Raw genomic sequence first — 1149032 nt, 5'->3', positions numbered from 1 at the left:
GAAGTATAGGTATTTACAATGTTATGATAATTTCTGCTGTACAACAAAGTGATTCAGTTACAAATATACACACATCCATTCTTTTTCAGATTATTTTCCCACACAGATTATCACAGAACATCAGGCAGAGTTCTCTGTGCTATACAGAAGGTCCCCACTGGCCAGTCATTCCATATGCCACACTGCATATGCCAATCCCAAACCCCCACTCCACCCCTCCAGCCACCTGTCCCCTTTGGGAATCACAGGTTTGTCTTCAAAGTCTGATTCTGTTTCTGTTCTGCAAATAAGTTCATTTATATCCTTTCATTTATTTATTTTTATTTATTTCTTTGTCTTTTTGGGGCTGCACTTGCAGCATATGGAAGTTCCCAGGCTAGGGGTCCAATCAGAGCTGCAGCTTCTCGCCTATGCCACAGCCACAGCAATGCCAGATCTGAGCCACATCTGCAATGTATACCATAGCTCACAGTAATGTCAGATCCTTAACCCACTGGGCAAGGCCAGGGATTGAACACACATCCTCATGGATACTAGTCAAGTTCCTTATCATTGAGCCACAACAGGAACTCCTGTATCCTTTTTTTTTTTAAGATTCCACATATAAGTAATACATATGATGTTTGTCTTTCACTATCTGACTAATTTCACTTAGTTGGATAATCTCTAGGTCCATACATATTGCTGCATATGGTATTATTTCATCCTTTTTCATGGGTGAGTAATATTCCATTGTGTATATGTACCACATCTTTATCCATTTCTCTGTCTATGGACATTTAGGTTGCTTCCATATCTTGGCTATTGTAAATAGTGTGGCAATGAACATTGGGGTGTGTGTATCTTTTCGAATTATGGCTTTCTCTGGATATATGCCCAGGAGTAGGATTGCTGGATCATATGGTAGTTCTAATTTTAGTTTTTTTGAGGAAACTCCATACTGTTTTCCATAGTGGTTGTAGCAATTTACAATCCCAACAGATGGAAAGATACACCATGCTCTTGGATTGGAAGAATAAATACTGTCAAAATGACTTTACTACCCAAGGCAATCTATAGATTCAGTGCAATTCCTATCAAATAGCCAATGGCATTTTTCAAAGAACTAGAATAAAAATTTTTAAATTTGTGTGGAAACAAAAAAGATCCTGAATAGTGAATGCAAAAAGTACCTTAAATGATAAGAATGACTGTCTAGTCCTTAGACCCTCTGGTTTCTAGAACATGATTTCAGAAACCTTAACAGGTTCGGCAAGAAGAGGAAATTCTGCAAAGGCAAAGCTTCCCTCAGTCTCAAATGATACCATGAAGTGGTACATGAAGTGTACAAAAGGCCACAAATTGTTCTGCATATTAGAAAAAGTTGGTACCAGGATGTGGTGCTAACCTGTTGAGCCCTTACTATGTACCAAAACATAGTGCCTGCACCAGATTTCATTTGATACTAGCCACATATTAAAGAATAATATGTTTGCTCTTAATTTTGAATGAGAAGAGTGAGGTTCTGAGGGATTAAATGGCTTGCCAGACCTTACAATGAATTGAATATAAAACTGTCTGACTCCAATACCATCCTCTTTTTACAACATCATTGTGCCCTGGGCAGTCACTTATGTACTCTTTAGCCTAATGTATTCGTACCATTATGAAATAGGAAGGGGTCCTGGGACAGAGAGGAAGACTAAACACCAGCAACCAAGCCAGAGCTCTTTCTTGTACAGAGAAGGAGCAAGGGAGTCGGTTAAAAGCAGATGGGGCAGCCCCCACATTACCCTCCCTACTTCTCCCATTCGGAGGCTGAATTCACCTCACACCTGCCTCCTGTTCATTCTTTCTTGCTCCTTTTTAGGTCTTAATGCCCTGCCCCCTCAGCAACCCCTAGGCTCTTCTCCCTTGTCTCTGGGACACCTCACTCTCATTTCCCCTTCCTTTCCTTTGATTCCTAACCACTGGCACCATGACCCCGCCCTCTGTCACCATCCTTTGCACCCCCACCCGCACTTCCTTTACTCCTGCTCTCTCTGTTTCTTTATCTTCTGCTCAGCTTTCAAGGCCCCATTAAGACCCCACCATTGACTCTGCTCTTACAATGGCTCAGCGGTTTTGAGATGAAGTAAAACATCACTAATTTGTTCTAATTGGGGGGAAAGGTCAGTGTGCCTTAAATGAAAAGTATGAGTGATAGGATATTTTGGGGGAGAAAATTCAATCTCATTACTTTCAAGTACATAAAGTAATTCCAATGACTAAGACAAGAGGATAAAAGGCAAAGCTATATGTCTCAGAGATCTGTAAGTGGTTTGACAAATAAGCATGGCTCATTTATAATTAGGACATTCAGTTTGGGGCCATAAATGCTGCTGCTGAGGTCTATGCACTGAAGTAGGCTAATATTTCCCTTGTTTACACAATTTGCTTGTGAAAAGAGCTCTTTCATCATAGATACAGGTACAATCTCATTAGAAGGGTCCAGCATTTCAGACCCATTTTCTTATGTCATATGACCTGCAGGAAGAGTGCTTTGTTCTGCCAATTCTGCAAAAGGAGTGATGGTGAACAACAAAAATACTCATTTTTCTGCTTCTCTTCTATGCAAGAGTTACTGTTAGTAAGAACGAAAAGCCCTGTTCTGTTCTTATTATTTAGGCGTGAGGATGAGGAGGTATAGGAGAGTAGACACAAGCAGGGGAAAACCTCAAATGGTCTTAGTTTGGAATCTACTAATTTAGAATTGATAAAAATTAAGGAACCAGTCTACTTTATCTTTATGCTCCAAGAAGCCAATTTACTAAGCTAATTACACTAGTAAACAAGATTTTCCTGCAAAGATTTATAAAATTCCTTTAAACACCAATTTTCCATGCAGTGTTCAATACTTAACAGCATCCCTTTTGTCTATGTGTAATTGTTAAGTTATTTAGCTAAACTTCTTACCAATTTCTGGAAGCAGCCCCCTTGAGGGAGTCCTACTAGGATGCCCTACCTTGGTCTGTTCTACTTTATTGTGTATAGAAGCAAACAATCATACTTATTTTCTTTTTGAATAGCTTATAATTAAGACTTCCTTTAAATTCAAGTTAGCCCCCCCATCCTACCCTCCTCATAGCTCAGCAATATATTCTCCCTTTACAATTGGATAAAAATGGGAGGAAATGGGGGCTGAGTTCTACCAAGGTATCTCTGAACCATTAGGAGGCCAAGGTCCTTGAATTCCCAAGTATCCTGACCCTCTATCCCTGAGAGTGTGGAGATAAGTGGACAACTGGTAAAAAGGCACATTCCACATAGTTTACCTTGCAGTCTTAGAGGGCTTCTATGGCATTCAGACTGGAGATATTCCATGACTTGCTATGGAAACATAATATGAGCTTTTCTTCTACTACTAGGGGAGACAACTGATAAAAAGCTACTACTTTTTATCAAAACCATAAATTGGAGTTCCCATCACGGCACAGCAGAAACAAATTCGTCTAGGAACCATGAACTTGCGGGTTCAATCCCTGGCCTCCTTCGGTGGGTTGGGGATCCGGCATTGCCGTGAGCTGTGGTATAGGTCGCAGATGCAGCTCCGATCCCGAGTGCTGTGGCTGAGGTGTAGGCTGACGGCTGCAGCTCCGATTAGACCCCTAGTCTGGGAACATCCATATGCTGCAGGTGCAGCCCTAGAAAAAGGCAAAAAAAAAAAAAGACACAAAAAACCCCCCATAAATTAGGGACCACTCCCTACAATTGTGAGATTCTTCAGCTTTTTTAAATTAATTAATTAATCAATTAATTTTTTTTTAGGGCCACACCTGCAACATATGGAAGTTCCCAGGCTAGGGGATGAACTGGAACTGCAGCTGCCAGCCTATGCCTACACCACAGCTCACAGCTATGCTGGATCTTTAGCCCACTTAGTGGGGCCAGGGATCTAATCCAAGTCCTCACAGATGCCAGTTGGGTTTGTTACCACTTAGCCACAACAGGTACTCCCAGATTTATCAGCTTTAACGCAAAGGATTCATGAAGGGGGGCAGGGGGGGGGGTGCTTGAAATTGTTCATTAGGCCAAAATTAGTGAGATAAGGGAGAACTTTTTGTTTACAAGCCATTAGATGTACATTTGAAAGGATTAACTGACTTGGCCAAGTTCTCTCAACAAGTAAGAGTGTTAATTCCTAATTCCTAATTTTCTTTCATCTTCCTCACCTCCATTTTCTACCCCCTTGCACCACCTCTAGTAAAAGAAACACACATACATGTATGCACTGCACACACACACCATCCCAGGTGACCAGTAAAAGTGTCTCTTGCCTCTCACAAGCTGCCGACATCTCATTGTGAATGTCTTTATTACATTCTGTCTTCCAGGAATACTTGCATTTCCAAAGGGAAAAGTGGGAAGAAGGCAATGATGAAGCTAATAAAATGAATCACTAATGATGGCATGACGGCACTGTGGCAAATTTTGCTGTGTGTGGGCTTCTTCAAATCACACTCTATAGGCATCCTCACATTTACCCAATATTTCAGGCTAACTCTGCTGGCTTATTTTAAAAGAGTGGCCTCAGACAAAAGTTCAATAGGAATTTGAATTTAGACCATTTTGGTTTTGAGATTTGAACAAGCAGAATGAGGGTGAAAGGTGCTCCCACTCTTATTTAGGGGTTTCCATTTTACCGAACTTCTTTCTGAATAGGTGCAATGTTCCAGAATACTTTGCTTTGTTTCCTCTATGGCTAGGAGATGGGCCTGTGGGCATGTGTGTGTGAGTGAGTAATGTGTGGTGTGAGACAGATACACCCGTGGAAAGAGACACACACAAAGACATGATACTAACACAAAGAGACACACTCACACATAGAGGTACAAAGAAAGAAATACAGAGGGTGACACACAAATATACAGAGAGATACACATACTTACACAGAGAAACAAGAGAGAAAGAGACCCAGTGCGCAAGAATGACAGAGAAGGATGGCAAGACAAAAATAGTGACACACATATACAGAGTGAAACTGAGAGAGGATAAGATTGCGACTAAGAAATCAAGAGAGGTACACAAAAAATAGAGTGAGAAACAGATTTACAAAGATACACAAAAAGAGAGAGAGAGACTAAAGAAAAATACTTGAGGGGGAGTGAAAGACAGACAGAGTGTTGGAGAAAAACTGAGACAGGAAGGAGGAAAATCAGGGTGATAATGGGAAGAGAGAAATCACTCCCATTTTTTCTTCCACACTAGAAACCCTCAATGTTTTTTTCATTTGTGTTCCATATTACTTGGAAATTAAATTTTATTATCTCTTATTCACAGACAAACTGTTCACAGAGCAGTATCTGTTGCTCAGAGACAAATATTTTAATCTGACTATAGAAAATATGTTTTTCTCCCCACTTTATTTGGCAAATGCAATTGTTTGGGAATCACAGTTATGGGAGTATGGGAGCCAAAGCTGAAGTCAGGGCTGACAGGAGAGCAACATGATAAATGAACCAGTAGTTTTCCAGATCTCCAATGCCAGACATTCACATCCCTCCACAGCCCTGCAGTGTGCTATGTGCTTTCTGGGTGTATACCCCATGTAAGGCAGATACAGGGGCTGGATGTAGCACATTTTCTTTCTTTTCTTTTCTTTCTTTCTTGATTTAATTTGTTTGTTTGTTTTAGGCCCACACCCGCAGCATATGGAAGTTCCCAGACTAGGGGTTGATTAGGAGCTACAGCTGCAAGTCTACACCACAGCCAGAGCATCATGGGATCCGAGCTGTGACCTACACCACAGCTCACGGCAATGATGGATCCTTAACCCCCTGAGCAGGACCAGGGATCGAACCCACAGCCTCATGGATACTAGTAGGGTTCATTATCTCTGAGCCACAACAGGCCCTCCTGGATGTAGCTCGTTTTCAGTGTCAGGGTGCCTGGCACTCATTGCAGCCTTGGGATCTTCTCTGTGCTCTTGGTGCGAGCAGAACTCACTTCAGCAAGGAATTCTCCATCTTAACTATTCTTCCAGGGACCTTCCCACTGTCATTTAACACTGGATGCTGTAAAAGTTCTCAAGTAACAGTGAAAAAAAGGAAAGACTCACGTGGTCTCACAAGTCCATACACTGTAAATGGTTCTGACCACCAATCAGATCTAATAGCTTGGAGCCATCTCTCTCTCTCTCTCTCTCTCTCACACACACATACACACACACACACACACACACACAGATCAATGTTATGTCTACCAGGAAATGTGTACAAGAATGTTCATAGCTGCTTTACTCATAATGGTGGTTTCAAACTGGAAACAACTCAAGTGTACAAAGTAGAATAAATAAATAATGGATAATTAATTATGTATTCCTACAGAAGAATACTACAAATAAACTATGGGTAATTAATTATGCATTCCTACAGAAGAATACTACACATGACGTAATGAATTACTGATACATGCAACATAGCTGAATCCCACAGACAGAAATTATAAGTGAAAGAAGTCAGACATAAAAGAGTATATATTATATGATTCCATTTATATTAAGTTCAAGAATAGGCAAATCTAATGGATGGTAATAGAAGTCAGAGTGATTGTTACCTCTACAAGAAGGGTATCAACTAGGAAGGGGCTTGTGGAAGATTTCTTTGGTGCTGGAAAATTTTTATATTTTAAATGGTTGAGAAAAAAAGAGTATTTCATGGCATGTGAAAATTATATGAAATTCACATTTCAGGGTCCCTAAATAAATATGTATTGGCACACAGCCATGCCCATTTGTTTACATATTGTCTAAGGCTGCTTTTGTGCTACAAAGGCAAAGTTGAGTAGTTGTGACAGAGACCATATGGCTTGTGAAGTTTAAAATATTTGCTCTTTGACTTTTACAAAAAAGTTTGCTGACTCCTGATCTAGGTCATGGGTACATGGTTGTAGACATATGGAAAAACTCGAGCTGTGCATTCAAGATTAGTGCACTTTATTGCAAACAATTTTTTTCAAGACCAAAAGAAATGGAGATTAATAAGGACACTTGCTCAAATGCTGGGTGTACATTAGGTTCAGTAAAGAAAATGCTGAATTCAGTCCCTTCTTTACTTTCATTCTTATAGATAAGAATCCTTTATACACCTTCTTTAGGGAAGGTATTACATGGAGCAATACTAGAAGCAATTTTGACGTAAATTAACCAGTCAGTAAAGCTCTTTCAAATCATGAAATTCAAACAGACATCTTACGGTTAGAAAAAATATATTTAATGTGTCATTTCCTATTCTCTTTTTAAAAAGAACCAAACAGCAAAATGGAAAAATGTTTTGGCAATAAGATAACTTCTGACTCTCATTGGTGGTCCATCTCTGAGTCATGTATTAAATCATCGCTAAAGGTCATCATGACTTGTCTGAACAGGCATTTGCGTTATTAACCAAAGAACTGCTAAAAAATCCCCATGCTACTCTTTCACAGGAAAATATCTGTTGCTATGAAGAGGCCAGTGTAAGTCAAATGACAGTTATAAATGCACTATAAACATTTCTTGTTGGAAGCTTATAATGATGCAATTTCTTTACATTGTCAAATTTACTCCTAACTTTAGTTTCATATTTTGGCTGTTTCCAATATTTATAAATTGTAATGTATGTTAAGGAGCACATCTCAGTGTAAAAAAGAAAAAGAGAGCTGGAAAATATATCTACAAGATGGCTTTGGGGTGGGAAATGCATTTGTTTCTAAAAGCCAGGATACAAGTTTAAAATCACCGTCTGGCAGTCCAACAAGCCAGTAACAGCCCTTTCATTAAATCTTGGCTAAATTGTATAGTTGTGCTGTTGTTGTAGTTGCTGCTATTGTTATAGCTATAGTTGTAAACCAAACAATATGAGAATGATCCAAATAGAGTGGCAAGACAAAGCAGGGCAATTTTGTTAATCAGCTTGTGTTCTTTTCCCCCCATTATAAACATTTTATATTCATCTTCTAATTTGCATCCAGCCTCAGATATTCCAACCAAGCATATTTCACCCGATCTGAAATACCCGAAGCTTGTAAATTAGGGTTGCAGGTCTTCTTCAGTCTATCTCCAAGTCCTTTTTTATGAACCCTGATGATTGCTCCTACCTCTTGAAGTGTTGGGAGGTTTTAACGCTAGCTTAAAGTCTAACTGGCTTCAGAAATTCATTGTTATGTGGGAAATATCCCACCATGCAGTTGTTGGAAGATTAAATGAAATACGTAAAGTTCCAGTTATACAGTGGCACTCAATGATCGATACAGATGTCAGCTTTGTAAGAAATCTTTGGTCTTTTCACCTAATTCGGTGGTAGTTGGATCTGGCAGAGTGGAGCAGTAGCAGTGCTGCTTAATAGAACTTTCTGCAGTGATGGAAATGTCCCATATCTGCACTATCCAACTCAGTAGACATTAGCCACATGTGGCTACTGAGCAGTTGAACTGTGCCTATCATGACTGAGGAAATGAACATTTAACTTAAATTCAAATATAAATAGCCACATGTGACTAATGGCTACCATACTGGACAGCAAAGCCTCAGAGGACTAAATTTTACTTACTGAAGTAGCTTTGAATTAGGTATTGTTATCCACTTTTGAAGTGCTATGGACTCCTTGGGAAGTCTGATGAAACCTACCGGACAATTTCTTTAAAATATTTTTTCCTTTCTTTTTAAAAAAAGCTTATTGAAATATAATTCACATACCATACAACTCACCCTTTTATGTAAGTCAGTAGTTTTTAGTACATTCACAGATATGTGCAAGCATTACTACAGTTGATTTTAGAAATTTTTACCACCTCAAGAAGAAACCCTGTATTCCTTAGTTATTGTTTCCCTGTACTCTCACCCCTGTCCCTAACCCTAAGCAATGACTAATCTACTTTCTGTCTTCATGAATTTCCCTATTATGGATTTTCACATTGTTATGGGTTGAATTGTGACTCTGAAAGGAAGTCCTAGACCCAGTATCTCAGAATGTGACCTTACTTGGGAATAGGATCACTGCAGATATAATTAGTTAAGAAGAGGTCATATTGGAGTAGGGTGGGTCTCCAATCCAATATAATGGTACCCTTATAAGAGGAAAATTTGGACACATATAGGAACAGAAGGAAGATGAGGTGTATATACAGAGATAAAACAGTCATGTGACATTGGAGGAAGAGACTGAAGTGATATAAGCCATGGAATGCAAAGAATTGCTTGCAAACACCAGAATCTAGAAGAGGCAAAGAGGACTTCAACTCTACAGGTTTCAGAGGAAGTACAACCCTACTGAAATCATGATTTCAGACTTCCATTCTGTGGATTTTCTTTCACTTCTTGAGGGTATCCTTTCACATAAAATTTTTAAGTTTTGGTGAAGTCCAATTTACTTTTTTAAATTTTTTGGTTCATGTTTTTGGTGTTGTATCTAAAAATCCTATACCATATCCAAGGTCAGGAAGATGTGCTTCTGTTTTCTTCTAAGTTTTTATAGTTTTTGCTCTTACATTTAGGTCTTTGATCCTTTGCGGTTAATGTGTGTATATGGTGTGAGATTAGCATCTAACTTCATTTTTTACATTTTGCTAACTAATTTTTCCAGAAATCTGTTGAAAAAACATTTGTTCCCCCATTGAATGGTTTTGCCACCCTTGCTGAAAATCAGCTGATGACATATGTAAGGGTTATTTATTTATTTATTTATTTTGTCTTTTTTGCCATTTCCCAAGGCATATGGAGGTTCCCAGGCTAGGGGTCGAATTGGAGCTATAGCCACCAGCCTGGGCCAGAGCCACAGCAACGTGGGATCCGAGCCGGTCTGCAACCTACACCACAGCTCACGGCAATGCCGGATCCTTAACCCTCTGAGTGAGGCCAGGGATTGAACCTGCAACCTCGTGGTTCCTAGTTGGCTTCGTTAACCACTGAGCCACGACGGGAACTCCTGTAAGGGTTATTTTTGGATATTCAGTTTTTTCCCATTGACTTATATTTCTCTTCTTGTGCCAGTACCACACTATCTTGATTACTGATGCTTTGAAGTAAGATTTTAAATTGCAAAGTGTAAGTCCTCCTACTTTATCCTTATTTTACATGAATTTTGGTTATTATGGATCCCTTGCCAGATTTTAGAATCAGTTTATCAATTCCTACAAAGAATTAAACTGGAATTCTGATAGAAATTGCTTCGAATCTGTATATCACTTTGGAGAGTATTGCTGAACTTAAAATGTTAAATCTTCCAATCCAAAAACATGGGATATTTCCCCATTTACTTAGCTCTCTAATTTCTTTCAACACCACTCAGTAGTGTTTAAGTTTTGCATTTCTTTTGTTTAATTTATTCCTAAGTAATTTTTCTATTTGATGCTACTGTGAATGGAATTGTTTCTTATCTTTATTTTTGGATTGTTCATTGCAACTATATAGAAATATAATTAATTTTTTGTATATTAATCTGGTACTCTACAGCCTTGCTTGACTCATTTATTAGTTTTTTTTGGTGGATTTCTTAGTGTTTTCTATATACAAGACTATGTCATCTGTGAAGAGACACAGTTTTACATCTTCCTTTCCAATCTTAATGGCCTATATTTCTTTTTTTTCCCCTAAATTGTCCTGGCAAAACTTTCCAGTGTAATGTTGAACAGAAGTGGCAAGAGTGGATATTCTTGTTTCATTTAAGATCTTAGGGGGAAAGCATGCAATCTTTCATTATTAGGTATGATGTTAGCTGTGGGGGTTTCATAGATCATAGATCTCCTTTATCAAGTCGAGGGTTTCTTTCTATTCCTAGTTTATGAGTGTTTTTTTTTTTTATCATGAAAGGGTGTTGCATTTGCCAAACGCTTACTCTATGTCTACTGAGATGATGGTGTAATTTTTAAACTCTATACGATATATTACATTGATTATTAAGTTGATATATTACATTAATTGATTATTAAATGTTAAAACAGTGCTCTTTGTTCATGTGGATTTGTATTACCATCTAAGGTCACTTTCTTTCAGCCTGAAGAACTTCCTTTAGTATTCTTGTAAAGTAGCTCTGCTAGCAACAAATTCTCTCAGTTTTTGTTTATCTGGGAAAGTCTTTTTTTCATTTTTTAAAAATTAAATTTTTATCTGTGAAAGCCTTTATTTCACCTTCATTATTGAATGATATGGAAACTTTTTGACTATAAGAATCCTAATTGCTAATCTATTTCAAAGGTAATAGTCCACATCTATTAACCCAAAGCTCCCATCCAACCATCCATCCCACTCTCTCCCCCTCCTCCTTGGCAACCACAAGTCTGTTCTCCAAGTCCATGATTTTCTTTTCTGTGGAAAGGTTCATTTGTGCCGTATATTAGATTCCAGATATAAGTGATATCATATGGTATTAGAATGGAAAAAATAAAAATCATTATATATAAAAAAGAATCTTAATTGACAGGGTTTTTTTTTTCTTTAAGCATTTTGAATATGTTATCCCACTGTCTTCTGGCCTCCACTGTTTTTCCTAAGAAATCAGATTGATTTTATTGGGGTTCTCTTGAAAGTGAGGTGTCATTTTTCTCCTGCTTTCAAAATTTTCTACTTGTCTTTGACTTTCATCATTTTTACTATCATGTGTCTGCTTGTAGGACTCTTCTAATCTATTGAGCTTCTCGGATATATAAGAGGGTTATTGCTTGTTCAATAAATTTAAAAAGTTTTCAGCCATTGTATCTTCATTTTTTTCTTCTTTCTCTGTCTCCTCTCTGGTATTTCCATTACATATATGTCAGTGTGCTTCATGGTGTCCCACATTTCTCTGTGACTTTATTTTCTTTGCAAAATCACTACTGATTTATATTCAAGTTCACAAGTTCCTTCTTCTGCCAGTTAAATATACTCTTAAACTCCTCTAATGAGTGTGTTTTTATGTTAGTTATTCTACATTTCAACTTCAGACTTTCCATTTTTTCTTCTTTAAAATTTCAATTTCTTTGTAGATATTCTGTAGTCAGCATATCTTCCTTTATTTCTTTAAGCAAGCTTTCCTTCAGTTCTATAAACATATTTACAATGGCTACTTTGAAATCTTTTCCTGTTAAATTGACATCTGGCCACAATCTTGGGGAATTTCTGTTGCTTGCTTTTTTCCAGTACAAGGGCCATATTTTCCTATTTCTTTGCATGCCTCATAATCTCTTGTTGGAAATTGGGCATTTTAGATAAAATATTGGAACTATGGATACTGATCCCTATCCTCTGGGACCAGTATTTGCTTGTTTGTTTAGTTACTGACTGGATATTTTAATGAAGTCTATTCCCCTCATTACACAGTGTTAAGTATTTGATATTGTTCTTCAAGGAAACACAGCTTTGAATAGGCCCATAGTCACCCTGGGATCGTAATGTTACAGTATGGCTCTCTTCTACTATTTCTCTGACCTCACTCAGCTGTTAAGCTCCACTAATTGCCTGCTGATTGCTCTATTAGCTACAATAATGCCCTGCAGCATGAATTCCTCTACAAACTAATGTAATCAGACTAACTTCTGAGGTCAGTACTTGGTATTTGTTCTGACTTCATGAGGGTTCCTCCTAACTCACTTATTACCCTGATTTCTCCCAGAAACCAGTTGACCTATAGTGTAGCCTGTATTGACATTAGATTCTCAATTGTCTTCCCAATTCCCAATTCCTTTCATCACAATCTCTGCTCTTTTATTTGCAATGCTCTGTTGCAAATAAAGTCTGTTCCTAAAACAGGAGCTATCTGCTTAATGGCCTACTTCACCCCTTCTTTTCCCCATCCTAGGAAAATCCCTGGGCCTGGGTTCTAGACCCATTGGTAGGGATAATGATAAGTTTCTCTTTAGGCAAGACCCCCTTCTATGAGCCTAATGCTCAGTGAAGGGGGTGGCAGTATCTGAGGTCCCCTTGGCTGGTCTCTCCTGATACGGAAACACCAGTTTATGAACTGGGGCAAGGGCTATTGGCCCGAAGTACTTTCATTGTGCCATAGCCAAGGAAGAGCCACTATTTCACAAGTGGAGGCTAGACAGAAAAGGTAGTCCCCACTTCTTGACTGTACTGCTGAGGGCTTAGCTTCAACAACAGTTGCTGGGAGCAGGATGAGAAACACCAACACCTTGCTCCTCCTGGGAAGAAAAATGTCCAGCTTGGAGCTGGGGAGAGAGGGAGCCCTGTGTTCCTGGCTGTAGCAATCTGAAATGGAGGCTTCTCACTGAACTGAGAGGGCAGAGGGTGAAAATAGTCTTGGTTCAAATATCAGACTTTCCTAATAAATTGCCACAGATTTTCTAGAATAGATTATTCTTCATTTCCTGTTTGCCTTTCCAGAGGCTTAAAATGGATATCTATATCTATACATGTATATCTATATAAGTATGTAATATATATGTATATAATTTTATATTAATATATAATCTCCATTTTTATTGAGGAGCAGGTCAATGGAGCTCCTCTCACTATCATGCTGAAAGTTGATATCCTCTAAAAATCTCTTCAAGTAGATAAAACTAAATAAATAGGATTCCCAAGGAAACTAATTATATTGAAATACAGTTTTCGAAGTACATAGAAGTATATTAATATACATACTTTTAAATTAATGCATTAAGATATAGTTAGAAGTCTAATAAATGCCATAAATTCAAAACAGTAATGAATATAAACTGTTTTTCAAAATATCTGGTAAATTTTTAGAATAATATGTACATATCTGTGATTATTACTATAGGAAAACTACAAGGGGATGGTTATAACTACTGAAGTGTATTGGCTACATTCATAATTAAATAAAATGTTACATTTCAATTTAAAGATTAGTGAAAATAAAGATATAAAATTTTCCCTTACAAATTCAGGATCCCTGAATTGTATTTATGACTCTTGGGGGTAGAGGTGGTCATAGACCCCAGGTTCAGAACCAGTGCTCTAAATGGTCCCTGGGATGAGGAGAAAGAATAAGGAATCCCAAGGAATCTCATCCTGTTCTATGGTCAATAAAGCACTATTAAGGCAAAACTAACATTTAGGTTATTGCAAAAATATAAATGCTTCTTTTTTTTCCCCCAGTTTCCTTAACTGCCTTTCCTTCTCCATCTAGACAGCTGAAACCATGATCTGTATTTTTATCATTTCTTTCTCTATTATGTTTTTTCTCCTTCATATCTAACCCATCTTCTCTCTCTGAAATGGCTCAAAATGTTTCTTTAAAAATTTTCCTCCATTCTTGTTACCATGGCCACCTTACTCAATCTCTCTTCAGACCTCTGACTCCCAAATTGCTTGCTATCAAGAATGGAACCTTATTATTTTTATCTGACAAGCTCACTGTCACATCACTTTGCTTCCATCTCTCATTTCTTCTTCTCCTTCGAGGGTTGGCTCAGTATGTGACATATGCAGTCTAGAGCTGTAAGCCAAAGGCACTTACCATCCTCTGATTTTTTCAGTGGAAAGTCCTAACACTAGGATCCAAAGGGAAGCTGGTTCTGTCATAGACTCAAGGAGATGCCATTCTGGACAAATTCACATTGCCATTTTCACTTGCTATTTTTGGGATATCACTGTTATTTGGGAGACTATTATCCTGATACTCCGCTAAACCTTTGTTCATCTATCCAACCAGCTTCTTCCCTCACCCTTTCCAAATCATGCCTTAAAATGTCTTTGATTTTGAAACTATTTCATCTGCTTCATTTCACCTCTGGAAAAAAAACAGTGATAAATTCATAAATCCAGATGTTAACACTTGTTCCCAGAACATTTTTCTAGTCCATTCCTGTGTAAAAGGCAATTTCAACTTGTGGAAGCCTACTCTGGTTTCGTCTCATAAAACTGCAAACTTAATAGAAATCTGAATATATATATATATATATATATATATATATATATATACATACACTGCTCGCTAAAGCAATTTAACCAATCTCTTAACCACACCTATTTCATCCAGTATTTTCATCCAATACTACTGGAGGGCTGTCTTTAAATAGAAAAGATTATATGATTATATGCATAAGTGAGTGATGGGAGAAAAGAACAATGAGCAATTCTGTTGCTCTCAACTGATAAGGTCATTCCATATTTCTTTTAATAGAAACTTCTACAGGCAAAATGTGGCTATTGGGAAACATTCAGTGTAACAGAGCCATATCTGTGCCTGGGTAGATGGTCCATTGTAATACTGCTTTGTTTATCAACTGGCTATACAAATTCTCTGCAATGATGACTGTACAAAAAGGCATTTTCCCCCTACCCATATATGTAATAGACTCTTTCTATACTAAAAAATACCTGATCCTGTGCTGTTTGCACTATGTTCAGGAGAAGAAAATTAATCTGAATATAGATAGGCTATTTAATCCTCATTTGTCCAGGCATCAAGTAGAAATTTCTGCTCAAGAACTCTTCTCATGGCTTTATTTATTTTTTATTTTTTATTTTTTGCTTTTTATGGCCATAACTGTGGCATATGGAAGTTCCCAGGCCGGGGGTCAAATTGGAGTTGTAGCTGCTGACCTATACCACAACCACAGCAATGCAGGATCCGAGCCGCATCTGCCATCTACATCACAGCGCATGGTAACGCCGGATCCTTAACCCACTGAGCAAGGCCAGGGATTGAACCCACAACCTCATGTTTCCTAGTGGGATTCGTTTCTGCTGCGGCACAATCGGAACTCCAGGAAAAGGAGTCTTAGTAAAAGCTTCGATAAAGAAAAATTCTTCTCTGAGAAAAGAACTGGAAATCCTCCAAACTTAGTATAACAAGGTAAAATCAGTGGGTGGAAAGAGGTAGGGGGTGGAGTGGCAGGTTGCCAGATTCTTTTTGGATACATCGAGTTTTAAAGTCTGGAAAAGTCTTGTGGAGATGTTAGAAATTCAAGTATATTTGTATTTCACAATTTTACATTTTATACCAAACATCAGACTTACACTCTCAGATATTCACAGTGTTGATTAGAGTAGAAAGCTTCACTTAGACAACAGCCCTGGGGTAATAGAAGCAATATGTAAAAAAAAAAAAATGAATCAACGAAGTTACTGTTATTTTGTTGTTTTGGTTCAGCCTTTCACCCTTGAAACACATAAGTTTTGAAAGAATTTGGCTCTAGATAGCATATTTGTGGTTCTTACACTGTTTTACATAACAAAATGTTGGCTTACATCTACATTATTATGACATCACAAGAAGCAACCCATTTTGCACTATTTTCTAGAAGCTACAATTATTATCTCTGTTATTTTCTTCATCTAAACATTTCCTCTGAGCTCTAGAGTTCAGCTACCTTTCCAGGAAGTTGAAATCTGAAGGCTGGCCTCTCACCGATAAAAGAAAAGGATGTTTAATCATCTTTGAGAATTAAGAACATCATATTTCTAATGACACTAATAGAGTCAATAAAATTGGATGATCTAATTGTCTTTCACCCAAACAAAATGTCCCTAGCACCCTCTTTACACATCTACCATTACCTAGGTGATTTAGGCAAAATGCTTCTGCTTTTACATGAATTACTTTGGACTGTCATGTGGTTGTTTCCAGCCTGAATTGTCCAGATTGATATAGTGTATGTTCATGAAAGAAAAGCAGGCTGCCTTCAAATAGATGTGGGAGTGGGATTTTATGCATTAGGTGCATGTCATTCATCATTGCTGCCTTTGATGTTTGCAAAGCATATCTTTTGTGGAGAACACAGAAAACATGGCGCATAGAAGCACTTAGGGATCTTTACACCCAAATCTAAATTATAATAATGGGATAAAGATTACTCTATAGGCTTTGATGCAGAAGTGCACAGCCAAGACCAAATATTTTAGTGATCCTAGCTTCACTCCTATGTTGGTTACTTTCTGGAACCATATTAGATATCTTTGCAATAGAAATTATGCAAAATGTTAACCAGGAATGGAAATTGAAAGCACAGCTGGTTCAATATGTAGATTAAAAATAAGATGATCAGATGGCCCATACCAGTTCCACCTATATCATCTTGGTGTGAGGAACCTTTAACTAAGTAACCTTTAAGTCAAGTAACTATGAAAAGTCCCATATTGGGGTCCAGTCAAGGGCCAAGTTACACTGATCTAGTTAAAGACAAGCCTTAAAGGGCTTTGGAAGATTTTGCAAATAATAGTACTTAAGTTAAACCAAGAAGAGTACTTTTGGGAACAAAAACACTTCCCAATTGACATTTAAGCCATGCTTATCCTCTTATCTTTCCCTTCAGTCCACAGAAAGAGGTATCCCTTTTTGTTAAGCTCAGGCCCTCCATTTAGAATAAATCTCTTTAACATTTCTAACTTCTCCTTCTCCTTTGGCTCTTTTCCATATAGCTATAGTCTTATATAGGTCTTTCCTATCTAAACAAAAACCATTGCTTGAGCCTTCCTCCCCATCCTCACACTCCACCCACATGCCACCCTACCTCAGCTCCCACCTGATGCCCCTCTTTTTCATTGCTAAATTTCATTAGAAGTTGTGGGGATCTGTGCCTTCAAGGTTGCACTGCCCACATAATATTTAATACCCTGCAATCAGGCTTCTGTCCACACCAATTTAAATGGATCTTTCAGGAAGTTTTCTAATCACCAATTTACTAATCTGGATTCTGGGGACAGAAGTTCAGATTGTAGCAAACTAAGCATCATATAGGCAGTGAGGAACTGGAGACAGTAATGGGTTATTTTCTTGAAAGGGTTGGGCAACACGGAAATGAGAAAGAGGATATGAAGTCTAGTGGGGGGATACCAAGTTGGATGGAAGCCTGTTTGTTTCAATAGAAAAGAAATTAAGTCTATGGAGAAAACACAAGAGAGGATAACTGATAGAGCAAGAACTAGGAGGGGTTGAAAAGGAGGGAACCATCTCAAAAACACTTGAGAAATTACTGTTTTATAAACTCTGAGAGAACAAATTAATGGTAGCTGTACTAGCTGGGTCATCACCGAAACAAAGGTACCCTAGATTCTGCTGCATGAATTGTGGGAGAACTTGAATACCAATTGAATTTTCCCAGAGAAAAAAGGCTTTAAAATCCTGCCTAGATGTGGTTAAAAGAGCTGTATTACTCTCTTCGGCTCTGCTTTTTTTAGGCTTTTGTTATCTGGTCTGGAGATCAAACTACCACTTATGACACTGTGGTAGGGAAATTCTCTTTCTCTCTCTGGATTCTCTAAAAGACACAGTATCCAGATTGAGAAGTGCTTATTGATACCTTGGAAGCTGTCCACCTATTCCAAAGACAGTAACATTGAGGGAAAAAAAAACTTGGGAACTTGTATAGATAAATTGCATTCAAAATTATTTTCCAAACCATCCAAGAAAAACAGTCTTATTGATTTGCAGGCACACCACAATTCAACCCCAAAGTGGCATTACTTCACTTGTTTGGCTTTCTTATTTACCACCCTTGGCTCCAAATGACTCTTAACTGTTTCCTGAAATCAATTTTCACCTTTTCAGTAAAAATGTTTTTGGCCCCTGAGGAAATTCCAAAGAATGGATCACAGGTTCTAAAGGCAATATCAAAGAGGGTTTCCAAAGATCATTTTGAACAGGGGTAGCCACTTCAGGCTAAGTCTGTAAATGCCAAAGGTACAACTCTGAAACTCTGAGAAATAATTTCGTTAAGTTATGATATGGCTACCTGAAATTTTAAAGTACAGACTATATTTTAGTGTGTTTACTAGTTGTTTCTTCAGAAATTGATTCCTTTTCTGTTCAGCTTGATTGTAAGTGCTAAGAGCCAGGGACTGTAGTTCTTTTGTGGTCCTATCTGTAGTCCTATTTGGTGCCTTGCAAAGAGGTGATGTTTAAAGAATGTTTTACATTGATAATCAATATGATGCATGTTCTCTTGAGGCTGGTATTTATGACTTAGGCATGTAAATAGTAGTAAATCTCATCCGAGCTGTTCTAAAAGGAATGCAGTACGTGCAATAGTAAAAACTTTCAAAAACTAGAAGGAACATATAGAATGGATGATGGCATAGTGCCAAAATTAGCCTTTACCACAAACCAAGTGGAAAAAAATAGAGAAGACCCTACAAGATGGAAAGATTAATCTCATTTTTGAGCATAAGAACAGAACTGCCTATTGAAACTTACAACTCAATCTGACAGTTTGGGTGTAATTCTTATTCTACAAACTACTCTGCCTTTCTCTCCCAATTCTCTAGACTCCCGTAATCCTATCCTGTTGACTGGCTCCACATCTCACATTTAATTCATCTGCTCTTACTTCATTTCTTTGCTGGAAATGCCTCCAGATTTCAAAAATCAACTTAGTATCTTACTGTCAATTTCTGTAGTTTGTTTCTAAATTGTCCTGAAATCATATCCCAAAGAGGGATATTTCCCCCAAGTTATAAAAATACACCAAAGTGCAGGTTAACAGAGCTAGCACCTGAATGGAAAAACATTTGACAGATTGATATTTTAATACCAATGTCATATTCTTTAAAAACTGCAAATGACATCTGAGTTGTTATTGAAGAAATAAAATGAAAAATGATGCTGTTGGCAAGAACAAGAGAACGAATATTCATGAAGAAGGACAAGCATATATTTCCCTAAAATGTAGTACTCTCCTTCCCAGGGGAGGCCATCTGGCCTCTTTGATTGCTAGTTAAAACCAATTAGAACAAAATGGGGATACTACCTTATTGGGTTTCACCACAAGCCTTCTGGTTTCATCCTTAATCTTACAGTTTCTTCTTAAATGTTTGCTGTTAATGGTACAAATTGAAAACAACAGCAGCAACAACTCATGTTTACGCTGAGTACAGTCCACCAGGGCTCAAGCAAACACTCCTCATTAATATCTATAATCATTGCCTTATCCCAGACAGGCAAAGATAATAACAAGTCAGGCCTGCTCACACATACAAACTGTTGTCTTAGCCCTTAGAACAGCCAGGCAGCTAGCTAACCGCTTACTCTTTGCTCTTGTTGCCAGCACCTGAGGGCCCGGGAATCTCTCAAGTAGAGAGGCAGTAGTGTCAGAAACACTGGTGACTCTGATTTCACACATTTCCTCAAAGTGAGTTATATGACAACACTGGAGTGAAAGAAGCTTGCATTGCTTTACCTATCTACACATTACAATCACTGGTACATAACGCCACGTCCCCTCAATACTACTGATTTTCTCGGTGTTTTCCTCCAAACGTCCTTCCCTTAACTGCTTACTAGTGAAATCTGTTCTCTCCTTAATCCAAATTTTCTTCTTACTAAAATATTTCTTCCCCTGGTGATTGCTCTACCAGTCAGCTCTCACTTTCTCTTATGTCTGGGCCATAGCCACTTCTTCAGATGGTCCTCATTACTCCATAAATTAATTTATTCTTCTGGAGAAGGTAAAAAGAGATAGCACATAATGACCCAAGTTTTAATTCGATATATCCACCACCAAATTTACATGCAATTATGATAACTCAGCTACATATGCAAATAGTATAGAGTAGGGCACTGTGTCCAAAGAATGGCATGCATACCATTTTTTATATGTGAGGTGATTTTAGGTGGTACATAAACTAAGATTTTTATGATAACAGTTACATATTTATTTTATCTTATGGGTATACACAGACACAGACACACACACATACATGTATATGACTAGCATTAGAAAACTGTTTACTCAGATTTATTGCTTAGGATAAGATTAAGGGTGATAAAAAGGAGGGAGTAAATTTTTAAATTAAGTAAATAGTATAGATGTTAACACAGATATGGCAAAATCATGAGAGTGGTATCCAAAAGATCAAAAATTGGGGAAATATTTGTGTTATGGGTAAGAACTCTCCCACATGTTAGTGCCCTGCTCTGCCACTTATGAGCTTGTGACTTTGGGAAAGCCTTCTCATTGAATCTCAGTTTTCTCATCCATGAAATACCCTTACCTCAAAGGGGTGAAAAACAAGAAAGACATAATCTTCCTTCCTGAAACAGATAGGTATATCCAAATTAGGTTTTAGCCCTAAAACTGGTTTTTCAAGCTAGTATGAAAGGAAGGGAAACTATAGTTATTCAATAAAACACAGCAACACCTAATAGCAGTGGCATGGGGGGGGGGGGCATGTTTTGAAGGACAATGATAGAGTCTTTGCTCAAACAACTGCCCAGGACATCAGAAGCTACTTTTTGGTAAATGTTGGAAAAATACATTGGGTTTAATAACAGACTCTCATCTAGAATAAGAGACTGTTCTTCCAACAACCTCTGCATACCTCTGCACTTACCAAATTGGTTTAGAAGTTCTATGTTTCCGTGTCTGTTTCTCCTATTAGCTTGGGAGCAGCTTTAGGACAGCAACTACATCTTTTCATCTTTGTATACCCACACCTAGTACAATGTTTGGCCCAATGTAAATGGCCCAATAAAGGGCTGTTGAATTAAAAATAACAAGGCTGATTTTGAATTTAAAACCCTGGCAACTTAATGATGTAATAATATACTATGTGTCGACCCCCATATTAGTGGGAAGAGAGAGTCACGTCTTGATTCACTTCCTGACGCTTCAATGGCTTCAGAGCACCAGAGGAATGCCTATGTTTGTGAATGAGCCTGGATATAATGAATAGGGAAAATGTCCTAGGTGAATATAAAGGCTGATATGGTGAATATAGTGCAAAGGAAAATCACAGGATTTCACAAACAAAATAAGCGCTTTGAGAAATACCAGATGTCCTTGGGGAGAGAAAAGAAAACTCCACTGCCAAAAGATGACAGACTCCACATCCCATTTTTACAATTTACTTTATTGATGCGAATACATTTCTATCATTTCCTGAATAAAATCTAGTAATTGTGGCATGATGACTGAAAGTATTGTGTGTCCCCCCCATAACCTGCTCTACTTTCCCTTATAATTTAAGCTATGAGTAAAAAGGAGGAGATAATTATCATTGCTAACTGACTATGGGGGAAAATAATCAAGACTGCTGAAACATGGAACCATCTTATTTTAATCTTTACTATCAAGAACAGAAGATCTTAAAAGTAGTCCTCATCAGTATTCTATAATAGATAGGCTATAGAAAATAGCATACTATCCACTCATAATATCAACTAATAGATACATGTATCTAAAATTGAGTTACTATATTCTAATACTTGGAGTTAGGAAACAAATCAATGACTCCATTATTTTTCTAGCCTTTTGACACAACCTCAAGAGCTTTCCTACCTGCTCATAAGTGAGCAATCTTGAAAGGTGAAAAGAGCATCTATGACTTCAAGAACCCTCTCAATGTCAGATTTCTTAGATTCTTAGCATACTAATTTTTCAGAGCTTAAACAACAACAAACTAGTGATTGTGGCTTACTTGGTGGGTATAACTTGATTAAAATTGTATTGAGATATGGCCACTAACCTATTTCACATGGGAAATTAATAGCAAAAGATCTAAGATATAGTAAATAGGGAAAACAAATATTTTAGATATTGTTTATGGAATCGTGGCCAAATAGATGCCCTAGAGATAAAAGGCTAGGCATTCAGCCATCTATTTAATATTTTCTTCTTTCATAAACATAGGAGCATCAATGTATTTATTTAGAAGAAATGTAATACATAAAAAAGATGTGGGATGCATAACTAGGAAAGAGTTATAATAAGGACTTTCTGGTTATCCCAGGTATAAAATTTCACAAAACCTCTTTGATTTGGTTCTAATTTTATGCTATGGTAGGCATCAGACTACCTAATCAAACAAACTTGAGACATCCCAATGACAATCCTCTTTTTAAGTTGATGTGGTTGAAAGAACATATTTTTGACTTAAGTTATTGCCTCTGACATTTTGAAAAGTAATAAAAGGAACAGCGTGGAAGTCAATAGGTCTGGATTCTAATCCTTCGCTGTGTCTTTAACTTGTTTTACCCTGTCTTTTGACCTTTTGGATACTTGTTTTTCCCATTAGTATACTAAAAACAACATCTGCTTCACAGGATGGGATTGAAAATTAATGAGATGATGTCTGAGAAGTACTCGAATATCAGGTGTTCTGTAAACTCTAGGTACTGTCATTCAATATTAAAATTCATTACCCTTCTCAGAACCACCTAACTACCCTGCTGCATCTGTGGTCTGATCTAAGCACAAAGGTGTAAACAAGAAAATGTCAAACTGGACGCCATGTTCTTCTCAGTTTAATAAATTATGGTCAGATTTCATTAGTAACTAGCCATATTTTTCTTCCTCAAGTTTTTTATTTATCATGTTAAACAAGAAGAGCTTATTACGAGTGCATGGCCACCATAGATTGGTATTTTGCAAATTGGTTGTTCTTGGACGTGAATTCTTAGCAATACTAAGGATGAACGATTTCCACAAGCTATTTTGGGAAAGTTCACCTTTGACCAAATTTTTTTTCTCACTGCAGAGCATATGTATCTCCAAAATCCAAAAAGAATCTCTTGTAGTAACTAAAGTACCCTGAGGGATTAAATATTACAGGGTTGAAGTTGCAATGTATAAAGGCCATAGAGATGGTCTGGTAATCTTGAACTGTACTTGATAGTACCCTGGAGGGACGTAATTTTTGGTTTTAATAAACCGAAAACTTATGCCCTGAAATAATGACAATAATGATAAAAGACTTTAAGTGGGTGCTTTATATATATGATCTCATTTGATACATGTTGGAAATATTTCTATGAGATAGATGTTATATATCTGAAAACCAAGGCTCAGGAAGGTTCGCTACCATGCCTAAGCTCATAGATTTAGTGAGTAACAAATCGAATATTTAATCCAAATCATCTAACTACAAACTTGATGTATTTTCCATTCCATTACTCTGTGATAACTAAATATATAATATTCACAGGTCCAAACAAATCTCTTACAGTGAGTCTGTAGCTTTCCTAATGAACCAGAATTCTATTCAAATGGCTTTTCACTCAGGATTTCTACAGAGTTACCAAGCAAGTTACTTAGTCTGCTTTGTCCTTATGAGTCTGTCTTTGATTACTTTCGTCAGAGTTAGGATACTAGGACATTAAGGAATACAGCTTTCAAGACTGTTTCTTGTTGCTATGAATAAACAGCTTTCCATCAACTCAATCCCATTGCTTTCTTTGTGCTTCTCCCTCTTCTCTCTGTATTTCTTTTCCTCCCTCTGTTTTCACAAATCCTTTTGATTGTTTTTCCTCTAGGGTCCTGTCCCTAGCAAAGTTTCCACTTGAAGTGTAGCTATTTCCTATAAGAAATTCCAGGATATGGACAGTCATACCACCAAGTACCATATGCTATAGTTCCAGCAAAAAGACAGTGTTTTCCTTTCTAACAATGTCCCTCCTGCTTAGGGAGCCCAACTACTCTACATATTGTTTTTTTTCAACTTTAGCTCCTTAAACACTTATATTTCCTTTGTCAATAGACTCTTGTTTTTCTCTTTTATGGGAGGGAAGAGTGTGAAGCAAGAACCCCTGGTGGAAAAAAAAAGCAGAAAGTTAGCCACATAACTAAACTAGGGGGAAGTCGAAGGCGAAAGACTTTAAGAAAACATTCTTAGTATGGATGGTTAAGTAGCAACAGGGGATAAATGTAGGACACAGGTGATCAGCATGTGTCTTGAGCAAAGGCAACATTATCCAACAGACAGCAGAATTCCTTTAGAATATTGCTGTTTGCTATATAGGCTTAGAGGGCTAGTGGATAGGTTTTCCTCCAGGCAATTGTTTCTACTGTGTCAGGCTGCATTACACCAAGCTAAGCCAGACTAAAATCCTGTCTAGTCTTTAACAAGACTGTATTTTAATTCCACTGCCACACCAACCAATCCCTACACGTCTGCAATCATAACTTAGTCTGGGGAACGAAAGCACTGCCTGGCACAGTGCCTCCTGGCATACATAACCCACATCCTCCCTTATCTAAGACATCATCTTTAAACTGACAAGGGAGCTCCCTGGTGGATAAAAGCTGATGTGTTATTCTAGTAAGAGTATAAATTCCAGGTGACTCCATTTTGGCCATCTTAGAAACTAGAGAAGGATTATTGCTTTCTTCATTTTAGGATGTGTCCTCCAGAAATCTGGCTAAAAATCATCACTAGATTGCTCTGGCACAGATGAGCCCAGTGGTTTGTCTGTTGACAAATCTCCCTAGGAAGATCTTTACTATTGATCATTATGTTAATGCCACAAATGCCCCAAATCTGCCTCGGGACTCATATGACCCAGTGATAGTGATGGAGTAGGATAGTTACACAGGTAGTTGTAGAAATCCCAATAGGAGACCATAGACAGAGGGAAACCTAGGGAACTTTGGGAGACCCTGTAAGTTAATAATCACTCAAGAAAGCCATCAGAATGAAGTAGGCTTGCTTAGCTACAAAACGATGAAATATGCCTCAGGTCATTAAGTGAAAGATAAAACGAAGCCTGTATTCAAGTTCAGCAAGACAATGACCCTTAGGACCAAGGGCAAGAGTTTAAGGACCACCCTTGTGCTGATTTGAATAAGGACCTTGACAGTCCTAGTTTGACCTTATAGGGTCAAACACTTTCTTACCAGATACAAAGGAGCTAATGATGTAAGTCTGATGTCTACTCGGAGAAAGAGGAAGAGGCAGTCTTTTCCCATGTCCCACCTTCCCTTGGATTATAAAAATGTAGCCCACCTAATCCTCCGGGGCAAAGTCTCCTTGCTTGCCCACTTGCATCTCTCACAAGTGTCTTATCTTAATAAATCTATTTCTTGCCTATCACTTTGTCTCTCACTGGATTCCTTCTGCACTGAGGCACAAAGACCCTGAACCTCAGTAAGTCCAGACACTGGGTGAATAATTCTAATTTAAAAATCATGGGTTCGGAGTTCCTGTCGTGGCTCAGTGGTTAACGGATCCGACTAGGAACCATGAGGTTGTGGGTTCGATCCCTGGCCTTGCTCAGTGGGTTAAGGATCTGGCGTTGCCGTGAGCTGTGATGTAGGTCACAGATGTAGCTCAGATCCCATGTTGCTGTGGCTCTGGTGTAGGCTGGTGGCTACAGCTCCGATTAGACCCCTAGCCTGGGAACCTCCATATGCCATGGGTGTGGCCCTAGAATAGACCAAAAAAAAAAAAAAATCGTGGGCTCAAGTCCCAATCTGGGTTTAGACTGGGTTTGAGTCCTGGCACGTAGGTTCAAGTCCCAATATGGTTTCTAGCTAGGTTCAAGTCATAAGTGCTGTCAGTTTCACCAGAGTCTGTTGCCTAAATTAGAGAGTGGAAACCCACCTTGGGTCAGCTTCTAACCTACTAGCAGAGACAGAGTCTCAGGGTACAAATGAGTGCTGTGTAGGCACAGTCATGCATCCTTTCACCATCTAACAATTTTTCATTAAATGCATACCATCTGTTAGGATGCTGTTTTAGCTATAAAGAGAGTGGCATATGGAATTTAAACTTTGAGGTCCTCATCTCAGTCTGAGTGGACACAATCAGGGCAAGGCTGGAGAGGTCATACAATTAGTAAATCAACAAGCTTGCCTCACTACACTGAGTATGAAATGATAAAAGAACCAATGAAAGACCTAGCAAGTATTGGCCAGTCTCCTTGAATAATCCACTTCAGTACATTCTTAGTTGTCTGCATGATTCCTTGATCATGATTATTTGCCTGAGGGTGTTGAGGTGTGACAGTTTGGAGAATGCTTTGGACCACAAATTTCATATATGCAGCTGGGGAAGGTATTCTGGAAAAAGATGGTGGACTGAGAGCATGTATTTACTTTTCCTTTCCATGGTCTCACTCAAATGATAGAAAACATATTTTCAAAATAACTAAATCATAACAGGGCTAAAAACTAAGGCATTCAGCAATAGCCCAGAAAGTTGGAGGAAATTCTTAAAGATAGAAAGAAAATGAGATCTGATTAATTGAGGAAATAGAGGAGGGAAAACTGTGACCTAAAACTAGGGTAGAAGAGGATTTCCAAAGGAGCTCCAAGAAGCGCCATGATCACATCCAGGAAATACAAGAGCATGAGTGGTCCATGGGGTAATACTCTGTAATTAAGGAACTGCATTCAGAACTGCTAGGCCAATAGAATTCCTCTTCCTACCCACAGCCTTCCCTCCTATACAGGGCAAACAGTGGCTGGTAGTTTAGACTTGCCCCCAGGATTAAACTTTGAAAACAGCATTTGCATTATAAAGAGAGTAAACTACTTGCCTGGAACGGAGAGGATCCCAGAGAGTTTGAGGTAACTTTAGTTCCCCACAACAGACACCCATGAACCAATGGCTCTCAACTCTGCTTACATATTAGAATCACATAGGAAGCAGTCAGGTAGAAAACAACTGCTCTAAAGCAGTCTTCCCAAACACTAATGCACATATGAATCACCTGGGAACCTTGTTAAAATGCAGATTTTGATCCTGCAAATCTGAAGTAGGGCCTGAGATTATGCATATCTATAAAGCCCCCAGGGCTCCCAAATTTCAAGGCCACTGGCAGAAGGACCACACTTTGAATAGCAAGGATCTAAAAGAATCACAAAAGATGTATAGTTTCAAAACAGAATGGAAATATTAACCAACTTGATCATATGAAAGTAAGGTGTACATTGGGATATAGAAAGAGATAGGAAGGTGAAGATAAAGAAAAAGATGCTAATCTCATTATCTTTCTTATTTCACATTTTAGGATCAATAAATAGTGTCTAAAACTAAAATAAGAAATACAGATTTCATTTATTATTGACATCTATTTAAAAAACCCTAAAAATAGTATAATGAATATGAGGGAGTAGAATGGAAATACGAAGCCATGAAAATGAAATAGAATTTTCATCTTTCAATATAATAAAAATATTAACATGTATAACATTTACATTGACACTGAATATGTCCTAAACACTAGGCATATTACATGATTAAACTCATGTAATCGTCACAAAAACACTGTGAGGTAAGTACTACTATTATCTCTATTTTTACTGAGAAAATGGAGGACCAGAGAGATTAAGGAATTTGCTCAAGGTCACAAAGCCAGAAGGTAGCAGAAATCAACTGAAACCAATAGATGCTGTCACAAAGCCAGAAGGTAGCAGAAATCAACTGAAACCAATAGATGCTGTTTAAGACATCAAGAAATAAAAGCATAAATATATTATCTAATACTCCATTTGAAACTACCTGAAGAATACAAACCTAAATGGGGTCTATACCTGTGAGACTCAAGGGCAACTGGAGGATAGAGATGGGAATATTAACTTTATTTTTTATTTTAGAAACTTCTGAATTGCTTGGAACTGTTTTGCCATGTACAAAGTTATTTAATTTTTAAAAACTCATTTATGCTTTTTATTTTTCTCTTTATGACCGCAGCTGCAGATATGGAAATTCCCAGGCTAGAGGTTGAATCGGAGCTGCAGCTACTAGCCTATGCCACAGCCACAGCAACACCAGATCTGAACCACATCTGTGACTTATGCCCACAGCTTGCAGCAATTCTGGATCCTTAACCCATTGAATGAGGCCAGGGATCAAACCAGCATCCTCAAGGATACTAGTTGGGTTCTTAACTCACTGAGCCACAATGGGAACTCTGCATTTATGCTTTTTAAAGAAATAGAAATAATAGGAAAGAAATACACCCAAATATTAATGGTAATTGTTTTCTAAGGGTGGATGAGGGTAGGGAATTATAGTCATTTTTTCTCCTTTTTTCAACCTCTCTGTTTTTTAAATTTTCTGGAGTAACTTTTATCTTCTAAATAGTTAAAAAACATTTAAAATCTCAAGGTGTAGGCCACATTGTCATAAATAGTTCCTATTACTCCATACATTGAAAAAAATTGGCACAACAGAGATTGGAGGGTATACTGGAATCCCTTTGAGATTCTGAAAGGGAGCCTAGCTCAATGAAAGGGAGCCTAGCTCAATGAAGAAACTGTTATCTTAGAACTGCTCTCCATATATAATATGGATTCTTGTCTAAGTCTTCTGATCCTTCTGCTTCGCCACTCCCTCCCACACCCCCACCTCCTTGCCCAGTGGAAAAGTGGGTACTTTTAATGGGTTATTTCAAGTAGCTTGTCACAGGCTATACTCTTACAGTCTTTTAAATATCAGAACCAATTCCAGGACATCAGAAATAGCTTCTATCTGAGGCTTTTATGCAAACAGACCCCGGATATGCTACATTTAGCATGGCCAAGATAACAAGAAAGCTGCCTTCTTAAAAAAAAAAACACTGAAATTCCCCCATACAAGGCATTCTTTATGGACAGATAACTCATCTTGACAACTTCGAAGGTCTTAAATTCTCTGGGTAATTCCCTATGGATACCTCCTCCTGATCTAGTTTAAGACCCAGGCTAATCTGAGATCTCTTGCACTTAATTATATAATTTGATTAGCCTAAAGAACTGAATCCAGGAACTCTTTCAGCATCAACATTTCCAGTGGAGGTGACTCAATATAACCTAGAATTTGTAGGGGCAGATAGCTGAGGGTATCAGCACTCAATGGGTATATATCCTAGAAACTCAGCTAGGGGTTTCAATGTCATCTATCTAGGGACTTGATATAGAGTGTACCTCGTCTTAATTTAAAAAGTAATACCCAAAGAGTTAAGAATAATACAAATAGTAAAGAAATCATCATGGAGCTATTTGTGGTTCTTCTTGAGTTCTATTATAATAGAGTTGTTTTGACAATCTGTGCAGAATTCTCATATATAGGTTATATTGATCCTGAGTAGCAAGCAAGTAGCAATGACTTTAGGGGGCTAAGCCCAAGTAGGAAGAGGTAGCTCATGTTTATCCCACCATTGTAGCACATACATAGAAGCCAATAACTTCTTAATTTGATCTGGAAAGACTCTATATGCTGATAAACCAAGCCACATATTTTTTTTTCCTCAGTAAATAATGAAGTAACTCAGAAATTATTGACTTGTGGAAGAAAAACACAATAAATATTGTGTTACCCCCAGGGAGGTTTACAGATCTTGATATTTCAAGGGAGAGGACTCTCTTGCATTTCCTCTTGCTACAGGTGGGTGGAAAGGGTAAGGCTAATGCTAGTTGCCTAAGAAACTGACCCTGAAACAACAGAAGTTTGACTTTCCTGTTTCTTTTGTTTGATTTAATTAATCAAGCCTTGAAATAATGCCCCCAGATATTATTGGAATACGTTACCACACCTGGAGTCACCAGATGCAGAGTCTTTAAGAAAAAATGATCAAACTTTCATTGAAAAAGACACATGCACCCGTATGTTCACTGCAGCACTATTCATAATAGCCAAGACATGGAAACAACCTAAATGTCCATCAGCAGATAAATGAATTAAGAAGATGTGGTATATATACACAATGGAATGCTAGTCAGCCATAAAAAAGAACAAAATCATGCCATTTGCAGCAACATAGATGGAACTAGAGACTCATACTAAGTGAAGTAAGTCAGAAAGAAAAAGACAAACACATATGATATCACTTATATCTGGAATCTAATATATGGCACAAATGAAACTTTCCACAGAAAAGAAACTCATGGACTTGGAGAACAGACTTGTGCTTGCCAAGGGGGAGGGGGAAGGGGAGGGGGAGGGAGTGGGATGGACTGGGAGTTGGGTTAATAGATGCAAAATATGGCATTTGGAGTGGATAATCCATGAGATCCTGCTTTATAGCACAGGGAACTATGTATCTAGTCACTTGTGATGGAACATGATAGTGGATAACGTGAGAAAAAGAATATAAATATATTATCTTTGTGTATATATATATATATATATATATATATATATATACAAAAAAAAAAGTCAAGTAACCAAAAATTTTAAGTTAAATCAAAAAGAAAATTTCAAAGTAAAAAAAGAAAAAAAAAACATTGAAAGATTCCAAAGAAGGCAGCAATTTAATCCAGGTACTTAATTCAGAAGACTCCTTAATGAGAACGCTTTTATGGGTATCTGCAGTTGTATCACCTCTTGATGCTGGATTCACCTGGGCAAGATCATTTTACTGAGACTTTCCTGCTACCGATATCAGGGAGTTTTTTGACTCCTAGAGCTAGCTACAGTGGTAGGGGTGGGGTAAGTGTCTTGTTCACAGAGCAGTCAGTCTCTGCAGTCTCTCAGGCCATGCATTTGTAACTGTTTCAAAGACCTGACAAAATTATCAATTTCTTGATTTTTCTAACACTTAGAGTAAAAGGCACAATGAATTGGTGCAACTACAATGAGTAACACTGGATACTTCTTGAATACTCCAGATCCTCAGAGAATATCTTAGGACATTTGTTTCACACCTCGCTTTAGTTAAAATGTTCAAATTTTATAAATGTCTCTCACATGTGTATGGACCAATTTCTTATCAAGAAGGCTTTGCACCACTCAGGTGCTTCCCTGACAAAATATATAAAACAACAGTTGTTAAGCATTTGCTAGTGGATATGCAGGTCTGCTATACTCAAGATAGGAAGAGCATTCAAATCACAGTCCATATAGTCCCTAGCTTTCTGCCTGTGGGCAATTTCCAAACTGTTTTGCAGGGGAGTGGAACTCAAGCATAAAGTAGCAGTCTCATGGAGTAAAGGGAAGAGAGATCAGAGTTATGAGTTGCTAAGTTTACTGAAATTTGTGGGACTGTTACTGCAGGAAAGGGGGTTACAGAACTCCTTGTGGAAGTACCCATTAGTTTTTTGGCCAAATCCTCAGCTCAACAGAGACTTCAGAACTCACATAGAGCTGAGGATATATCAGAATTCTGAACCATCCAAAGTAAAGAGTCCTTGATGAACATACCAAACATTCACTTGAAACTTGAGAAAGACCATATTTTAGGAGTAGGAACTACAAACTAGGAGTAGGGGCTGTACCTTAGGACTAGGGGCAAAATAGAAACTGCCTTCCCTCCTTCTTCAACAAAGCCTAAACCAGGTCTTGACAGGATCAAGATGAGAGTCCAGTAATGTAACTATCTTCCAGTACAAAACTTAATAATCTTTGGAAGAAGACAACATAATCCAGAGTCTCTACAACATATGATTCACAATATTCAGTAGATAATAAAAAACTTAGACATTTAAAGAGCCAAGAAAATGTGAAATATCATACTAAAAGCAAAATATATTAGAAGAAGATCCAGAAATCATCCAGCTACTGGAATTAACAGGGGAAAAAAAGAGTTGGAAATAGCTGTTGTAAGTATGTTTTAAAAAGTAAAGAAATAGGGAATACTGTAAATAGATGTGAAAATTCAGCATAGCAAAAGAAACCCTAAAAAGAATAAGATGGAAATTCTAGAACCAAAAAATGCAATATCAAAAATAGAGAATTCATTGGAATGAAAGAAGATTGAGCATAACAGAAAGGGATTGGTAGACTCAGGTTAATAGGAATTATGCAAATCAAAGAGACAGCAAAAAAAAGGAATGAACAAAGAAACCAAAACAGAAGATCCGAGACATGTAAGGCAACATCGAATGGCTTAGCATATATGTAATTGGAATTCCAGGGGAAAGGATAGAGAGAATAAAGCATAAAAAATATTTGAAGAGTTAACAAGCAAAGATTTTTTTAAAAAAATTGATCAAAGATACTAGCCCATACATCCAAGAAGCTCAACAAACCTCAAGCAAGATAAATACACAGAAAACATTTAGGAAAATCATAGTCAAATTCTGAAGACCAAGGTAAATAGAAAATCTTGAAAGCAGCCAGGGAAAGTAGCATTTTATACAAGAAAGTAATAATAAGAAAAATATCTACTTTCTTGTCAGAAATAATGAAATCAGAATTATAAAGTATCCTTTAAAAGTGAAGGTGGGAGTACCTTAGTGGCTCAATGGGTTAATGATCTGGTGTTGTCACTGCTGTGGCATGGGTTTGATCCCTGGCCTGGGAATCTCTGCATGCTGTGGGCATGACCAAAAAAAAAAAAAAAAAAGAGTGAAAGTGAAATAAAGATATTTTTGACAGATGAGGCAGAAAGATTTCATCTCCCACAGACCTGTACTACAAGAAATACTGAAAAAAAATTAAGTGGGCTGAAAGGAAATACAATCAGATAAATACAATCAAGAAACATAGTTCTCCAGGAAGAAATGAAAACCATTAGAAAGAGTAAATTCGGTAACAAATATAGCATCTTATTATTATATTTATTATTTATTCATTATCATATTTAATCTCTTTAAAGATTGTTGGATATTTAATATAAACATAACACCAAAGGAATGTATGAGATATAGCATATGTGAAAATCAAATATATGACAAGAACACAAAGAGTAGGAGAGTAGTCATTGGAAATATACTGTTATGAAATTATTAAATAGTTTATGGAGTAATATAGTATCTTTTGAATTTACAATATGATAGGTTATAGATTATTATAATCTCTAGAATAATCTTAAAAACAAAAGATAAAAATAAAGAGGAATAACTCAAATATCAATGAGAAGATATGCTAAAATAACTAAATAGGTAAATAACTAAAAATATTAAATTTTTGTTTGCTTTTTCACCCATTTTAAAATTTATTTTTGTGTTTAATACAAATCAATTCCATAACATGAGACATTCATTCACATACACAATAGTGTGACATCTGTTGGGTACGGTTATTCTGATGTAGGTTTCTCAAGATGGAAAAAGTCTTTGACTATCGAGACTACTCTGGCCATATCAGATAGTGGAACATCTAAGCATCAGGGTGTGATCATGTGAACAAAAGACTTTAGGGAGTGCCTAATTTTAAAAGATTTCTGTGCATCAAGGCAGTTGCAAAAGATTTACTTTCCAAAATGAAGCCCACTTTACATTTAGGGCTAGTTCTAACCATCTAAAAACTTTGACTGATAACAGAAAGTGTTCCAAATATGTGGCTGTTCTGATTCACAGGCCTTTTATTTTTTTTCTCAAAGTAGTTACAGAAAGAGCATAAACGTTTTTCTGAATTTAACGTTAAGTAAGCTTCCAGTCTTCAGGTTCCAAATGCTTGATTTATATTTTGGCTTGTCCACATATTTTCCTTTCTAATTTCAAGATCTGTCAATTTTACCTTCAAAACAGATCATTTTTTAAATTGTAAAAAGTATTCAACTTAAAAAATGTATTCAACTTATGCAGAAATAAAAAGCATTTTGAAATTGGTTGAGATCAATGTACTTCTGTGCTTCGTTATCAGTTTAGCTAAATGAATTTAGTGCTGTTGTTGTATAGGAATAGTTGATAAGTATATAAGCAAAATTTAGTTATTTTCCTTGAATTTATAGTAGATTCCAACCCATAATTGTCCTGGTATATGTCAATTACTATATAAAAAGTAAACTATAATGTCAAACCCAAAGCCTCAGTAGAAAGAGTTCAGTTCCCAAGAGAATGGTGATAATGATGTAAAATTTTGTCTAGAGTATATCAGCATTAAATTAGTACTGCTGAAACAATGTATTGAGGATTTACAGTAACACCTGGAAGTTCTGCTAATGTACATATAAGCATAATCATAGAAGTTTTTGTATTATCTGTTTTATGACCTTATAGATTCAATGAACCAAATGAAAACTTAATCTCTATTTCACATCCCATCCTTTATCAACATCAGGAATGAAAGAGGAGATAGTCCTGTAGATTACACAGGTCTCATAATGATAACAAAGGGATAATATGAACAACTTTATGCCAATAAATTTAACAACACAGAAGAAATGAAGAAATTTGTTGAAAAAAGCCAATTGCCAAAATCAATATAAGTAGAAAATCTATATTTGTTAATGAAACTGAATTCATAACTAAACAACTTTCCACAAATGGAGCTTCAGGACCAAACGACTTCACTGGTGAAGTGTATCAAACGTTTAAGGAAGAAGTAACACCAATTCTATGCAAAATTATTCAAAAATATTTCCTACTAATTTATGAAAGCAGTATAACATGATACTTTAAAACATGACATACAAGAAAGAGAAATTATAGACAAATATCACTCCTGAACATAGATACAAAAGTCCTTAACAAAATGTTAGAAAGTAAGCTATATATAAAAAGGATAATACACCCTGATCATTGAGCTTTATCACAGGCATGGAAGTTTGGTTTCATTCAAAAATTGATTGCTTTCTGATTAAAGAAGAACATCCTACAATCATTTCAGTAGATGTAGAAAAAGCATTTGACAAAATATAAGAAATTTAGGGATAAATTCAGTAAAATATTTGGAAGATCAATACACTAAAAAGTATAAGGCATTGTTGAGAGAAATTAAAAGATAAATAAATGGAGAATAAGATGTTCTTTGATAGGAAGAGTAAATATTAAGATATCAATTGTCCACAAACTGACCTATAGTTGCACTGTCCTATATGGTAGCCATTATCCCCATGTGATTGTTTATATTTATTTTTTTATTGAGGTATAGTTGATTTACAATATTACATCAGTTTCAGGTATACAACATAATGGTTCAAAAATTTTATAAATTTTCCTCCATTTATAATTATTAAAAAACATTGGCTATATTCCCTGTGCTGTACATTACATCTTTGTAGCTTATTTATTTTATACATAGTAGTTTGTACCTCTTAAGACCCTACCCCTGTGTGCCTACCTTCTTCCCATTGGTAATCATTAGTTTGTTCTCTGTATCTGCACATCTATTTCTTTTTTGTTATACTCACTAGTGTTGGTTTTATTTTTTAGACGTATGGTTGTTTATATTTAAACAAACTATAATTAAATAAAAATCTTAAATCTTTTAAAAATTTATATTATCTGCATTTTAATTGCTCAACAGCCACATGTATCTAGTGGCTATCATATTAGCAAAGATGCAAAATATTTTCATCATTACAGAAAATTATATTGGACAGTACTGATTCAGTGCAATCTTGAAAAACCTCTTTTTTAAAATGGATTTGTTGATTTAAAAATTTATTTGAAAAGGCAAAGGACCTAGAATACCCAAAACAATCTTGAAAAAGAAGCAAGTTGAAGGACTCATACCACCTGACTTCAAGATTTTGTAAAAAGGAATAGTAACCAGAACAATATGGTACTGGGGACAGGATTTTAAAAGGATAAGTGGAAAAGCAGAGAATCCAGAGATAGACCCACACATATAATTTTCAAAAAGGGTGCAAAGCAATTCACTGGGATAAAGGAGAATCTCTTCAAAAAAGGATGCTTCCTTATGGAAGAAAATTCTATATTACTACCTCATACCACACAGAAAAAAAAGTATCCAAGATAGACCTAATCACAGCAATTATAACTTGATCCCCTTGCTGTACAGTGGGAAAAAAAATTCCTTATATAAAGTGAAAAAAAAACTATAACCCTACTAAAAGAATACATAGGATATCTTTTTCAAACTTATGGTAAGAAGAGGTTTCTTAGAACACAGAAATCATAAACCATAAAAGAAAAAAACTAATATACTTTACTTCACCAAAATTAAAAATTTCTGCTCATCAAAAGACAACATTAAGGAAATGAAAAGGCAAGTTAAAGATTGGGTGAAAACATATGCAACATAGAACAGACAACTAACTTGTATCCAGAATAGAAGGAAAGAATTCCTACAATTCAATAGTGAATGAAAACCTACCCAGTAAAACTGGGCAAAACACTTTAAAAGATACTTCACAAAATAAGATAGGAGTTCCCTGGTGGCCTAGCAGGTTAAGGATCTGGTGTTGTCAATGCGGTGGTGAGGGTTCAATTTCCCCATCCCATTAGCATAGCAAAAACCAAAATAAAACAAAACAAGATATATATGAAGAGATGATAAGAACATGAAAGGATGCTCAATATCAATGCTTATTCATAAAATGAAAATTAAAACCATAATGAGATATAGCAATACCCACTAAAATTGCTAGACACAAAACAAAAAATTACAACACCAAATATTGGAGAAGATAGGGAGTAACCAGAACTCTTATACATTGCTAGTGGGAGAGCAAAATGGTACACCTTTGGAAAACTATTCAGCAGTTTCTTATAAAGTTAAATGTAAATCTACCATATAACAAAGCAATTCCACCCCTAGGCAAGAATCCAAGAGAAATGAAAATATATGTTCACAAAAAGGACATACTAAATGATCCCATTAATGTGAAATTCTGCGGCAGAAAATCTGCAACAGAAAAAAACTAACCTATAGATGATAGAAGTCAGATCAGTGGTGGTGGTAGGGCTGACGAGGAAAGCTTGAGGGAATTTTCTGTGTTTATGGAAATATCTTGTATCTTAATGGGGATGTGGGTAACAGGAGCATATGCATTTTACAAAATTGATACAGCATACTTCAGATCTGAGCATTTTATTGAATGTAAATTATAACTTGTATTAGTTTTCTATTGCTGCACAGCAAATTATCACAAACTTGCTGACTTGAAATAATATCCATAGTTTCTGTAGGTCAGAAATCCAGCATAGCATGACTGGGTTTTCTACTAAGGGTACTGCAAGGCTCAAATCATGGTGTCAGCTGGGTTGAGTTCTCAGCTTGAAGTTCCGGGGGGACAATATACTTCCAAACTTATTCTTATGGTTAGCTGAATTCAGTCTGTTGAAGTTACAGGATTGGGACCCTCCCCACCACTACCCCCTATCCAGCACACACAGGCAGACTTTTTTACCATCTGCCAGGGACTGTTCTCAGCATCTAGAAGTTACTTTCAGTTCCTTCCCAAGGCCTCTTACAACTCAGCCACAGGGAATTTCCCTCACATTGAATTCCTCTCACACTTCAAATATCTCTGACTTCCTTTTCTACCACCAGTCAGAGGAAAATCTCTGCTTTAAAAGGGCTGATGTTATTAGGTCAGACCCACCCAGATATCTTAAAACCAACCAATTTGAGACTTTAATTACATCTGCAAAATCCTTTCATAGCAGTACTTAGATTAGTGTTTGATTGAATAATCAGGGGCCGGGAATCCTGGAAGAGGGGCATTTTAAAATGCTGCAGACTACATAACCAAATAAAAAATGAAGGAGGAATAAAAACATTCTTAGACAAAGAACAGCTGAGAGATTTGTTACCAACAGATTTTACAAGAAATACAAAAGGAAATTTTTCAGGGTGAAAGGAAAAATGGGGAAGGCTGAATCTATAGGAAGGAATGAATAGCGTCAGAAATGGTAACTATATCAGTTAATATAAAAGGTTATTTTTAATGTCTCCACATTATTGACTGTTTAAAGCAATATAATAACATATGGTGGGCTTTATAATATATACAGAAGCATATGTGAGAATAATAGTACTAAGGGCTAGATGGGTCAAAAGCGGAATTATAGTACTGAAAGGTTTTTTTTTTACATTGTTTGCAAAGTGATAGAATACTAATTCAAGATGGACTGTGATAAATTAGGGATTTATATTGTAATCTCTAAGGCAACCACTAAAGAAATTATTCAAAGGTGTATAACTAAAAAGCAAACAGAGGATATACATTAAATTACTAACACATTCTTAATTAATTCAAAAGGCAAGAAAGAAGGGATAAAGTAATAAGTACAAATGTTGCAATTACAAAGCAAGTGGCAATATGGTAGACTTATAGCCAATCATATCAATAACTATATTGAATATAAATAGATAAAATTGTTCAATTAAAATAGATAATTTTTCAGATTGGGTTTTTTAAAGACCCAGATACATGTTATTTATTTATTTTTTGAAGTATAGTTGATTTATAATGTTGTGTTAGTTTCTGTTGTACAGCAGATATATGCTGTTTTTAAAAGACACACTTTAAATATAAGGACATTAACATATCAAAATATAAAGATAAAAAAGATACACAATGCAAATACCACTGCAAGAAAATTGTGTGGCTATATTAATGTCAGATAAAGTAGACTTCAAGTAAAGGCGTATTACTAGAGATAGAGTTATGTCATAATGACCAAAGATTTAATTCATCAGAAAGATGTGAAAATAAAAACTTTTGTGCACCCAAATAACACAGGTTCAAAATGAACCAAGAAAAAAATTACATAACTGAAAGAAAACTTCAACAAATACACAATCATAGCTGAAAATCTTAAAACTCTTTTCACAGTAATTGATAGAACAAGAAAAGACAATATTATCAAGATTATGGAAGATTTGAATAACTTGATCAAATTGATATTGACAGAATACTATATTCAGCAACTGCAAAATACATATTTTCACAAGTGAAATGGGATAGTCACTAAAATAGATCATATGCTAGGTCTTACAACAATTATCAATAGATTTCAAAAGACTAAAACACTAAAATAAATCAAAGTCCATTTTAATGAATATTAATTAATAAAATAAATCAGAGGTAAATCCAGAAAGTCTGACAATAGACAATAGGAGTTCCAAAAAGAAAGAAGAGAGAAATGGAGGGGAGAAAATTATTTAAGAAACCTTACACACGCACACACACACACGCTCATTAAGTCTTGTAACTGCAAAATTTCTGAGTCCCAGGAATAGATGTTCCTAAAAATTTCAAATTAAAAAATCATACAAAATAAATGAGAATCAGTACTTCAGTTTTCTCTGAAGTTCTCAATTCTTGAATATAAAGTTCAACATTTTGAAAATTCAGAAGGAACATCATTTTCAACCAAAATTGCTATATCCAGACAATCTATTAACCAAATGAAATTTACCCATCACACAGCTTCTCTTAGTTGAGGATAAGCTTTAGCAAAAGAAATGTAAATTTGTACAGACACTATGGAAAACAATATGGAGGTACCTCAGAAAGCTAAATATAGAACTACCATATGATCCAGCAATTCCATTCCTGTGCATATATCCAGACGAAATATTCGTTTGAAAGATATGTGCACCCCTATGTTCACTGCAGCACTTTTCACAATAGCAAAGACATGAAAACAACTTAAATGTCCATGAAAAGATGAATGGATTAAGAAGATGTGGTACACATATACAATGGAACACTACTCAGCCATAAAAAGGACAAAATAATGCCATTTGCAGCAACAAGAATGCAAGTAGAGATTATCAAACTAAGTGAAGTTAGTCAGAAAGAGAAAGACAAATACCATATAATGTCACATATATGTGGATGTAAAATATGGCACAAATAATCCTATCTACAAAACAGAAACAGACCATGGACATGGAGAGAAGACTTGTGATTGCCATGGGGGGAGGAGGGAAGGAGTGGGATGGATGGAGTTTGAGGAGTTTGAGATTGATAGATGCAAACTATTACATTTAGAATGGATAAGCAATGGGGTCCTACTATACAGCCCAGGGAACAATGTCCAATCTCTTTGGTTAGAACATGATGGAAGATAGTATGAAAAAAAAGACTGTATATATATATATATATATATGACTGCGTCACTGTGCTGTATAACAGAAATTGAAGGAAAATTGTAAATCAACTATACTGAATGAAAAAATTCTATAAAGCTTTAGCAAAAGCAATGGATAAATAAAGAAACAATAGGCCTGGGAATTCAGGAAATTGGCTGACAGACATTTGGTCTTGTCCAAGACGTCTATAAGACATTTGGTCCATAAGACATTTGGTTGACACCTAAAGGTCCTTGAAATCGGGTAATATGTAAAACATCCATGAGCATATTTGATCCATACCAAATGGTTTTGAACAGGACCTAATATCAAGGACTTTCTGGCATGGACCAAATGCCTCATGGACATCTTGGACAGAACAAAATTTCAGGGATATTTTGGTGTGGACCAAATATCTTATGGATGTTTTGGACAGGAGCAAATGTCCTGCAAGGCCCACCCCATTGCCTAATTTGGCTCTAAAGTGAAAATTATTTGAGTATCCCCAATGATGTAAGCACTATTTACCTATTTAACTAAAAAGAATACTATAACTATAGTAGGAGGATTGGGGACTTGAAGTGGAATTAGAGTATGAGAATGAAACCCTCATGTGTCATATCTGGAAATAAATAAGTAGTATCCAAAAATGAAGTACTAAAAGTAATACTAAAAATAATATTATTTAAAGCTATGCAGTAAACAGCTAAAAAGTCAAGTGATTGAACCTGAGGAAAGGGGAGTAGGGATAAATTCAGCAGAGAATGGTTGTTTATCATTGTAATACTATAGTATTTGATTTGACTGCTTGCTGGTATTCAATTTTTAGAATCAATAAGCCAATCTGACTAATTATAGCACACATAGATATGATTACATAACGGAATATAAATGTTATCAACCTTAACAATGTAAAAATAAAGCGAAAGCAGTTAAAAGGTAGAAGATGATGAGGAACAGTGAAAAAAAGAGTAGAGGGGTTAATCTTCATTTTACAAAGTGAGGAATCAATAAACATGGAACCAGAAGTGGAAGTTTAATTACAGTTAACATTTCAGAGGTAACCTGTGGAAGAACTGAGAATACAGATATAAATTATATAGAGAGAAGGAGAGTTGAGCAAGGACGTATATAAACTCACTACATGCTCAGCTTGCAGAGCAGGATGTCAGTAAACAATGTCTAAAATCAATTAAGAAATAATAAACGTTATTACTTAAGAGATATGGAGATAATACCAGAAAATTTTTAATGTTTGAAAAAGTTAAAAGTGATTGTCACTGGGTAGCCACATTGAAGGTGGACAGGTGAGAACTGTCCTTTTTTCCATATAATCCCTTCTGTGCTATTTGATTTTTCATATGGTTTGATTTAACCATATTACTTTGCTGAAGTTTTCTAAAGTTTTAGAAAGGAGTACCTTTGAAGTATTTGACGATAAGCTCTATGTAAGAGAGAGCATACTCTTTACTCTGTGACATGTTATCTATGAGTTCTTCAAAACCATCTTAAAGGAGATAGCACAGCTCTGCAACTCATGTAACAGGGCTCTTACTAGACTATTAATTCTGTTTGTTTCATTCAATCACCAATGAATGATGCTAAAGAGCAGTGAGCTCTCTGTGACTCCACAAATTCATGCTATGGCTTCATCTCATGTCATAGATATAGGAATCTTGGATAAGTAGAAGTAGCAATGATAGTGGCATCTGCTGTGCCACCATCCATGTTTAGAAGGACACCATGCTTTTCTTAGGCCTTGGGAAAAATGAATGTATCTTAGCATACGAGTCTTAGGGAGCATGCTGATCAACTTTGGACTCTCTAAAATAACTCCTATAATATATTTTATGTAAAGGATTTTTTTCTTGTAATATAGACAATCTGTTAAAGTATTTAATGGTCTTATTAAAGAATGGGTTTATACAATGTACCAATGCCCAGTTTTTTTTTAAACAAAAAGGCAGAGAGCCTTTTTCTCATAGCCATAAAGAATGTTAGTATTGAGTACCACTAAGCCAGACAATGGGCAAACTGTTAAAAATGTTTATAGCTACCAAACTATTCTGAAAATGAAACTAACCTTAATCATTTTATTATAAAACCAAAGTTAGTTAAAGGAATGAAGGCAGTGACAAAGCATATAACCACTTCATGGGTAAGGGTTTTACTTCTAGACTATATAAAACCTGAAGTTTTTAAATAAACAATAGGTTTATAAACAACATTTTTACTTTATTACCTATATTTAAAAATTTAACTCATAGTTTATCGCCTGTTACTACAGGATTGTATCAGAATAAATGTTGCTGGCTATTTCCTCTGTATATATTTCTCTTTTTCTTCTTTCTTTTTCATCTTCCTTTGTTTTCAACTGTCTTACTAAATGTTTTCTTTTTCTCTTTCTTTTTCTGTTTCTCCTTTTCTCCTATCCAAGCCTTAGGCCTACCACTGGCACCCAGTGGCACTCCAAGGCAATGCTGATTATGCTCAACTATTTTCAGTGATGTCTGACCATTACCATTATTTCTTTGCTAAGAAAAGACCTTCTGCTATTTTAGTTGTATCATCAAAATACTTCCTTAATTTTAAGATTTAATTTCTCCTCTTCTATAACACATGGCCCTGTTTTTTAAGATGTCCCTGCTCTGTTGTCTTTTCTATTAGCATGTTTTCCAGTAAATCATTACCACCTGCCTCCATTCAAAAAAAAATTTAAGATGGTTAAAAACAGTTATCTTTACCTTTCCCCTTGAGCTGGAGTCACAACTGTCTCTGGCTGTCCTTCGAAATACTTATCTTCTTACAAACTTATTTTTTAGGCATGAGATGTGAGAAACAATGCAGTGGCTTAAGGAAATTAACTTGAAAGTCTAGCCATGTCTTGGCAAACAAACTCCAAATGAGATGCTTATTAGAAAAGCCCAGTCCTTCAAAAAGGAGTTGGCAATGAGGCGAAGAAATGGGTTTGTGGGCTGAAGGAGTCTGCTAATGGAAATCAACACTAGTTTCCAGTTTCTGTTTGTAGAGCCAGGTCAGAGGGATAGCTGGAGAACTCCCATTCTAGCATCTACTTAGTACCCTTCTGAAAGGATACTGCACATTTTTGAGCCACTTCTCCAAAAAGATAACTTGTGGACAGCCCAAATATACCAGTTTTCTGTATGTAAAGTTCCCCAAGCCTACTTTCATTTCATACCTGGCAGAAAAATTGCCCATATGGATGTCATTCTAAGTAAATACTGCAATTTACTTTATTTTCCAAAACTCAGTCACTGAAGATAATTTAAAAATAAGATTGGTCCTCCTACTACTGTATTAGTACTTCTATTATACTGAATGTTTTCCTCAGAGAAGTGTTTTCTCAGCTGACAAATATAGAGAGGTAATACAATACCCTCTTGTGACAGACACCTCTCTCAGAAAAGAACATTGTGCAGTGCAGTCAATTCTTAATTAACCGGGGTTATGGGGAGCAGGCAAAGTATGGATTAAGTGTAATTCCACAGGTAAGTCCTACAGTTCATTGTTATCCATTAATTTCAACCTCTTTCCTAATCACGAGTTTTATCAGAGCTCTTGACAATTAAGCAAATGCAGAGATTTATTTCACTTCCTTTCTTATCCCTGTCTAATGAGCAGGAAAATGGAGAGTGGGAAACAAGGGGAAGAGGTATTATCTACTAATATAATAATCAGTCACTGGATCTAAAAGAGTAGTCTATGTTGGCTCATTATACAGCCTTAGTTTCTTCCTGATGTTTCTGGGGTTTTATCATTAAGACTGGACCACAAATCAGGAATCAAAAGAACAAAGCAGAGGTCAATTTTAAAAAAAAATCCAGAATCATATCAGATGTGTGAAGTACAGCCTCTAGACACATAGTTCTGGAGTCCAAAACTACTAATGTAAGCAGTTTCAGTCCTAGGACTGCTTTTGTCTTCCTGAGCAATTTTCTGCTCCCTGGCTTTAATTTCCAATCTGATGTCAGGGATTCCTCCAGATTCCTCTAGGGTTAGTTTGAGGAAAAACTGATAATGACTAAAGAGCGTTTTTGATTAAAAAAGAAATGCATCCTTGATGTGGGCACGGTCCTTCTGCTGTCTTCTGTGGGAGTTGTGAGTGATCACAGGACTGTGTGTTGGTCTCCCCTTCTTGGCACAAATAGTCAAAGCAATTGTATATGTGAACTTTGTGCCAATAAATAAAATAGCTCAAAATGGGAGTATTTTTCCCATTTCTGCCAAAAAAATCCTTACTTAGACTGGAATTTCCCTTTCTCTTGACCTTATTCACTTCCTATCTGTAAAATGAGGAAGTTGGACTAGATTATCTCTAAGGTAACATCTAGTTCTATGAGTCTGTGATGCTGCTTGTAAAAAATTGTAGCTTTACCCTTTTTCTTTCTTACTTCAAGCCTCACTCTCAGCAGAAATTCAAAAAGTTGAAAGTCAGTTCAAGCCATACTGAACTGACACACACACATATACATTTTATATATACACACACACATATATATACATTATATACACACACACACACACATACACACATACATATCTTTTTCTCTTCCCTTTGGATACTTTTATTATACATTACAAATCAAAATAAGTATTGGAATTAATACAGATGCAAAACATAATTTCTATGCTCCAGTCTAATATCTCTGCTTGGTAGTCTAACAGATTTTACCAAGATAAGTCCATATGTTAAATGAAACTGGGAAGAGTAAAATATTACTTTACAGTAATGACCTAGCATTGTCTTGACAATGAATAAACAATTTTCCTCAGAAAAAAAAAATACTGATGTTATTCTTCTTCAAGGGGAGGTTACATATTTAGGGAAAAATGGATCACTATCATTTAGTATTCCAGAATAATATAGGCATATAGACCACAGACACCAATCAGCAATGATTTTCCTAAATCAGTTTAGTAGCAACAAAAAGACATATAAATAGGTAGGTGCAAAAAAATGTGTCTGTATTTGGCACAGAGGGGATTATGAAGGAGTAGGTGATAAGTTTGAACTAGAGGCAGAGGAGGGTGGTCGGAACAGAGAGTGTGAGTGGAGACACATGGAGAAGTTGGGAAAGTAAGGCTCAAGAGCCAGTTCATTAAAGACCTTATAATTCCCAGTAAAAACTTTTGGCTTGATCTTATAGGTTAGTGTCTCCCCAAGTACACTTTTACATATAAGGGATGATTTTCAGTGGTATATAAATTATGTTGTTATATTTAATAGTATTTATTTTAATGTGCATTAGAAGAAAATTAGACCTTCAATCTCTTGACTTCACACACATAATTGTTCAGGGCAAAGCTAAAATTTTAAATGAATAAATTTAAAGCAAAATGTTACTTAAATAATAGTACAGACGGTACACAGATAAAGCAAAAAAATTATGAGGGTCATGTACAAATGACTGATATTTGGAAAACAGTTCTACATGGGGGATATTAGAGGGTTGTAGATAGTGGGGTAAAATTATAAGATTTATTGTTTAGAAAGATCAATCTGCCTATAGCATGGAGGAGCAGATTAGGAGCAAAGGGAGCTAGTTAGGAGAGTATTCTAGTAAAGTCTGAATTAAGGCAGTTAGACAGGGGAGTGTAGTAAGCAGTGAGACTGGGGAGTACCAATAGATATGAAGGATGTTAAATAGACATCATTTATAATGCTTGCTGAATAGGTGCATTATTTCATGGCCCAAGTACGAAAATAAAAACTGCTCTAAGTATTTAACACAAAGGAAATTAAATACAATAATTGGTAACATTGATGACAGAAGCAGTGAGGTGACCCATGGGGATGTTGCAACTACACAGAGATTAGCAACAGCAAGAAGCCCCTCATTGTCCCAAGGCTGAAAGAACAAGAGGAAGAGTCGTTACCAGAGACAAAGAGTAGCAGTCACACCATGGAAGCTGGAATCACTGTAAGTCTGTCTAGTGTTAGCTGAAGACATGGAGGAGACACCACTGCTGCCCCAAACCACTGGATTCTCCTTTACTCCCATCCTCTCATCCTCCAATTTCCTATTGGTGTTTCCTATTGGTTGAATGCAATCAAAGCTTCCTAACATGGAAATATGGGAAACACAGCCTGCAGCAATCAACCCCTCTGCAAAAAAAAAAAAAAAAGCAGAGCAAAGAAGAGTGAGGACTAGATCCAAGAACAAAGAAGCCTATGACTAGCACATTATTGATGGAAAGTAGGGAAGAAAGAGACATATAAGAGAAAACCCAGTTTTGTGACTTGAATAACTGGTTGGTTAGTGTTGTCATTCTCTAAGATAGATCACATCTTGGGCCACAAATCAAGCCTTGGTAAATTTTTAAAAATTGAAACTATTTCAAGCATTTTCTCCAATCATAATGCTATGAGACTAGAAATAAACTACAAGAAAAAAACCAGCATAAAACACAAGCTCTTGCAAGCTAAACAAAAATGCTACTAAACAACCAATGGATCACTGAAGAAATCAAAGAAGAAATTAAAAGATACATAGCGACAAATGACAATGAAGATACAATCCAAAACATATGGGACACAGCAAAAGCAGTTCTGAGAGGGAAGTTTATAGCAATACAATCTTATCTCAGAAAAGAAGAAAAAATGCAAATAAACAACCTAAACTTACACCTTATACATCTAGAGAAGGAAGAATAGACAAAGCTTCAAATTAGTAGAAGGAAAGAAATCATAAAGATTAGAGCAGAAACTAATAACACAGAGACAAAGAAAACAATTGAGAAAATCAAAGAAACAAAAAGTTCGTTCTTTGGAAAGATCAACAAAATTGATAAACTGTTAACCAGACTCATCAAGAAAAAAAGGGAGAGGGTCCAAATCAATAAAATTAGAAATGAAAAAGGAGAAGTTACAACTGACACTGCAGAAATACAAAGGATCATGGGAGACTACTATGAGCAACTGTATGCCAATAAAATGGACAACCTAGAAGAAGCGGACAGATTCTTACAAGGCACAACCTACCCAAACTGAACCAGGAAGAAATAGAAAATATGAATAGATCAACCACAGGCACTGAATTGAAAATGTGATTTAAAAACTTTCAAAAAACAAAAGTACAGGACCTAATGGCTTCACAGCTGAGTTCTACCAAACATTTAGAGAAGAGTTAACACCTCTTCTGAAACTTTTCCAGAAAATTGCATAGGAAGGAACACTCCCAAGCTCATTCTATGAAGCCACCATTACCCTGATAACAAAACTAGACAAAGATACCACCAAAAGAGAAAATTACAGGCCAATATCACTGCTGAACATAGATGCAAAAATTCTCAACAAAATATTAGCAAACCACATAAAAATATACATTAAAAAGATCATACACCATGATCAAGTAGGATTTATCCCATGGATGCAAGGATTTTTCAATATCTGAAAATCTATCATTGTGATATACCACATCAATAAACTGAAAAATAAAAACCATATGATCATCTCAATAGAGGCAGAAAAAGCTTTTGACAAAATTCAACACCCATTCCTGATAAAAACTCACCAGAGAGTGGGCATATAGGGGAACTACCTCAATATAACAAAAACCATTTATGACAAACCCACAGCTAACATCATTCTCAATGGTGAAAACCTGAAAGCATTTCCACTAAGATCAGGAACAAAACAAGGACATCCTCCTTCACCAATGTTATTCAACATAGTCTTGGAAGTCCTAGCCATGGCAATCAGAGAAGAAAAAGAAATAAAAGGAATCCAAATTGGAAAAGAAGTAAAACTATCACTGTTTGCAGATGACATGATACTGCACATAGAAAATCCTAAAGACACTACCAGAAAACTATTAGACCCCATCAATGAATTTGGTAAAGTCACATGATATAAAATTAATACACAGAATTTGATTGCATTTCTACATACTAACAATGAAAGATCAGAAAGAGAAATTAGGGAAATAATCCCATTTACCATTGCATCAAAAAGAATAAAATACCTAGGAATAAACCTACCTAAAGAGACAAAAGACCTGTACTCTGAAAACTATAAGACACTGATGAAATAAATCAAAGCAAACACAAATAGATGGAAAAATATACCATGCTCTTGGATTGGAAGAATCAATATAGTCAAAATGACAATACTACCTAAGGCAATATACAGATTCAACGCAATTCCTATCAAATTACCAATGATATTCTTTACAGAACTAGAACAAAATATTTTAAAGTTTATATGGAAACATGAAAGACCTTGAATAGCTAAAGCAATATTGAAAAGAAAAAACAGAACTGGAAGAAGCAGGCTCCCTGGCTTCAGACTCTACTACAAAGCTACTGTCATCAAGACAGTATGGTACTGGCACAAAAACAGAAATATAGATCAATGGAACAGGATAGAAAGCCCAGAAATAAACCCAAACACCTATGGTCAATTAATCTATGACAAAATAGGATATAATATAGAGTGGAAGAAAGATAGTCTCTTCAATAAATGGTGCTTGGAAAACTGGACAACTTCATGTAAGAGAATGAAATTAGAACACTGCCTAATACCATAAAAATATTTTTTAATATTGTGTATATTTTAAATTTAATTTTAAATAGTTTATTTAACTCAGAATGGATTAAAGACCTAAATGTAAGAACAGATACTATACAACTCCTAGAGGAAAACATAGGCAGAATGCTCTTTAACATAAATCACAGCAATATCTTATTTGATCCACCTCCTAGAATACTGACAATAAAGACACAAATAAACCATGGGACCTACTCAAACTCAAAAGCCTCTGCACAGAAAAGGAAACCATTAACAAAATGAAAAGACAACCCACAGAATGCCAGAAAATTTTTGCAAATGACTCAACCAACAAAGGTTTAATCTCAAAAACATACAAATAACTCATACAACTCAAAGATAAAAAAATGAACACCCCAATTGAAAAATGGGCAGAAGACCTAAATAGACATTTCGCCAAAGAAGGCATACAGATGGCCAGCAGGCACATGAAAAAATGTTCAACATCACTAATTATTAGAGAAATGCAAATGAAAACTACCATGAGGTACCACCTCACACCAGTTAGAGTGGCCATCATTAACAAGTCCACAAATAACAAATGCTACAGAGGGTGTGGAGAAAAGGGAACCTTCCTACACTATTGGTGGGAATGTAAATTGGTACAACCACTATGTAAAACAGTATGGAAATACCTCAGAAAACTAAATATAGAACTACCATATGATCTAGCCATCCCACTCCTGAGCATATATCCAGACAAAAATTTCACTGAAAAAGATACTTGCACCTGTATGCTCGTTGCAGCACTATTCACAATAGCCAAGACATGGAAACAACCTAAATGCCCATCGACAGACGAATGGTTCAGGAAGACGTGGTACATATATACAGAGGAATACTACTCAGCCATAAAAAGGACAAAATAATGCCACTTGCAGCAACATGGATGGAACCAGAGACTCTCATACTGAGTGAGGTAAGCCAGAAAGAAAAAGACAGACACCATATGGTATCACTTATATGCAGAGTGTAAAATATGGCACAAATGATCTATCTACAAAATAGAAAAGATCATGGACATGTAGGACACTCATGTTTGTCAGGTGAAGGGGGAGGGAGTGGGAAGGATTGGGAGTTTGGGGTTAGTAGAGGAAAATTCTTGCATTTGGAGTGGAAGGGCAACAAGAGCCTTCTGTAAAGCACAGGGAACTATATATCTAATCACTTGTGATGGAACATTATGGAGGATAATGTGAGTAAAAGAATGGGTATATATATATATATATATATATATATGAGAATGGGTCACTTTGCTGTACAGCAGAAATTGACAGAACACTGTAAATCAATAATAGTAAAAAATTTAAAAATAAAAATGAAATATTAGAGTATAAACAGATTTAAGGGTAAGATGAGTTCATTTCTTAACCTTTGAATTACCTTCGAGGTCTCTGTGGAACATTCAAGTGGATGGAGAAGACCAATAAGGAGTTGAAACACAGTAGGGAGAGCTGGCTGGTGATAGAGATATAATAATTTTCTAAGTTGTAGTTAAAAGCATGATAATAAATTGCTCAGGTATATAGTATAGATTAAAAAGATAAAAGGTCAATAATGATGCCTTAGGGAAAACTACAACTAAAAGAACAGCCAGAGGAGGAGAAGCCAGCAAAGGAGCCGGAGAAGAAACACTCAAAGAGGTGAGATTAAAAGCAGTGCCTAAGGAGTCAAAGTAGGATGGTTTCAAGAAGGGACACTTGATGCAAAATTCAACCAGAGTGATTAAGTAATAAGAGAATCAAAAGAATCCATTGGTTCTGGCTATTGGCAGATCATTAGTGTTCTTTGCAAGGGTAGTCTCAATGGAGATGTAGGGGTAGATAGCAGTTTATAATGGTCTGATTAGAGGATGGAAAACTAGGAAGGAACTGGAGACAGTGGTGTGGATCACTTTTCAAGAAGTTTGTGAAAGAAGAAAAAAGAGAGAGGGTAGTAGTTTGAGAGGAATGCGGAGTCCAGTGAGGGTTACTGAATTTTTAGCATGAGAGCAACTTGTTTATATGTCAAAATGGAAAGGGAAAGATGTATTAAAGATACAAAGGAGAGAGAGAATAACTAATAAAGTCCTTAAAGAAATATTAAGAGATAGGCACCAGAGCCAGATGGAGATATTAAACTTGGACAGAAGAAGGAAAACTGAGATCAGAGGGAAGAAAATGAGAGTGGGTATAGATAAAGATAACCTTTTAGTGTGGGAAACTGAAAGAGTCCATCTGTAATAGTCTCAATTTTCTCTATGAAATAAGAGTTAAAATAAGCTTCTAAAGAGAGTGGAAAGATGGTGAGTAGGAAATTTTGGAATTTTCACTCTGGGGCTCAGACTAGGGCAGGGATCAGGCCAATAATGCTAAAACTGGAGAACACAAATTTGCTGCAACACCAGTTAGCACAACTGTGTGGTTTCCTCAGCAGCCTCAGTATTATTGGCTGTAGAAGTTGAGAAATGGGTAGTTGGAATGAGCTAAGACTGGAGGTTACCAAAGTATAGGTAAGAAAAACAAGAAGTGGAAGACAAGGAAATTGTTCATCAAGACAGACGTTTCCGTGAAGTACTGTGGGTCCAGGCTCTAGGTGGAAGGGATTGATGTGATCAAATAGCTTAGACTTCTCAGTACTGGACAAATTCTTTCTCTGAAATTTATAAATATGATACTGGTAAAATATTGGCTTCTTGGTTTACTCTACTTTAGTTTCACAGCCTAGGAAGAGGTAGGAAAGAAAGGACTATATGTGCGTTATGTCCTAGCTACATAAAATACTTTATTTTACTTAACCTTCACCACTATCCTATGGAATAAATATATCCATTATACAGAGGACACAACTGAAACTCAGAGAGGTTGAATGAACTTGCTGAAGTTAATTACAGATAGTAATGAGCACAGAAAAAGTTCAAATTCAGTTCTGTCTGATTGAAAATTCAGTTTTTTCTCTACTATTCCCTGCTGTCTCTCCACCAAAAAAGAAGAAAAGAAAATTTATAAAAAGAAAATGTATAAGTGAATCTACCCCCATGATCAAATGAGCATGCAGTACTCTTGGAAAGCAATACTTCCCCAAATGGAGTCTCCAAATGAGACTACTGGAGTCTCCAAAAGTTATCCTCAGCAGGTCCATAGACTGATCTCTTGTATGTGTTAACATCTGCTGTATGGCAAGGCAGCAACTTTGGTTTCTGGCATGAGTAGATAATGTGCTTAAGACATTTAAACCAGACATCATCACTGGGGTCTCATTTATAGCAGTGCCAGGCTTCCCATTAGTTTTAGGTATGGGTTTTGGTTTTTTTTGCCTGTGGCAAGGGAGAGTTGGAGGTGCAGGTGATCCACAGAGCTTTTGTCACTGAAAGAGGTCCACAGACTGAAAAAGATGGAGCACCACTACATCAGTGTCCTGGAAGCTGTGGCCTGCCCTCGGGACTGAGTTAAAGCAGTAACTGCGTATCTGAGTGAGGTAATGCTCAACACTCAGAATTTTGACTAGAGTTAGTAAGGCCCTAGAGTCAGGAGCAGATTGTATCAGCATAATAATCAAAGCTGGAGAACCAGAATCCAACAACCTTTCCCTCAAAATCTTTCCAATTCCCAGTTTGAGTTGAGATGAACAGAGGACAGCTGACACCTCTAGACTTCAATGACTGATACTAAAAGCAGGAAAGAATAGCAGTTTCTCTTCAGAATTAGAGATACTCCCATCCTACAGATAAACCATAATAATTATAATATGATGAATTTAGGCAGCAGACAATCAAGAATGAGTCAGTGATTTTCTTCTTCTACTGAGTATTAAAATAAAAGGAATCAAATATTTATTAAGCACCTAACACCCACCAGACACTTACTTTATCCTCATCATAAAAACCTCCTAGGCGAGCATTATTACCCCTATGTTACAATTGAAAAATTAAACACAAAGAGCCAAATGAAGTTTCTCAAAGTCATGCAACCAATAAAAAACAGATCTTGGGCTTGAACCTACATCTACATGTTCCAAAATTCCTCATGCCACAAGGCATTAAGAAACAAGAAGAAGGTAGACATTTCTGATAGTGAAAGGAGACTAGAGCTTGTCCATCCTGGAAGCTATTTATGAACAGGGATGTTATCCATTCATGTGGAACCCTTTGTAAGATTTCCTAAAAATTTTGGGGGGTGTGCTATGAAGCCCTTTAACATATAGGAAGCCTATTAAAGCCTTTTAAAATGCATAAAATAAAAGATATAGAATTACAAAGAAACCTATTAAAATTTTATCTAAAACTTTAAAATATTATATGACAATATGATGCATTTTATTGAGGTTTTAAGTATAAGATCTAGCAGTGAGTCTACCCATAATTTCAAAGTACATTCATGATCAAAGGAAAAGATAAATTTCACTTAGAAGTTAGTAAAAATAAAGATGTAATTTTTCTTAATAAATGTTAAAAAAACCCTTAAATTCTAATCATGTACCCCCTTATATACTCCTCAACGGTTCTACATAATGATGTGTTGGAGTTGACATGAAGTGGCTTACAAGAGATGACTGTTGAATTTTTAGGCAATTTGCAAGTTGGTGGCTAAATGAGCCTTTCTTAATAAGTAAATTATATAAACCTTCTATTCAATAAACTGTATTAAAAACTAAGTCATTAAACACTAAAAACTCATCACTTCCTAATCATTTCATTGCATTCTATTATTGTCTATGCTCTGTTACTTATTTGTATCTATTGTATCTGAATGGTAAAAATACTATATAATGGCATGCTACCATGCCATCTCTTCCAACTCCACATTCCATGACATCAGGTTGGTAACTTGAAATCAGCCATGAAAACCAGCAAATTTTACAAACCAGAGCTTTTTATCCAGCAGGGACAACTACGAAATATTCATAGTACACCACTCTGTCCATGGGCTCCAGGTTAAGACCATCTGGTAGGATAAGAAACATACCTGACAATCTCTAGATAACTCTTTCAAATCAAGAATTCTAAGGTAGGCAGAACAAAAATTTTTAAAAATACAAGACCAAAAGCATAATCCATGAAAGAAAAGAGAAAGTACTGCCATTCATCAAAATTAAGAACTTCTGCTCTTCAAGGATACTGTCAGGAAAATGAAAAAAACTAGCCACAGATCTGGACATAACATTTACAAATGTTGTATCTGGTAAAGGACTTATATCTAAAGTACATAAATAACTCTCAAAACTCAATAATGATAAAAAAAAACCAAATAAATAAAATGAATGAAAGATTTAAACAGATACTTCAAAGCGTATATATATATGGACAGCTAGTAACTTCATGAAAAATACTCAGTATCAGTAGTCATTAGAGAGAGAGAAATCAAAACCACTGTATACGTACTAGGCTGGCTACAATTAAAAACGTTGAACACAAGAGCCAAAGCAGTATTGAAAAAGAAAAACAAAAATGGAAGAATCAAGTTTACTGGCTTTAGACAATGCTACAAAGCTACAGTCATCAAAACAATATGGCATGGGCACCAAAACAGAAATATAGACTGATGGAACAGGATAGAAAGCCCAGATATATACCCAAGTACCTATGGTCAACTAATCTATGGCAAAAGAGGACAGAACATATACTGGAAGAAAGACAGCCTCTTCAATTAATGGTGCTGAGAAAACTCATAAGCTACATGTAAAAGAATGAAAGCAGAACACTATCTAACACCATATACAAAAATAAACTCAAAATCGATTAAAGACCTAAATATAAGGCCAGACACTATAAAACTCCTAGAGGAAAACACAGGCAGAATGCTCTTTGAGATAAAGCACAGCAACATCTTATTTGATCCACCTCCTAGAACAAAGACAATAAAGACACAAATAAGCCAATGGGACCTAATCAAACTCAAAAGCTTTTGCACAGCAAAGGAAAGCATTAAAAAATGAAAAGACAACCCACAGAATAGGAGAAAATCTTTACCAACAATGCAAAAGATAAGGGCCTAATGTTCAAAATATACAAACTCATGCAACTCACAACAAAAAAACAAACAACCCAAATGAAAAATGGGCAGAAAACCTAAACAGACATTTCACCAAAGATGACATACAAATGGCCAACAGGCATATGAAGAAAATAATATAACTAATTATTAGAGAAATATAAATCAAAACTACAATGAGATACCACCTCACACCAGTCAGAATGACCATCCTTAACAAGTCAACAAATAACAAATGCTGGAGAGGGTGTAGAGAAATAGGTACCCTCCTGTACTGTTGGTGGAAATGTAAACTGGTAAACCACTATGGAAAACAGTATGGAGGTATCTCAGGAAACTAAATATAGAGCTACCACATGATCTAGCAATCCCACTGCTGGGCACATATCTAGACAAAACCTTCACTGAAAAAGATAGATGCACCCCTATGTTCATCACAGCACTATTCACAATAGCCAAAACATGGAAACATCCTAAATATCCATTGACAGATAAATGGATTAATAAGATGTGGTACATACATACAATGGAATATTACTTGGCCATAAAAATGGCAAACTAATGCTAGTTGCAGAAACATGGATGGATCTAGAGACTCATACTAAGCGAAGTAAGTCAGAGAAAGACAAATACCACATGACATCACTTATTTGTGGACTCTAAAATATGGAACAGATGGTCCTATCTAAAAATAACAAACAAATAAGCAATCAAAAAAAAGAAACAGATCATGGCCAAGAAGAGCAGACATGGGGTTCCCAAGGGGAAAGGGGAGGGAATGGGATGGGTGGGCATTTTGGGGGTTTTTTGGATGCAAATTATTACATTTGGAATGGATGGGCAATGGGATCCTATAACACAGGGAAATGGGTGTGATTGGTTCACTTTGTTGTACAACAGAACTTGATGCAACACTAAATCAACTATACTTTAATAATAATAATAATAATAATGGTAATAATAATTGCACAACCTAAAAAAATAAAAATTAAAAATTAAAACATTGACCATATCAAGTGCTGGTAAACATGTGGAGTAATTGGAATTCTCACACATTGACTGTGGGAATGCAAAATGGTACGACCACTTTGGCAAACAGTTTGGCAGCTTCTTATAAACTTCTACTTAGCATACGATTCAGCCAGTCTAGTCCATATCTTCACAAGAGAAATAAAATCAGCTATCTACACAAATATTTGTACATGGATATTCATAGCAGCATTATTTGCAATAGCCCCAAAATGAAAACAACCCAAATGTCCATCAACAAATGAACGAATAAACAAACTGTGGTATTAACACACAATTCAATACTACTCAGTGATAAAAATTAATAAGCTACTGATACACATAATGACTTGGATGAATGCTTTTAAAAATTATGCCAAGTGCAAGAGTCCAGGAATAAAAGGGTACATACTGTATGATTTCACTTATAGAATATTCTAGAAGGTGAAAACTAATCTGTTATGGCGTAAAGCAGATCAGTGGTTGCCTGGGGATGGTGAACTGTGGAGAAGGGCATGAGGGAAGGATTACAGAGGGGGCATTAGGAAACTTTTGGGAGTGACAGACATCTTCATTACCTCGATCGTGGTGATCATTTCATAGGTGTACACATATGTCAAAAGTTACAAATTTTACACTTTAAACAAGTGTAGTATATTGTATGTCAAGTATACTCCAAAATAAAATTTATTTTTTACAAGTAAGACTGATTCTTTTGGCAAAAGATTTAAACAGACACTTCAGCCAAGAAGATATATGGTTGTCAAATAAGTCGATTAAGGAGGGTTCTTTTTCTTAATTGACGCTTTTCAGACCCCCTTCATTACATGAAGCCATTGGGAGCCAATTATTTGAGGAGATAACTGTTTCAGATTTGTTAAATGGTGATTCTCATAAATGTCTAAAATATTCCCTCCAAGGTAAACTGCATACTTTGCTCCATGTTCTCCATTTATTACATGGATATATGTGGAAAGAGCAAGCAGAGAGTTTTCCTATATAGGTGGAGAAGTTGAGGCAGAAATACTAAGCAACACGTCTCAGGTCATTCAATAGGTCAACGGCAGAAATGGGCCTAGAATCCAGGTCTCCATCTTCTCATTCAAATGATTAAGGGAAAGGTCTCTGTTGGAAGAAAGAGTCTTCTGTGTGGTTCCACAGGGTGATCAGAATTCACAGCAGGTTACTGAAAGGTAAGCCTGCCTGTTGGAGGAATCTGTGTTCTGTTCAATTTTAACACACTCTTAGGAGAGATTTCAGTATAATCAAACAAAGTTGGTGCTCTGAAATGTTTAAAGCACGTTTTAAGTTGGGTAGCATTTTTGCTTTTTAATCAAAGGTCTCTTATCAATATGCTATTGCTCGATACTGCTAATCTGCCCATTTAGTACACAGAAGACTCACATTCATCCACAGATCCAGGAACAATATCTGAGCCAACATTTCATTACCTTGTATATTTTTCCCAAACCAATGATTGGTTGTGTCCCCCACCCCCCTTGCAGCAACTCCTTTCCCTTTAGATGTTGCTGGGGAGATTTTGGCACAGCCTAGAAAAGGGAGGAGGGAAATGGCTAAGAAAAGGGAGCATTAAAGGGCAAGTTACCAGGGGCCACTGCTCTCAAAACAGACAAAAAGGAAGAAACACAAGAGTGGGAAAACCCAAGCCTCTGCAACCTCTCTCTCAGAGTCAGGGCCTCCTTATGTGGGAATCCTGCCAGAAATTTTAAGGTAGCACCGAGAAGGAAGGCACCAGGGATCAAGGATGTTCTTCCACTCCTGTTTAAGGACCATTTGCAGAGTATAGGCAGCCTATTATACCCAAACCCCTATTCTTCAATGGGAGACACACACAGTTACACAGCCATGCGTACACAATAGTCAACAGAGACCTTAGCGGCTACCAGACACGTGTATGCTTTCCAGCAGAAACAAAGGGACAAAGGGACACATCCAGAAAAACACACATTTTTCAAGCCCTCAAAAAATTAGCTGGCCAGAAAGGAGAATTATGGGAGAAAGAGTACGCAAAGCCATAGATGGTCAGACAGGCAGGGGTGGAGGTGAGAGACTGGATTAGCAGTGAAGGGTGAAAGACAGAGGGTAAATGAGTTAGTCTGGTTCCATAGAAACTCCACCTAAGGGTGGATTAGAACAGAAAGAGACACAAATCTCCCCAAATACTAATGTTTCAAAGCTAGAATTTTCTCTCAAGCCTTTACATTCCCCACACTAAAATAAATTCTAATCACCTTTCTTACATTCTCTAGTAGATTCACATCCCAGAACAATTGGGCAAGTGCAAAATGATCACATGAGTATATATTAAAATATATATTGAAATAATTCAAACCTTTAGGAAATGTATTTTTAAGAAAATAAGAACGCATATCAGGTGATGGAAAGGCAAAAAAGTAAATGCAAAATCAATTACAGCTATCTGAGAAGCAAAAAAAAAAAATCCCTTGTAAAATTGAGAGCATCTTCTGACCATTGAAAAGCGGAAATTAGACAGACAAGGGAAATTTTTTTTTTTAAAAAAAAGACCTTTTTTTCTTTTGAAATTGTTTTCAGTGTTGGCACACAGTCGAAGGCACACATACAGACTGCTAAATCAATGCCCAATATAATCTCACGATTGTGAGTCACTAGAGGCAGGGCTAGGCTGAAGTAGTGGAAAATCTGAAATACACAATATTTTTAAAGACATGCATTTTTATTACTTTCAAGTGAAAACAGTTACACTAACTATGTTAAGATAGTTTTGCCTGGTAAAGACCTGCTTTCCCCAGGGAGTTCAGAGGGGATTGTTTAGTACAATTGCAATCACCTTGAACCCAGCTATGAGAGTCTTTCAATGAAGTAGATTCTACCTCGGCACTCCATCTTTCAGAGAAATAATGAAAGCTAATGTTTACTTTGTACTTCCTATGTACCAGGCAGGCACTATTCTAAGCAATTTACATGCGTTGTCACATTCATTCCTCACTATTACTGTATAAAGTAGATTTGATGACTAGCCTCATTTTATTGGTGAGGAAACAGAGACTTAGGAAGATTAAGCACCTTGCTCAAAATCAGAGTTACTTAAGAGTTAGAGCCCAGATCTGAACCCAAACAGACTGACTCCAGAGCCTGTGCTATTAACTAGAGTACTGTGCACCCTCGGATAAACAACCTTTTGCCTCAGGTAAAAACATCTGATATCAAGGATTTATTTTCAAAATGAAAGAAACTTTCAGAGTATGTTTTGGCATCAGCACACACTGAACCCTCTCTTCTACATCCTCCGGTCTCTGCAGCTACATATGTGGTTCCAAACAAAGATCACTGACTTCCAGAGTCATGAGCCTCAGGGACTGCAGGATCCTCTGGCATCGAAGAAAGAGCCAGTTATCTTCAGTAGACTGCATTGCTAAAGCAGGAAAGTAAACTAGCACCTTTCAGAGGAATTTGTAACACGGGTTGAAATATAAAGGTTTTCTGCTTAACTTTTGGTTAACCAGGAAAGTAAATCAATTACAAACTCCCATCCCTGAGCAGTAAAAGTCAACAAGGCTTTGTTGCAGTGAGTCTGACAATTGTTTACATGTATATGAACACCATTTAAAAATTGTACCTCCAGTTGTATCTGCTTATCAAGTGTTTTGTCTTTAGCTGGTGCATAGAAGAGCTTTAGCCCAGCCTTGTCTTATCACAACACTCAAAGATCTTTAGTTAGCAGAGTCAGGATTACAAAGATTTTCATATTTACCTCTGATAAACATACTAGTGACAATCAAATATGATCATTCAACATTTTCATTGTGTGGTGAGAAATAACACCATGTGAACCAGGAAAGACTGTGGCGACAGACAAAAAAAGCAGAGGAAGAAAATTGAAGGAAAACTAAAAAAATCATCTTTTGATAGGTTGAAAAGTTAAAAAGCTGCTGGGCAAGTTGCCATGGATACCATGTCCTGAATATAATACTGGGCTTTTCCTCCCAGTTAAACACTAAAGGCCTGACTCTCCAGCTGCACACCTCCTTTCTATGCATGCAGTAGCGAATACTTGAAATGGAAATTCTTTATGTTGATGAATGAGAATGCAATGGGAAATTTCCTGTGCGAGAATCCTAACCTGCTGAAAGATATTCGAATGAAATTAATTCCAAAAGGATTTTTATCCCATTTCTCTATTACCCAAGACTTCTAAATCAAACGCACGGCACAATAACCTTTACAAATCTATAGTAAAGAATCAGAAATCAGTAATTGGTCATAACCACAATAGAGATACACAGTCCTTTTTTTATCATTAACACTTGCCACCCAATGGTACATATTCTTCCTGCCTATTTATTGGAGCTTTCTGGAGTCTGCGTAGAACAAAGGATATGGCAAATTGAGAATCCCCTCCATAGATGACAGAGACAATATATCAGAAACATAAACCAAAATAAGTTACCATGTCAAGAGTGCACTGCTCCTTTCATATTCTTTGGATTTAACAAAATGACTAGGACATTTCTGTTGAATTGTAGGGGGACAACCGAGCACATAAGATGGTTCATACAAAAAGGCAAAGAAGGAGCAGAGCAGCCCTGAGTATAGTATGTAGACTATAGGGTAAAAACAGTCTAACAGGCTCAAATCTCACTTCTGTTCCTTTACTAGATGGACAGTCTTGAGTAAATGGCTTAATCTCGCTAAGACTTGGCCTACTAATTTATAATATGTGTGAAACTGACAGCACTTATGACTCTAAGCCAGTCAAAACCCTTATTAGGACTTGAACCCACATGCCAGGACTCGAACCCAGCCTAAACCCATACTGGGACTTGAAGCCATGGTTTTCAAATTAGAATCACTCGCCTGGTGTCTGGGCTTACTGAAGTTCAGGTTCTTTGTGCCTCAACACAGAAGGAATTCAGTGAGAGACAAAGTGATAGGCAACAAATAGATTTATTAAGATAGGACACTTGTGAGAGATGCAAGCGGGCAGGCAAGGAGGCTCTGTCCCGAGGATCAGGTGGGCTCCAGATTTATACTACAAGGAGAGTTGGGGTCGGAAAAGACTGCCTCTTCCTCTTTCTTGGAGTAGTAGCTCCTCCTGGGTATCTGGTAAAAGAGTATTTGACCATATGAGGTCAAACTAGGATTGTCAAGGTGCTTATTCATATCAGTGGAAGAGAGGTCCTTAAATTCCTGCCCTTGTGCTAAACCTGAATGCAGGCCTCAGCCCATCCCCCACCCAATGACCTGAGGCATATCTCTCACTTCCACTAAACAAGCAAGCCTTCCTTGGTCTGATAACCTTCCCAAGCAATCACCAACCCACAATAATCTTCCAAAGCTCCATCCATGGTCCCCCACTGGGAGCCCCACAACCACCCATGCAACTATTCTACTCCATCCCTATGGGATGGACAATAATAGTACCTAAACTATAGAGTGGCTATGAGGACAAAACGAGTCATTTTGGAAAAGACTTAGAACTGTGTTAATTCTTCATTAAGTGGTCACTTTTTTTTTTCTTTTTTAGCTGCCCCAGAGCATATGAAGTTCCTAGGCCAGGGATCAGATCCAAGCCACAGTTGCAACCTGCGTCACAGCTGTGGCAATGCCAGATCCTTGAACTCACTGTGCGGGGATGGGATCTAACCTGTGTCCTGGTGCTATAGAGACGCCATTGTGCCACAGTGGGTACTCTGGAGGTCACTTTTTAATTATTCCTCCACACCTCAAATCCTTGATTTTACTCCAGCTATGGCAAAGATACAAGCTTACAAGAGCACTGACTTCTGCTTTTCAGGTTCTGGGAGAGCACTAGCAAAATCTTCAATGCCTACCTTCTTCTGCATGCACCTTCCAAGTTCTCTCCTCTCATCCCTCAATTTATCCATTATGCCCAAATCTCCAGGTGTTCTACCTTCCCACCATCTGATCCCTGCTTCTCCTGGCAACACCTTCTTTTGTAGCTCATGTTCTTCACTGTTCCCCCATTCTCCCTGAGAAACAGAACCTGCCCTTGATGTAGCCCTGTGTATCCTCTGAGTTACAAGGACTCAGTGATCTTCCACGGCCTTTGAAAACTGACCTTGTTCTCAAACTGTTGACTCACTCTTTCCCATATTTTAATTTTACAAGCTCCCTGACTAATCCCAAATGATCCTCTTTATCTCGTGGTGGGGGCATTCCTAATTGTCTTTGTTTATCCATTCTATTGTGCCTCTTTACAAGGCATGTTGCATCTTTCAGAATCTTTATATGCTGTTAGCAAGTCTTTTACATACTTGAGAATGTAGATGCAAAAGTTCTACATGGAACTAATCACACTTTAACAAGTATAATCAAGAAAAATAAAAGCAAAGATGCAAATAATATAAGCCACAGACTAAAAGAGAAAAACTACAAATACAGGTGAAATTTTAAATAGTATAAGACATAGAATGAGATAATACTATATATTACTTTATATTAGTTATTTTTAAAGCATAGAGGAAATGTTAATATATATATGATAATCCTAGTTGGTCCAGAATGAATAGAAAATGAGAACAGACCAATACTTACAGAAGAAATTTAAACAGTAGCCAAACATATATTCCTTAAAAAATACGTGAGGCCCAGGTGGTATTATGGGCAAACATTCAAGAAAGAGATAATGTCTATCTTCCACAAACTTTTCCAGAGCATTGAAAAAGATGGACCCTAAACTAACAATTTATTTTTCTCATTTTATATACGTGGAAAAAAAGATAGCACAGGAAAGAGAACTTATAGGATAATATCACTTACGAATTCAGAGGGGAAAATCCCAAACAAAATATTGATAAAATTAAAAAGAACAGCATCTTAAGAAGATATAAGTAAATAATGTGATGGATATGTTAACTAACTTTACTGTTAACTAACTTTACTTTACTTTCATTTCACAATATATACATATATAAACTCATTACTGTGACACCTTAAACTTATAGTGTTATTTGTCCAATACAGCTTCACAAAGCTGGGGGGAAAAAGACAGTGTGTCATGATAAAGGGCAGATAAATTCTAGAAAATTTAACAATGAAATGTAGACATTGACAAATTGAAAAAAAAAAAGCCATAAAATGTCAATAGATTTTGGGGGTAAAAAGCACTTAGTGAAATTCAACATACATGCATAATTTTAAAAAATCACAGAAAATTAATTAGACCTTTCTTAACTTCACAAAGGATATCCACCAGAAACTTACATCAAACAACATATTTAGCTGTGAATTATTAAAACTCTCCTCATTAAAATAAAAAAGCAAACAAGGATACTGGCCATTAGTGCTATTATTCAACATATTACTAGAGTCTTAGCTAGTGAATAAAAGTGAAAAGAAATGAAAGGTATAAAGTTCAGCAACTTTATAAAAGAGATTATGAAACACTAAGAAAAAAGGAAAATGTCGTTATTTGTGGAAACATAATCTAAATAAAAACCCCAAATTAATAAACAGCTAAACAGAGAGTACAGAAAGGATGTAGCTATAATATTGACATATAGAACTCGATCTTTAATGCATGCCAGCAATAACCTATTTTAAAGTAATGGAGATACAGACCAGTGGAATAGAATAAAAGTTCAGAAATAGACAAAGTCATATGGAAATTTTATATATGATAAAGGTGGCATTTCAAATCTTAGGGATAAAGATGAGCTTTTTTTAAATGGTGTTGGAACGACTAGATAAACAGCTGGAAAAGAAAAAAAAAAATAGATCCATACCTCACTCCATTGAGAAGAATAAACTCCAGTGGAGGAGAGAGATTCAATGTAAAAAGTGAAATTATACAAGTTGAGTGTGGGAAAGCCTTTCTAAGACTCAAAATCCAGATATAATTTAAAAATATTGATGAATTCAATTATAAAACTTTTTAAGATGCATGACAAAATGACACAAGAAAAATTAAACACAAACTGCACACTGGGAGAAAGTATTTTCAACATATATCATAGTATCTCTACTGCATAAAGAATTCATAAATTACGAAAAAAATCACCAAAACTCAATTAAAAAAAAAAACAGGAAAAATACATGAGCAGGGAGAAAATCTTTGCAAATGATGCAATAGACAAGGGCCTAATATCCAAAATACACAAACAACTCATACAACTCAACAACCACCACAAATAAAAAAACAATCCAATTGAAAAATGGGCAGAAGACCGAAATAGACACTTCTCCAAAGAAGATATACTGATGGCCAGCAGGCACATGAAAAAATCCTCAATATCACTAATAATTTGAGAAATGCAAATCAAAATGGCAATGAGGTACCACCTCACACCATTATTAAACAAGTCAACAAATAAAGTGCTGGAGAGGGTGAGGAGAAAAGTGTACCCTCCTTCACTGTTGGCGAGAATGTAAATTGGTACAACCACTATGGAAAACAGTATGGAGGTACCTCAGAAAACTAAATATAGAACTACCATATGACCCAGCAATCCCACTCCTGGGCATAAATCCAGACAAAACTATAATTCAGAAAGATACATGCACCCCTATGTTCATCACAGGACTATTCACAATAGTCAACACATGGAAACAACCTAAATGTCCATTGACAGATGAATGGATTAAGATGTGGTACAAATATACAATGGAATAGTACTCAGCCATAAAAAAGACAAACTAACATCATTTGCAACAACATGGATAGAACTAGAGATTCTCATGCTAAGTGAAGTAAGCCAGAAAGGAAAAGACAAATACCATATTATATCGCTTATTTGTGGAGTCTAAAATATGGCACAGCTAGTTCCTGTGGTGGCTCAGTGGGTTACAAACCTGACTAGTATCCACGAGGATGCATGTTCAACCCCTGGCCTCACTCAGTGGGTTAAGGATCTGGCATTGCAATGAGCTGTGGTGTGGGTCACAGACACGGCTCAGATCTGGCATTGCTGTGGCTGTGGAGTAGGCTGGCAGCTGCAGCTCCCATTGGACCCCTAGCCTGGGAACCTCCAGATGTCACTGGTACAGCCCTAAAAAGCAAGAAAATAAAAATAAAAAAATAAAAAACATGAACAGATAATTGTTTTTGTTTTGGTTTTGGTCTTTTAGGGCCATACTCATGGCATCTGGAATTTCCCAAGCTAGAAGTTGAATCAGAGCTATAGCTGCCAGCCTACACTGCAGCCACAGCAATGCCAGATCCAAGTCTCATCTGCAACCTTCGCCACAGCTCACAGCAATGGCAGGTCCTTAACCCAATGAGAGAGGCCAGGGGTTGAACTTGTGTCCTCATGGATACTAGTCAGATTCATTTCTGCTGAGCCACGACAGGAACTCCACAAACAGATAATTTTTGTGATATGAATGACTCTGAAGATAAGAAAAAATGTTCAATTTGACTCAATAAAAGAAATGAAAATTAAAACCAATCCCAGATATCATTTCTACATCTGACTGGCAAAAGTTCAAAGCCTTAAAAAACACTGTTGAAAATGATTGTACATACAAGTCATTTTCATACATTGCTGGATTGAATACAAAAAGGTGCAACTTTAGGGCAGGGTGAGGGATTTGGCATATTTAACAAAACTACATTTGTTTTTTACCTAGCAATTCGACCTCTAGAAACTACTCTGAATATATTCCTCCAAAAACGAAAAAAAAATAGTTTTTTTTATAGTGACAATATTTATAAATGTTAAATGTTGGAAACAACTAAATGCTCATATAAAGGAAATTGATTCAGTAAAATACGGTACATTGCCACAATAGAGTTATTTTATCTCAAATACATAATACTGAGTTAAATTAGGAAGACATAAAACAATATGCTTCATAACATCTATGTAAATTTAAAAACACATATAATAACACAATATTACATATTAGTTATACATAGAATATGTTCATATAGAAAATGGACTATAAAGATATATACCAGTATATACTAGTAGTAGTTTCCCCTTGGCATATAAATGAGTACAATAGAAATGAGGTTGGTCCTTAAAGGATATTTTGTTTGTTTGTGTCTTCATTTTTGTGTCATTTTGTCTTTTTTTTCAGGTTTTATTTTTTTTATTTTAATTTTTTCATTATAGCTGGTTTACAGTGTTCTGTCAATTTTCTACTGTACAGCATGGTGACCCAATTGCACATACATGTATAGATTCATCAGAAGTGATTAGATAGAGTTCCCAGTGCTATACAGCAGGATCTCACTGTTAATCCATTCCAAAAGCAACAGTTTGCATATTAACCCCAGACTCCCAGTCCATCCCACTCCCTCCCCCTCCCCCTTGGCAACCACAAGTCTATTCTCCTAGTCCATGATTTTCTTTTCTGTGGAAAGGTTCATTTGTGCTGTATATTAGATTCCAGATATGTGATATCATATGGTATTTGTCTTTCTCTTTCTGACTTACTTTATTCAGTATGAGAGTCTCTACTTCCATCCATGTTGCTGCCAACGGCATTATTTTGTTATTTTTTATGGCTGAGTAGTATTCCATCGTGTATACATAACACATCTTCCTAATCCAATCATCTGTCGATGGACATTTGGGTTGTTTCCATGTCTTGGCTATTGTGAATAGTGCTGCAATGAACATGCAGGCACATGTGTCTTTTTCAAGGAAAGTTTTGTCCAGATAAATGCCCAAGAGTGGAATTGCTGGGTCATATGGTAGTTCTATGTACAGATTTCTAAGGTACCTCCATACTGTTCTCCATAGTGGTTGTACCAGCTTACATTCCCACCAACAGTGCAGGAGGGTTCCCTTTTCTCCACACCCCCTCCAGCATTTGTTATTTGTGGACTTATTAATGATGGCCATTCTGACTGGTGTGAGGTGGTACCTCACAGTAGTTTGATTTGCATTTCTCTAACTATCAGGAATGTTGAGCATTTTTTCATGTGCTTGTTGGCCACCTGTATATCTTCTTTGGAGAAATGTCTATTGACGTCTTTTCCCCATTTTTTACTTGGGTTGTTGGCTTTTTTGCTGTTGATTTGTATAAATTGCTTGTATATTTTAGAGATTAAGCCCTTGACAGTTGCATCATTTGACACTGTTTTCTCCCATTCTGTAAGGTGTTTTTTCATTTTGTTTTTGGTTTCCTTTGCCGTGCAAAAGCTTATCAGTTTGATTAGGTCCCACTGGTTTATTTTTGCTTTAATTTCTGTTTCTTTGGGAGACTGACCTGAGAAAACATTTGTAAGGCTGATGCCAGAGAATGTCTTACCTATGCTCTCTTCCAGGAGTTTGATGGTATCTTGTCTTGTGTTTAAGTATTTAAACTATTTTGAGTTTATTTTTGTGCATGGTGTGAGGGTGTGTTCTAGTTTCATTGATTTGCATGCAGCTGTCTAGATTTCCCCGCAATACTTTCTGAAAAGACTGTCTTTTTCCCATTTTATGTTCTTGCCTCCCTTGTCAAAGATTAATTGAGTTTTTGTCTTTTTAGGGCCACACCTATGGCATATGGAGGTTCCTAGGCTAGGGGTCGAATTGGAGCTACAGCTGCTGGCCTATGCCACAGTCACAGCAGTGTAGGATCTGGGCTGCGTCTGCAACCTGCACCATAGCTCACAGCAATGCCAGATCCTTAACCCACTGAGCGAGGCCAAGGATCAAACCGTGTTCTCATGGATGCTGGTCAGATTCACCAACCACTGAGCCACAACAGGATCTCCCCTTAACGGATATTTTAATGTCTACGTAATTTTCTATATATATATTTTTTAAACTAGAGATAAATAACACAAAAGGATAATAGCTTTTAATTCATAGTAGTGGGAATACAGCTAATTGTTCATTTCTCTGTATTTTTTATTAATTTTTTCATAAGGTATAAAGGGCATTGCAAATTTAAAAAGAAAAAAATCATTCTCTGGGGAAGAATTACTTTCTCTTATCCTGCAAGACAAAACCTGAGGTAAGTGAAGTAGTCTTACTCTGAAACCTAAAGGACATTTTGGAGTTATATAATTAGGACTTCTTCAAGGAGTCTATAGAGAAGCGGCCTGACATAATGAGCTAGAGTGGGAATAAAGAGACCAAGTTTCTAGAGACCAGGATAATGGATTCAACATTTCTCTGAGTTTCAATTTCCTTTCTTTAAAATAAAAAACAAACAAGATATTTAAGGTCTTTTCTAGTTATAAAAATCTACAGTTTTGCCTCCACAACAGCACTGATCCATAAAAAGCAGACTATCACTAGATGTGAATCATATACCAGTTATCTTCAGTAGAATGAAGCTCTGGGGAGAAAAAAATAGGAAAGATTAACATAAGTCATCCAAGAAAGATGTGTCAGTCAAGGTTCTTGATTTCCAGAATGAGAAACTGGCTGTGACGATCTTAAACAAAAAGGGAATTTGTTGGAAGATCATCAGGGATTCAGACAATTAGTGGCTAGCTGGAAGATCAAGTTTGGAAAATTGTCTGGAACCAAGGATGCAGGACCCAAAGCCAAGCCACAAAACAGAAGCTGCATGGAGTATTGCAGCAGAGCTTTCTTTTGCTCATTCAAGAATCAAAGTCTTAAGAGAGAGCTTCTGTTTTGTTGAACCTAAGTCATATTGTCTCTTTGGTGGGAAGAAGAAGAATCATTTTTTCATGCAACAAGTTTTTACTAAGTGTGAACTATATTCTCAGAGCCAGAGCAGGAATAACACAGATACGTTTATTGCTCTGGGATTTAGAGTCATTTATAAATAGATAATTTCTTTGGTTTTCTTGCTTTTATCGCTTTTTTTTTTTTTCCCAATGAGAATATATTTAGGTATTACTTTTGAAAAAAAAAAACCCACAAATTTAATTAAGGAAAAAGACTCCTGGTAAAACAATGAAGTCAAGCTGTTGTACAGGGATGAACATTTTGGGGAATTCTATGTGGCAGGACTTCAAAGACAGCCTCAAAATATAAACTTCATTGAAAGACAGCTGACTTTGGGATGCTTAAGAAAACTGTGAACTCTATGCTGAAGAAAATTAAGAAGTTGAAAGATGTTCCTGGAACATACACTCAAAGTGTTTCAATGCCAGATTTTGAAGAGTAATAGGAATTAACCAGGCTTGAGAGAGTGGGGAGAATGGATTATATGTTAAGAAAAGAGAAGCACAGGAGGAAAGGCATGGAGACATGAGTAAGTAAATCGATGCGGTAGCCCACATGAGAGGAATTGGTAAAACAAAGAAACAAACAAACAAAAAGAAAAACTCCAAGGCCAAACAAAGAGTGTATCAGTTTGAGTTCTTAGCTGCAAACAACAAAACCCACTCCAGCTATTTAAAACAGTAAAGACATTTATTAACAGATATTAGGTGGCTCAGAGTATTAGTGGAAGGGTTGGAGAAACAGGCTTAATGTTAATCTTCCAGGAATAACACCCAAAGCCACACCACAGAACTGGCCTGATGAGGAGGAAATTGCAGTCTCTATTACTGCCAAACACTAAATGCCAGGAACTCAACTTGACTACAACCGGTACTGCCACCAGTACCAATACCACGTCTGTGCTGCTGCTGCTCCTGAAAGTTGGATTCCTGTACCCCTCACTGTGCCAGCAATATGAGAGATCCTCAGAGAACCAGTTTCCTCATGTTACTCACTTGCAAATCAATGTCTCACATGAGTGTGCCTGTTTGACTGATCCTAGATTCAATGTCTACTTAAATTCTGTAGCTGCAAGGGAGGCTAGAAACCTGAATTTTGACATCTATAGCTAAACCATGAGCCTGATTACACTGACAGTTTTCTAAATATAGAAAACCTCTTCAGAAGTTGATGGGTAGACAGCCAGAAATATCAATGATGCCCACTGCAAATAGGTTGGAGTCAGACTGTGAAAAGCCTTGAATGTTTTATTTTTGTTTTTATTTTTTGGCTGCACCTGTTTTATGCAGAAGTTCTTGGGCCAGCGATCAAACCCAAGCCACAGAAATGACAACACTGAATCCTTCACCACTAGGCCACAGGGGAACTCCTTGATTGTCTTTATGAAGCAGTTAGACTTTATCTACGTAGGGGATACAGGAAAGTAGGCAAAAGTTTTAAATAGGGGAATGACTGCTGTTTCATCTGCTCTTAAAGCATTTGTAAAGTTTGGTACAACTAGAGACAATAAGAAGAATAAGCAATTTGCAATGGTACAGATAAAAGATTACACAATTCTGGACCCAGGCAGTGGGGGCGGGGGTGTACATAGGAAGGGACATGATACAAGACATTTCAGGGATAGAATGTGAAGGAGTGAAGGAATAAGGGATTCATGAGGTCTGGTTCTCATCTCAGATAACTCAAGATTAGCTAGCCTGCATTTTGCTTGGTTTTTGTTTTGTTTTGCTCTACTAGAATACAAGCATTTTTTTTCTACCAATAAGATTTTTCCTCATGGGTCAATCTTTTATTTGCCAAATATCTACACTTTGTACTTAATGGGATTTTTTTCAGCTGAGAATTTCAGAAAGCTTTCCAATCCTCATTAGCCCTCTTGGTACTGAGCTTATATTCTGGGGGAAAGTTATTATTGTAATCCATCCATATGTTCATTCTTTCAATGTTTCAGTACATTCTATGGACCAGGTATGAATTTCAAACCTCTAAAGGCAGATTGTAATAATGATCATGCTTGAAAAATATAAAAGCATAATTATCCTATAAATATAAAATAATATACATGACAAAATCAGTGGGCAAAATTTTATAGCAAAAGGTGTAAGATATATTCAAATTAAATATTTGGGATTTCAGAGGAAGAAGAAATTGTTTTCATTTGGGGCTTTGGGGGTTTAAAGAAAGGCTTCATAAAATGAGATTTGAATCTGAAGGATAGGTAAGATTTATATGTGTAAACATGTGGGTTAAAAGGAAGGGAACAACATGGGCAACACGGCATATTTTTAAGAAAGAACAAGAGATCAGTTTTGGCTTGGGTTCAAGGTATAAAGGAATGAAGCTGAAGAGGTACACTGGGATTATATTGTAAAGAACTGTGACTGCTAGGCTAAGGGGTCTGGATTGCATCCAGTAGGCAATGGGGAGCCACTGAAAGATTTCAGGCCTGGAGTGACACAATTGGAGTTGCACTTTAGAATGATCAATATGACAACCATGAGGAGAGTGGCCTCAGGATCCAGAGGCAGGGAGATCAGATAGCAAACTATTACAGGGAGATAATAATGATTGGTGGAGAGGAGAAAATAGATCTCAGTACTACTGTGGAGTGAAGCTGATTAGACGTGGGTTGCAAGGGAAAAGAGATCAAGGGTGACAGAGTTGTTTAGCCTGGATGGATAAGAAGGGTGGTTGCTCTCACCCATTAGACAGATTAGATAACTCCAAAGAGAAAAAATACATATATTTAGTGATTGTTACATAGACAGAGACAAAAAGTAGAAATAGTTACTTAGAGAATTTGAATGGAAAAAACATGCCATTGATGGAAAAGGAAAGTTTTCATACCTAAATTGAAGAATTTACATCATCTAAATCACCTGACACTCTTATTTTATGATAATGATGCAGACAGAGCTGTGTGAACTCACGACAAATACGTTATTTGCTGATTGGAGAATCCAAGATTCCTCATTCTTCACCAATTAGTAATGAGTTAAACGTTATTACAGTAAAATATTTAGGCTTTCTGAAGGCAGGAACTTTGCCTATGTTATTCACTGTCATAATATACACCTAGAACTGTGCCTACCACATAGCAGGCAATTAATTAATATATGTTGAATGAATAAGTATTTATGAGCAAATGGAAAATCACACTCTGATCTCATTTCTTATGCCATCTTATAGTCATATTGTTCTAATGGTAAGATCTATTACTCCAATAAACTGCACAGGAATGAAATTATAAGGTTATAGATTAATAGGAAGGAGAAACATTTATTTCTGTTCTGCTGTTTTTGAGCAGTGAAATGTTCAGCAGCCTATTTATGTTGGGTAAAAATGAATACCCATTCCCCACAAAAAAGAATAGCAGAAACAGTATCATACCTGAACAGGGTGAGCTTTGTAATTTGTAGGGGCCATGGCAAAATGAAAATGTAGTGCTCCTTATTCAAAAAAGTTTTATGAAAGGTACTAAAATACTCTCCTTCTCTTTCTCTCTCTCTCTCTCCCCCCTTTTAATAGTGCTTTCTACTGGCTATTGAATACCACTCTAAATAGTAAAAAAATTTAAATCATTAGCGTGTATTTTAATATTCATCTTTTTTTTGGTCTTTTTTTTTTTTTTGTCTTTTTTAGGGCCGCACCCACAGCATATGGAGGTTCCCAGGCTAGGGGTCTAATTGGAGTTGTAGCTGCCAGCCACAGCCACAGCCACAGCAACGCCAGATCCAAGCCGCATCTGTGACCTACACCACAGTTCATGGCAACCCCAGATCCTTAACCCAGTGCACAAGGCCTGGGATCAAACCTACAACCTCTTGGTTCCTAGTCGGATTTGTTTCCACTGCGCCACGACAGGAATGCCTACCATTCATCTTTATATTGTGAAATGACTCTTTCCAAGGCAAATACAAGAGCTTTGAACCCATATGTGGAGTCACTGAAATGACACTAGAATTCTCTGCTCTGAGGCACCATGAATGGTATATGCAAATAGAGTGGCAAGGAATGGTGATGGACTCATATGTTGCGTGTATCTTCTCTACTAACCCATAAGACTCATTGTCCCATTCAACTAGACTTACAAAACATAAATTCAAAGATAAAATTATTAAGACTATCAGGGCAGTGACAGCAGAGGATTAAATCAAGTATGGGGCCCTTCTGAGTGTGAAGCCCTGTGTGACTCCACAGGTCACATGTCCATGTAGCTGATCCTGGACCTTATTCTCTTCATCTCAAGTCCTACATTGTTACCCCGAACAGAAAAAGCTTGTGTTTACGAAGGATGCGGATGGTAACATCAGAGTGAGTGGGTAGCAAACTATCCTGATCTGGCCATCTATGATAAAAACCATGAAAGAACCTCAAAGTCACTTTGGTAAGAAAAAGGAGAAAAAGAGAAGGAATTAAAATTATTTTCTTGCCAGATGCTGTTGGGGCATCTGTGAATGTCCTTATCCACATATATACAAGCACCATCATCACATGTTTGTGCCCTCCCATACAGGTCTTCCAAACTCATGTAACCATAGTTAGTCAGAATCCCCAGCAACTCCCACATGCACGCTCCTAGGAAAAACACACATAGGATGTGCAAAGAACCACAACAATATGTCTACCATCACAGTTAGAAAAGGAAGGAATAAAAAATACAAAAGACTGGAATCTAATATAAGGCACAAATGAACCTTTCCACAGAAAAGAAAATCATGGACTAGGAGAATAGACTTGTGGTTGCCTAGGGGGAGGGGGAGGGGGAGGGAGTGGGATGGATTGAAGAGCTTGGGGTTAGCAGATGCAAACTATTGCCTTTGGAATGGCTTAGCAATGAGATCCTGCTGTGTAGCACTGGGAACTGTGTCTAGTCACTTATGATGGAGCATGATAATGTGCAAAAACAGAATGCCTACATGTATGTGTAACTGGGTCACCATGCTATACAGTAGAAAAGAAATTGTATTGGGTAAATAACTATTAAAAAATAATTAATAAAAAAAGAGGAGTTCCCATCATGGCTCAGTGGTTAATGAATCCATCTAAGAACCATGAGGTTGCGGGTTCGATCCCTGGCCTTGCTCAGTGGGTTAAGGATCCGGGGTTGCCATGAGCTGTGGTGTAGGTTGCAGATGAGGCTCAGGTCCTGTGTTGCTGTGGCTCTGGTGTAGGCCGGCGGCTACAGCCCCTATTAGACCCCTAGCCTGGGAACCTCCATATGCCATGGGAGCGGCCCTAGAAATGGCAAAAAAGACAAAAAAAAAAAATACAAAAGAAAGGAAGGAAGGAGTAGAGAATGAGGAGGGAGAGACAGGGCTGAAGACAGGGTAAATGAACAAAAAGGTAAAAGAAGGATGAGTGCTGAAGAGTTGATAAAAGAGAAGGTAAGGATAAATAAGAGAGTGAGCTGGGTGAGTTAGACCATGGTGAAAGGAACAACTTGCTGGCATTGTCTATTGACAGAAAACAAAATTAAGAAATTCAAAACTGTGACTTGATTATGCATAAGAACCAGTTTTCTGTAGAGAATGAAGTCAACAAGATGGCAGAGTTGGAAGCCCTGGACAATCCTTTCCCCTATAAACACACTGATTCAGCAATAATTCATGGACAAATTATCCTTGTGAGAAATAAGAAACAAATTGAAAGGTTCCTGAACCTTGGGCCAACACAAAACCACACTCACCAAAGCTAGCACAAAGATTCAGGATACCTTCTCACAAGAATCCCTGCCCCTGTTGCAGCCCATAAAATCAATAAGAGACCCTCTAGCTCCCTGATTTATCCAGGAGAGGAAAAGGGTTGGTTCACATGTCCAGTTCCCCAAATTTTCTAAGGGGAATTCCCATAGGACTGTCTTTTGACTTGCCAATCTTGGAGCTCTGATGGGTCAAGTAAAGTACAGCCTCCCATGGAAAAATGGAGGTAGTAGCCTGGGCTGGTAGATGCTATGGCTTCTGCCTTCTACCCCCTCAGCACAGAACAAGCAGACCAATACTATAGCTGCTTGCTTTTTCCTGGGAATTGAGAGTTGGTAAAGGCCCCCAAATCTCTCACTGGGCTGCATGGTGAATGTCTTCTCCTATATGGGCTAGGTTCATGAAGACATGGATCTGACTCCAGAATATATAACATGTTAGGTCACAAAACAAGTCAAAGAATTTAAGATTGAAATCATATCAAGTATTTTTTATGATCATAATGGGATAAAACTAAAAATCAATAGCAGATGAAAAGCTAGAAGAATATTTGGAAATTAAAAACACACTCTTGAACAACCATTTAGCCAAAGAAGGAATAAAAGAGGAAATTTTAAAATACCTTGAGACAAAAATAAATAAATAAATACAACATACCAAAATTTATGGGATACAGCAAAAGCAGAATTGGGGGGGAAGTTCATAGTGATAAATGCCTACATTAAAAGAAGAAAGATCTTAATAAACAACCTAACTTTATACCTGAAGGAACTAGAAAAAGAACAAACTAAGCCCAAAGTTAGCAGAAGAAAGGAAATAAAAAGATTAGAGAAGAAATAAATAAAATACAAAATGGAAAAAAAAAGAAAATTAACAAAACTAAGAATTTTTTTTTGACAGGTTAAACCAAATTGAAAAACTCTTAGCTGGACTAAGAAAAAAAGAAAGAAAATTCAAATAAATAAAATAAGAAATAAAAAAAAGCATCATTTCCTTACAGAGAGAACAAACTAGTGGTTACCAGTGACAAGAGAGATTGGAGCAGGGTCAGACAGGGGTAGGGGATTAAGAGGTACAAACTACTATGTATAAAATAGATAATCAATAAAAAATACTGAATCACTATGTTGCCCTTCTGAAACTAATACGGTATTGTAAATCAACTATATTTTGATTTTAAAAAGAATTTAGACTAAAAGTAATGGGGGGCTGGATAAAGCTGGTAGCAGTTTGTTTAAAATTTTGTTTTAGACTAAAATGATCTAGATCCTTCTACTTGTCACTCTTCTGCTACTGCTATATTGCCAAATATATGGTAAGCCCTTCAGTAAGTATCTATGGGAAGACTAGCTTCAAAGTTTCTCTATTAAAATTTTATGTGTAAAAATATCTTTTTACATAATATTATTCCAAGTCATCACTTTTATTCCACAGGTTTCTTTAAAGGGGAAAAAATAAAACGTGATTTTTACTCTGCTAAAAACAGAGTCATTATAATTGATGCCACAGAAATTAAAAGGATCATGAAATACTATGAACAATTATATGCCAACAAGCTGAATAACCTAGAAGAAATTGATAAATTCCTAGGAACATACTTTGTACCAGACTGAATCATAAAGAAATAGAAAGTTTGAACTAACCTTTAACCAGTTTGGGAATTGACTAGGTAATCAAAAACCTCTCAAAAAAGAAAAGCCCAGCCCCAGATGTCTTCATGAGTGAATTCTATAAAACATTTAAACAAAAATTAATGCCAATCTTCCTCAAAGTCTTCCAAAATATTGAAGAGGGGGAACACTTCTAAACTCATTTTGTGTGGCCAGCATTACCCTCACACTGAGGCCAAAGACATCACCAGAGAAGTACAAGCCAACACCCCAGATGAACATACATGCAAGAATCCCCAACAAAGTACTTATAAATTGAATTCAACAACATATTAAAAGGACTATACACCATGACCCAGTGGGATTTATCCCTGGTATGTAAGGATGGTTCACCATATGAAAATCAGTTAATGTGATACATTATAGTAACATTATATTAACAGTTAATGTGATACATTATAGTTTTATCTTTTAAAAGATAAAAATCATGTGATACATCAATAGAAGCAGAAAAAAGAGTTTTACAAAATTCAACACCCTTTTATGATAAAAATTCTCAATAAATTAGGAATAGAAGGAAATTACCCCAACACAATAAAGGTCATATATGACAAACCATAGTTAACATCATACTCAGTGGTAAAAAACTGAATGTGTTGCTTGCCTCCACCGTAAAGACCATAAAAGTTTAGTACACACAGCAGGAATGTACTGGGTGGTTGTTGGGAAAACGTTTGCTCTCCTCACAAAAAGGAAATGTCAGGACATAGACTCCTGCAAGGCAGAGTAAGTATTAGCCCATTTTCAGATGATAAGCTAGAAACAAAGAGATTAAATTATTTGCCTGCTAGCACATGGGCAAAGAACATCAGAACCAACCAGGGTCACAGAGTCCTCATAAAAATGTGATTCTTTTAAAAAGCTTTACTGAAGTACAACACATGCAGAAAAATGAAGAAAATCTAAGTTTTCAGCCCAGTGAATTTTCACAAAGTAAATGCTCCTATATAACCAGCGTCCAGATTGGAAAAAAAAAAAAGAAAATAACAAAACTAACATTCCAGAAGCCTCCCACCCCATCTAAACTCCTTCTAGTCATTCCCTCGATTAGGATGGCTACTATTCTGACTCATAACAAGATGTATTAGTTTTGCCTGTGTTTGTACTTCACGTAATGAAATCATACTGAATGCACCTTGCTGTGTACTCTCAGCATACTATAATACATTTATCCATAATGTTGATAAACATTTGAACCCAATATTTACCTTTTCTTTTTTTTTGCTTTTTTAGGGCCACACCCATGGCATATGGAGGTTCCCAGGCTAGGGGTCCAATCAGAGCTACAGCTGCTGGCCTACGCCACAGCCAAGCAATGCTGGATCCAAATCGTGTCTGCAACCTACACCACAGCTCATGGCAACGCCAGATCCTTAACCCACTGAGCAAGGCCAGGGATCCAACACACAACCTCATGGTTCCTAGCTGGATTTGTTTCCCCTGCGCCACGACGGGAACTCCCCAATATTTACCTTCTATGAAAAGTGCTGCTCTTAGGATTCTTGTACACTCTTATGTTGATCACATAAGAGTGTTTATGCTGGTTTATTACCTAGGAGTGAACTTGCTGGGTTATAGTGTGTACATATGCTCAGCTTGAGAAGGTACTATGAGAGTTTTCCAGAACTGTTGCTTCCATTTATGCTCCCACCGGAATGTATGTGTACCAATGCTCCTGACATTTGTTGTTTTTCTTGTTTTAGCCATTCCAGGTTTTGTCGTAACATGACAGTGTGGTTTGCATTTCTCTGAGGACTAATGAGACTGAACATCTTTGGTGTGTTTACTGACTATTTAGAAATCCTCTTTGGAGAAGTGCCTATTCAAATCTGTTACCCATTTTCCTATGAGTATACTGTGTTTTCAACTTGATTTCGGGGTGTTCTCTGTGTATTCTGGATGTGTCCTCTCGAATAGATGAATTGCAAATAACGCTTTTATTCCGTGGCTTGCCTTTACAATGACAGTTAATTGTTGAACATCAGTAGGGCCTTTTACAAAGAGCACTCCAAATATCTAACTTATCCTCAACCAGCCCCTTTAGTAGGCAATGGAAGAAAATTCTACCCACTTTACAGATAGGAACAGCAATGGGCAAAGTTAAGACATTAAACCTGAGACTGGAACTTCACACTACCCTGATTCTGTTAGTGTTCCATGACCAGATTCTATTTTGGTTTCCTCTCTTTTCAGCACCTCCCCGACCCTCTCCAAAAACTACACATCTACATACAATTTGACATTTAGTTTCTTCTTGGAGGAAGATCAATCTTGACGTCCACTGTGACCAAAATTGGCTTCTGGTTCTCCACTCCATTCTACGTTTCCAGAGTGATTACACGGTCATTAATCCAATCACCAATTAAACAAATTTATAACATTAAACTGGAATACTAGCAGAAAGGCCCCGCCCACGTTAAAAGTACAGTAACAGTCTTATTTCACAACAAAAGATTCACACTGGAATTTTATTTTATTTTTTATTTATTTATTTATTTATTTTTGGTCTTTTCTACGGCCGCACCCATGGCATATGGAGGTTCCCAGGCTAGGGGTTGAATCGGAGCTGTAGCCGCCAGCCTACACCACAGCCACAGCAACGCGGGATCCGAGCCCTTGTCTGCGACCTACACTACAGCTCACAGCAATGCTGGATCCTTAACCCACTGAGCGAGGCCAGGGATCAAACCCACAACCTCATGGTTCCTAGTCAGATTCATTAACCACTGCGCCATGATGGCAACTCCCCACTGGAATTTTAAGGTTAGCTGAGGAAAGAGACAAATATACATACTCAGAAGACCTACTTCTGGGGGAAAAAAAAGTGATTTTCAGATGCTCACTCAATATTCATCAAATGTTAGAAAAGAAGAAAGATTTGCTTTGTCTCTCAAGAGGCCCTGGAAGCCTAGAGAGGTTCAGCAGGACACATTTACCCACTTTATAATAAAGGATAATTCTTTAAACCTTGCCAGAACTTTTGTTCAGGGTGAGAAAAATGTATGTTATCCCGAGGAGGTGAAACCAATATCCTGACATCTATGCCCTTCACCTAGTTAGTGCAAGGCTAGTAAAAGTCACCATTGGTGTTGAAGGCAATAGTTACAATAGAGTGATTTCACAGATCTAAGGAAGGACCATTCCACCTCACCCAGGTACTTCCTCATCAACTGGCTGAAAATACAATCAAAACTTTATAGGATTAAGGTTTTGATCTCTACTAAAATTAAATTTGGATATGTATGGTTGTGATATTTGTAGAGCAATATGAATATTCGTAACCCACTGAACTGTACACCTAAAAAGATTAAAACGACAAATTTTATGTATATCTTACCACACTAAAACACAAGCAAACAAACCAACCAATTAAATTTGGGTGTACGGGGCCATGGTGTAAGGAACATTCTTTAAAATTCTTTCAGATGCTTTTCTGAGAATAGATTTGTATGAGGGAAAATGTGAGAGAAAATAACATATTTATTGGAGGCCTTTAAGATACTGGAGCTTAAATTAAAGTAAGAAATTTCAGTAGACCCTTTGGTACAAATGTAATTTGTTCCAGGTCTACGCCCCTTCTGGTGAAGCTATAGTCCAACTTCGATTCTACATTCTTTTCCCACTTTTAATTCCTTTCCTCAGTAAGTGTCATTACCTTCAAGTACATATTATAATTCATTGTAGGCTAACACAAAAAAAACTGTATCCTAATAGAAGTCCTTAGGGAAATTTGCTTTAATGAAAATAGACAAGAATGATTGTTAATTAGGATATCAATTATTTTATATAAAACACTTTAAAATTGTTCTAGGGTCCTTGAATACGATTACTATTATTTTGCAAAAATGAAGAGAAGAATTTCTAACCAAGGTAATCTTGAGACTGGTCCATCTGGATTGTCTCAATTTCTAAATCAGTATAATTAGAATTTATGAGGTTTTAAATGTCTAGATTATATGAGTACCTCATGTCTGATTAGTTCATAATGCATTCTGTACAACAGCTAGTGCAGTGGGCACTTAATAAAAATAATTTATATTGAGGTGGACATGCTTATTAATAGATTTAGCAATTGTTGATTTATAATATAATGTAGTCATGTATTAAATAATGAATTAAATACTTATGTCAGTCACTGTTCTAGGAACTGAGATTATAAAATACATCATTTTTTTGTACAGAAGCTGACAGTCTACTGTGGGGGTCATATAAGTAAATCATTGGAATATAAAATGAGAAATGCTGTAGTTTTAGCAAAACATCATAAGACCGCAAAAGAAAAAATCCACTACTTTGGAGTCCAGGATCAGAAAAAGACTTCCGAGAAAGCACATTTGAGGTAGTTCTTGAAGGAAAAGTAGAAATTGGTTGACCTTTGATGGGAGTAGAGAATAATTGTGCCTGCATAGAGATTAACATTATTAAAGGCAGTGATGGGTCAAAAAATATTATATGGGGGAATTTGGGATGATAAACTGAATGACAGGAAGGTCTAGGAAACTTAAAGTGACAAGGTCACTTTTTCATAGAACACACATCACTTTTCCATAGCTTGGGTATTTATTTGGGATGGCTTTGGAGGGGTGATGAGGTTATGAGAGCATAAAGCTCTCTGAAGCTCCATTTACATTAAAACATCTATTGAGGAACTAACAAAGGACTGGTTTGGTTTGGCAGAAGCACTTAGGTGAAGCGAGGTAGGGTGGGTAAAAGGTAACCTTCCCTTCCTTAGTAGAAATGACAGATGAGAATTCCAATGTAGCAAACCAACACTGAAGGACAAGCAATGCATTCATAAATAAAGAACAGCCTCCCTTTTTAAGACTACTCACTTGTTTGATTTTATTAATTAATTAATTTATTTATTTATTGCTCTTTACAGCTACACCTGCAGGATATGGAAGTTCCCAGGCTAAGAGTGGAATCGGAACTACAGCTGCCAGCCTATGCTACAGCAACACCAATCTGAGCCACAGCTGCAACCTATACCACAGTTTGTGGGATGCCAGAGTCTCAACCCACAGAGTGAGGCCAGGGATTGCACCCATACCCTCATGGGTACTAGTCAGATTCTTAACCCACTAAGCCACAGCAGGAACTCCATTTGTTTGATTTCAGAAATAGAATCTGACTTCATTAAAGTCAAAATGGCATGTTTAGAATTTGCATCAATATTTGAAGTCCACACGTCTCATTTTATATGGGACAAGAGCTTCCATCAATAATTTTATATATTCATCATTGAAATCAAAGGATAGCAACTAACTTTAGCTAATAAATATTGTAAGAATAACCTCATCTCCGAACCATAAACTTACTAATTGCTCCTCCCTAAGGAGCACATGAACTGCTTTCCATGCCTATATTCTGGCTGTTTTCAAAGCAAATACACACTAGTCTAGGTTGACCTACCAAAGTCACATAAATACAAATCCTACAACTAGACTATTTTCTTCACTTCTCTATATACTACATGGAACATAAACAAAAGATAAGATTAGCATTTGGTACCTTTGCTATGAGATACCATTTTCTTCCATTAAATTACCAACATTAAAGCAGAACATGTTAACCACTTCAGTTTTGTTCTTCTCTTCAGTGGACCAGATGTGTAGTGGGAGATAATTTTTTTTAAACAAATACCCCAAAAAGAACAGAGATGTTACAGAGTTGGCATAGGGTATGATCTATATACCTACCAAGACTCACTATGGGGCAGATCTTTGGCATTTCCACCCATTTGGGAAGAATAGGCCAATGGTAGATGGGCAAGTATCAAACAATCAATTCAGGATTAAAAACCTAAGAAGAGGTTTGGTCAACAGGCAAGAGGACAAACATAAACAGAGAGACATTAACATGGCAGGTAAGGTAGAGAGAGGTCACAAATAGGAAGGACAGTTGAATAGGTAAGGGCATAGTAGGTAGCTAGAGGTTGTTATAAAAGCTCCTCGATATAAAAGTTAGACAAGAAATGGGGGTTATAAGAACTCCAAAACTATAAAACATAGAGGAGTGAGTGATGGTAGTCACGCTGCAGAGGGAGCCTAGCAAGGCATGAAGAAAATCAATGATCTCAGTGAAGTGAATGGAGCCACAGCAATTGAATGTCCTAGTGAAATCAGAGAGCTCATAAGAAGATTGTGGTCTGAAATAGAGCTGGGCTGAACAAAGTTCTACTATTGTTGGTGAGTGGTAAATGTAGCGTGAAGGTGAACATTAACAAAGCTTAGAAGAGCACTGACTCCTCTATCTCTGGCATCTGACAGGTCACTAAAAATAAATATTGATTGATGGATAGATGGTTTAACATAAATGTTGAGAAAATGGCAAAGGAAGAAGTAGAGGAGAAAAAGTCATCTAAGTGCTAGTTACGAAAGAGGAGGTGATAAAGGGGTGGCAAGGAGAGAAGTGGGTCTAGGCTACCACAGTTCTGATTAGTACACAAACGAACTTTGTGATATATGCAGTTTAAGGAAAAGTCTCTGGGCCTCAATTTTTTTTCCACTGAAGAAGGTGGGATGGCAGGGTTGGATTAATATTGATCACTAGGGTACCCATTCAGCTTTGATACTTCACAGTACATATTCTAAGGTGAGGCTCTGAGTATGCCACTGGCAGAGTTCCTCAACCCCACTGAGTTGAAGGAGACTCCATTGAGTTGAAAAAGACCTCCTTGGTGAGTCCATAATCAAATCTGTTTGCAGGAGAGGACCAGGGTTCCATGCTATAAGATGAACTGGAGAGGTAATAGGAAATGGGGTCTAAGATTTGGCAGGGGTTTAAGGTTGTTCTACATAATGGATGAGAATAAAGAGAAATGATAAAGAGCAAGAGATGGTTTTAGGGATGTTAGGAAAGTATGCTATGGGATTACTAGGTTTAAAGGGAGCACCACAGTAATTAAGGTTCAAAATAAGAACAATACCATGCAGAAGATGGATGGAGGAGGGATTTTATTGAATAATACAGTAAGGATGGAAAAAGAGTCAGGCAGACAGAAAGAAAGAGAAGGAATTGATTCAAGGCCACAGGAAGGATATTGGTTTGCATTTCAACAAATGATCTTACATTCTCAGCCTTCTCTTCTGCTCCTCCTCTTCAATCTACAAGCACAAACACCTGACTTCGTTTCTCTGAGCAATATGGCATAGTGTGAACACAGGAGCTTTAGAGTCAAATGAACTTGGTTTGATCACAGCTTTGTACCAAGTGGGTGACCTTGAAAAAGTTACTTCAATGCTCTGTACCTCATTTTTCTCAGTTGCAAAATGGTTATAGTACCTACATTATGGGATGGTTGTGAGGTCTAAATAAGTTAATACTCTTTAAGTATCTATAAGGTTTCTGTCCTCTCCCCCAACCTACAGCCAATCAACTGCTACCTCACCCTTGTGCCTAATGTAAGGACCTAAAGCATAAAAGGCTGGAGGGTCTCAAAATCCTGCTAAATGTCACACGGTCAGCCTCTTGCAGTGGAAGGCACATTATATTTGGAGTAAGACAGAACTAGGTTCACATCCAATTTCTGTCCTTTAGAAGCTGTTTTCACCTTGGTTAATTACTTTTCTGAGCCTTAGTTTCCACACCTTCCTTGTAAGGGACAAACGAAATAAACATAACAAGTGGCAAGTACATAACAGGCATCAATAAGCTTTAATCATCTTTCTATTTTTCTCATCACCAAATTTCTGGAGTGAGTTCTTAATACTTAGGTATTAAAAACCTTTGGATTTTCCTACCCTCGACTTGTTAAAGTCACTGAAAACCTCAGTGCCACATCAAAGGATGGTTTTTTCTTTATCACATCTACTTCTCTGCTGCTGTTGATACCATGAATCACTATAATCCTAAACATACTCCCCAGTCTGGGCCTCAGGAATATTAGTCTTCATCTGGTTTGCATCTCATATCTTTGGCTGCTTCTATAGTATCTGTTTCCATACTTCCACATCAAAGCATTTCCCACTGGCCTTAAGACTCCCATTTGGGATTTTTTATTTCTATACAAATGAGGCCCTGTCTGTTCTCAGAGGAACTGTTAGAGATCCCCAAATCAAAGAGACGTATCGTTCTTTTCACTGTGGGAAGAAGAGGAAAGTGCTTCTAAAAGATGTCAACAAGAGAGATGGAGGTACCTCTTCCTTGACTGAATTAATAAATCAGCCAAGCTAAAAGTTCTGTCAAGAGAGATTAGCAGTTATGTGCTGACTGCCCATAGCATTGGCTTCTGCAAAAACTATGAAACCACCAAGTTGCACAATTTCTGAACGTGGTGGGTTTACTGTACCAGGGTCAATACCATCTGTCTCCTGGAATCAATTATCGTCTCTGTGGATGACACACAATTCTACTTGTCTGCGCTGAGCTTAATCCATGGTTCAGTCCTGTATAACTAAGGCAACCATATTTTCTGCACCAAAAAACAGGTGACATATGCATGATCTAACAAAAGATTGTTTTTTTCCTGATCTGTGAATTATTCATATGAAGACTTGCAAAGATTCAAAAATGCAATCACATTTAGTTATACTTTTAATGAATTTACTGAAGAGATTTCTGGCAGATGTCTATTGATGTCACGATCAGTGTGACATACATTTATCCTTTGCGGCTTCCTTCAGGTTAAACTTTCCTATCCCAAGTGGGAAATGTAATCATTTTTCTTACGTCCCGAGTGAGGTAATTTAGGGTAATGTTCAACTCATCTAACCCCTGCACATATTTAATTAGTTTTTAAATTATCACTTCTTTGAGAAAAAAAAAAGTTTTTTTCTCTCTACTTTATTCTTCCTAATTCTGCCGCCACCATCATCATTACAGGCAGATGGTTCATCAACTTATGCGTGTTACCAGGAACAACTGGAGAAACTTATTAAAATGACCAATTCCTGGGCCCCACCTCCACAGACCTTGATTTCATAGCACTGGAATAGGCCCAGAGATTTGCAGCTTTAGCATGCTTCCAATTGTTTCTGGTGCAGAGAGTCAAAGTATGACACTTTGTGTAACACTGGTGTGAACAATCTACTTTGTTATTAATGTTTATATTCAACCGTTTTAGCAAAGACTTATATTTTTTACCCTAAAAGGATATTGATGGTAAACTTAATGTCTGTGATTCAACTTGAAGATAAAACACGTGCCTTGTAGATTTAATTGTGTTGCCGTATGAATCAAGGCACCTACTGGGCTTATTATAATAGCACGGTATTCGAATGGGCAAAGTATCCAATAAAGAAATAGCCCTTTGAGAGGCAGGGTTAAGAGTTGAGGACTAAACTCTCTTGTGTATGGTGCTAAGGAATCAGCATTTTACTCAGTGGACTGATGGGAAGCAATTGATAAGTTGTAAAGAGGAACAACATTAGCTAGCTTAGATTTTAGAAAGTAATTCACAGGTGATAATTTGCAGAGTATACTAAATACATAGCTGGGGAGGCTCATTAGAAATCTGTTGCAATAATTATTTTCAACTGAAGAAAAAGGAAGAAATTGAGTACAACCACAACCAGGTTTCTGATATTGGTGATGGAGCCGGTTGTTTTGTTTTTTTTTAAATTGCTGTTTGAGGGCTGAAACTGCTTACCAAGAATCACAGAGTATTAATGATCATAGCACAGTAAAACTGACAAAGTGGACACATGAATGCTTGGATACAGCTTGCTTTCGTTTTTAATTTCAACCTTATTTGAGACTTTTTTTTTTTTTTTGTCTTCCTTCCTTTTCCTAGGGCCACTCCTGCGGCATATGGAGGTTCCCAGGCCAGGGGTGTAATCGGAGCTGTAGCCGCCGGCCTACTCCAGAGCCACAGCAACGCGGGATCCCAGCCAGGTCTGCAACCTACACCACAGCTCACGGCAACGCCGGATCCCCAACCCACTAAGCGAGGCCAGGGATCAAACCCGCAACCTCATGGTTCCTAGTCGGATTCGTTAACCACTGCGCCACGACGGGAACTCCCGAGACCTTTTTCTATTATTAATAAACTGATTATGTTCAACTAACAGTAAATGTGAGTACCTGGGAATGCCCCGCTTAGTAAGCAAACTTATAGAGAAGCCACAACCTGACCTCACATTGCATGCAGTCTAACTGCATATTCACTTCCTCATCTGGAATGGTGGGGGGCATCCAAGGCCAGAGAAAAACAGGATCTAACACCAGAGTAGACTTAGATGTTAGCCAACATCAGTTACACAGAATATAAAGTAGTCTAGTGTCCCAGCTCAAGAAGATACACTGTCTACACACCACTTACACACCACTTACACTATCACAGGACCACACTTTTAAAAACATTGGTCCAGTTTCTCCTCTATTGACTCCTCTAGTATAGGACCTATACTCTTGGAATCCTCTTCCTGCTCAGCTTCAGTAGCTTCTCCAACATCTTTCAGAGATATGCATGTTCTTTCCCACCATTAACCACTTTTTTTTCCCCATTGCTTATATTTTATCTTGTTTCCTCTGTAATCACTACTTACTCAGACATCATTTGTTTAGTCCTGTATAAGCCTTGAAAAGTAAGCCTTTTCCATCATTATACTTGCAAATATTCCAGGATAAAGTAAAAACCTTTTTGATGTTTCTTGGCTGGAGTAGGCTATGTTTTCTAACTCACAGACAAGCTGAGGCCCTTTGTCACCTTCTTATCTTATATAAGATTAACAATTTGTCCAGTGATGTTATCATTCCACTCCCTTGTTTGTTGGTTTAGGTATGTTCTTTATTATTTTATATTTCTTTCTAGAAGTGTTAGTATACTATACATAATATTCTCTGCATCACTTATTTCAGCTAATAATCTATCTTGGACATCTTTCCATATCAGTAATACAGATCTTCCTCTTTCTTTTAAACTACTGCCAGGTATTCCATTTTATGAATGGACAATTACTAATTTAACCAATCCCCTAATGAGGGATGCAGACTTTATTCAATCTCTCAGTTTTATAAACAGTGCTGAAATAAACATTCTAGTACCCATATTATGTGCACATGTGCCCCTAGAATCCTGAATCACAGGAGATGTGCATTTGTTATGGATATATATGGCCAATTTATTATCCACCAAGTTTACATTCCATCAATATTTTAAAACTAACAGTAAAAAGTTCATTCCTGGTGGACAACAAGAATCTTCCCTACTTTATATCATTTTAACGTTTAAAATTTTTTAATTCAAGATGAATATATTCTTCCTTTAAAACATTTTGGAGTAGGCTAAATCCCCTTTTACCTCCATGGCCCAATCTGGTCTAATTGGTCCTGCCCTCAAAGAAACCACCATTTTGAGTGTGCATGTTATGGTATGTACTCCTCTTGACTCTTTTATGTGCACTGACAGTACATCAATGGAGCTCTTATAGAAGATACACAATATTACTCTGTGACTTGATGTTTTGTACATAAATGGCATCATATTAGGTATGTCATTTTGAATCTTTTTAAATGTAACCATACGTTTTTCAGTTCTCTCTATATTAATAGATGATTCCTATTTTACAAAGGTATTGTTTTGTGCCCAAGTGACATGTCCATTGAAGGTTAGAGGGTTCTGCTCCCTGGACTCAGGGACCAGACTCCTGGAACAGTGACCATTTTGAACACTGACAGTCGACAAGGCAGAAGAAAAAGCCTTTTCCAAGTTTCCTACTTGCCACAGAAATAACAACTCACTCACCAGACCTAGACAGTCCTAATCAACCATAAGAGAACCACTGAGTGCAGTCCTGCCCAGAAGGAGTGGAGAAGTGAATAACAGTTAATATCACTAATTATTCTAATAATCAGGAAAACTGACTGAATCACGGGGATACACATTTGCCACTTTCATATACACTCCCAGATTAAATTCCAAAGTAAGCGATACCAATTTGCATTGCGGCAGGAACAGATTGCCTGCTTGCTGAGGATGTCTATGGGCACAGCCATCTATTTCAGCCCTAGTTTGCACCATCAAGTCATGTCAGACTGTAAACATAGGTATCTCCCCATATTCTTCTTAACATTTGCTATTATCATGGTATTTGTTTGTTTGTTTTCCAGTATAAAGACTGGAAGAAAATGATGCTGATATAATTTGTAATTTTTTTTCTGATTTCTAGCGGAGTTAAGCATCTTTTCATTTGTATTGGTCATTTGTTTTTCCTCTTCTGTAACTGACATGTTCAGGTGTTTGGCCATTTTTCTATTAAGTCATTTTGAAATAGTCTTACAAATTGGCAGAAGTTCTTTATCTATTATGAATGCGAATCTTTATTTATAAGGTACACCACATTTTTCCCCAGATTGTCACTAGATTAAGTCTATTTTTTATTTTTCTTCATAGGCACAGAAAACAGTTGCTTTGAATCTCTTACATAGAGTCCTCTGAAATATTTGAAAATAGTTAAGTCATCCCCTAAATTTCTCTTCTTTGGGCTAAATAACCCCAGTTCTCTTAACCTTTCCTTATAGGATTGATATCTTAATTTCTTTAGTTACATTTCCAATTTGTCTACATTTCATTTCTATAGTAGCCTACTATTTTATTTACATTATATTTTATTTTATATGCCATTATAAGATGTTTATTTCTGGGAAAGGGTGAGGTATAAATAAATGAGTAAGGGAGCAGAGAAAGAAAGAATGAGAGAGTTCTGACAAATTTATAATATAATGGCCTATCTCTCACAGCTATGGAATCTTAATTTTACCCTAGTATTTTGTTGGTACTTTCCCCACAACTTTATGCTATAGATTCAGGTAAATTCTGACCCTCTCCATCCTCAATCTTTTCCTTTTACACAGGCACCTAACCATCAGTCCATCCTAAAAATACCAACTTGTATTTTTCCCTTTTAAGGTTTATTCTGTTGCCATAGGGACATTTCCCCCAAACCAAAGTCATTTTTAAAAATGATTTTTATTTTTTCCATTACAGCTGGTTTACAGCGTTCTGTCAATTTTCCACTGTACAGCAAAGTGACCCAGTCACACATTCAAAGTCATTTTGAATTGAATTTTCTTCGAGAATATTTAGCAACCCCTCTGTAATTTAGCATTATCTGCAAACTGGATGAGTTTTCCTCAAACATATATCTCAGGCATAATAAAACTCTATACTTAAAGACAATTATCATCTTGTTAGTTTGATTAGAAATTCATCGTTTTCTGATTGCTGAGGATGTCTACTGGCACAGCTATTTAATCTAGTCCTACTTTGCACCATCAAGTCGTGTTCCCATGGAGCAGAATCATCAGAAATACAGTGCCCCTTATAAGATAATGCATCCAGGCTTGCTGAGAACAACTGAAAACCCCCAGAAAGTTCTCAGTTAAATTTCTGTGGCTTTGTCACAGAGGCCCTGGGTCAAATCTCTTAGAAGTTTACTGTGCCTTCTTTTCAAAAATTCTTGTTATAGCCATCATTATTATTCCTTGTCTATGTCCATCACCCACACTTTGTGTCATAGCTGGTTGCTTCTGTTCCCATTATACTATTAGATCAGTGTGTAGTGTAGTAGAATGCATTCTTGTTCAATGTGTTCCAATAAGAAAAGAAAAATTGTTAGGATGGCTACTATTTAAAAAAAAATCAGGAGTTCCTGTCGTGGCTCAGTGGTTAATGAATCCGATTAGGAACCATGAGGTTGCGGGTTCGATCCCTGGCCTTGCTCAGTGGGTTAAGGATCTGGTGCTGTGAGCTGTGATGTAGGTCGGACGTGGCTCGGATCCCACGTTGCTGTGGCTCTGGCGTAGGCCGGCGGCTACAGCTCTGATGAGACCCCTAGCCTGGGAACCTCCATATGCCGAGGGTGCGGCCCTAGAAAAGACCCCCCCCCAAAAAAAAGCTTGCTAGGAGCTGAATTCTTACAATTAAGCCTTCTGCAAACAATGGCACAGACTGTTTCTTGATGTAGGTAGCTCCTGAACCCCAGAGGTATTCAAGCACAGGTTGGAAAGTTCCCATTTCTCCCCTAAATTATACCATCTGTCATCATTAAAATCACTTAATTAAATTTTACAATGGAAATGTCAATTGTTTTGCTGAATATACATGAATGTAGTAAAACATTAAACTAGTTAGTACAGAGAAAATGAAAGCCCTCATTATTTCAACCCCTAGAGATCCCCAGTGTTAACAATTTCATGTATTCTTCCAGGCATTTAATTTGTCTATATCAACATCTTGGTTTTTTCATAAATGAGATCATATTATATATGATATTTTACTGTTCTGTCCCCTTAAAAGGTTGGATATCTTTCCATGTCAATAAATTTCTTTACTGTAACTTTATATAAATTCTGTTAGTTTACAGACTATATACCAAACTCAAAATCATGGAGAATCAAAAAAAAAAATGAGTTACAATGAGGTTATCCTATACATACTGTTTTTTCAACATTATGAAAATTTTCAAACATATAGAAAAGTTGAAGGAAATATGCAGTGAATTCCTATGTGCTTACCACCTTGATTATGCAATTGTTAACATCTTATTTGCTTTATCACGTATCTGTCAGTCCATCAATCCATCTTAATTTTTGGTGCATTTAAAACTAAATCGCAGATATCAGTACAATTTACCCTAAATAAATTTTTATGAATATCTTTAATTATAGTCCAATATTTGCTTGTGACTCTTTTTAAAGACTATTTTCCATCTTTATTGAAGTATAATCAACCAGTGACATTGTATGATAAACTTACAAGGTGACGATTCAATATATACATATGTACTATGAAAAGATTCCTCCCATTTATTTAGTTAACACAGCTATCATTTCACATATTTACCTTTTTGGTTTTTTTTTCTCTCTCTCTCTTTTTTTTTTTTTTTTGGTGAGAACATTTAAGTTCTACTCTCAGCAATTCCAAGTATATTAAGTGTCATCAGCTATAGTCAACATGTTATATAATAGATCCTCAGACCTTATTCATCTTATAACTGAAAGTTATATGCTTTTTACCAATCTCTCCATGTTTTCTCCTGCAGCCCCTGAAAATCACTTTTCTCCTCTGTTTCTAGGAATTCAACTTTTTTTTTAATTTCACATGTAAGTGATATCATGCAGTATATGTTTTTGTCTGGATGATTTCAGTTAGCTTAATGCCCTTTCATCCATGTTGTCACAAATGATAGAATTTTCTTTTTTATTATTAATTTTATTGAAGTATAGTTGATTTACAATGTTGAAATAATTCCTATGTAAACTTTCTACTTTAGCTGGCCTCCCCTAAGACCACCTCCATCAGAGGAAGTGAGAGTGCCATTTCCTTACTGACAGGTGGAAATATAAGTCCAGTTTCCTACTTGGTCTCTGTAATAAAGAGGGGACTCTTTATTACTGGCAAAAGAAGGTGAAGAGGGTGGGAGTTCTGACTCCCCCACTAGGCCTACAATGATACCTTAGGAACTCATTACCATGCTATCCTTCAAATCCTGAGATTTCTAGTCGATCTGCCTTTTCCTCTCTTGTTTTCTTGTGTTTGACATATAAATACCAAACATAAAACAAAATTATATGTATATATTCATTTCATATATAAAGTTGTACTTAGTAGAAGAAATAAAAATATGTCTACTACCTCTCCTTAGAAAAATAAGTCTCTGCAGGGGTCTTAGAACAAGTCTATGTAGACTATTTCTTTCTTTCTTTTTTTTTTCTCTTTTTGCCATTTCTTGGGCTGCTCCTGCGGCATATGGAGGTTCTCAGGTTAGGGGTCGAATTGGAGCTGTAGCTGCCAGCCTACGCCAGAGCCACAGCCATAGCAGCGCAGGATCCGAGCCATGTCTGTGACCTACACCATAGCTCATGGCAACACTGGATCCTTAACCCACTGAGCAAGGCCAGGGATCGAACCGGTGACCTCATGGTGCCTAGTCGGATTCGTCAACCACTGAGCCATGAGGGGAACTCCCAATGTAGACTATTTCTAAACAACTTTTAATTTTGCACTTACCATATATTCATAATGGAAAGGCAAATATTATTCATGTATTAGAAATTAGGAAACTGAGGCCCAGAAATGTTAGATACTTCCCCATGAGAAGTAGTGATATCTAGGTGAATACATGGGGAGAACTTCATTGTTCTGACCAATAACCTAGGATATTTCCATTAGACCATGTTTATAACCCAAGTAAATGTCCAATCTTTTATGTGCAAAGAAACAATTTTGTTGTAATAATAAAATACATGCATGCTAGTGCTTTCTGTGAAAACACTGAGAGGTCTTTTTTGAGAGTTCTTGAAATTTTGGAGGAAATACAGCCATAGGGAACCTCTACCTATGGGTTATGGTCAGATGGGACATAGCTTGGTTGTACCATCAGCTATGATCTATGTTGCAGACATCAGGTAAACGACTTAAGGTAAATTGTCCTGGTAGAAGTTCCTAGTCATATTCCAAATGTGGTTCTTGGTGGAAGCACAAATGTTCAACTTCAGGTCAATTTATAACTGAATAGGGTCTCTACTTTTTTAATGAACGCTTGCTGCTTTTTAGAGCCAGCAAACTCAGAGATTTCAGTCTGTGCTGGGTGACTCTAGAGAGCAAAATAAAGGACAGTAGGAGTTAGAAGAGGACAGATTTTATACTGATGTAAGAATATCACAGCTATCTGTTATGGTATGGGCTGCCTCATCGGATAATGAGTCCTTAATCACTGCATAGCTTCAACAAGGGATATTGTAGAATTGACTCTTGCACTCAGTAGGCACTTGGCAGAGATGAGCTCAGAAAGCCCAACTTACTCTAAGGTTTTATCGTGACTTCTTGGGCAAAAGTCAACTCATCAATATCCTCTTAGTGTTCTCAGGCTGCCATAACAAAATATCATTGGTGGGGTGACTGAAATGTATTCTCTCACAGCTCTGGAGCCTGAAAGTCTGCGATCAGGGTACTAACATTCAGATTCTGGTTGAAGCTTCTCTTCCTGGCTTACAGATGGCCATCTTCTCACTGTGTCCTCACATGGCCTTTCCTCAGTGCATGTGCCTGGAGAGAGAGAGAGTGATTGCTCTCTCTTCCTCTTCTTATACGGGCACAAATCCTATTGGATTAAGACTGGACTCTTATGACTTTCTAAAAACTCTATCTCCAAATACAGTCACATTAGGTGGCTTAGGGCTTTGACATGAATTTGGGGGGACAATTCAGTCCATATCACTCTCTCCTGATCTTACTCAAGATTTTTCATTTTTTTGATTTTTTTTTTTTTGCTTCCATCCCTATCACCTAGAACCTAGACTCATCAAATTTATTGCTCTTGCCTGAGCACACTAAGCTCTTTCATACCTCCAAACTTCTGCCTGTGTACAAGTCCCTTGGCCTGAAATGGCCTTCTTTTCTTTTGTGCCAGGTAACACCTTCAAGATCCAACTCAAATGTCACAATCATTATGAAGACCTTATTGATTTCTCAAGAAAAATACAGCAGCTTATTCCTTCAGATTCCACAGTATTTTCTTCATGCCTTTATGATAGGCCTTCTCACATAGTCTTGTAGTTATTTATTAACATCTGTTCCCCTACTAAACTGTGAACTACTTCATGGCAGAATCTCTTGTCTCTTTGTACTCCTAGCACCTACTGAATAGCACACAGTGAGTGTTCAGCAAATGTTTATTGGAAACATAAGTGCTTTTGAGCTGCTGCACAATCTGATAGTACTTTGGCTAATCTTTTTATATAGAAGTGAAGTTTAGTTTTACTTGATAACAATCATATAAAAATAAGATACATAACAGAATGAGGCATTTAATCTTATATTCATTTTATATACATATTTTTTTTTCTTTACAAGAAATTTCGTGACATATGGAGGTGGCATATGTGGTGGTCTTCCTGAAAGACTAGTAAATTTTGTGTCTCAAAATTTAAATAGCCCTGAGGAGTACTATGTGCATGCATACACAAGCACTCATACTTATAGTTCACTTTTTCTGATTTAGCATTGTTTTGATTTTAGCATGTAGTCTTATAAATTAACAGAATTAATACACATTCCATCTAGAGAAAAGTAGTTAATTCAATATTCCAGTACACATATTAAATATGTGCCATTTTCTCTAGATAGGCTTTATGTAGGCATATGTGACAAAGATCTGTACCTGTATTTCAGATATTGTCACCTTATAATTCAGTTACTAAGGATGTTTTTCATTAAATTTTAAATTTCTAATATCAGTCCTATAATGGAGATTGAGAGATATGGAACATTAAGGGAGCAGAAATTAAAGGGAAATTGGCATGGCTTCAATAACACATAGAAAAAAGATATCCAAACAAAAGTTGAAAGAAGTAGTTATCACTAGATCTCTATCTGCACGAATTTGTCCATGTGGATGAAGTGAAAATTAGAATAATATTTTTGCCAATATAGGCTAAAATGTGAAAATTATCTTTCCAGCCTTCTCCAGATAAGTGTTTTTCAGTATGACCTGCACTAGAAGCATCAGCTCCTGAAAACTTGTTAGAAACTCAAATTTTTAGGTCCTACCAAAGACCTGATGAATCAGAAACACTGTGGGTAGGGCCTAGCAATCTGGGTTTTAACAAATCCTGTAGGTAATTCTGTTATGAATTCAAGTTTGAGAACCATTGCTCTAGATTTCTAGCATTTATAAATTCCCTGGATAATTAAATATGACCCTTTCCCTTTTTTTCCTTTATGGAGATGATGAAATTGTTTTCAGGTTTTACTACTACTACTAGTAGTAGTAGTATAAAAATTGTCCCAGTTCCCTTTGTCCCTGGGCTTTGTGATACTAGGATTCCTATCCCAGAAGCCTCAGATTGATTTTCCATTCTTTGATCCCTAATTGCCCTCCCTTGTTTTAGAATATAAGCTTTATCTTGCCAGCTCTGGAAAACACACATTTTAAATAATAGAAATCATACACACTGCTTTCTGGGTATGCAGAATGTGTGTGGAAGTGAACTCTGACTAAAAGTCCCCTTATCCTATTTGTGGAATTCTGTCCTAAGGATATAATAAAACAAATGTAAAGATAAATATCTGCACAGTTTTTCATCATAGCCTTGTGTGCCAGAGTGAAAAAACTGGACAACTCAAGTATTCATCGATAGGGAGATGATTCCATAAATTATGTTAAATCCATATTATTGAATGTTATGTATCTGTCCAAAGAATCTAGTAGCTCACTATATACTAGAATGGAAAGAACCTAAGATATAGTATAATGTGATAAAAGGAAAACCAAGGTGCAGGGCATTATTGTTTATCTGACCTTACTACTTGAGAAGAAAAGATATTTGAACTTTCAGCATGGATATATTTTACATTTACAATGAAAAAGAGTAACAAAAATCTGTATTAGCAACAAATGACAATCACAATATGGTTTTAACTGCAAAAAGAGTGCACCATAAAACAATATGCAGTAAGAATTTTTGGAAGCAATGTGTATATCTCAATGGGGCTTGGGTTGCATGGGTATATACATCTGTAAGCTCATTAAATGGTACTCCTAAAATTTGTGTATTTCACTGTATGTGAATCTTATCTAATTAAAGAGTCATACAAAGTAATGAAACTGGACCCTGAACTCACACCATATATATAAATCAATTCAAAAAGACTTGAATACAATACCCAAAACTATAAAACTCCTAAAAGAAAACACAGGGAGTAACCTCCTTCACATGGGTCTTAAGAATGAGTTTTTGGATTTAATACCAAAAAAAGGCAAAAAAGCAAAAATTAAAAAGTGGGACTACCTCAAAATAAAAGCTTCTGCTTAGCAAAAGAAACAACTAACAAAATGAGAAGGCAAGCTACAGATTGGGAGAAAATATTTGTAAACTATGTATCTGATAAGGGTTTAAAATCCAAAATATACAAGGAACTCATACAACTCAATGTAAAAAAAACAAAATAACTTAATTTAAAAATAGGCAAAAAGACATGGAAAAAAACCTAAATACCCATCAATGGATGAAAGGATAAAGAAGTTGTGGTATATATACACAATGGAATAATATTCAGCCATATAAATGAGGAAATCCTACCATTTGCAGTAACCACAGATGGACCTTGAAGGCTTTATGCTAAGTGAAGTAAGTTAGAGAAAGACAAATGCTGTATAACTTCCTTTACTTGTGGAATTTAAAACCAAAAATCAAATAAGCAAAACCCCTCACCAAACTCAGAAAAATTGATCAGATTTGTGGCATGAGAGGCATAGAGGAGGGGGAGGGGAAACAGGAGGAAGGTCCTTAAAAGGTATAAACTTCCAGTTATAAGATAAATTATGTACTAGGGATATAATGTACAACATGATGATTATAGCTAACGCTGCTCTATGTTATATAGGAAAGTTAAGAGAGTAGATCCTAAGAGTTCTCACCACAAGGAGATAGTTTTTTTTATTTTCTTTCTATTGTACCTATATGAGATGATAGATATTAACTAAACATATTGTTGTAACAATTTCACAATATATGGAAATCAAATCATTATGTTGTACACCTTAAACTTTAACAGTGACATATGCCAATTATTTCTTTTTAAAAAATGGAAAAAATTGTTAAATTGGCAAAAGGACCTTAAGAGACATTTTTCCAAAGATATATGAATGGTCAACAGGCACAAGAAAATATGTTCAACATCACTAATCGCTATGGAAATGCAAATCAAAATCACAATGAGATATCCCCTCACACCTGGTAGGACAGCTATTATCAAAAGACTATAAATAACAAATGTTGGAAGGATGCAGAGATAAGGGAACCCTTGTGCACTGCCAGTGGGAATGTAAACTGGTAAGCCACTATGGAAAACAGTATGGATGCTCCTCAAAAAATGAAAAATATAATTACCATATGATCCAGCAGTTTCACTTCTGGGTATATTTCCAAAAGAAATAAAATTAAATTGAAGAGACATCTGTTCTCTTATGTTAATAGCAGCATTATTCACAATAGCCAAAGTGTGTGTGTGTAGATATAGACACAGATATAAGTCAGCCTTAAAAAAGAATGAAACCCAAAGGGGAAAGATGGGAGGGGGGATGAGAGATGGATTGGGGGTTTGGGAATGGCAAATGCACACTTTTGTATTTGGAACTGATGATCAACGGGGACTGCTATATAGCACAGGGAAATCTATTCAGCGTTCCATGATAACCAGTCAATCAATAAATGTCAACATTGAAATAACAGATATCAGAATAATCTGACAAGGATTTTAAAGTAGCCTTCATAAATATGTTTTAAAAAACAATTATGAACACATTTAAAGAAAATGACAATATAGATAGCCTCAGAAAAGAAAAAGAAGCTCTCAGCAAACTAATAGAAGATATAATAAAGAACCAAATGGAATTCAGCAAAGTTGTAGGGTACAAGATCAATACATAAACATTATCCATACAGCTATATACTAGCAATGAACAACCTTAAAAGGAAATTAAGAAAAAAAAATCCCATTTATAATAGCAGCAAAAAAGAATAAAATACATAGGAATAAATGTAGCCAATACATCCAAAATTTGTTCAACTGAAAATTATAAAACATTGCCAGAATAAATTAAAGACCTAAATAAATGGGAAAAGATCCTGAGTTTATGAATTGGAAGATCTATTAGTAATAAGATGATAATAGTCCTCAAAGCAACCCATAAATCAAATGCAATACCTAGCAATATAATAATAGCCTTTGTCACAGAAATAGAAAAGTTTATACAAAATTCATATGGAATTGCAACATACCCAATTAGCCAAACAACCTTGAGAAAGAACAAAAAGTTGGAGGACTCATACTTCCCAATTTCAAAAGTTATTACAAAGATATCCTAATCAAAATAGTGTGGCACTGGCATAAGGATAGATATATGGATCGATAGAATAGAATAAATAGAGAGTTCAAAAACAAACCATCAAATTTATGGTCAATTGATTTTCAACAAGTGTGCCAAGATCATTCACTAGAAAAAGAATATTTTCTTCAATTAATGATGCTGGGACATCTGGATGGCCACATGCAAAAAAATGAAGTTTCACACACTTTACACTTTGTACAAAAATTAACTCAGCATGGACCAAGGACGTAAACATAAGAGCTAAAACTTAGAACTCTTAGAAGAAGGCATAGGGATAAGTCTTCATGATCTTGGATTTGGCAAATGTTTCTTAAACATAACACCAAGAGCACAAGCAGCAAATAAAGAAAACAAAGAAAAATAGTTAAATTAGACTTTATCAAAATTAAAACTACTTGTGTATCAATGGACATAAACTGAAAAAAACAATTCAAAGGATGGGAGAAAAATACTTACAAATCATATATCTGATAAGGATCTAATATATATAATATATAAAGAACATTTACAATTCAACATCAACAACCAAAAAAACCAATTAAAAATGGGCAAAGGACTTTAGTAGATATGTCTCCAGAGAAGACATAGAAATGGCCAATAAGCACATAAGATGATGCTCAGCATCATTAGTCATCAGGGAAATACAAATCAAAACCACAATGAGATACCACTTCACTTTCACTATGATGGCAATAATAACAACAACAACAACAACAACAATAATAATTTTAAGATGGGATTACAAGTGTTTGTGGCAATCTGGAGATTTTGGAATTAGCATACATTTCTAGTGAGAATGTAAAAAGGTGAAACTACTGTGGAAAACTGTTTGGCAATTCCTACAAAAATTAAACACAGAATTACTATATGACCCAACAAATCCACTCATGGGTATATACCCAAGAGAACTGAAAACTGATGTTCAAAAAATTCTTATACCCAAGTATTCACAGGATCATTATTCACAACAGCCAAAAGGTAAAAACAACACTAATGTCCATAAAGTGATTAATGGATAAACAAAACATGCATATCCATACAATAGCTATTCAGCTATTAAAAGAAATGAAGTACTTATACATGCTACGACATGGATAAACCTCAAAAACATGCTAGGTGAAAGAAGCCATACACAAAAGGCTACATATTTTACTATTTCATTTATATGATATATCCAGAATAGGCAAATCAATAGAGATCAAAATAAGATTAGTGGTTTATTGGGATTGGTGGAGAGAGGAATGGGAAGTGACTACTTAATGGGTATTAGGTTTCTCCTTGGGATAGTGAAAATGTTCTGGGACTAGATAATGGTGAAGGTTGCACAACACTGCGGATGTACTAAATATCCCTAATGGTAAATTTTCTGTTATACGTATTTTATCACAAAGAAGAAGAACCAAGAGTTCCCACTGTGGCACACTGGGTTAGGAATCTGACTGTAGCAGCTTGGGTCACTGTGGAGGTATGAGTTCAATCCCCAGCCTGGTGCCGTAGGTTAAAGGATCTGTCATTGCCACGGCTGCAGGGGAGGTTACAGGTGTGGCTTGGATTCAATCCCTAGCCTGGCCATAAATATAAAAAGAAGAAGAACCAAATGGACATTTTAGAACTAAGAAATTATAATAAATAAAACAAAATAAAAACCACAATGAATAGGTTCATGAACAGAATGGAAGGGACAAATGAAAAAAAAAATAGCAAAACAAGTTAAAACAATAAAAAAATGACATTTGAAGAGAGAGAAAATAGATTTTGAAATCAAACAGACCTTGTCGTACAGTAGAAAACTAACAGAACACTGTAAAAGAGCCATAATGGAAAAAAATAAAAATCATTAAAAATAATTAAACAGAGACAGGGATTTGTGAGAAAATCAAGAAAAAGAAAACAGTATCAAAAACAAATAATTGTTGAAAACTTGCCACATTTTTCATAAGATATAAAGTTATGAAGATTTTCAAGCCCCAAACAAAATAATACTACAGAATACACACTAAAATGTAGACTTAATGACAAAATTAAATTGGAAAACAGCTAGAGAAAAATGGCATCTTGACTATACAGGGAAAATAATTCAAGTTATGGTAGATATCAATAATTACATTAAATGTAAATAGTCTGGTGATACCAATGAAAAGATAGAAATTGGTAAATTAGATTTTAAAACAGGACCAAATTATATGCAATTTTAAAAATCCATGTCAAATATAAAGATATAGGGATGTAGAAAGTAAAAAAAGAAAATGAGGAGTTCCTGTCATAGTGCAGCAGAAACAAATCCAACTAGGAACCATGAAGTTGTGGGTTCAATCCTTGGCCTTGCTCAGTGGGTTAAGGGTCTGACATTGCCATGAGCTGTGGTGTAGTTTGCAGATGCAACTCGGATCTGGCGTAGGCCGGCAGCTGTAGTTCCAATTTGACCCCTAGCCTGGGAACCTCCATATGCCGTGGGTGCAGCCCTAAAAAGACAAAAAAAAAAAACGTAAAAAGAATGAGAAAAGCTATATCATACAGTATTTAATAAAAGTAAAGCAGGAGTGCATACATCAGATAGACTTCAGAGCAAAGAAAATTACCAGAGGCAAAGAGGGACATCGTATGATATTTAAAGGGTCAATCCACCAAGAAGACATGGCAATCCTTAATGGCTGTGCACCAAACAACACAGCTTTAAAATTTGCAAAGTAAATACTGATAGAAATGAAAAAAGAAATAATAAAATTCATATCTATAGTTGGAAACAAACACATTTCTCTCAACAATAGCTGGAACAATGAGACAAAAAATTAGCTAGTTTATAAAGAACTAACTCAACAACGTCATCAACTGAAAGGATCTTAGAGATATTTACAGAACAACAGTAGAATATATTCTCTCTTCAATTGCCTGCAGAACATATATCAAATATATACCATATCCTGGGCAATTAAACAAATGTGAAAGAATTGGAATCAAGCAAAGAATTTTCTTTGACACAATAGAATTATACTACAAATCAATGGCAGAAAGGTAAACAAGAAAATCTCTAAATGCCTGGAAATTAAATAACACATTTCTAAATAATTCATGGGTCAAAGAATAAGTCTCAAGTAAAAGAGAAAAATAAAATAATATACCAATTTATATACCAAATTTTGCGAGCTACAGTTTAAGCAATGATGAGGAGGATATTTATAGCACTAAATGCTTACATTAAGAAAGAGGTAAATTCTTAAGTCAATAATCTAAACTTCCACCTCAAGAGCCTAGAAAAAGAAGAGTAAAATAAACTCAAAGCAGGCAGAAGCAAGGATATTAGAAATATAACAAATGCATATAATAAATAATAAATATGAGTAGAAATCAATACAATTGATAAAAATTCAATGAAATTCAAATATCTGATTCTCATAAAAGATGAATAAAGTTGAAAAACCTCTTGCAAGGAAGATAAAGTAAAAAAGAAAAGAAGACATCAAAGGGATAATAAGAGAATAGTAGAAACAATTCCACACATATCAACTTGATTATTTAGATAAATTAGACCAATTCATCAAAAAATACAAATCACCACAACTCATCCAAAATTCAATAGATAACCTGAATAGCTTTATATCTATTAAGGAAATTCAATTCTTGTAAAACTCTACCCTTGGAAACTTCCAAACCTAAATGGCCCCACTGACGAGTTCTACCAAATTTTTAAAGATTTTTTGCATATTCTACACAATCTTCCAGAAAATAGAATGGGGAGAAGAAGCAAATTAATTTTATGAAACTGATTTTACTTCAATATAAAAATGACACAGAGGTACAAAATAAATAAAATTACAAACCAAAATTCCTAATGACTACAGCCACAAAAAATTAACAACATATTAGCAATAAAATTCAGAATTATCCACCATGACCAAAGAGAGTTTATTCCAGAGATAAAAGTCTGGTTTAATATTTAAAAATCAATCTAACATAGCCAGGCTAAAAAAAAATCACATGATCATATCAATCAATGCCAAAAATCTTTGACCAATTCACCATGTATTCATGATTAAAATAACTCTCAGAAAAACAGAAATAGAAGAGAGGTTTCTCTACTTCATAAAGTAAAAACTGGAGCTAAAATCCTATTTAATGGTGAAAGACTACATGCTTTCCCCCTAAGTTAAGAAACAAAGCAAACCTGCTCTCATCACTCTTATTAAACATAGTACTGAAATTTCTAGCCAGTGCAATAAGGCCAGAAAAGGAAATGAAAGGACTACAGATTGGAAAAGAAGAATAAAACTATCCTTATTTTAAGATCACATGGTGATATTTATAGAAAATAATCAAGGAACCTATGAAAACACCCTTGTAGATGAGTTCAGTGTTAAGTTTTATAATCACAGTTTCAGTTTCAGTACTTGTGACTGGTCTGTATTTTCTATTTCTTTTTGGTTCAGTCTTGGAAGATTGCACCTTTCTAAGAATTTGTCCATTTCTTCTAGGTTTTCTATTTTATTGGCATATAGTTACTCGTAGTAGTCTCTTATGATCCCTCAAATTTCTGTGGTGTCTGTTGTAACATCTCCTTTTTCATTTCTAATTTTACTTCCCCTTTTTTTCTTGATGAATCTGGTTAAAGATTTATCAATTTTGTGGATCTTTTCAAAGAACCAACTTTTATTTTCATTGCTCTTCTCTACTATTTTCATCTCTATTTCATTTATTTCTGTTCCTTATGATTTCTTTCCCTCTTAGAAACTTCTCTCTTATTAGACTCCTATCCTGGGAACCTCCATATGCCATAGGTGCAGCCCTAAAAGGACAAAAGACCAAAAAAAAGAAAAAAAGAAAAAAGAAACTTCTCTCTTAGAAATACTTTTGCTTCATTTCATAGGTTTTGGGTCATTGTGTTTTTGTTTTCATTTGTCTGTAGGTACTTTTTATTTCCTCTTTAATTTTCTTCAGTGATCCATTGACTATTTAGTAACATATTGTTTAGCCTCCATATTGTTTGTGGGATTTTTGGTTCTTTTTTTCCTTGTAGTTAATTTCTAGTCTCATAAAATTGCAGGGAGAAAAGATGCTTGATATGATTTCAATTTTCTTAAAATTACTGAGGCTTGATTTGTAGCCCAGTATGTGACCTATCCTAGAGAAGGTTCCATGTGCACCTGCGAAGAATGTGTATTCTGCTGCTTTCAGGTGGAATGTTCTACAAATATCAAGTAAGAGTTCCCATCATGGCTCAGCAGAAATGAACCTATCATCCATGAGGATGCAGGTTCAGTCCCTGGCCTCGCTCAGTGGGTTAAGGATCTGGCATTGCCATGAGCTGTGCTGTGGGTCATAGACACAGCTCGGATCTGACATTGCTGTGGCTGTGGCATAGGCCACCAACTACAGCTCTGATTTGACCCCTAGACTGGGACCTCCATGTGCCGTGGGTGCAGCCCTAAAAAGCAAAATAAATGAAATATCAAGTCCATGTGGTCTAATGAATCATATAAAGCCTATATTTCCTTATTGATTTTTCTGTCTGATGATCTGTCGATTGATGTAAATGGGGGTGTTAAAGTCCTCCACTATTATTCTATTACTGTCAAATTAACCTTTTATGGCTCTTAGCATTTGCCTTATATATTAAGGTGCTACTATGTTGGGTGGATATATATTTACAATTGTTATATCTTCTTGGATTGATCCTTTGATCGTTCTTTGTCCTCCTTTGTCTGTTGTAACTGTCTTTATTTTAAAGTCTATTTTGTCTGATGTGCATATTGCTATGCCAGCTTTCACTGATATCCATTTGCATGGAATACCTTGTTTCATCCTTTCAGTTTCAGTCTGTATATGTTCCTAGATCTGAAGTGGATCTCTTTTAGATAGTATATATATAATTTTTATATATATAATTTTTATATAAAAATTTTTATATAAAAAATTTTATGTATTTTTATATATTTATATATATATATAATTTTTGTTTTCATTCACCCAGTCTGCTTCTTTTGGTTGGAGAATTTAATCCATTTATAATTAAAATAATTATTAATATATATGTTCTTATTGTCATTTTCATTCACTGTTTTGGATTTCTTTTTGTAGGTCTTTTTTCTTTTTCTCTTTTGATCTTTTTTCTTGTGGTTTGATGACTGTCTTTAGTGTTGTGTTTGGATTGCTTTTTCTTATTTCTGTGTTTATCTACTGCTGATTTTTGATTTGCAGTTACCATGAAGTTTTGATACCCAGTCTCTTTATATATAAGACTGGAAAACTGCAGAGGAAGAAACATTCCCAAACTCATTCTACGAAGCCATCATTGCCCTAATACCAAAACCAGACAAAGACACCACATAAAAAGAGAAAATTACAGGCCAATATCACTGATGAATATAGATGCAAAAACCCTCAACAAAATATTAGCAAACCAAATCCAACAAAACATTAAAAGGATCATACACCATGATTTAGTGGGATTTATCACCGAGATGCAAGAACTTTTAAATATCTGCAAATTGATCAGTGTGATACACCACATTAACAAACTAAAGAATAATAACCATATGATCATCTCAGTAGATTCAGAAAAATCTTTTGACAAAATTCAACACCTATTTATGATAAAAACTCTTCAAAAAGTGAGAATAGAGGGACCCTACCTCAACAAAATAAAGGCCATATATGACAAATGAACAGCTAACATCATTCTCAATGGTGAAAAGCTGAAAGCATTTCCTCTAAGATCAGGAAAAAGACAAGTTTGTCCATTCTCACCACTTTTATTCAACATAGTTTTAGAAGTCCTAGATACAGCAATCAGAGAAGAAAAAGAAAAAAGGAACCTAAACTGGAAAAGAAAAAGTAAAACTGTCACTGTCTGCAGATGACAAGATACTATACATAAAAGTATTCCTGAAGATGCTACCACAAAACTATTAGAGCTTATCAATGAATTCCATAAAGTTGCAGGATACAAAATTAACAGAGAAATCTGCTGCATTTCTATACACTAACAACAAGAGATCAAAAAGAGAGGTTAGGGAAATCATCCCATTTACCATTGCATCAAAAAGAATTAAATACCTAGGAATAAACCCACCTAAGAGACAAAAGACCTGTACTCTGAAAACTACGTGATGTTGATGAAAGAAATCAAAAATGATGCAAACAGATGGAAAGATATACCAAGTTCTTGGATTGGAGGAATCAATATTGTCAAAATGACTGTACTACCCAGGGCAATCTACAAATTCAATGCAATCCCTAACATTCACCAATGGCATTTTTCACACAACTAGAACAAAAATAAATTCTTATGGACACAAAAAAGATCTTGAATAACCAAAGAGATCCTGAGAAAGAAAACAGAGAGCTGGAGGAAACGGGCTCTCTGACTTGGGATTATGCTACAAAGCTACAGTTATTAAAGCAGTATGATACAAGTACAAAAATAGAAATATAGGTTAACAGAACAGGATAGAAATCCCAGAAATAAACCCACACACTTTGGTCAACTAATCTATGACAAAGAAGACAAGAATATACAATGGATAAAACAGTCTCTTCAATAAATGGTGCTGGGCAAACTGGACTGCTACATTTAAAAGAATGAAATAAGAACATTTTCTAACACTATACACAAAAATAAACTCAAAATGGATTAAAGACTTAAATGTAAGACCAGATATAATAAAACTCTTAAGAGGAAAACATAGGCAGAACACTCTTTGACATAAATTGCAGCAACATCTTGTTGGATCCCCCTTTAGAGTAATGCAAATAAAAAGAAAAATAAACAAATGGTACCTAATTAAACTTAAAAGCTTTTGGAGTTCCCCATGTGGCTCAGCAGGTTAAGAATTCAACTAGTATCCATGAGGATGTGGGTTTGATCCCGGGTCTCACTCAGTGGGTTAAAGGATCCAGTGTTGCCAAAATCTGTGGCATAGGGCCACAGATGCAGCTTGGATCCAGCATTGCTGTAGCTGTGGCATAGGCCAGCAGCTTCAGCTCCATTTGTATCTATAGCCTGTGAACTTGCATATGCCACAGATGTGACCCTAAAAAGAAAAAAAAAAAACAAAAAAGCTTTTGTACAGCAAATGAAACCATAAACAAAAGGAAAAGACAACCCACAGAATGAGAGAAAGCATCTGGAAATAAAGCAACCAAGGGATTAATCTCCAAAATATACAAACACCACATGCAGTCCTATATCAAAAAAAAATCAAATAGACAGTAGTTCTAAACAGACATTTCTCAGAATTCCCATCATGGTGCAGTGGTTAACGAATCCAACTAGGAACCACAAGGTTGAGGGTTCAATCCCCGGCCTCACTCAGTGGGTTAAGAATCCGGCATTGCCATGAGCTGTGGTATAGGTCACAGATGAGGCTTGGATCCTGCATTGCTGTGGCTCTAGCATAGGCCGGCAGCTACAGCTCCAATTAGACCCCTAGCCTGGGAACCTCCATATACTGTGGGTGCAGCCCTAGAAAAAGACAAAAATAAATAAATAAATAAATAAATAAATAAATAAATAATAAATAAATAGACATTTCTCCAAAGAAGATATACAGATGGCCAAAAGGCACATGAAAATATGTTTAACATCACTAATTACTAGAGAAATGCAAATCCAAACTACAGTAAGATATCACCTTACACCAGTCAGAATAGCCATAATCAAAAAGTCTACACTACTCAATATTGTATAATAACCTATATGGGAAAAGACTGTGAAAAGGAATGGATATATTTATATATGTATAACTGATTTACTTTGTTGTACACATGAAACTAAGACAACTTTGTAAGCCAACTATACTCCAATAAAATGTATTATAAAATAAATAAAATTCATTTCTTTGCAAAAAAAAAAAATAGTCCACAAAAAATAAATGTTGTAGAGGGTGTGGAGAAAAGGAAACCCTCCTAAACTATTGATGGGACTATAAATTGGTACAATCACCATGGAGAACAGTATGGAGATACTGCAAAAAAATAAAAATAGAAGTACCATATGATCCAGCAATCCCACTTCTGGCCATCTATCCAGAGAAAGCCATAATTTGAAAAGAAACATGCACCCCAATGTTCACTGCCACAATATTTACAATAGCCAAGACATGAAAGTAACTTAAGGGTCCACTGACAGAAGAATGTATAAAGACATGTACATATACACAGTGGAATATTACTCAGCCATTAAAAATAATGAAACAATGCCATTTGCAGCAACATGTATGGGCCTAGAGTCTATCATACTGTGTAAAGTAAGTCAGATAAAGACAAATATCATATGATATCACTTATATGTTGAATCTAAAAAATGACACAAATGAATTTATTTATAAAACATAAACAGACTCACAGATTTGAGAACAAACTTACAATTACCAAAGGGGAAATGGGGTGGGGAAAGATGGATTGAGAGTTTGGGACTGGCATATGCACACTGTTATATATGAAACAGATGGTCACTGAGGACCTGTTGTAGGGCACAGGGAATATTGAGGGAACTCCACTCAATATTCTGTGATTACCTATATGAGAAAAGAATCTGAAAAAGAATGGATACATGTATATGTGTAACTGAATTACTCTGCCGTACAGCAGAAATTAATACAACTTTGTAAATTAACTATACTTCAATAAAATTTTAAAAGATGAAAAAATGTTGGATGATCAGTTTTAATTTAATACATTTTAAGTAAATCCTCAAAAAGAAAAAATCTAATTATAAAATGTACAAAAGACATGAGCAGACACTTCATCAAGGAGAGTATATAGTTAGCAAACAATCACATAAAACAGTAATGTTCGACATCATTAGTCATTATGAAAATTTAAATTAAAACCATGAGATATCAGTACACTCCTATAAGAATGGCTAATATAATAACAATGACAACAACAATAATAACAGTACCAAATCTGGTGAGGAAGCAGAGAAACTGAGTCACTACACATACATTGCTGGTGGGAATGTAAAATGGTACGGCCACTCTGGAAAAACAGTTTGATGTTCTATTACAAAACTAAACAAGCAATTACCATGCAACACAGCAATTGCATTCTTGGACATTTATCTCAGAGAAATAAAAACTTATATTCACACAAAACCAGCACATGAATGTTTCTAGCAGCTTTATTTGTAATTAGTCTCAAACTGGAAACAACCCAGATATCCTTCAATGGGTGAATGTTTAAACATACTGTGGTACTACTTGGCCATAAAATCATATCATGAAATACTACTTGACAATAAAAATGAATTAACTATTGATACATGTGACAACTCTCATGTATCTCCAGAGAATTTTGCTCAATGAAAAAGGCAATCCCAAATGGTTGCACACTATAAGAGTTCATTTATATTATTTACTTTATTTAAATGACAATGTTGTTGAAATGGAGAACAGATTAGTAGTCCCCAGGGCTTAAGTGGGGTCAGGCAGCAAAAATGTGGGTGATTATAAAAGTGTACCGTAGTATATCTTTGTGGTGATGAAACTGTATCAATGTCAATATCCTGGTTATGATATTGTAGTATGGTTATACTGGCGTCTTGGGGTAAATGAAATGCAGTAAACAAAAAGCAATACATATGTGACAACGGAGTAGGTTAGGCAAAGCGTTCTCATGGTAGTTCAGGGGATAATTCCTTGTAATCTGAAGTAGTAAGGGAAGACTACACAGAGGAGATGAAAATGAACAGTCTAATGTATGGGTAAGATTACAAGAGACAAATGATGGGTGAGTGTTTTAAATGGAAAAACAAAGAGAAGGGAAATAAGCACAAAGTATAACATAGGAAAGGACTAGTAAATGGGAATATGCAGATATCATTTCAGGTAACAGGGCCCAGGGTAATTTGGCTTAAGTCGAGTATCCATTGAAATGAAACACAGAGGAAATTGTTTCTGATAATTGTGCACTAGGTTATTCCTACTGATGACTCCCAGTTAGGAAGAATGATTTTAAATTATCTTAAAAGGGAGTTCCCGTCGTGGCGCAGTGGTTAACGAATCCGACTAGGAACCATGAGGTTGCGGGTTCGGTCCCTGCCCTTGCTCAGTGGGTTAACGATCCGGCGTTGCCGTGAGCTGTGGTGTAGGTTGCAGACGCGGCTCAGAGCCTGCATTGCTGTGGCTCTGGCGTAGGCCAGTGGCTACAGCTCCAATTCAACCCCTAGCCTGGGAACCTCCATATGCCGCGGGAGCGGCCCAAGAAATACCAAAAAGACAAAAAAAAATTATCTTAAAAGTATCAAAATATTAACTAGATAGGAACAGCTTTTTCAAAATCTAGAAAAAAAGTAGTATTCCAGAGAGGTAAGCCTAGTACTAAAAGCTGCTTTTGCCCTAAAGTCTTTAGATGGTTCCAGTGAAACTGAGTAGTGATTTTTGTAGGGACACTTGGTGAGGGGAACAGAAGTCAAAGCCCAGTATCTTCTTAAAGTGTAAATTTTGATAAACTCCCTTTGTCAATAATCTCAGACCCCAACAGGCTACATCCTCAGGTTAAAGGCTAACTGGACTTGCCCTTTCATAGACTTGCAAAAGGAGTTCATTAGGAGCCCAGGGACTCTCAAGCTATCAACTTAGATTAACATAGTCTCAAATTGTTAATGGCCCCTGGTGCCTGGCAGAAGAAACAAAAATCTTCTCTGGTGAGGGTACCACTGATGGGGATGGAAGAGTATAGTTACACAGGTAGTTGTAGAAGTCCCAGTTGGGGACCGTATATAGACAGATAAACCTAGGGAACTTTGGGAGATCACTGTAAGTTAATAATTGCTCAAGAAAGCCATCATAACAAGGCAGGCTTGCCTGACTAATGGAGGCATGACAAATGCCTCAGAACATTGGGTGGGGGATGGAGTGAAGCCTCCATTCAGGTTTAGACCAAGGGCAGCAGTTTAAGGACCACCCTTCTGCTGATTTGAATAAGCACCTTGGCAGTCTTAGTTTGACCTTATATGGTCAAATACTCTCTGACCAGATACCACGGAGGAGCTACTACTCCAAGAAAGAGGAAGAGGCAGTCTTTTCCAACCCCCACTCCCCTTGGAGTATAAAATTGTAGCCCACCTAATCCTTGTGGCAGATTCTCCTTGCCTGCCCGCTTGCATCTCCAACAAGCGTCCTATCTTAATAAATCTATTTGTTGCCTATCACTTTGTCTCTCACTGAATTCTTTCTGTGTTGAGGCACAAAGAACCTGAACCCAAGTAAGTCCAGACACCAGGTGAGCGATTCTAATTTGAAAATTGTGGGTTCAAGTCCCAATCTGTGTTTAGGCTGGGTTTGAATTCCAGCACATGGGTTCAAGTCCATATCTGGGTTCTGGCTAGGTTCCAGTCGTTAGTGCTGTCAGTTTCACCATCATCCTCAAACATTAATTATTCTTCCTAATAGTTATTAAGATCTAATTGTGAGCATATGATCAAAGACAACCAGGCACATACAGAAACAATATATCATGTGAATTAACCAGTAGAAACAGGCCCGCGGGACTGCAGATTTTGGATTTATTAGACACAACTAAGAAATATTTATGGCTACTATGCTTAAAGAAATAAAACACAAGCATGAATATGGTCTGAATGGAACATGAAACCATAAAAATTATATAATAGATATGAAAAAGCACCAAATATATGTGTAGAACTGAACAATGTCAAAATTAGAGGCTCTTTGGTGGGTATAACAGGAGATTAGACACAGCTAAAGAGATACTGATGAACTCAAAATAAGTCAGAACAAAGTATTATGAACTGAAGTTTGACACTTGCCATCAGCTTCTATGTGGAGTAAAACATGAGCCACTGCAGCTGTGGACCTACAGCACCCCCTGAGCAGAGCTCAGAGTGGAGACCAGCAGTGAGGCACTCTGTGTTCTGGGAAACCTGGAAGAGCAGGTCTTCAGATAGTCAGATATTTTAGGAGAAGATTTTATGTGCCCAATTCTTGCATCTCCTCATATCTAGAAAAATACTAAAATCCTTCAATGATGACGACGTCTGACTAGTAGTAACCTTCACGAGACCAGCAGAAAACTTCTGTAAAATGTGTGCACGGCTGCATGCAACTCCCCCTTCACCTTTATGACTTATATCTTGATATTTCCCCCTTTCCTCTTTCGGATAGCTCTTAAATACTGTCTCCTGGGCTGCAGTTAAGTGGACAAAACAAAAGATGTCTTAGACCTCTGTGAGAACTGCCACTCCCAAGGGTGGGCCAGTGAGCCCTGAGGGAACTCAGGAAAGAAACAAAGACTGGCCCACAGCTGAGGTGCATATCAAAGGAGTGATTCCCAGATCTTTAGAAACTGGCCTTCCATAAATCTTTTTCTGTAACTCCTGGTTATCTGTAAACCTTTTGTTCTTCCTTGTTGCAAAAACTCCTGTATCCTAACTTAGCTTCCCCCCTTGCCTCCTCCTTGGAGCAGTTTCTTGGGGCTAAAATGTTGTCTCTGGGCTTAAGTCCTAATTTCACCCCAAATAAAACTTAACTTTCAACTTTCAGGTTGTGTATTTTTTTAGTTGACAGTATCCAGAATGCACCACCTAAAGAAAAGTGATAGAATATACTGAAAGAGAGGGTAAGAGATAGAAGACAGAATGAGAAGCTTTGACATTTGTTTAACTGGAACTCAGGAAAGGAGAGAAAAAATGTAGCAGAGGTAATATTTGAGGAAATAATAGCTGCCAAATTTCTTAAACTAATGAGAAAAACTAACCCATGAATGTAAAATGCCCTAGAAATATCAATTAAGATAAATAAAAAGAAACCTTCACTTGGAAACATCATAGTAAAACTGCTGTAGAACAAAGGCACAGAGGGAATATTGAAAGCATCCTGAATTTTAAAATGGCAGATTACCTTCAAAGGAGCAAATTAGACAACAGCTGATGTTGCAACAAAGGAACTAAGAAGACAATGGAATGATAACTTCAATTAGCTTAACGATAACTACTAACCTAGAAATCTGCAATCAGCAAGAATACCACTTGAAAATAAAGACTTTTTCAAACAAAAAAACACCTGAGATATCTATTATAAAAGTAAGTTAGGATTAAAGGCATTCTAAAGGATATATTACAGGTAAAAGGAAGAAGGAGTGAAGAGCAAAGGAAGTAACAAAGATGTGAATAAATCTAAATGAACATTGACTATCTGAAACAATAACAACCCTCTGGAGGGTTTTAACAATGTAGAATTAAAATGCAGCAACAATAGCTTAGAAATCTGGATTGAGAAAACAGAGTTCAATTCTTCTAAGAAATAAATGGAAGATAAGTTTGGACAAGACAATTGGGACCATAATATTAGGAAGATTAAATGCCAAAATAATGAGTTGGGATTTCAATGAAGAGACAATAGATTCAGGCATTTAATGATACAAGGAAAATGGTATATTAAGAAGATAGGCTTGGACTTTTAAGTGGTTTAGAAGGAAATACAGGAGACATAAGGACCAGCACAGTAACAAGTTATGAAATAATAGGGTATAGTCGTGGCAGTGGGAAGAAAGAATAGACAGAACTTGGTAATTGACTTGGTGTAGATGGCTAATAGAGAAAGAAATTAAGGATGATTCAGAGGCTTCACAACTAAATAACTGGGAAAAGAGCCTGTTAAAAAATAATTAGGTCAGAATAAAAGTCACTTCACAGGAAAGGTAGTGAACTTACTTCCAGATTGAGTGTAGGTGAAACAAGCAAGTGGAAATATCCAGCTGAAATTTGAAGATGAAATGAGACTGGGGTATTATTAGGGACTGGAGAAATTCATAAGTCACGCACATTTTGGTGGCATTTGATAGAGCACAGAGGCAGTGTATATTCAAAGAAAAGGAGAGCGCCGAAGACTGAACTGAAGCACACACATCTGTGAAACAAGATTAGGAAGATCAGCTAAGAAGACAGAAAAAGAGAAAGTGGTGGTGAGAGAGGTAAAACAAGAGCAATGCAGTATACAGTGTCATGGAAACCAAGAGGACAAAATTTCAAAAGGGAGAGGATGATCTCCATTAAGAGCTATAGGCAACTAGAGGTCAAGGATAATGGAGTACAAGAGGCTCCCAAAGCATCACGTATTCTCTTCATACTATCTCATCAGCCTAATCCTTATTGAAGTAAAAGAAATCCAAAGAAAATAGAAAATGAATTAAAGATCCTTGGCAGGTTATTTTTACTTACAGTCTACATCCAACCTTCTCCAAGCTTTTTGTGGTGAGGCATTATTATGCTTCTCAACCAAGCCAGCAAGGACAGCTACTGCTGACATCAGAAGATGCAGAAACCTCTGAGAGTTCCCCAGAATCTACCAGGAGAAGCAAAAAAAGGAAAGCACGATACTAGCATTTCAGACAGTGAGTTGAGGGTATGGAAGCACTGTAATCCGGTGTTAGCCACATTGGCTTTTGTGATGAACTATAGGGGCTACCTGAGCAATAGACAATATTTTTAAGTTTCCTATGTGATTGTTTTCTGTTATAATTAAGATCTTGCATTTGTATAACCCACTGAAAAGCATAAATATTGTGTACAATAAAGTATGTCAATTTTCATGCAAACTTCATTAGTCTTCCACAATTTCCTTTATTTTGTTTTTCTCATTGATCCAGGTAAGGCATTGTTTATGATTATGATTAAATGCTACAATGCTAGACTAGGTTCAGGTATTCATTTTCAATATTACTTTTATCCAAATCTCATTCATAAAATGAATAAATTGACTGTTAATATGTTTATCATACCACACTCCAAATTCACGCACTCTAGATGCTTTGAACGTCTCTAATATAATTTGGCTAAAGCACAAATATGACTATGATAAGAATCCATCTCTACCCACTATTTTCTCTGCTAGAAAGAGATGGTCAATTACAAGTCTCATCTACGTCAATCACATGCTACTATTCCAGATATCAAACAACAACTTCTTTTCACCTGTCATCACTCTGATCTCAGAGTACTTCAGCTGCTTGGCAACTGCTGCAGATTCATGTTTATGGCACCATTACCATTTCTGTTTACTTTCATTCCGTATGATGCCTGCAGCTACAGGAGTTGGAAAGGTAGGATGTTTGAAAGTTTTTTTTTTTCCTCTACACTTTGGCTCAAGGATTAGGAAATCTTTCTTTTACCAAAATATTCCATTGAAACCATCATATCTAGAGGAAATTTTAAGGTAGATTTGTAAGCAATGGAAGGACAACTAGACTTGATGGATGATTTTTATCAGTCCCAAAGATCAAGCCATTCAATCTTCAGGTAAAGTGAGCAAAAGGAAGGAGTCGATAGTTGATAGTTGGACAAAGTCAATTTTATAGCTTATCCTGGGTGAGGGCCATGAAGTGGAGCCTTATTTTTGTATTTGATTTAACTATCTCATTCCCAGATTGTCACACTCACTTATTAACTTAATAATCACAACAATAATAGCAGTAGCTAAAATTTATTCAGTACTTACTAAATACCAGGTACTGTACCTAGTGTTCTACATGTACAGTGCTAGGTGCTCTTAAATTTTATGAATGTTAAATAACTATAACAAAATGTATGGTGAAAGACATAAAATGATGAAAGATAACTATTGTTTTTCAACGCAAAAGTTAGAATCTACAAATATAAATTTAAAAAATATATAAAATGCAAAGATTCTAAATGGCAAATGACAAGATAAAAGACAAGATAAACAACTAGTGAGGGAAAATATTCGAAACATGCATGGCAGACAAGGGGTTAATAACTTTAATATAAAAATAGTTCCATTAAATAAATAAGAAAAATAACACCTTAGTAGAGAAATGGACAAGGATATGAACAGACAATTCACAAAAGAAATAAAAATGCCAAAAATACTTTGATATACATCCTCAATATTATTCAAAAAATGTAAATTTAACATGTTATGAGATAGCCAATTCTCACAATCAGATATGCAAAGAAAAATGAATATACTCATGATGACTGAGTACGGAGAAATAGGCACTCACATATTTCTGGCAAGGGTTAACCTTTTATGAATGGCTATTTGAAAATATGCACCGAAAGCCCTAAAAAAAAGAATGTTCTTTGACACAGAAATCAATTAGAATAATTTATTATAAGAAAATAATATGGAGTTTCCCGTTGTGGCGTAGTGGAAATGAATCTAACTAGGAACCATTAGGTTGCAGGTTTGATCCCTGGCGTTGCTCAGTGAGTTAAGGATCTGGTGTTGCTGTGAGCTATGGTGTAGGTTGCAGACATGGCTCAGATCCTGCATTGCTGTGTCTGTGGCATAGGCCGGCAGCTGTAGCTCCAATTGGACCCCTAGCCTGGGAACCTCCATATGCCATGGGTGCAGCCCTAAAAAGCAAATACATTATTAATAATAATAATAATTGTAAGAATATAGGCAGAAGGATGTTCATCCCAGTTTTTATGTAATAATGAAATATAAACTAATGCTAAAATGGGGGAGCCATTGAATACAATATAGCACATACATACAATAGAATTTTATATAGCCATTAAATAGATTGTGTCAATTTATACTTATTGGAATAGTTAGATATTCTTGACAAATGAGGTGAAAAATCAAACTTAAAACAGTAATGTATAATATACCCATAAAATAGATGTCCCTCTATATGCTTGTACATAGAAAATAGACCCAAAAAGTATATACTTAAATGCCAACGGTAATTATTATCCTTTTATCCATTTTAAAAATTAAATCAACTTGATTGAAGTGTAATTTTCTTAAAGTACAGAGATTTTTAAGCAAACAGTTCAAGGATTTTTTAAATTTCTTTTTAAACTAAGTTTATTAAAGTATAATGGATGTACAATAAACTGAACATTTTTAAATTGCACAATTGATAGTTTTATCATACTATCCACACAATCAAGAACAAATCTTTTACCCCCAAAAAGTTTCCTCATGTTTCTTTACAGTCAATCCATTCTACCTCTTCCACCACCCCACTTCCATCTAAGCAACTATTGGCTTGCTTTATGTCACTATGGATTAGATTTTCTAGAATTTTATATAAATGAAATGTGCTCTTTTTGTGGCCTTCTTTCACTAAGAATAATTATTTGAGATTCATCTATGCTCTTGGGTTATCAGTAATTCATTCCTTTTTTCCTGACCAGTATTTCCTTATATAGACAAATTACAATTTGTTTATCCATCCATTTCTCTGTTGATGAACATTAGGAGTTTCCCAGGTTTTACTTACTACAATAAACACTGCTATAACCTTATATATATAAATCTTTGTAGGGACATATCCTTTCCTTTCTCTTGGGTAAACATCTAGGAGAGGAATAGCTAAATCCACATGTTAGGTGAATTGTTTACCTTTTTTAAGAAGCTTGCAAACTGTTTTTCAAGTACCTGTGCCATTTTACACTCCCACTAGCAAGGTCTGAATGTTCCACTTGTTCCCATCTTCACCAACAATTGATATGCTCAGTGTTTTTAATTTTAGCTATTCTAGGGTATATGTGTAGTGCTATCTCATTTTATGGTTTTCATTTCTACCTCCCTAATGTCTAATGACATTGGACATCTTTTCATTGGCTTATTTATCATTCATATATCTTCTATGGTGAACTATTTAAATCCTTTGCTGATTTTGAGTAACTGGCCATTTCTCCAAAGAAGGTATACTAATGGCCAACAGGTACATTAAAAGATGTGCAACATCTCTACTCATCAAGGAAATACAAATCAAAAGTACAATGAGATAGCACCTCACATCAGTAGAATGGCTATCAAAAAGACAAGAAATAACAAGTGAGGGTGTGGAGTAAAGGGAAGATTAGCACACTGTTAGAGGGAATTCAAATTGATGCAGTTACTATGGAAAAAGTATAGAGATTCAAACTCTTATCTCCCTCCTTTCTTTCCCTTTTGGTAACCATAAATTTGTTTTCTTTGTCTGTGAGTCTGTTTCTGTTTTGTAAATAAGTTCATTTTTATCATTTTTTCAGATTCCACATATAAGTGATACCATATGATATTTGTCCTTGACTTACTTAATATGATCATTTCTAGGGTCATCTATATTGCTATAAATGGCATGATTTCATTCTTTTTACGGCAAAATAATATTCCATTGTGTCTATGTACCGCATCTTCTTTATCCATTCCTCTGTTGATGGACATCTAGGTTGCTTCCATCTCTTGGCTTTTGTAAAGAGTGCTGCAGTGAAAATTGGGATGCAAGTATCTTTTTGAACTACGGTTATTTCCAGATTGATGCCTAGGAGTGGGACTGCTGGATCATGTGGTAGTTCTATTTTTAGTTTTTTGAGGAACCTCCATACTGTCCTCCATAGTGATTGTACCAATTTACATTCCCACCAACAGTGTAGGAAGGTTCCCTTTTCTCCACACCCTCTCCAGCATTTATTATTTATAGACTTTTTGATGATGGTCATTCTGACTGGTGTAAAATGATACTGCATCATAGTTATGATTTGCATTTCTCTAATAATTAGCTATGTTGAGCATCTTTTCAGGGTTTTTTGCCATCTAAATGTCTTTAGAGAAATATCTATTTAGATCTTAAGCCTATTTTTTGACTGGGTTATCTGTTTATTTGATATTGAGCTGCATGAGGTGTTTGTATATTTTGGAAGTTAATCCCTTGTTATCACATATTTTCCAAATATTTTCTCCCATTCTGTGGGTTGTCTTTTCATTTTGTTTATATTTTCTTATGCTGTGCAAAATCTTTGAAGTTTATTTAGGTCCCATTTGTTTATTTTTGTTTCTATTTTCATTACTAAAGGAGGTAGATCAGAAAAGATACTGCTGTGATTTATGTCAGTGTTCTTTCTGCCTGTGTTTTTCACTAAGAATTTTATAGTATCAGGTCATATATGCAGGTCCTAATCCATTTTGAATTTATTTTTGTGTATGGGATTAGAGAATGTTGTAATTTCATTCTATTACAAATAGCTGTCCAGTTTTCCCAGTACCATTTATTGAAGAGACTGTCTTTTCTACATTGCATATTCTTTCCTCCTTTGTCATAGGTTAGTTGACCATAAATGCCTGGGTTTATTTCTGGGCTCTGTATCCTGTTCCCTTGATCTATATTTCTGTTTTTGTGCCTTACCTTACTGTTTTAATGACTGTAGCTTTGTAGTATAGTCTGAAGGCTACAATATATTATATACTATATGTTGAATAAAAGTGATGAGAAAGGACATATCCTTATCTTGTCCCTGATCTTAGAGGAAATTCTTTCAGCTAATGGTTGTAGGTTTTTCCCTTTCATCACTTTAAGTATATTGTGCCACTCCCTCCTGGCCTGCAGAATTTCTGCTGAAAAATCAGCTGATAACCTTACAAGGGTTCCATTGTATGTTATTTGTTGCTTTTCCCTAGCTGCTTTCAATGTTTTCTCTTTGTCTTCAATTTTGGTCAGTTTTATTAATATGTGTCAAAGGGACTTCCTCTCTGGGTTTATTCTATATGGGGTTTGTTGTGCTTCCTGGACTTGAGTGATTCCTTTCCCAAGTTAGGGAAGTTTTTGACTATTATCTCTTCAAATATCTTCTCCTGCCACCTTTCTCTCTTCCCCTTCTGGGACCCCCTATAAATGTGAATTTTGGTGTATTAAATGTTAGAATGTCCTCATTTCTTTTTATTCTTTTTTATTTTTATTTTTTAATTTTTTTGTCTTTTTAGGGCCACACCTATGGCATATGGAGGTTCCCAGGTTAGGGGTCTAATTGGAGCTGTTATTGCTGGCCTATGCCAGAGCCACAGCAATGCCAGATCCGAGCTGAGCCTGCAACCTACACCAAGCTCATGGCAACACCAGATCCTTAACCCACTGAGTAAGGCCAGGGATTGAACCTGCAACCTCACGGTTCCCAGTCGGATTCATTTCCACTGCACCATGACAGGAACTCCTTATACTTTTTAAAAATTATGTTCCAGGTCAGTGACTTCCACCAGCCTGTCTTCATTTTGCTTATTCATTCTTCTGGCTCATGGATTCTATTGATACCTTCTATTGTATTTTTCATTGCAGTTATTCTATTGTTCATCTCTGTTCTTTAAATCTTCTAGTTCTTTGTTAAACATTTCTTGTAATTTTTTTATCTTTGTTTCTAGTTTTTTCTGAGATCTTGAATTGTCCTTACTATAATTACCCTATCTTTTTCATGTAGGTTGCTTATCTCCACTTCACTTAGTTGTTCTTCTGGGGTTTTGTCTTGTTATTTCATCTGAAGCTTATTTCTCCACTGTTTCATTTTGCCCAGCTTTCTGTGTTTAGGGTCTCTTTCCTGCAGGCTACAGAGTTATAGCCTCTCTTGCTTCTGGTGTCTGCCCCCTGGTGTCTCAAGTTGATTCAGGGGCTTGTAGCAAATTTCATGATGGAAGGGACTGGTGCATGTCCACTGGTGGGTAGAGTTGAGCCTTGTCCTTCTGTTAGGAGGGGCCATGTCCTTGGGTGTGATTAGAGGTGGCTGCGTGCCTGGGAGACTTTAGACAGCTTGTCTGAAGATGAATGGGGCTATGTTCCCTGTTTGATGTTTGGCCTGGGGCTTCTCAGCACTATATATTTTGGATATTAGCCCCATATAGATATATGATTTGAAAACATTTTCTTCCATTCTGTAGGCTGCCTATTCATTTTGTTAATTATTTCTTTTGCTGTGCAATTTTTATTCAGTCAATGTAGTGCCACTTGTTGTGTTTTTGGTGTCATGTCCAAGACCAATATCAAGAAGTTTTTCTGCTATATTTTTCTAGGAGTCTTATGGTTTCAGTTCTTACAGGTAAGTCTTTAGATTTATCTCACGTTAATTTGGTGAGTGGTATAAAATAAGGGTTTAATACCATTCTTTTACATATCCAATTTTCCCAACACTATTTATTGGCAAGAGAATCCTTTCCATATTGAGAATTCTTGGCTCCCTTGTCTGTAAATGCATAGGTTTATTTCTGGGTTCTCAATTCTGTTCCATTGGCCTGTGTCTTTTATGCCAGTACTATATTGTTTTGGTTACTGTAGATTTGTAATATACTTTGAAATTAGGAAATATCACACCTCTAGCTTTGTTTTTCCTCAATACTTCTTTGGCTATTCAGAGTCCTTTGTGATTCCATGTGAATTTTAGAATTCTTTTCCATTTCTGTGAAAAATGCCATTGGAATTTTGATAGAAATTGCCTGGACTCTGTAGATGGCTTTGGATAGTGTAGACTTTTTAACAATTAAAACTTCTGACGCCATGATCATGGAATATCTATCAAATTATTTGTCTCTGCAATTTCTTTAAGCAATGTCTCGTAGTTTTTGGTTAAATTTAGTCTTAAGTATATTATTATTTTTGATGTTACTATAAATGGAATTTTCCCTTTATTTCTTTTTCAGATAGTTTTTTTTTGTATATAGAAACAAAGATAATTTTTGTACATTGATTTTGCATCCTGCAACATTTTTTTTTTACTATTTTACTATTTATAACAGCTTTCTGGTGAAAACTGGGTGTGGTTTTTTTTTTTTTTTAATATGGGATTTTCTATATACAAGATCATGTCACCAGAAAAGACAATTTTAGTTCCTTCTTTCTGATTTGGATGTCTTTTTAATTTTTAAAAATTTTTAAATTGTATTGAAGTACAGTTGATTTACAATGTTATGTTTAATTTCTGCTGTATTGCAAAGTGGCTCAGTTATACATGTATATACATTCTTTTTCATATTCTTTCCCATTACGATTTATCACAGGATATTGAATACAGTCCCCTGTGCTATACAGTAGGATGCCTTTTATTTCTTTTTCTTGCCTAATTGCTCTGGCTAGGACTTCCAGTGCTATGTTGAACAACAGTGATGAGAATGAGCACCCTTGTCCTGTTTCTGATCTCAGATAAAAAGCTTTCAGGCTTTCACTGTTCAGTAAGATATTAGCTGTGGGTGTGTCATATATGCTCTTTGTCATATTGGTGCAATTTCCTTCTATTCCTGATTTGTTGAGAGGTTTTTTTTTTTAATCATGAAAGCATGTTGAATTTTGTCGATGCTTTTTCTGTACCTTTTGAGATGATCACATGATTTTTATCTCATTTTCTTAATGCAGTGTATCATAGTTATTGATTTGAATCTGTTGAACCATCTTTTATTCCAGGTATAAATCCCTTTTGATCAAAGTGTATGATGCTTTTAATGTGCTGTTGAATTAGATCTGCCAGTATTTTGTCAACACCCTTTGCATCTACATTCATCAGAGATGCTGAACTGATAGTTTCCTTTTCTTGTAGTATCCTTATGTGGCTTTGGTGTCAGAGTAATACCAGCCTTGTAAAATGAGTTTGAAAGTGATCTATCATTTTCAATTTGGGGTGAAGAATTTGAAAAGTATTAGTGTTAATTCTTCTTTAAATGCTTCGGGAAATTCATCCATGAAGCCATCTGGTCTTGGGCATTTCCTCTTTGAGAGGTTTTTGATTACTGAGTCAAACTATTCATTGTTGGCCTATTCTGTTTTTCTATTTCTTCGTGATTCCGTCTTTGTAGGTTGTATGTTTCTATGAATTTATCCATTTATTCTAGGTTTCTCAGTTTGTTGGCAGGTAATTATTCATTGTAGTATCTTATGATATTTTTATTTCTGTAGCATCATTTGTAACACCTCCCCTTTATTTAAAATTATTCATTTAAATCCTCATTCTTTTTTTTTTTTTTTGGTAAGCCTAGCTAAAGTTTTTTCTCAATTTTGTTTACCTTAAAAAAGCCTACCCTTAGTTTTGTTGGTCTTTCCTATTTTTTTTCTATTATCTATTTCATTTGTTTCTGCTCTGATCTTTTTTCTGTATTTTCTTTTGCTAATTTTGGGATTAGTCTGTTCCCCTTTTTATGTCCCTTGGGGTATAAATTTGTATGGCTTATGTGAGCTCTTTCTTTTCAGCATAGGTATTTATCACTATAAACTTCCCTCTTAGCACTGACTTCTCTATATTACATAAGTTTTGGTGTGTTGTGTTTCCATTTTTGTTTGTTTCAAAAATTTTTAATTTCCCTTTTGTTTTCATATTTGTCCCATCAGTTGTTCAGATGTGTACTGTTTACTTTCCACATATGTGTGCCTTTTTTTTCCTGTTTTCTTCCTGTTACTAATTCCTAGCTCCATACCATTGTGGTAGGAAAAGATGTTTGTTTTCAATGTTTTTACATTTTCTCAGACTTATTTTGTGACCTAACCTATGATATACCCTGGTGTATATTCCATGTACACTTGGGAAGAATCTGTATTTTGCTGCTGTTGGATGGAATGTTCTGTATGTATTTGTTAGGTCAACTTGATCTCAAGTGTGTTCAGAGATCCTGTCATGGATCGGCAGGCTAAGGAACCAACATAGTCTCTGTGAGGATACAGGTTCAATGCCTGGCCTTGCTCAGTAGGCATAGGTAGCTTGGATCCAGTGTTGCTGTGGCTGTGGCATAGGCCCGCAGCTGCAGTTTCAATTTGACCCCAAGCCCAGGAACTTCCATATGTCACAGGTGTGGCCATAAAAAAGTATAGTTTAAGTCAATTATTTCCCTATTGATTTTCTCCCTAGATGATCAATCCACTATTGAAAGTGGGGTATTGAATTTCCCTACTATTTTTGCATTGTCGCATTCTCCTTCAGTTCTGTTAGTATTTGCTTAATTTATTTAGGTCCTCCAATGTTGGACCTACTCATCTTTTTGATACCTGAAAAATCTGTAGTGATGCCCTCTGTTTTATTCCTAACATTGGTAATTCGTGTATTTTTTTCCTTTTTTTTTTTCTTACTAGGGGTTTGTCAATTCTATTTATAAAGAACCAATTCTTTGTTTACTTTTCATTTGTCTGATTTTTTTTTTCAATCTCATTTTGATCTATGCTCTTATTTTTAGTATTTTTCCTACTCCTTGCTTTGGGTTTATTTTCTTCCTCTTTTCTAGTTTATTGAGATGGGAGTTTGTATTACTAATTTGAACATTTATCTTTTTACTTATATCACTGAATGGAAACATTCAGTGATATAAATATCCCTCTGAACACTTCATTCGATGCATCCCACAAATTTTGATATGCTGTATTCATTGAGTTCCATATATTTTTCCCTTCTCTAGAGAATTACTTTTTTTTTTTGTCTTTTTGCTATTTCTTTTTTTTTTTTTCCCACTGTACAGCAAGGGGGTCAGGTTATCCTTACATGTATACATTACAATTACAGTTTTTCCCCCACCCTTTCTTCTGTTGCAACATGAGTATCTAGACATAGTTCTCAGTGCTATTCAGCAGGATCTCCTTGTAAATCTATTCTAGGTTGTGTCTGATAAGCCCAAGCTCCCGATCCCTCCCACTCCCTCCCCCTCCCATCAGGCAGCCACAAGTCTCTTCTCCAAGTCCATGTTTTTCTTTTCTGAGGAGACGTTCATTTGTGCTGGATATTAGATTCCAGTTATAAGTGATATCATATGGTATTTGTCTTTGTCTTTCTGGCTCATTTCACTCAGTATGAGACTCTCTAGTTCCATCCATGTTGCTGCAAATGGCATTATGTCGTTCTTTTTTATGGCTGAGTAGTATTCCATTGTGTATATATACCACTTCTTCCGAATCCAATCCTCTGTCAATGGACATTTGGGTTGTTTCCATGTCCTGGCTATTGTGAATAGTGCTGCAATGAACATGCGGGTGCATGTGTCTCTTTTAAGTAGAGCTTTGTCCGGATAGATGCCCAAGAGTGGGATTGCGGGGTCATATGGAAGTTCTATGTATAGATTTCTAAGGTATCTCCAAACTGTTCTCCATAGTGGCTGTACCAGTTTACATTCCCACCAGCAGTGCAGGAGGGTTCCCTTTTCTCCACAGCCCCTCCAGCACTTGTTATTTGTGGATTTATGAATGATGGCCATTCTGACTGGTATGAGGTGGTATCTCATGGTAGTTTTGATTTGCATTTCTCTTATAATCAGCGATGTTGAGCATTTTTTCATGTGTTTGTTGGCCATCTGTATATCTTCTTTGGAGAAATGTATATTCAGGTCTTTTGCCCATTTTTCCATTGATTGATTGGTTTTTTTGCTGTTGAGTTGTATAAGTTGCTTATATATTCTAGAGATTAAGCCCTTGTCAGTTGCATCATTTGAAACTATTTTCTCCCATTCTGTAAGTTGTCTTTTTGTTTTCTTTTGGGTTTCCTTTGCTGTGCAAAAGCTTTTCAGTTTGATGAGGTCCCATGGGTTTATTTTTGCTCTAATTTCTATTGCTTTGGGAGACTGACCTGAGAAAATATTCATGATGTGGATGTCAGAGAGTGTTTTGCCTATGTTTTCTTCTAGGAGTTTGATAGTGTCCTGTCGTATATTTAAGTCTTTCAGCCATTTTGAGTTTATTTTTGTGCATGGTGTGAGGGTGTGTTCTAGTTTCATTGCTTTGCATGCAGCTGTCCAGCTTTCCCAGCAATGCTTGCTGAATAGACTTTCTTTTTCCCATTGTATGTTCTTGCCTCCCTTGTCAAAGATTAATTGACCATAGGTGTCAGGGTTTATTTCCGGATTCTCTATTCTGTTCCATTGGTCGGTCTGTCTGTTTTGATACCAGTACCACACTGTTTTGATGACTGTGGCTTTGTAGTATTTCTTGAAGTCTGGGAGAGTTCTGCCTCCTGCTTGGTTTTTGTTTCTCAGGATTGCTTTGGCGATTCTGGGCCAAGAATTACTTTTTGAACTAGAGACTTAGAGCTATTTTGTTGAATTTCTAAGTATTTTGAGATTTTCTTGTTATCTTTTTATTACTGATTTGTTGTTTGATTATATTATGGCCAGAAAACACACTAAATTATTCCAATTATTTTAAATTTGTTGAGGGCTGTGCCTATGGCCCTGGATATGGTCTACTTTAGTCTATTTTCCAAGGGCTCTTGAAAAGACTATGTATTCTGCTGTTGTTGTGTTCAGTGCTCTATGAATGTCAACTAGATCCTGTTATTGATGGTGTTGTTGAGCTCTTCTATATAACTGTTTTTTTTTTCCATTCTATCAATTCTTCATAAGATGTGTTCTACTCTTCAACTATAATTGTGGATTTGTCTATTTCTCCTTTCAATTCTATTTTGACTTTACATAGTCTGAAGCTCTGTTGTTTGGTGAATACTCTCTAAGGATTATTATGTCTTCTCAGTGGGCTGACCTTTTCATCATTATGTAATACTCTTATCTGTTCCTGGTAATTTTATTTGCTCCAAAGCCTACTTTATCTGATAATAATATACTCACTCCTGCTTTCTTTTGATTATATTTTCCATGCTATATCTTTTTGCATCCTGTTACTCTCAGTAAATCTATATTCTTACATTTGGAGTATGAGAGTTGGGTTATTTTTGTTTCCATTCTGACATCTCTGAATTTTGGTTGGTGTCTTTAGACCTTTTACATTTAATGTGATTACTGACATCAGTCTCAAGTCTCCCATTTCATATTTCATTTTCTATCTGGACTCTATTTTTCATGTGTCTCTTTTTTTCTCTTCCCTGCTTTACTGTGAGCTACTTGAACATTTTATGGAATTACACTTTGATTTATCTGTAGTTTTCTGATGGCATCTCTTTGTTTTGCTGTTTCAGCATTTGCATTGGGCATTACATTACATATAGTTATTTTGTCACAGTTTACTGGTATTAACATTTTACCAGTTCAAGGGAAGCAGGGAAACATAACCCCTCTTACATCTCCTTATAATCTCTTATTTATAATACGACTGTGAAATATTTTTCTGTATATACTAAGAACATTATCAGGATTTTAATTTTTCCTTCAGCCATCAAACATAATTTAGAAAACTCAAGAAGAGAAAGAAAACTTATTGTATTTACCCATATTCTCTCTTTCTTTTTTCCATCCTTCCTTTCTTCTTTCTTTTTCTCTTTCTTTTTATGGCCTCACCTGTGGCATATGGAATTTCCTGGCCAGGGGTCAAATCAGAGCTACAGTTGTGGCCTAAAACTCAGCCCTGGCAACACTGGATCAGAGCTGCTTCTGTGACCTATGCTACAACTTACCTCAATGCCAGATCCTTAACCCACTGAGCAAGGCCAGGGGTTTGAACCTGCATCATCACAGATTATGTCAGGTCCTTAACCTGCTAAGTTACAATGGGAAATCCCCATGTTCTCTCTCTCATTTGTTCTTTTTTCCGTCCCGAGGTTTGATGATTCTTTATTATTTCTTTCCTATTTAGAGAATTTCTATTATTTAATCTTTTACGATACATCTGGCAGAAACAAATTTTTAAAAAATTTCCTCCATCTGATAATGTTTTGACTAATTTTAATAGAGCTACCTCAGTTTTCATATCCTTGCATTTGCATATCTTTTCTCATCCATTTAACTTTGCTATGCCTTTAAAATTTATCTCTTACATGAAGCATATATTTGAGGAGTCCTGCTTTTTTCTGAAATCTGACACTTTCTGCCTTCATTTGGGAGTGTTTTTTCCATTTATATTTAATGTAATTATTATTATGTTTGGGTTTAAATGTCTTGTTATTTGTTTTCTGTCTCATTTCTTTCTCTTTTTTTTTTTTTTTTGTCTTTTTTTGCCATTTCTTGGGCCGCTCCCACAGCATATGGAGGTTCCCAGGCTAGGGTCTAATCGGAGCTGTAGCTGTCAGCCACAGCCACAGCCACAGCAATGCGGGATCCGAGCCACATCTGCAACCTACACCACAGCTCACGGCAATACCAGATCATTAACCCACTGAGCAAGGGCAGCGATCAAACCCACAACCTCATGGTTCCTAGTTGGATTCATTAACCACTGTGCCACTATGGGAATTCCTGTCTCATTTATTTCTTTCCCTTTGTTTCTTTTTGTCGGTCTTCTCCTGCATGTAATGTATATTTTTAATATTTACTTTAATTTCCACCACTAACTTTTAAGCTTTACCTGTTTTGTTAAATTTTTAGTGGTTGCTCTAGATATTAGAATATGCATTTTTAACCTATCAAAATTTTCTTAAAATTAATGTTGTATTATTTCACAGTTCATACTTCACGAATATAAGAAACAACAGTATAATTCCATTTAGCATTTTCATCCTTTATGGGGTTTTTGTCACATATTTTACTTTAATATTGTCAGTAAACCTTATGATGACATTATTTCTATTGTCTTTAAGAAAGTTTAAAGAAATATTAAAAACATGTCTATATTTTTCTACATATTTCACTTATTATCAGTTCTGGCGCTCCTTATTTCTTCCTGTTTATATACATTTCTACTTACTATCATTTTCTTTCTGCCTAAAAAAATTCCTTTAATCCTTCTTATAGTGAAGATCCACTGGATACAAATTCTCTTTGCTTTCATTTATCCAAAAACATCTCTTTTTTTACCCTTAAGTTTGAAGATTATTTTTTGATGGTTGTCAAATTCTGGACTGACAGAGTTTTTTGTTTGTTTTAATTCATACCATTCCACAAACTTTTGGCCTCCATTTTTTCCAATGAAACATCAGATCTTACATTGTTTTCCTTCTGTATGTAATGTGCCACTTTTCTTTCTCTGCTTTTCAAATTTTCTCTTTATTTTTTATTTTTGGTTGGTTGACTATAATTAAACTAGATGTGGACATCTTTATATTTTTTTATTCTTTGAGCCCATGTAGCTTCATGAATCTGTAGGTTGCTGAATATCACCAAATTTGAGGAATTTTCTATCATTCTTTCTTTCTTTTTTCTTTTTTGGCTCCCCATGGCATATGGAGTTTCCAGGCCAGGAATAAGATCTGAGCCACAGTTGTGACCTACACTGCAGCTGTGGCAATGCTAGATCCTTAACCCACTGTGCCATGGTGGGTATTGAAACTGCATCCCAGTGCTGAAGAGATGCTATTGATCCCACTGTGCCCAGTGGGAATTCCTTGATCATTATTTACTAAAATATTTTTTCTACTCCATTCGCTCCCTCTTTTCTCTCAATCTGAGATTCCAACAGGTCTCAGCAATTCTTCTCATTTTCTTCCCAATCATTTTTCTCTCCATTATTTAGAGTGGGTCATTTCTATTTTATCTTCAAGTTCACTGTGCCTTTCTTCCGCCATATTCAAACTGATGTTTACCTAACTTATTTTTCATGTTGTGGTTTTGTACTTTTTGTTCCTAGGATTTACATTCTGCTATGATTCTTTTTGTCCATTAAAAAAGTATTTTCCTTTATGTCTTTGAATATTTAAAAAATTATTGAAGTCCTTGATTGATCATTCTGATATGTGGATCATCACGAAGTTGTTTCCTATTGACAGCATAACTTTTTCTTGTTTTGGCTATACTCTTCTGCTTATTCATATATATAATGTTTTTTTATTTCATGCCAGTTATTGAGAAATATTCATTTTAGGGAATCTGGATTTTACTTCCATTAAAGAATGATGACTTTATTCTGATACTCAGTTTATATACGAGTGGCTCTCCATTACCTTGTCGGGCTTGGTTTTAAGCTTTGATAGGATGTATCTAGAGTAGTCCTACCTCTATGGCATGGACTTTATTCATAAGGCTTGGTTGCTCTGTTGTTGATGTTTTAACAAGGTCTATCCACTCTGGCTGGAACCAAATTCCAGTATCTCCCTGTGTTTCCTGAACTCTAGGATCTTCATTTTGCTCACAACCTCTGATCTCCATTTTGTTCACCCCTAATAGCCACATTTTATTAGGTTTCATGGCACCTTACTGTGCATTTTTGCAGTTCAGGCCGAAGCCAAACACCTAAAGAAAACCTTCTCATAGACTCTGGCCTTTTTGCCATTGTTGGAAAATTGTCCCCAGGTAGAGAGATGGGAGAAATGAGGCTCACCTCATTTGTCTTCCTTCTCTCAGGGTTCATATTCCTATATTGTCGATTGCCCAGTTCCTGAAAATAGTGTCCTTAAATATTTTTTCTAGTTTTATTATTTTTGGCAGGAGGGTAATAAGCCCATTGCCATCTACTCTGCCACAGTTGCAGAAAATATTTGGTTATTATTTATATTTTTCTAAATTTTTAATATTTTTACTATGTATATATATTGCTTGAGCAATCCAATGAAAGAATAAGTCCTTTTAAAAATATTTTAGAACCACAATAAAGTAAAATATAAACCAAAGAGAAAATACCTATTTCTGAATAAAAGGAAATATTAGATCTCTATGTTACACCCTCCATTAGCAAACTGTTACTAGAAATACAAAGATAAAAATGTATACATGATTTAATTACTATTTTGGTTTGCTGCTGACATTTCATCATTTCATTATTGAGTTAACTGAATATTAAAACTGGAGAAAAGTATAAAAACATATGAATGGAAGTTTTTGTGTGCGATTTAATGTAATGTAGATTTCTGAATCTGTAAGACTATTTATGGATGTGTATAAAATGTGAGCATGTGAAAGAAAAGAGATATGACGTGTGTAAAAGAAAAAAGTGGGAGAACAGGGGGAGGCAAGATGTATGTTGAGGAAGGAACACTTTTAAATGAAAAAGCATACACATAAGTCTAGAAGATATTATTCTCATCATTCATACTATGTATTAATTTGCTCACAATATTCTCATCAATTTGGGGCAGCTGGACACTCAATAGGGCCTTAATAAGAACGTGATATTTCATTCATTGTTTCTAAACAAATAAATGCCTACTGGATCATCTGTACTTGTTCCTACAGACCACCCTATTGGGAAGGCAGACCCTCCACTATTATATTCCAGTTCATTAACATCAATTACCAAATTAGCAAAGATAACACCTTCTGTATGTTTTTTGTAAATGAGTATTCTTGACTGTATTAATTACCTAGGAAAGAAGAGTTAATAGCTGATGGGTACAGGGAAGCATTAATTGAGAGTGATTTCAACAGTAAGAATAATAATTAGAAGCTGAGGCCCAGGAGGCCCAGCTAAACAATGGATGGAAAGAAAAGCTTGGGACCAGGTGGGGGAGTAAAAGAGAGTGGGTACAAAACGGACAGTCAGGGACCAATGAATTAATGTGAAAATCAGTAGGCTTCTCTCACATTGCTTCCCCTTTTATGTTTTTGAATTCTCTGTCTCTGGCTCCTCTAGCTCTCCTCCTTCCTCCCACTTCCTCTCTCTGGCTGTCTCCCAAAATTCAATTCTTGGCCCCCCCATCCATTCCTCTTTGTACTCACTCCTTTAGGGAAGCTCATCTATTCTTCTGATTTGGGCTACTCCTCGTATACAAATGAATCTAATATGTCCAGCACCAGCACTGATTAACTCTGGTTTCTTATTTTCTATTCTGTATTCTAGTTCTAGTTGCCCACAAGATATTTTTCTCTTAGGTTTCCTACTGTCCCCTGAAATTTAATATGTCAAAATTTTAATTATTCTCCCTTTTCACTCTCCTGACCCTTTTCAAAACAAGTATTCCTCCTTAACCTCACCATTACCATCAGCAACACAATTAGTTTTCCAGTGTCTCATCCCTGAAACTGTGGAATGTTTTTGATTCCTCTCAAATCTTCACATGATATCCAATATATTGCCAAATCTTTTTAATTCTTTCTCTGCAAAATTCCCTGGGTTTTAGCTTAATTTTTCTTTCTAAAATCACATCAAGCAATATCATGATTATCATAATATCTTTTCAAATGGCTTCCTTGCCCCAGCTTCTCTTTGCTCCAGTGCAACCCTCATAAACACGAAATTCAAATCATGTTACTCCACTTCTCAGAATTCCTTTCGTCTGCTGACTTTATCAAGTTAAATTCACTAGCCTAGAATTCAGTACCTTACCTCAGTTGTCTCTCTATCCATGCCCCCCCCCACCAAACTCTGCTCCCATTTATCCCCCAAGTAGAATCACAGAAAGTACATACTAGAAGGTATATTTAAGTGAAAAATGCACATCAGGTATTTAGAAGAGGTTTCTAGGGACCTAGATCTAGGTGTAAAAGTCATCTAAACATCCATATTAGTTTAAGAGGTAGCAGTATATAACACATTGGGGAGGTTCAGTATGATGAGAGAAGAGGTTCAAGGGCATCTTGCGTTATGTAAATCTTTTCGGAGTTCCCGTCGTGGCGCAGCGGTTAACGAGTCCGACTGGGAACCATGAGGTTGCGGGTTCGGTCCCTGCCCTTGCTCGGTGGGTTGACGATCCGGCGTTGCCGTGAGCTGTGGTGTGGGTTGCAGACGTGGCTCGGATCCCGCGTTGCTGTGGCTCTGGCGTAGGTCGGTGGCTACAGCCCCGATTGGACCCCTAGCCTGGGAACCTCCATGTGCCGCGGGAGCGGCCCAAAGAAATAGCAAAAAAGACAAAAAAAAGAAAATCTTTTCGAGGGTGCAAGAGGAGGAAAATTCAACAAAAGTGATTTTTAAAATCAATCACAGAAGACAGGGGAAAATTACTCAATTAGTGCCTACCATGTACTAGGTACTTTATATTCATGGTCTCTAAACCTCACCAAATCCTGGCAAGGCAAATATTATCGACACCTTTTTAAAGATGCAAAAAACTATAGCTCAAAAAATTACAGTTGCAGGGCCAGGATTTTAATCCAAAACTACATTGTTTTTGATCCAAATTCTGTACTCTTTTGATCAAAGACCATTGCAAAGGAATAAAGGATGAGAAAGACTAAAAATATACTTTTGGATTTGGCGAGAGGCTCTTAGTAAACACTTTGAATTCAGTTTCTATACAGAAAAGAAAGTAGAAGTCAAATTGCATGTGAGTTGAGACAGAAAATAAGACTCTTAAACTTGATAAGGGAGACAGATGAAGCCTGAGCATATAGTAGGGTTAAAGGAAGGTATTTTATGGTAATGGAGGCCTGTGCATACTTGTCCCCAGCTGAAAGGGAGGGCTTGCAAATGCATTCAAAAAAAAGGGGATAAAGAGGAGGAAGATATGGGAATACAAAGTGCAGGTAGAGAGAAGTCTACCTGGACAAGAAGAAAGGAATAAATTTTTCTTAAAGACAGAATACAGCAAGAGAAAGAGGAAAACTTTTAAGATTTTGAAATAGAAACTATGGGAATTCTCACTAAATTTCCATACACTTTTGGTGAGGGGGCTAGTCCTGGAATACTTAAGGAGAGTGAGAAGGAGCTGAGCAAAACATTCCATAGGCCCTGTAATGTTCCAAGCTCCTCACACATGTTTTCTCTTTAACTCTTCACAACCCTACTTCTTAAGCATTTAATGTAGGAGGTAATCACGTTGAGGTGAACAACAGGGAGTAGAGGAAAAGAAGTAGATAGATAAATCTCCTCCCTAATCCTTCACCATTTCCTTTCCGTATCACATTTCCTGCTATTGGCTCACTCTATTCCCGCCACTGTGCATCTTTCCTGTGCCTTAAAAAATGCCAGGTATGTTCCCACCCCTGGGCCTTTGCACTAGTTGTTCTCTGTGCTGCAAAGCTCTTTCCCCAGAAATCCACATTGTAGTTCGCTCCCTTATCTGCAGGGGATACATTCCAAGACCCCTAGTGGATGCTTGAAACTGAGGCTAGTACTGAACCCTATATATACTATGTTTTTTTCCTATACACACATACCTATAATAAAGTTCAATTTGTAAATTAGGCACAGTAAGAGATGAACAATAACAACTAATAATAAAATGGAACAATTATAACAATATACTGAAATAAAAGTTATGTGAATGTCCTCTCTCTTTCTCAAAATCTCTTATTTTACAAGCTGAATGCCTTTTCCATCTTAACTAAGCACTTACAACACACTGTGGCCAAAAGGTTTGCAGTTTGACATGTAACAGCAAAATTGCATGGATTTCTTTTTCCTACTTCACAATTTCACACACAGAGGTTTCATTCTTGCTGTAGATCTAGGCAATCTTGGCACACATTTTTTTTTCTTTATTAAGTTTAGAACATTCACTTTTTCACTTAAAGGAAGCACTTTACTGCTTCTCTTTGGCAATTCCAAATTGCCAGTATCGCTACTCTTATGCTTTGGGGCCATTACTAAGTAAAAGAAGGGTTCCTTGAACACAAGAGCTGTGATATTGGGGCAGTCGACCTGATAACCAGGATGGCTACTAGGTGACTAATGGGCAGGATGTGCTGGACAAAGGGATGATTCACATCCGAGCAGGATGGAGCAGGATGGCTGGAGATTTCAGCATGCTACTCAGAATAGCGTGAAATATGAAATTTGTGAATTGTCTATTTCTGGAATTTTTCATTTAATACTTTTAGATGACCTCACGTAACTGAAACCATGGATAGTGAAACCCTGAATGAGGGGGCACTACTGTATTCACTCTCTCAGCTCTTCCAAGTTTTGGTTCACATGCCACTTTCTCTGTGAGGGCAATTCAGACCACCCTGCTTAAAACTGAAATTTGTGATACCCACTCCCACACGGGACCCATACATTTCCAAGCTGCAATTTTTAATTTTTTTATTTAATATTTTCGGACTGCAGATGACCTCAGGTAACTGAAACCATGGAAAGCAAAACCTCAGATAAGGCACTCTCTTCTCACTGACATCATCACAAGGCTTCTTCTGCAGGTTTCCCCCACCTGCTCTTCCTCAGCACCTAGTAGGGTGCCAGGCACATTTCTGAATGGTGTTTTAAACTAATCATGGCTGAATGTTCCTGGAGAGAAAAAGTGACACGGCCATGGATGGAGAAGAAAAAACAGGGTTAAGATAGGAATTACTGACTGAGACTTGAGGAGTAATTTTGAGAATTACTAGTGTACAGAGCACATATTCTTTCTTTTTCTCACACACACATACAAATTACACAGCTATACTCACAGCATAAACTCTACCCTTCACACAGTTGTTGAAACAAATTGTCCCACACATGCCCACACCCATAAAAAGACTCAGATCTCAGACACACACACCCTGATACCCCCACACTTACTGTCCTCAACACACATCCAAGTACCTACCATGCCTTTATACATACAGGCAAGAGCCAACTCACTTATGTCTGCTACTGTGAGCACAATCCCCCTAAATCCTTCGCCCACAGATCGACAGCCATGGATCTGTGCACAGATACACAAACACACACATCTACATGGCTTAGCTCCAGAATAACCCATCTCCACTCCCCTCTCCTGTTTACCATCTGCAGTGGAAAAGAGCTCTCTTTATAGAGAATAACTATTAAATAGATAGGGACCAGAAAAATCATTTGTTGTGCATCATTGTTGTCAGTAATTTTGGTAACCAGATCAACAAAGCACTGTTATAATGGACCATCTGCAGTGACATGGAAATCAGGGTTATAAAGAACTCTTATAATAGGATTTTACCTCTAGCTATGAAAAGAGGTCCACTAACAGATTTAGCGTATAAATAAGGGAAATATCAGCCTATTTAAGAGTGAGGGCCTTACAGCTGCATAATAATGCTAATTATCCATGATTCTTATCTCTTTGTTAAAGCACTTACATGAGTCTCTCAGACTCTGTTCCAGTTAGCAGTATTACTGGATGTACTTGAAAGTAATACAATTACATTTCTTTCAAAATGTTCTATTACTTAGATTTTTTTCATTAATTCAGACTGACCTTAACTCCTCCCTTTCTCCCACTCCCAGCCTCCACTCCACAGTCAGGACGAACTAGAGCAGTTTCAGTGTATGTAAAAACTTAAGGTTTTTATCCTTTTCTGCCTTGTACTAGAAGAAAGTAAGGGAGAGAGCAGAATGTCAACACTGAGGCCCCGGAGGGGAGGAATCTGGGAGGTCTGAGCAGATGGATCACAAGGAAGAAAAACAGGAGGGGGATTAAGAGGGAAGGGAGGAGAGTGGGAGAGAGGGGTACCGAGAAGGGGAGTGCAGAGAACGTGACACCAGAGGGGAGAGCAGCTGGGAGAAAGAGGCTGAGAGGGAAAAGGGCTAGGGACCTGAAGTGGAGGGAAGCAGAGAATGAGGAAGGGGCAGGGGAGGGGGAAGCAAGAAACCCAGTATGAGAGGTAATGAGCAGGGGCTGCAGGAGGGGAGGCCTGGTAAGGAAGCCATAGAGGGCGTTGAAACCAGTCTCCGTGCTGAACAGTATGCTTCTAGGAATGTTACACACACACACACACACACACACACACACACACACACACACTTTATTCGAATGTGTCTGGCTCACTTAAAGTATGGATAGATCAAAGATGAACTGTGCCTCCCTCACCATTTTGTCCCAGATCAATCAATCAATCATAAATACAGGACACAAACACTGCCCCCGCCTCTCTTGGAGAGGGTCTGAAATCACCCTGCTATGTTGAGCTGACTTAAAACCATCCAGCATAGCTGCCTATGACCATAGACCCTCCGCTTTCCCAACATCACGCCGATTACTTAGGCACTACCTCGCTGATTGATTTGTTTTCTCTTCATTTCTCTCCCACAACCCCCCTACCCCCACCCCTGCAACCTCCCCTCCAAATTCTTTCCATCCACTCAGTCCTCTGAAGCAGCCAGATGACACTCCACCCCCACCCTGGCCTCGCAGGAAAAACACACACACACACACACACAAAAACAACAACAACAAAAAAACCGGCTGCTGTATAGGCAGCCTGTGGGTGTGTCAGGGCCCAGCTGGGGAGCGGCTCGCAAATGTGGCAGATCCTTCAGGTCGCTGTCGAGGAGGCGCTGAACAAGACAGCAGGCTAGAACTACTCTCTCTCCACTCCTGGGCTGAAGTGGGGCAGTGACTGCACTTCACTAATATTCCCGACTTCCTGAAGCTCCCCAAAAGTCATCTGGCTCTTTGAGTTCACAGTCTCCTTTGCTGAAGACCTTGAGGCAGGCTGTCAGGAGCTGGGGTGGATGGCGTTTGATGTGCTTACGTACTCTTTGTCTTATTTGGAAGTGCTCTTCCTGAAATGAAACAGTGAGCCACACGGAGCCTAGAGCTCTCAATACTCATCTACCACTGGGTAAAATCCTGCCTCACTCTTGACACCATGACCTCCTGCCCCAAAAGGTGGGGAGCAGGGAGACATCTTTCTGCCCGCTCTTTGATCAGTAGTATTAAACTTAATGTCTTTTTTGTTTGTATTTTTAGGGCCACACCCTCGGCATATGGAGGTTCCCAGGTTAGGGGTCTGATTGGAGCTGCAACTGCTGGCCTACACCACAGCCAGAGCAATGCTGGATCCGAGCCACATCTGTGACCTACACCACAGCTCACAGCAATGCCAGATCCTTAACCCGCTGAGCGAGGCCAGGGATCAAACCTGTGTCCTCATGGATACTAGTCGGGTTTATTACTGCTGAGCCACAATGGGAACTCCTAAACTTACTGTCTTAGAGCCTGGCCACTGATCCCCGAATCCTCTTCATCATTTACCCAGAAAAGGTGTCTAGTAGTCTAATACACTCACCAACAGCAGCTGGTCGTGAGGGAAGTAGGGATGCGGGTGTGAGATGAGTACCTCCCTCTCTGGATGCCAACCCAGACCCTCACTCTATCCCTCTTTGGAATCCTTGCCTTCCTCCATACAGCCACAGGGAAAAATAAGGAAGTGAACAGAATACTAAATAGGGCAACCCAATGAGCCCAAGACTTGGTTCCTAGGATGGAGCAGGTTTCCACATGCCAAGCATGCTGGACTCTTTGGATGGCATTCTTCCCTGCCTGGCACACCAGAGATGGAGAGGTAAGCCAAGCTACCTGTAATAGAGGTTTCCAGCTGCCTTGTGCCAAGACCTCTATTCTCAGGACTCTTCTTCCCAAGGAGATTCCTCAACCAGCTCTGTAAGTTCTTTGAGTCTAAGTCAAGGTGCTCCCAACAGGGATCTTGCAGAGCTTGGGTGCCCATATTCTAGGTTCCAGACAGTTGGACAAGGGAGCCAAAGAAGTCAGTACTGCATCTTCAGCTGCAGGTTAAGCAAAAAGGGTGGGGAAGAAAGGATTCTTGGAGATGGACGAGGAGATGAAAATTGTGAAACCCTAGATTAGAAGCATCTCTGGTGACATAGACAAATGTGCACATACCTACAGGGTGAGAGAAAAGCCATAAACATGTCTCTTTTTTTTAAAGTTATTTATTTCAGGGAGTGTTCCCCTGGAGACTTCCTCGGTACTCAGAGCTTTCACCAGGTGCAGAATGCTGTGCACTCCATGTCCTGTCAGCACTGGCACCTGAGCAGCAGATGAACAAGGTGGAGTCAGCCAGGAATAAGAGATGCCTCTAGCTCACCCATCCCCTGGGTAAAAAGCAGATTTCGGGAGTACCATAACTGGAAGCAAGACACCCAAACCTGAGAAACTCGAGGTCCTTAAGGTTTGAAAGAACTCCTGTCAAAACCCATTCCTTACTGTCTTAATATCGCAACAGGGCCAGGACTAGGGTGAGGCGAGAAAAATGCCAAAGGTGCAAAGTTTAATAAAGCATCCAACTCTCAGGGTCATGCAATTGCTGACCACACACTTTGAGTGCCTCCTTCAATTCTGCACCTCAGCCAGTTCTCTGACCTTATACTAATCCCGGCCCTGTATCTCACTCTAAAAAGTAAATTCCCGAGTTCCCTTGTGGTGCAGTGGGTTAAGGATCTGGTGTTGTCACTGCAGCGGCTCAGGTCACTGCTGTGGCGCAGGTTTGACCCCTGATCCGGGCACTTCCACATGCAGTGGGCATGGTCAAAAAAAAAAAAAAAAAAGCAAACTTCGTCAGGCCACATCTGGACCAGGAAAACCAGAAGAAAGTGCACTGCCTCATCCACATCTGACTGTACTATGCGGTTCACACCAGCAAAGGAACTTTAACAAAACACTGAGGCCACACAACCAGGAACTAAAGGCACATATTTGTAAGGATACTACGTACCCTCTGCTTTATTACTTCTCACAGTGGGGAACTCTCAAGCTTCTGAAGAAACTCATTCCATATTTGGTCAGTTCTATGAGAAGCAACTTCCATTACCAAGCAGCAACTTGCCCTTCTCCAAGGCCCCTACCTATAGCTCCTGGTTCTAACATACAGAAAAGCTTATCCCATTAGCAGGACATTTCTTTTAATATTTGAAGATAAGTAAAACATTCACGCATCTCTATGTGTACACAGAGGTACCATTTATTACATATCTCCAAGGCCCCAGCACTGTGTACTGAGCCAAACTCTCCACATGCATCATGCACAATCTCATTTAATCTTCACGATAATCTTACAGAAGGTACATGCTTAATATTATGAACCTCATTTTACTAGTGAAGAAATTAAAACTCTATAAGGGCCAAGGACTGTGCCTGTTTATGTCACCATTATAGACCCAGTGCTTACCCCAATACCTAAAACATGGTAGGTGTTAAACATTCATTGATTTGAATGAAGGAGGCCCAGGGCCCCAGTCACACAGCCAGTGAGTGGTGGAGCCAGGATTCAACTTCCAAGTCCAAAGCCCACTGTCCTTTTGTTATGCCCGCATTCCTAGTTCCCTCACCTGACTTTCATAAGACATTCATTTGAGTCCCTGCATCTTGATGGCTCTCCTCAAACACAGGTCTATAACTATTTGAAGAATGACTGGTGTAGCTGATCAGAAAATGCCAAAATACTTAAACCACCACTCATGAATTTTCAGACAGGTGTACACAGTATTGATATAACCATACTTCAAGTCCTCCCACAGTAGGTTTTTCTGTTACTCATTCACTCCAATTTCCAGAAGTTCTATCAGGTCTCAGGGATACTGATGAGCTCACATTTGATGTCCCGAGGTTTTGTTTTGGGGTTTTTATGCCAGAAATATGTGCTTCCCCCCCAATACATTATTCTTTTTTTCTACTGTGCAGCATGGTGACCCAATTGCACATACATGTATACATTCTTTTTTCTCACATTATCATGCTCCATCATAAGTGACTAGACATAGTTCCCAGTGCTACACAGCAGGATCTCATTATTAATCCATTCCGAAGGCAACAGTCTGAATCTATTAACCCTAAGCTCCCAATCCATCCCACTCCCTGCTCCTCCCCCTTGGCAATGGCAAGTCTTTTCTCCAAGACCAAGATTTTTCTTTTCTGTGGAAAGGTTCATTTGTGCCTTATATTAGATTCCAGATATAAGTGATATCATATGGTATTTGTCTTTCTCTGTCTGACTTACTTCACTCAGGATGAGAGTCTCTAGTTCCATCTATGTTGCTGCCAATGGCATTATTTAGTTCTTTTAAATGGTTGAGTAGTATTCCACTGTGTATATATACCACTTTTTCTTCATTCATTCATCTGTCAATGGACATTTAGGTTGTTTCCATGTCTTGGCTATTGTGAATAGTGCTGCAATGAACATGTGGGTGCATGTGTCTCTTTTAAGGAAAGTTTCGTCTGGACATATTCCCAAGAGTGAGATTGCTGGGTCAGTATGGTAGTTCTATGTATAGTTAGTTTTCTTTTTCTTTTTTTTTTTTTTTGTCTTTTTGTCCTTTTAGGGCTGCACCCACAGCATATGGAGGTTCCCAGGCTAGGGGTCCAATTGGAGCTGTAGCTGCCGGTCTATGCCAGAGCCACAGCAACGTGGGATCGGAGCCACATCTGTAAACTACACCACAGCTCACAGAAACACTAGATCCTTAACCCACTGAGTGAGGTCAGGGATTGAACGTGCAACCTCATGGTTCTTAGTTGGATTCATTAACCAGTGAGCCACGATGGGAACTCCTGTATAGTTTTCTAAGGTACCTTCATACTGTTCTCCATAGTGGTTGTACCAATTTATATTCCCACCAACAGTGCAAGAGGGTTCCCTTTTCTCCACACCCCATCCAGCATTTGTTATTTGTGGGCTTATTATGTCCTGAGTTCTGATATAAATTTCACTTTATTATACATACTGTCTCTGGGCATTAGTATGCAAACATCACCAGACACAATACTATGACTAGTCCTCTCCCTAATTACTCTCTCATGTTAATAACCAGGTAAATTCTAAACTTCATTGTTGTTGTTTTTTTCTCTTTGCTATCATACCTTCTATCCTCCACTGGAACTAGATTTAATATCTGGGCATTTTCCTCTGTTCTTTGACAAAATCTGCATAATCAGGCAGCCACCTTCTGGATCCTGTTAACTCTTCCTCCTACATCATAAATGGAGAAGAAGCATTTCATACCCCACCCCGCTTTACTACAAAGTGGGCTTTCAGAGATAAAGTCGGTGGTGGTTAGAAAAGTGACCAAAAATATTAGCCATTTTTATTTTCTATGTGAGAAATACTCTTAGCAAGATCCATAGTGTGTTATTACTTCAACCTACAATTACTTATCTCAATCCAATTAGCTTAATAATTCAGAGCTATATGCTACTGTGATGAAAAAAGAAAATGCTGGTCACATTTCAATATTCTCTATGTTATAAAAACCACATTAACTCAGGATAATTTTAGCACATACATGATGACTTATTTTGACCATCTTAATAAAAGATCCAAGGTCCAAAGTGGAAATAACACATCAATATGCACAGAAAGTGGCTGCCAGTGATAATGGATTCCAAATATCTAAGAAAGTTGTATAATAGCTGAACTCCTCTAAGACTGATCTTTTACTGACAAGCACATGGGTAGGACAAGTTGTCCCTTGGATTTTATAACAACAGTCATCTATCCTAGAGGTTGATAGGAAATTAATATTTTTCATTATTCTAGAGAGCAGCCACACCAAGAAGACAAAACTTAATAACCTTATCTATCAATCATTATTTATAGATGGACAAATTCAGTATTGGGTTTAGAATTATGAAGGAGAAAGTTAAAAGAATTGCAAAAAAAACAACAAAGATTTAATAAAACTGCATGAATTATGAGCCAATCTCCATCCGCATTTTTGGGGTGAGTTCTGGCTGGAAGCTATTACTTTGAACATGGTTGTTTTCAAATCTTAAATTAAAAACATATTTCCTTAATCATCACACACAATTATCATTTGCATTATTTCTCTACAGGTTTGAAAAACTGCATATAATGTAAACATAACTTGGCTAGAAACAAAACTGATATTGATATCTGGCAGAGACTACAGTAGAACACACATATTACGTGCTATGCCCTGCTTTTGAGCCTCTCTACAGTGACTACTAGGCCTCTTCCCTTTTAGATTAGGTCAAACATCCAAATGGAACAAATGAGAAATATGACTAGGAACGTTCTTTTAATTATTACACGAAGCTACAATAAAGACCACCCTTTGATGAGAAAAGTAATTAACAGCATTGCTACTCTGACACCCATGAGGAAAACCAACAGCACAAAAACCAATAATATAGCAAAAAAATATTAATGTTGTTAACTGAAAGCTGATGCTATAGTTTCTAGGTCAATCAAAACAAAACTGAATGTAAAGGGCATTTACATGGAAGCAGCTGTTGCTGTCTTTCCACGCAGTTAGATGTGTAGTTTTCTAGGTGCTGTGATTGTTGAGTCCAATAAATATATTTCCTCTGCTGATGACTGAAATTCCACTCTTTTTTGGTTTTAAGAACTCCCTCTTTGGTTTTTTTACTTCCCATTAGTCTATAAAGGCAACCAATATTTATTGAACACTGACTGTTCCAGACAGTGTACAGGTTGCTGGGGTTACAAAGATAAATAAGAGCTATTCTCCACCCTCAGGTGGTAAAAATACTCCTTAGAGGAGTATCATTAAACCCCTAACACCTAAGTGAGAATTAGTTTTATCGATCTCTTCCTGCAAGAGATACTGAGGGATAAAAAGGGAAAAGGAGGATTTTAAAAGGAGTTTGGAATGCACTTCTACCAGCATTAATGCATGCCTTTCCTCCGAGTCATTAATCCCTTTCAATTTTATCAGGAATAAATTCTAAACACATGAAATAAAACAGTAATTATGTAAAGTCTCTACTTGCTCTAATACTATAAAACACTGTTTCTTTCAATTATAGGATGGAAACAGGTCCTATGAGAACACTTATTAGTATAAATGGGGTTGGGGGGAGTTCCTGTCGTGGCGCAGAGGAAACGAATCAATCTAGGAACCATGAGGTTGTGGGTTCCATCCCTGGCCTCGCTCAGTGGGTTGAGGATCTGGCGTTGCCATGAGCTGTGGTGTAGGTCGCAGATGTGCCTTGGATCTGGTGTTGCTCTGGCTGTGGTGTAGGCCGGCAGCTACAGCTCCGATTGGACCCCTAGCCTGGGAACCTCCATATGCCACGGGTGCAGCCCTAAAAAGACAAAAGACAAAAAAAAAATGGGGTTGGGGTACAGTGAAGAAAGGCCCCTACTTTAGAGGCAGAAAGGCCTAGGTTTCAATCCTAACTCTGCCATTTATTAGTGGTATGATCTGAACCTCTTAACGGCCCTGAACCTCTGTTTCTTCATCTATAAAATGGGGATAATAATAATGTATCCAAAGCATTAAGCACAGCGCCTGGCTCATAGGAGGTATTTCATAAATACTGTGTCCTTTTCCCTATACTAATTGCACAGAACTGCTGTTATCACAGTGTAGTCTGGGGAATTTTGTGGGTCTTCAATACCTTTTCGTGGGTCTGTGAGATCAAAACCATTTTCATAATAATATTAAAATATCTACCTTTTTCACTCTCATCCTCTTACTAGTTTACAAGTACCATACCTGATTGAATGCAGAAGCAGATATGAGAATCCAGGTGCTTTCTATTAATCCAGACATTAAAGAGGTTTTGCAAAAATGTAAAATAATGTCACTCTTCTCATTTTTCACTATTTTTAATGTAGTTATTTTTTTAACCATATGTAATTATGTTAACATATAATGGGTTTATTGTTTATCTTAAATGAATTAAGATATAAATATCTTAACCTTTCTCAGTTTTAATTTCTAAAATGGCAAATACTGATGGATATAATTCACAAAAACAAAGCTCTTTGGGCACATATATTTTAGAACTACTGGGGCTAGATCATTGAAATTCATGGCATGCTCACAAATCTAATTTTAGACCTTGGTTTTCCTATACTTACCTTTATACTTTCCATAATTTTTTAATTATTGTTGATTTACAATGTCCCTTCAATTTCTGTTGTACTACAAAGTGATCCAGTCACATGCACATGTACATTCGTTTTTTTTTTATATTACTTTCCATCATGTTCTAACCTAAGAGATTGGACATAGTTCCCTGCAGATTTAAGGTTATCCCACTCTTATTTTGGCCTCCATCACTTTTTGGTAGAACTGTGAATATGCCAGGAACCAACAAAGAGATGTTGTGCAAGAAGAGAAACAAAGCACCCGGAAATTTCACCAAATGATTAATCATCTCTGATTAACTGTTAGTGCTATGGTTAATTTAATAGCTTACAGTGTGTTTTATTAAAGGGAGATTTATTGAGATACAGTTAAATTCAACCTTTTGTTGTGCTGGTCTATGAATTTTAACAACTGTATCCAGCCATGTAATCACAACCACAACTGAAAAAATTCCCTTTGTAGTTAACCTTTCCTCCTTCTCCAGCCACTGGCAATCACTGGACTGATTTATGTTCTTATAGTTTTTCCTTTTCCACAACGTAATATAAATGGAATCATACAGTATAAATGTAGACTTTTTTTTTTTTTTTGGCTTTTTAGAGCCACACCTGCAGGCATATATATAGAGGTTCCCATGCTAGGAGTCAAATTGGAGCTACAGCTGCCAGCCTACACCACAGCGACAGCAACTCAGGATCCAAGCTGAGTCTTCGACCCTCACCACAGCTCATGGCAACACCGGATCCTTAACCAACTGAGCAAGGCCAGGAATCAAACCTGTATCCTCATGGATCCTAGTTGGGTTCATTAACCACTGAGCCATGAAGGGAACTCCTACATGTAGACTTTTGAGTCTGATTTCTTTCACGTAGCAACACAAATATGAGATATATCCATGTTGTTGCATGTATCAATAGTTTTTTCCTATTATTGTTGAATTGTATTCTATTTATGCATGGATGAATCAGTTTGCTTTTTCTATTCACTAGTTGGCAGTTATTTAGGCTGTTTCCAGTTTTGGTGATTATCAACAGTTGCATACAGCTTTTCTGAAGGACATATGTTTCCCTTCCTCTCTGATAAATACCTATTAAGAAGTATCCAAACTGTTTTCTAAAGTGGATGGCTGTAAAAATGACTTTCCCATCAAGCACGTCATTGATAAAAATTTTAAGATTTCAGTGATAAAGAAGCTTATCTCCTACTGGAGAGCTATGTTTGTAAATAGTAAAGGACAGACATTGGGGAATATAAATGCATTCTGCTTATCTTAAATTTAATACTGAGAAATTAAGTTAAAATTCCCATATATTGTTCTGATTTTCCACTTTTGTTCAATGCAGCTATTTTGCTTACATTTGATTATCCATTAGAAAATATAAGCTTATGCATTTTGAGTAGTGCTGTCATAAAATTCATAAAACATTTGATGTCTCTTTTTTTGTCTGGCATCCACCATAAAATATAAAACAAAACCTGGGGGGAAATATTCTCTCTCACTTCTGAAAGAGGCAGGGTGAACACAGGACAGTTATTTCTTATTTAAAATTACAAGCCTAACAAGGTGGCCTTATCCATAATATTCAGTAAAATGTTAATGAGTCAGGAAGAATCAATGCTTAGATAGTGGAGTTGTCGTTTTCTTTGCTTTTAAAACCACACTGAGACAAAGGAGATTATTTCCAGGATAGGAGATTATTTCCAGGATAAGAGACCTGAGGAAAGTCAAATTTCAGTGTTTTTATCAGTAGCTAAAATCTGTGCCTTCTTACGTACTATTAGAGGATAGTTACTCAAAAATTCATAAGCTGCCTTGATTTGTAGGTACTCTTTTTCTGTATTAAAATATTAGATTGCAAGAAACACTATAGGACATACAGTATTCAATCCTGTGGCTCTTTTGGTAAATGATGGTTACATATGTGGCTTTAGAATCACTTAATCCATGTGAGAAATTGTCTTTTGAATAGCCATGCTAAGGTTCTAATCACTTGGTTTTAAGACAACAATCAGTGTTCAAGTGAGTGCATTTAGGTATATTAAATGAAATCTGAGCTCTGATAGTATGTGCAAAGAGGAAATTCCTGCTTTAAAACAGCTAATTACAAATCTATACTCTTTAGTCGCTTTGGTAGACATAAACCTATCTTTTCAAAATTGAAAAGCTTTGACATTAGTCATTCCTAAGATACCACTCTGAGCAAGATTCAGATGGCTATCCTTATTCATTTCATACAGCATAGCAGTTAAAGTGCTAGAGGAAATGAGGCAGGGAGGTTTTGATGACCACTAGGGTTAAAGCCAAACTGCAGAGTATGCCAAGTTGGTTTTGATCCTACTCACCTTCTTTTCTGATCTCCCCTCTCACCTCCACTTAGCCTCTCTTTGCAGCTATCTAGGGCCATTGTATTATCCCGTGGCCTCTGTAAGTTCAAAGCAACCCAAGACGCCCTGCTCAAATGTGACTTATACTGACAGAGAAAGACAAATACTATATGATATCACTTGTATCTGCAATCTAAAAAATAAAACTAACTGGTGAATATCACAAAAAATAAACAGACTCACTGATATAGAAAACAAACCAGTGATTACCAGTGGGGAGAGGGAAGGGGGAGGGGCAACTAGGCATAGGGGATTAAGAGATACAAACTATTATGCATAAAATAAACAAACTACAAGGGCATATAGTGCAGTGCAGGAAATAGAGCCAACATTTTATAATAACTATAAATGGAATATAACCTTTCAAATTATGAATCACTATGTTGTATGTCTAAAATTTATCTAATATTATACATCAACTAAACTTCAATAAAAAAAGTGATTTATACTAAAAATAGTTTTCTTTCTCACTCTTCCCTCTCCCTGAGATCTTGTTCTCTCAGCTGACTAGTGAAAAGGAAATAATTCTGGTTACTAAATAACATAATTCATATCAATTAGAGTATGAATGATTGATAGACTCAAACCTCCTGTGCTAGCTATTTTCCATTGTCCCCCCAGATCCATTTCTACCCTTTTCATCCTGCCTGGAAAACAAGGCCTTATGGGCTGCATCAACAGGTCATCTTGTCCTCCGGCTTTGCATTAGGTTTAGCCAATGGAAAATATTGGCAGATGACTTAAGAGCATCATGGTGAGATCAGGATATTTATTTCCTCAGTTCCTTCTCTGCTGTATCACCTTGGGTTGTCTAAGTCAACTGAACAAAGGCCATACTTTCTGTTAGGCTGCCCTCTTATAAAGCTTTAATGGATTCTGGCAACTATACAGTCCTCTTGCTCTCTTGAGCTTATAGGCTCTCCACTGTTCCTAATTCTAGAATCTTGTACCATTCTTTATTGGATTCCCCTGACCCTGCCTACACATTTGCTAAGCATGTCATCTCTGGGACACTGACTGGGTCCCCCAGGTAATTTACCCTCCTTTCCTCCTGCCTTTTCCTTCTTCCCACAAACAAAAATTGGGCATCTCAATCCTGGAAGGTTATAAAACCTATAAGATTTGGAAAGAATGGAGTTCCCATCGTGGCACAGCAGAAACAAATCCAACTAGGAACCATGAGGTTTCCTGGCCTCATGGTTCAATCCCTGGCCTTGCTCAGTGGGTTAAGGATCCAGCATTGCCATGAGTTGTGGTGTAGGTCCCAGATGCAACTTGGATCTGCCATTGCTGTGGGTGTGGCATAGGCCAGCAGCTGTAGCTCTGATTGGACCCCTAGCCTGGGAACCTCCATATGGCATGGGTGCAGCCCTAAAAAGGAAAAAAAAAGCCATGGAAAGAAGCCTCTCTTTCTGGACATAGTGATATGTACACTCTTTCTAAAGTTTCAGGGACCACCTCTGAATATCTATAGAGATAATGAAGAAAGAAGCTTGTAATAGTAGTTCACATATTTTGAGTATTTGCTATGCCCCAATCCTCATAATGACCTCATGTTTATTATCCCCAATTTAGTTTTCAGAAATTTAATTATGACATATCTTGGCATGGATTTTCTTGAGTTTTTCCTGGTTTGGGTTTATTCAGCTTCTTGAACCTACAGATTTGTAACATCTGCAAAATTTTGGAGGTTTGGGCCCATTATTTTTTCAAATACTGTTTCAGTTCCATTCTCTCCTCTTCTTCTGGGACTCCAATGATACAAATGTTGGATCTTTTGTTATTGCTGCACCTGTCTCAGACAGAGGCTCTGTTCTGGACTATTTGCCCACTGTTGTTCAGACCACATAACTTGGATCAACCTGTCTTCAAGTTGACTGATTCTATCCCCTGTCATCTTCACTCTGCTAATGAGTTCATCCAGCGAGTTTATTCCCCCTGAGGGAGTGGGGATCTCAGTCCCAGGAGACCAAAGGGGTACAGACCTGGCCACTTTTTTGGTGTGGCCCTTCTTGCTGGTGCCTTCTACCTGTTGTTCTGCCTCTGGGTAGTAGAAGGAAGTCTCTGGCCTGCAAGGACATAAAGGCTTCTGAAGCCAGGCCACTTCATAAGTTTGGGCCCCTCTTGCTGGTGCCTGCAACCCAGTATTTCTCAGTAGAAGAGTCGAATCTCAGACCTAATCTCAAGAAGAAAAGCACTTTACTAGGTTGATTATTGTCAGCAGGACTTCCAGTCAATCAATTTCATGGCCTTCTGGGCTTGCCTGGTCTTATCAGTGGAACTTGTGTAATGAGAGGAAGAATGAGCTTGCCTAGGCTCCCTTCTGTTTCTAGGTTGGGGTCAGGAAAATCTGGACCTGGGTCATCTTCTGTTGGATGTTCTACACACTGCCACTATGTCATGTCCCTATTCCTTAGGTCCCAAAGCAGTTGTGTCTCTATCCTTTAGGTCCCAAAGCAGTTCACCTTTCTGTTACCACTATTCAGAATTATCTTGCATTGCTTCCTGGATTTGAAGTTATATTTAATAGGAGGAGCAGGGAGAGACAAGTCTATGCTATCTCATCCATACCACAGATGATCATTCTTATTTTATAGATGAGGGGATTGTATCGGAAATGTTAAAGTATTTGTCAAAGGTTGTAAGCTAGTGAATGGCTGAGGTGGGACTCAAATTGAGGCAGCAGTTTTCCCTGCCTCCATTTTCTCACCTTCATATTTGGTGAAATTCATCAAATAACCAAGCCATTGAGACTAAAACATCTACCTTTGCCTTCTGTTTTTATTTTTATGGCTGCACCTGGCAGCATATGGAAGTTCCCAGGCTAGGGGTCAAATTGGAGCTTCAGCCACGGGCCTATGCCACTGCCACAGCAACACCAGATCCTTAACCCACTAAGCGAGGCCAGTGATTGAACCTGCATCTTCACAGACACTATTTTGGGTTCTTAACCCACTGAGCCACAATGGGAACTCCTAAAATATCTTGTTTATTTTACATGGAGGAAGTGAGCCCTGTATATAACTGCTTATCTACAGTATGATCTACAGGATGACTTCAGTTCCTCCCAAGGGTATAGTTCATAAAGAGAAGAATTTGAAGGCATGGACCATTTCTTGCACCCTGGAAGAAAAGAATAAAGACTGGATCATTTTATAACTAAGATCCCAGTAGCTGCATAATTAATTCTGAATGAACAAGCATGAGCCATACTTGCCACCTGAGAATTTGGGAGAAGAAAATTTTATTAGTTTTCCTCACTTCTGAATCAGGGGGGCATTTTGCTTGTGGGCTTTTAGGTATTGGAGAAGACCACTTCTTATTCCAGGAATATTTACTGGTATTCATTAAAAGCCATCAAGAAGGATTATCAGTTATTCTACATAATAGTCTGGTTATCTATTCTTATGCCTTTTCACAATTTTTTACATAAGTTGCATACCAAGGAAGTTAATTCACTTGATCTCAGCACTATTCACAAAAGTGCAATTCACTTTATATAAGCATAAATTGCCAGCTCTATAAGTCATGTGATCTAGCTCACAGTCACTTTCATCCATGTGCTTATGGGATGGTTCCCCATTATTAACTGTTTTTAAGGCTGTAAGTTCTTCCATCTCTTGCTCACAGTGCGAGTGTTTACTGGAGAAGGGACCAAGGAGAAAAATAGGTCATTGGACTCGATACAGGTTCCAAACCTCAAAGAATCAGGCAATTTCAAGACCATTTCACAAGTAAACAGGTTCCATGGCTTTCAGATTATGAGTCATTATCCCATAATTTAAACCCATTGATAATATTTCTGTATTGGAAACTACAAAAAAGTTATCTTTATAATGCTTTCACCTTTTTGCTTCCTCTATATGATGAGGCCTTCCCTAATCAAATATAAAATCTATGTTTTATTTATTATTTCTTCTTTTTCTACTCTTTGATATTGCTAAAATGTGGGGCCACAAAAGTTTAATTTGGCTCTGTGATGATAATGTAAAGCATTTTTCCCTGTGTACCCACCTACCTACATTATCTTTATTTTCTCCCTCCCTCTATTGTATCAACAAAAAGACCTTCATCAGGCAACAAAACATCTTTAAACTCCATGCACAATGCACATCAACTCATGCAAATGGATTTCCTCAAAGGTATTTGGTTCTAGAAACTCTAGTCTTGTAGCATTCATTGGTTCTACAAACTGTCATCCAAATTAAGTATAAATAAAATATTCAGCTGCATTTATAATAATGAGAAAGCTAGAAATAACCTAAATTGTCCAACCATAAGGAAAAGTTTAAATAAATTATGCTATATTATATAGTTGAATGATATGCAGTCTTTGAAAAGAAAATGCTACTAAAAGGAACCAGGGAGAAATGGCTTATTTCAGAGATGTGGCAGTGTAGGCACAAGAGGAGCCTGGTATACCCTGTTATGCCAGAAAGTAAAGAAGTTCTGTAGAAAAGCGATAGAAGCATGTCAAAATTACACAGGAGTCAACCTGAAGGAGCTACCATTGGCCGAATCTGGAACAAAATTAGGGTAAAAAAAAAGCAAGTGATGAATTATTAGACATTGAAAAGATAAGAATCCATGAATTCATACTGATAACAGAGAAGTAAGTGCACTGGAGAGGAAGGAGGTCTCTTGCTTACCTAGAATGCTGAGTGCCAACTGGTGAATGTGAGGGGGGTGATGAGTTGGAAAATTACTATTTTGCAATCATTATGATAAAGATTAGTCCAGGTAGTAATCATCAATGGATGCTAACTCGAGGGAAAATTTTTGATGAGAAGGATATATTCATGTTATGAAAGTGTCTCCCTATAGATTGCTTATTATCTTAAGAGAAAATACTAATTATATAATGGAGAAGTTAGATAACACCTTAACTGGATGATCACAAGTAACATCACCAAGGAGGAACAACCGATGGACATTTTGTGACTACAGAATGATACCCCAGAAGGACACAGAATCACTTAAGTACTATTCTGGCCAGAAATGCATAAACTAAATCCAATTATGAGAATATATCAGGAAAAATGAGAAACATTTTATAAAAAAAGAATACTATATTCTTCAAAATTGTCTTTGTAACCAATGACAAAAATAGCATGACAGTTAACTGAAATACTTGACCCTAGACTGAAACCTCTAGTAGGAAAAAAAAATGCCAGAAGAACATTTTGGGGCCAATTAGCCTAAATATAATATGGATAGATTAGAAAAAAATATTGTTTCAGTGTTATATTTCCTGAAGTTGGAACGTATACTCTTATGTAAGATAATACACCCATTCTTAAGAAACACATGCTGATTTATTTTTAGAAGTAAAGAGCTATAGTGCAGCTTATTCTAAAATAGTGTTGAAATAAATATATATTTATAAAAGAGTGGACACAAATGATAAAATAAGTGGAATTAATTGTTAAAAATAAGTGAATCTCTACTTGGTTAAAGAAAAGGAATGAGTTAAAACTCTATGTACTGCCATGGAAAAATGTTCACCATATATCTTAAGGGAAGACGAGCAGGTTGTCGTGTGTAACTAGCATCCGGTTTTCTAAAGAAAAAATTGTGTATGTAAGTTTGTGTATGCATAGAAAAATATATGGAAAGATATACACAAACAATTAACAGAGTTTCTCTTTGAAAGGTGGAAATAGTGGAGACCTTCATCTTTTACTTTATACATTTCTATACTTCTTATATTTTTACAATAAACTTGAATTACTTTAATGAATATTAAAGATACTTTCCACTTAAAAGAATTCACAGGAGTTCCCATCGTGGTGCAGTGGTTAACGAATCCGACTAGGAACCATGAGGTTGCGGGTTCGATCCCTGCCCTTGCTCAGTGGGTTAACGATCCAGTGTTGCCGTGAGCTGTGGTGTAGGTTGCAGACGCGGCTCGGATCCCGCGTTGCTGTGGCTCTGGCGTAGGCCGGTGGCTACAGCTCCGATTCGACCCCTAGCGGGGGAACCTCCATATGCCGCGGGAGCGGCCCAAGAAATAAGCAACAATAACAACAACAACAATAACAAAAAAGACAAAAGACAAAAAAAAAAAAAAAAAAAAGAATTCACAGAGGTCCTGCTACGGTGCAGGTGGTTAAGAGCCAATCACAGTGGGCTTGGGTCGCTGTGGAGGCAAGGGTTCAATCCCTAGCCTGGTGCAGTGGTTTAAAGGATCCAGCATTGCTGCAACTGTGGTGTAGGTCACAGCTGCAGCTCAGATTCAATCCCTGGCCCTGGATTGTCCACACACCACAAGGAAGGGAGGAGGGAAGAATTCACATGTGTGGATATCTTCTGAATTGCAAGAGAAAGATTAAATCGTCCACAATGAAGTGTGACTAGAAATACAAGGTGCTAAAATCAGTTTAAACACACACACAATACAGAAAAGTATAACACAGACATTCAAGTAATCAGTGATAAAAATACAAATATCAAGTTGCAAAATAAACCCAGACCAAATCTAAAGTGAGTCATTTTTCTACTTAGAGCAAAACTAAATATTTAGTGAGTGTGTTAAGGGCCTCTGTGAAGAAAACCACAAAAATTCACTGAGAAACAGAAAAAGACATAAAAGAAGACTTGGATGGAGAGACATATCATGTTTCTCAATGGGAAGACTTAATAATGTAAAGAGGTGTTTCCCTTGAAACACATTTTTCTTGTGGTATTTATGCTATAATGTCCTGTTTGTGTTCCTATCTTACTGCCTGCTCCTTTCAGTTTCCTTTTCTGGGTTCTCTTTCTCCCAGGAACCTGTGAAATATTTGGTCTTTAACCATCTTCTCCTCTCTCCATGTGCATTCTTCCTAAGTCAATTCACCTTAAATGCTACCTATATGTTGATGACTTCAGCACTGATCTCTCCTCTGACTGCCAGAGTCATATATCCAAGTACACTACCACAACTACCTACTCGACATTGTTACACTGATGGATCTTAGGCATATCAAACTTCAAAGGTACAACAAAGAGCCCTTGATTTCTAACCTCAGCTTGGGACACATCGTTTAGATCTTCATAAGGCCTCTTCTTATTTAGGTCTCAGTTCAAATGTCAGCTCCCCAGGCTACCTGATCTAAAATACTCCTCTCCATTTGCTGAAACAGATATTCATATCACATCACCTGTTTTAAAATGTCTTCATGGCATTCATTACTATCTAAACTTTCTCTAGTTCTGTATATACTTGTTTACTACCCATCTCCTCACTACCACCACTGACTTAAATGTGAACTCCTCAAGAGCAATGATCTTGTTTGACTATTCACTGACTTATTTATTCAATTATTCCCAGCATGTATAATAGTGCCAGGCACACAGCAGGTGTTCAGTGAATACTTACAGAATGAATTAATAAAGGAAAATGATGTATAAATTTTAAATCATTTCAATCAAATCCCAGCAGTATCTGGGGAAAGAGGTCCTTGACAAAGAGATTATTCAGTTGTTTGCGGGGGGTGGGGGGGAGAGCATAATGGAATGATAAAGAAATTTTTGAGGAAAAAAAGAGTAAATAAGGGGAATGTGCCATAGTTGTTATTTTTAAATGTTAAAAATTTAATTATAAATAATTAAAAGAGCGTAGTACCACTGCAGAGTTGAAGTGGTAGATTCATGGATAGGAAATCCAGACCAGAGCCAAATACATATAAACATTTAATATATGACAAAGGCAGCATCTTGCATGAACCACTGCCAGTAGTGAATGATAAATTATTCAATACATAATGTGGAGATAACTGGCTAAGTCTCCCTTTCTCCCTTATACCACAACCTCACTGGAGTGTTACCAGTTTCTTGTATATCATGCCAGAGATAATCTCTGCACTTTCAAAGATTTTATATTTATACATTTCTTTCTCCCCCCACAAACAATAGCATTCCAACACACTGCACTGCACCTTGTTTTTTTCACTTAAAAATATCTTGCATATCTTTCTCTATAACTACATGTTGAGCTGTTGCATTCTCTTTATAATTGCATAATATTCCATTATATAAATGTACCATAATGTGACTAGCTCTCGGTGATGGTTCTTTCCATTCTTTTGAAAGTACAAACAAGGCTGCAATAGTTATTTCACTCAAATATGACTATATTTGTAGGAAAGGTGCTTAGGAGTAGAATTCCTAAGTCAAATGGCTTGTTCCTTTTAATTTTTTTGTTTTTTAAATGATTTTTATTTTTTCCATTATAACTGATTTGCAGTGTTCTGTCAATTTCTACTGTACAGCAAACTGACCCAGTACATATATACATATTCTTTTTCTCACGTTATCTTCCATCATGTGACTAGATATAGTTCCCTGTGCTATACAGCAGGATCCCATTGCTTATCCACTCCAAATGCAATAGTTTTCATCTATTACCCCCAAACTCCTAGTCAATCCCACTCCCTCCCCTTCCCCTTTGGCAATCACAAGTCTGTTCTCCAAGTCCATGAGCTTCTTTTCTGTGGAAAGGTTCATTTGTGCTATATATTAGATTTCAGATGTAAGTGATATCATATGGTATTTGTCTTTCTCTTTCTGGTTTACTTCACTTAGTATAAGAGTCTCTAGTTTCATCCATGTTGCTGCAAAAGGCATTATTTTTTCTTTTTTTGGCTGAGTAGTATTCCATTGTTTAATATATTATTTTCAAAATGCCCTCCATAGAGGGAATGCCAATGTATTTTTTCAATTTTATTGTGAAATTACTGACATATAACGTTGTGTAAGTTTAAGGTGTACAACATAATGATTCAATATATGTAATGTATTTTGAAAAAATTACCATAATAAATTTAGTTAACACCCATCACCTCACATTCTTGTGAGAACTTTTAAGATCTACTCTTTTAACAACTTTCAAATATACAGTACAGTATTGTCTGCTATAGTCACTGTGCTGTACATTCATCTCCAGTACTTAAAACTGATAGTTGGTACCTTGTGACAATCTTTACCTATTTCCCCCTCTTCCCACACCCTGCCTCTGGTAACCACCAATCTGTCCTCTGTTTGAATTTACTCAATTTTTTAAAAATTCTACACATAAGTGAGATTATACAGTATTTGTCTTTCTCTGCCTGATTTATTGCATTGAGGATGTACAAATTTAAACTCACACCAGCAAGGCTCAAAAGTGTCTGATTCTCTTGACTGTTCCCCAGAGTACTAGAAGCTTTTTGATATTTGCCAATCTAATAGGTGAAAAATGTTATCTCAAATTTGTTTCATTTGTGTTTCTTTTATAATATGTGAATTTGAGAGGTTTTCTTATGTTTATGAGCCACTATTTTTTTCCTTTTATACAAATTATTCAGTTATACATTTTGCCTACTTTTTCTAGCATATTGTTGATCTGTTCCCTTATTGATTTATAGGAATTATTCATATAGTAAGAAAAGTTGGCTTATCATTTGGGAAAAAATTCCTACCCAAAGCCATAAGCCAAAATGAATTCCATATGTATTTGAAATGTGAAAATAAAAAAGAATAGTATATTGGTTAACATATACATGATTATTGATGGGAGACTTTCTAATATGAACTTAGAGGCAGGGTTCATAAAGGAAAGTAACAATGGATTGTACAATTATCAAAATTTCAAATTTTGTGTAGAGCAAAATTACCAACAAACTGAGTAAGTAAATAACAGCTATATATGTGCATATATCAGAGAGAGAAAGAGAAAGCAAACAGAGAAAGTGGTAAATATAGAGTGCTAATTATACTACTCTTGCAAATTTTTGGTAGGTTTAAATTTTTTTGAAATAAAATATTGAGAGAAAATTAATATTCAAAAAATCAGAGAAGTCCAAATAACCAAAATTTAGAATTAAAAAAACAATTACTACAGCATAATAGGGATTCTTTTATAAATAATTATAAAGTTATATGCAATAAACTGGAAAACTGATAAAATAAAAATGAAAGTAAATAAAAAGTAGCATTTAATAGTAATTAATAAGGAAAACTTGTAGGTGAAAGAACATCAGACAATTCATGAAATAACAAGTACAAATGACTAATAAACTACAAAATAAAACTTTGAAATTTTAACTTTGCCTGTAATCACAAAATGCAAATTGAATGACACACTATTTTCTTGCCAATACCACACTGTTTTGATTATTGTAGCTTTGTAGTACTGTCTGAGGTCTAGAAGGTTTATGTCTCTTGCTTTTTCTTTTCCCTTAGGGGTCCTCTGGAAATTCTGGGTCTTTTACGGTTATGTATAAATTTTAGGATTCTAGTTCTGTGAAAAATGTCAAGGGTAATCTGATCAGGATATCATTAAATCTGTAGATTGCATTGGATAGTATGGCCATTTTAACAATATTAATTATTCTAACCCAAGAGCATGGGATGTCTTCCCATTTGTTGGATCATCTTCAGTTGCCTTTATTAATGTTTTATAGTTCTCAGCATATAAGTCTTTCACCACCTTGGTCAGGTTTATTCCTAAGAATTTTATTTTATTTTACTTTATTTTATTTGATGTGATTATAAAGGGGATTGATTTTTTACATTCCTTTCCTGATATTTCATTGCTACTGTAAAGAAATGCAACTGATTATCTGTATGGTAGTCCTGTATCCTGATATTTTGCTAAATTTGTTTATCAATTCTAGGAGCTTCTGTATTGAGTTTTAGGGTTTCCTATTATACAGTGTCATGTCATCTGCATATAATGACAACATTACCTCTTCCCTCCCAATTTTGATATCTTTTATTTCTTTCTCTTGTCTGATTGCTGTGTCTAGGACTTGCAATACCATGTCGAAAAGAAGTGATGAAAATGGGCATCCTTGTCTTGTTCCAGATTTTAGCAGGAAGGCTTTTACCTTTTCACCATCAAGTATTCCATTGGCTGTGGATTTGCCATAAATACCTTTTATTATGTTGAGATATGTTCCCTCTATACCCACTTGGGTTAGAGTTTTTATCATGAATGGATGGATAATGAATTTATCAAACGCTTTTTCTGCATCTATTGAGATGATCACGTGATTTTTATCTTTTCTTCTGTTGATGTGGTGTATCATATTGATTGTGTATATTGAACCAGTGCTTGTGAACCTGGGATGAATCCAACTTGGTTATGGTGTATGATCTTTTTTATGTATTATTGGATTCAATTTGCTAATATTTTTTGAGAATTTTTACATCTAAAATTTTACATCAAAAATTTTGGCCTGTAATTTTCTTTTGCAATATTATCCTTGTTTTTGGTATCAGGGTGATGGTGGCTTCGCAGAACGTCTTTGGGAGTATTCCCTCCTCTTCAGTCTTTTGGAATAGTCTGAGAGGCTTGGTATAAGTTCTTCTTTGTATGTTTAGTAGAACTGGACTGTGAAGCCATCTGGTTTTGGACTTCTGTTTGCAGGGAAGTTTTGTTTTTTTTAACTACAGATTCAATTTCACTTCTAGTGATTGGTCTGCTTAAATTATCTATTTCCTCTTGATGCAGTTTTGGTGGACTGTCTATGTCTAGAAACCTATCTATTTCCTCTAGATTGTCAAATTTGTTGGTATATAATTGTTCATAGTATTTTCTTATGGTGTTTTGTATTTCTGTGGTATCAGTTGTGAAAGTTATGCATATTATGATCACATTTGTATGGAAAAATTCTGAGAAGATATACACCAAAATGTCAATAGTAATTGACTCTGGATGGTGGAATTTTATTTCCTTTTCTTTACACTTTGTTTATCTATATTTCTTGATTTTTGTAGAATAATAATATACAATATATGAAATAAAATTTATGCTATAGTAATAAACAAATCTTTTTTAAAAATTAATATGAAAAAGTAACAATACCAGGGGAAAAGAGTAAAAAGTCATAAACAGGCAATTTATCAGGTAAACAGTGCAATAGTCAACAATAGGACAAAAAGTACTAAACATTCTAGCAATTAAATTAGTTCAAACAAAAATGATACACCTTTACACTCACCAGATTGGCAAAAACAATCATGGTGGATGTACACAATAGCACTCTGCTACAAAAGGTGGCTATTTCCAATGGTACCAGAATTTTAAAGGGCTTTTGTCAGTAGGGATCAAAAACCTGAAAAACATGCATATCTGTTGTTCCAAGAATTCTACTTCTAAAAAATAATCAGACAATGGTAAAAAGATGTATGTTTAAGAATTTTCAGGGAGTTCCCGTCGTGGTGCAGTGGTTAACCAATCCGACTAGGAACCATGAGGTTGCGGGTTCAGTCCCTGCCCTTGCTCAGTGGGTTAAGGATCCGGCATTGCTGTGAGGTGTGGTGTACATTGCAGACGCGGCTCGGATCTGGCGTTGCTATGGCTCCGGCGTAGGTCAGCAGCTACAGCTCCAATTAGACCCCTAGCCTGGGAACCTCATTATGCGGTGGAAGCAGCCCAAAGAAATAGCAAAAAGACAAAAAAAAAAAAAAAAAAAAAAAAAAAAAAAGAATTTTCAGCAGTGTTGGAGTTTTTTTTTAAGTTTTTAAAATGTCGAAAACTTTATTCAAAATTTTGTAGCTTTTGGAGCTCCTGTTGTGGCTCAGTGGAAATGAATCTGACTAGCATCCATGAGGATGCAGGTTCAATCCCTGGCCTTGCTTATTGGGTTAAGAATCTGGGATTGCTGTGAACTGTGGCATAGGTCACAGACCTGGCTCAGATCCTGCATTGCTATGACTGTGGTGTAGGCCGGTGGCTATCACTCTGATATGACCCCTAGCCTGGGAATCTCCATATGCCATGGGTGCAGCACTAAAAAGGCAAAAAATAAAAAATAAAAAAAGTTTGTAGTTTTCTTCATGACAAAAATTGAAACCTTCTCATTATAATATCTATATAAATCATACTTTAAGATGTATTATTTCTTAAATAAAACAAGTTTGAATTTTAACAAGATATTGGAAATAATCTCAATGATAGACTATGTAAATCCATATTATAATAGAATGCTATGCACCATTAAAATTCTTATTTTTGTGTTACTGACAGAGAGAAAATCATGATATATTTTTAAGTAATAAAAATATCAATTACATATATGCTACAACACAGAAGAACCTTGAAAACACTATGCTAAGTGAAATAAGCCAGAGGCAAAAGGGAAAATATTGTATGATTCCACTTATATGAGATACTTAAAATAGGCAAGTTAATGGAGACAAAAACTAGAATAGAGATTACCCAAAGTTGGGGAAACAGAGGGATAGGGAATTATTATTTAATGGGTAGAGTTTCTTTTGTGGATGATGAAAAAATACTAGAAACAGATAGTGGTGATGGCAGAACAACACTGTAAATGGACCTAGCATCACTAAATTATACACTCAAAAATATTACCAAGCAAAAGACGTTCAAGTTTACAGTCTGAAAAAGCTATTTGCAGTATAATTACAACTATGTGATATTCTGGAAAAAGGCAAAATTACGGAGATGTTAAAATGATCAGTGATCCCCAGAGGTGGGGAGTGGAGAGGTAGGATGAAAAGGTGGAAGACAGAATAATTTTTAGGGTAGTGAAACTATTCTGTATAGTACTATAATGGAGGACACATGTCTTACATATGTCCAAACCCATATAATGTATCCCACCAAGAATAAACTCTAATGTACACTATGGAAAAAATGGTTAATATGGTAAATTTTACATTACATGTATTTTACCACAATTTAAAAAAGCAGATTGCAAATAACCATGTATTTTTGTCTACCATATATGTGTGTTCACTAAAATGTCCAGATGATTAAGCTGGACAGTTTATCACAATGTAAACAGTATTCTATGTCAGATGGTGACTTTATGGGTGATTTTATTTTACTATTCCTATCTACATTTGTCCATACTTTTTTGCTTTTATGAATGTGCAATAGCTGTGTAAAAATATTTTTAAACACAAAAGTTATCAGAAGTATCTAAGGGGTGAAAGTGCAGAGTCAGAAAGCAGAAATCTTTAGAAGAGTGGGAGAAATAACCAAATATAACTCTTAGTAAACTTACATGTCCCAAACAATAAAGATTACTCTGTACTAGCATTTGGAAATAAGTTCTGCATTACATGTTTAAAGAATCTTTATTAACCTATATAAATCTTTCAAAGTTAAGCTTTAAGGTTTTATTTCCTTTACTCTAAAAGGTTCAGGACAGGAAGTTTTTGGTATAGACCTTTACTGTTACTTAAGATCATCTCCATTTCATCTGAAGATTTCTGTTTTGCTTTAAAATAGATATCTCCAAAAATTTAACAGATACATATTTATGACCTTTTTGGTTTTTAAAGTAGATGTTGCATTGACCTGAAAATGACACATATCAATTCACTGCAAATTAAAATTTAGTAGAGATGGGAGGAAATAATGTCGCACATTCATTCATTCAGCCAGTCAATATTTGTTGAATACCTAGTATAGCAGTAAACAAAACAGACTTAAGGTTTGCTTTCATGAAAAAAATGAAACTTAACTGAGATGGCAAGAATAAGCAGGAATAATAATAGGTGAACAACCAGGGGAAACATTACTCCAGGAAGAGTGGCTAGTGTCTGCAAATTTCCAGAAGCAAGAAAAAGCTTGAAATGATTCAAGACCTAGTAGTAAGTGAGGAAGAATATAACTAGAGTGTAGGAAGGGAACAAGGAGGAAAATGAAGGAAAATGAAGATGGAGAAAGTGCAGCCAGGTCACGTAAAGCCTTGTAGGCATAATAAAACTCTTAAGCTCAATCAGAAGCCACTGCAGGGAATGACGTAATCAATTGTACCTTTTAAAAAGGTCACTTTTCAAAACTTCCCTTGCAATAATTATAGTGACTAATTTTTATGAGGGTACTTGAAAGTTATCTTTCCACATCCTGTTGGGTAGATATCATTTTTTTTTTCATTTTACTTAGGAAGAAACCTAAGTTCAAAAAATGTCAAGTGAACTTAATAAGATCATGTAGTTAAGGGGCACAATCAGAACTCTAGTTGAGGTCTTCTGACTCCAAGTCTTATACTCTCTATTGCCCTACTTTGGATACCAATCATATCACTAGTATTCAACCAGCTACATTATCTTTTCATTAGCTTTGGAACTCTAATATTAAAGGCAGGACAAGACAACTCTTTGAGATCCACTTAATTTTTTTTTTTTTTGGTTAGGAAAATAAAAGCCCCATGGATCTGGAGAAAAAGTTGAGTGTTCCACTTAGGGGAAATTACACTAATAGTAGATTATTTGTACAAGATGAACTGCGCTCAATATGGCTAATGCTGTTTTCAAGAAATCTGATTATGGGACATGAAAAATACAATAAAACCAAACAGAAGAAGATTAAGGTAGATGCACCTCAAATAGGGTACAAGAATTAATGCAAGTAAACACTGCAAAATAAAAAGCACTCACCAGTAATTCAGATGTAACCAATTATTAGAGAATGTTTTCCATAGAAATGGTATTAATGGGAACTATAGCTAAACAAAAAGATACATTTTCAAAAACATACACAAAACTATGGAGCATGATTTGGGTACATACAGATAAGTACTATTTATCAGCAAGGCCATATCTACCTATAAGTGCACAATGAATGAACTGAAGCCAAGCCAATCCATTTATTTTGGTTATCTTCCTGACTGATGTGGAGAGCCAAATGATTAACTGAACCAGAGCAATCAGCATCAATCTTGAGGATAACTAGAATGAACAAAGTGGCTGTACCTAACTCTACAAGTCAAAAAGTCAAGTGAACAAGTGCTTGTATAAAACTGACTATACACCCAGAAATGTTCTAGATTCTGTGGGGCTAGAGTTAGAAGACATAATCTACCCTAAATGAACTTATAATTTTGTTTGGGTCGCAAATTCTAAATATATAAACCAACAAAGTAGTATAAACCCAAGTATATGGTACACAATAGGGTACATGCTATATGGCTTCAGAGATCAGCATGAGACAGAATAAGCAAAATTAAATTGGGCATCAAAGAAAACATTTGAATTGCTGAAGAGAAAGAGAGGAAAACTGTAGCACACATTTTCTGAGTGCCTCCCCCTAAAAATCTATTTCTCCCTTCTCCTTGCAATAGTACTGAATTCTTATTTGGGAAACCATTCCCTCAGCAACTCTCAGCCAAGTGCTTTAGGCAGAATTGACTCTAGCTCCAGGTGTGCATGATAATTGCATTAAGTCAGGAGGATATTCTATCCTCCTGGCACTGGTGACTGCCTTAGGGATGGGTGTGTAATCCAAGCCTAAATGAATTACTCCATCTTATTCCTCTGGGCCCAGTAATTAATATAAAAGTAGATACTTAAAGGCTCCTATAAGAGTAAACTTCTGTGCATTTTCTGAGAATGCAGGACACAGATTTCTCTTCTACTGGATACCACATTATGAATATTTGAAGCTTCTAGCCATTTAAAACCAAACCACACATGTGTGGCAGGGCAACCTTGAAAGTGCCAAAGATCTATTATGTGGACACCATTGAAAGCAGAGTAGAAGGGATTCAGAGTAAACCTGGATCCTTATTAACATTACTAAACTGCTAGATCAATCCTTGCCTGAAGCCAGAATTAGCTCTGGATATTTTAGTTATACGAGCTAGTAAGTTCTCTTTATTTGCGTGAAATCAGGTTTGTACAGCCAGTCACCTGACTAGAGCAAAGGATTCACTTTGGCGAATAGTGGGCAATCATACTGGACAATGAAGGGAACCCACACTGTAGAGAAACTTGAGTAATAGAGATAAGATCTGGGATATGATATGATAGGCAATTAAAAATCATGACTCATTTTTTTAAAAAAAAGAAAAAGACAAATACCATATGATATCACTTATATCATATAAGTGATATAAGTGATAAGGTTCATTTGTGAACCTATCTACAGAAAAGAAACAAACTCATGGACATGGAGAACAGGCTTGTGGTTGCCAAGGGAGGGGGAAGAAGTGGGATGGATTGGGAGTTTGGGGTTAGTAGATGCAAACTATTGCATTTGGAGTGGATAAGCAATGGGATCCCGCCATATAGAACAGTGAACCATATCTAGTCACTTGTGATGGAACATGATGGAGGATAATGTGAGAAAAAGAATATATATATATATCACTGGGTCACTTTGCTATATAGCAGGAATTGACAGAACATTATAAATCAACTATAATAAAAAAAATTTTTTAAACATGGGATAAGGTTAGGGGGAAAAAAGCAATTATGTGAACAAAGTGGTGTCCTAGGAATACCGATCAGACCAAAGTGAAGATGATGGATTGCAGTGCAAAGAACAAGAGGACAGAAGGGAAATCCTTAGGCTTAAAGTGAGGGCCTGGCCTATAGTGGTGATAATAGGACTACAGAGGAAAGGACAGAGGAGATGAAATAAAATATCTTGATCAATAACATGAGTTCTGGAGCCTACCTGAGTTAGAACCTGGAATCTGCTATTGCAACTCAAACCCTATGTTACCCTATTTTGGATACCAATCATATCACTTCTATCCAATTAGTCACATCATTTCATTAGCATTTGCAACTTTAATCTTGGAAAGACTACAAATCTTTCAATAAATTACTTAGCATTTCTGCCCCTCAATTTTCTCTGTTGTGAAATGGGAATAAAAGTAGTACCTCCATTTTGAGGTTGTCATTATGATTAAATGTGGAAAATATGCAGAGAGTACAGCACATAGTAATATTCAATACATGTTAACTATCATTCAAACACTTTCCCAAAGTAGAATCTATAGTACCTGGTAACGACTGAAGGAAATAAACAAAAAACAAAAGCAAAGAGGACTAGATTAGGACACATATTCTAGCTCTAGGTATGTCACACTAGCTGTAGTGAACTTGAGCAACTTAGTCACTTGGGGGATTCTGATTATTCATCTGTAAAAATATGTATTTGGATTAGATGATCTCTAGGCTGTATTCAGGTATAATATTTTATGAGACTATGAAATCTAAGTTGTAAAAACACATATATAGTATTATATATGAGATATATGAAATGTAGCATGTTACTATTATATATCATATTATATATAGCATTATTATGTTATGTTCATATATTTTTATGTAGTTACATAGTAAAATTTTACATAACATTTTAAATGCATTAATTAATTTAATCCTTTCAACAACTCTGTGGGGTGGACCATTTTATAGACAAGGAAATTGTGGCCCAGAATGTTTAAATGACTTTTTCGAGGATGTATATAGTTAAAGCTGGGGCCCAAAGACTGACCTTTGGACTTGGAATGAACACCACATTTAATATGGCTTGCTACCTTCAATTTTAAATGCCAGGATTAGCATGGGAGATAAAGCATCCTGAAAAGTGTTGTGTGTTTACATTAAGTTCAAAGAACTCTTAACCCTCATAGAATAGGCTTATTTTCTCAGTAAATATGGAGAAGTAGCAGATACAAACAGCATCAAAGTGCTTCTAAATTATTGTAGAATATTCCCATTTCCATAAAGACAGTTAGTGTGGTACTCAGGAGGGAAAAAAGCCTTAAAGGTGGACTTGAATAGAAAAAAGACCCTTAGATGTAATCCCAGCATGGATTGCTACAGCGTCCTATATGTGGAGTGTATGTCTCCAGGATAGGTTACTACCAAGTGGTGTTAGTAGATTATATCACAGAGTGCATAGATAGCCATACCTTTGATAACAATGAAGGTTATATGACAGCATGAAGCCATGTTACCCACATGGCTAACATATGCCAGGCAAACCTCAAGTGATGGCAGGTGGAAAAGCCAGTAGTCATTGTATAATTAAATACAAAGACTTAAGAAAGTTTAGACTTGGAGGAAAAGTTGATAGCCCAAGACCAGAAACTCAAGGCCAAAATTTCTATGTTGCTATTTTCTTTAAAAAACATCAGTTCCATGCAGAGAAATTAAGAGTGGACACTCCAAATTCTTTCTAAATCAGAAAAACTTTTTAAACAATTCTTTAATACAGGAAGGAAGGCCGGGTTCCTCTTGAACAAAATGTCATCATGAATCTTGTACTAAAAGGAAAGGACATGAAGCAAGCTAGTAGAAAAGTATACTATTCAGACAGATGTAGATGCCACTAGAGTAAAAGAAATAGGTCAGGGCAATGACAGTGGTATAAAGAAAATGAAGACAATTTACAATGCCAATTTCTTTCTTTCTTTCTTTCTTTCTTTCTTTCTTTCTTTCTTTCTTTCTTTCTTTCTTTCTTTCTTTCTTTCTTTCTGTCTCTCTGTCTGTCTATCTGTCTTTTTAGGGCTGCACTCACAGCATATGGATGTTCCCAGGTAATGCCAGATCTTTAACACACTTTACAAGGCCATGGATTGAACCTGCATCCTTGTGTATACTAGTCAGATTTGTTTCTGCTGAGCCACAACAGGAACTCCAATGCCAACTTCTTAAATACACAATTAACATGTATAGGAAGTGTTTAAAATAAGTAAGAATACAATGTATGTACATATATTTTTATATTCTTTCTAGAAGCCTTAAAAAGGAAAATAGCTGAAATGGAATGTAGAACAGCATGGAAAGGTATATAACTAGCCTTTAACCAATTTGATAGAAGGAGGAATACCAACCATTTACAATGCCAAATTACACTTAAATTACAGAAAGGTCCAACTTAAGCTGATTGGGAATTATACTTCTGTGTGAATAAGATCAGCATACATAGGATAAGCATAGAATATTCAGACAAAGAAAGGGCAATACAAACTTTGTGAGTACAAAGATACCATTTCTAAAATGTAAAATGCATTAATAAAATTAGTAGCCTATGTCTACTTTACAGAAGACTTGACAAGAATATTTGGGAATAATTTTGCCCCCCAAAATAGAAATTAGTCAAGGCTATACTTCTGGAGGTTTTTAGTTATTCACAAATAAATTCATCACACATTTCATTGAGATGAAATAGAGAATTTAGGTTTGCAAAACACAAATGATCACTTCTTATAATGAGATTTTTTATGACTCTAAAAAAAGAATATGAATTTGAAAGACCAAAAATATCCATAAGAACTATTGGGTAACAGTAATTAACTTATAAGTCACTAGGTTATTCGGTTTTAGGAAAGAGTAATGATAAAATGTAGGTATTACACCAATTTTTAAAATATACCTTTACAAATCAAAATCTTTTTTATTAAAGTATAGTTGATTTACAATGTTGTGCCAGTTTATCCTGTACAGCAAAATGACACACATATATATATTCTTTGTCTCATATTATCTTCCATCATGTTCTATCCCCAAAAAATGGATATAGTTCCCTGTGCTATACAGTAGGGTCTCATTGCTTATCCATTCTACGTGTGATAGACTCCCGGTCCTAAACTCCCGGTCCATCCCATTCTCTCCTCCTCCCCTCCCCTTCCCCCTTGGCAACCACAATTTTGTGTTCTGTGTCTGAGTCTGTTTCTGTTGTGTAGATAGGTTCATTTATGCCAAATTTCTTTTAAATCACTTAAAAAGACCAACAATCAATGAAAACTATAAGAATTTGTTGAAAGAAATCAAAGAAGACAAAAACAAATGGAAGGACATCCTGTGTTCATGGATCAGAAGAACAAATATTATTAAAATTTCTACACTATCCAAAGCCATCTATAGAGCCAGTATAATTCACCTCAGAATTCTGATGGATTTTTTTCACAGAAATAGAAAGAAATCAATCCTAAAATTTGTATGGAATCACACAAGATTCTGCTTAGTGAAAGCAATCATGAGAAAGACAAAACCAGAGTCATCACACCTTGTGATTTCAAACTATACTACAAACTACAGTAGTTAAAACAGTAAGGTGCTGGCATAAAAATAGACATACAGACCAGTGGAAGAGAATAGAGAGCCCAGAATTACTTGTATATAATGACCTGCATACACAGTCAGTGAATATTTGATAAGGAGCTAAGAATATCCAACAAGGACAGGACAGCCTCTTCAAGAGATAGTGTTGAGAAAATTAGATAACTAGATGCAGAAAAATGAGATTTGACTCCTTTCTTACACTATTCACAAAAATTAACTTGAAATGGATCAAAAACTTAAACATAAGACCTGATACTGTAAAATTCCTAATAGAAAACATAAAGAAGAAACTCCTTGATGTTAGTCTTGGCAATGACTTGTTTTGTTTTGTTTTAGGGCTGCACCCGCAGCATATGGATATAGAGGTTGCCAGGCTACACCACAGCAACGCACCAGATCCGAGCCACGTCTGCGACCTACACCACAGCTCATGGCAACGCCAGATCCTTAACCCACTGTGCGAGGCCAGGGATCGAACCCGCCACCTCATGGTTCCTAGTCTGATTCATTTCCACTGCACCATGACAGGAACTCCCGGCAATGACTTTTTGGATATGACACCAAGAGCACAAACAACAGAAGCAAAAAATTATCAAGTGAGACTACATCAAACTTAAAAGTTTCTACAAAACAAATACAGACACAGACATGGAGAGCAGGCTTGTGGTTGCCAAGGAGAAGTGGGGAGGGAGTGGGATGGACTGGGAGTATGGGGTTAGCACGTGCAAACTATTACATTTAAAATGGATTGCATTTGGAAGTTCCTACTGTATGTATGGCACAGGGAGACATATCTGATATCATGGGATAGACCATGATGGAAAATAATATTTAAAAAAGAATCTATATGTATTTGTATGACTGAGTCATTTTGCTATACAGCAGAAATTGGCACAAAATTGTAAATCAACTATGCTCAATAAAAATTTAAAAGGAAAAAAAAGTTTCTGTACTGCAAATGAACAAAATGAAAAGGCAATGTCTGGAATGGGGAAAAAAAGTATTTGCAAACCATGTATCAGATAAGGGACTAATATACATATTTTATAAAAACTCATACAACTCAATAATAAACAACAAAATCAAGTTTCAAAATGGCAGAGGAACTAAACAGACATTTTCCAAAAAAAGACATACAAATGACCAACAAGGACATAAAAAAGTGCTCAACATCACTAATCATAACACAAATTAAAAATGGTGAGACATATCATAAGGCACAGCTAACAAGGTTCATGTTGGGAAGTGGAACTTAGGAATGTGGAATGGGTGTGTTAGATAAACGCTTTTGTTTTCATTAAAATCTCTGTACACAGTTGATTTCAAATAAAATTAAGATGAATAAAAAAAAACACAATAAGATATCAATCACCTCACACCTGTCAGAACGACTATCACCAAAAATACAAGAGACAAGGGTGTTGAGAACAGGGAATTGTAATGCACTGTTTGTGGGATTATAAACTGGTGCAGCCACCACGGAGGATAGTATGGAGGTGCCTCAAAAAGTTAAAAATAGAATCACCACATGATGCACCAATCCCACTTCTGGGTATATATCCAAAGGAAACAGAAGCAGGTTATCTAAGAGATACATGCACTTCCATGTTTACTGCAGCATTATTCACAATAACCAAGATATGGAAATAACCTTTGTCCATCAATGGATGAATGAATAAAGATGATGTGTTATGTTATATATATATAACATTGTGATATATACATATTGTAGACACATATATATGCATTTTATACATACACAGTGGAATACTATTCAGCCATGAGGACATTATACTAGGTAAGACAAGTCAGACAGAGAAAGACAAACATTCTGATACCTCTTGTATGTGAAATCTAAAAAAAATCCCGAACTTGAAATAACAGAGAGTTGCATGGTGGATACTATGAAGCTAGGGGGTAAGGGAATGAAGAGCATTTAAGGGTACAAAGTAGCAACTAGTAGATAACTAAGTCCTGGAGTTCTCATACACAGAAGAGTGATTATAGACAACAAAACTATATTATAAACATTAACCTGGCTAAGGGACTACATCTTAATTGTTCCCACTAATTGAAAAAAATGACAATCATATGACTTAATGCTACTTTGTCAATCATATGGTAATATAAATGTTTCAAAACAATATGTTGTACATCTTACACGATGTTATAGGTCGATTACATTTCTATTTTAAAAAGACCAAAAATGTGTACAGTGGACCAAAAACAATTTAGAAATCAAAAAACCTCTCTAAGATCACCAAAGCTATATGACAAAGTAAAAGAGGCTTAGAGAGGTGGTAGGGAATAGAGGAGAATATATTTTTCAAAGATGAAGAAAAAAACTCCCTTCATGAAAGGAACAGAAAATCTCTAAATGTGCACCTGATGAAGAAAAATAATAATGCTAACTTCAAGAATCACCCTATAAGACATTCCTAAACAGATATTAAAATATTTTTAAAGATACCAAAATAAGGGAGTTCCTGTCATGGTGCAGCAGAAGCAAATCTGACTAGGAACCATGAGGATGCAAGTTTGATCCCTGGCCTTGCTCAGTGGGTTAAGGATCCAGCATTGCCGTGAGCTGTGGTGTAGGTCACAGACACGGCTCAGATCTGGCATTGCTGTGGCTGTGGTGGAGGCTGGCAGCTACAGTTCCGATTCGACCCCTAGCCTGGGAACCTCCATATGCTGCAGGTACGGCCCTAAAAAGTACACACACACACAAAAGGTACCAAAATAAGGAGTAAGCTAGAGAATCAGTGGGCTCACCTTATGATCAGGCCAAAAGTATAAGCAAGCATGAAAGAGTGGTAACAGAGAGACCCCCTGAGGCTTTTTTTTCTTTACCATGGACTCCATGAAGGAGAATCCTGAATCTAAATGAAATGTGAAGTAATGAAATCAGAAATATTAGATCATAAACAGGCAGGCAGAGTTATAGATATAGATGGTAAATTATACACATATCAATGTACCATTTACTCAAAGTTTTAAAGGAACTCAAAGGTGAAATAGAACAGTAACGTCAAGTGGCAATATGTTGCCAAAACAGAAAGATTTTCAAGATGACCTATATCTACTAGGATTACAAACCCCAGAAAACTTCCTTTGAGGATTTACTTCCATAGTCAGCCACCTGCTAGAATAAACAGCACAAGGTTGGATCCTGAAATAAGCATCATATGGTGGGGAGTGAGAAAAAAAGTGGCATTTATGTTTCAGATGCTATAGAAGTCAAATAAGGCCCCCTTCTCTTTCTTCACCCCTACCCTAATTTAGCGATGCCTCTATCAGAATGTATTCATCTAATAGAACTGATACTCTCAGGTAAACTTCAGGAGACAAAATATTCTGAAAAATTAAAATAAAGTCTACCAGAGTTCCCTTCATGGCTCAGCGATTAACAAGCCCGACTAGAATCCATGAGGATGCGAGTTCAATCCCTGGCCTTGCTCAGTGGGTTAAGGATCTGGCATTGCCATGAACTGTGGTGTAGATCACAGATGCAGTCGGATCCTGCATTGCTCTGGCTCTGGCGAACGTAGGCTCGCAGCTGCAGCTCCAATTCAACACCTAGCCTGGGAACCTCCATATGCCGTGGGTGCAACCCTAAAAGTCAAAAATAAGATAAAATAAAATAAAACTCTACCAAGATGAAAAACTCTGTCAGCTTTTGGGTTTTTGCGCAAAAAAAAAAAAAAAAAAAAAAAAAGTTTTTCTGGCAAGATTTGCCTGAAGAGGAAAGACTCTCCTCATACAGAAGGGTTTTGGAATGAGCAGGAATCACAGCCCCCAAACAAGAGTGATCTCACACCAGTCAGAATGGCCATTATTAATAAGTCCACAAATAACAAGTGCTGGAGGGGCTGTGGAGAAAAGGGAACCCTCCTGCACTGCTGGTGGGAATGTAAACTGGTACAGCCACTATGGAGAACAGTTTGCAGATACCTTAGAAATATATCCATAGAACTTCCGTATGACCCCGCAATCCCACTCTTGGGCATATATCCAGACAAAACTCTACTTAAAAGAGAGACACATGCACCCGCATGTTCATTGCAGCACTATTCACAATAGCCAGGACATGGAAACAACCTAAATGTCCATCAACAGATGATTGGATTGGGAAGATGTGGTATATATACACAATGGAATACTACTCAGCCATAAAAAAGAACGACATAATGCCATTTGCAGCAACATGGATGGAACTAGAGAGTCTCATACTGAGTGAAATGAGCCAGAAAGACAAAGACAAATACCATATGATATCACTTATAACTGGAATCTAATATCCAGCACAAATGAACGTCTCCTCAGAAAAGAAAAACATGGACTTGGAGAAGAGACTTGTGGCTGCCTGATGGGAGGGGGAGGGAGTGGGAGGGATCGGGAGCTTGGGCTTATCAGACACAACTTAGAATAGATTTACAAGGAGATCCTGCTGAATAGCATTGAGAACTTTGTCTAGATACTCATGTTGCAACAGAACAAAGGGTGGGGGAAAAACTGTAATTGTAATGTATACATGTAAGGATAACTTGATCTCCTTGCTGTACAGTGGGAAAATAAAAAAAAATTAAAAAAAAAAAGAGTGATCTTGCCAAAGCAGAGTGTCAACACAGATTCTGAAATCTCTCATGGATTGGAAATCCACATCGTTCTGGAGTTTTATCCCAGTATTATTTCATCAGATAAATAGAGCAGCAAAATATCAGTAAAATTACTTGTTATAATTTTAAGAAGTAAATAACACTATTTCCAAATAAGAGCATGCCATTTCTGTTTATATTCACATTTCTATTTCTTTCTTTTAACTCACAGTTGACCATTAGAGATATTTTCCATAAAAATACTTCTCATAATTCTGCTTCTTGTTTTAGTTATCAAAATACAGCATTTATTAGATAGCGTCCTTCTTATGAATTTTTAAAAAACATTTCTCAGACTTAACCAGCTTTTGACTCTTTTGTGCCAAACCATACTTTTCAAAAATTGAACTTTTACAGCAGGATCACTGTAGGTTCATGCAGTTTTAAGAAATAATACAGAAATAAGGTAAATACATAACTTTATTCAATTTTCCCCAAATATAATACCATATCACAACCAGGATTTTGACATTAATACAATCCTCTAATCTTGTTCAGATTTCATCAGTTTGATTTGTACAGTTCCATCACCATAAACATCACACGTTATTATTTTATAACCACAGCCACTTCCCTTGTGTGTCCTTAACCCCTGACAACCACTAATCTGTTCTCCATCTTTTATAATTTTGTAATTTTAAGCACATTACAGGCATACCTCAGATACATTATAGATTCAGTTCTGCATCGCAGCAATAAAGTGAGGATTGCAGGTAAGCGACTCACACAATTTTTTTGCTTTTCCAATGCATATAAAAGTTATACTTACACTATACTGCAGTCCGTTATGTGTGCAATAGCATTATACCTAAAAACAATGTAAATACATTAATCAAAAATATTTTATTGCTAGAAAATGCTAGGTATCATCTGAACCTTCAGCCAGCTACAGTCTTTTTGTTGGTGGAGGATCATGCCTTGATTTTGATGGCTGCTGAGTAATCAGGGTGGTGTTTGCTGAAGGTTGGCGTGGCTGTGGCTATTTCTTAAAATAAGACAGTGAAAGTCTGCCACATCAATTGACTCTTCCTTTCAGGAACAATTCCTCTGTAGCATACGTTGCTGTTTGACAGCACTTTACCCAGAGTAGAACTCCTTTCAAAATTGAAGTTAATCCTCTCAAACCTTGATACTCCCTTATTTTAAAAATGTATGTAATATTCTAAATCCTTTGTTGTCATTTCAACTACCTGCACTGCATCTTCACCAGGAGTAACGTCTTTGTTCGTGAAAAAACATTGATCTGTGTATTTCTCTGTACTTCGCCTCATTTTGATATCAAAGTAACACTTGCCTTATAAAATAAGTTGAAAACTTCTGTTTTATGTAAATTTTTTGTATACAATTGCTGTTAATTCTTTAAGGGCATAGCTATCTGGGCCTGGGGATTTCTTTTCCAGGAGCTTATGAATAACAAATTCAATTTCTTTAATTTTTATAGGACTATTTATGCTAACTATTTCATCTTGGTTCCGTTTTGGTAATGTGTGCTATTCAAGCAATTGGTACATGGAGTTCCCATCGTGGCTTAGCGGAAACAAATCTGACTGCTATCCATGAGGACGCAGGTTCGATCCCTGGCCTCGCTCAGTGGGTTAAGGATCTGGCATTGCCGTGAGCTGTGGTGTTGGCTGCAGACACAGCTCAGATCCCGTGGTTGCTGCGGCTATGCCTATGGCTGGCAGCCACAGCTCCAATTCGAACCCTAACATAGTAACCTCATATGAATTCAGCCCTAAAAAAACACACAAACAAAAAGGAATTGGCCCATTTATTCTAAGTCATTAAATTTATGTGCATAAAGTTACTCATAATATTCCCTTAGTGTCTTTTTTTTTTAAATAACTCGGTCATAATGAAAAACATTTATTACATGAATACTTCCAATGATCTTAATATTTTTTCTAGTTCTTCATAATTTTCTAGTTCAAATGTCTATATTTGCTTGAAATACATTTTCAAGATTTTCACAGTTTCTTGTGAAAATATGTATATTTTTATGTGTAAAATGTTTATTTTAATAGCTGTATGATCTCTTTCAGGACTGATATTGGTGGTTTATGACTTCTCTTTCTATTTTTGTCATTTTTGCTGGAGATATGTCAATTGTATTGATATTCTTGAAGAACCAGCTTTGGATTCATATATATATTCTTGTTTTATTTATTATTTTCAATTTAATTTATTTCTACTTATATCTTTATTTCTCCCTTCTGCTTGCTTTAACTCTTCTTTTTTCAAAATTTCAAGTCAGTAATCCAAGTTTCAAATCAGTAATCCAAGTTTCAAGACAAAAGGGAAACTGATCTTGAAACCTGGATTACTGATTTGAAACTCTTCTTCTCTATGTTACAGCATTTAGTTCTATGAATTTCCCTCCTGGTATTGTTTCACCTGCATACTGCATATTTTCATGTTTTTTTTCATTAAGTTCTATGCATTTTAAAATTTCTTTTAAAGCTTCTTCTTTGACCCATGGATTATACAGAAGTGTGTTATTTAATTTTTAATGTTTGAATATTTTTTATTAGTTTTCTGTTACTGTTACAGTTTCTAGTTTATGTTATAAAGAACATACTCTGTAGAATTTCAATTCTTTTCAATTTGTTGAGATTTGTTTTATGGTCAAGGATATGGATTGACTGGGTCCCCTGAAACTTCATATGTTGAAGCCCTAATCCCTGATGTCTCCGTATCTGGAAATAAGGCCTCTAAGGAAGTAATTAAGTGAAGTCATAAAGGTGGGGTCTTGATCTGATAGAGTTTGTCCTTATAAGAAGAGATACCGAAGAACTCACGCTCCCTTTTCTGTGCCTACACAGAGGAAAGGCCATGTGAAGACAAGGAGAAGGTGGCTGTCTGTAAGCAGGAAGAGAGGTATCACCATATATTGAATTTGTCAGAACCTTGATCTTGGATTTCTAGCCTCCAGGACTATGAGAAAATAAAATTTCTGTTTTTCTTAAGCCACTCCTCAGTCTGTAATATTTTGTTATGATAGCACAAAGACTAATGCATGGTCTATCTTGATGAATGTTCCATGAGTGCTTGAAAACATGTGCATTCTGCTGTTGTTGGGTGGAGTGTTCTATAAATGCCAATTAGGTCTTATTGGTTGATGGTTTTGTTTTTAGTTATTCTATATCTTTGCTATTTTCCAGTTGCTGACAGTGGGGTGTTGTAATCCCCAACTATAATTTTAGCTTTCTCTATTTCTTTCTTTAGCTTTATCAGGTTTTTAAAATGTATTTTTGGTGAGTTCCCATCGTGGCGCAGCAGAAACGAATCCGACTAGAAACCATGAGGTTGTGGGTTCAATCCCTGGCCTCGCTCAGTGGGCTAAAGGATCTGGTGTTGCCGTGAGCTGTGGTGTAGGTCACAGAGGCCGCTTGGGTCTGGCGTTGCTGTGGCTCTGGTGTAGGCCGGCAGCTAGCTGTAGCTCTGATTCGACCCCTAGCCTGGGAACCTGCAGCCCTAAAAATACAAAAAAAAATGTATTTTTGAAGCTCTATTGTTTGATACATATACATTTAAGATCACTATAACTTATTGGTGATTGACTCTTTTATCATTACATAATATCTCTTTGGCACCAGTCGTTTATTTTTGCTCTAGAGCCACTCTATCAATATTAACATAGACACTCTTATTTTTAAAATTATTGTTACCATGTATATCATTTTCCATCCTTTAACTTTAACCATACCTCTGATGATGGATTTTAAGTGAATTTCCTGTAGACAGACATTTTTAGCTCATAGCTTAAATCCATTCTGTGAGCTCTTTTAATTAGTATAGTTAAACCACTTATATTTAACGTAATTGTTGCTCTATTGGGGCTTGTTGGCCTTGTATCATTAGTTTTCTGTTTCTTTCTGTTGTTTCTCCTCTCTTGCCTTCCTGTAGGTTACTTGAATGTTTTTTCAGGATTCATTTTACATTTCACTTTGTATAGATTTCTAGGGGTTGCTGTAGGTATTACAAAATGTAATACATAATAAAATATACATAGTTTATCATAGCCTGCTAGTATCCATGCTTTACTACTTTGAAAGAAGTACTGAAACATTCCTTTTACTCTCACACATTTAAAATATCACTGTCTCAAGTTTTTCCTCTACATACATATTGAGTATTACAATAGATGTTAGAATTTTTGCTTCAACAATCAGATATGACTTATAAAACTTATGAGGGGAAGGACAGTATATTATATACCCATATTTTATCAATGTATTTATTCTTTTTTTTAGGGCCACACATGCAGCAAATGGAAGTTCCCAGGCTAGGGGTCGAATCAAAGCTGCAGCTGGCAGCCTACACCAGAGCCACAGCAATGCCAAATCCAAGCCACATCTGTGACCTACACTACAGCTCATGGCAACACGGGATCCTTAACCCACTGAGTGAGGCCAGAGATTGAACCCACAACCTCATGGATACTAGTCGGGTTCATTACTGCTGAGCCACAACAGAAACTCCCAAATTACTTATTCTTATTTCCTTTGGGAGTTTCCAAGTCTTCCTCTGCTATAATTTCCTTCTGTTTGAAGAGTTTTCCCAATCATTTGTTTTTATTATAGCTGATTTACAATGTTCTGTCAATTTCTTCTATACAGCAAAGTGACCCAGTTATACATATATGAACATTCTTTTTTCATGTAATCCTCCATCATGTTCTGTCATAAGTGATTGGATATAGTTCCTTGTGCTATATGGCAGAATCTTATTGCTTATCCATTCCAAAAGTAATAGTTTGCATCTACTAACCCCAAACTCCCAGTCCATCTCACTCCCTTCCACTCCCCCTTGGAAACCACAAGTCTGTTCTCCATGTCCGTGAGTTTGTTTCTTTTCTGTAGATAGGTTCATTTGTGCCGTATATTAGATTCCAGATATAAGTGATATCATATGGTATTTGTCTTTCTCTTTCTGACTTACTTTACTTAGTATTAGAGTCTCTAATTCCATCCATGTTGCGGCAAAAGGCATGATTTTGTTCTTTTTTATGGTTAAGTAGTATTCCAGTGTGTATATGTACCACATCTTCTTAATCCATTCATCTGTTGATGGAGAGTCAGGTTGTTTCTATGTCTTGGCTATTGTGAATAGTACTGTGATGAACATAGGGGTGCATGTATCTTTTTCAGTGAAATTTTTGTCTGGATATATGCCAGGAGTGGGATTGCTGGATCATATGGTAGTTCTATACTTAGTTTTCTGAGGTACCTCCATACTATTTCCCTAGTGGTTGTACCAATTTATATTCCCACCAACAGTGGAGGAGGGTACCTTTTTCTCCTCACCCTCTCCAGCATTTGTTATTTGTAGACTTATTAATGATAGCCATTCTGACTGTGTGAGGTGGTACCTCATTGCAGCTTTGATTTGCAATTCCCTAATAATTATTGATGTTGAGCATTTTTTCATGTGCCTGTTACTTTGGGAAGGTCTTCTAATAATAAATTCACTTGACTTCCCTTTGTCTGAGAATGTCTTTATTTATTTCCATGTCATACATGAAGAATAGATATAAGTTTGGGGGTAGTTTTTTTTCACCACTTGAAAATGTTGTTCCTGTTTGAAAATGTGCCTCCTTCTCTTTGTTTCCATTATTTCAGATGAAAAATCCTCTGCCATTCAAATAAGTATTCTCTCTGGTTGCTTTGAATTTTTTTTTCTGTCTTTAGTTTTCATATGTTTACATGTACCTTAGCATAGATTTCTTTGGGTTTATCCTATTGGAGCTTCACTCAACTCTTAAATCTGTAGGCTTACGCCTTTTGACAAATTTGGGAAGTTTTAAGCCACCACTTGTGCAATACTTTTTAAGCCCTTCATTATTTTTCTTTTTTTCTCCTTCTGGGATTCACAAGCACTTTGAGATTTGTAAATGTTAATTTTTTTGTAATTTTCCCATAGTCCCCCGTGGGGTTTTTTCATCTGTTTGTTTGTTTTTTGGTCAGGATGTCTTCTCTCCATTGTTCAGACTGGGTAAATTCTATTTATCTCCTCTCCAGTTCAGATTATATTTTCTACATAGTCACTCTTATTAGTCATCTCATCAAATGAGTTTTTGTTATAATATTTTTAGTTCTATCATTTCTATTTGCTCCTTTCTATAACTTCTCTTCCTTTGCTGAGATTTTTCTTGTTTTAATTTGTTTTGAGACAATTTATAACTACTCATTGAAGAAATCTGCAGCTTTAAAATGTTTGTCAGGTCGTTCCAACTTCTAATTCATCTTAGTGTTCCCATCATTTTTTTTTCATTCCAGTTGTGATTTTTTCCCTGGCCCTTGGCATGATGTGTGATTTTTTTATCATATTTTGTATATTTTAGATGTTAGGAGATTCTTGATCCTACATAAATCTTTGAATTTAGCAAGCAGTCACCTTGTTTAGGTTTATCAGGCAGATTATTTACTTTTGTGACCTGTAGTTCCAGTGACAATTGAGATTTGTGAGTTCTTATGGTGCTATTTTGGTTTTTCTTTCTTCTGCGCCTGCTTGAGCTCCTGCTGGATCCCTGCTATGCTACCCAGTGCTTCTAGGTGTAAAGCGGGTGTGCCAGAGCCACAGGGTGGAGACTATTTCCCCTGACCTGTTCTCTCACTGGATGCCTACTGATGGACTTCCCACTATATTTCTGTTTTTGCCTTCAGGGAAGGAAAGTGCTCAGCTGGGCCTCCTGAAACTAGATGGAGAGGCTGGCCCCACCAAGCCAAAGTGGCTCTCTGCCATTGGAGGAAGGCCAAGATATGCCAGCCTTGAGTCACATTCTGCTGAGTGGAGGTCCAGAAGACACCTGGCACACTGGTGCCTCTAGGGTGAGCAGAGGGGACTAATTGTTACCTTTTATTTTTGTCCTTTTTTTTAGGGCCACACCCACGGCATCTGGAGGTTCCCAGGCTAGGAGTCGAATTGGAGCTGCAGCTGCCAGTTTATGTCACAGCCACAGCAACACAGGATCCAAGCTGCATCTGTGACCTACACCACAGCTCATGGCAACACCAGATCCTTAACCCACTAAGCAAGGCCAGGGATTGAATCCGCATTTTCATGGGCGCTAGTCAGATCCACTTCCAATTGGAGCCATGACAGGAACTCCAATTGTTACCTCTTAGTATTGGGTATGGATGGAATTGTCTGCTGTTACCACTGTGGGCAGATTGAACCCACTTCTTCCAGCAGGTATGGGGAATGCAGTGGGCCATCACCTCCTGAGTCAATCCACGTTTGCCACAAATTCTAGAGAATCAGTTCTGCCACTGCCAAAAGGTATGGGTCTTCCCATTAAGTCCGTGCTGGATTTCCCCTTTTTCAGTCCTTCGGCCAGAGAGAGCAAATTTTGAGTGTTATTTTGTCTACCACTTTGGTGTTTCTGGATTGCAAGACTCTCTAGTCTAGGATACATGGAAGATAAAAGGAAAACCCAGAGAGCTCACTATAGTATCCTTCTCCAAGTTCTGGGCTATCTAGTCAGTCTACATTTTGCTTTCTCCATTTTTGTGCTCCTTTGTTATATAGTATCTAGTTTCATTTAGAGCTGAGAAACAAGGAAAATTGAGTCTTTGCCATCTTGCTTCAGCCAACCAAATTTTTTTATATTGACTTTCTAAGTAATCATTAAAACTATTTGTTATTTTTATATATCTTTTGGCTACAGAAATGGCCAGTGCTTTTATATTTTAGCATATATTACCCCATGCCAGAGGTTAGTAATCTATGGCCTGCCATAGGCTAAGCCAGGAAGCCAACATTACAAAGTCAAGGTTCAGAGGTTATGACAGAGATTGTATGTGCCTTACAAAGTCTAAAAATGTTTATTATACGACCCTTTGCAGAAAAAGCTTGTCAATCCCTAGTCTATAATATCATAAGCTGCTATTTAATTAATTTGGAAATATTTACACTGCCACATAGAATAATATTGTTATCAAAATGTTAAAAATGAATTTCTATAGAAGAAAGATAGCAATTCAAGCAACAGTGTGAATTTTATAGAAAGAAAGGACAATAGTACTGCATGACCAGAACTCAATTGTGATAATGTCAATATTCATTCACTAATTCATACATATATTAATTTAATAAACATGCATTGAGCACTGTAATATGTACTGAGACACTGCTGCACAGCAGACATTTACTAAACACTATTGATGGAATGAGTTATGAATACCAACAAAAGTCTCAGTTCTCAAAAAACCCACACTTTAGGACCATATTATTGAGAGAGGTAAACATACAAAAAGGTAATTGCATTACAAATGGAAATGTGCTTAAGTAGTGTTATGGGAACCCTCTAGGAGGACATGGCAGAAATTACATCTCTCCATAAACATTTTTTTTCCCTTCTTGGACACACAACTAGACCACAGTCTTGCACCCAGTGTAGCTAGGTGTGGCCAAGGGAATATGTTGTCTCACATAAAATTTGAACCTAAGTTACATACCCAATTTTCAGATATAAATCCTAAAACTACCCATGCAAGCTCCTCCCTGCTCTTTCCTCTTTCTAGCTGCCTAGGATATTGACATTCAGGGCAACAGGAAAGTCATGTTCTGAGGATAGGAGTGCTTTCTCAGCTTAGACCATGCATGACTAAAGACAGAAAAGCTATTCATCAACCTGAAAAATCTCTCACAAATGTTAAAAGACACAGAAAATATTTATTCAGTGCTAATATTATAAAATTTGGGGATATCTTTGTTACTGAAGCTGGTGTACCACAGCTAATAAAGAGAGAATAACTCGACTGTACCTGGGAATATAAAGTAAGGTTTCACAGAGGAAGTAATACATGAACTTGGCCTTGAAAAATAAATGAGTTGTTCCGTGTCAATGAAGGGAATGGGTGTTCCAGGCAGAATGAGTCAGATGTCCATACGTATGTAGGCACAATGTGATGTGGGAATGACAAGATGTGTGTAGCTGGAGCATGGGATAATAAGAGAAACATGGAGAGAAAGTGGTAGGGAAGGAAACTGGAGCAATCAGGACATTTAAGTTAGCTCATGGCACATGGAAGTTCCCAGGCCAGGGTTCAAACCCGCACCACAGCAGTGACATCACTGGATCTTTAACCCACTGATCCACCACAGAATTCCCAAGATGATATTCTTATTACACACTGGAGATAATCATATTCATCTGAATAAGACGTTTTTCAAATTCTTAACATTTTTCAAATTCCATAATTTATTGACTATTGTGCTTATGACTTGAAGGAGTTTAAAAGCCTCACCTAGCACTGTAATAGGTACAAAGGTGCTGACAGAAAGGAATGAGTTTATTTCATCCCTCACATCATACAAATTAAGATACTACATAATAATACTGTCTGTTTAAGATCTGGAAATCTTGACATTGATATTTTGGTCTCCCGCAACTTTAAATTATTTTTCCTTGAGATTTTTTTTTTTTCCCACTGTACAGCAAGGGGGTCAGGTTATCCTTACATGTATACATTGCAGTTACAGTTTTTCCCCCACCCTTTCTTCTGTTGCAACATGAGTATCTAGACATAGTTCTCAATGCTATTCAGCAGGTTCTCCTTGTAGATCTATTCTAGGTTGTGTCTGATAAGCCCAAGCTCCCGATCCCTCCCACTCCCTCCCCCTCCCATCAGGCAACCACAAGTCTCTTCTCCAAGTCCATGATTTTCTTTTCTGTGGAGATGTTCATTTGTGCTGGATATTAGATTCCAGTTATATGTGATATCATATGGTATTTGTCTTTGTCTTTCTGGCTCATTTCACTCAGTATGAGATTCTCTAGTTCCATCCATGTTGCTGCAAATGGCATTATGTCATCCTTTTTTATGGCTGAGTAGTTTGTTTTTTGTCTTTTGTCCTTTTAGGGCTGCTCCTGCGGCATATGGAGGTTCCCAGGCTGGGGGTCTAATTGGAGCTGTAGCCACTGGCCTATACCACAACCACAGCAACACCAGATCCGAGCCATGTCTGTGATCTACACCACAGCTCACAGCAATGCCAGAACCTTAACTCACTGAGAGAGGCCAGGGATCGAACACATAACCTCATGGTTCCCAGTCGGATTCGTTTCCACTGTGCAGTGACGGGAACTCCAAGATTTACTTTTTGTGTCTAAAATGGATGAAGGCAGTCAAAAGATACAACCTTTAGTTATAAGATAAATAATTACTAAGGATATAATGTATGACATGATAAACATAATTAGTTCTGCTGTATGTTAACATATGAAAATTGTTGAGAGTAAATCCTAAGAGTTCATGTCAGAAGAAAATGTTTTCTATTTCTTCAATTCTGTATTTACATGAAATTATGGAGAGTCACTAAACTTGTTGTGATAATTACTTCAGGACGTATAAAAGTCAAATCATTATGCTGTATACCTTGAACTTATACAGTGCTGTATGTCAACTATATCTCAATGATACTGGAAGGAAAAATAAAATAGCATTTAAATGAATGTCATAAGTTTCATTTCTGTTAATCATCAGAGCTAGTTAAAGAAATTACTGTGTTATCTGTCTATGGCTAGCAACTCTATTTGTAATATAAACTGGTGGAAATTTTAGATTATAATAGTACATAGATATTTTTCTATAGCGTAAGGATACGATAAAAGCTTTTATTAAGATTTATGGAACTCAAAAATCAAGGAATGTCACAAATTCTGAAATTATGACTATTAACTGAAGATAATTTTTCCACTTCAAATTATGGCCTCATTTGAAAAGCTCATGCCAAATTAATTCCTTGCTGCAGAAATTCAGGGCTTTTCATATTATTATATCACTAAAGAATATTATACCATCAAAATCACTGCAAAATAAAATCCAGTTCATATTTTTAGAACATCACTGCCAAAAACAGATGGTCCTCCTCTAATCACAAAGACAAGGGGATTACTAAAGAAGTAATATGTTCACCATAACATACTACCTTCACAGTTATGAAGAAAAATAATGTTAAAGGTTTATATACCACATCTTTAAGTATAGTAGTAAGAGAAAATGTCTTTAAAGGCTATCTTTTAAAAAAACTGAACAGTGAATATCACCAAGAGATTTCAAAGTAATCTCTTGTAATCTGTTCTGCAAGTAGAAGGAAAGTTGGTAATAATTTTTATCAGATAATTTATCTGTTTTTAATTATTGACATGTGGTCTCTAGTTCTTCAGAATCTACTGTATTATCAATTACGACCATCCCAAAATGAAAATAGTAGAATATATTTTGTTGCACATAAAATATAGGAAAACATAAAACCCTACATTTCCTGTCCTCTCAAAATGATTCCATTTTTAGCAGCTGAACAGATTACATTCCCAGAATGATCCCCCATAGGAAAATAAGAAAAATAATGGGTAAAATCTTTTTTTAAAGTAGTGCCTTTTCAGATCTGACAAAGAGTGTGGAATAGTTTGGCTAGGTATTAAAAAAAAATTACCTCACAGAAAGTTAAGTGGAACACTGAAGCTTTCATCTTCATAGCACTCACCAAATTATGTGGAATTAAGCACTAATTTTTGCAGATTTAAAGGGCTCAGGAAACAGAAGACAAAGCCCAAGGCTTCTTCAAGTTGTGGAATCAACTAAAAGATCCTTATGGAAACCTTGAACCCCCCAAATTTGAGGTCAATATAAGAATAATCTACATATAAGGCCTCCTTTCCAACAGATCAAGAGTAAAATTGCCAAAAGGATTCAATATGGTGGCATAGGAAGATTCAGAACTCACCTCCTCTCACAGACACAACAAACTAACAACTACAGATGGAATAATTCCCTTGGAAAGGAATCTTACTGGATAAACAGAGCCTTTGCAACAAAGTATAAAAAGGACACCACTGAGATGACCAGGAGAAGTAGAGATATGAGTTGCCAAGAAAAAAAAACCCCAAACCCAGCTGCAGTGATCCACAATTGGGAGGGATCACAATAGCAAAAATCTTTTCCCTGAGGAACAAAAGATTCAAGCTCCACATTGGGTACCCCAACCCCTATATCATGCACAGAAGTATCAAACTCCCCAAATACCTGGCTTTGAAAACCATGGGAATATGCCAAAGAAAATTATAGAAAATGGAAAATCCACCAATGGGCTCACATGAATACCTACTCAACCTGAAAACCAGTGAAAAAGCACCATAGGTGAAGGGAACTCAGTTACTAATTTTGAAGCATCTGCCAAAGAGGCAGGAACCAGTTGGAATGTTCCCCAGGGACTGAGTCACTAGAAGGAACCATTTATGCAATCTCAGGCTATCTTGCTAATACTGGTGCTGATGGGGCCCATTTTGGAACTCTCCATCTAACCTGTTACCACCAGTCACATGCCTCACTGAGAGCTCTGCCCACCTCTACACTCTGAGAAGGCCTCAGAGTTAGCTAAGTAATAGCCCTACCCACCAATGTCCTGTTGCAGCTACTACCAGGCCCTACAGCCATCCAAGAGGGACAGCCCCACCCACCAGTGTCCCACAGAAGCTATAGCCCCAAAACAAGAAAGCACAAACAGCCCACATTGGGAACACCTGTTGAGTGTCTGGCTCTAGTGGCTAGGCACAATTGCTTTTCTGAGTCCAACAGGACATCTCCTAAATAAAGCCACTCCTTCAAGACTGGGAGAAATAACTGATACACCTAATAGACAGAATTAGGTAAAATGAGGAGAGAGAGGAATATCTTCCATTGAAAGAAAAAGAAAAAAATCTCAAAAAAAACTAAACAAAATGGAGATAAGCAATTTACCTGACAAAGAGTTCCAAGTAATGGTCATAAAAATCCTCACCAAACTCAGGAGAAGAATGGATGAACACAGTAAGAACTTAAAGAAAGAGATAGAAAATATAACAGAAGTTATTACTGGAATGAAAAATATACTAGAGGGGTTCAACAGCACACTGGATGAGGTAGAAGAATTAATCCATGAGCTAGAAGACAAAACAATGGTACACAAAGCAGCAAAATGAGAAACTAATTTTTTAAAGTGAAGATATTTTAAGGGACCTTTGGAACAACATTAAGTGGAATAATATTCACATTGTAGGGGTCCAAGAAGGAGAAGAGAGAGATAAAGGGCCAGAAAAATTACTTGAAGAAATAGTGGCTGAAAGAACTTACCTAATCTTGAGGAGTAAACTTACATCCAGGTCCAGGAATCCCAGAGAGTTTCACATAAGATGAACTCAAAGAGCCACACATCAAGACATACCATTAACATGATAAGGGTTGAAGATAAAGAATAATTCTAAAAGCAGCAAGGTAAAAAAAAAAAAAAAAAAAACAGGTTATGTACAAGGGAAACTCCATAAGGCTATCAGCAGATTCTTCAGCAGAAACTTTAGAGGCCAGAAGGGAACGGCAAGACATATTCGAAGGACTGAAAGGAAACAAAATTCCAACCAGTTAGTTCTCTACCCAGCAAGGTACTCATACAGGGCTGAAAGACAGATCAAGAGTTTCTAAAATTAAGAAAAGCTGAAGGAGCTCATCAACACTAAACTAGCCCTACAAGAAACATTAAAATAACTTCTTTAAGCTAAGAATGGCACTAATTAATAAAAAAATACAAAAATAAAAATCACACTGAAAAAGGTAAATATATAACAAAGGTAACTGATTAATCACTTATAAAACAAGCATGAAATTTGAAAGACAAAAGCAGTACAAATAACTAAAATCATGAAAAATAGCTAAGGAATGCATACAATAAAAAGATGTAAAATGTGTCATCAAAAGTGTAAATTATCATGGGAAGAAGTAAAAAATAAAGCTTTTGAAATGTGTTTAAATTTAAGTTTCAACCAATTTAAAATAGGCTCCTACTTATATATGATGTCATATTGTGAACCTCATAGTAACCACCAAAAAAGCCTTTTAATAAGTACGTAAAAGAAGATGCAAAACAAACAGAAAAAAATACAAGGGAAAAGAGAGAGAAGAAAGGAACACAGAGGACTGCCAAAACAGCCAGCAAATAATTAACAAAATGGCAATATGTATATACCAATCAATAATTATTTTAAGTGTAAGTGGACTAAATTCACCAATCAAAATACACAGAGTAGCTGAATGGATTTTTTAAAATACCTTTCTATATGCTGCCTACAAGAGACCCATTTTAGAAGGACACGCACAGACTGAAAGTAAATGAGATGAAATGAAAAGGAAGCTGAAGTAACTATACTCTTATCAAATAAAAAAGAATGTAAAACAAAGACTACAATAAAAGACTAAGAATAGCATTATATATTGATAAAGGGGTCAGTCCAACAAGAAAATGTAACATTTATAAATGTATGTATATCCAATAGAGGAGCATAAAGATATATAAAGCAAATATATTAGACTTAGAGGGAGAAATTGAAAGAAAAAATAATCAGAGGACTTTAATACACTAATTATGTCAATAGATAGATCATCTACAGAAAAATCAATAAGGAAATAATGGATTTAAATGACACATACCAGGTTAACTAAATACAAAGATATATACAGAATATTCCATCTAAAATCAGTAGAATCATTTTTTCTTTCTTTCTTTCTTTCTTGCTTTCTTGCTTTCTTGCTTTCTTGCTTTCTTTGCTTTTTAGGGCCACACCCACCCCAGGCTAGGGGTCGAATCAGAGCTACAGCTGCTGGCCTATGCCACAGCCACAGCACTGCAGGATCCAAGTCACGTTTGCAGCCTACACCACAGCTCATGGCAATGTCAGATCCTTAACCCACTGAGCAAGGCCAGGGATCAAACCCACAACCTCATGGTTCCTAGTCAGATTTGTTTCCACTGCACCACAACAGGAACTCCTACAGAATACATTTTTTTTCTCTAGTGCACATGGAACATTCTTCAGGATGGAATGTATATTAGATCACAAAACAAGTCTTAATAAATTCGGTATGATTGAAATCATATCAAGCATCTTCTCCAATGAAAATGGCATGAAACTAGAAATCAACTACATGAAAAAACTGGGGGAAAAACACAAAAAAAGTGGAGATCAAAAACATACTACTGAACAACCAATGGGTCATCAAAGAAATCAAAGGAGAAATTTAAAAATACCTACCTACCTACAAATGAAAACAGAAATACAACACACCAAAATCTATAGGATGCTGAAAAAGCAGTCCTAAGAAGAAAGTTCATAGCAATACAGACTTACCTCAAGAAATAAGAACAAATCCAAGTATAGGAACTAGGAAAAGAACAAAGGAAGCCCAAAATTAGAAGAAAGAAAATTATAAAAATCAGAGGGGAAATCAATGAAATAGAGACTAAAAAAATAGAAAATATCCATGAAACTAAGGTTCTTTGAAAAGATAAACAAAATTTGCAAATATTAACTAGACCAATGCAGACAAAAAGAGAGGACTCAAATAAAATCATAAAGAGAAGTCATATATGATAGCACAGAAATACAAAGGATTATAGGAGACTATTATGAAAAATTATATGCCAATAAATTGAAGACCTAGAAGAAATGGATAAACTCTTGAAATTCTATCTTCCAAAAGATAATCATGAATGAATAAAAATTCTTACTAGACTGATTATTAGTAATGAGATTAAAGCAATAATCGAAAATCTCCCAACAAACAGAAGCCCAGGACCAGATGGCTTCATTGGAAAATTCTACAGATCATTCAAAGAAGATTAACATCTATACTTCTCAAACTCTTCCAAAAATTTTAAGAGAGAAAACTTCCAAACATATTTTACGAAGTCAGCATTATGCTAAACCAGACAAGGATACCACAAAAATAGAAAATTACTGACCACTATCCATAATGAATACTGATATAAAAATTCTTAACAAAATATTAGCAAGCTGAATCCAACAATACATTAAAAGGATCATGTACCACACTCAAGTAGGATTCATTACAGGGATGCGAAGTTGTTTCAATATTCATAAATTAATCAACATGCATATCACATTAACAAACAAAGGATTAAAAATTATATGATCATTTCAATAGTTGCAGAAAAAGTACCGACAAAAGACAACATCCAGGGAATTCTCTTGTGGTGCAGCAGGTTAAGGTTCCAGCATTATCACTGCAATGGCTTGGGTTAATGCTGTGGCACAGGTTGAATCCCTGGCCTGGGGACTTCTACATGCTGTGAGTATAGCCAAAAAAAAAATTTCAACATCCACATATGACATATATTCTCAACAAAGTGGGTAAAAAGGGAACATACCTCAACATAATAAAGGCCACATATGACAAACTCACAGATAAAAGCAGACCCAATGGTGAAAAACTGAAAGCTTTTCTCTAAGATCAGGAACAAGACAAGGATGCCCATTCTTTCCACTTCTCTTTAACATAGTGTTGGAAGTCCTAGCCACAATAATCAGATAAGTAAAAGAAATAAAATGCATCCAAATTGTGAGGGAAGAAGGGAAGAAGTAAAACTGTCACTATTTGCAGATGACATGATACTATATATAGAAATTCCTAAAAACTCTTAGAACCAATAAATGAATTCAGTAAAGTTACAGGATGAAAAATCAATATACAGAAATCTGCGGCATTTCTTATACACTAATAACAAATAATCAGAAAGAGAAATTAATAAAAAATCCCATTTATAATTGCATAAAAACAATAAAAATAACTAGGGATAAATTCAACCAAGGAGATGAAAGACCTGTACACAGAAAACTACAAGACATTGATGAAAGAAAGTGAAGATGACACAAATAAAAGGAAAGATATTCTATGTTTATGGAGTAAAAGAATTAATACTGTAAAAATGTGCATACTGCTCAAAGCATCTACAAGCTTGATACAATCCATATCAAATACCAAAGCTATATTTCATCAAACTGGGACAAATAATTCTAAAAATTTTATGGAACCACAAAACATCCCAAATAGCCATAAAATAAGAAAGAATAAAAAAGCTGAAAGTATCATGTTCCCCGATTTCAAACTACATTACAAAGTTATAGTCAGCAAAACAGTATGGTACTGGCACAAAAACAGACACATAGATCAACAGAACAGAACTGAGGGCCTAGAAATAAACTCCCACATACATAGACAACTAATCGATGACAAAGGAGCAAAAGACATACACTGGAAAAAGGATAATCTCTTCAATAAATGGTGTTGGGAGAACTGGGATGTCACATGCAAAAGAATGAAACTAGACCCTTATCTTACACCATACACAGCAAATAACTCAAAATGGATTAAAGACTTGAATATAAGACCTGACACCATAAAATTCCTATAAGAAAATATAGGTGATAATTTCATTAACATCAGTCTCGGTCATATTTTTGTGTATCTGACTCCAAAGGCAAGGGAAATAAAAGCAAAAATAAACAAATGAAACTACAGAAAACTAAAGAGCTTCATCACATGAAAATTCCACCTATTGAGTGGGAGAAAAACTTTCTTTTTCTTTGTTTTTTCTTTTTTCTTTCTTTTTTTTTTTTTTTAGGGCCACACCCATGGCATATGGAAATTCCCAGGCTAGGGGTTGAATTGGAGCTGTAGCTGCCAGCCTATACCACAGCCACAACCAAGCCAGATCTGAGCTGCATCCATGACCTACACCATAGTGCATAGCAATGCCAGATCTTTAACCCACTGAGCAAGGTTAGGGATCAAAAGGGCATCCTCATGGATACTAGTCAGGTTTGTTACAGCTGAGCAACAACAGGAACTCCCTGGGAGAAAATATTTTTAAATCATATATCTGATAATATCTAAAATATGTAAAGAACTTATACAACTCAACAACAACAAAACAAACATACAATATGATTAAAAATTGGAAGAGGGAGTTCCCGTCGTGGCGCAGTGGTTAACGAATCCGACTAGGAACCATGAGGTTGCAGGTTCGGTCCCTGGCCTTGCTCAGTGGGTTAACGATCCGGCGTTGCTGTGAGCTCTGGTGTAGGTTGCAGACACGGCTCGGATCCCGTGTTGCTGTGGCTCTGGTGTAGGCTGGTGGCTACAGCTCCGATTAGACCCCTAGCCTGGGAATCTCCATATGCTGCGGGAGTGGCCCAAGAAATAGCAAAAAGACAAAAAAAAAAAAAAAATTGGAAGAGGATTTGAACAGACATTTTTCCAAAGAAGACATACAGGTGGCCAATCGACACATTAAAAGACATTCAATATCATTAATTATTTGAGAAATTAATCCAAGACACAATGAAATATACTTGTTAGAATGGCTCTTATAAAAAAGACAAGAATAATAAATGTTGGAGATGGTGTATAGAAAAGGGAGAGGGAGTGGAGAAAAAAAGAACCTTACTACAGTGTTGGTGGGAATGTAAATTGGTACAGACACTGTGGAAAACTATATGGAGGTTTCTCAAAAAACTAAAAATAGGACTACCATATGATCCAGCTATTCCATAACTGAGTATTTAACTGAAGAACACAAAAATATTAATTTGAAAAGATACATGCACTCCTGTGTCCACTGCAGCATTATTTATAATAATCAAAATACAGGAAACAACCTAAGCGTCCACTGATGGATGAATAGATAAAGAAGATGTGGCATGTATACAATGGACTACTACTTAGCCATAAAAATAATGAAGTCCTGCCATTTGTGACAACATGGATGGACCTAAAGATACTATGCCCAGTGAAATAAATCAGAAAGAGAAAGGCAGATATTTTAAGATTTCATTCATGTGGAATCTATAAAAACAAAACGAATAAACAAAATAAAACAAAACAGATACAGAGAACACATTAGTGGTTACAAGGGAAGAGAGCTGAGGTTGGAAAAAACTAGCAATGGATATTAATTATATGGTGATGGAACAAAAGAGATTTTAAGACAATGAAGTTTTTTATGCATGATATTGTAATGTCATTATATATGTATCAAAAACCCATGGAATGTACAACACAAAAGTGAACCTTAATGTAAACTATTGACTTTAATAATGGTGTATCAATATTAGCTCATCACTTGTAAATGTACATAGTACCGTAAGATGTTAAAAATGGAGGAAATATTTGGAATCAAGGGGCGTATGGTAACTACTTTTAGCTATTTTTTTCTGTAAACCTAAATCTACTCAAAAAAGTCTATTAAATATAATTATTAAAAAAGAATGAAAAAGATCACTGAACCTCAGTTTCAGGTACACTGTTAAGTGGATGGAAAAGTAAAGTGTGAAAGAGTGTCTACTCTATGTTATCTTTTGTGTGAGCAACAAGGGGAAATTTTAAAAAGTCCATTTATGCAGAAGGAAACGTAGGAAGAAAAAAGCAGAAATAATGAGATTTATACATATGTCAGGGTAAAGGACAGGGTAGAAAGGATGAGGGATGCAAATGGGATATAAAGGATGGAGGTAATTTCATTTCTCTGAGTATTCTTTTGTCTATAGTTCTGACTTTTGGAATCATGTTAATGTTTCACATACTCAAAAAATAAAACCACTAAAATAAAAAGGGGTTGGAGAAAACATGAAATAGAAACAGAAACTAATGAATCTAATTTATAACCAAACCAAAGGAGGGGCATAACTAACCCAAGCAATGTCCAAACACAGTACTTTGACAATATAGCCTCAGACTAAAAAACAAAAACAAAAACAAAAACAAACAAACCTATAAAAAATATTGAACTTGAGTTATAGGTTTGTTTTTCACAGCGGAATTGGTTAGCAATCATAAAACTGCTTTCTGTGAATTCTGGGATTGAGCAAATGAGGAAATATATTATGGATAATGGGAGCCATATTTCTCACTGTTGGAAAAAGGAACTATGATTGACAGAATCAACTCTGGTATTGAACTAAAATTAGAGATATCAGTGTGAACTCTTGACTTTCAGATATACATATCATAATATATATATGTAAAATTATAACTTTATAGTTAATATAGCAACTTTGCATTTTATGTATATAAATACATACAGAAATATATATATATAGCTTGTTCTACGAAGATACAGTTAGCCTAGAAACAATGACACTCCAGTAGCAACAAGCACACATAATACCTAGGACTCCTTGAAAATATGGCTCATTCCAGAGCTGGAACTGAGAATTTAAAAGATGAGTCTGGAGTATATTGCAGAATCATAAAGTAAGGAAGTGCTCAAAGAATGATGAGCACATGCCAAAGGAATACAGATGTCTATATGAAGGGGCTTTCACTGGCCAAATCTAGGACTAGTTGAGTATCAAAATAAATAATGATGGTTATGAATTATAACCCATAAAATAAAATAAAATAAATGAATCTATACTACTATAAGTAAGCAAACAAATACATAAAGAGCAAAATAGCTCATTCTCACACTACAATGTCAACTAACAAATGCAAAAGTCATGATGGGGTAAGAAAATCAAAATTTGGCAACCAAATCACCATAATAATTGACTTGGGCAAGAATATTCAATAGATAATAACACAAGTGAACATTTAAGAAGTAATGGGATATTTACATAATTTAAAAATATAAGATATTTGTTACGTACAACTTGAAAAACTGGAACTTTAGAGTGAATAAACCTGGTAGGGTAGATTATACCTTAAGTAATCATGATTAATATCAACAGAAGGGGACAAATCAACATCGTTGACTCCTCATATAATGTTCTGAGGACACAATATTATTTCTGTGCCAAAATGTGTGGCCTGAATCTAGTCATGGAAAAACATCAAATAAATAAAATTTGAGAGAAATTTATGAAAATAACTAGCCTAAGACTTCCCCTGTGGTACAGAGTGTTAAGGGTTCAGCATGGTCACTGCAGTGGCTTGGGTTGCTGCTGTGGCATGGGTTTGATCCTTGGCCTAAGAACTTCCACATGCCACTGGAGCAGCCAAAACAAAACAAAAATAACTAGCCTAACCTCTTCAAAAGTAACAAAGTCATTAAAGACTAAGAAAGAATGAGAAACTGTTTTAAACTAAAGAAGACAAGGAACATAACAAATAAATGCAATGTGTGATCCTGGATTGGAACCTGAAACAGAAAATGAAAATCTTTTTCTATAAATGACATTATTAGTGTAACTGTCGAAAGTTGAATGAGGTCTGTAGGTCAGACAATAGTAATGAACTAATTTTAATGTCCTGATTTTGATAACTGCAGTCTGGTTATGTAAGAAAAAAGCTTTTAAGGAGTTCCTGTCGTGGCTCAGTGGTATAATCTAAATTATTCCCATAAATTTTAGCAATCTCTATAAACCAAATTTCAAAAAAAAAATTATATAACTTACTAAAATTGAACCAGAAAGAAATAGAAAACCTGAACAGTTTTATAAGCCTTAGGTAAATGAATCATTATTCAAAATTTGTCTATAAAGAAAAGACAAATCCAGCTCCACAAGGTTTACCAGTGAGCAATATCTCACATTAAAAGAACAAGGAATTCCAATCTCACATAAACTATCCCAAGCCAAGTTCATTCATGAACCAAGACACAGAAACCATTTTTTAAATTGGCAAATTAAATCCAGAAATGTACAGAAATAGCATATCATAGCAAAGATATATTTGAGGAATATAAAATTTGTTTATATCAAATAATGTTATTCTCAACATTAATAGTTTAAAAAGAAAAACCAAGTGATCATTTCAACAGATAAAGAAAAGACTTGATAAAACTTAACATTCATTCATAAGAAAAATTCTTAGAAAACTAAAAGTAGGAGGAGCTTTCTTAACCTGATAAAGGGTATCTGCAACAATTATTTAGAAAAGATTATGCTACTTTATTTAAAAAACTAAAGACATCTCCTTTAAGATCATGAACAAGACAAAAATTGCCCATTATTACCATTTCTATTCACCACTGTACTGAAAGAACTAGCCAGAATACATAGACAAAATTTTTAAATAAAATTAAAGAAAATACATAAAGATTGGAAAGGAAGAGACAAAGCTGACATTACTCACAGATAACACCACATACCAAGAATATGCAAAAGCAATTAGAGATAAATCATTAGAATAAGTAAGAGAATTTACCAAGGTAGCTGGACATCTTGGTAAATATAGTTACAAAAATAAACTGCACTTACATAAACTGGAAATAAACAATTGGAAAATACGTTTTTAATGCTTTTTCTAACATATACAACAAAATTTCAAATAAAAGACGTACAAGCACTTTACAATGAAAACGACAAAACACTGCTGAGAATAGACATAAAGGAGTTGAGAGTTATATCATGTTCATAAATTGGAATTCCAACATTATTAAGTTATCAATTCTCTTCAAATTTATTTGGATTATAAAATTAATGCAAATCAAACTCCCAGTAAGAATTTCTGTGGAAATTGATAAGCTCATTTTAAAATCTAAAATTTTAGCAAAGGATCGGAGTTCCTGTCATGGCCTAGTGATTAACGAATCCAACTAGGAACTGTGAGGTTGCGGGTTCGACCCCTGGCCTTGCTCAGTGGGTTAAGGATCTGGTGTTGCCATGAGCTATGGTGTAGGTTGCAGATGTGGCTCGGATCCCACGTTGCTGTGGCTCTGGCGTAAGCCGGAGGCTACAGCTCTGATTAGACCCCTAGCCTGGGAACCTCCATATACCGCAGGAGCAGCCCAAGAAATGGCAAAAAGACAAAATAATAATAATAATAATAATAATAATATAATGCAAAGGATCTATTATCGCCAAGACAACCTTGAAGAATGAAGTTGGAGGATTCATACTACTGGTTTTCAAGACTTCCAATAAAGAGACACTATTAAGACAGTGAGGTATGGGTAGAAAGATACACAAATGGATCAATGAAAGAGAAGAGAATTCAGAAATAGACTACATTGATGACTATCTCACACCATAGAAAAAATAATTCAAAATGGATCATATTTCTAAATGTAAAATGAAACCAAAAAGCTCTAAATGAACACATAAAGGAATAATTTCATAACATTTGGAGAGGCAAAGATTTCTTAAAAAGGATACAAAATGCACTAATTAAAAATTGCAAACCGGACTCTACTGACATTAAAAAGTCCTGTGCTGTTCATCAAAATACCATCCTTAAAGTCATCAAAAGTAAAACGTTTGTGCATGAAAGGACACCATGAAGAAAGTGAAGAGATAATTCACAGAACTGGAGAAATTAGTGTCATATCATATATCTGACAGAACGTATAAACAATCCTCACAACTCAATCATTAAAAAGAAAAGTCAACAAAATATGGACAAAGAACTTGAATACACATTTCTCCAAAGAAGAAATACAAATGGCCCAGAAGCACATGAAAAGATGCTCAATATGATTAGCCGTCGGAGATATACATATCAAAACCACAGTGAGATGCTATTTCACATTCTCTAGGATGGCTATAATCAAAAATAACAGGCAATAACCAGTGTCAGTGAGGATATAGAGAAAGTGGAATCTATATGTATTGCTTGTGGGAATGGAAAGCTGGTGCAGCCTCTTGAGCAAATGATCTGACAGTGCTTCAAACTGCTAGGCATTGAGTTAAAATATGATCCAGTTATTTCACTCCTAGTTATACTCCCGACATTAAAACATATGTCCATGCAAAATTGTGTACATGGGTGTTCATGACAGCATTATTCATAATAGACAATAAGCCAAATGCCCATAAACAGGTGAGTGGATAAAAAAATATGCCATACAAGGGAATATTATTCAGCCATAACAAGGAAAGACGTATTGATACTTGCTACAATACAGATGAACCTTGAAAACATTATTCTAAATCAAAGAGGTCAGTCACAAAAGACTGCATGTGGTTCGATTTCATTTAAATGAAATTTCTAGGAAAGGAATAATGTGAAAATATATATATACATATGACTGGGTCACTTTGCTGTACAGTAGAAATTAACAGACCACTGTAAATCAACTATGAAGGAAAAAATAAAAATCATTTAAAAAAAAGAAAAGGCAAGTTGACAGAGACAGAAAGCATGTTAGTGGTTGTCAGAGGCTGGGGGTAGTGAGGTACAGTGGAGAGGGACTGCTAATGGCTAAGAGATTTCTTTATGGAGTGATAAAAATGTTCTAAAATGTAGTTTGCTGCTGGTTGCACAACTCTAAAAGCCATTGAATTGACCACTCACTTTAAATGTGTGACCTTGGGAGCTCCCTGGTGATCTAGCGGCTAGGACTTGGTGCTTTCACCACTGAAGCCTGGGTTCAATCTCTACTCTAGGAACTGAGATCCCACATCAAGATGCTGCATGTCACAGCCAAAAAAACAAAAAACAAAAAGTGTGGTCTATGAATAATGTCTCAGTAAGGCTGTTTAAAAGTACATCATTTATGACATGAAAAAAGCAAGCTAGAGAATTCTAAAAGACATTTGCAATGTATGTGTCTGACGAATGACTCATATTAAATATATAAAAAGAAACGTATAAATTAATAAGAAAAAGAAAACAATAAAAATGACAGAGGGAGTTCCCATCGTGCCTCAGCAGAAACGAATGTGACTAGCATCCAGGAGGATGCAGGTTCGATCCCTGGCCTTGCTCAGTGGGTTAAGGATCCGGCGTTGCCATAAGCTGTGGTGTAGGTTGCAGACATGACTTGGATCTGACATTGCTGTGGCTCTGGCGTAGGCAGGCACCTACAGCTGCAATTCAACCCCTAGCATGAGAACCTCCATATGCCGTGGGTGCTGCCCTAAAAAGACAAAAAAAAAAAAAAAAAAAAAAAAAGAAGAAGAAGAAATGGCAGCAGTTTCCTGGTGGTGCAGAGGGTTAAAGATATAGTGTTATTACTGCTATGGCTTTCACTGCAGCTGTGGCACAGGTTTAATCCATGGCCCTGGAACTTCTACATGCCACAGGCGTGACCAAAACAAAAAAGGAAGAAACTTGAAGAGACACTTTACAAAAGAGGATTCAAATGAACAATTAGCATATGAAAAGGCACTCATCATTGGTCCTCAACGAAACTCAAATTAATGCACAATTTGATAAAACATAATGAGATAACCCCAAAAGAATGGTTCCAATAAAAATGTTGACAATACTAATTGTTGGAAAAGATGTGAAAGAACTAGAACTCTCATACACTCCTCCTGGAAATGCAAAACTGTATAGACACTTCGGTAAACTCAATGGGAGTGTTTACCAAAGCTCATCATATCATATGCCTGCTCTATGGCCTAGCAATTTCACTCCTGGGCTATATATCCCAAAGTAATAAAAGCATATATCCACAAAAAGACACATACGAGATTGCTCATAATAGGTTTTTTTATAATAGCAAAAAACTAAAACCAACCCAAATATTCATCACCAAAAAGTTGCCAAAATACCGCGGTATATTTGTACGATTCAATCCTATTAAGTAATAATAAGAAGAAGACATGCCAATGGTATCACAACATAAATGACTCATGAACATGTTACTTTAAGCAAAAGAAGACAGACCCCCAAAGATCACGTACTGTATGACTGCATATAAACTTCAAAAACAGTCAAAACTAACCATTAATGACAGAAATCAGAACAGTAGTTTCCTCTAAGGGAAAGACAGACAGGGAAGGCTTATATGGGAATCCTGTAGGGTGCTGAAAAATCTTTATTTTTATAAGGATGATGGCTATATGGATGTCAATATAAATTTTAAAAATTATTAAGATGTACAACAAAGATTAGTGCATTTTATGAACTTTATGTTATCCTTCAAAATAATAACATCATCAATAGCAAAACATAATTCAAGTGAAAGAAGCCATACAGAAGACATACTTATGATTTCATGCATATGAAATTCAAAAACAGGCAAACTACACAGTGTATTTTTTGTACAGTGGTTTTTTTTTTTGTTTTGTTTTTGTTTTTTGCTTTTTTTAGGGCTGCACCCATGGCAGATAGAGGTTCCCAGGCTAGGGGTCCAATCAGAGCTACAGCTGCTGGTCTACACCACAGTCACAGCAACACAGGATCCGAGCCGTATCTGCAACCTGCACCATAGCTCGCGGCAACGCCGGATCCTTAATTCACTGAGTGAGGCCAGGGATCAAACCCGCAACCTCATGGTTCCTCGTCGGATTCATTTCTGCTGTGCCACGACAGGAACTCCAGTACAATGTATTTTTTAAGGATACATATTTAAGTGTTAATAACTTTAAAGAGAAAAAATCTTTAAAGAAAACAAGGAATGATTAACACAGAACTCAAGTGGGGGAATGTGAGGGACATATGACGACAAAGAGTTATGTATAGGGCTTTTGGCATACAGTAATATGCTAATTTTTAGATTGGGTGGTATATACATGGATGCTGATTTTTACTATTGCCATCAAATATACACTTTTCCATATATTCTTTTGCATGTGTGCTAATTATCAAAATTAAGAAAAATATAAAACAAAACCACTACTCCATAAAGGAAAAAATACATTAAAAATATCACATAGAGTTAGTTCTTTGACAATTTCACTAATATTCTAAGGCTGGATAATTTACTAAGTTACCTATTCTTTGCCATCAAAAGAGAGAGTGTTTTATAATTAATATGAAATGAAACTATACTTGGTCATGCCAGGGAATTAGTGTGAGAAAATGTATCTGAACACTAAGAAAACCTTCCAAAAGGAAATGCTCTAATGTTAATGTTATGAAACATTTATCCAGGTAGAGCAAAATATTTCCATAATTGAATTATAACAGTAATAGAATATGTACAGCACTGGCAAAAGATTATGAACTAATAATGAACTAGCCCAGTATTCTTTCAACATAGTCTTTCTTTACAAAATTGACTCAAGTGCTGTTCCTACTAGCAAAAATTATAAGACATTTATATCCACCAGTTAGACAGTAGATAAACAAGTTATGGTGCATCCATACAGTTAAGTACTCTGCAAACTATTAAAATGAATACGTGGATATTATTACCTGTGCTGCCCAATAAAAACAGCCACTAGCTTTATGCAGCTATCTAATTTAAGCCAATTAAAATGAACTACGATTTAAAATCCAGTTCCTCAGTCGAACTATCCACATATGATTAGTGGCTACCTTGTTGAACAGTGTGGAAGAGAACTCATCCATCATTCCAAACAGTTCTACTGGACAGTGGTGTATAGATATATCTGCAACAGGTTGTTAAACAAGTAGAAGATGACTAAGTTTTGGAGAGTTAACGCACAGCATTGTGATCATAGTTAACAATACTATATTATATATTTCAATGTTGCTAAGAGACTAGATCTTAAATGTTCTCATCACAACAAAAGAAACGATAATTATGTGACACGATGAAGGTGTTAGCTGACACTATGGGGGTTATCGTACCGCAAATCTATAAATGTATCCAATCAACCGGTTGTTCACCTTAAACTTATATAATGTTATATGTCAATTATATCTCAATTTTTAAAAGTAAATTATAAGAAAAGATTCCTTTTAAAATCTTTATTTGGATTTGAGCATATTTGTGGAAGGATATTTCAAAATGTTAACAGTGCTTATTTCTAGGACTAGCTTATGGGATTGTGGGTGATTTTTGCTTGCTTTATCCTACTTTTGTCTACTTTCTGAAAATTTCTACAAACAAGTTTTTGCTCCATTAGCTCTGTAACTGGAAAAAAAATCAATAAATTACTCCATTTTCTGGAAGAAAAATAGACAAAAATTTTGTGTTCTCTGATATAGTTCTTGAAATATTTCCTAAGGATCACAAAGCTATTCATTGCAGCATTCTTCATAAAAAAGGGAATTTCTATAAATTCAACACTAATAACATAGAAGTAAATTTCTGGTTTGCTTCTATGATGAATTATTATGTAGCTGTTAAAGATAAGATGATCTGATACTTTTACTTTTTCCAGCTTTATTAATGTATAATTGACAAGTCAAAATTGTGCTTAAGATGCACAATGCAATGATTTAATATACATATGCATTGTGAAATGATTGCCACAATCAAATTAATTAACACATCTATCACCTCACAGTTACTTTTGTGCGTGTGTGTATATGTGTGGTGAGACTACTTAGGATCTGCTCTTTAAGCAAATTTTAGGTATGCAATACACTATTATTAACTGTAGTGACCATGCTGTACATCAGACCACCCAAATTTACTCATAACTGAAAGTTTATGTACTTTGATCAACTTCTTTCCATTTCACCCACCTCTCTGCCCCTGCCAACTACTGCTCTACCCTCTGATTCTATGAGTTTGACTTTTTTAGATTCCATATAACAGTGAGATCATACAGTATGTCTTTCTGTGCCTGGCGTATTTCATTTAGCACAATGTCCTCCAGGTCCACAGATGTTGCAGCAAACGGCAGGATTTCCATCTTTCTCATGGCTAAATACTATTCCACTGAACTTACATGCCACATGTTCTTTATCCATTTATTCATTGACTGACACTTAAATTGTTTCCGTATCTTCTCTACTGTGAATAATGTTGCAATGAACAAGGCAGTGCAGATATCTCTTTGAGATACTGATTTCATTTCCTTTGTGTATATATCCAGAAGTAGGATTCCTGGATAATATGGCAGGATCATAAAATCCTATCTATTTTAAAATTTTCAAGGAACCTCCATACTGTTCTCTATAATGGTTCTATCAATTTACATTCCCACCAATACTGTGCAAGGGTTCCCTTTTTCCACACTTTCATCACCACCTGTTGTCTCTCATCTTTTTGACAATAATCATCCTGGAGTTCCTTGTGGTATAGCAGGCTAAGGATCTATCATTGTCACTGCAGAAGCGCAAATCGCTGCTATGTCAGGAACTTCCACGTGCTGCAGGCTCAGCCAAAAAAAAAAAAAAATCATCCTAAGCTGTGAGGTGATATATAGCTCATTGTGCTTTTCATTTGCACCTACTTGATGAATAGTGGAGTTGAGTATCTTTTTGTATTCTTGTTGATCATTTTCATATCTTCTTTGGAAAAATGTCTATTTGATCCTCTGCCCATTTTTTTAAAAATTACATTTAATTTACAGTGTTGTGTCAATTTCTGCTGTACAGCATAGTTTGAATCTTTGCTGTTTTGAGTTGCATGAGTTCTTATATATTTTGGATATTAATCCCTTATCAGTAAATGGTTTGCAAATATTCTCTTTTATTCTCTAGGTTGCCTCTTCATTTTGTTGATTGTCTTATTTGCTGTACAGACGCTGTCCTAGTCTGCCCTGGTTGCTATAGCAAAATACCACAGACAGGGTAGTTTATAAACAACAGAAATTTCTTTCTCAAGTCCTAGAGGCTAAAAGGCTGAAATCAGGATACCAACATCATGAGGTTCTCATGAAAGCCCTCTTCCAAGTATGCAGACAACTGACTTGGCATGTCCTCATCACATGGCAGAAGAGGACCAAGTGGGTACCTAGACAGGTGAGAAATCTCCTGGATGTGGGCTTGGTGGGGCTGGAGCCAATTCACTGGCTTCTTCAGTACATGCAGTTAGACTTGAGGTTGGGGGGGGGCTGCCCCCAGGAGCACTGACAAGTGTGTCTCCTGGTGGATCCCTGGATAGACAGAACTGCTCCTGGATCATGGCTGGGAGGGGTTGGAGCTAGCTTACAGTACTGCTTTAAGATCTGCAGTTGGGCTGAGGCCTGTGTGCCTGTTTCTGAAAGCACAGATGGGCGTGTCTCCAGCAGATCCCTAAGTGGGCAGGACTGTTCCCTGACCATGGCTAAGAGGGGCTAGATTCAGTTCACTAGTTTTTTTCAGGGTCCCATAACCAAGACAAAGGTTGATGGGTTTGTTACTTGAGGCATGGGCAAGGTCCCTTAGCAGATGGTACCACTTAGTGGTAGGACCAAGGCTAAACAGGGCTATATCTGAGTCCGAGGGGGACAGGCCTATTGCCCAGACTGTAGCCAGGACCACCTTGGGTGAGTCTGCCACCCAGGCATGGGCCAGACTCATCAAAATGCTCCTCCTCAGTCTTGGTTCCCACTGACGTGTCACAATTTACTACCTGGATTCCAAAGCTCCCTCAAAGAAACTTTTGTCTGTTGGACGGCTGCCAAATTATTGTTGCTGAGGGGTATGAGAGCAGGGAATCTCATATTCTGCCATTTTATTGACATCACTCTCTATAGCTTAAATAGCATGAGAAAATACAAAGTTGATACAAAGTTAAATGAAAAAATATAACTGTAGTTATAGTATGTTCTGAAGAAAATATTTAAAAAGGCTAAACAAGGAGTTCCTGTTGTGGCGCAGCGGAAATGAATCCAACTAGGAACCATGAGGTTGTGGGTTCAATCCCTGGCCTTGCTCAGTGGGTTAAGGATCCGGCGTTGCCATGAGCTGTGGTGTAGGTCGCAGACACGGCTCGGATCTGGCATTGCTGTGGCTGTGGCGTAGGCCAACAGCTACAGCTCCAATTGGACCCCAGCCTGGAACCTCCATATGCCACAGGTATGGCCCTAAAAAGACAAAAAAAAAAAAGCCTAAAGAAGATGAATTTTTAATTACTTTTTTATATTTATGTTTTCTCAATAGGAATGTATCACACCATGGGAACGTATTTAATGTCTAAGTTATGACCATAAACAAAGAACACCTCCTATGGTGTCTTCCAGCAGGTAAGATAAAGTCCTAGTGATACAGTGCTTCCAAGTAAAGATGGAAAACTGCATGCCTATGTTTATTTTTCTTCCTCCTGAAACCTCACTAAAGCAACAGTAAGAATTGCATAAAGGTTTTAACCCCCAGAGACAAAAAATTATGCAAGAGGAGATAATAGCTACAACATTTCAAGTAGACAGACAAATGGTAACTGCCAACTATGAGGAAAACCCTCTCTCCTGACTCAGCTCTCAAAACATTGGAAGCCAGGCCTTGGCCTCCCAGGCAAGGTTTAAAGATTCTTCTCAGAAATCTGACTCTTTACAAGATATGTTGAGGGAGTCCCCATCATGGCTCAGTGGTTAACGAATCCGATTAGGAACCATGAGGTTTCGGGTTCAATCCCTGGCCTCGCTCAGTGGGTTAAGGATCTGGTGTTGCTGTGAGCTGTGGTGTAAGCTGCGGACTCGGCTCAGATCCCACATTGCTGTGGCTCTGGCGTAGGCCAGCGGCTACATCTCCGATTGGACCCCTAGCCTGGGAACCTCCATATGCCATGGGTGCAGCCCTAGAAAAAGGCAAAAAGACCAAAAAAAAAAAAAAAGATGTTGTGATTTCTCCTCAAAATGACCTAGAACTTCCAACCATCTTTTAAAAAATTTTATTGTGAAATATTGTTAATAGTTATTAGATATAATGCATATAAAATGATAGATAAGCAAACAAATGATCACAAACAACACTTGAGTAAGCAGCATTCAGAAGAAGGAAACACTACCAGCCCCAGAATACTCCTCAGAGCCCCTTCCCAATCCCTACCTTTTCCTTCCTCTCCTAGAAGTAACCACTGTGTTGTTTCTATAGGAAGCATTTCCTTGAGTTTCTGTCTAGTATGCATCTCTAAACAATATTATTAGTTTTGCCTGATTGTTTAGACTTTATATAAATAAAATCACATAGTATGCATTATTTGTGGCTTCTTACACTCAACATTATGTGTGTGATACATCTGTGCTGTTGTATATGGCTATAGTTCATTCTTTCTCATTATTGTAGAGCCGTGTTCTTGAACTCAAGAGTGTGTCAAAATCATCCAGAAAGCTTGTTAAAACATAATGCATGGGCTCACACCCCCAGAGTTTCTGATCCAGAATGTCTAGGATGAGGCTCAAAAATTTGCATTTCTACCCACCTTCTGGGTGATGCTGATACATTCGTCCAGGAATCACACTTTGAGAACCACTGCAATACAGTATTCCATTGTATGAATATGCTGTGATTTATTTATCCATTCTACTATTCATGGACATTTAGATTATTTCCAATTTGACTACTTAGATAATGCTGCTGTGAACAGTCTCATACATGTTTCTTCATGCATATATGTACACATATCTACTAGAAATATACCTTTACTAGGTCCTAGGGTAAGGATGTTTTAAAAATTAGTGGATAGAGTCAAACAGTTTTGCAAAATTGTGTGCCAATATACATTCCCCTCAGCATTGCTTGAGAGATCTGTTTAACCCATATCCTTGCCAACACTTGCTATTAACCATTTTATTGGATCAGTTATGTTATCACATGGTGGTTTAGATTTACTCCCTCATAACTAAGGAGGCTGGGCAACATTTCATACACTTACTGGGTGTCCTCTTTTTGGAAGACTATGTTCATGCTCATTATTTTATAGATTCATAGGCATTCTGGATATGTGTCCTTTATCAAATGAATACTTTGCAACGTATATATGTTCCATGGCTTCACTTTTCCCTTCCTGAATGGTTTGCTGAATAGATGTTCTGAATTTTATGTTAACAAATTTTTTCCTTTTAGTACATTATCATGTTTAAGAAATATTTCCCTACCCTAACATCGCAACAGTATGAAACCAGAAATTGATCATAGGAAGAACAATGGTAAAAACACAAGTAACTAGAGACATAATACTAAAAACAGGAGCGATCCCACTAAAAAACATGCTATCGCAAAAACCTAGTGGGTCAGAGTTCCTGTCATGGCTCAGAAGTTAACAAACCCAACTAGCATCCATGAGGACCCGGGTTCAATCCCTGGCCTTGCTCAGTGGGTTAAGGATCTTGCATTGCCATGAACTGTGGTGTAGGTTGCAGACGTGGCTCGGATCCCACATTGCTGTGGTTGTGGCACATGCTGACGGCTATAGCTCTGATTGGACCCCTAGCCTGGGAACCTCCATATGCTGCGGGTGTGCCCCTAAAAAGACAAAAAGACACACATACACACACACACAAACACAAACCCAATGGGTCAAGGAATAAATCAAAGAGGAAATCAGAAAATACCTTCAGACAAATGAAAATAAAAACACAACTTCCCAAAATCTATGAGATGCAGCAAAAGCAGTTCTAAGAAAGAAGTTTATAGCAATGTAGGCCTACCTCAAGAAACAAGAAAATTTTCAAAAAAAAAAAAAAGAACCTAATCTATCATCTAAAGGAATTTGGAGGAAAAAAGGCCCAAAGTCAGCAGAAGAAAAGAAATAATAAAGGTCAGAAAGAAATAAATAGAGACCCCCCAAAAAAAAGAAAGAAAGAAAAAGATCAATGAAAACAAGAGCTTATTTTTTGAAACGATAAAAAAAAAATTTATAACCATTTACCCAGGCTTATTAAGAAAAAAAAAGAGAGGACCCAAATTATATTTAAAAAAAGGAAAATACGAAATGAAAGAGAAGAAATTACAACTGATATCACAGAGCTACAAAAAAATAATAAGACAATGCCACAATCAATTATATGCCAACAAACTGAACATCCCTGAAGAAAATAAATTCATAGAGAGAGTGGGGTGGATTTGGAGTTTGGGATTAGCAGATGCAAACTGTTACATTTAGAATGGATGAACATCAAGATTCTGCTGTATAGCACAGGGAACTCTCTCCAATCTCCTGGGATAGACCATGATGGCAAATATTTTTTATATGACAGCCATTTTGCTGTATAGCAGAAATTTGCACAACACTGTAAATCGACAATAATTTTTTTAAAAAGAAAGAGAAAGAAAATATTAGGGGGGGAAAAACCATGACATTGGTCTTGGATATGATGACAAAAACAAAAATCAATCAGTACGACTCCATCAAGCTAAAAAAAACTTCTGCATAGCAAAAGAAACAATTAACAAAATAAAAAGACAACCTACTGAGCGGGAAAAAATATTTGCAGACCACATATTCGATAAAGAACTGATATCCAAAATGTTTAAGGAATTCATACGACTCACTAACAAAAAGCAATCTGATATTTAAATAAGCAGAAGAACTGGACAGACGTTTTTCCAAAGAAGACATAAATAGACAACAGGTACAGGAAAAACTGGTCAACATCACTAATCATAGGAAAATACAAATTAAAACCATGAGATACCACTTCACACCTGTGGGAAGGGCTATCATCAAAAAACAAGAGATAGGAGTTCTCACTGTGACATAACAGGATTGGTGGTATCTCTGCAGCACCAGGACGCAGGTTTGATCCCTGGCCAAGCACAGCAGGTTAAAGGGTCTGATGTTGCCGCAGCTGCAGCATAGGTTGCAACTGCAGCTCAAATCTGATCCACGGCCCAGGAACTCCATATGCCACGGGACAGCCAAACAAAACAAAACAAAAAACAAGAGATAACCTACTGGCAAGTATTGGAGAAAACAGAACCCTTGGACACTGACAGTGGGAATGTAAATTCGTACAATCAGCATGGAAAGCAGTATGGAGGTTCCTCAAAAATTAAAAACACAACTTCCATAGGATGCCACAATCTCACCTTGGGATATATATCCAACGAAAATGAAAACAGGATATTGAAGAGATAGCTGCACTCACATGTTCGCTGCAACATTATTCACAACTGCCAAGACATGGAAACAATCTAAGTGTCCTTCAACAAATGAATGGATAAAGAAGATACATTACATATACACACACAATGGAGTATTATTCAGCCATTTGAAAGAAGGAAATACTGCCACTTTCGACAACCTAGATGGACCTTGAGGGCATTATGCCAAGTGAGGTAAGTCAGACAGAGAAAGAGGAATACCATATGATATCATTTGTATGCAGAATCTAAAATAGCCAAACCCATAGAAACAGAGAGTAGAATGATGGTTAGTAGGGGCTGGGAGTGGGAGAAACGGAGAAACGTTGGTCAAAGGGTACAAACTTCCAGTTTGGAGATGAGTAAGTTCTGGTGATGGAATACACAGCATTATGAGTATAGTTAACAATATTGCATTACAGACTTTAAAGTTGCCAAGAGAGTAGACCTTAAGTCTTTTTCACCACAAGAAAGACATTGTAACTATGTGATGGAAAGGTAGCACTATGAAAGTAACCATACTGTCATACATAAGTGTTTCAAATCAACATATTGTACCCCTTAAACTTACACAATGTTATATGTCAATTATATCTCAAAAAAGCTGCAAAACAAATAAAAAACAACAAAGAAAACCTATAGGCCTCTAGTATCATTCCTTCTCTTCAGTCCCAGCACAAAGCACAAAGATCTTTTCTAGATATAGTTTTTAATCCTTTCTCTGCTTTTTATTTATTTGCCTCTGTGTTTTGCCTGACTCCATCTCAACAATGGTGAATACCTGGAGGTCATCTAAAAATAAATTTGAGTGGGAAGGCAATTCTCTTACTTTCATTTTTGCTGGATCACACTGTCGAGAAGAGAACACTTGAGTGGAGCTTCTTGAAAAATACTTAGGGCCAAAATTGTATCTCTTGCTAATACTGTCTTATTGATTACCACTGATTTCTTTTGGAATTTGGTTGGTTTCTTTAACCCTGAAGGTTCTATAAGTTATAGGAATCTTAGAAAATTCGATTATAAACCATGAACACAGCATGTCTTCTTCTGGCTATCTCTGGACTGCACTGTCTCCCTTGGAAGCCAACTCAGCAGCTCAAAGCAGCACAAAGCAAAAGACATACCATCAATACTGCATTTTAAAAATCATTTCCTGTAACACTGCAGGCTTAGTCAGCAGCATGCAGTCTGACTTCGAAGCTATCCTAGGTGACTGTTTTACCTTTAACGAAAGTCCACCATCTTTCTGGGCTGAGAAATCTGCCCTTGCCACCTGCTGCCTAGCCATTCCTATTTTTTCAAGACACTAAGAAGCAATGATTTTTTTGTTACATGCAGAGAGAATAATTACAACTATAATCAATACCCTTGTGATATCAGAGAAGATATTGCAACTATGAAATAATAAAAGGATGCTATTTTTAAAAGGAAGATTTGGAGAATGAAAAAAGAACTCTAAGAAAATAAAAAATCTGAAAGCAGAAATGGAAGCTTGATACGAACAAAGAGTAAAAAAATATGGAAAATTAAACAGCAAAGAAAATGCAATGATTTCCTGTGCCTAAACGAACTGAAAGCATATTTAGAAAATAGGTGGAAAATATAAGAGTGAAATAGTGCTAATAGCATAAAAAGTTAAACAACAACAACATAATTGTTAATTCCAAGGAAAATACAAAGTTTTAGATGAAACCGAAAGTATCATAGTATCCGACCTGGCTCACTTAACTGCATTTACATAATCAAAGCACTGTAAACACATTATGCTTATAATAGGAAAACGAAGAAATGGGAAGAGTGTATGTGTGTGGTGTGGGTATGAGTGTGTATGTGAAAAAAAGAGCAAAATTCCCATATGCCATAGTAAGAAGTCGACAGATGTCTAAAACTGAAAAATCAAGACAACAACAGAAACAGTTCAGAAATGATGAGGTAAATATCAAAAGCTAAGATATAAAGACTAAATATGGCTGCATCTGGAGAGGAGAAAATATAGAGGAAGAGTACTGCATCTTTATAACAAGCTTTGTAGAGATATTTATTTTTTTAACCATGTGCCCAAATGTTAACAAGGACAAAAACATAACCCTGCCAGGATTCTATAGCTTAAGTGTACAGTCTTCCCTCTGTATTTGCAGGTGCTTCATTGCAGAACCCCAAAGAAAGCAAATTCTGCAAATGCTCAATTCTTAATATAAAATGATGTAGTATATGCATATAACTGAGGCACATCCTCCCCATATCCTTTAAATCATCTCTGGATTACTTAAAATATCTAATGCAATGTAAGTGCTATGTAAACAGTTGCCGGTGTATGGCCAATTCAAGTTTTGCTCTTTGGCGCTTTCCGGAATTTTTTTTTTTTTTTTTAGTATTTTCCATCTGCAGTTAGTTGAATCCACAGATGTGGAAGCTATGGATATGGAGAAGCATATAAAACAGAAGCACTAGAATTTGGCACTCCATCTTTTTCGTGACTATCAACCACAGACTACTGCAAGAAAGAGCCTGATAGCCTTTTGGAGTTTTTCATTAGTGTCTCCTATGAGTCCCACTTAACTTTAAATGGCAAGATAGAGTCTTCGCAAAGTAAATGAGAAGGATGGATGAAAGCAGGCAGAGTGATCTACGGAAGGAAATAATAAGCGAGAAGAACAGAAGAAGCATTTCAAGGGCATTCTGAACTAAAAAAAAAAAAACAAACAAACAAACAAACAAAAAAACTTCAAACAATGTAGCATTCTATGTTCAGCTGAGAATAATAGCAACCAAAGGCTCATCAGTTTGGTTTGTGTGGCTATCAGAGGTTGACTGTTTTCAAACAAAAGTTCCAGCACAACACCACTATAATATGAAAAAGGATTCCCCTAAAGGTGTGAACCATCTCAATAGGTACACTGGTTTTCTGCAACAGAGCTCCCTAGTTCCAGCCAAACATGCAGATAGCTACAACCATCAGTTAATTCATATCATGAATGGCAGCATTAGTCATAAAATGACTTAATACTGTATTTGAAACTAAGTAGAACAAAACTTCAACTGCTTTCAGGTGCTCCATGCTCATAACCTCCTCCAACCTTACCTCCAGAGTTGTACAGTTTTTCATTTGTTGGGTTTGTTTTTTTTGTTTTTTGTTTTTTGGTTTTTTTTTTTTTTTTTTGTCTTTTTAGCTATTTCTTGGGCCGCTCCCGCGGCATATGGAGGTTCCCAGGCTAGGAGTCGAATCGGAGCTGTGGCCACCGGCCTACGCCAGAGCCACAGCAACGCGGGATCCCAGCCACGTCTGCGACCTACACCACAGCTCACGGCAACGCCGGATCGTTAACCCACTGAGCAAGGGCAGGGACCGAACCCGCAACCTCATGGTTCCTAGTCGGATTCATTAACCACTGGACCACGACGGAAACTCCTTTTTTTTTTTTTTTCTTTTTGTCTTTTTAGGACTGCACCCGTGACATATGAAGGTTCCCAAGGCTAGGGGTTGTATTGGAGCTACAACTGCCGGCCTATGCCAGAGCCACAACAACACGGGACCCGAGCCGTGTCTGCAACCTACACCACAGCTCACAGCAATGCCGGATCCTTAACCCACTGAACGAGGCCAGGGATCGAACCTGCAACCTCATGGTTACTAGTCGGATTTATTTCTGCTGCGCCACAAAGGGAACTCCATTTTTTCAAAAAATTAAATAAAACTATGTGGTTAATCACCTAGTAAGTAAAGCTGTTTAAAAATGTTTGATAAAGATGAAAAGCAGACCTGGGAAAGTAGTGTGGAATGGGCCCCAGAATTAAAGTGGCAGTGTTTTTAAAATATATATTTTAAGATTGGGATGGTAACAGGAATACAGGCACCCCCTTGGAGACACTGTTCAGTTCCACATCACCACAATAAAGCAAATACTGCAATAAAGCTAGTCACACAAACTTTTTGGTTTTCCAGTGGATATAAGAGCTATGTCTTGGGAGTTCCTGTCGTGGTGCAGTGGTTAACGAATCCGACTAGAAACCATGAGGTTGCGGGTCCGATCCCTGGCCTTGCTTAGTGGGTTTAGAATCCGGCATTGCCGTGAGCTGTGGTGTAGGTTGCAGATGCGGCTCGGATCCTGTGTTGCCGTGGCTCTGGTGTAGGCCAGCGGCTACAGCTCCGATTTGCCCCCTAGCCTGGGAACCTCCATATGCCACGGGAGCGGCTCAAGAAAAAGCAAACAGACAAAAAAAAAAAAAAAAAAGTTATGTCTACACTACACTGTACTCCATTAAGTGTGCAATAGCATTAAGTCTTAAAAATGTAAATACCTTGATAAAATACACTTTATTGCTAAAAAGTGCTAATGATCATCTGAACCTTCAAAGTCATAATCTTTTTGCTGGTGGAGGGTCTCTCCTCGATGTTGATGGCTGCTGACTGATCAGGATGGTGGCTGCTGAAGGTCGAGGTGACTGCCGCAATTCCTTAAAATAAGGCAATAATTAATTTTGCCTCATCAATGGACTCTTCCTTACATGAACAATGTCTCCGTAACATGCAATGCTGTTTAATAGCATTTTACCCACAGGAGAACTTCTTTCAAAATTGGAGTCAATCCTCTCAAAACCTACCACTGTTCTATCAACTAAGGTTATGTCATATTATAAATCCTTTATCATTTCAAAAGTCTTCAGAGCATCTTCACCAGGAGTAGGTTCTGTCTCAAGAAACCAATTTCTTTGCTCATTCCTAAGATGCAACACCTCATCCATTTAAGTTTTATCATGACACTGTAGCAATTTAGTCACATCTTAAAGCATCACTTCTAATTCTAGTTCTCTTGCTATTTTCACCGCATCTCTAGTTTTGAACCCCTCAAAGTTTTGAACCCCTCAAAGTCATCCATGAGGGTTAGGATCAACTTTTGCCAAACTCCTGTGAATGTTAATGTTTTGACTCCACAAATCACATATGTTCTTAGTGGTGAACCCTTGCCAGAAGGTTTTCAGTTTACTTGGCTTGGATCCATCAAAGGAATCATTACCTATGGCATCTACAGCTTCATGAAGTGTATTTCTTAAATAATAAGACTTGAAAGTTGAAATGACTCCTTGATCCACAAGCTGCAGAATGAATGTTGTGTTAGCAGGCATGACAACAACATGAACCTCATTGCGCAGCTCCATCCAAGCTCTTGGGCGACCAGGTGTATTGTCAACGAGCAGTAATATTATGAAAGAAATCTATTTTTCTGAGCAGGAGGCCTCAACAGTGGGCTTAAACTATTCAGTAAACCATGATCTAAACAGATGTGCTGTCATCCCGACTTTGTCATTCCATTTATAGAGCACAGGCAGAGTCAGTTTATTGGAATTCTTAAGGGCCCTAGGATTTCCAGAACAGTAAGTAAGCACTGCCTTCAACTTAAAGTCACCAGATGCACAGCCCCTAGCAAGAGAGTCAGACTGTTCTTTAAAGCTTTGAAGCCAGGCATTGACTTCTCCTCTCTAGCTACGAAAGTCCTAGATGGCATTTTCTTACAATAGAAGGGTGTTTTATTTGCATTGAAAATCTGTTGTTTAGTGTGGCCGCCTTCATTAATGATCTTAGCTAAATCTGAGTAACAGCTTTGACATCAGTACTTGCTCTTCACCTTGCACTTTGATATTATGGAGATAGCTTCTTTCCTTAAACCTCGTGAACCCACCTCTGCTAGCTTCAAATTTTTCTTCTATGTACACATGGCCAAAAAGCACACGAAAAAATGCTCAGCATCCCTGATTATTAGAGAAATGCAAATCAAAAATACCACGAGATACCACCTCACACCACTCAGAATGGCCATCATGAATAAGACCACAGATAAGAAATGCTGGAGGGGGTGTGGAGAAAAGGGAACCCTCCTGCAATGTTGGTGGGAATGGAAGCTGGTACAACCACTATGGAGAACAGTATGGAGGTACCTGAGAAAGCTATACATAGATCTACCATATGACCTAGCAATCCCACTCTTGGGCATATATCCAGACAAAACTTTCCTTGAAAAAGACACATGCACCCACATGTTCATTGCAGCACTATTCACAATAGCCAAGACATGGAAACAATCCAAAGGTCCATTGACAAATGATTGGATTAGGAAGATGTGGTATAGATACACAATGGAATACTACTCAGCCATAAAAACAAACAAAATGATGCCATTTGCAGCAACATGTATGCAACTAGAGACTCTCATCCTGAGTGAAGTAAGTCAGAAAGAGAAAGACAAATACCATATGATGTCACTTATATCTGGAATCTAATATAAGACACAAATGAACCTTTCCACAGAAAAGAAAATCATGGACTTGCAGAATAGACTTGTGGTTGCCAAGGGGGAGGGAGTGGGGTGGTTGGGGAGCTTGGGGTTAATAGATACAAACTATTGCCTTTGGAATGAATTAGCAATGAGATCCTGCTGTGTAGCACTGGGAACTATGTCTAGGCACTTACGATGGAGCATGATAATGTGCGAAAATAGAATGTGTACATGTATGTGTAACTGGGTCACCATGCGTACAGTAGAAAAAAATTGTATTGGGGAAATAACTATTAAAAAATAATAATCAAAAAAATAAATAAATCAGACATCAAACCTTAAAAAAAATTTTCTTTTCTTCTACAACTTTCTCACCTCTCTCAACCTTCATAGAATTGAATAAGCTAGGGCCTTGCTCTGGGTTAGGCTTTGGCTTAAGGGGATATTGTGGTTGGTTTGATATTCTATCCAGACCATGAGAACTTTCTCCCTATTAGCATAAGACTGTTTTGTTTTCTTATTATTCGTGTGTTCACAGGAGTAGCATTCACAATTTAGCTAACTGCTTGTTGCAAGAGGTCTACATTTTAGTCTGCCTCGGCTTTCAACATGGCTTCTTCACTAAGCTTAATCATTTCTAGCTTTTGACTTAATGTAAGAAATGTGCAACTCTTTAATTTGAACACTTGGAGGCCATGAAGGGATATTAATTAGCCCAATTTCAATGTTGATATGTCTCGGGGAATAGAAAGGACCAGGGAGATGGAGAGAAATGGGGGAATGACCAGTCAGTTCAGCAGTCCGAATACACACAATATTTATAAAGTTTGTTATCTCATATGGGCACAGCTCGTGGTGCCCCCAAACAATTACAATAGTAACATCAAAGATCACATATCTCAGATCCTCATGACAAATATAATAGTAATTAGGTTAGAAACATTGTGAGAATTACCAAAATGTGACAGAGAAGAAGAAGAAGTGAGCAAATGCCATTGGAAAAATGGTGCCCATAGACTTGCTCAATGCAGGGTTACCACAAGCCTTCAATTGGTAAAAAAAAAAAAATGCAATATCTGTAAGGCACAATAAAGTGAAGCATAATAAAATGAAGTATGTCTATAATAACAGGGAAATATATGAGAATGATACAGCCAAAAATAAAGTTAAAAATAACATCAAACTGTTCAAACTTTCTGCCTTACTGATTAGAGTCATGCAAAATCATATGACATGACACTAAAAGATGGAAAAAGAAATGAAATCCTATAGAGTTTAATGTTCAATAGGTTCTATTTTTTGTCGAAATGTGTAAGCTCATAATAATGCCACTAAACCTGTTCATGCCAAACACCTAGGAGTTATCTTTGATTCATCCCTATCCCTTACATTTTAAATCCAATCCTTCTGCAATTTCTGCAGACTATACCTCCAAAATATATCTCAACTTTGTCCACTTATCTCAACCTCCACCACTGTCACCATTGTGTAAGCCACCTTTATCTGGAGCTTTATCTGGAGCTTCTCCTAACTGGTCTCTCAGCTTCCACTTTTGACCACCATCAATCCAAGTGACAGTGGTGTGTCCATTTTAAAACACAATCTGATCATGCCATTCTCCAGCTAAAACTTCTCCAATGACTGCCCAGTTTATCTGGACTAAATTCCAAGGCTCCTTTCCCTAACCCATAAACCCCTCCCCTGTTTTGGCCCCTGACTCTCTGACCCCACTATGCTCCAGCACTATGTTCTGCATTCTTACTGTTCCTCCAACACTCCAAGTTCATGCCTGTTTGTATGCCTTGTACTTTCTGTTCCAGTGCCTAGAATACTTCCTTTGGCAGTTGCATGGTTCTGCTCTTCTTGGCATTTGCACTTCAGAATAAATGTCCTCTCCTTTGAGAGAGACCTTCTCTGATCATCCAGCATAGTTATATTCTCTATTATTTCACCCAATTCCATTTTTTAAACAGCACCTTTCACCACCTGCTCTCTTCTTATGCATTTATTTATTTAGCTACTCCCTACTAGAATGTAAACTCTATGGGATTAAAGGCATGTTATTCACTGCCATATCTGCAGTTCCTAAAACACTATCTGGCATATCTGATTTGTGATAAATATTTTTAAATAAATGAATGAAAAGATAGGATGAAAACAAATTCGTGTTTAGTAATTTAAAGAGATGGTCAGCTGTTAAGATTTTTTGCTCCAAAGGCACATAGTAAAGCTTCCTCTCTGTGGATGGTCCAAAATAAGGAACCTTCTGAATATACAGCAATCAGAGCGTATATGTCTATCCTCTTCCTCTCTGTCTCAGAAACATTAGAAATCACTTGTCCCTAACTTCTCATTTTTCGAAAAAATAAAAATAAATAGAATTAAATAATCTCACAGCTAGTAAGTTGCAGAAATAAGACTAGAGCACACCTCACCTGAGTTCCTACGCAATGTTATTTCCACACCTTTCTTATTACTAAAAATCAATATGTGGGTCATTATTGAATACTTGCTCTAGTATGAAAGAACAAAGTTTAAAAGGCAAGTCTTACATGAAGAGACCTAATGAATTAAATAAGGAAGTTTTACTTATGACTATGTGGTCTGCTACAGGTGAATACTTGAAACTGTAAAACAAGGACAAATCACACATGTTCAATCCTCATGAAAAACTAACACTTAGCTAAAGCTGAATGATGACATCTAGAAGTTAGAGATGCACTGCAATACAGTTCGTTGCTAAAAGTAATTTGTAACATTGCAAAATATCACAGATGATGATTAAATTTTAACATATTAGACTTTCAATTCACAGAAAGATTGTATACAGTAAATCACTTTCCACTTCAAATAACAGAAGTTGAAAGAAGGCATAAGCCTGTAGTTCTAGTAAGTTGAGTGATATATTTTTTTTTAAACTTAGGGTCAGAACAGCAAAACCTCAACTTAACCCTGGATGTCTGAAAATATTCAGAATTGATTTATAGAATCAAAAATATTTTATAAGTTTCCAGATCACAGCGTGATTTCATATTAATATTTCAATCATTTTCATTGTACAAACACCCCAAACCTCACAATCAAGGGTTATAATGCTTTCAGATCACACGCATTTCAGGACAGGAGACTGTGATCCTTATATTCTCCAGCACAAATTCTTTGGAGTATAAAATGGATGAGACAAAGGAGTCACAAGCTATCAGAATGTGACATGTATGCATTTGCAAATCAAGCGAAAGTATTAGGTGACTAACACTGAGCTAGGACACGCAGAGAGCTTGAAAGACAATAGATTATCCCTGTCCTCAAGGCATTTACAATCCTGCTGATGAGAAAAAAAAAATTACATAAAAAAACCACAACCGTATTGTGTACACATATACACAGAGGGTAAAATCAGAGAAATGAAATAAACTGTAAGAGCAAAGAAATTCTTCCCTGATAAATATCAGCTTGTACTATTTGGTACTGTGAATAGGGTTTCTCAGCTTACATGTCTCACTTTTTGGAGTGCGCTCAGCTTTGATTCTATAACACCTCAAAGATTCCAGAGGGGTGCTGAACCATGTGACAAAAGTCTTCAGGTGGACCCTGAAGCAATCTTTAAAGAAATCTTTTCTAGGCAGGCAAAATGTTTGGTTTGGTTTGGTTTATCGTGTTTTAATTCTGAAAGCACCAATTTTATTTTCCAAAGAACACCTCTTTTCAGATGCAAATGTAACTATTTCTTAAACACTCCATTCAGATGTTAACATTATTCCTTTCTGAATGCTAATTACCAAAAAGAAGGAATAGTTGATACTTGGTTCTTGATTTTGAATGAATGTGAAATATGGACGTTTCCCTCTTTGGACTACATATTTTTTTAATATATATTTTCTTTGATTGCAAAATATATATTATACACAGAAGATTGTATGTACAGTTTAAATAATAACTACATACTGAATGCCTATATAACTAACCAGCTCTCAGGTTAAGAAATAAGAACCCAGGTATTTTTAACACATTGCCACAGAAGGAAAGGAGCAGTTTGCCATAAGACAGAGTCTAAATGTCCTTGTTGTCCCTTAATCAGAAATGAAAAGTTTCCGTCCTTATTCCTCTTTTGACACCTGAGTCCCCAGTTTGGAAAAGATCCTAAAGTAAACAAGTACAAACATCTTACTTGCTACCTCCTGAACTCAAATTAAATTCTTCACATAATAGTTCATGATGCTGCCTGATGATGTATTTAAGGGGAAGAGGGAACATATAATTAATGAAGAATGAAATATTTTAAACCTATGATGCTGATGTTTTTATAATTATGATTTACTGTCATGTATTGTTGCTATTAAGGGGAAAAAAAAAAAAACCTCATGTGAAAAAGTTTGACAAACAGGAATGATTAACAAGCCTAAACAAAATGTGGTCTCTAACATGACATTCAAGCGCCCTGGCCCTAAATACTGAAGAGTGCATGAATAACTGATGTTTCCTTTTTTGCAAAAAAAATAATCCATTGTCTTCTGGGCTTATCACCTTATGCAGAATTTTGCATTTAAGTAAAATCCTTCATTCAACAAGTAGTTACTGAGTTCAATGCAGTACTAAGCACCATGAAGAGGTGAACAAAAGTAGAAAAACATAATCCCTGCCTTCAGGGGGGCTTAAAAACACTGAGGAAGATAAAGCATCCACTAATGAGGCAACTGAAAAAGTACTTACAATCCATAAAGAATTGTCTGAGAGTAAAGCACAGACTAAATACAGAAGCTCACGAAACTAAAAATGGTTGTATTTCAAAAGCAGTTTGCAAGGGGGTTGTTTTGAACGTCGGTCACATTTTACCAACAGAAATGTTATAAGTAAATGCTGCTTATTGCATTTCTAGGTTTGCCAAAAGAAACTCATTTAATTCAAAATATATGGGCATTCTCTCTGCATATCTGCCAGGAAGCCATAGTAGAAAGCAAAAGTGTTGTACCACTCTTCATTAGACAAAAATTGGAAAATAAAAATGATTATGAAATAGGTTTATAAACTACATCTTGACATATTCTGAATGCTGATGCTTGAGAAAGAGCATGTTTAATTAAAGCAGGTAGATGAAGGCTTCTGTGGGGATTCTGAAAGGGACTCTGATCAAGAGCACTTGCAATTCGTGACATATCTCTGTTTTAACTTCAATATATATATATATTTTTTTCATTTTTCATTCGCTCATTCAACAAGTATATACTGAAGATCTCTTCTACATGTCAGGCACTGTTGCAGGCTCTGGGAATCCATGGAGAACACAGGGGAACACAGGGAGCTTACATTCTCATTGGGGGTGTTGGGAGGGAAGAAAGCAATGGTGTCAAGAAGTACTAAGTGCTTCTCCTTGCTTCACTGTCACCATTACTCTAGGTTTCTGACCAATATTAATTTTATGTGCACCACTCTCCATGATCAGAGTTGAAATTTCTCTTTGTTCCCAAATGGAGCTAAAGAAGGGAGGGGAAAATATACAGCACAATTTCCTGAGGTTTCTGACAACCATGAGATGGGAAAGGGATGTGCGTTGGAAAAGATGACCTCAGCTATGAACAATGAGAGGGGAAAAAAAATGGGCACGATTCCTCTAAGGAGGGAGGGTATTAAGTCAGGCAGAAATCACCAAGCCCTGCCATCAGTCACGGAGAGCTTGGACACTGTTAAAAGCAATCTGGGGGAGTTCCCACTGTGTTGCAGTGGGAATGAATCCGACTAGTATCCATAAGGATCAGGTTCGATCCCGGGCCTCACTCAGTGGGTTAAGGATCTGGCGTTGCCCTGAGCTGTGGTGTAGGTCGCAGAGCCGGCTCAGATCCCACATTGCTGTGGCTGTGGTGTAGGCCAGCAGCTGTAGCTCTGATTTGACCCCTAGCCTGGGAACCTCCATATGCTGCAGATGCGGCCCTAAAAAGAAAAAAAAAGCAATCTGGAGGAGGGGGTACCCTGAATTAGCCATTTAAACCTGTCTTGGCCTTTTCTTTTCTCCTTTTTCCCTTCCTTCCTTCCTCCCTCCCTTCCATCCTTCATCTGCTTCCTTCCTTGAAGCAAACATGTATTGCTGATTGTCTGGAACTAGTCTAAGCATTAGGGATACAAAGACGAAGATGACACAGTCCTGGTCCCGGGCCTCAAGCAGTTTATAGCCTAAAATAGTGTTCCCAACTCAGGGATTAGTTATATCCAGGAGTGGTACTTTTAACTATTTTACAACCTATGTAGCCCAAGCCTACCCATGAGAATATATGCCAGTCAAGGTTCCAGAAAATCCACTGCTGCACCAGTAGTTAACCCTGCAGTGGCTGTAGAGCGGACAGGTGGGAGGTCCTCAGGAAGGGGTTGGAGAAACCAGGACAACTAGGTAGCTAACAGCACTTGGGGGAGGGGGTTCACGGTGGTAACTATTTACCAAGTGGTATAAAAGTATTAGTCATGGTAACAATGACTGTCGTTTATCAATGATATGACTGTATCAATGGGTACCAATTAAATCCTTAGCTCTACCTGCCCCCACTGCTTAGGAAAACAAGGCAGTGGTTGGAGTGAGATTATTTGAGCGAGGCACGCTTTCCCAAGTGAGTCCCAAGCAAGAAGATTGGCATTAACCGGTGACTAGAAAGGGGAGGACATTTAGACATGAGAACCAACCTAACAGCGGAACTGAGTAAACCACATACAAGAATGCCATAAAAAGACTCACTGAATTGGAAGTGTGAGCAGTGAGAATGTACGATAATAGGATGAGTGAATTTGGAAGAATGGGGTGTGTGCGGCAAAGGAGGGGTCTGTGGCGTCACCTGGGAAGAGGGAAACTTACATGCTCAGGTTAGGCGTTTCGTTCTGACATAGCAGAAGAAAAGGCAGGACACTCTGTCCTCGAGTGGTATGAGGCAAGTGACATACTAAGGGAAAACATTCTGCTGACTATATATGGAGGCTGAACGCCAGTTTAGGAGGCTCCTTCAGCAACCCTGGCAGAGTTCATTAGGGCATGAACCAAGAAGGTGACCATGACATGTAAAGAAGGGTTCAATTTGACAGATATTCCAAGACCATGTGAGGAGGGGAGAAAGAGGAATCGATAAGCCTAATGCATTGTATTACATCTTAAATATGACAGCTGGTCTTTTAACATCCAAGAAAAATGTTAAGTCTCTTAATACTAATTCCTTTCAAATAGCAAATTTATCCTTATAACGATCTGAACTAGCTCACAAAATAAAGATGCTAACTTTTGAAGATGAAACAGTATGAGCTGCTAATCTTTTGATGCTAAAAACGAGGCTGCAGTATGATACCAACAAGGAACAAGGTTAAGCTAATTTCTTTTACTGTTCATTTATAGTAATGTAGAAAATCCATGTAGTATGAAATCATTGACATTTATATGAAATCTGCTAGATTTAATTGTTCTGATGTTTTGTTTACTTACTAAAAGTCATTTCCAAATGAAAGTTTTATCTTTTGAAGGTGGGAAGAAATGCTTGATTCTCAGCTGAGTTAATTTTCAATTGACTCCTAAGATAACAGGAAAGCTTTAGGAGCCTAATTAAACCATGTATTTGCTCTAATTACTTTAGCCGCAGACTGCTAGGAAACAAAAGCAGCAAACAGACCTGTTCTGTGCGCAGCAGCCAGGCATTTGATGGTTGTTTTCTCCAGCAGAGATTTTGAGTAGCATAGAAGTAAAGAAGCTGAGACGCAAAGCCATCATCTGCAAGCGGTGGCTGCAGCCACAAATCACAGGGCAGCCCTTATTCCTGCATAGTGTAGAAAACATCATTTATCATGCACGATTTTATTTATGTCCTAACACAGAGAAAGCAGTCATCATCACTAGCATCATTTTTTTTAATATCAAGGTAGCCCCACATTTTTATCAACAAAACTGGATGTTAGCTCGCAAAGACCATAGAGTTAATACTTAAAGGACAATTTCTGTATTGGGCAAGAATAATAGTGCTTTTATACTGGTTACTTTTCCCTCTTAGGCTTTGCTCTCTTGAATAATGTCCATATTTAATGTAACGGTTTAATTTTCAAGCTAAGTAAATCCACACTTCTATTATCCATTTTGATTTTAGTACAAGTGAAGTTTAGAAGACTATTGATCACATGGTTGAGGAAAAAAGCCAATGAGTTGTTATTACGACTAACTACTCAATTCCATCAAACAACTGCTTTCTTAAAACAGGATTCCCAGGGAAACTCCTTTTAAATACACACCCCATTAAAGGCATATGTCTTCATTAGATAGAAACTGTTTTAAAGGTACCATGGCTATATTTACCCATTTACCTTCGTTTCTAGGTGTAAAACACCAGCTGAAATGCTTGAATTTTCCCCCTTCAGTTTAACTGGTAAACAAGTAAGAAATATTGCGGGTTTTATTTCTTCATATCTGTGGTTTTAAAAATCTGTGTTTGAGATCCTTGGTACAGTGTCCAAACTCTTTAGAAATTATAACAACTCTAGCTTTCTGGGGTAATTTGTCCTAAACACAAAAAACAAAAAATTAAGAAGACAGGACTCTACAACCAAAGGCAAGTAAAGCATTAAAAGCAACCATCTGGTGAGTTCAGGCCAAATACAAAGTCTCTACTTTTTGCCTGAACTATCTAGAGGTCTGTACCACCCCTCTGCTTTATTTTGCCTATGGAAACCTGACCTAAACCAAACAACTATTCTATATCATTAAGTTGTCCAGGAAGATGAAAGTTTAAATATATGTCAGACAAGCTGCAGCATCTGGTGCAATTCAGTAACGATCGTCTCCTTCAGAGAGCTTCAGTGTTGGAGTAACTTTTAGAACTTAAGAGATTTGGTTAACTTATGTAAAGAAAAACACATTCCTCTAGCCACACATTCTCCCTGTTCACAAATACTGATATTTCTCGCATCCTCTTCCCTCGTAGGAAACATACAAAGTATAATCCCTTCTTGAAACATCTCCCTACACCTCTAATTCCATTCTGTTGCAGCCAAATAATATATTCTGGGTACAAATCATCAGCATGGTTGATCTTTCACTGCCGTTGTTTAAAACTTGTTTTCATGTTGTTTTTTTTTTCAAAAAAAACATACTGAGTAGCTCTAGGGGTTTCCCCTAGAGTAGAGAAAAATGTCTTTCAAAGCACTGTTTAAGGGTGCTACATCATATTTAACAAGTATAGATGCTTTCTTATAGTTTGTTGATAGGAGAACAAACTTAGTTCTCTCTTTTAAAGAGCAGATAAGCTTAGATATATGAGTTTGTTTACAAGAAGGTTAGAAATGATCATGGTAACCTTTGTGTCAATGGCTCCATTCTAAACTTCACTACAAACTGCATTGTGCCAAATTTACACATATTTCACAACAGATGAGAACTTAGTTTGAAGGGGATGTTTTTCATCAACAGACTAGGAAAAAAACTTGCAACGAATATGGCAAAGTTTGAACATCTTTATTATGTAAACCAGTCACACATAATAAGAAAAAATACACTAGGAGTCCAATACATAAGGCAAAGGACATAAAAAGACACTTTCAGAAGATAATCTATTGTCTGCAAACATATATGAAATTTTTTCATCTCACTAGTAAAATAAATGCATATTAAAAAAAAACAGTGGAATACCATTTCACCCATCTTAGAGATTTTTTTAAAATAACAATGTACCATTCCAGCAATTAGTGTGGTCACAGGGTAAACTAATAGAATAATTTTGTAGAACAATGCATGAGATAGATGTTCATATCTTTTAGCCCAGTAATTCCACTCCTCGGTTTTTACCCCAAGACAGTAATTCTAAACATGTTTTTTAAGCTATAGGTCCAAGATGTTCATTGCAGCATTATTTATAATATTGAAAAAAATGAAAACCACCTAAATACCTCAAAGTGGAGGGATGAGTAAATACATTAATACACAGCTGCCTAGGACATTTTGCTGCATTTTAAATTGTGTTTAGGTTGATCCATAACCATATGGACAATTGTTATCATAAAATGTTAAGTGAAAAGAACAAGATACAATATTATATACATTGTAAGCCTACCACTCTATAAAAAAATTCTATAAAGAAACGAGGATTTAAAAATCTGTTATTCTTGGTGTTTTCCAAATTTCATTTAACATAGTTTGTTTTTTCAATACATTTTAAAGTGTAATGTGTTTACTCAAAGCACTTTAAAATGCTCTGCCTTGTTTTCAAAACATGTCTATCTAAAGCAAAACCCAGTGCTTGAAAAGGCTTATGAAATATTATAATACTATCATAAAAATCTTACAATATTTTATTCATTACCAGTTTGGTCATACCTGTAGGGAATCCTCTACATGTGTGATTAGGCAGCTGAAACGTGGGTAGCAGCTCCAGTTAGGGTTCTCTCAGCATCCAGGCTCCTTCTACCTTTAGCTCCTTTCAGAAATCACTGCTGCTCCTAGCACCTGTTGAATATACTGTGCTTATAAACCGGGGGCCTCAGAGGGAAAGATAACGATTGTTCCTGATATTTTGGAGACAGCCAAAACCAATTTCTTTTTTCCCGAAATAGGAGCTTCAAAAAGGAGCCACTCATCCAAATGTGTTTACTCTGTTTCTAACAGAGAACAAATTTTTAAGAGGGTAAGCTTGGGGGTTATTTTTATATGATGTATACATTCCCGGTGTTTACTGTTAGAATTTATAAATAATACCCTTTGCAGCATCTACCTAAGGGCAAAGGTGAACTGGCATTCCATTCTTTTAGAAATACCAGGTCCCCCCTCCCACCCAAATCCCTCTTTGCAATTCTGGTCACTCCTTTGACATTTTAATGTAACATCGACACTCTCCACAGTTAGGAAGCTGAAATCCTAGCAAAATACAAACAGAGAAGGGGGGGCGAGAGGGAAGGGGGAGGGAGAGAGAGAAACAGGAGAGAAACTGAGAAACACTTCAAGAGGTTGCACTTACACTCCAGCAGTTTTTCCAGAAACAGAGGAGGCAGTAGTTCTTATTTTTGTGGTTTCAAGTTGTAGACTGAAATTCAGCACAAAAACCTTCTTTTCTTGACTCGAGGGATGTGAAATATATTCTAGTATATGTGTTCAGTATGCTCCTTTGTTCTAGGTACGAGCTTTTCTTTTTCTAAAGTTTTTCGGTCTCCATCAAGGAAAGGAAACAATATTATTTTGAAATTGTCTTAAAGGCGCCTTTCAAAAACATCTCCCACGGGAAAATACCACGACTGCTCAACAATGAGTAGCTGAGTGAGAATCGAGTCGTTTTTCTTTTTTTTCCCATCATGGCTGTATACTTTGCAGCCCCCCCCCCCAATTTGTGCTTTCAGAGTCATCATTAATCAAATAGCCAGAAACACCATCTTTAGCCAACCTGCTTTTCGTGGGATTAAAAATGCGCCCTGATGAAAGACAATGTTCATTTTGAAGGCATTGCTTGTTATCTGTGTGCCTTAGACTCGCGGGCTTTTGTCAGGGCTGGAGCGGGCTCGCGAGTGCCTGCAGCGCGGTGGGCGGCAGGTCGGAGGGCCCTGGTCGTTCCCACGTTTCCGGGGGGTGCCCACACTTTCTCCCGAGACTTGCAGCTCGCGGTACGCGGCGGGAGCTGGAGGACCAAACTGTGACAGAAAGAGAGAATGTACTTGAGGGACGGGGAAAAAAAAGAGAGGGCGCCCGGCTGGGTCTCCGGGTCACCGTGGCTCGGGGATTTGCACGAGTTTATCACTACCATTAACAGCCACTTGCAGAGGGTTGTTTTCCGCCCAAGGCGCGACAACCAGACAGTGGAGCCCACTCCGCGCCCCAAGCCACGCCCCCTCACCCCTCCGCTACCCCCCCCGCCCCCCAAACTAATTAACTCGGGGCCGCCTTCCTGCCAGACACTCCCATTGGCTCCCATCCCATCCAATGAGAACCTGGTAACAGTTTCACCTGGCTTGGGCTTCCCAAATAAACAAACAAACCGTCCCGGGACCGTGGCAGCTCTCCTCTCTGGCGCCGACCGAGACCGTTGCGCTCCGCCCCCTCCCACCACCTCTCGCCCCCTCCCACCACCACTCGCCCCCTCCCACCACCACTCGCCCCCTCCCACCACCACTCGCCCCCTCCAGCCAATGGAGCCCTGGCGGTGGCGCCCCCGCCCGGCCCCCGTCGCGGGCCGCTCTCTCCTCCGCCCCTCTCGAACTTCTCCCGCCCCCCTTCCCCGTGCCTCCGTGGACTCCAGAGAGCCCCGCCTCCTTCCGTCGGTCCTCCAGAGGCCCACAGGCGGGGGAGAGTCTCCGAGAGGGTCGAGGCGGGGTTGGAGGTGGCCCCGCCTCTCGGGCTCACCGCCCCCTCCTTTGCACACCTCCGCTGGTGGCGGCTCGCGCCCCTCCACTGCGCTGGAAGTCGGAGCCGCAGCGGCCGCCGCGTGAGGCAGCGGTCACGTGTTGTTTTGCCCGCCGCCGCGCGCTTGGAGTGGAGTGGGCGGGGGCGGGGGCCGAGGCGGGAGGGGGCTGGGGCGGGCGGAGGGGGGTAGACAGCCTCTTCCCCCAACCCTCCCTTCTCCGAGCCCCCCCTCCCGCTCGCTCACCTTAAAACCATCGTGCATCACCATGGCGAGTTGCTCCTTCGCTCGCGACCAAGCGACAAGGAGACTGAGAGCTGCAGCGGCGGCAACGGCGGCAGCTCTAGCTGCGGTGGCGACCACCCCACTTCTTTCCTCCGGAACCCCGACCGCACTCATTGGGACCGGGTCGTCTTGTCCGGGAGCCATGTGGCTCTCCACGGCCACTGGCTCCCGGTCAGACTCCGAGTCTGATGAGGAGGACCTCCCCGTCGGGGACGAAGTCTGCAAACGCGGCTACCTGCGGAAGCAGAAGCATGGGCACAGGCGCTACTTCGTGCTCAAACTCGAGACCGCCGACGCCCCAGCTCGGCTGGAATACTACGAAAATGCCAGGAAGTTCCGGCACAGTGTCCGCGCCGCAGCGGCTGCAGCAGCAGCGGCCGCCTCCGGTGCCGCGGTCCCAGCGCTCATCCCACCGCGGCGCGTGATCACCCTGTACCAGTGCTTCTCGGTAAGCCAGCGAGCCGACGCAAAGTACCGACACCTCATCGCTCTTTTCACCCAGGACGAGTACTTCGCGATGGTGGCCGAGAACGAGTCGGAGCAAGAGAGCTGGTACTTGCTGCTCAGCCGCCTCATCCTCGAGAGCAAGCGCCGCCGCTGCGGCACGCCCGGCGCGCAGCCGGATGGAGAGCCTGCCGCGCTGGCGGCTGCAGCGGCAGCGGAGCCACCCTTCTACAAAGATGTGTGGCAGGTAATAGTCAAACCCAGGGGGCTGGGGCACAGAAAAGAGCTGAGCGGCGTGTTCCGGCTCTGTCTTACCGACGAGGAGGTTGTATTTGTGAGGCTAAATACCGAAGTGGCCAGCGTGGTTGTCCAGCTCCTGAGCATCCGTCGCTGCGGGCACTCGGAGCAGTATTTCTTCTTGGAAGTCGGCAGGTCCACCGTCATCGGTCCAGGCGAGCTCTGGATGCAGGTCGATGACTGTGTGGTGGCCCAAAACATGCACGAGCTGTTTTTGGAGAAAATGAGAGCCTTGTGTGCAGATGAATACAGAGCCCGATGCCGCAGCTACAGCATCAGCATCGGCGCCCACCTGTTAACCCTGCTGTCCGCTAGGAGGCACCTGGACATGCTGCCGCTGGAGCCCGGCGGCTGGCTCAGAAGGTCCCGCTTTGAGCAGTTTTGCCACCTCCGGGCCATCGGTGACGGGGAAGACGAGATGCTCCTCGCCAGGCGCTACATAACACCCAGTGAGCCCTTGCCCCCCTCCAGGCGAGGAAGACTGCACCTGCCCAGAGGCCGCAGGTCCAGGAGAGCGGTTTCCGTGCCAGCCAGCTTTTTTCGCCGCTTAGCACCCAGCCCCGTGCGTGTTCCGCAGCCCGCAGAAGCCCCTAGCGAGGGAGCTTGCCTGCCTTCCAAAGCGTCTGGTTCCGGCTCTGGTAACTCTGGGGAAGAAGAAAATCCTCAGGGTAAAGAGGGTCAGGAAGAAAACGGAGGCGACTATATGCCCATGAACAAGTGGGGCTCAGGAAATGGCCGAGGCTCAGGAGGTGGACAGGGATCCAGTGGCCAAGGCCCCAGTAGCCAGAGCTCAGGAGGAAACCAGTGCTCAGGCAGGGGGCATGGCTCTGGAGGTGGCCGGGGCTCAAGCGGTGGCCAAGGCTCAAGTGGCCAGGGCTCAGGGGGCCAGGGTGCAGGAGGAAACCAGTGCTCCGGAGATGGCCAGGGTACCACAGGTGGGCATGGCTCAGGCAGTGGCCAGGGAGCTGGAGGTGGGCACGGCTCAGGCCGTGGCCAGGGACCGGGAGATGGCCATGGCTCAGGCGGTGGCAAGAACTCTGGAGGGGGCAGAGGCTCAGGAAGTGGGAAAGGCTCGGATGGCACTGGTGAACGTGGGAAGTCTCTGAAGAAAAAATCCTACTTTGGCAAATTAACTCAAAGCAAGCAACAGCAAATGCCACCGCCTCCACCCCCACCCCCACCAGCTGCAGCAACTGGTGGGAAAGGGAAGTCTGGAGGAAGGTTCCGACTTTATTTTTGTGCTGACAGAGGGGCCCCAAAAGAACGCAAAGAAACCAAAGAAGTTAAAGTCACAGAGAACCCAGAAGGTGCAGCTCGAGGTCCCCACAGAGCCAGAGCTTTTGATGAAGATGAGGATGATCCATACGTGCCAATGAGGCCAGGGGTGGCTGCCCCTCTCACAAGCTCCAGTGATTATATGCCAATGGCTCCTCAAAATGTCTCTGCTTCAAAAAAGCGCCACTCTCGATCACCTTTTGAAGATTCAAGAGGGTACATGATGATGTTTCCCAGAGTGAGCCCACCACCTGTCCCAAGTCCTCCAAAAGCACCTGAACCTGATAAGGAGGATGACTCAAAGGACAATGACAGTGACAGCGACTACATGTTTATGGCTCCTGGAGCCGGTGCAATTCCAAAAAACCCGAGAAATCCTCAGGGAGGCTCTTCCTCCAAAAGTTGGAGCTCCTACTTCTCTCTGCCGAATCCTTTTCGGAGCTCCCCGTTAGGACAGAGTGACCACAGTGAGTATGTACCAATGTTACCTGGAAAATTCCTGGGGAAGGGCCTAGACAAAGAAGGCTCATCTGACAGGGGCCCCAAAGATGGAACTTCAAAGCCTTCAGTCGCGGGGTCATTCTCAAAGCCAGGAGATGGGGGGTCACCTGCAACCCCCTCAGGTGATGGGCCCCCCAAGAACAAGGCGAAGAGACCCAACCGACTTTCTTTTCTTACAAAAGGAAATAAAATCAAGCCCAAACCACAAAAGCCCACACTTGAGCAGAGAGAAGCTGACAGCGCGAGTGACTACGTCAACGTTGACTGCCCTAAAAGAGAGAGCAACAGGCTAGCTCCCTGTGTTCAAAGACTGCCAAATTTGTGGGGCACAATCGCCGACCCGAGACAGTTCGCCTTTTCGAATTACGTGAATGCTGAGTTCGGAGTGCCGTTTCCAAACCCAGCAAACGACCTCGCCGATCTTTTAAGAGCTATTCCAGGTGCCAACCCCTTCTCTCTGGACGGTGCTAGGTGGCCACTTCCGCCCCTTCCTCCCAGCGCTCCAGGTAGCAATGCTAATGAGGAAGAAGGTGACTACATTGAAGTGATTTTCAACCCAGCAATGACACCAGCCGTGCCTTTTGCTGACAGTGCCATTCGCTACGATGCCGAAACAGGTCGCATCTACGTGGTCGACCCATTTTCTGAGTGCTGTATGGACATTTCTCTCTCCCCCAGCCGCTGCTCTGAACCACCACCTGTGGCGAGGCTGCTGCTGGAAGAAGAGCGAGGGCGAAGACGCCCACCCAGCCGGCAGCAAAGTTTCTTTGCATCCGCCAGAGCCGCGGTCTCGGCTTTCGCAACCGACAGCCTCCAGAGAGACCTCTCTGCCTCCTTGGCCTCGGTCGCAGCCGCCGTGCCGACCTTAGCCGTGGGCCGGGCTATAGCCGCCGCCTCCTCTCTGGTCGCGGCCCCGGGCATCGGCGCAGCCGCCGCGGGCTTCGAGGCCGCCGCCGGAATTGACTCCGCCTCCGTCCGCTGGCTCCAACCTGTTGCGAACGCTGCTGGTGCCGAAGCGGCCAGGGGGGCCCAAGACGCTGCGGGCAGCTCGAACCCTAGAGCCCCAAACCCATCGGCCGACCTCGCCGGAGGTGAGAACGCGGCTGGCGGGGCTGCCGCTGCAGCCGCCGCTCCCCCTCCATCACCTGGCGGAGCCCGGCTGCCGAGCCCCCCAGCGCGAGACGATTCTGATGACGACGACGACGACACCTACGTGAGAATGGACTTTGCCAGACCTGACAACGAGAAATTCGACTCTCCCCAAAGAGGTTGGTGATTTTCGAATTCATTTCCCTAAAGTTAAATGGTTCTTGCTTAAGGTATCGATGCGCTCCTGTGTCTACAGTGTTAGGAAAATGTGAGCTAGTATTTCATTCACTGAGGCTTATTTAGCATGAATGATTCATGCAGCATCTTGTGGTCTTTGCACAAACTTAAGTTTTCATCTCCTGGTAAGTTTCTTTATCTGGAAAGAACCGAGTATCTTTTAAGCACTGGTTCTACTTCTTCGGAGTAGTCCAAACTTGAGGATACATAGCATGAGGATGTTTTCAGATGCCGTTCCCTAACTCTTAATGATTTATGCAAACAGGACGTCGTAAATTGAGTGCCATCAACTCATCAACAAATGAACAAAAGCTGCTTTTCTACAAATGACCGTATTTAATTGCAGGAAATGTAATGAGAGCACCCGAATATTAAGCAGTAATGATCAACTGTTAACCTTCGGGGGAGGATGACATTCTCTGAAAGTGACTTTTTAAAGAGCAGTCATTGTTATTCTGGTGAGCTGTGATTTACCAAGAAGGTTACTTCGCAAGTGTTAGCATGAATGTCTGGAGGGAACAGAAAGTAAATAATCAACAACAGGTGATTGAACCAAGAGGGTATTGGGCTCTGGAATATGTTTTTGTGTTGATTTGTTTTTATATACAGGATAAATTGCCAGAAACCTTGCGTGTTCCTTTTCTATGTCACTAATAGTGACAGGCAAGTCACCTCTGATGTGCCTCATTTTCTTCATGTAACTCCCCCCAAAGAGGGTATGGTGACAACACGATGATGGGTATGAATACTGTTTGAAAGGTATAAAAAGTATTTAAAACATCTAATTGGTGCATCTTTTGGGCAATGCAGTAAAGCAAGATAATAAGGCTGGAGGAAGACCTGACCCCAGGGGCAGCCTACCCTGGACCAGTAGAAGTTTTTGTTTTTTTTGTTTTTTTTTTTTAAGGGTTACTTTTCTAAAGGAAGAAATAAAGAATAGAATCTGTCAGGCTTGGAAATAAGACTTCAAGTAAATCTACTGTGTACATTGTGCAAGGTTGTTACCCGTGTGTCTGGAGACAATCTCAAGAAATGCTTGGGCAAGATGATGTCTCCATAGTCTCAACTGCCTTCCCTCTTTGCCAGAATGTGCTTCTTTTCCAGTGAAGAGAAGGGATGGACCCCAGCAGTTTTCATTCCAGTAGTCAGTTTAGTGAAGATTTTTGCTTTGCTTGTTTTGTGGAATGCTTTTGTGATTGGATCTCTGCCCACTGTGCTTGATCAGGCAGAACAAGTCGGGGACTGATCACAACAGTCACCTAACAAGCTCCCTATTTAGTGCAGGTGTAGCCCCCCCCCCCCTTTTCCCCCTGCTTTAGAAAACTTGCCATACAAAAACTCACGTTTGCAGCACGGACACATTAAAGAGTCATCATTAAAACAACAAAAGGATGCTTTAGCTTGCCAAAGGATTCAATTCAGATCTCTAAACTGTGAGCTTACCCCCCCCCACACACACAATACACACACACAGAACACACGCACATACACACACACACAGAACACACGCACATACACACACACACACACACACACACACGACCAGGACCAGAACCATGCACTTAAAACGTGTAATTCTGTTTCCAAGAATTTAATTCACAACCCAGCAGATCTGTTTTATTCTGTGAAATACACCTGACAATTTGTTTCCAGCTATTGTTTGAGCCTAACTGCTAAAGTCACTGTTTATGATGCTGATGTTAGGTGTTCCATGGCTGCCCATATTCCTGTGGACAACTTCTCATAGAGGTTCGACTATACTCGCCACTACTCTGGGTTTAAGTAAAGATTAAAATTAGTGAGCATTAAAATTAGTGAGCATTCCTACAATGAGCCCTGTCTTCCCAAATATCATCTAGATCCTAAAATAATTATCATCGTTTTAGCATAAGTTACTGATTTATGAATAACTTCAAATGACTGTATAGCTATTTTGGAGGTTGATTGTTCTCTAAACGTATTGTTCTTGGAGGAAATTCCTGACTTTATTGAGTAACTACAGCAAGGAGGCTTCTCTCACAGGGAGGTAGGTTCTTAGGTTGAAACAAGAGAGTGAATGTGGAAGCACTTTGGACCTTTAAAGCACTTGACAGATAGAAGCTATTCTTATTTTGTCATTGGATTAACCAACACTGAAGCTTTAACAATTTCACCAGATGACACGGTTTCTTCCAAAAGTGATTGGTCCCGAGAGTGATTAAGGCACATCATTTGCTGAAATATATGAAAGGGAGGATATACAGAAAGAATTCCCTGCAGGACATTAACTTTCGCTACCATTTTAATGTAAAGTGATCAGCTAGAACGTTGTGTGTGAAAGGTTAAGAGCAAGCTGGCTAATTCTGATCAGGTTTTGACTCTAACGCTAGAAAAAAATTTCACCCCTTTCTGATCTCTCTTCACCTTCCTGTCTAACAACAATAACAACAAGAAGATCATATTAGAAAATAACAAATACGCTTTGACAAAGGAACAAAGGCACAGTCTTCATTAGGAGTCATGTATCTCCCGGGGTAATTTTGTGGCAAATGCTTAGAACAGTGCCTGGCACCATGGTAAGTGTTGTACATTAATAATTACACAATCATTATTGTTACTGTTATTATTATTATTATTATTATTACGTTTAGAAACACGAAGCTAAATTGAAATTCTGTGTTCCCAAGTCCCGCTTTTCAGTTAGTCACTACTTCCATTGAGAATGGTTTACATGCTTGTTCAGAGTTGGCGTTGTGATAGTTGGGATCTGTTTATAACTTCAGTGAAATGAAGGGAAGTAAGGCAGTGAGACAGCTTTTTTCATGTAACAAAGAATTAATATATAATCTCATTTACCTATAGTGCCAATGCATGTAAGTACCTCACCGCCACTTGTTCAAGACAATTAGAAAATAGCACCCAGAAATATAGCCTGGACTTTTTATAAGTGGAATAATTTAAGAAGTGTGACATTTTCAGATTTTAAACACATGGGTTATAATCATTAGCACTGAGGGGGAGAATGCAGTTTCTTACACAGTTTAGTTTGACTCTTGACCCATGAATGCGTTTTTGCCTCTTTGACTACTGTATCTGATGTAGAATCATAGTTTGAAATGACTTGAGGTTAAAAATTCACTGATTTTTTTTCCATCCCAGATGTGGGGAGATAAGAGCAGTCTAAGAGGGATGGGAGACTTGGCCAGCCAAATTAGTAATGTTGTAATAGCCCCTGGTATTAAAAAACCAAAAAAAAAAAAAAACCTGTAGTAATTACCTTTTGAAATTTTAGACACTGTTATTAATATGAAGGCAGTATAAGCTTCTTTTCAGTGTACTACTGCCAAATCCTCTTGCTATAAATTATAGGTGCTGAGAGCAAATGTTTTGTTGTATTGGACTGATTTATTATAAATTACTCGAATAAAATCTCCTTATACCAGAGATTTCACAGTCACCGTTGATGAGTCACTTATTTGGGGCAACATGCATTCTCACACACACACACACACACACACACACACACACACACACACACACACGCGGGCGCGCGCAAATTGGACAGTCATTTGAAGTAGAAGCATTTGACGTATAACAGTTAAAGAGGATTTTATTCAATTGAAATTACATTTATTGGCAGTCATTATCCATTTGCATTCATTCGATTTTAAGAGTGATGCTTCCAGGATAAAATTTTTGGCCACTAGCAAAATGCTTTCTTTAAATAGGGACTAGGACTTTAATTGTGCACAGCAGAATATTACACATGCGTCAAAACTCGCACGGGATCTCTTGTTTTCTCTTCCTCCCCCTAACTGCCAAACACGAACCAAACTACTTCAGAGCTATTGGCAGGGGGCTGTTTTGGGAACAAATTCGGGGCTTCTTAGAGTGACCCCCAAATCTGCATGTTGGATTAGACGAGGATAGCATAGCCAGTATAGGGAGGAATAAGGAATACTGTATGTGATTTTTAAAGGGATTGTTGTTCAATTGTCAACTTGTTGATTAAGGTAATGCTTTACAGTTGCACACTGCCTCTAATTTGCAAAGCACATTTACATTCATTATTTTACTGGGGGGACAGTAGGTTCTGGAACAGGAGCCACCGGTGAGAATTTGCCCCTGGTCGAAGAGGTAAGTGGCAGAGCAGAAAATCAGACCCATACATAAGACTTCAAGCCCAGTGCCCCACCCGGCACACCACACTGCCCTTTCACTGGATGTTCATTCTGTTCTTTTCCTCTTGATGAAAGATTATGACATAGACAAGGATGGGAAAAATGGCTTGAAGTTGATAGGATCCAATTTTGCTGTAAGGGATTCATTCAGAGTGTTATAACAGTGACCCATCCACTGGAGCTTGGGTCATTTTCATTGCATTGAACTGTTTGTCATAGCTTTAGAATAAAATAATTGGACCTGTCCTGGAATTGACGGGTTTACATCTGGTCCGGGATAGGGGCAGGGGTAGTTTGCTCATCTTTACCCCTCCAAACACAAATAGTGTGTGTGTGTGTCTGTTTGGATCCCACGGAAACACTGAAAGGAATGAAAGTGGAATGAGGGGTGCATCCCGGAAACTTCCATGAATGGTCCTTTCCTTAACTGAAATTAGCTGCGTGTGGTTTCCCGAATAATCCACTGATCTCTGCCAGTTGTAGCCAAGTCTTTCAATTCCATCTTTTCCATAACGTCTAAAATCTGATATTCTGAACCGCACCATCATTGTGGGCAAAGCAGGCTAAAACGAGACAGGTGGAAGAAAAAGCGCTGTAGAAAGAGATGCTCTTCATTTGTTTAGAAAGTAAATTTGCTCTTGGCAGTCAGGCAAGTACATTTTAGAAGCCTTGAAAATCAAATCCTCTCCTTGGGACATAAAAATCCTTGGTTAAAATTAAATTCATTTTGTGTAGCACCTTTTTTTTTCATGCTTTAAGACTATGTAAAAATAGCTCAGACATTTTATTGGCAGTATTGGAAAATAGCTGTTGGAAAATGCTTAATTAAAGCCTGCAGTATGTTTTGTCTAAAAGGTGCTGCCAGGCTCTGAGATGGTGAGGATCATTTACTGGAAAACACTTCTTGGTCATGAGTGAGAAATGGGAGATGAAAAAGGCTACCTTTTATAATAATGAAATGAATACATTACAGCACACTCAGTTTCTACCACAACTATTAGACTGCTAATTTTAAAGCTATTGATAAAATTGCCAAGATAATGTGCTCGCCCTATGAAATTAAAATACATTCTCTAGCAATTCTCCACTGCTTATTGGCTGTGCAGCAACAGGTCTTATATTTCCATCTTCTTTTGGAGATCTTAGGCTGCACTTGGGAAATAAGAATTTTTAAGATTTTTTTTTTAAAATGTAGACAGTATCTCCTAGTTTAGATTTGCATTCTTTTAGAAGATACCATACAATTTCCGAATGAGGGCTTAATTCCCTCTAGAATTAATGGAACATATGTACTGAAATATTTATTTAGCGAAATGAGAAAGTTATTGCTCTTTTTCCCAAGCTTCCTGACATCCCATTTCTTATAGGCTTCTTTCTTTCTTTTTTTTTTTTTAAGGGAGAATTGCAACGATTTTTACATTTTTATTAATTAATTAATTTATTTTGCTTTTTAGGGCCGCACCCACAGCTCCCAGCAATGCCAGATCCTTAACCCACTGAGCGAGGCCAGGGATCGAACCCACAACCTCGTGGTTCCTTGTCGGATTCGTTTCCGCTGCGCCACAACGGGAACGCCTCTTGTTGGGTTCTTATTGGTTATGTGAGTCTTACACTCCTGTGCCCTTTGCTGAACTCGTGTCCCTAATTTTAGGAACACAGACCCTTTGCTGGGCTCTCTCCAGCTGTGGCTTAAAGGTGAGGGTCACTTTGGGCTTCCCACCAGGCCCCCAGAGGGAGGATTTATCATACCCTAGACATTGCTCCTTCCTCGTTCACAGGCTGCTTGCGCTTAGCTCACAGCCTTCCTGGCCGGCTTCGTGTTCTGCAGGTCCAGGCTGTGCTGCCTGCCCCACTCTCACTTGTTGGCCCCGAGGCAGCTGGGCCGGTGTTTAAAGCTATTTTCATGGTTGGATTGACCACAATAGGTTTGACGCTAGCCAGACCTTCTGGATTTACTGAATATCCAATTCCATATAAATTGTCGTCACTTTAGCTGGTTTTCACAATTTATATCGTTTGCCTCTCTGTGACTGCTAATTTTCTACTTGTAGACTGGAAACTTAGAATCGCAATGGCGACTCTCTACACTCCCCTTGAAAATGATTCACACGTGGACCCACGGTGCCCTTGAACGTCTGACCAATAAATGCAATTTTTAACTCCTGCTTTTGCATAAGTCGTGCCTCTGGTCTTGAAGGCATATAAACCTCGTCCATGTGCTTAAAGCCCCCACCCCCACCCCCACCCTTGAAGGACTTCTTGTGGCTACGCCTCTGAGCATAGGTTCTCTTGCCACCCTGCTCCCCATTATTCCAGCTGTTTGAATTTAAAGGACACTATTATTGCCCTGGCTGGAAGAGACCTTTTCCCCAAGTCTCATATTGACACTTCCAATACATCTCCCCCCAGAAATGATGTTCTAAGTGACCACTGGGTGCAGTCAGACTCACTGCTGTCTCAGTTCAGAAACTGCAGTGCTCTATTACAGGCTTGCAGAGACGAAGCAACGAACCTACAAACCTATCCACCATTTGCTTATACCATTGTTTCCATGGGATAATTTATTCTGAGTTTCAACTAGACAATGAGCCTTGGACTACATCTCTTTTGTCGATTGGAGCCCACCAGTATTAGAATTCTAGGAACCTGCATTCTTTAAGTCTGCAGTAACTAGGCAGCAGCGTGATGTGGCCCCAAGTGTGTGTTGGGAGGACCTAGAGAAGCTGACCTGGGATGCACATCATGTAGCTGATCCCCACAGAGTTTGTATCCAGATAATCAAGACTGGAATGGACATGCCTAAGTGATCCAGGGCCTGCCTGGGAAGGGCAGGTGGGAAACAGTCGAGTTGACCTTTGAGGAGATGGAGAGTTACAAGTATCACCCATTTCCCTGAACCGATCCTTTTGAGTATTCCATCACAAACCCATCGCCACCGTGAGAAGCATATTGGATCTTCTAATCTATGAAGGAGGCCATAGTCTGGTCTGATTGGTGTTGTCAAGACTAGCAGAAATTCTTGCTCGTTTTCATCCTTGAGGGACAGCACTTAAGTTTTTATCAAATTTTACTGAGTCATCCTCCCACGTATATACAGGGCACAGAAAGATGTGGTGATCTCTTTTTATGAGGGGGGGGAGGTATATATAAGCCAGAGGCAATGCTAAGCTAAATAACGTAACCGTATTATATTCCTCTCACCTTCGGGGTATATGCTTGCATTTCTCTTCATTTACCTTCGTGTGTTTGTTTTCAGTGCTTTGCTTGTCGGCCCCTGCTTGTTCATGATCCCCAGTTGATCACGGGGATGAATAGATAACGTTATTGACTAAATAAACAGAGTGAGAAATTTTCAAAAGAACTTAATTTTTTTTTTTTAGTTCTAGGAAGATTGGCGTTAAAAAGGTAACTGAGGCCATGAGATTGGGGAAAGTGGAAAGAGAATGAGAGACTATATCTCATTGTTATATACTTTTATAGTTTGGGCTTCTGTGGGCAAGGGAACCATGGCTACGTTGGGTTTCAGACTGTAATAGAGGCATGCAGTTCCAGGGATACTAAAGTCATGTGTGCTTTATTAGTACATTAATGATTAATGCTTAGGTTTAACATCGTTTTACGAATTGAAACAGAAACATTTACTGTGTTTCTGAGAAGAAAAGGATACCCGCCAGCTCTGGGGCACAGGAATAGGAAAATGTTTTCACCCATCAGAGTCCATTGAGGTTTTCTCCCTTTTGGAGAAGACAATTGCTTGAAGAGTATTCTACCTCTCATTAAAAGGGGTAGAATTAATCGTGACTTACAAAAAGGTCTTTGATTAAATAGAAAATAAGAATACCTGATAAGGTAATTATTTATAACCTGTCGGTATCAAGGGGCAGTAATACATCAAAATGAGATCCCATTACAAAAAGCGTCGCCCTTTCCCTTTCTGGTGGTGGAATGATATCAACATGAAAAGGAAGCAGAACTAAGATATGGTTATCAGCCATTTGATTTATTTTGCAGACTGTTTCTGATGGAGTTTTAATCCCGAATTGCTTTTCCTTTGCCACCCAGCAAGCTTCTGGGTTATTTCCTATGCTGTTCTTTGGAATGTGCTCCGGGAATGTAAACTCGTTTTAATATTGGTCTAAGTAAAACAGGATTAGAAAGGTAAATCTGTGGCTCAAGTTCCCGTAATGCATTTCAAAACCAAATTAAATTATTTTTGGATTATCTTGTTTTGGAGAGCATTATTTCTTTCGATTAGCATGGCTAATCAAGAGTTGACAAATATATTTTCTAAAGTAAACTTAAAATCACACCATTATTGGCTAGCTTTTAGTATAAGCATTTCCTCGATGCTGCTGTGTAGGTGTTGTAGGAAAGCAATTAAAATATGCATCAAATATTTAGTAGAGCCCCAGTCATTGTAGAAAAAAATAAAGAAGCAAGCTCTAATAGCAGCAAATGTCCCTAATTTCAGGCTTATTGTAGTGCTGATGTGGTAGTTATATGGAGCTTAATTTGTAGGTTTTTAGGGAAAAAAATACATGTGAAATATAGTATATTATAGAGGGTAGGAAGAAATCCCCTTTAGCACACACTCAGTGTACTATATATGAATGTATAATTATATTGAAACAAAGTGGCAAACTAAATTAGGTGAGATCTCTTCTAACCTTACATTTCTGTTACAAACCTTTAGCTGACAACAGCTTCAAAATTCTATGGTGAAAAAAAAAATTCTATGGTGCTAGTCTAGCCTAATTTTGCAGCAGATAACTCATGTACTGTCATGGTTAACCTATGGCTATCCCAAACACCTTTCATCCTGTGTAAACTTGATAGATACACAGAGTCTAACATTTCCTAAGCCTACAGCTGACATGAAAACTTAGTATCTTCGCTAATCTAAGGTGTCATTTTTATTTATTTATGTATTTTTGCTTTTTAGGGCTGTACCCATGGCATACAGAAGTTCCCAGGCCAGGGATCGAATCGGAGCTACAGCTGCCAGCCTATACCACAGCCACAGCAACGCAGGATCCCAGCCATGTCTGCGACCTACACCACAGCTCACAGCAACGCCAAATCCCCAACCCACTGAGTGAGGCCAGGGATCCAGCCTGCATCCTCATGGATACTAGTCAGATTCATTTCCGATGAGCCACAACAGGAACTCCCTAAGGTGTTAATTTTTAAAGAAACCGTTGAATGCAGAGGCCCGGCCCTATGCAATGAATCATTATGAAACAGCCATACGTAGGTGGGTGGCGGATGGAAACCTTTGCTGCTTCATCCGGATGCAGGTTACACTCTTAAAGCCTCTGGTGACAGAGTTACAATATATATTGCTGGTTTAATATAAGATCTTGTACTTGAAGCCTGCTCTGGAGGATGCTTTCCATGGATTCTTTTAGACGGGCTATCATGAAATAGACTATTTGGTACTTTGACGTGACCTGATGCTAAAGTAACACTCACTTCCCATGATCAATTTGGTGACCATGTATCCCCGTCCCTTCTCCAGTCCAGCACCTTCTTCAGTGTACCAGACACCCTTCCTCTGCCTCACTTCCGATCACACACCCTCTTACATAAGCAGAAGGCCGAGAGAGTAATACCAGAACTTCTTTTTATTAGCCAAATGGGGATTTCAGTCAGATCTCCTTTGCAGGTATGATTTTGCTCTTTTAGATGAAATTGAGTGATTGAATCTGGAGACTGTCCCCAAGGCTGTGCTTACATCCTTCGACTGGTGCCACATCATTTGGCGATGGCATATCATCGAGGATGTAGGAGGAGAAAAAAAAAAATTCTCCCTGTCTGCCCAATGCCAGGCTCACTTGCCGGCCTTACTGGGAGGAAGTGGAGCAGCCCCACATTGACACAGCTGCTATCCACCAGGAAAGTCAGAGTGGCAGCCTAGGGGCAAAAAGAGTAACCGCCCTTGTGCCTTTGCAGGGCTTGGGCTGGTGCCTGTCACAGTTACGCACATCCCAGCCAAGGCAGTCTCCTCGAGAGGGCTCTCAAAAACTACTACTTCAATTTTGTTTTGTTTTGTTTTGTTTTAGAACAGAGTGGGGGTAAAAGCGCTTCATACTTTACTTCTGAAAGTAACTGTTACTCTGTCATCTTTTTTTTTTCTAGAGTGATTTCATTGCCACAAAAGCACACTTTAGAAGAAAAGTGATGCTAACGGAATTTCATCTTTGTCTACTCCAGATCTGCCTAAAAGAAAGAGAATTTACAGGCTTCTGAATAGAAAGCAACCTGAATTTCTAAAAGCCTGCAAGTGGATGCTGGCAGTTGAATGATCCTAACACAGGTCATTTGTGCTGCTGCCCTACGGATCCAGTGATTTTGAATTAAGATATTCACACTGTACTTTGTTTTTGTTTTCTGGTTTCCTTCCCTGATCTGTCTTTTTAAAAGGAAAACAAATACTGTAAAAGTGAGCATCTCAAAACTCTTTCCCTCTTTTTTTTTTTTAAATATTATTTACATATGTGTAAATGTGGCCAAGACCTTAAGTTTTCGTGATGTATAATACTTAGATTTAGTTTTGCAGTTGAAAACCCATGAAATAAGAGAAGCTAAAAAAAAAAAAAAACCTATGTTCCTGAGAAGGTAGGTATGATCTGGAATCTTTTTCTGAGTAGTCTATACACAAAACATTTCTTGATCAAGGAATTAAACATCAACTGAACTGATATCTTGATGGGACATTTCTAATACTTTCAAGGCGGGACCAAAGGGCAGATTTTCTCAGTTTTGCTCATCAACAAAACTGCAGCATTCTGTCCACATTCAATGTTACCTGCTATCTCGATTGACCATTTCCAACGTTTTAAAGGCAGAACAGAGGAACACATGATCTGCTTCTTCATCTACAACATGTGATGTTCTGCTTGCACATCAATTGAGCATTTCCAAAGCCATGAATTTTTGTTTCTTTAGAAACCTACACTTTCCCCTAAAAGAAGCCAAGTTCTTCAAAAAGTTACCGTCACAAAGACCCCCCCCCTCTGTCTCTCTGCCCCCCCCTTCACTCTCCATTCTTCCTTTCTTTCTGACTCTTCCCTTGCCCTCCACTCTCCCTCCTATGCCCAGGGCTCCTATAAAGAGATCAGTTTCCCATAGTCAAGAAATTCGTGTAGACATATCAATCAATATTCTGACTAAAACTTAAGCCAAAAGGAACCTCTTATAAGGTCTTGTTTTCCTTTGGAGAATAAGACAATATAAGATGTACTAAATTAAAAAAAAAAATCAGAGCAAGCTACCCCCTCCTGTTTCAGCTTGCCTCTGATGGAAACTGAATTAAGATTTTTAGGAACCTGGACCTTTGAGAACAGGACACTAACAGGTGGTGATCACAGAGGCTAGGTACAAAGGTCTTGAAGCTTGCTTAGAGCTTTGTTACGTGGTGGCGCACAAGTCACGACTTGTGACACCGTCACTGGCAAACCTCATCCTATCACAAATGGCTGTGAGTATCTGTATAAGTGTGTGAGTGCTAACGTGTGTGCACCTGTTCGTGTGTATGCACACCTTTGTGTACCTGTGTACATGTGATTGTAGATGTACCTGTTGTGCGTAACTCTGTTTAAAAAAAAAAATTGCTTCGCATTTAATGTGCAACCTTGAGATAGTGTAATATTTACCTGAAGTCATTTGCCACTCGGTTGTGATGTCTTTGAACGTGTACTTCTATCTTCGAGCAGGCTTATAGTACATGTGTTGCTACAATCGCTTTCCTGAAGAACCGAGCTGACTTCTATCCTTTTTCCTTGCCTACCAATCAAAGGGATGGGGCGGGGGAGCTCTTTCATTTTTTTGTTCCCTCGTGAATGGTGCTGAGGAGAGGATGTGGCTGCAGGACCAATCACTATCCGTTACTGGTCACTGTTAGGGCATCGGTTCCATCAGTTCCTTCCCACTTCTCTTTTTCCAACCTAATCAAGTAACGCAGTGTGGCTTTTGTTCATTATGGTAACCGTGCAGTCTTTCAGGAACCCTTTTTTCAAGCCTTCCGTCACCATTTTACTTTCAAGTAAGTTAAGTCATAATCATTCAGAATTGAGGATAGAAAACATTATTTGGGGGGAAAAACTGCTCTATTGCTTTATTTGCATATTAGGTTCAGAGGCTGCCAACAGACAGGGTACAGCACAGAGTAACACCGGCTGAATAAATGGATGGGAAACCTCATACACAACAGTACAATTAGTAACAGGTACAAATAGTCACAGGTACAGCATAACAAATATGCAATCTTTTGACACTACTTCTTAGTTTACAGATAAAACTAATTTATTCAGTATTGTGCTGGAAGAGTCGTTTTGAATATGTGTAGCAACATATCACTTACCTTCCAGCTACCAGTTTATGCTGCTGTTGAGAAAAACCAATGATGGAACGATTTTTTGTGTGTGTGACCTCTGCATTTAATTTGGTATCAGCCATAGTCACTTGGTCAGTAAAAACTAGACAGTTCCAACAGTTCATTACATTTGCTCTTTCTGCTTCACAGATCTGCTTTGAGTTGCTCTGGCTTTGTCTTCCTTTGTAAATACTCTTATATTCTTTTTTTTTTTTTCTTTGTAAACATCTCATTTGCAGTTTTGGGAGACAACTTTGCAACTCTGTATAGTGTTTATATATATATCTGACTTGCCTTTCCATAGAGCTACTCGCAATAAATGTGTTCATGAACGTTATTTGTGTGAAGAGTCATTTTTTCTCTTAATACTCTTATCTCTATTACGTCATTATAAATACATCTTTCTGCTCTGCAGGAGAATTGACTGCATTTTTTTTCCCCAGACTAAAGCGGTTGGGATAATTGAGGGTTTGGGTTAAAGCTCCCATGCCTAGAAACTTGAGGCTCTTTAATAGAGTTAATGCCTCAGCTCCTGATTCTCCAAAAATGAAGTTTAACCTGAGTTTTCAATATCACTCATGATAATGTGTGAATCCCAGGTAGAAGGGACAGTCAATGAGGTTTAAGGCAATCATTTACAGTTTTCTTTTGTCTCCTTCCCTGGCCACTTACTCTTGCACTTTAAAGGACTCCCTTTTAGTTTACTTATTTTTAACCACTGGGGAGGCAAATGTGAGTACATGGAAAATATACCAGTGAACAGATAGAAAACATTTCTGCATTGATGGAATGAATGTCAAGATACATTAGGAAATGGTCACCCTAATCAGAGACTGAAAGGTTAAAGGAACACTAGGCAAATAATTGCCTCCCTGATTCTTTCCTATGCCAGAGCCCCTTTGCCACACAGAAGGGCAGTGAAATAAGACGTTGGGATCCATGTGTGCTCAAGGATCAGTGGGCGGAAGGGGGAGGGATCTGTGGAGTCACATGTGCCACAGGGTAGGCGGCAGTTCTCACATTAGGTGCCTAATCCACAAGCTACATGGATTGTGTATGTGCAGACAATTGAGTTCATTGTCCAGCCTGACCTTACTTGATGCACCTGAGAATTTGCGTATAAAACGATATCACAGTGGGAAAAATGTAGTCAGCCTGCTTTTATCATTAGAAACTGCCCACAACGGAGAGCATCTTAAAATCTGTGTAATTAACATGTGCACATGTATACATGTCAATGTATATACACGTGTGTATATACATATACATCCACACGCATTTTAATTACACAGATTTCATAGCCATATCTATCCACCTATATGTATAGCTATATATGAGCCCTAACCCTGTCTTCAAGGGAGGCAGTCTATATTTGTCAAGGCATAGCCCAAATATATTTTATTCATCCCAAACAGCCCCTCAAAGACAGGCACATCTGTGCTTATCAGTCTACATCATCATGGTACACTCATTTGGTGATTCACATCTTAATGGGACTTGAATTCCTAGAACAGTAGGCACAGTCAGTGTGACTGCTTTGACAATCAGCAGAGCTTGCCAGCTGGGAAGATCTACATTGACGAGTGCAGGCACAGGACCTCAGCTTCTCCACTCCCCTAATCACATTCGTAACAGACACAGGCTCACCATAGAGAATGTGAATGGATACTGTTTCTTTAAAGCAAAACCTATTTGGAAGCCTTGTCCGGTAAAACAATAGTTAAGCACCTCCAGTGGCTGCTTAGCAAAATATTACTAGGTGCTACCTGACCCCAGAGGGCATCTTGGAAATGCACCGAAATGCTTTTTTTTTTTTTTTTTTTTTTTAATGTTTTGAAAACAAAACCACCCAAAAGGCAGAATCTGAACAATGTGAGTATGAAAATATGTGTGGGTAAACCAGATCTGGGCCCCTCATTTATAAAAATGGGCAAAAGAGGAATTATGCAAAATTAATGCACAGAATGAGGTTCAACTCAATTCTGTCTTAGAAAAACCAATACATTTTTTTCCTCCAAGACATGCATTTTAATGGATGCTGGTTTTCAGGCAGCTACCTTAAGTCCCAGTTTGCTGCTTAAGTGTACTTCGGAGATAAGAAATGCAACTGAGCTGTACAAAATGAGACAACTTCCCTCCTGTCTCTTGTGCATGATAAATGCTAAAGCAATTAGGAACCACTGTTGCATGCTACATTGGAATTTGTCAGTAACATCAGCGCTGTGCTATATAAATGGGGGAAACTTAGTTAGAATGAAGTCCTGAGAATTTAGGAGGAGACTGCGGATTTAACTTGTTAAATATTTGGGTCCACAGAGCCGAAATAGACACAATCTCATCCTTGAATTTTCTTGTTCTTTTTTTCCTTTCCTTTCTTCAAATTGAGATATAATTGACATATAACATTGTATTAGTTTCGGGTATACAATGTAATGATTCAATATTTGTATACACTGCAAAATGATCACAACAACAAGTCTAGTTACCATCTGTCACCATACAAAGTTGCAAAAAGTTGCCATGAGAACTTTTTAAGATTTACTCTCTTAGCAACTTTCAAAATGCACTGCAATATTATTATTGTTATAGTCACCATGCTATATACATTACATCCCTATGATTTATTTTTAATTTTATTGACGTATAATTGATTTACAGTGTGTTAATTTCTGCTATACATCAGTGACTCATTTATACATACATATGTATATATATTCTTTTCCATTATTTTTTATCACAGGATATTGAAGACAGTTCCCTGTGCTATACAGTAGGACCTTGTTATTTATCCATCTATATATAATAGTTTGCATATGTTAATCCCAAACTCCCAATCCATCCCTCCCGCATGCCCTCCCCCTTAGCAACCATAAGTCTGTTCTCTATGTCCGTGAGTCTGTTTGTCTCTGTTTTCTGTGGGTTTTTTTTTTTTTTTTTTTTTTTTTTTTTTTTTTTTGTCTTTTTAGGGCTGCACCCATGGCATATGGAAGTTCCCAGGCTAGGGGTCCAATCGGAGTTACAGCTGCCAGCCTATGCCTGAGCCACAGCAATGCCAGATCCGAGCCCAGTCTGCAACCTACACCCCAGCTCACAGCAATGCCAGATCCTTAACCCACTGAGTGAGGACAGGGATCAAACCCGCAACCTCATGGCTCCTAGTCAGATTCATTTCTGCTGCACCATGATGGGAACTCCTGTTTCTCTTTTGTAGATAAGATCATGTGTCATATTTTAGATTCCACATATTACATAACATTTGTCTTTTTCTGACTTATTTCACTTAGTATGATCATCTCTAGGTCCATCCATGTTGCTACAAATGGCATTATTTCATCTTTTTTATGGCTGAGTAGTATTTCATTACACATACACATCACATTTTTATCCATTCATCTGTCATTGGACATTTAGGTTGCAGGTTGTTTCCATGTCTTGGCTATTATGAATAGTGATGCTGGGGACATAGAAGAGCATATATCTTTTTTTAATTATGGTTTTGTCCAGATATATGCCCAGGGATGGGATCATAGGATCATACTCATGATTTATTTTATAACTGGAAATTTGTAACTCGTGACCTCCTCCACCCATTTCACCTATTCTCCAACCCCCTCCCCCTAACAACCACCTTTTACTCCTCTGTATCTATGGATTTTGTTTTGTTTGTTAATTTGTTAGGTGTTTTAGATTTCACATATAAGTGAAATCACATGATATTTGTCTCTGTGACATCTCACTTAGCATAATACCTTCAAGTTTCATTCACGATGCAAATGGCAAGATTTTATTCTTTTTATGGCTGAGTAGTATTCTATTGTATATATTTACCACAACTACCACAACTCTTTTATCTATTCACCTGTTGATGGACACTTAGTTTGTTTTCACACCTTGGCTATTGTAAATAATGCTGCAATGAACAAGGGGTGCATATATCTCTTCACATTAGTGTGGGGTTTGGTTTTTTTTTTTTTTGGATAAATACTCAGAAGTGGAATTGCTGGATCATATGGTAGTTTTAGCTTTAATTATTTTTTCCATAGTGGCTGCAGCAATTAACATTCCCACCAACAGTGAACTAAGATTCTCCTTTTCCACACCCTTGCCAGCACTTGCTATTTCTTATCTTTTTGATAATAGCCATGCTGACCTGTGTGAAGCAATATCCCATTTGGTTTTTATCTGCATTTTCCTGATGATTAGTGATGCACAGTACCTTTGCATGTACCTGTTGACTATCTGTATGTCTTTTTGGGTGAGAATGTCTATTCATATCCAATGCTCCTTTTTCAACAGATTGTTTGGGATTATTTTGCTATTGAGTTGTATGACTTCTTTATATATTTTGGATACTAACTCCAATCAGATATATGATTTAAAAATACTTTCTCCCATTAAGGAGGTTGCCTTTTTGTTTTGTGAATGATTTGACTTTTTTCTTTTAATAATGAATAAGCATTTATTTAACAAGTTAAAACAGTTTTACCACTCTTGGGATCCTCAGAAATCCAAGGCTCTGGCACCAACTCCTTAGATCAGTGTCCCCTACTCATATCTTTTGTCCATTATCTTTCTTTTTTTTGTTTCATTTTACTTTTTTTATAATGATTTTTTCCCCATTATAGCTGGTTTAGAGTGTTCTGTCAATTTTCTGCTGTACAGCGTGGTGACCCAGTCACACATACATGTATACATTCTTTTGTCTCATATGATCAGGCTCCATCACAAGTGACCAGACATAGTTCCCAGTGCTATACAGCAGGATCCCAATTGCTTATCCATTCCAAATGCAATAGTTTGCACCTATTAACCCCAATGATTTGACTTTTCAATCTCAGAATATGTATTTACAAGGTGTTCTATTTCACTGGCAGTAATCCAAATTATCATTTCAAAAACCAAAGGAGCAAGGAAATACTGAAATGGGAAGCAGATTCTGAAGTGTCTACAGAAAAATATGATGCCACACATGTAACTCCCAAGAAGGTTTTCACCATTTTTTAACTTTCTGCATCATTTTCAAGGAATTGAATGCATGTAGGCCATTTAAAATATATCCATGTTCAGAATGTTATTATTGTTTTATTTTAACATTCTCCAAAGCAGTTTACAAACCACCTTTCTGACCTTGCCTTTTCATTATTTTTTTCTCTTTATATTATGATTATAATATTAAGATTATGCTCATGCTAGGAAGACAGGTGGTATTGGTGGTGGTGCTTGGTACTTAGAATTAAAGCTAAATATACCACATCAATTACACAGCAAATATAACCCATGTAAGATCTAGAAACTGCAAAAACCCTTTCTTGCAAGACTACCATGTCTTTTTGTGGGAGCATGACAATAGGCAATAGGTCAACACTTTAATTGTCCAGGGTTCCAGTCTGGTTCCTTAACACCTTAGAAAACTATAGTTGACTCTTGGTTTGTAGAGTTGATATTTTGGAAATGGGTTTAGAACTACAAGGAATCTTAGACATTGTATAGGTGGGACCAGGTCCCACCACCTATCCAACTACTTCTCTATTCATCCACTTCTCTCCCTCAGAGAAGTTATTTTAATTTTATCTCTCCTAGCTATTAAAGTCCTGATAAGAGGTCTTGTAGGAAAACAGTAGCATGTAATGAGTGGAAATATTTCTTCTTAGGCTAGAGTTCTATGACCTATGATACATTAAAAAAATGATAATTGGCCATATAGGATTTGCAAGAAAGATTTTTGCTTCTCCTTCCTTGTTTTCATACTCCTTATTCCCACCAAGAAATGTGTGCATTACACCAACGGTGCTCACAGTATTTCATGTTGTGGATTCAGAGACTAAGACCATTTTTCTACTTTCCGCACTTATGATGAAGTAAAACCCTGTCTTACTAAAGCTAATGAGAAAAACATCTTTTTGGAAACTTCAATTGCTAAATCACAACTGAGACAAAAGACTAGGCTATCCTAATACAAATGTTCATATTAACACATGACCCTACATTTAAATCCCTATGTGCCATATAAGAAGCAAAATCCTCCTGAAAGATGTTCACCTACTCTTGTAATGAATATATACCCTGTGCTCACATCAAGTAATTGTAAGTAATTATATATAAGACTTCCACTTCTGGCCATGATAGACCAGATTTATCCTCCTACCTGAACATCCTTCCCCCCAAAAGAACCTCAAAATATGAAACAAGGGGTTCAAGACATTAGTTATTAAATAATAAGGAATAGTGATCCCTATGATATGAGAAACAAGTTTGGTAAAGCCCTACAACTGCCCTGTCTTCCTGCCTTGAGAGCAATTTCAGGCCATGGCATAGAGTCAGGAATCTAAGCCAATTCCTTGAATTAGGGAGATGGACCTCTAAGTCCAAGGAGGCCAATGTGGCTGGGAGTGATGAAACAGAGTACCACAGAGGAGGAATTTTCACAGACAGAGAACTCCAGAGATCTGTAGAGGGTCTTCCTTGAGGATTCAGCAAAATACTGATCACCCCATGGATGTGAGGAAATTATGTGAGGCCACAGAAAGAACTACATGAAAGGATTAGAGGTAATAATGCTTGGCCCTCAAACAGGCTCAGAAATGGGCCATGTTTCTACCAGACAGAATGGAAAATGTCAGGATTCAAGGGATACTGAATAGAGTATTCAGAAGGGTTTTGCCTCAGTCTTAGTGAAAATTAGTCCCAAACTAAGCATTGATCCAGACTTATCTAACAAATCTTACAAGCAAGATATGAAAGGAACAACTTTCACATAATTTAACTGTGTTCCAGAACAAAATTAATTTATACAAGATTACAAAACATCCAACACCCAACAGGATAAAATCACAATATCTGGCATCAAATAAAAAATTAGATGCAACTGACAAGGGCTTAATCTCTAGAATATATAAACAACTTATACAACCCAACAGCAAAAAAGCCAATCAATCAATGGAAAAATGGGCAAAAGACCTGAACAGACATTTCTCCAAAGAAGATATACAGATGGCCAACAAACACATGAAAAAATGCTCAACATTGCTGGTTATAAGAGAAATGCAAATCAAAACTACCATGAGATACCACCTCACACCAGTCAGAATGGCCATCATTAATAAATCCACAAATAACAAGTGCTGGAGGGGCTGTGGAGAAAAGGGAACCCTCCTGCACTGTTGGTGGGAATGTCAACTGGTACAGCCACTATGGAGAACAGTTTGGAGATACCTTAGAAATCTATACATAGGACTTCCATATGACCCCACAATCCCACTCTTGGGCATCTATCCAGACAAAACTCTACTTAAAAGAGACACGTGCACCCGCATGTTCATTGCAGCACTATTCACAATAGCCAAGACATGGAAACAACCCAAATGTCCATTGACAGATGATTGGATTCGGAAGAAGTGGTATATATACACAATGGAATACTACTCAGCCATAAAAAAGAATGACATAATGCCATTTGCAGCAACATGGATGGAGCTAGAGAATCTCATACTGAGTGAAATGAGCCAGAAAGACAAAGACAAATACCATATGATATCACTTATAACTGGAATCTAATATCCAGCAAAAATGAACATCTCCTCAGAAAAGAAAATCATGGACTTGGAAAATAGACTTGTGGCTGCCTGATGGGAGGGGGAGGGAGTGGGAAGGATCGGGAGCTTGGGCTTATCAGACACAACTTAGAATAGATTTACAAGGAGATCCTGCTGAATAGCATTGAGAACTTTGTTTAGATACTCATGTTGCAACAGAAGAAAGGCTGGGGGAAAAATGTAATTGTAATGTATACATGTAAGGATAACCTGACCCCCTTGCTGTACAGTGGGAAAATAAAGAAAATAAAGAAAAAAAAAAATAAAATAAAAAATAAAAAATAAAAAAATTACTAAGCATGCAAAGAAACAGAAAAATATGACCCATAATAAAGAAGAAAATCAATGGAAACCTATCCAGAAGTGACGCAGGTGATAGAATTAGACAAAGTCATTAAGACAGTTATTACAACTATTAATACGTTAAGTAGAGAAGGGAAGGTATATAAGTGACAAAAATGGAACTTCTAGAGATGAAAACTACAATTTCGGAGATGAAAAAGTACAGATGGGGTTGCAAATCAAACATTGCAGAAGAAAAGATTGTTCAAATTGAAGTCATAGTGATAAAGTCAATTTAACATGAAATAAAAAAGTAGAAAAAACAGCATTAGTGAACTACAGGAAAACTTCAAGTGTCTTAGTACACATGAGTAGAGTCCATGGTGGAGATGGTGAAGGACAGAAGAAAACATTCTAAGAAACAGTGGACATTATGGTGTCTTGTCTTTTGTTTAAGTCTTTAAGCCATTTTGAATTTATTTTTGTGCATGGTGTGAGAGTATTTCGAGTTTCATTGATTTATACGTAGGTGATGTGGTATACTACAATGGAATACTACTCATCCATAAAAAAGAACACATAATGCCATTGCAGCAACATGGATGGAACAAGAGATTCTCATACTAAGTGAAGTCAGTCAGAAAGAGAAAGACAAATACCACATGATATCAGTTATACGTGGAATCTAAAATATGGCACAAATGAACCTATCCATGGAACAGAAACAAACTAATAGACATAGAGAACAGACTTGTGGTTGCCGAGGGGGAGGGGGAGGGAGTGGGATGGACTGGGAGTTTGGGGTTAGTAGATGCAAACTATTGCATTTGGAGTGGATAAGCAATGATGTCCTGCTGCATAGCAAAGGGAACTGTATCCAATCACTTGTGATGGAATAAGACAGAAGATAATGTGAGATAAAGAATGTATGTATATGTATAATTGGGTCGCTTTGCCATACAGCAGAAATTGACAGAACATTGTAAATTAACCATAATTTTAAAAAGAAACAGTGATCAAAACTTTTCCAAATTTGATGAAAACAGTCAATTCACAGGTCCAAGAGGCTTAATAAATACCAACACAAGAAACATGAAGCAACTATACCAAAATACATCATGGTCAGGAAGAGAGATAAAGGTGACAGTAGCTTCCCCATTAGAAATTATACAAGTGAGGAGTTCCCGTCGTGGCGCAGTGGTTACCGAATCCAACTAGGAACCATGAGGTTGCGGGTTCGATCCCTGCCCTTGCTCAGTGGGTTAACCATCCGGCGTTGCCGTGAGCTGTGGTGTAGGTTGCAGACGCGGCTCGGATCCCGCGCTGCTGTGGCTCTGGCGTAGGCTGGTGGCTACAGCTCCGATTCAACCCCTAACCTGGGAACCTCCATATGCCGTGGGAGTGGCCCAAGAAATGGCAAAAAGATAAAAAAAGAAAAAAGAAAAAGAAAAAAAAGAAATTATACAAGTGAGAAGACATTGGAGCAACATCTTTAAAGTACTGATAGGATTTTTAGAAAAATGTCTACCTAGAATTCTATACCTTGTTAAAGGGCTTTCAAAACTGAAGGTGAAATACAAACTTTTTTTAGAAGGCAAAATAAAGACTTTTTCAGACATTTAATAGATGAAAGATTCACCAGCAGACTGGTCTTCAAGAAAGGAAGTTTCTCATGCATGGAAAATTAAAGAAGATGGAAATATAGACCTACGTGAAAGAATAAAGTAGGCTGAAAATGGAAACTACATGTATAAATTTATGAAATATTTGTATTATGTAATTGCTTTTAAAAGATACTTGAGGACATCAGTAGGAATATAAGGACATCTGAAAATTATCTTCCCCTTAAAAGCAAGGAGAATACTAACAAAATGATCAGAATCAACTTTTTCAGACCTCTGGAAATTAACCAAAGGCTTATAGCTATCTCGGGAGTGTCTGCTCAAGAAAAATGGTTTAATCTTGGTAAGAACAGTGAGCTTCATGGTATTTTAACTTGCCCTATTCCCATCTCCCCATCCTTAGCTATGTGGTAATGTAGAAAACTAAGAGCCTTCCATCATGGTGAAAACCAACAACCTGGCAGGCACTGGAATGGACTTAACAGGGCAGGAACTCCTTTCAAGCTCCATTCCTAAACGACTGCCATTATTGACCTGTTTGGTGGTTCCAAGGATGAATCTACTCACAAGGCTGCCAGTGCATACAAATTTTCCCTAGGGGCATGTGTCAAAAACCAATCAGAATTAGTTGTCTAATACTGCAGCTGCCTGAGGCTGTGGATAACAGTTAGAGAAAACAAGAGACTAACCAGAAATCTAAAAGGAAAATCTAGAGGATGGGATGGGATGTCCACATGAGGCTCTGAAAGCTCGGAAATATTTTTGTGAACCTAGAAGGGAAAGAACAGATGTAGCGATGTGAGCATGCCCAGAGCTGTTCACATGTTCCTGAGACACCTGAAAAGATCCAAAAGCTCTCACCATTCCTAAACTTTCGGCTTCTATGAAAGCAGGAACTGAAGGCTAAATGAGAGTTGTAAACTGCCTGGCTGAGTGTTGAAGATGTGTCCCCAGTGAACACATGGAGCCATTCAACAATGATGGGGTGATTTTCTGGCTCCAGGCATTTACGGAAATCTCTATTGAATATTTATCTGGACACTAATCTAACTGAGCAGAGACTGTGGTGGTCACACATGACAAAAAATACAGATTTTTAGAGAATTAGTACAGAAGTATCATTAAACAAATAAGTAACAACAAAGAGCTACAACAACAAACCCTGGGGGGGGGGGTATCTGATATCCAAAGCCACCATATTGTTATTTTAAATGTTCATTTTCAAGAAAAAAATATGAAACATGCAAAGAAGCAAGAAAATATGGCCCATACACACTATTTAACTACTTCTTCTCCTGTGAAAGGAAGTAGTAAACAGAAACTGTCCCTGAGGAAGCCTTGACTTTGGGCTTACGATACAAAGACTTCAAATGAGTAATTTTAATGTTCAAAGAACTAAAGGAAAACATGTCTAAAGGACTAACAAAAACTATGAGAATTATGCCTCCCTAAATAGTAAATATCCATACACAGAATTTATTTTTATTTTATTTTGTCTTTTTTAGAGCCGCACCTGTGGCATATGGAGGTTCCCAGGGTAGGGGTCTACTCAGAGCTGTAGCCTCTGGCCTACACCACAGCCATAGCAACGCAAGATCTCAGCCATGTCTGCGAACTACACCACAGCTCATGGCAGTGCTGGATCCTTAACCCACTGAGCAAGGCCAGGGATCAAACCCACAACCTCATGGTTCTTAGTCGGATGCGTTAACCACTGAGCCATGACACGAACTCCCAGAATTTATTTTTAAAAAGAATCACATAGAAATTCAAGAGTTTAAAAGTATAAAACTGGAATGAAAAATTGACCAGAAGTGCTCAACAATACATCTTAACTGGCAGAAGAAAGAATCCTGAAGATTGAAGATTGGTCAAATGAGATTTTATCCAGCCTTAAGAATACAAAGAAAAAAGAATGAAGAAAAATAAAAGAGGCTCTGAGAACTATGGGGCACCGTCAAATGAGCCAACATATATAATAATGGGAGTCTCCAAAGGAGAAGGGAGTGACAAAAGGGCAGAAAAAATATTTGTAGAAATAATAGCTATAATTACCAAGATTTGATGAAATACACTAATCTCTATAGCCAGAGAACTCAATGAACTCCAAGTAGAAACAACTCAAAGATAATCTCCATTAGTATCAAACTGTCAAAAGTCAAAAACAGAATCTTCAAAGAAGCAAGACAGAAGCTACTCATCGTGTATAAGAGATCTTCTATGATAGTACCAGGCAGTATTTCATCAGAAACCAAGGAAGCTAGAAGGGCTGGGCTAATATATTTCAAAATACCACCAGAAAAAAAAGAAACTATCAACCAAGTATTCTATTTTGGCAAAATTATGCTTCAAAAATCAATGAAAAATTAAGATATTACCAGATCAACAATCGACAAGTGAATTCATCATTAACTTGCAGGTGTATACCTAAAATAATCAAAAACTGGTATCCAAACAAATACTTGTACACAAATGTTCATAACAGCACAATTCATAATCACCAAAAGGTGGAAATAACCCAAATGTCAATGGATAAATGGATAACCCAAAAGTGACATATGCATAGAATGGATTATCATTAAACATAAACAGATGGAAGTACTCATTCATGCTATCATGTGGATGAACTTTAAAAACATTATGCCAGGAGTTCCCATCATGGCTCAGTGGTTAACAAATCCGACTAGGAACCATGAGGTTGCGGGTTCGATCCCTGGCCTTGCTCAGTGGGTTAAGGATCCAGCGTTGCTGTGAGCTCTGGTGTAGGTTACAGATGTGGCTGGGATCTCACGTTGCTGTGGCTCTGGCGTAGGCTGGTGGCTACAGCTCCAATTGGACCCCTAGCCTGGGAACCTCCATATGCCGCAGGAGCGGCCCAAGAAAATGGCAAAAAGACAAAACAAATGAACAAACACATTATGCTAAATGAAAGTAACCAGATCAGAAAGGTCACATTTTATATGACTGATTTATACAAAACATCTAGAGTAGGTAAATCCATAGAGACAGAAAAGAGAGGAGTGACTTCCAGGGGTTTCTGGGAGTGGAGAGTGACTGCTTAATGGGTACAAAGTTTTCTTTTGGGATAATGAAAATGTTTTATAACTAGATAGAGGTGGTGGCTGTCTACATTATGAATGTGCTAAATGCCCCTTGAAATGGTTGCTTTAAAATAGTTTTATGTTATGTGAATTCTACCTCAATTAAAAATATTAAAGAATGAAGTACTGACATATGTTATAACATGGATGAGCCTTGAAAACATTACACTAAGTGAATGAGCCAGGCACAAAAGGCCAAATATTCTATGATTCCATTTATATGAAATGTCCTGAGTAGGCAAATCTTTAGAGATGGAAAGTAGATTAGTAGTTGCCTGGGCCTGGGGGAGGGAGAACTTGAGGAGAGTAGAAAGTCATTGCTAGTAAGTATGGGGTTTTCTTCTTCTGGGGTTAGATAGTGATGATGGTTATGAAATTTTGGGAATGTACTAAAAACCACTGAATTGAATACTTTCAGAGGGTGAATTTTATGTTATATGAGTTACATCAAATAAAAAGAGAAGGTACTACTTAAACAACAATAATAAGGATACAGTATGGGATTTATACCATATTAAAACTACAGTGTGTGAAAAATGACACCAAGCTCAGGAAGGATTGAAAGTATACTATTATATCATTCTTAAAGCATCCATGAAATGGCATTATAGAACTTGAATACAGATTGTGATAAATAAAAGATGTGTACCATAAACCCTAAAGCAGTCACTGAATTAATCAAAGTGTTATAATCAATATGTCACGAAGAAGATAAAACGGAATCAGAAAAAAATTCAATTAATCCAACACACAGTATTAAAAAGTGAACCAAGTACAAGTAGAAAATAAATAGCAAGATGATAGATTTAACCCTAACCATATCAATAACCATATTAAATGCAGTTCACTAAAAGGAAAAGTTTGTTAGACGTATGAAAAAGTAAGATTAAACAGTATGCTGCCTGTAAGAAATCTACTTCAAATATAAAAACAGAAATGGATTCAAAGTTAAATGGTGAAGAAAATAGACCTTGCTAACACTAACACAGAGCAAGCTGGATGGCTATACCGCCATCAATGCAGATTCCAGAGCCCAGAATATTAACATTTTCTTTACCATATTACCATTATCATAATGATAAAATAATCATTTCATAAAGAGGGCATAAATATCATAAATATTTATGTATCTAATAAGAGATCGTCAAAATAGATGAAGCAAAACCTGATAGACCTGCAAGGAGAAAACCCTTAGCCCCTTGTCCTATGCCCACAGCTGTTTCTGTTTGCTCAGAGGACAAAACAACCAGTTTCTCCACAATAAGATATTACCACATACCGGTCAGAATGGCTCACATCAAAAAGTCTACAAATAACAAACGTTGGCATGGATTTGGAGAAAAGGGAACCCTAGTACACTGTGGTTGGGAAGATAAATGGGTTCAGCCACTATGGAAAACAGTATGGAAGTTCCTCAAAAAACTAAAACTAGAGTTACCATATAATCCAGTATATATATATATTAGAAGAAAATAAAAATACTAATCTCAAAAGATAACATATATCGCAATGTTTGTAATAGCAGCACTACTATTTACAATAGCCAAGATATGGAAGCAACCTAAGTATCCACCAACAGATGAATAAATAAAAAAGATGTAGCACACACACACACAATGAAATGTTACTCAGCCATAAAAATGAATGAAATTTTGCCATTTGTAACAATATAAATAGACTTGGAAGGTATTATGCTAATTGAAATAAATCAGACAGAAAAAGACAAATACTAAAGGTTATCTTGATCCAGCAAGCCCACTCCTAGGCATCTCTCCAGAGAAAACCATGACTTGAAAAATACATGTACTCCAATGTTCATTGCAGCACTCTATACAATAGCCAAGACATGGAAACAACATAAATATCCATCAAGACAGGAGTGGATAAAGAAGATTGGTACATATACACAATGAAATATTACTCAGCTATTAAAAGGAAAGAAATAAGGGCATTTGCAGCCACACGGATGGATCTAGAAATGATCATGCTAAGTGAAGTGAGTCAGACAGTGCAATGCCAACATCATATGCTGTCACTTATATGTAGAATCTAAGAAAACAGGACACAATGAACTCTGCAGCACGGATTCCAACTCACAGTCTTTGAAAAACTTCTGGTTTCCAAAGGACACAGGTTGGGGTTTGGGGGGATGGGGTGGGAATTTGGGATGGAAATGCTATAAGATTGGGTTGAGATGATCATTGTACAACCATAAATGTAATAAAATTCACTGAGAAAAAAAATAAGGTTATCACTTATACGTGGAATCTAAAAAAGAATACAAACGAATGTAACAAAATAGAAACAGAGAACAACCTAGTGGTTAACAGGGGGAAGAGGGAAGGAGGGAGGGGTAAGATAGGAGTGGGGATTAAGAGGCACAAATGACTATGCATAAAATAAATAAACTACCAGGATATATTGTATGGCACAGGGAATATAGCCAATATTTTATGATAACTTTAAATGTAATATACTCTATAAAAATACTGAATCCTTATGTTGCATGCCTGAAATTAATATTACACTGTAAATCAGCAATATTTCATTTTTTAAAAATTGCTAAATACAAGGTGAAAAAAAAGAAAGAAAATACCAGTTTCTCAGAGCAGGAGAAGGATGTATTTGTGAAAATGGCCTTAGGTTGTTATCTCTTTTCACTCCGTGTGCTGTTGCTGGCCTTAAGGTGGGCAACAGTTGCCACATCTGCAAGCACATAGTTAACTCGAGAACATGGTTAAACCTAGTAATCTCAATACCTGTCTTCTTACTATACTGATTACTATAAGCTAAGCAGTCCCCTAATTTAACCTAGATATTTTCCAACTTGTCTTTAACCTTCCCTGCATCTGTAATCTGATGAATAACCACACTGCTTGGCCCAGTTGCTCTGATGTTTGTTCATCTGTTTCCCAGCCTAAATTTCTGCGGAAGGGAGCCAAAATAGCAATGTTACTACATGCGAAATATGACCAGTGCAGGTGATGGTTAGCAAACTTGAGTTGCTTCTGTGTGTTTATGTATGTTAGTGACAATGAAATATAATGGACTTCTGTGTTGGAACTAAAGAAAAGTTCTCCTCCAGAGTACTTTCTACATTGCTGACAATAGATAGGCTCTGCCTGATCTCGGGTTTACAAAGCAGTCAATACACATTGGTCCTTACGTGGACACTAGTAGCTCTGCAGTACTTACAGACCAGAGCATTCAAATTTGAGGATCCTGTCTGGATTCAAGATGCCCAAGGAAGGTCATGTGATGTGGGCACCAGGCCAGACTTACAAGGTTTTTTTTTTTTTTAAGCTATGGAGACTTAGACCAAACAGACCAGAGTATCCTGAGGTACAATGTATTTATGGTAAGTCACCTACCTGTGTCCAAGGAATAATTCTAAAGGGTCTCAGGTGCTGCAATGGTGCTAGGAAAAGTACTCATCATCATCTGGGAATTAAGATTTGCAAAACATGCAGCTCATCACTTCTCATGAGGCAGAGACCCCCGTATAGCCACGAACCTCCATGACACAAGATTCTGAATATTTTGACACAGGCATCTTCATGCCTAGATGGTGATGGTTTGATTTTGATTGAAAAAAAGAACTCAGCAGTTTGTCCTGTGACCTTGGGAAAGTCATTTAACCATTCTAAGGCTCCACTTCTGCATCTGTAAAATGCACGGTTTGAATACATCAGGGTTGTGGAGGCTCAGATGAAATAATGTGTGAAGAATGACATTTTCACGAGGCCTACATGAATGTGTTACTCTTGTTGCTACTGAGGCATCAGTGATAGTGTTCCTTACAGCCCAAGCAAGGGCCAGATTATTATGTCAGAGAAAGACACACAGCTCTGGCATCTGGTTTACCATCCTGGCTTGTGACAGACTGGTAACAGCAAGCACATTACGAGCCCCAAGAAAGTCAACCCGCACACTGTTTCACTTTATTTATTTATTTATTTAGTCTTTTTGCTATTTCTTTGGGCCGCACCCACGGCATATGGAAGTTCCCAGGCTAGGGGTCGAATCGGAGCTATAGCCACTGGCCTACACCAGAGCCACAGCAACTTGGGATCCGAGCTACGTCTGCAACCTACACCACAGCTCACGGCAACGCCGGATCCTTAACCCACTGAGCAAGGGCAGGGACCGAACCCGCAACCTCATGGTTCCTAGTCGGATACGTTAACCACTGCACCACGACGGGAACTCCCTGTTTCACTTTAAATGCAAGCATCTTCACTTCTTGGCAGGCTCCATGTGGCCCTGGTTGACACGAGCAAGTTGTCTCGGACTGCCTTTGGATTGAGAGGCCATTGCATCTTCTGTAGTCTCCAGTCTAGGTATTTACTCTGTACCCTTGATGACTAGAAGGGAAGCAGATCGGAAACCCTTCTGCAGGCTTATCTTTCCCAGAGGCTCTTGAAGTTGAAAACCACTTGTTTTAAGTGGTTTACATTGTCTCTGTCTTGGCCTAGTAACCCTTTGGGGTGTTTTACAGATCACAGTGAGGTGCACCTGACCCGGTGGATTTTTCTGGTGCAAGTTGTACTACCAGGAGTTTTCTCTTGGAGCTCTCAGGGATCGGCTATCAGTGCTTAGCAGCCAGTCTGCCAACGAGACAGCTGAGATTCTGCATTTGCAGTTAGGATGAAGCAAGCTAAATGCCCACCTAGGACTTCCTTTGTGGCTCACAGCATAACGACCCAAACGACCACCTGGGCGGGAGTCAAGATGCATTCTTTAGAGATGCAGTGGGACAATCTTGAACAACTCAATGATTTAGCATCACCATGAATATGTTGTGCCTCATTGCACCCTAAGAACCTTGGAACGTGGCTTCCAATAGTTTGGTAAGCTAGGTCTTAGATGAAATGAAGTTAGCTCATTTCTACTGGCACTTCCCTCAGTTCAAAGTGCATGTCAGTTTAATCAATTCACCCTCATTTTGCCACCTATAGAATCAAGCCTCTCCGACAGACTCTGGAGACAAGAAGCAGTTGTGCCTTCGTCAGGTTATCAACAATCAGACAATACACTTATATTGGGATAGTCTGAGGAGAGCTTAATTAGAAAGGAATAGGTGGTGTGTAGCGGAACCACAAAAGGTAACGCCAGAGTCCAGGGTTAGCAGCCCAGCATCAGATTTGTCATCATAAACATAGACCTGAAGGGATGAGAAGAAAGAGGTTACTAGAATCAGAGAGAGAGAGAGAGAGAGAGAGAGAGAGAGAGAGAGAGAGAGAGAGAGAGAGAGAGAGAGAGAGAGAGAATGGAGAAAGTCCTTCTACTAATTTTGGGCTTTGTCTGTTCTTCCTTCTCTAGATGTTTGAGATGTAAAGTTAGGTTGGTTGGTTGGGGTTTTTCCTATTTCCTAAGATTATACTGCTATAAACATCCCTCTCAGAACTGCTTTTGCTGTGTCCCATAGGTTTTGGATTGCCATATCTTGGTTGTCACTGGTCTCTAAGTTGCTTTTGATCTCCTCTCTGGTTCCTTCAGTGACCCATTGATTGCTTAGTAGCATATTGTTTAGCTTCCAGGAGTTTATATTTTTTCGTTGCTTTTTTTTTCTTTGTAGTTGATTTCCAGTCTCATAGCATTGTGGTTGGAGAAAATTATTGAAATAATTTCAACTTTTTAAAAAATTTACCAAGGCTTAATCTGTGGCCCAAGATGTGATCTATCCTGGAGAATGGGGTTGAGAAGAATGCTGCTTTGGGATGGAATGTTCTCATCTTGAGAGGAACAGAGATATTCAACTGAGGAGTACAGCCAACCTGATGTGATTCCAGAGGCCCCATAAAAATGCATACTCTAATCTCATCTTGTCCTTCGCTCTGCTGTCCTTTTGAGGGTATTCCATTGGTTGAAACCAAGCAGAAGCCAAAGGGTGCAGGAACCATCTGGGGCAGAAAGCAGGGTGAATGAAGAATGTAATGTGAGAGTTCCCTTGTGGCCCAGTGGAAAGGAACCCAACTAGTATCCATGAGGATGCAGACTTGATCCCTGGCTTCGCTCAGTGGGTTAAGGATCTGGCATTGCTAAGAGCTGTGGTGTAGGTCGCAGATGCAGCTCAGATCCCGCATTGCTGTGGCTGTGGTGTAGGCTGCCAGCTGAAGCTTCAATTCGACCCCTAGCCCAAGCACTTCCATATGCCATAGGAGGCCCTAGAAAAAAAAAAAAAGAATGCTGTGTGAATCTGGAGGAGAAAAACAGAAGATACCTGACATACACTGGTGTATGACAGCAGCAATTCATCATCCTGTGGGGTCAGGGGTTGGGCATGCTGTCTACTCATAGAAAAATAGAGAATTAAAATTACATCAATGTGATTTTAGTCTGTCCATGTGTTAGAGAACAGGCTGGTGAGCCAGCTGCCTCCTGACAACTACTGCTAATCTATCCTATTCTGGCCTCGACTTAGAAAGATCTGGTAGTCAAAGATAGAACAGCACACCTCTTCTTGGGAGCATGTATCATATGACTACCTACCTTTCTGGTTGATTTTGGATTGCTATCTATCGTGGTGCCCTACAGATAAGAAGTATCTCATGAATGTTTATTGCTATGGAACTTGGGGGACAGGCCTGTCTCAACTTATTCCTTCAGGAGTGTTTCCACCACAAAAACCTTCCAAGCATCCTGAATATACTCTAGAAACCACTGCTGAAAAATGGAAATGACATCTGATTTTAAAATATTACTCAATTTACTTTGAAACTGCCTCGGGATGAAGGTGTTTTTATACGCCAGCTCGAGATGAGTGCTTGTCTGCTCAAAAAGCCAGTTGAAATCCTGGCCAAACAAAAGTGGCTGCAGAGAGGTGCAGGGACATTTGCTTCTGTGTGGAGGGGCACAGGAATTCCCACTAGGGCCAACTCCTAATCAGGCTCTTATGAGAATCTTTGACAGCAAAGCTGTTCCTTATTTTGGATGCAGACATTGGGTAACTGGGCCACTTAAAATACTTGCTATTGATCTTTATGGGGATGGGAGAATAGGAATCTGGAGGTAAGGCTTTAGACAGTGCCACTGCCACTATTGATAATGAGCTCAGCAAACTGTTACACATGCGGATTTTTTTTTATAGGCGATAGTGCCCTCTTGTGATTAATGTATGAATAAACTTCTGATGGCTTGGCATGGCCCATGAGTTTTCAATTAAACATGCCAATTGAGGCAAAGAACCTCACTGGCACCATAAGAAACAGAAAGCATCTTTCAAATTTGGCCAGGTGAGAAAAGATGCTGTACAATCACAAGTTATCCAGTAAAAACAGTTTTGGAAGCCTGGAAGTGATTAGTGTGATACCAACATGGGGCGTATGTGTTTGTGTGTGTGCATGCCATGTTGGTGTACACACACACACAATCTCACTTGGGTGATACACGTAAGCAGAACAGTTCATTCATTGCCTGCCTCTGTAGGAAAACCATTACCTGTGTTTGATTGCAAAACTCACTAGAGATAACTACTAGAGCAGCTACATCAGAATAACCTTTGAATATTCAGTGGCAAGGGTGAGTCAAAAGCATTAAGGTCCTGGAGTGGATTGGGTTCCTATACTTTAAACAACAACAAAGCAGGGCTGGGGATAGTTGAGTATTTAAGAAACACACAGACCAGCTGCACATGCAACTATTAAAATGTTAGGAGGTTCTTTTTGCGCCAAGGCTTTCAAAAGGCTAAAAGGGAGAGGGAAAGCTACAAACAGCAACATCTCTGGAATCAGTGTTTGCAACTGTAACTCAAGGAGAAACCTTCAGGTGTACAGCATGTAGAAAAAGCTATGGGATGTAATACGGCATTTTCACTTAAAATTACCCATTAGTGTTTTCACGCGTGCAGCTCCTGGAAAAATAAAGCTAGACTTTGCAATTGGCTAACCTTGAAATCAGCAGTATTGTTAGGTAGTTACCGTTGTTTAGAACCTACATTTTACTGCTACGGACTCTAAGCTTTCAATTTTGCAAGGGTCTAAAATTCTAAAAATTGCTTGGTTGTTTCATATCTTAGTTGTCACACACGTTTTATTCTAGAAGCTTTTAGAATCTCCTACTTTTAGCAAATCCCAGACTATTTTCGAGAGGTCCATGTGTTCATTCTTTTTTTTTTTTTTTTTTTTTTTTTTTTTTTGTCTTTTTGCTATTTCTTGGGCCGCTCCCGCGGCATATGGAGGTTCCCAGGCTAGGGGTCGAATCGGAGCTGTAGCCACTGGCCTATGCCAGGGCCACAGCAATGCGGGATCCCAGCCGCGTCTGCAACCTACACCAGAGCTCACAGCAACGCCGGATCCTTAACCCACTGAGCAAGGGCAGGGACCGAACCCGCAACCTCATGGTTCCTAGTCGGATTCGTTAACCACTGCGCCACGACGGGAACTCCCATGTGTTCATTCTTAATCATGAGGCATATTAACCTAATATTAACTTAATCTGCCTGAAGTATTCTTAATGAATTCTTCCCCCAAGAGAAGAATTTTCTTGCTCAGCCATCAACACAATATTGTTAACACATGCATTATCTCAAAGATACTGTCCAATGCATTTTCTTCATTGGGAAAAGGACTTTACGATATGTTGCCTATCAGGGATTAGAGTGAGCAGAGTCTGCAGAAGCCTCTTTTGCTTTACGATTGCTCTGAGCGATGCTGAGACGTGCAGATGTGTCGTCTGTCTGCAACGGAGCAGATCTTCACACACAAGCTGAAGAGATACACAGCAAACCATCCTTACACCATATGATATCTTTAATTGAATTGATACAGGTGAGTTAAAAAACATGACGTGAGAAGATGACAGCTAGGGAAAGAAGGCATTTATTCTATGACTACTTATAAGAACATGTTGAAAATAAAGAAGGGTAAAGGACCATCAGGTGGCTTTGTAACTGAAGAGAGAAGACTAATCAAGTATTGTCTCCCCAGTTCTTGTACAGGCAGAGACTATAGGAGAAAAAGCCTTACATAAAAAGCACAGGGAAAAGAATGGCCAATTTAAAAAATATATTTTTGCTTCTCAAAATTATTTGGGAGAGCTTCGCCCAGTCGGGAATGAGCAAAAACAAGATGTAATAACCATTAAAGCTGGGGGCCTCTGGTGTTCAGAGTTTCTTGGCGAATACAGCAGAAGAGAAACTGCTTCATTAGCTATTATAATTTGGTATGTGACGTGTACATTTACAATTCTGATTAAAGTGACTAAAAATGACCTATTTTTTCAAAGTCGAATAGGAAATTAGGGGCTAAAACTCAAGATAATTTTACTCTTGGTAGGAACTCGATGCAAGAATATAAATCCTCTCACTTTGATAAACATGGATATAAAGTCTTGCTGTCTGTATTCTAGGGTTTCCTAAGTTGTCTGTAAAGAGTGATTCATGTCAGGTCACATCTAAATGACTCGACATTTTAAGCTAAAAGGCTGTTTATACAATATACACAATCTTTACTTACAGAGCAAAATAAGCTTAACACTTTTATATTAAAAAAAAACTGGGATACAGTAGGATTAGTAGCACCATGAAAAATAATTCTTCCCCCACACGGCAGTCTTTTATTTCACTCAGTGTGATTCTTCTCGTAATTGAATGTTTAACGTGCCGTTTTAGTTCCTGGGCAAAATATATCATCTTCATCTTATGATCCTTGGAGAAAGTCATTCTGGACCCAAAAAGTAAATTCGTTTCCTTATTACGTTCGTAGGAAAATAATAAGAGACCTTGCTCTGGCCCATTGCTGAGGTACCTCTTATTCTTCATGATTACTAGGTCAGCATGTTCTCTTGGTCATGTATAGTAGCACCATTGGTGGCAGCAGTGGTAAAGTTGGGGAGAGTGAGACATTGCATCCTGGGAGTTATACATATGTATGTGTGTGTGTATACACACACACACACACACATACACACACACACATATATATATATACGTATATATATATATATATATATCACATTTAAAAACACACGAGGAATTCTTCAAAATGTTATGTCCTCTTCATGCACACTTGACATCGGCTAACACGTGTCCTCAAGTCTCCTGCTTTCAGCGTTTCTGACTGAGGTTTGCTGGGGAATAAGAAATAAGACTATCAGCCGAAACTTTTCTGGTATTTCAATTCTATTAACGGTTCAAATTCATACCCACACACTCTCTCTGTGTTTAAGCAGCTCTCTTGATGACTTAATGGTTAACTTGTGAGCAATGCGATCTAAGGCAATGACTGGTATGGCCGAAGAGCTATTAGTGGTCACAGGTATTTTTGTGACTCTCCTCCCCACCGCTATTATCCTTGTCCATTTGTTTCTCCCTCTTTTCCTCCTACTCATTTGTCTAACGGCCCTAGAATAAGGGGGATCAGGACAACTAATGATGAATAATGACAATACATAACACCTAAGAATTATATAAATATAATACATAAGAAAAATATTCATAACTCAAAAAGAAGCAACATATAAAAATAAATTGAAACTGCAAAAATAATCCAATAGATTGAAGTATCCTGAGGTAAATGTATGACATGTGGACTTATTCGAACACCTGGATGAAAGCCTTGAAAAAATCCTGGGAACGGAGACTACTGGACTAGGGAAGGCAGATGACTGCTTTAACATCTGGGGTGGCTTCCGTCTGGTTAAATAACGGCTCACTTGTTATGGAGCAGGTCACTTAAAACCTTGTTCTGTCTGTTTTGCATGTAAACAATTACTACCAAGCCATCTCAAATCACATACACCTATTAGCAGCCAAGTCTGCTTTTCTGACCTGAGTCTGGTATATGGGGAGAACAAGCAAGAATAAAGGACACAGTCCATTACACTCCTAATATTTGTTGGGTATAAACCATCCATGACTGCCCCTCTCTCTTCTCTAGCATCTCTGAAGGAAGCTAGGACCTCAGCTAAAGCCATAAACACCTTACCTGAACATGTCTGACACATCTACTGTTGCCAGCCAAAAGCTGTAGGAGTTGGCATAGTAGTTGCAGGTGCCCCGCCCATGACACTCAATGAAGGGAGCTGAACGAAACTCTTCCAAGCAGGAACCAGGGGAGGCCAGGGCTTGGCCTGAGCCCTCTGCCCCTGCACTTGTGTGCTAGAAAAGACAAGGGAGCATGTGCCATAATACCACAGTGAATACCCAAAGACATGTGCTGAGATTGGCCGAAAATTCAAATTCAGTTAAGGAACTCGAGCCAGCGGTAAGAAGAAAGTATACACACCAAGGGTACTCGACAACAACAAAAAAACCAAAACAGGTGGATGATGAAAATACACTCCAGCACGTGTGGGAGGGGGAACACAGTGCTTAGAAAGAAGTTTTATGAGGTTGAAGCTTCTTACTGCACAAATGACAGGGATTCCTCGTGTTAGGAAGAAATGCAGGTGTGATGGACAGTCAGCTATGAGGACAAAGACAAGGAAGAGTGTTTCGTACCATCATGAAGGAATAACCGATCCAGAGAGAATCCCATCCCTGAGGACAACGGGGAATCTGGATGGTCTGACTGTGCACCGCAATCACCACAGCTGGAGCTTCACATACTGCACATCTGGTAAGGGAAAGGGAGAAGGGACACAATTTACAGGGTGAGCACATGGGAAACAGCAGTTCCTCTTCTTTGGAGGCCTTCCTCATATCAAAGCCCATTAAGGTGTCTCCAATGTTCAGAAAAAGAGGTGAAAGATGCACTCTGAGAATTTCTTTTACATAAGCCCTGTCTTCCAATGTATAGGATAAAGTTATAAATGAAAATGCTAAGTATTTTTTTTTAAAAAAAGATACTAGAGAATCACCACTATAGCATCTTCTTTTTCCATTCTGCCCTGAATTCCTATTCATACTTTCTGTGGTCAATGTCATCATTGCTGTAAGGGTTTGGCTTAATGTATTACACATATTACTTGCTGTCAAAGTGCCCAGCTGGAGGTTAGACACTGAGTAATGCTGAGACTGCGGGAAGAATAATGTCTGGTAAACTGGCAAAGACAAGAAACAGACACCTTCTTAATCCCCACCCATTATTTTTGGCCCAAAGGATATTTATTAACCATTTGGCCATATCTATGGAAGTACAACATATCCAGAATGCTGGGCAAGCACCCAGGCACTTGGAGATGTGGCTTAAATCTAGAACATGAAGTAAAATAGCCAAATGGTAAATACAGCTGAGTCTACCAAATCTTTACTAAAAAGCATGAGGGGACCTTCTGAAATATGACTAAACCAATTTGGCAAAGTTTATCTACAAAAGATAATGCCTTTAGGGGACCTTATACTCCCAAGAGGAGTCTGGACTAACAAAACGCACACAAAAATGAATTCCCAAAGAAATTGGGAAAATATATTAAAAAGGGTACCACAGATGTGCTATTAAGAGAGGCTAAACTAGGTTTAACCTTTATATCCAAAGTCAAATAAACTAGAGTTTCCAATGATACATCCTTAATGGTTACCAGACTACTACTAGATCGACTGGGTCATGATCAGATTGAAAATGGCAACATATAATAGGTCTAGGAAATCGAGTTAAACTTGGGTTCTACCGACTAGCATCCATGAAGATGCAGGTTCGATCCCTGGCCTCACTCAGTGGGTTAAGGATCTGGCATTGCCATGAGCCGTGGTGTAGGTCACAGACGTGGCTGGGGTTCCGCGTTGCTGTGGCTGTGGTGTTCCCTAGCCTGGGAACGTCCATATGCCATGGGTGCTATCACTTTTTCCTTCCCATGACGAATCAAGGGCCAAATCCTATTTATTCTACGAATGTGATACACATACCCACCCCACTGAGAGTTCCAATCCACTCCCACCAGGACTACAGCAATATCTTCAGTCTAAGTTGTTTCTCTACCTCTGGACTATTCCCTTGGTAAGCCATGTCACACACGGATGTTTCTGTAATCTTCCCCAGAAATGCAGCTCCCAAACTTCAGAGCTTCCCATTATATACCAGATAAATTCCAAACTAACATCTTCCCCTTAAATACCAGATAAATTCCAAACTAACATCTGACACTGATAGTAGAAAGCCTTCTACTACCTGGGTCCAAACTAACTTTCTGTTCTCTTCTCCCTATGCAACCTTTAAAAACTACATTCTAGGCACATCAATCTATTACCTATTTCCAGGTTCTCTACCTGGTATGCCTTTCTAACTATGTCTCAAGTCCTTTCCATCCTTCGAGGGCTAAGCATTTCAAATCACATTTCTTTCATATAGTCATCTTCGACTGCTCATGTTGGAATGAAACATCTCCTTCCTAATGCTTTCATAACATCTTATAAGATCTATTGCAGCACTTAGCTCAAGCCTGATGTATATTAATTTACATATAATTGCCTAATGACTAGACAGTGAGTTCTCTGCATATTATACAAAGCTATCATGGGTCCTGGTCAAAAGCAGATTTGCAATAAATATGAACCAAACTACATATTGAATTATTATGAAGGCACTTCTGTTCGCCCTAACCTGAGAGGAATATGATCAGATGATCAACTTTGGACTCATTTCTAACTAGCTAAACTAACTGGGGATTGGTAAAAGTCAAAGGTATCCCAGTGTCTCACCGACTAATGAATGGCTGGATGCTCTGGCCCTTCAGGGGCTCCATGCTCATTGGCATGGGCTCTGGGGTGGAGAGCCAATAAGAATAGTCATTTCTTGAAGCAAAGTTGCAAACATTATTGATGTTGCAGAACATGAAAGGCATGGTACTGAAGCGACGAAGACAGCTGCCGGCCGTCCCTGGGAAGAATTAGGGAGGAAAAGAAAAAGTATCATGATGAATTAGTTTCTTCTAACACAGGAACAGCCTTTCAATGAGAAACTTTCCCCCATTTCTTAGATAATGAATACACTTTACTTCTTCAGGTATCAGGCGCACACTTGCTCATATTTTAACATTTCTAAAATCTGGTTCTATCTTACAATGTATGTAGACATTTATTGTGGTAGCTCATTACGTATCCCCCCAACACTTTTTAAACTAGTGATGCATTTTGTAAACAATGAGATCTTAAGGAGAATATTGGGTAAGGGACTGTGGACAAGTGAAAGGCACACACTGAGTCCTTATAATATCATATCAGTATTTCCTCTCCAAGCTACCCTCTCTTCTTCCAAGACATCCGCAGCATGTATCTTGATCTTGTGTGAGTCTGCCATCTCTAAGCCTGGGGACATCTGTACTGCTGACCAACATGCCTAGCTACCACAGATGGATTCGGAGGTAAATAATACAAAGGAAATAAATAAATAAGAGAGAAAGGGAGGGTGTGGGGGGGGAGGGGGAAAAAAAACTAGAGCCTTTGAATTTCTGAGCTGGTAGGGGCAACAGAGCTTCTCCTCTACCAGCGATCCAGCTTTTTTTCTTATTTCCTCACAAAAGAATGATGAAAAATGATGTACCCCTTCATACATTTTAAAGTTGGCATCTCGAATTTTTCATCAGAAGTTTAAATTGATACTGTGCCAGTTATGAAGATACTGGTTATTGCCTCATGGCTCCAAATCCACCCTTCTACACTCTATGTGGTAACACTGGAGCCTGGAACGTTGCCAACCACATTTCAACATTGCCAGCTGTCATGTCTAGGGTTCTGTGAAAATTTATTTAAAAACAAACTTACACATCACTCTTGTAAATGTGTCCAGGGTAATTAGTTAAAACATAATAATAAACCTTTTTTGATAACAAGGGATTTTATTTGCACCCTGTTATAATCCAAGTATTTCTTTTTTTACAGGCATACATTTATATCTAAATTTTCATAGTAAACAAACATACTCCTAAGTGAAGTTTTCCCCATATTTCCATATAAAATAATGTTGAGCATACTTTTGAAATTATAGTTGATTTACAATGTTTCTTCAGTTTCTGTGGTACAACAAAGCGACCCCATCACACACAGTTCCCTGTGCTGCACAATAGGGCCCCATTGCCCATCCATTCCAAATAGAAGTTTGCATCCCCAAACCCCAAACTGCCTGTCCATCCCATTCTCTTCCCTCCTCCCCCCAGGAACCACAAGTCTGCTCTCCTTTGCTGTGATCTGTTTCTGTTTTGTAGACAGGTTCATCTGTGCCATATTTTATATTCCACAAATAAGTGATCTCATATGGTATTTGTCCTTTTCTTTCTGGCTTACTTCACTTAGTATGAGAATCTCTAGTTCCACCCATGGTGCTGCAAATGACATTCGTTTATTTTTTTTAATGGATGAGTAGTATTCCATTATATATATGTACCAGAGCTTCTTAATCCATTCATCTGTCGATGGACATTTAGGTTGTTTCCATGTCTTGGCTATTGTGAATAGCGCTGTGATAAATGTAGGGGTGCATACATTTTCAAATGAAAGTTTTGCCCATATATATGCCCAAGAGTGGGGTTTCTGGGTCATATGGTAGATCTATATTTCATTTTCTGAGGTATCTCCATAGTGCTTTCCGTAGCAGTTGTACCAATTTACATTCCCACCAGCAGTGTAGGAGGGTTCCCTTTTCTCCACACCCTCTCCAGCATTTGTTACTTGTGGACTTGTTAATGATGGCCATTCTGACTGGTGTGAGGTGGTACCTCATAGTAGTTTTGATTTGCATTTCTCAAATAATTAGTGATGTTGTGCATTTTCTCATGTGCCTACTGGCCATCCATATGTCTTCTTTGAAGGATTGCCTGTTTAGGTCTTCTGCTCATTTTTCAATTGGGTTGTTTGTTTTTTGCTGTTGAATTGTATAAGTTGTTTGTGTATTTTGGACATTAGGCCCTTGTCTGTTGCATCATTTGCAAAGATTTTCTCCCATTCTGTGGGTTGTCTTTTCATTTTTTTTAATGGTATCCTTTGCTGTGCAAAAACTTTTGAGTTTAATTAGGTCTCAATGGTTGATTTGTGTTTTTATTGCCATTATTCTGGGGGGTGGATCAAACAAGATGTTGCTGTGATTTATGTCAAAGAGCATTCTGCCTATGTTTTCCTCCAGGAGTTTTTATAGTGTCTGTTCTTAGCTTTACCTCTTTAATCCATTTTGAGTTTATTTTTGTGTATGGTATTAGATAGTGTTCTATTTTCATTCTTTTACATGTAGCTTTCCAGTTTTCCCAGAGCCATTTATTGAAGAGGCTATCTTTCTCCCACTGTATGTTCTTGCCTCCTTTGTCATAGATTAGTTGACCACAGGTGCTTTGGTTTATTTTGGGGCTTTCTATCCTATTCCATTGATCTATATTTCTGTTTTTTGTTCCAGTACCATACTGTTTTGATAACTGTAGCTTTGTAGTATTGTCTAAAGTCAGGAAGCTTGATTCCTCCATTTTCATTTCTCTTGTTCAGTATTGCTTTGGCTATCCAGGGTCTCTTGTGTTTCCAGACAAATTTTAAAATCTAATAATCCTTTTTAAAAGTACGTAAACACATCTTTAACAACTGGAAATTATACAATGTTCCTTTTGCATTTGGAAATTATATTTCCACTATATTTCTCTCATACAGTTTTATCCCATCATAATTTTTTATATTTGAAGGTCATTTACCATATTTTTCTGAAAGAAAAATTTTAAATAACTTTTTTTTTGTTTTCTTTTGGTTTTTAGGGCCACACCTGTGGCATATGGAAGTTCCCAAGCTAGGGGTTGAATCAGAGCTACAGCTGCTGGCCTACACCACAGCCAAAGCAATGCAGGATCTGGGCCGCATCTGCAACCTACACCACAGCTCATGGCAATGCCAGATCCCTGAACCACTGAATGGTCTGGGGATTGAACCTGCATCCTCACGGATACTAGTCAGATTTGTTTCTGCTGCACCACAATGGGAACTCCTAAAAGAAGTTTTAAAAACTCTCTGTGACCATAAGGCTTTACATGTTAAATATTCTAATTTGAATCACCATCTTTATAATTATTATGAATTCACATTGATCAAAAAGATACATATTATAAATTTTGATAACACTAAACATTAAAACTAACCTTTTATTGGCAGTGCATTTCTTAATGAGATGAATTAGGAGTGAATTATAGAGCTTGAGTTAATGGAGACTTTAACAAAGCCATTGTCCCTTTGAATTTGTCCTGTAGAGGTTTTCATGTTTTAAGGCAATATGCCAGAGTATGATTCCTTTATAAAGTGGGAGCTGGGTGGTAGTGGAAAGGAATGTAAGAAAAGCAATTATCCAAAGCATAAGTGTATACACAGGTAGTTCAACTTTAGGAGAAAGTATATATGAAAACTGAGGATCTGTAAGCTAATTCCTTTAAAATGATACACTGGGAATTCCTCCTGTATCTAAAGGGGTATGCTTATCTCAGACTGAAGATGACTGATAAAAGACCAATAATCCTTAAAAGTGGCAGACTGTAAAATGTAATAGGTTTGTGAGGCACCTAGGAACCTTCAAAAGTTCCCCAGGCTGAAAAAAAATCGTTGATTTAGTCTGATTTATACTTCTTTCAGAAAACAACAAAACTGGCTCTGAGAGGTGACTAACAAAGTCACGTGAGAACAGATGACAAAACTGACATAAATGAAGAACAGATGGGTTTAGAATTGGTAGGTATTGGATTCAATTCTCATCTCCATCACTTTTGAAGTGTGGCTTTGAATAAATCACTTAACAGCCTGTGTGTGTGTGTGTGTGTGTGTGTGTGTGTGTGTGCGCGCGCGTGTGTGTGTGTAAATGGAAAAAATATAATACTTATCCTGTATCTTTCTTGATCACAGTTGTGAAAGCCAAATTGGATATGAAAGTGTTTGTAAATATAAAGGAACTTAAAAATAAAACTAACATTACTGCCTAATTAGAGATAGAGATGGAAATATCCCTGGTCTCAGAAAGAAAAGGAAGAAGTACATAAAAACAAGGCCCATGATGGTGAAGATATGTGTGTTTGGTTGCACTTATGCTATAGGTTGCCCACAGTGGCACTGAGTTCTGATTATAGCCTCCAAACATTCAAAGAGAGAGTGATCTCATGAACTCTCAATGACTCTCAAATTATAAAGCTAAAAGGCTTTAATAGACTAATGGTTATTAGCATGTTCTTTTCTCCCAGACAGAGCAGTTTTAGTATTAAGTCTGTTTCCTCCACGTTCTTTTCTATATACCATAATCCTTTCACTAATCCAGTATAGACAGTGGATTTATTTGATCAGGTGGTTTGTCCCTTAATATCAAACCCATAACTACCTTTATTCTTTGTTTAGCCATCAAGATACCTACAGTTTGATCCTTGAGCTAGTCCTAGCATACTCCCTGCAATCCAGCATCAGACTGGGGATCTTGGGACCTATCATAACCTTTCTATGTCTGAATCCTAAGCTGTACCCGAGGCAGGGACAGTTCATAGTCTCTACATCTGAATACATACTATGACAGCCCTTCTTTGACCAAATACATACATTTTGAAATGACGTACTAGATAATAGGTCCCATTTTTTCTTTGCATTATATTTGAAAATTTCATGATGCTCAAAGCTGGTACAACCACTACGAAGAACAGCATGGAGGTACCTTAGAAAACTATACATAGAACTACCATATGGGAGTTCCTGTCATGGCTCAGTGGTTAACGAATCTGACTAGGAACCATGGGGTTGTGGGTTCAATCTCTGGCCTCGCTCAGTGCCTTAAGGATCCGGTGTTGCTGTGGTGTAGGTCCCAGACGCGGCTTGGATCCCGCATTGCTGGGCTCTGGCATAGGCCGGCGGCTACAGCTTCAATTAGACCCCTAGCCTGGGAACCTCCATATGCTGTGGGTGTGGCCCTATAAAAGGCAAAAAGACCAAAAAAAACTACCATGTGACCCAGCAATCGCACTCTTGGGCATATATCCGGACAAAACTTTCCTTAAAAAAGACACATGCACCCACATGTTCATTGCAGCACTATTCACAATAGCCAAGACATGGAAACAACCTAAATGTCCAAAGACAGATGAATGGATTAGGAAGATTGGGTATAGATACACAATGGAATACTACTCAGCCATAAAAACAAACAAAATGATGCAATTTGCAACAACATGGATGGAACTAGAGACTCTCATCCTGAATGAAGTCAGAAAGAGAAAGACAAATACCATATGATATCACTTATATCTGGAATCTAATATCCAGCACAAATGAACCTTTCCACAGAAAAGAAAATCATGGACTTGAAGACAGACTTGTGGTTGCCAAGGGGGAGGAGGAGGGAGTGGGATGGATGGGGAGCTTGGGGTGAAGAGATGCAGACTGTTGCCTTTGGAATGGATTAGCAATGAGATCCTGCTGTGTAGCACTGGGAACTATGTCTAGTCCCTTATGATGGAGCCTGATCATGTGAGACAAAAGAATGTATACATGTATGTGTAACTGGGTCACTTTGCTGTACAGCAGAAAAAAATGTATTGGGGAAATTAAAAAAAATCAATAAATTTAGATATTAAAAAAAAACTTCTTATGCTTCCTAGTCACTTGATAGCTTAGGGATTGGAAGTTTATAAGCTTGATTATTGGTATAAGTTAGACCCTGACAGTAAAGAGAATAGACTAAACAAAATGAGAAAAAGTTTATGGGAGAAAGACTAGAGAAAATTATCTAAAAGATAAGAGTATTTTTACAATGAAGATTTGTTGATTGTAAAATTAGAAAATGATGCTACATAAAGAAAGCAAAAGAGGGAAGCAGGAGTAGCAGAGGAAAAATGAAAAGGATACAAAGAAAAGGAGAAGAAGAAGAAAGGTGGTGGGCAAACTCCTATCTCAGCAGGCTCTATAAAGTGGCTTGTGACTATGGCTTCCATATATGTGGATGTGCCTATGTTGATGGGCCAGAACTGTCTGGCAGGTGTGGCCAAGTGCCCTGGGAATAGAGTAAGCAGAGCAGAACTCTGGAGGGCTCTGTTGCTACAGAACTGTTTTCACAAAATGGCCCAGGTAAAGAGACTTCGGGAGGCCTCTTTCTATAGAGACCCCAGAAATTGGGGGCCTTGGCTATCTTCTTAAATGTCTTTATGGAGGCGAAAGGAATAGTGATTCCTAAAATAGGCAGCCCCAGGTCAAACACTGGGGCCTCAAAATTCAAAGTCATTATTCCAGAAAAAGAAATGTTGGGGATTTGGAAGCAGTCTTGAGAGTCATCTAGTCCAGTGTCATCCCATCAACCAAACCGCCCGCCCTAGTACAGAGAAGCTGCATAGAATACATTAATTGAAGTGGATTTCATATGGAAATTCAGTGCTTTGTATAGCTTTAAACTGCTCTGATAACACTTTATAAAGCTAAGGCATTTCTTCTAGGAACTATAAACTAGCAAAATTAAGCAATGATCTTACTTTCTTTGATCTAGAAACAAAAATTCTCCTCAGAACTTATCTTTCAACTTAATAAATACCAGTATCATAAAAGAGGAAACTATCTCCCATGAGTTATGAACACGACCCACTCAAGCAGCTGCTCTACGGTAGAGAGCCCACGGAATCTGTTTCCTCAATAACTAAGCTAACAAAAGTAAACGTGGCCCTTTATAAAACACCTTGCTCTAGGCCAAGAATTGTACCTCACAGTAGCTAAGTAATGCTTTTAGTTTAAAGTACTATTTATTTAAAACTTATAGTGAATTTATTCAGTTGCCCGTCACATAGTCTTTGACTTGGAAGCTCCAAAAGAATAAAAAGATGCACTTTGGCCATGGCTACTCGACAATGCAGCAGGATTTTCAAAATAAAAACAAAAAGTCAGACAGAGAAAGACAAATACCGTATGATATCACTTAGAGCTGGAATGTAACACACGGCACAAAAGAAACTTTCCACAGAAAAGAAGCTCATGGGCTTGGAGAACAGACTTGTGGTTGTCAAGGGGGAGGGGGAGGGAGTGGGAGGGACTGGGAATCTGGGGTTAATAGATGCAAACTCTTGCCTTTGGAATGGATAAGCAATGGGGTCCTGCTGTATAGCACTGGGAACTATATCTAGTCACTTGTTGATGGAGCATGATAATGTGAGAAAAAGAATGTATACATGTATGTGTGACTGGGTCACCTTGCTGTACAGTAAAAAATTGACAGAACACTGTAAACCAACCATAGTGGAAACAATAAAAATCATTTTAAAAAAAGAGGAAAAAAATGCATAGTAAGAAATTATACGTCAATTGTCTCACCCAGGTCTTGACCATGAGCTCTTTTATTTCCTTGTACATACAGGAGAGAAAAGCCTTCATAAACCAGGGTCGTTCCATGCGGGCATAGTGGTGCATCTGTTGTCTGGCTGTGACGTGTGATAAGGAATCCATGAGCAACAGAGGAGGTTCCAGGGGGACCTGGGGGACCTTGCAATCCATCTGGCCCAGGGGGACCATCCAAACCACGGGTACCTATTTCCAAAGAATCATCAGTATACAATTTTAAGAGCTGATTCACTATTGCGGCTACCGAGCACACATATGACCTCGTTTGATTAGTTAACTCAGTATTTACAGAAGGCTTATAAAGCCATTGTCAAATATCATGAATTTGGAAATGAATAAAATATGGTCCTTGCCCCCAAAGAGATTTAAATGCATTTTTTTTTTCCTGGAATTGGTTGATGCCATTAGGCACTAAATAATTATTGAGTGAAGGGAACATTACATGGGAAGAAGTGATGCTGATTTGAAGAGTCGGTATGTTATCTAGTCTCTTGCTGGATTAAAGAACCCCATGACAAAACTGTGGCCTGCTGTTTTGTTCATCAACGAGAAAGGAAGGGTGTGGTTCCCACAGGTCTGCCAGCTTCAGTGCTGAAAAACATTTTCCTTTGAATCTGTCTGAGCAATTATTCTCAGGCATACATTTTTTGTTTAGGGAATAGTCAGGGCACTCTAAAGAAGCTTTTCAAAATGTCTAATTGCAGTCTACCACTTGTTCCCGTTCTCCATTTGGCCACTTGATGTGAGTTTACTTTAAAAAAATGTCTTCACATAGAGGCGTTTGGCCACTGTGTGTGTAGATTTTCATTTGAGGGGGACGTCCCAGCAATGCCCATTTTTCTTCCCTGGAAATATAGTTAATGAAATGGCAGGGTGTTGGTTCTAGGATGGCCACAGGTCTCACCAATACCTTGACACCACTGCTATTGCTATTTTCTTTAAACACAAACCTTGGTGTTTATATTTTTTCTCTCTCTATATATATAATCTAGAGTTCTTAAAACATAATGAAAATTATCAGAATAGTTAGGTACAATGAGTACCTAGAAAATTCTCATTTTGAGGAAAAGCTGGTTTTCTGGTGCTGTAAACACATAAATAAATATACCCTTTCTATGCTTCCCTTTTTTTGTTGTTGTTGTCTTTTTGCCTTTTCTGGAGCTGCTCCCATGGCCTATGGAGGTTCCCAGGCTAGGGGTCTAATCAGAGCTGTAGCTGCCGTTCTACACCAGAGCCACAGTGACGCGGGATCTGAGCTGCATCTGCGACCTACACCACAGCTCTTGGTAATGCCGGATTCTCAACCCCTGAGCAAGGCCAGGGATTGAACCCACAACCTCACGGTCCTAGTCAGATTCGTTAACCACTGCGCCATGATGGGAACTCCATATGCTTCTCTTATACTGGCAAAGCTGTGTCATCCTATTTTTCTCAAGCCAACAGACTCTTGAGCTTGCCATGCTCTCTCAAGAGGAGACTATCACAGCTCCAATTGGAGGCCGTACTTCCAGAGGCCTCCCAGACTTAAAGACTAGTGTCAGCAGCAGTGTTTTACTTGTCTCACCTGGCTGGCCTGGTAAACCTGGGTCTCCTTTGCGCCCTCCTGCACCATCAAAGCCAGGGAGTCCATTGCGTCCAGGATCTCCTGGAGGGCCAATTGGACCTACAGGAAAAAGAAATAGGGTTTTCAAATGTGGGGAGACTAAATCCACATCCAGATAGATCGGGGACACTTAAGGTCCTTGAGTGTCACTGAACTCATGATCTGATTTTGTCTTTAATCCAGATAAATGAAGGAATAGCTCCAGCCCAGGACAAAAGAAGCAGACAAGGATGTAGCTTTAGTTTGAAAGCGTTCATTTGCTTCTGTGGAGATTCCCATAATACAGCAGTTGTGTTTCCCTTGCCTTCAGAACAAGATTGAGTGCAAGGCCCACTTCTGTTATCTATCCCACCACGGGCAAGGCTGTTACTGCCTGGTATGCATTATTTATGAAAAGACTGCTATTCAGACACTTAATAAAACAGAAAGACTGAAGTTAGTTTCTAGCTTTCCGTTATACTCAAAGTTGGCTGCAAGCATAGAGTTAAATGGCCCACTAGGCAGGCTTTCATTAAACATCATGAGGCCTCATAGTGTGGAACTGATAGCCCAGCAAATCAGCCTTCTATCCTTCTGGTGGTTGAGACAGAGAAAGCATCAGATCTTTTTTTGTTTGTTTGTTTTTGTTGTTTTTTTTGGGCCACACCCGTGGCATATGGAGGTTCCCAGGCTAGGGGTTGAATTGGAGCTGTTGCTGCCAGCCTACACCACAGCCACAGCAATGTGGGATCCAAGCTGCGTCTGCAACCTACACCAAAACTCACAGCAATGCCGGATCCTTAACCCACTGAGCAAGGACAGGGATCGAACCCACAACCTCATGGTTCCTCATCGGATTCGTTAACCACTGAGCCTCAACGGGAACTTCGAGAAAGCATCCGATCTTAAACGCGTATTATTTTCACTACAGAGTTTTAAACAACATTAACCGAATTATCCAACTTAGGATAGCCAGAGGAGCTAGAAGAAATTAGACTGGGTCTAAAAGAAATCGGGGCTTGAAAAATTAACATTTTCGAGAGCAAAGGAAATGAGACCTGTGGTTGTCAGGCATTCTCCTAGTTGCTAAGATGCCTATTGTTGGAGATGAACTCTGACAAGTGAAAGGAGAATGAGAAACATGTTCCCAAACACATAAGGCTTATAAGATGATCTACAAAGGTACCTGGTAAACCTCGAGGTCCTGGTAGTCCTGGTAGACCTTTTAATCCAGGCTGCCCTGGGACCCCCGGTGGACCAGCATCTCCTTTGATCACAATACTCTGTCCTGAAGGACCAGGTAATCCAGGGGGACCTAAGAAGCAAAACATAAATTTGAAGATAGGGAAGAGAAAAGTCAGAAAGAATGGATACCAAGGTAACCTCAGATCAGATTAAGAACTGGTGGGAGAGAAACAACTTACATGGATTGGCATTTGTTATTTCTGACAGAATTCTGTTTGGGAAAAGTTTCATTATTTCACCCAAAAGACTGAAAAAAAGAAATGATTTTCTTGGGGCCCTGTCCCTATTTTCCAGCCTTGAAGCATGACTCAGTTACTAGAAAGTCTAATCCATTGCAAATCTGGGAAAACTGGTGTCAGGGGAAGACGATTCTATTTCCTGACGAGTCCATTCTGATTCTAACATCATTTGCAGTTCTTGTTTATTGTGCTTGTCAAGGGACCCACTGAACTAACTAGTAGGGGATTTTAGTAGATGCCCTATTTCACAGTTTACAGGAAACCTCTGTAAGTCTCTCAGCAAAAAGAACTATTTTCATATTAAAAATATATAAACATGTATGTGTAACTGGGTCACCTTGCTGTACAGTAGAAAACTGACAGAATACTCTAAACCAGCTATAATGGAAAAAATAAAAATCATTACAAAATTTTAAAAAATAAATAAAAGTAAAAATATACAATCATACCTATGTGACCTGCTCTTATGATCTATTCAACTGACTATGGGAAAGTTAGTATAAAATCTCCATGAAGCATTCTTGTTGGTCCTGTATCTCTCTTAAACTTCAAAGGTCTGCTCTTGATACATTATTGAAACAGACAGCTTGAGAGATGAGTAAATAGAGGGAGGGTCCTAACTCTCTCCCCTCGGTTGTTGGGGACTGAGACTCTCAAAGTTTTGGTTGAAAAGCAGAATGCAACCTTTAGAATTCTTCAATGAGTTTAACTAATGAGGTATAACTAGCTCCAGAAATAAGTCTTACCTGGGGGCCCAATAAGGCCTGGATCCCCCTCAGGGCCAGGTGAACCAGGTGCTCCACTGGGTCCTTTCATGCCTGCAAAGATGGTATATACAATAAGTGGCATGGCATCAACAGGGCCATGGCCTTTACCCAGCCACATCAGAAGATGGGTGTCTTCTCCCATAGGAGTTTAATGTAAAGGGGGAAACTCCAAAGCACCCCTTCAAATACCTGGAAAACCTGGAACACCAGGGAGGCCAGGATCCCCTTTCATTCCATTGAGTCCTGGCCGGCCAGGATTACCCTAAATAAATAAAAATAATTTTAGAAAAAAATGGGGGTGCTGGTGGAAGGCAGTAAGGACATAGGTGGTATTGCATAGCAATTTGTATCACAGGCCCTAGAGTCAAATTTCCAGGATTCAAATCCCAATTCGCCTCTTACTAGCTTGCGTGACTTGAAGTTGATGGTTTAACCTCTTTGATGCATCACTTCCTCACCTCTAACTTAGAAAAAATAACAGTACCCACTTTATGAAGTTGTTGTGAGAATTAAACGAGACAGTTTATATTAAGTACTTAGAAAACCGGCATAGGGTGTGTCCTTAATAAATGGTAGCTATTATTTTATTATCATTAACAAAGGTACTACTCTTTCGGTATAGCCCTGATGTGGTAAGTATGTGAATTAGAATCCAAGAAATGATAAAGTCTGAAAGACTAAATAAAAAATACAGTAGGCCTATTAATTTATTGGGTTTGAGGGCCAGGAACACTAAGGGAAGAAGAGTTGAAAATAACTCTAGGATGGTCTTAAAGGCAGAAGTGTGGAACAATGAAGCTCTGAGTAGTAGCAATGGAAAAGAGGCAACAAGCCTGGAACATCTTATTACCTCCAAATCTAAGAAAGAGCTTAAGGTGTGTGTGTGTGGGGGGGGGGCATGTCAGAAAGTCATAGGATACATCTCGAAGGGGCTCCCTAATCTAGGATAGGCTGAACATTAAAATAAGTCATGCCAGTTTAAAAACTGTAAATTATTGAAAAGAAGAATGTATGAGTCCACATTTATTCAAAGAGGTCAAGGGCATGAAGAAAAAAGAAGATGATTAAGAAACTTTCAGATTGGGGGAGGATAAAGAGATAGGACAGTTAAATGCAATGCATGATTTGATCTGGATCCTATACCGGAGTGGAAGAATGCTACAAAGGACATTACTAGGTCAACTGACACAACTGGAATATGTGGGTAGAAATAAAAATGCTACGTGAATGTTCAATGTCCTGAAGTTGAGAACTGTTCTATCCTGTGGTCACATAAAAGAATATATTTAATTTTAGGAACTCTTATGCACTAAAGTATTTAGTGATAAAGGGGCATTATCGATGCAACTTATTGTCAAATATTTCAGAAAAAAATACATTATTACACACACACACACAACATATATACATACATACAGAGAGCAAATGGGGCAAAGCTTTAATAATTGGTCCATGTGGGGAAATGGAGTTTTTCACCATTCTTGAAATTTTTCCATAAGTTTAACATTATTTCCAAATGAAAGATTAGAAAAGGTACAAATGTAAGAACTAATTTGCACGAAAGAAAATGAATAAAACTCAACAATACTAGATTTATAAAATGTTGGCATCAGTCTTCAATCAGGCATAGTGGCATGTGAACTGGAAGTACATGGCAAATGAGTGAGGCAGGGAGTGAGTAGAGAATGAATAAAGAGACGATTAAAATTTTAAGTCTAGGAGTTCCCATTGTGGCTCAGCGGAAACGAATCTGACTAGTACCCAAGAGGATGCAGGTTTAATTCCTGGCCTTGCTCAGTGGGTTAAGGATCTGGTGTTGCTGTGGCTGTGGCATAGGCCAGAGGCTACAGCTCCAAACTGGGCAACTCCTTATGCTGCAGGTGTGGCCCTAAAAAAAAAAAAGTCTAATTGTCTAGAAGAATAGCAATGACAAGGAAAAAAGGTTAGTTGCTGAAAAGCTTTAAGGACGATTTCTTTAGATTTCTTTTCTGCTATAAAGCAGCCATCAGAGTGAAAAGACTGAGCCCAGACTCTGTTGACTGCCAAATATAACAACAATCCTCCTGAATGAAGGAAGAAGCTTTGAGGATCTATAAAGAAGCGTGTGACTTTCTGGGTCACTCACACTGAGGTGGAAAACACATGAATACAGACGTGGGGATATGCCACCATTCTCTTTTCATAGGTGAAGACAGAAACGCAAAGCGTCTCTCTCCCTTCCTCATAGACCAAGGCAGAAGTGTACAGTGGAGTTGAAATCTGACCCTAATTCTAGCTAATTTCAAAGTCTAAAATATGCCCAGTCACCATGATTATTTCTCTATGGAAGGACTCATCCGCATGCAATGCTGTTTTGTGTGTATAGACACATAGACACACACACACACACACACACACACAAACCTTTTTATACATTTGCTTTCACTGAAACCAAAGTTTCTTAAATCTAAATCTATACCAAGAAAAGAAACAGACTCATGGACATGGAGAAGGCACTTGTGGTTGCCGAGGGGGAGGGGGAGGGAGTGGGATGGACTGGGAGTTTGGGGTTAATAGATGCATACTATTGCACTTGGAGTGGATAAGCAATGAGGTCCTTCTGCATAGCACAGGGAACTATATCTAGTCACTTGTGATGAAACATGATGGGGGGTAATGTGAGAAAAGGAATGCATATATAGGTATGACTGGGTCACTTTGCTGTAGAGCAAAAATTGACAGAACACTGTAAACCAATTATAATAAAAAAAATTTTTAAATCTATACCAAAGACTCCACGTAAAGTATCTTTTGAAGAATCCTTTAACTATAAGGTAGCAAAGTCTCTTTAGTTGGTAGAAGCTAGAGAACTTGCCTTTTTCTTTCTTTATAATTCATCAGTAAGCCATGCAAAGTGCCTTGATCTGTAAATGCTAATTAAAATAACGCTGTTTGGATTTCCCATGGAGGTGCAGTGGTTAACAAATCCGACTAGGAACCATGAGGTTGCGGGTTCGATCCCTGGCCTTGCTCAGTGGGTTGAGGATCTGGCGTTACTGTGAGCTGTGGTGTGGGTCACAGACATGGCTCGGATCCCGAGTTGCTGTGGCTCTGGCGTAGGTTGGCGGCTACAGCTCTGATTCGACCCCTAGCCTGGGAACCTCCATATGCCACGGGAGTGGCCCTAGAAAAGGCAAAAAGACTAAATAAATAAATAAATAAATAAATAAATAATAACGCTGTTTGGAATTCGTATTGTGAATTCAAATACCCATACCCCTTTCTCATCAAATATCTACTGCCATTTCCTACCTGGAGTCCTGGTGGTCCTTGATCTCCTTTCAAACCAGGCAAACCAGGCTGCCCAGGTTGGCCTGGGTTTCCTCTCTCTCCTTTAAAACCTCCATTTCCAGGGAGACCCCGGGGACCTTCTGGGCCTGGCAGACCTTGATAATGCACAACAAATAACCACATTTCAGTATAACGTAGGAAGAGCATAAAAGTCAGGCTTTTAAATTACCCAAGTAATATCAGTCATCTAAATACTGTCAGTCTGCAGAATATAATCCAGACTACATTAAAATACATAGACCCACGCTGACTCCCTAATGTAAATTTGGGCTGGGATCTTTTTGTTATTAACAATGGTTTGCAGAACTTTTTAGTTTGTATTTTATTATATAGTAAATCCAATGAGCTCATATCTAAAGAAAGGACTTGGTACATTATAATAAAGATTGCTTCTGTAATCCTTAACTAAGTGTTGGATTTAAGTGAACTGAGACACATACCATAGGGCACCATTCTCAAAATGGAAATGCATCAGATTCCCCGGGAGAGGTTGTTAAAAATAGATTCCTGGGTCTACCCCCAGAGTTTTGGATTCTGTTAGGCTGGAGAGGGGCCCAAGAATTTGCATTCTAACAAGTGGGTCTGTAGATCAACAAATATCCTGTAGCTAAAGCTGCTGGTTCATGACCACACTTCATAGGATCATCGGGTATTTAAGCCATCTGTCTCACTGTTTAAAATAAAATGCTTTATTTGTAAGTGGTTACTTTATTCAGCTTTTATTACTACGCAATTAAGATAGCTCTTTAAGCAAACTAATTGCTTATGGGAATATTTTAGTGTCAGAAATTTATTGATCCAATATGGTACTTTTGAATTTATCTTAAAATGTTTTATAGTATTTAAATTTTAAATATTTTGGGAGAAAATTTAAGAATTTGGCATATAACCTGTGAATAAATATAATAATTAAAAATGAGATTTTTGTTAAGCTCTTTCCTTATACTCTGTTTTTTACTTTTCTTTCTAAATAAAGATAGCAGTCCATTAAGCAACCAGGAAGAGCTTATAAATGGCTACATTTTTCCTCACTAGGTGGGAAATAGCTAGTACTTGCTCGAAAAGTGCTAAGCCGTGGTTGAGGTGGAGACTAAGTAGTCCTGCCTTAAGAAAATAATTATGAAGCCCTAAATAACAAATAGTTACTGTTATTGTTGAACAGCAAATAGTGAGCACCTATACCTCCTTTCCTCCAATAATCTTAGTTTTTCGTTGTTTCAACCCAAACTGAAGACATGTAAGGATAATTTTTGAAGGAAATATAGGCATATGAATTCAGAATGCTGAGTTCATGCTCACATGCAGACCAAAGGTTGTATTTTTTGATCTGATCCTTTGCAATATTTTACAACTCAGAATCAATAGCTACATGCTAACAAGACAGCATGGCAGGATACCAAACACTGTACTCTGGAGCTAGAATGCTGGGTTGGAATCTCAGCTCCAATAATCATTAGCTGTTTGACCTCAGTAAGTTTATTCATCTCCTTGGCCTCAGTTTCTTCTTCTTTAAAATGGAAATAGGAATAGTGCCTATTGCATCAGGGTGTTCCAAGAATTAGATAATTATGTATAAATACAGTGACTGGCACATAGTAAGAATTATGTAAGTAATTTTAAACAATTATTATTCCTTCTATTATTATCTTCATTACTAGCAAAACTGAAAGAACCTATCTTTAAAATATGAGCCTGTTTTTAATCTTTCAGCTATTTCTATGTGATTTCATATTATAACACTATTCTAACTGTCGGATGAGAAAGAGGAAGTTCAGTTCACAACTGTGCAACCATCATTTTATCTTTAAATAGCTTTAAACTGTTTAGATCATGCAGTTACCCTAGCCCATCAACCAGATGGACACACTCAGAAATTCCCTCTCTAATCATAAAGAAAGGGTTGGGGCACTTTGCACTTAAACAAATAAAAACAACTGCTGAGTTCAAATTCCTTGATAGAGTTTTCTAAGAAAAACTGTTAGTCTCGTCCATCATGTATAATTTGGACTAAATCAGGTAGCAAAATCAGATTATTAAGAGAAAAGTAAAACTATCTGTAAATCAGCCTAACAATTACTAGGGTAAGATTAAGATGAGAAAAAAAAAGGAATATTTTATATCCCTCTTCCCTAGTCTGAAAAGTAAAATATTGTTATCATTTGGAAAAAAAAGGTTTTCCAATGCATGGTTTTAGGCATTGCTCTTTTTTGCAATTAAAAAAAATTGGGAAATTTACATGTTATTAATTCAGACCTGTTGTTCTAGAGTCTTTCAAATTTAATTACTGATTTGCTAATGACATAAGGGACATTTAAGTTTTATTTCTAACAATACTCAATAGTTACCCTCTTTCACTACTGAAAATAGCCATGAAAACACAGATCTGATCAATCTCAGCCAACAAAAATTCAAGAAAAGAAAATGAATATACAGAAGTTATGAACAGGCCAGATGCCTGCCTAAACATCTTGTACTCTTAAAGATAAAAATAAGTGTATTTCCACTTAAAATTCAACATGTCTCCATATATGGATCATCTGTTATAAGTAATTGAAACCACAAAGACCTAATGTCATTTCATACTTGATTTAAAACAAGTCACATTACCTTCACCAAAATGTTAAATACCAGAGCAGGTTGTATTTGAGGATAACAGCACTCTTCAATGACTTCTGAATTATAGCAAAAAAGTGCATTTCTCTTGTCACATATACAAAGCATTAAAAAAAAAAAAAAAAGAACTGACCAGTGAAGAGTCTAACCTTGAAAACCTGGGAAGATCAGAGTTCACCAAAGCCCAAAGATCGATGTTAGCAGTATCAGACATCACACAGTACAAAATAAGATTATGAGTTAGAAGTGGTTCACATTATAGCATAAGTTAAACAATAACTCTCTTTGCCAGCATTTCTTATACCTACAGCATAATCAGTATGCAAACAGAACCATAAAGAAGTATAGAGAGCCAAATATTTTTAAGGAGAGCTTAATCTAGGATATCAGCAGCTAGGTTTCACTAATCCGAAAAATGTAAAACTCTACTGAAGACATCATGTTAACACTGCTACTGTGGCTTTCCAAAAGTTAGCACCTCAAAACATTAAAGCTGGCAAGGTAGCACCATTTCACTGAGAGCCTTCCATTCCTTTCACAAAAGGATAATTTTGAGTAAAGGCTTATCTTGGCCTCTGCTGTTCTTTAGTAAAAACACAAGATGCAAATTTCTGGATATGTGCAGACTGATCCAAGGAGCTACAGCTACCTTTAAAGGCCTCATTAGACAAATATAAAGATCACAGGTGATCAAATAGAGAAATTAAAACACATGTATACACTGACCATTAGCAACCGAAATTCTGTTTGACTTCTTTGAAAATCATTTAATGAAGCCACACTGTGATTTTTTAAAATCATCCATCAAGAGGCTTTCTGCTATGTATTATTACTTGTAATAAGTTATATAATGAGAAAAAGTCAATAGGTATTTGTTTACCATTGCACTTGAAAACTAAGAGTCGAATTTCCCAAGGATGTGAAGACTATCAGTGAAGGGTGCTTCACAACATTTTGGCATGCAAAATCCCACCCCAAACCACAGATGATATCACATTTACTTTATATTACTCGGGGCACATATTAAATCAGGCCATTAACTATTTAAAGAAGGATCATTAAATAAAAAGATTAAAAAGCCTACAAATAGGACAACTCTTGGTTAATGTTAATTGACTATAAATACAATTTCCTTTTCTTACAAGTCTTGCTATGATTTATAAGCACCGAGGTTAGCAGAGAGAATACACTCTGCTAAGCACTGCATCGTATTAGAGGACGAAGGATCTATTCTTGGCTCTACTATTTACATCCATGGGATTCTGGGCAATTCAATCTCTCTGAGCTTCTTTTCTCGCCCACATAATGGGAATAGTGTTGTCTGCCCTAACCTCCCTCAGAGTTGTTTTAAAGATCCAACTCATTCTTTTAAAATGTTGATCTGATATCTGCCATGTGCAAAATGCTACAGGGAACACAAGATTAATTAGACTCACAAAGTCTGCCCTCAAGGAGCTTACAATGAAAGTATATTATATGATATAAATGGTGGCATGTCACATAAATATAAAACATTACTATGACCACCTAATAACAAAGTTTTTAAAGCATTTGATAATTTGAAATTCAGGAGGCCAAAAATCAGTTTCTGTTGGTTTCTACATCACATACAGCAAACTGACTCAAGACAACACTCTGAGCAGTCCGGCAACACAATTAACTAAATAAATTAGAACTCCTACCTAAGATAATTCAGGGTTGGAGTAAAGGCATTTTATATACGTGTTTGACACAGAAGGACCAAAACAAGAATGCTTAGAAAAATATGTCATTGAAATATTTATTTCAGTTCGAGTAAGGTATAAGGAAAATTTCAGCTCCCATCATAGCAAAACTTCTAAGACTTCAATTTCAAAAGGTAACATTTTAATGAGTTATATGCCAAGTCAATTTTGTACATGAGGATCTTAATCCATTATTTCTCAAATTACCTAACAAAGTTTAACTGAAAAACAAAATGAAACAAAAAACCTAAAGCCTTGTATGTAAATGACAATAAAGATAAGCTGATGGACTGATTAGTAAATTTTAAATCCATTTAAGGTTGTGGTTTTTAACTGCCACAACGAAGTGAATAGCAGAGATTCCAGTTTCCAATAACTATATAATTTAGAGTACATCTGTAAATAAGTAATGTGGTTACTTTCCTTTTTCTCTGAATATATTCTAGTGCCTCAGAAGAAAGCAATCTTCTAGCTGATAGTAAAGTCTGGAAGTGATCAAGGCAGCAGACTTCTATATAAGTCAGACGGGGGAGGACTCAACATTACTTCAAAAATGCCCTAGTCTTCTCTTTATCTTGGCAACAGATAAATAGCAGGCATTTGTCTTAATCTTTTTGATGACATCCATTTAGGAAAAACACAAGAAGCAGTTAGTAGAGGTTGATGAAGCTTTTGAGGTAACAAAAAACAGGAAAGCAAAGGCAAGGCCTAGTCTGCTTATGGATAAGAGTCTCCTTAAATGGCAGAAGCAGCTTTTTTTCCATCACTTATCATGTTTATAATGAGAATAAAAGGCTAGATCATAAGCATCAAGCCATACAACTGCCTTTGTGGAAGGATGATACCGTGTTACCAGCAGAAGAGACACTTAACTGAACACTGGGTAGCCCTAAGTCAGTAACTAATAGTGCGATCTTGAGCAAGCTAATGAACCTCTTTGGGCCTCATTTTTTTCATATGTGACTGAACTTTAGACAGGTTCCTCTGAGCCCTCTTCTCAACTAGGCCTCACCCTAGGGTCCTGTGCTTGGTCTGCTGAGTCCAGTTTTAGCAAGAATTCTACCAATTCAGTTTAGGGTGAGTCCTCCCACCTTGAATATCTGATCAAGTTCCTCATTCCTCATCCATGATGTCCAAGTCTCTGGCTTGCCTTTAGCAAGAACTCCAGTAGGCCAGTTTAGCAAGAATCTACTTACCTTTGATGTTTCCTTTTAGGAATGTTTCATCAGCCATCTCCTTCACTCTGCTAGTTGACTATAAATCCACATTTGTCCTTGTACTCAGAGTTGAGCTCAGTCTTTCTCTCCTATTGCAATAGTCCCTCCCCCAATGCAATAGTCTTAAATAAAATCTGTCTTGCTATCATTAATAAGTGTTAGTGAATAATATCTCTTTGATAAATGTAAAACTTAAGTCCCTTCTAGATCTATACTCTATGGTTATATGAAATAATAGATTTGTGGGGGAATAACAAACCAGGACTCAATTCAGAAAGATACAGATGGGTTCCTAAAAGAATTTTGAAAAATTATGAATTTTAAAATCAAAAGAAGAGAAAATTTCCTGCCATTCCCAATAACCAGAACTCAGGATTATACTTTCTCCTCTTTTAGTTCCGCCAAAGGGCTCTTGATCTTGACTAATAATAAACACATTTAGATATTTGTGGTTCTTTACGCCTAATTAGGTAAACATCATTTAATATGAATCAGCAATTTTCTATTGGGCAGCTCTTGGTACCTGTTTTGGATGTGTACTATTTATATGTATAGGATGAAAATTAAGAGGCTTCTAATCTGTTCTAGTGGCACTGAATTCTTTTTTACTCTGTGCTTATTAGTCTATTTTCATGGCAGTAGAATTTAGAACTTTGTGCCAACCCAAAATGTGAAGATTGGAAGGTTTGAAAAATCATAAGGGGTATGGCAAGTCAAGAATTGCATATTTGCTGGATCTGACATACATATTATTGTTTAAAAAATAATCTTTTTGAAAAATAGTTAAATTTCATTTATATTAACAGATGTAAGGTTAAAAATAAGAAATACACTCTAAAGATAAATGTAAAATATTATACAATACACTTTGTTATGGCCACATCCATGGCATATGGAAGTTTCCAGGCCAAGGACTGAATCTGAGCCACAACTGCACAATACACTTTTGAGTACTATAACTTTTCAACTAGAAATTAATATGTGAATTTTAAAATGTCAGTTTTCCTAATTAAGTAATTTTAAGTTATTCCAATAGACAGAAACACTGGATTCTCCAAGTTTATGACAACTTTCAGAGGTAGTCCAACATGTAAGAACTGAATTGGCATACACACTCTTAAAATATATTCAAACACTTGAAAACATTAGGTACAGGTGTATACACACCTATATACACACATATACATACACTATATGTGTATATAAATAATATACACATACATATAAATCTATTTATATAAAATATAAGAAAAGTTCCATACTTCATGCAGATACTACTTTGGAGTTAAGGAGCTAACCTGGAGGACCTGGATAGGGATCAAAGTTCACCAAGGCCCAATGTCATCATTAACAAAAAGGAAAAATATCAAAATTGTTAGAAATGTCAAGAAACTAAAGCATTACACTAATTTCTTTCAAGTTAAACTTTAATTCAATAAAATAATACTTTGCAAGTTCATATTCATGCATGTGTACATAAACCAAATTATCACCACTTAGCATCAACACTAAAATAAAAACAGCACATGCGACATATTTTGAAAGGCTAAAAATCATTTTTATAATAATCATTACTATGAATGCTGACAACAACAATCAATTCTAAGAGCAACTAGGTTTAAAATTCCAAATTAATTTGTAGTTTATGATCAAACTGATAAGTCACAAACACTCATCAGATGTGTCTTCTTCTCCTGACTGCTTTTGTCATTATTTCTTTTAGACACAGTGATTTTTAAAGCACCTTTGTGACTAATGTCTTTATGTTGACATATTTCAAAGTAATGTTCAACAATGAGCTCCATTACTGGTAAGAATAAATAGCCACAGTGCTGATTAAAATGCAAAAAGAGGATAATAGTTTGGTTTACTTGAATTACTGCATGCATAAGCAAGGTATTTGTGTCAATTCTCTACATTACATGCAAGAGAGTTAACATGGCTGAGGAGACTTTCACTGGTTTTCTTCAATAGTAAGCAAAGCAAAACTTTAATACTCTCTATAAACAGTCAAGTCAGATCAGATAAAATCTGGTTTTGAAAATGATCTGAACAAAGTAAGTAATCCCATTTAATTCATGTTTTAGAGCATATCTTATCAATGTTAACTGCAATCACTTCAGAGTTTATGGAAATTTTCACTTATAAATACACTTAAAAATGAGTCAGAGATTTTCAAAGGATAAAAAGGCAACTGTTTTGGTTCTTTAATCTCATATTTATCTTATTTTTAAAAAAATCAATGAAGGCCAAGTTTTCAATAATTAGAAATATAAAAACTGAATATCAAGTCTTAAGAATCTATTAATAATCTATCACCAGTGACTGGGCTCAGCGACATTAATCTGAGATGAAAATGAGCATTTCCAAACTTAGTAAAATGAAATGACACAGCACAAACACACAATGAAAAGTGAACATTGGATGCAAAACTGAGACTACAAGAGCAGTTAACACAAGACAAATGAGGTACAGACATGAAGCTGGTATGAAGAGATCATTATTCAATTAAATCATGCTGTGATGCTGAAGATAAATTTGATTGCCTAGCTCCTAAAGAAGATAAAAAAATTTTTTACTGTGCTTGGTGACATTTGCTGATCATATGACAGAACCATAGCAACACTTTTGGTATGGACCACAAGCATCTATTGGGTGATCACTAAAATGATTTCTGTGATGACATGCTGAGAAGCTCACATTAAAAATGCAGATGGCATTTTGCTGCCAGGTTATCAGTATTGCTTTATATTTAATAACAAGACTAATAAATTCACTATTTCCTTTTTTCCTCAAAGCTGGTTTGTTTCAGTTCAACTTTACGTAAATGATGTAACACATTACTGAAACGAATTATTAGATGCCATGGAAATGGACGGAGCTAAAAAATAAGCTATTTCTTTTTAAGAAGTTCTTTTTTTTCTTTTTTATTAAAGTATAGTTAATTTACAATGTTGTGCCAATTTCTGCTGTACAGCAAAGTGACCCGGTTTTGTGTGTGTGTGTGTATACACACATATACATATATATATTTTTTCTTTTTTTTAAAGTATAGTTGATTTACAATATTGTGCCAATTTCTGCTGCACAGCAAAATGACATATATATCTGGTCACGTCATATATATATATATGCATATATTGATATGTATGCTATATATATCTATATATGCATTCTTTTCCTCATACTATCTTTATATCCCAAGAGATTGAATATAGTTCCTTGTGCTATACAGTAGGGTCTCATTGCTTAGCCATTCTAAAGAAGTTCTTTTGATTATAGATTCTAAACTCCTAAAGACTGAATTACCTGCCAGCAAAATGAAATAAATGGACTAATATATAGATCATCCCCTACCACTCATGTACATACCTGGTCTCCCAGGAGGACCTTGGGGCCCAGGGTTGCCTTTAGGGCCTTCCAGAGCTGGACCTGGAGAACCAGGAGGGCCTGGGGGACCCTGCAGACCAGGGAAACCATGAAAGCCTGGTTCACCCTTTGGACCTGGAAGGCCAGGGTTTCCTGGAATGCCAGGTAATCCTCCATCACCCTTTTGACCTATGAAAGCAAACTCATGTTAGAGAACGCATTAAATGATACGGAGGATTAGGCTCCCTTGTAAAACTAAAGCTACTCACAGTTATTAGAACAAGCAATGGAATTTACTAAGGTTATTTCTACCTCTTACCAAATCCCCAATCCATCCAGAAAACCCATTCTTCCTATGAAATATATTTATCTGTGATCAGAAGTGTTAAAGTATGTATAGAAACACAGAAACAATGATAACTTGCATCCTGAAAGATATCTTTTGCATTAGGACTGAGAACAGTGATCACATGACTATAGAGCTATGAGGGGAAAAAAAGGAGAAAAATCCAGAAAAGCATAAAATATCTACAAGAATAGGCTAGAGATAGCTGGAAGAAACTCCTACGAAAAATGTTTTGAGACTAATTTTTGAGACAATGGAAGATAAGGATATTCAACGGTTGCTGTATGTCTCCAAAGACGATTCTGTCCAAGATTTAGAATCGCAATCAAGACAAACTATTCTTGGAGTTCCCATAGTGGCTCAGTGGTAACGAACCCAATTAGTATCCCTGAGGATACGGGTTCGATCCCTGGCCTTGCTCAGTGGGTTAACAATCCGGCATTGTCATGGGCTGTGATGCAGGTCGCAGATGCAGCCTGGATCCCACGTTTCTGTGGCTGTGGTATTGGCTGGCAGCTGAAGCTCCAATTCGACCCCTATCCTGGGAAATGCCATATGCCACAAGTGTGGCCCTAAAAAGGAAAAAATAAAAGACGAACTGTTCTTAACCCCTTTTCTAAACTATAGACATGCCTGAGAACTGTATAATATTTGCGCATTAAAGTAATAATTTTCACACTGAGATCACGAAAAGACTACAGGAATTTCTAAGAGATCTCCGTGTGGTTTGAGAAAAGCCTCCAGAGAATAGCCAATGGTCATTTCAGAATATAACATATATATCTGTATGCACATTCAGTCATTTAACTATTTGGTGCTTAGAATGAGAGTAAGAATAAATAAGGGAAAGTAGATGTGTGTGCACACACACCTATCCAAAAGGCAAGACATAAATTAAGATGGAGTTTTCAAGAGACATTTTTATCACTGGTACATATTACCTTGGTTTTGTTTGTGTGGGGGATAAAAAAGTGTATTTTTCTAGCTGAGTTTTTAAAAACTTAGTGAAATCTACCTCTTTCTATAATTTTGCTTTATTATTTCCTCAACATTTGTTTATGGGGTTAATGAAGAGATATCTATGTATAAATTTTCTTAACAATGCATTTTTTATAGTACGACTCCTACTAAGAGGCTAATTAAGAAATACCTCGAGATATAACTCTAGCTTTGTTTGGGTTTTTTCTAATTCATCACAGATGTATATGGGTGTGGGTGTGTGTGTGCATGTGTAAAACACAAAAACATCTAGGGTTGTATGCGGATATGGAAAAATAAGTGTACTGGAGAATAGTATCTTTTTATGGCATGTTTCATTAAAGTTTACCAGAAAGTCCTGGGAGTCCAGGGGGTCCTGGGAGTCCAAAGCCTGGTTGACCTGTCACAGGATAAACGAGAAACTCTCAAAGAGATAATAATAACTGAACAAGGACTAATTATTTTGGAATCATTTGGGTTTCTAGTAAATGCTACAATGTATATTTTATGAAAGATGGAGATTTCTTTCCAACAGAGCCTTACAACTCTCACATGAGAAAACCACATAAACTTGTATTCTATTGGTGACGACTGTTAAATATATCTTTATATACTCATATGAATGGAATATAGATTATCTAGTGAAAGGAGGTTGTCCAGGGTAGTTGAAAACAAGCCGCGTAACTTCTTGACATGAAAAACTGGGCAAGAAAAATGGCGTTTTCCCTAAGAGAGAGGCGATTTGATTGATAAACATGAGGTAATATTCTCAGGACAATGGAAGAGGTCACTAGGAAGGGACAAGTGTGTGCCAGCTTAGAGGATAAGAAAGATCAAATGTCATTAGAGGTAAAAAAAAAAAAAAAGTGGGGGACAAAAGTTAAAGTAGAGAAGGAGGAAATTAGAAAATTAAGAACAAAGAAAAACTTTAGCACCTGGTTCACCCTTCTGCCCAGCTGGTCCAGGAATACCATCTTGACCTGGTTTGCCTTTTTCTCCTGGAGGACCTGGTAGCCCAGGAAGACCTCCACCACCTAAAGAACAGAGACCAGCAGGTTACACCTATCTTCTCAATTTCCCTTTCCTTCCATATTCGCAATTCTTTCCATTTTAGCTTCACACAGTTCTACTTAAAAGACACAGAGTGTCTCTAGAACATGCCTTTAAATCATGAAATCTTGTGGAAAACAAACAACAAATGATGAGCATAAGGAACTGCTTGATCATTCTCTCAGTAACCAAAACCTTTCGCTTTCTCATTTTAATCCACCTTTAGAATTTATAAGCAAGGAAGGTGTCTCTGTGGGGATGGAAGTGGGGTACATTATAGGCCTCAGATGGGTCCAAAAGAAGTGATTTGCTTTAGAATTCAGTAAACAAACAAAAGGGCTATTTTTTTAAAAAAGCTAAAATAATCAGCTTCTATCTACTACTATAGGATACTTGGAATAACTCTCCTTGAAAAGAGTGAGCCCCCAAAAGAAGGTCTCATAATTACAACTTTAAGTAACTTTTATTAAGAATTGTTCACTTTGTACCTAACAAGGATTGCTAAGTGAATGATCACCATATTTCTTTGTCCTGAAGGTGTTCACAGCTCCTAGAAATGATGTGACTTTCCCCAATTGAATGAGGCCTTAGTTTTACAGAACAGCAAATCCTTATTTTTCATTCTTACCTACAGGACCAGGTTCTCCTGGAAGGCCAGGGTTCCCAGGGGGGCCATCAATACCTTTTGGTCCAGGAAGGCCTGGGGTTCCTAGAGCAAAAATCTCAATTTAATAATAAAAGAAAAACTACGTTGTTTTGAGAGCTATCATTCAAGTACAATTTAGAGTGTTAGCATTCAAACAGGAAAAAAAACAGAAAGAAAACCCCCAAGATGCTGCCATTTGCTGGATATTTTAAGAAATAATTTTGTTTTATATTGATTTATTTGGAGGCTGGTATTATTATATATTCATAATAAAAAATACCACCATACTATACTGGTAGAATTAATTGGTAGGATTCCATTGTACGGATACACCAAATTTTTCAAAAGTCCCTTCATTTACTGTTGGGCATTTGGGTTGTTGTCAGGTTCAACTATTATGAGCATCTGTTCTATTTATGGAAACCTGGTCTACTTAGCTATTATGAGTAATGCTGCTATGAATATTTTTGCAGGGGTATTTTTGTGAACATAAGACTTTATTTTGGGTAAATATTTAGGAGTGGAGCCACTGAGTCAGAGAACAGGTATAGGCGATTTATAAACAAATAAATAACAATATTTGGGAATTCCAGTTGCTCCAGATCCTTGTACAACATCAGTGATAGCAGTTGTTTTAATAATGACCATTCTTGTAGAAATGCAGTGCTATTTCATTGTGGTTTTAATTTGTGTTTCTCTGATGGCTAATGATATTGATGGCTTTTACATGTGCTTATTAGAATCCATGTACCTTCTGTGAAACCTCTGTTCTAAATTTTTCCCACTTTAAAAAAGTTGATTCTATGGTTTAATATTTTTGAATTGTACAAGTTCTTTATATATTCCAGATTATCAGTCATTGGTCAGATATGTTTTGCAAGTATTTTCTCCTAGTATGCAGCTCCTCTATTCATTTCCTTAATGGTGTTTTTGATGAGCGGAAGAAGAGAAGAACTGAGTTTCTTTAAAATGAAAAAAAAAGTAGTATGGAGTTCCTGCTGTGGCTCTGTGGGTTAAGAACCCCACACAGTATTGGTGAGGATGCGGGTTCAATCCTTGGCCTCACTCAGCAAGGATTGAAGTGGTGTTGGTGTTGCTGCAAGCTGTGGCATAGGTCCCAGATGTGGCTTGGATCTGGTGTTGCCATGGCTGTGGTGTAGGCCTCAGCTGCAGCTCCAATTCAATCTCTAGCCCAAGAACTTTCATATGCCACAGGTATGGCCATCAAATAAATAAATAAAATAAAAAAAAATAGTGTGGAGCAATTTGATATCTGTATGAAAAAAAAATTAACCTTGACCCCTAATCACACCATAAAACTATTATTATTTGAGACAGAACAAAATGTAAACATAAAAGATTAAACTGTAAAAATTATAGAAAAAAATTAGAATATTTCCATAAACTTGAGTATGCAAGTATTTCTTTCATTTGTTTCTTTGTTTTGGCCACACCTGCAGCATGCAGAAACTCCTGGGCTAGGGATTGAACCTGCACCATAGCAGTGACAACAATGGATGTTAAACCCACTGAGCCACCAGGGAACTCTATACTTTAAAAAAAAATTCTTGAATAGGACACAAAAAGCACTAACCAAGAAAGAAGGGTAAGAAATAGGATTTTATTAAAATTAACAACTTTTGTTCATCACAGGACAGCTTTAGGAGAGTGAGAGGGAAATTTTAGAAGCTATTTGTAATACATGTATCTGACAAAGGACTCATATCCAGAATATATAAAAAAACTACTCTAAAGTAATAAGAAAAAAAGCAAACAACTCATCGAGTAAAAAAAAAAAAAAAAACAAAAAAAAAAAAAAACCTTAGAACAGGCACTTCAAAAAAGATGCTATCCAAATGGCCAATAAGTACATGAAAAAGTGATTAATACTGGCATTTATTAGGAAAATGTAAATTAAAACTTCATTGAGATACCTCTATATACCCACCAGAATTACTAAAATTAAAAAGTGGAGTTCCCGTTGTGGTTCAGCAGAAATGAATCTGACTAGGAACCATGAGGTTGCGGGTTTGATCCCTAGCCTCATTCAGTGGGTTAAGAATCTGGCGTTGCTGTGAGCTGTGGTGTAGGTCGCAGATGCAGCTCAGATCTGGCGTTGCTGTGGCTATGGTGTAGGCCGGTGGCTACAGCTCCGATTAGACCCCTAGCCTGGGAACCTCCATATGCCATGGGTGCGGCCCTAGAAAAGGCAAAAAGACAAAAAAATAAAATAATAAAATAAAATAAAATTAGACCAACAATACCAAATGAGGTGAGAATATGGGCAACTGGACATTTCACAACACAAAGTATAAACCAGGAACTACCCATGAATATTCCATACATTGCAGGTGGGAATGTAATATATAAAACTCCTTTGGAAAACTGGTACTATTTACTAAAGTTAAATGTACCTATCCTATGATTCAGTAATTCTACTGTTTTATTTTTTTTGTAAGAGAAATGAGTACATACGTCCTCCAAAACACAAGTCAAAGAATGTTAACAGCATCTTTATTTTAATAGTCCCAAACTGGAAAACACCCAGAAGTCCATCAAGAAGAGAATGGGTAATTGACTATGGTTTATTTCTTCAATGGGATATTAGAGGGCAATGATTAAAAAAAAAAACTCCTGACAGGAAACAAGATAAATAAATCTTCACACATGATAAGTGAAAGAAGCTAGACACAAAGATATATACTGTATGATATCATCTATGTGAATTTCAAAAACAGGTAAAAAAAAAATTTTTGGAGGGCTTAACCGAGGGATATGGAAATTCCCAGCCTAGGGGTCAAATCCAAGCTACAGCTGCTGGCCTACACCACAGCCATAGCGATGCAGGATCCAAGCCACATCTGCAACCTACACCACAGCTCATGGCAACAACAGATCCTTAACCCACTGAGTGAGGCCAGGGATTGAAGCCGCATCCACATGGATACTAGTTGGGTTTGTTACCACTGAGCCACGATGGGAACTCCAAAAACAGGTAAAATTAATTGATGGTGATAGAAGTTATAGCAGTGGTTACCTGGGGGAGGCGGTTCACTGTGAAGTGGCATAGGTAAACTTCGTGGGGTAAAGGAACTGTTTTATATCTTGATATGCATGGTGGGTATATATACATACACTGATTTATACTTTATAATAATTTATAACTATATATTTATTATTATTTTTTTGTCTTTTTGGGGAATATGGAGGTTCCCAGACTAGGGGTTTAATTGGAGCTGTAGCTGCTGGCCTATACCACAGCCACAGCAACGCCAGATCTGAGCCACATCTGCGACCTATACCACAGCTCATGTCCTTAACCCTCTGAGCAAGGCCAGGGTTCGAACCTGCAACCTCATGGTTCCTAGTCGGGTTCATTTCTGCTGTGCCACCACAGGAACTCCTATAACTATACAACTATAACTATATATAGATATATATATATATACACACACTCATCTATAGTCTTGTATATTTTACTGTATCTATGGTATACTTCAATAAAAAGGTTAAGGTAAAGATAACCAAAGGTCCACTCCATCCATGCCACTGTGCAATCCAAAAAAAAAAAAAAAAAAAAAAAAAACCAAAAAACAAAAAAGCAAACAAAATAAATACAAGCATAAACAGAGCAGGTACTATAATAATCGAGTTCAGGCTACCTACTTGACTATAGTGTTAAGTCCCTTTGCTTGTATGACTCAGTCCTTGTCATTTTAGGGAACTGCATGATTGTTCTACCAACAGCTACCTCTGTGCCAGAGTGCAACATTCTCAGAGACGTAGCAGCAGGCTAGGGCTTGGCAGTGTACATTATCACCTTCAAAAGAGTAAGGCCTCCGAACTGACTTGCAGCTAGCCGTCAGAGCTTGAAAAATGCTCCAGCAAAGTCTCTCTGCCCACGGGATATTGCCCTGTTGAGTTGGTAATGCCTAGTCTCCTTTTATATAGAAGGACATTTGGGCCAAAAAACATTAAAATACTAGTTTGAGATTGTGTTGTTGGTCAGTATCTGATTAAGAAATAGAACCGAAGACGGTCCAATAAGAATTTGCTCTGTGACATGCGTTTGAGTTGATAAGGAGAGAAAGAAACATTTAGGAAAAGTAATGTTACCAGGGAATCCAGGAAGGCCTGGTTGTCCTTTTGCTCCAGGGGCCCCCGGTAATCCAGGCAAACCAGTATCTCCTATAGAACCTTTAATACCAGGGTTCCCCGGGTATCCAGGCAGACCAGGTTCACCCTAAAAGCATGAATAAAAAGATAAAATTGAGGTCTCTACGTAACTCAGATTGTATAACAACATAAAACTATTCATAGAGCTTTTACTGTATGTCAGGCACTCTGCTAAGTGCTTTACATAAATTGCTTCATTTAATCATCACAACAGCCCTTTAGTTAGGCTTCATCATCTCCATTTATAAATGAGAAAACTGAATCTTGAAGAACTCAACTGCCTAAGGTCTCTAGTAAGTAACAGAACTGGGATTAGAACCAAGGTCTATTAGAATTCAGAGGGCATCGTAGTTCCATTATACATAGATGCATTATTCTCCTTAATCCTAACAACTCTATAAGAAAGATACTATTATTAATGCCATTTTACAGTGATGCAGCTCCTAAGTGGTGGAATCTGAACTTGGGTCCAGACAGCTTGATTTCAGAAGCTGTTATTGTCATCTGTAGTATGCTACAATAAAATTCATTGCTTAAAATAAGCATGTTAAACAATAACTACAGGAGGTTCTATTGCAAAAGGTCAATTTCATCTTAACATGAAGAAGAATATCGATTCTTCAGTGGACATCTCAAATCCCATTTCCTCCATGAGGACTTCCAGAACAAAGAGAGCTTACCCTAAAAATTTAGAGTAGGTTCTTGTTTCATCATGTTTATAAGAGTTTCACATATGCTGGAGTTCCTGTTGTGGCTTAGCAGTAATGAACCAGACTAGCATCCATGAGGCTGTGGGTTCAATCCCTGGCCACATTCCATGGGTTAAGGCTCTGGCATTGCCATGAGTGTGAGCTGTAGTTTAGGTCGCAGATGTGGCTTGGATCCCGAGTTGCCATGACTGTGGCATAGGCCAGCAGCTGCAGCTCCGATTAGACCCCTAGGCTGGGGACTTCCATATGCCGCAGGTGCGGCCCTAAAAAGCAAAAAAGAAAAAAACCGAGTTTCACATATGTGTGTCTTGATTCTTCAATTACCTAAGAAAGAAACGTCTTTGGGGTCAGGACAATTCATATATAAAACTTTTTGCTCAATGAACATTTGCACTGCATTCTTCTAATAAAGCTTTAGAAGAATTCATACCCATTTTCACAATTAAAATGTTTTCCCCAATAACAAGGAGAACATATGCCATGGCACTAAATCTACCACTGTGCTCACTGCTCTGCTTATAAGGACTGTGACCTCGCCAACAAAGTGTTCAACATCCTACAGGATACTTCCTTCTTCATTTAGTGCTTATGCTTGTCTCGAGATCAGTGATTTGTGACTCAAGTGTCTCTGCATTATGGGAAAACCTTTCTAAACTAATAGCTTTTTTCCTTATATCCCATTTTTAAAAAACAATAAAAAAAAATCTTGGGCTGGAAATACATGCATTTTTGTCTGTACCCTTATAAACCATACACCTAGCAGATTTTGACACACATAATAGGTATACAATTAAATTTTGGATTGAACCGATTCCATTTTATGTATTTATATAGAAGAGCTTTGAATGAACTATCACAATTCTTCTTGTTATTCATGATCCAATAAATGGCATTTCTACCTCAGTATTAAAAAATAAGAAGAAAATTCCAATCTTCTGCTAATGGAAACCTGAAAGGCAGGAGACAAATTTCTGATTATTTATAATAAAGTATGCTAAATTCTACAAATAACTCCGACTTGTAATTTTAACCAGTACTTGTTCCCTAATACAGTTCTCCTTATTACCCTATGGCCCTACTCCTTCAGGCTCAATACCTGCAAAAAGAAAGTAAATATATCACTAGGACTTCTGAAAAGGACTAAGATTTGCTAGTTCAGCTTTCATCTAAGCTCTTATTATTCATACACTTGAAGAAAAAAATAATGAGCTTCAAAAAATGTAAGCAAGGAGATATGAAAAGGAAGATAGTACTCAGAAAATCAACAAACTGGCCAGGAATCCTGTAAATCAGTCTGAGAAGAGAAAATCCTACTCTATTTACATTCTCAGCAAAAGTTCGACATGACTTGAATACACTTAAACCACAAATATCTACATTTATTCTAATGTCAAGCTTTGATATAATTCTTTTTAAAATTTAGATATAATTGACATATATTTGTTTCAGATGCACAATATAATGATTCGACATTGGTATGTATTATGAAATGATCATCACAGTAAGTCTAATTAATATCACTAAATACAGTTTAAAGCTTTTGCTCTTGTGATGAAAAGTGATGAAACATTTTAAGCATTTTTATTATATAATACAGTATTATTAATTATGGTCACCAGGCGGTATATTACATCCCCATGACTTAATTATTTTATTACTAAAAGTTGGTACTTTTTAACACCCTTCACTCATTTCATCTATCCCAACCTATCCCCACCTCTAGTAACCACCAATATGTTCTAGTACTCATATGAGCTCAGTTGTTTGTTTTAGTGTTTTAATTTTATGTATTTTTATTTTTATTTTTATTTTTTTTTTGCCTTTTTGCCTTTTCTAGGGTCACACCCACGGCATATGGAGGTTCCCAGGCTAGGGGTCTAATCCGAGCTGCAGCCTCCAGCCTATGCCACAGCCACAGCAACGCAGGATCTGAGCTGCATCTGTGACCTACACCACAGCTCCCAGCAATGCCGGATCCTTAACCCACTGAGCAAGGCCAGGGTTCAAACCCACAACCTCATGGTTCCTGGCCTGATTCATTAACCACTGAGCCACAATGGGAACTCCTTGTTCATTTATTTTTAGATTCCACATATGACACCATCATATGGTATTTGCCTTTCTCTGACTTATTTCACTTAGCATAATGCCCTCAAGGTCCATCTATATTAGCACAAATAGCAAGATTTCATTCGTTTTTATAACCACTTCTTTATCCATCCATCAATGAACACTTATGTTGCTTCCATAGCTTGGCTACTGTAAATAATGCTGCAACTATCTTTTTGAGTCAGTGTTTTCATTTTCTTTGGATAAATACCCAGAAGGGGAATTGCTGGATCATATGGCAGTTCTACTTTTAATTTTTTGAGGAATATGGACACTGTTTCCCATAGCGGCTGCACCAATTTAACATTCCTACCAACAGTGTGCAAGGGTTCCTTCTCTCTACATCTTTGCCAGCGCTTGTTATTTTTTTAAAAAAATTTATGGCCACACCTGCTGCTTATGTAAGTTCCTGGGCCAGGAACTGAATCCAAGATGCAGCTGTAAGTTACACAGCAGCTGCACAATGCTGGATCCTTTAAGCCACTGTGCTGGGCCAGGGATCCAACCCTCACCTCTGCAGCAACCTGAGCTGCTGCAGTCAGATTCTTAACCCACTGTGCCAGAGCGGGAACTCCAACACGTTATTTTTTGTACTTTTGATAACAGACATTCAAACAGGTGTGAGATGACATCTCATTGGGTTTTGATTTGAATTTTCCTGATGATTAAGTGGTATGAGAACCTTTTCACGTACCTGTTGGCCATCTGTATATCTTTTTTGTAAAAATATTTATTCAGATTCTCTGCTCATTGTTAATCAGAATTTTTTTTTGCAATTGAGTTATATGAGTTCTTTATATATTTTGTATATTAACTCCAATCAGATAGTATGATTTGCAAATATTTTGTCCTGTTCAGTAGGCTGCCTTTTCATTTTGTTGCTTTCCTTTGCTGTGCAGAATTTTAGCTTGATGTAGTTCCACTGTTTTTTGCTTTTGTTGCCTCCGCTTTGTTGTCCAATTCAAAAACTCATGGCCAAGACCAATGTCAAAGAGATTACCACCTGTGTTTTCCTCAAGAAATTTTATGGTCTCAGGTCTTATGTTTAACTCTTTGACCTACTTTGAGTTGATTTTTGTGTATGGTGAAAGACAGTGGTCTAATTTCATTTTTTTGCATGTGGCTGTCCAATTTTCTTAACACGTATTGAAGAGACTGTTCCTTCCTCACTGTATTTTCTTGGCTTCTCTATCATACTTTAATTGACCAAACATGTTTGGGTTTACTTCTAGGATCTCTATTCTGCTCCACTGATCTATGTTTTTGTGTGAATACTATACTGTTTTGATTACCATAGCTTCATAATATAGTTTGAAATCAGGGAATGTGATGCCTCCAGCTTTATCATTCTTTCTCTTGATAACTATTTGGGGTCTTTTGTGGTTCCACACAAATTTTAGGATTGTTTGTTCTATTTTGTGAAGAATGACATTGGAATTTTATAGAATGCACTGAATCTACAGATTGCTTTGGTAGTAGGGATATTTTAAAGACATTAATTCTTCCAATCAATGAGCATGGACTATCTTTCCTTTTACTTGTACTTGCTTCAATTTCTTTCATTACTGTCTTATAGTTTTCAGTGTTATAGGTCCTTCACCTTTTTGTGTGCATGTGCTTTCTAGGGCCACACATGCAGTATATGGAAGTTCCCAGGCCAGAGGTTGAATCAGAGCTGCAGCTGCTGGCCTATGCCACAGCTACAGCAACACAGGACCTGAGCCACGTCTAGCCTACACCACAGCTCATGGCAACACCAGGACCTTAACCCACTGAGTGAGGCCTGGTATTGAACCCGCATCCTCATGGATACTACTCGGATTTGTTTCTGCTGAGCCACAATGGGAACTCTCCCCATCACCTCTCTGGTTAAACTTATTTCTAGGTATTTTATTCTTTTTGATACAATTGTAAATTGAATTGTTTTCTTACTTTTTCATTCTGCTGGTTCATTATTAGTGTATGGAAACACAAGAGATTTTTTTTAAATATTGATTTGGTATCCTGTAAATTGACTGAATTTATTTTTAATTTTTTTTAAAAAAACATAGATTATGTGATTTGGAAATAGCAGCAGTTTTACTTCTTCCTTTCCTATGTGATTGATTTTATTTCTTTTTCTCACCTAATTGCTCTGGCTAAGACTTCTAATGCTATGTTGAGTAAAAGTGGAGAGGTTGGGCATCCTTGCTTGTTCCTACTCTTAGACAAAAAGCTTTCAGCTTTTCATCTCTTAGTATGATGTTGAATGTGGGCTTGTAAAATGTGGATTTTAGTTATGTTGTAAGGTATGTTCCCTCTGTATCCACTCTGTTGAAAAGTTTTTATATGTGGATGTTGAATTTTGTCCAATGCTTTTCTGCATCTATTGTGATATGATTTTTATCTTTCATTTTGTTAATGTGGCATATTATAGTGTTTGATTTGCAGATGTTGAGCCATACTTGTACCTCTAGAATAAATTCCCATTGATCATGATTTAACCTTTTGATGCATTATTGAGTTTGGCTTGCTAATATTTTATCGAGGATTTTTTTCACCTATGTTTATCAGTGATGATGGCATGTAATTTTCTTTTTCTTGTGGCATCCTTGTCTGGTATTGGTATTGGGTAATGCTGGCCTCATAACATGAATTTTTAAGTGTTCCTTTCTCTTCTGTTTTTTAGAAGAGTTTGAGAAGGGTTGGTTTTAATTCTTTAACTGTTTGGTAGAACTCAGCAGTGAAGCTGTCTAGTTCTAGACTTTTTGTTGTTGGGAGCTTTGATATAACCCTGAAAATGGAATATTGACCCACTAATGAGTCAAATTTAACATTGTGAAGCTACCTAAGAAATACAGTAACACTGTAAGACTATGAAGCTTTTTAACAAGCCTGAAACTAGAACTGCTTTCAAGGAAAGGTGACTGTGTTGTAATAACAGGTATTCATGTAGAAATAGGAGTCAAGTTGATAACTTTTTTGCTGTTAAAAATCAAATTTGTAATCTAAGAGTATCTAGATCACAGTCATTCTCTACTATCTTGTAGTAACAGCATTTTCACTTCGATCCAATGCTCTAACCCAGAATAAAATATCAGGCTGGTTGCAATATACAGAATGGAAGACATCAAGGTTGGTGAAAAAGTTAATACTGTTTATTGTGTTCCACTGTAAAACTGAAGAAGCACTGCCAATTAAAAAAAAAACAGAATGAGTTGAAAATATTAAATTGGATTGTTAGCTTTTTGTTGATGAGTTGTAGGAGTTTACATACTCTGAAAATTAACCCTTTATCAGATATATGATTTGCTAGTATTTCCTCCCATTCCTTTCATTGTCTTGAGTTCACTCACACTATTGATAGTGTCCTTGGATGTACAGGTTTCAATTTTACGTAGTTTAATTTCCCTATGTGTCCTTTTTGCTTTTGTTTTTGGTATCATATCCAAGAAACCATCACCAAATCCAATGTCATGAAGTTTACTCTTCATGTTTTCTTCTAAGAGTTTTATAGGTTTAGGTCTTATGCTTAGATCTTTAACCCATTTTAACCTTTTCACTATTTGTTGAAGAGATCGTACTTTTCCAGTTGAGTGGTCTTGGCAGCCCTGTGGAAGATTATTTTACCATATTTGTGAGGGTTCATGGCTGGGTTCTCTTTTCTATTCTATTGGTTTATTTTTATGGCTTTATGCCAGCACCACATTGTTTTCATTGCTATATCTTTGTAATATAGTTTGTAATCAGGAAGTGTAATGCCTCCAGCTTTGTTCTTTTTCAGATTTTTTTTTTCCTGTTCAGGATCCCTTGAGGGTCTGTGTATTTTTTGGATAAATTTTTCTATTTCTGAAAAAAATGTGATTAAGAAGTCGATGGGAATATGTGTTGAATCCATAGATTGTTTTGGGTAGTATGAACATCTTAACAATACTGTCCTCTAATCCATAAATATGGGATGCTTTTCCGTGTATTTGTCTTCTCTAATTTACTTTCACATGTTTTCTAGTTTTCAGTGCATGAGTCTTTCATTGCCTTGGTTTGGTTTATTCCCAAGTATTTTATATATTTTTTGATGTTATTATAAATGGAGATGTTTTCGTAATTTCCTATTTTAGGATTGTTCTTTGTTAGTGTACAAAAACCAACTGATTATCACATTGTGATTTTTTATCCTCCAACTTTGCTGAATTTATTAGTTTTTAACTAATTAGATTTTCATGTGGAATCTCTATAGAGTTTTCTATATATAAGATTACATCACCTATGAACAGAGATATTTTTGCTTCCTCTAATTTTGATGCACTTTATTTTTTTTTTCTTGTACAATTCCTCTGGCTAGGACTTCCAGTATTATGTTTAATGGAAGTAGCTAGAAGGTCCATCCTTGTTTTTTTCCTGATTTAGAGGAAAACCTTTGTCTTTTACCATTCAGTATGACATTAGCTGTGGGGTTTTCATATATGGCCTTCATTACGTTCAGGTAGTGTCCTTCTACTACTAGTTCATTGAGGTTTTTTTTAATCATAAAATGGTACTGAATTTTGTCAATACTTTAACTGCTTCGATTGTGATGATCATGTGGGTTTTTCCTCTCATTGTGTTAATGTGATGCATTACATTAATGATTTTTGTATGTTGAACCATTCTTGTATTCCAGGAATAAATCTCACTTGATTATGGTGTACTTGTATTTTAATATACTACTGAATTTTGTGTACAAGTATTCTGTTAAGAACTTTTACATCAATATACATAAGAGATATTGGCCTATAGTTTTCTTATGGTCTTGGTCTGGCTTTATAATCAGAGTAATGCTGGCATCACAGTTTGGAAGTGCTCTCTCCTCTTCAATTTTTCGGAAGAGCTTGAGAACAAACAGTGTTAATTCTTTCTTAAATGTGATATAGAATTCACCACTAGAGGCAACTGGTTCTGGGCTTTGCTTGTTGGGGAGGTTTTTCTATTACTTATTCAATCTCCTTAGTAGCTACAGGTTTATTCAGAAAATCTATTCTTTTAGATTCAATCTTGGTAAACTGGGTGTCTTTAGGAATTTGTCCACTTCAAAGTTATCCAATTTGTTGTTGTGCACTTGTTCATAGTACTCTCATAATCCTTTTTATTTCTGTGAAACTGGTGATAATGCTCCCTCTTTCATGTCTACTTTTAGCTATTTTTGAATCTTCTTTTTTTTTTTTTCTCTCTTAGCCAATCTAAAGGTTTTTTAATTTTGCTCATGTTTTTGAAGAACCAATTCTTGGTCTTAACTATTTTTTCTATTGTTTTTCTTTTATACTGTATGTATTTCTGCTTTCATCTTTATTATTTCCTACCAGCTTTAGGTTCTTGAGTTTGTTCTTTTTCTACTTCCTAAATGTGTAAAGCTAAATGGTTGATCTAGAATCATTCTTCTTTAATGCAAGCATTTACACTATAAATTCCTCTCTTAGTATTTATTGCTTTTGATGGAGCCCATAAGTTTTGGTATGTTGTGTTTTCTGCTTGTCTCAGGATATATTATAATTTCCTTTGCGTCTTCATCTTTGTCCTACTTGTTGTTAAGAGTATGTTCTTTATTTCTACATATTTGTAAATTTTCCAGGTTTCCTTTTGCTGCTATTCCTAGTTTACATTCTATTGTAATTAGAAAAGATACTTTGTATGGGTTTAAATATTTTAAAATTTATTGAGACTTACTTTGTGGCCTAACATATGATCTATTCTGAAGAATGTTTCTTGAGTATACATTTAAAAAAATGTATACTCTGCTGTTGTGGGATGGTATGTATAGGTCTGTTAGGCCCAACTGACTTTGTTCATTTAAAAATTGGTCTATTTTCTTTTTCATCGAATTACAAGAGTTTTTAAATATATATTCTGGATACAAATCTCTTATCTGATAGATAATTTGCAAATATTTTCTCCATTTCTGTGAGTTGTCTTTTCACTTTATTGACGCTATCATGTGCAGCACAAAATTATAATGTAGTTCAATTTAATTTTTCTTTGGTTGTTTGGCTTTTGGCATTATATCTAAGAAATCATTAATCTAAATCAAGGTCATGAAGATATATCATATTTTCTTCTAAGATTTTCTGCTTGTGAATTTCAGCAAAAATGCTATCCAGGATTATGACAGGGGATTGTTCTGAGTGTGTAGTATGATTCTATTTTAAGAAGGATTAATGGAGGTTAGAAACCTTATGCCACATCAAAAGAATACTGTCATTAAGTTTAAGTGTTGTATAAATCTTAGATACCATCCAGTCCATCTATCTCATCTTGGAGACAAATATTCTTTACAGAGTGCATTATAATTTACAAAAGTGTTTTTTTTTTAAATCTAATTGAAGCCTCGATATGCACAATACATGGGGTAATTTTTCTATTTCACTAATAAGCAATGAAAATACAGAAGAATTAAGTGACTTATAAAGTTATATAGACAGATTCAGACTCAAACTTCTGCCTATTGATTCCCTGTCCAGAGTTTGCACTGTATTATATTAATTATGATTTTTGACTAACAAGGACACTGTCTCATAAATTGCCTCATTTGTAAAACAAACTACCATCTGACCTTTTAATGCTACCCTTATTTCTTAACAACTCACTAACTACAGAATTTTTCTTATACTTGGCATCCCCTAATCATACTATTATGTTTCCTGAAATTTTTATTCTAATCTTCCTTTATAATATATGCAGACACTCCTTATTTTGCACAGTAGTATGGGACTATAAAAATGAAAATGCATGATGAAACCACATAAAGAAATTTTAAAAATCAATGGGAACAACCCTTGTTATAGCCTGACTTGCCTTCAGTAACTATTGTGTAAGACAGTTGTATTGTGATAGTCTAACATTGCAAAAAATAATAATATATATTTATGGGAAACTCATATACTTCACTGACTTGTTTACAGGTGCTGTAAAAAAGCATGGTTCTCCTTCAAAGAGAAAAATTAGTAAAGAATAGTATTGCCAAAAAAAAAAAATCAATGGGGAAAATATGACCATTCCATGACCTTTAAAAGTTTTTCTTGGAGTTCCTTTGTGGCACAGTGGGTTAAGGATCTGGTGGTGTCACTGCAGTGGCTTGGGTCCCTGCTGTGGCATGATTCAATCCTTGGCTCAGGAACTTCTACATGCTGTGAATATGGCCAAAAAATAAAATAAAGGTTTTTCTCAAAACATTAAAATCCTTCTTCATGGCAACTATACCTGTAGAGAGTAAAGTCATATGCAGCTCATTTCATCTTCACTAGCTTTCTTGGCTGCACATCTAAAGTCTCTCAAATGGTGGCAGTGTCAACATTCCATTGGTTGGCTATTTTATCTCTAATTCCATTTCCATTTGATTTTTCACTTCTAGTGCTATCGCCTTTCTTTTCTTTTTTTTTTTTTCTTTTTCCTTTTTAGGACCACATCTGCAGCATATGGAAGCTCCCAGGCCAGGGGTCGAACTGGAGCTGCAGCTGCAGGCCTATGCCACAGCCACAACAACATTGGATCCAAGCTGCATCTGCGACTTATGACGCAGCTTGCAGCAATGCCAGATCCTTAATCCACCGAGTGAGGCCAGGGCTTGAACTCACATCCTCAAGGACACTATGTTGGGTTCTTAACCTGCTGCGCCACAGTGGGAAATCCAGGTTTAGGATTTTTAATAACTAGTCACTTTTTAAACTGCACTTTCATAATGTTTGGTCAATTTTCTCTTTTGAGTATCCATTTTTGTTAAATTTCAAGTTGGTTTATCAATGAGAGACAGAGGCAACACATTTCCAAGCTTTGCTGTCAATGTAAGATGGGAACAACAGATTCACAGTGAATAATCACTGACAGCATTTGAAAGAAGTGAAATGACTGTTCCCTGATCATGTTGCACAACAGTTATTTACATAGTGGTTTATGGACTGAAGAGGTAACATACCACAGTAACTTAAATTTGAACCACATTGTTGTGGACTGATGTCATTTAACTAAATTGTGGTTACAAACTTGTGCATATCAGAATTGTGCAAAGCCAATTAGAACTAAGCAGTAAAATCTTTTTTTTTTAAATGTGTGACCATTTTGAGATAAAATAATACCACCTTAAAGAAACAACAGGATACTTCAAATACATGATTTCCTGGTTCTACCAGCTCTGCGAGTATTCAAATTTGGAGTAGAATTTGCTTACTGAAATATACTTCTAGGCTGCATAGAAAAACTAAAAGTTAAACTCTTGCTTGAAGAACTGAATATTCTGTGGACATTGGCCAACTGAAACATGTTTTTCTAATGCCATCCAATATAATTTCAGAGATGAGTTATTATGGTAATCTTGGCTCCATTATATGAATGTTAAAATTCACTCAGTCTAGAAAAAAATGAAAACAAATTTATAAAATCTGTAAAATGGAATTTCAAATCAATGAGTAAAGAATGAGAGTTTGTAAAAAATGAGTTTGGGTCCTTTGGATAATTTATTTGGAAAAAAGTATACAGTTTCACCTGAACCTTAATTCATACTAGCCTCCTTTTTATTTCTGAAAATGTCAAGGTCTTTGAATGAGTCACCCCCTCACTGCATGAGGCCACCTGATCAATTGTTATCAGAGAAGATTTTCCTTACTACCCTACTTTATTGTATTTATTTATTTACTTTTTGCTTTTTAGGGCCGCACCCACGGCGTACGGAGGTTCCCAGGCTAGGGGGCAAATCGGAGCTGTAGCCGCCGGCCTACACCAGAGCCACAGCAACACGAGATCCGAGCTGCATCTGCAACCTACACCACAGCTCACGGCAATGCTGGATCCTTAACCCACTGAGCAAGGCCAGGGATCGAACCCGCAACATCATGGATACCAGTCAGATTCGTTATTGGTAAGCCATGATGGGAACTCGTCTACTCTATTTTAAAATGTAACATTTCTCAGCAATTCTTACCCCCAAGCCTTGCTCTAATTTCACCATGCCTTCTAACATAAACTTATTTATTTTGTTCATTGATGAGATATAAGCTCCATGCAGGCAGTGAAATTGTTTCACTCATGCTCTATCTCTAGCACTTAAAATAGTACCTGGCATATGGTACATACTCAAGAGATATTTTTTATTTTTTTTACTTTTATTTTTGTCTTTTTGCCATTTCTTGGGCTGCTTCCGCGGCATATGGAGGTCCCCAGGCTAGGGGTTGAATCGGAGCTGTAGCTGCCAGCCTACGCCAGAGCCACAGCAACAGGGGATCCGAGCCGCGTCTGCAACCTACAACACAGCTCACTGCAACGCCGGATTGTTAACCCACTGAACAAGGGCAGGGATCGAACCCGCAACCTCATGGTTCCTAGTTGGATTTGTTAACCACTGCGCCATGATGGGAACTCCATTTTTTAAATGAATAACATTCGCTTATGTAAAAATGTTAAACTTCTACATGGCAAAATGCACAGTAAATGCCACTGTAATACAAACAACTGACTGGGAAAAACTTTTTGCAACATATATAATAGACAACAGATGCATCTTCACTGTTTATATAGTACTCCTACAAATCAACAGGAAATATATAACCAAGTCCCCTCCTAAAAAAATGAAGCAAAGAATATGAATAGACATTTTGACGAGGAGATATACATATAAGGAATCTCACTGGGAATCAGGAAAATATGCATTTAAACAATGATACACTACATTTTACCTATTAGATTGACAAAATTAGAAAGATCAATAGTACCCAATATTTGTAAAATGAGAAGAAAACAAAAAATTTCTTACATTGATCAAGGGAGTGTCAAGCAGTACTATTTAATTAGGAAAATTCGCCAGTAAATATCTATATTAAAAATGCATATGTACACTGGGTTCCAGCAACTCTACTCAGAATTTATTCTATAGCAATAGTTATCAAATAATTTTAAGATATATATGTATGTAAGATATGGACACGAATCTTCAGTGTTTATAACCACAAATATATAGAAACAACTTCAGTGCTCATAAGAGGTCAAATTACTTATGGTTAGCCGACACCAAAAAATACTCTATAACTATGAAAAAGAATGAGTCATATATTTATCAGCTGATAAAGTTTCCTAAAATTTCTTATGACCAGTAGGTTCAGAGCAGATACATAGTATGATTTCATGTATGTAAATAAAAACATAAAAACACTACCTTTGAAAGATGCAACATCATTCCATGAGGAAAAAATGTTTCCAATTACAATTATAAGATGTTTCCCATTGTAAGATGCACCTCAGTATCAGAGGTTTTGACTGTAAAAAGTTGATTCTCAAAAATGATGCAGTATCTATCATATACACATTCGTATATATGCATAAAAAGCCTTTTCTAGACAAGTACATGAGGAGTGACTAAAAGTGTTTACCTTGGGGAAGAATTGTGGATTTGACATACGTAAATGTGTGGACAGAAGACTTCTGATTTTACGTCATTTCATACAGATTGATTTTTTTGTTGAGGTAACAGTGATTTATAACATACGCGTAAGTTTCATGTGTACAACATGATATTTCTATACACTACCGTGTGCTGGTTGATTTTTTAAAAATCAAATTAGTTTGTTACTCTTCATATAAAAACTTGAGATCAGCATTTAAATGCATTTATGTTTTGACCTAGCAGTTTCACATCTAGGATTCTCTACCATATAAATAATCGTACATGTATCCACAGATATGTGTAAGAATGTTCGTTATGGTATTATTTTACAACAAAAGTGGGATATCATGTAGCCATTAAAAAACAATGTACAATGACAAAGAAAATTAAGATATACTGAAAGAAGAAATATCAAGAGACATTAAATGATAAGGCAACATATAGAATAGTGTGTGTTATGACTCTACATATGTATAATGTGTAGAAAACTCCAAATTCTGTGTGTGTGTATGTGTGTACACAGACGTATGCATATATAGAGAGAATGCACAAGGGAGTCAAAGGATATACAGACCAACTATTAACAGTGGATTCCTATGGGAACAAGCATGGAATAAAGGAGACATTTTATAAAGGAGAATTCCACTTTTACCCTTGATAACTTTGTATTACTATTTTTAGTAAAATATGCATTCACGTATTACTGATAACATTTAAATAGAAAAGAAAAAATAAGATTCATTTCAATGAACTATATACACAGTTAATCTGCAATTCATATGTGAAAATTTCTCTATTCTTACAATAAGGTGATTTACTGGGCAATCAAACCATAGCCTTTTTGTATACTATTAAAAAAGAAATTATCTTTAAAACATTATTCAATAAACTCTTAACTCAGTAGGAACGTTCACTAATTCCATGGAAGCTGAGTAACACAATTCCTTTTTGAACACTCAAGTTTTGTATTGTGACGGAATGATTAAACATTACAAGACAAACAATTCACTGGAAGAAAATACTTGAAATGTATGTAACAGACAAGGGATGCATCTCTACTAGTTACAAAATACTTCTGCAAATCAACTGCAGTTGTTACTTTTTTCACAATATTTTATCAAATATTTGTGAATCCAGTGATTCCAAAACAAGTTCTAAATCTGATTGCTTGAGAAATACCTCCAAAATTTTCACACTGACTAGTGTGGAAGACCAATGCCTGAAATACCAGGGGCATAGAGGGCTATGTTAAAACTATTTTTGGAGAACTACCTCAGATATGCAGTTAAGAATAATACTGCATTTTCATCAATGTGATGAGTTACTGTGCTTATAAACTTCTTCAAATTAGTTAATAATAACATTAGGACAAAGACCAACTCCATGACCAAAAAGGAAAAGAAAGCCCAAACTAGGCCAAAATATGCCTTTGGGTTACTGAAACATACTCAGATATTAATATAGAGAGAAAACAAAGAAATAAGAAAGACCCCCCCCCCCGCTTTTTTTTGGACTGGCTACCAACTCTAAAACACACAAGAGAAAAAAAAAGAAGGAATGAATTTCTTGCCCAGAATTATACCATATCATTCGATAGTTTGTTTAAGGAAGAATTAGGAATGAGCACAGTGTTGAAGAAAAACCACATCTGTTCAGGCATGTGCCTGAATAGGAAGGATTACCTTTGGGCCAGGAAGACCTGGAAGACCAATGCCTGAAATACCAGGATCACCTTTTTCTCCTTTCTGTCCAGGTAATCCTGGGGAGCCGGGTTGTCCAGGAACTCCAGGAGATCCAAGAGACCCTTTTGCACCCTGAGGGCCTGTTAAAAACATGGAACATGTGGTCTTTTACAAAATACTGTTTGTGGGATATACATGATGCATATGACCAAGCAAAAAGATTTTTTTTAAAGAATTCTGCAAATTCTGATTGACAGAATGATGAGCTTTACAATCAAGATTATACAAAAGCCTTTTTATAAGGGAAGTTTAAGTGAAAGGGGGTACAGCTTGGGGGGGGTGATTGGAAGTTTGTAAATTCTTTCTAGTGCTCTGTCTCAATTCCTACTTCAAATATTTGTGTAATGGGAGAGCTCTACCCACTGATTGCCCTAGATGTTGGCTCAGTTTGATTCTATCAATATCAGTCTCTTTTCTGATAACAAAGATAGTGAGCTATCTTCCATTAACGGAACTAAATATTCGGGAGGTTTTATCACTCACCTGGAAAACCCATATCACCTATGTTTCCTTTAAGTCCAGGAGGTCCTGTAAGTCCTGGCTTCCCAGGGAGACCAGGGTTACCCTTGGGACCTAGAAAAGTCAAATTGGTAAAATAACATAAGTCAGCAGTACTAGGGTTGCCTGGTTTCCTGGAAGGGGTTGTAATTCAAATGCAAGCATAGAATTGAATGGATCAAATCGTAATAGCAGATTGTGTTCCAAAGATCTAACTCAGCATAAAATAGGCAAGAGTTACCTATGAAATCTCCTAAGGAAGCTATTATAATATAATCATGGTAATAGAGGTCTCCTAATATAAATCTATTTTTTAAAATACAAAAATTTCACCAGGACACATTGTTTTTTACGCCAACACTATTCCAATCACCCTAAGTCTTATTTGTGTATGTATATAACTACCTTCCTGTATTTATCACAGATAAATGCAACATAAAGAGACTCTTTTTAAAAGAGTCAGAAGTGTCTTTCTCTTGTAGGGCATGATTATGTGAGGCCAGGAAGAGGAAAGTGGCACCCTGTCATGATAACCCTCAGCACATTAGGCCACAGACACCATCATCCCCAATAATCATGGGCTGCTGTGTTTACATATTCTTCCCAGAGCTTAGGTGCTTGAGCTCTGTGGTGTCACTTAGGTATTTTCTAAGGACCACAACTTGCCTTAAATATTATTTTATTTTTTCTTTCACACTGACTTCCAATCTGGAGAAGAGAATGCATAGTATGCCAAAGCTAGAAAAGGAAAGATTTTCTCTCTCTCTCTCTTTTTTTTTTTTTTTTTTTTTTTTTTGTCTTTTGTCTTTTCGGGGCTGCACCCGTGGCATATGGAAGTTCCCAGGCTAGGGGTCTCATCGGAGCTGTAGCCACCAGCCTATGCCAGAGCCACAGCAATGCCAGATCCGAGCCGCACCTGTGACCTACACCACAGCTCACGGCAATGCCGGATCCTTAACCCACCGAGCAAGGCCAGGGATCGAACCCACCACCTCATGGTTCCTAGTCAGATTTTTTTCCGCTGCGCCATAATGAGAAGTCCAATTTTCTCCTTTTAACTACTTCAAGGTAATGTAGTACAGAGTTCAGAGCAGAATAACTGACTGAAAGGGCTCTGACGAGGACGGAGACCAGCTGCTCTATTCCTTGGCAGCCCAACTGCCATCATTAGCCCACATTATCCTCCATCCTGCTCCATCGGCCCTAAAATGCCTTGAGAAGCAGCAACCAAGAGTTTTATTATACATATACAAAGAAAATCCATGTTAACTATAAGAGTGATTAATGCTATAACACATTACCAAGGTAGGTTGTGAAATTTTTATCCCTAGAAACTTGAGAAAAATAGAATTGGCAGCCACGGTGTAATGATTGATTTACCGGAAGGCAAAGAACTGAAAGGGTGATTTTTTTTTTTTTAGCTACTCAATTTTTAAAAATTTTTAATTAAAGTATAGTTGATTTACAATGTTGTGTCAATTTCTGCTGTACAGCAAAGTGACCCGGTCATGCATACATATATATATATATACATACTTTTTGGCATACTGTCTTCCATGAAAAGGGTGAATTCTTTAGGCTCCTATGAGATAACTGTCTTATTTACCTATGTTGTGAGATATATAAATAAAACACAGCATCTTACTTGGATGTACTTCTGATTCTGTGTACACTCTGCTGCCACAAAAAGAAGAAACTGAGCAAAGGAAAATATCCTACAAATCTTTTCTGTTGACACTTGGGCCACTTGGCAATATTTCTGCTAAAGGAGAGCTGCACATCTCAGTAGCTATCCAAGCATATTGCCATGACCAGATCCAAAATACCCTCACATATGATAAATACATAATTATTTTGTTCCAGGGTTCAGGATCTGCCATCTATTTGCTACAGGTGGTTTATCATACTTACCCGATGGTCCTGGTAATCCAGGTTGTCCACGCAATCCAGGTTGCCCTGGGTCTCCAGGCAAACCTTGATAACCTTTAGGCCCTGAAACTCCAGGAATACCTTCCAAGGATGAGTATAAGAAAGACAAGTTAGGTTGATATCATTAGTCCATTAGAGAAATGCTGCGAAGCAAGCTACCCAAACTCTGAAATATAGGAACCAGCGATATTCTGACATACTATGAACCAGTGACACCGGACCCACTAAACTCCCCCCCTTTTCATTTTGCTACCATTACAAAATTCAGAACACACAATACTTAAATCACTTTTATCTTTGGGCCTCAGTTTCTTATACTATAAAATAAAGGAATTTGAAAAAAAATGAAAATATTGAAAATAAAAATAAGTAAATAAAATAAAATAAAGGAATCGAGGCAGATTATTTCTAAGCTATTTCTGAGATTCTACTCTATCCTTAAAAACCCTATATTAGAGGCAAATACAGTTTACTGCCTGGATTTTGCAGAAGGCAAAATGGAAAAAGAAGAGAAGCCCTTATAAGACTAAGTAAAGAAAGATATCTCATTTTAACAATAAAAAATTAAGTGGCCTCTTTTATGACTAAGTGCAGAACTACAGTAATGTCTTAAAAAACTTTTTTGAGGAGAAATCCCACCGAGTCCTGCTCCAAGGGAAACTTATAGCATCTGTGTACACACACACCTGCACAAACACGCACATGCACACATGGACTGACAATAGTAATGGTTACGACACAAAAAGAGTCACAAACTTTACTATGCAACCTGCAAATAAACATAGCTAGTTTTAAAGTTCCATGTCAAACGAAAGGCTATTCTATGTAGATTGAATGGTAGGTACTTTATTATTTATTTGTGCTTATTTGGTTTTTCTAATGCTTTGCTATATGTTATACTTTCATAAAAAGAAAAAAAATTAATTTTAAAAATCAATGTTATACTTTATACCTTATTTGCTTCCAATTAAATAACTATGATAAGACAGTTGTTCCCTAGACCTACTTTCAGTGACTTCCCTCAGGGCTGAGCTTGGCTGTTCATAGTCCAATACTTGTGTATCCTGCCAAGGTAGAATAACAATGAACCATACTTAAAAGCCTTAAGGATGATATGGATATCAAAACGCTGCAGGGCAACAATGTACCATTCATCCTCATCTGGTTTCAAATATTTTTACAATGATCTTTATTTTTTCTATTACAGTTGGTTTACAGTGTTCTGTCAATTTTCTACTGTACAGCAAAGTGACCCAGTCGCACACACACACACACACATATATACATACATTCTTTTTCTCACATTATCCTCCATCACGCTCCATCACAAGTGACTAGATATAGTTCTCAGTGCTATCCAGCAGGATCTCATTGCTTATCCACTCCAAAGGCTATTGTTTGCATCTATTAACCCCAGATTCCCAGGGGAAAAAAGTTGAAAGGACCAGCAAATTTCTCAAACAATGAAATCAGTTTTCCAAGTAATTCTGGCTATATCTCCGTTTTCTCTTGACCACATCCTATACTATGTTCTGGAAGGCCTGAAAGTGACTAAGACTGTTTTAAAACTTCATAGCTTATGATACATAAACTATAAAGAAAATACTCAAACAAAAGTTGATCAGTAAAACAGTACAAATCAGTGAAAATTAATTTTCATTACCAAAATTTGATATACCTAATGACTTTTGTTGGTGAATCCTGGATTACAAGTCACTTGTCATGCTGTTAAAAATTAAAATTAAGAGTTACCAGCATGGCTCAGTGAAACAAATCTGACTAGGAACCATGAGGTTGTGGGTTCAATCGCTGGCCTCGCTCAGTGGCTTGGATCTGGCGTTGGTGTTCTGATTCAACCCCTAGCCTGAGAACCTTCATATACTGTGGGTGCAGCCCTAAAAAGCAAAAGATAAATAAAATAAAATAAAATAAAATAAAATAAAATAAAATAAATAAAATAAAATAAAATAAAATAAAATGCATGTATACCAGGAAACATACCTGGTAGGCCAGGGTCTCCTTTCTCTCCTTTTGAGCCCAGCAGATCTGGATCCATTGGTCCAGGAAGGCCTGGAAGGCCAGGCTCTCCTTTGCTACCTTTTTCTCCTGCAGGTCCAGGAAATCCTGGCTGACCCTGCAAACCATCATCACCTAAACCCAACAGATGTGGGGAAGACAGAGCAGATCAGATTCATTCATCCAGGATTAAAGTATGTAAGTATTATTCATGTGATACATGGTTGGGTAGGCCACTGCCCACCCACTTAAGTACCTTATTCATTGTCTATAAATAACTTGAGCTCACACACGCTTTTACACTCAAATGACAATCCCTCTTTCTTCTGCAATTCTTTGACAATTATAGAAACTGTAAAGAAGTCAAAACAACCCCTATATTTTGTTATTTTGAGCTAAGCACTTACCATGTTTCATAGTATTCAAACTGAGCATGCCACTAAACTGAAAACAGGGCTTATTTAAATGTTATGTCGCTTAGAAAGAAAATACAAGTGTTCATCTGAAGCAGTCAAATCAAAATATTCTGTACTGACATAAAGCAATATTTAATTTTCTTTCTTTTATGCATCTGCCAGCAAACTCTGAATATTACCTTTGAGACCAGGAACACCACTCCTGCCAGGAATTCCCAAAGGTCCTGGAGGGCCTGGAGGTCCCATCATACCCATTTCGCCTTTGGCACCTTTGAAGAATATCAGTAAGTAATTTTTATCTTTCCTTGACCTTGGAAAGATAAAAGATAAATTTTAAGATGTCATTTGGAAAACTATTGAGAATTGGAGGGAAGGCACTAAGTCTTAGCCCTTTTCAACTATTGTAATCTTACTGAGTGTTGCCTGTATCACTGTGGTAGTTAATTCCTAAAGATGGTCCCCAAATGAACCACACTTCCCAGTATACACAGCCGTGTGTAGTCTTTTCCCCTTGAATTTGGGATCACTATGCCTTACCCTTGACTAAGTGACACTGTATGACTTCCAAGACTAGATCATGAGAAGTCTTGCAGCTTCCACACTCACTTTCAGTTTTGGGGATTCTCTGCTTTGTTTCTGTTTTCCTTTTTTTGGGGGGGGGGATCTTTTCTATTGCTGCATCTGTTGCATTTGGAAGTTCCTGGGCTGGGGTCGAATTGGAACTACAGCTGCCAGCATCCACGACCTACACCACGGCTTGTGGCAATGCTGGATCTTTAACCCACTGAGTGAGGCCAGGGATTGAATCAGCATCCTTATGGATACTAGTTGGGTTCTTAACCTGCTGATCCACAATAGGAACTCCCGATTCTCTCTTTTGGAAGTCAGCTGCCCTGAAAGGAGAGCAACTACCCTGACACTACCATAATGTGAAGAGCCAAAGCTGTGTGAAGAGGCACTATGGATAACGAGATACCATGTGAAGAGGCCAAGAAACACTCAGGTGTCAGAAGTGCCATGCTGGAAGCAGATCCTTCACCCTCAACCACTCGAGCTGATGTCATGTGGATCAGAGATGAACAACCCTGTTACACCATCCCTTAAGTCCTAATCCCCAAAATCTTGAGCAAAATTAAAAGGCTTATTTACATCATTCAATTTGAGGGGTATGTGTTACACAGAAATGTATAACTGAAGCTCTCACAGAGAAAAAGTGTAATGCAAATAGCAAATATAGTTCCCTGCAAAAGACATTTGACACTTTTTCTTAAAGGATAGTGTCAATCCAGAAAAGTACAACCAGAGAATAATATAGCAGAATCATATTAATTTTAATCTCCTAAATCCCCAAAGAGGGAAGAATAAATAAATTACCTGGAAAGCCAGAGGCACCTGCTTTTCCTGGGATCCCTGGTGATCCTGGGGGTCCCATAGGACCTGGTGCTCCAGGAATCCCTGGACTGCCTCTCTCACCAGGGGGTCCTGGGACATCAAACCCAGGAGGCCCTGGATCCCCCTTCTCTCCTGGTATTCCATGCAAGCCTAGTTAATACAAACCAATATTAACAGAATACAAACCAATATTAACAATAATAGCAGTTAATACAAAGAAATATTAACTTAATATTGAAGAAGTTTTAAGAGATGTATTTGGCTATTTTTCTAGCAAACAAGTGAAAAAATCCTGTATTATAATAAATCTAACAGTGAGTCAGAGATACTTTTGACATCATGCGCACGAAATGATCTAACAATAAACACTTAGGATTTTCAAGCATATTTCTCTAAAAAAGTGCTTCTGAAATTGTTTCTGGTGAAAGACCAATCTGTTCTTAATTCCTGGTCCATCATGGACTATTTTTTTAATAAAATACAATAAACATTACTAAAAAAACATTAAAATAAAAAACCAAAGACAGACAATATAGAATCCTACCTTTTGGTTATTATATTAAACAAATAAAATTATACTGTCGGATTGCTGTAAAAATTTCTAAATGCTTACTCTTTATTTCTTCCAATTCCAATGAAGACTGGTAACAAACAAATACTGGTTCATTGAACGCACTTGGATTTGCATTGCTCTAAGGTATTATAAATAACTGGGATAGAGTTCCATGAAAGATTATTTACTGAATAAGTCAGTTACACAGGCCCTTTTGACTTTATCTTGGCTTCGTTTTACATGTTGTTTTAATAATACATTACTATTAGTTTTTGTTGTTAACTTCTGTTTCTCAGTAATCCAGCCAGGATTTTACAGAAAAAATATGACACTGCAAAAATATTTAGCCTTAGTAAGTTTCTGTAAGACTGAAATACTCCAGAAAACAAAGTGATTAAAAAAGAATATGCATAATGAAAAGAATTACACTACAAATGTGGTGCAAGTTCCCACCCCAATACCTATCAGTTCATGACATTTTAAGTCAATACTGTTGGTAATCATCTGTTAAATGAGGATGCACTATAACTGGCTGGAAGCTGGGGAATAAAACAGGTGACCATTCTGAGCATCCCTTCATGCCTTCAACAATAAAACATAATTTTATTGTTAAATATTTATGGGCAATTAGTTTTTTAAGAGAGCAAGATGCTGGTATTTTAAGATTTGTTGGATGCTATATACGAGCATGTTCTTAAACTGATAAAATTCACTTTGAAGATTAGAGAATTCCATTTAGTTGGCACAGTAAAGATGGTTCCAATGCTGCCATTTCATAGCAAATTATTATAAAAAGGGAGTGCAATTTTATACTATTACATTTATGAAGTATGATGAGATAATTGTGGAAATCCTTTCACAATGTATAAGTACATCAAATCATCACATTGTACAGTTGAAATATATTACAATTCAAATTGTCAGTTATACCTCAGTAAAGCTCAAAAATAATAAAGGAAAAAAGAAATGTCCTATTTATAGTTCCTCAGAACTATTTTCATGCAATATCTCTTGCATCTTTTATGATCCTATTATATTTGGATGATTTTTTCTACTATTTGCTCTAACATAATAAATTCTCAATATTAAAAAGAAAAAGAGAGGGCCGTTGAGAAAGAACTACAGTACCTGGTAGACCTGAAGTTCAAGAGGCAGGAAGTTACAGTTCAGCAGCAAGATGAGCCACCCAAGCAGAAGTAAGTTGCAAGTTGCAAAAAGATTCATTAGGTTTATTAGTTCATTAAGTAGAACTAACCATGTAAAGATTAGGACACAAAAATCTACAAATACAAGTTATTAGATATTGATTCACTACTAACATATATTAGTAATGGGAAAAGAAACTTATTTTAGGCATTTGCTCATATATACTACAAATGAAGTGCATTTGCCAATAGAGATACAAAAATATTTACATTCACAAAAAGGAATACTCTTTGATGCACATCAGCTTCACACTCTTGTTTTTCTTTATATTGCACTGAATAATAATTTAGGAGTTTAAGCTCTTAAAGGTTTGTTAGTATTTTTAAATTAACTTGATTTTGTACTGTAACAGGTTAGGTACAGAGAACTCAATAATTATTAGTGGATATCTATGATTAAGCAACCTACATGTACTAGGCAAAGATGTCTTTCTTCATTGTTAGTGATAGTAGTAGTAGTAGTAGTAACAGATATTATGCTGTAATTTTCACACGACAGATCTTCTCCATGACTAACTACTATCAGGAACTGGCATCTTGGTAAGAACCAGGATGAAGAAAGTCAAAATAAAATCAAAAGCTCTGTTGAATCTCTTTACATAACAACAGAAATTAAATGGCTATATCTACAGAGGTTAAGTGCATCGGAAATGTGTAATGGTTTAAAGTTTTTGGCAGCCAAATGGAACCAGTGAATGGAGGGAAAAAAAAGGTGGTTTCCAAAACATGCACTATCTGTGAAAACTTCACATACACATATACATTGCCCAAGGTTTTACAGCCAAAAAAGTTAAAAAAACTACAATGTACAAAAACTACAATGTACTCTCCTTCATTTATGAAAATGTCATGACTGATTCCTTGTTTCTTTGACTCACATTAGTGGTGACAAGCTTGAGCTGATTTGGCCATGCACATGCTCCTGAGACTAGCTAGGCAAGTGTTACAAAACACTTGGCTCAGGTTAGGGTATTATGTGTGGATATGGAATTGAGTATATTTAACTGACCTCTAAAAAGATTCACTAAGGCAGTTAGCTTCTAGCTAATGGCTAGACCAAATAGTAAGAACCAACAACTTCCATTTCTCCCTGGGTTACTAGGGCCTGGGATGAAAAGCATTTTGCTTCTTGTCCCTTGGCATTTTAAAAAGTGTTTTATTTCTCTGCTGTCAAATGAGGAATGGATATTCAACAGGTCTTTAACTTATAAACATGCATTAAGCTAAAGAGCCTGCTTTGGCAGAGAGAATGACAAATAGTAAAGCTTAATTAAATAATAGTAGAAAACTGGAGTCAAAAGAAAAGCCTGCAAAGCATACTGTGAACATTTAACACTGGACAAGTGACACCATAGAATTCTTTCAGTTTTCTATTGCAAAATGAAACACAGAAAGCATATTAAAAAAGCTTCTTATTTAAAAAAAATTAGTTGTAAGAATTTCAGACATGCAGTATAAGTCAGGTGTATTAAAATAGTAGTAGTAGTAGTCGCCTTGCTGATGATCCTGCTATGATATTTTTTAAATGGACTAAGATAATATTCTGCTTTGGTGACATAAATAAAATGTACTTTAACATTGAGTATTTGTAATTATTAGCAAATAGAAAATGTGGCCATTCTGTGGTTAAAAAAATTTGAGAACATTTCTATGTTAATAAAAAATTAATTCAAATGCATTTGCATGACAATTGCTGCTAACTTCCCTTGTTTGCTGAATCATGTGAGTTAAGATCTTGAATTCTATGGCAAAGGATACATTTACAGAAGAAAGAGATGAGATTAAATTCAGCACCATTACTTTTTGCCCTGTCCATCCTATCTAGACTTTAAAAATGCACCTATGTATCTATCAGTTGGAAAGAGAGAGAACACTGGATGAATGAAACATTGTAGAGTATTAGCTGAATTTTAAAAAGCATAAAGCACTAATAAATACATTTTATTTTGTTCAGATTGGTATCAACAGGGTTCTCTTTTTATCCTTGCTTAGCTGTGATTTAATAATTCAAGAAGCCTCCAAAACCTTATGCAATTTTGGGAAATAAAATAAATGACAAAACATAACAGAAAAGATAAATTCATTTTAGCCATTTTATGAAACAACAGGCCAAGACTATAATGCCCAAACCTAAAAATTAATTGTTCTTTTCTCAAAATCCCTCTTTTATGCTAGTTGGACAGATGGTTTTCTCATGAATGTTGAAGCAGACTTTTTAACGAATTGGTCCAAAGTACCACTGTAAGTTTTCTTATTTTTAAGTCAGTAGTGACATATTAGGGCGTCATAAAAAATGTACAATGTGCCATACAATAAATGTTTAAAATAGGACATAAACAAAAATAAACTTTACTTTCAAGGTTTTTTATATTGTTAATCAGTGTTTCTAGATTTTAGTGTAATAACTAACAAAATTCTCATTGGCATTTAAAGTCAGAAAATATATTCCATTGTTATGAAGTCATCTGACATATTCATGTGAATTAAGGAATGATTAAATGTCCCGTATTAGTTTTAATTTTATAAATTATTATAGTCCTTTGCAATAATACAATGTTGGCCCAAGTGGCCACTATGCTTATCCAGATTAAGATAAAAATAATTCACATCACCAGATGGTTCAGAATCCACAAACTCAAGTAAGCTCTCACACAAATGTAGAGGAACCACATGATTCTCCACTAGGTTACAAGCTGACAAAACTTTTTTGAGTACTCATATAAAAAATCTTAGAGTGCTCATGAGTTGCAAAGTACCTGCTGCTTTAGGGGCAAAAGAGATGGAAAGTCAACTAAACTCATGTTTTATTTTTTTAAATGAGAATGCCTAAAAAATATTTTTAATAAAACTTTTTAAACCCTAGTTCTCATGGGCTAAGAAATGTTAAGAGGTTCTACAAAGGTCTCTTAATGCTATATAGCTATTCAGGTCTGAAATGATTAGCACTAGAAGTTCTTAGGTCTAGGATTCTTAGGTTGTGACCAGCTTAACAATGACAACCCATGGCAACATACTGTAATTGTTAAGTTACATTACTGTTAATAGATTAATTAAAAAAGAACAGGAGGGGAAATATCAGGGATTAAAGTCGCTCTTATGCTGTGATCTCTATTCCTTTACTTTTACATAATTATATAAGTAGACGTGTTAACTGTCAAATCTGTTTTCTAGAAAACTGTAACACAGGTTACACTTTACTGAGGAGCTAACCAAACACTACAATACACAATGAGTGCTACAAAATGCACATTTAGTCCAATCTTACCAGGTTGGCCTATTGGTCCAGGAATCCCTGGTGGCCCTGGTGGTCCCTGAGCACCTGTTCCTGGCAGCCCAGGAGGTCCTATTGGCCCAGGTTGTCCATTTGGTCCAATGTCACCTTTAATGAATAAATACAGTTTAGATAGTAAAAACAACAGCAACTGTGTCACTAGTCTTTAGGAACCACAATACCCATGTGAAAGGGTACATTATATTAATCAGAGATCCTGAAAAGCTATCATTGATTAAGAAAAATACACCTAAGTACCCAGAGCAGATGACAGGGAATACATTAAAAGTTACAGATTTATAGCTTCACTTATGCTGAGTACTCAACTCTAGTACTTACATCAACCTCACAAATAGTACAAAAGATTAAAAACCATACATTTCTTTTACTTGCAACTCATCTTCCACAAGTACCTATAAGTTTAAAAATATTTTCAAATTAACTTTTCTTAGGGTAGATAAACCTCTAACTTCCTATTTACTAATGTGGGCCCATGGCCTATAAACATGCTCAAGCTTCTCCCATCAGCAATAAAATATCTCTTTGACCTTAGGAATTTTGCTGTCCCTCTCTGTATCTTCTGTTTATCCCTCATACTTTAAATTGTTTTACATATAATAAAATTCACTATTTTTAATATATACTTTGATGGGTTTTAACAAACATATACAATCATATAATCACAACCAAAATCAAGATGTAGAAGACAGGGGGAGCTAGAGTTCCATTAACCCAAAAGGCTCCCTATGCCTGGTTGTAGTCAACCCCTCCCCACACCCTAATACCCTGGCAACCACTGATGTATGTTATGTTTGATAGTTTTTCCTTTTCCTGAATGTTATAAAAATACAACCATACATTATGTAGTTTTTGAGCACATCTTCTTTAGCTTAACATAATGCATTTGGAGTCATCCATCTTGTTCTTTGTATCAGTAGTTTGTAACTTTTTATTGCTGGAGATTATTCCATTATATGAACATGCTATAATTTGTTCATATATTTACCAGTTGAAGGACATTCAGGCTTTTCCCAATTCTTGGTGATTATGAATAAAGCAGTTATGAATATGGATCTTTGGGTTTTTGTGTGAAGGTTCGCATTTTTCTTGGATAAATAACTAGGAGTGTGATTGCTAGGTTATTTGGTAAGTGTATATTTAACTCCATATAAAAATTTCTCACTGTTTTTCAAAGTGGCTGTACCTTTTTGCATTCTAACTAGCAATGTATAAGAGTTCTAGTTACTCTGCATCCTTGGCAGCACTTGGTATTGTCACGTTTCTTTCTTTTTTGAAGCCTATTTTGATAGGATAAGAAGTATCTCACTGTAGTTTTAACTTGAATTTCCTAGATGACTAATTATATGGTCTTCCACAAAACATTTGTTTAAATCTTTTGCTCATGTTTCCAACTGTATCCTTTAAATTTGATTGTTTCCTTATTACTGACTTCTGAAAGTTCATATTATTCTGGTTACAAGTCCTTTGTCAGATAAATGATATAAAACTTTTTAAAAATTTTATGGATTGTTCTTTTGATGTTGTATCTAACAGTTCTTTGCCTACCCTACAATCGCAAGATTTTCTCCTATGATTTTGTCTAAAACAAGGACAGTAAAGTATTGCCTGTGGGCTAAATGTGGCCTGTTGGCCCAATTTTGAATTTTCTGTGAGCTAACTATAGCTTCTACATTTTTAAAGGTTGTAAAAGAGTGAGGGGGGGAAGAGTGGGAGAGGGCAAGCAAAGATTATGTGACAAAACCATGGGTGGGCCTCAAAGACTAAAATATTTACTATCTGGCCCTTTATAGAAAACTTTTGCTGCAACCCAAAGATTGTACCTGCGTCCCAGTGCTCCAAAGACACCACTGATCCCATTGCGCTGCAGCGGGAACTCATTTTACTTATATGAGGAATCTAAAATATGGCACAAATGAACCTATCCACAAAACAAAAACAGACTCACAGACATAAGAGAACATATCTGTGGTTGCTGCCAGGGGGAGGGGGGAAGAATTGGGATGGATGAGAAATTTTTGGTTGGTAGATGCAAACTATTACATTTAGGATGGATAAGCAATGAGATCCTACTATATAGCACAGGAAATACATCCAGTCTTTTGGGATAGACCATAATGGAAGATAATATGAGAAAGAGAATGTGTGTATATATGTGTGTATGTATGTATATATATTATATTGTATGTTATGTATTAATTATATAGATTATATATTAATTACATATAACATATATATGTGTGTGTGTGTGTGTGTGTATGACTGTGTCACTATGCTGTACAGAAGAAACTGGCTCAACACTGTACATCAACTATACCCTAATAAAAAGTAAAAAAGAAGAAAACCTTTGCCTGCCTCTGTTCCCAAAGTTTTACCACTTTGGGTCTTATTTTTTGAACAAGGTATCAAGTATGGACCTACGCTCATTTTTTGCTTTGTTTTGTTTTATACATGGATGTCCAATTAATTTAGCACCATTTGTTTAAAGACTTATTTTTCTATTAAAATTGTCTCTGTAACTTTGTAAAAAACGAACAAACTCAAACTGGGCAAGTATTCCTTTTGTGGACACCTTGATATGTTCCATTAATCTCTGTGCATATAATTTCATATATACCATACTAACTTAATTATTGTGGCTTTATATTAAGGTCTGAAGTGCTATGAATCATCCAGTTCTGTACTTCTTTCTCAGACTGTTTTAGCTATTGTAATTACACTGATTTTCAAATAAGTCTTATATTCTAAAGTAAACCTTATTTGGTTGTAGGGTATAATCATTTTATATGTTTCTATTTCTGTGAAAAGATTGTGTGGAACTGGTGTTACTGCTTCTTTAAATGCTCATTTGAATTGATCGGTGATGGTATTCAGACCTCTGTTTTTCTTATTGGTAGGATTTTAACTACAAATTAAATTTTTTAATAAATATCTGGATTACCTATTTCTTCTTCAGTGATCTCCAACAGTTTGTATCTGTCAAGAAAATTCATCCATTTTATCTAAGTTGTCAAATTTATGGGCATGTAACTATTAGTAGTGCCCCTTATTAGTCTTCAAAAGTTTGTAGGGTCTATAGTAATGACCCTTTTTTATTCTTAATATGGATGACATGCATATCTTCCTTTTTTTTCTTGATTGGCCTGGCTAGAAGTATATCTGCTTTATTGATCTTTTCAAAGAACTTCATTTTGTATTGGGGAAATAACAAAAAAATAAAAATAAATCAACTGAAAAAAATGAAATAAAAAATAAAATAAACATTAACTCCTTATTAAGCATTTGCCTACTGTGCACCAGAAATTCATTTAGTTGAGACCGTTTACTCAATATTGACTTTTAAAGAACCTATTCTTTCCCTACTGGGTAATTATGACACTTCTGTGAAATACTAAATTTCTATTTATACATGAATATGTTTCTGAACACATTATATTACGTTCATCTACTTGTATGTTTGAGCACTGGTTCATAAATTTAGAATTACAACAATTTTGCAGAATGTTTTAGTATATTTTTGCCAAGTGTTAAGTTTCAGAATCAGTTATGTCAAGTCCAAAAAATTCCTACTTGAATTCTCATTGAAAATGCACTATACTTGCAGACAAATCTGGGAAGAACTGATATCCACGAGTCTTCCCATTTACACATATGATTTATCAACCAAGCACTTCTATCCCTTTTCAAGTTGTTAATAATAGAGATTTTTTTTCCACAAATGCATTAGGCACATTTTTATTAATTTCTAGATATAATATAGCTTTTTTACAAACTATATATTACTTATTATTTTAACATTTACAAACCATTCTATTTGTTACAAATATATTTTGCACATTATTTCTGCTACCTGGAACTTCTTTCTCTAAAGATTCAGTTCAAATGTCACATCCTATATGAAGCTTCCCAAGGCACCTGAGATGAGGCCTTGAAAAAAAGTAACATATGAGGCAAACTGAATGCTTCCAAAGTCATCTTTTTTTTTAAATTTTTTGTTTAACAATTCCAGTGTTTAGTCTTAAGTACAATTTCTTCCTCATATAGTTTTTTCCTGATGGATATTAGCCTCATTAATTTATTATTGGTCACTATGTCACCTTGAAAATGTTTTATCAATTTCTCCAAAAGTTTAGTTACTAAGTTCTGATGCCCAGCCACTAGTATAAGTTTACCTGGTGGGTGAATTTTTATTGTGATCTGCTAGCTGTGTTTTGATTGTGGTCTATTGGTCCAAAATATTAGTGATACATATTCATAAATTTTCCTGTTGAGATAACCACTATCATAGTGATGCCACCTAAATTTTCTTACTAAAGAACAATCTCTGAGATCTTCAAGAGCATAGTTGATGCCTTTGTGTTCTTAATGATTCAAGTAGTACCACACACAGAATAAGAACATAATAAATGTTTGAAGAATGAAGGAATTACGTGGCAGAAAATCCCAAATGCTATTTCTTCTGGCACTTTAGGAACTATATTGGGGTTTTAATATTTGAGAATGATTCATATTAGGATATGGGGATCCTAAACTTCCTGTCAAAGGTTAGGCAAATGCTTAATAAGGAGTTAATGTTTAAAACAGACAGCAACCCTTTTCTTCCAAAGCTCTGTCACAAGAATATTTTCATTAAAAAAAGCACAGTTAGTGAGTAATTTATATATGGAGACTGACTGCTGCAAACTTACTGTTTGGAATGTTTCAATTTGCAATTTCTGGGGTCATAAGTCCAAGATGGGGGAAACACCGCCTGTAACCTTGAGTGTTACAGTTTATAGTTGGCCAGAATTGTTTACTCAAAGACAGACAGATATTTTTAAAAGAGCTTATCAGAGAACAATCTGTATTGGGGCAGTTTGGGGCTCCTGATGACAGAATATAGCCTAGTTAAATTTGGCTACACTGCCCTATTGCTTTAATGGGAATCAATCCATCATATTTCAGGAGCATGGGGCTGTTCAGATAATTCTCCGGGGTACGAAATATTGACCAGGAGAGTCTTTTCAAACCATAAGTGAAAAAAAAAAAGCAATTGCCAAGCCAGATAGATTACTTATATTCTTATATATAATTAGGGGAATCAAAATCAAGGAGATAGAAGAAACCAATAAAGAAATGAGCAAAGGACACGAGCAGTTTACAGGAAAAAATATGTATATCCCTTGAATATATGAAAAGATGGTCAACTGCACTCATAGAAATGGAATTACAAATTTAAACTACCCTGAGAGTAAAGACAAAGGACCTAGGACATCCAAAGAAAAATTTAAAATATAACAAAGTTGGAGGATTTAAATTACCTGACATCAAGTATTACTATAAAGCTACTGTAATACAAACAGTTGGTACTGACTTAAGGACAGTAAAACAGTTAAGCAGAATTGACGGCACAGAAATAGACCCACACATATACATTCATTTGATTTTTGACACAGACACCAACATAATCAAATGAAGGGGGAGCTATTTTAAACAAATGATGCTGAGCAAAAATTATTTGAAGTAGGTGATAGTATCAAACATAAAAGCTAAAACTAGGAAACTTATAAAACAGAATATCTTAGCAAATTTGGAACAGGGAAATTTTTCTTAGACAAAACAGAAAATAATCATACAAGAAAAAATGCTAAATGAAATATCAATAAATTTAAAACTTTTGCTCATCAAAATACAATGATTAGAAAATAAAAAGGGAATTCCCATCGTGGCGCAGTGGAAACAAAACCGACTAGGAACCATGAGGTTGTGGGTTCGATCCCTGGCCTTGCTTAGTGGGTTCAGGATCCGACGTTGCTATGAGCTGTGGTGTAGGTGGCAGATGTGGCTCGGATCTGGCATTGCTGTGGCTCTGGCATAGACCGGCGGCTACAGCTCCGATTGGACCCCTAGCCTGGGAACCTCCATATGCCACAAGTGTAGTCCTAAAAGGACAAAAAGATAAAAAGAAAAAGAAAATGAAAAGGCAAGCCACAGAGGGAGAAAATACTCATAAACATATCTTAAAAAGAACAAGTATTTGGCGTATGTAAAGATCACTTTCAACTAACAATAAAAACAAGCCATATTTTAAAGTAGGAAAAATATCTGCATGTGTATGTAAATAACCCGCCAATACATGTAAAGGAACTCAACATCATTAGTCATCAGGGAAATGCAAACTGAAACCAAAGGTTACCAACACATCTACCAAAATTCAAAAATGAAAAGACTCATAAACACCAAATGCTGCAGAGACTGTGGGACAACTAAAACTTTCATATCATTTTTTTTTTTTGGTCTTTTTTTAGGGCCACACCTGCAGCATATGGAGGTTCCCAGGTTAGGGGTCGAATCGGAGCTGTAGCCACTGGCCTATGCCACAGCCACAGCAACGCCAGATCCGAGCTGCGTCTGCGACCTGCACCACAGCTCGCAGCCACGCCGGGTCCTTAACCCACTGAGCGAGGCCAGGGATCCTCATGGATACTAGTCAGATTTGTTTCCCCTGAGCCACGATAAGGAACTCCCCATGTCATATTGATTAGAAAATGATATTAACAATTTTGAGAAAAGCTCTAGTAGTTTATTTTTCATTATTGACTTATAATTAATGTACATTATGTAAGTTTCAGGTGTACAACAGTGAATCACATTTTTTAAAGGTTATACTCCATTTACAGTTAATATGAAATATTGGCTATATTCTCTGTGCTGTAAAATATATCCTTGTAGTTTATTTATTTTATTCATAGTAGTTTGTACCTCTTAATCCCCTACCCCTATCTTGATCCTCCCCTCTTCCCTCTCCCCACTAGTAATCATGAGTTTGTTCTCTCTGAGTATGCTTTTTTTGTTTTATTCACTAATTTGTTGTATTTTTAAGAGTCCGCATTGAAGTGATATCATATGGTATTTTTATTTGACTTATTTCTCTTAGCATAATACCCTGCAAATCCATCCAAACTGATGCAAATGGCAAAACATCATCCTTTTCTATGGCTGAGTAGTATTCCACTGAATGTATATACACCATACCTTCTCTATCCATTCATCTGTCAGTGGACATTTAGGTTGTTTCCATATGTTGGCTAGTGTAAATTATGCTGCTGTGAACACTGAGAGCATATAATCTTTTCAAATTAATGCTTTTATTTTCCTCAGATATATACCCAGGAGTGGGATTGCTGGATCATATGGTAGCGCTATTTTTAGTTTTTTTTGAAGAAACCCAGTGCTGTTTTCCACAGTGGCTGCACCAACTTACATTCATACCAACAAGGGTTGCCTGAAAAAGTTCTAGTGGTTTTGGAGTTCCCATTGTGGCTCAGTGCATCACAAACCTGACTAGTATCCATGAGGATATATAGGTTTGATCCTTGGCCTCGCTCAGTGGGTTAAGGATCCAGCGTCATAAGCTGTGGTGTAGGTCACAGACGCAGCTCAGATCCTGTGTTGCTATGGCTGTGGTGTAGGCTGTGGTGCAGGCTGCGTTGCTGTGGGTTCTGATTTGACTCCTAGCCTGGGAACGTCCACATGCCACAGGTGTGGCCCTTAAAAAAAAGTTCTAGTAGTTTCTTAAACACTAACACACACCTCTCTTAGGACCCAATAATTCTCTTAGATGTTTACTCAAGCAAAAGGAAAGCACATATTCATTTTTTAAAAACTGGTAAAAAATGTTCTTAACAGCTTTACTCATAATAGCCAAAAACTTGACATAATCTAGGTGTCAATCAACAGATAATGAATAAATAAGCTTTGGTTTATTTATACAGTAAAATGCTAAAAAAAGAACTGCTGATAAACATGGCAACATGAATTAATCTCAAAAACAATAATCTGAGTGAAAGAAGCTTTATAAAGAAATGTACATGCTGTATAATGCCATATAGATTTCTAGAACAGGAAGAATTGATTTCTTATGAAAAATATCATTATAGTATAGTTACCACCGTGGATGCTGGGGTAAGAACTGAGAGAAGGGCCAAAGGGATACTTTTAGGATTGCATCTTGATAGGGCTTTGGTTATACAAGAGTATGCATTTGTTAAAATCCAGCAAATGTACCAGTAAGATTTGTGCATTTCATTTAATGTGAATTTGTATCAGAAGGAAAAAAAAAAACCATAGAATAGTAGTTAATGACATGACTGCTGCAGCATTTAGGGAGAAGTGTACTGATGTTGAAATTTACTTTGAAATGAATCAAAAATAAGTCAATGAAAGGAGAGAGGGATTGAGAAATACGTGACAAATTATGTTAGTAAAATGTTGACAGAATATAAATGATTGGTATAGGGTAGTCACTATAAAATTCCTTCTACTTTGCTATATATATATATATGTGTGTGTGTGTGTGTGTGTGTATGTTTTAAAAATAAAATATTGGTAGATAGATAACGTTAATTAGAGAATATAGATGGTGGATATATGGTTTTTCACTGTACAATTGTTGTTAATTTTTCTGTGTGTTTGAAATTTTTCACCATTAAATGTTTAAAAAAACTGAAGATACCCACTTGTTTCCAACAGATTGGCAAAAATCCCAATCTAGCAACTAGCAACTTGTAGAATAAATTATGGTATACCCAAGCAATTCAATACTAGGTAGCTACTTTTTTTTTGTAAAATCTTGATCTCTGTACTGATATGGAGTGATATTAGGTTAAATTAAATAGGTGCAAAAAGTCAAAAGGTAGTATTCTATCTTTTGAGAAAGGTAGAAAATAAAGTATATATTTTTACTGGTTTGTATTTTTATGAAGGAACACTAGAAAGATAAGTAAGTAACAAAAAATGGCTACATATGGGAAGGGGAAGAACATCCTGGATGGAGATGGGGTTAAGGGAAAACTTCTTATAAAATTGCTACTTTTGTACATGCATGATTACATCATCTATACAATGAAATAAAACACACAAAAAATACCAGTGGATCATTTTTTAAAAGCCATGACAGAGTGGCAGTGTAGGCTTTCCAGTTAATTGGACTTAGCACCATAAACTTTCTCAAGAGTTTCTATTTCTACAAAAGTTAAAAGCAAGTTGAGAAATAGCAACAGCCTCCATACCTTTTGGTCCAGGTAGCCCATCCAAGCCAGCGTGTCCTGGAGGACCTGGAGGTCCTGGGAAACCACGATCTCCTTTTGGACCAAGTATTCCTTTGAAACCTGGGAGTCCTGGAGGCCCGGGTGGCCCAGGTAGCCCAAATCCTGGTTCTCCCTTGAGCATACACATAACAAAACACAACAAAACTCCCATGACTCTTTTGGGGTGTTTATTACTTACTGCAGAGAACGTAAAGCAGAAAATATAAAGTAATACCCCCTCCATGGGAGAGGGAGTAGGATAATTAAATGAAAAGTAATTAGTATGCAACATCTGGAAGGATGGGAAACAAGGCTTAGTAAAACAAATTTAATTATTTGGTCTGGTTTCAAGACAAGAAAGAGATAACTGAGAGAGCATGAGATTAAAGAACACAAGTGAAGAAATGTGATTATAGACTGAGTATTAGATGATTATTTCAAATTTGACTGAGTACGATAATGTCATTGTGGGTTTTATATAAAATGTCCATTTACTTAGAAATGAATACTGAGATATTTATAGGTGAAATGATACAATATTGAGATTTGGGTTAAAATATTTCATCAAAGAAAAAAGGAATCGATGAAACAAACATGATAAAATCCTGATTATTTTGGAATCTGAGTGACAGATATATGAAAGTTCACTGTATTATTCCTTTCACTTTTGTGTTCGTTCAAAAAGATTGAAAATAAAATAAAAACAATTAATCCATAGAGAAGTGATCTCTCTTGAGAAATGGGGTCATGGTCAATTTTTCTTTCCATGGGACAAAAGGTAGTAAATGTGAAAATATAGGAATTTTAAATAAATTAAGCATAGAGGAAATACAGGAATAGGATAATTATGTACCACAGCAGTTTGCTTAGGGTCGAGTAAGAAGAGTTTTAGATTAGCTAAAATGTTATAAGAGAATGGAAACTAATTCAAACACAGTATTATTATTATTATTATTACTATTATAAAAGTCAATAGTAGTGATTTGCATTATGTATCTGAGATGGAAATGAGACAGAGGGAAACAGTATAAGTTCTCAACATGATATTCAACATCATTTCAACCAATCATCCCACAGACATGAACAGAGATTAAATGGAATGGTGATACTATAGAAAAGCACACGGGGTGCTAATGATTATATTATCTTATAGCATCCAATAACTGGTCTCTCTAAAACAGGTTCAGAAACTTCTTTTTTTTTTTTTTTTTGGCTTCCAATTTGACCTCTGGGATGATTAAAAACTATTTGGAGTTAAATATTATTAAATACAAATACAATCAGTTGTTTTATTGATATAGTGAAGACGAGATAACGTCTAAGAAAAAATAGAGAAGGCTAAAGAAAGTAGAAGAAATAGAAAAAGAGGAAAGAATAAATCAAAATGTCTCAGACCTTAGGTCCTGGAAAGCCTGGTGGCCCAGGAGGCCCTTCTAGACCAATTCTTCCAGGTACCCCAGGTGCTCCTGGAGGTCCTGGGATTCCAGGAAAACCTGTAAAATTATAGGTCCTTTGTTAATCTCTGAAGAGAAGACACTTTAAGAAAGATACCCAAACTCCCAACTGATAGTTGGACCCTATCCAATCATGCTTAATGACTACAGTAAGAATGTTAAAATCACAATGACAGTCTAGAAGAATACTCAGGGTCCTATAAGTAGCCTTATAAATACCTAATATTCCTTCTCAATCACTTTATGCCTATCAGTTTTAAATAGGGCTAATTATGTGTGGAAGACATGCCATTCTAAAGGAAGAAGAAAGAAGCTATTACCAAGGAGATAGAACTAAACTTAAGGAATGAATCCAGTACAGAGATGCAGAAAAACTTTTCTTCTGCTTACATCTGGATGCAGTATGATAAAAGGTATACCATGCACTTCTGGAAATGAGCTAAAAACAATTATAGATATTACACACACACACGTGCACGCACAATCAAATCTGACTCTTTTGATGTCACTTAGTATGAATGAGTAAGGACATGTTTAAGCACTGTTTTCAGACCAATGCACATTCTTGCCATTTATGAGAAAAATTCTGTTTGGAATAAAAAAGAACTGAAAGCAACAGGCCTAAAAATTTCAGTAAATCAAGAGAATATGATTTAGGATAAAACATTACTTAGATATATCAGTGCAATAAATCTGTTTTATGCTTAACACAATCCATTCATTTAACGAATACCTATTGAGTGCTTACTATGTGCCAGGAAATTTTCTGGGCCCTGAAAATACAATGGTGAACACGCAAGACAATAACTGCTGTGATTTTTAAAGCTTATATATCATTTTTGCGTATCTACAATTTAGGTTATTTTGTTGTCTGGAATGTTGTAGACAAACACAGTAAAACTCTAGTGCATACATACTGTGACTTTCTTTTTTTTTTTTTTCTTTTTAGGGCTGCACCTTCAGCATATGGAGGTTCCCAGTTTAGGGGTCTACTCGGAGCTACAGACGCTGGCCTATGCCACAGCCACAGCAACTTAGGATCTGAGCTGTCTGTGACCTATGCCACAGCTCATGGCGACGTCCAGTGAGCAAGGATCCTTAACGCACTGAGTGAGGCCGGGAAGGAACCCACAACCTCATGGTTCCTAGTTGGATTCGTTTTCGCTGCACCATCATGGGAACTCCATTCTGTGACTTTTCATCTACATGCTTTATTTTACATAGAAAAAAGTTACAGCTAATATATTTTGTTTGTTGTGTGACCTCTATCAAAGAATAATAACACACTAACCAGCTAACCTACCTTACCTGCTACCCGGTCCTACATACCTTTGGGACCAGGTGGTCCCGGAAGCCCAATTCCAGGAATACCTGGTTCTCCTTTGCTACCAGGTATTCCTGGCAAGCCTGGCTGGCCTGGGAGTCCAGGTTCACCTATGGAGAAACAGAAGCTTTTTGGAAAAAGCCAAAGAAAGAAGCCAATAAGTATTGAAGACATGGTCAAATAAATTCCTCACATACCTGGAAGACCTACTTCACCATCTCTGCCTGGGTTACCAGGTAGGCCAGGCTTCCCTGGTTGGGTTATGGTCTGACCGGGATCGCCTTTAGGACCTAAAGAACAAGTGAGAATTAAGAGTGAATGAGAAGTGTTTGCTTGCCTAAAGATCTCCATTCATTAAAACAAAAAAGAAAGTATATATAATCTTTGGAAAATGCAAACTAACAAAAATACATAAGAAAAACAATCCTAGGAGTTCCCATCGTGGCACAGCAGAAACAAATCTGACTAGGAGCCATGAGGTTGCGGGTTCGATCCCTGGCCTCGCTCAGTGGGTTAAGGATTGGGCGTTGCCATGAGCTGTGGCATAGGTCGCACAGGCAGTTCAGATCCTGTGTTGCTGTGGCGTAGGCTGGCAGCTGTAGCTCCGATTAGACCCCTAACCTGGGAACCTCCATATGCTGAAGGTGCAGCCCTAAAAAGAGGGGGAAAAAAAAAAGAAAAACAATCCTATATATTTTTTCAAGGACAATACCAAACAGAAGGGTGAATTTCCAAGAGAAAAGCAGATGACAGTTTTAACCATGTCCATGAAGATGGTATCTATAAACATTTTTTAAAATTTATTTACTTTTGCTTTTTAGGGCCACACCTGTGAAATATGGAGGTTCCCAGGCTAGGGATTCAATCAGAACTGCAGCTACTGGTCTACACCACAGCCACAGCAATGTGGGATCTGACCATGTCTGCGACCTACACCACAGCTCATGGCAACACTGGATCCTTAACCCACTAAGTGAGGCCAGGGGTCAAACACTCATCCTCATGGATACTAGTGGGTTTGTTACTGCTGAGCCACAATGGCAATGCCAATAAAAATATTTTTAAATGTACATCGAAAGAAAAATATTTCATTTTGGTTAACTAATGGTACACTAATGGTACTTTATGGTTTTACTGTGCAAAGTCCAAGTGTGCCTACTTCTCATTAATTGAAATAAGAACTTGAAATAGGCTCAGGACAAAGATGGATTTCTTAAATATGATATAAAAACCACTAGCCATGAGAGAAAAGATTGATAAATTAACTACATTCAAATTGATATCTATTAAAGATACCAGATAGTGAAAATGGAAAGTTGTAGCAGATGAAAATTTTGCAAAATAAATAGCTAACAAAGAATGAATACACAGAAAAAATATATATGTTACTCTAAACAAATAAAAACAAATAATCCAACAGAAAAAAAATGGACAAAACACTTGAATAGACATTTTACAAATGGAAATTCAAATGGTCACTAAACATATGAAAGGTGCTAAATAGCAGTGCAATCAAAGAAATGTAAAATAAAACTTCCGCAAGATATATCACACTCAATAGATCGGCAAAAATGTAGAAGTATGAAAATACAAAATGTTTATGAGGATACAGAGCAACAAAAAATATCTAATACTGCTGGTGGGAGTATAAATTGGTAAAATTACTTAGTTTCGAATTATTACAAGATGTAGCTATTCTATGCCTCAAAAATGCTAATCTTCAGGAGTTCCTTGGTGGCCCAGTAGTTAAGAACTGAGCATTGTCACTGCTGTGGCTCAGGTTCAAGCCCTGGCCTGGGAACTTCCATATGCAGGGCCAAAAAAAGGCTAATCTTAAATATATACTGTAGCCCAGGGACTGGCAAAATTTTTCTGTTAAGGGCCAGACAGTGTACACACACACACACACACACACACACACACACACACACACACACACACACACACACACACGTGTTTCCTTGCTAAGGAGCTCTGAAAAGCCCAAATATAAACGGCCAGGGAAACACAACTCTCATGAAAGGAAGCCAAGAATGGCCAAAAGATAATACATTTCTGCTTTTAAGCACCAAACTAAAAACAAAACAACCACCATAAACTCACCTGGTAGTCCTGGCTGGCCTGGATTTCCTGCCACTCCTTGTATGCCTTTTTCACCTACTGGACCTGGAGGGCCAAAACCGATAGGGCCCATAGGCCCCCTATTTCCTGGGAGACCTGGCAAACCTGGGTTTCCAGGGGGGCCTCTTTCACCCTTAAAAGTAATTCCACCCTGAAAAGCAAAAGGTTTAATACAAAAACATGTAGATATAACAGCTATCTGTAGGTTGGTATTACTAAGTACAACTAGAGAAACGATACAGCCATAAATAGTGTGTTATGAGATAGTATGTGTGATTGCTCCACTTACTTATTCTTTCAACAAATATTTTTTGAGTTCCTACTATGTGCCAGGTGCTGGTGACACAGTGAAGAAAAAAAGAGGCCAAAATCTCTGCCTTCATGAAGCTTAAATTCTCATAAAAGTCAAGAAGTTTACCGTCTAGCCAATATTTTACTAAAAAAACATCAGTTTCTACCTAAATACCCTGGGCTGTTTGTTGTACTTTGTGTACTACTTTGTTGTACACAAAGTAAGGTTCTATTCATTTATCTTCAAACTTTAAGGTCTATGGCAATTTAACATAGCCATCTACACACAATAATCTAAAAGTTAAATATATATAAAAACCAAATTAGACTTTTGTTTTGCTTTGCTTTGTTTTGTCTTTTTGCCTTTTCTAGGGCCACACCCATGGCATATGGAGGTTCCCAGGCTAGGGGTTGAATCGGAGCTGTAGCCACCGGCCTACGCCAGAGCCACAGCAACGTGGGATCTGAGCCGCATCTGCAACCTACACCACAGCTCACGGCAATGCCGGATCCTTAACCCACTGAGAAAGCCCAGGGATTGAACCCACAACCCCATGGTTCCTAGTCGGATTCGTTAACCACTGCACCACGATGGGAACTCCTAAATTAGACTTTTGTCATTAAAGTCTAAATAAAACCAGACGAGGCTATGTGGGATAAGAGAAGGGGAACCTCACACTGACCCATAAGCATCCTAACCTCCTGCCCACCTATTCATAGCCAATATTACTCAATATAGTAATAGCTTAAGAAGAAGGAACTAATAAAACCACTGAGAGAAAGATAGAGTTGTTAAGAAACCCTACAGAGTCAATAACAATGTACCACTACTATATATAATCAGTTCTCTTTTTTTTTTTTTTTTTTTTTTGGTCTTTTTGCCTTTTCTAGAGCCACTTCCACAGCATATGGAGGTTCCCAGGCTAGGGGTCTCATCAGAGCTGTAGCCGCTGGCCTATGCTACAGCCACAGCAACACAGGATCCAATCCGCGCCTGTGACCTGCACCACAGCCCACGGCAACGCTGGATCCTTAACCCACTGAGCAAAGCCAGGGATCAAACCCGCAACCTCATGGTTCCTAGTCGGATTTGTTAACCACTGCGCCATGACGGGAACTCCACGTTCTTTTAAGCATCAATTGGATGTTCAACTCAGCATCAGGCCCATCCTGGGAAACACCACTAAGTAACAATCTGACGACATAAAATCCAGAATATCAAACCAACTCACAGGTTCTCCTTTGGGGCCAGGAAGCCCTGGCAATCCATCCTGCCCAGGGGTGCCAGGCAAACCAGGAAGCCCTGGAGCTCCCGGGGAACCCAAGTCTCCTTTTTCACCCTTCATTCCTGGAAAAGTGAGGATGTCACCAGGTTCACCTTTAGATCCAGGAAAGCCTGGAGCACCTGGAGCTCCTGGGATGCCCTGAGGGAGAAAAAGAAATAAAGAGGGTAAAAAGAAGAAAGAGAAAAAGAAAACCTGTTTCTTTTCTTCTAATATTTTCTCCAGTTTATCCCATTAACCCGTCCAATAACATTTAGTTCATAGAGCTATGAGTCAAGTGAGACATGTGAGTCGTAAGAGTGAAAGAATCAAATAAATCATAATTTAATATGAAAACTAAATTTCTTCTATGTATATACCCACAAATAAAAATCCAAGTGTAAATGGCTTTCTTCTACTTCTTTTATTCTATAATATATTCAAAACTTACTATTAATCCTTTGGGACCGGTTGCACCAGCGTGTCCTTTTTCACCCTTCTGTCCAGGGAAACCAAGGGATCCTAACACACAAACGTACAACACACACATACGCACAGTAACGTGAGCTTTAGGAGCGTGAACTCCTGACAAGCCTCATATAAAAATCAGCAAGGAAGGATGTCAAGTTTTAAATTAAGAATGTTACTCAATCCATTTAACAAGTCACATTTCAAGTTTCCTATTTTAAATTCTCAAGAGGAGGAAATCATCACTTCTTTGAGGTAAATCTAACATTTCATGTTGTATACAACATTGCATATTTAGGTATTTCCAATTCCAAAGCCTCTCAGAACTCACAGCCACCAAGTACTATGCCGAGAAGTGCTCAGGCTCCTATAACCACCCCCACTGCCAAGGGGAAAAGGAGATAAGTAAGGGCAAAGTCTGCATATCTTTCTCTCTTCTTAAACACTTTTTCTAGATCCCTATGAGTCCTTTCTTTGGTTTGTCACTCTCTAAAATTTGGTTAGTGAGAACCCGATTGGTGCTCATTGAGAAAACATCACTAAGCAATGGCTCTCTAAATGGGTTCCAGGACCAGTGACGTCAGCATCACTGGGGTATCAGTTAGAAATGCTAATTCTTGGGCTCTTGACCCTAGGTCTGCTGAATCAGAAATTCTGGGGATGGGAATCCAGCAATCTGTGTTTTAACAAGCCCTCCAAGTGATACTGACATACTCCCAAGTTTGAAAACCACTAGACTGGAGGTACAAGGTTAGACGGCCAACTTCCAAGGGCAGCTGTTAAGACATACTGAAAATCTGTTTCCAAGCACCAAATGAATTGGTTCCTTTGGCAACACACTAGACAGAAATGTAAGAGATCTGGTGTCAGTCCGCAGCCCTGACGGACCCAGACATAAAGTGTGACGTGAAGAGAATATTACATTGAGATCTCCTAAGAGGCAGCTGGGTAGAAGCATTGTGGGCCTGATGAATAACAAACGTGGTTCTGACTGGAAATGGGGAAGGAGGAGTCACATAGTGAAAGAGGAATATCGTAGATGTTTTTTAATTTTTTAAAACTAAAAGAGATAAAGAGGAGTATTGGCAGTTGGTTGCCAAACTCCAGCAGATGGCCTGGTCCTTAATGATAACATGTGATACATCCCAGGGACTAGAATCTCTGCCACTGGAAACCACACTCAGGAGCCATGCGTTACGAACATTTCTCCAGTTTTCTGAAAGAAGCCTGACTCTGTATAAGTCAGGTTCCTCACCATAAGGAGAATAAGGAAGATATTTTTCCTGAACCAATACTGTCAAAATGCTTTAATAAAAAATGTTGGTGACTTCAGGTACTGGAAACAAGAGCATGATCTATTTCATAGCAGAGAGTAACACACCATATTTCCTTATGTATGTATATGGGTGACTAGCTATAAAGTGAGAAATTGGCATCATTCTAACACTTTAAGCTCCCTAATATCTAGCCAAGAAAGATTTTTAAAGGTCGCTCTAGGTAGAAGGTTTTACCTGGGGGCCCTGGAAGACCTGGCAAACCAGGTTGACCTGGAGGCCCCGAAATACCAGTTCCAATACAGTTGAAGCAGGTGTCACCTTTGTCACCTAGAGAAAACCATAATAAAAAACAAACTTTATTCAAAGTGGTGCATATACCTTCTTGGGCTAGGTTCTAAAGAAGTTAGCACTAAGGGACAACATTCCTACCTAAGAGTGTAGTTAGAGAAGCCTTACATCTAGAATCCATTCATTTGATCAATATTTATTGAGTGCCTACTATGTGCAATGTTCTAGGTGTCTGTGAGACATGGGTAGCAAAACAGACAAAATCAATACGTTCATGGTACTCACATTCTAGCACTGGCTATACATAGGGATGGGTGGCAGCCTGCAATTTTAAATAGGGTGGTCAGGAGAGACCTCACTGAGAAGACAACATATCATAAAAAAAAAAAAAACCTTAAAGGACATGGTGTGTGCATAATGACTGTAGCGCAGCCCAGGCAGAATGAATAGCCACATCTGGCATAAAGAAGGAACATCAAGGAAACGAAATAGCTGGAACAGAGTAAGGAAGGGGAACCTGGCCAGACTGTTAACAGGTAGTAATGAGTGACACATCATAAAACAACACGCAAGCCAATGTAAGGACTGTGGCTTTTACTGTGAGTGAAATGAGAATCTGGGAGAAGAAATTAAACAGAAAAGCAACATGATATGAAAAGTTTAAAAAGGAAACCCAGGTTGTTGGGCTAAGAACACAACAGTGTAAACAGGGTAACCATGTAAGTGGCTAGAACAGCAAGAAATGAAGAGAGACGATAGCTCATTCCAGAGCAACAGCAAAGAAAATGATGAGAACTGGTTAGATTCTGGATATATCTGAAAGTAGAGCTAATGGGATTTTCCCATGGATATATATAGAATGGAAAAGAAGAGAGGACTCAAGGATGACTCCAAGATAGATCAAATATAAAAATACAAAAGGCAAAATGATAAAGCTTCTAGAAGAAAACAGAGGAACAGCATGAGGTCCTTGGGATAAGCAACTATTTCTATTTTTTTTTGGGGGGGGGGTCTTTTTGCTATTTCTTTGGGCCGCTCTCGCAGCATATGGAGGTTCCCAGGCTAAGGGTCGAATCGGAGCTGTAGCCACTGGCCTATGCCAGAGCCACAGCAACGCGGGATCCGAGCCGCGTCTGCAACCTACACCACAGCTCACGGCAACGCCGGATGGTTAACCCACTGAGCAAGGGCAGGGATCGAACCCGCAACCTCATGGTTCCTAGTGGGATTCGTTAACCACTGCGCCACGACGGGAACTCCAGCAACTATTTCTAAAGCAGAACATAAACAGCACTAACCATGAAAGAGGACATTAATAATTTGGCTTCCTTTAATTAAGAACGTCTGTTCAAGACAAGACACAAGTAAAAAAGCAAGGCACAGAATGAAAGAATATATTTGTGATACATATATCCAATGACCCAATTAAAAATAGAAAAAGATATGTAATTTAGAAAGAGAATGTACAAACTATAAGAGGGATCGGAGTTCTTGTCGTGGCGCAGCAGAAACTAATTCGACTGGGAACCATGGGGTTTCGGGTTTGATCCGTGGCCTTGCTCAGTAGGTTGGGGATTTGGTGTTGCTGTGAGCCCATGGCAACAGCTCTGATTGGACCCCTGGCCTGGAAGCCTCCATGTGCTGCAGGTGAGGCCCTAAAAAAAAAAAAAAAAAAAGGGTCAGCATCACTAAGTTGTATGGGAAATGGAAACTAAATCCTCTTTGTAAAATGGTTGGGTGATATTTATGGAAATAAACGCTACACCTGCCCTATAACCCAGTGATTCCATTCCCAGGTATGTATACAACAGAAATGAATGGTGGAAGTTTCCTTGTGGTGCAGTGGGTTAAGGATCTGGCGTTGCCACCCCTGTGGCGCAGGTTCGATCCCTGGCCCAGTAATTTCCACATGCCACAGGTATGGCCAAAAAAAAAAAAAAAAAACAAAGAAGAAGAAGAAATGAATGTTTTTGTCCTAAAAAAGATGTATAAGACTGTTCATAGCAGTTTTATTCATAATAGTCCCAGACCAAATGTCCATTAACATTAAAATTGATATTTAGGACTAATTATTCAATGAAATACCAAAGAGCAGTGAAAAAAATATTGCTACAAATGAAAATATGGATCTATCAAACAGATAGAATATTAAGCCAAAGACACCAGACAGAAAAGAGCCCAGACTGTATGATTCCATTTATACAAAGTTCAAGGTTAGGCAAGCTGTCTAACAGAAGCTCAAACAAGTAGTTCTCTTCAGGAGTGCTGACTAGGATGCACAAGAGTCTTCTAGAGTCCTGGAGAAGTTCTATATTTTGATTTAGATAGTAGTTACACAGGAGATGATAGGTATACATATAGAGAGATATACATATAAAGACAGAGTATAGGAGTTCCCGTCATGGCTCAGAGGTTATCGAACCCAACTAGTATCCATGAGGACGCAAGTTCAATCCCTGGCCTCACTCAGTGGGTTAAGGATCTGGCATTCCTGTGAGCTGTGGTGTAGGCTGCAGACACGGCTTGGATCCCATGTGGCCGTGGCGAAGGTCGGCAGCTACAGCTCTGATTGGACCCCTAGCCTGGGAACCTCCATATGCCACGAGTGAGGCCCTAAAAAGACAAAAAAAAAAAAAAAAGAGAGAGAGAGAGAGAGAGAGAGTATATATAGAAAGAGACATATCTCTGTCTATACTATCTATCTATCTATCTATCTATCTATCTATCTATCTATCTATCTATCTATCTATCTACCTACCTACCTACCTACCTACCTATCTATCTATCTATCTATCTATCTAAAATGTGTCAGGGAAGTACGAAGAAAAAGCGCAGTATATAATATATTGAAAACCAAGTAAGGGAAGTGTTTAAAGAATGGAAAAATTGCAGTTCTCTCGTGGTGCAGCAGGTTAAGGATCTGACGTAGTCACTGCAGTGTCTTGGGTCCCTGCTGTGGCATGGGTTCAATCCCTGTCCTGGGAACTTCCACATGCTGTAGGCATGGCCAAACAAACAAAAGAATGGGGAAAAAAGTCAAGTAAAAAAAAAAGGACTGAAACTTAACATTTGGATTAGCAGGGAATAGGCTGCTGGTGACCTGGATAAAAACAGCATCTATGGAGTGACGGGCCAGGGTGCTTTAGAGTATATTTAAGAGAAAATGAAAGGAGAGTATCTAGAGACAGTGAGGAGAAAATTCTTGAGGAGTTTTGCTGCAAATGGAAGCAGAGGAAGAGAGCAGTATCTGGCAGGGAAAGTAGGATTATGCTATTTTTTTAGATAAGTGGGGAAAGCATATTTGTATACTGCTGGGAATGATCCAGTAAAAGGGGAAAACTGCTGATATGAGAGAGACAAGGGTTTCTGGAATGAAATCTTTGGGGAAACAAGAGGGAATGGAATCTATTGTACAAGTAGAAGAACTCCTTTAGATAGGAGCAGTAACAGTAACAGGCAGGAAGGCAGGATATATGGACACAGAGGCAAAGAGATGGGTAAATGTGGTCCTGGCAATTTCAGAGTTCTCTCATTATTGCCCCAGGTTGATGGTCAGTGGAGGAGGAAGCAAAGTTAGAATATAAAAACGAGAATGGAAAAGGAGGTGTTAGAAGCTTCAAGAGAGAAGAGAAGGTGCCGGCTCAGAAGAGATGATAATTTGGAATAACCAGGGCTAGGCTTTTGTTCCAAGTTTGAGTACAATGGCATGAGAGGAGGGCAAAGGAGTCAAGAGTTTTTGCATGAGACTGAGTATAATGATTGATCATGGAATTTAAGCTGGCTTAAGAGAAAAGAAAGGACATCGAAAGGTTGAGGGATCGTCAAAGCTGGTAGGCTTCCATGAGTCTGAAGGAATGTTGGAGTCAGGTTATTAGAGGCAGTGAGCTAGAAAGACAGGGTATAGTTGTCAGAAAATTGTATGGAGGAAATCAAGATTTATGGAAGTGTGCATTATTGGTAATGGATGGTCCTGGGGTATGACCATGGGAGTGAGTGGCTGAAGCAGGGTGGGAGAAACAGGGGATTTGCTGCTGATTTGAAAGAATGAATGAATGGATACAGGAATCAAACCTTTCACTCCTTGTTCTCCTTGGAGTCCTCTATCACCCGGAGATCCTGGAGGGCCAGGAGGGCCTGCTTCACACAGTTCATCACCTGAGATAAGACAGAGCAAGAAGAGCAAGCCAATTGTAAAGTAGCTGGAATACTCAGCCAAAAGAAAGCCTGATAGGTTGGGGGGGGGGAGATCCATCTTCACGTTATTTCTCTGCAGCAATACACCTATATATAAGCAAAAGGAAAATATAATATTGGTGATAATTTGAAGAGCAAATTTAAATTTCAAAGAATCACCCAAAATCAAAAGTGGAAGCAGCAGTAGAATCTCTTTGGTATCAGAAACACAAAGAATGAGGCCAAACTCCAGCTAGATCCACTGATAAATAAAAACAAAATATAAAACCACAATGGAACTTAACAGGAGAAAAGTATAGCTTACCCGGAGGGACGTGAGGGCCAGGAGGGCCAGGAGGTCCTGGGAGGCCAGGAGCCCCAGGCTGTCCATCGAGTCCAGGAGAGCCAGGGATGGAAATTCCAGGTGGACCTTCATCACCTTTCTGGCCCCTTTCCCCAGGAAAGCCAGGGGGTCCAGGAGGACCCATAACTGCAGTCCCTAAGATAAAAACAAATACCCATTTAAGTGATAAAAATGATATTATTTTAGACACATTAGTTTGGGTCTCAATGAGATATCATATAATGATAAGATCATCCTTTAACATATAATGCCAGTTATGTTCCTATTTTTTTCCGTAAGAATCAACTTCTGGAGAGAAAGTTCCAATAATGTAAGCATCAGTTTCAGTGTAAGAAAGTAGCTTATAGAGACTCTCTTGTGGCACAGTGGGATAAGAATCCCATTCTCAGTGCAGCATCTTGAGTCACTACTGTGGCACAGGTTTGATCCTTGGCCTGGGAACTTTGACATGCTGCAGGTGTAGCCAAAAAAATAGAGTAGCTTTATTAGTTTTGCAAATGTCCTAATAACTAACTCTCTACTTACTCTTATCTGATACCATGATATTTTAATGTCAGAAATGCTAGAAAGCCATGGGCAGGAGAAAAAGAGGCATCTCAAAGTTTCTGGACATTCTTCTTTTCCACCACCTGGTCTTGCACCATTAACAATGATAAGGAAAATATTCACTACACTTACAAATTTACTCTTCTAGGAGTTCCCGTCGTGGCTCAGTGGTTAACGCATTAGACTAGGAACCATGAGGTTGTGGGTTCGATCCCTGACATTGCTCAGTGGGTAAAGGATCTGGCGTTGCTGTGAGCTGTGGTGTAGGTCACAGATGTGGCTCAGGTCTGATGTTTTTGTGGCTGTAGTGTAGCTCACAGACGTGGCTCCAATCCCTCATTGCTGTGGCTCTGGCGTAGGCCGGCAGCTGTAGCTCTGATTAGACCCCTAACCTGGGAACCTCCATAGGCCGCGGGTGCAGCCGTAGAAAAGACAAAAAGACAAAACAAAACAAAACAAAAAACAAATTTGCTCTTCTAAGTGAATTTCAGAATCAGCTTGTCAGTTTCTTTTTTAAAAAACATTTGAATTTTGAATGAGATTAATCTGAATTTATCAATTAAATTTTGGTAGAATTGCCTATATGTAATATTGAGTTCTCACATAAGTAATAACTGAGTTGTCACACCAAGTAATAATTAAATACCTTACCATTTACTATTTTTATATTATTTAATAGTATTTTATAAAATTATGCAAAGAGGTCTTACATATCTTTCATTGGGTTTATTCATAGGTAGATTGGATTGCTAATGTGAATATTGCCATCATTACTGTTAACTGGATTTTCTTCTCTTGTATGTTTAATTATTTTATTGTTGATTTAAAGGAAGGTAAATTATTTAAGTTTGCAGTTCGTAGCTGGCTACCTTGCAAAAGTTCTAAATTGTGGTAATCTGTCATTTGATTCTTTTAGGTTCTCTGGGTAGATTATCACGTGGCTTGTGAATAACTGAAATCCGTAGGGTTTTTAAATTCCATCCATACACCTCTTTTTTCTTCCAGCTGCAGTACTGGCTGGGGTCTTCTAAGAACAGACAGAATTGCTTATTGTGAGTATCTTTATCTGATTTTTAACTTGAATGAGAATGCCCCTGATGTTCTGATACAAAGTATGACATTTCCTGCACAATCCTGTACCTCCTATATGAAATGGAGCTTCATCAAGTTAAGGTAATTCCCTTCTAATCTTAGTTTAGGCATTTTTTTCCTTTTAAAAGTGAATTGACTGTTTTCACTGCATCTGTTGACCTATTCTTTTTTAATATGTCAGTGTAGTCAATTACAGTAATGTTGAACTATCCTTGCAATCTTAGGGTGAAATCTACTTGGTTATAGTATCATATTATTTAATATACTTCTGGATTGATGTGATATTTTATTTGCTACTTCTACATTCATAAATGATACTGAACTATAACTATTGCCAATGTATGTACTTAGTGGCTTGGTATCAATACTGTTTAGTTGATTTCCTTTTTAAATAATGTTCTGAAACAAGTTTATAAATTATGAGAATTACCTGCTCAAGAACTTTGTAGAATTCATTCATAAAACTCTACAAAACTACCCACAAGGAGTTCCTGATGTGGCTCAGTAGATTAAGAACCTGACCAGTATCCATGAGGATGTGGGCCCGATCCCTGGCCCTGTTCAGTGGGTTAAGGATTTGGTGTTGCCATGAGTAAGTATAGGTTGACGACGTGGTTGAATCCCGCAGCTGCAGCTCCGATTCAACCCCTAGCCTGGGAACTGTCATATGCTGCAGGTGCAGCCTTAAGAAGACAGAAATAAATAAATAAATAAATGAATAAATAAAAGCAAATAAATACAACCACCCACAAAACCAGTGCTTTTTCATGGAGACCTTCAACATTTCAAATCATGGAGATGATGGTAGCGGATCTCCTTAGGTTTCCTACTTTCTCGGAAAAATTTTATTAATTTATATTTTCTGTTTCACAAGGAATGTGTATTTCATCTAGAATTTTAAATATGTTGATATATTTTTATAGTTTTGTAATTTAAATTTTTAATTGTATTTATGGTAATAATTTTTCTTTACTGATTTTATTTGTGCCTTCTCTTGCCTTTATCATATTTTATTTTTATTTTTACCTTTTGCAAGTTTTTCCTTCTATTTTGTTTGTGCTTATTTTATCATATTTTAGTCTTTTGTCTTTTGAGGGCTGCACCTGCGGCATATGGAGGTTCCCAGGCTAGGGGTCCAATCGCAGCTGTAGCCGCCAGCCTACACCACAGCCCCAGTAACTCGGGATCCGAGCCGTGTCTGTGACCTACACCACAGCTCACAGCAACACCGGATCCTTAACCCACTGAGCGAGGCCAGGGATTGAACCCGCAACCTCATGGTTCCTAGTCGGATTCGTTTCTGCTGTGCCACGATAGGTACTCCTTATTTTATTTTTTATTATTTTCTAAACTTAGTTCATTTATTTTTAGTATCTTTAAATTTGTGATAAATTAAAGGTTATGACTTGGCTATATTTAATGAACTTTGATATGAGGTTGTTCAGAATTTAGTAGCTTATCCTCTTCATTTCTGAATCCTCTTTACCCCTAGAGTTATTTACAAATATGCATTTTAATATAAAAATATTTGGTGCTTTTTATTGTTAATTTCTAACTTAATTTCATTGTGGTCACAGAGTATGGGCTGTATATAATTTTAAAAGATTTTTTCTCAAGGGAACCCTCCTGCACTGTTGGTGGGAATGGAATCTGGTACAGCCACTATGGAGAACAGTTTGGAGATACCTTAGAAATCTATACATAGAACTTCCATATGACCCTGCAATCCCACTCTTGGGCATCTATCTGGACAAAACTCTACTTAAAAGAGACACATGCACCCGCATGTTCATTGCAGCACTATTCACAATAGCCAGGACAGATAGTCCATTGACAGATGATTGGATTCAGAAGATGTGGTATATATACACAATGGAATACTACTCAGCCATAAAAAAGAATGACATAATGCCATTTGCAGCAACATGGATGGAACTAGAGACTCTCATACTGAGTGAAATGAGCCAGAAAGACAAAGACAAATACCATATGATATCACTTATAACTGGAATCTAATATCCAGCACAAATGAACATCTCCTTAGAAAAGAAAATCATGGACTTGGAGAAAAGACTTGTGGCTGCCTGATGGGAGGGGGAGGGAGTGGGAGGGATCGGGAGCTTGGGCTTATCAGACACAACTTAGAATAGATTTACAAGGAGTCCTGCTGAATAGCATTGAGAACTTTGTCTAGATACTCATGTTGCAACAGAACAAAGGGTGGGGAAAAAATGTAATTGTAATGTATACATGTAAGGATAACTTGATCCCCTTGCTGTACAGTGGGAAAATAAAAAAAAAAATTTTTTTCTCGTTTAATAGTGTCAATCTCCATAACTGTTTCATGTGCGTTTGAAAAGAATGTACATGGCATTCCCGTCGTGGCTCAGTGGTTAACGAATCTGACTGGGAACTATAAGGTTGTGGGTTCAATCCCTGGCCTCGCTCAGTGGGTTAAAGATCTGGCATTGCCATGAGCTGTGGTGTAGGTCACAGATGAGGGTTTGGATCCCGCATTGCTGTGGCTCTGGTGTGGGCCAGCAGCTACAGCTCCAATAGACCCCTAGCCTGGGAACCTCCAGGTGCAGCCCTAGAAAAGACAAAAAGACAAAAAAATAAAAATAAAAAAAATAAATAGAAAAGAATGTACACCCTCTGTGGCACAAAAAGGTTTTCTCGCTCCCACGTAAATACAGCTCAATTGTGTTGCTCAAATCACTTATATTCTTATTTGTTTTCATCTACTTGATATGTTGGGGATTTGCCAAATCATCTCTTATAATTTGTCAGTTTTCACTTTCAATATTTAAAGTGATATTTTTAGATGCATAAGTTTCAGGACTTTTATATCATTGTGGTATAACTTGTCTATCCATATGAATATGTCTTTTAATGCACTTTTTGCACTGAATTCTATTTCATACTATATTGGAATTGCTAAACCAGCTTTCCTTTTGTTTGCATTTGTTTAATATCTTTCCGTTACTTTATTTTCAAATTTTCTATGTCCTTTTACTTTAGATATGTCTAATGCACACAGAATATAAATATTTTTCTTCCAATTTTATTTTTGCCTTTGTATTTTAATCAGTCTTTAGTCCTTTTCACACTTATTGGAGCTACTGATTCATTTTTAACTTCTTGTCATTTATTTTTTCTTTTTTTAAATTAAGGTGTAGTTGGAGTTCCCATCGTGGCTCAGTGGTTAACGAACCCAACTAGCATCCTTGAGGACACAGGTTCGCTCCCTGGCCTTGCTCAGTGAGTTAAGGATCTGGCATTGCCGTGAGCGGTGGTATAGGTCGCAGACGTGGCTCAGATCCTGTATTGCCGCAGCTCTGGCGCAGGCCAGCAGTGAACAGCTCCTATTCGACTCCTAGCCTGGGAACCTCCATATGCCACTGGTGTGGCCCTAAAAGACCAAAAAAAAAAAAAAGAGAGAGAGAGAGAGAAGAAAAAATTTAAGGTATAGTTGATTTACAATGTTGTGTCCATTTCTGTTATACAATAAAGTGACCTAGTCATACAAATATATATATATATATTAATATTATTTTCCATCCTGGTCTATCACAGGTCATTGGATCTAGGTCCCTGTGCTGTACAGTAGGACCTCATTGCTTATCCATTCTAAATGTAATAGTTTGTATCGACCAACTCCAAACTCCTCCTCCATCCCACTCCCTCTCACCTCCACCTTGGCAACCACAAGTCTCTGTATCTGTTTTGTCCCAACCCTAATTTGTATCACATAGGTCAAGACTTTTGGTCATCTTTCCTCAATGAGTGTATAAGTTACGTATTTTATTTCTATTACTTTCTAGTGGTTACTATTACAAATTTAACCTATGTATTTACACCTACATTTTTCTAATAACTTACAGAGTTAATATTTATATTCTTCCCCTCTAGCAAGACAAAAAAAACCTTCTCATTCACTTCCTCTATTCTTGATGTACCTCCACATCCTATGTTTGCAATGTGTAAAATTATAGTTCCATTTTGTTAATTAAAATACTTGTTTTTTCAATGATCAATACTTATTTAGACGTAAAACAGTTTATTAATATCTTTCCTAACCATTGCTTCTTGTATCTTACCCACCCCTCAACAACTTCATCCTGAATTCACTTCCTTCTTCTTAGAATAAAATCTCTGGTAACTATCTCAGAGAAGATCTGAAGGCAGTAAACTTTTTAAGTATCCCATCTTCACGCTAGGATGATAGTTTGATGTAATATAAAATCTCAAATTCATAGTTATTTTTCCTATTACTTTGAAAATGTGCTCCATTATCTTCCTCTGACTCTCACTGCTTTGTAGGTGATCTGCCTTTGCTCTCGGATAGTTTTTAAGAATTTCTTTTTATCCTTAAATACGAAAATGCCCCTACAATGCGTCTAGTTATCTATTTTTGTATTAGTATTATTTTCCTTTTGCTTAGCAATTCATAAGTCTTTTCATAGGGAATCATGTCTTTTTTTAATAGACATAAATTCTTATTAATTTCTGTCCTATTCTCTCCTCCTTAAACTTCTTCATGTTGGATTTGGGGACGTCTAGGTTTATCCTTTCTAGGTCTTCAATTTTATTTCATGCTATCCAACCCTTTAACTTTTTTGCTATATCCTTGGAGAATTCCTTATCTCAATTTCCCAGACACAGTATGTGTTTAGTCTACTATCTTGAAATGAGAAATCCAAAGTGCGTATTTAGAGCAAAATGAGATCCACAATTTATTCTCTCTCTCCTTGGGAGGAACACTCACTGGATGTCACTCATCTCATGATGTTCACAATTCAAGAGCCAAACATTTTTGAAGGGAAAGTAACAATAAGTTATTAAACACATACTTGTGACAGATACTGTATGAGATCTTTTTTCAAATTTTACATAAATCCGTACTATTACCTCCTTCAGAGAACATCGAAATAAACATGCTAAACAAGGAAAGTGCTCCATTTGTGGCCAAATGACAAATGCTTTACTATACTGTGTATCTTCAAGAAGGGAAGGGTAGAAAACTCAGTATCAAGCTCCAAGAATTTACTGCACAGCAAAATCATCATGGGGATTTCTAGGTAGATATTTCTACAATTCTATGTGGACAGGGCTGTTTTCTATTTAAAAATGCACGCACTCTTACATAACTAGGCATTGTTAGCACAATGTTCCCTTCCATAGCAGCATGAAAAATACAATGATTAATTTGGGGGCCACAGTAATGTTTGGTGGAATTTATCAAAAACAAAAGGTAGAAATGATGGGTTTTTTTTTTTTTAGGACAAAAGGTCACTATTCAAGTAATTCATACTTTTCTTAAACAAAGGACAGGTGAGCATGGCTCCAGTAAAGAGTTAAGAAGTTTCTGTCAATTAAAAAATACTCATGTCTCCTACTGACATGCTCACCCTGGAACTAGTATGATAATACTACTCATGGATTAGTAAAGACACTCTAAATACAAGGGCATTAAGTACAGTCTCTTTTACCTGGAGGTCCAGGAAGGCCAGGGGGACCCTGTATTCCAGGAAATCCTCGCTCTCCTTTTTCTCCAGGCAAGCCAGGTAACCCAATATTTCCTTTTTCTCCTATAGTTACACCAGGCCTAGGAATTACCTTTATTATGAAAGAGAAAAAAAATGAAAGAATTCAAACAGGAAGAGACTTGTTCTGAAAATAACCTAGCAGCTACATATGACTACAATGCCATCATTTTTCACAAAGAGTTCGGATGCAAAATTATCAAGACTTCTAACGTAGATTATGAGTCACATCCTATATCACTTCCATTCTTCAACAGATTAGAAAATGCGTAATGCCAGTACTAATATCACCAGCCTCCTTGAGCCCCAGGCTTACAGAGCTAGACTTGTTTGATGTCCCTTATCTTATATATTTCACATTCAATTCATTCTAATCTCCTAAAGCTGATAATTCTTAACTAAAAATGAGGCATAACTCTCCAGGCGTCCCCTTGTGGTTCATTGGGTTAAGGATCTCACTGCTGTGGCCTGATTTCAATCCCTGGCCCAGAGAACTTCCACATGCGGTAGGCATGGCCAAAAAAAAAAAAAAAAAAAAAAAGTCTCTCCAATTTGTCCCCTTCTATTCTGTGGCAATAGCCACTATCCTTATGTCACACCTGGACTAACAGAAGTGACTCTCGGCTCGTCCCCTTGAATCCAAATCTTCTACCAGCACACACAGTTCCTCAAAAACCAATTTTTTTAGTTATCCTGTTTAAGGACTGTTCACTACTTCTTACTTTATCTGATGTCACTTTTAACCCTGAACTCGGCCAAGTCCTTTCTCACTCCCAATACCTCTCTCGCCTGTTTCATGTCCTGTTATTTCTAGCAATGACTTTTTAGGACGGTAAGGTCTGATTATAACCACTTCACGCATGTAGCACATTCTTGTCTTTGCCTTTGACTATGCATTCCAAACATGTATAATGCTTTCCCCCCAGTCTTTGTCAACCCACACTGCTTTCTTCTAAAAAAAGCAAGTATCAATATATGAGCTCGCTATGGACAAAAATCATTAAATTCATGTTATTCAAACATCTGAACATACGGTTTTATGGCACTTGCCCCTTTGCAGCTTCAGTGCAGTCTAAAGCCAAATGTCTTAACAGATTTCAATGAAAAGAAACCCACTATGTCAATTGCAACGGTGACATTTTATTTTTAATAACAATGAAAATGTATTTGACTAAAATTTCATGGGGAATGCAAACAGGACAGAAAAATTTGTAAACCCCTCAAGTATTCTTTTACAGAGCAGGTCCCTACATTTGTTATTAAGAGCTCCTAGGAAGCACACACTCAGGGAAGAAAGAGGTGTGAATCAGACAATTACAAATTGAGAAAACCTATTAAGACCAAATCCATCTTTCCCCTGAGCTCTCCAGGGGAAGGGACCAATCCCGAGTTCCCCAACAGTTTCCTTTTTTTTTGAATCTTTGTAAGCAACACTTGCACCACCTGCTGGTTACTTGAGAAATGATTTGGCAATCATGATGTAAAAAACGCGATGCCATAATTTTGGACCTTTATTTTGGAAAAGTAACATACAGGCAGAACAATACAAAGACTCTGAGTTCAACAGCACTGAAGTTTTTAAATGTAAAGGCTTTTAGGCCAGTAGAAGTTGATAATGACTTAGAATTTTGTGTTCTATGAGGAAAAGGTACAGAGTACATAATTAAGGCACAAAAATTCAGATGTATTAATAAATGTAATAAATTAAAATATACAAAAACTTACAAGTCCAGGAGGCCCAGTTGGGCCAGTGTCACCTTTTTGGCCCTGTTCAAGACAATTGTAAAGTAGATTAGTAGAAATCAATTTCCTCAAAAATATAACAGGTAATTAAGCTTCATAAAGACCCCAAAATCCATAATAAAATATCTCAAGGAGACATACAAAATGAGGTAGTGAAACTGTACTCTAGCTAAGCCTAGGAACTGATGACTCAGATGTACAAGCTATATGATGTTCACCAAATCAATTTAACTTCTCTGCCTTATATATAGATCAGACGTCTATGGTATTTCTAGCTGTAACATTCTTAGATTTTAAAATTCCTATCTTCCAGCAAACTATCCTCTATAAAGAAGATGCCAAATTTAAAAACTGGTATCGCCAGAATCAGCTAAAACCATTATTATTATTATTATTTTGTTGCTGTTTTTATACTTAGCCATGTTCCTTTTCAAAAAAGCTGTCAAAGACCTAAATTTAGTGTCATTTCCATTAGTGACAGATATTTAAGAGCTGACAGACTTAACTATCATCAGGAAAAGCTAATAAATCATAATTCCTTTTGTGATTTTGCTCTTAAGATTCTAATGAAAGACAATTCAGAAAAAGCTGTTACCCTTAACCAGTAGTTACAACAGCTGTCTCTCTCACACCTCTCGTCTCATTATAGACTTGGTCATTAAACTCTTTCATCTATCTGTAAGCTCCTTTTAGTTTAAGGAAATAATCTGTCCTATAACTTTACTTACAACTAGCAAAACAAAATTCTATTCTCTGAGTGTTTATTATCTTCCTTTATTCTAGCTATGCCTCTCGAGCCAAGCTAGAACTTGGATCTAGTTTAGAGACAAAACGTATTTAAAACATGTGCCCTCTAGGTACATTCGAGTTTGAGACGCCTTTCCTCCTTGCCTACAAAACCAAGCTTTTTAGTTTGGGTTCTCATAGAAAGCAATTAAAGACCAGAGAGATTGGAAAACTGAATATTTTGTGAGCTGCTACAAACCGGGGAACTGTGTGCTTCATATATTCTTTCAAAGTCACTTTTAAAAGAGGGAACTAAATAAATGACTTCAGTCAGGCTGCATGGCCAAATGAGAAAAAAAACAAAACAAAACAACAAAGAGTCAGCCACAGGCTTCCAGACAGTAATTGCATAGAGAATGGAAATGTTTAGTGGAGACATTCTAAATTCACAGCTATAAGCCTTTTTAGTATGAGGACCTCACTAAAATAGTGCTGAATCCTCTTTCTGGAGAACAAAAGTTTTGCAGATACAAGCTCGAAAGCAAAGGCACCAGCTTTTCCCACTGGTAATGCTAAAGTTAAACAATGCTCTGTGTATTTCCACCACAAGGACTGTGATTTAGGATAATGAATGAAAACTTAGAGGAACTAGTATAAAACAAAAGGGAGTCATGCTAAAAGATAAGATTTAAAAGGTATGTTTTGAATACAAAAGCTAGTCACTCAGAATTTTCCACTTACACCTCAAAATTGGGCAAGAAAGGGACTATGGTAACTAGACTAAAAACAGTCAAGTCAGGAGTTCCCGTTGTGGTGCAGTGGTTAACGAATCCAACTAGGAACCATGAGGTTGAGGGTTCGATCCCTGGCCTTGCTCAGTGGGTTAAGGATCCAGCGTTGCTGTGAGCTGTGGTGTAGGTTGCAGACGCAGCTCAGATCCCATGTTGCTGTGGCTCTGGCGTGGGCCAGCGGCTACAGCTCCGATTCGACCCCTAGCCTGGGAACCCCCATATGCTGAGGGAGCGGCCCAAGAAATGGCAAAAAGACAAACAAAACAAAAAAACAGTCACGTCAAAATATTAAAATGCTTACCTTTTCTCCATCCCTTCCTGGTGCACCGGGGTAACCTCGATCACCAGGCAAACCCTTTAAAACACAGAGCGACATCAGTAAAAATGGTGGAGTAAGGACCCCCCAAAATCCTCTCCTCCACTAAAGCAACAAGGATACTGGGAGAAATGGTCAGAGTCATCCTTTTTAGAATTCTAGACATGAAGGAAAGACTTGCAGCAATTTGGAAAGTGTTCCTTGGTGTGAAAAAAAAAAAGATTGTATCTTGGTAAGAACATAGAGGTTTGTGGCAGCTCTATTCCCATTATCCTTCCTTCCTCAGCTCTGCAGCAGCCTGGAAAACCAAGAGCTCACGACCAAGGTAAAAAGCAGCAGCATTGCAGCTGGAAGGGAAAGAACCAGGGTGACGTTTGTTTGAACAAACTTCATTCCCAGAGAACTGTCATTTTTGACCTAGCTAGTGGTTTCCCAAAAGATCCCACTTTCAAGACGATCTTTATTTGACCTAATTTTAGTTCTCCCAGTGCAGAGGAAAGCCTTTTCCCTAGGAATATCTGTCAAAAACAATCAGAGGTAATCGCTGAACATCATGGTTGCCTAAATCGTTGTTCCATAAGCAGCCAGTGACTGAATCCCTGAATCTAACCCCTCATAGACCATTTTACATGTTTAAGCCATTGGTGAATCTAGAGCTTGTAAGCTGAGGACTTCCTCTTTAGCAAAAGCATCTGGAAACCAATTTATCTGATTTAATTAATTCCAACTTCCAGTCTCGTTAAGAATGCTCCAGAAGAGTCTCCAAATTCATCAAATTTTCTATCTGTCCTTGAAAACTTCTTTTAACATCTATAGTGGATACTCTTGATACTGTGGCTGCTCGAAATAATGTTCTTGGACATTATTGTAATTTTCATTTTCATTTCACTAATGTAATTTTCATTTTCCTCTTTGGGGGGGTGCTAATTAGAATCATGTGTCAAAAATTGTACTAAAAAATGTGTGTTCACACAAAAAAATGGTGTCTGAATGTTTTTAGTGGCTTATGCATGATGGTTCAAACCAGAAACAATAAAATATCCTTCAATGGGTAAATTCATAAACAAACCTTGGTACATCTACACAAGCAAATACTGGTCAGCAATCAAAAGTGGATAAACTACTACTAATATACAGCACAATGTATTATACTATGAGAGAGAATTCTGATTCAAAAAGCTAAATATAATATGACTCTATATGATACTCTAGAATAGGCAATATTATAGGGATGGAGAAGAGATCAGTTGTTTCCAGAGGCTTTGGGTCAGGGTGAAGGGTACAGAATAACTAGAAAACATCACAATCAAATTTCTGAGGGTGATTGGAAAAATGTTTGCTGATGGAGATGGTTATATAACTATATGTGTTTGTCCAAACACACAGAACTGTACAGTCAAAATGGTTTATTTTACTGTACATAAATTATCTCAATAAATACGACTTAAAATCTGTCTTACAAAACAGAGGAATTGCAAATTCATATTCAAAAGACAAATAAAGAATAATTTCCATTCAACTATTTCCAAACCTAAGCCTTTTTGCCATCCTGCTTCTTTATCAACATGTACAAATGTCATTTGTTTTTGTTTTTGTTTTTTTTTTTTTGCAGTAGTGGATGGACTTTAAATACTCACTGGAATTCCTGGTTGGCCACTCTCTCCATCTTTGCCTGGTTTACCCTATAAGAGTCAAAGAAATATACGAATAGAAATTTGTTATTTAGAAGTATAAGGTTAAAAAATATAATAAGCTTTTTTTTCCTGCCTTAGACTCTATGAAGTAGACTTTTTGGATTTCAATGTTATAAGAAATAAATGAATATGTCAGTCATGACATTTTGAGGCAATGAAAGCAGGAATTAAGATGAAAGAACAAAATTATATGCAGGCACCCACGTGCACACACATGTAAACTTAGTTTTGCAAAGAGTACTGGTAGCCATAACACTTACTCTTTTGCCAGGCTCTCCTTGCTCACCCTTCTCACCTTTCACACCACCTGGAGGACCCTGTATACACAAAAGTAAATTTACAATGGTTCATGGAGTACTACGCATCAATATCAATTTACAGTAAATGATAATGAAAAAAAAATTGAGGTTACTTACCGGAGGACCACGTATCCCTGGAGGTCCAGGAGGCCCCCGGTCACCAGGAAGGCCCTATGCAGTAGCAGAGGAAAGGAAAGCAGTATTAATATTGTTAGTACTAGAGCTACATAGGAACACTTTTTTTGTTTTTAATTTTATGGCCACACCCACGGTTTATGGAAGTTCCCGGACTAGGGATTGAATCTGAACCACAGTTGCAACAACGCCAGATCCTTTTAACCCACCACGCCAAGCCAGGGATCAAACCTGCACCTCTGCAGCGACCCAAGCTGCTGGAGTCAGAACATTAACCCACTGCGCAAGAGCGGGAGCTCCAGGAACACTTTCTTTTTGATAGGCAAGAAATAGATTTATTAAGATAGGATGCTTGTGAGGGATACAAGCAGGCAGGCAAAGAAACTCTGGAAAAGTCTTTTCTTTTTCTCTTTTTTTCTTTTCTTTTTTCTTTTTCTTTTTCTTTTTTTTTTTTTTTTTTTTTTTTTTGACCACATCCACAGCACAGTTCCAGGGCCAGAGACTGAACCCAGGCCACAGCTGAGACCGAAATGCCAGGAACACTTTTAACAAGCTGAACTATAGATTCATTTAATATAACCAAAGATAACAGGATGTTGAAATCTACTAGACAAAAGATTCTAGAGCCATCTTTGCTCATTTCAGTTAATTTTTAGTGTTACGTATGAGCCAAGACTTGAGATAAATAACAAGAAAATAATTAATGTAATAATGATATGTATTCTTATATTTTATAAAAATCAGGAGAACTTAAAACTAGGAAACTGGGGGGGCTATATAACACACATACATTTTGGCAGAGAATTAAATAGCTTAATCCATATTGATGGTAGAGTTTCAAAAGAATTTGTCCTTTATGCTTAACTTTTTTATTAGCAGTTAAGTGAAACAACTTTGCACACACTCTGTTGATGGGTGAGCCACTCTTCTATAAAAGGCATATTTGATCCCCTCATCTATTCAAGTAGAAGCAACATATCCTATAATGAATTCTAAACACAACAAGGTTTTATAGGGCAGTAACATCTTTTCCCTTGCATATCAGTGAAATGTAGAGAATACAGTCATCTAAAGCAACGACAATCTACCTTACCATGACTGAATTTTGTACATGAAGACATTATTCATAATAACCCAAAATGGAAACAATCCAAATGTCCATCGACTGACAAATTAATAAACAAAATGTGTAATATACACACAAAGGAATATTATTCAGCTATGAAAAGGAATGGAGTACTGATACATGGCCACGATATGGATGAACTTGAAAATACACAAAAATGTATAAAAGAAACTAGACAGAGAGGACCATAGATCGTATGATTCCACTTATATAAAATGTCCCAAATAGGCAAATCTACAGAGCGAAAAATTAGATTAGTGGTTTCTAGGGCTCAAGAGTTTGAGGAGAAATGGGGAGTGACAACTAATAGGTATTGAGTTTAGCTGGAAGGGGCTCATGAGAATGTTCTAAAATTAGATTATAGTGATGGTTTCACTACCTTGTGAATATACTAAAAAATGTATACTTTAATGGGTGAACTGTATGCTATGTAAAGTATATCTCAATAAAGCTATTTAAAAAATTATCTCAAATCCTTGTTTTTTTAAAAAATACTTTCACATATACCCATATCCCAGCTTGAAATGCGTTTTAGTGGCATATGCCACTTTCACAGCAAGATGTTCGTTGATTTCCTTTCTACATACTCACCTGATCTCCTTTCTGAAACTCTACATCGATTGGTCTTTTCTGTTCGCTAATCTGCCCAGGTGGCCCAGGGGGGCCCTGAAGACCTTGCTCACCCTGTTTGCAAGATAAAATTTAAAAATGACATTTCATAGTTTACACAGACAATAACATAACAATATGAGGAGCTAAGTCGGTTGCAAGAAGCAAAAAAGACAAGTTCAAATGACTATGAAAGGAAAAGAATGGAGAGCTGAATAATCAACTTTTTTTTTTCTTTACTCACCTTTTCACCCTTGGGTCCCTGGAAATTTAAGCCCATGTTCCCCTGAAGAGAGAGATTTCAGTTTAAAACCTCATTGACAATATCAAAAAGAATCTACACCAAATAAAAGACGTACAGAAAAATAAAATTACCTTTGGTCCTGGAAGTCCTGGCGGGCCAGGAGGGCCCTAAGAATAAAAGACACAGAGCAGGAAAACATTGTATTAATTCGTGTATTAAAAAGATGATTTGAATTCATAAAAAGAGAGCACTGAAAAAGACCTTCAAAGTAATTTCGTTTTTTTCTCATTGCTTTCTAGACAGAGATACACATTTAAGTGAATTTAAACGAACTAGGTGATTGTGGAAACTCCTTGGGACAGGCTACAAGTGGGCGGGAGAAGCATAAGGATGGGCAGAGGCAGAGGGGTAACACTCGTGCCAAAAAGTAATAGATAAACTAATCTCAACAAACATCAAATTTGTCATATCAGAATTATAGGTTAAATTTAGGTACTATAAGACAATCAACTGTCTAGTTCTAAAAGGGATATGTTTACTTTTTTAGTCCAGTTTTATTTTATATGATCTTTGTATATTTAAGAAAGTTTCAAGGTTTGAAAAGTTAAATTGGCCTTTGTCTGCCCACGTATCACCACTTCTTGATCTCAACGAATCTATTTATTTACATATTATACTTTGATGGCATTTCTAAAACTTCACTTCACCTGTTGAATCAGGGTTAATTACAGGGACATTCAGAAGTGCACAGTGAATTGGTTATGTGGCCACAAGAATTAAGGAAATTCAAGGTGTAAAAATACGCCTAGGGTAAGCCAGTGGTGTAACAACAGAGTTACGAAAAGGTGCCACAATCCCCACAGATTCAACATAACACTGTAAAATCTCCCACAAATAAGAAAACTATAGATCACGGGCACTGTAAATGCATTATGCTTTCAAGTAATATAAATAATACTAGTATTTGTGAAAGAAATCAAAAGAAAAGGAGGAGAAATGAAATTGCAGAAGCTTACCATCAAACCTGGTGGTCCTGGGGGACCAATTGGCCCTGGGATACCAGTGGGACCAGCTGGGCCCTGTTATAAAGAAAGTAAAGAAAATGATGAGGGAGTTCCCGTTGTGGCGCAGTGGTCAACAAATCCGATTAGGAACCATGAAGTTGCGGGTTCAATCCCTGGCCTTGCTCAGTGGGTTAAGGATCCGGCGTTGCCGTGAGCTGTGGTGTAGGTCGCAGATGCGGCTCGGATCCCGCGTTGCTGTGGCTCTGGCGTAGGCTGGCGGCTACAGCTCTGATGAGACCCTTAGCCTGGGAACCTCCATATGCCGCGGGAGCGGCCCAAGAAATGGCAAAAAGACCGGAAAAAAAAAAAAAAAAGAAGAAGAAGAAAAGAAAATGATGAGGAAAAAACCCTCACTGCATCGTACAAAGAACTAAATGGATGACATTTAAACTTTAGTTGTAAGACTTCTGTTATACAGTTTGATAATTTTGCAGTATGATAAGCAGAATTGGAAAACGCAGAAGAATAAAAGGATTAACTAACTCTAAAGAAAATCATCTAAATAGAATGTATGCAGCTTTTAGAAAACTTCTGGGACAGAAATGTGGGACAAACACATCGTAAGGAAGTTTTAGGATATAAAGCAATAAAGACGGTTATTTAGTGGGGCTTTTATGCTGGAAATGAGAAGACAGAGGCGACTGGTTTCAAGGAGGATTCTCTAATTTTAAAATAAAAATAGCTTCCTTTGTGGGGCAGCAGACTAAAGATCAGGCAGTGTCATTGCAGTGGCTCAGGTCCCTGCTTTGGAGCAAGTTGGATCCCTGGCCCAGGAACTTCCACATGCCCCAAGGGCAGCCAAAAAGAATAAATAAATAAAAAAGATTAAAGACAAAGAGGGAAGTAAGAATAACTGGGACAAAGGTAAGGGAATTGATGTAACGGTGGTGGAACACAATTTGGCATCTTAAGAAGTTAAGAGTTTGACGACCCTGAAATCTAGTAACGTAACATCTGGGTATAAATCCTGGATTATTCTGGGTTATGGGTTGGAAATCCTGTGAAATTGGATTGTTATGATCATTATATAACTACAGATGTGATAAATTCATTTGAGTAATAAAAAAAAAATCTCCAAATAACCCAAATATCCAACAAAAAAGGACCAGAGAAACAAACTGTAGCATATTCAAAAAATGCAATGTTACATGAAAGTGAAACTGAATGAACTACAGCCACATACAGCACAGATGAAGCTTAACATATCGAACAGAAAAAGTTGACGAAAACGACACATAAATTGTGTATTATTTTAAAAACTAAATATGCTTGTTTAAAAATATATGCACAGGTAATACAACTATTTTTAAGAAGCAACTGAAAACTCAGGATGGTAATTATACCTGAGGAGAATGCAGAAGGATGTGACTGCCAAGGAAACGACAGGTGGATTCAAATTATTTGTAATGTTCTAGTTCTTAAATGTTGTGTTGGCTTCATAAGTGTTCATCTGGTAGTTATGCTTCATAACCTACATATCTTTTGCATGTGTTCATTGTATTTTCAAGTATAATATAATAAAAATTTATAAGAGATAGAAGACAAGATTAGGAATATTTAAGAACATATGGATGGGTGATATCAACTATGGAATGAGAAGGTGACTAATGAAAAAAGTCCCTGACAGTGTATCTTAGTGATCAAATACTAGAGATAATGATCTTTATTTTTGGCAAAGGGAACAATCCTCAGGAAATAAGCATCAAGATATTAATTCCCTTATCTATAAATACTCCAAAGTTATTATCGTCTCTATGTATGTGCTGTGTAGGCTGACATGACTTTTTCCTTAATATTATACCTGATGTTCACTATGCATAAATTTTATTCTTTTAGCCTTCAAAATATGTTCATATGTTATGTATAACTGATAGTTACAAATGATGTCTTCTAATCTCTTAAATGGGAAACCCACAATTTTTATTTTTAGTCAGACAATTTACAATTATGAGAATTACTGCTACCAGCCTATTGATCCCAAGAGCACAAGAATAAAAAATATAGAAGCCTACTTCAGCTGCAAAACCCCAAAACAAAAATTTCTTTGGAAACTGGATTGAGAGGTAAGAGAACAAAGCAGCACTTCTTAAAATTCTCCCTGGTCCAGGCTGCTTTTATTTTCAGGTACAAGGTAACTGCAATGTCTGTCAAACTTCAGATGATAATTTCCATGACTCAAATAGAGAGTACTAGAGGCTGAAGATAAAAAAGTGATGTTGAGATCTGATTTAATCGATAGAGCAAAGAAGAAAATCACCAGGTGCTTACTTGTATTCCAGGAGGGCCTGGATATCCTGGATCACCCTTTGGTCCTGGTAGCGATGACATAATTATACTACCGGGTTCTCCCTGAAAGAAGCCATCAATGGAAATTGTAAGTAATAGTTATGATACATAACAACTGCCAAGAACACAAAAAAAAAAACGACCTGAGAACTCAATCTGTCATCTAAGTGAACTGGAAGATTAGATGATCTCAGGGATTAACACAAATAAATTTATCTTCTATTTATTTATTTTTTTTGTCTTTTCTAGGGCTGCTCCCTAGAAAAGACAAAAAAAGCATATGGAGGTTCCCAGGCTAGGGGTCAAATTAGAGCTAGAGCTGTTGGCCTACACCACAGCCACAGCAATGCCAGATTCGAGCTGCATCTGTGACCTACACCACAGCTCATGGCAATGCCAGATCCTTAACCTACTGAGTGAGGCCAGGGATCGAACCCGCAACCTCATCGTTCCTGGTCGGATTCGTTAACCACTGAGCCACGATGGGAACTCCCTTTTTTTTTTTTTAATAAATTTATCTTTTAAAGGAAAATGAGGAAGTGGCCAGAATACACTGAAGTACAGTCGATTAAAAACCTGTCATGTCTTTAGTTACTTATTCATTAAAAACATGTATTAAATGTTAATATTCACGAAGAATTGTATTTGGCTTTGGTTGCTTTGTAGTGAAGAAGACTAAACAAGACTTCTGTTCTCATGGTGCTAACAATATACCGGAGGAATGCAGGCTATAACATGTAAACAAGTAAGATGACAAAAATGTTCTGTTTAGATCTATAAAGGAAAACTACATGGGACATGATAAAGAAATAGGGGAGGACTAAAAAGAAATAATTACGTGATGAAATACAGGAGCTAACCATTGTTACACAGGTGATAATATTACAATATACAAATGTATCAAATATGTTGTACGCATTAAATTTGCACAATGTTTTATGTCAAATATGCTTCAATGGAGAAAAGAAATAGTGGAGGAAATGCATTTGGGTAGTCAAAGAAGGGCAATTTATGAAGGTAACAATCAAGCTGAGACCTAAAGGATAGTAAGGAACCAGCCAGGTCAAGATGGGGCAAAAGCTTTAGGCAGTGTAGGCAGCATATACAGAGGACCCCAAAAGGGTGCTCAATAGCATTTAGAGATGGAATGGAACGAGGATATGCATGAAGGCACAGAAGACATAAATACTAACTCTCAGATTTTGGCACATGTGAAAGTACACATAACATACAGTGATACAAATGTTCGAGATAGGGAAAACAGGGGGAGGAATAGGTGTATTTAGAGGTCTCGGTTAACGCTGAGCATGTTCATTTGACTATCTGGGAAATATCCGAGTGGAGATGCCAGGGAGGCAGGTTAGTACAATCTCAGAAGAAGAGTCTGTTTTAGAGACAGAAATGCAGGTGTACCATAACTAGACCACAACCGACATGATCAACATGAATAATATTGCCAGGGGTCAGGACTGTGTCCTGATCGCTGCTAGGCAGAATAACATGAGCTTGCATAGAAGACTGGAGAATGACCAGAGATTCAGAAGAAAAATCAGGAAAAGGGAGTGTCACAGAAGACAGAGGGAAAGAATATTTCTAGAAGGTGGTCGGTCGACTATATCAAAACGTAATGAGAACTGAAGGTATCAGAAAAGAAATGCAAATCTGATAGTCACATTTGCAAGTCTATCAGCCCATTCAAAGGTACTTAGATCCATGAAAACAAAGGAAACTACTTCAGGAAAGCTTGTAAATGTGCACCTGCACAACTTCTAGAAGCATCCAGGATCCACTTGAAGAGAGAGGTCAGAGACATTATCTGATTGAAGATGTAGGCTTTCCAAATACTTTATTCAAAATGTTTACCTTCCCAACTTGAGATGCTTACCTTCATACCTGGGATCCCAGGAGGTCCCTATTATTAAAGAGAAAAGGGATTATTTTATATACATGAGAGGGGAGCAAGCAAAAGAACAAAAATTGAATAGAATACTGTAGGGGCATTCTGAGTACAAGGTACCTTAGGATACTTAGAGATGACATTTATATTAAATACCACAGAATCTTTGTTTTTGCCCTGTAGAGGGCTACATGTACTACCAGCTTGTTTTTGTTTTTTTTTTTAATCTTCTTTTAGCTTACTACTTCACAAACTGTACTAATTTGTTTCACACGAATTGCATTGAGCTCACTTTCTACACTTCTGCTGTTTCTGCTAAGTCCTGTATTCATTATAATCCCAAATTGTATAACTTACTGGAGGTCCCTGTAAACCGGGAAAACCGGGACTGCCTGGAAATCCACGTTCTCCCTAGAAGGAGTTAAAAATAAAGAGCATGGAGGAAAAAAAAAAAAAAACCAAGCATAACCATACCAACAAACACAGGTTTATTGAAAAGATTTCTGTAAAAGCCATTTTGAAACATGCCAGATTGCCAAAAATTCATTAGTCTTCACTTTCCAATTACTTCAATATCAACTATCCCATATCAATTCAATCTTCTAAGATACTTTTATCGTTACTCATCAATCCCAATCAGAAAGAAAGAAAAAAAAATGTTCTACCTTAGTCATTTTCTTCTGACAAATCCATTTTGAGACAATCATGCCACAGATTCCTGGCCATCATCACATTTAATAGTTAATGATCTGCCCCAATTTCCTGCCCACGTATTACATAGATTCTTATTTTAACTGCTCTATTGCATTTTTCTTTTATCGTAAACTATTTCAAATTATTTTTGTAAAGAGGGAAAGATGGTAAGAAAGAATGCCATTAATATCACCAAGAGGACAATAATAGCAATAGTTCTAGCAATTGCAGGTCATTATGTTCTCCAGGCACCCAATTTTTCTCACTCCCTACTGTAAAGTACTAATATGGACCTTTGGTTTAGAAAACAAAAGCTAAAATTGCTGCAGAAGAACCCCAATGCAACCTCCTTTCAAATACCTATATGCCATAGCAATCCTAGAAACATCCTTGTCAGAGGCTTAAAAGAATAAAATGATTACAGCTGTGTGCCTTTGCATTATTGTCCAAAGCCTCTCTCTCCACCACTTTTTACACATGGGAAAAGTAGGCTCAGAGGGAAAAGAAGTGGCCTGTACATCAAATTTAGAAGACAGCAAACAAAACCACCCATACATTCTGGCTCCATCTCTAGGGTTCATTCTATTAGTTCCACAGTTAGAAATATAAGGAACCATTTAATCTGAGAGTATACCTAATAAACCCATTTAAAAATTGTGTTGCACACATAACTGGGGGGGTGGGGGAGGCTCAAACACAAACTAATGATGAGCTTGGCTAAAGCACTGCTTGAACAAAAAGAAAAAGATCCTTTTAATCACATAGCACAGTATGCTCACTGTAGATATACTTGGTCTTCAGAATTAAAATTGGTTAGCGGTCTGTTTGCTGCTCAAGGCATGCTGGCAAAAAATGAACGAATTACCAGAACAGCCCCAAGAATGCAGCCCACATTAACATGCAACATGCCATGAAAACTAACTCCACATTGGTCCTACTGCTGTAAGGTTGCCCCCAGATGAAATAATACAAGTAAACTTTACAAATCCAAAACCAAAATAACAATAATATTAATAACAACACTACTGGCAAGGATTACACTGACTTGGAGAAATATTGGAGAGAAAAATAATTTTACTGCCTTTAAGTATACCCTACAATAATCACAAAATATGGCCCGCATAATGCAAAACAATTTGTTCAAGTTATTTTACATATATGCCTTTGGAGTTCCCGTCGTGGCGCAGCAGAAACAAATCCGACTAGGAACCATGAGGTTGCGGGTTTGATCCCCGGCCTCGCCATGAACTGTGGTATAGGTCGCAGACATGGCTCGGATCAGGCGTTGCTGTGGCTGTGGTGTAGGCTGGCAGCTACAGCTCTAATTAGACCCCTAGCCTGGGAACCTCCATATGCCGCAGGTGCGGCCCTAAAAGGACAAAATAATAAATAAATAAATACCCTAATGTAAAATCTAACACATGCCATTAGTTAGAGAGATCTAGGGTATTTCATGAATAGCTTCACAGAATATTATGTGCAAAATGGAAAGGTGAAAAGGATCTACAGAAAATAATAACATATTTCACTAACATATAGGAAAAAGGAGAAAACTGAGAGAATAAAAACAGAAACAATAATACATAAGCTTTTTTTAGTTTCTAAATAATTAAACAAATAAACAGACCCACATGCATTAAAAAAATAATAATACATAAGCTTTTAAAAAGAGCAAATTTTCCTCTCTTTTTCTTGCTATCACTTTATACTAAATCCAAACAGTTGGATTTAGTCTTGACTAAAGACAAGAAAACTGAGTCAGGAAACAAAGTTTCTAGTGTGCGAAGCTATATCTTTTTAAATTGTTAAATTCATTAGTTTCATTGGTGGAGAAATTTCAGGTTTCATACCAATATTTTATAGTAAAAATTGATGTGTTGTACTACATATAGATTTTTAGGATTTTTCTTAAGGAAGTTATGAGACAGGGTAAAGAATATTTAAAAATACGAAATATTTGAAAACTTAAATTGTACCTAATTTTTTAAAAAAGGCAAAGCTAATAGGAGACATTCTTGAGTATTACTCTAATAATTGATACAATATTTGAAACACATATATCTTAATTTTTTTAACTCTCATCCTACTTTACACTAAAGTCAAAAAGGACATGGTAAGGAATCTTCAATACAATTCATATCCCAGCTAATCACACAAGCTTAAAGAATTACTGATGTTTCAATATACTGAAAGTGTTACCTCAGAGCATACCCTATGTATGTGTGAAACATGAAACCACTTTATTTCTTCTGCAACATTCTTCATATTTATTTTTAAACATTTTAAGTCTATTATTATCAAGCATATTACCTAAGATTAAGTCAAAGAAATCTCACCTTGGTTCCATTGCATCCAGGGATACCTTGAGGTCCTGGGGCCCCATCATGGCCTGGCATTCCCTTTGAAAAGGGATATAACACATGTATAATATTTCTTAGATTACTTTTTATGGGATTTTAAAAAAGATGCAAAATCCTACTTACAGGAAGACCTGGTGTCCCTGGAAATCCAGGAAGTCCAGGAGGACCCTGTAAGAAGAAATAAATTCCTTGAACCAAGTAACAATCAATGACAATGAAATAATATCTTACCTAAGGAAATGATGAGAATTACATTGAGAACAGCAATGGATAAAGTGTGTCTAAGTGATGATTGCAACTCATTCTTTTTTTAAATTTTTTTATTGTAATCAACTGTTATTTCCCCAATACTTTTTTTTTCCTACTGTACAGCATGGTGACCCAGTTACACTTACATGTACACATTCTATTTTCTCCCATTATCATGCTCCATCATAAGTGACTAGACATAGTTCCCAGTGCTACACAGCAGGATCTCATTGCTAGTCCGTTTCAAAGGCAATTGTCTGCATCTATTGCAACTCATTCTTTAAACATTATAGAACAAACTCTCTTCTAGACTACTATTTGAGGGAGCGTTGTCTTCACTGCACTTGGAGCAGGTAAATTAAGGTATGAAATGTCTTTGTCTTTTTTTTTTTTTTTTTTTTTTTGGTCTTTTTGCCTTTTCTAGGGCCGCTCCTGCGGCACATGGAGGTTCCCAGGCTAGGGGTCTAATCGGAGCTGTTGCCGCCGGCCTATGCCAGAGCCACAGCAATATGGGATCCGAGCCATGTCTGCAACCCACACCACAGCTCACGGCAACGCCAGATCCTTAATCCACTGAGCGAGGCCAGGGATGGAACCCGCAACCTCGTGGTCCCTAGTTGGATTTGTTTCCGCTGTGCCGTGACGGGAACGCCTATCAAGTTTTTGAGGTGCAATAATGGTATAATGGTTACGTGGTTATCAGACATAATGAAGCATTCGTTGGTGGAATGAATGATGTGAAGGATTTACTTTAAAATATTCCAAACAATAGTAATGAGGTATAAATGAAACAAATGTGTCAAAATGTTGATAATTTTTGAAGCCAGTTAATGACTCCATGGACAGGGGAGGGGGTTGTTGTACTATACTGTCTGTACATTCATGTATGCTTTAAATTCGCCATAATAAGTCTTTTAAAATCTGCATGCCTGTGAGCTGAGACCTGCAGATGCAGGAACTATCAGACCACCTATTTCTAAGCACCCTCAGACAAGTGAAAATAGAAGTTGATAGAATGTACAGATGTTTTATAGTCTCAACAGCACTTAGGACCTAGTGAATGGTAGCTATAGCTATTACTGTGAAGACCTTTAAGAGAGTATTCATATTCAATTACATAAAAACATAGAAACATGTCTGCTAAAACAAAGTAAGGGCTCTGAGTTTCTTTTGAACTTTTCTTTTTTTCTATTCTATTCTATTTTTTATACATGTATACATTCTTTTTTCTCACATTATCATGTTCCATCATAAGTGACTAGACATAGTTCCCAGTGCTACACAGCAGGATCCCATTGCTTATCCATTCCAAAGGCAATCGTTTGCATCTATTCACCCCAAATTCCAAGTCCCTCCCACTCCCTCCCCCTCCCTCTTGGCAACCACAGGTCTGTTTTCCGTGTCCATGATTTTCTTTTCTGTGGAAAGGTTCATCTGTGCCATATATTAGAATCCAGATATAAGTGAAATCATAATGGTATTTTAACTTTCCTAGTACACTACCACACCAGTTGTTAGCAGCACATAAGACAGGCTACATGTTGTTATGAAGTATACAGCACAAAGAGCTATATACAGTCTCTTGGGATAGAATATGATGGAAGTTAGTATGAGAAAAAGAACGTGTATCTACATGTGTGACTGGGCCATTATGCTGTACAGCAAAAATGGACCCAACACGGTAAATCAGTTATACTCTAATAAAAATAAAAAGTGTATAGCAAACTCAAACATATATAAAGCATGTACATCTACTAAATTTCTGGAGATCAGAGGATCAGAATGTTTAATTGTCTTTGTAACCCAAATAAATATGCTATGCCACCACCCATATGTTTTATACTCAAATTCAAGGACCCTATCAATCTATGAACCCAGAATTTCAGAGCTAAAAGGGACCTTGGATATTGGTTTGACCCTCTAAATTAACAACTGAAGAAACTGAGGCTTCGAAAATTTAAATATGATTTTCCAAAAGCCAGTATTATTTTTAAACTATAGTTTCCTCCCAAGCCTAATACATACTGAAAAGTATATGTCAACCTAAAAGCTTTTCCAAAAAAAAGTACACTAAACGTGCACTTTAATTTTGAGACACATCCTGATTTCCAGAACACTAATACTTGAAAAAGTCATACATCTTAGAACTGAGGAAATGTTCTATTCTTTCGAAAACAGGTCTTCTCGCACCCACCACATATGAAAGTTTCCAGGCTAAAGGTCAAATCAGAGCTATAGCTGCCGGCTTACACCACAGCCACAGCCACAGCCATGCAGGATCTGAGCTGCATATGTGACCTACACCTCTGATAGAGGCCAGGGATCGAACTGGTGTCCTCATGGATACTCATTGGGTTCGTTTCCCCTGCGCCGCAATGGAAACTCCAAAACAGTTCTTCTTTAACACAGTGGTTGGACATAGAGCCTCCCAAACTTATTCTCTCTACGATGTGCAAATAAGGTTATAGTGTTTGTGCATGGTACACTGGGAGGATATACAACCTGAGGTGACCAGTCTTCTGTGTGCAGAGGACTGAGACAATCAAACTGGTTGGAAAGTTCTGCTTTAAATAAATTATATATTTGAATAAACTGAAAAATTACATATATTTGAATAAACTGAATAACTACTGGGACTCAACACTTTCATATTTCTTTTTCTTTTTTTTTTTATTTTTCCCACTGTACAGCAAGGGGATCAAGTTATCCTTACATGTGTACATTACAATTACATTTTTTCCCCTCCCTTTGTTCTGCTGCAACATGAGTATCTAGACATAGTTCTCAATGCTACTCAGCAGGATCTCCTTGTAAATCTATTCTAAGTTGTGTCTGATAAGCCCAAGCTCCCGATCCCTCCCACTCCCTCCCTCTCCCATCAGGCAGCCACAAGTAACTTTCATATTTCTTAACCACAAGTTACTTTAAAATCTTCTTACACTAGTTTAAACAGGCATCTGGATACATAAAGATAACTATCAAAATACTAAGTGAAAGGCTCATTATAGACATACAAACTCTTAAATATAACATTGTAGTGTATTGTATTATACTTTTAAATACAACATTTTAAACACTTCATTATTCTTTTGGGATTTCAATATGAGTCTTTTCTAGGTGTCCCATAACATTTCATTTGCTTCTCCCTGTTTCGACCAACAAAGCAACTGATACAGCAAACATCACTTACTCTGATCCCTTTTGGTCCTGGTGGCCCTGGAATTCCATCATCACCCTGAAAAATACAACATATTTAGTTATTTTTCATTTAAAAACGGCCCTCAAACAACTAATTTTAGATTGTAAACTTAGACAACTTTTAGGAACCTTTGTGAAAGTTAGAACATTACTCCAGGAGGAAGCAATTACTGAGACTGAAAGCACTCAGGTAAGGTTATATACTAAAAATTAAGAGAGAGCTTTATTTACTGAGAAGAAAACCATTTACATGTAGAAAAAACTATATACCTGTAAAGTTAATTATGAATTACTTAAGAAAGATGAAATAGTGGTATACATATTTCCCAAATCATTTATGCATAAACAAAATAAGAGCTGAAAGTCTGGGCAATGTTTTTGTTTGTTTGTTTGTTTGTTGCTTTTTAGGGCCACATATGGAAGTTCCCAGGCTAGGGGTTGAATCAGAGCAGTAGCTGCCAGCCTACGCCACAGCCACAGCCACGCCAGATCTGAGCTGCGTCTGTGACCTACACCACAGCTCACAGCAATGCCGGATCCTTAACCCACTGAACGAGGCCAGGGATCAAACCTGTGTCCTCAGGGACGCTAGTCAGAGTCGTTTCCGCTGAGCCATGATGGGAACCCCTGGGCAATTTCTATATTGTGTCTATCTGCTTGCTATGCTACTAATAAACAGCATCATCTTTGAACCCAAATATAAGGGGTTCTTGAGTTTGCTGTTTTAAATCTTTGCTATGTTTTACAAGGCGCTGGCAAAGCTTAAGAAAGAACAACAGGCTTTCCTTTCAAGCTTCTACTATAGATTCCATACAAAAGAGGCTGCCCACATGTGTGCTAATTTATTTACCCCTTTCTAATTACAAGTGCATCACTAAGTTTTATTAAGTAGTTTCTTTAAAAACTGGAATAAAGAAGTGTAACTCTGCTCCAATAGGTAGTAATTTCAGTGGAACATACAGCTAGTAGGCCACCATCTGAGGCTCTAAATCATTTTTACTAAACTAGGACATCTTGCTTTACTCAGGTCGCTTCCAAACTACTCAGCTCACAACCCCAGAAGTTCCCCTGGAAGGTACCCATGTTAAAGCCCTCCTTCAATCAGGGAAGCTCTGTGGGTTTTTTTGTTTTGTTTTGTTTGGTCTTTTGTCTATTTCGGGCTGCATCAGTGGCATAAAGAGGTTCCCAGGCCAGGGGTCAAATCAGAGATACAGCTAGCAGCCTACAGCACAGCCACAGCAATGCGGATCCTAGCTGGGTCTGCGACCTACACCAGAGCTCACGGCAATGCCGGATCCTTTACCCACTGAGTGAGGCCAGGGATCGAACCTGCATCCTCATGGATAGCAATCAGGTTCATCAACCACTGAGCCATGACGGGAACTCCCAAGCTCTGTTTTTTAAATCTATTTTATTTGGTGTTTTCATGAAAAGTTTTATTTGGAGAAAAGGTTATCTGAGGCATTAATTTCTTAGGCTGATCTTGCAAAATTACCACAAATTTAGTGGCTTAAAACAATACAATCTTACAGTTCTCGTAGCAGAGTTGTGTTACTTTCTGGAGGCTCTAAGGGGAAAATTCATTTCCTTTCTTTTTTCTAGCTTCTAGAGCTACCAGCATTCCTCTGCTCATGGGCCTCGTCAATCTCCAAAGTCGGTGATGCCTGAATGAGTCCTTCTAACATTGCATCACTCTGACACTGACTCTTCTGCCTTCCTCTTCCACATTTAAAGGACCCTTGTGATTATACTGGGTCTTGCCAGATAATCCAGAATAATATCCCTTGATAATTAGCAACTTTAATTCCACCTGCAATCTTAATTTCACTTGTCAATGTGACCTAACATAGCCACAGGTTCTGGGGATTAGGTTCTGGACATCTTTAAGGGCTGGGAATTATTCTGCCTACCACACCATGCTTTAGAACAAGTTTAATAATCTCCCCTTTTCTCAACACGTGCAGCTCTAAGGAGATTAAAGTAAAACTAATTATATTTTAAAACAACTTGCTCAATGAATATTTGTGTGTCTCCCCACTAACAGCAGAAATAAGACAAGGATTCCTTAATATTGTACTGATTGTGCTAACATGGTTGCATAACAGAGGGAAATTAGAGGCCTAAAATTTGGAAAGAATAAGGCAAAACTACCATTATTTGTAAATATGCACGGAAAACCCCAGATAATTAATGAAAGGGTAATCAATAATTGATAATTCAGTAAGGTAACTGTATGTAAAATAAATATGAAAATACCAATAGCTTTCCTACATACAAACAACTATCAGTTAGAAAATACGGAATATGCAGTTTATAATGGAAAAAAGATAAGATATTTAGCAATGAACTTAAGAAATGCAAAAGGTTCATAAGAAGAAAAATTTAAAGCACTTAAGTTCAAAAAGGAAGACTTGAACAAATAGAAAGGCATTCCATATTCCAGGATAATAGAATTCAACATTAAAAAGTCAATTATCAACAATTTAGTTACAAACTTGATACAATAAAAAAATAGAAATAACACAGGGTTTAATTTTTTTATTTTTTTTATTTTATTTTATTTTTTTTTTATTTTCCCACTGTACAGCAAGGGGGTCAGGTTTAATTTTTTTAAATTGGACAAGGTGACTCTGATGTTTATACAGAAAAATAAACATTGAGAAAATTCTAAAGGAAAAAAAAGACCAATGAAGGGACACTAGTCCTGTCAGATATAAAAATATAGCATAAGACGTCAATGATTAAAATAGTTTTGTTCAGATATATGAATAAGCAGACCACTGGAAGAGTATAAAACATCCAGAAACAAATTCACATATTCATGTGAATTTGGTATATAATGAAAGTAGCATTGCAAATCAGTGGAGAAAATTATTTTGTGACACACTTGTGAAGATATCTGGAAAAAAATAAAAGTGGAACTTAAATCACAAACCATACCAGGATGCATTAGAAATGGATAAAACATTTCCACTAAAAAAAAACTATTAAGATACTGGAAAAAAAATGGAGAATTATTTTACAGTTTTACTGTGGAGAAGGCATTTCCTAATAAAATCCCAAAAGCGACAAAATATCTTTGAAAAGCACACACAGAGACAACACACACACACACACACACACACACACACGCACGCACGCACGCACGCACGCACCCAGCAAAGACAAATAACAAACTGGTGGGAAATGACTGCAACTCACAACACAGATCAAGGGCAATCTCCCAAAAATATAAATAGCTCATTGAAATATGGAGACACCAACAACCTAGAAGAAAAATGGGCAAATGATATAAATAGACAGTAGACAGAAATGAAAAGATGCTCAATCTCATTTTCAATAAGAGAAATGCAAACTAAAAGTACACTGAGGGGCCATTTGTCAGATGGGCAAGAACCCAAGTTGTATTAGGGTTGGTAAAGCTATAGGGAAATCAATCTTCTTGTATATTGTTGAACCAAGGATAAATCATACAACTTCTTGGGTGGCAATTTGGCAATATTCACAAATATATATAAATACATGTATGTTCTCATCCGGCAGTATCACTTCTAGTCATCTTAAAGAGATAATCCCTTATTGGGGAAAGGAAATCTATTTAAATTGCACATCTTAGCAGCACTGTTTATGGCAGCGAAAGCTGAAAACTACCGAAACAAACATCAATAGGGAACTAGCTCAATAAATTGTGATTTATATACACAATGGATACAATGCCATTATAAAAAATGAGGAGGTTCTGTGTAAAGAGGTATGGCAATATCTGCAATGTATATCATGTGAAAAACAAAGAAAAAGCATATTGAATATGATACCATTTTATAATCAAAAGGAGGTAAAAATGTGTGTGTGCGTGCGCCTGAATGTATTGCATGTGTATATTTGTACCTGCATGCATGTTCATAAAAAATTCTTGGGCATATTTACAAGAAAATACCTTAAGTGAGTACCCATTAGGAATATGTAGAACTCAGTGGCTAATTGACACAGGTGGAAAGGGGATTTTTTTTTCATGGTGTACCTTTTAATGTTAATTTATTTGGAATCAAATGAATATATTTTCTATTGAAAATTAATTAAATTTTATTTTTAAGAATAAAGAAATCCTTTGGAAATTGTTATGTATACATTCCTGTACATCCCTGTTTTATATATTTGTTTTATATATTTTTACTTTCATATACAGGAATATACAGATTAAAGAATAATCCTAAAAGATTTTTAACATATACACATATGCCAGAATACGCAGTCACAAAAAAAGTACAAATTCAGCTATTTGGGGAAGCGTGACGTCATTATGGAGATAGAAGCAGAAAGTGCTTCCGATTCAGAATCTCGAAAGTTTGGAAAGCAGTGAAACCTTCTCATGTTAGGGATCTAGAAATGGAATCACAGCAAAATGTTGGATTGCTTTCTAAATTTAAACTGCATACAACCACACCTTTATAAAAAATTATCACACTATTGTACAATGGCCCTAGTTAGTGCTAAATTATATCAAAAATTCTGATGTAGTTAGCTTTTTTAAAAAAATTTGAGGGAGTTCCCATCATGGCTCAGTGGTAACAAACCCAATGAGGATCCATGAGGATGCAGGTTCAATCCCTGGCCTCTCTCAGTGGGTTAAAGATCCGGCGTTGCCATGAGCTGTGGTGTAGGGCACAGACGCAGCTCAGATCTGGTGTTGCTGTGGCTGTGGTGCAGGCTGACAGCTACAATTCTGATTAGACCCCTAGCCTGGGAACTTCCACATACCACAGTGGGGCCCTCAAAAAAAAAAAAGCAAAAAAAAAAATTGATATAAATCTTTATTAAAACTGCCTCCTTTCAGCAAGCACAGTGTGCAATAATCTTGGCCCCTAATCCCACATCTACTCAGATACAGGAAATACAACTTTATTTATCTATGGTTCAACTTAATTTCTATTTCAAAGCACCCATTTCACTAACATGGCTGATATTTAACCTCAGCTGACCAAGACTTCCCACTTCATTTTCACAAGGCTGCACTTGCCTAAGTTATGAAGAGCTCTAGTTCCAAGATATTGAAGGGTGGGATAGTCTAATTTAAGCAGGAATTCATTGAGATGTCCCAAGCCAACAGTCTGCATAGACTGCTGCTGAGTTAGTGTTCAATTCCAGCTGATCCTTCTGCTATTTCACGGAAGCACAAGAAACATTCTGATGTTTTTGTACCTCATTAGACAGAGGAAATTCTGTTGTATGTCCCATCTACTTAAATTCTATGCAGTCATTTGGAGTCTTGCTTCTTCCTCAGTGGAAAGTTCTATTCAGGAAATTTAGCACAGGTGCCTTCTGTTGTTCAATCTAACAGAGCTTCCTTGGTGTACTGCTACCTCCTCAGATATTATGCTCAAGCCCATTCCCACACTCTATGCTCTGGTTAGTGTTAAAGTATTTATGTATTTAAAGTAATTTTCCGGAGTTCCCGTCGTGGCGCAGTGGTTAACGAATCCGACTAGGAACCATGAGGCTGCGGGTTCGATCCCTGCCCTTGCTCAGTGGGTCAAGGTTCCGGCGTTGCCGTGAGCTGTGGTGTAGGTCACAGACGCGGCTCGGATCCTGCGTTGCTGTGGCTCTGGCGTAGGCTGGCAGCTACAGCTCCGATTCGACCTCTAGCCCGGGAACCTCCATATGCCGCAGGAGCGGCCCAAGAAATGGCAAAAAGACAAAAAAAAAAAAAAAAAAAAAAAAAAAAAAAAAAAATAAAGTAATTTTCCCCCTTTACTCAGAGGACTACTGGATAAATATCTATTTGATGTCCATTAATGCTCTAATGACATGATATGCCACTATTTCATGAAATAAAATTGGGGGGAATAAAAAGGTTTTAAAACCACTTTTCCAGGAAAATGAAGAGAACTGGCCCTTTCATATATCAGTTCACTTATCTGCCTAATATGGATAGTAAAGGAAAATGAGCCAAAAGAACCATTTAAAAAAAAAAAAAAAAAAAAAGAGGAGTTCCCGTCGTGGTGCAGTGGTTAACGAATCCGACTAGGAACCATGAGGTTGCGGGTTCGGTCCCTGCCCTTGCTCAGTGGGTTAACGATCCGGCATTGCCGTGAGCTGTGGTGTAGGTTGCAGACGCGGCTCGGATCCTGCGTTGCTGTGGCTCTGGCGTAGGCCGGTGGCTACAGCTCCGATTCAACCCCTAGCCTGGGAATCTCCATATTCCGTGGGAGCGGCCCAAGAAATAGCAACAACAATAACAACAACAAAAGACAAAAAAAAAAAAAAGAAAGAAAGAAAGAAACAACCCAGAAACTTCTCCCCATCTTAAAATTCACTATTATTTCTTCCCATTCCATATCTTAACATGCATATAAGGTGCTATCCTTGCTCATGGTATAGGAAAGACTGCCCACACTAAAGTCAATGGGGAAAAGTATTCCCAACTGATAGGACCACAGTTATCTTTGGATCTAAGAGCCTCGGTACAGAAGAGGGAACGTGTATGAATCTATTCCCTACTTTCTCTCCCACGGCATAGCCTATGTGACTTCCACCTCACCAAATTCAGTGATATTCCTATCCCTGTCCCTGCCCGAGACAGCTGCCGCCACTCTGCATTTGACAAATGGGTAGACAGGTCACCCATCACCCACTCTGAGATAAACGTCTGACTGCTGTGTCACTGAATACAACCAAAGGGCATTTTTCTAAACAGGGAATTTCTTAGTAGCTTAGATGTCTCAACTTTACCACACTGGACCTTTTATGTTGCCTCAGTTGGACTCTGACGCTACAGAAATAAAACACCTCCTCAGGTGTCAACTTGTTCATGTCTGAGATGGGATTAAGTGAAGCATCTGGGAAAAAGACTATGGGATGTGCCATTGGAGTTATTTTGACCTCTAGAGCAGCAGCCTTCTTCCCCATATGTGCCCCTAACTTACACAAATGTTCCAACGCCACTCAAGGATTCTGCCCATCGGGAGTGACTTCTCACTGGTTGAGCCCCAAGGTAATCAATGACTTTGACATGGGCAGCACTGTATGCCCCCTCCTTTGTGGTGTTTCTTTTGTAAAAGCCAAGCCTTCGACTTTCCTATTGATGTTACATGTACATACAGTGCCTTGATAAGAGACTTCCAAGTATTCAAAAGAGCTCCCCCACATTGAGCTCATCACAATAGAGTAAGAAGGGAACTCCCAAACCAGGTAGACTATGGTTACTCAGGAGAATTCTCAGGTAGTATAACTGACTCTCTACTCAGGCATATGTTCCTGGCAACTTTTCCCACTTTCAGGGTCATTCGATTAGGAAAAAAAAGTTGGGTGCAACCTGTCCTTGACATCTCCTGAAGTCATTAATGATACCACTTCAGCTTCAGAAGCGCAACTGAACAGCCTCAATTCCTTGGCTTGAATGGTGTTGGGTAAGAGCCTACTCTTCAACTTCCTGCTGGTCAACCAAGCAAGGGTCTTGCTATTGCCAGAACCTCATGTACAAATATCACTAGAACTAGCGAGGTAAAGCAGTCCGTCATTAGACTTTAGAAAAAAGTCTCCTGGCCCTCTACATTAGATCCCATGTGGTATGGGCCATCTATTCCTGGCGTGGTAATGGTTGGGGCTTATGATTATACTTTTTCCTTCAGGTAGGCCTGATTGGCTTGATTGGAATAATTTTGATCATAACCATGATCCAAGGTGGCCTCAGACTGATTACTCATTTTTTCATATAACTCCTAAAAGTCCAACCCCTTCGGCTCCATGTTGGGGCAACCTGCTTTTCATTTGGGTCCTGAAAAGTCAAGAGATGGAATTGAGGAAGCTGAATCCTGGCTAAAGACCTGTGTGTGATCTTCCAGGCAATCCCATCATCATAGGCAATTACAAAGGCCTTGTGGTAAGCCTTAGAGAGGAAAGCTGTCCATCCCACACCAGAATTAGTGCACAGCCCATGCATGGTAGTCTCTGAAGGGAGCTGCAGTCAAGGACTCGATCCCCTTGGCTGGTGATGCTCTTACGCATATCTGCATTGACAAAGCCTCTTTATCTGGAGTCTTGGTGAAGACTTCTTTATTGCGCGAGAGAGGAAACCTTGAGGACGATTTTTCTCTACTCTGACTTTTGAGTTCTTTACCCCTAACCCTTTGTCATCTCCCTTCTCCCATCCCACCCTCAGGTGCTTAAAACACAGCAGGGTTTTTGCTCCAAGATCTCTCAGCAGTGAAACAGTTCCCCATGTCTGGGCTGATCCATTTGACCCTCAGTGGCACTGTTCCATGCAGACTAATGGAACACTGGGGAAGTCCATGCTTTCTTGGGTTTACGATTTGCTTATACACACTAACTATGACAGTAAGTGACTAAAGGCCTGACTGTTACTTTCATTTTGGCATGCTGTCTTAAATGGTATTCTGACACCTGGCAGTTCAGCCCTCTCCAGCTCAGCTGAGCTCCTGACAGGACTTTTTTTTTTTTTTTTTTTTTTTGCTTTTTAGGGCTGCACCACTGCATGTGGAGGTTCTCAGGCTAGGGTCTGATCGGAGCTACAGCTGCCGGCCTACACCACTGCAACATCAGATCTGGGTTGCGTCTGCAACATACACCACAGCTCACAGCAATGCAGGATCCTTAAACCACTCAGCGAGGCCAGGGATCGAACCCACAACCTCATGGTTCCTAGTCAGATTTGTTAGCCACTGCGCCACAATGGGAACTCCCTAACAGAACTTAATTTTTGTTATAGGATCCCAATAACCACATACGATTAAGAGCATCTTCCCAAAGCATTTGAATACGATGGTAACATTAAGATATTTAAAAAAAAAAAACAATAAAGATTCTTGGCCATTCTATTTTTTTTAAGTATTAGTTACTTCCTATAATTCAGTAACTTTTTAATTGATTTGATACCTGTTCCACATTAAGATGGCTTAATTGCTTTGGTGTTACTGGTTGGCAATTTGGCACATACCTTTTGTCCTCGAGGCCCTGGAGGCCCTTCTGGACCTGGAAATCCAGGCAAACCTGGATGGCCTTCCAAACCTGGAAATCCTCTCTCCCCCTGCAATTGAACAAAAATAAAAGGTAGGGTCATTGGTGAATTTTTTAGCCCAAGCATGGTTGAGATTCAAAAACATCAAATGACTAGCCAAAGAAGACTAATTTAATTTAATGATGCTAAATTCAGAGTATCCACTAGCATGGAGAAACCTGTAAGACATGAGTAGAAAAACAGAAGCCACTCTGAATTTATATCGTATTTGGTAATGTAATCTCTTTATTTCTTGTAGAAGCAAAAAAACCACATCAGAGATAAAGTGTATTTAAACATACTGACATCAAGCATTTAACAGGGAAGACAGCAATAAATGCAGGAAACCAGGTCTGCAGGGGTCACATGAAATAAGTATGGTACAAGGTACGAAGAAGGGTAAAAAGAAAACATCAGAGAAGATTTCAGGATGTTGTAGAGAGCTGCAGAATTATTCAGAATGGAATACATTAGCTGATGAGTGATAAGTTAGCTAGAAAAAGGCTGTATAGCATCAAGACTTTCATAGATTTTTCTGATTGTAAAATTAATACAGAAAAGGAATACATGTTTATTGTAGAAAAAAGAAAAAAGGGAAAAAAATACACCACGAATTCCTCTACTCAGAATTACTATTTGAATTGTGACTCAAGTCCCAGTTCTGACCAGAGCACTTAGCAACACCAGCATAGGAGAGCTGCCTACCTATTGTGAGATCTACCACATCTTATCAGCATCTATCAGGAAAGGCTGCCTGCTGTGCATTTCTGTACCACCAGAGAGGTGGGGGTTACACAGCCCCCGTGTATACTAATATACCCCTAGATGGACACATTAGGGTTAGTAAATTTGCATACAGTCAATTATACTGAGTGTGAATACCAACATCTTTAGGGGATCCGATCAAAGACAGCAAATTCATTGTTATTAAGTAGACGAACCCCAAGAGTTCACAGCTCCATGGCGAGTGCTTCCAAGTCCAGGGCTACAAGCAGTTCCTCTACTTTCCTAAGGCTTGAAGGCTGGGTCTCTGGCCAGAGGCTCCAGACCTTATTCTGGGAGCCTTCTTACTAGATCTTATCAATGGTGACAGCCTCGGTGGCATATGAGAAAAAGAAAGCATCCATACCTACAAGGCAACTGACAAACGGGCCATTAGAGGCACATATTCCTGGAGGTTAAGGTACAGCAGACTTTTATTCATAACTCCTGTGTGTGTGTGTGTGTGTGTGTGAGAGAGAGAGAGACAGAGAGAGAGAGACAGAAAGAGGAGTACTAAAGTAATATGTTTAGTCTAGATAGCTTAGATAATCTTGTATTGAATAATTGATTATGTTGAATCATCCTTTAATAAATATAAGTGCTTTGAAAAGGCTACTTCTGGTCAGTTTTCACTTATTACTTCAAAGCCAGTGAAGCAAATGTTAGCCAATTAATGGTAGGTCTAAACATTCCTGTTAGCTTTGACAATAATTATTATTGACATCCTACTGTACTTTCCATTTTCTATAAATACATCTATAATTCTTTTAATTACTCATAGAATTATGATAATTTCATATCCATCAACCTCAGTCCCATTATTTTTAAGGAACTAGAGCAAGAGAAGAGAAATAAAAGATTCAAAAATTATAGAGCTGGAGTTCCCGTCGTGGTGCAGCAGTCAACAAATCCGACTAGGAACCATGAGGTTGTGGGTTCGATCTCTGGCCTCGCTCAGTGGGTTAAGGATCCGGCATTGCCATGAGCTGTGGTGTAGGTCGCAGACACGGATCGGATCTGGTGTTGCTGTGGCTGCGGTGTAGGCCGGTAGCAACAGCTCCGATTAGACCCCTAGCCTGGGAACCTCCATGTGCCGTGGGTACAGCCCTGAAAAGACAAAAGACAAAAAAAAAAAAAAAATTGTAGAGTTGGACTGCCTCAAATCATGACATAGCCCATTCCTGGCAGAACTAGTAGTAGAAATCTGATCACAAGTGCCAGTCAGAAAGGAAGCTAAAAAAAGAAAAAAACAATCTAGTTCGAGCAGATTTCCATAAGTGGAAAACCCAGCTATATTTTGGGCTCTCTGCTGGTATTTAGAGCCTATCTCTGCCAAAACTTGGGGATAATGCTTGAAGAGAGCTGTATTTTCTCAGAAGCAAAATTGCTACCTGGGCTATAGATAAGGAAGGAACAAACAAGAAATGGAAAGTAGAGAATGCTAAAAAGCTTAAGTGTGTTGGTATTAATAAAAACTGTATAACCTATAAATAATACATCCTGAAATTTCCTCACAGTACAGTCAAACAATCTTGTAGTCCTATCTAGTTGACAGAGCAATACTATACCCAGGGGGGTAGAAGGGCAGCTACTAGGCAGAGGCACAAAGAACAGCAAGAGCAATCCCCAGCCTTTGACAGGTAGAAAGTTTCCTGCAGTAGAAACTATAGAAGGCTTCCATGAAGAGATGGTGCCTGGGGTGGCGGGGGGCGGGGGGGGTGCTCTACCTAATTCCTACCACAGATGGTAGGGAAGGCTGACATTTGTGGAGTGCTTATCCTTTGCTCCTGGTTGTCAGGCAGTCATTTAATCCTTACAACTACCTAGATTTTACTGTAATTTGCAAACACTCACAGAGAAAATAGTGTAGTGCATCTATTTCTGCAGGTCAAACTTTTTAAAAAAGCTCGTTTATGCTGCCTGCCCATATTTGGATAAAAAAAAAATCATTCTTAGTTTTCTTTGTGGAATAATCTTCTCTCCCTGCCTGTCCCTTAAATATTGGTATTACTCTGAATTCCCTTTTCTGACCCTTTCTCTTACTCTGGAGAATCACAAATATCAACATATTTTTTTCCTAAAAGCTAGGCTGACAGGGCCACCTGCCTTAAAGATCTCCACTTGAATATCCCACAGGTACCTAACACTCAACAGCAATGACAATAATAGCAAACATGGATTGAGTGTTTTCTGTGTGCCAGAGTTCATTCTAAACTCTTTCCGTATTTTATCTTATTTAATCATCCCAATGACAGCATGAGGTATTTACTATTATCTCCATTTTATAGATGGAGAATTAAGGCAAAGAAAAATGGTATAATTTTCGCAAAAACAAACAACATAAACCACATTAAATTCATAATCTACCATCTTACCTGTTTCAGGAAATAACACAAGCCAGATACCTCAGCCAGAAATTTATAATAATCTTGACTCCACTCTATTACTTCTTCATCTAATCAATTAGGCTCTCCTCTTTAATGTATATTCTTAGTGTCCAAGAGAGCAAATATTCTGTAAATATTCATTCAGTGAATGAACTTCCTTAATGGATTATATAAAATTTATGGCATGTGTTTCCCTCAAATATACAGAAAAAAATAATATCCAGGGGTAAAAGAAATTATACAAAAGATAACTTTTTTGTGATAAAGCTAGCTTACCTACCACAAGCTACTATTAAAAAGGATAACAGACTGATTTATGTAGAAGTAAAACCTAGTTTGTGAGTAAAAAGTACACATAAAAATACTACAATTTCATAAGAAGGGCATCTTACATTCACAATAAGAAAGTTATGCGATCCTGGGAATGAAAAGAAAAATTTTTTTTGGCTTTTTTCCCCCAGGGCCACACCCACGGCATATGAAGTTCCTAGGCTAGGGGTCCAATCGGAGCTACAGCTGCTGGCTTACACCACAGCCACAGCAATGCAGGATCCCTGACCCACTGAGAGAGGCCAGGTATCAAATCCATATCCTCATGGATAACAGTCGGATCATTTCTGCTGCACCACAATAGGAACTCTGAAAAAAAACTTTTTTTAAGAATAGTTTCTGGGAGTTCCCATCATGGCACAGTGGTTAATGAATCCGACTAGGAACCATGAGGTTGCAGGTTTGATCCCTGGTCTCGCTCAGTGGGTTAAGGATCCGGCATTGCTGTGAGCTGTGGTGTAGTTCGCAGATGTGGCTCGGATCTGGTGTTGCTGTGGCTGTGGTATAGGCCAATGGCTACAGCTCCAATTCGACCCCTAGCCTGGGAACCTGCATATGCCACGGGAGCGGCCCTAGAAAAGGCAAAAAGACAAAAAAAAAAAAAAAAAAAGGAGTTCCCGTTGTGGCGCAGTGGTTAACGAATCCGACTAGGAACCATGAGGTTGCGGGTTCCGTCCCTGCCCCTTGCTCAGTGGGTTAACGATCCGGGGTTGCCGTGAGCTGTGGTGTAGGTTGCAGACGCGGCTCGGATCCCGCGTTGCTGTGGCTCTGGCGTAGGCCGGTGGCTATAGCTCCGATTCAACCCCTAGCCTGGGAACCTCCATATGCTGCGGGAGCGGCCCAAGAAATAGCAACAACAACAAAAAGACAAAAAGACAAAAGACCAAAAAAAAAAAAAAAAAAAAAAAGAAAAGAAAAGAACAGTTTCTGAAGGCAGATACAAAATTAACAGGGAAAATATTGCATTTCTAAGGACAGGAAAAATAAAAATTAGGACAAACTGTTACAATGACAATTAAAATTATTTTGGATTATAATATTATAAAATGTAAAATTATATAAACATATGGGCAAGGACAAATGGAAATAATGATTTAATTAGGTAAGGCAATTATAAGGGTTTTATAATTATATACAATTTAGGCAATTTTGTCTTCCTTTTGCATAATTTCTATTTTGTTTTTATAATTATAGAGCACTAAGAAATATTTGAATGTAATTAGAACAAAAATATGGGTCTTTGGCAACTGTCAAAATGGAGATAATCTAGGTCAGAAGATCTCAAATTTTAGTTTGCATCAGAACCACTGGACAGCTTGCTAAAACAATATTACCTGGCCATACCCCAGAGTGAGAGTCAGCTGGACAACTATGGAGCCTAAGAGCCTGCATTTCTAACAAGTTCCCAGTAAATGCTGACACAACTGGTAGAGAGGAACACTTTGTTTAGGTATTATTTGACTGTGACATGAATTTTAGGTTATCAACTCACTAATTTCTTGTTTACATCAGGAGTCTAGCAAATTCTGTTTTAGTATTATGCATTTGGACGTATTCCTTTGGAAGAATGTGCATGCTTTATTAGATCTGTGTTAAACTTACTTTTAAAAATCAGTTTTATTCAGGTAAAATTAAACAATACACTGCACTTATTTAAAGTACACAATTTGAAAATTTTTGTCACATATGTGACAAAGTAGAGAACATATCACTCAAAAACAACTGCCCTATTTTTTCAACAAATGGTGCTAGAACAACTGGACATTCCATGCAAAAAATAAATATTCTAGACACAGACCTTACGCTTTCACAAAAATTAACTCCAAATAGATCAGAGACCTAAATTTAAAACACAAAACCATGAAATTTCTAGAAAATAACATTGGAGCAAACCTGGATGACTTTGGGTGTGGTGATGACTTTTTAGACATCACAACAAGGACTGAATCTGCAAAAGAAATAATTGATAAGCAGGACTTTATGAAAATAAAAAAACCTCCTGCTTTGCAAAGACAATGTCAAGAGAATGAGAAGACAAGCCACAGATTCGGACAGAATATTTGCAAAAGACATATCTGATAAAGGACTGTTATCCAAGATAGACAAAGAACTCTTAAAACTCAAAAGTAAAAAAATAAGCAACTTGATTTAAGAATAAGCCAAAGATTTTAACAGACACTTCACTAAAAAGGATATGCAGAGGGCAAATAAGCATATGAAAAGATATTTCATATCATATGCCGTGGGGAAAGGCAAATTAAAAAAAAATGAAATATCTCTACACATCCATTAGAACAGCCAAAATCACTGACAATACCAAATGCTGACAAGGATGTGGAGCAACAGGAACTCTCATTCATTGGTGGTGGAATGCAAAATGGTATGGCCACTTTGAAAAATAATTTGGCAAAAAAAAAAAAGGGAGTTCCCATGGTGGCGCAGTGGTTAACGAATCTGACTGGGAACCATGAGGTTGCAGGTTTGATCCCTGCCCTTGCTCAGTGGGTTAAGGATCCGGCATTACCATGAGCTGTGGTGTAGGTCGCAGACGTGGCTCAGATCTGGTGTGGCTGTGGCATAGGCCAGCAGCTACAGCTCCGATTAGACCCCTAGCTTGGGAACCTCCATATGCCGTGGGAGTGGCCCAAGAAAAGGCAAAAAGACAAAAAAAAATAATAATAATTTGGCAGTTTCTTACAAAACTAAACATACTCTTCACACACAATCCAGAAATCATGTTCCCTGGTATTTACCCAAAGGACTTTAACATTTATGTGCACCCCAAAACCTGCATGCAGATATTTACAGCAGCTTTATTCATAACTGCCAAACTTGGGAAGCAAGCAAGATGTCTTTTGGTAGGTTAATGCATCAACTGTGGTGCATCTAGACAATGGTATATTATTCAGCATAGAAAGAAACAAGCTATCGAGTCATGAAAAGACATGAAGGAAGTTTACATGCACATTACTAAGTGAAAGAAGTCAGTCTGTAAAGGCTGCATACCAAATACTTCTATGAAGTTTCTGGGAAAGACAAAATTATGTAAATAGTAAAAAGATCAGTGGTTGCCAGGGGGTAGAGGTGGGAGAGATGAATAGGTGGAGCACAGAGTATTTTTTAGGGCTGTGAAAATACTGTGTATAATAACAATATAATGATGGATACATGTCATTGTATATTTGTCCAAACACACAGAAAGTATAAGACCAAGAGTTAACTCTAAGGTAAACTATAAACTTTGGGTGATAATGACCTATCAATATAGGTTCACCAACTGGTGGGGGATGCTGATAGTCAGGGAGGCTATATGTGTATTTATGTGTGGTGGCAGGTAATATATGGGAAATATGTATCTCTTTTTCAATTTCTCTGTGAACTTAAAATTGCTCTAAAAATAAAATTTTAACTAAAAACAACAAATTAATGTGAACATTATGAATAGTTTCTTTTTAATTTCCTGGTCCTCCTTTATAATACCTCTATCTATACCCCTAGTCAGTAACTGATTTGCTTTCTAGCACCATAAACTAATTTTCACTTTCTGGAATTTTATATTACTGCAATTATACAGAATATACTCTTTTATATAAATTTTCACCCAGCATAAATATTTTGAAATTTAGAGATGTGTCAATAGTTCATTCCTTTGTATTGCCAAGTAGTATTCCATTGCATAATATATATATTTGACCCTTGAGCAATGCAGGGGTCAGGAAAACTGACTCCTGCACAGTTAAAAATTTGAGTATAACTTTCTAGTCAGCAAACCAATTCCACAGTTCTGCATCTGTGGATTCAGCCAACTGCAGACTGCACAGTATTTTAGTATGCATTTACTGACCCACATAGTTTAAATTTTTGTTGCTCAAGGGTCAATTGTATTAGAATATGTTGATTCATCCACCTGTTAAAAAGGCAGTTGAGGAGTTTCCTGATGGCCTAGTGGTTAAAGATTTGCCATGGTCACTGTTGTGGCTCGGACTCAATCCCTGGCCTGGGAACATGTGCATGCAAAAGGTGCGGCCAAAAATTTAAAAAAGGCAGTTAAGTTGTTTCCTATTTCTGGCTATTACAAATAAAGCTACCATGAACTCAGGTCCAAGTATTGTATCGACATATGCTTTCATTTCTCATGGCTAACTGTCTAGGAATGGTCATATGACAGGTTTATGTTTACCTTTTGAAAAAACTGTCAAGCTATTTTCCAAAGTATTTGTTTGCATCATTCTAGATTTACACCAGTTGCTCCACATCGTTGTTTATATTTGGTATGGTTATATTTTAATATTTACACATTCTAATAGGTTTATGGTGGTATCTCATAATGGCTTTATTATATATTTGACTAATAATGTTGAGTAAATTTCCATGTGTTTATTTTCCATCTATGTATCTTCTTTTAGGAAGAGTCTTAAAATCTTTTGAAATTTTGCTTATTTATTTTTATTTAGGGATGTTTATTATTTATCTTTGAGATCTGTTTATATATTCTGGTTTTAAGATTCTTATCAGATATATGATTTGTAAATATTTTCCACTAGATTGTGGCATGACATTTCACTCTCTTAACAGTATCTTCAGGAAAGGATTAAGTTCTTAATTTTGATGAAAAGTAATTTATTAGCCTTTTCTCTTGTGCATCATATTGTTGGTGTTAAGGTCGGATCCTTTAATCCATTGTGCTGGGCCAGGATTGAACATACACTTCATCAGCAGCCTGAGCCACTGCAGTTGGATTCTTAACCTATTGTAGCACAGTGGAAGCTCCCAAATTTTTAATGCTCTTGCAAAGGGAATTTGTATAATTTCAATTTCCTAATTTTCATTGTTAGAATATAGAAATATAACTTGATTTTTGTTTATTGATCTTATCTTAATGGTTTTGTTTATTCTGTGATCTTTCCACACTCACAAGTTTTAAAGCATTTTAGTATTGTTCACCCACAAAAAATAAAAAGAGAGACAATTTTACATCTTCCTTTCAGTTTGGATGCTTTTCCTTTTCTTTTTCTTATTTACTGCACTGGCAATGTTTAATAGAAATGGTGAGAGCAGATACTCTCCTGATCTTTGAAGAAAGGAATGTAGTCTTTCTCCATTGAATGTAATTTTATCTAGAGGGGTTTTGTAGATGCTCCTTAAGGTCAAGGAAATCTGTTCTATTCCTGGTTTGCTGAGAGTTTTTATCAGAAATGGATGATGAATTTTGGTAAATACTTTCTCTGCATCTTTGAGATAATTATATAGTGGATTATTAAAAAAATTTTTAGCTTTTTAATGCAGGGAATTACATTAAAAATTTTTTATTCTTATTATAGTTGATTTACAATGTTGTGCTAATTTGTGCTAAACAGCAAAGTGACTCAGTTATACATATATAGATATTCTTTTTTAATATTATCTTTCATCATGGTCTATCTCAAGAGATTGGTTATAGTCTCCTTGGTTATATAGTAGGACCTGACTGCCTATCCATTCTTAATGTAATTGTTTGCATCTACCAACTCGAAACTTCCAGTCCATCCCACTCCTTCCCTCTTCCCCCTTGGTAACTACAAATCTGTTCTCTATGTATGTGTCTATTATGTCTATCTATGTAGATAGTAGCTATCTATATCTATGTGGTCTATCTATGTGGATAAGTCCATTTGTGCCATATTTTAGATTCCACATAGAAGTGATATCATATGGTGTTTGTCTTTCTCTTTCTGACTTACTTCACTTAGTATGAGAATCTCTAGCTGCATCCATGTTGTTGCAAATGGCATTATTTCATTCTTTTTTGTATTTTGAATAATATTCCACTGCAAAGATGTACCGTATCTTTGTAATCTATTCAGCTGTCCATAAACGTTGATGTTGTTTCCATGTCTTGGCTATGGTGAATAGTGCAGCTGGGAATGTACGTATGCATGCATCTTTTTGAATTATAGGGTTAGGGTTAGAGTCAAATGTCCAAAATATACAAACAACTCATGCAACTCAACAACAACAAAAGAAAACAAACAGTCCAATTGAAAAGTAGCAGAATACCTAAATAGACATTTCTCCATAGAAGATATACATATGGCCAACAGGCACATTAAAAGATATTCAACATTGCAAATTATTAGAGAAATGCAAATCAAAACTACCTGCCAGAATGGCTATCATTAATAAGTCTACAAATAACAAATGCTGGAAAGGGTGTGAAGAAAAGGGAATTCTCCTACAGAGTGTGGAGAATGTCAACTGGTACAACCACTATGGAAAATGGCATGGAGGTACTTCATACCTCTAAATATAGAACTACCATATGTATAGCACAGGGAACTATATCTAGTGACTTGTGATGGAAGATGATGGAAGATAACATGAGAAAAAGAATGCATTTGTGTGTATGTGTGTGTATATAGCAAAAATTGACAGAACAAAATAAATCAACTATAATAGAAAAATAACCCCCCCAAAAAAGAAAATTGAGCAAAATAGACTAGTTCCTGTAGAAATTAAAGAACATGGTTTTTGTTGTTGTTGTTTTGTTTTTTAAAAAAGAACTACCATTATGATCCAGCAATCCCGCCCCTGGGTATCTAGGCAGACAAAATTATAATTCAAAAACTATAACTCAAACCAACTATGCATTCATTGCATAAGCCCTACTTGGCAAGAACACATTATCTACTTTATATGCCATTGGATCTAATTTGCTAAAATTTTGTTCCTCATTTCTGCATCTATGGTAATAAGGTATAGTTTTTTGATTTTGTAATTTGTCTTGGTCTGGTTTGGGTAACAGGGCATATTTGTTTCCTAAAATTAGTTGGACACTAGTTTTTATCCTTCCATTTTCTGAGTTGATGCAAGACTGATATTCCTCTTACATAAAAACATTTCATATATTTCACCAGTAAAAACCTCAGGAGTAAAATGTTTATGTTTGTGTGGAAAGAGTTTAATAATTTCCTTAGTAGATACAGAGCTACTCATATTTTGTTTCATTTAGTTAGCTTCAGGTAATGTGTGCTTCTAAAGTTATTTATCCATCTTTCTTCAGTCTTCTCCACTGTGCTTTTAAAAACTCAAATGGTGAATAGTTTTTTCTTATATTTTACATTTCAATGTATATTTCCTTTTTTTTTTTTAGTTTCCAGTGCTCTGTTGTGATTCTATCTGTTCACTCATTATTAGCAGAGTTTTCCTTAAATCAACAAATATATTTATCCCATCTGCTTTAAATCTTTGTCTAAAAATTCTAACATCAGTATTATTTCAGAGTTAGTTTTCATTGATTGTTTTCTTTTTCTTGATTATGGGTCACTTCTCAGGTCTAGTAAGTTTTAACTGTATACTGGACATTGTAGTTATTATGTATACTTCCTGGATTATTTTATCTCCCTCTTAAAAGTATTAACTTTTGTTTTAGGAAATAGCTAACCCAGCTGAACTAACACTTAAAAGTTTGTTTTCCTTTCAATGGACAGCAGTTAAATTTATGTTCAGTTACTGCAGCCTTTCAGTTGTTCCTTTTTGCTCAATTGTATGAATCTTCCCCTATACATACAAAGCTCAGGGTTCAACCAAGTATTTGGGTGACATTTACAAGGAGACTTTTGGGCTCTCCCTTCTGGGGCTCCCTCCATTCTAGCATATCACCCATCACTTTCCAGATATTCTAGCATCCTTAATTCTGATTTCTCAAGCCACTAAAGGCTGGTTTTCTGTTTGGGTTCCTGCCATCCTTTCCCATGCACACAGAAGGGCACACCCTGGAGAAAAGCCACCTAAGTGTAAACTTGCCCAGTGTATTACCCTTCTTTAAAAGGTAGCATCCTCTCAGCCTTTTTCCTATTTTGGTCACGCTCCTGTGCTATTAAACAGCTGTTATATTTTGTCCAGGGTGTTTGCTTATCTCAAGAAGAGTTAATCTAATAAAAGTCATTCTACTAATATCAGAAATGAATCCCTCTTGGTCTTTTTACCACCACAGAAAGTACTTTTAGTACAACTATTCCCCTCAAACCAATGTTATTCAAATAGGGGTTCTGTAAAACACTCCTCAGTTACTATCAACAGGTATTCTGTTAGAAGGAAAGTGGGTTAAATAGTTACATAGAGCTTAGAGATACAATATTTCAAAACAAACAGATTTCTTTACTCCAGGACTATTAAATACGATTTTTTTCAGCTGAGCCCATGGCATGTGAAAGTTCCTGGATCAGGGATCAAACTCATGCCATACCAGTGACCAGAGCCGATGCAGTATTACGGAACACAAGTCCACTTGCTCTATGCACAGTAAGGCCAAATAAACTTAAACATCGGAATACGGAACAGAGAAAGGTTTATTGCGGGGCCATGCAAGGAGTTGGGTGGCCCATGCCTTTAAAAATCCCAAGCTCCTTGCATGGCCCTTCAATGTACCTTTCTCTGCTCCAAACGCCAATGTTTTGGTATTGTTTGGCCTCACTATGCACTGGGCATAGGACTTGCATTCTGTAACATTAATATGCCAGCGTACCTTCGATGTGCCTAAATAGAATGTGCTCTTGAGCTTTTCATATTAGTAACATTCACTGATTCACTCAAAATATTTATTGAGGAAGTTCCTACTGTGATGCAGTGGGTAAATAAATGATCTGACTTGTCTCTGTGGCATTGCGGATTCGATTCCTGGAGCAGTGGGTTAAGGATCTGGCATTACTGCAACTGTGGCACAGGTCACAGACGCAGCTCAGATTTGATCCCTGGCCCGGGAATGTCCATGTGCCACAGGTGTAGCCATTTAAAAAACAAAGAAAAAACCAAGAAAAAAATGTACTGAGCCCCAAAGAGTGGAGAAAGATCACTTTCCTACAATTCTTTATAGGCCACGATTTACTATTCCTTTTTTAATCTAATTTCAGTGTCAGTCACTGACTCATAGTGGCTAGGTTTATGCTATTTAACCATCACCAATATTTTACTTTGTAATCATCCTATTTATATAAGAGGGATGCTGCTGTGGAAAAAGTGAGATGAAATATAGAAATGCACCAAACATTAACTTACATGGATTAGATAAAAATCCATGAAATCGCCTAGTATGATATCTAGCACAGATTAGTAGCCTGATAAATGTTGGTTTAAGTGTTTTTGCCTTCTTTTGCCTAGTCATTCAGTGATTACAACCAGATTCATCTGAGGATGGCCGACCGCCGCTCTCATGCCAATGGCAATCAGAAGCCTGTTTAGTATAGTCCACAAGCTAATTTTTTATGCTTTTAAAGGGTTATTTTTTTTTTAAGGAGGGAAATATGAGACCCTAGGTGGCCCATAAAGCCTAAAACATTTACTGTATGGCTTTTTATAGAATATGTTTGTTAATCTCTGAGATACAGTCTAACCCTTCCAGCAATCTAAAATAAGCAATATAGTTAAATTCATTTATGTAGATGCTGAGGTTCTAGAAGCCCTGTTTTAAATATATACATATGTGTCACTGATTTTAAGGCTCATCTTATATCTTACCTTTTCTCCTTTTATTCCACCACAGTCACACTTTGATCCTGGAGAACACCCAGAGCAAGCCTATAAGGAAGAGAAAGGGGGGGGGGACGATCATTAAAAATGAACCTGAAAACCAGCCTCTCACTTACAGCTCAACAGAATTCAATAATCCAAATGGATAAAACTGGCCAGAAAAATATCTGAAAGGATATATACTAAATTGTAAACAATGCTAATGTGTGGGGACGCTTTCATCTTTTATTGTATACCTGTCTGTTTGAACTTTTCAAAATGAGAAAATAGAATTTTTACAGTTTGCCGGTGGAAAAAAAATGTCTTTTTACAAATGAAAATGAAATCCCTAAAACTTCCCTGAAGTATGATTAGCAGCTCTTAGGACTTCTTTTTCTCTCCTAACATCACTTGTAAGAAATTACCTCTCAATCTATATTAGCAAAGACCTTGGCAACTAGCCACGGATGCCTACTCCTTGAGGTTCCTGTTTATTTGCATTCATGAGCAATCGCGGAGCATAAAATGCGTAATACTACCTTGTACCACCTTTATTTTCTTTGCCTCCACGCTTTCATCACTAGTAACTCAGTGTCTAACAGCGACAAGCTTTACCACAAATGCTGTTCCCAGAGCCCAGGTGTCCTAAATAATCACTACTAACAAGTTTATTCGCTCATATTAGGAACTGAAGTCCTGAAGCCAGAAAAATTTCCTCCTCTAAAATAAGAACCTAGAGGACAAGAAAACAACAGATGACTTCCACCATCCAGAACTATCCTTGACTCTGGCATGAAGCTGAACTGCTCAGAAAAACAAATGGTAATTAATTTAATATATGGAGATAGCTCAGCATTTATGTACAATAAGGGGTTATACTTCTCATCAAATGAGAGAAATCTTTATGTGATGTAAATACCAAATCATGTTGATCAATGGTCAGCCTTGGGAGCATATGACTTTAAATGCACCATAGCCTCCTTCCCGACAGTTCACACATTCCTTTACTCCAATCACTACTAGAGTACCTTCCCCTAACCTTATCAAAGTATTAATCTCATCCTGCTAGTTAGAACGGCTAACCTAGTCAGCCACAACTAGAAATCACCCTCATGATGAAACGCCTTTTCTTGAATGTAAGAGCAAACAATAATGGCTTGATGTTGGGAGGAATCTCTCATATTGCAAGAGGCTATTCCAGTAAAAAGATGTGCACTTGACATTTCTAACTAGAAGTCTTTCACGTAGCCATTACTGATTATACATAGATGATTAGGCTATACACTCTGGCTTTAGTATTGTTATATACATGTCATGTACAATACAGGTTAAACAGACTTATTCAGACTTACTCATCAAACATGAATTCAGCATTATTAGCAGCCAGAAAACTTGTTAGGCACTAAAAATGAGTAAGGCACAGCTCCTTCCAAAATATATAATGAATTCAACAAAAAACTAATTATTGATCACTTGCTATGTGCCAGCCACTTTGTTATATTAGGTGCATGTAGAGATACAAAGACAGTACATCACTGCTCTCTAATGGGAAGGATAATCTCATAGACAAAATTATATTACAGTATGTCTGGAACAGAGGGTAAGATATATAACAGTATTTTGTGCAAACATGGATTCTAGATTCCAAAGTAAAACTCAAATTTTAGAAAATACTGATTCACAAGAATGGCTATATTCACTGAATTATATTGTGCATATTATCAACACTCAATTACATGCATTAATGGAGGAGTAAAGGATAGTGATGACCCAAAATGGCAATAAATCTGAGAAAAATTAACATTCGACTTTAAAATGTACGTCTGCGTTTTATATGTAAATATGTTTGCATACTTTTGGGGTGTCATAAGATGGTGTAACTTGCCATTTTCATCTTTCATTAAGAGTTCAATCTTTTTATGTAGGTACTGTATCTTATACATGTGTTATATACGACATATATAACATACTATATATTATCACTTACATGTGGAATCTAAGAAAGACAACAAACTAGTGAATATAACAGAAATGAAACAGACACACAAATACAGAACACAAATTAGTGGTTAGCAGTGGAGGGGGGCAAGACAGGGGTAAGAGATTAAGAAGTACAAATTACTGTGCATAAAAAAATAAGCTACAAGGTTCTATTATACAGCACAGGGAATATAGCCAATATTTTACAATAATTATAAATGGAATATAATCTTTTAAAAATGTGAATCATTAGGTTATCCACCTGAAACTTACAAAATTTTGTAAATCAATGATTATGAATTTTAAAAAATAAAAAACAAAAAAAAATTTGAAAGAGATCTATCTTAAAATTTTATTGGGATATAGCTGATTTACAATGTTTTAATGCTTCAGGTTTACAGAAAGGTGAATCAGTTATACATATGCATATATCCATTCTTTTTTAAGAGTTCTACATTTTTAAAATACAAGTTAAGTTCCTGAGAATAATGCAAAACAATAGCTTAATAGGAGTTGTTTAATATGGAAAAGATTCTATATGATTTGCCTTTATTTTTCTCACCTTTCAGTATCCATCAATATCCAACTCCTACTTTAAGTTATAAACAAACAAAACTCTAAATACTCCTGCGTGTCATTTCTGAAGTGATTTTACAGTTTTTCTAAAAATTACTAACTACAACTTCTTGCACTTCTTTATTAACATGTAGTTATATTTTAGAAAGGTCACTACTTAAAACTTTTGGTAATTACATAAAATTTGTTTGAATTAAATTTGAAAATTTAATTTATAATCTATTTATTCCACCTAGGTTATGATAATAAGTGATATACACAGATCAAGAAAAAAAAAAAAAGCAAATGTAATACACAAACCAACCACTAGATGCCACTTTTCATACAGTTATAACCATGATACCTACAAAGAAATAGCCCCAATTTGACATCTCTTTAATGGAACAACTTGTTTTTTACCAACATTTATTAATACTGATTAGGTGCTTAATAAGTACCAAGCAAAATACTGGGGGTATGAGCTGTAGAAAAAATTAGGTGCTGCCTTTAAGAACTTCCAATCTAACAAAAACCAAACAAATTAGCCCCAAAATAAATGAAAATAATACTTAAATACAATAGAATAATAATACAACAGATAATAGTAATAGAAAAAGCTCTAAAATACAAGAAACACATCCTGATTTTACCTCAGGAATTTATTCACCAGATGACTATGTATAAGTGATTCCATTACGCTAGGATTCAGGATTCTCTTTGGTAAAATGATAAAAATAGACAATATGACATCTTTAGGTAGCTTCCAACTTTTACAGTCTGTGATTCAGTAGAATTTACCAAGTGAAAATGAGTTGTACAATCAACAAGAGTTATCAAACTTAAGAGAGTTCCCTTGAGCCTGGGAGTGTTTAAAATGGCTATGGAGAGAAGGTAAATAGGTCCACGTCAACATTTTTTAATGGGCAGAAATATATCTAGAGGTAAAATGGCCATGCAAAGCAATAATATTAAAACACAAATTTTTGTGAACAATGAGTCAGGTAAAACAAAAACTAAGTACCTTAGTCTAAAGGACTTCTTAAGTCCATAATGAAAAGAAGTATAGTAGAGGATAAGCACAAAAAAAATTTTTCAAAAAAATGTGAAAAAACTATTTAATTCTACAAAGTCACCTGAAAACTGAAAAGCAAGAAAACTGATGGAACCATAGTTACGTTTTAAACTTTTTAGTGTGGGAGAAAATAATAAAAAAATAAGAGATATTTTTATTATCACAATAAAACACATCATGAAGATACAATAATTAAAACAGTATGGTATTGCTCAAAGAATGGGAAGCTCTTTGAAACAAAATACAAAGGCCTGAAACAGATCTAAACACACACACACACTTACTATATTATAAACGCTGGCATACGAAACAGATGTGAAAATAATGTACTGCTCAACATATGATGCTAGGACAGACATAGAAAGCACTAAATTTAGATCTCAGGCTGCTAAAATTTTTAAAAATCAGATATGAAATTAAAAGTACAAATAAATGCAAACTTCTATACGCATTAACATTACATACAGAATCTCACAAAAATTCAGATACTAGCATCCTAAAGATTTTGTTTCAGGAAGCTTGAGGTTGGCTACCAGAATCTAAGATTTTACTAAACATCTGTAAGTGACTCTGATTCAGGAAGTCCAAGATACATACTACAAAATAATGGCATAGAGAAATAACACCCCAATTATGGCATTAGGTATCGAGACTGACATGCCTACCTAAAAAAAATTTTTTTTGCTTGAAAAATATGTAAAAATATTTTTAAAACCTCAATGCAAAGCACAATAGGATTAATCAGGCCAAAACCTTAAGGATGAAAAACCCCAGTAAACTGACTTTTGCTCTGAGGGCATTCACTATACTTCAAGAACTTGAGATTCCTCTTTAACAGTATAAGAAAGTATCAGCTATAAAATAACCCCAGGAAATTTTATGGGAAATATATATTGGCTCTCAAAATAGAAGTACAGGGGAAAAAGATCCTTGAGAAACTATAACCACAAGCCAGCCCCCATAAGGATTTGTAATGGAAATTAGCATTTAGCTGGGTAGCCCACTAACCTCAAACTGCAAATTTGTTTAGAGTAGACTCAAACTACTTTGACTTCCTAGAGGTGGGGCAGAAATACGTACGTATTTTACATAGAAGAGCAGACCTTCATATTAAACTTCAAAGAATTGAAAAAAAAAACTTTTTGAAAGGAAAATAAGCTATCCTGTTCAAAAATCATTAAGCATACAATGAAACAAAATACTATAAGCAAAAACAAGACCATCTCACAGCAGAAACTAGCAAAGATTCAAATAGTAGAATTATTAGATACAAAGTATATGACCATTTTTATAATTATTAAAATTTTTAAACTTGAAAATAATGGATCAGGAAATGTTAAAAAAAATAACACAGCTGAATTGGAATATAATATAAATTCTAAAAGTAAAAACTATGAAATTTAAAACTCAACGGATGAGCTGCACAGCAGACTAGATACTACCAAAGAGAGACTTAGTAAATTTAAAACACACAACGTGAAAAGAAATTATAATGTAACAAAGAGAAAAACACGGAAAATGTGAAATAGTTAAGAGACATGGAAGAAAGAGTAAGGAAGTGTGGAAAACAGGTAGTCTGGGTTATAGAAAAAGAGGTGAAAGAAGGAATGGAGCAGAGGCAATAATTAGAGATGATGGCAGAAAATTTTTAGGAAATAATTCAAGGTATCTGTGATTAAAGTAGTCCAACAGATCTAATAGAAGAAAAATAAAACCCTAAATAGATGCAAAATAGTGTAACCTCAAAACATAAAACCAAAAACACAAAAGACCTTAAAAGCATCAATAGGATTTCCTGTCGTGGTGCAGTGGTTAATGAATCCGACTAAGAACCATGACGTTGAGGGTTCGATCCCTGGCCTTACTCAGTGGGTTAAGGATCCAGCGTCACCATGAGCTGTAGTGAAGATTGCAGATGCAGCTTGGATCCCACGTTGCTGTGGCTGTGATGTAGGCTGGCAGTTGTAGCTCCAATTTGACCCTGAGCCTGCGAGCCTCCATATGCCATGGGTGTGGACCTAAAAAGACAAAAAATAAATAAATTTGTCCTAAAAAGACAAAAAATAAATAAATTTGTGGTTGAATATAAATAAATACTAACTACAAAATTACAATTATAAAAATAGGTGCGGGGTTCAAAAACAGTACTAAAAGAAAAATGGCCAAAATACAATGCAAGTCAAGAGAAGATGAGTAAACTTAAAACTATTCTAAGGTTCTTATAACTGTGTAAAAAACAAATATGGGCATTGATTAATTTAGACTTAGATAAAATCAGCATATAACCTAGGAATTCTCATTTCTAGGATAAACCTTAAAACAGAGCCAGGGACAGAAAGTTCTATCTTAGAAGAGGCAATACAAATAAAAGAAATATATCAGCATTCACATTAAGTTCAAATAAGTGTAAAATGACACCATGTGAAGAAATACCCAGAAAAAAAAATGGAATATGGTATATTATAAAAAGCTAAGGAGGAATTCTCTTGTGGCTCATCAGGATAAGGATCTGGCATCGTCACCACAGCAGCTGCAGTTGCTGTGGTGCAGGTTCCACCCCTGGCCCAGGAACTTCCATATGCAGTGGGTATGACTAAAAAAAAAAAAAAAAAAAAAAAAAGAGAGAGAGAGAGAGAACTAGCATGGACTATTAAAAAAGCCAGTGACATGGCATGGGAGAGATAGATGACTTTGTAAAGGACAGCTTGAAGACTTCGGTGGACCATCCCCTAATAAAACAAATTGTGAAATCTAGAAAAAAAAATTAAGTCTCTGGATATTGTCTGGAAAAGCTACAGCAAATGAAAGAACGCTTATTTGATACAATTTATTAAATCTCAGTATGGACAGCAAGAATCTATGGCAATTTACCCATGACCCACTTCCTTCCTCTCCCCCCAACTCCCCACTACCCACTGCTCAACTCAATGAAAGTTCCACACAAGGTGGGAGCAGATATGAACTCTGAACTACTTCTCCCTCCAGTTCCCAGGTAAGCACTACAGTATCTTGCCGGGAGAAACAGGTCACCATTTCTCATTCTCCAACTTGCCAAGTTCCAAGTTGCAAAAGCTCTTTTCCAAGCAAGAATAGTCAGGAATTCTATAATTCTTATCTTCTACACAGCCCCAACTCATAAGACAAAACACCTACCCCAATCACAGCAGGCTGAGAGTACTGGACCTGAAGGCCCTAAAACTAGCTCACTCACAGAGCAAAGGCTGTTGTGAGTGGAAGCAAGCTGAGAAGATCAGATGTTACTGTTCTTATTGCCCTACTCACAAAGCAGGGTGTCGCTCTAAGAGTGTCACTCCTGCCCCCGGCTCTGAAGAGTCACAGATTTTGCCCAGGGAAGAAGGTCAGTTGGAGGGAGAAGGGATATCGGATATCATAAAAACAGAGAGCTCTAAGGTCTCCGTGAGGGACCTGACTTTACATGGGACAGAGTATGGGAAAGTTCATTCCCAAGGACACTCTCCGAAACAACAGAAACTTTGTTCGCAAGCAATTAAGAGGAGGCAGGTTGCTCCACAAGAACAAGCCAAACCATAAATCCACCACAGACCACTAGAGAAAAGTGGAGAAAGAGACAGATAAGAGCAACTTTGAGATTGGAGCAAGTCTCAAAGTTTGGCCTCAAAGATTACCACTGAAAGAGGGTCAAACTTAACTTTGTCAAAATATGGAGCAACTCAAGCCCAATGACTCTGTCAACAACCACAGAGCCATTAGTAAGTCATCAGTGAAGGTTAACAGTCGGATGAGAGACTGACAGAGGTAATCACCTTAACAGAGACAGGAGGGAAAAAATAATCAAAGAGAACCACCATAAAAGCAGTCATACCAATATGACTGTGAACAGGTCCAAGGTTGCAACCTTTTGGTAATGACATCAGAGGCTGCATAGTGTGGGGAAAATAGATTTCACTAAAACAGTCTAGCAAACTCATTAAGCAAATGAACAAGCATACAGGCCTTGGAGAGCAAGAGAATTAGTATTCAGACTGGCTACAATACATTATCTAAAATGTCCACACTTCAACAAAAAATTATGAGGCATGTAAAGAAAGAGGAAAGTTTGTCTCATATACAGGAAAAAAAGCAAGAAATAGAAACTGTCTTTCAGAGGACCCAAATATTGAAGTTAGTTCCCAAAAACATCGAAGCAGTCACTACATAAATAAGCTCAAATCATGAAAGGAAACAATGTTTAAAGAAGTAAAGGAAGATACAATAGATAATATCAATAAAGAAACATAATTTAAAAGAACAAATGAAATTCTGGAATTGAAAAGAAACTAAAATGAAAAATTCACTAGAGGAGTTCAACAGTCTATTTTAACTGGCAGAAGAAATAATCAACGAACTTTTAGATAGATTGATAGCAATTATGCAGCTGAACAACATAAAGAGAGTATCCCAGAAAGATTAACAAATAACCTCAGAGACAATGACAGCCAGAAGGCAGTGGATGCAGGTTTGATCCTTGGTCTAGCTCACTGGGTTAAAGACCTGGCATTGCCATGAGCTGTGGTGTAGGTCACAGATGCAGCTCGGATCCCATGTTGCTGTGGCTGTGGTAAAGACTGGCAGCTACAGCTCTGATTCGACCCCTAGCCCGGAAACTTCCATATGCCACAGGTGCGGTGCCCTAAAAAGCAAAAAAAAAAAAAAAAAAAAAAATGCTCAAAGAGAAGAACTGTCTACCAAGAAACTTAAAATCCAACAAAGATATCATTGAAATACAAAGGTGAAACAAAGGGATTTTCAGATAAACTAAAACAGAAAGGTTTTATAGCTACCAGACTTGCTTTGCAAAAAATACTACAGGAAACTGTTCATGTGGAAAACAAGTGAAGCCAGAAAATAATTTGAAGCCATACAGAAAAAAAAAAAAGAGTTCTGGTAAACATAAATATGCAATTGTAAAAGACAGTGAAAATGCATATTTCTGTATTTTTTTTTTCTCTTAACCGACTTAAAAAGTGACTATAGAAAACATATGGATGGCCCTGTTGGGGCTGTAACATAGAAACGTAAAATAATTTTAACATAACAAAGTAGGTTATGAGAGCAAAGTATTGAACTAAGAAATTTACAACAGATAATAATTTGAATTCACAGTAACAAAAGACCCAGAAATTTTAAAAAAGAAGTTCATTATAACAAACTATAAATATACACTTCCTCTCCTTTTTTTCTCAGTTTCTTTAAAGTCATAAAGTTATGTGACATTCTAACTACAATATATTTTTAAGTTTGGAACATTTATTGGTAAAATAAGTATAGCAACAGAAGGAAAAGGGACTAGAGCCCATAGGTATATTTCTATATTTTACCAGAATTAAGTTGCTATAGCTTAAGTACATTCTAATAGGTTATGATATCCATGGTAAGCCTTAGAGAAAACATTAAAGGAAACAAATTTAAAAAACAGGGAGTTCCAGTTGTTGCACAGTGGTTAACAAATCCGACTAGGAACCATGAGGTTATGGGTTCCATCCCTGGCCTCGCTCAGTGGGTTAAGGATCTGGCATTGCCATGAGCTGTGGTATAGGTCACAGACCCGTTTCCAATCCTGCACTGCTGTGGCTCTGGCAAAGTGGCGGCTACAGCTCCGATTAGACCCCTAGCCTGGGAACCAACATATGCCGCGGGAAGCAGCCCTAGAAAAAGCAAAAAGACAAAAAAAAAAAAAAAAAAAAAAGAAAAGAAAAGACAAGAAAAGATAAAACAGTGAATAAAATCCCTAAAGAAAGTATTTAACTAGAAAATATTCACTTAATAAAAAGGTTATAAACGATTAAAAGAAGAAAACAACAAAATACATGAGCAATACAGAAAACAAAAATTAAAGTGTCAGATAAAATCCAGTATCAATAATAACATTGAATGTGAATGACTTAAGCCAATCGGAATTCAGATTTTTAGAGTATATTAAAAAAGCAAGATCCAATTATGTCTACAGGAGAATGCATTAGATCAATATATATGAAAAGTTTGAATGTAAAAAAATGGAAATAAAATAATTGTACCAACAGCAACAGAAAGGGGCTGAACGTTTGCTCTCCATTGCCACAAATTCTTATATTGAAATCCAAATCCCAATGTTAGGGTATTTAGAGGTTAGCCTTTTGGGGGGGCGGATAATTATATAATGAGGGTATGGCCCTCATGAAGAGGATTAGTGTCCTAATAAGAAGCCAAAGAGCTACCTGGCTCTCTTTCTGTCATATGAGGATAAAAGAAGTCAGCAGTCCACAACCCAGACGTGGGCTCTAACCAGAACCCAACCATGCTGGTAGCTTGATATCAAAATTCCACCTTCCAGGGAGTTCCCATTGTAGCTCAATGAGTTACAAACCCAATTAGTATCCATGAGGAGGCAGGTTCAATTTCTCAATGGGTTGAGGATCTGGTAATGCCGTGAGCTGTGGTGTAGGTCTTGTGTTGCTGTGGCTGTGGCATAGGCTGGCAGCTGCAGCTCCAATTCAACCCTTAGACTGGAACTTCCATATGCTGCAGGTGTGGCCCTAAAAAGAAAAGAAAAAAAAAAGAAATTCCACCTTCCAAAACTGTGAGAAATATATTTGTGTTGTTTATAAGCCACCAAATTTGTGGTATTTTTTAAAGCAATGTAAACTGACTAAGCCACCATAAGGAAATTGTAAAGGATATACTACTAACAGACAAAACATCTGATAATATAAAAATTACCACTAGAGACAAAAAAGGACATTTTATAATGATGAAAGTGTCAATTGACTAGGAAGATACAACAAGCAGAATCATAGATGCACCTAACAATAGAGCTTCAAAATACTTGAAGTGAAAACCGACAAGTGACAAGTAAACAAAGGGAGTTCCTGTCATGGCTCAGCAGAATGAATCCAACTAGTTTCCATGAGGATGCGGGTTCAATCCCTGGCCTCTTTCAGTGGGTTAACGATCCAGTGTTGCCATGAGCTGTGGTGTAGGTCACAGACATGGCTTGGATCCCACTTTGCTGTGGCTGTGTTGAAAGCTGGCAGCTATAGCTCCGATTCAACCCCTACCCATATGCCACAAGTGTGGCCCTAAAAAGCAAAAAAAAAAAAAAAAAAACACAAAAACAAAAACAAAAAACAAAAAAAAACCAAAAAAACAACAATTCAACAATAGTTGGATACTTCAATACCCCATTTTCAATAATGAATAAAATAGCAAGGCAGAAGATCAATGAGGAAATAGAGGACTTGAACAACGGCATAAACCAACTAAACCTAACAGACATCCATTCAACACTCTACCCAACAGGGACACAATTCACATTCTTCTCAAGAATGCATAGAACATTCTCCAGGAGAGATTATATGCTAAGCCATAAAATCAACCTTAATAGATGTAAGAGAATTGCAATTACAGAATGTATATTTTCCTATGACAATGCAATGAAATTAGAAATGAATAACAGGAAGATATTTGGGTTTTTCAGAAGAGAGAAAATAAACTTTTTCCTAATTAAACTTTTGTTCAAGGAGAAATCACAAGAGATATCAGAAGTCACTTTAAATAAATGAAAATAAAAACACAAAATAGCAATACATAGGAGATGCCTTTCAAACTGTGCTTAGAGGAAAATTTATAAAAGAAAGGCATATATTTAAAAAGTCAAGTCAATAAATTAAGTTTCTAAGTTTACACATTAGAAAAGAGAACAAACTAACCTAAAGCAAGAGTAAGCAGGAAATAATATATATGTGAGCTGAAATTAAAAAAATGGAGAAAAGAAAAATAGAGAAAATCAAAGAAACCAAAAGTTGATTCTAAGAGCAATAAAACTGACCAACTACCAAAAAAAAGAGATTCAAGTTATTGAGTTTTGATTTTAAGACTTTTTGATTGAATGATTCAAATTATTAAAATCAGGAATGAGGGAGTCCCTGGTAGCCTAGCAGTTAAGTTTTTGGTATGGTCACTGCTATGCTTGGGTTTGATCCCTGGCCCCAGAACTTCTGCATCCTATGGGTGTGGCCAAAAATAAAATAAAATAAAATCAGGAATGAAAGAGGGAGCATTACTACCACTATAAGAATGAATAGCAGTGAACTTCCTCAGGCTGATTAAGACATTTACAAAAAAAAAAAAAAAACTTAGCCTCATTGTAATTAATGGTGAAAGAATTAATCCTTTGCCCACAACATCAGGAAAAAGACAAGGATGTCTACTCTGTCACTTCTTTCCAACATCTTCCTAGATGTTCAAAACAGGACAATTAGACAAGAAAATGAGCTATCCATATTAAATATTCATGGATTAGAAGACTTAACATTGCTAAGACGGTAATACTCCCAAATTTTTCTGCAGATTCTGACATTCTAATCAAAGTCTTTGTTAAAATTTATTTATTTATTTGTCTTTTTTGCCTTTTTATTGAGCCGCTCCCACGGCATATGGAGGTTCCCAGGCTAGGGGTCGAATCGGAGCTGTAGCCACCAGCCTATGCCACAGCCACAGCAACGCAGGATCCGGGCCGCATCTGCGACCTACACCACAGCTCACAGCAACGCCGGACCCTTAACCCACTGAGCAAGGGCAGGGATCGAACCCGCCACCTCATGGTTCATAGTCAGATTCGTTAACCACTGCGCCATGACGGGAATTTTAAAAATTTTTCTCAAAATTAAAAAGCACTGAGCTTCAAAGAACACTATCAAGAAAATGAAAAAAAAAAAAACCACAGAGAATGGGAAATATATTTGTAAGTCATGTATATAATAAGGGACTTGTATCCAGAATATATAAAGAATTCTTATAACATTAACTTATTAGCAAACGCCTTAAATAAAAAATGGGCAGGAGTTCAAGTCATGGTGCAGTGGTTAATGAATCCGACTAGGAACCACAAGGTTGTGGGTTCAATCCCTGGCCTCGCTCAGTGGGTTAAGGATCTGGCATTGCCGTGAGCTGTGGTGTAGGTTGCAGACTTGGCTTGGATCCCGTGTTGCTGTGACTCTGGTGTAGGCCAGCAGCTACAGCTCCGACTGGACCCCTAGCCTGGGAACCTCCATATGCCGCAGGAGAGGCCTTAGAAATGGCAAAAAGACCAAAAGGGGGGGGGGCAAAAGACCTAAATAGACATTTCGTCAAAAGAGTAATACAAATCTCCAATTAGCACATAAAAAGATACGTAACACCATCAGCAATCAGGTAAATGTACATCAAAACTACAGGGTGATACTACTTCCTACACAGGAGGTTAGCTAGTTTGAAAAATTTCATCTTGGAGTTCCCTTGTGGTGCAGCAGGTTAAAGACCCAGCATTGTCACTGTAGCCGCTCAGGTTGCTGCTATGGCTTGGGTTTGATCCCTGGCCGGGGAACTTCCACATGCCTCATGTATGGCCAAAAAAAAAAAAAAAAAAAAAAAATTCATCTCATGAGCAAAGACAGACAATAACAAGTGTTAGCAAGGATTCCAAAGTAATTGGTTCCAAACAATTTGGAACCCTCACACATTGTTAGTCAGCCTACAGAATGGTGCAACTGCTTTAGAAAACAGTCTGATAGTTTCTCAAACATATGACCCAGCAATTCCATACCTAGGTATATAGCTAAGCAAAACAGAAACATATATCCACACAAACATATACATGAATTGTTCATAGAATCATTATCAGGAATAGCCCAAAAACTATGAAACACCCAAATGTCCATTGACTGATGGACTGGCAAGCAAAATGCAGTATATGCATACAATGGAATATTACTCAACAATGAAGTGGAACATATGCTACAACATAGATAAACCTTGGAAACATTATGCTAAATGAAGGAAGCCAGACACAAAATACCATATGATTCTATTTATATGAAATGCACAGACAGAATAGACAAACCTATAGAAACGGAAATTAGACTGGTGGTCACCTAAGGCTGGGTAGTTGGAGGGTCATGGGGAGTAACAGCTAAGAGATGTGGGTTTCTTGTGGGGTTGATAAAAAATGTTCAAAATCTGATTTGAGTAATAGTTGCACAACTCTGTAAATATTCTAAAAACCACTGACCTTTAAGTGGATGAACTGTATTGCATGTAAATTATATCAAAAGGAAGCTGTTAAAAAATCAGTGCTATGAAATAAAATGTGAGAAAATCATTCTTTCAAGAACTGTGACGAGTCAGAGATTTTTCCTTGCTTGGAAGCAAACAAGATAGCCTTCCATAGTTTCATGGATGCTGACAGAAAATACAAGACTTTTTGATTAGAGACAACAGACCAATTTATTACTGACAGCAGTAGCCTGGGCTTCCCTGAGCTCTAGTTACAACAGGGTGACATGAAGAGGATTAGAAAACGCTTTCACATATGTATTGTCACATGAAAGAAAATTGAGTGTTTATGAAACCTGCATATTTTATAATGGGTAGTAAGATTTCCTGACCATTGCTCTGAGATTTTATCTTTATTACACTGGACAGAAATAAATCTGGCTTTTCCTTCAAAGGGAGTTGACTATCTCTATGTTTCAAGTTGTTCACTATACAAATATTCTTGGAAAGACAGTTCAAAACAAAGAGTCAGTTTCTCTCCTCTCAAGGTGTACAGAGATAAGACAGATACTTCAGAAATTTTCTTCCAACACATTCTAAATTTTTAGAAACTTAATTTCAGATTTCTAAAAACTTTTAAAAAATTAATAAAGAAATGTCATACATGAACAGCTATGAAAGGATTTTAGGACCATTAGGGACATCTGAATATGACCTGAATATTAGATTTTATATATATCTATATATATATATATCTATATCTATATCTATATATATATAGATATAGATATATTTGCATTTTAGGGCTGCACCCATGGCATATGGAGGATCCCAGGCTAGGGGTCGAATGGGAGCTTCAGCTGCCAGCCACAGCCACAGCCACGCCATATCCAAGCCATGTCTGTGACCTACACCACAGCTCACAGCAACGCTGGATCCTGAGTGAGGCCAGGGATGGAACCCACAACCTCATGGTTCCTGGTCAAATTTGTTTCCACTGCACCACAATGGGAACTCCTAGATTATACTTTAAAGTCATTGTTATTTTTTTAAAGTGTGAGAATGATGTATTTACATAATATAATATCCTTTTCCTTTGGTAAGGCATGAAACATGCTGAGTTATTTAGGCTCGTAACAATGTGTCATGAGGTCCCCAAATTGCTTTTAAATGGCTTCGCAAAAAAGAAATGTATACACACACACATACACAAAGATAATACTTACAAGTACATGCACACACAGACTGGAGAGAAAGAGAGATAAAAATATAAAGCAAATATGGCGAGATGCTAACGAGGGCTGAATCTACGAGGAAAATACACAGGTATTTCATTATAACTTCTTTTGGTTTTGTTTTTTTGTTTGTTTGTTTTTGTTCTTGTTTTTGTTTTGGAAAATACCACTACTAAAAAGTTAGGTTGGCAAGTACATTGATAAATATATCTAAGAGACAAGTATCATCAGAGTGCCAAAAAACTGGATAAATTGCAACATGTATGCTATTTATTCCAAGGCACCAAAAAACATAAGGTTACATGGAAAGGCTCAAAGAAAAGATGAAAAAAGTTATATCATACAAATAACAAAGAAAATTGGTATACCAGTGTTACTTTCAAACAAAACAGACTTCAGACAATGAGCATTACAAAAGATAAAAGCATCACTTCAGAATGATAAAAAGACTTGGTTCATAAGACATTACAACTCAAAAAAACCAAAAAAAAATATATATATAAAGAAACACTAGACGTTCCCATGGTGGCTCAGCAGGTTAAGAATCCAACTAATATCCATGAGGACGCAGGTTCGATCCCTGGACTCGCTCAGTGGGTTAAGGATCTGGCATTGCCATGAGCTGCAGTGTAGGTCAGAGATGCAGATAGGATCTGGCATTGCTGTGACTGTGGCTGCAGCTCTGATTGGACCCCTAGCTTGGGAACTTCCGAATGTCACAGTGGTGGCCGTAAAAAATAACAACTACAACTAAATTTGTATGTAGTAGTAAGATCCTAAAATACATACACTTAAAAGTATCATATCCCGGAAGTTCCCCTGTGGCACAACAGCAGGTTAAGGACCCAGTGTCGACACAGCTGTGGCACAGGTCGCAAGTGCAGTGTAGGTTCGATCTCTAGCCCAGGAAGTTCCACATGCCGCAGGTGCGGAAAAAAAAAAAAAAAAAAAAAAGGTACCATATCTACAAGGAGAAATACACAAATCCTCAGTCATAATTGCACATTTTAGACAGATCTCTGATTATTGATAGAGCATGTAAACAAAATCATCTGTAAAGATGTAGAAAGATTTGAACATGATTACAAACAAATAATTTAAATCTAACCAAACTTCCAGAGAACAGAAGAGTAGGAATAAAGCTAACATAATCTTGATGGCAAACCTAAAAGAGGCTGAGTGTGAAAGGAAAATCACAGGTCAAGCTCACCAATGAATATTTATGCAAAAATCCTAAATAAATTATAACAAAGTTGGATATACCCTAATCCCTAGCCACTTTTAAAGGGAAAGAAAAAGGTCTGGAAAAGCAGAAACCAAAAATGTCACTCACAGATGATATGACTGCACAGAGAGAAACGTTTTCAATACACTGAGAAATAAAAATGATTAAAGTTTTGCAAACTAGCCAGGTATCAATCGAGTGTCTGAAAGCAAATTATATTTTTACATACCATCAATACAATAAGAAAATAAAGAGACCACTTACAATGGTGTCCCCATGGTAGTCTGCCAGGAAAAAAGTACGGGAACGAGATAACGATGGAGCTTTTGAAAAAATAAAGTCCATGAGAAATGCATTCTGAGGGACTGGCCAATGGGCACCTGCTGTGTAGCATGGAGAACTCTACCCAATATTCCGTGATAATCCATGTAGGAAAAGAATGTGAAAGAGCATGGCGGTGCATACATGTGTAACGGAATCCCTTTGTTGTACAGCAGAGATTATCACAACATTATAAGTTGACTATCCTTCAATAAAACTTTAAAAATGAAAAAACCATTTTATCACACGTAAAATACCTCAAAATATGTCTCTAACCCTAAAGTGACATTTTAAAATTTTATTCCTTTTTGAGCTCTATGAAAATGGTATCAGGCTGCACAGTGGTCTATGGGCATTTGATTTTTTCCACTCTTCGTCACGTTTCGAAATTTCATTTTTGTTGTATATAATTGTCATTCATTCATTTTCATTGATATATAAGATTTCATCATGTGCCTACAATATATTGTTAAGGGGTACATGCATATGAAATCATAAATTATACATCTTTTTAAAAAAAGAAAAAAAAAAGAAATGTGTTCTGAGAACAGAAGAAATAGAGACTCTAGGGTAAACATCAACACACACAAAAAAGAAATATAATCACAGAGTTTTACCCGGCTCCACAATGAGCAACATATTCATTAACAGTCACATATTCAAAATAATGTAACCATCACTTATTGATTTAATTGAAAAAGGAGTAACATTGGGAGGAGATGGAAGAAGAGCAGTTAAGGGTAGCAGCAGAAAGAGCACCTCCTCTGTCATAACACAAAGTAAATACAGAATGTGTTGATAAAGGAAAAATTACCTCCAAGATTCGGACCTTAAAGAGCTGACCAAGGAAGGCCAAAGGGATGAGGAAAGAAACTGGTGTTTACTATTATCTATACTTTTAAAACCATATGCATACACTATATATAATATTACGCCATATTATCACACAATAGCTACTCTTAGAAGTCTCATGAACTCTTAGAAGATATTAATTTAAATTTCACATTTCAAAACAGAAGTCATCTCTGACCTGGCAACTCATAAAACACAACCTCCATTTTGAGGGGTGAGGGCACAGAGTCACCATTCTTTAACAGCTCAAGGGTAAAAACTTATCTATCTTTTGGTACATCCCTTTACTTGGTATCCTGATACAATCCATAAACACATCTATTTCTTCCTAATAAATGCTAACATTAAAAGAATGTTAACAGAGTTGTAAGAGGTCTTCGAAATTACCGAATATACCCCTCATTTTAAACATAAAGAAATAGACGGCCAGTCAATGACAGAGCCACAGCTAGAATCAGTTTCTTGACTTTGTCCTTATTGCAAACAGATTCCCATTTCCTTTCAGATTTTGAGGAAAGGCCAAGATGCTTTGCCAGATTTTCTATGAAGAGGAAACATTTTCTTTTCACTATGAAAAAGTATTTCTTTAAAAAATCAAATTATAGATAAACACATTAATCACTTTGAAAGCCTTTTAACCAAAGCAGCAGCTGCTACTTTCTACAAATCCAGAACTAAAAATATGAAGAAACTCATTAACATATGATGACTATGACATGTAATTCACCAATACTAACATAGGTAATGAGTTTCCTTGATTAAAACACATTACAGGAGTTCCCGTCGTGGCTCAGTGGTTAATGAATCTGACTAGGTACCATGAGGTTGCAGGTTCCATCCCTGGCCTTGCTCAGTGGGTTAAGGATCCCGCGTTGCCGTGAGCTGTGGTGTAGGTCGCAGAAGTGGCTCGGATCCCGTGTTGCTGTGGCTCTGGTGTAGGCCGGTAGCTACAGCTCTGATCCGACCCCTAGCCTGGGAACCTCCATATGCCGCGGAGCGGCCCAAGAAATGATGTTAAAAAAAAAAAAGACAATAAATAAAAAAATAAAACACATTACAGTTTTTAACATAACAAAAAAATAAAGATACACTCATTTACTTATCACGATCCTATTTTTTTCCAATGGGGATGGAAGACTTGGGGAAAGGAGGTGTGGGGGCCAAAGAAAGGTCATCAGGCCTAAGTATGCCAGACTTTAAGGATGCGCATAAACTAACACTGATCACAGTGAACTCAAATATTTAAAGACACTGGTTATCAGAAAATGGAGCTACTCTGGACAAATTACCAAATGTGTCATCACCAGCAATACTTTAAACTTAAAAATCCACAAATCACCCAGATTAGCCCTAGTGATGTTACATTTAGAGTAGGGAAGCTGTAACTATCACAGGTAAGTTTTTTTTTATTTCCAAATATTTTTGGTTACCATTTGGAAACACGTGAAATGGAGGAGCTTTTAAAAATTTGTTACTAGATGCCTTTAATGGCCTTTGTGTAAATGGGACTTTTACATTAGAAAATTACCCTAGATCAGAATGGTATTTGTTGTGAGTAGATTCTATGATTGGCAGATAGGAAAAAAACCAAGTGTAAGCTACTTTAATCAAGAACAACTTTCTCCCCAACTTTAGATACCAGTAACCACAAATTAAATTTGAAGTTTTTATTGAGTCTGGCTCTATATAATATAGGACATATAGAGATTATTAAATATCTTATCTCTCCTAAAGATTTTATAACCTAAAAAGGGGAATTTGAGAAATAAACAAATTAGTATTTATCAGAATGAGATAAACGACATACAATGAACATAAACAAATATTACAAGCATGTAAAGAAAAAATGCTTAGAAAATTAGTAATACACCCAAAATATATTTTTCCATATGTCACTCAAGTAGATTTTTCTCAGCTAAATATTCCCAAAGTTTTTAAGGGGAACAAACAATGTTTGAAAGAAATAAGTATATATAAGCACGTTCATGATCTAAATTTTAAAATAAACACGTCAGGAACACATCACAGAAGTAGAAGCTTTCCAGTTCTTAGCTCCATATGATCTATGATATCCACCTAAAACATTTAGAGCCATCCAGTCTCACCTAGTTAACACGTCTAATGATGATAAACTCATAGTGCAGCCTACAGTGCTAAGGTCTGAGACACTTTTGCAGTAAGAGATTTAACCTGCTTAAGTCTCTTACAAAGAAAATTAAACAGTGGGAACTCAAGCAAGTAAAATCACTTTAAAATGAGAGCAATACAACGAATCACTTAACCTTACTTCTTAAAAGCTATAATGTAAATGGAGAAAGAAATATTTAATTTCCCTACTCAAACTGAAAGCAGTTATTTTACTCTGTGGGTAGGGGGAGATGGGTGGTGCTTATACATAAATTGCTTCTGCTGCAGTCATTATTATTCACTTTTAATACGAAATCTTGGTAAGAAAATCTGGTGAACCATACGTTTTCAACAATAAAATGAAATACACAGTCTCAACTGATACGAGCATACCTAACCTGCCACTAAGGGATCATAAGCATGGGATAAATGTACTAAAGATTTTAGGGTGAAAGGGGTGCAAAACAGCAAAAATGATAACCAATGTTTGTATAGCTCTTCATAATTTATAAATGATATGGCATATACCATATTTGATCTTCTCAGTAATAATGTTGGGATGTACACAGCTATACTTACCTATGGTTTCAAATGTGAAAACGGAGTTTTAGAAAGCTTAAATGACTTGATTTAGGACCACATAGTAAGCTAATACTTGAACTCAGATTTTTGTCTTCTGCCTCCAAATGCCATGTTCCTTCCACTACTAAATCTGGAAGTATCCAAAATCTGCAACTAAAAATCAGTGGTCCAGAATGATGGAACTATAAAAAGAGTAACATAAGAAGATTATTGGATCTTAAGCTATAATTTAGTTCTTAATATTATGAAAAGTTCCAACACCATTTAAAATTATTTACTTTCAGATAAATGAGTTAATCACAGCTACAGTTTCACTGAGAAAAGAAAATTGAGAAGATAAACCTTGATTTTGAAGCAAGATGATTTTTACAGACCAGCTATTGAAAGCACTGCAGCTTTCCATTCTACCAGGCCTGTACAGACATATACTGAGTTTCGACATCTTTCTTAGGATTGCGGTAAAGCGGTTCCATAAATGTAAAGAGATTAGCACACATTGAACTTATCTGCAGTTATTTGTTTTAACTTGGCCTTGGAAAAGTACTAACATCACAGATAAAAGAAACAAACAAAAAGACCACAGTACCATGATAATAAGAACAAAACCTTCAGAGTTCTGCTGAGTATAAATATGTCTGGAATGTCTCCTACGAAGCAGTCAAAACCTGAATTCTAAGTGCATTTAAGACTCAGTGAGTCCAACTCCAGGGCTCTATGCCAGTGTAAAAATGCACTAACATGCCCTAGGCCTCCCTGTTGGCTGCTGGCAGGAAGGTAAGAAGAAGAAATTGGTTTTTGCCCTTACACTGAGTAGACCAACATTTCCTGTGCATTTCTAACAGAATTACTGGCTGATCATCCCAGCAGCTGGTATTCACAGTAGGAGGAGCTAATATGATCTTTATTTCAGAGGCAGCAAAGCAGGAAACTGCTACCACTTTTCAGTAAGGCAAGTGTTTCGCATGAAAGCCTCCATGGTATTTTCTAACACAGGCAGAGAGCAGGAAAACTCTAGTTTGGTACAATCACAAAAGTAGCAATGCTTCAGTTCTGGCTGTTTCACTCATAATCAACAGGAAAAAAAATCAATGCCTTCTTAATAGTGTTCTTGATTAGGGAACACTACAAAAGTCACATATCAGTGGTAAGAAATAGTATATACCACCACCGCCACCGCCCCTCCCAAATCACAAGCACTCCAGATCCATCCCATAGGCTTGTAATTGTCAGGTCAATATTTAGAAAACTTACAACTGCCTCTAATATGAAAGCTGGCAGTACTTTTTCACTATTTGTCACTCAAACGGCATATTTACAGAGCAGCTTAAATTTATATATTACTCGAAATCTACTGTTACTTTGTGCTCTTGTCAGGACAAAAGTCTGTTGTCACTTGGTCCTGTCCTAGGGAGACTGGTACAGGTGTACATGAGGGAAGAGATGATTTGATAAGCAGATCTGGGAGATGAAGATGGAAAATCCTTTACAGGCAGAAAGAGACCACACATATCTTATATATACATGGAGTCAAGCCATGAGCTTTTATTTTAATAAAATAGCAACAACCTGGTAATTTGCTATTGAATCAAGTTTGTTAACAAGGTCGTGTACCTGATTTCCGTCACTAGCCCATTTCTAAGGAACGAATACTAGAGTGCCGACTTGTGGCTGCCTGATGGGAGAGGGAGGGAGTGGGAGGGATCGGGAGCTTGGGCTTATCAGACACAACCTAGAATAGATTTACAAGGAGATCCTGCTGAATAGCATTGAGAACTATGTCTAGATACTCATGTTGCAACAGAAGAAAGGGTGGGGGAAAAATGTAATTGTAATGTATACATGTAAGGATAACCTGACCCCCTTGCTGTACAGTGGGAAAATAACAAAAATAAATAAAATAATGAATCCTATTTAAAAAAAAAAGAAAGAACCATACATAAACCAGCAAAACAATTTTAGAAGTCAAGGTCTACCTGGCTAGTCATCTGTAGGTATAATTCAAGGCAACATGGAATTTGAAACAAAAAGAATGAAATAAATGCTGCATGCCAGAAAATCATAAAAGGAAATTCAAATGGTACATCTGGAGAACAAGAGCTACACATACGTAAGTAGACAGAATTGGAACAGAATGTACGCTATCTTGACTTGTGGCTAGATATTTGAAAATGGAATGTCTCTTTATTCTTGAGGGAATACTGACCGCATTCCTCATTCCTAATCCTCTGCAATAGGTAGACACACCAGGAGATCAGTTGTATGCAATTCAATTCCATAAACATTTTTATTGCGTGACTTACTATCTCAGAAACCTGCTGAGGGTGGGGAAAGATGGCACAAAGGTGAATACAGGACAGAGAACCTGCCTTCAAAAACCAGGCCATTTAGTTGGAGAAACACTCAGGCGAATTAATTACTGTAATATAATAAAAAACAAAACGAAATAAAAAGGCTATGATGGAAGAATAAACAGTGCTATTAGAGAAAAGATAAAGGGTTGATTCTAATTAGGAAGAAATCATGACCAAAGAACAAATCAACAGGAATTTTCAAAAGCAGATTTTAAGGGAAAATAATATGGACAACTATTCATTTACACCTGCTCTGACCAACACAGTAGCCACTAGCCACCTGTAGCTATTGGAACACCTAAATATGGCTAGTCCAAATTGAAATGTGCTAAACATGTAAAATGCACATCAGATTTCAGAGTGTAATTATCTCATTAATTACAGATTAAGTACCTGATAAAATAACATTTTGCTTGTAGTGAGTTAAATTACACGTTACTACCACTTCACCTATTTTTTTGTGCTTTTTAATGTCATTTCTAAAAAATGTTAAATTATATATGTGACATACCTTATATTTCTATTGAATAAAGCTGACCTAGCAAACAAAAATCATTGCAATTGTGATTGTTCCTGGCAAGATATATGTGGGCTATAAGTACAAAGAGTTAGTCTTGCAGAGAATAAAGGATTCTCAGACAAGATAGAGAACCAAGAAAAAATAATGGAGAGTGGGTACCTAGGAAAAACTATCTTACGATAAGAGGAAACATTAAAAACATAATAATGAATAAACAAAAAAAATCTCATCACTTGGGTAATAGAAAATTTTCTATACAGCTTCCTTTTCCATTACAATGGTAGTCCTAAATCTGACTGTCTTGTCCCCGATCCAGACCAATTAAAGCTAATGTGCACCCTGGGCTGAGAACAAATGTGTTTAAAAAATTGAGAAGACTCACAGTCTTCAAAAGGTGGTTGAAATCAGATTATTTCCAACAAAGCATTCTGTTCTTTAAGCCCGAGGAGCACAGCTGAATTGATTGACATTTGGCAGTAAAAGGAAACTAAGGAAGAAAAACTGTAATGTCAGACTGGGGTTGTTAACAGTAAGGGAAGAGAAAGCTGAGCACGGTCAACTGCAGACCCTGAAAGGTAAAAAGCAGATTTCTGAAAGTTCAAAATTATAACTGTGATTTCATGACCAAAGGACTCTACTAGCATAATGATTATGGGCAATTCAAAAAAGTAAAATTCTATCATATGACTATGAAAATTCAATGACAAAGAAAATAAGAGTCATGTGAATAAACCAGAGGTACAACACAGGGAACACTCTGATTAAATTAGATTTTGTAAATGAGAAAAGATAGAAAAAGGAGAGAAAGAAATGAAGACAGGGACAAATGAATAGCATACACCTGTAAGAACAATCACAGGAAAGGAAAACATAAAAGGAACCAAAGCTCACAGGAGAAAAAAAAGTACTTAGAAAAGCAAATAGCAAACAGAGATGTGGTTGGTGCACTATTTGGGGAACATTTGGTTCCCTTCATCTCCAATAAGAAAGGGGGTCTTCAAACTGCAAAGGACAGGAGTTGACACCCTTATAACTAAAGGACAGGCCATGTCATAACTGTTGAATATTCATCTTTCCAGATTAAATAAATTATGCCCTAAGCTAATGCAAGCTTTCTCAAACCAGTGTTAGGAAAAATTTTAAATGCATGGAAAGATGTTTGCATGACACAAATGAGAAATTTCTCAGTATTGTTAAAACGAGAAGAATTAGAGGAACTACAGGAAAGTTAATATGACATAAATTTCAGGAAAAATAGAAAGAATAGTGTTTTATATAAAGGAAGTGGAATATTGTAGTGACTTTAATTTCAGCAAGGCATTTAACACAATCTACTTACAGATAAAATGGCAAAATGTGGCAGGATGAAATTATAATTCAGTCACATGGATTCCTTGAAGTCCTTTCCATTGACTACAAGGTGGTTCCACAATATCTGATTCCCCTTCTACTTTTCTGACCTTATTTCTCAAACTATCCTCTTATCTAACCTTTTTGCCCTGCCTCAAACATGTGGAAGAGTGTTCATACTTTAGGGCTTTTGCTTTTGCTGTGGCCTCTGGCTGGAATGACCCAATATCAGATATCCACATAATACCAAATATTATTTCCTCAAAGAGTTGTGCCATGATCAGTCTACCTAAAAAGGCAAAATCAGAGTTCCTTAGTGGCTCAGCGGGATAAGGATCTGGCACTGGCAATGCTGCTGCAGCTCAGGTCACTGCTAAGGCATGGGTTCATTTCCTGGCCTGGGAACCTCCACATGCCATGGGCATGGTCAAAAAAAAAAAAAAAAAACCCACACACACAAAAATTAAAAGGCAAAACCATCGTTTACCATTGCTTAATTTTCTTGACAGTATTTACCACTATATGGCTCTCTCTCTGTGTGTGTGTGTACTGTCTCCAGGTTACATTCATGAAGAATGTAACCTTCAGGAAGACAATGAGTTTATTGTGTTCACTAGTAGACTGCAGTATCTGAAGCAGTGGAAATCATCTTCTTCCTCTCCACTAGCCATTCTAAATCCCCCTCATCACTAGCTATTTCCTCTATGGGTCTTAGGGTCACAACCCAGAATCGTGACTCAGTCATTCCTGAGGGGATTGATCCCTTGGTAATGATACATGTGTTACATCACAGTTGCTCCAGGTGTCCAGTTTAACTAGGGCAAGGACACATGAAGCACATCCCCTGGGTTTCAGATGTATTCTTTCCTGACCTCACATGTGTAAAAGCAGCCCAACCTCCTCCTTCCTATTAGAATCATTATCGCTGCCATGATGGAAGCCCCAGTACCAACTGCAAGAATAGGAGACCAAGGTTTATCTAACTAACCTCTCTCTTCTAAGTTGCCCCTCAGGAAGACAAGATCATGGACATGGACAGACTGTTCCCAAAATCTGCATGGAGAAGAGGACGTGTGCAATACACGGAAATGGGGGCTATGGAAATGTGACACTTAAATCTACTGCAGGGATCAAATTGATTTAGAGTCCAGGTAGCCATCCCTCTAGATTTATCATCATACCTAGAAAAAGGCCATGCTTCGCCCAGGCTGCCCCCAGACAATGACTGAGCATAGCAGGAATGCTATTACAGATCCATTCTTGTAGGACAAGGTACTCCACCAACCAGTGACTTTGGCTCAAGGACTCTCCATTGGCAAGGTCAAAACTTTGTTAGAAGCACACTTCAATCTGGCAAACTTCCTTCCCCTTGTCCTTTTACAGATGTCAGACCTGAAATGCAATCTGAAGGTGCTCCCTGACTATTACTCCTTCTCTGCAATTTATGATACCTCTTTGAACAAACCAAGTTACTAAAACTGAGTTGCCTACTGAAGGCTTGAACATGCTCCAGGAAAAAAAAATCAATTCTATTTTTAAAAATTGATAAACAACTGCCAGATAAAATCTGTAATAAAAACCATAAAAAAATGTGAATCACCACTTCAAAAAGACTTCCATGATTTAGAGGCAATAAATAAGCCTAAGTACATGTGAGTAAATACTAAAGTGCTGAATTCATTTAATTCAGTCTACTTTCTTAAACACACTTAATGAGATGGTGAGTTTCTTCAAATTATGTTTATATCTATTTCAATACCAGATCTGTTATTTATGATACATCATTGAAACAGTTATTATTTAAGAGTGTGAGGTCTTCATTTTCATTGGTATTCAATTTAAACAGCCAACCTATTACTGCTATACCTAAAATAAACATGATGTTATCAGCAATGCTATCATTGAATATAACATTTACAGTATTTGGAGTTCCCATTGTGGTGCAGCGGAAACAAATCCAACCAGGAACCATGAGGTTGCGGGTTCAATCCCGGCCTCGCTCAGCGGGTTAGGGATCCAGAGTTGCCGTGAGCTGTGGTGTAGGTCACAGACACGGCTCAGATCTGATGTTGCTGTGGCTGTGATGTAGGCTGGTAGCTGCAGCTCTGATTTGACACCTAGCCTGGAACCTCCATGTGCCACAGGTGAGGCACTAAAAAACGAAAACAAACAAACAAACAAACAAAAACCAAAAAACACAGTATTATCTCCATGGGTAAGGTGACTAGTCAAAACTGCCATGAATATGCTTTTTTTTTTTTTATCAAAAGTAAGCCTTCCACCTTACCCTTTCAAAGGGGTTAAATTAAGGCTTTCAATGAGGAATTCCATCACTATAACAGAGGCCAGGCAATGGAAATGACAATTTAAGAAACTGATAACCCACCCACACAAAGATGTTGGGGGCTTACCATATAGCCCCATTTCAGGGAAGAGTACTCAGTTTTAACGAGCATCAAACCCTTTTCAGGAGAAGATGGTTTGGATATTAGAAGCTACCTTTTATTGAGCACTTACTTCATCTGTGCTAGGATGTTAAGTGTTTTGAATGCATTATTCGAATCTCCACAGCAATTATGGGTAGTAGTGATTGCTATTTTCATTTTAGAGATGAGGAAACTGATCTCAAAAAGGTTCACAACTTGTCCAAATTCACACAATCAATGGTAGAGCCAAGAATCCCACCAATATCTTTGATTTGATTCCAAAATTAGCAATGAAAAATCACTAAACCAGTCTAAAATACTCCTATACTATAACAATGGTATATAAACCATGGATCAGAAAACCAGGGGAAAACACCCATAATAGAAAAGTGGGTACCAACAATAATAAAAAAAAAAATAGCAAATTTCTCCACCTTCTCCCATTTATATAATGGAACAAATGGCAGTTGTGAATTTCTAACCGGTCAGGAAAAAGCCATAGTTCTGACTGAGGTGATCATTCTGATATCTAAAATCAACTTTTTGAGCATCTTTCAGTTGTCAGAACATGTAAAGAAAGTAGAAGAAGGAATTCCCTTGTGGTGCAGCAGATTAAGGATCCAGTATTGTCAATGCAGCGGCCTGGCGTGGGTTCGATACCTGGCCTGGAAACTACCGCATGCTGCAGGTGTGGCTAAAAAAAAGGTAAGAAATGGAGAATAAAGAAAATATTTGTAAGTGTATGTGCAAAATTGTACTTTATTCACTGCACTGAGTTTAACTAGATAGACATCAGGAAGCTCAAATACATAAAATGTTTTTAAGTAAATCTATCTTATATACAATTTTTCCAGTGGTCAAAATCAATCAGAGATGCAATAATCAGAGACAACTGCCTAATTAATTAACTGCTTTAATGGCAAAATGTTAAAAGAATTATATCATCTTCACTTCTGCACATAGCACAATACTTACCACCATAACTTCTAAAACTTCAAACTGCAATATGCAACACAGTAGCCTTTTATGCTGGATTTCAACGTTAGGGACTTTGGGTAGGAGAAGTGGGGGTGTGAATGGAATGAGCTCTGGTGATATTACGTACATATCCTTTAGCTAGACAAACTCTACTTTTATATTTCCTTTATGTGTATGATACATTTAAAATAAATGTTTGAAACTAACTTTCTTACTCTATCTAAAGGACAATAGACGTGTGATGACCTACCATTTATATAGCACATGTTTATCTTTTTTCTCATCTTTCCTCTCTGTTCTAATGTCTTTCTTGCTTTTATTTACTTTTCCATATCACTATGAAGGGCACCCCCTGGAGTTAAAATAGTATAAAACTGGTGAGAAGGTCATGAATCTTGAGTCCTACTAAAAGTTTCAGAAGAGGTTACCTAATGCTAGGTTCAAATATTCATAAGGATTATGCCCCAGATTATACATATCACTAGAGCAGTTTCCCAAGTAAATGGAAATGATCTTCTGAAAATAATGGCTCATTTAACCAAGTTGATACTACTCAAGGTGAATCATTATTCATATTAGGAAAATGAGGGTATTTATTATAGCTTAGTTAAAAGCTTATTTTTCTTTATTAGATCTTTTGCTTAATATTGAGGAGAGTAGTCATAGACTAGACTTCAAGACTTACTATAAATGTACAGTAATTAAGACAGTGTGGTTTCATAAGCACTAGCAAGTAAATCAATTAGAATATAGCACACTTTTTTTCAATAAAGGTGCTAAAGCAGACCAAGGTGGGGGGGGGGAATATATTCAATATCTGGTACTGGGATAACTAGATATCCCTATGGGGAAAAATAAACCTCAATTCCTACCTAAAACATAAATTATGAATTGAAATGGATCACTGAAAAAAACCATTGAGCTAAATACCACAAAATTATTAGAGAAATATACGTGAGACTATCTCTGTGATTTGAGGTCAGACAAAGATTTTTTAGATAAGACAAAGAAAGGAAAAACTGTATGAGAAAACACAGATCATCAAATTTCAAAATGTCTCCTCATAAAAAGACACAATTATTATTAATATGAATAATCAACAGAGAAAATGAAAGAAGAGATTTACAATATTGACAAAGAACTGATATATAGGAGAACCCCTACAACTCAACAACAACAAAAAACACAAACCTAATGGAAATACAGACACTTCAAAAAGAAGATACGCACATTGCCAATAAGGACACAACAAAGCGATCAGCATCAACAGTGATTAGTGAAATATAAATGAAAAGTATCTTATAAATATATAAGATACCACCTTACAATCAGCAGAAGGGTTAAAAAAAAGTCAAATATTGAAGAGGTGTGCAACAATTGAACTCTCTGAGAGAGTTGATGGTAACGTAAAATGGTGTAACCATTTTGGGAAAACTGTGGCAGCTTTCTATAAAGCTAAGCATACACCTTCCCTATGACCCAACAATTTCATTCCCAGGTATTTATCTAAGAGAAACAAAAACAGAGAATTCCAAAAAGACTTGTAATAAAACGTTCATTGCAGCTTTACTCATACTATCTAGGAACCGGAAATATGTTAGGTGTGCATCAGTGATATTGAATAACAATCTTTGATAATGGAATAGGACCCAGCCATTAAAGGAATGCAACATGGATTCATCTCAGAAACAGCATATCCAGTAAAAATGTTACCCCAAACAGTATGTAATATGGTGCCACTTATGTAAAATACTAAAACAGACAAAATTATTATGCAGTGGAAAAACTAGAACAAAGGACATGGGATGCTTTTAATGGGGGTTAAGGAAAGGTGACACGATTGAACTTTCGGGGGATGTTAATGCTCTATAACCTGGTAAGTGAATGGATTACATAGGTATAATGCATTTTTCGAAACTCAGTGAACACACCCTTGAGATTTATGCACTTCATTCAATATAATTTTATATTAAAAGGAAAATCTGTTTGGAACGGCTATGCAATGAGATCCTGCTGTATAGCACTGGGAACTATGTCTAGTCACTTGTGATGAAGCATGATGGAGGATAATGTGAGAAAAAGAATGTGTGTGTGTGTGTGTGTGTGTGTGAGACTGAGTCACCTTGCTGTACAGTAGAAAATTGACAGAACACTATAAACCAACTATAACGGAAAAAAAACATTAAAAAATAAAACTAAAAATTGGCAAAAAAAGAAAATCTGTAAACAAATATCTAATATTGAATATATATTAGTAATATATATTTAAGCACATGGGAGAAATGTACTGATTTCTGCAATTGATTTGTTTTTAACTAACAGTTTATTAAGCCATGATTTCTATACAATTAAAAAGTTTTTAGTGTATTTATAGTTGTATAACAATCATCACAATTGATTTTAAAACACTTTCATAATTTCATAAAGAAACCTTGTACCTATGAGTTATCCCCTATTTCCTTCCAATCCCCCACCCAGGCCTGGGTAACCACTAGCCTGTTTTCTGCCCATAGATTTGCCTATTCTGTACATTTCATGTAAAGAATCCATTTTTGAATTAAAGTTTGTATATGGTAGAGGTCAGGGTCCAACTTTGTTGTTTTGCTTGGTGATCCAGCACCATTTGTTGAAAAGCCTATTCTTATATCCATCTAATTATCCTGGCACCCTTATAAAAAAATCAATTGACTGTAAAAATGAGAGTTTATTTCTGGACTCTTAAATTCTAGTTCATTGATCTATAAGTCTCTCTTTATGGCAGTATCACAGTCTTAATTACTATATCTTAGAAGTAAGATTTGAAATTATGCAGTATGCATCCTCCAACTCTTTTTTAAAATACTGTTTTAGCTATTTCTGGGTCTCTCATATTTCCGTATGAACTTTAGGTCAGCTTCTAAATTTCTGCTAAGAAGCCAGTGGTGGTGTTTATGGAGACTGTACTGAATCCTCAGATCAATTTGGGGAGCACCGCCATCTAACAATATTAATTCTTCTGATTCATGATCCTGGGCTATCTTTCCACAATTTACTTTCTTTCTCTTTTTGGCCACAGCCATGGCATGCAGAAGTTGCCAGGTCAGGGATCAAACCTGCGCCACAGCTGTAATCAGAGCCAGAGCAGTGACAATGCCAGATCCTTAGCCTGTTGAGCTGTGAGGGACCGCCACAATATACTTTTCAACAAATCAAATAATATGAATAAATGAATAGATAATGGAATGGATAAACTGACACACAGATAAAACAAGCAGAGTAACATTAACGGTAAAATCTAGGCAATGGCTACATGAGTGGTCAAACTCTTTGAACTTTGCTCCAATTCCACAACCAGAGCCATAATGTTAACTTGGATCTCAGCATGCTGCCCATTACGAGCTACCCCGACTCTTGTATTCAACTAACCTGTGAATGATACCTATCACATTCTCAAACATACGGACTACACAGATATCTGGACTAAACAATGCCTTACTGCTGAAACCTACCACATATCCTGGTTTTAGTCTATACTCTCTAGGTTTCATCTCTGTTCACCCAACATCTGGCTGCAAAAAAAAACCAAAGAAGGAGTTCCCATCGCGGCACAGTGGTTAACGAATCTGACTAGGAACCATGAGGTTGCGGGTTCAATCCCTGCCCTTGCTCAGTGGGTTAAGGATCCGGCATTGCCGTGAGCTGTGGTGTAGGTTGCAGACGCGGCTCGGATTCCATATTGCTGTGGCTGTGGTGTAGGCCGGTGGCTACAGCTCTGATTGGACCCCTAGCCTGGGAACCTCCATGTGCTGCAAGAATGGCCCAAGAAATGGCAAAAAGACAAAAAAAAAAAAAAAAAAGATTGTGTGGGTTATTCTAGGCCCTTAGCATTTACATAGTGTCAAATTTCAAAAAAAAAAAAAAGGTTTAAAAAAACCAAAGAAGATACACCAATTTGCCCCACTGTAGGAGCACCAGTTCTTCCTTCTTTGGTTTCCTACTTCTCAAATAATCAAAGGGAAATAAGGAAACACAAAAAACCCCACAAGATTCTGATGACTGCCTAACAGGTTAAAAAAAAAAAAAAAAGATTGATAGAACGCTTTCCATAAATTTGCAAACTACCAAATCTGCAATTACAAAAAGCAGTAAGACAGTGTTCATTTACACAGCTATGTCATGGCTAAAGGTATCTTTCTCACATTATTTCATGTTTCCATCACAGCAGCAGCAGACAGCTTTCTGGTTAGGATAATTCTGACTAAAATAAACGAAGTTCCCTTGTGGTGAAGCCAGGTTAAGGATCTGGCCTTGTCACTGCTGTGGCGTGTGTTCAATCCATGGCCTGGGAACTTTCATATGCTGTGGTATGGGCAAAAAGGAAAATACAAACAAACATTATTTATAATGTCACAACAATTAGAGTGTACCTAATCATGAGCAGAGAAAATGCAGTCACAAAGAGATAAAACTGTTCAAAGGCAGCTGCCTAGGCTCACTCACAAACTAAGTGACTTGTTCTGTACTGCTTTCTGGCCTAAAGGTGGATTATTCAATTTGGTACATCAGCAAACCGGCAAACAGGATAAGCAATGCACCTTTGGTCCAGTGCCAAAAAAAAAAAAAAAAAAAAAGGAGTGATAAAGCAAAACAATTTTGCAGTAAGTGACATACATTCCAGAAGAAAGAAATGATCCACACTTGTGTTTAAGGGGGGGTGAGGTGATAAGGCGGAAAAGGAGGAGAGTTATGGATTAGGAAATAATGAGAGTGAGTCAGCCTTATACCCTAGATACTAGTAGTTCTTAAACTTTCCTGTGTTATGAATCATCTGTAAATTTTGTTAAAAATACCGATTCCAGGTTCAAACCTTCAGAAATTCAGCATGTTAGAAGTGGGTTCAGGACTATATTCTACTTAGTAAGCATTCCAGGTGACACAATTGTAGGTAGTCTTCTGACTAAACATTATAAAATAATGAGCTAGAGAAATAGGGCAAATAAGATTTTATTCCTTTTCCTTCTTTCTCCATTTTCTAATGGCCTCATTATTTGTCCTTAGCATCATTTAATCCTAGACTGATCTAAGAATAACACATTTTAGATACAGACACAGATAGGATCATTCCTGAAATATCCATTTGGGGGAATTAAAAAAAAACTTCCTTACTCTATGCCCAATATCCTTTTGGATTTTTCTCAAATTATTTTGTTTCCAGTTTTTCTCCCCACCACTCGAAGACTATTCATCCCTCCTTGATCCTCTGGTTCCATTCCTTTCATGACACTTATCCTACATAGCTATTCTAAAACAGCCTAATTAGGAGTTCCCTGGTGGCCTAGCAGTTAAGGACTTGACATTGTCTCTGCTGTGGCCCGGATTCAATCCCTGGCCCAGGAACTTCAGCATGTCATGGGTGCGGCCAAAAAAATTAAAATGTTAAAAACTTAAAAATAAAACAGCCTATGTAAACTTTCACTTCTAATGATCTTATCTTTCTTTCCACAATATTATTAGAAGGGTCAATACTAGCTCTCTACCTATATACATGCACCTTTTTGAAAGCCCTCTATTTTTGTTTTTTGAATGTTTAAAACTTATAAGCTGTCACATACGTTTCTTTGTGCAATACCAAGTAGAAGGTAAAGAGTTTAGGCAACACTTCTAAACTGTTACCTACTTAATTTTTTACGCACCTGATGAAGTAACCATAAATTTTCCAACTATTTCTTAAGACAGTGAGCAATAAAGGTTATTTCTTCATTGTCTTGGATAACAGGAGCAATCACAATGGATTACATGTTCTAAAACTCTTACTCTAGCCTATCATTGGCTACACTAACCAGATTTGGCCAGGTAACTCTTCAAAGTAATTCCTCTCAGCCCCTTCCCTGTCTCAAATAGCTTTAAAAATTCAAGACAAATTCTTCCGGTGTCTGACATTAGGTAGCCTTCCACATTCTAAACTAAAGTTGATGAAAAAAAAAATAATGCATTTTGCTGTGAAGATTTTTATTTTTTAAAGATGTTGAAAAAGGAGAAAAAAAAAAAAACAAACCAAAACCTGGACCTGGAGTTTCCATTGTGGCTCAGCAGTAATGAACCTGAAAAGTATCCATGAAGACACAGGTTCAATCCCTGGTCCCACTCAGTGGGTTAAAGATCCGGTGTTGCTGTGAGCTGTGGTGTAGGTCGCAGATATGGCTCAGATCTGTGCAGCTGTGGCTGTGTTTGTGGCATAGGCCAACAGCTGCAGCTCCGATTTGACTCCTAGCCAGGGAACCTCCATATGCCATGGATGTGGCCCTAAAAAAAAAAAAAGCAAATAGCAAATAATAATAACGATAATAATAATAATAAAACCTGGACCTGTTCCCAAAGAGTATAAGTGCCCCTTTAATCATTTGGCAATTCCCACAGGAGCCTGAAATACCGCACCTACTCAGACACCATTTAATGTCCTGCTGTTGGGGGAAAATTCTCAAATGTAAATATTGCTAGAATTTTAACTACCATGTAGTATTTTAGTAATTTCTCAAATTGCCTGTGACAGCTTAATAAATCCTTTGTTTTTCACTTCCCAAGAGAAAAATAGTTTAGGTTTATTTCCTTTCTAATTATAAAGTGACTTTCTCAGTCTGGAAATAAAAATACAAAAATACCAAAAACTATGAAAAGAAAGAAAAAAATTCCCAGACACCTAACATTTTTTTTTAAATACATTTTACTTCACATACCTAAACTTCATAACATTTCACGGACTCTGGTTATTGTAGAGAATTTGGGGGTTTTTTTGTTGTATTGTTTTGCTTTTTAGGGCCACAACTGCAACATATGGAAGTTCCCAGGCTAGGGGTTCGAATCTGAGCTACAGCTGCCAGCCTACACCACAGCCACAGCAGTGCAGGATTCAAGCCACGTCTGCAACCTACACCACAGCTCACAACAATGTGGGATCCTTAACCCACTGAGGGAGGTCAGGGAATGAACCCACATATTCATGGATCCTAGTCAGATTCATTAACCACTGAGCCATGAAGGGAACTCCCTCAGACTCCTAACATCTAAAATTGGACTGTGATTATGTATTGATGTATCTAATACCACAGATATATCTGTCAATATATCTATATCTTTCAGTGTGTGTGTGTGAATATGGCTGTGTATATTTATAAACATAAACATTTTATTATGTATGTATATAATCATATAGTTCAACATATATTAAATATTCATACACATATATGTATGTTTTCTAAAAAGAGCACTATAGTTTGTTTAGTTGTTTGGTAATAAGAAATCAATGATGGAAATATATTTAACAACCAAAATAGCAAATGTAGGGGATTGGTCACATATTGTACAGTATATTTACTCAAATGAACACTATGCAATTGTAAAAAAATCTTGTTTTTGTAAAATATGTAATTAAACAGGAAAATGCTCATGATATAATGCTAATTAAATAGATGCCATTAAATTTTATTGTAACACAAAGAAAAATCTAGGCCCAGATGGCTTCATTAGTGAATCTGAGCAAACATTAAATGAAAAAATAAATATCAATGCTACAAATATTCTCAGAAAATGCAGGAAGAGAACACACTCCATTAGGAAGCCTCTATTATGTAGATATAAAAACTAGACAAATTACAAGAAAATATAATTACAAATATTCCTCAAGAACACAGATGCAAAAAATGTTTAATAAAATATTACTAATTTGGATATAGTGATACATAAAAAGGCTTTTATAACTTTTTCAGATAGGTTTGTATTCCCAAAATGCAAGAGTGACTTAATCAAAAAATCAATAAATACGATCTTATTAACAAACTGAAGGAGAAAATTACATGTTCACTGGACAAAATTCAATACCATTCATAATAAAAATCATCTCCAAACTAAAAATAGAAGGAAAACTTCCTCAACATGATCATCTACATGTTAAAAAATACATCTAAACATTATATTTAATAATGAAATATTGAAGATTTTCTTTGATTGAGAACACATTAAAATATCTTCTCTCACCATTTCTATTCAGCAATGTGCCATTTTCTCTAGCTGTTGCAATAAGAAAAGAAATAAGAGGGTAAGAAAGCAAAAAGATTGGAAAGGGAAAAATAAAATGGTGTTTATTTGAAAATGACATGATTGCTAAATGTAAAAAAGTCCATCGTGTAAACAACTGTGAAATATAAGTGAATTTTTTGATATCACAGTAGAGAAAGTAATCATAGAAAAATGAAACTAATATTAAGTCAATTATTATACAATTAAAACAATTTATAATGTTATTTAGTCATAAATTAAATAGAGATGAAGTTAGTGAAAGATGTATAATACCTATACAATGAAAATAATAAAATATTGCCGATAAAAACTGAAATATATATATATATTTTGGCCACATCCATGACATGCGGAAGTTCCTGGACTAGCAATCAAATCCAAGCCATAGCAGTGACCTGGGCCACGGCAGTGACAATACCAGACCCTTAACATGCTGAGCCACCAGCGAACTTCAAAAAGTTCTAAAATAAATGGAAATACATGTGAAGTTCATTTATTAGAGTCTAAATACTGTTATAGACTTTTCAGAAGTTGAGCCACACATTCAATTCTACCCTCACTAAAACCCTAGGAGACTTTATTTTAGAAATGGACAAATTGATTCTAAAATTTATATGGAAATGAAAAGGGTATAAACTATTCAAACTAATATTGAAAAGAGGAAGAAAGTTGTAAAACTTCCTCTATCCAATTTTAAGACTCACTCACTATAACACTACACAACCAAGACAGTATAGTATTAGTGAAAGGATAGATCAGTGAAACAAAGTGGAGAATCAAAAATTAGTTACACAGAAATAAAATCAAATGATTTCCAAAAATGGTACAAGAAAAGTTTCCTGGGAAATCTTTCCAATAAATTTTGTTTAAGCAGTGTGGGATGGAAATACTATAAAACTGGATTGTGATGATCATTGTACAACCACAAATGTAATAAATTCATTGAGTAATAAAAAAAAGACTTCTATATTTCTTTAGAAAGAAATGTTAATCTCTTATCTTGCGTTATTCAAAAAATTACTTCAAGATCAATAATAACCTTAAATATAAAAGACTATTTTAAAACTTGTAGAAATAAAATAAAATAACCTTTGTGAGCTTGGTACAGGAAAGTATTTGTTAGACAAGATACAGAAAGCATAAATACTTAAAAAAGATTTCATAAAAATTAAAAACTTCTCATCAAAAACACCGTTAAGAAAATGAACAAACAACCAACAGACTGGAAAAACACTTTTGCAAAACATATACAGTAAAGCATATACACAATATATAAAGAATGGTTAAAATGTAACATTAAATGATGTTTTTAGCTTTGAGATATAGAGAACTAGAAAGCTGTTACTCCTAAACTTGCCACAAGAAAAAACCAAGATGAAATAGAAAAGATGAATGGACCAATCACAAGAACCGAAATTGAAACTGTGATTAAAATACTTCCAGCAAACAAAAGTCCAGGACCAGATGGCTTCACAGGCGAATTCTATCAAACATTTAGAGAAGAGCTAATACCTATCCTTCTGAAACTATTTCAAAAAATTGCATAGGAAGAGATACTTCCAAACTCACTCTATATAGCCACCATCACCCTGAGAGCAAAACCAGACAAAGATACCACAAAAAAAGAAAATTACAGGCCAATTTCACTGATGAACATCATTGCAAAAATCCTCAACAAAATACTAGCAAACCACATCCAACAATATATTAAAAGGATTGTACATCATGATCAAGTGGGATTTACCCCAGGGATGCCAGGGTTCTTCAATATCCACAAATCAATCAGTGTGATACACCATATTAACAAACTGAAGAATAAAAACCATATGATCCTCTCAATAGAGGCAGAAAAAGCCTTTGACAAAATCTGACAGCCACTTCTGATAAAAACCCTTCAGAAAGTGGGCATAACAGGAACCTACCTCAACATACAAAAACCTACCTCAACATATATGACAAACCCACAGCTAACATCATTCTCAATGGTGAAAAGCTGAAAGAATTCCCGCTGAGATCAGGATCAAGAAAAGGATGTCCACTCTCACCACTTCTATTCAACATGGTTTTAGAAGTCCGAGCCACAGCAATCAGAGAAGAAAAAGAAATAAAAGGAATCCAAATTGGAAAGGAAGAAGCAAAACTATCACTATTTGCAGATGACATGGCACTATACCTAGAAAATCCCAAAGGTGATATGAGAAAACTGTTAGAGTTCACCAATGAATTTGGCAACGTCATAGGATACAAAATTAATACACAGAAATCGACAGCATTTCTATATACTAACAGTGAAAGATCAGAAAGAGAAATAAGGGAAGCAATCCCATTTACCATCCCATCCAAAAGAATAAAATACCTAGGAGTAAACCTACCTAAAGAGACAAAAGACCTGTACTCTGAAAACTATAAGACACTGTTGAAAGAAATCAAAGATGATGCAATAAATGGAAAGATATACCATGCTCTTGGATTGGAAGAGTTAATATTATCAAAATGACTATACTACCCAAGGTAATCTATAGATTCAATGCAATCCCTATCAAATTACCAGGGACATTTTTCGCAGAACTCAAACAAAACATTTTAAAGTTTGTTTGGAAGCACAAAAGACCCAGAAAAGCCAAAGACATCCTAAAAAAGAAAAATGGAGCTGGAGGAATCAGGTTCCCAGACTTCAGACTATACTACAAAGCAACAGTCATCAAAACCGTATGGTACTGGCACAAAACAGAAATATAGATCAGTGGAACAGGACAGAAAGCCCAGAATTAAACTCATACACCTACAGCCAACTAATCTATGAAAAGGAGGCAAGAATATACAATGGAGAAAAGATAGCCTGTTCAATAAGTGGTGCTGGGAACACTGGACAGCCACAGGGAAAAGAGTGAAATTAGAACACTCCCTAACACCATACACAAAAATAAACTCCAAATGGATTAAAGACCTAGATATAAGACCAGATACTATAAAACTCTTAGAGGAAAACATAGGCCAAACACTCTCTGACATAAACCACAGCAACATCTTCTCAGATCCACCTCTTAGAGTATTGACAATAAAAACAAACAAATGGGACCTAATCAACTTAAAAGTTTCTGCACAGAAAAGGAAACCCTAAACAAAACAAAAAGACAACCCACAGAATGGGAGAAAATCTTTGCAAGTGAATCGACTGACAAGGGATTAATCTCCAAAATTTATAAATACCTTCTGCAGCTCCATACCAAAAAAACAAACCCCATCAAAAAATGGGCAGAAGATCTAAACAGACAGTTCTCCAAAGAAGACATACAGATGGCCGAGAAACACATGAAAAGATGTTCAACATCACTCATTATTAGAGACATGCAAATCAAAACCACTCTGAGGTACCACCTTACACCAGCCAGAATGGCCATCATCCAAAAGTCTACAAACAATAAGTGCTGGAGAGCGTGTGGAGAAAAAGGAACCCTAGTACACTGTTGGTGGGACTGTACATTGGTGCAACCACTGTGGAAAACAGTGTGGAGATTCTTCAGAAAACTAAACATAGAACTACCATTTGATCCAGCAATCCCACTTCTGGGCATTTACCCAGAGAAAACCACAACTCGAAAAGACGCATGTACTCTGATGTTCACTGCAGCACTCTTTTCAATAGCCAAGACATGGAAACAACCTAAATGTCCATCGACAGAGGAGTGGATCAAAAAGAAGGGGTACATATACACAATGGAATATTACTCAGCCATTAAAAGGAAAGAAATACTGGCATTTTTAGCAACACAGATGGACCTAGAAATTATCATGCTGAGAGCAGTCAGTCAGAAAATTTGAGACACCAACATCAAATGCTTTCACTGACATGTGGAATCTGATAACAGGACAGAACAAACTTCTTTGCAGAACAGATACTGACTCAGCAGACTTTGAACAACTTAAGGTTTCCAAAGGAGACAGTTCGGGGAGTGGGGGGATGCGCTGGGATTGTGGGATGGAAATCCTATAAAACTGGATTGTGATGACCATTGTACAACTATAAATGTAATAAATTCATTGAGTAATTAAAAAAATAAAATAAAATGAAAAAAATCCCCATTATCAAAAAAAAAGAAAGAGAGAAAGAGAAAGAAAGAAAGAAAGAAAGAAAGAAAGAAAAAAGAAAGAAAGAAAGAAAGAAAGAAAGAAAGAAAAAAGAAAGAAAGAAAGAAAGAAAGAAAGAAAGAAAGAAAGAAAGAAAGAAAGAAAGAAAAAGAAAAAAGCTAAGCAAGTTGCAGATTAACAACTTTTCTTGGACTTATCACGGATAAAAGAGATCACAGGGGAAATAATGAGCCCAAACCTTTAGAGAGAAACAGGTTTAGAGCATTTGATTATCTGGGGATGACAATACTGAATGCCAAAGAAGCAGGTAAGAGGATTAAATTAGAGATTTTAACTAATGCCAATCCCAAGCAGGGACTAGCATAAGTGTGAAACTTCTGGGAGCTACACAGAGATGTAGCCCTTTCCAACAAACTCATCAGGCTTTCTGGGAGGAATACAAAATGATAAGTCACTTTAGAAAATAGACTGTTAGTCCTCCAATTAATTAAACAGAGTTACCATATTACCCACATATTCTAATTCTAGTATATGTCAAAGTTAAATGAAAACATGCATTTACACAAAAATTTTTGTGAACATTTTTCTTATCAGTATTATTTATTACAGCCCCAAATGAGGAAACAACCAACATGTCCATCAACTCACAAACTGAGGAACAAAATGTGGTGTGTCCATATAATGAGATATGATTAAGTGATGAAAAGGAATGAAGTACTGATTTATCTTGTAACATGGCTGAAGTTCATAAAAATTCAGTTAGGTGAAAGAATACAGTCACAATAAAGCATATATGATTTCTTTTGTATTAAATCTTCAGAATAGTCAAATTTATGGAGAGAGAAGTAGATTAGTGGTTGCCTAGACCTGGGGGATTGGGGGAAAACAGTGACTTACTTAGAATAGACATGAGGTTCCTTTATAGGGCAATGAAAATGTCTCAAAATTAGACTGTGGAGATAATTGTATGACAATCTATGAATACATTAAAACACTGTTTTGTATGTTTTAAATGACTGAATTATAACTCAATATATCTTTTTATTAAAAAAGAATGACTATCAAAAAATTAAAGTTGTAGCAGCAATACTAATTTTTGACATCATAGTCTTCAATAATAAGAGATATTACCAGAGATAAAAAGAACACTACCTAATAATAAAGGGGTTAATTATCCAAGAAAGCATAACAATATTTATGTGAGAAAGCCATGAACCATAGAGCTTCAAAATACATGAGGCAGGAGTTCCCGTCGTGGTGCAGTGGTTAACAGATCAGACTAGGAACCATGAGGTTGTGGGTTCGGTCCCTGCCCTTGCTCAGTGGGTTAACGATCCGGCGTTGCCATGAGCTGTGGTGTTGGTCACAGACGCAGCTTGGATTCCACATTGCTATGCCTGTGGTGTGGGCCGGCAGCTGTAGCTCCAAACGGACCCCCTAGCCTGGGAACTTCATAAACTTAGGTAAAATGAAGCAATTCCTAAAAATCTACAAATTAACATAACTCACCATAAATGAAACAGATAACTTGAATTGTCCTGTAACTATTAAAGAAATTGAATTCAATTTTTTAAATCTTCTGAAAAAAAATCTATGCCCAGATAGTTTCATTAGAAAATTCTACAAACATGTAAAGAAGCAATAATAACAATTTTAGGAGTTCCCTTGTGGCAAAATGGGTTAAGGATCCAGTGATGTCACTGCAGCAGCTCGAGGTTGCTGCTGTGGCACAGGTTTGATCCCTGGCCTTGGAACTTCCATATGCTACAGGTGTGGCCAAAGGAAAAAAAAATAACAATTTCATATAATCTCTACTAGAAAGTAGAAGGAACACTTTCCATCATTACACTAACATCAAAACCATATATATATATATATATATATATATATATATATATATATACAGTACACAAAAATAACATTAAAACCCAACATCCCTCATCGATACAAATTCATAAATTCTCAATATTGTATTAGCAAATTGAAGCCATCAATATACATAAAGAATAATATATTGTGACCAAATGGGACATTTTTCAGGAATGCATGAAATACTTCCATATTTGAAAACCAATCAGTGTAATCCTATATATTAAGTCTAAACAATAAAAATTTCATTAAGTAAAAGCATTTTAAAAAATAAAATATTCATAGTAAAAACCTAATAGCTAGAAATAGAGAAATTCTTCAACATAATAAAAAGCAACTATAAAAATACATAGTTAATATCATATGTGGTGGTGAAACACTGGATGTTTTTGTAAAGAAACTCTTATTCACAACTAAACTGGAAGTCCCAGACAGAAGAGTGAGAGAAGAATACATATAAACCACATAGATTGGAAAAGAAGAAATAAAAGTGTCTCAATTTACACACTGCATGATTTTCTATGTTTAAAAAAAAAACAATGAAGCAACAAAACATCTTGTAGAACTAATAAGTGAGTCTACCAACATTGTATCATAAAAGGATAACTGCAATGATCAGCTTAAATTAATGTAAATTCAAAAATGGAAAAAAGACAATATCAATTGTATATTATATACTGGCAATGCACAATTGGAAAGTGAAATTTAAAAAAATATAATTGGAGTTCCCATTGTAGCTCAGTGGTTAACAGATCCGACTGGGAACCATGAGGTTGCGGGTTCGATCCCTGCCCTTGCTCAGTGGGTTAACGATCCAGCGTTGCCGTGAGCTGTGGTGTAGGTTGCAGACGCGGCTCGGATCTCGCGTTGCTGTGGCTCTGGTGTAGGCCGGTGGCTACAGCTCCAATTCGACCCCTAGCCTGGGAACCTCCATATGCCGTGAGAGCAGCCCAAGAAAAAGCAAAAAAAAAAAAAAAAAAATTTAAATTAAAAATTAATAAAATCATTAACAACAATTCCAAAAAATAAAATACTTTGGTATAAATCTAACAAATTATCAAAAGACTAATATGCTTTTTAAACATTTTTACCACGAAATGCTCATAAGAGAAATTAAAGAGAATATAAGTACATGGAGATATATTCTACGTCTGTTGATTGGAAGAAGCAACATAGTAAAGATGTCAATATTACCCAAATGAAACATGCATTTGATATAATTCCAATAAAAACTCAGCAGAAATTTTTATAGCTACAGAAAGGTTAGTGTTAAAATTTACATGTAAAAACAAAGTAGAATAAACCTTTTTAAGTACAATAAATTAGGAAGAATCCCACTAAAGGATTTTAAGACAACGAAAAAGTTACAGTAATCAACAGAGTGGTACAGATGAAGGGATATACACATAGATCAATGTAAAAGAAGAGTCAGGAAATAAAACCATGCAAATATGGTCAAGTGATTTTTTTTTTTTTTTTTTTTGTCTTTCTGCTATTTCTTGGGCCGCTCCCACGGCATATGGAGGTTCCCAGGCTAGGGGTCGAATTGGAGCTGTAGCCATCGGCCTACGCCAGAGCCACAGCAACGTGGGATCCGAGCCGCGTCTGCAACCTACACCACAGCTCACGGCAACGCCGGATCTTTAACCCACTGAGCAAGGGCAGGGACTGAACCCGCAACCTCATGGTTCCTAGTCGGATTCGTTAACCACTACGCCACGATGGGAACTCCGGTCAAGTGATTTTTAATAAAGGTACAGAAGCAATTCAATGGAGAAAGGGTAGTCTTTTTTTAAACAAATGTTATTCAAACCATTGGAAATACAATATATAAAAACATAAACCTTAAATGAAATTTCACATCTTAAACAAAAAAAAAAACACAAAATGGAAGGAAAATATAAATGTACATTCTAAAACTACAAAGTTTTAAAGAAAATATAGAAGAAAATCTTCAGATTCTTCTACAATAAAATCTCACACATACAAAAATACCTAAAGAAAGCACATTCCATAGAGGAGAAAAATGATTGTATTTCATCAAAATAAAAAATTTCTTGAACTATGAAAAACACGGTTAAGTGAATGAATTGAAAAGCTAAAGATTGGGAGTTCCCATTGTGGTGCAGCGGAAACGAATCCGATCAAGAACTACGAGTTTATGGGCTCAATCCCTGGCCTTGCTCAGTGGGTTGATGATCTGGCGTTGCTGTGACCTGTGTTGTAGGTTGCAGATGCGGCTCAGATCTGGTGTTGCTGTGGCTCTGGCGTAGGACAGCTCCAATTGGACCCCTGGACTAGGAACCTCCATATGTCCGGGTGTGGCCCTAAAAAAAAAAAAAAAAAAAAAAAGAAAGAAAGAAAGAAAGAAAAGAAGAAAAGCTAAAGATTGGAAGAAATTTTGAAAATCACACAGTAAACAAAAGATTTATATCCCAAGTATATAAAGAAATAGAAAAAAACTGAACAGCAAGTAAATAACAGCCCAATTTTAAAATAGGGAAAGGACTTGAACAGATACTTCACAAAAGAAGTTACACAGAGAAGCATATAAAAAGATTTTTAACATCAAGAACGATTAGGGAAATAAAAACTAAAACCTTTAACATTATGAACAATTGGGGAAATTAAAACTAAAACCAGGATGAAATTTCACTACAAAGGAGATAATAATGAATGTATGAATAATTCAGTTTCTCTACATCCTTGTCAGCACTTGGTGTCACGATTTTTTATTTTAACCATTCTTATACGTACATAGTGATAGCTCATTGTGGTTGTAATTTGCAGGTCCCTAGTGGATCATGACGCTGAACATAATTTCAAGTGCTTAATTGTCATCTGCATATTTTTCATGTAAGATGTATGTTCATATCTTTTACCCAATTTCTAATTGGATTCTTTGTTTCTTAATGATGAGTTTTGAGAGTTCTTTATATAGTTCAAATACAAGTTCTTTGTTGAGTATGTGCTTTGCAAATATTTTTGCCCAGTCTATAGCTTGTATTTCATCCTCTTAATAAAGACTTTCACAGAGCAAAAGTTTTTAATTTGGGTGAACTCCAATTAATCAGCATTTTCTCTCTTGATTTAAGCTTTTGGTATCAAGTGGAAGGACTTTTCATCTAGCCCTAGGTTCTGAGGATTTTCTATTTTTTTCTAAAAGTTTTAAAGTTTTATTTTTACATTTGATTCCATGATCAATTTTGCAATAATTCTTTAAAGATAAGAAGTTTGGGTCAAAGTTCACCTTTTTGTGCATGGATGTCCAATTGCTCCAGCATCATTAGTTGAAAAAGCTATCCTTCCTCCATCAAATTTCTTTGGCTCCTTTGTCACAAATCATCTGAGAATATTTGCGTAGGTCTATTTCTTGACTCTCTTCTGTTTCTTTTGTCTATGTGTCTATCCCCCTACTATTAACACAGCTACAGTGACAAACTGTAGCTATACAGTAGGCCTTAATATCAGGTAGAGTGATTCCTTCCACCTTACTTTTGTCTTTAAATATGCATAACTGAGTTTTTAAGCATCTTGTTCTAACCCAGAGCCTGAACACATCAAGTATACATTTATCTAAGTAAGTTTTCATCCTTGAAGACATTAAGTTCAATCATGAGAGTAGTGAGAATGGGAGAATGACAAAGCTTAATTTTATGTTAATTGTTAGAAAATTGGTATTATTTCTGCAGTATGGAATCTGCCATTCATATATCTTAATATATTTAAGGCATTTAGAGAACATGTGAGTGACTCATGTACATAAAATGCTGACTTATAAGAAAATCCACGTGTTGGAGTGAAATTTTTCTTTAGAATAATAATTTCGAGTAACTCAATCATAGGCTCTCTTACACCCTGAAGCAGCATCTTATTTGCAATCTCCATAATGCTATATCTGGACTTACAATTTCTGCAAAACTATATACAGAACTCAGGATTATAACAGTTTAGTTCAAAATTAGCCCTAAATATAGCCACAATATAGCCTGTGCTTAAAAGTTAATTTATAAAAACAAGAAAGAAGTGCTATAGATGTAAATAGTAGCAACTTGTCTTCTTATGAAGAATTTTTTTTTAAATTATTTTCTGAGCATGAGTCAATACCAAAATAAACCAAAAAGTAAAGAAAGGATAGTCACAATTGAATACTGCATCTTTAGGTATAGCTTCAGCCTATTCCTCGAAAAAATAGTAATTTACAAAACAAAAGTGAAAACTGACTACAGTGGCAAAGAATATTTAAACTATACCATTCTTTGCATCAGTACTATGTTGGAGATACAAGGCAAGCCCTATAAATGCTGGTTAATCTCCCATGCAATTAGGGAGCTCCCTCTAGTGAAATATGGTACTTTATTTGAAGGCTATGTAGACACAAGGATTAGGTCCCTATAATCCCTGGGTAGCAGAGAAACTATATGGTACACACATTTATTCTTTTTTAAGAAAAACAAAGTTAAACAACCACATATCTATTCCTTTATGATTTCTACTGATGACATGATTCACCAAAATAAACTATGTAAATAAAAGCTAACATAGAAAAACACCACAAATTGGGTTGTTGCTTGTTCTCTTGCTGTTGAGTTGTATGAGTTGTTTGTATATTTTGGAAACTGAGCCCTTGTTGGCTGCACTGTTTGCTAATACTGTCTCCCATTCAGTAGGTTGCCTTTTTATTTTCTTTATGGTTTCCTTTGCTCTGTAAAAGCTTGTAAGTTTGATTGGGTTTACTTTTGTTTTTATTTCTATTGCGTTGGGAGGCTGACCTAATAAAATAATGGTATTAATGTCAGGGAAGGTTTTGCCTATGCTCTCTTCAAGGAGTTTTATAGTGTCATGTCTTAAGTTTAAGTCTTTAACCTATTTGGAGTTTGTTTTTGTGCACAGTGTGATAGTGTATTCTAATATCATTGATTTAAATGCAGCTGTCCAATTCAGGAAACCTAAATAGATGTTTCTCTGAAGAAGACATAAAGATAGCCAACAAGCACATCAAAAGATGCTCAACATTGATAATTATTAAAGAAATGCAAATAAAAACTACAATGATGTACCACCTCACACCGGTCAGAATGGCCATCATTAATAAGTATATAAATAACAAATGCTGGAGAGAGTGTGGGGAAAAGGGATCCCCCCTATGCTGTTGGTGGGAATATAAATTGGTACAACCACTAGAGAAAACAGAATGGAGATTCCTCGGAAAACTAAAAATAGAATTACCATATGATTCAGCAATCCCATTCCTGGGCATATATCTGGACAAAACTATAATTCAAAATGACACATGTACCACTATGTTCATAGCAACACTATTCACAATAGCCAAGACATGGAAACAACCTAAATGTCCACTGACAGATGAATGAATTAGGAAGATGTCGTACATATACACAATGGAATACTACTCAGCCATAAAAAGGAATGAAATCATGCCATTTGCAGCATTATGGATAACACTAGAGATTCTCATACTAAGCGAAGTCAGTCAGAAAGAGAAAGACAAATCTTATATAACTTATATGTAGAATCTAAAATATGGCACAAATGAACATATCTACAAAACATAAACAGATTCACAGACATAGAGAACAGATTGTGGTTGCCAAGGGGGAAGGGAAAGGGAGTGGGATGGACTGGAACTTTGGGGTTAGTAGATGCAAACTATTACATTTAGAAAGGATAAGCAATGAGGTCCTACTGTAGAGCCCAGGGAACTATATCCAATCTGCTAGGATAGACCACAGTGGAAGGTAGTATTTTTAAAAATGCATATGTATGTATATCTAAGTCACTTTGCTATATAGCAGAAATAGGCACAACATTGTAAATCAACTATACTTTAATAAAAAAAATTTAAATCAACTGGCCATAAAAAAGAAAAATACCACAAAGAAGCATCTTAATCACTAAATTCAAATCTCCAAAGAATGCTTAATTAAGAAAAAATTAACTGATCTGTGCACTATCCCAGCATATTTCCTAGATGCTTACTACTAGAGTTATGAAGCAATGAAACTGTTATTTTTATCTGTGAAACCATTCTTTTCCCCATTCTACTCAAATTGCTTTCTATGCACGAAGGATACTTAGTTGATAAAATTGATAGTCTTTTTCCCAAAGTTCTCTATTTTCTAATTAACATAATCCATAAAATGGATGCCCAGTTCCAGACTCATTTACTGGACTCCCCTCTACCCTTGCTCATAAATATATCTTTTAAAAAATTCCTCCTCCTTTTGCTACGTCTTGATAGGTATTAGAGGTCTACAGTTTAAAATGGTATTAACTAAATGATCCATTTTAAAAATAGTTATACAATAGTTTCTTTATAAAATGAAACTGATAGTCAACTGTACTTAACATAATATTAAGCTAAGTAAAGTGCCCAGTAGAAGGTAAAAGGGCGACAGTAAGACTTTTAAAACTGGGCTATTTAAACCAACTATAATGGAAAAAAATAAAAATCATTTTAAAAAATTGGGCTATATACTTAGAAGAAAGGTAAATAGAGCAAAACCAGATACTAATTGGGAAAGGGTTTATACATACTATTTTATCTAGTCACAGAACCAAAAATCCTGTAGAATACTCAATTTCCAACATTTGAGCAAAACTCATCAATTTACTCATAAGAAATAGGTTAGCTTTTACATATCACAGTAAGATAGAATGATAACCAAAATTTAATTATAAGTCATAATGCAATAAAAAGACAAGGTATTTTTAATACTTTCTATCTCTATAAAAGCATATTTTACTAATAAATTGGAAGCTCCATAATTGTATTAGATGTTATTAATCCATTTCTCTCATACAATGAACTATACAGCAAGTCAAATCTCTCCCACTCAACAATCTCTATCCTTCTTTCCCACCTTTGATGATGAATGTCACATTGTATTTTTTATATTTTTTTGTCTTTTTGTCTTTTAGGGCCGTACCAGCAGCATATGTAGGTTCCCAGGCTAAGGGTCCAAACGGAGCTGCAGCTGCCAGCCTACGCCACAGCCATAGCAACACGGGATCTGAGCCACGTCTGCGACCTATACCACAGCTCACGGCAACACTGGATCCTTAACCCACTGAGCGAGGCCAGGGATCAAACCCAGTTCTCATGGATGCTAGTCGGGTCACGACGGGAATTCCCACATTATATTTTTTTTTAAATAAAAACATCCTTCAAAATGGACCAAAGACCTAAATATAATATCTAAAATGATAAACTGTTAGAAGAAAATATAAGGAAAAAACTTCATGAATTACAATGGATTTAGCAACAATTTCCTGGATAGGACACCAAAAACATAGGCAACAAAGCAAAAGTAGATAAACTGGACTATATCAAAAGTAAAAATTTCTGTACATCAAAGGACACAATCAACAGAGTGAAAAGGCAACATATGGGATGGGAAAAGATGTGTGCAAATCATATCTGATAAGGGGTTGATTAATATCCAGAATATATAAAGAACTTTTAAAACTCAACAACAAAAAAACAATGGCCCACTTAAAAATGGAGAAAGGGAATTCAAGGCATGGCTCAGCAGCTTAAGAACCCAACATAGTGTTTATGAGGTTGGGGGTTCGATCCCTGGCCTCACTCAGTGGGTTAAGGATCAGGCGTTGCTGCAAGCTGCAGCGTAGGTGACAAATGCAGCTTGGATCCTGCATTGCTGTGGCTATAGCGAAGGCCACAGCTGCAGCTCTGATTGGACTCCAGGCCCGGGGAGCTTCCATATGCTGCAGGGGCAGCCCTAAAATGAAAAAAAAATGGACAAAGGACTATTCAATAGACACTTCTCCAAGGAAACAGAGAAATGGCCAAGAAGCACATAAAAAGAAGATGCTCAACATCATTAACTGACAAGCAAATGCAAATCAAAACCACAATGAGATCCCGCATCACATCAACCAGGATGAATGTGGAGAAACTGGAGTCTTTGTGCATTGTTGGTCGCAATGCAAACTGGTACAGTTGCTCTGGAAAACAATTGAGCAGTTCCTCAAAAAATTAAAAAGAGAATTAACCATATGATCCAGTAATTTCACTTCCAAATACTCAAAAGAATTAAAAGCAAGGTCTCAAAAAGAAACTTTACACCCAAATATTATTATTTTCAGTTGGCCTATTGTTTGACCAATCACTATTCCTTGCTCTGAGAGGCAGTAGCTAACACATCTGCCCTAAAATCTATTAAATTCCCCCAAAGTAGCTACCTCAGCCTTGGGAGAGCTCTGAGTTAGGCAAAATAAGGGCAAGCATTTTGAACTAGTCTTCAGGGAGCCTGAGGCTGGTAGAACTTAACTCCTTAACTCCTTTAAGAATGAGGTCACTTCTATTACCTCTGGGACTAAGAACATGTACTGGGAATATGGACTGTTGTTGTCTAAGCTTTACCCAAATGGAGTGCAGGGGATGGGGACAGAGTACGGTAAAATGCCTCAAAGCTCTTACTGAGAATCAACTGTTTTTTTTCTTGATTAAGCATTTGCCTGGTTGTTATAACTTTTTTTTTTTTTGGTCTTTTTGCCATTTCTTGGGCCGCTCCCGTGGCATATGGAGGTTCGCAGGCTAGGGGTCGAAGTGGAGCTGCAGCCACCAGCCTACACCAGAGCCACAGCAATGCGGGATCTGAGCCACATCTGTGACCTATACCACAGCTCACGGCAACGCTGGATCTTAACCCACTGAGCAAGGCCAGGGATCAAACCTGCAACCTCATGGTTCCTAGTCGGATTCGTTAACCTCTGAGCCACGACGGGAACTCCTGGTTGTTGTAACTTTTGATTAGTTGCCAGAATGCCGATAATGGTGATTCTGAGAGTATTTTATTTCCTAATTTTTGGAAAGATGGACTTTAAGATTCCCTGCTCCAGCAATGTTCACTGGAATCAAGACTGATTTACATATAAACAAATTTTCAGGACAAAAATATTAACATAGCATTTAACAGTTAAGACATGAAAAACAATTAATGGATGAAGTGCCACACTTTTTGGGGTGGTGTTTGTGGAGGCCAGTCTGGGGTATGTGCTTGGAGGTGGGGGGAGTGGTGTAGGTATGGGTCCGTGGGGTGTGCCAGAGGCACCACACTTTGATGCGGGTAAGAAGGCTCCTATAACTTAGGAGAACCCACTCTAGCAATTCCCAAGCTGTTTCAAGTTTCAAGAGGGCAGCGTCCGTGGTGCCATTTTTCCAAATGTAATATGTGTGATGCAAACTTTAGGGTACCAGCAACTTTCTAAAAGGAAAAACTAGGACAACTCTGAATCGACATTACACATCAGCTAACTCTTAACACAATGGACATAACCTTCCTAAAAATTAGTTTTCGGTATAAATAAGCCTACTTGAAGGTAACGTATTTCCATAAATTGTCTTTTATTATTACTGATCACAGGGACAACTAATCTAGAGTCCTTTCGAAGTGAAATGGTCCTGCCCGCAGTTCCTAACACAAGGCCGGCCACAGATAGTCATGTATTATATCATATGACCTAGAACTCCCATGCATGACTATAGGTAATTACAGACTAGGAAGAAGCAAAGTAACTCCAAAACAATCTACACGCTGGCCAGTGGACTGTGATGTGTCGGGTGTGAAAAGATAAACGGTACCAATCAGATTGCGGAGATTTCCTCCCATGAATTTGAACTAGGAAATAGCAAGAGATTAACTCAGGTAGCAATGAGAACAAAGCCAAGGGGTCAGGATACAGAATGGTTACAAAGGAATGTTGGCCACGTGCGAGCCAATATTAAGGGAAAACAAAAAGTATAAGGAAAAGAAAAAAAAAAAGACAACAAAATAAGTATGTAGAGATAATATGGAGACTTGGAGCTCATGAGCAAGTTATCCTCTCTTAACTGTCTCTCTTCTGGAACGCTCTATAGCTCCATTCTATAACAACCACACCACCCATATCCTTGGGTAGAATCAATGTCTTTTTCTCAAATCAAATCAACAAATCTCCAACAAATCACATTGAATTACTTAATTTTAAAGAAATTAGGGGACACTATGTCCTATAACAATGGAACGGACATTTTTTTCTCATGTAACCGGTACATTTACCAAGCCAGGTCAAACTTGCGGAAGAAGGTGACTCAAGTTCAAAGTCATGCCTCATCTGCCAATGATCTAGACACCCCCATCAAGTTCATCTCTGTAAGCACATTAACTTTGACTGTGGCATTTACACACTTACATATCTTTCATCCTCCCCATTGGAAGGTTCATTTAAACCTCTTTGGGCTGACATACCAATCAATCAATAAATTATAGATATTTTAACAGATATGGGTTTTTGTAAAAGGCGGCTGCATATGATACAATGTTTTATGCAATTCTACTTCATGAAAACTCAGATTTTCACATAAAAATCTGGAAACACACCCTAAAGATTAGATTTTCCTTACTTTTCCTTAGTGACTTAAGGGAGATTTTCCAGAAATGTGCTTACTGAGAATGACAAAGAAAGTGAACAGTGAAAATCACTAACACCTCAAAAATATTCCATAGAACAGGAATCCAGTAAGAATGAGAGAGTCACCAATACAAAATATTCAAAAGGACTTTTTAAAACTATACAATATATGGCTGTGATCTAACAAATGAAATACTCTAAAGAATCAATGGTTTGAAATACATGATCATTCCCAATACTCCCATTAACGTGCCATTCAATGTAAACCACATTTTAAAGTGGGTTCATCTGTTAAACGTGTCAGGAAACATACTTTTTTTGCTTTTCAGAGTATTTATTTTAATATAAACTTTACTGTCTTCTACAGACTCCTTGATCTTTTTAGTTTTTCTGGATTTAGTTTTGTTTATTGGGTGAACCCACAGCATGTGATAAAGTTTCCAGTGCAGGAATCAAACCAGTGCCATCGCAGCGACCCAAGGCACAGCGGTGACAATGCCAGGTCCTTAACCCACTGTGCCACCAGGGAACTCCTCCCTAATCTATTAGGAATGAAGAGGGAAATAAAATAGGACATTTTTTTACCATCATTAGTCATTTATGCTAGATTTCTCATAGCAAAGGTTGACATGCCTTCCCTTTCCCTTTTGACATATATTACAAATTCATCAAAAATATTTAAAATGCTATATATTAATGGCTCAAAAAATACCTGTTTCAAGTTATAATTAATTTGACAATAAAATCAACTCCAGATGTGTAGAATCCAAAATCCTAAAAAATAGTAAAACTAGGGAAAAAAATCCCCCTTAAAATTGATGTACAAGGTTAGTATTCCTTATTGTATTATCGGTTGCTAATAACTGTAAATAGGCCTATTAAAATAATGAGTTTAATGCCATATCCCTTCTGGAAAACCTATTGTTATGTAATAAATCATATTATGGTATAAACTCCATGAACTCAAGGATCTTGTGTTTTTAATAGCTACATATTAATAGGTCCCAGCAAAAAGGGGAGAAAATGGTAGGAACTCCATAAATGCTTGTTAAACGAATAAATAACTCAAAATCCTCAGATTTTCCTATTTCAAGGAATTACAACCTTATGCCAAATGTTCTTATTACTCCATGATGTGATCTCTCTAGTACAGGACAAACTTATTATCTGCTGTCATTTGAATAATAATTATTTATTCTATCTGCTGAGCTAACCTTCTCCATACCCTCAATTTCTTTTGATCTTGGGCTTAAAACGTGCCAAATAAAACATTTTTCAAAAATTAAACTCTCCCTCCAATAAATCCTTATTCCTTTAGTCAGTAATCCCTCCCTCAGCTTATTATATTTATTTAGTATGATAGAAATAAAAATCTTTACGGTAAATATTATTACAAAGTTTCCTTAGTCTATAACACCAACGTTCTTTCTTTAGTACAATTTCTCACCTACTTATAGGGTTATAATCTTTAAGACCAAAATTAATACTACAAACATAAAATATTATGTATCAATTACAATTGAGTAAGATAAACATACCTGCATTGTGAATGAATGAATGGTGAATGAATATTAATAAATGAGCTTAATCATTCTCAGCAAGCCTACAGAAGTTGAAATCTAGATTAATGTACATGTTCTCATCTGACAATACAACAAGGAAAATACCATAAGGACTGTTCTGGGTAGAAGAATCTAAATAGTAGAGTGACATACAATGCTCATGAATTGAAAGACTCAGCATGGTAAAGATATCAGTTTTCCCATATTTATCTGTAGGTTTAATTCAGTTCCTATCAAAATTCCAAAAAGGGTTTGTAAACACAGACAAATTATAAACTTCATATCGAAAGGAACAGACCCTAGAATACCTAAAACTATCTTGAGAGAAAGGAATAAACATGAGGAATCAGTATTCCTCAAATTAGAGGCTTACTATGTAGCTACAGTAACCAAGACAGTATGTTACTGGTGGAAGAAGAGACACACACATCAATGGAACATAACAGAGAACCCAGAAATACATTCACACAAATATACGCAAGTAATTTTTGTACAAAAGTACAAAAGCACTTCAATGTAGAAAGGATAACCCTTCCAACAAATGGTGCTGGAGTGATTAATTCAAAATGGATCATGGATTGAAATATAAAAACTTTTAAGAAAACCTGTAGTAGGTAGGGCTAGGTGAAGAGTTCTTACACTTGACACCAAAAGCACGATCCATAAAAGGAAATATTGATAAATTGGACTTCATCAAATTTTAAATATTTTGCTCTAGAAAGGACGTTATTTAGAGGACAAAACAAAACAAAAAAAACCAAGCTACAGACTGGGAGAAAATGTTTGCAAACCACATTTCTGATAAATGTTTTAGATATGTTTACCAAAAAATATATAAAGAATTCACAAAACAGAACAGTAAAAAAAAGAATAAACAGTCCAAATAGAAAATGGGCAAAAGACATGAAAAGCTATTTCACTGAAGAGGACAGATACAAAGATGGCAAATAAGCCCATCAAAAGGTGATCGGTACCATCAGCCATACTAGGGAAGCACAAAATTGAAACCACACGGAGACATCTCTACACACCTACAAAGGATAGTTAAAATATAGTAACAACAATATGTGTTGGTGAGGGTGAGGAGAAACTGGATCTCTCATTTATTTGGGATGAGAATGGCCCTCTGTAAAACAATCTAGCACTCTCTTACAAAAGTAAACTTGCAACTACCATACTACCCAACAATTAGACTCCTGGGCACTTATCTCAAATAAATGAAAATGTTAAGTTTATAGCAAAACATGCAGAGTGAGCATTTCCCATTTTGGCTCAGCAGTAACAAACCTGACTAGTATCCATGAGGATGTGGGTTCGATCGCTGGCAGTGCTCAGTGGGTTAAGGATCTGGCATTACCGTGAGCTATAGTATAGGCTGGCAGCTGCAGCTCTGATTCAACCCCTGGCCTGGGAAGTTCTATATGCTGTAGGTGTGGCCCTAAAAAAGAAAAAATAAAAAAATTTTAGGAGTTCCCGTCGTGGCGCAGTGGTTAACGAATCCGACTAGGAACCATGAGGTTGCGGGTTCGGTCCCTGCCCTTGCTCAGTGGGTTAACGATCCGGCGTTGCCGTGAGCTGTGGTGTAGGTTGCAGATGCGGCTCGGATCCCGCGTTGCTGTGGCTCTGGCGTAGGCCAGTGGCTACAGCTCCGATTCAACCCCTAGCCTGGGAACCTCCATGTGCCGCGGGAGCGGCCCAAGAGATAGCAACAATAACAACAACAACAAAAACAACAACAACAACAAAAAAACAACAACAAAAAGACAAAAAAAAAAAAAAAAAGACAAAAAAAAATTTTAAAAAGTGGAGTTCCTGTTGTGGCTCAGTAGTAACAAACCCAACTAGTAACTGTGAGGATTTGGGTTCAAATCCCTGGCCTTGCTCAGTGGGTTAAGGATCCAGCATTGTTGTGAGCTGAGGTGTAAGTCACAGATGTTGCTGGGATCTGGCACTGCTGTGGTGTGGGTTAAGGATCCAGTGTTGCTGTGAGCTGTGGTGTACGTCACAGATGCGGCTCGGATCTGGCATTGCTGTGGTGTAGGCCAACAGCTGCAGCTCCAATTCAACCTAGATTTCCTTCAATATGTAAATTATTTAATAAATAATCACAAAGTTCATATATAACATGGAATATTACTCAGAAATAAAAAGAAAATAACTATTGATAATTAGAAGAATCTGGATGTATCTTTAGGGAATTAAGCAGATCAGAAAAGCTAATCATAAAAGTTACATATAGGAGTTACTGTCATGGAGCACTATTTGTATAACATTTTTTTTTTGTCTTTTTGCCATTTCTTGGGCCGCTCCCATGCATATGGAGGTTCCCAGGCTAGGGATCTAATCAGAGCTGTAGCCGCCAGCCTATGCCAGAGCCACAGCAACGCGGGATCCGAGCCGCGTCTGCGACCTACACCACAGCTCACAGCAACGCCAGATCGTTAACCCATTGAGCAAGGGCAGGGATCGAACCCGCAACCTCATGGTTCCTAGTTAGATTCGTTAACCACTGCGCCACGACGGGAACTCCTGTATAACATTTTTAAAGGACAAAATTTTAGAAATGGAGAACAGATTACTGTTTGCCATGAGTTATGATAGTGCGTGTGGCAGTGAAAGGTGAATGTGATTATAAAAGGGCAAAACAGATATCTTTGTGGTGTTGGGGCTGTTCAGTATTTTAACTGTGGTGGTGGATACATGAATTTACACACTGATAAAACTGTATATAATTAAAACCACATACACACATATGAATGGACACAAGTAAATCTGGTAAAATCTGAATAGACTGGTGAATTGTGTAATACCTGGTTGTGATATTATGTAACACATTTGCAAGATGTTACCAATGGGGGAAACAGGCAAAGTGTACAAGAGATTTCTCAGTACTACTTCCTACAACTGCATGTGAATCCACATTTCAATAAAATCTAAATTAAAAACCAGCAATTTAAAAAGCCGTTCACTCTGCTATAGTACTTTCCAGATTACTTAATATTAGCAGTGACCAGAACTTTAATTGCACAGTTCAAATTGTACACATAAACTGGGAATCTCAGTGAGATGAAACAACTACTATATCTTACCAAAAAGTCCAGTGTACCCACTACTACCCAGTAAATACTGAGAACTGCCTGTGGCTAGAATTAAAGTAGGATTTTGATGGGGAAAATGAAGAATGGCAAAGAAATATGTACAAGAAATCTACCTCTTCAATATTCTTACTAGAAGAACATTCTGAGTAAGTCTTTTCAACACAAAGTCAATACTCGCAGAAAGCAAACTCAGGCAGCATTAGAAGAAGACATTACAAGAAAAATAAAATCAAACAATATGTGGGAAAATGTTTTTAAAAATACAATCTCAGAATCCCATTGTAAACGTGATTCATTTCAGCTCAACATTTTGTGAATATGGGGCACATACAATGCTCTTAAGCTAGTGCTAAAGGGGAATACAAATTATATTTTCTAGAAGTTCACAATCTAGGCAGACATATAAATAACTAATGATGATACATGGCAGACACTGATAAGTGCTATAATAGAAGTGATCTAGTGTGCCATAGACAAAGCTCTGAGAATAATTTCGCTGTATGATACAAAAGAGTCCACTGCCACTTATGAATCGGCTAACACATTTAAATATACGCTGAACTTCTAACCTTCCTGTGATGTGGCGTAGGTATTGAAAGAGAAAATTGCACATCCATAATCCAAATAAAAACATATCATACGTTTAAATAATTCTGTGTAAATTCTAACCCATTGGTAAATTTTTAAGAATAATTTCATTTCCCTTGGGATACAAGAACATTTTTTATAAAGTATGATCTATGTTAAGTAACAGAATATTGAGGTAAATTTCTTATGAGTAATTTAAATCATTTAAAATTACTAGCGTATGCTGGTTCAGTTGTTTGTCAACCATGATGTTAGCTGTATAACAAGTGAATTATAAAAAGCTACTGAATGTTTTAAACACGTAAAATGTTCCTGGCTTAGAATGTGACCTAAACGTGCTCTTTGGAAGTATGCCTGTCATCATGTGCAAAAAAATATGCCCATAGCTCTAAGTTAAGGAGAAAAGATGCTGTGCCCATCAATCTAGTAGCGTCCCAATCATAAAAAAGGAAATTATTTTTTATAAATAGCAAAGGGTCTTAAATATATGAAAAAATACTCAACCTTACTCATAACATAAATGCAAATTAATATCACAAGGAGATACAATTTTTCATCTATCATATTAGGTATGATATAATGTTTGATAGCAAAATGTGTGGTGAAGGTTAGGGAAACAAGCAGTTTTATCTATTGCTAGTCTAAGTGTAAACTGGTACAACCTCTGTGGAGGACAATTTGGCAATATCTATCAAAATGACAAAGGTACATACTATTCAACCCACCAATTCAATTTCTAAAAATTTATCCTACAGACAGTACATATCTGAAACGACCTATTACAAGGTTATTCACTGCAGAAATACAACAGCAAAAATCAGGAAACAAGCTATAGATTGCTCAATGGGAGACTGGTTAACCAAATTTTGGCTTCTTCATACAAACAATATAATGTAGCCACAGCTCTTTAGGTACAAATATGGAATGACTTACAGCAAAGAACATAAAAATGTGTAAAAATAAGGAAAAACAAAAAAGTGTGTTTATGCCCATGCTTTTTATGCATGAAATGGATCGAGAAGTAGAATCAAAAAATGTTAACACAGTCGCTCTGGGAATGAGAACTACATGGCTGGGTACATAGAGTAAGAAGACTTTTAATTGTACACTATCACAATTTGAACCATCTGAATATACTGTCTCATCAAAAATAAATGTAAGGAAAGAAACAAGAAAGAAAAGCAATGCAATCCAAAGTGGCACAGCTCTTCAAGAAAAAATTATTACAGCTAATTTCTCCAGTCTAAAAACCACCTTGGAACACAGTAAGAACCAAAGGTACCAATTTACTTCAGTCTCAAAAATCAGTACCTAATCAGGCTGATGTTTGTTTCATGGTATTATGGTAAGTTTTCCCCACTGATGCTTCCTAACAAGCTATATGAGAGTTCTACCTTTAGCAGATCCTCCAGATCCAAAAGTAAATACTTGGTCAGTATGAAATAAATAAATAGACATTTTGAACATATAGTGGAACTACAACACTGTGAGGGTCATTACTTTTGAATCAGTATAAGTGAAATACACAAACGTTTTATTTACCTAATTTTCCTTTTAAATCAGTTAATTCTCTTCTCTCTCTTTCCTCTCTCTTCCTGCCTCACTTTATGTCTCACACACACACACACACAGAGAAATTTTTAGGAATTCAATGTATATAATTCTTTCTGTGCTTTATGTACAATTCTAGTATTGCATTCATCATGTCATAATATAATTTATTTCTCAACAAACTGTGAGTTCTCTAAGAGGAGATTATGCACTACTCAGCCTGGCACATGTATTACAATGCAATATATATATTTTTTTTGTCTTTTTGCTATTTCTTGGGCCGCTCCCGTGGCATATGGAGGTTCCCAGGCTAGGGGTCTAATCAGAGCTGTAGCCCCTGGCCTACACCAGAGCCACAGCAATGCGGGATCCGAGCCGCGTCTGCAACCTACACCACAGCTCACGGCAACGCCGGATCGTTAACCCACTGAGCAAGGGCAGGGATCGAACCCGCAACCTCATGGTTCCCAGTCGGATTTGTTAACCACTGTGCCACGATGGGAACCCCTACAATGCAATATTTGACAACTGTCTTACTAACTTCCTCCCCGAAACACTCTCTTATATAATCATTATTTGCTTTATTCTGATAAATTTAAATAAAAAGAAAATAACATTGATATCATGTTCTTCCATGTTTCTCTTGTTTAGAAAACTTTGGGAAAGTCTATCTTAATCTTAGACAGTCTACCTTAAGATTTGCACATAAGACTGTTTAGATTTGGCATATACAGCAAAATACGTTAAAATTGAAATATTTTCCATATGTGTCCTTTGAAAGGACAAATAAGAAACTTTTGGTCTTCCTTTTGTGGCCCAGCAGTAACAAACCCAACTAGTATCCATGAGGACACGGGTTTGATCCTTGGTCTTGCTCAGTGGGTTAAGGATCCAGCTTTGCTGTGAGCTGTGGAGTAGGTCGCAGATGTGGCTTGGATCCTGTGCTGCTGTGGCTGTAGTGTAGGCTGGCAGCTACAGCTCCGATTCGACCCCTAGCCTGGGAACTTCCATGTGCCCTGGGTGCAGCCCTTAAAAGACAAAAAGAAAAGAAAAAGAAATTTTCTCATGCACAGCATACTGGTTTGAATACTGTCCTCCCAAACTTCATATTCATCCGGAATACAACCTTATTTATGAAAGTAGGGTCTTTGCAGAGGTAATCAAACTAAAATGAGGTCATACTGGATTAGGCTGGGGGCTCTAATCTAATGACGGATGTCCTTAGGAGAGATGTCTCCAGACACAGAGACACACAAAGAAAGAACAATATGCTATGACAGAGGTAGAGATTGGAATGATTTATCTATAAACCCAGGAATCTAAGAAATCAGCAAAAGCTAGAAAGAAGAAAGGAAGGATCCTATTCTAGAGCCTTCAGAAGAAGAATGGCCTTGCTCACACCTTGATTTAAGATTTCTAACCTCCAGAACTGTGAGGTAATAACGTCCTGTTATTTTAAGTCACTCAGTTTGTGGGAAGTTTGTTAGAGCAGCCCTTGGAAACTAACAGACATGGAAAATGAAATGTTCAAAGCCAAGTAAAATGAAATCGTTAACTAATGGTAATAGCATTGCAGTGTTCCTAAAAGCATCCTATTACTTTTCCAGCTAGTTTGCAGTGAGATAATCAAGAGAGGGGTAAAGATTATTTTCTACATCTCCCAATATGAAGTTCTGTTAGCCAGTTTAGTCTCACAAATCCCAAATCCAAATAAATCAAGCATATCACTAGATCCAGATTTTATTATACCTAGTCTGTGAACCAGAAAAAAAGGCTTTCACCAGACATCAACTCTGCTAGCACTCTGATCTTGGACTTTCCAGGCTCCAGAACCATGAAAAAGAAATTTCTTGCCCAGTCTATAGTATTGTGTTTTAGCAACCCTAAAAGACTCAGCCAGTAATTCACTATATTAATAGGAAAAAAGGAGAAAATACTATATAATCATCTTTGTAGATGCAGAAAAACCATACAACAAAAAATTAGCAGCCATTTCTGATTAAAACATACCAACCTAGGAAAGAAAGGAATTTTTTTAACACAATAAAAAGGATATCCCTTAAAACCAAGAGCTAACAGTTTCTCAGCAGTGGCACTATGGACATTTTGGCCTAGATGATTCCCAGTTGCACAGAGTAAGTAGGAGGGAGTCCTGTGTACTGTCAAATACAGAGCAGCATCTCTGGCCTCTATCTACTAGATGCCAATGACAGCCCCCAATAATGACAACCAAGAACATCTCCAGACTTTACCAACTGTCCTCTGTAGGCAAGCCTTCTCCACCTCTTGAGAATCACTGAACTAACACCACATTTAATGGTAAGGGACTGAATACTTTGCCCCTAATAACAGAAACAAGGCAGATATAACTGATCTCACCACTTTGCTCTCACTCCTTCTACTGAATATTGCAGTGGAGGTCCTAAGCCAAGAGAGCCAGGCAAAGAAAACAACAGATAGGCACATACAATAAAAAGAGAAAGTAAAATTGTCACTTTTTAAAGACATCATAATTGAGCATGTAGAACATCCTGGCGAATCTATCAAAAATTACTACAAATAACAGACTTGGCACACTGGAAGGTAAAAGACATTGCTAAGAGAAATTAAAGAAGACCTAGAAAATAAACATACCACAGACTTGTTTAAGAAGACTCAATATCATCAATGTCAATTGAAAAAAAAAATAGATTAAATGTGATTCCAATCAAAATCCCATTAGACTTTTCAGAAATTGACAAGCTGCTCTCAAAATTTATATGGAAACACAACAAAGGTAAAATAGTTAAAACAAACTTACAATGTCTGATTTAAAGAAAAGAAAAAGATATTTCATGAAAATAATGACCAAAAGACAGCTGATAGGCTAGCTTTAACAATATCAGACAAACTAGACTTTAAGACTAAATCTATTACAAGAGATAAATAACAGTATATATTTTAAAGGCTAAATTCATAAATAATCTATAACAATTATAAACAAATTCACCAAATAATATATCCCCAAATATGTGAATACTGACAGAACTGAAGACAGAAGTCTATAGTTGTACAATAATAGTTTGAGAATTCAATAACCAACTTTAAATAATATATAGCATATTCAGGATAAATAAGAAAATACAGGTCTTGAAAAATGCCATAAACCTAGATCTAAAAGATATATATAACATTCAATTCAAGAGAAGAATATACATTTGTCTCAAGTGCACATCAAACATTATCTAAGATACAATATATGATAAGCTACAAAAGCACTCTCAATAAATAAAAAAAGTAGAAATTATACAAGGCATCTTTCCCAACCACAATGGAATGAAGCTAGATATTTAATAAAGCAGAAAAACTACAAAAATCACAAATATGTTAATATTAAACAGTATATTCTTAAATAACCAAAGGTCAAAGAAGAAATCAAAGAAGAAAAGAAATGGGAAAACATTTACCAAAGAATGAAAATTAAAACAAAACATACCAAAACTTATGAGATTCAATAAAGGGAGTGGTCACAGGGAATTTTATACCAGTAGATACCTACATTTAAAAAGGAAAGATGAGGAGTTCCCTGGTAGCTCAGCAGGTTAAGGAGTCAGCATTGTCACTGCTGCCACTCAAATCACTGCTTGGCAAAGGTTCAATCCCAGGCCCAGGAACTTCCACATGCCACAGACATGGCCAAAAAAAAAAGAGAATGAAAGATCTCAAATCAATAACTTAACTTTGTACCTTAGAAAAACCAGAAAAAGAAGAGAAATCTAAAAGCAAAATTAGAAGGAATTAAATAATTATTAGAGCAGATATAAATGATAAAGAGAATTAAAATAGAGAAAAATCAATGAAACCAAAAATCAGGTCTTTGAAGAGATTGACAAGATTGACCAAACTTTATCTAGACTGAAAAAATAAAGATAGAAGATGTAAATAACTGAAATATATCATGAAAGTTGGGACATTATAACCAAACTTAGAGAAATAAAAAGGATTGTAAGACAATACTATGAACAACATGCAACAGAAAAGCAAACAACATAAATGAAGTGGACAAATTCTTAGACATAAATTACCAAAAGTAACTCAAGAAGAAATAGAGAATCTGAGAGACGGCATATAAAAAGTAAAGACATTTAATCAATAATCAAAAACCTCACAACAAAGTAAACGCCACAAATCAGATACCTTCATTGGTGAACTGTACCAAATATTCAAAGAAAAATTAACACCAATTCTTCTCGAACTCTTCCAAAAAATAAAAAGGAGAGGTAACACAACCTAACCCATTCTATGAAGCAAGTATCACCCAGATAACAATGCCTCATACAAAGACACAAATGAAAATTACAGGCCAATATCCTCTATAAAAATACATGTAAAATATCATCAAAATGGTAGCAAATCCAAGCAAATAACATACTAAAAAGGAATATACACTATGACCACGTAAAATTTATTCAAGAAATTCCAGAGTGGTAAAACATAAGAAAAATCAATGTAATATACCACAATGTAAGAACAGTGAAAAATACACATGATCACCTCAAGTGATATAGAAAAACCATATGAGAAATTCAACACCCTTTCATGATAAATGGACTCAAAAACTAGGAATAGAAGGGACTTTATCAATATTATTAAAAAATTTATGAAAAATCCACAGCTAATTCAATACCTAATGGTGAAATATTGAACGTTTTCCCTCAAAGATCAGGAATAAGACAAGGATATTTGCTGTCACCACTTCTATTCAACACAGTCTAGAAGTCTTGACCAAAGCAAGTAGGTTGGGAAGAGAAATAAAAGGCATCCAAATTGGAAAGAAAAGAGTAAACCTATTTCTGTTTCAGATGACAGGATCTCATATACACAGAAGTCTTAAGGAATCCACAAACCAAATACTAGACCTAATAAATAAATTCAGCATAGTCTTAGTGTACAACACACAAAAATCAATTTTGTTTCTATACAACCAAAATGAACAATCTGAAGAGGAAATTAAGAAAACAATTTCATTTGCAATATGTTCCAAAAGAATAAAATACCTAGATAAGATGTCCAGGAGTTGACTGACATTCACATTGTGTACTATAAAAAAGTTATTCCAGTATTCTGGCCTTACTCTCACTGTTCGTCCCTCAACCTGATGAAGAAGGAACAACTAAGTGAAGTGGAGATAGGCAACTGATCCAAGAAAGAGTTCGGAGTACTAGTCATAAAAATGATCCAAGAACTCGGGAAAAGAATGGGTGCACAGAGAAAGAAGTGACAAGAAGTTTTTCCAAAGAGTTATAAAATATAATGAACAACAACCAGAGCTGAAGAATAAAATGACTGAAATGAAAAATACTCTAGAAAGAATCAAAAGCAGAATAAATGATGGAGAAGAATGGAAAAGTGAGCTGGAAGAAAGAATGGAAATCACTGCCTTGGAACAGAATAAAGAAAAAAGAATGAAAATAAATGAGGATAGTTTAAGAAACTTCTGGAATAACATCAAATGCACCAACATTTGCACTACAGGGATCCCAGAAAGAGAAGACAGGACCTGAGAAAACACTGGAAGAGGTAATAGCCAAAAACGTCCCACAAAAAAAGAAAATTACAGACCAATGTTACTTATAGATGTAAAAATCGTCAATGAAATACTAGTAAATCAAATACAACAATACATTAAAAGGATCATACACCACAAACAAGTAGGATTTATACCAGGGATGCAACAATTTTTAGTATCCAGAAATCAATGTGATACAACACCATAACAAACTGAAGTACATAAACCATATGATCATTTCAATAGACGCCAAAAATGCTTTTTAATAAAAATCAATATCCATTTAAGATAAAAATTCCCCAGGAGTTCCTGCCATGACACAATGGGTTAAGAATCCAACTACAGGGAGTTCCCGTCGTGGCGCAGTGGTTAACGAATCCGACTAGGAACCATGAGGTTGCGGGTTCGGTCCCTGCCCTTGCTCAGTGGGTTAACAATCCGGCATTGCCGTGAGCTGTGGTGTAGGTTGCAGACGCGGCTCGGATCCCACATTGCTATGGCTCTGGCATAGGCTAGTGGCTACAGCTCCGATTTGACCCCTAGCCTGGGAACCTCCATATGCCGTGGGAGTGTCCCAAGAAATAGCAAAAAGACAAAAAAAAAAAAAAAAAAAAAAAAAAAAAAAAAAAAAAAGGAATCCAACTACAGTGGCTTGGGTTGCTGGGGAGGCACAGGTTCAATCCTCAGCCTAGCACAGTGATTTAAAGGATCCAGCATTACCACAGCAGAGGCACAGGTGGCAGCTGTGGCTTGGATTTAATCCCTGGGGCAGGAACTTCCATATGCCATGGGTGCAGGCATAAAATTTACTTTTAAAAAATTAAATTTAGGGAGTTTCCATTGTAACTCAGTGCGTTAAGAACCCAACTAGTATCTATGAGGATGCACATACATTTCCTGGCCTTGCTCAGTGGGTTAAGGATTCCCCATCACCACAAGCTGCAATGTAGGTCACAGACGCAGCTTGGATCCAATGTTGCCGTGGCTGTGGAGAAGGCTGGCAGCTGCAGCTCCAGTTCAACCACTAGCCTGGTAACTTCCATATGCCACAGGTGTGGCTCTAAAAAAAGAAAGAATTTTTTTAAAATAAGTAACAAATTAAACTCTCCAGAAAGTGGACATATAGGGCACCTACCTCAGCATAATAAAGGCCATATATGACAAACCCACAGCTAGCATCATACACAATGGTAAAAAGATAAAAGCATTTCCACTAAGATCAAGAATAAGACAAGGGAGTTCCTGTCATGGTGCAGTAGTCAAAGAATCCGACTAGGAAACATGAGGTTGCGGGTTCAATCCCTGGCCTTGCTCAGTGGGTTAAGAAACCAGTGTTGCCGTGAGCTGTGGTGTAGGTTGCAGACGCGGCTCAGATCCCACGTTGCTGTGGCCCTGGCGTAGGCTGGTGGCTACAGCTCCGATCCAACCCCTAGCCTGGGAACTTCCATATGCCGTGGAAGCAGCCCTAGAAAAGGCAAAAAGACAAAAAAAAAAAAAAAAAAAGAATAAGACAAGGATGTTCACTCTCACGACTTTTATTCATCTGCAGCTCCATACCAAAAAAACAAACGACCCCATCAAAAAATGGGCAGAAGATCTAAACAGACAGTTCTCCAAAGAAGACATACAGATGGCCAAAAAACATATGAAAAGATGTTCAACATCACTCATTATTAGAGACATGCAAATCAAAACCACTCTGAGGTACCACCTTACACCAGCCAGAACGGCCATCATCCAAAAGTCTACAAACAATAACTGCTGGAGAGGGGGTGGAGAAAAAGGAACCCTAGCACACTGTTGGTGGGACTGTACTTTGGGGCAGCCACTGTGGAAAACAGTATGGAGATTCCTCAGAAAACTAAACATAGAACTCCCATTTGATCCAGTAATCCCACTCTTGGGCATCTATCCAGAGAAAACCATGACTCGCAAAGACACATGTACTCCGATGTTCACTGCAGCACTCTTTTCAATAGCCAAGACATGGAAACAACCTAAATGTCCATCAACAGAGGAGTGGATCAAAAAGAAGTGGTACATATACACAATGGAATATTACTCAGCCATTAAAAGGAAAGAAATACCAGCATTTTTGGCAACATGGATGGACCTAGAAATTATCATGCTAAGTGAAGTCAGCCATACAACAAGACACCAACATCAAATGCTTTCACTGACATGTGGAATCTGACAAAAGGACAGACTGAACTTCTTTGCAGAACAGATGCTGACTCACAGACTTTGAAAAACTTATGGTCTCTGGAGGAGGCAGTTTGGGGGGTGGGGGGTTATGCTTGGGTTATGGGATGGAAATCCTGTGAAATTGGATTATTGTGATCATTATACAACTACAGATGTGGTAAATTCATTTGAGTAATAAAAAAAGAGAAAAAAGATGACAACAGAAACAGATGCAAAAGTATATTGTGTTCTTGGATTGGAAGACAACCCAAAGCAATCTACAGGCTCAATGCAATTGTTACCAGATTACAATGGCATTTTTCACAGAAATAGAAAAAAATTTAATTTGCATGTAACACCAAGACCCAAAATAGCAAAAGTTGTTTTGAGAAAGAAAAACAGAGATGGAGAAATCAGGCTCACTTACTGCAGACAAAACTATAAAGCTACAATAATCAAAACAGTATGGTACTGGCACAAAAATAGACATATAAATCAACAGAACAGGATAGAAAGCCCAGAAATAAACCCATGCACCTATCGTCTATTTGTGACAGATGAAGCAAGAATATACGATGAGTTAAAACCAATCTCCTCAACAAGCTGTGCTGAGAAAAATGGACAGATACATGTAAAAGAATGAAATTAGAACATCCTCTAACACCATACACAAAAATAAACTCAAAATGGATTAAAGACCTAAATGTAAAACTCTTAGATGAAAACACAGGCAGAACACTCTAACATAAATTACAGAAATATCTTTTTGGATCCATCTGCTACAATAATGGAAACAAAAGCAAAAATAAACAAATGGGACTTAAAAGCTTCTGCACAGCAGAGGAAACCATAAACAAAAAGCCTACAGAATGGAAGAAAATATTTGCAATTACACAACCAACAAGGAATTAATGTCCAAAATATAAAAATAGCTCATACAGCTCAACTTCAAAAAAAGCAAACAACCTAGTCAAAAAATGGGCAGAAGTTCTAAAGAGATATTTCTCCAAAGAAAACATACAGATGCCCAAAGGTACATGAAAAGATACTCAATACCACTAATTATCAGAGAAATCCAAATTAAAACTACAATGAGGTATCACCTCACATAGGGCAGAATGGCCATTATCAAAAGTCTACAAAAAATAAACGTTCTAGATGATATGGAGAAAAAGGAACCCTCTTCACTGTTGGTGGGGATGTAAATTGCTACAGCTCCTATGGACAACAGTATGGAGGTTCCTTAAGAAAATAAACATAGGAGTTCAAGCTACCGTGCAGTGGGTTAAGGATCCAGCACTGTCTCTGTAGCAGCTCAGGTTGCTGCTGAGGTACAAGTTCTATCCCTGGCCCATCGCAGTGTGTTAAGGATGTGGAGTTGTAGGAGCTGTGGCAGATGTCACAGATGTGGCTCATATTTGATCCCTGACCCGGAAAATTCCATATGCCACAGGTGCACTCAAGTTTTTTTTAATAAATAAATAAAAATGGAGCTACTATATGATCCTGAAATCCTCTTTCTGGGCATACATTCAGAGGAAAAAATAATTTGAAAAGATACATGCTCCCCAATGTTCATATGCTCATTGTAGCACTATTTTCAATAGCCAAGACATGGAAGCAACCTAAATATCCATCAACATATGAATAGAGATATGATACATATATACATACATACATATATATGCACAATGGAATATTACTCAGCCATAAACAAGAATGAAATAATGCCATTTGCAGCAACATGGATGGACCTAGAGATTATCATACTAAGTAAAGTAAGCCAGAGTAAAAAAGACAAATATCACTCATATGTGCAATCTAAACATAATGACGCAAATGAACTTATATACAAATCAGAAATAGACCCACAGAAATAGAAAACAAACTTATGATTACCAAAGGGGAAAGAGACTGGGGGGAGGGATAAATTAGGAATTTGGGATTAACATATACATACCACTATACATAAAATAGATAACCAACTGGACTTAATGTATAATGCAGGGAACTAAACTCGATATTTTGTAATAACCTATAAGGGAAAAGAATCTGAAAAAGAATCACTTTGCTGTATACCTGGAACTAACACAAAATTGTATATCAACTATACTTTAATAAAAAAGAAAAAAATACCTAGAAATAAGTTTAATCAAGTATTTGAAAAACAGATAGAAAACCAGAAAAAAACTGATGAAAAAAATTAAATAAGACATAAATAAATGGAAAGTCATCCTTTGCTCTTGGATTGGAAAATTCGATAATATTAAGATGGCAATACCACCCAAAGCAACCTATAGATTCAATTAAATCCTTATCAAAATTCCAACAACCCATGAGCAGAAACAGAAAAACCAATCCTCAAATTCAAATGGAATTGCAAGGGGCCCAAAATAGCCAAAGTAATCTAAAAAAAAAAAATTTTTTTTCAATTTGGAGGAACCAAACTTCCTGATTTCAAAATTTACTACAAAACCACAGTCATCAAAATGGCAGTACCAGAATGAAGATAAAGAAAGAGTCCATGGAATAGAATTAAGAGTCCAGAAATGAACCCGTGTGTTGAAATGATTTTTGAGAAGGATGCCTAGACCATTCAATGGGGAAAGGGCAGTCTCTTCAATAAATAGTGCTCAGACAACTGGATATCCACACACAAAAAATAAGGTTTGACCTCTATCTCATATCATTTATAAATACTAATTCAAAATGAATCAATGACATAAATAAATAATATAAAACCATAAAACTCATAATAAAACATGAGTTTCATGACCTTGGATTTTGCAACGAAGTCTTAGATGACACCAAAAGAAAAAAATATATACACTGAATTTCATGAATATTTTTTAAATGTTCATCAAATAGTATTAAGAAAGTAAAAAGAAAATTTACAAAGTGGGAGAAAATATTTGAAGTCATGTATTGGTCTAGCATCCAGAATATATACGCAACTCTTAATTTAAAACACAACAAACAGCCAATTGGAAAATATGCAAAGGCCTTAAATAGACATTTCACCAAAGCTGTAGAACTGTCAAACAAGCACAGGAAAAGATGTTCAACATCATTATTCAGTACGAAAATGCAACTCAAAACCACAATGTTCATTAACCCTCTGTAATAGGAAGAAGGCAGGGAGAGAGGGAGGAGTAAATGAGGAGAGGGCAAGAGGAGGGGGGAAGGAGGAGGAGGGGAAGGAGGGAGAGAAAGGGGAGGAAGAGGAGAAGAAGGAGAAGAAAACAGAAAATGATGAGTGTTGAAAAGATGTGGAGAAATCCGAATGTTTGTACATTGCTGGTGGGAAAACAGTGTGACAGTTCCTCAAATACTTAAAGACAGAATTACCACATGGCCAGTAATTTCCCTCTGAGGTGTATATCCCAAAGTATTGGAAACAGGTGCTTAAACAAATACACGTACACACATGTTCATAGCAGCATTATTCACAATGGCCACAAAGTGAACTGTACAAATGTCCATCAATGGATGAATGGGCAAACAAAATGTACGACTCCTTTTGGGTAAAATACTCAGAATACGTACATTCACAGAGACAGAATGCAGACTGGTTTTTTCCAGGGGCTGGAGGGAGGGTGGAATTGGGGAGAAACTGCTTCTTAGGCACCAGGTTTTATTTTGGAGTAATAACATTGGAACTAGATAGAGGTGGTAGTTGCCTAACGACTGAATTATTCACTCAGCTATAATTAAAAATATCCTATACCCTTTGGAATGGATAAGCAATGAGATCCTGCTGTATAGCACTGGGAACTATATCTAGTCACTTACGATGGAGCATAATAATGTGAAAAAAAGAATGTATGTGTGACCAGATCATCTTGCTGTACAGTAGAAAATTGACAGAACACTGTAAACAAGCTATAATGGAAAAAATAAAAATCATTAAAAAAATAATAAAATAAAAATAAAAATATCCTATACACTGAAGGTGGGAATGTTAAAATGGTAAAATCACTTTGACAAATATTTGGGAAGTTTCTTGTAAAGCTAAATAAATTATATATACTCCATTCCTTTGCAGAGAAGTGAAAATTATGTGTGCAAGAAGACTGTACACCAATGTTTACAGCAAAAGGTAGAAGAACAGTGGTGTTCTTTTGGGGTGTGCCAGGTTAAAGATCCAGCATGGCCACTGCAGCACAGGTTCGATCCCTGGCCTGGGAACTTCCACACGCTTTGTGCATGCCCCCCACCGCCAAAAGGAAGATAACAGATCAGTGGCTTCCAGGATACAAGGACAGGGCAAGATTTTACTGAGAAGGGACAAAGGTGGATTTTTTAGGGTGAGGAAACTTCACTATCTTGATTGTTGAAGGTGTATACATTTGTCAAAACTCATTAAACTGTACATTTAAAATGGATGCCATATACCGTATGTAAACTATGCTTCAAGAAAATTGACTTTAACAAAACAGAAGGGAGGGAGGGTGAATTGGGACCTGGTCCTCTTCAGTAAGATCTCCCCAGGCAACTCCCATGAGGGACGCTTCACTGAGGTCCCTGTTTGCGCCAAGGAATGCGGAGGCAAAACATTGTTGGAATAGCTAAGTTATTCACTTGTTCCCATAAATTTACTACATGGTATGCTGCATTTCCTGAAATATTCAAAGTATTTATTTAAATTTCTTTTAGGTGAGAAGGAACCCCCAAGATCCGCTTAGGAATAACAAACTTACAACATATACATAGCACCCATACATGCAGACATGCATATTTATACAGCAACTCTCTAAGTATTTTTTCAGCCAAATAAATAATTTAATAATTAAAAACCTTAGAAAGCTTCCTAAGAAATAAAAGTGAGGTAAGCAGTTTTAACTGGTTTTGTCTACTGCTGCAGATAAACCTGCTTTCTAATTTAGATGCTAGTTTAAATTTTATCTTTACAACTACTCCCACTTCCCCATTTTCCTGTCTCTTTTGGAGCAATTCATCTCTAGTTGTACACCAATACTTACAGAATTATATCTACTTTTTAAATACATCAAATATTGCTATATATACATATTTAACTAGCATGAGGTCTAGGCGATACCTCTACAAATAAACTAAAATAGTGTTTCTAAGTCATTTTTCCACTTTATGGTAAAGACTAGAGATGAAGAAAGCTAATCAAGAAGGAATACAAGATGTGCCCCTGTGGTGCAGTGGGTTAAGGATCCACACTGCCACAGCTGTAGCACAGGTTGCAACTGCATCGGGGGTTTGATACCTGGCCCGGGAACTTCCACATGCTTTGACTGTGGCCAAAAAAAAAAAAAGAAAGAAAGAAAAAGAAAGAAAAGGAAAAACAAATTACTATGCCTGAGGAAAAGCAACTACATTTCACCAAATTATATTGAAAGACTACATATCCTACAGGAAAATCAGTTATCATTTGTTGAACACTTACTATCTACTAGGCATTAAGACATTTTAGGCTAATAATATTAGCCTAATTAGTAGGTGGAAGAATCATGACTTAAACCGAGCCTGACATCAAAGCCCATGCTCTAAACCAAACTATTACACTATAGCACCACAGTAACTTTAGAATTAGCCATTGCAGGGGTTTTGTACTGCCATAAAAAGAGAGCAATCTGTCCTAATTACTGCAAAACACCAAAATGCTAAAGCAGCCCTTCACTCTAATTCCTGACCCTTTGCTGTTTAGGATAAATTCTCTTGAGCATTCTCTCTCTACACTAGTTCTACAGTGTAATCTAACTTCCGAGTGCTGCTTTTTCCAAGAATTTACTATGATAAAGTACTACATTAAAGCAACAATGTGGAGAGGAAAAATGTACCTCTCCCATTATATGCTGACTACTAAAATAAGATGGATACAACATGCCACTCTCATTTTTTCCAGTGCATTCACTTATATCATCTTTTAGACACATTCAGAAAATGTACATCCTCTCATCAATATAAACCCTAAAAGTCTATCTCCCTACCACAACACCCTATCATGGCTATGAAGTCAACTCTCACTGAGGTTGAATTTTCTTCTTCAAGGAAATTATAAAGTGGGGTGGGGATTAGAGCAGCAACAGGTAATACATTTCAATATTTTCAACCAATACTGGGAAACTAGTTAAAAAGGATTTTATTAAGGCTTTGATAAATTATAGAACTTCCAAGTAATTAAAAACTAAAATACCTTCTTGAAGGGTGTATTAGAGAGGGGAATTTCTATTCTATTGCAACTTTTGTGTCTATTTATCTAAAGGTTTGGGATACTTTCACAAGACCTTAAAATAAAATCAACGGTTTCATACATACATTACATATTTTGCTCCAAATGTAAGTGAAATAGTTGAATCCAGCATTCGCTCTTTCATTGTTGATAAAGTGAAAAAGTAGAAAGGTGTCTGGCATTCAGTGGGGGTAAAGGATGAGAATACATGTCACATATTATATTAAAGAGTACATAAAATTAAAGATGACTCCTCTGCATTATGTTCAATGGCAGAATTACTACTGGCATCAGGTTGGCAGCCTCTGGAATTTTTTTACTTTAAAACCTCCACTGAAGCTCTACTTTTTAAAAAGGCAGATAAAGGAAAACTATAAAATGGACCTGAAATGTTTATGAAAATAATAAAACACTGTTTCAGTTTTTCGTTAATTCACCTAGCCTTCTTCTTCTTTTAACAGGAATAACTGCATAAGAATGGCTCAACTCTAAAATACGTTGTTAAATTGTTGAAATACCCCAAAATTTGAAATACATAGCCAGGAACTAGTATTTAATACTTTTAAAACATGCTTATTGCAAAAAGAATAAACATTTATTATAGATAACTGAGAAAATACAGACAAGGAAAAAGAAAAAATAAGGACTCAATTTCTCTATCATCCTCCAAGTCTTTTTTTTTTCCGTACATTTAATTTTGAGTAAACACATCATAGAGAAGTTCTATGTTAATGTGAAAAACTTCGTGTTTGGACTAATACTGCATTTTTAAGGACAACAGTAGGGAAAGGTGATGAAACTTTATGTCATAGATTATTCTATCCAACATGAGGCAAGTTAATGTTCCCATGAATACACATTTCCACTCACCGTTATTTAATGAGAACCTATGTCCATACTCTTCTATAGTCATTTACGATGTGGAGTTCCCATTGTGGCTCAGTGGTAATGAATCCGACTAGGATCCATGAGGATCCATCCCTGGCCTCACTCAGTGGGTTGGGGATCCTGCATTGCTGTGGCTGTGGTGTAGGCCAGCAGCTGCAGATCCAATTCCACCCCCAGCCTGGGAACTTCCCTATGCTGCAGGTGCAGCCCTAAAAAGCAAAAATAATAAACAAAACAATTTTATTAATGTTTAAACCCAATAAAAATCTTCACAGAATTTTTAGGTATCATGAAATAAGAATACAGATGAAAAAGTAGACATGTAAGCAGAATTAAGAAGATCATACCCTGAAATACTAATTTAATCCCTCTTGCCTATGAATGCATTCAGCTTTTTCAAAATAAATAAGGACCTGATTTTAAAACAAAGCTTTAGTAACATAATGTTTATAATGCCTCATGGAAATCAGAAAGACTTGATTTTGAAAATGCACCTTTCTTTTTTAGCATATTGTCAATTTCAAATTATAACGATTTAACCATCTGAAGAAAATATATTTCCCTATCAGGGCATCATGGAATGGAGAAAAATGAGAATATGGGAGTAAAAATCTACTAGGATATACAGAGCAGTTTATAGGCTCAATCTGCAAATTCAAATGTGTCATTTAAATTAGTCAGGGAAACAAATCTAAGCTCCTAAAGATGAACCTCTTTTTCTGCCTCTTAAGAAAGGTAACCTTTCTCATTTGTTATTTTACATTAGTCTGCAGTTTTTTCCATTACACAATATACACAAATGAAGCCATGAAGGCTGTGATAAGGTCTAATAAGCTTGTGCTATAACAAAAAAAATAGTCTTTATTTCAACTGTGGAGAAAAATGAAATGCCTAAATAGCCTGTAAAAGATAAGCAAGCAAATAGAATTGAGAGAAGAACTAAAAATGCATTTATTCACTATGAACCAAATTACTATAAACTGAGTACACTCACTCTGAAGTAAAAAAAAAAAAATTAAAAAAATTACAAACTCAAGAACTCAAATGACCTTAAGAACGAGAAGGAAAAACATCTATTATTTTTCTTCTTCCAAAATGCATCTACTATCTTTAGGGGTGAGGAAAATGAGGTGGTGGGTGGAATCTAGGGAGAGGAATCTTCCCAGACAGTGAAAACTTTCAACACACCCATATCTGAAGAAAATGCATACCTTATTTTAAAAATCACAACATAAAAGGAATGGACTCCTCCATTTTGAAACAAAACAATGAAAATTAACATGAGCTAGGGCAGACTGGCTCAGTTATAGCCAGCTAGGAAAACTACTCAGAAAGGAATCTAAAGCTTTAATAAATGCTTCACATTTCAGAAGCCTTCCTGAAATTAAATTAAATCAAATTAACTCAAAGTAGATAAGGCCATTTCCTACAGGGTCACTGTTCAAGCATTTCTCCTACAAAGTTAAGTCAAAATGAAGGAAAGTTAGAAAAAATAGTCTTCCTCATCTCAAATTAAATGGAACTCTATTTTTTCCAAAATATTTTATCAGTTACCAAATCTGAGACCTACATATAGGTCAATTCTTTGACCTATACATTGTCAAAGATATATAAAACAGTTAAATGAAGTAAAATAAGGTAATAGGAAATAAAAATTATGGAAATGATCCTAGTTCTATTCTCTTAAACTTTACAGAAAAGATCAGAAATAGCTCTATCCTATGATTAAAGGGATACTCTGGGTATAAGAAAATGAATTCATCATAAAAACTTTACTTTCCGTTAATTAAATAAAATGCTTTCTGTTAGAGGTCAAGTATAAAAGAAGTGCAAAATATAATCACTGCTCTTGAGGTAACAGATAAAGAAATGGATGGATACATAGGTAGGTAGACAGATAAATAGACAGGTATAGACATATGTATACCAATGACACTAGTTTTAGAAGTCTACTCAGAAGAAATAATCTGAAAAAGAAATAGTTTTGTTCAATAATGTTCACAGCCATGATATCAAAAAGAAGTGAAAGCAGGCTATGTTGGAACAATTGCTTCCGGACTTGCCATCTTGCCATAAACAACCAGAAAACTCTACAAAATATGTGAAACAAATGTCTTCAGACATTGGGAAAAGTTAGCAAAGGCTATGGTCTCAACACTTAAAACATTCTCCTGAAGGTCCTAAAAATAAGACAAGGGAGAAATGGAGTGTGCAGACTACAAAGGAAGAAGTAAATCCATCTTATATCTTAACTGACAGAAGAAATAATCACATTATGAAGATAATTCTAAACAGTTCATTAAAAAGCTACTAGAAATAATAAATATAGCAAGATTATAGTATATAAGTCAATAGAAAAAAATCACTCATATTTCTATACACAAACAACAAATAATTGAAAATAGACAATAAAACAAAATGCCACTCATAACACTACTCAAACACATGAATACTTAGAGATAAATTTAATGACATATGTATAATACCTATACATTGAAAAGTACAAAACATTGGTGACAGAAATTAAAGACCTTAATAAACAGAAAGATATACCATGTTCATTTATCAGAATACTGAATACTACTAAGGTATCAATTTTCCCCAGAATGACCTGCAGATTAAGCACAAATCCATTCAAAATTACAGGAGGTTCATCTGTATGAACTGACAAGTTGATTAAGAAATGCAAAGAAGAGAAAAAGGAGGTGAAGAAGGATAAACAGAGGAGGAAGAGGAAGAAAAGGAGAGGAGGAGAGAGAGGAGGAGGAAGAGGAGAACCAAAAATTTGAAAAAGAACAAATTTGGAGAATTTGAATCACCTGATTTCAAGCCTTATTCCAAAACTCTAGTAACTGAAGGCAGTCTGCTATAGACACACAGATTGGGAAACTTAACTAGAGTCCAAAAATAGCCTTACACATATATGATTAATTGATTATCAATAAAAGTACCAAGGTAATTCAATGGAGAAGGGAGTCACTTTTCAATAAATGGTGCTGGAACTCGTTAAGCACATGAAAAAAAAAAAAAAAACTGAACCAGTACCCTTACCAAACACTATACACATACAACTAAATGGGTCAAAAGCCAGCTGAAACTTTATTATTTACAGAAGCAAACGTGGGAGAAAATCTTGGTGACCCTGGAGTAGTCAAAGATTTCTTATAAAGGACACAGAATGCTATAACCATCAAAAGGTGATAAACTTAACCATGTCAAAATTTAACTTTTATTCTCTGAAAATACCAGTTAAGAAAATAAAAAGGCAAGCCACCAAATGGGAGAACATACCCAGAAAACTTGTGTATATCAAAGATGCTGTATCCAAAATATATTAAGAGCTCTTACCCCTCAAATATAAGAAGAGAAATAAAGGAGTTCCTGCTGTGGCACAGTGGGTTAAGAATCTGACTGCAGTGGCTAAGGATTGCTGTGGCGGTATGGGTTTTTTTGATCACTGGCCATGTACAGTGGGTTAAAGGACCTGGCATTGTAGCTGTGGTTCAGATTCAATCCTTGGCCTGGGAACTTCCATATGACACAGGTGTAACAGGAAAGGATCAGGGAAGGGGAGAAAGGAGAAGGAAAGGAAAGGGAAGGAAAGGGAAGGGAAGGGGAAGAGAAGGGAAGGGGAGGAAAGGGGATAGGAAGGGTAAGGGCAGGGGAGGGAAGGGGAAGGGAAGGGGAGGGAAGGTGATAGGAAGGGGAATGGATGGGGAAGGAAGGGACGGGGGAAAGGGAGGAAGGGGAAGGGGAGGGAAGGGGAAGGGAGGGAAGGGGAAAGGGAGGGAAGGGAAGGGGAGGGAAGATGATGGGAAGGGAAGGGGAGGGAAGATGATGGGAAGGGAAGGGGAGAGAAGATGATGGGAAGGGAAGGGGAGGGAAGGGAAGGGGAATGTGATCAGGATCCATGAGGACTCGTGTTCTATCCCTGAGTCCTCGCTCAGTGGGGTAAGGATCCAGCGTTGCTGTGAGCTGTGATGTAGGTCACAGACATGACACAGCTCTGGTGTTGCTGTGGCTCTTAGGTCGGCAGCTGTAGCTCTGATTTGACCCCTAGGCTGGGAACCTCCATATGCCATGGGTGCAGCCCTAAAAAAAAATAATAAATAAAAGTAAAAGGTACAAATTATTTATTGATGAAATTTAACATTTTTTAACCTCTTTTTTTTTCTACTGTACAACACAGGACTCAGTTACACATACATGTATACATTCTTTTTCTCACATTATCATGCTCCATCATAAGTAATTAGACATAGGGCCCAGTGCTACACAGCAGGATCTCACTGCTATCCATTCCAAAGGCAACAGTCTGCATCTATTAACCCCAAGCTCCCAGTCCATCCCACTCCCTCCCCCTCCCCCTTGGCAGCCACAAGTCTATTCTCCAAGTCCATGATTTTCCTTTCTGTGGAAAGTTTCCTTTGTGTCATAGATTCCAGATATAACTGATATCATATGGTATTTGTCTTTCTCTTTCTGACTTACTTCACTCAGGATGAGAGTCTCTAGTTCCATCCATGTTGCTGCAAATGGCATGATTTTATTCTTTTTTATGGCTGAGTAGTATTCCATTCTGTATATATACCACTTCTTCCGAATCCAATCATCTATTGATGGACTTTTGGATTGATTCTATGTCTTGGCTGTTGCGAATAGTGCTGCAATGAACATACGGGTGCATGTGTCTTTTTTAAGGAAAGTTTTGTCCAGATATATGCCCAAGAGTGGGATTGCTGGGTCATGTAGTACTTCTATGTATAGTTTTCTAAGGTACCTCCATGCTGTTCTCCATAGTGGTTGTACCAGCTTACATTCCCACCAACTATGCAGGAGGGTTCCCTTTTCTCCACACTCCCTCCAGCATTTGTTATTTGTGGGCTTACTGATGATGGCCACTCTGTCTGTCGTGAGGTGGTATCTCATGGTAGTTTTGATTTGCATTTCTCTAATAATCAGGGATGTTGAGCATTGTTTCAAGTGCTTCTTGGCCATCTGTATATCCAACATTATTTTTTTTGTTTTGTTTTGTTTTGTTTTTGTCTTTTTGCCATTTCTTGGGCCGCTCCTGCGGCATATGGAGGTTCCCAGGCTAGGGGTCCAATCGGAGCTGCAGCCACCAGCCTATGCCAGAGCCATAGCAACGCGGGATCCATGTCGCATCTGCAACCTACACCACAGCTCACGGCAATGCCGGATCCTTTAACCCACTGAGCAAGGCCAGGGACCGAACCCGCAACCTCATGGTTCCTAGTCGGATTCGTTAACCACTGCGCCACGACGGGAACTCCCCAACATTATTTTTTTAACATCGACAAACAGGAATGGAAAAGGAGCTCTCAGTCTGCTACTATGGAAAACTTAATAGCTAATGTAAGAGCAGAATATTAAATATATAAGTCCTGGCCAGTACAATAAGATAGAGAGTACAAAAAGGTATACAGATTGAGAAGGAAAAAGTGTAACTCTCTTAATCTGCAAATGATGTGATTATGTACATGGAAAATACAAAGTAATTATAGAACCTAATGAATAATCTTAATACTGTTCTCTATCTTGATGGACTACACTTACAATTGTATGCATCTATCAAAACTTACAGAACTGTGTATAAAAGGGTGAATTTTACAATATATAAATCATATCTGAAAAAAAAGAAAAAAAATAGTAATATCTTAGGCTAAAAAGATCAACATAAAAATGAGTTCAGGAGTTACCATTGTCACTCGGCTGGTTAAGAACCCAAATAGTATCCATGAGAATGCAGGTTTGATCTCTGGCCTCACTCAGTGGGTTAAGGATCTGGTGTTGCTGTGAGCTGTGGTGTAGGCTGCAGACATAGCTTGGATCCTGTGTTGCTGTGGCTGTAGCATAGACTGGCAGCTACAGCTCCGATTCGACTCCTAGCCTGGGAACTTCCATATTCCATAGGTGTGGCCCTAAAAAGAAAAAGAAAAAACGAGTTCCTTTGTGGTGCAGTGGGTTAAAGATCTGGCATTGTCACTGCAGCAGCTCTGGTCACTACTATGGCATGAATTTGATCCCTGGCCCTGGAACTTCGGCATAGTACGGGCATGACCAAAAAAAATCAATGTCTGTATCTTAACAACAAGCAACTAAAAATAATTTTTAATTATACCATTTAATAAAGAAATAATCGTATGTATAATAAGAAACTGAACAAATGCTGAACGAATGATTTCCATGATGAAGATTAAAGAAGAGAGATGTACTATGTTTACAGATTGGAAAAATCATTAATTTTAAGATTCCAAATATTTCTAAATTGATTCACAGAATTGTTGCTATCCTTATTAAAATCTCAATTTTTAGTAGAAATTGACAAGATGAATCTAAAATTTATATGCAATAGTCAAAACAATCTTAAGGAAGAACAAATTTGAGGAACCTTATCAAATTTAAAGACTTATAACACCAAAAGAAAGAAAGTGTAATAGTGACATAAGGATACAGAAGCACCTCAACAGACCAGACTACTGAGTTCTGATCTAGACCTGTACATATATATTCAACTGATTTTCAACAAAGCCATCAAACCAAATCAATGAAAAAAATGTTTTCCAGTATGGTACTGGAACAACTGGTTATCTGTATAGAAAAAAAAATCAGCCTAAAGACAAAAATCTGAAACTATAACTATTCTGGAAGCAAATATACAATAATACCTTTGCAACCTTGGGGTTTAAGATTTCTTAAGAGAAGACACAAAATACACTGAAAGGGAAGGAGCATGAGGGAGCTGGGATAATGGAAAGGTTCTATATCTTCACTTGTTGGCGGTTACTGAAATGTATACAAGTAAAAAAAATAATTGAGCTGTTCAACTAAGATAAGTGCATATCACTTTGTGTAAATGACACTTTAATAACTTTTAAAATGCAAAAATTAAAATGTTCATAGACACTTTACCTGTAATAGCATAAACTGTAAACAACTCAAATGTCCATTAACAGGTGAACAGAAAAAAAAAAAGTGTGGTATAGTGTGGTATATCCATACAAAGGAACACTGCTTAGCAAAAAAATATAATGAAGTAGAGATATATACCACAACGTGGATAAATCTCAAATTCTGAGAAAAAAGATCCAGAACAAAGAAAATGTACATATTACTCCATTTACATAACTCTGGAAAATAAAATGAATGTACAGAAAGCAGATCAGTAGTTACCAGGGGACTGGCGATAGGAGTAGAGAGGGAGGGAGGTACTACAAAGAGGCATGAGCATCTTTGCAGTGATTTATATGTTCATCATCTTTAATGTACTGATAGTTTTACAAGTGTATACCTAAGTCACAACTCCTCAAACTGTACACTTTAAATATGTGCATTTTATTTTATGTCAATCATACCTCAGAGTTACTTAAAAATTATAGACAAGGATTTGAGCTCAATAAAAAAGAAATTTTCTTCTAACCACCAGAAAATAGATTTATAGAGTTCAAAGAGACTTTGCAGGTATTGCTGGCAAGGTAGCAGCACCCGCTCTCTATTTGAGCACTTTTAGTTATTAGGCAGTCCAATTACAAAATAGCTTAACTGGAGTTCCCATCATAGCGCAGTGGAAACGAACCCGACTAGGAAGCATGAGGTTGTGGGTTCGATCCCTGGCCTTGCTCAGTGGGTTAAGGATCCGGCGTTGCTGTGAGCTGTGGTGTAGGTCGCAGACGCGGCTCGGATCCCGCATGGCTGTGGCTGTGGCGTAGGCCGGGGCTACAGCTCCCATTCGACCCCCAGCCTGGGAACTTCCATATGTCGCAGGTGTGTGGCCCTAGAAATGGCAAAAGACAAAAAAAAAATAGCTTAACTTATAGAAAATAATTTATACCAACAATTCCTATTACTTAACCATTGATTCTAGGTCTTGCCTCTTGGCAAATAAATCTAAAACCTTCCCTGAAATTCAATATTCATTCAACAACTAGCTATTGAGAAACAACTATATACAAGCAACCAGTCTATACACCGTGGTGAATACAAAAATATGTAGGACAAGAACCCTGGTTTCATGGGCTTTCCAATTTGGTACCTAAAAATAACTGTAACTTTAGCTCACTGTCTTTCTTCATCAGTGTCTCTCTCTGCTGTGGTTTAGAGAGTGAGAATGTTACTGATTTGCCAGCTGGACTGAAGATAGTAGGAAAGACATAAGTACAATCTAGTACATCTTCTATTTGGTATTTTAACTCCATCAACTAGCATGAATAATATTATAAAAATCTTATCACCAGCTGGCCAATCCATTAGCAAATCTGGTATACTGAAGAAAGGACTGCAATAACACTACTTCTCTGCCTCTGCAACTAACTGGATGCATCTTTCATCAATCATTTCACTTTACTATCAAATGATGGAGCTGGTCCCTGTAGAACAGTAGTTTTCAAACTTTTTGTTCTCAAGACTCTTTTACTCTCTTAAAGTCACTGAGAACACCAAAGCTTCCATTTAGGTGGGTTGCATCTATCAAGATGTACCACAGAAAATAAAACTGAGTAAGAACTCAAATTATTTATTCATTTAAAAGGAACAATAATGAACTCATATACTAACATATTATGCATTTTCATAAAAATTAATTATATTTCACAAAAAAATGATGAGGGATTGTTTTATATATTTTTTGAAAAATATCCTTAATGTCTGCCTTGACAGAAGACAACTGGATCATATCTGCTTCATTAATTCTGTTGCAATATATTGTTTTGGTTGAAATATATGAAATCTAGTTTTATGCAGTTATATATTTGGGAAACTGAATATTTTAATACTCTTTTAAGATAACTGTGGATATTCTTGGATACTATGCAAAAGTTCTGCAAGTGGTAGACTCTTTAAGGTAAGCTGCAACATAGAATCTTATATCTATTTAATTTTTGCACTCAACTACATTAAAAGTCATTGATCTATCTTGTCTTTGAATAGATCATTTAGCCATGCTTGATTCTGTAACATGATGCATTAGTAATATGGAAGATATTAGTTCACTGAGATTTGCAGAACTTCCAAATGTCAACACATTATACAATATGAAAAAATCATACACAGTCATATAATTACCAATCTCAGAAAAGGCTAAGTTCTGGGAAGTTGTCAAGCCCATAAAGACAGATTTGAATTTTCTAAAATTCTAATACTTACTTGAAAAGCTCAAATTTTTATTGGCAACAAACACTGCCAGTTGTTTTCCTTGAAACGATAGAATCACTTTGCTCATTTTCCAGAAAATTCCTGCCAGATACCCAAGTCTGAATAACCAAAGCTTGTCTGAGTCGCTCTTTCAAGTAACAACGTGTTCCACGCAAAAATCAGCTAGTCAGGCCACAACTCAAACAACTGTACTAGCTCTTTTCCTAGAAACAACAATATTACTTCAGCATACGGAAGTGGTTTGTTTATAATTCCCAATTTGTCATTCAGAATTTTTTAAATATTTATACTCAAGGGTCAACATTTCATAAAATTAAGGCTACTTTGAGGGCATTGTTAAGTGAAATTGGCTTTTTATCCTCCAAGAGTATGAAGAATACATACTATAGATTAAATAGTAGGAAAATTTGGTATACTTCACTGTTTTACCCACCACCAGTGTAAATGCAACACAGTGAAAAAGGCAAAACAGTTTGCAAATTATTGTTAAAACAGTCCTCATGATCCTCCTGATAGGATCTCAGGGGACCCCAGACCACACACTTTGAGAACCCCTGATCTAAAGGATCCCTAATGTCTCCCCAACACTAAAATGTCTATAATTATGCCAATAGCCACCATTTTTCATATGTACAACACTGTAAAACATCAGTTTCCCTACTGAGTAATGCATCTTACAGTTAACAAATCTGTCAATTTCTTACAAATCTTTCAGTCCTCTGATCCTGAGGATAAACTAATGAAGTTGTGAAGCAGGAACTTCTTCCTTCCTAAAAGAACGCTGATTTTATTTGAATTTTCCTGCCCTCTACCTGTGCTAGGCAGCAGTGTGCTTTGGTGTGTGTGTAACAGGGTGTCGGGGGGGGGGGGATGTGTACATCACTGGCCTAACTCTTCCTTTCTGGTCCTATTCCACTTGCCCATGTACTGGTGTAAGCATGTATGTGGAACAATTCTAACCAATCAGATATAAGGGTGAAGGTATGGGACTCCTGAGAATGTTTTCGCTGCTGATAAAAAGGGACACAAACGAACAGTTCATACTCTTCTTCTGCATGGTGGTGTTTGCCTGCCATCTCTGGAACTGCTGCAGCAATCTTGCAAAGTATGAGGGATGCTAGCCTGAAGCAGTAAACTGATAGGCAGAGTAGGGCAGAGCAGAGAGTGGCAAGAACCTAAGTCATCTTTTGGCTGAATTAAGCTTGGAGGTACTCTCTCAACTTTTGTCACGTGAGCTAAAATTTGGACTTGTTAAGGCAGGTGTATTAGTGTCTTCTACCACTTGCAACAGAAAACAATCTGATTCAAACAGGCACTAGTAGGCTGTTCCAATACAGAAATGTTTCACTACATCAATGAGATTAAAAGATCATGGATAGAGAAGGACCTTTTCTCCTTCTCCGGAAAGTCCTAGAGAGCTCAAAATACAGAACACATGAAATGATTTTTTCACAAGTGTCCCACTCTTAATACCATTTCCCCTTATGAAGTTCAAGTATCTCCTTCAGTATTCCGTGAGTGGCATACACACTATCAGAAATTTTGGAAACAAATCAGCTAGTTCTCTTACAAAGAGAACTACAAAGAGTGTTATTTGACTGAATTATAAGATGATACAAATGCCAACAGAAATTCTTCCAGTTCTATTTTAGTACTCCCTGTCAAAAAACCAATTCCATTAACCGGCCTAGCACTTGCTCAAAAAAAGGTGCTTACGTCTCTCCGCAAGTTAAAAAGGAAAGCTAATGATGATACCAGATTTAGTAAAGAATTTTTAAAAGTTAAAAGTGAAATTTAGTAAAAGCCTATTTCTTTTATAACATTTGCCTTTGGTTGCCTTTGATTAGCAAATAGCGAGGGATTTGAGGTTCCCTTTTCAACAGGGTAGCAGGTAGCATCACAGACCACACTTTTGGTAAAAGGCCAGCAGAAGCTTCTAAAGGAACAAAGGGCAGTTGGACCTGGACAGATTATGAAGGTAAATAAACTCAAGCATTGATGCATAAAATGAGAATCTGGTTTGGTAAAATGAAAGAAGCTTAGGTATCAGAGATCACAGTAAAGATGCTGCTCAAAAACACCCCAAGAATTACTGCCATTAAAAACAAATGTAATGAAGATTTAGTTAAGTGGTTGGGTGGTTCACTTGGTTCATTTATAATGTTAATTAGAGAATTTGTTTTCAAAAATCGCTTCTGTTCCATGGTTGCTATTGTCAGAAAGGGATGAGATGATGGAACGATTACATTTTAAAAAGAAAATCATTAGAGGATAGGCCCAAATCTGCCAACCAACTGGCAATCAATTGAGCATCAATTCTATAGTCACTGTACTAGACAGCAAAAAATTATTAAGACTGTCTCACAGGTACTCTTTTACACTGCTGATAGGAATATAATTGGTAAAACCATTCTGGAAAGTAATTTGGCAAGAGCAGATCCCTTTCATTCAGAAGCTTAAAGTTCAGCTATTCAAATGCCACCTGGAAAAGCCATAATGTATAACAGTCTGTGATTTTCTGGAGGAATACATTAGAATTGCACAAGCCACAAGGCTATCATAAAGGCAGTAAAGTCACTTAGCTAGTGAGGAAACACAAAGAAAAGGTAAAGGGGGGGTGGTACAAAATGGATGGGGGACCTCTCATTCCATATGTACTTACAAGTTTGTTGCTCAAAAGAGAAGATAGGGCTGAAACAGTATCACCCCAAAGTCGAAAAAATAGATTAGCCATTAATGGGGGGGGGAAATAAAAATCAAGGGACAACACTAGGCAAAGACACAGGTATTTAAGTGTAAGCCTCATAGGCAGCTGTGAGGCTAGGGAGTAGGAGAGAGAATAAAGGGGTCCCCCATTTTTGATGCACTCCAAAACTCTCCTGCGGGAGGGGGAATGTCAGCGGGTTCGGAGTCTGTTACAACCTTCCTAGAGCTAGGAAGAGGTCAGTGGGGGGGAGCAGTCATGAAGTATCGGCTCTATCTTCTTACAGGGGAGAAATAGAGTGGGATGTATGACTTAGAAAATTAAATTGCAGGCCCTTGAGGCTGAATGGCCTAGGTAATTATAGTAAAGAGTTATTAGAGGATGAGCTGGTGGGTGAGCCTATCTTGAGAATCAATCCAAGTGACCAGTCATTCAAAGGGAATTATTCACCTTTTCAACATGACTTTTTTCTGTACTATCATGAATGAAAATAGGGACTAAGAAAAATCTCATGAGCAGGTTCTAGAGCTAAACCGCCTTAGTTCAAATCTTGGCCCAATCACTTATTAATTATGTGACTCTTGGTAGTTATTTAACTACCCTGTGAGTCTGGGATTCCTTGTACATAACATAGAAATAATATTATCTGCCTAACAGGGTATAATATAGTGACCACTAAAAAAAAATGTAGCTATCACATCTGTTGATCCAGCCTTTCTAAATGTTAGGGTTTTGTTGCACGTAACAAAGACGTAAACATAGTGATGATCTTTAACCCAATAATTAATTCCCCATTAAGGAGGCAGTACTAACAAAATAACACAAAATATGGAATAAGAATCGTTGGAGTTCACTGGTGCCCAACTGGTTAAAGATCTGGCGTTGTCACTGCTGTGGCTCAGGTTCAAGCTCTGGCCTGGGAACTTCAGCATGCCACAGATGTAGCCAAAAAAAAAAAAAAAAACCCTGTTTATTACAATGGCTAGAAACACTTGAAAATTAAAAATATATTCTATAAAAGTGAACAGGCAAATTAACTTGGTATATATAAATATAAATTGTATGCGATCACATATATTTTAAAACTAAGAATTTTAATAACATGGGAAAATGCTTGATAAATGAAAAGACATTAACATATAAATTTGCATACAGAGTAATTTCAAATTTTTTAAAATTTTAACCAATCTACTTTTTTAAGAAAATATTAGATACATAAGTAAAATCATCAAAACAATACGAGTTATTTCTCTGCTGTTGGTAAAAGCGTGGAGAGCTTTTTGTTTTCTTCTTTATAATTTTCTCTATTTTTCAAGTTTCCAACATTAAGCATGTATTATTTTTGTTATCAGACAAAATCAACATATAAATTAGTTGAATGAATGAACAAATGTACAGTTCTTGCCTTCAAAAAGTCTATAATCTAACAGAAGAGATAAAATCCCATAACACAAAATGCTTATAAGACCAAATACATTTAAATACTAGACAAGAGGCTAAGTATAACAAATGTTCAAAGAAGGGTAAAATCAGCAACTGATATAATAGTAAAGAAAAGCTTCAGAGAAGAAATATTTATTCTCACTAGCATGTAAATTCCATGAAGGCAGGGACCCTGTCTTATTCAGTTTTATCCATAGTGTCTAGCACAAAATGATTTACATATCCCTGAAGGTGGGGAGAGAACACCACATAATGATTTACTGAATGAATATCTTCTGAATGAATGTAAACATTACGCTGAAAATGAGGAAAGATTTGGATCCACAGGATACGAATGAAGACGGAGAGCCAAAGCATACATACAGTACTCAAGAGTTTATAGGAAAGCTCACCTAGGCTAGAATGGAGGGAGTATATTGTAAAATGTAATGAAAAATACGGTTGAATGAAGGGAAAGCTCATGATAGACCTTGACAATCAGGCAGAGAATTTGAAAGTCAATGCAATAAGAAATGGAAGTCAAGTAGTTTGAAATGACAGTGAAATTAAAATTTATTGAGCATTTACTATGTACAAAGTACCCTTCCAAAGCTTTACATAACTTCTCTCATTTTATCCTAAAACTACTCTGACATAGGTACCACTGGGCCCCTTTTTCTAATGAGGAAATTAAGGCTTAGAAGCTCCTACTTGTCTGAACCAATGACACCTCACCAGTAATGAGCATGCCAAGCACCCACTATTCAATAAAAAGAATCTGAGCTCCTTAGAAAAGTGACTGATTCCAGGCTTGGGGTAGGGAAAACAGAAAATTAGTCTGGAATATCTGGTGGTGCCAGAATGTTAAGAGAATGCTCAAAAAAAAAAAAAAATGATGGGAACACACTGAAAGGACACGGGAGCCAACTGGGAGGAGATTCTATTGGCCAAATCTGGAGTAATATCAGCAAAAAAAAAAAAAAAAAAGTAAAAATAGCATAATTCATTATAACTCATAGAATAAAACAAGAAGCCATAAGTCCATACTGCTCTAAATAATAAATAGATAAAAATAAAGTTATTTGTTACAACAGAATTCAATAAATGCAAAAAATGCTGAAAACTGATCATCATTTGGCAAATATCACACCAGTAATTACTCAAGTCAGAATCCTCAATAGATGCTAAAAGAGTTGGCAAAACTATGATGAGAAACAAGATATGTACAATATTTCTCACAATATTGCCCTATGCAGTCTTATAAAATCTGCTCACTTTGTCACTGCAAAGGGAAAAATTAATGACTTTACAGAGCATAAACTTTAACCAAGGTACCAATGTTAACTTAAGGTAAAGAGTCTTATGTGTTTCATACATATGTCAAAAGCCAAGTAAAAACATAGGAAAAAAAGAAAAAAAAACATAGGAAAACAAGGTACACACTCTTACACTGTCACAGGACAGCTACATATGTAAATATATGCACAAGACTAAAGTTATAGAATTAGATATGATGGGTGGGTAAATTGGTGTAAACAGAAAAAGTGAATTGAACATCTTAAGCAAAGTGCACTACCATATACACATACCCTGTGTTATCACAATAGACATGCTGCAGGCAAGTTCAATATATTTAAAATTATCATGGAAACGGACTACTTAGAAGTATAATAAGGCAAATCGTTCTTCAAAACAGTCATCTACCACAAATTACACTTGTTTCATAAATGTAACTTTTATATATGTGATTGTATAAAATCATACAATCTGCAACAAGCAATTGCTTCTATATCGCTTTTAAATTCTCTCTCTATAAACAGACATACACATAGAGAGCAAACTCATCTTTTTATTCTAAACCCAGAGCTGTTTCCATTATACCATGATGCTTCTCCTAACATCAGCAGGAAGAGATGTAATCCCCATTATATTTTCCATTTCACCTCCTGTGTCTCCCCCCGCCCCAAAGAAAAGAAAAGAAAAAAAAAAAAAGTAGGTAGCGGAGATCCAAATACTAACACCAAACGCATATGTCTCTATAGACCACATACTAAAGAGGCAGTACAGGACAGTCATTAAGGGTAAAGAATTTGGAGACAATCTGCCTGGATTCAAATTTCCAGCTCCAGAACTTGCTAACTATGTGACTGAGGCAAGTTAATTAACCTCTATGATCTGTAGCTCCTTGATCTGGAAAGTGGGAATAACAATGGTATATGCTCCATAGGTTTGTTGGGAAGATTAAATATGATAAGGTATACCCCCATATCCTTACAGTGCCTGGCACACCGTAACCATGCAAAAATGTTGCTATGATAATAAGGCTCATAAATTCTCCCTATGGAGCAGTATCTCAGAGGAAAATGGTTCCCTGGCCGCAAACCACTCTACTATCCTTAACAAATTGTTGCTGCTGGTCACAAGGGAGAGAGTATATTTAAATTACAGAAACCTATCCACTCTACTGCGCACACACACACACACACAAAAGTTACAAATATTTGTAGAGTAGTATTTCTACACATTATATCCACACATCTAAATATATATCCTACTGACAGTGAATATAGGTATAATTACCTTTACATAAAAAAAAAAAAAAATACGTTCTTTCCATCACTTGAATTGACCGTTCTAACTAAATCTGCCTTCTTCCCTTATTGCTAACCTTTTGGAATAAGATTTACTTTATTCCTCCTAATAAACCTTCTACCTAAAAAAAACTTCCACATATTTGTGATATCCCAATCTGGCATGACTTCAGAGATGAAGAAATCACTTAACTATGAAAAATTAAAGCAATTTAAGTAGCAATGCTCCACCTGCAATAAAAGTCCCAATACTAGACTACTTCAGACAACAAGCAGCCCCACTACCATCCAGTTTACTCTGGAGAAGGTCACCAATATCCCCAGCACTAGTATGGAGAGCAGATACCATTCATATCTTTGAGATGATTAAAACATTCATCTAAGATATTAATGTGTGAAGCAGAAAAAACAAACCCTGCTTTTATTAGAGGCACAATATACTAATGACAGGGAAAAGGGATATAAAATGTTCTTTAAAAAGTATGTACAAGGAAATAGGAAAAAAACTGCATGGTGTCTTCTATAATTTCTTCATGAACACCGAATCGTTAAAGAGTCCAAGAAAGCAAACTTTCTCCTCAGTGTAGTCAATCATGAATATTTTTAATATAAAGCCATTTGATATAAATTTAGGTATAATATTGCTATACATACCTGTATGATTGGCATCTGGTGCACATTTATTAATAACAATGTCAAAAGAAAAAAAAAGAGAAATATTTAATCAAACAGCCACAAAATCATGGCCCCTGAGCCAAATGCCACAGGCTGTGAGCACCAAAATAATGTTTTTAAGAGTAACTATTTTCAACAACACAATTGTAGTTTTATTCAAGGGTCTGTAGCCCTACTGAGCGGCTAAACCTTAGCCCATGAAGAAGCTCTGCATCAAAAAAGCAATTCGAACTCATCTATCTACTCTGATGGAGGAAAAATTATGGCAAGTGTAATTAAAAACATTTGATATGCATGGCTTTTCAACAGAATTGCCATCATTATTATGTTGTGCTTAAGCGTAATAGGATAGTTTTCATACCTTGAGTACACACTTTCTGGAGGATAGGAGGAGGGCAAGGTAATCTGAGGCTGGGAGAGTACAGAACAGCTAAACAGCTAACATAAAAGTGGACCCAGATAAGCTATATCAGAGCAGTTGCATATAAAGAATTGGTAGTCACTCAACCATGTGAAGGCCTAAGCCATGATCTCATATTAAAGTGTTTTTAAAACCACCCATTATGTTCACTCAAATATAACCTTTAAATAATTTGTCACATGCTTAATTCTCCAGCGGTTAAGTGAAATTAAGGATGATGGGTTTCAGGCTGGAGAACATTTTCTCTGCCAAAGCCATTCATTCCTTTAGATCTACCTCTCACCCCCAGAAGGACAGTCGGGACGACCCAGATACCTTTCCAGAAGATATACTGGGATTTTAATTCTACGTTCCTGAAACTGAGTGGAACTTCTTGCTCTGTCATTTCACAGGTACTTCCTCCTCCACTCTCCTTTAAACCAGAACACTCATTCTCCTTTGAAAAAAAAAAAAAAAAAAAACCTCTTTTCCTTTAATTAAGGGGTAGGCAATTTCTCAATTTGTTTCAGGTGCCTTAGTAAGCTAAAAAAAAAAGTAAACAAAACCCAGAACTTAAAAAAAAAAAAAAAAAAAAAAAGACGCAGAAGACCTGAAGCCTGAGGCCATCCATCTTCACCTCATTCTTCTTGGTCTGTTACCTGAGCATTTGCAGCAAGGATGTCAAAAGGGAAACACAATCACTACAGAGGCTTTACTAACCAGAGGTGAGGTAGGTTCATGTTGCTGAAGCAAAGGGCAAAAGGGAAGCACTTCGTGGGCGCGCTGAACACTTTGGTGGAAGGTGGATTTTAGAACAGCCAAAATATGAAATTATCGAGAGAGTTTAAAGAGTGTGTGGATTGGGTACAACTAGTAAAAAGGTTAGCTAGCAGGTAGGGAAGCACCGAGGGCGGAGGGTGGGGAGGAAAAGTTTTAAATCTCCACCAGAGCCTAGTGATCAATTAACAGGCATCCTCCACCCCAGACTCTGCTCTTGCCCCCAGAGCAGCGAGCAGCAGGAAAGCAAGCAGCCCTATTTTTAAACACTTAAAACCTCTCCGTTGGACTTCAGAAGGCTTGGGTTACTAGCGGTGTAAATAATGTTTCTTCCTAAACAAGTGAAAGGCACATCTGAATTCCCTACCAAGGCGTAGGAGAAAAGACGGTAAAGGGACAAAAAGTGATTTCAGCGTGAGAACGAGGTGATGGGGTGGGGGTGGGGGGAGAAGGAAGGACTTACCGCAGCCTCTGCGGGCTGCCCCCAAAGACTCAGGGCCAGTAAGAACAAGCCGGCAGCAAGGCTGACTCCACGCAGTTTCATTCTTCTCCGGCTCCCGCAGCTCCTTCAGCACCCGCACGAAATCCCTGGTTGACTCTTACCAATTGACATAATCTTGAGGGTTTACAGGGAGAAAGCTAGAGCCGGAGAGGGACAGCAAGGGTGTCCCAATTGTGCCGGTCGTCTTGGGTGAAGAGAAAGAAGCTTTTTAGGAGTGTAGGGGGGGAAAAAAAAGAAGCCGCAGCAGCTATTCTTCCCTCCCCCCCTCCCCTCCCCAAAGCCGGTCTCTCGGGAGCACTTTTCCCTTCTGTCCAGACTTGCAAACTTTTTCCTCGCGCAGGTCCCACAGATCTACTTTCCTCCCTCTCTTCCCCCGCACCGCCCCCTCCCCACCAGCACTGGGGAATTTGAGGATCACTCCGCCACAGCTTTAGGCTGCACCAGCAACCTGCGAGGGAGTGACGCTCAGTTATTTGGGAGGAGGGAAACTTCCACACCGGTTGACTGCGCACCCCGAGTCCCACCGGGGAGCTTTTCTATTCGTTCACTTGCACCTTCCCTAGATACACCTCTTCCCGGCCCAGTCCCACTCTCATTGGCGTGAGCGCCAAAGCCAATTACAAATGGACCTGAGCTGGGACTATTTTCTAAGCGGATGGATCGCAGAGACATGGTTCTTTTTATTGTTAATGATTAGAAACATTTTGGTCGCTGCTCCCAGGGCTGCTGAGGTTAGTTGCCTGCCACCTGCTCTCAGGACAGAGTTTCTACATGCGATAGAAAATGTGCAAATGTTAGAAATGTATAAATGTTTATATAATTAAATACATGCTCATAACCGAAGAATTAAGAAAATGAAAATATGTACGTGGGTGAAGTCTTTATGCGCGTTATATACCTATAAGATTTGGGAGCGGTCAGTAGGTATTAGTAATTATTATATGATTGAGTGTTATGGTAATGCTGTCATATATTTAGCTTTATTGAATGCCATAATTCATATTTAGCTCTTATATTGACTAGCATAAAAGGTATTGACTTTCATTGCAGTTGTTTTTTCGGAGGGATTTAGGGCAGGGAATTAAAACAACTTTAGTGCAATTTTCCTTAACACTAACACAAACTCATAATTGGAAATATTTATATGGAGTTAATGGCAGTTGAATTGTCTCCCACATAGACTTGAACATTACTGTGGTAATTCTGATATATGGGGTGTTTTTTTAAAAAAAAGCACGGACAGGCCCAGTAAATAAATATTTTATGTGAACTCCTTGGAGGATCTTTCAGGGATTTCCCGAAGAATTCTTCAGAACAATTGGTATCTCAGAGTCTAGAATTTACCACTTTAGAATCTTTCAAGGCTTTGGATCTATCTCACGGGGGCCCACTCATCCTTAGGCTCTACTCAGTTTAGCGTAAAATTTGAAACTCCAGAATCCACCACCGCCACCATCACCCCAAGAGCTTAGTATACAATCAATTAGAATGAGTGTTGTATGCATTTGGGCAAGTATGCAAGGGCACTTTGGGGCCCATTTGTCTATGTGAAGTAGTATGTCTTAATCTATGCATATGTGTAACAGTTAAACGTAGTTTAAGAAAGTGTATGCTGCATAGTTGCTTACATCTTATTATATAGGTCTGTGGGCCTGTGCATGAAGCTGTGGAGATGCGTGGGAATGTTCTGGGCAGAGGTGCCTGAAAGTGAGAAAGACGACCGGCAGCCCAAGGTAGGGGGGATGATTGACAGCAGACAGCCCCGCCCCCTTCCCCTCCATTCCTTCCTCTCCTAGTGCATGGAACTATCTTTTGAGTGCGGCAAGTTGTAGCGGGCACCGCTGACCGTGTTTCCCTTTGGGGCACCTTTTTAACTAGAAGCTGAGTTTAGTTTCTTCCGAATTGAGCCACTTCGCCCCCCTACCCCATCCTCCTGAATAAGGAAACAGCCTCCAAGCATCAGCGGAGCCCAGATGAGCCGGGGCCGCGGAGCCGCTTAGCAGTCTCCCGGGACCCAGCTCCGGAGGAGCCGCAAGCATGCACCCTGGGTGAGCTGTTGCTGCCCCGAGCTCCCTTCCTCTTTCCTACTCTGGGCTGCTTTGCCGCACCGGGACTATACTTGCACTTCTGTCATTGCAGAGAAAGTGGGGGCAGGCAGCAGCAAGGGGTCGGGGGTCTGTGGACAGACGCAGGACCCTGTAGCCTAGAAAGCCCATGTTATTCACCCTCCCTCCCGTTGCAGGTTGTGGCTGCTCCTGGCTACTTTGTGCCTGACCGAGGAACTGGCAGGAGCGGTGAGTCCCTTCAGACCCCTTTCCTTCCTGCCTTGACCCCCTCCCCATGCCTCCACTTGTGTTTATGTTAAAGGATTACAGAGGGCTGCACTATAAAAAGTTCATGTCACGCTCATTTTTACTGGGAGTTTATGGGGTTCTTAGAGAGGAATGGCATAGTGTCAGGCTAATGCCTTTGGGACTCAGGCATCTTTCTGTCCCAAAACTTCGTAAGGGAAAAGAAAGTAGAAGACCCAAGAAGCAGGCATTTCTGAGCCTCTCCCCAGAGGACTTAAGATGATTGACATCTGATGCCTTTCTCTGCATCGATCTCCAAGGCAGAAGAAATGTAATTTTCCCTGGTCTGCAAGAGCATCAGTGGGTACATGAGTTTGAAATTTAGGAGATCACAAGGAGTAGGACTTGAAAGTGCCGCGAATGTTACAGAAGTTAAATTTAAGTATTTCTTATGAGTCCTTTGACGGCACCAAATGACATCTGCGTTCTTTAACTACCTGAACTGCGCTGATAACCACTAGCTGATGTTCAGAGTCTGCCTGAGGTTTCCTTTTACTGGTTTTTTGTGTCGTCAGAAAGTTAAACGTTAAAGTGATCAGAAGAGAAGAAAAAATTCTAAAAGTTAACATTTCATAGGCTGTTTAGCTATCATCCATCAAATCAGCTAGACACTGCAGGCAAAGGAATTTCTGTAGCCCTTTGGTCAAGAAAAATTTAATGCAGCCCAGAAAGTAGAGAGGGCCCTCCCATGAAATTACTAGGATGAATTACCAGAGGTGGAGTAACCCGAAAAATCAGAGATGCTGCAGTTTTCCAGACTCACTAGCAACTTATGCAGGCAGAAATAAAGGTAACTCTTGAGTTCAAATATGAAGTTGTCCAACTATTGAATACTGTTTCACTGGTCTATTAAAAACAACCTCTTAATTGTGAGAGCCATTCATGTTATGTGTGACAAACACGTTTATATATATATATATATGACAGATAAATATATATTCCAAATATTTACCTTATGGGTTTTGCCAATTTTAACTGCTTGGCTCTATTTTTAATACTTTAAATATTTTAAAACACCGTTTAGAGATCCATACTTAATTCAACCCAGTAAAATTACCTAATAATTTTATGGGAAAAATCAATTACTTTGTTCTGGTATATGTCTTTAAGAAAATATCAGAATGAAGTGAAAATACTTCTCTTAATGAAAAGAGGATGATGCCAGAAACCTTGTTTTAACATTGTGTGACCCCTTAAATCAGAACATGAGCTTTTATGTCAGCAAATTCTAGGCTTCATAAGCAGAAGTAGTGATCTGGTTTCTGCACACTTCTCTTACTGATTCCTCCAGTTGACACGTTTAGTTATGTGAAACCTTGAGGCTCAATACTACATTTATTGAAAATGCCAGCTTTTGATTAGTGAACAATTTGTCCGGGAATCTTGCCCCTTGTAAACATGTCATGCTTGGGCAGAATACCCTGCACCAAAACCTTTATTTCAGCCTCTGGCTGATCGTATTCAGTGTACTTTTGGGAAAAGCTCTAACAAATCATTCTGTGTAACTGGAGACTTCCCAAAGACCGCATGCTATCAGGCGATATCCTTAAAAATCCCTAGAAGGATGTTGCCATCGTGTCTTAGGAGTATCGAAGCATGTATCCAAAAATCAAGCACTGCTTTGGTGTGTGGATTTTAGACTCTGTCCCATTGTTTTACAGTGTCACCTACCATGTCACCATGACTGACCCTGTTTTACAATGTCACCTACTAAGTCACTGTGACTGACCCTAATTAGACTAAAATTGACCCTGAGATACACTGACAATATTTTTTTCCCTTAAGTTCATAATTGTTTCTTTACCTGTTATTTAACTTCTATATAATAACTTCGATATTGTGAAGCTAATTTTTAATTTTTAGAAAAATGGCAAAGTGAAAGAGGAAAGTAACAGGGTAAGTTCTCAAGAGATGAATTTCTGAAGGGAAGGGTTTTTGGTTGTTTTTTTTTTTTTTTTTGGTACTCTTTGTGCTGAGTTCTCATCTACATTGACTGTTTCTCAACTTTTACTCTCAATTCCAGTTTGTCTTTTGGGTTTGTAAGGTTTTTCATCTTTCAGATGGTTCTAAACATTTGGATATTCTGTACCTTTTTGACTTACATTAATGAAAAATAGCTTATAAGTAGATCGAGAGGAACTGTGTTGTGCTTCACTATAAGAAAATCTCTTCGGAGTTTCCGTCGTGGCGCAGTGGTTAACGAATCCGACTATCAACCATGAGGTTGCGGGTTCGATCCCTGGCCTCGCTCAGTGGGTTGAGGATCTGGTGTTGCCATGAGCTGTGGCGTAGGTCGCAGACACGGCTTGGATCCCGCGTTGCTGTGTCTCTGGTGTAGGCCGGTGGCTATGATTGGAGCCCTAGCCTGGGAACCTCCATATGCCGTGGGTGTGGCCCTAAAAAAAAGGACAAGAAGGCAAAAAAAATAAAGTCTCTTCACTGTGAGAATTACGTTGCAGATGATGGAATATTGGTGAATGTTTAAGATAGAGTTATTTGGGTGCTTTTGAGTTCCTTCTTTGCCAGAGTTTATAAAGCAGTGCTTTTGAAGGAATGGAAAGCTAAATGTTAAAACCAAGGCTTAAATAATGAATTGTCATTCAATTTCTTTTAGAAGAGTGCTGATCTTCCTTTATGTGAAATATTTGCACAGTTTATCTGGCTGTGATAGAACCTCTTCTTTCAAAATATCCATAATCACTTTAGGTTATTGAGGACCTAAGGCACAGCACACAAAGATTTATTTAAACGTAGTCTCTAACTCTGTAGGAATTTACTTTCTCAGACAGTGGAGCTCATTTTGTTCCTTAAAGGATAAATTATTATCTGCATCATGTTAGAGAAGGGACTAGAAAGATGCATATCTCCCCATCAGCCAACATGTTTAGGAGTTAAAAGGTGTCCCAGATTAGTCAGGGTCCTTATGTTTATGTTTGTCCTTATGTCCCAAATCTGCTTTCACAAAAGGCTGTGATAGAACCAAGCATATTTAAAAGTCAAAGCCCATGGAGAGAGTTATTTCAGTGGGGAAGGGGCAAAGGGGAGAAAACACCTGTCTGTTATCAACTCTGCATAGAGAACAGGTAAAGTGCCTAAAGCCATTTTCAAATCAAGGTCTGATGGTAATACAAACTTCTTAAAGCTGTGACTCGCTCAGGTTGGTCCTCCTTGACAAGGTGATTTTCAGTAATAATCACAGTCCTCAAAGTATGGATAGAGTGTTAAGGTTTTTCAGAAATGGAGAAAATCCCTTCCTAATCTAAGGATCAAGAGAAGTAGATTTGGGAGTTCCCGTCATGGCGCAATGGTTAATGAAGCCGACTAGGAACCATGAGGTTGCGGGTTCGATCCCTGGCCTTGCTCATCGGGTTAAGGATTCGGCGTTGCCGTGAGCTGTGTAGATTGCAGACGTGGCTCAGATCCCACGTTGTTGTGTCTCTGGTGTAGGCCGGTGGCTACAGCTCCAATTAGATCCCTAGCCTGGGAACTTCCATATGCCACGGGAGTGGCCCTAGCAAAGGCAAAAAGACAAAAAAAAAAAAAAAAAAAAAAAAAAAAGTATATTTGCCTCGTTTGGGGCTGTCTCTAGAAATTCTTTCTTTTTCTTTTTTAAAACAACTTTATTGAGATATAGTTTACATACCAACATTCACCTATTTTATGTATATAATTCAATGATTTTTAGTAAATTTACCAAGTTATACAACCATCACTATGTCCAGTTTTAAAACATTTTCATCACCCCAATAAGATCCTTCATATCTGTTTAGGTAATCCCTATTCTGACCCCCAAGCCCAAGCAGACATGAATCTACTTTTCTATCTCTATAGATTTGTCTTTTCTGGACATTTCATATAAATAGAACCATATAATATATAATCTTCTGCATTTGGCGTCTTTCACTTAGCATAATATTTCTGAAATGCATTCATGTTGATGCATGTATCAGTATTTTACTCTTTTTTTCTTAGTATTGGTATTGGTTTTTTAGTGTTAGTATTCCATTATGGATAAATCCCATATTGTTTATTCACTCACCAATTGATGGACATCTGGGCTCTTTCCACTTTTGGCTTTTATGAACAATAATGCTATGAACATTAATATATAAATCTATGGACATTTATTTCTATTGAGTGGATGGAATTGCTAGGTTGTATGAAAACTTTATATTTCACCTTTTAAGAAACTGTAAAACTGTTTTCCAGAGTGACTGTACCATCTCACATTTCCATCAGCAGTGTATGAAAAGTTCCAGTTTCACTACATCCTGGCCAACACTTGGTATTGTCGGTCATTTTGATTATAGCCATCCTGGTGGCTGTAAAGTGGTGTCTCATTGTGGTTTTGATTTGCATTTCCCTAATGACGAATCATGTTAAGCAACTTTTCAAGTGCTTATTAGCCGTTTGTATCTCTTCTTTGGAGAAATGTCTATTCAAATCTTCTGCCCATTTAAAAATGTGATTGTTTTATTATTCGGTTGTAAGAGTTTTTTGTATATCCTTGTATATTTTGGATATGAGTCTTTTAACATATGTACAATTGGCAAATATTTGCTCCCAGTCTGTGACTTTTCATTTTCTTAATGTGAATTCTTAAAGAAGTCTTCTGCTTTGCCTGTTAGCAAATATCCTATATCAGCTAGCTATGAATAATTGGTATATATATATATGTGTGTGTGTGTGTGTGTGTGTGTGTGTGTGTGTGTGTGTGTGTGTATGGACATAGAATATATATGTTGGGATGACTGGAGATATCTATGTATGAGTACATCAATTGAACCATCAAATGACTGCATAAATAGGTAACACAATAGATGATAGTGTAGTTACATTATTGACAAGTCAAAAGAACCATTTTCAGATAGGAGTGGAAGGGAAAATAGATATTTAATGTGCTACTAAAGAAGATAGGTATATTACTATACCACAAATTTGTATTGTTATATATATTTTGTCTTTTTGCCTTTTATGGGGCCGCTTCCCACGGTATATGGAGGTTCCCAGGCTAGGGGTCGAATCGGAGCTGTAGCCACTGGCCTATGCCAGAGCCACAGCAACACGGGATCCGAGCCACATCTGCGACCTACACCACAGCTCACCGCAACACTGGATCCTTAACCCACTGAGCAAGGCCAGGGATCGAACCCGCAACCTCATGGTTCCTAGTCAAATTCGTTAACCACTGCGCCACGACAGGAACTCCCTCTTGTTATATATTGTGATGATCGTATTTCAGCATAATTGGTTTCTATTGTAATCCCATGTATTTTATCGAATACATTTAAAAATATTACTCTGAAAGGGAGTCTCTAGGCTTCACTAGACTGCCAGAGTAATCTGTGGCACTGAAAAAGAACCCCTGTAGTTGTGAAGTTGGTTTTTACAATAAACAAATCATCCCTGTCTAAGGCATCTTCAGGTGTGAGGGCCTTTGTATCGGCTACAAGTTCCAACAATCTTTTAGATTCTAGGCATATTGTGGAGTCTCCAGTAAATATACCTCTGTGTTCTCTAGGACCTTACTCAAGCCAGATCACAGGAACAAAGTATGCCATTCCTTATTACTTCATTAATAGAATAATGAAACAAATATGTTGACATTAATTATCAGTACATATTGGTTTTTGCTTGCTTCAATTATATGTATAATTCCATAATTTCACCACTATGCTTAAAGTATAGAGTTGTCTTATCCTGTGTAAACAAGACATACACATATACAAAGAACGTATTAGGAATGCACCATGCTCTATCATTATTATTTATTTTATATTTTAGGCTGCACCTGTGGCAGGTGGAAGTTCCCAAGCAAGGGATCAAACCTATGCCACAGCAGCAACCCCAGCTGCTGCAGTGACAATGCTGGATGCTTAACCTGCTACACCACAAGGGAAATCCAGCACCATGATGTATTATTAAACTACCAAGTCCAGAATTCCCATTGTGGCTCAGCAGAAATGAATCTGACTAGGATCCATGAGGACACGGGTTCGATCCCTGGTCTCCCTCAGTGGGTTAAGGATCCTGTGTTGCCGTGAGAGACACAGCTCAGACCCTGCGTTGCTGTGGCTGTGGCTGTGATATAGGCCGGCGGCTACAGCTCCAATTCAACCCCTAGCCTGGGAACCTCCATGATACCGTTGGTGCAGCCCCAAAAAGACAAAAAAAACAAAAAAACAAAAAACAAAAAACAAAAAACCAAACCAAACCAAAACTATCAAGTCCTTTTAAGCTGACTAAATGTCTCAATGAGGCAGGTCCTCTAGCTTGTTTTGAAATCTAACAAATATAAATAAAATACCTGATAAGCATGCCCAAGGGGAATGAAGAGAAAATTGGCTAAGAAGAATTACCCATTCTCTTACCTTCTGTAATTTACCCCCTCCTAGGTTTTTTCTTCTACAAACAATAATGACGTTTCCTCCATTACATAAACAAATACAATTTTTAAAACCAGTGGCTTCATTTTCCTCTGTTAGTCTAACCCCCTCAATCACATTACCACCAAATTCTTGCTCATTGTCTACTCTTCTTCAATGACCATGTACCCTTAAGCCTATTACAGTCCAGAATGAGGCTATTCCACCAAAATTGCCCTCTTTCAAGTTACTAATGGGTACCTAACTGCAAAGCCCAATGGTTTCATTGCAGTGCCCATGTCTGACGTCATTTACTGCAGTGTTTGACATTTTCCAATCATTCTGAACCTACCTTTCCTGCTTTGTCTTCCAAGACACGGTGCCTCATTGTTTCTCCTAACACTTCTCTGATTATTTTTTTCATTCCACATTTATTTATGGAGCAGCCACTGTATTCTAAATGGCACACCCAGCCCTGGTGACATTGCGGTGAACTGGTCAGGCTTGATCTTTGCTGTCATGGAGCTTACAGTCTTCAACACTCCCTGCTCATAAAATGGTGGGTTTGCAGAGTTCCCATCATGGTGCAGTGGAAACGAATCCGAGTAGGAACCATGAGGTTGGGGGTTCGATCCCTGGCCTCGCTCAGTGATTTAAGGGTCTGGCGTTGCTGTGAGCTGTGGTGTAGGTCACAGATGCGGCTCGGATCCTGCGTTGCTGTGGTTGTGACATAAGCCAGAGGCTGCAGCTCTGATTAGACCTCTAGCCTGGAAACCTCCATATGCCACGGGTGTGGCCCTAAAAAGACAAAAAAAAAAAAAATGGTGAGTTTGCTCAGCATCTTATCCTTAGCCTTCTTTTTGCCTCAGCAGCTCTAACTATGCCTCTTATACTTTGATGACTATCAAATTTATATTCCCAACTCCAAGCGTTCATTTCCGATTATCTGCTAAGCTCTTGCACTGATATCTTAATTAGTTGGCACATAAAAGCACTTAAAAGGTGCCTAGAGCTTAGTATAAGGCACTCAACCAATGCCAGCTGTTATTATGTTGTGTTGCCCCAAAACACAGTGTATCTGAAAATGAAAACGAGTTTCTAGTCCTTACCACGACATTCCCACTACTCTCTTTTTTATCTTTGCTAAATGTCGTCACCATCTACCCAGTTTCAAGCTAGAAACTGTAGAATCAGGCACGAGCTCTCATTTATCCTCATCTTCACCATTTCAATTAGTTTTATCAAAAATCTGCAGAATCTAGTTTTCTATTCAAAGTCTAATAGTTCTAAATCTCCTCATCGTATGTAAATAACTTCTTAACTAGTTTTTCCACCTCCTGACTCCATTCTAATCTCTACACTGCCACCAGAGTTATTTCACTAACAACAGATCCAAGTATGTTATCTCCTGATTTAAAAATTTGATTGGTTTCCTCTTTCTTCCAGGATTAAAATACATGCTCCTTGGCTCGACAGTTTGAAGGGCCTTCATTATCAAACCCCAGCTACCTTTCCAGCCTCCTGTTTGAGTGGTTTTTTCCCTGCCACCTCTCCTTCTCAAACACATTATGTACATTACACTTCATTCATACTGAACTTCTCTCCATCCCCAAAACAGTTTATATTCTTTCACATTTCTTTGCTTCTGCATATGCTGTTCCCTCTATCCAGAATGTCTTTCTCCATCATTTATACCTTCTCTACTTAGTAAGATCCTACTCAGTCTTTTTCTTTTTCTTTTTTTTTTTTTTTTTTTTTTAGCTTTTTAGGGCTGCCCTCATGGCATTCGGAGGATCCCAGACTAGGGGTCAAATCAAAGCTGTAGTTGCTGGCCTACACCACAGCCACAGCAATGCCAGATCTGAGCCACATCTGTGACCTACACCACAGCTCACGGCAACGCTGGATCCTTATCCCACTGAGCGAGGCCAGGAATCGAACCTGCAACCTCATGGTTCCTAGTTGGATTCGTTAACCACTGTGCCACGACGGGAACTCCCTACTCAGTCCTTAACACCTGGAATAAATGTCGTTTTTCTCTATGAAATAGCCTCAGACCTCTTCAGAAACAAATTATTCTTCCTTCTTCTAGTAGTGCTTCCAAGGTTCTTTGGGCCCCTTTGGTGGCCCTTACCACGTAGTTGTGAACTTCCTATGCTTATGTGTCATGTTGCCCTCTTCAAACTCAGAATGTCCAGGATACTGCCAAGCATATAGGAACTGATCAATAACAGATCTATTCCAGGAGTTCCTGTCGTGGTGCAGTGGTTAACGAATCTGACTAGGAACCATGAGGTTGCAGGTTCAGTCCCTGGCCTTGCTCAGTGGGTTAAGGATCCAGCATTGCTGTGAGCTGTGGTGTAGGTGGATGTGGCTCGGATCTGGCGTTGCAGTGACTGTGGTGTAGGCCGGCGGCTATAGCTCCGATTGGACCCCTAGCCTGGGAATCTCCATATGCTGCGGGAGTGGCCCTAGAAAAGGCAAATAGAAAAAAACCACAAAAACAAAAACCAGACCTGTTCCTAATGGCCTGTAACAACTGCCTTTTCCTGTCTATCTAAGGAATTACAAATGCTAACTCTAAACAGTTGCTTCAGTGGAAAATTAACCATCTTTTTCAATGGAATAATGTTGAAGAGAAAGGACTCTGAAATCAGACTTATGTTTGAATGCGCCCTCTGCCCTCTGCGTGACTTAGGGCAACTCTTTTTACCTTGCTGAGACTCACTTTTCTCCTCAATAAAAGAGGGGGGGTCGGGTAATAACACATTCCTCCTGAGAGTGTTGAGTGATAAGGAGAGATAACGTATGTGCAGGTACCATTCACCAGATAGTTGCTAAATCCCCACTCTATCACCTCCCCAAGTATGCGCTATTTTGTTGAATGCTGAGCGAAAATTTAAAAGTGTTTCCCAATTTTGACGACTGATAGATGACAAGATGAGGAAAAGGGTGATGTCAGAGAAGACCCTCATTTGTAGATTGTGTGTCGAGAAGAATGACCTTGTATGTCTTGCGTGTCTTTTTTTTTTGCCTTTTCTAGGGCTGCTTCCATGGCATATGGAGGTTCCCAGGCTAGGGGTCTAATCGGAGCTATAGTCTTGGCCTACACCAGAGCCAGAGCAGCAAGGGATCTGAACCGTGTCTGTGACCTGCACCACAGCTCACGGCAATGCCGCAGCTCACGGCAATGCTGGATCCTTAACCCACTGATCAAGGCCAGGGATCGAACCTGCAACCTAATGGTTCCTAGTCGGATTTGTTAACCACTGCGCCATGACTTGCGTGTCTTTAATAATGACATGTAATGACTAGTGCTTTATGTTTGACAAAGCACTTTCTGAACATTATTTTATTAGCTGCTCAAGATTACCCTGTGAAATATACAGGGCTAATATTTTCAGCTGAGAGATTAATTGATTTATCCAAGATGACAAATTCAGCAAATAGTAGAATTTGGGTGAAAACCCATCCTACTGTGCTGTCCCTCTATTTCATGCATTTTTATCATGTCTTATCTGGACTCCTACAACAGGCCTGACTGTTCTGGTTTCACTCTGCCTCTGCCTCCCACCCCCTCTCCTAATATCTATCCTCTCTGCCAACAAAGGGCCTGTTCTAAAACACAAATGCAATCCTGCCACTGCAAGGCCCCCTATACCCATCATCATCTGGCCCTGCCTACCCATCCAACCCCATCTCCTTTATTTTTCTCATACCTAGGTGTAGACCACAGTATACTTTTGATGTTGGCTCAACGTGCCATGTACAATCACTCTTCCTGCTTTTCCTTTGATTGAAACACCCTTCTTTTATCATCCTCTGCCTTCCTCCTGTCTGTGAATATTTTTCTGAAGTCATCCCTTCTTTCCTTCCTTTTTTTTTTTTCCTTTGCTGTTGTCCATGGCATGTGGGCATGTGGAGGGTCCAGGGCCAGGGATTGAACCCACACCACCACAAAGACCCAAGCCTTTGCAGTGACAATGTGAGGTTCTTAACCTGCTGTGCCGCAAGAGAACTCCCATCCCTTCTTTCTATCTTTCTGTCTCTCTCTCTGTTTTTACCTCCTTTCTTTCCTTCAAGGAATATTTATTATATGTCTTATATGCACCAAACACTATGGCCGTCCTGCTTATTTGAAGGACCATGGCAAGTACTAAGCCAGTGAGGCTGGAGCAAGGGGATGATGAAGGGGAGGGAGGGAGGCAGAGCACTGTGTAAGGTGAGGCTGGAAGAACAGGAAAGGCCCAGACATGTCCTGTATTCTTACTGGCTCCTGACTGCTTAGAGCATTTACCTAATGCCTGTGCTAAGAGTGTCCTTCTCTGAGTGGACTGTAATAGGCATTATAGTTATTGCTGGCCATCTATTCTGCGTCCAGCACTGGCAAATACTTTATGCATGGAGGGCTCACTCCTGTGGCACATACCTACCCCTTCCAGATTTATAAAATTTAGGTAAACCTTGACATATATGTCTTTTCTCAAGCTTTTTTTTTTGTGTGTGGTGGGAGGGGTTCCATGTTTTAAGTCTAAGATCTATGTCCTGATTTTTTTCCCCTTTATGCATTATAGTGTGATTGAAAAATAAAGAGCCCCCAGTGGGTTAAGGATCCAGCATTGCCGTGAGATGTAGGTTGCAGACACGGCTCGGATCCTTTGTTGCTGTGGCTGTGGTGCAGGCTGGTGGCTACAGCTCCAATTAGACCCCTAGCCTGGAAACCTCCATATGCTGTGGGAGCTTCCCTAGAAAAGGCAAAAAGACAAAAAATAAAAATAAAAAATAAAAAATAAAGAGCCCCAAGGAATTCCCTGGTGGTCTCGTGGTTGACGCAGCACTTTCACCTCTGTGGCTCAGGTTCAATCCCTGGTCTGGGAACTGAGATTTCACATCAGGCCACTACAAGCAAGGACCAAAAAAAAAAAAAAAAAATGAAAAGAAAGAAAAAAGAAAAAGTAAAAGAAAAAAGAAAGCTCCATATTGGAAGTCAGATGTTCCTCGGATCAGATATACACTCCATCATTAACTATGTGGCTTTAGGACAAATCACTAAATATATTATTAGCTATAAAATTATTAGTATTGTTGTTACTCTTCTCCCACCACTCACGTGACTGCCTCTGTACTAAGAATGGGTGGTGAACCCATGTGCAGGGCCGGGAGAATCTAAGAGAAAATTGTTTAATTATGTGTCGAATTTGTACTTCAGGCTACCTAAAGGTAGAAAAAGAGTTCGAATTGCTGTACTTATTCCAGTTTTCCCAAAGCCACTTCTGCCTGTGCAGCCCCTACCTTTGTGACCTCCTGTGGAGAGCAGGGTACTAAATAAAATTATGTCTGAAGATGCTTCAGGCATCTTTGAAGTCCCAGTTCCCCTTAATCTAACAACAGCAGGGCTAGTTGGCCATTCTCTCTCCATTGTGTTGCTTTTACTGAGGGGGTTTGGTGCCCTTCAGTGGAAAGTTCCCTGGCCCTAAAGCTCTAACAGCATTTACCTCAGAGAGACCAAGATTTCCCAGAAATATCTGGGACTTCTGGCCAAGAGGCTGAAATTAGTCCTTTGGGAGATATTTTCTCTGGGGGAGGGAATGAAAGTTAAGTGGTATTTCTCCTTTGCTCTGTAAAGTTTTAAGTGACCATTTTTTTTCTTTACCCAGAGAGAAGAGGGTTGGCAGAGAAAATCTAAAATGCCTAGAATCCAAATTCTGTTTGAGAATGTAGCAATCGCTTGCAGATGGAGATCAACTTGAGATTTATAAGATTTATAAATCTTGGCCCTAAGATTAAGTTGCATAAATATGTATCAGCATCTAACATGCAGCTAGATAGCCAGGGCATGCTCATAGACGGGATTGTTGGTATTGATGTTGATAATGAAGAAGGAAAAGAATTATTAGAGCACTTCTCAAAATGTGCCATGGACCCTTCTCCCCCCCCCCCCACAAAATCCCATATGACCCCCAACATAAACACCAGACCTACCACAAGGGATTGGTCAATAAGGCAGAATTCTTAACATTTAATTATTTATAAAGTCAGTAAGAGGGAAGAGACTGAAAAAAAACACATAAAGTCTGGAATAGAGAGCTAGGACAAGTCTTAAGCTCCAGTTCACTTGTGTGTGGAGGAAATTCTGATGTACCCCAGTAAGTCGTGGCTTTTTGCTTAGTAGTGTGTCTTGCCATCTCAGGATACTCTTCAATTAAACAGACATAGCAGGAAAACAATCCATATTTCCAGGTCTACATATACTACTCTCTCTCTCTCTCTCTCTCTCTCTCTCTCTCTCTCTCTCTCTCCCCTCTTCCTTTCATTCTTCCTCTCTCTTTCGCACGTACACACACATAAATACACATGGTTAACTTGGCAGCATACATTAACACCATCAGTGGTGGTTTCTGATGGGTGAATGTTTGGTATGTAACCCATTTGAATGGTGCATGCTGTGTTCTATTACAGTCTTAAAATCGTGTAAAATACCATTTTTAACTGAAATTAAAATCAGATGTTGGGGGATTCTTGGAAGACCTCCGCCGTTTAAAAACACCGGATTAGGCGTTCCCTTTGTGGCTCAGTAGTTAATGAATCTGACTAGCATCCATGTGGACGCAGGTTCGATCCCTGGCCTTGCTCAGTGGATTAAGGATCCGCGTTGCTGTGAGCTGCAGTGTAGGTTGCCGACGCGGCTTGGAGTCCCGCATTGCTGTGGTTGTGGTGCGGGGGGCCGGCAGCTGTAGCTCTGATTGGACCCCGAGCCTGGGAACTTCCATATGCCGTGGGTGCGGCCCTAAAAAGCAAAAATTAGAATAGAATAAAATAGACTAGAATAGGTACAATAAAATAAAATGTAGTCCTATAAATAGCAGAGAGACAGACTCATTAGAGCATGAGCAAAAGCATGAAGGAGGTATCAGTGTGCAGCGTCTTTGAGGAAATTAGAAAAAAGCAGACTTCCTGTAAGGATAACTTGATCCCCTTGCTGTACAGTGGGAAAATAAAAATAAATAAATTAAATAAATAAATAAATAAATAAATATTACCATTAAAAAAAAAAAAAGCAGACTTCCTGCCACACCTCACTCCTTGGTATTTCAGCTCCCACTTGCCTCCTCAGTCAAGGTTTTGCAGTGAACCCTATGAACAGTCATACACTGCACCCCTCGCAAGAATGAAGATGGTTGAACGGAGGACAGTGAGAAGAGCTACCTGGCTAAAGCACATGAGTAGAGGGACGGTTGGAGCATGGTTAGGCTGTGGAGGTCTTTCTTAAAAGCCAAGCAGAGAGAAGCATTTGGCTATAAAGCCCTGTACGGATTGCTATTTGAGGGAAATACTGACAGGATCAATGGATCGTTTGCACACTCTCCTCATGTCAGACAAATAAATACACATTGCAGGAGTCTGCTATTTTGCTCTTTATCGATTTATTTTCATTTTTCTTGTAAAGACTAACGCTGGAGCTTTAACCACAGCTTTTGCCTTTACTTTCTTTCCTTCTATATCGTAAATCACTGCTTTTTATTTTTTTTATGTTATTTATTTTTTCTTTTGGGCTGCACCTGCTGCATATGGAAGTTCCGAGGGTAGGAGTCGAATCAGCACTACAGCTGCCGGACTACACCACAGCCGCATTAATGTGGGATCTGAGACTTCAATCACTACTCTTATCCTTCCCCTGCTCAAGAAGTTGTAATATCACTCAGATGCCTACTCCATTACAACTTCATATTTCTCCTCCCATCTGTGAATCTCTCCCTACTGGCAAATCGAAGGCGCGATGGTCAAGTTTAAAGAGACCTATATTAGAGTTCCCGTCTTGGCGCAGTGGTTAACGAATCCGACTAGGAACCATGAGGTTGTGGGTTCGATCCCTGGCGTTGCTAGTGGGTTAAGGATCCGGCGTTGCCATGAGCTGTGGTGTAGGCTGCAGATGCAGCTCGTATCCCGCGGTGCTGTGGCTGTGGTGTAGGCTGGTGGCTACAGCTCCGACTGGACCCCTAGCCTGGGAACCTCCATATGCCGCAGGAGCGGCCGTAGAAAAGGCAAAAAGACAAAAATAAATAAATAAATAATAAAGAGACCCATAGCTTTCTGTGAATTAATGTCCAGCACCTGTTTTGAGCCCTCAGCCTGAGCTCACCAGTCTTGAAGCGCTGAGAGTAGCTTGAGGCTCCTACTCTCCCTAATGGCTGTGATGGCAAAGGTGCCGAGAGATGGCTGCTTGCTTGGCCATGCATGTCCAGTTTGTACTTGTCCTGTCAACATATAAATTAGGGAGGGAAAGACGGTTCTGACATAAAACATTGTACTTTAGAGCCAAGGTGATGGCAGTTCCTTTGTTTATTTTGAGGTATCTCCTTCTGCATTTCCTTTTTTTTTTGTTTTGTTTTTTGTTGGTTTGTTTTTTCAGGGCCACACCCATGGCATATGGAAGTTCCCAGGCTAGGGGTCCAGTTGGAGCTACAGTGCCAGCCTACACCGCAGCCACAGCAACCCGGGATCTAAGCCACTTCTTCGACCTACACCCCAGCTCATGGCAACGCCAGATCCTTAACCCACTGAGTGAGGCCAGGGATCGAACCTGCATCCTCCTGGGTGCTAGTCAGATTCATTTCCAATGCACCACAACGTGAACTCCTTTTTTAAAAAATCTTTTTCACTCATTTATTCTTTAGCTCTTTGTATTCTGGCTTTCTCGCCAATCAGTTCATTCAGATTCAGTTCATAAAGGTCACTTCCTAGTCACCAGCTTCCATTGCTTCTTTCTCAGTCCCCATCCTCAATGAACTACCACTAGCATCTTACTCTTTTTTTTTTTTTTGCCTTTTTGCCTTTTCTGGGGCCACTCCCGAGGCACATGGAAGTTCCCAGGCTAGGGGTCCAATCAGAGCTGTAGCCGCCGGCCTACGCCAGAGCCACAGCCAACGTGGGATCCAAGCTGCATCTGCAACCTACACCACAGCTCACAGCAACGCTGGATCCTTAACCCACTGAGCAAGGCCAGGGATCGAACCCACAACCTCATGGTTCCCAGTGAGCCACGGCGGGAACTCCACTAGCATCTTACTCTTGACTCCCTTCTTCTACTTCTTTCTCTTTCCGTGGCTTCTGCCCTCTGATGTTCTTCAGTCTCCTTTGAACAATACACTCCTTACCTCATATGGTGCTGAGGGTTAGCTATAATGTTTATGAAGTGCCTGATTGTGGTGAATGTGCTCCATAAATTGTAGCTATTTAAGTAACTACACTGTGGCTATTATGGGCAGTTCATGCTCACCCCCCAGCCCCCTATTTAAGGTGCTGCGAATGGACAGAGGCATGCCAAGAAGACAGCGGGCAATTACTGCCTCAGCTTCCTGCAGTGCTGTTCATTAGCCTAGTAGTGGCCCTGTACCTATTAATAGTTCTGGGTAGGGCAGGATCAGTGATCCTAAGAGTCTTTAGGAGAAAATAATTTAGGTGAAGTCGACTTTAGCCTTACCTTACATAGGGAGAGAGTTTAAAATCTCATCCACAAAGTTTGTAACCCTTTTGTAACCCTTTTCTTAGCCTGATCACTTTAAAAACCTCAGAGAGTAAAAAGGCAGTTCTCCTTTCCTTGTTTGTTCCGTTTTTTTGTTTGTTTGTTTGTTTGTTTGTTTGTTTTTTGCACACTCTGCTACTAAGGAGACAGCCAAATGGAGGTGCCAACTCTGTTACAAAGGACACCTGCTGGCTTCATACGGGCCTAGGGCCAGTTATCCTGGACAGGCCATTGAAGAGACATGTGACTTTCAGTCACTATTTACTTGGAAGAGAATGAGAGGAAGGATTTATATCACGTTCCAGTCCCCTGAGTCTGCCCTGTCCTGAGCTGTCCCCTCTTTATTTTTCTCGTCCTCTATTAGCTGCCAGTGACAGTGACATACTTTTGCTCATATGCATAGCAGAACCTTATAATATTTGCGGGCACAAGCCTCTCAGAAGCCCCAAAGCCCTTTCTAAGCTCATCAGCTGAGAGAAAAGCAGCCAAGCCACCTTGGCCCTCTGTTAGGTAAGTACTTGACCTCGTAAGTGCCATCCCTTAAGTCAGGATAGGTTATATTGCTGTAGCAAATGACTCCCAACATCTCTGTGGCTGAACATAACATAACAAAGATGTATTTTTGGTTTACACTGCATGTCCTTCATGGGTCATCTGAGGGACATTATGTGGTCCTCAACCTAGGACCCAGATGGAACAACCACCTTTTGGAACACTCCTGATTGTGGTGGCACAGGGAAAGAGAGCTCTAGAGGTATCACACTGTACTGGTAGTGAAATCTTATGTCTGTATGGGACCCATGTTAACTTTTTCATATACCGTTGGGCAGCCTTGATTATAAGACCAATCGGAAGCCAGGAAGAGTAGTCCCACCCTGTGTTCTGAAGATGGACCAGCTGGAAATATTCAGTCACACTGTTACGTAATGCTCCCTGTCAAAAGACATCCTTGACATCCTTGGTCTCTCTAGCCCTGTCCTTTTCCCTGGGACCTACTGCTAAATCGCCTACCCTTCAGCTTCGCTCATTCTTGTTTACTTGCTTCTGCAAAACCCAAGCTCCTTGTTGTCAGTTTGGCAATGATTGTGCATACTGTCAGCTGTGTTGTTTAATGCAAGGGTTTTTTTCCCCCTCTTAATTTGAAGCCGTTCTGCCTCTGGTGTTCCTGCAGTTGTATGCTGCTGTGATATACAGAGGTGTTAACTTGGCCTAGTTTTATTTCAATAAAATGCTCCCTTTTGGACTCTTCCTCACCTCCTGCTGTTTACAGTTACACGTAACAGAAGAGCTCTAATTCTGTGATCCTCTGACCATAAAGATGGGATTAAATGACATGCCCAAGGGTGTGTGGTTAGTTGGTGTTAGAGAAGCCTGAACTAGAACTCAGGTTTTGTGACTCAGAGTCTGTTTTCTTTTTATTACGCCAGACCCTATTATAAAGAAGGTTGTATAACTGGCAGCTCTGTAATTTACTACCAGAGGTGACTGGTAACAACAGAATCTAGTCTTTAATCTTGAACAGAAGGAATTTTCCATTTAAATGTCTCCTTTTGAGTATGTTGATGAATTCCATGTCATAAAATCAGATTCCTGGGATTCCTAGGCCAATAAGTTTGCTTTTTTTTTTCTTGAAGCAAACAAACAACTGGCCCTGAATGAATCAATGACATGATTCTAACTATCTGGAAGACTCAAACAAATAAAGACTTTCACCTTATCTCAATCTAGAATAAGGCATTATACGTACTGTGTTCTTGCATTTTTTTTTATTTTTTGCTTTTTTTAGGGCTGCACCTGTGGCATGTGGAGGTTCCCAGGCTAGGGGTCTAATCGGAGCTATAGCCACTGGCCTACACCACAGCCACAGCAACTCAGGAGCCGAGCTGCACGTGCGACCTACACCACAGCTCATGGCAAAGCCGGATCCTCAACCCACTGAGCAAGGCCAGGGATCGAACCTGCATCCTCATGGATACTAGTCCATGAGGGACTAGCCACAGTGGGAACTCCCCATGCAGGTTTGTTTCTTGCTAGTATTTACAGTGTGAGATGTTCAAGGTTTAAAATTACGAATGGTACCAATAGCCAAGTGAAAGCATTGCTGCACAAGATGTGACCTGTCTCAGTTTGAAGTTAGTTTTTATGTGAACTGCTGTGGGCTTTTCTCAGGTATAGTTTACTAAAAAGCTCTTCAATGGCGCTTCTTGTGCTAACCAAATTTATTATTGATAATGGCTTAAGAAAAGGCCCTAGCCAATGAGACTATCACTAAAAATCACAGACAATAAAGGAAGCATCTCTAATACAAAAACAAGTCCTAACACGTAGGCATAGAATCTTTCTTAAGAAATAAATGAATATGATATGCGTTGTCCCAAGTAATGCAAGCAGGTAACACAACCCAGGCTTAACAGAGGAATACACCATTAAGTTTTTATACACATACAGTAATATAAATTGTAGGTTAGGAAGAAGGAACCTTTTTAAACAGGGCCACATAGAACCCATTAGGACAATATTCTGAATTGTTCCAATACTTTGCCTTCTGTCATCAGGTGATTACTCTTCTGACACTAAAGCTCAGCACTATTGTCGCATACAGAAGCACAAGTCTAGATATCTGAGGACACTGGCCACTGGTGCAAAGTCAAAGCCAATTTACATATGTCTGTGATGATCGAATATTTTCCATAATATTTTCTCACAGAGGGGAGTTCTCGTCGTGGCTCAGTGGTTAACAAATCCGACTAGGAACCATGAGGTTGTGGGTTCGATCCCTGGCCTCGCTCAGTGGGTTGAGGATCTGGCATTGTCATGAGCTGTGGAATAGGTCTCAGACGTGGCTCGGATCTGGCGTTGTTGTGTCTGTGGTGTAGGCCAGCGGCTACAGCTCCGATTGGACCCCTAGCCTGGGAACCTCCATATGCTGCAGGAGTGGCCCCAGAAAAGGCAAAAAGACAATTAAAAAAAATTTTCTCAGAGTCCTTTGCCATACTCATTAGCTACCAGGTGAATTTTTTTCCCCTCATGGAAATTTCATACACGAACAAAGCATAGGGAACAGTGTCATGTGACCTCATGTTCTTATCATCCAGCTTCAACAGTTATCAATTCATAGCCAATCTGCTATGAGATCTTTATGAGGCTTACCATAATCATTTGCATTTCCTGGCTATGAACTGTTTTTAAGGCCTTTTCACTTTCTATGGCAACTGTGTATAAGTATATAAATATAAGAAAAGAGAATATTTTCACACCAGTAGAAAATAGTATTCAAAATATGCATGTCAGGAGTTCCTGTTGTGGTTTAGTGGTTAACGAATCCGACTAGGAATCATGAGGTTGTGGATTCGATCCCTGGCCTTGCTCAGTGGGTTAAGGATCTGGTGTTGCAGTGAACTGTGGTGTAGGTCGCAGATGTGGCTCGGATCTGGCATTGCTGTGGCTATAGTGTAGGCCGGTGGCTACAGCTCCCATTCGACCCCTAGCCTGGGAACCTCCATGTGCCGAGGGAGCGGCCCTAGAAAAGGCAAAAAGACACACACACACACACACACACACACACACACAAATATGCATGTCACTGGAATAACTCAACTGCAGATGTTATCAACCAATTCGCTAAGAAATTCTTAGAGTCAAGAGAGCCAACATCCTTCTATTAAGATCTATCTATTACATCAAATCACTTAAAAGCTAGAAAAATACCATAGCTTCTCATATTATGGTCTATCAACCTTTGGGTGTCAGATGTATTATTGGGGATTTATAACTTAAGTTTAAGAAACATTCTTCCAATAGCAAACTGGTAATAATCCTTCTGGGTACTCTTGTACACATGTTGAATTCTTTTACCAATGCTTATATTTTAAAATGGCAATGTAGGGGTTCCCGTCGTAGCTCAGTGGTTAACGAACATGACTAGCATCCATGAGGACGTGGGTTCAGTCCCTGGCCTCGCTCAGTGGGTTAAAGGATCCGGCGATGCTGTGAGCTGTGGTGTAGGTTGCAGATGCAGCTCGGATTCCGCGTTGCTGTGGCTGTGGTGTAGGCTGGCAGCTGTAGCTCCGAATCGACTCCTAGCCTGGGAATCTCCATATGCCACGGGAGTAGCCCTAAAAGTGACAAAAAGCCTAGAAAAATAAAATAAATAATATAAAATAAAATAAAATGGCAATGTATTATCAAAAGGCATTTTTGATAAAATAAATTTCACTTTCTTATATCGGTGTTGCTCAAATAAATCTATGTACCCATTCTAGAATTCCTTAGAGTTCTGAAGGATGAGAAATACCACTCTAAGGGAAGAACATAGGAAAATTTGAGTGTTTTATCAAAAAAAGTTGCCATTGAAACAAATAACTAGACCCTGAGGGTTATATTCATTGTTCCCTCAGTAAGCAAAATGTGGACATTCTGGTGGAAGGAAAAAAAAAACAAAAAACCTTCCTTAAAGAATACAAGGTTGAAAGGTTGGTAATGGAAAAATAACATTGTAAAGGTATATTGAAACTGCATTGCTTAAAACCCTTAGGTGGTGACTGAACAAAATGAAACACAAAGCTGCAAGACAAGAATAGCTGGAGAAACAGTTAAATCTTAACATTTAGCTTCCCTGTTTCTTACTCCTTCCCTGAACTTGTGCTAAAAATAGAAGGTGCTAAAAATAGAAACTACCCCTTTCTCTGTAAAACTAGCTGCTTCCTAAGCTGCAGCCAGTCTGCGTTTTCTCTGCTCAGCGCTCCCTGCCACTGAGTTGGTTGATAAACCTGCTTGAGATCTCATTGCTCCTGTCTCTGCCTCCTTCTTCCCTCACCGTTTCTAACGAAAATGTAATACCTTAAGGAGTCGCCACCTTTATATTTTCTGTCAATGTGATACTGTATGTGAGGGTGGAAGTGCTGTCTTCTGTAAATGCGGGTTCTGTAAACTTGGGAGGCTCAGTAGGAGAATATTTTGGAAGTTGTTTGCTGCTCTGCAAGTACAGTGTAGGAGCCTGTCTCCAGATCTAGGTAGAATAAATACTATACTGAGTTTTTAACACTAAGTAAAACAATATTCTCTATAGTTGTCTCCATGAATGAGCATTGAAAATAACAACAGTGGAATTCCCATTGTGGCGCAGTGGTGAACGAATCCGACTGGGAACCATGAGGTTGCGGGTTCGATCCCTGCCCTTGCTCAGTGGGTTAATGATCCGGCGTTGCCGTGAGCCGTGGTGTAGGTCACAGACGTGGCTCAGATCCTGTGTTGCTGTGGCTGTGGCGAGGGCCTGCGGCTATAGCTCTGATGCAACCCCTAGCCTGGGAACCTCCATATGCTGTGGGTGCGGCCCTAGAAAAGACAGAAAGAAAAAAAAAGAAAACAACAGTGAAGGTTTTAGTCCTTTTCTATCATGAGGAACTGAACATTATTGTAATGTTATGTTTGTGTTGCGTGGAAAAATAATATGCCAGGGGGAGAATTCCCATCCACTGCAATACAGGTTACTTAACAGCCTTGGAGGATTTTCAGCAGGCTTTGGGATGAAAACTTAACTAGTGCTTTCACTTCTCACTCTAAAGCTCTGAAAGGCAGGACCTTAGCTTAAACTATTGTATGTAAATTAATGCCCTCTACAACTCATAATACCAAAACAGTAGCAAGAGGGGATAACAATACCATGTTCCAATCCTTGTACTAAGAATCCTTTACATTTTTATTTCATCCTCACAACAACCCAAAGACAGTAGGGGCTTATGATCTTCCTTCTTTGTTTGTTTGGCCTGCTGTTGATATCTCATAAATTACTTTGCTGGAAGTCCCTAGAGCTCATGTTTGTATTTCATAATGCAATTTCTCCATCTTGCAGTGCATTTGGTCTACTGAAAAAAAAATGCACCACCTAAAAGTTGAGAATTTTGTCTTATCTGCTGGCATTTCTGAGGATGCAGGCCCAGGAGGCAGCTTCTCTGATGACTCTGAGGGGCTGCTCTGAAGAGCTAAGGGAGAAGCCAGGCTATTAGCAGTTTTGCCACAGAAACCAGGTGGTAGCTGGGACCTCAAAAGATTACTGTGAATGCAAGAAAACCAGACATCTCAAGTTAATGAATTGAGGGCTTCTCTGTGTATGGGAGCATGCAAGCCTCTGGGCTCATTGCAAGCATTCCTTTGATATGCACCTCAGCTCTCTGGGGCCAGGATCCTGTGCTTTCTCACCCCAGTGTCCCCTCAGGGTGCTCCTTCAGGGGTGGCTGCAGTGGCTGAGAGCTTGATAAGGGGTCGCCCCTTTGTCTCCATCCTGAGTTCCCTTGGGGCTCAGCATCTGGCCCTGGTAGTGGCTGATGAGGTGATGCCCACAGCATCCTTTGTTGGCTGATGTGGCAAGGCAGCATTTTTTCATTCACAGTTACTATTGCTATAACACTCATTCTCATATCATAGTATGAGTACTTAATCAGCATCTAATATTTGCATGCAGTTAACAAAATCGCTTCATGTGTACTCTCTCATTTGATCCTAGGAGGAACACTATGAAATAGGAAGGGAAAATAGTGTACAGGTTATACTCATTTAGGATAAGAAAAAATGGAGTCTCAGTTACCTTTTACTTGCTCAAGATACAACACTTCTTCCCACCACCTTCTGCTACTATTATATCCAATTTTGACTCCTCTTGAACTGTTGAAAGCGTATGCATCGTTTTTTATTACTTGAAAGGAAGACAAACTAATCCTGATTTACTCTTTCACTTAGCATGATGGCAGGCATACAACAGGCACTTGATAAATGCCTGTTGATGTGGATTGTTAGATTTTATACTTAAGTGGAGGTAGAGCTGGGAAAATACAATAAATTTTCCATAAGGCTTGCCATTAGTATGTGACTAGTCTTTAAACTGTGTAATCTTCTAAACCTTCATAGGAACTCCCTGCTACAGAAGGGCCCCAGGTATTTTACCTGCCATGTATCACATACTGTCTAAATTGGACTATTATAGATCCATTCCTTCGGTCACTGATACTCCTAGGCATTATCCTTAATTACCTATATCTCTAGAAAGGACAAGTCATTTACACATTAGTACAAAATATATTTATTTTTAATCTTTGCTGAGGATTTGGCCAGGGTAGCTTTGAAGTAAAGGATTACTGCTAGGGAATTTTGAAGGAGTGTATTAACAAATTGTTTATTATTGACTTAACAGAATGACTTGTTTTGGTACTTTTAAGAAAAACTCTGTGCCACTTGAACTGTTGAAAGTGTATTCAGGCCGGAACGATGAATGATAATAATAACGTGCCGCACTCTGTGCCTTAATTACTATTATTATACCCCGTTTCACAAATGAGATCCCTGAGACTCAGAAAAGTCAACTTGCTGAGGGTCACAAGGCAGGCAAGTGACAGAGCTGGGATTTAAACCAAAGTCTTATTAAACCCAAAGCTCCTGTTCTTAACCATTACCCTGCACTACCTCATCAGTGGGAGGAAGGAAAGGAAGAGAAGAAGAATGGATAAGTGGTTGCTAGGAAGATACCAGAGCCAAACATTTACTTAAGAGACTGCAAGTCTGTGGGCACAAGTCCTTTGACAGGTATTTTGGCCTGGATTCCCCCTGGCTAATCCCTTCCCTTTCATTCAGCATTACTGGCTACTTTGCCTTTGCTTGTGCTTATTTGCTTACTCCCTTTGGTCTTCACTGTTGTTTCTCAAGTGGAGCCTGAAACAGAGTCAGATCTTTTTTTTTTTTTTTTTGTCTTTTTGCCTTTTCTAGGGCCGCTCCCAGAGCATATGGAGGTTCCCAGGCTAGGGGTCTAATCAGAGCTGTAGCCGCAGGCCCACGCCACAGCCACAGCAACACAGGATCTGAGCCACATCTGCGACCTACACCACGGCTCACGGCAACGCGGGATCATTAACCCACTGAGCAAGGGCAGGGATCGAACCCGAAACCTCATGGTTCCTAGTCAGATTCATTAACCACTGAGCCACAACGGAAACTCCCAGATCTTCTTTATATATATCTTATCTCCAAAGTGCAGCTCAAAGTGTGTTACTCATACATTCTTATGAAAGGCTATTAGGAACAATGAATAATTTATTTTTTTATTTTTTATTTTTTTATCTTTCTACTTTTCTAGGGCCTCACCCGCGGCATGTAGAGGTTCCCAGGCCAGGGCTCTAATCAGAGCTGTAGCCACCCGCCTGTGCCAGAGCCACAGCAATGCCAGACCCAAGCTGTGTCTGTGACCTACACCATAGCTCACGGCAATGCCAGATCCTTAACCCATTCTGCGAGGCCAGGGATCAAACCCGCAACCTCATGGTTCCTAGTCGGCTTCATTAACCATTGAGCCATGACAGGAATTCCAGGAACAGTGAATAATTTATAATGAGACTTGCTTTTTGCAACTTAAATAGAAAGCTGGATTATTCTTCCAGAGTGAACTTTAAACAACCCATTCTCAAAGGCTGGAATGATGAATAATAATACTACAGTTAGCTTTATACTTGTATGTAGGGCTTTCCTATGTTATCTGAGTTGAGCTACTCACCAGTTAATACACGAGAGGTAAGAATTATACCCGATTTACAGATGAAAAGAACCAAAGCTAACTGATTTTAAGTGATCACCTGGCCAAGAGGTAGAAAAGTCATTTCCAGAGAGCCACAACCTGAATTCAGTGGTCTTTCAACAGCCCCATATTATTTGGTTTTCTGTCCATCCTGTGACTTGATACATTCCATCATTCAAGGAGATCTGCTATTTGATTGCACATCTATTCTGTGAACCAAATAAATGGTACAGACATTAAGTCCTAGAGTAGTCGATTGGGGTGGTTGAGGGGAGAGCCCATTTGAGACGAGGAGAATAAGGAAAGTTTCCTTTTAGAGAGTGAATTCGAGGAGTTCCCGTCGTGGCTCAGTGGTTAACGAATCCGACTAGGAACCATAGGTTGCGGGTTCGGTCCCTGCCCTTGCTCAGTGGGTTGAGGATCTGGCGTTGCCGAGAGCTGTGGTGTAGGTTGCAGATGCAGCTCGGATCCCGAGTTGCTGTGGCTGTGGTGTAGGCCAGTGGCTACAGCTCTGATTAGACCCCTAGCCTGGGAACCTCCATATGCCATAGGAGCGGCCCTAGAAAAAGGCAAAAAAAAGTGAAATTTGAGTTGCAGGCTGGTTTATTCATTTTCCCCCTCCTTTGATGAATACTGTAGGTGGGGAAAGGATATGTTTCCCTGCTTCTAAATTGATGGAGATATCTATGTGTTGATACACAATGGTGAGTGTGGAGGGGAGGTGATGTTTGTAGACCTTTCGAAAAAGCTTGTTTACATGACCTGAAGTAGCTGGAAGAAGAGAAATCCTACCTGCCAAGGTCCATTCAAATTGCACTACCTCCACAAAGCATGCTATGACCATTCTGGCCTCCATTAATCTCCCTTTACTCTGAAATCCTCTAATAATTACAGTCTAGACTAGAGGTTACAAACTGGTGACCCATGGTCCAAATCTGGCTCAAAGATGTGTTTTTGTTTTTTCCAGTGCTGCTCTATGCTGGAGGTAGAAGGTTATTGGCTTGCTTGGAGAGGAGGGCCGAATTTTGAGCTCTCGGACTTGCCACAAATCCCTCAAGACCCTCTGTCACCTGCTCTGATGCGGTGAAATAAAACTGTCCTGGGAGAGACAGGTTTCCACAGTTCATGACTAAGGATGTGTGTGGTTCTTTGAGCAAAATGACCCTCTTCTTCCTCAGCACCGATGGAGGATACACTTAGGAATGGTCTCAGCGTTAGCATCTCCCGCGTTGGAGAGCAACTCGAAAATGGCCCCAAGCTTTATGAGAGATTAGATCACTGCCCCATTATATTTCTTTCTGCCTCAGAGCATTTTCCACTGAAATTGATTAAAGTCTTGTAGTTAACAGGCAGATTGAATATAATCTTTTCCTCCTCAACCTATTAGTCACTGACTACTGAGCATAACTCTGAGAGGTTTGATTAGAGAGTTCCATTAAAAATCGTCGTACACCGCATTTTCCATGTCTCTATGAATTTCCCTTTGCTCTGTGCCGTGGCCATAGACTTAACCCTCAACCCATGCATTTTGCAACAAATGAGATGAGGAGAGAATGAAACCTTTAATTAGTGTCTTTTGAGGATGCGATGGTTCTGAACAGCTTTGCATAGATGAGAACCTCGAGGCATTATCCACATTGTCCCTGCAAACCCCTCGTAATATTTAACTCCTACATTGCCTTCAGTCTTTGGGAACCTCCAGAGTGCCATCAACCTAGGCTGGGAGAATAACTGATTAGACTGTCTAGAAGCGAGGCAAAGCCGGTGCCTCCTCGGTGCCTCGAGCAAAGCAGTGAGAACGGCTCGAATGCTGTTACGAAGCGTGGCAAGGTTATCTCTTCTCTTCCTGGTCCTGCGGAATGTGCTGAATCAGCTCAGATGGGCTGGACTGACCTTACCCCTCAGTGTTATAATTAACTGTGTAAGCCTGGCAGTCCATGGACTCAATTCCATCAAATAGACTCTTTCTTTCTTTTAAAATGTGTTAAGATTAGGAGTTCCCGTTGTGGCCCAGTGGTTAACGAATCTGACTAGGAACCATGAGGTTGCGGGTTCGATCCTTGCCCTTGCTCAGTGGGTTAAGGATCTGGCGTTGCCCTGAGCTGTGGTGTAGGTCACAGACGCGGCTCGGATCTGGCATTGCTGTGGCTCTGGCTAGGCCGGTGGCTACAGCTCCGATTGGACCCCTAGCCTGGGAACCTCCATATGCCGCGGGAACAGCCCTAGCACAGGCAAAAAGACAAAAAAAAATGTGTTAAGATTAAATCTAGCATCTTCTGAGACCTGAACGTTAACCATAGGACTTGCATTTGGAGGGGCACATCTGTACACCCTACTTTTGTGTGGCATTGGCGTGCCGACGCCCTAACATGAGGATTCCCAAATAAAGTCTTTTTTACTTCCTATTATTTTAACTAATGTAGTAGTCCTCCAGTGTGCATGACAACTGCTAAACACTCAGGGTATATAGCTGTTGTTGCTGGAACTCGCCTCTGCTGTGGAAAGTAACAATGTCTTTTCTATCAAAGGAGATCTTGGTTACTCCGGTTTTGTTTGTTTTTGTTTTTGTTTTTGTTTTTTGTTTGTTTGTTTGTTTGGCTTTTTGCCTTTTCTAGGGCCGCTCCTGCCTCATATGGAGGTTCCCAGGCTAGGGATCCAATCGGAGCTGTAGCTGCCAGCCTGCACCACAGCCACAGCAACGTGGGATCCGAGCCGCGTCTGCAACCTACACTGCAGCTCACGGCAACGCCGGATCGTTAACCCACTGAGTAAGGCCAGGGATTGAACCCGCAACCTCATGGTTCCTAGTCGGATTCGTTAACCACTGCACCACGACGGGAACTCCCCGAGCCGCGGTTTTGCTTGCTCTGGTTTCAGCTGAAACGCCCTCCTATGACCCCCTCCTCTTTCCCTCTTCTACCAGTAACAATTTATTTCAAATTAGCCAACCGACAAGAATGTGCACCCTGACCCATGGGAAGGGGACAGGTACATCACCTGCAGTAGGGATCAATAGGGAGGGTCTTTGCTCCTAAGCGGGTGCTTTTTGAGCACCCGAGCCCTTCTGCAGAAGGAAGGAGCCTTGTCCAGATCTCCCCATGTTCATGGGTCTCGCTTTCCGACATTGACGATCCGAGCCATGTCCCCAGCATGCTCACCGGTGCCGAATAGAAACTCAGAGACAGAGTTTCGGGTGAAGGAGAAAAAAGTAGCTTTATTGCATTGCCAGGCAAAGGAGGGTCACAGCAGGCTAATGCCTTAAAGACTTTGCCCCCCCCCTTCAGAGTGATTGGGAGATGGTTTTATAATTCCGGGAGTAAAAAATGGGGCCTCAAATGAGGATCATGGTAGAGGCAAGCTTGCATTATTTTCAAAGCTGGTGCTCAGGGGTCTCGTAGTCTTCTTTCTGGAATACCGGATGCTTCATTAACATCTTCCATTTGGGGGGTTTAGTTCTGCAGAACAACTCAAAGATATTGTTATGTATATTCCTTGAGGAGGGACCAGACCCCTGCCCCACAGCTATGCTATTGTTTCTTTCTTTCTTTTTTTTTGGTCTTTTTGCCTTTTCTAGGGCCACTCCTGCTGCGTATGGAGGTTCCCAGGCTAGAAGTCAAATCGGAGCTGTAACTGCCGGCCTACACCACAGCCACAGCCACGCCACATCCAAGCCACATCTGTGACCTACCCCACGACAACACCGGATCCTTAACCCACTGACTGAGGCCAGGGATCAAACCCACAACCTCATGGTTTCTAGTCGGATTTGTTAACCACTGCACCACAACGAGGGGAACTCCTGCACTATTATTTCTTGATTGCTCCTCTCTGGTCTCTGCATCCCCTCCCTTCTCTGATGAGCAACTCTTTGAACCTGCTCTTTGGAACTCAGGGAAGGTCCTGGAGACCGAAGTTTATTCCCTAAAACCAAGAAACGGGCAACAGAAAGGCTCGTGTGCCCAGGAGCCCACAGGGCCCTGCTTGGTTTCATAACCTCCTCTTCCAAATTCCACAATAAGGTATTACCAACCTTGAGTTTCTCCAAACAGCTGCAAGTGGGGCAAATGATATAGCCTGCCCAGCAGTGACTAACAAGACCTTTCAAAAGAAAGTCACTTCCCTAGCTTTGATGACTTGGCAAGCCTTTACCAAATCAATTTCACGGTACTCCAAGCTGTGCTAACTTTTGGATTGTGCCAGAATTTTGTTGAATTAGCTGAACATGAAATTCAGTGTGTTGTTTCCTGGATCAGGGAAATGCCTTTGTTCAGTTAACAGGTGTGTACCCACTGGAATCATGACATTGGCTCAGAATCCCAGAACCTTTCCTCTATCAACCGGGCTCCTCTTTCGTTCATTGGAGTTGGTGCCTGAAGTGGTCAGGTGCCAAAAGGTCACAGGGGCAGCAAAGGCATTTTCGTGTTTTTATCAAATTAGTGGTGTGTCGACTTGAAAAAGTTCCACAACCTAAAAGTTGCGTATTATGTTTTATCTGCTAGCATTTCTGAGGATGCAGGCCCAGGAGGCAGCTTCTCTGATGACTCTGAGGGGCTGCTCTGAAGAGCTAAGGGAGAAGCCAGGCTATTAGCAGTTTTGCCACAGAAACCAGGTGGTAGCTGGGACCTCAAAAGATTACTGTGAATGCAAGAAAACCAGACATCTCAAGTTAATGAATTGAGGGCTTCTCTGTGTATGGGAGCATGCAAGCCTCTGGGCTCATTGCAAGCATTCCTTTGATATGCACCTCAGCTCTCTGGGGCCAGGATCCTGTGCTTTCTCACCCCAGTGTCCCCTCAGGGTGCTCCTTCAGGGGTGGCTGCAGTGGCTGAGAGCTTGGCAAGGGGTCGCCCCTTTGTCTCCATCCTGAGTTCCCTTGGGGCTCAGCATCTGGCCCTGGTAGTGGCTGATGAGGTGATGCCCACAGCATCCTTTGTTGGCTGATGTGGCAGGCAGCATTTTTCATTCAGGGGAGCAGGGGTGGGGTGGGGTGATCCCTCCACAGATCTCCTGCAAACTGCAAATGGCCCGTCAAATGGCACATTCCAACAATACTGCACCCTTACCCCTCACTTTAGCTTTCTCATCCTTTCTGAATTGATGGTCCTCCTGGATTAAATAGAATGCTCCTTCACACTGTAGATTTAAGACGTGCTGATGGAGTTCCCATCGTGGAGCAGTGGAAACGAATCTGACTAGGAACCATGAAGTTGCGGGTTCAATCCCTGGCCTCGCTCAGTGGGTTAAGGATCTGGCGTTGCCATGAGCTGTGGTGTAGGTCAAAGAAGTGGCTTGGATCCGAGTTGCTGTGACTCTGGTGTAGGCCGGCAGCTATAGCTCCAATTCGACCCCCAGCCTGGGAATCTCTATATGCCATGCATGTGGCCCTGAAAAGCAAAAAAAAAAAAAAAAAAAGCAGCCACAAACTACTTCTGTTTTCAGATTTCTCTTGAGAGGGATGTGGAAACTGCAGCCAGCTTGCTGTGCTGCATCTGACATTTCGGAAAGAATATAAATCTTTTTCCCCAATTGTGCCAGACCTTCTAACTCCTATAATTAGAGTGAGTTGCAGCAAACCACTATTTACATACAATACTTGTTTGGGGAAAGTTAGATAAGCCTACAAATCTACTGACACCATCTCTCACTCCTTTTACTGAGCAGGCATTTTGGATGGGTCCCAAAACACATTTCCTGCTTTTCTATTAAAACAAACACTAATGTTAGTCCTGTGAGTCTTTTCTTTTTCCCTGATAAGGCTTATCTCCCGCTCCTCTTCATTAAGATCTAGGTGTGCTTTTGTGAAAATGCCTATTTTAGCATGTGAAATGGAGATACCCCCCCCAGCACAAAAGGCACCCCTATTCGCCTCCCTTGCCTAGTCTCCATAAATCTCTTCTTCCCTCTGATCCCATCCCTACCCTCAACATTGAGCATTCCCTCCCTCCCAACAGCAGTAGAGGGGAAAAAAATGAAACTAAAGAGATGCACTTGAGGTCCCATTGTGGCTCAGCAGATTAAGAACCCAACACTGTCTCCATGAGGATGTGGGTTCAATTCCTGGCTTTGCTCAGTGGGTTAAGGATCCCTTGTTGCTGCCATCTGATTTGACCCCTAACCTGGGAACGTCCATATGCCGCAGGAGCAGCCCTAAGAAGGAAAAGAAAAAAAGAAAGAGAGAGAGAGAGATGCACTGGAAATGCCTGCAAGTTTTAAAATGAAGCTTACTATTCTAAAGAATGAATTTTGGCATGCACGGACCCCCTGGATTTACAGGTCTCAGATACTTACAGTTCTAAGGCAATCAAAGTACATCTCTCTCTCATGCTGTGAGATTGGAATATCCTGGGTAAATTCATAGATAACCTAGTATTCCTATGGAACCTGTTTGTTTCAAAAGGGTGGGAGTGGTACAAACTCACTAGGTACCAAAATTGGAGGACTTCAGGCCCTACCACTGTGGCCCTAGGTAATTCACTTCACTTCTTCCTGAGTTGCTTCATTTGCAGAATGATGATAAGAGTATCTGTCGTGCACACCTCACAAGGTTGTAGCCAAGTTCCCACGGAATAGCGACTGTGTACACAAGGCCCCACAGAACTGTGAAGTTCTGTTATTTCAGACACCTCCCTTCCCGATTACAGAGGAGACGGAATTGCCTACCACTTCCTGGCAGCTAGAAGCAGTTACAATGTAAACGTATTATAATCATCCATCTTTTCTATAGTTTTGTTATATTTTTAAGACATTGTCCACTTGCCAAGTGAAAGGCACCTTCTCAAAAAGACTTTAGGATTCTGGTATGTAATTATTACTTCCTGGCAAGACGTGTAAGAGAGGAGGGATATTTACTAGTACCTGCCTTGGCCCATGGCTGGGCTCATCTTTCTCCTGCATTAGTCGCCATATTGAAGTGCAATTTATTTATTTTTTCATCTGCCTCTCCCGTGCCCAAATTTTTCATCTTTGTAGATGGGGATCATTTTGCCATTTGACAGCTTTTGCTGCTTTTTTAGTATGAGGTGATGTCTAGACAGATAACAGTTATGAAAAGTTTGGGAAATGATTGTCCTTGGTGGCCGATGGTAGAGTTGGTGTAGGAGAAAACATTCTTCGAGCTTTAAAAAAAAACATACAACTCGGAGTTCCTGTTGTGGTGCAGTGGTTAATGAATCTGACTAGGAACCATGAGGTTGCGGGTTCGATCCCTGGCCTTGCTCAGTGGGTTAAGGATCCTGTGTTGCGGTGAGCTGTGGTGTAGGTTGCAGATGTGGCTCGGATCTGGTGTTGCTGTGGCTCTGATGTAGGCCCGTGGCTACAGCTCCGATTCGACCCCTAGCCTGGGAACCTCCATATGCCACGGGAGTGGCCCAAGAAATGGCAAAAAGACAAAACAAACAAACAAACAACAACAACAAAAAAACCCATACAGCTCATTTGTCATTCATTCAAGATGGAAATTGAGTTCTTGGTGCAAATGACACCAAGGAAATGGAAATGAATGGTTGGGGTTTTATTAGGGATAGGCCAAAGCAAGCCTTGTCCACACTGCAATGGTGGTCATCAGTCATTCAAGAGGTTTTATTGATCCATTATAGTAATTATGTCTACATTCCAAAACTTCAGAAAACCTACTGATTAACTCCCAAACACCCTTAAACCTGATCCGTGACAACCACGGAGAAACTTGCTGGATTTTGGTCTCTGCTCATCAGTGCCGAATAGAAAAACAGATACAGAGTTGTGGGTGAAGGTGATAAAGACAGCTTTATTTCTTTGCTGGGCAAAAGAGGCCACAGCAGGCTAATGCCTTAAAGACTGTGCCTCCCTTTAGAGAGATTGGGAGGTAGTCTTATAGTTTGGGAGAGAAAAATAGGGCCATTGATAAGGATCAGGGTAAATGAGAGCTTGCATTGCATTTCAAAGCTGGTGTTTAGGTGGTCCCAGGATTGGTTCTGAAGATCCTTCTTTGAGAATGAAGAATGCTCCATCAGTTTCTTCCATTTGTTGGGGGTTTCCGTTCCGGGGAAGAACTCAAAGGGATTGTTCTGTACATTCCTTGAGGAGGAACCAGGACCTGGTCCCAAGGTTGCGCGATTGTCTCTTGACTGCTCCTCCCTGGTCTCTGCAACCCCTCCCTGCCCTGATGAGCAACCTTCTGACTCTGCTTTTTGGAACTCTGGGAGGGTCATGGAGGCTGAAGCCCATTCCTCAAAAACAAGAAATGGGGGGACACAGAAAAGCTTGTGTGCCCAGGAGCCCCACTTGGTTTCAAAACTATCTCCTTATTTTCAGTTTCTCACCTTTGCAAGGATCTTTCGCCTAGATGATAAAAGGCTGATCTTGGAGAAGACTTCAAGGAACAAGCCTGGAATGAGCTGCTTGAGATACCCGGGTTGGTCATGCTCCACTCAGGGTTTGTTGTATTGGTTAACACACAGGATGCTGAAGTGACCTTGCTCAGGGAAAGCAGCACCAGGGACAATCCCATTAGCCGTTCAATGGAAAAATGAGGACTATCCACTACCCTTGGTCATACTGTGCCATTATGGACCTTAAGGGTGATAGCTTTCAGCTAGAGATTTGGTATCCAAACCATTTTTTTGCCTGATGCCTTGCCATCCTTTCCTATTACTTTTGAGGGGCTTCAATTATTATGATTATTATTATGATTATTATTATTATTATTTTGCTTTTTAGGGCCACACCTGCAGCACATGGAGGGTCCCAGACTAGGGGTCGAATCAGAGCTGTAGCCATCGGCCTCCGCCACAGCGGAGCAACACCAGATCCGAGCCGCATCTGTAACCTCCACCACAGCTCACGGCAATGCTGGATCCTGAACCCACAGAGCGAGGCCAGGGATCAAGCCCGCAACCTCAGGGTTCCTAGTTGGATTTGTTTCCGCTACGCCACCACAGGAACTCCTTGAGGGGCTTCAATTAAAGGGAGCAGCATAATGGGGTTTTTACATAGCTGACCGGGAGCAGCAGGGTTTGTTGTATTGGTTAACACACAGGATGGACAGTGTTATGTAGACCCAGATTCCATTCTCGCTCTTCCACATCCTAGCAGTGAGACCTTGCTGAAGTGATTTACCCCTTCAAGTTTACTCAAGCCCAAATTTTTGCAGCGGTAAAATAGGAATAAAGATAATACCCATATGTCAGCCTTGTTCAGAGGACTACATTAGATAGGACATTTAAATCACTTAGCATAAGAGTTTCCTGATGGTCTGTGGGGTTAAGGATCCAGCATTGTCACTGCTGTGGTTTGGGTTGATGCTGTGGCATGGGTTTGATCCCTGGCCCAGGAACTTCCACATGCCATGGGAGTGGACAGTAAATAAAATTTTAGAATCCAGAGTTCCCATCATGGCTCAGTGATTAACGAATCCAACTAGGAACCATGAGGTTGTGGGTTCGATCCCTGGCCTTGCTCAATGGGCTAAGGATCTGGCATTGCCGTGAGCTGTGGTGTAGGTCGCAGACGCAGCTCAGATCCCACGTTGCTATGGCTGTGGTGTAGTCCGGCTGCTACAGCTCGGATTAGACCCCTAGCCTGGGAACCTCCATATGCCGCTAGTGCGGCCCTAGAAAAGACAGAAAGACAAAAAAAATTAAAATCCCTTAGCATAGTAATCACTTGATTTCTGCTGGTGGTTTAGTGTCATAGTTTCATTGCAGTTATTATAATAAGTAATAACTTCCTATCTTTGTGGCCACTGTGCAAGGTCTCTGGGAGGCTCTGGGCCACAGCTTAAGGAGAAGGCCAATTTCCTTCTGCCTTAGGTAATTTTTTTTCCAACTATGAAGACAAAGATCTTGAGCATGTCAGGCTGCATCTCTTCTTAATTCCCAAAGTGCAATCCATAAATGGTCTAGACCAGTGGTTTTCAAATTTTTTTGAACAGTACCTTGCCTCTTTTTCCCCCTGTTAAATTATATAAAAAGCCATAATATGTAAAACATGTAAAGTAGCATAGGTTTGGGGTTTTTTGTTTGTTTGTTTGTCCTTTTTAGGGCCACAGCAACAATGGATCCTTAACCCATAGATTGAGGCCAGGGATCAAACCAGCATCCTCATGGATACTAGTCAGATTCATTTCTGCTGTGCCACAATGGGAACTCCCTTTCACAGGTTCTTATATCAAATGAAACTAGTTGCTAATGATGATAATCTTTTGTTAGTATAATCTAACTTGTTTTTACATTTCATTTTCTACACAGTTAAAAAAATAAAAACTTCACATGGATATAGTGATGGATTACAGAGTTTGTCTTAATAACTGACCCAGCGCTTAAAAGAATAGTAATGGGGAGTTCCTGTTGTGGCTCTGCGGTAACGAACCTGACTAGTCCATGAGGATGCAGGTTCAATCCCTGGCCTCGCTCAGTGGGTTAAGGATCTGGTGTTGCCGTGAGCTGCAGTGTAGGTTGCAGACGCAGCTTGGATCTGGAGTGGCTGTGGCTGTGCTGTAGGCCAGCAGCTGCAGCTCCAATTCAGCCCTTAGCCTGGGAACTCTCATATGCAGTGGGTGAGGCCCTAAAAAAAGACAGAAAAAAAAGAATATTAATAGAAAAAATGTACATGGACTTGTATGAGCTATTTAATTTCCCTGAGCCTTGGATTCCCTATTTCTAGAATAGTACTGCTAGCTCAAAAGGTGATGAGGAAACATAAAACACTGCAGAATTTTGCAGGCTTTTCAGAATGTCTGGCACACCGTAAGCAATTAGTCGGTACTAACGGGCACTATCGTTATCACCACCGCCAGCAGCGTCTGCTTGAATTCCTTAAATCACGCAGCAGTAGAATTGCTCAGTATATTTCTTCCCTCCGTGCATCTTCCCTGTTTGGTGGGAAACACTTTCAAATGTATCTTACATTGTGAAATGCTTAATTTTAAATGTCCATCTCTGTCAAATACTAAATCTGGGTTCTCTAGTACACAGTCTGGAAACCGCTTGTCTAGATTTATGCTTAGATTTCTGCAAAACTCCTTGACTGGCAAATAGGAGTTCTTTGAGAGCCGGGGGCAGGGGTTATATTTTATTTATTTGTGCATTCCTTATAGTGCCTGGGACAGCAGATGTTCAAAAACTATGTCTTGGATTATATTCAAGTTCACATCTCTGCGTTCGAAAGGAACTTCCCATCGCCTCTAATCCCCTTCCCACATAACATTAAATTTTCCTCTTGGACTTTCTCCCTGTTTCCCCCAGTGTTGCTTTACGTTTTTAATTGTCTCCTGAATTGAGGATCGCAATGAGGGGCTCCTCAGCTTCTCAGCTAGAACATTCAGATTTTGAAGACCTTACTATCCACTAAAGAAGGAAAGCAAGAGTTCCCATCATGGTTCAGCTGATACAAACCCGACTATTATCCATGAAGATTCAGGTTCAATCATTGGCCTCGCTCAGTGAGTTAAGAATCCTGTGTTGCTGTGAGCTGTGGGGTAGGTTGCAGACGTGGCTCGGATCCCACAGCGTTGCTGTGCCTGTGGCGTAGGCTGGCAGCTGCAACTCCGATTCGACCCCTAGCCCGGGTACTTCCATATGCCATAGGTATGGCCCTAAAAAGCAAAAAAAAAAAAAAAAAAAAAAAAAAAGAGAGAGAGAGAGAGAGAGAGAGAGAGAGAAAGAAGAAGGAGAGCAAGTCACTCCTGTTCAACAGAGGTCACTGGCCCTCCTTCTCAAACCATAGTTTGGGGCCCTCACAAGAGTTTGCATTTTAGCATTAGTATCTCATAGGAGAAGCAAGAAGTATTTGGTTTTTAACAGCCACTTATTTTTATTTATTTATTTTTTTGCTGCCCCCATAGCATGCAAAAATTTCCAGGCCAGGGATCAAACCCATGCCACAGCAGTGACCTGAGCCACAGCAGCGACAATGCTGGATCCTTAACCACTAGGCCAGCTGTGGTGTAGGTCACAGACGCAGCTTGGATCTGGTGTTACTGTGGCTCTGGTGTAGGCCGGCAGCCATAGCTCCGATTCGACCCCTAGCCTGGGAACCTCCATGTGCCTTGGGTGCAGTCCTAAAAAGCAAAAGAAAAAAAGAAAAAGGAAAAAGGAGAAAAGAACCAGCATGGTGGGGTTTGGAAAAAAACAGTTCAATGTTAAAAAAGCATGTGCCAGGTAGAAATCAATGAAAAACAAAGCCAGCATAGGCAGGTTCCAGATCAAGAAAGCCCTTGAATAACATAAGAAGCCTGAAATGTATCATCTAAGTGATAATAATCTATTAGGAGATTCTAGCAGAATGGTGTGTTTTGGAAGTCCAGTAGAATGATTGGGTGACAGTTTTCCTAAGTTCTCCAGTGAGTAAGAGGTGATAAGGGCAGGGACTAGGACCAGGATTATAGAAGGGAAGCAGAAAAAGTGGATTCACAAGAGATATTTGGGAGATAAAATTGGTAGGATTTTTTTTTTTTTTTTTGTCTTTTGTCTTTTGTCTTTTGTTGTTGTTGTTGCTATTTCTTGGGCCGCTCCCGCGGCATATGGAGGTTCCCAGGCTAGGGGTCGAATCGGAGCTGTAGCCACCGGCCTACTCCAGAGCCACAGCAACTCGGGATCCGAGCCGCGTCTGCAACCTACACCACAGCTCACGGCAACGCCGGATCGTTAACCCACTGAGCAAGGGCAGGGACTGAACCCGCAACCTCATGGTTCCTAGTCGGATTCGTTAACCACTGCGCCACGACGGGAACTCCAGTAGGATTTTTTTGATTTGGCACACGAGGTCAGAAAAAGATGGATTACTCAGGAAAACTCTCACCTTAGGTGTCTAGCTTAGGGATCACAATAATTGATTCAACACATGAAGAGGGAGAGATTTAGGAGGAATTAGACTTGACATCGGTTTTGGATGTTTTAAGTTTGAGATATCCGGTGTCCCTTGGTCCAAACAAGTGGAGAAAATCATGAGACAATTGGAAATACGAGTTCTCGATAGAGATTTGGGATGTTTGTGTGTGTGTGTGTGTGTGTGTGTGTGTGTGTGTGTGTATACATATATATGAATGATGGATATACTGATGGTAGTTGAAACTGTGAGACTGGACGAGCTTACTCAAAAAAAAAAAAAAACCATGTAGAACAAAAAGAAGAGATCTGAGAATAGAACCCTGGTACAACACCAATATTTAACACATATTTCCTGAGCATCTATGCTAAGATAGGAGGGCTCTGACCTCCTGAATTTTACAACCTGGGTACACATGATACTGAATATCGAACTGTTTCTCAAAGTGCCAGGAGCTACCATGGAGGCTGCTGCACGGGATAAGGAAGAGGCTGGGCAGCTCCTTCATTCAGGCTAGAACAACTACAACACTTTCATTGCTACTGTGTGTGTGTGTGTGTGTGTGTGTGTGTGTGTGTGTATTTGTATGTGTTTCTTTTTTCATTGTAAGTGGTTTGAAAGGGGGTGGGCGAGGACCCTACTGTTAAAAAGGGAGATTTGGCAACCACTTCTCTCAATGACCCATTTAAATGCAATCAAAACATAAAATATGTGGGATGCATATGATGGCTCAAACACTACTTCTGGTGCAAAGGAAGGGATGAGTGTTAAAACACTGGTGATGATATATAGTCAGTGTTCAGTTTTATTTCATTCACTTCGACATCATTAAATCATCACATCCTGCTTAAATATGAACAAATAGGTGGGAAAATGGAATACGTACCTGTTAGGTGATGCCTGCCAGATGAGATATTGTGTACTGAGACAGGGCCAGATAATGTAGATTCGCCAATAGTATGCTCCTGAGCTTGGATATGACCAAATGAACAATTAGAAGCCATTGTTCTTCGGTGGGCTTCCACCATGCAGCCTTTGCGCTCATTGCACATGACCCATGAAGTGGACAATTCACCATTACTGAGTGGTGAAATTTCTACCAACTGAAATTTCTACTAGGTTTTTGGTCCATGTGCCTTCAGAAAACCTGGGGAAAGGATGATCTGTACGTGGGAGTAATGGCTTCTGTCTGTCCTCCATCTCCCTCCAATAATGAAGCCCCAAAGCTTCAATCAGGTTTATGCCGTCAGCAAAGGAAATCTGTTCCAGGAACTCAAGCATCTATGGATAATCCGTGTTAGAGTTTTCTGATGAGAATGGATTAGGAATGTTTGCATACTTAAAAAACTTAAAAATGAAGTACTTATTGCAAGTCATTGTTTGTATTTATTAAAACAAGGTATAATTGCTCCATTGAAAATAAAACAAGTGTGCTTCTTTATTAAATTGTTATCCCCACAGCGTTCAGGTTCCCCTCCATAGGTAGAAAACCTATGCGCTAGTCAATTTGGCTGTGAAATGAAATTCCATAGATTCAACATTGCCGCAGGAGCAGAGAGAACTTGAATGGAGCCGTGGGGGGTAAGGATGAGGGGAGGATCCACTCCCAGTGTTTGGAGAAGGGAGAAAACTTTTACTTCCTTGGGTTCGATAAACTTAGAACAAACAATTTTTGTATGACTCTCGACCAAATCAAATATCCAGGTAAGGCAGACTGCATTTGCTGTTGACTTGTCAATTCTTTAATAATCCACATTAGGTTAAGAGAAGACAGGTTACACACTTTAGAAAATTATTAGTGGTGCAGAATGTATTAGTTTGTAGTAGGCGATCAGAGCCCCCAAATCAAATCATTTAATATATTGGCTGGACGCAAACCTTCATGTTGCCTAGACACTTCTGCTTCTAGCCATATCATGTAAGAGACATATTAGGAGTACTTACTACTAAAAAACAGTAAGATCTGGGATAAAACATAGTTTTGATGCATGTCTGGGATCACAGAGAGTAGAAAGGGAATTCTAAAAACCATCTCGATTCCCCAAATTAAAAGGAATAAAGCACGAACTAAAATGAGACCCAGGAGTAAGAGCCATACTTAAGCCATACTTTCTTAAAACCAGACATATGGGAATTGTTCTGAGGGGAAATACCTATATATTCTATTATTATATATTATATAGGATGATTTTATTATCATATATGATATTATTATTATGTTATAGTAGTTTTGCCTTCAGTTCACTAAGACTTGGAAAACCAGCAAGGTTGGGGCAAAGGAAAGAGAGCTCATAGCCTAAGCCTCGCTCATTAAACCAAGACACAGTGATGGGACCATGATGGTCGCAGGTTAATAGTGTCCTTCCTTCTCAGGAGAAGCAGACAAGAATACTCTTGGAAAAACATCCTTAATTTAGGCCTGCAGTTTTACAGGAACTTGTAGATAAACACGTGTGAATGTTCAGAGATCAAAGAGCACCAGGCACTCGAAAAAAATAGCAAAAGTTAGCAGGAACAATAATGAACAGATTTATATTCCCAAGGACTTCAGATCTTCAGAATACTATGTACGAACATTAAAGATATATCACAAAAATAAACAAGCAACAAGAGACTCAAGAGTTACCTAGAAATTTTGAAAATCAAGCGGAACTTAATTATTAGAAATGAACAGTATATTTATTGAAATAAGAAATGCAGTGACGGGTTAAAACAATAGCTCAGGCCAGAGGTGAAGAGAGAATTGGCAAACTAGAAGAAAAACCTAGCATAATGTCTACAATAGAGCTAGAAATACTACGAGTTGGAAAATACTTTGAAAAATAGAGATGGAATACAGAATGCAAACAGTTAAGCGATATATGTTTAAAGCCCCAGAAGGAGAAAACAGAGGGAAATGAGGAGTGGCACTATTTATTGATAGAATCACTGAGAATTTTCCAGAATGCCTGAAAATATGAATCCCCACATTCAGAAAACACAGCATATACCAAACAAGATAAATGAAACAGAGACAGAGCTCCCCTATCTACCCCCCCAAAAAGGAGTTCTCTTGTGAGAACAGCAGGTTAACAATCCAGCATTGTCTTTGCAGCAGCTCAGGTCACCGTGCTGTGGTGCATGTTAGATCCCTGGCCCAGGAACTTCCACATGCTGCGGGAGCGAGCAAGAAAAAACAGAAAGAGAGAAAGAAATAAAGACAGAGATAGAAATAGAAAAATAGGAGCTCCCCTCTTGGGTCAGTGGTTAATGAACCCGACTAGTATCCAGGAGGATGTGGGTTTGATCCCTGGCCTCCCTCAGTGGGTTAAGGATCTGGCGTTGCTGTGAGCTGCAGTGTAGGTCACATATGCAGCTCTGATCTGGTCTTGCTGTGGCTGTGGTGTAGGCAGGCAGCTGTAGCTCCGATTCAGCCCCTAGCCTGGGAACCTCCATATGCCAAGGGTGTGGCCCTAAAAGACAAAAAAGAAAAGAAAAGAAAAAAATAATAATATAAATTAAATATTAGAAGTGAATGATCAAGAAAATTCTACATAGGAAAACTGAGAGTGAAATGTACATAGAGAAGAAAATATATAGTGTTCAATGCTTATAATAAAAAGGAAAGACTGAAAATTAACTGTATAGACATTTACCTTAAAAGACAATATAGAAAATAGAACTAATCTAAAAGAATGAAGAAAATAAAAATATGAGCAGAAATCAATGAGATAGAAAACAAACATGCAGTGAAAAGAATCCTTAAAATTAAACGTTGGTTCTTTGAAAAAAATAATAAAATGAAAACCTCTGGCAAGAAAAATAAGGTCACAGTTAATCAATATGAATAATTTTTAAAAGATATAAATACAGATGTAACATTAAAAATATGAGAATGTTATGAACACCTTTATGCCAATAAATTTTGATAGTGGAAAATTTTGTAGAAAATAGTTATTTTAAAAATGAATTCTGTAAAGTTTTACCAAAACTTCATAAAACAGGTTAGCCCAATCTTCATAGAAATTCTTTCAGAGAATAGAAAAGTGGGAGTACCCCTACACACAGAACTCAGTTTTTGAAATAAGGATAACTTTTAGGGAAAAAAAAAAGATAAAATGATAACAAAAGAAAATTATTGAGGGGCTCCCTTGTGGTGCAGTGGGTTAAGGATCTGGTGTCATCACTGCAGTGGCTCAGGCCACACTGTGGCATGGGTTCAAACCCTGGCCTAGGAACTTCCATATGTCATGGGCAGGGACAAAAAAAATTACTGCATAGTTTCATGAATATAGACATTCAAAGCCTAAACATAATGTTACAGAGATAAATTGAGCAGGATATAAAAAAGAAAAATCTGGATTTCCCATCATGGCTCAATGGAAACGACTCTGACTAGCATCCATGAGGAAGCAGGTTCGATGCCTGATCTCCCTCAGAGGGTTAAGGATCCAGCATTGCCATGAGCTGTGGTGTAGGTCTCAGATGTGGCTCAGATACTGCGTTGCTGTGTCTGTGATGTACGCCGGCCGCAACAGCTCTGATTCGACTCCTAGCCTGGGAACCTCCATATGCCGTTGGTACAGCCCTAAAAAGACAAAAAAAAAAAAAAAAAAAAAAAAAAGAAAGAAAGAAAGAAAGAAAAGAAAGAAAAGAAATCTCTATCATGACATGTTGAGTTAATTCCAGGAGTGAAACTCCAAGACACATACAAGCATACCTTGTTTTATTGCCTTCGCTTTTTTAATTGAAGATTGTGGCAGCCCTGCATCAAACAAGTCTATTGGCACCAATTTTCCAACAGCATTTGTACTGTCACGATATTTCCGATTTTTTCATTATTATTATATTTGCTATGGTGATCTGTGATTTGTGATCTTTGATGTTACTATTGTAATTGTTTTGGCATATTTTAGCAAGAAACTGGCCCACCCACGGCATATGGAAGTTCCCAGGCTAGGGGTCCAATTGGAGCTGTAGCTGCTGGCCTACACACAGACACAGCAACACCAGATCCAAGCCACATCTGCAACCTACACCACAGCTCAGGGCAATGCTGGATCCTTAACCCACTGAGTGAGGCCAAGTATTGAACCCGCATCCTCATGGATGCTCGTCAGATTTGTTACCTCTGAGCCACGATGGGAACTCCAAGAAACTCTTTAAATTAAGGAATGTACAAGTGGGAAATACAGCCAATATTTTATAATAACTAACAATAAATGCAATATAACCTTTAAAAATTGGGAACCACTATATTGTATACCTGAAACTTATGTAATATTGTGCATCAATTATAGTTCAAAATAAAGGAAAGATTAATGTCTGTACATTTTTTTGTAGACATATGCTATTGCACACTTAATAGACTATTGTATGGTGTAAAGTAAACATAACTTTTATATGCACTGGGAAACCAAAAAGTTCATGCGACTCACATTATTGAGATAGTCACTTTATTGTATTGCTCTGGACCAAGCTTGTGATATCTCCAAGGTATGCTTGTATAAATGTAATTTACCATATTAATTGATTCAAGGAGAAAAAAAACATATGCTCCTCTCAGTAGAGAGATTTTCACACAATAATACATGGATAACTGCCTGACAATTAATTTGATTTCCCAGAGGTTGAAACATTCTTAAAGCAATAAGCAATACATTTTATGTCTCAGATTTCAGTTTGGTTACTTCCTGTTAACATGCAGATATTGTGAATTATATTTTATTTAAAAACAAAATGTAATTTCCTGATACAAAATAGCATATCTTCACTGTAGAAAATAGAAAAATACAAAGAAGAATAAGAATATGAATAAGAATCCCTAACATTTTGGTGCATGTTCTTCCAAATTTTTTGTATGTGTGTCCATTTATGTAATTTACATGAATGTAATCATACTGTGCATACTACTCTGTTATAACCTCCTATTTGCATTTATCAATGTCAAATATTTTGCAGCGCACAACCGTGATAACTTTTAACATTATCATATAATGGTTTAGGTTGTTTTCAATATAAGTTCTCATAAATAATGCTGTAATTATCATTCTTTTTTTTTTTTTTGGTCTTTTTATGGCCATACCTGTGGCATATGGAAGTGCCCAGGCTAGGGGTCAAATCGGAGCTGCAGCTACCAGCCTATGCCACAGCTACAGCAATGCAGGATCGGAGCCGCATCTGCGACCTACACCACAGCTCACAGCAACACTGGATCCTTCACTCACTGAGCGAGGCCAGGGATCGAACCTGCATCCCATGGATATTAGTCAGATTCTTTTTCTGCTGAGCCACAGTGGGAACAAACTCCCTGTAATTAACATTCTTATAGCTGAGGCTTTATACTTATCCTATCTCTGATTTTCCTTAAGATACATAACTACATGGGCAATTGCTGACTTAAAGAACATGCACCTGGAGTTCCCATCATGCCACAGCAGAAATGAATCTGACTGGGAACCATGAGTTTTCGGGTTCGATCCCTGGCCTCGCTCAGTGGGTTAAGGATCCGGCGTTGCCGTGAGCTGTGGTGTAGGTCGCAGACGTGGCTGGGAGGCTGGGATCCCACGTTGCTGTGTCTGTGGTGTAGGACGGCAGCTGTAGCTCTGATTGGACCCCCTAGCCTGGGAATCTCCATATGCTGCAAGTGCAGCCTTAAAAAGCAAAAAAAAAAAAAAAAAAAAAAAAAAAAAAAAAAAAAAAAAGGAATGTGCGCCTTTTGTAAAGATTCAAGAAATTACCCAGACACATATCCCAGTACATGTATTAACTTATGGTGAAGGTAGCATCTCAAATCAGTTTTTGGAGATAATTGACTAATAATTTTGGAAAAGTCAAATCTGTTGCACACAAAGCACCAGAATAAATGCCAGGTATAATAAAGTTTTAAATGTAAGCACTAAAACCTGCAAAAGTCCTAGAATAGAGGGTAGGGATGTTCTCCTAAATGTGAAGTAGGCACTGACTACTGTTCTAAAAATCTGAAAGCATAAAGAAAAATACTGCTGTATTGGACCACATTCTGAACTTTTTGTGCAAAAATATATCATGAAAAAATTGGTAGACAGATGCCACTTTGGGGAAAACATTTACAACACAGACATAAGAAAAGCTTAATTCATTATAAAGAGCTGGAAGCTATATTGTGTGCATGCCTATGTGTATGTAAATATAAACACACGTAATTACTTGGGTCTTTTTCAAGAAAGAGAGGTCAAAGCATTTTTTTTTTTTTGGCCTTTTTCAGGCTGGGAACTGGAAAACAGATTTTTCTGAGACTATGTGGAAATTACAAGGGGGTTTTGAGTCTGAGGCTCAGAAGCCATGAAACACAGCAATTTCACCCTGCTCTACTTGAAGCCCAGATAAAAGGCACATTCCTTTTATCATCACGCTGAGATGCAGCTCGAGACTTGAGCTAGGGAAAAAAAATAAGTGGGCTATGAAAATCTGGGATGGCTATTACAAATGCTAATAACTTGGAGTTCCCTGGTGGCTCAGAGGGTTAAGGATCTGGCATGATCATTTGTGGCTCAGGTCACTGCTGTGGTGCAGGTTTGATCCTTGGCGCTGGGAACTTCTGCATGCTGTGGGTATGGCTAAATATAAATAAATAAATTAATTAATTAAATACTGATAATTACATTAATCTAGTCCAAGCTGAAATGATTAATAAGACAGTGCCACCTGTATGTGATTGGTATGACTAAAGTCTTTATACATCGCAGTAAAGAAATTTTATACTTTAAGACACCCTGGGGGAGAGAGGAAAGGAGAGGAAAGAGATGGAGAGAGCAGAGTTAAACTATGAACCTAGGGGTTTCTGTTTCCTAGACGTAATAAGGGCAAAATATTATCCCAACAGCAAATGTGGCCGAGAAATCATTAGTTATAGAATTGTCTTAGACACATTTTCCTAGCAACTACTAATCTTTACTAACCTTCACCTCCTAATAAAGGAGGCTTAGTGTTGGTCTTCAGAAATGTTTTATTGGCAGCCATGTAATCTGGCTAGAACGTCTTATAGCAATCATAAAGCATGCCTTGACTGGTAGTCATGATCACAAAGATAGAATAGCTTTCGGGCACTAAAAGGAACACAGTGAACTCCCTGAAATTAGCCATCACCATTCTCTTCCTCAATGTGAAACTGACTTTCCCTAGGTTCCAACTCCTTGTGACCTCCAGGTTAGACAAGTAGGAAAACAGAGGGGACTGGGAAATGTGGAAGGATCTCCATTATCTGTGTGGATAACCATGGATGGCCTTTTCCATGGTTCTTTTTCATTATCAATCTTTCAAAATAACCATAATGAAAGATGTTAGGGTGAGTCACGGGGCTATTCAAAGGTTATTAAAATCTGCTGCCTTCCCTGGGTGTCTCATCTTCTATCCAGCTCTAGCATTTTGTGTGTTGAAAAGAACATTGCCTGAAGGGGAAACACTTGGACAAACAGTACGCTTGGAAACAATCCAACTAAAAACTTTGAGGCATGTTCCTGACCCAAATAGGAACATATCCTATTGTCTTTTTGCCCCAGTTTTGCTTGATTTGTAATATCTAAAGAGTTGCAGTTTTGAATAAGTTGCGGTCCGATTGATACCAACCTAGAATGTAAATGTGATGTGGCAATTTACAAATTAGACAGGTCTAGTAGTTATGAAAAGTACAAAACAGAGAATCTTTGCGACTATTTAAAACCATCAGCCAGGGCAGAATCTAACATAGTACACTGAACCTAGGACACATGTAGTAAACATTTTTGTTAAATTGAACTGAAGGATTTCATAAAGCAGCCTTCTCTCTTACTGCCGCCCTAAAAAAAAAAAATCTTCAATGGCTTCCTAATGATAAGAAATCCAAGTTCAAAATCTCCTACCCATTCTGTCCCCAGCTGTAGTCACCAACTTTATTTTATCCTACTTACTATCATATCTGCTTCATCACTTGCAAAACCTTGTGTATCCGTGCAACAAGGGGCATGCTCTCACCTCAACTTAACCAAACACTTCACTCTCTTCCATTTACAGTATGGATTTCACATCTCCCACTTACTCTGCCCTGAAACTCTAGCTCCAACGTACGTATCCCCATTTTTCTCTTTTGTCTTCCCCTCTATTTGTTTCTTATCAAGTACTTTCTTTATTAGTTTCTTCAAATATCAGATTTGTCCATCTTTTTTCCTCAACCAGATTTTTGACTCCTAGAAGTGAAGGTCTCCTAGCCCATATCTCTTTGTCTACCTTACCTCTGGGTTCTTAGCCTAAGAAGTGGACCCCTTAAGACTCTGTGGGTGGAGTTCTATTGCAGTGTCATACATTTCTTTGTAATTCTCTATGGCTTCTTAAGTCTTTAAATTCGTCATTGAAGTAGAAGGTGCATCCAGAAAAGTACACAAATCATAAGTGTACAGCTCCGTGAATTTTTACAAAGTGAACATAACTGTATAATTAGCACCCAGAATAGGAAATAAGCATATTACATACACTCTAGAAGGCCCCTTGTGCCCTCTTCCAGTAAGAACTCCCAAGGGTAACACTGTCCTGACTCTGAGACCTTGGATTAGTTTTATCTATTTTTTTTTTTTGTCTTTTCAGGACCACACCCACAGTCATTTGGAGGTTCCCAGGCTAGGGGTCGAATTGGAGCCACAGCTGCTGGCCTACGCTACAGCCACAGCGACACTGGATCCGAGCTGTGTCTATGACCTACACCACAGCTCATGGCAATGACAGATCCTTAACTCGCTGAGGGAGGCCAAGGATGGAACCTGTGTCCTCGTGGATACTAGTCAGATTTGTTTCTGCTGAACCACGATGGGAACTCCAGTTTTATCTGTTCTTAAACTTTAAAAAGTACGAATCACTGTTGACGAGTTTAAAAACACTATTCTGAGAAGGTCACCCCCCTTGCACATACAAACACACAAAGGTGCAGAACCCCTGGACAGCTCTAGGATTTCTAAGAGTCTGATTCTTCACATAAAATGAGGGAAAATTTGCAGAGCTAATTGCAAGAGTAAAGTGACTCAGAATCTGATAATGCTGAAAATAGACAGGCAGTGCCAAAGGTTTGCAGAGATTGAGTCATCGTTAGTCAGTTCTTGCTGGGAGGGCAGGGTGGGGAGAGTACTTTTTGATTGAGCAAAGTGAGCTTTAACTGTTTTATCATCTATTGCTCATGGCTTTGGGGTTTTCTTTTTCAAAATAATTTTAAGAATAGTCACCTGCTTTGTGAACTAAACTGTCACATCATCCAGCACGGGGGCTTGCATGTAAAAGGAGCTCAGTAAGTATCTGATGATTCATTTGCTGCTTCAGTTGGCCACCTTGAAACAAAATGTCAGCTGGGAGTACCCCCTGTGGCACAGTGGGTTAAGGACCTTGGCATTGGATTGGATCCCTGTCCCAAGAACTTCCATATCCCACAGGTACAGCTAATTAATTCTTTCCAAAAGGTACATCTTATCTAATTGGCAGTTTTTTAAAATGGAATATTTTTTGCTTAGTGTCTGTTGTAAGGAGATATATTTGCACTAAGGGTGAACAACACTGTACAGATTTCCAAGTGTCGCAGAGACTGACCTACCTAATTCTGTTCTTTTTGCCTAGCATTTTGTTGTCATAAATATCTTCTATTCACTAATGTCATTTTTGAGTGCTTACTATGCACACAACCCTGCATTCAAGGGCTGTAGCCAATGAAACAGAAATATGCTGATCACAGTCATCCAGTAATTGAATAACTAGTTTGGGAAACAAGATATAATAATGAAAAAGAGCTAAAAAAGAATGCGAGGCTGACTAAGTGACAATATAAATAATAACAATAACAAATGGTAAATAAAGTAAAAATTATTGACTATAACCTCTCTGGGGAGGTTAGAGAAGGCCTCGGATACAGAGCATCACCATTAGAGCTGATTCAGAATTTCTATATTGGCAAGATTCAGGGGATGCCAATCTGATTGGAAGGGAGGGCTGTGAGCCACAGGAAAAGATACAAACGATTACATTTAGAATGGATAAGCAGGAGTTCCCCTTGTGGCGCAGCGGAAACAAATCTGACTAGGAACCATGAGGTTGCAGGTTCCATCCCTGGCCTTGCTCAGTGGGTTAAGGATCCGGCGTTGCCATGAGCTGTGGTGTAGGTTGCAGACACAGCTCGGATCCCACGTTGCTGTGGCTCCGGCATAGGCCGGCAGCTATAGCTCCAATTCGACCCCTACCCTGGGAACCTCCATATGCCATGAAAGCAGCCCAAGAAATGGCAAAAAGACAAAAAAAAAAAAAAAAAGCACAGGGAACTATATCAAATCTCTTATGATAGAACATGATAGAAGATAGTATGAGGAAAAGAATACATATATATAAATATATATGTAAATAAAGCTAAGTTACTGCTGTACAGCAGAAATTGACACCACATTGACAATTAACTAATAACAATTTTTTTTAAAAAAAAGGGAGAGCTGAATGACTTGTCTTGAAGCTGCATTTACATTATCAAATGCATTGTTCTTATATGGATTATATGTTTTGTTTGTTTGTTTTTTGTCTTTTTGCCTTTTCTTGAGCTGCTCCCACAGCATATGGAGGTTCCCAGGCTAGGGGTCGAATCGGAGCTGTAGCCACCGGCCTACGCCACAGCCACAGCCACAGCAAGGCATGATCCAAGCCACACCTGTGACCCACACCACAGCTCACAGCAACGCCAGATCCTGAACCCACTGAGCAAGGCCAGGGATCGAACCTGCAACCTCATGGTTCCTAGTCGGATTCGTTAACCACTGAGCCACGACAGGAACTCCTGGATTATATGTTTATTTCTGTCAGATCTTAACAAATCTATGGGGCCTGGCTTAGTGAAGAAAAAGTCTTCTGGGTTGAGGACTAAGAATCTGCTGTGTGTATAACTTCCTTTGTGGAGGATATGATGTGTAAGACAAGGTTCCTATTCTCAAGAAAGTTGCAACAAATATGGAGAGGCATGATTTACATGCATAGAAATTACAGAAACACAGGACTGCCTGTTGTGGCTCAGCAAGTTAAGAATGCAGCATAGTGTCCCTGAGGATGTGGGTTCCATCCATGGCCTCACTCAGTGGGTTAAGGATCTGGCATTGTCGCAAGCTGCAGTGTAGGTTGCAGATGTGGATCAGATCTGGCATTGCTGTTTCTGTGGCGTGGTCTCTAGCTGCAGCTCCAATTTGACCCCTAGCCCTGGAACTTCCAAGTGCTGCAGGTGTGGCCATAAAAGGGAAAAGAAATTATAAAAACATAAATATGAATTTCATTACAAATAGAAATAATTTTAAAATAAGTGTCATGTTCAGGCAATAAGTGATCAAAAGAGAGAGTGCTCAGCTTTGGCCTTGGTGGTCAGGTGAAACTTGAGCTACGCCTTGACAGAGACCTGGAAATTGGATAGGCAGAAAGAAGAGGCAGCCTGGGTAGAACTACATGGATTTGCCTTCCCTGACTTCTTGGTCAGCATCGAACTCTTCCTGTCACTCACCTTTGGAATGACATCATTTTAGAAACCTTCAGTGAGTGGATAAGCAGTGAGGTCCTGCTGTATAGCACAGGGAACTATATCTAGTCACTTGTGATGGAACATGATGGAGGATAATGTGAGAAAAAGAATATATATATATGTATAACTGGGTCACTTTGCAATACAGCGGAAATTGACAGAACATTGTAGAGCGACTATTATAAAAAAAATCTTAAAAAAAAAAAGAAATCTTCAGTGAAATAGTCCCTTGAATTCTTTCTCAACTGTAAAGCCTATTTCCCCAACCAGCGTGTTAAATGATTATTTAGCTTTAAGAGGTGGTGGTGGACCGTATCTTACCGTCCCGAAATAGTTAACAGGGCTTCTATAGGTATCTCACTGCCAGGAGTTCAGGCACTGGGCCACAGACTTTAGATAAGAGAATGCCTTTGTGCTGGAGTGCACTTAATGAGAGAGAGAGAGAGAGAGCGCACCTCTGTCCAGACACATTTGATGAATTCACTCAATTTGGGAAAACCCAAGCCAGTGCACAGACTTTGAGGAAGAAAAAGCTCCCTTTACCTTCTTCATTCCAAGGTTGTGAATTCATTCTTGTGAGGCCTGGAGAAGGGAGAGTGGAAAGAGGAGGAGGAGTGGAGAGGGGGGTGGATGCAGAGTTTCTGACCTGAATTCCACAACAGAGGAATGTGTGAACAGCGCAAGGCGCAGGTACAGGCTAGTGCTCTCACATACCTGGGGAAAGCAGTTTTTATCCAACTCCCATTACTCCATGGGCAGTTGACAGTTGGCTCTGGAGAGTTCACACGACTATTAATATTTTCTGCTTTTTCCTTAGACTTTGGGGAATGAGCGAGGGGCACCCTGAGAAAGGAGGAGAGACAGATAACACTTGAAAACACTTCAAAGGGTATCCAGAAGGACAGTATGAATGGTTTCAGACCGGTTAAAGCTGTCCTGGGTCAGCCGTGTTTAAATGAGGAAGACAAGGACTGCAAACTGTTTGTTCTGCTTCATCATAAAACGGCAACGTGGTTAACTGCAAGAAGAAAAAAAAAGGAGGTCAGACCATCCTCTTACAGAATCCTTTGGAAAAGCTAGTTAAGTGTATTTTGGATGGCCTTGGTGAAGGATTCTTGGGGCAGCAGTTATGTTCAAAAAATGCAAAATATATGCTGGGACAAGCATCATGCATTTGTTCAAATGGCCATGCAAACTCTAAGGGCAAATATCAAATATAATTCAGGGCACCTAAAAAGGTGAAGGGGATGTGGGGTTGTCCTTAATCAGACTAACGGGATAAAGCAAAGCTGAGTCATTTTTGTTTTATCAGGTTTAATGCACTCTAGATAATGGGTGAAGGAAAAACATGAGCTACCTACAGTTAGAGTATCCGCTCGTGAGTTTTCTATCATACTTTTCCTTTGAGATTGTTGAATACTGTCGGCTGGCTTTGGCTTCTTCCCTAAAGAATGATCCTTTTTACTGAGGGGGCACATCTCATAGCGCACACAGGATCTGCTGTTGTGGAGGACAGCCTCCCTTAACCCCTAAACTGATACATTCTTCTCTTTTTAAACTGTGAGTCAGAATCTGATGTTCCAGAGGTAGCATATGGAAGGCCGTGCAGTAACACAGGTTTAGCCTTTGATGAAGAGCTGTTTATAAACTTTGCAGGGAAGGGTATTCTTGTCCTTGTTTTATTTTTCTGGAATGCCCTAAGAGACAAAGGCAAGCAGTTGTAAATGGCTGAGGTGGGGATGGGATGGTGATGATTCCAATATAAAAACATGCTTCCTCGGAAATCTGCGTAGATATGCCTTCCTAAAGAAAGTGGTGAATGGCCAAATAGAACCCCAGAACCTCTATGCACATATGGATCGTGTTTAGTGTCAATTCTTTATTGCGTAATAAGACATACTTGATAAAGTATACCAAACTTAACCGTTCAGTTCAATCTATAAAACAACTGTTTAGGTGAAGGTATAGAACATTTGCAAATTGCACCAGGCTCCTTTCTATCCAAGCTCTATCATCATAGATTAGTTTTGACTTCCCAAAGAAAGTGATGAATGGCTACATAGAACCACAGAACCTCTATTCATATATGGGTCATGTTTCCTGTCAGTTCTTTATTGAGTAAAATACACATTTGATAAAGTCTACAGAATTTAACTGTTCAGTTCAATCTATAAAACAACTTCTTAGGTGAAGATATAGAACATGTGCAGAATTGCACCGGACTCCTTTCTGTCTAACCTCTATCACCATAGATTAGTTTTGACATCATACGGTGTGCGTTCTTTTATGTCTAGTTTTTTTGTCACATCGGGTCTGTGAGATTCATTCGTGTCATTGTAAGTAGCATTTACTATTAGTGAACAGTTCAGTAATTCTGCATGTAGATAATAAATGCCTTTCCTATACCAGACATTGTGCTAGGTTCTAGGAATCCATAGCCCACTTATATGTGGTCCCCGCCTTCAAGGGACTCATAGCTTTAGAAGGTAAGATGGACAGGTTCAAAATAATAATATAGTCACACCCACTTTCTTATGACTAGTGTTCATAAGGGTTGCCTTTTTCATCCTTTTTCTTTCAACCTTTCCAGGTCTTTATAGTTATTTGATAACATTACATTCATTTATTTAAAGTTGCAACTCAATAATATTTAGTATATTCACAGACATGTGCAGTCATCACCAGAACAAATTTTAGAATATTTTCCCCATCCCGAAAAGAAACCTGCACTCATGAGCAGTCACCGCCCCCCCCATAAGCTCATCTGCCCAAATCCTAGGAAACCACTAATTTACTTTCCATCTCTAGAAATGTTGGACGTTTCCTATAAATGTAATCATATAGTATGTGGTATTTATAACACTTCTTTCACTTAGCATACGATTTTCAAAGTTCATTAATTTGTAGTGTGTAGCTGTACTCCATTCTTTTTTTTTTTGTCTTTTTGCCATTTCTTGGGCCGCTCCCGCGGCGTATGGAGGTTCCCAGGCTAGAGGTCGAATCGGAGCTGTAGCTGCCAGCCTACGCCAGAGCCACAGCAACGCAGGATCCGAGCCGCGTCTGTGACCTACACCACAGCTCACAGCAACGCCGGAACCTTGACCCACTGAGCAAGGGCAGGGATCGAACCTGCAACCTCATGGTTCCTAGTCGGATTCGTTAACCACTGCGCCACGACGGGAACTCCTCCATTCTTTTTTATGGTTGAATAATATTCCATTGTTTGGGTATACCATGTTTGGTTATCCATTTAACAGTTCAAAGACATTTGGATTTTTTTGCTACCTTTTGACTATTAGGAATCATGTTTTTAGGAACATTCATGTACAAGTTTTTGTGTAGACGTGTTTTAATTTCTCTTGAGTATATACCTAGGAGTGGAATTGATGGGCCAAAGGATAACTCTACACAAACTTTTTAAGGAACTGCCAGACTGTTTTCCAAAGTGACTGCACCATTTTGCATTCCTACCCACAGTGTATGACGGTTCCAACTTTTTAATCCTTGTCAGCACTTGTTATTATCTTTCTGATTATAGGCATCCTAGCAGGTGTGAGATAGAATCTCATTGTGGTTTTGTTTTCCTTTTCCTTAACAGCTAATGATGTTGAGGATCTCTTCATACACTTATTTGTATATTTTTGTTGGAGAAGTGTCTATTCAGATCATCTGTCCTTTTTTGGGGGTGGACATCCCATGGATCAGATCTGAGCCACAGTTGCCACCTAGGCCACAGCTGTGGCAATGCTGGACCCTTAACCCACTGTGTAAGGCTGGGGATGAAACCTGCATCCCAGTGTTCCAGAGTCACTGCTGATATCATTGTGCCACAGTAAGAACACCTCATTTGTCCAATATTAATTGCTTTTCTTTTTATTATTGAATTGCAGGAGTTCTTTACATATTCTAGGTACAATTTTTTTTTTTTTTTTTTTTTTTTGCTTTTTAGGGCTACGCCTGCGGCATATGGAGGTTCCCAGTCTAGGGATCAAATCAGAGCTGTAGCTGCTGGCCTACGCCACAGCCACAGCCACAGCAACACAGCATCCGAGCCGCATCTGTGACCTACACCACAGCTCCCAGCTGGATTCTTAACCCACCGAGCAAGGCCAGGAATCCAGCCTGCCTCCTCATGGATGCTAGTCAGATTCGTTCACTGCTGAGCCATAGCAGGAACTCCTAGGTACAAATTCTTTATCAGGTATATGAATGTCTCTGATTCTTTCATTGTCTTTTCAATTTCTTGATAATGTCTTTTGAGCACAAAAGCTTTTAATTTTGATGAAGTCCCCTCTATTTTTTCCCTCTCTTTTAGAGATATATATATCTCCATATATATATATGGAGTCATTGCCAAATTCAAAGGTTTATCCCTCTTTCCTTCTAAAAGTTTTGTACTTTTAGCTTTACATTTGGGACTTTGATCCATTTTGAATTAACTTTTGTCTGTGATGTGAGGTAAGGCTCAAACTTCATTCTCTTGCATGTGGATGTCCCAGGACCATTTGTTGAAAAGACTTCATCCTCCTTAAATGATTTTTGGCACCCTTGTCAAAAGTCAATTGATCAAGATATGGAGGCTTATTTCTCAGTGAAGTCCTGATTCTATTCTATCAATCTATACGTCTATCCTTACACCAGCCTTATATGGTCTTAAATACTGTTGCTTTGTAGTAAGTTTTGAAATCAGGAAGGATGAATCCTCCATCCAATTTTGACCTTATTTTTCAAAATTGTCTTGGGAATTTAGGATTCTTACAAGTCCTATAGATTTTATAATTGGCTCATCAATTTTTACAAAGAACCAACAAAGATTCTGATGGGAATTGCATCCAATTTGTGGGCCTATTTTGGGAGTATTGCCACTTAAAATATTGTCTTCTGATGAATTAACATGGATGTTTTCCCATTTATTTAGATTTTCTTTAATTTCTTTCAAAAATGTTTTATAAATTTCAGAGTATAAATTTTGCACTTTTATTAAATCAATTCTTATGTATTTTATTCTTTCCAATCCTATTGTAAATAGAATTGTTTTCTTAATTTTATTTTCAAATTGTTCATTGCCGGTGTGTAGAAATACAGTTGATTTTTTTAATATAGATCTTGTATCCTGCAACTTCACTGAACTCTTTTAGTAGTTCTAATATTTTCTCTTTCGTTAATTCTAAAGGATTGCTTAGGATTTTCTATATATAAGATTGTGTCATCTGCAAAGAGAGATGGTATTTAGTTTGTTTCTTCTTTTACAATTTGGATGACCATTTCTTTTTCTTGCCTAATTGCTCTGGCTATAATTTTCAGTACAATATTGAATAAAAGTGGTGAGAACAGACGCCTTCATTGTATTCCTGTTCTTAGGGTGAGTCTTTCACCAGTAAGTATGATGTTAGCTGTGGATTTTTTGTAGATGTCCTTTATCAGGTTTAGAAAATTACCCTTTCTTCCTGGTTTGTTGAATTTTTTATCATTAAATGGTGTTGGATTCTGTCAAATGCTTTTTCTATGTCTACAAAGATGATCGTGTGATATAGTGTACTGCATTAATTTATTTTATTTGGTTTTCTCTTCCTTTTCCAATACCTTAAAATGTAAAGTTAGTTTATTCATATTAGATCTTTCTTCTTTCTTCAAATTGGCATTTACAACCATAAATTTCTCTTTAAGCAATGCTCGAGGTGCATCCCATAGTTTTCATATGTTTCATCTTCATTTTTATTTACCTCAGAGTATTTTTGGATTTCCCTTTGATTTCTTCTTTGACCCTTTGATTATTTAGCAATATGTGATTTAATTTCCACATGTTTGTGATTTGCCCAAATATTTCCCACCCATTGATTTCTAATTTCACTGCTTTGTGGTGAAAAAAAAAATAGTTTGTATTATTTCTATCATTTTTCACTTATTCAAGATTCCTTTATGGTCTGTCCTGGAAAATGTTTCATATGCACTTGAGAAGAATGTATGTTATACTGTTGTTTGTTTAGTGGAGTGTTCTGAAGATATCTTTCAGGTCTATTTAGTTTATAGTGCAGCTTAACACTTGTTGATTTTCTGGTACTTATTTTCACTATTGAAAGTGAGTAACTTGGAGTACCCGTTGTGGCACAGCGGAAATGAATCCTATTAGGAACCATGAGGTTCGATCCCTGGCCTTACTCAGTGGGTTAAGGATCTGATGTGGTGAGCTGTGGTGTAGGTCGCCGATGTGGCTTGGATCTGGCATTGCTGTGACTCTGGCATGGGCTGGCAGCTGTGGCTCCGATTCAACCCCTAGCCTGGGAACCTCCATATGCTGAGGGTGTGGCCCTAAAAGAACAAAAGGCCAAAAAAAAAAAAAAAAAAAAAGAAAAGAAAGTGAGTAACTTAAGTCTCCAACTATACTGTTGAATGTCTATTTCTCCATTTCTGTCAGGTTTTGCTTCATGTAATTTGGTGCACAGTTGTTAAGTGCATATATGTTTATAATTGTTATATCTTCTGGGGGAGTGACATTTTTGTTCTTATGAAATGTCCCTCTTTGTCTCTAGCAACACTTTTTGTTATAAAGTCTGTTTTGTCTTATTATGTCTTTATTTAAAGTATGACTCTTTATGCTAAAATTATGAGTCTTTGGTTGAGCCAGATAGGTCTTGCTTTTTATTCTTTTGACAATCTATACCTTTAAATTGGATCATTCCATCCATTTACTTTAAATGTAATCAATAGTATGGTTGTGCTTAGGTCTACTTAGTTGCTATTTGTTTTCTATTTGCCTTCCTCTGCTCTTTGTTCCTTTGTTCTTCTTTTGCTGCCTTCTTTTGAATTAATCAGAGATGTTTTTCAATTTTGTTTTGTTTTGCATTCCATTTTATCTTCTCACAATATTGGCTTTTTAGTTATGTCTTTTGGCTATTGGTTTTTTTAGGGGGAGGTTGTTCATAGCGGTTGCACTAAGGATTACAGTTAATCACAATATGCATGTTCATGGGTATAGAGGTGGAGAATAATCTAGAATGTTTGGATACTGAGATGTTCTTTGAACCTGGATCTTAGAGATCAACAGAGGGGCTATCATAACCATTAATCAGACTAGAGTGATGATAATATTCCATTTATCAATTACTTATTATTTGCTAGGCACTGTGGTGGCTGCTTTGTACACATCAAACTAAATCATTTAATCCTTACAACCACCTAATGGGAGTAGATGTGAGAAAACTGACGCAGTAACTTTCTAAAGGTCACCTAGTTAGTAAGGAGCAGATCCAGGATTAAAGCCCTGGCAGACATAGTGGAGATGAAAGGGAAATTAGATATTATTGTTGGAGTACATTTGAAGATTTCTGAGCAGAGGTGAGATCTGAGCAGACTTGTATTTTAGCAAAATAACTCTGGCTGCTGTATTGGAAATGAATTGGAAGGTGCCAAAACCAGGGCTGAGAAACCAGCGACACCAGTATTGTTACAGTGTGGGTGAGAAATGACGAGGGCCTCAAATTAGACAGTAACTCTGGAGGTGGGAAGGGAAATTCAAATTCAAGAGAAAAAGAGAAATGTAGACATTCGAATCAGTACCACCTGATGTTGCCTTAGTCATGCGGAGCGAGAAAGAGGAAAATCAGCAATGAAATGTCCCTCCCCTACTTTATGCCTTTTACTGTGTGAAGCTGAGGAAGAAAGAGTGGGTGATCATATCGGTTATTAATAACAATGTCATCAATTGCATACGATGACATATATATGTTAAACTGTATGCTAATGCTATTGTCATTAATAACATTATTGCTGTTGTGGCTAATGATGCCCTTGCTACAAATAACTTTTTAAATGAAGACGACAATGGTTAACATTTACTAAGTGCTAGGAAATGTAATTATTTTCTTTACATACACTACCTCATTTAATTCCCATCACAGCCTGTGAGTTAGGTACTGTTCTTCTCATCTTGCAGGTATGGGGGTGAGGCTACAATGAGGTTAAGTAACTGCCCAAAGTCACACAAGCTAGTCAATAGTGTAGCCAAATCTAGTCTGAAGGTGTAGCTCTCTTTTGTTTACCTGTATACTAGTGTCTGTTTTGTTTTTAAATTAATTTGTTTTCAACATGTAAAGAGAAAGACGATTCACATTTTTAAAAAGATACAGATTTTTTTTCAACTTCCTTTAAAATATATGCTAAAATTTAGCTACTCTTGGCATTCTTTCCCACTATTCGGCTGGACTTAGGAGGTTCTGCTTTAGACAGAGCATTGGCTCTCATAGACCTCAATACTTACCCAGCCTGTTTAGCTCATTTGTATTATCTGACTGTCCTTGTAGGGATGTGAGTGACAACCCTTAAGGTATAAGATATACCTACAGTTCTCAGGGAATTTCGGAAGAAGACAAACATAGGTAAAACAATCATAAATAATACAACTTACAATTGAATAACACGCTTATAGTCGAAGGCACATTTTAAAGGTATAATTTTGAACTGGACGTATTTTTTTTTTTTTGACTGCACCCATGGCATGCAAAAGTTCCCGGGCCAGGGATCAAACCAGTGCCACAGCAGTGACCCAAGCCACAGAAGTGACTTGTCCCTTGATCCTTAACCCCTAGGCTACCAGAAAACTCCTAGACTGGGCTTTTTTTTTTTTTTTTTTTTTTTTTGTCTTTTTGCCATTTCTTGGGCCGCTCCCACAGCATATGGAAGTTCCCAGGCTAGGGGTCGAATCGGAGCTGTAGCCACCGGCCTCCACCACAGCCACAGCAATGCAGGATCCGAGCCACGTCTGCAACCTACACCACAGCTCACGGCAACGCCGGATCGTTAACCCACTGAGCAAGGGCAGGGATCAAACCCACAACCTCATGGTTCCTAGTCGGATTCGTTAACCACTGCGCCACGATGGGAACTCCCTAAACTGGGCATTTTTATAGCAGATGGGTTACATGGAAGAGTGGGTGAAAATAGAATCATAGGTGGGCTTGATCTACTTACTTGAAAATAATACTCCAATACTAATAGTGCTCACTCTGTCCTAGGCATTGTAATAAATGCTTTACATGAGTATATCTCTCTGTATCCTTTCAAGAACCCTGTGAAGTAGATGAGTATTATCCTCTTTTTATAGATGAAGAAACTGATGCCACTACCAGTTTGGTGATTTGTTTAAGAGCACGCTGCGACTCAGTGACTCAAAATGCTGAGCTCCTGATTTCGGGTTCAGTGTCCTTTATAGAGTTGAAACTGAAACTGAAAGAGCCGAAAATCTGGGCAGTTTCCTCATTCTCAAAGGACAGTTTGTAAACTGAAGAGGTAGCAGTGTTGCAGAGAATTTGCAAGTAGGATTTGCCTCAGGTGTTCCAGAGTTGCCTCTAAATTTCTTTCAGGGAGCTGTTGAATAAAAGATGAGACAGATCAGTGGTGGTGAAAGAGATCCCCAAAGTTAATCAATAGCACAGATTGTTCTGGATTGAAATTGATGTTATAGCCTGTGGAAAAACTCCTCAGTCCAAAGTGCATCCAATCCCCTGTCCATTATAAAACTCAGTAAATAACCTGTGGGTCAATGGAGACCTCACTATTCACCCTGGCCGGTGCATGATCTATGTCTCCAGCCCTGAAGAAATCTAGTTTCTAAAAAGTCATTCAGTTAACGTTTTTTTCTTAAATGGCAATTCAGCTATTTATGAACTAGTTTACTGAGATTATACCCTTAAGCTGTAGAGAGCAATTTATATAGGAAAGACTCCTCAACAACATTCTTGATTCACAGAAGTAAAAAATAGCCTTCATAAATTTAATCTGTATTAATTAAATATATTAAGGACTCCATTAGAGACCTTGTGTTCTTAAAATAGTGGATTGACAGCATTACCTGGTTAACTGACTGTTAACCAAACTCCTCTGCAGAAAAATCTCAATAATGCATAAACCCAGGAGCTTCCATGCTGAATTCTGTGTTTGGGTTTAGTTAGGGATGGATTCTTGGGATCATTATCAAATATTGGTGGCAGGGAGATTTGGAAAACAGACCACCAGGTTCAGCCTTCCAAAGAGCTCTCAGGAGCTCTGGTCATTGGCAACAATGAAGCAAGCAGAAGCAAAGGGAGTCAGAGTAGAGCAAATAGAGGACTGGTAATTGTCAAATCCTCAGAAGATGTTGTTTCTATACCCTCCAGCCTTGAGAGCTTTTTAAAAATATTAATTTATTTTAAATATGATGAGACAAATCTAGTATTTTTTTTCACCTTTATGTGCTATAATACTATTAATGTGTCTCCATCAGCTATGAAGGGCACTACAAGTAATACATTAATAATACCAGAGCTCCTGCTGTAGCTCAGTGGGTTCAGGATCTGGCATTGCTACAGCTGTAGCATAGGTTTCAGCTGTAGCTCAGATTCAGTCCCTAGCCCAGGAGCTTCCATGTGTCACAAATACAGCCAAAACATATTCATAATGACATAGTAAGAGTTGTATAGTATAAATAAAGCAGACTCAATATTCCTTCCATCAGTCAGGATCTCAGCAAAAAGTATGTGGCACACTCAAAAGACTAATAAAAGAGAATTTAATGAAGTGACTATTCACAAAATTGTGAACATTCTCCCAGAGCACAAAACAGAGTGAAAAAAGGTGGAGAACTGATCTGGAGGAGCAAGCGGAATATCTAGCACATCCCTTCACAATATGTTAGGCCAATTGCTGTAATAAACAAATGTCCAATTTCAAGGGCTTGACATAATAAAGGTCCGATGAGGATCCATGTAGTCATTCAGGGAACCAAGTTCCTTCCATCAGGTTTGTGCCATGGCTTAAGGCAGAGGTCGGCAAACTTTTCTATAAAAGGTGAAGTAGTAAATTCTTTAGGCTTGTGGGCCATGTAATCTGTCCCAACTACCCATCTCTGCTGTTGTAGCACAAAAGCAGCAATGGATAAAACTTAAATAAATGAGTGTGCTGTATGCAAAAAATTTTCATTTACAAAAAATAAACAGCAATTGGATTGGACCTGAGGACCATAGTTTACCAATCTTGGCCTAAGGCATCCCAGTCTTCCTTAGAATGCTCTGTTTCTGAGGGCAAATAACAGGAAGGAAAGTATGTGGAGGATTGAGTTGCTTATTATCTCCAGCTTTATGCTAAAGTGTTATTTCCCAAAGGGTTTTCCATAGATGCAACACATGTACTGGAGACTTACTTGAGAAAAAAATTGAGTTTGAGGCCATATACTTTGGGAAAGATGTTTAGTAGATTCTTCCTCTGCATTGGGATTTATAATGGATATTAATATATCTAAGGTTCTAAAAAGTCCTTCAGTATATAAATTTTTTAAAAAAACTTTGGTAAATGCTGCTTTATAATAAAGTCACTGATAATCATCTGCATTCTGAATGGGAAATGAGGGAAGTAGGCTTTCAGGTAATGCTGGTGGTATTATTTGCAGTCTCAGATGTATGAAAACTTTAAAAAAATTTTTTTTAAATTAATCATAAAGCCAGTGCATGCCCATGGTTAAAAATAAAAAATTCCTGGAGTTCCCGTCATGGTGCAGTGGTTAACGAATCTGACTAGGAACCATGAGGTTGCGGGTTCGGTCCCTGCCCTTGCTCAGTGGGTTAAGGATCCGGCGTTGCCGTGAGCTGTGGTGTAGGTCGCAGACGCGGCTCAGATCCCGCGTGGATGTGGCTGTGGCTGTGGCTCCGATTCAACCCCTAGCCTGGGAACCTCCATATGCCGCAGGGGAGCAGCTCAAGAAAAGGCAAAAAGACAAAAAATAAAATAAAATAAAATAAAATAAAAAATTCCTTCTAATCCTCCTCTACCACCTACTTGACTCAAGTACCTTCTTCCATTTCTGTATATTGTGTTTGTTTACTTGTGCTGTGCTCTGCCTCATACCTCTGGTCTGCTGTCCCTCCTGCCACCTTCACCTTCAACTTTCATTTTATGATTCCAAAGACATTTATCGGTTTCATCCCTCACTCTGGTATCTCCAATGCCTACAATACTGCTTGACACATAATGGGTGCTCAAGAAATGTTGCATAAGTGAAATCTTTGGGGGGTTTTGGGTCGCACCTGTGGCATGTGGAAGTTCCTGGCCACAGCAGTGACGATGCCCAGATCCTTAACCAGCTGAACCACCAGGGAACAGCACATGAGTGAAATCTGTTGCTTGGTAGACTAGATTCTAGTATTCTCTCTCCCTCTCTCTGTATATGTATATGTATGCGTATATATACACATGTCCATATATATGGACATGTGTATATATACATATATCTTTCCATTTCCAAACACACTCTGGTTAGGACAGGCCATTTAGGGTATCAAACACAACCTCCCTGGTCAGAGCAATGATTCACAAACCTAGGGAGCTTTTCAAACAATGTAATTTCCACAATCCAAACTTCTAAGCATGGTATCAGGGAATCTAGAACTTTGAAAATCTAAATTGTTAGACCTTCGAATACACAAATATTTACTTAAAGGTTATTGGGTACAAACAGGGAACAAAATAGACTAAGTCCTTTATTTCTTGGAGTTGGTATGCTAGTGGGGGAATCAGCAAATAAAATAGTTATCAAATAAATGCATCATATGTCAGGTAGCATTGAGGTCTATGGGAAAAATAAAATAAAACAGAGTAGGAGGGCACAGAATGTCAGGAATGCATATATATATATATATATATATATATATATATATATATTTGTCTTTTTAGGGCCACACCCACAGCATATGGAGGTTCCTAGGCCAGAGGTTGAATTGGAGCTGCAGCTGCCAGCCTACACCAGAGCCACAGCAACAAGGGATCTGAGCCATGTCTGTGACCTACACCACAGCTCACGGCAATGCCAGATCCTTAACCCACTGAGTGAGGCCAGGGATCGAACCTGGTCCTCATGGATGCTAGTCAGATTTGTTTCCGCTGAGCCTCGACAGGAACTCTCAGGAATGCATATATTTTAAGTAGGGTGGTTACTGAAGGGTGCTGTTTTTTCCTCTGATTTCCACCACCTCCTCGTTCCCACCAATTCATTCTCTACCCCTTTTTGCTTTGCTCTGTACCTGTAATAATAGCTAGTCTCCAGGATGCCCCACAGTGCTTGACTCTCAGCACCTGCCATTCACTCCTTTGTGTGGTCCTCTCCCACACGGACTTGGAATCCATCTGTGTGAACAAGAGAATGTGGCACAGGTGACCTTGCGTGGTTTTCAAGGATAGGTTATAAAAGACATCGCAGCTTTCACTTTAGTCTCTTTTCTCACTCTGTGGGAAGCCAAGTGCCTTGTCCGAAGGACACTCTAGCTGCCCTGCGAAGAGCCTCACACAGAAAACTGAGGTATCCTGGCAACAACCAGCAGTGACTGGTCAGTCATGTGAGGGAGCCACTTTGAAAGAGCATCCTCCAGCCCTAGGCCAGCCTTCGAATGACTGCAGCCCCAGCTAACATCTTGACTGCAGTCTGATGCAGGGCGTGGACCACCACCGGATTCACAGAAACTGTAAGAGAAGATTAACCTTTATTGTTCGAAAAGAGACTCAAATCAACCTGATGCTTCATTAGGTTTAGAAACTCCAGGATTTAGCATTCTTTTCAACCTCTCCTTTTTTTTTTTTTTTTTTTTTTTTTTTTTTTTTGTCGTCTTTTTGCTATTTCTTTGGGCCGCTCCCACGGCATATGGAGGTTCCCAGGCTAGGGGTCGAATCGGAGCTGTAGTCACCAGCCTATGCCAGAGACACAGCAACGCTGGATCCGAGCCGTGTCTGCAACCTACACCACAGCTCACGGCAACGCCGGATCGTTAACCCACTGAGCAAGGGCAGGGACCGAACCCGCAACCTCATGGTTCCTAGTCAGATTCGTTAACCACTGCGCCACGACGGGAACCCCCAACCTTTCCTTCTTCTTAAACCTTGACACCACATGAAAATTTACATGCAGTGAGTTAAGGACCCTATGTATTGTCTATGGGGATGCAAGTTCGATCCCTGGCCTCGCTCAGTGGGTTAAGGATCCAGTGTTGCAGCAAGCTGCAGTGGACGTCACAGCCGTGGCTCAGATATGGTGTTTCCATGGCTGTGCTGTATGTCCCAGTTGCAGCTCCAATTTGACCCCTAGCCCAGGAACTTCTATATGCTGCAGGGGCAGCTGGAAAAAAAGAAAAAAGAAGGAAAGAAAAGAAAATTTACATGCTGGTGTTCCCATTGTGACTCAGCAGAAACAAATCTGACCAGTATCCATGAGGATGCAAGTTCCATCCCTGAACTCACTCAGTGGGTTAAAGATCTGGCGTTGCTGTGAGCTGTGGTGTAGGTTGCAGACATGACTCAGATCCCACATTGCTGTGGCTCTGGCATAGGCCAGCAGCTGCAGCTCCGATGAGACCCCTAGCCTAAGAACTGCCATATGCCCTGGGTCTGGCCCTAAAAAGCCAAAAATAAATAAACAAATAAAAAGTAAAAGAAACTTTACATGCACAACACATAGAAAATTTTTAACAGTGGCAACTTCTGAGGAATGGGACTGGAGTGTACCTGTGTGAGAAGTCTGTCTGTCTGTCTATCTATCTGTCCATCTATTACCTATCTAGATCCCAGAGCATGATTCCAACCCTACTAAGGAAACTAGGAAACTCAGGCAACATGAACAATTCAGGAAGGGATGGAGGAATCCAGTTTCTATTATTTGTGGGTTTTGTTTTTTGTTTTTTGCCTTTTCTAGAGCCGCACCCGCAGCATATGGAGGTTCCCAGGCTAGGGATCTAATCGGAGCTGTAGCCACCGGCCTACGCCACAGCCACAGCAATGTGGAATCTGAGCCAAGTCTGCAACCTACGCCACAGCTTATGGCAACGTTGGATCCTTAACCCACTGAGCGAGGCCAGGGATCGAACCCGCAACCTCATGGTTCCTAGTCGGATTCGTTTCCACTGCGCCATGACAGGAATTCCCGTTTCTATTATTAATAAGCATAGGAGGTGGTGACTAGGTCTGTTTTAGACACTTAGAGCACCCTAGGCATAACTCTAGCTCTGGGAAAATGCTATGCTATTTTAAGATTACATGTCCGAAACCCTGATTTAGCTGGGCTATTTCCAAGGCTTAACTAGAGGACCTGGCACAGAGCAGATGCTCATTGAAGCTTGCTGAAGTGAACTGAATAGAAGAGATATCAAATTCTGAGGACTAGGATACAGAATCAGGGCCAGACTGGCAATGACAGTGATGCCTGTGTTAACTACAGTCTAGAGAGTTGAGTTAGAGCTCTTTTTTTTTTAATTTAATTTTATTTTTTTAGGGTCATACCTGAGGCACGTGGAAGTTCCCAGGCTAGGGGTTGAATTGGAGCTCCAGGTGCTGGCCTACACCGCAGCCGCAGCAACGCGGGATCCGAGCTGAATCTGTGACCTACACCACTGCTCACAGCAACACCGGATCTTTAACCCACTGAACGAGGCCAGGGACTGAACCTGCATCCTCATGGATACTAGTCGGCTGGAAACCAGGTAGAAGCCTTACTGGTACATTAAGGTATCTGAAGAAAAGATAGTGTTGGAATTGGGAAGGGTACCCACTCTATACCAGAATACAGAGGAGGGCAATAAAAGCAAGAATTTTCCAAGAATCTCAGATATCATGTTACGTTTCTAAACTTCACTGATTCTGATTATAAAAATTCTCTTCCCTTGGAGTTCCCGTCGTGATGCAGTGGAAATGAATCTGACTAGGAACCATGAGGTTGCGGGTTTGATCCCTGGCTTTGCTCAGTGGGTTAAGGATCCAGCATTGCCGTGAGCTGTGGTGTAGGTTGCAGACATGGCTCAGATCCTGTGTCGCTGTGGCTCTGGCACAGGCTGGCAGCTACAGCTCCGATTCGACCCTTAGCCTGGGAACCTCCATATGCCGCAGGAGCGGCCCAAGAAATGGCAAAAAGACAGAAAAAAGAAAAAAGAAAAAAAATTCTCTTCCCAAGCAGCTCAGATATGAGTCTTTGAGGATAATACTATTTTCTTTCATCTTCCAGTCCGATGAGTCCAAATTCTTTTGATCAGCAGTTTGTAGCCCTTAAAATGTTAAGGAGAAGGGTACCAGATTTCTTGTATTCCCCAAAGAGGTAGATTTTTAACACCTGCCCACAGAGACCAGCGTAGGTTTTTATTGTTATTATTATTATTATTACACACCAAATTTGAAGAAAAAGAAAACAAACCCTAATTCCCGAGACAAGCACCATCAAAATGATTGAAAAATCTACAGTCCAAATCACTCCTGTCTTAATCCTTAGAGATGCTCTTCCCCTTCCACCTAGCTGAGTGAAGAAGGCACTTCCCTGGAGATGGCAATTAGATTAAAAAGCCCAGAGCCTTCCCCTTGATTACTTAAAGCGATACTAAGTCCTTGAATTGACGTAGATGGATGGTGATGGTTTCCAGGGGACCGACACCGCCGAGTGGACATCGCCGCATTTTCTTTCTCCCATTTACTTACTTAACACTTTGAAAATACTTTCGTAAATGTTATTAAAGAGGCTGCAGGCCTTTTAAAAATGGATCAGCCTGCTCTCTCCTGATTTCAAATAGCCGAATGCCATTCTGCCAAGTGCTGATAATAACAATCCTTCTGTGTCATGGATGGTCAACCCTTACTCCCACTCTTAGAGCAAGCGTGAAGTTCTAATCAGGATAATGAATGAAGTAGTTATTAACATTTCGGGGGGAGAAAAAAAAAAAACACCCCAAACTGCTGCTCTTTGGTGAATGATTCTGGTAGAGTTCTAGTTCTTTTTCTTTGGGTAGACCGCTCATCCAGGGACTTTTTTTTTTTTTTTTTTTGTCTTTTTGCCTTTTCCTAGGGCCGCTTCTGCAGCATATGGAGGTTCCCAGGCTAGGGGTCAAATCGGAGCTGTAGCCACCAGCCTACACCAGAGCCACAGCAACATGGGATCCGAGCCAAATCTGCGACCTACACCACAGCTCACGGCAACGCTGGATCAAGGGCTGGGATCAAACCCGCAACCTCATGGTTCCCAGTCGGATTCGTTAACCACTGCGCCACGACGGGAACTCTGGGACCTTGTGATTAAAAAGGCAGGTGATTTACCAAATGGATAAATGAGGGGGGCTGTTTTCCTAAAGCATTCAGTCTCTTTGTATGGGAAATAGGATCTGATTTATACCCCTTTGACAATTACCTGCGAGGACTAAACTGTCGGGCACACCTGTATTTTTAGGGACAATCCTATTAGTGATTTATGAACAGTAAACAAATGTGTAGCATGTATCCATTCCAGGTATGCATACCTGAGACACCCTTGGCGCTCCTCCCCTCCAAGTCACTTAACCTGGCTGTCTCAGTTTCCCCCGGTTGTTCCAGTGGGATAAGAAAGTATCCTACCTCGAAAAAGTATTGTGAAAACGTAGCAGTTAGTAAGCTGCTTCGGAGATGAACCGCCACGTTTTCATGATCCCTTTGCTTCTCGTCTGGCTCAGTGTCAACAGCAGTTAAACATGCAATGTGGTAAATATGCCATGTTTGTTTTTCACATAACCATACTCTCTTGAGAACAAAATTTGCTCCAAGTATTTTCCCACTTCTCTGCCTTTGGTCTGTGTGGGACTTGGGGTTAATTAGCAACCACAGGCTCTTATCTAAGCCTTTTGGAAGGACTAATTAACTAGTGTATACTTTGTCAAATTCTAATGAGAACTGATAAGGAGTCTTTTTTACCCAGTTTTATTTTCTTTGGGGGTAGGATATATTATTTTAGCAAACATTGTTTTTTTTTCCCCCCCAAGGAGACAAGATTTGTTGATTTAACCAATGTTTACTAAGCACCTTTAAGGCTTTGGGGGGATAGGGAAAAAAATAACATTTTTCAAAGGAGCCAATGGATCTGAGAAGGTTAAGCTAGTTATAAAGAACTGAAAGCCACAAACATTATGCATATGTGTGAAGGGACTCTCCAGTAAATGAGCAATGGAGTGGGCATAAGGTGACAGCCTTGACTGATATAGAGGCTTTGCCTTGGACAGTAATGAACAAGATGAAGTGCATAGGACGGACTTGGAAGGGAGATATAATGGGCTTTAATCAGGGAAGGAGAGCTTAATCAAAGAAGAGGGTGGGGAAATGGGGAGAAGGAGGCTGTAGGGAAAAGATTGCTACGCTGGGATTCAGGAGAGCTGGGTTTGGTCCTGATGCAAATGTCACCATTCTGCAGCTCCTTTGCCCTTTCATTTCCCCTCTTAGGTCACTGAGGGGTGACATTGCAGGCGTTGGGACCACATAAGGGACTTCCAACCAGGGAATTCTAGGATTGGAAAGCTTCCTCAGAGAAGTGAGTTTTAATTTTTTTTTTTTTGTCTTTTTTAGGGCCACACCCGCGGCATATGGAGGCTCCCAGGCTAGGGGTCGAATCAGAGCTACAGCTGCCGGCCTACACCACAGCCACAGCAACCCAGGATCCAAGGCACTGTCTGTGACCTACACCACAGCTCACGGCAACGTTGGATCCTTAACCCACTGAGTGAGGCCAGGGATCAAACCCGCATCCTCATGGATGCTAGTCAGGTTCGTTAACCACTGAGCAACAACGGGAACTCTCAGTTTTACATCTGAAATCCACTCAAGTTCTCAAGGTCTCAGGAGGTCTCCTGGCTGAAGAGAGGACGATTATAGGGGTGAGGAATGAACCTTATAAAGGCCCCTCCATTAAAGCCCAGGACCAGAATAAGAAAAAACCAGTCATGGAGGGGAAAAAAAAAAAAAAAGAAAAAACACAAGAGAAAATTCTGTATCAAATCTATTAAATTTGGGAACGGGGGTATCATGTAGTAGAAAGAACACAAGCTGGAGAGCTGCATAGACCAGGCCAAGATGTGAATCCCAGTTTATCCACTGTGATTTCAGGCAAGTTCCATGACCTCTCTGAGCCAAAACATTCTATTGGATTGGAATAATACTACTGTACACTTAATAGGCTTGTTTTGAAAACGAAATGAGTTAATCTGAGGAAAGCACCTGTTACCCACCTGGCTGGCCATAAACAGTCAAGAAGTGGGAGCCATTTAGAACTCCCCATTACTGGAGCCCTGGTTTGTCTTGACTGTTTCGCCAGACAAGTTCGATCATACGAAGGGGCCTCTTGAGCTCCTCCTTAGAGACTGAGCTTTTCTCATCATTACATCGAGGGCCTCCGTGTCAGCTTACACAACAGCCCCCTCCCCCCAGCGCTATGAGACTTCCTCAGCTCCCCTCCCAAAACACAGGTTTGCGAGGCATCTCTGCGATTTTCGCCTTGTCAGTATCTGGATCTGCCTGGTCCTTGTCAACCTAGATGTAGAGAGCTGGACAGTGTCCCTGTCCTTCAGAGGCCTGGGGGTGTATACGATTTAATTCCGTATAAAGAATTCTCACGGGATGCTCAGGAAGACCTTTCTCATAGCCAGGCTGCCCCGACCACCCTTCCTCTCATGCACAGGGGGCTCACGGGGGGCCTCTGCTAGGCTATAAAGACTTTGCCTCTGTTACTCAGCTGTGTTAGGCGAAGATCTGTTTGGCGATTCGTTTGATTAGATAGGAGTTCCACACAAAAGGGGGCTTGTGCATTTATTGTCATTACGGAGATTAAGAGAGCCAGGTACTGTTGTGGGAAGCTGCCGCATTGAAAAGAGAGGCCATTCTTTGATGTCGAGAGGCCTGGCCTTCCTCAATGAGAAAAATGACTATTAGTTTCCTTGATTTTGCAAAGTGCTTGAAAAGCCCTTTAACCAGCCCCTTAGCTTGTCTTGTTTGAGGGGAGGCGGGGGTTAAGTCTGTGCAGGGGAAGCAATGTGGAGAGTTCAGTTTTTTCTTGTTTCCCATGATCTCAACTGCAGCTCAACTGACTCCCCCCCCAACACACACACACACACACACACACACACACACACACCCGTGCACCCCGTACTCCCCCTCCTTCTCTCAGCTTTTGTTCTTTCCTTTTTCTTTTCTTTCTTTTTTTTTTTTTAAATCTTTTATATGTAGTCACACAGTCTTCTTCCCTGCCTTCCATGCTGGTCTTTTTACCAAATGGCACCTCGATCATGGTCTACACTGATCTAATCCACTCCTCTTCATGGCACTCCCTCATTTTATTTTTTTCTTTTTTTTTTCTTTTTTTTAATTTCTTTTTTTATTTTTTTTTTATTTTTTTCTGATACGTGCAATCCCTAGCACTGTACACACCCTTGCACTCAAGCTCTTCTTCTCTGCATACTTAATTCCCTGGGTGACTGGATGAAGAGAAATTATATAGATAATCCTAAAGAGTATCACTTTGCCTTTGGGCGCTATATCGTGCTTCATCCCAGAATGGGAGTGGGTCTGGTTTTGAAAGAGTCCCCCAAATACATTCCGAAGATGTACTGTGAGGAAGACCTCACAGCGTGACAACCTGAGAAATGGTTCACTTTCTCTTCTCTGTCGTGAAGCTGGAGTGTTAGCACTAATTCTAAGGACAAGCTTAAGCTAAGCGGGGCTGCTCTCTTCCTCCCCCATCCTGTTCTTCCTGTCTTTCATCCCCCCATGTATGGGACATACTTGGCACTGGGCCTGGCATAATAAATGATACCTTAACCAACCCCCATATCCCTTATCCCCTGTCCCCACTTAATTTTTCCTCTTAACACTAGTCACCTTCTGCTCTACTGTGTATTTTATTTTTTCATTTGTATTTTTTAAAATTTTTAAATTATTTCCCCAATGCAATTTTTTTTTCCTATTGTCCAGCATGGTGACCCAGTTACACATACATGTATACATTCTTTTGTCTCACATGATCAGGCTCCATCATAAGGGACTAGACCTAGTTCCTAGGATGGTTCAACATACGCAAATCAATCGACGTCATACGCCACATTAACAAAAGAAAAGTCAAAAACCATATACTGTGTATTTTAGTTTCTTTGTTGTACCCTTTCCACTTACCCCCCATTCTCCCACCTCATCTCCACATACAATGTAGGCTCCACGGAGGCAGGCGAATGGGATGTTCAGTGCTGTACCACTCGCCTGGCTCCTGATAGTTGCTCAATGCATATTTGTTGAGGAAATTAAGTAGATTTTATCTGCTCTTCTCTGGGCCATTGGATTATGTGGACACTCTGCTGAAGACCCCAATGAGCTCACATCTCCCAAGTGAGGAACCGTATTAACCCTCTCATCTCGGTAGCATCTCAACCTATATGAAGGTGAGAAATCACCCACCTCACACCAAGGAGATTGCAACAATGATGACGGCTCAAAGCTATTAAGTCAGCTAAATGTGCATTGGTCTTTTTTTCCTTTTCCTTTTTTTTTTTGCTTTTTAGGGCCACACCCACAGCATATGGAAGTTCCCAGGCTAGGGGTCCAATCGGAGCTACAGCTGCTGGCCAAGGCCACAGCCACAGCAATACAGGATCCAAGCCGCGTCTGCCTCCTACACCACAGCTCACAGCAATGCCAGATCCTTAGCCCACTGAGCGAGGCCAGGGATCGAACTGCATCCTCATGGATACTAGTCAGATTCGGGACCACTGAGCCACAACAGGAGTTCCAAAAGTGCGTTGCCTTTAAGTGCAGGTTTTTATTATCTGGATGTCAAGAGCAATGGATAAAATGAGACGACATTTTCCTAGAGAAGATAGATCTTTTCCCAGAAGATACAGAACTGGGTAGGGGCACATTTGGTGGCTGGCGGACACAATGGTCCAGAAATCTAAGGAGACAATCAGCTAAGCAAGGTTAGGAGAGGGGGCAGAGAGAGCTGAACTCTTGCTTCAAATCTGAGTGATTTCAGCTGCTCCTGTGGAAGGAGGGAATGTTTTTCTTACACAAAATCTCCAAGCCTGCATCTGGCCTTATTGTCTGTCTTGCTGTGCTTTGGCTCGGAGATGCTGCTCTGAATGGAAAACTTTCTCTTTGAATGGCTTCACTTGAAAACTTCTAAATTGCTAGAGCCAATTAGTTGTTGAAATTTCACAGGAAGTCAAAGGATCTCAAGGTTGAAAGTTTGAGAGGGCATTTAGTGCAGATTCTCGAACTGTACTTCATGAATGTAATTTAGGTACTGTCTCTTTCTTTGGCAATTAAAACTTTGGCTGTTGCCAAGTATTGGCAAGAGTGTGGGAAAATGGTAGATCTCAGACCTTGCTGGTAGGAGTGGAGATTGATGTCACCTTTTTGTTGGGTGGTTTGGCAACACAGGTCAAAAAAAAAATTCAATTCACATGCTCTTTGGCCCATCAGTTCCACTTCTTGGAGACTATCCTACATCCCATATTTCACCAATTCTAAGATGCACACTTAGGTTAGGGGGATGCATCTTATGCACATTTTAATATTTGTGCAATTGAGATGCACCTTTGATTCAATGAAATATGGTATTCCCCACATTCACAAGAAATTACTGTATGAATTTTTATTGCAGTGTCACTTGTAACAGTAGGATCAAGAAAAATATAAATGTCCATAGATAGAATACTGGTTAACTAACATTCAGCCCGAATAACAGCCTGCACAGCTACTTGAAAAATGGGGGAAAGTTAAGGTACATAATATTATGTTTAGAAAAACCTTTGTAGGAGTTCCTGTCGTGGCTCAACGGAAACAAATCTAAGTAGCATCCATGAGATCGCAGGCTTGATCCCTGGCCTTGCTCAGCAGGTTACGGATCCAGCGTTGCCATGAGCTGTGGTGTGGGTCGCAGATGTGGCTTGGATCCTGTGTTACTGTGGCTGTGGCGTAAGGCCAGTGGCTACAGCTTCAATTCCACCCCTAGCCTGGGAACCTCCATATGCCACAGGTGCAGCCCTAAAAAGACAAAAAAAAAAAAAAAAGAAAGAAAAAGAAAAAAGATAAACCTCTGTAAAAAAACGGAACCCTATTTTAATGATATATGTATCTGTATACATATATACATATATATTCTGACATATATGTATAAATGTATTTTTGGACTGATATGTAAGCAACTGTTAAAGATTTCTGGGGTGAGGGTTGGCTAGTGGAAGACATTTACTTTTCATTTTGTACCTTTTTTGTGCACTTTGAATTTTCCAAGTATGTTCGTGTATTGCTGTATTTTCTGAAAAACCAAAAGAGGTTTGTGAGAGATGAATTATGGTTCTCTTCCCCCTTTTTTACACCTTTCTGTATTAAAAACACACAATAGATGCTATTTATTTGTTTCTTTGTTTCTTTGTTTTTGCTTTTTAGGACCGCACCCACGGCATATGGAGGTTCCCAGGCTAGAGGTCGAATTGGAGCTACAGCTGAGGCCTACGCCGCAGCCACAGCAACTCGGGATCCAAGCCACATCTGCAAACTACACCACAGCTCACGGCAACGCCAGATCCCTGTATCATCCTGGATACTATTTGGATTTTTTTGCGCTGCGCCACGATGGGAACTCTCTATAATGTCGTTATTAATGCAACAACACTTTTGAAGCATTTGCTCTTTGCTTATAGATTGAGATGATTCTGGGGTGCAATGGGGAGCAAAACCAGACATGATCCTGGCACTCATGGAGCTTCTAATGTACAAGAAGAGACAATTTTAAACAGAATCTCATCCCATCTTTCACTTTGGAAAGCCAAGCCACCTAGTCATTTCATAGTAGGTTGATGACGGTCTGGGTTTGCATATGGGTTATGAATATCTTTATTCATTCATTTATCCATTCATTAGTTTGTGCCACCATTCATTCAGCATATATTTTATAGAGTTCTTACTATGTGCCAGGTACTGGGCTGGGCTAGATGCTGAAATATACTAGTGAAAAAGATGGACAGATGTCCTGTCCTGGTAAACCTTTCATTCTATTGAGGATGGAATATATTAATCAAAAAATCACACATAGGAGTTCCTGTCGTGGCGCAGTGGAAATGAATCCAACTAGGAACCATGAGGTTCGGGTTTGATCCCTGGCCTCACTCAGTGGGTTAAGGATCTGGCGTTGCTGTGAGCTGTGGTATAGGTTGCAGATGCAGCTCGGATCATGATTGCTGTGGCTGTGGTGTAGGCCGGCAGCAACAGCTCCGATTCACCCCCTAGCCTGGGAACCTCCATATGCCATGGGTGTGGCCCTATAAAGACAAAAGACAAAAAAAAAAAAAGACAAATAGATGCGTAATTGTCAATGGTAGTAAAGACTCTGAAGCAAAGGAACATGGTCATAGGACAGCATCCAAAAGAAAAGTCTCTAGACTGGAGAGAGCAGAGAATGATTTCTGAAAAAGCATTTCTGCTAAAATTTGAAGGATGAAAACTTCACCAAATAAATAAAAATAAATTCAAAGGCGTAGGATCAATCACCTTGATAGTACTAGTGAGAACTGTTGCTTTTCGTGGTTGATGGAAATGGAGTTTGAGGGGGAGGGGCATCCAAGTCAGTATTTCCCAAACTGCAGGTTGAATGACACCCATTCCTATTTTTTTTTTTTAAATCAATCGTAGAGATCCTGGTTGGCATTTCACCCCCCTCATACGACAGAGTGGAATAGATAAGACAGGAGGAGAATCAAATGAAAACTTCCTATCGCATTCCTGGAAGTAATTGTTTTGTGAAACTATGTGAAGTGCCTTTCTTACTGTGAGTCAGTCCATGGAGTGGAAGTCACTGATCCAAATGATCTGCCTTGGCTCTATAAACTTACACTTTATCTGATAACCACTCGGCTCTTTGGTCGCCTGTCTAAAAGACAGAAGGTTGTGTTCTTCAAGTCCTTCTCCTTTCATGTTCTTTTCAGAGAAAGCATGACAGTGAGTAAGAGAGCACCAGCCAACATTTACTGAGGGCCTACTTGGGGGCCAGACAGTGTAGATGTGGCTTGTGTCAATTCTACCATTTAATGCTCACAGCTGTCCTGTAAGAGAGGCACAATTCATTATCCCTTTTTCAGATAATGAGATGAGGGGCTCAGAGAGTTTAAGGGATTAGCCCGTGGTCACACAGCCAGTAATTTTTTTCTGGCTTAAATAGTTCCAGTAACAAGGTAAACACAAGTTAACTCAATTTGGTGCGGTCTGAACATTCAACAGATGTGTTAAACATTAGTCAAATTTGAAATGCTGGTTGAGAGCCGCCTAGGTTTCTATTGCTTGTTTGATGATACAAGTTCTGTAGACCTTTCAACTGACTCCATCTCTCTCTTCTCCTTTCTGGAGAAAGTGTTTCTCTTCCTTTCTTTTTTAATGGTTGCATCCATGGCATTTGGAAGTTCCTGGGGCAGGGATTGAAGAAAACGGTTTCTTCATTCTTGAGCCGCTTAGATGAAATTTGGAGCCACTTAATTCTGACATGGCAAAAGTCATTCTTTGCAACGGAAAGAAAAGCATGACACTGATGTCGCACTAAGAGTCCCCTAGCCCTGCAAATCTCCAAAAAATAAAGTCACTAAAGAAGGGAAATTTGGGAACAGTACACTCTTGTAGGATCATAATAGGCAGTAACAGAGTGATCAGCTCTCCAGGCTGGGAGATACAAACAAAAGATGCCAGCCAAGTGAGACTACAATAAAAGGCCTCTGGGAGGAGACTCTGATGCTATCATTAAAAGACTCAAACTGGTTCCATTTAATTTTCTCTAACAAAATAGATTAGCAGGTGCCTCCTCATAGTCTTATTCGAATAATTTCATTCTTCTTTAACATACAATGAGAATGGAGGGGGGCAGGGAGAAATCCTTCCATGATTAAGTAGAAGGAAATTAATAGCCTTTTGGGTCAGAGAATTATAATTCTAAAGGCAGATTTTCCTAAGCCAGATAATGAGCTGCCGTTAAAGAGAAGATTGGAATAATGTGAAGATAATTTCACAAGTGCCCCCTTTTAGAAGACCCTCTGTTTTAAAGTGGCAGTCTGCAGCATGATGTGATGGAAAATTACTTTGGAGTGGGTGTCAGAAAAACTTAGTGTGGGTACTGTCTCTAGTCCAAGTTTGGATAGACTTGGAGCCTCAGTTTCCCCATCCTGAAAAACAGCAATGAAAACAAAGCACCCGATCTAACTCCCAGTGTTGCCGTCAGAGTGGTGCTGAGGATCAGATGACAATGTGTAAGACATGTGTTTTATAAACTGAACATTTCCATAGCAATATAAGGTGTGAAGACTTTACACCAGGCTCTTGCTGAAGAATTTACAACGGAAGGAGTTTCCATTGTGGCTCAGTGGTTAACGAATCCGACTAGGAACCATGAGGTTGCGGGTTCGGTCACTGGCCTTGCTCAGTGGGTTAAGGATGCAGCGTTGCCATGAGCTGTGGTGTAGGTTGCAGATGCGGCTCGGATCTCATGTTGCTGTGGCTCTGGCGTAGGTCGGCGGCTAGGGCTCCGACTGGACCCCTAGCCTGGGAACTTCCACATGCCCCAGGTGTGGCCTTAAAAAGCAAAAAAAAAAGAAAAAAAAAAGAAAGTAAGATGTAATACCTACCCTGAAAGAGCTCAAGGTCTTATAGAGGGAGGGCTTCCTTATTTTCATTCCTCAACAGTTTCCAAACATGACTGTTCCAGACACTATACTAGTTGTGGAAATATGAGGACAATCAAGGCAAAGCCTCTGCTTCTGAGTCTGGCGGAAAACACATTGGACCATAAGCGAGTATCTTTCATAAACGTTAATGCTATGTAACTGTTGCCTTGGGAGCACAGTCGAGTGATTGATTTGGGAGATGAGGAGGTAGGAGACGCCGTAGAAAGAAACTAGGGTTAAATGTGGAAATTGACTTTGTACCCCCAGGTAGACAGAAGTTTCTCTCTCTCTCTCTCTCTCTCTCTCTCTCTCTCTCTCTCTCTCTCTCACACACACACACACACACACACACACCATGGTATGTTTAGGGAATGGCAAGTAGTCAGGTGTGACTACATCCTGTGGGGTACGTGTGAATCCTGGGGTGGGAGGGGGCAGAGGAGTCTAGATGGCTGGAGATAAGGCTCGAAATTAAGTTGGGGAGTTCCCGTTGTGGCTCAGTGGTTAACGAATCCCGTGAGGTTTCGGGTTCGATCACTGCCCTTGCTCAGTGGGTTGGGGATCTGGCGTTGCCGTGAGCTGTGGTGTGGGTCGCAGACACGGCTCAGATCCTGCATTGCTGTGGCTCTGGCGTAGGCCGGTGGCAACAGTTCCGATTCGACCCCCAGCCTGGGAACCTCCATATGCCGCGGGAGCAGCTCAAGAAAAGGCAAAAAGACAAAAAAAAAAAATTCAGTTGGAAGTTACCATATGAAAGGTCCTATATAATATGTGTAACACTAAGAAACTTATGTGGGTTTTTTCCCTTTCACTATACACTGGGGAGTTCTTCGTGATTTTCAGATATTATTATCTCATAGCAAGTGCTCAATAAAACTTCCTTGAATTGATTGTGGAAGGAAAGAGAGGAATCTTGTCAAGGGTATAGGCAAAATGTCCTTAATTTGCTCTGGATTCTGTCATCTTGATTAGAATTCTCAAGAGGCTGCTGTGGAGCGGGAGGAAAAAGTCGAAACGCAACTTAAAGGCCCAGAATAAACTGATCTGAATAAAATATGGGTTCTTATGTCATTGAAACCCAGACAAATATCTGATGTAAGTGAAGAGCACTTGAAGGCCCCCCTTTTTAGATTCTTTTCCATTATAGGTTATTACGGCTATTGAGTAGATTACCCTGTGCTGTAATTAGGTCCTTGTTCCTTATCTATTTTATGTATAGTAGTGCGTGACTGTTAGTCCCAAACGCCTAATTTATCCTTCCCCCCACTTTCCCCTTTGGTACCCATGTTTGGTTTCTATGTCTGGGAGTCTGTTTATGTTTTATAAATAAGTTCATTTGTATCACTTTTATTAAATTCCACATATAAGTGACATCTGATATTTGTCTTGCCTGGATTCCTTAGTATGACAATCTCTAGGTCTATGCATGTTGCTTGCAATGGCATCATTTTATTCTTTTTTATGGCTGAGAAGTATTCCATTGTATATATAGAGAATATATATATATTCACAATGTAATGCTAATATATATATTACTAATATATAGTAATATACATATTAGATCTAATATTATATATATTAGATCTTCTCTATCCATTCTTCTGTCGATAGACATTTAGGTTATTGAAGGCCCCCTTTACAGGTAACAGATGTGCAGGTGTCTAGAAAGTGAAGGTGCAAGGACATGAGGTTGATATTGAGATAAGCTCACAGCTATTGAGTTTATGTGGTTTAGGGTCTGAACACTCAGCTTCCAAGCCTTGCTCTTGACTAGTTATGGGTATGAGGAACGTTATGCCTGTGTTTGGGGGTTGAAAATAGGTCCCTGATATTTTTGTGTGTCATCAACTGCTTCCCTACTTGGGAATTTTTTTCTGTATGAAATCACCAGGGCACCTGGGGTGTTACACTACTAAGTAAGTGACCACTAGATTCGTTGCTTTGTTGATTCAACTTTTTTTTTTTTTTGGCCACACCGGCAGCATGTGGAAATTCCTGGCTTAGGCATCAAACTTGTACCACAGCAACAACTCGAGCCCCTGCAGTGATGATGCCAGATCCTTAACCCACTGAGCCACCAGGGAACTCCTTGACTCAACTTTTGAGGAAGCTCCGAAGAGGTTCTGATCGTCCCAGAGGCAGAAATGTATGAGAGATTGTAGGATGTCAGTTGATTCATGGAATCATAGATTGAAGGGTCAAAGGGAATGGGGAAATATTACTTATCCCACCAATGTCTTGCTACAATATGCCTACCAAATAATAATGCCACTTCATATTTATGCTCTTCCAATAGGCCCATATCACCTCCAGCTATAGTTCACTCCCTGCTGTGCTAGTACAACTCTCTTCAGCCACCCTGAATTTGAGGAAGTTCATCCTTGTTTTTTGTTTGTTTTGGTCTTTTTGCTTTTTCTTGGGCCGCTCCTGCAGCATATGGAGGTTCCCAGGCTAGGGGTCGAATTGGAGCTGTAGCGGCTGGCCTATGCCACAGCCACAGCAACACGGGATCCGAGCCGCGTCTGCGACCTACACCACAGCTCACAGCGATGCCGGATCCCCAGCCCATGGAGCAAGGCCAGGGATCGAACCCGCAACCTCATGGTTCCTAGTCGGATTCGTTAACCACGGAGCCATGACAGGAACTCCAGTTCATCCTTGTTTTGAGCAGCTATGTTATCACGTTGCATAAAGAGAAGTAAACATAAAATAGTCTCTAGACCAAGAGACTTGATTGCCCTGCATTCTTCGGGGCTGGTGAGATTATGCTTCAAAGTTTAAGGGTATTTCTCGTCCAGGAGGCATAACACACAGCTGAGGCAACTGGCATGTGTTCAGACAAGAGTGGCTGGGGAAGTACAGGCACAGGTGAAGGAAGGGGGGCTGTTGAGACCGGAGATGCGAGGACTTCTGGGACAGGTTACCTGTCTTTGAATATTCGAAGGGTCATGTCATCATGAGGGGAAAGCGATGGACAGTGGTCCATATTGCCACAATCAGTATGTCGAAGCTGTAGGAAATACATCTTAGCTCAACATGGAGGAAGGCTGCTTGGTCTTCTGGGCTCTCCAAAGGTAAAAGAGGCCACCTTGAGAGGGAGGGGGAGCTCAGTAACTGCAGTTATTCCAACATAGGCTGACAGTTTTTCAAGAGCAGAGAGGATGTTGTCAAGGACATTGCAGCATTGGATTTGGAGGCCAGCCCTTTTCATCCCCTTTGTGGACCCTGCGATGTTTTCAAGGAAGCCTGATGCCCCAAAGAATCATTTGAAAACCACTCCACTAAGTGACCGGGACTGGCTAGTTTATCCCCATGTTCAAACATCACTTTATCTGTAGATATTACCCAATTGTTCAAGTTCTACAGTCTTATAATCTGATTCTCTCTCTCTCTCTTTTTTTTTTTTTTTGGCTTTTTGCCTTTTCTAGGGCCCCTCCTGCAGCATATGGAGGTTCCCAGGCTAGGGGTCTAATCGGAGCCGTAGCCACGGGCCTACACCACAGCCACAGCCATGTGGGATCCGAGCCGCGTCTGCGACCTACACCACAGCTCACGGCAATGCCGGATCCTGAACCCACTGAGCAAGGCCAGGGATCGAACTGCAACCTCATGGTTCCTAGTCAGATTCGTTAACCACTGAGCCACAACGGAAACTCCATAATCTGCTTCTCTTTTTAACTTTTTTTCCTTAAACTTCTAAAGTGGGGAGCTCCATGCTTTCTGGTAGATTGTATTTCTCTGGTTTCCAAAGGGCGCCTTAAGTCAAATGGCCTGTGACCACTCCATGCACACAGACAAAAATTATGTAGTGCGTATTTTCTCCCTCTTGCTCGCTTTCTCTGTCTCTCCCCTTCACACACACACACACGCACACACACACGCACAACTAGTTTAATGAAATTGAGATCCAGAGGTGCCAAAGGACTTGTCCAAGATCATATAGCTACTTGTATTAGATCCAGGAGTGGAACCAAAACAACATTCCCTTCATTATTAATGGTGCGGCTTGAATTTCTAAAGAGATTCTAAGCCCATCTCCTCTAAGAGCTTCCCACCAAGTATGTATTGAATTCATGTATTTCGAAGTGTCTATTAGTAAGGTAATTCTATGGTTTCAAGATATAAAACAGTATCTCGTGGTATTTTGTGACTTCTTTTGATCTCAAATCAGTAAAGTTTCCCTGCCTCTGAAACTGCTGTGTTTTTTTTGTTTGTTTTTTGTTTTGTTTTGTTTTGTTTTGCTCTTTAGGGACGCACCTGCCACAAATGGAGGTTCCCAGGCTAGGGGTCGAATTGGAGCTGTGGCCAGTGGCCTGCACCATAGCCACAGCCACGCCAGATCTGAGCTGCCTCTGTGACCTATGCCACAGCCCATGGCAACGCCGGATCCTTAACCCACTGAGTGAGGCCAGGAATCGAACCTGCATCCTCATGGATGCTAGTCAGATTTGTTTCCGCTGTGCCACGATGGGAGCTCCAAAGCTGCTGCGATCTCAATGCGTAATCTTAAGACAAGTGTGGAGATGCCTATTGCTCCCAGGCTCTCTTCTGTGAAAAGATTCTGGGATGTTCTTTATGCATGCTGTCCAGGTTTTATGACTTGGAAGTTCCATCCAGCTTCCTTTTAAAATCCCTTGGCTAAAATCGAATGCTGTCCCAGGAATGACTTAGTGCATTGGGCCTGGGAGAGAGGGCTTCCTCTCGTGGATGGCTGAGTAGCTCCTTTAATCTATTTACCACAAAGTGTTCATTGCTCTGGGGCCCTGGGATTCTTCAGGATGAAAGCCCTCTATAAATATTTGTTACTGTTATGATAACCAGTATGGCTTCCTGAGTGAGATAAATTTGTCTTCTGGCTTCTGCTTCTCATAGCCTCCTTCCCTATCCTTTTCTTTCTCTCTCCAGATAATTTTTCGTGTTAGGGAAACAATCTCTTTGTGCAGTTAATTAAACTGAGTGCAGTGTGAGAGGCGTTAGCAACTTTTCAGGTTGTGACTGCTGAGGGATTAAGGCATTGAAGCTTCAGGTTCATGCTATCAATATATTGTTTTCATCAACCAGAAGGAAAAAAGATCCTCAAAACTAGAATTAAAAGTGATAGCAGAAAAATAATTAAATTTTGCATGGAGAGGTCGTGGGGACTGGTTTCCACAAAATTAAAAATGGTAAATCAATGTTGTAATGTCCTGTAGACTATTATCCTGATAGTCCTGGCTTTCCAGGTTCCTATAGGATGATGGTCAGATTGTTGACCAGGAACCCCAGACCTCCCTGATCTGGGCCCAGACTAGTTTTCCAGACTCATCCATTCATTCGCTCTCCAATGAGTCATTCCCATCTCTCCTTGGCTATAAAGTCCTTCTCCTTCTTAAATCCCAACCCATTGATCCTTCCAGAGTTCAGGTGACAACTCCATTATGAAACTGCCCAGATTATGTTATGTTTACCCCCCAAACATCAATCTCTCTCTTTCTTCTTCTGAAATCCTTATAGGCTTGTCTGCCTTCTCATGTGGCACGTCATACTCTAGGGCAGGAAATTCGAGCAATCTTCTCATATGAGTCATTCTTGTCCCCCAAATATTAGCACTTTGTAAGCTCTGGAGAGACAGAGCCCGGTGCTGCCTTAAAGGATGTCTCATTGTGTTCCCAAAAGCACCCAACAGACACTGAATGAATAGGTTGAGAACTTCATGTTGAGGAGAGTTGTTGTTGAGCAGAATGGAAAAGTGAGACTCCCAGTTGGCATGAATGAAAGGATGTGGGAATCTGAGCAGTTGAAATGAAAGAAAACTGAATAGATCTCTGGAGCGTGGGCTTGTTTAACAGTTGGTTAAGGGTATTTGATGGTAGCCGCCACACAGACCAAAACATCTGGTTGCCTCCAAATATGATGGGCACAGCTGTTGGGGTGCTTAGAAATACTTCACTATTAGAGTTAATGACTTTTGTCCAGCTGTGTCCAGTCTTCCAGCAGCTGCCCTGAGTATAGTAGCTCCGGGTCACATCTGTTAACTCTACGCAAGGAAAATATGTACATGGGAATTCTTTTTTTTTTTTTTCATTTCTTTAACTCAAAATACATTATGCAGGTAGTATTTCCCTGAAATTGGTGCTTCCAAAGGCAGATGACGACAGCCTCTGTGGTTTAATTTTCCTGAGTATGTGAGCACTTGAAATAAATAATGTATATTTGCTCACTCATACCCACTCCCCATTGCCTTGCATTCCATATTGAGACACTGTTCCCACTTCGAAGTCGAGAACTTGTATTGAATTCTGAAACGCAGAACAGGCACCTAGTAGGCACTTAATAAATTTTTCCAGGTTTGGCTGATTTAATTAGAGATCTGCTAAATAGAGTCTAAAGGCTAAACAATCTGTGTTTAATTGTAGGAAGAAATGATTAAGGAGAGACATGATCATGAATCTTCTGGTACGAGGTAGAGTATTACATGGGTAGTGTAGACAATTATCCTCCATTACCTGGGAAGACAGGATAATAGGAAAAAAAAACCTGCAATTGTAGCTTGCCTGAGTTAGATAAGAAGGCAGTATTACAGAGTGCACTGATGGATCGGCAGGTTGGGGATCCAGCGTTGTCACTGCTGTGACATGGATTCAGTCCCTGGCCTTGGAACTCCCAGGTGCCACAAGTGTGGACAAAAATCCAAAAGAAGAAGAAAAGGAGGAGGAAGAGGAGGAGGAAGAAGAAGAAGAAATCAGTGTTAGCAGAGTGGTTTAACACAAAGACTTTGGAGTTCTCTTATGGTGCAGTGGGTTAAAGACCCACTGTTGTCACTACAGCGGCCCAGGTCGCTGCTGTGGCATGGGTTCGATCCCTGGCCCAGGAACTTCCACATGCTGTGGACATGGACTAAATAAATAAATAAATAAAACAAAGACTTTGGTGTCAGATAGTTCTGAATTAGAATTCTGGATTTGGTCCTTTACTAGCTATGTGGCCTTGGGTAATTTACTTCATTCCTTGGCCCTCTATTTTCTCATTTCTCAAATCAGAATAATGATGCTGCTTACTGCATGGGGTTAGTTTGAGAATCAAACAAAATGATGCAAGACACTTGGGGCATTTTTAGGAAGTAGGGAGGGAGCCAGTAGAGAATGAGAGGTTGATGATACAGAAAGGGAGGATTTTACCGATTAGCAAGGACTTGGAGATAACATTTTTGAATGCTGTGGATAGATCTGCTTCCAGAATGGTTTAGGGTTCTGTTCTGTCTTGAAGTATGGTCAAACTATAAACCTCTAGTGTGGGTCCAAGCCCTAGCATTCTAAAGCTCTTTTCAACCTATACCCCCTCCCCACGCTTGGTCTAGACCCTCTGGAAGGGTCTGGACTCCTAACTTTCCATTTCAGCTAATTTATTCTACTCATACTTTAACTTATGCTATGTTGCCGGCTCATCGATTTCAAAAGGAAACCATTGCTGAAGAAAGCCTTCTGCTCTCTTGTCTTCAGCCTCCCAAGTCTAAAAGAATATTGAGTTCTATGATAATCAGTAAAATGAGATGAGACAATTTCTTTTTTGTTTGTTTGTTTTGTTTTTTAGGGCCACACCCATGGCATATGAAAGTTCCCGGGCTAGGGGTCGAATCGGAGCTACAGCTGCTGGCCTACACCGCAGCCATAGCAACTCGGGATCTGAGCCACATCTGTGATCTACACCATAGCTCAGGGCAACACCAGATCCCTGACCCACTGATCGAGGCCAGGGATTGAACCTGCATCCTCATGAATACTAGTCGGATTCGTTTCTGCTGTGCCACAATGGGAACTCCTGAGATGAAACAATTTCTTAAAAGTGATTGTCCAACCAACTGATGTCTGCTCTGATGTTACAGGTTAAACAAAGTGGAGTCATACAAGTCCTCAAAGGAATCCTTTGTGTTTTCTTAGCTACTTTGTCATTGTTCATGCTCCCATTCAGCAAATGACTACTCTGTGCCACGTGCTGTGCCCAGCACTGGAAATAAATGAATAATATATTCTCCTGGCTCTTGAGGAACTCATAATCTAGTAAGGAAGACAGACGGGAAAACTGATAATTCCATGTCAGGGTTCTAAGTGCTATGTGTAAGGGCGCTGTAGGAGTCTGGGGCCTCCAAAACAGTGTGGGGGGTATTATTAGACTTCTTGGGGAACCTGAGCGCTAGTGATGGTATGTAAAAATAATCTTGAATCTCTTCTCAGTCATTTGCAAACTTTAGTACCATAACAATTTGTAGCGATTTATTTGGATCTAGCCTACTATTGATTTTAACAGGTCAATGTGTTATGGCAGTTAGAAATGTATAAAATACCTTCTTGGAGTTCCCGTCGTGGCGCAGTGGTTAACGAATCCGACTAGGAACCATGAGGTTGCGGGTTCGATCCCTGGCCTCGCTCAGTGTGCTAAGGATCCGGCGTTGCCATGAGCTGTGGTGTAGGTCGAAGACATGGCTCAGATCTGGGGTTGCTGTGGCTGTGGCGTAGGCCAGTGGCTACGGCTCTGATTAGACCCCAAGCCTGGGAACCTCCATATGCCTCAGGAGCAGCCCTAGAAACGAAAAAAAGACAAAAATAAATAAATAAATAAATAAATAAATAAATAAATAAATAAATAAAATACCTTCTTAACTAGGGACTTTCCCAGCCACTAGCTTACACTTATTTGGGGCCATTGTATACTTAACTGCCAGAGTTACTCTTCTAAAAGTTCCCAAAGAAGAGTTTGCTGGTTGGAATTATGGAGGAGAAAGGGACAGAGAGAAATAAGGAGAGGAAGAAGAGGTGTATGCAAAAGGAAGGGGGTGAAAGAGGAGAATTTTTCATGAAAAAGGAAGTTGGCGGAAGTGACAAGAGAAGGTGGGAGAAGCAGACACAGAGGACGTTGTATTTCCTGGTAAGGGAGTTGGACTTTATTCTGGAAGGTAATGTGAAGCCACAGAAGCACATTTATGTAAGAGTGACTCTCCATGAGTTGTCATTGTTTCATCTCCGTGGTTGTCAGGGAGGAAAACTGAGGGAAGGGGTGCAAGTGGAATTTTCCCAAGTTCTAGGTTGGATGGAATGACATTTTAGGGCCAAGGCTGGCATGGAGTGACATCATTTGTTCATGTCTTTCCTGAGAAGTCACTTAGCTGTGGGCTAGGGACTGTGAAATAGCAGTAGAGGAGGCCTAACCTATCTGTTGCAGGGTTTTGGATCTTGTATAGTCTAGTTTGCAGAGTATGTAATGATAAAACTTTCCCGGATGTCTTCTAGCACTAATGTTCCTTCTGCTCTTGCCCCAGCCCTGTGTTTCGTAACTCTTTGCCCTTCATTATAAGCATTCACTGAATGAATTATCTAGACTTGTTAGAAGAGTAACTCTAACCATTTAGTATACAATGGTAAGAGTAATTCTCTTTTAGAAGAGTAACTCTGGCAGTTAAGTATATGATTTATGCTTGTCTGTATAGATGTGTGCATGTTGACAAGATAATACTAAAAACCGTGATACAGCTTAAAAGGAATAAGAGACAGTATAGTATGAGGTAGCATGAACAAAAGTATGAGGCTTCAAAGCCCTTCTTTTTTTCCTCAAAAAGAATCGGAAAAACTTTTCTACCCTTTGTTGTTACATCATGAGGACAATAAGTTAATGTTTGCTGGTATTTTAATTTTTTCCGGATGAAAGGTATTACTTCCGCTCTTATTGTTTTAATAGATAAGTTTTGCAGATGAAAAATTCCAGAGCAATGAAGAATGATGGTTATACCCCTGAACCGACTGTCTATATTGATGACATGCTGCCAGCTTCTTCACACTTATCTCATTTAATCAGACTATTTTTCTTGGAGAGCTCTTTAGGTAGGTGATACAAACTTGGATTCATGGTTGTTGTTTATGAAGAGGGTTAATATTCCTAGATTCTGGTATTTCCTGCCCTTTTCCTGATATTTCTGAATGTTGTAGAAACGTTACAGGCACAACTCCATAGATCAGAATCCCATGTTTCAAATCTGATTCGATATAAAGTGAGTTACTTCACTGTTCAAACCTACCTACTTCCCAGGAACCCAGCTACTTGGGTTAGTCCTGTAACTTCCTAGGTGGCTTTGTAAGACTTCCCTGTGTGTTATGCAAATTTCAAGTCTTAATTCTTACAATATCTTGAACTCCTTCCCCCTGTATGATTTAGATATGGACTTTGGAGCATGATTGTCTAGGTTTCAATCCTAATCATGTCATGTAATAGCTCTGGACTTTACGTTGTTAGTCTTGTGCTTTGAGTTTGAGAGAGTTAGTCAACTCTCTTTGAGTTTCCTCCTCTAAAAACTGGAATTATTAATGGTATCCAGCTCGGGGGATTTTGGTGAGAATCAAATGATTTCAATCAGTAGAGCCTTTGAACTCTAGTGCCTGTCACAGAGTTAATATTATTATTTGCCTCTGAAATTCTGTATTTGCTGTTTCCCCTCTCTGTAACTGTCTTCCCTAAGAGATATTCATGGCTGACTCTTTATAGTCATGCAGGTGTCCACCGAAATGTTGTCCCCTCACAAACTCGTTCTGTGTCTAAACTAGGTTCCTCCCTGCTGTGCTCTGTCACATCATGCTGCGGTTTCCTTCATTGTTTATAAGATCCACTGTTTGAAATGATCTGGTTTCTATATTTATGCATTATCTGAGTACACTTGCTTGAACAAAGCTCCATGGGGTCAGGGTCCTCATCTGCCCTGTTTACCACTGTATCTATATAGTAGGGCATATCATGTAGCAGAGTTGAATTAATATGTGTTGAATGAGTAAACAAATAGTTATTCTCTTTCTGGAACCAAAATCCAGACAACCTCTTCTATCAGAGAACCTTTATGTGCTTCAAGGTGTAAGAAACAACTGGAAGATATACTTTGGATCCTAAGATACTGAAATTTTTTGTGCATTTTCAATGGCTTGAGTGGGGGTGGAACAGAGAATGTCATTAGCATTGGCTTGGAGAATCCAAGCATGTGATCTCTGCAATGCTGGTGTCTCCTATGGTGGTCATTACAAAATGGGTATCTGATAAGGTTGATCATTGACTCCTCTGTTCCCCTGGGTCTCCCTGGATAGATCCTAACACCTCAATGGCTGTGACCTTGCTATTTTTTTGCAGTATCTCTAGAGCATTTAGCACATGATTTGCACATGGCATGTGCTCAATAATCATGCCTATGTGAATGAACTTGCTCTTTTTTTTTTTTTTGGTGTCCCAACTTTATATGTCAATGAAGTTTGGAAAGAAAAGAGACCTCTTGCCTAGGAATTTCAAGAGTTAGGTCTTATACTTGTGGAGTTGAGAAGTGGATACACTAACAACAGCCAGCCTCTTCATAGAGATTGTCTAACCCAGGCCCTGGAAACTTCTCAAAGAGACCATTGTTTGGTGGCTTCAAGGTGGGCTCCCTCTCAAACTTTAAGGTTGCCATAGAGATGGCATGTTTTTCTTCCTAAATGATATTTGCTTGTCATCTCAGGAGTCTGTTCAGCAAATTAGCACAGGTGAGTTAAGGGGGGAGGAGGTAGCTTCGGCAGCTTCAAGGTCTTGCTACCGTATAAAGGCCTAGTTTGTTAAATGAAGTGAGGAAAGAATCTAAGGACCATCCATAAAAAGGCTGTTGCTGGAAAGCTTTTCTTTTCTTCTCTCATGAATGACAATGTGTTAATACGAAGAAAGACGGAAGGGTTCCAGGTCACAAAGTTCAAAAGTCAGGGCTGCAATGTGCCTGTAATAATAGTTGCCACAGAAAAGAACATTCGTTGGGGGGGAATTGTGTGTTCAGAAGTTGTTATTCTCAGTGTCATATGATAAAGCACATATTGTAGAAAGGAGCTGAATCATTTCACAGTATTTGCTGATTTTAGTTTATCTGAGTATATGCTTCTTGAGTGAAGAGACCACATCTATTTTTATTTATTTACTTGTCTTTTTAGGGCCGCACCTGCGGCATATGCAGGTTCCCAGGCTAGGGGGTCAAATTGGAGCTACGGCTGCCAGCCTACGCCACAGCCACAACACGGGATCCAAGCTGTGTCTACGACCTACACCACAGCTTGGGGCAACACTGGATCCTTAACCCATTGAGCAAGGCCAGCGATAGAACCCATGTCCTCATGGATACGAGTTGAGTTCATTAAGCACTGAGCCATGACAGGATCACCCGTATCTATTTTTAAAAATTTCTTTAATTAAAGTATAGTTGATTTATAATGTTCTGTCAATTTCTGCTGTACGACAAAGTGACCCAGCCACACTTATACATACATTATTTTACTCATATCATCTTCCATCATGTTCTGTCACAAATTATTGGATATAGTTCCCTGGGCTGTACAGCAGGATCTCCTGGCTTATCCATTCTAAATGTAATAGCTAGCATTTACTAACCCCAAACTCCCAGTCTACCCCACTCGCTCCCCTTCCCCCTTGGCAACCAACCACAAGTCTGTTCTCCATAAAGAGATCAGGTCTTGGAGTTCCCGTCGTGGCTCAGTGGTTAATGAATCCGACTAGGAACCATGAGGTTATGGGTTCAATCCCTGGTCTCGCTCAGTGGGTTGGGGATCTGGCTTTGCCATGAGCTGTGGTGTAGGTTGCAAACTCGGCTTGGATCCTGCGTTGCTGTGGCTGTGGTGTAGGCCGGCAGCTACATCTCCAATTGGACCCCTAGCCTGGGAACCCTCATATGCCGTGGGTGCGACCCTAGAAAAGGCAAAAAGACAAAAAAAAAAAAAGAGAGAGATCAGGTCTTAACCTTCCTTTTGCAACCTGTACAGCACCTTAACCTGTCTCCTCTGTGAGGTTTCTCTCATTTTCCCACTCCCTTGTCTTAATCTTTCGAAATCACTTCTCTGATGGCATCACTGTCTATCCAAACCTTTAACGGCGCTTCCCTGCCAGTTAAATAAAGTCAGACCCTTGAGTCTGACACTAAAACCCTTTCAAGATCTATCTTTCTAGCTTGCTTTCCCACCCCTTCCATAATAGAGTCTAATCTCAGACATCCTGGAGTACTTATCTTGCATTTCCTGGTTATTCCCTGTGCCTTTTTGGTTCCGTCTTTCCCACCACCCCTTCCCCCACCGCATGTCTGCTTATGCTGTTCCTTCCCTCTGGAATGTCTCTCCCTCACCCTATAATCTCTAGCTAATGAAATTCTTCCCATCCTTTAAAGCCCATTTAAATGCCACCTCAGTGGGAAGTGATCTTTTGGTGTTGCGAATTCCTTTAGCCTTTTCTCCTAATCTTCCTTTCATCCTCCTGAGACTCAACACAAAGCCTCCATACAGGTATTTAAGTATTTGTAGAACCATAAATGAACGATAGGTTGATTCACATCTGTCCCAGGGCCATAGAGGCAGAAGTAAGGGCCACCTAGCAAGGCTGGCCAGGAGGTATTTTGTATACTGAAGCCTGTTTTCTCATTGTCTTCACGATAAAAAGAGAAGATGAATTAGAGGGATTGTTTGGAAAGTGATAATCAGGCAAAGAGAAGGAGGCTTACTTGACCACAACTAAAAAGGAATTTCTCAGGAGACCTGGCTTGTCACTGCACAAACCTTACACAGAAGGGCCCTGGGACTTAGAAATGCTGAGGATAGTGACCTTGTCTGGCCTTTCTTACTGCCACTACCCTGTGTAGCTCAACTACCCTCTCAGAAAACTCAGTGCCTTCACCATCGCCTCTTCAATCAGTGTCCTATCACCTTGGGATTCCACAGGTAGGGAATTGATAAGAGGGAAAAAAACATATACATCCCTTTCATGAAGACATTCGGGAGTTCCTGTCGTGGCTCAGTGGTTAACGAATCAGACTAGGAACCATGAGGTAGTGGGTTCGATCCCTGGCCTTGCTCAGTGGGTTAAGGATCTGGCGTTGCCATGAACTGTGGTGTAGGTTGCAGACACGGCTCAGATCTCGAGTTGCTGTGGCTCTGGCATAGGCCAGTGGCTATGGCTCTGATTCGACCCCTAGCCTGGGAACCTCCATATGCCGCGGGAACGGCCCAAGGAATGGCAAAAAGACAAAAAAATAAAAATAAAGAAAAAGGACATTCACACAAGGAACCCAAGTTCTAACAAGTCTCATAAAATGATAGATAAAAATTGTTTGCTAGCTACCTTGTTTAGAACCAGCATAACTGGAGTTCCCGCGGTCGTGGCTCAGTGGAAACGAATCTGACGAGCATCCATGAGGAGGCAGGTTCCATCCCTGGCCTCGCTCAGTGGGTTAAGGGTCCAGCATTGCTGTGAGCTGTGCTGCAGGTTGCAGACATGGCTTGGATCCTGCGTGGCTCTGGCTGTGGCGTAGGCCAGCGGCTATAGCTCCTAGCTTGGGAACCTCCATACGCGGAGACTACAGCCCTAGAAAGACCAAAAAAAAAAAAAAAAAAAGCAGCATAACATAGTGCCAGTGACAGAGGGCAGTAACACATACCCCTTAGGGCCTTTTTATGGTGGCCCAAAGCACTGCCCATAACTCTGATGCTCATGCATTATCTTAAAATCCAGACCTGCTTTGCAGGCTTCTCCATCATGGAATTGTATTTGTTGGAATATTTAAAATAATATTTATGGGAGTTCCCTGAGGGCACAGCAGGTTAGGGATCCAGCATGGTCACGGCTGTGGCTCGGGTTCGATCTTTGGCCTGGAAACTTCCACATGCCGCCGGTGCAGCCATAATATAAAAATAAAATAATGTTTGAGGTTCAAGTTCGGGTTCCAAAGATGTGTACCATGGTTATGTCCCTCTGGCTTTCAAGGACTTCCTGGCACACCACTGAAGTATTTCCAACCCCGATCAGATTAGTGGGGATTAAATGAGTTAATACATGAGTTAATACAGAGAAAGCCTGTAGCCCAGTGCCAGGTAAATAGTAAGTGCTCTATACACAGGGTTTGTTTGTGGTTAATTCCCCCAGAATACCTTTTACATCTTCCTCAAAGGTTTGTCACAAGGATTCTGTGCAGCATGAATGCAAAGCGCATTGGCTCCTTGCTTCCTGGCAAAATAAAAGTCCACTTTTGAGAGGAGCACTTTGCTCTTCACACCCTCCGTGGGAAAATCTCACACTGCCTTCACATTAACACGTCTTTAGAATTTGTTTCGGGAATTCCTAATGTGGCGCGGTGGAAACGAACCCGACTAGTATCCATGAGGATGCAGGTTGTGTCCCTGGCCCCGATCAGTGGGTTAAGGATCCGGCATTGCTGTGAGCTGTGGTGTAGTCACAGATGCGGCTTGGATCCCACGTTGCTGTGGCTGTGGTGTAGGCCGGCAGCTATAGCTCCGATTGGACCCCTAGCCTGGGAAACTCCATATGCTGCAGGTGCGGACCTACAAGGCAAAAACAAACAAACAAAGAAAAAACAAAAGAATGTGTTTCTTGTGGTTCAAGCGTGCTCCTCCCTTTCTATCTAGAGATAGAGGAAAGGAAATGGAGGCTGAGCCAGGTGAGAAGCGTGGTGGGCTGTGTGTATGTGTGTGTGTGTGTGTGTGTGTGCATGCGCGCGCGCGCACACACACACACACACACATTTCGTGACAGCCTCTTACATGCTCCTGCTGACACCTGTGTTCACCTAACTCCAAAGCAAGGCCTGCAGGCTAGGGCATTCTGACCAAGATTCCTATGGAAGAAAAGGTTTTGTAATATCATGGCAATTATCCAGGCAATTTGCAAAGGGTATTTCACCTGCCAGTGTGCTCTCCGGCAGAAATCATCCCTGATTATAAGCCTTGTGCAGTGAATGTATAGCTCGCTTGTTTTACTATCTTGCCTCTGTTGTATGTATGTTTAATTTCTATTTCTTGTTGCCTGAAGACATACAGCTTCAATGATTTTTCTTTGCGTAAAACATCACTATTTATCCCGGTTAGAAGTAACTTTATTTCGTTTTTCTTGATTTTTCCCCTTCTTTTGGCCCCTCTACCAGCAAAGCTTCCCTTACTATCTGGAAACATCTGTACTTTAAGGTACAGTCCTGTGAGGGGATCACCCTCTGGGATCTGTCACAGGGCAATGTAGCCCTGTGCTTTAGCCGTAGGTCACAACCACAGGTTTTTGTTTTTTGGGTTTTATTTTTTGTCTTTTTAGGGCTGCACCCACAGCATATGGAGGTTCCCAGGCTAGGGATCTCATCGGAGCTGTAGCCGCCAGCCTACACCACAGCCACAGCAACGCCTGATCGGAGCCTACACTGCAGCTCACAGCAACACTGGATCCTTAACCCACTGAGAGAGGCCAGGGATCGAACCTGCATCCTCATAGATGCTAGTCAGATTCGTTTCTGCTGAGCCATGTGGGGAACTCCCATAATTCCAGGTTTTATTTGCTCAGGGTGTGGCTGTGAGATTCTTCTCAGCAACCCTTCCAACACACACGCGCACACACACACACACACACACACACACACACAGGAGTCATCTACTTTTTAAAAATACTGCTTATGTTTAAATCTTTTTTTTTTTTTTGAAATTTTTTTTTGTCTTTTTTTGTTGTTGTTGTTGTTGTTGTTGCTATTTCTTGGGCCGCTCCCGCGGCATATGGAGATTCCCAGGCTAGGGGTTGAATCGGAGCTGTAGCCACTGGCCTACGCCAGAGCCACAGCAACGCGGGATCCGAGCCGCGTCTGCAACCTACACCACAGCTCACGGCAATGCCGGATCGCCAACCCACTGAGCAAGGGCAGGGACCGAACCCGCAACCTCATGGTTCCTAGTCGGATTCGTTAACCACTGCGCCACGACGGGAACTCCTTTTTTTGAAATTTTTTTTTTTTGTCTTTTTTTTGTTGTTGTTGTTGTTGTTGTTGCTATTTCTTGTAAATCTTAAAGATTAAATGATACTTATTGCAAAATAATTTATTTTTAAATCAAAAAATGCAGATAAGTATAGAGATGAAAAAGCCATCCCACCACCTCCACCCCCACCCCACCCCGCCAAATAGCCACTGTTAACATTTCTAACAGTGGCTCTTGTATCTTTCCAGAACACAGATTGAATTTCACCTTAGTAATGAATGGTCAACTCTCAATTGGGCACAGTTCTTTGGGGATGATGGTAACGTGACTTGAAATGAAGCAAAGTCAGGGTGCTGGGGTGTAGCTGAGAGCTTATTGGGCCTCCTGAGGCTAACCTTGGCTGCAAGAGAATTCATTGTGGAGGAAACATAGAATTAAGTGCCAGCAACAGTTTTTGGAGGGCTTGACGGTCCTTGCCGAGGTGTAATGTAAGTAAAACTTCTCCCTGCTTGTGGCTGGCAAAGACCTAGAGTCCTGGCTCTTGAGAAGGAAAGGGTTAGTTTTGACAGTTTCGCTGCTGGTTTGAGGCCCAGATTTTGAGAACCACTCCCCTAGCAGAACATACAGGAATGGTCCTGTCCCAAAATATTTAGGAAGAAGGTAAAACCGTAAATTATCCAAAATATTATTCTTTTTTTTTTTTTGGTTTTCTTAGGGCCATATATGCAGCATATGGAGGTCCCCAGGCTAGGGGTCTAATCGGAGCTGTAGCTGCCTGCTTACACCACAGCCACAGCCACATGGGATCCGAGCCACCTCTGCAACCTACACCATAGCTCACGGTAACACCAGATCCTTAACCCACTGAGGCCAGGGACCCCACCTGCCTCCTCATGGATACTAGTTGGGTTCCTTACCACTGAGCCACAACGGGAACGCCCAGATTTTATGTTGTCGATGGATAATAGCATTTTTTATTGCAGAGTTCCCTTTTATCTACCCCTGTATCTTCTAATCAATAGCATTGCTCCAATATTTGTGTTTCTGAGCACATATAGTCTTGATACCTTCGAGTCTTACTGGGGCTAGTGTCTTCGGAAAGAAGATTTCTGGAACTGCCAATTACTAGCTGTAGCCCCTTAAGCAAGTTACTGAACATCTCTGAACTCCAGTGTCCACATCTGTAGAAAGGAAAAACCCAAAACAAACAGAAAAACACTGGGCCTGCCCAGGGAGTGTGAGCATTAGACAAGATAAAGCATGCATGCAAGACCTAGCATTGGGGACAATAAATGTTAGGCCTCCAGCCCCGTTTTATTATCTGTATGTATATTGTAAGTGAATGATCTGTAATTACAAATATTGAATGGAGGCTTGGCAACATCTCATAGATATCTTAGCCCATCAAGTTTTCCCTCGAGTTCAAAGGCATTTGTGTCAGAGACAAGTGGGAACAGGTTTAATAACAATAGTTAGAATTTATTGGTACCTGCTGCTATGACTGCTGACAATGATCTCATCTAATCCTCACGACAGCCCTATAAAGAAAGTATTATTATTATTATTTCTCAGACGAGGAAATGGAGGTTCAGAGAGGGTAGGTAACTCGCCTGAGGTCACACGGATGCTAGTAACTGCAGAGGCCAGTTTAAAAGCCAAGGGCTGTCTTCTCTCCAAAGTCTGAACCTCTGACCACAGCTCAGAATCATAAGCTGTCCACCTTGGACATCAGAATCTAGTCCTCCCATCGTAGCGACGAAAGCACTGAGGTCCAGGAAAGGGAGTGAGACACTCCAGCTCACCAGTGGCAGAGCCAAGAGCTACACTTGGGTTGGCTCCAACCTCTACAGTTTTTACAGCAGTGTAGTTTTGCTTTCATACAAATAAAAGTTTTCGCTCCCCAGTTCAAGCATTGGACAAACAACGGCTCTGCTGAATTAGGAGGGGAAGTTAGATATGTTTAACAACCAGCTCTCTATGAGAGGAGGGGAAAGACCTATTTTGTAGCATTTGCCAATTTCCACAGTATACACACCCCCACCAAGGCTGATTTCAAGCTCTCAGTGTGTTGTCTCTAAATGCAAAGCCGGGAAGGGAAGCATGCAATCTGGAGTCTTGAGCTGATGTGAGCTGGCTTTCGCATACGACTGCCTCCATCTTTGTAGAGAATGACAAACCAAACCCTGAGTATTGTTCCAAGGTAAGAGTCCAATAGTCAAGAAAAAAAAAAACAAACCCACAAATGTTTCGTATATGCCAGGATTCTAAAGTTGAGTAGAATTGGCATTCTGGCAAACTCTTGGGTTAGAGTTTAGCACTGGCTCTATTACTGATATTGAGCCCCTGCCAAGGGCTTCTTGCGACTTATTTATAGAATCTTTTATTTTTCCCCAAAGGGTTCGGGAATATATTGTGTCAGGCTCTATCTTTAGAAATGCAAATCCTTTTTCTCACATGCTATCTTTGAGGGGGAAGACAAATTAAGGCACTCCTAAACTGTTTTTCTTCTTGAAAAAGAATCTGCAACAGCCAAAAGCCTTTTAAAATGGAGAAAATCACCTAAGGAATCCCTGTTTATTTTAGGAAATTCAGAAAATATAAGCAAACAAAAGAAAATAGGTTAAAAACGCATCTGTTAGGCCAAGAGACAAACACGGCGAACATTTGAGTGTGCATATGTCTAATAAGTTTTCTCTTGTATGCAGATAGATTTTTTTTTTTTGTAGTGGCTCTAGTGTAAATGAAATCCATTTACAAAATGAAAAGATATCACCGATTATTATCCTTGCAGTACAGGTCCTGCCACTCTATTTGTATTCACGGAAATGGTGTGTTAGCTATATTTATGCCAATGTTTTACATGCATCCAAAGATAATATTACTAATGGGGATTGTTATCTGTGAGTACATAGGGGGCTCAAAAGACCAGGGGGACAGTCTCGTCCCTTTCCAGCCCGTAGACCCCTGTACACACAAAGGCTGTTTTTGAGCAACCATTGCAGCTGCGCCGATAGGGTGGTTGATGGGGACTCTGCCTCTGAGACCTGAGGTCATCCCGGAGCTCAGAAAACAACCCCCTCCCACACTCCCTTATTGCTATAGCCAGTCCGGCTTGCCTGCTGCTGGTTTCCTGCTGCCTGCAGCTCGGCCCCATTGTTTGAAGTGGGGCTTCAGAGCCACTTTAATGGGTTTTCTTCTGCCCTCCCGGCTTGGGGTTGCCTCACTGCAGCTCCCCATACAACAGTCTGAGCTGGTATCCTGGGGCCATCCATCCTTCACACATGTCCAGCCCAGTGGGGCGCTGCTAGAAATGGAATTTGTTCATTCCCTCTCTACTCGGTCTTGGTTTCAGTGAAACAATACCCTCGAAACATTTACCAGTCATAATAACAATGCCGGATCACTGATGCTGGAAAATTAATGTTTCGATTCCTAGCCTGGGAACTTCCGTATGCTGCGGATGTGGCCCTAAGAAGACCAAAAAAAAAAAAAAAAAAAAAAAAAAAAAAAAAAAAAAAAATTCCAAAGCAGAGCAGACACGGCTTGGATCCCACATTGCTGTGGTGTAGGCCCGCGGCTGTAGCTCCTATTCCCCAACTTAATAATAAGTATCTATGTCCGAAAGAAACATTACCGCCGGCCTGCACCACAGCCACAGCAACGCGGGATCCAAGCCATGTCTGCAACCTACACCCCAAGTCACGGCAATGCCGGATGCTTATCCCACTGAGCGAGGCCAGGGATGGAACCCGCATCCTCATGGATCCTAGTTGGATTCGTTACCACTGAGCCACGACGGGAACTGCTCAGCTTTGGACTCTTAATCTCAAAGATGGATTTTTTCTTGATGGGTCCTCCTCTCCCATATTTCCTGAGGTTGATTCCCTACCTGAGGGCTACATTTGAAAGATGGATAACCGCAAAATGTTTGGGGAACTGTAACTCTTATTTAGGGGTGGCTTCAAGCTGCGGTACATTGCATATACAGAACCGGGTGGTATCTGGTGCATTTCTGCTGCCATTTATGTCCTAGTGCATCCTCCGGAGAGAAGACATCTTTTTACCTGGGAAAACAATGTGGCCAAAGGGAACCCAGGCCCCTGGACAGTTTGTGAAAGAAAGACTATTTTTTTTTTTTAGTTTCAGAGTATTAGCTGTGTGACCCTTAGGAAAATCACTCCACCTGTCTGTGCCTCGGTTTCCTTCTCAGTAAAAGGCAACAACTAATAATGTCCCTCCGAGGGATGTCACAAGGATTAAATGAGACCAAGCCCATGAAGAGCTTTATACACAGGCCTGGCACAAAGTAAGTGCCCAGTAAACGTTGGCTCATTTCTCCAAGGGGAAGCCAGTGTCCTCATGGCCCTCAGTGCAGGGTAGCGATCCCAAGGCAGAGAGCCAGCTGACCCCCCAGTGAAATGTTGGTGTCATGGAAGGCAGAGGGGGGAGCACCCTATCCTCACCCCACCCTCGCATTGTGTTGCTTTGAATCCTTGTGAACCCCAACCTGTAGACCTGTAGTTCTCAGCCTTGGCTGCACGTTGGGATTAATCTGCAGAGTCTGAAAAAATACGAATGTACCCACTTCCTGAAACTCTGATTTTTTTCATCCGTGGTGGTGCCTGGGCAACGGGATGTTTCGAAGTTCCCCAAGTGGTTCTAATGTGCAGCTTGAATCAAGAACCACTTGATTTTAGGCAGATGCTACACATCTGTGGGAAAGATGATGAAAATCAGCACCGTGCCATTAAAGGCAGCAGAATGCCACTACAGCCACTGCTGCCACTCTAGCCTTGACCATGGATTCTTCCCACATCTCTTGACTCGGAGCAATAATCACCAATCCACAAAATTTGCATCGTCCACCTGTATTTACCAGATGTCACCCCCCCCCCAAGCCATAAGGTATCCCTCTCCATTTAATGTATCCAGTTTGCCTAAGGCAGGATGAAAAAGCTCACACCTGGCCTAGTGATTCAGTCGAGTAAAGCCGTGTGTGATGGCAATCTAAGGGTTAATCTCATTAATGCTGATCTCCTAGGCTTGGGCTCTTAGCTATTGCTCAGCTTTTATTAATTTAGGCTTCAACATGTATCTGCCTTGTCCACAATTCCAGATGGTGCTATAACTCATATCCTTCTGTCGGTTCCAGAAGATGACTACATGTGTTTTATTTAGATAAACCGTAATTATGCCGACTTTCAACTCTTTTGGTAATTTTGGCCCATTTGCGGATGATAAGTGGTAAAATCCACTCTTCATTATAACGTACTGAAAATCATCTGAAAACAGATTTGTTTGGTTAATGAAGTCTAACGGGATGGGGGAGAGGAGCAAGGGAACACAGGACCTGAAGTTTTTGCTAAGCATGGATTACAAACAAGTAAAACAACTTTTGTTTGCTTGGAGGGCTCCAAGCCAGGCAACAAAAACTTACTTTGAGACGGTAGCAGTTAGGAACATGTCTCCACCCTATGTGACTAGGATGTAGTCTAGCTTGGTGTAGACACTTAATCCAGGGTGGGACCTATTAGTAATAGAGGTGCAATCATCCCCCCCTTAACCCCCTATGGTTAGTATTCCTCTGGGTAACAGGCTGAGTTTGCAGTTAATTTCTTTGTAAAATGGAAATATAAATTATCATTCCAATACCTGCATTGACACCTGGATTTGTTCCTGTAAAAGTCTCTTTGCTCTTGATGGAGGAAAATGGATACGGTTTTTAACACAAGGGCATGATTTATGAAGCAACTGTCTGTGCCCCCAAAGCCCCCTTGCAGATAAATTTGTCAGTTCAGAATCAGATGATCTCAAATGAGAAACAAATGATGGTTGATCATACAATGTTGTATTCATGTAAAGCATTCTTTCTCACAGAATCCGCTGGAAATGACTGATTGATAAATACGGTTTTGAACGTGTGACTTACACTGCCGAAGGAAAGTTAGAAGTATCTTTCCGAAATGTTAAAAAAAAAATGCCTTCTGGAAGGGACTTAGTGCTAAGCCTCAACAAAATTTAAGTTTTATCTTAAGCACAAATCTTTTCTATTCCAAAATCTTGCCCCAAACTCTGATATTCTGCCAAGTAAGATGAAGAAAGCAGAAGGGGAGTTTATCTGGTTCTGTTTGTTTGTAAAGCTGTTCCTCTTTCTTGTTTATTCATGGTGGCCAGGAGAAAGGTCCTGGGCTGCTTTGTTCTTTAGCTGGGATCCCTGCTTTACCAAATGAAGGGCTTTTGAAATCTTTATTCTGCTTCCTTGAAGTGAAAAGCAGAGGCAAACTTTTTCCTTAAAGTACCAAGTGCAAACTAGCGTGTTGGGTGTTCCAGCGTCCTGACCTCAAACTTTTAATGCTGATCTGATCCTTCAAGAAATACTACTTTTTGGAATGGAGTGATTTTCTTCTTGGAGTTTGATTAAATGGATATAGTACTTACCAGATGTGGTCGCTAAAGTGGATCTTTGCAGACAGAACATCCATGAAAAAGAAAACAACAAAAATCAAGCTATTGTGTTTTATCCCTACCATTTGATAATAGACAGTTAAGCTGGTCTAATCAATTTCACTATTGTTGCTTGATTGGGCCACCTTTGGTTAATGGCTAGATATGTTTAAATGGCAGGCAACTTAACTGTCCCCAATCCTTGGCCTCCACCCACCCCACCCCCTCCTGCCGCCCTTTTTTTTTTTGGCTGTTTGCCTTTGCAGCCAAAAATAGCGGGTAAATTATGTTCATTCCCATCCTAATTTGGAAAGGAAGAATAAAACCAAAGTTTTATTGCAAGCTTTTTGTTGTCTCAGTCACTTCTGGCATTCGGTCACTCTGAACTTTTTTTTTTTTTTTTTTGTCTTTTGTCTTTTTTTGAGGCCTTCACCCTCAGCATATGGAGGTTCCCAGGCTAGGGGTCCAATCATAGCTATAGCTACCGGCCTATGCCAGAGCCACAGCAACCTGGGATCCGAGCTGCGTCTGCGACCTACACCACAGCTCATGGCAACGTCGGATCCTTAACCCACTGAGCGAGGCCAGGGATCAAACCCGAAACCTCATGGTTCCTAGTCGGGTTCATTTCCGCTGTGCGACGACAGGAACTCCTGTCACTGAACTTTTATTGAGTGTCTGGATAATGAATGCTCTCTTTTCAGTTTCAACTAAGAGTTAATTCATCAGGGAAATCAATTCTCAAAGTTAAGGTCCTTTCCAGTCCTCAAATCCTGTTTATCTCTGTTAGATGGTGTTTTTGTTACATCAATTTTTTTCTTGAAAAAGAAGAGCTGTTCTATACATAGTAACTTTCATTTTGTTATTAGACATCCTGTCCAACCAAAAATGAACCTTAAGAACCTCAGCCAATTTCTTTTTTCAAATTTTTTTTTGTCTTTTTTTTGCATTTTTTTTTCCAGGGCCACACCTGTGGCATATGGAGGTTCCCAGGCTCGGGGTCTAATCAGAGCTGTAGCCACCAGCGTAGGCCAGAGCCACAGCAACTTGGGATCCGAGCCGCATCTGCAACCTACACCTCAGCTCACAGCAACGCCAAATCCTTAACCCACGGAGCAAGGGCAGGGACCGAACCCGCAACCTCATGGTTCCTAGTCGGATTCGTTAACCACTGAGCCACAACGGGAACTCCTCAGCCAATTTTTTGCCACCCTAGATTGTTATCTGTGCATCCCAGATCTTGCCACACTGCTGTCCCCCTTGGTTTATATGATATGGAGGCAGGAGCCATATTATAGTGGCTTACACATATCGGATATTTGTTAAATTGGATTGAGTCGACCTTGTAGTTTATAGGTACACTGCCACCCCCAACCACTTACATATATAGTAGGAGCTCATTAAATATTGGGGAATTGAGTTAATAGTGTACATCTGAATTGAAAAAGGGTAGGAATTGGAGAATTACCTTGGTTAGAATATGATTTGTAAATAAACTTATAGGTTTATGATGTATCAACTGGGCTGTATATGTTTTGGTAGAAAACTAGATTTCTGCTGACGTAGTCATATCCCTATCATTTTAAAGTTTAATCCAATTTAAATTAAAATTTTCAATACCTTTATATTTTGGCTGCACTTGAGTCATGCAGCATGTAAGTTCCCAGGCCAGGGATCGAACTCATGTCACAGCAGTGACAATGCTAGATCCTTAACTGCTAGGCCACCAGCGAATTCTGAAATGTTGAATACTTTTTAAAAATTTTATCTATAAATATTTCAGTGTGTATTTCTAAACAATAAGGAGTCTCTTTAAAACACAACTATAGTGCTATTATCACACAACTGAAAAATTAACACTCATATTTTAAAAGTTAGATGTTCTTAGTTATTACCCAAAGTTCCCAACTTTTACCTACTGAGTATTTCTTGCTACTCTCCTAGTCCACCTTTGTTTTGCTTCTTCTAGTCTGCTCTTTTGCTTCCTCGGAAAAGAGAGCCTCATGTGGTTTTTGATGGAGTATGACCAATCCTTCTGAATCACCCATTGTGGCGTCCTGGGCTTGAATATTTTTTCAGTTAGACTTCTTGGAGATGGGGAATATGAGCTTTTTTTTTTAATGTGTTGATACTGGGCCAGGCACCTGAGTTGTCTCCTTCAATCCTTAAAACAACCCTGCCAAGGTAGATTTTATTAGAAAATCCCTGAGAGTTGAGTTTTTGAAGTCTCTTTTGGACATTAGATGTGAGTCTATGTAGGTAATCTGGACAAGGCAGAAAGAATAATAAAGGAAGCCAGTGACCATTTATTGATCACTTGCTATGAGCCAGGCTTTTTAATTCTCAAATAACCCTAGGAAGTAATTATTCTTATCTCCAGTTTACAGGTAAAGAAACTGAGATTCAAAGATATTAAATATTTTTCTTATTTTTCAGACCTTCAGTTCAAAAATCTGAAGATCCTAAAGGATGAGAGGTGGAGTTAGTTATCTAGAATGAGAAAGGAACTAAATGTTCTCTGCCTGCTCTGCCTGATTCATCACATATTTTTTTCCAAAATTCTAGAAGATATGTAGCATTTAGCCTCAGTTTATGTATTTTATTTATTTATTTGTATATATAATGATTTTGATTTTTTTCATTTAGCCTCAATTTAAAGATAGGGCTTGGAGTTCCCTAGTGGCTCAGGGGTTAAGGATCCAGTGTTGTCACCACTGTGTCATGGATTTGATCCCTGGCCTAGGAACTTCCACATGCCTTGGGTGTGGCAAATATATATATTGTAGATGAGGCTCAGTAAAGTTACTTACCTAAGGCACACAGGAAATAAAGTAGCTTACAGGGAACTTGGATCCAGGTCAACCCTAAACATGTGCTTGTCCCCTTGCACTGTGCTGCCATTTCTTGGGTTACTGCTAAATCTGAACACACAGAGTTGTCTTTGTATCTTATTTATGGCAATTAGCATGTGTTACTCCATATTCTGATATGTATATTAGAGTTCACTATATTTGCAACTGAGTGTAAACTCCATGAGGGCAGGGTTGTGTCTCTTTTGTTCACTGATCTATCACCAAGTCCTAGAACAATGCTTGATACATAGTAGGTATTAAGTAAATAATTGTTTAGCAAATATGTATGATTTTTGCTCCCCTGAGACGTACAGCTTCTTATGAGTTAGTGAATCTTGGCCAGCTGAGAGAGCAACTCGATGGTGCCATGCCCCTGATAAAGAGCCAGTAATAAGGCCTCTAAACTGAGCTTTATATTTACCAAGTTATCATGTATGTTAACTCATGTTAATATAAATTGAAAAACCAAGATTTATAGGAAATGTCAGGGGATGGAGAGAGGTGATCCCCAGAAGAGGCTGTGGCCCTTGGAATGAGGGAAAGAAGAAAAGGGACAGATGCCAGGGTAAGACCATGAACTCCCCCCCACTCCCCACGAGAAACCAGTGAGAGTTAGGGACCTGTAAGTCTTAGCTTGAGAATAAGCTAGAAGGGCCCGCTTAGGAGGATACGGGGAGCTGCAAATCACTTGTGGTCTATGGAAGCAGAGTGGGTCTCCTCTGGGCCTGAGTTCCCATAACATCACCCCATCTGGACCCTCACTCTCATCCCCGGGCAACTTGGCCTGTCATGGATTCCTCACCTGAAGTTTGTGTGCCCTGTGTCATTGTTTGTTATTTATTCCTCTTGATGCAATTTTGTGGAATAAACAAGTGTTTGTATGTCAGACATCCCCAGGAATGTTGCCAAGAAAGGCAGGCTTAGACCAATCTGACTTATTAAACAAAAGTAATGTCTAGTTGCATGGATGTGAGACCCAGATGTTACACATGCCTCCTTTCATTTGTTCTTATTGCTAATGCAATGAAACAAAGCAGTCATTCTTTTTTTTTTTTTTTTTTTTTTTTTTTTTTTTTTTTTTTTTTTTGCTTTCTCAAATTTTTGTTTGTTTGTTTTGGTTTGCTTTTTAGGGCTGCACCTGCAGCATATGGAGGTTCCCAGGCTAGGGGTCAAATCGGAGCTACAGCCATCAGCCTACACAGCAGCCCCAGCAACTCCAGATCCAAGCGGCGTCTGCGACCTACACCACAGCTCACGGCAACGCCGGATCCTTAACACACTGAATGAGGCCAGGAATCGAACTCGCAACCTCATGGTTCCTAGTGGGATTCGTTTTCGCTGTGCCACAACGGGAACTCCAAAAGCAGTCATTCTGAGTTCTTATCCCCATTTTCTTTCTTTCTTTCTTCCTTCCTTTTTTGGTCACGCCTGCGTCATGCAAAAGTTCCTGGGCCAGGGATCAAACCTGCACCACAGCAGTGACCTGAGCCACAGCAGTGACAATGCCAAATCCTTACTGCTAGGCCACCATGGAGCTCCCTCTTCTCCCCACTTTCTAGATGGATAAGCTGTGTAGCAATGAGATTAATTGGCTTGCCCAGGAACATACTGCTATTAGTTGATCAATCTCCTGATTAGAATTCTTTTGTTCTTTCCACACTCTCTCTCAGTAAATACTGAATGATTTGCTTGAAGGAATGTTACTCTGGTTTTGGTATTTTGGATAGAAAGGAAAAGGGAGCGTCAGGGCAAAGTGATATTGCAAAACAACTCCGAAGATCTAGGTAAAAGGAGCCCGCACTATCGCTGAATAAATTGCTCCCATGTCCAGTGGTAACTTCTGTCTCTGCTCTTATGGGACCCTTCTTTAGCTCTCAACAAAATTGTCTGTTCTCTTGACTTCCTGTGTGAAGGTTCTTTCTTGTTCTACTTTAGTGGTTTAGCCTCCTCTGACTTCTATATGATGTTCTCTAGAGCTTAGCTCTTAAGCCTTCTTCTCACTTCTTTGTATCCCAATCAAGCTTAAGTATTTTCATGGCTTTAGTGATCTCCTATACTCTGAGGATTTCCAAAGCTATAGCTCTAGCCCAGACCTTAGCTCTGAGTTCCAGACCCACTTTGGCATTCATTCCTTCAAGTAGTAATCAACTGTTTGCTCTGTGCCAGGCACTGCTCTAGACACTTTGTTTTCATCATTAGACAAAACAGACAATAGCTCTTACTTCGCTTATATTGAGGGAAGAAACAGAGAAAAGATATAACAAGTTCCATGCCAGAAGGTCATGAGGACTGTGGTCAAGAGGAAAGGTAGGAATTCCCCTCGTGGCTCAGTGGTTAACGAATCCGACTAGGAACCATGACGTTGTGGGTTCGATCCCTGGCCTTGCTCAGTGGGTTAAGGATCTGGCGTTGCCATGAGCTGTGGTGTAGGTTGCAGATGCGGCTCAGATCCTGCGTTGCTGTGGCTCTGGCGTAGGCCGGTGGCTATGGCTCCAATTCGACTCCTAGCCTGGGAACCTCCATATGCCGCAGGAAGCGGCCCTAGAAAAAAGACAAAAAAAAAAAAAAAAAGAGGAAATGTAGGACAGGGTAAGGGGCACTGAAAATGCTGGGAAGGAAGTTGCAATATTAACTAAGGTGGGCAGGATAGTCTTCATTGAAAAGGTGAGATCTGAGCCAACATTTGAAAGAGATGAGAAAATTAGCCTGTGACTATCTGGAGGACAAGTGTCCCAAGCAGAAAGGACAGCCAGTGCAAAGGAGGCCAGTGTGGCTTAGAATCACATGATTGGGAGGTAGAGTTTTAAATCATCTTAGAATGTTTAAACAGGGAGTAGATAGAGCATGTAGAGTCTTGAAAGCCATTGGAAGGATTTTAGCTTTTACTCGGGGGGAAATGGGGAGCCTTTGGAGAATTGGACGGCAGAGGCCGGATATTATGTTTCAGAAGGATGACTGGCTGCTGTAGGAAGGCAAGAGCAGATGGAAGAAGACCAGTCAGGAGATTACTGCCCTTGAATTTTCTACTCAATACCTCTTCTTGGATGTCTCAAAGGTCCCTCAAACTCAACAAAAGACACCCCCCCTCTTTTACCCTCCCAGGCAAACCCCAACCCAGTCCTCCATTTTTGTTTATCTCAGTTAATGGACCAACTACCCACCTAGCTGCTCAGGGAGAAACATGAACCTGATTCCTTCCTCTCCCCCACACTCCAAATCCAATTCCTCACCAGATCCCGTTGATTTTTTTTTTTTCACTGCCGCACCCATGGCATATGGAGGTTCCCAGGCTAGGGGTCAAATCAGAGCTGTTTCTGCCGGCCTATGCCACAGCCACAGCCACGCCAGATCCGAGCCGCATCTGTGACCTACACCACAGCTCACGGCCACGCCAGATCCTTAACCCACTGAGTGAGGCCAGGGATTGAACCTGCAACCTCATGGCTCCTAGTTGGGTTCGTTAACCACTGCGCCACGACGAGAACTCCCCCATTCTCTCTGAAACACTGCACAGAAGCCAAGCCTTGACACTTGAACTGTCAAAATTTGTTCTAATAGATGTGATATAAGTGGTATCACGGATCTAAAATATGACGCAGGAAGTTCCCTGGTGGCCTAGTGGTTAAGGAGTCGGCATTCTCACCATTGTGGCTTGGGTTCAGTCCCTGGCCTGGGAACTTCTGCATGCTACAGGTGCAGCCAAAAAAAATTTTTTTAAATAAAACATAAAATAAAATATGATGCAAATGAACTTACCTAGGAAACAGAAACAGACTCGCAGACAGAAAACAGACTTGTGGTTGCTAAGGGGGAATGGGGTAGGGGAGGGAAGAATTGGGAGTTTGGGATTAGCAGATGCTAACTGTTATATATAGGATGGGTAAACAACAAGGTCATACTGTATAGCACAGGGAAATGTATTCAATAGCCTGCGATAAGCCATAATGAAGTGAATATAAAAATATATATATAAAGAATATATGTATATATGTAGAACTGAATACTTTGCTGTACATCAGAAACTATCATTGTACATAAACTATACTTTAAAAAATCCTAAAAAATCGGAGTTCCCGTCGTGGCACAGTGGTTAACAAATCCGACTAGGAGTCATGAGGTGGCGGGTTCGATCCCTGACCTTGCTCAGTGGGTTCAGGATCCAGTGTTGCCGTGAGCTGTGGTGTAGGTGGCAGACCCGGCTCAGATCCCGAGTTGCTGTGGCTCTGGTGTAGGCCGGTAGCTACAGCTCCGATTCGACCCCTAGCCTGGGAACCTCCATATGCCACAGGTACGGCCCTAGAAAAAGACAAAAATAAATAAATAAATAAAATAAGAAATCCTAAAAAAATCTAAGTATGCAAATATAAATAGGAGTGTCCTTCCCCTGTAAGCTTCTGACCATTTCTCTCTTCTCATGGCCTTCATAAAGTATAGCTATTTGTGTAAATGTACAAATTTGACCTGCCCTCCTGCCTACTAGCCCTTACTAGTGAACTATAAGTTACTACAAGGAAAGAACACTATTTTTAATGAACTATTTCAGATATTTATCATTTCCATGCATGTCTTTATACTTTTACTACATTCCTCAAAAACAGAGTATTATATTACATGTTTATAAAATTAATATAAATGATGCAAGACACATCATTCGATAGCTTGCTGTTTCCTTTCCACATTATGTATTAAGATTCAAATATGCTATAGTTCCATTTGTTTCATTTTAACTGATATATAGTATTCCATTGTATGCATGTAATCATAGTTTGTGTATATTTTTGTCTCTTGCTGGATATTTAAGTTCTTTTCCCATTTGGGGGGCAATACCGCCAGCCATTTTAGAAAACATTCATTGATATCCAGTAAAGTTGAAAATGCCTATGTTTTTCCAAACAAGCAAGTCCATTCCCAGATATATATACTAGGTCTACACTGTTCAATATGGTAGCCATTCACTATATGCGGCTGTTAAATTTTAAATCAGTTCTTCAGCTGAACTAGCCCCCTTTCTGGTGCTTACTAGCCATGTGTGACTAATGGCTGCTAAATTTAATTGCGCAGATATAGAGCATTTCCATCTTTGCAGAAAGTTCTATTGAACTCTCCAGTGTTGCCTTGGAGAGTGACTTCATTTGCATATTTGTTATACCGTGAACGTAAAAAACATGTGATATCTATGGAATGCATGATCGTGAAAATATTGCCTTACGAGGCTGTGTATGGTAAGTGTTAAATGGGTTCCAGGAATAATAGCCAAACAGGTTTTGAAAGGGTGGGATTTGAGTGGAGTTTCAAGGTGCTGTGCATGCATTTGGGAGAGAATTAAGCCAGGTGTTTATCCAGAGCAGTCCAGTACAGCACAGCAAGAGAAGGAGTTGGAGTCATAATTGTGGAGGAAATCAGATAGCTCAACAACAGAGAAGCTGTAGCAAGAATATGATCCAAGGCAAGACTGTGAGTGGGGACAATGAGTCATGGGGTCAGAAGCCAAAAAGATTAAGAGACCAAGAGGTACAGTGCAAGGCAGGTCAAAGAGAGCAGTTAAGGACAGAGGCTGTGAAAAACGTGAAGATCATTGAAGCCCTTGTACTCCTGGCTTTTAGATCAAAATCTTGTCATTTCCTAAGCAGAGTACCATCACCCACAAGAGGGGAGGCCTGTCCACTTTCAGTGGAAGCTGTGGTTAGGAGAGGGATGTCTGAAAGAACATGAAGGAAGATTAGGATTTGGCCCCCACCGCAAGTATAGGTGAACATTTGAAAGTGTGAGGGTGGGACCTGGACGAGGTGCATTCGGAGAGAGTAATGACTCTGGAAAGACAAGGGAGGGAGCAGGTGTGGTAAAAGAAGAACAGAGCAAAAAGGAAAGGGGGGCGAAGAGGGCAAGGGGCAGATGAAGACAGAATACAATCAGAGGGCACATTCTGCGTCTTAATATTGGTTCTCAGTTAATCGTGGAGTTCTTTCTACAAATTAAAAAAAAAAAAACCCAACCCCACAGGAATGTGGTGTGGGATTCTGAAGCCGTGGGTCTAATTTAGTCAGAAAGTACAGTTCTAGCCCCAGGCTTCTGCCCAGCCCTCTAAGCTGCTCTGAAGTCCACTCCTGGTTTTCCGGAAAGCTTCTTCCCAAATCCCACTAACCTCCCCCAAGTCGAAGGTAGTGATTAAAAAAATTCTGGTCCCCAACATATTTGGCAGTGAGGAGACAGGTGTGTAGCTACAGGGAAAGTTGGCTATGAGTGGAAAATCAGAGACAGCCATTTAATTTTTTTAAATGTTATTGGCCTATGGTTGACTTACAATGTCGTGTTAGTTTCAGGTGTACGGTAAAATGAATCGGTTATACATATATCCATTCCTTTTCAGATTCTTTTCCCATATAAGTTATTACACAGTATTGAGTAGACTTCCCTGTGCTATAGAGTAGGTCCTTGTTGTTTATCTCTTTTATATATAGTAGTGTGTATATGTTAATCGCAACCTCTAAATTTATCCCCCCCCCCCATGTTGGCTCTTTGGGAAGCACAAGTTTGATTTTGAAATGTGTAAGTTTCAGAGACAGCCATTTTAAAGTGCAGGAGTCAAGCTGGTTATCCTGTGTCGCTCTCTGATGTCTTGTAAAGCTTAGCTTGACAATAAAAATCCTCTCTCTCCCACCCACCCCTCATCTGTTAACATGCCATAGATAGTCCAAATTCAGTTCAGATTTCCACTAGTATTTTCCAAACTCGATCAGATTGGTACCTACCTTCAGAACAAATAAAGATCTAAGCAATACTAGGACCAGATGAAACAAAGCTCTGTTGGTTTGCTTGCTTATAATATTGCAAACTCATTTCTAGCCGTGGCTTTTGAGAAGCACAGCTGAATGGAGGAAGAGCTAGAGACAGTTCACCCAAAGGAAAAAAACAAACCTTTCTGACCTTAGGAAAGTAATTGTTCGAGTGGAGATCGTGCGTTTTGAGAGCAGTCAGCTGTCTACCAACAATAGGTTTGCCATCCCAGACATCTTTCCCAATGGCTTTCTATACCCTCTAGCGATATTGTCAGAGGTTTGGATTCCTAAGCAAGACCAGTCTGAAAGAGCTGTGTGTGTGTGCATTGCTCATTCTTTACAAAGATTACAGTTCTTTAATTCCTGAGGCCATTTCTTGTTCTGACTCCCCTACTTCTTTCCAACTCATGTAACTTCACTCTTCAAAACCCTGTGCCCAGGCGTGAGCCAGTCTACTGAAATGTGGGCAACTGTCTTGGCATGCATGGGCAATCAGATGTTTGAAGAAAATTGTTGAATAACCATGTGTCCAAGAGATCCATAGGGCTTAGGGAATTAAAAGGCTTATTCTTGTGGTTAAACACTGGGAATGCCATCTCATTCCCGTCCACTGATTTCTCTATTATCAGCTGGTAAGCCACAAGCAGATCCCTTGTTCATCTGCCAGGATGCAAACTAGCCCTTCTTTCAAGTTCCACTTTTGTTCTCAGGCTTAGGAACGCTGCCGTTATTCCAAAAGGAATCTGGCTGGCACAGTTAATTGGACTTATTAGGTCATAATTACAGTATCACAGCATCAGCCTGTATTTTTCTGGATTTGATTATTGAGCCTTCCTAATGTCTATCTTTGGGTCCTGATGCCAACATTTAGGACCCAGTGATTGAACTGATAGACAACTAGCCTAATAGACAACTAGGCTGAATGCTTCCCTGAGCCCTAAGTCTATGAATAAACTGTGTCCTTAGGAAGGAGTTTCAGGAAAGCAATTGCTAATCACAAATACTAACGTCTTGAGGATTTGCCGTGTGTCTGGCATTACGCTTGCATTAACTCAATGAATATTCACAACACACAAGGGCAAATACTATTATTAAGATCCCACATTTACAGATGACCAAACTGAGGCTTAGGGGGGTGAGGTAATTTGCCCAAGCTCGTTTACACAGCTGGTAAACACAGAACTGAAATTTACTCCAGTGTCTGTTTTGATTTAGAATATATACTCTTAACTGGTACACTGGTCTCTTCTTGAAAAGTGTCTGTCTGCTCCTTGCTTTGCTAACAAGAGCTCATCTGATTTTAATTTGTTAGAGACTAAAATGCAGATAAAATAAACAGATGTTTCTTTTCTGATGAAGTGATGGGTTATATAGTCCTATTTTGGATGTCAGCAACAGATTTGAGGCAGGTTGTTGAAATCTGTAGGTCACTCATTAGAAGTATTTATTGGGCATCTATTTTGTGCCAGCATATGTTGGGTGATTCAAAGACATTAAGAAACAAATATCATCATCAAGAAGTGAGTATCTTGGAGTTCCCACTATGATGCAGTGGGTTCGGAATCTGACTGCAGCAGCTCAGGTCACTGTGGAGGCGCAGGTTTGACCCCCTGGCCTGGTACAGCAGGTTAAAGAATCTGACACTGCCACAGCTGCAGCGTAGGTCTCAGGTGCAGCTTGGATTCAATCCCTGGCCTAGACACTTCCATATGTTGTAGGTGTGACTATTAAAAAAAAAATATGAGTTTTCATTGTGGCTCAGTGGGTTAAGAACCTGACAGAGTGTCTGTGAGAATGAGAGTTCAATCCCTGGCCTCGCTCAGTTAAGGATCCAGCTGGGTTAAGGATCCAGCATTGCCACAAGCTGCAGTATAGGTCACAGACGAGGCTCGGATCTGGCGTTGCTGTGGCTGTGGTGTAGGCCTGCAGCTGCTACTGGGATTCGCCCAAGACTGCCATATGCCACAGGTATGGGCCTAAAAATAAAAATAAAACCAATATAAAGTGAAACAATTAAAAATATTTTAAATTAAAAAAAGTGACTGTCTTGCCAAGAGAAATCAAGCTATCCCCACAGGAACCTTTCCTAGAGCACATCCATATATAAGCATAAAAAATAACATGCCATTTCAGGTGACAATTCTGAGTGCTGTGGGAGACAGTCAAGTGTTAATAGAAAGGACACTGGTCCAAGAACCAAAAAGTGTTGTTTTAGAAAAAGTCGTGTAATGTTACCTTTTAGTAGGAATTTGAAAGTAGAGTCGGCTTACCTAGGTCATTCTGGGTTTCTTCATTAGAAGCAGAAGAGAATAATCAGAGAAGTTGTTTTTACAGATGGGCTGATGGTCGTGGGCGGGTCACATTCCAATTGGTTGTGAGAAGGAGGAGACTCCAGGTCCCAGTAAGGATAGGGAGGGGACAGTGAGGGTTATGGCAGAGAGAGGAAAATGAGCACGGGGTCTTTATGGTCCAGTGCAGAAGACACTTAGATCCTTTAAGGAGTAAAACCCACAATTAGCCATAGGGAAAACCAGGGATCGATGGACTGATTGATTTTGATTGTGGGTAAAATACATATAACATAAAATATACCATTTTAAAGGCAATTCAGGGACATGAGTACATCTACAGTGCTGTGCAGCCATCACTACTATCTCATTCGAGAACTTTTTCACCATACCAAATGGGAAACCCCCACCCATGAGGCAGTCCCTCCTCATTCTCCCCCTCCTCTTAGTCCCTGGCAAGGACTAATCTCCTTTGTATGGATGGATTGGCCTTTGGGGAATATTTCATATGAAGGGAATCATACAATACGTGGCTTTTTGTGTCTGACTTCTTTCGCTTACGTAGCATAGGTTTAAGATTCATCCATGTTGTAATATGTATTAGAATGTCATTCCTTTTTATGGCTGCATAATATTCCTCTGTGTGTGTGTGTGTGTGTGTGTGTGTGTGAGAGAGAGAGAGAGAGAGAGAGAGAGAGAGAGAGAGAGAGACCTGGTGATAGACATTTGGGTTGTTTAGACCTTTTGGCTGTTATGAATAGAGCTTCTGTGATCATTGGTATATAAGTTTTGTCTGAACATTTGGGGTTTCAGTTCTTCGGGGTATGTAACTAACATGGACTTGCTGGATCATATGGTAATCTTATGTTTAATCTATGGAGGAAAAGTCACGGTTTTCTTGGAAGTCTAGCACAGTGGTTAAAAAGACAGGATTTAAGTTGAAGCCTCACTGTGCTACTTATTCGTTGTACGATCTTGAGCAAATGATATAACCTCTGAACCTCCATTTTCTCATCTATTGAGTAGGGTTGCTTGGCGGATTATATGGCATTATCCGTATAAAGCACTTGTCACAGGGCCTGGCATATAGTAAGCACTAAATACCTGGCAGCTACTAGGAATACCCTATATAAGTCTCGTGCTAAATGTGATGTATCGTCAACATCACAGATAAGTGGAGGCACAGGCCTTTTATTGACTTTGCCCCTTACCCTGCATCCTCTTGTAGGACTCAGGAAGTGATCTTAATGTCCAGAAAATGACACACACTGATTTCTCAAGCTCTTAGTTTTAACTTATTTAATTGTGTATATGTGTGTGTACATATTAATTTTTCTAGTGAAAAAAAAACTTTAAAATGTCAAAAACCTGCACTTTTTTTAAGTATCAGACACTTTCCAAGAAGAAACAGTGCAAGATACTGGTTAAGAGCATGTGTTCTGGAGTTCCCGTCGTGGCGCAGTGGTTAACGAATCCAACTAGGAACCATGAGGTTGCGGGTTCGGTCCCTGCCCTTGCTCAGTGGGTTAACGATCTGGCGTTGCCGTGAGCTGTGGTGTAGATTGCAGACGCGGCTCGGATCCCGCGTTGCTGTGGCTCTGGTGTAGGCCGGTGGCTACAGCGCCGATTAGACCCCTAGCCTGGGAACCTCCATATGCCACGGGAGCGGCCCTAGAAAAGGCAAAAAGACAAAAAAAAAAAAAAAAGCATGTGTTCTGAATCAAAACAGACTTGGGAGTCCATTTCAATTCTGTGTTTCCTAGCTATCCAATCTTGGGCAAGTTAACTTTACCCCTCTGAGTCTCAGTTTCCTCATCTGTAAGCGTGAGGATATTAACAATAGTACCTCCCCTGGTTGGTTTGGTACAAATGTATGAGATACATGCATACGTACATACATGAGATAATGCAAGCATAGCACTAGCAATAGCATGTACTCAACCTTCTGTTACTACAGAGATACTCGTGCATTTCCCTTCCTTGTTTGCCCACACCCCACAAGCCATTCACGTGGCCCATGGGAATTAGAGCCAAAGGACTTTAGCCCGATTTGAAAGAATATCAAATGGTCATAAAGATTCTTTCCAAACGAAATGAAATTACACCATAACAAAAGCAGCACAAGACTCTGTAACCTCAAATGTATCTTTTGAGTTTCCTGCTTGTGATTAGTCTCCCTGTTGGAAGCTTTATTTTTCTAAGAGGGATTAACGTTCCACCTACACAGAACAGAATCATATAGTATTTGTGCTGAAAGGGGAAGGGGCAGTAAAAGTAATTAACATCTCTTGTACACTGAGTACTCAATTTGCCTTGTTTGATCTGTGTAACAACGCTGTTGTCAGGTAGCCATAGTCGCATGTTGTAGCTGCAGAAACGAGTTTAGAACTGGTAAGTGTCAGAACCAAGATTCTTGTTTTGCGTTGGTGAAGCAGAAACTGAGAAAGGTCAACTGTGTTACCTAAGTTCACTTAAGCCAGTTAATGGTAAAGGAGGGACTAGAAACCAGTTCCAAGAAGGCCAGCTCAAGTTACTTTATTGACTCTGAATGAATGAATATTGTAGTGGTTCCTCAGTTTTAAAATGATGAAAAGATTGGAGGGAATCTGAAAATACATTCTATCTGTACCTTAATTACTTCCATTTCATGTTTCACAGGCTTTATTAAAAAACTGTTTGTCTAGTTAGAAATGAACCAGTAACCTGTGTCCCCTGATGTCTGTGTGTCCACTGTCTTTGCTACTTGATATTCAAAAGTAGATATGTAAATGTGAACAGTCCACAGGTGATTTCAGTATTATTTTATAAACATGTATTAGCCACTGTGCTGGTTAATTTTATGTGTCAACTTGGCTAGGCTATGGTGCCCAAATGTTTGGTCAGGCACCAGTCCAGATATTCCTATGAAGGTATTTTTTAATTGTATTTAATTTTGTTTTTTTATCAATGACTTTTATTTTTTCCATTATAGCTGGCTTTCAGTGTTCTGCCAATTTTCTACTGTACAGCAAAGTGACCCAGTCACACATACGTATATACATTCTTTTTCTCACATTATCCTCCATCATGTTCCATCACAAGTGGCTAGACATAGTTCCCTGTGCTATACAGCAGGATCCCATTGCTTATCCATTCCAAATGCAATTGTTTGCATCTATTAACCCCAGATTCCCAGTCCATCCCACTCCCTCCCCCTCCCCCTCGGCAACCACAAGTCTGTTTTGCAAGCCCATGAGTTTCTTTTCTGTGGAAAGGTTCATTTGTGCCATGTATTAGAGTCCAGATATAAGTGATATCATATGGTATTTGTCTTTCTCTTTCTGACTTACTTCACTCAGGATGAGAGTCTCTAGTTCCATCCATGTTGCTGCACATGGCATTATTTTGTTCTTTTTCATGGCTGAGTATGAAGGTATTTTTTTCAGATATGATTGCCACTTAAATCCTTAGAATTTGAGTACAGCAGGTTACCTTCCATATTGTGGGGGAGCCTTATCCAATGAGTCCAAAGCCTTAAGTGGAAAAGACTGAGATCCCCTAAGGAAGAAGAAATTCTGCATTCAGACTTCATTAGGACATGAGACTGTAACATCAACTCCCTCTGGGTCTACAACCTGCCCTGCAGATTTCAGACTTTTTAGTCCCCGTGGTATGAGCCAGTTCCTTTAAACACATATATATGTACATGCATACATGCATGCATGCTTACATATAATAAACACACACCCACATCCTCTTTGTTCTGTTTCTTTGGAGAACCCTAACTAATACAACCACCTTCTATGGTACCAGGCACAATGCTAGGTTCAGGGAATATAGTGAAGAAATCTCTGTACAAAGAGATTTGACAATGTGGCAAAATATGACAAAGGTAGGACAAGGTAGGAAAATAAAGCCACAAGAAAACACACAGGTGTATTTCCTGCTGCCCTTTACACCTGCTAATAATGCTAGTGACACTCAGACTTTATCTGTAAATGGACAATTAATTCTGAAGGAGAATTAATTGCCACTAGGCAAATAGATTCTGCTCTGATCTTTAGACTATTGTTTAAGTCGATGGGCTGAATTTTATTTTATTTTATTTTATTTTATTTTATTTTATTTTATTTTATTTTATTTTATTTTATTTTATTTTATTTTTTGGCTCTGCCTGCAGCATGTGGATGTTCCTGGGCCAGGGATGGAACCTGCCCCACAGCAGTGGCCTGAGCCACCGAAGTGCCAATGCCAGATCCCTAACCTGCTGAACCACCAGGGAACTCCGAATTGATTGAATTCATTAATTCAGAAAACGTTATTGGATCTTGGCTTTGTACATGTTGTGTAATGACAAAGCAGCGATGGTCTGAGACGCCTCAGTGCTGCAGGGCTTCTCCCTGATCTTGTCCTAATCGCTGGAACCCAGCTTAGGGATGGAGAAGTTGCTTGCACATAGAAGCTCCTGGTCTGTGTACTTTTGTCTCTCTGATAGCTTGATTGGGGCCAACTTAGACAGTGCATCTATGGGCTTGGGCCGTAAGCTGACTCTGGGCTCCCACTCTTAGTTCTCAGGACCACTTCCGCAGTTTTCAGGCTCTATCAGTCTAACCTGCAGGCATCACCCATCAAAAAGGCTGGCCCAGGTACTTTAAGGAAGACTTACATCTTTAAAGAGAGCTGAATTCCACTTATTCCCAAAGGTGCAAGCACTTCTCTTACTTCCTGCACTGGAGTCATTTATACTCTTGTGGGAGAGAAGACTAATTAATGCCCATAAAATACTTGGAGCACCGTGCAAGGCAGCATGTGAATATTCTGAAAAGTCTGTCATCTCTGCAGTATCTGAGCCAGTATTCAGCCTAGAGAACTTAACTGAATGTGTCTCCATGCCTAAAGTGTGAGCTCCCCAAAGGCAGAGTCTTTGTCCCATTCTGCTTTGTATCCATACAACTTTTTTTTTTTAATTTTTTAATTTTTTGTCTTTTCTAGAGCCACACCCACAGCATGTGGAGGTTCCCAGGCTAGGGGTCCAAAGAGGTGCAGGTGCCAGCCTACGCCAGAGCCACAGCAATGCTAGATCCAAGCCGCAACTGAGACCTACACCACGGCTCACGGCAACACCGGATCCTTAACCCACTTAGTGAGGCCAGGGATGGAACTCGCAACCTCATGGTTCCTAGTCGGGTTTGTCAACCATTGAGCCAGGACGGGAACTCCCGCCGTACAACTTTGGATCCTACTTCCTCTGCTTAGATCTTTGGGACCAGTTTCCAAAGACCTCTCTTCTGTGTGCAGTGTCGTCCTTCACAATTCTATGTTTCTGCCCACATCTTTCTTCTAAGCTCTAAATCCATGTATCTCAAACTACTTAGACTTGTCTGCCTGGCTGTTCACAATTACCTCAGTCAGTGTGTCCAAAACTGAACTCATTTTCTACACACACACACACACACACACACACACACACACACACACGGAGACATCGGTCCCATTCCATGCTCTCGCATCTTAGTAAACAGCACCACCATCCTCCCCATTGCTCAAGCTCAAGGAATCACCTTTGACCCCTCTTTCTCCTGCATCTTCCACATCCAGTCGTTCACCTTCCTCCATCCATCTGCCAATTCAGAAACCTAAATTCCTTTTCTAAATTGGTTTTTAATCAAACACGTAAAACATACACAAAAGAGAAGAGTACAATGAAACTCCTCCCATGTACCAAGTGCTCAGCTTCAAATTTATCAATTCAGACAAGCTTTTTTCATCTATTCCTACTTCTCACTGCCCTCAAATCGTTTGAATCAAATTTCAGAGATCATTTCCTTTCATCCATATTTCACTATGTATCTCTTAAAAAATAAGTTAAGAAAACATCCGGAGTTCCGGTCGTGGCGCAGTGGTTAACGAATCCGCCTAGGAACCATGAGCTTGAGGGTTCGATCCCTGCCCTTGCTCAGTGGGTTAAGGACCCGGCGTTGCCGTGAGCTGTGGTGTAGGTTGCAGCCTGCGTTGCTATGGCTCTGGCTGGAGTAGGCCAGTGGCTACAGCTCCGATTCGACCCCTAGCCTGGGAACCTCCATATGCCGCGGGAGTGGCCCTAGAAAAGACAAAAAAAAAAAAATTAAAAATAAACTAACTAAATAAATAAATAAAAAGAAAACATCCAAAATCCCATTAGCCCACCAAAACCAAAATGAACAATAATTCCATAATATAATCAAGTTTCCAGTCAGTGTTCGTTGTTCTCTAAATGGTTTTGCTTCCTTACATTCGAGTGTCTAAATAAAGCCCTGACATTGTGATTAGACAATAATTCTCTTAAGTTACTTTTTCCTGTGTTTCCCACAGTTTTGATTTGTTGGTGGCTATTGGCTGCATTTACTATCGCCTTCTTGTAAAGCAATGGTAGTTAGATCTAGACACTTGATCAGATTCCCCCTGACTCTGTCTCATATCTCTCATCTCTATCTGTTTTGTTTTGTTTTCTGGCCACACCACAGCATATGGAGTTCCTGGGCAAGGGATTAGATCCCAGCTGCAGTTGTGACCCACCCTGCAGGTGTGGCTATCCTGGATCCTTTAACTCACTGTGCCAGTCAGGGGACTGAACTTGCGTCGTGGTACTGCAGAGACACCGCCAATCCCATTGGGCCACAGTGGGAGCTTCTCTATCTCTTATCTAATCTTTCCCTCTCGTCTCTGTCTCTCTCCCCACTCCCTTCCTCTCTCTCCAAGACCGTTTCATCATATTTCATTAAGTATATTTCATTCTTCCATCAGGAGGCATCAAATGTCTGCAATGTCTGCTTGTTTCTCCTTCTGAGATGTTAGCAGCTGTTGCTAGTCATTGCCTCAATCCTTAACCTCATAGGGGTTGGCAAATATTGATTCTCTAATTCTTTTAGGTTAGAGGAAATATCCTTTCATTAATTTTTATGGTGTCCCTGAATTGTAGTTCATTTAGTAAAGGTAGCATAAATGTTTGATTCCACCAACAAGCCCCCTCAATTTTTTTAAGTCAATTTTTAAAAATAGTTATTTCTCTAGCACCCTCCAAAGGTGACCAGGGAGGGGGTTTTGTCTGAGGGCATAGGAGAGAGTACTGTTATGAACTCATGGAGTTTTAAATATTTTAAGCATCTCATTTATTGCAGCTATCATTGTTGATACTCAAATTCACCTACTTGGCTGGCACAAGCCTATTCAGATTGGCTCTTGAGTCCTTTTATATGTATGTATATATATATATATATATATATACATTTTTTTTTTACAAAAGTAGTCGTATATCTTAACAGCTTTACTGAGGTCTAATTAACATAGAGTAAACTGCATATATTAATAAAATGTACACTTTGTTGAGTTTAGACATATGTATACCACCATAAAACCAGCACCACAATCAAGATAATGAACTCATCCATCACCCCAAATATTTCCTCCTGCCCTTTTGTAATCCTTCCACTCACGATTTTCCACCACCCCCTGTCCCTGGACAATATCAAATCTGCTTCATTATAGATTAATTTAAAATTTCCAGAATTCTATGTAAATAGATATATAGAATATAAATGCTTTTTTTTTTGCTGGCTTTTTGTACTTAGCATAATTATTTTTATATTCATGCATGGTGTTGCCTGTATTAATAGTCCCTTAGGAGATACGTGATTTGCAAATATTTTCTCTCAGTCTGGGGCTTGTCTTTATATTCTCTTAAAAATATCTTTCCAAAAGAAATTCGAAATTTGAATGAAGTCAGTTTCTCACCTTTTTCTTTTTACATCAATTTTTTGGTGTCGTATCTAAGAAAGTTTGGCCTAAGCAAAGGGGATAAAGATTTTTCTACTAAAATTCTAAAGCTTATATTTAGATCTACAATTCATTTTAACATTTAACATTTTTGTATGATCTACTATTCATTTAACTTTTTTGTATGATGTTAAAGTTCATTATTTATTTATTCACTTATTTATTTATTTTGTGCACGATGTTCAATTGCTCAGCACCATTTGTTAAAGACTGTCCTTTCTCTACTGAATTGCCTTTGCCACTTTTTTTTTTTTTTTTGTCTTTTTGCTATTTCTTGGGCCGCTCCCGCAGCGTATAGAGGTTCCCAGGCTAGGGGGTGGAATCGGAGCTGTAGCCACTGGCCTACGCCAGAGCCACAGCAACGCGGGATCCAAGCCGCGTCTGCAACCTACACCACAGCTCACGGCAACGCTGGATCGTTAACCCACTGAGCAAGGCCAGGGACTGAACCCGCAACCTCATGGTTCCTAGTCGGATTCGTTAACCACTGCGCCACGACAGGAACTCCGCCTTTGCCACTTTGTTGAAAATCAATTGTCCATATATGTGTGGGTCCATTTCTTGACTCTATTCTGTTCCATTGATGTATTTGTCTATCTTTATGCCAATAACACACTGTATTTATTGATTTCAGCTATAGCATCATAATAAATCTTTTAAAAGTCTTAAAGCTTTGTTCTTCTAGAGTTCTCACCGTGGCACAGTGGGTCTCTTTGATGGTACAGGTTCTATTCTAGGCTTGGTGCATTGAGTTAAGAGTCTTATGTTGCCACAGCTGCTGCTTGCATTTGATCCCTAGCCTGGGAACTTCCATATGCCATGGGTAGAGCTGAAAAAGAAAAAAAAAAAGCTTCGTTTTTGTTTTTTCTGTTTCAAAGTTGTTTTGGATATTCTAGGTCCTCTGTATTTCTTTCTGTGTATATTTTACTTTTTTGTTTTTCATTTTTTGGCTTTTAAAATATTTTATTTATCAGATTGCATTAGTGATTCCATACTATTATTAATCCTCAGGCTTCTTCTGGTAGTTCTTCGATATAAGGATCAATGAATATTTTTGTTTTTGTTTATATTTTATTTTGAAATGGCATTGAATCCATGATGATCAATTGGGTAGAAATCAAAATCTTAACAATAGCTTTCCATTTATTTAGGACTTGATTAATTTTCTCCACAATTAAGTTTTTAGTATACAGATTTAGCAAATATTTTTCGGGCTTATTCCTAAATATGTCATATATGTGACACTATTATCATAGTTTGATTTCAGTCTTCAATTGTTTGCTGTTAATATGCAGAAATACTGTTGATTTTTATATCTTGAACTTGTATCATTAAACATTACTAAACTCACGTGTTCGTTCTAGTAGCTTATTTTGTCGATGTCATAGTATTTTTTACATTGTCATCTGTGGATAAAGACAGTTTTACTTCTTCCTTTCAGATCTAGATGACTTTTCCCCTCATGCTTTATCACGCTGACTGGAACATCCAGTGCAATGTTGACTAGAAGTGGAAATGCGGACACAGTTACATTGCTCCAAATCTTAATGGAAAAAGCTTTCAGGCTTTCACCATTAGGTGTAATGTTGCCTATAGGTTTTTTTCATACATGCTCTTTAGCAGATCGACAACATTCCCTTCCATTTCTAGTTTGCTTTGTGTTTTTGTCAGGAATGGATGTTGAGTTTTATCAAATTATTTGTTTGCATCTATTGAGATATTCATATTTTCCCCCTTTTGGTCTGCTGATGTAATAAATTATGTTGGTTGACTTTTGAATGCTAAACCAACCTGCCATTCCTGGGATAAACTATACTTGGTCATAATGTACCATCATTTTTATATACCATTCAATTCAATTTCCTGTCAAGCTTGACTCATAGAATGAATTAGGAGGTAATCCCTCATCTGAAACTTTCTGGTGGAGTTTGTACAGGATGAGTATTATTTTTTCCTTAAATGTTTGATTGAAATCACCAGGGAAGCTATGTGGCCTAGGAATTTTCTCTGTAGGGAGGGTTTGACCATAAAGTTAATTTAAAAAATCAATGTAGAACTATTCAGATTATCTGTTTCGTCTTGAGTGAGCTTTGGTAGGTAAGGAATTACCAAAAGTGTAGCTGAGGCCTTGCTACAGATGGGCTTTCCAAAATGAGTCACTTTGCCTGGAAACAAAAAAGTGGATGAGTTTCAAAGCCATGAAACACAGAATCAGGGCTAGAAATACTGGCCCATTCCTTTGCTTGTGGGCTTTGGAGAAGGCCAAAAATTTCAACTAGAGTTTAACTTTGCTGATGATCTGTAATGCTTTTATTTTATTTTATTTTATTTTATTTTATTTTATTTTATTTTATTTTATTTTATTTTATTTAGTATGTTGCTTTTTAAAGCCTGTTCCCACCAACCAAGTCGACTACTAGACTAGTTTCTATTTTTTGCACATGAGAAGGGATTAGGGCTGTTTCTCCTAATTTTAGAAATGTAGGCATACGTGACAAGTTGGTTTGTCTTGCTCACCCTGCAAGCAAAATTAAAATCAACTTCTGAAAGGATTTACAGCTTAAAATTGCAGCCATAAAATGAGGTAAAAGTAACATGCTGTTCTTGGCAAATGAAGACAGAGATCCTAGTCTGCTATTTACTGGGTTTTGTACTTTGGGGAGAGGTTCCCTCTCATTTTCCTTCTAGTCATGAGGGATAGATTTGCTATGAACCATTTTCTTTTCCTGATTTAAATCCCCTTCCCCATGTCATCTGTCCTCATCTCTGAGCAAGCAAAACATCTTTACTGCCATGCATATCAGAAGGCCTTAGACACTATCTATAAAATGAGTTTAATATCTAGCTAAAAAACTGTCTTTATGGAAACAACCTATATTTGTTTCCCATTGTATCTCCTTCTAGCAATTGCTACCTGCTGGTGAATTCCACATGGATTCATCGTCCACATCAAGTGGGCATTTGTTACATTCTCTCTTCCAAGTACAAAAGACAGAAATCTTTTGGACTCAATAACTGATAAGACAGTGTGTCAGGAGATTTCCAGCAAGCTGAATCCTCTGTCCTGGCATCCCAGTCCTTCTTATTCCTATAGGTTCAACTCTTGGAGAACTTAACGACTCTTCCCTCCTAACTTAAGCTACCAACTAGAAACCTAAGGGATTTTTTTTTTCAACCTGGAATGATTTCATAAAGACATTATAAATAAGCCATAAGGTTCTGGACCAAGCCGCTAAAGTCCATGACACTGTATGCCCAAAGTCTAGTAGCAAGAACAGGGTCACAGAAAGTAGGACATGCAACCCCACCCTGCCTTGCACAGCAGAGGAAACGGAGACTCAGGCTGATCACTCAAAATGATCTTGTATATATGTTTATTAGCAACTGTCACTACAATTTCTCTGAAGCAGTCAAAAGGAAAAGCTGCTAGAGTGGGCCATGAATACCATGATGAAACATAAGTAGGAGTTCCCACGGCGGTGCAGTGGGTTAATGACCCAGCGTGTTTCTCTGGTGTTGCTGGTTCGATCCCTGGCCCAGTGCAGTGGGTTAGGGATCCATTGTTGAGGCAGCTGTGGTATAGGTCACAGCTCCGGCTTGGATTCGATCCCTGGCCTGGGAACTTCCATATGCCTCAAGTGTGGCTGAAAAAGAGAAAAAAAAAAAAAGGAGTTCCTCTTGTGGCTCAGGGGGTTAAGAACCTGACTCTTATCCATGAGGATATGGGTTCAATCCCTGGCCTTGCTCAGTGGGTTAGGGATCCGACATTGCTGCAAGCTGTAGCATAGGCTGCAGATGCAGCTTGGATCCTGCATTGGTGTGGCTGCGGTGTAGGCCGCAGCTGCAGTTCTGACTGGAGCCCCTAGCTTGGGAACTTTCATTTGCCACACCTTCAGCCCTTAAAAAAAGAAAAAGAAAAAAAAACTAAAAAAAGTAGTGCTATTGTTGGAAAAGAAGGAAGGTAAGATTTAAGAAAGGATATGTGAATGTGTGTATTGGAAATGGATTATATCTCAGTAATGTTACAGAAATGATGTGACTAGGAGTTCCAGAGAAATCCAGATGGGATATGAAAAGCATTCCATGAAAATGGAATCACTGATAAACAGAGCTCTGTGTGTAAACTACTGGAGGTGATAGGTTGGCCTTCAATGGTTGGCTGAGCCTGATTTAGAGGAGCCCTTAAGGGTAGTGCTTGGATTTTGAAGTGTACAGGTAAAAGGGCATCATCAAAGGCTTTGGAGAGAAGATTGGACATAACACATCTAACTTTTACAAAGGTACCTCTTTCCCTTTTCCAATAATAGGTCTCACTTTCTTCTTTTGATCATAGTTGTCATTAGGCTTTAAGTTCTTTGAGTAAAATAAAAGTTTTCTAAAGATGTGCCTTTCTTTCTTTCTTTTTTTTTTTTTTCCTTTCTTGTCTTTTTAGGGCCACACTCATGGCATATAGAAGTTCCTAGGCTAGGGGTAAAACTGGAGATGTAGCCGCCGGCTTACACCATAGCCACAGCAATGCAGGATCCGAGCCGTGTCTGCCACCTACACCACAGCTCATGGCAGTGCCAGATCCTCAACCCTCTGAGCAAGGCCAGGGATTGAACCCGCAACCTCACGGTTCCTAGTCAGATTCCTTAACCACTGAGCCACGACGGGAGCTCCTAAAGATGTGTCTTTCTTCTAGAGTGCCCAACACAGTGCCTTCATACATAGCAGATGTGCATTAAAGGTCGTCCTCAAACCAGTGACGCGGACTTGGCTTGAGAAAGCCTTGTTCTAGTCGTCTCCCTTTCTGGTGGTGTCCGCTCTATTGGAATATGTCTTAGAGCCATTCCCTTCTCCCCAGTCAGCTGCCACAACCCTTGTTCTGGCCACCACCTTCTCTCCCATCATCTCCCATCTCACTACCACCCCCTCCTGTCCATGAGCTATACTGCAACTACAGCATTTTTTCTAAAATATCAACCTGATCACATTATTCTCTGCTTAAAATGATTCACTGACTTCCTGTTGCTCTGAAGATTAAACCCAACCTTCCTAACATGGCCTCCAAGACTCTGCATGAGCAAGTCTTTGCGTGCCTGCACAGAAAAATCCTCTCTCACTCTCCTCTTCACTTTCCTGAGTCAGTCACTCAGCTTCCTTTAGCTTCTCCTATGTGCCATGCTCTCTCTCACTGATTGTTCCCTCTGCCTAGAAGATTCTCTGCCTGACTCGCGGCCCTTGACCTGGTGATGCTTCCTATTCTCCAGACCTCGGTTTAACTACACTGTCTTTTTTTTTTTTTTTTTTTTTTTTTGTCTTTTTAGGGCCATACCTACAGCATATGGAGGTTCCCAGGCTAGGGGTCCAATCAGAGCTGTAGCCACTGGCCTACACCAGAGCCACAACAACACCAGATCTGAGCCACATCTGCAACCTACACCACAGCTCACGGCAATGCCAGATCCTTAACCTGCTGAGCAAGGCCAAGGATCGAACCTGCAACCTCATGGTTCCTAGTCAGATTTGTTAACCACTGAGCCACGACGGGAACTCCCTAACTACACTTCCCTAAAGAAACCTTCTTTGATGCCACCAAGGAGGCCACAGGCCCCTTTGTTCTACGTTCTCATATTCTCCCAGTGGTCTCCTTTCTATCACATAACACAATTATAATTAAAAAATTATTATTTACTCTTCCAACATCTGTCTCCTCTACAAGAACATAGAGCAGAGGAGCAAGTTGATTTTATTTAAAAGGATACTCTCAGGGCATAACCCCGTGCCTGGCACAGAGTAGGCACTCAGTAAGTATTTGTTGAATGAAGAAATAAGGCTTATGTCCTAATGACTTCAGCATTGTGAACTTTCACAGCATTTTCTTTTTCTTCCTCTCACTTTTCACAATGATTTTTCCTTAAATATGCATGTAAGTCTTTATCTGTATCCCATATGAAAATATCATCTCCATGAGGGCAGGGACTATGCTTGCTTTCTGATTCAATTATATTCTATAGACAATAAAATGTGCTGGTTTTAAATGTAAAAGTCCAGGAGTTTTCACCAATGTGTACACTCATAAACATCTCTCCAGGAGTTCCCATTGTGGCTCAGCAGTAATGAACCTGACTAGTATCCATGAGGACACGGGTTTGATCCCTGGCCTCGCTCAGTGGATTGAGAATCCGATGTTGCCGTGGTGTAGGCCACAGATGTGGCTTGGATCCCATATTGCTGTGGCTGTGCTGTAGGCCAGCAGCTGCAGCTCCAATTTGACCCCTAGCCTGGGAACTTCCATATGCTGCAGGTGCAGCCCTAGAAAGACAAAAAAAAAAAAAAAAAAAAAAGAAAGAAATTTCTCCAAACAAGATACAGGATATGCCCATCCTCCCAGAAAGTACTCAGACCCCCTCACCCTCAGACTCCTGCAGAGGTAACCATTGATTGCTATCATCATGAAACCATTCTGACTGTTTCTTTCCTTTTTGGGCTGCCCTGTGGCATATGGAGTTCCCAAGCCAGGGATCAGATCTGAGCCATAGTTGTGACCTAAGCTGCAGCTGCGGCAACGCCAGATTCTTAATCCACTGTCCTGGGACTGGGGATTGAACCTGCGTCCCAGCACTCCCAAGACACCATCAATCCCATTGTGCCACAGTGGGAACTCCAAAACCATTCTGATTTCTATCACCATATATTTGCTTTGCCTATTCCAGAGCTTTGTATAAGGGGATTCATGCTGAATTTACTCTTATGTGCCTGGTTTCTTTCACTTAATGCAATGTCTGTGAGATCCATCCATGCAGTTACATGTATCAATATTTTCTTCATTTTTTAGCTCTTGAATAGTATTCCACTGCACAAATATAGCACTGTTTATCCACTCACCTATTGATGGAAATTTGAGCTCTTCCCGCTTTGGGTTTATTATGAATAAATCTTCTGTGAAAATTCATGAAAAAATCATATTCACTTTTTTTTAAATCATCGTAACCCCAGCAACAAGCACAGTGTCTGGTACACAGCAGGCACTTAATACGTATTTGTTGAGTAAATGAATGCATCTAATCCTTCTAATGTTAGTTGCAACTGTACCTTTTCTTCCTGCTTTGGAAAACATATTAGAACACAAATAAGTAAGAGTGAGTCAATTACAGAAAGACACTTGAACATCCTCTTTATATTTTAAAAATTTGCAGACTTTGTACTTTAATATTATTACTAACAATTTAGACACTCCTCACAACTGAACTAGTCACACAAGTATGTCATGATGCTACTTGTCAAATTTCTGAATAAGGCATAGGATGCCCAGTTAAATTTGAAGTTTGGATAAACAACAAATCAATTTTTTAAAGTTTGTTGTTTGTTTATTTATTTATTTATTTAGCTTTTTAGGGCCACACCCGTGGCATATGGAAGTTCCCAGGCTAGGGGTCGAATTAGAGCTACAACTGCTGGCCTGTGCCACAGCCACAGGAACAGGGAATCTGAGCCACGTCTGCAAGCTACAGCACAGCTCACAGCAATGCCAGATCCTTAACTCACTGAGTGAGGTCAGGGATCAAACCCGCGTCTTCATGGATACTAGTTGGGTTCGTTTCCACTGAGCCACAACGGGAACTCCCACAAACAGATTTTTAATATAAGTATATCCCAAATATTTCATGGAACATAGTTGTGCTAATTTGTGACATACTTATAAGAAAATTTGCTAATTGGGACATACTGTTTTGCTGAAAGTCAAATTTAAGGCTACAGCCTGTATTTTGATTTGTTAAAACTGTCCATCTTAACTACATGTGAACTGTGTGTCCTCTGGTCCTCAGATCCCTTCGAGCCTTTAAGCTCTAAGATTCCTCATTTTCTCCCAGTCTCTTTCTCACATCTCCTCGGAAATGCTGTTCTAAGAACATTATGGACAATATTTGTATGTCTTAATATTTGCTTGGTGAGTTCACTTCAAGGTCTAACTGGGCAGTACATCTGCGCGGGTTCATGCTGAGTGGCTAGAGCTTTTTCAGGTGAAATCCAAAATGCCTGTTTCTCTTCCCATCCAGGACCCCATCAGGTGCGTTTGTGTTATGTGTATGAACATAGTTGAACAGACAGAGGGAAATGCCTTCCTGAGCTACTCCATAATGTCTGGTGTCAGCTTCATGCTTAAAATATTATGTGGGTGACAAGTCTCACCTGGTTGGAAGCCAGCTCTACAGATCCCTTTCTTCTCTTCCCAGAGCCTTTCATTCATAAATGCAGAGGGAGCCATTCTTAAAAGGCAAATGTGCATTAAACATGTGATGAGACTAAGCTTGGTATAATGGGTGTGTGAGTGTGTGTGTATGTGTTTAAATTTTAATGAACAGGTTTCGCTTTAGAATTGCTCAAAGTAAAACCAGACTCTGTATTATCATCACAAAGTACAGAATCCTAGGATGATGCTAAAGGGGGCCTCGCTTAGTAGAAGAGCACAGTAATTTTGATTCAAATCTGGGCTTGAATTTGTGCCACTCCCAGGCTCTGTAACCTTGATGAGGCAAACTATTAAACACCTTTAAGCCTCAGGTTTTTTTTACCTGTGAAATGATGGTGGTAATAGTACCTACCACATGGTGGAGTTGGGACATTTCTGTGACAGCAAAAACGAAGCACTTTAGCCAGGCACATAGCCGATGCTCCATGAGTGGTACCCATTTTATCATGAATGTGGCCCCTGGACTAGTTCTGATGCAGCCAAAGAGGCTTCCCTTGGTTTCTGACCGTGAGGCAACTGGCAGGGAAGGAAGATTATAAAAGGGCATCTCAGCATCTTGTATTATTTTTTTCTTTAGAAGTTCAGCTGTGCACTGAAAAGAGAGACCCTGGCTTTGAGTCTTCACCTTGTCACTTCGCTGACAAGTGATAACTAACTCTGAGACTTGGGCTTATTTTGTTTTAATCTGGAAATTTTATATATAAATTGTCTTTGGAGTTCCACTGTGGCTCAGTGGGTTAAGAACCAGACTAGTATCCATGAGGATATGGGTTTGATCCCTGGCCTCACTCAGTGGGTCAAGGACCCTGTGTTGCCGCAAGGTGTGGCATAGGTCATGGATGTGGCTCCGATCTGGCTTTGCTGTGGTGTAGGCCAGCAGCTGCTGCTCCTATTTGACCCCTAGCCTGGAAACTTCCATCTGCTGCAGGTATGGCCCTAAAAAAGAAAAAACATTGCCTTTGTTTTAAAAGTAGTTGTGAGAATTAGGAGTTCCCATCATGGTGCAGCAGAAACGAATCCAACTAGGAACCATGAGGTGGTGGGTTCGATCCTTGGCCTCGTTCAGTGGGTTAAGGATCCAGTTTTGTCATGAGCTGTGGTGTAGGTCACAGACGTGGCTCGGATCTGGTGTTGCTGTGGCTCTGGTGTGGACTGGCAGCTACAGCTCCCATTAGACCCCTATCCTGGGAACCTCCATATGCTGCAGCTGCGGCCCTAAAAAGACAAAAGACTAAATAAATAAATAAATAAATAAATAAAAGTAGTTGTGAGAATTATATCTATATGAAGGTCGTTTCAGAAGTGAACAAACAATACAAGTTATTGTAAAGTAAGTAAACCAATCTTGATAGAAAAGGCAAAAGATGGGAATCCCCTGGTGGCTAAGCAGGTTAAGGATCCAGCATTGTCACTGCTGTGGGTCTGGTTACAGCTGTGGCACAAGTTCAGTCCCTGGCCCAGGAACTTCTACATGACTTGTGGGCATGGCCAAAAAAGAAAAGGCAAAAGCATAAAAAATTATCTTTCAACACTCATCTTTCTTTTCCTGACTTCCCAATTTCGGTGTAATTCCTGGAACTTGTGGCAATAGGTTCAGTAGGGGAAAAAAAAACAAGGTAGAGAGTGATGATAGCTGATTTCTTATCCCAACTCTGACACTTACCTTCCTATGATGAGGAAGTCACTAACAGCTGAGCCTCCATTTCCTCATCTTTTTTTTTTTTTTGTGTGTGTGTGTGTCTTTTGTTGTTGTTGTTGTTGTTGCTATTTCTTGGGCCGCTCCTGCGGCATATGGAGGTTCCCAGGCTAGGGGTTGAATCGGAGCTGTAGCCACCGGCCTACGCCAGAGCCACAGCAACGCGGGATCCGAGCCGCGTCTGCAACCTACACCACAGCTCACGGCAATGCCGGATCGTTAACCCACTGAGCAAGGGCAGGGACCGAACCTGCAACCTCATGGTTCCTAGTCGGATTTGTTAACCACTGCGCCACGACGGGAACTCCCATTTCCTCATCTTTAAAATGCACATCAGTTTATATTCTTGCCTCCTTTGTTGAAGATTAATTGACCATAGGTATCTGGGTTTAGTTCTGGGTTCTCTACTCTGTTTGATTGGTCTGTATGTCTGTTTTGGTACCAGTACCACACTGGCTTGATTATTGTAGCTTTGTAATATTGCCTGAAGTTTGGGAGAGTTATGCCTTCTGATTGTTTCCCCCCCTCCCCTCAGGATTGCTTTGGCAATTCTGGGTCTTTTATGGTCCCATGTAAATTTTTGGATTGTTAGTTCTAGTTCTGTGAAAAATGTCATGGGTAATTTGATGAGGATTACATTGAATCTGTAGATGCTTTGGGTGGTATGGCCATTTTAACAATATTAATTCTTCCAATCCGGGAGCATGGGATATCGTTCCATTTCTTTAAATCCTCTTTAATTTCCTTAATTAATGTTTTACAGTTCTCAGCATATAAGTCTTTCACTTCCTTTGTCAGTTTTATTCCTGTGTTTTTAGTTTTTGAGGTACAATTTTAAAAGGTATTGTATTTTTATATTCCTTTTCTAATATTTCATTGTTTATATAAGAAATGTGACTGATTTCTGAGTGTTAATCTTGTATCCTGCTACTTTGCTGAATTCCTTGATCAGTTTGAGTAGTTTTTGTGTGGAGTCCTTAGGTTTTTCTATATACAGTATCATGTCATCTACATAGAGTGACAGTTTTACCTCTTCTTTTCCAATTTGGATACCTTTTATTTCTTTTGTTTGTCTGATTGCTGTGGCTAAGACTTCCAATTCTACGTTGAATAAAATTGGTGAGAGTGGGCATCTTTTTCCAGATTTTATTGGGAGGGCTTTCAGCTTTTCTCCATTTAGTATTATATTGGCTGTGGGTTTGTCATAAATGGCTTTTATTATGTTAAGGTATGTTCCCTCTATACTCACTTTGGTAAGAGTCTTCCTAGAGGTTCAAAACAGATCAATTAGACAAGAAAATGAGCCATCCATATTAAAAAAGAGGAAGTATACACTGTTGGTGGGAATGTAAATTGGTACAATCGCTATGGAGAACAGTATGGATGTTCCTCAGAAAACTGAATATAGAACTACGATATAACCCAGTAACCCCACTCCTGGGCATATATCCAGACAAAACTACAATTAACAAAGATACATGCACCCATATGTTCACAGCAGCACTACTCACAATAGCCAAGACATGGAAACACCTAAATGCCATCGACAGATGAATGGGTGTAGTACATATATACACTAGAATACTACTCAGCCATAAATAAGAATGAAGTAATGCCATGTGCAACAATATGGATGCAACTAGAGATTCTCATACTACATGAAATAAGTCAGAAAGAGAAGGACACATACCACATATGATATCGCTTATATGTGGAATCGAAAATATAGCACAAATGAACCTATGTACAAAATGGAAACAGACTCACAGACATACAGAACAGACTTGTGGTTGCCATGGCAGGGGGGAGTCGGATGGACTGGGAGTTTGGGGTTAGTAAATGCAAACTATTACATTTAGAATAGATGTGCAAAGAGGTCCTGCTGTATAGCAAAAGGAACTATACCCAGTCTCTTGGGATAGACTATGGTGGAATATAAGAAAGGGAATGTATATATATGTATGACTGGGTCACTTTGCTGTACAGCAGAACTTGGCACAACATTGTAAATCAACTATACTTTAATTCAAGAATAGTAAGCATATAAATAAAATAAAGTGCAAATCAGGAGTTCTGTTGTGGCACAGCAGGTTAAAGATCCGGAGTTGTCACTGCAGTGGGTTGGGTCACTGGTGTGGCAGAAGTTCCACATGCTGCAGGCATGGCCAGAAAAAAAAAGCACACTGCAGTGGGTTGGGTCACTGGTGTGGCAGAAGTTCCACATGCTGCAGGCATGGCCAGAAAAAAAAAGCAAATCAGTCACAGAGTGATCACGGTACTAGATGCTGTAGTTATAAATAATACCAGCTAACATATATTGAGCATACTGTAGGTGCCCAGCCCTTTACTAGGGGCATTATCTCTAACCTCACAAAACCCAACGAAGTGAAACATCCTTATCCCTATTTTATAGTTGAGAAAATGAAGGCTTAGAGAGTTTAAATTTGCTTTATGGTGAACAAACCAATATCACCTCTGAGAAGCTTCCTGTCTAGGGGAAGATATAAAGAAAGCATTGTAATACTGTGTATGTGTGTATGTCACTACATTACCTGTACATCTCTAACACCTATTTCAGATTTGTGGTCGAAAATCAAGTCATATTAGGTGTGGAAAGTGTTTTGAAGAAATCTGACATTATTAAAACAAAATAGTTCTATGTCGTATGAAAGCAGGATTGAGCAGCCATTTCAACAACCATTTACTGAACTGTTTCAAGAAGTGTTTATTATATTTCTAGCACTGTCTTTTTTGGCACTAGGTAGAGTGTTAACAGCCTCTAACCTCTTTACAGCACCACCATTTCTTTCTTCTGAGACCTGGTCACAGGTCTTCACCCTCACCAGGATCAATCATCCATTGGTTCTACTACCTTTTTTACTGCCTCTTACCCACTGCCTGTGCTCACTTCCCTCCTCTGGAGGCCTAGATTCCATGGTCTATCATTACAATTACTTCTTTCCACACACCTTTGAGTCCCTTGCCCATCTTTTCCTTTATTCTTCTCACTTGGCAGAACCCAACCCTGGTAATCTGCATCTGTACCCATGGGGGCTTAACAAGGCTAAAGAAAACCTGGCACTGTTGATAACTGGTGTTCATTCCAGTTCATGATCACTAACCTCAAGTGGGGCCTTAGAACTGTATTGCCCTAATTCTCCTTCCTGAAATTGCTCTGGTCCAGATCACCACATGGCTCCTTCCACTGGTATGTCCGCATCTCATCTCACTTGACATATCAACAATTTATCACATTGTATCCCCCTTTCCTCCTTGGGATAATTTCTTCATTTACCTTCCAGGGTCTTTCTCTGTGTTGGTTCCCTACCTTCCACACTGGTTATTCCTTCCTGGTACCTCCTCATTCTCTCTGAACATTGAAGCGTTTTGGTGCTCAATTCTAGGACGTCTTCGTTTTATCTACATTCATCCCCTTAGTGATCTCATCTAGTCTTGTAGCTTTGTAGAATACCAGTGGGGGAAGAGATAGTGCTTGCCAAATTATCTCCTTTTTTTCCATGCTATTAGGTTATCCAGTGTGTGGAGGTCTTGTTAAGGGGAATATGAGCACAGTCAAGGGCAATTAAGAGCAAGTGTTAGCATCCAAGATGGTGGAGTTGCTAGACAAAAGTAGCTTGGAAATCCAAGTCACCCTTGAAAGAAAGCCACCCAGGAGAGCTGCCTCTCCTTCATCAGATTTTGACAGGACAAGAGGTAAGTCTTAGTTGTGGTAAATGATTGAGGTTTTGGGTTCGTTACCACAGCTTAGTTGAGTCTATGCTGACTAAGTTACCACAGGTACATCCCCAATCTAGCCATTTTCTTTGAACTCCAGCTATCTATTCAATTTCTCCAGTTAGGTGTCTAATAGACATCTCAAAACCAGAATTCCTGGTGCCCCTCCAGCAGTTTTCTCCATCAGAATAAATGCTGATTCCGTCTTTCTAGTTGCTTAGTATAGAAACTTGAGTTAGTCCTTGACTTCTCTCTTTCAGTTATATCCCACATCCTATCCATCAGCAAATCCTAGTAGCTCTACCTTGAAAACATATCCCAAGTCCGCCCACTTCTGCCAGTCTCTACAACTGCCCCTCTGGTCCAAGCCACCATCCTCCTTCTGCTGGACTACCACAACAGCCTACTTGGTGGCCTTCCTGCCTCCATGCTTGCCCCGCCAGAGTTCACATGGAGCTAGAATGTCACTTGTATGTTCAGGACCATTCAGCCTCTTTCCAAAGGCAAAGTTCTTTAAATGATCTTTAAAAATCATACATGATCTGGCCCCTGCTACAGCTCTAGCCTCATCATCTATCCCATTCCCTTTACCCACTCCATTCCAACACTCTGGCGTCACTGCTCCTTGGTCAAACCCTCAAGCATTTTGTCTCATGTAATGCTTTTCCTCTTGCTCGTCCCTGTTCCTGGAATAGGAAAGCTGGAGCTGAGCTTGCTCCTCATTGTCTACAGCAGGGCTTCTCAAACGTGCTGCACATCAGAAACGCCTGAAGGGCTTTTTGAAACACAGATTGCTGGGCGCCTCCCCAAATTTTATTTTTATTTATTTATTTTCTTTATACGGTGACACCTGCATCATATGGAAGTTTCTGGGCTAGGGGTCTAATCAGAGCTGCAGCTGGGGCCTACCCCACAGCCCCAGCAATGCCAGATCCTAGCCGCATCTGTGACCTGTGCTGCAGCTTGCAACAGTGCTGGATCCTTAGCCCACTGAGTGAGGCCAGGGATCAAACTGACATCCTCACAGAGACAACATTGGGTCCTTAACCCGCTGAGTCACAATGGGAACTCCCACCCTAGATTTTACGATATAGTAGGTCTGCAAGGGGGGACAAGAATTTGCCTTTCTTTTCTTTCTTACTTTCTTTGGCTGTGCCCACAGCGCATAAAAATGCCCGGGCCAGGGATCAAACCCATGCCACTGCAGTGATGCAAGCCACAGCAGTGACAGTGCCGAATCCCTAACCACTAGGTCACCAGGGGACTCCATGCATTTCTAACAGGTTTCCAGGGCTGATGATGCTGGCCCAGGGACCGTGCTTTGAGAAATACTATTCTCTGCTCAGAAGTCACCTTTGGGCAAAGCCTTCCTTGACTTCCCTCTACAGAGTAACAACCCGACCCCAACACTTCCTACCCCTCTCACCCTGCTTTATTTTCTTCCATAACCCATATCATCTGACAAATATGGATATAATGCTTATTTGTTTACTGTTTGTCTTCCTCTCTGGATTATAAACACCATGAGAGCAGGGATTTTGTTTCACTTGTGGCTGTACTATCCACCCTCTATGCCTTCCTGTCTAGTACAATGCCTAGCACATAGTAGGTGCTTAATAAATACTCTTGAGTGAATGGTCAACATGCGACACTTCCCCAAGGAGTGGGACATGTAATGTGTGCTGTGTCTTTTCACTGAACTGGAGAGTCACAGAAGAAATGGAACTTGAGGTTGGTCTCAAGAGAGGTATTAGGGTCAGAAGTCTACCCGCTAGCAGTGTGACCTGGGCCAAAGTAATTTCCATCAGTGTTCTCATCTGTACAATGGGTGGTTTGGATTAAACTAGTGGTTCTTTTTAAAAAAAATTTTTTTTTAATTATAGTTGATTTACAATGTTCTGTCAATTTCTGCTTTACAGCAAAGTGACCCAGTTATACATGTATATACATTCTTTTTTTCATATTATCCTCCATCATGTTCCAACACAAGTGATTAGATATAGTTCCCAATGCTACACAGCAGTAAAGTGGTGGTTCTTAACTGAAGTATTCTACTCCCAGGAAGTATTTTGGAAATTGCGAGGGCGTTTTTATTGGGTGCCCCTGCAGCATGTGGAAGTTCCCAGGCCAGGGATCAAACCTGAGGCACAGCAGTGACAACACTGAGTCCTTAGTCACCAGGCTACCGGGGAACTCCTGTGAGAGCATTTTAGGTTGTCCAAGTGATTGGGGGATGCTCTTGGGTAGGCACCAGATATAACAGCTGTTCTTCACACTACAAAGATTTTGTCCTGCCTCTCGCCCTACATTTAGAAGATATTGATGGAGGTGAAAACTCTGTTTATAATTATCTGAGCCCAGGACATAACCACACTTTGCATATTGAGATGAATGTTTATGCTTTTATTATTGATTAAAACTACCTGAGAAACAAAGGAAAGATTGAACTTTTTTCCCCTCAAATTTTACCATGAGTTATTCACCATTTCAGAGAATCACTACACTAATAGCAACTCCATTTGTGGTACTTGAGTCGGCAGTACCACATCCCTGGTGATTCTGCTTCAAACCACTAGCCTCTGAGGATTTCCTTGTATCTTCCCATATAGCCATGTATGAGCATTTACATATTAAAATACATATTGTTTCATTATAAAGGACTTTTGTTTTTTCTTTGCAATACAAATATGGCATAATATGTGCTTTTACAATTATTGCTAGGAGTTCCTGTTGTGGCTTAGTGGGTTAAGAACTTGACATAGTCTCTGTGAAGATGTGGGTTTGATCCCCAGCCTCACTCAGTGGGTTAAGGGTCCAGTGTTGCCACAAGGATTTGGCGTAGGTGGCAGATGCAGCTCGGATCTGGCAGTGCCGTGGCTGTGGCGTAGGCCTGAGTGGTAGCTCTGATTCGACCCCTAGCCTGGGAACTTCCATAGGCCAAGGGTGCAGACATAAAAAGACAAAAAAATATTGCTTACATCTTTATTATAACTTATTCCTACAACTTTTTCCCACGGTGGCAAGAAAGAATAATAAATACTTATAATTTTTAAAAAATGGCGTGCTCGTCTGATAAGGAACCATTGTATTAGAGGATCTCTTGGGGCCTTTCTGGTTCTAATTTTCTATGCGTATAAGGAGTGGTTGGATTTTTAAGAGGAAGGGAGAGAATATTCCAGGGTGGGAATGACACCAGTGATATGGCCTGGTTTAGCAGGGGTTGGAGTGTCCCCAAACAAGCCAGGATAGGCCAGACACTTCCTCTGTGCTTGGTCTTGCCATGTTCCCTGGAAGCCACTCCTTTTCTCCCTTCCCCCTCCGTGTAATTGAAGACTCCTGGGGGAACTGCCAGGGCCAGCATTACAGGAAACTGCCTTGTGGGCTGTGGGGCTTCTCCGGTTACTTTCCTCAGTGACAGAGGACAGTGATGGCTTCCTGTCTGTTAGCTGGGTGTCTTTGCCTCCTTGTCCTGCCAAGTTCCCAAGAAACCTTAGCTTCTGCTCCTTACATTTTTGTTCCGCTCTTGTCATTGGGATTTTTCCCCCCTGTCGTATCCAGCCTCCTTGCCTCCAGCCTCCTCGTTCCATACTAGAGATCTGGAAACTTCCAGTCCATGATGGACACATTTTATGGGACACCTAACAGGCATTGTTTGGAATTAGGCCATAGCTCCAAACAGATACCACTTCAACGCTGGCAATGCCTGTGGGGTCCTCTGCCTGGAAGGCGATGAATTTATCATCTGGCGACATACTGGTTTCTGTCTTCTCACTAATTATACGTGTTCATGGACGGTTGCTCGGAAAATACAGAAATCTATGGAGAAGCAACGAGAAAGTATCCATTATCCCAAGAGATATAGTCCTCAACATGAGACAAAGAGGACCCAGCATCAGTGAGGATTAAATTCAGGGCTGCTCTGTCTCCCTATTCTCATTCCATGCCAGCCCCCAGCTTCCACCTCTCCCACCACCTCCTGATCTCACCCTTAGGAAAACTTACCATAAAACGGAGGGCAAACTGGATAGTGTACAATAGCACTTACCATGTCAAAGGCATATAAGAGATAAAATATCTCATATCGGGAAGGTGTTTGGAATCCAAAATAGCAATATTTTGTCATAGCTCTGCCATCACTACCTTATTACCGAGGTGTTGTGGTGATAAAGTGTGGTGGGAATGTCTAAAGAGATAAGAGACCGTCGGAGAAATTCAAAGTGCTCCCTGGGAATTAGGAAAAGGCTCACAGAACAAAGAGTCAAGAATGATGAAGTGTGAGGCTGGCTCATAAATATGCCTTTACTCTTTTGAAAAAAAAAAAAAAAACAGCCAACATTAAACAAAAAAAAGTTGGATGATACTAAATCCATCCCAGAGATAAAATTCTTGTTACAGATAATAGTTAGAATTTATGTTTTGCTTTTTTTTTTCCCCAAGGTGGATAGGGTCAGAATGGCATTTTTGGGTCTTTGCATTGAGGCTGTGGTAGACAGAAGACTTAGGAAACACTAAGGCATAAGGGTTAAGGTCAAGGCTTTGGGGTTATTCAGACCTGTGTTCAAATCCCAGCTTGGTGAGGTCATCGAACTTTTTTTTTACATGTCATCCACTGTTTTAGACATTGAGGGTACAATGTTGGACAACACAGATGAGGTCCCTACTTAGATGGAGCTTATATTCTAATGGGGGGAGACAGAATGTTTAATGCTGAAAAGGTTAACATCGTGATATGATTGGAAGTAACTGGGGGCCCCTTTAGTTTGAGGGGTCAGGAAGGGCGTCTCTGAGAATACATGGTTGAACTGAGACTTGGATGACGAAAAGAGGCCAGCATCAAAAACATCTCGGGGAGTTCCCCTCGTGGCTTAGTGGTTAACAAATCCGACTAGGAACCATGAGGTTTGGGGTTCGATCCCTGGCCTCCCTCAGTGAGTTAGGGATCTGTCATTGCCTTGAGCTGTGGTGTGGGTCGCAGACACGGCTTGGATCATGCGTTGCTGTGGACCTGGCACGGCTGTGGCTGTAGCATAGGCTGGCAGCTGTAGCTCGGATTAGATCCCTAGTCTGGGAACCTCCATATGCCACGGGTGCGGCCCTAGAAAAAGACACACACACACACACACACACACACACACACACACAATCTTGGAGAAGAGCATTCCAGGTCAAAGTAACAGCTAGGGCAAAGGCCCTGAGGCAGGATCAGGCTTAAGTTTTTAGAGAATAGAATGAATTCCAATGTGATTGAAGCTGAGTGAGCCAGGGAGAGAGTGAGCAGATGAGGTTGGAGAGGGTCAGCATATGTCAGGTTGTGCAGAGGCCTTGTAGAAATTCAGCTAGTGTAGCTGTGGCTGTGGCTGTGGCCATCGGGCTACATCTCCGGTTTTACCCCTAGCCTGGGAACCTCCATATGTCACGGGTGTGGCTCTAAAAAAGACAAAAATTAAATTAAATTAAAAAAAATTCAGCTAGGAGTTCCCGTCGTGGCTCAGTTGTTAACGAATCCAAGAACCATGTCGTTGCGGGTTCGATCCCTGGCCTTGCTCACTGGGTTAAGGATCCAGCGTTGCTGTGAGCTGTGCTGTAGGTCACTGACACGTGGCTTGGATCCCACGCTGCTGTGGCTCTGGCGTAGCCTGGTGGCTACAGCTCCGATTTGACCCCTAGCCTGGGAACCTCCATGTGCCGTGGGTGTGGCCCTAGAAAAGGCAAAAAGGCAAAAAGACAAAAAAAAAAAATCAGCTTGAGACAGCATTCCATACAACAGACAGGGCTCTCCAGGTTCCAGCTAACAAATTTTCTGAGTCGCCAGTGCTGCTTACAGTTTAAATACCTGAAAATCCTGTTTCTGAGATGTTTGCGCTCGTGCTTGTTCGGAAATGGGTCTGTATGGAAATCTCACCACAGGTGTGGTTAATGGACCGGGTCGACATCAGAAAGGAGGGTGGAGACTATAGTAACTTAAATGAGACAAAAGCAGTGGTGTTAGTTTATAAGCCTGATGCATTTCCGTAATAATGTGTAAAAATGCTATTTTTTAAAAAAACGTTCAAGCGCAGCTCATGAGGTGTCTCGGTCGTGCAAGAGGTGCATAAACTACTAACCGAGGTGATGATGCCATTTTGAGAAAAATGATTAACCTGGTTAAAGAGAAATACCTTATGTAAAGAATAAGCTAATTATGGCTTGTAAATGAAAACAAATTCAGCTAGTGATTATCATCATTATCATCATCATAAAGCAGACAAGAAAAAAAAAGGAAGTTTGGGGGATACTGTGCAGTATCATCTGAGGAATTTGGGTTGACTAGCCAGGCACAGGGGGTGTCACTGGAAATTTTGTAAATTTTGAATGGTGTGCTGAAAGTGGAGCCTAAGAGAACAGCTCTGAGAGCAGAGCCCAAGGTGGCTGCTTTCATTTATCATTACATTTCTCTCTTCCTTTCTTCCTTCCTTCCTTTCTTTCTTTCAATGTGCTTATAGCATGCAGAAGTTCTGGGGCCAGGGATCAAACTCACACCACAGCAGTAACCCAAGTCACAGCAGCAACAACGCCAGATTCCTAACCACTGGGCCACCAGGAAACTCCTATCATTATATTTCTGGCACCTGAATCTCTCCTACGTTCTTTGCTACAGCTGCTCCTTTCTCAATGAGTGCAGATATATAAGTCCAGTGGGACCCAGGGATATGCTCAGAGTTGATTTCCAGCCCCATGGGAAGAAATTCTCTTATATTTTGTGGCTGGAATTTCCACCCATGAGGGGGGTATATAAGTCCCAGTTCCCCAACCAGCTACCCAGTTGGCTATTTACTGGGGTATGGACCTGATCTAAAAGGGTGCTAGCTTAAGATGACTTTTTATTTCATGTGACTCATGACACCGTCAAGTAAGATGATCAGGCTACTCTAATTTATTTGGTTCAGAGGAGTGTGGCTAAAGGTTACACTCCCTGGGCAACATGGCTTCTTGCTTCACATGGTTCACTCACTTTTTTTCTTTTACTTTTTTGAATAGGGAGAGAAGAACCTCTATGGAAAGCCGTGTGGGGGCCAAGACTGCAGTGGGGGCTGTAAGTGCTCTCCTGAGAAAGGAGCCAGAGTAAGTTACTTCTTTCATTGTTGACAGACAAACGGTCATGGGAGCTGATATCTGAAGTGTGTGTGTTTTCTTTAGAATTAAACTGCTTAGAAGTTACTCGTAGGACCTCAGGGAATGAGCAGAGTGATGAGGACCAGCTGGAGGGCGCTTCGCTGACTAATGACAGGCAGAACTAGAGTGGTCAAAGTCTCTTAGGGACTGGGAAGAGGTTTCCATCTTTGACTCAATGCCAAGGTTTCCTTAAGGTTTCCTCCGGAGCATTTTCCCAAAAGCCAATGAGGTTGTACAGAACCAGATTATATGTTTGTAGATGTGTGTAAACTTTCATGGCTCGTGTATATCCACTTGGTTCTCCCCTACCACGCTGGGAATTAGTGGCCCCATGTAATCTACAGACTAAGGATGTAATGCAGGCAACATCAAGGCTACAGGGTAACCATAAAGTTCAGAAATATAAGCGACTATACATGAAGAATGAATTGAATCATAGGTATTATATGAAAGCATAGGATATATTTTAAAGCGTGAACTGATTTATTCAGTGTATCGTCTTTTAATAGCCTTGCCCAGCTCAAATTGCTATGCAAATTGCAGTGAACACAGCACCTTGACAGAGCATTTCCATCGGTCCTCGTATATGCGTGTGTGATGTGTTGCCCAAGATGATTTGTATATTTTTAGGGCTGCACCTGAACCATATGGACCTTCCCAGGCTAGGGGTGGAATTGGAGCTGCAGCTGCCAGCCTACACTACCACCACAGCAATGCAGGATCCTGAGTTGCAGACGAAACTTACACCATAGCTCACGGCAACGCCGGATCCTTAACCCACTGACCCACTGAGTGAGGCCAGGGATTGGACCCGAGTCCTCAAGGATACTAGTCGAGTTCATTTCCTCTGAGCCACTATGGGAACTCTGATTTGTATTTTTGATTTGTGCTGAATAAACCTCCATCTTTAGTATAACTCAGCAAAAGTATTGGAGGGGGCTCAACCTGTAAAAAAAAAATAAAATCCAATCTAGGTTTTTAGAATTTATGGCCACCCTGTAGCATTCAGATCTTCCAACTTCCAGCCTTGTGTTTGCATGCTCATCACATTCAAACAAGCCTAAGGACTTACATTTTCAAAGGAAGGTAGCATAAATAGGTCAACGAAACCCTCAAAAACATAGCCAAACATGGAACAGAGTGATCGCTCTCCCTTTTCTTTCATTATCATTCATTTGCAGTAAATTGAAATGTCAAACTATGCTGGAATTTGAAGGCAAAGTACAAAAAGCCATCTCTTCATCAAAAGGGACTAGACCTATTACACATTAAAGGCATAGACTTAGAGAATCAGCAAATGTCAGAAAGGGAAGGTATCTTCGTGAGCTTCTCCTCTTATCCACAGATGGTACAGAGGAAACAGACTCTGAGAAGGAAAGTGACTTCCCGGGTCACCCCACAGATTGATGACAGATTTAGGCTATTACTTGTGTCCTTCGATTTCTCGCCCCCCTACTTTATTCCCTGCTGCCTCCCAAGGAAACTCACGTTTACTGTAGCCGCCAAGGCCCGTGTTCTTGCCTCTGATCTACAACTGGAAAACACTTTAGAAAAAAATAATTCCACAACAAATATATGAATATGTTCTTTTGGGTTTTTTATTTTTTTTGCTTTTTTTTGTTTGTTTGTTTTTGTGTTTTGTTTTGTTTTGCTTTGCTTTTTAGGGCCACACCTGCAGCATCTGGAGGTTCCCAGGCTAGGGGCTGAATCAGAGCTACAGCTGCTGGCCTACACCACAGCCACAGCAATGCCAGACCTGAGCCGAATCTGCAACCTACACCACAGTTCACCTCAGCTCACCAGTGAGGAGGCCAGGGATCGAACCCCCAACCTCATGGTTCCTAGTTGGATTCGTTTCTGCTGTGTCATGAAGGAAACTCCAGAGTATGTTCTTAAGCAACAGCAAGCATCAGGGACAAATAAAAGTCTTCCTTGATATTCTCTTGGTCCAACTACTGTTTTTCTGGTCTTTTTGTGTGTGTAATCAGAGACATATACAAATATGTGTAAAAATAGTTGCATTTTCTGTTTTTTTTTCCTAAAATATCATCAAAAGTAAATATTCCTTGCCTTTTTGGTTTGTTTGGTCACATAATATATCCTTAAGGTCTTTTTCCTCTACCCCATGGTTTCATCTGGCCATTCCCCTTTGGATGAACACTTAGGTTGCTTCCAAATTTTTGCTATTTAAAAAATAAAAATGGAACTGCTACAGTAGAATTCTATGAACAGGCCTCCTTGTACTCATTTCTAGCATAGATACTAAGCATCAGAATCACCAAACATAAGGGTAATAGGCATTTTTAATTTTCAAAGCTGATGCTCAATTACCCTACAAAGTATCGACTCTAATTTACACTCGCATCGGCATTGGACAAGACTGCCCATGTTTTATCATCCTTCCCAACACTTGCTATTTTTGTCTAAAGTGGATGCAAATCATCTCAATTCCCAGACTACGTGTAAGTCTAAGCATCTTCTCACATATTCAGTGTACGTTTGTTTGTTTCCCCTGTGCATTTCCTGGACCTATATCCTCTCCCCACTTTCCTAAGGGATAATTCTTTTTGATTTCCTTTAACCCTGCAAAGATAATAGCAGATAAAAATGGCCCAAGTGGAAGCAGATGAGATTTGAAGTTTGACACTAAAGGGCATTTCCTGATTTGTTGGGGGGGCGGGGGGCAGGAAGCTGGTCAGACCCTGCAGCCAGGGAACCAAGAAGTCACTCTGGTCTGTTTGGTAGGGGCTTGGGGAGCCTTCAAAACTAGAATTTTATTTTATTTATTTATTTATTTATTTATTTTGCTTTTTAGGGCCGTACCCACGGCATATGGAAGTTCCCAGGCTAAAGATCAAATTGGAGCTACAGCTGCCAGCCTACACCACAGCCACAGCAATGCAGGATCCAAACCACAATCTGCGACCTACACCACAGCTCACAGCAATGCCGGATCCTTCACTCGCTGAGCAAGGCCAGGGATCGAACCTGCAACCTCATGGTTCCTAGTCGGATTCATTTCTGCTGCACCACAACAGAAACTCCTAAAAATTCTTATATATTCTGAACAGAAGGTCAGTCCTACACCAGGCAGACATGTCTATGATGGCCTCACTGTTTCACCCCTGGCTGAGATTTTGATCTTTGAAGATAGACGGCAGTAGATTTCCTCCGTGACGAGCTCTCGTTTGGATTCCAAACATCTGGAGCCCTCGTCTGGCTTCTCCTTTGAAAACACCAGTGGTTGGCGAGGCGTGGGACGAAGGAAGATAGAATATCACTGCACAGGTTTTTTTTTTTTTTTCTTCAATACTTAAAAGACTCGGTGTCCACACAGTCAAATATGTTCCTCAAAGTTTATTTGTGAAGCCTCAAGCTTCTGGGAATGTTTGTCAAGGTTAGCGAGCCAGCCCAAGCTGTATTTCATGAGTCAAGAGCTGAGATGTCCTATTTCCCAAGCAGATCTGGAGGCGTAGATCCTGTGAACACGGATGCTTAAAGCTGCCCACACGGGCCGGGTCCGTTCTGGTCATCCTTACTACCCTCCTGCGTTCCCAGGGCCAAGCAGGATTGTTTAAACTGGCCCCAGCACTGTTGACCCTGCAGGGCAGCCCCTCAGTACCCCTTTTGTGCAGATGTCAGAAAGATTTGAGACTGTTTTCCTTAGCTGAGAAGAGGGCCCCATTTGGATTTCAAGCTGTTCCTCTCAAGCTCCGTGAGCTGGGAAGGGAACGGAACGTTGGGTCACCCCTGAGATATGCCGCGGCCCTTGGCAGGCCTGCCTTCTGCCTTGGGGAGATGTCAGGCACATAGCTTGCTGGTCAGTGTGTATTTTTCCTTTGCCAAAGGCCTCTTGAACTGACTGAGACATTTACACCACACCAAGCACGCCTGCACGACTCTGCTCCAACCAAACTGATTTCTTGAAGGTTTGCCCTGCCGGGTAAAAAGGCCTAGCGTGAGCCAACTGCTTTGTACTTTCCAAAGCATCTTTTTTTTCCCCAGAGTCTATATTATTATCTGTATGCAACCAAGTGATAAGTGACTTGCCCAAGGTCCCCAGCCTGTCAGGGACCTTATTTAACCTACTTTAGGAGAATGGCGACTTTCAAAAACGAAATACCTGGAGTTCCCACTGTGGTGTAATGGGATTGGTGGCGTCTTGGGAGCGCTGGGACTCAGGTTCGATCCCTGGCCTGACACAGTGGGTTAAGGATCCAGCGTTGCAGCAGCTGTGGCTTAGGTCATAATTGTGATTCAGATCTGATCCTTGGCCTGGGAACGCCATATGCCTTGGGGAGGCCAAAAAAGAAAAAAAAAATGAAATCCCTATACTTTAATTTTATTTTTTTTAATTTAGAAAAATTAAAAATGAAATACCCCTGGGAGTTCCCCTCGTGGATTAGCAGAAATGAATCTGACTAGTATCTTTGAGGATGTGGGTTCGATCCCTGGCCCTCCTCTGTGGGTTAAGGATACAGTGTTGCTGTGAGCTGTGGTGTAGGTCACAGACGTGGCTCAGATCCCACGTTGCAGTGGCTGTGGTGTAGGCCAGAGGCTACAACTCCGATTCCACCCCTAGCCTGGGAAACTTCCATATGCCAAGGGCATGGCCCTAAGAAGAAAAAAAAAGAAAGAAAGAAAGAAAGAAAGAAAGAAAGAAAGAAAGAAAGAGAGAGAGAAAGAAAGAGAGAAAGAAAGAAAGAGAGAAAAAATACCTACTAATGTTATGGAGTTCCCGTCATGGCTCAGTGGTTAACGAAGTCGACTGGGAACCATGAGGTTTCGGGTTCAATCCCTGGCCTTGCTCAGTGGGTTAAGGATCCGGCGTTGCCATGAGCTGTGGTGTAGGTTGCAGATGTGGCTCGCATCCCGCGTTGCTGTGGCTCTGGCGTAGGCCGGCTGCTACAGCTCCGATTAGACCCGTAGCCTGGGAACCTCTATATGCCGCGAGAGCAGCCCTAAAAAAGGCAAAAAAAAAAAAAAAAAAAAGACGACAACAACAATAAAAAAACCCTAGTAACGTTAAATAAAGCTGGTTCCCCCTCACCCCAGACATTTAAATTTGGATTTAATGTTTGACGTCTAGCTTTCTTTCTTGGGGGTAGGTGTTATTATCTTCAAGAACCATTCTTGTGAATTATTCTCTTCCCTGGTAATTTTTTTTTCTGCCATTGAATTGATCAAATCTTTTTAGGTTGACATTTCCATCCCTTTCCCCTTTTTCCCTACTGGATTTGAAAGCTGCATCTGTATTATACTCCACCAGCATGTGTTTGTCTAGGTTGGGAGCCAGCAGGACTGTTTTGTTCTGAGCCTGCTATTCCTTAATAGCATTGCAGAGTTTTCATTGTTTTAACAGCATTTCTATCCAGCATGGAGGGCTCCTAATTACCCAGGCCAGTTTAGGGTGCATTATCGCAGATAATCCCAAACCCCAGGGAATGTTTGCATTCCCCCGTAAGTAAAGGCTATTTGCCCCTGTTTTCTGGCTTGGGAAGCTCTGTCCTAGCTAGTGAGTTGATGAGGCTAGCCTGGGTTTCATACAAAATGGCCCAGGTTCCTTAATTCCTTGTCTCCTGCCTGCATCCTGCTGCTTCTCCGTCATAAAGTGTGTTTCCCATGAATTCCAGAGCCCAGAGGCTTTCCCCACCAGCTCTTCAATTCACTCTCCTCCTGCAAACAGCTGGCGTTCCCTGGGTCAGCTGACTGATGCCATGGCTACCAAGAGGCCTTTCTGTTTTCTCCTGAATGAGGCAGTTCCCCAGGACATCTTTCCTTTTTCTCCCTGCGCGTCCTCCCCTGCACCCCTGACTAGCCACGCGACCACACACACCAACATCCTTCGCCTCCAGGGCTCTCATTGCGCTTGACCTCTCTGGGTGGCCCAGCCTTGCTCCAGCTGCCTGCACTCAAGCCTCTTGCCTTCATTGCCCACGCATGCCTCAGCCCCCTGCGGGCCAGCCTCACTGCTAAGACTGGTCACCACTCACCTGCCTGTTGCAAAAACAATGACGTTTTTCATTCGTATCTTTTATGCCTTTTCTGCTGTATGAGATACCTCCTTTCCTGAAACGCCCTGTTCCCTTGGATTTCGTCACGCTCTTCTCTCCTGGGGCTTTTTCTATACTGATTGGGATTCCTGAGTGTTCTGTCCGTAGCCTGCTTTTCTTCTCACTGTAGCTCTGTCCCAGAGTGGTTTCCTATATTCCAGGAATTTCAGCCTCCATCCACACAATGACAGATACTGCATCGCTGTATCGCTGTCTGTAGCTCGGATCTTTCTCCGTAGCTTCAAGGCAGCGATGTCAGTTTCTTGCTGGATATCTCTCATTGGATTTTCATCGGCACCACAAACACATGCACACAGAATTCAACCAGCAACCCCCACCGGACGTGTTTGTGCCTAAGTCCTACCTAAGTCTTCCCCATCTCAACACATGGCACGACCAGGCAGGCACGCCATGGCTCAAGCCAAAAACCCTGGAGTCATCCTTGTCTCCTCCTTTCTTTCCCCAGTATCACCTCCAATTCATCATCAGATGCCACCCATTCATTTTCCTAAATTCAGCTCAAATTCATCTCCTTCTCTCCATACCTATTTCTCCGGGCCATGCCTGTGTAATTTCTTGCCTGAATTACCATAATAGCCTCCAGACCAGTCTCCCAACCTCCAGACTGTCTCACGATTTCCCACCCATTTGCCGCTCTGCTGTTCTCATCTTATGTCAATAGAAATGATTGTGAAACTCTTGCTTAAAATCCCTCAGTGGGTCCCCATAGATTTCACAATAAAATCTTTTCTGTTTAGTCGTTTAAAAAGTGGTTTTTTTTAAATTAAAGTCTAGTTGATTTACAGTGTTGAGCCAACACAATAAAATTGTAGCTCTAGCAGGCACACAAAATCCTGCATGGCCATGCCCTTGACTCCCTCTCCAACCATATCTCTCATCGCTAGGCGCCTCCCTCTTCAGAAAACGAAACAGAATAAAACCATACGCATAAAATGAACTATTCACAGTTCGCAGAACCTGCCATGTTATGTAATATGTTCCATGTTTTGTACCTGCTACTCCCGTTGCACGTACTCTCCTTCCACTCGCTCTACCCCTTCTCTGCTGACTTGCTTCTGTTTATCCATCCTTTAAAACGGAACACAGATGTCACCTCCTCAGAAGCTTTCAATGAGAGAAGGCCACCCGCTCTTCCCACCCTTCTTCTCATGCTGAACCACAGCAGTCTCCTGAGTTGTCTGCTTGCCACTGTCTTATGAACTCCTCAAGGGCATACACAGACTGGGTTCCTCAGACCCGCAGGGGTAGCAGGCCCTCCAGATGGCTTCAGGAAGGACTGACGGACCAACCAACCCGTTCTGTTGGGTGTGGTTCCAGCCCTGCTCTCCTGGAGTAGTAATTAGATTGTTGCGAAGCAAATGAGAGTCGCTTGTCTAGGAAGGAATCCATTCTGCTAAAAAGCAGGCGAAGAGGAGTTCCTGTCGTGGCGCAGTGGTTAACGAATCCGACTAGGAACCATGAGGTTGCGGGTTCGATCCCTGCCCTTGCTCAGTGGGTTAACGATCCGGTGTTGCCATGAGCTGTGGTGTAGGTTGCAGACGCGGCTCGGATCCCGCGTTGCTGTGGCTCTGGCGTAGGTCAGTGGCTACAGCTCCGATTGGACCCCTAGCCTGGGAACCTCCATATGCCGCGGGAGCGGCCCAAGAAAAGGCAAAAAGACAAAAAAAAAAAAAAAAAAAAAAAAAAAAAAGCAGGCGAAGAGCCAGGGCGATCATTTCTCTTATCTTTTTAAGATCCTTTTCGCTGTAAGGGTCTCAGCACTTTCCCACACTCTCTGGTTCCCATAGCTTGCTTTGGGATTCTGCTTTACCAAACTCCTGGGTTTTTGATCTTGAATTGCTTCTTACTCAGTGCCTAGCAAGGCAAGGGACTTGGCAACATGTGGGCGTTTTACTATCAGCAATTCGTTCTCTCTCCAAGGTGAGGACATTCGTGAATAATTGCGAGTGAAAGACAATCACAGGCTTGCTTTTTGACACTGATTTTCATCCTCGTCTGTACCAAACCTTTTGCTGAAAGCCCTTAACCCAATGCAAAGTTGATGGTCGTGAGTTTCCCTTGTTCCTCTGTCCTTGGTGGCGGAGGGGCGGGAGTGGGGAGAGGAAAAGCATTTTCGCAGGGAAGTAGCCACTGGGTGACAGTAGGGGAGAGAGGTGTAAGAAAAAAAAAAAAAAAAAAAAAAAGCAAAGCTCCCTCTGTGTTTTAAATATAGTTATTTAGGTCAAGGATAATTGATGATAATGTTAAAAGTTAGGGTCTCTGCACTGACTCAAGATGCAGTCGGGGAGTTCCCGTCATGGCACAGTGGTTCACGAATCCGACTAGGAACCATGAGGTTGCGGGTTCGGTCCCAGCCCTTGCTCAGTGGGTTAACGATCCGGCGTTGCCGTGAGCTGTGGTGTAGGTTGCAGACGCGGCTCGGATCCCGTGTTGCTGTGGCTCTGGCGTAGGCCGGTGGCTACAGCTCAGATTAGACTCCTAGCCTGGGAGCCTCCATATGCCACTGGAGCGGCTCAAGAAAAGGCAGAAAGACAAAAAAAAAAAAAAAAAAAAAAGATGCAATCGGAGCCCAGCAGATGTTGGTGGTCATCTTGATCCTGTCTTTGATCATATTGGGACAGTATGGGATTTATGGAGTATATTATCCATACTGGTGAGGGAGGCTTCTGTTAGAGAAGAGCCAAGGGGATGGAGGAGGGGATAAAAACAGAGCGGTGGAATCAAGAGCACCGCTTTTAGTATCCAGTGATGTAGGTGCCATGCCTGAGCTTTGCCAACTGGATGCCATTGGACTGGTGCTTTCCCCTCTCAGGGTCCCAGTTTAACCCATAAATAAAATGAGGGGTTTGGGCTGGATGATCTCAAAGAACTCACCAGCTCCAATGCTCTAAATCAGATACTGTATTACTGTCCCCTGACAGTTCCTTGCCCTTAAAGTGTCTTATCATGCTTTCAAGTGTTGCCGTGAGATGTGGAGGGCAATGTTTGATAGTGTTCTACCCTCTGGAGTGGTGTCTTGGTGGCTGCCTGAGATGTAAATCACTTGCTGTGGCTTTTTACTGCCGATGCTGGAAGCGGCTAACAGCTGAAGTTGCGCCCCTGCAGGAATGCGCAGTGCTCTCCTCCTCGGCCATCTGGTTTGTGTGATTTGAAGAGAGTCACAGGGATGTCACTTCACCACCCGTACCCCTCTCCCCCTCAATATCGTCCCTGCCTGGCCTGCCTGAAGTTCTAGTTTTAGACACCCACTCTTCAGGTGAAGCATGGGAGTTCCCTGGTGGCTCAGTAGGTTAAGGACCTGGTTTTGTCACTGCTGTAGCTTGGGTCGCTGCTGTGGCAAGGGTTTGATCCCTGGCCCAGCAACTTTCACATGCTGCAGCCGTGGCCAAAAAAAAATTTTTTTTAAATAGTGAAAATAAAATAAAATGAATAGGTTAAGCATGGCCCTATCTTTACATTGCCTGAATAAATTGCATAGGCTTCCCTGTTTAAAGGAGGCAGGCTTACTGTGCACACCTGGGGAGGAGTTATGTGCACAAATCTTTTATTTTTTTGGCTTTTTAGGGCCACACCTGTGGCACATACACGTTCCCAAGCTAGGGGTCGAATTGGCGCTACAGCTGCCAGCCCACACCACAGCCACAGCAACATGGGATCCAAGCCACGTCTGCGACCTACACCACAGCTCACGTCAACACTGGATCCTTAACCCACTGAGTGAGGCCAGGGATCGAACATGCATCCTGATGGATACTAGTCATAACCCGCTGAGCCACAACAGGAACTCCGATTTGTGTGTGTGTGTGTGTGTGTGTGTGTGTGTGTGTGTACACAAATCTTTCATGACTGTACAGTTTCCCTTGTCCTGGCCCTGCTACTCCATGTGTCAGAGACATTGGATGTCAAGGCAGAGGCAAGCATCTTGCCTGCCGACGTGGGCCGTAGTCTGTCCTTCCAGAATCTGCCTTCATCTTCACTCCTTTCTTCCTTTCCTCTCCTCGGGCTTCTCTTTCCTCTCTAGTCTCTAACTTCCTTCTTTTTCCTTCCAGGCTTCCTTCCCTTGGGCTCCAGCGTCTCTAGCTCTCTCTCCTCCCCATTTTCCCCACCGTGGCCTCCTCCCCCAATTCCTTCCCTCTGCTTTCAGTTGCCTGGGATGGCATCCTGTGTCATCAGGCTCTGGTTTGTTCCCATCTGTGAGTGGGCCGGCAATGACAGCAGCAGGAAATCAGAAAGAGTTGCGGAGATGTACTCGATAGAAGCATGGCACTTATCCAGAGATTCTAAATCTCTAAGCCTGGATCAGTGGTTTCTGAAATCGGCGGGGGTGGGGGGAGGTTGGCACACGCCAGTCCGACTATTTGTAGCATCAGTGTTAGAGAGAATATTACAACTTCTATTTCCATTTAAATTGAAAACATCCAGAAAGAAAGGGAGATTTGGATTCAAACAATTTAATTTATGTAAAGTGCTTAAAACAGTGTGTGTGTAGGACACGAAGTGCTGTCTAAGTATTAGCTGGTATTATCACTGGTATTAAGTCTTTCAAATATATGATATACATATTGATTGGCACTGCAACCCTCTGTGGCATATCCTTTGTAAGGTGTTTTGAGGGAAGAACGGGAGCCCATAGACAGAAGGGTTGACCCTGGGGTCCTTACTCCCCCCCCACCACGTATACCAGAGATATTGCTGTTTTCTCGGGCCTGGTTAAGCGGATTTATGGATGATATTATCTAACTACATTAACCGTCATGAAATGGACAAGTGGCTTAAGAAGATTCCTGCAAATAAACCATGTATTGAAGATAATACCCATAATGTAAGGACATGAAAATGGCAGCTCTCACACATATCTTACTCTGGGAATGAGTATTTCTATCAGCCTCATTCAGAGGTAAAACCACAACAATCTAATCAGACCTTGCAAGAAGCAAAAAATAATGCAAGAATCATCAGAAAGATAGGAAATATGGACGTACACCCATTCTCAGTAATGAAGAATCTTCCCTTAAGTGTATATGGTGTCATGAAATATTTGTTAATAATATAAGGAAGCAGCCATCACAATTAACAAGACACATGACATGTTATTTTTTTTTTGTCCTTTTTTTTTTTTTTTTTTTTTTTTTTTCTTTTTTAAGGCCACTCCCATGGCATATGGAGATTCCCAGGCTAGGGGTCGAATCAGAGCTGTAGCCGCCATCCTACACCAGAGCCACAGCAAAGGCAGATCCGAGCCATGTCTGCGACCTACACCACAGCTCACAGCAACACTGGATCCTTAACCCACTGAGTGAGGCCAGGGATCAAACATGCATCCTCATGGATACTAGTGGGTTCGTTTCTGCTGAGCCACGACAGGAACTCCTTGACATGCTATTTATTTCCTCTTTAAATCAGTCTTTTACATTTTCTATTTATTGTGTTTCGTAATAGATATGTATGTACATATAAATATATGCAGAGTAGGACATATATATAATTTATGCAATGAATAATAATATAGTGTGTTACATATAAAGCATGATGTATTTTTTTTAATTGAAAAGAGAGTGTAGTCAAAAGGCTTAGAGACCACTGTCTTAGACCATACTTAAAATAAATGGGATCCATGAGCAGACCTAAAAGAACTTGTTTGTTTGTTTGTTTGTTTTTTGAGTGATCATATTGTTATTATTATTATTAAAGTATGGTTGATTGACAATGTTTCATCAGGTTCTGTTGTACAATAAAGTGTCCCAATCACATATGTCTCTGTGCTGTACAGTGATCCCATTACCCATCCGTTCCAGATATAATAGTTTGCATCCCCTAAACCCCCAAAATGCCCATCCCACTCATTCCCCCCCCACCCCCCGCCACCTTGGAGCCTCAAGTCTGCTCTTCTTGGCCATGCTCTGTTTCTGTTTTTTGTTTGCTTGTTTGTTTGTTGTTTTTAGATAGGATAATCTGTTCCATAGTTTAGATTCCACAAATAAGTATATCATATGGTATTTGTTTTTCTCTTTCTGACTTACTTCACTTAGTATGAGAGTCACTAGATCCAGCCATGTTGCTGCAAATGGCATTAGTTTGTCTTTTTTATGGCTGAGTAGTATTCCATTGTATATATGTACCACATCTTCTCGTTTTTTGTTTTTTGGTTTTTTTTGTTTTTGGCTTTTTAGGGCCACACCTGAGGCATATGGAGGTTCCCAGGCTAGGGGTCTAATTGGAGCTATAGCTGCCGGCCTACGCCACAGCCACAGCCATGCTGGATCCAAGCCACATCTGCAACCTGTATCGCAGCTCACGGCAACACCAGATCCTTAGCCCACTGAGCAAGGCCAGGGATCGAACCCGCAACCTCATGGTTCCTAGTCGGATTCGTTTCCACTGTGCCATGACGGGAACTCCTGTACCACATATTCTTAATCCACTCATCTGTCAATGGACATTTAGGTTGTTTCCCTGTCTTGGCTATTGTGAATAGTGCTGCTACGAACATATGGGTGTGTGTCTCTTTTTCAGTGAAAGTTTTGTCTGCATATATGCCCAGCAGTGGAATTGCTGGATGATATGGTAGCTCTATATTTAGTTTCCTGAGGTACCTCCATACTGTTTTCCATAGTGGATGTACCAGTTTACCTCCCCACCAACAATGGAAGAGGGTACCCTTTTCTCCACACCCTCTCCAGCATTTATTATTTGTTGTCTTTTTAAGGACGGCCATTGTGACTGGTGTGAGGTGGTACCTCGTTGTAGTTTTGATTTGTATTTTTCTAATAATTCGTGATATTGACCATTTTTTCATATGCCCATTGGCCATCCATATGTCTTCTTTGAGAAATGTCTAAAAAAAAAAAAAAAAGGGAGTTCCCGTCGTGGCTCAGTGGTTAACGAATCTGACTAGGAACCATGAGGTTGCAGGTTCGATCCCTGGCCTTGCTCAGTGGGTTCAGGATCCGGCGTTGCCATGAGCTGTGGTGTAGGTTGCAGATGCGGCTCAGATCCTGCGTTGCTGTGGCTCTGGTGTAGGCCGGCTGCTACAGCTTCGATTAGACCCCTAGCCTGGGAACCTCCATATGCCGCTGGAGCGGCCCAAGAAATGGCAAAAAGACAAAAAAAAAAAAAAAAAAAAAAGAAAGAAAGAAAGAAATGTCTATTTAGGTCTTCTGCATTGGGTTGTTTGTTTTTTTGTTGTTGAGTTGCGTGAGTTTTTGGTATATTTTGGAGACTATGCCCTTGTCTGTTGCATCGCTGGCAAAGATTTTCTCCCATTCTGTGGGTTGTCATTTCGTTTTTTTAATGGTTTTCCTTTGCTGTGCAAAAGCTTTTGAGTTTGATTAGGTCCCATTGGTTTGTTTGTGTCTTTATTGTCATTATTTTAGGAGATGCCAAAGATCTTTGAATAAGAAAAAAATAACTGGGAGTTCCTGTTGTGTCTCAGTGGGTTAAGAAGCTGACTAGTATCCATGAGGATGTGGGTTCGATCCCTGGCCTTGCTCAGTGGGTTAAGGATCCGGCATTGCTGTGGGCTGTGGTGTAGGTCACAGACATAGCTCAGATCTGGCATTGCTGTGGCTGTAGCGTAGGCCAGCAGCTACAGCTCTGATTTGACCCCTAGCCTGGGGTCATATGCTGCAGGTGCAGCCCTACAAAGCAAAAAATAAAAAATAAAAAAGAAAGAAAGAAAAAAGAAGGAAAAGAAAAAAATAACCATGCCCAAATCTCTTGCTCTTTTCCCATAGAATAGTCATGCTACTGACTGTAGAATTTTACCCCCACAACTTTATATAAAATAAAGCAATGGGGGAAAAATAGAATAAAATAAAATAAAAGAAAAGAAAAGAAATTAAAATAAAATAAAATAAAGCAATGGGGATCTCAGGAGTTCGGAGAAGTGAGACAGCAAAGAAATGTAAAAATCATAACATCTCAAGCCCGGGAGGTTGGATCCAAGCCCCAGCAGCATGTCATAGTTTATAAAAGGCTTTCCAAGCATGCATGTGAATGCTCTTTCTCTGCCATTAAATACAAAGACTTTTAGAAGAAGCCATTTCAGAGAGGTTAAGAGACCTTCTCAAGGTCCCTTGCAGGTGGCCTCGCTGAGATTTGAACCAAGTATTCTATCCCCTGCTCAGTGTTCTTTCCACCGTGTCAAATGGCCTCTTAATTCCGTGACTGTAATCAGCTGAGCTCATCGTGGTTGGGTTGTTGTGAATGGAGGAGAAAATCGGCCAGGAAAATGTAGACCAGATATCAACAAATCAGTTGTCCTTCCCCTGCCCCGGTCAGAAGTAACTCCTGACTGCATGCATAGCCTCTGTTGAAATGCTTGTCTGGGTTTAAAAGTGTTTTCCTAGTATCCCTGTCTTTTAAAAGTCAAAGAACTGAAATCCGCGCATAAGGAAAGCTCTGATGCAGGTCTGTCCTTTTCTGTAGGCCGCTCACTGTATGGAAGTTCCCTACAATGGAATTAGAAATGTGTACAGATGAAACTACCAAGTATATGTCAGGGAAATAATATGGTGTCTGTTCTGAGAAGACTTGCCTTAATGGAATTCTTCCAAGAAGGTTTAACAAAATTAATTGCATGGCATCTCTCTTAGGCTATAGAAGTCGATGGAGGAAAAAAATAAATGTGCCTCGCTTTGCAGAAATTTGCCTCACTGTCATCTTTTCAAAAGAGCTTTTATTTGAACAAATAAGGCAGATGGCCAATTATTTAATGACCACCTTTACTTACTGAGGTAGAGATCTGAGACTACGCTCTGCATTTTGTTTCTTGCTTTGTGTTATATCCGGTTTAAGCCCGCTAGACAAACATTTAAGATAACACTTGGGGGCGGGGTGCAGGCACTCTGGACAATGCAGACATATTTCAAACACCAGACTTAGGGAGACCGCACACACACACACACACACACACACACACACACACACACACACACAGCAGTAGCACTGCATCATCTGATTGAAAGTCTGAGTGGCAGAGCATAGGACCTCGAAAGGAGGCATTGGGATGGACAGAAATGATTAGACGAACTCTTTTCTTTAATAGTATGACAAAAAGTTTCTTTAGGAAGATTCATTTGCTGAGGGCTGAGCAGGGTGGATTACAGTGAGAGACATGATAGGCACATCAAATGCTATTTTTAGGGGCTCAGTAACATGTCCCAAATCCCCTAACCCAAGAGAATGGAAACTTGGCATTTTCTGCTGCTAAGATCCTATCTTTCTTTAAATAATTCTCTCTAACCTTGAACACACATGCGGAGACACAGACGCCTGCACCTCAGGTAGCGATTTGATGATGAGCCCCTGGCTTTATTTTAGATGAATGTATCCCCTTTTTCTTTTTTTAATTAGCTGAAAGAGGATGCTAGTTCCTTTCCCTCCTATTCCTCAAACTCCCGGGAAACCAATATCTCCACTGGTTAGTCCCTACTGACCCCGAGGAAAATTCATCCCCGAACCAAGTGGAATCAGCAGGACTGAGGTGACCCTATTTTGATCACAGAGACGACTGTAAGATGCTTTTCTCCATGGGATGCTAAAAACTCCTACCGTAACTACAATGCCCAGTGAGAAAGGCCGAGTGTGAAGGTTCTGAAAGAGCTCGTGTTTCCTGCTTGACACATTTTGTTGCGGGAGTTATGAGTGCAAGGTAGGGTTTGGGGAGTCATGAAAAGAAGAAGTCATTGGCTCATAGAAGACGGATCTTAAAGCTTGCTCGCTGGAGGAATCTATGGATTTCCTACAATTGCGCCCTTATCATGAATGACTTAGAATCGTGCCCTTATCATTAAATGACCAGCCATGACCTCAGCGGGCTCCCACTGTGGACGTAGCTAAGCACTTGGCTTTGCTGGGACAGCTTTTATGGTTTTTACATGGTTCATTTGACTCCTTAATTTTTGAAAACCCAAGAAACAAATACTCATTCCTTTAGACCCCAGGAAGATCAATGCATCTGTTTGGTTATCATCCATAGCAAATAAACCATGGTCTGTGTCCCCCGTACGTGTCTTTGCTAGTTGAAGTAATGGGTGTGACTCGGCATTCCTCGGCTTCAGTTGGGTTCCCTTTTGGAGCTGACACCAACCAGTGGTTGCTGCCCCCTTCGCATGGTGCTGGGGGAATGCCAGCAAAGCTATGAGCAAAGGAGGGAGCTTTAGAGAAACATGCTGTGGGGCCCAGAATGGAATGAGGGGTAACCAGGGTTCAGGAGCCAGGTTTCCCCAGAGAGAGACAAAAAGAAAGCAAACAAAAGGAAGAGACAGGTCTAAACAGGCTCCCCAGACAGGGCCCCTTTGCTGTAAGAACAGAGCCTTAAACTTCACAAAGCTCAGGAAGGGAAGGGAGTGGGGGGTTAAACACAGCCTTTGCGATTCAGCTGAAGAATTATTAACTGAGAATACGTAGAGAGAAAAGCCACACGTGTTCACACAGAGCAACATTTATTCTCCTTTTTTTTTTTTTTTTTTTTTTTGTCTTTTCTAGGACCAAACCCGGTGGCATGTGGAGGTTCCCAGGCCAGGGGTCTAATTGGAGCCACAGCTGCCGGCCTACACCACAGCCACAGCAACATGAGATCCAAGCCACATCTGCGACCTACACCACAGCTTAACCCGCTGAGAGAAGGCCAGGGATCGAACCCGCAACCTCATAGTCAGATTCGTTTCCACTGCACCACGATGGGAACTCCAACATTTATTATTCTTAAAACCCACTCAGACACTCCATGAATTTAGAAACGTACCTCAACCAGTGTCTCCACATAGATATTAATATTGCTCCCCAGAAACCCCAAGGGTGCCCACCTTTAGGGAAATAGACTCCGAAAGGCTCGGCAGCACAAAAACACCTGTAGTCCCATCATGTCTAACGTTGGCTGGATTTTGAGGCATGTGACAGAGTTTAATGACCTGATAAAATCCGTTACTGCAACCTGGGCCCCAGGCTCCTGTGATTGGCACCTAAGTGAGATAAACGAACTTCTCTTTGAGTTTTACCTTCCAAATCAAGCCTAGCTTGAACTCTGAGATTAGGATGGAAGCCTGGGAGTTCCTGTCATGGCTCAGTGGTTAATGAATCCGACTGGGCGCCATGAGGTTGCGGGTTCGATCCCTGGCCTCGCTCAGTGGGTTAAGGATCCAGCGTTGCCATGAGCCGTGGTGTAGGTCGCAGACGCGGCTCGGATCCTGCATTGCTGTGGCTGTGGTGTAGGCCGGCGGCTGTAGCTTTGATTGGACCCCTAGCCTGGGAACCTCCATATGCCATGGGTGTGGCCCTAGGAAAGGCAAAAAAAAAAAAAAAAAAAAAAAGGATGGAAGCCTGCCTCCTCCCTCCAGGGCGAAATGAGGAGCCAGGCCTGAAGGCCTCCAAGGTCCCTTGGGGGAAGCAGAGCGGGCAGTGTGGCAGAGGCCCTGTCCCCTCCTCTCCCCCAGGCTCATCTACAGCCATAGGACACCCACGCCCCAGGCCCAGGCTGTGACCAGCCCCCACAGGGCCTCCCTCAGCCCCCCTTTCCCACATGCCTGGGGGGAACTTGATCAGGCCCAGGCGCCCGCGCAGGCTCTTCACATGGTCCCCAGAAGTCCCCGCTCCTTGAGGGTCCCAAGCACAGGGCCCACTCCCACACCCAGCCAGCCCCAGGCGCCCAAGGCCTCTGAGGGGACCTCTCCAGGGCAGTTGGCCAGGCGGCCTCTGAGGGGAGGGGGCCCAGCGTGGCCCAGAGGAGACGGGGCACCAGCAGGAGAGACTGCACTTCCTCCACAGCCAGAGGGGGTGGCTCAGGGTGGCAGTGCAGAAGAGACTTAAATTGTAAGGAGTGTTCCTTGATTATGAAGGTCAGGTGTGTGTGTGTGTGTGTGTGTGTGTGTGTGTGTGTAAGAGAGAGATAGAGAGATGGCCAGATATTCTTCCCCCTTCCTAGGGACCCACAGGTACTCAAGACAGGGTAGGGGACATTTTCCGTCTTCCAAGTAAATACAGGGGTGGAGAGCATGGATTTTGAAGCCAGATAAGCCCATCTTTAAGATCTGGCTCTATAACTTATTAGATGTGTGATCTTTTTCTTTTTCTTTCTTTTTTTTTTTTGGCTTTTTCTGGGGCCGCTCCCACAGCATATGGGGGTTCCCAGGCTAGGGGTCTAATCGAAGCTGCAGCTGCCGGCCTACGCCAGAGCCATAGCAACACAGGATCCGAGCCGCGTCTGCAACCTACACCACAGCTCATGGCAACGCTGGAACCTTAACCTACTGAGCAAGGCCAGGGATCGAACCCGCAACCTCATGGTTCCTAGTCGGATTCGTTAACCACTGAGCCACGATGGGAACTCCCTAGATGTGTGATCTTTATCCAGTGTTTCTCAACCAGGGGCAGCCTCACCTCCCCTCCGCCCAAGGAATATTTGGACAGACATGGAAATATTTTTGGTTGCCATAATTAGTGGCATCTAGTGGGTAGAGGACAAGGATGCTGGTAAACATCCTAGAATGCACAGGACCATCCCCCACAACATGGGATTGTCCAGTCTGACATGTCAATAGTGTTAAGGTAGAGAAACCCTCTATCTTGTATAAGGCAAATGGCTTAACCATTCTGAGCTTCAGTTTCTTCATGTGTGACATGGAATAATAGTACCTATATCCCAGGGCTGTTGTAATAATTAAATAGACTAAGACAAGTAAAACTGTTAGCATGATGCCTAGCACAAAATAAGTGCTCTACTACTTATTAGCTCTAAGTTCTTCCATACACCCCAGCTCCACCTTCTCTCTCTCTCTCTCTTTTTTTTTTTTTTTTTTTGTCTTTTTACCATTTCTTGGGCCGATCCTGCGGCATATGGAGGTTCCCAGGCTAGGGGTCTAATCGGAGCCATAGCTGCCAGCCTATACCACAGCCACAGCAACGTGGGATCCGAGCCGTGTCTGCAACCTACACCACAGCTCACGGCAACATCAGAGCCTCAACCCACTGAGCGAGGCCAGGGATCGAACCCGCAACCTCATGGTTCCTAGTCGGATTCGTTAACCACTGCACCACGACGGAGATGCCCACCTTCTCTTATGTTTACGGCCCTGTTTCTCTGTTTCCCTTACATAACTCACTGAAATAGTTGATCCTCAAAAGCTCCACTTTTACCTAGAATAGATTTACAAGGAGATCCTGCTGAATAGCATTGAGAACTATGTCTAGATACTCATGTTGCAACAGAAGAAAGGGTGGGGGGAAAACTGTAATTGCAATGTATACATGTAAGGATAACCTGACCCCCTTGCTGTACAGTGGGAAAATAAAAAAAATAAAAAAAAAAGCTCCACTTTTCATATTTTCTCTGGACCCTATTCTAATCAGGCTTTCATTGCCAGCACTCCTTTCTTACAGAAATCATCAGTGACACTTGCTTTGTTATCTCCAGTGATCATCTCTCAGTCCTCATCTGACTTGACGTGCTATCAGCATTTGAAAGGGCTTTTTATTCTCTTAAAACATGATTTATTTCTCTTATAGCTAGTTTACAGCGTTCTGTCAATTTTCTCCTGTACAGCAAAGTGACCCAGTCGCGCATACATATATACATTCTTTTTCTCACATTATCCTCCCTCATGCTCCATTATTCTCTCTCTTGACACACTTGCTTGTCTTGGCTTCGAGGACCAAACTCCTTTGATTCTCCTCCTGCTTCAACGTAGAGAGCGTCTCAGTCTCCTTTGCTCTCAAAGGAGAGGGACTTGGGCTGATTTGTTTTGTTTTATTGAATGATGGCAGGAAGGAATACTATTTATTGTAAGGAATAAACGAGATCATGTATGTATAGTGCTTAGCACACATTAAGCACCTAATAAATAGTCAGCATTACCCCTACTACTGTAACTATCCTCACTCCTGTTGTTCCTATTATTATCATTCTCCCTGACTGGGCTATGAGCTTCTTGAGCATGGACGAATGTTTAGCTTGTCTTGGTCTGCTCTTATACATTTTTAGTTTATTTTTTATTTTTATTTTTTTATTTATTTTTGTCTTTTGAGGGCCACACCTGTGGCATATGGAGGTTCCCAGGCTAGGGGTCGAATCAGAGCTGTAGCCACCAGCCTATGCCACAGCCACGCCAGATCCAAGCGTCGTCTGCAACCTACACCACAGCTCATGGCAACGCGGGATCCTTAACCCACAGAGCAAGGCCAGGGATCGAACCTACATCCTCATGGATGCTAGCCAGATTCGTTTCTGCTGAGCCACGATGGGAACTCCAGGTCTTCTCTTATATAGAGCGTTATTCAGTAGAAGAGCATGTATCCAAAAAACACAGTTTGTCCTGGACAAGAGTAGTTGATGAGGGCATGAGCCTAGAGCAGGGCCGTACAGAAGAAATAGGTTTGGAAGAGCTTTATTGGGGTGGGGGAGGGTGGCTAGAGTCTCATGCGAATAGGCCTTCAGAAGGGAGTCGCATCTTAGCCATTTCCACTCCCTTCTTCATAAATGATGGGACCATAAAAGGTAGGGAGTAGCAGTTCTCACCCATTAATCATCTCGATTCCTCCTCTCCCAGGGTTTGGGGGAGAAGCAGGACTCTGGCCAAATGTTAGCATGAACAGAACTTATCTGTTGGATTTGACAGAGTAAGCAACATAAATTCACTTGACTCACAGTACTGGTTGAACTTCATTTTCCGTCATCTTGAACTTTGAGCAACTTTGTGCACGAATCTGCTCCTGGTAGCATCTTTACAAATTCGCAAGTGGCATTTGTATGAGCCTGAGACTTTGGTCCCTTAGGGATAGCCATTGGCAAAAGCACACAACCCAAATTTTGTTAAAAAAAAAAAACTTGTGAACACTCAAAATATCCATTAGGTGTTGCTGATCATTCTAATAACAATTTGGCAGCATTTTGTGTGAAAATGAGGTAATAACCAAATAGGCTATTTGAACCAAGTTTCTTTTTTTTTTCATTAAAAATAAAATGGCTAATTTTTATAATAGTCATGCCATTAACTACTGCCAACTGTGACATTAAATAATGGCTAGCCTTTCCTTTCTCTCCTTCACCACCTACTCCAAACAAAAGGTCCATAGCTTGGACCCTAAGAAATGCTAATAAGTAAAACCCATGTGTTCTCAGTCCCTGACCATTCAAAATCGCCACTCCTGCTCACTTGCATCATAACCCATATGCAGTAACCAACCTGCTTTACAGATGGGTCAGTCTATCTGTAAATTGCTGGATGGGACCTGTCCAAGTGCAGAGAAAAAAGTGAATCTGGCTTACATAAACAACCAAAGAGTTTTTTTGTTTTTTGTTTTTTGTTTTTGTTTTTTAATCCACAAAACCCAAACCATTGGCTTCAAAAGGAATTATGTACAACTTTATTTTCAAATCAGTGTTTATTTTCTTTCAATTTGAACTAGCCATCAACTCAAAGATCTTCTAAAAATTAACTTACTTTCTGAATTTTTTAAACTTTTTGAAATAGTTTTGTCTTTTTAAGCCTTCCAGAAAGTGTTTAGTAAATACACAAGTGACATAAAGGCCACTGTGATTTTCCAACTGGTTGGGCTGTTGGAAAATCTACTATTATCTGTCGAAGACCCTCCAATATCCATCTGGGTCCACAGATAGTCAAGGCTCCCGAAAGGAGTGTTGATTGAGCCTAAGAGGGAAGTTGTAATTCATTCTGGAAAGTGACCCAGCTGTCTGAGTCCCCTGAGCCTCCTGTAGATGCAAAATGAGCTCTTAGCCTAGTATTTCCAGCTGTGATCTCAAGGTACCCAGAAGCCACCCACTCATCTCCTCATCTTGACTAATGTGCTTCCAGAGACATATTTTTCCTACTAAGATATAGGAATTACTTTCAGAGCTAGTGGAGAAAATGATTGGCAGAGTTCCTGTTGTGGCTCAGTGGGTTAAGAACCTGACATAGTGTTGGTGAGGGTGCAGGTTGGATCCCTGGCCTTGCTCAGTGGGTTAAGGATCCGGTGTTGCTGTGAGCTGTGGGGTAGGTTGCTGACACAGCTCAAATCCAGTGCGGCTGTGGATCTGGTATTGCACAGATCCATAACATATGCCACAGGTGCGGCCATTAAAAAAATGATTGTCATCTTTTTCATCATCGTCGTCATAAAAGTGATAACATAGTAGTGAGATAATAATAGCTTTTACTGTTCATAAAGTGTTTACTCTGTGACAGGCGTTGTGCTAGGTATTTTATATATGTAGCCTCATTTAATCTTTTTGATAAGATATAAATATGATACCACCAAGCTCACCCTTTGAAAGTGTACAATTCAGTGGTTTTCAGTATATTCACGAGGTTGCCCAACCATCACAATTATCAAATTCCTTTACAATTTATCATCCCATCTCATTTAATTTTCACAGTAGCCTTGGGGAGTGGGGATTTATTTAAAACCCTATTTTACTGGTGAGGAAATAAAGATTTAGAGAGGTCAAGTGATTTGCCAAGTTTCCCCATCATGGTAGGGGTCGAACTGAGAATCAAAGGCAGATCTCTCTGGGCCCTAAACCCATACATCTCTTTCTGTCCCTTTGATGGTCCTTTATTTGTACCATGGTCCATTATCGGTTCTACCAACAAGGACACCAATGGGAAAAAAATGTAACTTTCTTGTTCCTCTCTTCCACTTCCTGCCCTCCTCTGTTTTGTCCCCCGTGGAACTGATGGCTTTGTTATCCCCAGCAACCACTCTTTTCTGGCCCACATCACCTTCAAGTACATACTGATATACATCACACAGTACCCCTGTCAAAATCTGTCCTCAGGTAGTGACCTTAATTTGCCTTGACCATCTTGATGACTCATAAAACTTTAATTCATTATACCCCCTTAGGCCTACTTTTGTTTAATAGTAAGTCATCATTTGACATTGTGATAGGAACAAAAATTGGGGTACCAAGTTTAGATTTTAAGTTCCTTTTTTTTTTTTGGTCTTTTTTTGGGGGGCCACGCCCATGGCATATGGAGGTTCCCAGGCTAGGGGTTGAATCCGAGCTACAGCTGCTGGCCTACGCCACAGCCACAACAACATGGGATCCAAGCTGCATCTGTGACCTACACCCAAGCTCATGACAATGCCAGATCCTTAACCTGCTGAGCGAGGCCAAGATCTAACCCGCATGCTTATGGATACTAGTCGGGTTCATTACTGCTGAGCCACGATGGGAACTCCATAGATTTAAGTTCTGGTTTGGTTTCCCCATGCTAAAGGTGTTGCTTTGGGCAGTTCACCCCTGTGAGCCTCCGTTTCCTCAGCTGTAAAATGGAAATAACAATAGTACATGCATCACCGGACTACGCTGAGGGCTAAATTGCATATACACTCTGAATGTATAAATGCAATCCCTTGAAACAGAGTACATGTTCAATAAATGGCAGTCATTACTCGGATGGCTTCAGTGAATGGGCAGAATGGGGAATTATAGAGCACCCATCAGGAAATATGGCCTGGAATCTCTTTAGGCTGCCTGCCCACAAGGCAAACTTTGATAAAAAAATTATTATGCAAGGATATGAATGATAGTGTGCCAGGTAGTATACCAATCAAATTAAATAGTTCCTGCAAATTCTTGCCAGTTTAATCAACTAAAAGCATAAAGATCACTTTTGGCATTAAAAAATCTCTGATTGCTTTCCTCAGAGCAGTCACAGCATTTCCCTCTTTAAGAAACTACAGCGATTCCCTGTTGTCATCATAAAGCCAAACTTTCCTTGACTTGCAAGATATCGAGCATAGCCAGGAGTTGCACGGTGTCAGGTTGGGTCAGACCTGCCTGAGGCGATCAAGTAGTCCTGGCAGACCAGTGTGGTTGGATGGAGGCCAAAGGCGCAAACATCGTTGAGAGTATAACCCATGGGCTGTTTGAGAGTTAGTGGGTTGGGATGAGAATAGGAACTATAGATTTCAAGCCAGGTTATCAGGTTAGGGTTTAAGTCCATGGTAACATCCAATCCAAACAGGGGTGGTCAGCAAAGGTCCAAACAGCAGGGTGCCTCTACACAATTTAAGGGCAAATACCTGAACTTGACTCCTGATAATAGTTGCCACTATTTATTTACCATGTAACAGATATTTTGCTAAGGGCTTTACTGTGTATTCATTATCTCATTTAATTCTTAAAACCATCTTATAGAGGTAAGTGGTATTATCGTCCTCATTTTAAAAATTAAGGAAACCAGAGTTCCCGTCGTGGCACAGAGGAAACGAATCCGACTAGTATCCACAAGGATGTGGATTCCACCCCTGGCCTTGCTCCTTGGGTTAAGGATCCTGCGTTGCCATGAGCTGTGGTGTAGGTCGCAGATGCGGCTTGGATCTGGCATTGCTGTGGCTGTGGTGTAGGCTGGCGGCTATAGCTCTGATTTGACCCCTAGCCTGGGAACTTCCATATGCTGCAGGTGCAGCCCTAAAAAAAGCAAAAAAAAAAAAAAAAAAATTTAAGGAAACCAAGGATCACAGTGCTGGAAAGCGGTGAAGTTGGGATTAAATCCCAGATCTGATTCCAACATACATGCCCTCACCCACTATCTTATAATAATGCCTTCCAAAACACTAGAGTGCTGCTGATAACCACAGGACCTACACTTGAAGACTTAGGGACAAGGATAAAATGATCCCAGCAATACAGCTGACTTGCTGCTTAGCCAGACATTTATTGAAGTGAGTGTCATGGTTTTGTCCTATTGCGTGGTGGCAAGAGCATGCTAGGAGTCCGAGGTGGGGCTGAGACTGTCAGAGAGGGGCTAAGGGAAAGTCAAGGTTGGACTGCAGTGGGTCACTGCAGTAATTTTTCCAGGGGCTTTTGTTTCTCTTGCTGCTATACACAAGCTTACTTTATCCTATGGATGTGTCCTGGAAAATTTGTCTTCGTTGCCTCCTACATTCTAATTTTCGGTGGTCACAAATAGAATGATAGCTCCTGTCCCTCTACCTTGAAAGTTCTTATCTGCTTCCTTTGATCTATAAAGAAAATGCAACAAACAGGAGAAGATGGCTCTTTCTCCCCTAAAGAGTTCTGTCGCCTTCTGGAACATTAAATGATAACAGTTCTTCTAAGAGGCAGTCCCATTTTGCAAGGATAGAGTCTCAGGGCTACAGAAATAGCCTCAGCAGGAAGGAGCTGAGGATGGTGACGGGGAAATGAGTGGCCACTGTTGGAAACTACCTTGGTAGTGAAGAGTGAAGATATGCTGTGAGCTACCTCTGAATGTTTTCTCCCCTCTAGTGGTCAGTGGAAGGAGGAAAGAATGGTGGTATAAGCGGTGCCCACTTTTTACTACGAATGCAGTCCTGGAAATAACATCCACCAGAAGGTTGTGTCCTTAAGAACAGTGTTGTAATTGGAGCTATGTTTCAAACCAAGGACACTGTATCAAATAAATTCAAAATATGACCAACAATTTGTCATATTAGCAAAGATACAATTACAGTAAGGATGATAATAATTCTAAATAATAAAATTAAGGCACGTGCTTTATAATGGCCATAGATACACTCAACATCAATGATTATAAAAGACGAGCCACTGTATCACTTTTTTCATCTAATTATAAAATGCCACCTAAAATAAACAACACAGTATTCATCAACTAAACATTGTATTAGCTATTTCTCTTCACCTTCTTCTATTTTTAACTTTAAAGTGCTTTCCAAAGTAATCTAAGTTCTCCCTGCAGAGCCATTTATAAAATGAAGTTCCACAATCACCCCAATACTGTTCAAACCCTTTCCAAATGTGTCTCTAAAATTAGCACTGCCAAGTTCCCATCCCAATGAATCCCTCTCTGCATTTTGGCAATATGTATCAATAGCCTTAAAAATGTTCAAAGCCTTTGACCCAGCAATTTCACTCTTATACGTCCAGTTGAAGGAAATAATCAAAGCAGTACCGAAAGATTTCTGAGTGGAGATATTCATCAGAGCCCTATTTGTAACAGCAAAAAGTGGACAAAGCCTAAATGTCCTACAATAGGGAAATGGTTAAGTAAAGAAACAGGGTGTAGCCCTTGCAGTGGAATAGCTTGCAGTCATTGGTCTGTTCTTTCTTTGAAGAATGTTTAATGACTTGGAAAAATGCTTAAGGTATAATGTTAAGTGGGAATTATTTATATGGTACGATCACACATTTGTAATGATAATAATTATAATATATACCCAACCGTAAAAAAATACTGAAAAACACACCCCAAAAAGTTATCAGTGGTTATCACCTAGAGGTAGACTCATGGGGGAAATGTGGGACAGTTAGAGGAAGAGGAACCCATAAAAAAGAGTGAGAAAGTATCCCTAAGTGCGATGCTAATGAGATCTGAAGGAATGAGGTGATGGCTGGATAGCAGAGTCAGGGAGGTTTTCTTGGGAAGAGGCCTGAGTCTATTCTGTGAACGAGAGGGCAGGCTCAAGTAGGGTGACCAGTCATCCTTGTTTATCCAGGACTGAGGGCTTTCCCAAGATGCGGGACTCGAAGTGTGAAAACTAGGAAATTTCTGCGCAAACTGGGATGAATTAGTCACACCAGACTCAAGAAAACTGACACTGGGAGATGGGCAGTGCCTTGACCAAAGTCACACGAAGAGCAGAGCACTGGACTGAGAGTTCAAAGGGCTTAAGTCCACTCCCTATTCTGTTGCCTATTAGTGAGATATTTAATTTCCCTCTTAGTTAAGGCTATACACGTTTACCTGGCTTGTTCACCAGCTCGATATGCAGACTAATTTCAATTATTCAGAAATAGAAGGATTACAGGTAACAGTAAACATGTACTAGGCACACACTACGTTGCTTTGGGACACCGCTCTAAAATTAGGGGTGTATTAATAATTCCAAATTTAGATAATTTTGAAGTCTAAGTGAGATTATATTTCTAAATAAATTAATGCAATGCTTGTCTTCTAGTAAACACTCATTAAACATTAACTGATGATTATATGCCTCAATTTGAGGATACAGATATCTCATGGGGTCCCCTAATCCATGAGATAGTACTTCTGTTAATGCTCCCATTTTACAGGTAAGAGCATTGGGGTTCGTAGAAGTTAACTGCCTTGCCAGAGTTCATACAGTCAGTAGGTGATAAGGCCATTGATCTCCTGGTCCAGCACTCTTGTTCCATTTCATTAACTCGCCACCCAGTGAAAAGCCTTTTGGCTTTTTTGAGAGCACTGATGCCAGTTGTGGGGTGTTTTGTTTTGTTTTGTTTTACTATAGACTACCTTCTTCCTACCTACATCTTCAGTTTAGTCAAAGCCTACTCTTAGACTGAATAGAGGCCACGAGGGAACATTCTATGGGCTGTTTGTTAGCAAGCCTCAGAGAACTTTAGGATTCTTTAGAAAGGCTGTAAACCAATTTACGAGGTCCACGGGATACTTCTCACAGAGGAAGAATGAAAGTCAGTAGTGTTCTGGTAAATGTTTAACCCCTGACTCTGGGAGAGGGGGAGAGAGGGACCCTGATTTGTGGCATGTGAAGACCTCATGTCATAAATATTGCCAGTGGGGCTGATTTCAAACTACCCTTGTGACTGGCTTCTGTAAACCAGTGCTAGCCAGTACAACCAGTGCCGGCCAGTTCTAATACACCACTGGAAGCAGAATATTAACTTCGAGTCGGTTGCTTTCCTGAGCTTATAGAAATTCAGTGAAAATTCAAGTATGGGCATTATTCAAGGAGCTTGGTTTTAATATGTGAAAAAGGGAGGGAGGAGTTCCCACTGTGGCTTGGTGGTAACGAACCTGAGTCGTATCCATGAGAACAAAGGTTCGATCCCTGGCCTTGCTCAGTGTGTTAAGGATCTGGCATTGGCATGAGCTGTGGTGGAGGTCACAGATGTGGCTTGGATCCTTCATAGCTGTGGCCGTGATGTAGGCCAGCAGCTACAGCTCTGATTCAACCCCTAGCCTGGGAACCTCCATATGCCATGAGTGCAGCCCTAAAAAGAAAAAAAGAAAGAAAAAAGAAAAAGGGAGGGAGAAGAGAGTACAAGGTAATGGGTTAGGATAGTCCAGCCAGTGGGAAAATTTAAGGGAAAGCCCAGAGGAAGAGAGGAGCTTCTGGTTACTGCCTGCAAGTCTAGGTCTGGCCACTCCTGAAACCTCTCGGCTAAGCCGAAGCTAACACCTGTTACAGGAATGAGAGAAACTTTTTTTCCCACTCGTCAAGCTTTTCATTTTGCCAGCAACTTCCTGTTGTGAACATCTTCAAACCTTCCGAGGAGTTACAAGAGTAGAACAATGAGCACCCATAGGTTCCTTGACCTAGATTTACCTTTTTTTTTTGGTTTTTGGTTTTTAGGGCTGCACCTGCAGCATATGGAGGTTCCCAGGCTATGGGTTGAATCAGAGCTGTAGCTTCTGGCCTACACCACAGCCACAGCAACACCAGATCCGAGCCCAGTCTGCGACCTACACCACAGCTCACCCCAATGCTGGATCCTTAACCCTGCCAGATCCTTAACCCACGGAGCGAGGGCAGGGATCGAACCTACAACCTCATGGTTACTAGTCCGATTCATTTCCACTGTACCACAACGGGAACTCCTAGACTTACCAATTCTTAATATGTTTCCACATCTACTGTATTACTCTATTTTTACAAACTATTTGAGAGAGATTTGCAGATGTCTTGACTCTTCATCCCTAAATACTTGAGTAAGAATCTCCAAAGAACAAGGGCATCTTCCTTTGCAAATACAGTATATTCATCACACTCAGGATTAATTCAACACTGATGCAATACAGAGGTATAAAATCTATATTCAGACTTGCCCAGCTGTCTCCATAATGTCCTTAGAGCTTTGTTGGCTTTTTTTTTTTTTTGATGCAGGATGCAAAGTAATTATTATGAATTGCATTTTGTCATCAGTATCTCTGGTCTCCTTTAATCTAGAACCCCCTAAGCCCCACTTTGTCTTCTTTTGTCTTTTATGACCTCAACACTTTTTAAAGAGTCCAGGCCAGATGTTTTGCAGAATGTCTCTCCACTTGATCCCTCTGATTATTTCTCATGAATACACTGAGGTTAATTTGTTTTGTTTTCCATGATGTTATATCCTTCTCAGTGCCTCGCCACCGGGGGAATATGTCATCTGGACCGTTATTGAGAATGTGAAACAATCATTTGGTTAGGATGGGATCCAGCATATTCCCACATTGCACTGACACTAATAAAGTTTTGAGTTTGTGTGAATATCCTGTTCCAGGAGAAGCTCCTTTATTGCCGAAAGTATAAATTACTTTATTACTGAAAGTATAAATTACATGGTTCACTGCAGAACCATGGGTTGAAAAGGCATTTTCCCTAATTAAAAAAAAGATGAGATTTATTTTAAAAAAAAAAGCTGGCACTAAGCCTCTTAGCCAAATTCATGAGCTATTCACATGACAAGGGATCTTATCTAAATAAGGGGTTCCCTATCTAAATTGTGACCTGTTGGTGGAGGCTCGAGTTCCTGTCTCTCTCTCTCTCTCTCTCTCTCTCTCTATATATATATATATATATGTATGTATATATGCAGCCCTAGAACTTAGCCTAGTACCTGGGCTACCGTAAGTGTTTAGGAAAAGTTTATTGAATAAATTTCTCTCCAGTTGTACTGTCTCCATGAACGAGAAATTAATCACACTAAGCAAAAAAAAAAAAAAAAAAAAGACTTTATTTTGTCAACTGGCACCAGCTGGAATTGATTTGGCTGCCTCTTCTCATGGGAAATGACAGAGCTTCCAGTTTTCATCCAGGTATTTGACCTTACTCAATAACCAAGATTCTGGTTATTCTAAAAATCTTAGCTTCTCTATATTAAAGTCAGAACCTGCTCCAAATAAATCAAGGATCAACCCTGTATTTGTTAGGATTAGACTTGGCTGCAAATGACAGAAAACCCAAAATCACAGTGGGTTAAACAATACAGTCATTTCTTTCTCTCTGATGTCAAAGTGCCCAGTTCTGGCCAAGATGGAGTAATGGGGACTGGATTTACCCTCCTGCCTGAAACAAGTGAAAAACCAGACAAAATGAAAACAATAGTGTTCAGACATGGGACACCAGGCAACAAAGAATAGTAATCTCTGAGAGACAGGAAACAAACAAGGTGAGCCCTATGATTGCCCAGCTTACTGCCTGGAGAGATTTTCCAGGCTGGGGTACAGAAAGAGGGAACCCAGGCAGGGCCAGGTGGAGGAGGATATGGAGCCAGGAGTTGGGAAAACCAGGGCGGCTAGATTTTGCAGGACAGGGTACTGGAGAAAAGAGAGCTGTACAGAAAGAGAACTCTGGAGATTTGCAGAGTCCCCCACAAATCTTCAACTGAATACTGATCAACACATGTATCTAAAGGCTATGAAAAGAACCACCCAAGAGGAGCAGAAGGAGCAGTCCTTGGATATCACCACATAGGACTAGAAATAGTGCCTGTTCCTATCAGCCAGAATGGAAAATCTCATAATTCACCAAGCATCAAAGTTCTCAAAAGGGCCTCGCCTCAATAGTGGTGCCAGATTAACCCTAGACTAGAGGCTGCTCTAGACCCACCTATCAAGGTTTTAAAAAGAGCCTTGAAAGGATCAACTGTTTCCAAGTAACACAACCCTGTTCCAGAACAAAGCGCAAGACTATTTCTAGAAATACACAATATCCAGCATCCAATAAGATAAAAATTCGCATCTGAAATCCAATAAAAAACTTCCAGGCATCCAAAAGAAAGAAACTATAACCCATAATAAAGAGATAAACCAGTCCCTCAAAACTGACCCAGAAAAAACACAGATAATGGGACGTGTATACAGAGACTTTTAAACAGCGATTATAACTGTTTTCTGTTTGTTCAAAAAGGTAGAGGAAGGATTGAGCATGTTAAATAAAGACATGGTAGATGTTAAAAAGAGCTAAATACAAGTTTAAGAGGTGAACAATTCAATGTCTGAGATGATGCAAAAATCATCTCAATAGGTGGTTGATGGCTTGTATAGTAGCTCTGTGATCCCTAGGGACTCAGGCTCCTAGGTTTCTCTCCCTTTCTCAACATATGGTTTCCAATTTGTGATCCAAAATGGCTGCTATAGCTCCTGCCATCATACATGCATTCCAACTGGAAGTTTTGGAGACTAGGGGAAAATAGTACACCCCTCCATTTAAAGACACTTAGAAATCACATAACATCATTTTCCCTTACATCCAGTTGATCAGAATTTAGTCTCAAAGTCATACTCATCTGAAAATGAGATCAAGAATTATACTCTTTATTCTGGGTGGCTACATTCCCAGCTGAAATGTCAGTTTTACCACTTAGTGAAGAATGGGAGAACCAAAATAGGGGGACAACTCACCACCACTTTTCAAGTTCAGATGCCTATCAGCACAGGAGAGGTCAAGATCCAGTTTGAAGAACATTATGATTCCAGGTTAAAAAAAAAATTAAATGAGACTGTACCTCAGTGCTTTTGATACTCAAAAATTTTAAATCTGATTAATTTGGATTGAGACTGTTTAACTTCCAACCCCCATACCTCCATATAATTTTGAGCTTATCTCAAACAAACTGCCAGAGTTGTTCCATTTCCCCGATCAGTGACACCGAGCTAGAGGTGGAGTTTAACATTTTGTTTGACTTAATGCCTATGTTTTTCCTGGCCAAGAAAGCAGGGTCATTCAGTGTGTTTATGCCCTAGTCCCAAAACAGCTCACTTTCTTTCTTTCCTAATAAAGTCACTAACACCTGCAGCTCAAACCAACTTTCCCAGGGGCATCCATACTGCAGGCCCTGGAACTCCAGGCCCTTCTTCTTGATGGAGAACATTTTTAACACATGATAGATACAATCTATCATGTATAAGAAATGGTAGGTGGACATGCAATTGATCTGTTTGCACCAGGCAAGAAACTATTGCTGACAAATGGCAGTTCTTTCATGGTGCCATACAAACCAAGTGTATGTCTGGCTCACCGAGTCTTCCCACAGAGCATTTTGTACTAGCTCTGTGTGCTGTCTTGGGCAACTCAGAACAAAAAATTCTGCAAGAAGTCAGGCCTGGGTGGTAATGGCTTTGATTGTTTTAATAGCCTTTTGCTCTGACATTGCAGTGTAACATTTCTACTTGCCCTCCATATAAGTTCTTTCCTCCTGAAATCACGCTGTTTCTGTATTTTTCACATCACCACTGTCATTATTCTTTACGCCAAATAATAGTGGTTTTTGAAATATGACATTTCATGTAGCAAACTAACAACCTAAAGAAATGCTCTGTTAGAAGGGGTTGAGATGGAATTTCGAGTACTGATTTGGATTCCAGATTGTGACCTCAGGGGAAGATTCTTACCTTGTTATGGAAACCAAACTTGGGTCCACTCACCTGTGTGCAGCAAAGCCAATCTCCTGACACTAGGTTGTGATGAAGGAAAGTACAGCGTTTGTAGCAGGATACTAAGCAAGATGATTGGGTTTCTCATGCTCAAAAGACCCAAACTCCTCAATGGCTTTCAGGGAAGGGATTTTATTATTATTATTATTATTATTTTTGTCCTTTGTCTTTTTTTAGGGCCGCACCCACAGCATATGAAGGTTCCCAGGCTAGGGGTCTAATCAGAGCTGCAGCTGCCAGCCTACACCAGAGCCACAGCAACGCCAGTTCTGAGCTGCATCTGCGACTCACACCACAGCTCACGGCAATGCCAGATCCTTAACCCATTGAGCGAGGCCAGGGATTGAACCTGTAACCTCATAGTTCCTAGTCATATTTGTTTCCGCTGCACCACAACGGGAACTCCAGGGGAGGGATTTTAAAGGCAGTGTGAGGGAGAGGGCTACAGGGTGTGTGATCAGCTCCCGCACAATTCTTAGATTGGTCGGCATCAAGGTGAAGTTTCAAGCATCATCAACTTTCTGGTTTTAACCAGTCTAGGTTCTATGTGCATGTGGTCAGCAGTTTTCCTCTGGTGGGGCTCTGCTTCCTGTAAAAACAACTTAGGAATGTGTATCAGGCCTTTATATCTTTCATGGAACTAGGAGTTCAGGGATTCTGTTATGCGGCGGATTTATAGTCTGAATTGTTACCAGTTCCCTGGCCCAAGAAGTATTCTTTGTTTCTACATCTTCACATTTCCTCATCATTAACTCTTGGGCCAGCTTTTGGAGACTCAGAGGAGGCCTGGGAGATTGAAGCAAAAACCTTTTACTTCAGTGGACAAGGGACTTTGTATATGGTTTCAATCCCCTCTTTGATATTCCTCAATCTTGAGGGGACAAGTTTGGGACATGAAAGGGAATAAAATTTGGGGTAGAGAGGAACTTGGCCTCAGGGGGACTCAGTTTCAATCCCCCTTTCTGTTTCACTCTCTCCCAAATCTTTGAGGGAAGAGGGCAACCACCTCTCTGGCTACTCCTGGGCTCTCCCACTATGACACTGTCCATAGAAGTCACAATGGAGTAGAGTCAGTAAACACACTCATTGACTTGCTGTGTCCTATCTAATCTGGTTTCTCATTGGGCATCCAGTAGACTCAGAATATACTATCTGGGCCAATTAGGAGAGAGCAGGTGATTTTTGAGTTAACAGAATGCCGTTTATCAATTTTGTCTTCAGTAAGAACTGGCTGTTTGGATACAATGAAAGGCGGCGGGGGGGAGGCGGGGAGGTGATATAAAGGGAAGACAACTCATGATACTGAGTGTATGTTTTCACCTGGTAAGAAGTGGACCTTAACAGGTTAAGTTGTTTTTCAGGTGAAGGTGAGAAGTAAACCTTTGTTAGGCATGGAGGGGTATTTGAAGCTTGATGCTTTATACGCTCCAAAAACTAGAACTTTGTTCCACTTATTCTAACGAACCCGTCATTGACCACGCTATCAAAAGATTGGGGTGAGTGCCCGAACTGTAGATGACTATTAATGCTCTAAATTGCAAACATTTGCTAGCTGAGCGCCTGTCTTTCTGACCCCTCTTTTTTTTTTTTTTTTTTTTTTTTTTTATTGATTTGGAAAACACAACAGTCTTTGAACTGGTTGGCTCCAGATCTATGAAGTGTTTGGGATCCAAGTAGTGAATTGCCACAAACAAGGCAAATCAAAGAGGGTTTTTTGGGGGGTCTTTAAGAAACGAACTTGTTGAGAGTTTTACCCAATAATATACAAAAACACCATGCAGCTGGTATGTCTTTGTAGCTTTCTTTTCAGTGGATTAAACCTAAAGCACAAGAGCTATCTGTCCTCTACCAGTCAGGCAGAGCCATAGAGTAGTGTTAGCAAATCAATAAGTATAACACTAAACCTATTGAACATGTTACAATTCTCTCTGCTTCTATATTTTGGGCTTCTTCATCTTGCTCACATTTCTCAAGTGTGGCCCTTCCTCAGATGTTGTCTGGTATAACCAGAATATCTTTTCAAACAGAAAATTAGTGTCCCCAAATCTGTTGCCGCCCAAGACCTCTTCTTTTCCTAGGGAGCCCTTGTCTAATACATTCTTGTCACTTTTTATGCTGTTGTCATGGTAGATTTTAAAGGCTTTTTAAAGCACTGTGTCCTGCCATTACCTATAATCGAGGATGTCAGATCCCACAGTTACCAGTTATAGCTACTGAAGAGAAGAGAACGAGAAACTTTGAGACTTACTTCCCTCTCAAAACTTCAGAGGGCCACCCAATGGACCAAAGAGGTTGTTTGTCTTAAGGTACAGTTAGCCCGGGGCAAGCATATTCTTTGATCCAACAAGTACATAGCAAGTGTACAGCATTGAGCTGGGTACCAGAGTAGAAATAAGATGGGTGTGGCATGGTCCCCATCTTGGATGATGTTCTACTTTGAGCTTGGGGAAGGGAAATATACTATAAAACCTGAGAGTAAAGTGTCCAGCTTATGAACCATCAAATGTTAGGGCTGGAAAGGCCCTTTCGTTATCACCTCATACAACTATATTTTCAAACTATGGACCCTAAGCCCTTAGATTGAGCAAAGTGCCTCAAAAGCTGCCTTTTGGCCCTTTTTGCCTCCATCCCTTTCAACTATGGCACTGCTCTGTACTTCCATGAGATGTTTGTGTAACAAAGCTCCATGGCTCTGAAAATTTTGCAAGCCATAAATCTAATCCTACTCTCTCATGTTGCAGATGAGGAGACAGAGTCCCCGAAAGGGAAGGGAGTTTGGATGAGGCTCATGGCCTTTTAGAAGCTGCAACCCTCAGTTTTCTGATTCCTGTATTCCACTCCCCCATGCCACCTATTGGCCGAGCAGCAGCCATTTCTAAAATATCAGGGTGGCCTTCCATCTTAAGAAGAGCCACTTGTCTCAGGAATGGGAGGAAGTTGCCTTGGGGTCTCTTGAGCTGAGTGCTTAGCCTGAGTTCCTTCAGGAGGTCAGAGAAAGGAGAGATCAGTAAAGGATATTGTTCAGCCTCCCATTTTACTGCCCCCAAATGGGTCCTCATAATCACAAGGGGATAAGAGTACTTAGCTGGTAGAATGATGAGGATTAATTGAGGTCATGCATGCAATGTATCTGGCACATAATAGGTGCTAAATAAATGGCAGATCTTAGTAATATAGCTATTTCTTTGGAACATAAAGTAGTACCTTTCAGTGATGTGGCTCCTGACTATTATAAAGGCAAAGAAAAATGAGGATTTATGAATCAGAATCCAGGTTCGGGGTGAGCTAAACTGGTTTATCAAATGAATGTCAATTTCATGTTATCTGGTGGAGTCAAGGCTTGGCCTTTCCTTCCCAGGGAGCATGGCAGACTCTGGCAATCCTAGTGTGCCCCACTGTGCGGGGACAGAGAGCTAAATAGAGGGTATGGTACTAGGTTTCTTTAAAGCACAGGTCTGCAAAATATTATTCTGTGCTTTGCTTGTCATAATTGGACTGGCATAAATGGAGAAGAGAATTGTTAAAAGGATGGTTGTTTTTCTCAGATAAATTCAATTCTCAACAACAATCACAAATGAAATTTACTCACTTGGAATCAACATACTCCTACATCATTGCAGAGAGACCTACAGAGGAAGAACTCTCTGTTTTGGAGACATGGACTGGGAAGCGTCGTTGATGGCATTGCCTGGTTTTGTAGAGCATTTCTTTCCTGTTTATTTTCTGTGATTCTGGCTAGGGAATTTTCCAAATTTCCAAACCTTTGCAGGCAAAGGTTACATTTTGGACTTGAACTTCCAAGCTCCACTCACGTGAACCCTCATCTCACTATGTGGTAGATATTTCAGTTCTAGTGGATTATGGATTAAGGCCCCTCTTCTCCTACTTGCTCTGTTTCTTCTGAGCAGTGGTCCTGACTTGTTAAAGGTTAAGCAATTTACCCCAGATTTCTTGGCTAGAAAGTAGCAAAGCCAGGACTAGAACCCTGGCAATATGACCCTCAAGGTTAGGAACTTAACCCCTATGCTCCATTGCTCAGGGATTCCAAAATCAAGAGGCACCACTTCATGGCTGGTGGAGTCAAGGTGAGGTTGCAGAGAAAACAGCCATGGGCCTTGAGGGATAGATTTGAACAAAAACGAAACAGTGAAATAATATGAGTGTGCCATGTAGCTAGAAAAGCACAGGACAAAATGTGGACCAGGTAGATAGTTTGGCCAGAATATGGGGTCATTTGAAGGGAGTATTAGAAGATGATCCCTTGGAGTTCCCATTGTGGCACAGCAGAAACGAATCTGACTAGGAACCATGAGGTGGTGGGTTCGATCTCTGGTCTCACTCAGTGGGTTAAGGATCTGGTGTTGCCATGACCTGTGGTGTAGGTCACACATGCGTCTTGGATCCTGCATTGCTGTGGCTGTGGTGTATGTAGACCAGCACAGTTGTAGCTCTGATTCGACCCCTTGCCTGGGAACCTCCATATGCCATGAGTGTGGCCCTAAAAAGCACACACAAACACACACACACACACACACACACAAAAGGATGATCCCTCGAATAGAATTGGGATTATGATATGGAGAACCTATTTTGACAAGATGAATTTATTTTTAGTTTAGTTAAGCAATTGAAGGTTCTTCCCTTCTTCTCCCTCCTTCCTTCTTTCCCTCCCAAGTAATATATATGTTATTATATAAACAATAAATATCTTTAAAAAAGAATACCACTTGTAAGACCCTCAACAGAGATTATTTATGTTAACCCCCCCCCAATCTCCATGTAGGTATGTATTTTTAGACTTTTCTCCCACGCAAATATATACATATAAATAATTCCATATTGTGGAAGGCAAAATTCTAAGATGCCTGCTCCCTGCCTGTGTGTCCTGTGTAATCCCCTCCTCTGGAGTGTTGGCAGACCTGTGAAAACGATGTCCTATCACTCCCTTGATAAATCATGTTCTATGGCAAAGGTGGTGACAACAGTTACATTACATTATATAAGAATTCCCAGCAGGCTTTGAAGAAGAATCTTCATGTTATGAGAGAGCCATGTGGCTAGGACCTCAGAGCAGCCTCTAGGAGCTGAGAGTGACCCCTGGCAGCCAGTCAGCAAGAAATCATGGACCTTAGTCTTAAAATCACAAGGCACTGAATTCTGCCAATAAGCAGTGAGCTTGGGTCACAGCTTTGGCCAATGCTATGATTTCAGCCTGGCGAGTGTATTAATATATATTCTTCTGTTCTGTTTTCTTAGTGCTCTGGCATCCAGGGCCTGCTTTCTGGGGAAAGACTAGCCCTCTGGGGCTAGCCAATTCTTTTTTCTTTTTTTTTTTTTTTTTGTCTTTTTGCTATTTCTTGGGCCGCTCTCGCGGCATATGGAGGTTCCCAGGCTAGGGGTCCAATCGGAGCTGTAGCCACCAGCCTACGCCAGAGCCACAGCAACGCAGGATCCGAGCCGCGTCTGCAACCTACACCACAGCTCACGGCAACGCCGGATCGTTAACCCACTGAGCAAGGGCAGGGACCGAACCCGCAACCTCATGGTTCCTAGTCGGATTCGTTAACCACTGTGCCACGACAGGAACTCCGGGGCTAGCCAATTCTTAAAGATAGCAAGTGATTGGCCCAGAAGGGTGCCTCCCATATGCAAACCAACCAATCAAGGGCTAGTATCTGAACCACCCCCTCTATTTGGCTCTTACACTCCAGAAGGCAATATTTCTCTGCCCTAATCATTCCAGAGCCAGGTACCAGACATCTAGTGATGGCTCCTATACCTTAGAGCCCACTGAAATTATTCAAAGCATGCTTTGCCTTGCCTTTCCCACAGAAACTACAGTAAAGGCTCTTGCCCATGCTTTCCCCTTACTCCTGCCACCTGGCTCTCCCCCTCCTCTTGGGACCTGTACTAACAAATAATCTTTTCAGTGGCAGTCATCCCCTGATCTGTTGGCCTCATCATATTTGATTGATAATAAAACCTACATTTTAAAACAGTGAGAGATCCTTAGCAGCCATTAAAGCATGCTCAGATTCCCGGGTCATGGAAACTGTGACTCAATAAACTTGTGTTGTTTTAAGCTGCTAGGTTTGTGGAAATTTGTTATGCAATGGTAGAAAACGAATACACCTGTAAAACTGATAATTAAGCATAAGATATTCTTCTCTCACCTCTATTTTCCATTTAATATAGCATATATAAGTTTCTGCATATATAGATAAGTAGAAATAGATGTATAGATATACCATTGAAAGATCTTGCATAATGGAATGAACTACTTGGAGCTGAGAAGTTAAAGAGCAATAAAATGGGGTACTGTGAAGAAAATCAAGAGGTGAAGGAAACCTGGCAGGAGATTATACTGGTGATATGGATTGGTGCTTCTCAACCTTGGAATCACCTGGAACAATTTTAAAAATACTGATACCTGAGACTCACCACCCCCAAACATTTTGAGTTCATGGTCTAGGGTACGACCTGGGTGTTCAGTGTTTTAAAAGCTCCCCAGATGGGCGTTCCCATCGTAGCTCAGCAGTAATGAATCCGACTAGTATCCACAAGGACGTAGGTTCAATCCCTGGCCTTTCTCAGCAGGTTAAGGATCTGGTGTTGCCGTGAGCTGTGGTGTAGGTCACAGACACAGCTTGGATCCCGTGTTGCTGTGGCTGTGGTGTAGGCTGGCAGCAACAGCTCCAATTGGACCCCTAGCCTGGGAACTTCCATATGCTGCAGGTGCGGCCCTAAAAAGACTGAATAAATAAGTAAAAGCTCCCCAGCTGATTGTAACACACCGCTGAGGCTGAGAACCACTGGCAGATAGAGGTAGACTGTGCCATCTTAAATTAAAATGGTCCTATGGAAATAGAAAGGGAGGGTTGGGTGGGAAAGGGTATTGCTGAAGAAACCACCAATAACCCAGGCATCTTGCTTTTGTTGTTCAGTCTGGTTGGTTGTTTCCAATTAGAGTTCCACTCATCTCGTTAGTATTATTCGGAGAATTTTCATGGGGAGATAGAACCTCGAGGCTGCTTAGGCATATCTGGAGTGGTAGGAATGTTGAAGAAATTTCAAGGAACATTCCAGCCAAAGGAAATGTTATCAGCAGTTTCCAAGGAGGGAATTCATGTTCCAGGTATGAGCCCGAAGTGGGTGGTTGACACAATGAGTGAAGTTTAAGTAATAGGGTTGTCACTTTGATGCCGGAAGAAACCAGGAGTCTAATGGAAAACATTAAAATCATTTAAAAAAGAGAAACCAGAAGTCATATTCATCCCTTGCAAAGGAGGGGAATGAACGGATTTTTCAAAATGGTAGCTGAGGAAGGTGACCTGAGCGCAACAGGAAGAAAAGTTAGAGAAAACTCAAAAGCCGGGACTCTTCCAGGCCCTTACAGTAAGCAACACATGGGGATCAGAGCCTATTTATTGCAGGGCAGAGCAGTAGAAGGGGAGAGGAGCAGGACAAATCAAGAGACACAACTGAAAAAAAAAAAAAAAGGCAAATTTGAAGAACCTCCTGGATACGGGTGCCAAGCTTTGGGCTTGGTAAACTGGTAATAAGGAATCTGATCCAAACATACCTATTTCAGGAGTTCCCGTCGTGGCACAGCAGAAACAAATCCAACTAGGAACCATGAGGTGGCAGGTTCGATCCCCCTGGCCTCGCTCAGTGGGTTCAGGATCCGGCATTGCCATGAGCTGTGGTGTAGGTCACAGACGCGGCTCGGATCTGATGGTGCTGTGGCTGTGGTGTAGGCCGGCAGCAACAGCTCCGATTAGACCCCTAGCCTGGGAATCTCCATATGCCACTGGAGTGGCCCTAATAATAATAATAATAATAATAATAATAATAAGGACAAAAGAGGAAAAAAACAAACAAACCTATTTCATCAGTGCAGTTAAAGGAAGGGTGACCTGGCTAATTAGATTTCAGGTGTTCTTGGATATCTCTGAAGGCAGCTGGAGAATAAAGGAATTTACCCACGGTAGGCATCCCCTTGCTCAGAGGGAATGGATGACTCAGAGGGAACGGATCGATTTTACAGGGGAAACAGGCTAGAAATAAAATGGTTTAAAGATGTGCGCTTTTTCTCATTCTCTATCAAGGGGAGAACTCCCTTTGGCCAGTTGCATAAAATGACAACCAGCCATCCCCAGTTGTGCCAGTAAAGAGAGCACACAATTGTTTCCCCCTTTAGAGACCCCCCAGGTGGAACTTTCTGGGACTGGATCCGGTTGTGATTGATATTTTTTGCTCTGGTTCAAGCCTTGGCGTGCGACATGTAAGCTGGTCACTTGTAGCTGGAGCAGCAGATGCTCGGTCGTCCCTCCTTCCCTTAAATGGCTGAGTCGGCCCTGAATCCTTAGGAGTGTAAATAATTTCCTCTCTATTCCACCGAGCCCAGTTAATATTCCTTCTCAAAATACCCTGGCCCGTGCTCTTATATTTACTTCTACTTTTCTTGCCAAGTTCTCCTAAATATTCCTTCTGATATTTATTTTATTGGTAGAAATACTGGCCTGACCCAAACTCTGAAGTAAATCGTGAAGGATAAGAGCATCTTTAGTCAGCCCAGTGGGATTTTAAAGGACAACTGTCCCCCTCCCTTGGGGGAGGTTTGTACACGAAACAACTGTGTGAGATCCTGCGTTCCATCAAGGGTTTATTGGTTAATGAGGCCTGTGGCTGGTGTGGTTTTCCTGTGTTTAGCTTTTGGAAGTCTCAGAGACAGTTGCTTGGAAGAGAGAGCTGACAGAATGATTGCCCAGCCAGCCTGCCGGCCACAGCCCGCAAGACTCCACCAACGTCGATGAATTTTATGGCTGATTCAATGAACAGAGCAAGTATTTGAAGAGGCCCTGTGAAGAGCTGTTGGCATCCTGTTCTACTGTCTGAAGAAGTCTGCAAGGCTTCTCATTAAGCCATCTTTTTGCTACCTCCTTTTACTCTAGGCTTTGTTGTTCTTCCTCGAGTGCCTGAGCAGGGACTCATGGGCAACCATGGCTTCAGGAGGAGGTCATTGGAGTGGAACCTGGGACTTAGCCCCTACTGGTTTACTCGTGGCAAAGGGGACCCTTTCAGTTAAAACCTGCAGTTACAAAACATGACCAAATTTCACTTTACCTTAGCATTCCCACCCTTCAAGCTACCACCACTCTGAAAACAGTCTGTTGCATTTGTATAAACCTTGGATATAAAAGTACTCTCATATATGATCACATCTGACCCTCCTATAACCTGGACAAGTTACCATCTCAAATAACTGTCACTCGGTTAAAAAACCATCCCCTGGAGTTCCCTGTGTGGCCCAGGAGTAATGAACCCAATTAGTATCCATGAGGATGTGGGTTCAATCCCTGGCCCTGCTCAGTGGGTTAAGAATCTAGCATTGCTGTGAGCTGCAGTGTAGGTCACAGACGTGGCTGGGATCCTTCGTTGCTGTAACCCAATTGGAGCCGCAGCTCCAGTTTGACGTCTAGCCTGGGAACTTTTCTGTATGCCTCAGGTGCAGTCCTAAGAAGAAGAAAAAAAATCCCCAAACTCAGTGGCTTAAAAGATTTCTTATTTTTCACCAGGTTCTAGGTTGCTTAGGCATTGGCCAGTCTAAGTTGGGCTCAGTCATGAGACTGTGACAAGCTAGGGGTTACCTGGTCAACGCTGGGAGTGGCTGTGTTCCTCAACCTCCTTCTAGAACCATGGGCTAACCCAAGCATGATATTTTCATGGTAAGGCAGAGATGCAAGAGTGAGTGGAAACAGTGACGCTGCTTAAGAGCCGAGCTAGCAACTGACATGCTCTTACTTCCATGTCATCTAATTTGCCAAAGCAAGTTCTATGATCAAACCCAGAGTCAATGGATGGGAGATGGCAGGAGCCAAGAACTGGGGTCAATGATGCAATTTCCCACAGGTAGCTAGGGCAGATATGACCGTTCTCATTTTATAGATGAGAAACCTGAGACCCGGAGAGCTAAAATCATTTGCCCAAGGTCACATGGAAAATCTGGGCAGTGCTGGAATGCAAATGCTGCTCTTAGGACTTCTAATCCTGTCTTCTTTTTGCCACACTAAATTCCACGACCCCATGACATATGCAGCTAGGTAAGAGTCCATGGGTGTTTTCTCTTCAGGGATGAATCCTCATGGCCTGGTCCTTTTCTGATGTCCCCTATGTCCCCTGGTATTTGCCTCCTTCACCATCATCACCATCTACTCTTCCATTCAGTCCTGTTTAGGGGTGGAGGATGGATGAAGTTCCATCTATGGAAACACACAGACACAAATCCTCCTTCTGTGAAACAGACATAAGATCTCTCTACTTTACACAAAAATAGATCTTTTTTTAAAAAAAATCTAAGCATCCCATGTTAGTTGAACCAGAGTGACCTCAAACCCCCATGTACTATGGTTCTTTGAAGAATGAGAGTAGTATAATCATCTGAGGTCTGTCAACATGCTTATTGCTTATTCTGAGCTTCACTTCGATGTTGATAGGTCCAGGCTAGTTTTCTCTTAGCCCTGACCTGACTACCTTTGGAGAAAGTTCTTCTAGTGGTCCTCAAATCATGAATCTGCTGCATCCTGCCCAGTCTGGTATGGGTAGAATTTTCGTCCAAGCTACTCAGACCTCATCTGGAGAGATTTGAGCTGGTATCTTTGATACAGCCTGTAAGATTTTTCCAGGTGCAAGTCTCCATGGCAACCGAGTGTTTCTGGCTTTTGATACACTTGCACTCCTAAGTATGGCTTCTGGTATCCTAAAGGTAGAAGTCATCATTTGATCTTAAATTCTCCTCCTTAGGGTTTCTGGCCAACACAGACGGAGCGTTAGCCTCACGTGAACCTTCTAGATAGAGGTCGCCACAACCCCAGTCTCTGAAAGGCCCTCCCTTTCCCCACAGGGTTCTTGCCTCATCTTTTTTTTTTTTTTTTCCTGCAGAGTAACTTCCAGCAGTTGGTTGATATGGCTGTCTGGCCATACCATTCAGTGAGGTTCTGCCTAATCTCTTTATAGATTCTAAGAGCTAACGTGCCTTAACCATAGCAAGGAGGGTGAGTTCTGATCTCTTTCTCTATACTTCCATGGTAGACTGGAAGACAGATGATTCGCAGTGATTTCTGGAGGCAGAAGGTAAGTGAGTGGCCTCTATAGGAGTAGAATGAAGGGGAAATGATGGTTGTCCTTGAACCTTCAGAGATGATAACCTAGTCCAGAGGGAAATAAGATAATTAAGGACAAGTTTGTTCAAAAAAAAAAAAAGAGAGAGAGAGAGAGAGATGCTGCTGGAAAAAAATTGCTGCTGCTGCTAAAGAACCTCAGTAAATTCAAACAGTGTCTACGTTTGGTCCCTTATTATCTTGCTGGCTCATTGCTAGGGAGAGAGAGCTGTTTAGCTACCATGTCAGAGGGGATAAAGACACAAAGAAGTCTGGCTAGGAGCATTGTCATACACATTTTGCTGGGTATGATCCACCATTGGAATATGAAAAGGAAGCAAGGAATCAGCTGGCGCAGGTCCACATGCTATGATTCCTGACTTGCTTGTCTAATAGTTGGCAACATGGTACAACAGTAGTACATCTAGAGATAGACTGCTTGGGCTTAACTGTATTTCTATATGCGACATTAGGCAAGTTTCTTAACTCTTAAGTTTTAATTATCTCATTTATAAAGTGGGCATAACGCATTCTTTATAAACATTAAATAAAATAATGTTTATAAAGTTCTTGGCACAAGGCTAGGCACATAATAAGCACTAAATAAATATTAACCATTGTTTTGGGGGTTTTTTTTTTTTGTCTTTTTTTTTGCCATTTCTTGGGCCGCTCCTGCGGCATATGGAGATTTCCAGGTTAGGGATCGAATCGGAGCTGTAGCTGCTGGCCTAGGCCAGAGCTACAGCAACGCGGGATCTGAGCCGTGTCTGCAACCTACACCACAGCTCACGGCAACACTGGATCCGAAACCCACTGAGCAAGGCCAGGGATCGAACCTGCCTCCTCATGGTTCTTAGTCAGATTCTATTCCCCTGCACCACCACGGGAACTCTGATATTAACTATTGTTAATATTAGCCACTGCATGGAACTAGAGAATCTCATACTGAGTGAAATGAGCCAGAAAGACAAAGACAAATACCATATGATATCACTTATAACTGGAATCTAATATCCAGCACAAATGAACATCTCCTCAGAAAAGAAAATCATGGACTTGGAGAAAAGACTTGTGGTTGCCTGATGGGAGGGGGAGGGAGTGGGAGGGATCGGGAGCTTGGGCTTATCAGACACAACCTAGAATAGATTTACAAGGAGATCCTGCTGAATAGCATTGAGAACTATGTCTAGATACTCATGTCACAACAGAAGAAAGGGTGGGGGAAAAAACTGTAACTGCAATGTATACATGTAAGGATAACCTGACCCCCTTGCTGTACAGTGGGAAAAAAAAAATTAGCCACTGCACATTTTGGGTAGGGGGGTTTCAGGAAGGAATTGAGTACAAACGTACACTGTGATTACGTGGTATCTATGGATTGTTCCTCTTTTCATACTCATATCTATACTGACCAATGCTTAGGGTACAAAGAAAGCTCATGGGCAGTAAGTTACCCTTTGGTTGACCCTTATGCTTCTGCCATGTGTCAAGTTGACACTTATCAAGAAATAGTTGTTATAGAGTATCCATGAGGATGTGGGTTCGATCCCTGGTCTCACTCAATGGGTTAAGGATCTGGCATTGCCGAGAGCTGTGGTGTAGGTCACAGACGCGGCTCAGATCCCGCGTTGCTGTGGCTGTGGCGTAGGCCGGCAGCTGTAGCTCCAATTCGACCTCTAGCCTGGGAACCTCTATATGCCACAGGTGCGGCCCTAAAAAGACAAAAGACAAAATAAAAAAGAAGTTGTTTTGTTAAAAAATCTATTTATGCCAGTTGTACGTGCTAATATAATTAGGTAGCAAAGTAAATTTATGAAATGTGAGTTTAAAATGGAAGCTACTATTTCCATGTAAACTAAGTTCAGTTCTTTGGAAAGACTTGATGAAGAAAAGCTACTCTGAAAAACTGCTCTATTGGAGTTCCTGCTGCGGCTCAGTGGGTTAAGAATCCAACTGCAGTGGGTCTGGTCACTGTGGGTGTGGGTTCGATCCCTGGCCCTAGTGCAATGGATTAAAGGATCAGGCATTGCCGCAGCTGTGGTATAGGTCACAGCTGGAGCTCAGATTCAGTTCCTGATCCAGGAACTTCCACATGCCCCGAGTGCAGCCATTAAAAAACAACAACAACAACAACTGCTCTATTGCTAGGGGGGAAAAAAAAAACCCGAAACTGGAAATCAAATAAGATGCATAAAGGATGTAACTTATGCAAAAAAGAGTCTGAAACTTCAAAGGACCCGCGCTCAGAAAAAGGGCTTTGGTCTTACATCACATCATCAGATTTGTGTGTTTTAGCTTGTAATAAAATACATAAGGATCATGTATATCATTTTATATGATTCTTCACTTTAACCAATGAATAATTCCTTATTATACAAGAGAGTGTTATCTATACAAGGGAGCTTCTACTATATGATCAATGTATTGTGTAATTTATATGCTCTGAGCTTGGAAGAAGGCCCAGTAGAATACATTTACCAGCTATGCGGTTGGGAGTTTGCAGTGGGAAAAATAATTCCCCCCCTCCAAAGATGTCCACATCCTAATTCCTGGATCATGTAAACATGCTATGTTACATGGCAGGGGGGAATAAAGGTTGCAGATGGTAGTAAGATTGCTTGTCAGTTGACCTTGACATGGAAAGATTATCCTGGATTACCCAGGATTGCCCCTTTTAATCACAAAGGTCCTTACAAGTGGAAGAGGGAGGCTGAACAGAGTGTCGGATTGATGTGAGGTAAGAAAGATTTGACCAATGTTGCTGGCTTTAAAAATAGAAGAAAGCAGAGTTCCCACTGTGGCTCAGTGGTTAACGAACCCGACTAGGAACCATGAGGTTGCAGGTTCGATCTCTGGCCTCACTCAGTGGGTTAAGGATCTGGCGTTGCTGTGAGCTGTGGTGTAAGTCACAGGCACGGCTTGGATCCCACGTTGCTGTGGCTCTGGCGCAGGCCGGTGGCTACAGCTCCGATTGGACCCCTAGCCTGGGAACCTCCATATGCTGCAGGAGTGGCCCTAGAAAAGGCAGAAAGACAAAAAAAAAAAAAAATAGAAGAGGCCATGAGTCAAGGAATATGGGCAGCATCCAGAAGCTAGAAAGGCAAAGGAATGGATGATCCTCTAGAGCCTCTAGAAAGGAATGCCATGCTGCTAATACTGATTTTAGGCCCATTCTAGACTTGTGACCTGCACAAGAGTAAGGTAATAAGTGTGCGTTGTTAAGCTACTAGGATTGTGGTAATTTGTTACAGTGGGAAACTAATGCAGATATTGAGCCAAGTTGTTGACCAACAACAAACCCCATCCCCTAACCACCACTGCCACCTCCCTCTCCCTCAACTATGCTTATAGGAAACCTAGGCCCTTCATGCTTTCAGGTATCCCAGACACAGGATTGACACTTAATATCTGAGTCTGGCCGTAGAAGCACCATATTTAAGTTCCTACCGAATACCAGGCAGTATGCTAAAGGCTGAGGCCTTCTTGATGAGCAGTATAGATATAGTCTGTCTTCATAGAGCTCTCAGGCTATTCTCATGATCTCTTCCCCTTTCAAAATCTATACTTAGCAAGAAGGTAATTCTCGACATCTTTCTGTGTCTTGACTGAGGAATACCTAGTTTTTTGCTCATTTGTAAAACAGAGTGTTGAAACCATTACATACTCCATTCTTCCCCTAATCTTTTCTCTCAAATTGCTTTTTGATTTGTGACTGCTCTTTCACCCATTCACCCATCCCACAGAGTGATTTTCTAGAATTCTACATTACAGTCTTCCAACATCAAAATACCAGCAACAAAATAGACATTTCTGCCAAGGAAAGAGCAGGATGGCTCCCTCATGCTCCATCTTCCCACATGGCCATGTTCATTGCAAGCCTTCCTCTCCACTCAGGTGTTACCCTCCATCCACAATGAAGCATCTCATGAACCCCAAGTCTCTCCCGTTTATCAGCTCAAGCTCATGTCTGCTTTCAACAATCCCCTGCCCAGCCATAGGGCTTCACCATTGCTTCTGCATAGTTTGGAGTCATGCCTTTGTATCCCTTATTATTTGTCATTGTGTCCTGTATTACATGTGACATATGCATTTTGATATTTTCCTGATTAGAAACCCCTTCAATGGTTTCTAATTGTCCTCAGAATCAAGTCCAAACTCTTCATCACAGCACTGTGGGTCATCATGATCTGGTGGCTCTGTCTTCCTCTTCTCATTGGAGTGCCATTCTCCACCTTCCCATCTGTCTTAGTCTGTTCAGGCTGCTATAACAAAAATACCATAGACTGGATGGCTTATAAGCAACAGAATTATTTTACTCACCATTCTTGGAGCTGGGAAGTCTAAGATCAAGGCCCTGGCAAATTTGGTATCTAATGAGAGCTCACTTTGTAGCTCATTGATGGACATCTTTTCACTTTGACCTCACATGGTGGAAGGAGCAGGATTGCTCTCTGGGGTCTCTTTTATAAAGGCACTAATACCATTCATGAAGGCCCCACCCTCATGAACTAATCACCTCCCAAAGACCCCACCTCCAAATAACATCACTGAAGGAGTAGATTTCAACATATTAATTTGGCAGGGACACAAACTATCCTCAGCAGTCATTGTGATATTTTCAAATATCAGCCATTTCTAATATTTTCCATGTTCTTTTCAACCTCTGGGCCTTCAACACACTGTATCTTCCTGAAATGTTTATCAGTGACTATTTCTTTTCTTACTTCTGCCCCCACCTTGCTCACCTGGTTTACTCATCCTCCAGTTGACAACTCAAATAACACTCTCTTAAAAATCACTCCTGGGAGTTCCCATTGTGGCTCAGCAGTAATGAACCTGACTAGTATCCATGAGGATGTAGATTTGATCCCTGGCCTTGCTCAGTGGGTTAAGGATCCTGCATTGCCGAGAGCTGTGCTATAGGTTGCAGACACGGCTCAGATCCCACATTGCTGTAGCTGTGATATAGGCCAGCAGCTGTAGCTCCAATTGGACCCCTACCCTTGGAACTTCCATATCCCATGGGTGTGGCCCTAAAAAAATTTAAAAAAAAGATTTTGAATTGGGTGTCTAAGCAGTGTAGCAACCAATCAAATAACAGTATTGGCTACCATTCATTGATAGTTAATGTTTGCCAGGCACTGATCTGTTCTAAGGGGCCTTATAGCAAGCTATCATTATCTAATTTAATCTTTTCCATGAGCCTATGAGGAAAGTATTATTATAATCCCTTGCTTTGCAGGTGAGAGAGCTGAGGTTAAGGGAGGTTAAGTAACTTGCCCAGAGTCACACAGAGAGTAAGTCGGAGAGCCATTCAACATATTGACCCCACAGCCTTTCCTCTTTTCCTTAATTCCGGGCTACTTGTCTCCCACAGAACTTCCTCATTTGCAGACTTCCAGATCCTTGGCAGACTTGGTGCACATTACCTCTCCAGTCCTAATCAGAATTATTGGGGTTTTTTTTTGCATTTTGGGGGGGCAGCTACACCCGTGGCATATGGAGGTTCCCAGGCTGCAGGTCAAATCAGAGCTGCAGCTGCCAGCCCACGCCACAGCCACAGCCGCAGCAATACCAGATACAAGCCACATCTGCAACCTACACCACAGCTCACGGCAAGGCTGTATCCTTAACCCATGGAGCAAGGCCAGGAATCGAACCTGCAACCTCATGGATCCTAGTCGGATTTGTTTCTGCTGCACCACGATGGCAACTCCCTAATCAGAATTATGATCTGTTGCCTTGAAAGGTGCTTTGTTGCATGTTACCGAGGTGAAAAGCTCTACCTTCCTCCATTTCTTTGTTCTGCATTTGTTGAAACAATAGGCCCCAGGGAAAGAGGCCCCTTTTTAGAAGAAGAAAAAATTATGTTCTTTCTGCCGTCCTCACATACCACATTAATTATCAGCTAGAGAAGAAATGGCTGAGACTTCTGGTCCACTTGGCCCTTCTTTTCCTCCAAGGCAGGAAGCAGCATAGCAAGAGAAGGGTTTCATTCTCAAGCTGAAGTGCTGTCCCATATACCATAGCCTGGGACAAAGGTTTGGTGAGCTGGGTATGACTCCTGTGATAAGACACCCATCAATAGATGGGATTGTTTATGAAAAGTACCCTGGAATGTGCCAACAAGAACTCTAATTTGGATTTTTTTTGTTTTTTGATTTTTAGGGCTACAGATGTGGCATACGGATGTTCCCAGGCTAGGGGTCGAATCAGAGCTACAGCTGCTGGCCTACAGCACAGCCACAGCAATGCCAGACCTGAGCCACATCTCTAACCTACACCATAGCCCACGCAATGGCCAGTTCCCCGACCCACTGAGTGAGGCCAGGGATCGAACCTGTGTCCTCATGGTTACTAGTCGGGTTCGTTACTGCTGAGCCACAACGGAAACTCCCTCTAATTTGGATTTGAAGTAAATATTGAGTGAACACCCTTTTAGCTTGGCCTTTCTTGTCCACTTGATTAGGAGGTCATACAGAATCTCTCCATGAACCCACTATGAGTGGATAAATTACTCTGCATAAGGCTTTATACTTGTAGCAGAAGCCGGAGTTGAAAGTGCTTCGCTGGGTAGCATAGGTAACTCGATGATGGATCTCTCTATCATCAACCTCTGGCTTCCACCTTCTCTAGCTTCAGAAGAGTGCACTGATGGATAACAATCTGGACACAAGTATTATTCCCAAAAGCAGAAGCCTGGAAGGGCTCTCTAGAGGTTATTAGATTTCTGCAAGGCAGGATCTAAGGTCATGCTGCCAAACAGTAGTTTCATGCCCACTGCATGCATGGGAGTGGCTGCCTAGAACAATATAATGAGAAGAATTAAGAGGCCACATATGGGCAGTGCAGAAAGGAGCACCAGAGTTGATTAGTGATGTCTGCCATGGACATGAAAATACAGAGGACCAGCAAATGAGCTCCTTCTTTTTTGCCGCTCTTGCTCAGAGCTAGTAGTTCCTTAACCTGATTGCACACAAATCACCGGAAGCTTTTTATTTTTTTTTAGTTTTATTATTATTTTTTCTTTCTAGGACTGCACCTGCAGCATATGGAAGTTCCCAGGCTAGGGGTCTAATCGGAGCTGCAGCTGCCTGCCTACATCACAGCCACAGCAACGTCAGATCTGAGCCGCATCTGCGACCTGTACTGCAGCTCACGGTAATGCTGGATCCTTAGCCCACTGAGCAAGGTCAGGGATCAAACCCAGATCCTCATGGATCCTAGTCAGGTTCTTAACCCGCTGAGCCACATCAGGAACTCCATGCGAAGCTGTTTAAAAATTACTGGTACTGGAGTCCACCCTAGACCAACTCTGGAGGTGAGATTCATGCGTTTGAGCATCCAGGTTGACAGCCACTTCTCTGAACCATTACAGAAGACTTAACTCAGTAGTTCTCAAATGAGCTTTTTCCAACAAGGACCTGCCAGGCTGGCTGCATAAAGATTGTCTGAGTAGCATGTAAAATTGGGGATTCCTGGAACCAGCTCCTAAAATTTCGAATTTGGAAGTATGGGGATAGGTCCCAAGAATTTGTATTTTTAAAAACCTCACACAGGAGTCCCTGTTGTGGTGCAGCAGTAACGAACCCGACTAGTATCTACAAGGATTCGGGTTCAATCCCTGGCCTTGCTCAGTGGGTTAAGGATCCGGCGTTGCCATGAGCTCTGGCATAGGTCCCAGATGCGGCTTGGATCTGGCATAGCTGTGGCTGTGGTGTAGGCTGGCAGCTGCAGCTCTGATTCAACCCCTAGCCTGGGAACTTCCGTATGTCGCAGGTGGAGCCCTGAAAAAGGAGGGTAAAAAAACTCACAGGAGGAAGGTGACATGCAGCCAGGTTTGGGAACCCCAGCCCTATGCTCTTCTTAATGCCTCAGGAAAATGACCACTCTAAGGAGAACCCTATACCCTAGGACAGTGGCTTTCCCCCCTGACTACACATCAGCTTTCCTGGGCACCTTCTTAAAAACACCAGTCTAACTCCAGATCAGTTAAATCAGACTCTCAAGGATAAAACCTGGATGATTCTAATGTGCAGCTAAAACCCTAAGAATCATTATTCTAAGAAGTAAGATGTAGGGATCTCATATGAGAACCTCATCAGGTAGATTTCACTTTTTTTTCTTTTTCTTTCTTTTTTTTTTTTTTTTTTTTTTGCTGTGGATTTCATCCCTGACTGAGTCTAGGGCTTTGGCTTGATGTTACGTGGAAGAACCACTCCTGTTTCCCGAACCTTGTTTACCTACTAGAATCTATCATTTATCATGGTTATGGTGGTCTTACGGGTCTTTCTGAACTAAGTAAACATCGGCTACAGTCGCTTACTCATTTTTTTAAACAAATAGCTCCTGAGTGCTTCAGAGTGTTTATAACATGCAGATTCCAATATCTTCCACCTCTATAAAGAAAGGGTTTTGGTGATGGTTTCTTTAACTTTTTATTTAGATAATCAAATGAAAAACAGGGCAGTGGATGCTGTTGAGACAGAGTCTTTGTAAATACAAGACAAAGTTATATTTCAAGTGAGAAGCCTTGGAGTTCCCATCATGGCTTTGGTTAACGAATGCGACTATGGGGACGCGTCCATGAGAACGTGGGTTCAATCCCCGGCCTCGCTCAGTGGGTTAAGGATCTGGCATTGCCATGAGCTGTGGTGTAGGCTGCAGACATGACTCAGATCCCACGTTGCTGTGGTATAGGCCGGTGGCTACAGCTCTGATTGGACTCCTAGCCTGGGAACATCCATATGCCTTGGGTGTGGCCCTAAAAAGACAAAAAATAACATATAACATAACATAACATAACATAACATAGAGAAGCCATCAAAGTGCCTCACCATGAGTTAGTGGGAGCAAGAAGACAGCTTAACGACCAATCCATGATTGACTCTTGGAGGGGAGGAAAAAAGTTTTCCTTAGGTTCTTTGGGGTCCGGAAATTAAACTGACGGGGACAGAGTAGCTGGGGAAAATCAGACTAAGTTTTACGTGATACAAGAACCTTCCTAAGGAACTGGAGACACGAAGCAACAGTTCTACCTGTGCATTTTTATATACAAGCACAATTTGTATAGAAATAGGTTGGACGAAGAGTGGGCAGTTATATAGAACTCCGGCAGGTTAAGGAGAATGAGGCAAGAGCAGTAAACTGGGGAAAACTGAGCAAGTCCTTGTTCATTAGGATTCTTCTTGGCGTCCCTTTGTCTTTGGAGACAAGGATGCTCCTTTCCTCTGGGTATGGGGAGGGTACTGTTCACTTGAGGATTTTATGAGCTGTTTCAGGGAAGACGGGTGGGGGGAGGTCAGAGTGACCTGCCTGTTTCTGCTGTGTTCTCAGTCCTTCAACTAAAAATACTCCATATGCCGAGGCACTGTACTTGGAGGTAGCATGTCCTAACTCCATCACCTTGCTAGTCCTTTTTGAAGCAAATGGAAGCCATCTGATGCCTTTTCTGTTTTTTATTTTATTTTGCTTTTTAAGGCTGCACCCACAGCATAAGGAAGTTCCCAGGCTAGGGGTCCAATCAGAGCTGCAGCTGCCAGCCTACGCCAGAGCCACAGCAATGCCAGATCTGAGCCATGTCTGCAATCTACACGGCAGGTCACGGCAATGCCAGATCCTTAACCCACTGAGGAGGGGCCGGGAATCGAGCCTGCGTCTTCATGGATACTAGGATTGAACCCAAAACCTCATGGTTCCTAGTCGGATTCATTTCCACTGAGCCACAACGGGAACTCCCCTTTTTTGTTTTTTAAAGATTTGCCTTTATATGTTTGTCTGTCTCACCTAGTCATGTGAGACAGCTAAACAACCACACAGTCAGCCTTGCGGGGATGGTCACACCAGACATTCTGAGATTTGCAGAGTCCAGGAGGACTCCTCTTATTCCTCAAAATGTATTTGTAGAAATTATTTCCTCACTTAGGCTTGAATTTCCATCATTAGCGATGAATGTATTTGAACATTCCCTTGTTAGATCCATGTTTTTATGTATTTGTATTTTCGGTGGAGAAGGCAGAGACCAGTGTTTTTAGATAGAAACAGAACTAACACATTAAGTCCCCAATACCTCCAGTACTCTCAGGATGAAAAAGCTATGACTACCTTGGTAGAGAAATGACACCTTAGCAGATAGGTTAAAAGGACCTCACAAAGAAAAGCCTGAGGCTTCGAGGACTAACCTGTCTTGTTAGTGCCAATTGGTGGTATTTGTTTTGGGTTTTGGGGGGGGGGTTTGTTTGGTTGATTGGTTTTTTGTTTTTTGTACTTCCCATTTCAGAACTTCTTTGCAGAGGTAACCTCTTCGAAAAAGCAATATGAAGAGTTCAATATGTGGCTCAGTGGGGTTAAGGATTTGGCATTATCACTGCTGTGGCTCCAGTCGCTGCTGTAACCCAGGTTCGATCCCTGGCCTGGGACCTTCTGCATGCTGTGGGCAGGACTAAAAAATAAATAAAACATTAAAAAAAAAAAAAAAGGAATATGAGTCCTTGAGAAACAGCGTTCTAGGACCTAGCCATCTCTGTAGCCCCAGCTCCTGGCTGGGGGTAGTTGAAGGAATGGCAGCCAATGAAAATTTACCATCATAGAACTGCCTTGGGAGGCTTTGGATCCAGCCTCATTTGAACCCATCCAAATGAGTCCCAACAGCCAAACTTCTGCACGACAGCCTAGTCGTCCTTATAAACAAGACTGTTCCCTTTCCCCCTGCCCATGGAAAACAAGACCCAACAAACCCCTTGCTGATGGAATATCCCCATCCGTGTGCTCAGAGAATAGACCATTGTGTCTCCGCCAAGAGCTGGCAGTCCAGTGAATAATCTGTTCCTATACATTTACCCTCAGTGTGGAGTATCCTAGGACATGTTTATACTCAAGAAAGGCTAGTATTAACATTGTGTCAGGGGATTAATCCATTTTAATTGCAAATGCCAAGAACAGACCTCCTTCTTTGGGGCCCAGATGTATGACTTTGGTTAAATATTTATAAATCAGTTGGAGTGTTTACTCTTAATTCTGGAGCTAGGTATTTACTTGCAGAATTGCATATTCTTCCCTACCTCCAGCCCTATTCAGAGCTTTCCTGATGTTTTCTCTCTATAAGGAGCAGCAGGAAGATGATGGGAACATCTGGCTACTGGAGTAGAGCTACTGCTATTGCTGGGAGTAGACCCTGAGCGAGTAGAGTAACAGGAAAATACTAGAAGTATATTACCAGGATCAGGGAATGAAGGGGGATCTCGGAAGCAAAACAACCTGGATTCTAGTCCCAAATTGCCTACCAATGAGCTGTGTAACTTTCTCCGGGCCTCAGTTTCCTCATCTATAAAATAAAGGAGATGAATTGGAATTTTTTAAAACTTCTTCTCACTCTGATTCCTCATGGTAATGTTCTCAAAACCATTTTGAAAGCCCTTCCCACTCCAGGTGTAACACTCAGGTTCTTGGGAGCTGACAGAACTTTCTGCAATGGTGGAAATATGGTGTCGGTGAAGCAGCCTCTGGCCACATGCAGCTCTTGAACACTTGAAATGGGGCTCGTGTGGCCAAGGAACTGAATTTTAAATCTGATTTTATCAATGTAAATGTAATAGCCATGTTGGTTAGTAGCTACCATATAGGGCAGCACGATGCCAGATGATTAGCAGTGGTATTGGCTCGCTCCTTACAGAAGGCCATTATCTGCACTAATGATGCTTTCCAATTTGGGGAAGATTAAAGAAGTGGTTGGTAAACACTGCTCAGTCCAAACGCTTTCTTTGATGTAGAAGGTGGGATACAATCAAATATTCTTAAGATGTGTTGAGATTTTCAAAATGTACAACTCCTGAGTTCTTATTAGTTCCACTAAAAAGTGGGAAGCCATTGAACTAATTTCCTCTTTTTCTGTCTGAAATGTTAACGTGCTTTGAGCTGCACTATGTGAAAGTGGGAAAGCAGTATCGGTGTAGGGCATTCTAAGATATCACAGCAGATGGCGTAGAACCTGCTTTCATCACTTCACCTTAAACATTTTTCATACCAAACAAGCTTGCTTCCTTAATTTGCAGAGTATTTCTTTGCCATTTAATAGTTGACTGATCTATTTTGTCATAGCATCGACTGCAGAGTTTTTAATCTGAGTTAAAAGCAGTGGCAGATCTTCATTATACAATTGATTGAGTTGAAAATCAGCTATGGCTGTTCTTTGGACTTGCCTTTCTTGCTTCTACATTTACAACATTTGTCTTGATATAGTAAATAATATCAAGTATTATTATTAGTTGTTATTAATACTAGTAGTAGTAATAACCAAGTAATAATAAGCATTTATTAGTCAAGACTTTCTATAGTTCTTATAGAGTATAGCATTCCTGATAAGTCCTGGGAATATTTGAGAAAATATTAAACTCTAGTTCCATGAACTGGTTAGAATCTAGGCTTCTAATGAATGTGATCCATTTGCCCAAGCAGTATTATCTATGTCAGGGATGGTAAATCCATGACATGTAAGCTATCATTTCCCTCCCATTCCTTTGTCTTGGGCATCCTTTCCTGCTGAGCCTGGACTTAGCCTCAGAATTATTCTCAACACGGTGTTCTAGGCAGGAAGTATCAAATAGTTAAGTCAATGAACTGACAACATTTAAGATAAAACTATTTTCCCTTTCTAATTTTTGCCCTGTGGACATGATTTGTAAGAAACAAAAACACAGTAAAATACACATAGTTCTAGAGCTGAAAGGATCCCTGAAGTGCATTCAATCCATTCTCCTTATTTTGTGCATGAGAAGGATGAAGCTGAAAGAAGGTAGGGGAGTTAAGTAAGGTTACAAAGTCAGTTGGTGGCAACAAAGGGACTAGATTCCAGCCTCCTGACTCAGACAGACTCAGCACAACACCATCTCCAGCCTTCCATGTGGTAATTGGATGTTTGGTACAGGAAGAGCATCACCCTTGAGTTTACTGGAAATGATGTCTGCTTTCCTGGACAAGTGAGCCTGGATAGGCCTGGCTCTTATGCTGCACCCATCTATTGGTTTGTGAGATGTCCACATCTAAACAGATTATTTGGTACATTTTCCCATGAGTCAGACTTACATGTTTTTCAGACACTGGTATCCAGTGCCACCTGATTGGAAGGAAGAAATAGTAAGAGGAGCAATTTTTACTTGCTCCTCTTACTTAGTAGCCTGTGCCTTCAATAGGGGTTGCTCCTATGCCAAAATTGTCTTTATTCAGTTTAATAACATTTCTGTCATTGTCAGGCAGTATCTAAGGGTTGAGCCCTCACAATTTATTTTTTTTAAATTTTTATTACAGTTGATTTACAGTGTTCTGTCAATTTCTGCTGTACAACAGTGACCTAGTTATACATTTATATACATTCTTTTTTTCTCATTATCCTCCATCATGTTCCATCACAAGTGATTAGATATAGTTCCCTGTGCTATACAGCAGGATCTCATTGCTTATCTACTCCAAATGCCATAGTCTGCATCTATTAACCCTAAACTCCCAGTCCATCCCACTCTCTCCCCCTCCCCCTTGGCAGGCACAAGTCTGTTCTCCAAGTCCATGGGTTTGTTTCTTTTATGTAGATAGGTTCATTTGTGCTATATATTAGACTCCAGATATAAGTGATATCATATGGTATTTGTCTTTCTCTTTCTGACTTACTTTAATTAGTATGAGAGTCTCTAATTCCATCCATGTTGCTGTGAATGGCATTATTTGGTTCTTTTTTATGGCTGAGTAGTATTCTATTGTGTATATATACCACATCTTCTTGATCCACTCCTCTGTCGATGGACATTTAGGCTGTTTCCATGTCTTGGCTATTGTGAATAGTGTAGCAATGAACGTACGGGTGCATGTGTCTTTTTCAAGGAAAGTTTTGTCTGGATATATGCCCAAGAGTGGGATTGCTGGGTCATATGGTAGTTCTATATTTAGTTTTCTGAGATACCTCCATACTGCTTTCCATAGTGGTTGTACCAATTTACATTCCCACCAACAGTATAGGCGGGTACCCTTTTCTCCACATCCTCTCCAGCATTTGTTATTTGTAGACTTATTAGTGATGGCCATTCTGACCAGTGTGAGGTGGCACCTCATTGTAGTTTTGAATTGCATTTCTCCAATAATTAGTGATGTTGAGTATCAACACTTTAAATAGAGAGGAGAGAAGCCTGCTATTCTAATTATAGGCAGTAGCAGGACCCTGGAAGTCTTGGTTACTCATTCTTTATTATTTTTATTTTATTGAAGTATAGTTGATTTATGACACTGTGTTAGTTTCAGGTAAACGGCAAAATGTGTATGTGTGTGTGATTCTTTTCCAGATTCTTATCCGTTATAGGTTTATTATAAGATATTGAATATAGCTCCTTGTGTTATATAGTAAATCCTTGTTGTTTATCTATTTTATATATAATAGTGTATCCATTAATCCCATACTCCTCTAGTTTATACTCTCTCCTTTCCCCCTTTGTGTTACCTGTTCTTTAGATTGTCTTTATGATCTAAATGATTCTTTAGGTCGGAAATGTTAAAAGATTTTTTTTTTTTTTGGCTGTTGTCCTTTTTTTTTTTTTTTTGTCTTTTTGCCTTTTCTAGGGCCGCTCCCGCAGCATATGGAGGTTCCCATGCTAGGGGTCTAATCAGAGCTGTAGCCACCGGCCTACACCAAAGCCACAGCAACACAGGATCCAAGCTGTGTCTGCAGCCTACACCACAGCTCACGGCAATGCCGGATCCTTAACCCACTGAGCAAGGCCAGGGATCGAACCCACAACTTCATGGTTCCTAGTCAGATTCATTTCCACTGCACCATGATGGGAACTCCCAAATGATTTTCAAAGTAAGAATCACATTTATTATTTATTAAGTAGTATAATTACTGTGAATGAACAATCAGGAGAAGGGTATAATTGTGGTTATGACATTATCATTCAACTATCAAGTGCATCTGTTTCTGAACAAACATTCAGTGCCTCTGTTTAGACGATATGCTTATATCCTAAAGTTTCTCCTGCTGTCGAACATTCCTACTAAGTGGCAAGTTGTATTAGAGTAGTTTGCCCTCTTTTTTAAAAAAAACAATTTGTTGTGTCTTAAAGATCCTCTCATTTTTACAATCAGGTTTTTTTGTTTGTTTGTTTTTTTGTTTTTGGCCGAAACCACTGCATATGAAAGTTCCCAGGGGAGGGATCCAATCTGAGCTGCAGTTGTGATGTACACCATAGCTGCAGAAACACTGGATCCTTAACCCACTGCACCACAATGGGAACTCCTACAATTGGTTCCTTATAATCCTTTAAGTAAACTCAATTTCAGTATCTGAAGCATCTCAGCTCTTCTGAATGCAAGAGTAAGAGAGGTTTGATCTTCCAGTTTCCATAGGGAGACTCACCCTTCAGCTAGGGACTTGTAATTTCCTTGACAAGATTGGCTTGGTTCCTAACATACCCTGGATCTAGGAAGAAGCAGGCCAGACACTCAGGATTCCTTGACAGAGAAGAGGGTGCGAGTGTCCTCCCCAACAGGGAAAAAGTGAAAAAGGTAGGAGTTCCCTGGTGGCCTAGCAGTTTAAGGATCCAGCATTGTCACTGCCGTAGCTCGGGTCACTGCTGCAGTACGGGGTCAATCCATGGCCCGAGAAATTCTGCATGCTGCATAAACACCCAAAAAAAGTTTTAAAAAAGTAGAAAAGGGGATTTCCCATTGTGGCTCAGTGGTAATGAACCCAACTAGTAACCATGAGGATGCAGGTTGGATCCCTGGCCTCTCTCATCAGGTTAAGGATCTGCTGTGGTGTAGGTCACAGACATGGCTCAGATCTGGTGTTGCTGTGGCTGTGGTGTAGGCTGGAAGCTGCAGCTCCAATTCAATCCCTAGCCTGGGAACTTCCGTATGCCATGGGTGTGGCCCTAAAAAGTTGGAAAAAAAGCGGAAAAGGTAAAGTTGTAAAACTTTGTTTTTGTTGTTTCATATTATCTCAATTCTCTTTCCATGGGGCTTCGCAGCTCATCTCTAATGAGCTCTATTCCAACTGTTTTACAGATTATCTCCTCTGTGATGTTGGCTCCTAAGATGTTACTTCTCCCAGGAATATTTAGCCTCAGCGAAGCTCCTCCCAAAGAGTAGGTGTAGGATGAATGTACACTCTTTAAAATAGGAACGTCTTACTGCCAACTTCTTCACCTTCTGATAGGTCACTCTTCTTTCTCAATCTTGCCATCACCACTGGCCTCATTTTCACACAGAATCTGATACTTTGCATCCATTCAAGAGGGAAGGTATCTCATCCCAGACTAGGATGCACTCATGTAACTCAGATCACTGACTCTTGCCACACCACTAGGCTCAAGGACTTATATCAGAGCTTTTCCTGTGGAATCCACATAGAGAACAAAACCAGTACAGTGGTGAGTTCCAATGGCTAGTTTGTAAATCGCTGACATTTGTCTCTATATTACTGAGGGAATTTGAATGAAGCAGGTCCCCTGTTGTAAAGATCTAGGGCTCAGGCTATCAGAATCTCTACTTCTCCTCCCCTTTACCTCCTTACATGTGTGTTACTCTTATCCACAAACCATCCAACCCTGAGACATTTCCAGAGTCCACATCTTTGCTCACACAGCAAATCACAGTTGGGGACGAACCCTTTGTTAGCTTGGGACCTCTACAAAGCAGACTCTCATATGGCATTAGATATGCAAGAGGTTTATTGAGTTGGGTGCTCATGACGAATAAAGGGAAGGGCATAGTCAGATCACAGCGTGGGTCCAGCCCCTGTGAAAGAGAGAGGGAAGGAAAGAGGGTTGGACAGGTAGAATCTCAGATTGCAGCACAGTTCTAAGAATGTTTCAGCCAAGCAGGTAGGGAGTTCTGAAGCCCCAGTCTCCTGTCAGTGAGGGGAGTCCTCTGTCTCACTGCAAGGGGCCCACCTTAGTACTCTTGCCATGCTCAGCCACTGGCTGGGAACTGTCTGCTGGAAGCATGGCCTCGCCTCAAATGCCATGATGGATTCAGAGGGTTAGCATCTAGGGCCATCTGTCCATTATGCTCCCCAAAGCAAGAGACCTGAGTGGCACATTTTCATGGCTGCCACGAAACCTAATAATCACTGGGCTTTGGTTCATTGGAAAATCATCTCTGGCTGCTACTCTGCTAAGCACTGTAAGTAAACATCATGTCACCCATGTCAATGGCTCCCAGCACTTTGAATCAGGCATCTCTTTCATCAAATCCTGGTTAGTTCCCCTCCACCATTGCTAAAATCCATAGATCAATTTTTTTTGGTCATCTAAGCAAAAAATCCAAAGCTGCTTCTTTGCTGGGTCCATCTCTGTCTTGGCCAGTACTCAAGAGATATCTGTCCTCATTGCCTTTTATGACTCCAAGCTACTCTGTTTTCTTACTCTTTTCCTCTGTTTCCATATAACCTTTCCATAATGTGGCTCCTTCTCTGTTACCAGGCATTTCCAGGTTTTTCCAGTCCTGCATATAGCTTCACTCTATCTCACTTTGCATCCAGATTACTTTGCTAGCGTTATACACCTGCTGCCATTGGTTCAGGACAGTGCATTACAGTGTAGTACAGGGGTGTGTGTGCCAGAGGTGCCTGTAGGGCTTGTTAAAGCACAGATTTTTGGAGTTCCTGTTGTGGCTCCATGGTAATGAACCCAACTAGGATCCATGAGGAGGCGGGTTTGATCCCTGGCCTCACTCAGTGGGTTAAGGATCCAGTGTTGCTGTAAGCTGTGGTATAGGTCAGTGATATGGCTTAGGTCCCGCTTGGCTGTGGCTGTGGCATTGGTTGGCAACTGTAGCTCCAATTCAACCCCTAGCCTGGGAACTTCCATGTGCCATGGGTGCAGCCCTAAAAAGACAACAAACAAACAAAAAAACCAGAGTATTGGACCCCACCCCCAGAGTTTCTGATTCAGTAGGTCTGGGGTGGGAATCTAATCATTGGGTTGCTAACAAGCTCCCAAGTGATGTTGATGATACTGGTCCAGGAACCACACTTTGATAAGCGCTGTTATAAGCACTTAAAGGAGTGTGGGTTCCGAATCCAATCTGCCTGAGTGCAAAGCCTGGCTCTGGCTCTCAAGTTGTGCAACATTAAGCAATTTCTTAATCCTTCAGTTTCCTCATTTGTAAAATAGAGGTAATAATAGCGCCTACCTCTTAAGGTTGTGTTGAAGATCACATGATTTAATATATAAAGTTTTTAGTACATTGGTACATGCCTAGCACATAATAAATGCTATAAAGTGTTAGCTATTATTGTTTAATTGACCCCAAATGCTAAAGCCAGTAGGAATAATCTAGCCCATCCCTCACCAAATCTAAGTAAAAATTTGCATAATATCTTTACTTTTCTATACATAGTCCTTATTATTTTACTAAATGCTTTTCTTTCAGTTGGCCCATGGTTTGACCTGGCTAAATGTATTTAAAATAATATTAGAGGAGTTCCCATCGTGGCGCAGCAGAAACAAACCCAACTAGGAACCATGAGGTTGCGGGTTTGATCCCTGGCCTCTCTCAGTGGGTTAAGGATCCGGCGTTGCTGTGAGCTGTGGTGTAGGTTGCAGATGTGGCTCAGATCTGGTGTTGCCGTGGCTGTGACTGTGGCTGTGGCCGGCAGCTGTAGCTCTGATTAGTCCCCTAGCCTGGGAACTTAAATATGCCGTGGGTGCAGCCCTAAAAAGACAAAAGACAAAATAATAATAATAATATTAGCAATGTAAAACCATTGTCTTCCAAATTTAAGTTAGAATGTATACAAAAATATGAGAATAAAGTAGGTTTAGCCACGTTCCACCTCCAACCACTGGCACTTTGTGTATCCCTTTGAAAGAGGAATCATTGCACTCATAAGCTTTTTTTTTTGCTGCATCCACAGCATGTGGAAATTCTCAGGGCAGGGAATCAAACACACACCACAGCAGCAACCTGAGCCACTGCAGTGACAACAACCGATCTTTAATCCACTGTGCTACAAGAGAACCCCATGCCTTCTTTTTATTTTATTTTATTTTTAGGGCCACACATGCGACATGTAGAAGTTCCCAAGCTAGGGGTCGAATCGGAGCTGTAGCTTCTGGCATACACTGCAGCCACAGCAACACTAGATCCGAGCCGCTCTTCAACCTACACGACAGCTCATGGCAATGCCGGATCCTTAACCCACTGAGCAAGGCCAGGGATCGAACCCTCCTCCTCATGGATACTAGTCAGGTTTCTTACTGCTGAGCCACAGCAGGAACTCCCATGCCTTCCTCTTCTTTTTCTTCTTCTTCTTTTGCATTTGAGGGCTGTATCTGCAGCAGATGGAAGTTCCCAGGCTAGGGGTCGAATTGTAGCTGCTGCTGCCGGCCTACACCACAGTCACAGCAATACAGGATCCAAGCTGTGTCTGCTACCTACACCACAGCTCATGGCAATGCCGGTCCCCCGACTCACTGAACAAGGCCGGGGATCCAACCTGCATCCTCATGGATACTAGGATACTAGTCAGATTTGTTTCCACTGCACTCCCCATGCCTTCTTTTTAAATAAGGAAACTGAGATCTGAAGAAAGGGAGGTACTCATTTATGAGCACAGAAAATTGATGGTAGAGCTGAGACTCTGTGTCCTAATTCCTGGCTAGATTCTTATCTTTACTACCTCTTAGAAGAAATGCCCCACTATTCCCCTCCTCCTGCCTTAGGATGACTTTATAGGACCTATCTCTCTAATACTAAAGATGCCTAATTTCTATCAAGGCTTTGTCATTTAACCTGATTTTCTAGGTTCATGACAGCATCTGTTGTTATATCATAGGGGTTTTGGCCATGGTTGATCGTTGTCCTAAGAGCTTAGAGTTGGAAGGGAGGCCGAATGTGCTGGCTGCCAGGTAATTAGGAGGAAGTGTGAAAAATGAACATGGGCAAGAAAAAGAGTCAGGGCTTTTTAACAGGGTGAGGTTGGCAGGCCAGTGACAGAAGAGAACTGAAAAACAGATTCAGGGTACATACAGAACTTGGATCTTAACAAAGTTAGAGGAAAGAGGAGAAGAACAGGGAAAGAGGAGAAAAGAGACTCTGGATGTGGTGTTGTTTGATGGCCAGAGGCAGGCAAGGGAGAAGTCAATTTTGCTGATGAGTTTCAGTCCTTGCTCAAGTTCTTTCAACCCCCACGGGCATCTTGGCCCTCCCTTTGAGAAATGCTGCTTAACGGTTTCATGTGGAGCACGAACCCAGACTCTTTTGGATCACAGACCCTCTCCTTGGACCAATTTAAATCGCAGGCCATCAGAGCAGAACTTGGCATACAGCTCTCTTCAGGAAGTAGCCCCCCCCCCCCTTCTGAGGTGCCCTTCCTTTTTTCTTCTTGCCCGTGAGACTCAGAGTGGCTTGAGCAATTGGCAAAGCCAACACTGGGGATTCTTTGTAAGTACGCTCTCAAGAGGGATGGAGCCTTCTTAAGCTGTCCGACTTGGGGAAGGCGTCCCTGGCAGATCTAGGGAAGGGTTTATACAAAACTTGGTCAGGGTTGGCTTTTTCCCTGGGGCACCATTTTCCATTGTTGCTTTTTTCCTCACTGGAGTGAAGGAGTTCCGGATTTGCTGGGATAAGGTAAAATAAACAAAATGCTTAACCCCACTGGTGGTTTCTCCAACCTTAACTTCCTCTCTCCCCACCCATTCCCATCCTTCCTTCTCAGCCCCAGGATCCTGGCATATACCCACCTCTGACCCCTCTTCCATTCTGCGCAGTTCCCTAAGATAAGCCAAACTCATAGAGGTGAGTATGGCTACCACATTGGCTGAGACAAGATTGAGAGAAGTATGTGAGCTGGACATTCCTGCTCCAAATCAAAGTGCATTTAACATGTACAGTGAATTGATTTCACCTCTTTTCTTCCCTCGACAAGAACTAATCCTTCCCCTTGCATGTCAGCAAACCAAGGTGTCACATCCTTTGGGACTTGGAGTGTGCTAATTCAAACGAAATCATAAAAGTTCCCTGATGTCATCTACAACAGTTTAGGAGTGTTTTTGTTGAAACCCTATATCAGCCAGCTTAGGAAAGAGGATTATAGCCTGAAAATCATTTCTCTTAAATTAGGTGTGCCCATAGAATTACGGATATCCCACTGAAATGCTCCATAAAATCTTGATAAGCCAGAACTTTTGCTGCCGGGGATATTTGTGGTATTCCTCTTTTAGGAAGAATTGCCTATGATAGGAAAAAGATCTGAGCAGTCAGGGATAGAGCCTAGAAAAAAAAAAAAAGGAGCCTGCGGGTCGCATCCTGGGACCCCTATTCATGTAGTTCATGTGCTACACCTCCAACAAATACAGTCTCAGACAATGGAAAAATGATCTACTAGAGAATCTCTCAGAAGCCACCAAGTCCTCAGACAGCAAAGAAAGCTTTTCCATTATCTCCAGGTGACTCTATCTTATGAGAGAGGAAAGTTGTCTCTGACAATTTAGAAAGATTTGAATCCTGCTGTATAGCACAGAGAACTATACCCAATCACTTGTGATAGAACATGATAGAAGATAATATGAGAAAAAGAATAGATACAGATATATAGATATAAACTGGGTCACTTTGCTATATAACAGAAATTGACAGAATATCATAAATCAACTATAATAAAAAAAGAAAGAATTACATCATTAAGGGTTTTCCCCTTAGGCCTCAATGAGCCATTCTCTAACAGTCCCATCACATAAAATATTTGCTGTAATCTGTAATAAATGCCTTAATATATTAATGAGTTCTCTAAAAGATAGGGCCCACAGGAACCCGCACATCCTGGAATAAAATTCCCAAGAGCTGAGTAAGGTCTTGTGAATCAGACAGTGCCTTCTCAGGCTTGGGGAAGAAGTAGGGGTTCTAGTTCTGCCCCAGCCTGGCCTGGACTCCACAGGAATGGATGTATTTTCTGTTCATTCTTGGCTCCTGAGCATTTATATGCAAATCATTGAGCAGTCTCAGAACCTATGACAGGGTCCAAGATTCTCATTTCAACAAATATAACTGGGCCATGCGGCTAGGTTCTAGGAATACAAAGAAGAATTAAGACATAGACCTTTGCGGAGTTCCCGTTGTGGCTCAGTGGAAATGAACCCGACTAGTAATCATGAGGACACAGGTTTGATCCCTGACCTCGCTCAGTAGGTTAAGGATCTGGTGTTGCTGTGAGCTGTGGTGTAGGCCACAGTCATGGCTCATATCCTGAGTTGCTGGGGCTGTGGCATAGACCAGTCACTGTAGCTCTGATTTGACCCCTAGTCTGGGGAACTTCCATATGCCATGAGTGCAGCCCTAAAGTGAAAAAAAAAAAAAAAAAAAAAAAGACATAGACCTTGCCCTCGAGCACCTCACTACCTGGTGACAGAAGGAGGCCAAGAGATTAACAATCACAATTCAGAGAGTTAAACATTATTGTAGAGGTATGAACATAATGCAAAGTGAGCACTTTTTTTTTTTTGTCTTTTTTTTGCTATTTCTTTTTGGGCCGCTCCCGCGGCATATGGAGGTTCCCAGGCCAGGGGTCTATTGGAGCTGTAGCCCGGGGCCTATGCCAGAGCCACAGCAATGCCAGATCCGAGCCGCATCTGCAACCTACACCACAGCTCACGGCAACACCGGATCGTTAACCCACAGAGCAAGGGCAAGGACCGAACCCGCAACCTCATGGTTCCTAGTCAGATTCGTCAACCACTGCGCCACGACGGGAACTCCCAAAGTGAGCACTTTTTATCCTTTAACAGATAGTAGAAATAGCTGTAAGGATGATTATTTCCTTTGCTGATAACCACTTTGTTATTAAGGGCTAAGATCCAATTTATCTGAACTAGAAAAAAAAAACATAATCAATTCATTACTGTACATTATACTTGAACAGTGTAAAAATTCTTGCAAAAAGGAATATTTTGGCATGAGAATTCGCATTTGGGCCTTTATTTTCTATATAACATAACAGGAGTTCCCATTGTGTCTCAGCAGGTTAAGAACACAAGTAGTATCCATGAGGATGCAGGTTTGATCCCTCGCCTTGCCCAGTGGGTTAAGGATCTGGCATTGGCCCAAGCTGTGGTGTAGGTTGGAGATGTGGCTTGGATCTGGTGTTGCTGTGGTTGTGGTGTAGGCGTACAGCTGCAGCTCCAATTCGACCCCTAGCCTGGGAACTTCCATATGCAGCAAGTGCAGCCATTAAAAAAAGAAAAAAAAAACTATATAACATAACATTACTTTTGTATATCTAGCCCCTTCTATGATGTCAGCCAAATGAGGGCAGGGATTTTTGTCTATTTCATTCACTATTGTATCTGCAGAGCCTAGAACTATGCCAATAAATATATAATAAATATTTGTTGAACAGATGAGTAAATTAAATATAGATAATTAAAAATTATGATAAGTGCCATGAAAAAAAAATGAACATGTATGGTTAACGATCATAACAGGGGGTCTGATGTAGATCAAGGCATCATGATGGGTCTTTCTGAGCAAGAGACATTTGAGCAGGACTTGAAGAGTTAGCCAAGACTAGCGGGTTACCCTCCTGGCAACAGTCTACTCCCATTTGGCATAAAAAAGCCCCTATAAATATGAAGATATCTGGTTTTAAGTGACTCACATTTGCAGGCTACTCAGTTGACATGTTAAGGAATGGGTGTGAAGTGGCAATTTGTGTGTGTGTGTGTGTGTGTGTGTGTTGGGAGGGGTGGTTCTTATTGAAAATATTATCTGAGTCTCCCAGTTCTTCCTAAATCATTGGGTTTGAAGCTAAGGAAACAGAGTTCAGACCCAAGTTTTCCACTTGCCTCAGTCCCCATGTAGGATTCTGTATAGACTTAGCTCCCTGCCTTCAGCCTCTAGAAACTCCTCTGTGACCTCTTGGTAGCTGGCACCATGGTTCAGGAAGCTCTTCTTCCTTGGCTTGCTTGGCAAGAGACAGGTCTGCCATCTGGAGTCAGAAAAAAACAGCCTGCCAGCCACTGAACAGTTCAGCCTGGGCTCCGGACAATGAGAAACGGGCAATAGCCAATTCCTTGTCTGCAATTTGCTGATTATCACACCCCAGGGTGTGGGATTGTACAGCCAGGACAGCTTTGCTCTGCTTCTCATCAAGGCAGAATGAACACAGATCCTGACAGGTCAAATCTTCCCCTAGACCTCAGAGGTTGCTGTACAAAGGACCAGGCTTAATCTCTGGCCAAGTGTATAATTCATTTATCTGCACGGTCATGAATTCTGGGCTCTCGGGGCAGGAAGCGTGGGGCATTGTGACTGGTTCTACAGGCCCAGGGAGTCACTTAAGCCCTGATTGTATTGTGGAGGGAGGGATTTTGGAGACAAAGGCCTCTGTGCTCCAGAGATTGAGCAGACTGGAAAGGGAGCCTATGTACACAAAGGAATGGCACTGTAGGGAGAGGTTGACAGCCTTGTCATCAATGCCCATGAACTTCTCTAGATCATGTAAGTGATGATGAGGGGGCTGGAATTAATTATTTCATAGACTTTCACCAAGAGGAATCAAGATAGGTAAAGAGGTCATCTCAAGATATTTGCCTACTGCATATCTGCCACTTTGCGGTGGAGGGAAGTTTCAAACACCAAGGGCTATTTCATGGGCCCTCTTCTCAGGGAGTTGTTAGGGGGTCTTGATTTTTGCCTTCAGCTGTCAGAGCTCCTTTTCCACCACCCAGAAAACTCGAAGTAGAGATTCCCTGTTGTGGCTCAGCAGGTTAAGGACCCAACATCTCTGTGAAGATACAGGTTGGATCTCTGGCCTCATTCAGTGGGTTAGGGACCCTGTGTAGGTAGCCACAAGCTGTGGTGTAGGTCACAGAGGTGGCTTGGATCCTGTTTTGCCATGGCTGTGGCATAGGCCTCAGCTGCAGCTCCGAATCGACCCCTAGCCCAGGAACTTCTATATGCCGCAGGTGTGACCCTAAAAAGAAAAACAAACAACAACAACAAAAAAGATGAAGTGAAAAGCAGTGTTCTATCGAGAACAGAGACTTTAAAGCTAATTGGAAACTGTTTGGAAATTTACAGTCGCCTGGCTTGGCCAGCTGGCGCCATCTCTCTGACCCTTTGGACTTCCTGCTAAACAGAGATGAGAATAGGATGCAATTTTGTGTTCCTGGAGTTTCATTTGCACAGGTCACAGCCTGAGGGAGGTTGACCCATTGCAATAAATGTAGCCTCAAATTTAGTTATTTGGATTTTGAAGTATTTCAGGCTCCATGTCTCTCATGTCACTGCAATCTACATTGAACTGTGCAATGGAGGGCATTTTAATCATGAATTGTATGTTATATATACACTGCAGGCTCCAGAAAGGGAGGAGGTGGAGTGTCATGGAAGACAGAAAGCCCTGCAGAAAAATGCAAAGAACAGGGCTATAGTGCCCATTTTGACCTTGGACAGACACGCCCCCCTCTTTGCGTAGTGACGAATCTTGATGCCCCATTTTTTATTTTTCCTTTTCATTTTGGGGGTGTGATGTGAAAGACATGATGAAATGCCAAGCCCGATCTCCCTAACCAATTCTGTTAGTACCTACACTGATAATCATGCATAACTCCACTGAAGGGTCTCTGAGTGCAACCATTATCTGGGATGGGATCAGGCATTAAAACACATTATCAGTCATTAATACTTTACCCCCTCAAATACATTTATCAAATTATTTATCAAATTAGTCTCAGCAGAAAATTGGGACCCCTGGGGAAATGGATTGGCATTATAAAGCTCTCTAGGGTGACTGGACCGGTTTTTGCTTGCTCAGGCTTTTTACTCTTTGACATCTGGTTCGTAGACCATCAGCAAGTACTAAAGGTTCCCTGCTTTGTGTGAGTTCACTTATCTGCCAACCAATAGCTTTATCACTGGTAAAACCATCAGAGGACTCTATAGCCCAGTGCATTCCAAGCAGCTGATTGCTTTTTTCAGCAAGTTTGTTGTTGCTGTTGTTGCTGCAAGACCATATTAAGCACTAGTTCTAGCAGTGTGCTAGGTCCTGTAGAGGATATGGAAAAATTTTCATAGTCTTCCTTTAATGAGCTTGCTTTATGGTTGTTGGAGATAAATCAATAAAATCTGAGATATATACAGTTAAGACCATGTGCTAAGTGACATAATTAGTGTCCCAGATAAGAGTTTTGTAGTGATGTAGCAGATGGCTTTGTCAGGATGGGCTTCTTGATGGAGGTGAGACATTCCCTGGGGCCTTCAAAAATGCATATAATTTTAATAGAGAGAGAAGAAGGAAGGGGAGGTTTGCCCAAAGAGAATTACATGAACCAAGGAGGTCCAGAGGTGGGAGTGAGCTTATAAATGTACGTGGAGGGGATCACATAAAAGAGATAAGGATCAAAGAAACAGCTTCAGCCGAGAGAGTGAAGAGCAGAGGAGTCTTGATTTGATCATTTGAAGATACAACAGTATCATCAAAATCTTTGGCATTCCTGTTGTGGCTCAGCAGGTTAAGAACCTGACTTTGTCTCTCTGAGGATGTGGGTTAAAGATCCGGTGTTGCCGAAAGCTTTGGCATGGTTTGCAGGTGGGGCTCGGATCCAGTGTTGCTGGGGTGTAGGCTATGGTACTTCCATATGCTGCAGGTGCAGTCATTAAAAAACAAAAACACTAAACCTTTTTGATCATACACTCCTCTCAGAAAAATACATTAGCATACCCCCAATAAATGCATATTTATACAGGATGTACTTATACTAATGCACTCATACATTATAAAGCATAAACAACAATGATAAAGGATGATATAATAAAATTTTAGAAGTTCTAAGTTTCCTTCTCATACCCCAGAGAATCATCTTGTGTTTTCCCATGGGTGCCTGTGTCCCACTCTGGAGACCACTGCCTTCAAGCATCAGTTAACCACTTTGGAACCACAGAGGCCTTTAAGAATCTGATGAAAGCTATTTGTCCTCTTCTCTCCCCAGAAATCCATGCACAGATGCTTAAGTTTTTCATACAGTTAATTTCAAGAGGGATGAGGCAAGTGATGAACCCTCAGAAGTCCATTCTTGGACCCCAATTTAAGGACCCCTTCCCTGGGTGGAGAAAGGCACTGAAGGTTTTTAAGTTGTATCATGGCCTGTAGACTTTAATCTTTTCATTGAATTTGGTCATCATGCTTAAGATCAATTGGCTGTGGCCAGGGTGGCTTGAGGGAGGGCAGATGGTAGAAGCATGGAAACAATTTAATCGGTTATTTCAAAACCTCAGGCCTGAAGTACAAATGTAACAACGATGTAAAAGACAACAGATGCAAATGACATTTCAAAAGAAGTGTAGGCAGGTCTCAGTGAGCAATAGCAGATGAATGGGAGAGAGGGGACTCAATGACAACTCTGAGGCCTCAAGTTTGGGGTAGTGGAGGAAGGGCAGTGATTCTTGAAAACTGTCAGCTGGTTCAGATGACAGCCCAGCATCCCAACAGAAATGGTCTGAGGGGAATGAGAAATACGAGATTGGGAAAACAATCAAACAGGAAACACAGACTGGGGAGTTGCAGCATTGGGAGTTGAGTGGCTATGAGAACAGAATAGCAATAATGAACATGTATGTACCAGGCACTGTTCTAAGCACTTTGCATAAATCAACTCAGTTAATCCGTGTGACAGCCTCCACGAGGCAAAGCACTATTACTCTCTTCATTCCATTTTATAAATGGGAAACTGATGTAAAGCTGCTTGCCCCCCTCCCCAAGTTACACAGGCAGGAAGTATCAGTAAAGATTCAAACCCAAGCAGTCTCCAGAGTTTCTACCACTGAGCACTGTTCCATGCTGCCTCTCAAGCGTGAGGGGTGGGGGGGGTGAGTGATGGGAAGCTTCCCAAGGGAGATAAGATGAGGAAAGGACTAGCACCTATTGAGTATCACCCCCTCCCATGGATCAGGCATTATGCCAAGGCTCTAATAATCATAAAAAACAGCAACAGCAGCACAGTTAAAACCACCAAGAGCTTTTGACGTGCACGGTGCTATGCAAGCACTTTATGGGGCCTAATGAATATGTGTCATTTAAAAATCACTCAGCACCCAAACACCATTTCTAGTTGGAAAGAATCCCCCATTAGATGAGTCACCTCTCACCATGGAAGCCGAAGGAGACCAGATACTTTCCTTACCTATTCCTGGGTAGCAAAAGGTGTGGGCACAGGACCTATGCCAGGCCAATAGGCCACTTTTCCTGAAACTTTCCATCCAGAGCAACCGAAACGAAGATGATGAGACAGAATGCAACCACAGTGGTAGTTGGTGGCTGAGGCTGGGGAGCCCTGACCAGACTCTTCATGCTACCTAGGATCAAAGTCTTCGCCACCCTTCCATCTATTCTAGAAGTCTCTATATCACAGATTGTCAAACTACAAATCTGGCCAACTATTTTTTTTCCCAAATCAAGTTTTGCTGGCACACAGCCATGCCTATGCATTTACTTACTGTCTCTGGCTGCTTTGGGGCTACCGTGGCAGAGTTGAATAGTTGCAACACCAGATAGCCCATAAAGCATAAAACATTTCCTACCTGGCCTTTTACGGAAGGTTTTCCCTCTCCTGCTCTACATCCTCCCTGTAAATCCCTTTTTTGCTTACTATATGCAGACTTGATTCCCATTGCTTGCAGCCAAGAACTTTGATACAAATGGATTATCTCATCTAATCCTTAACAACTACCAAGACAAGTCAGTGCTATCATTAACCTCAACTGGAAGAGAACTAAGACACAGGGAGGCTATCTGCCCAGGATCACACAGATAATAGGTGCTAATAGGTGCTAGTAAGTGACACAGCTGAAATTCTGACCCAGTTCTATCTGACTCTTATCGTACATAAAAGAAAGGAAGAAAATGGAGATGGAGCAGTTAGTAGTTCCAGACCTCTTTTAAGAGAGCAAATGAAAGAAATTTCTTTCCCCCACTTTTTCCGAAGCACCAAAGTGATCAGTGCCATGGAAACAGAGCGGAGAAAAGAATAGAGATGGCGGCAGATTGGGTTTGACATGTTTATCTCCCTCTTGGCTGTTTCCATGCAGTCTATTAAAATGTTGGTTTGAGCCTCTGTTGAAAGGTTACACCGACCTCTCAATTCTTGCATCCTCTGCCAGCCTTGCACTTGCTGAGAAATCTAGAATACATTTGAGCTATAGCCGAGTACTATACTAGACTGTGCAGTTCGAATTCCCTCTTCAGGTCACTGGGACCTGTGCTGGGTCCAGGTGACAGGAGCTTAAGTACCATATTGTTTTCTCTGCTAACAACTGTGCCTCTCGAGGACAGAGTGTTGAGCCGCACCCTGCAGGCCTGTAAGCCCTATAGTTTTGCCCAGCCTTGAGACCAAAGAAAAAGCCTGGTGACAGTGACAGAGACATCAATGGTTTATTGGGTAGAGGCTCTTACAGGTCCTTGGCAAAGGGTCCTAGAGCAACACCCCCACTGCGTATGGTGTATGGCAGATGACAGGCAAGATGTGGCAACAATTTTCACTCCTCAGGGGAGAAGGAGGCTACCATTTAAAGGGGGATTGACGTCAGCTTGGCTCACTGGTTACCAGGGAAACCAGCAGCTGGGGCACAGCCTCAGGTTAACGACCATCGCTAGGGCAGATGTTTCCCTTTAATAAAATAGCAGGTGGAGTCGTTTGGGCCAAAGGATTAGAACAATCACTAGCTGGAGCAGGGGACAAGCTTGTTCATGTGAACAGGGTGTAGGTAAGGCAGGGACTGGTCGAGGAGAGGATGTACGAAGAGCAAAAGAACAGCCATCTTGAGTGGCCTGACCATACAGGGTGCAAGGCTCACTCAATAATACCACCTATATATTGAAATATGCCATCTGTGCCCTCTTTTGAGGGGTCTCACGTGCAGATGCCCACAAAAGCCAATTTCACAGGCAGCCCTCTGTGTGGCTAGAGCAGATGATCACTTTCGTCCTGAGCTCAGCGGTCTGGAGCTTTTGCTTTGCTAAATGCAGAAGACAATGGCCACTAAGCCACAGCTTTTCAGGGGTGGGTGGGAGAACATTCGGGCATACACAGCCTTTCAGTCTTACCCACGGGGCCTGGAGTCCCTTCCATGGGACTCCTGTGAATGCTTACAGTAACACGGCATTCCCTCTGCTCAGTGCACCATTTAATTAAGCTAATTAATGTCAAGTAAATATCTCACAGCAGCGAGCCTTCCGTTAGAAGAGTCTGAAGGTAGCGGCGATCCAAATGCAGGCTGGTGAAGGAAGTTTCTTGGACCAAGGCTTTTGGAGTGTTATTGGCCTGACCTGGTGGTGTATGCCCGAGCACGCGCGTGCACACCCACACCCACCCACACACACACATTCTGTTCTGTAAAAACAATCTTCTTTTAAGCCAATTGCAAAAGTTTGTGAAAGTTTCTTTACTGCCTTCTCAACATGTTCTGATGGAGTGATTTTACCCCCAGCAAACTTCTCTCCCTCACAGTTAAAAAATAAAGCCCTACTTTTGCCATATAGGTTGGGAGAAACTTTGTGAGCATCCTCTATTTTGTAGCATGTGATGGTCTTTTTTTTTTTTTTTTTAACCTCTCTGCTAATATGGCCAAGGACCACCCCAAATGGTGTCTGAAAACATACATCACACTGTTGTGGGTTAAAACCCAGCTCTGGGGCTGTCTGAGCTGGCTCTTTTGAGGGTGCATGCTGGAGCTAGCTAGCACAAGAGTGAACCCGGGGAAGCCCATTGGGAACTTTCTTATTTCTCGATTATCTGCATGTGGGAAAGGAATGTTGGTTAGGACAGTTGAACCAGCTGCAGTTGACACATCCCAACCACTTCAGCACACTCAATGACACAATCTAATCACCATGCTCAGATCATATTCACTTAGTACTGAATCTTTTTGCAAAGCACTGTCTCATTGAAGAGTCTCCTTAAACCCTCAACAGTCCAATGCAAGTTCCATGATTACGGGCTGCCCTGTAGACCAAGTGGCAGACAGCTCTTCCATCCAGGTAGGTCAGGTGCTGCGGCATGTGTTTCCAGGTGAGATCACCGGGCAGCTCAAACAGTAGCAGAGCTTAAGCAAACTGAGCTCACAGTTGCATGTTGTTATGACCAGGGGCCAACAATGCACGGTAGATGACCAACAAGAGACTTTGAGTCTCTCCCCCCTTTGATTTTGCTGTAAAATTCTTTCAAATTAAATCTTTTCAGACCAAACTGAGTGTCAATGCTAAGGACTATAACTCTGAGAATGTTGCTTAAAAGCAAACACTGAATAATGCGTTGTGGCAATGGAGCCTTGTTTGGTGTAATCGGAGAAGAGCTTTTGATAGCTGGCCTTTCATTCTCCTGAGAAGGAAGCAAAAAAAAAATGTTGATGAACATATCTGAAGAGCCCATTCTTCACAGAACTTCCCATGTGCCGCTCAGACAAGGGGATCGTATGTCTCAGTTTAAGTCCACAAGCAGAAAATACAGAGCATAGCATTGTCCCCAGCCTTTGTCCTGAAGAGAACAAAAAGAGAAAATATGACAGCTGTCATTTCATTAAATGTCACACAAGCTGCCCCGACTTTGGGGGAGGGCGTGCATGTCTTTGCTGGATAGGACCAAGTTGTTTGAGCAGGAAGGGGCCTCGTGTCTATCTTGTTAGTGAAGCGGTGCTGTAGGTTGATGTTTCTCCCAACACATGCAGTAGCTTTTGTGTTCATACAGATGCAAGGGTGGTACAGATTTGACATTGCAGTCACTTCAACTGCTATTTAAAACAGAGGTTCTCCCCAAAAAAAAAAAAAAAAAAAAAAAAAAAAAAGCAGGAGCTCTCAGCCTTGGCTGCACATTAGAATCACGTGGGGAACTTTTCCAATTCCCAGTGCCCAGGCCATACCCTGTCTTAGCTTGAGCTATCCTAATAAAATATCATAGACTGGGTGGCTTTAACAACAGAAATGTATTTGATTACAGATGTGGAGGCTGGAATCCAAGTTCAGGGTGCCAGCTTGGTTGGGTTTTGGTGAGCGCTCTCATCTTGCCTTGCAGTCGGCCGTCTTCTCACTGTGCCTTTACATGGCAGAGCAAGAACTCTTGCTGTCTCCTCTTCTTATAAGGGCACCAGTTCTTTCTGATCAGGGCTCCACCCTTACAACCTCTTTAACCATAATCGCCTCCTTAAGACTCTTTCTCTGATATAGTCATGGGGTGGTGTAGGCTTCAATAAATGTATTTCAGGGGCACACAAATCAGCCCATCGGCTAGCCGAAATGAATTAATTAGATCAGACTCCGGGAATGAGACCAGACACCAGCAGTTTTTAAGGCTCTCCAGGTGACCCCAATATGCAGCCAAGCCAAGAACCACTAATTTAGAGCCTTGCTAACTCAAACTGCAGCCCCCAGATCAGCAGCATCAACATCACCTGGGAGCTCGTTAGAAAAGCAGTATCTTGGGTCTCACCTCTGACCTCCGGAACCGGAACTTGGATGTTAATAGCCTCCCCAGGTAATCCATATGCACACTACGTTTTGAGAAGCGCTGATTGAGAGCATCTAACATGTTTCTAGTCTAGAGAATTTTTTTCCTTCCTTATGTAGTCAAATTCTTGCAACAATAGCTATGTGAGCCCTTTACAAACTATAAGATTATCTCCAATTCCAGGTGCTTGACTGTGCGGTCTTCAGACAATTGCTGGATGGGAGACAGTCTGAGGTGGTGTTCTGGGGTCTGATCCCTTAGGGGTCATGCCCCTGGTTGGGTAACTGCCACCAATGTGAATGAAGTGACTGGTTCTCTTCTGAAAACGGGGGTGCAGTCTCTTCTTCCTGATGATCTATTTGCTTTTGGGTCTGTTTCCCAGAATTATCCTCTCTTAAAACCAATTGCAGCTTCTTTGTCTGGCTATGAATTGCACACAAATGGCGTACTTAGCATATTATCACCCACATTTTTGTTTATTAAAGGGACTTACCATTAACCCAATCTAGATGTTTCCTATATGTACGGCTTATACTTAGCTGTTTCCATGGTTTCCATATAAATCAACCTCTTTGCCTGGTCTTGTTACAGCATAGCTGTTAATTGCATGGTGGTAAGTGGTTTTCTTTAGCGCCAGCTACTCTGGGCTATGGGTTTTCTTTGTTGCTGTGAAAATGCATTTTACTAGTTTCAGTTGGGGAAGGTGAAAAAATTCTAGAGATGGATGGTCATGATGTTTGCACAGGAATGTGATTAGACTTAATGCCACAGAACTGTACCCTTAAAATTGATTGCCATGGTAAATTTTATCTCCTGCATTTTATTTTACCACAATTTAAAAAAATAATATATTTTACTTAATGCAGTGATGTGTCCTGGTTTGGATCCTGGAACAGAAAAAAGGCATTAGGATAAAAACTGATGAAATTTGAAAGAAGTACGGAGTTCTGTTAATAGTCTTGTACCAATGTCAATTTCTTGGTTTTGATAAATGTATAGTAGTTATATAAGGTCTTATCATTAAGAGACACCAGGTCATGGGGGTGTGGAGTATATGAAAACTCTCTGCTACCCTTGCAACTTCTCCATAAATCTAAGATTGTTCTAAAACAGAAAGTTTATTGAGTTTTCTTGTGGTGCAGCAGGTTAAGGACCTGGTATTGCCACTGCAGCAGCTTGGATCACTATTGTGGTGTGGGCTCCTTCCCTGGCTTGGGAACTTCCCCATGCCACAGGTGCGGCCAAAAAAAAAAAAAAAATAGCAGTTTAATACTAACAATGAATTATCAAAATAAAAGTGTGGCTGTGGTGTCTCTGGAGTGTTGGGACACAGGTTTGATCCCCGGCCCAGCACAGTAGGTCAGGGATCTGGGGTTGCTGGAGCTGTGGCATTGGTCACAACTGTGGCTCAGATCTGATCTCTGGCCCAGGAAATCTATATGCCACCAAGTGGCCAAAAAAGAAAACAAACAACAAAAAAAGCTAAAAAAGTGATTCTAGGGAGTTCTTGTTGTGGCACAGTGGAAACAATCTGACTAGTATCCATGAGGATGTGGGTTCAATCCCTGGCCTTGCTCAGTGGGTGGGGGATCTGGTGTTGCCATGAGCTGTGGCGTAGGCAGGCAGCTATAGCTCCAATTTGACCCCTAGCCTGAGAACTTCCATATGCTTCATGTGTGGCCCTAAAGAGCAAAAAAGAAAAAGGCGATTCTTGTCTGACCCATCATTTTGGGAAGGATATAGGAAAGACCAGTAGAAAAATCTGACAGATAACAAAAGCTAGAAGACTTTTCTTCTGCAAAGCTTCCAGGTCGAGCCCATTAGAAATGATGGCGGTTGTAGTGCAAGGGAGCACCCCTCACCATGATACAGTTCTCGGTAAATAATTTAGTCAGAGAGTGCTTTTCCTTCCTGACTCTTAAGCTGTAGAAAGTCAATCACATGTATGTATCTCATGGTGGATCTTTTTTTTTTAATTGAAATGTAGTTTATTTACAACATTGTGTTAAGTTTCTGCTGTTCAGTTAAGTGACTGAGTTATACATACATATATTCTTTTTCATATTTTTTCCATTTATGGTTTGTCACAGGCTATTGAATATAACAACCTGTGCTATACAGTAGGACCTTGTGGTTTATCCATTCAATGTGTAAGAGTTTGCATCTGCTCACTCCGAACTCCCAATCCATCCCTTCCCCACCCCACTCTCCCTTGGCAACCACAAGTCTGTTCTCTGTGCCTCACAGTGGATCTTAATCACGCTATTTGCTGAATGTCAGTTTAGCATAGGCGTTAAGAGTGTGGAAGCTTGAACTTGAATAGCGCTTCTCCCACTTTCCAACTATATGACTAGGCGTTGTTATATAACCTCTCTTTCCCTCATTTTCTTTTATACGAAGTGGGGATGATAATAGTACCTCCTTCATAAGACTTTTCTGAGGAGTAAATGAGACCATTCTTATGAGGTGCTTAGCACAGGCCTGGCATACAGTGAATACTGGCTGTTATTATTTATGTGCAGATACTATATTGGGTTCTAGATGCATTTAGGTTACATGCAAACCTCCTGTAACATCTCATTTTTATTTTTACAACTTTTAAACGATATATAGACAACAATGAACTTTTGAATTACTTATACACAAAGTGCCCAAATCATAAGTGTACAGCACAAAGAATTTTTACAAAGTTAACACACCCATGTAATCAACAACCAGATCAAAATACAAAACACCATCATCACTCCAGAAGTCACCCATATGTCCCCCCTCCCAGGTATTACCCACCACAATTACTCATTTGTTTTTGTTTCTGTTCAGTTTAAGAGATTCTTCCCCTGCAATATTTCATTATTTAATATAATTTGAGGGTAGGCAAAATACTACCACGTTCCTTCCCTCTCTTTCTTCCAAGATCGAATTTGAAGTAACATGATTGCTCATTTTTATTTTTTTTTTTTTTGTCTTTTTAGGGCCGCACCCGTAGCATATGGAGGTTCTCAGGCTAGGGGTCAAATCAGAGCTGTAGCCACTGGCCTATGCCAGATTCAAGACAGGTCTGCGACCTACACCACAGTTCATGGCAGTGCCAGATCCTTAACCCATTGAGCGAGGCCAGGGATCAAACCTGTGTCCTCATGGATGCTAGTCAGATTCATTCCCATTAAGCCTTAATGGGACTCCATGGTTGCTTATTTTTAAATGAGAATTGTGGCCTTTTTATCAGAAAATTACTTGGCTGGTAATTTCCAAAACAATCTGAAGTACTTCACGGACCCCTCAATTCAGTTCAACTACTCGTAAGTGAGCACCTACTCTGGCAAAACATGGTAGTGGAGGGAATGGTAAAGCAAAGGGCCATCTTTAGATGCTCTGAGCCCAGTTAGGGAAATGGGTCCTTAGAAAGGGAATACTAGTTCAACGCACACTCTGAACATACAATAGAGATGCAAAGTTCTATGGAAAACTAACCTCCACAGTACAAAAAAAAAAAAAAAAAAAAAGAAAAAAAGAAAGAAAAGAAAATCTGTAATATCTCTTTGTTAGTAACTCACCTAACAAAAAGTATATCAGACATTTTCCAGATACAATTTTTGAATTCTATTAATAAACATAAATGATCTGAATAAATGGTGGGATATACCATGTTGGCAGATGAGAATGACTTATTGTAAAGATGTCAGGTTTTCCCAAGTCTGTCATTCAATGCCATTCAATTTTTCCCAGATCTCTCACTTCTATGCCATTCTAATTAAAACACGAGCAGGAGGAGTTCCTGTTGTGGTGCAGCGGGAATGAATCCAACTAGTTACCATGAGGTTGAGGGTTTGATCCCTGGCCTCACTCAGTGGGTCTGGGATCTAGCATTGCCGTGAGCTGTGGTATAGGTCACAGAACGTGGCTCAAATTCTACATTGCTGTGGTGGTGGTGTAGGCCAGCAACTGTAGCTCCAATATCAACCCCTAGCCTGAGAACCTCCATATGCTGCAGGTGTGGCCCTAAAAAGCAAAAATAAAATAAAATACCAGCAGGATATTTTAAGGAACTTGAAAAGTTATTCTTAATTATATATAGAAGAATAAATATTTATGAATATCTAAGTCAGTTTTGAAAATGAACAGATGAGAGACTTGCCCTTCTACAGTTTGAAACATGCTTCAATAAACTGTGGGACTGGCATAGTAAAGGCAAATAAACCATAGAAATAGAACACAGAGCACAGAAAACAGATGAAAATAAGTATAGTGCAATTTCACAGCAAGAGAAGGATGGATTGTTGGGAATTGAAAGTAGATCACCATTGACAAAAATTCTCAATCAAGGTGTCACACTGAAAGCCACAAATGGATTACAGGGGTGTGGAGTTCTTGATCCCCTTGACCATTAGGATGGCCAGGCAGGACCTAACGTGGCCAGAGCTTCAGTGGCCTCCACCTCTGGCCATGAGCAGCCCCATCATTTACTACATTATGCCAAGCACGTGCTGTCTTTGTCTCTCTATGCCATGACATGGAAAAGATTGAGGAGCACTGCTCTGTGGAGAAAAATCAAATTGCACCACTACTGCCCATCACATACCAAGGTGACTTCCAGGTGGAGTAAAAGCCCACATATGAAAAGTAAAGCTATACTTGTAGAATTTCTTTATAATTCGAAATGGTGTATGGTGTAGGCCTTCCTATGTAAGACCCCTAAATCCAAAATATAAGGTTAAAAAGTCATGAATTTACTACCTCAAACCTATAAGAGTTTCAGTTCAATGAAGGACAACGTAGACAAAGTTAACAGACAGATGATAGACTTGAAAATACTTGTAGTGTCTAAAACTGACAAGGCATTGGGGAATTCCAGTCATGGCTCAGCAGAAACAAATCTGACTAGGATCCATGAGGACACAAGTTTGATCCCTGGCCTCGCTCAGTGGGTTAAGGATCTGGCATTGCCATGAGCTATAGTGTAGGTCACAGACATGGCTCAGATCCTTTGTTTCTTTGGCTGTGGCGTAGGCCAGTGGCTATAGCTTAGATTAGACCCCTAGCCTGGGAACCTCCATATGCTGTGGATGTGGCTCTAAAAAGAGCAAAAAAAATTTTTTTTTAACTGACAAAGCATTGATATCTACAATGTCCAAGAGACTCTGGTAACTTAAAAAGAAAAAGGCAGAGATTAAGATGGTGGAATAGAAGGACTGGAGCTCACCTTCTCTCATAAAAACAACAAAATTACAATCAAATGGTGAGCAACCAATCAAATGGACTGGAAACTTTCAAAAAGATATCCTACTCCAGAAGACAAAGAGGAGGCCACATCAAAAGGTAGGAGGGGTGATTATGCAATATAAGCAATCCCATACCTGCCAGGGGAAGCCCACAGACTGGAAAGTAACTGTATGACAGAGGCTCACCTAAAAGAGTGAGAGTTCTGAGCCCGACGTCAGGTCCCCACACCTGGGGATCTGGCAACGGGAGAAAGAGCCCCTGGAGTATCTGGCACTGAAGGGCAGTGGGGCTTGTGTGCAGGAGCTCCACAGGACTGGCAGAAACAGACCCATGCTTGAAAAGTGCACACAGGCTTTCATGTGCACTGGGTCCCAGGGCAAAGCAGAGGCTCCATAGGAATCTGGCTCAGACTTGACTGCAGTTCTTGGAGGATCTCCTGGGAAAACAGGGGGTGACTGTGCTCATTGTAGGGGAAAGACATTGGAGGAAAAGCTCTCAGGAATATTCATCAGCGTGTGGTCCTTTAGAGGTGGCCATTTTGGGAAAATCTGAGAAGTGCTGAGAAGCCCTAGACCAAACAATAATCCAGGTGGGATCACAGCCCCACCCATCAGTATTCAGGCTGCCTAAAGACTCCCAGACACACAGCCTCTAATCTCCACCAGAGGGATAGGAATCAGCCCCACCTACCAGTGAGCAGGCACCAGTCCCTCCCATCAGGAAAACTACAGCAAGCCCCCATACACCAACTTCAGCCACAAGGGGGGGGCAGACATCAGAAGTAAGAGAGTCTACAACTCTATTGTCTGTGAAAAGGAGACCACACCAAAAACCTGTAAAAATGAAAAGGCAGAGAACTACAACTCAGATAAGGGAGCAAGAAAAAGCTCCAGAAAAACAGCTCAGTGATCTGGAGATTATCAGCCTCCAGGAAAAAGACTTTAGACTGATGATGCTGAAGATGATGCAAAACATTGGAAATAAACTGGAAGCAAAGATTGATAATTTACAGCAAACACTGAGCAAAGAAATACAAGATTTAAAACTTAAGCAAGCAGAGATGCAAAATACAATAACTGAAATAATTCATTAGAAGCAGCCAACAGCAGAATACAGGAGGCAGAAGAACGAATAAGTGAAGTGGAGGACAGACTAGTGGAAATCACAGATGCAAAACAGAAAAGAGTAAAAAGATTGAAAAGAAATGGACATAGTCTAAGAGAACTCAGGGACAATGTTAAATGCACCAACATCCATATTACAGGGGTGCCAGAAGGAGAAAGCAAGAAAAGGACAGAAAAAATATTCAAAGAGATAATAGCCAAAAACTTCCCTAATATGGGAAATGAACCACTCACTCAAATCCAGGAAGCACAGCAAGTACCACATAAAATAAACCCAAGGAGGAACATCCCGAGACATACGTTAATTAAAACTGACCAAAATTAAAGACAGAGAAAATATTGAAAGCAACTAGGGAAAAGAAACAAATAACATACAAGGGAACCCCAGTAAGGTTATCAACAGATTTTTCAGCAGAAACCTACAGGCCAGAAGGGAGTGGCATGATATACTTAATGTGATGAAAGGAAAAAAACCTCCAACCAAGATGACTTTATCCAGCAAGGCTTTCATTCAGATTTAAAGGAGAAATAAAAAGCTTTACAGATAGGAAAAGCTAAGAAAATTCAGCAACACTAAACCAACTTTACAAAAAATACTAAAGGAACTTCTCTAGGCAGAAAAGAAAAGGCCACAACTAGAAACAAAAATATCACAAATGACAAGGCTCACCAGTAAAGGCAGATATACAGTAAAGGTAGGAAATCATACATGCAAAAATATGCTACAAAAATCAGAAATCGTGAGGAGAGGAGGGTACAAATTCAGGACACTGGAGATGCACTTGCAGTTAAGACACCAACAACTTAAAGCAATCATTTGTGTGTGTGTGTGTATATATATATACACACACATATACGAAGAAATCAAAGAGGAAATTTAAAAATACCTAGAAGCAAATGACAAGAAAGATGCAATACTCCAAAACCTATGGGATTCAGCAAAAGCAGTTCTAAGAGGCAAGTTTATAGCAATACAGCCCTACCTCAGAAAACAAGAAAAAGCTCAAATAAGCAACCTAACTTTACATCTAAAGCAGCTAGAGAGAGAAGAACAGGCAAGACCTAAAGTTAGCAGAAGGAAAGAAATCATAAAGATCAGAGCAGAAATCAATGAAATAGAAACAACAAAAAAAAAATAGAAAACATCAATGTAACTAAAGGCTTGCCCTTTGAAAAGATTAACAAAATTGATAAACCCTTAGCTAGGCTTATCAAGAAAAAAAGAGAGAGGACTCAAATCAATGAAATTAGAAATGAAAAAGGAGAAGTTACAATAGACATCACAGAAACATAAAAGATCAAAAGAGACTACTACATGCAACTATATGCCAATAAAACAGGAAACCTAGAAGAAATGGACAAATTCTTAGAAAAGTACAATCTTCCAAGACTAAACCAAGACAAAATAGAAAAGATGAATGGACCAGTCACAAGTACTAAAATTGAAACTGTGATTAAAATACTTCCAACAAACAAAAGTCCAGGACCAGATGGCTTCGCAGGTGAATTCTATCAAATATTTAGAGAAGAGCTACCACCTACTATTCCAAAAAATTTCAGAGGAAGGAACACTCCCAAACTCATTCTATGAGGCCACCATCACCCTGATACCAAAACCAGACAAAGATACCACAAAAAAAGAAAATTACAGGCCAATTTCACTGATGAACATCATTGCAAAAATCCTCAACAAAATACTAGCAAACTGCATCCAACAATACATTAAAAGGATTGTACATCATGATCAAGTGGGATTTATCCCAGGGATGCAAGGGTTCTTTGATATCTGCAAATCCATCAGTGTGATACACCACATTAACAAACTGAAGAATAAAAACCATATGATCCTCTCAATAGATGCAGAAAAAGCCTTTGACAAAATCCAATACCCATTTCTGATAAAAACCCTTCAGAAAGTGGGCATAGAGGGAACCTACCTCAACATATATGACAAACCCACAGCTAACATCATTCTCAATGGTGAAAAGCTGAAAGAATTCGCACTGAGATCAGGAACAAGAAAAGGACATCTGCTCTCACCACTTCTATTCAACATAGTTTTGGAAGTCCTAGCCACAGCAATCAGAGAAGAAAAAGAAATAAAAGGAATTCATATTGGAAAGGAAGAAGCAAAACTAACACTATTTGCAGATGACATGGTACTATACCTAGAAAATCCTAAAGTTGAAACAAGAAAACTGTTAGAGGTTATCTATGAATTTGGCAAAGTCGCAGGATACAAAATTAATACACAGAAATCTACTGCATTTCTATGTACTAACAACGAAAGACCAGAAAGAGAAATTAGGGAAACAATCCCATTTACCATTGCATCAAAAAGAATAAAATACTTAGGAATAAACCTCCCTAAAGAGACTAAAGACATGTATGCTGAAAACTATGACACTAATGAAAGAAATCAAAGATGCCACAAACGGAAAGATAATAACGTGCTCTTGTATTGGCAGAATCAATATTATCAAAATCACTCTACTACCCAAGGCAATCTACAGATTCAATACAATCCCTGTCAAATTACCAAGGACATTTTTCACAGAGCTAGAACAAAGTATTTTAAGTTTGTTTGGAAGCACAAAAGACCATAACAGCCAAAGCCATCCTGAGAAAGAAAAATGGAGCTGGAGGAATCAGGCTTCCTGACTTCAGACTATACTACAAAGCTACAGTCATCAAAACCATATGGAACTGGCACAAAGAGAAATATAGATCAGTGGAACAGGATAGAAAGCCCAGAATTCAACCCACGCACCTACAGTCAATTAATCTATGACCATGGAGGCAAGAATATACAATGGAGAAAAGACATCCTGTTCAATAAGTGGTGCTGGGAACACTGGACAGCCACATATAAAAGAATAAAATTAGAGCACTTCCTTACACCATACACAAAAATAAACTCAAAATGGATTAAAGACCTAAATATAAGACCAGATACTATAAAACTCTTAGAGGAAAACATAGGCCAAGCACTCTCTGACCTAAACCAAAGCAACATCTTCTCAGATCCACCTCTTAGAGTAATGACAATAAAAACAAAAATAAACAAATGGGACCTAATCAACTTAAAAGTTTCTGCACAGCAAAGGAAACCCTAAACAAAACGAAAAGACAACCCACAGAATGGGAGAAAATATTTGCCAATGAAGTGACTGACAAGGGATTAATCTCCAAAATTTATATACACCTTCTATAGCTCCATACCAAAAAAACCCTACAAACAACCCCATCAAAAAATGGGCAGAAGATCTAAACAGACAATTCTCTGAAGAAGACATACAGATGGCCAAAAAACACGTGAAAAGATGTTCAACATCACTCATTATTAGAGAAATGCAAATCAAAACCACCATGAGGTACCACCTTACACCGGCCAGACTGGCCATTATCAAAAAGTGTACAAACAATAAGTGCTGGAGAGGGTGTGGTGAAAAGGGAACCCTATTACACTGTTGGTGGGAATGTAATTTGGTGCAACCACTGTGGAAAATATTATGGACATTCCTGAGAAAACTAAAAATAGAACCACCATTTGATCTAGCAATCCCACTCCTGGGCATCTATCCAGAGAAAACCATGACTTGAAAAGATACATGTACTCCAATGTTCATTGCAGCACTCTATATAATAGCCAAGACATGGAAACAACCTAAATGTCCATCAATAATGAAGTGGATCAAGAAGATGTGGTACATATACACAATGGAATATTACCCAGCCATTAAAATGAAAGAAATACTGGCATTTTTAGCAACATGGATGGACCTAGAAATTATCATGCTAAGTGAAGTCAGTCAGACGGTGAGACACCAACCTCATATGCTATCACTTCATGTGGAATCTAAAGAAAGGTCACGGAGTTCCTGTCGTGGCTCAGCGGTTAATGAACCCAACTAGCATCCATGAGGACTCGGGTTCAATCCCTGGGCCTCAGTGGGTTAATGATCCAGCATTGCTGTGAGCTGTGGTGTAGGTCGCAGACTCTGCTCCAATCCCACGTTGCTGTGACTCCATCTCCGATTGGACCCCTAGCCTGGGAACCTCCATATGCCGCAGGTATGGCCCTAAAAAGACAATAAAAAATAATAATAATAAAAATAAAACAAAATAAAATAGAACACAATGAACTTTGCAGAACAGGTACTGACTCACAGACTTTGAAAAACCTACGGTTTCCAAATGAGACAGGTTGGGGGGTGGGGAGATGCACTGGGGGTTTGGGATGGAAATGCTATAAAATTGGGTTGTGATGATCATCGTACAACTATAAATGTAATAAAATTCATTGAGTGATAAAAAAGAATTAAAGGTTATTACCCACAGATCTTTAAAAAAAAGGCAGAAAACACAATAGAGAAGATAAGCAAAGTTCATTCACAGAATGGACACCTCACAGCAGGGAAAACTGGGCTGGCTGATAAGCCTATGAAGAGATAATCGATCTTACTCAGTATTCAGAGAAATGCAAATGAAAATAAGCATGAGATACCAAATGGTACCCCTCCAATTGACAAGAATTTCAAAGTCATGGAGTTCCCTGGTGGCCTAGAGGTTAAGGATCCAGCTTTATCACTGCCATGGCGCAGATTTAATCCCTGGCCCAGGAACGTTTGTGTGCTATGAGCATGGCCCAAAAAAATAAAGTCAGATAATACCAAGTGTTTGTGAGCATGTGGGGAAAAGGAATTCCCGTGTTGCAGTGGCAATGTAAACTGGAATAGCTTTTTGAAGGGCAATATGATGGTACTTTTGAGGGGGCATCTTTTTAGGCCCTCACCCCCGGCGTATGGAGGGTCCCAGGCTAGGGGTTGAATCAGAGCTCTAGCCACTGGCCTGCACCACAGCCACAGGAACGTGGGATCCGAGCTGTGTCTGTGACCTACACCATGGCTCATGGCAACTCTGGATCCTTAACCCACTGAGGGAGGCCAGGGATCGAACCTGCATCCTCATGGATACAAGCCAGATTTGTTTCTGATGAGCCACAACAGAAACTCCCTGATGGGACTTCTAGATGGTAACTATATATATATTCTTACCACCCAGAAACCTCACTCCTGAGAATATACTGGGGAACCTCTCCATGGTTCTAAAATGAAATGCTGGAGTTCCCGTCATGGCTCAGTGGTTAACAAACCTAACTAATACCCATGAGGACGCAGGTTCAATCCCTGGCCTCATTCATTGGTTAAGGATACGGCATTGCCGTGAGCTGTGTGTAGGTCGCAGATGCAGCTCGGATCCCGCACTGCTGTGGCTGCTGTACTCTGCAAACCAACAAGGATTAGAAGCAGTAAAGCAGTTGTGCAAATACCAACAGAGATCTTGAAAACATTCTCATGGAAGAGTGAGAAATAGAGTGAGATCTATGTAGCCCAGTGACATTTGCATCAGTTGCACGCATACATACCGAAAACAGGAGAAATAGATGTGGATGAAGGTGGTGTGCGTGTGGATGCAGGTGTAGATATAGCTAGATATCTTGGACTGACATCGAATACATTAAAGTTCCTGTGAGGGGGACAATAATGAGAGTAGAGATTTGGATGAAAGAAAATTTTAAAATAGAAGGATGGGCCTTATGGACTTTTGCCACGAACTGAGGGGTGTGATTAATCCAGCTCTCTATAGTTGAATTCTAAAACAAACAAACAAACACAGTTTCCATTGTGGCTCAGCAGTAATGAACCCTACTAGTATCCATGAGGATGAGGGTTCGATCTCTGGCCTTGCTCGGTGGGTTGGGGATCTAGTGTTGCCGTGAGCTTTGATGTAGGTCAGCAGCTGCAGCTCCAGTTCAATCCCTAGTCTAGAAACTTCCGTATGCCGCAGGTGCGGCCCCGAAAATGCAAAAAAGAACCCAAACAAACAAAAATTAAGTATTAGGAGAGTGGAGACATTAACTCTAACCAGGGAAATGTGAGAGGTCTTTTTGGAAGAGGGGTCAGATTTGAGTTGAGCGTTTGAAGGATGATTAGAACCTTGATAGAGAGTTCTGGAAGAGAAGGGTGTTTGAGGCAAGGAAACCACTTGGTTGGAAGCCCAGTGGTGAGAGAGTACAGAATGGATTTAAGTATCAGCAAGGGGACTGTTATGCTTGGAGTCTAAGGCATGTAAGGGTCTTTAGTGGGAAAATCAGCCTGCAAAAGCAGGTGGGAGCTGAACAGTGAAGGGCTTTCAATGCCCAGTTAAGGAGGAAGGGTTTCATTGCGAAAGTAATAGGGAGTGATTTACAGTTTTGAGCAGGGGAGCAATAGAATCAGCCTTAGGAAGATTACTGTCCAGAGTGTTAGAAAGATTGCAGGAATGTTTGGACCCAGAGAGAACTCCAGAGACTGTTGCCATTATCCAGGGCAGAGCTAATGACAGACTGCCATAAGCTTTGGCTAGAGGTCTCGAAGGGGACCAGTAATAGTGGGGTGGATATGGACTTGGGAAATTGACAGGACCTGAGAAATAAATTCAAGTGATGTCTCCTCTTTACAGAGGAGATGGTAGAAGCTGTCGGATGTGGATGAAATCACCAAGAGACAAGCAGGAGCCTTTTTAAGAAGACTAGGAGGTGATAAAAATCTAAGGAGTCCACAGTATAGAGCAGTGAAAGCAACAAGAGGGTTTCAGAAGGGAAAAGAGTGTTTAGCCATGACTAATGCATCAGAGAAGCCCTCTGGGATTAGAATTTTGCAGAGCTTCCCTGGTTTCTTTCCAGGAAGGACTTTGAAGAGAGAAGAGTTGGCTCAGATGGCCAAGCCTTGGGGACAGTGGCAAGAGAGGAAGCAGGGGTGAGGAGTGATAGCTATCCTATCCAGAAGTTTGTTCTGGAAGGGCGGTGGAGAGATGGAGTGGTCAGAGAAGCAGAGGAAAGATTTGTGTTTCTTTTTAAATATCAGGCAGACCGGAGCATGTTTTGAAGACCAAAGGAAAGGAACCAGTCCAGAAGATAGGAGCAGGAGGGAGGGCAGGTACCAGTGCTGAGCCTCAAGGGATAGGAGGGCTCCTCTCAGATTTCCCGTCATGGCTCAGTGGTAACGAACCCGACTAGTATCCATGAGGATGCAGGTTCGATCCCTGGCCTTGCCCAGTGGGTTAAGGATCCAGCGTTGGCTGTGAGCTGTGGTGTAGGTCACAGACGTAGCTCGGATCCTGCATCACTGTGGCTGGCCACTATAGCTCCGACTCAACCCCTAGCCCGGGAACTTCCATATACCACGGGTGCAGCCCTAAAAAGACAAAATAGAAAAAAGAAAAAGAAAAAAGAAAGCTAGCCTTCTCTACCTTGATTTCCACCTTTCCCCTAATTTCTCCTTTGTTTTACCTTTGGGAGAAATTCCCTCTCCCAGATGGACTTACTAGGGCTCCCCCACCCCCGCCGCCCCATTTTACACCTCCTCCCTGTTTTATTTTTTTTCCTTCTCCTGGGTTCCGGAGACTGGTTGAAACTGGACTAAAGAGAAACATGTCCTTGTCAGTCAGCAAGAGAAGGGATTAGCTGCTAGGTTCTTAGGCCAAAGGACCTGAAGCACTCAAAGCCTTGAAGGGGAAAGTACTCGAAGGTTTGTTTGCCACTTGGCTTTGGGGGACAATTGTTGCTGCTCTTGGCTAGGGCAGGCTTCATTAGGGACTTTATCTCTGCAGAAACTTTTTCTGAAAGATGGCCAGCACCAGATCTAGAAGCTTTTACAATCCTCACAAAACCAGAGAATGGAAAAAAAAAGTGATGGGGAGTTCCCTGGTGGTTCAGTGGGTTAAGGACCTGGCCTCGTCACTGCTGTGGCTCGAGGTGCTGCTGTGGTGCAGGTTCAATCCCTGACCTGGGAACTTCCTCATGCTGAGGGCGCAGCCAGAGAAAAGAACAAAATTGTGATGGGGGGTTCCCATTGTGGTGCAGGGGAAATGAATCTGACTAGTATCCATGAGGATGGGGGTTCCATCCCTGGTCTCACTCAGTGGGTTAAGGATCTGGCGTTGCCGTGAGCTGTGGCATATGTAGATCACAGATGCGGCTCGGATCCTATGTTGCTGTGGCTGTGTCATAGGCCAGCAGCTGTAGGTCCTATTCAACCCGTAGCTGGGAACCTCCATATGCCATGGGTATGGCCCTTAAAAATAAAAGAGCAAAAAAACGTTGTTATAGATGGAGAGGGGAGGGATGCATGGGGCCTCTTGCTCAGATAACCTCCCCAGGCCAGGCTCCTGGCAGACCAGCTCCCTTTTCATATCTTTTTTTTTTTTTTTTTTTGTCCCCCAGGTCCTACGGTTTGGCCTATTTTGCTTTCTTTTCCAGCTGCTGCTTCCTCTGTCCCATTTCCCACCTGGATTCCTCTCAGGAATGTTTCCTGATTTATCCCTAGCTCTGCTTTCTCTGGGAACCGGATCATTGTTTGAAGTTGTTTGAAGTGCTCCTATCTCTAAGGGAACAGTGGGGCAGGGTAAGATATAACAAAATGTATATGACCCTGCGAAAGTGGGGAAATGTACAGAGAAACAAGAACTTAGACAGACAATGGGTCTCTAATGAACTGTGAACTTGGAGCCTCCTGCTGGCCTCCCTACACATACCCTTGACTTTGCCCTGGGACTTGGCTCCACTCTGTCTGCATTAACCTAAACCATCTCCGTTTGCGTTGGAGACTACACCGAAGCTCCAAGGTCAGGTGGATGTGGCCTGCCATTGCTAACAGGCTGGTGGATTTGCTCCACATGTGCACCCCCAGATTGCTTCCTGTGGCTCCAGGTTGGTCTTGACAGCCTTGACTCAAGGACTCCATGCTGTGCATAAGTCACATCTAGAGCTAGTTCGGACATCTCTCTTTGAGCAAGGCCAAATTGTCAACTAAATTGTTGGTGGATCAGGAATTGCCAGCTCCCCTCTGGCTCACTCTCCAGCCTGGCCCCCAAGATCAGCCATGTCAATTGTGTTTTCACATCCTCCTATGGGACCTGTCCCTCCCTCTGCCCCCACCCTCACGCCCGGTACCTCTGATATATGTGCCAGTGTCCGACCTTGGAAAAACCCCACCACCTGCTTTGCCTGTTCCGGGGGCTGCCAAGTATTGTCTCAGGAAGCTTCCCCAACAAAAGTCGTGTCAACAGAGCCTTCAGAGCTGCTTGGCAGCCCTTCACGTTTTTCCTAACAATTGACTTCCTGCCACATCCTGCTGGGCATCTCCTCCCCGTCCTTCCCAGTCATCCTCAACCTCAAATGCCTTCACTCTCTCTCTGCCACCTCACTTGCCATGTTTATGGAGAACATTGAGGTCAATTTGAAAAGGACCTTCTCCGCCTCCCTCTAACTTACCAAAACTTGTCCTGGCTCTCTTCCTTTCCGCATCCTCCTCCATTCTCTCATTTGGAGGGATAAAACATGTTTGTCTATCCCCACGACAACCCTATTGACGGTTCTTAGGTTCAGACTGATATCCCTTCTGCCTTCTGGTATATTCATGTGCGTGCGTAACTAGTCTTTCTAAACTCAACTGAGAGCTGGGTCTTCCAGGGCAAGGCCCACGTCACATTCACTTATGCGTCCCCAGCGTACGGGCACCATGGCTGCCACACAGTTGGTGCTCCGCAAATGATCCCGCAGTTGATGAGTTCTAAGGAGACCAAGTCATCTGACTTGAGTTCTCTGTCCTTTGGGCGTCTGCTTAATCGGATAGCCAGGGTGCCATCAGGCGGTAAGACGGATGAAGGGAAGAGTCAAAAGGATTCAAGAAGCTGCAGATCCAGGGGACTGGCCGGGCTTACATGACATTTCGGTGCAAATTTTTGACCCAGAGTTGACCTGTCTCTTTATAAAAGGAGTAGCAGGAAGAGCACTAGACTGGGAACGAGAAGGTCTGGCTCTGCTGCTCAGAAGCTCTGTGGCCATGAGCAAGTTCATTAAAACCTCTGGGCTCAATTACTTCTCTAGTACATTGAGGAGAGGGTTATTATGAGCATTCAGTGGAGTCATGGATGGGCAACCACATTGGAATCTGAAGTATCTCTCCCATGCAAGCTGGTAGCTTGTTCCTGATGCCACAAGTAGCTCTAGACCTTTTACTTTGCATCTATTTGGCAGAGACCTCCACCACTCGAGCCCAGCTTTCCTTTGCACACAGGGCTTGATTTCATCTCCACTTCCAACCATCTACTAGGTAAAAGGAAAAGATATCAAAAATGTGGAGCTGTCACCCTCTGGACCACCCATTTTCTATGTGGCACCTGTGGCATATGGAAATTCCCGGGCCAGGGGTCAGATGAGAGCTGCAGCTGCCAGCCTACGCCACAGCCATGGCAACACCAGATTCAAGCCTACATCTGCGACCTACATGGCAGCTTGTGGCAATGCCAGATCCTGGATCCCTAACCCATTGAACAAGGACAGGGACCAAACTTGCATCTTCACAGAGATAGCATTGGGTCCTTAGACCACTGAGCCACAACTGAAACTCCCTAGACCCCCTTCTCATCTTCTGCAGGGCCCGTGCATGTCCGGGCAGATGATGTGACTTGTCCATAGAGACTACTGCATGCAGTTGGCAGAGGGAGCTGTAAGTCAGCCCATCTTCTTGAATTCATATCCCTGGCTGGCTGGAAGGTGTAAGGCAGGCTGCACCAGAGCACCAGCAAGCCCTACCACTTTAGCAGACTCCTATGCCTGTGGGCATGTGGATTGGGGTTGGAATGCCTATCTCTTTATCTGCATGGGTGTGGAAGTGAATCCTCAGGTTCTAAATGAGTTACAAGGGTGTGGGCTGGCATGGGAGCAGCACAGAGACTAGGTGAGTAAGTTGTTCCTCTCCCGTCCCTGCCCTCCTCTCCCCTTTCAGAGCTCCCTGAGCTCTTTGGCAAGGGGATCCTGGCAGGCAATTTCTTTGATCCTATCCTATCCTTCTCCTCCTTCTGTTTAAGGAGCAGTAATTGGTTATTCCCTGTTACCTCCTCTCCCCAAACCTGACTTCTCACCGGAGACTTAACGAAGCCAACTTTGATCCAGAAGCAATCAGCTCACATGAGCTCAGTATTAGACCAAAGGTGGTGCAGTAATATCAATGATGGGTAATTTATTATGTCAGAGAAAAATGCCACAAGTATCCCTCTTCTAATGGAATAGATACACTAGGGCAAAAATTGCTATAAAGTGAATTTCTGGCAAGTCCTGTTTCACTTTGAGTGTTTTATTATAAAACTATGACTATACTTGGCTAGAGAAAGAAAAGACAAGACAAAAATTGGCTCCGAGTTGTAATTAAACCATGTATTTTAAAATAAACCACCTATTTTTAAACTATAAATAATATAGCTATAATAATAGGTCCAATCATTCCTAAACTATAACGACAATTCTATGCTGGATGGTCAATTTGCTCCCACCTTTCATAGCTTTACATTCCTTTTTTAAAGCTTTATTGAAGTATAGTTGATTTACAATGTTGTGTTAATTTCTGCTGTACAATGATTCAGTTATCCATATACACATATCATTCATTTTCAGATTCTTTTCCCATATAGATTATCATGAAATACAGGGTAGAGTTCCCTGTGCTATACACTGGTATAAGGAATGACTGGCCAACACGGCTTTACATTCTGCTCATTGTTTCATTCAATTTTTCTCTACTGAAACCTCCCCCTCATGGATCTTTATTCATTTAAGAGCTTACTGCCCTCTAAGCCCAGCGAATGGTCTGGAAACTCAGGACATGCTTTATAGATCAGTGGGGCTTTTTGTATAGTCTGCATGTGCATTCGAAGGGCCATTTGAAAATTGGGTGTTTAGTTACTAGGATTTTTCCCCCCAAAACAAAGCTTAAAGGTATGAACCCTCAGCCCCTTTGCACATACATCGTCTCAACTGATGCTCAAAGCAATTCGGTAAATAGGTAGGACACGTAATCTCCCATTTTGCTGATGAGAAAACTGAGGCCTAGAGATTAAACTGAGGCATCTCAAGACCACACAGTTGGAAAGTGAGAGCAGGAAATAGAAACTTAATCTTATGATTCTGCTTTACACAGGCCAATTTTCTCTTTACTACAAGACTTTCTTAAGAGGCCAGTGCCGTCAAATCATACACGGGTTGCCCTTCAAATTCTAAGAAGGAAAACAAAATTATGGTCAGGAAAATATTTCAGGTTTTTCCAACTCGTTAGGTTAAATTCATCCAAAGTAGGTAGAGCTGTATTTCGCATGCAGTCTGGAAACTCAGTACATGCTTTATAGCACAGGGGGGCTTTTTGTATAGTCTGCATGTGCATTTGAAGGGCCATGAGGACGCATTCAACCGTTTGTAATGGTTACAGAGGTGTTTGGTTGTTCTGTTTCTCTTTCTGTGGCCAACTATTGGTGATATTTGCAGTTTCATGTTATTTGGGGTTCTTGACCTTCCCAATTAGAATATTTTCATGAGGCATTCCCATCATGGCACAGCGGAAACAAATCTGACTAGGAACCATGAGGTTGTGGGCTCGATCCCTGGCCTTGCTCAGTGGGTTAAGGATCCGGCTCTGCCATGAGCTGTGGTGTAGGTCGTAGACACGGCTCGGATCTGGTGTGGCTGTGGCTGTGGCCTAGGCTGGCAGCTGTAGTTCCGATTAGACCCCTAGCCTGTGAAGCTCCATATGCTGCAGGCGTAGCCCTATAAAACAAACAAAAAAAAGCTATCATGAAATAAAAGCTTATTTTGGTTTCTTTTTTTTTTTTTTTTTTTTTTTTGTCTTTTTGCTATTTCTTTGGGCCGCTCCCGCGGCACATGGAGATTCCCAGGCTAGGGGTCTAATCGGAGCTGTAGCCACTGGCCTACGCCAGAGCTATAGCAACGCGGGATCCGAGCCACGTCTGCAACCTACACCACAGCTCATGGCAACGCCGGATGGTTAACCCACTGAGCAAGGGCAGGGACCGAACCCACTTCCTCATGGTTCCTAGTCGGATTCGTTAACCACTGCGCCACGACGGGAACTCCTTATTTTGGTTACTGATGTAGTTTTATGAACATGTTATGGAGAAAAGGGAGACCTGAAAATTCCTCATCCACTTCTTTGCCTCCATCTAGCAGACATCTTTGCTTCTTCCTATTTTAACAATTATTGGCATTTCCCAAGGGCAAGGGAAAATATGGCATATTTCAAGGCAAAATTTCCCATTTCCATTCACCACAGTGATCATCAAATTTAGTATACTGTGCCTGCATCCCTTCTTCTGCCCCTAATTGAATATGCTAGCATTAGGGATTCATATAGCACATCAGAATTGGTCTACAAGAACCTAGTAAACTGTCCATTGTCCCAGAGGCCAATCAACAAGATTTTAATTGTGGAGCCAGATGAAATTTTCCAGAATTCCCATCGTGGCTCAGTGGAAATGAATCTGACTGGTATCCATGAGGACTCAGGTTCAATCCCTGGCCTCGCTTAGTAGGTTAAGGATCTGGATCTGACATGGCTATGGCTATGGCGTAGGCTGGCAGCTGCAGCTCCAATTCAACCCCTAGCCTGGAAGCTTCCATATGCTGCAGGTGCAGCCCTAAAAAGAAAAAAGAAGAAAAAAATTGGCCTCGCCTGTTGCTTTCCTGTGCACTCCAGCAAGTTCTTTACCCTCTCTGTATTTCAGTTTTCTCATCTGTAAGGTGCAGCTGATACCTACCCATTAGGGCTGTTAGAGGGTTAAAGGAGATGGCACTTAGTATGTTCTTGGTAAAAAGAAGGTCATTATTATGTTTTAGAAGAGGAATGTGAATAAGCAGGTAGAAGGGAGGCATATAGCCTGTAGCCTAGCAAGAGTTAACTTTAGCACTCTGGGAGATCCCTTTCCAAAAATTTCAACATGCTGACAACAGCGAATGGGATGGGTGTGTGTGTTTCGGCAAACAAAACATGTAGATGCATGTCTTCATGCCTGGGCTGGCTGCTTCAAATGCTGATTATAGCCTAAGAACTAGAAAATAAATGTGCTTTCGTTTGGGTGTTGAGGGCGAGCCGCTGATACTGCTTCCCGGCTATGGTAGACACTGAGAATTTGAGGGGTTCGCTCTTTGCTAGACACCAATCACCATTTTTTTGTTTTTTTGGTTTTTTTTTTGGAAGAGGGGAAGGGTCACTGTGCATGCTGGCAACTTGTAGAAGATGCTAACTAACATCATCAAGCTGAACAGGGCGTCCCGGGCCACCAAATGGATCTGTGGATCTGTGTGCTCTGAGTCTTTATCTGCCATACTTTAGACCTCTTCTTCACCTATTGGTGCTCTTTCTCCCTTATTTACTTCTGCAGACAATGCTAGCCCATTAGTGCTGTTACTAGGAGAGTGGATTGTAGGGCTGTGCAGATGGCTGTTTCCATTTGTTGAAATAGAAGGAGCACCAGAGTTCCTGCTGTGGCACAGTGGGTTAAGAATCTAACTGCAATGGCTAGGTTGATGCAGAAGCAGGGGATTGATCTCCAGCCCAGTGCAGTGGGTTAAGAGATCTGGCATTGCTGCAGCTGCGGCATAGGTTGCAGCTGTGGCTCAGATTCAGTCCCTGGCCTAGGAACTTCCATGTGACATGGGTGTGGCCATATATTTTTTTTTTTTTTTGGTCTTTTGAGGGCCACACCCGTGGCATATGGAGGTTTCCAGGATAGGGGTCAAATCAGAGCTGCAGCTGCCAGCCTATGCCACAGCCACAGCAAAACGGGATCCAAGCCACATCTGTGACCTACACCACAGCTCACGGCAACACCAGATCCATAACCTGTTGAGCGAGGCCAGCAATCGAACCAGCGTCCTCATGGATGCTAGTTGGGTTCGTTAACCACTGAGCCATGATGGGAACTCCAGCCATAAATTTTTTTTTAGAAATAGAAGAAGCAAAGTGTTGATTGGGAATTCCTGATACTGCCTCTGCCAATGACCAGCTATGTGAAATTAGCAAGCCAACTCAACTGGCCAAATGCTTTGCAGCTTGGGGCCCTCAGCCTACCTCATAGGTGTATTGGGATGCTCCAGAGAAATGGCAAGAGGAAACTTATGCTGGAGTTTCTTAAGTCATCTGCGCTGGGGAATATCATCATTAGTTTCCTTCTTACCACATAATTCATGGCATGGAGAGAGATCTCAGCTACTTAGGCCAGAGTCTGTTTTAAGTTCTTGCATCCCCTCTGCCCTGGCCCTATAGATGAGATGAGAATTCCAGTTGAAAAGCTGGACAAATTGTAGAATTCAAGCTACGTGGTCTCCAGGTTGGAGGTCAGGGATTTCTGCTCCCTTTTTCCCAAAGACCACTAGGGATGTTTTTCAGGATAGCAGTAAATTCTTTTAACCTCATTTTGCCCCTAATGAGACTTGGAGGTGGACTTCTCAAAGATTCCCAAGTGCACACTTAATTCTGTATTTTCAGTCAGTCCATAATTATGATTTTTCCACACAATTTTGTTTCGAGGGTCTAGTGCATATTGGACACTGCATCTCTCAGAGATAACGAAGTAAACAAAGTCAATGGAGTTCCCTGCCCTCAAACCTTTCAGTCTAGGGGCAAAAACAGGTGCTGAACATCCTCCTAGATGGTCCCAGGGTATCTTTTTTTTTTAAGGCCACACCCATGGCATGTGGAAGTTCCCAGGCAAAGGGTCGAATCAGAGCTGCACCTGCCAGCCTGCACCACAGCCACAGCAATACCAGGTCTGAGCCGCATCTGCGACTAACACCACAGCTCATGGCAACACCAGATCCTTAACCACTGAGCGAGGCCAGGGATCAAAACCCATATCCTCATGGATACTAGTCAGGTTCTTAACCTGCTGAACCGCAATGAGAACTCCATCCCAAGGTATCTTAATCCCCACTTTTCCAAAGGTGCACTCCTCTTCCATCTGAAACTCTTCCTCCCCTAGGCTTCATCACATCAGTGAAGAGATCCACTCAGTGACCCAATCAAGGGACCTGGGAGTCATGCTTCACACCTCCATCTGTCTTACCCCCAGTCTGCCACCAAGTCCTATTGCTTTTAACTCTGATAGATCTCTTAATTCTGTCTCGTCCCTGTATCATATCCACTGTGAGGAACCTAGGTCAGATCACCATTATTTCTCTCTCAGAGATCACAGCCTCCTCACTGGGTTCCCTGTCTCTGGTCTCACTGCCCCATCCACTCCCTTCCCCTTCCTTGTGATGTGTCCAGAGGTGATACTCTACGAACTTGAGGAGTAAGTCCCTTTCCCCTTCTGGGCTTTGGCTTCTCTAAACTGGATGGTTTTCTTTTTTTTTTTAATGATTTTTATTTTTTCCATTATAGTTGATTTACAGTGTTCTGTCAATTTCTGCTGTAAGCAAAGTGACCTAGTCACACACATATGTACATACATGCTTTTTCTCACATTCTCCATCGTGTTCCATCGTAAGTGACTAGATAGAGTTCCCTGTGCTAGACAGCAGGAGCTTATCTACTCCAGGAGTAGATGGTTTTCTAAGTCTTGGGAAGCTCTCTTTTCTGTAGTTCTGTGATCAGACGGTTCTTGATTGTACTCCAGTGCAGCTATTCAGACTTTCAAAGAAGATACCTGGGCCACTGGCTTCTTGGTGTATATATTCCTTCATTCACCCTTCATTCAGCAGTCATTTCTTGAGCAGCCATTGTGTCCAAGGCCCTGTAATGTAGCACAAGTGATTCAGTGAGGAGTAAGACACAGACTCGGTCCTGAAGGAGGTCAATCTATTGGAGGCGGGTATGGACACAAATAGGCAACCTAGCCTGTTCTGTGGAGTGGCGGTGATCATGGAAAGTTCCCTGGAAGAGCTGATAGTTTGGTTGGACCCTGAATAATAAATAGGTGCTAGACAGGAGAACAGAGGCATGTACCAAGGCCCTGATGCAGGATGCCAGGAGAGAATAAAGCTATTTTGGAGGACGGCAGACCAACTGGCAGGCTGTGGAGACACCTTAGGGGAGAGCCAAGAAAGTCCTGAACTAAGAGACCTTGGAGGTAGTGAAAAATGGGCAAGTTTTGGCTATATTTTGGAGGTGGAATGGACCATCCTTGCTGGTGAATGGATGTAGAATTTGAGGGGAAGGAGAGGTCATGGAGAACCCTTGGGTTTCTGGCTTTATTATCTTTGTAGATAGATGGCCATTTATGGAGTTCATTCCATTAACTCAGGAGAAAGTTGCTGGCACGGGGACTGAGGTTGGGGAAAAAGTAATAAGTTCAGCTTTGGTCAGGTTGAGTTTGAGCGGGAATGTCCAGGGGGAGAGGTCAGGTAAGCCATTGGCTATCAGGACCTGGCACATTGAGAAACCTGGTCTGGAGGTCTAGAGACGGGACTCCTTTGCATGCAGATGAGGCCCCTTTAAGGAGAATGAGCAGACACTGAAGAGCTGAGTGCCCAAGAGAACCAGGACACCAGGGCCAAGAGGGGGAAATACTGTCCCCAATGCGGTGTGCCCATCGGTCCCTGGGCACACATCTCTGCCCCAAAGAGAGTTGCGCAGGGATGCCTGTACCTCTCCCAGTTACTCTTAAGAGAAGGAGCATTGAGTACCCAAGTATAACTTCTCCATTTAACCATAAACATACCTAAGAAGACAGGGGACTGATAACATTCATGATATCTACCAGGCGTTTTACTTTTTTTGTTTTGTTTTGAAAGAACCGTTTACTTTTTTCCAAATATTCTTCCAAACACAGTTTTACAGACAAGAGCCACCATGGGTTAGAAACCTTCTATAGGAGAAGGCATTTGGATGGACACTGGAAATAATTTTAGTAGAAGAAAAGGCTCATATTTATCTAGATGTGGCTATTCCACAGGAAGATTTCAGCATCCAAAGTGCAAAGGCAGAATGACTGTGGCTTTTCTTGCCACACAGACTATTGACCATCTTCCCTTGTAGCCTACACGTAATGATTGTTAGGTGGGTGCCAAAGAGACAGTATCCTGACCTTGAGACATAGGGCTCCAATTGACAAGGGGGTAGGAGTATCAAGCCTCAGAATGAAATCAACTTAAAAACAAACGGGCTTTGACCCCAACCAAACCCATCGTTCAGCTGGAGGCCCATTAGAAATAAATCCAAATTGTAGTATCGCTTTTACAAAGTTGTGCCACTTAACACCAGTAAAGCTCATCAATCCAAATGAAAGCTAAGCATACTCCCATTACTAGTTCCGTCCTCACTGGATCCCATTTTTATGACGGTCCCATGTTCGAGCTCCGTTCATACTGGGGAAAGGGGAACTTTCAAAGTCTCAAAGGAGCCACCTCAACACTCTCTTCTACCAAGTGTTTTACATTGGCTATTCAAATGCTCTGCATAGCCCTACACGAGAGCTATTATTGCCTGGAGCCCTAGAGACTCAGAGTGGTTAAGTCACTTGCCCGAGGTCACACAGCTATTACATGGCAGTAAGATTTGATTCCAGGTCTGTCTGACTCCAGAGCCTGCACCACAATACCGCCTGACAGCATTGCACCACCTCGAGCAGGAGAGCCAGATCCTTAAGAAAGCTTGTGCGCACCCCTTTTCCCTTCCGTGCTTCATAAATATCATTTGCATCCCCTGGCTTAATGCTTTGCTCGCCATTAAAATACAAATCCCCCCGGGGGAGAAGTAAAGCTCTAAGTTGTTGTCAGTCATCTATGCCTCAGTGGGAATGAGTTTCAGGTTCTTCCTTAGGAACCAAAGTTAATTTGATGGGAGAAGGACACTGGAACCTTGAGGGAGGGCTAAAAAGGCAGAGAGGGCCTCCTAAAGAAAAGTCACCCCCCCACACACCTCAGTTTCAGAGCTCGACCTGGTCTGAGGCATGGGCTTGGAAACTTCTTAGGTGCTATTTCTGCATATGCGTACTACTTAATAAGCAGACCCATTTCTGGGTCTGATCGAAGGTGACCTTAAACGACACGCTGACCCCACCCCACTGTGGTCGGGAGGAGGCAGCCAGCCGGGGGTTGCAGTTCCTGGCCTTCTGTACAAGTCCCAGCTCATTCTCTTGAGAATCAGACCCTGATGTGCATATTTAAAATCCCGAGCAGATGGAGGCAGGAGAGCTTGTTGGAAAGACTTAGAGGAGTCCCTTCTGCCCTGTCTGGGTCTGTTTGCCAAAATAAATGACATGTATCAGGGCAGGGCATCAGTCCAAGCCCATTGAAATTCTGCTAGCAGTCCAAACAGGGACAGTGTTTCAGATTGGTTCTGTGAAATGATCAGTTAGGAAGAGAGAAATGATGTGTGAGCATCTGGTTAGTGCAGCCTATTGATGGGGACAGTCCCAGGGGCGGGCCCGGGGTGAGGGGGGGAGCCAGCCTCAAGGACTCCCCCCCCCCAGGACATCTGCCACTGGCAAACGGGGAGAGAGACCCACACTGGCAGCAGGTGGTCTAGTTTGAGTCCCCGGCCATTCCTCACTCGCTGTGTGACCTAAGCAGGACCTTCCTGTTCTCTTGGTCTCCTTTTTCCCCCATGTATAAAAAAAGAGTCTGGATAGAGCAGTCTCTAAGGGCCCTTCCCGCTGGAATGTTCTGTGACTTCCCTGACACTGGTTTGATTTCTTTTTCTCTGTAGTGGGAGAGGCCCACCCACCCACCTGCTTGTCTGTAGCCTCTATGTTCTCACACTGACCTCTGCTGGCCATTATGAAAAGTGCCCCCGATAGCTTCCTCGGAGGAAAACAAGCAAGCAAACAAACAAAAAGCAGTTCATCATTGACTGAGTATAAAGCTTCAGCAGGCTTCTGGGCACCGTGGCAGAAACGCTAAGCACTGGCGATGAGGGGAAAAGATCCCACAGAGGAAGCATGGCTAGAGATGGCTGACAATGACAGCCCATGAAACAAACATGTCCTTTTTTTTTTTCTTTTCTTTGCCATCTTCATCTGTTTGTGGTGATCTCTGCCACTGTATGAAAGGACCCCAGAAGATGGGGAGATTCCTTGTCTCGTATCCTATGACTGAAGGCTCTATAAGAGCCTAACACCACGCTGAAGAGGCAGGGCTGGGCTAATAGTGCCTCAGAGGCCTCAGGACATCCCACAGGCCCTGCTTCTGGCCCTTAGATCTGAGAGGTCTCTAGCCACGACCAGCCCAGAGGGACCCCTTCCAAGGTGTTCCAAAATGCCCCTTTGGGTGTGGAGGAGGGGTTTGAGATTAACACATGCACACTACTGTATATGAAATAGATAATCAGTAAGGACCTAATATATAGCCCAGGGGACTCTACTCAATATTCTATAATAACCTATATGGGAAAAGAATCTTCAAAAGAATGGAAATATGTACACGTATAACTGAATCACTTTGCTGTACACCTGAAACTAACACAGCGTTGTCAACCAAGTATACGCCAATATAAAGTATAACTTAAATTGAAAAAATAGGGGTTCCCATTGTGGCTCAGCGCTAATGAGCCCAACTATCCATGGTTCTATCCATGGCCTCATTCAGTGGGTTAAGGATCCAGTGTTGCCGAGAGCTGTGGTGTAGGTCACAGACGCGGCCCAGATCCCGTGTTGCTGTGGCTGTGGCGTAGGTGGGCAGCTGCAGCTCCAATTCAACTTCCAGTCTGGGAACTTCCATTTGCTGCAGGTATGGCCCTTAAGAAAAGGAAAAAAAAATGAAACGCCCCTTTGGAAAAAGAATTTGAATTCAAAGAACCCATGAGCTCTTTAAGAGACTCACTGTAAGCTCACTGCCTAGAACAGAGGTGTCGGCTGTGTGACTGTGGCACATTCAGCATTTGCTCCTGGCCAAGAGAAATGGAGCGAGCCATGGAACCCTGCCCTTTCTGGATGGAATCAGATTTCCTGTGAAGTCCAGCCCTCGAACAAACGGCCTCACTCCTATGGCTCCTGGCATACTCTTGCTGAGCTTTTTTTTTTTTTTTTTTTTAATTATTTTTATTTCCCCAATACAATTTTTTTTCTACTGTCCAGCATGGTGACCCAGTTACACATGCATGTACACATTCTATTTTCTCTCATGATCATGCTCCATCATAAGTGACCAGACATAATTCCCAGTGCTACACAGCAGGATCTCATTGCTAATCCATTCCAAAGGCAATAGTCTGCATCTATTAGCCCCAAGCTCCCCATCCATCCCGCTCCCTCGCCCTCCACCTTGGCAACCACAAGTCTCTTCTCCAAGTCCATGATCTTCTTTTCTGTGGAAAGGTTCTCACGAAGGCGAGGGACCGGGGCCGGAGTGCGCCAGCCTGTGAGCCCAAGCCGGGCACCGCTCCAGCTCTGGGGATGTGAGCAAGATGGGAACTGGGCCACAGCACAGCTTGCCCTCTCCATCGCTGTTTCTTGGTTCCTCATGCCTTCCACCTCCCCTTCTTTGTTGCGCGTAAGCAATGGGCAGGGCTCAGGTTGGGGTCAAGCATTCAGTGCCCTGACTGCATCTCCCTTGCTAGTAATACCATGGTCTGGGCAAGCCTGTCCTGCTCCTCATCCTCCCACCGACCAGTCCCTTCCTTCCCCAACAGCTGGTTCTTATCTGTCCCCCTTGTTCCAGCCTCAGGCTGCCTTGGCCTCATGTTCACACACACACCCCACACACACACATTCTTCCAAAGGCTCACTCACCCTCGTTGATGAGTTTCAGCCCTGACACACTGCCTTACTCCCATCCCTCTCCTGTCCCCCACATTTCCTGCCCTGCTTTCCAGGCCTGCTTCTGTGGGGGCCCCTTCAGCCTTTCCAGTGACCTCCCCCCCGCCCCAGCCATGGACAGAGCGTAAGCATTTGTCAAACCCTCCATGGCCAACCCTGCCTTCGTGGTCCTGCAGCCTTTGTGCCCCATTCCTGACTTCAACTCTTTGCTGTGGTTTTGTGTACATTGCTCTTAAAAGCCAGGCCCCCATTTTAGACTTCTCTGTTCACCCTCAACGACACCCCGGCACTAATTTTTAAGTACTGTCCTTTTATTTTCTAGGTTTATGTGTGTACGAGTGTAGAGTAAAAAATTATGAGTATTACATAAAAGCATCATTGTAAACAAAATTCCAGCCACAGGAGCTAAGAGCGTAAAATGTGGAGGTTCACCTCCTACCTCGTCATTCCTCGAAATAAGCCCATTAAACTTTCTGCAGCCTAGCACCCCTTGTAGGCTGCTCTTTGGGTGTCGGGAAAGGTTGAGTGGTATGTGGTACCCCCAGAAAATTGCATCTCCCTGGGAAGACCATCATTTCCTCCTTTGCAAAAGCCCTGGGTCGTCGTGGGCCTGATTGACACTGAAAATTTTCCTCCAAAGGCCCCCGCACAGCTGGTAGCCACTTGCGTGTCCAGTATGTGACTCCAACCACTGCATAAAGCATCTGTCCTCTTTTCCGCCCTTTCGAAAGTAAATCTGGAAGGTGAATATTAAAGGGCATGTTTAATAGACTTTTCTCAAGAGTTTTTCACAGATCCGTAGGAAATTGCAGACAGTAGGTAAAGGGGCCGAGAGGCGGAGATGGGAAGCGTTTATGAAAATAGGTTTTCTACATGATGCAGTGTTGTGTTCTCTGAGAGTTAATGCACATTACTAATGGTTTTCATTTTTCTGCCAAGAAAATTCAGTCCCTACTGGGATTTGTTCTAAATGATAGACTAGCCCGCCTGTGTTGTACCCACCAGGGTTAATTCTCTGTCTCGGTCAGCGTTAGAATGTCAGCCTGAACTCTCAGACTTAATTGTCACAGACACTTTCTAACCAGGATGTTCCAAATCCTCAGGCTGCTCCCTCTTGCTCTCATAATTGATGCTTCATGGATAGTCTCAGGCTTCTTGGATTTTACACATTAAATGTGCATAGAAGGTGGGGATAAAGGGAAGAAGCGCCATAGGGATGGTGTGTGTGCACGTGCGCGTGTCTCTTGTGAATGTACTGGGGTTCTGAGAAGGGGCAACAAAGATGAGCTGATGGGTGGGACCGCCTGTGGGTTTCTGGGTTCTCTTCCCTCTGCCCCCAAGGCAGTGTTCTTCAGGCACAGCCATTGTTGGACTTCACAGCAAGCGTGCTGTTGGCCATTGGTACGTGAGTTCGAAAACATCGCGATGCTACCCAGAGTTCTGTGCCTCGGCTCTCCTGACAATCTGATGGACGGCCTGGCATTAACGAGGGAAGAGGACAATATTATCCAGCCTGAACAACTCATCTCCTAAGAAGTACAAAGTTGAAGGATCTTGGTGCACATGAATCTTATTAAATGTGCTGATAAAATATGTTCTATCCAAATAAGCTTAGCAGCCCCTAAAATAGCATTTTCTGATCCGTGTCTGGAACTTTGGCATGCTTCACAGGTCTCTAAGCCAAAATTATTTCGTGACTGTGATGACAGTGTTCTCTGTGCATGGGAAAATGGGAAGAGTTGGTGCTAAGTCTTCTATTGACTAATCAGACTCCTTCTGTCCATCTTAGGGACGACCGGGACCAATTGGAACTCAAGGTCCCACAGGTCCTCAAGGATTTCCTGGCCCTAGTGGTTTATCAGGGTTGAAAGGAGAAAGGGGCTCCCCAGGACCTCTGGGACCATATGGACCAAAAGGAGATAAGGTAAGAACACCAAAGCTTGATTTTTCCTTTGGCTCATGGGCCATGAGTATGAATGGAAAAGGTCCTAAGTCTCAGTTCTGTTCATTTGTGAAAAGATTTCTAATCCTGGATCCCTTGGTGCCAGGCCGTGTGTTTTTTTTTCCTGCCACTATTGTCTATTTATTGTTGATTTTTTGAGATACACCATACATGTAACAAAATACACAAATCCTAAGGGTAGGGTTTATTGGATTTTGACATATGTTTATACCCAGGTATCCACTAGTCAGATCAAGACATTGAAATTTCCATTATTCTAGAGGGTTCCCTCATGCCCTTTCCAAGACAGGAGCCCCCACCCAAAGTTAACATCATAATAGGCCATGTATTTTTATAAGAGACAGGCTGGGTGATGTGCTACTATAGCCCATTTCTGGAGGAAGTCAGAAAATGCATGTATTGGCTATTTGCTAGACAAGTGGGCTCACTAAGGTGGGAAGTCATATGGCTTTGAAGTGGGCATGGGTCAGAAAGCCAACCCACAGGACTATAGAGGAATCCAGACAAGGAGAATGGGACACAAGGGATTAGAATGCTTGGAAACCAGCTGGGCCACAAAAATAGGGGAAAAGATGCAAGAAAGGAGACTGATCATGTCATGGTGGCTGGCTGAGTTTAGCCCTATCAGTTTATGTTCTTCGCCAATTTTTTTTTTTTTTTTTTTTTTTTTTGCTTTTTAGGGCCACTCCCACACCATATGGAGGTTCCCAGGCTAGGGGTCAAATCAGAGCTACAGCTGCCGGCCTACCCCACAGCCACAGCAACGTGGAATCCGAGCCACGTCTGTGACCTACCCCACAGCTCATGGCAATGCTGGATCCCCGACCCACTGAGCGAGGCCAGGGATCAAACCTGCATCCTCATGGATACTAGTCAGATTCATTTCTGCTGCGCCACAATGGGAACTCCTATTCTCTGCCAGTTTTAATCACCTCCTATTCACCCCACTGGTAAGGGAGGGACTCTGAGCCTCGGGTTCTGGGGCTGGCCAAAGACATGACCCCTGGCAGGAGAGATTGACAAAGGTTTATTAGTCACACATACACACTGCCTTGAGGGCCACACGGGCCTTGCAGTCTGGCACAGAATGAACCACAAGGGACTGTGGGAGGCAGGCTTTGTAATGTCAAGAGGGTGAATGGCCCTTGGTTCCTGAGGGAGGATCTGATTGGCTTGTTTGAATTAATTCAGTGGGGTCAGCAGGGGACTGAAACCCACGACTCAGGAATAAGCAGGAACTGTACCTGGTCTATGTGATCAGGAGGGTCATTTGCACGGGAGCCTTATCTCCAGAAGCGCAGTGGAGAAGGCAACTTTTGCTTAAGCCCTTTGAGCCCCTCCTGGTTTCCTCAGATGTCAAGGCAGCATGTAATATTTAGCCTGATTTTTAGGTCCTACACCACATTGCCTAAGACAAGAACTCTCTGGTACTGGGAGCAAGGTGATGCAATGTGGAGAGGAAGGCACAAAACACCTCTAAACAACAGAGGTCATGAGTCACATGAACAAACCCACTGAACTGAATGCAGATCAATCAGATCACCTCTTACATTCTTCTCCCTACATCTCTTTTAGGGTCCCATGGGAGTTCCTGGCTTTCTTGGCATCAATGGAATTCCGGTGAGTGTGTCCTTAGAGGCTTTTTTTTTTTTTTGATATATAGTGATTTTTATTATTTCCCATTATAGCTGGTTTACAGTGTTCTGTGAATTTCCTGCTATACGGCGTGGTGACCCCGTTACACGTACATGTACATGCATACATTCTTTTGTCTCACATGATCATGCTCCATCATAAGTGACCAGACATAATTCCCAGTGCTACACAGCAGGATCTCATTGCTAATCCACTCCAAAGGCAATAGTCTGCATCTATTAACCCCAAGCTCCCCATCTCTCATTTTTTAAAATTTATCTTTATTGAAGTACAGTTGTTTCACAATGTTGTACTAATTTCTGCTGTACAGCAAAGTGATTCAGTTACACCTTTTTTTGCCACACCCGTGGCATGTGGATGTTCTCAGGCCAGGGATCGAACCCTCGCCACATCAGTGACCCAGGCTGCTGCAGTGATAACACCAGATCCTTAACCCACTGCGCCACACAAGGGAACTCCAATATACATTCTTTTTCATATTCTTTTCCATTATGTTTTATCACAGGATATTGAATATAGTTCCCTGTGCTATACCATAGGACTTTGTTGTTTATTCCTTCCATAAAGACTTTTTTTTTTTTTTGCGCTTTTTATGGCTGCACTCCAGGCATATGGAGGTTCCCAGGCTTGGGGTCAAATCTGAGCCATAGCTGCCAGCCTACACCATAGCCACAGCAACACCAGATCCGAGCCGCGTCTGCGACTTACACCCATAGCTCACAGCAGCGATGAATCCTTAACCTACTGAGTGAGGCCAGGGATCGAATCTGCATCCTCATGGATATTAGTGGGGTTCGTTACCTCTAAGCCACAATGGGAACTCCCATAGAGGCATTTTTTTTTATTTTCCCACTGTACAGCAAGGGGGTCAGGTTATCCTTAGATGTATACATTGCAGTTACAGTTTTTTCCCCCCACCCTTTCTTCTGTTGCGACATGAGTATCTAGACATAGTTCTCAATGCTATTCAGCAGGATCTCCTTGTAAATCTATTCTAGGTTGTGTCTGATAAGCCCAAGCTCCCGATCCCTCCCACTCCCTCCCCCTCCCATCAGGCAACCACAAGTCTCTTTTCCAAGTCCATGATTTTCTTTTCTGAGGAGATGTTCATTTGTGCTGGATATTAGATTCCAGTTATAAGTGATATCATATGGTATTTGTCTTTGTCTTTCTGGCTCATTTCACTCAGTATGAGATTCTCTAGTTCCATCCATGTTGCTGCAAATGGCATTATGTCATCCTTTTTTATGGCTGAGTAGTATTCCATTGTGTATATATACCACTTCTTCCGAATCCAATCATCTGTCGATGGACATTTGGATTGTTTCCATGTCCTGGCTATTGTGAATAGTGCTGCAATGAACATGCGGGTGCATGTGTCTCTTTTAAGTAGAGCTTTGTCCGGATAGATGCCCAAGAGTGGGATTGCAGGGTCATATGGAAGTTCTATGTATAGATTTCTAAGGTATCTCCAAACTGTTCTCCATAGTGGCTGTACCAGTTTACATTCCCACCAGCAGTGCAGGAGGGTTCCCTTTTCTCCACAGCCCCTCCAGCACTTGTTATTTGTGGATTTATTAATGATGGCCATTCTGACTGGTGTGAGGTGGTATCTCATGGTAGTTTTGATTTGCATTTCCCATAGAGGCATTTTTAATACCACCTCTAGGTTCTGTCTGAGAGCCTAAGTACTTTGGCCTTAACAACATCCTATCTCAGGCACGCATGCTCAAAGTCACATGTTGAAATGCGCATGGTGAAGGGCAGTGCTCAGCCATAGTTTCCTTGGTTACAGGTAGCACTAACTGTATGATTGGGGGATGCAGGGACATGTAGGTACAGGCATGAGAAACCATCAATATCTCAGCCAAAATGAGCTAGTCTTGTGGGTTGAGGGGAGCTTTACTTGGGGAGGAGGGACTGGTTCTGAGGTGTGAAGACAGTGTCACATTAGAGCACATACATCCTCATTATAGGAAAATTAAGAAGGTACATGCAATCAGATAGAAAAATACCCAGTGATAATCTTGATACATTTCATTTCAGTGATTTCTTCTCTTCAGCCTTATCTCATTTCAGAGTGAATTTCCTTTTAGTTTCTTTTTTTACTTTATTTAATACAACTTTTAAAGGTTGCTTTCCATTTACAGTTATTACAAAATATTGGCTGCATGCCTTATCTTGTACAATATGTCCTTGAGTCTATCTTACACCCAGTAGTTTGTACCTACTACTCCCCAACCCCTGTATTGTCCCTCCCCCTGCTCTCCCACTGGTAACCACTAGTTTGTTCTCTATATCTGTGAATCTTCTTATTTCTTGTTATATTCACTAGGGTGTTGTATTTTTTAGATTCTACGGATAAGTAATATCATACGGTATTTGTCTTTTTCTATCAGACTTATTTCACATAGCATAATGCCCTCCTAGTTCATCCATGTTGCTGCAAATGGTGAAATTTCATTCTTTTTTATGGCTGAGTAGTATTCTGGGGGGGGGTGTACGTACCACGTCTTCCTTACCCATTCATCTGTTGATCGACACTTAGGTTGCTTCTGTATCTTGGTAATTGTAAATAATGCTGCTATGAACATTGGGGTATATGTATCTTTTCGAATTAGTGGGGTTTTTTTCCACATAGATACCCAGGAGCGGAATTGCTGGGACATATGGTAGTTCTATTTTTTGTTTTTTGCAAAACCTCCATACTGTTTTCCACAGTGGCTGCACCAATTTACATTCCCATCAACAGTGTATGAGGGTTCCCTTTGCTCCACATCCTTGCCAACATTTAGTATTTGTGTTCTTTTTGATGAGAGCCATTCTGAGGTATGAGATATGAAATCTCGTTTTGGGTTTGATTTGCATTTTCCTGATGATTAGCGATGTTGAGCATCTTTTCATATGCCTGTTGGCCACCTACATTTCCTCTTTGGAAAAATGTCTATTCAATTCTTCTGCTCATTTTTAATGAGTCGTTTTGGGTTTTTTTGGGGGGTTGACAATGAGTCGTATGGAGCTGTTTATATAAATAGGGTATTAACCCCTGATCAGTCCTATCATTTGCAAACTCCGATCCCATTCAGTAGGTTGTCTTTTCATTTTGTTGATGGTTTTTTACAAAGGGACCACTCCAAAGATCACTTGGAGACAGTCTCTTCCCTTCATCCTGAGGACCTGGCTTTGCTGGAGATAAGTGGGAAATTTGGAGCTTGCCAACATCTCTTTTTCCCATTATATCCAGTCCAATCTCTTTGTTTTTTCATTTTCACCTAATATCCCTACTTCTGCCACTCCTGGAGATTGCATGTAACATTTTCTGGGCTTTAAAATACAGTATTTGGAAGTTTCTGCTATCACTTTTTAGTTATATCTTTCAGCACTCCTCTATATATTTAATCTTTAGCCTGGGCTGTGTTTGTTTAAGGCAGTAGTTTTCAGCCTTGTTTAAGAATCAAATCTTGTGTGTAAGCTCAGCATATAGAAGAGGAAAAAGTGGAGTCTCTCCATTTGAGGGGGGTCCCAGAGCCTTCTTTTACCTTTCCAACAACTTCTAAGGGGTTCTTTTGAATCATATCAAAGCAGTTTGGTAAACCCTTGACCTAACCATGTCTTGTGTTATACTATGTAATCATCTAGTATTGAGTAAGGGGGGACGGTGAATCTCTTTGTGCCAATCTATAGGTGTGTTATGCATATCAACAAATCAGCCATCAGATCTCTGCATTTTATTCAACTTCAGAATCTGCAAAATGCCCAGAAATGGACCAGTGCAGAAATAAGTAGATGGCGTTGGCCACCCTTTTATGCCATCCCCTGGCCTTTTCTTTTATTTATTTTTAATTTTTTTTTATTTTTGTCTTTTCTAGGGCCACACCTGCAGCATGTGGAAGTTCCCAGGCTAGGGGTCTAATTGGAGCTGTAGCCACCGGCCTATGCCACAGCAATGCCAGATCCAAGCTGCGTCTGCAATCTACATCACAGCTCACAGCAGCGATGGATCCTTAACCCACTGAGTTAGGCCAGGGATCGAACCTGCAACCTCATGGTTCCTAGTCGGATTCGTTTCCACTGCACCACGATGGGAACTCCCCCTAGCCTTTTCTCATGGCTCTCTTCCCATGATCTAACTTCACCCAGAGTCTCCATTCAGAGTGTGTGTCTTATGGGAACCAGCGGGTGAAAGAAACTAACAAACTGGAAACCACCTCTTCAATTCATCCTGTGGAACTGGCTTCACTAGTGATGAGTAGAGGATTTGAAGCTTGCAGCAGTACTGTACCTTTCCTCCTGTAGTCTCTTTTTTAATGGGGGCTGGAAGGAATTGAATCCTGTGATGCAGAGGCTGATTTCAATTCTGAGCTGGAACCCGCCCCGGAATCCAGCTGGATACTTTTGCCTCCAACTCCTGGCCAAGAGAGCCCTAGAGCTTGTAGAAATTTATCACTTGGGAGAGGGGTGGGAGCTGACTTAAAGATAGGATGCTTGATGTAAAGCCAGGTCATGTGACTTAAAGCTGGGTAGTGTAGCTACCTGAAAACCCCATCACATGATCTAAAGCCAGAGGTACTAGAGTAAATCCAAGCACTTGACACTTAAAGCTAGACACCTGCCTTAAAGATGGAAGACCTGATGTAAAGCCAAATCATATGACCTAAAGTTGGGGGGGAAGAAATTGGTCACTTCTCTTGGCGGGTTGCATTGCTTGGGAGAATGGCTGCAGGTATTCAGATTCCTCCAAATGAGTGTACTGCTCCCAGAAGTTCCCATTCTGTTGATCCTTTGCTTTGCCCTTCCCTTGACCAAAGGTTGTATTTTTTTTTCATTCAACTTTCAATTGCTTTAGCTTCGGGCTCCAAGCCTCACTTAGTCCAAACAGTTATTATCCCTTATACCTTTCCTCTCTTCTGGCTATTCAAGATGTATTAATTGAGCACCTTCTGTTGATAGTGTACCTCTCCTTTTCCATCTCTAATCTTCCGGGCATCTTTGGTGTCTGTCCCACACGTTCTAGCTCCTTATTACATATGGCCCATGGTATTTATTGATTGTCTTATCCAGCTCCTTAAAAGCACAGAGTATGTCTTCTGCTCCTCTCAGAGGCCTCAGAGACCTCAGGGCTAAATTCAGCATATGGAAGGAACTCTAGAAATATCTGGAGGACTGACTCCAACCTTTAGTGTCTATAAAAACAGCATTTCTCAGACTGGCAGGACTCCCTCAGACAGAGGAAAATGCAGACTAATTATTTTCCTCAACTTTCAGTGGCACCTATTAAACCATTTGGCTAAAACCAACAGCTTCCCCAACACATCTTACTAAACTGGATCATAGCACAAATCTGGTTCCCCTCTTAAGATTGGCTGATCGCTGACATGTGTCACTGGTTTTGGTCCCAGAACTCCATTTTTGCTGTTGTGCAGTCAGTTTTAACACCAGTGAGTAAATCATCCAAGTCTGTGCTAAGGGGTGTGGCCACCAGTTGAGAGTGAACAACCAAGCATTCATCAAGATAACCAACACTGAAACAACATAGACTAGGGGTGGTAGGACCATGGCTTTTGATGATGTCACAACAGTCACAGCTGTGAGTTGGTATTGGCACCCACAAGAAATGTAGGTCGATCAAATGCTTCCAGTTCAAATAAGTTGGTAGCAGAAGCTTTCCAGCTGCCCTTTGCAATTTATGTTATTTTAGCCTTCCCCATGGAGTCAGTCTCAAACATTTCCTGCCTAGAGACTCGTAAATGAACAACACTGGGTTTATATCTTTAAAGTGAACAGGTACCACTTACCAAATGAAATCTGGGTTCTGAGGAACAGTGCTTTTCTGGAACACAGCAGAGCAACCTATTTTGTGTGTTCAGTCCCTTGTGGTTGTACAGAACCATGGTTTTCTCCCTCAAAGAACTATGTTCTCTTGAAGAGCTAGCACACACACATATGTAAAGTCATTATTTATACCCAGAAAGGGCAGAAAGAAGGTCCCAAGACTAAGGAAGAGCCCTAGTACTGAACCAGCATGATGTCTTATCTTAACTCCTCTGTTACCCGGTTGAGAGAGAACCCCAGCAAATTTGGCTGGAACATTTTAATTTTTATTTAATTTTTTCATTTTGAAAGGTTTTATTGAAGTATAGTTGATTTACAATGTTGTGATAATTTCTGCTGTACAACAAAGTGATTCAGTTATACATATACACACAATCATTCTTTTTCAGATTCTTTTCCCATATAGATTATCATAGAATATTGGGTAGAGCTTACTCTGCTATACAGCAGGTCCCTGTTGACCAGTCATTCCATATGCCTCTGCATGCAAATGCCAATCCCAAACAGTCCATCCCTCTCTCCCACCAGTGCCCTTTGGTAACCATAAGTTTTTTTTTTTTTAAAGTCTTTGAGTCTGTTTCTGTTCTGCAAACAAGTTCATTTGTATCCTTTTTAAAGATTCCACATATAAGTGAAATCTCTCTCTTTCTGACTTACTTCACTTAGTATGATAATCTCTAGGTCCATCCATGTTGCTGCAAATGGCATCATTTCATTCTTTTTTATGGCTGAGTAGTATTCCATTGTATATATGTACAACTTCTTTATCCATTCATCTGTTGATGGACATTTAGGTTGGAACATTTTTATTTATTTTTTTTATTTTTATTTTTTTTTTGCCTTTTTGCCTTTTCTAGGGCCACACCCATGGCATATGGAGGTTCCCAGGCTAGGGGTCTAATCGGAGCTGTAGCCACCGGCCTATGCCAGAGCCATAGCAATGCGGGATCCGAGCGGCGTCTGCAACCTACACCACAGCTCACGGCAACGCCGGATCGTTAACCCACTGAGCAAGGGCAGAGACCGAACCTGCAACCTCATGGTTCCTAGTCGGATTCGTTAACCACTGTGCCACGACGGGAACTCCTAGGTTGGAACATTTTTAAATGGTGATTAGGATCCCAGGAAAAAATAGACACTACACCTGAAGGGGTTAACTGAATAGAGTTAAGCGAAGGGTTTATTTATTTATTTATTTATTTATTTATTTATTTATTTTTGTCTTTTGTCTTTTTTTAGGGCCACACCTGCAGCATATGGAGGATCCCAGGCTAGAGGTGGAATTGGAGCTGTAGCCACCAGCCTACGCCACAGCCACAGCAACACCAGATCCAAGCCATTTCTGTGACCTACACCACAGCTTATGGCAACGCTGGATCCTTAACCTCACTTAGTGAGGCCAGGGATCAAACCTGCGTCCTCATGGTTGCTAGTCGGGTTCATTAACCACTGAACCACGACAGGAACTCTCACAAAGGGTATATTTAAAGGATGCGGGTAGGATTAAAGGAATCAGCAATGGATGGTGAAGCAGCTGGAACAAAACTGTTACTACCCTCTAGTCCCAAAGGTGAAAGAAGCTATACTGGAAACCTGTAAGACCTGGACCCATGGAAGAACAGTTGCCCAACAGGAGCTAAGATTATAGAGAAATGTGGTCATTGCCAGAAATATTGCCAGGGAGGGCATGGGAGAAATAAACAACCTGTGCTCTTCCTCTTCCCGCTTTCCAGTCTCCTGATTGTGTCTTCCAGTGACCAAATACAACTGAAAGACAGAGGGAAAGGGAGCCTAGGCCATATCATCCATAAAGACCAGCCTTCCTAGGCACAGATGTGGGTAGAATATAAATCTTCAGGGCAAGCAGGAATAACCGTCTGACTTAGTAATGAAATGTTGATGACTCTAGTAAGCCGTCTCAGTTTCCCCAGTGCAACTAAAACTAACCCCCTGAGTCTGGAGAGGCACAGCTTGTAGCAAGTTTATTGCAATGATACGTTTACTGACCACTCCTGTAGACTTAGCATACTGTGAGTCTAGCAGTCTAGACTCACACTTTTGTGTTAACAGACCATCTACTTCCTACAACTAAAATAATAATGAAAATGAAACAATTCTATGGAGCATTTTCTCAAAAAGTATTTGACAAAATGTGTTTCCTCTAGTAATTTGAAAAGTTGAGTTTTTTTAACACATGGCATATTTCCCTCAAATTATTTATTTATATATATATATATATATATATATATTATATACATACACATGTATATATGAATATATATATATGTGTGTGTGTACACACACATGTATATACTCTGCTTTTAAAAGTGTGTATGGGAGGGTGGGTGTCTACCTTTTATTGGTCCATCTAGATTTTTGGTCTTCCAGGTCATCTATTTGCTCCATATTCAACACACGATCTGCCTTTTTTTTGTTTTCTTTTGTGTTTTTTTTTTTTTTTTTTTTTGGCCATGCCTGCAGCATGTGGGAGTTCCTGGGCCAGGGGTTGAGCCCTCACCACAGTAGTGACTCAGGCTGCTGCAGTATCAATGCTGGATCCCTAACCTGTTACACCACAAGGGAACTCCACAATCTCCTTTTGATAGACTGAAAAGTATATATTTCCTACAAAAAGGCAGACTATGCACCAAGGAAGCCCTGTTCTGGAAAATTATTGAATTCAGACACCATTTGTATGTGAATGATTATTAATTCCCCAGCAAAACAACTGACTCAGTAGTGAGTGTGGAGAAAAGGAGAAGACCCAGGTCTATAACTGAAGCAATAGCATGACATGAAATATTGCCAAAATAAGGTTGAAAGCGTGTAGTTCTTCCTCGACTTGCTTTTTTTTGACCAAGCAGCTTTCAAGAGAAGTGGTGCTGTGGAAATTCCTTCTGCTCCACTGACCAAAATCCAGCATCATTTCCTTATAGAACTTTCAATACAGAAAGCTGTGCCAGCCTGCCCAGGTTCCATTCTGCCCCAAGGAATCCCAAGGCCTGACGTGATTCCCTGTTGGTAGCAGTCTATGCCAGACAGCTAAGCTCCATCTTAGTACATCTTTGTACCTGAGGAAGGTGAAGTTGCCACACCCTGTGTAGCCCATCTCTTCATGTTTGATCCCTTCGGTTTCGACTTGGATCCTATTAAAGCATTGATCCTTTGGGAAGGAGTAACATGGAGCTGTCATCAGCCACTGACTCCTGAGTGTAATGAAAAGCAATGGGAGCAGAGGGGATGGGGCTAAGGGAGTGGACAAGAAGCCAGAGTTTGGCAACATCCTTGGCTTCTCTCCCTGTGGAACTCATCAGAGTAGCTGAGAATCCTGTGGCTGACTTGATCCCTTCTTTTCTCTTTGAACAGGGTCATCCTGGACAGCCAGGGCCCAGAGGCCCACCTGGCATGGATGGCTGTAATGGAACTCAAGGAGATGTTGGATTTCCAGGCCCTGATGGCTATCCTGGGCTTCTCGGACTGCCTGTATGCTACCAGATCTTTGTACATTATTTCAAGTGGCTTTGCTTGCCTCTCAGTGTGCCCTTTCTTCTACTTCTCTGGAGATCTCATGAAGTATCTGTGGGGCAACCACTGCCACACCTTGTCCAATGCAGGAGTCTCTGCTGGCAGCCCTACAACATTAAAAGTCCAAAGAAGAATACCAGTTGAAGGGGAGTGTACACATGCTACACTACTTAGAGTTTTATTTTGTTTTGTTTTTTAATGATGCTTTTAGAGTTGGCAAGATTGTTAGAAGATGGTAGTAAATTTTAGAGCAAAGTACATGCTTGGGCTATTTGACATTTTTCCTCATTAGATGATATTGTGGAAAGGCAGTACTGGGAAGGCTTCCATGGGATCATGGAAGCACTGACAGTGACCCAAGAGGCATGGCAAGCTTGGGCTCTACCAGTGGCCCTTACCTAACCAGTGGTGATTTTGCAACCCCCAGGGGACATTTGACAGTTATTATCAACATTTTTGGTCATCACGACTGGGGTTTGCTACTGGCACTGGACAGCCCCCAGCACATCATCAAGAAGTCGTCTGTCCCAAAGTATCAACAGTGAGAAATAATTGAGAAATCCCACCCTACACTGACATGGTTTTCCCCTCTCCCCCCACCCATCACATCATAACCCTTGGTTCTGGGATTGATAAGGCATTTATTGGATCTTGGTGTCATCACCTTTATTTTATCCCATTCATCCAGATAGGGCTCAAATATTTGGCTCTGAAAGATCTCCACTAGAGACCATGTCCTTGCAAGGCCACTTTTATGAGTGGCTGGAAAGAGAAAAATAACACGTTTCAAGCCCATTCTCAAACTCATCTGAAATAGTCTAAGCTCATAAGGGTACTGTTGTGATACACTTAGCTAGACATCAACACTATCTCTTAGATTCTGCAGCTACATGAGGTAATTGGCATTTTATTGGAAGAGCAGCACTGCTGCCTTCCTGACCCAGTTGTGAGCATGAGTATATGCGTGAGAAGGTAAGACAAAGTAAAAGCCCAGGTTGGCATCAAGGACCTTAACAACTAAGGACCAAACCAATATGCAGCGGGTAGTGGGGGAGAAAGATGTTACCGACAGAGTATGAGCTGTTTGAGTCACAAAGGCCCCCATGGCAACAGGAGAGGAGAAAAATCACATCTGTGTTGTGACAGTGGAAATCCAGGAAAGTAAGGAATCACTTCCCCCAAGAGGGAGAAAAGAAATCTTGAGATAACAAACAGCCTCTGACAGCATAAGGACCAGGGTAAAACCTAATCCTGTCCCTAAACCTACCTTTCAGCCTAAGTTGGAACTTGGGTGTGTCTTTTACTAAGCTGAACCTTATTAACCCTGCTGAATTGTGAATGGATTTGAGGGTTCTTTGAGGAAAGTACTGCCTACAAGAATAAGGGGAAATAGGAAATGTTAGGAAAGAAATGGGTTTGTGCTTCTAGAACCACATTGTGCTTTTATTTTTATCATTAGTAGTAGTAGTAGTAGTATTGGTCTTTTGGGCTTTTAGAGCTACACCTGCCGCATATGGAGGTTCCCAGGCTAGGAGTCCAATCGGAGCTGTAGCCACAGCAACGAGGGATCTGAGCCACTTCTGTGACCTACATCACAGCTCACAGCAACGCTGGATCCTTACTTATCCCACTGAGTAAGGCCTCGTCTTCATGGATCCCAGTCGGGTTCGCTAACTGCTGAGCTACAATGGGAACTCCACATTGTACTTTTATTATACCTATGGACCTTGAACCCATGGAATCCATCATTCAATCAACACCTCGGTCCCCAAAGCTTAGCCCTACCCCCAGTACTAATCCCCATTTCCCCTTAGGTATAGGGACATTGATTTTCCCCAGAAGGATAACATCTACCAGATATTAGCTGGCATCTGCCACTGAGACATTAAAAAGTCAGATTGATGAGACAGGTTGGGTGTACTGTGAACTGTTTTCCATGTTAACACTGAGACACACCAACCCCTTAGACAGGTGTTGAAGCTGAAGTTGTAGGGTAGAAACACAGGATGGAGATGATTTTGTAGCTATTTCTTAGACCAGGTCTCTGTGAACTGGCCCACATGACCCTTGTCCTGTGGCTTGTTTTGACATTTTTTGAAGATTATGAAGAAAACGGAAGACTATGGGGCAGAGCCCAGATATGGCCCATAAAGCCTATATTATTTACTCTCTGGCTCTTTACAGAAAAAGTCCACTAACCTCTGTCCTAGACAAGGTCCCTCTCAGGGACTTACAGCTGTGAGCTATGGAGCAGGTGAGCTATAGGCTTATAAATGACCTGTGTGTTATATGTGGATGTTCAGATCAGTACTCGAAAGAGATTCAAGGTCTCCTACCTTCTAATCCCTTTACAGACTTTTGACTTGGGCATTGGGGAAGCAGGCAAACAGCTTTGAGACACAGCACCTGTTCAGGGGATGTGCAGTGTCCCCTTGGTACAGCCAGTTCTGCCATAGAAAAAGCCATGTGGTTTCAGGCTTTTGCTGCTTCATCCTCTCTGATCAGATCATACTGTTAACAAACCTCCGTGTGTGTGTGTGTGTGTGTGTGTGTGTGTGTGTGTGTGTGTGTGTGTGTGCGTGCGCACGCACATGCACGCACGCACGCACATGCACGCATTTCTTCACAAGTTTTTCTTATTTTATTCAGGGGCTTCCTGGTCAGAAAGGCTCGAAAGGTGAACCTGTCTTTGCCCAAGGTAGTTTCAAAGGAATGAAGGTAAGAGCCACTAAGGCAGATAGCTGAGTAGGCTATAAACTAAGTTCCCCTGGATTGAGTTCCACATCCAATGAAAAACAGTTCCAGAACTAGCATCTGCGTCTCTATTTAAGGAGCAAACCAAGCTGGATTTAAAAGGATCTGGAGCTTTTTGTGGTGGAAACACTGACAGAATTGTTTGCAACCGTACTGTCAAAGAGATTTGCTTTGTAGGATCTAGACCAAAAAATAGGAGACAGATCAGCAAACAAACAATTTGCATGGGTATCATTTTCCTTGACAAGCCGAAACATTTCCTGGAGGCAGATACTTTTTGTCTACTCCAGAATCCTTGATGTCTGCATACTTTGGTTTGAAGCCAGGTACATCTCTGCCCATCTTAGCATGGCCACCAGCCCAGGATCCTGGCTCCACCCTTTTCTATACCTGCACACCAGCCCATCACCCTAACTGGGCCCCTGGCTGTCTGCAAAAATTGCCCATCAACTTTGCAGCTGGCTGGAAACTTTCATCTCTTCCTAGAATCCACAAGAACCTTTTGTATTCTTGGGGCTGTACCCTTGGCATATGCTGCCTGGTATCCTGTGGGCCCTCAGTAAATTCTAGTGTCAAATGATTGACCCTAATCCCTTGCAGACTGGGAAGGGATCCCATCATTTCCCTGGGAGCAGATGGGAATCTATGTGTCCACCATGTGAGGGGAAGATGTGCCCAAGCTCACTCCTCAGAGGGTGGTACCCTGCTTCCATCCTCGCACAGAGCCAGAAACACTGGGAGGGCAGTGATGGATGTGGGTGGCTGAGAACTGACGAAGGTACAGGGTTTGGGTTCTTGGCTATGGAAGCCATAGCAGAAGATGGAATGGTAGACTTGGGAAGGACCTCATGATTGTCGGCTTCATGTTGCTCATTTTACAGATGGAAAAACTGAGGTCGACAGACTGAGGCTATATGACTGGCTCAGAGGCACAAGCCAGCTTACTGAAGCGCTAAAACCCCAGGCAGTGCTCTTCCCCCGTTGCAGAGAACTGATTTTTGACTCTAAGCCAAGTGGAGTAAGACTAGCAGGTGTCAAAATGTGGCCATTGTTGGAGCAAACATTAATTAAATGGTTTTGCCAAAAATCAAGAGACCCGGGACCCGGCAGAACACAGCAATTTCCACAAGATGGTTATATTACAGATTCATACAGTGACTCAAGATGCTGCAAAGTAATTAAAACGTAATCAGAGACTACATGCTCTGTTGATTCTCCCTTGAAATGTCTGATTTGCATTGTATACATATGGGCACAGATCCTCCGGGGATGAAAGCACATGGGAAGGTAGCTTTGCTTTCCTCCAAAAAGAGCAGGGAAATCACCAGCCTGCAGAAGCAGTTTCTAATTGATAAGTTCCTAGCAAAGGTGAAAATTAATTAATCCAAATAAAATATGAAATCCTGTTCAGCCAAGGCTATAATATTTGTCTTCTAGAGTCTAGATTTTTTTCTTAGGAGAGAAAAAAAAGTAAATGATTGAATATGTCCAATTCACACGTTATGTAAAACCCAAGACCTTGACAGAGGAGGCACGAGCTTCAGCGATGTGTTTTTAGGCCCGTGAACCTGGGGTTAGTTATCTATGAAATACCATAAGCCTAATTTATTCATCTCTTCCGTGTCCTGCCTCTGTCTATTTTTCAGGGGGCTCCTGGGCTGCCCGGACTGGATGGAATCAGTGTAAGTTGTTCCCTGGATGTTGATCTCTGTGTTTGTTTAATCCACAGTTACCAATGGTCCCTGTTCATTCTTCTCTCCAGTGTTTGAAGGTCTTCATAGACCTTCTGGAGGACAATCCAGAGAGTTGAGGTAGAACAGGTCACTCTGTTGACATTATTCCAAACAAGAAAGTACCAAGAGGGTGGGCTCTCCACCTCCAGTTGTACGGCTGGCAGGCTTTCCAGACCTCTCAGCCAGGCACCTTCATTCTCCCTGGGATCTCTTAGGAAAGAATGTTGCCTTTCATTCAGCAAGCATTTACTAATTGTTTTCTGTGTGTTCAGATACTGCGGGTAAAACGAAAGAAGCAAAACACTCTTCTTTAAAAGGTATTCCATCTAGCAATTCCTTTTAGGGACTCAATAAAACAGTGAGTCCATGAAAGGCCACCAGTTGTTTTATTACGAGCTCTCTTTTTCCTTGAGTTTCTCCATGGTCATCACTGTTGAAGTGGCTCAAGGGAAGTCCCTTCTCTCCCTCTGCTCTGATATTAGGGTTCCTTCCTTTCTTCTTTCATTCCAACACAGATATTGAGCTCCTACCATTGGCAAAATGCTGCTAGTGATCCCAGAGACGAGGCAGACATGCTCTCTGCACACATTCACACAGCCACCCCACCCTAGGGCATGAAAAAACAGGAGTTCCCGTCGTGGCGCAGTGGTTAACGAATCCGACTAGGAACCACGAGGTTGCGGGTTCGGTCCCTGCCCTTGCTCAGTGGGTTAACGATCCAGCGTTGCCGTGAGCTGTGGTGTAGGTTGCAGACGCGGCTCGGATCCCGCGTTGCTGTGGCTCTGGCATAGGCCGGTGGCTACAGTTCCGATTCAACCCCTAGCCTGGGAACCTCCATATGCCGCGGGAGCGGCCCAAGAAATAGCAACAACAACAACAACAACAGACAAAAAGAAAAAAAAAGAAAAAAAAAACAGTCAGAATGTGGCATGAGAATTTCACAAGAGCTTTGAGAAAGAGATGCTGTCCACCTAAGGCTACATCATGAGAGACTTTCTAAGATAGAGAAGGTAGCCTCCATCTGAGATAAGGTAACGTTTAAGCTCGATGGCAATGGGGGAAAACTTTCTAAACAGAGAATAGTGTGAGAAAAGGTGGGAAATAAACAAGATGTGTGCAAGCACACATGTAAACAGAGATGAGCGAGGACCAAGGGCATACAGGTCTCCTAGAGAGAAACAGCATCGTGTGTGTTAACTAAATTCGTAGAATCACATCCAGCGTATTTGCTGCATAGCTTCTCTTGAAGATTCATTTTCCTGCCCACAAAGGTACAGTATTTGTCTACATATACAGGAATGATAAATAAACTGCTTAGGTTTGGAGAGGGAGGGTTCATAGCTGGATAAGAGATCTGTGATCAGTAAGGAGACCACAGGTGATTAGTTATTGTCCGAGCAATGATCTACTCTCATATATTCCTGGGGGACCTTTGAACCCCCACTTTCTCTTCCTCCTGTTTAAGCCTCAACTTCACTTAGCCTCTCAATCCTTTTCCTAAGTACATAGCACCTTGCTACTGTTCCCCAGTTTTAATTGGGCCATGTATTTCTCCACACCATCTGTCTCTCCAGATTTTGTTGTCTTGCTCTTAATATTGTCATCATTCAGTTAAAAATATTTTCTAGCTTCCCTTCTGATTTTTTTCGACCCATGGAGATTTGTGGTGTTTGATTTCCAAATATTTGGCAACTTTCTAGATATCCTTATGTTGCGGATTTCTGGCTTGATGTTATGGCACTTCACTTGCACACTCTGGATGATTTCGAAGCTTTTAAATTTGTTGAGGTTTGTCATATGGCCCAACATATGGAACTATCTTGGTGAATGTTCCACATGTACTTGAAGAGAATGTCTGTTGAGCTGGTTTGAGGTATAGTGATCTAAAAAATATCCATTAGGTCAAGGTAGTTGATAATGTGGTTTGGATCCTCTTTGTTTGTTTAGTTGTTTTAATAATTACTGAGAGAGAGAGAGATGTTAAAATCTCCATCTAGAATTGTGAATTTATCTACTTCCCCGTATGGCTCCATCGGTCATGTATTTTGAAGCTCTGCTATTAGGTGCATACACATCTAAGATTTGTTATGTCTTCTTGATGAATTGACCTATTTTATCACTACAAAATACTCCCGCTTTATCGCTAGTAATATTCTTTGCCTTGAAGTCTACTTTATCTGATATTAATATAACCATTTTTTCTTTTTTAAGTTTTTGGGTTTTACATTATTTTAATATGAAAATTTTCAAATAGAGAGCAAAGTTGAAGGAGTTTTTCAGTGAACACCTCTACCATTAATATTTTACTCTATCACATTTCCATCCACCTATCCATCTCTATCCATCCACCAATCTTCTTTGTGAGCGTTCCCTTCATGGCTCAGCAGAAACGAATCTGACTAGGAACCATGAGGTTGCAGGTTTGATCCCTGGCCTCACTCAGTGGGTTAAGGATACGGCATTGCCGTGAGCTGTGGTGTAGGTCACAGACACGGCTCAGATCTAGTGTTGTGGCTGTGGTGTAGGCCAGCAACTGTAGCTCTGATTTAACCCCTAGCCTGGGAACCTCCGTATGCCACAGGTGCGGTCCTAAAAAGCAACAACAACAAGAAAAATTCTTCTTTATGATGCATTTCAGTTAATTGCAGACAGTAGTACTCCTGCCCCTAAATATTACAACATGCCTATCTATCATTTAGCTCAACTTCAAATTTTATTTTTATTTCTATAAGATTTTCTTTTAGTGTAAAGTTTACATCTAATGAAACACACAAATCTTAAATGTGCATTTGTTGAGTTTTGTCAGCTGCACACTTCTGTGTAACTCAAATCTTTCTTAAAGTATAGAACCTTCCCGTCACCTCAGAAAATTCCCTCTTGCCCCTTCCCAGATAATCCTCGCCTACACCCCACCTCAAAGGCAATCATTGTTCTGATTTTTTTCTCTCATAGATAAGTTTTCCTATCCTAGAACTTCATGTAAATGGAATAATACAATCTGTAGCCTTTGGGGTCTGGCTTCTTTTACTTAGAACAGTGCTTTTGAGATGCACCTTCATGTATCAATAGCTTGTTACATTTACTGTCAAATATTTGTCCCAGTCTATGGATATATCACAGTTTTCTTTCCTTGTATCATTGGACACTTGGGACATCTACAGTTTTTCACTGCTATGAATAAAGTTGCTCTGAACATCCTTGTGCAATTCTTGTGGCTATATTTTTCCTGAGAAACTGTCTTGCTTTTTTGACCTTGATAAAAACTCACCTCTTTAGGGCCCACGAGGAGCACCCGGATCTCCAGGAGCTGTAGGACCCATAGGACCACCAGGATTACAAGTAAGACCTGTTGAAATCTACCACATGATCACAGCATCCACATTGATTTGTTTGTTTGTTTTGTCTTTTTAGGGCTGCACCTGTGACATATGGAGGTTCCCAGGCTACGGGTCCAATTGGAGCTATAGCTGCCAGCCTACCCCGCAGCCACAGCAATACAGGATGCGAGCCGCATCTGCGACCTACACCACAGCTCATGGCAACGCCGGATCCTTAACCCACTGAGTGAGACCAGGGATCGAACCCAAGTCTTCACGGATACTAGTCAGGTTTGTTAACCACTGAGCCACGTTGGGAACTCCAGCATTCACACTGAATGCTTTTGCCACCAGGCCATGGATTAAATGTAAACCTATGAAAATATAGGCCCTTCTAGTGGAGAGAGGCACCTTCGATTCTTGGAGGTTAAAATGAAGCATGCTCTCGTAAGGCGCTATTTGTTGTCTTTATCAGAGTCTCTCTGACCATCCACTCTGTGCCACCAAAGCCGCCTAGTATAGCTCAACCTAAAGTGTAGCCCCGTGATGACTAATCCCCGGCACATCTGTTGTGACCTTCCATGCCCTTCATCCATGACAGACATTACTAATCACACCACCACCACCTCCACCCACCCTGAGCACAGAAGCAGCTTCAAAGTCCTCAACACTTCACCTTGGAGGACTCTCCCTACCTACCTGTCTTTTGATACCAAACCTATTTGCCAGAGTTCCCATCGTGGCTCAGTGGTAATGAACCCATCTAGTATCCATGAGGATGCAGGTTCAATCCCTGGCCTCGCTCAGTGGGTTAAGGATCTGGCATTGCCGTGAGCTGTGGGGTAGGTCACACATGCGGCTCAGATCCCACATTGCTGTGGCTGTGGTGTAGGCCATCAGCTGTAAGTCCAATTGGACCCCTATCCTGGAAACCTCCATATGCCATGGGTGTGGCCCTAAAAAGACAAAAAAAAAAAAAAAAAAAAAAAAAAAAAAAACACCTATTTGCCATCACTCATCTCTGAAGAACATGGCCAGTCACCTGTGTGCTTCTGGGACAGTCCTGTCACCAGATAGTTCTCTCTCCAGTGTGTGAAATTCCACCACTGATTGCTTTGGTTTCGTTTCACCAAAAGTCATCATTTAAAGTTCTGGCCTGTTGGGAAGAATGACATGTGAAGTCTTCATTACCTCAGCATGAATGTGATTATCAAGTCAATTTGGGAGATTTCAAAGGAGATAAAAATGAACCCTGGGAGAAGGACCTAGAATCTGCTACACCAAAGCCAGGTCACACCAAGGGGGTGAGAGTCTTATCCCCAGTGACTCTCAACATGCTTAGGTTCTTTGGGGCTGAAACTAACAAGTGCTGCCTCTTTCATTTTTAATCTAGGGTCCTCCAGGCCCGCCCGGTTTCCCTGGTCCTGATGTAAGTATACTAATACTCTAGTTTCCCTGGAGATCTTCTGATTTGATTAAAAATACTTTCTAGTTTAAAAAAAAAAAAAGACTGCATTCCAATTCAAGTTCCTGGGGCTTGTTTAGTAATTGATTTTATTTTTCCTTCCTGCACCCCTGTGCCCCCAGGGGAATATGGGGTTAGGTTTCCAAGGAGAGAAAGGAGCCAAGGTAAATAGATTTTGGATTCCATATGCTCCAAGAAATGTCTCTAGCTGCCCACATGTGCCTGCTTGCAGATGGGGCTCTGGATCTTTGCTTTGGGAAATGCTACATGTAGGGTATTACAGTCTTCTTCCTTCCAAATACTGTAATCTTCATGCTTCCTGCCTGTGAAGTGTGCATGTCTTACAAACATACTCTCTTAAAGTAGATTTTCTTTCCCTTCTATCTGGGTATTTCCCTGGTAATTTGTATTATATTGTGTCACCTTCTCTTTCCCTTCTCTGCTCCTCTGCTCTCCATCCTTCCTCCTCTGCCTCCCTCTAGCTCTCTTCCTTAAATTAACCCTCCCTCACTATTCCCTTTTGTTTTCTTTCCCTGCTTCTCCCGTTTCCCTCTGCACAAACTCTCTAGTGATCTGAGAGCCTCAAGGGAGACCAGGCTTGCCTTCCCCATCCTTCATGGCTGCCTCTTGTAGATTGCACTGCCTTCACGGAATAAATCCAGTCACCAGTGTTCCAACCTGGACTCCACTGCCTTTGCTTGTGCTCTTGGCGAAGACTTGACCAATTAGAGTCTGACCGCTGCTGCCAAGAGGTAGCCATTCACCATGCTCAAACCCTGTTTTTTCCTCTCTTCTAAACACCCTTTCATGCATGACCATGGCAACCGTGAACCTGCCGTTTCCTTTCATCCATCTTGCTTCTTTCCTCTGTGATGCTGGTACAGAATGCATTTGGTCAGGCTTATAATTCTTTTCACCCCTTGGGACTGATGGTTTTGTTTCCTCATTGACACAAGGGTGAGGGTGAAGAGGCTGAAGTCATGGGCAGTTTATTCGTGAATTACATCCAGAGGACAAACCTACCCTCTGGAGAAATGGTCTGTGTGGTATCTGCTTTTCTTAATGTTTCGTTTGATCTTACAGGGGGATGTTGGCCTGCCTGGCCCTGCAGGACCCCCACCATCTACTGGAGAACTGGAATTTATGGGATTTCCTAAAGGGAAGAAAGGATCCAAGGTATTGAACCTTTAAGAACAAGAAGTTAATAAAGCTTTTTCCTATTAATACCAGAGTTCAACTCTAAAAACCAGACTATACTGGTGGATAAAGGGTTCTGGGTCATTGATTTTTGTTTGGAAATGAGGATAAAGCCTTCTTTGTTTTGCCCCTTATGAAAAGTTTTATAAAAAGTCTGTCTTTTGGTATATGGCCGTAAGTGTACCTGGGTTTCTGAATATTTGTTTAAAGTGCTATTTACTGTGTTTCAGTTTTGTAGATTTAGTTATGAAGAAGCTGAATGACTTAAACATTAAACAGCTGGTTTTTTTCCTCCTAACTACCAACCCTCTCAATATTCATGTTGTCCCCAAAGCACTATGACAGAACAATAGGGTATAAATGGTTGCTTTTGAGTTACCTTTTAAAGAAGTTACTTGCCCTCAAAACTTGACCCTGCAAATAGGGTACACTGTCACCAAGTGGCAGTAGATGCCCTAATTCACCTATCTGAGCTACCAAGGTGGAAACTGTAGAGCTGTTTAACCGGGATACTTTATACTCTGTACTTTCATGTAAGTGAGTGTACACATGGTTGTATTCAAATGGTGGTATGCTGTTGAGGTGTGCAGATATCTTTCAGTAACCTCAATTCCCTTCCTTCCTGGGGTTCCCTTAAATTTTGTGATCCTATACATGACTCAGACGAGGGAAGGTATTTAGTCCCATTTCTTTAATTTTGTCTTTGTGGAAGCAACACCTCAGGCCCTCTCCAGGTTTACAGGAAGTAATCATTGACTTGGGAACCTATGAAAGATTGCCCGCATCTCTAATCATTCCCAAACCTTAGGGAGCATTTTCATGGCACATTTAGGTCAATTAGCATAGCAAAGAAAGACCGTTAGAGTATTATGTGGCTCCATCCAACAGGTAATTGTTATTCTTTTCCCAACACCATTGATGAGTTTGCAGCCAGTAGTTTGCTAGAGGAAATCTCACTGAACAGCTTCTTCCATTAGGAAGAAAACAGATGATCATCTTTTCTGTTTCCCATTTGGCCTAGGCAATTGGGATTATTTTTTGGATAGTTTTCTTTCCCTGCCATGGACTTTCACCCTGCAAAGGGCTCCCTAAACTAAAACACCCTGTGTGGTTCTCCACTGCCCAGCCCACGTAACTCAGAGGAGCCATATCTTCTATGTTCACTGCTGCCTGCTGCTACTCATCAAGCTTTGGTTGATTTTCCAGGGTGAACCAGGGCCTCAGGGTTTCCCAGGAATAAGTGGTCCTCCAGGACTCCCGGTAAGTCCCTGTTTGGTCAACATGTTTCCAAGGATCTGATTGGATGAAAGGTAAACCAATAGAAAGCTAACAGGAAGACCTCCTTGTATGGTTATTGTAGTGAATTTCTCCATCATCATTATTAGAAGGCATTCAAGGAAATGTTCTTGTTTTTCAACCCTATAGGGACAGTAGGTTCTTTATGAGACTGTATATCTTAGAGGTTATTGTCTTAAGCTCTACAGTTAGAAGCGACCTAGACTTGCCTTCTGAGTTCACCAGTTTCTAGCTATGTGACCTTCTTAACTTTTCTAAGCCTCAGTTTCCTAACCTACCAAAAAAGGGGTAATAATGAGGTATTTAGGAGGATTTAATGAGATAATATGCATGAAAAGATTTAGTAAATGCCTGGCACTTATCAATCGTTCAGTAAATGGTAGGTAACCTCAGTGAGCCTATCTTCACTTTCCTAGATACCCTTGTATCTTAGATTCTTTCATGCAACAAATTCCATTTGAGAGCCCCTATGAGCCAGGCCTTCTGCTGGCCTCTGAGACTGCAACAGTAAATAACAGTCAGATAAGTAAAATTCCCTGTCCTTGAGAAGAGTACATTCCAATGGGGGAGTGAGGGAGGGGCGAATCAACAAACAAACAAATGAATCAAGTGCAAGTTCACATAGTGGCAAGTGATGCATAGAAGATAAAAAAGGGTAAAAGTGATGGAATGTGGATGGAGAATAGGATGGGCTAGTTTGGACAGAGTGGTCAAGAAGGGCCTCTCGGAGGAAGTGCTCATTATGAGGGAGCAAATCGTGAAGATCAGGAAGAGTGTCTGAGGTTGGAACAAGCTCAGTATTTTAGGCGGAAACAGCAAGAAGGTGAGTGGGTAGAGAAGAGTAAGCAAGGCCAAGAACCAGGCAGAAAGGCAGGAGCCACATCAGGGAGACCTTTCTAGGTCAAATGTGCCTTTTATGTTAAATGTAACAGGAAGCCATTGGAAAGCTCTGGCTTGTATCTTTAAGACAATCATTCTGGGAGGTGGGGGTAGTGGGAGATAGGGGGAGGGGGAAGGAACAAACATACGCTACTGCAATAGTCCAGGTGAGAAATGGTGGTGGCTTAGAGTGAGGTCATAGTAATGGAAATGGAGAGAAATACATGGATTCAAAATGTAAAAAGTTTTAACTTTTTTTTTTTTGGTCTTTTTTTGCCTTTTCTAGGGCCACTCCCGTGGCATATGGAGGTTCCCAGGCTGGGGATCGAATTGGAGCTGTAGCCACCGGCCTACGCCACAGCCACAGCAACACTAGATCCGAGCCATGTCTGTGACCTACACCACAGCTCACGGCAATACTGGATCCTTAACCCACTGAGCAAGGCCAGGGATCGAACCCGCAACCTCATGGTTCCTAGTCGGATTCGTTAACCACTGAGCCACGACAGGAACTCCTAAACTTTATATTATGGAACATTGCAAACATAAAGTGGAGAGAATAGCATAATGATCCCCGGTGTACCCATCACCTAGGTTCAATAATTGGCAACTCATGACCAGTCTGAAGCCAATAATGGACGTAGCATTTCATTATATAAATACCTAAGTACTTCTAAAAGATAAGGACTTTTAGAAAAATAGTGCTGATTTTATCATCAATAATTATCACCAATGACTTCATCAGTTAAAAAGTCATAATTCAGATTTGTGACTGCCACACAAATATATTTTTTTTTAATAATTGTCTTGTTTTGAATCAGAATCCAAATGAGGCCCACACATTACATTTGTTTGATATGATGTGTTTTGAAGGAGCTGATGAGATTTCCATGGATTGGGTGTAGGGATCAGGAGGGAAATGGATGAATCAAAGATGACTAAGCCTGACCCAAATTGCTGGCAAAGTGAGGATTGATGATTCCTTTGGGTCCCTGCAGTTCTTTGAAATACTTTGGGTCTTTCCAGGTAGCCAAAAAACATAGACAGTAGAGCCAGTGGCCCAGGTAGCTTATATGATGAGCCCTACTACTCCATAGAAATATGGGGGCACGGAGAACCATCTGCCCAATGGCCTTGCTTTAATCAGCTCGGTTTCTAATGAACCAGAAAGGATAAGAATCCTGATGTTGGAGACAGGACACCTGGACTTTAAAGCAGCCTCAGCTCTGGGACTCCTTCAAGTCTCTGAATCTATTTGTCACGTGGCAATGGTCCTATCTACTGTTTTTTAAGGCCCAACTGACAATGACCAAGTTTCTTTACAAAGTATAAAGCTGTGCTGTCCAATATGATAACTACTAGCCACATAGGACTACTAATCCCTTGAAATGTGGTTAGTCTGAAATGAGCTGTGCTGTAAGTGTAAAATACACACTGGATTTCAAAACCTAGGTGTGAGAAAAATAATTTCAAATAGCCAACAATTTTTACTTCAATGTTGAGGCAATAGGTATGATAGATTCAGTTAAATAAAACCTTGTTAAATTAATCTCACCTGTTTTACTTTTTTTTTTTTTTTTTTTTTGTCTTTTGTCTTTTTAGGGCTGCACCCGTGGCATAAGGAGGTTCCCAGGCTAGGGGTCTAATCAGAGCTATAGCTGCCGGCTTATGCCAGAACCATAGCAATGGCAGATCAGAGGCACGTCTGTGACCTACACCACAGCTCACAGCAACGCTGGATCCTTAACCCACTGAGCAAGGCCAGGGATCGAACCCACAACCTCATGGTTCCTAGTCGGATTCGTTTCCACTGTGCCACAATGGGAACTCCCTATTTTACTTTTTAATGAAGCTGCTAAAAAATGTAAAATCACCTAGTAGCTCATGTTAGCTTTCTATCGGACAGCACAGATATAAAGTGTTTTGCAAGTGGGTTGGGGAATAAGGTCTGTACTTTTCTTTGTGAGCATTTCACATAGATTCTAAGTCACCTCACGTCATCCCTGTGACGTAAGCAAGGCGGACTGGGCTGAGATCCCGTACTGATGAGGAAACCATGTCCTAAATGGGTAAAGAGGCTTGTCCGGAGTCACAGAGCCAGTTATTAGCAAAGCTGAGACTGAAGTTCCATTTTCTTGAGTACTAGCCAGTTCCAGTCTTTTTCCTCATACCATACTGCCCCCTACAGTTCAGGTTGTTCTTGTCATGGCCTTGGTGGATTGTGTGAGCTCCTCTTCTGGTGCTTTGCGGTTCAGTGGCTCCCTCCCTCCCATTCCCTTCCTTGTCCTACCTCAGAGGACTCTCCCCTTCTGCCATTTCACTCTATTCCCTTTTGCCCTGTCAAAGACAGACAGAGCGACTGACAGCAATGCACAGGGATAAATTCCACAACCATTTCAAGCTCAGCGTTTCACAGCGTGCACTGTAAAGACATCCAAGCTGGAAAATACCTTCCTTTATATAGTACAGCATATTTTCAGAGTGGGAATCAAGAGACCAGAGTTCTCAGCCCACTCTGGCATGGATTCCACGTGCATCCTTGGCCAGATCCTATTGGCTCATTCACTCCTAATATCTCTGTCTGCTTAATGGATACATTCATTGGTGCCTTCTGCCAGAGCAGTTGTAAGAAGGATGGTGGTAACGTGTTTGAGATACTCTGGGCTTTGCAGAGGAAACACACTTCTCAAATCCAAAGCCCCCACATCAGCTTTCAATTATCCACACTCACAGAGAAACAAGGCAGCCTTATGGGTGGAAATCTCTAGGGAATCCAAAGTGTTCTTGTCAGCCATTTGTGTTCTTTTCCATCCTAGCCCAGATCCTTGGAGGAGCCACTGACATGTGGCCAGCCTGCCTGAATTAGGGCCTCACCTTCATTCCCTTGCCACCTCTGTGGTGACCAAGCATCCCTGATTTTCCGGCCCAGCCCCAGTTTCACACATTTCACCACATTGTCTCAGCAGCACACTCACAAATAGGCCACAGGGACTCCCATGGAGATTGTCACAGAGAGTCATATACCTTGGTGCCCTCCAGAAGGCACCAGGCAACGCAGGGCAAGGCAACATGGCAGGTGAGGGAAGAAAGAAGTGGTGAATCCTGAGGTACCTTCTTGAGTGGATCTGAGGCAACTGCTGGGCAGGGAGTTCTCCTTTAACTGAGTACTTGGCTTTCCAGGCACTTTAGGTAGGTCCTGCAGAGCAGGGAGCCCCATCTTGACAGACTTAAGCCAGGCCCCCCACGCCCTGGCACCCTGAGGGGCGGTGGCAGCAGTGCGACAGGGCCAGAGTTTAGAAGGGGACTGACTTCCCTGACTTCTCAAGTCACCCCCTCAGTGCCAAGCTGAGCCCATTCCCACAGCTGAGCCTCCAAAATCTGACCCCCCCAAATCTGATCCCTCGCCGCCCCTCCCCCACGACCTCAGTCGCCCCTCTGGGGCTTCAGCCTCCCTCCTGCCTTCCTGCCCTGGTGGTGCAGGTGGGTCTTGCCCCTCTCCGCCGCCCGCACTGGGGAGCCTGCTTTGGGCCCCGGGGAGAAGCTCGAGCAGAGGGTGGCCACGCTGGCAGCCTGCCTCTCAGACCAGCAGGCCTCTGAGGAGCCAGGGCCAAAGCATCTTTCACTCAGCAGTGGGGCCAGATTCCTCCCCACCCCACCGCCCCATTTCCAGCCTAGTGCTTGTAGCTGGCCTTTTGCTCATACCACCCCCCTCAACCTGCCGCTGTGACAACGTCATCCCCCTTTGGCTTCTGCCCCTGTAACTGAAGTTGAGTTTTTGCAGAGCCTCTAATATCCTTGAACCCAAAACAACAAGAGACCAGGGCCCTAGAAAGAAGGCATGTAAACAGCTAAGCTAGTACTCTAATGAGGTGTTCCTGGCCATGGGTGAGAGAAGGTGTGGGAACAGTGGGGGCAGGTCCGCTGCTCATGACAAGGACCAACTGTGACAGGGCCAGGGGCCCAGGACATCTTGCTAAAACAGCTTGTTCAGCAGGGGCCTCCCTATGCTGGGAGATAAGCTGAGCCCAGCCCAATATCTTGCCAAGTCATTTATGTTTTATCAGCTTTAACCCCCCAACACAAATTACTTTAATTTTTTTTTTCCTTTTTAAACTTTTCATGTAGGTATTTTTGTTCACATTGTAGCTCAAGCTCTCAAACCCTCTCTCTGAGAAAGCAAGAGTTCCAAGGTTCTCTCTGTTTTCTGCAGCAGGAAGACAAGGCCTCCTTGTCTTTATAACTGTGGACAAGATGGTTCCCGAACATTCTTTTTTTTTTTTTTTGCTTTTTAGAGCCACACCCCAGGGCATATGGAAGTTCCCAGGCTAGGGGTTGCACTGGAGCTGTAGCTACTGACCTATACCACAGCCACACCCAATCCAAGCCACATCTGCTCACGGCAATCCAGATCCTTAACCCACTGAGCGAGGCCAGGGATCGAACCTGCATCCTCATGGATACTGGTTGGATTCATTACTGCTGAGCCACAACAGACACTTCCCCGGACATTCTTTCCTTCACCCTTCACAACGCTTTTGCTTCCTGGGTTGCTATTCCATTTAATTTAACCAGTATGTGTTGGCCTGTTGGACCACCCTGTATGTGTTCAGCCTGCAGTAAGTATATGCCTTGGAGGAGACAGAAGTGGTTGTGATATAGACCTTCTGCTCACAGACTTTCATCCATAACCATCTCAGTGCTTGAAGACATTGGGGGAGTGTGGGTAGTTGCATGCACAGGCCAGGGAAGGCTGCATGAAGTATTTGACTTCCGATGCCAATAGGCACACGCCACCAGGGGGCAGCACGCCTTGGTTTCCAATTTGAGCTGCAGAACTTAACATTTCCAATACATCAGTTTGCATTCAGTTTGACTCCTACTTTTCAAATAGAAATCCCGTTCAGCATGAGGTCTGAGCTATTTGACTCCTGACTGTAGATGTAGAAGAGAAAAGGCAAGTAGGAACCAAAGCCTGCTTTGAATTGGACCCTTCACAGACAGACACTACCCACGCCCCCGGAACAACAATCCACATTGAGAAACAAAGCAAAACAAGAAAACCTTGGGCCTCGAAAGCTAAGGGCTATTCAGCCGGCTTTCAGTACCCATGGGAATGCTCTGAGTATGTTAGAGGAAGAAAAAACTACAAATGGGATCAGAGCAGAGCTTTCACAACCAGCGAAGCCAGGTCACATCAAGAGGACCACAGGAGATGAGTCACAACATTTAGTGTCTTTCTCAAGCTTACATTTGCAAAAACTTCACTGCATCCTTCACTCTCCCAATAGGCTGAAGTGCTATTTGCCAACATCTCTGCTCCAGAATGTTCAATTTTAAACAATAACAGCAAAGCGACCTTGATTTCGGTTTGCCGTCAAAAGACTTTTTATCCACTTTGGTAATGAACCCTTCTGTGTCTCGGGAGGCTCAGAACATGCTTGCCCTGGACCCAGGGCTGAGGGAAAGTTTTCTCATTCACTCTGCTTTCTGGATTTCTGCTTGTCCCTCGAGAATCCCCAAGCCATGTCCAAGGCTGCAAGCCCTTACCTTGCCCTGTGAGCAGGGCAAGAGGGGTTGGCAACCATCTTGCAGTCCCTTTTGGAATGTTCCCAGGGCCTGCAGACTTCTAGACCACACTTAGATAAAAATACTGCTTCCCACTGGAGAGGATGTTGCAGACATCATAGCTCCAAAGGGCAAAAGCTCTTCTCTCTACTGTCAACCCCCAAGGATTCACACAGTTCTCCATTTGTGAGTCAAAGAACCAAGCTCCTAGATGGTAGGAGGGAGCCCGGTCTCATGGAAAGGACCCTGGGATGCAAGTCAGAAGCCCTGACTGTCTCATTGACTCTATAACCCATACAAGATGCTTGACCCTTCTGAGTGTTAGTCTCTCCATCTGTAAAATCAATGAGGTTAGATCTGTCAACATTTCTAGGCCACGAGTTCATGTTTCTATGAATACTTGTAATAGTGTTTGGGGAAGACAATATTACTTCTAGAACCAAAAAGGAGGCATGGATGGATGGTTCAAATTATATCCAAGCCCTGTATGCTCCTGAGACGGTGACAAGACACTCAGCATGGTGAGCCTCCCCAGTGGGACAGTGGAGCTGGTAGGCAAAGTACCACCTTGCTTTGGATGGAGCCAGGAGACCTATGAGGAGATGAATGTTATAACTTATGGGTTTTTTTTTTTTTCCTTTAGGGATTTGGACTTGCTGGAGAAAAAGGAGAAAAGGGAATCCCTGGTCTGCCGGGACCTAGGGTATGGAACTGGAATGTTGCTTGCTTGGGTCTGTCAAGTCCATGTTCTTTCCTGTTCGAATATTTATGTAACTTGATGGCCACCTGAGCTTCTCTTGCTTCCCTTTCTCAGCCCTCAGGCAGGTCCCTCAAGACCTCTCCCTGCCCACTTTGCCCTATTCCTTTGACTTAGCAGCTCCCTTGAATAAGGAACGATGTACCCCCTACACCAGGCTACTCAGCCTGTTTCCTCTCCTTGGCCTCAGGTATTATCTTCTGGGCTAAAGAATGACGTGAGTGTTGTCTTTCACTCTATTCTATCCTAAGGGAATGTGAGCGGAGGGGCAGTTTGCAGGAATGGAAGAAAGAAGTCCAAGTGCAATTTTTGTAAGACAGAAACAAGCCCGGAAAGTTCTAGAACATATTGAGTAGTGCTTGGAGTCTGGAGTTTCCAATAATACTTCACTTGAAGTGGAGAAAGAATTGTTAGCCTCTCTGACTCCTAGCTTCAGGCACTTAGGTCTTGGGTTATAAGCAATTGGTTAACCTTAGCCTTAAGCAACATTTGTGTCCTTAGCTTGGCCATGAAGCTTGTTAAAGGGTCTTTTGAGAACTCAGCGATGTTCATCCATTCCCCTGACACTTTTTACTCCACTTTGCTCTACTCCCCTGTCTCTAAAACACAAAGTCACTGACAAAGAAGGCATTCGGGGTGAGAGACAAGAGGCCCTCCCACCATCTATTTAAAAATCTCCTGACTTGGAACTAACGCAGACCAAGTATAATACCAACCAGCCCTTCTACCAAATCCCACCTAGTACTTAAAATGTTTCCATTTATTTAGCGCTTTAAAAATTCCCTGTGTGGCTATTCAGCCCAATGGATTAGCGCTTAGAAAGAAGTCATTAAGCCAAGTCCAGGAACATTCTCTTACCTGATTGTAGGAGCTGCTAAATCCTGAACTCAGTTGGATGGCTTTGTTATGTAAGTCTAGTGGCTTTGTCTAGGGTGGGCTATTAATCTTTCTAAGGTGCCTCTATTCTTTTCACAGGGTCCCATGGGTTTAGAAGGAGTCCAAGGCGCTCCAGGGAGTCAGGTATTTTGGTTAATATCATTAAAGTCTTGGTGTATAAAATCCTTAGGAAAAGGCCCCCTTGCTTTACTTAACCTGACCATCGATCCCAAAGGAAACACTGCTTATCATGCAAACTGTCAGCCTCTCTTTGCTTGATAAAACCTCAGCCACTTGCTTCTTTTGTTTTTCACCAAGATGAGTATCCACTATTAAGTTTGGTGCCATGCCAATGATGCAGTCCTACTTCTTTAACAGGCTATCAGGGTCTAGCAAGACCAGTCTTCTTGTCTTCGTCTCTAGCCTTGTCGCTCTTGTACCTCCTGACATGCACGTTGGCTACCTGGCGCCATATTGCCTTCTGGAACATTTTACAATTTCCTGAGTTGTGCATAATCACACATACCCTGGAATGCCAGCCAAAATCCCGGTGCCATTGGCCCTGGCCTAATTAAAAAACCAGCCTCTCTTCTGCTCTTAGACATTCAATTTAATGGTAATTGTTTCTGTCACAGGGCAGTAAGGGGTCCTCGGGTTCCCCTGGGCTGAATGGATTCCCAGGAATTAAGGTAATGTTGTTGGGAAGTGAGAATCCAGGATTGGGGAGATGGAAGCGTGAAGAATTACTATAAATGCTGTTGGGTCCATTTGGGCTGCTATGACAAAGTACCATAGACTGGGCAGCTTATAAACAATAGAAATTTATTCCTCACAGTTCTGGAGGCTGGACATCTGAGATCAGGGTGCCAGCAGGGCTGGGTTCTGGTACAGATCCTCTTCCAGCTTGCAAACTGCCTATTTTTTTTTTTTTTTTTTTTTTTTTTTAGGGCCACACCTGTGGCATATGGAAGTTCCCAGGCTAGCGTCAAATCAGAGCTGCAGTTGCCAGCCTCCGCCACAGCCACAGCAATGCGGGACCCGAGATGCATCTGCGACCTACACCACAGCCCATGGCAACACCAGATCCTTAGCCCACTGAGCAAGGCCAGGGATCGAACCCACATCCTCATGGATACTAGTTGGGTTCGTAACCCACTGCACCACAACCAGAATGCCCACGAACTGCCTACTTATTTCTGTGCCCTTACATGGTAGAAGGGACAAGCTAGCTCTCTTGGCTTCTTTGATAAGGGCCCTGATCCTAATGGTGGGAGCTCTGCCCTCGAGACCTAATCACCTCCCAGAGGCCTCACCTCCTAAAATCTTCGCCTTGGGTGTTAGGTTTACCACATAAATTTTGGGGGGACACAAACATTCAGATCGTAGCAAATGCCCACTTAATGAGACGGAGTCTTTTTTAGTATTTTGACTTTTTATTTATTTATTGCTTTTTAGGGCCATATCTGCAGCACATGGAGGTTCCCAAGCTAGGGCTTGAATTGAAGCTGCAGCTTCTTGGCCTACACCACAGCCACAGCAACACTGGATCCAAGCTGTGTTTTCAACCTACACCACAGCTCATGGCAACGCCAGATCCTTAACCCACTGAGTGAGGTCAGGGATCAAACCCACAACCTCATGGTTCCTAGTCAGATTCGTTTCCACCGCGCCACGACAGGAACTCCATTTTGACATTTTAGTTGTCACCCTTGTCAGACGAAACATGTACAACCTACTTTGAACACACAAAGTTGAGAAGCATCCCTTAGACATGACTTAATCAGTGATAGATTAAGAGGTGGGGCTGGGGGCGGGAGAAAATTCCTCCCTACAAGGAGAAATGTTTTATTACTGACATTGTTTAGAATGGCCAACTTTTTGGTTCTGTTACTGTTTTTAAATTCTCTCAGCCAATGCATTGCCCTTATTGCCCGCATCTGGGGCAGCCAGCGCCTACCTCTCCACCCTGGATGTGTCACTCTCTCTGATCCTAGGACCCGAGTCCCTCTTTTGAGAGCATTAGGACTCCTGACTTCCTCGGCCTGACATCATCCTCTAACAAGGACCGTGACCATAGCAGAGTCCCAAGCCTCCTGAACGTGGGGGGAAAAAAGTTGAAATTCTGCTGCTTCCTGAGCACAACTTGGGTTTCGCCATGTTGTCGGAGCCTGCAGTAGGTTTCCCCAAGCCCAGAAGCAGATTGTCCTAGAATCAGGTTGCAAGATAAAATTGGGTTCCCTTGTCCTTGACAGGTTTGCAATTGAGTGTCCAGCCTCTGGCCTGCCTTGTGTCACCTGCATCTTAAATGTATTGGACTTTGAAATGCACCATGGACTCTTTGGCCCTGGACATCAGGGGTTAAGCAGGAGGAACCTTTCATTGTCTTGACAAATGGTTTTGAGGGAACATAAATCTTAGGTGATAAGGTCACAGATATATTTATATTTCATGTATTTAATCTTTGCAGGGCGAGAAGGGTGGTGTTGGCCCACCAGGCCCCGATGTTTTCATCGATACAGATGGTGCTGTGATCTCAGGTACAACTTTTCCTTGATTTGAGTGGGGAAAAAAAAGACAGGGCATTGAACTCCATATCCCCTGTCATTGTTAAAAGGATACTTACCCACCGGATTGCTGCTTAACCCTACACCCATGAGGGCCACTCATGGGTCCTGAACTTGGGGGATGAAGTTAACTCCAATGTCTTGAGCAAAGAAGCCAAGCACACACTCCATGTTTGAATTGGGTCCACCAAGAGCAGGATTTGGGTCAACCGGGGTCCAGATTGGCTAACAGTGGTTCTCCTAGTGATGCTTAGGGAAGGATCATGCCTTCCCAGCTAGGCTAACTTCAGCCTGATACTATGGGACACGGGGCGTCTCATGTATGTGATCCCACACGTGCTTGAGTTTGACAATTTCACAGGAAGTGGAAAAGGATCTTTGGCTAGGGGAGCAAGTGGTTGCCAGCCTTCAACAGTTCGACACTTTGAAAGAGTGTCTTCACCTCTTATTCTAGTTACTGTGTGTACCCAGCTCTTCCCTTTGCCTTCTCCAGAGATCCAGATGCCCAGTGGCTCCAGCTACTTCTCGCTTGACCAAAGGCGTCTACTATGGGCACGTTCCACCTGGGCCTCCTAAAATATCCCTCTCTTCACAAACCCTCACACCCGTGCCCTGTCTGGGAAACTCACTGAAGCTGAGGTCTTCAAGGTTGACAGTGGCTTCCTATGTTCCATGCCCCAGAAACCTGTGCATAACATGAAGCGTAGACCTCAACACCTTCACTCAAATGGTAGACATTGGAGGCACTACAGCAGATTATGAGTAGGAGAAGACCCTTCCTAGTTCTTAGCAGATCTTACCATGGAAGATAAGCCCTGGCCAGGCCAATTCTGAACACTAGGAGAGCCTTAGCTCAAATGGGCCCACTATCGCATGACAGCATGAGCATCTGGGAGACCCGGGAAAGGCAAGAAGGGCTTCTAACCTGAGGACATCTTGCAGCTTTTGTGGACCTCTCATTGGTTTGCTTACTTTCTTCCCCCCAATGTCAGGTTATCCTGGAGACCCCGGTATGCCAGGCCTCCCAGGCCTAAAAGGAGATGAAGGCATCCAGGGCCTGCCTGGCCCTTCCGGTGTCCCTGGATTACCAGCTTTATCAGGTGAAACAAACTAACCCACCATCCTGCACAGATCTGTCCGCTCTGGTGCCCAGCATCCCCCTCTATGGCTCTGCTCTGGGTACATACCGAGCCAAGTCAAAGGAAGGTAGACTAGGGGGTGGGGGAAGGGAGGGTTGGGAGTTTGGGATTAGCGGAGGCAAACGATTATTTATAGGATGGATAAACCACAGGGTCCTACTGTGTAGCACAGGGAACTCTGTTCAATACCCTGTGATAAACCATAATGGAAAAGAATATGAAAAGTGTATATATATATATATATTCATATATTCATATCAGAGTTCCCGTTGTGGCTCAGTGGTAATGAACCTGGTGAGTATCCATGAGGATGCAGGTTTGATTCCTGGCCCTGTTCAGTGGGTTAAGGATCCAGCATTGCCATGAGCTGTGGTGTAGGTCGCAGATGCCACTCAGATCCTGTGTTGCTGTGGCTGTGGTGCAGGCTGGCAGCTGTAGCTCTGATTGGACTCCTAGCCTGGGAACTTCCATATGCTATGGGTGTGGTCCTAAAAAGACCAAAAAAAAAAAAAAAAGAATATATATATCTGAAGCACCTTGCTGTTCAGCAGAAATTAATACAACATTGAAAATCAACTAGACTTCAATAAAATTAAATGGAGTTCCTGTTGTGGCTCAGTGATAATGAACCCGACTAGTATCTATGAGTATGCGGGTTTGATTTCTAGCCCTGCAAGTGGGTTAAGGATCTGGCGTTGCTGTGTCTGTGGTGTATACCGGCAGCTGCAGCTCCAATTCGACCCCAGCCTGGGAACTTCTATATACTGCAGGTGTGGCCCTAAAAAGAAAAAAGAAAAGAAGGCTATGGTCAGTAAGCTCCTGACAGCCCGCCCAAGGCTAGTGTATATGAGGATAGGGCTTGGGTGAGCAGCTTTCTTTTGACCTCAGTAATGCACCATAGACGTTCCCATCGTGGTGCAGTGGAAATGAATCTGACTAGGAACCATGAGGTTGCAGGTTCGATCCCTGCCCTCGCTCAGTGGGTTAAGGATCCGGTGTGGCCATGAGCTGTGGTGTAGGTCACAGACATGGCTCGGATCTGCTGTTGCTATGGCTGTGATGTAGGCTGGCAGCTGTAGCTCCGATTGGACCCCTAGCCTGGGAACCTCCATATGCCACGGGTGCGGCCCTAAAAAGATTTTAAAAAATAGTAATAATGCGCCACAGCTAGACAGGCAGTCCTAGACCATCACTGTGGCTTGCAGCAGCAGCCAGGGGAGGCCGGGGTTGGGCTGCCAGAGCCCTGTTCCTCTTTTATGGATGTGCCATCCCAGCTGACGCTTGCCAGAAGGAGCTAACAAAAGCCCAGAGTAGGGAGTTCCCGTTGTGGCTCAGCAGGTTAAGAACCTGACTAGTATCCGCGAGGATGCAGGTTCAATCCCTGGCCTTGCTCAGTGGGTTAAGGGTCCAGTGTTGCCACAAGCTGCGGCATAGGTTGCGGATGTGGCACAGATCTGGCAATGCTGTGCCTGTGTCATAGGCTGGCAGCTGCAGCTTTGATTCAACCCCTAGCCCAGGAACTTCCACATGCTGCGGGCACAGTCCTAAAAAGCCAAAAAAAAAAAAACGAAGAAAAAGAAGAAAGTTTGTACCCAGGCCTTCGCTTTTTTCTTAAGAGACTAAATGGCCCCAGAAGCCTACAGATGCACTGACGCCCTTGAAACAACCATTGCAGGAACACACTCATATGTCACTCCCTAGTCATAATCAGAGAAAGGGCATGCCAGAGTTTGGAAGACAGTGGTATTCCAAATATAAAGCCTCAGACATTACTTTTAAAGACACCTGGAGTTCCCTGGTGGCCCAGCAGGTTAAGGATCAGGCGTTGTCACTGCTGTGGCTCGGGTCACTGCTGTGGCATGGGTTTGATCCTGCCCTGGGAACTTCTGCATGCTGCAGGCGTGGCCAAAAATAAAAAATGAAAATTAAAAGACACCAGTTTCTAAATTCCTTGGAGACAGGCCTCTGTAAGGATACCTGTGCTTTCAAAACAGCCCATTGGAGGAGGTACAGCTGGTCCCAGAACCAAGGTGGGGAAAAAAATCTAAAAATAGAGGCTGGAGACACAGGTTTCCCTCTAAGGTTTGCCACTGCGAAGTTCTGCATCCCTGACCATACCTCTTCGGGCCTCTGTTTCCCCAAGAGGGCCTCTATGTCCCCAGTCAACTCTAGATGATTCCTAGAGACGCTTCTAACTCAAGGGCAGGAGAAGGGCAACTGCGTTCCCAAATTCTTCCTTGGACTCCATTTCTAACATATGACACCAATGAGAACACCCTGGAAGAAGAGGGTGCTATGATTAGCCTTTTTTTTTTTTGCGGGGGGGGGGCTTCTCTTTGCAGGTGTTCCCGGTGCTCTAGGGCCCCAGGGCGTTCCAGGCCTGAAAGGGGACCAAGGAAACCCCGGCCGCACCACAATTGGGCCAGCTGGCCTCCCTGGCAGAGATGGTTTGCCAGGCCTGCCAGGCCTACCAGGCCCACCCGGTAAGTTGTGCATTCCTCTGTTTGGTCTGGAGACTCAAGTGTGATCCAGACCACGGAATGTCCCTACATTTTGAGGGAGGGAGCATTGCACAGGTTGGGGACCACAGCAATCCGAGAGTTCATCAAGGCATAAGCCAGCCAGGGGCATCCCGAGGACCAGACACTGCCTAATGCCTCCCAACTTGCGCAGTCACTTCATTTCCTCCTGCATTGTCCTCACAGCTCCTAGGCCTGGGATCATGCAGCTCCGGAAGGAACAGTGCCAGGCAGTGAATGTTCCAAACATAAAGCTCAGACATGACTTTTAAAGCCACCTGGAGTTCCCTGGTGGCCCAGTAGAACCAGTGGTCTTCAGGGCTCCAGTGGGGTGGCCTGGGAGCTTGAGAAATGAGAAAACAAGCCTGGATCCTCAAGGTGGCTGCTGAACGCCTCCACAGGGCCGATTCTCTTTCGATCTTCTGAGTATGGAATTCCAGATTCTGAGAAAAAGGCTAGAGGGCGTTCCCATTGTGGCTCAGTGGGTTACGCACCTGACTAGTAGCCGATGAGGATGCGGGTTCGATCCCTGGCCTCACTCCGTGGGTTAAGGATCTGGTGTTGCCCTGAGCTGCAGTGTAGGTCACAGATGCAGCTTGGATCTGGCGTGACTGTGGCTGTGGCATAGGCCAGCAGCTACAGTCCCATTTGACCTCTAACCTGGGAACCTCCATATGCCACGGGTGCAGTCCTAAAAAGACAAAAAAAAAAAAAGGCTAGAAATATGCGCTGAAAGCTTTTTGTGACCTCATCCCCTGACCGCTGTGGCTTGTACCCATTTCCTCTTTTGTCCTAAGAGGACTTCCTGGGATAGACACGGGGACTGAGTTACTGAAGCCGCCTTGGTTATTCCTTATCTGCAGTGTCTAGTCCAGTGCCTGGAACATATTAGACCTTCTATAAGTAGTAGAGTGAATTGAGCCAACAGCGGGTGACTTGCTACCAATTTCAGGTCTCTGTCTTGGATGTTTTTTTTTGGGGGGGGAAGGTGTCTCTGTTCTGGTGGTTGAGACTCAAGGACCCTTGATGACCGAGTAGCTCTGCTAAGTCACATGATCCCAGGCTCCTATCTGTTGCCAATCTTTGCTGTTGCTTTTACCTACAGGTCCAGCATTTGAGACGGGAACCCTCCAGGGCCTAGAGCCAGGGTCTCCTGGACTCCGAGGAGAACGAGGTCCAAAAGGAAACCCAGGCCCCAAAGGAATGAAAGGTGCGTTCCTCGGTTTCTGTCTTCCCCACACTCCTTGGAGAAGGGCCCCTGGGAATGAGCAAACCAACAGCCTTGGGAACCTGAACGGGAGCCGTCTTGGCGCTTGACGGGGAATGTGATTATAGGCCTGTTGGAAGTGCCACCTATGGGGCTCCAAGATGGAGACAGCGATCAAGCTCACACAGGACAAAGGGGCTCCCAGGCTCCTCTGCCTGCCCCCCTCCACCTGCAGGAGGTATTCTGCGCATTCTGCAACCCCTCTCAGTTTTCTTTTTTTTTTTTTCCCTGTTTGGCTTTTTGCTATTTCTAGGGCCGCTTCCGCGGCATATGGAGGTTCCCAGGCTAGGGGTCGAATTGGAGCTGTAGCCACGGGCCTACGCCAGAGCCACAGCAACGTGGGATCCGAGCCGTGTCTGCGACCTACACTACAGCTCACGGCAACGCCGGATCATCAACCCACTGAGCAACCCAAAGCCGCCACCTCATGGTTCCTAGTCGGATTCGTTAACCACTGCGCCACGACGGGAACTCCCCCTCTCAGTTTTCAAAGGCCAAGACGGGAAGTCACTTATCATAACCTTCAGCTCTGAACAGGTCACGACCTGGAACTCTGAACAAAGCCAACTGGCTCCAGGAAAACCATTCCTGTCCCCACTGAAGTTGAGAGATAGATTGATGACCCCAGCCGGTGGCTGCACTGTGTCCTCCATCTCCTGGCTGTCTTGGGGTCATTCCTCCTCTTCCTCCTCTGAGGGGAAGGAAGATGCTAGAAGGGCAAAGAAATCAATTCATTATAGATCGAGCCCAGGGCAGGGTGGAGGAAGAGGTGACTTGCTGGAGATTTCAGGTCCCTGTCTTGGATGTTTTTTTTGGGGGGGGAAAGAGAGGTTTAGAGATGACGGGGGCTTTCAGATACCTGAGATCTCTTCTCTTTTCTCAAGGCATCAACAGCTGTCCTCAACCTCAAACAGAAAGGTTTTAACTCATCCCTCTCCTTTCTCACTGCGCTCTCATAAAGTCCCTCTAACCGAAGCATAGGAGCTAGTTCAGAAGGTTCTGAAAGCTCTATCTCTACTCTACAGATCCAGAGAAGACTCTTTGTGGGGAAAGGATGTTAAATTAGAAGTCTTTTTTTTTTTTTTTTTTTTTTTTTTTGGCTTCACCTGTAGCATTTAGAAGTTCCAGGGCCAGGGATCAAATGTCACAGCAGTGACAACGCCAGATCCTTAACCACGAAGTCACCAGGGAACTCCCACTTTTCAGGGTTTTGTGTGTGTGTGTGTGTGTGTGTGTGTGTGTCTTTTTAGGGCTGCACCTACAGCATATGGAAGTTCCCAGGCTAGGGGTCAAATCGGAACTGCAGATGTCAGCCTACACTACAGCCACAGCAACACAGGATCTGAGCTGCATCTGTGACCTACACCACAGCTCACAGCAACACTGGATCTTTAACCCACTGAGTGAGTCCAGAGATGGAACCTGCATCCTCATGGATCCTAGTTGGGTTCGTTACCACTGAGACACCCCCAGAACTCCTAGATTTCAATTCTAGACCTAGGATGTCAACTTTAGGCCCTTCCCTGACTCACGACAGAGCTAGTGTGCTCCTGACGCCATTCTCATACTTCAAACAGGGCCAACTCTACTGCTTTCCTTCTATATGCTCATGGGACCAGAATGTTGTTCTCTCTCTCTCTGTCTGTCTGTCTCTCTCTCTCTCTGGAATGGTGATAATGATTCTCAGGTGATTCATTAGACATGAGAATCACCCAGAAAGAGATTACTACAAATTAAATTCTTAGGTCTGGCCTCCTAAGAGTCTGATTGATTAGACCTGGGGTGAGGCCCAGCAAGCTGCTTTATAAACAAGCATCCCAGTGACTCATACAGGAGGTCCATGGATCACATGAGAAATGATTATGTGGAGAACAGACTGTTCTTTCAGAGCTTCAGTGATTATCAAGTTTCTAAAAGTAAGAAGAGATCCTTTCGGGAGTTCCCATTGTGGCTCAGCAGTAATGAACCCAACTAGTATCCATGAGGATGTGGGTTCGATCCCTGGCCTTGCTCAGTGGGTTTAGGATCTGGCGTTGCCATGAGCTGTGGTGTAGGTTGAAAACACAGCTTGGATCCAGTGTTGCTGTGGCTGTGGTGTAGGCCAAGAAGCTGCAGCTTCAATTCAAGCCCTGGCCTGGGAACTACCATATGCCACACGTGTGGCCCTAAAAAGAAAAAGAAAAAAAAAAAAATACAGAGGTCCTTCAGGATCTTAGGGAAATGGCCCAAAGTCTCATTTCCTAGACTATAAGCATGGAAGGTATAGGTGGGTGGGCTATAGCGCTGGTGACTCCTTGATATCTCTTCAAAGATGCTTTGCTGACATCTCTATCATCAATGTATTTGGCATTTGTGTGCAAAACACAGGGAGAAGACACTTTGGGGAATAGAACCTTCAAGTGGCTTGGATTCCACACTCTCAGTTGGTTAGTTAGCATGGGTCAGTGGTTCTCAGCTCTGGCTGCACATAAGACTCACTCGTGGCTGGGCCCCACCCTAGATGAATGAAATCCAAATCCCCAGCATAAAGGTACTTTGACAAAGAGGAAACCTAGTTCCTTTGAGTCTATTCTTGGCAGGTCTTCTGATTCTCTCCATAGACATGTCCAGGTCACAAATTACCTCTGACAGGTCTTTCCTCTTCTTGGAAAGATGGCCTACCTTGTTTAATGTCGCCTGTTGTTTTTTTTTCTCTAGGGGACTCGGGTTTCTGTGCTTGTGATGGTGGTATTTCCAACGTTGGACCCCCAGGGGAGTCAGGCCTGCCTGGGCCACCAGGTCTCCTGGGCCCTCCAGGCCCTAAAGGAACCAGAGGAGATCCAGGCTCTGGGGGTGCACAGGGCCCATCAGGGGATCCCGTAAGTCTCACCAAACTTTGGCCCTGAGGGAGCCAAACGCCCCACATGCCTCACCAGTCACTTCCCTAAAAACACATGAAAGGTGGGGATAAAACAAAGCTTGAGGGTTTTGATCTGTAATATGAAGAAGTCTGTCGAGATGCTCTCTAAGGGCCCTTTCTGCTGCAACCTACCTGTGTTCCCTCCCTATATCCCATCCTTAATTCCCTCCCTTCCATGCACAAAATTATTTACATTTGCTCAGCACTGTGCTGGGCCCTGAAGATAAAATTGGAATTGAGTCCCATCCTCAAAGATTTCAACATTTAGAAAGGGTAAGAAAAGAAAAAAGGGCCAGTTAGAATCCAAGATGACCACAGAATCCAGTGTCCAGGACTGTGCCAAAATGTACCCAAGGACCTGTTTTAGGTCAGACCAATGTGAGGTACCAGAATCCTATGAAGTCTGTGTCTCCTGATTGTTCCCTTTGTCTTTTTGGCAGGGTTTATTTGGGCCTCAAGGTCCAGCAGGTCCCAAAGGAAAGAAAGGGGAACCGAGCCTCAGTACAGGATCAGGGTTGCCAGGCGATCAGGGTGATCCTGGGCTGCAGGGGCTCCCTGGTGAGCCAGGCGTGCCAGGCAAGGATGGAATACCAGGTTTACCAGGTCTCCCAGGCCTTCCGGTAAGTGGATTGTTTCTGGGTGACTAGCTCTATGAACCCTCATACCTGACTTGGGGAGGTGGGGTTTCCAATGGCTACTAGACCATGAAATGGGGGGGGGGCAGATTGTCCAGTATATCTCTTCCTGCCTCTGCCACTGACCCTTTTGGGTCTTTGCTTTTCCTTTCTATAAAATGGGAATCGTTTTTTTTCCCCCCCTCCGGAATGGGTCAGTGGCTCCCTTGATAAATGCCAGTGACAACCAACCATTGCATTTAAAATGCTTCAGCTTCTCGAGAGCTTTTCCTTGCATGTAGTGAGCCAGCTACTTTCTGTGACAACCCCTCCCCAGGGGTGTTATCCTGCTGGTTCCTGCCTCGTTGTCCCCACCAATCAGGAACCTTTTGTATTATCAGGTCACCTAGGGTTGACAAGCTTCATTCCCATTAACCCAGAGGAATTGATTGATAAGCCAGAGTGATAGAGAATTTTAACCAAAAATAAATAAATAAAAAAATAAAAGCTTCAGGAGTTCCCGTTGTGGCACAGTGGAAACAAATCTGACTAGGATCCAAGAGGATGCGGGTTCGATCCCTGGCCTCCCTCAGTGGGTTAAGGATCCGGCACTGCTGTGAGCTGTGGTGTAGGTCACAGATGCAGCTCAGATCCTGCATTGCTGTGGCTGTGCCGGAGGCTGGCAGCTGTAGCTCCGATTTAACCCCTAGCCTGGGAACTTCCATATGCTGTGGGGTATGGCCCCTAAAAGCAAAAAAAAAACCTTGGTCACACTGGTTAAGTATCTCTTTCCTGTGGTCAGAGCACTTACAAGAGCTGTCTCTAAATCAGGCTTTCCTTCTTCCCTGTGTGTCGTCTAGGGTGATGGAGGATTGGGCTTCCCTGGTGAAAAGGGGTTACCAGGACTTCCTGGTGAAAAAGGCCACACTGGTCCAACTGGACCCCCAGGAATTGGGCTACCAGGATCGCCTGGACCTCGGGGGCTTCCTGGAGATCAAGGAGTAGATGGATTACCAGGGCCACAAGGTCCCTCTGGACTTCCAGGTGAGTCAGGGAATCAGATGGCTTTGGGCTTGGAAAACTAACCCAGATACATGATGAACCGTGTCATAAAAAGACTAGTTGTGGAGTTCTCGTTGTGGCTTAGTGGACACGAATCTGACTACTATCCATGAGGATGCAGGTTCAATCCCTGGCCTCGCTCAGTGGGTCGGGGATCTGGCATTGCCATGAGCTGTGGGGTAGGGCTCAGACGTGGCTGTGGCATAGGCGGACAGCTGTAGCTATGATTCAACTCTTCACCTGGGAACTTACGTCTCGGGTGCAGCCCTTAAAAAAAAAAAAAAAAAAAAAGACTAGTTGTAATCACTGTTTTCAATCCTCTTAAAGTTCTTCATGGGGAGAAAGGATCATGGTACAGTTTCACAGAACAACATAGATTTCAGTTCTACGTAGTGGAAAAACTTCCTAACAGAGCAGTCTCCAGGAGTCACAGAGCTGCCCTGGGAGGTGATGAGGTCATAATCCTTGGAAAATTTCAAGCGGAAGCTGGACGACTCTTTGTTCTGAGTACCATCAAAGTAATGAGCGGGAATGGGTCAAAGTAGCCTCTGAGACAGGTGGTACTAGCATCAGCCGGGAAGAACTTTTCCTTAATTCATGAGATCTCCGATTGAGACGAGCCCCTAGTTGTATCTCGTCTGATCTCCATTTCATACCTTAAATCCCTCCCATGTGTATAACTTCTTTTTCCACTTGAATTTCAGGACTTATAATGAGTGACAGTCCTGCTTAGAGATTATTAAGGTGCTATGCTCATAACTTGCCATCTTCCGTGTAGCAGGAACAGCTCTTCATTCCAACATGTACGTTTCCGTGACTTCCATGTTTGCATTAGTGGTACCACACTTCTTAGAGTCATCCGAAGTTGGCAGACTCAAAACGTATCACCTATTCTTCATGTGCAATGCTTCTTATAAGCTTCCCTTCCTCGTCTTGGTAGCAAGCCCTCATTATCTCGTGCCTAACTTATCACATACCCATATGCTGGTTGGAATAAATGATGGCTAGATGGGTGGGTGGGTGGATGGATGGATGACAACAACTTCCTAAGTAGTTTTTCATCTCCTACCTCTAGACTTTGCCCCCATACAATTCCTCTGTGAACACTGCTGCCAGGTTAATATCTGCAAAGTGTTGATTCCGTCATGTTATTGCCCGAGTCCAAAGCCACAGATAAGTCTCTACCGAATAGAGGATAATGTTCAAACTCCTCAGCCTGGAGTTCAAGTCTCCAAAAAGGAACACCAGCAACCTTTCCAATCTGACCTTATCTCATACTCTTCATGATAAACACACACACACACACACACACACACACACACACACACACACACACACACACTAGGACAACAGTATTTTTCACTGTCCCCAAACATAATGTGATCACTTCCAACTCCAAGACTGTGCCCGTGTTGCCTTTTTCTGGAATAATCTTCCGCTTTTCTCTACCTAGTCACATCCTATCCAACTTTCAGGGTTCAATATAAGCCCTAATTTTCCAAGAAGCTTTCTCGTGACCCCTACACTATGCCATTGCCAGTTAGATTATAGATTTCATTCCATTAATGCTTTTACTTTTTCCAACTGCATTTTAAGACTCTAAATACTAAGGAAGGTGAATAATCCTTTTTTAGTGTTTCCCAACTTGCCTCCTATAGTGCAATATTCCAGTATTCCATAGGAGACTAATATATACTCACAGAGGAAAGGACCTTCCTGGTAACCAAAGGGGCTTTTTCTTAGACCTGTTTCTCCTCTTTCCACTTCATCATCACGAAGAATTACAAAAAAGAAGACAGATACCAGGTCTTACAAAAATGTATTTCTTTTAAGATGTAATTTTATGAATTGGTATAATAAGGGTTATGATACAAGTTTCAAAAATGATGATTCAAGGCTCTTTTAATTGCAGTATGGTTGATTTACAGTCTTGTGTTAGTTTCAGATGTACATGTGATCGAGTTAGACACACACGCATTCTTTTTCAGATTCTTTGCCCTTACAGGTTATTACAAGGTATTGAATTAGTTCCCTCAAGATTCAACAAAACCAAGTCCGTATTTCCACTCAAGTCAGTATTTCTCTTAAGGCTGTGAGGAATTTTATCAAATGAAAACATTCTGCCTTTTGGATGGCCTGATGTCAGGTATTAGCTTTGCTTCCAGCTCTGCTTCCAGAGACATTATTCATGGTCATTCCACTATCCCTCCACCAATTGAGTCTTCATCCCAGGTCAACCCATTTTGCAGCCAACTAGGTTTTCAACCGAGTTATATTATCATGGTACCTAGAAACTTACACACGCTCAAATCTAGATATTATCATCATTCCAGCTGCTGGAGCAACAAAAGGAAGCCCCCAGGACCATTTCTGTCCTAAACTTCGTGATCTCTGGACACAGAAAGGTCTCAGGAATCTAGCGCTACAGAAAGCTATGGCTCGGGAGATACCTTAGGCAGAAAATGTTCTTGTTGCAGTATCGAGGCTTTCCCAAAAGGTTACTGCACCTAAGAGCACGAGGTTTCTTTTTCTCTCTACGACAGCCAAGTAGAACTCCTTGAACCTACCTTTCTTGCCACACGATGGTAAAAACACTCCACCTGTGGGCCCTAGACATTTGCACCATGGCCATTCCTGTTGCCAGGAAAGATGAAGATGCTGTTCCTGAATGTATTCACTCCAGCCAGGGATGGCACAGGCTAGGACAGCTGCATTGCCGGGAATGGCAATGCAGTCATCAGAAGCCTTTCAGCCGAATAGTGTGAATGATGACAAACCCTGGGCAAGCAGACCACTGGCTGTTTCCAAAGAGGCTCTGATCCAGATGCTCACAGTAATCAATCACTCTGGTTCTCACTGCGGCGGCTACTGTGTCCTTGATCCCGTGTTGGTGCCAGCTCGTTCCCCTCAATCCAGATGGGCAATTTGATGGGTTGGCTCCACCCGGGCTACAGACCAAGACAAGACTGTCCTTGGGTCTCCAGAAACTTCGGTCCCGGTTTAATTTTCTCCTCGACTTGATTGGTCTAGGTGACTGCTGCTGCGGAGAGAAGGTTGGGGACAGAGACTTAGACACAGAGGGAGGTGAGAGCTAGCTAGGTCTATTGATTGTCAAACACCCATGGTGACACAACCCACCCTTCTGTATTGTTCCCTTTATCTCAGACACTCACAATGGCCCGAGCACCGCCCTGGAGGCCGGGGTTGGGGAGGGCTGATCTGAAGGCTGGGGTGCAAAGGCTGACACTGCTTCAGACGCTTCTTAGCACACCCCCCGTGGGAGGGAGGACAGGGGGACATGGGCACGCAGTCTCTGCAAGGGCTATCTCCTTCGCCATGCATGTTGATGGCTTGGCTGAGCTCTCTACCTTGACCGCCTTCGTTTGTGAATTTAACTGAGGCCATAGCTGGCCTTGGGAGTTACCTGGAAAGATCCACGCCTGTCTCATGCTTATTCATTGCATCCAGAATAAGCTGAGATGCTCGAATCTTAATAACCAGAGGTGCTTTTTTTTTTGTTCGGAAGGTGAATCTGGGCATGAGTGAGGAAAATTGTGAATAATTAGGTCATCCATTGCAGTTAGAATGCAGAACCTGGGGAGTTCCCATTGTGGTGCAGCAGAAACTAATCTGACTAGTATCCAGGTTCCATCCCTGGCCTCCCTCAGTGGGTTAAGGATCCAGCATTGCCATGAGCTGTGGTGTAGGTCGCAGATATGGCTTGGATCATGTGTTGCTGTGGCTGTGGTGTAGACTGGCAGTAGTAGCTCTGATTCGACCCCTAGCCTGGGAACGTCCATATGCCGTGGGTATGGCCCTAAAAAGCAAAAAAAAAAAAAAAAAAAAAGAACATGGGTAGAGCTGATTTTTGCTTTGTTGGAAAGAAAGCTCTGAATTCAGGGATGTAAAGTAAAAGAGCCAGATAGCAGTATGACCTAAAGTCCTTACCTTCTCACCATCTGGACCCTCTGCTTGCCACGCGCAAGTGCCGTGTGTTGTACAGGACTGGTCTGAAGTGAAAGGGGAAGCGTGTCTTTGATTTCCAATGGTTTATACTCATCTTCCCTTGTCTCATTATTTTTCCTGCCCTGGAACCTTTCCAGGTGCCTGTCCTCGGCCGCATCCTCTAAAGTGTCTTTTTCTCTGGCTATCATAGTTGAAAAGAATCCACGATGGGATAAATTGAGGGTGGATGGCTTCATGTTCAGCCCCAGCCCCAGAGAGATTTGTATTTTACCCAGTTTGTTTTTTAAGACATAAAGCAATGAAACGACTGTGTTTGACACTGTAGAGTCAACGGGCTATCGAAATAGTTGGGGCAGGAGAGTTTTCTGCAAGGGTCCTGCTCATGATGCCATCTAGGGAGGCAGCTCTTCAGCCTAGTCCAAAGCTGAGCCCAGGCTTGGCAGCCCTCATGAAATAGCCCCATCATCTCAACATCTGGCGGGATGGAGATGGGGGTGACCATCAGTGGAGGAAGATCAGGCTTCTGGCCATCTCTCACCTGAGGAGCCTGAGCTCGGGAGGGCAGAAAGTTACTGTCCAGGCTACAAAGGAGTGAGGTCGAATCGGGGGGCTGGCATCGCTGGAGCGCTTCTGAATACGCCTCCATAAGCAAGCTGATAATAATAATAATAATAAACTAGTATTCACAGAGCACATACCAGCGTGCCAGGCACCAAGTGCTATTAGCACTAATGCTGTATAATCTTCACAAGCACCAAAGGCAGTAAATGGCTCCTTTTGGATGCACGAGGCTCAGAGAGGTTGCGTATCTTGCTCATACAGCTAGTTAATAGCAGAACGAGGATACAAGCTCAGCTCTGTCTTGGCTTCAGAGCCCAGGCTCTTCACCAATACATCATACTGTTCAATTCCCCATTTTGATTTCAGAATAGAACAGGTGAGCTCAAAATGCCATCAAGCCTTTACATTGGAAAACAGAAGTGGGACTGAGGGAGAAATGCCAGCCGGTTGAGCAAGCAATCTGAATCATAGGTTGTGTACATTTTTTTAAAGAGATGCAATTTGTGATTTAAGTACAGGCAAAAGCGCTAGCAGTTTATTACGAAGCAGCAGGCCTTGGGGGATTGTTTTAATGAATAGGCAAGACTAATTTTAATTAACATAGCAATTGTTTGTAAATGGCACTTGAAGGAGTCGACCAACAATTTGTTCACCCGTGTTTTATTAAACCGCCCCTCTGTGATCTTATAGACTCGTTTTTATTTGCACTATGAATAAGCAAGGAAGAATTTGCTAGGGGAAGGGCCATGCAGGCCAATTTCAATGTCTGGAATACTGAAATGGACTTCCTCGTCTTCCCTGAGCAGCAGAGTTGACAGTGTCAAGTGAGGAGCTGAGGGAAGGGTCACTGTCTGTCAAGGCCAAGAAAGTGGCCTGCAGTGTTTGCCTGGTACAGACATATGGTTACATCTGACCAACAGCAATCAATAGGTTTCAACAGATCTCGAAGGACATGTGTCAAAAGAGCACAGTGGTTTGGGGAAAGCCTTATTCCAAGAAAAGAGCAGTCATGTGAACTTGAGGGGTCTTGGCTTCAAATTCTCCAATCTAGGAGTTCCTGTCGTGGCACAGTGGAAACGAATCCGACTAGGAACCATGAGGTGGCAGGTCCCTGGCCTCGCTCAGTGGGTTAAGGATCCGGCGTTGCCGTGAGCTGTGGTGCAGACGCGGCTCAGATCTGGTGTTGCTGTGGCTGTGGTGTAGGCCACCAGCTACAGCTCCAATCTGACCCCTAGCCTGGGAACCTCCATATGCCACAGGTGCAGCCCTAAAAAGCAAAAAAAAAAAAAAATTCTCCAATCTAGTCATGTAGACACAATGGACCCTCCAGACTAACCCCCAAGCCTACATCCTAGGGAGGGACTCCATCTGAAGGCAGGGTGTATGGGCCATTGCCCTTGGCTTCCATTCCTGGATAATAGGAAATTGTTAGAAGGTGACTTCCTGGCACTTGGAAGCTAGGGGCATTCTTAATCTGTGCAAAATTACACTAGGAGTAACTCCCAAGAGCTTCTGATGCCAGGGATATTCTGCATGGGGCTTCCAGCTTCTGGGTGGGAAGAAGAACTTAGCTGTTCCATTCACGGGACGGGGAGGAAAGGAGCTTGCAAGGGAGAAGTCATCTCTGACTCAGCAGGTTCACTCGATGCTTACATGTTACCATTTACAGGTGTCACCTTGCCTTGTGTTATTCCTGGGGCTTACGGTCCACCAGGATTCCCAGGAACTCCCGGACTCCCAGGTAAGGAACGAGGCCAGAGAAAGCCACCGAGCATGCTTGTGAGGGCCACACACCAGAGAAAGCCGAGGATAGCCTGGTAGCATTTGGGGTCCACAGTCCTTCTGAGAGGGTAGCCTTGACGATTAAGGAAATAGAATGGCTGCTAGAGAGGGCTGTGTGGGGAGGTGAGAATAAGAGAGGTCCCTTTAAAATGCTAAGATCATTGACTGGACATCTCAAATCCCACCTCACCATACCACCATACCGACTCTCCTTTCTCTTTACTGCTCACATTTGGGTTTTCAGGCCCTAAAGGGGCCCATGGCCTCCCAGGGACGCCAGGCCAGCCCGGATTGCGTGGAAATAAAGGAGAGCCTGGAAATCCAGGATCGGTTCACCTCCCTGAACTGCCAGGTAAGAAAAGGAGCTTCTCTTTACCTGCTTCTCCTTTTGTGTGTGTGGGGGTTGGGATGGTTGTAGCCAATCCGCTGATCATAGGAAGTTAGCTTTGTGCCCTGGTGTAAGCGGGATGGTTTTGATTTCATACGTGGGCAAGACAGAGCTTAGAGCTGTAGAATGACAGCAGCTCAGAGCAAGCAGGGCCATTTGTGATGGGCTGGGCCAACCCCTTCACTTTCAGAGGAGGAAAGGCTCAGATGGAAAGTGACTTGCCTGAGATCACAAAGCCACTAGTGACAGGTGCCAGGTGGCTCTGACTGCGTGTTCTATGGCAGTTTCCTGGATCGCCTCAGAGGAGCGACAGGGAAGGTGTTGTATTTCACACCCTTGGCTCACACTCTGTCCTTCCAACCTGAGCCTCATTGTTCGTCACTGCACCAGGGGTTCTCAAACTGGGTTCCCTCGGCCAGCAGCATCAGCAGCATCTGGGCCTTTGTTAGTGCTGCAGATGCTTGGCGCCTTGGCGGGAGCTCCTGATCAGAAGCTCCAGGGGTGGCAGTGGGCCCAGCAATCTGGGTTTTCCCAAATACGCCTGCCCCAGGGGATCTGACGCAAGCGCAGTTTGAGAACCACACCACTCTACAGCATGAGGCTCCTCGTGGGCCACGTGCCTTCAGGTTGATCAGGGCCTCAGGTCCCTCCATCACCCAGCAAGAGGGAGGCATGATGGCAGGAGATAGATGATTGCAGAAGCAGGAGGCCCCAGATGTAACCTGTGCCCTTTGGCCACTGTGGGGACCCTGGGAGTGCATTGCCTGAGCTCTCCCCAGGGCCCAGCCTCACTGAGCTAGAACCTCCTTCAGGTCACATGGGGCAGACCCTACCTCTGGGCAAGTCTCCCCAGGACCAGGGATTCCAGACCTTTAAGGGAAGCGACATACATTATTAATATGTGAACTTTTGTAGTAGAAAAAAAAAATCAGTGTCTGAGTCCCTCTACCGAAAGCTATCACTTCTCAACCTAACCTCCAGGGCCTCTTCTTTTTGCTTCTTTGCATTTAGGATTTCCTGGACCTCGTGGAGAAAAGGGCTTGCCTGGGTTTCCTGGGCTTCCTGGAAAAGATGGCTTCCCTGGGAAAGTGGGCAGTCCAGGCTTACCAGGTCCCAAGGGAGCCCCTGGTGACATCATTGGTGCCGAGAGCGGTGCTCCGGGGGAGCAAGGCCTGCAGGGACTGCCAGGGGACAGAGGATTTCCTGGAGACGCTGGCCTTCCAGGACCCAAGGGTGACTCTCTTTGCCTCCCTTTATTTGACCATCTACCAAAAGCATTTTCAGTAACTTATATACTTGCATGAACCTGGGGTGAGGGATGAATTAGGGGCTTAAAATGAAAGGTCGTTTTGTTCTGTCCCTCCCTTTTGGGAACTTTTTCTTAAAGCACCTGAGTCCATTCTCCTATGTTTGTAATTGCAGAAGTATCTATCACCAATGGTCAGATTTCTGGCCAAGCCTCGGGTTTACTGCTGGGAACAGCAGCAAGGCTGGAACAGACAAGACAGTGGCACGCGGGATGGATCAGGGGCTTTTTTAAACATCGGTAGACCAAGTCCACTCCCCTCAAGCTATCAATCCAGGGGCCAATCCTCTGCCTGTTCCTTTCCTCAGGTTTGCTTGGGAAATCAGGCTTGCTCGGCCCCAAAGGTGAGCGGGGCAGCCCTGGAACACCAGGCCACACGGGACAGCCAGGCCCCCCCGGGCCTGGTGGTCTATTCGGCATCAAGGGCAAACCCGGGCTCCCAGGAGCGCCAGGCTTTCCAGGCACTTCAGGTAGGTCCTGCAGAGCAGGGAGCCCCATCTTGACAGACTTAAGCCAGGCCCCCCACGCCCTGGCACCCTGAGGGGCGGTGGCAGCAGTGCAACAGGGCCAGAGTTTAGAAGGGGACTGACTTCCCTGACTTCTCAAGTCACCCCCTCAGTGCCAAGCTGAGCCCATTCCCACAGCTGAGCCTCCAAAATCTGACCCCCCCAAATCTGATCCCTCGCCGCCCCTCCCCCACGACCTCAGTCGCCCCTCTGGGGCTTCAGCCTCCCTCCTGCCTTCCTGCCCTGGTGGTGCAGGTGGGTCTTGCCCCTCTCTGCCGCCCGCACTGGGGAGCCTGCTTTGGGCCCCGGGGAGAAGCTCGAGCAGAGGGTGGCCACGCTGGCAGCCTGCCTCTCAGGCCAGCAGGCCTCTGAGGAGCCAGGGCCAAGGCATCTTTCACTCAGCAGTGGGGCCAGATTCCCCCCCACCCCACCGCCCCATTTCCAGCCTAGTGCTTGCAGCTGGCCTTTTGCTCATACCACCCTCCTCGCCCTGCCGCTGTGACAACGTCGTCCCACCTTGGCTCCTGCCCCCCCCGTGACTGAAGTTGAGTTTTTGCAGAGCTTCTAATATCCTTTTTATCCCCTTTGTCCTTGTGTGTTTCTGGGGTCTTCACAGAGGCTGCCCAGGTGAGAAAGGGACCCACAAACTCACAGACTAACACCGCCCGGCCCTGGCTTTGCCTCTCGCGGAATTATCTGACTATTATCTGACCTGAACTCATGCTGTGGGCTCGGCCCCCATCGCATTTCCTTTCCTGCATTTCCTTTCCTCGTTGCGGAATCCCCTTCACAGCCTCCCATTAGAATCCCGGGGCTTGCAGCTACTTGATGCTTTTCAAGCCATAGAAAACCAAGTCAGCCATTCATTTAGGTCCTTGGGGGCCCAAAGACCTCAGTCGTCACTGATTTAATCCTTTGGTTTTTTAATTTCCTTGCTTTGTACCTGAACATTCCACTTTGGCAGCAGCTCAGGAGCTTAATCCCATTGACCAACTTTAAAGCCCGGGGAAAGAAGTCTCAGAAAACCTAGGAGACCAAATGGGTCTTGGGGATTTCTACAGTACTTGGCACTAGGGGGTCTTTCAACCTTAATGCCAAGGAACTGGCCGACTTAACTGCTTGCATGAGGGATTAAAAGGGCAGCCCTGTATCCATGGCGCCCTGGGAGGCTGACATAATGGCTCAGCTTTAACCTCTGCTTCACCGATTGGCTCAGGAAACAGCCATTATGGAGGGATTCAAACTGGAAGCTCCCGGGGAACCTAGGGTCCAGTTGCCACCCCGGCTTCCCAGAGCTCCATTCAGAAGCTAAAGCGTGAATCACATTCAGAAGGGGGAGGAAGAGTTATCATCCGAAGGGGTCTGCGTGCCCGGCCCACCAGCTCTTGGAAGAGCTGGAAGAAGCAGCCATCGGCCTGGCGCTCTGGGTGGTGGATGCCCATGCTTTAGCCAACTGAGAAGGCTGCCTGTTAGCAGCCTGCCTAGACCATTGCTCAAGGGCCGTTTACAAATCCCAACAAGCCAACCAACCCAAAGCCATGGCACTGGGCAGTGGCCCGGATCTGGACAGAGCCCCCACCTTGACAGCGGTCCTGTGTTCTCTCCTGTGCCAATTCAGGACATCCTGGGAAGAGAGGTCCAAGAGGCGAGATAGGTCCCCCCGCATCAGCTGGCAAGAGAGGCCTGCCTGGGCTGAAAGGCCTTCCGGGATCTCCTGGCCTAATTGGCTTCCTGGGGAACCCCGGCTCGCCAGGGGCCACTGGGTTGCCAGGCCTGCCAGGTCCGAAGGGTAAGTGAAATGATCAGGTGCCAAAAGGGAGCTGCCAGCTGCCCAGCTTGCTGCCTCCCTCCTCTCTACTTAGGAATGCAAACCAGGAGAAGGTGGGCAGGGCTTTTGGTGGCAAGATAGTTGGCAAGGCTAGTGCTAAAGGTGAGTCACCCCCACTGCCTGCTGGGTAGAACACTGGGTTTGAACACTGTGGGCATGGACAGTAACAGTCACACAGGGGTTGCTCGTGTGCACACCCCTTTCTTTTCTTTTTCTTTCTTTTTCTTTTCTTTCTTTCTTTTTTTTTTGTCTTTTGTCTTTTTAGAGCTGCACCTGTGGCATATGGAGGTTCCCAGGTCAGAGGTCCAATCAGAGCTGTAGCTGCCAGCCTATGCCACAGGCACAGCAACGGCAGATCCGAGCCGTGTCTGCAACCTACACCACAGCTCACGGCCATGCCAGATCCTTAACCCACTGAGCGAGGCCAGGGATCGAACCCGCAACCTCGTGGTTCCTAGTCGGATTCACTTCCGCTGCACCATGACGGGAATTCCTGCACGCCCCTTTCTTAAAGCCTGCTAACTCATTTCCTCTGACTATCCTGCTAGACCCTAGAGGTTGCACAGGAGGGGGCAGTACTGGTACAAGGTCACACAACTCGTTAGCACCAGCACCAGGCTAGAGTTCATTGCCCTGTCCTAGGCTGTTTTGTTGCTGTTGTTGTTTTGGTGTGTTTCATTTTGTTTTGGTAAGAGAGGTACTTACCTCTCCTTTCCTTTCTGGTGCTTGGTGCCACGGACCTGTTCAGGGAGGTAGCGTACCATGTATTGATGAAGAGCCTAGGCTTTGGAGTTAGAGACACTTGGGTTTGAATCCCTTCTCTGCACCTTCCTAGCTGTGTGTCTTTGGGTGAGTTAATGAACCTCTCTGAGCTTCCATTGCCTTCTATGTCCAACAGGGATAATAAGAGAAGTTCTCGTTTCTCCACAGGTGAGAAGGGGTCTGTTGGGCTGATAGGTTTTCCAGGGATTCCAGGTCTCCCTGGTATTCCTGGTGCAAGCGGATTAAAGGGAATTCCTGGATCAGCCGGAAGAGTGGGACCTTCTGGACAGGCTGGCAGCCCTGGTGAAAAAGGTGAGCTGGGAATTGAATTCCAGAAGTGCCACCCATGCTTCCCAAGATAGATTTTTATCAACTTTGTCATTCAAGTGGCTTGTACCAACCCCGTGTTAGATAAGATTTGGGATTTCTGAATGAAGTCCTTTTAAACCAGAAGACCTAAATCGCTCTGACTTACCAATGCATGTTAGAGGCCTCGTCACACATTCCCAGATGTTCAACAGAGGAGGGTTTCATATAGGGTCTAAATTTGCTAATGGGAGTTCCTATTGTGGCTCAGTGGGTTAAGAACCTGAGGATATGGGTTCGATCCCTGGCCTCACTCGGTGGGTTAAGGATCCAGCACTGATACAAGCTGTGGTGTAAGTCTCAGATATGGCTCAGATCCTGCATGACTGTGGCTGTGGCCTAGGCTGGCAGCTGCAGCTCAAATTCGACCCCTCGCCCAGGAACCTCCATGTGCCGTGTGTGCGGCCCTAAAAATAAAAATTAACTAATGAATTAATTAATGGACCTTGGGCTTGGCTAGGAGAGGGCGTGCACATAAATGAGAAGTTGGGGAAACAGGCAGGGTGGAGGCTGGAAGCGCCCAGAAAAGGAGCCTGGGGTGGTGGGAGAAGAGCTGATATGGAAGCTCATGCCTGACCTGGGTGTCTAAGCTCTGTCTCACACAGGTCTCCCCATCTCCATCCCTGCAGGAGACAGAGGCGACCCAGGGCCAGTGGGAATCCCCAGTCCAAGACCGCCAATGCTGAATGTCCTTTTCAAAGGAGACAGAGGCTCTCAGGGCTCAGCTGGATCCATCGGATTTCCCGGGCCCAGAGGTGCTGGGGTGGGGAGTGGGAAAAAGAACCACCCAAGACAGTTTTGATGACCAAATTCGACTTCATTGCTGGGAAAAGGCTCCACGGCCCAAGAACCCCCGGGGGTGGCACTGTGGGTGGCAGCTGCGGGGGTGGGGGTTGGATCTAAGGAAGCTGCCTTCCCTGAATTTGAGGGGTGCCTGGACTGGGAGACTGCCGGTTTTCATGGCCACTGTGGAACTGAGTTTTTGAACTTCTGGCGGCTGCATCCCTACCGGAGCCTGGCAGATAGTGGGGTGTGGGCACTGAGCGGCTTCCCCCGTGAGGAGGCTGGGGTGGCCACGACTGGTGCCCCAAAGACACCTCCCCCACCCCGCCTCCACCCCCATGCTGACTATCCCCTAGCTTGCCCTTTGCCTGCCTGCGACCCGGGCACCTGCACCGTGGGGAGCAGATTTTCTTTTGCTTAGAGTCTTTTCCCAAGCTGTTTGCTTCTCTGCCAGGTGACAAGGGAGAAGCTGGCTTCCCCGGGCCACCAGGCTTGCCTGGAGCTCCTGGCTTGCCCAGCATCATCAAGGGACTTAGTGGGATACCAGGCCCTCCTGGTTCCACGGGACTGCGGGGCTTACCCGGCCTGAAGGGGTCCCCTGGAATCACAGGGTTCCCAGGAGTACCAGGACAAAGTGTAAGTGTGCCTGGATCTTTGTCTCCCATATTGCCTACCTTTTTGATCCCAGCCCGCTTCCAGCCCCCCTCCCCCAGCTCACCCCAAACAAGGCCCCTCCTTGAGTCTGACAGGTCTTTCTCCCCCACATGGCAGAGCACCCGGCTCAGAAGTGCCATACACCTGCCCGTCCTTCAGGCCCAGCCCGGGCACCACCCCCCTCCAGGAGTCCCTGAGCTCCACCTGCGTTGGTCACCTACACTTCTCACTGCTTACACCGACCCTCGTTGGTTCTGTGTGGGTCCACCCTCATCAGTGAGATCGTTAGGACTTAAGAACAAGAATTGCCTTGCATGCCTCTTTGTCTGCATCCCACCACCAGCAGCCCACATTGAATTTGGCACATCCTAGGAACTGGGTACAGACTACTTGATGTTTTGGTTTCAGAGAGGTCTTTGGGGCCTCCGCAAGAAGCAACAACCGGCCAAGCATCAAAGCCAGTTTCTCTGAGTTCTTAAAAGGCAGGGCGGTAGAGTAGGCTTAACAATGAGACAGATGTGGGTTCGAATCTCGGCCCCATCACGCATTAACTCTATGATTTTGTGCAGATCGCTCAACTCGCCGGAGCCTCGCTTTTCCCATCTGTTAAAAATAGGAATGCTGTGGCGTGGGTTCAATCCCTGGCCCAGGAACTTCCATATACCATGCATGGCACAGCCAAAATTAAATGGGAACGGTATTCAAACCTTCTTCAGACAGTAGTGAGGATTAAGCGAGGTGACGTGTATAAAGCAGTTAGCGTTGTATCTGGCATGTTGTAGGCTCGGAATAAATAGTAGCAGTAATAGGAGTAGATTTGAAGGGACTAAATAAACAGCATCACAGCACATCTGTGCTCCCTGCAGGCAAAGCCCCCTGTCCTTTAAAAGTGTCAGTCCAGGAGTTCCCACCACGGCTCAGTGGTTAACGAACCTGACTCGTAACCATGAGGTTGCAGGTTTGATTCCTGGCCTTGCTCAGTGGGTTAGGGATCTGGCGTTACCATGAGCTGTGGTGTAGGTCTCAGATGCGGCTCAGATCTGTGTCGCTGCAGCTGTGGTGTAGGCTGGCAGCTGCAGCTCCGATTTGACCCCTAGCCTGGGAACCTCCATGTGCCGTGAGTGTGGCCCTAAAAAGACAAAAGACAGGGGGAAAAAAAGTGTCAGTCCATCTGGTGGAGAGAAAACTCCCTCCCTCTCTCTCCTGAAGTAATTGCAAAAAATCAACCTGCTACTCACACACTAAGAGGGATGGAGCCAAAGCAGGAAGGCATTTTGGGGGGGCGGGGTGTGGGGTTCCCAGCTTGAGCAGAGGCTCAGGTTGAATGGATATGGCAAATGCACCGAAAACACCAGGTGAATGCAGGGGGTGTCCTGGGTCGTGGTCCAATGAGCAGAGTGACCCAACTCCGACTCCCACCCAAAGCACCAGGTAGTGTATGTCTTTCCTGGGTATGTGTCAAATCAATCAAAACCATACTTGATGCCTGGGGAAGGAAGAACCATACTGGTGGCTGCTGACATGCCCACTTCCCAGATTCAGTGTGTTGGACCTTAGCCAGTGAGGGCAATATTTCTTGTGAAAACCATAGAAAGATGAGCCCAAACGCAGACTCCAGGATCTGCATGCATACAGCTTGCTATCTGGTGGCCGAAAGACTGTGTTCCTCGCAGAACAGGCAGCAGAGGGCCAGCCCCGCGTGATGAGGTGACACATTTTCTCATGCATAATGGCTCCAAACATCTGGCGTGGGCAGTGATAGCCAACTGGACGCAGAGCAGATCGAGTGCCTGGCCTGACCGTTGTGGTCTATATTTTCTCAGAGACTTGCGAGAGCATCCGCATCCTGATTTCCCAAGACTCTAATTTCGATGGGCATTGGGAAGCTATTTTTTTATTTTAAATGATTTTTAGTTTTTCCATTATAGCTGGTTTATTGTGTTCTGTCAATTTTCTGCTATACAGCAAGTTGCCCCAGTCACACATACACATATACATTCTTTTTCTCACATTATCCTCCATCACGCTCCATCGTAAGTGACTAGATATAGTTCCCAGTGCTATACATTGGGAAGTTATGCGTGACCAGACCAGGATTAATCCGCAGATCGCATCCCTCCCCTCTAAACCCTAAATACGCATTTTTGCCCCTTGATCATCACCTTCCCTCTGCAGGATGCTCCCTCCATCCCCAACCTGTCCACCCCTGCCACAGAGTACACAGTGGGACATGTTTCAAGCAATAGCTTGGGGAAGAGACAGTGGGAAGCCCTGAGCGCTGGGCAGAAATACTGATTCTCGTATTGCTTTGAAGGGCTCACAGGGTCTCAGTGGAGCTCCTGGGCTCCCAGGAGCATCTGGTCTCCCAGGTTTAAAAGGTAAGGAGCATTTTCTCCTTGAATGTGTTTTTCCAGAGCAAGGTAGATTCCTAGCAGGTCCAGGGCTCTCCTTGGGAGAGATTTTATGTTTAGGGGAAAGAAAATTGATTTACATTTCCCCTTTGGATGAACCCCCTGTGCAGTCTTTGTTCCTCAAAGATATATGGGACACAGTGGTTTGACTCACCTGCCTTCCAGACTCAGCAGCAGGGAAGAGCCTTGGCTCTAGACAGTCTCTTCTGCTGGTTGCTGTTTGGGGGCCCCTCCTACCATCTTCTCTGCCCGTACTGAGCCTGGCAAGGCATTTCCCAATGAAGATGTGCTGCATGTAACAGCATTTCATGCTGGTAGCCTGGTAGCATCCTAGCCCTTCACTGGCGATTGGTCACATTTTCCCCAATGGGTAATTTTGTCAAGGAGCTCCTCCGGCCATATTGACTCCAAAAAGATATTTCCTTCACAAGAACTGCATGCTGCAAATTGAGCTATAGCTTCTCCCGACCACTTGAACAATGTCTTGATATTGCCAGGAGATCAAGGCCAGACACTTGGAATTTCTGGTAGCCCAGGACCCAAGGGACAACCTGGAGAGTCTGGTTTCAAAGGTAAGGCTGTTTGTACTTTCGTCTCGTATGTGTCACAGACTCCTCAAAACTGGACTGGAAGGAAATGTGGAGGCCAAGCCCAAGTTCTGCAACTTCTCTCCAGTGTAAAAAAATTCCTATCTGAAATGAATCCACTCATAGGCAGCTGACAGTTTTCCCAAACCAACCAGCCTACTTTTCCTTCAAAACTCCTAGATGCATGGGATAAGTCTAAGAGCCCTGAGATAACGGTGTCCACCCCCTGAGTTTATAGTTCTGTAAACCACTTCTTGAACATTTCCATCCATTGCCCCTATTTCTGGAAACACTCAAAACAAGTTGACTCACTCTTCAATTGGGCAGCCCCTTTCAAATGTGAAGAGAACTGCATCAGAGTATCTTGCATCCAGCTCCTGTGGCAGTTCCGAATGGCTTCACCTTCCTGCTCTCCCTCTCTCATGGTAGAACACACTGCCCCAACTGCAGCCTGATCACTCTGCATTTTTCTTGATTTTGTAGGTGTGAAAGGAAAAGATGGACCCGTTGGTGATGTGGGTTTCCCAGGAAACAAAGGGGAAGATGGGAATGCTGGTATTCCTGGAGCTGTTGGCCTTCCTGGCTCCCCAGGTACCATGACACATGAGAGTTTTATTCTGGAAAAGCTAGGATCAACTTAAAGCCATGACCCATTCTGAAAGTCTACCTTGTTTTCATTTTTAGGACTCCCCGGGGTCGCAGGCATGAGGGGAAATCCAGGGCTTCCAGGTTCTCCAGGCCACCCAGGGGCATCTGGGCCCCTGGGACCCCCTGGCCTCGTAGGAACCAAAGGTATGTGCGTTGGGGAGCTCCCATCTTGGCTCAGAGGTAACAAACCCGACTAGTATCCATGAGGATGCAAGTTTGATCCCTGGCGTCTCTCAGTGGGTTAAGGATCTGGCGTTGCTGTGAGCTGTGGCATCGGTCTCAGATGTGGCTCAGATCTAATGCTGCTGTGGCTGTGGTGTAGGCTGGCAGCTGCAGCTCTGATTCGACCCCTAGCCTGGGAACTTCATGTGCCGAGAGTGCGGCCCTAAAAAAGACCAAAAAACCTAAAACAAAAAAACAAAGGTATGTGTGTTGGGGAGCAGGCAGTGGGGAAAAGGGTCCTTCTCTCAAGAAAGGATAGCAACTACTTTTTATTAGGAGACTCTGGCTGGGGTTAGGCTGTGTCCAGGGGAGTCGCTGATGGGGCTGAATGAGGGATAACAGGAAAGGCGGAAAAAGTGGAAGAAGCGAAGGCAAACATGAACGGGAAGAGGAGAACATGGGATCCATGGAGAACAGAGTTAGCAAGGAAGGTCATTGTGCTGGCATAGGTGGCCTTTCCCTGACTTAGAGATTGGGCATCAAGTCTCGGGGGGGCTGGTAACTCAAGGTCTTGGCATTGCCACTCTGAATTCTTCTTGAAGATACCTAATTATCGACCACCCTGCTCTTAAAGCTGTATCGGCCTCTATAAGAGGCAGGAAGACCTAGGTTGGAGGGTGATGGTTACGGGTGGTCCAGTCTCCCTTAAGGCATCAAATAATGTCTCAGGAAAGACCTTGGAGAGGAGGACCTTTGAAATGGCTTGGGGGACAGGACCTTTTGCTGACTCTTCATGATTCAGAAGTGCTGGGGCCATTTCTGATATTCTCTCCCCTGAGGTTTCCCTGGACTTCCTGGTTTACATGGACTAAACGGGCTTCCAGGAACCAAAGGGACTCATGGAACTCCAGGTAAGCAAGACCCTCAAAGGCAGGGGAGTAGAGCGGCAGCTCTTCCGGAAGCCTGACAGGGCTGGCCTTCAGTTCTTGACCATGGCGTATGCCATGTCCTTAGACTCCTAGATGTCCTTGCCAGCCCCCAATCTGGAATGCCTTGATGTGGGGCGGGGGGGAGGAGGTACACTTACACTTTGTCCTGACATTCCTGGGAACCCTGTGATTCCAGGGGACCCCTTCAGGCTGGGTAAGCCCCACAGTCCCATGGAACCAGGAGGGCCTGGTATCCCACTAAGTCTCCCGATGATGCTGAGCAAGCCAGGAGCTCCAGGCAAGCCTGGTGGCCCAGGGAGGCCAGCCTCTCCCTTGTCACCTGGGAGAGTTGCAGATGGCTTGGGAAAAGACGCTAGGCAAGAGAGCTAGGCATGAAGGCCTCACCCCCACTGAGTTCTGGCCCCGCATCTCTCTGCCTCTCCTCCTAGGACCTAGCATAACCGGTGTGCCTGGGCCAGCTGGCCTGCCTGGTCCCAAAGGAGAGAAAGGCTCTCCAGGAGTTGGCATTGGAGCCCCAGGAAATCCAGGCGTGAGAGGGCAAAAGGGTAGCCGAGGTAAGTGAACCCAAGTCAGGCTTGGCTGAGGAGCTGGGGTTGGGATTCATCAGGGCTGTGCGGCCCTGTGGGATGAGCTGTGCATATTTTCACATCTCCGGGAATCTCAGAACCCAGTGGAATGGACTGATGGCAAAAAGAGGGTAGATTGGGAGTTCCTGTTGTGGCTCAGAGGGTTAAGAATCTGACTACCATCCACGAGGATGTGGCTTTGATCCCTGGCCTCACTCAGTGGGTCAAGGATCTGGCTTTGCCATGAGCTGCAGTGTAGGCTGCAGACGTAGCTCAGACGTGGCGTGGCTGTGGCTGTGGTGTAGGCCAGCAGCTGCAGCTCTGATTCGACCCCTAGCCTGGGACCCTCCATATGCTGTGGGTGCAGCCACGAAAGATTAAAAAAAAAAAGAGGATAGATCATATGTAGGCCTTTCCTGGGAAAAGGAGTGTCAGATTTCCTCCCACTTTCCCTTGTTAACCTCGGGGCCTTTCTTTCTCACTTTGCCAGAGCCTGGGTTTAAAGGTCCTGAGGGACTGGGCTTATCTACTTAGGGAGAAGTCAGCTGGAAGTTCCTCGGTATCCAGTGCGGTTGGTCCTCCCAGGGCCCTGGGAGGACAGGGTGGCTATGGGAAAGAGTCTGAGATGAAGAGGATAAATGTCTCCTAAGAAGAGGCACCAGTAGCACTTGATTAGGATTTGCTGGGTTTCCTAGAAATCAGATATCGCCTTAATCGCAGCCCCTGACTCATCACATTATCTGAAGCCCCCTTTCTGAGCCTCCCTTCCCCCACCTCTCATATAGTGAGAATGCATTCTGATTCTTTTAACGCCCCTTAGAAATGTGCTGGAAGAGTTCCCATTGTGGCTCAGTGGGTTAAGACCCTGACTAGGATCCATGAGGATGTGGGTTGGATCCCTGACCTCGCTCAGTGGGTTAAGGGTCTGGCATTGCTGTGAGCTGTGGTGCAGGTCACAGATGCCGCTCGGATCCTTCATTCCTGTGGCTGTAGTGTAGGCCAGTGGCTATAGCTCTGATTCAACCCCGAGCCTGGGAACTTCCATATGCAGCAGGTGTGGCCCTAAAAAAAAAAAAGAAAAGAAAAGAAAAGAAAAAAGAAATGGTCTGGAGAGGTGTATACCTCCCCCTCAATGTAGAATAAGAAATGAATTTAGTGTAGCATCGTGCCTAAGAGTATGGGCTCTGAAGTCAGACTGCTGGGTTCAAATTCCAGCTCTCCCTTTCACTAGTTACAGGAACCAGCAAGTTACATGCCCCTCCATCCCAAAGGAACCCGTGGCTTTCCTTTTCTGTAAGATGTGAATGAGAGCATCTACCCCATAGGATGGGTGAGGCATCGAGGCGGACTGGGGTACTATGTACGGAAGCATTCAAGAAACGTGGGCCATTCTACCATCCCCTGTTCCCTGGGGAAATCATGTTTGCGAAACGATCTGTTGCTCATCCGTCTGGGGCCCGGGGTCCCACCGCATCATTTGATGGGTTTATGTGCAGCTGCATTTTATGTGGGGCATCTGCTGTCTCTGTGTTTACTCTTTTCCTTTGTCTGGACCGATGTGTACTTTCCCGAAAGCCAGCAGCTTCTCCAGAGTGAGGGCCCCTGCAGGGTCTGAGCCTGTAGGGAGATTGTGGTGGCTTCTTTGGCAGGAGGCAGAGGAGAGGGGACCGGGGTGGAAGCACAGGCAGGATGCCTTTTTGCTTTTAAAACCTTTATGAATTTCTGGTCATTAAATTATTCATGGCCTTTGGCTATCTGAGGTAATAAAATCACAATTACACATGCAGTAAACAGCACATGTCAAGATGCATACATTTCAGGCACATAATGTTGAGGAGGAAGAACAGGAAGTCACAGAGGAATACGTTTGGTATGATTCCAACCAATATGTTGTTCAGGGATCCAAACATGCATGGTTAACCTGGGATGAAAAGGGAAAGATGAACATAGAGTTCAGGGGGGGTTGCCTCTGGGAGGGAGGGAAGGTGGAGGAAACCGAAGAGCTTGCAAAGAAATTCAAAGGCAATGCTATCTCCTTTTTCTTAAATTGGGTCGTTGAAACACAGATGCTCACTGCATCTGGATGATTTTATGTATATGTATATATATATGATTTTAAAACATTATTGAGTTCCCGTCATGGCTCAGCAGAAACGAATCCGACTAGCATCCATGAGGACGCAGGTTTGATCCCTGGCCTCGCTCAGTGGGTTAAGGATCCGGCATTGCTGTGAGCTGTGGTGTAGGTCGCAGACGCGGCTCAGATCCTGCATTGCTGTGGCTCTGGTGCAGGCCGGCAGCTACAGCTCCGATTGGACCCCTAGCCTGGGAACCTCCATATGCTGCAGGTGCAGCCCTAAACAAACAAACAAACAAATTTCCTGCTCTTCTCAATATCTTTAAAACAATTTATTTTAAAAGAACACAGCAAATATCATGCCGCCCACCCCAGGAACCTAAACTCTCATTTGATTATAAAAATCAGTGTACAATGAAGATTTGCCCCTAGGAAAACTTCCTAGGAATGATCCATGTCCCTAAGATCCCTTTATCCAAATAACATTAAATGATGCCATTCGTTTTCGTATTTTGCCCTAAACATTGAAAGCCTGCATTTGTATATTGCATGTTTTGTTTGTTTGTTTGTTTGTTTTTTGCTTTTTCGGGCCGCAGGTGTGGCATATGGAAGTTCCCAGGCTAGGGGTCAAATCGGAGATAGAGCTGCTGGCCTACACCACGGCCACAGCCACGCCAGATCCAAGCCATGTCTGAGACCTACACCACAGCTCATGGCAAAGCCGGATCCTTAACCCACCGAGGTCAGGGACTGGACCTGAATCCTCATGGATCCTAGTCAGATTCGTTTCTGCTGAGCCATGATGGGAACTCCCAATATGGGGTTTGATTTGTTTGTTTTAGGGCTCTAACAATGGAGTGAGTTGGGAAAATATGGCATCTTGCATTTTCATGTGATCATTTAAAGTGTCTCATTCTTAATCAAAGAAATACTTGAGCTTTTTTTTTTTTTTTACTACTTGAAGATAGTAATACCTTTATTTCAGGTTTAATGATGTATTGGTATAATTATCAAGAAACAGGTGAAGAGGAGGTGGCTCCAAAAATTGCCTTGAGTACAGACGTTATAATCTGTGTGCTGCCCACACTTACTCTATGTGGTGTCTAATTTATTGGTTTTGCATAATTTCAGCGTATGTATATATCAAAATGTACTTTTAGGACAAAAATACAATATGTCTTTCTTTTCAGATTTTGCCCTTTGTGAAAAAGAAAAATCCTTCAATGATTCATCAAGCCATAACTGACAGTGCTAAAAGTAGTGCATGTGGCTTTGCAACTGGTTTTGCTTTTTTTTACTTTGTTTCTTTTCCAGACTTCTAATAATTGGAGGCTTTTCCTGAAATTTATTTTTTCCTCCTCTGTCTTGCCTCAGTATTCAATTAATTAATGATCTGTTAAAAGACACCCAAATTAACTAATCCTCCATCTTTCTATACAAGTTTTCATGGATACACTATTAGCTAAATATGAGAAATTCAACATTAAGATTTTGGGATTTTCTTGTCACAAACAAGAGTCTCAACCACCAAAACAACTTATCAACCAATTTGAATATATTCCTCTTCATTTGACTATCTTCCAGAATATACCGAATTAATAAATACATTTCTTCCATGTTCCAAGAACAAAAATAGATGTCTACATTTGTATATGTGGCTTTGATACATTTTCCCATCAAGATTACCATCTATGTTTTTGATGTGTGCACATGACATAAATCTTCTGTAATTGGTTGCATTTTTTTTTAGGTTTTTGAACATACTATAATAGAAATCATTCCACAAACAAAGCATGTAAAGCAGTATTAAAATTTGAGCAAATGAGTATTATGCAAGGAACCTTAGGTAAATGGCTATTCATTCTCTTTGGCCAGAAAGGGAGAAGAGATTTAGGCAATTAAGCAAGCATTCAGCTGATATCATGAATTACCTATAAAATTGTGTTCCAGCTTGCCCAGAAGACCCAGACCTTAGCAGAAGAAGGGGAGCTACACTGGGAGACACAGCGCCCTTGCCACCTCCATCCTGCTGAGCGGGCCTCTGTTCTGACTGGTTGGGGCTTGTGCCCCACCTCGCTCTATAACCTTCTCTGAGCAGCAGCAGTCAGGACCGGCTAACTTAATGAAATGTACAACAGGGATAGTTAGGTTTAAAAGCACTTTAGGGAACTTCAACGCCAGGGGCTGCAGTCATACCTTTTTGTCTTCCTCATTTGGGCGAAATCTGGCTAACATACATCTGTTACCAGTGACCTTGGGGAGCTAGAACTTTCCACAGCTCTAGCCATCCCAATTAAATGCGGTTCCAGCTGCAGAGCCAGGAGTCCCTGGGCCCATGGGCTGTGCTGAGAAGGGAGCAGAAAGAGAGAAGAGCCCTCTGCTGGCCTCGGGCTGGTCTGGCTCCTACCTAAGGGCTTCTGTTTTCTCCGAGAGAGACTGGCCCGCTCTTGGGCACACAGAACCCCTGCAGCCCTTTGTATTTATTCTTTGCAGGTTTCCCAGGTCTTCAGGGCCCCGCTGGTCTCCCCGGTCCCCCAGGCCACTCCTTGCCTTCAGTCATAGCAGGACAGCCTGGTGACCCCGGGCGACCAGGCCTAGATGGAGAACGAGGTAAAGACGGGACGCGCAAAGAGGGGCTGGCCGTCACCTTGTGTCTGGAGTTTGGGGAGGCCCTGGCCACAGTCCAACCCCATGGCCACTGCTGGGCCGCGCCTGGGCCTGTGTGGCCTCACACCCCTCCTCCTGCAGGGACACAGGGGGCTGGAATGGGCTGCCCTTTGCTAAAAGGGTTTGGGAAGGTCTGGGCCCTGGGGACCCACGGAAGGCGAGGGCACATTAGCTGCCCTGGGAATGGGCTTTGGCTTCCTTTCCATCCCACGGCCTTCAGTAATGACGGCTTCCTCTTCCTTCTGCCCTCATCCCTCTTCCTATCTTATCCCTAGGCCGCCCAGGCCCCCCGGGGCCCCTAGGTCCCCCGGGGCCATCCTCGGATCAAGGCGACCCTGGAGACCCTGGCTTCCCTGGAATTCCTGGTCCTCGAGGGCCCAAGGGAGACCAAGGAATCCCAGGTTTCTCTGGCCTCCCAGGAGCATTGGGACTGAAAGGTATGACTGCGTGGCTGGCCACTGCCACCCAGAGACGGCCCCTTCCTGCAGCCCTGGGGAGAGAGGGCCACCCATAATGCCCGTCAGGCCGCTGCCTCTGCCTAGTTTCAAGCTCTCACCACCAGCACCACTGTTCTGGGCCCTGACTTGCCTTCCTTTGGACTTTGCCAGGCATGAAAGGGGAGCCTGGATTCATGGGGATTCCAGGCAAGGTTGGGCCATCCGGAGACCCAGGATTTCCCGGGATGAAGGGGAAAGCAGGGCCAAGAGGTGAGTTGAGAGCATGTGCTGGGCTGATCCCGAGCTCCCGGGAGGGGTCTGGGGGTACCATTCCCGCTCACCACAGAAGCAAGCCTGATTGCCTGAAACAGCTGGATCAAGCTCCTCCAGGGAGGGAGTTTCTCGCTTTGGGGACACCTCTGCCTCCATCCATTCCCAGGACTGAAGCCATTGCTGCCTCGTCGCCATGGATCCTGCCACTGATCTCCCATCTCTGCATTGTTTCTGTGTTTGTGGGTGTTGGGTTTGCACTCAGATCACCATTCACCCATTTGCTCCACCCAGAAATGAAGAACCACCCTTTCCATCCTTAATCACCACCCCCTCACTCTGACGCATCCAATCCTGAGGGCTGTGTCTCCGAAACATGCTTTGCATCCAGTCCCCTCATTGCCTCCATCGCTGCCACTCAGGACCAAGCCACTAACCTTCCTCATGTAAATCACTGCGGTGACCTGCTAACTGGTCTCCCTGCTGCCATTAGGCACCTCCCTCAACAATCATTTCTCCAGAGAGTGGTCACAGAGGTCTCGTAAAAATGAAAATCATCTAGTGGCTTCCCACGGTGTAAGAACAAACTATGGCCATGAAGCCCTACGTGATGCCTCCCTCTTCATCCTCAGCACCAGCCCTTCCCCTTTCCTGCTCACTGAGCTGCTTTCACACTAGTCTCCTTCAATTAGCCCAAAACACCGCACTCCAGCTGGCCACAGGCCCTTTGCACATGCTAGTTCTACTTGTTGGACTCCTCCCCACTCCCCAGCTCCTTCTAGTGCTTCAGTGGTCTAAGCTTCAGTGTCACTGCTTACAAGAGGCTGCTTATCACTCTCTCTAAAGCAGGTTCTCCACCCATAACCCTCTCTGCTCCCTCCCACTGTCTTCGCACTGTCCATTTCCTCTGTAGCACTTCTTGCAATTTGCAGTAAGATTAATGCTTTTTGTCAGGTTATGCATCTCTCATCTTCACCACCAAACCATCTTCTCATAAAGGTCTTACTCACTCCTCCACCCCCTGATCTGCCAGGGCCTGGACACAGTAGGCACTCGCAGAAAGACTTTTTCAGTGAATTCATAAGCAAATTGGCTTGTCTGGCTTCTAGCAGTAAGCCAGCTAGCTGGGTTTGGGGCCCTAGGCTGTGATGCCAATTGTGATGCCCACCCTGGCCACCTGCTCTGCCTCTGCCTGACATTTCTATTTCTATTTCTATCCCACCTGCTCACAGGTCTTTCCGGCCCTCGAGGTGCTCCTGGCCAAACACCAATTGCAGAAGCTATCCGGGCTCCTCCTGGACCCATGGGTCTTCCAGGCATTGATGGTATTCCCGGCCTCACGGGGGACCCTGGGGCCCAAGGCCCTATAGGCCTACAAGGTAAGGAGGGTGCCAGAGAAAGGGGACTTTGTGGGGAGCAGAAACAGCCTTGGCTGGGACACTGAAGCAACTGGCTGGAAGCCCCAGGTCTGAGGGCGCACCTTCATCACGCATCTCCTCAGCTGCTTCACAAAGTTTCCAAGATTCTTGCCCGGAAGGAGGGCCAGCAGTTGTATTTGGCATCTAAGAATTGTGGGCAGAGCAAAGCAGCTAATCCAGACAGCTTGTCTTCACTCACAAGCTGCTGCGGGAAAGTAGGGGATAAAAAGCAATGAGGAAAGCCCAGGGATGGGGGACAGGACGCCCAGCTTCTAATCCCAGGTTTCTCCCAAATGGAGTAAGCTAGCAGCCTCTCTGGGCCTCTGTGTCCTCATTTCTGACCTGGGACGCCAGCAGTGGCCCTGCGCCCTTCCCAGCATTGCCAGGGGCGGGGCGGGGAGAATGAGGGGAAGGGAAGGGGTCGTGGGTATGAAGGGGCTCAGAAGGGCTCAATTCAGAGTGGGGTCCCAGGGCCAAGTTTTGGGGATGTGAACTAAGGACTAGCTCAGGAGGCTCAGCCGTGAGTTCGGCGAGCCTTCCAGGGTGATGGCTGATGCGCCCTCTCCTGGTGAGTCCTGGGCATGACATGCAAGTCCCCTTTCTCCAGGGGGAGGGCCCTCCTAGACCCTCCACATAGAGTGCAGAGCTGTGGGCCTTCCTTCTCTCCTTGCAGGTACCAAAGGTTTACCTGGCATCCCTGGCAAAGATGGCCCCACTGGTCTCCCCGGCCCACCTGGGGCTCTTGGTGATCCTGGTCTCCCTGGACTGCAAGGCCCTCCAGGATATGAAGGTCTGGTGATGTCAGCACTAGGGGGCAGGGGGCTTCTGTGAGGGTTTGAGGCTTGGGGGTGAGTCGGAATCTCAAATCCTGGAATTAGGAAACGTGGTGGTAAAGCTTGATAGTGCTAGGAGGCTGGAAAACTGGGTTCTAATCCATTTGCTCCCCCCCCCCCCATTCTGAGCCTGTGAAGGATTAGAACCTTCCATTCTGGAAGGCAAAGGACTGCTCCGAATCCTTTTTCTGGGTTCGCTTCTAGGTTTTGTTTTTGTTTTTTTTTTTTTTTTTTTTTTTTTTTTGCTTTTTAGGGCTGCCCCTGCGGCATATGGAAGTTCCCAGGCTAGGGGGTAGGGGTCAAATCTGAGCTACAGCTGCCGGCCCACACCACAGCCACAGCCACACAGGATCCGAGCCGCATCTGAAACCTACACCACGGCTCACGGCAATGCCAGATCCTCAATCCACTGAGCGAGGCCAGGGATCGAACCCGCAACCTCATGGTTCCTAGTGGGATTCGTTTCTGCTGCACCATGACGGGAACTCCTCTTCCAGCTCTTAAGAGCTCTGACTGGATACTAGAGCAGGACCCCCTGCCCTGCAGCTCCCCTCTTCTACCCAGGGATTTTGACATGGATGGAAGGGAGGTGGTTCAAGGCATAAGAAAATCGGAGATATGGCTGTTCTGCTACTTACCTCCCACTTTATTATCAGAGATGGCAAACCAGTTGTCCCGAGCAGAGAACAGTCCTGAGGCTCGCTGGGCTGATCATCAGCCATGTCTGCCACGGGCAGGAAAGGATTTTGCCCCACTAAGCCCACCTCTGCTTTCGCTGCCTTGGATTCAGCAGGTCCTGATGATCTCCTCTGAGAGCCTGCAAGGCCGGCCGGAGAAGTAGCCCCTCTGCCCCCTCATTCCCTTCATCTCCTTGTAATGAACCCAACCAAAGCTGAGTGGCTGTGGGAGGGAAGCTGGGTCCTGTGCTTTGCACAATGGAGACTGCGTAGCCGGATACATCTGGGTGGGCGTTCTAGCGCCACCACTTACGAGCTGAGCCTCAGTTTCATCATCCAAAAATCGGGGTGATAAAGTCATGAGGCTCAAGGGAGCTAATGCTTATGTATAAGGCGCCCGGCTCAACGCTTGGCACAAAGTCAGGAGCTGCTGTTACTGGTGGCGCCTGTCTCATCCCTTGTCCACTCTCCCCCTCTCAGGAGCTCCAGGGAAGCAGGGCCCCTTTGGGACGGCTGGATTGCCCGGGCAGAGCGTGAGAGTGGGCTACACCTTGGTGAAACACAGCCAGTCGGAACAGGTGCCCCTGTGTCCCATCGGGATGAGCCAGCTCTGGGTGGGTTACAGCCTGCTGTTTGTGGAGGGGCAGGAGAAAGCCCACAACCAGGATCTGGGTAAGTACTGGCTCAGCCAGCCAGCCCTGGCCATCTGTCCCCACAAGGACCAAGAGCCATACGCCTCACTCCTCCTTGGCCCCTTGGGGGGGCCCGTTGTTGGATAGTGGGTTACAGGCACCAGCTCTGGAGTCAGGCAGATCTGGGTTCAAACCCCGGCTCTGCCACTTACTAGCTGCTTACTCTGGACACGTTATTCAAGCTAAGCTTCTGCTTCCTCTTCAATGGAACAAGGCTAATTCTAGTACATGTCCCATAGGGTGGAGTAAGGATCATAGGAGTCACCCATGTAAAATGCTTAGAACATTTCTCACATATTGAAGCATCTGTTAAACATTATGCTTAGAGTAGTAATAATAATATGGCCCGCGGGCAACAATGATTACTCAAGAATGAATTGTCTACGTGTGTGCTGACTCTGAATCCCCCTAGTAGATGCTGGTTTTACAAAGCAGATTAACTAGGGAGTCATGATTCAGCTTCGAAAAAGATGTTTTTCATTATCCAACTTCCCTGGTGCACTGAAAATCGGATTTGATCAACAGACTTCAGGATTGGAAGAGAGGGAGCCTTTGCGCTAACACAAGCCATTGGATAGGACCCCAAACCACCATCTAGGCCAGTTGTAGTGGCCCCAGGGCCAATCCCATCCCCGCCCTCTCAGCCAGACCTGACCTGCGCCCCCACCCCTCCTTCCAGGGTTTGCTGGCTCCTGCCTGCCCCGCTTCAGCACCATGCCCTTCATCTACTGCAACATCAACGAAGTGTGCCACTATGCCCGGCGCAACGATAAATCCTACTGGCTCTCCACTACCGCCCCCATCCCCATGATGCCCGTCGGCCAGTCGCAGATTCCCCAGTATATCAGCCGCTGCTCTGTGTGTGAGGCACCCTCCCAAGCTATTGCCGTGCACAGCCAGGACATCACCATCCCGCAGTGCCCCCTGGGCTGGCGCAGCCTCTGGATCGGCTACTCCTTCCTCATGGTAAGGCTCTGCGCTGCCCCCCTCCCGCTCCCAGTGTCAAGGCCGAGGGCAGAACGCGCTGGGAGGGAAATCCAGGGCTTGAAGGCACCCTGGGAAGCCAAGGCTGGGATGTGAGATCAAGAGGTCTACTTGCACTCAGTAGGTGACCAACTAAGTGTCACCCTAAAGAGTGTGGTACAGATTGAATGTAAAAGTCCCAAGGAAGGTGTCTTCAGGATAAGAGCTATTCCTAGATCTGCTGGGGGGAGTGTGTGACCCGCTTGTGGAGTGTCCTGAGCGCTCTCCTTTCCCCGGAGCACCCCGCCCAGCGCTCTGTGCAAAGGACTCTGAGAAGAACTGCATTCTGAAACCTGTTGAATATTCCGTCACTTAGCCTTTGATTGATTTGTTAGTGGAAATGTGGGCTGGGGGTGCACCTAACACACATGAGACTTGCTGAGACAGCAGCAGTTTGGGGAAGGCTAGCTGAGATGCAGTTGCATGGGGGGGGGTAGGTGGGTGCTGGGGTGTGGGTTAGGTGGGTACTAGGGAGCTTGGAGGGGTCGCTCCTGGCCCTGAGGCTACACTAAGGAGGAAGCGCACCCCCGGCCCTAAAACACAGCCTTTGGCCCACTCAAGTCGAGGGCTGAAGCCTGGAGCAGCAGGGCGCTGCCACCTCTGGGGTGCCCAGCTCACAGGTGCCCCCTGTCTGTTGCAGCACACAGCCGCTGGTGCTGAGGGTGGGGGCCAGTCCCTAGTGTCCCCCGGCTCCTGCCTCGAGGACTTTCGGGCCACACCCTTCATCGAGTGCAGTGGTGCCCGAGGCACCTGCCACTACTTTGCCAACAAGTACAGTTTCTGGCTGACGACGGTGGAGGAGCGGCAGCAGTTTGGGGAGGAGCCGGTCTCTGAGACGCTGAAAGCCGGGCAGCTCCACACCCGGGTCAGCCGCTGCCAGGTGTGTATGAAAAGCGTGTAGGGCGGCCCCTGCCACTCTGCCCCTGGCCCTCCCCTCCTCCACACAACGGTCACCTCACAAACCTGATCGGTCTGAAGAAGGAAGGCCTAACTAAGCCCTTTTCGCCCATCTGTCAAGTTGTACATTGGAGTCTCGTTTGGGCTGGACTCCTGGCCACTGGTCACTCCAACCCTCAGGCCCCGTGGACGAGCCGCCCATCCTGCTGAAATGTGCTGTCCCCTTTCAGTCTACTTGGTGCTACTGTTTGGGTGGGATGTTTGCATGACTATTCATGGCTACCTCAGAAAGACCTGCTGGACCACCACTTTCGTAGGATGCTAGCTAGCCTTCCTTACTTTCTTAATCAGAAAGCTCTTCATGATAGCTGATAAGTCACTTCTTTATGGCCAGAGGTCACCGCACATTATGTGGCTTAAACTAGAACCCCGTGTTTGTGCATGAAAAAAATTTCTCTGGCTCAGCATTCATGGATGGTTCAAGCCTGCCCAGGGCAAGCTCTTACACTTCATGGACACCCACTGTGTCTAGGCAGGCAGCAGAGCTGGAATGAGGTGCCAAGCAGTAGCCCGAGGTGAGCTTTGACTCATATTATGTAGGGGAGAGGCTGGAAGGCCAGCTGCCAATAGGGGCTCATGAACTTCCCAAGATCATGGACAAATCACTTCCTCCTTGCCTGCTCCCTCCTCAGCCAGAGGCTCCAGGTATCCTGACCTGGAGAGGAAGCACCAAATGTGGCCTGACCCATGAAGGGCAATGAGAAGCGCAGCCCTTTCTCCCGGGCTGTGGCGGGGGGTGGGGGTGGGGGCATGGAGAGGGGGATGGGTAAGGAGGCATGAATTTTGCTTTCAACTCCAGAAACAAAAAGGTAAACCCCTTGTCCCACTCTCTCAGAAGCCCCCGTTTCTGCCAAATGCCATCCCGCTGTCTGCAAGGTGGCAAATCGAAGCTGCAGTGTTGGTTCCTGTGCTTGGTGACGCTGTGAGAGCCTTTCCACTAAAATGCCTCCAATGGCTCTTTCACGGGTAGCCTGTTAAACCATTTTAATACATTTTTAAACCCTCATAAAACTCTAGCACACTCCTCGCTTTCGCAGTTGGCAGACCCAAAGCGAGCCTGAGTTGACTATAAAGGATATTGTATTCTGTTTAGGGGGATTTGTTTTTACCATTTCCTTTAATTATCAGTTTTACCAGAACACTTAGCTATGTTGACATGAGGCATCCTTCCAGGTGATTCTCTTTTCTTAAATATTATGTAAACTGTGCCAACACAGACAAGGCATAATCAGTATAATCTCAACTATTGTTACTTTCACCTTCTGCGTATTAAACATGGTGTCAGCTTTGTACACTGCAAATAAAAGGAATTCAACATGAACATGTGACTCTTGACATCCTTTGATGAAAACTTTTCTAAAGTCCATCTCGCTAAAATTCCCAAGGCCCCCTCACAGCCATGGGGGTTCCTGTACTGCAAGTCAAGCTTTATAACAAAACAGTGAGGCCTGGAAAAATACAACTGAAGTCGAGGGCTCAAAATGTCTTTCAACGGGCAACAAATCCACAACCTCTTTCAAGATAAGCCTACAACTGGAGTTCCTGTTGTGGCTCAGTTGGTTAAGAATCCGACGTAGTCTCTGTGAGGATGCAGGTTCAATCCCTGCCCTTGCTCAGTGGGTTAAGGATCCGGCATTGCCGCAAGCTACAGCATAGGCCACAGATGCAGCTCGGATCCAGTATTGCTTTGCCTGTGGCGCAGGCCTGCAGCTCTAGCTCCACTTCGACCCCTAGCCCAGGAACTTCCTGATGCCACAGGTATGGCCATTAAAAAAAAAAAAAAAAATAAGCCTACCACTGTTTCTAGCCTCATCACATGCCAGAATTTTCAAAAGGACTTTCCATTTCTCTGGGGGCTCAGGATCATTTACAGATAAATGGAAAGTAGAGAAAATTTAAAATCATTAAAATCAGATCTACGATCTATGTGCATGCATTTGTATATTCATAAAACATATCCTCTGAAGTATAAACAAGAAATTAATAACATTGGGAGGATTCAGGGAAGAAAACTGACCTGTGGAAGGGAGACATTTCACTGAATACCATTTTGCAGCAAAACTTTAGAATTTTGAACCGTGGGAATATATTATCTACTGGAAAAAAAAAGGAATCTAAGGAAATAAGTGTTCAAATATTTCTAAATAAACAAAAAAAAAAAAACCCACCTTGGTTTGGTGCTAGCTTTCAAACTGTAGTTGCTGGCCTTCCTAGGGACTTGGTTGAGCACGGAGGCAAAAGGCATCCAGGCTAAGGCAGCCAGAAGAGCAAAGTGGGAAGATACGGCTGAGACATGAAGTGCAGCCACATGGGAGAGTGGTCAGCAAAGCCAATTTGATGAATATGTGCTTTAATATTTAGTATGTTGCTAGTCCCAGAATGTTTTGGAATTGTATCTGGTGCACAGATTGTCACCACAGGACTAGGTCTTTCCAGTTATGACTGTCAACCAAAATGGAGTTAAATTCAAACACTATTTGTAATTTCTCAAACAAAAATCAACAGTTTAAGTCAGTGACTGGCCAACTACAGCCTGTGGGCCAAATCCAGCCCGCCTCCTGGGTTCATAAATAAAGTTTGATTGGCTGACGTCCAGGCTCATTTGCATGCACTTTGTCTATGGCCATTTGGGGGCTTCACCAGCAGAGGTGAGTAGCTACACAGCCTGCAGAGTCTCAAACATTTCTTCTCTGGACCCTGACAGAAAAAGTTTGCAGACCCTTGATTGAAGTGATAATGATTTAAAGACAGGCTGACACCTGACCAAAGTATCAGTAAGCATGGGGACAGTGACCCAACAAATAGTAAAGTTTCCTCAAAGAGGAAGGCAATCAGTAAGTGTACATTTGATGTCATTTCTTTGACAAGTGTTTGGATATCAATTCTTTAAATACATATTCAAATAATGTAACAGGAACTTTTTCTCCCTGATGCAATGATTATCACTTTATTATTAGAGCAAAAGAACAGACTGCTTCTTAGTGTTTAGCCCAAAGAGGTCAAACCTGGAAGGGTGAAGAAGCACAGGGTAACCATCTCTTATCTGCTGGTGCTGGAAGCAAGGTGGGAGTTGCTATCTGTCTTCCAGACGTCCACCTCCTCATTTCAGTAGCTGAAGATGTGCTGTGGCCATGTAAGGAGCTGGGAAGCAAGAGACAACTTCTAATCTTTCTGCTCCTGGATTCCATGATTGTTTTAGTTCTCTCGGGGGGGGGGGGGAGGGTGTTATTGTTCATTTGTTTGTTTTTTTCTGAGAAACGGTGATTGGCTCAGTCATGATTGCTATCAAGTTCGTATGCTGTTGGCATATCAGGCACTTGCTGACTAGAAGAGTTTTATGTGATGAGCTCATGTTCTTCTGTTGCCAGACGGAAGACAGATCTCCCAGTTGAGTTCCCACTATTCTATATGCTCAGAATCTCGAAATCTTCCTCCAGGTCAAACTCCTCTAGGTGTTCAGTAGAGTCAATGAATTCTATCAGAATACAGAAATGAGAAAGAAAAGCTTGATGCTTTGGTTCAAGTGGTCATTATGTTACTCAGTAGTTAAGACCTTTTTTTGTTTTTTTTTTAAAGGGCTGCACCTGGGGCATATGGAGGTTCCCAGGCTAGGGGGTGGAATTGGAGCTACAGCTGCCAGCCTAGGCTACAGCCACAGCAATGCAGGATCCTTAACCCACTGAGTGAGGCCAGGGATCGAACCCACAGCCTCATGGTTACTAGTGGAATTTGTTTCTGCTGCACCACAACGGAAATGCCAAAACCATGTATTTTTCAATTGCTTTGCTACAGAAAAGCTTTTGTAGGAGACTTAGAGGTGGGACTACCGCCAAGTATTAGGAACTCTTGGAGTTCCCATCGTGGTACAGTGGAAACGAATCCAACTAGGAACCATGAGGTTGTGGGTTCAATCCCTGGCCTCGCTCAGTGGGTTAAGGATCTGGCATTGCCGTGAGCTGTGGTGTAGGTCACAGACACAGCTCGGATCCTGCATTGCTGTGGCCGTAGCTGTGGTGTAGGCCGGCAGCTGTAGCTCCAATTTGACCCCTAGCCTGGGAACTTCCATGTGCAATGGGTGCAGCCCTAAAAAGCTAAATAAATAAACAAATTTTTTCAAAAAGGAATTCTCTATAAAGAATCAAAATAGTAAGTTTTGGGGCCAAGACAGTGGAGTAGAAAGACACTGAGCTCACCTTTTCTCACAAGCCTACCAAAATCACACTACCTATAGAACAACCATCAGTGAAAATGACTGGAACCTACCAGAAAAGGCCTTCTACAACTAAAGACATAAAAAAGGAACATAAAAAAATGAGACAGGAGGGGGGGATTTACAATATAATCAAGTCCTATACCCGCTGGGTGGACAACTCACAAAGTGGAAAATACTTATATTACAGAGGTTCTCCTTCAGGAGTGAGAGTTCTGAGTGCCACGTCAGGCTTCCCAGCCTGGGGGTCTGGCACCAAGTCCTCAGAGCACTGGCTTTGAAAGCAGCAGGGCCTTATTGCAGGAGCCCAACAGAATTGGAATAAATAGAGACTTCACTCTTTAAGGGTACACATGAAAGTCTCGCATGCACTGAGAACCAGGGCAAAAGCAGTAATTTGATAGGAGCCTGGGCCTGACCTACCTGCTGGTCTTGCAAACTCTCCTGGAGAGGTGAGGATGGCTGCGGCTCACCTGGGGGACATAGATACTCTTGGAAGTCATATTTGGAACATCCTGGCAGCTGATATATTGGATCACTAGTGCCAAGATCTTGCCCCTCCCAGCAACATACAGGCTCCAGCGCTGGGACACTTCAGGCCAAAATAACTGGGTGGGGACAGAGCCCCACCCATTAGCAGACAGGCTGACAGAGGGCTTCCTGAACCCACAGCTGTCTCTAGACATGACCCTAGACACAGCTCTCCCCACCTGAGGGACAAGACCCAGCTCTACCCACCAGTGGGGCAGGCACTGGCTTCTCCTGCCAGGAAGCCTGTGTAAGACTCTAGTCCAGCCTCATCCAACAGGGGCAAGAAAACTACAATCCTACAAGGCAGGCCAGACCCTAGCTTGAGACCAGCTGGGCCTTGGCCATGCCCACTAGCAGGCCAACATGACTCTTGAGATGCCTCAGATCCTGTACCCAACTGTCAGGAATCAGCCATAATCTGAAATGACCTCTGGGATCTCTGGGCCCTGCAGCCAGACTCCAGGTCCACCTGCTAGTAGTCTGGAACTAATCTCAGGATCTGGCTTCAAATGCCAGTGCATAGGAAAGAGCTCAGAGCCTTTAGGACCATAACTCCAGCCAACAGTGAGCCAGCACTAGCCCATAGGATTCCCCAACCAGCCATCTCGTGACCAGGCCCCACTAAACAGCAGCATCCACGCAGGGTGGGGCCTGGCAACCAACCAGACTAAGGGCCAACCAAGCCTACCAGACTAACCATATAGCCAGTCTACCACAACAGAAGGACCCATGCAGCCTTCTTAGGGGGAAGCCCTAGAGGATATAGCTTGAGTAACAAGAGGGAAGTGCGTTGCTGGGACATATAGGGCATTTCCTATAGAGGGCCACTTCTCCAAAGTCAAGAAACATTAACTAACTTACCACATACATACAAATACAAATAACCAACTTAGACAAAATGAAGCAACAGAGCAATATGTTTCAGATAAAGAACAAGATAAAATCCCAGAAGAACTATGAAGTGGTAATCTATCCGAGAAAGAGTTTGTAATGGTTGTAAAGAAAATCAAAGAACTTGGGAGGACAACAGATGCAAAGAGCAAAAAGTTAGAAGGCTTTAACAAAGGGCTAGAAAATACTAAAAAACAACAAAACGGTGATGAGGAATACAGTAATAAATCAAAAATACTCTAGAAGGAACCAATGGGTAGTCTGTGCAAATAGAAATCAAAAGAAAGCCAGAATGGCAATACATCAGGCAGAATAGACTTTAAAATAAAGACTGTTACAAGAGACAAAAAAGGACACCACATAATGATTAAGAGATCAATCCAAGAAAAAGATATACCAATTGTAAATACATATGCACTCAACATAGGAGCACTTCAAAATATATATATATATATATAAAATTGACAGTGACACAGCAATAGTGGGGGACTTTAACACCTCACTTATATCAATGGACAGATCACCCGGACAGAAAATCAGTAAGGATACACAGGCCCTTAAATGATACATGAGACCAGATGGACTTAGCTGATATCTACAGAACATCCATTCAAAAGCAGCAAAATACACATTCTTTTCAAGTGCACATGGAATATTTCTCCAGGACAGGTCACATGCTAGGCCACAAAACAAGCTTTGGTAAGGTTAGGAAAACTGAAATCATATTAAGCATCTTTTCTGACCCAACACTATGAGACTAGAAATGAACTATAAGAAAAAAAAAAAAAAAAACACAAACACGTGAAACTAAATAATACACTACTAAAAATGACCCCAATGGATTACTGAAGAAACCAGAGAGGAAATTTAAAAAAATACCTAGAGACAAATAAAAATGAAAACACAATGATCCAAGACCTATGGGATGCAGCAAAAGCAGTTCCAGGAAGGGAGTTTATAGCAAGAGCAGCGTACCTCAGGAAACAAGAAAAATTTCAAATAAACAACCTAAGCTCACACCTAAAGCAACTAGAGAAAAAAAGGATAAATAAGACACAAAGTTAGAAGGGAAGAAATCATAAAGATCAGAACAGAAATCAATGAAATAGAAACAAAGAAAACCATGGAAAAGATCAATGAAACTAAAAGCTGGTTCTTTGAAAAGATCAACAAAAGTGATAAACCCTTAGCCAGACTTATCAAGGAAAAAAGGCAGAGGACCCAAATCAATAAAAGCAGAAGTGAAAAAAGAGAAATTACCACCAACACCACAGAAATACAAAGGATCATAAGAGACTACTATGAGCAACTATGTGGCAATAAAATAGACAAACCGGAAGAAATGGACAAATTCTTAGAAAGGTACAATCCTCCTAGTCTGAAGCAGGAAGAAATAGAAAATGGGAACAGATCAATTACCAGTACTGAAATTGGATCAGTAATCTAAAAACTCCCACCAAAGAAAAGACCTGGATCAGATAGCTTTACAGGTGAATTCTACCAAACATAAAGAGTTAACACCTATCCTTCTGAAACTATTTAAAAAATTGCAGAGGAAGAAACTTTTCCAAACTCTTTCTATGAGGCCACCATTACCCTGACATCAAACTAGACAAAGATATCACACACAAGAAAGAAAATTACAGGTCAATGTCACGGATGAACATAGATGCAAAAATCTTAAACAAAATTCACTGGGAACTATGTCTAGTCATTTACGATGGAGAATGATAATGTGAGGAAAAAGAATGTATACATGTATGTGTAATTGGGTCACCATGCTGTGCAGTAGAAAACTGACAAAACACTGTAAACCAGCTATAATGGAAAAAAAAATATTAAAAAAGAAGACAAAAAAAAAAAACCCTCCAATACATGAAAAGGATCTTTATGCTAGTGATGCAAGGATTTTTCAATATGCACAGTAAGTGTGGTACACCACATTAAAAAACTGAAAAATAAAAAACCATCTCAGTAGATTAAAAAAAAACTTTTGATTAAATTCAACACCTTTAAAAAAAAAAACACGGCTGCATCCATGGAATATGGAAGTTCCCAGGCCAGGGACTGAATCTGAGCCACAGCTGTGACAATGCTGGATCCTTCAACCCACTGACCAGGCCATGGATTGAACCCACACCTCCACAGTGACCTGAGCTGCTGCAGTCAGATTCTTAACCCACTGTGCCATAGTGGGAACTCCTCAACACTCACTTATGATTCAAAAAAACTCTCCAGAAAGCGGGCATAGAGGGAACCTACCTCAATGTAATAAAGGCTATATATGACAAACCCACAGCTAACATCATACTCAATGGTGAAAAGCTGAAAGCATTCCCTCCGAGATTAGAAACAAGACAAAGATAGCCACTCGCACCACTTTTATTTAGCATAGTCTTGGAAGTCCTAGCCACTGCAATCACAGAAAAAAAGAAATAAAAGGAATCCAAATTAGAAAAGTAGCAGTAAAACTGTCACTGTTTGCAGATGACATGACACTATACACAGAAAATCACACTATGAGAAAACTACTAGAGCTCATCAATGAATTCAGTAAAGCTGCAGGATACAAAATTAACATACAGGAGTTCCTGTTGTGGCACAGCACAAACGAATCTGACTAGGAACCATGAGGTTGCAGGTTCGACCCCTGACCTCGCTCAGCAGGTCAAGGATCCGGCGTTGCCATGAGCTGTGGTGTAGGTTGCAGATGCGGCTTGGATCTGGCATTGCTGTGGCTGTGGCAAAGGCCAGCAGCTACAGCTCCAATTAGACCCCTAGTCTGGGAACCTCCGTATGCCTCGGGTACGGCCCTAAAAAGATAAAAAGACAAAAAAAAATTAATATACAGAAATCTATTGCAGTTATAGACACTAACAACAAACTATCAGAAAGAGAAAACAAGGAAACAATTCCATTTACTACTGCACCAAAAAGAATATAATACCTAGGAATAAACTACTTAAGGAAACAAAAGACCTGGACTTTAAAATGCTGATGAAAGACACTGAAGATGTCACAAACAGATGGAAAGATATACTGTGTTCCTAGATTGGAAGTATCAGTATTGTTAAAATGACCCATACTACCCAAGGTAATCCATAGATTCAATGCAATCCCTATCAAATTACCAATGACATTTTTTTCACAGAACTGAAGAAAAAAATTTTAATTGGTATGAAAACACAAAAGACACCAAATGGTCAAAAAATCTTGAGAAAAAGAACAGGGCTAGAGGAATCACACTCCCTGGCTTCAGACTATACTCCAATGCTACAGTCATCAAAACAGCATGGTACTCACCAACATTGTAAATCAACTATACTTCAATAAAACTTTTAAAAATGAAAAAAAAAATAGTATGGTACTGACAGAAAAATAGATGCATAGATCAATGGAACAGGATAGAAAGCCCAGAAATGCACCCATGCATTTATAGTCAATTAATCTATGACAAAGAAAGTAAAAATATACAGTGGAGAAAAGACGATCCCTTTAAGATGTGGTGCTGGGGAAACTGGTTGGCTACATGTAAAAGAATGAAATTAGGAGATACTCTAACACCATATACAAAAATAAACACAAAATGGATTAAAGACATAAATATATGACTGGATGCTATAAAATTTCTAGAGGAAAACACAGGCAGAACACTCTAACATAAATTGCAGCAACATTTTTTGGATTCTCCTCTTAAGAGTGGTGAAAACCAAAGTAAAAGTCAACAAATGGGACCTAATTAAATTTAAAAGCTTTTGTACAGCAAAGGAAACCATAAACAAAATGAAAAGACCACCCACAGAATGGGAGAAAATATTTGCAAAATATGTGACCAACAAGGGATTAACTTCCAAAATATACAAACATCTCATACGCTCAATATAAAAAAAAAAACCAATCCAATCAAAAAATGGGCAGAAGATCTAAGCAGACATTCCTCCAAAGAAGCCATTCACATGGCCGATAGGCACATGAAAAGATGCTCATCACTAATTATTAGAGAGGTGCAAATCGAAACTACAACGAGGTATCACCTCACACCAGTTAGAATGGCTATTATCAAAAAGTCTACAAACAATAAATGCTGGAGAGGGTGCAAAGAAAAGGGAACCCTCTTACACTGTTCGTAGGAATGTAAATTGGTACAACTGCCATGGAGAACAGCATGGAGGTTCCTTAAAAAACTAAAAACTGAGTTACCATATGATTCTGCAATCCTACTCCCAGGCTATATCTGGAGAAAACCATAATTCAAAAAGATCCATGCACCTCAATGTTCACTGCAGCACTGTTTACAATAGCCAAGACATGGTTATAACCTAAATGTGCACTGACGGAGGAATGGATAAAGATTGGTACATGTATAAAATGGAATATTATTCACCCATAATAAAAAGTGGAAGAATTCTATTTGGGAATTCCTGTTGAGGCCCAGCAGAAAACGAATCCAACCAGCATCCATGAGGGTGTGGGTTCGATCCCTGGCCTTGCTCAGTGAGTCCGGGATCCGGCATTGCTGCAAGCTGTGGTGTAGGTCACAGATGTGGCTTGGATCCCACATTGCTGTGGCTGTGGTATAGGCCATCACCTGTAGCTCCAATTCGACCCCTAGCCTGGGAACTTCCATATGCCACGGGTACAGCCCTAAAAGGCAAAAAAAAAAAAAAAAAAAAAAAAAAAAAAGAATACATAATTCCATTTGCAGTAAAATGGATGGACCTAAAGATTATCATACTAAGTGAAGTCAGTCAGACAAAGACAGGCAAATATCATATGATGTCTCCTATATTGCAATCTAGAAATAAATGATACAAATGAACTTATTTATGAATCAGAAAACAGAGTCAGAAATCAAACTTCTGGTGACCAAAGGGAAAAGGTGAGGGGAGGATAAATTAGGAATTTGGGATTAACATATACACACTCCTTCATGTAAAACAGATAATCAACAAGGACCTACTGTATATAGCATGAGGAAATCTATTCAGTATTGTATAATAGCCTATATGGGAAAGGAATCTGAAAAAGAAAGGATGTATGTGCATGTATAACCGAATCACTTTGCCATATGCCTGAAACTAACACAACATCGTAAATCAGGTATATTTCAATAAAGAAAAGGAATCAAACTCACTAGACCTGTTTCGTAGTCCTATTCACAGTGATGAAGATGAGGCTCTGTAAGACCTCTGAGGTACCTTTTGAATTACCCCTGGCTTCTGATTTGTTTTCTGAACCACACCATGAAAAAGCTATAATCATTTTGATGATATTGCATGGCATTTTCGCATGGAGCTCATTTTCTTCTATTATCCTTCTTTGAAATTGGCAAATACCAGTTCATCGGAAGATTAAAATAATCAGAAGCACCATTCCTTGATTAGTCCAGCTGAGGAGAAATTTTTCATTCCACAGAAAGCATGATCCACAATCGCATCCATCTCATCAATCAACTGCTATCCATGGGTCTACCGGCCAGAATGTTCCTGAACAACAGCTTACCTGCCCCAGTGGTTGTCACTTCTGGCTTGGCTGGAGGAACAAAGGGAGGCCAGTGCGGTGGATGTTTCTGAACTAATTCAAACATCCTTAAATTTTCCTTTAGAATTTCCTGAGGAGACACAGAAACTGTTAGCAACACTGCAGAGTCACTACATTTCTGTCCAACTGGCAAACCCCAAGGCACTCTGAACCCTGAGAGAGTGGCCTGGTTGTTGAAAGGTGAAAGCAGAGGCCTAGCACAAAGACTCATACTCTATACTTGGCCCATCTGAAGACCCAGCCCTTTTCAACGCTATGTGCTGTTGTCCAGGAAGGAAGGACACTGGAGGGGGTATCTGGTGGAAAGCCCTGCTCCATCATGGGCTTCAGGTCACCTGTCAGGTGCAGAGGACCAACTCAGTTTAGGAGTGACATGTTTCTGAAGTGTTGCTGCCCAAGAAATGTTGGTTAATCAGATTAAATCTGCCCCAAATGAATACTGGTTTGTATTGGCATGATTTCAGTTTTAGTCCAAGACTTATGGTATACGTCCTAATTTAAATGGCATAGCCTTTTTATTTTTTTGGTCTTTTTAAGGGCTGCATCCGTGGCGTATGGAGGTTCCCAGGCTAGGAGTCGAATCACAGCTGTAGCTGCCAGCCACAGCCACAGCCACAGCCACCTGGGATCCGAACCACGTCTGCAGCCCACATCACAGCTCACAGCAAGGCCAGATCCTTAACCCACTGAGCAAGGCCAGGGATCGAACCTGCGTCCTCATGGATACTAGTCGGGTTTGTTAACCACTGAGCCATGAAGGGGACTCCTAAATGGCATAGTCTTATCAGAGAATTTTCATTCTAACTTTAAATGTGACATAAATATAGTTTTGCTGCATTCTGAAATTCAAGTATTGCCTCTAGAAAATAATTCTCCATTATGTCTCAACTCATTATTAACTGGGTTTCAGATTCAGCCAGGGACTTTAGTGCTAATTATTTGTTCGCTTGTGAAGAAAAATCTTCCTTATGCTTAACAAGAGGCTCTGAGCTTCCATCTCTCTAATCCCTTTGTTTTGCAGATAGGAGAACATCATGTTTCCTGCTGCTCCATTCAGGGCTCTTTAAACTATTCCCTATGATGGCCCTTCGTTCTTTCAATAAGTGTTTATCAACATCTTCACATATTTGGCACATGTTAGAAGTGAAGGATGAGGGCAGGAGATACAAAGATTGCGAACCAGCCAAACAGTAAATACCCTTTGATTTTAAAAATGCCAGAAAGAATAACCTGCTTTTGTATTTGCACAGATTTCTGCAGACCGTGTTTACTGCAAGTGGCACTGTGCCTATATTTTATATAAATAAGACAGTGAATAAAAAGGCAAGTCCCTTAAACCAAAATGGAATACATTAAACTGTAATGGACCACTAAATAAAGAGAAGAGCAGTTTGGTTTCTTCAACCATCTCAGTGTCATAAACAGGGTAAGGAAGAATTTGGGCTGAGCTATACGAAATTGGCATGTGTAGGTTACAATGGTAGAACGTTAGTTGATTATTTCATTGACCTGTAGGCTTAGTGAGATGAAACATTCAGTAGCTAAAAATATCACTTCCCTGACATTCTAAGCACATTCCAAACAATAGGGGTGTTTTGTTTGTTTGTTTTCCCCAAAGTTATGTATAATTCCCCACATCTTAGTTTCTTTCTCTTCCAGTATTGTCATATCAGGCTAGGTTTACGTTACTATAAAAAACCACCTTGGAAAGGAATTATATTGAAGAACTTTTTTTGGTCTTTTTTTTTTTTTTTTAATTGCTGTACCCGAGGCATATGGAGGTTCCCAGGCGAAGGGTCGAATCGAAGCTGTAGCTGCCAGCCTACGCCACAGCTACAGCAATGCAGGATCCAAGCCATGTCTGTGACTTACACCACAGCTCACAGCAATGCCAGATCCTTAACCCACTGAGTGAGGCCAGGGATCGAACCCACATCCTCATGGATACTAGTGGGGATGGTTAGCCACTGAGCCGTGATGGGAACACCAACATTTGTTTAAAACTAAGAAAAACATGTCTCCTTACCTTCTGAACAAGGCTACACCAGCTATCAAAGTCTTTTTCTTCTTGGCAGAAAAATCCCTTGGAGGAAAGCAAAAGAACAAAGCTTAGAACTAGGCACCAAGGCGGGCCCTTGGTATCGCAATAACATGGAGCCGTTGGCCCAGAGTTGTAACGTTGGATGTGGGCCACTCCCTTTGGATGTGCTGTCCCAGCAATAAAGGAGGAAGATTTTCTGAACTTCTCTCTCTCCCAGTTCAGTGCCTCACATGGACACACACATTTGCTCACTCATATTCACATTTTCTCACATGCACGGGCTCACTCTCCCTCTCCTCTCCCTGCCTCTCTTTTATTCTGTTCCTTTCCCTTTCACCCTGTGTCTTTGCCTCCCTGTCCCTCTCCAGTATGAAACATACTGTGAGAGAAAGTAACTTGAAGGCCAGTCTCCAAAGCACAGGATTAATTCCATTACATTTAGTAATCTGTTAAAAAACATCCATCAGGACCGGCAAACAAAAGCCAAATAGTACTTTTAGCTGGAGGCATTGCTTCAATTCCTTAAGGTCAAAGCCACATATTATCTAGAAGAATAAAGAGAACCATCAGCCTCCTTCTCCACCGTCAGAACCATCCTACAAGGGTGAAAGAATGGCCCACGACAAGAGGAAAACTCTGTCGGCTCTCTCTCACTGGTGCTTTATCTGGTTAAACTGGCAGAAAAGATGCAGACAGGCACCAGAACCACTGGTTCCTTCCCCAGCTGCCCCCTCCGTGTGTGCACAGCCGTCCTGTTTCTAGCGGGGAGACCCTGCCACCTTCTGGACTGTGTGCCCAGAGGAATGGACACTGTCCACCCAGGAGGTCTCGTGCCCTTTCTCCCTCTCTGCTGATGCCTCATCTTATTCCCTGGGCCTGCGAGGGCAATAATTAGAGAGCACGAAGGAAAGGGGTAAAGTTGCTAACACTAATAACACCTAACATTTCTAGAATACTTAACAACGTGCCGCACTGCGCTAAGTGCGTGGCATGTCGTGTACCTCGCACATCCCTAACAAGGAAGGAACTATTGTGTGGCCCATCGGAGGGGTGAGAAGGCTGAGGCTCAGAAAGGTGAAGGGACTCGCCCTAAGTCCGGAGCTGGTAAGTGGCTTCGATCCCAACTTGAGGAATCCTGCTTTCTCAAGGAAGGGCCCATTCCTTCCCCACTATGTGACATGACACTACCTCTTGTGGGGGTGGGGAGTGAACATTCTTTTGCCGCTCTCCGTAGCAACCCGGGTAACTTCCAGGGAACCAAAGTGTGATAGGGCAGCGCTGTATCTCTTGGCCCACCCAACTTTCAGATACCCACCAATGCCACTGAAGGATCCAAGTTCAGGATGTTCATTCGCTGGGGGGGCTGCAGACAGTGGAAAGTCTGGTCGTCAACCATTCCATTCTCTTCAGTGTCCACAAAGGTCTGGGTTGTGTGAGGGTCCAGGAAAATGAGCTCATCACCTGTTTTGAATGAGACAGGCTTAACCTTTGAAGAACCAGCAGCCTGGACCCACCGCTGGCCCTGGGAGGAGGTGTTCTGGTTGTCTTCAACCCCTCCCTTGGTGACAATGAGAATGAGATGACAGAGAGCCTGAAGGAGGGTGAAACATGCTTGAAGGAAGCCGCCTGCACCCAAAGCCAATCATCCGATGTGAAGACCTGCCCTAACATTTACATTGCCTCCAAAGTCCAAGTCCATAAATGGAAAGGGACAGGTTTGGGAAAAGGGGGGAAATGAGCAACCACAGATGACAGGGCGGGCTCTGTGAGCAGCAGCAGCCAAGAGGCGGTAGGTAGAATCACCAGGCCATGAGTCTAGGTGCCATCAGGGAGCTTCCTGAATCTTTCGACATTGGGAAGCATCTTGCTCTCCACCATTTGGTTCCTAGAGCTATGGTCCAAGAGTACATGTGGGAAAGAAAATGGCCTTGGCCTCCGAAAGAAATGGGAATGCTGGCTCTGCAATGGATTAGACACCGGGGAACTGACTTCTGGGCTTGATTTGCTAATCAGTTGGTCATTGTTAGCACGTCGGTAATTCCTGACTTGGTCACAGGAAAAGCAGCACTGATACACCTTCCTGGGAAAACTCACTTGGAGATGATCTGCCACTACAAATGGGAGGAAAACCGTGCTTCATTACATTGAAAAAGCCTAGCCCAATAATGATCTGAGAGGAGTTTGGCATAATACAATCTACTTCTTCTGATATTCAAAGGGTTGAGAGTCCCTCTACTGCTCATCGGCAGGATGCTGAGTAGGCCAGAGCACCAAAGGGGGTACCCCAACCTCACCGTCCAGTCCTGAGAACCATCTGGGTCTCTGTGTTCGAGACGGGGTTAGGCAAGCCAAGAGATCTGCTGGAGGCAGGAGGATGGGGTCAGGAGGGACGCCCCAAAGACCTTCCCTAGAATGGCATCCAGGATTATGCTGGGGACATCTAAGTGCTTCTGCTGGCAAAGAGTGTTTGTGATGTCTGATGCGAAGTTTAACTTGTCGCCTCTATCACAGACCCAGGACAAACCACTTCACTCTGTCTTAACTCTTGTTTTTTAAATGGGGGTCATTGGGCCTGTTCCAGTTACCTCACAGCGTATTATCAGAATGAGAAGATCTCACTTCTGTGAAATGCTCAACCCACAATATAAACACAAGGTGGTCATGGAAGCATCTTGCTGAGACTCAGAAGGATTTCCTGACAAACATTTGTTTAGGAGTATATAGAAATCGATGCCCCCATATGACTTGCTTTAGGAACGTCAAGATACATATTCCCCCAGATCACAGGTGGGTGAGGCCAGTTATATATATGTGTGTGTGTATGTATGTATATGTGTGTGTGTGTGTGTGTGTGTGTGTGTGTGTGTGTATATATATATATATATATATATATATATATATATATATATATATATATGCCTCAAGGTGCAATGAAGAACAACCAGGATGTTTAGAAGAAAGCTTATAGAAAGGGAAGAGGACAGAGTTCCCGTCATGGCTCAGTGGTTAACAAACCCGACTAGGAACCATGAGGTTGCGGGTTCGATCCCTGGCCTCGCTTAGTGGGTTAAGGATCTGGTGTTGCCATGACCTATGGTGTAGGTCAAAGATGCGGTTCGGATCCCACATTGCTGTGGCTCTGACATAGGCCAGCAGCTGTAGCTCCAATTAGACCCCTAGCCTGGGAACCTCCGTATGCTGCCAGTGCAGCCCTAAAAAGACAAAAGACAAAATAAAAAGGCGGGGGAGGGGGGAGACGAGAAGGAAGTTGTGCTCAAGAAAATACAAATCCAAAGTGCAGTTAGAACTGAGCATCCTGCAAGTGTTTTTGTTGTTGTTCTTGTCTTCTGTTTTGTTTTTTGCTTTTTAGGGCCGCATCTGCAGTGTATGGAAATTCCTAGGCTAGGGGTCGAATCAGAGCTGTGGCCACTGGACTACACCACAGCCACAGCAATACGGGATCTGAGCCATGTCTGTGACCTACACCACAGCTCATGGCAACGCCAGATCCTTAACCCAGGGATCAAACCCACAACCTCACAGATACAAGTCAGATTCGTTTCTGCTGCACCACAGTGGGAACTCCTGCCAGTATTTTGAGTTAAGGTTCTGGAAATAATAATAGCATCTTCTCTGACTCTGACCCTTTCGTGTGTGTGTGTGTGTGTGTGTGTGTGTGTGTAGTGGAGCTTTGTGGGCTGCCCTATTTCTGAGAGTGCTTAAAAGAGATACACTCAATTGAAAAAGTCCTAGAAATGATAGGGAGTCTAAATCAAGGTCTCCAGTGAGGCCCAAGCAGCAGGGCCAGGCAGGTCCACCATCTGCAGACACTGGGCTCATGCAATGGGTTTCCAGGTGGTGACCTCCAAAGCGCAGCAGACAAACATCTCGTCTAAGCAGAAGAAATGTCTCGGCTCATCCCTCCCCCTGGCCGTACTCTTTTGCAGCAGAAGCTCCTCCCGGCTTCGCACCGGGCAAGAGGGCACTGGAGAAGTAACACAGTGGGGTGTGGGTAGGGACGGCCAAATTGCCATCGAATTTTGGCTTTGCTACTTTGGAGCTTGGTGACCTTGAGGAAACAGCTCCTCTAAGTCGTTCACTAGGAAATAATGATCTCGACCTCACAGGGTGTTGTGCGAACTCTATCTAAACTATTGATATTAATCTACATCTCACTATACATGTATGTGTGTTAATATATAATAAAACATATGTTTATATATTATAATGATAAATAATATAAATATATCTATCTATCCATGGAGAGAGACAGAAGGGAGAGACAGAGAGAATGTAGAGTCCCTCGTTCAGAAAATGGCAGTCCTCATCTGTCCCCTCCCTGTGCCAATCTGGATCCCTCCAACCTAATATGGTAAGGGAATGAGTCAGAGAAGGGGAGTTGAGGGGACTTTGGAGCCTCAAGTGAAGGTTAAACAAAGGATTTATGAAAGTTAATGAGCAAACGGGCACTATGGAAACTTGTCTCGGGAACTGAGGGTTGCTCATACCTCTTTCCTAACTAGTCCAACTTCACGCAAGTCTTCCAGCCTCAGTGACCTCCAGAAACAGGAGGGCTATGCCAGTTGGGCAAATTCTTTCTGGGTAGCTTGGGATAAGGGAGGCCAAGGTGGCCAGGAGTTCACTGAGATCCCTCCCAAATTCTTTTCCAATCTGTTTCCACTTTGTCCTCAAGCGCAGGCAATAGAAAATGTATTTTTGCAACATTTCTTTGACAGGCATCCAAAATCTTAGAAAACAAAGGACATCTGAATTTATAAAATTCCAAATACTGGGGTTTGTACTTGGAAAAAGAAAAGCCTCCAAGTTCCAAATGTCCCATCAAGCTGTAGTTCTGGCATTGACCAGTAGATGGCAGCATTCAAGAGGGCCCAGGCAACTGTGGAGCCTGGATGCCCCAGCCCCAATAAGAGGGACATCGTCAGGACAGGGCCCTCAAAGAGAGAAAGAGCCAGCACAGGAAAGAGGGCTTGGGATCAGGCTGGCTCTTTGCTAAGTGCTCTACTGTGAGATGACAGCATGGTGAGCCAGGGGTTCGCCCTATTTTCCCTAAAAAGCAATCCGAGACTGAAAAAGTGGACACTCTTTTTCTGCTGTCACACAGCTAGCAAGTGGGAGACTGGCCACATACAGGACCAGGTCTGTCTGTTTCCACCAGTCCTACCTCTCTGAAGCTCCAACAAGGACAGAGGGGCAAAGACGGCCAAGCCCACCTCGCCCTGTCCTCTGCACCTCCGTCAGGCCATTCTCCACGCCTGCTCTGGCTCTCCCTCACACTCTAAGCTGCCAGAGGTGACCCGTATCCCGCTTCCCCAGCCGCCTGACTCCCTTATCTGTGCTCTTTGGCACTAACCAGGTGTCTAGGCCCTTGGTACTCAAAGTGTGGCACCAACAGCACCAGCACTGCCTAGTTAAAAATGCGGGCTCTTAAGCTCCACCCCAGATCTGCTGACCCTGCACTGTAACAGGCTCTCAAGGTGATTCGTGAGCATGTTAAAGTTTGAGGTGCACTAGGTAGCTCCCCTTGTGTGCCAAGGGCCTCAAATATCTCTGGTCACAGCTAGTGAGTAAGGCGGTTGTGCTTCTAGAGGTTGCCTACCGAAGCAGGGAATGCTGAGCTGATCTACATCAGGAGATCGAAGGTTTTAAGGCTTGGCCTCCACTGTCAGAAAAGGCATATCTCTGTCTTTGCCCCCTTTAATTCCCATCCAATTAGGGCTCTGAGCAGTGAGCTAGCAGGCCAAGCTGTGTGGGTCTGTGAAGCCAGAGGATGGCTCCCAGCCTGGATGCCTGAGCCCCAATAAGAGGGAGATGGTTAGGCCAGAGGACTGAAGCCCCACTGCCCTGGGCCCCACAGGAAAGACAGAGGTAGTGAAGCAATGCTGTGACCTTGGGGCCATCCAGTGGGAAAGCAGCCACAGGAGCATCTTGTCGAGAGGCAAAGAAGTGGAATCCCTGGAGGGGGATCTGTGGTCTGTCAGGCACTTATAAGGCCAGAAACAAGGTGAGCTGCCCAGAGGCCACAGCATCTCCAAGCTAGACGAGCGCCCCCTGATTGGACTCGCCTGGTCTCCCCGGCAGACCTTCTGCCCACCCACCCCTGGCCCATGATGACTTACTTGTAATTCCTCTTTTCTTACCTAAGAATCCTATGAAATAATAGGCGTTATTTGGTTTTCCTCCTAATGCCCCTAAAGACTGTGGCATCTTAAAACACTCCTGGAGGGAAAGAGAATGCAAGATTCTCAACTCACTTGCGAACTGCTGCTCACGGACCTCCGTGCTCACATGGCGGTGGGATGGGCAGGCGGCAAGGGGCTCGGGGAAAGATGTGACTTACTTTGAAGGCGTCGACATAGACAGGATTGATTTGGTTTATGCCCAGGCGCAGGGGCACAATGAGTAGCAGGGGTTTCCAGGCTGGGCGGCAGGCAGAGGGGCCCTTACTCTGGGTCGAAGCATTCAGTGAGTCACGGCGGCTCTCCACTGCTGCGTCAGCACTCAAGGCAGAGGCGCAGCACATTTTTTCTAGAATCAGAAGACAAGAGAGCTCCATCAGTGAGGGGTATCCAGGCCTAGGAGATGTGCCAAGGGCAAGACTATGGGAGACCTCACATGACAGCCCCTGCCTGGAAGGCCCTCCCCTCTGCCGCCAGGGCCCTGCTGTCCCGCCACCCGCAGGAAGCCCAGGCCACTCCTCCTCCAGCCCTTACTTCTCTTCCTTCTGGCAACTGGACACTCACTCACCTCGTGTCAGATATTCTGGGCTCATTGAGAGACTCTCATTTCTCTTTTTGTCTTTTTTTTTTTTTTTTTTTTTTTTTTTTTGTCTTTTGAGGGCCACACCCACGGCATATGGAGATTCCCAGGCCAGGGGTTGAATCAGAGCTGTAGCCACCAGCCTACACCACAGCCACGCCAGATCTGAGCCGCGTCTGCGACCTACACCACAGCTCACAGCAACGCCAGATTCTTAACCCACTGAACGAGGTTAGGGATCAGACCCACAACCTCATGGTTCCTAGTTGGATTCATTTCTGCTGCACCACAATGGGAACTCCCTCTCATTTCTCAATGAGATTATAAGAGCCTTGGAAACAAAGCCTGTACCTGTGGGGCCGGGGGGCGGGGGCGCCAGAGAAGACCTGCTGGTGGTTTAACTGGTAACCTGCACTGGGGGGGGGGGGGGGGCTCCTGCAGGGAAATGGTCTGCTGCCTCCCTGAGGGGCAGCAAAGATCCTCTGTTTCCTCCCTTTCAGAAAGCTGAAAGGAGGCGTTCCCGTCGTAGTGCGGTGGTTAACAAATCCGACTAGGAACCATGAGGTTGCGGGTTTGATCCCTGACATTGCTCAATGGGTTAAGGATCTGGCATTGCTGTCAGCTGTGGTGTAGGTCACAAATGCGGCTCAGATCCCATGTTGCTGTGGTCGTGGTGTAGGCCGGTGGCTACAGCTCCGATTCGACCCTTAGCCTGGGAACCTCCATCTGCCGTGGGTGCAGCCCTAGAAAAGGCAAAAAGACAAAAAAAGAAAGCTGAAAGGGAACAGGATAAAAAGGGCACGGGGAATGCTTCGCCAGAGCCCTGTGCTCCCCTCAACTCCCCTGTCCTGCTAGAGGGACAAGCCAGAGAGCCGTTGTGTCTGTCTGTCCATCTCCGCAACCACACACACACACACATTCTGAATGCTGAGGAAGAACCTCATTGCCCACCACCCAAGAAGGTAAACAAGCCAGGGACTCACTGATATCTTCAATGACCACGGTGTTATCCATCGAAACATAAACAGCCAAGGAATTCCACTCGTCAAATAAAGCAAGTTTTCTGCAAAGCAACACACAGGGAAGTCACAAGTGGGGAAGATGAGACACCTTAGCAGGAAGCAGTACAACCTGTGTATGCCCCGTGGTCCTCAAGTTACAGGACGCTGAGCCACAGACAAGCTGGACTTCAGGTCAGGTCCGGCTCCCTTGGCCAAGCTCTGGAACATTCCATATGCCATGTACAGGGACCTTGAGAATGCCACAGTCACTGCTTCTGAACCTCAAGAAGGCCCTGCTTTACAAGATGGAAAAGTCTGGCAAAATGACGTCACTCCTATTTGGTGAAAGAGGAGTTACCAGAGCATCTGCTCCCAAGAGATTTTGTTTTCTTAAACAAGAGGCATTCTGACTTACTGCTCTCTCTGAGCACAACAAAGCTGGTATTAATATATACATGCGAGTTCCACAGTGGTTCAGCAGGTTATAGGACCCAGTGTTGTCACTGCTGTGGTGTAGGTGCAATCCCTGGCTCAGGAACTGCAGCATGTCATGTGCATGGCATACATATACATGTGTGTGTGTCTGCACATATGTGCCTACATATATGCACTTACATATATGGACCTACGGGTATACATATATGTGCCTACACATTTGTGTCTACAAATATATGTGTCTATATCATATATGTGTCTATACACATATACATATATGTGTATATATACATGCGCATGTAGACATATGCAGGTATATGTGTGTATACATACATATGTATGGATGTATACACACATATGGATGTATACACATGTATGTGTGTATTCATGTATACATATAAGTGCATATATACATACATGTATGTGTGTGTATACGTGCATGTGTGTGTATACGTGCATATGTGTGTGTGTATACGTGCATGTGTGTGTATAGGTGCATGTGTGTGTGTGTATAGGTGCATGTGTGTGTATACGTGCGTATATGTGTGTATACGTGCGTATATGTGTGTATACATACCTATACGTGTGGGTGCATACATATATGTTATTGTTGTTTCTTTGTTTAGGCGCATATGTAACACGAAGAACAAGCCCCAGGAAAATCCAGAGAGGGAGAGATGACCTCTTCCAGCCCTCCCCACGTGTGTTAAGAATGCGGCCCCAGGAGACTTGGGGCCTCAGGGGCCTAGGACTGGGCCTTGCTGCTCAACAGCTGAAGACAGAGCGCCTGTTTAAATGAATGACTTCAGAGGAGATTAGAAAGAGAACCCCTTTAAAAGGGATTATCTGAAGTCTGAGTGAAGTACCTTGCCTATTTCTGCCTTATTTTCTTCTCCTCTGACCCATCTGAACAAGACATGTTTAACCTGGTTCCTCTGAGATTCTGGGGTAAAGCCCAGACTCCGTGCCCCCAAACCAAAACCAAACCAAACCACACATTCTCTCCCGAACCTCAACAGCTCCCAGGAAGAGGCTAATTGCCATTATCTTTAAATTTCATTTATTTTAATATATTAACTTTCCCCAAAGTAAGGATAATGACATCATTATCATCATCATATACAGTTAATGGTAATAACAATCATGATGAGTCAGAACTCAAATTCTTTTAAAAATGTCTGTAGGCCGGCAGCAACAGCTCCAATTCAACCCCAAGCCTGGGAACCTCCATATGCCGCGGGAGCGGCCCTAGAAAAGGCAAAAAGACAAAAAAAAAAAAAAAAAAAAAAAAAGCTTAGGAGTTCCTGTCTTGGCTCAATGGTTACCAAATCCGACTAGGAACCATGAGGTTGCGGGTTCGATCCCTGGTCTTGCTCAGTGGCTTAAGGTTCCAGCGTTGCCATGAGCTGTGCTGTAGTTGCAGATGTGGCTCAGATCTCACGGTGCTGTGGCTGTGGCATAGGCCAGCAGCTATAACTCTGATTAGACCCCTAGCCTGGGAACCTCCATATGCCATGGGAGCGGCCCTTGAAATGGCAAAAAGTCAAAAAAAAAAAATCTGTTTCCATTTGCTGTTGTTGGGCACCTCGAAATTCAGAAGAAAGAAGCCAATTCCGAGGGATGTCATTTACAAACATATCATATCAAGCTGGGGGTGGGGCTCAGCATGGCAATTCTAATCTTCTACACTTTCTACCCTGGGCTTCTAGAGTGGTTCCCAAATTACTGCCAGATCTTCACTCAGCAGATCGCCAGCAAGCGATACAGACTAAGGCAAGCAAGTGGTCTCAGAGAGGCTGTGCTGTTAGCAAAGAGTAATGTCAAGATACAGTTTTCACTTGGGTCCCCAGGAAATCCAGACTCCTCCCCTCACAAGCACATTTCCCAAGCTTCTAGTTCACTAAGGGTTGGCTAATGAGGGAAACAGGGCCCCATCTCTACTTTGCAGATCCTGTCATCATGCGCCAGAGATCCCAGGTATTGAAGTGGCTACAGCCACGGAGGCTAGAAGGTTTCAATTTTCTGAGGCCTAAATCCAGCCCCAGATGCTAGTTTCCATTTTCACGCTTCATCAGGTATTGATTGAGCACTTACATGTGCCAGGCAGTTTTATGTGCTAGTGTTACAGGAGTGAACGAGGCAAATACAATCTCTGCCCTCATGGAGTTTCCATTTGGTGATAGGTTGTCAGGGAGGAAAGGGACAATGAGGTGGCTGGCAGGAATAGGTGCTGATGCCACTCACCCCATTCATTTTCAAAATGTGGGTCCTGACCTCTCCGTGTGGCCTCTTGCTGTGGGAAGTGAATTCTGGGACTTAACAGGACAACTGGAGAAGTACCATGCTGGGGTACCTAGAGTCTGCTAAGAGATGACAAACTGATTCCAAGACTCCCTTGGGGTCTGTCTCCTCCAATAGCTGATGAGTTCCATGAGGCAAGGACTACACCTCCCTTCCTTTTGTTTTTTTTGTTTTTTTTGTTTTTTTTTTTTTTGTCTTTTTAGGGCTGCACCTGCGACATACAGAAGTTCCTGGGCTAGGGGCTGAACCAGAGCTGCAGCTGCCAGCCTACACCACAGCCACAGAAACATGAGATCCAAGCCACGTCTGTGACCTATACCACAGCTCATGGCAACACCGGATCCTTAACCCACTAAGCAGGGCCAGGGATTGAACCCACATCCTCACGGATACTTATCAGGCAAGGCCAGGGATCAAACCCACATCCTCATGGATATTAGCCGGGTTTGTTACCGCTGAGTCACAACGGGAACTCCCTCTCCTACCTTATTTCTGTACACCAAGTACTTAGCACAGTAGGGGGTGCCCAGTAAATGGTGAATGAATCAATGAAAAAAAAATGTAATACAATGAAGGGGGGAGTCCATGTCTTGTCTAGGCTGGCTCAGACTTCCCCTCTAGTTCAAACTCTTTGGCCTCAAAGTGACCCTGATGGCTGAGCATGTGAGCACCAGTCTATGGGGAAGATACAGAATGAGTCCCGAGGGGCCTCTACATAGACTGGTACTGATGACGACAAGTCTAATACCAAGACAGTGTCCACACGTATTACACATTTCAAAGACCTATCTGAACAAGATGGTACAGATGTTTGGCAGCTTAGAAAGAGGGGTAGGGATGGCAGGAACAATTAGGTTGATGGCAGGGAGGCAGAGGGGACAGCAGAATAAGGCGCATGTCAGACTCTTGTACTTACTTTAACACCTGTGCAACTGTATTTGGTCCAAACCATTCGCCAATTGATTTCCCTTCTCCTACACCCATTTGTGCTGTTTTTATGTGGAAAAAATAGACATGTTAGCAAAAAGGCTTCCAACAAACCACCAACTCCTCATTTTTTGCATGTATAAATAAGTAAATGGACGACTTAGCAGAGCCACATATAAAGCAGGGGACGAGAAGATCAAGTACGGGCAATGTAAGCTGAATTTCACATACAGTGTTTCTTTCCTCTTAATTGGACTACAGGACAGAGGGACAGCCTTTAAACTGCTGGCGTGACCTTACCCATTTGATGAATAGAGTAGCAACAGTCTTTTCTATCTAAGAAGCACTGTAGGATTCGTTGGTATTCTTTGGGTTGTTCTTTCTGCTTCTCCCAATTCCAGTCTTTTTAGGGGAAAAAGAATGAGTTAAAGTCATTTTTATAACTGCTATCTTCTCTGCACTCTTAATATGACTATGAGGTTAGAAGGAAAACAAAGGAGTTACATCTAAAAGGTGAGAGCAATCAGATCAGGGCATTCTTAAGTATCTTTAACATTGATAACAACGGAGTTCCCGTGTGGCTCAGCGGTAAAGAACCTGACTAGTAACCATGAGGATGTGGGCTCAATCCCTGGCCTCGCTTAGTGCCTTAAGAATCCAGCCCGTTGCCATGAGCTGTGTGTAGGTCACAGACGTGGCTTGGATCCTGTGTGGCTGTGACTGTGGTGTAGGCTGGCATTTGTAGTCCAATTTGACCCCTAGCCTGGGAACTTCCACATGTCACACAAACGGCCCTAGAAAGCAATAATAATAATAATGATGATGATGATAATGATGATGATGATGACAGAGACATCTGGAGACTGATTTCTTTCAAAGACACAGTGGGTGTAAAGTAAAAGCTGAATAAGAAGTCGACCAAGGAATTGACTTAACCCATGAACTGGAGTTGGATAAATATCACATGAAGACAGTGTCGCAAGGCCTTTCTGGTCAGCTACTCAGTGAACAGGAGGGTCACCACAAAACCCGGCAGTGTATCCATGTATCACCCAGATGCCATAGTGTCTCATTTCCACACAGACAGCAACGGCTTTGGTCCGTCTATTTTGGCAGCATTGCCATAAGAGTCTCAGGGCGGGAAGTGCTATTCTGACACACAACTGTACCCAGGTGAATACACACAATTTGCAAGTAAGGAAAAAAGGGAGTTTCCACTGCGGCGCAGTGGAAACGAATCCAACTAGGTAGGAACCATGAGGTTGCAGGTTCGATCCCTGGCCTTGCTCAGTGGGCTAAGGATCCGGCATTACCGTGAGCTGTGGTGTAGGTCACAGACGCAGCTCAGATCTGGTGTTGCTGTGGCTGTGGTATAGGCTGGCAGCTGCAGCTCCAATTGGACCCCTAGCCTGGAAACTTCCATGTGCCACAGGCATGGCCCTAAAAAGCAAAAAAAAAAAAAAAAAAAAAAAAAAGAAGATGCATGCTGCCTTTTTTACACAACCTTTTTAGAAGGCCACACTGAACTTTGGAAAAACAAATACCTTTGCTATCAGGTGTTCAAGGTTTCCTTATGATCAAAACTCAAATAGCTACATCCACAGGGATCCCATCTGTGCCTCAGGCATAGCCCCCCAGATCCTACCACTTATCACTTATGAGGACAACTGCCAAAACTCTCACTGTCACTGCTGTGGACAGGATGCACTATTCCCATACCCTAATGGGACAGATTTCTGAGACTTAATTTTCTTTCTTCCAAGACATAACATTTCTCTCCTGAGGTTTTAGAGAATGTTTGAATTCATGACTGAAATCTACTTAAAGCCAAAGGCCATTATCTCCAGCCTTCAGTTCTCTTTGCTTCTAGGGTTTCTGAAACCAAAGTTTTAAACTTTATATCCAGCAGTCTTCAGAGAGAAGACTGTTTTTCACCAGCTACCAAAGTGTCCAAGCCTGGGGGAAATCCTGATTAGCTAGCTGCTAAGTACCACTAAACATTTACCGACGACAGTGATAAGTGAACACTCCACCTTAACTGTAAAATAAGCAAATGGGGAGTTCCCGTCGTGGCGCAGTGGTTAACGAATCCGACTAGGAACCATGAGGTTGCGGGTTTGGTCCCTGCCCTTGCTCAGTGGGTTAACGATCCGGCGTTGCTGTGAGCTGTGGTGTAGGTCGCAGACGCGGCTCGGATCCCGCGTTGCTGTGGCTCTGGAGTAGGCCTGTGGCTACAGCTCCGATTCGACCCCTAGCCTGGGAACCTCCATATGCCACGGGAGCGGCCCAAGAAATAGCAACAGCAACAACAACAACAAAAGACAAAAAGACAAAAAAAAAATAAAAAATAAAAAATAAAAAAATAAAATAAGCAAATGGAAAACTGTCCAAAATACTTCTTTATAAAATTACATCTTCTAATTCATCTTTGCTACAAGATCTACTTCCACATTCTTCTTGCTACTTCTTGCTTTTATATTAAAACAATTGGAGTTCCCGTTGTGGCTCAGTGGGTTAAGGATCCGGTGTTGCCATAAGCTGTAGTGTAGGTTGCAGATATGGCTTGGATCTTGCGTTGCTGTGGCGGCTGTAGCTCTGATTCGACCCCTAGCCTGGGAACTTCCATATGCTGCAGGTGCAGCCCTAAAAAAGACAAAAATAAGATAAGAAAATAAAAAAATATATTAAAACAATTGAGACTGCTGACTGTGGGGTTTTTCCCCTCCAGTTTGCTTTCCACAAAATTCACTTCCAGAAGAATCATCTTGAAGTGTTTTTAATAAATGCGTAAATTAAACACTCAGAACAGATCTGTTCCAAGAAGTATACAGTCGAGAAATCAGAAGACCTGCATTCTATTCCCAAATCCATGCTTTCCTGCTGCGTGACCTGGGGCAGGACACCCTACTTCCTGAGCCTCAGTGTCCCCAGCTGTGAAACAGAAATTATGATACTACCCAGGGGACACAGGTGCAAGATATTCTCAACCCTGAAAAGAAGGCATGAAGCCCTAAACCCTCCCTGGGCCCTTCCCCAATCTTCTCTGGTAACCGCAGGAGGATGTGTGAGGTTGGGCAGTGGTGAAAAGGAAGTGACATCTCTGTACCTCTGAATCTCAAAGAGCAACAGCCCATGGGTTCAGCAGCCCAGTCTCCTCCAAGGGGCCCTTTTATGCCCTCATCCTCAAGTCAAAACCAGACCTTCACCCAAGTACCTGAACTGGTATCCAAAAAGGTCAGCCTACAGCTGCCCACAGGGAAGCTCACACATATCTTAAGAGAGCAAGACTCAAGAGTTCCAACAATGATGACCAGAAGGTTCTGAATGAAGCAGCCTCCTGGGGAAGCTAATTTAGATTCCTTCGCCATCAAATGGACATCGGCAGTGACCCCAAACTAAAATAGCACCAACTCCCTCATTAGGCACTTCCTTCAGGGTACTGACATCCTTCACCAGGCAGATATTTTAAATGAGGTCAAAAAACAGACTTAGCACCACACCCTTCTTCCTGACCCCTCTGTTATCTGACCTGTTTAAGGACTCACGCGAACAATAGCAAAGATGGAAACTCTAAATGATGTACCTGCCTCGATGTTCAATTCTGTCCCAGGAAAAGAACTCTCTGGCTTGGTGAGTCACAAGGAAACGCCAGCTGTTTCCTTCTCGTGAGAGGTTCTGTCAACTTGTCAGCCCCACCACTTGGGCTTTCGGAGAGCACTTCAGGACCTGAAGCTCTGTTGCCTTGGTGCCAGCGCTAAACCACCGGCAGTGAGTGCGTGCAACAGCAGAGGTCTCTGAATCGGTTTCAAGAACAAATTTAACTCACCCCTTCCCAAGTGTCTGCAGATAAGGGCTTGAGCCAGCATCATCTGTCCGCAGCGGAGCATACATCCCCAGCCAGCATCGGACGAAGGGCCCGTTCCCCCTGTTGGCAAAAGGAATGGGAATGAATGTGAGTTCCTTAAATCGCCCTTTCCTGAACCATCAGCATTATTGGGGGAATTGGACAAGACAAGACAGGCACATATACTCTGAACAGAGAGGCAAGAGATACAGCCAGATAGTCAACAGGGTTCGTTACAGGGTGGATTGTGCAAAGATGATGCTGAGTTAACCAAAATGGGTTCTATGGCTAAAGGCAAAACAGACAAGTGAACAAAACCTGCCCCTTATATTTTCTGCTTAGAGACCTCTAGGTATGCGTGCAATTTTGGTAGATGACTGGCAACACTTAAGTCTGTGCCATGTCATCATTGGCCTGACAAAACCTGGCTCTCCATGACTCACTTCTCAGGGGCAGCAATCTTACCTTAAAAAATTAAGGAATAAATGTTACCAAAGGTGATCATCAAAATGGTCAAAGAAATCTGGAAGACTCTCTTTTTTTTTTTTTCTTTTTCTTTCTTTTTTTTTCTTTTTTTTTTCTTTTTTTTTTTTGGTCTCTTTAGGGCCGCACTTGTGGCATATGGAGGTTCCCAGGCTAGGGGTCCAATTGGAGCTGTAGCTGCCAGCCACAGCCACGCCAGATCTGAGCCACGTCTGTGACCTCCACCACAGTTCACAGCAACGCCAGGTCCTTAACCCACTGAGCGAGGCCAGGGATCGAACCTGCCTCTTCATGGATACTAGTCCAGATTCGTTTCCGCTGAGCCATGACGGGAGCTCCTGGAAGGCTCTTGACTGGTCTAAATAGACATTATGAAGGTCTGACCGGCAAGAAGGACAATGCACAATGGAGGAAAGAGTCCTAGATGAGGCATCAGAAGACTAGTCTCTAGTTACCTAATCCAAGTCTCATCTGTAGACAGGGTGTAATAGCTCACACCCTGCCTGCTCTCAGTGGATATTGTAAGAATTAAATGAATTGACAGAACATTTAAAAATGTAGTACATTTCTGGAATTCCCTGGTGGCTCAGCAGGTTAAGGATCCGTCCCTGTCACTGCTGTGGCGGAGGTTGCCACTGTGGTGCAGGTTTTACCTCTGGCCCAGGAATTTCTGTATGCCATGGGTGCAGCCAAAAAAAAAAAAAAAAAAAAAGATGTAGTAGTACATTTCTAATTTATGAATAGTATTTTTAGTTATGACCACACTCATAACACCAAATATTTACATTGTCCTGAATGAGCTGTAGAACACATTCACAGATACTCTCTCATTAATTTAATTTTTTTAAGATTTTTATTTTTTCTATTATAATTGATTTACAATGTTCTGTCAATTCATTTAATTCTTACAATATCCACTGAGAGCAGGCAGGGTGTGAGCTATTACACCCTGTCTACAGATGAGACTTGGATTAGGTAACTAGAGACTAGTCTTCTGATGCCTCATCTAGGACTCTTTCCTCCGTTGTGCATTGTCCTTCCTGCCGGTCAGACCTTCATAATGTCTATTTAGACCAGTCAAGAGCCTTCCAGGAGCTCCCGTCATAGCTCAGCGGAAACGAATCTGACTAGTATCCATGAGGAGGCAGGTTCGATCCCTGGCCTCGCTCAGTGGGTTAAGGATCCGGTGTTGCCATGAACTGTTAAGAAGACAATGGGTTGCATTTTAAGAACACCTGATGTAACGAAAATCCCAGAAGTGTGGCCAGGGTGAGCTCAGTATCCTTTTTCAAGGCAACAATGAAATCGGATACCTTGGAAGGCAGAGAAGGCATTCTGCTTTCATTGCTTTCCTTTCCCAACGTGGAAGTGGAAAAGTACGCCATAAGCACAGCTTCACAAGACTTACTCTAAAGGGGGAGGGGGGGCACCAACCATGTAAGAGAAGTGGGCCAAAGTGGCCGCTCCTTTCCTTTTGTTGTGGGGACTGAAGGGGAGTTGCTACAGCAAGATGAGGAGGGTTGAGCCAACTCGTGAGCTGGAAGGGGAGTCCTTTGGCTCTTGCAAGTGGCGGAATTACAGGCCAGGTATGTATGGAAAAGATGCAGTGAGGCCCACATGAAGAAGAGATCATCTACTGTCAAGACATTGTCAGAGTTGAATTGCAAATGTTTTCAAATCTTTCAAAGATCTCTTCACCCGGAAAAAGTTAACAGTTTAGAATCATTGGGTACTAAAGATTGTTCTTTTGCTTATTTTGCTCAGCTACTTCCTGTGGAGAGGGGAAATAAAAATGTCTGTGTGAACTTCATTTGTTGCACTTATCAGAAAGGTTGATTTCACTCCAGATACCAGATCCAGTCCTGAACCCAAAATCAGTCAGACTGGTTTCATCTTAGGAGAAGAGCTTCCAACATTTAGGTTTGGTGACACTTTTCCTACAGGACCACGAGACTAAGAAGAGGTCCCCCTACTTGCAAACATTTTACAAATTTTCTCTGGAGAGACCCTATTCACTTAGCTTATTGAACTATCCTTTTTTTCCTAGACAGCAGCTGCCTAGAATTAGTTCCAAGCAAATTCCCATTATAATTCATCTCCCAGTGTTAAGATGTTTTCATCAATAGGAGGAAAAAAGCAAAGGAATTATTTTCTTTCCTTGAAGGTACAGTCACCTTTAATAATCCAGTAGCTCTACAAAGTAGAGGGTTGTAATTTGATATCATCCAAATGAAAAGTTTGACTCTTTCCTGGATCTTTGAAGTAAAATAATACTTCTAAGTATCTGAACACTTGAGGTGAGCTCAAAAGTATAATGGCATTACACATTAACACCGTAGAACCATACAAGTTGCTGTTCTTTGGCAATGAAACTTCTAGATAAAAGCATAAGACTTAACTACTCCCCCAAATTAAATTCTTCGCCATAGTGAGCTGTTAATTCTGAGGTTTCTGTGAAGTCACTGATAACCTCAGGCATGCTATCTACAAGGAAGAAAGCCCAATACAACAAATGATATACCTACCAATTGGTGAAAATTTCCTTCTGTATGTAAACCACAGACGAGCACTTATATCAGCCAACAGCTTAGATTTTTCTGTAATTAAATGTGAGATTAAAATTAAATCACCATATCCCATCAAAAGATATCTGCCTTTGATTACTGAGTCAGCAGCAAACTTATTTTCAAATAATCAGTCAATTCCATTGTTATGAGGCTAAGGGAAATTCGTAGGAAACCCAATCTCATTTGAAGCAAATAATGCCAGCATTTCCTCCCACCTCTGTTGTGACCAGAGCTATTTACTGGCTGGTACAGTGATGCTAGTGGTTCCTGTCTCTCCTTCTCACTAAGCTCCATAGCCTTGGCAGGTACTTAACCCTTGGGTCATGGCCTAAAGACAAGGGCCAGGAAAAGCAAGGATCCTGGATAACCCACTAACAAGGCAATCAGCCCCCGCCTGAATGATGATGGTTGGTGGGGTCTCTCATCAGCACCCACTGTCTGTTATCTAAAACTCAGGATGGGTTGCGTGCATGTGAGCACACACACAAATGCTTAATGAAAAAGGAGATGTCCCTGCTGAACAAATGAAATGTGTAAGAAACTTACCAATACTACTTAGTACAACTGGCATTTGTAATCTATATGGAAATATAACATCACAAATGTTTGGGAGTTCCCACTGTGGCTCAGTGGGTTAAGAACTCAACAAGGTGGAGTTCCCATCATGGCTCAGTGGTTAACGAACCCAACTAGCATCCATGAGGATGGAGGTTCGATCCCTGGCCTCACTCAGTGGGTTAAGGATCTGGCATTGCTATGAGCTGTGGTGTAGGTCGCAGATGCAGCTTGGACCCCGTGTTGCTGTGGCCCTGGTGTAGGCTGGCGGCTATAGCTCCGATTGGACCCCTAGCCTGGGAACCTCCATATGCCTCGGTGCAGCCCTAAAAAGACAAAAAAAAAAAAAAAAGAACAGGTACCCATGAGGACGTGGGTTCGATCCCCAGCCTTGCTCAGTGGGTTAAGGATCCGGCATTGCCATGAACTGTGGTGTGGGTTGCAGATACAGCTCAGATATGACATTGCTGTGGTTGTGGTGTAGGCTGGCAGCTACAGCTCCGATTCAACCACTAGCCTGGGACCTTCCATATGCCATGGGTGAGGCCCTGAAAAGACAAAAAAAAAAAAAAAAAAAGCTTTTATATATATTTTTCAAAGCTTGTGTTCTTATAATATTTTATGGCATAAATTTACTTTGATGGCCACAAATATGGCTTCCACATGTCCATCTTAGATGTGGTTGTGTCTTTCTCAGTCTCCTGTCTCCCCTTTCTCAACAACACATCCATTATCTGTATTCCGTATAGAACTTACAGCCATTGCACTTATAAAAGAAGAAAAGGCAATTCAATTTTAGCCAATAGCCTCTATTTTCTCTCATCTTGCCTTTGAGCAAATCAGAAAGCTAAACTGTCTGGACCTTCCTTCCCCTCCATGTCCCCAGTGTCTAGCACATTATGGGAAGCAGATGTGAAAAGGAGTAAAACCTCTGGAATCATACTCTGCCTGTGTTTGAACCCTGACTCTGCCATTGACCTACTGAGTGGCCGGCCTTGTCACCGGAACCCTCTGAGCTTCAGTTTCCTCATCTATAAAATGGGGGAAATGATAGTACCTACTCCATCGAGATGTGAGTATTCAGCAAGAGAATACCACGTGGAAAGTGTTGACATGGTACAGTAGTATGCTGTCAGCCTGCGGTAAATGCTAACTGTTATCATATCCCCTTCCCTCATGAGCTCACACCAGGCACTCCTTCCTCTGATAATCTCTATGCTCCCCAGCTTGCCCCTATGCTAGAAAGGCCGGGAGAAGTTGCAGAGACATTTTAATAATAATTGCACTCTGAAAGGCATTTTCAACTTGACCTTGGAATATGGGCATATTGGCCACTTGGGAGATCCCTGTTGCCATAGAGTGCAGAACTAGAAAAAAAAATAATCTCCAGTCCCTGGAGGCCAGATCCAGAAGAGAAAGCGACTTATCCGAGGTGGGAGAAGAGTCTGAACACAAAAGGTCTCCTAATTGCTAGCACTCCACTATTCAGGATTCTCCCATGACAAGGGTGAAGCCAGACTCCGATGGAGGTAGAAGATGCTAACTTCCTCTCCTGCCTTTTGTTCCGCTTCTTCTTGTCCCTCCCTCCATGCTAGGGCCTCCAAAGGGGAGCTCTCCTCGGATACAAAAATCAGAACTGCGTCTCTCCAAGCTCTGGGTTGTTAGCAGATTCAGGTTAAAAGGTTGTTCCCAATTGATAAGAATGAAGGGCGAGGAAGCAAAATCCAAGCCTCCTTTCCATGTAGCTGCAGTGGCAAAAAGTCCTATACAGAATCAGACTAAACGGACACAGTGCTGCAGTCGGCAAATGCTTTAAAATGACAAAAAGACTTCTCAGGGTCTGATATTGTTTCTGATTGCCCTGGGCTGTTGAGAAGTCCCCTGGGAAGCAGTGTTTCTCATCTAGACAGAGAAGGACATGAGAGGAATCAGAAGTATGTAGCCCAGTCATTAAAGACTAGATACTGGTTAGTGATACCAAGAGCACGTCCATGTTTTTTGAAACCTGAGGCTAACAGAATTCAGGGATTCTCCTTTAAGAAAAAAAATATGACCTTTTCAAATTGTGCAAATGCCTATGACCATGTGAACACACTGCTAGGGCCTCTCAAGGCCTTGGAAGGGACTTTGTGTGCAAGGAAGGGGCCTGAGGCTTAAACTCCTCTGGCTTCGAGGTAAATTGGCCTGGGAGTAGCAGTAACACTTATCACCCCAAGAAGGAAAACAGGATAGGACCTTAACCTGGGACACCCACCTCATTTGGATTCTCACAGATAGATGCTACCAAACCTTACCTGTTTTTAGAAGATGCTGTTTTCCCAAGATCCATACCAGCTCATCTGTATCTGGAAAGTCTTCTAGGTAGTCATTGAAAATAGTAATCTGGTTTTCATACTTGGATAAAACTGAAAGAAAAGGAAAGAAACTTAAAGCAAAATTTAATAGAGGGGGCTTGCTGCTGTGGTTTACTAATTATTACCTTTGCCCTGAAGGTAAAAGGTCACCAACTCAAATCTAATGGGAGCAAATCCTCCAAAGACACTCCCAAGGCCTCGAAATCCTTTAGTAGTGGGATTTTCTCTTGACCACCTATTCTGACCCTCCCTTTCTCATGGTCCCATTTGGCACCATCTCTGAATAATATCTTGTTCAAAGTTATGGCAAGAAGTTCCCATCGTGGCTCAGCAGAAATGAAATCTGACGCGCATCCATGAGGACGTGGGTTCGATTCCCCAGCCCCACTCAGTGGGTTAAGGATCCGGTGTTGCCATGAGCTGTGGTGTAGGTCACAGACACGGCTCAGATCCCGAGTTGCTGTAGCTGTGGTGTAGGCTGGCAGCTACAGCTCCGACTCAACCCCTAGCCTGGGAACCTACATATGCCGTGGGTGCGGCCCTCAAAAGACAAAGACAAAAAAAAAATTTTTTATTAAACTTTTTTTCCCCCCAATGAGGCTTTCTTCATAAATAGCCACTTTTTAACTTTTCCTAGTGTAACAAGGAGATATAATAATGTCTTCATATGCAACCCCTGGCCATGTCACAGAAAATATTGCAAGGGTTTTAGTGGCCAGTGGCTTAGAAGGGGGCTATGACAAGCCTGAAGATTATACAACTGTGAAAACGTTATATTTTATCTGGAAGACCAGATATTTTAACAGTACTTTCACTGTCATTTTATTCACTTCTAACTTCTGCAAAGAAGGATCTTGAAGCTGCTGATAAATATACCTTGTTCCTTGTTCCTGGGATTCACAAATAACTATGGTTATCTCTCAAAAGAAAATCATCAAATGAAATATAACTTTATCTTCCTAAGTTCACAGGCCACACTCTCAGAACTTAGAGCCATGTAATGTGGGATGACGTAAAATTCACTTTTGCACCACCTGTGGGGGTAAATGGTTTGCTAAGAGTCAAGACTGACTTATAGGAGTTCTTGTCGTGGCTCTGCGGAAACGAATCTGACTAGTATCCATGAGGATGTGGGTTCGATCTCTAGCCTCACTCATTGGGTTAGAGATCTGGTGTTGCTGTGAGCTGTGGTGTAGGTCTCAGACCCAGCTTGGTTCCTGCATTGCTGTGGCTGTGGTGTAGGCCAGTGGCTACAGCTCCAATTCGACCCCCTAGCCTGGGAACCTCCATGTGCCACAGGTGCAGCCCTAAAAAGACAAAAACAAAACAAAACAAAAAAAAAACCAAAAAACAATGACTTATAAAGGGGCCTTATTGCAAAAGTTCTCTTTGAGTAATTTTCTGAGAGAAATAATAATTGTAGGTAGTAATTAAGTTTCCAAACCAGCCCAGAAAAATCCTAAGCTGTAACCAGACAAATCAAGTTGATAGTACATTTCATAGTTTATGGTGTTATTTCAATCGCAAACCATATTTCAAGTTCAAAGCTGAGACAACCCAATACACACATCCATCTCTCAGCTCCTGAGGGCTCCCCAGCCCCTATGTGGAGGGGAGCATGGAGAGAGAAGGGGCCATGTCTGTGCAACTACAGTAGCTACAGGGACTCTCCCAGATCAGCCTCTAAGAGCGCCAAGGGAATACTTTCCTATCAAAAAAAAAAAAAAATGCATTTGTGGGATGTGTTTAGCTCACTTGAAAGGACAAAGTGTTTCCCTTGGGCTTTGCTTTCTAAGGCAGGAGCATGCTGTTTTCACTGAAATGAACATTCTGAAGTATAAATGAGTCTTATCTGGTCGTGAAGACAGATTACTTGCTTGGAGGTTGGAGTTATACTTTGTATGGTTTGTATAAGATGAAGTTATGATTTGTTTGAAGTTAGCATTTTAGAAACACAGCTTCCCAGGGACACGGCCCTTCTTGAAGCATATTTTACAGAAGCCCAACCTTTTGGGGGTTGAAGTAGCCTTTCTCCTCAAGATGTTTTCATCATTAAGGTCATGGCCCTGGCAGTCTTTCAAACCAAGAGGAGTTAGAGATGAGACTGCCATTTCATTCCCCAGTGAAAACTCGTCACTGCCGAATCTGCCAGGGAGCCTGTGTAGTCTTAGCCTTTCTGCCACTGGCCTCGGCCCCTGGCCTGTGCCCAGGAAATACCAGGCTAAAAATGATCATCCAGGTCAGGCCATCCCCAGGAGGTGGAGGACTGAGGTGGCGTAAATCACACCGTGTACCTTCCCACCCCTCGCAGGCAAGAGAAATCAGGATAAATGAATATCCAGTGTAGCCTAGACAAGAGAAAAGTGTCAGCAAATCAGTAGCCTGAGAGGAGTGTGGGGAAAAGGCAACCTCCTACTGGATGGGGAAGGGTGGCACTGGATAAATGTACAGCATGGATGCATATAAGCCTTGGGTCTTTTTTTAGTAGTGACTGGAAAAAAAAAATTTCTCTATCGCCAACTCTGTCTCAGTGAGTCATTGCCCAGCTATCTAGTCAAAGGAGTACTGCCCCTTAAAGCCTGTGAGAACTGCACTGCTTCATCTGAGATGGCTCTGACCAAAATGGTAGCCAAAGAATTTTCCTCTTGCTCTACTGCCCCTCCCAGGCCAGCAAAGAGGGCCTTACAGTCCCTATTCTTCCTGACTCTCCTCTTAGACTCCTAGAAAGCAGCGTGGCAGGCCACACCCAGCCTGAGTTGAAAGCTACCTGGTTGAACCAGATGAAAGTCAGGGCAGAAGATGAGATTAACCCAAGCAAAGAGCAGTAATACGGGGAACGGGGAACGTATACACAGGGAGTCTGGGGAGGAAAGAGGAATGGGTATCCCACAAGAAGAACTCAGAGAAATGAAGAAACCACCTGGGCTGTGGTTGAGGTGCAGAAATGAAATGGCATTTCCAAAAGAATCACTTCTCATGGCAATATTTTTAATTTCATAAACTACTTCTGTCTTGGCTTAAAACTAACAAAACAAGACATCAGCCCCATATGAGTTGCTTGCTCTTGTCAGCCTGTTTAAAGACATGGGGACTTTACAAATACTGCAGCTTGGTAGACCAAGAATTAGTTTCTACAAGGTCTGATGGACAACAGGCTTCACTCTGTTCCATTCTACTTTAATAATCATTGCACAGAAATCTCTACAGAGTTAGCTTCATAGTCCATAATTGGAAAAAAAAAAAAAGATTCCCCTAAAGTCCTGGAACCAAAAAGTCTTCCAGTCTTAGCCAAGGGGCTCTGTGTACACATTGGGGCATGCCTTCAACAGTCAGCCAGGCAGTTGATTAACTCTGCCTTAGTCTTCCCTTTCTGCTGGTACAGAGCTCAAGGTCAGCCAGAATGAGAGCTATAGGGCCTTCTCAGGTCTTTCCTGAGCATGCATACAACCTTGGGCATGCACATAGCCCTGAACATGCATATGGTCTTCTAGATTCCTGAAGGAATATGCCCCAACTTTTCAAAGCCCCAATGGACATATTATTCCCTAGGTTTTCCTTTAAAATTTGTTGGTTATCTATTCCTCAAACATCTGTGAAATTAATCAATTGCCTCTAACCGTTTCCAAAAAAGCCCTGGATGGAAAGCTTTCTGCACCTCTAAGTCAGGGCAAATAAATACAAGTCTTGCATGTGAGATCTGCCAAGGAACCACCAGACAAAGCAAATAATGACAATTCTCTAGAAATGAGACTTTACAGGAGCTCCAACCCTATTCTGTGTCCTCCGGTAGCTACCAGGCTGCTGGCTGTCCCTGTGATTGCAGGCTGTGGATTTTCAACGCTACTGTAAAGCTGGAAAACAAAGGTCAAGTGAAAATGCCACAAAGCTCACTATTTTTATAAAAATGCAGGGAGTTCCCGTCGTGGTGCAGTGGTTAACGAATCCGACTAGAAACCATGAGGTTGCGGGTTCGGTCCCTGCCCTTGCTCAGTGGGTTAACGATCCGGCGTTGCCATGAGCTCTGGTGTAGGTTGCAGACGCGGCTTGGATCCCGCGTTGCTGTGGCTCTGGCGTAGGCCAGTGGCTACAGCTCCGATTCGACCCCTAGCCTGGGAACCTCCATATGCCGTGGGAGCAGCCCAAAGAAATAGTAAAAAGACAAAAAAAAAAAATGCAGCTGTTCTTTATTAAAAAAATAAATACTCCCCAGATTGGTACAAGCCTTTGGTTAATTTTCAGAGTTCTGAAAATTGATTCTGATTATTTCTGCCAATTCATCTCTATTATGGGCAGAATTTTGAGAAGCCCTCACTCTCCCATTTTTGCTGATGATGGACTTCAATAATTTTCTTTCCAGTGGTTGACTATATTTCTAAGGGTTATTTTGTAAACTGCAAGTAAATGAAAAAAGAAATCACTTTGAACAACAAATTTTCCAATAGGGCTTAACAAAGATTTGTATATCAAAGCTCTCAGATTCTGTGGGGTTTGTGCCCCACAAATAACACACTCTAAGGTGAAATGAAAAGGTCACAGAATCTCAGGGCCAGAAAAAATCTGAGATACCTGAGACACCACAGCATATCTTCCTTGTAGATCACCCTATTCTAAAAGCATGCCAGAATACTGCTGGTTCCAAACTGCCTTCTCAGCATTACATACACATTTTTTTTCGATTTTTTTGTAAAATTGATGTATAGTTAATATACAATATTATACAAGTTTCAGGTATACAACACGGTTACTCACAATTCTAAAGGTTATATACCATTTATAGTTATTATAAAATGTTGGCTATGTTCCCTGTTTTGTACTTGTAGCTTATTTATTTTATACATAGTAGTTTATGCCTCTTAATCCCCTACCCCTATTTTGTCCTTCTCCCATCCCTCTCCCCACTAGTAACCACTCTCCCCACTAGTTCTCTGTATCTGTCAATCTGTTTCTATTTTGTTAACCTTCACTAGTTTAATACGTACACATTTTAACATACTTTCAGGTCACAGCTTCAAAAACATAAGAAAACATTCCTGGGAGACAGGTATGGTAAGGGCTGAATATAGTTCAATATACTCATTCCATAAATGTTCACAGAGTACCTACTATGTGCTAAGCACAGAGGATAAAACATCACTGAGATGTAGCCTCCATCCTTCAAAATCTTTTAATCTAGTAGAGAGGATAGGTCTGGAACCAACTAACAATGAGTACTATAAGAAAGGAAAGTGAGAGAGAAGAGATCAAGATGGGGATATGGAGCCCACCTCCCTCCACCAAACACATCAAAAATACATCTATATGTAGAAAGTTCTCACTAACTGCAAACTGGCAGGAGGACTCCCATACAACCAAGGCTACAAGAACAATCCGCACATAATTAGGTAGTAAGGGAGGAAAAGTGCTAGGAGTGAGACCTATGCCTCTGGGAGGGGGCTCAGAGGAAGAGGGCAGTTGTATGGGTAGATACGTGCCCTGGGGAGCACGCAGGTCAAGTCACAGACTGGGTGTCCCAGTCCTGGGGCCCTATGTGGAGAAGATAAGCCCTATTGGCTGCTCAACTCATGCCATAGTGCCACACTGGATATGGGGTGCCTATGACAGGGGAAAAGATTTGACCATGGTACACAGGGGCGACCCAGTCCCAGAGCAGAGCGATTCTTAGTTCTTACTCAAGCGATGCCTCAGAAGCCCCCCGGATCTCTGACAGCAGCCGCTATACCACAGCTAACCTTCCAATATACACGGAGATTCCACATAGGCACCGTCAGTCCTGTAGAGCGGTTCCATAACAGGGTGGGGGTGGCGGAGGCTGTGAGGGACAAAAGGGATCTGCACCTGGGGCTATGTCTGAGCAGAGCCACAGACATCTATACAGGCAGTACATTGGACCTCTGTCAGTGCACAGGCCCCACTCGCTTCAGCACTCCCCTCCTCTGGGGCAAAGGTCCCGGTGCAGGAAGAGGGAAAACACACCGACTTAAAGGGAACAGAGCTCGCTCAAGCCCCACCCTCAAGGTTTCTGGCCCAGCAGCTTGGGAGCAGACCCCGCCCCTGACAGGATGGTGAGAGTCAGTAAGCAAAGAGGAAGTCCTGCCTCACCCCCAGCACCAGCTCTAGCCCTTACAACTCCGGCCACATCAGCAACCAAGGACACCCTGAGAAAAGATGTGACTTGTGTTCACATCAAATCCAGCTCTCCCACCAAAGGCATCAGACACACGCAGTCTGTATAGGAGCAGTCCAACAGGAAAAAAAAAAAAAAAAAAAAACCACCTTCTAGACTGAAATAGATGATTGTTTCGCCTAAATGCAAAGAGGCAAGAAAGTTAAGCAAAGTGAAAACATGGAATAACTACTCTTCAGTTGAAAGAGCAAGAGAAAACCCCTGGAAAAAAATAATGAAACAGAAATAAACTATTTACCAGGTAAAGAATTTTAAATATTTATAATAAAAATGCTTAATTGAATTCGGGAAAAAAATCATCTCAATAGTGAACACATCTAAATAATGAACATTTCAACAAGGATCTAGAAAACACAGAAAAAGATCCAATCAAAAATGAGTACTTCAGAGTTGCCATTGTGGCTCATTGGGTTACAAACCCGACCAGGATCCATGAGGATGTGGGTTCAATTCCTGGTCTCATTCAGTAGGTTAAGGATCTGGTGTTGACATGCACTGTGGTGTAGGTCACAGACACAGCTCAGATCCTGCAGTGCTGTGACTTTGGGGTAGGCCAGCACCTACAGCTCAGATTTGACCCCCATCCTGGGAACTTCCACATGCTGCAGATGCAGCCCTGAAAAGCAAAGAGAAAGAGAGAGAAACGAATAGTTCAATGGCTAAAATAAAACACACACTAGAAGGAATGAATAGCAAGCAAAGTGAGACAAAGGACCATATAAGTGATCTGAAGACAGACTAATGGAAACCACCCAATCAGAAGAGCAGAAAGAAAAACAAATTTTAAAGAAGGAGAGCAACTGAAGAGATCTCTGGGACAACATTAAGCATCCAAACATTTTCACTATAGGGGTTCCACAAGGAGGAGAGAGAGAAAAGGGGATCAAAACTGTATCTGAAGAAATTCTGCCCAAAAACTCCCCAAATCTGAAGAAGGAGACAGATATCCAGATATAGGAATCACAGAAGGTCCCAAACAAGATGAACCCAAACAGACCCACACCAAGACATACCATAGTTAAAATGGCAAAAGTGACCGTGAATTCTAAAGGCAGCAAAAAAGCAAGAATCATAATCAAGGAGATCCCCATAAGGCTATCGGCTGATTTCTCTGCAGAAACCTTGTATGCCAGGAGGGAGAGACATGACATATTCAAGTTCTCAAAGGGGGAATCCTGCAACCTAAATATTCTATCCAGCAAGATTATTATTTAGAATAGGAGGTATAAAAAAACTTCTCAGACAAGCAAAAACTAACAGTTCATCAATATTAAATCTACCCTAAAAGAAATGTGGAAGGTCTTCTCTAAATGGAAAAGAAGAATCTATAGGAAAGGGAAAATCCCATTAGGAGAGGCAAATATATAGTAAGGACTGAGGATCAAACACTTCAATAAGTCAGTATGTAGAATAAAGGACAAAAATAATTGTAAAAGCAACTAACTACAATAAACTTTAAAGGGATAAGATTGAAGACATAAAATATGACATCAAAAACAAAATGTAGGGAGGGGAATAAAAAAAGTAGATCTTTTAGAATGTGTTTGAACTTAATTGACTCCAAGTTTTGTTTTTTTTTGTTTTGTTTTTTTTTCTTTTTTAGGGCCGAACCCATGGCATATGGAGGTTCCCAGACTAGGTGTCCAATTGGAGCTACAGCTTCCAGGCTACACCACAGCCACAGCAATGGAGGATCCAAGCCACATCTGCAACCTACACCACAGCTCATGGCAACGTCAGATCCTTAACCCACTGAGTGAGGCCAGGGATCAAACCCTCAACCTCATGGTTCCCAGTCAGATTCGTTTCCGCTGTGCCACGGTAGGAACTCCCTGACTCCAAGTTTAAATCAAGTAGATATAATTATAGTTCAACATAAATGAACCCCATGGTAACCACATATCAAAAACCTACAATACATATGCAAAAACTGAAAAGAAAGGAACACAAGCATACTACTATGTGAGCTGTGGTGTAGGCTGCAACCAGGGCTTGGATCCCATGTTGCTGTGGCCGTGGCATAGGCCTGCAACTGCAGCTCTGATTTGACCCCTAGCCTGGGAACTTCCATATGCCATGGATGCAACCCTAAAAAGAAAAAAAAAAAAAGAAAGAAAGAAAGAAAGAAAAAGGATCATATTATCATGATCAAGCTGGATTTAGTTCATGGACACAATGATGGTTTAACATTTGCAAATCAATCAGTGTGATATACTGCATTAACAAAAGGAAGGATTAAAATCACATGACCACCTCAATAGACACAGAAGAAGCATTTTACAAAGTTCAACATCCACTCATGATAAACACTCTCAAAGTGGGTACAGAGGAAACATATTTCAATGCAATAAAGGCCATTTATGACAAATCCACAGCTAACATCATATTTAGCAATAAAAAGCTAAAAGCCTTTCTCTAAATTCAGGAACAAGATAAGGATGCCCACTCTCTCCACTCTTTCACATAGTACTGGAAATTCTAGCCACAGAAATCAGACAAGAAACAGAAATACAAGGCATCCAAATTGGATGGGAAGAAGTAAAATGTCACTATTTGCAGATGACACGATCCCTTATATAGAAGGCCCTAAAGTCTCCACCCAACAACTATCAGAACCAAATCAATGAATTCAGCAAATTTGCAGGATACAAAATTAATACACGGATATGTTGAACTTTTCAAGATAGCAGAGTAGAAGGAACTTGTGCTCACCTCCTCTCCTGAGCACACCATAAACACAACTAACTGCTGAATAGCCATTGATAAGAAAGACTGGAATCTGCCAAAAAAGATATTCTACATCCAAGGGTATAAGGAAGAAACCACAACAAGATGGTAGGAAGGGTCCACTCGTGATATAATCAAATCCCATACCCCTCGAGTAGGTGATCCACAACTGTAGAATGATTATACAACCGAACTTCTCCCATAGAAGTGAGAGTTCTTGAGACCCGCACATCATGCTCCCCAGCCTGGGGATCTGGCAACAGGGGAAGAAGCCCCCAAAGCATTTGGTTTTGAAGGCCACCAGGGCTTGATTGCAGGGGCTCCACAGGACTGGGGGAAGCAGGAAATCCATTCTCGGAGGGCACACACAAAGTCTCTCACATATGAGAACCCAGGGCAAAGGAAGTGACTTCATAGGAGCCTGGGCTGAACCTACTTGCTGGTCTTGGAAGGTCTCCTTGGGAGGTAGGGTGTGGCTATAGCTCTCTCCATGCACATGGACACTGGTGGATGGAGATTTAGGGAATTTTTCAGCTATGTGAACTCTCAAGGAGGCAGACACCTTGCTTGGGTCATCAGCACCAAGACCTGGCTCCAACCAACAGCCTGTATGTTCTAATGCTGAGACACCTCAGGCCAAACAACCAACAGGGCAGAAACACAGCCACAGCCATCAGCAGACAGGTTGCATAAAGACTTCCTGGAACACATAGTTACTTCTAGACACATGCTCTGACATGGCCTTGCCCACCCGAGGGCCAAGACCCAGCTCCGTCCACCAGGGAACAGGCACTAGAGACAAGAAAACTAAGATCCGGCAGCCTGTGAAACTGACTCCATGAACACAGAAATTTAGACTAAATGAGATTGCAGAGGACTATGTTCCAGAAAAAGGAACAAGATAAAACCCCAGAAAAAATCTAAGTGAAGTGGAGACAGGCAATCTACCAGGGAAAGACTTCAGAGTAATGATCATAAAGATGATCCAAATCTCAGAAAAAGAATGGATGCACAGTGTGAGAAGTTATAAGAAATTTTTAACAAAGAATTAAAAAACATAAAGAACTAGGGTTGAAGAATACAATAACTGAAATGAAAAATACACTAGAAAGTAGAGTTTCTATTGTGGCTTAGTGGGTTAGGGACCCAACATAGTGTCTGTGAGGAGGCAGGTTTGATCCCTGGCCTCACTCGGTGAGTTAAGTTGTCATTGCAAGTTGTGGCACAGGTCACAGATGTGGCTCGAATTCTGTGTTGTTGTGGCTGTGGTGTAGGCTCCAATTTGCAGCTCCAATTTGACCCCTAGCTCAGGAACTTCCATATGCTGCAAGTGTGGCTATAAAAAGAAAAAAAAAATACTCTAGAAGGAATCCATAGCAGAACAAATAGAGGCAGATGAATGGATAAGTGAGCTGGAAGACAGAATAGGGGAAATCTCTTCCATGGAACAGAATAAAGAAAAAGAATGAAAAGAAAGGAGGACAGTTTAAGAGACTTATGGGACAACATTGAATGCATCAAATTTGCATTATAGAGGTCCCGGCAGAAGAGAGAGAGAAAGGGCCTGGGAAAATATTTGAAGAGGTAATAGTGGAAAACTTCCCCAAGAAGGGAAAAGAAATAGTCACCTAAGTCTAGGGAACACAGAGAGACCCAGGCAGGTTTAACCCAAAGAGGAACACAGAGACACACAGTAATCAAACTGACAAAATTTAAATATAAAGAGAAAATATTAAAAGCAACAATGGAAATGCAATGAATAACATACAACAGAATCTCTATTAGGTTATAAGCTGATTTTTCAGCAGATACTCTGCATGTCAGAAGGGAATGGCATGATACATTTAAATTTAAAGTGATGAAAGGGAAAAACAAGAATGCTCTACCCAGCAAGGTTTTCATTCAGATTTGATAGAGAAATCAGAAGCTTTACAGACAAGCTAAAGCTAAAAGAATTCAGTACCATGGAACCAGCTTTACAACAAATGTTAAAAGAACTTGTCCAGGTGAAAACAAAAGATCACAACTAGAAACAAGAAAATTATGAGATGAAAAAGCTCACCAGTAAAGGCAAATACACAGTAAAGGTAGGAAATCATCCATATATAAATATGATATCCAATCTCCTGGGATAAGACCACTACAGAAAAAAATTTTCTGTATAGCAGAAATTGGCACAACATTGTAAATCAACTATACATTAACTAAAAAAAAAAGAAAATATGAAAAGATAAATTCCATGTACTGAAACTGAATCTGATTTTAAAACTGCCAACAGGAGCTTCTGTCATGGCACAGCGGAAATGAATCTGACTAGGAACCATGAGGTTGTGAATTCAATCCCTGGCCTCGCCCAGTGGGTTAAGGATCCGGTGTTGCCATGAACTTGGTGTAGGTGGCAGACGCAGCTCAGATCTGGCATGGCTGTGGCTGTGGTGTAGGCCGGCAGCAATAGCTCCGATCAGACCCCTAGCCTGAGAACCTCCATATGCTGCAGGTGTGGCCCTAAAAAGACAAAAAACAAAAATTATCAACAAAAAAAGTCTGGGTGAATTCCACCAAACATTTAGAGAATTAACACCTGTCCTTCTCAAACTAGTCCAAAAAAATTGCAGAGGAAGGAATACTTCCAAATGCACTCTATGAGGCCATCATCACCTTGATACCAAAACTAGACAAAGATACCATAAAATAAAATTAACTTTAAATAAAATTTCAGGCCAGTATCACTGATGAACAGACACAAAAATCCTCAACAAAATCCTAGCAGATGTTAAATTCAACAATACAGTAAAAGGATCATACACCATGGTCAGGTGGGATTTATCCAAGGGAGGCAAGGATTTCCATATCTGCAAATCAACTAGCAGGATACATCACATTAACAAACCAAAGAATAAAAACCATATGATCATCTCAATAGAAAGCTTTTGATTAAATTAACATCTATTTATGATAGCAATAAAAACCTCTCCAGAGAGTTTCCATTGTGGCATAGCAGAAACAAATCCAACTAGGAACCATGAGGTTGCAGGTTCAATCCCTGGCCTCGCTCAGTGGGTTAAGGATCCAGCGTTGCTGTGAGCTGTGGTATAGGTCACAGATGTGGCTTGGATCCCACATTGCTGTGGCTGTGGCATAGGCCAGCAGCTGCAGCTCCAATTCAGCCCCTAGCCTGGGAACCTCCGCATGCTGCAGGTGCAGCCCTAAAAAGCAAAAAAAAAAAAAAAAAAAAAAAAAAAACTCCAGAAAGTGAACATAAAGGGAACTTACCTCAAAATAATAAAGGCTATATATGACAAACCCACAGCTAACATCATACTCAATGGTAAAAAGCTGAAAGCCATCTCCTCTAAGATTAGAAACAAGACAAGGATTTCTACTCTTACTTTTATTCAACACAGTTTTGGAAGTCCAAGCCATGGTAATCAGAGAAATAAGTAACAGGAATTCAAATTGGAAAAGAAGAAGTGAAACTGTCACTGTTTGCAGATGACATGATACGACACATAGAAAATCCTAAAAATGCTACCAGAAAACTACTAGAATTCATCAATGAATTCGGTAAAGTTGCAGGATACAAAATTAATACACAGAAATCTGTTGCATGTCTATACACTAGTAATGAAAGGTCAGAAAGAGAAATTAAGGAAATAATAACAAGGAATAAACCTATCTAAGAAGACAAAAGACCTGGACTCCAAAAACTATAAGTCACTGATGAAAGAAATCAAAGATGACATAGATGGAAAGCTATATCATGTTCTTGGATTGGAAGAATCAATATTGTCAACGTGACTATCCTACCCTAATCTACAGATTTTCAAAGCACTCCCCATCAAAATTCCAATGGCATTTTTCACAGGACTAGAACAAAAATTTTTTTTTAATTTGTATGGAAACATGAAAGACCCTGAATAGTCAAAGCAATCTTGAGAAAGAAAATCAGAATTGGAAGAATCACGCTCCCTCACTCAGACTATACTAAAAAGCTACAGTCATCAAAACAGTATGGTAGTGACACAAAAACAGAACTATAAATAAAAGGAACAGGACAGAAAGCCCAGAAATAACCCACATACCTACGGTCAATTAATCTATGACAAAGGAGGCAGGAATACACAATGGATAAAAGACAGACTCTTCAATAAGTGGTGCTGAGAAAACTGGACAGCTACATGTAAATGCATGAAGTGAGAACATTCTCTAACACTATACACAAAAATAAACTCAAAATGGAATAAAGACCTAAATGTAAGACCGGATATTATAAAAATCCTAGAGGAAAACACAGGCAAAACACTCCTTGACATAAACTGCAGCAATATTTTTTGGATCTGTATAATGAAAAGACAAGCAAAAGTAAACAAGTGGGGAAAAAATGGTACACACACACACACACACACTGGAGTGTTACTCAGCCATAAAATATGTCATTTGCAACAACATGGATGAATGTAGAAATTATCATACTAAGTGAAGTCAAAGGCAAATATCTTAAAATGTGGAATTTAATAAAACTGATACAGAAGAACTTATTTTTAAAACAGAAACAAACGCACAGATTTCAAAATCAAACTTAATGGTCACCAAAAGGGAAACTGTAGGGGGGAGGGATAGTTTAGGAGTTTGGGATTAACATACACACACTACTGTATACAAAAAAGATAACAAGGACCCAAGGACCTACTATATGGCACAGGGAAATCTACTCAAGATTCTGTAATAACCTATATGGGAAAAAAGAATGGATATATGTACATGTATAACTGATACACTTTGCTGTACACCTAAAACTAATACAACATTGTAAGTCAACTATACTCCACTAACATTAAAAAAAAAAGAATAGTTCAGAAATAGACCCATGCATCTGTGGTCAGTTAATCTACAATAAATGAGGCAAGAATACACAATGGAAAAAAGATAGTCTCTTTAAGAAGTGGTGCTGGGAAAACTAGGCAGCTACATATTAAACAATGAGATTAGAATATTTCCTCACACCATATACAAAAACAAACTTATAATGGATTAAAGATCTAAACGTAAGACCTGAACCCACAAAACTGCTAGAAAAACTCATAGGTAGAGCATACTTTGACATACATTGCATCAATATTTTTATGGATGTCTCCTAAGGCAAAAGAAATAAAAGTGAACATAAACAAATGGGGCCTAATTAAATTTAAAACCTTTTGCACAGCAAAGTAAATCATCCACAAAATGAAAAGATAACCTACGGAATGGGAGCAAATATTTGCCAATAATATGACCTACAAGGGGTTAATATCCAAAATATAAAAACAGACCCTATGACTCAAAATCAGAGAAAACCCAATAAAAAATTGAACAGAAGATCTATTCTTCCAAAGAAGACATACAGATGGCTCTGTATTGCTAACAGGTACATGAAAAGCTGCTCAATATCACTAAATCAGGGAAATGCAAATCAAAGCAACAAGGAGATATGACTTCGCATTCACCAAAATGGCTATCAACAAAAATCCTACAAATAACAATTGTTGGAGAGGATGTGGAGAAAAGGGAACTCCTTGATGCTGTCAGTCAGATGTAAATTGGTGCAACCACAATGGAAAACAGCGTGGAGGTTCTCAACAGACTAAAACTACCGTAAGATCCAGCCATTCTACTCCTGGGTATATACCCAGAAAAAATGAAAACACTAATTCAAAAAGATGCATAACACCCCAATATTCAGAGCAGCACTATTTACAATAGCCAAGATGTGGAAGCAACCCAAGTGCCCATCAACAGAAGAATGGATAAGGAAGATATGTGATTATATATATATGGGAATATTACTTAGTCATGAAATATTGCCATTTGTAGCAATATGGATGGACCTAGAGAATATTATGTTTAGTGAAAGAAGTCAAAGAAAGACAAACACTATATGGTATCACTTACATGTGGAATCTAAAAAATAATACAGGTGAATGTATTATGTAAAACAGAAACAGACTTTATATATATATATAGTAAACACACTAGTGGTTACCAAAGGGGAGAGGGAACGGGGAGGAATTTCAGATTAGGGGCATGGGATCAAGAGAGAACGATTATAAGATAGATGATTAACAAGGGTATATTATATAGCACAGAGAACTATAGCTACTATCTTGTAATAACTTAAAGTATAATCTGTAAAAATGCTGAATCACAATGTTGTACACCTGAAACTAATGTAATTTTGAAAATCAACTATACTTCAATTAAAAAAAAGGAGGAGTCCCCATCGTGGCTCAGCAGAAACGAATCTGACTAGTATCCATGAAGATGCAGGTTCAATCCCTGGCCTTGGTCAGTGGGTTAAGGATTCAATGTTGCCATGAGCTGTGGTGTAAGTTGAAGACTCTGCTCAGATCTGGTGTTGCTGTGGCAGTGGCCATCAGTTATAGCTCCAACTCAACTCCTAGCCTGGGAACCTCCATATGCTGTGGGTATAGCCCTAACAAGACACAAAAAAAAAAAAAAAAAAAAGGAAAGTAATGCAGAAGGCAGCAAATGATTAATCTGGGTATAAATGGGCCTTCTACACCCTAGAAAAGATGGCATCAGTGCTGAGCCTTAGTGGAAATAAATAAGTGGGATAGGGGAAGAGAGGTTGGGGGAACAGCAAAAGGATTTGATGAGCAACTGCATGTGAGGTGAGGCTTGAAAGAATGAGAGAAAGAGTCAAAAATAACTTGCAGGTTTCAGGGGTAAGTGATGAAACAGTAGCAGGAAAAACATGATAGGGGTAGGGAGATAAAAATCTTGATCCAGCCAGAACATGTTTGATCCATGAGTTTGACAACAAAGGAATGAGAGATTTTTTTAAAAAAAGCGAAGAAGGGGAGTTCCCGTCGTGGCTCAGTGGTTAACGAATCTGACTAGGAACCATGAGGTTGCAGGTTCGATCCCTGGCCTTGCTCAGTGGGTTAAGGATCCAGCATTGCCGTGAGCTGTGGTGTAGGTTGCAGACACAGCTCGGATCTGGCATTGCTGTGGCTCTGGTGTAGGCTGGCAGCTGCAGCTCCAATTAGACCCCCAGCCTGGGAACCTCCATATGCCATGGCTGCGGCCCTGGAAAAGGCAAAAAGACCAACAAACAAAAATAAAAATTTTAAAAAGTGAAGAAGAAATCAACTTGCATAGGGATTGTGTGGAGGGATATGGTAGATGGCAGGCTGATTAACAGAGCCTCGGAAGGCAGGAAGAATACAGAACAAAACTCAACCTAAAATGTGCCTTCATCCCTTCCCTCCTAGGTCCATTTAATGTCCTGGTCTTCCCAGCCTCTGCTGATCTGTGCACAGGCCCTGCCCTCATCTTTATTTCTCTCCCTCCTAGTGCCTTGCTTTTCTGACAACTAAGAATTTTGAAAATAGAGAACTGGACAATGCTTAGCCTTCAAGAGGGATTTTCATGGTCACACTCCCTCCTAGTGCCTTGCTTTTCTGACAACTAAGAATTTTGAAAATAGAGAACTGGACAATGCTTAGCCTTCAAGAGGAATTTTCATGGTCACACTCCCTCCTAGTGCCTTGCTTTTCTGACAACTAAGAATTTTGAAAATAGAGAACTGGACAATGCTTAGCCTTCAAGAGGGATTTTCATGGTCACAACTGCAAGTTTTCTTGAATTTCTTCAGCAAGTCTCACCTTAGTGATGCTGCATTGTCAAATAATGTGAAAGACATGAGTGATTTCTCTACAGACCAGTATAAACGCCAACACCCTAAGAAAACCTTGTCATTTTTAGACTTCCACGAGAGACTCTTAATTAAAGTTTATCATTCAGCTAGAGTTTATGACTGAGATTCTACTTAACTAGTATTGGTGGTGGTAGAACATATGAGGCTGCACCTGACAAATGACAGAACAAGTCAGCAAAGAGATAACCAGTCCAGTTGGAAAGGGGGGGGGGTGGTCCATTGTTAGGTGATGAGACCCTTTGGTTTTCAGTTAGACAAAGCAACCGGGCCATAGAATCTTGGCCCCACAACACGCACTTCTTAGAGATTTCTGTCAATTCATCTTACTGCCAATGGTGATAAGAATCAAATGCAATGCAAAATTGGACTCTTTCTGGTTTTCCTTTAAAGTGATACTTTTAAGTGTATTTTTAAGCATATTTTGTTTGTTGTTTATACTTAGGGACACATAATTGCCTGCTGTCTGCTAACTGAAATGCATGCGGATATGTCCAGGAGAAAATGAGACTCCATGCACAAACAGGTTCGGAATATACTGAACACACAGATCACTACATCTCTAGATTGCTGCCTCTTTTTACTTTTGAAGGGATCTATTTTTCAGAAGAATAAAAAGATGCCACTTCTGTAAAAGTTCTTTTTGATAAGGCATACAAAAAACGTAGCACATTAGATGGAGAAACTATTTGGTTGCTTTATAATTCAAGACTTGAGGCAACTCATACAAACTGAGGTGAGAATCCCCTTGATTTCATCATCAATGGGTTTTGTTATTCTTTTTTTTTTTTTCCCCTCTCTTTTTGCTATTTCTTGGGCTGCTCCTGCGGCATATGGAGGTTCCCAGGCTAGGGGTCGAATCGGAGCTGTAGCCGCCAGCCTACTCCAGAGCCACAGCAACGCGGGATCCGAGCCGCGTCTGCAACCTACACCACAGCTCACGGCAATGCCGGATTGTTAACCCACTGAGCGAGGGCAGGGACCGAACCCGAAACCTCATGGTTCCTAGTCGGATTCGTTAACCACTGCGCCACGACAGGAACTCCAGGTTTTGTTATTCTTAAGAATCAACCTTTTGTGGAAAGCATGGTTGCATTACCAAGAAGACCATCTGACATTAGTGCCAGTGTCACATTATGCAGTAGGTCCAAGTGAGCTTTGTTGGTATTGTATCCTTGGTTTTGGACAGTATCCACACCAAGAAGCAGCAATACCCAAATACAGAGCTCACAGTTCATGTAGGAAGCAAGACAACATGACAATATTTAGTCAAAATGAAGAGTTTGTCAAATGGTTTTTCTCCATCATTATAAAGGAAAAAATCGGGATTTTTTTTTTTTTCTTGGTATGTTGATGAAAGGAAGAATCAATCCTACCTCTTCTGGAAATAGCTCTAGCTTAGGAATCCTAAAATGTAGGTTCTAGTCCCACCCTGCCACTAACTAGCTATGTGACCTTGGAGAAATTACTGTACTTCTTTGGGCCTCAGATTCTTCACCTATAAAATGAGAAGCATATTTTTCTTTCTTTCTTTCTTTTTTTTTTTTTTTTTTTTTTTTTTGTCTTTGCCTTTTCTAGAGCCGCTCCCGCGGCATATGGATGTTCCCAGGCTAGGGGTCTAATTGGAGCTATAGCCACCGGCCTACGCCACAGCCACGCGGATGGATCGGAGCTGCATCTGCGACCCACACCACAGCTCACGGCAATGCCAGATCCTTAACCCACTGAGCAAGGTCAGGGATCGAACCCACAACCTCATGGTTCCTAGTCGGATTCGTTAACCACTGCGCCACAATGGGAACTCTGAGAAGCATATTTTTCAAACAGCACATCATAACTCAACAGTGTACTGTGTATATTAAAATCTGGTTTGCAATATAAAATGTATTTCTCATTGCATTATTGGATCAAAGTAGTTGGAAAATCACTGGTCTAGATCTAAGCTATCCAATACAGTAGCCACTAGCCACATGCAGCTGTTTACATTTAAATTAACTTAAATTAGGAGTTCCTGCCATGGTGCAGTGGATTTTAAGAATCCAACTGCAATGGCTTGGGTCACTGCGTAAGTGTGGGTTCGATCCCTAGCCTGGTACAGTGGGTTAAGGATCCAGTGCTGCCACAACTCAAGCTTGGATTTGATCCCTGGCCCAGAAACTTCCATATATGGCCATAAAATTTTTTACAAAATGAAGGAGTTCCCATTGCGGCGCAGTGGAAACGAATCCAACCAGTATCCATAAGGATGCAGGTTTGATTCCTGGCTCACTCGGTGGGTCGGTAATCAGGCATTGCTGTGAGCTGTGGTGTAACTCGCAGACACAGCTCAGATCCCGTGTTGGATTGTATGGCTGTGGCATAGGCTGGCAGCTACAGCTCCGATTCAACCCCTAGTCTGGGAACTTCCATACGCCATGGGTGCAGCCCTAAAAATAAAAAAATCATAATTAAAATTAAATACAACTAAAAATTCATTTAGTTGCATTAGCCACATTTCAAGTCCTCAATACCCATGGGTGGCTAGTGGTTGCCATATTGGACAGCACAGCTCTAGAATAGTTCTATTATCACAGTTCTACAGGACAGTCCTATTCTCACGGCCTTTCTGTGGTTCTGTAGAAGTGAAGGGAGGTGGATTGTTATGAGAGCTACTCAAAGGAGCTTCTCAAAGCTCTTGGAAGAGAAGATAGGTTCACCTGCCTCTTTAAGAAAGTCTGTATGTGAATTTCTAAATAAATGAGCCAACAACTATTTATTAAGTTCCATACTTGGTTCAGTGAGAAACACAGAAGAAACATCCTCATAAACATTCACTGTATGGTAAATGAACTTGCTAAAGCACCATTAAAATCATAATCTAGTTAGAGACATGAGCCTTAGGTAAATGAAAGAGCCAGTGATAAAAGGCAACGTATATAGGCAAGTGCTGATAATAACTAAGGGCTGTCAACATTCAGAGAAGGGGGAAGTCAGTGAGCACTGGAGTCATCAGGGAAGATGTCCAGGAGGACGTAAGAATGTGAATTGGTCCCTAAGTTACTGCTTGGGTTTGGATGAGCAGAGACAAGAGGGGAGAACATTCCAGATGAGAGGAATACCTCCTGCGTGTGTGTCAGGAGGGGGACAGGGTCCAGAGACTACTGAGCGATGAAATTAGATAGATGGCTTGGGACTAGATTATGGAGGGTGGAAAGCCAGGCAATATAGCCAAGTCTAGTAAAAACCATTAACAGTTTTCAGAGCGTTCTCTCATGATCCTGTGCCAGCCCCTTGAGATGGCCAGGGCAAGGATCATGACTTCCTTTTTAGAGTTGAGGAACCGAGTCTCAGAGAGGTGAAATGACTGGCCAGGGGGATAAACATGAACAGTATCACCAGGATTCAAACTGAGGTAATCGGACGCTCCATTCAGTTTTCTTCCCACCATATGTTGCTGTTGTGCTAAAAGCTGGATTTGAGGCACTGGAGAGAGGGAGACCAAGGAGAAAGGTGTTATAATCCAGACCATGAAGTGTTGAAGGCCTGGCCTACGGTGGCAAGAAACCAGATGTTCTGGTTATATAACATACTATAAAGCAAACTGACAATGCAGTACCCACTGTTTATAGGGGAGAGTTAAGAGTAGACAGTCTTAGGTTACAACTACAGTTATTTTTAACTGAAAGTGATCTAAACTATCCCCAAAGGTATAAACATTAACAATATAATTCATATACTATGTCCAGACTTTTCCAGACAGTCAAAGGCAATGTTTTGGACACAGTTCCTAAGCAAACAACACTTTATATGTCTATGCTTTTTTTTTTTTTTTTTGCCACACTTGTGGCATGTGGAAGTTCCTGGGCCAGGCACTGAATGTGCGCCATAGCAGTGAAAATGTTGAGTCCTTAACTGCTAGGCCACCAGGGAACTCCTGTCTATATATTTTTATGAGCCATTTCTGTCTTGATGGTGTTTTCTTTCTTCTGCCAATCTCAATTTTCATTTCTCAGAACTCATTTGGTCATATGATTCCTTACCTCACCTAGATTTCCCGTGAGAAAGGACAAGTGCTAAAAGGTCAAGGAGCTACAGGCCTTGGGAGTTTTTCCATGCTATTTAGTAAAACTAATTATTAGCTTAGCAGTTAATTACCTAATAATGATTTACTAAGAGAACACTAAAATATGCCCTTGCCAGATTAATCTTAAATGATTTCTCTGCCCATGTCACTAATCTGCTCAGAAACTTCCACAGGCTTCCCAGATCACTCCAACTGATAGGAATCAAACACAAACTCATCAGCCTGGCATTTAAGGCCCTCTCCAATACGGCCACTTCCTACATTTCTAATTGGTTCACGCTGCTCATTACCCCATCATGAGATCTACTCTTTTCAGCCAAAATCAACCACAAGATGCACTGGAGGCTCTTGGCTCATTCATGTCCTATTTGCACTTAAGTCCTTCCTCCAATACTCCATCTCTATTAATTCTTCTGCTTCCATTTTCCCACCAAGAAGTACCTGCTCCTTCTTCTAAGCCTCTGTAGTCCTTTATTTTTATCTCCTTTATGGCATTAGGCACTTTAGAGTTTTGTTATTTGTGGGCATGTCACTCTGCTATTGGAATAAACTCCCATCTCAGCCCACATAGTGTTCATCTCTGTATCCTCTCCAGTTCTGAGCATAGTGCCCTGCAGTACGTTTGTCCCCTAAGGGCCAGCAAATGTTTACTGAATGCATGAGCACATTAACTAAAGTCCAAAAGCTGGCTTGTATGTCCATCCAAACATCAAATTCAACATGCCTTTACTCAGTGCTTATCATAGGACCAGCACCACGCTAAGTCCTGAGGACAGCAACTTATTTTAAGCAATTTCAAGTCTAATGGGAAGAGAAACAGAAGGAGAGTTTCATTTTGATACAGAGTCTGGTCAGTGGCTGCACAGGGCACTAAAGCAGAACAGTAGAGGGTCATCTCTGCCAGTTTAGGGTAAAGAAGTAGATCTGAGAAGAAAGGTGATGGCAGGACTTAGCCTTAAATGATGCAAGTTATTGTATTGGGGAAATGACTATTAAAAATAATCACAAAAAATTAAAAATAAAATAAAATAAAATAAAAATAAATGAGGAAAGTTAGGCAAATTTGGGCAGGGGAAGGACATTACAGGCAGAGGAGAAACACACCAAAACACCAAGGGCCGAGAGACTGTGGAACAGTGATGCCTTATGGACACTGTCAAAAGTTGGAGTTGATGAGGCAGGCAGGGCTGGCAAATGCCAGCCTTGGTAAAAAAAAAAAAAATTTTTGGACTTAACCCAGGCTTCATGGAGGCCCTGAAGGGTTTCAAATACATTCAAGAAGAAGTCTAGGTATTCTACCATTTGCAGACCAGAAGTAGTTTAACAAGTAATTGCCCGTAAAGGGGATCCTAGTTATTGTTTTCATTCATTATCAAATTCTGTTAAGAAACAAAACAAAACAGAAAGCCTCAAAAACCTGAAGTAATCACCTTTGTCAAGGAAGGGGTTAAGGCAGGTCTCTGTCGTATTGCACTCTCAGTTGTGCAGCACAATGGGAGAAACTCAGTCCTTTCCAGAAACAGCACTCTTCATTTGGAGCACTTTCCCAGTTTTCTCCTCTGTTTACAACCACCTCACTGGCTTCCCTGACCACAGGAATTTTCCCCATACCCTTTCAACATCGCACTTCATTAGTGAATGTTTCTAGCAGACATATGATGTTTAAAAATTCTTTACCTTTGATGTAATGTAAAATTATACTACCAGAGTTAATAAGTTTCTGGATTACACAAAATTGTACGTGTACCTTCGCTTTCAAAACAAAGATATAATCCTAAGGCAAATTTCTGTAAAAGTGAACTTAACTTTTCTATGTTATTTTTGATCATTTGAGCCACATTACCCAAGAAAAAAAAAGACAATATGAACTCATCCAAAAAATTATACAACTTGTACCAAAACAGCTCTTCAGCCTTGATGAGATGCACTCTATGTACCAGACACCAGAAAAAATAAATACCCATCTACTGACAAGCATGAAAGACCAGCCACTGCAAAAATACCCTTTACTATCTGATAGGCAGAGCATCTTGACCTGCTAAACAAAACACAGATCCATTTTTAATCTCTAAAGTGGCTCTTCACAAAGTGAGTTATTTCGTTAATACTAAGTTAAATTACTCTAAGTTAAATTAATTCTAAGTTAAAATGTCTTTTCATTGCACCTACCTTAGCAGTTCCACTCTTGAGATTTATATCCAATAAAAATGAGTACTTATGTCCACCAAAAGATATGGTCAAAATGATCACAGAAACTTTATTCATAATATTTGAAACCTAAAAACAACCCAAATGTCTATCAACAGAGGTGCTATGGACTGAATATTTGTGTCCTCCCAAAATTCCTATGTTGAAGCCCTAAACCCCAGTGTGATGACATTTGAAGGTGAGGTCTTCAGGAGGTAATTAGTTCATGTGGGTGGGGCCCTCATGAATTAGATTAGTGCCCTTATAAAAAAGAGTTGATCTCTCTCCAGAATGTGAGGACATAGGAAGGTGGCCATCTGTAAACCAGAAAGAGGGACCTCACCAGACACCTTATCTGCTAATACCATGATCTTGGGCTCCCCAGCTTCCAGAACCATGAGAAATAAATGTTTGTTGTTTAAGTAACCCAGGCTATGGATTTTTGTTACAGCAGCCTGAATTGACTAAGACAAGGGGAATGGATAAGTAATTGTGGTGAAACACACATGGGAATGGTACAGAGCAACAAAAAAGAACAAACACTATACACAAAACAGATGAATCTCACATCTTAAACAAAGGAAGCCCAAACCGCAGCAATTATCTTCTCAGATTTACATCCTAGATTAATGACAATAAAAACAAACAAATGGGACCTAATTAAATTTAAACACTTTTGCACAGCAAAGGAAACCATAAACAAAACATAAAGACAACCCACAGAATGGAAGAAAATATTTTGCAAATGAAGCGACTGACATGGGATTAATCTCCAAAATACACAAACACCTCCTGCAGCTCAAAATCAAAAAAATAACACCATCAAAAAATGTGCATAAGATCTAAATAGATACTTCTCCAAAGAGGACATACAGATGGCCAAAAAACACATGAAAGGATGTTCGACATCACTAATTATTAGAGAAATGCAAATCAAAACTACTATGATATATCACCTCACACCAGCCAGAATGGCCATCATCAAAACATCTACAAATAATAAATGCTGGAGAGGGTACATAGAAAAAGGAGCCCTCTTACACTGCTGGTGGGAATGTAAATTGGTGCAACCACCATGGAAAATGGTATGGAGGTTCCTCAAAAAACTAAAAATAGAACCAACATATGATCCAGTAATCCCACACCTAGGCATCTATCCAGAGAAAACCGTAATTCAAAAAGATACATGTACCCCAATGTTCATTACAGCACTATTTACAATAGCCAAGACATAGAAACAACCTAAATGTCCATTGACAGAAGCATAGTTAAAGATGGAATATTACTCAGCCATAACCAAGAATGAAATAATGCCATTTGTAGCAACATGGATCAACTTAGAAATTATCATACTAAGTGAAGCTAGACAGTGAAAAGAAATTATCATACTAAGTGAAGTTAGACAGTGAAAGACAAACACCATATGATATCACTTATATGTGGAATCTTAAAAAGGATCCAAATGAACTTATTTGAAGAAAAGAAACAGACTTATAGGCTTTGAAAAACTTAGGGTTACCAAAGGGGACAGGTAAGGGGGATGGAGTGGTAGTTGGGATTGGCATATGCACACTGAGGTATATGGAATGATTGGCCAACAGGAACCTTCTATATTGCACAGATTATCATAGAATATTGGGTAGAGTTCCCTATGTGGGAAAGGAGTCTGAAAGAGCAAGAGCATGCATGTACATGTCTGACTGAATCACTTTGCTGTACAGCAGAAATCATCACAACCTTGTAAATCAACTATACTTCAATAAAAGTTTTAAAAATGGAAAAAAAAATAAAAACAAAGGAAGCCAGATTCAAAACAGTGCTTACAGTACAATTCTATTTTATATAAAGCTTTGAAATCAGGAAAAACTTATCTGTGGTTCATTTTGGTTTTTGGCCATGCCCATGGCATGCAGAAGTTCTTGGGCTAAGGATTGAACCCACAGCACAGCAGTAACCAGAGCCACAATAATGACAATGCCAGGTCCTTAACCCATTGAGCCACCAGGGAACTCCAGGAAAAGCTTATCTATGATAATAGCAGTCAAACTAGTTGTTACCCTTGAGAGAAGGTGCTGACTGGGGGGTGGGGGAGGCAAGAGGGAACCTTCTGTAGAACCAGCAATGTTCTATGTTTTGATGTGGGTGGAGGTTACACATACATAAAATTTCATTGAGCTCCACATTTAAGGTTGGTGTACTTTATTGTCTGTAAGGAATACCTCAGTTCAAGAAAGAAGAAAAAGATAAGTTCCTATGGTCGATTTATTTCTGACACAGATGGGCAATGCAAATCAGAATTACTCTAACGGCAAAATATTTTGTTATCAGGAGTAGAGATATAGTTCTGAATTTATCCCTGTACACACAGACATCAAATTCAAGTGCAAGCCATTTGGGGCTTCAGACATTATTTATATATAATGCTAATTTATTGGATTTTTCAATGTGTAGCATTCCAAAATGCTATGTATTTTTACAGGCTCACTTTGATTTGAAGGTCACTTCAGAGAAATATGCTGAATTTGTTCCCCAAATCTTAATGAAAGAAAGTATAGTAGACTGAAGAGAACACTGGCCAATGAATTAACAGAGCTGGGTTCTATTTCTGTTTTTACCAGCCAAGTCATCTTGGGCCAGTCTTCACGCTAAGATTGCTTTTGCTCATCCATAAAATGGAGAAAATTACTTTGCTCCCTTTAGCGAGGATCAAAGGAGAGGCTGGGTGGGAAAGTGCTGTGTAAAATATAAAGAAGTGGTAATATCCCCAAAGCTGTGTTTAATTAGAACTTGTGCTTGGGTGTGGCCCATAGAAAATACATTAAAATTTCAAAGCTTGTCTTTCAGTTGCACATCATCTTATATTTCACCAGAGTCAGGATTAGCAAGTACACTCACAAATTCTAAGATCGCTGCAAAATTGAAACAATTCCATTATAATAAATACTGAAAACAGATATGTTCAGGGAAATACAGTTAATAACTGCTTTCCTTGTTTTTCTTCCTAATTATGACTTCTAGATGGACCTCTAGCTATGTAATAGGTATTACATTCAGTTCACATTTCTCCTTTTGAACTGTTTCTACATCACCCATGCTATGGACTCCCTCTCCCATTATGAACCTCACAATAACTGCCCCTGAAGGCTGCTTCCATTTCTACCCTCTGCCATCCACTGTGACCACTATAGCAAGATTTAGAAACACTCTTCACTCTCAAATTCTCACTGGAGCCCCAAATACTCCTTGTCAGAGAGCGCCAAACAAAAGCTCTTTTGTGTCACCTTTGGAAGATTGTTTCTCTGATAAGAGGAAGTCACATAGGCCAGACTAGCCTCAAAATGCTTCCTGTCACCAACTCTTCTTTCCAGTGGACCCAGGAGGAAACTCCCGATTGGAGAGCCATGCAGTGTGAGAGGAGCTTAATAGAAGGAAAAATTAGGGCTAAAACATTTCCTGTTTCTGGAGATTTTGTTCTTAGTCTCACAGCTAAGCTCCCCAAACTAAAACAAACCTGCAGGATAAATAAAACAGACTAGAGAGGGTGAATCCTGAGCCTCTCAATATCCTTGAGAAGTATTCTCTTTAGGTATTAAGTCCTAGGTAAAAAGTTTTTGTTGAACTTACTAAGCTAGGAGATGGAGACCAACAACAGAAAGAGCAGCCAACTCTCAAGGAAAGATACACACACACATATCATTATATATATACAACTTTGCAAAATAGAAGACACTTTGGCTAGGGACGTCAAGACCCAGGCAATGACCTGGCAATGATTTCCCTGGGTTTTGTTTTTAAGTATATCTCTCCTGAACCTGGTGATGGAGAAGCCAGCAACCCAGAAATGCCAGTGGAAGCAGACAAAAATGTCCCACCAAAAGCTCCAGCCAAAGAAATAGAAAAGAGGTAGCCTCGTATACTAGCAAGATGGAAAAATGCAAGACAAAACTGCCACATACTATCCAAGCACTAGAGAAAAAAGTGGCCTCACCCCACACCCATCAGCAAAGACCAAGTGGGGAGCCTAGACCTTTACCTTCATCTGGCTATAAAAAGTCACATACCCCCAACCTCCACTCCCTAAGATGGTCTCAGAAAAGGCTAAGCAGGGATGTGGGACATTCACCCCTTCCAGGCAATAATGAAGCCCCCAGAACATGATGAGAGAGGAGTACATATCCTTCTCTCTCTTTAAGCCCAGGTGGGGTCAGCAGAAGTCAAGTGGGGAGCCTGAAATTCCACCCTAGCCCAGTAACAATGAAGGACTCCTACCCCAGTATCAACGGATTGTGAATGGGAAACCTTGACTCCCACCCCCACCTGGCAGCAATGAAACCACGCTCCCATTCCCATACCAGAGCAGTCTCAGCTGAACCACTGAAAGAAAAGATTGGTATAAGATCAAGGTCTCATAACATAATACCCAGAATGTCCAAGGTACAATAGAAAATCACTCATCATACAAAGAACCAGGAACATCTCAAGTTAAGAAAAGACACTCAACAGAAACCAACAATGAGATAGCACATATATTGGAATTATTCAAGGTTTTTAGGCAGCCATCATAGAAATGCTTCAACAAGAGGGAAGGACAGGAATGGAATGTGGACCAGCATTCTGGCTTTTGGGAGGGTTGCCCAAGGGACTGGTATCTGTCTTAGCAGAAACGGGGTGCTGATAGGGAACTGGCATGCATTGGATGCCTAGTGGCCACTGAGAGTGGAATAGCTTGCTGCTGTAGAACCAGAGAACATCCATTGGCACAGAGAGACACCAGCGAGAGCAATGATTTACAAGCACCTGAAAGAGAAACTGGCAAACGCTTCTATTTGAAAAACTGCATGTATAAGACCAGAGAAGGCATGTTACCGAGTCTAAGCTTGTGCTCCTCGCTGCACCACAGGCCGATAGATCTGAGAGACGGGTTGTTGAGGCAAGAAATAGTGATTTTATTTGGAATGCAAGCAGACTGAGAAGACAGTGAACTCAGCCCAGCAAACCATCTTGCCTGAGTTAGAAGTCACGCTTCTTTTATATTAAAAATGGAGGGCGTAAAGTCAAACATTTCCTGTTTCCGGTCAGCCCTCAGGGGAGGTGTTAATTTCCTCCTCCCTTCAGTCATTCACAGGTGGATCTGGTCAAGCTGTTTCTTGTGAGCTAAACAAAGGTATTTTAGCTTAATGCTCATTACCTAGGAGGCAGGGTTCCCAGGGATGAGTCGTTCTGTATAATTTAATCCTATAGGCAACATTCCTTTAGTGATTAACTTGTCATACAATACAAAAGTTCTTCCCTATTACAATTCCCCATTGTCAACAGTCCATTCCACAATCTTGTGGGAAAAGGGTGAAGACCGCTCTATTTCCAGAGGTAGCAAATATTCCTTAGAATCTTTAGTCAGTCCTTTTTTTATCTACAACTATTTGAAACTGATGAAATCCCTTAGCACTCTGTTGTCTGATTTGTAAGTTAACTTGGGACTTTGGCTCCAGTTCCCAAAACATATATTTATGTGCTATTTATCTGGACAAAAAGTAAACACATTGATTGTACCTTCTGCAGCTACAGTTAGATAGGTAGACCTGTTGGCAACTGCTAGGTCTTTTAGAGCATTTATAGATTCCCACACCTAGACAGACACCTGGGATGGCCTACCATACATATTTCAAATGGGCTTAATTTAAGCTTGCCTCTGGGAGCCTCCAATCTGTCTGTAGCAGGGCAGCTGGCAAGACCTTATTGCAAGTTAAATTAGCATTCATTTTCTCGGGTTTTCCTGTTGATTGTAGTCTCCAGGAGGAGTGTCGTTCCAATGCCTTAATCCAAATCAGAAGATCATTTCCTTAAGGAGGGCTTTAACCAATTTTAAAAAGGAGGCTGATTTTTAAAACTAACAACTTAAAACTGCCACACACAAAACCAATGGTCCACAAAACATTTTCCTTTCCTTCCAAAGGTTTTATTATGCGTTGTTATCATTAGCCAGTCTTTTACTATTAAGCTTAAACGGCCATTTGAGACAAACAGTTCTGAGACTGTTCTTTCTACCCACTGATTAAGACTGGGGTAGCGGGTATTGGGGATAACATTCATTTAGCCTTCAGCGCTTTCTGGGCAGACTTGGTGACCTTGCCACCTCCAGCTGCCTTCTTGTCCACTGCTTTGATGACACCCACAGCAACCATCTGTCTCATGTCATGAACAGCAAAATGACCCAGAGGAGGATAGTCAGAGAAGCTCTCAACACACATGGGCTTGCCAGGAACCATATCAACAATGGAGGCATCACCCGATTTAAAAAAATTGGAGGCCGTCTTCCAGCTTTTTCCCAGAATGGTCACCAATCTTCTCTTTCCACCCAGCAAACTTGCAAGCAGTGGGGGCTGGATGACAATCCAGCACAGGTGCACCTCCAGCACCGAGTTGGCTGGGACGGTTCAAGATAATCACTTGGTTTGTGAAGCCAGCTGCTTCTTTGGGCGGGGGCTGGGGGGCATTTTTGCTGTTATTGGCCACATTGACACAACGAACATCTTTGACAGACATGTTCTTGACATTGAAGGCCACACTGTCCTCAGGAAGGGCTGTCCTCAAAGCTTCATGGTGCATTTCAATAGATGTTACTTCATGTGTAACATTAACTGGAGCAAAGATGAGCACCATGCCAAGTCTGAGAACACCAGTGTCCACTCGACCCATGGGGACAGTATCAATACCACCATTTTTTGCAGATGTCCTGGAGAGGCAGACACAAGGAAGACAGTGGCTGGTATTCTGACAAGTCAATCTGTGGAGGAAGTGGGTTCTCTTGCCTCAGAGGATTTTTTTGTTTTGTTTTTAGATTAGGTGTCCCAATGTCCCTTTTTAATGGGACTCATTTGCTATGTGTTTTTGGCCTTCACTGGGATGCCACTAACACACACGTCTGGTCTTACCTTTTTGTAAATCTCAGGGGAAAGAGCTCTGTCTCCCTTCCTGGGGCTTTCATGAGTGCAGTCAGTAGGTCTAAAGCATGTTCTGGTGAGAAAGTTCAGGGCGAGGTCTATCAGAAAGTTAATCAGCTCATTCCTCACTGTCAGTTTTACCCGGGGCTCTGTGGAGAATTAGGTGCTTCAAGTCCAAGGATCCCCTGGACCTCTTCACTCATCAGAGTTCCTCTCTTTCCATCATGTGAGAGGCTCTCATCTTTTATTGTTTTTCTTAAGTTTTAGCCTAGAGCAATCCATTTCCTTTCCACAATGGTGACGTACTGCCAAAAATTTTGCATCTTCTTTCTTCTGTTGTTCCCTGTTGGTTTTTTCTTTTTAGGGCCACAGGTGTGGCATGTGGAGGTTCCCAGGCTAGGGGTCGAATCAGAGCTACAGCTGCCAGCCTACACCACAGCCACAGCAACTCAGGACCCAAGCCGCGTCTACGACCTATACCATAGCTCACAGCACCGCCAGATCCCCAACCCACTGAGCAAGGCCAAGGATCAAACCTGCCCCCTCATGGTTACTTGTTGGGTTCATTACTGCTGAGCCACGACAGGAACTCCCTTAAAGCAACATCTACCAATGAGAAGGGTTCATTCCAAATGCACCATCTAATCTTTGCAACTTTCTCCTGATATATGAGATGCTTTGCCCACAAAAAGGTCAATTTCCCATTCTAATATTTTCAGGGGCCTCGGGACCTGCATTAGTATGACAGCTGTAGGCCTGATATATCCTTTCCAGAAATTCAGAGAGGTCTTGTTTTGCTAATTTCTTGAAACTCTTGCTTTGGTTCCTTTTCAAAGCCCTGCCAAGATGCACTAATAAGTAGTGCCCTAATGAAGGCATTCCTCCCTCATTGGGGGGCAGTGCCCCATTTCGGTACCGCTGTGGGTACTGCCGAGGGGCCTATAAAGGAGGGTTGTGCTCTTTCCAATTAAACAAGTCTGAGAAACCCAGCTGACTGGTCATAGGATTTTAGTCCCCTATAAGAAATCACAGCAATGGAAACTGCCCTGCCCTGAGCATGGCTCCTGGCTCAAATTAAGTGCCCTGTCAGGTCTTAGATGGCAATACCAGATCACTTCTTGCGCCCCAGAAAGTAACACAGGGTTTTCTAATGGATCCCTGGAAGGAGGGGAAGTCCTGTGTCCCAGCGTCAGGAATTGGGGCTGGATAGGAATGGAAGGGGGTGGAGGGGGTGGATGTATTGGTATAACGGCCAGAGCAGCTGGGACAGCTAACTCAGCTAGAGGACTTGAGGTTTGAAGCAACATGTCTCCTCACTCTCATTCCCTTCCTTTTCTTATTTTCCCTAAGGTAAGAGCACAAATGCTTGCACATGAAGGATTTCTTCCTGCTTCTTCACAAAATAGGTGTAGAATCATTCAAAAGTCACTGTAAAACCAAAAATAGCAATCCATCATCTCTCGTCATTAAAAAGGGTGTGTTTTTGCTTTGGCATCAACCAACCTGGACTATAATACTATTGAAAAGAAACTCGGTTACTGCTGTGACGTGCCACAATCCAAAACAATAACGAAAATTATGACTGATATCATTGACCAGGACATATCAGAATTTCAGGAGTTCCATATACTTGCTAGAAGGTGCAGATCAGAAACATTTACCCATATGATACAATCTAAGAAGTTCTATCACCACTTATTTGACAATGCTTCCCACATAGTTTAATGTACCAAATAAGCCTAAGTATTTTAATACTCCTCTGAGAAGGAGACAAAATAAATAATTTGAGGTGTTCCAGGAACCCCTTGGGGAAAAAAAAAAAAACAAACCTCAAAGTTAGCTAGAGGTCAAATGAACTTCACTTAGAACTTGGTCTTTGGGAATTTTGTCGAAAACATTGAAAAGATTTAACGAGGGATGATAAAAGATCTCAATGGCAAATATACATCCGTTAAAGACATTCACAATTGCCCAAAGCAGTTCAATGTTTGAAGAAAACTTTGTCCTCTTAGAGGACCAAATTCAGGTTTTCTACCACTTTATCATTAAAATTCATTTTCTTTATTAAGTTCCATCTTATCTTAGCCAATCCTGACCATGCCCAAAATTCTTTCAGTGTTCCTCCTCCACACATCTTCCACAATTTTCTGTATCCATATTCATCTGTCCCTCACTTTTCCATTCAGAAACAACCGGCTCTAGGACAAAACCACCTTTATCCCTTTGACAAAATGCAATTTCATTCCTCATGCCTTCTTTGCTGAAAACATCCTACATCTTTGCATAGTGAAATGTTTCCCTTATAATTCTTAACCTAAGAACTTGAATCTCTAGTGAAAACCAACAAGTAATTCTAAACTGTCATACCAGCATTTTCTGATTGAAAACTTTTGCTTTAGTCTTATTCTCCCAAGAAGGCAAAGGTAGGTAAACTTAGACCTGCCCAGCAATTAATGTTCTAATATTTATCCTATTTGAAATGATGCAGATGGTCAATGAATTCTCTTCATTTTAACTTTTAGTTTCAAGTTACGAAAACCTAGAGATACTACTTTTAGGCAGACATTCCCAAAACATTATTATTCTTATATAGTTTACCTAAAACTCTTGCCTAGAGGTAAATGCCTCTATTTTATTTAGTTAAAAGCTTCATCATATTGTTATTCTCTTGCTGGCAAACTTTGCAACAGGAACAATAAGGTCTTATTTGATTTCTAGTAAACCTAGGTACAAAAAAGTGCTTAATGTTGATGACTCTAAAGACATGTCTGTATTACTCAAACACGTTTAAGCTAACTTTAATACCAGATATTAATTCAATACTGAATAGTTCCTAGATCGTGTGAACTTGAAATTCATTCTGGCTAGTTTCTTTTATTTTTGAGTGTTTATATAAACACTTAATTTCCTTTAAGAGCTCCTTTACTAATTAATTTTGGCAATGCCACATACCTACAATACATGCACAACACACAGGGACCTCATAGTTCCCATCCAAAAATTTCAGCCATGAATCAAGTAAAACAATGTAAAGCCTACAAGTTACAAAAGGGATTGAATTCAAATTGGGTTTCAGGCAGAGAACAAATCAAGCCCATCTGTTCAGATGGCTAAACCCATTTTACTAATATTTATGGAAAATATTTCTATTTGTAGCTTTCAGTGATTTTAGGAATCAAGTGACACCTTTCTCTTCCTCCTGGGAATGTCCACTATCAGACAAGGACAGACAGGTTTTTTTTCTGTTCCCTTTTTCCATTTGACATCAGTAGAAGTTTAACCATCACAAAACTGATTTGGCTGTAAATGTAGGAATACCAAACAAAATGAAAAATCCAAAGGACAAACAAAATTCTAAATAAACCCTCAAATTTGGCCTTGGGGTTTTACATATACCAACAACACAGGACAGCATAAATGACATAATGAATACAACAGGGATAGCAGTACATGGTGCTCAGGGCCCCAAGATACCCTGCCTAAACTCCTTGTGCAGATCCTAACAGCTATTGTGGCCACACTTTATTACAATAAAATACCATCTTCCTCTCACCTATGGGTTCATAACTGTAATCAGATCACTTATCCAAAATGCGCCTCAGGGGACTTTTTTAGGGATAGTTGAAACATTGCCATTTTTAAAGACAGAAATCCAAGACAAATAAAACACACACTGCACACACAAATGCTAGAATCCAAAGAAACAAACAAACCAGGTAAAAATCCAACAACTCCTTCCTCTCTCCAACAGGATATCCTACTCAAACACAAAACATATTGGCTTATTCCAGAGAAAAAGCGCCAAATGGAGAGTAAATAAAGTTCCCAGCTATACACACTGGAGCAACCAACCCTACCGTATGAAGCCTGTCGACTCTCAAATGTCGATTCCTTGGTCCAACTGCCAAGTGCTGGGGCAGCTGGTGCCAGTCAGGGGAATTTTGAAGGGAAGGTCCTCAGGACAAGTGGTCCTGGCAGCTGCTAGGGCCCTACCCGAAACTTCCCCAGCCAGGGCCAACCAGCCATGACTGGCAAGGCTCCTGGATGACTATGCCAAAAATTTGTTACCGAGTCCAAGCTTATACTGCTTGCCATGTGATAGGTCAATAAATCAAGAGACAAGTTGTTGGGGCAAGGAATAGCAACCTTATTTAGAAAACCAGCAAGCTGGGAAGATGGTGGACTCATATCCCAAAGAACCATCTTGCTCGAGCTAGAATTCAGGCTTCTTTTATGCTAAAAGAGGCAGGCATAAAGAAAAACATTTCCTGTTTCCGGTCAGCCTTCAGAGGAGGACGTGTTAATTTCTTCCTCCCTGCAGTCATGTACAGGTGGGTTTCTTGTGAGCCAAACAAAGGTATTTTATCTTAATGCTCATTGCCTGGGAGGCACAGTTCCCAGAGATAGGCTGTTATGTATAATTTAAGCTTATAGGCAACATCCCTTTAGTGATTAACTTGTAAAAGAATACAAAATTTCTTCCCTATTAAAGACAAAGCCCCCTTAAAAAAGGTTTCAGAAACCCCAGACTCTCTAGCCATGCTGATTGGTGGAGGTCTTTCACTGTACCATGCCAGTACATAAAAAATGGGAGAAGTAGCTGTTTTCTCAAATATGCAGAGCCCAAACACAAAGTTACATGACACACAAAGGACCAGGCAAACATTGCCAAAAAGGAAAAAAGAAACTCCAGAAACTGACGCTAATGAAAGAAAGATATATAAACTACCTGACAAAGAATTCAAAATAACCATCAGGGATGATCTATGAGCTCAAGAAAATGCTATATGAACAAAATAAGAAGACCAACAAAGGGACAGAAAACATTTTTAAGAGCACCAAACATAAAATTGTAGTTGAGGACTATAATTAAAAAATTCACTAGAAAGGTTCAACAGCAGGCTTGAATATGCAGATTAAACAGTAACTCAAAAACAGGTAATTTGAAATTATCCGGTCAATGGAACAAAAAGAAAAAAGAATGAAAAAGAGTGAGGAAAGTCTAAGAGACTTATAGGATATGATTAAATGGACCAATAAAAAGCATTCTGTGAGTCCCAGAAGGAGAGAGAAAGGAGCAGGCAATTTATTTGAAGAAATAATGGCTGAAAACTTTCCAAATCTGGGGAAGAAAACAGACACACAGATTCAGAAGCCCAGTGGACTCCAATGAGACCCCAAAGAAACTGACATTAAGAAATGTCATAATAAAACTGTCAAAATTTAAAGACAAAGAGGAGTTCCCGTAGTGGCACAGTGGTTAACGAATCTGACTAGGAACCATGAGGGTGCGGGTTCGGTCCCTGCGCTTGCTCAGTGGGTTAAGGATCTGGCATTGCCACGGGCTGTGGTGTAGGTCGCAGACGCAGCTTGGATCCCGTGCTGCTGTGGCTCTGGCGTAGGCCGGTGGCTACAGCTCCGATTCGACCCCTAGCCTGGGAACCTCCATATGCCGTGGGAGTGGCCCAAGCAATAGCAAAAAGACAAATATATATATATATACATATATATATATATATATGTATATATATATATATATAAAGACAAAGAGAATTTTGAAAGCAGCAAGAGAAAAGCAACTCCTCATAACAAGGGAACTCCATAAGACTATCAGCAGGTTTCTCAGCAGAAACCTTACAAGCCAGAAGGGAATGGGATGATACATTCCAAATGCTGAAAAAAAAAATTTCTGGAGTTCTTATTGTGGCCCAGTGGTAATGAACCTGACAAGTATCCATGAGGATGCAAATTTGATCCCTGGCCTTGCTAAGTAGGTTAAGGAACTGGCATTGCCTCGAGCTGTGGTGTAGGATACAGATGTGGCTTGGATCCTGAGTTGCTGTGGCTGTGGTGTAGGCTGGCAGCTACAGCTCCAATTTAACCCCTATCTGGGAACCTCCATATGCCATGGGTGTGGCCCTAAAAACAGCAAGAAAAAAAAATGCCAACCAAGAATACTATATCCAGGAAAACTGTTTTTTAAAAATGATGGAGAAGTAGACATTCCCAGATAAACAAAAGCTGAGGCTGTTTATTGCTACCAGATCTGACCTACCAGAAATTTTAAAAAGAGTCCTTCAAGTTGGAACAAAAAGACTCTAAACAGGAGGAGGCCTAGGATCTGGGCTGACAGAGAGCAAAGGTGAACTGTGGAGAACATGTGGACCTGCAGAGACCATGAGGACCTGCCCTTCCAGTGATGCCCCCTCCCACCTGGCCCCCCTGGAGGGTGCACTGAGGGGAGAGGAGAGTATGCCATGGAGAACCCTACCTCAGCTTCAGGCCAACTTTAAGATGTCAACAACTGGCTCCTCACCTTCGGATTCCAACTTCATGATGTGATTCCTGGCTATCCCAAGCCAGACATGGATGCCATGGAACCACCCTATGAGCTCATCCACACACAGATGAAAACTCAGGAATGGGACAATAGCAAGATAATTCATGCACATGACTGCTCACCTATCAAGACATCCAGATATTACAGAATCTATCCTTGGGATACAGTGTGAAGTGCAGAAGCAGCTCAAGGCTTTCATCACCCTGGAACATTTTGCCAGCTCTGTGGCCCCACAATCAGCAGCTGCCAGCAGGACCCAGAGACAAAGAAGTTTGAATCAAGTGGCTCAGTCTTTGGCAAGGGGGTCAAGTTTGCCCTGAAGGATGGCTGAGTTACCACAGACATCATCAGTGTGGCCAGTGAGGATGGGTGGAGCATTGCTGGCATCTTGAACAGTGCCCACTACCCAGAGAACATGCACTTCACCATTGACAGAGTGGAGACCACTGCTTTGTGAAACCAGGGCCCTCAGAAGGTGATCTGGCCATTCTGGGGCTCAGCAGGGGGCAGTGAACCCTGGAGAATGGAGTCAAGGTCCCTGAGTTCCAGATCAACATGATTGTCCATGACAGAACTAGACACTACACAGATATCCAGCTCTAGTATGGGGTGTTATGCTTGAACACCTGCTATAGGAGCACACTGGACTAGGAGAAGGTGCTAGTGCCAGAGCTGGCCCAGCAGAGACCCATGCACCAGGCCTGGGCCTAGGAGCATCAGTGACTTTGTGAAGATTAGGAAGGCCTGTAGTCCTAGAAAGAGAGCGAGAAGCAGCAGGTACTGAACACAGGGCAGGATCAAGGCTATGATGGCTTCTTCATGATATCCATCGAGCAGTACCTGGAACTGTCACACAGTGCCAACAATATCTACTTCATGAGACAGAGTAAGATGGGCCAAAAGTGACTGAGAGGACCATGGCCTGGACGTCTTGCCAAAGACAACTATTCTTTTGTGGTTGCACACCTGACTGTGCTGTACTTTAAAATATATATATCTTTTTCTCTTTTAACAAGTGCAGAAAACAAACAAAAAAAAAACACTGGTTGCATTGTAATGCATGAACATTCTTTTTTTTTTTGAGAAAAGGAAAACACAAATTTGGCCTTCATACATATTTTGCAAAGAACAGAAAGTGGTTTTTTCTGTAGTGTGATTTCAATGAAAACTTTATTGTCTTTCTCTTAAAAAAAGACTCTAAACAGAAACATGAAAGCATATGAAAGTATAAAGCCCATTTTTAAAAGTAAATATATAGACAAATACAGAACACTGAGTACTTTAATAGGGTTGTTTTAATACTGTCACGAGGTTAAAAGACAAAAGTATAAAAAATGGCTATAACTATAAAAATATGTTAATGGTACATAATATTAAAATATGTTATTTGTTTTTTTTAATTTATTTATTAGGGCTGCACCCACAGCATATGGAGGTTCCCAGGCTGGGGGTCTAATCGGAGCTACAGCTGCCAGCCTACACCTCAGACACAACAACGCAGGATCTGAGCCATGTCTGTGACCTACACCACAGCTCACTGCAACAGTGGATCCTTAACCCACTGAGCGAGGCCAGGGATCAAACCCGCAATCTCATGGTTCCTAGTTGGATTTGTTTCTGTTGCACCCCGACAGGAACTCCAAAAAGATGTTATTTGTAACACTGATAGCATAAGGTGTGGAAGGGGTTTGAAAAAGTGTAGAATATTTTTATGGGATTGAAGTTGTTATCATTTAAATAAATGATTGTAACTATAATGTTTTACATAAGCCCCAGTGTAACCACAAGGAAAATACCCATAGAATACATGAAAGAAAATGAGAAAGGAATCAAAGCATGTCACTTAAAAAATCAATGAAAGAAGGAAGGGCAGCCAAGGATAAAAAGAGAAACAAAAAAAAAGTACAAGATGGTTAGAAAATAATTAATAAAATGGCAATTGTAGGTCCTTCCCTATAAATAATTACTTTAAATAAAAATGAATTAAATTCCCTGTTCAGAAGACATAGAGTAGCTAATGGATAAAGAAACAAAATCCAACTATATGCTGTCTATAGAGACTCACTGTAGATTCAAGGACACACATAAGCTGAATATGAAAGGATGAGAAAAGATATTCCATGCAAAATGTAAACAAAAGAGGATAGGTGTGGCTATGCTTATATCAGACAAAATAGACTAAAAAAACTCTCAAGGAGTTCCCGTCGTGGCGCAGTGGTTAACGAATCTGACTAGAAACCATGAGGTTGCGGGTTCAGTCCCTGCCCTTGCTTAGTGGGTTAACGATCCGGCGTTGCCGTGAGCTGTGGTATAGGTTGCAGACGCGGCTCGAATCCTGTGTTGCTGTGGCAGTGGTGTAGGCCGGTGGCTACAGCTCTGATTCGACCCCTAGCCTGGGAACCTCCATATGCCGCGGGAGCGGCCCAAGAAATAGCAAAAAGACAAAAAAAAAAAAAAAAACTGTCAAAAAAGACAAAGAAAGACATTATATAATGATAAAAAGTCAGTTCACCAGTAAGTTATAATAGTTATAAACATAAAGCATGCAACATTGGAGGACTCAAACATATGAAGCAAACATTGACAAAACTGAAAGGAGATAGACACAGCAACATAATTATAGTTAGGCATTTCAACACATCACTCTCAATAAGGAATAGAACATTCAGACATAACATCAATAAGAACACAAAAGACTTGGACAATATTATATAAGCCTAACATATACAGAGTATTCCTCCCAATAGCAGCTAAATGCACATTCTGTCAAGTGTACACAGAACGCTGTCCAGGAAAGACCATGTTAGGTAACAAAAGAAGTCTTAACAAGTTTTAAAAAATTGAGATCATACCAACTATATTTTCCAACCACAATGAAATGAAAATGGAAACTAATGGCAGGAGGAAAACTGGAAAATTCACAAATATGTGGAAATTCAAAAACACACTCTTGAACAACCAGTGAGTCACTGAAGGAATCAAAAGGGAAATTAGAAAATACCTTGAGATAAATGAAAATGAAAGCACAACATACTATAACTTACGGAATAAGGCAATAGCAATACTAAGAAGGAAGTTTATGGTGATAAATGCCCACATTAAAAGAGAAGAAAGTTTTCAAATGAATATCTCACATTATACCTTAAGGAAATAGAAAAAGAAAAACATATTAAGTCCAAAGTTAGGAGAGGGAAGTAATTACAAACAAAATAGAGAATAGGAAAGAAAACAATGATACTAAGTGTTGTTTCTTTTTAAAAAGACCATCAAAATTAACAGTCCTTGGGACTTCCTGCTGTGGTGCAGTGGGTTAAGAATCTGCCTGCAGCAGACTCAGCCACTGTGGAGGCTCAGGTTCAATCCCCATCCCAGTGCAGCAGGTTAAAGGATCCAGTATTGCCACAGCTGTGGCATAGGTCATGGCTTGACTCAGATTCAATCCTTGGCCTGGGAAATTCCATATGCCACGGATTGTGGCCATAAAAAGCAACACACACACACACACAAACAAACCCTTTAACTACATTAGTCTAAAAGAAGATTCAGATAAAATCAAAAATGAAAGCAGAGATACAATGGATGCCGTAGAAATTTAAAGGATTATAAGAGATGACTATGAACAATTATACACCAACAAATTAGATAACCTAGAGGAAATGGATAAATTCCTACAAACATACAACTCATCGAGATCAAATCATGAAGAAACAGAAAATCTTAATAGAACTATAACTAGCAAGGAGATTGACTCAGTAATCAAAAACCTTCCAACAAATAAAAAGCCCTGGACCAGATGGATTCACTGGTGAATTCTATAAAACTTGAAAGAAAAATTAACTTCTTTTGAAGAATTAACTTTAAATTCATATCTAGAATTAACTTTATTCTTAAAAAAAGTTTCAAAAGCCAATCATTCTCAAACTCTTTCAAAAAGCTGAAAAGGAGGGAGCCCTTCCCAACTTATTTTGTGAGATCAGCACTATCCTGATGTAAAAACCAGAAAAGAGACATTACAAGAAAAGAAAACTATGGGCCAATATTCCTGATGAATACAGATACAAACATTTTCAACAAAACGCTAGCAAACCATATTTAACAGCAATTAAAAAAATATACACCATGACCAAGTGTAATTTATCCCTAGAATACAAGGATACCTCAACATACGCAAATCAATCAATGTTATACACCATATTAGTAGAATGAAGAGAGGGAAAAAAAATCACATGATCATCTCAATAGATGTAGGAAAAGCATTTGATAAAATTCAATACATTTTCATAATGAAAAGTTGAATATTCCACAATCAACAAACTAGGGAAAAAAGGAAATTACTTTAACATCATAAAGGCCATATATAAATAAGTCCATAACTAAAATGGTGGGAAACTGAAAGATTTCCTTGTTCATGAGCAAGACAAAGATGCCACTGTCATCATATCTATTCAACATAGTAATGGAAGTTCTAGCCAGAGTAATTAGGCAAGAAAAAGAAATAAAAGGCATTCAATTAGAAAGGAAAAAGTAAAATTAGCTCTGTTTATATATGACATGAACCTATATGTAGAAAAACCTAAATATTCTACAAAAAATTTTTAAAACTAGCAAATTAATTCAGCATATAATCTAATTATTAAGTCTTTACAAGATACAAAACCAACATATAAAAATCAGTTATATTTCTATATGCTAACAGTGAATTATCTGAAAAGGAAATTTAGAAACCAATTTCATTTAAAATAGCATTAAAAAGAATAAACTACCTAGGAATAAGCTTAACCAAAAAAGGCAAAACTCATGTATACTGAAAATTACAAAACATTGCTGAAAGGAATTTAAAGGTACAAATAAATGGAAAGACATTCCATGTTAATCAACTGGAAGACAATATTGCTCAAATGCCCACATTATAGAAATCAATCCATATATTCAATGTAATTCCTATTAAAATCCCAACAGCATTTTTTATAGAAATAGAAAAAAAAAACCAAAAATTTATGTGGAACCACAAAAGAATCCAAATAGCTAAAATAATCTTGAGAAAGAACAAAGCTGGAGACCTCACACTGTCTACATTCAAAACATATTATAAAGTTACAGTAATCAAAACAGAATGGCACTGGCATAAAGACAAATGGAACAGAACAGTGCCCAGAAATAAACCCACCCAAATATGGTCAAATGATCTTTGACAAGGGTGCAAAGACTACACAATGGGAAAAGGATGATCACTTTAATGAAAGCTGTAGGGAAAACTGGATATCCACATGCAAAAGAATGAAACTAGACCCTTATCTCAGACCACATACACAAAAATCAACCCAAAATTTAAAGACTTTGACATAAGACCTAAAACTATAAAACACCTAGGAGAAAACCTAGAGAAAACACTTCAAGACATTGGTCATGGCAATGACTTCTAGGATATGACACTAAGAGCACAGGCAACCAAAACAAAAAAAGACAGGTGAAACTATATCAAACTAAAAACGTTCTGCACAGCAAAGGAAACAATCAACAGAATTAAAAGGCAACCTACATTATAGGAGGAACTATCTACAAATCATATGTCTGATAAGGGGTTAATATACAAAATATATAAGGCATTCCTACAACTCAATAGCTAATAATAATAATAATAATAATAATAATAATAATAATAATAATAACCTTATTTAAAAATGGTCACAAAGGACTTAAAGACATCTCTCTAAAGAATACATCCAAATGGCCATCGGGTATGTGAAAAACATGCTATCACTAATCATCAGCAAACTGAAAATTAAAACCTTAATTAAACATTGTCTCACTCCTGTTAGGATAGCTATTTTTTAAAGAAAGACAACAAGTGTCAGCAAGGATATAGAGAAATGGAACCCTTCTACAATGGTGGTGGGAATGTAAAATGATGTCACTGTGGTGGAAAATAGTATAGAGACCCCTGAAAAAGATTAAAAATAGAACCACTATATGATCCAGCAATACCATGTCTGGGTATTTACATAAAAGAATTGAAATCAGGATTGTAAAGAGATATTTGCACTCCCATGTTCACTGCAGCATTATTCACAACAGCAAAAAAAGAGAAATAACCTAAATATCCATCAATGGAAAACGTGGTATATGTGGTATATACATACAAAAGAATATTAGTCTGCCATAAAAAAGGAAAGCCTGTCATATGTTCCATGAATGGAACTTGAGGACATTGTGCTAAGTGAAATAAGCCAATAAGCCAATCACAGTAGATCAAATACTGCATCATTCCACTTAAAAGAGGAGGGAGGGAGTTCTTGTCTGGCTAAGAGGTAACAAACCTGACTGTATCCATGAAGATATAGGTTTGATCCCTGGCCCCTCTCAGTGGGTTAAGGATCCAGCATTGCTATGAGCTGCAGTGTAGGTCTCAGATGCAGCTTGGATCTAGCATTGCTGTGCCTGTAGTGCAGCTGCAGCTCCAATTCGACCCCAGACCTGGGAACTTCTGTATGTCATGGGTGTGGCCCTAAAAATAAAAATACAATAGTCAAACTCAGAGTTCCTGAGTTTGATGCAGGGGATCAGCGGCGTCTCTGCAGCACCAGAATGGGGGTTTGATCCCTGGCACAGCACAGTGGGTTAAGGATCTGATGTTGCCACAGCTACAGCTTAGGTCACAATTCAGCTTGGATCCAATCCATGGCCCAGGAACTCCATACACCATGGGGCGGCCAAAGAAAAAAGAAAGAAAGTGGTCAAACTCATAGATAATGAAGATAGAATGGTGGTTGCCAGGGACTAGGGGGAGGGGGAAATGGGGAACTGCTATTCAATGGGTAGAGAGTTTCAATTATGCAAGATGAAAACAACATTATGCCTATAGTTATCAATACTGTAACATACACTTAAAATTTTAAGAGGATAGATCTTATGTATTTTACAATATGTGATATGTAGCTAATTCACTGCTGAGTGGGAAATTTATGCTTATCTTACGACAAAGGAAAAGTCTCAAATTGAAAATTGAATAATTTTTTGGAGTTCCCGTCATGGCTCAGCAATTAACAAACCTGACTAGCATCCATTAGGACATGGGTTCAATGCCTGGCCTCGCTCAGTGGGTTAAGGATCTGGCATTGCTGTGAGCTGTGGTGTAGATGCAGCTCAGATCCAGTGTTGCTGTGGCTGTGGCATAGGCTGGCGGCTTCAGCTCCAATTTGACCCCTAGCCTGGGAACCTCCACATGCCGCAGATGCAGCCCTAAAAAACCAAAAAAGAAAAAAAATCAAATTTTTCACCTTAAAAAAAAAGTAGAAAAAGAAGAGTACAATAAACTCAAAGCAAGAAGAAGGAAGAAAATAATCAACTTAAGAGCAAAAATCAATGAGATTAAAAACCAAAAATTAACAGAGAAAAATCAATGACATGGAGCTGGTTCTTGAAAAGATCAATAAAATAGACAAACCTCTCGCAAGACTAACAAAAAAAGAGAGAGAACACAAATTATTAATATCAGAATGAGACAGGGAAACACCAAAAGGATAGAGGGAATACTACAAACAAATCTACATACAGATATTTTACAATTTTGATAAACTGGACCAATTCCTTAAAAAATGTAAACACCCAGAGTTCCTGTTGTGGCGCAATGGAAATGAATCCTACTAGTATCCATGAGGATGCAGGTTCGATCCCTGGCCTTGCTCAATGGGTTAAGGATCCAGCACTGCTGTGAGCTTTGGTGTAGGTCGCAGACACAGCTCGGATCCTGCATTGCCATGACTGTGGGGTAGGCCACCAGCTACAGCTCTGATTCGACCCCTAGCCTGGGAACCTCCATATGCTGCGGGTGCGACCCTAAAAAGACAAAAGACAAAAAAAAAAAAAAAAAAAAAAAGAGAGAGAGAGAGAGAGAGAGAAGTTTTAAATGGAGAAGATTTGTATAGGCTGGTGACATACAATACCAAGGACGTTTTTATCTATAGGATCAAAACGTGCTTAAGAAAATAGTAGAGCCACAGATTAAAATGTCTCATCTTTTTTTTTTTTTTTGTCTTTTTGTCTTTTGTTGTTGTTGTTGTTGTTGCTATTTCTTGGGCCGCTCCCGCGGCATATGGAGGTTCCCAGGCTAGGGGTTGAATCGGAGCTGTAGCCACCAGCCTACGCCAAAGCCACAGCAAAGCGGGATCCAAGCCGCGTCTGCAACCTACACCACAGCTCACGGCAACGCCGGATCGTTAACCCGCTGAGCAAGGGCAGGGACCGAACCCGCAACCTCATGGTTCCTAGTCGGATTCGTTAACCACTGCACCACGACGGGAACTCCAAAATGTCTCATCTTAAACCAGGCAACTGGCTACTGTGAATCGATTGCAACTAGCCGCATAAACAAACTGCATCTGGCAAAATGACAAACTCAGTTTTGAAGGGTCTTCAGGCCAGTTGTTCAAAATCTAGTTAAGTGGTGGGAAGAGGGAGACGTTTCATTCTGGATAAGCCAGAACCTATTCCTGTGACTGTCATACAGTTCATTGATTTGCACATACCCTATGTTGGGTGTCCTCAAGTTTGTTCTACTATAGAAGATATTCATTTCCAGCTGTGCTGTGGAAAGAATATTTGCAATAGGTAAAATACTTAGTGATAATTAGAAAGGGGCGAGTGGGCGAAACTGCCTCCCTCTGCATTGTCCAAAATGATTACCCCTAGCCCCATGAAGCTATTTAAATTAAAAATAATTTAAATTAAATTTAAAATCTAGTTCCTAGTCACATTTCAAGTGCCTAAGCCAGCGGCTAGAGGCTACCATACCAGCACAGCACATCGAACTCTTCCATCATCATAAAATGTTTTATTGGACAGCATTGCTGTAGAGCCTGAAAAACATGTCACTTCCCCCACAATCATAGGCAGAGTTACAGTCCAAAGAGCTCTGACAGGAATTAGTATTGCATTATCTGAGGTTTGCATTTACACATAATTTCATCTTGAGCAGTTTGTTGCAGTGGTTAAATGCTAGAGCTTTGGGGTAGAATAGCATTGGATTTCGGTCTTAGCTCCTACTATTGCCAAACTGTGCGACCTCAGGCATGCTGCTCTGCTTCTCCATGCCCGAGTTCTCATCTTTTCAAAGGTGAGGGCTGGGGAAGAATGGTACCTAACTCCTAGGGTTCTTCTGAAGGATTAAATGAGATAACCTCAATACCTACCACATGTGATCTATAAATGTTAGTTGTTCTTAAAGTCCAGAAGATGAACCGGGCATGTTCCAGGACCTAGACTCTAGATGACCAGTAGAAAAGGGAACATTCACTCGTAGGAGCAGCAAGGGAGTCAGTTCCTAACAGGGGCCCCCTTTGACTCTTGATAGATAAACAGTAACCACATTGTTCCTCCATACTTGGGGACAGTGACAAAAGAGGAGAAATCCTTAGAGATCTATTTGTCTTGCAGCTTTCCGTAAGACAAAGAATACCTTACCCTGGGCCTTAAGGAACTCAGAATTGAAAGGTAACCACCCTGTTACATCAAATAAAACAAAAGCACAACACACCGTCTATAAAACAAGATTACTCAAATAAGCCTCACACCAGGAGAGGCACTTGGAGTTGTTTTTCCAGCTGTTTCCAGCAATCAAATCCGATTTCCTGATGTACTATTAAAGGGAAAATATCACTATTCCCAGTTCTTTATGAATACCATACAACAGGCCTGCTGTACCTCTGTAGTCAACTGAATAAGTATTTATTGAACACCTACTACATGCGAGACACTTTCATTATACACTAGCCATCGGCAAACTACATCTAGGAGGCCAAATCAAGTCCGCTGTGAGTTTTTTATGTAGTAAGAAAGGTAAGAATAATTGCCATGCTGTACAGTAGAAAAAAAATTAAATTGGGGAAATAATTTTAAAATTTTTTTTTAATTTACATTTTTTTGGCCACACCCATGGCATGTGGAAGTTCCTGGGCCACGTATCGAACCCATGCCATAGCAGCAACCCGAGTTGCTGCAGTGACAACAATAGATCCTTAACTTGTTGAGCCACAAAAGCACACCAATTTTTACATTTTTAAACTAGTAGAAGAACTACCTTCAACCACAATTACCAAACAGTGACTGGGCCTGGAAAATCGCTTTTGCTCCAGATGTGATAATGTTTCTTAATTAACGCAACATAAAATTACAAGGCAAAACAGCACTTATATGTGAAACATACTGTAGGGAAGTCATTTCAACAACACTCTTTGAATCACAAGTAATGTCAACGTGCCTTATACATGTCCCATGCTGTCATAAGTCAAAACAACAAAATCTCAATGAGATACCACCTCGCACCCACTAGAATGGCTATAATAAAAAAGATAGACATTAATACATATTGATAAAGATGTGGAGAAATTCTAACCCTCATACGTTGCTGGTGGGAGGGGAGAATGGTGCAACTGCTTTGGTAGAGTCTGGCACTTCCTCACAAAGTTAAACATGGAGTTACCATATAGCCCAGCAATTCCACTCCTAGATATGAACCAAGAGAAATGAAAACACATGTCTTCACAGAAACATGTACATAAATGTTTACAGCAGCATTATTCATAATAATCAAAAGGTAGAACTTACCAACTGATGTATGGATACGTGAAATATAGTGTAGCCATAAAATAGAATATTATTCAGCCATTAAAATGAATGAAGTATTGGCATACACTAAAATTTGGATAAACTTCAAAAACCTTATGCTAAGTGAAAGAAGCCAGACACAAAAGATCACATATTATATCACCCTGTTTATATGAAAGCCCCAAAAATGAAAAGTCACAGAGACACAAAATAGATTAGTGGTTGCCTTAGGTCTGAGAGTAGAAAAGGGTAGTGAGCAAAAATGGGCAAGAAGTTTCTTTCTGGGATAATAGAAATGTTCCAAATAAGACTGTGGTGAAGGTAACACAACTCTAATATACTAATAAATGTTAAACTATACAGTTTTTTAAAGTGTACAACACCAAAAAACATGATCCACAGAAGAAAAAAATGTTAAGTTAGATCTCATCAAATTTTAGAACTTTTGGATTTCTGCTTGTGGCTCAGTGGTAACGAACCCAACTAGCATCCATGAGGATGCAGGTTCGATCCCTGGCCTTGCTCAGTGGGTTAAGGATCTGGCATTGCTGTGAGTTGTGATGTAGGTCACAGATGCAGCTCAGATCCCACGTTGCTGTGGCTGTGGTTTAGGCCAGCAACTACAGCTCCGATTCGATCCCTAGACTGAAAACTTACATATGCCACACCTGTAGCCCTAAAAAGACAAAAAAAAATTTTTTTAACTTTTGCACTTCAAAAGACACCATTAAGAAAATGAAAAGTTTGGAGTTCCCATTGTGGCTCAGCAGAAAGAACCTGACTAGTATCCATGAGGATGTGGGTTTGATCCCTGGCTTCACTCAGTGGGTTAAGGATCCTGTGTTGCCGTGAACTGTGGTGTAGGTCGCAGATGTGGCTCAGATCTGGCATTACTGTGGCTGTGTCATAGGCTGGCAGTTGCAGCTCCAATTCAACCCCTAGCCTAGGACCTTCCATGTGCCACAGGTGTGGCCCTAAAAAAGACAAAAAAAAAAGAAAAGAAAAGAAAGAAGGAAAATGAAAAGTCAAACAACAGACTGTGAGAAAATATCCACATATCCAGAATATGTAAATAATTCTTACAACTAAACAAAAAGACAATAACTCAATTTTAAAATGGAAAAGATAGGAATTCCCATTGTGGCTCAGTGGGTTAAGAACCCCACTGGTATCCACGAGGATGTGGGTTCCATCCCTGGCCTTGCTCAGTGGGTTAAGGATCCAGCGTTGCTGTGTGCTACGGTGTAGGTCGCAGACGCAGCTCAGGTCCAGAGTTGCTGTGGCTGTGGCGTAGCCAACAGCTGCAGCTCCAATTCAACTCCTAGACTGGGAACTTCCATATGCACAGGTATGGCCCTAAAAAGACAATATATATATATATATATATATATATATAATATACATAATATATTATATATAATATACACAATATATTATATATAATATACATAATATATATAATATATTATATATAATATATTGTATATACATAATATATTATATATATAATATACATAATATAAAATGGAAAAGCTGCATGAGTGGCTAATAAGTGAATGAAAAGATGCTCATCATCATTAGTCATTAAGGACATGCAAATTATAACCACAATGAGATACCATTTCACATCCATTCAGAATGACTACAACAAAAAGTCAGACAATAACAAATGTTGGTGAGGAAATAGAGAAACAGAAACCCTCATACATTGCTGGATGGAAATGCAAAATAGTGCTGCTGCTTTGGAAAACAATTTTGCAGTTTCTTATAAAGCTAAAGATAAATTTGCCATATGATCCAATAATTCCATTCTTAGGTACCAACCAAAGAGAAATGAAAACATATGTCTGGGGAGTTCCCCTTGTGGTTCAGGGGTAATGAACCTGACTGGTATCCATAAGGACTCAGGTTCAATCCCTGGTCTTGCTCAGTGGGTTAAGGATATCTGACATTGCCATGAGCTGCGGTGTAGGTCGCAGACATGGCTTGGATACCGAGTTGCTGTGGCTGTGATGTAGGCCGGCAGCTGTAGCTCTGATATGACCCCTAGCCTGGGAACTTCCATATGTTGCAGGTGCAGCCCTAAAAAGACAAAAACAAAAAACAAGAACATATATCCACACAAAGACTCACACGCTAATGTCCTTAGCAGCATTATTCATAATATCCCCAAACTAGAAACAACCCACATGTCTACCAACTAGTGAGTAGACAAACAAAATCTGTTATATTCATATAATGGAATACTATTTGGCAAAAAAAATTAATGAAGTACTGATACATGCTACAATATGGATGAATCTCAAAAATATTTTGCTAAGGGAAATAAGCCAGGCACAAAAGACCACTTTTTTTTGTCTTTTGTTGTTGTTGTTGCTATTTCTTGGGCCGCTCCCGCGGCATATGGAGGTTCCCAGGCCAGGGGTTGAATCGGAGCTGTAGCCACCGGCCTACGCCAGAGCCACAGCAACGCGGGATCCGAGCCGCGTCTGCAACCTACACCAGAGCTCACGGCAACGCCGGATCGTTAACCCACTGAGCAAGGGCAGGGACCGAACCCGCAACCTCATGGTTCCTAGTCGGATTCGTTAACCACTGCGCCACGACGGGAACTCCCACTTTTTTTTTTTAATGGCTGCACCCACAGCATATGGAAGTTCCTGGGCCAGCGACTGAATCTGAGCTGCAGCTGTGGCATCACAGCTGTGGCAACACCAGATCCTTTAACCCACTGCACTGGGCCAGGGATAGAATCCATGCCTCTGCAGTGACTCGAGCCACTGCCGTCAGGTTCTTAACCCACTGCACCACAGTGGGAACTCTAGATCACTTGTTGTTTGATTTAATTTAGATGAAATGCCCAAAACAAGCAAATTTATAGAGACAAATTAGATCAGTGGTCACCTGGGGCTAGGAGTGGGAACAAGGATTCACTATAAATAAAAGTGAATGAGGGATCCTTTGGGGGAAGTGAAGATGTTATAAAATTGATTATGATGATGGGTGCACCACTCAGTAAAGTTACTAAAAATATTTAACTATACACTTGAAATGAGAGAATTTTATAACCCAGAGGTCCTTGGTGGCCTAGTGGTTAAGGATTTGGCATTTTCACTGCTGTGGCTCGGGTTTGATCCCTGGCCTAAGAACTTCTGCCCATTGCCAGTGTGGAAAAAAAAATACACATACACACACACACACACACACACACACACACACACACACACCACTCAAAAAACTGTTAAAATAGGAAGGGAACAGTAGGGGAAACTGGATGAGAAGTACACAAACTCTGTACTGCCTTTGCAACTTTTCCATAAATCTAAAGTTATTCTGAAATTTAAAATGTACTTAAATTGGTACAACCATTATGGAAAACAGTATGGAGGTTCCTCTAAAACAAAATATAGAACTATCTTATCCAGCAATTCCACCCCTGGGCATATATCTAGACAAAACTATAGTTCAAAAAGATACATGCAGGAGTTCCCATCATGGCTCAGTGGAAATAATTCTGCCTAGCATCCATGAGGATGCAGGTTCAATCCCTGGCCTTGCTCAGTGGGTTAAGGATCCAGCATTGCCATGAGCTCTGGTGTAGGTCACAGATGCAGCTCGGATCCTGCATTGCTGTGGCTGTGGTGTAGGCCAGCAGCAACAGCTCCGATTAGACCCCTAGCCTGGGAGCCACCATGTGCCATGTGTGTGGCCCTAAGAGACAAAAAAAAAAAAAAAATACATGCAGAGAAAAAAAAATGTGTGTATGTACACACACACACACACACACACACACACACGTATGACTGGGTCACTTTGCTGTACAGCAGAAATTAACATTGTAAATCCACAAGTACCCATGAGGATGCAGGTTCAATCACTGGCCTCGCTCAGTGAAATAAAGATCTGGTGATGCCATGAGCTGTCGTGTAGGTCACAGATGTGGCTTGGATCCCACACTGCTGTGGTTGTGGTGTAGGCCAGCAGCTACAGCTCCGATTAGACTCCTAGCCTGGGAACTTCCATGTGCCGTGGTTTTGGCCCTAAAAAGACAAAAAAAAAAAAAAAAGATACACGCACCCCTATGTTCACTGCAGCACTATGAACAATAGCCAAGAACTACACACAATAGCTAAGACATGGAACAACCTAAATGTCCATCGACAGATGAATATATTAAGAAGAAATGGTACATATACACAATGGAATACTACTCAGCCATAAAAAAGAATGAAATAATGCCATTTGCACAATAACATGGATGCAACTAGCGATTATCATACTAAGTGAAGTAAGTCAGAAAGAGAAGGACAAATACTATATGACATCACTTATATGTGGAATCTAAAATATGGCACAAATGAACCTGTCTATAAAACAGAAACAGACACAGACATTAAGAACAGACTTATGGTTGCCAAGGGGGAGGGGAAGGGGGTGGGATGGACTGGGAGTTTGGGGTTGGTAGATGCAAACTATTGCATTCAGAATAGACAAGCAATGAGGTCCTACTGTACAGCACAGGGACGTATATCTAATCTCCTGGGATAGACCGTGATGGAAGATAATATATTTAAAAAAAAAGAATGTAGGCATTCCTGCTGTGGCACAGTGGGTTAAGAATCCAAGTGCAGTGGCTTGGGTCATTGCAGAGCTGCAGGTTCAATACCCAGCCCGACACAATAGGTTAAAGACCCAGAGTTGCCACAGCTGCCCAGCAGCTCAGAATCAACCCCTGGCCCAGGAACCTGCATATGCCACAGGCGCAGCCATTAAAAAAAAAAGAATGTAAAATGTATTTAAATAAAAAATAAGACTATAAGACTATGTTTGTGGAGTCACATTGATATTTGGCAGTACCTATCTATGTGAAAAGACACAAAGATAAAATGGCATAATAGATAAAATCTCATCACAGATCAGCATTAACAGATGCACATTTGAAACAATTTTGATGATAGGCAACACTGACTACTAGCCTCAAATAAACAAAATGTCATCCCTCCAAAAAAGAATTCCATTATTCTCATCAGTAGTCTCATATTACCAAAAAGTACTCAATTATTATTATATTTTGAATTTCATCAATAAACATTTGTTGAAATTTGTTTTCTCTCTTGTCATATAGGTACCTACAAATTATCCACAATTTTGCCTTTTGGTCCACAAAGTCTAAAATATTTATTATCTGGCTCTTTATAGAACCACATTCTACACCACAGCAGGGTAAATATAAACGTAAGCAGTCTCTTTCTTGAGTGCATTCTTTTTTTTTTTTTTTTTTGTCTTTTTGTCTTTTCAGGGCCGCACCCACAGCATATGGAGGTCCCAGGAGGTCCCAGGCTAGGGGTCGAAACAGAGCTACAGCTGCCGGCCTACCCCACAGCCACAGCAACAGCAATGCCAGATTCGAGCCGCGTCTGCAGCCTCTACCACAGCTCAGGGCAACGTCGGATCCTTAACCCACTGAGCGATGCCAAGGATCGAACCTGCAACCTCATGGTTCCTAGTCGGATTCGTTTCCGCTGCGCCACGACAGGAACTCCGAGTGTATTCTTATTATTACCTGGTTTTGGCATGATGTCCTTCTGGATATGTCCTATAAAGGATAAGCCTTGCATCTCTTCTGCTATGGCACTATTTAGGATTTCTATAAATAGAAACACTATTAGTTTAATAGTTCTAGTAAAGCCTCAGTGTCATCTTCACTATCATGATATTAAAGAGCCAACACCATACCACAGTGTCAAGATGACCCTCATCAAGTTGTGATGTCACCAGGCCATGAACTCACCGAGATCTCTCAGATATCAAGTGGCTCCTATGGCATCACACCCTGCCTTTGGCATCACCCTGGCACATCACCTTACTACGGTGTCATATGCTCTCACTACTGTTACTGAATTTTGCCCTAATGCCACTCCGCCGAGATGTCAGAATAACTGACCCCTAATTAATTCCATTCCTTTGGCGGTGGCAGCAGCGAGGGGTAAGGTGGCCACAGGCACCGGTTCGAGTTCTGAAGGTAGTGTTCAGTTACTACCGTTTTCCCTTCCGCTTACCACTGCAAGTCAGGGCCCCCGAGGGACAGGACTTTTAGGCTCCCATAACCCTCTCACCGTGATTCCGCACCCATTTGGCGTCACCGACTCAATGCCTCAACTGCGACCACCCACCCCAGTTCCACAAGAAGCCGCTCCCCGTACCTGACTCCATTCTCCAGCTGTCATCCTGGGCCAATTCCACCGGCCACTTGACTACGGCGGCCGCAAGGGACCCTGGGACTCGTAGTTCCGCGGTGCTAGGGGCCGAGTTGGAGAGAGCGGGAAAGGCGCCTCCCCTCCCGGAACTGCGCTCGAACTTCAACTCCCAGAGGCGCCCTGCTATGGGAAAAGAAGCAAAGGAACGAGGGAGATCGGTGATTGGTGGATTCTACTGGCTTTTTTGATTGGCAGTGGGAGCCGGCGACGTGAGGCGGTCTTTGGTCTGGCTTCACCGAGATCCTGGGAAAGCGAAATGGAGGGGTGTGTGTCTAACCTAATGGTCTGCAACCTGGCCTACAGCGGAAAGCTGGAAGAGTTGAAGGAGAGGATCCTGGCCGATAAATCCCTTGCCACTAGGACTGACCAGGTAAAACAGCGCTGGGGCCTCTCCGCAGGCGGCGGCGGTGGCTGCGGAGCCCAACGTGGCCGCGGAGCCCAACGTGGCTGCCCGGCCCAGCCCAGCCCAGCCCATCCCATCCCAGGGGGAGGCCGGTTCCGAGAAGGCTAGATCCCCTCCCCCGCCGCCCCATCCTTACCCCAGGGTCATCTCAGGCCTTGAGATCAGGCGGCCGGAGCTAGCCCTGCAGACCGTCACTGTTTTTCTGTTTGTTTGCGGGTTTTTTTTTCCCCCCAGTACTTAGCTTGCTGCATATTGGATATTTCTAGAACGTTTAGCGCGTTTCTCAAAAATGCCCCATCTTTGAGTTATCCGTGAGAAGGAAAGTTTTTGGTGTTTTGAAACGTGTTTCCTTGCATTCATTGGTGATTTTACTCAATGGAACACTTGTAACTGAACTCCTCTTCTGTGCCTGGCAGTTTGCTGGGAGCTGGGGATACAGTCGAATGGAAGGGGCAGACGTTAATAAAATAATCCCCAATCATATCCAATCATAGATAGTGGTAAATACCCGGGAGGGAAGTTGACGTGGTGCTTTCAGAAGCACCTGTCATAGAAGGACCTGATTTAATCTCGATTAGAAAAGCCAAATGTTGTCGTAACTGAAAAGGCTTTGCAAAGGAGGGAAGGTTGGTTTTATTTTGGAAGGATGAGTGAGATTTCCCCGCGGATGAACGGACATTCTAGGCAGAGGTGGAACGGGAGTGGACCTTGGGAAGTGTTTGTTTCTGCCCTCCTGCTTAAAGGACCCACATACTTCAAGATTCACGGTGCCCTCAGCAAACCAACAAATATTTATAGATTGCCTCCTATAGGACAGGTATCGTGCTAAGCACGTACTTACAAATCTCCATTTTGTGTCTTTGGAAAGAGAGTTAGAAATCAGAAGACTTTTTTCTGGAACTTTCCTTTATTGCTCAACCTGAAAATGCCTTTGCCTAGTTTACCATCGTTTTGGTCTGGTAATATTTAATACTTTCGATTTAATTTAACAATATTAAGTTAAGATTTAATAATATTTCTAACCATTCTTCATCAAATGAATGGCATAAAAATGGGAGAAACTATTCAAGATCAAAAGACAAGAAACACAACAAACAGTTGCAACTTAAGGACCATGTATGGATCATGACTGAAACAAAGCCAGCTGCAGGAGAGTTGGGGAAATCTGAATAAAGACTGGGTATTTGGTGTTATAAAGGAGTTACTGTTCATTTTAATAGGTATAATAGCTATGTAGTAAAGTGTCTTTTTTTTAGATACATCTTTAGAGATGAAAAGTCATATTTAAGATTTGTTTTTAAAAATCGCACCAGGGAAAAAAGCAGATGATGCAAATATGGCAAAATATAAAATATAGGTGATAGGCACATGAGTTTTGTATTATATTCCCTCTATTTTTATATCAGTTTGAAATTTTTTTTCATCTTTTTAGGGCTGCACCCGCGGCATATGGAAGTTCCCGGGCTAGGGGTGGAATCAGAGATACAGCTGCCGGCCTACACCACAGCCACAGCAACACAGGATCCGAGCCACGTCTGTGACCTACACCACAGCTCACGGCAACGCTGGATCCTTAACCCACTGAGCGAGGCCAGGGATCGAACCCGTGTCCTCAAGGATGCTAGTTGGGTTTGTTATCGCTGTGCCACCGTGGGAACTCCCAGTTTGAAATTTTCGTGATAAAGTTTAAAATACCTTTTTCTATTACATAGGGCTAAGAAATACAGCAGTCAACTGAAAAAAAAAAAAGTTCCCTTTGAGAAAGAAAACTAACTCCTAACTTTTTATGTTTTTTAAGTAGTGTTGCTCTCTAGTTCTGTGTGTGGTATATTTTTTAAATGGTTATATAGAGAATCTCAACTAGGTTTATGAGCATGTATTTCCCGTAAGATTCATCTGTTCTTTCTAGAAATTCAGGAAATTCAAGGAAATTCAGAGCGGACAGATGGGTTTGTGTCCCAGCTTCACCGTTTGCTAGCTGGGTGACCTTGAACAGGTTGCTTCCCCTGAGAAATCTTAGCTTCTTCATCTCTAAAATGGGGATAATATCCATCGAATGGGATCATGGGGATTATAGGACATGATGCATGTAAAACTCTTAGCACAGTACTGGACACTAAAGTACATAGATAATATAAATGGCCAAAGCTCTATTTCTGCCAAAGCGCTGAAATCAGTCTTTTACTCTGTTGCTCTCATGACTCTGTTCCTCCCAGAATTACTTACATTCATCAGTGCATTCTCCCCATATCACTAAACCTTGGTCTTTCTTATGTAAGTAGTACGGATTCAGGTTACCTACCTGAGGAGCCAGTGCTCTCCATTTCTTGTTTCCAAACTGTAGGTTTACCGGCTCTAATATTAATTCTTTCTGCTTTCTTGCTTTAGTTCTTCTGTTTCTCTTCAAGAAATGTTGATCTTATTGCTTCTCTGTTTCCCGTGTAGGACAGCAGAACTGCATTGCATTGGGCATGCTCAGCAGGACATACAGAAATTGTTGAATTCTTGCTGCAACTTGGTGTGCCAGTGAATGATAAAGATGATGTGAGTACTAGGCAGAGTTGATAAATTTCCCAGTTATCTTTAAACTCCAGACTGGTGTTTATCGAAGCCCGAGTATGACGCTAACAAACAAATTTTAACCTTTATGACTTAGAAGTTACAGCATGGCCCCAGAGTCCAAATACAGGACTAGTGGTTGCGATATTTCAGAATGTTCATTTTGCCACTCATACCCTGTAATTTAAGGTAAATACGCAGATCAAGGCTCATCACAGTGACCCCTAAGAGACTATAAACCCTATTTTTTTTTTTTTTTGCTTTTTTTAAGGGCTGCAGCCGGGGTGTATGGAAGTTTCCAGGCTAGGGGTCGAATCAGAGCTACAGCTGCTGGCCTATGCCACAGCCACAGCCACGCTGGATCTGAGCCGCGTCTGCGACCTACACCACAGCTCACCATAACACCAGATCCCTGACTCACTGAGGGAGACCAGGGATCAAACCCACATCCTCATAGATACTAGTCAGATTCGTTTCCACTGTGCCACAACGGGACCTCTGGAACCCTATTTATTATGTTGGAAATTTTTTTGGTGAATATTGCCTGGATAAGGGCCTAGATGTTTTGTTTTTGTCATATGGACACTTACTGTAATGGTGTTGGTTACATGAGAGTAAGACTTGTGAAGAATGAGGAAAGAAACTTTTGTAGGCAGATTCCTTTTCAAGGATGCTCATGAATTAATATTTATAATGGCAAAGAAATAAAAACAACATAATGGGAGTTCCCGTCGTGGCACAGTGGTTAACGAATCCGACTAGGAACCTTGAGGTTGCGGGTTCGATCCCTGCCCTTGCTCAGTGGGTTAACGATCCGGCATTGCCGTGAGCTGTGGTGTAGGTTGCAGACACGGCTTGGATCCCACATTGCTGTGGCTCTGGCGTAGGCTGGCAGCTACAGCGCCGATTAGACCCCTAGCCTGGGAAGCTCCATATGCCGCGGGAGCGGCCCAAGAAATGGCAAAAAGATGAAAAAAAAAAACAAAAAAAAAACATAATGAAGGGATGGTTGAATAGAGGAGGTATATCCAAATAATAAGATAATATACAACCAATAAAGTTATGGTTCCAAAGAATGACATAGAAAGTTCTTAAAACGTAATCCTAAATGGAAATTGTGGCAAGTGCAGCTCACAGGACTTGACATCCGGTTATCCCAATTTAAAAACACATTCGAATTAGACTTAGGCATTATGTCCATGTTAGAGATTATGGGTGCTTTTCTTTTGTATACATCTGGTTTGCAAAGGTCCTGCAGTGCTTAATGGCGCGGGGGCTGAGGGGGGGTGGGAGATATTCCTTTTTAAACTGTTCACACACAGCTCTTTGTAAACCCTGCCTAAATCTTAGCCTTAATCCCTGTGCCTTTTCTCCCTGGTTTTTGTTCTGCCCCACCTCTTTCACAGGCAGGTTGGTCTCCTCTCCATATTGCTGCTTCTGCCGGCAGGGATGAGATTGTGAAAGCCCTTCTGGGAAAAGGAGCTCAAGTCAATGCTGTCAATCAAAATGGCTGTACTCCCCTACATTATGCAGCTTCCAAAAACAGGCATGAGGTAGGGTTCCCTTCCCAGGCTACTTCTCTTTGAGTTCCCAACCAGTACGCACAGACAACTAGATCTGTGCCTTGTTTTCTTCCCTATCTTTCCAGATTGCGGTCATGTTACTGGAAGGCGGGGCTAATCCAGATGCCAAGGACCATTATGAGGCTACAGCAATGCACCGGGCAGCAGCCAAGGGTAACTTGAAGATGATTCATATCCTTCTGTACTACAAAGCATCCACAAACATCCAAGACACTGAGGGTAACACTCCTCTGTAAGTGACAAGTAGCAGTCATTTGTATTCTGCCTGACATCAGCCCTCTTGCACTAATTCTTACACATCATTTCTTTTTTATTCTGCTTATAAATGTAATACATGTATATGGCAAAAAAAATTGAAAGTACACAGAAGTAGAAAGGGAAAAATTCAAAATGCCTATCGTCTCGCCACCCAGAAGTAGCCACCTGATAACATTTTAACATATTTCCTCCCTCTGTCTTTTATATGCAAATATGCAGATTTTACATATGCTTTTTTTTCTTGGTAAAATTGGGACCATACTGTCTATGTAGTTTTATATTGTTCTTTTCACCTCTTAGCACATTGTGAGCATTTTCCAAAATAATGAATATCTCTACAAGGTTTTTGAATGGCTATACCCAACTCCATTTTATGGATTTTATAATTTAATAATTCCCCTCTTATGTACATTTAAGGTTTTATCATCTTGTTTTGTTTTGTTGGCTTTTTAGGGCCACAGGTGCAGCCTATGGAGGTTCCCAGGCTAGGGGTAGAATGAGAGGTACAGCTGCCGGCCTACACCACAGCAATGCCAGATCCAAGCTATGTCTGTGACCTACACCACAGCTCACAGAAGTGCCAGATCCTTAACCCACTGATTTGAGGCCAGGGATCGAACCCAGCCTCATATAGATCCTAGTCGGGTTTGTTACTGCTGAGCCACAGTGGGAACTCCTACGTTTACATTTTTTGAGTTTTCCATTATTTATAAAAAAATGCATATTTGACTAACTTTATACAAAAATTGCTGATTATTATCTCGTATAGACTCCTAGAAGTCGAGTCAGATACACGCTTGTTAAGACTGATGGTGTGTTTTGCCAGATTGCTTCCAGAGGAGTTTTGACATTGTATCCTCCCAGCAGTAGCTTGAGGGTGGGTGTTAACCCCTCATCAACACCGAAAAACATCCTTTTCTTATGAAAAAAATGGTATTTCAGACTTGTAATTTACATTTTTTGTATCATCCGTGAAGCTAAACATTTTTTTAATGTCTATGACTAATTGCATCTCTTCTCTAAATTGTAACTTCTCGTGTCCCTTTCTCTGTTTCCTTTTGGGAAACTAATTCATTTGTACTGATTTTTTTTATGTATCCTTGACTGGACATATTACAAATATTAACCTTCTGCCGTGTCAGTTGAAAATATTTTTCCCAGTTTGGTCTTTTCATATCGTTCATGAATTTTTTTTAATGTTTTTTGAAATAGCAGAAGTTTTCGACTTCAACATAGTCAAGCCTGTTAATCTTCCCTCATGATTAGAAAGTGCCCCCTCACCCTGAAATTAGTTAACTATTCACCTTATTTTATTGTCAGGTTTTTTTTAAACACTGCATTGGTTTGGTTATTGTTTTTCCTTTAACTCTCATCCGCCTGGAATTGATTTATGTATGACCTCAAGCTGTCCTCAACCTTGATATTTTTTCTACAGCACTTGGCCACTTTTAATTCCTTACCGAATGGTGACTTTTTTTTTTTTTTTTTTGCTTTTTTTAGGGCCATATCCATGGCATATGGAGGTTCCCAGGGTAGGGGTCAAATCAGAGCTACAGCTGCCGGCCTACACCACAGCTCACGGCCATGCCAGATCCTTAACCCACTGAGCGAGGCCAGGGGTCGAACCCGCAACCTCATGGTTCCTAGTCAGATTCGTTTCCGCTGGGCCATGACGGCAACTCCGAATGGTGACTTTTTTGAACCAGAAATTACATGAGGCTTCTTTTTAATCCAAAGTCGGATTCAGTTTTTTTAAAAGTAATGTTTTCTGAACTCTAAGTTTGAAAAATCTTTTCTGTAGTTCTGAGTGACTTTGTTTAGAAAAACATGCATATTCTAGCCCTTTTCTTCAAATAAAAAAGGCAGGGTGGCCTGGAGGAAGTTTAAGAGTCAGGCAGTAGAGGCTCCTGGGAAGAGCTCGATGCTGTTTACCCATCCAAACTCAACCACTTAACAACTATATTAAATACTTAATATTAAGTAACTTGGAGAAGTTACTTAACTTTCCTGAGTCTCATTTCCTCATCTGTAATATGAGCATCATAAGTCCTCCCTCACTAGATGGTGACGAGGCTCAAGTCAAATATTGTGTCTCATATGCCACCTGTAAGTGCCTGACAAGGTTTCCCCTTCACTAACAGCTTAGCCATGTTATCATAGGCAAAGATATTAACCTCTGTGGCAGTTTCAGGTGTAAAATGGTGCTAACAGTAGCGCACTAACTTACAAGCTCTAAGAATGAGATGATCTAAAAATGTTTAAACTGCTTTTCCAAACTTGAAACCTCACATTTTCCTATTAGCAGATTATGAACTGAGGGTTTTCTAGATTCTAGGCCAGAAATATTGCATGTGTTTGGTATAAACTACTCATCTCCATAAAATAAGGAAGTTGTTCCTTAGTCTGGTATTTAGATCCCTTCTCTTGTAGTCGGACCAGAATTGTGATTTATGATCTGGTATCATAAGGCTTTTCCACTGGTTGGTAACCTATTAACAGTCTTCCCCATGTAAAACTGCTTTTCCTTTCCAGATTAAAGAACTTTCCAATATTACGCTACTTAATAATGCAGTTTAGACTACCTGTCCGAAAATCCTAACCATTAGGTAGAATTAAAAATGATTAATCGGCCTTTGTGGTCCTTGGTTTCAGACACTTAGCCTGTGATGAAGAGAGAGTGGAAGAAGCAAAACTGCTGGTGTCTCAAGGAGCAAGTATTTACATTGAGAATAAAGAAGAAAAGACACCCCTGCAAGTGGCCAAGGGTGGTCTGGGCTTAATACTCAAGAGAATGGTGGAAAGTTAAACAGCTTGGATTTATTCTTCCTTTGTTATGTTTTGTGCTTGTCCCCTAAGGTCCTGGAAACTGATGTACATGTGCACAAGACATCATCTGTGAATGATGAATTTTGTTCATCTTCAAAGTCTTATAAACCTCTTGACCGTTGTTGCTGCTGAGGTATTTGTTCTAAGCTCACGACTCGCTTTCCAGGCATTGAATAACTGCTGCGATGATTCTGCTGTTGTTGTATATTATTCTGTACTGAATTTTGGTTAACTTTGAGTAAGTGGTTCTGTGGCTGTTGTTGAGTCTTCAGCACTCTGCCAAGCACCCTCTGTCCTCCCTCTGAGGCAGAACCACCCCAATAGCACCAGGCCAGTTCCTCTGCCAAATGTTTCTAGGTAGATTCTGCCATGTTCCTCCATACAGTTGAAACACAGACTTGTTTTTCAAGCTCTCTCAGAGGCCTATGCCAAGTATCTGGTTTTTTTTTTTTTTTCAACAGTATAGTTTAATGTGTTTTTGTTATAGGGGAATACTTATATATTTTGAGGACCAAATTTTCAGTTAGAGGGCGTGCTCTCCAAGTTTGTTGTTCATAAACACTAAAATAATGAAAAATAATAGCTCTGTACCCATGTATGTTTTAATGAACTGTTTCCCTCCAAAGTAAAATGTATTGTTTTTAAAACGGAGGTTTTAAAGTACCTGTATTAAGTCACCCCAGACTGAAAAGAATGTCAAGCTTGTGACCACGATATGTAACAAAAATGTCTTTTGATTTGTATTTCAGAAACAAAAAATAAAGTGTTGAGAGGCTCTCCCAATTCTTCTTTCAAATCAGTTAGATACCCACTTAAGCCTTTAAATCCTTTATAAAGACACTTCTTAGGTTTTGGTAGCTCTAAAGTCAATAAAGTTAATGAAGCTTGAACTGCCGGCTAAAATCTTTAAAAATAGTAATCTTCTGAATTGCTAATTAAATGTGAAGCCAAAGAATATTAATAAGTGTGAACTTGATCTCAATTTAGGGAAACATTTTAAACAATTACTAGTCATAAAATCTAATGAACTCCAAGTGACTCTTCAAATTATTTTTTAATTTGAATTTTATGCTGCAAATACTGCTTGAAGTAATCCAAGTAAGCCCACAAACTTCAATTAATTTTCGGTCAGAGACTTAACGACCAGTATCTAAAATGAGTTTTGTAAACACCAACTGCGTCGTTGATATGCATACCCTCTTACATATGTATTTTGAGTGCTGATCTTTACAATTATTAATCAGGGAAGCATATTCTTACAGAACTAAACTTTCTTTATGAAATGCCAGGAATAGAATTGATGACAGGGGGAGTCATTTCTTTCCAATGTTTTTTAGTGTGATCAGAGAGTAAGGTGGTATCTCATAGGGCCTGTTAGCACTGAAGGCATTCATAAATACTGTTTTATTGTCATAGGTAATAGGCTTTGTGATTGTAAAAGAAAACTTACCTTAGTTCTTGAATAAGTAGTCCAGCCGGAACCAAGCCTCAGGTTATTTGCAGGCTATTGGCATTTTAAATGAAGTGACTTAACATTGAAATCACTTGTGTAAACTAAGGATCTTCACGGCTTTGGCTATTGATCAGATTGTTACCTGTTCCCTATTAAGCGGATTCAGGGTCAGCAGTTTTCAAAGTTAACTTTCAAAATGAACTCAAGAAAGATGACAGTTTTAATTGTGAAGCGTAGTTGAAAATAGAAGATGACAGAAATAGGTAAATAGAAGAGTGGAAAGATTTACATTCGGAAGCATCTATTGAGAGAATCCGCAATTTCAGTGAGGTTCTGGGAGGTTGAAGATAATTCTGCATTTTACTTCATGTTTGACCAACAATTTAACTGCACGACCCCAGTGTTTAAATTTCCGAATTTAACGAAACCAGCTACACTGAATTCATTATTTGGCAGTGCCTTCTGCTTTTTGTTTCCATATCCTGTTAACACCATCAAGCCCCCAAATCCTTCTGTCTGCAAGCTTGATATCTTGCGGGAACTCCTTACTTTGGAGTGTATGGCTCCAGCTTCACAGTTCTATTGACTGCCTAAAATTGAACGTAGAAATTTTTATGTACTCTTTTCTAGGAAGAGGGTTGGGTAGCTTTCGTCAGAGTCTCAGAGGGTTCTGTGACTTTCCAAAAGGTTAAGAATCCCTGGTTGAAAGAACAAAAGAATGCAAATCCATTGTCCACAGACGTGGGTTCTACAAAAATAGAGTTGTACCACACTTCATAAATTTGTATGTCCATTCTCCACTGTAGCCTTTGATAAGGCAGAAATTCTCTCCATTTTACAGATGAGCAATCACAGAAAGCTAGAGCCACAGTCAACACTATAATCTAGCTTTCCTGAATCCTGATCCATTTTCTTTCTGCCTCTACTCAAAAACAGTGGGCCAAATGGAAGTACTGTGACATTTTGTTAAAGACCCATTGGTTATGGGAGTCTCTGCTGTGGCACAGCAGGTTAAGAATCCAGTGTTGTCTCTGCAGCAGCTCAGGTTGCTGCTGAGGCTCGGGTTCAAGCCCCTGCCCAGCTCGGTGGGTTAAGGATCGGCATTGCTGCAGCTGCAGCAAAAAATAAATTAATTAATAAGCCATTAATTTTAACACCCTGCCCACCCAAATCCTCTGCTTTCTTTATACTGGTGGATTTTAGGGGATTTTTTTTTTTTTTTTGGTTTCCTGGAACCTTCATTATCATCTCTGATTTCTTTATTTTGTTTTTAAACCAAAGCTTCAAAGACAAGTGGGATTATTAAATTTTTATAGATTGGTTTGAACCTTTTATGAGATCCTCTAACCTGTTTTACAGCCACGTAGACATTGTAAAACCACCTTTTATTACTAAAACTTGGGTTTGTTGCACTGAAATTAGTAGTTTGGTGCAGTTGAAAGAGTATTACACTGGGAGTCAAAGAATTTGGGATCTAGTATCAACTTTTTAAAATCTCAGGGAGAGATTAAAATCTCTTTTAAAAAAAACTCTTTAAGCTCTCTTTTAAAATCTCTACTCAAGGATTCTCCTGTGGAGATTGGGTGGACTCCTATAAGAATGACCCAGGTTTTCTTTAAACTACATTTACCCCTTCCTGTGTCCCCTACCAAGAATATAATTCCACATCATCTTCCACTCCCAGCCCATCGTCATCAGGATTGTGCCACTGTGTACATTGCCACCCTCAGGTGTACTGAGACTGAAAAAGTTTGAGTCCTCTTGATCTCAAAGCTGCTTTCTAGCTGTTCTTACTGAAAGTACTTCAAACCTGAGTTACAGCCCAGTGTAAGAGCTGCAAATATTAACTTCTCAGCATACGATATCGGGGGAAAGGTTACTTGGTACTCTAAAGGACATAAGAGGTCTCAACATACATGGTTTCTTAGTTCTTGGTCAAGAATTACTACATTTTAATCCCTTTTTATCTTAGATCACCATTATTTAGAGGGCCTCTGCAGTGTAGTACAAATTCCAGCCTTCCTCCCCTGCAGTCAGCACACTCTTGTTGATAATGACATGCAAGAACTTGTCCTAAGACAAGAGCTAGCTCTGATTCTACTCACTACTGTATCACTATTGTATTGTACCTACTGGTTCACAGTAGCCATTCAATGAATGTCCAATGGGTAACTGAGTAAACAGATGAATCTGGGGAGAATAAGGACCAATAATAGCCTCAAAACTATTCTGTTGACTTTAGCATATCGTCGTTGCTAAATGCAGAAACAAAGAAATGAGCAAAGCTCCTGGAAATCTTTTTGGGTGGTGAGAAAACCTGAATGGTTAAGAAGCCAATGTTGGTTTGGGATCTGGTTGGAACTACTCAAATTTAACTACCTGTAGCAAAATAAAGCAGGTGGTACCCTATCTGAATGAAAATCATGCTGGAGGAATTTGGTAGAAGAAGCTTAACTTATAGAATATTTGGGTAATAACCTATCCCATTACTTAATCTCTAATCCACCCATGAATATGCAGGGGAAAAAAAAGCTTTGTTTTGTTCCCTTATTGGAAATCTCTTTATAACACAGGAGCCCATTTTCCTGTCCAAGTAAGATTTAGTGAACAAAATTTTGTTATGTTTCTGTATTTTAGAGGGTCTTAGGAGTCATCACAAACATAAATATATTATGTATCACATGGATGTAATAAATAGAAGATGAAGGAGAGTGGGATAAAAGCTTCACGGACACATAGTGGCCTTTTATAAGTAGGTGGAGTAGATAGATGGTAACCCGCCTGGTTTGATTTGAGAGATGCTGAGGCAGCCTCTTTTTCCAGGAATATCTCCCCTCTGAATTGTTCCAGGGCTTGAGATTCCACCATTTAGTATCTGGATTAAAGAATTATCTGTCTTCAAGAGTCCTCTGTTGAAATTCCCTGGTGGCCTAGCAGTTAAGGATCTGGTGTTGTCACTGCAGTGGCTCGTGTCACTGCTGTGGTGCGGGTTTGATCCCTGACCTGGGATTTTCTGCATGCTGCCAGTGCGACAACAACAGCAACAAAAAAAAATCCTCTCTTAAAATATAAATATTCCTTAGAGAACTAGTTCATTATCAGCCTGAATGATGAAAGATCATGTTCACTGGACAAGAACCAGTCCCAGAATGGCCACCTTTTGAAAGGGCCACAAGAGTAGAGAGAAATCCTGAGCAATAAATCCTGCCTGAGGGACACGGACCCGAGAGGGTCACTGAGCTAGCAGGCACATGACAATCCTGGATGTTTGGAAAATAAGAGGCTAGAAGGTCAGAAAGAGCACTGAAAGGAGAAATCCAAAGATATCATTTCAGATTAGCTCACCTACTTCCCAACCTTGCCCTAGCTTAGCTAGAGTTTCTGCATGGGCAACAGTTACTCTTATTTTCATAAATCTAGACCATATCCTCCATTATTGGCAATTTTATTATGTTGACTTCAACTCAGCTTCCAGACAATCAAGATCATTTTGAGTCATACAGCATAGTAGCCATGTGCCCTGGGATGCATGATTTCTTAAGTGTGCCTTCTGTGTTTTTACCAAAGCCACTCATTCTTACTCTTGGATTCAGGGAGTCTGTAATAAACTGTACCTGACACTTGGTGTGTATAACCATTTTTCTAAGGAGAGGGGTTTTCAGCATATTCTCAAAGTGATCCATGACCTCAGAAAAGGTTAAAAAGCACTGATCCAACTATTTATCAGCATTTTTATCAGAACAGTGCTAATAAGAGCAGAGCTCTCTAAGACCTCCAAGAATCAACACAGTACATCAGAACTTTGGGGGTGTTGTTGACTCATATATTGGTCTCTTGTGATTTGCCTCTAACATAAAAGTACAAGAGAAAATGAATTCCAGCTACTTTGACATCCTGGTAACTGAAATTATTACACTTCTGGTGTTTAGCTTTTAAGTTCTGAGTTTTAGGTCAGGAAGTTCCCGTGTGGCACAGAGGGTTAAGGATATGGCGCCACTCTGTGGTGCAGGTCACAGCTGTGGTGCGGGTTCAGCCCCTGGCCGGGGAACTTCCTCATGCCTCAGGTGCAGCCAAAAAAAGAAAAAAATTAAGTCATTCTTAAGACCTTCATTATTTTGCTTTCTGAATCCACCAGACATCATATATCATTGTATTTGGTCTGAATGGAATTATAGATGCTTCAAAAACCCCCTAAATTGGCTGAAAGGAAACACATCAAAGAAAATACGTAAGTTAAAAGCTTACTATCTCTTCTCTCCGTGACGCTGGACAAGTGTAACGTTAATTTCAATTTCAATATACCCTAAAACCTTCTAACACTCTACTGCCATTAGTGTATAGGTATGATCTATATAGAAAGTGTTTCATACTTTCCTCTACATAAAAACCTGGATAAGTTCGAGATTTACTACTTTATTTAAAAAGGCTTTACTTAGAAGAAAGTCACACACGAAAAGTATACACTGTCTGGTCCTATATACGTGAAGGTTAAGAAAAGGCGGAGCTAATCTCTAATGATGAAAAACAAATCAGTGGTTGCCCAGATCCAGGGTGATCATAGGAGTGCACGAAGGAGCATAAGAAACATTTGGGGATGATGGAAACATTTGGGGATCTATTTAGATTATCATGGTTTCATGGGTATATACAGCTGTCAAAAGTCATCAAATTGTGTACTTGAAACAGGTGCAGTTTATTGTACATAAAGTATACGTCAAAAAATTAGAAAAGATTTACCGTAGGATCATTAAAATATGAATTTTATTGAGTATTACTTATTGAAAACTTAAGATTTAAAATCTCATTGATTACACAAATGAAAAGGTCTACCTGAAAATTTCTTTAAAGTGGGATGTGAGTGAATATAATCCATAGAAAAGCTTCTCAACAGGTTGGAGAGGTGCTATCAATGCATTTTCATTAATACTAGGCATTTATAGAAGAATGAGATCTCTTTATTAATGTGGACTCTCCCAAGAGTAAAAGAGATTCAATAATTAGTTCAAATTATCTAAAAGAGAATTTAATTGTTCATTTAGCACGGTTTCTCATTCACAACGAAACTGTACATCACCTGTTATATCAACATTTGGTATTCACTGAGGGAAAACTGTATTTGGAATTGTTTGCCTGTACATTATTTTACATTTGAAAACTGAGTTATTTTCAAAAATTTGTTGTGCTCAGATGCTGGATAGCAGGGTGGTTCCTTGGGAAATCTAAGTGAAGCATTCATTTTAAGATCGAGTTTTAAATGCTTTGTACCAGTATAATAGGCACCCTTTTCTCTTCTGGAATTTCTGAGGAATTTTCTTCCAATCTAGGAGGTGAATCCTTGGTAGTCATGTGGAAATGAATAGGGAAGCTCTGACAACAGCAAATCCTAGAAGTAATATTGAATCCAATGAATGCCACCTTGTCATGTGTGCATGTGCAGTGTCAAAGAGTAGCTAAAAATAGAGAAATTCGATTTTCTGAAATAAGACACAGGTGTTGTTGCACACCACTTTCAACTGAGTTAAAAATCACTTGCTCTGTTATTAGTTGTGCTTACATGTTAGTCAAATTTTAAGTACTCTATACTAGTAATGCAGGAACCCTTGCATTTATTTAGTAGTTATCTTGACCTGTCTATTTGGATTGATGGTTGGAGCACCTTGTTAGAAGAGGGTTGGCCAGAATGGAAGGAGGTGGTGGGAGACTGGTTAGGTCAACAGAATTCCAAATGCCAGTAATGGGTTCCTTAGTGATGAACACTGTACTGAGGCTGCCGGCCTACAGCTTCATCGCCCCCTTTTCCTCATCCCCCAAGGGCTCAACTACAATCGCGGGCTCCGGCTCCTGCTGAGGCTTGGGCTCTGGCTCCAGCTGGATCTCGACCTCAGGCACGGGGACAAGCTTGGGCCCTGCAGCAGGCTCAGGCTCAGGGATAGGCTCGTGATCTGGCCCCAGGGTGGTATCAGGCTCAGCCTCATGGATGGAAGGTGGCAGAGTTTCTTCCAGGTGGATGACATCTTCATTTGGCACTGCCTCACACTCTGTACTTTGGTTTATCTTTGTCATTGGTCTGCAGGAAGAAGGCCCAGGGAAGAACGAGTTAAGGTTTGACATTTCGTGTGAGGCCCTGGGCTCCAGTGCAGCTTCAGTGACTACACGTCCCAGTCTGTTGAGGATCTCTGTGATTTCTGATAGTCTGACTCACTGTCAGATCACGGGTCTCCATGTGGGGTGCAGAAAGGTTAGGTTTCAGCAGTACGACAGTTCTAGAGGTGGGAAAACTGCTGTCAGGATGAAAGGGTCTAAAGATCTAATACTGCCTTTAGGGGCCAAATCCATGGCTCTGGTGCATCTGTAGCAGCCACTCCATCTAACACAATACGTGGCACTTGGTTGGTACCTAATACGTACTTGCGGAAACACAGAATTGGAGGAAGGAACAAACGAATGTGTGTGATATGCACTGGAGAAGAAATAATAGAGTGGTCAAGAGCCTGGGCCCTCGGCACTTTTGCTTCCACAGGCCCCTTGTTCCACAGGAAATATTAATGATTACATTTGATCACGACTAGTAGAAGGACAGGTATGTTGCAACACTTTCCTCTTCACCCTAAAAGGACTGCTGTGGCAGTTAAATGAGTTGATATGCTGTGCGTGATAGCTATGACCCTCTTTGATAAAAGCCGTGAGAGTGAGCAGAAAGAGGCCTCTGACAGCTGATGTTGAAAGGAGTGCTTAGGGAGAGCGGACAGGAAAGACAGAGGCGTGGGAAATGTCTGTAGTCAAGTAAGGACAACAAAGTAAGGTCTTACTCGAGTTCTGCGGTGGTTTTAGAATTTCTCTTCCTCTCCTTCCCCTTTGCCTTGCTCCTTGCAAAGCACACCACAGAGGTGATAATGGCAGCACCTACGAGGGTACCCACCAAGGCCCCGATGATGATTCCAACTTCTGGATCTGGAGGATACAAGCAGCTGGTTAGTAAACTGGAGCATTGTGTCTGCTTCCCCTGTGTGCATCTGGGACCAGTGGGGAATATTTGGGGCATGCCTATAGAGGGAAAGTGACTTGTGTAGGCGGGGAGCATAGAAACCCCTAAGACTCTTTCCGTTGGACTCAAAATGGGAGAAGAAAGATGACCGGTTTGACTCTAGCCTTCCCATTCACATATGCATGCAAAAAAAAAAAAAAAAAAAAAAAAAAAGCCAACTCTGGGGAGGTGGGGTTGCTTTAGAAATGTGGTTTGGGGAAGTGAGTCGTCCCTGTGCATTTGCTTGGCCAGTGAGAAAGACGCCATGCAGCTGCAATCTGGTCACCAGAGAAATGTCCTCTGTCATGGGCAGGGATGTTCCACTAGGCTTTCCCGGAGCATGGGTGAAGTAGGTCCCTAAAAACCTTCTCTGCCACAGATTGCATGCTCACCCCAAAGAGCCACATGCACTCTTGCCCCTGGGAAGGGATATGGCCGTTTCTATAAACAGGCATCTGGTTTATTAGATTGGTCTATGGAAAAACTTAATGAGTGTGAGATGATCCAGCTGAGCACGGGGCCTTCGAGCGCTGAGTCACTGTCCCCAAGAGATCATGTCTGTGTTCCAGGTAGGCCCGCCCCCCTCCCCTTCCTTTCAAACAAGGATGAGAACCTTACATTTTGAGATGAAAGGCTAGTTGAGTTGCCTGATCATTCTTTTTAACTTTTTTTTTTTCTTTTTAGGGCCGCCCCCGAGACATATGGAGGTTCCGAGGCTAGGGGTCGAATTGGAGCGGCAGCTGCCAGCCTATGCTGCAGCCACAGCAATGCCAGATCTGAGCCACGTCTGTGACCTCCACCACAGCTCACGGCAACGCCGGCTCCTTAACCACTGAGTGAGGCCAGGGATTGAACCTGCGTCTTCATGGATGCTAGTCAGATTCGTTTCTGCTGAGCCACAGTGGGAACTCCCTCTTTTTAACTTTCTATGATTAAAGGAATTACATGTGCGTCATTTAGAAAGTCTGAACGTTCTGCTAAGCTTCTAACAGAAAAATCTTCAATTCCCTTCTCCATTCCTGCCCATCTCTAAGTCCCATTCACTAGAGGAACTTGCCCCTGTATTTCTATTATGCTTCTTCTAATAGGTCCTGCCCTTTCCAATTTTTGTCAATTCCTTGGCTTCCTACTCTGAAGGTTGGAGATTTAACTTTCTTACACCACTCTGCTCACATCCCGCCACGTTCTCCTAATACAGTTATAAGTTATAGTTAAACCAAAGTTTGCAGTATTATGACTCTATATTGTTCCCAACTGCAGAGCACACAGTATGTTACAACTCTTTCTTGTACAACATTTAAAAAATTTCCCCAAGATTAATAATTGCCTCATTTGGGGATTTATGAGGTGTTTTTTTTTTAATGTATTATCACTAATCTCCAAAATTTCCAGCAAAACTCCATTCAAAAGATTCAAACACATCAGAAAATCTCTTGATTTCTAAGGGTGTTGTTCTTTCCTCCCTTGAAGACATCGCTCCTGGAGCCCTCCACCTTCTTCCCCCAGCATGAACTGGTTGCCCTCCCAATTTTACGGATAAAGAAACAGGCTTTGCAAGATCCAGCTGAAATGTCACTTCATTGATAAAGCTGGCCCTGGTTCCATAAGCATAATTATTTGTTTCTTCTTGGGCACCCTACAGACCCTGTGCCGACCTCTATTATAACATTGAACAGTTTTTACTGTTTGTCCCGCCAGCTAAACTGTGAGCTCCTTGAGCGTAAGATGCATATCTTCATCATGTCCATCACGCCATCACCTAGGACAAGCCCTGGCATATGGTATGTAGTCAGTGAATGTTTGGGGAAGGGAGGGAGGCTAGGAGGGAGGCAGGAAGGCAGGAAGGAAGCCAGATGCTAGACATCACTGAAAAGAAGACTCAAAAGGAAGCACGGCTCAAGTACAAATCCTAGAAGTCTCCACAGCTGCACTATAACTGTACCTCTGGAAAGGCAGAAAGGGACTGGGGGAGATCTAGAGAAAAACTATAGAAATGATCAAGGGACTAGGGGCAGGATGGGACCACAGAAAAGGGCAGACCAAAAAAAAAAAATTGAGGTTTCTTCACTTTGAACAGAAAAGAGAGGAAAGGAGTTCCTGTCGTGGCGCAGTGGTTAACGAATCCGACTAGGAACCATGAGGTTGCGGGTTCGGTCCCTGCCCTTGCTCAGTGGGTTAAGGATCCGGCGTTGCCGTGAGCTCTGGTGTAGGTTGCAGACGCGGCTCGGATCCCACGTTGCTGTGGCTCTGGCGTAGGCCGGTGGCTGCAGCTCCGATTGGACCCCTAGCCTGGGAACCTCCATATGCCGCAGGAGCGGCCCAAGAAATAGCAACAACAACAACAACAAAAAGACAAAAGACAAAAAAAAAAAAAAAAAAAGAGAGGAAAGTGATATGAGAATCAAGGAGCAATCTGTCGTCGTAAAATGTCTGATTTGGTACAAACAAAAGGAAGAAAGCTCAGCTTCACAGGAGATCAAGAATCCAATGGAATTGGCCCCTTGATAAAACCAGAGAGTCGAAGTAAATTATGAAAAATGAATAGATGGCAGGAGCCTAAGGATGATTAAGGGATCCTTGAGAAGTGTGGTGAGACAACCCTTGTGAGAGCTTGCCCCTGACTGGCCCAATGTGACAATGTCAGGCCCTCAAGTCTATGCTTAGTAACTAGGCACCTTTGAACTAGAAGGTCGAGGTTTCCAGGCATCCTGACTCTGCCAGTTACAAGCTGAATGACCTTAGGCAAGTCACTTACCTCCCTGAGCTTTAGTTTTCTTTCCAATAAAATGAGGCTTAACAATATATTCTGCCTCCTAGACAGGGTGATTGTCAACTGAGGGAGATAATGCTTGCAGCACCCAGCCAAGAGTCTGGCACCTATTTTGTGCTCCGAAATATTAGCTACTGCGACTGCAGGTGCAAGTGTCATTATTACTACTATTAGAAGCAGATTTTTAGCAAATTAGTTAAGAACTAGAAAGTCTGTGAGCTCCATGTTTGACAGAAATTGGTACAGCTTCACCTGGATCTACCAACAGCGTCACAAAGAAAATTCAGCCTGCTACTATCAAGGAGGCTGTTGTTTCACTTTCTCCAGATTTTGTGAGGGGTAAACAAATTCATTTTTGTAAACAATTTAAAGCAGTGCATGGCATATATTAAGTATTATGTAAGCGTTCGATATTAGGATTGTCATCCATCGTATCAACCTATAAATAAACCACCCAAATCTCCAGAGTCAGGAAGGACTAACCAGGGGTCCTCATTAATTGATTTGGTTGGCACATCCAGGATACTTAAGGAGAAACTGTTAAAGTTCTGTGATCAACTTACGTGATGAAGTTAGATCAATTTCACAGGAACTATTCCCAAGGATGTTCATAGCCGTGCACTGGTAATAACCTTGTTCAAAATTGGTCAGATTTCCAATAAACAAAATCCCGGTGGCTGGGTCTGTCAAAACCAGGAGAGAAGAGTTTTCAAATCTCTTATGTGGGTACAGATCATGTGGATATAGCAGATCATTCAATGGCTACCCACTTTCTCACAGTGGCCTCCCTTTCTTGAGATGTCCAGGGCCCAACTAGACCCCTGGAGACTCCCCCTCCATTTGGGACCATGTTCCATGCCTGCCACCTCTGAGCCAAAAACAGTCCTGACTTCTAGAAGTTGGGGAGAAGACCTGGGCACAATCATCTTGTTGCCTGACATTCTTTTTACATTCTTCTCCCAGACAAATAGAAGACTGGACGCAAAGGACGAGCCGCCAGACACACAGGCATGCTGTCAACCAACCCCCCACACCAGGCCTTGCCAGGGGCAGCAGAGGGCTAAACTTACTGAAGTTTTCTTTCACTGGGATGATGTCTCTTCCCTCAACTTTATGCCAGTAATACACAGGGGAAGGTGTTCCAAGCACTGAGAGGCAAGTAAGAGATACAGGATGGCCAGTTTCTGGTATTCCTTGGATGCTGCAAAAGGGCTTAGAAGGTTTGACTGCAAGGCAATGACAAAGAGTAAAAAATCACGCATGATGAATGGCCGCCTGTACCAATCTGAGTCACTTTCTCACTTTCCTTTTGTAGAACATGCATGCTTTTTTTTTTTTTTTAATCTTTAAAAACTTATTTCGACAGTTTTCTAGTTGGACCACCAGGTGGGAGTAGAGCACTGCATGTGCAAGACATTCCCATCACTGGGCCATTAATATTCTAATGGCATCCCTTCCATCTGCCTCCTCCCCAGATTCATAACCATGAATTTCCGCACTGTAGCTTAAAATATGCCTTTAATAAAACAACCAAGTGTAAGCAAACATTAAACAAAGGGGAACATAGTTTATACTTCGGAAGCACAGTTTTAAAGGAAAAGAGAACCCTTAAATACTTTGAGATAACCAGTTATTAATAAAACCACTGTTTTACTAGTGCCATATTTTTCTTCTCCTTTGTGAGTCATTTTTTGGCATTTTTTCTTCTGGGTGGCACAAAATAGAGGGTTTGAATTTGCCTGTGTCCTGCCTCGGGAGGGGAAACCCATGTGGAGGGAAGGGTGTGCTAAATGGCACTAAAACGTTGATTCATCCTTGAGTGCCTTCTGTGTGCCCGGCACTGGACTAGGCACCAGCAATTCCGAAGGGACTCTGACCCAGTTCTGAAGTGGGATGGGGGAAGCGGTAAGATATTAGGCTAGAGAGCAGTGGAGCCCACAGCTTGGAGGGCTCTGTCATTCATGTATTTTATACTCAGAGCAACAGGACCACAGAAGGAGAGTGAATGATCATTCTAATGTTTTATGTTTTGTTTTTTGGGTTTTGTTTGCTTGGGTTTTCTTGGCCACACCCACGGCATGCAGAAGTTCCCCAGCCACGGATCGAACCCCACGGGTCAAACCGGCACCACAGCAGTGACAACACCAGATCCTTAACCTGCTAGGTCACCAGGGAACTCCATTAGATGGACTGCTCTAACTCTGGGGGTACATGAGCCAAGGGAGAGGAAGAGACAGATTCATGAGATATTTAAGAAGTCCACAGGGGAGTTCCCATCGTGATGCAGCAGAAACGAATCCCGCTAGGAACCACGAGGTTTCATGTTCAATCCCTGGCCTCGATCAAGTGGGTTAAGGATCCGGCGTTGCCCTGAGCTGTGGTGTAGGTCGCAGTCGAGGCTCAGATCCCACATTGCTGAGGCTGTGGCGTAGGTCAGCAGCTGTAGCTCCGATTAGACCCCTAGCCTGAGAAACTCCATATGCTGTGGGTGTGGCCCTAAAAAGCAAAAAAAAAAAAAAAAAAAAAAAAAAGAAGAAGTCCATAGGGCTTGATGACCGTGGACATGTGGCATGAGGAAGAGGGTAGAAGGTGGTGTCACTGATGACTCCCAGGGTTCTGATTTGGACAGCTGGGTAGCTGATCTTGCTGAGTTTACTGAGTTGAAGCTGCTTATGAAACACCTCAGTGGAGAAGTCCTGGGGGGAAGCTGAGAAACTGATTCTCCTCAGTCATCTTATGGCTCACAGCTTATTCTAACCTCAGTCTGACAAACAGATAAGGATCTGAATCAATACTTTCCAATTCACCTTCCTTATCTTAATTTGGATACAAAACACTCCAAAGGCCTAGATTCTCTACCTTAGGCTAGTTACACCTTAAATGCTCCGGACTGCCCAGCTCTCCAGCTCTCACTTGGGAGGCAGCAGTAAAGAGCACAGCTCAGAATCGACACCGAACACTGGCTCTGAAACTTTACCCTAGATGTACTGAGGCAAGTAATCTAATGTAGCCAAACCTCAGTTGATTCATCTGTAAAATATGAATGAGAGATTATCTGAACTCCAGCTAATCCAGTATATAAATACTTTATTGTATTTATATAAATAAAGTAATGTGTTTGTGTGTAGTGTCTTGCACATGGAATTGCTGTTGGCAATAAGCAGGAATAACTCTTGCTGCCACATTTCATACCTTGTAACTGATGTTAATCTTCCAATCTTAGACTCTAACCCTCTGTACACATGAACAGGAAAACAGATGGCTACAGCTATAGCCCTTAGAAAATTTCACCATTTTTTTCCTTTTTTTTTTTTTTTTTTTAGGGCCATACCTGCAGCATATGGAAGTCCTCAGGCTAGGGGTTGAATCAGAGCTGGAGCTACTGCCCTAGGTCACAGCCACAGCAACGCAGGATCCGAGCTGTGTCTGTGACCTATACCACAGCTCAAGGCAACAAAGGACACTCAACCCACCGAGTGAGGCCAGGGATTGAACCTGCACCCTCATGGATACTAGTCAGGTTCATTACCACTGAGCCATGATAGGAACTCACCATCCTTTCTTTTTTAATTGAAGCTTAATTTTTTTTTAAATTGAGTTGCAAAATTAGTTAGTTTCAGGTGTATAGCACAGTGATTTAGTATTTTTGCAGATTAAACTCCATTATAGATTATTACAAGATAATGGCTATAATTCCCTGTGCTATATAGTTAGTATATCTTTGTTGCTTATCTAATTTATATATAGTAGTTTGTATCTATTAATCCCATCGCCCCAATTTTACCTCCCCTCTTCCCTCTTCCCTTTGATAGCCACTAGTTTGTTTTGTATGTCTGCAAGTCTATTCCTGTTTTGCATATACATGCATTTGTGTATTTTTTAGATTCCACATATAAGTGATATCACACAGTATTTGTATTTCTCTGCTGGACTTATTTCACTAAGCATAATATTCTCTAGGTCCACCCACATTGCTGCAAATAGCAGTATTTTATGCTTTTTTATGGTTGAGTAATATTCCATTGTATATATGTATGTGTGTGTGTATATATATATATAAAACATCTTAAGCCAGTTGTCTGTTGCACAGTCCCTTCTTTTAAACAGTTATCATTTCATTAAAAGAAGATTTTTCTATTTAGCTCTTTATTCTCTCTTCTGTACTACTGATTTTCTCAGATGGGGATGACACCTTGGATTTGCCTACCCTAAATAACTGGGCTATTTAACCAGAAATCCAACGCAACTATCACTAGATTTAGAGACTGCCTTTTTTAACCATGGTGATTTTATAGCCTTTACAGTAGAACAGAACAGTTTGAACAGAAAGTTAAATGACGGCATTTCATTACAAGTACCCAGGACTAGAACTAAATTATGGACAAAATCTGGAATGACTTGCATTCATTTCTTGAGCCTAGAATCAAAAGTAGATAGGCATTTTTTTCTTCTGCTGAACATATTCTTCTCTTATTTTTTATTAACCAAACACTTAGTGAATCACTTTGAATCATATCCCAAACCCATATATTTTCTAAAACTACTGATTCAGGATTGAATTGACGTTTCATCCAGTTAAAGTTCCCAGTAGAACGTGGATGTTTTACTGGCAAAGCCACTGAGCTACCATTTAGCTTTATTGCTTTCAAAAGAACTGGGGTGGAGGAAGAGGATCACCTCAGAGAGTAAGTGAAAATGCTTCAGCGTGTTCTCAAACCTTCTCTAAATTCATCATTCTCTTTTTATGTGCCAAATTGCAGAAGGAAGATGATGCTCATTGCAAAGGCATAAAAAATAATTATTCAAATTTCTGATGGGTATTTTTCAGAGGTTCATTTTCCAAGGCTGTCACACCTAATGCAAGTCTCTCAAATGAATGGTCCTCCAAACCATGTGGGCCTTTGCTCATTGCTCTTTCCTTCACCAAAATCATACTCTGCCACCTCGGCCCCTCTTTTGTCTGACAGGCTCTTGCCCATCCTTCAACATTCAAGTCACTTTCTCTAGGAAGCCTTCTCCAGTTCCCCCTGCCCAGCTTTATGCCCTTTCCCCTGTGATCTCCCAGCCCCTTCTCCTCCCTCCACTGTAAGCTTAAGTTATGTATCTGCCTCTCTCACTAGACTTTGAACTTTTATTTATTTGTTTTTGTTTTTTTGCCTTTTCTAGGGCTGCTCCTGCAGCATATGGACGTTCCCAGGCTAGGGGTCGATTCAGAGCTATAGCTGCTGGCCTACACCACAATCACAGCAACTTGGGATCTGAGCCGCATCTGTGACTTATACCACAGCTCATGGCAACACTGGGTCCTTAACCTGCTGGGTGAGGCTGGGATCGAACCCACAACCTCATGGTTCCTAGTTGGATTCGTTAACCACTGAGCCATGACGGGAACTCCGTAGACTGTGAACTTTTAGAGGGCTGGGAGCCTTTTTTTTTTTTTTTTTTGCTTTTTAGGGCCACACCCACAGCATATGGAGGTTCCCGGGCTAGGGGTCTAATCAGAGCTACAGCTGCTGGCCTACGGCACAGCCACAGCAACGCCAGATCCAAGCCACGTCTGCGACCTACACCACAGCTCATGGCAACGCCAGATCCTTAACCCACTGAGCAAGGCCAGGGATGGAACCCACAACCTCATCATTACTAGTTGGATTTGTTTCCGCTGCGCCACAATGGGAACTCCTGGGAGCCTATCTTTTACATCCACCTCCACTGCCTACCAGGATGTAACTGGATGTGTGTTCAGGGTTTGTTGAATAACATTATGGATGAATGAGTGAATGCATGGGATCTATGTCTACCACTGGCTTATGAAATGTCTCTGAAAGATGTATTTCTAGGAAGAGCAATATTTAAGGAAATATCAAAACTCCTCTCCTCAACTGGTCTCCCTAATACACCTGCTCCACCTTGCCCCACCCTTCAGTCAGGGCAAGCAGAACAGGCCCTCATATGAAATGGAATTTGAAAACTGCAAACAGTCTCTGCAATTTTTAGAGGAAATTATCCATCTCAAAATTTCCAGAAAACATAAATTTGCAGAATGCCTTTGCTCTTAGCCTAACTAATAAAAAAGCGATTTTGAGAATTCCCAAATGAAGAAATTCACAGAGCCTTCTGTCTCTTACCATGCCTGGATACTGGATACCTAAGGAAAAGTCAAGACACAGTCATTGCAGGAACAACTGACCCAAAAGCTTATGGGAAAGTACAACTCAGAGGAAATGAGGAAATGACTCTCAGCCTCTTATGGAAAATGATCACGGATTCTCCAAACTTTAAATTTAAGAATATTAACCATCTTGTCTATCTTAAACTTAGAATTATTTCCAAGCTTGGACAAAAAGAGGCTCCACTTCTTTAGGTTGTTTCTGGTCAGAAGGACAACCCAGAGCCAGGGAGCAAAAGGAAAACATTAGAGGACTAATCCCTTGAATTCTTTGAACACTGAATCTCCAGTATATCGTCTGATTCTCTTAACAACCCTCGTAATGAAGACAGGGCAGGAATTACAACCCTGTCTCAAAATGGCCAGAGAAAGTTGGAGTGACTTGCCTCAGGCCACTGAGTAGCAGTGTACTAGCTAGAACCTAGGGCTTCTGACTCCCAGCCTGATGTGCTAGCGTCTATTCCATATCATTTAGTTCCAGTATATATGGCTAGTCTTCCAAACTAGAACATCAACTCTCCCGGGAAAGGGCTCGTGTATACTTCTCTTGTCGTCACCTGTACCCCAAAGCCCAGCACAGGGCTCAGCAAAATAAAAACATCAGGAGTTAGCCCACTCCTTAAGCAGCTCTTGATTACCTTTCCCTGTTTTCCAGGTGGGCAGGTGCAGTAGCAAACCTCAAGGTAAACGGCTGCTTCTTTTCGGGCATCATCTGGGTGGCAGGCTCCAACAATTCCGGAGAGTCCTCCTAGGTGTGCACCTTATGACTAACTGTGACTTTTCCAAGCTACTCAATCACCAAGTCACTGGTTTGATCTAGTTCCTCCTTTCCACAGCTCAAGAGCAGCAATGCCCAGATCAGCTCCATTTGGGGTTACTTAGAGGTGGGAGAGCCCTTAGTTCAACTGGTTCGTCAGTGAGGGCTCTGATAGCCCTTTCATACCTCCCTTCGTTACTTCTGAAGGCCTGGAAACAGGAGCTGCCAAGGCTACAGACAGGAGGAAAACTCCCATTGTCCTCTCAGACAAGAGACTGGAAGGAGCCCTACAAATCACCACAATTGTGAACACCTCAAGAGCAGAAACCCTGCCTCCATCACGCCTCCCGGCACAAAGTAGGCACTCAATAAATACTGCATAAATTAACCACTCCAAATTCATTTGAAGAACAGATATGACTTGCCCTGTGTCGCGTAATGAATATTTATATATAAATTAACTAATTCTCAACTCTGGCTTAGCATGTGGTCCTTTTTCCAAACAGCATTACGAAAGGGACCCTTCTGCCTTTCTGCCAAAGAATAATTTAGTGATGGGGATTGTGGTTGGCTTAGGAGAGGTAACAAGGTGACAGGTGTTTCCCCCAGGTGGAACTGGCTCTAATTGGAGGTTCCCTCTGAAAAAGTTGCTAGTGATCATTTAGTGGGACTGTGTGTTGTCTCATCTGTTCTCATTGCATCCTTCAGTGATAGGGATCCAGGAGGTTTGGTCATCTACTGATGTCTATCATTTTGGCAGCCCTTTTTGGCTTGGCAATTGCTTCAACACTTCTTATGAGTGATTGCTCAGTGCAACTCTATGGGTCAAGTTGGCGGTATGTCTCAATTTCGCTGATAATAAAAGAAGCAGGAAGGATATTTACCCCTGGGACTTAATTGGCACCATAACTCACTGCCCTGGCCCATTCAATGTCCTAAGTTGCTCCAAGAAGAGAAAAAGCAGAAAAATGTGTCCATACCTAGCACATTGACGTTGAGGGTGCCTTGATTGTTGCCAGAAAAGTCCGGGGGGTTGTTAACATCGCAGATGTAGATGCCACTATCTGCTGGTTGCATATTCGAAATAGTGATGGATGCGTTGCCTGGAGCGTTGGACCCTACAATTCGATCTTTAAATTGCCCGTTGACTGCAGTTTGTCCACCTTCAGAATAGTAAATCTAGGACAGAAAATGACAGAAATGAGAACTGGAGAGTGTCCAGGGCTTGGATAAGCTACCTAGAAGTTCTTTCTAGCCAATGTTACCTTCTTTGACAAGGCGCAGCATCCACCCCACCTCCCCTGTGACAAAGGTTTCTCAGCTCCGTGGGACACTTTAGCTCTCTCAAGCTGTGCACAGCCATGAGCTCATTTGTACTCAAAGCAGCTTGGCGATGTCATCAAGGCAGGGAGGTAGGCCTATCTTTCAGACCGTGTAGCTGGAGCTGATGGGATTCAACTCCTATGCTTAGGCTAGGAGATCAAGACGCTCACCTGATGAGTCCGCCTGGAGGAAACCCATATAGGACACAAATGTCTGATGGGGAAACCAAAGCCATCATTTTTTTTTCTGCTTTATAAACATTTTTTGGTTTTTTTTTTTTGTTGTTTGTTTTTTTTTTTTTAAGGTCCACACCTGCGGGCACGCAGAAGTTCCCAGGCTAGCAGTCCAATCAGAGCTGTAGCTGTGGGCCTATGCCACAGCCATTGCAACGCGGGATCCGAGCTGCCTCGGTGACCTATACCACAGCTCACGGCAACACCGGATCCTTAACCCACTGAGCAAGGCCAGGGATCAAACCTGCGTCCTCATGGACGCTAGTCAGATTTGTTTCCGCTGATCCGTGATGGGAACCCCAGAAATTTTTAAGACTTTTAAAAATCAAGTCAATATAGAAAACAACATTAAATAGTTAATAGTGCTGGTGATACACAAATATGACAAAAATCATAAAGATGAGACATGAATGACTAAAGCTTGGGAATCACTGGGCCAGGTGACCCCTGCGGTCCCGCCATAATATACACAGGCTATGTACCCACTTTGTTAGTTTCATAGAAACATGTGTAATTCAAGTGATTTGTTTTTTTATTATTCAATAAACTGGGATTACCCTGGTCCAGTAGCAATTAATATTTCATAAAATCTACCAGAAGAGACTTATAGTTCATTTAATTCACTCTCCTCACTTTACAGAAGAAATTGAAACCCTGAGAGGTTAAAAAAGAAAAAGATATACAAAGTTAACAGGCCAGGTCTAGAACCCCGTTCTTCTAAGTCCTTGTCCAGTGTTATTTATATTAACAGGTTAATGAGAGAGAGAAGGCCATCAGTAAAAAAAGAGATATTGTCTAGATAAATTCAAATGTATTCTCCTTCAAGTCAGAAAGCGAATATATTTTTAAACTAAGAAAGGGAGATTCTGATGGAAAAGTCAAAGAAAAGAATATATTTAAGGAAAAAACAACTTGTCTCTCCCCTCCTGTTCTCTAAAATCAACAAGTTTTCTTTCCTGCCCTAAATGAGCCATTTATAATCCAATTCATCCATTCACACCCACTGACTTCACAAACTTTTGCCCCAGAGGGGTCTTGTTTGATTTACAAACTGGAAAGCCAGTGTTAACCTAAGGTATTCAAGGGGGCAGGAGGAAGTTCAACTTGTCAAAGGTCTCTTACCTTCACTTGAGTTGACACCCAAGATATCCGGCTTTCCATTTCACCAGCCAGCGCTGGCCTTATTTACTTTCTAATTAACAATTTGCAGTCCAGTGGACTCTTACCTGGAATGGATCCTGTGGTCTATCAAGGAAGCCCTTTACAACTGAGACATCTGGCTGCTTCCCCTGCTCCCAGGAAAACTGGGGCGGGGGGGGGGGTGTCGGCCTGTTTTAGGTTGAAGCTTCACGACATCGCAATGAGATACATCAGTCATGCCTACAATCCACACTAAGTCCCAGAGGATCTAGGTGAAAGGACCTTATTTCTGCAGAGAGCAGGAGGCCAAGAGAGTATGTTTTAGATCAGGACTAGGGCATGAAAAGAAGCCACACTATAAAAGTCTCAGAGATGGGCAGGAATCAAGGAGCCAAGACGTCATGAGGCCTTGGACTTGTAACTTTCCTACAAAAAGGTTGGTGTGACTTTACCAACCCTTCTACCCTAGCTCCTCACACTATAGTCTAATATATTTTCCCATTCACGAACAATGTCAAAGGTGTCCGGAACAGAAATGGAGGTAAGGAGGTATAAGAATAGAGGCCTAAAAGGGAAAGGCTTTGGCCTCAGGATACTGTGTGAGAAGGAAAGTCCCCAGGGCCAGCCAGCAGTCAGCCACACGGATGGAGGGGCTTTCTGTTAGGGGAAGTCCACGCTGTCACACTGTCCTTGTAAGGGAAAAAAACGAAACGCTTTCCTGAAACCACTTATCTAATCACACAGGAAGGACTGCAACTTGGTTCCATTTTCCACAAAAGAATAATTCTTTTAAAAATCAAACCAATGTATACATGTAAGGATAACCTGACCCCCTTGCTGTACAGTGGGAAAATAAAAAAATTTAAAAAAAAAGAAAGAAAAAGAATGCTCTTGATGAAGCCATGAAAAAAAAAAAAAAATCAAACCTGAACGATGGCCAAAGCCCAGCCCGTGATCCTGTGGGGCTTGTGCACATTTCAAAGAAAGCATATTGTCAATTTAGAGATCAAAGCAATTGAGGTCTAGGAAAAGCCATGGATGCTCAAAAGGCCACATCCTTTGGGGGTGGTGATGGGGGGGGGGCAAGTCTGTTTTAAGAAAATCCATCCAAGTGTTCCCTTAAGCGATGCTTGTTAATTTGTTGCCCACTTGCCCTTCGTGGCTGTGTTCATGGCAGACTGCCCTACTTCTCCCCCAAGGTCCCCTCTGCCTGCCCCTTGGTGATGTTAGAGGCTGGCATATGGAGACATGATAGCACATTAGTTATAAGACCCCCTTAGAGATCACTTAGTTCATGGTTGCTAAGGCTGAGGAGACTTTAGGAGCCAGCTGGATATTGGAAATAGGGGAAATGGCTAGGAGGGGCTGGTGGATAGAGGGAAGATCATAGATGACAGGGGCTGTGACGAGCTAGAGAGCCAATACAAAGAAGGCTTTCAAACTGTGCAAACAAACAAAATATTGGGCTGGCCAACCAACATGCATCCGCTGGCCACACTGGGGCCCGAGGCCGCCAGTCTGCAACCTGATTCATCCTCTTGTATTACAGAAAAGGACAATGAGGCCCCACTAGAAGAAGTAATCTTCCCAAGGTCACAAAATATGTAGACAAACCTAGAGTCCAGACCTCCCGAGTCCTGCTGAATAACAGTCATATGGCACTCACAGTCCCACCTTAGGCCAGGAAGGTGATTCCCAGGCAAGCTTCCCCTCTGGGGGTCACTCCATTCCCTACTCCAGCCAACCCTTCTCCTGCCAATTGCTGCTATTCATTGGCATGATGCTTCCCATGCCAAGTAGGTTCACCACATGATGCCTTCAACGGTTGCCAGCTGCAATAACAGCCTTTCTCTTCCTCCTCTGCCAAGTTCCTATTCACATGAGGCCATGCAGCTGGGAGCCAGATTGGTCCAAAAAGATTTTTTCCCCTCAGTTTTGTGACACTGCTCTCTAACTAGAAGCTGGGGTATAAACAAGAAGGGCTGAAAGAATTCAGCCTCCTCTGTTTGAGTCTCAGAGTTAATAAATGCCTTTAGCCTCCAGAGCTGCTTTTGTGGGTTCATTTTGGAAATGTGAAGGGTATGGAAGTCCACAGCAAACCAGCCATCCAGCTTCTTGATTTCCTGCACTGCTCAAAAAGGAGCTAGCCATGGGAGGGGAGGAGTGCAGGGTGGCCATGGTCTCAAGCCTAGAATTTTCTCTGCACTCTGTGGGGGGGGGGGCTGGAATCACACATGGAAGGAATAGAATACCATAAGGAAGAGTTCCCACCCACAAACCACTCCCTTCCCAGCTTGCCATTTGCCCAAAAAACTCATGAACTGAATTGCTTCTTTGAGACATGTAAAGTTTCATTTAAATCATTTTCTTTGGAAGAGATAAACCATCACCAGTCCCTAACGCCTTTCTATTAGATTAATTTATCCAATTTAACAAGAATAGACACCTGCAGGAACAGGACACTGAATCAACTTTGATGGGAGGGTGTGGTGGGAAGGGAATAACTTGGAGTGTTTCTCAATGGGGATCACACTGGTATTTGACAATTCTTTCCTGTGTGGGTCTCTCCTGCATGTTGCAAGATGTCGACCCTCTCTAGCTACCCCCCACTAAACATCAATAGTGACTCCCATTTATAACAATTAAACCAACACTCCCCTTATTTTCAATGCCCCTGAGGAGATGAGGCACCCTCACCCCACCAACATTTGAAAAGCATCTGATATAATGCTATCCATAGAGGCCATACTGGAATAATCTGAGCAGCCATGGAATATATAGATGCTAGGTTCTAGAAAGAAGTTGTCCACATTAGATGTGTGTTAGAGAGAAGAAGATGGCAAAATGTTTCCTCCGCTGTGGCTATTCTAGAAGAGTAAGTGTTATCTGAGAGACTCATGCTAAGTAGGGTCAATACCTGTTCTATTCATGGGCAGGTGAGGTCTCTGGAGCTTTTCTATTGACTAGCTAGATAGACGAGGAAACCATTCATGTTATCAGAGGGGAACCAGACCACCCCAAACTTCCATGCTAGCCTGCCTGTTCTGGAGCCTAGAGTCTTAAGTTGGAAGTCCCTGCTTAGAGACTGATTACCTGAAGCCTCCATGTCTTCCAAGAGGAGGGCTTCTCTAAGAGAAAGACCTTGCTGATGAATATCCTGGCTCCTGGTCAGAAGATAAATGGAATATCTCTGTAGCCCCCATTCGCAAAGGAAACCCAGGGAGGGGATAGTCAGTAAGAGATCACATTCTCCCCTGGGTATTGAGAAATGGTAGGTCTTGGAGTCCACTGATCCTTTAACATAACGATCTGGGGGGAGGAAAAGAAGGTGAGCTTATGGCAGGAGTTGACCACTGCCCTGCTCAAGGCAACGTAGGGCCCAAAGCCTTTTGGAGGAAGCTGAAAGGAATTCCAGACATGGCCATGAGAAGGCAAATGCAAGACTGTTCTGGTTTTGCCAGGGGCTTATGCTGATCTGAATTGTTACCAAACTCAGACCCTCCCATCTCACTCCTGGTGCCACTGCCCTAAAGACTCCAAACAATGAAGGGATCTGGTAGTACACCAATAACTGTCCTTGTCTAAGAGGCCCAACTACATCTTCCCCAAGCTCTCTTGCATGTACCAGTTTTAGACATGGACTGACTGCCTTTTCCTTCATACCCTCACTATTGAGACACAGGCTGTGCTGTGTTTGAGCAGAAGTGAGTGGATCTGAGTGAGAGCTGAATGCTACATGGTATACTGCCCATAGTGTCTAATCCAGGAGTTGAACTGAATCACTCAGTGGTCAGTCTGGCAATATCTTATGCCCATAAACCATAGATTTGTCGAATAGCACAGCAGTCTCCTTCTACCATCCTCAAAATGTCCTGCCAGCCATCCACGGATTAATACACAACATGCTCTAAAGAATTCTGAATGCATGGAAGTGCTCAAAGAAACAAATTTGAAATAGAAGCCAAATCTCATTTTGAAAAATACCATCGCAACTGAGGATGTCTGAGACGCTTAAGGCCAGACTGGAAAAAAAACCTGGGAATGGGCACTTTGCAAGCAGAATCATCTTCCTCCCTTGACTTTCACCCACTTTTCTCGGGCAACCTCTTCTCCAGATCCTAAGCTCCCTTCCTGTTCCCTATCCTCTAGCATCCGAATGCTTTTGATTATCCAGGGTTCATTACTACTGTGCCCTTCCTCACCCACCTGGGGAGTTCATTCCATCAGGACTCAGTCTGGCACAATGAGCTAGCTATTGAGTATGACAGAGATATTAAGGCTGACAGAGATCTGTGGATCAACTAGGCACACCAGCATTTGAACTGGGGGCTTCTGGAAATAATAGAGCAATCTGGGCGGGGGGGGAGTCCTTTCAGAACTACTGCTCATTTCCCTTATGAGAAGGACCCTTCCTGTCTATGCTAAAATACATCATATACTTGATGTTGACCAACACAGAAGTGAGATAACAGATTACAACTGAATGTGAACAGAGGACAAAGGCCAAGTCACTTAGATGAAGATCTTCCCTAAACAGCTGTCTTCAAACTCCTTGCATCTGAGGTTCTGCTCCGGTTGTCACTGGCTCACCATTCCTTCCTTACACACTGACCCCCACAGCTTATGCCAGAACTACCAAAGGGGCATAGTTTAGGAGGAAAGGAAGTCCTTACCGAAACTGGCTGTAACTCCTTCTTATGGAAAAATGTCCACTGGATGGAAAGCTTGTCCAGGGAGGCCACGGTGGTGGTGTAGGTGCAGATGAGAGTGACATCAGATCCAACAGTTACATTCACGAAACTGTCTGGGATGGTCACTTGCACTCCACTAACTTGACCTGAAAAGATAATCATCAAAAAGACAATGGTACACACTCACATTTTGGTGACATTTTTCCATTACAATGCATTTTCGATGACATCTTATTTGAGGAAACCAAGGTGAGGAGAAGAATGCAGAATGATCCATATAGCAAAGCCAAGCAAGCAATGGGCATAGAGTAGGGAGTTTCTAACAAATTACAATGTGAGGATATTCAACTCCTTTGTGATGGTGACATATAACAGGGAAACGGGGGTTTCTTCTGTGTAAGGATGGCCTGACACAGAGGTTCTTAAAACGTTGTCCAAGGACCCAAAAGAGGCCCATGAATATGGAGAACAACCAGTTCGGTTTGCCCAGGATGGATAAGGTTCCTTAGATAGGGGACTTTCAGTTTTAAAACCAGGTAAGCCTCAAGCAAACTACACTTGTTTTGCTGCTAGGACTTTGAGTGCTTAAAGCAGGAAAGTCCCAGGAAAACCAGGATGAGCTGGTCATTAGACCAATTGGGGGAGGCTATAAGATCACAATTGTGTTCATAATAATACTACGCAGTTATTTTTTTTCACTCTCATCTTCTCATGCGTGTACAATGGAGTGTTCCAGAAGTTACATGACAGGCAGCGATGTCATTGCTCTAGTGGCTAATGCAATGCATTTCACACACAATTCCAAGAAATAAGATGGAGATCCCATGTACACGTTACCCAACTCCCTTCCACCCACGGTCACTTATTTTGTGAAACTATAGTGTAATACCACAGCCAGGACACTGATATTGATCTTATTCGATTTCTCCAGGTTTACTTGTACTCCTATGTGTGTGTGCATTTAATTCTATAAAATTTATCACATGTACAGGTTGTGTATCTACCACCACAGTCAATACAAGTGAACAGTTTCACCATTACAAAGACCCCTCATATTTCTTTTATAATCACACTCACCTCCCTCCTCCCCCCCATCCCTGATCCTAAGCATTGGAAACTGCCAATATGTCTTCCATTTATAAAATTGTGTTATTTTGTAAATGTTACATAAATGGAAACATGGTAACGCTTTTTGATTGGCTTTTCTTCATTCTACATAATTATTTAGAAATTCACTCAAGTCATTGAGCGTATCACTAGTTAATTGCCTTTTATTGCTTAATAGCATTCAATGGTATGTATGTATGTATAACAATTTGTTTACCGTGCACCCATATAGGGACATTTGGGTTGTTTCTAGTTTTGGGCAATTGAGTAAAACTCCAATGAACATTCATGTACAGGTTTTCATGTGAGCATAAATTCCCATGTCTCTGGGATCACTTCCTAAGAGTGCAACTGCTATGTTAGATGGTAGTTACATGTTTAGTTTTATTAAACACAAAAAATAGCCACACTGTTTTTCAGAGTGGTTGCACCAATATATATTCCCACCAATAATGTATGAGTGGCCCAGTCTCCCCATATCCTTGTCAGCATTTGGTGTTGTCACTATTTTCCAGAGCCATTCTAATAAGTGTATAGTAGGACATTATTGTGGTTTTAATTTGCATTTACCTAATGCAAATTAATGATGCTAAATAACTTTTCATGGGATTGTCATTTGTATATCTTCCTCAGCATAATGTATCTCATATCTTCTGCCCATTTTCTAATTGGATTGCTTAATTTTTTACTGGTGAATTTTGAGAGTTCTCTATATAATCTAGATGCCAGTCTTTTGTTGGGTAGAGCCAGTTTTACTTCTCCTTTTCCACTCTGTAAGCCTTTTATTTTTACTGCCTTATTGCAGCGGCTATAACTTGAAGTATTTTACTGAATAAGAGAGTTGAGAGAGTGGATATCCTTGCCTGGTTCTCAATCTTAGGGGAAAAGCATTCAGTATTTCACCATTAAATACGATATTAGCTGTAGGGTATTTTAGATGTTCTTTATCAAGTTAAGGGAATTCTGGGGATCCCGCTGTGCTACAGTGAGCAAAGAATCCAACTGCAGCAGCTCAAGTCTCAGGTCGCTGCAGAGAAGGGGTTCAATCCCTGGCATCACACAGTGGGTTAAAGGATCCAGCGTTGTCGCAGCTACACAGCTGCAGTTCAGATTCGATCCCTGGCCCAGGAACTTCCATATGCTGTGGATGCAGCCACTAAAAAAAAGTTAAGGGAATTCTCCTCCGTCATGGGTTGAATTGTGTCCTCCGAAAGGATAAGGACAAGTCCTAATTCCTGGTTCCTAGGAGTGTGACCTTATTTGGAAACAGGGTCTTCACAATATAATTAATGATGAGATAGATCACCCTGGATTTAGAGTGGGACCTAAATCCAATGACTGCTGTCATAATAAGAACAAGAAGAGTGAGAGTTGGCACACAGCACGTGAAGATGGAGTCAGAAATTGGAGAGATGCATGTGCAAGCCAAGGAATGCCAAGAATTGCTAACAGCCAGCTAGGAGAAAGGCATAGCATGGATCCTTCAGAATCAATTCAGTCCAACACTTTGGACTTTTGGTCTCCAGAACTATGAGAGAATAAACTTGTCTGTTTTAAGCCACTCAGTTTCTGGCAATTTGTTACAGCAGCTCTTGGACACTAACACACTTTCCATTCCTAACATGCTAAGAGTTTTTTAATATCATGAATGGGTGTTGGATTTTGTCAAATGTTCTTTCTGTACCGAGATAACTGTTTATTTTTTTTAATTTATCCTGTTGATATGAGAGATTACACTGAATGATTCCTAAATGTTGAACCAGCCTTGCATACCTTAAGTAAATCCCTTGGGTAGAATTCTTTATAAACACTATGGGATTCAATTTGCTAGTGTTTTATTGAGGGTTTTTGAGTCTAAGTTCATGAGAGGTACTGGACGGCACTTTACTATTTTTGCACTGTCCTTGTCTGGTTTTCGTATCAGGGTAATACTAGCCTCATAAAATGAGTTTGAAATGTTCCCTCTTCTTCTATTTTTGGAAAAGATTGTATAAAATGGGTGTTAATTATTTTGTAAACATTTGGTAAACTCATCTAGTGAAAGTATCCAGGCTTGGAGATTTCTTTCTCAGGAGATTTTTAAATTATGAATTACATCTCTTTAATGACTATAGGGAAATTCATTTTATATTGGGTGAGTTTTAGTAGTTTCTTGATTTTGAGGAATTAATCTTTTTTTTTTCTTTTGGCTGCATCATGCAGTAGCTTGATATGGGATCTCAATTCCCAGACCCAGGGATGGAACCTGGGCCACAGCAGTGAAAGTGCCTAATCCTAACCACTACACATACCCCTAAGGAACTCCCTTTTTTGTGATGAATTGATCCATTTTTTTCTAAGTTGGCAAATATATAAAATGTAAAGTTGTACTCCCTTATGTTTTTAATGACTGCAGAATCTATGAGATCCTGTATTTCACTTCTGATATTGGTGATATGTGTCTTAACTCTTTATTTTTACCAGTCTTGCTAGAGGTTTGTCAATTTTTGTCTTTTTAGGACCACACCCATGGCATATGTTGGTTCCCAGGCTAGGGGTCTAATCAGAGCTATAGCCACTGGCCTACACCACAGCCACAGCAACACCAGATCTGAGCCGCGTCTGTGACCTACACCACAGCTCACAGCAATGCTGGATCCTTAACCCACTGAGCGAAGCCAGGGACCAAACCTGCGTTCTCATGGATGCTAGTCAGATTTGTTTCCACTAAGCCATGATGGAACTCCTCAATTTTCTTTACTGATTTTTTTTTTCAAAGAGCCAGAGTTTTATTTAACTTTCTCTATGGTTTTCCTATTTTAATTCCATTGATTACAGTTCTTTACTATTTCCTTCCTTCTGCTTGCTTTGGATTGATCTTTTTCTAGTTCCTAGATATAGGAACTTCATGACTGACCTGAAATTTTTCTTCATTTCAAATGTAAGCATTTACTGCTATGAAATTGTCTTTCCACACTGCTTTAGCTGCATGTTACATTTGTCTATATGTTACATTTTCATTTTCAATCAGTTCTATATATATTTTTAATTTTTCTTTTGAGATTTTCTCTTTGATCCACAGATTGCTCAGAAATGTATAATTTTCAAGTATTTAGAGATTTTCTTGTTGTCTTTCTGATCTTGGTTTCTAGTTTGATTCCATTGTGCTCAGAGAAGAGACCGTATGATTTCAATTTTTCAGAAGTTGTTGAGGTCTGTTATACGGCCATGCCTATGGTCTATCTTGGTAAATGTTCTGTGGGTGCTTGGGGTAAAAAGTTCATTCTGCTGTTTTGGGGCTGAATGTTCTATACAAAAAGATATACTTTAAAACACCATGAGTACACAGCGAGATAGACCATATTCTGGGCCATAAAACAAACCTTAAATTTAAAAGAACAGAAATCATACAGTGTCTTCTCTCAGACCACAATGAAAATAAAGTAGAAAGCAATAACAAAAAAGATTACTGGAAAGTCCCAAAACACATGGAAATCTAACAACACACTTCTAAATAACACACAGGTCAAAGAAGAAATCTCAGGAGAAATTTTAAAATATTCTGAACTAAATGAAAATGAAAGTACAATTTATCAAAATTTGTGGTAAGCAGCAAAAGCAGTGCTCAGATGGAAATTTACAGCATTGAATGCATATGTTAGAAAAGAAGAAAGCTCTAAAATAAATCATCTAAACTTGCACCTTAGGGAAACTAGAAGAGTAAATTAAATCCAAAGTAAGCAGAAGGAAAGAAATAACAAAAACTGGAGCCAAAACCAACAGAATTGAAAACAGGAAATCAACAGAGAAAATCAATACAACCAAAACTGGTTATTTGAGAAGATAAAGAAAATTGCTAAGACTCTAGTCAGGCTAAGAAAAAAATATAGAGGACACAAATTACTAATATCAGAAATGAAAGAGGCAGAGTTCCATTGTGGCTCAGTGGGTTAAGAACCTGACTAGTATCCATGAGGATGCGAGTTTGATCCCTGGCCTTGCTCAGTGGATTAAGGATTTGGCGTTGTACCAAGCTGAAGTGTAGGTTGCAGGTGCAGCTCGGATCCCTCTTTGCTGTGGCTGTGGTGTAGCTGGCAGCTGCAGCTCCAATTCGACTCCTAGCCTGGGAACTTCTATATGCCACAGGTGCAGACCTGAAAAAAAATAAGAAACGAAAGGGGGGCCATCACTGCAGATACTATGGACATTAAAGGAATATAACAAAAAGATAATAAAGGAATACTAGGAACAACTTTATGACCAGAAATTTGATAACCTAGATGAAATAGACTAACTTGAAAGAAAAAATCTGCCAAAATTCACACACACGAAAAAGAAGTAGATAATCTAAACAGGCCTATATCTATTCTATATATATTGAAGAAATTAAATCAATAATTAATAACTTTCCAAAATAGAAAGCACCAGGCTCAGATGGGCTCACTAGTGAGTTTTACCAAATAGTTAAGGAAGAAACTATACCAATTCTCTACCATGTTTTTCACAAGACAGAACAAAGGAAATACTTCTTACCTCATTCTATGATGCCAACGTTACCCTAATACTAAAACCAAACAAAGACATTACAAGAAAAGAAAACTATAGACCAATATGTCTCATGAACATAGATGCAAAAATCCTCAACAAAGTATTAGCGAATCAAACCCAACAATGAATAAAAAGAATTTTGCACCAACCAAATGTGATTTATCTCAGGTACACAAGGCTGGTTCAACATTTGAAAATCAATTAATGTAACACATCACATCAGTAAGCTAAGGAAAAAAATCACAAGATCATATCAATATATGCAGAGAAAGCATTTGACAAAATCCAACATGAATTTATGATAAAAATTCTCCATAACTAGGAATAGAAAACTTCTTCAACTTGATGAAGATTATCTATTAAAAAAAAAACCCAACAGCTAACATCGTACTTAAAGGTGAAAAACTAGCTTTCCTACTAAGATTAGGCAAAGGCAAGGCTATCTCCTCTCATCATTCCTTTTCAACAATGTATAGGAGTCCCCGTCATGGCACAGTGGTTAACGAATCCGACTAGGAACGAAGAGGTTGTGGGTTCGATTCCTAGCCTTGCTCATTGGGTTCAGGATCTGGCATTGCCGTGAGCTGTGGTGTGGGTGACAGACGCAGCTTGGATCCCGCATTGCTGTGGCTCTGGTGTAGGCCGATGGCTACAGCTCCGACTGGACCTTTAGCTTGGGAATCTCCATATGCCGTGGGAGTGGCTCAAGAAAAGGCAAAAAGACAAATATATATATATATATATATATATATATATATATATATATACACACACACACACACAAAGAACTCTTAAAACTCAATAATAAGAAAGCAAACAACCAGGTTAAAAAATGGGAAGTTCTCTTGTGATGCAGTGGGTTAAGGATCTGGTGATGTCACTGCAGCAGCTTGGGTCGCTGCTGTAGTGCAGGTTGGTTCCCTGGCCCCAGGAACTTCCATATGCCTTGGGCTCGGCATATGGAATAAATAAATAAATAAATAAACACACCAAAGATCTTATAAGACATGTCATCAAAGGTCATATATAGATGGCAAATGAACATAGGAAAAGATACTTCACATTAACTGTCATCAGGGAAATGCAAATTAAAACACTACATATCCATTAGCGTAGCCAAAATCCAGAACACTGTGACACATTGAATGCTAATGAGGATGGTAGAGCAGCAGAAACTCTCATTTGTTGCTGGTGGGGATGCAAAATGGTGCAGCCACTTTGGAAGATAGTTTGGCCATTTCTTACAAAACTAAACATACTCTTACCATGTTATCCAATAATTGTGTTCCTCACTATGTAACCAAAGTTTGAAAACTTATATTCACACAAAAACCTGCACATGGATGTTTATAGCTTTATTTATAATTGCCAAAACCTGGAAGCAACCAAGATGTCCTTCAGTGGGTGAATGGACTAATAAACTGTGGTACATCCAGACAATGGAATGTTGTTCAGTGCTAAAAAAGAAATGAGCTACCGAGCCATGAAAAAACATGGAGGGACCTTAAATGTATATTCCTAAGTGAAAGAAGCCAATCTGAAAAGGCCACACACCGTATGACTTCAAGTATACGACATTCTGGAGAAGGCCAAACTATGGAGATAGTAAAAAGAACAGTGGTTGCAAGGTGTTGGTACAGAAGACTGCATGAATAGGTGGAGCACAGAGGATTTTTTAGGGCAGTGAAAATATTCTGTACCACGATATAATGGTGGATACATGTGATTATATATTTGTCAAAACCCACAGACATTTTGTCTATTACGTTAGGAAACTCCTATTTGAATCTTTTACTTTAGCTGTCTCTTTTTAAAATTTTTAATTTCTATTTTTGTTTTTTATTTAAATTTTTTTTTTCGCTTTTCAGGGCTATAACTGCAGCATATGGAGGTCCCCAGGCTAGGGGTCTAATCGGAGCTGTAGCTGCCTGCTTACACCACAGCCACAGCCATTCGGGATCCGAGCCATGTCTGCGACCTACACCACAGCTCACGGCAATGCCAGATCCTGAACCCACTGAGTGAGGCCAGGAATTGAACCCGAAACCTCATGGTTCCTAGTTGGATTCATTTAAGCTGCACCACAACAGGAACTCCCCTCTTTTTTTAAATTTATGTTTTGCACACAGGTCTTGGCCTAATTTTGTGGGCTACATTTCTAATGCTGGTTTAATTTTCAGTCTTTGCAGTATTGCTTTGGTCTTTTCAGTTATCTGGGGTCACCAGGGCTTTCTGCTTGTCCCTAATGCTGTTGCCTGAGTGGGTGGAAGTGTTTCCCCAGGTCAGGCTGCAGTCTCTCAGTGGGAGGTAGGTATGGCAGGACACGCTTACTGGAACCCTCAGCTGCCCTGTTGTCTCTGTAGGGAGGAGGAGAGTCTCAGACCCACAGAGATAAAGAGTCCTCTGGAATCATGTATTTGCTGTGGCTTCATCCATCTTGTCCGGTCCACTGTCCCACCTCAGTATCGCTAAGCAAAAGTAGGGAGTCTCAGGCAGAGTGGGGAAGGAGATGGCTTCTTTTGTCTACTTTTGCCGGTGGGGCGCCTGATGATTTTCCTTTGCCAGTAGTGTGGAGCTCATCTGATGTCAGAGGGACTCCCGTCTAATCCAGTCCGGGGGGAAAAAATGAGCCTCCCTGTCGCTAGGTTAGGATCAGGAAATGCCAGGACTGGGTCCCCTTCTTCCTTTGGGTGAAGAGACATAAGACGCCTTGCCTCTCTGTTGTTCCCAGAGTCCAAAGCCAGTCTGCTTTCTTCTTACTATCTTTCAGAATCCTCCCTTGGTTGTCTCTTGCATTATTTCTAGGGAGGGTTTATATCTGTGCTTAGGAGGGAGTAGCAAGGAAAGACATACCTATGCCATTCTGTCCAAACCAGAAATCTTCTAGATTTAAGATTGCTGAGTTCCCTAGTGGCCTAGTGGATAAGGATCTGGTGTTGTCACTGCCGTGGCACAGGATCAATCCCTGGCCTGGGAACTTTTGCATACCATGGGCACAGCCAAAGAGAGAGAGAGTGGAAAAAAAAGAATAAATGTTTTTAAAAAATAGATTTAAGTTGTAAAAGGGGCCTGAGACCACAATATGAGAATCACTGGCCTTACAAAAGGATGTGCTACTGGAGTTTCCATGGTGGCTTAGTGGAAACGAATCAGACTAGTATCCATGAGGATGCAGGTTCACTCCCTGGCCTCACTCAGTGGGTTAAGGATCCAGCGTTGCCGTGAGCTGTGGTATAGGTCACAGACGTGTGGATGGTGTTGGCTGTGGCTGTGGCATAGGCTGGCAGCTGTAGCTCCACTCTCCGATTTGACCCCTAGCCTGGGAACTTCCATACGCCGCGAGTGCAGCCCTAAAAAGACAAAAACAAAAACAAAAACAAAAAGATGTGCTACCCATATGATCTGGAGGAACACCAAAGAGCCCCCTACCCAAAAATCCAGCCTACCACTATACTTGAAATCCTTAGTACTATGCAAGCATTCTCCCAAGGGATTTTACAGGGGATCATATTTTGGGTAATGCTATAGAAGTTTTGGCTCATCTGAATAATTGGTTATTATCCATTGCAAAGTTAGAGAGGATATGCTCTCTAGATGGAGCATAACACTGTCAGGCAGGCATTAGAAAAGGTCAGGTTTGCTAGATGATCTCCATGCTGCAGAGAGGCTAGAGCGAGAGCACTAGCTGCCTGCAGGGTTGGGGCAGGATGAGAATACAAAGATGGGAAAATCTGAGGAAATAGTACAGAAAGACAAATCCCTGGTCCCCCTCCCAATTTTACATATTCAAAGATGACTTTATTTTTCTTAATGACAGTGGTCAGGCAAAAGGGACTTGACAAACATTTTGAAAATTTTAAAGAAAAGGCAAACCACTGTACTGATTACCCCCGGTTTCCTAGATTTAATAGCCATGTTCTCTGTCACAGCCAGGCCATCTGGTCCAGCTGCTTCTTTGCCAGAACTGGCTGTTTACATGGCAACCAATGTCTTGATGAATTGAGAGAAGTGTTGTAGGGTAGACACCAATGTGGCACCCTCTAAGTCCATGCAGGTTCTGCTTTCCCAATACTCTCCTCTCCATGCTTTCCTGGTTCCCACAATGCCTCCCCCCAAAACAAAATTGGCCTGCAGAAATCAGCTACTCTTTCCAATGGAAATTTCACGGCAGGAGGCTAAGTGATGCTCTCCTGTCCTCAAGAGCCCATCTCATTTCTCCTGGAAATTAGCCATATCCCTCTCTGGCTATGCCGAATGATGACTTCCAAATGTCTTTAAAGCATCCAAAATTAAAGGGACAGAATGCAGATTTGGGCTATTAAGTTCACATCATCTTTCCTCTAAAAACAGAGATTTTGAAGATACTATTTGGCCATCATGGACAAAATGTCTTCTAGTTTGTGTCCCAATATCTATTATGGAATTGGCTAATGGTGGTAACTTATGATAGGTAAAGCCAAAAAAAAAACCGAAAAACAAACAAACAAAACCTTTAAAGGCTGCTCTCCACAAAAATGCCTGAAGGCAGAGTAAACACAATTCTTACACAAGGCAAGCAAGCCATGGAAGAAACCGTGATGCCTATCAACAAATATCTGTTGAACACCTATTTTGTGCCACAGACAGTGCTGACACTGGGGAAATAATGAACAAGACAGACACAGTCTCTGCCTGCTATATCTACACAACAGGAAGCCATTTATAGCACAGACCTTAGTGGAGGCAAATGAAAATCAAGAATTTGGGAACTGGGAGTTCTGGTCATGGCTCAGCAGAAATGAATCTGACTAGCATCCATGAGGACACAGTTTTGATCCCTGGCCTCCCACGGTGGGTTAAGGATCTAGGGTTGCTGTGAGCTGTGGTGTGTATTTAAATATTTTCAACATAATTTAATAGAAGATATATAAATATGTAAATACTTTGAGATCTGTAAAAGCTCAACAATATCACCTTGGAATAAGGTTGGTTAAACTCTAAATCTACTGTGAGACAATATATTTTTAAGAATACTACACGATGTTCTGTAAATAGGTAACAGTTGTCAAGGCAATATCTCCAGACCATTTTATTGCCCTGTTGCCCAATATCCACCACAATATCAATCCTTAAGTTCTGAAGAAAAGATAGTTTTCAGAAATTGCCCATCTCTAATCTCTAGTGACAATACACTTCAGAGATAAGAATGATATATTTCCAGTTGAACTTCTTTAAAATGTCACGTTATTCAATTAGTGCACATTTCTTAAACCTCTGAGATTATCCTCTAGCCTAGCCCTGTCCAATAGAACTTTCTGTGATTATAGAAATGTTTTATCTCTGTGCTATCCAACTCAGTAGCCATTACCCACATGTACCACGGAGCACCTGAAATGTGGCTAGTGCTACGGAAGAACTGAATTTCTAATCTATTTAATTTAAATTAATTTATATTTAAATAGCCACACAGGGATTGCGAATAGTGCAAATTTAATTTTAAACTGAATGTGATTCTGTGTGTGTTAGGGAAAAAAAATATTCTGTTCCTTTGGATCCATTTGGTCTAAATTGAGAAATTATATTTAAAAATTGAGAAAGTCAGGAAAAAACCTCTACCTTAACAAGACTATGAATAAACAGCAAAATAAAGATTAGTATTTGATTTAAATAAAATTGCAATTTCACTCACTGACCTGGTTGAATTTAAAACACACACACACACACACACACACACACACACACGTGGTTGAAATACATGTGACTGCTTTTTAAAATCAGTGCATATTATTAAAGGAAAATAATCCCAAGGTGTATACACTTGGGTTAATAAACACTCTAAAAAGATTTTAAATGTCTCATGTTCTGGTAATGATTGTTCACTCATCTATTTAATGCTTACAATGTGGCAGGCACTTTGCTTATGGAGGGATTATTATTCTCCTAATATAGCAAATGGCCGTATTTAACCTCATACATTTGAGGTGAGTTAATTTCCAGCAACTTCATGTATAATTGCTTCATTTTTGAGTTAGGTAATAATATAACTAAGTGATCACTAACTTTATGGATTTGACTGTAAAACCAAAGTTCAGATATAATATATTACTGCATTAAAATGCATAGCACGTACCTCCAGAAAATGGAAACAACATTAACATATTTTTCCAACAGGTGACTAATATATAACAAGCATCTAAAATGATGTGCTTGAACTTTTTTTGCAGAAGACAATTTTGATTAAAATTATTTTCCTGAAATGGAATTTAACCTGACTTCCTAAGAAGTCATCAGAAAGGTTCTTCTTATTAAAATAAAATCGATCTTGCTTAGTTGTACAAAAATTTTATTTTAAATATGCATGTGAAAATCATTTCTAAATGTTTTGGGTTTGAGAAGGTAATTCACTCTTTTATTTTTCTACCTTTACTGAGATATAATGACATATATAACATTGTGTAAGTTTAAGCTATACAAAGTGTTGATCTGACACACATACATATATTGCAAAACATTGCCACCATAGTGTTTAACTAACACTTCCATCACATCACATAATTACCATCTCTTTTTTGTGGTGACAACATTTAAGATCCACTCTCTTAACAACTTTCAAGTATATAATAGAGTATTGTTAATTACAGTCACCAAGCTCAACATTAGAGCTTTAGATCTGCAGAACTTCTTCATCTTCTAATTGGAAGTTTATACCCTTTGACCAATATCTTCCCATTTTCCCCACATCACCCCTGGTAACCACCACTGTACTCTCTGTTTCTATGAATTCAGCTTTTTTTTTTTTTTTTTTTTTTTTAGATTCCACATCTGAGTGAGATCACACAGTGTTTGTCTTTTTCTGACATATTTCACTTAGCTTAATACACTTAAGGTCCATCCATGTCACAAAAGACAGAATTTTGGAAGGTAATTAATTCTTTCAATAAACATTTCCTAAGTGCCGACTATGTGCCTAACACCATGCTTGACACCAAAAACGTGATATTCTTCCTGACCGGGAAACAAGTTCAGGTAGCACATCAAACTATACATTGATGGAAACTTTACCAGTTGCTTCACACTACTAATGCCAGACATAGATTACTGAAATCTTTCTCTGATTTCCATATGTATATAAGCACAGCAAAAAAAACCAATGTATTATACCATACTTCCATTCCATCTCCTATACTGAAACTACCATATTTTGCTTTGGGCCAACTAGACTGTATACATGTAGATACACTATACACCACTAAGACCAGTTATACAGTAACTTAAAAGCAAAGGCTTTAAGGTATTTATTAGTCAATAAGATTGGGCTTTGTTATAAAAGTCACAATCAAGTAAGATCCTGACATCATCTAAGTAAGTTTTGAACAATAAAAAATTGTATACAAGGTATAAGCCCAAATTTGTAATACAATATACACATATAAAGAGGAAAAAAAGAGAAATTCACTCAAATCTCTAGTAAGATTGCTGGTGATTTTTATTTTATTTATAGGTTTTATTTCCAACCTCTCTGCAAAGACCACATTTTAATTTACATTTGTAATCAGTAAAATTTATATATATGTTAGTTATAGTAAAAACCACTCTTGCGACTGTTCCAAAGCTGGAATCTAGTATAGGCCAGAGTAAGGCCTCAAATAGGGAAGTAGACGCTGACTTCAAGTGTGATTTTACAGGGCTGGGGCAAAAGGCCCAGGGGCGACCCAATTAGCTAATGACTGGAAGCTCTTTAAAATGGACAAAGACTTTCACTGTCTAAAGTTAAGGTGTAAAATTAATATTCCTGGAGGAAAGAGGAAAATAGTAACATATGTTTCCACCAGGATGGAAATTGAGAAAGTGGCTTTTTCCAGTTCTAAGTCCTGGTTAGTTCACTGAGTAAATGCAGCATTGCCTCCTGGTGACTCCATAGAACATGTTTGTTTAAACATTTAGTAAGGAATATTTGGAGAACTATTATTAAATGCCATATAGTTTTGAAAAGTAACACTTTTATCTGATTATCAAAATAATGTAATATTCTTTGTAGAAACCCTGGAAAATAGGAAAAAGCCAGGGAATAAGATAAAAAATCGTCGATAATCCCATCACCCAGAAGTAATCACCATGAACAGTTTGGTATACAACTTTCTAGTAATTTACTATAAGCATGTGGGTATATCCTGCTTTTTAACTTAATGTGTTAGCTTTAGCATTTTCTTATATCATTAAATATGCTTTTTTCCCTTGCAGAGCAAATGTTGTATTTAATAAGTTTTAAGATACAATTTACAGTCGACATGAAGCTTAGTTAAATCTCATTCTAATTGGCTGATATTACCGATGGCTGAAAAATATCATTTCTTGGATAAACAATCTTACTGTATCTACCATGGATCTGGTATTTGAAAAAACTAGCCAAGGGAAATTTCTGAATTAGTGATCTCTCCTAGGTCTACCAGCATTAGGATTTTGACTTTAAAAATGATTTTGGTCTGCTCAAACTCCTAAAAACATCCCTACTGTACACAATGATAAATCACTCACATATTTTCCTAAATATAAGCTTGGAAAGTACAACGCCTTAAGAAATGTTAGAGAGTAAAGCATGGCAAGCATTCACAGCCAGGCTCTGCCTGCTGTAGTAAAGCAAATTGATCACAATGAATTTGAAGGAAACGCTTAAGTAAAACACTGAAAAAAGAATCCTTGGCACAAATTTCAGCTTCTGAGTAAATTCATCTGTTCAACTTCCAAACTAAAAAAAGAAAGATACTGCGATTTTTCCGGAAAAAATTCTAATTCAGAAGCTACAGAAAGCAATTCTATGTACAGGCTGAGTCCCCCCCCCCCCAAATATTGGCGTAGCACAATCTAAGCAAGATTTCTGAAAATTATTTTACTCAGCATATTAATCATAGTTCCTTTTAAGCACAGGAGAGGAATATTCTACGTCTATGTAAAAATTTGCGATTTCAATTTAAAAGGAAACTCCATTCCCAATGATCTTTGGAGGACTGGGGGCCTTTTCCTTACCTGCAAGGCAGTGTAGGATCAGAAATACTTTCCAAAATGTGAACACCATTGTGTTGAGGTTTGCTGAGCAGAGCCCGGGTCCAGTAGCTTGCCTGGGCTAGGCTGAGTCTCAGACTGGCTTCTTCAATCACACCGAGCTTTGCCAGGCTTATCTGCCGGCATCACCAAGCAAACAAGTCTCTTCGGGCTTACTTATTGGGTACAGACCTTTCTCAGAGCAGATGTGTGTTTCTTTGAAACACTTTTCATGGGGCGTGTTTCCTTGATATATTTGCTACTGTGTTAATAATAAACCCACGTATTTAAATTCTTCAAGTTCTTTGTACACAGATTCTCTAAGTTTTATTGTTTAAAAGCAATCTTATTAAAAAGTTATACCTGGGGGGAAGATATAATTGTTAAAGAACTTATATAATTAAAATCTGACAAGGCTAATTAATTTCAAATATTTCCATAAAAGTCTCACAGCATTGATTCACTAACCTTTTACAAATTAAGTTAATATATTGGATCTCTAAGATTTTCTCAGGAGACAGGGTTCACAGGAAGGGCACAGAGGATATGAAGCAAAAAAGCATTCATTTCTATGTGAACAAACTTTGGACGTGTCACACTTTTTTGAAGCCCTAGCAGTAGAATGAATTGCAGGCTTATGTCTTCCAAGTTAGAAATCCCTTAGCATGTATTCATTCACCTAATTTTGCAAAATCAGTTGAGTGAATAAAATGCTTTAAGACTTCCATTGGATGAGTCTGAATATTTGCAGAATTAGGTTACTGAAAAGTGCTATAGGGTTAACTTGGAAAGGGGGTTCACTAGAAGGGAATGGCAGGCTGCACAGGTGAGAAGCCTTCATGCGAACATGAACTTCTAACAAAGTTGTTCTCATGCTTAAGTTACCCTGAGATACACAAGGGCCTTCCTTCTCTGGTCCCTCCCCTGCAATCCCCCCAGTTCCCCCGTCTCTACAATGACTCTCAGGTCTGTCCCTTCTCCAATCTGCTGCTTCCATCCTGGTCCAGGTACTCAGCTCCTCACCCCTGGCCTACTGTGGCAGCTTCCTAAATGGTCTCCTGCCTTCTTCCCCCTTCAACTCTGTGTACTGGCCACACACTAACGTTCCAACCCTGATCAAGCATCTTCAATGACACCACTGTGGACTCCTTCATCAAGTCCAGTCCTTAACCTGAATTACCAGCCTTCCAAGATATGGCTTCACCTAATCTGAACTTCAGTCACATTAAATCGTCCACCTGAAAAATGCTCTCAAAAGTTATTGCCTCAAAGTGTTCAGTCACATGAAATATGTACAAATTGCAATGATATGTTTTATGAAATGTACAGGAAATGTTTGACACTGTTTCACCTCAGCCAAGCCAATTTCTTACTGCTCCTCAGAAAGCTCTTCTGCTCTCATCAGGTGTGATTCCTTCTTGAAGCCTTCCCTGTTCATGCTCGTGTTTGATGCCAAACCTTGGCTTCGGGTAAATTCCATTGCTACATAGAATTTCCTCCTTCCTTATCTTTCTATCTAAGCATATTCTTAGTGCAGATAAACCGTGCTGTCCTATGTGAAAATTTTGAAGAACCCACATATCATCCTTCTCTGGGATCCCTCTTGGATAAATCTGTATTGTACTTAGAACCAATACCCTACAGTTGACACCTGATTATTCTTCAGTCATCCTACTTATTAACAGAGTCCCCCCTAAATCCACTGGCTGTGAGTCCCTCCAGGGAAGAAGCCAGGTCCTATACAGGCAGTTCCCAACCTAAGAAACGGTGTGCCCCAAAACGTATTGGTAAGCCTACTGCTTGGACCCAAGAGTACACATTCCTGCCAAAGCAATGCCATAAACAAAGTCTCATTCCCAGACCTATGCAGCCCACGGTCTAGCACTGGCTTGAATTCTGGGTGCTGGGCAAAAATAGAGCAGAGAAGGAGAAGAAGGAACAGCAGGTAGCACAGAAAGAACATTCCTTTTCTGGAGTTCCCATTTTGGCTCAGCAGTAACGAACCACGAGGATGCAGATTCGATCCCTGGACTCGCTCAGTGGGTTAAGGATCCGGCGTTGCCGTGAGCTGTGGTGTAGACCAGCAGCTGCAGCTCGGATTCATCTCCTAGCAAGGGAACCTCCATATGCCACAGGTGTGGCCCTAAAAAGCAAAAAGAAAAAAAAAAAGCTTTCCTGAAGTTCCTGCTGTGGCACAGTGGGTTAATGATCCGGTGTTGCCACAGCTGTGGCATAGGTCGCAGATGTGGCTCGGATCCGATCTCTGGCCTGGGAACTTGCATGTGCCATGGGTACAGCCAAAAAAGGGAAGAAAAAAAGCTTTCTGGGGTGGGGGGGGAAAGCAACTCCTAGAACAATTTGTATATTATTATTACCTTTACATTAAAAAAAAACCTACCTCGCATGCATGTGTGTAAATTCATAGAAAAGAGGAAAATGTGAAACTCCTATTGCTTGTGAACATGGCACGCAATTACACACGTGGGTGAGAGAATAGAGACTTTCTTTTTATCCTCTGTATGCTTCTTTGTTCTTTGAAATCCCTTTACAATCAAAATGTATTACTTTTGTAATTTTTAAATTTAAAAAATGAGGGATCTGCAGATTTCTGAACATTCCCAAAGAAAAACCCTGAAGGCAGTAGAATGTTTGTTACAATATATTCACACTGTGCCACTGTGCAGTGTGATGGGAGCAACAGCATCTAATGCGTACTATGTGGCCTTGGGAAAGACACAACGTTTCTGGGACTGTTTTCTTACATAAAGAACACAGATAATACCTGCCCCTATTTATTTTATTGTCTCTTGTGAAGATAAAATGGAAAAGCAGTTTAAAATTGTAAAGCTCTGTAAAAATGTGCAAGATAATTAATGATATTTAATGAGCCATTTAGTGACTCACTGCTTCTAAGCAATAGTCAATGACCTCAAAATTCAGTGCAAATTAGAGAATTTAAATTACCTCTTAGAGTTTATTTTTATAGAACTCTACCTGTCCAAGTTAGGACTCACATAGCAGAAGTGTAGGCATTTTATTTAAATCCTCTAGAGTGTTTTGCGTTTGCATGAGATTCTAGTGCAGATGGGTTTTGGCCATGGCCTTAAACCATACCCTCCACTCTCCATCTCAGGGCCAAGCACCTTGGACATAGTGAATTAATTAGGAGCCTCCACGTTGGAACCTTCTTTGTGCTTGGCAGTCTGCTGTGGGTGATTTACACTGTCTGTCCCATGTAATTGTTAATAGCACCCCTTTCACTCTCAAAACTGCCCTTTTTTTTTTCTTTTAGATGGTTCTTACCACCTCCACCCCTCCCCAAGTTCTCACCACCTGGAAGAAATGTTCTTCCAATTACTTTATTTATTCATTTATTGCTATTTTAGGGCTGCGCCCGTGGCACATGGAGATTCCCAGGCTAGGGGTCGAATCAGAGCTGTAGCCACTGGCCTCCGCCACAACCATAGCAACTCGAGATCCGAGCCGTGTCTGTGACCTACACCACAGCTCACGGCAACGCCGGATCTACAACCCACTGAGCAAGGCCAGGGATCGAACCTGCATCCTCATGGATCCTAGTCAGGCTCATTAAGCACTGAGCCATGAAGGGAACTCAAAACTGTCCTAGTTTTAATGATTAATTATGTCTTCACTCTACCATAGTCATCCATGGGTATGGAAGGAAACACAGGAAGCCCTTGGCTGGCAGACTCCAGGCTTAGAAATTTCATTTCTCACCCCAGTTCCCCACCACTGGAAAAGTCAATATTACTTCTGGAAGAAACTGTAAGAAAACCATGAGTCTTTTGGAGGCTTGGTGGTGGACTCAGAAGTAAAGGCAGAACCAGGGCTGAGAAGAGCTGGTGCAGATTTCCAGAAGGCTGCCCTACAAATTGTCCTCCTCTGCACAATCTCCTCTCTCAGACCATTCATTGCCTGATACTTCTGATCAAAAGTATATTTGAGGGAAAACAAGCATTCTATTTTCAATAGTGTAAACAGTTGGGGAATGTTCATGGCAACTGATTTTCTTCCCTCCTCACACAGGGCTGATATCTGCTTATGCAAGGGAGGGAGTGTGCTTCTGGGAGGAATAAGATTGGAAAGAAAAAAAAATTTGGATTTTAGGGAAGCCTTAGGTATACAAGGGACCAGTGGACCATGAGGGTTGGGGGGGGCAGAAGGGAAGGTGGGTGACAAAGACACGTAATAGTTATTTGGAAAAAAATGTTGCCTTGGGCTCAATCTGTGTCCTTGGAAAGGAAAAGGATTTTTTTGTTGTTGTTGCTGTTGTCTTAGGGCTGCACTGGTGGCATATGGAGGTTCCCAGGCTAGGGGTTGAATCAGAGCTGTAGCTGAGGGCCTACACCAGAGCCACAGCAACGCCGGATCCGAGCCTTGTCTGTGACCTACACCACAGCTCACAGCAACGCTGGATCCTTAACCCACTGAGCGGGGCCAGGGATGGAACCTGCATCCTCATGGTTACTATTCGGGTTGGTTACCACTGAGCCACAACGGGAACTCCCAAGAAAGCATTTCTGTACCACTACATCTATAGATCTACCTTATCTGTTTTAAATCTGCATGGTGGAGTTCCCGTTGTGGCGCAGTGGTTGACGAATCTGACTGGGAACCATGAGGTTGCAGGTTCGTTCCCCGCCCCTGCTCAGTGGGTTAACGATCCGGCGTTGCCATGAGCTGTGGTGTAGGTTGCAGACCCGGCTCGGATCCCGCATTGCTGTGGCTCTGGCGTAGGCCAGTGGCTACAGCTCCGATTCGACCCCTAGCCTGGGAACCTCCATATGCCAAGGGAGTGGCCCAAGAAATGGCAAAAAGACAAAAAAAATAAAATAAAATAAAATAAATCTGCATGGTATTTCATGGTATGAATGTACCACAACTTATTTTACCATTCTATTTGTGAATTCTTAGGTCATTTCCAGTTTTTCACTGTTATAAATAATGGTGAGATGAACATCTTTGCTTATATCTCTGCCCACTCATGTGATTATTTCTGTATATTAGGTACATAGAAATAGAACTGCTGGGTGATCAAAGGGTATGAACATTTTAATTTTTGGCAGATTACAAAAAATTGTTCACCAGAAATTGTTTACAAATCTACACTTCCATTAGGAATGTCAGTCTTTTAATTTTATTAATATTATGGGTGAAAACTGGTATTGCAGTATTGTTTTAATTTGTATTTATCTAATGAGGGCGGAATCCTCTGATGGCCCCAAGGTTAAGGATTCAGCTTTGTCACTGCTGTGGCTCAGGTTTAATCCCTGGCCCAGGAACTTCCACATGCTGCAACTGCAGAAAAAAAAAAATCCCTCTTTTCTAATGAGGGTAAGCCTCTTTTCACAGTTCTACTGGCCTAACTGGTGTTCGTTTTCCTGAAAATTGCCTGCTTTATGGCCTTATACCATCTTCCCACTAAGTTATCTTTCCATTATTGTAGAAGTATTCTTTACATTATGAATCTTATTCTGAGTTTGGTATATACATTATACCTATTTTCTTCCAGTCCATCACTTTTTTTAAAATTTTGTCTTTTTCTATAAAGAAGTTTGCTTTTTTGGAGTTCCCCTTGTGGCTCAGTGGAAACAAATCCAACTAATATCTGTGAGGATACAGGTTTGATCCCTTGTTCAGTGGGTTAAGGATATTGTGTTGCTGTGAGCTGTGGTGTAGGCAGAAGACACGGCTCAGATCTGGTGTTGCTGTGACTATGGGATAGGCTGGCAGCTGTAGCTCCGATTCGACCCCTAGCCTGGGAACTTACATATGCCGCAGGTGCAGCTCTAAAAAACAAAAACCAAACAAAACAAAAAAAGCAAAAAAAAAAAGTTTGCTTTTTTGTTGTATTTAAATCTAGCAATTTTTTCTTTGCAGCTTCTGAGTTTCATGACTTCTTTAACAAATCCTTCTCCAATCCAAGACTATATTAGTATCATTAGACACTATATGAGGTTAATATTAATATATAATATTACATTTTCTTCTAATGCTTCTATACTTTTGTCCCGCCTTTCAGTTATGGCAATTGTCTACTTCCAATGGCTCAGGCCAAAAGCCTTTGTGTCGTCCTTGACCCTTCTCCTTCCCTCACGTTACCATATCTAATTCATCAGCAAATTCTTTTCGGTCCATGTTCAAAACAGACCCAGGCTTTGAGCACTTCCCATCTTTATTACCATCCTTGTCTGAGCCAGCAGCATCAATTTCCTGGCTCACTGCAACAGCCTCCTAACTGGTCTCCCTGCTTTCCCCTTGTCCACTTATAGTCTATTCTAAAAGCAAGTGGAGTGATCCTTTTATGTGTAAGTCAGATCATACCTCACTTTTGCTCAAGATCCTCCAATAGTTCCTAATTTCCCTCAGAATAAAAGCCTGAGTCGGTTTTTCTTTTTTTTTTCTTTTTTCTTTTTTTGGCTGTACCCGCAGCATATGGAAGTTCCCAGGTCTGGGATCAAACCCACACCACAGCAGTGCCAACTCCAGATCCTTAACCCCAAAGCCTGAGTCTTTACAAGTAACCTAGAGGACTCTAAAGTGATCTGTAGGAAACCACCTTATCTCCTACCATTCTTCCCTCTCTCACTCTGCTCCAGTCACCTGCTCTTCTTGTTGACCCTCCAAACCAGCCAGGCATGCTCTCACTTCTAGGGTATTTACACTAGCAGTTGCCTGTCTGTGACACTCTAAGCCCAAATATCAACAGAGCCAACTCCCTCATCTTAAGTTTTTGCTCAAAAGTCAGTTCTGAACACTTCCCATGTTCACATGATTTAAAACTGAAGCTTTCACAAAGACAAATACCATATGATATCACTTATAACTGGAATCTAATATCCAGCACAAATGAACATCTCCTCAGAAAAGAAAATCATGGACTTGGAGAAGAGACTTGTAGCTGCCTGATGGGAGAGGGAGGGAGTGGGAGGGATCGGGAGCTTGGGCTTATCAGACACAACTTAGAATAGATTTACAAGGAGATCTTGCTGAGTAGCATTGAGAACTTTGTCTAGATACTCATGTTGCAACAGAACAAAGGGTGGGGGGAAAATGTAATTGTAATGTATACATGTAAGGATAACCTGACCCCCTTGCTGTACAGTGGGAAAATAAAAAAAAATTATAAAAAAAAAAAACTGAAGCTTTCCCCACTCCAGCCTTCCCATTCCCCACTAGCTTTTCCTTTTTTTTTTTTTTTTTTTGTCTTTTGTCTTTTTAGGGCCGCACCTGCAGCATTCGGAAGTTCCCAGGCTAGGGGTCTAATTGGAGCTATAGCTGCCAGCCTATGCCACAGCAACGGTGGATCCTCAACCCACTGAGCGAGGCCAGGGATGGAACCTGCAACCTCATGGATACTAGTCGGATTCGTTTCCACTGCGCCATAACGGGAACTCCACTACCTTTTCCTTTTTTAATAGCACTCATTACTGTCCCACATATTTTTTATCTTTATTTTTATTTTTTTCTACTTTTTTGTTACTTTTTCACCCAGCTGGAAACCAAGTTTCAAGAGGGCAGAGATTTCTGTCTGTTATTCCAAGGGCATTTTCTCTTTGGAAATAGCTAAATCATTTGAGACTAATTCTAATAAATAAGGTAGGGGATCAAGTTCGGTAATATTGTTTTGTGGTCAAGAAATGAGGTAATGAACCTGCTGTCTTTGTGTGGCTTGGGAGCTGACTCAGAAGTCAATCATGGGTTTCCAAAAGACAGACCAAGGCCATTATGGCACCATTATGAGAGACAGACAGACAGACAGACAGACAGAGACAGAGATCTGGAGGTAAAGCTTTTCATATTAATTTTTTTGACAGCTGAAGTAGTCATCATGGGAAAAATCAGAATGTAATGGACTTCCTTATACACATTTTATGGTTTTGTATGATTTTGTAAATTCTGAATCACATATAGAAAGGCACAATCTAGTCAGTGCTTTGAGTCTAAAGACTTTAATTCATTCCTATTGGAATGGTTCCAGGGAAGTTGTTTCAAAAATTCCTTGTGCAATCACAGCACTGTTGAGGCTTCATTCTTTTTCCAACTGCCTGCCAGGCATCTCTACTTACATGCCCCACTGGTGCTTCAGACTTCACCTCACACATCATCGCCTGTTTCCAAGCCTGTGCCACTCCTCAGCCACTGTTGCTAGCAATACCATTATAACTCTTCATTGGGGTATTCTTTGGTTTCTACTTTTATTCACCCCCACCGTTTGACCAGTACCAAATCCTATTTAGAATGTCTCTTTAGTCCATTTTCTTCGTTCCATCTCCTGCGATACTCCAGTTCAGTCCCTGTTATCTCTCATTTTAGATAGTCGCAGTAGCCTCCTAGCCCATCTCCTGGCCTCAAATCTTCCTCTCAAATCCATCCTTTATAACCCTGCCAGATAAATTTTCCTAAAGTTCAATGTAATCATGGCATTCTTATAATCAAAAATCTTGCGGGATTCCCTATCACCTTTTTACCAAGACATAAACATTTCGGAGTTTCTGCTATGTCACAGAGGGTTGAGAATTCGACTGCAGCAGCTTGGGACACTGTGGAGATATGGGTTCAATCCCCAGCCTGGCACAGTGGGTTAATGGATCTGGCATTGCTACAGCTCTGACGTATCACAGCTGTGGCTCGGATTCAATCCCTGGCCCAAGAACTTCCATATGCCACAGGTGCAACCATAAAATAATAAGAAAAAGACATAAACGTGTTTACCTGGCATCCAATAGGTACTCGACCTACCTCTCCCGTCTATTTTCTGCTATCTGTAACACCAAAGAATGTCAGAGCTGACCAACATCTTACAAGTTGTCTCTGAACAAAACTAAATACTCTCTAGTCCCTGAATATACAGCTCCCTTTTCCACCCCTGTGCCTTTACAAGGCTATTCCCTTTTTCTAGATCGCCAACCCACAAAGTCTAATTGTCAAAAACCTACTTGTCCTGTAAGCCTCATCACAAATGCTAACTCTTCCATAGATTGTCTCCTGATACCCACATGACGTGATCTCATCTTTACAGCACTAGTAAATACCATTTGCCCAGCACTTAGAGGAGAGCGCGGCTATTCAAGTACTAGTCCTCTCCATGCTTCTAAGAATGCAAGTTCCTAAGGAAGATAAGGACTGTGTGTTTAGGTGTTTTCTCTCTCTCACACACACACACATGCATGTACGCACACATGCATACAATAAGCTTGTAATGGGCCAGGCGTTATATATATCACAACCCTCTTCAAAGCCTTATGGTGTAGGTATATTATTATGTTCATCTCATAGGGGAAGAAACAGAGGCACAGGGAAATTAAGCAATTTGCACAGATCCCATACAGAGCAACAGGCAGACTCAGGATTCATATTCTTGTCCCTCTTAACTGGCCTCAAATATTCCTGTTATATAACCTGCATCCTATTTTACATGCACAGTTGAGTGGTCTTCTACTTCCTTCAGTATTTAGTAACTATTGGCTCCTGCTCCCCGTCCCCATCCTTCACTAAACTCATCTAGTGAGCGGCCATGTTTATCCTGCTTTACCAGTTCCCTGTTGTGCAATGGCTGCTGGTCATCCTCCTCACAAGTAAGCTGTGTTGGGCAAAACCTCAGTCCATGCTAACCACCTTATTGTTGCAAATGAGGCTCAGAGAGAATTTTTCCAAAGATCACATAGACGCCAGAGTCAGGACTTCAGCCCAAGTCAGATGGCTCCAGGACACGTGCTCCTAACTCATGGTAGACTGTGACTTAAAGGACCTGACCTAGTATGTTCAGAGAATTCACTTTTTCAAGTTCATGGATATCAAAGTAATGATTTGAAAGGTAGCATTTATTTGGATGTGCATGATCTGGTACATCTGCTGATAAACAAATCTAGAATAACATCAGTATCATCAACAACAAACTTCCTTATTCCAAGTTAACACTGAGTTACCCTGAAAACAATAAAAAGAATAATTCTACAATTCTCCAAACAGGAGGCTGGGGGGTCCCAGCCTAGGGATTCCAGAAATGGCAACTTTTTTTTTTTTTGGTTTTTAGGGCCACACCCATGGCATATGGAAGTTTCCAGGCTAGGGGTCGAATTGGAGCTACAGCTGCCAGCCTATGCCAGAGCCACAGCAACACGGGATGAGAGCCGAGTCTGTGACCTAGACCACAGCTCACAGAAACGCTGGATACTTAACCCACTGAGAGAGGCTAGGGATCGAACCTGTGTCCTCACAGATACTCTTCAGACTTGTTTCCACTGAGCCACGGTGGGAACTCCGGAAAGGGAAATTCTCAAGTGAATTCTGTGATGGTATTATTCACTGAAAGAGTCCCCCTTTTCCCTCCCATCCCTGGGCGTAAGGACTTGAATTTCTCTTGATGATCAACGTGGTGCAAACTTGTAAACCCTCAATATTCTCTCTGGACACTTTGCTAAGAGTCCTCCAGAGAACGGCCAGCAGTGGCCCTCAGTGAAGCTGCGAAGCAAGGGCACTTCAAGAATATATTTAGGGAGAGCTATGGAGGTTCCTGTCCTGTTCGATTGGGGAAATCTTTGTTTCCTGTCCTGGAGAGAAGAATCCTGCAGAAAGTTTTCCTTTGGCAAGTTGTGTTTTAACAAGAAATATGAGTCAGCTTGTGTCGAGTAGCCTGGGATTGCTTACCTAGTGATAGTAGGGAGGCTGGAAAGAGTTAGTACCAGGAACTCTATGTTAACCGATAGTGTGATTCAACCTACTGTGTACATTAATGTGTTTGGGAAAGCCTACTCCTAGGCAATTTGTGTTGACGCACTGTACAAATACATGTCATAGGCTCTGCTTAGAAAAAAAATACATGTATGTACAGGCGCGAGCATGCACGCGCATGTGCACACACACACACACACACACACACACACACACACACACCCCATTCAACCCAAAGAGGCCCCAGACCCTCCCATTCCTTCCAATTGGGAAAGGTCAAGTTTGACTGAAACTCATAAAAATCACATTCCAAGAATTATACAACTGCAGAGTCCTGGTTTGTTTTTTGTTTGGTTGTGTTTTTTTTGTTTGTTTTTTTTTTTTTTTTAGCTAGCTCTATTCAACACTTCCTAAAATGCCATACCTGAGTGAATTTAACCCTAAAAAATCAGAAATCCTTTGGGAGCCAAGAGATTGAAGAGTTTCACAGCTGCCTGAGCTGATCAAGAGTGCCTGGGATGTAGTAGTAAGAGTTACCAAATGCTGAAGGCTTAAAAGATGATAGGCCCTGGGTTAAGCATTTAAGATGCATCATGTTTCCCATGAACCCTATGCCAGAGGTATTATGCTCCTCACTTTACGGATGAGGGAAATGAAGTTCAGAGAAGTAAAATGAGTTTTCATTGGTCACAGTTTGTAAGTGGCTGAGCCAGTCCTTGGGCCCCAGTGGGACAGCTCCAAAGCCCATGGCCTTGCTGATGATGTGATGTGACCTCCTGCACTGAACAAGGGACGATAGAATACATAATTAACACAGCCCGTTCTTGCATGGCTCACACTCTTCCTGGGAAGACAAAACAAATACACACCAAACAGGGATTGATGCTAAGAAGTATACAATTATGAAAGGCCACATTATAAAATACAGAAAACAAATCAATACAAATACAGAAAGGGTAATGTGGGCCATTGCAAAGGAGAGCTGTGATCTCCTAGATCTTCTGCAGAATGAGTTCCACGTTATCCACCTGGCAGGAAGGAGGGATTTGGGAGGATTTGAGTAGGATTTTTTTCATTTTTGGCTGCTCCTGAGACATATGGAAGTTCCTGGGCCAAGGATCAAACTGGAGCCAACGCAGTGGTAACCCTGGATCCTTAATCACTAGGCTACCAGAGAATTCCCTGAGTAGGATTTTTTGAAGGTGAAGATCTAGAATGAATGATGAAAAGAGAGAGGGGTAGCATTTCTGAGGGAAAGACTGAGGGACAGAATAACAAAAAGGCAAACGGGCCAGGCTGCTTTATTGGAAGGGCTGGAGAAAGATCAAGATCGTTGGGAATATCTAAAAAAGAGTTGTTAAGATGCGGGTCAGGCACGAAGGACCTTCCAAAGAGGACGGGTGACGAAAGCAGGAGAAAATGCCAAAGGTGTCAAATTCCGCTAGATTTGGTTTAAAGTACGGAAAGCTAATGAAAAGCCTGTTTTGAGTTTGCTTGTCTGCTTGGTTTTTCTCCTGCACAATGTTCTGTATTTGCTGTTTATAGTTTGCTCATTTGCTAGTTTTAATGAGGCAGCATAGCATAGTGACAAAGAGCACAGTCTCCAGAGTCAGGCAGCTTGGCTTTAAATCTGGGCTCTGCCACTTATCAGCTGAGGGACTGTGGGCAAGTTACTTCATTTCTTTGTGCTGCATTTTCCTCACCCATAAAGTGAGATCAAAAAAGACCTACCAGGAGTTCCCGTCGTGGCGCAGTGGTTAATGAATCCGACTAGGAACCATGAGGTTGCGGGTTCGATCCCTGCCCTTGCTCAGTGGGTTAACCATCCGGCGTTGCCGTGAGCTGTGGTGTAGGTTGCAGACACGGCTTGGATCCAGCGTTGCTATGGCTCTGGCGTAGGCCGGTGGCCACAGCTCCGATTCGACCCCTAGCCTGGGGACCTCCATATGCCGCGGGAGCGGCCCAAAGAAATAGCAAAAAGACAAAAAAAAAAAAAAAAAAAAAAAAAAAAGACCTACCACATGAGGTTGTTACTGCTGTAAGAATTATATGTTATTATTTGCAAAGTGTTTAGAACAGCACCTGCACATAGTTAGTGCTATAGATATGCTTGCTGTATCAATACACATGTAATCCCGTATCAACATTGAAATACGTGGGAAATTTCTAAAATCACCGTGTAAAGATCTTTCACCTAAAACAACTGGTAGATGGGGCCACCCAGGCAGATTTCAGCGCAGCAACAATTGAAGGGAGCTGCGGAGTGGCTGCTGCCTTCACATGGAGCTTGTAACCCTTCAGGGCTCACAGCCCCCACCACCCACAACTGCTCACATCTGGCTCACCTCATGTGATCTGGTGACTCCTAGTTTAAAGTGAAAAGAACATCCTGGTTCCTAATATGCCCATACATTTACACGGAGTGTTCATAAAGGAAGCAATGTGGGCCAGGAACCCAGGCCTGGATGAGCTCACAGGATGCTCTAATCTTTAGAGCCTAAGGGAATATCTGTCTTCCATCCCCAGATGTTGGGCCCCTGGGCTGCACCAGCACCCACATTCCCAAAGCCTCCTCTACTGATCCACTTCTCCCCTCCCAGTTCAGCACTTCTGATGGGAAGGAGGACTTGGGACACCTACAATTCTTCACAGCAGCAACTCCGGGGACAGCACAGAGCTGAAATCAGCAAAGAAGGAATGTGTAGGCTTCCTCTGAGTAACCTGGCCTTGAACAAATTGTATCCTCCTCCTATGTTCGTTTAGCAGATTAAACTGTGCCTCAAGGTCTGAAAGCTCCACGACTCAGGAAGAATTTACACAGCAGCTAGCCCCAAACTAAGCTGTGAGGTCAACCCAGGTTTTCTTCAGAACCTCCATCCATTACAGCATTCCCAGGCACTGAGCTTCCTAGCGATCTGTGCTTCTTCGTGTGTTGGAGCTGCACAGGGCCACTCCGTGGAGAGCCTGGCCTGAGCCTCCCCCAGTGGTTTTCCGACAGTCTTGAAGCCTGTGTGACTCTTGCTCAGAGATGTTTCTTTCTGCCCTCCAGGAGCATGAATGAGTCCTGTTTTTTTGGGGGGGGGGCGGGTGCAGGCCTGCCAGCTCCTAGGTGACACCCTGGGAGACGGCTCCCCACCTTTGCTTGTGAGGAATGATTAATGGCGGGAATGTCAGGGCTTGCAGGAGAGGAGAAGCTGTGGAGGAGATGTTTAGGAAAAGAGGCCTTGGGGTTCCAGTCAAACCCCTCTGTCACCACCATTGCTTTCGAATAAGCAGCACAGCTATGCTTATACCTGGGTGTAGCTAGACGAAGAGGTCCACAGAGGGCCCACTTCCTGGGTTGGAAATCAGGAGGATACAATTTGTACAGGAGTTAAGACACAGATGTGACATGACAGCTCTAGACCATCGAGTCCAAACCCTCCATTTCATGGAACACCAAACTTGCTCTGAGTCTCATAAATCATTGTAGAGGTTGAGCAGGGCACAGAACATAGGTCTCCTGACTCCTTTGGTATGAATTCCTGGGAGAGGAGAAGTTGTAGAAGCGGGAAACCCGACACTTGTTCTCAACACCCACGTATCTGATGAATAACAGCTCTGGAGCCCTTTCCCACTGGGTGGAGGTGCGCGGCCTGGTCCCAGCCCCAAGCAGCAGGAAATAACTTTGGCCAATCTCCACCACTTCATGACCCTCCCAAGGCAAACAGTGCCTGGTTTCAGGTGGGACCTGCATCTCAGAGCCCTGCAGTGAAGACTGGGTAAAGAGGGCACTAAGAGAAGCGTGTATCTGTGGGGAAAGCTCTTTTGACCCATGCATATCTCTCTGGCACTGCCACCACACATCCCAGCAAGGCTGAAATTCCTCACTCCATTGATCAGCTAAGGCTTTGTGTTCAGTGGGTGGTTGAGGGGGCGATGATAATGTGGTCTAGCCCTCTGTTGCCTCTCTGACCTCATCTCCCAGCACTCTCTCCCTCGCTCACTCCTCTGCAGCCACTCTGGCCTCCTTGCTCATCTTCAGACAAGCCAATCATGCCCCCACGCCAGGGCCTTTGCACTTATGTTCTCCTCCAGCTATCTGTATGGACTTTTCCCCCCACCATTCCTACAAATCTTCATTCAAATGTCACCTTCCTAGAGATCCCTTCCCCAATGACCCTACCTAAAAGTGCACCTGTCATCCTCCAAGGTCTTACCCTGCTTTGATTTTCTCTTCATGGCGTATTATCACCATCTTACATTATATTACTTAGTTTATTTAAGGTCTTCCCACATTAAAATATATGTGTGGGAACCTCCACATGCTGAGGGTGCGGCCCTAAAAAACAAAAAAGAAATATGAGATATGTGAAGACAGGGACTTTGTCTGACATGTTCATTCCTGAATCTCCATCACCTAGAACAGTACCTGGCACATAACCGGTGCTCAATCAGTATTTGCTGGGTAAACGGATGAGTGGATACAGAGGGGACTTCTATATTTTTCTTGGCACATGGTTACGTACAGCAAGTGACACTGTAAACACATACTCATTCCATTTATTCATTTAGCAAACAAATATTCATTGCATGCCCTTATGTCCCAGGCATAATATACTCAGACTAGTGGAAAAGAAAGACAAGTAGACAGGGAATAAGAATACAGCGCAGTGCTACCCAGGGTTTACGGAAGCACAGAGAACCCTGGTGATGCCTTGCTTCTTAAAGGGAGATGGCTCTTGAAGATCAGATGTTAGGAGAAGAAAACTGAGGGAGAGATGTGGAGAAGGACACTTCCACAACATGTACATGAACAGAGAGGCTCATGTAAGCAACAACTTTACCAGGCTGGGCCATAGAGAGGCAGGGAAGAAGAGATGTAGGGAGAATCAAGGCTGGGCATGAAGCAGAGGCGCTAGCTGGAGGGCTTTGCCTGCTGTACTAAGAACAGTTAGGCTTTTAAGTCAGAAGGGACAAACTGGTCAACCATGGAGAAAGCCAGCCTAGAGATGTATACAGCTTGACCTACAGTTATTTTTTTTTTCAGTAGTATAATGGATTTTTTTTAAATGATTTCCCCAATATAATTTTTTTCCTACTGTACAGCATGGTGACCCAGTTACACATGCATGTACACATTCTATTTTCTCCCATTATCATGCTCCATCATAAGTGACTAGACATAGTTCTCAGTGCTACACAGCAGGATCTCATTGCTAGTCCATTCCAAAGGCAATAGTTTGCATCCATTAACCCCAAGCTGCCAGTCCACCCCACTCCCTCCCCCCCCCCTTGGCAACCACAAGTCTATTCTCCAAGTCCACGATTTTCTTTTCTGTGGAAAGGTTCATTTGTGCCATATATTAGATTCCAGGTATAAATGATATCATATGGTATTTGTCTTTTAAATTTAGTGGCCGAGGCGTTCCCGTCGTGGCACAGCAGAAACAAATCCGACTAGGAACCATGAGGTTGTGGGTTCGATCCCTGGCCTCACTCAGTGGGTTAAGGATCCGGTGTTGCGGTGAGCTGTGGTGTAGTGCGAAGACACGGCTCAGATCTGGCGTTGCTGTGGCTGTGGCGTAGGCCGGCAGCTATAGTTCCAATTAGACTCCTAGCCTGGGAACCTCCATATGCCACGGGTGCGGCCCCAAAAAGACAAATAAATAAATAAATAATAAACAAATTTAGTGGCTGGATTTTAAAAATTAATATATTTCACATAAATATCCAGAATTTTAGCTTTTCTTGAACTATCAGAATATCACACCCAACTAGCCCACGTGGCTATGACTGCCAGCATCTGAACAGTTATCCTCATGCAACAGGCCTTTTGCTCTCCAATTTGTCAGTCTCTACCCACTCTGTTTCACTGATTATGTTATGGCTAATCCCCAACCCCAAGTATGGCCAAGAAGTAGCTTGGGGTTTGACTCTTTGTCTTCAAAACTTGCACTCTTACCCAGTGAACAATTAATGCTGGGCACACACACACAAAAAACAGGGCCCTTTATAATACTTTATCTGACTCTACATTCACAATCCCGCAACATCAGGAGGAAAGTGCCTATCACAGATGCTTCATATGTCACGCAGCACCAAGAGAAACACATGTCTTCTAAAACACTGTGCCTTAGGAATGTTTTAGGATCTGAACTTTATTTATTTATTTATTTATTTATTTTTGCTTGATAGGGCTGCACCTGCAGCATATGCAGTTTCCCAGGCTAGGGGTCAAATCAGAGCTACAGTTGCCAGCCTACGCCACAGCCATGGCAACATGGGATCTGAGCCGCATCTTCAACCTACACCACAGCTCGCAGCAATGCCAGATCCTTAACCCACTGAGTGAGGCCAGGGATCAAACCCACAACCTCATGGTCCCAGTCAGATTCATTTCTGCTGCTCCAGAACGGGAATTCCTAGAATCTGAAATTTTAAAGACAGACTTAATGATGTGGAATATTTGCTAGATATCGCTTTTATTAAGTTTTTGTAAATTTTTTGGCCATTTTTTTTAAAAAAACATAGTTAACTATGTTTAAAATATCTTTGTCAGAGGTTTCTTGTGGCACAGCAGGTTAAGGATCTAGTGTCATTACTGCCTAGGGTTGCTTCTGTGGTGAGGGTTTGGTCCCTGGCCCAGGAGCATCCGCATGCCAAGAGGCACAGCCGGAAAAAAAAAAAAAAAGCAAAAACCAAAACCAAAACAAAACAAACAAATAAAATACAACTGTCTCCTACTGGAAAGTCTTTCCCACTGTCTCTGCCTAGGCAGATCCTGTCCTATCCCTCAAGGCCCAACTCCGTTACAGCCCCCTCCATGAAGCCTTCCCTGATTTCATGCCCTCCACCCAAAAGAAATGACCTCTCCTGGGGCTATGGGGTGGAGGATATGAAGGCAACAAACCTGGGGTTCAAGGAGTATTGAGGGGAGCACTGAGATGGCTGGAGCTATGCCTGAAGTGGAAGAAAAAACCTGAGGTTTGAACTTGAGAATCTGTGTACCTAAGTGGAGAGAGCATAAGTGGTGGAAGCTGAGGGACAACTGTTAAAAGAAGTAAAACAGATTCCAGTTTTCCCTTGCTTGGACTGTTGTCTCCTTTCTTTTTCTCTTCTTGTTTTCTTTCTTTTCTAGCTCTCTGTCCCCTGTACCTTAACTGGCACTAGAGAGTTTATACACACCACCACAGACTTACGAAGAGCGCTTTCTGAAGGACTATTCTGAGGGCAGCCAAAATGAGATTGCACCAACAATGCCCAGAGAGTCACCATCAACCAGAACAATTTCCAACCATTCCATCCACAAGTTGTGCAGCACAAAGAAAGAAAGAAAACTGCAACATGGGACAAGACCACAGTCCTATAGCCTTCTCTTGTCCTCATCCTATAAAAACCCCACTCTGACTTCGGCTCAGGGAGTTACCTGATGTCAAGGTTCTCCTGGATGCATATCAAGTGAATAAAGTATGTGACCTCTATTTGAGTCACTTTGACTATCTTTGTTTTTGACAGTCTGGTGCTATTACTCAGATTGGGTCTGGATAAGCCCTTGAGCCTAGTGATATTCAGCTATGGACAAAGCAAGCTGAGGAAACTCTTTCTCCCTTCTTGGAAGCCCCGGTCGAGTGAAATGGCAAGTCCTGTTCCTACTCACATGCTCCAGTTCTTTTTTGTTACATGCAAGTTGCAGGCTTTGATTCTTTGAAAGGGTTAACTCCGTTGTCTGACTAAAGTCACTACCTCTATTTTCTTTCTGTCTTTTGAGATTCTCTGGCCTTTCAAGTTCTCTGAGACCAGAAACTGGGATGATAATCCTAAGGTCGAGCAAGGTCTTTCTGTCTTCTTCCATGTTTTTCTCTTTTATAATGGGCTGAGTGGAATGATTTCGAGGAAAACAATTTTGAACTGCAGTGATCCATCTGGGACTCTTGGGACCTGTCAAGACTTGTGCCTTAGAATAAAAAGGAAATAAGATGCTAACTAGGGAGTTCCCATCGTGGCTCACTGGTAGCGAACCCGACTAGTATCTATGAGGACGTGGGTTCGATCTCTGGCCCTGCTCAGTCGGTTAAGGATCCGGCGTTGGCCTTGAGCTGTGGTGTAGGTCACAGACGAGGCTTGGATCCCAGTGTTGCTGTAGCTCTGGTGTAGGCTGACAGTTGAAGCTCCAATTCGACCCATAGCCTGGGAACTTCCATATGCCACAGGTGCAGCCCTAAAAAGACAAAAAAAAAAAAAAAAGATGCTAACAATGGACAGCTTTCTTTAACTGTTAAGGAGAAGTGAGAAAAGAAACAGTACAGAAAGATTTTCAATTTACTGGGTCCTCTCCTAAAACAACCTCAGCTTTCTCTCTTCCCAAAGACCTTCTCCTTTCTAACCCTCTTCCACTGGCTGAGGAATAATCTGAACCTGTCAACAAGGGTGTGATGAATCTGTCTCTAATTTTAGGGACCAATTAGAAACTACGTTTAAAGAATAATCAGTGTTGGGCATCAATGCTAACACCCCACAGCAATCCGCACATTCTTTGTTAGTGGACTTAAGCCTGAAATATCAGATGCTACTCAGAAGCATAAAATAGGCTGGCAGACCACACCCATTCATGAATTACACTTCATGTGCAGCACTTTTTCATTCAGCATTTTGAGGAGAGCATAATAAACAAAGAGAAAACCACGCACCGCAAATTCATGTCACCGACTTAAACAGCTTGAAGGAAATAAAAGGCCCTCCACGAATACAACACAGACAGACATGAATACTTGCAGATATTGCAGAGAAAATGACACTAGGGCTACGGCTGTCCCGCTTTGGCCAGGAAATGAGACGTTCAACTAGTGTTGTCAGATTTAGGAAATAAAAATACAGGAAATTTTGAATTTCAAAAAAAAAAAATCAGAAATAGCGTTAAGTGTGGCTCGTGAAACATCTGGGACACACACTGAAAATGGCTAATTTCTTACCTAACATTCCAATTGAACTAGATTTCCCATATTTTACCTGGCAACCCTATACAGGTTGCTCAGTGAGAAACAAAGTGATTCCTACTCTCCAAGGAGGACATCCTAGAGTATCCCCAATTGCCTTTGGATCAGCAAGGAGAAACAGCTCTATTTATTCAGAAATGATCATCCAATCTCATTTTAGTAAACACTGGAGCCACACTCTCTTATCATTAGCTCCTTCTAGGTTTCCACCTCCCACTTCTCCGTATGATAATAATAAAAAATCTCCGTGGTGGGATTTACAAACTCAACACAATCTCTGCCTCTCATTTTTCCCTTTGCCTATCTCTTTGGGACCCTTAACTTCTCAACATACCTTTCTCTTCAGTCCTTCCACCCTCTCTAACCTATTCAGATGGGACCTTTTGGCTCAATGGGGACTACTCCTGAGTCCTCCATTCGCTTTCCCCCTAAAATTACTTCAGTTTTCTGATTTTTTTCATTACCCAATATTCTCTGGGCCCCGTCATCTACAGACATGGGAAAAATAAAGGATATAGAACCCTTAGAAGCCAATATTGATCCCCACAATGCCTCTGCCTAAATTGGACAGTACCCCCTAAAACCCAAAGCACTAGAAGGAGTATGACCCATTAGGACAGATTTCATAGTTAAAGGATTAATCACTCCTTGCACTAGTGCCTGCAACAATCCTATCTAACCAGTAAAAACAGCCTGATGGACATAGGTACCTCTTTGTACAAGATATAAGGGCGACAATCCAAAAAAGTATCTCACATTTCCCTATGGTTCCCAACTCAAACATTATCCTGGTTTACATACCTCCAAACTCAACATACTTCACAGTAGCAGATGTCTGTTCAGCCTTCTTTACTGTTCCCTTACATCCTGATTTCCAAGAGCTTTTCACTTTAACATGGAAAAAACCATTACACCTTGACTGTGATGCTGCAAGGCCTCACTGAACCCCCTTCATACTTATTTCAGGTTCTCAAGCATAAAGCTGTGAGATATTCTTATAATTCTAACCAAGAACTGCAATATCTCTGAGTCTCTACCTCAATCCAATATGCAGGTGAGCTGCTCTTATATTCACCTGATCTAACCTCTTCTCAAGAGGGCTCTCTTTATCTCTTAAAAATTTTGGCTATAAAAGGGTGTGTGTACAGTTTGTAAGGATAAATGACAATTTTGTTACACTCAGATTCATTACCTAAGCCATGATATATCCTTGGGAGGCAAATCCCTCTAGGTAGACACAAGTACAGCCATTCAAAATTGCCCTCACCTTATTACCAAAAGACAACTCAGCAAATTTAGAGGATTTAATGGAGATTACAGTTAGTGGATTCTTAACTTTTCTGAATCAGCTGCCACCTTCTATAGCATGACTAAAAATGGCACCCCTGAACCTCTGCCTTCAGAGGTCACTCCAGAGGTAGCCTTTGACCAACTGAAGGCTACTATCCACAACCTTACCATTTTGGGTCACTCCCACATTTTACTAAGTCCTTTTTTTTTCTGCTTAAACGTGAAAGGGATGATCAAGTTCTTGGAGTTTTACCTCAAAAACATAACAGAAATCAAAGACTCAGTGGGTATTACAATCTCTCTCCCTACCCAAAAGCTAGACATATCCCTCTTCTCTAAAAGCAACAGCTACAGCTGCATTTAATCTTGGGGTCACCTTTCCACCTAATGGTATCTTATGCTCACCAAAAGCACTCAACATTTTTCTGCTTTCAGACTCATTTCCTATGAACTGCTGCTTCTGTCCTTAGCTCATGCTATTTTTTAGATGAGTCATACTCTTTTTTAAAAATGAGATATAATTCATATACCATAAAATTTATTCTTTTAGGAGTTCCCGTTGTGGCTTAGTGGTAACAAATCTGACTGGTATCCATGAGGATGCAGGTTCGATCCCTGGCTTCACTCAGTGGGTCAAGGATCTGGCATTGCTGTGAGCTGTGTTGTAGGTCACAGACACGGCTTGGATCCTATGTTGCCAGGGCTGTGGTGTAGGTCAGCAGTTGCACCTCTGATTCAACCCCTATCCTGGGAACTTCCATGTGCCACATGTGTGGCCCTAAAATTAAAAAATATATATTATTTTACAGTGCACAATTCAGTAGTTTTCAGTATATTCATAGAAATTGTTCAACCATCACCACTATCAAACTCCCAAAGATTTTCATGATCCCAAAAAATCAAAGTCATACCCATTGGCAGTCACTTTCCCATGTCCCTCTCCCCAGCAGCCAAAGCCAACCATTAATCTACTTTCTGTCTGTATGGATTTGCATATTCTGGACTTTTCATGTCAACAGAATCATATAATGTGTGGCCCTTTGTGACTGGTTTCTTTCATTTAGCATGTTTTTAAGGATAACCCATGTTGTAGCATGCATCAGTGTTTCATCACTTTTTCTTGCTAAACAGTAGTCCATTGCATGCATATACCACATTTTATTTATCCATTCATCAGTAGATGGGCATTGAAGTTGTTTCTACTTTTTGACTATTATGAACATCATGCACAAGGCTTGTGTGGACATACAGTTTTCATTCTCCTGGGTATGTATCTAGGAGTGGAATTCCTAGATCATATGGTCTAACTCTATGTAAAACCTTTTGAGGAACTACCAAACTATTTCACACTATTGCACCATTTTACATTTACACCAGCAATGTATAGGGATTTCATTTTCCACATCCTCACAATTGTTATTGTCTGTCTTTTTGATTATAGTCATCCTTGAGGATGTGAAGTAGTATCTCAAAGTGGTTTTGATTTTCATTGTTTATTGGCCATTGTATATCTTTTTATCTTAATCTTTTTTTTTTTTGTCTTTTTGCCTTTTCTAGGGCTGCTCCTGCAGCATATGGAGGTTCCCAGGCTAGGGGTTGAATCAGAGCTGTAGCCACCGCCCTACACCAGAGCCACAGCAACGCGGGATCCAAGCCGAGTCTGCAACCTACACCACAGCTCAGGGCAATGCCGGATCCTAAACCCACTGAGCAAGGCCAGGGATCAAACCTGCAACCTCATGGTTCCTAATCAGATTCATTAACCACTGAGCCACTATGGGAACTCCCTTTTTATCTTAATCTTAATCCAGCTATCTTATTCCCTCTTCCAGAGAAGTGAGAATCTCATTATTGCTTGACTTTAACCTAAGAACTTCACCTGTCTCTCTCTGATCTCCTTGAAACATCTCCACAAAACCAGGCTTAGAATTTTTTTTCCTAAAGATTTAAGGTTCTTCCATGTCTTTTCATGGTTTGATTGTTCTTTTCCTTTTTTTTTTTTTTTATGGCTGCATCCACAGCATATGGAGGTTCCCAGGCCAGGGGTTCAACTGGAGCTACAGCTGCCGGCCTATACCACAGCCACAGCAATGTAGAATCTGAGCTGCATCTGCGAACTATACCACAGCTCACAGCAATGCCAGATCCTTAACCCACTAAGCGAGGCCAGGGATCGAACCCACAACCTCATGGTTCCTAGTCAGATTTGTTTCCGCTGTGCCACGATGGGAACTCCAAGGCTTAGAATTCTTTTAGATAAGTCATATCTTAAGACTGAACAAGTATCTTTTCTTTTCCTTTTTTTTTTTTTTTTTTTTTTTTTTTTGTCTTTTTAGGGCCATACCCATGGCATATGGAAGTTCCCAGGTTAGGGGTCAAATTGGAACTGTAGCTGCTGGCCTACACCACAGCCACAGCAACGCCAGATCCTAGCCATGTCTGCAACCTACACCACAGCTCATGGCAATGCTGGATCCTTAACCCACTGAGCAAGGCCAGGGATTGAACCCGCATCCTCATGGATACTAGTCAGATTCGTTTCCACTGAGCCATGACAGGAACTCCAAGAACAAGTATATTTTCAAGTTAGGTATGCTGTAACTACTTTCCGAGAGCTTATTGGATACAATTATTTTCCAGAAGACAACTTAACATAGCTGAACTGTCAGGATTAACTCTAGCCTACCAGCCAGCAAGGAATGAAAGGGCTAACATATGCACAGAGAGCAGATATGCCCTTGGTGTGGTTTATTATTTTGGCATGCTAATGAAACAGTGGAGTTTCCTAACAGTTGCTGGTACTTATAATAAGCAGTGTGAGCACATTCAAGCTCTGTGAGATACTGTGCTCCTCTCTGAGGAAGTGACTACAATTTAAGTCCATGCTCATACTAAGGAACAAACCCATGAGATGAAAGAAAATGCCTTGGCTAACCACTATGCTAAACAGGTGCCCTCACCCACGTTCAATTGGCTCTGCAAATTAAAGACAATCTGGTTACTCCAGATTACTTCTATGAAATTTTTAGCAAACTTCGTTTAAAGCATCAGACTTTAAAAAAAGAGGCTATTTGTAGAAATCTGGATGTTCTCTTCATCAAATGGGATATGGAGACACTAAGACTGCCACGTGGTCTCTCCACTTTCTGAGAAATGAAGCTTGATGAATTTGCAGGCTATAATCTGTCATAACAAACAAACTCTAAAACTGCTCTGGGACAACACTGTTGACAAAATTTTAATCAGATAGTAGCTGAAGTCTCCAATGCATGTTCCATCTGCCAGATTCATAATCCTGGAAAAACTCTCTGTTTTGTTTGTTGTTGTTGTTGTTGTTTTATCTTTTTAGGGCTGCACCTGTGGCATATGGAGGTTCCCAGGCTAGCGGTCAAATTGGAGCTGTAAACTCTGGCCTACACCACGGCCACAGCAACGCAGGATCAGAGCCAGGTCTGGGACCTACACCACAGCTCATAGCAACACGGGATCCTAAACCCACTGAGCGAGGCCAGGGATTGAACTTGCATCTTCATGGATGCTGGTCAGATTCATTTTCGCTGAGCCACGTCGGGAACTCCAACCCTGGAAAAACTCTTAAGGTGGGAAATGCACAGAAACCATAGACTTGGGGACCCTCTGAACATTTACAAATGAACTCTATACAACTCCCTACATCATAAGAATCTGAATATGTACTTGCTGATTTCTGCATTCACTATGGCTAGTCTGAAGTTTTCCAGATCCCATATCATACATATTGAATTGAATGTTAATTGTGATAACCAGGGCAATCACTAAAAAAATAACTTGAAAACATATATTACATAATAATATATATAAGAAATGGCTAGGGAATTTAAATGGTACATTAGAAAATATTTAGTGAACACAAAAGAATTCAATAATGAAGGAATTGAGAAACAAAAAAGGCTATAAGATATACAGAAGACAAATAGCAAAATGACAGAAGGAAGTTCTTCCTTATCAGTAATTACATGTAAATGAATTAAATGCTCAATTAAAAGTCAGAGAATGACAGAATGGAAAGAAAAAAACATGACTCAGGTATAAGAGACCCACTTATAACCAAAACTACAAATAGGTTGAGAATAAAAGGATGGAAAAATATATTCCATGCAAACAATAACCAAAAGGGAGTTGGAGTGGTTATACCAATATAGATTTAAGACAAAAATTGTTATAAGAGACAAAGGGCAATATGTAATAATAAAATGGTCAAACACTCAAGAATATATAAACATAAGTTCCCCTAACAATAGAGCCCCAAAATACATGAAGCAAAAATTGACAGAATTGAAATGAGAAATACAGTTCTATAATAATAGTGAGAGATTTCAATACTCCACTATCAATAATGGATAGAATAAATAGATTATCAAGGAAACAGAAAACCTGAGCAACACTATAAACCCACTAGACCTAACAGACATCTAGAGAACGCTCCATCCAAGAACAGCAAAATAAACATTCTTCTCAAATTACACATGGAATGTTCTCCAGAAGAGACCATATATTAGTATACAAAACAAGTTTCAGTACATTTTAAAGGACTGACATCATACAAAGCATGCTATCTTGCCACAATGAAATTAAATTAGTAGTCAACAGAATGAAATTTGGTAAATTCACAAACAAGTGGAAACTAAACAATATATTCCTAAATAGCCAGTGAGTTATAGAAGAAATCATATAGTAAATTAGAAAACATTTCGAGATGAATGAAAATGAAAATACAACATACCAAAACACATGGGCTGCAACAAAAGGAGCACTCAGAGGTAAATTTATATCAGTAAAATGCCTACATTTAAAAAGGATAAAGATATTGTAGTTCTCTTGTGGCACAGTGCATTAAGGACCCAGCATTGTCACTGTAGTGGCTTGGTTGCTGCTGTGGCACAGGTTTGATCCCTAGCCTGGGAATTTTCACACACTGCAGGGGCGACCAAAGAAAAGGAAATATATCAAACAACAACCTAATTACCACCTTAAGTAACTAGAAAAACAAAAGGAGATTAATCCCAAAGCCAGCAGAAGAAAAGGAATAATGAAGATTAGGGCATAAATAAATGAACTGGAGAACAGAAAATAATAGAGAAAATTAATTGAACGAAAAGTTCATTCTTTGGAAAAAAACAGCAAAACAGACAAAATTTTATCTGGACTGACCAGGAGAAAAAAAAGAAGTCTCAAATAACTAAGAAATCAAACTCAGGATATTACTACTGACCTTAGAGAATTTTTTTTTTAAAAAGGATCATAAAGAATATTTCAGGAGTTCCCATTGTGGCACAGTGGAAACGAATCCAACTAGTATCCATGAGGACGCGGGTTTGACCCCTGGCCCTCCTCAATGGGTTAAGGATCCAGTGTTGCCATGAGCTGTGGTATTTGTTGCAGACACAGCTTGGATCCAGCATTGTTGTGGCTATGGTGTAAGCTGGTAGCTGCAGTTCCGATTTGACCCCTAGCCTGGGAACTTCCATACGCCGCAGGTGTGGCCCTAAAGAAAAAAAAAAATATTGCAAACAAATGTATGTCAACAAATTAGATAATCTAGATGGAAGAGACAAATTCCTAGAAACACAAACTATCAAAAGTTACTTAAGAAGAAACTATAAAATTTGAATAAGAGGTAAAATGAGTCAGTTTTCAAACTGAGTTTCCTTAGAAGCTGTATCTGTCTCTTTGGCATCCATTAATTGCAGGGCCAAACTAAAGGCCAAAGTTGTTTGCATCTCCCCTGTGATCCAGAGCCCATACTTTGAACCATCTGCTTATCTAACTCTCACATACCAAGCTAACATTTCCCCTGAACAACACCAACCCAGGGCCAGGTAGCAGAAAACTAGGGACAGCCCCTATGCCCCAAAGCCCACCAGAATTATTCAAACGAGTCAGTCCTAGGCTGCTTGCCCCGCCCTGCCTTGCCTTACCTGTGGAAATCGCAATTAAGGCTCTGGCATAGGCTTTCCACTCATTCCTTTCTGCCTACCGACTGACACTGGTGCTTCCCCATGTGGCCCGGCAGAGTATAGTATACTCCTTCCCCTTGGAAAATGTAAGTAATAAAAATCTTTCGACAGCATTGGCTCCTCCAGGTTAACATTCAGTCACCTCTACAAATTAAAATATTATGAGTACAGGAGTTCCTCCATGACTCAGTGGGTTAAAGATCTGGCATTGTCACTAGTGTGGCATGGGTTCCATCCCTGGCCTGGGAACTTCTGCATGCTGTGGACATGGCCAAAAAATACAATGGGTACAATCATCAACATAATCAGTAGTGAAAAAAACGAACAAAAGAAAGAAACAAAAATTTCCCAACAAAAAAAGCCCAAGACCAGATGATCTCACTGGTGAAGTCTATGAAACAAGTAAAGACCTAAAACCACTACTTCTCAAACTCTTCCAAAAAGTAAAAAAGGAGGGAACATATCCCAACTAATTCTACAAGGTCAGCATCACCAAAGGCAAAGACATCATAAGAAAAGAAACCTATAGACCAATATCCCTTATGAATCTAGACACAAAATACATCAGCATATCAAAAGATTATATAACATGACTAAGTAAAGTTTATCCCTAGAATGCAAGATTGGCTCAACATAGGAAAATCATTAATACAATATGCCATATTAATATACTAAAGGGAAAAACACATAATTAGGTCAGTAAATACAGAAAAATCATTTGACAAAAATCCAACACCCTTTCCTGACTAAAAAACTCACAATACTAGGAACAGAAGGGAACTTTCTAAAGATGATAAAGGATATCTATGAAACACACCCACAGTTAACATCACACTTAATGGTGGGAAAATGAATGTCTTCCCTAAGATCAGTAACAGGGTAAGGATGTCCGCTCTTGACACTTTTTTTTTTTTTTTTTTTTGTCTTTTGTCTCTTGTTGTTGTTGCTATTTCTTGGGCCGCTCCCGTGGCATATGGAGATTCCCAGGCTAGGGGTTGAATCAGAGCTGTAGCCACCGGCCTACGCCAGAGCCACAGCAACGCGGGATCTGAGCTGCGTCTGCAACCTACACCACAGCTCACGGCAACGCCGGGTCCTTAACCCACTGAGCAAGGGCAGGGACCGAACCCGCAACCTCATGGTTCCTAGTCGGATTCGTTAACCACTGCGCCACGACGGGAACTCCGACACTTCTATTTAACATTGTATGGAAGGCTCCAGTCAGGGCAATTAGGCAAGAAAAAGAAATAAATGGCATCCATATAATAAAGGAAAAAATAAAAGTACCACTGATCACCAATGACTTGGTCTTATATACAAAAACCCTCAACTATCCACAAATAAACTATCATAGCTAATAAATGGGTTCAAGAAAGTTGCAGATAAAAGAGTAATATACAAAACAATCAGTTATTTCTATACACTAGCAGTGAAAAAGCCAAAAAAATGAAGTAAACAATTCAATTTACAATAGCATCAATAACAATGAAATACTTGGAGTTCCCGTCATGGCTCAGCAGAAACAAATCTGATTAGTATCCATGAGGATGCAGCGTCAATCCCTGGCCTCGCATGGTAGGTTAAGGATCGGGTGTTGCTGTGGCTATGGTGTAGGCCAGTGGCTACAGCTCTGATTCTACACCTAGCCTGGGAACTTTCATATGCCTCGAATCTCCGTATGCGGCAGGTGCTGCCCTAAAACACACACACACACACACACACACACAGAATGAAATACTTAAGAATAAATTTAATCAAGAGACTTCAAGACCTGTACACTCTAAACTACAAAATTTACAGAAAAAAAATTAAAGAAGACCTATATAAATGGAATGGCAGGCATCCTGCTTCATGGATTGGAAGACTTGATACTGTTAAGATGGCAATACTTGCCAATTAATCTGCAGACTCAAAGTGGCTCTTATCAAAATTCCAACTGCCTTTTTCAGAGAAACTGACAAGCTGGTTCTAAAATTTATATGGAGAAGTTCCCATTGTGGCACAGCAGAAACGAACCTGACTAGTATCCATTGAGGACTCGAGTTCAATCCTTGGCCTTGCTCAGTGGATTAAAGATCCAGCATTACTGTGAGCCGTGGTGTAGGTTACAGACACAGCTCAGATCTGGTGTTGCTGTGGCTGTGGTGTAGGCTGGCAGCTACAGCTCTGATTCAACCCCTAGCCTGGGAACTTCCATATTCCATGGGTGCGGCCCTAAAAAGCAAAAAAAAAAAAAAAAAAAAAAAAGGAAATACAAGGGATCCAGAATAGCAGAAACAATTTTGAAAAAGAAGAGCAAAACTTGGGTCTAACATTTCCCAATTTCAAAACTTATTACAAAACTAGAATCTCAAAGCAGTTGGGTGTTATCATAAGAATAGACATAGAGATCAATTGAATAGGGTTGAGAGTCCAAAAATAAATTTCTACATCTATGGCAACTAATTTTTGACAAGGGTGCCAAGGCAATTCAGTGAAGAATAGTTATTTTGAAAAATAATGCTGGGATAAATGGATAGCCACGTGCAAAATAATAATGACAATAATAACGTAGAGAAATTAGACTCCTCATACATTGCTGTGGTGAATATAAAATGGTGCTGTCACTGTGGAAGTGTGGTGTTCTTCAAAAAGTTAAGACATAAAGTTTCCATATGACCTAGCAGTTCCACACCTAGGAATATACTTACAAGAAGTGAAAACCTACGTTCAAACAAAAACCTGTGCACAAATGTTCACAACAGAATTATCCATAATAATTAGTCATTATTCAAAGAGTGGATCCATGCCAACTATCAACTGGTGAATGGATACACAAACATGGTATATTCATACAATGGAATATTTATTATCCGGCAGTAAAAAGGAATGAGGTGCTGATACATACAACAGATGACCCTTGAAAACATTATGCTAAGTGAACCAAGCAGACACAAAAGGCCTTATAGTGTATGATTTCATTCATATGAAATGTACATCAGCAAAGGCAAGTCCATAGAGAAAGGAAATGAATCAGTGATTGTCAGGGGGATGATGGGGAACAACTGTTTAAAAGGCACAGGATTTACCTTTAGCTGCAATGAAAATGTTCTGGAATTAGTGGTGACAGATGCACAACATTGTGAATATACTAAGGATCACTAAACTGTACACTTTAAAATGATTCAAATAGCAAAATTTATCTCAAAAAACTTAACTGAATCTTATTTATTTTTTTATTTCTTTCTGTCTTTTTTTAGGGCTGCACCTGTGGCATATGGAGGTTCCCAGACGAAGGGTCCAATCAGAGCTGTAGCCACCAGCCTACACCACAGCTCACAGCAACGCTGGATCCTCAACCCAGTGAGTGAGGCCAGGGATCGAACCGGCGTCTTCACGGATACTAGTCGGGTTCATTACCTGCTGAGCCACAATGGGAACTGCTGAATTTTTAAAATAAGGAAAAATGGAGCATTTACAAGAGTCCTTACATCTAGATGGCCTATGTAGATACAGCAAAATGATTTTCTTTAAAAGATTTGGGAGAAAGTTAAGAGCAGCCTTTTCATTTATGAACACAGGATCTCAAACAAGAGGCAGAAATTTTTCCCAAAGAGTATTAGGCACTTCCTATTGACCAAATGTGGTATGTTGTTTTACACTTTCTTTTTTCCATTATCAAAGTCTGATAGAATGGCGACCACCCACTGGCCACTGGCCAGCAAGCCTCATGTCTGCCAAAGCCTTTGTTCATAGTTGCCAGGGCCAGGTAGCATTTCATCCAACTGGGAAAGAGCATTCACACCAGATTCTCAGACCTGTGTGTGTCCGTCTAAAGTTGAGTTTGCCTGGCTGACACCCATGCTGTTCCCCCTTCTTGGGCCCTCAAGGCTCCTCTTTGGCCCATCTAGCACCTAGGCTGCCACCATTCTTCTTGCCCCACCAAGCTTACTGCCCAAAGGTGCCATATCCTTGGCAGCTTGGCCAAGGGAGGCTGGGATTCAGTCAGCTGCAGGCATGGTCAGGACCCTGGGAAGACATGCAGCCTTCAGGTCACAGTGGGTGGGATGGCCACTACTTCGGGGCTGGACTTGGCTGGCTGAGGTGCCAAGGGTTCAAGGTCACTGAACAACCGAAGCCACTAGCCACCGCCCCCCTTCCAGCTCACAGACCGGCCTGGCCAGGAAGTCTCCATGGCTGGAGGTCCAATATCACCTTGTTTTCTTCTTGGAACGGCCGACTTGAGCTAATGGGGTTTCAAAATTAAAACTTTCTAAACTTTCTGAATACTTACAACTACACTGGCTTAAGGTAGTTTCATTGACCCTAAGGGGCTCTTTCCTTCTGGCAGACATTGATTGTCACCTTATGAATATATCACACACTAGTGAGACTGGGCATTACCTCCTGATTTTCCTTTCCACTTCGCTGCCAGCAGATATGACCCAGCACCGCAAAAGACTAATGTGATAAACTTAGATTTATCACCAAGAGGCTTAGACTGCCTTTCTCGGCCAGAACCTCTGCTTGCATACGGGTATTTTTACCCCTGATTTTGTACCCTGGTATTGATAAGGGTATAAAAAGGGTGACCACACATCACTGCTTGCCCCAGGCAGTTCTGCGACTTACCTCCCTGTGGGAGCATATCTGCTATACGGTTCCTCTCGTCACGGTGTAAAGATTACTAGCGCCGCTTTTACGGCCAGGCTTGGGACAATAAACTATAAAGTCACCAAACCTTCTTGCACTAATACTGATGGGTTCGAGGAGAAACCCTCACAAACACACCCACGCAAGCCCTAGGGACCACAGGACACGGACCCACCTTAGCAAAGGGGAGACAACATGGCTGCCACAGCCCTCTGCACATGCGCATGGAGGCGTGGCGTTGGGGGCGGGGCGGGACGGGGCGGGGCGAGACAGGAGCAACCCCTGCGAATGAGGTTTTCAGGGGCTTTTCCCGACCTGAGATTGGGGGTGAGGGCGTTTTGCATCTGAGTTTGTCACACTTTAGTTGAAGTTGGTACAAATTCCAAAGTCACCAAAATGGGCCTCTGATGCATCAGGACGGAATTCCAGCTGCCTAGGACGTGCATTTGGGGACCAGGAATTGAACGAAAAGTCAGCATCATGGCTGCTGGTTGACAGCTGCATTTAAGCAATGAGGGTGGGCTGAGAGCTGCTTCTGGGGCAGGAGAATGGGAAACTGCTCTAAGCAGTGTGGAGGTGTGGTGGATGAAGATACAAACAAATATTTGGAGCTGCGAATGAAATATGTTGCCTGCCATATGAGTGAAAAAAGGATGTTACACCCATCAAGCCACTACAGCCACCCAAACAGTGAGCCCTGAAGGGACTCAGGATGGAAAAGAGTAAGACAGTGGCCTTAGATAGCTAAGGTACAAAAGAATGATTTTAATGGACTCAGAGTCTTGCATCTCCCCATACACAGAAAAGCACTAAGTTCAATAACTTGACATATCTGGTTCTCGTTAATTAATCTTTTGATGTTCTAACTATCTGATATTTGTGGTGAAACTATATGTCCTGGCTCCTTCAGAGCAGTCTCTCAGAGCTATCTGAGAGGCTGCCTCCCAGGCCGGAAATCCTCAGAAATTTCATCAAATAAATTCTCAACTTTTAGGTTGTGTATTTTTTTTTCAGTCACTAGAGCCCAGGTCCCGCTGACTCCAAAGCCCATGCTCTTGTTCACCTTGCTCGTAGAGTTTGGCACATGGTAGATCCCAGTAAACAGGATTCAAATAAATAAATTCACACCATGGCCTCTTTCTGAAAAAGTTGTTCCCTCCATCTCTGGTGAAATCCTGCCCCATCCCTCAAAGTCCAGCCCAAATGCAGCCTCCTCTGTGTAGCCTTGGGAAATTTTGTGCCCCTCTCCACCCCAGAAGATGAGGCCTCTCCTGTGACTATGGAGTGAATAGGGGGGAGATAGGGCCAGGCTTTAATGCTGGAGTGCAGAGGAGTGTTGGGTCCATTGGGATGAGACAGAAGTGGGCTGGAGGGAAAAATCCTGAGTTTTGCAGATGGATATTTTTGCTCTTGAGTTTGTATATTGGAGCTAAGGTTGCCATAGGGGATTTCGCCTGGTTAAATCCCTAACATAATAACTCATACTAAATCACACTCTGGAGAAGTGCCCAGAGATTTTTACGTTTAACAAGTAGCTCTATTGATTGTTATAATCATTCCCCAAATTGTTCTCATCTAACCCTCTTAATTTATGGGTGAGGAAACTGAGACCCAGAAAATGAAACTAATTTTCCCAGAGTCATACAGCCAGTTAGTGACAGAATCAGGATACAGCTTAATTAACTATATCCCTTACAATAGCTTTATATATTGAATTCTCCAAGGACTATGCTGTGTCTCAAACATACTAAGTCATTTGGCAAATACTTGTATAAATGGATTTATAAGATTAGCACTTGCCACCTGCCAGGATTCCAGGGAGTGTGATGGTAAAAGGGTAAGTTTTTGTTTTGGTTTTGGTTTTTTGCTTTTTAGGGCCATACCTGGAGCATATGGAGGTTCCTAGGCTAGGGGTTGAATAGGAGCTGCAGCTGCTGGCCTGCGCCACAGCCACAGCAACGCCAGATCCAAGCCGCATCTGTGACCCACACCACAGCTCACAGCAACACTGGATCCTTAACCCACTGAGTGAGGTCAGGGATCAAACCCGCAACCCTATGGTTCCTAGTCGGATTCATTTCTGTGCACCACAACAGGAATTCCTAAACGGGCAAATTTTGATTGATGGGAAAAAGTGAAAAATTAGTCATGAGACAGCAAATAGTTAAGTGAATAAAACAGAGGGTAGAGGAAGAACGTAGCAAGTATATAAGCCTTCAAAATCCTCAACCCTTGGATATGAGAATAGAAATTATGTTCAGATGATATTCTGAATAATAGGAAGTAGGTAGCTATGTGGCTACATGAGTCTGGAACTTGAGAGATCAAAATCGGACCTGGAAACAGACTTGAAAGTTGTCAGCATAGAGGTTGAAGGTGAAACCACAGAACTAGCTGGGACCATGCTGGTAGAGTTGTTGAGAAGGGCACAGACACGCATGAAGACAGAAGACTGAACGGACAGCTGTTTAAGGAATAGTTACAGGAAGAAGAGTTTACAAAGGAGGCAAAGGGAAGCAGCAAGAGGAGTGGGAGGCAAACAAGGAGTGAGGAGCATAGGATCAAGGATCACTCTGCCATCAAAACCCCCTTATGTCACCTCCTTTCTCTAGACCTCACAGTCCGTGTCTAACATCGCTTGAATGTCCCCTGTGAGAATGTTAGAGTTGGACCTTTAAGGATTATTTACACCAGGGTATCTCAACCTTGACACCACCGATGTGTCGGGCCAGATAATTCTTTATTGTGGAGGGCTGTCCTGTGCATTGTAGGATGTTAGCTGCATCCTTTGCTTCTATACCCTAGATGCCAGTAGGACACTCCCCCTCCCCACCCCCACACCATGACAACCAAAAATGATTCTAGACAATGGTCTCCAGGTGATAATCACTGATCTACACAATCTTCCCATCTCTGAAATTCTAGCAGAGGACACCCAAGTGATGAACCTCAGGAAGGTGGTTAAAAGGGTCTGGAAGTCAAGCTAAAGATCTGGATGAGGGCACAGATTTGACAATTTATCAGCATATGGTGGGAGCTGAAGCCACAAGCATGGCTGAGATCACACCCAGGGACAGAGTATAGCATCAGAAGAGAACCAGACCCAGGACAGAACACTAGAAAGCACTGACAAGAGAATACAGAGAAGGAGGAATAATAATTCTATCAAAGTTACTACTATCCTTTACTACCATTTGCCATGTGCTGTTGACTATGTCAAGTGCTTCACAAGCATCATCTCATTTAGTGCTGAACAGAACTTTTTGAAGTAGGCATTATAATCTCCACTTCCCTAAGGAAGAAACAGGCCCAGACACATTAAGGAAGCCTGCACAAATGTATGCTGTTAGTCGGTGGCAGAGCCAGGATTCCAACCCAGGTTTGTCTGCCTTTGCAGTTCATACCTTTGCTCTCAGCAAACCTGGGAAAGCGAGTGGTCCTGGGATCCAAGGAATAGAGGAGAATAAAGAACGGAGCGAGCCATAGCATGAAATCCAGTCCAACAAGGTAGGCAGGTCAGAACAGTACAGAAAAAGTGCAGTAGATTAGCAACAAGGATGCCATGTGTGACCTTGGTGAGGATGGTTTCAGTAGGCGTGGGAATTCAGTAGGCGTGGGAATTCAGGCTGGATAACTGAGGAGAGACTGGGGAGGAAAGAAGTGAAAAAGCAAATTGAGTTCAGAACATTTAGATCTGAATGGAAGAGATAAGCTGATGGCTATAGGGAGGGAATGATCTGCTGCCTAAGGAGGTTTTTTTGTTTTGTTTTGTTTTGTTTTTGTCTTTTGTCTTTTTAGGGCTGCACCTGCGGCATATGGAAGTTCCCAGGCTAGGGGTCAAATAGGAGCTGCAGCTGCCAGCCTCTACCACGGCCACAGCAACGCGGGATCCGAGCCACATCTGCGACCTACACCACAGCTCATGGCAATGCCGGATCCTTAACCCTCTGAGTGAGGCCAGGGATCAAACCTGAGTCCTCGTGGATACTATGAGCCACAACGGGAACCCCAGGTTTTTTTCTTATTACAAAAGTTACATGTTTAGGAAGTTCCCTGGTGGCTCAGTGGGTTAAGGATCTGGTATTACCACAGCTGTGGCCCAGGCTGCAACTGCAGCACAGAGTCGATCCCTGGCCCAGGAATTTCACCATGCCACAGGTGCGGCAAAAAAAAAAAAGGACATGTTTAATATAAAAGATTTAGAAGACATTGTCAATGAATGGTATCCCACAAACCAGAAATAATCAGGGGTAATATTTTGGCATTTATCTTTCTGGCCCATCATTGTCCTATGCATACACGCACACATTTTTAGAAAAATGTTATCAAAGCATTCATACTGTTTTGTAATTTTTTTAATTAAAATACATTGTCAACACTTTACCATGATAAATGTTCTGTGTAAGCATCACTCTAGTATCTGCTGGCTATTCCTACAGGCCATGTTGAAACATCATTTTTCTCACTGTCAGCATCTTTCTCGTCTCTCCCCTTCTATTCTCTTCCATTCTTTTCCCTCCCCCTCTACAGACACACACACAGACATACACACACAGACATAAACACACATACACAAGCTGTCCTTCAGTGGAAGTGAAATTAATTCAAATAGACTTAATTTTAAAGAAAATATCAGTGAAATACTTGTTTGAAACGAGGATTTTTTAAGCTGAATGATACGTAAGCATATTTATACCTAGCAGTGTGTGTGTATGTGTGTGTGAGAGAGAGAGAGAGAGAGAAGCTAGTAGTAGACAGGGAAAGATTGAAGATACATCTGTGGCGGGTGGGGGGGGGGAATTATCTAGTGATGGATTGCAAAGTTCCAAAGAAGGAAGGAGGATACAGGGCACAGATGCCATGATTAACCTTAGACAGATGTCTGTTAAGTCTGTGAGAGGTGTATCAGGTTGGGTGGCAGGAAGTTGAGGTTATATCTGGCCTCTGTAACTATGGGAAAGTGAGAGTCAGGGGGAAGGGGGCTTAGGAAAACTGGTGAAGAGCTTCTTGGGTGAATAGGAGAGACAGCTAACAAAGGGCCCACAAAGGATCCATGACAGTGTGGAACGCCCAGTTGAGACTGAAGCCAATCCGCGTGCACAGGAGGTATACGTTTTGGTTTGATCTAGACTTGGGATTCTGCTACTATGCGGCTACAATGATGGACCAATGGCAAGCAGCTTGAAAATATTGGTAAGACAGTTGGCGGGGGTGAAAATAAAGAAGAGAGGGCTGACAGATTGCTTGAGAAATAATGGAGGGGTCAAAGGACTAGAGGGTTAAATGACTTAGGAGAATAACTGTAGTGACAATAAAGACTAGAGAGATAGAGGAGGTTTTGGTCAGAGAAGTGGAACTCTAGTCACCAGGGATGCCACAACCCTAAGCCACAAGGATTGAGACTGAAGGTACTTCTTCTGAGACCAATGCCACACTAGGCTAGGCCAGTACAGAAACTATAACTTGTGGGTTTGCCACCATGTTAATCCAAATAGGCAGAGACTAGAGATGCTAGACTGAAAGAAATCTGGTCATCAAGCTTGCTTTCCACTCTTGTCCAAGATCTGCTGAGACTGAATCCACCAGGCCCTCACTCTGGTTATCATCACTCCTCCTCCCACTGGCATCCATTCCACCAACATCCCCATAAAGCCTTGATCTAGCACTCATTCCTCCCCCACCCCCAGAAAATCCCCTCCTTAGCCACTGGAACTGCCTCACCATGGTCAGCAAACCCTCCTATACCTTCAGACACTTTATTAGGAGAGCCCTTCATCTGCTGACTTTCATTGAAACCTGGTGATTTCCTGTTCTCAAAACATGAAAAAGGGAGTTCCTGTTGTGGCTCAGTGGAAACGAATCTGACTAGCATCTACGACGACACAGGTTCAATCCCTGGCCTTGCTCAGTGGGTTAAGGATCCGGTGTTGCCATGAGCTGTGGTATAGGTCACAGACAAGGCTCAGATCCCGCGTTGTTGGGGCTGTGGTGTAGGCCAATGGCTATAGCTCCAATTCGACCCCTAGCCTAGGAACCTCCATATGCTGCAGGTGCAGCCCTAAAAAGCAACAAACAAACAAGCAAAAACCAAAAACATGACAAAGAATGGTATTGGTACCATGCTGACTCCCCACTTCTGCTTTCAGATCATTATGTCCCAGTGCTCTTGAAACAAAAACAAAAACTATAAAAACAGAATCCAATTCTTTGAGGCCACTTAATTATATGCCTTTCCTCCTCGTCACTCATCAAGTTACCTATGAGCCACTCCTCTTTAGTTACTCATGACTTTGGCCTCTGGCCCACAGCCTTTCTTCCCACCTCAAGCCCTAGCACTATCCTGAGTGATTTCAACATCCCCAAGGATAATCCATCCAACTTCTCAGTTCCTTGACCACTTTATATCAAAAGACCTTCTCTGAAAGAGGTGACACCTCAGTCACATACACTCACAGCCACACACCAGATCTTACTATTTCTTAAAACTGCTTCATTCCCCAAGTCATGAATTCACACATCCAATCTCCAGCCACCACCTCCTATTCCCACTTTTTCAACTAGCACCATGAAAATTCCTCAGCTCCTGAAGGCCACGGATCCCTCTACTTCCTCTTCTTTTTTATTGCCCTCATTACTTAGATTAGATGCAATGGTTTATCAACTCAGTATCATTCTTGCTAGTTCTTTTTTTATTTTTATTTATTTTTTCTTGTCTTTTTAAGGGCCAGCATATGGAGGTTCCCAGGCTAGGGTTGAATCGGAGCTGTAGACGCCGGCCTACGCCAGAGCCAAAGCAAGACAGGATCCAAGCCTCATCTGTGACCTACACCCCAGCTCACGGCAACGCCAGATCCTTAACCCACTGAGCAAGGCCAGGGATCGAACCCACAACCTCATGGTTCCTAGTTGGATTCGTTAACCACTGCGCCACGAGGGGAACTCCCATTCTTGCTACTTCCGAGCCCCCTTCCCTTGAACTGCTTTCGTAAAAGCCCTACCTGCTAAAGTCAACTCTGTCTTCTCTGTACCTGCACCTGAGCACTCCTAGAGGAAGTTGCAGAACAAATATTTCAAATATTCTCTGTCTCCTTAAACCCCAGTTCCCCCTCATGTACCTCCTCCCTTCACAACCACCTCTACTCTCAGCAGTTCTTCTAACATCACAAAGACAATTTTCTGTTTCCATCTTTCTCTTATTCTCTTCTGCTACATTAGAAAAAAAAAAAAAAAACATGTGTTACTTCTCTCCACTGGCAATCGCTCTGTGTATACTTTTGATCCCGTTGTCTGCTGTCTGGATGGTCCCTTATCTTTCCCATTCGTTCAATTTTTTTTCTTTCCATTGGATCCTTCTCAACAGGTTTAACCATGTTGAAGTGTCTCCATTAAAAACAAAACAAAACTTGCTTCATCCCACACTTAACTCAAACCACCACCTTCTATTTCACAGCCAAACTTCTTGAGAGAGTGGTCTTTTCTTACAGCCATTATTTCCTCAGTCCACTTCCCTCTAATTTCCAGCCCCTTTACTACAGCAAAACAGCTCCTGCCCATGTCACAATAATTTCTATATTGTCAAAAGTCATGGGAATTTTTCATTTCTCATCTTGCTAGATTTCTTGGCAGCATTTGACCAGTTGATCACTTTCTCCTTCTTGAAACATTCACCTCCTTGGCTTTTCTAAAAATTGAAATTATTGTAAGGTAATTGTAGATCCACATGCAGTTAGAAGAAATAGTCCAGAGAGATCTCATGTACCCTTCACCTAGTTTTTCCCAATGGTAATATCCTGCAAAAGCATTCTATAACATCCTAACCAGAATATTGACACTGATAGTCAAAATACAGAACAGTCCCACCACCACAAGGATCTCTCACGGTGCCCTTTAATAGCTACACCCACTTCTCTCCCAGATCCTTGCTCTTCCCCACCCCCTCCCTTAGCTTGTAGTCTGTCCGCTGTTTCTTGTCTCTTTTTTTTTTTTTTTTTTTTTTTTGTCTTTTTCTAGGGCGGCACCTGTGGCATATGGAGGTTCCCAGGCCAGGGGTCTGATCGGAGCTGTAGCTGCCAGCCTACGCCAGAGCCATGGCAACATGGGATCTGAGCCATGTCTGTGACCTACACCATAGCTCGCGGCAACGCCAGATCCTTAACCCACTGAGCGAGGCCAGGGATCGAACCCGCAACTCCATGGTTCCTAGTTGGATTCGTTAAACACTGAGCCACGACAGGAACCCGTTTCTAAATTTGGTCATTTCAAGAATGTTATATACATGGAATCATAAAGTGTGTAACTTTTTGAGATTGGCTTTTTTCACTCAGCATAATTCTCTGAAGACTCATCTGGGTCACTGCATACATTGGATAGTTCACTCCTTTTTCTTGCAGAGTGGCATTCCAGGGTATGGACATACCATGGTTTATTTAACCTGTTCTCTATTCACTTGTTGAAGGACATTTGGGTTGTTTCCAGTGCAGAGCTATTATTAATAAGACTCTAATGAACATTCACATAGAGGTTGTTGTGTGAACATAAATTTCCATTTCTCTGAGATAAATGCCCAGGAGTTACTTACTGGGACATATAGTAGCTGCATGTTTAGTTTTATAAGAAACTGCCAAACTGTTTTCCAGACTGGCTGTATTTGTTACTTTTTTATTCCCAGCAGCTATATATGAGGGATTTTTTTAAGTCTCCATCCATGTGGTTATTTGACACATATATACCCTCTTCAGTGAAATAGCTGTTCATGTCTTTTTCCCATTTTGTCTTTTTTTTTTTTTGCCATTTCTTGGGCCGCTCCTGTGGCATATGGAGGTTCCCAGGCTAGGGGTCGAATCGGAGCTGAAGCCGCTGGCCTACACCAGGGCCACAGCAATGCAGAATCCGAGCCACGTCTGCAACCTACACCACAGCTCACGGCAACGCCGGGTCCTTAACCCACTAAGCAAGGGCAGGGATCGAACCCGCAACCTCATGGTTCCTAGTCAGATTCGTTAACCACTGTGCCACAACGGGAACTCCCTTTTTCCCATTTTCTAATTGGACTGTTTGGTTTTTTACTGTTGAGGGTTTTTTATTTTATTGGAATACAGTTGACTTACAATGTTGTACTAGCTTCAGGTGTACAGCAAAGTGAATTGGTTTTATATATACAGCCATTCTTTTTTCCCATATAGTTTATTACAAACTATTGAGTAGACGTCCCTGAACTATACTTAATGTTGAGTTTTGAGAGTTCTTCACATATTTTAGGCTCAAGTCCTTTATTGGATATACAGTTTGTGAAACTTTTCCTGATTCGTAGCTTGTCTTTTCATTTTTATTTATTTATTTTTTTTGGCCACGCCTGTGGCATTTGGAAGTTCCCAGGCCAGGGACTGAACCCATGCCACAGCAGCGACCCAAGCCACTACAGTGACAATGCTGGATCCCTAACCTGCTGGGCCACAAGGGGAACTCTTTAATCTTCTTAGCAGAGTTTTTCATTTTAAATTGTTTTAAATTTTGCCTAGCCTTATATCCTAAAGATTTTCTCCTATGCTTCTTCTAAAGTTCTACAGTTTTGTATTTTGCATTTAAGTTTGCGATTCATTTAAATTTTTGTATAAGGTGTGAAGTTTAGGCTAAGGTTTCTTTTTTTTTCTTTTTTTTTTAACTATGAATGTCCAATTACTCTGACACTATTTGTTGAAAAGGCTATCCTTCCTTCATTGAACAGCTTTGGAAAAAAAATTGGGGCATGTTTTTTAAAAAATAAATTTTATTGGAATATAGTTGACTTGGAAAGTTTTGTGTGTGGGTCTATTTTTAGGTTCTCTATTCTGTTTCAATGATCTATGTGTTTCTCCCTCTTCCAAGGCCACATTATCTTGATTACCATAACCATGTCGTAGAAGCCTTAATAAATGATGTCTATTTTGTTCCCCACTGTACCCTCAGCTCCTTGAACAGGGTCTAGAAAACTGTAGATACACAGCTCATTTTGAGGTGGAACGATTTTGAGTAAGGTCAATGTCACAAGCTATGCTATTTAATAGAAACTTCTTTAATGATGGAGGTTTTCTCTATCTGCATTATCAAATATGGTAGCCACTAGCCATATGTTGACTACTGAGCACTCGAAATGTCACTAGTGCAACTGAGGAACATATTTTAATTTTTTATTTAATTATGGTTAGTTTCAACTTCAGAAGCCACCTAGTGGCTATGTATTGGGTTGCACGGATCTAGAGAGTAGCCATGAAAGAGGGTGACTAAAATGGAATTGGATCAAAGTCATTAGGTTTTAAGAAGTCAAGAAGTGCTAGGCCAAAATTTTGGATGAATAAAACAGATAAACAGTGACGCCCCCAAGGACAAGGACATAAATATTGGCAGGGAAGGCTGTGTGTTAAAAGCTATAAGGCTTAATTTACTTTGGGAGCATGACCAGTGTCTAAGCAAGAGAAATGAGACTGTGGGAAGTGACTGATTAAGCCAGCACGTGCCTTAGTGTTGTTTCCAGCAGGGCAGAGAAACGATGGCCTGGAAGCTGCCTCAAGAAAGCAGGAGGATGCAAGTTACTCCTGAAGTCTTTATAAATGAGTGTCCTTGGCAAAATGTCAGAGTCAGCGAGGGCAAGAAGGAGCAAATAGCACTTGGTAATGGTGACCACAAAGAACATGTAGGAGAGCTTGTTTATCACACAACAAAAGATTTGAGGGACACATTAGAAATATTTGTGAGGGAAAGGAGTTATGGGATGAAGAGCTGGGGAGAAGAAGCCCAAAATAGTACAGGCCCACCTTGGAGATATTGCAGGTTCAGTTCCAGACTGCTGCAATAAAGCAAATACTGCAATGAAATGAGGCACATGATTTTTTTGGTTTCCCAGTGCATATAAAAGTTATGTTTACACGATACTATCGTCTACTAAGTGTGCAGTAGCATTATGTCTAAAAAACAACTTACATAGCTTAATTTTAAAAATATTTTATTGCTGAAAAATATCAACCATCATGTGAGCTGTCAGTGAGTTGTAAGCTTTTTTTGCTTGTTGAGGGGCTTGCCTCGATGTTGACAGCTGCTGGCTGATCAGGGTGGTGTTTGCTGAAGTTTGAGGTGGCTATGGCAATTTCTTAAAATAAAACTGCAATGAAGTCTGCAGCACCAATTGACTCTTCCTTTCATGAACAGTTTCTCTGTAGCATACAATCCTGTTTGATGGTATTTTACCTGCAAGAGAACTTCTTTGAAAAATGGTGTCAGTCTTCTCAAACTCTGACACTGCTTGATCAACTACGCTTATTATTCTAAATCCTTTGTTGTCATTTCAAAGATCTTCACAGCATCTTCCCCCAGGAGTAAGTTCTATCTAAAGAAATCCATTTCTGGGAGTTCCCATTATGGTGCAGCGGAAATGAATCTGACTAATATCCTTGAGGATCCTGGTTCAATCCTTGGCCTTGCTCAGTGGGTTGGGAATCCGGCATTGCCATGAGCTGCGATGTAGCTTGCAGATACAGCTCATATCTGGATGTGGTGTAGGCCAGCAGCTGTGGCTCCAATTTGACCTGTAGCCTGGGAACCTCCATATGCCTCAGGTGCAGCCCTAAAAAAAGCAAAAAAAAAAAAAGATCAATTTCTTTTCTTATTCATAAGAAGCAACTCCTCATCCATTCAAGTTGTATCATGAGATTGAAGCCATTCAGTCACATCTTCAGGCTCCACTTCTAATTCTAGTTCTCTTATTATTTCCACCACATCTGCAGTGACTTCCTCCACTGAAGTCTTGAACCCCTCAAAGTCATCATAAAGGTTGGAGTCAACTTCTTCCAAACTCCTGTTAATGTTGATATTTTTATCTCTTTCCACGAATCACGAGTGTTCTTTTTTTGGGGGGGGGGGCATACCCACAGTGTACGGAAGTTCCCGGGCCAGGAATCAGATTGAACTGGCAACGCCACAGAGATAAGCCAGATCACAAACCTATTGCAACGACAGGAGGAACTCCATGAATGTTCTTAATAGCATCTAGAATGGTGAATTCTTTTCAGAAGGTTCTCCATTGACTTTGCTCAGATCCTTCAGAGGAATTACCATCTGTGGCAGCTATAGCCTTGTGGAATGTATTTCTTAAGTAATGAGACTTGAAAGTCAAAATTACTCCTTGATCCCTGACCTAAAGAATGAATATTGTGTTAGCTGTGAGGAAAACAACATTAATCTTATTGGACAGCTCCATTGGAGCTCTTGGGTGACCAGGTGCATGATCAGTAGCAATATTTTGAAGGGAATCTTTTTTTTCTGAGCAGTAGGTCCTGACAGTGGGCTTAAAAAATTCAGCAAACCATGTTGTAAACAGATGTGCTATCATCCAGGCTTTGTTATTCCATTTTTAGAGCATAGGCAGAGTAGATTTAAAATAATCGCTAAGGGGAATTCCTGTCGTGGCTCAGCGGTTAATGAACCCGACTAGCATCCATGAAGACGTGAGTTCAAGCCCTGGCCTCGCTCAGTGGGTTAAGGATCTAGCATTGCCATCAGCTGTGGTGTAGGTCACAGACATGGCTGGGATCCTGCATTGCTGTGGCGGTGGTGTAGGCTGGCGGCTACAGCTCCGATCGGACCTGGGAACCTCCATATACCACAGGTGTGGCCCTAAGAAGACAATGAATAAATAAATAAATAAATAACATAACATAACATAATCGCTAAGGACTCTAGGATTTTTGGAATCCTAAAATGAGCATCAACTTCAGCTTAAAGTCACCTACTGTCCCTAACAAGCATCAGCCTGTCCTTTGAAGCTTTGAAGCCAGGTATTGACTTCTCCTCTCTAGCTATATAAATCCTAGATGTCATCCTCTTCCAATAGAAGATTGTTTTATCTACATTGAAAATCGATTGTTTAGTGTAGCCACCTTCATTAATTACCTTAGCTGGATCAGGATAACTTGCTGCAGCTTCTCTGTCAGCACCTCCTGTGAAGACCTTGCCCTTTGATGTTATGGAGATGGCTTCTTTCCTTAGACCTCATGGACCAACCTCTACTAGCTTCAAACTTTTCTTCTGCAGCCTTCACAACCTTGAGGAAAGTTGGGACCTTGCTCTAGATGACGCTTTGCTTAAGGAAATGTGGCTAGTTTGAGCTTCTGTCCAGACCACAAAAACTTTCTCCACACCAGCAATAAAACTGCTTCACTTTCTTACCATTCGTGTGTTCACCGGAGTAGCTTCTTATTCCCTTCAAGAACCCTGCCTTTGTATTTGCGTTTGGTGCAAAAGGCCTAGCTTTCAGCCCATATCAGCTTTCGACATGTCTTCCTCACTAAGCATAATTGTTTCTAGTTTTGATTTAAAGTGAAAGACAAGTGACTCTTCCTTTCACTTGGATACTTAGAGGCCATTATAGGGTTGGCCTACTTTCAATATTGTTGTGTCAAGGAGGGGAAGAGAGGTGTGAAACAGCTTGTCAGTGGGGCTGTCAGAAAACACCCAACATTTACTGGTTAAGTTTTCTGTCTTCCATGAGTGTAGTTCACAACACACACTCCCCCCAAATTACAAGAGTAACATCAAAGATCGCAGATCACCATAACAAATATAATGTTATTTTAAAAGTATGAAATATTGTGAGAATTACCAAAATGTGGCACAGAGCTACAAAGTGAGCAAGTGCAAAATGGCATCAATAGACCTGTTCAACACAGGGCTGCCACAAATTTTCAATTTGTAAAAACAACAACAACAACAACAACAACAAAACCTAGTATCTGTGAAGCACAATAAAATGAGGTATGCCTGTATGAGAATGTGAGATATGTGACTGCAGCAAGCCTGCTCTCCAAAACTGCCAAGGTGGTGACAGAGCTGGTCCCTTGGGGAAAAAAAAAAAAATCTCTGTTGCCCTGATTATGAAGTCCATAATAGGAGTTCCTGCTGTGGCACAAAGGGATCGGCAACAACTTGGGAGCACTAGGACACAGGTTCCATTCCTGATCTAGAACAGTGGGTTAAGGATCTGGCTTAGGTCGAAACTATGGTTCAGATCTGATCCCTGGCCCAGGAACTCCATATGCCTCAGGGCAGCCAAAACAAAAAAAGAAAGAAAAGGAAAAAATAATAATGAATTCCGTAATATTTAGCTTTTGAACTTTTTTTTTAAAGGAAAAGTGACTTTCTGTAAACCTGCAATATATATTAAACCTTGTATAAAAGTTGATGTTTTGCAGTTCCCATTGTGGCTCAGTGGAAACGAATCTGACTAGTATCCACGAGGACACAGGTTCGATCCCTGGCCTTGCTCAGTGGGTTAAGGATCCAGAGTTGCCATGAGTTGTGGTATAGGTCACAGACTCGACTCAGATCTGGCATTGCTGTGGCTGTGGCGTAGGCCAGCGGCTACAGCTCCAATTCGAATCCTAGCCTGGGAACCTCCATGTGCCATGTGTGCGTACCCCATCCAAAAAAAAAAAAGTTGTTTTATATAATAAATGTTTTTTATTGTGGTAAATTACGCAGAACAAAAAATGTACCATTTTATCTATTTGTGGTGGTGGCCAATGATGGGACTCTAGAGGTCTTCACTGTTCTCAAGGTTCCAAATGCAAAGAAAGTACAGTGTCAAGATGCTTCAGACCAAGTGCTGGATGAGGTACACATGATCTTAAAGCAGCTCGTGGCTCTGGTTTGTAGGCTCTGAGGTGAGTGCAGATACCTTTAGTTCTCTCAAAAAAAAGCCATAAGTGGAGTTCCTGTCGTGGTGCAGTGGTTAACGAATCCGACTAGGAACCATGAGGTTGCGGGTTCCATCCCTGGCCTTGCTTGGTGGGTTAACGATCCGGCGTTGCCACGAGCTGTGGTGTAGGTTGCAGACGTGGCTCGGATCCCACATTGCTGTGGCTCTGGCGTAGGCTGCTTGGGAAGCTCCATATGCCACGGGAGCGGCCCTAGAAAAGGCAAAAAAAAAAAAAAAAAAAAAAAAAAAAGACCAAAAAAAGCCATAAGTAGATGTTCAATCCAGTTTTTTCTACCTCTGAAGAGTCCGATTAAGACACTGTTCTGAGCCACAGAAGTTAATGAAGCTTCTACTAGCCTTGTTTCCTCATCTGTAAAATTCAGTAATCATCCCAAAGTTGTCACAATGATTAAATATACATAGAATATATATCTATTTTGCATACATATTCATACATATGAATGTGTAGCATCTGACACATAGGATGCTCTCGATAACTGGCCGCTGTTATCGTTACTATGTTACGGTCCTGATCCAACACCACTTCCTAGCAGGGCAATTAGAACAATCCACATCGCCCCTCTGTTCAACTGTAATCTCGTTAAGGGCAAAGCCTGTGCCTACTCAAGGTTTTATACCCCATAGGCCCAGCACATAGTTAGAAGTGCATATACATTTGTTGATTGAAAAATCCTTCCTTTATGTCTACCTCCTCCTTCCTCCAACCCCAGCCCGAGTCTAATATGAATACTTGTGTGGGTGTTAAGAGCACAGGTCCTGGGGTGAGATAGGTCCAAATTTTGGCTCTGCCAGTTACCTACATGACCTTTGGCAAATTACTTGACCACTCTGCATCTCATAAAGAACATAAAGAAAAGAAATAGCTACATCAGAGGATTAAATGAGAAAATATAGCAAAGCCCAATGCCTGTCACAATTGAGTGCTTGAACAGTAATCATTCCTGCTACTACTACTATTATGATGATCTGTTTCCTTCAGAAGAGAGGCCATGCCTCCCCTCCACCGTCTCCCCATCATTCTGATGGGGATTAGAAGTGGCTTGGTGTGAGAGAGTGTGATACCTATACCCCAGGGAATGGAACTTTTTCTTTTTTTTTTTTTTTGGAGGAGGGATGGAACTTTTTTTTCAAGGAAGATTTCCTGGATTGGAAAAGCAAGAAGGAGCTAAGTGAGCAAGAGAAACTGAACCAACCATAAATAAAACTAAGAGGTGGGTGACACTTGTTTGTGGGGCCCCCTTCCATGCCCAGGTTATATTACCTCCCTCTCCAATTTAGGCTTTTACTGACGTGCCCACACAGGCTTCCACGTGGTCTGCCAGTGCTCTAGAACCTTCCCCTCTTCTCATCTCATCACAGCCAAAGCTCACTTGTTCTCTATGTCCTAGACTTTTAGAAACCAATCAGGAACTAATTCACTAACCTGAGATGAGATGTTAACAGGCTGTGAATAGTTTCTTGTTTCCTCCCCGTACAGTGCCTTTGAGCCCCTTAACTCATGAGAGAGACTGACTTGTAAAAATTGCAGGTCTGGGTCGGGAGGAGAGGGAGGAAAGGGGGAGGGTCTTTGGGCAAAGAAAACTTCCATGCTGCACAGGCAACTGCTCACTTGGCCCTTGGTGAAATTGAGTCTTTTTTTTTTTTTTTTTTTTTGCTTTTTAGGGCCACACCCTTGGCATATGGAGGTTCACAGGCTAGGGGTTGAATCAGAGCCGCAGCTGCCAGCCACAGCCATAGCAATGCCAGATCTGAGCCACGTCTGAGATGTGCACCACAGCTCATGGCAACGTTGGATCCTTAACCCACTGAGTGAAGCCAGGGATCGAACCCACATCCTCATGGATACTAGTCAGGTTCGTTTCCACTGCGCCACAACAAGAACTCCCAGAGCAGAGTCTTAAGCAGAAGAAAACAAAGTGGAATGGCAGATCCTTCCTAATAAGCTCCTTTGATGCTGTCAAAATGCCAACAACCACAATAAATGCCTCGAAGTTGCAGCCACCCTCTTTAGCATTCACGCTCACTGTCACTCTCATTGGTGCTACCTTTTTTTTTTTCCCACTTTTGCCTGCCCCACAGCATAGGGAGCTCCTGGGTCAGGGATCAGATCCGAGCCTCAGTCTCGACCTAAGAAGAAGCTGTGGCAATGCCAGATCGTTAACCCACTGTGCCAGGCCAGGGATTGAACTCTCTTTCCAGTGCTCCCAAGATGCTGCCAACCCAGTTGTGCCAGATCGGGAGCTTCTGCGCTACCTTTTTTTATTCTTCCTCTTTTAGGTTTCCCCAAGCCCTGTTTGCAGAGCCAGAGTCAAATTCAGAGTCCAGGTGCCACCTACGTTTGCCACAAGCTGGTAGACCAGACTCCAGCTTTCTGTCATCCTTGAGCCTCCATTACAGGCCTGCCTCTCTCAGGTCATCTGCTACCCAGGACATTTCTGAACACCCACCACATGTAAGGTCCCATCTTTCCTCTGGCTACTACTAAGATTATGTAATATGTGGAGCTTTATGCACAAATGTGCCACTAGTTATCTCCCAGAAAGAGATATAGTTGGGCAATTTTCCCAAGAACAGAGAGAGCTTTCGGTTAATTTATTCACTTGGTGCCTTTTTTAAAAAAATGTATAAACACCAGGGTGATTAACTATCATGGCTTGCTCAAGACTGAAGAGTCTCCTGGAATGTTCAGGAATCAAGAGAGTCCTGGACAAACTGGGATGGTTAGTTGCCCTCAAACATTTATTGACTGCCCTTCATGACCTTAGGTACTGATGGTTGCCTTCCAGGACAGCATTGAATGGCAGGGCAAGTGACACTGTAAGGCAGAAACGTGCTGGTAGATTTTTGACCAGGGGGAGGAGGAGCGGGAGGGGGAGGAGGAGAGGGAGGAAGGAGGAAGAGAGGGAGGAGGAGAGAGAGGAGAGGGAGGGGGAGAGGGAGGGGGAGAGGAAGGAGGAGAGGGAGGAGGAGAGGGAGGGAGAGGAGGAGGAGGAGGAAGAAAGGGAGGAGGGGGAGGGAGAGGAGGAGAGGGAGGGGCAGAGGGAGGTCCTTAGATAGCATTTCCCAATTTCTGTTTGTAAACACTCCCACTATGGCCAACGTCAAGCTACCAAAGAAAGGCAGGGTAGAACATCATTATTTAGCATTTCCACTACACAAATACAAATATGTGAATAACCTCAAGAGAACAGATGAGAAGTTCCCACTGTGGCACAACCGGATGGATTGGCAGTGTCTAGGGAGTGCTGAGACATAGGTTAGATCCCTTGCCTGGCACAGTGGGTTAAGGATCTGGCATTGCTGCAGCCACGGCTTAGGCCTGATTCCTGGCCCAGGAGTTACATATGCCTCAGGATGGCCAAAAAAGAAAAAAAAAAGACCACAGATGATAGTAAAATGTGATAAAAATAATTAGGAAGTTATGAGTTTAGAATATTTATTACCTTTAATAAAACTTATTTAATTACAAGTTTGTATCATATGAATTTTTAAATAATGGCCTTAACAACTGACTTGCAAAATTCCTAAAAATGTAACCATCAACTTTTCACCAGTCAGTATGAGCCAGTTCCAGCACATCACTGAAAGAACCTGCCCCTTTGCATCATGTACTGGTATGCCATGCAAGACTGAAAACCAACTATTTGCAACATATTCCTTTGATCTGAGTTCCGCCTTTAGTATATGTACTAAGATGAGCAAAACCAGGAATAAGGACACTTAAATTCTAATTCTAGTCTTATCATGAATAGGCTGTGTGACCTTGACTTCCTTGACTTGTTTGGATCCTAGGTTCCTTATCTGTGGCATAAGGAGCTTAGACAAACGATGCTCTTAAATGACTCTTCCAGACATGTTTGTGTGTCGTTGTATGCGTATATGTGTTTACAGCTCTACTGAGGTATAATTCACATACAACAAGATGGATATATTTTAAGAGTACAATTTGGAGTTCCCATCATGGCGCAGAGGAAACGAATCCGACTAGGAACCATGAGGTTGTGGGTTCGATCCCTGGCCTTGCTCAGTGGGTTAAGGATCCGGTGTTGCCATGAGCTGTGACGTAGGTTGCAGACTTGGCTCAGATCCTGTGTTGCTGTGGCTATGGCGTAGGCCGGCGGCTACAGCTCTGATTAGACCCCTAGACTGGGAACCTCCGCATGCGGCCCTCAAAAGACAAAAAGAAAAAGACAATTTGATGAGCTTTGACTGAAATCATCATACAAACAAGGTGAGCATATCCATCACACACACAAGTTTTCTCGTGCACCTTTATAATTCATCCCTTCCTCTTCACCACTGTCACTAGGTAACCACTAATCTGCTGACACTAGAATACTTTCCATTTCCTAGAATTTTATAAAATGGAATTATACAGTATGAGTGTATTATGCTCTTATCTTTATTTCCTTTTTCTGTTTACTTTAAGTTTGATCTCCTTTCCTAATTTCTTGTGGTCACTAATCTAAAAACTTTCTTTCCTAAAATAGCAGTTAGAATATAGATTTCCATCTAAGTACTGTGTTAGCTATATCCCACAAATTTGTATGGATCATGTTTTTATTTTAATTCTTTTTAACTTCCTAATTTGCCTAAGACTTACTCTTCAGCCATGTATTATTTAGAAGGATGTGATTATTTTTCCAAATATTTGGAGGCTTTTCCATATATCCTTTTACTGACTTTTTAATTTAACTCCATTGTGGTCAGAGAACACACTTTGTATGACTTGAATCCTTTAACTTTCTTTATTGAGACTTATTATATGATCTAGGTATGGTCTATCCCGGCTAAGTGTTCAATGAAGACTTGTAAAGAATGTTTTATGCTGTTGTTGGGTTAAGTGTTACATAGATATCAATTAGGTCAAATATATTATTGGTGTTATGCAGATTTTCTATATTTTTATCCTCTGTCTTTTTGGTCTATCCATTATTGAGAATTATGTTGAAGTATCTGACCAAAATTGTGGATTTGTCTATTTCTCCTTGTTCAGTTTTTGCTTCTTGCATTTTGAATTTGTTATTAAGATGCATATATATTTAGGACTGTTATGTCCTCAAGATGAATTAACCACATTATTATTATTATTATTATTATTATTATTATTTTGCTTTTTAGGGCCACACTCGTGGCATATGGAAGTTCCCAGGCTAGGGTCTGATCAGAGCTGTAGCTGCCGGCCTACACCACAATCACAGCAACATGGGATCTGAGCCACAGCTGACCTACACCACAGCTCACCACAGCAACACCAGATCCCTGATCCACTGAGTGAGGCCAGGGATCAAACCCGAGTCCTCATGGATACCAGTCAGATTCGTTTCTGCTGCACCACAACAGGAACTCCCACTTTATCATGATGAAACGGCCTTCTTTATCTCTGTTAATAGTCTTTGCTTTGCAATCTATGTTCTTGGATAATGATACAGGCACTCTAGCTTTTTAAAAATTAATGTTAACACGGTGTACCTTTTCCCTATCTTTTATGTTTAACTTATTTGTGTTTTTATATTTAAAGTGGGTTATCTATAGGTAGCATAGGTTGAGTCGTTAAAAAATTTTTTTTCCATTCTTCTAATCTCAGCCTTTGAATTGGGTTGCTCTGAGACCATTAACTTTAATATGACTACTAATATGGTTCTGTTTAAAACTACCATCTTATTTTTTAATCTGTCCCAACTCTGCCTGTTATCCAATGTCTGGAAACTGTTTCCCATATTTTGTCCCTTTTTTGAATTGTTAATGTGAGAAGGTAAATCTACTGTTACTTCATCACTGCTGTGAGTAGAAGTCCTCCGTGTTTTTCACACCAATTTGTTATTTGGACATTTGTTACTATACATATAGACACAGACATTAGTCTTGTCTTTATACAAGTGCCAAATATATTCCTCTGGTTTATCAATAGTCTTTTAATTTTATCAGTAGTCTCTTAATTTTATTTAAGATGATTTTTTAATACAGAGTTTCTGTTTGGCCACATCTGGAGCACGTGGAAGTTCCCAGGCCAGGTATCAAATCCGTGCACAGCGGCAACCCAAGCCACTGCAATGACAATGCCAGATCCTTAACCCACCGTGCCACAGGAGAACTTCATGAGAGATTTTAATTTATTTTTATTTACTTTTATTTTTTTGTCTTTTTGCTATTTCTTTGGGCCGCTCCCACAGCATATGGAGGGTCCCAGGCTAAGGGTCCAATCGGAGCTGTAGCCGCCAGCCTACGCCACAGCCACAGCAACGCAGGGTCCAAGCCGTGTCTGCGACCTCCACCACAGCTCACGGCAACGCTGGATCGTTAACCCACTGAGCAAGGGCAGGGACCGAACCCGCAACCTCATGGTTCCTAGTCGGATTCGTTAACCACTGCGCCACGACAGGAACTCCCATGAGAGATTTTTAATTTTGATGTTGTCAAATCTTTTCCCTTGGGTTTTTACAACCTGTTTAGAAATGCTTCCCCTGTATTTTCTTCTAAATTGTCATGTTTTAAAAGGAAAATAACTCCTCAGTATGAATGAGTTTAATTTTTAACAACAAAATTTATTAATTATAAAAGTAATACATGCACATGTTAAAAACATCAAGTAGAATAGAGGGCTATAGATGAAAATGAAAAGTTCCTTTCCTGTTCTCCCAATACCCCTGCTTGCCTGCTTCCTCTTGTCAGCGGTAACTCCTGTTAGCAATTTCTTGTATAAATCCTTCCTTACACATTCTGGACACATAAATACACACGCACATTTATCCTTTTGTACACACACAGGACACGCACACACAGAGTTCTGCAGTTTTTCATTTAACATTATATCTTTCGAGTTCCTAATGTGACTGAGTTTTGGCAGATGTTCACCAGACTGACAGAGACACCAAGGCAATCAGAGAACATGGTAGCAAAGCGCACAGGAAAAGGCATATTCATCTCTGTAAAGCCAAAACTTAACACAAAACCTGGCACACAATAAATCCTCAATAAATAAGTGTTAAATAACCAAAGGGAAAGAACAACTTGAGAAAATGGGAAACAAACTGCTACCTTGACCATTCTTCTCAGGTCAGACCTGGTCTCCTAACTGAGAGTTACAATCTCCCAGGGCAGCAGGGAACAATATCCGATGATGGATGAGGACATGGAGCAGCTGGACCTCTCACCTGCAATAGCTTCCCACTGTGCGTCTCTTCCCCCACTAGATTCATCGCCTCTGGCACACACATTTAGTTCAAATGCACAGGTCACACTGACCACACAGCAAGAAACTCTGGGAACTCAAAGACTACACAGCTGAGTTATATTATAGGTACATACTCATATAAAACAGCTACCACTAATCAGTACCTACTGTGGGGTAGGCACCATGTTGAGAACAATAGCCCTGAAAAGGTAAAATCAATTTACCTCCATTTTATAGATGAGAAAATGGAGGCTCCAAGAATCCAAGTAACTTATACAGGGACACACAACTAGTAAGTAGTAAAGCTCTACACTTTAATCGGATCAGCCTTCTTTTCTGCAGGTCCCACGGCACAATCGCTCCTATTTCACAGGCTCTGGGCTATTTTCTTTGCCTAGCATTCTCTTTCTCCACCATCTCATCTGGTGTTTTGTGGAAGCCAGGCAGAGAAAGAAACATGGGGTCATGGAGGATCCATGCTAGGCTATGTAATACACTGTCAGGGATGAGGAGTGAGTCATAAAAGTCCACGAACAAGAACACACATATAGGGGAGGTATTAACAGTTCAGAAAGGGAGTTGAGCCTGGACACTGGAAAGCACCGTCAGGAGCCTAGGATATGGATATCGTGGCAGCTCAAGAAACTCCAATGCAAATAGTTCTCTCCCTAGGCACTTTTGGTGAGCTGTTCACAAACATAGCCCTTCTGCCTGCAGTCTTACAGCCACTGGCCAGTGTATCTTCCTGCCAACCCCATCAAGTCTCACCTCTTTGAAGCCTTTCCCTATTAATCCAACTCACTGCTCTCTATTTTGTGAATTACAGTTTTACTTAAAATCAGCACCATAAGAGATAACATGTGTGTTTGTACATCCTCGTGTCCTTTAATGATTTCAAGTATTTTGTTTCTTTAGGTGGACTCGTTCACATATGTTTTTTAAATTGTTTCCCTGCCTGGTCTGAGTACTGGGAAACCTGGTTGGATGTCAGTCCCAACTCTCCCAGTAATGAGCTGTGTGACTTGGAGCTTGTCGCAACCTCTCTGAGCCTCATCTTTCCACCTTGAAAGGTTTGGGTGAAAACATAGTAAACATTGTAACACAATATATGAATGTAAGGTATTATTGCTGAAGACATTTCAACTAAGGTGCTTCCACCTCTTACATCCTATTTAGCGGATAGTTCTATGTAAGAAATAGCAATCACTGCTTGTTTGCCACTAGCATCCTCAGCAAAGATTAACAGGTTTGGAACAAGAATACTGCACAACTGTTAGAGATGGTGCCAGACAGAGGAGGTCTATATGCAGCTGATTCAGGGGTTCTCCTTGGAAACTACCAGGTGATTCCAGGCTTGCTCATTTTTAAAGCTTCTATTTTTCTGAATGTTTCTTCATGTAAATGATCCGTGTCAATGCTATGAAAATGAAAAGAATCTTGTGTCAAGTCAAGCCAACAGATGTCTTCAGTACCTTTCCTGTTCTCAAGGATAAGACTCTCATTCATACCTGCTCCACAGCACGACTCAGTTACTCTCTCCACTTGGGTATCTTCCTCCTCCCTCAGCCTTAACTCCTTCCCTTGGAGTTAGTTCCCACTCCTGTACCTATAATCTCTCCCTCTCTATGGACTCCATTCTCTCAGTTTGTAAAGTTGCCTGTCCTAAAATAAGACAAAAAAGAAAAAACACCACCACCCATCTACGACACCCGCATTTCTTCTCTTTTTCACAAACACCTTGAAAAACGAATCTCCATTCCTTCTACACTTCCCTATCTCTCATCTCAAGTCGCTGCAATCTGGTTTCCAGCCCCATCACACCACTCAACGGCCCTTAATAAGTTCATCTGTGGCCTCCTAATTACTAAACCCAAAGGATGCATTTCAGTACTCATCATTTTGGAACTCTCTGCTGCATTTCATACAATTTTTCCTTGAAACTCACTTTTTCCGTAGCTTCCAAGACCCTTTTCTCCCCTGGTTTTCTCCATGGGTTATCCTTCCCATACCCACCTCTTAAAAGTTGTTATTGCTCACGACTAATTCCCCAGAGAAGTTCCTCAGAGGTTCTTCTCTTTTCACTCTCCCTAGAGGATCTCATCCACTGCCATGGCTTCAGCTATCACCTCTGGAGAACACTCCTATGTCCAACCATCTACCTACTAGGAAACTTCCCAGTGTCCTACAGGCACTTCAAATTCCACATGTGTGTCCCTGATTAAAACCTACTGACTGCAAAAGAAGGTACCAACTCAAGTGTGTAGTGAGGTACAGTTTTTAGTTTTTAATGGCTAGAAGCTAATCTTTATCTAGCAAAGTGAAATGAGTAGCCCTGTACAGTAAGTAAACATTTAATACCATGGAAGAATAACAAGACCTATGGAATTTTTTTTGAATGACTTAGCAAAAGCTGTTTATCTCCTGCCATGCAGAACTCATTGCTGGGGAAGAGGTAGGCCAATATGCTTAGGAAGCCTGGAGGTCTTCTCGGCATTGAGAAACCAGTTATTCACAATCCCTTCTTTCTAAATTTAGAATTTGGAAAGTGTCAGGGGGCTTTATCCAAGGCCTAGTGCCTGGGAAAAGCACCAAGGCACCAAAAATACAATTATCTTCAAGAAAGAGGAAGGCTTAAGTGGGGTCCCTGACTCAACTCAGGGGCCTACATCTTTGTGAGCAAGGATTGGTTTCACACATAATATACCTGTGGCTGATTCAAGGAGCTCTTCTAGACCCAGCGACCCTGACACATATGGCACTTTAGAAAAGAACGACTGCATATTTTTTGTGCACTAAGATACGCACAAGTATAATGAAACTGCATGCAGGACTGGATGGGATCAGGACCAGTCAGGGCATCACTGTTCAGGCACTAAGCTTCTATGGGAAAGGGTACGATCAGCTGTCAAGATGAGGCCCATGTGGCAGTGAGAAACAGCAACAACAGTGGACTAGTTCTCCAACCAGCTTTGGAAGCAAAATGCTCCATCTTGGGACTAGTTTTGGGAAGGTGAGCAAAGGTCCCCAAATGTACTATTACCCAGGTATGAGAAAGAAAAGAGTGGTGGCTAAATGTGCTCCCAGGTTTCTACAAACAGAGCTTACTAATTACACATGGCATATGAGGCCTTGCCAACCCCCTCAAGCTCATTTTCTGACACACTCTTGCTTTGCACTTTATGCTCCAACAATAGAAAACTTCTTGGAGATTTCCCACCTATATCCCCATCTAGTACCAAAAAAACATGCTCTTTACTGCCTGTCTACCTTTGTTCATGCTATGTCCCGAGCATGGACCAGCCTTCTCCACCCTTACCCCTATTTCCACAGCTACAGTCCTGAGACTCAACTCAGACGGTCCTTCCCCCAAGAATCTTCCCGTGAGCCTCTTGGGCTGAGTGAGTTGTCTTCTGCCATGGTTCCCTTAAGACCTTGTGATTACCCCATTGCATTCATCAGTTTAATGTGCCTGTTCTACCACTAGGCCTACTGGTCCCTGAAGAATACGGATCGTGTCTGATGTCATTCATTCTTATCTCCCAGGACCTGGTACATCTGCCTAGCACATAGTAGGTATTCAGAAAGTGCTTATGGAATGAGCAAAGGTGAGCATTGTCACTCTAAGGCCACAACCTTTTCCCCTCAATCTTATGACTGTCTAGACACCTAGTCTTCATTGAACACATCATTAACTGTCTCCTCGCCTTGCCCCCAGATGCTCTAAATTACTAACTGATTTACCATATGTATTTACTACATGCAAAGCACTGAGCCAGAAAGTTTATAGGGGAAAATTCAATGAGGAATAAGATTCAGACCTCACACTCAAGCAGCTCTTAGAAAACAACCTTCCTCCTTCAGCCTTTCCCTTTCCAAACAAAACTCCCCTTTTAGGAGGTTCTCCTGGATTTATCCCCTCTCTAGCTCATCACCACATTAAATGATCCACAGTTTCCTCTCATCTTACCTGGGTAAGTACATATTTCTATTGATTACAGCGTTGTCTGTCTTTCTTTTTTTTTTTTTTTTTTTTTGTCTTTTTTAGGCCATACCTGCAGCATATGGAAGTTTCCAGGCTAGGGGCCAAATTAGAGCTGCAGCTGCTGGCTTACACCACAGCCACAGCAACAACAGATATGAGCCACATCTGCAACCTACACTATAGCTGGATCCTTTAATCCACTGAGTGGGGCCAGGGATTGAACCCCCATCCTCATGGATACTAGTCGGGTTCATTACCACTGAGCCACAACGGAAACTCCAGTGTTGTCTGTGTTATACACACTCTAATGTTTAAAATTTATTTGAGGTCAGTGAATGGTGTCTATTCTGTGTGTGTGTCCTTTGTTTTGTATTCTGAGCTATTACTGCACACTGTTACCAACTCATAGATTGACGAGTTATAAAGATTTGAAGGTTGGCCTGAAAGCATGATGGAAGGACATTGGTTAAAAGACAAAAGGCAAGAGAAATAGGAAACAGTATCACAATTTACACTAAAAAAACAAATGATGGCATGCCATCACAAAATAATTTTTCCATGATATTATTTAGGACCTTTGCTGAAGCATACACACTAGGGAGTGCTACCACAGTAAATTACTCTATATTTAAAGAAACATTAGGATTGATCATTCAGTTCATTTCAACCTGTTGACAATACAGGCTCCAGTCACCTTTTTCTTAGAAAGACACCATAGAGGTCCCTAAACCCCTCAGACTTATTATGTTGTGAATAATTCCCTCTTCCTGGGCAGTAATCACCACACTCTCAAGCCTTTGAAACTAACAGACTTCACTGTGCTAGTAGAGAACCAGCTTCTGTTTCAGCCAGACTTGTAATCAGGCCTTTATGCTATTTTCATTTACGCTTCAATCCATCAAATTGGCTTTGGAATGTGGAATTTTTGCACTCGGCCTTCATTTTCCATTATGTGTTCCAATTCTGAATGCCAGAAATAAATGGCCATTTGGCCACTGGTTGGCTGCCAACAGAGCATAGCTATAACCTAATTAAGAATTACTTTGTGTGTTAGGCCAGCCTGCTGAGTTGGCAGATGGATATTGACGGGAAAGGGTGAAGACCTCCACTTTCTGTAATTGTAATTCTATAACAGCGTCATCCCCCTGAGTCCTGAAGACTCTCAAAATGTAAACATAAAGCCCTCTAGCAGTTGTTAGAAGAAGAAAGGGAAAGGGTCTAACACCCTTACGGAGTACTTCCTATGTGCCAAGGGTATTTCCATTTATGGAGTACTTCCTATGTGCCCAGCGCTGTATATTCATAATTAACACCTCACTTCATACAATCCCCATGCTAACACCAGGCAATCAGGTACTACTCCTGTTAGCTCCATTTTATAGACAAGGATACCAAAGTTCAGAGATGTTAAGTAAGCATGGCCATATAGCTACTAGATGCTAGACCCTGTATTTAAGACAGACCTAGCAGAACCTGGATCTGGCACTCTTTTTCCTCCACCATGTTGTGTTTCTTAGCAGCGAGATCCAGTACTGCCTGTTCTCTTACCTCTCTCCCTGCCCTTGCACCCAAGGAAAAGGCCTACTGGAACTTTCACTTACTTTGATTATTTTGCCTAGGCATGGCCTGCCCTCAGTTTTTCTTCTTTTCTCACTGCAACGGCTATGTTCAAATCCAACATGCCTGTCCTGACCCTCTCCCTCCCTCACACCCTCCACCCAATAACTTACTAGAACGTCTGTAGTCTACATTTGGGATCAATCAGTGCATCACAGAGCATTTGAACTCCAAAATCCTTGAGGTCATTTCCACTTAAGTCTAGCAACGTTAGGTTCTCATTTCTCTTGAGGACAGAAGCGAGGGCTCCACAGCACGCATCTGTGAGATGACATTCTGCTAGCCTATGGGAGATTGGGTATTCGAGAAAGAAATTGGTTTTACCCCAAGTTCTGTAATGACCCTCCTCTTCATATATAGACTGGAACAAGAGCCCAATGGACAGAGTCCCTATGCACTTACCACAAGGTCTGCAGCTTGCAGGAGGGGTGTTTCAGCCCTTCGCACAGCACCTGCATGCCCTCATCCCCTAAGGCATTGTCACTGAGGTCAAGGACTCTCAGGTGTTCATTGGTATACAGTGCATCGCACAAATCCTGACAACACTCTCCAGTCAGGTGACAGGTCCACAGTCTGCCAGAAAATAAGGTAGAGAAGGCTGGTATCATTTCATCTGCACTGGGTCACTTTACATTTTGGGTTTACCTGTTAGAGAATCAAAGTGTCACATAAAAAAAAAAAATCCCTTGGGCCAGGGCCAAGCAGAGATTGTGAAGAGGGGATGATTTATTCCCCCTAAATTTTTTGGACCTTCATTTATTGTTTCCTTGGAGACTGTATCACCAGGCCAAAAAATAATCATTTAATTTTGGGAGTTGCTAAAACATCAAAAAATTCTGCCTGTGGCTACTGTCCATGATACTTACGACAAATCCTTTAACTGACAGTCAGGCTGTTTTAATCCTTCACACAGCAATTTCAGTCCCAAATCTTCAATTTTGTTATTAATTAGAAGCAGCCTTGTCAGGCTCCGGGTGGAGCTCAGGACTTGGGCCAGGGACTCACAACAAGCTGCAGAGAGGGAACATTCCGATAGCCTGGAGGGATGGGGACACCAAGGTGGCTGTTAACCATAGCAGCAGGGAGTTCTACTGAACTTCAAATGCCAAGGCCCATGAAAAGGACAAAGACAAGCAGCCACTTACACAAGATTCTGGATTGTACCACTCGGATGGTGCAGACCTTCACAGAGATGCTGTACTCCTGTGTCCCCAAGGGCATTGGCAAACACAAACAGCTCTTTTAAAGTCTGACTCACTTGCAAGAAAGAAGAGAGCTCCACACAGCTAGCATCTGTCAGGGAACATGTGCTCAAGCTACCCAGAGACAAAGAAGGAGAATCAGCCACTGCTGTCATTTAGCTTCCTGGAATGTTCTCCCAGCCTCCCCATTTAGCTAAGTCCTGGCCATTCTTCAACTTCCAGTTCCTGGTCCACCACCTACACAGAGTCTCCTCTGAGGTCTCCAGTCCATAGTGACCTCTTCTCTTTCCCTGGGCTCATCTGGCATTTAAGTGATTCTACAGTCTTAGACATTTGATTACACACTGAACTGTGTTGCTCTCCAACTGTGTGTCCTTAAGGGCAGCCCTGTCACTTGTAGTCCATCTAGAAACTCCATTCACATTTAGCCCAGTGTTGTGTACACAGTAGGCATTCTTTACAGAGTTAATATTTAATTAGCATCATTCCTGCAAACACGAAGGATGGTAGCATACTGGAAAGAGCACAGGATATGGAGACTGACTATGGAGTCACTTCTTGACTATACCAGTTTTTAGTGATGTCACTTCCCCCTTACCATCCTCAAAGTTTCCTCACCTGTACAGTGGGGATAAGAAAACCCACCTTGGAGTTCCTGTCGTGGCTCAGTGGAAATGAATCTGACTAGCATCCATGAGGATGAAGGTTCGATCCCTGGCCTCGCTCAGCGGGTTAAGGATTCAGTGTTGCCATGAGCTGTGGTGTACGTTGCACATGCAGCTCGGATCTGGTGTTGCTGTGGCTGCGGCATAGGTCAGCGGCTACAGCTCCAATTCGACCCCTAGCCTGGGAACCTCCATAAGCCATGGGTGCAGCCCTAAAAAAGACCAAAAAAGAAAAAAAAGAAAAAGAAAACCCACCCTATATAGTTATTGCAGGGAGTGAATTATGTGAAATAACTTTTGGCAGGCAGCAAGCATAACTCCTGGCATATAGCAGGCATTTAATAAGTTCAATAGGCATGAGATGATGCCAGTTAGTTCTAAAAACTTACTCTAGTTTCTCCACTTTACAGTTGGAATGTCTGAGACCCTCACAGAGATGCTTCACCCCTGTGTCGCCCAGGGGATTTTCACTCAGGTCCAGCTCAGTGAGGTTTGGATTACAAATGAGAACAGAGGCAAGATATTTGCAAACAGCCTCTGAGCTTCCAGGGAGAAAGCTAGCACACAACCTGGCAAGAAAGAAAGATGAACAGACACAGAATTGGCCACTTTATCATCCTACTCACTCCCTATCCCACAAAACATCATGAACATAGAAAATAAAGGTCCCTCCACATAAGATCCCCAACCCTGAATATATCACAGCCCCCTTTTATACGTGGGAAGGACTTGTACATTGCTCCCACAACACTGTGTCCCCCAATGAGAACTCAAAAAATGTTGACTGCCACCCCCAAAAAAAAGAATTGGGAGGAAATACCAACATGACCTAATAACTCATTTTAATTCCCTGTTAGCACTCTATTCAATATCTTCTTTCAAATCCCGGGGGGCGAAGAGATATATCATCCTTAGTATGATTTATAATCCTTAATCCTTCTTAATACGTTTTATAGTCAAAAGATCTTTCCTTTCTTTTCCTCTTACCTTAGTTCTTTTTGTTTGTTTGTTTTTTGGGGCCGCACTAGCGACATAGGGAAGTTCCCAGGCTAGGGGTTGAATCAGAGCTACAGTTGCCGGCCTACGCCACAGCCACAGCAACATGGGACCCGAGCCATGTCTGCAACCTACACCACAGCTCATGGCAACATCGGATGCCCAACCCACTGAGCGAGGCCAGGGATTGAACCTGAATCCTCATGGATACAAGTCGGATTCGTTTTCCACTGAGCCAAGATGGAACTCCCTCTAAGTTCTTTATGAATTAATCTGCCATCTTTAGAGAGACCCAGCTCATCACCATCATCCATATAATATTTCTTCTTTGGCACAAAGAGTGTTTTTTTTACCTTCTTGACTTCTCAGTCTTTGTTTCTCCATGTTAAGTAGTCCAATTCCTTGAACAATTTCCCATCAACTTTTTCTTCCATCACTTTCAAGAATTTATATGATTTACACTACAACCTCTGAGTTCTCAATTTTCTCTTGAGTTAACAGGCTCCAAACTTAGTCTTGAATAGAGCTAATAAGAACATGTAGCTATATCTCTCCAATTTAGAAATTTTAAACAGAGTCATTTTGCCAAAAAAAAAGGTGTTTCAAAGGGGATTGAGAAAGCTTTAATATGTATTTATATATATGCATAACTGAATTACTTTGTTGTATAGCAGAAATTATCACAACATTGTAAATCAACTATAATTCAATAAAACTTTTTTTTAAATAAAGAAAGCTTTAATGCTGGCGAGCTTTTGCTTTAGGAAACCCCACATATATGCTGTGATTGTTAACTTTATGTGTCAAGTTGGCTAGGTCATGGTACCCAGATATTTGGTCAAACATTATTCTAGATGTTTCTAATTTTAGATGAGGTCAGTACATCACAGCTCATAGCAACACTGAATCCTTAACCCGCTGAGCAGAATGAGGATCAGCCTCATCCAATCAGTTGAAATTTTAATAGGAAAAAAAAAAACTGACCTCTCAGGTAATTCTGTCAGGAGACTGTCTTTGAACTTGAACTGCAACACTGGCTCTTCCCTTTCTCCATTCTGCTGGCCTACCTTGCAAATACTGAACTTGATAGCTACCATAATCCATATGAGCCAATTCCTTAAAATAAGTCTTTCTATGTTTACACACATCTTCTTGGTTCTGTTTCTCTGAAGAACCTTGACTAATACATATATGATACATTTTTTATGAAGGTCATTACATAGATTTTGAAGTCAGACACATCTCAGTTTCTAATTGTGCCTTTGCCATGTTACTTAGCCTTATGACCTTGTGTTTCTGCTTCCTCATCTGCTAAAATGGGGATAGTAATTGGAATCTCTCAGAGCTCTTATGCAGATTAAAGGAAATTATGTATACAAAGCACTCAGCACAATGCTTAGCACAAAGTAATTGCTCAATAAGTGTGGGTTATCATTATTGTCATTAAGGTTATTGCCGCTTTTATTCTTCCTCTCCATGACTCCTTGAAATGTGTTTGGATCAGGCACATTATGATCCAAATACTCAGCTTGGGTATCTTATTTTAAATTTTTGTTGTTGTTGCAGTATGGAAACTAATAGTGACAACTTACTTGAGCTTCTGTACTTTGCAATTTGGATCCTTTAAGCCTTCACAGAGCAATTTCAAAGCTGAGGCTTCCAGTTTTGTTTCACTAAATTCCAGCTCAGTGAGCCACTGATTGGTGCTGAGAACAGCCGCCAGCGCCCCACAAGAAGCAGAAGGGATAAGGCACCGGTACAACCTGAAGAGAACAAAAGAATGATATCCTTATCTTTTCCATACTCTCCTCCAACATAATAGAAATTGACCCAAAAAATGCCCTTAACACAGACAACAAATTCTCCTGCTATCAGTTACCTCAATGTCTGTAAGATACAGTTTGGCTGTTTTAGTCCTTCACACAGAAGCTTCATTCCAGAATCTTCCAAGGTATTTTTCACAAATTCCAAATCTGTCAGATACTGGTTGGTTTCAAATACTAAGGAGAGGTCTCTGCCATAAGAAGATGTGAGGTGGCAGAAAATCAGTCTGTGTGGGGAAAAAAAAGGCATTTCAGAGAAGAAAATAGAACCCCCTTTAAAGGTACCTGTACTGTTGGCCCCTTACTGATGTAATGAATTATTTCAGTCAATTCAACAATTAATTTGTTCAGTACTTACCACTGTGCTAGATGCTTAAAACACAGAAATAACTAAGACTCAAACTCTACCCTCAAGGAATGCCCATTTAACGGGGAAAAATAGGAAATATTGGTTTATAATACAATGTGGAAAGTACTGCAAGTAGTATGCACAAGGAATCGTGGTGGCACAGTTCAGCCTAGCTTGGCGGGGTCATGGGGGTGGGGGGTGGGGGTCTGGGTTTGAAAGATTGAGAAATACTTATAAAAGGAGCAAATACTTGAATGCTGCTGTGAAAGGGTAATAAAAATTGAACCGAAGTTGGGTGGATGAGGAGAACCGAAGTGAGGACAGCGGGAGGGGCTGAGGGACAATTCACTCATGGCGCAGCCTATGCAAAAGCCAGGAAGCAAGAAAGAAGATGCTTCACTTGAGAAACTTCCAGTTATTTACTATGACCTACTTTAAAACAGTGGAGGATATATACCAAACTACTAACAATGATTATCTTCCAGGTTGGAGGGAAGGGTTGGTTTATAGGGAGACATTTACTTTTTGGGTGTCTAAAGATCATTTACAATGATCAGAAATTATCAGAAAAATATTTAAAAATTTTGGAAATACATCATGCATGCTTACTATAAATAATTTTTACAATAGAGGAAAATGCAAAGAATAACTTTTTTTGAGAAAATACTGTATCCCTATCACCCAAAGATAACCACTGTTAAAACTTTAGTATATAACTTTCCAGATTTGTAATGCATGCATACATATAGCATTATATGTTCCCTGCGACAAATTAAATCATAGAAAGATTTGTTTTTAAAAGATGAAAACTTTTCCCCAACTCCCCCTTCAACTCCACATCCCAGAGATTAAAAGTCTGGTGTATATGCTCCCACTCCTTTCTCCAAGATGATGGAAACATATGCAAATACATACATACACACACACACACACACACACACGATTTGTACATTTTACAAAAATGAGACCACAGAAAACGTTACTAATTTAGATGCACTTTGTCATTCAGTCCTCAACTTAGGCCCATAGGTAAAAGTTACAGAACAATGTCATACAGTAAATGACAAAGTAGTAGTACTCTGCCTGAGGGCTGTCTGGCTTATCCTCTAGGGCTCAAAAGGCCACTGGAAGTTTAAAGAGACAAGACTGGACCCCTCTGATGACAAGGGAGGGAAGGAGACAAACCTGATATCAGAGGGCTTCAGTGGTCCAGGGAAGAAATTGCGGGGGTGGGGGGGCGGCGAATGGAAGGAGGGAGAAGGCTGGAAATGGAGACATTCAAGACACTTTTTTGGGAGTGGATGTGGCCAGGATTTGTTACCACTCAGGGTGATGAGGGGTGAGGCTGTACTCTGGCTCCACCTACTTCCTGCAGGGGGGTAGCTGAGGCCCTTAGAGATGGGGGGTGGGGTGGGGAACTGTTTCCGGTTCTAGAATATTCCATCTCTAGGAGGGGCGGGACGCGCGAGTGGGACAAACCATTATGGTGGGGAGGTCGGATTTTTTTTGTACTTGATTACAAGCGATTCTTATTCTTGCTTCTAAGTCTTTTCTGACCACTCTTGCTTCTTCCCGCCTTCAAAGACTATCAACAGTGTAGGGAGTTTCCTTATATCCTGGGAGAGAGGGCCATCTTCCTTGCGCACCCCTCACACCCCTGCTGTTTCTGGAAGTTAGAACATTCCGAAAGTAAAAGACTGAGGAACGGCCTAGAGACTTTCTTTCTTCGGAGCCCTCCGGGAGAAAGAGGTACCACTGGGCGTGGCTGGCGGGTGTGTCCGGCCTGCTTCGCCACTGGCCAGGAGGTGAGGCCTGTTGGGCGGTGTCCTGGGGCGGGGAAAGCCAGTCAGGTGGTCTTTAAGAGCGTGTGACGTGGGAGGCGGAGAACAAGATGAGGTGAGACGGTACTACAGGTTGATTCATCCCCGCAGGGTCAGCCAAGCCCTAAAGGCCCTCAGCCATCATGGCTCTGAACCCCGAGGACGCCAGTGGTGGGTTCCACCATCACACAGTCGTGGCCTTCATCAACGAGAAGATCGCCAGGCACGCGAAAGGCCCTGAGTTCTACCTGGATAATATAATCCTGTCCTGGGAGGAGGTGGAGGACAAGCTCAGGGCCATCCTGGAGACCAGTGAGGTGCCCAGCGAGGCCAAAGAGGCCTGTGCCTGGGGCAGCCTGGCCCTGGGCGTCCGCTTTGCCCGCAGGCAGGGCCAGTTACACGGGCGCAGGGTGCAGTGGCTGCACGACTTCGCCAAACTGCACAAGTCGGCCGCACAGGCTTTGGCCTCAGACCTGAAGTTGCTCACGTCGCAACTGGAGATGGAGCGCAAGGAGGCGGCCTTCCGCCTGCAGCTGGCCCACACCAGCCTGGCCGAGGTGCAGAAAGAACGGGACCTCCTGAGGTGGAAGCTCCTCCAGGCCGTAAGATTACCCCTCGGTCTGTGCCCCATCCCCCACCCCCTCCCGTCAGCCCCCAGAACAGGTCCCAACTCCGTCCTCTTCTCTCCAGGAGCTGAGGGCTCAGCCAGGGCCAGTCGCAGAGGGACCAGGCCTGGCCACTGCCGCTGGAACTGAAGGAGCAGGTGAGGAGAAAGAGGAGGCCAGCACCGCAGCTACTACTGCTACTGCTTTCGGCGCCGCAGGAGGCGGAGGAAGTCACAAGGATGCGGAGAGGGCGGAAACAGAGGAGCTGAGTGAAGACCTTAACCTAATGCAGCTTCTCGGAGCTGTGGACAAGAAAGATTACACTTCTGGCAGGCAGAGGGAGGGAGATCTCGGGTCAACAGACACAGCCATGTATTATTTCCCCGAGACCCTCAAGCCCGAGCCCACCGTCTCACCGGAACCCCTCACTGTCCAGCTCCCTGCCTCATTCACATACTCCTACCCATGCCCCTTGTTCCCCTTCTCAGAGGCATCCACACCATCCCCACCCGCATCATCCCCACCCACAGCAACGTTCACAGCAGCAGCTCCATCTCCCAACTGGGGACCCTTTGATATTAGCTTGTGGTCCAATATGGGGGCCCAGGGACTAGAGCCTCAGGAACCGCAGAGAGACAGGAGAGACTCTGATCCCCATCAGCAGAGAAGACCTCCAGTATTTCGCAGGCCAGGGGACTGGGACTGCCCTTGGTGTAAAGCTGTGAATTTTTCACGGAGGGAAGTTTGCTTCCGCTGTGGGAGGGGTATCTGGCTGCAAACCCCTCAGTGAATTCAGAAATATAAAACATAACAGAAATATATCCCAATGGGAATTCAGTGTTCAGAGAGAGTTGGGAAAGCCGGGTGGGGGGTGGGGTGGGGGAGGGGAAGAGTAGGAGAATAAGGTTATGAGCTTGGGGGCAAGGGGAGGGGGAGGGGGGTGTGGATTGACAAGGAAAGATGAGTTTTAATAACCTCTTTTGTATTCCAGAGCATTAGCATTGAACACCCCAGAACTGCTGCAGCTTCTGTGTGTGTGTGTGTGTGTGTGTGTGTGTGTGTGTGTGTGTGTGTGTGTGTCTCCCCAACCCCAGTATATGGTGGACCTGAGCAGCCATGTATATAACACCTCCCCTCCCTCCCCGCTTCCAACTAGGCTGTAGGTTCTTGGAGCAGGAGTGGACATTTGACCCATCCTGAGCCAAACATATTCTCACACTAGAGAATCTGAACAGAGAGGCAGATTCCATAGTCAGGATGGTGTTGGGCAATGAAGCAGTGGGGTCATTTGGGGTAGGGGCCAAGGTCAGTCATGGACATGGAGGAGCAGAAACGTGTGCTTTACAGAGGGCAGGTGTCTTAGAGAATGGCAGTGTGAGGCCCCAGGGAGCAGAAAGGCACAGAGAAGCAGAGGGGAGGTAATCCTGTGACCCAGTGATGGAGTGTGGAAACCCAACCACTTTTCTACTTCCTGCAGTTGTGCTGATTGAAAATCTACTTTACACAGATCCCCTTTTCTTTAGGCTAACTTGAGTTGAGTTCTTGTTCTGGGAAACCAAATTATTGGCAGGTCAGAAACGCACCAGAAGAGCAGTTGCAAACCACAGAGTGTCAAAGAAAATGTCAGAACTGGCTGAGGAGGTGCATCAGGCAGTGACAGGCGGTGGGGATTCCTGCATCCTAAGAGTCTCCAGGAATGAACTGTACAGGAAGCTCATTCATCTTCTGAGTGAGTTATTTCATGAGAAACAGTCAAAACAGGCCTGGGGTTAACCCTCAGGGCTGCATACACAGGATGCCAACACCAGCTGCACATGAGGACCACTATCGTTCAGCCCCAGGATAGGAGAATCCTTCCCAGTCTCCAAGGGGCAGAACTAGGACAGTCAGATTGAACAGGGAACTCATGCCACTGCCAAGGAGGTGAGTCACCCACTGATAGTGCCTGGAGGGTTTGCGGGTCTAGACCACTGAACAGATATGGTGCCATCCTGAGAATTTCTCTCCCCCAAAATATCACCAGGAAAACAGTGGGAAGGAAATCTGGCTACAAAGCTCCTCGTGAATTCAGAAATGTGGAATAGCACATAACCCAGTGGGAGATGGGTTTCTAGGCAGAGGGGGTAAAAGGGGGAGGATGGTCTGCCTCTCTCCCTCTGATGACTGTAAGCTGTGTTGAGGGGGGCTAAATGTATGGTTAAGCCCACAGGAGGAAGGATGAGCCAGACTGAGACAAATGAAGGAGCCCTGGACATCGACTGGGGGCAGACCTAGATACTGAAGCTGTCATAGCCCTGGTACCTCTCTGCAGTGGCTAGATGAGACTTTGGGCTGTCTTCTGTTGGGGCAGATGTGAACAACTATCAAGACTGGGGCAAGACCCTTAGCCTTCACTTGTCAGAAACATCCTTAGGCTGGTTTACATCCTTCTGGGGTAGGGTTTCCTAATCTCAGCACTCATAACTCGAAGTTGAATGATTCTGTTGCACGAGGCTGTCCAGTACAATGTAGGATGTTTGGCAGAATCCCTGACCTTTACTCACTAGGTACCAGTAGCATACCCTACCCCTGCAAAAACTGTGACAACCAAAAATGTCTCCACACATTGCCACGTGTGCACTGGGTAACAGATTTGCCCCTGGTTGGGGACCATGGAGGCAGTGAGGTACTTAGCAGTAGTCAGAACAAGGGTGAGAGAGTTTCAAGGGGAATGAGTTCAGCAGTGCCCAGGGCTGCTGGGAAGTGGGTGTAGGGGAGCCGAAGACAGGAAGTGAAAAGTGTTCACTAGGTCTGGTGATCACTTTTCATCTTTGAGCCAGTCTGGGTTGGGTTGTGGGGAAGAAGCCCAATTGTAAGGACTTCAGAGTGAACAGAAGTGAGGAAGTTCAGTCAATGAGAGGGGCTCTTCAAGGACTTTGACTGAGGTAGATCCTGCATACTGTATTGGAGGCATGTCCACTGCACTGTTCAATGAAAAAAAAAATATGATAGCCAGTTGTGGTTTTTTTGAAACAAAACTTTCAAAAGTTCTGTAAGTATATGTGTATGCTGTGTGTATTATAGATTTATATTTGAATAGGAAAAAAAAGTCTGGGAAGACATTTAGCAAACAAGGTATTAACTAGGAGGGGCGGGATCAGGATCAGCTAGTGTGAAGCAGGTGTTGGGGTATGAGGTGGGGTGAGGTATGGGGCGGTAGGGTGGAGGGCTTTTACATCTTTACATACTTATGTCTTGTATAAAGTAGAATAAATGCTCACAAAAAAGGAGTAAGTGAATTACTGGCTTTGGTGGGTTTAGAAAGGCTACGTCTTCCTCTTGGACAGGAGGGAAGGAAAGCAGAAACTGGTCTGTGTGGCAAGGGAGTGGGTTTATGATGTGGACAGACAAGCAGACAAGGCACTTGAGAGTGAGTGAGAACATAAAGTCACTGTGGGGGCTTCTGAGCAATGGCACTTGGGGGAATAACTGCAGAGGATGATGGGGTGGGGAATGGAGAGAGAAAAGAAAACCAAGGGGGAAGACAGTGGGAGACTAGAAGGTAATGGCAGGTGGGTGGGTTAGGTCCAGGAGGGGCATCAGACACAAATCTCTTAGGTATTACGAATAGCCTGACATCCACTCACTCCAGCAAAAGCCACACACACAAAAGGGGAAGAGTCAGGAGGGGTTGGCAGTAATCTATGCCTGACTCCCTACCACTTCTAGGCTTGTAGAGTTTTTTTTTTGTTTTTTTTTTTGTTTGTTTGTTTGTTTGTTTTTGCTTCTTAGGGCCACACCCACAGCATATGGAGCTTCCCAGCCTAGGGGTTGAATCGGAGCTACAGCTGCCAAACTACACCACAACCACATCAATGTCAGATCCGAGCCGCATATGCAACCTACACCACAGCTCATGGCAATGCCGGATCCTTAACCCACTGAGAGAGGCCAGGGATGAAACCCTCAACCTCGTAGTTTCTAGTCGGATTTGTTTCCACTGAGCCATGACAAGAACTCCTAGAGTATCTTTTCATTTGCTGTTCTGCTACAGGCACGCTTTGTAGCAGTTGCTATACTTCGTTTTCAAGTCTAATCAGCTGGGAATGCAATTTCTAGCAACCTAGAAGTCTTTACCCGCAGACACCTTAGAGTTTAAAGCAAAGTTAACTTACTTCAGTTCTTTGACTTTACAGTATGGGTTACGGAGTGCTTGGCAGAACAAATGTAGTGGAGATACTGGCAAAGTGCACAGTTGGAAGGGCCTAAAAGAGATGAGAAAGTGAAAATAACTTAAAATGATCAAAAACAAAATTTTAAGTTAAAGGCTTACTTTGGCTTGTATTGCCATACTAGCACTAAATTTAACTCTTTCAAAAACCTTAGGGTGTTTTACCCCATTTTGCAGATAAAGAAATTAAGAGGGCACAAAAACGTTAAGTAATTTGCCCAAGGTCACAGAGGAACAGAATAAAGGTCAGTGCTTAAGTCTATCTGACTCCAAAGCTATGTTACTGTGTGCCAGGCACTGAAGTAAGCACTTTATGCACAGAATTTATCTGTTCCCTAATCCAGTGACAGGTATTATAATAGTCATTTTGCAGATGTTCAGAGAGGTCAAGTGACTTGCCCAAAGTGTTTATCTAAACTATAACTAACTCTTGGTTGTTAGTACTAACAGAAGAACTGACGACAATAATTGAGACCGAGGAAAGTTCAATATAGTTGGCCCCTGAACAACATGGGAGTTGGGGGTAGCAACACCCTTGCAATTGAAAATCTATGTAAAACTTTAAAGTCATCCCTCCCTCTCCCTCCATATTGGAGGTTTTGCATCCGAAGATTCAACCAACCTCGGTCCTATAGTATTACAGTACACATTTATTGAAAAAAAAAAAACAAACCCACAGTCTAAGTCGACCTGCACAGTTCAAACCTTTGTTCAAGGATCAACTGTAGTAAGCTCATTTAGTCAACAAGCTTGGGAAAAGCTTTTTGCATTAGTTTTTTTTTTTTTTTCTTTTTTGGCTGCCCCACAGCATATGAAGTTCTTGGGTCAGGGATCAAATCCGTGCTGCAGTTGTGACCTAGGCCACAGCTGCAGCAATGCTGGATCCTTATCCCACTGTGCTGGGCCACGGATGGAACCTGTGTCCTAGCATTCCCAAGATGCCTCTCATCCCATTGCACCACAGTGGGAAATCTTGCATTAAATTTTGAAGAGAGTTTAAGCTCTCTCATAAAGGCAAGGGGATTGAAGGGTGGGGACTCCATCTAAGGCTGATTTTCTGGGAATCCACAATGAACTAGAAGTTCTTTTTTGTCTCCATCAGTGCTAAAATCTCTCAATGTATACAGTCCATTATTTTACTTTTAGTACACAGTTGGATTGAAGCTGTCATGAATTCATTGACTATAACCAAGGTCTTCCGCAATTCCAAGTCCATGTAACTTCTAACCTTTCCCCTCTGGACCCAAAAAAACTTTTGCTGCACCTCCACTCCCTTCTTCTCACTTCCCACAAACACACATACCCCATGGTCATTTCCACCTCTATGCTACTGCCCACTGAGGAAATATCAGAGAAAAGACTGGTTAACTCACTTCCCAAGTTGAGCTTTCTGCCTACTCTCATCTCCTTCTCAATGTCCCCTACCCCTCACCTGGCCCCACAAATAAAGGAGAGACACTGTCCATGTTAACCTGAGTATTGAAAAGACTTAAAACCAGTGGCGCTTACCAGACAATAGTCAGTAGAGCTGTTTTTTGTAGTATACAGAGTCTGTATTGTACAAGTGGTTTACCTAAGCCTCTTTGAACTCCAGCTCTTGACTCTCTGTGTAGGTGTGAGTCTGGCAAGAAGAACCCATGCTTTATAGCAATATACATAGGAGTGCAGCTCTATCCCTTACCAACCTGGAGCTCTTCCAGGCCTCAGTGATGAAATATATGTAGAAGAGAGTGATGGCCAATTCAACACTAAATTTACAACCTTTTCCAGACTAGTCATCAATAACCAAAATAGCAGGGCCTTCAATGATAATTTTTTTTTTTTTGGCCGTACATACTGAAGGTGGAAGTTCCTGGTTCAATGATAATCTTGATGACTTCTGTGCTTATAACTTTTTATAATTATAAAGCACCTTCACTGGGTGACAATGAAGACTAATAGACACACACTCACATACACACACTTGGAGTGGCTAGTGCAGTGCCTGGCACATAGTGAGTGCTCAAAAATGTTAGCTTTCCCTCAGTGTCTACCTAGGCCAGTGTTCAATAAGTGGTAGATACTCAATAAATCCCTATTGTGTTGACTGCAGAGATAACTTATTTACTGACAATGTGAGAAATGATCATGTGCTTTCAGGTTCACTTGAAATGAACAAGAAGGTCCATCATTTCTGTAGGCCAAAACACTGGGAAAAAGACATTAATATACTCACTGATTAAATGTCGAGGCTGGTGGCATGAATGCTGAGGCTCGATCTTCCTCTTCAAATCCAAGTAGGTGCTGACACTTCAGAGACACTGACAGGTGACTATGGCTGCTTTTTACACAGAACGACATAGCCAGAATGTCCATTTTTGTATAGGTAGGTTGAAGCAGTATAATTGACCCTAAATCATCAATTATCCTTTTTGCATATTCTTCTTCCTGAATCTCATACAAACAGTGAAACAAATCCATTGGCTCAATCTGTAACCTAGAAGATTTATCCTTTATTTCTTTCTCAGTCCACTTCAATAACTCCTCTCGAAGTCCCAGAGAGACTTTTCTTCCAAAAGTAGTTTCCACAGCCTTTCCCTTTCCTTTATGTAAGAGGCCAAATAAGAATTGTATTGTTAATGATGAAAACCCTTTTCCGTATTGTTGGAATATTTCTTGCCAAGTTTTCCCCACTTGATCAGAAAACATCCAACTGCTGTCATTCTTCAGGGCATAGAACACAGCGGTCAGGAATTCTTGGAAACTAAAGTGAAGGAAAGTGTAGACACTTCCACCTCCTTTAACTTTTTTCAAAAAGTGATTGAGAAAAGTGCAGCTGGTATCATACACTCCTATCCCATGTCTTCTGAGGTCACTGACTTCAAATAGGACCTTCTGGTTCTGAAGTCCCTCTGCAGCCAAAGAGCAAAGGCCCCACAGGCAACTTTGTCCCTTCCACACTGAGATGCCTATAAGGGTTTTGAGGCACTTGGAAAAGTAGAACAGATACATATCAGTCATGGTCTGAAGTGACCTCATAAGAGTTCTGTCACCATCTCCTTGTGACTGCAGAACACTGCAGATCATCCAGGAGATGATGGGAAGAGAAGACATAATGTCAAGGCCTTCATTTTCTTGCAGACCATGAAAGACTCTCATTGCTGCATTAGCACCTGGAAACTGACTCAAGAAATATGCTCTCTTTTCAGCATCTGTAAACCACAGGATCTCTGCCTGGAGAGGTTGTTTTAACAGAGAGTGGAGCTTCTTCATGGTCGCAGGCCGAGCAGTTATCAGGAGGGAGGATTCTGGGAACAGTTTTTTCCTCACAAAACTACATAAGAGGGTCTCTACTGGCTTCCTCTCCTGGGGGTTGGCACTAAGATCCTCATCCTGGTCACCTACACGGTACTGAAGCTCAGGAAACCCATCCAGAATGAACAGAAGCTTCTCTGGATATGTAAGAATAACATCCAGGATTGGTCCATCTACATCTTGAAAAGTGTTAGTGATCAGGTCAGCAGCACTAAGGTTAGCAAAATGGCTTATTTCTCTGCAGTTGATGTAGATGACATAGTCAAATCTGCCTGGAGTAACCATTCCTGCTGCCCAGTCAAACATGAACTTATGCACCACAGCTGTTTTCCCAATCCCAGCACATCCCTGAAGCACCACAGTTCGGGGTGAGCTGGAGCCCTCTTCATCAGGATCAAACACATGTTCCATCTCAATAAAATTATCTTGTTGAGGAATTCCGCATGATGGCTTTTCTGATATACAGTGTTCTTTTACAACAAGCAGTCGTGAGTCTATATGCTTGCCGTGGTGATAACATTTATCGACTCCTATTTTTAGGTATTTTTCTTTTAGATGTTTTTTAAATACTTCCCGGTAATCTAATGAGGTGACACCAAGAATTAGTAATCACAGAATCCTAGACAACAATACAAACAACAACTATAACTAATACCACCATCACCACTTGTATATCTCAAAGGCTCCTCAAACTGTATCTGAGTTCTTGATTTCTACTCCACTGCCCCCCACAAAAAAACCCTCCCCAAGCATCTCATCTGAGTTAGAGAGTGCCACCCAATTGCTCAGAAAAATGTTAGGAGTCATTATTTCTTTTTTTTCCTTGAATCCTCCATATTCAATTAGAAAGGTCCAGTTGAAATAAGCCTCCAATCCACTTACTACTATGTCCTCAAATACCACCCAAGCACATGGCACTATCAAACTCTTTCCTGGAGTGCTGAAACAGCCCCTTACTCATCTACTCTTGCCATCTATGACTCCCCTCCCCACAAAGAGCCAGTGTGATCTTCTAAAATTATCAATTACATCATGTCACTGCCCTGCCCAAAACTTTTCAAGAGGTTTCACTGCACTTGAAATAAAATCCAAAATCCTTACCTTATCCTACAAGGTGTGCTGCAATCTGAGCCCTGTCTACCTCTGCTCCCCAGCCTTGTTTCACTTTCTTTTTTCTTTTTTTTTTTTTTTTTTTCTTGCTGAGCCCACAGCATGTGGAAGTTCCTGGGCCAGGGATTGAACCCATGCCACAGCAGTGACAACACCAGATCCTTTGCCCACTGAGACACCAGTGAACTCCTTGAAATTCTTAGTAATTTATGAACAAGGAATCCTGCCTTTTCATTTTGCACCATACCCCATAAATATGTAGCCAGGCCTGCTTATAGCATTGGGTAACTTGCCCAAGGCTTGACAGATAGTAAGTGGCAGAGACTTAAATTAAGACTCAGCCTATATTAAGACCATGACCTATGTGTTTAAAAACTATACCACATAGCTTTTTACTTTTTGCAACTAGAAAAAAAAATAACCCAAAGAATCAGTTATCAAGTTTAAATTTCTAAGTGAATGTCTAAGCTAGCATTTCCCTTAAAATAAATTTTCCATGGAACACTTTTGCAAGATATATATATTTTTTTGTCTTTTTGCCTTTTCTAGGGCCACTTCCATGGCATGTGGAGGTTCCCTGGCTAGGGGTCTAATTGGCGCTGTAGCCGCCAGCCTACCCACAGCCACAGCAACACGGGATTGGACCCAAGTCTGCGACCTACACCACAGCTCATGGCAACGCTGGATCCTTAACCCACTAAGCAAGGCCAAGGATCGAACCAGCAACGTCATGGTTCCAAGTCAGATTCGTTAACCACTGAGCCACGACCAGAACTCCACTTTTGCAAGATATTAATAGGAAGCTGTGAAAAAGGTGTCCAGTGGTCAAATAAGGTTAAGGGAATACACCTTCTATTTCCTTTTAGAGTTTCTCATTGCATATTAGCATATGAAAGGCTCTGAGCCGGTCCATAGTTAAAAAAAAAACCCAGGCTGTTTAGCTTTGTTTAATCCAGTATTTTCTGGTCTTAAATGGCTACAGAACCCTTTTTTAAAAGCAAAATAATTAACTCTTGGAGAATAGTGATTCTGTAGAATTCAGTTTGGGGGATGCTGATCTAGATAAGTGCTGGCAAACTTTTCTATAAAATTCCACATATAGATTAGGCTTTTGGGTCTCTGCTGCAATTATAGGCACACCTCGGAGATATTGTGGATTTAGTTCCAGACCATGGTAATGAGTTAATATTGCAATAAAGCAAGCCACACAATTTTCTTGGTTTCCCAGTGCATATAAAAGTTACATTTACACTATCCTATAGTCTATTAAGTATGCAATAGCATTATGTCTAAAAAACGACACACATACCTTAATTACAAAATACTGCAAAAAAAATGCTAACCATCTTCTGACAACACAGGGCTGCCACAAACTTTCAATTTGTAAAGAACCACAATATTTGTGAAGTGCAATAAAGTGAAGCGCAATAAAACTGCCAATTTAGTGCAAAAGCAGCATAGACAATATGTATATGACTGGTTCCAGTAAAACTTTTTTACAAAAATAGGCAGCTGGCTAGATTTGGCCCACTAGCTGTGACTTATTGACCTCAATCTAGATCATTCCAGACGATCTATTCAGTCCATAAAGTTCTGTACGTCTGGTGCTTGACACCATCATCAGTGGTCCTCCTAGTATGTGAACACCTATTACATATAAAAGTTCCATTTGTTAATGACAGTTTAGGGCTTCATGGATATTACAAAAAACTTATTGTTACCCAGTGAATATGGAGGAAGAATCGGGAGAGGAGTAGGGAGGAGCAGTTGGGTTCATGGGAGGCACTATTCCCAAAAGAGAAAAAGAGTAAAAAAGACATTTACCTGTAAGCTCCTTCCATGAAGATGAAGTCAGAGAACTTGAAGCAGCTGTAGGAGGAAAAGAGTTAGGGTTAAGAGCAGCACAAATACACCTTCACCCCAAAACATTAAATACACAGAGATTTAGCCATGCTGTTACAGCCATTCATGCTATTCTTCAAACAGAAATACAACAAAGAAAGCAAGCCACCTCACATCTATTCTAACTTACCAAAAAGGTATTTTATAGCTAATGTCCAACATAAAGTAAAACCTAAGAACGTCCCACACACATATATTTAGGGTGTAAACATTTATATGATAATATAAGGAAAATTTTAGATGTGAACTTAAAAGGGCATACACTATTTGAAGTGACTATTGCTGGTATTTTGCTTTCCTTTGAACATTAGCTTATTACTTCTATTGGAGTTTCTGTTATGCCCAGCTCATTAATGATAAAGAATAAGGCATTGCTAGTATTAGTTTGACAGAAATACACCATAACCTACATTTAAATATATATGCACACACACATATCCTTCAACGTTCCTATAGGTCTGTAGTACTTGCACACCTTTATAGGCAAGAGGGAGACACAGCTGGGAGGTGTGACTAAGCGAATGGGAAGAGGCAGTGTCCGGCGAGGCATATATTAGAATGTCATAGAAATGGGCAGCAAGTTAGTGGTCTGTTGGAGATAACCAGTTTTTATGCCCCATAACTAAACATCCCTTAGAGTTTAGGAATCAGCCACAAAGGGAAGGAATCCAGCTATCTTTGCTCTACTCTTTTGTGCTGTCTCCTGTGAAAATCTGTGGTTACAGTAAAGGAAGAGACTTAAGAGTCTTTTATGATTATAAATGCTTTGGGGTCTATGGAAAACAGTATAAACAAGAGTTGCCCCTTCTTTCTGACTTTGTTCGCTCTCATTTGAGGAAGCACAAAATTATGGAGAGATTATTAATGGGCAAATTCTGTATCCATGTATGATCTTAATATATATATACCTATACACATTCAGATTCTGGAGAATCCCAAAATCCATGAGGAGAAGAAGGAGGGGAAAGAGAACGAACAAGATTATGTGGGTTATATCCTCTCTTACCTTATTCAGTTACTCACCTTTCTGTTCAGACAATAAACTCCAGGTACAAGCAGGTTCCATATCTTTTCTTTTCTTTTGACTGTTCATCTTGGCAAATCAAGAAGACTGTAACCCAAAACATAAATGATTACTCTAAGCCCTGGTGGAAGCCCAGAATAAGAAAGTAACTTCAAGAAAGACTACTCACTTAAGGCATTAGAGTTGGGGAAGAGAGACGGCCAAATAACCAAGTAGATAGCTGGGGTGGGACTAGAAGATCACATGAAGATAGACCAAAACCAACAGTCTTCAACATGAAGAGAAAAAAAGAATTAAAAAGAGGATATTGGAATGTACGCAGACTTTTGAAGAGTATAAATACAAAGAATATCAAATTGAGCTTTGAAATGAGCTAGAAAGGAAGGATAGGATTTAGGAAGTATACCTCTAATGTCTGTGGTCAAAATAAGAAAGAATGACTGTGTCCTTCTACAACACACTTTGGTACCATTGGTAAAGGGAGAAGACCACAGATTAGAATACTGTAGTATAAGAGAAACAGTCTAGAGAGTCAGGAAATCTAGGTCCTAGTTCTATTTCTCTGGCTATCTACCTATGGACCTTGAGTAAGATTCTTCTGCTTTATGGATCTGTTTTATTATTTTCAGTATAGTGGAGGGAATGTTTGCCCATGTTTCTTTCCAAGGTTGAACACTGAAAATCAGTGGTCCTAAATCCCAGTTGCACATTAGAATCACCTTCACATCACCCTCCAGATTTTTCTTTTCATTTTTGCAATATTACTTACCAATTTCTAACACACTTGATGATTTTCTTATGCATCAAGCTTATTGTTCATTTTTGGTCTTTCCCTCCTAAATTGAATTACTGGTCCCAATTCTCAGCCTTTGTCATGGTAGATCCACATAAAAGAAGTGGAGCTTACTTTCCCACCTCCTGTCTTTGAGCTCAGGTTTGAGACTTGCTTTAGGTAATGGAGTATACACAGATGTGACTCAAGTAGGGGATTGAAATGTGTTTGCACAGCTGTACATGCCCTCCTCTTGTGATTCTGCCACTGGCATGAGATGCGCCATGAGAGAAACAAGCCCCCAGGTAGTCCACTGGTCCAAGGATGAGAAATACATGAAGTAGAGCCACCCCAGTTTACTAATAGTCCTGGAGCCCAGTCTGAATCAGAGTTGCCCAACAGAACCCTGCCTAATCAACTGAATCCCAGATGGCATCCAGATCTGTGAGAGTAAATGCTTTATAAATTCTTAACTGTTTACACCAATGAGATTTTGTGGTTGTTGTTATGTATTATTGTGGCAATAGCTAACTGACATATCTTGCTAGAAAGTGAATGCCTAGAAAGTGTTTGGCATAGAGAAGACATTCATTAAATGTCTACTGAATAAACTGAATGAATAAAATATTTGAAAAAATCCAATGCCTAATTTTCATTCCTGATCAATTAAACCAGAATCTTTGATAATGAGGTTTGGCATAGATATTTTTTAAAGTTCCCCAAGCGATTCTAATACACAGCCAGAGAAGAGAACCACTTTTCTAAGATTTTGTTATTTTTGATAGAGTGTATTGGTGAAGTACACAAGCTCTGGAATCAAACGGATGTGTTCAGATCCTGACTCCCCCACTTACTATGTGACAGCCATGGAATTAATATCTCTAAGCCTCAGATTCCTCAACTATTAAATGGAAATAACAGTGGTGTTCTTTTTTTTCTTTTTTTTTTCTTTTTTTTTTTTTGGCCATGCCCAGGCCAGGGATCGAATCCAAGCTGCAGCTGCAAACTATGCCACAGCTGCAGCAATGCTGGATGCTTAACCTGCTGTACCATGGTGAGAACTCCAATAGTACTTTTCTTATAAGATTTTTATGAGAATTAAGTAAGGTATGCATATGATGTATTCAGTACACCACATGGTACACAGAAAGGGCTCAATGACTCTAAATTATAGCTAATATTGGTGTTGCTGTAACATTTGATAGGAAGTAAAAATGTCTGAACTCAGACCTTACTTAAATTCGATTTCCACTGCTTTCTAGTGATATGACTTCAGGTAAATTACTTAAACTCTGAGACTACAATAACCCATCTTTAAAATATGGTGAGGAGTTCCCGTCGTGGCTCAGTGGTTAACGAATCAGACTAGGAACCATGAGGTTAAGGGTTCGATCCCTGGCCTTGCTCAGTGGGTTAAGGATCTGGTGTTGCCATGAGCTGTAGTGTAGGTCACAGACGAGGCTCAGATCTGGCATTGCTGTGGGTAGGCCAGTGGCTACAGCTCCCATTAGACCCCTAGCCTGGGAATCTCCATATGCTGTGGGAGTGGCCCTAGAAAAGGCCAAAAAAAAAAAAAAAAGACAAAAAATAAAATAAAATATGGTGATAACAATAACTACTTCCTTATTTTGTTGTAAGGATTAAATAAGATGACACACATAAAAAACTTAGCAGAGAACCAAGTGAAATATAAATAATAAAAGTTAGAGAAAAAGTAAGTTGTCATTTATTATAACTGACAGAAAGAATTTATATTATATTAAAATATCCATAGAAAAACTTCCTTCTTACGGGATGGAGTGTTCCCAGCCCAGGATTATACTCCCACACCCGGGGTTCTTTTCCAAACACTAGGAATATGATGTCCTCTAAAAAGTGGAGAAAAATTCTTTGGTTACAAATTACTCCTATGAGTGCTCTTGCCTTCAGGTAACGGAGCTGGAGGGGTACATAGCCACTCACTCTCTTCCTAGGCAATCTTCACCATGCTCATTATTTCAATCATTCTTACAACTCCTAATTGTTTATCCCAGTCTAGTCCTCTCCTCTGAAATCTAGATTTATTCATCTAAAGGCTTACTCGCCTTCTCCATTTGGATGTTGACACTTCTCTTTTTCTTACTTCCTTTGGTAACTACCGGTTGGTTTGTCAGCATTCTTTCACTGATCTTGGTTTTGGCAAGATATCCCATTATCTCTTAATGGAATAATCAGATTCTCTATGTCTGAATTTTAAAACTTGAGTGGAAACTATAGAGACTGAGATTCTGCTATCCAAATGCCCTAAGCTTCCTTAGTTCCTGACCTCCAAGAGGCCTTGTTTTTGGAAACTTCATGTAGTTTCAAGTAACTCCAGTATCCTTCCAAAAAATCCCTATTTTTGCTCAAGTTAAGTTTTTCAGAATCAATTTCTGTTGCCTGAAACTGAAGAACTCTGACAAAGAAATTATACCAGAGATACTAACAACAATCTATTAGAAAGAGAAATCAAGAAAACAATTCCATTCACAGTCTCATCAAATAGAATAAAATACCTGGGAATAAACCTACCTAAGGTGGTAAAAGACCTATGCTTGGAAAACTATAAGACACTGATGAAAGAAACTGAAGATGAAACAAAGAGATTGAAAGATATACTGCGCTCATGGATTCAAATAATTAAAATTGTTAAAATGACCATACTACCTAAGGCAATCTACAGATTCAATGAAATTCCTATCAAAATACCAATGGCATTTTTCACAGAACTAGAATATATATTATAAAATTTGTATGGAAACCCAAAAGACCCCAAATAGCTAAAATAATACTGAGAAATAAGAGCAAAAGAGGAGGTATCATGCTCCCCAATTTCAAACTATACTTCAAAACTACAGTAATGAAAACAGTATGATACAGCACAAAAACAGACATATAGATCAATGGAACAAAATAGAGAGCCCAGAAATGAACCCACACATATATGGTCAATTAATCTACAACAAAGGAGGGGAGAATATACAATGGGGAAAAGACAGCCTCTTCAATAAATTGTTTCGGGACAATTGGACAACTACATGCAAAAGAATCAAACTGGACTACTTTCTCACACCATATACAAAAGTAAACTCAAAATGGATTGAAGACTTAAATGTAATAATACCTGAACCATGAGGCTTCTAGGAAAAAAAAAAGTCAGTATGCTGACATCAGTCTTTGCAATATTTTTTAAATTTTTGTTTGTTTGTTTAGTTTTATGGCTGCAATATTTTTTTAGATATGTCTTCCCAGGCAAGGGAAACAAAAGCAAGAATAAACAGACAGGACTACATCAAACTAAAAAGCTTTTGCATAATGAATGATTGATAAAACAAAAAGATCACTTGCTAAATGGGAGAAGATATTTGCAAATGATATATTCGATAAGTGGTTAATATTCAAAATATACAAAGAACTCATATAAGTCAACATCAAAAAAACAAACAACCCAATCTAAAAATGGGAAGAGGGGAGTTCCCAAGTGGCCTAGTGGGTTAAAGATCTGGCCTTGTCACTGCTGTGGCTTGGGTCACTGCTGTGGTGTGCGTTTGCTCCCTCACCTAGGAACTTCTGTGTGCCATGGGTGTGGCCAAAAAAAAAAAAAAAAAAAAAAGGGCAGAGGAGCTGAATGAACATTTTTCCAAAGAAGACATAAGATGGCCAACAGGAACATGAAAAGATGCTCAATATTCACTAATAATTAGGGAAATGCAAATGAAAACCGCAATGAGATATCACCTCACACCTGTCAGGATGGCTGTTATCAAAAAGAGAGTAACAAGTGTTGGCAAGGATGTGGAGAAGAGGGAACCCCTGTGCACTGTTGGTGGAAATGTAAATTGGCACAGCCACTTTGGGAAAAAGTATGGAGATTCCTAAAAAAATTAAAATAGAATGACCATACAATCCAGCAATTCTACTTCTGGGTACTTATCTGGAGAAAATTAAAACACTAATTAGAAATTATATATGCATACCTATGTTCATTGCAGCATTATTTACAATAGCCAAGATATGGAAAGAACCTAAGTTCCTACTGATAGATGAATGGATAAAGAAGTGGAGAGGTGTGTTGTATGTATATATATAATAATTCCATTATAATTAGATATGTATAATATAATTCCATTATATTATATATATATATATAATGGAATATTACACAGCCATGAAATCCTGCCATTTGCAACATCATGGGTGGACCTAGAGGGTATTATACTAAGTGAAATAAGTCAGACAGAAAAAGGCAAATACCACATCATCTCACTTATATGTAAAATCTAAAAAACAAAACAGATTAACAAGCATAACTAAAGAGAAACAGAGTCATAGATACAGAAAACAAACAGGTGGTAGCCAGATTGGAGGGGACTAGCGGAGAAGAGAGAAATAGGTGAGGGAGATTAAGAGGTACACAACTTTCAGTTATAAAATAAATGAGTCACAGTGTGGAGAATATAATCAATAATTATATAATATCTTTGTATGGCAACAGATGACAACTAGATTTATGATAACATTTTGAAATGTATAGAGATATCAAATCACTATGTTGTGTACCAGGAATTAACAGTGTTATAGGTCAGTTACACTTCAAAAACAAATAAACAAATAAATTCATAGAAAAAGAGATCAGATTTGTGATCACCAGAGGTCAAGAAAGGGAAATTAGATAAAGGCAGTCAAAAGGTATAAACTTTCAGTTACAGGATAAATTAAGTACTAGGGATGTAATGTACAGCATGATGAAGATAATACTGCTGTATGAAAGTCAGGAGAATATATCCTAAGAGTTCTTATCACCAGGAAAAAAAATTTTTCCATTTCTTTAATGCTATACCTGTATGAGATGATGTAATCATTTAATAATGTAGTAAGTCAAATCATTATGTTGCACACCTTAAATTTACACAGTGCTGAATGTCAATTATATTTCAATAAAGCTTAAAAAAGAAATTAAGAGTTCCTTCTGCAGGAGTTCCCGTCGTGGCGCAGTGGTTAACGAATCCGACTAGGAACCATGAGGTTGCGGGTTCGGTCCCTGCCCTTGCTCAGCGGGTTAACAATCCGGCGTCGCCGTGAGCTGTGGTGTAGGTTGCAGACATGGCTCGGATCCCGCGTTGCTGTGGCTCTGGCGTAGGCCGGTGGCTACAGCTCTGATTCAACCCCTAGCCTGGGAACCTCCATATGCCGCGGGAGCGGCCCAAGAAATAGCAACAACAACAACAACAACAACAAAAGACAAAAAATAAAAAAATAAAAAATAAATAAATAAAAACAGTATTTATAAGAAGAAAAAAAAAAAAGAGTTCCTGCTGCAGCAAGGGGGGTTAAGAAACCAACTGCAGCAGCTCAGGTCACTGTGGAGACACGGGTTCAATCCCCAACCCAGAACAATGGGTTAAAGGGACCAGCATTGCTGCAGCTGTGGCATAGGTCGGAGCTAAGGCTCAGATTCAATCCCTAGCCCATAAATTTCCATATGCCACAGGGGTGGCCACAAAATAAAATTTTAAAAAATAAAAATAACAATAAATTAAAAAAAGAAATTATATCAGAGAGTGAGTTACAGTCAATAGAACTTGAGGGAATTATGGAGGCATTTTATAATTGGTTATTAGAGTCAGAGTTAAAGGCTGTGAGATGGCCCAAATTCCATGATGGGAAAGTAGTATCCACTGTACCAGGATTTCCACTAGAATATATGGAATCTTTATGCAAAATACTAAAAAGAGCCCTCTCCAAGAAGACAAATCAAGGTAAGAGGTCTCCTCTGGGCAGATGAATTACAAAATGGTAAAATGGTGCTTCTTCCTCTGGGCTGGAAAAGCACCTAGCTAGGAAACACAAGTTAGAGAGCTGAGTATGGGCTAATTTCAGTTCCTCTTCACACCCTTAGCTGTGTGTCTTTTCAGTCAACAAACCGTACAACTTTTCATGGTGACTGATGTGGTATGCATGCTGTCAAAAACAGGGGAAAGAAATGCTACGAATTTAAAATTCACCTCCAAGCCAAAAGTGAGACTTTGTGCTTTATAAAATTGAGATACAGGAGTTCCCTGTTGTGGTGCAGCAGAAACAAATCCAACTAGGAACCATGAGGTTGTGGGTTCAATCCCTGGCCTTGCTCCATGGGTTAAGGATCCGGTGTTGCCATGAACTGCAGTCTAAGTTGCAGTCGTGGCTCAGATCCTGCGTAGCTGTGGCTGTGGCGTAGGCTGACAGTTGTAGCTCTGATTCGACCCCTAGCCTTGGAACCTCCATATGCCGAGAGTGGGGCCCTAAAAAGCAAAAAAATTAAAAATAAAATAAAATAAAAATAATATTGAGATATAATTCACATATAAATTTCAGTCTTTTTTTTTTTTTGTCTTTTGTCTTTTTTGTTGTTGTTGTTATTGTTGCTATTTCTTGGGCCGCTCCCGCGGCATATGGAGGTTCCCAGGCTAGGGGTTGAATCAGAGCTGTAGCCACCGGCCTACGCCAGAGCCACAGCAACGCGGGATCCGAGCCATGTCTGCAACCTACACCACAGGTCACGGCAACGCCGGATCATTAACCCACTAAGCAAGGGCAGGGATCGAACCCGCAACCTCATGGTTCCTAGTCGGATTCGTTAACCACTGCGCCACGACGGGAACTCCTAAATTTCAGTCTTTTAAAGTATATAATTCAATACTTTGTAGTACATTCACAAAGTTTTGCAACCATCACTACTATTTAATTCCAGAACATTTTCCTCAGTTCCCCCCAAAATGCTGTACCCATTAAGCATTTACTACCCCCATTCTCTCTTCCCACAGCCCTTAGCAACCACATTTCTACTTTATGTCTCTAAGGATTTGCTTATTCTGGACATTTTATATAAATGGAATCATACAATACGTGACCTTTTGTGTCTGGGTTCTTTTACTTAGCATAATGTTTTCAAGGTTCATCCACGTTGCAGCATGTATCAGTACTCCATTCCTTTTTATACTTGAATAATAATCTATTTCACAGAGATTATTTCCCTTCGTGGCACAGCAGAAACTAATCCAACTCCTAGTATCCACGAGGAGGCAGGTTTGATCCATGGCCTCGATCAATGGGTTAAGGATCCGACATTGCTGTGGTGTAGGTCACAGAAGTGGCTCGGTTCCCAAGTTGCTGTGGCTGTGGTGTAGGCCGGCAGCTGTAGCTCTGATTTGACCCCTAGCCTGGGAACTTCCATATGCCACAAGTGCAGCCCTAAAAAGCAAAAAGAAAAAAAATCATTTCGTATCCACTGGAATGATTATAATTTCAAAAATGGAAAATGGCAAGGATGTGGAAAAATTAGAACCCTCATATACTGCCAGTGGGAATAAAGAATGTTGCAGCCACTGTGGAAAAGATTGGAAGTTCCTCAATAAATTAAATATAGGATGATTACCATGTAGCCCAGCAATTCCACTCCTAGATATATACCCCAAAGAAGTGAAAACAGGTATTTAAACAAAAAATTGTACAAAAGTATTCATAGCAGCACTATACATAATAGCAAAAAGGTGGAAACAACCCCAATGCCAATCAAGTGATGAACTGAATAAACAAAACATGGTATATACTTACAATGAAATATTATCCAGGCATAAAAAGGAACAAAATCCTGATAGAGACATAAAGTAGACTAGTGGTTTTCAGGATTCGGGGAAAAGGAAATTGGTAGTGACTGCTAATGGTTACAGGATTTCTGTTTGGAGTGTTGGAAATATTCTGGCATTAGATAGTGGTGATGGTTGTTCAACATTGTGATACCGACAAATAAATCGTACACTTTAAGAGGCTGGATTTCATGGTATGTGAATAAAATCAATCAATATCAATTTAATAAACTAAACTAAACTTGTTTTAATCACTTTGCAATATACACATATATCAAGTCATTATGTCGTATGCCTAAAACTAAAACAAGTATTATATGTCAATTGCATCTCAATTAAAAATAGAAAAAGAATCCATTGTGAAGGTAGAGGGAAATCATGGAAAATGCAATTATAAAAGAAAATGAGAAAGTGGAAACAACCCAAATGTCTATCAGTGGATAAATGAATAAACAAAATGTGGTATATACATACAATAAATTATTTAGCCTTTAAAGGGAAGAAAATTCTGAAACACGCTACACGGATAAATCTTGAAGACACTATGCAAAGTGAAATAAGCCAGACACAAAAGGAAAAAATACTGTATGGTTCCACTTATATGAGGTACATAGAATAGTCAAACTCACAGAGTCAGAAAGTATAATGGTGGTTAACAGGTCTGGGAGAGAGGGTTATGGGAGTTACTGTTTAATGAGTATAGATTTTCAGTTTGGGAACATGAAAAAGTTTTGGAGATGGATAGAGGTGGTGATTACATAACATTGTAATTTACTTACTGCCATTGTACACTTCAAAATGATTAAAGTGATACATTTCACATTATGTGTATTTTGACACAATAAAAACAAAGAAAATGGGCCAAATATTTGAACAGACCTTTCACAAAAGAAGATATACAAATGGCCAATATCACATGAAAAGATGTTCAACATCATTAGTTATTAGGGAAATCGAAATAAAAACTACGAGGTACCACTTTTCACTCACTAGAATGGTTAATGTTAAAAATACTGACATCACCAAATGTTAATAGATGTTGGTAGGAGAATAAAATTGTACAAAGATATGGCACATAAAGCAAAACATATTCAGTGGTAAGCAAGCATGAAATCTTGCCATTTGCGATAACATGGATGAAACTTGAGGGCATTATGCTAAGCGAAATAGTCAAACAGAAAAAGACAAATGCCATATGATCTCACTTATATATGGATATATATATAATAAAGCTCAAAGACACAGAGAGCAGATTGCTGGCTGTCAGAGGCAGGGGGTGGGGAGTGGGCAAAATAAGAGAATTGAAGGGAGTTAAAAGGTACAAACTTCCAGTTATAAAATAGCTAAGTTATGCGAATCATGGGAATGTAATGTACAACATGGAAAATAGTAATACTGTATTACTTATTTAAAAATTGCTAAGAGAGTAGATCTTAAAACTTATCACAGAAAAAAAATTCAAAAAACAGGTATGTGGTGGATGTTCATTAGACATTATGGTGATCATTTCACAATATATACAAATATCAAATAGTAACCTTGCATACCCGAAACTAATCTAATATGTATGTCAATTATACCTCAATTTAAAAAACTATAATTATTGGAGTTCCCGTTGTGGCTCAGTGGTAATGAACCCGAACAGTATCCATGAGGATGCGGGTTTGATCCCTGGCCCCACTCAATGGGTTAAGCATCCGGCATTGCCATGAGGTGCAGTGTAGGTCCCAGATATGGCTCTGATCTGGTGTTGCTGTGGCTGTGGCTGTGACTGGCAGCTGCAGCTCTGATTTGACTCCTAGCCTGGGAACTTCCATATGCCACAGGTGTGCCCCACCTCCCAAAAAATTATTGAAATAATTTAATTATTTTAAATAATTTAAAAATAGAGTAGATCAATAAAAGGAAATGATAGTTCTTTGAAAAGAACAATAAAATGAAAAAATTTTTATCAAGCATGATTTCAAAAACAAAGCCATCACAAATTAACATAAAAATGAAAAGGAATCAAACTACAGAAGCAGGATTAAAAATTATGAAAAAAGTACTATGTATAGTTTTTATAGTGATAATTTTAAAAGGCTAGGTGATATGGATAATTTCCAAGAAAATAAACAACCAAATTGGCCTAAGAAATAGAAAACTTAAATATACCAATTAATCATAGAATGTGAAATGACAATTACCTTGAAAGTCACCAATCCCAAAAAGTTTTGTGGGAGAGTGTGACCAAACCATCTAGGAACAGATTAGTCATGCTTAATATAAAAATTTCCATTTCAAAGTAAAAGAAGGGACAGACCAGGCAAGTAGTATAATCTTGATATCAAACCTGACAAGAGAAAAAAATTATAGGCCAATTTCATTTAAGAACCTGATATAAAAATGCATAACTGGAGTTCCGTGGTGGCCTAGCAGTTAAAGGATCCAGAGTTGTCACTGCTGTAGCTTGGGTCACTATGGGTTCAATCTGTGGTCCAAGAAATTCTGAATGACAAATGCATAACCTTAATACCAAAATCAGACAAGCACAGGAAAACTATAGGCCATTATTTTTCACAGGGAGGCTGCTGGCATTTTTTGGTTGAACAATTCTTCATTTGGCATCCCTGATCCCTATCTTCTAAATGCTAGTAGGACTACACACACACACACACACACACACACACACACACACACACACCCCCAATAAACTGTGACAACCAAAAGCACTTCCAAATATTTCCAGATGTCCCCTAGAGGGATGCTTCAGTCCCAAGCTGAGGATGGATGCTATAGGCAATCTCACCTATGAACACAGATACAAAACTGCTAAATAAAAGATCAGTCCCTCAAATCCCACAGTACATTAAACACACACACACATACACACACACACATCATGCCTTGATAGGTTAATCCAAGAGAAGCAGAAAAGCTTTAACATTTACAGATCTGTCAATGTGGAACAAGGTATCCACTCCTTATTTGGAAAACTGGTGATTATAGGGAAAGAGTCAAGTATTTAACCTGTCTTTCCTATAGGATCTGTATTTTAGGCTTACCAAAGAGCCCCAGTAGATGAGAGATAGTTCTTGCAGAGGTATGATAGCTAATAAATTTGGAAAGAATAATAGAAAAATCATTATTTTGAAATCCTTAATGAAATAACTGATTCAGTTAACAGTTATTAAATGGATGGTAAAGTCAGTAGGTGAAAGTATGATGGAAACTTTACGATGACAATGACAGGATCAGACTATCACCATTCAACCCAGTTTTAGTATCACTATGAACAAAACAAGCAAACATTATGTAAAAGAAAGTACATAATGTCAACCAGGAAACAGTCTTAACAAGTAATAAGAACCTGAATCAAATCAAGCATTTAGCTCCCTTTGCAGTCCACAGGAAATAGAGAAACAAGTAAAATAGCACCTCGAGGAAGTAATCAGCCAAATCTGGAATGTGGAAGAGTCTACAGAATAAATGCCAGATTTCTTCAACAAGCCAATGGCATAAGAAATAATACATACATATTACATACACACAAGCCAATGGCATAAAAATAAAAGGAAGTAATCTGTTTTAGATTTTTAAAAACTTGAACTTTAGAGATATAATCTAATTCAAGGAGTTGTCATTGGTTGGGTCCTGACTGGAACAAACCTCAGTGGTTAAAAACATTTTTAGACAGTTTTAATATGGTTATGACATTATATGAGAAGATATCCTTTTTACCACAGTTTTTTGTTATGCATACTGAAATATTTAGGAAGGAAATCATATGATGTTTGTAATTAGCCTAAGATAGTCCAACACAAAAGAGGGAAGGGGAGGGAGTTCCCACTGTGGCAAAGCGGATTAAATATCTGGCATTGTCCCTCTGGTGGCACAGGTTCAATCTCTGGCCCAGCAGAGTGGGTTAAGGATCCGACGCTGTGGCAGCTGCTTTGCAGTTGCGGCCTGGATTCCAATCCCTGGCCTGGGAATTTCCAAATGCTGCAGGTGCAGCCCCCCACCCAAAAAAAAAGAGGGGGAGGGGAATAGCTGAAACAAGAATGACAAAATGTTGATGGCTATTAAAGCTTGGTTATGGGCAAATGGGGGTTTACTGTAGTCTCAGCTGTCATTTATGTTTGGAAATTATCATAATAGAAAGTTTTTAAAAAGCTATCAATGCAATTCTATGCATTAACAATTTAAAGGGAAGGGGAAAAAACTATATATTCAACTTTCAGGTGAAAAAGCAATTGATAAAATTTCATACCCATTCGTGCTTTTAAAAAGCCTCAAAAGAGGAATTAAAAGAAAACTTACTTAATAAAGGGCAACTGCCAGAAACCCATACTAAGGAGTATACTTGATGAAATTTTAGAAGCATTCTCATTAAAAGAAGTGATAAGGATGTTTAATATCACTGCTACTATTCAGTCTTTTTTTTTTATTTATTTATTTATTTTTTTTTTGTCTTTTTAGGGCTGTACCCATGGCATATGGAGATTCCCAGGCTAGGGGTGGAATCGGAGCTGTAGCCGCAGGCCTACACCACAGCCACAGCAACACAGGATCCGAGCTGCGTTCACACACAGCAGCACCTACACCACAGCAGCACACGGCAATGCCGGAACCTTAACCCACTGAGCGAGGCCAGGGATCAAACCTACGTCGTCATGGATACTAGTCAGATTAATTTCCACTAAGCCATGACGGGAACTCCGCTACTATTCAGTCTTATACTGAAGATCTTAGCCAATGCATTGAGACAAGAAAAATACATGTGGTATACAGATTGAAGCCAAAGAGAGAAAACTATCAATATTTGCACATAATCTGTTTGCCAACCTAGAAGATCTAACAGACTTAACAAACTATTGAAAAAAGGAGAATTCAGTAAAGTTATTGGACACGATTTCAAACAAAAAATAATTACCTCATAGACCCTTAATTCAAAAATGAAAGAAAAATTCCTATTAATAGTAGCAACAAAAGCTATAAAATATTAGAAATAGCCCAAACAATATATGTTCAAGACATTCATAGAAAAAATTATGAAACACTATTAAAGGACTTAAAAATTTAAATAAACGGAGAGCCATATCACATTTATTCATAGAAAGAAAAGCTCATTAATGAGATGCCAATTCGCCACAGTTAAGTCTATAAACAATGCAATGCCAAGAAAATTACCAATTAAAAAAAAGAACGATGCCAATAATATTCTATATGGATATGATAATCTGATTCTAAAATCCATATAAAAAAGGAAATCTGCAAGATGAACACAAAATTGAAGAAAAAAGATGACTTTCCATGCCTGATATCAAATATTATAAAACTATCAAAATTTAAAATGTGGTATAAATGTAAATATAAATAAGTGGAAAAGTAGAACCAAATAAAGAAGCCTGAAACAAACCTAAATACGCATAAGAATCCAGTACTGACTAAAAGCAGCATTTAGAACTGAGCAGAGGAGTTACTACTATGATACAGTGGGTTAATGATCCAACCCACTGCTGCACAGGTGGAGGTTCAAGGCCCGGCCCAGCGCAGTGGGTTAAAGGATCCAGAAATGCTGCAGCTGCAGTGTAGGTCACAGCTGCGGCTCAGACTCAATCGCTGGCCCATGAACTTCCAAATGCCATGGGTGCAGCCATAAATTTTTTTTTAAAGTGAGTAGAGAGAGGCATGTAGAAGGATATATATTGCAGCACATTTTATATTAGCAAAAACTTGGAAATAACCATGTCAAAGGGGAAATGGCTACAGGAATTACAGCCTACCTTTTCTGTAGAACAGTATGCAACAGTGAAAAAGAAAATGTTAAATACATACGCACTAACATGAAAAGTTATCACACATAATGTTGAATGAAGCAGCAAGTAGCAAAACAATACATATAAACATGGTATATTTTAAGATAACACTAAATAATACTATATGTTCTGTGTATGTGTGTGAGAGAGAGAGAGAAGAAAGAGTTTGGAAAAGGTCTGGAGACGTCACGTAAAACAGTGAGTAGGGAGGGGGAGAATCATGGAGGAAATCACTGATGACCAAAGGAGGTTCTAGCCTTCCCTGTAACATTCTAATCCTCTGAAAGAAAAATATTTGTGTGTCAAATGTGCAATTAAGTCAAGAAATAAGAAATTTAAAAGCTGCATAATGATATGCATGTATGAATGAATTCAGTCATGTAAAAAAATGTATAGAGTATAAGTACTTATTCACATAAATGCATGGAAAGGGGAATTTAAGGATACTCAGCAAACTGTGGACAGGTTTTTTTTTTTCTTATTTTGCTTTTTTTTGGGGGGGATAGCAAATATAGAGGGAGCAGGAAAGGCAAGTTTCAAGATTTACTATCTGTATATATGTGTATTGTTTCAATCTTTTGCCATGAAAATATGCTTATATATTATAGAGTAACTTAAAAAAATAAAGACATGGAAAAACCTCAAAGACACACTGTTAAGTGAGAAAAGCTAGTGACTATATTCTATATATAAAATAATGTATACATCTATTGTATTATATGTGTACATATATATTCTAATGCACACAAAGATACAAACTGGACTTTCACAATCTACCTGTGTTATTTGTTTTGTTATACTATAGCAATCATTTTGCAATATATACATTTATCAAATCATTATGCCGTACACCTTAAACTATACAACATAATATATCAATTATATCTCCATAAAACTGAGGGGAGGGAAGAAACCTAGAAATACAGACGAATTGGAGTTCCCACTGTGGCTCAGGGGTAATGAACCCAGCTGGTATCCAAGAGGATGAGGGCTCAATCCTTGGCCTTATTCAGTGGGTTGGGGAGTCCAGCTATGGTGTAGTTTGCAGATATGGCTCAGATCTGGTGTTGCCGTGGCTGTAGCGTAGGCCAGCAGCTGCGGCTCCGATTCCACCCCTAGCCTGGGAACGTCCATATACTACAGGTGCAGCCCTAAACAGGAAAAAAAGTTTTAAAAAGAAATACAGACAAATCTAATTATGTCATTCACCTAATCAATACCCTTTAGTAGGAGTATTCCCACCACTCCCAGGATAAAGCCCAAAATAATTAAGGGAGCCTGCCGTCCAGCCTCAGCTCCCAATACTCTCCCCCTTGCTTAATATGCTCTAGTCCTAGGAGACACCTTTCAGTGCTTCGAGTCCCTTGTACATGTTCTAGCTTCAGGTCTCTGCACATGCTGTTTGTCTCCTCTATCTGGAATACTTCCTCCACTCATCCCTCCTCCACCTCCTTCTACTCCAGTTGATCCTTCAGTTCTCATCACTTCTTCAGGGGAGCCTTCCCTGACATTCCAGGCAGGGTCAGGTCCTCCTGTTACAAGTACTTAAAGAACCCTTATTTTTCCTTCATGGCTCTTATCTCAAAGTGCAGTTTGCTATTTATAGGTGGGATTATTGATGTCTGTTACCACTCCTACTAGAACTATAAGCTCCACGAGAGCAGGACTCTTGTCTGTCTTGTTATATCGTGGCATTACTAGGAGTTCAGTAAATATTTGTGAAATAAATGACTGTTCCCTGTTAATCAGAATGGACCTTAGCTCGGCACTAGCTCCGTTTGCCTCTCCATTGCAACCCATGCCATCAGATAAGCAACCTCAACGACTATCGATGACTCAGCCAACAGTTCTAATCTCGCTGTCCTTTGATCTCCACTACTTGTAAACCTCTGACCACACACCACTTCACATGGTATTTCCAGCTCTTAGTGTCCTAGACCACTCCATAAACGTGGAGTTGCTCCACTTCAGAACTCCTGAACTCCACTGACCCAATCTCTGGCTACAACCTCTTACCCCTATGACTTCTGAGTTCTCAGAATACCCACTTCTCATTCTCAAAAGATTTCTCACCCTTTGACTTCTCCCATTCTTCAGCTCATTACCACCTTATTGCTTAACTCCCTATCAAGTCTAAATGCCATGGTCCATCACTTCATGCACTCATGAGAGCAGCCTCACTGCTGTAATCCATTTTAATCTGCCATTTTACTGAGCTATTATGAGTTACTATGGGCCACTCTACACTCAATACTTCTAGAACATCTCACAACACCTACAGGAGGTAGAGACCACCACTATCCCACTATGCCCTTTTACAGATAAAGGAAAGGATTTTTTTTTTTTTTTTGGTCTTTTTAGGGCCAAACCCACAGCATATGGAGGTTCCCAGGCTAGGGGTCAAATCAGAGCTACAGCTGCTGGCCTATGCCACAGCCACAGCAACAGAGGATCCAGGCTGCTGCCTGTGACCTACACCACAGCTCCCGGCAATGCCGGATCCTTAACCCACTGAGCGAGGCCAGGGATCGAACCTGCGGCTAATGGACACTAGCCAGATTTGTTTCTGCTGAGCCGCCACAGGAACTTCAAGGGAAAGGGTTCTTAAAGAGGTGAAATACCTTGTCCAAGGTTACACCAAAAGTGGTAGAGTAGGGTGGGGTTGGGATCTGAACGAGATGTGTCCAACATCAAGGTGTGTGATGGGAACCAGTGGGAAACTCTTGTCACTCAGAGGAAACAAGGGAGAATGAAACAGGAGGGAAGCAGGCAAGTGTGAAGGCATGGAGACCCAGGCAGCGATCCAGGGGAGAGCTAATGGTGAAGGAAGCCTTATCTTTCAGAACATCACAAAGAACTTAAAGGCCCACTTACTTCAGGCGTGTGACTTTACACGATGGACCTGGTGGGCTTTGGCTGAAGACGGCACAGCTAGGTGTGCCTAGAAGAGACCAGAAAAGAAATCAGCAGTTTAATACAATCTTTCTTAATACAATTTGTACTTCATCTGGAAATATATATGCTGGTATTTCCAGGCATGCTGCTATGTACTAAATGCTTCCGGGTGCCTGGAACATGTTAGTCTCAGTCACACTTCCAACTGTGCTGTGAGCTAGTCTCCCATTTTATTAATGAGGAGAGTCAGGCGCAGGAAGCTCAGGGAAATTGCTTCACATCCCAGTTAGTTAACGGTAAAGAGGGGATCAGAACCCCAATCCACTGCTCTCCTAGTCACTTACCCAACCGGGGGTAAGTGTCGCACCCCCCACACTAGGGCTGTGGAGACCCTAGGGTGGTGGGTGAGGGGATTAGGCGCCTCTAAGCCCCGCGCTCCGACTTCAGCCAGGGCAGCGAGCTGACCAGCACGTCTGAGGCCAGTGCCCAGATCTGGGCTGACCAGCGGGCAGCTCAGGGGGGCCTGGCGGCGAGGCCCCTTCCCCATCGCCGCGGGCTGGCTGGAACGACCCAGTTGGTAGAAATTGCCCTCCTTTGAAGGCGCCACGTCCCAGAGGTCAGAGGACCCGGCCTCGAAGCCACTCCAAGCCCAGAAGGGGCCCACAGAGAGAGGAGGCAACGGCTCCGTCACCTGTTCCGTCCCCCTGTCGCAGAGTCACCAGACCCAGGGGCGACTACCAAAGTCACCCATCTGGCTCTTCTCCCGTCTTTCAGCTCTAGCCTGGGGTCTACGGATGGTCGTCCGGGGGCCTGGGAACCACCATGTGTTTTGGTTTGGTTTTTTTGTTTTGAGGAGACGGTCAATAGCTTTCCTCAGATTTTCAAACGGATCCACCCTCTCCCCCGTCTCAAAAAATAAGCTGACTCGAAGCTGTCAGCCGCAGCTCCGCTGACATCGTTACCTCAGTCCCCGCGCGCTCGCGGTCTCAGCCCCCACCCCCCGGCGGCCCTCAGCATTGCCTTCCGCTCTCCCCTCCCCCCCACGCACGCCTACACGCACGCACCCCCCACGCACGGCCCCCCCACGCACGCGCCGCACGCACGCGGGTCCCCCCACCCCGCGCCCCTCGGCGCACTCGCGCGTTCCCCGCGTCCTGCGTGCTCACCTCGTTCCCCCTCTGCACACGCGCCTCCTCGGGAGCTCCGCCCCCTCCCCTTTCCTGGGTGGACCCCGCCTCCCTGCCCCCGAGCTGCCCGGGCAGCACGGTCCTTCCCCGGGTACGCCGATCTCACCCTGTCCGGACTGGGCCATCGCCTCCCTCCTCACATCCCAGGAGACACCGGGCGGGGTGTGGCACCTCCCACGCTTGGCCACCTCGGCCTTTGGACGACAGTGAAGCTGGAGGGAAACTCCCTCGATTTCCTGTCCCTCCTAACACAGTGGGCGGTGGGGGGTGGGGGGTGCGGGGTGGGGAGAGTGCGGAGGCGATGAGAGGTTCTTGTCCTCACTGGGGAAAGCGCTCACCTGATTCCCAAAGCCCGTTTGCCCTTCCTCTCCTTTCTGTCAGAGGTAAGGGAGAGCCAAGGTCTTTGGGGCGGGGAAGGGGAAATGACTCAGAGAGGAGGCGGCTCAGAGGGAGGGGCCGGCCTGGAAAGGGGGGGTATTGGGGAGCTGGAGGGAAAGGGGAGGAAAAAAGATGAGGGGTAAACCGCGGCGGGGGTGATTTTGAAGGTGTCTAACCCGGTCCTGCGAATCCTGCCCGGTCATCCCCCGGAATCCAGGAGCCACTAGGCTGGGTCTTTTTCCTGGATGCCGGCCCTAAACTCGTTTAGCTCTGCCAAAGTTATCCATCCCGAGCCCAAACCCTTGTTAGTGGCTTCCAGGCACCACCACGGAACCTGCTGGTCTGGGCAAGGGCACAGGGATTAACTATTCCTGTTCTTTGGAGCCGATACTAGTCTTTACCTCCTAGCGTTGCTGGGAGAATTAAATTAGTTACTACATTTCAAGTGTTTAGAATAGTGTCAGGGACACTGTAGGCAATCAATTGGTGATAGCTTCTGTTATTATGTGACTGTCCTCACCTCTAGACTGTGAGTGTTATGAGGGCAGAGACTGTATTTTATTCATCACTGAATTCCAGCGCATGACACAAGGAAGTTGTCAATAAATTATTTGCTGAATGAATGAATAAATGTGTGATTGAATGAATAAATGAGTGATCAAATGAAAACTTGGACTAGTGGCGATGCCAACCCTCTCCTCTGCCCCATAAGGGGTGCATTAGTGGAAGTTTGAGGAAGAAGGGCTATGATTGGGAAAGGTGGCACATTGGACCCTTGTTGGTTGCTATATCAAGTGACCTGCTCTGCCCTTGGAAAATGGAATGTCTTTGTCAGTTTCCCACATGGCCATATGGAAGACATCAGACAGCTGACCTAAAATTTAAAACTGATCAGTGGCTAGCTAGAGCAGTATTTGCATCTTAGTAAAGAAGGAAGGAGGAGAGGGCTAAAAAGTAAGTGGCAAATGGAAGTGGGGGAGATTGGCAGGGGAGCCCTGAATGAAACTCAGTGTGTATGGAGGAGTACAGTCAGCCCCAAAGGGCATCTAGTGGAGATCGCTAAGTGACAGTCATGTTATCCACTTCTCTGTTTTAGTCGTAAGGTTCCTGATGATCTGCCCTCCTGTCACATTCTTAGAGTAGGTATGTAGATTTGGCTCCTACCACCACATTCACTAAACTTGCCCTTACGGAAAAAATTAATACTGTTAGAGCTAGAAGGGACCTTAGACATTACTCCTACATTTCACTTCGTAGTTGAAAAACTAAGAACCAGAGATAGATAGCAAAGGATTTGGGCTTTGGGGATTCTCTGGCCTTGGTACTGAATCTTGCAGGGCCTGAATTTGTTGTGTGTCCCATTATCCCCTTAATCCCTGTCCCATCCCTTCCCAGAACCTGGAGAGACTGAAAGGACACCACTAGAAGGTCAGCAGAAAGGAGGGAGAGAGGAAGACTCTAACTTCACTTCCTTTTGTTCCTCTCCAGGGAAGGTACCTGGGCCATCAGCTGCTGTAAAACAGCACCACTATGGTACTCTGGAAACTTTATGCTCTCCACATAAACTCCGCAGGCAAAGGCTTGAACCACAGCTCATCTGAGTCTTGGCAAAACACCTGTGATCCTCCCAAAAGACAAGAAGGTGGGAGGTTTCCAAGAAACTGCTTCAAGGTCATCTCCCACTCACCTCTTTCTCTTCTCCCCTGGGAGACTGTAAAGAAACAGTTTTTCATTGCCTCCCACCTGCTGAGGTTTTTTTTTGTTTTTTTTGTTTTTTTTTTTTTGCTTTTTAGGGCCACACCTGCAGCATAGGGAGGTTCCCGGGCCAGAGGTCGAATCGGAGCTGTAGCCGCCAGCCTCCGCCACAACCACAGCAATGCCAAGATCCAAGCCGTGTCTGTGACCTCCTCCACAGCTCATGGCAACACCGGATCCTTAACCCACTGAGTGAGGCCAGGGATCAAACCTGCATACTCATGGATACTAGTCAGATTCATTTCCACCACCACGGAAACACCCCACCTGCTGAGATCCATGAGATAAGGGTCTTCCTGACTCATCCACCCTCCAAAGAGAGCTACAGACTATAAACCCATTTGGTTGCAGTCTAGAACTGTCTTCCTAGCAACTGAATATCCCACAACCACCATTGCAGTCCTCCGACCCCTTTTGTTGCAGTGTCTTCCTTTTTGCTGCTTGAGACAAGGACCGCTAGGACCAGGAACATTTGACTACTTTTTCTTTCACTGCGTAAATAATAAACTGCATCTAAAAGTGATTCAGTGTATCTTTACCTTCTAAATGAGTTAGGCCTTGGACTTGCCTTTCCTTGTGTACTTGCTGCTTGCTGTTGAATTTCACATTTCTGGTGTTTCACAGCAGCCTCCCTTATTGCTGAAGAAGTCGGGCTGGATAAAAGAGAGGCACAACATAATGGCTTTTTCTTGTCACTGTACATTAGAGGAAATAAGCCCAAATTCCATTTTTCTGGGACTTCCATTCTGGCTGGAAGAGTAGCAGATCTTCTTTGCATTCTGTATGCATAAGGGTAGCCTAACAGAAAGTAGAGTGGGCATCTCTTATTCTTGGCTCAAAATATGCTCCCAACAGGCTTGCCAGAGCGTTGTTGGCTGATCTTTCCAAAGCTGAAAATCTGGAATGACTACCCACCCCAGTCATCCTCAGCTTAGACAACAAAAGCATTGCCTGTAAAAGGTTCTTGTTACCATTTTCTTATTTTCTGAAATGTAAGGAAGGAAGGAACAGGTAGAGTGAGAAGTTGGTAGGGATGTGAATTTTGCACACACCCTTCAGTTAGCACAGTATTGCTGGCTAATACAGGTAATTCTAATTGTTCCCTTTGAAGGACACTGGTTATAAAAAACAATAGCCTATTAACCAAGAGGCAGTTGTGGGACTGCTGGACCAGAGATGAATGCTTGAGAGGAATTATATGAGTGATGGTGTGGAGTTCTCCTAAAACAAACCTCACAAAGTATGAGATGGTGCATTTGTCATTTTGCTTATCAGATTCTTTTTTGGTCTTTTCAGGGCCGCCCCCGTGGCATATGAAGGTTCCCAGGTTAGGGGTTGAATCAGAGCTACAGCAGCCGGCCTACAACACAGCCACAGCAACACCAGATCCAGGCCACATCTGCGACCTATACCACAGCTCTCGGCAACACCAGATCCTTAACCCATTGAGCGAGGCCAGGGATTGAACTTGTGTCCTCGTAGATACTAGTCAGATTTGTTTCCATTGAGCCACGATGGGAACTCCATCAGGTTCTATTTCTATTCAACCAGCACTTACTACGAAGCTCCTATGTACAAATCTGGTAAAAACTTCCACTCTCACCCCTGCATCTCCAGTAAAGTCTTCCTTTTGCAGCTACCACTAGTAACTCTAGTTCATAGATCAAAGATGATTTAGCAAGACTCATTCACTTGGGTACCCCACCAGATTAAAAAATGTTAGGAATACCTTTTCATTTTAATATGCCTCCACAGAAATAAGTAGAGTCCTTGGAACGTAAACAAGCACCTCGTGAATGACCAGGTCAGACCAGTCACAACTGTAATTTGTGTATGATGCCCAACAAGACTACCTTGATCCTCTACCCCTAGCAATTCACAGTGAGGGAGAGTCATTGTCATTTGCTATCATGCCATATACATTTCCAAAATTCAGGTAACAGCCTACTTGGCCTCCATTACTCCTAATCTTTTTTGCCACATTTTTTATTAAAGTATAGTCAATTTACACTATTGTGCTGATTTCTGTGATACGGCATAGTGACCTAATCATATATATACATATATACACACACACACACATACACACACACACACACACACACACACACACACACATTCTTTTTCTCTTATTGTCTTCCATCATGGTCTATCCCAGGAGATTGGATATAGTTCCCTGTACTGGACAGCAGGATCTCTTTGCTTATCCATTCTAAATGCGATAGTTTGCATCTACCAACCCCAAATTCCCAGTCCATCCCACTCCCTCCTCCCTCCCCCTTGGCAACCACAAGTCTGTTCTCTGGGCATTACTCCGACTCTTTGTAAAAAGCACCTCACCCCCACCTTCAAGCTCAGCTTCACTGAGCCTCTAGAACGAACCCTATTTCTAGGTAGAGGAAGATCAAGAACCCCATGTGTGCTCTGGCCTGGCACATTAACATGGATCCAGCCTTTCTAAACATCTCATCCCCCCAAAATGTACAAACTCTTATCTGTGGGTAATAGCCTCATATTCAGCTTTTGCTTGGCTGTTTTCCAGTTAGACCACTAAGCCCCGATATTCCAAATTTTTATCTTTTAATCCTCTTGCCTTTGGGCTATAGTGCCTATAGGCCCTGGGTCTGCCAGCCAGTTTCAAGTCAGTTCTCCAGCTGCCACCCTTGACGGGCCTTCACTTCACACTGCATGCCTCCCTTAGTAACTCTGATTAAAGTATGTCCAAATCTCAGCTCTGGGGCGCCAGTGGAGGTGGGGTGGGGAGGTGTGGGGGTCGAGTGGGGGAATCACCGAACTCCCCCAGGTTCCTCCTACAGGCTAGATGTTTAACAGCAAGTCAGCTCGCATCTTCCAGACCTACCCTGACTTTAACCAATAGGTTTCAGCATTGGGATTTTCTTCATTCATCCTTAATGCCCACCTTTTTGCCCATCACTGAAACCAAAGGTGTCATGTTTCCTTGGGCCTTATACCTTCATTCTTTGGTCTTCCTGACTCGATATGTCTTGCTCCTGAAACCAAACTCTTCATGATTGGATCTCAATTTTCAGATGCTCTGGATCCTCCCTGCCCAAATCTCTATCTATTATAGAGTAATTAATTTCCCCCAAGTCATTTAGACAGTTCCAGCAACTCATGACCTCTTTCCTTTTAATCCCCCCCACCCCATTTAAACTCCAGTGAGAGACAATCAAGAACTCATGAATACATATATATTTATTTAATTCATAATATAGCATTTTTGGATGGGCTGGGATAGTTTAGAGGGATGAGGCTGTGCAATCCACAGATGCTCAGATTTCTGTCACTAGGAGAGACACTACTGGTCCAGAGTTCCCAGTACAAACAAGCCTGGGATAAAATATTTGATAAAAAAAGAGTCCAACGATATTCTAATAAATATTCTAGCCAACAACAACAACACAGTATATGTCTGAAGCTGGCAGACCAGACTGTAAAAGGCAGCTTCACCTGACCCGATGGCAGTCAACCTGGCCAACCTGTAATACACAGCCAAGTACAGCGCAATGGCTCTGAGGCTGCAATTGGCTTCAGGAATTGAAATAAGTGTGGGAGTGGTTCTCATCTGTCAGCCTTACATTCTCCATTCTGTAGAAGAAAGGGTATCAAATATTTGCAATTATCAAAAAGTCCATCCGTGGATCGTTCCATCCAGGTAGTCATATATAAATATGTAAACCATGGAAGCTTAGAAAATTCACCTAGTGTATCTTAGCTGAAAAGAACATAGATGTGATTTTGCTGCAATTTAAAATCCACTGCATCCAAAGTTACACAATGGAATTACATGATAAAAAGCATAGACAGATGCAGTTACTCTTACTTACAAGCAGCCAGAACTCCAATGTGGCATTTAAATTTCTTTCATATTCCCAAAACAAGTTTATTGTTGATTTTTTTGTGCTTTCTTTAATAAGACAATATAAAAAGTGGAAATAAGCATACATTACAGAGAGAAAGAATAATCTGCTAGCAGAAAGGATCGTAGGAGAACAAACTGAGGACAGCGACAATGAAAACTTATGGAGTCACCTTCCCTGAAGATGTTAAATACAGGTCCTGTTCCCTTTGTCAACTGGGCTTAGCTAGAGGTAGGTCAATGACTTCTTTTAAGGGACCTGGCACTGCCAGTATTCTATGAAAGTATTAAGTTTACTGGAGTAAGTATTTGAGACTCACCACACTCCCACCCAATACTGTGCCACCATGTTTTTTCTTGGAAAGCACTTTTCATGTATTTGGCTTGGAAACGTCATTGCTTACCCCAAACCCAGTTTAATTTCCTACTTTATTCAGTAGGCTTAGCTCTGAGTGATTTTTGGCTAAAACCACAACTGAAATCCACATTCAAAGAACAAAGTTTGAAAAGACCAAAAAGTTATTGAAAAGAATGGTGCCACATGCTCTAGACAATTCCCCAAGTCAACTTCCAAAGAGCTTTTGAGGAGGACAATACTCATTTATATGTATGAGTCCTGGGACATTTGCAAAATAATATCAATACAGCCCAAATGGGGAATTAGCCAAAGTTTTCTGCCCCAGAAACAACAAACACCAACATGGATATCAGAGTACAACAGGGAAACTTTGATTATTCGTTCGTTCATTCATACATTCATGCAATTAACATTAGCCAGGCAACTACTCTGTTCCACCCACTTTGCCAGGTGTTAAAAATACAGCAACAAAAACAAAAGACACAGCCCCTGCCCTCATGGTATTCACAGTCTAGTGAGGAAGAAGATTCTTATGTGTTAAACTTTTGTGTGCATCAGAATTACTTGGGGAGCTTGTTAAAAATATAAAATTCCACCTATGTGCCCAGACATTCTAATAGATCAAGGGTGAGGCCTAGGAATCAATTGTCTCAACAAACACCAAAAATGATTCTAAAATGTGGTCTGGGAAGTTCCCGTCATGGCACGGTGGTTAATGAGTCCGACTAGGAACCATGAGGTTGCAGGTTCGATCCCTGGCCTCGCTCAGTGGGTTAAGGATCCAGCATTGCCATGAGCTGTGGTGTAGGTCGCAGACACGGCTAGGATCTGGGGTTGCTGTGGCTGTGGTGTAGGCCGGCAGCTGCAGCTCTGATTTGACCCCTAGCCTGGGAACCTTCATATGCCTCGGGTTCGGCCCTAAAAAGACAAAAAGCCAAAAAAAAAAAAAAAAAAAAAAGGTGGTCTGAGGACCACACTTTGAAAAACACTGCTGTGCAAAGTGATCATTGCTGAGAGGGGGGCAAGCTCAGGGTGCTACAGACGCTCCAAAGAGAACATAAGCCAGTCTAGGGCTTCAGAAGTTAATCTAGTAGGGCAGGGCAGAGGTGGGGAAAAGCAGTCCAGCCTGGAGTCAAAAGCAGGGTGGGGAAATTGCAGCCTCATCTCGGGGTGCTAAAATCTAAAAAGGCACAAAAAATGGACAGCACGGGAGACCCAAGGCCAACCAACATAAGGAAAATTGGATTGGGTGGAGGTGGAGGATTCTGCACTTAATTGCATTTTCACACTATTCCCTTAATTTAGGAATAATTCCTGTTAACTCTGGGCATCAAAATTGTTAACAGTATCTCTCTTCCAGGACCAGAGAACAACTTGTACAGTCAAGCTTGATTAGAGTCATCAGTGTGAGGGGGAAAGTGTTAAAAGATAAAGCTGGGAAAGCAAATAGGGACTTAAAGAGCCAAACCCTAAGTAATTGGGACTTTCTACTGAATGCTACGGGAGCCAGCGAAGGGTTTTATGAAGAGCTTAAAAGCATCTGTTTTGTTTAGGAGTTTGGGGATAGGCCCTGAAGGAAAGACTTAGGAGTAACTGAGAAATGAAATACACACATTTTAAAGCACTGCTATACGGTATTGGAGCTGGGGCTGAGCAGAGGAGATTAATATTTGTTGCATACTTAACTCAAGGCCATGCTTACAAGTTAAGGATGCCACACTGATGCCATACTTAAACTAAATGCCAGGTGCTGTGCTAAGCAGTTTATGTGTGCTATCTTTTGGAATCTTCGCAACAGCCTTGTGAGGTAGGTATTATAGTACAGAAGAGGAAACAGGGGCTCAGAGAAGTGAAGTGAAACTTGCCCCAGGTCACACAGCTAGGCAGTGGCAGAGGAAATAGATGATTTTAGTCCCAAGGTTCTGAGGAGATGTCCATCACCGCAAGCTGTTTTCCAGCAGTGGCGAATCTTACCAAGGTTGCTCATTTCCTGATTAGCAGTTAAGCACATATGGTTTTTAAAGCCAAAAATCTGACTCTGCCACAGGATAGGTAAGTTGGAAGCTGCCATCTGTATCTACAATCAGTCTTGCTTCTCGTGTTAGGCGTACAAGCAATGCAAAACTGTTCCTTAGGGGATGTATAGATGTCCTCTCCTACAGAAGAGTAAGCTAGTTGACAGCAGGGACTGAGGATTGTCAACATGGCAGCTGCCGTGTGGTACCTGGCATCTAGCAGTTTGTTGAATGAATTAATGAATGAACGTCCACCATGGTGGTGGAAAGGAAGAGGGGGAGATGTTCTGACAATGTTTCAAGGCTCCGATGGGGGGGGGGGGGCTTGTTACAACTTCCACATTGTAACGAGAATAGTATTTTCACAAATCCCAAGAAGTAGACTCCTTGAAGCAGATTGAGCTCCTGAGAGGAGAAAGCTCTGGGGCCGACAGTCCTAATCCCAGCACTGGAACTGACAAAAGCATAGACTATAAAGCTTGATTCCCTTCGAGGACAGCGATAAGGACTGGGATGAAGGTTACATCTGCATTTGCCATGAAGGGCTGGCTAAGCAAATGAATAGTGTAAACAAGATCACGGAGAGGAATGAGTATTGGACCTGTTTAAGAAAACAAACTATTCTCAGGCATTCGTAAGCACTTCAGAAGTGTTTTATCTGAAAATATAAGTATATTTATATGCAAATAGTTGTTGCACTTACAACGCTCCATTCTTACTGATTAAGTAAATAAAGCAGGCTCCTAGAGAACCTCCATTACGCAAATCCTTTTTTTTTTCAGCCTAATTCTAGTAACTGTATGTACTTGAGAGTAATACAACTGTATTTCTGTGAAATATTCTCTGATGGAATTCTTAAGAATTCAGACAAGCCTGCTCCATTAGGTAGCATCAATGAAACTGTGCTACATATAACATGTCTACCTGAATCAATTTTCTATCCAGCGGTAGCATCTCTTGTGCAATTTTGTCTCCCAGTCTCTCCGAATCCAACCTAGAGCCCTTCCCGCCATCTGTGTCATTACCGCATCTGCATGAGTGTGTGACAGGAGGGAGGGAGGAAGGCATGAATGGAAGGAGGGAAGAAACGTGGACTAACTTTGATGTTCCCTTTAGGGGACAATAATGGATGGTATAATTTATTTTCCCTTCCAGTATATTTCTCACTCAAATGAGTAAATTAAAAGTTTATTATGTATATATAATTATAAAATGAATATATAATATATATTATTTATTCATTTTATATATATATTATATATACACATACATGTTTTCTTTATAATAAATCCTTGATTGTGGGTTTTTATAAAAAGCTACACATAATATGGGGTCATTTGACGCTTCAAAATTCTACTTGGCGCAAGTGGCCAGGACTAAAAAGGCTGACACACCCCCCGCTTTCCCACTGGCTAGCCCCTTGTTCAGAGCATCTTTCTACATTATTTCCCTCAAACTACCCTAATTCCTTCCACTAGCAGTTACGCTCCTAAATCATTGGGAATTTTTAATTCTCCAATGACAAGAGAAGCATTCTCCACATTTCTTCTCCAATGGCTTGAACCCAGACTCCTCAGATAATTCATTCTGAGAAACTCAGTACATGAATTCAAATACAAGCTTGAATGCACAAAAATTAAATCTATAATATCTAGTTATTTTGGAGGCTTCAAATGAACTTTATTTTTGTCTCCGGTATATTATTTGACACTAACTGAGGTTTAGGAGGGGAAGAACTGCTGAACTGGAGAGCCAGTGAATTATATGCTCTCTTGAAACTTAATGGCAAGCTTTCATCCCAGAAACATAAGGGGATTCTTGAGGCCTGCAGTTGCATTCCTGCCGCTCGGGGTAATCAATAAAATCTGGGGCAGGCAAGCCAGACAGGATCATTAGGGATTTGTTCCAGATTGTGAATGTTGGACAAACTGGAAGAATGAAGGTCACATCGAAAGTATGAAGATGGAGAGAGTTAGCTGGGTCATAGAAAGACAGCATGTTGTTGTCATAATCCAGAAGGACACCCAGACGCTTCAACTGCGGGTGCACGTCCACCAGCATTTCCTTATTGTTATGTCTCACGACGAAGTTACTATTGCATCGAGAGAACACCCACGAGGAGGCGTTCTTGCCAATCCATTCATTCTTGGGAGCTGATTTGTAGGCAATGCCAATTGCATACCTGTGAGACAGGGGAAAAAAGAAAGGAATAAACATGTATTGATGATCTGAGTTGTGCTAGACACCACACATCTAAGAAAGAGAGTACATGTTTCTTCCTTAAAGAGTCTACATTTAGATCCATAATACGGATAGCGCCAGAGCTTTAAAAAAAAAAAAGTTAGCAATTAGAGTGTCGTAATTTTCAAGTCCTAGCTCAGTATATTTTCCAAGATTTTATTTTTAAAAAGTTGGCAAGTGTTTCTAGGAGTGGTTTCCAACACATACCTTTTAACCCTGACATCCTGGTATTATGTTTTGCTATAGAACTGAATTGCCAAAGACCCCGACAACAGGGGAGAGAAAAGAAAAGTGGGATCGACTCACCATGTGGAGGAACCCATGACCACCTCCCAGTAGTGGCAGCCACTGTCAATGAATATATTTCCTGCTGCCCCATAGCACCCTGTGCCACTAAACCTCTCTGGGGTGTGGCTCTTCTTCAGAGAGCTTTCATCTTTCTCCATCTGCAATCCATCATTGGAGATCTTCAACTTCTTGTGGGTCATTTTGGGATCCAGTTTAAAGGGTTGGCCTGAAGAAAGCAGAAAGAAGATAAATGCATGAGGGAAATTCCAGTCGTGGCTCAGCAGTAACGAACCCGACTAGTATCCATGAGGATGTGGGTTCAATCCCTGGTCTCGCTCAGTGGGTTAAGGATCCAGGGTTGCGGTGAGCTGTGGTGTAGGTCAAAGACGTGGTTTGGATCTGGCGTTGCTGTGGCTGTTGGGTCGGCCGACGCGACAGCTCTGATTTGACCCCTAGCCTGGGAATGTCCATATGCTTCAGATGTGGCCTAAAAAGACAAAAGAAAGAAAGAAAGATGCACGGGGAAGTAGTTAAGAATTCTATCTTTGTCCTCCAGAACCATCGCTACCAGAGGAGCCTTGATATGATGATCATTCTTGAGTCAGTGAAAGTCAACCGGTGTTTGGATTATATTAAGGAGACAAGGCAGAAGCTACTGTTTTCAATAAAATAAAAATAAGCTGCCCTCCCCTTCAGAGACTATCGAATTAAAAGAGGGCTCTCAGGGTCTCATGTTCTCAAATCAGTTTTGTACTTTGCTTTATTTCAGTGGGTAGTTTGGGAGGAGCAGATTTTAGGGGAAGGAGATTTGAGGTGAGCAAGCGAGGGAACAGATGAGATCACTGCTGCTTGGTGGCAGAATAGGAAAAACCCTGAGAATAACTCAACCACGGGATAATTTTTTTTTTTGCTCTCTAACTACTGGTATGTAAGTAACATATAATTAGGTAACTTTGTTAGAATGACTGTTGCATCATCAATAATTAAAGAAAATATTTGCTGTGTAGGATCATTCATAGCAAAGAATTCCTTATAGCCATATAACACAACCAGGGAGTTACTAAGAGCCAACAGCTGGGTATGGCAAGAGCTGTATTACACAAACATTTCAGAGGAACATGGTCCTGCCAGCCTAGTGGTTAAGGATCTGGCGTCATCACTGCTATGGCTCGGGTCACTGCTGTGGGACAGGTTTTTTTTAAAATGTTTTATTATAGTTGATTTGCAATGTTCTCTCAACTTCTGCTGTACAGCAAAGTGACCCAGTCATACGTATATGTATATTCTTTTTCTCACATTACCCTCCATCATGTTCCATCACAAGTGACTAGATATAGTTCCCTGTGCTATACAGCAGGATCTCATTGCTTAGACACTCTAAATGCAATAGTTTGCATCTACTAACCCCGAACTCCCAGTCCACCCACTCTCCCCTGCCTTGGCAACCACAAGTTTGTTCTCCATGTCCATGAGTTTGTTTCTTCTCTGCAGATGGGTTCATTTGTGCCATATATTAGATTCTAGATATGTGATATCGTATAGTATTTGTCTTTCTCTTTCTGACTTACTTCACTTAGCGTGAGAATCTCTAGTTCCATCCATTTTGCTGCAAATGACATTTGGTTGTTCTTTTTCATGGCTGAGTAGTATTCCATTGTGTGTGGCGCAGGTTTGATCCCTGGCCCAGGAAGTTCCACATGCCCTAGGCATGGCCAAAACAAACAAACAAAAAACCACATCTGACAGATACCACTGGTGAATATCATACCCACCCCTTACTTTTTGTCTCTTACCCACCTTCACTATAGAGGCTAGCAAAGCTAACTATTCAAGCTCTTAGCCTCCCTTGCTGCTAGAGGTGACTAAAAAGATCAAAGCAGAAGTCAGATAGGGTAAGGGAAACTTCTGGGAAAGTGCCTGCTTTCCTGATAAAAAGGGATAGCCATCACGTGTACAAACCGTTTGCCCCAATCTTTCCATCTTGAAAGGAAATGTGACATCTAGAGGTGGCAGTGGCCACTGGTGACCAGGTGGCAATGAGCCAGGACACAAAGGGAGAAGAAGCCTGGGTCTTTTATGACATCACACAGCTGCTGCCCCCACCCTGAACTGCCTACCTTCAAACTTCTTGCTATGTGAGAGAGAGTGGAAAAAATACTCCTTGTTTAAGCTGCTAACAAATATTATTTGTTAAGCTACATTAGTTGGATTTTTCTGTCACTTTCAGCTGAAAACATTCCAAACAGGTATGGCTCCTCTGTAGTTGGATTTTACCAGATTAACACAAACAGTACTTTTAGTCTGTTGTCCCCCCAGCATCAAGGTGGAGTCCAGAGAAAAATTCTTCACCAACATCCTTCCAAGCCACCAGCTATTATATATAGACCTAAATCCCTTGTCCAAAGCCCAAACACCAAAAGTAAAGCTCCTCTCTCTACCCAGTGCCTCTGCCCTCTCACACTGCCCTGGGGGACAGTGTCAGGCTAAGTGTACTTGCTGGCATGGAGGGCAAAACTGACCTCTCTCTCTTTTTTTTTTTTGTTTTTTTTTTGTCTTTATAGGGCCACACCCGCGGCATATGGAGGTTCCCAGGCCAGAGGTCTAATCGGAAATGTAGCTGCTGGCCTACACCACAGCCACAGCCACAGCCACGCCAGATTCGAGCCACATCTGCGACCTACACCACAGCTCATGGCAATGCTGGATCCTTAACCCACTGAGCAAGGCCAGGGATCGAACCTGCCACCTCATGGTTCCCAGTCAGATTTGTTTCCGCTGCGCCACTCCCTGACCTCTCCTTTTGTTTGCCTGTGTTACAGTTGCTCTGGTGGCACAGGGAAGTTCCCGGGCCAGGGACTGAATCCACACCACGGCTGCAAACTACACCGCAGCTGTGGCCACATCGGATCCTTTAACCTGCTGCACCAGGCCAGGGATGGAACCCACACCTCCACAGCGACCCAAGCCACTGCAGCTGGATCCTTAACCCACTGCGCCACAGCAGGAACTCCTGAGCTCTCCTTTTGGAATGGGCCCAACGTACTGTTTGTTTTGAGTCGGGTAGGTTCACTGTTCCGGCTGCCCGCTTGGTTTATGGCTTTAACAATGAAGATGTAGCGTGTCCCGCTCTGCAGCCCGTGAACTGTGTAATGGTTCTGTTTGATGTTGGGTACAATCATCCAGCTATCCACGGAGTTGTACAGGCCTGTAATGTGGGCAAAAACAAGGCTGTTAAGGTAATAGCGAGAGGATAAGAAAGCACACTGAGAATTCATCCTAAGTCCCCCTGAAAGTAAACTTCATTTTGTTTTCTTTCCAGTCCTGGAAGACATAGGGAGATGAACCTCCTCTGCTTCTTTTCTCCCTTGGATCTAAGTTTATGTCAGGCTCCTTGCTTCTGGTAATTGACAGTAACCACTAGTGAAAGTTAGCTTACTCCAATTTACTGCCAAATCATATAGAAAAACGTCTATACAAAAATCACAGAATCATCTTTTTTTTTTTTTTTTTTGCCTTTTCTAGGTCCGCACCTGCAGCATTTGGAGGTTCCCAGGCTAGGGGTCGAATCGGAGCTGTAATCACGGGCCTACGCCAGAGCCACAGCAACGCGGGATCCGAGCCGCATCTGCAACCTACACCACAGCTTACGGCAACACCGGATCCTTAACCCGCTGTGCGAGGCCAAGGATAGAACCCGCAACCTCATGGTTCCTAGTCAGATTTGTTAACCACTGCGCCACGACAGGAACTCCCAGAATCATCTCTTCTATGGAGTCTCTAGCTCTTTAACCCAAAGGTCCCGTCTTCTGAGATCTGAGTTTGACCTTGAAGGGGTGGGTTCCATGCAGAGCACAGTAACATGGAATCTCAGAGCCAAAAGGACACCTAGTCACCACATTTCCTTCATTTTACAAAAGGAACCTAAGATGGAGAGAAGAAAAGTGATTTTCCCAAGGCCTCAGACAGCTGGGGATGGTGTGAGTGGAACCCTGGTTTCTTTAATACTAGTCCAGTGTTGTCTCCACTACATTACAATTCATGGAGCAAGCAACAGTACTCCTTGGTCTCTGAAAGGTAGTGTAGCCTTCAGGCTCATGATTCAACACTCCCACACCATCCTCACCCTTATTTCCAAAACTAGCTGGGCTCCAAGGTGTCACAGGGAAGTCCAGGAGATAATATAACAATCAATAGGAAATATAATCTCTTTACTTGACACTACTCAGTTTTACTCCTTCCTGGTTCTGATTCTAATATTCTTTTGAGGTTGGGTGGTCCAAGAACACATTGTTGTCTGGAACCTTCTTCCCTCTCAAGTAGGGGAGAAAGAGATCTAGGTTTCTGCTTTTGAAACTCTTTAGACCATAAACATTGACTTAAACAGAGAAAAATGTACATAATTAAAAACATGTATTTGGCTAATTTTTAGTAAAAGCAGGATCAACATTCTAGTCTGCAAATTATCTAGACTTCTCTCTTATGTTACCTGCTTTTTAGTCAGGTTACCAATTTTTAACCATAATTCTACCAGAGTATGGAAAAGAAAGGGCAGGGGGAAGATGAGTGGTGAATTGAGTCATTTCTATGCAGCTTTAGCAAAAGGTTTAGTGAGGTTGAAAGTTGGAAATAATAATAAGGGATTTGAAAGAGATATGATCAGGAAGGTTTTATAATTAACTTGGGGGGAAGTAGGAAAAGTAAATTAAAAGTAGGAAAAGAAGCATAATGGAGTGCTATAGAAAGAGGAAAAATTGGTGATGTTTAGTGACTCTCATGGAAAGACCATAAGGATTAAGGGCCAGGAACAATGTCTGAGAGCTTGGTTGCCTATTTACCAATGCAAAGTATGAATCATAAACTGCATATTAAATTTGAATACAAAGGGGGAAATATATGATCTCCCAGGTATACTTCTAACAATACAAAACAATCAAAAAACCCCAAAAGACAAAAGAAACTTCAAAGTGAAGTACTATGCACCTATGAAAAAGGAAGAAAATCTCTATGAACTGATATGGGATGATTTCCAAGATATACTGTTAATTTAAAAAATAAAATCGCAAAAGAGTATATGTAGTATGCTACCTTTTTTGCAAGAAAAAAGGGCAAAATACAACATATATTTGCTTAGACTTATGAAACAACAGTAACTACAGGAAACTAGAAAGTAATCGATTTGGTTAACTACATGGGATTTGGGGTGGGGGAAGAGAATTAAAAGGATACAGGAGAGAATGACACTTCTCTGAGCATACCTTTTTTGTAGAGTTTTCCTTTTTGGAAACATACTGTTGTTTTACAAATTCAAAAAAATTAAATGAAATCAATATGAATGGAAAGAATGGGGTCTAAAACTAAAGGCAAATGGAGACAAATGAAGCCACTTGCATTTTAAGTATAAAAAAACCACAGCAAAGGGATGGGGGCAAGAGAAGAATTGCAAACCAATCCCCAACGATTGTTTGTTTTTGTAGTGCTATGGGCAACGGCATTCTGAAACAATTTCAAATATACTATGCGATGGAGCAAATGAGCATCTGTGTTGGTGTTGTTGGGAGCCAGGGTTCTCATTGCGGAAGTAGGAACATACAACTATGAAATGGGGGATGGCAAGGAGGAACCTGTGGGGATGGACTGGAATTGGAAGTATTGACATGAACTCATGATTTCTAAAATATGTGTATGTATGTGGACACATATGCACACATGTTAAGTGTGTGTATATTATATGTGTGTATGTATATGTGTGTGGGGTGTTGAGTGTGTATTTCTAGTACCCAGGTCTTGGATTCTAATACATTTTCCCATTCAAAGGGACCAGGGTGCAGTACTCTTGTGGCTCAGCAGGTTAAGGATCTGGTGTTGTCACCACAGCAGCTCGGGTCACTGCTATGGCATGGGTTCAACCCCTGGCCTAACAACTTCCACCTGTCACGAGCACAGCCCCCCAAAATTAAAAGGGACCAGGGTTTTTCAGAAAAATGGCTGATTTCAAGGCTAGGGCAGGATATGATCAAAAAGAATCTAGAACCTTTTGCTGTGCTGGAAAGTAAGGAAGTGCTTAAGAAAATGTTAGAATATAAGGATCCAGGAGTCATCTTAAAAGGCTCCCACTGGCTGAATCTGGGCAATCTGAGCACCAAAATAAGTAAGGGCAGTAAAGAATTATAAACCACTGAATGAAGAGAATCCGTGAGTCCATACTAAGAAATAGAAAAATGAACAAATGAAGGGTGAGATTTTGCTTACAGTAGAATGTGGAGTAGTAACGTGTAAATGTGGGTGGGAAGGCTCAGTTGGAAAATGATCATTTTGCCATCATCAGAGTAAAGGCTGGACCAGGTAAGAATTATTGATAGATGCTAAAAGAGGAGTGGGAGTGAGATGGATTCGATGAGGAAGGGAGGATATTTTCGCAGTCTTAAAGCATCACTGCACAGTTGTTTATGAGTTGCAAAAGGAAAAAAAGTAACTATGCAGAGAGGAAATTAGGCAACACCTTTGATCAGGCTATCAAAATTAGCATCGTTGGTGAAGGGCAAGTGGACACTGTGTCTCCAAATGTGATGTCCTAAGGAAAACACATCTCTTATGTGATACTCCAGCCGCGAACGCCTAATCTGGATATAATCGTGAGGAAACATCAGATAAACCCAAAATAAGGAGCAGGACAATAAATAAATTAAAAGGCACCTTTAAAAATATCGATGTCATTAATACATTGCTATTAGTGTATTAAAGACAAAGAAAAGCTGAGAAAATGTTGCAGATTAAAGGAGGCTAGAAATATGACAGTTAAATCTAATGCCTGCTCTTAGGCTCTACAGGACAATATTGGGTCCTTTATATGTTCTAAAATATATTATTGGGTCACCTGTCAAGATTGGAATGTGAACAGTGAATTAATGAATAGTTGTGCGTCAACATCTAACCTCTCTTAAAGTTGATAAGTGTACTGCAGATACATAAGAGAATTTCCTTATTCTTAGGAAACACACACTGAGGAACTTAGGAGTGAAAGGTCATGATGTATGCAATTTACACTCAAATGCTTCATAAAAAATAGAGAGAAACAAAGCATGTTAGCAAATGACTCAGGAAAAGGGGAAAATATTAACAAAGGGTGAATCTGGGTAAAAAGTCTCTGGGCGTTCTTTGTGCTAGTCTTGCAACTTTTCTGTAATTTTGAAATCATTTCTAAATTTTAAAAAGGTGCATATAGGATCCTCTGGGTATTACTGCCACTTGATGAGATGGGATTTATCATTGAATTATGGTAATGAACATCCAGAAGAAGAGAAAATGTGGGAAAACCTCATGAGAAAGTTCAAAAGGGAAAGACCAAAACAATATGGAAATCCGTGAACCTGAGTGTATTTGCATATGGTGAGCATTTGCATGAGAAATGAAAAGGAGGGGAAATGGAAGTTACATCTTCGTGGCAGCATGTTACAGACTGCCTGGCCAGACAGAGGTTAGAGCCACTTGCTTTCATGATGCAAAATGCAGGACTGAAACAGAGGAAAGATACATAGTAATGGGGAAGAAGATCATCCAAGCATCGGTTGGAATTCTCCTTCAGCTATCAGCATCAGCTGAAATATTATTGGCTTGTGACCATTTCAGATCTTCCCTAAGGTGGGCAGAAAGTTTAAAATAAAGGAGGAAAGTTGAAAAAAAAAATAAGGGGAACTACGTCCCCAGACAAAATTCTAACCAAGGAGGAAGAAATTTCTGGTTAAAGAAAATGTGGAGTTTGACTATTTTAAGATTCTTCATATAAGTAGTATCATATAGTATTTGTCCTTCTGTGTCCAGCTTATTTCACTTGGCATAATGTCATCCAGGTTCATCCATGGTATTGCATGTGGCAGGATTTCCTTCTTTTTAAAGGCTTAATAATATTCCATTTATATATACACCACATTTTCTTCATCCATTCTTTTTTTTTTCTTTTTATGGCTTGAACCTGTGGCCTATGAAGTTCCTGGGCTAGGGGTTGAATCAGAGCTGCAGCTGCCGCAGCGATGCCAGATCCAAGCCACATCTACAAACTACACTGCAGCTTGCAGCAACACCAGATCCGTAACTCACTGAATGAAGCCCAGGATCAAACCCACATCATCACAGAGACAATGTTGGGTACTTAACCCACTGAGCCACAAGAGGAACTCCTCCATTCATTTTTTTTTTGTCTTTTGTCTTTTTAGGGCAACACCCGCAGTATATGGAGGTTCCCAGGCCAGGGGTCGAATCGAAGCTGTAGCTGCCGGCCTTCCCCACAGCCACAGCAACGTGGGATCTGAGCCAGGTCTGCAACCTACACCACAGCTCACGGCAACACCAGACCCTTAACCCACTAAGCAAGGCCAGGGATCGAACCTGGCCAGTGTCCTCATGGATACTAGTCAGGTTCATTAACCACTACGCCATGATGAGAACTCCCATTCATTTGTTGATGGACAATTTTTTGTATATCAATTATACTTCAATAAAGTGGTTTTTGAAGAAGAGAAAATGTGGGACAACCTCAAGGGAAAGTAGCCCTCAGAACCAGGGTTCAGGCAACAGTGGCAGGCCAGACCAGCATGGAGGACTGGAATCTTCATGAATGTTTATTCCAAGTAAAATTGTTCCAACTTTTTTGCCCATCACCACCCCAAATTTTGCTTCAGGGCTCTGCCCTTGTCCCTATCCTATTCCACTTTCCTATCAATGATCAGAGGAAGAAGATATGAAAGACAGGCTTGGTGCCAGGGGTGTGTGGGGGGGGAGTAAATATATTGAAAGGCAGAATCTAGATACACAAGGATTTGGACAGGCTCGAATGAGGAGTCAGAACTAACCAGATAAAATGCCACTGGGAATAAACTCAAAGGGTTGTACTTCAGTTTAGACGCTCAGTCGTATAGGATTCAGATGTGGAATACCTGCAGATTTCAGCTGACTATACGCTCAGGCAACACAATAGTCAACGTGGCTGCTGGAAGAAAAAGGTATGGGGCGAGGGAACATCAGCTAATGCACAGGAGCAATAATTCAGCTCTCCTCTGCGGTGGGCAGACCCCTTTCAAAGTCCTGTTATCACTTTTTTGACAGCACATTTTATAAAGCCCTTTGACAAACAGGAGTGTGTCCCAGAAAAGGATACCACAGTGGTTAAAGGGTCTGAAACCATGGCACATGAGGATGCTTAGCCTGGAAAAGAGAAAATTTTGAAGGGAAAAGAGAAAATTTTGAAGGGACGTGAGAGCTACCTAAAATTATCTGAAGAATTGTCATGTTGCTAGCGAGGCACAAAAGGGAAGCTGTGGGTTCATTCACTAAGCTTGGAGTCTTGACAGGCTTGGGTTCAAATCACGACCCCATCAGTTTGTCGCTCTGTGACTTTGGGCAATTCATGTAACTTGAGCTTCAGTTTCTTCTATATAAAATGGAATTAATATCGTCCATTTCATAGGGCTAAGTAAGAAGTCAAGAGGACCAAATTAGATAACGGAGTATTTGTAAATGGAAAAGGATACTACATATATAAGCTATCATTGTTATTATTCTTCACTAGGAGGAAGGGTTAGGCTTATCATAAGGAAGAACTGACAATCGTTTATAGCTGCACAACAACTGAATGGGCTGTTTTGCTGGAACTCGGCTACAGTTCAGTTGGAGCAGAAACAGGTCAAGCACCTACAAGATATCTCGTAGAAAGGAAGAGGATTTGAGGAGATGAATTCTGAGGTCCCTTCCAATTCTAAGATGCTATGATCTTATCACTATGAAGAATTATCCTTTAAGTTTTTCTCTACAAAGGACTATATGGCCTTGAAAATCGAGGTGACAGCTGACAGCCTTTTGATCTCTGTCACTTCTTGGACTTATTCTCAACCCCAGGAGACCACCTTTCTCCCCCACATCAGGAAAGAGAAGCCGTTACTGGCTTTAAAACTTTCCAGAGCAGGAGAGACAAGTGCAAACAAGCATATTGGGGAGGCCTTAGTGGTTTGTGACTTTACAACCTGAAGAAACACCCAGCAACACAGCTACCAGGGCCAAGTGGCTTAGGTTGGAGCTGCACGAGGCAAGTGTTTTTTAGAGTTTGACCCTAAATGTCCTCTGACCTCCCCACCCCAATATGTGGCCCTAAATTGTCACAAAACGGGAACAGGAAACCTATCAATCAGGAGGGTTTTGTTGGAAACGCTCCTCTTATGCGGGTCTGTAAGGTCAGACACAGAAGCACAAACACAAGGTGAAGAGAAAAATACTAATTTGCAATTATGCAGATGCAGAACTCAGGGCGTGAATCAGTTCTAGTCTTGCATCCAGCTTTAATTCTGCGTTCATGTCCATTTTCCCCAGCACACTGAGCAGACCCTGAGGTTGGAGTTAAGGTCCCACTCTGCCTCGCCTTACTCCAGTTCATCAGAAGATGAAAGCATAACATGTGACCTGAACGACTGCTTTAGGGACATCTTTCATTTGGTGGCTCACTGATGCGTTTTTACTTTCAGTGTGATTCTTGGAGGATATGGCGAAGGGTCAGAGGGAAAAGTGACAGAGGCAGGAGGCTTGTCACTTGTTCATTGATCCAAATAGGTATGGTCAAGGAAGTGGTAGTCTTTGCATGTCATGTATCTTTCCATGATAATGAAGTGGGAAAGAATCAAGGCGAGAGATGTTCACACACATAGAATCAGCAATGATGGTGGCTCAGCTTCTCAGGAGCGAATTCTGAGCCGTGTTCTGATTTAGGAGAGTGGAGTGACATGGATCAACTAAGGAAAGGCTAAGAATTACATAAACAAATGGGAGTGGCCCCAGTGACTACCCAGCAAGGAAGTACGCAACTTGCTTGTCACCCATCAGTAAGGGCTTTGCAATACCCTGAGGGGGAGCTTGCACTGTCTATCAAACACTAGACTAAACAACCTAACATGTCTTACAAACACTTGCCTCGTGGAGCCCCGGCCAATCTTGAGCAGCTTACTGCTTCCTTACATTTCCTTATCTCTGGCCACAGGCCCCAACTACACCATGACTTACTGATGAAGTTAGCCTGGCCAGTGAATATGGTGTACTGAAGCTCATAGGAGCTGATGCTGAACTCATCATCCGAGATCCAGTGGACTGTAATGGTGTCATGGGAGGCAGTACAGAGTTCCTCTCGGATAGATGGTGGGTTTGGGGCTGTAAGGAAAGGTGGAAAAGAAGGTCAGGAAAGCATGCGCTCTGTCCTGGAATTTTACAATCATTACTTTCATGGCCCAACCCAACGTCTCGTGGAAAGGAGGTTTTCTTCATCAGAGGCTTTAGACTGCATGTACCATGCAACCTGAAGCCAAGTGCTGAGACCTCAAGTTCCCCCAAACTACTTTTGCTTTGATGATAAAGGTATTCAGGCAAAAGATCTAAGCCTAAGCCCTGGAGATGATTGCTCATCAATGTTTTTGCCCATTATCTACACTGCCTACGCAAACTCATAGATATGAGAGCAAAGTAAGTGGTCACGTGGTTTCCTTATTACACGACCTTCAACCTACTTGTTTTTCTTTGGGTTTTTTTTTTGTTATTTTTTTTTAATTTTTTTTTTTTTGTCTTTTCTAGGGCTGCACCTGAGGCATATGGAGGGTCCCAGGCTAGGGGTCAAATCAGAGCTGTAGCCGCCAGCCTACACCAGAGCCACAGCAATGTGGGATCTGAGCCGCATCTTTGACCTACACCACAGCTCACGGCAACGCCGGATCGTTAACCCACTGAGCAAGGGCAGGGATCGAACCCGCAACCTCGTGGTTCTTAGTCGGATGTGTTAACCACTGAGCCACGACAAGAACTCCTGTTTTTTTGTGTTTTTGGTTTTTTTTAATCGTGTATATATTTTTATTAGCAACTGTCACTACAATTTCTAGGGAACTCCTGTTTTTATTTCAAAATAAGTTTTATTATATACTTTGGGCAGTATTAATATGGGTGAATTGTGCAAATTAACATGAGTTCCCCCATCTGTAAAATGGGGGTGATAATTACTTCATAGATTCATTGTAAGGATCATGATATAAAATTACTATACAGTGTCTGGCATAAAGTAGAAGTTATCATGTGTGTATATTTTTCTCACGAAATGATCATTCAACAATCGTGAAGGTCACCAGTGTTTTGTTTTAACAGATTGGTTGCCTTCTTCATTTTCTAAAATTTTCTGTCAGATTTTTTTCTTTTTACATTTTTATTCCTAACCTGCTAATTCCTAAATTTCCTTAAAACCATTTGGATGGCACCTGTACCCATGTGAGACACTCTCTAATATTCTTCCATTACCAGTAAGTTTTACCCTGTAACAAGTGACATTACATTACTGATGGGCTCATAAGGAGAAAACCATCAGCAACTTCTTGTTTTTCACCTTTTTTTGTTTTGTTTTGTTTTTCACTTTTAAGTAGGGATGGTATGTATACCCATTCTGTCCTCAGAAATATCTGACAAACTACCTTCCTTTTCTGGTACATGAACTAAAATATATTCTATCTAAAAATATACATGTTACTGTTTAAAGGTTATAAAAGCATTTTCTTTATCAAAATTTTCCTTTTCAGATTATTTTAAAGTAAAAGCAAACCAAAAGAAACGTAGTAAAACCAGAAGGAAAGCACAATTTTTTCACACCTGTTAAATAATCTAGCCCCTCCAGCAGTTTCTTTTCTCTGGAAAAATCTAAAGCAAAGTTTTCAAAGGCATCATTAAAATTGATGTCTGGAATCAGAACTTGAGAAGATGCAGTTGCCATAGCGACCCTGGAAGAGAGAAAAGTACATCAATATACATCAAAATGGGTTTGCAACCTTTATCCAGTGTTTGAATTCTGGTTTAACAAGGTGAAAATAAGTGACTGGTAGGGTTTGATTCATTAAGGGGAAAATATCATATCTGTGCTTTTCCATTGGAAACCACTTAAATTTTAATCATCAGGAACCAATTAAGGGTTATACCATATTTATTCACATATGTTCACCCCTCAAACACACTCCCCCATTCAGTCTTAATTTGGAGAAGTAAATACAGGATTTTTTCCCCTCTGCATCATTTTTCCATCTGGCAGGCAGCATCAAAACTAGACCTTCGAAGGCTTGGTAAGAGCAGTTTGAGAGAATTTTTTCTCCCCCTCTTTTTTTTCTTTTTTAAATGCTAATCATCCAGCCAGCACTGGAGCTTGGTTAAAACCTTCCCCTAAATACTATACTTTGATCTTTCATAACACTGACATTTAATTTTATTATTCTCTAATTGTATAATGCTAGGTTAGTCTTATTATCTCCCCAACTAATTCGAAGTGTCTCAAAAGCAGGATCCATAATTTTGTACCTCTTATAATCTTCCATGGTCCCTGACACAGCATTGGACACATAGAGAATAAATAATTGTTGAATGACTAACTGAATAACTAACAACAACACGAATGCTAACCTTTATTGAGCATTTAGCATATATAAGACATCATGCGCGCCCTTTGCATACATTATTTAAGTTACTCTCTACCAGAATCCTGTGTAGCAACTGTTATTTCCATTTTGTAAATGAGACACAGAAAGGTTAAGTAACTTGCTCAAGGTCGCACAAGGGTCAGAAAAAAAGAAATAGAGCTGAACCCATGTTCATTGGATCCTAAACTCTATACCCCTGACCATTTATACAGTGACTTTATTTTTCGAAAAGGTATATTTTTACGTACTTTAGCAATTCTAAACCACTGTGTTCTACATCAGAATTATCTCTGAGCTTTGATCAAAACATACATGTCTAGGCCCTGTGCCAGGCTTGAATTGGAGCCAATGAAGATCCTTGCGCAAGCAAATAACAGAAAGGAAAGAAACATTAACTGGGCAATAATATGCATGCTGGAGAAGAGGGAGGAGGCACTGAATGCAGGAAGAACAGAGAGGAAACTTGTATGTGAACTAGTTGTAAGGGGATGAGGAGTTAAATACATATCCCCTGCTACACATCTACCAACAGTAGCTTTGGGCCGTTTCTGAAAACAGAGATGTTTTAAGAATTAATTTTAGTATTTCTGTAGTATCCGTTGTGACTTCTCCTTTTTCATTTCTGATTTTGTTTATTTGGGTTTGTTCTCTCCTCTTCTTGGTGAGTCTAGCCAGAGGTTTGTCCATTTTGTTTACCTTTTCAAAGAACCAGTTCTTGGTTTTATTGATTTGTTTCTATTGTTTTTTGAATCTCTATTTTATTGATTTCCCCTGGGAACTATGTGTAGTCACTTATGATGGAGCACGATCATGTGAGAAAAAAACAATGTATACATGTATGTGTAACTGGGTCACCATGCTGGACAGTAGGAAAAAAAATAATGTATTGGAGAAATTAAAAAAAGAATTAATTTTAGGCCAGGATAAACAAATGAATGACTAATACAATGAGAGCCACTGAAGCATTTTAGGTAGAGGAGTGATGTGCTCAAATTTATGTTTCAAGACCAATACTCCAGCAGCAGTGGACTGCAAGGGGTCAAAACTGGAGGCAGATCAGATTTTAAGGTGTCTGGGAATGAGGAGAAGGTAAAGGTGTGACAGGAGTGTAGACAAATAAAACAGAAAGTTAATTCACAAAACATGAAAACAAATAGCCAATAAATATGACAAAGCCCAATTACATGAGAAATCAAAGAAACGTAAATTAAAATGAGGTAGTATTTAAGATTATACATAATGACTTTGTAGGAACTTTTATACCTGTATTAAATAATGCCTACATATTTTTATTGGAACTGAAAATGAATCAAATTTTGGAGGCCAAATTTAGCATTAAATGTCAAAAAAGGAGTTCCCTAGTGGCACAGTGGGTTAAGGATCTGGCATTGTCACTGCTGTGGTGCAGGTTTGATCTCTGGAACTTTCACATGCCTCGGGCCCAGCCAAAAAGAAAAAAAAAAATCAAAACAACTTAAAATGTAAATATTCTTTGACATCACGGTTCTACTTCAAGAATTTTTTTGATCCGTGATTATGTTCATTCTTAAGCCTAATGATCCCATAATTTACAAAATTTGTGCTAATGGCTTATCTCCTCCACTTTAACACTTCTAACGAGGTGGTAAAAGCAGCATTACCAATCACACATATACAGTAGTTCTATAGTTGTACGTGTTTTTGCATAGCTGTCTAAAAGACAATCCCGAATTATAACTTGGTCTGACTTAGTAAAAAATTCACAAGCAAAGTTTGCTTCTGTATCGTATGCTGAATTGCAAAAACAGCTGACCTTATAGATTATGAAATATGAGAATTGTTACATATTTTTATTTGGCATTATATATAAACGATACTAAAATGCCTTTCATTAAGTAAAAGGCAACATTTTAGATACAGAGAATTGCAATTAAATAAGCACAGTTAAGATCAAAAAGAGAAAGTAGACATTGTCAGCTTATCTTCAGTCTTGGCCTTAACAGAACACAACTGGAAGCACACACGAGTCTTGCTCTATTCTATGGGACAGTAAAGAGATCTCCTCAGTAGTTAGATATATTAAAATATATTAATATATCCAGTTATATAACTCTAAATATAAACTCAATCTCCTATAGGTTTTGAGATGGTAGTCACCATCTCTGTGAAAAACTGAATTTTTAAAAAAAATTTTATTGGGGTATAGTTGATTTACAATGTGTTATTTTCAGATGTACAGCAGGGTGAATCAATCACACATACACATATATCCATTCAAAGGGTGAACACTATTAATCAAGTCCAATCGTATCTTTAGAGGGGAAAACAAGGATTGTACTTGCAGAAATGGAATTACTATCAAAAATCATAAAGCTGATCATATTCATTGAGCCACAAGCTTATCTTATGTAAGCCATGACTGTCCAAAGGAAATATTCTATCAGCCATTCGTGATCTGAATTCTCGTGTATGAGATCAACTTAAATATGGTACATATAAAAAAGTCATGAGCCATGAGCTACTTCTGTTCTGCATTAAATAAGGCAGTGGCCAACTATTAACTCATTAGTAGCTTTTTTGAGTTAAGCTATCAAGTCTGCCTTTTCTCCCTTCTTAATGCCAGCAAAGAGCATTTCTGTCCCAGGGATGTACTTCCTGGGATACTCCAAATACTCCATCAGCATCTCCTCTCCCCAGGTGATTGCTTTAGTTCTTGTTGGCATCTGTACAAGAGAATCCAGGGGTCTGACCTGTATTTTACCCAAACAGACCACAGAGATTTGGCCCAGCCTCATGTTTGCCTCTCTGTTCCATGGTAAGGATCTGGGAAAACTTTAGAACAAAAATCTTCTTGTCCTTTTTTTCAAAAAAAAAATTTTTTTGGGTCTTTTTCTAGGGCCGCACCCACGGCATATGGAGATTCCCAGACTAGGGGTCTAATCAAAGCTGTAGCTGCCGGCTCACGCCAGAGCCACAGCAACACAGGATCCAAGCCACATCCACCTACACCACATCTCACGGCAATGCCGGATCCTTAAGCCACTGAGCAAGGCCAGGGATCGAACCCATAACCTCATGGTTCCCAGTCGGATTCGTTAACCACTGAGCCACGACGGGAACTCCCTTCTTGTCCTTTTTAGCATTGCTCATTTTAAAATAATTCCTTCATTACACGCTACACAGAGGCTCCCACCTGTAAATCAGATGTCCTTCTAAGTACTTCATAATTTTTTTTACTAAAGAAATAACCAAGATGTATGCAAAGACACAACTACAAAGGCACTCGACACACCATATGTAAACTAATTGTCTAACAATGGGGACTGAGCTGAGTAATGTATTGTCCATCAAAAGATTAAACAAGATAAGACCACTGGAAATCAGGTTGTAAAAAAAATATCTAATGAGAGAGGAAAGTTTGTGATATATTGCTATGTTTCCAACATAGGGTAAAATGTAGTATATACAGCATGACCTTATTCTGTGATACATCTATATCTATATATCTATATCTATATATGGGTACTATACTCCCAAATGGTAGCAGTGGCTAGAAGGTTAAGGATGAGATTAAAATGACATTGAGGTATATGTAAGTCTGTGTGTGTGTGTGTGTGTGTGTGTGTGTGTGTGTCTGTGTGTGTGTGTCTGTGTGTCTGTGTGTCTGTGTGTGAGAGAGAGAGAGAGGGAGTATGTGTTGCTATGTTTAAGCTAAACACATCCACTATCTCTCAAGGCTCTGATCTCTATTAGAGATAATATAATAAATGTCATTTGTAAGGTGGCAGGAATAACTATCCCAGTTAAAATTTCATTTTAACTTAAGTCTTGGTTCTTGATACACTACCATGAATAATGGTGGGGAAGAATGTCAGACCCTCTGAGAAACCAGTAAGAAAGATATTTCAGTTGGGTAGATGATTCTTAAGCCATACCATGTAATTAGCCACCTATTCCACCAACCCCATAGGCCATAACCTGAGCTCATGAAAAGAAGATTTAGAGAGTTGGGAATCATCAACAGCTAGATAGTTTAAAAAAAAAAAAAAAAAAAGAACCCCAGCTGCATGGTAACTGAAGCCCTAGGAAGTTTAAGTTTGCAACAGGGAGAAAGTGTAGTGAGAAAAGAGAACAGCTTAAGACAGAATCATGGGGGAAAATATCATTAAAGGAATGGGTCAAGGAAGAGTTGCTGCTAAAGGAAAATGAAACCAGATAGGTAGGAAGAAAGCGAGGAGTGCTCTCAAGCTAAAGGCAGAGAAATTTCAAGTTAAAATGGTCAGTAGGGACAAATGCTACTGAGAGACCAAGTAAGATGAGACAGTGTGATGAAACAAAGGAAGGTCTATTATATTTAGCAACAAGGTATTCATTTGGTGACCTTGGGAATAACACTTTCAATAGTGTCCTGGTGGCAGATTGCAAAAAGTTGTAGAGTGAGTGGGTATGATTACATACAGTGGTTTAAATATATGTTTTATCTCTGTTCGCATGAAATCCTGCTGAAATGACAGTCAAAGAAAAAACAAACAAACAAACATCATAAACCCACAAAGAGAATGGAAAAAGAGATGCCAGCAAGTAAGAGATTGTCAACAAATGTTTGGAAACTAGAAAGGGATGGAGAGTTCCTGTCATGGCTCAGCAGTTAACAAACCTGATTAGTATCCATGAGGATGCGAGTTTGATCCCTGGCCTCACTCAGTGGGTTAAGGATCCAGTATTGAGGTAAGCTGTGGTGCAGGTCACAGATGCAGCTCAGATTGGGCGTTGCTGTGGCTGTGGTGTAGGCTGGCAGCTAGAGCTCCGATTCGACCCCTAGCCTGGGAATCTCCATATGCTTCAGGGACGGCCCTAAAAAGACAAAAAAAAAAAAAAAAAAAAAAGAAAAAAAAAAGAAAGAAAGAAAAAAGAAAAGAAAAGGATGGATGAGTGGTAGCCAACAATAGAGCAGAGAAAGCTGGATCAGGAAGCCAACAACATCAAGCTGATTTGGTGCCATAGACAGTTGAAAAGTTTGCGTGAGGAACAGCTAGACTGCCAGATCCTTCCTCATGCTGATGCCATACTAAAAGCAGTCTTAAAACCCTTTCCCTGCTTGGCTCCTGGAATAGTGGCAGCCAGACTTATAACCCTTCATCCCCTTCCAGAAACAAGAGACTGGTGGATTCTTTCTGGGGTGACTGACCCAAGAGAAAAACACCTACAGAAATGACACTTGGGGTCCACTCAATAAAAATCTGGCATTTTGCCTTATAATCCTAGAGCAAAGTTCACCAAGCAGCAAACTGTTCCCACACCCTCAGATCTTCCAGTCACCTTTTAGTGTTTAAATTCAAAAAGGCAGCGAAAAATTCCCCAAACACTTAGGTAAAGACAGAAACTAAAACAAACTAACAGAGCAAAGAAACATGGAGGAAACCAAGACAGTGCAGTTTAGAAAAAAAAAAAAACTTTAAAAATAATCATTAATGTCATCAGGAAGATAAACACATAGTTTGTGTACATAAAGCAGGGACAGAATACTAAAAAAAGAAGCAAAGATCAAGAAAGAGCTCTTATAAATAAAAATATGAATGCTTAAATTAAAATTTTAAAAGAAGGATTGGACGAAAAATTAAGGAAACATCTTAGAACACAAGACAAAATCATGGAAAATAGGAGACAAAAGATTTTTTTTTAATTAGAGGGAAAATCCAGTATGTCCAAAATCTAGCTAATTAGAGTCCCAGAAAGAGAGAAAAGGGGAGGAAATAATTAGCAAATTATAAAAGATAATTTCCTAGAACTAGAAGTCTTCAGATTGGTAAGACTCAGTTCCCAACAAAAATGAATGATAAAAGACCCATACCAAGGCATATTTTGGTGACATTTCAGAAGAAGTAGATTAACTATAAGACTTTCAAAGTTTCACATTTTGTAGTTCCTAGTGTGGCTCAGCAGGTTAAAGACTCAACATAGTCTCTGTGAGGATGCAGTTTCAATACTGGCCTCACTCATGGGTTAAGGATCTGGTGTTGCTGCAAGCTGCAGTGTAGGTCACAGGTGTGGCTCAGATCTGGTGTTGCTGTGGTGTAGGCCTCAGTTGCAGCTCTGATTCGACCCTTAGCCCAGGAACTTCCAGCTGTAAAAAGAAAAAAAATGCTTTAGATTTTTTTTCTTTTTCTTTTTTTTCTGCCACACCCATGGCATATGCAAGTTCCCTGGCCAAGGGTCAAATCTGAACCACAGCTATGACCTATGCCACGGCAACTCCAGATCCTTAACCCACTACTCCAGGCCAGGGATTGAACGTGCACCATCACAGAGACATCTTTGGATACTTAACCTGTTGCCCCACAGTGGGAACTCCAAAGCTTCAGATTTTTAAAATACAGGTCACATTCAAAAGATCAGGAATCAAAATAGCAACACAACATGGAAGTTAGGAGACAAGAGAGCCATGCCTACAAAGTCATAAGGAAAATTTATTTCCAACCTATCAAATTAGAAAATAAATTTTAAATATTCTTTAAACAAAAAATTCTCAAAAACTTATGTCCCTTGTACTTTTTCTTAGGAACCTAATAGGAAAATTTGTTCCAGCAAAATTAATGGATTAAAATGGTACATGAAGGGAAAAATCAGGTGGAACCCAATAGAGTCCCTAATTAAGAACAAAGGGCTGAAAACCCAAGAAACTAAGTAGATTGGAGTTCACAAGGCAGAGTACTGAAGAGGAGAAAGCTTCAGAGAGGATTCTAAAGACCTTCAGAGGGTTCACCTTTACTATCCAACAAAATACTGATCAACACATGCATGTGAGGAAATTGTCCAATGCCAGAGAAAGAGCCACCCAAAAATATTAGAGGGAACAATTCGTAATGCTCACAGGGGACCAGGAATAGTGTCTGTTCCCACCAGCTCAACCAGAAAAATCTCATGATTCATGGGGCACTCTGTAGAGGGTCTTGCCTCAGAAGTGAGGAAAAATTTCCCTTGGACTAAACACTGCTCTGATTCCACCTAACAAATCTTAAAAGCAAGACCTGAAAGAAACAAGATATTTTCAAGTAACTTAACTGCGTTCTAGAACAAAGTTTAGAAATATTTATAGGAATACAAAATACACAGCACCCAATGAGACAAAATTCACAATGTCTGGCATCCAATACCGGATGTGCAAAGAAGAAGAAAATAAAACCCATAATGAGGAGAAAAAAGCAACTAGTGGAACTGACCCAGAACTGACACAGGTATTAGAATTAGACATTAAAGCATTATTGTAACTGTATTCCATATGTTCAAAAAGCTAGAGAAAGGCTAAGTGTGTTAGATATATATATGGAAGATATAAAAAGACCTAAATTGAATTTCTAGAGGTGAAAACTACAATATCTGAGATGAAACTAGAGCAGCTAATGGCAGACTAGGCATTATAGAAGAAAAGGTTAGTAAGCTTGAAGACATATCATTTGAAACTATCAGAATGAAACACACAGAGAAAAAAAGGCTAAAAAAAATGAACAGAGCATTAGTGAGCTCAGGACAGCTTCAAGCAGCCTAATATACATATAATTGGAGTCCGTGTAAGAGCAGAAGGAGGTGGCATAAAAATATTTGAATAAATAACGCATAAAATTTTACCAAATTCACAGAAGCCAACTGTTAATACCTAAAATTGAAAAAATAGCAACATAAGGATATTATTTAGAAACATAAAGTTCTTGCCAATAGAAGCACCTAATAGAACTGAAATTGCTTGTCTTGGTTGTAAACATGCAAACTATAGTGCTAGACTCTATAGATCTGAATCCTGCCTCTGCCCCTAAACTAGTTGGTTGGCCCTAGAGGAGCCACATCACCTCTATGAGCCTCATTCTCTCTTTTGCAAAATGGGAATAATAATAGTGTCTATCTCATAAGGTTTTGGGCTGGTTAAGTGAGTTAATACTTATAAAGGCTTAAAATAATGTCCAACACAAAGTAAATGCCCAGTATTATTATTATTATTATTATTATTAGAGAGCTGAAATTGGGGATGAGAAGAGATTGCTATTTCTTGCTGTATTCTATTAACAACTTTTGACGAGCGAGGTACAAGTATTACCTTAACATATAAATAAATTTTAAATGTTTAAGAAGAGTAAATTAGAGGTAAAGATATGAAAATTCTTTCAGGAAGTTTGCTGTGAAGGGAAGGAGAGATGGCAATAGCTAGAGCATAAGGTAGTAGAAAGTTGTATTTTTTTTTTTTTTTTTTTTTAGATAGGAGAGATACAAAAGTGGATGCGAGGTCAACTTGAGATGGGGCAAGATTGAAGCTATGGAAAAAAGAAGGTATGTGGCCAAAGCACAAATGAGGGGACATCTCTTCCATTTAACCAGAAGGAAAAGGAAAGTAATGGATGTCAGTATTCCAGCAGTTTGGTATAAGAAATTGAAGAATTTATCATTTCATATTTACCACTTTTTCGTTAAGATAGGATGTAAAGTCACCTGCTGAGTATGAACAGGAAGATAGCAGGGTTGGAATTTTGAGTTGAGTACAGAAAATTTTTTTCTTGTCTTTTTAGGGCTGCACCTGTGGCATATGGAGGGTCCCAGGCTAGGGGTCGAATCAGAGCTGTAGCTGCTGGCCTACACCACAGCCACAGCCACAGCCATGCCAGATCTGAGCCCTGTCTGTGACCTACACCACAGTTCATGGCAACACCAGATCCTTAACCCACTGAGCGAGGCCTGGGATTGAACCTATGTCCTCATGGATGCTAGTCAGATTTGTTTCCACTGAACCACAATGGGAACTCCGAGCACAGAAAATTCGAAATAGACTTTATGGAGACCAAGAAAAAAGAAAGCTGACCAAAGCAATTTCCAGTCAGTACTGAGGGCCCAGGTGAGATTAGAAAACATAAATTTATGGTGCAATAGTACCAGCATCTTTGGTTACATGATGTTCTCCAGCAAGGTTCTGCAACTCAACTATAGGCATGGAAAAGGTGGGAACAGACGGGCTGATTCAGGCTTGGGATCTTATTTGGTTGGTGCGATATAAAGACAGTGGGACAGGAGTTCCCGTCGTGGCTCAGTGGTTAACGAATTCGACTAGGAACCATGAGGTTGGGGGTTCGATCCCTGGTCTTGCTCAGTAGGTTCAGGATCCGGCGTTGTCGTGAGCTGTGGTGTGGGTTGCAGACGCGGCTCGGATCCCGCGTTGCTGTGGCTCTGGCGTAGGCCGGGGGCTACAGCTCCAATTCGACCCCTAGCCTGGGCACCTCCATATGCCGCAGGAGCGGCCCAAGAATTGGCAAAAAAAAAAAAAAGACAAAACAAAACAAAACAAAAGACAGTGGGACAATGGAACTGTGGATACTGAAACGAAAGTAGCTGAAGTGAGAAATCACAGACCCTAAATAGGCCAAAGGAAGAAACGAAGACAGTAGGTAGCAGTAGGTAGGTAGGTAGGTAGACAGTAGGTAGGAGTCAGGACTTAGGGGTTCTAATGAAGCCGAAGAATAAATGCACTGGAGAAAAACCAACAACTGTAAGTATAGAGGTTGTAATTAGAAAGCGGGATGTTTTAACTTATGATTTAAGCGTAATTTGGAGTGATGCTGAGGTTCAATAAATAGGGCAAGGAAGTGAGTGGGTGAAGTGTAGCAGAGGTGTGAGGGTCAGTAGAGGAGGAGACGGCAAGGAGACAGATGGCTAGAGGACCAGATGGGTCAGCCATGTGGATGCTGCTACCATGACCCAGAATGACGGCAGAAGCAATGGAAGGGATACTGTGAACCTGGAGCCAAAAAGTCTTCAGTGAATGAGAGGGCACTATAAGAAAGTCCAATCTGGTCTAATGAGCCCCTGCAGCCCCTCAAAACCTTGGCGACTCTACCGAACAAGTGATTCACTTTAGGTCTCGGATTCTTCACAAATGTTGTATAGATGGGCTTCTAAGGATCCGTGAGTCCTCTGAAGTTGTATGCAAAATTCTATATGTATATCTATATCTAATATGCATTTTTCCTCCTTGGGAAGTGGGTTCATGCCTTCCATTAAATGCTCAAAGGGGTGGCTAATGAAATAAAAGCCTAAGAGTTATTGCTCTCAAAGATTTATGTGAGGAAGAGCGAAATGGAAACGAGAGAAACTGCACGTGGACTTAGGAAGGGCACACACCTATCTGTGTGGCTGAAAGTTTCTCTGTCCCTCCACCAACGCCAGCACAGAAAGCTCCAGCCCTAAGTGGGCAGTGCAGAGCTACGGCTTGGCTAGGGCACAGGGTTGGCCGGGCATTGGAAGAACTGGGAGGCCGCAGAGACAGGGAGAAGGACATCTTCCACACTGAGGCTTAGTAACTAGCCCGCTGGTAAAATCTTCAGGTGGCAGCTGCTACATACATGCCTGAACAGAAGTGAGTGACTTTAAGCGGGCCTCTTTTCATAAGAGCAAGCATGTCAAAACGAACCTAAGGAACTCACCTCTCGGCAATATTTTTTGCAGATTGGAGGAACCGTGCCTGGTCATTTTCTTTCAGGATGTGCTCGGCTTGGTTGATGAGGACTGTTGACCGTTCAAGACACTGGCGGCAATTAGCAACCTGCTGTGCCAACTTTCTTAGTTTCATAACCTTAAAGAATTAGCAAAAGAAAATGCGATAACATATCCAGGGCTTAATTAAAAACGATAAAACAACATGAAGGCGATCTGCTGCAGTGATTCTAAAAATAAGAGCTATTCATATTCCATGGTTCCTGTGCTAGCCACTCGCCTTCTCCCCTCCCCTCCATGTCTGCTTTGCCAACCCCCCTCCCACATACTTACCCTGCAACATACTCGGTCACACACTTTAGGTTACCTGCCTCTTCTTTTCATTGCTCACATTAATTTTTTGATTATAAAAGCAATGAATGGCCATTATAGAAAATTTAGAAAATGAAAAATATAAAAAGAAACTCGAGGAGTTTTCTTGTGGCACAATGACGGGCATTTGGCAGTGTGCTGGCTAGGGTCACTGCTGTGGCCCAGGTCCCATCCCTGGCCCGGGAACTTCTGTATAGCGCAGGTATGGCAAAAAAAAAAAAAAAAAAAAAAAAAAGCAAAGAGGAGTTCCCTTCGTGGCTCAGTGGTTAATGAACCCGACTAGGATCCATGAGGATGCAGATTCCATCCCTGGCTTCGTTCAGTGGATTAAGGATCCAGCATTGCCGTGAGCTATGGTGTAGGTTCAGACACGGCTTGGATCCTGCGTTGCTGTGGCTGTGGCATAGGCTGGCAGCTGTAGCTCTGATTCAACCCCTAGCCTGGGAACTTCCCAATGTTGCAGGTGTGGCCCTAAAAAGCGAAAAGAAAAAAAGAAAGAAGAAAAGAAACCCTACCACCCAGAGATCACCACTGTTGACATTTTACTGTCAATACACTGTCATACACATTTAATATAAAGGACCTCTTTTTTTCTTTATGAATATCTACATTTCTATGTATTTATCTCTATAAGCATCTTCACACACACCTGTGCGTTCATAGGCCTGTGTTCTTGGAAACATCAATTCCTGTTAATTGGAACCACCCAGCATGGCACAGAGTAATGGTTCTCACTCCAAGCTCTCCTAAGTTCCCACACTGTACATACAGCAGGAGCTCATAATTGCTACACTGACCAGCAGACCCATAAGCGTAAAACCACACAGAGGCATGGAGGCTCACACTTGACCTTCTTGACCATGATTCTTCAGATCCCATGCTAAAAGCCTGGAAGTCCTCTCTCTCTCTTTCATCGTTTATATCTAATCTGTTGACAATTCCCACCATTTCCTTGCTAGCGATGCCTGTCATGCTCTTCTCTTTCATTTGTGCTGCCACTTCCCTGGTTTAGGCCTTCATCAATTCATGCCAAGAATCATTTCTCATCACTTGCTTTCCTGACTTCAGTACCATCCCATTCTGACCTACCCTGTACACCTCTGCCGTACCCATGAGTCTTCTCCTGTCCTAAGAAACTCAAATGGTTTCCCAGTACTTTTCAGATTAAGGCCAAAGGCCTTATAACAGAATTCATGATCCTTCCATAATTCCGGCCCATATTTCTACCATTACCTTTTTTTTTTTTCCTTTTAGTATACAACATATAGTAAAGCATCCATATCTGAAGTGTACAACTCAGTTTTTCGCATATACATACACCCACGTAACTACCAACTGGGTCAAGATATAGAGCAGTTCCAACATTCTAGAAGTGCTAACGCTTTTATTGGATTCATTGCACCAGGCCAAACATTGCTTCTTCTTTGCCTCCCTCCCTCAAACCTCATTTCTTCTCACGCTCATGATCCAAGTTCAAACTGGAATCATCGGGATAAAGCTCTGACATTTGTAAAGTCACCTGGGCCTTGGCCTCACTGAAGTGCTGTGCTTTACCTTCGTCTCTTTGATTTTGACAGCAATCATTTGCTTCCTCTGCTGGATGATCTCTACCAATTCGTCACATTCTTCCATAAGTTTGGCCTCATGCATAGCAGTATTCACCTGCCAAGAAAGTCCACAGTATTACACAGTGATTTCTGCCTTCGTCCCCTGCTGGCTCTCAAAGGTTCGGACTGACAGCTAAGCATGCATGACTTCTTCCATACCTCCCTCATAAGATCCACTCCTAGAAGAAGGGTAGAGATGATGATATTAATGATGCAAGGGCACTGAAGCACCACAGATAGGAGGCTCTCCAGTCTCTGGTAGATCATGATGGTTAATGGAAGGCTGGGCAGAAGGACAGATGAGATGGGGCCATGTTATTCCCACTGTACAATTCCCTTCCCTCCAGCACCCTGCCCTCCTGCTGTTCTTTTGGAAAGAGGGTAAGGAGACCGAAGTACATCAGGAAGAGACCACAGGCACAAGCATATTAAGATAACATTACCACAACAAATTTCTAACATCCTAACAAAATGGTGTTGCTTTCCTTTTTCCCCTCGAATTGTAAAATATATGAATGTAGAGCTATATCTTCACATTAAATATATGACTGTGCAGGAGTTCCCGTCATGGCTCAGTGGTTAACGAATAACCATGAGGTTGCGGGTTCAATCCCTGGCCTTGCTCAGTGGGTTCAGGATCCGGCGTTGCCATGAGCTGTGGTGTAGGTTGCAGACGTGGCTCTGGCGTAGGCTGGTGGCTACAGCTCCGATTGGACCCCTAGCCTGGGAACCTCCATATGCTGCAGGAGCGGCCCAAGAAATGGCAAAAAGACAAAAAAAAAAAAAAAAAGAAAAAAAAATATATGGCTGTGTAGAGTGTCCCATAGTTGTCATCATGGCTTCGTAGATATTTCTTACCTTGGGCTGTCCAGTATCTGAATACCTTTCCTATTGGGGGATATTGGCTACATCAAAACATCTTTACTGCAAAGTCAGGGTTGGGGTGGGAAAAAAAAGCCACCCTTCTTCGCTGCCTTTCCATGTACTGACTTCTTCTGCCCATCTCTACCACTGTTGACATTAGAGGATATGAAGCCCCCAGATGGGCTGAAACGAGAGCCGAGGATCTTTGGGCTGCCTAAGTGTAAAGGGAAAATGAACTTACATCTTGTAAGCACTTAATGTGCCCAGCGCTTTATAGATAAATTATGTCATATTATTACCATAACCACTTTAAAACGTAGGAGCTAGTTTTATTTCCATTTCACAGCTGGGGAAACTGAGACTAAGAGAATTTCAGGGACTTGCTCAAGATGCCCCAGCTGGAAAGGGGTAAAGTCAGAATTCAAATCAAGAGGTTATCAAGTGAAACCCCTGGGCTGGCTAGGTGGGCAGGCAAGATTCCGTCTCCTTTCAGCAGCACACAGAGCGGTCACGCACGGACGCACAGTCATTCCAAGAGTCTATTCAAGGATCACTCGAGCAGAGCTCTAAAAAATGGTCAGATGTGCTTCCTTAGCAAGGTAGGGCTGCATTTCCAACAGCTAGCCCTCGTCATGGGGCTCCTTTACATACTCCAAGCCCAGCAAAGGACCTGTCACGGGACACTGCTGCCTCTATGGTCTCTGCTGGTCAATTCCACAATTGCTGAAATAAAATACGTGTGCTGAATTTCAGTCTTGTTCGGTTTTTTATTTCTGCTTGCCAGGAGGGACATGTCATCGTGAGAGCTTCCATTTATCCTGAATGAAAAGTCCCACTCTGGCCATTCGCATTCTTCTCCCAGACTCCTTGCCCTCTCCCTACCTTGGATCTACCTTTCTAAGACAGATAACATCACCATCCCCAGGAACTGCCACTCGTGTGAGAATAAGAGATGTATCTGGTGCTCCTGGGATCCAGGCTTAGAGTATTTGGAAACTTAAAGTAGTTCTCACTTACAGTTTCTCTTTAAGACTGCTGATGGTGGGGTGCACAAGGATGTAGAGCCTTATTTCTTATAATTCAGCCCTTAGACTCACCTTGATATAACACTCACTATATGCCAGGCGCTGCCCTAATCACTTTATATAATAGCTCTTTTGGTCATCAAAACAACCCCATGAAGGAGGAACCATCAGCCCCACTTTACAGATAAGGCAACCTGAGCACGCATTGATTAAGTGGCTTGCTCAAGGCCACACCCTAGGAAGCGGCAGAGGTGGGATTTGAACCCAGGGAGTCCAACTCTAAGCGTCCACACCTTTAACTATCACACTCTACCGCCTCTCTAGTCAAGTGTAACAAACTCTTGTCTTTGGTCTGTGACAACAGTCACCTCTTTTGCACCGTTCTTTTTTATGCTGTCCACTCATTCTCTTTATTCTTTTCAGACTACCTGTTGTTCCACTAGCAGGCCATACGCATCCATGTCTTGTGCCTTTGCTCAAGACTCTCTTTGCACTTGGAAAGTCATTTCATCCTTTGTTTATTTAGCAAAGGTCTACTTATCTTTCCAAGCCTTGCTCAAAGATTGTCACTTCTGAAACTTTTTCTCACCTACTTGGATACAATGGAGTCCCTATTTATAATCTCATGGCACTTTATGTACAATTCAATTATACCCTTTACTACCTTACAGGAATTTATTAGTTTTTCTTCCCTGATCAAACATGAACGCTGGAGGCCAGGGGCAGTGTCTTATTTGACTATAGCTCCAGCACAGTGACTGGCATATGGTTAGTGTTCAGTAAATATTTGTTGCCTTGAACTGAAAGGGGAGCAGTATCTCACTGCTTGCTAGACATGTCCACTTGGTTACTTAAACTCAGTTACAAGTTACCTTAAACTCAGTATGTCTAAAAAATACTCCTGTTCCCATCATGGCTCAGTGGTTAACGAATCTGACTAGGAACCACGAGGTTACAGGTTCAATCCCTGCCCTTGCTCAGTGTGTTAAGATCCCGTGTTGCCGTGAGCTGTGGTGTAGGTCGCAGACGCGGCTTGGATCTGGCATTGCTGTGGCTCTGGCGTAGGCCGATGGCTACAGCTCTGATTAGACCCCTAGCCTGGGAACATCCATATGCCACGGGTGTGGCCCTAAAAGACAAAAAAAAAAAAAACAAAAAAAAAAAACAAAAAAAAAAACACTCCTTATCTCCCCTCTAAATCCAGCTTCCACCCCTGATTTCCTCTATCATTACTGCACTCGCTCAAGTTCAGTTGCCTACATCACCCCCCCCCCCCGCATAAATTCACTGCAGTCCCAAAGTCCTGCCCTCCTTTTCTTTCCAATCTTACTAAAGTTCTTCCGGTAAGACAATGAGGCTCTAAGCAAGGAAATGATAATTTAATGCCCTTATCATCCTCTTGGACTATTATTGTAAATGCTTCATTCATTCATCCCCCTACTACCTGGATCTTTCCTCTGCTACCCACCCTCATAATCCATCCTATACCCTGAAACCAGGAAAAAGCATCACCATCCTCATCATCAACCATGAATTGATCATCCCTTATGGGCAATGCATTAGGCTCAGGCCCTGCCCTAAATAAATGTGCAGTCCAGAAGGTTTTATTATAAGGCCTTCAATTTAGTGGTTCCTTGGCCAATTTTATGGGGGAAACCCACATACACAAAAAACAAACAAGTCTAGGTAGCATTAGTGAAATACCAGTGAGAGATGCAGACTATCATCTATAGAAATTGAAGGGAAAAATCACTCTCAGGGGGGAAGTGAAGAAAAGATGCCTGAATGAAGAGGGACTTGAATTGAGCCTTGAAGATGGATAAGACTCGGATTTAAAAGGTTGGGGGGGGGGGAGTTCCCTTCGTGGCTCAGCGGGAATGAATCTGACTAGCATCCATGAGGACGCAGGTTCGATCCTTGGCCTTTCTCAGTGGGTTGAGGATCCGGTGTTGCAGTGAGCTGTGGTGTAGGTCACAGGTGCAGCTCGGATCCTGAGTTGCTGTGGCTGTGGCGTAGGCCAGCGGCTACAGCTCTGATTAGGCCCATAGCCTGGGAACCTCCATATGCCTCGAGTACAGCCCTAAAAAGACATGGAAAGAAGGAAAGAAGGGAAGGAAGGAAGGAAAGGAAGGAAGGAAGGAAGGAAGGAAGGAAGGAAGGAAGGAAGGAAGGAAGGAAGGAAGGAAGGAAGGAAGGAAGGAAGGGAGGGAACTTCTGAGCCAAGCAAACAAGATTTAATCTTACCCTTTAGACAATACGGTATCTTTGAAAAATTTTGTGGGGGGTAGAAAAAGGATAAGATGGTGGGAGAATGCCCCAGTTTAATTTTTTTAAGAAGATGAACTGGCATTAATCTGGTAGGGGTTAATGGTAAGCACAGGGACAATTTAGGAGGCTATTGTGACGTGAACAGGGCCCAGCCAAGGAGAGTAATAGGAACTGAAATGAAAGGTCAAATATGAGAAGCACTCCCTTGCTTGAAAAATCTTCAATTAGACAGCAAGCTCCTTGAGGAAAGGTTTTGTGCCACTTTGTTGCTCCTGCTGTAAGAGGCACAATGCCTTAAACACACACACACCCACACCCACACACCCCCCCCACACACCACTTAGGAAACATTTGCTCATTGATTTAGCAAAGTGAAACATTCAAACATTTTGTAGAGAAAATGTAGATTGAAGTCAGGGAGCTTGGGTGGGGTTTGGACAGTTGCATCAGGCAAGATAAAACTGCCAGATGCAACTAGGAGAGCAGACAGTTGGCTGAAGAGGCAAAATCCCAACCGCAAGGTAAAGCAGTGACATTAAAATCTTTCCATGTCAAGAAACAGCCCAAAAGGGCAAGGTCTTTTAAGTGTTTTCTGAACGGGAAATACTCTAGGGAAAATCTGTCTGTATGATGTGAATAAAACATTTCAAATTGCTTGGAAGGCACTTGAAAACCCTGGTATTTTCCTTGTCTGCAGTTTCCTTTGAAAATACAATGAGGTTATTTCACTTGGTTGTTAACTCTCAGTTGAAACAACTAGGGTTATCTTGATAAGCATTCTTGGTTGGTTGGCTGGTTCATTGGTTAATTGGTTGGTAGTTTGTGGAAGACTCCAGATTTTTCTCTGAACTTTGTTTTTTGGTTTGGATTAGTGTGTTTGACTAAATGGCTTTATGTCTGTGGAAAAACCTATCCTCTTTGAAAATACTGATCTTGGCAACCTACTTGTCTAAAGGAGGAGCAGTTGCTGCTGTTTAAGACTGAGCCTCAGGAAGTTCCCATTGTGACTCAGCGGTTAGCAAACATGACTAGTATCCATGAGGACGCAGGTTCGATCCCTGGCCTTGCTCAGTGGGTCGGGGATCTGGTGTTGCCATGAGCTGTGGTGTAGTTCGCAGACATGGCTCAGATCCCTCGTTGCTGTGGCTGTGGTGTAGACCAGCAGCTGCAGCTCCGATTCGACTCCTAGCCTGGGAACCTCCATATGCAGAGGGTGTGGCCCTAAAAAGACAAAAAAAAAAAAAATACTGAGTCTCAGGGCCAGCCTCCCAAGGCCTACGCACTAGGGAACACAGGCTTTCCTGTTCTAAGTCTCCAGGTCTCCTCTGCTCTGTGCTCTCTTCTTTCTTCCCAAAGGCAGCAAGAATTTAACTCCCACGTTTCTTTCCAGCTGCCCACTCTATTTCCTATAGTTCTTTCTGACCTAGCATCCCAAAGGTTAAAGCCAGAGGGAGCGCTAGTCTTCCCCAATTTCCACTCTTCCTTGACACAAACACACGCATCCCCTTTTGAGGGATTTTCTTGCAGCTCACTACAAGGAAATAAATACATTGCCAAGGTTTAAAAGACTGCAAAAAGTTATTTTGGGGGGAGTTCCTCTGTGGTGCAGCAGGTTGGAGATCTGGCACTGTCACAGCTGTGGCACAGGGTGCACCTGCAGCTTGGGTCTGATCCCTGGCCCAGGAACTTCCACATACTGTGAAGTGTGGCCCCCCAAAAAAAAGTTATTTTGGGAGATTTCATTGTGGCTCAGCGGAAACAAATCAGACTAGCATCCATGGGGGCAGAGGTTTCATCCCTGGCCTCGCTCAGTGGGTTAAGGATCCAGCGTTGCCATGAGCTGTGGCGTAGGTTGCAGATGTGGGTCGGATCCTGCGTTGCTGTGGCTGGGATGTAAGCCAGTGGTTAGAACTCTGATTTGAGCCCTAGCCTGGGAACCTCCATATGCCGCGGATCTGGTCCTAAAAATACTTTTTAAGTTATTTTGGCAATTGTTTCTATTCCATATTGAAATGTAAATGGACCTAACCTTTTAACCCTTCCCTTCTTTTAGGGAGCTTATTTGATAGTTTCTTGGGAGACCCCCCCCCACACTCATTCTATAGGTTTGTTTTTTTGTTTTTGTTTTTGTTTTTTTGACTGTGCCCACGCCAAGTGGAAGTTCCCGGACCAGGGATTAAACCCATGCCACAGCAGTGACCTGAGTGGCTGCAGTGACAACATTGGATCCTTAACCCACTGAGCCACAAGGGAACTCCTCTATAGATCTTTGATCCCTGGGTTTAAACTTCATCAGCCTTTCCTCTAACCCACCCCCACGAAAAGTGCTCCACTTATTCCATCCCCTCAGCTCAGCCACGTCCATCAGTCCTGCACAGCACTGTGCAGGAGTTTACACAGAACTGAGATTTCATGTTCAAGTGGAAAAAAATATGTATGAAGTAGTGGATGAGCCCTCTACCCAGATTCAAGTGCAATTTATTTACATGGTAATAGAACTCCATTTTGGTATGTCCATCTCAGTATCCTCCACTCTAAAAAGCCAATGCCAGCCTAGTTTATCCCCTGAAATCTTTAGCACAAACAGATCTTCCCCTTCCACCTAGAAGGTTTGAAATGCCAGCATTAAAGATCACTTGGGGGAGTTCCCATTGTGGCTCAGTGGTTAACGAATCCAACTAGGAACCATGAGGTTGCGGGTTCGATCCCTGGCCTTGCTCAGTGGGTTAAGGATCCAGCATTGCCGTGAGCTGTGGTGTAGGTTGCAGATGCGGCCTGGATCTGGCGTTGCTGTGGCTCTGGTGTAGGCCAGTGGCTATAGCTTCGATTGGACCCCTAGCCTGGGAACCTCCATATGCTGCGGGAGCGGCTCAAGAAATGGCAAAAAGACAAAAAAAAAAAAAAAATTCACTTGGGGAAGTTTTTATTTCGGCCAACACTTAGTGAGTGCCTACACTATGCACAAGGCCCTACATGGGTTCCTTGAGTGGGATCCAACTGATGAAAATGACTCAGCTTCTGCCTTCAAGGCACTTAGAGTCTAGCGTAGAAGATGAGAGTGAATTCCGCTAATTACAACTTAATGAATAGCAGGACAAGTATAAGAATACAAATAAAGCTCTAGGAGAGCATAAAGAAGAGAAGGGAAAAGAGTTTGGCCTGTGGAAAAGGACAGTCAGGGAATTGGGGAAGGTCTCATGTAGCTTAGCTGGTGTTGAAGGACAAACAAGACTTGGGCAGGCAGCAATGAGGCTTAAGGGGAGGGGTTCCTGTCGTGGCTCAGTGGTTAACGAATCCGACTAGGAACCATGAGGTTGCGGGTTCGATCCCTGGCCTTGCTCAGTGGGTTAACGATCCGGCGTTGCCGTGAGCTGTGGGGTAGGTCGCAGACGCGGCTCAGATCCCGCGTTGCTGTGGCTCTGGCGTAGGCTGGCAGCTACAGCTCCGATTGGACCCCTAGCCTGGGAACCTCCATATGCCGCGGAAGCAGCCCAAGAAATGGCAAAAAGACAATAAAAAGGGTGGGGGGAGAGAATTCCAGGCAGAATAACATGAGCCAAACCACAGCAGGAAAGCAGAGAAGGGGCAAAGCAGATGAGCCTGACGGATGCAAGGGAGGGAAATACGGCTAGAAATGGAGACAGTGGCTAGATGAAGGAGAGCTTTGCTGTCATTTGGAGTCTGAACGTAACAGGATAAAATGTCAGGATCTTAAGACCATAGTACCCCCTTAATCATCACTAAGTAACATCTTAGTTGAGACCGAGGTGGAGAGAAGAACTCAAAGACGCAGAAGGGCACAGCAAATTTCTCACTTTCCATTCTCGCCCAGGACCACTCAGGTGACCAACATGCTACATTCTCAGACTCCCAAACGTCAGAGAAAAGAGGCTGAGGGCTTTGTTCAATGAGCAGCCACTTTCTGTGCAAAGGACAGGATGAGGAAAAGTGAGAGGTAAATTGGACATCTGACAGATTATCCAAGAGTCGTTACAAACAACTGTGTCACCTTGCTGAGCTGCAAACGCATTCATTACCCCCTTTTAACAACACACCAGAGAAAATGCAGTGTTCTTTCTGTGACTATGAGTTTGGTTTTTTCAGATTCTTTGATGATGTTTAACAAGATTGTATTGTACACTCGAAAGTTTCTAAGAGAGTGGATCTTTTTGCCGGCCACAGCCACAGCAACGCGGGATCCGAGCCACGTCTGCGACCTATACCACGGCTCATGGCAACGCCAGATCCTTAACCCGCTGAGGGAGGCCAGGGATAGACCCCGCATCCCCATGGATCCTAGTTGGGTTCATTAACTGCTGAGCCGCGAAGGGAACTCAGAGTGGATCTTAAATGTTCTCACCACACATGCGTAACTATGTGAGGTGATGGTTGTGTTAACTAAGCTTATCGTGGTCATCTTATGACACGACCATCTTATATGTGTTCATCTTATATGCTTATATATTAGCATATCAAATCATCACATTGCACACCTTAAACTTACACAATGTTATATGTCAATTATATCTCAACAAAGCTGGGAAAAAAAAGCAAGAAAACATGATGTTTCTGATGCCGATGCTGCATGTACTGTGAGAGCATCTAAGCCAAGATGTTAATCTGGATCACACTTTAAGGGACAGCAGCACATACATACTACCTCCACAGTCCTTTGTATCAAGAAAGTTCAAATCGGGAAGTTCCCGTTGTGACACAGCACACATGAATCCGACTAGGAACCATGAGGTTGCAGGTTCGATCCCTGGCCTCGCTCAGTGGGTTTAAGGATCCTGCGTTGCTGTGAGCTGTGGTGGAGGTCGCAGAGGCAGCTTGGATCTGGCGTGGCTGTGGCTGTGGTGTAGACCAGCAGCTGTAGCTCCGATTCGACCCCTAGCCTGGGAACCTCCATATGCTGCAGGTGCAGCCCTAAAAATAAGAAAAAAAAAAGGTTCAAATGTGTATAAAAGGAAGAGGAAGATGAGACATCTTCTTTGTTTTCTAAAGCAAAATTCTACAACATTTCAAAGATGATTCTGCTGGCTTTACATAAAAAGAATTAAATGAAGCGGGGCTGTTTTTTTTAATGGATTTTATCTGTTTCATTTGATTTGGAGGGAGGGTGCTCACTTAACAGACTGGGGAATATGTAAAGCTATTAATAAGATTCTGTACTGGAGGAACTGGAGCTTAGGAGACAAAAAAAAAATAAATTGCTGAGGCAGAGTTAAGCAACCGACTGCCTCAGTGCCTACATTTAATTTTTTGGCAGAGGAGTGGATGAGGGGTTGCGGGGCAGAGGTAGGTGGGGAATGGGAGCATCAAAGCCATAAATATGGTGTGGGAGTTCCCTTCGTGGCTCGGTGGTTAAGGAACCCGACTAGGATCCACGAGGTTGCGGGTTCGATCCCTGGCCTCCCTCAGTGGGTTAAGGATCCGGCGTTGGGTCACTGCTATGTTATGGGCTCGATCCCTGAGGATGCATGCCATAGGTGTGGCCCCCAAAATGCATATAATGTAACATGTAGAACATATATAATGCACACACACGTATATCGACATGCACACACACATTTTCCATGTTTACTTACCGAGTTTAATGAACAAAAATTTTGGCAACACAGAGAGAGGATAATTGGCTCTATATACATGTCTTAGGAATGGCCTAGTGCCGGGTGGCAATTCTGTGTTAGTTTTAGAATCCCTCAGGGATCAGACCTCCAAGCCTTGGTAGCCTTAGGGCTAGTTATTTTCTCCCCCCATATTCTCCTTCTACACAAGGTAGCTATTTAGAACAGGCAAGAAGTGGGAGAGGTATTATACACACGCGCGCACACACACACACACGCACATGCACACACATATATATATCCTACATGAAATGAAGCAGAAACCTCCTTTCTATATCTTCAGAACCGTAAAATTGTTAAATCTTAAAAGGACTGAAGTAAGCATCCATTTCTAGCCTCTTATTTTATAGATAGAAACGTGAGGCCTAGAGAGAAGGGCTTACTCAACATCATAGTACGATCAATGACAGGGCACGGCTGGAGCCAGAGCTTTCGCTCCCCATCCAGTGTTCTTTCCACTCCACTACTTGTTTTGTGAAGCATAGTACTTGCTTATAACCCCCTCTGAAGCTATAAAACTCTCTGGATCTCACCCTTGTGAATTTAGCCTATAAATATGAACATTTATATCTACACACACACACACGCACACACAAACTTGCAGGGATGTTCGTAACAGCTTTATGGGTCTTAGCCAAAAACTGGAAACAACTGAAATGCTCTTCAGTGGGGGCACAGATAAACGAATTGTGGATCATCAACGATAAAAAAAAAATGTAAACCATTGATGCACACAACCTGAATGTATCTCAGAGGCATGATGATGAGTGACATAAACAAATCATAATATGTTGCATACTGCATGATTCCATTTATGTAACATTCCACAAATTACAAAATTATCGTGATGAAGAACAGATCCGTGGCTGCCAGGGGGGCAGATGTGACTGCAAAGAAGTAGCACAAATGAGGTTTTAGGGGTAATGAGATTGTACTGTTCTCATTATGGTGGTAGTTACACGAATCTATACATGTGATGACATTTATGGAACTACACACATTCCCCCCCGCCCCTCCAAAAGGCTGAGTACATGTTAAAAACTGATGAAATCTGCATGTGGTCTGTAGCTTGCTTAGTAGAATATTGTACCAATGATAACTTCCTAATTGCGAGAGTTATGTGGTTATGTAAGATGTTAACACTGGGGAAGAATATATGGATGGTGTGTTGGAACTCTATTATTTTAGAACCTTCTATATGAGCTTAAACTTATTTCAAGAATTAAAAGAAAAAGAAAAACTTTAGAAGTCCCATAATGGTTTAGACAGATCGGGTGAACCAACATTTATAAATTTTTCTGAAGTTATAACTAGATATTTTTAGGCCTTTGCTCAAATGGCGTCTCATCTCATACCCACTTGGCATCCTAGTTGATTTTTATCCATAACATGTATAACTCCTAATAAAAATATATTTATTGTGTGTCTCCCCCAGCTAGCACATAAGCTTCGTAATCTTAAGGACTTTGTTTTATTCACTACTGTATTCCCAACACCTAGAATAATGCCTGGCACACTGTGGGTAGTCAACAAATATTTGTGGAATTAATGAACGAATGTGAGTATGTTGGCCCTGAAATAAAGAGAGAATGAAAAATTGTATACTAGGTCACATGTCTTCATTACAAGAGGCAAATTTCCCTTACATTTTCTTTTTATACAATTACTCAAAATGGTAATTTGGCTCTGCCATTTACATATGGTTTGCCACATTATGGAAGATTTTCAAAGATGCTGAAACAACCACCTAGGTGCTAGGAGATCACATATTCTGAAATGGTTCCTCACCCAATGTTAAAAGAAGGAAAGAGTTACCTCTCTTGTGAAACTGGCTGTGCTTTACTCATCCCTGGGGTGCATAAAGGATTGTACTGACAACAGCTAGCCACCAGAGGGCAGTGTTTATTTAATTATCCTTTCTCAGCACCTATTGTGTCCCAAGCCATGTGCTGGGTATAAAAAAAGTGGATAGGCCACAGTACCCACTAAGTTTAAGGTCTGGTGGGGAGACAAATAGGTATATAGAAGTGCTATGATGAATGTACATATACGGGAGTTCCCGTCATGGCTCAGCAGTAACGAACCCCACTGGTATCCATGAGGACGCGGGTTTGATCCCTGGCCTCGCTCAGTAGGTAAAGGATCTGGCATTGCCGTGAGCTGTGGTGTAGGTTGCAGAAGCGGCTGGGATCTGGCGTTGCGGTGGCTCTGGCGTAGGCTTGCAGCTGTAGCTCTGATTCGACCCCTAGCCTGGGAACCTCCATATGCCATGGGTGTGGCCCTAAAAAGACCAAAGAATATAGATAGATAGATAGATAGATAGATAGGGTTCTCCAGGTACACAGGGGAAGAACTCCTGAACCAGATTAGGGAGAAGGAGAGGGATACAGAGCATGTGTGATGGCTTCCTGGAGGAGGAGATGCCCAAGCTGAGCCTTAGGAGATAAGCATTCGCCAGCCAGGAGCAAAGGGGAGGGGTGCAAGTTCTCTGAGGACAGGTGCCATGTTCACACTGTGCTTCCAATGCTTGGCCCAAGGCAGAGATATGCTTTAATACTTGCAGAGTGAATGAACCAGGTATAAAGTGCAGGTAGTGAAAAGCGTATGCTCAAGGCAGACAGGGTCCAGATCATAATGGGTCTTAGAAACCTTTATCTTAATGGTGATGGGGAACCACTGAAGGGTTTGTGGTAGGGGCGTGGCATGTGGGCTTTGCATTTTAAAAAGCTCATTCCCACAACAATGTGGAAAATGGATTAAAGGGGGACAGCATGAGTCAGAGAGACCAGTTAGGAACTGTGGTTTCCACAATGAATGTGGCACAGTCATGGCCACTGCCTTTAAGAAACTTGCTGTCCAATGAAGGAAACGAGATGGAATCAGGTAACTGCAACAGAGCAAAGCAGGCAGTGGGTGCAACAGAGGCGAGGCACTGGCCATTCTGCCCGTGGTCAAGCAGTCAGTGCGTGGCAGAGACAGTTCCAAAACCCAGGTTTCCTGATTCTGAGTCTAGGGCTCTTCCCCAAGCCCTCCTTTTCACTGGCTTTCACAATCACAGACTTATGTAATGGAAGGAGAGCAGGGCAAGCCAGTGAATGATTAGGCATTCTTTAGCCTCAGACTAGACTGTAGGGAGCATTTAGCCCTTCTTTGTACTCAAGTCTGACGTAAGCATCCCTGCCCAAGACCTCTGTTTCTGGGAGACGGCTGTGGTATCCTGATTCTTTTTTTTTTTTTTTTTTTTTTTTGGTCTTTTTAGGGCTGCACCCATGGCATATGGAGGTTCCCAGGCTAGGGGTCAAATCTGAGTTGTAGCCACTGGCCTAGACCACAGCCACAACAACGCCTGATCAGAACTGCATCTGCCACCTACACCACAGCTCACGGCAATGCCAGATCCTTAACCCACGGAGTGAGGCCAGGGATCGAACCTGCGTCCTCAAGGATGCTAGTCAGAATTGTTTCCACTGAGCCATGACGGGAACTCCTGTATCCTGATTCTTTCTGCATACATCCAGTGCAAGAAATCTACTGTGAGAGCCAAGGAAATTCACACAGTGACAGCTAAGGTCAGGGAAGGCATCATTCTGAGAAAGAAGTCATTTTTATGAGACAGGGCACTTCAGATGACAAAAGGGAAAAAAAAAATCAGGGGTTATCTTTAGGGAACCAAAGACCAAACTGAAAATGGAAAATCCTTACAAAGAATGGGCTTTGAAGTCAGACAGCCCCAGGTTAGGCTCCTAGCTCTGCTGCTTATCAACAACCTGTCTGGTCTGGGGCAAGCAGCCTAAGGTTCCTCCTCTGTAAATGAGCATCCTATTAGTATCTAGCCTCGTAGGGTTTTATACATGTTTATTAAATAACAGAAATAAAGCGCCCAATACATTTTCTGATATATAATCGGTAGCCGAAAAGTTGCTTTTTTGTTTTGTTTTGACTACCACTGCTCTGACGACGATGGTGACTACTGCTAAAACCACTGTATCTTCTGGGGTTTTCTGCAGAACAAACAGGCGGGCACTGTTTGATCATCTGGTTTGTTTTTATTCAGTTTCTGCTTCTGTTTTGCTTTCTGGAACACACTGGGTCACGATTTGCTTTTCTCTGAGATTACCGTGTCCCTTTATTTATTCTTTTTTTTTTTTTTTTTTTTGCTTTTCAGGGCCGCACCTTTGGCCTATGGAAGTTCCCAGGCTAGGGGCTGAATCGGAGCTGTAGCTGCCAGCCTACAGCAATGCCAGATCTGAGCAGCCTCTGTGACCTACACCACAGCTCAGGGCAATGCCAGATCCTTAACCCACTGATCGAGGCCCGGGATCGAACCCTCCCCTTTCTTTATTCTTCTTCCCACACCTAAGCATCTACATCACATTCCCAATGGTAGCGCCCTTCACACTGCTGGACAGGGGTCACCCTGCCTCTGAATATAAGATAGCTTCTCCTCCTCCTACCAGGAGCCAGGCCATCACCTCTCCATTCAGAGCAGAAGTCTGATGCCAGAAGGGAGATCAGGTGCTGACTTCTGCCAAAACACCGATTACATTTCACTTCTTGGCTGGGAAGGAATTTGGCTGGCTCGAGCTTGCTCTCCTCTGTTTTTCAGCTCTGGGCTCCCCCATAATTAACACAATCCCCCAGGCTCAGAGCCCAAGGGATATCAGGTTGAGTCTCGAAGAAATAGGTATGTAAGCAACAAAGCTAACACATTCCCTCACTTATAAAAATATAATACCATAATTACATTCTGTATCAGTTTCCTCTGTGGTGCTCCCTGAGGGAGAGGACCCCATCTGTCCTGTACTCTGAGCTCCAAACAGAGTAGAGCGCTGTACCGTGGAGGCTCATTAAAATACTTGTTAATGCCTTGATGAATATGTATCTTCCCACATACAATAGGGATTCACCAGTGAGCCTGCCCGTGGGATTGATGAGGAAAGATGAGAGGCAGTTGTCAAAACTATGAACAGACTACGAGGTATTATGCAAGTATTACTGGCATCAGCAATAGCCCGAGGATACAGCCAGGGACTCTATCCTGATGGGCATTGCCTTATGGCAAAAAGCTCTGAGGCTTTGATACGTGAGTGTTTGCATATGCGTTTGTGTGTAAATAATGGCTGTAATTCATAATCTCTCCGCCTTCACTAGGACAAAGCATGCAGGGCTGTGTCCCCCATCTTCATACTTGCTCAGACAAAAGGCTACCTTTTGGGAGCTTATTTTCCTTAACAGGTCTGCCCTTGATGTTTCTTTTGACCCCATTCACCTATACATAGTGAGGGTATAAGGCAGCACAGAATGTGATTTATTTTCTGCCTAGGGTTCAGGGCTCCATTTCTCACTTGGGAAAGTACAGTAGCTCCTAGAGAAAATATAAAGCAAAGGAGAAGGAATGTCAACTTGCCAGGAAATTCCAAAGAGCTGATTTTTTTTTTTTTTTTTTTTTTGGCTTTTTAGGGCCGCACCCACGGCATACGGAGGTTCCCAGGCTAGGGGTCGAATCGGAGCTGTAGCTGCCAGCCTACACCACAGCCACAGCCATGCTGGATCCGAGCCACGTCTGCCACCTCCACCACAGCTCACAGCAACACCAGATCCTTAACCCACTGAGTGAGGCCAGGGATGGAACCTGTGTCCTCATGGATGCTAGTCGGGTTTGTTTCTGCTGAGCTACAACGGGAACTCCAAGCTGATCATCTTAATATGATGTGACTAAAACCAAGGAAATCATTACTTAGAATTGTGTAGTTATTACAGCTGTGGAGTTGCTATGGGTTAGACTAGAGAATGCTTTCAGATATATTTGATCTTCATAACCATCTTATGAGATTGCCAGGGCAGGCATCACTGTGTGCATTTTATGGATGAGGAAACCAAGATCCAGAGAGGTAAAGTGAGTTATCAAAGTCATATAAACTGGGAAGTGATGGAGTTACAACCCAAACGAGGTTTTTTAATTTCAAAGCCAGGGCTCCTTCAGATTACCCGTGTTTCATTCTAACCATCAAAGTAATCCTGCTCTTTGATCGCTCTCTTTGTAGCTATAACTACTGGGGGGAGAGGGGAGGAAAGCACCCTCTTTTTTTTTTTTTTTTTGAAGATTTTATGTGCTAAATTGCCATTTCTTCTCAGCACTTTTTTTTTCTCCCAGGAGGCAACAAACTAGACTGGAAAAGGCTCTGGTTTTGAAGTCAAGCAGACCCGAGTCTGAATTCCAGCTTTAACACTTGGAAGCTGAGGCACCTCAGACAAGTTACTTAACATCTCTGAGCCGAGCTTTCTGATGAGTAAAATGGAAGCACGCTTACCTATCTCACAGACTGTTCTAAAAATCCAATGAGAAAATAGAGAGGTCTTACCACAGGACCTGGAATACAGCAGGCATTAAATAAATACTGATTTACTTCCCTATTCCTCCCGGACCCACATTTGCTACTCCAGTCTGGAAATATGCAGTACTTTTTTCCCAGAAAGCTAGAATTTGGGCTTGCATTTGTGTCTCTACTTACTTGGCTTACTGTAAAAATAGGATGACTGGCATTTCAACTCTTGATGGTTTATCATTTACAGCTGATATTTCTATAACCTTTTGTTGGCTAATTGAGATAATTTTGGAATTTAAAATGTGTGTGTATGTGTGCACACACAAATGTGTTTCCAAATCATTGAAAGACGTAAGTTATTACTCAGAAATGACTTTCGTTCTCCAAATCTGGATAAATCATTCTTCTTAATCTCACCAAGAACCGAAAGGGCTGGGGTGGCCTTACTTGGAGAGTGAGTTAACTTATTCAGTTGCTTTGTTTGAATACACTGTAGGATTTCAGGCCTATGATCTCTTAGAGCTCAAATCTCACATCTCCAGCCCCAGATTCCAAAGGCATTTTCTAAGCAAGGATGCATCCACCAGCAGCCCATTTCCTGTGGGCTGTCTTTCGACAGTAATATGGTTTAGTTCTTGCACTTGGATCTTTTCCTGTTGTCACATTCACCTCGCTGAGGAGCTTCAAACAATGCGACCAAAAAAAGGAAGATAAATTGGGCTGGGAGAAAACGGGGTTCGTCCTGAGACTGGGGATATCAGACGTTGACAGAAATGGATTCGGTAGACAGAAAATAAGCTAGGCTGTAGATTTTCACCGGAGAGTGGGCAGAGAAAACGAAAACATTCCCTTTTTCATTTTAGCATCTTTTTACCGGCTGCAATGAACGTATATCACTATGACCATTTTAAACATTTCTATTATGAAATGTTCTAAGCCTTTTGTGTTTTGGCCTTGCTCAGGGCATGTGGAAGTTCCTGGGCCAGGGACCAAATTCTAAGCATTTTTAAAACTAGGCAGCATGATACAACCTCGTGTATCCATCCCCGAGCTTCAACAGCCATCAACATTTTGTTACACGTGTTTGATTTATTTTCCTTTTTTTGCTGGAGTATGTTAAAGCAAATTTAAGATATTATGTTATTTTACCCCTAAATACTTTAGTTCGCATCTCAAAAATAAAAGGATATTTTATTGCACAATCACAATGATTAAAATAATTCCTTAATACCATTCACTGAGTGCTTGTTCCATATTTAATTTCTCCAAATTATGTAAAAATTGTGCTTTTACAGTTGATTTGTTTGAATCAGATACTTTATGAAGAGGAATTTAACACTGATTTTTCAAAGAACATGTGTATTTCTAATGAATAATTAAATACTTCTATTTTCATGAGAAACAAACAGAAAACCCCATCAGTACCATGTAGTCTTTCCACTCTAATTACTGACCCTTAAAATTCTACCTTCAGAAATATATGTCCTTTTTGAAAATGCAGATCTCTGTACAGCAGTTTTCACTCATTCAGAAACACTATGAATTTCAGTGTCCCAGAAAACAAGTTCTGAAAATATTGGAGGGGAGTTCCCGTTGTGGCTCAGGGGAAACGAATCTGACCAGCATGCATGAGGATGCAGGTTCAATCCCTGGCCTTGTTCAGTGGGTTAAGGGTCTGGTGCTGCCATGAGCTGTGGTGTGGGTCACAGACTCAGCTTGGATCCTGCATTGCTATGGCTGTGGTGTAGGCAGGCAGCTTCAGCTCTGACTCGACCCCTAGCCTGGGAACCTCCCCATGCCACGGGTGCAGCCCTAAAATAATAATAATAATAATAATAAAATATATATATATTGGAGAAAAAGTCATCACTGGGCAGAACAAAGAGCATGAGAAAGTCAGAGGATGTAGGGGCCACAGGAATTGTGAAGAAAACTACTTGAGAACAGGGGGATGTTTCATTGCTTACTCAAAACTGCTTCTGATTTCTCTGATCATGTTCTGTATGGAAACAATCCAAACCCCAAAGCCTCAACAGTCTCACTTGCAATAGTAGTTAGTAGGACTACCAGATGACGCATCAGTTTTGTTGACTGGAACTCTACTCCAGTAGGACTTCCTACTCTTAACTACTGCTTGGCATCCAAGAATTTTTCTCTTAGAGAGAAGTTCAGAAAGACTCAGTGTAGTTGACTGAATTCAGTAGCATTCTGCAGCAGTACGGCAGAGGAAAACACAGGAAAGCCCCATCTGCTCCCTTGTACATTTCTGGTGGGAGTGTAAATTGCCTTGGTGAACAGAGAATGTTGACAATATGTATTAATAACTTTAAAAATGTGCCTTTTCTTTAAACTGTCAGTTGCACTTCTAGGAATCAAATATTCATAAAAATAGAAAGAGAAAATGACAAGGAAAAAAGATACAGTTATAGTGTGAAACAGACAGACGAAATAAGTAGGTTGCATGCTAAAAATTAAACAAGGATATAGAGGATTTGGGGCAAAAGCTATCAATAAAACCATGCAATAGTTACATATAGAACTTTGTACCCTATAGAATATATACATTCTCTTCCATTCATGGAACATTGACAACTGATCATATACTTCGCCACAAAGAACAACATAATACAGGTACATTTTTAAAAATAGAGATTTTAGGGTCTACCTTCTGTTATAATAATCCTATAAAATAAGAAGAAAATAACAAAAAATATGAACACCTAAATCCTTATATTAAGAAACACATGCCTAAAAATTTTTGCAATCAAAGGGGAAATCAAAACCAAAATTCTTAATCTTATGGAAAATAATGAAAAGGCACAAACTTTAAATCTAGAGGATACACTAAGGCTCTACTTAGGAAAATGCATTAAGACTGAAAATAAATGAATTAACTTTTCAATTTAAGAAACTGGAAAAGGACAATAACAAACTAAAAGGATACAGAAGGAAGGATTTCATTTTTATAAAGTTGAAATTAATGAAATCAGAATGAAACCATCATACAAAGGCTAATGCTCAACATCCCAAATTATTAGAGAAATGCAAACCAAAACTACAATGAGGTTCCACTTCACACCAGTCAGAATGGCCATCGTTAACAAGTCAACAAATAACAAATGCTGGAGAGGGTGTGGAGCAAAGGGAACCCTCCTGCACTGTTGCTGGGAAGATAAATTGGTAACCACTATAGAAAACAGTATGGAGGTAGTTCAGAAAACTAAATATAGAACTACCATATGATCCACAATCCCACTCCTTGGCATATATCCAAACAAAACTTTCACTGAAAGAGATACATGCACCCGTATGTTCATCGCAGCACTATTCACAACAGCCAAGACATGGAAACAACCTAAATATCCACTGACAGATGAATGGGTTAAGAAGATGCGGTACATATACACAATGGAATACTACTCAGCCATAAAAAAGAACAAAATAATGCCATTTGCAGCAACATGGATGGAACTAGAGACTCTCATACTAAGTGAAGTAAGTCAGAAGGAGAAAGACAGATACCATATGATACTACTTATATGTGGGGTCTAAAATATGGCACAAATGATCTATCTACAAAACAGAAACAGAGCATGGACATGGAGGGCAGACTTGGTTTGCCAGGGGAGGGGGAAGGAGTGGGGGGAAGGGTTGGGAGTCCGGGGTTAATAGATGCAAACTATTGATATCACTTGTATCTGGAATCTAGTATATGGCACAAACCAACCCATCTACAGAAAAGAGACAAACTCATGGACATGGAGAACTGATTTGTAGTTGCCAAGAGGGAGGGGGAGGGAGTGGGATGGACTGGGAGTTGGGGGTTAGTAGATGCAAACTATTGCATTTGGAGTGGATAAACAATGAGACCCTGCTGTATAGCACAGGGAACTATATCTAATTACTTGTGATGGAACATGATGCTGGATAATATAAGAAAAAGAATGTATATATGTCATATATATATATACACACACATACTCACACGACTGGGTCACTTTGCTGTACAGCAGAAATTGACAGCATGTTGTAAATCAACCATAATCAAAAAATAAATGAAGATAGAATGAGAAAAAGAAAAAAATCAAAAGAGGGGTTTTTTTTTTGAAAATCCTGGTTAAGGAAAAAGAGAGAAAGCCAAATAAAACAATGAAAGCACAATGGAAAAAGAGATACATTAATTGACATAGGGAACAGCATGCTGGTAAACATTTTTAACAATCAGCTCTCAAGAAAAGCCACTATTTGTAGTGCTTGCTGATTTTCGTGGTGTAAAAACTCCCACCAATGGTGGATTTTAAGCTACCAATGTGTAGTCACTAAACCCAGAAATGTACACAACTGGCTACTCAACTCCAGCACACCACTAGAAGGATATAAAAGTAATCACAAGGGAATATTACATGCAACCTACAGCACACAGTTGGAAAAAATCTATTAAATACTACCTAATTTACCCAAGGAAAAGTAACAAAACCTAGAGAGACTGAGAGCTTTGGAAAGGTGCTTGCAGATGTGAATTAAAAAACAAAAACAAAAACAAAACAACTCTAGGTTCAGATGGTTTCAGAACTGCGTCCCTTAAACTCTTTAGAGAACAGATCATTCCCAGGCTGTTTAAACTATTGCAGACCACAGAGAAAGATAAAAAGATCCCCAACTGCATTTAGTGAATCTAGTGTAACCACGATACCAGAAACCTAAAAAAAGATATCAGAAATAATGACTACAGATTGATTTCACTTCTGAACATATACAGGAAAATTCTACATAAAACAGGAAATGTAATCCGAAGGGCAACAATAGAGGAAAACACTATAATCAAATGGGATTTATTCCAGAAATAAAAGGATGATTCAACATTAGAAAACGTATCAACACACAGGATTTTATTAATACATTCTGAAAGGTTTTTAAGCAAAATTCAGCAGCCAATCCAAATAAGAACTCTACACAAAAGACAACTTTTAAATGTGACAAAAAATCCAAATAGCAAACATGATATTCAATTATGAAAATGCTCAAGTTCTTCCCAGAACATGAGTAAGACAAATATGTAGGATATCACCACTATTATTCGACGGTGTTTTTATTCTATTTATTTATTGTTTTGGCCACACGCACAGCACGCAGAAGTTCCTGGGCCAGGGATCCAACTGGCGCCACAGCTGTAACCAGAGCCACAGCAGAGACAACATCGGACCCTTAACCCACTAAACCATGAGGGAACTCCTTAATGGTGTTTTTAATGCTTTAGCTGAGGCAAAAGAAAATGAGAAAATTAAATAATTGGTACAAATATTGGTGAAGAAAAGATTTAAGTACTTCAGATAAACCTCAGAGATTCTAGCTTTAAAAAAAATCTAAAAATATTAATTTGGTAAGACTGTCATATAAGAAAATATGCTACTTTAAATGGAAACAGAAAAGCAACCCACTCACAATAGGGACAAGACTATAAGATACCTAGGAATAAATCTAACCAGAAAGGTACTGTACCTATTTGAAGACTACAGTAAAATATTAAAGAGAGGGTCCCAAAAATAAAACCTGAAAAAATGCAGAGATATACCATGATTCTGTTTGAGATGGTTTAATATAATTTCTTCCCAATGTAGCAATACAAGGATCATCACAATCCAAATTAAGCATATTTCATAACTGGATAAAATTGAGTTAACGTGAAGAACAAAATATCCAACAATAGCAAGAAAGTTATGACAAAGAAATACAAAATATTACCAAATATTAAAAGTTTCCATGAAGCCACTATGATCAAAATAGTAAGGTATTGGTATGAGGATAGAAAATTAAATCATTAGAAAGAGGTCCGAGTACATATGGAAACCCCAATATATGGCAATAGGGAAAGGGCTGTTGGGCGAATAAATGATCTTGGCATAGTAGTTATTTATCCAGAAGAAAACAAAACTGCGTATCCTAAAATAAATTTCAAAACCTCATATCCTAAAATAAATTCCATGTAGATTAAAAACTTAAAATACAAAAAAAGAAAACCACGGAAAATATGAAAAGGCTGTTTAAGGAGGAGAGACCTTCCTCCACAAACCAGAAAAAGCAAAAGACATGTAGGAAAATAAAGATAAATGACAAACCAGGCAAAAAATCACAACACATGTGACAGATAAATGGTTAACATTACTAATAAAATAATACAATATTGGATATCTCCAATATTAATAATTAACCTTTTATCTGTCATATATATATATATATATATCCATCTTTTTTCTCACCTAACCAACATTTTGATTCTTGTGGGGTTTTCGTTCTCTTTTTTGGCCACACCTGTGGCATATGGAAGTTCCTGGGCCAGGGATCTAATGTGAGCTGGAGCTGCAACCTACACCACAGCTGCGGCAACATCAGATCCTTAACCCACTGCACTGGGCCAGGGATCAAACCTGCGCCACTGCAGAGACAATGCCGCATCCTTAACCCACTGCACCACAGTGGGAGCTCCAATTCTCATGTTTTAATTATGACCTATATGTTGATCACACAAGCATAGACTGATTCCCCCTTTAAATTTGTGGTGTCCAGCTTCGGGCAGGTTCTCAATGTTTCCTACTAATCCTGTATTTGTAGGATTCTCTGAACAGCTCTCTCCACCTCTGCACAGTGGCTCATTCAAATCTCTATCATCCTCAAAGCTCCAAGCCCACAGCCTCCCTTCTCAATCATAGTAAAATCATACCAAATGATTTTACTTCCTCCTTCACAAAGAAATAGAACACATCCCAGAGAATTCCTTCGATTTCCCACAACAAACCAGTACACAAACATACCTGCATCCTCAACCATTCTGCCCTCCTTCTCTAGCATGACAAAAAAGTGACATCTCTCTTCCTCTACAAAGTTCATCCCTCTACTTGTGCTCTGCATTCCATCCTCTCTGCCCTCCTGGGGTCCTCGGTCAATCTTCCCTTCTCTCTTCATCACTCGGCCTCTCCCTGTCAACTGGTTCTTTCCCGATGGCATTTAAGTCTCTCCTATGGTCAAAGAGAAATCATCCATTTGCTTCTTCTGGAAATATGCTCTTCCCTTGGCTTCCATGACACGAATTCTCCTCGTTTTCCTTCTGATCACTCCAACTCCTTGGCCTGGCCCTCAAATGCTAATATTCCAAGAATTCTATCACTCTCAGTCTTATGGGATTGCATCCATTTCTAAGGCCTCAATACCATCTATATGCTAGTGCCTGGCTTAACTTTTTTTTTTAAAGAGCTTTATCGAGATATAATTTACATACCATAAAATTCATCTATTTTAAGTGGAGAATTCAAAAGATTTCTTCCAGTTTTATATAGATTATTAGATTTCTTCCACTATAGTTTTTTACAAGATACTAAATATAGTTCACTAGGCCATCCATAGGTCCTTGTTGCCTATCTATTTTATATATGGTAGTGTGTATATGTTAATCCCATACTCTTCATTTATCCCTCCCCCCCACTTTCCCCTTTGATAATCATAAGTTTGTTTTCTATGTCTTTGAGTCTGTTTCTGTTTTGTATATAGATTCATTTGTATTATTTTTTAGATTCCACATGAAAGTGACATCGCATAACATTTGTCTTTCTCTGTCTGACATACTTCACTTAGTATGATATTCTCTAGGCCCATCCATGTTGCTGAAAAATGGTGATATTTCATTCTTTTTTATGGCTGAGTAATATTCCATTGTGTATATACCACATCTTCTTTATCCTTTCATCTGTCAATGGACACTTAGGTTGCTGCCATGTCATGGATATTGTAAATAGTGCTGCTAAAGAATTCAATGATTGTTTAAATTAATTTACAGAATTGTGCAACAATTACCACAGTCCGATTTCAGAATAATTATGTTATCCCCAAAAGATTCCTATTTGCCTTACTTATCTCTCTCTCTATCCTAAATCTCTTTCCTGAAATTTAGACCCATATATCTAAGTGCTTATTGGAGATTTAAATTTGTATAACCATAGGCACCACAAAATGCTTCCAACTGTTTCCAAAAGTGAACTCATCCTCTTCCCCTCTCTTTTCAATTAAATCTGATTCTTCTCTAATATTCCCTAAATGAATGCGTGGCACCACTGGTCCCTCAGAAATCCTGGGCATTGTTCTTAACTTATCTTTCTCATCCCCCACATCCAATTGATCTTTAAATCCCATATATTTTATCTCCTAAATATAATTCAAATCTATCCCTTTCTGTCCTTCATTATTACTTCACTAGTCCTGTCCACTAGAATCTCTTCCTTAAATTAATCTATCCAAGAGTTCCTGTTGTGGCTCAGCAGTAATGAACTCGACTAGTATCCATGAGGATGCGGGTCCGATCGCTGGCCTCGCTCAGTGGGTTAAGGATCCATTGTTGCCGTGAGCTATGGTGTAGGTCACAGATGCGGCTAGGATCTGGCATTGCTGTGGCTGTGGTGTAGGCCAGCAGCTACAACTTCCATTCGACCCCTTGCCTGGGAACTTTCATATGCCATGGGTGCAGCCCTAAAAATTAATTAATTAATTATTTTATCTATCCATCCATCCAACAAATTGGCATTGAATGCCTACTATGTAGGCACTGTGCTATAACAGTCACCTAACTGGTCCCTCTGTCTCTCATCTGTATCTTCCCAATACAAAATGTGTTCTTAATCCAGCTGCCAGGCAGCATAATCTTAAAAAAAAAAAAAAAAAAACCCACACTGCTCCCATGCTTAAAATGGCTTTGTTCTAATTTTCACCTGGCTTCCCTCTGACCTTGGGATGAATTACAAACCTTTTTTTTTTTTTTTGAGAATACCAATAAAAGTTTAATAACATGTATACCTCCTATATGCAAGAGAGAGATTTAGGAAAACCGAGTAACGCCCTGAAATGGCCCAAGCCATCCCCTTAAATACCATCTTCATCCAAAAACAAAAGAAAGGAAGAGTATGGTGGTTGTGCAGACACAAACTTCTTAACATGGCTTTTAAGGTCCTTTGTGATCAGGTCCCTCCTTGCCTCTCTACATCTCTTGTCTCATCACTCCCCTTGGATAAGTCACGTAGTTATCTGAGTTTTTGTATCTTTGGGATGATAATAATGCCTATCTCAGAAGCAGTTGAGAGGATTAAATGAGATAATACATGCAAAGCACTTAGCACAATACCTGGCACATGGTGTCAATAAATGTTAGCTGTGATGCGAGTGATGATAATGTTAGCCTTCTTTGACCTCCCTCTCCTCTGAACACCTCTAGCCTATCACACGATTAAGGACGCAAACCTTTTATTTTGTATTGATTACCATTTTATAATGTTGGTTCTTGTTTCCCCAACTAGACTATAATGTCCTTGAAGACTCGTACCTGCTCTAGTCTCCTGCGGTACTAAGCACAATGCTGAGTGAACAATGGATTTTAATAAACACCTTCCGATAAAGGTTTACCAAGGAAAAAGACACAGATGTTTTACTCTCTAGAAGGGTAGTTACTTAAAAAAAAAAGACCATAGAGTTCCCTGGTGGTTCAGCAGGTTAAGGATCCAGTGTTGTCACTGCTGTGGCTCAGGTCTGATCCCTGGCCCTGGGAACGTCCATACGCTGTGGGTGTGGCCAAAAAAAGACCATAAATAATAAATACCAATAACCTGGGAGCACCATTTACTTTCACCTCCTGAGCTACTGATGTGTCTCTGTGGTAGCAGCTGTATGGCAGGCTAGCAGTAAGCATGGGACTTGGCAGTACTCACTGTAGGTCAGTTTGGGGGTTTTTCTCAAATGGTTTGCTGCCAAAATCCTGTTTTTGACAGAAATGGAGTGTGAAAGCATGAAGATGTTTAATTCTACTTCCTGGCATGCAGACAACATGCAATTTGTCTACTCATCTGTGAGATCCCATTCTTACTTCTTAAAAAAAATGTTCTCTTTGTGCTACCAAAATAATATATATTCTACTTCATTCGAAAGCCAATGGAATCCTCCTAAAATAGTTTGGATTTCTTGGCTGATGACTGAGTGGCAATCAGAATCCCAGAATAGCCCTAGGAGGCTAGAAGATTCAGAACTCTTCAGATGCTAGAACATGCCACAAATTTGGCAAGAATTTCAGTGTATATGCACTATATAGTAAACTGGTACCTTGTGATTGTTTTTCCCCTTCCTTTTCACATACTTTCTCACCATCTACCATGGCCTACCCCAGAGCCACAGCAACGTGGGATCCGAGCCGTGTCTGCAACCTACACCATAGCTCATAGCAACGCCAGATCGTTAACCCACTGAGCAAGGGCAGGGACCGAACCCCCAACCTCATGGTTCCTAGTCGGATTTGTTAACCACTGCACCACGACGGGAACTCCTTCTGGCCTTTTCTAATCCTCTTCATGTTCTGTGCTTCCCCTCCACCTGAGATGTTTCTAAGAAGACATCTTTGTGCACTCATAAGCCTGCCCTTGTGTGCCAGCAGACGACTGCCCATATATAGCTTGGGAGTGGAAAAGCTAAAGGCAGAACTATGTGGTTCTATGTGACATGGACTCCCATTGGTACAATGCAATCTTTTGGCTGAAGTTTTATTGGTTTAGAAATTATTCCATAGCCAATGATTGTCTTGTGCCTTTGATGTTACTAAGGGGAAGTTGGAACAGGTCTGGGCTATGGAGAAGAGGGGGGAAAACTCCTCTGAACACAAGAGATGATGTTTCCAATCAGAAGAAACAAAAGGCACCCTTCTCCAGTTGTTTCCCAGTTCCTTCCCCTATATGGGGAAACATTCCAAGGGTTTGGAAAGAACCCTTTGAGGGAATTTAAAAACAACAACAGCAACAACAAAAAACAGGTCAAAGCAATCCTTGAGACCCAATTTAAACACTGATTCTCTCACTAGACATATGTTCTTCTTTCCATATATATTCTTTTTACAATATGCCCCCTCCGCACACTCATACACGAGATGAACACTCAACCAGCCACCTCTGAGACAGCGATGCATACATAGCATGAGCAAGAGCGCTGAGATGTATGCTCTATAAAGAGCTTATTACCACAAAGAAAGGCATTGCCCAGATACTGTTCCAGATACACACTGTGCCCTTCCCACATGGACACACGGTCACATAACACACCAACCAAGACTGAGATATAGAGACAGACGTCTGTCCTTAACCCAGACCATGGGCACAATAGCCAGCAACTTGCAAAGCCCTGCACATACAGCCACTGATGGATCTGGTTAGCTTTTCCCTTCACTTTTAGTGCAGCATAGTGGTTAAGAGCATGGATTCTCGAGTCCGGCTGGATGCTAACCCTCACTCTGCCAGTCACTCCCTCTGTCACACTGTACATATTATGCACTTGCCCTATGCCTCAGTTGCCCTCTCTGTAAAATGAGAATAATAATAATACTTACCTCCTTGCGTTATTGTGAAGATTAAATGAGCTAATGCATATTAAGCTCTTAAGAGTACTAAGAGTTCCTAGAACTGCTTGAATGGGGTACACATGGATTCAAGATGTGCTTTAGGCGAGAGGAGAGGTAGTGGGAATGGGCTGGGATGTGGAATTCTCTTTCTGTCCTGTGTTAGTAAATAGCTGATTCCCTGGGTGCACCTGCACTTCTCAGTACTCATTCCATCAAGGGGCATAAGCCCACCACTAACAGTCACAACGTATCTGGACCACTACCTAACATCAGACACGAAAATTAACTCGAAATGGATTAAATGCTTGAACATAGGACCTAAAACCATAAAACCCCCAGAAGAAAACGCAGGCAGTAAGCACCTTGACATAGGTGCTTTTTCTGAATCTGACACCAAAAGCAAAAGCAAACAAGTGGATCTACCTCAAACTAAAAAGCTTATGCACAGCAAAGAAAACCATCAACAAAATTAAAAGGCAGTCTACAGAATAGGAGAAAATATTTGCAAATCATATATCTGATAAGGGGTAATATTCCAACTATATAGGGAACTCGTATAACTCAATAGCAAATAAATAAATAAATAAATAAATAAACAAACAATCCTATTTTAAAAAAGCAAAAGATGCGAATAGAGATGTTTCTAAAGAAGACAGACAGATGGCCAACAGGTACATGAAAAGATGCTCAACATCACTAATCATCAGGGAGATGCAAATGAAAACCACAAGAGATACCACCTCACACCTGTCAGAATGGCTCTCATTAAGAAGACAAGTAGGGAGTTCCCACTGTAGCTCAGTGGTAACGAATCCGAGTAGTATCCACGAGGATGCGGTTTGATTCCTGGCCTCACTTGCTCAGTGTGTTAAGTATCCAGCATTGCCATGAGCTGTAGTGTAGGTTCAGACGTGGCCAGGATCCCCTGTTGCTATGGCTGTGGTGTAGGCCAGCAGCTGCGGCTTCAATTTGACCCCTAGCCCAGGAACTTTCATATGCTGCAGGTGCAGTCCTAAAAAAAGCAAACAAGCAAAAAAAAAAAAAAAAAAGAAAAAAAGAAAAACAACAAATCACGAGTGTTGATAATGTGGAAAAAAAAAGGGAAACTGTGCACTTGTGCACTTCTGGTGAGAATGTAAATTGGTACAATCACTATGGAAAACAGTATGGAGGTTCCTCAAAAAACTAAATATAGAATTACCATATGACCCAGCGATTCCACTTCTGGGTATTTACCTGAAGAAAAGGAAAATACTAATTCAAAAAGATACATGCCGAGTTCCCATCGTGGCTCAGTGGTAACATACCCGGCCAGTATCTGTGAGGACTCAGGTTTGACCCCCCGCCTTGCTCAGTGAGTTAAGGATCAGGCATTGCCATGAGCTGTAGTATAGGTCACAGACATGGCTCGGATCCCACGTTGCTGTGGCTGTGGTGTAGACTGGCAGCTGCAGCTCTGATTGACCTTTAGCCTGGGACCCTTCATATATCGCAGGTGCAGCCCTAAAAAAAACAAAAAACAAAAAAGATACACACACCAGCATGTCCACTGTAGCAGTATTTATAATAGCCAAAACATGGAAACAACTTAAGTCCAATGAATGACTGGATAAAGAAGACGTGGTATATATACAATGAAATTCAGCCATAAAAGAGAATGAAAGCTTGCCATTTGTAACAACATGGATGGACCTCGAGGGCATTATGCTAAGTGAATTAAGTCCAACAGAGAAAGACAAATACTGTAGGATCTCTCTTATAAGAGAATCTAAAAAAGAATTTTAATTTAAAAAATAAGCCTCATTGCCTGCCCACCTGCATCTCTCACAAGCGTCCTATCTTAATTAATCTACTTCTCGCCTATCAAAATAAATGAGCTCATAGACATAAGAACAAATTGGTGGTCGCCAGAGGCAGGGGGCTGGGGGTGGTGGTGGAGGGGGAGAGAAATGGATGAGCTGTTTCTATTTTTTTTTATTTAAATAAATTGTGTTTTTTAAAATAACCATATATGGGAGTTCCCGTCGTAGCTCAGTGGTTAACAAATCCGATTAGGAACCATGGGGTTTCAGGTTCAATCCCTGGCCTCGCTCAGTGGGTTAGGGATCTGGTGCTGCCATGAGCTGTGGTGTAGGTCGCAGACACGACTCGGATTCCTCGTTGCTATGGCTCTGGCGTAGGCTGGCAGCTATAGCTCCGATTCGACCCCTAGCCTGGGAACCTCCATATGCCATGGGTGCGGCCCTAGAAAAGACAAAAAGACCAAAAATAACAATAATAAAATAAAATAACCATGTACATACTCTTTTTCTGAGGAAATCTATATATATTTGCAGTCATCATGGTATTACATTTATGAGTTATTCTACGTGTGATAACCTTAAGTACACTTTTGAGGGTAAAACTTTACTGCCAAACTCTTTCACAACAGTTCAGAAAACCTGTGTCACATGGACGCTGCTTCTACCTTGCAGCCCAGTCGTGCCCTTGGAGGACCCAGCAAGGCAGTCTGAGGAAGGACGTGCGGGTCCCACAGTAAACTGACTCTATGACTGAGGTCAGTACCGATACCTGGAGTTGCCCACTGTGTCTGCATCCCTTACTTGGGTCTCACGACACAAACATAATCTGAGCAATAAGTGCCTTAACAGTGGGTACTACGGCTTCCTTCTCTCTACCAACTCTGGCAGAGGTTCTCCCTCTGCTTCCTACCCCCATTGAGAGCTCTTAGGACAAAGAGCTGCTCTGGGCTATCAAATATAGGACCATAAGAGGCTTACCATGGAGTCAGGAATGCCAAGCCCCCAAACAGATCATCTGTTCTTCTGGAGCTGTTTAATGAAGGGAGAAAATCAGTGGGCATCCTAAGCCGGCTCCTTTCTATCTGAACACAGATGAATCTCTGGTAAGTAAACAAATAGTGTCTTCAGTTGGCTGCATAGTGCAGTGAAAAGGACATGGACTTTGGACTCTGAGAGATGCAGGACTGAGCCCAAGCTTTTACTCTATGTGTGACCTTGAGGAAGTCATCTAATTTCTCTCCCTCTCAGATTCCTCAAGTGGAAAATAGGGATATCACCAACATTACCACAGGGCTGTCATAAACACTAAGATTAGAAAAAAGAATGGGGGAGTTCCCATTGTGGTACTGTGGAAACGAATCTGACTAGGAACCATGAGGTTGCAGGTTCGATCCCTGGCCTCGCTCACTGGGTTAAGGATCCCGTGTTGTCGTGAACTGTGGTGTAGGTTGCAGATGTGGGTCGGATCTGATGTTGCTATGGCTGTGGTGTAGGCCGGTGGCTACAGCTCCGATTAGACCCCTAGCCTGAACCCCCATATGCCGAGGGTGTGGCCCTAAAAAGGACAAAAGACAAAAAAAAAAAAAAAGAAAGAAAAGAAAAGAAACAAGAATGCCTGTAGCACAAAGCCCAGCACATAGGATTTAAATATGGGTCTCGGAGTTCCCGTCGTGATGCAGCAGAAACTAATCCGACTAGGAACCATGAGGTTTCGAGTTCGATCCCTGGCCTTGCTCAGTGGGTTAAGGATCTGGCGTTGCTGTGAGCTATGGTGTAGATCGCAGATGCAGCTCAAATGTGACATTGCTGTGGCTGTGGGGTAGGCTGGCAGCTATAGCTCCGATTAGACCCCTAGCCTGGGAACCTCCATATACCGAGGGTGCGGCCCTAAAAAGACGAAAGACCAAAAAAAAAAAAAATCAATAAATATGAGTCTTTCCCACTCCCAATGCCTGCTTACTGTATCACAATGCTGGACTCTTCCAGACAGAGACAGAAAGGGCATTTCAAGGGCTGCGTGCATGTCTTACCGTGGTGGGGGTTGTTTTCGTTTTAGGGTTTTTGGAGGTCTTTGTTTTGATTTATTTGCTTAAGTTTTTGCTTGCATCAATGGCAAGAGAGACTGGAGGTGGGGTGGAACTGGAAACATTTAAAGGAATAGGGTAGGTTTGATAGGGCTTTAACGTGAATTATTAGCACTCCAAGAGCATACTGGAAATGGGGAACTTGGGTGGATTGTGCAAAGACTACAGCAAGCAGAAGGGTCCAAAATTAGACAAGTGTTCTGGTCATTTAGTGAATAACCTGGAATTTGAATACTGAGAAATGGGAACTGGAGGAAGAAGGCAGCAGATGGGAAATGGGGCTATAAAATGAGCTTCACTGCACCAAAAAAAGCACAGAAACAGAACAAGACTGTATGCCTATAGGAACTGTTTTGACTATGAAACCATGGCCACACCAGAAACTTTTTTTTGTCTTTTTTTTAGTTGGCTTTTTTTGATCTTTTTTTTTTTTTTTAGGATACACCAGAAGCTTTTATGTTGTATGGATGTCAGGGAGGAGGAGCGGGAAAACACTGTTAACCCCAACTCATTTCATCCTTATAACCCCGTTGTGTGTCCGTACCCTCCAGATGTTTCAAATGCAGCCTTTAATGTCCTCGAACATTTTCTTTCTCTGGAATATAGCAAGAATGGTCACAAAGTATTTCTGAAAAAGAACTGAACACATTGGGTGTCGAAAAAATTATAAAGCATTTTCTTTTCTAGGATAAAAACCGGTTATGCCCACACCTCAGCGTGTCCAGTTGATTTAGGTTTTTCATCTGTGTTAAATATCAATTGCCATAAAGTTAATAGGATTGAATATAATACTCTGAATTAGTCATTTCAGTAGCATAAATGAATAGACTGTCTACGTCACTATACACTTACTTCCCATTGTTCAGTAAAACCATTCTCTCCACCTATAAGTCCTCATTGGTTTCAAAATAGCTATTTCATTCTCACAAAGTGCTGGTGGCCCCAGCCCTCCTCGGCAGCTTAATATTAAGTCTGCTCCTCTTGCTCTTCCATCTCCTGCAAAATACTCACTGAATAGCTTGGCTAATAAACATTTTACAATACCAAATAAATTTTTTTTAATTTTTTTTTATTTTTATGGCCGCACCCACAACACATGGAAGTTCCCAGGCTAGGGGTCGAATCCAAGCTACAGCAGCCGGCCTGTGACACAGCCAGAGCAACTCGGAATCTGAGCCACGTCTTCGACCTACACCACAGCTCACAGCAACGCTGGATCCTCAACCCACCAAGTGAGGCCAGGGATCTAACCCGCATCCTCATGGATACTAGTCAGGTTCATTACCACTAAGCCACAATGGGAACTCCCCCAAATAAATACTGAATCACTATGTTGTACATCTGGAACTAACCTAGTGTTGTATGTCAATTACACTTCAATTAAAAAAAAAAATCCCCCAAACTCTCAGTTACGAAAACCACTAGAGATGAAAGCATCTGTCTCCCTCCCAAAACTTTTCTTTTGCCTTTGCTTAGCGGCAGTAATCAAGAGGAATTTGGGCAGGATAATTGGCAAGTTTACTTAAGTACCAATGTAAAGAATGCCTTAGATAGTCTTGCAGAAGGGCAATGAACTTTTCCATACTAAATAAAACATGTTTGATCCGGTAACTGAAAACCAGCAGCTTATTGAGCATAATACCCCCTTTCAGGGTACCACCTTTGCACGGCTATTGGTGGGTGATTAAATAGGGCCACTTGGCTGAGATTTCCAACATTTTCAGTGCTGCAATTTCATTACCATTCCCCCTTCCCAAGGAACGTTCTAGTTCATGTGTTAAATTTGAAATTGATTGGGAACCCTGGAGAAGGGCTGTCTTCTCCACCCTCAGAAATAACGATAATCTTCTAGAAGTCCCGAGGTCAGGGCTAGCGATCTCTGGCAAGGGTATGGTGCCCGCAAATACTACCAGTAGTACGAGTACTATTAATACTAACAACTGCTCCTACGATTACTCCTACTCCTGTCACCACCACTACCATTACTGCTACTGCTCCTACCATTGATTGAGCTTCGACTATCCGCCCGTTACAGCAGCAAGCATTTTACGTGCACTGCCCTTCCCTTCGAAATGTAAGTAGCCTGAGTTTCATACGTGATGAAACGGACGCTCAGAGAAGTGATTTTTGTCCAAGGTCACACAGCTAGCACACCCGACGCCAAAGCCACCACATCACACGGCATCTCAGAACCTACACACTTCTTTCTAGGAGAGGGGAGTTGTAGAAACGGAAGCTTGGAAGCTGCGCAGGGGGGCCTAGGATTGGAGAGGTGGCTGGAAGCCAAGGCAGGATGGGAAATGAAGCACGTGTGGTCAGAGTCAGGGGATCTAGTGAGTCCTGGAGTTAGTTACCCAGTCACACAATAAACAACTGGAGTATTGTACGAGTACGTCTGTGAGTCTGATTGTTTTGTACTTCAAAAGGATAATTACCACTCTATTTCTCTCCTTACTTTCATGATCAAACTTCTCACGGCATGCGTTTCCTTAAAACTACTTTCTCTTTGACCTCTCGCTCTTCTAGCCTCACCTTTCCACTGAACCTTTGTTCTCAAAGGTCACTAACGATATCTTCCTGTATAACGTGCTGTTCGAATGGATTCTTTCAAAATTTCCCTACCTTGAAGGCCTCTCTTCCTTTGCTATTTAGAGCCTCTGTTTTGTTCGTTTTCCTTCTCCCTTCTGCTCTTTCTGTTCCTCTTTTGCTTTCCTCCAGAATTCACACCCATATATCACTCCCCTTACTCATCATTACAAGCCATCCTCACAATGGGTGAATAACGAGAGCTAGCCAAATGACGTGTACCTTGGCCTTGCAAAGCAATATAATGGCGGTGGTTGGGGCACAGGTTCTGGAGCTCAAGTGCCTGGATTCCAGTCCCCTCTCTGTTACCTACTAGCAGCCTGACCTTGGCAAATCACTTCCATGTCTCTGTATCTCAGTGTCTTATCTGTAAAGCAAGAATAATAACAGTGTTTATTTACCTCATAGAGCTGTTGTGAGGATGAAATGAGTTAATACCTATAAAACATCACAGGAAATCTTCATTAAGTGTTACTTACTATCACAGTCCGTATAGAGGCAGTACCTAAAATGCTGGAAATGAGGAAGACAAACACCATATGATATCACTTATATCTAGAATCTACTATCTGGCACAAAGGAACCTTTCCACAAAAGAGAAACTCATGGACTTGGAGAAAGACTTGTGGTTGTCAAGAGGGAGGGGGAGGGAGTGGGATGGTCTGGGAGTCTGGGGTTAATAGATACAAACTATTGCCTTTGGAATGGATAAGCAATGGGATCCTGCTATATAGCACTGGGAACTATGTCTAGTCACTTATGATGGAGCATGATCATGTGAGAAAATAGAATGCATACATGTATGGGTAACTGGGTCACCATGCTGTACAGTAGGAAATTGACAGAACACTGTAAACCAACTATAATGGAAAAAATAAAAATCATTAATGAAAACAATAAAATGCTGGTTATTGCTACAAATGAATGAGTTCCTTCTGACATTTAATTTTTTAAACACACGCTGCCCCGCAGTTATCTCATAAGAAGCTCCATAGTCTTTCCATTTATTTTTGCAAAGTCCGTTTGTGGTTGTATTCAGAGTGACGAACAATTGGATGGATGTGCCCTGGGTTTTCTTCTCATTCTCCACATTCTTCGTGGCTTTCAGTGCTCCTTAGATGACTCCCAAGTCTTTATCCCTTTCCCAGACCTCTCTCCTGACCTTCAGATCCAGCTAGCTGGCCACTAGGCATTTCCTCCTTGACCCTCTGACCCACAGCACAACAAATCTCCCATGTCCCAAAAGAACGCTGTCTGTATCTCCTAACCTAGTGAAAGGCAACACATCCGTCCAGTTACCCAAGCCAGAACCCTATGGATCATCATCCTACTATTTATTTTCTCACCCCTCCACCCCTTGCATCTAACTGATCACCCCATAATATTGATTCCATCTCCTCCAAGTGTGTTTTGCACTTATCCCCCCTTCCCTAGCCCTACTGCTACTGCCTTAGGTTAGGCCTTCATCTCTCCTTGTTATCAGTAAAAGCCACCTAACTGGTCTCTTCGCCTTCAGGTGTGACCCTTGACCCTTGTTCCATCCTGCACACTACAGCCAGAGCAATCCTGAAATGAAGACTTCATCCAGTCATTCACCTGCTTTATATCCTTCCATGGGTCCCCAGGGACTTCGGGATAAAGTCCAACACCGATCCCTGGCATATGAGGCCCTGGCTACTTCATATGCACCTCTTGCAATGATTCTCACATGTCACATTCCAGCTGAACCAAGCTTCTGGTGGTTCCCTGAACACCTCGAGGCTGTTTCCCCTTCTGTGTCCTCCCATATGTTCCCCTTCTCTCTCTTTTCTCATTTTTTCTTGGCAGAATTCTACTCTTGGTTCAAGATAACTTGATTTTTATTTCCATTCTGCAGTCTTTCCTAAGCCTCTGAGGCAATTAGGTGTTTCTTTCTCTGTGCTAGCTTGTCATCTTGCACTTACCTTCATTACAATAATTATATTTGTATTAGATTTGACATTTTACCTGTCAGGCAAGTTTCTTGAGGGCAGAGACCATTTCCTATTTATCTCCATATACCCAGTGTATAGCCAGGTACCATTTTGCTCGTACGACCTGCTCATTGCCCCCTCTGTAAATACCTCTGCTCTCTGTCTCAGCACAGGGAGGAATTTATTTTTCCCCTTTCGACGTCTGGCTAAATTGAATTTTTCCATTAAATGTTCCCTGATTACACTTACTTCACTCTAATCACTCCTTCACTGTATCATGTCCTCAGGGCTTGCAGAAGAGTCCTCCAACGAGCATATTTGTGCTTTCATGATTTAGATTCTATTATATTTTCTAGCTCAACCACTCTAAATCATGTAAGGATCATCTGCTGAAATCATCCAGAGCAGTGTTTTTTTTTTGTTTGTTTGTTTGTTTTGGGGTTTTTTGGGGTTTTTTTTGTTTTTGTTTTTTGGGGTTTTTGGGGGGGGGGGTTGTTTTTTTTTTTTTTTGCTTTTTAGGGCCATACCTTCAGCATATGTAAGTTCCCAGGCTAGGGGTCGAATCGGAGCTGCAGCTGCTGGCCTACATACACCACAGCCACAGCAATGCCAGATTTGAGCCACATCTGTGACCGACCCCACAGCTCATGGTAACGCCAGATCCTTAACTCACTGAGTGGGGCCAGGGATTGAACCCGTGTCCTCATGGATGCTAGTTGGGTTCGATTCTACTGAGCCACAACGAGAACTCCTAAACTAATTTCTCTTAAAACGTCTATTTTTATGTGGGGAGAAGCAGTCAGACATCGACTCTTGCTCTTCCCCAAACAAACACCCTTTCAAGGAGCAAAAGGAACAGAAAGGGGAGAACACCAAGCCACCTAGAGTTTGAACCCTAAGAGGAAGACTTCTGAAAGTTACCGGAGCTAAGACCTGGTGGCAAGACAGGAAGCTGAAATCCCACAAACCAAGGGAAGCCGTTCCCTCTCTGCCAGCTCCTCTCTTTGCTTTTTTCTTCCTCTTAAAGCTAAAGAGCTGTGCCACCCAGCCCCTTCAAAGGCTTGAGAAGAGCCAGAAGGAAATCAATCTGCCCATGGAGCTTCTGGGATGGATTAGCCCATTGTCCCACAGCACTTCTGGAGGAGAGGAAAGCAGATGGCACACAACATATCCAGGCAGGTGCTTTACTATGCCCGGTGCCCTAAAAGTTAACGATACAACGATAGAAGTAAACACGGAAGGGCTATGCTACATGCATCTGTGCTCCCTGTCCTGCACGCTCCTCTCTCTCTCTCTCACTAGATCCTGGGTTGTCCCCAGCCAGCCTAAAAGCTCCTAGAGGTCATCAACAAGGTTATGTGTCTCCTGTCGCCTGCACATGACCTACCACACTGGGTACACGGTGTTTGCTCAAGAAATGTTGACTGACCGGTTGCTGGGGATTTAACCATTTCTCCTCCCCTCAATATTTTCAGGAACGCTTATTTATTCACAAAACCATGCAGTCTTGGAAGCCAAGAGGAAATATTCATCTGTTGGTATATATTGTCCCTTGGCTATGCATTAAACAGAGATTTCCTTTGGAAATGTAAACAAAGGATGCCTGATGAGGCAGGATAAAGAGCTATATATAGAGATCAAGTGGCCAGAGCAGCAAGGTCAGAGCGTGCCCTTCCTTAACCCGATTAAAGGAGTCCCGGGTCTGCCTCTCCCTCCTTCCCATATTCTCCAGCCTCGCCAGAAAATATTTTCCAACTGCCGAGCCACTGAATTCGGAAAGCTGGGCAGCGACGACGTTACCAAAGCACGCAGCTAACAAATCTGTGGCGATCCTAATCTCTGTTTCTGTAATAATAGGAAGAGTGCAGCTTTGTTTACTTTCTGAGGAGAATAGAGAACAGGGAGAAAGAACCAGGAGAGGGAGGTGGTATTTATGGCTCTTTTATGAAAAGTCAATCTGTGACAAAAACATTTGCAGACAATCAGGAAGGGGAACAGGTTTGGCAGGAAAATAGCCTATTCCAGTTTTCTCAGAACTGCCTTAGCTGGTATCCTCCACCCCCGCCCGATGTGAAATGCCTGGTTTATACTGTGAAGATAGTCCTTCCCCGGAGACAAATCTGGATTAGACAAAACGAAAAAAAAAAAAATTCACATCACCCTTCAGGGTCTGGCTCTCGAGACAGACAGTATCCTACGATGTATTTCATTTTATAAAGTATTTATAAGCATTTATGAAGTCTCAAATTCCTTCCTGAACTGCATTTCTACTCCCGGGGCTTGTCCTGAAGCCTTCTGGACACACAGGCTCTGTGCTGAATGAGCATAATAAGTACCCTGGACTCACCCTATTATTATGGGGGAAGTTAGGGCACATCCTTAACCTTTCAGAAGGGATGATGTCATAGAGCACAGCCGTGGTTTTCCATAAACCCTCCTGTAGGGTCAATGTCAAAGACAGAATCCGAAACAGAATAGACCATGGAACTAACTCCCAGAATGTACTCTCACCCTTGCCTCTTGCCATGTAAGGCAGTCTCTCAAGATTCTTTCCCAATTCTCAGTTCACATTTTTATTCTATTGTCTGTACTTCTTGCACAAGCGTATCCACATCGGGGTGAATTTTTATAGCGTGGGAGTCCTCCCAGGGTAAGTAGCGTGTCTGTGCCATTTTCTTTGTACCCGGTACAATGCTCGGCTGCATAAATAAGTATGAATAAAAGGTGACCTTTGGAGAGTTCCTGTCGTGGCGAAGTGGAAACAAATCTGACTAGCATCCATGAGGATGCGGGATGGATCCCTGGCCTCGCTCAGTGGGTTAAGGATCTGGCGTTGCCGTGAGCTGTGGTCGCAGCTCACAGGTCGCAGACAAAGCTCGAATCTGGCGTTGCCTTGGCTGTGGTGTAGGCCGGCGGCTACAGCTCTGATTCGACCCCTAGCCTGGGAACCTCCATCTGCCGCAGGTGTGGCCCTAAAAAGACAAAAGACAAAAGACAAAAAAAAAAAAGTGACCTTTTGTAGGCCAGAGCAGACAGTGGCCAAGGATTTAATAAGCACCCTTAAGGGAGCCTCTTAAATCCATCCTTCACTGGTTGTCACTGGGCTGCTCGTCCCCCTTATTTTGCCTACATTTGGCAGCACTGGTGGCATCTCCTGAAGGCTCAAGCATGAACTTCCAAAAGGCATGAAGGCATTGCCTCTAACCTAGAGGGCATGAACGAGTCCTCCTCCGGTGACACAATGATGCACTGTTTTATGAGGCTACCTTGCCACCTGAAAAGAGTAGGACCCTGAATTATAAAGCTTTGATTGGTGCATTGGGCTGGGGAAGGTTGGAACAGGGCTATGTCTGGGTGAGACTGGCCAGAGTGATAAGCTTCCGGGGGAGGGTGGGATGACGAGATGTTAGGGAGGTCCTAAAGTGAATAGGCAATGAAAATAAGCTGCTTACTTTGCTAATTTGACTACAACTTGCTGTCTCCTTAATGCAGTCTTTTTGATGAGAATGAGAAAGCGATGATTATACTTTCTAACCACGTTTTATTCACTCTGAGCTGTTACCCCACCCTCAATCATGCAAATTCTAAACCAAGGGATTCCTTATCTTGTCTCCTGCTCACAATACCTCCTTGTCTCTTTACCAGTGTGGGTTTCTTATACTGTAATCTAACAGCATAATCAGAAGCTTTGATAGAGTGCAACATAAAGAGATTCTGATTAGCTGAAAACCACTCTAAAATGCCTTCTGTATTGTTTCTGTCCTCTTGGAAAGGAGGAGACCGATGAGAAAAAGAAAAGAATAAAGAAAGTAACCATTTACAGAATTACGACTTGAGAAATGTGGAAGAGAGGCTGAAGGTCATGTATTCAGTTCAATCCCTCATTTTATACGTAAGGACACTGAACTGGAGAGGCTAAAGGACTCACTCAGGTTCGTACTATGAGCTAATGACAGAGTCAAGTATAGAACCCAGTTTTCCAACTTACATTCCATGATTCTTTCTTTCCATCCCTTAAGCTTCTTCTTAAATTCTCCACCCCATTCCACAATCTCGCACCTGAGTTTAACCAGCATCCTGTGTACCCTACATATAGCACCACTCGCTTCCACAAACGGAGCGCCCAGCGGGGATCCAATTGCAATCATATGCTCATCAAACACGTACACTCTACTTTAAGAAACCTAATACTGGAGTTCCCATCGTGGCGCAGTGGAAACGAATCCGACTAGGAACCATGAGGTTGCGGGTTCAATCCCTGGCCTTGCTCAGTGGGTTAAGGATCAGGCATTGCCATGAGCTGAGGTGTGGGTCGCAGATGCTGCTCGGATCTGGTGTTGCTGTGGCTGTGGTGTAGGCCAGCGGCTACAGCTCCGATTGGACCCCTAGCCTGGGAACCTCCATATGCTGCAGGTGCAGCCCTAAAAACCAAAAAAGAAACAAACAAACAAAACAAAAAAACCCCAAAAAAACAAAAAACAAAACCATACTTTAAGATGTCCAAACAATCAGGAGCGGTTACTTCTATAAGAAGATTCTGGGAGTTCCCGTCGTGGCACAGTGGTTAACGAATCCGACTAGGAACCATGAGGGTGCGGGTATGGTCCCTGCCCTTGCTCAGTGGGTTAATGATCCGGCGTTGCTGTGAGCTGTGGTGTAGGTTGCAGATGCGGCTCGGATCCTGAGTTGCTGTGGCTCTGGCGTATGCCGGTGGCTACAGCTCCAATTCGACCCCTAGCCTGGGAACCTCCATATGCCACGGGAGCGGCCCAAGAAATAGCAAAAAGACAAAAAAAAAAAAAAAAAAAGAAGATTCTGGAGTTCCTGTCGTGGCGCAGTGGTTAACGAATCTGACTAGGAACCATGAGGGTGCGGGTATGGTCCCTGCCCTTGCTCAGCGGGTTAACGATCCGGCGTTGCTGTGAGCTGTGGTGTAGGTCGCAGAAGTGGCTCGGATCTTGCGTTGCTGTGGCTCTGGCGTAGGCCGGCGGCTACAGCTCCGATTCAACCCCTAGCCTGGGAACCTCCATATGCCACTGGAGCGGCCTAAGAAATGGCAAAAAGACAAAAAAAAAAAAAAAAAAAAAAAAAGAAGATTCTTTGCCTTACAAGAAGATTCCCCACACTCTCTTACATAGGAATACCCAGGGGGTAGGGGATTAAAAGGTGAGATTTTCATAAAATCCTACTTTATTACTTCAAATAAAATTAACCTGAAGCATTACATTTTCTGTCACACAAGATTAGAACTAGACTGTCCGGTTGTAAATAGAATGAAGACACATTTTTATCCAATCACTGGCCATGAGGAGTCCTACAATATTTTACCCAGCCCTGTTTATACTTTAAGCCCTGCCATTGCCTCTCCAACAAAATCAACACAAAACCAAAGGCTATGGCTGACGTCTCGTGCGCTTAAGAAAAAAGAGAGAGATGACATCTTTCTTTTATTGGGTCCATTATGAAGAGGTCAACTCCTCTTATAAGCTCTGCTCTGAGATTTTCCGTAGAAAACAACTGTTGACAACCTTATAGTTGCACAACACTGGATAATTCACAGGCACCTTCAACACAGACGTCATTTGTCGATGATAAGAATAAGTGGAAAGGATGACTGAGGACCAGGTAAGGTGGATGGGGAAGAAGAGAGAAGAGGCAGAGAAGCAGTTCTGATAATATTTGTACAGAAACAACATTGCACTGAATGAACCTCCCCCTACCCCAAGGACCCAGAATCCCCAACTCCCCTTATTCCCCAGTAATTGCTTGAAGGAGCCACGATTGCCAGTTTGAGGAAAGAAGAAACACACTTCATGTCAGATTCTCATGCCACCTGCTATTACGAAAGGAGAAGGGATGGCCCCCTAGATAGCTCCCCCACCACCACCACCACTACCACTTAAATACTTTTTAAAAACAAGAGCTAATGGTCACTTGTCTTCTGACAAGCCTCATCAAGGAATGAGACACCCCAGAACTATCATTCGGCCCTTTCGCTCCAAATGGCTGAGCTACAGTCTGAGATAGCCTAGGGAAATGCCAGACTTCGAAATGCAAAACTCAAGTCCCCCCGAAAGAATGGCCTGGTCCAGGTCCTCGGAGAGAATGACAAGACTGTCTCGGTTACATACCTCAACCTGTTGGCAGATCTGTATCAGTTTGGCCATTTGATTCTCTAGTTCACTGTTGCGTTTGACCAGGTTGGTGAGATTCATCTCCAGAGTTTGCTGCCAGCGCGGAGAGTGTGAAGCCACAGGGAAACAGGGAAGAGGGAAGAAAAAAGAAGACATGTTCAATCTGAGAGCCAGTATCATGTGGCGTTCCGTCAGTCAGTCAACAAATATTTCAAAGCTTCCTTTTAAAAAAAAAAAAAAAAAATTGTCTTTTAGCCTTTTCTAGGGCCGAGACCACGGCATATGGAGGTTCCCAGGCTAGGGGTCCAATCGGAGCTACAGCCGCCGGCCTACACCACAGCCACAGCAATGCAGGATCCAAGCCACATCTGCGACCTACACCACAGCTCACAGCAATGCCAGATCCTTAACCCACTGAGCAAGGCCAGGGATCGAACCCGCAACCTCATGGTTCCTCGTCGGATTCGTTAACCACTGTGCCACGACAGGAACGCCCAAAGTTTCATTGAGTGGGGGCCAGGCACTGTTCCAGGGGCTAATGAGTAATGCTGTTCATTTATTCCAGACTGTCATCAGTGGGGAAAAGATGACAGTCGTGACTTTGTGGATGCCTACACTAAAGCAACTTTCTGTTTTCTATCATATTTTTAAAACTCTGAAAGTATTTCAGAGTCAGTATCTCATTTTGCCCCCATGGTAATCCTGTCACATAGGAAGAACAGGTTTTATTCTCTCTCCTTTACAGATGAGTAGACTGAGAAAACTGTAATTTATTGAACAATTACCACTTGCCAGACACAATACTAAGCAATGTCATCCATATCTTGTGATAAGCATGACAGCCTATGAAGTAGGTGATATCAGCATTTTACAGATGAGAGAACAGAGCTGCAGAATGGGGGTAAAGGGTTTTGCACAATCCTATAATTAGTATGTGGCCAAACTAGGACTGGAACCCAGGTCTCTAGTCCTCAGACACAGCTTTACTCCAGTTTTCCATGTTTTTTTTTTTTTTTGTCTTTGATGATTACACTTTCTATTGACCAGCGGCTTCCTTCAAAAAAAAAAAAAAAGATGACATTTTTAAGTGTGGAATTCATCAAAATCTAGCATTCTATCTCACGGCTTGCCTTCTTTGATGCTATGAGATAGCCTAGGGAAATGCCAGACTTCGAAATGCAAAGTGTGGCTATATAGAGACAGGACATCCATTGCTTACTATTGTTTACTGGTACATAGAGCCTCGGAGGTAAACATTAGAAGCGCTTTGCAAATCTGTTTATTATAACATAGTTACCATAGTACTAAGGCCTCTTAGAATATTTTCAGTTGAGCAAGCTATTCTCTTCCATTCCTTATGTGGGCAAAACAGAATGCACTTCGCTCTGGATTGATAATGGGCTTTCCCCCCTTCCCCCTTCCCAAGTCTTCAGCTCCGGAGGCTGCTTCTCTTCCAGGACCTACCCCAACATCCGCTCCTCTCTCGCAAAGTCTGTTCCAAATGTAATACCCCAACTTCCTGGCCCTTATTCTGCTAGCTTTCCTTCCCTGGGTCTTGTTCCCTGCTATCTCCATGGTTCCTATGGTTTGCGGTTGTTCAAAGTTCATATTTGGGGTTGGGGGGAGGGGAAGGGGGAGGCCAGGCGAAGTGAAGGGGAGGACACAGAGGACTCATGGACTTGGCCCCTTCCTTCTCTGCTAAGCAGCTGTGGCTCCTTAGTATCCTCGGCCCTGTCCCATGAATCTATCCCAGAGGATGTATTCCCATGGATCTCTGTATTTCTAGAACAGGCAGTCTGATCTCACTTGTTCTCAATCTGGATTATGAGAATCAGCTTCATCTCTGCTTTTCTTCTCGCCAGATCTCTCTTGGTTTCTTTGGCTTTATTCCCATGGGAATGCTTTTTTTTTTTTTTCACCATTTATTCCATTTTTCTTGGCGCAGGCACTGTGTCTCCCCCCCGGCCTTCTTTAACTCCACAACGATCGCAATCTGTGGCTTTCTCCGTAGCAAGGACAAAGGGAGAGAACAAGGAAAAACAAAGGGCTCTAATGGTTGATTTGAACCTGAGTTCTAAGCAAAGGAGACGTCGGGGGCAGGGGGAGAAATGGCACTGCAGAGATTTAATATAAAAGGTATTTCATTTGTATTTAATACAAAAGGTATCGAGCACCTACTCTATTCAAGGTGCTTTGACTTCAGGGATAAGGAGGAGGTGAATTTAAGATGGGTTTTGAGGGATAAGTAGGATTTTAATAGACAGAGATGGAGGCGGGCAGGGTGTTCCAGCCACCAGGAATAGCACGAGTCAAAGAAAGAGGGAATAAAGTATAGGACATGTTCAGGAAATAGAAGTTGAGTTTGGCTAGAACAGAGGGTATAGGAGAGCAGTGGGGCACCAGGTGGAAATGGAGCTCGAGGCCCTGTTATAAAGGTCCTGGATGTCTAGGTGAGGAGTTTGTACCTATTTAAAGCAGTGGGTCCATCCTTGTTGCTACAAATGCTGATATTTCATTCATTTTAATGGCCGAGTAATACTTCATTGTGCATATGGATGGACCTAGAAATTATCATGCTAAGTGAAGTCAGCCATACAATGAGACACCCACATCAAATGCTTTCACTGACATGGGGAATCTGAAAAAAGGACAGACTGAACTTCTTTGCAGAACAGATGCTGACCCACAGACTTTGAAAAACTTATGGTCTCCGGGAGGAGACAGTTTGGAGAGGTAGGGGGGATGTGCTTGGGTTATGGGATGGAAATCCTGTGAAACTGGATTGTGATGATCATTATACAACTACAGATATGATAAATTCATTGAGTAATAGAAATAAATAAATAAATAAAAATAACAAATAAAATACAATAAAATAAAGCAGTGGGGGTTTACCAAAGGCTTTTGAGCAAGATAATGACATAATCAGAGCTGCGTTTATGAGCCTGTGTAGGGCAGGCTGAAACACGAGAGCTGGGGGAGGGGCAGGGGCACAGGTTAGGAGGAGGCTGCAATATGCAAAGCAGTCGGTAATGCCGATCTGGAACAAGCTAAGAGGATAATAGAGAGAAACATGTTTTAATAAAGGATTTGTCACTGTCAAATACGCGGAGAATGCAAGAAATATGAGGCCTGATCAAATGCAGCTGGATTTGGAAATTAGAGGTCACTGGTGACCTTTGAAAAAGGAGTTTCAGTAGCATTTTGGAAGCAAATGCCAATCGGTACGGGGTTAGTGAGGGTGTCAATAGTGATGATGGGGAGGCTACCAGACTGGACCCCTCTTCAAAAATTTGGCTGTTAAGGTGAAGAGGATGGAGCTATATTTTGATGAAAAGGTCCATCTCAAGTTAGAGAGAGGGCATGGGTAATGGACCCAGGCAGTTTGTGATTTTCTCCAGCAGAGTGGTCCAGATTCCTAGATCGATGGAAATTCCATGTATCACAAATGACTCTATTGGCGTATTAGGTAAATATACTGTAGATTGATGAACTCTGCAGACACAATACCAGAAGTCTGTGTTTCAACTGTAATGTGTCTCCTTCCAAACCTGGAATTCCAAGGGGAGAATGTTTTCTAACAAGTGCATGCAACCTGTTGCAACACTTGTCATGAAACTGGTGTCTTATAAATAATTCATAGCGCAGAGCAGGACGAAGATCCCTGCTGTGTATTCCTCATTTCTGGCCCATAACTGAGACTCGCAGCTTCTGTTAAGCCACTGAAAACAAAAATTAGGGCCGAACACATAATTTGGGGTCTAGTTAGACTATGGACTTTGGGTTACCATCACAACATTGTGGCAAATGGTGATTTCGCTCTGGCCCCCTAGTAATTTGCAGAATGCCAGCACATTTTAACAACCCAGAACTAGAACTGACAAGATGACTCTAATTTCAACCTTACTTCATTAATATGAAAATGCTTTGAAAAATAAATCTTTGGCTAATGAAAACACCATCTGTTGATGGCTCGTTGCCACTGTTTTCTTACATTACGAGACATAATTTGAGGGAAACACCGAACATTTACTTACTCACTTCCTATTCATTTACCAGGAATTAAAGCCTCCTCTCAAACTGGAATTGATGCTCAATAATGAGCATATGCAAAGGGAAGTAGAGAATTGAAGCAATTAGGCAGTTTATTTCCTCACCCTTCCTTATCATGCTTAGCACTGATGGGTCATTTAGAACCAGAAATTCTGGGCCACTCTAGGTTTGACTGAATGATTGCATTAATTCGGCCAAGTAATTATTGTGTCTATACTCCGGCTAACAAAAATGCTGTGTGTGTGTGTGTGTGTGTGTGTGTGTGATTGCGTGTGTGTGTTTAAAATCTTTTTTTACATTTATTTTTTTATTACTCAATGAATTTACTACATCTATAGTTGTACAATGATCATCAAAATCCAGTTCTATATCTCCTTTTGTAAACTAAATATGTATCTCTGTCTTATTTTTGTGTTGTTGTTTGGTTGTGAAGAACTGCTTAGTTGTGCTTTTTTTTTTTTTTTTTTTTTTTTTGTCTTTTGTCATTTTAGGGCCGCACCCGCGGCATATGGAGGTTCCCAGGCTAGGGGTCGAATCAGAGCTACAGCTGCCGGCCTACCCCACAGCCACAGCAACGCCAGACCCGAGCCGTGTCTGCGACCTACACCACAGCTCACGGCAATGGCAGATCCTTAACCCACTGAGAGAGGCCACGGATCGAATCTGCATCCTCATGGATACTAGTCGGGTTCCTTACAGTTGAGCCACAGTGGGAACTCCTATTGTGCTCTCTTCTCATGAAGTCCAGTTAATGACTGGGCCAGGCTTCCCTCTGCCCAAACCTAGTTAGGGCAGCTTTCTCAGAACACTTGAACCGTGACCACAAGAGCCAAAGTGGCAGGGGAGATTGGAATGGAGATAGCTACTGGGAGGAAACGGGACAGGAGCTTGGCAGGGAGAGCAGGATGAAGCTCCCATTTCCTGCTGCAGGAGGTTATTACCTCTGGGCCCTTCTGGGCTTCCCTGTGTGAGGGTTAGAGAAGCCATTTGTGCTATGAAGCTCTGAGACCTTCCTCAGCTCCAGGTGATTGCATTGTTTGCGCTCTCACTAAATGTACATGTGTCTAAATAGCACAAAGTGAGGGGAAGAGTTGGCTGATTTGCATAACTGAGGTTTTAAAGGACCCAAGTTAGCTAACTTGGCAGTCTACACGGATTCCATTTTTACCCAAGTTCCACTTCATTTGTGTCATATAGACTTGGCCTATTTGTGTTCTGTTCTACCCTTCCCAAAGAGGAAAATGTTTTGCTCTGTCTGAGAAAGCCAGGCGCAGGTTATTCTTCTTCCAGACAGCTTCCCATAAAAAGAAATGGCTTTGGAGTTCCCGTCATGGCTCAGTGGCTAACGAATCCGACTAGGAACCATGAGGTTGCCGGTTTGATCCCTGGCCTTGCTCAGTGGGTTAAGGATCCGCTGTTGCCGTGAGCCTGTGATGTAGGTCGCAGACATGACTTGGATCCTGCGTTGCTGTGGCTGTGGTATAGACCAGTGGCTACAGCTCCAATTGGACCCCTAGCCTTGGAACCTCCATATGCCATGGGTGCAGCCCTAAAAGACAAAAGACAAAAAAAAGGAAAAGAAAAAGAAATGGTTTCGCTCACCCTCTCAAATAATTGCTGGGTTGTTTTTTTTTTTTCCCTTCACTTTTTTAGACACAGGTTGTTTCAGATAACTTTCTCACTGGCTCCCTCAAGAAACCTAGCTAGAGGTCAAAACACCAGCTCTTCATTAAAGCCCCTATGGCACCCACTTGACCGTGATCTTCGTTTGTCGTGCTCTGGGAAGGCACATGTATCCACACACACACATGAGCACACGTCCATACACCTACCTGACCAGCTAGTCTCGAAGCCTAAAAAAGGGCAGAGCCTTTCTGTTTGTTCTATTGAAACTATCACTTGGCATCAAATGCCCACATTCTCTCTTGCTTTCTACAAGATACAAGGGGAACGTTATCTAAACCTAGACAAGATCTCAGCTGTTTGGATGGGGGAACCGAACCTTGGAGGTTGCGGAGAGAACTGAAAGGAAGAAAGGCCAGCCCGTTGCAAACCTGAGCCTTCCCAATTGACAGAAGACAACTTCATCCTTAAAAATACTCTGAGCCAGTGACCCCATTACTATTCTTTGACATGCTCGTTTTTGACATCCTGTCTATTCGCCAACGTGCCCAGCTCTTTCAAAAGCCAGTAACCAAAATCTTAGCAGACTTTTGGGGTCACATTCTGCCTTCTTTTTTTAACTGCTTGTCTTAAAATACTTACTTTGCTTTTGCTTCAGTCTGTCACTTTATGTATCAATTACATATGGCCTTTCAACAGCAGAACACACCATCTGGTCCACAAACTGAAGCCCACACCCTTATGCCTGAGTTTATTCCTTCCCGCAAACATTTATTTGCTGTTGTATAGACACGGGCTATATCACAGAATGAGATGCAGGTGACATGCTGGATGTCCAAGCTCTAATCTACCTGGGCTTTGCTGGAGAATATCCGCATTGGTCTTCAGGCTCGGTTAAACAGGTTGTCATCCCTCCTCTATTTCAGAAGGTTCTGAAATCCTCCAGCAAAAACCCACCCTATCCCAGGCCCTGTATCAGAAATGCTACCCATACTATTCCACATTCTCGGCTTTTCCCTCTCTTCAGGTGCATAGCGTGGCTGAAGCTCTGTCTTAAATGTGTAATTATTACCTGGACCTTCTAAAAGAAAACCTAAATCCAGTGTTTCTTTTGATAATACTCAAGAATTTGGGGGGTTTTGGGTTTTTTTTTTTTTTTTGGTCTTTTTAGGGCTGCACCCACAGCATATGGAAGTTCGTAGGCTAGGGGGTCAAATGGGAGCTACAGCTGCTGGCCTCCATCACAGCCACAGCAGCAACGTGGGACCCGAGTGGTATTTGTGACCCACAACCACAGCTCACGGCAACGCCAGATCCTTAACCCACTGAGCAAGGCCAGGGATCGAACCCGCATCCTCATGGATACTAGTTGGGTTTGTGACTGCTGAGCCACAATGGGAACTCCTGTACTCAGAATATTGAGCCGAAGCCACTCTACTTTCCTGAGGGCCTCAATATTGTACTCCACTCGCACGAGTCCCCCTCAGTTCCTGTCTGTCTTACACATCCTCCCCTTTCTCCTTCACTTGCTCTTGCTCGCTGTCTACCTTCGAGGCCAGGAGCATGCCACAAGGCTCACCCCTTGGCCCTCATTCAGCTCACTACTTCATGGCTCCAACTCCCCGCTAAAGACACTCAAACGTGGAGTTCCCGTCGTGGCTCAGTGGTTAACGAATCTGACTGGGAGCCATGAGGTTGCGGGTTTGATCCCTGGCCTTGCTCAGTGGGTTAAGGATCCGGTGTTGCCATGAGCTGTGGTGTAGGTCGCAGACAGCAGCTCGGATCCCACGTTGCTGTGGCTCTGGTGTACGCCGGTGGCTACAGCTCCGACTCAACCCCTAGCCTGGGAACCTCCATATGCCGCGGGAGGGGCCCAAGAAATGGCAAAAAGACAGAAAAAAAAAAAAAGACACTCAAACCTGTGTCTCTGGCCCTGATGGTTCCACCACCACAAGGGCCTGAATTTCAACTCCTGGAGCACTTGTCCTTTCAACTCTGAGAGTGCTCCCATGCTCGCTCACCTCCAGATCTCTGAACAAACTATTTTCTCTGGACTAGAATACTCCCTGCCCCTTACCCCATCCCTGTCCCCCAACTGGGGGTCCAAAACACCACCTGAAGTTTCTTTTGATGTCCCTCCTATGCTCTCACTGTCAACGACACTCATCACACGGTCCTGTAACTGTGCCCTCACTTGCCTGGCTCCCCACCCTAAGCCGAGACTTCCACCAGGGTAGGGACTGTGCTGACCTTATCACTGGATCCCCAACACCTCTTGTGGTGCTTGGCACCTAACAGGTGTTCGGAAAATGTTTGAGGAGGGAGTGAATGTTAAACGACCCACAATCAATCACCCAGACTCAAATCTGAAGTCAAGTCATCGCACCAAATCTGCTAGTCCCTTCCCAATTTCGCTGTTTCTGAGCTGGGTACCGCCATTCTTCAAGACATCTCTTGGAACTTCCCGTCGTGGCTCAGCGGTTAATGAACCCAACTAGCATCCATGAGGACGCAAGCCTCGATCCCTGGCCTCGCTCAGTGGGTTAAGGATCCGGTGTTGCCATGAGCTGCGGTGTAGGTCACAGATGCAGCTCCGATCCTGCATTGCTGTGGCTGTGGTGTAGGCCAACAGCTACAGCTCTGATTTGACCCCGAGCCTGGGAACTTCCTTTTTTTTAAAAAAAAAAAAAAAAAAAAGATATCTTTTCCTTTTTTTTTTTTGTCTTTTTGCCATTTCTTGGGCCACTCCCGCGGTATATGGAGGTTCCCAGGCTAGGGGTCGAATCGGAGCTGTAGCCTCCGGCCTACGCCAGAGGCACAGCAACGCGGGATCCGAGCCGCGTCTGCAACCTACACCACAGCTCACAGCAACGCCGGATTGTCAACCCACTGAGCAAGGGCAGGGACCGAACCCGCAACCTCATGGTTCCTAGTCGGATTCGTTAACCACTGTGCCACGACGGGAACTCCTCTCTTCTTTTTCATTCTTTCTCTCCATTGCCTATAACACTACAGCCATTCTCCAAGTCCCATCAATGCTTTCTTCACCGTCTCTCTCCAGCTGGCCCTCTTCTCCAACAAAGTCACTCGTGATTCCCTGCTTTTGAGCTCCATGACTTCCTTTCACTGGCCCTTCCCGTGTGCTTCAGAGCACCCTGTGCAAAGCTCTGTCGTGGCACTTACCCTTCTGAATTCAAATGTCTGATGTCCTCTTCTATCTCCCTTACTAAGCTCAAAGCGCCTCAAGAGCAGGCATGATGCCTTATTTCCTGTGTCCCCTGCTCCTACCACAATGACTTAACCATTTAAGTGCTCAATAAAACAAAATGTTTGCTTGCTCATTCATTGTTTGTTAAAGGAATGAATGACCCTGGGCCTAAATCTCTGGGGCTATGGTTTATTGTCTGGTCTTTCTTAAGGGGAGATAAAGAACAAGACGTGACCTCATTGTATCAACCCTTCACAAGCCTGAATGTCATTACCACATTTTCCCTTGAAACCTCACTCCTTTGGGCTCAGCAATTCTTGTTTGTTTCATCTTTCCTCACCTATATTATATTTCCGTAATATGTTCTTTGGCCCAATAATAATAGATAGGGTTTTCATCTACCCCAAAACAATCTCTGAGTCAATGTTTTGTAAGTTGTTCTCAGACTGATGATTGATAGCTCCTTTCAGCTGTTGAGGAGGAGGAAACTTGGGACAAAAGAAATAACAGAAAAACAAGATAAAAGCACAGATAGTTGGAGTACCCACTTGCTAGACTTGCTCTCAAACCCAAGAAACAATAGATGAACATCTTCCAGGAGTTCCCATTCTGGCTCAGCAGAAATGAATCTGACTGGGATCCATGAGGATGCGGGTTCGATCCCTGGCCTCGCTCAGTGGATCAAGGATCTGGCATTGCCATGAGCTGTGGTGTAGGTCACAGACGCGACTCAGATCTGACATCGCGGTGGCTGTGGCGTAAGCTGGCAGCTACAGCTCTGATGCAACCCCTAGTCTGGGCACCTCCATATGCCACGGGTGCGGCTCTAAAAAGACAAAAAAAGAATTTTTCAACACATGGTCCTGTTAATGTTATATGAGACTAGAGCCACAGAATCAGTATAATTACAGGAGAAGCCAAAAAAGGGGGGTTCAAATGAGTCTTAGCACACAGTTCAAATAGAAATGGAATAAAACGCATTTTTACTCCACACCCATAGAAATCATGTACAGATTTGTACATATGACAAGTGTCGGGGAGAAAGTCTTGGACAATTTTTTTTAATTTATCACTTCTGTAGTTGTATAATGATCATCACAATCCAATTTCACAGGATTTCCATCCCACGACCCAAGCACATCCCCCCACCCCCCGAGACTGTCTCCTCCGGAGACCATACGTTCTTCAACGTCTGTGAAGAGACCATAGATCAGCCAGATCTACAAGCAAGAATGATTTTCCAATCGTGAGCCAAAGCCTGGTTTAGCTGAGAAAGCCCATGACAGATACGACCCCCACCCGACGTGTCCACCACCATAGCTTACAGCCTGCAAATCTAGACACCCGTGCTTTGCTCTTACTAGATCTAGCTACGGTGATTCAGCACCTACGTCAGTAAATGTAAGAAACAACCTCTTCTGTCCCCTCGCCTGTGGTAACCCATCCTGGCCTCCGCTGAAGATCTGCCTCATCATGCGGCTCGTTTATTAGGGAGACTCCTCCTCTCGGGATAGGTTCTACCGAAGGCCTAACCCTCCCTAGGGTGGCCCCGATACCCAAGCTGGCCACAGATAAGCCCACAGGAGATGAACAAGGGCCTCTCTCCTCCTCACACACAGTGCCACACATTGATAGATGCACACAGACACACAGAGATTACATTCTCAGCCACTCCCCCGGGCAGAAATACACACACTCATATATAGTGACACATACATATGTATGCAAATATGCCCTCTCTCAACCCAGTCTCTCATAGAGATGCTTCTTCTTCTTTCCCTGACGCTCGTATTCCGACTGGTCCAGAAACAGCCAAATGTCCACTGGGAGATAAGCCGAGAGGGTATCTGTTTTGGCAGACAGAAGTGGGTGTCAAGTGGGTGAGTAGACAAACGACTGGGAGAAGGTGGTGGCTGAGTGAGAATGGGTGGGTGGATGACAGAGCGACTGAGTAGGAAGAAGGACAAGGAACCAATTCTGATAAGATTCTAGAATATCATATTTTCCAACCTTTTTAACTCTCGTTGTGGTTTTCCTTTGAACAGTCTCCAAGGCTCATATCTCTCTTCTCTTTGTCTGGCAGTCTTTAGCGCTCTGTGTCTCAGTCTCTCTTCGTGGTGTGTGTGTGTGTGTGTGTGTGTGTGTGTGTGTGTGTGTGTGTGTGTGTGTGTTACTTTTCTGTAACAAAAAAAAATGTACTCTAGCGCCAGGTCATATGTTATGACAACAAGATCCCTGATAGGTAAATGTAACTGCATTTAAGAATTATTTCTAGTAATGAATTTGTGGAAATGTAATGAGAAAAAGAAAATGTACTTGTTTATTCCTCTCAGGAAATTCCTCTATTCCCCCTGGTTTTCATCAGCTATATTTTTGGCAGGCTGTGGGCATGGAAATGTGAAGACATCACTCTCAAAGAGAATTATAATAATCACATCTGATTTATACAGATGTCACCATAGGGTTAGGCAGTTGGAAAATCCAGCAATCAACATGGATAGGCAACTAAAATTAAAGACACGGCATAACTTTTGCTAACACTCTGGTTTTTAACATTATCCGCAGTTCGCAGATTTTTTTCCAGACTTCAAAAGTATTCATAATGGCAAGACAGATTTATATCTTAGAAGAATAGAAACACGCTCTACATGCTGGTATACGTCCTGCAAATTCATGACAAAGATTTAATTCATTGGGATTTCTTGAGCATATACTATGTGTCCTAGACACTAAGGAAGACACTGGAGAAATAATAAAAAAAAAAAAAACCATTGTGCGTGGGTACAGGTGGAGTGTGTTGAAGTGGCCTTGTGGGACTTCAGTTGAGGACTAAAGAATAGGTAGGATTCCTCGGCAGGCCAGGCCGAGATAATAGTATGAGTGAAGGTTAAGAGTCGGAAGAGGCAGTGGTAGGTTTGGCAGACAGTTGGGAAGCCAGCCTGAGCAGGTGAAGGTGACATGTTTGAGAGAGGCAGGAGGAAAATGCAGATGGGCAAGCAGGAGAACCCAGTTGTACAGAACTTGAAATACTGAGTTGAGACCTGTCACCAAGAGAGTCACTTAAATTTGACCTCTTTTTATTTATTTATTTATTTATTTATTTATTTATTTATTTATTTTAGAGCCACACCCACAGCATGTGGAGGTTCCCAGGCCAGGGGTCTAATCAAAGCCACAGCTGCCGGCCTACGCCAGAGCCACAGCAATGCAGGATCCGAGCCACATCCGTGTCTGCGACCTACACCACAGCCCACGGCAACGCCGGATCCTTGACCCACTGAGTGAGGCCAGGGATCGAGCCCGCAACCTCACGATTCCTAGTCGGATTCGTTTCCGCTGCGCCACGACGGGAACTCCAAATTTGACCTCTTTTACCAAGGCGACATTTATTAATGCAGTAAGATCAATCTTTTCTAAGGGGAGGAAATCACGACGATGAAAACTCTAAAATCTGAAGCATTTTTATAGAAACGCAGTACATATCATGAACTAAGATACATGTTGGGCAAAATGAGTGCAAAGAGAAGTAATGGAGAAAATAGTGATGAGGATCGGCCTTACGAGCATAAAAACTGTCATGAGCACGATTACTCATTCAAACTGAAGGATTCATTGAACCACTAGTAGCCTCCCGAAGGATATTTAGGTAGAGAGAACAAATAACTAAGGAGAATAAACTATACCAAGCATCCCAAACCCTCTAATCCATTTCGAGCACACGTTCAGAAGACAGGCTGGCTTCTGGTGATTCTGACCTTTCATCTATAATGCAATGATTTCAATATATTCTTTATGGAACAAATAAACATTAGAGGCCACTAAATGCTCATCAGGGAGGTTAGTCCCCAAAAGGGTCATTATAAACCCCAATAGTGAATTTCCAGAACAAGAAAGTACAAAGAAACACTATCAGTCACTGGCCAGAAAGTCAAACCCCTTCCCCTTCTCCCATAGGACTCCCATGCTCTCCACAGGGCAGGGCTGGGGGTACGCTCAAAGCCATCCCCCCCCCCCCAGCTTCTGACAGCTGGCTTTCTCCTTTCTCCTTGGGGAAGAATCAAGCAGATTAAAGGGATAATCCTAAATGCTCTTCTAAATTAAAATCAACTCAAAGAAGTGAGTATGTGTGACACGAAAAGTCAGGCTTCCTCTCTGCTCCATGTGCAGAATGAACATCCTTTTATTCTTGGCACCAAACCAAAGTGACCCCCCACCCCACCCCACCCCTCCCCTCACATAAGCAGCACCTTCCTCTCTCTCCCCAAAGTCTAAGATGTTCCAGACAACAGACCAAACCACACGGTTGGGAATGATTCATATGTTTCCACTCTCTGTCCAAAAATGAGCAAAAAAGTTTCCACTTAATTTATAATCTGAATTTTCTGCACATTTCCTTAAAACTTAAAGGGGAACACTTCACGAGCTGGCCTTTCTGTCTCCAAAAAATTACCGATTCGTTCCAGAGCAAAGTATCTTTTGGTAAAATGATTTGCGTCCCATCCATCCCTGGAGACAAGGACGATAGCTGCATGATGCCAAATATCTAATCAATCATCCAGTGTTTTCGTGGTTTCGGATGTTTTCAAAAAGCTGGTGTTCTGTAGATACAGGCTCGTTCTAACCAGTCTTTTGTTATCTCAACAGTACATATGGATACAGATTTTTCTGTTTGGAATATTTCTCAAGGCCAATGCCTTATTATAGTTCCAACACCTGCAAATATTTGGCAGAGATTGTTCTATCCTCGCCATATCCCTCACTCTTCCTGCAGCCCCGCCTCCATCTCTTGCCATTGAAAAGCCGTAAGTTTATACAATATGTCCTTTCCTCCACGCTGTTAATCGTTTCTCTGTGACCCATGAAATGTGCAGTTGCCGGAGCATAAATTTAAGTTTCAAATCACATTTCATGGAGAAAATCTAGGTCTAAAACAAAGTGGCAGCAGGCTACAGAAGAAAGGATTCTTAACTTAGCTCTAGAAGCTGAGTTCCAGTTCCAAGTCTGTGACTTGAACCACAACACTTAAAACTAGCAAAGCCTCCATTTATACTCCTGTATTTTTTATTTTTAATGATTTTGATTTTTCCCCATTATAGCTGGTTTACAGTGGTCTGTCAATTTTCTACTGTACAGCAAGGTGACCCAGTCGCACATACATATATACGTTCTTTTTTCTCCCATTGTCATGCTCCGTAAGTGACTCATTTATACTACTTTACCAAGTCTGCAGTCTATTCCATTTTAGGATTCTACGAATTGAAGCCAATGAGATTATTCCTCTCTGCAATCTTGACAGGACTGAGACTATCCGCCTGAGGGAAACCAACGGATAAACATGGAACGTTGTACAAATTTCTAAATACTGAATGCAAATAATAATCAAAAAAAGCAGAAAGCATTGTCAGCGTGACTCTCAATCTTGTTTTCAATAAATCTCAGAAGGGAAAGTGCAATGTCTTCTGAGCACTGCTAGCCTCACCAACATCATCATTTTTACTGAAGTTACAGTGACTTTTCCACAGTGTGGCAAGAGGAAAATCTCCACTCCCTTATTTCCTTCCTTCCATCCAGTCTGGGTCTTCCTTCCAGCTTGGCTTACATACCCAGGACCTCTTTGGGGGGTGGTAATCCTATTCAGTTAAACATTTTATTTTTCTGGAATGTCTATTAAGTAACTCCCTTCTTCTTTTTTTTTTTTTTTTTTTTTGCTATTTCTTTGGGCTGCTCCCGTGGCACATGGAGGTTCCCAGGCTAGGGGTCGAATCGGAGCTGTAGCCACTGGCCTACGCCAGAGCCGCAGCAACGTGGGATCTGAGCCGCATCTATGACCCAACCACAGCTCAAGGCAACGCCAGATCCTTAACCCACTGAGCAAGGGCAGGGACCGAACCCAAAACCTCATGATTTTCCTAGTCGGATTCGTTAACCACTGCGCCACGATGGGAACTCCGTAGCTCCCTTCTTAAGAAAAATTAAGCCACCAAGCAGGCAGGCAAGGGGAGTAAAGCAGTTTGCTGGATCTGACATTTGCTAACATCGCCATGAGAGAGTAGTGTTTTTTTTTAAAAAAAAAAAATAGGCACCTGGACTTGCACGTAAATATCACAGAGCACAACAACAAGTCAGAAAACTCTGACCCCTGAACAGGAACTTCCAAGGCAGGGACTGCAAACCAGCACTTCAGTCTGCAACCCACAAAAACAAATACTGGCGCATCATCTGATCCTGGATTAAATAGTTAATCGCCTTCAGTTGAAATTTTTAGTTCAGGTATTTGATTCTCCCTCCGGACTTCATGGTACACTGAAGTCCCTTTTTCGTCTGTCTATTTTGTGTTGTTTTTTAAGGCAGGCTTAGAATTAGCCCCCTGTTAAGAGCTCGGTGGCGCTTTGTAGGGGCCGGTGCGAAGAATTGTTTCTTTAGTGAACTGACTGTGCAAACACACACACTACTGTCCTCCACAAAAAAACTCTCGCCTACACAGATACACTCAGACACCTCCACCCATACCTACATAGAGACACACCCAAGCTTCTCACTGCTGTAGTGTACATATGCAAATCAGCACATATGCTAATTGTAGTACGCCTACACAGGTACGCACATACTTAAAAGCATAAGTGGAAAGATCATGGCAAAGATATGCAAGGTGCAATGTGTCATTGTCAGAGGAGAGAGGGCGCTGTGTCCCTGGACGGACTACTAGTGTGGGCCATGCATGGACTAACTCCCCCAGAACTGGCCGGAGGTGAATGAATGCAAGCAGGGATGTGCAAGAGATGAGCCGGGTTCCAGCGGGAGCTTGCAGGTGAGGAGTCTGCTCTTCACGAGAAGAACCTGGAATTAACTCACTTGGCAGATAGGAAAAGTGACCCCTTTTATTAGGGAACTCGCCAACTGCATACCCGTGCGTGTGTGTGTGTGTGTGTGTGTGTGTGTGTGTGTGTAAAGAGACAAAGTTGTATAAGGCGTGTTTCCCAGATCCCTTACCTTGAGCTTCTCAAACCGGTCATTCAGGGACGCGACCTGATGGTCTCGATGACGCCCCACCAGTTTGCATAAGGCACAGATCAATTGGTCATCAGATACACAATACATGTTCACTTTCTCATTCTCATGGTCCAGGCAGGTGATCCCTCGGAGATGTGTGTCTGGCACGGGTTCCACCAGGCGGTGGCTGGTGAAAGGTTTCTTGTTGGGGTGCGTGGCCCGCAGGCAACGATCACAGTAGGAGACCTCGCAGGTGATGCACGTTTTCACTGCATCCCTTGGCGGGTCCTGCTCACAGAACTGGCAAGCAATTCGCTCACTGGACATGGCGCTGCTGGGCCTGTAAGTCCTCTCCCGGCGGCTCTCACTTGGGGAATTGGGTCCACTGACAGAAGCCTTCTGGAAGCGGTCAATAATGTTCTGCAGAGTCACATTCCTCTTGAGGCCGTCCAGGCCCCGGTGGTTCAGCGAGATGACATACCTGCACGTAGGACACTGGAAAGCGGTAATGGGTTCAATGGATTCACCAGAGCTGCAGCTCGAGACCAAGATGCGATGGGCGCAGCTGAAGCAGAGGCTGTGAGCACAAGGGAGCAGGAGGGGGTCTTCAAACAACTCGAGGCAGATTGGACAGGTCAATTCAGACTCCAGTGTTTCCATCTTTAGTGAAAATAATCCTGCTGAGGCATTAAGAACCGCAGAGGCTGGGCTTTCACCTGCAAGGAACACAAAGCAAGGGTCATTAAGCATTTCCAAAGGAAACGTGGATGTAGCATAATTGCACACTAAGCAGTGGGGGCTTTGCAGGCTGGATTCCCCAGGGATGCTGGAGCAATAGGAAAGCAATTTGGGAATGAATCAGAAAGCCATTCTCCCCCTTTAAACCTTGTTTGTGACAAAGGCCTGGGTTTATTTTCCTGCACTAATAAACAGAAGCTAGTGGCCACCTCTGCATCCCGGCTTACTGACTCACAATACTGTTGCAGCTCCCCACACCGGCACGGATCAGCCTCTCACACATCCTCCTCACCCACATCCCTCGTCCTGGACTATGAACAAGCCCGAGGCTCTGCCCAATTCTCAATCTCCACTCTCCTATATTGTTCTCTATTTTACGTCCAGGTAAAATATAGAGGCTGCTCCTATTTCATTTCTAGTGGAAGGAAAACAAGGCCATATTTCAAACTAACGCTCTAGTTCTTGAAATGATCCATTTCTAAGAGCCTACGCAGGAAAAGAAGAGAGAGCCTTAGAAAAATGTAGTTCTTGGAGCAGGATAATAAGTTCTTCTGATGCGTGAGCTTGAGTTACTTCCTTTTACCACGCATGGAAATTTCTGTTGCAGCCCATTTTTAATAAACGGAGTTAGTTACTAGAGACAAAGAGGAGAATATTAAAATATCAAAAATATAAAACATGTGTTATGGGTTTTAAGTGTTAATCCTATTTTTAGGAAAGACAAAGGAATCTATTGCTTTTGAATATAACTCTTGTTCATCTCGCTATCACTGGAGACTCTCATCAGGCTTAAAAGAAGTTTGATTCTGCCATTGGTATCTTGTGCAGATTTTATCATCTGTCAGAGATATCCGCAGCGCCCTCTCACAGGAAACTTAAAGACTGAGTCCTATCATATCTTGTGCACAAGTACAATACAGATAGCCCTAAACGCTGTTGTTGTTGGGGTTTGGTTTTTTGTTTTTGCTTTTTTTTTTTTTTTCATTTTTGTCTGCCCAGCAACATGTGAGCTCTCGGGCCAGGGATCAGTTCCCAGCCTCAGCCTCAATCTAAGCAGAAGCTGTGGCAATGCCGGATCCCTAACCCACTGTGCCAGGCCAGAGATCGAACCCCGCATCCCAGCATTCCCAAGATGCCACCAATCCCGTGGGGCCACAGCGGGAGCTGCCCTAAAAAGCTCTTTCTAAATCAAACCTTTGAAGTGCACTAAACTACCTACTTATTTAACGGAAATCTATAGGAAATTGGGCTGTAAAAGTGAAGAATCTTTTTGTACAACAGTCATTCTCAGTGGGTTTGATAAGTTTATTTATTTATTTATTTTTGTCTTTTGTCTTTTTGTCTTTTTTGTTGTTGTTGTTGTTGTTGTTGTTGCTATTTCTTGGGCCACTCCCGCGGCATATGGAGGTTCCCAGGCTAGGGGTTGAATCAGAGCTGTAGCCACCGGCCTACGCCAGAGGCACAGCAACGCAGGATCCGAGCCGCGTCTGCAACCTACACCACAGCTCACGGCAACGCCGGATCGTTAACCCACTGAGCAAGGGCAGGGACCGAACCCGCAACCTCATGGTTCCTAGTCGGATTCGTTAACCACTGCGCCACGACGGGAACTCCGGGTTTGATAAGTTTAGATGTTGGTACAACCACTGGTTTTCAAAAAAGGAGATGAGTGCTATTCTTATTTTAGAAAATACAAGTGCTGGAAAAGGGTTGGCCAGTATTTTGTCGCTTATAACATCTATCAACATTCGCCTATAAAGATGAAAGAGGCAAACAATTAAAATGCACACATATCATAGAATCTTCGAATTGGAAGAGACGTTAGAGATGACAGACTCCAACACTCACTCAAGGCAGGAATATTGCCTTTGGTAGTTCCACTGCTCCAATTCAAACATGTCCATAAAGGAGTCTGCTCTTCTCCTCTGCCCCTCAAAACGAAACACCTTCTCCTCTTCCAATGTGCCCTGTCGGTTGAATATCACCATCCAAGCCTAGAAACCTGGGAGTTCCCTCATGTACAGGTGTATCACTTCAGCTACTTGGTGGCTTCCAGAACCTTCTGTGGTATTTCATTTACATATCTATGTCTCCCGCTAACTCGCCTGGCTCCTCAAGGGCACCAACGATATCATAGTTTGATTCATAGCCCAGGGCCTCACACACAAGAAGTATTCAGAAATGAAGGATCCCTTAAAGTAGAGGACGTTAAAGAAAGGACCTAGCATTTATGGAGCACCTCCTATATTCTGAGGACCATGTTACAAACTTGACATACAATATTTCATTACATTCTACCAGGGAGGCTGTACAGCAGGTGCTAATACTAGGTGCATAGTAGGGTTAGGGACCTGGGGCTCAGCATCATTAGGCAAATGAACCGGGAACATACACACCCAGAGCCCTGGGTCAGTCTAGTGCCAAGGCCTGTGCTCTTTCCTCTACACCTTTATTTCAAGCATCTCACCTCCTTCACTTGACAAATATCCTGACTATTTACAAGAGGGTTTCCTGACAGCATGTTTCCGCTTCTATTTGTGTCTCTCGGTGTCCCTCTGAGTGTCTCTGAAACGGCCTCTCACGCCTGGTCCCTTTCAGAATCATATCTCTTTCCTCTAGGCCCATCTCCACCTCACTCTGCACTTGTCCTACTGTCTCTTCCAGAAGGGCCTGGCTGCACTCCTCAGTGGCCCTGCTGGAAGCTACCTGGGAGAATCAAGGAAGGCCTCCTGCCAAAATGACAGCTGGTCAGGAGCATTGCTGACAGACCTGTCTCTACGTTGAAATTTTTATGACAATTAGAGGACTGCAACTCTGGAGTGCACGTCGTGGCTCAGTGGTTAACGAACCCGACTAGGAACCACGAGGTTGTGGGTTCCATTCCTGGCCTCACTCAGTGGGTTAAGGATCCGGCATTGCTGTGGGATATGGTGTAGGTCCAAGACGCGGCTCAGATCCCGCATGGCTGTGGCTGTGGTGTAGGCCGGCAGCTACAGCTCCGATTCGACCCCTAGCCTGGGAACCTCCATATGTTGTGGATGAGGCCCTAAAAAGACAAAAATAAAAATAAAAAAAAAAAAGAGAGAGAGAGTACCACAACGCTTCTAAATCTTAGGAGCCTGCCATATACGTTCTTCCATATAGAGGCAAAGCTCTTCGAATGTTCCTGTGACCCAAAAAGTTGACCCTAAGTGTGACACCCGAACCTCACTATGAAATTAAGCTTAGGAAAGCATATGCAGTGGGTCAGGCCTGCCTTGGATAAAGGTCAAAACAGGACTTCGAACTGGGGGTTTTTGAACCTTCTAGAAACGTGTAAAGAAGGTTGTATATCATGTAGGCAATTTTCGTGGGGAGAGGGCTGTCCATAGCATTAAAAATGTCCTCGAGGAGTTCCCGTCATGGCGCAGTGGTTAACGAATCCGACTAGGAACCATGAGGGTGCAGGTTCGGGCCCTGCCCTTGCTCAGTGGGTTAATGATCCAGCGTTGCCGTGAGCTGTGGTGTAGGTTGCAGACGCGGCTTGGATCCTGCGTTGCTGTGGCTCCGGCGTAGGCCGGTGGCTACAGCTCTGATTTAACCCCTAGCCTGGGAACCTCCATATGCCGCGGGAGCGGCCCAAGAAATAGCAAAAAGACAAAAATAAAATAAAAATTTAAAAAAATTAAATTAAATTAAATTTTAAAAAAATGTCCTCGAGAGTCCTTGACTGAACAAAATCCAGACATCAGTGCTCTAAAATAACCACCTTAACTGATTTCAGCTCTATAAAGAATAATATAAGATGGCTGCGGTCTGTTGCTTCTAGTAACTTTTTCTATTATACTGTTTCCATTCTGTTTTAATTTATTATCATAGAAGAACTGCTTTAGCCTATCTGGGGGAACTGAATATTTTTCAGCATCTTCAGACATCTGTTCATCTCATCTCTCATTTATGAGACTGCCTTGTTCTGGTCGCTCCTAATATTCCAGCATCCTTTCAACCTGTCTCCCATTTTCCCTACCTCCCTGATAACCTAAGCACCTCTCCCCATAAGATTTATTGGGCGTTTGACACGTGCCAAGCAGTAAATAATCCCCTTTACATGCATTATCTCATTGAATTTTCACAACCTTCTAAAAGGTAGGTACTATTATGACGACAACAACAGCAACAACAACAACAACAAAAAAAGGTAATTTGCCCCCAGTCACATTTGTTTGCAAGTAGCTAAGCTAAGATTCAAACCTGGAATAAAACTGAGAGTTTTATATATATATATATATATATTCAGGGTCAACTGACTTTTGATAAAGGTTTCAAAACCATTCAACAGGAAAAGAATAATCGTTTCAACAACTGGTTTGGGAGAGTCAGATGCCCACATGCAAGAGGATGACGTTACAGCCCTACCTCACACTACACATCAAAATGTACTCAAAATGGATCAACAATCTAAATGTAAGAGTAGAAACTATAGGGAGTTCCCATCGTGGCTCAGTGGTGAACGAATCCAACTAGGAACCATGAGGTTGTGGGTTCAATCCCTGGTCTCCCTCAGTGGGTTAAGGATCCGGCGTTGCCGAGAGCTGTGGCATAGGTTGCAGATGCGGCTCGGATCCCACGTTGCTGTGGCTCTGGCATAGGCCGACAGCAACAGCTCCGATTAGACCCTAGCCTGGGAACCTCCATATGCCGTGGGAGCGGCCCAAAAAATGGCAAAAAGACAAAAAAATAATAAATAAATAAATAAATGTAAGAGTAGAAACTATAAAACTCTTGGAAGGCAACATAAGTGTAAATCTTCATGAACTTAGGGTTAAGTAAGGGTTTCTTAGATGACACCAAATGCACAAATAACTGAAGAAAAAAATAGATAAATTGGACTTCATCAAAATTTAAAACTTCTGTACTGCAAATAACATCATCAAGAGAGTGAAAAGACAACTCATGGAACGGGAAAAAATATTTGCAGATCATATATGTGATATAGGTTGAGTACCTAGATATATATACAACTCTTACAACTCAACAATAAAAAGACCAAAAAAAATTTTAATGGCAAAGGACCTGAATAGACATTTCTTCAAAGAAGATATACAAATGATCAGGGAGCAAATGAAAAGGTACCCAACACCATGAGTCATCAGGAAAATACAAATCAAAACCACAGTGAGATACCACTTCACACTCACTAGGACGGCTGTAGTATTACTTTACACACACTAGGATGGCCCTAATTTAAAAAAAAAAAGGGAATGGCAAGTAGGATGTGGAGAAACTGGGATCCTCATACATTGCTGGTGGGAATATAAAATGATGCAGCTGCTTTGGGCAAGTTTGGCAGTTCCTCAAAATGTTAAATGTAGTTACCATATGATCCAGAACAACTTAGGATATTCTCACTCAAAAACTTGCACACAATTTTTTTTTTTTGGCTGCACCCATGGCAGATGAATGTTCCAAGGCCAAAAATCAAACCTGAGCCAAAGAAGTTCCTGTCGTGGCTCAGTGGTTAACGAATCTGACTAGCGTCCAGGAGGACTCAGGTTCGATCCCTGGCCTCGTTCAGCAGGTTAAGGATCCGGCATTTCCATGAGCTGTGGTGTAGGTTGCAGATGCGGCACAGATCCTGTGTGGCTGTGGCTGTGGCTGTGGCAAAGAGCCCTAGCCTGGGAACCTCGATATGCCACCAGTGCGGCCCTAAAAAGCAAAACAAACAAACAAAAAACAAAACCCGAGTCATAGCAGTGACAATACCAAGTCACTAGGGAACTTCAGGTACACAAATGTTCATAGCAGAATTATTCATAACAACCAAAGGGTGGCAGCAACCTAAATGTCCCTCAATTGATGAATGGATAAACAAATCTGGTATAGCCATACAATGGAATATCATTCAGCAAGAAAAAGGAATGAAGTACTGATGCATGCTACAACAGGGATGCTCCTTGAAAGCATTATGCGAACTGAAAGAAGCTAGTCACAAAAGGTCACAAATTTGCTGATTCCCTATATATGAAATGCCCAGAATAGGTAAACCCAAAAGAACAGAAAGTATATTAGTTAGTGTTTGTCAAGGGCTGGAGGCTGGGGAAGATGGAAGTGGAGGGAATGGAGAGTGACTACTCTGGTGGCATTTGGTGTCATCTAAGATGGGGTTTCTTTGGGGGGAGGTGATGAAAATGTTTAGGAAGTAGATAGCAGTGATAATTGCACAGCTTTGTGAATATACTAAAAACCACTCAATTGTATACTTTAATATGGTGAATATTATGGTATGTGAATTTTATCTTAATTTTTGTAAAAGATACAAACCCAGGTCTGACTCCAGTGTGTGAACAGTCAACCACTATTCTATACTGCCAACTGTGAAATTATGTAATATTTCTAAACACTACTGAATTGCTTACTCCTTTCAATTGTTTTTCTAGGTTAGTGATTCCCTGTCGAGGTTTTTTTACAATACCCTGGGATATCTCTAATGATCAATGGATGTCAGAAAATTATCAGGTCCCAATTTTTTTCTTTCTTCTTCTTCTTTTTTTTTTTTTTTTGGTCTTTTTAGGGCCACACTCGTGGCATATAGGGGTCAAATTGGAGCTATAGCTGCCAGCCTACACCGCAGCTACAGCAATGCCAGATCCAAGCCATGTCTGTGACCTACACCACAGCTCACGTTGACGCCAGATCCTTAACCCACTGAGCGAGGCCAGGGATCGAACCTTCGTCCTCATGGATACTAGTCAGATTGGTTTCTGCTGCACCACGACAGGAACTCCCAATTTTTATTCTTTTAAAAATTATAAGACTCCTAAAAATATTTGACTTCTATGTCACAAAATACTTTTAGGAAGTAGAGGAGGAAGTGGTCTGACCAAAAATAAAACAATAGCAGTGCTGCAACTTCAAAAAGTTTGTGAAGCACTAATTTATGCAGAATTAGAGAATATACTAAGGATAAAGACAAGATGTCAACCTGCTAGGGTGCCACCAAAAGACAGGTAACCACGAAGCTTCTGCCAGAAGACACAATGGTTTGTCATAAAAATGCACTGATGAAAAATGCCTGGGTGGGCAGACCAATGGCCTGTCAAGAAACAAATGCCCACATCCACATCCACTGATTCGTTCTCTTCCATATCATGTAGTTACTGCCATGTAGTCAAATAAGGATGTTTACATATTTGCCCTTGTTCTATTATAAAATTGTTTCTGTATGGCTTATCATCACCCTGCATCCCCCTTCAGGCTGAGATCCCTGAAAGGAAGAAAAAAAAAAAAACAAGTTGATGAGAATAAGCTATAAGAAGGTATCATAAGGCGGTGTGAGTAGGTAGAAATACGAAGGAGTTTCAGTGCAGACCATTAGGATAAAAATAATACATTCTACACTGAAAAATTGATTTCAGCACTGCCCTTCGAATCCAGCATTCAGTTTAAGTGCTCAGAGAGAGACGCCGTGATCTGCACTTGGCAGAATTCTATTATTTCAAATGTTATTTGAACATAATTAAATGCCCACTTATTTCAACAGTTCACATTCCATCTAGTTTTCATCTTCCGGGTCTGCAGAGCATGGCTCTAGGCTCTCGCTGCCTCCCCGAGGAGCCACCGTCTCCCTTTCTTCCCAGAAAAACCAGGAGTGTAAAACCCAGCCTGACCTCCGGGCTGCGGAACGAGGATTGAGCTGGGCTGTAGGATTTACATTCTTCAGGATATTAACATTCACGTCCCATGAGCGCTTCCTTAAGACACTAGAAACTGTCTCTCTGCCCTGGAGGCTGAGCAAATGAGTCCTGGCTTAGTCTGATGTTCCCTTAACGGTAAAATGTCCTTCGAGTCCGGACACAAGACTCACCAGCCGATCGCTTTAAGATGCGCGTTCCAGCTCTGACATCCTATTATTACAGAGCTCTTGCTATCTGTTACCAGATAGGAAAGACACCTTGGATTATTGAAAACTGGTTCCTCACCACACAGATCTTATTTATTAGTGTGACTAGAAAGGCTGACAAGCAAAGGGCATCATCACGAAAGGAACTGGAAATAAACAAAATGCATTATTTTCCCTTGGCTAAGCCAAGGTGCTGAAGGAATGACTGTGGCTGGCTTTGCCTGTTGTACCTCAGAGAAGATATAATGGGTGTTCTGGAGGACAACTAAAGAGGAGGGGAGTCCCAAAGGCATAAAATAATAACACCTTTTGGAAAAAAAGGAAGACAACCAAATCCTAGAATACTACTAGGAAAGGACCCCTTCCTTGCAGCTCAGGAAAGATCATCTGGTAACAAAAGGCAACCGATGTAGAGAATTCTCGCCCTAAAAAGATACAGACTGAAAAAAAAAGAGGCTAAGTGGTAAGTAAACAGAATTAATAATAACCCTCATCTTACATTTGTGTACCAATTTTATACTTTTAAATGGTTCCGAAGTCATTACCTCATTTGCTCTTCATAACAGAGCCTGGCTGTAGTCCTAGTTCTAAACTCAATTGGCCTTGTGACCCCAGGTAAGACATTTCAACTATTGGAGCTACAGCCACCTCATCTGTCAAACAAAAAACACCTGTCTGGTTCCTGTCGTGGTTCAGTGGTTAACGAACCCGACTAGAATCCGTGAGGACGCGGGTTCGATCCCTGGCCTCACTCAGTGGGCTAAGGATCCGGTGTTGCCGTGAGCTGTGGTGTAGGTCGCAGACGCGGCTCAGATCTGGGGTTGCTGCGGCTGTGGTGTAGGCCGGAGGCTGCAGCTCCGATTGGACCCCTAGCCTGGGACCCTCCATATGCCGCAGGTGCGGCCCTAAAAAGACGAAAGGCAAAAAAGGAAAGAAAGAAAGAAAAAATAAAAACACTTGCCCTACCCATCCTATAGGCTCCTGAGGATCTGATGGGGATACAATTATTAACTTGCTTTACGAATACTGATATTCTCAACACACATTCACAGATGACAGATACTGAGCAAGTTATTAAGGAAATAGCACAAGTTTGGAAATTCACCTCAAATGCATGGTTGGCATAACAGAAGACAATTACACTCCCCTACAAGTTTTCCAGAGGACCGTGCTTCTGATTGTGGTATTTATTATATCCATACGCCTCCCCTGTGAAACTGGAGCTCTCCCCCTACCCCCACCCCCACCCAAGGGAAGAACTGTCTCTCTTTTTTCTTAAACTTTTATCATGCATAAGAAGAGCTCAGAGGGTGATCACCGGCTGACAGCACCAGAGCCAGTTCCTGTCTAATAGGTTGTTAAAGCCTACTTAATATTTTATAGTACATGCATTTAATGATCTCTTCTTTACAATAATTAGCTCCTAAATCCAACCATTGGCTATTTTATACCATATAGACATCATAAACATTAAAACGAACATCACAAGAACAGAACTAAAAGTCCTAGATCTGCTACAAACACAAAACATTAATCTAAGTAACCAAGAAACGGATTTGCCAAGGTAACACATGCTAATTGTCAGAAATCATATGTACAGTTCATAACACCTTTATCTTAATACCAATTCCACTGGCACTTTTGATGCTGGGGAGCAAATGGAGAACAGACGCATTCACCTGAGGCTGTCAGCACAGCTTTCTATCTATTCTAGGACTGCTTTCCCCAATCTCTGCTACCCAATGAAATACCTGCAAATTTTCAAATATTCAGTGGGACACCTGGATAGGCAGTCATCTCTACTTCTACGGAATAAAATTGGCAGAACATACATGGAAGGCATCCTGTCGGATGTCAGGCTGCGAGGACCCCAGGTTCAGGTCAGAAACAAGGGACAGGGAACAGAAGCCTATTTGAAATCGAGCTTCTACTCCCCTGGGAACCACATGGATCCTAGCAACACTGAACAAAGGGCTATAGACAAAGCGATGGAGGATTCTGGACCGTAAACCATTTTTTCTATCTCTGGGCTGTATCCATTCAGACGCATCACTGTCCTGCATTAGCACTGTCTACCATGCTCATATGTTCTCCTCCTAACTGGGACCATTGTAAATACTGGGATTTTCTGTTTCCGGAGGATTTTAGGTTATAGAATGACTCTGTTATCAGACTTTGGGGTTTCTGTAAAAGGAAGATCCAGAGACTAGGCATGCTATTCATCAACGAGAGGAGTCTGACCTGCAGCAAAGAGGCTGAGACAAGGCCCAAGGTCAGGCAGTCAGAGCCCGGCAGGGAGTAAAGAACCCAAGTAGGACAAGTCTTACGAAGGATACTTCGCTAACCCACTTAGGCAGCGCCAACACCCTTATTACAGATTCAGGTGAACCTGACACGGAGAAGGGAGGGGTGGGATGTTGGCACATTACTCGGAATCTCTCCACCACCCATGCTTTAACCATCTAATAGTCCTAGCAGCTTACAGGATTTCTAAGGGCAGTGCAGGAGCTGGGAGACTGACTATGGAAAAGAACATATCCATCCGTGGCCATGGAGAAGGGGAAGACAGAGAAAAGAGAAAGCGTAGAAAGAGCCGCAAACCTTCAGTGCCCACAGAAGACTCTTAGCAGTTTTAATTCATAAAAATGGACAAAGAAACACATATGGATCCTTGGGAGAGAGGCGAAATAAAATGACTAGTAAGGGAGTTCCCTTGTGGCTCAGTGGGTTAAAGATCTGGTGTTACTGCAGTGGCTCAGGTCACTGCTGTGGTAGGGGCCACAGGCTGCTGCGTGCCCCCCCCCAAAAAAAGACCACTAGCAGCCCGCACAGGGTGATGACTAGAGCTGGAATTTGTCTCAGCACCGCTCATGCGATCTTCTCACTTGATGATGATGATGATCTCAACACTGATTGAGAAACACTTGACTAGTCTCTTCTCTACACAGGTCAGTGATGAACACGATGTTTGTTGAGAGACCTGAACTACAGACGTTAGCACACCACCACCTTGGTACCCAAATTTCATCCATCAAAAAGGGAACAACTGTGAACTCTCCCCCAGCTGTCGTATATCCAGTATCAACATGTTACCTGTCATATTTTGATGAGGCAATGCTCTAAGACACCCAGCCTAAGTAAGGCGGTGCGTCACAAACACACCGCCACATTTTCCCCTTGTGCACAGAAGAGAAGACAAAGCCTAATGCTCCCAGGACATGGATCACCTCCGGCCTCCACTAGCAGCTGAGTCCCAAGGCCTAACAGCTAGGGAGTTACCAAGATCCATAAAGACTGAATGACAGACACACACGAGGCCAAGCAGGTGCCTCTGAGAATAGCCATGTGCAACACTCTCTGGGCCTCCGCTCTTTCGCCTCCTTTGTAGGGATCTCTCTGTTGGGAAAGAGAGAAGCTGAGCGCTGAGGGACAGACATTTTCCTTCTGCAGTCTCCTCCTCAACTGTCATGGTGTCAGCAGATTTTATGGGAGGAGGGACGAGGGAACGGACAGGCTCACAACCCAGAGCAATTTTTGGATGCAATTATGAGACTCCACTGGCACTGCTTGAGGATCTACAAGTTGGAGCACGTTGCCCTGCACTTAGAGAGGACGGATTAACTACACCGATTTCATCTAAATCAATTTGCACTGCTCAGATGATATGTTCATGAAGCAACCAAGGCACTCTGATTTGCAGCAGTACTTCCCAGGGGGTGGCCTTGCAAGGTACAACATGCTAGATGAGGAGTTTAGTAGTCATGAAAGTAAATGCGAGGGCAACAATCGCTCCTTCGTGTCCCTAGCCTGTACCCCTGCCCAGCACAGCCCCTCCCTGTCCCCATCCTGGAGCTGCAAGTAAGGTGGTAGGCCTTAAAGAAGCAGGAGCCCAAAATACAAGGTCAAGGCTAGGGCATTAGCCCAGACAGCAGAGGACTCTGCACACTGTAGGTGCTTTTAATACATATTGTTGACTCACTGTTGCCAGATGCTAATTGTGCTTAGACAGCCATGCCTAAAATTATTTATGCCATTTTTCAGAAGAAATTAACTAACTGCCCCCATATGGGCTAAAAATGGCTGAGGTTATGTTTCCAAACGAGTCTGAATCAGATTGTGAGGTTGGAGTACATTAGATATGATTCAAGCCTTAGCTTAAAATAATCACCATTACTCTGTATGCCTAATTTTATGTATGTTTTCATTCAGTAGTATGTGCACTAGGAAAAAAAAAAGAAAGAAAGAAACAGACTTAGGACCAAAGTAGGGTGATAGATTTGGCTCCCAAAGGGGTTAATAATGGAAAGTTAAGGTTTCCAGTAAACTAGGGTTCCTACTTACACCCAGTCAAGCTATTATCCCAATAAAAGGTAAACGAAGTACTTTCTTTGAAAAGTATAATGCTAAGGGTTTACAGAAACCTTTCATCTTCAAAGGACTAAGCCAAGACACACAATAGCCAGTACACAATATGATGCCTTTTATACAAGTGCATCAACTATGAAAGAAAGGTCATAGGAATGTCCTAGGGCCATAAAGCCGCCGCAACATCAGATTTGGGATGAACTCTCTGATCTTGGCTTCTAGACTTGTATTTCAACCACACAAATCAAGCTGTGAGCAACAATCAGGGGAAATCTAATTCACCTTATATATCTGTATTAAGTTAACGGAGTGGGCATGAATATATAAAAATAGCAAAGGCTTCCCGCTTGAGCAGTGAGGCATGGAGAGGAGTGAGAAGGGGGCTTGAGGGTTAGGGGTAACCCTCTTGCATAGATAGGGTGAGAAGTAGGGGAGGGAATCTCCCTGTTCAGCTGTCCCCTTCTGTTGGAACCTTGCCAGAGAACTGATGTAGAGGGAGGGAGAAGAATGAGATTAAAGGCACCCCTTATGGCCCAACTTGAGAATCAGAAGAATCAACCCACACACAGTACTTGTCTATTTACACAGCCTCTAATACATTCCTTTATGAGGACTCCTCTTCTGAGACACACAATCACCAGCAACCATTCTCCTCACACTCAGAAATCCTCAAAAAGGCAAACTGGTTAAGGAGCCAGAGGCTGCATGGCTGGGAGGCTGGGAATGCACAGGTTGATGGGGAGGAGTCTAGGGGACGGGTGGGTTCTGGTGGGAGATTCGGGTGGGCAGGTAGGTGTGTGACGACGACGACGTAGGAAGAAGGCGAGTGAGCGTGAAGGCGGGTAGGGGAGTGTGGATGAGAGGGAAAGTGAAGAACCCGGAGACCCCAGGAGCCCAATTTCCGGCTCTGAGATGAATCGCCTCCAAGAAATGCATTGCACACGAAATACTAAGTAACCTCAACCTTATCGTCACCGAAAATGTTTCGGCAAATCTACTCGGCCGTCATTTACTTAATTCTTACGAGCCAGGAATGGAAAAACCCCACCTCTCCCGCGTTCGGTCGCCGTCTGTCCTAGGGAACTACAAGTTTTCCCTCTCCCCCACTGAGCTGGTTTCAAAGCTAGGCCAGAAATAAGGAACCACCCGGACGGAGCCTCGAGGATCGCTCCCCGGGCAGCAAAGGGATTAAGTTTCGCCGGGCCTCCCCCGCGGGCAGGGTGTCCGCAGCATCTCCGGCTGCCGCAGCAGCAGCCGCCGCCGGGCGGCCAAAGGGCGCCGCCCGGGCCGAGGAGGCTGCGGGCCGCAGGAGCGTGGGAAGGCGGCGGTGCCCTTTCCCAGACTCGCACCCAGGCTCCGAGAGAGCCGCTCGAGGGCCCACGCCCGGCCCCGCCAGGCTGCGCGGGAGGCCTCGGACCCGCCCCCGCCCCGCACCCCGGAGTGCAAACTCCGTCCGGGCTGGGCAGCGACGGGCGCCCGGGCCCCAGCGGCGCCACGGGGATCCAAGGCCGGGCCAGAACCCCCGCCGCCGCCAGCACCTCGAGCCTCACGGGCCCCGTCACCCCGCCCCGCCGAGCCCCGGAGCAGCCCTCGGCCCGCGCCGGGCCCCGGCCGCACCTGAGACGCGGCCCGAGCCGGGGCCGAGCTCTGCGCGGGCGGTGGCGCTCGGCCCCCGGGGCCGCGGCGAGGGGGCGCGTTTTACCCGGAGCATTCCCGGCTGCCGGCCATGTCCTCGGCGCGCCCCAGGCCACCGGGTACTCGCTTGCCTCCGCCGCCAGCTGGCTCGGGCTCTGGCGCGAGCTCCCTGGCCGCCGCTGCCGCCGCCGCCGCCGCCGCCGTTGCCGCCGCCGCCGCCGCTCTAGGCCGCCGCCCGCCTTCGCAGCCGCCGCCGCCGCCGCGCAGCAGCCGGGATCCGCCCGCCCGCACGCCCCGCCGGGGACAGCACGGCGGCCGCCACGCTACCGCGGCTGGATCTCCCGAGCCAAACTTAAGAGTTTTCGCTCCTTAGTCCAGGGGCAGCACCATGACACCGCGGCGGCACCACACTGTCATTTCCGCCGCCGCAGAGCGGGAGGGAAAAAAAGGCAATCCCGACGAAAAGGGGGATGGGGTACGGGCGAACTGGGCTAGGGCTGCCTCCCCGAGGGAGCGCTGGGAAGGGCCCGGCAGCAGGGGTGCTCGGCCACCTTCCCCGGCTCACCTTCCGCCGCCCCCGTCGCTCCCAGCTCCCCCTGCCCCTCCTCTGGAGGCGCGTTTACATGTTTTCTCCCCGGGCAGGAGTGACCGGAGAAACCTGAGCGAGCAAAGGCAGCGGGTGGGTGGGGTTCAGGTTACTACTGTACCTACCAGCTGATTCCAGCAGCCTCTTCTCCAGCGCCCTGTCATCTTGAAGGAAGACACACGGAGAGGGGCCGGAGCGGGCGTGTGTGTGTGTCTGTGTGTGTGTGTGTGTGTGTCTGTGTCTGCGTGTGCGTGTGTGTGTGTGTCTGTGTGTGTGTGTGTGTGTGTGTAAGAGAGAGAGAGCGCGAGTGAGAGCAGAATGTGTGTGAAATGCAGAAGGAAGGCTCTGGCCAAACTCTTCTCCCAGTCGCCAACCCCCCTGGTCCCACAAACCCCCAGGTTAGAACAACGAAGAGGCCGTGGCCACCGGCGAGGAGAAGAGAGTGCCTAGGTCCACCGCGCAGGTCCTCGACGAAGCTGCTCTATGCAAAGTTAACTACAGAGTAAAACAAAAATAGTGGAGGAGACAGAAAAGGGCAGACAATTGAAGGAAACCCAACCCCTCTTTTCTTTTTACAAAGGGAGAATGGCCGTGTTTTATTGGCCTTGGGCAGAAGTTGTGGAGATGGACCAAAGCCACCAAAATTTAAAAACAAAACCAAAAAAAAAAAAAAGAGAGAGAGAGAGAGAATAGGGTTTCCTTTACACATTCAAATCCTTGATGGGCAAAACAAGAGGGTCCTTAATAAGAGGACAATGGGACAGATGCCGGCTATTCAGGTATTCACTGTGGTAGTCATTGCCTCTAATAAGCTAATTGGTCCATCTGGAAGCCAAAGCACTCCTAGCAGGTCTAGAGTCAAGTCCTCCGGCTGCTCTGTCATTGGCTCCCAGACCACTGCCCTCCTCCCAAGGAGGGTGAGAGAGGGAAGGAGGACAAGGCCCCA

General features: G+C 40.7%; 10 protein-coding genes, 1 long non-coding RNA gene and 1 pseudogene across 45 annotated transcripts; 4 read left to right on the top strand and 8 right to left on the bottom strand.

The window, feature by feature from the left end:
• Nucleotides 1–176236: 176236 nt before the first annotated feature.
• LOC146394736 (uncharacterized) lies at nucleotides 176237–222938 on the bottom strand. Its single transcript, XM_085006982.1, has 5 exons — nucleotides 221994–222938; nucleotides 221357–221485; nucleotides 218670–218813; nucleotides 183512–183638; nucleotides 176237–180506 (listed from the first exon to the last, which is right to left on the bottom strand). Exon 1 carries the CDS (start codon nucleotides 222936–222938, stop codon nucleotides 222480–222482), a length of 459 nt encoding a protein of 152 aa, XP_084863108.1. The 3' UTR covers nucleotides 176237–180506; nucleotides 183512–183638; nucleotides 218670–218813; nucleotides 221357–221485; nucleotides 221994–222479.
• Nucleotides 222939–223543: 605 nt separating this feature from the next.
• IRS4 (insulin receptor substrate 4) lies at nucleotides 223544–240355 on the top strand. The gene is given in 4 exon segments (XM_085008151.1): nucleotides 223544–227434; nucleotides 237171–237232; nucleotides 237234–237317; nucleotides 237791–240355. Coding segments are annotated over 4 exon segments (4059 nt in total). The 5' UTR covers nucleotides 223544–223632; the 3' UTR covers nucleotides 237902–240355.
• Nucleotides 240356–261355: 21000 nt separating this feature from the next.
• COL4A5 (collagen type IV alpha 5 chain) lies at nucleotides 261356–486277 on the bottom strand. Of its 2 annotated transcripts, XR_014835517.1 has the most exons (52): nucleotides 485877–486277; nucleotides 394012–394071; nucleotides 380981–381070; nucleotides 372020–372064; nucleotides 368704–368748; nucleotides 368557–368619; nucleotides 365885–365938; nucleotides 365516–365542; nucleotides 363613–363693; nucleotides 361297–361359; nucleotides 360412–360447; nucleotides 360281–360322; nucleotides 360019–360111; nucleotides 358284–358337; nucleotides 358128–358184; nucleotides 357811–357855; nucleotides 356159–356212; nucleotides 354323–354364; nucleotides 352544–352670; nucleotides 345375–345548; nucleotides 344948–345031; nucleotides 340823–340915; nucleotides 339295–339365; nucleotides 338814–339005; nucleotides 337273–337441; nucleotides 335367–335459; nucleotides 335175–335279; nucleotides 333787–333884; nucleotides 332374–332524; nucleotides 323300–323413; nucleotides 318259–318426; nucleotides 317064–317153; nucleotides 316454–316603; nucleotides 314435–314533; nucleotides 312509–312598; nucleotides 311966–312105; nucleotides 297027–297153; nucleotides 292893–292973; nucleotides 292150–292248; nucleotides 291564–291614; nucleotides 289894–290079; nucleotides 283730–287828; nucleotides 280929–281062; nucleotides 277827–277899; nucleotides 277617–277688; nucleotides 276573–276701; nucleotides 275369–275467; nucleotides 273778–273990; nucleotides 266200–266377; nucleotides 264064–264178; nucleotides 263549–263721; nucleotides 261356–262691 (listed from the first exon to the last, which is right to left on the bottom strand). XR_014835517.1 is itself a non-coding variant. In XM_021080780.2 (51 exons), the coding sequence occupies exons 1-51, from the start codon at nucleotides 485955–485957 to the stop codon at nucleotides 262610–262612; spliced, it is 5052 nt and encodes a 1683-aa protein (XP_020936439.1). In that variant the 5' UTR covers nucleotides 485958–486277; the 3' UTR covers nucleotides 261356–262609. The 2 variants fall into 2 exon arrangements, 1 of the variants encoding a protein (XP_020936439.1); XM_021080780.2 differs by lacking the exon at nucleotides 283730–287828.
• Nucleotides 444093–449396, bottom strand: LOC146394735 (uncharacterized). The gene is made up of 3 exons (XR_014835521.1): nucleotides 449273–449396; nucleotides 444382–449016; nucleotides 444093–444256 (listed from the first exon to the last, which is right to left on the bottom strand). It is a non-coding gene; the product is annotated as an uncharacterized LOC146394735 (long non-coding RNA).
• Nucleotides 484854–807718, top strand: COL4A6 (collagen type IV alpha 6 chain). Of its 6 annotated transcripts, XM_085008126.1 has the most exons (47): nucleotides 486603–486646; nucleotides 487558–487648; nucleotides 488158–488209; nucleotides 628108–628191; nucleotides 734031–734165; nucleotides 735780–735824; nucleotides 745059–745175; nucleotides 747867–747935; nucleotides 749618–749653; nucleotides 752981–753043; nucleotides 754415–754450; nucleotides 754609–754650; nucleotides 755570–755662; nucleotides 756890–756943; nucleotides 764067–764126; nucleotides 765156–765200; nucleotides 765692–765745; nucleotides 767524–767593; nucleotides 768613–768720; nucleotides 771102–771242; nucleotides 772384–772488; nucleotides 775243–775403; nucleotides 775885–776064; nucleotides 776919–777102; nucleotides 780151–780204; nucleotides 783317–783388; nucleotides 783674–783781; nucleotides 784829–785050; nucleotides 785432–785593; nucleotides 787248–787418; nucleotides 788388–788531; nucleotides 789215–789340; nucleotides 789823–790004; nucleotides 792337–792400; nucleotides 792931–793005; nucleotides 793504–793611; nucleotides 793705–793812; nucleotides 794670–794741; nucleotides 795209–795334; nucleotides 799917–800033; nucleotides 800366–800527; nucleotides 800699–800797; nucleotides 802030–802176; nucleotides 802889–803005; nucleotides 804206–804397; nucleotides 805097–805383; nucleotides 806081–807718. In XM_085008126.1, exons 6-47 carry the CDS (start codon nucleotides 735786–735788, stop codon nucleotides 806339–806341), a joined length of 4833 nt encoding a protein of 1610 aa, XP_084864252.1. In that variant the 5' UTR covers nucleotides 486603–486646; nucleotides 487558–487648; nucleotides 488158–488209; nucleotides 628108–628191; nucleotides 734031–734165; nucleotides 735780–735785; the 3' UTR covers nucleotides 806342–807718. The 6 variants fall into 6 exon arrangements, with proteins under 6 accessions (XP_084864254.1, XP_084864252.1, XP_084864253.1 ...); XM_085008128.1 differs by lacking the exons at nucleotides 486603–486646; nucleotides 780151–780204 and adding an exon at nucleotides 484854–485049; XM_085008127.1 differs by lacking the exon at nucleotides 780151–780204.
• Nucleotides 807719–809315: 1597 nt separating this feature from the next.
• On the bottom strand, nucleotides 809316–896808 carry ATG4A (autophagy related 4A cysteine peptidase). 5 transcript variants are annotated; one of them, XM_085008146.1, is made up of 15 exons: nucleotides 896576–896808; nucleotides 893817–893993; nucleotides 893177–893260; nucleotides 840796–840906; nucleotides 837905–837976; nucleotides 834879–834977; nucleotides 831353–831454; nucleotides 831042–831114; nucleotides 827372–827451; nucleotides 825970–826157; nucleotides 825770–825848; nucleotides 820927–821072; nucleotides 819597–819653; nucleotides 817532–817640; nucleotides 809316–809872 (listed from the first exon to the last, which is right to left on the bottom strand). In XM_085008146.1, exons 1-15 carry the CDS (start codon nucleotides 896595–896597, stop codon nucleotides 809802–809804), a joined length of 1470 nt encoding a protein of 489 aa, XP_084864272.1. In that variant the 5' UTR covers nucleotides 896598–896808; the 3' UTR covers nucleotides 809316–809801. The 5 variants fall into 5 exon arrangements, with proteins under 5 accessions (XP_084864272.1, XP_020935358.2, XP_020935359.1 ...); XM_021079699.2 differs by having other exon boundaries at nucleotides 893817–893990; XM_021079700.2 differs by lacking the exon at nucleotides 893177–893260.
• On the bottom strand, nucleotides 869698–870530 carry LOC146394734 (elongation factor 1-alpha 1 pseudogene; annotated as a pseudogene).
• Nucleotides 894105–902282, top strand: PSMD10 (proteasome 26S subunit, non-ATPase 10). 2 transcript variants are annotated; one of them, XM_003360411.5, is made up of 5 exons: nucleotides 894105–894240; nucleotides 896719–896817; nucleotides 898239–898385; nucleotides 898481–898568; nucleotides 901326–902282. In XM_003360411.5, exons 1-5 carry the CDS (start codon nucleotides 894127–894129, stop codon nucleotides 901331–901333), a joined length of 456 nt encoding a protein of 151 aa, XP_003360459.1. In that variant the 5' UTR covers nucleotides 894105–894126; the 3' UTR covers nucleotides 901334–902282. The 2 variants fall into 2 exon arrangements, with proteins under 2 accessions (XP_003360459.1, XP_001926942.1); XM_001926907.6 differs by having other exon boundaries at nucleotides 898481–898647.
• Nucleotides 902283–907684: 5402 nt separating this feature from the next.
• Nucleotides 907685–973519, bottom strand: VSIG1 (V-set and immunoglobulin domain containing 1). Of its 2 annotated transcripts, none has more exons than XM_021079751.2 (7): nucleotides 973279–973519; nucleotides 927042–927205; nucleotides 920653–920851; nucleotides 913817–913972; nucleotides 913310–913429; nucleotides 909762–909903; nucleotides 907685–909019 (listed from the first exon to the last, which is right to left on the bottom strand). In XM_021079751.2, exons 1-7 carry the CDS (start codon nucleotides 973292–973294, stop codon nucleotides 908728–908730), a joined length of 1089 nt encoding a protein of 362 aa, XP_020935410.1. In that variant the 5' UTR covers nucleotides 973295–973519; the 3' UTR covers nucleotides 907685–908727. The 2 variants fall into 2 exon arrangements, with proteins under 2 accessions (XP_020935410.1, XP_005658832.1); XM_005658775.4 differs by lacking the exon at nucleotides 973279–973519 and adding an exon at nucleotides 941697–941812.
• Nucleotides 973520–994569: 21050 nt separating this feature from the next.
• NLRP12L (NACHT, LRR and PYD domains-containing protein 12) lies at nucleotides 994570–1038509 on the bottom strand. 10 transcript variants are annotated; one of them, XM_013990993.3, is made up of 15 exons: nucleotides 1038220–1038509; nucleotides 1036906–1036972; nucleotides 1019988–1020086; nucleotides 1019818–1019905; nucleotides 1018717–1018761; nucleotides 1014704–1016363; nucleotides 1012433–1012522; nucleotides 1005561–1005731; nucleotides 1005274–1005444; nucleotides 1003075–1003254; nucleotides 1001964–1002134; nucleotides 1001685–1001855; nucleotides 1001221–1001391; nucleotides 1000932–1001102; nucleotides 994570–996636 (listed from the first exon to the last, which is right to left on the bottom strand). In XM_013990993.3, exons 4-15 carry the CDS (start codon nucleotides 1019885–1019887, stop codon nucleotides 996555–996557), a joined length of 3153 nt encoding a protein of 1050 aa, XP_013846447.1. In that variant the 5' UTR covers nucleotides 1019888–1019905; nucleotides 1019988–1020086; nucleotides 1036906–1036972; nucleotides 1038220–1038509; the 3' UTR covers nucleotides 994570–996554. The 10 variants fall into 10 exon arrangements, with proteins under 10 accessions (XP_013846447.1, XP_013846446.1, XP_020935403.1 ...); XM_013990992.3 differs by having other exon boundaries at nucleotides 1038452–1038509; XM_021079744.2 differs by having other exon boundaries at nucleotides 1038093–1038265.
• Nucleotides 1007537–1009095, top strand: TEX13B (testis expressed 13B). The gene is made up of 3 exons (XM_005657909.4): nucleotides 1007537–1007658; nucleotides 1007785–1008275; nucleotides 1008364–1009095. Exons 2-3 carry the CDS (start codon nucleotides 1007817–1007819, stop codon nucleotides 1009066–1009068), a joined length of 1164 nt encoding a protein of 387 aa, XP_005657966.1. The 5' UTR covers nucleotides 1007537–1007658; nucleotides 1007785–1007816; the 3' UTR covers nucleotides 1009069–1009095.
• Nucleotides 1038510–1048157: 9648 nt separating the features above from the next.
• MID2 (midline 2) lies at nucleotides 1048158–1148590 on the bottom strand. 14 transcript variants are annotated; one of them, XM_085008142.1, is made up of 11 exons: nucleotides 1109146–1109290; nucleotides 1105232–1105282; nucleotides 1091024–1091082; nucleotides 1075088–1076006; nucleotides 1074876–1074983; nucleotides 1072940–1073088; nucleotides 1061686–1061813; nucleotides 1060069–1060212; nucleotides 1052072–1052233; nucleotides 1049047–1049254; nucleotides 1048158–1048681 (listed from the first exon to the last, which is right to left on the bottom strand). In XM_085008142.1, the coding sequence occupies exons 4-11, from the start codon at nucleotides 1075193–1075195 to the stop codon at nucleotides 1048279–1048281; spliced, it is 1410 nt and encodes a 469-aa protein (XP_084864268.1). In that variant the 5' UTR covers nucleotides 1075196–1076006; nucleotides 1091024–1091082; nucleotides 1105232–1105282; nucleotides 1109146–1109290; the 3' UTR covers nucleotides 1048158–1048278. The 14 variants fall into 14 exon arrangements, with proteins under 14 accessions (XP_084864268.1, XP_084864259.1, XP_084864263.1 ...); XM_085008133.1 differs by lacking the exons at nucleotides 1075088–1076006; nucleotides 1091024–1091082; nucleotides 1105232–1105282; nucleotides 1109146–1109290 and adding exons at nucleotides 1117007–1117102; nucleotides 1132884–1133599; nucleotides 1148212–1148590 and having other exon boundaries at nucleotides 1059979–1060212; XM_085008137.1 differs by lacking the exons at nucleotides 1075088–1076006; nucleotides 1091024–1091082; nucleotides 1105232–1105282; nucleotides 1109146–1109290 and adding exons at nucleotides 1117007–1117102; nucleotides 1132884–1133599; nucleotides 1148212–1148590.
• Between the last annotated feature and the right edge of the window lie 442 nt (nucleotides 1148591–1149032).

The sequence above is a fragment of the Sus scrofa genome, chromosome X (assembly GCF_054392235.1).
Source record: "Sus scrofa isolate SSC_HxYL_T2T_F1_AM1 chromosome X, Sscrofa_HxYL_maternal_Yorkshire_Landrace_v2.0, whole genome shotgun sequence".
In the NCBI taxonomy this organism is placed as follows: domain Eukaryota; kingdom Metazoa; phylum Chordata; class Mammalia; order Artiodactyla; family Suidae; genus Sus; species Sus scrofa.
This window is presented reverse-complemented; position numbering and strand designations above follow the sequence as displayed.

Excerpts from the sequence above, each read along its gene's own strand:
- LOC146394736 (XM_085006982.1), bottom strand. The coding sequence starts at position 222,938 with ATGGGAGCCAATGGGAGTGTCTGGCAGGAAGGCGGCCCCGAGTTAATT.
- COL4A5 (XM_021080780.2), bottom strand. The coding sequence starts at position 485,957 with ATGAAACTGCGTGGAGTCAGCCTTGCTGCCGGCTTGTTCTTACTGGCC. Across the intron at positions 365,543-365,884 it reads CCGGTTTACAGGGACCTCCA|GGACCTCCTGGGATCCCAGG; the intron begins GTAAGTTATACA and ends CTTTAATAATAG. Across the intron at positions 335,460-337,272 it reads AGGCCAGCCAGGACTACCAG|GTCCTAAAGGCGATCCCGGT; the intron begins GTGAGTTTATGG and ends CTTGTTCTTTAG.
- COL4A6 (XM_085008124.1), top strand. Across the intron at positions 780,205-783,316 it reads AGACTTAGACACAGAGGGAG|GTGTCACCTTGCCTTGTGTT; the intron begins GTGAGAGCTAGC and ends TACCATTTACAG. Across the intron at positions 800,798-802,029 it reads GGGGAAAGCAGGGCCAAGAG|GTCTTTCCGGCCCTCGAGGT; the intron begins GTGAGTTGAGAG and ends ACCTGCTCACAG.
- PSMD10 (XM_001926907.6), top strand. The coding sequence starts at position 894,127 with ATGGAGGGGTGTGTGTCTAACCTAATGGTCTGCAACCTGGCCTACAGC. Across the intron at positions 894,241-896,718 it reads TTGCCACTAGGACTGACCAG|GACAGCAGAACTGCATTGCA; the intron begins GTAAAACAGCGC and ends TTTCCCGTGTAG. Across the intron at positions 898,386-898,480 it reads CTTCCAAAAACAGGCATGAG|ATTGCGGTCATGTTACTGGA; the intron begins GTAGGGTTCCCT and ends CTATCTTTCCAG.
- ATG4A (XM_085008146.1), bottom strand. The coding sequence starts at position 896,597 with ATGGAGAGCACTGGCTCCTCAG. Across the intron at positions 893,261-893,816 it reads CAGCTGGAGAATGGAGTCAG|AAATCCTAAATAGTGCCATA; the intron begins GTACGGGGAGCG and ends TTCTATTTATAG. Across the intron at positions 837,977-840,795 it reads ACAGCATCTTCTAAAAACAG|AAAAATCTAAGCTGTTGGCT; the intron begins GTAAGGTTTGGT and ends ATTTAATTACAG.
- VSIG1 (XM_005658775.4), bottom strand. The coding sequence starts at position 941,745 with ATGGTGTTCACATTTTGGAAAGTATTTCTGATCCTACACTGCCTTGCA. Across the intron at positions 927,206-941,696 it reads GATCCTACACTGCCTTGCAG|GTCAAGTTAGTGGAGTGCAA; the intron begins GTAAGGAAAAGG and ends TTATCTTTTCAG. Across the intron at positions 909,904-913,309 it reads AATTGATCTAACTTCATCAC|ATCCAGAAGTTGGAATCATC; the intron begins GTAAGTTGATCA and ends TGTATCCTCCAG.
- TEX13B (XM_005657909.4), top strand. The coding sequence starts at position 1,007,817 with ATGGCTCTGAACCCCGAGGACGCCAGTGGTGGGTTCCACCATCACACA. Across the intron at positions 1,008,276-1,008,363 it reads GGTGGAAGCTCCTCCAGGCC|GAGCTGAGGGCTCAGCCAGG; the intron begins GTAAGATTACCC and ends TCTTCTCTCCAG.
- NLRP12L (XM_013990993.3), bottom strand. The coding sequence starts at position 1,019,887 with ATGAACAGTCAAAAGAAAAGAAAAGATATGGAACCTGCTTGTACCTGG. Across the intron at positions 1,012,523-1,014,703 it reads CCAGCCTCGACATTTAATCA|GCCCTTCCAACTGTGCACTT; the intron begins GTGAGTATATTA and ends CATCTCTTTTAG. Across the intron at positions 1,005,445-1,005,560 it reads TGTATCTTACAGACATTGAG|GTTGTACCGGTGCCTTATCC; the intron begins GTAACTGATAGC and ends TGTTCTCTTCAG.
- MID2 (XM_085008131.1), bottom strand. The coding sequence starts at position 1,147,576 with ATGCTCCGGGTAAAACGCGCCCCCTCGCCGCGGCCCCGGGGGCCGAGC. Across the intron at positions 1,061,814-1,072,939 it reads GCAAAAAATATTGCCGAGAG|GGTCGCTATGGCAACTGCAT; the intron begins GTGAGTTCCTTA and ends TCTCTCTTCCAG. Across the intron at positions 1,060,213-1,061,685 it reads GGGGCTAGATTATTTAACAG|CCCCAAACCCACCATCTATC; the intron begins GTGTGAAAAAAT and ends CTTTCCTTACAG.